We start from the raw sequence: 1153433 nt of genomic DNA, 5'->3' as shown, positions 1-1153433 counted from the left end.
GACTAGCTTATATCTGCCATAGGCTTCTGTGTTGCCTGATAATTTATATGCATCCCATGCATTTTTCTTCTCTGCCACGAGCCTCATTAATTCATCTGACATCCATTTAGGCTTAAACCTTGAACAGTATTTCTTATTGGTATGAAAAGCCTAGTAGCCTCCAAGATTAAGACCTTGAAGGCTTCCCATTTAGAATTCACAGTTGGTAACATCACCAACTGATCTCACTGTATAGAATTTAAAAACAGTCTGAGACCACTGTAGTCATCTTTACGAAAGCAAAAGCCCTTCCCTTTGCCCTTGATAGTAGTTACATCTTGAAGTAAATTCCACATCAGTACACTGTGATCGCAGTCACCCAGTAGTTCCTTTATCTGCAAATTCTTAATGCACGAATAATCACTGCTGATAATCAGATGAAGAGTATTGCTCCCTCTTGTTGCCTCTCAAACATGTTGCTGTAGAAAACAGTCATCCAATAAATCCATAAAAGTCTTGCTGGTGTGCGAGTGACCAACCCAGGAGTTCCAGTTAGTATCTGGAAAATTTAAATTCCCTCATTTTAAGACATTCTGATTTACTGGCCCATTCTATTTCTCTGCACAATTGCTCATTATGCTCATCAGATTCATTAGGCTTACAACACTTAAATGGGAAACAGCAACCCCAGAGCAACGTATCAACTCTGTGGTACTACACTGACAGTGGTAGAGAATGAAAGGGACCTGGGGGTGGTTGTGCAGGCAGATATGAAGTTCTCTGAGCAGTGCAGATGGGCTGCAAGAGTAGCTCATGGTGTATTGTCAATGATATATAGGAATTTTTCTAGCAGGGATAAGGAGGTGATTATTCCCTTGTATAAGGAAATTGTCAGGCCACACCTAGAGTACTGTATACAGGTCTGGAGGCCTCATTTCAAGAAGGATGTAGAGCTGCTGGAACGAGTACAGAGAAGGGCAACAAGATTAGTGAATGGAACAAAGGGGTGCTCTTACGAAGAAAGGCTTAAGTTTTGCAAATTACAGTGTCTGGAGACTAGGCACCAGCGAGGTGATCTGATAGAGGTGTATAAAGCATTGAATGGTTTGAGCATGCTCAATGCTGATGGGATTCTTCCTCTCGCTCAGAATAATCACCTGAGAGGGCATAAATTCAAATTGAGGAAGGACAGATGTAGGATGTTTGTTTGTTTGTTATTTAGTTTTTAGGAACATTAGCAACTAAGGCCATATTGCTCCGGGATATGCGGTGGTCATTCCCTGACCTTTCCGCATCCTCCGTATTTGGTGGTGATGGGCTTGAACCCCGGTCTAATCAAGAAGCGTGTGCTACGCGCTGCCGCTCCTTCCCACCTGGCTACGGAGGCACCGACAGATGTAGGATAGACGTGCGGAAATTTGAATTTAGTCAGCGAGTGGTTGGTTGGTGGAACAGACTTCCATCCCTTGTCGTGGAAGTTGATAGCCTGAATAAGTTTAAGGCTCAGCTGGACAGGTATTTTGAACGAACAGAGGGGTGAAGTGGAAGTGGTTTTTTTTTTTTTTTTTTTTTTTTTTGGCTGATGCTGCATAAGCTTGCTTTCTTGCATCAAATGCCTCTACTAATGCTAATGCTAACACACATGTACTTTCATTTTCCCTTTCCCAGTGCTTATGTCACACCACACTAATAATAATAACACCAGGTTTTTTGTTTTTTTTTACCAAAAATTAGTAGAAAGTCTACCGCGATACATTTAAGCAGCAAGTATAACCAAAGGTGGGCAAACATGCTGTTAATTTCTTTGTATAAATAATTGTTTATTATAACTACAAGTATCCTGTGACTCTTGGTAGGATAGCATACATCTACATATAAATTGACAGTGTAAACAGAATAAATTATGTGATATCTTTATTATATTTTCTTTTGCAGCTGGGTCTTTCTTCCAAGCCCATTCTGTACAGCAGATGGTAGACACCACATTTGATACTAATAATGAAATGACTAAGCAGGTATCGTTTTATTATTATTAATCATGTATTATTATTTTTTTTTTTTATTAGAATAGTGTTAATTTCAGATCAGTTCACCTTAAACACTGTTAATTGTTGTCTTGTATATTTGATACTTTTTAAAAAATAAAAAATATTAAGATAATAATGTGTGTGCATATATGTATATATAAACATACAATAATTTTCAAAAGTGAAAACATGTTAAAAAGTCAGAAGTTGAGTTAAAAATATAAAGTATGTGTCTTCTAGCTTTTAACATATTTTTCATTTTTGAAAATTAGGGTGTATTATATAAATTTTTAGTAATATTATATATAAATTATTGCACACACATACAGATATATAGTATGACCAAAAGGCACACATAGAGGCGCCTCCGTAGCCAGGTGGGAAGGAGCAGCAGTGCATAGCACACGCTTCTTGATTAGACCGGGGTTCGAGCCCGTCACCACCAAATACAGAGGATGCGGAAAGGTCAGGGAATGACCACCGCATATCCCGGAGCAATATGGCCTTAGTTGCTAATGCTCCTAAAAACCAAATAACAGCACACATAGATTCACACATGCATAGTAATTACAAAAAGGGCTGCTTTTAATTCAAAAACCTAATACATAATAATGACTGAATCACCATCATACATACATACATACACATGTATGATGGTGAATGGCTTGAGGCTATCATACAGACCATGTATGACCTGTATGATAACCACAGCCTTCTGGACACTGCTCATCATTGAGATACTTGGGAATCCACTTCCCACACTCTATCCTACACTGTAGTCTTCTGAATGATAGCATAGGTAGACTTATGGCTGATATTGAGCTCTCTGCCTGCATCATCAAATGCTACACACTAAGCCACCCCAATAATGGGTTTTGCTAGTGCATTTTCTTCTGCAAAAACTGTTGTCCTTCTTAGCAGCTTTAGTCAGCAAGATACATCACCATCTGCCATTTGTTTGGTGAGGCCTAAGTTCAGTTTCATTCAACAATTAGAGTTTCTAAAGTTCTCCTCAATCAATGCTGTGATTAGCCAATCTCAGGCAGAGGGAGTAAGGTTCCCTCCCCCCCATGAGTTTTGAATTTTTCAATCTGCACAATTCTCAGTTTTATAGACCTAGATTTGATGGATACACCTATCTCAAAATACACCCAAGTGACTGGCACTTGGGCGTATCTTGAGATAGGGAAAACAGAAACTCATGAGTCATTCATACATAAACTTGTTATCATATCGTTAAGTGCTCGACTGTGCCCTATTCATTTATTAAAATAAATTTGGGGCCACGTATTCCAGACACCACTATACAGTTACAATAAATTATCTTCTACCCTGTATCAATCAGTCAAGGTAAATAAAAGCTTGTTTTTTGTCATTTAATTTTTATTGATTCATTAGGTAAACTTAGTGTTTCTAATACATAAAGATACAGAGTAACTGTTTAAATTTTAAATTATGTAGGACACAAATGGTACTGAAAAAAAATTTGATTTCACAGAGATTTGGCAGTAAGTGACACCCCTTCCCCTATTAGTCTGTAAAATCAAGGATTTACCGTATGTGTGCATACATATTAAATGATAATAATTTGATGAAATAATAATTTGAATTTTTGTGACAGCTGTTGTCAGCTTGATACATTACTATCTGCCATTTGTTTTGAGAGGTCTAGATTTGATTCCCATCAGTGACCGGAAGAATTTCTAAAGTCCTCTACAATTGAGTCTGCTGGAGGGGGTATCCCCCCATGAGTTATTTTGGGTTTTTCAGCCTGTAGCAGACAAATACATCATGTAGATATGAACAACAGCTCCAGTACCATTAAAATAACAATTTTAATTTGTCCTGGGTGGAATTATTTCCAGGATTTTTCTTTGTAGTAAAAATTTGCCCCTGGCATACAATTGTTGATGTACACCTTTACCCCACTCTTGTGAAGAAATGCCCATCACTGTGTACATTGTCTCTGTTGCTGTGTATCATTACACGTGTATACAGGAAAACCAGTTTGCTTCACTATTCGGTAGAAGCATTAGTACTAATTCGTAAATTTCAGCCCAAGGGGAGGACACAATTTATATTTGGACAATAAAAATCCAGTTTTAATTTGGATCACTTTCATATGTGTGCCCTCTTCCTTGTCATTTGTCACTAGTTTTTGGTTTGATTCTCATCAATGCCTTTTCATCATTTTGCTCTAATTAGCTGATGTCTGATGGAGATGTAGTGCCTTTCCTGTGATCTATTTTTTTTTTGCTAAGAAACAGGAAATTAAACACACCTAAATATGGACATAAACAACACAATCCCTAAGCCTGTTTGGTTTAGGAGAAAAAAAAAGAAAGAGTACTGGTATTCCTGGTATAAGAGGAAGCCACTATTCTGCTTTTCTATATATTGTAGAATATGAGATGTGGCTATTAAATAATGAGACTGTTGCAATAAAATATAATGAAATATTTTATACCTTACAAGTTATCCCCTTCAAAATAATTTCCTTGGGCTTGTACACATTCAGTATGGGCAGAAACACACTATTATCACGTCATGTGAATCTCGTCACGTCCCTGTCACGGAGTAGTACTCTGTGGTCCCTGTAAACTGCAAAGTCGGTCAGAGAAGAAACATCACTGAAACGTACGGTGGCCACATTAAAAATTTGATCTCGAGGTACTCATGCTTATGTTTGAGGTATTCATTCCTCATTTAGGGATACTCGCATTATATCTTAAAAGCAAACCGAACAATTTTAAATAACAACCATTTTATTTCTATATTTTGTTGAATTTTACAAGTTCGTGAAATGCAAAATTAGTCAAATTTTAATTAAACTAACCAAAGCATAGCCTGTGCTTTAATTTGTTTAATTCGGAAAATTTTATTGCAAGAGTTATAAACACTAAAGGAAACTTTTTATAAATATTAACATCAAATGTTTTACATAATTGTTTATAATACATATTCAATACACCTGATTTATTTTATCGAAAAGGAAATATTTACCTTGCAATACTTTTCTTTTGAGTGAATTTTCTTTAACAGTTTTTCATTTTTTTTAGTGCATTTGTGTAAAACTCTTTGCAAGACATTGTGACTGGTTTTCAGCAGCAGTTCTCCTTCAACATTATTTCTATCCTTTTTCCACACGTTAAACATTGAGCTAAATACTCGCTCACTCATTGCATTTGAGGCAAAGCAAAAACAAAATATTTTTTTCTGTATTATGTACTTCATACGCATTTAAAATTTTTATCCAACCATCTGTGGTATTTTTGAGGTCTTTGTCGCAATATTTCTACGGAATGATTTCAACAGAACATATTCTTCATACGGCAAACCAATATTGATATTGGGAATTTTAAATTAAAAAAAAGTTTGTTGCCTGAGCCTTAAACCATTACAACGAAATAAAAAAGAAGTCAAGTAGAATGTAAAAGGTTACAAAGCAAGCATAATATAAATATTCTGTAACCCCCTTTGTAAATAGGATAAAATGTTGTTTTTTGAGTCTTTAAGGGTGCATTTCAACAACTTTATCGTCAGTTAATTCTTTCTTCCTAAATAATCATCTCAACAGGTTGTTTTATGATTTCTGCTTTTTTCAAATTCCCCATTTCAAACGTTAAAAACGGTGTATCTTGGAAATTTTATTATAATTCCAAAAGGGGTACGTCTGGCAACCTGTAACGTTGTATATGTGTCATTCTCTTTGAGGAAAGCTGAAGCGAAATGAATTGCCACAGTTCATCCTCCTCTTCAGATTTTGAAGAAGATTTTGAAAATGCATGTGCTTTTCCTATAGCTGAGAAAACAAAAGAGAGTATGCAATGGATACACAACATAAACTGGAAGAGAACAGAAAAAGGCGATTTCCATCACTTACTGCAGGACTTAGAAGATGAAAATCGTTTCAAGATGTACTTATGGATGAATAAGGAAGAATTTAATTTCCTATATAATCCAATTAAGGATGACATTCAAGGGCAAAATACGCAATTTCGAAATTCAGTCAGCGCTAAGGAAAAATTAGTTGTATGCTTAAGGAAAGGTGAAATATTGCAAGTTTAATTTTGAATAAGGATTTATTCTGTCAAAATACGAAACAAAAATTTTTAATGAAATTTAATTACAACAAAAAACTTCTCAACCCTAAAAATTGAACTTGTTAAAAATTGTTATATATGAGTTGTTGAAATTGAAATGATCAACTTGTTCGTCCTCTCAATTTGTTAATTGGAATTCTGTTGATCTATTTTCCCCCTTTGGAAAATAGATCAACCACTCTTGAGTGTCCCTGTGACTGGACATTTGCAGCAAGTATGCCGAGTAGCTGGTCGAAGTGGAGGGTGCTTCAAAATAGGCACAGGAGCAACGTCCTTGATGTTGTTGTTATTTGATTTCGGATATTCTTATTTGTGTGCTCAAAACAGATTATTCACTTCTAATTTAATTTTCTATTAGCATTTCCTCTATTTTTCTCTTGTCACGCCTAACAGGCACCTCCGTAGCCAGGTGGGAAGGAGCAGCAGTGTGTAGCACACGCTTCTTGATTAGACCGGGGTTCGAGCCCGTCACCACCAAATACGGAGGGTGCAGAAAGGTCAGGGAATGACCACCGCATATTCCCAGAGCAATATGGCCTTAGTTGCTAATGCTCCTAAAAACCAAATAACAACAACAACGCCTAACAAAATTTCTGTTTGAACAGAAAAATCTGACTCCCTGACAATGTCATTCGGCCTTGAAGCCCGACTTGTTATCTTGTGAATACAGCCAATCACAATGGTGCTCTCCACTGTTGTGATTAGCAATACACTAATTGTTAAATATAACTCCCCCACATTTTACGCTAGACATGTATACAAGTGAAGTCTTGTGAAGTAATAATAGTGTGTTTCCGCCCTGTGTTTCTTCAAAGCACAGAGGAAGTCATCTTCTGTAAGCCCTTTCAACACTTCGGTCGTATCTTTTCTGAATGTCTTCAATGGACTGAAAAATGAGTTCTCTTAAGTTCGCTCTTAAGTTTGGAGAAGAGAAAAAAATTCGTAAGGGGCTAGGTCTGGCAAGTAGGGTGCATGTTCACACACAGAAGAATTGCAAACAGAAAGCACATTGTGTGCCAGAGCACCCAACCCTCCTTCCACAATTCAGGTCTCTTTCTTCAAATTTTTTCACGTGACCTTGTCAGAACTTCAATGTAAAGTGTTGATTAAATCTGATTTGGTGGGAGAGCCATAATAATTCCTTTGATTCGAAGAAAACAAGCGTGGTTTTCATTTTTTTATTTTGACACTTTTTTTTTGTCTGGTGGGGGGACTCTCCATTGCACTGATTGTTTTTTAGTTTCTGGGTCATACCAAAGCAGCCAACTTTCATTACAAGTACAAAGGGTACTAGGAAAGTTTTGCAATATGACGCAACAATGAATCACAGGAAGCTGCTTGTTGCTGCATGTTAAGACATGTTCATACGTGCATAGTAGCCGCCGCGCCAAGTCGATGGGCTCAGTTATTCATTAGTAGTGAGAGTGTAAAGTGCTTGCGATGGCATCGTGGTCACGAAATGAGATAAGGACAGTTTTGCGGTATAATTTCGTGCGTGGTTTAACCATAGACCAGTGCTTAGAAGAAATGACTCTTGCACTAGATGATGATTGTCCACATCGTACAACGATATTCAGGTGGTATAGAGAATTCCAAAGGGGAAATTTCACTCTGGAGGATTCTGAGAGGCCGGGAAGGCCACGAACGTCAGTTACGGAGGAAAACGTTACTGCTGTGAGGAAAATGCTTGACGAAAACAGGCGAGTGACCTACCAACAGATAGAGGATACTTTGGGCCTAAATGCACCAGCAATTCGTTCAATTCTGCAAGATCATTTGCACGTGAAGAAACTTTGTTCTCTCTGGGTGCCGCATCAACTGACTGAAGAGCAGATGACACGACGTGTGACTTGGTGCCGGGAGATGTTAAAAAAGTTTGATAAGGGACAATCTCGGTATGTGAACAACATCGTGACAGGTGACGAGACTTGGCTGTACTATTACAATCTGCCGACCAAGGCTCAAAACAAAGTTTGGGTCTTTGATGATGACGACACACCCGTAATTGTCAGAAAATCCCGATCTGTAAAGAAGAAAATGATAGCTGTATTTTTCAAATCGAGTGGAATTGTGGAACGTGTCATTTTGGACACGCAGAAGACAGTCACAGCTAAGTGGTATACTGAACAATGCCTGCCTAAAGTCATTGGATCTATGAAGAACCTGCGGCCAAAGTCAAGAATGGACACCTGGTACCTCCATCACGATAATGCTATAGCTCACCGCGCCAAAGCCTGCACCGAATATTTGACCACGACAGGACTGAAACTTCTCGAGCACCCTCCCTACAGTTCAGACCTTGCTCCCTGCGACTTTGCACTGTTCCCGCATGTGAAAATGAAGCTAAAAGGGAGGCGGTTTTCCAGTGATGAGGACCTTCTACGGGCTTGGGACAATGAGTGTGCTTTACTCCCTAGTGAAACTTGGCAGAACTGGTTTAAAGATTGGTTTCGGAGGATGGAGAGGTGTATTGAATGTAGAGGAAATTACTTTGAAAAAATTAAATAAACAAAGCTGTATTGCAAAACTTTCCTAGTACCCTTTGTAATTACAGTACTCAAAGTCTGGTTCTTCCACTTTTTTCAAAACATCTTCACATACTTGGAGTCTTCTCATTCTTTGATCTTCATTCAAAATTTTTGGCACCATCTTGGCTCACACTTTTCTCAATTTCAGTTAAAATTTGTCTAACCATTTCTTTGTCCATTTTGAGCTCTGATGCAACCATTCTAATGCTTAAACAATGATCACTTCTAATCAGTGTCCTTACCTGGTCCATATTTTCTTCAGTTTTCATGGATACCAGATGGCCTGGTCATTTATCATGTTCTACATTCTTCCTCCCTTCTAAAAATCTTTTGAGTGATTCAAACACTAGCACTTGACAAAGTACCTCCCCATAACTGAACTTCTTTTCACAGCTGAAAGATTTCTTGTTTGTGTGCACTCCCTGTGTATGTTATTTCAATTCTCCTGTGGTGTTAGACTGCTTAACCCTGGGGGGCTCACATCTGGTGAGTATGTGCCAAGCCCACCCAGGGTCCTGAGCTGGATATCATCATTCTTCTCTTTCTTGGTGATTCCCTTCTACTTTTGACTATCTCTCTCTCTCTCTCTCTCTCTCTCTCTCTCTCTCTCAGGGTAACTTGGGAATTTTTTTTTTTCCTGGTGCAGCATAAGCCTCTGGCTTCCTTGCACCATATATATAATAATAATAATAAACTTGACAACTCCAAACTTTTAGTTGAGAGTTTTTAGTTTTGTTAAAAATTTGAGGTTGATCTGTTGTTCAATTCCTTTGTCTGCCATTTTTCTGGCAAACTGCAAAAACACAAGGTAATAAAAACCTGTCTCACTGCAAAGTGAATGAGTGTTGGAATGTGACTTGGCAGACATCTAGGGAAAGGTTCAAGGTAAACTGCTGTGCCTTTGTTTCACAGGTGGTGCTTGGTGTGTAGTGGCTGCTTGCATGCAGAGTCTCATTATTTAATAGCTACACCTTGTAAACTTATGCCAGATAAAATTTTTGAGGGCTTTTAAGACATGCACACTGGTTGGATACAAAACACCATTGAATGAATATGATGGACATTTTTGAAGGTTTGAATTCATGAATTTTATATTTCTGTATCTTTTCGCAGTATCACCATTTATCATTATTTTCACATGGGTGTTAACCCGTAAAAGTTGACATTTTGGGGCCATACAACAAATAATTGACATTTGCATGGCATTCTGACAGTTTAGCATGTCCACTCTGAGATATTCATGTCTTGATTAACTTTTGTTTTTAAAGCAGAGAAGCAAACCTAAGTTTCAACTGAATCTATGGATCAGGTACAAGCTAGGGCTTGCATAAAACCGAGAAATTTCAAAACAGAGTTTAACTGAAGTTTACTCTTAAAACCGGTTTTAAAACCGATTTTCTCAGACTTAGGGAAAATAATTAAAAGCTTATAACACAGATATTTATTTTATCTTGGGTAGATTGTACAAATCGTAATCAAATCTTTTAAACAAAATCTAATCACGTCTTATAGTAAAAAAATTAAAATGCTCCAAAAAAGTAACCAGCTTGAGATTATACAAAATTACAAAATAAAAACTATCTTCTCGTATAGTAAACAAAAAAATAAGCCATATAATAATAATAATAAATAAATAAAAATAATGTGGAAAAAAAAACAGCTTGGGGAAATCACTTTACTATTTATTGCTCAGCTTTTTTCTGAAAATGATCCTTTAAAAAACAGTATATTAAGCATTTTTCCTGATAGACTTGACCTTATTTTTGTGTTAAAGAGACCAGTGATCGAAAACACTCTCTCAGATTGGACACTTGTTGGTTTAATGGTCAGCAGTGCTCTACAAACTTTCTCCAGCTTTTCACTTCTACTGCTAGTTGCCTCCAAAATTTTAAATTCTTTGCTGATTTCCAATTCACTCGGATATTTTGAAGGCTCTTCAGTTAATCTCTTTATTACACTATCATAATCTCGCATGAGTGTATCTCCAACATCGGAACTAGACGAGTCTGTTTTCTTCTAAAAGAACAGTTCGTTTATTTTCAGTTTCTTCATTCAAGGCTAAGATTCCTTCGGTATGTTTTGCAAATAATCTCTGATAAATCTCTTCAGCGTGCTTTTTCAAAACTTGCTTACTTGGAAAATCAAAAGTTCTTGAACTTGAATCTTCTTTCCTAAACTTTTCGGGGTTGTGTAGATAGCTCAGCAAAGCCACAGTTTGACAATTTCGTCTTGCATTGTAACGCTGCAAAAGGCTTTGGTGAAACTTTAAAACAAATGGGTTTTCTGCTGTATCAAGCTTAACAAGCAGAAATTGTATTCAAGACTCTGCTTTAAGTCTGTATCTTCTGAGGTTATAGAAGCCTTCAGAATCATTTCAACTGGTTGCAAAGTTTCACATAGCAATTCAAGTGTTTTCCAGTCATCGTCAGACACAGCTTCAGTTGACAGTACTACACAGAGCATTTGGAATGCAATTTTTCAATTTCAAAAATCTCTCAATCATATAGAATGTGCCATCCCATCTAGTCTTGCAACTAATATAAGTTTATATTCTTTATCATTAAATTTTGCTTTAACAAAATTTTGTAATATGTCATTTTGGTAGGCGATTTTCGAAAAAGCTTCAACTTTTTCTAACTTTGTTAATAGTTTGTGCAATATTGGCCATTGGATTGAAGAAATAAATGAGCTCATCAGTAAAGTCAGTTTGATAAAGCATGCCTTGCTGTCTTTCTTCAACTTCATCATCACTACTTTCTTCATTATTTTCATTGTCTTTTGGGAGACTCAGAAACTGTGGCACCATAATTGATTGCTTTTTCATAAAGTACATCTATAACTGACAGATGTATACAATGGGCTATACATTGTTGATGATTAGGCATGATTTGCTTGCCAAACTTAATCATCATTGCTGCTCCATCGGTGGTGCAGGCAACAATATCCTCATCGAAGTTCAAACCAAATTCCTTCAAGTGTTCATTCACAATTTGCTCAGTTGTTCTGCTATCAAGTGAACCATTAATCTCAATAAGACCTAACGACCAATGATTGTCTTTTGAATGCACAATTATATTCATATACCTTTTATTTTGTATAGACATATTCGTCTAGAGTCAATGAATACCGTGTACCCAAAACCAATGAATTTTTGAAATGCTGAATGAGTTCTTTCTTAGTTTTATAATAATTCAGAACCATATTTTTAATTCCATTCACTGAGGCTGGTGGTAATTTATCGTATTTATTTCTCTGAAGGTGAAGGCTTGATTGTATAAACTCACTCCTGGAAATTGAATTAAAAGAAAATCCATCTAAAGCAGCTAATTTTGAAATCACTTCTTCCATAGATTTTTAACGATAACGTTTTCTAATGTTCTTACCATTTTTACGGGAGGTTCACTGTTATCTTGTTTAATGTCAATCTGATGCATTTTCTTTAAATGCAACATTAAAGATGATGTAGATCCTCCAGACGACTTCATTATCTTCTGACATTTCGAACATTGTGCTTCATCTTTGCTTTTTCAAGCAAAATAATTCCATACATTTGATTTCATCTTAGACATATTAAGAGTAATAAATATTAATTAGTAGGAATTTATATCGCCGACAATTTTAAATAAAAATATTGAAGATAACAAAGGCACAATACTATGCATCACTCCCGCAAGCACTGAATGAAGAGTCTAAACGAGGCACGTTTCAAAATTTTCACGAAAGAAATTTTTTATTTATTTACTTGCATTTTTTTTTTCCCAATTAAATCTATTGTATTTTCAAAATTACATAAAGGCTAAATTTGGTGAAGCTGGTTTTTGGAGAACATTTGATCGCAAATTTAATAGGAATAAAGAAGCAAAAAACTTTCTACGATTGAAATTTGATGCAATATTCAGCGAATCTGTTTCTAATGGGTAACCATCAATAAGGCGCATTCCATAACTTGCCTGGCGAACAAGATAGATCGAACGCAGAAATGTTGAACTTTTTCTTTTACGCTATCGCTCCGACTCACTCAGTCGTAAATGAATACACCTGCATCGTGCCATTTGGGCCACTTGCCCATGAGATTCGTACCTAAACATAAAATAAAATAAAAAAACATGTTTAAAACATAAAGCAGTTGAACGATCCAGACAAACGAACAAACAAAAGAAAATGTGCGTAACAAAAAACTATATTCAAGGGCTAAGAAAATATTCGAATCCAGTTTTAGAAGCTCGGTTTCGGTTTTAACAACTCAATATGAAAACAGATTTAACCGGTTTTATAAAACCGGTTTGCAAGCCCTAGTACAAGCTTGGATGTAACCAATTTTGACCATCTCTTGCTACTTGCACTGGAGCAGCAGTGCGTAGCACACGCTTCTTGATTAGACCAGGGTTCGAGCCCCATCACCACCAAATACGGAGGATGCGGAAAGGTCAGGGAATGACCACCGCATATCCTGGAGCAATATGGCCTTTGTTGCTAATGCTCCTAAAAACCAAAAACAAACAAGCTACTTGCACTCTGATGTCATATTCTTCTGTTGTTATTTAGTTTTTGATGCACTTGGTGTTCCCATTTTAGTGTCCAATCCTTGTATATTTCTTACATTCTTCTATATTAAAGCAAAAATTATATCTGTTACTTTGATCTGATCATTTTTTTTTTTAAGCCACAAGTTTCTGCTCCAAAAAAAGAAGAAAAAAGCAGTGTGACTGAGGGCAGGCTACAGTACAGTCGAGAATTTTTACTGAAGTGTGCCCAGTCTCCTCACAGTTCCTACTTACCTTCCAGTCTCCTAGATGCTAATAAAAGTATAGTTCTGAGACACAATTTTTGCAATTAACTGTTTCATGTTTTACATTTTTAGTAATAACAAAAAATAAAAAAATATATTTCTGTTCAATTTTTATCTTTGGCTTTATCACAAAATCATGATTTTAATTTTTGCTAATTTGCCACATCAATTATGAAATATTCATTTTTAGGCTAAGAACAATTATTAACTCTGTTTCCCATGCTCAAAAGTGGAACAAATATGCTTGTGGCATCTGGAAACATTCTTTTGTTGTAATTATAAAAAAAAAAAAAAAAAATTTTTTTTTTTTTTTTTTTGCCTTTTTACTAAATCAAAAATGGTGTTCTATTAATTATGATTTTCTGAAATAAATTAAAAATATCAAATAAAAATGAGAAAAACCAATAATAATTTCATCGTATTTAGAATTTAAAGTCACTCATCCTCCCAATTTAAAAACAGATGCTTGCATGGTATCTGGTAGATGCAATATGATTGTATTTTTATGAGTTGTTTGCATTTAGTTTCTGAAAAGCTAGCAAAACCGAAGCTGTATGGTAAGATTAGACAGCTCTTGCTGGCATCTTCAGATGCAACTTGAATACAAGAAAGGTAGATACTTTTGCTTGCCTGGTGTCTACTAAATGGAAAAAGTTCTCATAATTCAAAGAACAGTAAACTCTCGATTTTCCAGGATAGATGGTAAAAAACAAATCCTGGATAATCGATTTCCCTGTTAATCCAAAAATACAGAAGTCCTCAACATATGTAAGAGGTATGTTCCAGGACTTCTTACTTCATCGGGTTTTACGTAACTCGGGAATGAATAATAACATATTGCTGCTATTTTATTATTGACAAATATGAATTCAGCATGATACTTGTTAATGTTTGACCATTTTCATACATTCTTATTAGTTTAATTTTCCTGATCCAAATTGATCGCTTTCCTTTTTTTGGTAGATTTACTAGTACCGCTGTCACTTATTCTCTTAGTCAGCACCATAATAACAGTAAAAATGAAATTTTCTGTAAAGAACTTCACAGGGTTAGGGCAAAAACTCGCTATCATCACCCCGCACGAGCTCACATTTTACTAAAGCACATTTCTGGAGGTCACTACCATAAAACAAAAACAATTTGCACTTTCCGTGTTATTGGGCTTTTCTTTTTGTGCATCTAAACGGGTAGTAAACTCTATCTTAATGCATTTGCAAAAATACCAATAGCTAGATTTCGGTGGGTTTTTACGTTATTATGGTGAAATGTGTGTCCCTTTCACCGAATCTTCAGTCACATAAAAAAAAAACAAACCATAAATAAATTGTAAGAATCTTCTCTTTCCTATTTTTTTGCTTGTTACTCCGTATCTCACTTGTGCAATGTGTGCATGCCATGATCATCGTTATTGATTGCTTATTTTATTTTAGTTGTAAATTTTACAATCCTAAAAAAAAAAAAAAAAAAAAAAAAAAAAAGTGTGAAAAAAAATTTACGTAAATCCGTAGTTGCATAAATCAGGGACTTACTGTATCGAAAAATGTTCAGCAACCTATGTAAAAAATATGGTGATAGGTAAAAAAAAAACTTACCACGTACTACTCATGTGTCCGGTATGATGCTTCCCTTTATTTTTTGCGACATTGCATATGGTTTGGTCACCGACGTTATAATGGTTCATTAAAGATTTAACAGATGCACAGTTTTCAAACTTTTGAATAATTTCGAGTTTTTGTTTAACTGAAAGTGCAACTCTTTTGCATTTACCCATAATTTTTGCGATTTCTAAACAAAAAAAAAAAAAAAAAAAATATATATATATATATTTACTATAAAAACAAATTGACATCCCTGACATAAATAACAAAACAAAATTTGTCTTTTTGGGGTGCAACGGAACACAATCGACGCGACACACTAAAACAAACTAAACACTTGATCTCTTTTTTTCTTTTTTACGGCGGGTGTGAAGACAGCGAGGGTTGCAAGGTAATAGCTACATTAATCTCCCAATGATGACTTATAACACTGCTTCTTGTCACTTATTTATGACTTACAAAACATCTGTTTATACCTATTCTAGTTATTACTTGAATTTTTTTTTTTTTTTTGGAGTCTTGAAGTGTTACGGTAAATAAAAAGTCTGCTGTATATCAAAACGAAAACAGAAAATACGTATAATCATTTATAGAATATTAGTGGGGAAATGTACGTAGGCAGATTTCATTTCATTTCCAAATTTAAAAAAATAACAGAAAAATTTGAGGTACAATGTCAGCCAGCAGAGGGTTAAAACTAATTTGAACTTTTCCAAATTAAAAATTAATTCCAGGTCTTCTAATGCAGCATTTCTCAATCTTTTTTTTTATAATGTAACCTACCTAAACTATAAAAAAAAAAAAAAAAAAAAATCTGTGATCCGTCATTTCAAAAGTTGCATTTACTGAATTCATTCTTTTGTTTTCTCATGTCCACCTCCGTAGCCGAGTAGTCAGGAGCGGGAGTGCACTAACACACACTTTTTGAGTAGACTGGGGTTCAAGCCCCTGACTGCTGAATACGGTCGATCTGCCAACCTGCACTGGACCAGCGTGGCAGATTATGGTCCATTTCCCTCAGCATGAATTGTTGAGGAGGCTTCCATCCTGCAGTGGGTTGATAATGGCTGCACTTTACTTTTTACATACATTTTATTTTTAATGCAATCTTTATGCTTTAACAAATATTTTGCATCCCACTGGTGGACCACAACTAACAGGTCAAGGAACTGCCATTTTAATGTACCGTTCTTCTGTTTAAATGTAGGTAATCAGAGAAAAGGATACTTCTCTGCATTAATTAAACTGATTTATTTTGGAAAAATTTAACTGAACATTAAAGGTTAATTCAAACATTTCAGTACATGTACCTTCATCAGTGATTAGCAATAGATTAACAATTGATATTTACATTGCGGCTAAAGTGCTATTTTAGCTGGATTCAGAAATGGAAACAAAACAAACCAATGAAGTGTTTTATGTGCAAATATACATATATAAAAAATACATAAATATACTTTTTTTTTTGCCTTGGCTTCCAGCCATAAAAATTTAGAATCTCTCAACTGCCATGTTTTTTGGATGCAAAATGTATTTTGCATCCAAAAAACATGGATGAGATGCAAAATGTATTTTGCATCTCATCCGTTGTTTTAGCATATTAAAATATAGCTGCACAGCAGTTTAAAATCAAGCCATATATGAAATGCTGATGAAGAGCATCTGAATATGAAGAACTGTTTGTTTCACTAATGCAGCGGTTTTCAACCGGGGTGCTGCAACAACATTCTTGTGGTGCCGTGTAATTTCGGTTTAAGTTAAAGTTATTTTTTTTTGAAATTTATACATTTATTTCATTATAAAAAGGTGTACGGTATCCATTATACCGTATCTTTTTAATTTTGTGGTGATCTATAATTGATCTTTATTTAGAACCTCTATATAAAGAATAAAAATTATTATTATACAGGTATATATTAAAAGGTCGAAAACCACTGTGTTAGGTATTTCTTTTGGCCTAGGGTGTCGTGAAAAAATTACTGGGACACTAAGGGCGCCGTGAAACGAGAAAGTTTGGGAACCTCTGCACTAATGTGTGGAGGCAGATCTGAAGTTACGGCTATGCAGTGTTCTTTTCAGTTCTGAATCAAACAATGAGATATGAATTTTGTTAGACTAATTTTATTCCATATTGTCAGTAAGAATCAAATGACACAAACAGGCAAAGACAGAAATTTAATAACTTGAGTTATTCCAGGTTTTTCAGTCATGATATATTATGTAATTTGATAGAGCCTAAGCTAGGTCATTTGAGGAATGGAGGGGTTATAAACCCCGCAGCCATGTGGGCTAGAATTGTGGTAACAAGTGTACTACTGTATCCTCACATTTCACCATTCAGCTGCAGCAGCCCTGATACTAGCAAGCCATTAGCCACTAGATTTTAAAGTCTGCCCTCTGATTTAGCAAGAATAACTTAAGTTCACAAGGCATCATTCTAATTAATTATATGAATTAAGTCATAAGTAAAGAAGATGAGACTAAAATTTAAATTTTACTGAATGTGTTTATTTACAATTCTGAAGCATATATACATCAATATGGTACATATCATTATAAAACTTTGATGAGCTAACCTATCTGATGTATTTAAAATTAAGAAAAAACATCTGAACATAAGTGTCGTAAGGTGGCCAGAATATAACATGTTTTCTTAACTTGCAAGCACTAACATTTCACTCATCACAGATTGAGTACACATATGAAAAACTCCAAGAGAGAGAGAGAGAGAGAGAGAGAGAGAGAGAGAGGCAATAGTATGAAAAGTGCTGCTTGAAATACTAAATTTTGAGTGTGAGGAAAAGAACATCTCAGATATCAATGAAACAAATTCAGTAGTGGCTGGATAGCTTGTTTTGATTGCGAGTCAATATTTGTAAAAGAATAAGAGAAGTTTACCTCAATATGCTACGTAAAACATTTCCATATGATACTCTCCAGAAATTAAAGCGAAAACAATTTTAAAAAAATCGAAAATCTTACATTACAGTAAGAAATAATTAACAATAATTAAAAATCAAATGAACAACTGAAAATCAAATTAATGCAATTAAAAATTAAATTAATTTAACAAAAAAAATTGTTTTAATTTCTGGAGAGTATCATACGGAAGTGTTCTACATATCATTCAGGTAACCTTCTCTTATTCTTTTACAAATATTGATATCAACTTATTGAGCATTATAGCTCTAGTTCATACTATCAAATTGTGAGTCAATATATGGTTTCTGCATATATTCTACAATTCATACATCTGGAATTCCATACTTATTCCACCCAGGCAGATTGGGTGGCATAAATATGGGATACATTAAGTCTGGAAATGTGACTGTAACCTTAGCATCTTTATCGGCTTACTGAAGGTTCAAATAATTACACATTTTCCTAACAAAGTTCATTGTGTTTTTTGTGCTTTAACAAACGGATTAGACTCCTGTGAGAGGTAAATCTGTTTTGTTTTTTTTTTTTATTATTTTCTTCCAAAGTTCAGTTTTTTGGTGCTTCATTTTGTTTCCTGTTAACTGTATCCAACGGAAATCAACTTTGGTGAAAATTTTAATTTCTTGTGAAGGGGTCAAATCACTTTTAGACAAATTAGAGGGGATGGACAGATGATTATGGGTATTTTTCTTTCTTTCTTTTTCTGTTGCCGTCATAAGCTTTGCTGCATCATTTGCCACTACTAATAATAATGAAAGACATCCAGGATTTGGAAATATTTTCAGTATAACGAAATTTTTGTTAAAACTGGATTCAGTGTAACAGGATTTTTCTGTATTTATTTAAAATAAAAGATATTTATTTGTAATTTGCATTAATTTACATATGTACACACACTTTTTTGATTCTATACATTAAAAATATTTTAGGAATGATAAAATAATGAGTACACAGCAATTATCAAGCTTCCAGTATTGAGGTATTAGCTTTTGCTTAACAAATGGAAGTTCCATTTTATATTTAGCAGAATACTTTGGTAAATGGTTAGTACCAATACAAGATTTTCCATAGGCACCAAATAATGGAACACCAGGAAATAATGCACTGAACATGCCTCCTTCTAGATGGTTAGAAAAGTTTCCATCATCCGATCGTCTCATCAGTTTCCAGACATCAAATAGGAAAGCACAAGACAGCTGTTCAGGCAATTTGCAATCTTTCAGATTTTTCAGTACTGCTAAAGTTCTGTCTTTGTCTAAACATTTTTCAATGACAGTAGAAGCTGCTATTAAACCATTTCCAGCAAAAGCAAGTCCAACTCCAATATAATTAGGATCCATTACTCCAATGCCAGTGGAAGAATAAGATGTAAATAAGCCTCCAACTACTATGTTTCCATTCTGCTTTTCAATATAATGATCAATTATATCCTTAACTACAGTTGCCTCTTCAGAATATTTATAGCAGAAAATGAAAATGCATTTGACGTGTACATTTTCAGGAATTGAAGTCATACTGCTAATACCGGCATCTGCCACTTTGTCTGTAATAGGAAAGGTATATATATTCACACCAGGTAAAGTTGGGAAGAAAGCACCACATAATCCTGGGCAATCCTGGAAATCAACAGGTGATCCCCCATTACATGGAGTTCCAACCACACCTGGATTCAAAGTAAATATGGTAGTACAGTCTTCAGGTAAAATAGCAAGTGGGACACTGGTAGCTGGAAAAAAAAAAATTAATTATATACTAATAATTAATACAATAATATGTATGTAACTGGCTATCTCCATTTTTAATAGTTTCACATTTTTACATTTAACATCAATAATATATTGTCATTCAATACAATTCATTTTTCTTTATCAAACAGGATCCGAGTGCTGCATGACCTAAAACACTGGCCAGTTGTGCAATAGGAATGCAGGTTAATTAGGTCTATTAATTTTGTATCCCACACACTTGAAGGAGTCACTTGGATAATGTCTTCAAGAAAGTGCTTAATTAGTAATTAATCTTCATCTTCCAGACTGCTTAATTAGTAATTAAGCACTGCCTGGAAGATGGCTGCATTCTGAATAAATAGCAATTACTTCTAACTATACACATCTCTGTGGCATAGTGGCTTCACCACTTGATACCCATTTGAGAAGATCTAGGTTTTATTCCATTTTCATTTATGTATTTTTGGGCTTAGGAGGAAGTGCAAGGATTCCAATGAGATTTATTCTGAATTGTTCATTCTGTAAACATACAAACCTAGCTGCAAACGTATGCAATTTACAGTCCTGAAACTTTTCCTTTTTGACAAATATTTGTTAATATGAGCAAAATTTATCAGACTGCCAAATATACAACAGAAAAAAAATTAGCCAAATAAGATTCTTCCTGTTCTCTTCTTCCCAGCAAACTCTCCTAAAATAACACCCATGTTCAAAATTATTTGATGTTTATTTTATTATCAAATAAGAAAATCTTCTGCTAAGAAGATTTAAGATCTTGGTCTGTATTTTGGGGTTGTATTTCAATGCATGCAGTGAAGTAATTTGATAATGGTATGTATCACTTTTTTTACCATTTTCTTTCTTGGGGACAGTGTGATCCCCCCAGTGATAAGGCTAGGATTTAGGCATGCTCGAAAGACAACAGTGCTATCCACAAGTTGACTTAAATTGCTATTAACATTTTAAATTGAATAGCATCACTAAAAGAAGTTAACCTACTGTTCACTTCAATCTTGAAACACCACCATGACAGTTATTTCAAGACTTACTGGTCTCTCATCAGATGATGGGTAGGGGCCATCCATCATCATCAGATGATGGATGGCCCCTACCTATTAACAAACTTAGGTTGAGTGGTGAATCCAGTTTAAACAAGCAGCCAACTGTTGCATGGAAGCTTTCACATGCCACCGAATGAAGTTCTTATGCAATCAGTACAAATGCAGCTTTTGTTAGGAGCAATGCTTTGTTCTTAATAGAATTTGCTGAATTTTTTGCTCTTGAATACACTTACTGTTTACAATTTTGCCTTAAAATGTACTTATTAATTCATGTTGAAATAAGTTCTGCTGACAAGCAAGTTTTTTCAAAAGATTACAAATTAAGAGAAGCTGAAAAATTCAAAATTAGTTGGTTATTTTTGAAACAAAGAATTGCAAAGTTTGCATCAGATATATTTTCACTTAAGTGAAATTTGAGTCTCCAGGAGCTGTGACTACTGTTTTTGATTTCCACACAAGTTTTGTCCTCACTTTCAGATTTTGATATCAGAAGCATCACAAGTACTGTGTTCAGTGACTACATATGCAGTACTTTATATTTGTCAATGGCAACTGAAGTTTAATATTGACAAATGTAAAGTACTGCATATGGGAAGCAGTAACCCTAGAGTAATGTATCAACTGTGTGGTACTACACTGACAGTGGTAGAGAGTGAAAAGGATCAGGGGTAATTGTGCAGGCAGATATGAAGTTTTCTGAGCAGTGCAGACGGTCTGCAAGAGTAGCTCGTGGTGTCTTGTCAATGATATACAGGAATTTTTCTAGCAGGGATAAGGAGGTGATTATTCACAGGCCACACCTTCAGTACTGTATACAGGTTTGGAGGCCTCATTTTAAGAAGGATATAGAGCTGTTGGAACGAGTACAGAGAAGGGCAACAAGATTAGTGAATGGAAGAAAGGGTTGCTCTTACGAAGAAAGGCTTAAGTTTTGCAAATTACAGTGTCTGGAGACTAGGCACCTGCGAGGTGATCTGTTTAAGGTGTATAAAGCCTTGAATGGTTTGAGCATGCTCAATGCTGATGGGATTCTTCCTCTTGCTCAGAATAATTGCCTGAGAGAGCATAAATTCAAATTGATGAAAGACAGTTGTAAGATAGATGTGGAAGTTTGCCTTTAGCCAGCGGATGGCTGATTGCTGGAACAAACTTCTATAGAAGTTGATAGCTTAAACAGATTCGAGGCAGAACTAGACAAACATTTGGAGCAAGTGGATGGGTGAAATGAGAAGGGTCTGTGTTTTTTTTTTTTTTTGTTTTTTTTGGCTGATGCTATATAAGCTTGCTTTCTTGCATCATGTGCCCTGCTAATGCTAATACTACCACCAGAAGAAGACCTACAATTTTGAAATTAGTGAATTACCAATCCATTTGCACAAACACCAAAATATAAGCTGCTGAATATTGGAAGAGAAGACCGCATTGAATTCTGTTCAGTTTAAGATTAAAATCAATCTTTAATTAAATATTAATCACTTTTAGTAAAAGTGGAAGCCATGAAAGTTTTTTTTTTTTTTTTTTGTCTTTTTCAACTATATAGTTATGCAAAATTACTTTTTTTGGCTGTTACAATAAAAAGAAAATTTTAGCCACAGTCAGCATGGGGACAGCAATCTGAAAGCTCTTCATTAGAGTTGTTCTGACTTTGTTTTTATTTCAGCATTTTGAATGGATTTTAATGGAATGATAATCTGCCATGCAAAGGTGCACCTTTGTGGATGGAGTAAGTTTCTTGCTCTTAGTTTTTAATTTTTTACATTCTTACACTAAACCAAATGGAATTAAAGGTAAGTTTGCAAAGTATATAAGGTGCTGGTGCTATATTAAAGTTAGATATTAATATTTTTACAAACTTGAAGCTTAACACTGCCATTGGAGAGGGTTTATTCAAAGTGCTGAAATTTTTGGAATGTTAAAGAACAACTTTAATGTTGCTCTGAGGAGCAACATTGAGTTGTGAATGAGAAAAAACTGCAAATTTTTATCAAAAGTTGATTCCATGTACATAAACTAACCTCAGGAAAAGAACAAAACTAAGTACTAAGTCTAGAAACAAAAACCAGGTGTTAGTATTAACAGTGGCAAATGATGCAAGAAAGCATTTGCTGCAGAAACAAAACAAAACACAAAAAAAAAAAAAGTGTTGCCCAGAGTTTAATCTGTGAGGAGGTATCGATCAGTTGTTAATTTCATTTGCACTCTATTGCACTTTATTGACTGCTTATGTTTAAAGCTTATATGCATCAGCGGCAGTGAATGCGATAAAAAATTTATATAGTAGATCTAACTTCACAAGCCAGAAGCTTTTTCTAAGAATCCACACATTCTTAGCAAAATTCTTTTGCTAAGAATGTGTGGGTTTTAGAGGCAAGTTTTGATTCTAAAAAGATTCTAAACTAAAATTAACTAAAATTACAGCCTTGAACAAAAATTGGTAGAAGAGTTCTTGATTCCAATGAGAAGCTGATGTATTAAGTTTTAGGTTAACAAGGGGAAGATAATTTTTAAAGTATAATTATTTGAGATATGAGAAGAAAATTTTGATGCACTGTGAGGGGGATAGCGAACGGACTTTCCAGTTTGAGTACTAAGTACTGAAACTTAAGACATTAAGGCAAAGGAACTGTACTTAGTACAATTCCTTTGCCTTTTTTTTCTTAATAAACAATTTATCCACTAGTCCATCAGTGATTCTAAAGAAAAAGGTCAGGTTATCTCCTCCACTTTGGGGGGTTTCAATCTCCCATGGGATTCAATTTCTACTCCTGACCGATAACACCCACTGTCTGTTTACCGGGTGAGCAACAATACAAATGCCACTACGGCAAAGTACTTTTACTGGCAAATTTCATCGAACTTTTGCATGTTTCTCGTGCAGGCTTTCTTTACCTTCGCCGATTACAGTTATAGTTCAGACACCACCATGCATTTGTTAAGGAGAAGTCTTGTCTGACAAATTTGAACGGATACTATGATGTGGTTACAAAGGAATTGGATGCAAAGAATAATTTTGATATCATATACTTGGATTTTAGGAAAGCTTTTGATAAAGTGGCACATGGAAGACTACTGTACAAATTGTAGCAGCATGGCATTAAGGGCAAGTTGCTACAATGGATAAAAGGATGGTTCAGTGGAAGAAGAAGACAGAGAGTGGTTATAATTGGACACTGCTCTTCATGACTAATGTTATTAGTGGAGTCCTCCAGGGTTCGGTGTTGGGCCCATTATTGTTTTTGGTATTTATCAATGATATTGATGAAGGTATATCAGGGTTAATGTCTAAGTATGCAGACGATATGAAGGTTGGCAGGAATGTTAAATGACAATAATGACAGTACACTACTGCAACAGGATCTGGAAAAGTTGAGCAGATGGGCTGAGAGGTGGCAACTGAAGTCTATAACATTGACAAATGTAAAGTACGGCATATGGGTAGCAGTAACCCCAGAGTAACATATCAACTTTGTGGTACTATACTGACAGTGGTAGAGAATGAAAAGGACCTGAGGGTAATTGTGCAGTTAGATATGAAGTTTTCTGAACAGTGCAAAAAGGCTGCTAGAGTAGCTCATGGTGTCTTGTCAATGATATACAGGAATTTTGCTAGCAGGAATAAGGGGGTGATTATCCCCTTGTATAAGGCAATGGTCAGGCTACACCTTGAGAGCTATAAACATGTAGAGCTGCTGGAACGAGTACAGAGAAGGACAAGATTGGTGAATGGAACAAAGGGTTGGTGTTACCAAGAAAGGCATAACTTCTGCAAATTGCATCTCCTGGAAACTAGGCACCTGCGAGGTGATCTAATTGAGCAGTATAGAGCTTTGAATGGATTAAGCAAGCTCAATGTTAATGGAATTCTTCCTCTTGCTCAGACTACTCACCTGAGGGGGCATAAATTCAAACTGAGGAAAGATTTGTGGAATAGATGTGCTGAAATTTGCCTTTAGCCAGTGGGTGGTTGATAATTGGAACAAACTTCCATCTGTTGTAATGGAGGTCAGCAACTTAAGTAAGTTCAAGGCAGAACTATACAAACATTTGGAGTGAATGGATGGGTGAAATGGGAAGGGTGTTTTTTTTTTTTTTTTTTTTTTCCTTATGCTGTATAACCTTGCTTTCTTGCATCATATGCCCTGCCAATGCTAACAGGTCTCCTTCGCAGGTGCCTAGTCTCCAGACACTGAAAATTACAGAACTTGAGCCTTTCGTTATAAGAACGTCTCTTTGTTTCCCTCACCAGTCTTGTTGCCCTTCTCTGTACTCATTCTAGCAACTCTACATCCTTCCTAAAATGAGACTTCCAGACCTGTACACAGTACTCAAGGTTTTGCCTGACCATTGCCTTATACAAGGGGATAATCACCTCCATATCCCTGCTAGAAAAATTCCTATATATCATTGACAAAACCCATGAACCACTCTTGCAGCCCGTCTGCACTGCTCAGAAAATTTCATATCTGACTACACGATTACCCCCAGATCTTTTTCATTCTTCAATACCTGAGTGTACTACCACACAGTTGGTATGTTACTCTGGGGTTACTGCTACTCATATGCAGTACTTTGCACTTGTCAATGTTAAACTTCAGTTGCCACCTCAACAGTTCAGTTAAACTTCACTTGCCATGCTCAACTTTTCTAGATTCTTTTGCAGTAGCATACCATCCGTACTGTCATTAGAACATTACCCTCATCCATAATTACTTCCATTACAGGGATGAGATTCAGGTGGCAAACAAGAGGTTGTTTGTTTGTTTGCTGGTTGATTCAGAAATAATTTCTGTGGTAGGAATTATTATACAATAATTAGGGTGAATTAATTAGGATATAAGAATTATACCATCATTCTTATACCATACTGAGATTGAACCTAACCAATAAAGTAATGAAAAAATATATATATATTAATTTTTAGTATTAAACCTGGAAATATCCCAGGATTGATAATAGCTTTCCAGCTGAAAAATCTGTTTTACTTCTGTGATTCTGGGTTCCCACTTGACAATCACTACAGATGATGTCATATATCCTCAAAAAGGCCTCTAAGGTTGGGAGAATAGTTCATATCACAAATTTAAATAAATACACCAACCATTTTGATTAAAATAGTTTGATACTGTAAAAATATAAATATAATAAAATGTACGAAGCGATACAGTGGATACTGTAAAATAATATTTACAAAACTGATTTACTATAAAATAAAATAATTTATTACGAAAATGTTAAAATACAATAAAATACAAAAATTAAAAGCGATAAAACAATGATTGTAGCTTTTGGGGGCATCCGCCTCCTTTCCCAACAACAATGCTACTTGGGCAACATATCCTTTAGTATCAGGTTCACGGCACCCATGGCTCAAGAATGTGGAAACGTGAAGCGCTCATCTCTTGCAAGGACTACAGCTTCCAAGATGGGGTGGAGCCAAACACCCTTATCCCTATTCATGCTACTGTTTTCGGACGAGCCAATCCACAAACTCTCCAACCACTTACGGTCCCAGAACCTGTGTGCCCAATGATGTCATATATATATATATATATATATACATATATATATATACACATACATACACACACACAGTATATAGTAAAGTTCATTGCTTACCTTCTGTAGCCTGCAGTTCCATGCGAAATAAGTGTTGGCACCAGAATGATGAAAATAACACGGCCAATTTTGGTTCGTTTGGTGCATTTTCCAGAACATGATTAATATGTTCAATCACATCCAATGTAAATGATTTTGGATATTTTCTGAGCACAGAGTCTTCTGATGTCTCAAAAATTAAGCCATCTGCAAGACCACATAGCTAAAAAACAAAAGACATCTTAGTGCTGAAATTTTAAAATAAAACATTCATTTAATAGCAATAACCATTTTAACAAGAACTTAATCTTAAAGTCTAACAAGTTGTGTTTATGTATGTATGTCTTTCAAGAGGCTTGCTTTTGATCAAACGTAATCACAACTTCAGTCTGTATGAGCTTTTTTGGTAATTTACCAAAATTGCTAACTGAGAGTTTGAATCTGCCAACATTAAATATGGGAATCAAAAAAAAATCCCACCTCCCCATATATTTTTTTTTTTTTTCATATTTCAAAATCAAAAATCGCAAAACCTATTCTGTTCACTCAAGAGTAACTGAGAGTTACTCTTGAGTGAACGGAAAGCAATTCTATGTTGCAGTTTCTCTATTAAAAAGTTGAAAATCTCTATTGAACAGGGTCAAAATTAACATTAAAGCAAAAATATCTTGTGTAACTGCCAACAGGAAAATACTTCGGAAGATTAGGCCATATGTCCTGTTGTAGCATCGATGGCACACTTCTGAAGGATGTGTTTGTACAGTTCTGGCTAGTTGTTGCAGATTTATTTTGCGGCAAATAATAAAAATTTTAGCAGCCTAACTATCAGCTAAATAGGCAAAGACACTCTTCTTTACCCATTCAAAAATGAACTGATACTGCAAATCAAAAATAACATTTTTTAAAAAGTTATATTTGTGATTCACAGTTGCAGTGTGTTACATTTCAAGAGCATTAGATTTTTTCCTTTAATTGAATTTGTTCTTTTACTGTGATTAACAGAGGTGAAAAGTAAATATAGTTAACTGCTTATCAATTAATTACTAAGATTATTTAACTTTATAGAACAATCTAAATCTAGTTTTAAGTTCTCTAAACCTAGCCATTTTCAATTTAATTATAGCTGTATAATATTTATTACTCTTCTTCTTTTCTACATATATTCACAAGCTACACTGTGCCATCAAGTACTACATAACAATTACATGTAAGACATGCTTGGGTTAGCTGAAAATACTGCATTGAAACTATATTTAATCCATGAATTTATTTTTCCATACAATTTTTAATTGAAAAAATAAATAATTAACTGTCGGATTTCTTTTTGTCCAATTGTAATGAAATTTGGTTCACAATTATTTTTAAAAGGCTGAAATATAAAATTTCATGAAAATCTGTACATGGGAGTCTCTCTGTTGCATATGGACAGATAGACAGACATGAAGATAATAGGTGCATTCACATGTGTGTACACACACATATAAACATGCCTAAAAATGGGGGGGGGGATTAACTATTTTCAGAGAATAGGAAACTATTTTTCCTATTCTTTGAAAATAGGATTCATTCTTTCTGTACATGACTTGTGATCAAAATGTTCAGGGACTGATTTCATGTCTCAAAATTGTGGCTTTGTAGCAAGTTGATATGTGTCAACATATTTGGTTACTCAACATGTGTTACCTGTTTATCTGTGGTCAGTCTAACTTAGTGCACATTGAATAGGAGATGCTTTGTTTCACTGCACTTTAAAATGATTTTATAGGGCAGCAAATTTGCATAAATTTCATTTCAAATTAGGGAAAAGTGCAGCAGAAACCCACAAAATGTTAAAAACAGCTTTCAGGAAGCTGCTATACATTACATCCTTCAACTTCAGTAACCAAAAATTCATTTGCTTGTGTTCTTCACCAGATCAAGAACGATTGACATTAACTATCCATGAAATTGTGGGTGATGAAATTGGTATTTTCCATGGAACATATCAATTTTAATAGAAGATTTGGGAATACAATGTTTCAGACAAGTTAGCTTCATATTCTCTCTGATGATCACAGAGCAGTGAGATCTCACATGTCAGGGTCTTCATCAATGTACTGCTTATGACTCATACTTGTTTCTTCCATTGTTATTTTTGATGAATCATGGGTGTATGATTGTGAATGAATACTACAAAACAGTTAGGACTATTTTATAGTATAGTAAAATAGTGATTGCACAATGCTTTATGGGATAAAGCAGCCAGAAAAGCAGAATTTGAGGAATTGACACTTAAATCATGACAAAGGCCTTGAAACACAATGTGTTCCATTGAAGAATATTTTACAAAGCACTCTGTCACTGTGGCCACCCATCTGCCATACTCACTATATTCAATTCCCTGTGATTTGTTTTTGTTTCCCAAGCTTAAAGACCCTTGAAAGGATTTTCAATGGATGAGGAAATTATTTTGAATCCAATAGAAGAACTATTAGCAATTCCAGAAGAAGCCAATTAGAAATGCTTCCAGATGTTCCAGAAGTGTTGGAATAGGTATGTAGTTAAGGAAACTAGAAGATCCATTTGAAGAAGCAGTGTGCTTCATCGTTTTCCCAATATTAGTTCAGTCACTGAACATCTTGTTCACACCTCATAGTTCAAACTAAATTTGTAATCTTTCTTAGGGTGCATTATTTCTTCCTTTCTCCTATACAAGGATAAAAACGTGACAGCAATCTTCAAAAGTGATCACTGGCACTGTAGCCTTCTTAGTAGGACTTCTGTGATGGGTTGAGGGTGTGAAGCCTTTAGTAAGTACATCCCGAACATTTATCAAACTTTTTATGAACAAAAGGCAATGGGAAACCAAGACCAAGCATGTATCTGAATATCACATCACAATCCAATTTTTTTAAGTGCCAGTGTGCCTTAGCTGGTTAGCCAAGAAAAAATTTGGTGTCCTGAAAATTTTTATATATATTTTAATAATACTTTTTATTCAAGTGAGTGGGTGTGTTGTTAGTCAAGGATGTAGCCAAATATGAATTGCAGTGGAGGGCTGCTGTAAGTTTAGGGAAAGCTTTTTAACATGTTTATTACAACATACAGTTGTTGTCCTTCCACACACCATATGCAAAAAAAAAAACTGGGATTGTCTCATCTTCATCTAGATTGGAGAGGGTAAAGATTTTTAAAAACTTAATTCTCACTGTGGCCTAGTTTCATCCAGCAACCATTGCAGGGTTGCTGGACAAAAAACTAATTTTAAAAAATAATAGAAATTTTAGAAAAATTTCATCTCTCAAACACTGGTAAAAGCAACCTTCCATCACTTGATTTAACAAAGACACCCATTGGGCCTAGTTTCATCCAGCAACCATTGCAGGGTTGCTGGACAAAAAACTAATTTTAAAAAATAATAGAAAATTTTAGAAAAATTTCATCTCTCAAACACTGGTAAAAGCAACCTTCCATCACTTGATTTAACAAAGACACCCATTGTGGCATATGTGAGACACCCTATTTGTTTCAATTATAAAAATTTAAGACCAATTATTATAACCAATAATAATAATAAAAGTTTTTTCATATTTTTTAGAATTTTCAAAGTCACTAACCCCCTTGATTGAAACAAATGCTCACATGGTGTCTGCCAGATGTAATCTGAACATTTATATTTTTGACAGCTGTTTGCATTTAGCCAGCAAAACCAAAGCTCTAAGGCAAGATCAAGCCCCCTCTTGCTGGTCAAGAGGGGGCTTGATCCCCCAGCACACAAAGTGATTCAAACAAATGAAGATATGCCCTGGGCGGCCATTACAGTCAGGAACCAAGATATCACCTGTACCAGAATTTCTCATCTCTGGTCCTCCTGGGCAGCATGTGCCCACCTGGAGAACTGTATGTTGTCTTGTTCTACTGTAGACCAGGACAAGACATCATCAGCAGCAGCCATTTTCAATCCACTGCAGGATGAAGGCCTCTCCAACAACTTTCCAATTCCTTCTGTTTTGTGCAATGGCCATCCATTTACTACCCACAAACTCATGAATTTCATCTATCCATCTCCACCGTTGTCTTCCAGGTTTTCTTCTAGCTCCTCTTGGGTACCATTCTGTTATTTTCTTATTCTGTCATCATGTCTTCATCTGTCTGTCATCATGTCTTCGAGCTATGTGTCCTGCCCAAGACCATTTTAGTTCTTTAGTTTTGATAAGAATGTCCTTTACTTGAGTTTGCTGCCTAATCCATGTGTTTCTCTTCTTATCTAACAGTCTGATTCCCAATATAATTTGTTCCATTCTTCGCTGTGTAGTTCTTAGCTTCTCTTCCATTCTTTTGGTGAGTGCTATCCATCCAAAATTTATTCTTCTCTTGACTTCCAGCCATTTATCATTATTACAGCTAATAACTTGTCCCAGATAAATATATGACTCTACCTTTTCAATTACTGCTCCTTCAATCATTATGTCCCTTTCTGTGGCATACTTGTTCTTCATTACTTTTGTTTTAGCCATATTCATCTTTAGTCCTAAATTCTTACCAACTCTACATAATTCATTAAGATTTTCCTCTAATTCTTTGGGATCGTGGCTTATGACCACAATGTCATCTGCAAATTGTAAATGGTTTAGGTACTTTCCATTCACACTGACTCCGTTCCGTGACCAGTCTAATCTTCTGAAAGCTTCCTCAAGGGCAGCAGCAAACAGCTTTGGAGATATTGTGTCTCCTTGTCGAACTCCTTTCTTGATTTTAAATTTGCTACTGTCTTTGTCTAGTCTAATAAAGGAGATAGCATTCTCTATTTTCTTCAAAATCATAATATATGGGGTATCTATGCCTTGTCTTTCCAGTGCCCGAAACACTGCCTTATGCTGTATGGAGTCTATGCCTTTTCATAATCCACAAATGCCAGGCATAATGGTGTTTTATATTCATTTGCTTTCTCCATTAGCTGTGATATTACGTGAAGGTGATCCATAGTTGAGAATCCTGTCCTAAAGCCAGCTTGCTCTTTCGGTTGATTCTCATCAAGTATTCTTTCTAATCAGTTAGTAATGACCCTTGTGAACACTTTGTAGATGTGGGATAACAAGCTAATTGGTCCAAATTTCCAATTTCTGATTTATCTCCTTTCTTATGCAGCAAAACTATGATTGCATTATTCCACTGCTTAGGCATCACACCTTTTCTAATGCATTTTGTGAAGAGCCTTGCCAGTTTTTGTGTTATGTCTCTTCCTCCCAATTTTAACAACTCTACAATAACTTCATCTTTCCCTGGGGCTTTCTGATTCTTCATTTTCTTCAATGCATGTTCTACCTCATCAGGAAGAATATCGGGTATGTTGTATGCATTGCTAATTTGTGATCCATTTTCCCCACTGCTGGCATCATTCCCTCGCTCCTTGTATAATTCTCTATAGTAGTCTTCTGCTATTTGAATTATGCCTACATAATCGCTATTCTTCAGTTTCAGTATCATTTGTCTTTCTGTATTACTGCTCATGGCTGCTGATTTAAGTCCTTTGTTTTCCCTTAATGCTTGTTCTACTTTTCTTGTGTTAAATTTTCTTATGTCCTCTCTGAGTCTCTTTCTAATGGCTTTGCATAACTCAGTATACTCAATTTTCTCCTTGTCAGTGTTTATCTTGCTCTTCATTTGTCGCCTTCAGTTCATCATAACAAGTGTTTCTTGACTAATTTTTTCTTCTTTGGATTTCTTTTTCCCTATAGGTTTCTTGGGCTTTATCACTTTCAGAGTGTTGTAATATTCCTTGTCGATATCTTGGTGCTGAGCAGTCTGCAGATCTTAAGTTCCAGTGCATACTGCTCTTTCTCCTCTTCTGTTATCTCAAAGACCTTCATATTATTTACTCAAGTTAGTTTTTTCCTTTCCTAGCATTGAAGTCCCCCATAATAATAGCGTAGTGGGTTTTCTGCTTATCTAGAAGACTCAATTTTGGTGTACATTTCTTCAACCTCTTCATCATCATGGCTCGATGTTGGTGCATAAATCATTATAACCTTTAGCTTGTACCTCTTAGAAATCTCGTTTTTTTATATCTTTATGGACCAGAAACCCAACTCCACCTTTGCTCCTGCTGTACACCAATGGAAACATTGTACACCAATGGAAACATTGGTGTACAGCAGATTTTCACCTGGATAAACTTATAAGTGATTCAATTCTTCTTGTTTCAACCAAACCGATGATATTCCGATTCACATTTTCTAGTTCCTTTTCCAGCTCTAATATCCTGTCTTCACCGATGAGCAATCTTATGTTATAACAGGCCAAGTTCAGTTTTCGTACATGGCAGCCTGGTCATACCCAGAGATTCTTAGCACCCTCTGCTTCCACTCTGATCCTCTCGCTGCCATAAGAGGGGGAGTGAAAGCCACAACTATCTCCAATACCTTTTAATGGAGCTTTCAAGGGCGAAAATACTAACTGCCACAGATGCCAACTGCCGCTCCGGACTGTGGCACGAGATGCGTGACCGGCGTGGAACAAGCAATGGCCAACACCTATAGGAATTTCTTCTTAATTCATACCTCACTGTTCTCGATCACCCAGCAACTTTCTCAAGCACCCTCTGGGAATCCTGGATCAATGTGACCCTGGCTACAAGACCCCTCGCTGGTTACCTCACAGACTAGAATGTACATGAAGACTGGACAACATCTGACCATAGAGCGATAACATGTAGGATAACGGCATCCCTTGCACAGCAACCTATGGTGCGGCTAATGACCCAAAGCAAATTGGGAGCTGTTCAGAGAAATTCTGGTGACCCACTTTCAGGGCCCCCAGAAAATACTGACAAATCCACACAACCTGGACTACCACCAAAGGAAAATTACAAATGCCATAACAACTGCCAGCAACACAGCCATCAGGAAGAAGAATCCCAAGCCAGAGGGAGTACCCTAGTGGAACCAGGAGCTACACAATCTGCGACAGGATGTGAACCAAAAACGGAGATTTCAATGCACGCGTCGGACTTGGCCAGAGAGGGAGGTAGCTGTTCTACGGCAACAGTACAGGGATTCCCGTAATCAATATACTGCACTTATAAGAAAAAGAAAACAGAAGTCTTGGGAGGAGCTAGTCTCCACGGTCGGAAATACTGACCCATGGGGGATAATATATAGAATTGCAACAAATAAACTCCCAAGAGGAGAGGTAGTGTCATCAACCAAAACTCTGAGGAAATATGACCAGCACCTGGCACAGCTCAGTCAATAACATCCTAGACACTATCTTCAAAACCCAGGTAATACCAGGTACCCAAAGGTAGATGCAACTACAAACAGAAAATGAGATATATAACAACCAACTGGAACCACTCTTCACTTTGGAGGAGCTCAACACTGCTGCCTCTAAAATCAGAACAAGGAAATCTCCAGGCCTAGACCTTCTTGAACATGTAATCATCAAGAAGACAATAGAATATACCCACAACCTGTCCTGCACCTCTTTAACCACTGTCTACAATCAGGCCAATTCCTGATGTACTGGAAAACAGCAAACGTCAGACTGATCCTCAAAAACCTGACCAAACCACAAGACCAGCCAAACTCCTACAAGCCTATTGCCCTCCTTACTGTGCTTAGCAAGCTATTGGAACACCTCATCCATCAATGTATTGAAAACCATTATAACTCAGCCGAACTTCATCTCCAAACCAATATGGATTCCGCAAAGGCTTGTCCATGGTGGACGCTCTGCAAGCAATCATCACAGCTGCACAAAACACTGATAAAAAATACTTTTTAGTCATCTCCATTGACTTTGCCAGGGCGTTTGATTCACTTTGGTAGTCTAGCGTCCTCGGCAGACTCCGCACCGCCAACCTTCCAAAGAACCTTCCGGAGTGCTGACTCCGCACCACCAACCTTCCGGAGTCTGCTGATGAGGCTAGTGGGAGTCAGAAGTGTTCAAAGCCGCTAAGTGGATTTTCTTATTTACTGATTTGAAATTATTGTTTTTCTAAAACTTTTGATTTAAATTTAGTAGTATAGCATTATTTTGTGATTTTCTGATTAATCTGGTGTATTTATTCTTTACTCTGTCTTGTAATTGCATAAAAGTATCAGTAAGGGAATCAAATCCACATGTTACAAGTTGCAGCTCCGCTGAACGAGAAGTTTTTTATTCACCAATTGTTACATCAAATTATTTTCTATAAGTAGCTTATAGACCTAGTTAGCATCCTTAGTTTATTATGAATTGAGACAGCGAGATTTGGAAGTTAATTAATTTGCCTTTAGCCGGAAATTTGCCTTTAGCCAGCGGGTGGTTGGTTGGTGGAACAGACTGCCATCCCTTGTGGTGGAGGTTGATAGCCTAAATAAGTTTAAGGCTCAGCTGGACAGGTATTTTGAACGAACAGAGGGGTGAAGTGGAAGTGGGTTTTTTTTTTTTTTTTGGCTGATGCTGCATAAGCTTGATTTCTTGCATCAAATGCCTCTACTAATGCTAATACTTGTGTCCGTAGATTACCATTCGTAACTTGCTCCCATGCTCCCATTGTTATACGACACAACGTTATATCCCGAACTAGATAACGTAAGCTTAGTATAGTACAGTATATAATATAATATTGTCAATTAACCAGTAAAATGTCTTAATTTAGTTAAACTTTGTTGTCAATTAAATTGTACCTTTAACTAAATACATATAACGACTTAGATTACAAACATAACATAATTAATACAGAACTTCATACGGAAGTTATATAAATGGCTTGTAGATAATTCTCGATACTGAAAAATAAATATAGCGTTATATGTTGGGATACAAGTTTAGGGTTATAATTTTATACTGAAATTGGAATTTTATTGAAATTAAATCGAAATCATGACTCAGACCAGAGCAGCAAAGCAAAAGGCTCCAGCTAATGGGGCCGCTGTGGCTCAGGGGAGAAAACTGGGGCAGTTGCCCTCTGAATCACAGCCTTTTAAAATGCACTGCTTGCATTATGTTTGTGGGGCAATCGGGTACGGGACATGATATTGCCATGGGGGATGCCTTTGTGTGTGCACAATGCAAGGAGTGTAACGAAATCAGGCGACAACTCAGCATTATTATGGGCCTATATGAGAGCTTGAAGGACAGGGTGGATGCCCTCGAAGGATCTAAATTGAGGGGCCCATCAAGCTCTCAGCTGCCCACATCAACACCAGAGCTTGCACTTGGTCATTGCGCAACACAGTGGCAACCCCCAAGGCAGAATGCGCTGGTCCCACAGGTAGTTGTTGGTGACTATTGTCAGGGAAACAGGGAACATGCTTTGTAAAAAGGATAGGTGGAACAGGACCAGGGTATGTCTGCCAGGGGCAAAGGCTGATAACGTTGTAGAGTGGATATCATCTTTTAAGGGCACAAAAGGTGATATAGTTGTGCACGTTGGCACTAATGATATTAAGAGTAGGAGACGGCAGAATTACTTAACAAGTACAGGTCACTGTTGAAAAAAAGTGGTGAATTAGGGTTGAATTTGAAAGCGTCTGCAATTCTGCCCAGACACGATAGGAGGGAGTATATGATGACAGCCTTGTCAATCAATTCGGCCCTGGAAAGATTGTGCAAGGCTCAAGGGGCAGAATTTTTTCAGCCTTGTCTGTACTTGTTAACAGGAGAGACTGCTTCTGCAGGGAAGGGATACACTTAAATAGAAAGAGTGCAAGAATATTTGCTGATGCTATCGAGGCAGTGTTAGGTGGGTCGGAAAACTGCTAGCTTGGGGGGATACAAGGACTAATAGATTAATAGTAGCCACTGGCAGAGGTGAAAGTGATTCTTGCACTGCTTCTATTGGAATGAGCAGAAGCCTGGAAAACAAGATGCAGGATATTTCAGAGACTGCTGGGAGTCATTGCGGTACAAGTAAACACATGGGTTGTGTTATAGTAGCTAAGAATAGGAACAGGTGCATGTATACTTGCGTGTACACCAATGCTAGGAGTTTGGTAAATAAACTTGATGAATTTGAAGTATTGCTCAAAACATCAAAGGCAGATATTGTTGGGATATCAGTGACGTGTTGTCACACAGATATAAGGAATGCAGAACTGGAATTTGGGGAATACAATGTGTACAGAAAGGATAGTTAGGATAGGAAGGGAGGAGGGGTTATGCTATTAGTTAAGAAACACAAAGTCCAAGGAAGTGAAGCCAGTCGACATCGATGGACAGGGCAGTGTCGAGTCAGTTTGGTGTGACATAAGCATAGGGAAATCAAAATTGAGAGTAGGAATGTGCTATAGGCCTAATGACTCTGATGAGTATAATAAGATATTGTACAGGGAAATAGAGTGGGCCAGTAAATCAGAGAGTCTTATAATGGGGGATTTTAATTTCCCAGATATTGACTGGAATTTGTGTTTTGGTCACTCGCACACTAGCAAGGCTTTTGTGGATTTATTGGATGATTGTTTTCTACATCAGCATGTTCGGGAGGCAACTAGAGGGAGTAATACTCTTGATTTGATTATCAGTAGCGATTCTTCATGTATTAAGAATCTGCGGATAAAGGATCCACTAGGTGGCAGTGATCACAGTGTGCTGCATTGGGATTTACTCAAAGAGGTAACTACCATGAGGGGTAAAGGGAAGGGTTTTTGCTTTCGTAAAGGCGAATACGATGATCTAAGACAGTATTTATATTCTATACGGTTGGACCAACTGATGATGTTACCAACAGCAAATTCAAAATGGGAAGCATTCAAAGAACTTATCTTGGAAGCTACTAGGCAGAAAAGGAAATTACAGTGCCTTAAGGTACTACATGGCCTCTATTAACTGGGTAGATATTGTGCAGGGAATGAATACAATTGAACTGTGGTATGCTTTTAAAACATTAAATCACAGATGCCTTGAATGCATATTTACCATTAAAAACAAATACTCCACGAGGAGGTTTCCAAGTTGGATGAATAGTGAAGTTACCACATTATTTAAGTAAAAAAAGTACTGAAGCCTATAACAGGTACAAGATGATCTGTAACAGAACCACGGAAAAGGTTCGGCAGGTTATGAGAAATCGCTAGCAAACAGAGCAAAGAAGGGGGGATAAGGAATTCTTCACATATATAAATGCCAAGAAGAGAAGGACAAACCAGATCGGACCTTCACGTAAGGGAAAGGGGATAGTATTAAATACATCAGCTGCCATTGCAGATGAACTCAACAGTTATTTGTATTGATATTTTCAAATGAAAAACCTTTTGTGGCAATGGGAAATTGTGGGAGTGAAGTTGAAAAATATGTAATTAATGATATTGAATTTTTGCAAGATTATTTAATGAAAAAACTTTCGAGCCTACAGGCCAGTAAGGCTCCTGGAGCTGATAGAATATACCCTATAATCTTAAGGGAGGCAGCAAGTGAGTGCATTGAACCATTGAGGCTAATTATGCAAGCATCACTAGACTCTGGGGAGATTCCCTTGGATTGGAAAAGTGCCAATGTATCTCCCACACATAAGGGTGGCTCTAAGAGTGAAGTGGGAAATTATCAACATGTCAGTCTGACTTCAGTGGTAGGGAAAATCATGGAGGCAATGATCAAGGGTGGAATTCAGGATCATTTGGATCGAACTGAAATTCTCAAGGATACTCGTCATAGTTCTGTAAAGGGAAAATCATGTTTAACAAATCTGGTTCGCTATTTTGAAAGGGTCACTCACGAGCTGGATTTAGGGAATAATTTCGACATAAAGGCCTCCGTAGCCAAGTGGTCAGGAGCGGGAATGCGGTAGTACATGCTCTTTGAGTAGACCGCGGTTCAAGCCCCTGACTGCTGAATATGGTCGATCTGCCAACCCGCACTGGACCAGCGTGGCGGATTATGGTCCATTTCCCTCAGCATGAATTGTTGAGGAGGCTTCCATCCTGCAGTGGGTTGATAATGGCTGCACTTTACTTTTACTTTTTTTTTTTTCGACATTATTTAATTTTAGCAAAGCTTTTGACTCAGTCCCACACGAGCGGTTGCTTTATAAGCTGGAACAGGTTGGAATCACTGGAAAAATGCTTAGATGGATAGCAGGATGGCTTCAGGGCAGGAGGCAGAGGGTTGTGATAAATGGCTATTCCTCAGATTGGGTTGACATAAGAAGTGGGATTCCCCAAGGATCAGTATTAGGACCACTGTTTTTAATTTTCATAAACACAATCGATGAAGGGGCAGAGGGCGTGATGTCTAAATTTGCAGATGATGTTAAAATTGGTAGAGTAGTTAATGATCACTGTAAAGCAGAGCTTCTTCAGAGAGACTTAGACTTCAGGAATGGTCAGAAAAATGGCAGCTATGCTTTAATCCAACAAAGTACAAGGTATTACACCTGGGAAACAGTAATCCCAAAATAACTTATTCACTTGGTGGAGTTCAACTAAACCCAGTACTGGACGAAAGGGACTTGGGTGTTACGATACGGTCAGAAACAAAATTCTCTGAGCATTGTAAACAGGTTGCAAGGAAGGCCCATGGTGTCCTATCGATGATCTATCGAACTTTTGCAAGTAGAGATAGGGACGTGATAATCCCATTATATAAGGCTTTTGTTAGACCACACTTGGAATACTGTGTTCAAGTATGGAGACTGCACGTAAAGACATCGAGCTTCTTGAAAGGGTGCAAAGACGGGTAACTTGCCTGGTGAGATCGGCAAAAGGGCGTCCTTATGAAGAAAGACTTCGAATATGTGGGTTGCAGAGTTTGGAAACTAGACACCTTAGAGGAGATTTGATTGAGGTGTTTAAGGCTCTGAGAGGCATCAGTAAAATGTATAAGTATGAAATATTCAAGATTATAAATGATGCTAGAAATAGGGGACATAAATTCAAGTTACGGGGGGGAAATGTTTAGATTGGACTGCAGGAAGTTTTATTTTAGCCAGCGAGTTATAAATTACTGGAATAAGTTGCCTACATGGGTGGTAGAGGCTGACAGTTTGGGTAAATTCAAAGGTCATCTGGTAGTACCTTCGGGTGAGGGAAGCGCATAGGATGATAGGTTTAATTTCCTTTTCTTTTATTAATTATTATTATTTATTTAATTATTATTATTTTTTTTTTATGTTTTATTCAGGTTTTTTTTTTTTTTTGGCTGGTGCAGCATAAGCCATAGGCTTTCTTGCACCATGTGGCCAATACTAAATACTAATACCAACTAAGAAATATTGTTCAAGGTTTAGGCCTAAATGGATGTTAGATGAACTAATGGGACATATGGCAGAGAAGAAAAATGCATGGGATACATATAAATTAATGTGACACAGAAGCCTATGATAGATATAAGTTGATCTGTAACCACGTTACAAAGGAGGTAAGGCAGGCGAAGGCAGATAACGAGAAATCTTTGACAAAGGATGCAAAGAAAACCATCAAAGAGTTCTTTACTTATGTAAACTCTAGAAGGAAGGGGATGAATCAGATTGGTCCACTTGATATCGATGGTTCAACTGTTGATGATCCTGCTCAGGTAACTAACAAACTAAATGAATATTTTGCATCGACATTCACATATGAGGAGTTATTCAGCGAGGGGAATGCCAGAGGTGTATTCAACTCTGGCAGTAAGCTAGATAATCTTATAATAACAGAGTAAAGTGGAGGAGAAATTGTTGAAAATAAACACAAGCACCTGGGGTGGATAGGATCTATCCAGTTATATTACAGGAGGCAGCAAAGGAAGTAAGCAAACCCTTAGCCATAATTATGAGAGCTTCCTTGGACTCATACCCATAGGCTGGGGATGTGCAAATGTGACCCCAATTCACAAAGGAGGATCAAAGGCTGACAAGTAATTATAGACCTGCGAGTTTAACTTCTGTTCCAGGAAAATTAATGGAGACACTGGTTAAAGAAGCAGTGCAGGATCATCTAGACAAGACTTCAATTATAGCTCAAACACAGCATATGTTTGTTAAGGGAAAGTCTTGCCTGACCACAAAAGAACTGGATGCAGGGAATAACTTTGATATTATATGTTTGGATATTAGAAAGGCTTTTGATACTGTTGCACATGGAAGACTGCCGCACAAACTGGAGGTAAATTGCTGCTATGGATAAAGGGGTGGTTGAGGGGGAGAAGACAGAGAATGGTAATCAATGGACACTGCTCATTGTGGACTAATGTTATTAGTGGAGTCCCTCAGGGTCCATTATTGTTTTCTGTATTTATAAATGATAATTGATAGTTTATCAAGCTTAATGTCCAAGTTTGCAGACGATACAAAGGTTGGCAGGGTTGTTAAGGACACTACTGACGCTATGCTGTTGCAACAGGATCTGGAAAGGTTGAGCAGATGGGCTGCGAGGTGCAAATGAAGTTTAACATTGACAAATGTAAAGTACTACATATGGGAAACAGCAATCCCAGAGCAATGTATCAACTCTGTGGTACTACACTGACAGTGGTAGAGAATGAAAAGGACCTGGGGTGGCTGTGCAGGCAGATATAAAGTTCTCTGAGCAGGGCAGACGGACTGCAAGAGTAGCTCATGGTGTCTTGTCAATGATATACAGGAATTTTTATAGCAGGGATAAGGAGGTGATTATTCCCTTGTATAAGGCAATGGTCAGGTTACACCTTGAGTACTGTATACAGGTCTGGAAACCTCATTTCAAGAAGGATGTAGAGCTGCTGGAAGGAGTACAGAGAAGGGCAACAAGATTAGTGAATGGAACAAAGGGTTGCTCTTACGAAGAATGGCTTAAGTTTTGCAAATTACAGTATCTGGAGACTAGGCACCGGCGAGGTTTTTTTTTTTTTTTTTTGTTAATTGTTGGCACATTGGCTTCTGTGGCCATAATGCACCTCACAGGGTTTTTTGCACTACTCTGATCCAACCCCGAGGCGGGATTCGAACCCGCAACCTTTGGGTTGCTAGGCAGGCACTTTACCCACCTGGCTAGCCCAGTTGGCACCAGTGAGGTGATCTGACAGAGGTGTATAAAGCCTTGAATGGTTTGAGCATGTTCAATGCTGATGGGATTCTTCCTCTTGCTCAGAATAATCACCTGAGAGGGCATAAATTAAAATTGAGGAAAGACAGATGTAGGATAGATGTACGGAAGTTTGCCTTTAGCCAGCGAATAGTTGGTTGGTGGTACAGACTTCCATCCCTAGTTGTGGAAGTTGATAGCCTAAATAAATTTAAGGCTCAGCTGGACAGCTATTTCGAACAAATGGAGGGGTGAAATGGAAGTGGGTTTTTTTTTTTTTTTTTTTTTGGCTGATGCTGCATAAGCTTGCTTTCTTGCATCATATGCCTATACTAATGCTAATCTTTATGACTGCATCCAAAGCTACCTATCTCAGAGGAAAATCATAGTAAGAACTCCCTACAGCCAGGCTCACAACATGTCCACAGAGGTTGTCTGCATGTCTCTGTCCTGGGGCCCCTCCTGTGGAATATTGTCGTAGATGAATTCCTAAACTTATGATCTTCAAAAAGTACATTCACAGGCATATGCGGATGATTTGGTACTCGCCCTCGCAGCGGACTCTTGACAACTAGAAGCAATGGCCAACAGAACACTCACTACCCTGCAGGAATGGGCAAACCATAACTTCCTTCACATCTAATCAACAAAAACTAGCTCCTTAGTGCTCAAAGGGAACCTAAATATTAGGAGGTCCCAAAAATAAAAATACAGGGAACAACAACGCCTAACAGAGCAAATAAAGCATCTAGGGATTGTCCTGGACAGGAACCTGACATTCACTCCCCACTTAAAATACATCCAAATGAAGATCCGAAATTACATGGCCATGGTCAATAGAATCACCTAAAGAGACTGGGGCCTTAAACGCTGCACACTGTCTTTGCTCTATAAGGCTACCTTTATACCAATCTTCAGCTATGCCTCCAGCATATGGTAATACCAAAACAATAACGTTGACAAATAGAAAGAAACTTGACACAATACAGTGCTCCATACTGCTGACTATATCTAGGGGCTACTGCATGGTCAGCACTCACACCCTACAAGTGCTGGCCGGTGCCCTCTCCCTTGACCTGGAGATTGTCCGGACAGGCCTAATGTATAACCTCACAAAAATCAGAACAGTAACCTGCCTTGCCTATACCACAGATCCAACAAACACCCTCACGATGGAGAAAAGACGACTTGATACTCACCTAATGCATACATGGCAGGACCACTGGACCAATTCCACCAAGGGAAACATCACCAGAAAATTCACACCCAATGTTGAAAGGACCTATCCAAAGTTGCCACATTGGTTTTTCCCAGGTCTACATGCTACCTTCCTGCTAACGGGACACTGATCCATTAGGGAGAAACTCTCCATCCTAGGAATCACTAACAATCCACTATGTCACTATGGATGCCCTGAAAGTTGGGAGCACCTAATGTACACATGTGAACTATATGAAGATTTCAGATACCAACTAATTACAAAAATATATTACCTGCTGCTAGACCAGGAACATCACATCCTGAGTGATGAAAAGCACTACAATGCCTTTAAGATATTTGCCCACTATCTCTTCGACAGACGATAAACCTTCCCGCTCAACTAAGACATAATTCTGATGTTGAATGTCCCTCCAGTAGCAACCGAGGTATACCAAACCGAGGTATATCCACCCACAACCAAACCAAGCCTGGCAACAAAACTGATAGTATAACCTGGATGCAACCTGTGTGCCAGGAACGATGTCTTCACCAGATACGACACTTACGTGATCTGGACTTTGACATGCCATCTGGCGATTTGTATCATATTCCCTTGCATGGTACAGAGAAGTTCTGTCTCCCCACTTCTTCTGGTGAGGCATGGGCCTGCCGCACTGATTGACTGGGGTCGCCTTCCTTAACGTCCCCATACTTGTCTTTTCCCCCACTCTATATGCAAGCGAATGCCCCACATGTCTAAATTTAAACATGTCAAATTAACCGCAATCTCCAGTTTTTGGCTTTTCCAACTTCAGCGTTCCCCTACGTTTTTTTTTAGGTCCTTGCCACTGAAATTATGAAATTAGGTGGCAGAACCTGCCAGAGTAAATAATTATAATAATGGTGTACCTGATCTGCCTCCACGGGGCAGAATGGAGCAACGTTGGGTCCCATTAGGGGCCTAGCGGCTAAATGACCAGAAGAACAATGGTACACGACATTACACACATACAAAATCCATACACCTTTAAACCTCTGGCATTGACAGTGTTCTGTTTCGCACCCACAAAGTATACTATGCAAAGATGGGGATTTGACAGTGCCAGGAAAGGAAAAGTAGATGCTTTTGCTTTCCTGGCACTGTTAAACATCACACATGCAAAAAAAAAAAATTAATGTCTCATAATTCATATACATTGATTAAACAAAAACAGAATATTATATAACCAATTATAGAATATTAGTGGGCAAAGGTATCCAGGAGGATTTAATTCATTTACAAGTAAAAAATAAAGAAGTTGGGTCTGTCAAACATCACACTTGTAGCAGTACGTTAAACAATTAAGAATAATGAAATTTTACAGTAAATATGAATGTACAGCATGTGATATACATAAATAATTTTTATAAATGTTTATTTCTTTTAATTTAACTTATTACCGGCCTTAAAAGGGCTCAAAGAGGACTAAATATAGCCAAAACGTTTTATTAATTGAGTACTGGCCAGAGGCTTGTATTTTACAAGTACTATTGATAAATCAAAATTTTCTTTAATGTGCATTGACTCCTTAATTTTTGTAGAAGTTCTAAATCTCCCATTTTTAATTATTTTTTTTTATAACTCCAACCACAAAAAGGTTACTGGAACCTATAGTACAGTACTCTAGTATTGAGCATGGTTGAGAAGAAAAATACTTGTAAACTTTCAGCATGAATTTCTGTAGTTTTAATTTTCAGGAAATACAAAAGGTGCTATTCAAAAATTAAGTAATGCAATTTAACTTTTTTACTCCTCCCCATAACACATTGCAACAACAGCATTGACTTTCCCCCACTTAAAAAATCTGTTTAGACTGCACAGTCCCAGAGAAGTTCCAAACTTCAATATAACTGCCACAAATAAATACAGACTTATCCTCACAGTGTGGACAACAGCATACATATAAATTACCCATAACCACAGTCAAATAATAGGAAGTATTGAAAGACCATCTTGAGTGGATATGTTAAAGGGAGATCATGTCTGATCAATCTGATTGGCTTCTATGAGGTCACAAACAAACATACCAAATGTATAGCATCAACAGAGTTGGTACAGGGTTGCATGATAACATACTATTGACTTTAACATAAACTTTAATGTTGTAAATATGAAAATCTGTAAACCTGTACTGTCCTGGTTGTCTCATGCTGTCTAGAGGCCGTGAAATAAACAAAAAAAATAAGCAAAATTAATGGGGTTGCACCTACAATAGGTTTCTATGAAAGGTTCCTATCAGGTAACATTGCTACAGTCATTGCCATTGAGAAGCAGCACACAAATTGCAGTGGAAACAAGTTCTCCAGTGCCCTTCCTTTTAAATAACAGCTGGATTAGGGTTACCAATTACCCCTGGTTTCTAAGTGCAGTTCCCAAAACTAACACTTCCCTTCCTACTTGCTCTTTCCAGTTTTTAATTTGTCCCTTGAGAGGTAACTAATACAGAATACAAATCACTACATAATTGGGTATAATGACTTTCCAGGTCAATATTTTGCATATTACATAATGAGTGCATGTGCCTCTACCATAGGTGTCCAAATGGAGTTAAAGAAAATTCAGAATAACTGAACTCATGACTTTTTTTTTTAAAAAAAACTGAATTTTTATTATTTAAATCAATTATTATAAAAAATTGTGTATCTTTTATATAAAAGCTGCAGGCTTTTAGATAATAATTATAAAATAAAATTGCCATGTTTTTTTGTGTATTTTTGCAACCAGTAAGATTTAAGACCATTAATATACAAAGACCGGTAATATACAAAGACCGGTAATATACAAAGACCGGTAATATACAAACTAGGCAAGTTAAAATGGTGCAGGCTACAAAAAAAAAAAAAAAAAAAAAAATTAATTAGTGTACCACTAAGTGGTACACAAGGTATAATAATAATAAAAAAAAAACTGGGTATAATAGAAAAAAAACAGGAGTATCACCCCCATGGGAGTACACTTGGTTTTTTTGAGTGGGAGGAAAGTTTTTTTTTTGGGGGGGGGGGCACAATATGAACAATTTTTTTTAAATGAAATATTGACAGACCATCTCACTAATCCAATACGAAACTTATTTTATTTCAAGCTTTCGGGTTAAATGTGGTTAATTTATAAACGAGGTTGATTTATAAAAGTAGGTATACTCATAGTTATGTCAAATCTGTTTATTTGCACTAGTTCTGGAAGATGGGGGGGGGCTGAAATTTAGGAAATATTTTAAGCAGGGCATAAAAGTGTTTATATCTTGTGCCCCTTTTAAGGTATTGGGGTATAAAAGGGTTTGGGAACCTCTGGTATATATTAATTTGCTATATTCTCTATGCTGAAGCCATTTTGGCCTCATATTTGCAAGGGGAAAAGCGATGACCTTAGATAAGACCTTCTATGTCATTCCAGGTCAAGTGAAACTCGTCCGCCTCCCACAGATTTAAATAACAGTATTTGTTATGTAAGCAATTATTATATCACTCAATATCAATTTTTGTGAAGACATCTGAGTACAAACAGGGTGATACACATAGTAAAACAAGTTAGTGTGCCAAAACAGGTTGGGTTGGAGAAAATAATGAGCCAAGTGTTCCCAGAGAAACAGACACAAGTAGCACTGGATGAGAGGTCAGGAAGGCGGACAGGACAGGATCTTAAAAGTAAACAAATAACGAAGAAATAATTGGCTGCACATTAACAATAATAACATTAGCACAACAGTTTTAACTAATAACTGTCACAAGTCATATGAAAGATAAACAAAAAATTGAGCATCTTACATTTGCATTATCACAAGTATCAATGACAAATATCAGAGAGAGAGAGAAAAATAATTTTAAAATTGAGTCTTAATAGTTGACACATCAAAAATGAGAGCGTATTTAGGAGATAATGAGATCAAGAAATGATTATATATGTTAAGACTATGTCACATAGAGTGCATTTTGACAATTCTTTTACAAATCGGGTTAAAATAATTCTGATCAGGAGAATAAGATCAACGGAACTGATGCCAGAAATCAGGAAGGGTGGAAAGTGTGCATCAACTCGATCAAGTCAGTTGAAAGAGAAATTCGTCCGGGTTTGAATTTACGTGATCTACAAGGAATTTGCCATCCAATTACTTCCCACAGAACCTCTCAGATCATGTAAATTCAAACCCAGACTAATTTCTCTACTAATAACGAGGGTGGATAGATTTGTCTTCAGAATGCTGATTTAAAATGGAGAATAGTTTATGCACTCATATTAAGGCTTTTGACACGATCAAGTTTGAGGTTTTTGGGGTGACTTTCTCTGAATTTGGCAACTCCAGCCCAAATTGGAGAAGCTTATAGCATGGTTAAAATATTTAAAATGGAATATTAAATTATTCAATGATTAACTGAGAGAGGAGAAGAGATATGTGGATGCTTTAAAATCAAAATAGTTTTTGTGAATTTTGTCAAGTGATAATAGTAGACGCAAAATTAAAATTGAAGTTAAAAAAAAGAACTCGGTCTTCATGAGCGTTCTCTTTAGTAATGAGGGTAAAACTGGAGAGACGCTAATGTCAAAAGTCTCTTTTTGAAATTTGGAAAGTTCACATTTGGAGGGGTTTAACTTGATTCGCGTCTTGTTGGGAAATTAAGCGAAATCTTATCTGGTTTGGGGAGTAAACTTTCTGAGCGAAAGGAGAATTGGGCTAAAGTTTTACATAATCGGCAGCCAAGATTACATTAAGACAGTGATTTGATTACCTAACGTTACACATAACGTTACATATTCATTTATGGTTTTCTGCCTAGGCCTTATACAAGAAGAGTAGAGAACATGTCACTGTATGCCCTGTGCTTTATTTATTAATATTATTATTATTTTAAATTTTTAACGTTATATTTTCGACTGCATTTTTAAAAAAAATCCATTATTCCTGGTAATAACCTGATAAATCCAAAATATCTGACGTCTTTTCCGCTTTACCGTTTCAGCGATTGCTTTCCAAACTTTGCAAACTTTAGCACAATAGGTCAGTTCTTTTGCAGACATACATCTTAATACATGTTCTACAATTGGCACGAAAGATGATAAAATATATCCAATTTCCTCAGTTGATAAAGGACTCTTTACGCACGCACTTTCATTATCACTCAAATTACCCTGAAGCCGGTTTTCAACATTTTCTTCCATTATTATGCCAATAATTTCGCGAGTGTCAAATTTTTGGCACGTTGCAAATTGTTTTTAAATGCACCATATCTCACACCACCACTGTTAATGCGCAGAACAGTTAGCAATATTTCACACGACCGCTATTAATGCGCAGAATTACGGGCAATATCCAGAACATAACATTTTAGTTACATCCCCACGTTGTGGAATATGCCAAACTGTACCACTTTTTATTCATAACATAAATTTTCATCTGCTTTCTATCTATTTTATAAATCTGGATATATGAAGACTAAAAAAAAAAAAAAAAAAAAAAAAATTATTTTTCAGACGTTCATGAACACGTGTACACAATTTGGTTTCGATTCTATCTTTTGCTGCCATCTTGAACATTACTGTACAGTACTTTACTTTTTTGCCTTTGTTTATTTTTTGTAACATTTTAACCAATCTAACAGGGTATGGTTGAAATTGTTATTAAAGTATTGTTTTCAATCAAATACACCAGACAGGATCTCTAAATATCAAGTCTTAATAATATACGAAATATTAAAATATTCACCTAAACCAGTGGTTTTCAACCTTTTTTTTAATAACGGCACCCCCAAGTAATTTATTTTATTTTGCAGCACCCCTACTCAATTTTATAATTACATTTCATAATTTGTATTATGAAATGTAATTATAAAAATTACATTTCATAATACAAATTATATATACTAATATAATAATTTTATTCCTTATATGGAGGTACTAAGTAAACATCAATTATAGATCACCACAAAATTAAAAAGATACCGCATACCTTTTTATAATGAAATAAACATATAAATTAAAAAATAATAATAAGTTTAAGTAACTTAAACCCAAATTACGCGGCACCCCTGGAATGTTGTTGCGGCACCCTAAGGTGCCGAGGCACTAAGGTTGAAAACCACTGACCTAAATAAACAAATCTTGTGAGTATGGGATCGGCACACCCAATGTTCTGAGTTGGATATCATCATTCTTCTCTTTCTTGGTGATTCCCTTCTACTTCTGACTGATTCTCTCTCTGTCTCTCTCCAGGTAATTCAGATTTTTATTTTTTGGCTAGTGCAGCATAAGCCTCAGGCTTCCTTGCACCATATGTTAATAATAATAATAATTGTAATACACTGCTGTATATTTAAAGTCCTGTTGTCGCGGCGTCTCAGGTTTTAAATCTGTAGCGAATTCGACTGTTCAGGCAATGCTATACAATTTAAAAATATTTTACCAACTTAAGCCGAACATGAATACAGTAACTGGTTTTTAAGTTTCATGGAAGACCAAACATTACGGCCGAGTACATGACTTGGACCCAGTGGCGTAGCCAGGGTAGAATCAGTAGATACACTGCACCCCCCGAAACAAAAAATAACAGGTAGGCAATTAGCCAGTTGGCACCTTTTTTGAGTCTGCGCGGGTAACTCAGTGGTATCGTCAATCTATCCCCCACACCGGGTGGAAAAGGCCCGGGTTCGAATCCCGTCGATGACGCGAGGAACGTTAATGGGCTTTTTCCACTACGTGGCTGAATTCGTCGATCTCAGAAAAGGACAGCAAGGTCCCCCCCCCCCCCGAAACAATTTTTTTCTGGGGAAAACGGGCAAATCGACCAAAGAACACACTCAATTTACAGACAAAATAAATATATAGGTAGATGTAATAATTTAGGGGCGACACTAATGTCATAATTTGGCACCTTTTTTGTGAATATACCTGCTGACAAAAAATCCCGGCTACGCTACTGCTTCGACCTGAAGAACGAAATGGTCACTGCGATCGGACATCTAGTGCAATAATGCATCCCAACTTTATTTGATTTCGGCTTTTGTCGTGAAGTTGATTCCTGCCCATGTTCGGTCCCAGAATTTTCTAAAGGGGGAGGCTAAAGCAGTGTCCTGCGGTAAGCAGTAAACTTCAGTCATCATGAAGCAGTGAAAAAATCACATTACTATATTTTGATAAGAGGCAGAGCTAAATCCCCTTCAGCCTCTACCTAAAACTGTTCTTAACGCATTCTGCATAACATTACACCGATGAGCCAAAACATTATGACCACCTACCTAATACGATGTTGGTCCTCCACGTGCAGCCAAAAAAAGCTCGTACCCGGCGAGGCATGGACGCTACAGGATTTCTAGATGTGTCTTGTGGTATCTCGTACCAACACGTAACCAGCAGATCCTTTTACTCCTGTAAGGTCTGTGGTTGAGACTCTGTAGATCGGAGTTGCTGTTCCAACACAAACCACAGATGCTCGATGGGATTGATGTCTGGGGAATTTAAGAGGCCAGAGCAATACCTGGGAGTGTTCATGTTCCGTGAACCAGTCTCAAACAATCCAGGTGGAGCGGATGGCGCATTATCCTGCTGAAAGACGGCACCACCCGAGGGGAAGCCGTTGCCAGAAAGGGTGTACCTGGTCAGCAATGAAGTTTAGGTAAAAAAATTTATTTATTAGGGCACCTGTAATTGATTACATCTACACATGTGTTTTGTGTCTGTAAATTGCGTGTTTTCTCTAGTCGATTTGCATGTTTTGCTGGAGAAAAACCCCATTTCTGGGGAAAAAACTTAGTCATCTACACGTGAGACCGACTAACTCAGCCACGGATTGAAAAGAGCCCATTAAAGTTCTTCGCAACATCAAACTCAGGTCTTTTCCACCCGGTGTGGGAAGGACAGCGATCCTATCAACTGTGCTATCCACATGGGCTTAAGGCTTTGAATGGATTCCGAAGGTTCAATGCTGATGGCATCATCCCCTTACTCACACTACACACATGAGGGAGGCATAAATTCAAATTGAGGAAAGATGGTTGCAGGTACAGTATTTGACTATGACCTCAAAGAATTATTTGCTTATGTTAACACTTGAATAAGTTTACAAGACTCGTGTTTTTGAGAAAACTCACCCGCTGTTCTTCATAAAGATGAAACACAACTACGTATAATCTATTTTTTTCCACAATGGGCTTGTTTATCAGTTAAATGAAAATTTTATACACAAGCATTTTCTAAAAGTAAGCAGTAGTTTTTTTTTTTTTAGCTTTAGATGCTCGTCAAAGTTCTTGCACATTGGGAAATAATTATAATCATTTACACTATTGGCAGTGGCAGCCGAGTGGTCAGGAGTGAGCGTGCATAGCACGCGTTCCTTGAGTGGACCGGGTTTCAAGCCCGTGAATACGACAAAGTATTTGTATTGACGATTTATTGTAAACTCTACTGACTTGGTTGTCGTGCAGGAGTATAAACAGAATTTTTTTTTTTATTTTATATTTGCAATATTCCGTTTTCTAAGACGTACAATATCGACGGCGGCGTAACTATTGAACTGCAAGATCAACCAGAGAGAGAGACTTGAATAGTTAGGGGCTGCATGGCTGTCTTGGCTTGACTATTAAACAACAGTTGGCGCAAATATAGACGTAGTCTCAAATTTAGAGTTTTGCCTCTATATATCAATAATGTTTTTTTTTTTTCAAAATTATGATTGCTTTCTTTAAAAGTACTGAAAGACAATCATAATCGTAAGAAGTGTGTGGATATCAGGTGACAACTCAGCGTTGTTATAGGCTTTTTCAGAGCTTGAAGGACAGGATGGATGCCCTCGAAGGATCTAAATTGAGGGGCCCATCAAGCTCTCAGCTGCCCACATCAAAGCCAAAGCTTGCACTTGATCATCATACAACACAGCGGAAACCCCCAAGGCAGAATTCGCTGGTCCCACAGGAACTAGTAGTTGTTGATGAATCAATTGTCAAGGAAGCGGTGAACATGGTATGTAAAAAGAATAGGTGGAACAGGACAAGGGTATGTCTGCCAGGGGAAAAGGTTGATGACGTTGTAGAGCGGATATCATCATTTAAGGGCACAAAGGGTGATAGTGTTGTACACGTTGGCACTAATACTTTAAGAGTAGGAGACCGGTGGAATTACTTAAAAGGTCCAGGTCACTGTTTCAAAATAGCCGTGAATTAGGGTTCAATTTGAAAGTGTCTGCAATTCTGCCCAGACACGATAAGAGGAAGTATATGATGACAGCCTTGTCGATCAATTCGGCCCTGGAAAGATTGTGCAAGGCTCAAGGGGGTAGAATTTTTTCAGCCTGTTCTGTACTTGTTAACAGGAGAGACTGCTTCTACAGGGAAGGGATACACTTAAATAGAAAGAGTGCAAGAATACTTGCTGATGCTATCGAGGCAGTGTTAGGTGGGTCGGAAAACTACTAGCTTGGAGGGACACAAGGATTAATTGATTAACAGTAACCACTGGCAGAGGTGAAAGTAATTCTGGCACTGCTTCTATTGGAATGAGCAGCAGCCTGGAAAACAAGATCCAGGGTATTTCAGAGACAGCTGGGAGTCATTGCAGTACATGTAAACACATGGGTTGTGTTAGAATAGCTAAGAATAGGAACAGGTGCATGTATACTTGCATATACACCAATGCTAGGAGTTTGGTAAATAAATTTGATGAATTTGAGATGTTTCTCAAAACATCAAAGGCAGATATCGTCGGAATATCAGAGACGCGGTGTCACACAGATATAAGGAATGCAGAACTGGAATTTGGGGAGTACAATGTGTACAGGAAGGATACACAGAAGAGGAAGGGAGGAGGGGTTATGCTATTAGTTAAAAAACACATGAAATCCAAGGAAGTGTAGCCAGTCGACATCGCTGGACAGTGCAATGTCGAGGCAGTTTGGTGTGACATAAGCATTGGGTGATCAAAATTGAGAGTAGGAGTGTGTTATAGGTTTATTGACACTGATGAATATAATATCATCATTCTTCTTTCTTGGTGATTCCTTTCTAGTTCTCTCTCTCAGGGTAACTCAGAAATATTTTTTTGGCTGGTGCATAAGCTTGAGGCTTTCTTGCACCATATAGCTAATAATAAAAAATAAAAAAACTGTACAGGGAAACAGAGTAGGCCAGTAAATCAGAGTCTTATAATGGGGGTTTTTAATTTCGCGGATATTGACTGGACCATGTGGGTTGGTCACTAACACACTTGCAACGGTTTTGTGGATTTATTGGATATTTGTTTACAACATCAACATGTTCGGGAGGCAACTAGAGGGAGTAATACTCTTGATCCGATTATCCTTAGTGAATCTACAGATAAAGGAACCACTAGGCTGCAGTGATCAAGTGTGCTGAATTGGGATTTACACAGAGGTAACTACTATCAGGGGTAAAGGGAAGGGTTTATGCTTTCATAATGCCGACTACAGTGGTCTGAGACAGTATATAAATTCTATACGGTAGGACCAACTGATGATGTTACCAACAGGAAATTCAAAATCGGAGGCATTCAGAGAATTTATCTTGGAAGCTACTAGGCTTTACATACCAACTTGGAAATATTGTTCAAGGTTTAGGCCTAAATGGATGTCAGATGAACTGATGAGACATATGGCAGAGAAGAAAAATGCATGGGATACATATAAATTAATGGGTGGTATGGAAGCCTACGATAGATATAAGCTGGTTTGTAAACAAGTCACAAAGGAGATTAGGCAGGCAAAGGCAGATTATGAGACATCTTTGGCAAAGGATGCAAAGAAAAACAGCAAAGAGTTCTTTACCTATGTTAAACTAAAGAAGGAAAGGGATGAATTAGATTGGTCAACTGGATATTGATGGTTGAACTGTTGATGATCCTGCTGAGATGGCTAACAAACTAAATGAGCATTTTGCATCTACATTCACACATGAGTTCTTCAGGTAGGAGAATGCCAGAGGTTAATTAAACTTTGGCATCAGCTAGATGATTTTGTAAAAACTGACAGTAAAGTGAAGGAGAAATTGTTGAAGTAAACATAAAAAAGGCACCCAGGTTGGATGAAATCCATCCAGTTATATTAAAGGGGGCAGCTAAGGAAGTGAGCTAACCCTTAGCCATAATTATGAGAGCTTCTTTGGACTCAAGAGAGATACCCATGGACTGGAAATCTGTAAATGTGACCCCAATTCACAAAGAAGGATGAAAGGGCGACACAAGTAAATATAGACCTGTTAGTTTAACTTCTGTTCCAGGAAAATTAATGGAGACTGCTTAAAGAAGCACTGCAGGATCATCTAGACAAGACCAGTTATAGCTCGGACACAGCATGGTTCTGTTAAGGGAAAGTCTTGCTGACCAATTTGATTGGATACTATGATGCAATCACAAAGGAACTGGATGCAGGTATTAACTTTGATATTATATATTTGGACCTTAGAAAGGCTTTTGATACTATTGCAAATGGAAGACTGCTGCACAAATTGGAGCAGTGTGGGATTGGAGGCAAATTGCTGCTAAGGATAAAGGGATGGTTGAGTGGAAGAAGACAGAAAGTGGTAATCAATGGATACTGCTCTTCGTGGATTAATGTTATTAGTGGAATCCCTGAGGGTTCAGTGTTGGGTCCATTGTTGTTTTCTGTATTTATAAATGATATTGATGATGGTATATCAAGCTTAATGTCCAAGTTTGCAGACGATACGAAGGTTGGCATGGTTGTTAATGCAAACTATAACACCTCGGCAATCGAACCCCCCTTCACCCTGGAGGAGCTCAGTGAGGCTGCCACCAAGATCAGAAATCGCAAATGTCCAGGACTGGACATGATTGAACCAGAGATCTTGAAGAAAACTGCTGATTTTGCACTGCACTTACTACTTATTCTCTATAACAGGTGCCTGGAAACAGGCAAATTCCCCACAGCATGGAAAACAGCAAACACCAAGTTGTTACTTAAAAATCCTAACAAAAAACCGGACTGCCCAGAGTCATATAGACCTACCGCACTGCTCTCAGTGGTCAGCAAACTATATGAGACTGCTGCACAAGCGAATCAAAAACCACTATGAGGACAAACCTGGTGGCTAGGAATCAGTTCGGATTTAAGCCGGGTTCCTCCAGAGTGGATGCACTTGGAAACCTGCTTCGGAAGGCACAGGAATGCAGAAAAAAATACCTACTAGTCATCTCAATTGATTTTGCCGGGGCGTTCGACTCACTATAGTGGCCGAGCGTCCTGGGCAGACTAAGGGTGGCTGCAGTCCCTATCAATCTATACAAGGTAATGGAGGACTACCTATCTTGCAGGAAAGTAGAAATAAATGCCAACTACCAAAAAGTCACAAGATCTGTACACAGAGGCTGCTCGCAGGGGTCTGTCTTGGAGCCACTCCTTTGGAACATGGTCCTCGACGAGCTCCTGAACCTGGACCTGGGGCTGATTGGAGCCCAGGCCTTTGCAGACGACCTTATTCTTGCCATTGAGGCTGACTCAAGAGCCCAACTGGAAACCACCACAAACCAAGCTCTACAGAAAATACAAAACTGGGCTAAAAGAAACCAGTTTTAAATTTCACCGACAAAAACCACATCTATTCTGCTAAAAGGAACCCTGAAAATACGGCACCCACCCCAAATTAAAATAGAAGGTATGACCATTAAACTTGCCAACCAAATGAAATATCTAGGAGTTATCCTAGACAAAAACTTATCCTTTCAATCTCACCTGCAATATATAAGGACAAAGATAAGACGTTACTCGGCACTGGTGGCTAGGGTTACGAGAAGACTGGGGATTAAAAAAAAAACAACACTAATGTTGTATTATAGGGCAACCTTCATCCCTATGATAACTTATGCTGCTGCAGTGTGGTACAGCAAAACAACGCTTGCAGTTAATAGGAGAACTCTGGATACGATACAAAGGACCATTTTATTAACAACCACATGAGCATGCAGAACAGTAAGCACACCGGCGTTGCAAGTGCTTGCTGGAGTGCTTCCCCTCGATTTGGAGACTGTAAAAGCTGGCTTGCTCTTCCTGCACGCCAGGGGGGGTTGCTGCCACCTTCCAGGATTTCACAATTGACGCAGAGAGTAGTACAAAAACAGAAAAAGTCCGATTACAGGCCTACCTACTCCAGGAGTGGCAACAAAGATGAACTGATACAACAAAAGGAGAAATCACAAGAAAATTCTTCCCCGACCTCAGCAAAATATACCCCAAGCAACCGGCCTGGTACTTTCCGGGGAAGCATTTGACTTCGCTCCTTACTGGTCATGGCCCCTTTAAGGAGAAGCTGCTCGGGTTTGGCCTCATTGAGAACCCCAACTGCACATGTCGGGAGGTCGAGAACTGGAATCACTTGGTCTACGACTGCCCAGAATACGAAGATCTCAGAGGCATCCTGATCACAAAGATACACTATCTTCCGAAAGGACTGGAATTCCACTTCATTGACACAGAAGAGGAATACAGAGCACTTTCTCAATATGTGCAGGACCTCTTCTAGAGAAGAAAACTGTTAATTATCATAAATCATGTCTGACGAAAAACCACCACAAGTTAAACTATACAAGACCATAAAATACTATCCAATGGAGTGACTACAGAGAAAAACCTTGAGACAATTTAGTGAAAAACACAAGGACGGGGCTTACCCCATGAGCGACTGGACTGAAATTGACTTGACATTGAAGAAAAAACTTAATGCAGCACAGCTGCCAAACGCCATTTGGCGACTTGAAGAGGGCACCCTAGCCTCCTTCATCTTTAATATCCCTATCCCCGGTGGGCGGGAGGAGACGGTCTTACTCTCTCCTCCCCTCCTCGCTATTCCCACTTTCCCTTCTGGTGGGGCATGGGCATGTCCCACTGTGACTTGGGGTTGCCTCCTCTCTTGACTCCATACTTCTGTCTTTTCTCCCCAGACTTCAGTCTCCCCACCCACTCTACCTGCACATATCCAAGCGAATGCTACACGTCGGAATTGGTTTAATCATCTCCAAATTAAGTTTTTTTGCCCATACACTCGGCCTTTCAAAAATTTAGCGTTATTCTTCATCGAATTTACCAAAAAATATATATATTTCTTTTTTTTCCTTTTTTTTTAAGTCCTAGCCGCCAAAATCTCAGGAAATTAAGCAGCAGGACCTGCCAGAGTAAATCTTAGTCTACTGGTGTTTCCTGCTCTGCCTCCACGGGGCGAAAGTGGCGCAACGTTGGGCTTCAGTAGGGGTCCAGCGACTAAACGACCAGATGAGCAACGGTACATGACACTACACATATACAATATCCATACACTTTTAAATCTGGTATTTCCCAGCGAACTGGTTCACCCACAATGAAAGCAACACGGAGATGGGGGAAATCCCTGGTGCTGTCTGACCCTAAACACACTTTACACTTTACGTTTTGGTTGCCAGGCAGGCACTTTACCGACCTGGCTAGCCCGGTCGGCTTTGTAACCTTTAGAAATAGTGTTGGTCCTTACGTTTTGCACACCAGTGTAGGACGAACTGAACAATTTGATTTGTAAAGCTGACTTCTACGCCTGACCAGTGTGGCATTGGAGGCAAATTGCTGCTATGGATAAAGGGGTGGTTGAGGGGGAGAAGACAGAGTGGTAATCAATAGACACTGCTCATCGTGGACTAATGTTATTAGTGGAGTCCCTCAGGGTTCAGTGTTGGGTCCATTATTGTTTTCTGTATTTATAAATGATATTGATGATGGTATATCAAGCTTAATGTCCAAGTTTGCAGACGATACAAAGGTTGGCAGGGTTGTTAAGGACACAACTGATGCTATGGTGCTGCAACAGGACCTGGAAAGGTTGGGCAGATGGGCTGAGAGGTGGCAAATGAAGTTTAACATTGACAAATGTAAAGTACTACATATGGGAAACAGCAACCCCGAGAGCAACCTATCAACTGTGGTACTACACTGACAGTGGTAGGGAACGAAAAGGACCTTGGGGGTAATTGTGCAGACAGATATGAAGTTCTCTGAGCAGTGCAGACAGGCTGCAAGAGTAGCGCATGGTGTCTTGTCAATGATATACAGGAATTTTTCTAGCAGGGATAAGGAGGTGATTATTCCCTTGTATAAGGCAATGGTCAGGCCACACCTTGAGTACTGTATACAGGTCTGGACGCCTCATTTTAAGAAGGATATAGAGCTGCTGGAACGAGTACAGAGAAGGGCAACAAGATTAGCGAATGGAACAAAGGGTTGCTCTTACGAAGAAAGGCTTAAGTTTTGCAAATTACAATGTCTGGAGACTAGGCACCGGCGAGGTGATCTGATAGAGGTGCATAAAGCCTTGAATGGTTTGAGCATGCTCAATGCTGATGGGATTCTTCCTCTTGCTCAGAATAATCACCTGAGAGGGCATAAATTCAAATTGAGGAAAGACAGATGTAGGATAGATGTGTGGAAATCTGCCTTTAGCCAGCGGGTAGTTGGTTGGTGGAAGAGGCTTCCATCCCTTGTTGTGGAAGTTGATAGCCTAAATAAATTTAAAGCTCAGCTGTACTGGTATTTCGAACGAATGGAAGGGTGAAATGGGAGTGGGGTTTTTTTTTTTTTTTTGGCTGATGCTGCATAAGCTTTCTTTCTTGCATCATATGCCTCTACTAATGTTAATGCCTTCCACTGTTGCATGGATATTTCATGATTTTGAGAGTTCTGATGCAAGCTAAATCCAATTTGTGAATGATGCCAAAAATGGAATCCATTAGTTTTCAAGAGAATATTTGCATGACAAAAGAATCTACAGCAAAAGCAGAAAATGGCTTCTTATTATTATTTTTTTTTAGAGTAAACAAGTCCTTTCAAGTTTTTTGCCATTTTTAAGGTTCTGAAATGATGCTCAGTTGAAAACCATCAGTGATAAGCATCAATTGGATAGCGTTTTGATGCCATTTTTTTAAATATTTAAAAAAAATTGAAATATTATTGGAATTCGGGTCCCCTACATTACCCGGTCCCAGGCGAATGCTCAGTTCGCCTGTATCTAGATATGGCATTGCTCAATGTGATTATGGGAGTTAAGATTACTGTGTTGTCAGGTTAACAGTGCTTTGCAATGGCAGAATAAGCAAAATTAGCTGTTTGACAATAGTTTGACAATGTTATTCTAAAGATCTCTAATATATGATAACACACAATCTGGGCATTTTATCTAATACACTAAACCACTTTGTAAAAGAAATGAAATAGGGGACTTTGTCCTAGGGATGATAAAATGAAACTTCCTGCCAGTGAGGTGGATACATCTGCTGTACAGGACAAGACCTTGGCAAAGACATTCAGAAACTCCTGGAATGGGGAATACAAGTAGAAAGAAACTCATATTATAAGAGGTGAAAGAAGGAGAGAAACCTGGGTACATTTCAAGTATTTTAAATTTATCTAAACTATGTATTAACACCTTGTTAGGTTTGCTCTTACCTTATAAATCTTAGTATCTCTATTAGTAGCAGAACAGAATGGGTCCACACCCAGTGGAATAGGACACATGCAATGCTATGTAATTGCCCAGGAGTACGTACACAAATTTATTTGCCCAAAAAGGCTTTAGATGAATAGCAGGATGGCTTCACAGAGCAGGAGGCAGAGGGTTGTGATAAATGTTTATTCCTCAGATTGGGTTATTGAAAAAAGTGGGGTTCCCCAAGGACCACCGTTGTTTTTGACTTTTATAAATGACACTGATGAAGGGATAGAAGGCATGATGTCTAAATTTGCAGATGATGTAAAGATGGTAGAGTAGTTAATGATCACCGCCAACCAGAGCTTCTTCACAGTGACTTAGGTATTCAGGGATGGTCAGAAAAGTGGCAGCTATACTTTAATAGCTTTGTTGGCGTTGCACTAAAGTCAGTAGTGGAAGAAAGGGGCTTTGGAGTTACGATACAGTCAGACATGAAGTTCTCTGAGCATTGTAAACAGGTTGCAAGGGAGGCCCATGTTGTCCTATCGATGATTTATCAAACATTTTCTAGTAGAGATAAGGACATCATAATCCCATTATATAAGGCTGTTAGACTACACTTGGAATACTATGCTCAAGCTTGGAGACCGCACCTAAAAAAAGACACCAAGCTTCTTGAAAGGGTCCAAAGACGGATAACTCACCTGGTGAGATCAACAAAAGGGCATGATTATGAGGAAAGGTCCTGTGTTTAAGGCCCTGAGAGGCATAAGTAAAATGAATGAGTACAAAATTTTCACGGTTATAAGTGATTCTAGAACTAGAGGGCATAAAGTCAAGTTACAGGGGGGGGGGATGTTTAGACTGGATTGCAGGAAGTTTTATTTTAGCCAGCAAGTTATAAATTATTGGAATAAGTTACCTACCGAAGGAGGGAAACACATGGGTTGTCTGTTTGCTTTTCTTTTATTATTTATTTTATTTTACTCTTTTTTTTTCTTCTTCTTCTTCTTCTTCTTCTTTTAGCTGCTGCAGCATAAGCCTTAGGCGTCCTTGCACCATATGACAATTACTAATACTAAATACGAATACATGTGACGTCTGGAAAATTCATGCTTACTACTTATGCTGGTTAACTGATTAACCAGCGTAAGCAGTATTTCAGACTAGTTAACTTCAGCTCTAACCAAATAATTCTGCCAGTCTATAATTACAAATAATGCCCAAATAAATAGCATCTGTAATTATTCTTTAATAGGAAATAAAAACAAATTTTGACTCTGTGAAAACATAATTCAATTCTATATTCTTGTGCACCATACTGCTAAAGGAACAATTTAAATACTCTAAAATTTCCTCAACAAACAGTTTTTTAAAATAACAAAAGGTCTTTTCTTTACATATAGATTATGCTCCACACTAGAGTGAATTCTAGCAAACTGACCCCTGAGAGGCTGCCAATCACTATACTGTTGTGGAGGACCACAGTTTGCATTCTATGATCTGCTATCTCTTATGTCAGGTTCAACAAGCAACATACTGTCATCCACTAAATTGTTTGCATAATACTATCAAAAATTGGCCTGGGTGCGAGGTTAGCCTGTGCGGACATTGCTCCTTAAAGCTCTTCAAACAGAGAAGTTTTTCCTGATTTATTATCTGCTTTATTAGTTTAAATTGTCATATTAACTTATTTTCTAGAGTAGCTTTATATTCCTAGTTACGATACTTAGTTTAAAGTTTAACTTAGACAGAGATTTTGTAGATATTACTTAGTATCGGTAACGGTATCAAATCCACGTGTCACAAACCAAATTTTTTTTTTTTTAACCAAATTTAGTCGATTTATTAACCAACTGTTATATCAAATTATCTTCTATAAGTAGATTATAGACCTAGTCAGGATCCTTAGTTTATTCTAAATTGAGATAGCGAGATTTGGAAGCTAATCAATACTTACGAGTCCGTAGAAATACCGTTCGTGAATTCCCGCCATTTTTACACGATAGCATAAGCTTAGTGTCGTATAGTGCATAATATAATATTGTCAATTAATCAGTAAATCTATTAATCTTGATAAACTTTATTGTCAATTAAATTGTACTTTTAACTCTATATATATATATATATATATATGTAACGACTTAATCTAACAAATAATTAATACATAACTATAGTGGTACACGTGATACGGAAGTTGTATAAAGGGAACTCGTAGAAAACACTAGATACCGAAAAAAAAATATATATAACATAACTGTTTTGGGATATAACTTAAGGATTTAATTTTTGTTTTGAATTTTATTGAATTAAATCGGAATCATGACTCTGACCAGAGCAGCAAAGCAAAAGGCTCAAGCTAATGGGAGTGCTGTGGTTCAGGGGAGAACTGAGGGGGGCAGTTGCCCTCTGAATCACAGTCTAGTAAAATGCACTGTTTGCTTGATGTTTGCGGAGCAGTCGGGTACGGGACATGATACTGCCAAGGGGGATGTCTTTGTGTGTGCACGATGTAAGGAGTGCAAGGAAATCAGGCGACAACTCAGCGTTGTTATGGGCCTTTATGAGAGCTTGAAGGACAGGGTGGATGCCCTCGAAGGAAATAAATTGAGGGGCCCATCAAGCTCTCAGCTGCCCACATCAACGCCAGAGCTTGCACTTGGTCATCAGGCAACACAGAAGCATCCCCCTAGGCAGAATGCGCTGGTCCCACAGGAACTAGTAGTTGTTGGTGACTCTATTGTCAGGGAAACGGGGAACATCCTTTGTAAAAAGGATAGGTGGAATAGGACCAGGGTATGTCTGCCAGGGGCAAAGGTTGATGACGTTGTAGAGCGGATATCATCTTTTAAGGGCACAAAAGGTGATATAGTTGTACACGTTGGCACTAATGATATTAAGAGTAGGAGACCGGCGGAATTACTTAGCAAGTACAGGTCACTGTTGAAAAAAAGCCGTGAATTAGGGTTGAACTTGAAAGTGTCTGCAATTCTGCCCAGACACGATAGGAGGGAGTATATGATGAGAGCCTTGTCGATCAATTCGGCCCTGGAGGGATTGTGCAAGGCTCAAGGGGTAGAATTTTTTTCAGCCTGGACTGTACTTGTTAACAGGAGAGATTGCTTCTACAGGGATGGGATACACTTAAATAGAAAGGGTGCAAGAATTTTTGCTGATGCTGTCGAGGCAGTGTTAGGTGGGTCGGAAAACTGCTAGTTGGGGGGGATACAAGGACTAATAGATTAACAGTAGCCAGTGGCAGAGGTGGAAGTGATTCTTGCACTGCTTCTATTGAAATGAGCAGAAGCCTGAAAAACAGGATGCAGGATATTTCAGAGACTGCTGGTAGTCATTGCGGTACAAGTAAACACATGGGTTGTGTTAGGGTAGCTAAGAATAGAAACAGGTGCATGTATACCTGCGTGTACACCAATGCTAGGAGTTTGGTAAATAAATTTGATGAATTTGAGGTATTGCTCAAAACATCAAAGGCAGATATTGTTGGGATATCAGAGACGTGGTGTCACACAGATATAAGTAATGCGGAACTGGAATTTGGGGAATACAATGTGTATAGAAAGGATAGACAGGACAGGAGGGGAGGAGGGGTCATGCTATTAATTAAGAAACACATAAAGTCCAAGGAAGTGAAGCCAGTCGACATCGATGGACAGGGCAGCGTCGAGTCAGTTTGGTGTGACATAAGCATAGGGAAATCAAAATTGAGAGTAGGAGTGTGCTATAGGCCTAATGACTCTGATGAGTATAATAAGATATTGTACAGGGAAATAGAGTGGGCCAGTAAATCAGAGAGTCTTATAATGGGGGATTTTAATTTCCCAGATATTGACTGGAATTTGTGGGTTGGTCACTCGCACACTAGCAAGGCTTTTGTGGATTTATTGGATGATTGTTTTCTACATCAGCATGTTCGTGAGGCAACAAGAGGGAGCAATACTCTTGATCTGATTATCAGTAGTGATTCTTCATGCATTAAGAACCTGCAGATAAATGAACCACTAGGTGGCAGTGATCACAGTGTGTTGAAGTGGGATTTACTCAAGGAGGTAACTACCATCAGAGGTAAAGGGAAGGGTTTTTGTTTTCGTAAAGGCGACTATGATGGTCTGAGACAGTATTTAAATTCTATACAGTGGGACCAACTGATGATGTTACCAACAGCAAACTCAAAATGGGAAGCATTCAAGGAACTAATCTTGGAGGCTACCAGGCTTTACATACCAACTAAGAAATATTGTTCAAGGTTTAGGCCTAAATGGTTGTCAGATGAACTAATGAGACATGTGGCAGAGAAGAAAAATGCATGGGATACATACAAATTAATGGGTGACATGGAAGCCTATGATAGATATAAGTTGGTCTGTAACCAAGTCACAAAGGAGATTAGGCAGGCAAAGGCAGACTATGAAAAATCCTTGGCAAAGGATGCAAAGAAAAACAGAAAAGAGTTCTTTACATACTTGAACTCGAAAAGGAAAGGGATGAATCAGATTGGTCCACTGGATATTGATGGTTCAACAGTTGAGGATCCTGCTCAGGTGGCTAACAATCTAAACGAGTATTTTGCATCTACATTCACGCATGAGGAGTTATTCAGGAAGGAGAATGATGTAGGTAAAGTAAACATTGGCAGTGAGCTGGATGATTTTGTAATAACTGAGAGGAAAGTGGAGGAGAGATTGTTGAGGATAAACATAAAAAAGGCACCTGGGGTGGATGGGATCTATCCAGTTATATTAAAGGAGGCAGCAAAGGAAGTAAGCAAACCCTTAGCCATAATTATGAGAGCTTCCTTGGACTCAGGGGAGGTACCTATGGACTGGAGATGTGCAAATGTGACCCCAATTCACAAAGGAGGTTCAAAGGCTGACACAAGTAATTATAGACCTGTTAGTTTAACTTCTGTTCCAGGTAAATTAATGGAGGCACTGGTTAAAGAAGCACTGCAGGATCATCTAGACAAGAATTCAGTTATAGCTCAGACGCAGCATGGTTTTGTTAAGGGCAGGTCTTGCCTGACCAATTTGATTGGATACTATGATGTAGTCACAAAAGAACTGGATGCAGGGAATAACTTTGATATTATATATTTGGATCTTAGAAAGGCTTTTGATACTGTTGCACATGGAAGACTGCTGCACAAATTGGAGCAGTGTGGCATTGGAGGCAAATTGCTGCTATGGATAAGGGGATGGTTGAGTGGCAGAAGGCAGAGAGTGGTAATCAATGGACACTGCTCAACGTGGACTAATGTTATTAGTGGAGTTCCTCAAGGTTCAGTGTTGGGTCCGTTGTTGTTTTCGGTGTTTATGAATGATATTGATGATGGGATATCAAGTTTAATGTCCAAGTTTGCAGATGATACAAAGGTTGGCAGGGTCGTTAAGGACAATACTGACGCTATGCTGCTGCAACAGGATCTGGAAAGGTTGAACAGATGGGCTGAGAGGTGGCAAATGAGGTTTAACATCGACAAATGTAAAGTGCTGCATATGGGAAACAGTAACCCCAGATCAACGTATCAACTCTGCGGTACTACACTGACAGTGGTGGAGAATGAAAAGGACCTGGGGGTAATTGTGCAGGCAGATATGAAGTTCTCTGAGCAGTGCAGACGAGCTGCAAGAGTAGCTCATGGTGTCTTGTCAATGATAAAGAGGAATTTTTCTAGCAGGGATAAGGAGGTGATTATTCCCTTGTATAAGGCAATGGTAAGGCCACATCTTGAGTACTGTATACAGGTCTGGAGGCCTCATTTCAAGAAGGATGTAGAGCTGCTGGAACGGGTACAGAGAAGGGCAACAAGATTAGTAAATGGAACAAAGGGTTGCTCTTACGAAGAAAGGCTTAAGTTTTGCAAATTACAGAGTCTGGAGACTAGGCACCGGCGAGGTGATCTGATAGAGGTGTATAAGGCTTTGAATGGTTTGAGCATGCTCAATGCCAATGGGATTCTTCATCTTTCTCAGAATAATCACCTCAGAGGGCATAAATTCAAATTGAGGAAGGACGGATGTCGGATAGATGTGCGGAAATTTGCCTTTGGCCAGCGGGTGGTTGGTTGGTGGAACCGACTTCCATCACTGGTTGTTGAAGTTGATAGCCTAAACAAATTTAAAGCTCAACTGGACAGGTATTTCGAACGAACGGAGGGGTGAAATGGGAGTGGGTTTTTTTTTTTTTTTTTTGTTTTTTTTTTGGCTGATGCTGAATAAGCTTGCTTTCTTGCATCATATGCCTCTGCTAATGCTAATGCTAATGCTAATGCTAAAAAACAAATTTTGACTCTGTGAAAACATAATTCAATTCTATATTCTTGTGCACCATACTGCTAAAGGAACAATTTAAATACTCTAAAATTTCCTCAACAAACAGTTTTTTAAAATAACAAAAGGTCTTTTCTTTACATATAGATTATGCTCCACACTAGAGTGAATTCTAGCAAACTGACCCCTGAGAGGCTGCCAATCACTATACTGTTGTGGAGGACCACAGTTTGCATTCTATGATCTGCTATCTCTTATGTCAGGTTCAACAAGCAACATACTGTCATCCACTAAATTGTTTGCATAATACTATCAAAAACAAGTGCCGAGTGCTTCTGCATACTACTGGGGGGTCTTCAACATGATAACACCAAGCCCCATTTGGCATGTTAACTCTTTGTGGGACTTGTCATTATTGTGGAAAGGAAGTAATGCTCTAGCACCTTCTATCTATCACACAGTTCAGATTGTTTTCTTGAAAGCTCCAAGTGTTTGGAGAATTTAAAAAAAGCTTAAGGTTCACACTTTAATCCAGATGGTAAGATCTAGGATGCAGTTACAAAAATATTGCTACAGTTACCAAAATCTTTCTGTGGCTCAGAACATGAAGTAGCTAGTGGCAGTGTGCAATAAATGTATTAATGTCTTAGGAGAGTTTTTCATCATGGCTTAATTTATTATTTTTTAATTTGCTCTGGTCAAATCATTCTGATCGATTGTATTTTTTTTATATAACTTAGATGCGGCTTGTTAAGCAAATTTGCTACTGTTTTGTATCAATTCTACACCTGGAAATATTTATAATCAGAACATTAAAATTTGGCAACAAAAATAAAATTAAATACAGTAGAACCTGGATAAGAAATTCCCGCATAAAAAGTTTTCCCCTGTACCAGGTTTGGTTTCTTAAGTCCCAATTTCAACTCTATATGTTGTAATGTATTATTTTCCCGCATAAAAAGTTTGTGATAAAGAATACACAATTATTATTATAATGATTCTTTAAACAGGCCTCTGAGGTTGGGTATATTCATATTGTAGTTTTAAATGTTTTTCACCAACCTTATGTAGAAATAAAACACAACGAAAACGAAAACTGGCATCTTGATAACTAAGTATTTATAATAAATTATATTTGCCTGTATTTACAATAAATTATATTTAACTTTACAACTAAAATATATGAAATATACATTAAAATATACTGGGTTAAGAACAATAAAATACATTAAAATATACTAAATTAAAAGCGATAAAACCATAGCTTTCAAAGGCTCCTGCCGTCTTCTTCAGCGGTATTTTCTTTGTTCTGCGGTGCGTCTTTAAATACCAGCAGGTTCACGGTACTCATCACGTGTTTCATGGACGATGCTATCATCACCGATTGGGTGCATAAGTTCTAGGACTGCAAGTGGCTCGAGAGTTTGCGGATCTATTCCACAGTGAACATTAATAGAGATAGAGGAATGCGGATCCATCCCCTCTTTGAGGCTACTATCCTCAGAAGGGATGAACGGTTCCACATGACCCGCTCTCGAGCCACTTCCGATTCCATAACACAAGAGAACGGAACACGTGGGAATGAAACACGTGATGAGTACCGTGAACTTGCTGGTATTTAAAGACGCATCGCAGAACAAAGAAAATACCGCTGAAGAAGAAGGCAGGAGCCTTCGAAAGCTATGGTTTTATCGCTTTTAATTTAGTATATTTTAATGTATATTTCATATATTTTAGTTGTAAAGTTAAATATAATTTATTGTAAATACATAGTTATCAAGATTCCAGTTTTCGTTGTGTTTTATTTCTACATAAGGTTGGTGAAAAACAAAAAAAAAAAAAAAAAAAAAAAACATTTAAAACTACAATAATTATTATAATGATGTTTTCCCACTTATCTTTTTTTTAAATATAAAAATTCTTTATTTTTATATTAAAAAATATATACATTTTGGTAATCAACCAATTTAGTGCCAAGCATCATTTTAGTTAGTAGTAAATCACTGAAATAGGTGAAATGGCATAGTTTGTTATATCTCATATTGTGAATGCCTTCAAAATGAATTGCCCTGATATTGCACTAATATCAGGGCAATAAGCAATGCTTTGCCAATGGTGAAGACTAATGTTACTTATTCTTGGCAGATATCACCCCTGTACCACCACCCAGAGGTGGTGGAGTGGTGGTGTTATCTGCCGAGAATCCATTTGTGAAGTGTTACCTATTCGAGAATCCATTTTCAAAGCATTGGTTATTCAAGGTAGTTCAATATCAGGGTAACTCGTTGTGAGGGCATTCACAATATGAGATATAACAAAAACGATGCCATTTCACCTTCTTTGGTGATTTTCAACAAACTAAAATGATACTAGGCACCAACTTGTTTGATTAGTGAATTTTCCGTAGTCTCAGACTTTCAGTGCTAAAACCTTTTTAGTATAAACATTTTGATATAACTGAAGTGACATATTGCAATTGTTTTCATTGAAATCAATAATTGGATAAGTAGACCACGTTAAGTGTTAAGTTCTGATGATCATGAGCAGTTCTGAATTAATTAGTATATTGTTGTTGTCTTATTGTAATTGTGACCTTTTAAAATATGTTTAAACTCCAAAGGAGCTCATTCTTCCAACTTGGTAATGAGTTTAATGAGCAGATGTTAAGCATCAGCCTCAGGTTTCCTTGCACCATATGGCTAATAATAATAATAATAACAATCAAAAGCAAATATGTAAGTAGCTCAGCACTTATGTGTTTGTTTATTTGTTAATCTTTTGAATATGAAAGGAACCATAAGATTTTCTAGAACAGGAAAAGGGAGAGAGAGAGAATGTATGGCATGGTGTTAGTCTGCCCCAAAGGCATAATATTCTATTTAATCATCCCAAAAAAGGCATTATCATTAGTCTCCAAAAAGATAGATGAGCATTTACATGTTTCAACTTAATTTTGAACTGAAGTACTTTGTATGCTTTGAAAATTGACCTACTCATCCTGGGTGATGTCATTTTTGCAAATTAGCAGCAAGTAGTTTTCTTACATGAAGAAACAGATCACCTGATTTCAAAATTCCAAGGCACCAGAGCCCCCATATTAGGATGAAATACACAGTAGTTATTCTTTATATGATGAAAACAACCAAAGATTCTGCAAGCTGTTTGTTTTGTTTCTATTCTAATTATGTATTATGAATATAATATATAATTATAATATATAATTAGAAAAATTATATTTTTCTTCATTTTTTAATAGTATTTTTATGTTGTTATTATTTTAAAAAAATCAAATTTTTATACCTAGGAGGAAAGAGGGAAAGGTACACACCAAATATTCTTCCTGCATATAAATTGTCTCCTGAACTGGTCCTAACTGCAACAACCAATTATAATTTTTTTTATCCATGGCTTTATTATTATGACTACATATTTTTTATAAGTTATTATTAATATTTCAAAATATCACATATTTTTAAACCTGTGAGGGGGGAGGAAGAGAGAGAGATACAAAATTTTCTTTCTACCTAAAAATCTTGAACTAGTCTCAATTGCAAGAACCATTTATCATTTTTTAACCATAGTGTTTTTTTTTTTTTTTTTTTTACATGTATGGTCTACTATGCTTGACTTCTTCCTGTAATCAAGGCAACTGGGCCAGTTTATCCCCATTACTCTCAGAGTTTTATAATTTTTATGTAAGCAATATCATTAAAATCACTGAAACTTCTGATGCCACTGTACCACTGATATTTGGAAGGTAAGCTAGGCATAATATTCTACAATATATTGTTTTGGAAACAATTCTCTCCAAAAGTTTGTCTAGTTCTTCCTTTTTTTATATGTAAATTATCAACTTCCACAACAACAGATGAAAGTTTGTTCCAGCAATCTCTGGCTAAAGGCAAATTTCCACACATCTATCCTGCAACCAATTTGAATTTAAGTCCCCTCAAGTGCATAATCTAAGCAAGAGAAAGAATCTCATCAGCATTGAGCAAACTCAAACCATTCAAAGCCTTAAACACCTCAATCAGATCACCTCACAAGTGCCTAGTCTCCAGATGCTACAATTTGCAGAACTGAAACCTTTCATGGTAATTCTAAATGCTTCCCATTTAGAATTTGCTGCTAATAACATCATCAGTTGGTCCCACTGTATAGAATTTAAAACTGTCTGTGACCACTGTAGTCTTCTTTACAAAAATCCTCCCTTTACCCCTGATGGTAGTTACATCGTTAAGGAAATCCAAGATCAATACTCTGTAATCACTGCCACCTAGTGTTTCCTTTATCTGTAGATTCTTAATGCATGAATAATCAGTGCTGATAATCAGATCAAGAGATTTTGCAGTCATGCAAAATCTCTTGATCAGATTATCAGCACTGATTGCCATAGACAGCAGTCATCCAAAAAATCCACAAAAGTCTTGCTAGTGTGTGAGTGACCAATCAACAAGTTCCAGTCAAAATCTGGAAAGTTAAAATTTCCCATTATAAGACATTCTAATTCACTGGCCCACTATTTCTCTGTAAAGTTGTTCGTTGTACTCTTCAGAGGCATTACACAGATATGTTCCTAATCTCATTTTTCCTATCCCAGTGCTCATGTCACACCAAACTAACTCAGCACTGCACTGGCCACCCATGTCAACTGGATACAGTGCCTTAGATTTTACGTGTTTCTTAACTAACAGCATAATTCCTCCTCCCTTCCTATCCTGTCTGTTCTTTTCTGTAAGAAGAGGTTCCAAAAGGCCAGGGTCTCCGTGCCTATTTATCATCGCATCAAGGATTATTTCCAGAATCACTCACTTGTGGTCTCCAGTGGATCCTGCTCTGTTGCGAGACCTGTGACTCGCGGTTGCCCTCAGGGATCAGTTCTTGGACCAGTATGCTGGAACGTGGTCCTTGATGGGTGGGTGGGTAGCTGGCTACTGAACATAACTGCACTACTAAGATTGCTTATGCAGACGATTTAATTATCCTTGTTTCTGGAAACACCAGACTACAACTTGAAATCCGTGCTAATGAAGTCCTATCAGACCGAGATGAGTGGTGTAGTACACATAAATTAACTATTTCTGTTCCCAAAACAAAACAAATTCTTCTCAAAGGAAAATTAGACCCAAATAGACCTCCAAGTATTAAGATTAAAGAACAATCAATAAAATTAGTTAACTCGTACAAATACCTAGGAATTATGTTAGATAACAAACTTCAATTTATTACCCATGCTAAATATGTACTAAACAAAATCAAGACTTTGACAGGCAAAATAATCAGAATTACGAAAGGTTCTTGGGGTCTGAAACCTCCACTCTCAAGCCGTACTACAAATGTATATATTTATTCCTACTGTCTGTTATGCTGCGGGCGCTTGGGGCCCCAGTATATGTCGAGTCATGGTGGAAAAAATCTTGACTCAAGCCCAGCACTTCTTCCTGATTGCAACTTCAAGAGCTTGTCGCACAATTTCAACGTCGGCACTACAGGTAATCAACGGTAAACTACCAATTAAATATGAAATGCTGTACAATTACTTTCAGTATTGTAGAAGGAAGGAAGGGTATTGCAGCACAGTTCAACCAGTTTTCTGTTAACTTGGACGTGCCAGTGAAAGAAGACAACACTAGATTAAGAAACCAGTTCCTCTAGGAATGGCAAAACGAATGGACTAATGCCAACGCTGGAAGAATTACTACCCTTTTTTTACCTCAGGTTGCCGAATTTGACAAAAAATATTGGTCCTGGTTTAACCCAGGTCTTCACCTAACTTTCCTTCTATCTGGGCATGGCAGCCTAAACTCAAAAGTTATTTACTCTGGGTTTGGCTGCATCTCCTCTTTGTAAATGTGGCTCAGAGGAGACAGTCCAACATATAATCTTAGAATGTCGATATTATGTAGACATTCGATTTGAACTAGAATGTAAGGAAAATTATCAGGCACCGGCTAACTTTGCTGACAAGGCTTTCCGCAGAAGGAAAGGACTTGCCGACTGAGAATAATTATGTTATTAGTGTACTACCACTGTATATAGTTGCCTCCTTGGTATTAATTGTATTGTTACAAGACCTCTGATGAGGAAATTTATTTGTATTTATTGCTGGACGGCAATATTAGCGTTTAGTATAAATTAGTCAATGTGCCAGGTTCACTGTTGGGTGGGTGGTGTCCTGGAACTTTGGCCTCTAATAAGGTGCATAAATTCTAAATCTTAAATTGTATAAATTGTAAGATATACATCGAACCTCATTGTAACCGAACTGGGAGGTTCTAACTATCTGTATAGTTGTATAAGTTGTGAAGGTTAATATAGAAGTTGGTGCCTTCAACAAATTGTAATAACTGAGTTGCAAGTGTTATGGATATACAGTATGGTCAAATGTGCCGCTATACTACATTGGTCTCAGGCAAGACACTTATTGTTTGTAATAATGCCTGTGAAGTTGGTAGATCAAGATGTTTTGTAAAACCACAAATTGTAAATATCGTAAAGTTACTCTTCAGCAGTGGATAGGGGAAACCCTGGAGCCAGCAGAAAATAATAAAATACTTTGAATACTTTGTTCTTTTCTGTAGACATTGTACTCCCTCATATTCAAAATCTGCATTCCTTATATCTGTGTAACTCTACATCTCCAATATCCCAACAATGTCCACATTGGATGCCTTAACCAGCACAATGAATTCATTAAAGTTATTTACTACACTCCTATCATAGGTGTACATGCAAGGATACATGCACCTGTTTTTACTCTTAGTTTCTCTAACACAGCCCATGTATTTACTTTTTCCATGATGACTCCCAGCAGTCCTTAAAATCCCCGGTACTTTGTTTTCCAGGCTGCTGCTCATTCCAATAGAAGCAGTGCAAGAATCACATTCATATCATACAAGTTGCCCAATTAATGCGTTCAATCAATGTGAAAAGAAAAATAAACACCTCTGAAACTAGTTCCCATAAAAAAAAAATAATGTAAGGCTGGGTTATGTTCTGGATCAGACTACTGGACTGTTTTTAGACATACTTCTCTGTATTAATATTTTACAGTATGTTAATTAGAATGCGGTTATAACTAGCAATGGATAGGCTTCGGCCTAGGGAATGGTTGAACATATAATATCTTAAATGTATGTATTAGCTTATGCTTATCCACTTTGGGCAAATGGAAGAACAACTGATGTGTCACAGTTGCTCTTAGAATTTTGGATTATAAATGGGCTAATTTTAAATTCAGGTTGACTGAATCAGACTCACGGTCCCAATTATTTTCTCAAATGGACTACACTTATATGAGGGGCAGTCGATAAGTATTTACAAAATACAATTATAACTGTATTCTAATTAACATTATAAAAAATTTAAAAACTATAAAAAAATTGACAAATTATAAAAAAATCATTTAGTATGTATATTATTATTAGTATGTGTTAATACACATCATACACATTATCACATTTTCTGTTGCTGACGGCACTCAAATGATGTACCGTGATGAACATATGCGATCATTCTTAAGTGGTCAATAAACAACTGTTGTAAAAGCATGTGAAATTAAGAAATATTCAATTTTGGCATACTGACTGAACTCAATGCTATTTACATCAGTGCTTCTTTCTTTCTTTTTTTTAATCACATAAAGGCTTCTTGGAACACAGTTTTATTTATTCCTTGTTTGTGTCGAGCTTAATTTATGTACCTGGAATAAGCTTTTTATAATTTGAAATCCCAATGCTGTACCTAAACTAACTCAAACAATTAAAAAAATAATAATAAATAACAACTGCCAATATCGAGCAGCTGTTAATTCCACATGCCTTTACTTTTCCTTCTTCATTTATTGACTGCTTAAGAATGCCTGCGCATGGGCATCATTATACCTTACTTTGATGCATATATATGCATCATAACACATCGATTTGACATATGATGGCACATCATTTTAATTTGAATTTACATAACGACTTTACACTTAACTTGACATGTATATGCATCAGCAGCAGTGTTTGTTATTTGGTTTTTAGGGTCATTAGCAACTAAGGCCATATTGCTCTGTGAATATGCAGTGGTCATTCCCTGACCTTTCCGCATCCTCCGTATTTGGTGGTGACGGGCTCGAACCCCGGTCTAATCAAGAAGCGTGTGCTGCGCACTGCTGCTCCTTCCCATCTGGCTACGGAGGCACCCAGCAGCAGTGAACATGCTGCTGATGTATATACATGTAATAGTAACAACAATACAGTAACAACTGATCTTGCAAAAATAATACTTGTAAGCTTCCTTTCAACAAGAATTGTTAGAATATTTGGAACTGTAAGAGCACTTAACACACTTGATTAGTAATGGATGTAACATGGATAAAAATTAATAAAGGATAAATTAGTGCGTGTGTGTGTAACTACAATCATGGCAAAAGTCGTTTAATGTCCGAATATGGGCAGATGTGGGTTACACTGAGAACACACAGCATAATAATATGAAGCTGCCAAAGCTGCCTTGTGACAGGAAGGGTGCTCTTTTTCTTTTTTCTTACATTCAGTTCTAGACAGATGTAATGCTCCTTAGGATGTGCATGGCATGCAGAACTGTGTCGACCCCAGCTTTGCAGTTGTGACTTGAAAATTGCCTATTGATCTGCATTTGTTGCATTGTGCATTGGCTTACTTCATCCACTGTTTGTTATTTGGTTTTTAGGAGCATTAGCAACTAAGACCATATTGCTCAGGGATATGCGGTGGTCATTCTCTGACCTTTCCGCATCCTCCGTATTTGGTGGTGACGGGCTCGAACCCCGGTCTAATCAAGAAGCGTGTGCTACGCACTGCTGCTCCTTCCCACCTGGCTACGGAGGCGCCTACTTCATCCACTGTGGCATTCCCTGTTCTTCTTTGAATATACAGGTGGACATCTTGGCAGATCCCAGGAAGGAAATGACAAGAATCTGGGATGCTTTGGTAAAAGTCTGACAAGAGCGTAGGAGTGTTTGTGATAAAGGGCAGATCACACAAAATTTTTTCCCAGATTTAAGAAATGCAGCCACGATAAAATTCAAATGGTTTACCCCAAACTTACAAGCTATGTTCTCATTAACTGGTCATGGTTCGATTAATGCAAAGTTGCATGATTTAGGAATTACTGAAAGATCTAGTTGCCATTGTGGCAAAAGAGAATATATTATGTACAACTGTGAGGAGTACAGCAATCTATGAATTGAATTGGTATCTCGGGTTAGTAATCTCAATCTTATGGCAGAAGGCTGCGAGACAATTCTAGTTGATAAACAGGAGAACTTGTTGGCTTTCCAAGCCTTTGCAACTGCAATATTTCTTAGGCGGAAGACTCTTCTGCATCTGGAAGTCTTAGATTTGTAATGCGGTATGGTGTACACCGAATTACATAGAGTTCTGTGAAATCGTGGAAGCTTGAGTCTGCTATATCCACTGCAACTCCAGCTCCTTGTGCTGACATTTCTGTTCTCGGCAGCTCCTGGCTTTCCAACAACAGACTGTGAACAGATGCAGCTCTTTCCAATGAAGTTTGGAATTTGTCTGAAATTTAATTATATGTATATTTATTTTTTATGTAATTTGATTATTTTCAATTTGTTCATTCCAATCTTTTTTGGTCATGGCAGGTTTTTTCCCCTCCCTGTACTTGGGCAAACAGGAGAGGGAGTATATAAGAGTACTGCTAAATTATGTGTAACTGACAGCAGGGTTGCCAATGGTTGGCTGGGACCGCTTTAAGTAATAAATATCAATATCAATATGCACAGATGTGGATGTCAAAAATATTTTGTGCAGGTGCTCTAATTTTTCTTTTCTTTTATGACTACTGAAGTAACTTACTTAAATATCTTACCTAATTTGTGTTTACAGTTCTTTCTGCTTTATAAGAAACTAAAAACAAGTCCAAATTCATATACTGTGGGGGGGGGGTCCAGTTTAGAGCTTATGAAGATGATTTATAATTCTGTAATTTGTTTGATATCACCAAAAGAAGTGTGGAGTAAAGTTTGTCCATTACACTACTATTGGACAGTTCCCATCAGTACCTGGTGGGAACTATACAATAGTACTATAATAGGAAAACTTTATTTCATTACTTTCTCTTTCATAATGGCATCATAACATTCTAGCAACTTCAGCAACTATATTTTTTTCAAGTTCAGTGGACAATTGAATTTGACAGAGAGGCCCTCTACCATATAGTACATTAAATTTAGAATTTTTTAGAATGTATACTAGGGGGCTCCGTCCCCTGCTTGCTTTGCTTGCCAACCCCCATGCATGCTTTTCTATGTAATATGTAGAGGTATGATGGAGTAAGTCAAATCTTTTCTACTTAAAAGACACACCTGTTGAAACGCGCTGACTGATATCTAATCTAATATATAAAAGAAAATAGAAAGTGTAAGAAAAAACTATAAAAAGTAAAACCGTGTGAATGTTGAGTGAATGGAAGTTATTAATTGCCTCTTCACTGGACAGACTGATGGCTATGCAGGCCCTCAGTTGCCTCATAGTTATCCAAGCTGACACCATGCTGTAGCTTTTCCTAGCTAGTATGGTGTGGGATGCTGACACTGGCCATTAGGGTAACCACCAGGCCAGTATCGGACAGAGCTACAAAAAGCATATTCCACCACAGGAATCTTCTCTTTCCCTATGTTCTTTTATTCCTACCACTTGGGGTGGTTGAGTGTCCTTCCCCCACCCTGGGTGGCCCCTACCCTCTTTTTTGTGGTGGCTCACCCCCACCAACCACTTTCAACTCCCACCCTCTGGACCGGGATGGGCATCCTGTACCAGGGGGTCCCCTTACTGTCTCCCCTTTGAAATCAGGCAGTGCCTCAACTACTGCCCCCCTCTGTTCTCTGCCCTTTTTATCCCACCCTCTTCCTATCTCCCCATTATCTCCTTTCCAATAAAAAAAAAAAAAATTTTTTTTTTTTTTTTTTTTTTTTAGGCTCTCCTTGGATGCCTAGGCTACAACAGGGTTCACCCTGCCAGAGCTTTCTTCTCTCCTAATGTGTTCTGGCCCGCCTCCCTGAGGCGATTATGGAAACTGCAGGTGTTAGTGGCTCTCCACAGGCCCCCCCCAGCTAAGTGGCCAGAGGAACAACACAACCCACACTAATACTTCACAAAACACACACCCTGGCCTTATGCAGAATATTGTAATCTACACAGAGTAAAGACGCGGAGTTGGGGGAGACCCCTGGTGCCGCCAGACAAAAAACACTATGTCACTATGATCGATATCTAATCAGGAAATAATCTGTGTAATTATTTACTTGTGCATTTGTAGTGCACGGAATTCAATCACTAGGTAATTATTTACCTGCACTTACATAGGTCACTTAAGAAAAGGTTTCATAATGCATGAGGAATATTGTTGCATCCCAAAGAGCAGGACTAAAATATTTAACTGAAATATTTACAAACTATACAAATATTTAAAATATTTAAAAAATACTAAACTACTGTATTTAAATACACAATATTCATTAATATATAAAAACATTACAGTGGAACATCAATTGTTAGATAGTGAAGCAGGAGGTTGGTGAACGTTGTGGAGGCAGTTGTCAATAATTAATTGCATTTGTAGTGATGTAACTGCCTCGCTCTCTTCTCCCAATGGCTCGAATAAATATCACTAGGAAGAAATCTTTTTTAATGTATAGAGAGAGATGAAAAAACATGCATTTCACACTTGCATAACTTGAGGACCTCTATATTTTAAATACTGGAATGGGTTTTGAAACAGGTCCACAATGTGCTCCCTACAACCTCAAGCTATCAAGAATAAAAAATATGCCAGCAGTGGAAAATGTGACATTTATTTTAAATTACGGCTAATGTTGGTACCAATTTTAAATCAACTTGTAATTGGTACCAATTACAAGTTGATGTCGACTGAGCTATGCCACAAACACTAGAAAATTTTCTGATTTTGGACTCTTCCAACTTCAATTAGTAAGCTAGTAGAGGTAATCACTACCCAAAGCTACTCTCCAGCTTATTATGTAGAAATACAGAAATCTGAAAATGCACACTAATTATCTTTTGATTAATTCATTATAATATCCTACAAAAGTCCAATTTATCTAATTTTAATACAATATAGCATAATAATCAAAACTGTTATGGAATAAGTATTAAAGCTAGTGAAAAATAAACCAATCACATCCATGTTTTTTTGTTTTATTCTTAAGAAATTGGCTAACGAACTGAGATTTTTACAAGCGACAAAAAAATAAATACCAAACTGTCATCATGAGTCCACAAATCATTCCTACTTCCATAAAATAAAGGAGATCTTAGTCCATAATTGAATGGTTGTTTTGGCAAACAGTCAATTCCAATGCTAGAGAATCCACAAGCACCAAACAGTGGTACAGATGGAAATACTGTTTTAAGTGCACTTTCTCCAGTCTCTGAAAAGTAGAAATTGCCTCTGTCACCTAGCACTGTTCGTCGTAAATAAGAATCAAAGACAAATATACAGGACTGATGTTCTGGAAAACCACAGTCTTTAATTTCTTTCAGTTTCTGTAAGGTTCCCTCTCTGTGCATAGAAGTCTCAATCACAGATGACGCTGCCAAAACTCTTTCTCCACAAAATGCAATTCCAACTCCCACTTGGTTTCTGTTGAATTTCCAATGCTTTGAAAACCTGACTGCTTCAGTAAAAGTTCCACCAATAACAATGTTGTCACCTTGTTTCCTATAGTAATATTCTATTATATCATGCACAGTTTCTTCTGTTTCATGATACATATCACAGAAGAACAGCAGACACTTGATGTGTACATCTTCTGGAATTAAAGTTATCTGAGTTACTCTTCTATGCATAATCCCTCTTGCCATAATGGGAAACATGTACACATCTACCCCAGGCATCCTAGGAAAAAATACTCCCGATATTCCAGGGAAAACTTTGCAGTCAAGAGGTAATTCTCCATTTGATGGGGTGCCAATTATGCTAGAATTGGCTGTAAGAACGGTAGCACAGTTTCGTGGTACAGTCCTACGAATTATGGCCATAACTGTAAAATATAAACATATATGGTAAATATTATATATTCAGATACATACAAAGGGTGTGTGCATGTGTACATATATATTGTTAACCTTTATTATAAACAGAAATAATAATATTTGTGTACTGTAAGATCTATATCGGTTTAATAATGCTTACTTATTTTAAGGAATAGAAATAAGAAAATCAGGAACTTAAAAACTGAGAAAAGCTGTATAAATAAATGTACATTTACAATATATCTAGGACTTTTCAAATTATGTTCAAAAAAATTCTGGGGTATATCCTAGGGTCTAAAATAATAATTATAATTTGAGCTGCACATATAAGCATGTAGCAGAGCAATTCACCCAGATGATAAGGCATCCTTTGACTGAAGGAATCACCCATCTGAAGGTTAAGGACAAAGACATCACACACACCCAGTAAAGTACAGGCCGATCACTTGCCGCCCAACAATGCACAACCAAGAAGATATCATATCAGGCCACTTGGATTTTCTCCAGCAGTTATGGAGAAAGCCTACAAGAAGCACCAACCTGTACATGGCTTACATCCACTACTGCAAGGCCTTCAACTCCATAACCCATAGCTGGCTGATACACACTGAAGATCTATAAAGTAAACCCAACACTGACACACTTTCTAGAAGCAACCATGGTGAAGTGCAGGACCACCATCATGGTTGGGCACATCATGACCAGACCAATCCCTATTCGAAGAGGAATCTTCTAGGGAGTGCCCTGAGTCCACTATGGTGCTGTCCAGCACTCAACCCACTGTCCACCTTGCTCAACAGCAAGTTCTGATATATACCCTTAAAGAAGGGAGGAAGAACCTGGACACCTGATGTACGCTGATGTTATCAAACTCTATGCTGCAACAGAGAATCAACTCCAACATCTATTCTGGATCACTGGAGAGTTCAGTACTGATATCAGGATGCAATTTGGCCTAGACAAGTGTAAGACCCATGGATTATAAGAAGGAAATTCAGTTGGCCGAAACCACTAGCTGAAGACCAGTGAAGAGACTGAAGTCATGACAGAGGGAGAGATCTACAAATATCTGGGGATGATGCAGGTTCAACAGAAAGAACATAAGGAGATCAAGGCCAACCTCACTGAGAAGCCTGCTAAAATCAACAAAGCTGAATGGTGGGGACACGATCAGAACTATAAACACTTATGCCAGCGATTCCCAAACTTTTTTTAGTCACAGAACACTTTTCATCTCACAATATATTTATGAAGCACTTACGAAACACAAGTCTAGCGGGAGCCAAAGAACTGTTTGCTAATATTTTATTACATACGACTAACTGTGCATCAGGAGCATCTTTATTTCCAAAACATGTAAAGCTGAAATTCAAATAACTGTCATCATACTTCCGTTTTGGTCTTTTATTAGTTGGTTCCTGTGTTTTCACTTTGGATTTTTGGGGAACAAAAGGCTGCAATTGTTCATCCTCACTTTGAAGTGTGACAATATTGCATTTGTTTTCATCGACCACAGTTGCAATACTAGAAGGACTTGCTTCTCATTTTAAAGTTCCTTTTTTCAACCACAAATCCATGGTAATTTATTTTAATAATAATAATTCAAAATACTGATAATTATCAAAAAATTTTATACAAGGAAGTGAGTTTAGTTATGATAACGGTTCGCTCCTCCCTCTCCTTCAACCCGTGTACTTCATGCTAAATCGCATATGAATGGCATATTAAAATGAAACTATTATTTTTAGGCCACCTGAATAATTAAATTCATCTCATGCTGTGTGTCTTATGTCTGTTAAATTGTATGCGTTCTATGGTCGATTTGCCTGTTTTGCTGGATGAAAAATCCAGTTTCTGGTGGGGGGTACCTTGCTATCTACACCTGAAACCAACTAACTCAGCCACAAAGTGAAAAAAGCCCATTAAAGTTCCTCGCATCATCGACGGGATTCGAACCCGGGCCTTTTCCACCTGGTGTGGGGAGGATGGTGATGATACCACTGTGCTACCCGTGCAGACATGAATGGCATATTAGATCACAACATTGCTATTTTTTCGTAGATGTCATTACTTCTATGCATATGTCTCTATGCAAAAGCCTGCCAAAATAAAGTGTTCTGAAGTCTATTTGATTATTAGTCTATGCCAGTATATTAATAAACGAAAAAAAAAAAAATAATAATAATAATGTTAAAAATTATAACGACACAAAAGCGGTGTACGCTACAAATATGCAAAATTTATTTATTTTAATTATTAATTACGATTTTTCATGAAACACAGTTTGGGAAATGCTGACCTATGCAGTCCCAGTACTAACATACTCCTTTGGAATCACAGATTGACCAATACTGAGTTGGAGAAGATTTTTAGATTGACCTGGATAACGATGACCCAGAGCTGCCAACACTACCCAAAGTTGGCCACTAACTAAAGCTTGGAAAGGAGGGATGGATTCGACAGATCTCAATGAACAACAGAAGTAGGTGATTAAGAACCTGTGGGATTACTTCCATGAAAATAGCACCAATCTGCCAAGTCATAGAGAAGACAAACAAACAGCACACACTGCTCAACCTCAATTTTTTTTTTTTTAGTTGTGGCCATATTGCCCCTCCCAAGGTTTTTGCATTTTCTACTCTGATCCAAGCCTGAGGCGGGATTCGAACCCGCGACCTTTGGGTTGCCATGCAGGCACTTTACCCACCCGGCTAGCCTGGTCGGCCCCAACCTCAATAAAGAGACACCACTCACACAGATAATAGAAATGTGAAGATTAACAATACAGGGCCTGGAGGAATCTTACCAATATAAAAAATAAAATTCATACATATATTAATGATTATTGCAATTCAGTAAAAAAACAAAACAAAAAAGTATGGCTCTGCTCTTGGAACAAAATGATGATAAAGTGAATAAACTTGCAGCTTATTGATATAATGATTACATATGAGATATAATACTGAGATGCAAAAAAAAAAAAAAGACTGTGTCAGTGCATCTTGATTATATACTTGACATCTTGACTCTTGACATCTCAAAGGCTTTCGATCGTGTTTGGCATAAAGGTCTTCTAAACAAGCTTCCATCTTATGGTTTGCCAACTGTTTTTAGTAATTGGTTATTCAGTTTTCTGTGATCACTCACTGTGGGTGATGGTAGATGGCTCTCTGTCTTCTAACTTCTCCACTAATGCCGGCTTCCCCCAAGGTTCAGTTCTTTCCCCCACTCTTTTCCTCTTGTATATTAATGACCTTCCTCCATAGACTGGAAATCCTATCCATAATTTTGTCGATGATAGCGCATTGCATTCCACTTTCCATTTTGAGAAATCTTGTCTTGCTCAATCAGCTTCAATTTCTCGAAAATCTGCTAACAATTCCTTAAATGCCGATCTTCAGGTAATTCTCCAATGGGGCAAAGACAACTTAGTTGATTTCAACCCTTCTAAAACTCAGTCTTATCTTATATCTCGCAAAAAGGATTCTTCTGCTCCTATGCTTATCTTTAGTGACATTCCGAATTCTAGGAAAAATTATATATCTCTTTTGGGGATTACCCTGACTTCTAATCTCTCTTAGCACAAGCAAGCACATTACAAATATTGCTTCCTCTGCATCTAAAAAACTTGGTTTTCTCTTTCGCTGTCGGCGTTACTTTTCTTCCAAACAGCTGCTCACTCTGTATAAATTGCAAATCTACCCTGCCATGGAATATTGTTCCCACATCTGGGGTGGTGCCCCCAAAACCTCTCTCAGGCTTCTTGATTCCATTCAGAAGAAGGCAGTTAGGTTAATTTATGATTCATCTCTAACAGAGTCTCTCCACTCGCTCTCTCATAGACATACTGTTTCTGCTGCATGCCTCTTCTACAGATACTTCCATGGGCACTGTTCTTCTGAATTGGCTTCTATAATTCCCGCTCTCTCTCTTTCAAAACGGTCCAAACACGTGCCACCACCAGCCAACATCCATTTACTGTCCAACTTCAAACTCACAGAACCAACTTTTCATCTTCCTCGTTTATTCATTCAACTGCCGTTTTCTGGAACAACCTTCCTTCATACGTATTTCCTGAAAATTACAGTCTACAGAAGTTCAAGTCCAATGTCAACAAATATCTTCTTTCGTTTTATCGACCTCCAATCCAAGCACGGTACTAAGTACTGTAGGTTCTAATACCTCTCATGTTTGGGGTTTACATAAAAAAAAAATATATATATATATATATAAAAACAAAGCAAGTACATTTAAAGACAAAAGCCCTGAAGCTGAAAACTGACCATACATTGGTGCACACACAATTTTTAATATTAACCATGCAAAATGTCACTTAACAATATGAGAGGCAGTCAATAAGTATTCACCCTCATCTAGAAATATTTGAGTTAACAGTAGATATAGTCTGAAGTTTGTATGCTGAAAATGGAACCTTATTTGATTGAGTTAGAAGATAGAGCAAATAAAAGAAAACTGCTAATGATTAAAAACTCCATAAAGTTAATTCCACAGATAGTTATGGAATGTTTTAGAGGGTCAAGTTGAAAAAAAAGACAGGATAGTAAACTTTTCTAATTTTATAGTGGCAACTGCTATCAGAAACGAAAACCATCGCCATCAATGTTAAAGAATTAATGTAGCATGCAGACCTCCATGTTAATAACAGAAATTTTGCAAGTTTTTTTGGTTAATAATAACTCAAAGTGGACTACAAGGTAAACAACATAAAAAATAAAAGCTTAAGAACAGAGCCCTAAAAGTGATTAATGACTTGATATTCTTTTAGAGAGAAATGAGATTTTATTTAAGAATCTGCTGTTATTTAAAATGTTCCCAAGTTTTGGCAATAAAAAAAAAAAAAAAAAAAAGTTTTAACAACAGTAACCACTTCAGCTTAATAATTTGTATACTTTGAACAAGCGCACTGCATTACATAGATTTTCTGGTAAACGAGTAACTGCAAATCTGTACTGTTTTATTTTGTTTGGAAGGCAAAAATATAACTTGTTTGTTTCTTTCTTTTTTTAGGATGAATCATGTTATGTTTCTCTTAGATTTTAAGATGTTCACTAATATGGTAAACAATGGAGACCTGTTTCTTAGTTTTCAGTCCACACCTTGAATATTTTTTTGTTTGTCACCGTAGACAAAATCTGATATCTGTAAGCAAAGAAAATGTGTTTTATATAGGTCAATTTCAATTCCTTTCAATTAAACTGGACCTCACTGCCTTCAATTGTATAAAAAGAAGTTCCCCTTTGAATGACAGGCTAGAGCCCAATCATAACGAATAATTAGTGCAGTATAGTGTCCTTTTTTTTTTTTTTCAAATTTATTGTTCCTTTGTATTTAACAATGTTGGTTAATTTGAAGGGTTTTTTGGAGCATCAACTAATTGGTAATAGTTGTGCTAGTATTGTAAACTCATCAGTCGTGCAGCACACCTAAAATGGAGAGCAAAACAACACCTGCATTAGTCTCAGCCAGGGTCACAGCAACAAAATGTGTCAGAACCATCATATACTGCTCCTTTATGCAGCTGAAATTTGGGCATCAGCAGTGCCTACAATCAAAAAAACCTATCTGGGCAGTAGAATATTGGCTCCTCAAATGGGTAACCTTCAAGCACAGTTTGCCATCCCATGTCCATACAGCTGAAATGGCCCAGGCCCTGGGAATCCCCAGACTGCTCTCTCTCTCATTAATGAAAAAAGACCGGTAATCACTGTAAGGATGTGGACCGGTCTTATCACATCTTTTCATTCTGGGATCTCTGTGGCTGGAGGATTCCACCTGCCAGCTCACAGTCAGCCCAACAATTTTTCCTCTTCACTCACGCCTCCACTTATCAGGTCATTTCCTACCCTACCTGATGCTCAGACGAATCCAGAACATTAATGCCGACCTTCAGAAATTTGCTGTCAACCGACACTGTAGACGTGGGATACTTTGCCACACACACCCCATAGACCGCAAACTGCCAGATCCATCTGTCTGGAGATCCTTGTGAATTAACTAATGAGCCTGGCACTGCTCCTGCTGCTCTCTTCCATGAACTGTGGGGACAATAGTCAGTACTATAAAACGTATATGCATCGGTGTCATTTTGTTTATTTAAGTTTAATTTTTAAATCTCATGGTATGCCATCTTTGTAATGTAATTTGTTTAAAGTCAGTTTGCATCACTTTAATCTCTTATGTAACGTAACATCACTCCATATAATTTAATGTAATCTTGTTTTGTTCTTTAATGCCTTATGTTATTTAATGTTCTTTTAATACCTCTTATCTGTAAACCTCTGGCTTTTTAGCTGTAAAGGGAAAGTGCAACTATTTAATCTTGTTTATTAGATATTACAGCTGTATATAAGTATGTGCTCACAAGCAGGGTTAAAATATAATGGTTTTCACCCTTCTGAGAAAGCAGGTTCAGGAAAAGAATTCTGGTGAGTTCTTTGATTACTGTCACATTTATGAGAGTCTGTAAATCTTGGTCAACCTAAAAAGGATACTAGCCTTAACTTTTCTAGCTACATATATTGCCTAAAACAGAAAAATGGATTGAAAAGTAATGCCTCTTATTGCATAATTTTTGAAGAAATAGTGATATATAAGCAGTTCCCACTTTACGAGTTCCCGGTTTACGAGTATTTTTTTTTTTTTTTATTTCAAGTATCAACAAAATCAAAAATATGAACATTAATCCAAAAAATGAATGTTAAACATTCATAAATACCGCATTTCAAACCATGCGCATAGCCATACAATACAGTGTACCTCGCTTTACGATATTAATCTGTTCCAGAGACACCATCGTATCATAAAAATATCGCAATGTGAATGCAATAACACATTGTATTTTAGTTATTCGTTCCAAGGCCTCGGAAGTTGAAATTTTCGCTACATAACTAACCTACTTATCTCTCTAAAAGGTCATTTTTTAAATGTAAATTGTATTAGCTGCCATTTCAAATCATTTATTATTATTATTTTTTTAATTGTTGGCGCATCGGCTTCTGTGGCCATAATGCACCTCCCAAAGTGTTTGTATTTTACTCTGATCCAAGCCCGAGGTGGGATTCGAACCCACGACCTTTGGGTTGCCAGGCAGGCACTTTACCCACCTGGCTAGCCCAGTCGGCATTCAAATCATTAAAATGCACTAAACTTTCATCGTTATCATATGTTATGTAATAAGAATCAATTTTGAACACTTTTGTGATATTTTTTCTAAAGCACATTTCTGGAAGTCACGACCATAAAACAATAAAAACAATTCACAGTGTCCGGTTTATTGGGCTTTTCTTTGGTGAAATCAATTATAAATGGGTAGTAAACTTGATGTTATTATATTTGTGAAAATACCGATAGTTGAAATGGTGTGGGTTTTTATGTTATTATGGGGAAATGCATTTCCCCTTCACTGAAATTTTCAATCATATAAAGAAAACAAATAAATTTTCAGAATCTTCTCTTCATTCCTTTTTTTTTAAGGAATGAAGAAGTTGTTATTCCACGCGAATCATGTTAGTTGCAATCTCACTTGCGTGTATCGTTAGTTGCAATTTGTGTGTGCTGTTAAAAAATGCTTATGCATGCTATCGTGAAATTTAGAAACAAAAGAGATTATTTTGGAAACAAATGACTCTTGAAGCATTTCTGAAGATGATGGCTTCTTGTGCAACAATCCAATGAGTGAAAATGAGTGTGCATTTAATCGACAATGAAGAATACACATTCTTTAACATTTGTAAGTCATAAATAATTTCTTTATTATTATAATTTGCTTGATTTTACAAGCTATGTTTTCATTTCTTTGGATAAATCAATCATTGTTTAAACATAAACTAATTAGCTAGCTAATTTCATTGTTGAGAGCGTAACCCCTGTTTTTAACATTATGTCTATGGGAAATAAATTCCCACTTTACAAGCAAGCACTAGGAATGAATTAATATTTCGTTTGGGAACTACCTGTATCAAAAATAAAAAACATACTTGTAGGTAAAAACTGTCTTTTATTTGGTGTATCATATTTCTGCATGTGTTCCACCTAACTCAATACATTCTGGCTAGCACTTAAAGTTTTGTATGCTGTTCAAGTAAAATTAATTTGGTAGAGAGGCCAATCATCTCTTCACAGCTGTTTTCACTTCATCATCAGAGCCACATCTTTAAGCTTCGAGAATAAAAAAATATCACCTGGGGCCAAATCTGGGTTATGGGAGGGTGTGGAACAACTATAAATCCTAGCAATAAAATTCTTGCCAGTTTCATGCCACTGTGTTGAAGCAATGCTGCTGAACTGCCAGGCCTTACTCATCAGATTCTTTTTTAAGCTTGTCCAATGTTTCAATGTAGTTGTAAATGGCTTCAGACAGACTTGTAAGGCGCATTGTAGCCTTAGTTGCTAATGCGCCAAAAAAATCCAAACAAACAAACAGACTTGTATAGTTTGTTTCTCATGAGGGGTCACGGATCTTTCTTTGGAAGGCTGAAGTCTGACGCAGCTTGGAGAATAAGGTGTGTTTGTGGGGAGGTGAAAACATGGGAGCATGTTTTATATGACCGTGAAGAGTATGTGGACTTATGGATTGAGTTGAAGTAAATGTAGTGCTCCAATACGAATAACAATATGAGTAGAGGTTCTGAGATTCAAATAGTTAAAACAAAGGAGGATTTCATGGTTTTTAAAGAATTTGGGACAAATTTTCAGAAGAAGAAAGGTTTTTAATATAAAATGAACAACAAGACGGATGAAATCTATAAGTGGAATAGGAAAGAAAATAGAATAAAAGATAAGAGCAAGAGTAGGATGAGAAGTAACTTTGTTCTGCAACTCGTGGGACCTTGCTCTGAACAGCATACTCATCGCTCTCTGCATTTTGTATGATATTCAAAATTGTAAGTTGTATCAATCCAGGATGTTCATTTTGTAATATTTTACTTCACTTTGCATTTTGTATGACATTCTAAATTGTATCATAATATCTGTGCATGAAACTGTAAACTTTACTATAGTTTGGTGGAGTTTCCAAACATTGGCTGGAACCATCTAATAAAATAAATAAATAATAATAAAATAAAAGTCTCAATGTACTGTACTAGATACTGTATACTGTACTAGACTGGACTGACTGCTCCACTTTTCCAAAAATTTTGGTATTGATAACACTTTTAGGGTGAAGCTCAATAACTGAATGTTTCCTGCATCTTATGTCCAAAGATTCTTTCATTTAAAACTAATTATTAGCTGCATGGAGAATGGAGTTAAAACTTGCTATACCACTTAGTACTGAGGTTATGAACTAAGAGGCATTACTTTCAGTCAGTTCTTGTAATTTTTGAACAAATCCTTAAAGATGACTAGAAAGATTCTTATAAATAAACATTGACAAAAATTGCTTATTTTAATGCATACAAATTAAAAAAGTTGAAAGAGCTTACTTTCATCTTGGTCTTTTACATGATTATTTGAAAAACCGGAAGTAAAGAAAATGGCTAATTGAGGATCATCGATAGGTGCACTGTAGATTGTTTCCCTTAGACATTCTTGAATCTCCCTGTGATGTGGTGGTGGTATAAAGCGATTTGGAAACATGAAAGGGGTGTCAACTTGGAAAACTGGTATGTCAGGAATGCACATCTGAAATAAAATAGATTTCCATTTATACTTTGCATATACAGCTGAATCTAGAAGAGGTTATGATTTACAGCTGTTTTAATACAAATGATATACCAATGCAACAACAAAGGGCTAACCAACTTTTGTGGAAGCATATGGGCTCAATCTCACTTTTCTGGCTGTGGTACTGGGTAGAAAATATATATAAACATATTATCCAATATTTTTTCCTTCTTTTGCCATCTATGGGCAATTTTATTATACTTTGAAGTTATATATTTTATATATTTCCTACTCATTTCAATATCAAGTTGCTCATTTTGATTCAATGATTACAATCAGGGCTTTTACAAAAGTCTTTTGCTTTTGTAAGGGTGACTACGGTGGTCTCAGACAGTTTTTAACTTCTGTGCAACTGATGATATTACCAACAGCAAATTCTAAATGGGAAGTATTCAGGGAAGTAATTAAAGAAGCTACTATACTTCTCATACTAATGAAGAAATACTGTTCAAAACTTAGACCTAAATGGATGTCAGATAAACTGAGACACTTGGCAGAGAAGAAAAGTGCATGGTGAATATAAATTATCAGGTAATACAGAAGCCTATTGTAGATGTAAATTAGTTTGTAATCAAGTCACAAAGGAGGTTAGGAAAGCTAAGACAGTTGTGAGATGTCTCTGGCAAAGAACGCAAAGAAAAACAGCAAAGACTTCTAAGCTTATATTAACAGTAGAAGGAAGGGATTGAATCACATTGGACTCCCTTCATATCTATGGGTTGACCATTGAAAATCCTGCTCAAGTTGTAGACAAATTGAATAGATATTTTGCATCTACATTCACACATGAGGCCTTCTGTAGGGAAGGGGATGTCAGAAGTTTGTAAAACTCTAAAGAGGAGCTAAATAACTTTGTGATAATTAAAAAGGAAAGTGGAGGAGAAATTGTTGAAGATGGTCTTAAAAACACCTGGGGTGGATGGGATCTATTCAATTATATTAAGGGACGCCGCAAAGGAGGTAAACAAGCAAGAATTGGAAACAAGCCAATATCGTAATTGGCTTGTTTCCAATTCTTCAGTTTCATTTTCTGCCTACACCAGAGTTCGCAACAATTGTAAAGCAGTTATTAATCAGTCCAAACTAGATTTTGAACAGGCTAAGAGTAGAAAACTTGCTTCTTGCCCTAATGGTAGCCGAGCATTTTGGTCTATCGGCCGCAACTTTTGCCCATCTCTGCTCCCACCTCTGTCAAAACCAGATGGTTCTATTGTCACGTCAGCCAAGGATAAAGCTGACCTGCTAGCATCCCATTTTTCTTCCAACTCATGTATTAATGATCTTGGTAAAACATCTCCACTATTCCCAGCACACTCCATTCAATGCCTCCTGTTTTCTTCCGTCAAAAGGATGTCAGAAGGATTTTGATGAATCTTGATGCTAAAAAAACTCCAGGTGGTTGTTGTTATTTGGTTTTTAGGAGCATTAGCAACTAAGGCCATATTGCTCCAGGGATGTGCTGTGGTCATTCCCTGACTTTTCCGCATCATCCGTATTTGGTGGTCATGGGCTCGAACCCCGGTCTAATCAAGAAGCGTGTGCAAAGCACTGCTACTCCTGCCCACCTGGTTACGGAGGCACCTAAAAGCTCCAGGTTCTGATGGTATTTCTCCACTTTTTCTCAAAACCTGTGCTCCTGAACTTACTCCTGTTCTTTGCCGCATTTTTTCACTTTCTTATTCAAAAATTGTTTTTAGTTTCTGTTGGAAATTTGCTCGTATCCAGCCAGTTCCTAAAAAGGGTGCAAATCCTTCCCATCCAATTATCATCCCATTGCAACCAAAAGTAATGGAGAAATCAATTAACCACCAACTCTTAAACTATCTAGAAACCTTCTGTCTGATCAATGATCGCTAGTATGTTCCGTCAGTGTCGATCCACTGTTGATATTCCGGCTTATGTTACCCATTTATGGACAAACTCAATGGAAATGTTTGGTGAAACAAAAGCAGTTGCTCTTGACATCTCAAAGACTTTTGATCGTGCTTAGCATAAAAGTCTTCTAAACAAGCTTCTATCTTATGGTTTGCCAACTGTTCTTTGTATTTTGTAATTGGTTATCCAGTTTTCTCTCTGACCACTCACTGAGGGTGATGGTAGAGGGCTCTGTCTTCTAACTTCTCCACTAATGCTGGTGTCCTCCAAGGTTCAGTTCTTTCCTCTACTCTTTTCCTCTTGTATATTAATGACCTTCTTCAATTGACTGGAAATCCTATCCATAGTTTTGCTGATGATAGCACATTGCATTCCACTTTCCAGTTTGAGAAACATCACCCTGCCCAATCAGCTTCAACTTCTCGAATATCTTCTACCAATTCCTTAAATATCAATCTCCAGGTAATTCTCCAGTGGGGCAGAGCCAACCTAGTTGATTTCAATCCTTCTAAAACTCAATCCTGTCTTATATCTCGCAAAAAGGATTCTTCTGCTCCTATGCACATCTTTGGCGACACTCTGATTTCTAGGCAAGATGATATATCTCTTTTGGGGCTTACCCTGACTTCTAATCTCTCTTAGCACAAGCACATTACAACTATTGCTTCCTCTGCGTCTAAAAAACTTGGTTTTCTCTTTTGCTCTCGACATTACTTTTCTTCCAAACAGCTATTCACTCTGTACAAATCGCAAATCCACCCTACCACGGAATATTGTTCCCACATCTGGGGCGGGGCCCCCAAAACCTCTCTTAATGACTCATCTCTAACTGAGTCTCTCCACTCACTGTCTCATTGATGTACTGTTTCTGCTGCATGCCTTTTCTACAGATACTTCCATGGGCACTGTTCTTCTGAATTGGCTTCTATAATTCCCGCTCTCTCTTTCAAAACTGTCCGAACATGTGCCGCCACCAGCCAACATCCATTTATTGTCGAACTTCAAACTCACAGAACCAACTTTTTTTCTTCCTCTCTTTATTCATTCAACTGCCGTTTTCTGGAACAGCCTTCCTTCATACGTATTTCCTGAAAATTAGTCTACAGAAGTTCAAGTCTAATGTCAACAAATATCTTCTTTCTTCTTATCAACCTCCAACCCAAGCACGGTACCAAGTACTATAGGTTCTAATACCTCTCGTGTTTGGGGTTTACATAAAAAAAAAAAAACCCTTAGCCATAATTATGAGAGCACCCTTGAATTCAGGGGAGATGTGCAATGTATCCACAATTCATAAAGGTGATGTGAGCAATTACAGACCTGTTAGCTTTTAAGTCTATTCCAGGAAAAAATAATGGACTTGCTGGTTAAAGTAATGTAGGACCATCTGGACAGGTATGCAATTATACTGCAATCACAGCATAGATTTGTTAGGGGGCAGTCTTATCTAACTAATCTGATAGGCTACTATGATGCAAAAAATAATTTTCACATCATACATTTGTATTTCAGGAAGGTTTTTGATACTGTTGCACTTAAAAGACTGCTGTACAAACTAGAGAAATGTAGCATCATGGGCAAGTTATGGCTATGGATAAAAGGATTGGTTAAATGGAAGAAGACAGAGAGTAGCTATCAATGGGCCCTGCTCTTTGTGGCCTAATGTTATTAGTGGAGATCCCCAGGATTCAGTGCTGGGTCCATTGTTGTTTTCGATATTTATCAATGATATGGGGGGAGACAAAGACCAATAGATTGACAGTAGCCACTGGCAGAGGTGAAAGAGATTCTTGCACTGCTTCTATTAGAATGAGCAGAAGCCTGAAAAACAAGATGCATGGTATTTCAGAGACTGCTGGGAGCCATTGCGGTACAAGTAAACACATGGGTTGTGTTAGGGTAGCTAAGAATAGAAACAGGTGCAGGTATACTTGCGTGTACACCAATGCTAGGAGTTTAGTAAATAAATTTGATGAATTTGAGGTATTGCTCAAAACATCAAAGGCAGATATTGTTGGGATATCAGAGACGTGGTGTCACACAGATATAAGGGATGCAGAACTGCAATTTGAGGAGTACAACGTCTACAGAAAGGATAGACAGGATCGGAAGGGGGGAGGGGTTATGCTATTAGTTAAGAAACACATAAAAACCAAGGAAGTGAAGCCAGTCGACATCGCTGGACAGTGCAGTGTTGAGTCAGTTTGGTGTGACATAAGCATTGGGAGATCAAAATTGAGAGTAGGAGTGTGCTATAGGCCTAATGACTCTGATGAGTATAATAAGGAACTGTACAGGGAAATAGAGTGGGCCAGTAAATCAGAGAGTCTTATAATGGGAGATTTTAATTTCCCAGATATAGACTGGAATTTGGAATTTGGGGGCTGGTTACTCACACACTAGCAGGGCTTTTGTGGATTTATTGGATGATTGTTTTCTACATCAGCATGTTCGGGAGGCAACTAGAGGGAGTAATACTCTTGATTTGATTATCAGCAGTGATTCTTCATGCATTAAGAATCTGCAGATAAATGAACCACTAGGTGGCAGTGATCACAGTGTGCTGAAGTGGGATTTACTCAAAGAGGTAACTACCATTAGGGGTAAAGGGAAGGGTTATTGCTTCCGTAAAGGCGACTACGATGGACTGAGACAGTATTTAAATTCTATACAGTGGGACCAACTGATGATGTTACCAACAGCAAATTCAAAATGGGAAGCATTCAAAGAACTTATCTTGGAAGCTACTAGGCTTTACATACCAACTAAGAAATATTGTTCAAGGTTTAGGCCAAAATGGATGTCAGATGAACTAATGAGGCATATGGCAGAGAAGAAAAATGCATGGGATACTTACAAATTAACACATGACACAGAAGCCTATGATAGATACAAGTTGATATGCAACCAAGTTACAAAGGAGGTTAGGCAGGCGAAGGCAGATTACGAGAAATCCTTGGCAAGGGATGCAAAGAAAAACAGCAAAGAGTTCTTTACTTATGTAAACTCTAGAAGGAAGGGGATGAATCAGATTGGTCCACTTGATATTGATGGGTCAACTGTTGATGATCCTGCTCAGGTAGCTAACAAACTAAATGAATATTTTGCATCGACATTCACACATGAGGAGTTATTCAGCAAGGGGAATGCCAGAGGTGTATTCAACTCTAGCAGTAAGCTACAGAATCTTGAAATAACTGGGAGTAAAGTGGAGGAGAAACTGTTGAAGATAAACACAAGAAAGGCACCCGGGGTGGATGGGATCTATCCAGTTATATTAAAGGAGGCAGCAAAGGAAGTAAGCAAACCCTTAGCCATAATTATGAGAGCTTCCTTGGACTCAGGGGAGGTACCCATAGACTGGAAATGTGCAAATGTGACCCCAATTCACAAAGGAGGATCAAAGGCTGACACAAGTAATTATAGACCTGTGAGCTTAACTTCTGTTCCAGGAAAATTAATGGAGGCACTGGTTAAAGAAGCACTGCAGGATCATTTAGACAAGACTTCAGTTATAGCTCAGACACAGCATGGTTTTGTTAAGGGGAAGTCTTGCCTGACCAACTTGATTGGATACTATGATGCAGTCACAAAAGAACTGGATGCAGGGAATAACTTTGATATTATATACTTGGCTCTTAGAAAGGCTTTTGATACTGTTGCACATGGGAGACTGCTACACAAATTGGAGCAGTGTGACATTGGAGGCAAATTGCTGCTATGGATAAAGGGGTGGTTGAGGGGGAGAAGACAGAGAGTGGTAATCAATGGACACTGCTCATCGTGGACTAATGTTATTAGTGGAGTCCCTCAGGGCTCAGTGTTGGGTCCATTATTGTTTTCTGTATTTATAAATGATATTGATGATGGTATATCAAGCTTAATGTCCAAGTTTGCAGATGATACAAAGGTTGGCAGGGTTGTCAAGGACACTACTGACGCTATGCTGCTGCAACAGGATCTGGAAAGGTTGAGCAGATGGGCTGAGAGGTGGCAAATGAAGTTTAACATTGACAAATGTAAAGTACTACACATGGGAAACAGCAACCCCAGAGCAACGTATCAACTCTGTGGTACTACACTGACAGTGGTAGAGAATGAAAGGGACTTGGGGGTGGTTGTGCAGGCAGATATGAAGTTCTCTGAGCAGTGCAGACGGGCTGCAAGAGTAGCTCATGGAGTATTGTCAATGATATACAGGAATTTTTCCAGCAGGGATAAGGAGGTGATTATTCCATTGTATAAGGCAATGGTCAGGCCACACCTAGAGTACTGTATGCAGGTCTGGAGGCCTCATTTCAAGAAGGATGTAGAGCTGCTGGAACGAGTACAGAGAAGGGCAACGAGATTAGTGAATGGAACAAAAGGGTGCTCTTACGAAGAAAGGCTTAAGTTTTGCAAATTACAGTGTCTGGAGACTAGGCACCAGCGAGGTGATCTGATAGAGGTGTATAAAGCCTTGAATGGTTTAAGCATGCTCAATGCTGATGGGATTCTTCCTCTAGCTCAGAAAAATCACCTGAGAGGGCATAAATTCAAATTGAGGAAAGACAGATGTAGGATAGACGTGCGGAAGTTTGCCTTTAGCCAGCGGGTGGTTGGTTGGTGGAACAGACTGCCATCCCTTGTGGTGGAGGTTGATAGCCTAAATAAGTTTAAGGCTCAGCTGGACAGGTATTTTGAACGAACAGAGGGGTGAAGTGGAAGTGGGGTTTGTTTTTTTTTTTTTGGCTGATGCTGCATAAGCTTGCTTTCTTGCATCAAATGCCTCTACTAATGCTAATGCTAATATTGATGAAGGTATATCAGGCTTAACGTCTAAGTTTTTATTATTATTATCCGCATTGTGCAAGATAGCCTGAGGCTTATGCTGCACCAGCCAAAAAAAATTCCTGAGTTACCCTGTGTGTGTGTGTGTGTGTGTGTGTGTGTGTGTGTGTGTGTGTGTGTGAGAGAGAGAGAGAGAGAGAGAGAGAGAGAGAGAGAGAGAGAGAGAGAGAGTTAGAAGTAGAAGGGAATCACCAAGAAAAAGAAGGATGATATCCAGCTCAGGACCCTTGGTGTGCCACGCCCATACTCACCAGATGTGAGCCCCTCTTCAAGGACCTTGAAGGCTGTCATTAAGAGCATGGCAGTCCATTGTGAATGTTTTTTGCAGATGATACAAAGATTGGCAGAGTTGATGGGCTGAGAAATGGCAGTTGAAGTTTAACATTGACAAATGCAAGTTACCAAATATGAGTAGCAGTAACCCCAGAGTAACTTATCAACTGTATGTTACTACACTCAGGGTAGTGAGAATTAAAAAGACCTGGGGGATAATTGTGCAGTCAGACATGAAATTCTCTGAGAAGTGCAGACATGCTGCCAGAAAAGCTCATAGAGTTTTGCCAATGATATATAGAAATGTTGCTAGTAGGTATAAGGAGGTGATTATTCCTTTGTGTAAGGCCATGGTTAGGCTACTGCATCTTGAATATTGTATACAGGTCTGGAGGCCCCACTTTAGGAAGGATGTAGATCTGCAGGAATGAGTACAGAGATAGACAACCAGACTGGTGAAGGAAACAAAAGGGTGCCCTTTCCTAGAAAGGCTTCAGTTTTGCAAATTGTAGCGTCTCAAAACTAGGCACTTGCAGGGGATCTAATTGAGGTGTTTAAATCCTTGAACGGATTAAGTAAGCTGAATGTTAATGACATTCTTCCACTTGCTGAGATTACACAGGAGGGGGGGCATAAATTCAAGTCGCAAAGTGTAGTTGCCGAATAGAAGATTGCCTTTAGCCAACAGGTGGTTGATTGTTGGAACAGGGTTCCCTCTGTTGTTGTAGAAGTGGGTGGGTTGAATAAATTCAAGGAAGAACTAACTAGACAAATTCTTGGTGGGTATGGATGGTGAACTGTGTAGGTTTTTTTTTTTTTTTTTTTGGCTTATGCTACATAAGCTTGCTTTCTTGCATCATTTGTCATTACTATATTACTAGAAAGTAGTATGGCCATATTTAGACATGATGAACCTCTAAACTTCTAAGCCAAAACATGTGAAAAGGCTCAAAATATGAAATTAATGATTTCTATTCTCACAAAAGGAAACAGTAATCCTCATTTGACTTATGTCTAAATTTGGCAGTTAGACATTCTTTTTGTGATTGTGGTTTACAAAACTGTAGGCAAAACTAAAGATATGGGTTTTTACAGCAAAATAACCTCTTTGTCTGTATTCATCCCATGAATCACTGGGAGAACTTCATGCTAAACTATATCATTCCACCAAGCACTATCTTAAAGTATGTGGTTGGTTATTTTGGGAATTTCTGGTATATCAACCACTTTGTCATGGTGTGCCAGTTTGTAGAGTAATCCAGTGGCCTGGCTGCAGCAACAGCCACACTCCTTACTTTTGAAAAGTGCTTTGGCTTTGAGGTGCATGCTCATTTCAACAAACTCTTCCTGTAGATGGGACTCCACAATTGCACCTCTTGTTTCAATGTCAAATGCAGAGATAATATATGGATTACAAACAGTAATCTGCATATTATCCATTGATGGGGAGGGGGGAACCACTTCCTCAGCCTTGAAAAGAAAGCTGAGACATCTTAGAGCTCTTCCATCAAGCCCGAAAGCCAGCCAAGAGGTCCATCAGTCCTGAGAATCCAGTAACTACCAACAGCAATCACTAAATCAAGTTCTAAACTGAACTCTATCTAGAAACCAGCCAAACAACATGGAAACTGACCAATCCATGAAGCTTGTATGGACACATCTGAGATATCTTACAGGTATGACAATCTCTAGACCCCTGTACTCAGTCCACTACAACAGATTTTAATCAAACAGTAATAAACCTTAGTAAAAGAACCTCAATCACTCCTGTAAATAGAAAGTATATTAATTTAGGTTTAAATTACCACCCCAACTGAAAAAAATCCAGAACCAAAACAGACATTAAAATTAAAAATTACACGTCCTCCAGCAGTTTAACTGCAATAATCATTTCAAGCATAGTAACAACAACCTATCCAAATGAGAGAGAGAGAGAGAGAGATATTCAGATATATGCATCACTAAAGCTGATGAGTAATGGCACTTTTAAATCATAAAAGAACACATTACAAAAAAACTAAACTTCATCAACTGAGAGCCTTCCACCAGATTTGTTAATATTAGAAATCAAAAAAAATAAATAAATAAACCTCATGAACTGAGAGCCTTCCACCAGATTTGGTAATATTAGAAATCAGGAAGTGCATTACATTAGATCCAAAGCAGGAAGGTACAACAGAGCTACAAATACAGCCATCTATAGCCAAATGACTATTTATTTATTATTAACATATAATATACAGTTAAAGTATATAACAGGGCAGAAAATACATGAATATACAAAGAAGAGTGTACATTAACATGTACATATTATAAAAGAATACATACTATTTAATCATAACTTTCACCTTGAATCCAACTGCCAACGTGCTCCAGACAGTTCTGTGAAACTCTTTCCTGTCCAGAGCCATATCCAGATCGTACTTGTTCATAAGAGCCATAGTTCTTTAAAAGAATGAGTTCTTGGATATCTCTAACCTAGAGTTACTAATGTGGAATGTCGTCTTCAGTCTAATAGCCACTGCTGGAACATGAAGATCAATATGGCATAAAAGATCAGGCAGGTAGGTAGAACCAGTGAAGATAGTAATAGTAATCGTGGCATGCGATGCAAGAAAGCAAGCGTATGAGCTTATGTAGCATCAGCCAAAAAAAAAAAAAAAAAAATCACACAACCATTCCCTCTAAATGTTTGTCCAGTTGCTCCTTAAATTTATTTAACCTGTCAACTTCCACGACAGATGGAAGTTTGTTCCAGCAATTAACCACCTGTTGGCTAAAGGCAAATTTCCACACGTCTATTCTACATCCATCCTCAATTTGAATTTATGCCCCCTGAGGTTTGTAATCTGAATAAGTGGAAGAATCCCATCAGAATTCAGCATGCTCAACCCATTCAAGGCCTTATACACCTCAATCAGATCATCTGGCAGATGCCTAGTCTCCAGCCGCTGAGATTTGCAGAACTTAAGCCTCTCTTGGTAAGAGGATCCCTTCACTCCCCTCACCAATCTTATTGCCCTTCTCTGTACACACTCAAGCAAATCTACATCCTTCATAAAATGAGGCCTCCAGATCTGTACATAGTCCTCAAGGCATGGCCTGACCATTGCCTTATACAGAGGGACAATCACCTCCTTTTTCCTGCTAGCAAAATTCCTGTATATCATTGAAAAACCCCCATGACCTGCTCTTGCAGTCTGTCTGCATTGTTCAGAAAACTTCATATCTCACTGCACAATTACCCCCAGGACTTTTTCATTTTCTACCACCCTAAATGTAGTACCACACAGTTAGCACGTTCCTCTGGGGTTACTTCTAGCAATATGCAGTACTTTGCATTTGTCAATGTTAAACTTCAGTTGCCACTTCTCAGCCCATCTTCCCAAATTTTCTAGATCCTGTTGCAGTAGTACACTGCCATTACTGCCATTAACAACCCTGCCAACTTTTGTATCATCTGCAAACTTGAACATTAAACCTAATATACCTTCATCAATATCATTGATAAATATACAAAACAACACTGGACCCATAACCGAACCCCATGGGACTCTGCTAATAACATTAGTCCAAGAAGAGCAGCACCCATTGATTACCACACTCTGTCTTCTACCACTCAACCATTATTTTATCCATTGTAGCAACTTACCATTATACCATTCTGCTCCAATTTGTTCAGTTGTCATCCATGCACAACAGTGTCAAAAGCTTTCCTGAAATCCAAGAATATATCAAAATTATTTTTTGCATCCAGTTCCTTTGTAACCACATCATAATAACCAATCAAATTTGTCAGAAAAAAACTTTCCTTCACAAACCCATGCTGTGCCTGAATTATTGCTGCAGTCTTGTCTAGATGATCCTGCAATGCATCTTTAACCAGTGACTCCATTATTTTACCCGGAACAGAAGTCAAACTAACTGGTCTGCAATTACTCGTATCACCCTTTGTTCCCCCTTTGTGAATTGGGGACACATTTGCACATCTCCAGTCTGTGGGGACTTCCCGAGTCCAAGGATGCCCTCATAATTATAGCTAAGGGTTTGCTTAGTTCCTTTGCCGCCTCCTTTAATATAACTGGATAGATCCCATCCACCCCAGGCGCCTTTCCTATGTTTAACTTCAACAATTTCGCTTCCACTTTGCTCTCAGTTACTACAAAATCATTAAGCACTCTACTACAATTTGATAACCTTCTGGCATTTTCAATCCTTAACTCCTCAACTGTGAATGTAGATGCAAAATACTCATTCAGTTTGTTTGCTATCTGTGCAGGATCATCAACAGTCAAACCATTGATATCAAGTAGACCAATCTGATTCATTCCCTTCCTTTTAGAGTTTATATAAGTAAAGAAATCATTGCTGTTTTTCTTAGCATCCTTTGCCAAAGATTTCTTGTAATCTGCCTTCACCAGCCTAACCTCCTTTGTGACTTGATTACAGACTAGCTTATATCTGCCATAGGCTCCTGTGTCGCCTGATAATTTATGTGCATCCCATGCATTTTTCTTCTCTGCCACGAGTCTCATTAGTTCATTTGACAGCCATTTAGGTTTAAACTTTGAACAATATTTCTTAATAGGTATGAAACATTTAGTAGCTTCCATGATTAATTCCTTGAATGCTTCCCACTTAGAATTTGCTGTTGGCATCATCAGTTGGTCCAACTGTACAGAATATAAAAACTGATTGAGACCACTGTAGTCTCCTTTATGGAAGCAAAAACCCTTTCCTTTACCCCTGTTGGTAATTATATCTTTAAGTAAATCCCACATCAATACACTGTGATCACTGCCACCTAGTGGTTCCTTTATCTGAAAATTCTTAATCCACAGATGATCACTGCTGATAACCAGATCAAGAGTATTACCCTCTCTGGTTGCCTCTCGAACATGCTGCAGCAGAAAACAATCATCCAAAAAATGTGCAAAAGTCTTACTAGTGTGCAAGTGACCAACCCACAAGTTCCAGTCAATATCTGGGAAGTTAAAATCCCTCATTATAAGACATTCTGATTTACTAGCCCACTATTTCTCTGTACAATTGTTCATTGTACTCATTCAAGTCTTTAGGCCTATAACACACTCCTACTCTTATTTTTGCTTTCGCAGTGCTTATGTCACACCAAACTGACTCAACAGTGCACTGTCTATCTATATCAACTGGATGCACTTCTTTTGATTTTATGTTTTTTTAAATTAACAGCATAACCTATCCTCCCTTCCTATCCTGTCTATCCTTTCTGTACACATTCTACTCCCCAAATTCCAATTCTGCATTCCTAATATCTGTGTGACACCATGTCTCTCATATCCCAACAATATTCGCCTTTGATGTCTTGATCAACACTTCAAATTCATCGAATTTATTTACTATACTTCTAGCATTGGTATACATGCACCTATTCTTATTCTTAGTTACCCTAACACATCCCATATACCCACCTGTTACACCATGACTGCCATCAGTACCTGAAACCCCCAGCACCCCTCACTCCAGGCCACTTCTTATTCTAATAGAAGTAGTGCAAGAATCACCTTCACCTCTGCCTGTGGCTACTTTTAACCTTTTAGTGTTTGAATCCCCCCCAGCTAGCAGCTTTCCGACCCACCTAACACTGCCTCGATAACATCAGCAAATATTCTTGCACCCTTTCTATTTAAGTGTATCCCATCTCAGTAGAAGCAGTCTCTCCTGTTAACAAGAATAGTTAACAGGAGAGATGTCAAATTTCCAAAGATTGAAGCTACAAGTAAGAGCAGATATTCAGGTAGAAAATTCATTGGTAAAATTCTTGGCATTATGTCTGGAAAAATAGTGGATGAATTTAATTTGTAGTGATTCAATTTGCTGTATCAAATATGTATAGTGCAGGTTCCATATAGGAGCAGCAAACTCTAGTATAAGGAGTACAATTGCTTTGAATAAAAGCACAGAGAACTGAGGACCTTTGAATCTATATTTCTGCCATTTGATGAAGCCATTTGTTTTTTCGCTTGGTGTAATATATTTCTAATATGTTTATCAAACCCACATCCAGTGGTAAAAGTAACACCCAGATCTTTAACATTGGCAACTCTGGTAATCGGAATATCCTTGATGTAGTGGTTTACTAAAATCATAGATTTTCTTGAACCTGCAAAGGAAATTGAGTTGCATTTACTAGGATTTACCTTCAGACCATTTAAAGCAACCCAATTAGCCAAAGAGTATCTGCATCAGCTTGACTGTTGAATTGAGTAAATTTTCACATCATCTGCAAACATAAAAATCTTAATACCACCTCCCCCTACAAATTGCAGTAGATCATTGACAAAGATGGGGAATAAGAGAGGCCCAAGAGATGATCCTTGTGGAACTCCTTTTGATGGAATAAATTCCCTTGAAATTTCCTGTCCGATGATAACCCTATGTTTCCAATGCAATATGTAGCTCATCAACCAGGACAGTAGCGGGTCAAGTATTCCATACTGGCTTAGTTTTTTTGCAAGATGATACTTTGGGACACTGTCAAAAGCCTTGGTTAGGTCAGTGTAGATAACATCAACCTGTCCTCCCATATCAACGGTGTCCAGAACCTGCTGGCAGATAGTGAGAGATTAGTGATAGTTGATCAACCCCTAGTAAAACCATGTTGGCTGTCGCAGATGAAGTGCTGAAAATATTTCATTAATTGGTTGTGAATAATAGTTTCCAGAATTTTTGCCAGCGAGTTCAGAAGGCAGATTAAGACGGTAATTTTCCAGTCATTGGATTGCATCTGTGATTCCAATACCAAAGAGCAGTCTTTGGTATTGGAATCACAGCCAGTTTTGAAGTGAGTGGGGTAAATACCAGTATTAAAGGAGAGATTGAATATATGCAATATTATGTATTTAAGTTGTGGAAAGCATTTCTTCCAAAAGATATGTGAAATCTTATCTGGGCCAGCTGAAAAATCTTTTGTAACTTTCCGAAATGCTTGAGTGAGATCATCTATGTTCACTGAGAGATTATTAAGTGTATCATCCTTAACTACTGGAAATTGATAAACTGAAGCAGCTGTAGCTTTCTCGGAAAACGAAGAGAAAAAAGTCGTAAAAAGGTCTGCTTTAGTTTTGTCACAGACTTGCCATCAGTATCTAAAATCTTGGTTTCTGTTGAGCAGTTATTAGAGTTTTTAAGCATGTTCCGAAACAGTTTCAGGTTGCCATTAATGGTGAAACTATGTTTAACTGATTGAATATAGAGAGTATACTGCTTTCTGATTATCTTTTTTAGGTTGCTTCTGTGTTCCTTGAAAAGTAACACATACGCCTCTTCATGTGTCGCTCTGAAGTTATTCCTGCACTGTTCTTTTTGTCTCCGATTTTCACAATTATGTCTGCAGTGTTGCTGTAGTTTTTACTGAGATGCACTATAATCTCTCTCTCTCTCTCTCTCTATTTATCACAATTATTCCAAAAAAAAAAAAAACACCCTTAGATCTTTAAGAAAATATACAAAAAATTTTAACTCACTTAAAAGAAAATCCTATGCAGTCATTTCTTACTGATATGTTTCCCAAACATTATCAATATGACCCCCTGTTCCCCTCAAAGCTAAGCTTTTCCTATCTGCACTTTAGAGTTATCGATTCTACAGCCTTTCTCTCAAAAAGACATGAGATCTGATTGATCTATCCACGGGTAAGAGAGATATCTGATTATAGTTTTGTCACCAGTAAACCTGATGCAGAGCCAGTTATGCATGCAGAAACTATCTAAGAACAGCCATCCTCCATCAACTGAGATCTTCATGGCTAACTTTTTTCAAAACAAGACAGGCACTAGGGTGCACTGGGAATAGTGACTCCATTGCAGAATTGGCCACAATATAATGAATCAGCATCAGGTTTACCAGCGACAAAACTATAATGAGATATCTCTCTCCCACTAACCAAAATTCCAAAAGCAACTCAATAAAAAATTGTTTACCAACTATACTGGTATAATTGCACTAGCACTTATACGACCAAAGGAGGAGAAGAATATCTGTGAGAATAAACTGTTGTACAATTTCATAAAAAATTGTATATTATTTAAGTGTATCTTCCCCCACCCCAAAAAAAATCTGAGATAAGTGTGCAATGCCACTTAAATCCAGGAATGGTAACTGTTTTGTTGATAAAACTAAATTAGTAATTGTAACAAAATTAGTTAAAATGATTTATTGTTACTAGTCCAATGACCACATAATAATCTAATTTTTAATTAAGTGAATTAAAAATTAGAATAAAAAGCTAATTTTTTCAATGTATAAAGCATCCCACCTTCACATTTGTTCCTACTAGGATAGACATTGCAAAGTACTAAATCAGTATCAGGTAAATAATGATGAGTATCTCCCCCCTTTTAAAGCTTGATACAAAATTGTTCAATGATTTGGTAAAATAAAAATATTTAAAAATAAATTATGAAAAATATTATGATTAATTTTAAATTATATAAAAACAGTTAAATTTGCTAAATTTTCATTTAGGTTCTAATCTCTTTCAATCCTGCTAATGGGTGGTGGTCCCCATATAATATATGGTGTTTCTTATAAAATATAACAAGAAAACTTGGATATTATTAATTCATACATTATAAATTGATTGATGCTATGGCTCAGGGAAGAACTGAGGGGGATGGTTGTCCTCTGAATCACAGTCTATTTAAATGCACTGCTTGTTTAATGTTTGTGGAGCAATCAGGAACAGGACATGATATTGCCAAGGGGAATGTCTTTGTGTGTGCGCGCGATGTAAGGAGTGCGAGGAAATCAGGCACCAACTCGGCATTGTTATGGGCTTATATGAGAACTTGAAGGACATGGTGGATACCCTCGAAGGATTTAAACTGAGGGCAGAATGCGCTGGTCCCAAAGGAACTAGTTGTTATAGGTGACTCTATTGCCAAGGAAATGGGGAACATACTGTGCAAAAAGGATAGATGGAACAGGACCAGGGTATGTCTGCCAGGGACAAAAGTTGAGGACGTTGTAGGGCAGATATCATCCTTTAAGGGCACAAAGGGTGATATTGTTGTACACATTGGCACTAATGATATTAAGAGTAGGAGACTGGCAGAATTACTTAACAAGTACAAAACAATGCTGAAAAAAAGCCGCGAGTTAGGGTTGAATTTGAAAGTGTCTGCAATTCTGCCCAGACACGATAGGAGGTAGTATATGATATCCCCAGGGGCTCACATCTGGTGAGTATGGGCTTGGCACACCCAGGGTCCTGAGCTGGATATCATCATTCTTCTCTTTCTTGGTGATTCCCTTCTACCTCTCTCTCTCTCTCTCTCTCTCTCTCTTTGTGTAATTCAGAATTTTTTTTTTTTTTTTTTTTTTTTTTGCCTGGTGCAGCATAAGCCTCAGGCTTCCTTGCACCATATGGCTAATAATAATAATAATAATAATAATAATGAGAGCCTTGTCAATCAATTCGGCACTGGAGAGACTGTGCAAGGCTCAAGGGGTAGAATTTTTCTCAGCCTGGTCTGTGCTTGTTAACAGGAGAGACTATTTCTACAGGGATGGGATACACTTAAATAGAAAGGGTGCAAGAATATTTGCTGATGATATCGAGGCAGAGTTAGGTGCGTCGGAAAACCGCTAGCTTGGGGGGAATACACGGACTAATAGATTAACAGTAGCAGCTGGCAGAGGTAAAAGTGATTCTTGCCCTACTTCTATTGAAATGCAATTGAGCAGCAGCCTGGAAAGCAAGGCAATCGGAATTTCCAGAACTGCTAGGAGTCATAGAGGAACAAGTAAATACATGGGCTGTGTTAGGGTAACTAAGAGTAGAAACAGGTGCATGTATACTTGCATGTACACCAATGCTAGGAGTATAGTTAATAAATTCGATGAGCTTGAAGTGCTAGTCAAGACATCAAAGGCAGATATTGTTGAGATATCAGAGACATGGTGTCACACAGACATAAGCAGTGCAGAACTGGAATTTGGAGAGTACAATGCATACAGAAAGGATATACATGACAGGAAGGGGGAGGGGTTATGCTGTTAGTTAAGAAACACATAAAATCTAAGGAAGTGCAGTCAATTGATGTGGGGGGAGGGGGCAAATCAATGTTGAGTCTATTTGGTGTGACATAAGCACTGGGAAAGGAAAATTGAGAGTAGGTGTGTTTGTGTTACAGGCTTAATGAATCTGATGAGTATAATGAGCAATTGTGCAGAGAAATAGAGCAAGCCAGTAAATTAGAGTGTCTTATAATGGGGGATTTTAATTTCTCAGATATTGACTGGAATTTGTGGGTTGGACACTCACACACTAGCAAAGCTCTTGTGAATTTATTAGATGATTGTTTTCTATAGCAGCATGTTTGGGAGGCAACTAGAGGGAGTAATAATACTCTTGATCTGATTATCAGCAGTGATTCTTCATGCATCGAATCTGTAGATAAAGGAACCACTAGGTGGCAGTGATCACAGTGTGCTGAAGTGGCATTTACTCAAAGAGGTAACTACCATCAAGGGTAAAGGGAAGGGTTTTTGCTTTCGTAAAGGTGACTACAGTGGTCTCAGACAGTATTTAAATTCTATATGGTGGAACCAACTGATGATGTTACCAACAGCAAATTCAAAATGGGAAGCATTCAAAGAATTAATCTTGGAAGCTACTAGGCTTTTCATACCAACAAAGAAATATTGTTCAATATTTAGGCCTCAATGGTTGTCAGATGAACTAATTAGACATGTGACAGAGAAGAAAAATGAATGGGATACATATAAATTAACATGTGACACAGAAGCCTATGATAGATATAAGCTGGTCTGTAACCACGTTACAAATGAGGTTAGGCAGGCGAAGGCAGATTACGAGAAATCTTTGGCAAAGGATGCAAAGAAAAACAGCAAAGAGTTCTTTACTTATGTAAACTCTACATGAATCAGATTGGTCCACTTGATATCGATGGTTCAACTGTTGATGAACCTGCTCAGGTAGCTAACAAACTAAATGAATATTTTGCATCAACATTCACACATGAGGAGTTATTCAAGGAGGGGAATTCCAGAGGTATATTCAACTCTGGCAGTAAGCTAGATAATCATGAAATAACTGAGAGTAAAGTGGAGAAGAAATTGTTGAAGATAAACACAAGAAAGGCACTTGGGGTGGATGGAATCTATCCAGTTATATTAAAGGAGGCAGCAAGGGAAGTAAGCAAACCCTTAACCATAATTATGAGAGCTTCCCATGAACTGGAGATGTGCAAATGTGACCCCAATCCACAAAGGAGGATCAAAGGGAGACACAGGTAATTACAGACCTGTTAGTGTAACTTCTGTTCCAGGGAAATTAATGGAGGCACTGGTTAAAGAAGCATTTCAAGATCAGCTAGACAAGATTCAGTTATAGCTCGGACACAGCATGGGTTTGTTAAGGGGAAGTCTTGTCTGACTACTTTTGATTGGATACTGATGTAGTCATAAAGGAACAGGAAGCAAAGAATAACTTTAATATCACATATTTGGATTTTAGAAAAGCCTTTGATACTGTTGCACGTGGAAGACTGCTGCACAAATTGGAGTGCAGATGATATTACACCAGTGAGTGTGATGCAACAGTGTGGCATTGGAGGCAAATTGCTGCTATGGATAAAGGGATGGTTGAGTGGGAGAAGACAGAGAGTGGTAATAAATGGACACTGCTCTTTGTGGACTAATGTTATTAGTGGAGTCCCTCAGGGTTCAGTGTTGGGTCCATTGTTGTTTTCTGTATTTATAAATGAGATTGATGATGGTATATCAGGCATAAGGTCCAAGTTTGCAGATGATATGAAGGTTGGCAGAGTTGTTAATGACAGTACACTGCTGCAACAGGATCTAGAAAAGTTGAGCAGATGGGCCGAGAGGTGGCAAATGAAGTTTAACATTGACAAATGTAAAGTACTACATATGGGAAGCAGTAATTCCAGAGTAACTGTGTGGTACCACACTGACAGTGGCATGAAAAGGACCTGGGGGTAATTGTGCTGCAGGCAGATATGACGTTTTCTGAGCAGTGCAGACAGTCTGCAAGAGTAGCTCATGGTGTCTTGTCAATGATATACAGGAATTTTTCTAGCAGGGATAAGGAGGTGATTATCCCCTTGTATAAGGCAATGGTCAGGCCACACCTTGAGTACTGTATACAGGTCTGGAGGCCTCATTTTAAGAAGGATGTAGAGCTGTTGGAATGAGTACAGAGAAGGGCAACAAGATTAGTGAATGGAAGAAAGGGTTGCTCTTACGAAGAAAGGCTTTAAGTTTTGCAAATTACAGTGTCTGGAGACTATACACCTACGAGGTTATCTGATTGAAGTGTATAAAGCCTTGAATGGTTTGAGCAGGCTCAATGCAGATGGCATTCTTCCTCTTGCTCAGAATAATCACCTGAGAGGGCATAAATTCAAATTGAAGAAAGACTTTTGTAGGATAGATGTGCGGAAGTTTGCCTTTAGCCAGCGGGTGGTTGATTGCTGGAACAAACTTCCATCTGTCGTTATAGAAGTTAATAGCTTAAATAGATTCAAGGCAGAACTTGACAAACATTTGGAGCGAGAGGATGGGTGAAATAAGGTTTTTTTTTTTTTTTTTTTGGCTGATGCTATATAAGCTTGCTTTCTTGCATCATGTGCTAATGCTAATTAGCCCAGTGATTCTCAAACTACTGAGATCTATGGGCCCTTTTAAAAATCAAAAAAAGTTTGCAAACCCCTATATATATATATATATATATAAATAATGTGTGGTTTGTAAAATAAATAGTGTCTGTGAAAATGAAGAGTGCACACAGTGCCTGAACTAAAAGAAGTTTAAGGGATAGTTGAAAGTGAAGTAGTGGTTAAACAGGTGAAAGAATTTGAAAAACTTAGTACAAAAATGAACTGGGACTGAAGAAAAAAAATAAATAAATAACACTATATTCAGATATGGGCGGGAAATTTTAGCAAGAGGTCGAATCAGGGGATGGTAAATATGCAAAATATGAATATAGTAGATGAAAATATGATACGTAGTCAGGAAATTGATCAGGGGACTACTCCTGACCATGTATCAGTCACTGCGTTTCCAAACTTGTCTGTAGTATTACAAAAAGGGGGAAGCAAATATGCGGCCTTTATCGTAATATGCCTTTATCATTTCGTCTTCTTTTGACCATCTTTTTCTTCCCTTCCCTAAGAATTTTGCCATTCCCTATACTATTTGCTTGTCCACACTTTTTCATTCAAATTTCTCTGCTTTATATCTGAATTTTAATTTTCAACCACGTTAATTTAATAACCTTTCACCCCTTCCACACTTCACATTTGTATTATATTTCACATTACACTTTTGTAAATTTGCATTTATTTTAATTTTCATTATTAACTTTATTTTTAGACTGCATAGGGACTACCTTGTCTACTAGTATTACGATAAAGGGCACATATTTGCTTTCGCCTTTTTCTAATACTAGAGACAAGTTTGGAAACACAGTGCCTAATATATGTTCAGGAGTAGTTCCCTGATGAATTTCCTGACTACATATCATATTTTCATCTACTATATTCAGATTTTGCATATTTGCCATCTTGATTCGACCTCTTGCTAAAATTACCCTCCCATATCTGAATATAGTGTTATTTATTTATTTGTTATTTTTTATTATTTTTTTTCCCCCTCAGTCCTAGTTCATTTTTTTACTAGGTTTTTCAAATTCTTTCACCTGTTTAACCACTACTTCACTTCCATTTTCAACTATGCCTTAAACTTCTTTTAGTTGAGGCACCATGTGTACTTTTCATTTACCATTTTCACAGACACTTTATCAATTTTACAAACCACACATTATTTATATCCTTTTGCTTCCTTTACTGCACGTTTTGGAGAATTAGACATACAATAACCTTTGTTATTTTCCTTTCTCTGCTTCTTAATAGTTGTATATTACTGCTATATACATACTACATACTCACCAGATGTGAGCCCAGGGGCTCACATCTGGTGAGTATGGGCATGGCACAGCCAGGGTCCTTAGCTGGATATCATCATTCTTCTCTTTCTTGGTGATTCCCTTTTGTCTGTCTGTCTCTCTCTCTCTCTCTCTCTCTCTCTCAGGGTGGCTCAGGAATTTTTTTTTGGCTGGTGCAGCATAAGCCTCAGGCTTCCTTGCACCACTATAGCTAATAATAATAATATATATATGTTTCTCGGTTTTACGTTCAAAAACAAATCAACTTTATTCTTATTTTTACATAAATATATAATAACTTTATTTATCATAAATTTTCTATACATAGAACGAATAATTTGACCAGTTCGAGGGTTTGTTTAGCGGACCCCCTGGAACTGGTCCACCTATCTCCGGAGGTCCGCGGGCCTCAGTTTGGGAAACGCTGTTTTAGACGACTCAAAATGTGTAGACCTGAAAACCTGTTCCTAAATGCAGAGCCGCATGCCACATTTCATGCAAAATACCTCTGATATAAATACACCAAATCTTTATTTTTTAATTCGGGGCGGGGTGGAGGTATCCAAGTCCGTGCCTGTCCACTTTGAGCGAGCTAATAAAGTCAAAACATAATACAGTACAAGTGGAACTCAGTTGCAGCTAAATTAAGGGTTGGCCAAATGCATTAAAAAAACAATTAATGCTATATAATTTTTTTTTTTTAAATTATTGATCCTCGTCTCCTCCCTCCCATCCACTGGATCTGGGCCGGATAATTTATTTATTTATTTATTTTTTTTTGGGTGGGGTTTATTTACTGCAGTCACACCAGTGAGTGCGTGTATATACATTATATATATATATTTTTAAATATATATATATATAATACATAATAAGTACAGGCACACAAAACCTATATTTCGCATTAAAACAAGGTATGGTCAATAAATATACAGCTTATATTTTACAGCAGAATTCTACCAATTTCTTTAATTAACTGGCCAACTATACACATTGAAGGTGCACTTACTTTGAACATCCAAAACATCTGACATCGCTTAGCCTTAATGGTCCTGGCAACATCATTCCATAATTTACAAACTTGGGCACATGTGTTTAGTTCCCGTGCTGTCATGCATGTTAATATTTTTTCAACAATATGAGCCATGCAAGATAATATTATCCCACTAAAATCTTCATTCGACTTCAAAGTTATCTCAGGGGCTTTCCGTTCAAAACACGGTTTCGCCGCTGCCATGCTTTCAAGCAGTGAAAGGCAGCAGTTTCAAGCTAACAAGTGAAAGACAGCAGATTCAGTATAATCCTCTATCGCAATTTATCGATAATTTAATGGCACAGATTAGAGGACATGTGTGGAGTATGGTATATTCTTCATAATACACCATAACACAGTAAGGCATAAGCGAAACGGAAAAAACAGAAACAAAATTACGTCATATATTCATATATTAATTAAAGAATTTTATAAATAATTCTACGAAGGGCGAAGAGCACCAGACAGCGAATAATATAATTGAAGTATTGATAAATTACCATAAAACTTTAAAAAGAGGACAAGAAAAATATTTCAATATTTTTTGTATGATTTTAAATAAATATTAAAAAATATATTAAATAAAATAAAAAAATTTAATTTAATATATAATTTTTTTAATACACAAGTTATGAAGAATTATTCGTCCTAATGCTTTTGGAGTTCTCCAAAAGAACAACAGACATGCCTATCCTATTCAATAGGCATGTCGGTTACTTCCAATAAATGCCAAAAAGCATGCTTCTTATCATGCACCACACCACGAAGAGAAAAAAAAAAACAGAAAAAGAAATTTTAGGGCTGTTCACAAATTCCTGACACAAGGTGTCAGCTAAAATGTTATGGAAAAGGGAGAGTGGACGGAAACCGCCACGAATATTACGTATTCATAATTTTTTTTATTAAGGGATAAATAAATAAATAATCTGATTATCTAAAATTCAGCCCAACTATGAGTATATACGGTGAGCAAATTAAGAACAGAATTGGAATAAGGCTGACTGCTTTTGCAACCAATAATAGTAGTAGTAGCAATGGCAAATTATGAAATAAAGTAAGCTTATATAGTATTAAAAAAAAAAAGTACACAGTTCACCCATCCGTATCTTCCAAGAATTTGTCTAGTTCTTCCTTGAATTTAACCATCCATTTCCACAACAACAGGTGGAAGCCTATTCCAATAATCAACCACCCGATGGCTGAAGGCAATCTTCCGCGCATTAGCATTAGCAAAGGCGCATGATGCAATAAAGCAAGCTTATATAGCATAAGCCAAAAAAAACAAAAAAAAACTTCTTATTTCACCCATCGACTCGCTCCAAAAGTTTGTCAAGTTCTGCCTTGAATCTATTTAAGCTATCAACTTCTACAACAACAACAGATGGAAGTTTGTTCCAGCAATCAACCACCCGCTGGCTAAAGGCAAAACTTCTGCACATCTATCCTACAACCGTCTTTCCTCAATTTGAATTTATGCCCTCTCTGGCGATTATTCTACAGGTCACAAATGCTTTCTTCCAACATAACGATTCCCACAAATACAGCAAGAAGCAACAGGTCAATAATAGATTATACATTACTAAACAACAGTATATTATTATTAAATCCCAGTATATACCAATATAAATAACGATATAACAATATATATTAATAAACAACATTTGTTTTGGACACGAAAGTGTTCATAAGCTGTCGATTGGACCAATCACTTTCTACTACTTTCACTATTTAGATTCCACAACGGTGGTCGAAAACAAAGGAAAAATCGAGTAGAAACAAAGAATGAAGAGTGTTTCAAACGGAAGCTTTTTCTCAGCATGGTCTGTGCGTGTTAAAAGGAGGCATTGTTTCTACAGGGATGGGGTACACTTAAATAGAAAGGGTGCAAGAATATTTGCTTATGCTATCGAGGAAGGGTTAGGTGGGTCGTAAAACTGCTAGCTTAGGGGATTCACAAATAGATTAACGGTAGGCAGGGGGGAGAGTGATTCTTGCAGTGCTTCTATTCGAATGAGCAGCAGCCTGTAAAGCAAGGTACTGGGGATTTCAAGGGCTGTGGGTGTCATCATGGAACAAATAAATAGATGGGTGCTTTAGGGTAACTATGAGTAAGAAAAGGTATATGTATACTTGCATGTACACCAATGCTCAGCTAACTAACTATTATGGCAGATGAATTCTGGTGGCCTAAATTTAGGCCACCAGAATTCATCTGCCGTGCTGTGTCTTATGTCTGTTAATTGCATGTTTTCTACGGTCGATTTGTCTGTTTTGCTGGACGAAAAACCTCAGTTACTGGGGGTAAAACCTTGCTATCTACGCCTGAGACCGACTAACTCAGCCACGGAGTGAAAAAAAGCCCATTAAAGTTCCTGGCGTCACCGAACCCGGGCATTTTCCACCCGGTATGGGGAGGACGGTGACGATACCACTGTGCTATCCGCGCAGACTACACCAATGCTAGGAGTATAGTAAATAACAAGCACTTCAAATTCATCAAATTTATACACCAATGCTAGGAGTATAGTAAATAAATTTGAAGTGCTGGTTAAGACATCAAAAGCGGACACTGTTGGGACATCAGGCACGTGGCGCCACACGGATATAAGAAGTGAAGAATTGGAATTTGGGAAGTACAATGTGTACAGAAAAGATAGACAGGACAGGAAGGGAGGAGGGGTTATGCTGTTAGTTAGGAAACAAATAAAATCTATGGAAGTGCATCCAACTGACACTGGTGGACAATGCAATCTTGAGCCAGTATGGTGTGACATAAGCACCGGGAAAAGGAAAATGTGAGTAGGCGTGTGTTCTAGGCCTAATGAATCTGATGAATATAATGAGCAATTGTTCAGAGAAATAGAGAGGGGGGCAGTAAATCAGAATGTTCCCCTTATAATGGGAGATTTCAACTTTCCAGATACTAACTGAAACTTGTGGTTGGTCACTCGCATACTAGCAAGACTTTTGTAGATTTATGGGATAATTGTTTTCTACAGAAACATGTTCGAGAGGCAACCAGAGGGAGTAATGATTGAATAATCAGAAGTGATTCTTCATGTGTTAGGAATCTGAAGTGTACTGATGAGGGATTTACTTAAAGAGGTAACTACCAACAGGGGTAAGGGGAAGGGTTTTTGCTTTTGTAAAGATGACTACTGTGGTCTCAGAGGTTTTAAATTCTCACCTGCTTCTGCATAATGCGATCAACTGATGGTGTTACCAACGGTAAATTCTAAATGGGAAGCCTCCAGCGACTTAATCTTGGAGGCTACTAGGCTTTTCATACTGACTAAGAAATACTGTTCAAGGTTTAGGCTTAAATAGATATCAGTTGTATTAATGCGGTTCGTGACAGAGAAGAGAAATGCATGGGATGTATAAAAATTTTCAGATGACACAGAAGCTTATGGCAAATATAAGCTAGTCTGTAATCAAGTCACAAAGGAGAGTAGGCAGGCGAAGGCACGTTACGAGATATCTTTGGCAAGGGATGCAAAGAAAAACGGCGAAGACTTCTTTTCTTATGTAAACTCTAGGAGGAAGGGGATGAATCAGATTGGTCCACTTGATATCGATGGTTGAACTGTTGATGATCCTGCTCAGGTAGCTGATAAACTGAATGAGTATTTTGCATCTACATTCACACATGAGGAGTTATTCAAGGAGGGGAATGCTAGAAATTCATCAAACTCTGACAGGCAGCTAAGTAATTTTTTAATAACTGAGAGCAAAGTGGAAAAGAAATTTTTGAAATTAAACATAAGGATGGCACCTGAGTGGATAGGATCTATCCAGTTATATTAAAGGAGGCAGCAAAGGAAGTAAACAAACCCATAGCCATAATCATGGAAGTTTCCTTGGACTAAGGAGAGGTCCCCCATGGGTTGGAGATGTGAAATTTTGTCACCAATTCACAAAGGGAGATCAAGTGGTGACACGGGTAATTACAGACCTGTTAATCTGACTTCTGTTCCAGGGAAAATAATCGAGTTAAGGAAGCGATGCAGGATTGGATTTTAGTAAAGCTTTTGATACTGTGGCACATGGAAGACTACTGTGCAAATTAGAGCAGTATGGCATTAAGAGCAAGTTGGTACAATGGATACTGCTCTTCATGGACTAATGTTATTAGTGGAGTCCCCCAGGGTTCAGTGTTGGGTAGGGTTACCATCTTCTGCGTTCATAAAAAGAGGACATTTACATGTTTTAAGGCAAATAAAAGAGGACAAAAAGTTCATCTTTGATTAAAAAAGAGGACAGAAAAGAGGACAAATATATTATGTAAATAATAAAATAAAGACAATGTAAACCACATTTACTGATGTTTAGGATTAGTACATTCATATTTGTCTTGAGAAATTATTTCTTTCGAAAGCTCTGGATTGCCTCTCAAATATGTGTAAAAATCAATGCATGACATATGTTTGAAATTGTACTGCAAAAACAAAATACCTTTTACAGAATTGACATTTAACCTATTCCTTTCTTTCGTCCACTGACTGCATTAGAGAGAATACTCTCTATACATTTGCATTGTCAGGAGAAATTACAAAGAAAAACTGGGCAATTTTCAACAATTCTGAATGGATTTCAATATTTTTTGAATTACTAAAATATTTGGCCCACTTTTCATGTATAAGCATGTTTTTAAAGTCTTTATTATTCATTTTACCCTCAAAAAATTTCTTCAAATTGTTAAATTGGTCAAAACACTTGACATCATCAATTGTTACCCCCTTGTCAATCGAGTAGGAAATAGAACATTCTACATCGTTCCAGCTTGGTACTGCATCCATTTTCATCCATATAAAACAGGAAATGGATTCCGTATGGTGAAGCCACTATTCTGAATATTCCATGCAATTTCTATACAGATTTTTTGTATCACTAGAAAATTTTTCACATCCAAGTACAAGTCCCTCATCATGTTTTTTGTATAGCATTTCCTTTACTTTTAATTGCATGAAGTTGTGATACATCCGTTTCGAGATAATTTATTTCACTTAAACTAAGACATCTAGCACTTCTGCAGCTGAGTTACTTTCCCTTTCAATTCGTTGTATGTGTGTATGCTATACACTCATAAGTGATTGCATGAACCAAAGATGAATCTCACTAAATTCATTTTCAAAGAACCTTTTAATCACAGTGGGAGGTTTTTCTTGGGACACAAAATAAGCCTGTAAAGCTGGAAACATATCCATGAGCCTTGTGATGCTTGGAAATAATGAAAGCCATCTCGTCTTGCTGTGAGAAAGGAACTGTCTATATTCAATCTCAACAAACTTACAGTATTCCTTAAGCTCTTCGGTCCGGAATGTATAATTATGAAAATACTGGTAAATTTTAAAAACAATGTTCTCTACATCAACTTCCCAAAGTTCTGCGGCATTCTGAAGACAATTGTTCAAATATGTGCAGGGCAGCCTCTCCAATCAAAGTCTTGTTATGCAACAATTTCTTTAATTTTGCAAAGACATATTCCCTTCTTCGTTTCGTCTCAGTCCTCCAAACATTGTATTGCAATTGTTTCCAGTGAATGCGACACATTTTTCACACAAACTATTGTTTTTCAAAAAGGTTTCTTTAACATACTTAGAAATGGTATCGTTAGACAGTCTCATTAGACATCTTCTGTAATTCAATTAATTTTGTTTGTAACCCTCCTTCATTTACATCAAAATACTGATTTTTGATTTGGTAGTTGTTGGCGCATCGGCCTCTGTGGCCATATTGCACCTTCCAAGGTTTTTGCAGTACTTTGATCCAAGCCCGAGGCGGGAATCGAACCCGCGACCTTTGGGTTGCCGGGCAGGTACTTTACCCACTCGGCTAGCCCGGTCGGCTCAAAATACTGATATTTGTAAAATAATAAGAGGAGTTTACCTCAATATAGTACGCAGAACACTTCCGTATGATACTCTCCTGAAATTAAAACGGAAAAACGAAAAAATCGACAACTTACCGGTACATTAGAGTAAAATATAAATAATTTCCGTTTTAATTTCTGGAAGGTATCATAAGGAAGTGTTCTACGTACTATATTGAGTAAACTCCTCTTATTATTTTACAAATATTATTATCAACGTAGAATGTATTGAGTATTACAGCTCTGATTCATACTATCAAAATACTGAATAATTAATGGGAAGATTTTTTCAGAACCATGATTACTTCCATCAGTTGAGACCCCACAGTATGCAATTTTCTTTTCTTTTAAAGTTTTTACAGTAACATTAAGAGAATGATTTGCAAGTACAAAGTCTACAATGGCTTCTGTCTTGGTTCTAGGGCAGGAAAATCATTTTGTTATCTCAGAATCAAAAAATACATTTGCACATCCATTGATTTAAATAAATTTTCAGTTTATACTCCGGCACGACAACCAAGTCAGTAGAGTTTACAATAAATCGTCAATACAAATATTTATCGTATTTAGTAATCACGGGCCTGAACCCCGGTCCAATCAAGGAACGCGTACTATGCACTCTCGCTCCTGACCACTGGGCTACGTCAGCCAGATCATATTTTATTTCACCGACAGCTTTGACAAAAAAATCTGTAACCTTTCACGAAGAGGCCTCACCTTGAACTGCTTTCTTGTGCTTCTCAGTTTCAATGTGATGCTTCAAATCACCAACCCCTTTATTGGCTACTGAAACATATGTTCCCATTCTGCAAACTTTACATTCAGCTTCCCATTCCTCTCGGCCAGATACCAAACGTGGAAATTAGTTTTTCATCTCTTCTGTAAACATGCACTTCCTTTTAGGCATTTTAGGAGAAGTATAGTGTTTATAATATTAATTTTTATAATTGAAATAATAATAAATATTTTTTATTGTAAGTAGTGAAGCATAAATTTTATTAAGGTTATGTTATGTTTTAGATTCACAACTAAACTAACCTAATTGCAGAAAAGTACCTACAGGTATAAAGATGGATAATAAATATTTTTGTAATTAAAGTGAAAAACATTATTTTAAAAAAAGGTAAACTTTGGTATTAAATAAACTAGTGTCTGCCTCTTGATTGGATCGTTGATAAGTATACCTAATTTAGTCGACAGTACGCAACTTTCGATCAAATTGGTGTGCACACAGCTCAAATCCACGTTTTCATATGCTGCAATCAATTTCTAGAGAAAACAGTCCCTCTAACTGTAAATATTTATTTGACATGCTGGAATTCCTGTAATTTATATACCTTTTTCTAGCACACCATCTGATCTTCACGCGTTATCTACTCTCTAAACCGGCAGTTTTTGTCGAGCTTGCATAAAAAAAAAATGGCGTATAATATGAAAATCCGGACATTTAGACAAATTTATAAAAATCCACCCGGACAAAAATTTTAGACAAAAAAATCCAGACAAATCCGGTTAAAAGAGGACGGATGGTAACCCTAGTGTTGGGTCCATTGTTGTTTTCGGTATTTATCAATGAAGGTACAGTAATACCCCGAAGTTACGCGATAGGTGGGTCCGACGAAAATCGCTTAAGTCGAATTCGCGTAAGTCGGGGTACAACTTTGCATATAAATACATATAAATTTTCTTTAATTGGGACCAAGGACTAACAAAAACACTAGTTTAGAAGAAAAATATTAATAAAATTGCAGTTCTTTATACATATTAATACAAAATATGTATTAAAAAAATAAATGACTTACGTAAAAAAGTTATTTCGATGTCGATGGCTTCATAAAATCTAACAAATTCGTCTGAAGACACAGCGCCTTCTTTTTTTCACGCAGAATTTCTTGGTAGCAAGCTAATAATTTTTTTTTATTCCTTGCTTTGTAGCTATAACGCGTTCTTCGTTGGAGTCTATGTTTTCTAAAATTTTTAAGCCCTTTTCAATTTTCAACCTGTCAAGTTTGCAATTGTCATGTGCTTTTCGCCGTTGCTTCATTTAGGCCTGTAGCACGTGCAATATCACATGGTCTTTCATTTTGCTCAAAGCGTTTCACAATTTCATATTTTTTCTCTATCGACAGAGGCGGACTGGCCATACGCCTTACCGGGGAAACCCCGGTGGGATTTTGGCCATAAACCATAGTATGAGGCCACTATAAATTTTCCCGGGTAAGAATTTTTGACCCAGTCCGCCTCTGTTTATCGATAATTGCTTTTCTTTTTCTCTCTGAATCTACAGAGCCTTCACCAGTACGCTTCCTTTTCACACCTTTTAAGTATTCTACTCATTTTTAGGGAATAAAGCACAATTACAAAACGAGGAGGCACGCTTGATACACATAAACAAAGCTGCGCGCGTATAGCAACTGAATAAACAACACCATAAAGGCAGAGATACACTATTAACACCTCACATTTCTAGGGGTTACTACCATAAAACAATAAAAATCCAGTTGCGTTTCTGCTAGTGAAATCTGTTATAAACTGGTAGTAAACTCGATCTAATTGCATTTGCGATTATACCGATAGCCGGAATTGTGAAATTTCCCCTTCACTGATGTAAAAAACAAATACATTTTCAGAATCTTCTCTTCATCCCTATCGTGTTGCGTTCGGTTGGGGTGATTCTGCGTTCGACTGCCATTTCTTGTAAACACAAAGGCGAATCGTGCATAAGCCAATTCGGTTCGTGTTATATTATAAGATATCGTTACCATATTTATAAATAGTGTATGATCGAATTCGTGTAGTGTAAACACGTGTTATACGAGGACTGACTGTATACGGCTCGACCGACGCGATCCATTTCTCTCGTGAAAACGATGTAATTTCCGACAAAAGTTGAGCACGAATTTGAATGCACACATATAAATACGACAGTTGGAATACAAATTCTTGTATATGTGTGCAGCTCATGCGCAGCAAAGTTGAATTTTGTTCATCTTTCGCTCTCATTCTTCGCCGTCGCACCGTATATCGATAACATATGAAAAACGACCTTGAAGATAGTGGGCGGCAGTGTTGCCAAACGAAAAAATCAAGAACCGCGTAACTCTGAGTTCGCGTAAGTCGGGGTATTACTGTATATAAGGGTTAATGTCTGAGGTTCCAGACAATACTAAGTTTGGCAGAGTTGTTAATGACAGTACGCTACTGCAACAGGATCTGGAAAAGTTGATCAGATGGGCTGAGAGGTGGCAACTGAAGTTTAACATTGACAAATGTAAACTACTGCATATGGGTGGCAATAATCTCGGAGTAACTTATCAACTGGACTGTACTACAATCAGGTTAGTGCAGAAATAAAAGGATCTGGGGGTAATTGAGCAGTCAGATATGAAATTTTCTGAGCAGTGCACAAAGGCTACAAGGCTGCTTGTGGTGTGCTGTTAGTAATATACAGGAATTTTGCTATCAGGGATAAGGGGGTGATTGTCCCCTTGTATAAGGCAATGGTCAGGCCACACCTTGAGTACTGTATACAGGTCTGGAGGACTTTAGAAAATATGTAGAGCTACTGGTACGAGTACAGAGAAGGGCAACGAGATAGGCGAATGGAAGAAAGGGTTGGTGTTACCATGAACGGCTTAAGTTCTGCAAATTGCAGCTTCTGGAAAGACTAGGCACCTACGAGGTGATCACAGTGAATTGTATAAGGCCTTGAATGGATTGTACAAGCTCAATGCTAATGGGATTCTTCCTCTTGCTCAGATTACTCACCTGAGGGTGCATAAATTGAAATTGATGAAAGTCAATTGTAGAAGAGATGTGCGGAAATTCGTCTTTAGCCAGCGGGTGGTTCATAGTTGGAACAAACTCCATCTGTTGTTGTGGAGGTGAGCAACTTAAATAAGTTCAAGGTAAAACTAGACAAACATTTGGAAAGAATGAATGTGTAAAATGGGGTGTTTTTTTTTTTTTTTTTTGGCTGATGCTATATAAGTTTGCTTTCTTGTATCATATGTCCCTGCTAATGCTAAATTACCTTAGTATCAGATTGCTTTTTCCAACAGAGTTAAAAAAAATTAACACAAGATATGCAAACTTGCGAATCAGCCAAAAAGAACAGACACATTTGCGAAATATTATAAACAGGCAGCATCTAAAAGTTTAGGCAATAAGAAAAGATGGAACTGTAGAAGTGGTCTTCGAAAATGTGATAAAGAAATTTCAAAAATTATAGAAGATTAACGAAATGTTTTTAAGAAATATTTATTGAGAAAATCAGCTGATGGTAAAGGTGAATATAACAGGAAAAAAATGCTAGCCAAAAGAAATGTCTAGAAAAGAAATAGAGAGCCATGAAAACTTTGTGTCAAAGAGAAAGAGACATAACCTGACCTTCCTGCTGATTTGCCTCAAAGAAAGAGACCTAACAAAACAAAACCCGGTTACTTATAAAATCTTAAATAATTTAAATCAGGAGACAAGAGAAAATATAAGAATTAATGTGACAGATAAATCTATATGGCTGCAATAATTCCAGTACCTTTGGACACATAGTACAAAACAATCAGAAACGGCAAAATCAAAAAATAACTTAGAGGAAGAAATTTTCATACAATAATTAAATGAAGTACTAACAAGTTTTAAGAACAAAAAATCACGAAGAGAAGATGGTATCAACATGGAGTTGATACAAGAGAAGATGGTATCAACATGGAGTTGATACCATCTTCTCCTGGTGACTTTTTAAAATATGCTGACGATACTTTAAAATTAAAACTTACGAACCTCCAAAACGAATATGGCACGTATATAGCCCACCAGAATCTTGGCAGAAAGCTGTAGCAATTGTAATATTAAAAAAAAAAAAAAAAAGGCAATAGCAAAGACTATGAAAATTGCAGAGGAATAAGTCTGCTTAATAGTAGCTATAAAATATTTGAAAAATAACAAAAAAAAAAAAAAAACACTAGAGAAGTAGTATATTGCTAATACTACTGATTTAGGAGAGATAGATCTTGTGCATATGGTTTTTCACAGAAGTACTAATCGAAAAGCACAAAGAATTTAACAGAAAAACACACGTAGCATTCATTGATTATAAGAAAGCCTTTTTTTAGGTCAGTGGAAAGAAATAAAACTAGCTGATGATGAAACTCCTAACCAAATAATAGTTGCAATCTATAATATATATATAGACAGAATTTAATCGCAGTTAAATTGGGAATAGAAATATCAAATTTGAAATTAATATACTGTGGCATATGATAAGGCTGCCTCCTATCTCTACTACTTTTCAACATATCAAACAATGCCATTGTCAGTCACTGGAGACTAACGGTCCATGGAAGTATTATATTACAAAATCGTAATCACCATGACACTTTACTATATGCTGATGACCAGGTACTCCTGGCCAATAATGAAGATCAGTTACAATGCTTAATACATCATACTGCAAAAAAATAAAATAATAAATAAAATGCAATAAATAAATAAATAAATAACATGGAAATATCAACTGCAATAACAAAAATCGTGTCTTTTCGAGGAAAAGATCCCATCCGAAGCAAGATTTGTGTTGGTAATACAATTCTTAAACAAGCAAATTGCTTCAAATATATTGGCTACAGTCGGACTTATGAAAAAGAAAATGACATTAGTAACAAAATTCAACACGATAACAGAGCATTGAGAATAATCAAGTTTTGAACCCAACAAACCTGCAGAAGTATACCAGAATAAAAGTATACAAGACACTAGCAAGACCAATACTCATACGAAAGTGATGCCTGTACCCACAAAATACAAGTTGAATGCCGAATCACTTCAGCTGATATGAAATTTATGCGAAAAACTACAGGTTTACGTTGTTAGACCACAAAACAAAAAAATAAAGACATCTTAGACAGACTATAAATGACACTCATAACTGAATACATCCAAAAGTACAGACAGAAACGGCTACATGTAAAAAGAATGGATAAAAAACAAAATACCCCCGAAGGTTAAACTGGAACCTTATTTTTTGCCTATATTAGCATCAGCTTGGGCATACGCCGATGAGACAAAACATTATGACCAGCGAGTCGTTATGCAAATCGAAACAACTGCAGGTGAACTACAGAGTAAGTGGGTCGGGACACGGTATAAAAAAACACCTGATACTGAGCTTTATTAATTAGTGTTACTGTTGTTCTTCAAATGGGAAAGGCAGCGGACTTGAGCGAGTTTGACAAAGGCCAAATTGTAATGACCAGACGACTGGGTCAGAGCATATCTGAAATGGCACAGCTGGTGGGATGTTCGCGGTCAGCCATGGTTAGTACCCACCGAAAGTGGTCCGAAGAGGGAACCCCACAAACCGCAGGCGAGGTGTTGAACCACGGCTCATCGATGCTCGAGGTGAGCGAAGGCTCTCCCAGATGGTACATGGCAACAGACGGGTGACTGTGGCTCAACTAGCAGGTAATTGGAATGCTGGTGATGGGAATAATGTGTCACAACACATAGTACATCAACCCCTGCTGAAAGTGGGACTGCGTAGCCACAGGCCACTCTGAGTGCCCATGCTAACCACGGTTCACTGGTGACGGCATCTACAATGGGCACGCGAGTATCGAAACTGGACCTTGAGTGATTGGAAGGTTGTCTGGTCCAATGAATCACGTTTCCTGTTCTACCATGTGGACGGGCGGGTAAATGTGCGTCATTTACTTGGGGAAGTGATGGTACTAGATGCACTGTGGGACCAAAACAAGCTGGTGGCAGCGGTGTCATGCTTTGGGCAATGTTGTGCTGGGATACCCTGGGACATGGGCGTCCACAGAAAACTTTCCAGGTGGGGGGGGGCAAACTTGGAGACAAATAATTTAATTAAACAAGTAGATTATAGAATACAGTATTGCATCAATACATAAACATTAAGGTATATAAATTTACAATATAAAGGAAACAAGAATTAATATATATATATATATATATATATATATATATGTAAGTTTTTTTAGTTAATTATAATACCATCTGGATAAATTGGAGAATTTAGCATAAAACTATTAGGGATGCAAACTATACTCATTTCTGTTTGCCATCTGGCAAATGGCAAATAGAAACAGATAGCTTCATGGAATATATTGAGTGGAGCTAGACTTAACGTTCCATTCAATGTATCCATATCTATAATTAGCTAAATTATCATTTTAATTTTACTATTTTATATTATTTTATTTTATTTATAGGGTACAACAAAGAAGTCCAACTTAGGTTACCTAAACTTGGCCCTTTGAACTAATGAGTAGTTTGCACACCTAATACATTTTTGCTAAATTCTCCAATTTATCTAGTTGGTATTACAATTAACTAAAAAATTGTTATATACAGACAGATGTACAATCATAAATTTGATGGCATTAATCTGTTCTGTCACTGTTTCTCCTTTTCTATTTCTTATATATTCTTTCACATAACTTCATATATATATAGATAATAATTTCAATAATCACCTATCGTATAAGACTTGAATTCTCCGTCAATCGCTTGCAAACCTATTGATGACATTTTCAATAAATTTCTTCTTTACCGCTTCCTCTTCTAGTTTCTTTCTGTGCACACTAATCATACATAACTCTTATAGGTGAGTTTCTGAGATAATGGAGACCTTAACCATGTTTTCACCCATCTCAAGGTGCTGAAACTTCTTTCAATGCTATAGGTCGTAACAGGTAATGTCATACCAATAGTTATTGCCGAATTAATAGAAGGGAAATAGTCGCAACGTTCCAAAACTTCTGGTAGTTTGGGGAATATCAGTCAATGAACGAAAAACAGGAACTCTGTTTTATTGCTGCAATAGATGACGTGTTCTATGGTTACCCCACCGAGGGCCGAAACCGGCCAACCCGTAATAAAATTTTAAGGCAGACAAAGCGTCCCATGGTCGAGGGTGTAAGGTTACATATCTCCGTCACTTTTATGATTATAATTTGTGGAATTTTTTACTCGATCCCAGGGAGAGGCAAGTGCCCCATTTGCCCCCCCTCTGTGGATGCCCATGGTCCAGTCATTGTGCTGGACACTGACGTCTACCACCTACCTAATTCTGTCCGTCATCCTGTATGCGTTGGGATTCTGGTATGAAAAAGAATATTCTGGTATAAAACAGAAGAAAGCTTGAAAGTACAGAGATACATCCTGCTCACGATCTCCCAAGCCTGCAACAGTCAGCACTCACGCACTCCAGGTCCTTATGGGAGCCCTCTCCCTCAAGACAGTTTGCTGTGGCCTCCTCTACACTCTTTCCAGGGGTAAAACTGCTACCGGTAAAGACTTCACACTAGACTTAACCAATGACCCCAAAATAGAGGAGATTCACTTCACATCTTCAACAAATCTGGCAAACACAGAAAAACTCATCAAAAGGAAAAAATTACATGGAAATTCGTGCAAATAATACATGCCATCTACCTGGAATATCCGCACTGGTTCTCCCCAGGATTGCTGGTTATGTACCTGCTTACCAGTCACGGCATCATCAGACAAACTATCAAACTTTGGACTCAGTGATACCCCCCCTATGCTATTGTGGAATGATAGAAACATGGGAGCATCTTATGCACCATTGTCATTTATACGACAAACTTCGATGTCATCTTATCACTGAAATCCAATATGTATTACAGAACCAAGAGGGCCGTATCTGGAGGAGGGTAGTTACAGGACACTAACAAAATATGCACAGGACCTCTTTGACAGAAGATAAAACATTCCCCATGCCACAATCCCAGCAACCACAACCAACATAAACCCTGGCTAACTCCCTCCCTCAATGAAACCACTAAAGATTACTGGAATCTACGAAGCCTGACCATGAATAACCTGGCCATGTAAACCATTACACAATGTCCATGGACAGACACTCAGCCGACTGAACCAAACTACTTAGGATGGGACCACATCCCATGAAAGATAAACACTGATTGGGCTGGACTAGGCCTGATGTGACAATCACAGACAAGACCCATGGACTCGACCCAAGTAACTGACCAAAAGCAGACATATTGCTACTATGTGACAATCAGACTGAACCAAACACCTCAATGTGATAACGATGGACTTGACCCAAGGATTTAATCAAGCACATTGACACTGGCCCACTTTACCCTCCCTGGGGGGGAGTTGACGGTCCTCCTGTCCCCTCCTCACCACCCCACTGACATTTGATTGGGGTCGTCTTCACTATTGACACCAGCCCTCAGTCTCCCTTCTACATGCTAGCATATGCCCCACACGCCAAAATCTTTGTTCAAATTACTTTTCGCTCACATTTTGGCCTCTCAGCGCTCTCCCCACACAATCGATCAATTTTTAAATAATCATTATATGCATATATAGATTTATTATTTATTTATTTTTATTTTTTTTAAAGGTCCTAGCCACAAATCTCAGATTAGGTGGCAGGGCCTGTCAGAGTAAATACAAACTATTAGGTACCTGGTCTGCCTCCATGGGGCAAAGTGCGGGCAATGTCAGGCCTCAGCAGAGGTCTGGCAGCTAAATGGCCAGAAGAACAACAGTACATGACACCACACATTCCAAGATCCACAACTTTTAAATCTCTGGCCTTTACAGCGAACTGTATCACACCACAATGTAAACTACGTGGAGATGGGGGAAACCCCTGGTGCCGTCTGACCCTAAATACACTTTATCTAAACATCATTGCTGACCAGGTACACCCTTTTGTGGCAATGGTCTTCCCCTCTGGCGGTGCCGCCTTTCAGAAGGATAATGCGCCATGCCACACCGCCCAGATTGTTCGAGGCTGGTTCACAGAACACGGGGAAGACTTCCAGGTATTGCCCTGGCTTCCAAATTCCCCAGACATCAATCCCATTGAGCATCTGTGGTTTGTGTTGGAAGAGAACTCCAATCTGCAGTGTCTCAACCATGGACCTTATAGGAGTTAAAGGACCTGCTAGTTACATGTTGGTACCAGATATCACAATACACATTTAGAAATCTTGTAGTGTCCATACCTTGTCAGGTACTAGCTGTTTTGGCTGCACGTGGAGGATCACCATATTAGACAGGTGGTCATAATGTTTTGGCTCATCGGTGTATAGTGCAAGAAAAACTTTTACATTAGCCAAAAAAAAAACCATTTCCATTTCACCTATCCATTCCATCCAATTGTTTTTCTAGTTCTTCCTTGAATTTATTTAGGCTATCAACTTTCACAACAGATTGAAGTTTGTTCTCACAAACAACCACTCGCTGACTAAAGCCACTCTTCCACTCATATTTTCTGCACCATCCTTCTTCAACTTAAATTTATTCCCCCTCATGTGCGTAATCTCAGCACGAGCAAGAATCTCATCAGCACTGAACTTTTTCAAGCCATTCAGTCTTAAACACCTCAATCAGATCACCTCACAGATGCCTAGTCTACAGATGCTGCAATTTGCAGAACCGAAGCCCTGGCTTCGGTTCTGCAATGAGTGGATCAAAGAATTCAAATTACTATGAGTGGATCAAAGAATTCAAATGGCTCCAGGTAGAGTAGAATTACCAATTTGTGTATGGTTGCAGAAATATACTGAATGCGTAATCATAGTATTAACTCAACAATTATAACATTAACATTAGTAGAGGCATACGATGCAAGAAAGCAAGCTTATACAACATCAGCCAAAAAAACCCCGCTCCCATTTCACCCCTCCATTCATTCCAAATACCTGTCTAGCTCACCCTTAAATTTATTTAGGTTATCAACTTCCACAACAAAAGAAGGAAGTCTGTTCCATCAATCAACTGCCCTCTGGCTAACGGCAAACTTCCGCCCCTCTATCCTACAACTGTCTTTCCTCAATTTGAATTTATGTCCTCTGAGGTGATTATTCTGAGCAAGAGGAAGAATCCCATTAGCATTGAGCATGCTTGAATGGTTTGAGCATGCCCATCAGCATTGAGCATGCTCAAACCATTCAAGGCTTTATACACCTCAATTAGATTACAGTGTCTGGAGACTAGGTGCCTAGTCTCCAGACACTGTAATCTGCAAAACTTAAGCCTTTCTTCGTAAGAGCAACTCTTCATTCCATTCACTAACCTTGTTGCCCTTCTCTGTACTCATTCCAACAGCTCTATATCCTTCTTAAAATGAAGCCTCCAGACATTTTTACAATACTCAAGATGTGGCCTGACCATTGCCTTATACAAGGGGATAATCACCTCCTTATCCCTGCTAGAAAAATTCCTGTATATCATTGACAACACACCATGACCTACTCTTGCAGATTGTCTGCACTGCTGCACAATTACCCTCAGGTCCTTTTCATTCTCTACCACTGTGAGTGTAGTACAACAGAGTTGATACGTTACTCTGGGGTTACTGCTTCCCATATGTAGTACTTTACATTTGCCAAGGTTAAACTTCATTTGCTACCTCTCAGACCATCAGCTCAACTTTTTAAGATCTTGTTGCAGCAGCATACTATCATTAGTGTCCTTAACAACCCTGCCAACCTTCGTATCGTCTGCAAACTTTGACATTAAGCCTGATATACCATCATTAATATCATTTATAAATACAGAAAACAACAATGGACGAAACACCGAGGGACTCCACTAATAACATTAGTCCACGAAGAGCAGTGTCCATTGATTAGGATAATGCGGATTAGTCAGACTACATCTTGAGTACTGCATACAGGTCTGGAGGCTTCATTTTAGGAAGGATGTAGAGTTGCTAGAATGAGTACAGAAAATGGCAACAAGATTGGTGAGAGGAACAAAGGGGTGCTCTTACTAAGAAAGGCTTAAGTTCTGCAAGTTGCACCATCTGGAGACTAGGCACCTGCAAGGTGATCTGATTGAGGTGTATAAGGCCTTGAATGGTTTGAGCAGGCTCGATTCTGACGGGATACTTCCGCTTGTTCAGATTAAGATCCTGAGGGGGCATAGATTCAAATGAGGAAAGACAGTTGTAGAACAGATGTGTGGAAGTTTGCCTTTAGCCAGCGAGTAGTTGATTGCTGGAACATATGGCTAATAATAATAATAATAACAGACTTCCATCTGTTGTTGTGGAAGTTGATAGCTTAAATAAATTCAAGGCTGAACTAGACAAACATATGGAGTGACTGGATAGGTGAAATGGGAAGTTTTTTTTGGCTGATGCTGTATAAGCTTGCTTTCTGCATCATATGTGTGAACTAATGCTAATGCCATATTCTTCTACTGTTCTTATCTCTGAATTTAGAGTATCACACATAATAGTGCAAATAAAGACTTCAACTGATTCATAAATATAATTTTCTCATCTCTGTAGATGGTTTCTTTCATTTGTATATGTGCTCATGAGTCTAAGGTTTTGTTTCCTTCCCTAAATTATGAAGTTATTTCTGATATATTTTCTTTCTAGGACAGTAGTTCCTAAATGTTTCTATTGCAGCACACCTGTCCTATGGCCTTCTCATAAGTGCACTGTGAGGCTTTGAAAGAGAAAAATAATTATATAAGCTACAATATGCAAATTAAAAATTCAATTGTTAATATCACGTATATATAAGGTGCATAATCAAGTTATGTCTTCAAATTTATTTCTCATAAAATACATAAGATAGAAAAGAAACATTTTTCACATAATCTCTTAAGGAACACACATTTTTCACACCTTTCCTTTCAAGCTGTGAAGGCTGCTGTGAAGATTTGTTTGGAAGTATTTAGCCCACTGGTGAATGGTCAATGCAAGCTCTTGTTGGTTAGGTTATGTTGTTGTTATTTGGTTTTTAGGAGCATTAGCAACTAAAGCCATATTGCTCCGGGATATGCGGTGGTCATTCCCTGACCTTTCCGCATCCTCCGTATTTGGTGGTGACGGGCTCGAACCCCGGTCTAATCAAGAAGCGTGTGCTACGCACTGCTGCTCCTTCCCACCTGGCTACAGAGGTGCCTTTGTTGGTTAGGAAAAGAAGCCATAAAGAGCATCTTTCACCAATGGAAACAACCAAAAGTCACTAGGTGCAAAACCAAGAGAGTATGGAGGATAACTTCAATTTTGTTTAATGTAAAAACATTTTACACCTTAGCAGCACAACGGGGCAGATCATTGTCCTTTTAGAACCAAATGTGATTCTGTCTGTGTGGACGTTTCTTCTGTAATTCGGGGAAATCGTTTTCTTCGGAATCTCTCCATATGAGTTTCCTGTCATGTTGTGCTCACGGGAACACAATGAGCAAGAAAGAATTATTCCACCAATCTCCCAGAAAACAGCAACAGTCATTTTCTCTGCATGTGCAGCAACACAAAACTTTTTGGGCAGCAGTGACTCAGTGCATTTCCATTGGGAGAACGTTTGTCTGGTTTCAAGATCGAAAGTAACCTAACATGGAATCCATGCCTCTTGCCCACCATTACAATCGAGCAGAAGAAAGAATTATTCATTCATTGAGGAACCCTGAGTAAGCATTGCTTCACACAACTTGACAGAAATCTTTTTTCTTTTGAGAAACTTGCCATGAAACCCACCTGTCTGACACCTTAATCATTCCACAGTCTTAAATGGTATGCACGGAGCCAATACAAACACTTATAGCTATTGCAATTTCATATAGTTTTCATCACTTACCCAAAACAACTTCTTCCATCCAACAGATGTTGGCCTCAGAACTGGTTTGAGGTCTTGGTTAATAAGCATTGTTTTCACAGATTATCTGTCCTTCACGAAACTTATGCACATTCTTCAAATCCCTTACAATATCAGAACAAACTTCCAACATTTCTTGATGAATTTCAACAGGAGTTTTTCCCCTGTCAAATGAAAGCAGGGGAAAACTCCTATTGCCCTTACTGAACAAACCCCACCATTTTAAGTATTACAAACACACTACACTGTTTGGAGTGCTGCAATTAATGTGCTGTGTTGTATTGTGATGCAACCTTTTGATAACATTCTAAAGTAACTTCCTACCATTTTTAATGCAGTTGCAATAATATACATTGATTAGAATTTTTAAATTGAATTTAGAGACATAACTCGGATGCACCTTGTATCATCCATAATTGAGTATAACATAAATTGTTATGCTTTAATTAATTAAAGCATAACAAAAATTCATATTTGAAACTCAGAAGCAGAAATTAATAAGAATTGTACGAGTTGTCATGTCTTCATAACTGTTACATCAGTCATCCTACTACCTTACTAATTTCTGTAGCCAACCTCTAGAAGGTTGGCTACAGAAATTATTTTAAAAGATCAATACCTTTTAATAAATACGTGTCTCGAATTTGTGGGTGGTGGGGAGGGAAACACCACTACAGTGACAACTACATGAATTTTAGTATTCCTTTCATTATTATTTTGACTTTTAATCTGCAGCTTCTTCCAGCAACACTTCTTTTATCACTCCTCACATTGAATTTTAAGGAAATGTCTTTACAGATTCTTTTTGTTTAATATTTGACACAGCATGTTGGCCAATACTAAATTCTTCTGCAATTTTTTTTTCCATTTCAAGTTGTTCTATCACTTTGAGCTTGTTAATGATAGTTAAAGTGTTTTCTTTTTATTTAACTTTTGAATTCTTTAGAACCCATAATCATAAAAAATATGTTAACACTGATGTACATGTATATGTATGAAGAAGTACGGAAATGAAGCGATGTAAGCAATAACATCCATCCGACTCAGAGTCAACAATGATACTGAACAATATGTAAGACAATGTAATATATGTTCCATCTCTCTCTCTCTCTCTCTCTGTGCAGTCAATCAGCATGCAGTCAGTTACTCATCTGCCTTCCTAAATCCCATGTCTTTCAAAGTACTCAGCTGTGAACAGAATTTTTCATATTTTGATCCAGATTAACTGTAACCAGATTAGCTAGGGTTTACTGTAATCATAAATTGTATCAAAATAATTTGTATTACGATAAATAAAAACAAAGGTATTAATGAAAAAAAAAGTTAATCAATTTACATTTGATTTCCATCTGCTCCAATTAATGTCACTTCTTTAAATTTCTTCCAAAAATAGACCAACTGCACATCTATCCTTCCTCAGTTTGAATATATACCCCTCATCTGTGTAGTCTGAGCAATGTAAAAGTAAAAGGAAGAAAGCCATCAGCACTTAGCTTGTTCAATCCATTCAAAAGCTTACACATCTCAATCAGATCACATCACAGGTGCCTAGACTCCAGATGCTGCAATTTGCAGAACTCCCTTTCATTCCCTTCGACAATCTTGTTGCCCCTCTCTGCACCTGTTGCAGCAAATATACAGGCCTGACGTAGCTGAGTGGTCAGGAGTGAGAATGCATAGCACGCATTCCTTGAGGGGACCGGGATTACTAAATACGATAAATATTTGTATTGATGATTTATTGTAAACTCTACTGACCTGGTTGTTGTGCCGGAGTATAAACAGAAAACTTCCTAAAATGAGGTCTTCTGAGTAAGTAGCATCCAGACGTGTATGCAGTAGACAAGATGTGGCCTAACCACTGCATTGTACAATGGGATAATCATATCCCATTGTACTTGTTATCCCTGCTAGCAAAGTTCCTATATATCATTGATAAAACACCCATGAGCTGTCCTGGCAGCATGTCTGCACTGGTCAGAGAACTTTATATCTGGTTGCACAATTACCCCCAGGTCTTTCATTTTCCACTACCTGAGTGTAGTACTACACAGTTGGTACATTAATCTGGGATTACTATTACCTAGTTGAAGTTTAACATTGAAGATTCTGTCCAAATTTTTCGGACTGAAGAAAGACCGATTGGTAATGAAAATGCAAGATGGATATAATGCAAATTATATCACTTCCTAGATGATACTAACTCAGTCACATAAAATTAAACATCTTTCATGCATACAGGGTAAACACATTTTTTTTTTTTTAGTTCTTGTTGCAGTAGCTTATCCATTAATAATCACTGTCTTCTCCCACTCAACCATCACTTTATCTAGAGCAGTAACTTGACATTAATGGCACTGCTCCAATTTGTACAGTCTTTTATGTGTAGCACTACCAAAAAACTTTCCTGAAATTGAAGTATATCAGAATTATATTTTGCATCCAATTCCTTTGTTACTGCATCATAGTATCCAATCAGATTGGTCAGACAAGATTACCCCTTAACAAATCCATGCTATGACTATAGTATGATTGCATTCCTGTATAGATGGTCCTGAATTACTTCTTTAACCAGAGTCTTATTTTCCCTGGAAGAGAAGTTAAGCTAACAGGTTTGCAATTACTCATGTTGCCTTTTGATCTCTCTCACTTGGTGAATTGGGGGATACACATTTGCAGATTGCCAGTCCATGGGGGACCTCACCTGAATCCAAATATGCTCTCATAATTATGGATAAAGGTTTGCTTACCTCCTTTAATATAATTGGACAGACCCATCCTCCCAGGTGCCTTTTTTATGATTAGCTTCAACAATTTCTCTTCCACTTTTCCTTCAGTTATCACAAAATCATTTAGTTTCCTGTTAGATTTTGATGGAGATTTGGCATTCTCCTCTCTAAAGAACTCCACATGTGTGAATGTAGATGCAAAATACCTATTCAGTTTGTCAACAACCTGAACAGGATCGTCAACAGTTAAACCATTACAGGTACAGAGAGAGAGAGAGAGAGAGAGAGAGAGAGAGAGAGCTATACAGCATATATCCTCTGAATTCCAGAGGGTATACACTGTATATCCTCTGGAATTCAATTGATACACACACAGTATACTCTCTGCATATGTAACATTCACAGAGTATACCTTCTGCCAATTTTAGCACTGGATTCAACCCCTTCCTCTTAATGTTAATATAAGTTGTCTTTGCAGATTTTCTTGACATTCTTTACCAGAGACTTCTCATAATCTCCTTAGCTTGCCTAACCACATATTGCTACCATGGAAAAACATTATCACGGAAGGTGGAAGCCAAGTATGCTGGCAGACTATTGCTGGACACTGTTTAGAAAGGCTCCAGATCATTACAAAAGGAAAAGTAATAAAAAAAATATATAGGTAAATAACCGTATATATTTTTACACTGTTTATTGTAACACAGCTGAGCAGTCAGGCATGAGGATCTATGAGTACAGGCACTTGGAGTGACACTGGTTCAATCCCATTCAACTGCCAAAAGAGGTGCTGTTTCTTTATTCTCTCTCTGTCTTGTGAACTCTTCTAACCATTTGAACAGAAAATTTATTTTTTTAATTTGTAAATAAAATGAGCAAACTTGAGCTCCTGGTCAGATCAGCTAAAATGTAGGAATAACCGAGAACATGGTAACACTTCAGATAGGGAATAATGAATTTAATTAGCGAGTATGGTGTGGTCAGAAGAGATAGAGAGATGCAAAGGGGTGTGGGGAAGTTATTCTGCTTATCAAACTGCTTGAAAGCAACAAGATGGAGACCAGAACTGCAACAATTCCAGGCAGATATTGAGTCTGTATGGTGTGAGATGACTAGTGATGAAAGAGAGATGGCAGCAGGGGTGTGTTACAGGCCAAATGATTCCAAAGAATGTAATAAAAATATCTTTAGACAACTTGAGGGGACAAGCAAGAGCAAATGCATTATTGGGAAACTTTAAACCTGCAGTGGTGATGCGGAACCTGACAGATTCTGCTCAAAAATATCAAGTGTATGTTAACTTTGGCTGAGGGTTTTTAAAAATTGGATAATTAGATTTTTCAAAATTAGATACAAATAAATTTTTATCTAATTTTAAAAAACTTTTCTGTATATCTTCATTATATGCTTGAGGACTGTAAAAATATTGGTATTAACACTCCCCAAGCAGGCACTCATAACTGTAAGTGTATTATGTCTATAAAAATGTGTTTATGGGCTGATTTGAATAGCAAATAATCTTACATAAACAAATTCTATAAATATCTTAAGCATTTTTGAAAGTTCATTATTATTTTTGCTTAATAAACATTAAAACATGGAAGACAATAATCAAATGGGATAGAGAGTTATCAACAAGGGCAATATTCAAATTTTGTGAATATCAAGGTCTGCAAAATTTTAAATAAATTTGAAAATGGAAATGAAATCTAATGCATATGTATATATATATATTTTTTTTTTTTTTCCCTAAAACTATTTATGCATATAACAAACATAAATATATATATATATATATATATATATATGTACATTTAAAATTTCATACAATTAATAGTTTTTTAAACTAGTAAAAATGGAAGAGACTAATAGTTTCCTTTTTATATTTTAAGCTCCACAGTGTTCTTTTTTAATTTAACAGCATTAATTTTTTTTGAAAATAAAAGGTGTAAAAACCAATTTTTTAAATATTAAAAATAAAAATTACGAGTAATTGCAATCATTTAAAAAAGATGAAATACTGGTATATTTCAAGTAGAATTTAAAAAAAAAAAATTTTTTTTTTTTTTTTTTTTTTAATTTTCTTATTGATTTCTTGAATTTTGCAGAAATCAATAAGAAACTTGCCTCTTGTCAAGTGCTGCAACAGGGAGTGCCGCTGCCAAGATTAATTCCTGCTCTTATAGATTGAAAATTGCAAATGTGCATTATACATAGTGGGAATAGTTTCTTGAATCAACTAGTTGCTGGCTATTTATTTTGATATGCTATAGAAACATAAGGGGGGGGAGGTTAAATTTGTTTGACTTAGTCCTCACCAAGGATCCAAGCAGTGTCAAAAATACGATAGTTCAGGACTAACAGGGTTATCCGGTTAACAGGAAGTGATCATGTCATAAGGATAATATCCAAGGAAATTTTGTGGTATACCATAGTTCTCCTTGTTTTTTTACAGCAAGGAGAACTATGGTATGCTCATTATTTCTTGAATGGTATTAAATGGAGTTACTGCTATATGCTATTTGATACTGATGCATTATGGGAAATGTTTAAAGCATTTATTCCAAAGTCCACAGATACATTCATTTCAGTTGGAGAGCTGAAAGAAAAATGTAAGTGGGCAAAAGAAAAGCATGGGACAGTTACAAGCTCTCACATGATGCTGCTTCATGTGATAACTATAAGCAGATATGTAAAAAGACTATTGACAGAGTAAGGCATGCAAATGCTGAGTATGAAAAATCACTGAAGAGAGCTAAGAATGGAGAAAAAGGAATTCTACTCAAATATGAATGCATGAAGCAGAAAGCTAATTTGATAGGCCCTATGCAAGAACAAAGTGGTGGTATAAGTGACAGTCCAGCCAAAATGGTGGCTGGATTGAACAGTTATTTTGCCATTGTCATTACTATTAAAACTATATTAATGTAAAGAGGGAAAGTGAAGACAAGTAACCAGTGTAAAATAAATGACAGAATGATATTAGGGAAGTGCCTGTCTGAAGAGCTGCTGAGGCTGAGAGAGCATGATAGGTGAGTGCATCCAATCACCAGTAAAGTTAATGAGACCATCATTAAATTCATAGATGTCTTTACAATCCATAAGGAGGGAGCCAAAGGAGTGATGGCTAATTATAGAGTTTGACTTCTGTGGTCAGAAAAATTATGGTTAAAGGTGCAAAACAGAACTATTTTGGCAAGAATGGCATTTTAAATGGTCTCAACATGGTTTCGTAAAGGGGGGAAGGGGATCTTGCCTGACTAATCTGGTAAGTCACAAAGATAAGGTTATAAAGAAATTTAGATGCAAGAAACAACTTTTACATTATACAACTGCACTTCAGTATGGTTTCTGATACAGTTCCTCATGAAGTTTTTATATAAATTGGAGCAGGCTGAGATAACAGGGAAGGCCCATTAGTGGATTAGGCACTGGTGGGAGGACAGGAGACTCAGGGTGGTCATAAATGGGTATTCTACAGATGGACTAGCATATCAAGTGGGGTTTATTCAGGGATCAGTGCTTGGATCTTAGCCCTGATGGGCTGAAAAATGGAAACTAAAGTCTACGCTACCAAAACACACTTGGGGAACAAAAATCCAGGAGTAGTTTATGGATATTAGGAGGGAATTAAAGGATGCCTGAAAAACGACATTAAGTTCTACATGCAGTTGAAACAGGCAGCAAGAAGGACACAGGGCATTCAATGAATTATTGGAATTTTACAAGTAGAAAGAAGGTCACTATTTTACTCTGTAAGATGATGGTATGACCACACTCAAAATATTATATCAAGTTCTGAAGTCCATTTAAAGAAAGATATTGAATTTCTAGAGAAGGCAAAAAGTAGAGTAACTAGATTTGTAAAGAGTGTCAAGCACTATCCCTATGACAAATGGCTAAGATGTGGCTAATGTCTTCAGAACTTGGCAACCATGTGCCTTGGGGTGGGGAATTAGTGAAATGAATGAGAGAGGAATATTCTCATTGGTAAGTAAGGCTAGAATCAGAGGGCACAAATATAAATCCTTGAAGAATAGTAAATGAGACCTTTTGAAGTTTACCTTCAGGCAATGTACTGTGGGACACTGGAATAAATTGCCTGAAAGGGTGGGTTGAGGCAGAGAGTTTCCAAAATGCAGGAATTTTTTTTATTATTTATTTATTAGCATTAGTAGAGGCATATGATGCAAGAAAGCAAGCTTATGCAGCATCAGCCAAAAAAAAAAAAAAAAGAACATGCTCCCATTTCACCCCTCGGTTCGTTCCAAGTACCTGTCCAGCTCAGTCTTAAATTTATTTTGGCTATCAACTTCCACAACAAAGGATGGAAGTCTGTTCCACCAACCAACTACCCGCTGGCTAAAGACAAACTTCCGCACAACTATCCTACATCTGTCTTTCCTCAATTTGAATTTATGCCCTCTCAAATGATTATTCTGAGCAAGAGGAAGAATTCCATCAGCACTGAGCATGCTCAAACCATTCAAGACTTTATACTCCTCAATCAGATCACCTCGCAGGTGCCTAGTCTCCAGACACTGTAATTTGAAAAATTTAAGCCTTTCTTCATAAGAGCAACCCTTTGTTCCATTCACTAATCTTGTTGCCCTACTCTGTACTCATTCCAACAGCTCTACATCCTTCTTAAAATGAGGCCTCCAGACCTGTATACAGTACTCAAGGTGTGGCCTGACCATTGACTTATATAAGGGGATAATTACCTCCTTATCCCTGCTAGAAAAATTCCTGTATATCATTGACAAGACACCATGAGCTACTCTTGCAGACCGTCTGCACTGCTCAGAAAACTTCATATCTGCCTGCACAATTACCTCCAGGTCCTTTTCATTCTATACCACTGTCAGTGTAGTACCACAGAGTTGATACGTCACTTTGGGGTTGCTGCTTCCCATATGTGGTACTTCACATTTGTCAATGTTAAACTTCATTTGCTACCTCTCAGCCCATCTGCTCAACTTTTCTAGATCCTGCAGCAGCGTACTGTCATTAGTGTCCTTAACAACCCTGCCAACCTTCGTATTGTCTGCAAACTTGGACATTAAGCTTGATATACCATCATCGATATCATTTATAAATAGAGAAAACAACAATGGACCCAATACTGAACCCTGAGAGACTCCACTAATAACATTAGTCCATGATGAGCAGTGTCCATTGATTACCACTCTCTGTCTTCTCCCACTCAACCATCCCTTTATCCATAGCAGCAATTTGCCTCCAATGCCACACTGCTCCAATTTGTGCAGCAGTCTTCCATGTGCAACAGTATCAAAAGCCTTTCTAAGATCCAAATATATGATATCAAAGTTATTCCCTGCATCCAGTTCCTTTGTGACCACATCATAGTATCCAATCAAATTGGTCAGGCAAGACTTTCCTTTAACAAAACCATGCTGTGTCCGAGCTATAACTGGTCTTGTTTAGATGATCCTGCAGTGCTTCTTTAACCAGTGCCACCATTGATTTTCCTGGAACAGAAGTTAAACTGACATGTCTATAATTACTTGTGTTGCCCTTTGATCCTCCTTTGTGAATTGGGGTCACATTTGCACATCTGCAGTTCATGGGTACCTCTCGAGTCCAAAGAAGATCTCATAATTATGGCTAAGGGTTTGCTTACTTCCTTTGCTGCCTCCTTTAATATAACTGGATAAATCCCGTCCGCCCAGGGTGCCTTTTTTATGTTTATCTTCAACAATTTCTCCTCCACTTTCCTCTCAGTTATTAAAAAATCGTCCAGCTCACTGCCAGAGTTTAACTCACCTCCAGCACTACTCCACTCCCCTCCTGAACAACTCCTCATGGGTGAATGTAGATGCAAAATACTCATTTAGTTTGTTAGCCACCTGAGCAGGATCATCAACAGTTGAACCATCAATATCCAGTGGACCAATCTGATTCATCCCTTTCCTTCTAGAGTTTACATAGGTAAAGAACTCTTTGTTGTTTTTCTTTGCATCCTTTTCCAAGGATTTCTCATAATCTGCCTTTGCCTGCCTAATCTCCTTTGTGACTTGGTTACAGACCAGCTTATATCTATCATAGGCTTCCATGTCACCCATTAATTTATATGTATCCCATGCATTTTCCTTCTCTGCCACATGTCTCATTAGTTCATCTGACATCCATTTAGGCCTAAACTTTGAACAATATTTCTTAGCTGGTATGTAGAGCCTAGTAGCTTCCAAGACAAGTTCTTTGAATGCTTCCCATTTTGAATTTGCTGTTGGTAACATCATCAGTTGGTCCCACCGTACAGAATTTAAATACTGTCTCAGACCATCATAGTCACCTTTACGAAAGCAAAAACCCTTCCCTTTACCCCTGATGGTAGTTACCTCTGAGTAAATCCCACTTCAGCACACTGTGATCACTGCCACCCAGTGGTCCCTTTATCTGCAGATTCTTAATGCATGAAGAATCACTACTGATAATCAGATCAAGAGTATTACTCCCTCTAGTTGCCTCCTGAACATGCTGATATAGAAAACAATCTTGCGATAAATCCACAAAAGCCTTGCTAGTGTGTGAGTGACCAACTCACAAATTCCAGTCAATATCTGGGAAATTAAAATCCCCCATTATAAGACTCTCTGATTTACTGGCCCACTCTATTTCCCCGTACAGTTTCTTATTATACTCATCAGAGTCATTAGTTCTTTAACACATTCCTACTCTCGATTTTGATCTCCCAATGCTTATGTCACACCAAACTGGCTCAACACTGCACTGTCCAGCGATGTCGACTGGCTTCACTTCCTTGGATTTTATGCGTTTCTTAACTAATAGTATAACTCCTTCTCCCTTCCTATCTTGTCCATCCTTACTGTACACATTGTACTCCCCAAATTGCAGTTCTGCATTCCTTATATCTGTGTGACACCATGTCTCTGATATCCCAACAATATCTGCCTTTGATGTTCTGAGCAATACATCAAATTTATTTACCAAACTCCTAGCATCGGTGTACATGCAAGTATACCTACACCTGTTCCTATTCTTAGCTACCCTAACAGAACCCGCAATGACTCCCAGCAGTCTCTGAAATACCCTGCATCTTGTTTTCCAGGCTGCTGCTCATTCCAATAGAAGCAGTGCAAGAATCACTTTCACCTCTGCCAGTGTTTGGGACTGCCGTATTGTGCTAAGGCAACCAAGCCATATAAGATGCATACTTATTGTATAGTATATAACAGAGCTATGGTGCTCAGTACCTTCTACGTTGATATCAATATTTGTAGAAGAATAAGAGAAATTTAACTCAATATGATATGTAGAATACTTCCATATGATACTCTCCAGAAATTAAAACAAATAAAAGATTAATGCAAAATGATTACACCTTTTATTTTAAAAAACTATTTTCCTTTCTCGTTTTTCAAAATTTACATTTAACTTTAATTTTTTAAAATTGTTTTTGAATTGTTTAACTGATTTTTTACTGTAAACATTTTGTGTTAATCTTTTATTCGGTTTAATTTCTGGAGAGTATCACATGGAAGTGTTCTACATATCATACTGAGGTAAATTTCTCTTATTCTTCTTCAAATAGATATTGTATGCAACAAGACCAATCACCATAGTAACAAACATGTATTGCAGTGTAGTGTTGGGTTGGATTTGATGTGTAGGGTGGTTCCTGAATGCTAGTGCAATTCTGCCATGGTACTCTGTGATGATGCAGTGGTCTGTAAAATGGCCAGAAATGAATGTATTGTTATGTTTTTACAGTGTGTGTGTGTGTGTGTGTGTGTGTGTGTGTGTGTGTGTGTTCAGTTGCTTCTGACCAATTTTCTACCAGGAAGCAGCAACCACAAGGAAGGCTGCTTCCCAGTACTCATGCCATGAATAGGCAGGTTCCAACTTGCTAGTTATTGTAGCAATGTGCTTGCTGGTTAGTTTGATTTTTTTATGGCACATTGGCAACTTAGGCCATGATGCTCCAAGTCAACTGTACATATATTGACTAGTCCATAAGGTCTAATCTAGAGAAGAATCCAGGAAGGCAGAAGTGAATGTGGTACCTGTGAATAGAGTACCAGCAAAAAAAAAAAAAAAAGAAAAAAAAAAGAAAAAAAGTGTTGTGTTGAGTGACTGGCTTCTTTGCCCAGATGATCACAGATATGTAATATTCTCGTTGCTATCTTGCTAAATGGAACTGGATCAGGAGTCTTCCTGTGCTTCCACCAACGTGCTTAATCCAACTCTTTCTGAGGAATAATTGGATAGGCAATTTTGATGATGGGAACGAGATCCCCCCACTTCTCAGGCAGATGCAGAACAAATTTCTTTCTTTGCATCATTATGCCATTTTAATAATAATACATGTTAAAATTTCATTAAATGTTTTAATAAGCATAACCGACATTCTTCTCTAAATTTGTAGATGCTAAGCAATATCTGACTTTAAATTTGGATTCAGCTCTTCAAAATCCATGAGATGTTCCATATTTTGGAGAAAAAAATTCAAAAGCTTAAAATTTGTTTTCCAATGTTATAGAAGACATTGAAAAACCTGAAGAGGATGTGCAAATTTTTAATTCTGTTGTCCAATCTTTTCTTAATGAATCATTGAAACTTGTTTAGCAACCAGTAAAAAAAAAAAAAAAAAAAATTCATTAAAATGAAAGAATAAATCCAGCTTTTTTTTTTAGCAGATGCTAAATGTTTTTATACATTTAGAAATTTTTGAATTTTAATTCAGTTAACTCACTGCCATCAATCTCAATAATGATTATAAGAAAGTTGAGATCAAGGTTATGAATTACTGGCAAATGGCACATCACGAAATACAAATATGTGGTATAAATATACATATTTGGCAATTATGAAGTTTTCCCAGTTTCTAAAAAAAGTAAATGAGAAAAAGTTAATAAAATTTGAATTTTATTAGTACTCAGAAGGGTATTAATGTTGATATCATATACACAATAATTATCACTTTACAACGTTGTACCCAAGGTTATTTTATACCTATTTAAGAAGGATCTCTTCTTTCAGAAGACAAAGTATATATAGACAAAGATCAGATCACAGATAGTCACTGCCATATATGACTCAAAATGTGTAGTATATTTCTTTAGAAATAACTATACATAAATACATTCTGAAGTATTTAAATTTTATATCTGAATTCACACTATAAACTTTGGCATTGCTAATTAAGAGTTTTGACTATACATTGAGATTTATTTTAAAACGTAGCACAGTTCAAAATCTTGGCCTTTTCACAGACAGAAAAACAAAAACAGAAGAATAACTGTGACACCAGTAATGAGAAGTGTCATTATTCTGAACTTGTTTGAATGAATGCTTCTTTGGAGATGGATGATGAGGAAGATAGTCGACCCCAATTTCACCTTCTCCAAACATACCAAATAAAGGGACTGAAGGAAATAAGCTATTAAAAGTGTCAGCCTCAACGTTAGGCTGTCCATACAAATCAGCTCCACGAGCACAGCAAACAAACATAAAAGCACAACAGAGATCCTCACATAATCCACACTCTTTCAGAAGCTTCAACTTTGTTTCTACCTCTTGCTCTGTTTTGATCACAACAGATGCAACTGAAAGACCTTCACCAGTGAATGCCACTCCAATTCCTAGCTGTCGTTCCCCTGACTTTGTCACAGTTGGACATGCTGAGCGATCAACAATTACACCTCCAAGTGCTAAGTTATAATTTTCTTTCTTTAAATAAAAATCAACTACTCGGTGTAACATACTGTATTGTTCAAGCACATTAATAAACAACAATAAGCATTTAACATTTTTATCATTGGAAATTGAAGTTAACTGGTTGATATCTACACTTTCCATATCTTCAAGCTGTTCATTTATTGCAAAAGGATGCATTTCTACTCCAGGTATAGCTGGAAAGAAAACTGCAGAAAGTCCTAAACTGTATTCTGCTTCTACTGGTGGAGCCCCATTTACTGGTGTTCCAATTATCCCAGTTGATGCAGACAGGATGTATGTACACTTTGGTGGAAGACTTTTATTTAAAAAATCCAGGACTGGAAAAAAAGAATATATTATAAGGCTACATGTCTAGCAAAACACTTATCCTTACCAATTAATTACTTCCTACCAACTAAAATTCCTTTAAAATGTGTGTTTGTTCTAATAAAATAAATTCTATTGTATGTATGGACAATACAATACTCTTTTTTCCATGAGAATTATCCACCTAATTTTAAATACATTTCAAATTTTGTTTTTCTAAAGTTATGTTTACTGTTTAGGTGACAGAAGTGAAATAGCTTAGTGAGAAAATCTTAAATTTGGTATACCAAGTACAAGTGCAACATATCATTTCAATACATTTCAAATCAGGCTCAAAATATGATGATGCTTACATATTGTTTGAAGAGCATTACATACAAATTACTATTTAGCGAAAGAAGGAAAACAAGAGTTAAATCATTTCTGTATATTGTTTGATATGGAATGCGTTCTATATTCAAAACTGCATTAAAATATCAAACAATAAAATAAATGATTTAATTTGTGATTCCAGTGTTCTACTGTTTTTTGAAATATAACTTTATATTATGGAACATTACATTTGAGGCTCTCTATAAAAGAAAACTGAAAGTAAAGAAGTATTAGAAGTAAAATTAACCTTGTTACATTAATAACACATTGCAATAATAAATTACTCTCAATGTGACATGCATATACTTTGGTAGCTTTCTGCAGGTGTTAATGACATGTTCTATCTCCTTTCTGCATTAGAAAGAAGATAAAACATCCATAAATAACATTATGGTAGCACACTATAAGCAAGGAAATGAAAAAATATAAATGCAAGTATATAATGCAATTATATAAGTATAAAATGACTGCAGGCAATGTTATGACTTTTCACTCTGAATTTTATGTAATGTTTCTTAAATCAGTGGTTCTCAAGTGCAAATTAGCATACCTAAAATGTTTTACAGACTAGTTAATTTTTAAAATTTTCAACTACTGATAAATAAAATAATTGTAAATAATTAAAAAAAATTTTTTTTTTCTTGCTATTTATTAAATATTTAAATCAGTAAAATAAAAATTCAACAATTTTAATTAAGTAATTTTTATAATATTCATTAATTTCTTTTATAACCAATATAACACATCAATGACTGAAATAATATTTAAAAAAAATTAAATGGCATAACAATATAATAAATTTGTAGAAACAAAAGTTGATTTCTTCTTTCTTACTCTAATTTTTTGATCACTGAAATTAAAATGACTACAACTTGAAGGTAGGAGCAGTAACTAGATGCTTCATTTTGATTTTTTTTGTATTTACTGTCGTGGCAGAAAAAGTTGCTTTGCACAAGCAATTATGAAAAGGAGGTAAAATCTTCACCTATCTCTCATACAGTGCTGGATATTCTTTTAACTGCACAGAACTAAGTAATGTACACTGAATTAAAGATGAATTTAAATCCTAAACCTGAGACTTCAACCAGTATTTTCTCTTTTATATCCATTACTGTGTTATTTTGGTGTTCTACAAATGGACTCGTTATCCATAAATTTCTGTATCACAGGTAGCTAACACTTCTTGAGCTGAAGAAGACACTTTCAGGCACAAACACTATGTTTCTATTTGTAATCCAAATCTGATGAATTTATAAAATCTGAAATTGAGGGGAACATTTCATAATTATTTATTTATGCTTCTGCCGAATCCTTTTCTTTTTTAAGCATCTATTTTATTGCACAAATAAAAACATAAATAAAAAAAAAAAAGTCTCACAGTTCCTTGGACACCCATATTTATAAATTTACAAGGGAAAATATACATGCAAGATTTGTAATCCATTCTTTGTTGCAAAATTAGTCATCCAGGTCTGAATTCTTCTGCTTCACTAATTTGAATAATCTTTTACATTTTCCTCTTGATAACCACCATATTCCAGCACAAATTTGATAGCCTGAATGCTCACAGTCATGAATTCAGTGCACTACCATTAATAAAATTTACAAGTTGTACTGACTGTATAAAAACTTTGTTCAAACTTGGAGACAACTTTTTTGCTGCTAAATGTTAATAGTGAATTATCATTCCATTTCCAGCCACTTCTTTTGTTTTTGCTAATACATTTTAATACCAGTCAGTCATGACTAGGGCTTACAATACCAAGATTCCAGGATCCTGGTAATTTTTTTCAGGAATTCAAATACCAAATATTCAATTGATACAAAAACACTGTTTTTTCAGCACTAATTTAAAAAATATTATGATTTATTAACATAAAAGTTATAAAACTGACAACAACAAATCATTAATATTACTGAATTTGTAACTGAGGGATTGTTATACACAATACAAATGTAACGAAAACCTGAAAACGTCACAAAACCATAAGACAAAGTGTTACAAATATATTTTTCTTAATAAGTATAGTATGTGTGAAAGTAAAGCACTTATGGAATAAAGAAAACATCGTTACGGAAATATTTCCATTAGATGGAGGAGACCTGGTAGGGCACTTGGAATATGGTAAACAATGGTATGGCAAGTGCAGAATTAAAAGCTTCAGAACAATAGTTTAATCCCTCTATTACACCACTAATTGAGGATGTGACCCTTAGTGCATTTTGGGAAAGTGTGTTGGTATGGAGCAGTTAAAAGTGTTATCAGCAGGTGATTTAGAGGTAAAAGATGAAAGAGTTCTGTTGTGTGGGAAAAACATTGTTTTTCCCCACACAACAGAAGAAGATGAGTTTAAAGAATAACACCGTGATTGGGTCAGGTTTAAATCAGATAGGTGGAGATAAGTAAATGAGATAAAAATAAATAAGGTTTTCGCACCAAAAAAGGGGGTTGTGGCTGTTGTTCAAAGGGGTTGCAGTGGTAGTTCTGGTTTCAGTTCTGGGAGAGTCCCACTATATAGTGAAGAGTTCCACAGGGCATGTTTTCCTGTGCTAGAAGTTAACCTGAAAGCTGAGAAACACACCAGTCAGATAGTGCCCTGGCTTCTACTACTCCTATGGTAATTTTCTTCAGTATTAACAGAGAACGGTTCCCAAAAATAAGACAGTATTGGAAAACTAAGAAGAAAAACTTCACTGCATTCCGTGGAAGGAATCCGCACAAAGATAATATATTCAGGGTGATTCATTACCAGTGCAACAAACTTGCGGGAGGTGTAGGGGGCACAAAGATGAATTGGAATCACATAGCATTGCAGGGTCTGAAATGCCTTCGTCATGCGGTACAGGACGTTGAACGGGAGGTCGTGTGAACAGCGATCCTGCTGGAAGTCAGCATTTGCGAACCGGTTCCCGAGGCTGTAGGATGGATGAATATTCAAATGTTGAACTGATCGACATGCACCTCACGTATGGAGCTGCGGACTGTAATGGGCGCGCCGCTCTGCGCTTGTACCAGAAACGTTTCCCGCACAGGCGTGCTCCTCATCATACGATTTTCGCACATGTGCACAGACGGTTACGTGAGACTGTTGTTTCACAAGAGGTACCATGAATCGAGAGTGAACGACGAGGACGCCAGACAATGAGGAGAATGTCCTACGTCTTGCAGAAGGCAATCCGAGTACGAGTACTCGAGCAATAGGCCAACGATTGGGTATTTCCCAATCCACTGTATGGAGGATACTGTCAACAAACCAAATGAGTTCATACCATCTGCAACGCATCCAATCACTGGAGCCTGTGGATTATTCACTCCGGAGAACTTTTGCTACTTGGTTTCTTCAACGGAAACGGTTCGCAAATGCTGACTTCCAGCGGGATCGCTGTTCACGCGACCTCCCGTTCAACGTCCTCTACCGCATGACGAAGGCATTTCGGACCCTGCAATGCTATGTGATTCTGATTGGTCTTTGTGCCCCCTACACCTCCTGCAAGTTTGTCACACTGGTAGTGAATCACGCTGTACAGGAATTTTGCTTGTAGGGAAAGGAGGTGATTATTCCTTTGTATACGGCAATGGTCAGGCCACACCTTGAGTATATACAGGTCTGGAGACATCATTTTAGGAAGGATATTAGCATTAGCATTAGTAGAGGCATATGATGCAAGAAAGCAAGCTTATTCAGCATCAGCCAAAAAAAAAAAAAAAAAAAAAAAACACCACTCCCATTTCACCCCTCCGTTCGCTCGAAATACCTGTCCAGTTGAGCGTTAAATTTGTTTAGGCTATCAACTTCAACAACAAGTGACGGAAGTCGGTTCCACCAACCACCCGTTGGCCAAAGGCAAATTTCCGCACATCTATCCGACATCCGCCCTTCCTTAATTTGAATTTATGCCCTCTGAGCTGATTATTCTGAGCAAGATGAAGAATCCCATTGGCATTGAGCATGCTCAAACCAGTCAAAGCCTTATACACCTCTATCAGATCACCTCGCCGGTGCCTAGTCTCCAGACTCTGTAATTTGCAAAACTTAAGCCTTTCTTCGTAAGAGCAACCCTTTGTTCCATTCACTAATCTTGTTGCCCTTCTCTGTACCCGTTCCAGCAGCTCTACATCCTTCTTGAAATGAGGCCTCCAGACCTGTATACAGTACTGAAGATGTGGCCTAACCATTGCCTTATACAAGGGAATAATATATAGAGTTGCCAGAACAATTACAGAGAAGGGCAACAAGATTGGTGAGGGGAGAGAGAAGGGGTATCTTACCAATAAAGGCTTAAGTTCTCCAAATTGCAGCATCTAGAGACTAGGCACCTGTGAGGTGATCTGATTGAGGTGTATAAGGCCTTGAATGGGTTGAACAGGCTCTATGCTGATGGGATTCTTCCTCTTGCTCAGATTACAAACCTGAACAGTCATAAATTTAAATTGAGGAAAGAGAGTTATAGACTAGATGTGTGGAAATTTGCCTTTAGCCAGTGAGTAGTTGATTGCTGGAGCAAACTTCCATTCTGTCATTATGGAAATTGATAGCTTAAACAAATTCAAGGAAGAACTAGACAAAGTTTTGGAGTAAATGGATGGGAGAAATGGGAAGTTTTTTTTTTTTTTTTTTTGACTGATGCTGTATAAGCTTGTTTTCTTGCATCATATTATTATTAGCTATACGGTGCAAGGAAGCCTGAGGCTTATGATGCACCAGACAAAAAAAAAAAAAATTCTGAGTTACCCTGAGAGAGAGAGAGTCAAAAGTAGAAGGGAATCACCAAGAAAAAGAATGATGATATCCAGCTCAGGACCCTGGGTGTGCCAAGCCCATACTTGCCAGATATGAGCCCCGGGGGTTGCCTCTACTAATGCTAAGAATACCAGTTTTTTACAAATTCAGTTTTGCTAAAACTGCAATTTGGCTACATATAGAAAAAGTGCTTTTTACTTTATACATGTCAAGTTTCCCACAGAAGACTTCATAGTCCTAAATTTATATGACTACTCATCTTAATGTGAATGGAGTATACATAAATAATACAATAAAATCTTGTAACAATGAACTTCTTGGACACAAGGATCACTTCTTGGTACCAAAATTAAGTTCTAACGAATACACTGAAAATCATTTCGGAAGAATCATTATTTGTTCAAATGAATTCTGGTGCATTTTTCTATTATACAGAAGTATTAAATTTCCACTTTTTTTAAAATTTAAATAGTGATTTTTAAATATGATAAATATATAAAATGACAAAATAAGTCATAATAAAAATATCTTTTGTTCAGAGAATGTTGTTTTTATAAATAAAATAAGCATATTTTATTTATAAGAAATACCTCACATTTAGAAATACAGCATATACAACTTATGGTGCAATTGAAAATGTGGGTGCCTGAGGTATACAGAAAAAAATAAAACAAAAAGCATAATCATTCAAAAAGGTGGAAAATGCAGTAGGGGTATGATAGTGAATTCTTTTGTTAATATTTTAAAACTTCCATTTTCCCCCTTTCAAGTGAATACTCCCAAAGATGTATTTACAATGGGCTACACAATGCCATTCATTATTTTTCAAAAAAGTAATTTCATTCTAAACAAGTACATTTTAGGCATAGCTGGACTTTGAAAGTAATTCATTATACTGACTATTTCATCAAAAGTACTTTTTAAATGATATTTACAAAGCACCAAATTAAGGGGAGTCGGACAGAATCTAAGATATATTTTTTACAGTGAAATGTTCAATAAAACAGTATTCATTTTTAGTGTTTGAAAATTTACTGTACTTTTATACTATTTAGTTGTTTCTGTACACAACCAAAAGAAATGCAAGTGCACATATCTCATCAGATGCTGATTTCTTAGCCCAGTTTCTTAATATAAGTTTAAGTATGCAATAATAAATTCAATGGCGAGTTCAGTAATAAGTTCAGTAAGTTTTTATTTAGGACAAAACTCACACACCTGTGATGTTAAAAGTGCAGAGGTGATGGGTATATTAGAGAGTGTTTCTAAAAGGTACACACCTTTTCGTCATAAATAATTAATTACATATTTATAGTTGAACTTAAAAAAATTTTTTTTTTTTTCATCTTTTATTTGTACATTTTGGTCATAAAACATGGTGCTAATTGTTAAAACAAAACCAAAGTGATACAAAAAAAAAAAAAAACAACATTACACAGTTCATCCATCTGTACCCTCCAATAATTTGTCCAGTCCTTTCTTGAATTTATTCGACCCATCCACTTCCAAAACAACAGATGGAAGCCTCTTCCAACAATCAACAACCCACTAGCTGAAGGCAATATTTACACACATCTATCCTACAATCATCTTAACTTGAATTTATGCCTTCTCATGTGTGTAGTCTCAGCAAGTGGAGGAGTGCCATTAACACACAGCATAATCCATTCAAGCCTTTAAACACCTCAACCAGATCTCCCCACGAGTTCCTAGTTTCAAGATGTTGCAATTTGCAGAACAGAAGCCATTTCTAAGAGCACCCTTTTGTTCCCTCCACCAATCTGGTTGCCCTTCTCTGCACCTGTTCCAGCAGTTCTACATTCTTCTTAAAGTGAGGCCTCTGACCTGTATAGAGTACTCAAGATGCAGCCTAACTATGGCCTTATACAAAGGGATCATCACCTGCTTATCCCTGCTAGAAAAGTTTCTGTATATTGTTAACAAAACCCCAGGAGCTGTACTGGCAGCATGTCTGCACTCTTCAGAAAATTTTGACTGCATGATTACCACCAGGTTTTTTTCATTCTCCACTAACCTGAGTGGAGTACCACACAGTTTATACGTTACTCTGGGGTTAGTGTTACCCCTATGCAGTGACCCAATTTTCCTGGATCTCGTTGCAGTAATTCACCTTGATGACTGTCATTAACCCCCTGCCAACCTTTGTATCATCTGCAAACTTAAACATTGAGCCTGATATACCTTCATCAATATTACTGATAAATATTAAAAAAAAAAACAAAAAACAATTGAACCACAGCACTGAATCCCGAGGAACTCCAGTAATAAAATTAGTCCATGAAGAACAGTGCCCATTGATAACTGCTCTCTGTCTTCTTCCACTTAACAATCCCTTTATCCATAGCAGTAACTTGCCTTTAATGTCAACAGAGGAGTTCCTAGGGATTGTGGCACCTGGGTGCAATTCGCAATTTGGTGCTCTCTAAAATTTTCTTCATATGTGTATGCAAGTTTCAGGTTTTCAGGCACCCCTTGAACATTGCCGGCTGGGTGAAGTGCACATCTGACACCCTCAGGACATCCTGCCCCTGAATATCACATTGCTCTAGTTTGTACAGCTTTATATGCAACAGTATCAAAAGCCTTCATGAAATCCAAGTATATGATGCAAAAATAATTTTTTTTCTTCCAGTTCCTTGGTCACTGTATCATAATAGCTTATCAGATTGGTTAGACAAGACCACCCCTTAACAAATCCATGCTGTGATTGCAGGATAATTGCATGCCTTTCAAGTGGTCCTGCATAACTTCTTTAATTAGTGATTCCATTATTTTTCCTGGAACGGATGTTAAGCTAACATGTCTGTAATTACTGAAGTCACCTTTTCATCCCCCTTTATGAATTGGGAAAACATTTACACATCTCTGGTCCACAGGAACCTACCTGGAATCCAGGTAGGTTCCTGTGGACCAGAGATGTGTAAATTGGACCAGAGATTGTTGCCACCCTAAATATAATTGGATAGATTCCATCCACCCCAGTTGCCTTTTTTATGCCCATCTTCAACAATTTCTCTTCCACTTTCCTTTCAGTTATCAAAGTCATTTAGCTTCTCATTAAAGTTTGATAAACTTCTGGCATCCCCTTCCCTTAAGAATTCCTCATGTGTCAATGAGGAATTCTTAAGATGCAAAATACAGCCCCTCCCCAACTTACGTAAGGGTTGCGTTCCGCGGAACTCTATGTAAGTCGGAGTTTCCCTAAATGCTTATGCAGCACATGCAAATTTGATTGAAGCAAAAAAGAAATGTTCGACGAACAATGTAAATAAAATTATTTATTCAATTTTTTTATCTCATGTGTAGGAAAAATTACAAAAAAGAGTAAAAAATTACAAAATTTAAAAATTACAAAAAGGGAGAGGAGACAGGTATAATGTCAGCAAGTTTTACCTTTCAAGCATTGTTGCCAGAATTAACTCTCCAGCTGATAAGCACACTGCTGTGGAGATTTAGAAGGAGTTTTTTCTAACACATCACAAAATTTCTCTGCAGCTGCAGAATCAGCACCAGCAACTTCATCGCATATTTTAATGTTTGGAAACCAGCGCAATGCTTGAACCTATTAAACCACCCATTGCTTTGCTTGCCATGAACTTGGCATGGGATTCACCATACTTATCCTTAATATCTTCATAAATACTTCTTGCTTTTGCTTGAATGGCCATTGGACTCGGGGGCACTTGCTTCTGAATCGATATTCCATCCATAGTATTAGTAGCTTTTCCATCTTCGATATAGCACCTGAACGCTGTTTTGTGATCACTGTTGATCCTTTAACATGTTCTTTATACGTGCACTGTCCCTTAAAATAGTATTCACTGTTGAAGTAGAGAGACCTAATTCCGTGCAATAGATGACAAACTTTGTCCTGCTTCATACTTCTTAATTAATCAGCTTCATTTCTAAATCAATTTTGTTTCATTTCCTAGCACTGCCAGCACTTGCACTTTCTGTTGGTCCCTTTCCCTTTGCCATTGTAATAAGTAAATAAGAATGAAGAGAAGATTCTGAAAATTTATTTATATTTTTTATATGATTGAAGATATCAGTGAAGGGAAACTCATTTCACCATAATACCGTAACGTAAAAACCCACAGTTGTTTGTTTGTTTAGTTTTTAGGAGCATTAGCAACTAAGGCCATATTGCTCCAGGATATGCGGTGGTCATTCCCTAACCTTTCCGCATCCTCGTATTTGGTAGTGACGGGCTCGAACCCCGGTCTAATCAAGAAGCATGTGATACGCACTGCTGCTCCTTCCCACCTGGCTACGGAGGCGCCCCAAAAACCCACAGAATTCCAGCTATCAGTATTATTGCAAATGCAATAAGATCAAGTTTACTATCCGTTTATAACAGATTGTGCTACCAGAAAAGTCCAATAAACCAGAAAGTGCAAATTGTTTTTATTGTTTTATGGTAGTGACCTCCAGAAATGTGTTTTAGAAACATACCACAAAGACTTTCAAAACTGATTCTTATAACAGAACATATGATAACGATGAAAGAGTAGTGCAATTTTCATTATAAAGATGACCTTTTAGAGAGATAAATAACTTAGTTATATAGTGAAAATTTTAACTTCCGAGGTCTTGGAACAAATTACCAAAAAAACCCCAATGTGTTATTGGGACGACATTACGATATTTTCACGATACCTCCATTTATTCCTACAGGATGCAAAATATGTTTCCACAATTTTTTTAAGTTTGCACCGGCCGGCAAAAACTTATGTAAAGTCGAATTTCGTTAAGTCAAATATTATGTAAGCCGGGGAGTGGCTGTAACTATTCGATTTGTCTGCAACCTGGGTCATTAACAGTTAACCCAGAAATATCAAGTGGTCCAATGTAATCAACCCCTTCCTTCTATTGTTAATATAAGCATAGAAGTCTTTGTATTCTTCACAAGAGAATTCTTATAATTTTCCTTAGCTTGCCTAGCCTCCTTTGCAACTTGAGATCATTTAATTTATATCTACCATAGGCTTCTGTATCACCTGATAATTTATATGTATCCCTTGCACTTTTCTTTTCTGCCATGTGTCTCAAGAGTTATAGCATCCTTATTGTATTTTGAAATTTTGTAAAAACGAAAACTTTTGTACATCCATTCTTTTAAATATTAATGTCTTCTTATTTTGACTTGATTGCCTATCATTAAATTACTGTCAAAAGTGAAACCAAAATTTAAAAATGAAATGTGCATAAAGCAATTACAATAGTCATATACTTAGATTTATTGAAATAATGCATAGGCACTGACTGATTTTTAGCAGAGGGTGATGTGCAGGTAATGTAAATACAAACTGTGCTTTATTTCTGATGTGGGAAACAGGGTCTAAAAATGCCTAAATGTAAAAGAATCACCAGTGTTGGTGAAATGCCTAAAGCCAATGCCATTTCATCACTTTTAGGTGATTTAATACAGAAACAATACATTGCACTAACTTGTATATAAGTCTAGTGAATTCTTGTGGTCTGAGGATTTAGCCCTAAATTTTTATTTTAGTCATTAACTATGTACACTGTTTGGCATCTCTCATACTGTGGAATTAATTTCACAACTGGATTGTCATTCATTATATACCTGTCCACTCACAGCGAAAGGCCAAATAGCTCTGAAACAGCCACTCGGGTAACAGTGTCCACTGAGAATAAGTAACAAGCACTTTCTCTATTGGGGAAGCATTACTTATTCAAACTAGTACAATGTCAGGCAACTCATTGTGAAGGCATTCACAATATGAGATATAATGAAAACTATGCCATTTCACCAACTTCTGTGATTTACTATGTACAGAAATGATGTATTGCATTAACTTATATGTTTAGTGAATTGCCGTGGTCTGCGGCTTTAGCCCTAAATTTTTATTTTAATCTTTAAACTATACGATGTACATACTACTTGTTAGATTTCAAAATATAAGCTCAATCAAGCAATAAAGCTCAATCCTTCCTACTTAAGTACTATTTGTAAAATATAAAGATCTAAAGATATAAAGAGCTGAAGAATTTTCCTATCAAAAGGTATAAGTAGATCTTTATATTTTACAAATATACTACTTGTATACCATGGGGTTTGACTGACATCAGAAAATACAATGCTTTGAGGAGTTACTCCAAAATTTTGCATAGTTGTATTAGGAACTTCATGAAGCACAAGATCTGCAATGTAATTTCTAGCCCCACCCACCAAAGCTCCAGGTTTTTGAATGCCAGACTTCAGGTTTTATTCTGTATGTATATTATAAAGAGTATCAGAAGAACCTCTGTTTATAAATAAAGTAATCACTTATCTATTCACCTTTGATTCATACTATAAATTATATAAATGATCACATCAATACTGATAACATTGGAACAAAATATTGAGGTTGTGCCCACAACCCAAGAATGACCAATGTCACCGCAGCAGTGTATGAAATCACATGCAAGATATCACTTTGAGGATCATTTTGATCCTACACAATAGAGATTTCTGAAATTTTTAATAAACTGTAATAAAAAGTAGTGATTTACCCTCAGTGAACAGCTGGTTGCATAGAGGCACGTGGACCTCTGCGACCAACAATGTATTTTAAAATGTCTCACTAGTGGATAGCAGCAACCTAACTGAAGACCAATTTTATCAATTTTTCCGGCTCTTTTTAGCTCTAAAACCACTCTGTTCAATGTGCAACTCACAATACCATTCAAGAAAAGTGAAATAAGAAACAAAAGTAAATTGTCTCTATATTTGGGGAAAATAAAATGAAATAAACAGGTAAAATGAACTAAACTTTATTGTAAAGAACATATTTATAAAATTAAAATCATACTTACATGATTCATTATTCTTTTTATCTATAGTGTTCTTACGCATTCTTTTATTTTTCCTTTTGCTGTAAGTCTGAAAATAATTGCTAAAAAATTTTTGAGGTTTTGTTATCAACCTCGTAGAGCAAAAGATCAATCCAAGATTTGGGTCACTAGGTGCATCATTCAAGATTTCATGAAAGTGATCACCAACATCAAGTGTTACCTCAGATGCATACACCTGTGCTGGATCTGTGGGATCAATGTGCAGGTCATTATACCTGTCGGAAAACTTATTACTAACAATTACCTAAAAATAACAAGAAAAATATTCTATGATTTCAGGTTGAAAACTAATTTTGGTTGCATTTTAACATTCACATGGTGACAATAATAATTTGGAACAAGTTTTAAATGAAGCCTATTTATGAATATATTATATAAATAAAAGTTACCATTTTTCACATATTTTTGATATTAAAAATAATTTACTAACATGAGCTATGCTTAAAATATAGAAGTATATTTTATAAATTGTAAATAAAAAATTACAAATCACTGTCAATATATTATCCTCTAGCTTTTGAATCCTTTCTCCATTTTTATGAACACAAGCTATGACATTTCAGTTACCAGTGTTGTATAATTCTCTACAATAAAAGTTGAGAAAAAATTCACATTAATAAGAATATACCATAAATTCAAATTAATATTTTAATGGCACTGGAGTTTGTTTCTTATACTACATATGTACTGTGTGTGTATATAAGCATGTCTGGGCCAATCTGCATGTTGTGCAGGCTTGCACAACAAACTCCAGTGCCATTAAAATAATAATTTGAATTTATGGTATATTCTTATTAATGTGAATTTTTTCTTAACTTCTATTGTAGAGAATTATACAACACTGGTAGCTGAAATGTCATAGCTTGTGTTCACCCAATTGTAGACCCAGTCACTGAGGTATTTCAGAAAGTGACATGAAGCAGTATCTGTAATTATTTCCAAAAAGACACAGATTCTTAGCAGGGTGAAATGCACTAATCATAATTCTATGCACCATGTCATTAAAGGAACTATTTACTCATATTATCTTTAAGTATACAATACACAGTTCCACTGTAATCGTAGATTGAAATAATTTGAAATTTGTTTCCTGAATGTAGAAGGGGTAAAAGTACCACATGCTGGTCACTGATGACCTACCTATCCACATCCTTCAAATAACATCAAAAGACTACCATCTGTATTCATACTATTTGTTCTATACCAGTGATCATACAGGAGATGGAGATTTAGTTTTATGTTATTTAAACTCTCTAAACTCAGAGACTTAGTGTTGAGTGATTTTGTTATAATCTCACTTTTGAGCCACTGAAAGAGGTATCTCGAGAATGTTATCAGTTGGAGAGGTGCAGCATCAGTACATGGCTCTAACAGCGACCAAAACAATTCCATCAAGGAATATGCCCACTGTTTCAACATTGGAGGAATGTAATGGGGGGATCATTTACCCAAATAACAATAATTATTTGGGTAAATCCTACATCAATAAACTATAATCAATGGTTCCTTTGCTTTAAGAGTTTATTTATAATTCAGCTGGAAATGTGGTTTATCATCTCAAGATCAGGCATGGGTGGGACATAAGCTAATGCAGAGCTTCCCAAACTTTCTCAGTTCATGGCACCCTTAGTGTCCCAGTAATTTTTTCATGGCGCCCCTAGGCCAAAAGAAATATCTAACACAGTGGTTTTCGACCGTTTAATAATTCGATTTTCTGTGTGTGTGTGTGTGTGTGTGTATCATATAACATTTAAAAAATATATAATATATATTTTTTAAATGTTATATGATAGTTATTATAATAATACAATTATAAACAAAATTACATATACTTATATAATAATTTTATTCTTTATATAAAGGTACTAAATAAACTTCAATTATAGATCACCACAAAATTAAAAAGATAAGGTACAAAAGGATACCGTACATCTTTTTATAATGAAATAAATATATAAATTTAAAAAAAAAACAGTTTAGTAATTAAAACCCAAATTACATGGCACCCCTGAATGTTGCAGCACCCTAGTTGAAAACCACTGAGCTAAACCAATATCCAGAAAAGCTGCATTAATTTATATTGATTTGTACTGGCAGAAGCTACGGTTCCTAACTGGCATTCTGCTCTCTTTAGCCAACAAAACCACTTCACTCAGAAGTGTTAAACTGTGGAGCACCACAAAAAAGTATTCTCTAATTTTAGCAGAGTACTAGAACAAATATATATATATATATACATATACATATATATATACATATATATATATACATATATATATATATATACATACAGGGTGTTTCAAAAATGATGGTCAATAATTTAAAGGTAAAAAGTACAAATTAAATAAGCAAAAAAGTCCCAGTGAACATCGGGCCGCAAATGAACCGTTTGAGATAATGCACATTTTCTGTTAAGATCCATCACTGACTATGGGAGCACTAGTTTATCAAAAAGCTGTGAATCCTTTGCAAAGGGTGGTTTTATTAAACATAAGATAATACATTTTTAATTTTTGGTTTCAACACCACAGGATTTTACAGATGTTACATGTTACAGGATGTTACAAAAGGTGTTCAAAATGCTGTCCTTGCATCCGTATGCAATTTTGTAGTCTTCTCTGCATTGAGTTGCAAATCCTTTCAGGCATTCCTGGGTCATTTCTGATTTTCTGAAAGGCTCCTTCAACCCGACGCTGCAATTCCTCAACTGTGTTACTGTCAGAAGTGTATACCAAGCTTTTTACATGACCCCAGATACAAAAATCCATAGGATTTAAGTCCATAAGAATTTCATCCGTACAGAAATTTTGCAGATCATCCCATTTGTAGCCATTCCCAGCCTCTCATCCTATATATAGTCCACACTTGGATCTGTCTGATTTTTTTCTCTCTCTCTCTCTCTTTGGGCATATAAAGAAATAACTTTGTGGAAACCACTTTTTTTTAGTGATGAGGAAATGAAAAAGATGGTGACAGGCTAGCTTCAACAGCAAGGTCCAACCTTTTGTCACAGTGCATATGTTAGTTGGAAAGAACAATAGCAAAAACGTATTGATAAACAAGGTGGACATATAAAATAATGTATACATGCTTTCTAGTGCTTGTTGAATAAATTATATAAATTTCAACGTTTTATCTGTTGTCTTTATACTCTTGGCCAAAGAGGCCAAATGGCATTACTTATGGACTGACTGTATTTATAGTGCGAATCTCGAGCTATTATATTTTTTTAAAAGTTGCAAGTGCCATTTTCTACATAAGCGGAGCTTGATTTATTCTACAAAAAAAATTATTTGAAGAATAAAATTTTTTTCTTTATTCTCTCTTTTTATTTTTTTATTTTATTATTATTATTTTTTACTATGAGTAAAATCTCTGGGAATTAACTACCGTACCCACGAGGTGGCGACCCTGGCTGTGGACAATGTTGCGTGTTTGACACATGGGGAACTGTAGTTCTAACTTAAACTGTTACTAATGTTTTTAAATGCAGCAGTTTTTTCTCCTCTTTTAATTTTAACAAACTTTTGAAAATTGTAATAAAGTACCCTACATATCAAGGTCGCGTAGAAACTTTCTTCCATGTCGTTGCTGTTAGATGACAAACTACTTCTAATATGCATATAAATACTTTTTTTTTTCTTTTAAATAGGTTAGAGATTAAAACAGAAAAGAAAAGCTATTCATTGTTTCCTGCCTCCGTCATGGATTAATCAGGAATCAAATGTTTTTCGTTACGGTTACACAATACTTAAGATTAGCTTTTTACAACTTGGTGTCTACTGCACGTGATTTCCGTATTGTACTAGGCTGAAAACGGGTTTAGCATATTGCGCAACATCACTAGAGTAATATAATTACAATAATCACTATGCTAACCAGATCTCTGCACTCAGAAAAATATGTGGGCATAACATACATGTTTATAATTTAACCATGTACCTGAAACATCCAAAATATATGATGTCTACGTTTTTTGATCAATTGAGCAACGCTATTCCATAGTTTGCAAACCTGTGCACAGTTATTCAGTTCTGGGACAGACAAGTGCTGAAAAATTTTTTCAATAATTGGCGGTGTGGACGACAGTATGTATCCAATATTTTCATCTACAACAGCGACTATACTGTTTTCCGCACTCCTTTTAATTTTACGACTACGACATCTCCCTGCCATCTTTCACTTTACAGTACTACTGATAGAATAACACATTTTCGTACGAAACAGCAACAGTTAATTTTCAAGCCACCTGGTGGAGCGCTCATTTTTCAATTTGAATAAATATTCTAAACTGCATTTACTTATTTGTGGCTGAGAGATCTGATCTCCGATTGTTAGAATCTTTGTTTACAGCTTTTAGAAAGATCACGGATGTTCCAGTTCAGCTAAAAATATTCGAACCGTTTTAGTTGTTATTATGCTTATTGAATTCCGTCATATTCCTTTTTGAGTTTATTTTTGAATCTCATAACAAGTTCAACTTATTCGAACACTTTTACTGCTTGTAATGGTGGTAATGACCAGAACCCATGTGTTGGAGTTCGATTTTACTGTTTTTCAGTCCAAGCACCGGAAATTACGTGGGAAGTACGTTACGCACATACTGTTGTGCGTTACTGGAATTGCTTGTAGGTAACACAAACTCTTAAAAGTACATGTATATTATATACAATTTAAAGTGTTCATAAAAATAAAAGGAATTGATAGCGGTGTTAAGCTACACTATTTTCTTGTATACATGCATTCAATGTATAAACATAAAAAATAAATGCAGCACAAGGAAAAGTTTAGGAAATTTAAAAAACCGACATATGTATATTTCTAATATAAAAAAAAAACGTACAGAAAAGAAAACTAAATTAGTTTCTATGGTTTTAGTAAAGATTTTGATACTGTTCCTTATAAACGATAAATTGGAGCAATGTGACATTAGAGACAAGTTATTGCTATGGATAAAGAGGTTGGTAAATGGAAAGAAACAGAAAGTAATCATAAATAGCCACTGCACTTAATGGACTAATGTTATGATTGAGGTTCCACAAGGATTAGTACTGTGCCCATTATAATGGATAGCATAGTACTGTGCTCATTACTGTTATTAATATTTATTAATGATATAGCAACGGTATCATTATACATAGGCATGTCAAGTTTAATGTCTCAGTTTCTGAATGATGAAAAAGTGGGAGGACGTTAATGATATTAATCAGGGTATTATGCCTCAATGGTATGACAAGGAACAGAGACCTTATTCATGCCTATAAAAACAAAGGCAGGCTAGCCGTGGCCTGCAAAAAACAAAAGCAGACCAGGCTTTCCCTTTCAGGGCCTGGGGTTTCAATTCTATGACCCCTCAGCACTGTCTGGGCAGTTGATGCTAAACTAAATTCTGATGATATCCGTACTCTTTCTCGGAAAAAAAAAAAAAAAACTAAGACGACAAATTTTTTTATTGGAAAAAAAGAAAAAGAAAATGTTTTTTTTTAATCAGGGAGAAATCGAGCTTTGGGGGTAAAACGTGTGCTGTAAAAGCGGGTAGTTTGAATAAATTTAATGAAGGATTAGAAAAATGTTAAAGGGGGATGTGCAGATGATGTGGGTTCGTTTTTCGACAAACTCTATGCAATTTGCTTCTTGCATCATTTTCCATTACACCAATATTAATACCGTGTGTGCGTGTGTGTGTGCATTCCTGTATCGTGGTGGCTCCTAGGCAAATGCCTGTCTCCACCTTTGTTCTCTGTGGTTGTACAGAAACTCTGTATAGAGAGCCTGAACAAGGGTTATGTTTGATGTTATAAGTAGTGTGCTCTGTTGTTATCATCTGCATGTGGTTATGTGCACATTTCCTGCACCCACCGGAGGTATGGCAATATAATTACAATGCAGATGATAACATCGGGTGCCACTGAGACTTGTGTAATAATAATAATAATAATAATAATAATAATAATAATAATCCTCTTCTTCAAGAGGACCGTTTCCATTTATAGTGGGTTTCCTCAGCCTACAAGTTATTTTTTGGTAGAATTTTATCCGTCAAAAAGTGCGGTTCGAGGTGTCTTGGTCAGATAAACCTCGGGCTGTCATGCACTTCTGTACTCCATCCATTCGTGTCCTACGTCTTCCTCTTCTCCATCTTCCAGGAGGTATTCATTCCAGGATAGCAATTGGATATCTGTTTTTTTGCATCCGTTTTACATGTCCATACCATGTTAAACGCTTATCATTGATAGTGACAATAATATACACTGAGCGATCACTGAATTATGACCACCTACCTAATACTTCGAAGGTACTGCTTTTGCCCTCAGTACAGCAGCTATCTGACGTGGCATTGATTCAACAAGATGACGGAAGCGTTCGGGAGATATGACCAACTAAGCAGTGTGTAATGCGGTCAACAATGCAGGTATGGAGGTGATTGGTGTATCAAGATGCCTGACATGCCTTTCCATAGTGTCCCACAAGTACTCTATGGGATTGATATCGGTGGAGTTCAGAGGCCAATCGATATCCTGGAATTCAGAACTGTGTTCCTCAATCCATTCCTGCACAACAAGTGCCCGATGGCTCGGCGCATTGGCATCTTGGAAGTCACCATCGCCATTCGGGAAAAAAGTGTAACATAGCGGGATGCATACAGTCAGCAAGCAGTTGACGATAGCTGAGACCACTGATACGTTGTTCCACACGCACCAGGGATCCAAGATCCTGCCAGTGAAACGTACTTTTGATACCATGCATGGCGGATGAAGAGCTTCATGTCGTTGATGCCAAATCCGTACACAATCATCCACGGTGTGGAGAAAATAACGTGACTCATCTGACCAGCACACCTTCCAGTCTTCTAACGTCCAACTTGCATGCTCTTTGCACCCGGCGGGTCTTTTACGCCGATGAACCTTGGTTTGGAGATGATGCCATAGGGGCTGCCTGCTGGTAATCTCCATACGTCCGCGAGTGCGACGTATTGGGTAGTCAACACTTCAACAGTGATTCGCCTGTACGAGTCGTCGGACCCGGCGCTCACCTCTAACATCAACCTTTAGCTGACCTTTGCAGTTTTGCTGACGGATTGTTGTTTGACCATTTTAACGCCAGTCCTGGTACACTTTAACAACGGCGGCTCTTGAACACCCCACCAGTTCAGCCGTTTGAGAAATCGAGGCACCAGCTCGTCGAGCACCCACAATCTGTCTTTTATCAAAGTCCGATAAATCCTTTTACCCACCACGCAAGAAATTTTACTACCTACTGAAACACTGACACCTTATCTATGCTACGTAGATCGACTAACTGAGCACTCTCGTACCTCACGTGGTTAACGAGTCGCATTCAGTTTTCATAGGGGTGGTAATAATTCAGTGAACATTCAGTGTATATTGACACTATAATAATAATGCTTGACAAAATTAACAGAACAAAATGTTTTTAATTAATAATTTACGGTAAACAGCGTCACTGAAGAGACGAATATTTGACATAATATGTATCCTGACTGCAAATTTCGAGTATCCAATAGAAATCGATCTACTAGCTTAAAGAGCCGCACGCTATGCAAATTATTCATGCTTGTAAAATCATCGGTTGATTTTACAAACGAGAATGAAGTGATGACCACATCACTTCATTCTCGTTTTTTTGGCTTGCTCATTGGGATAGCCACATCTTACGTACTCAGTATGGCAAGTCATTGTGGTTTAGATGACTATTTGAGATGCCACCCCGTTGGACGACTTGAAGCCAGGCAGTCGCAGGCAGAGGTGGCACGTTGGCTTAATGTGTTAGGCTGTGTCGTCTTGGCACTATGGAAGCAGTTTCAGGAGACAGGAACCATTTCAAGGCCAAGCCTGCCATCAGCTGTCTCTTGAGGTTGCTGAGATCACAGGGGAAGACGTTTTCAAACGAACTGTGTTAGGAAGGCTCAATTCAAGTGGACAGTACGCAAGGAAGCAAGCTTTGTATCCCATTAACCCCAAACAATTGCGGAGTTCGTCAAAACTCGTGCAATGAACATGTGATTTGGAACCCTGGCAAATGGAGCTGATAAATCCCATTTTAGCCTACAAACAGATTCTAGATATCATTTCATCTAGAGACAACGAGGAATGCGGTACCATTCCTCCAACAACAGAGAAAGGAACACGCACAGTGGAGGGGTATTTTCGTGTGCGGCGGAATAATGATCGACGGCCGCGTCCCTTTTCACGATTTGATACGGGTACCGTAATTGCGCAGAAGTAGCGAGAACAGATCCTCGAGCCCTATGTGCGACTTTTTAGGGGTGCGGCTGACGCAGATTTTCTTTTCATGCACGACAACGCCACTGTACATAGAGCTCAAGTGCCTTGATACTAAAGATATCCAACGAATGCCGTGACCAGCACGATGGCAGACTTAAATCTGATCGAACATGTGTGGTACGCCCTTTGGTGTTGCATTGCATGCCGACAGCCGACTTCTCAGTTACTTGGTGAACTAAGGTCTGCAGTGGTGGAAGAATGGAATTTGTTCTCGCCGAATCTTATATACCCCCTTATATTGAGCATGGTTCAATGCTGTCAGTCCTGTTTAGCTGTTGGAGGGCATCATGCGCAGGAGTGACCAGGGTCGTGCCTAGCCATTTTAGTACCTGAGCAAGAATGAAAAATTACACCCTACTGATAATGATGGCAACGTTGGTAATTATTTAATCATTCTTTTGGCACTCCCTTTCAGCTTTTAACCTGAGGCAAGAGCCTCGTTCGCCTGACCATCGGTACGGCGCTGCACAGGACTGATGTCATGTGACGATATTTTCGATCGGATTTAACTCTGGGGATCATGCTGACCACACATGTGGCCAGCCTGTTCGTTGGCCATTTGTATGGGTGGTATAACAATTACTGTTTAGTAATTTAATAATACCACCTGTTAATTATTGTTTAGTAATTCTTATACCACAGATTGGGGACTGAAACGGCGCATTCTGTCATTGTTTTAAAAGACCATATTTATTCCAGCTATTACCTACGCTTCTGGCATCTGGTTCACGAAGGCCACAAGTGCAACAAACAGGAAGACACTCAAAACCATTCAGTGTTCAATTCTCTTAACCATCACCCGTGCCTGCTGCACAGTTAGTACCCATGCACTACAGGCTTTGGCTGGTTCCCTTCCACTTGATTTTGAGATCGTCCGCTGTGGACTTCTGTACCAACTATCCAAAGGGATCCCCATACCTTTCTAGGCTTAACAGTGGATCTGGCGAACAGTCGCAGAGCAGAAAAGAAATGCCTTGTTACTCATCTGCAGCAGGTATGGCATGAAAGATGGACAAACTCACCTAAAGGAGAAATCACGTGAAAATTTATCCCTGACATTGACAGAGTGCACCCGAGTTCCCCCCTTTGGTTCCCCCCTGGCCTGTACCCATATTTTCTCTCGACCGGACACGGATCTATTAAAGCCAAACTCTCCTTGCTGGGCATTGCCTAGGACCCGACCTGTTCCTTTGGGGAGTTGGAGAGCTGGAAACACCTGATTTATGACTGTCCATTATACAACGACTTGCGATGCATCCTCATTACTAGGATAACATACCTACCAAGAAACCGAGAGAGCCATCTGTTAGACTCTGAACAGGATTACTACACCTTCACATGCTTCGCGCAAGGCCTGTTCACACGACGGAAAACCCAGCAGGTGGCGAACAAAGGAAATAATATCAACGACAATCAATTATAAAAAAAAAAAAAAAGTACCTAAATTTGATTCTTGTGTACAACTGACTACACAAAACACACACAACCTTGACGAACTTATATGGGACTTTGTCCAACTCCTAAGATTGCCTTGGCTTCATGGCAACAAACTCTTTTTTTCTCCTCCCCTTTTTTTCTATTTTTTTCCTTCTCCTTTCCCTCTCCTTCTCCCCCTTTTTCCTCCTCCCTTTTTTCCCCTCCGTTTTTTTAACTTGATTTCTGTTCAAGAAGCTTAGGCGACCCTGGCAGCGACCAGCCAGAGAAGCAATTTGTACTGTGCAGCCTGGCTCACCTTCTAGTGGCGTGTACGGGCAATGTGGGGTCCCAACTGGGGTCCCTACATACTTCTGGTATTTACAGAGTACTGTTATCCTCACAAGAGTACTAAAGATGCAGTTGTGGGAAACCACCGGTGGTGCCTCATCCCCAAACACAATGTACAATATGTCCCTTATACCTGTCCGAAGATTCTCTGTCTCCTCATGTCATCTTTAGTACCCTGCCATACCAAATTTTTCCCTGCTTCATCGCAAGCTGCATGAGTTACATCAAATTTTCTACGTGTTCTGCTAATTATATCGAGCAGTGTAATTCAAATACTAGCCTGCCTCCAGCCTCTTCTCGATGCTCCTAATAAGATGAACTGAAAAATGGTAGTGGTGGTTTAACATCCATAAATAGCTACTGTACTTGGGCAGCGGCAGTGTCAGGATATAATATACTGTTTGGGGAGGAGTTAATTCTATTGTTCAATATGAAGCATTTTGAGCAGTGCAGATAGGGTACTACAATAGTCTGCCTGCTAATGATATGCAGGAACTCTGCTAGAAGCGAAAAATACAGAACTGACCCAGTTTATAAAGCAAAGCAATGGTTATGTCATGTCTTGAATACTGCATACAAGTTTTGAAACCGCATTTTAGGAATGCTGTAGATCAATTATTATTATTATTATTATTATTATTATTATTAGCGATATGGTACAAGGAAGCCTGAGGCTTATGCTGCACCAGCCAAAAAAAATTTGATTTAACCTGTGACCCAGAGAAAAAGGGGAGAGAAGTAGAAGGAAATCCCCAAGAAAAAGAAGAATGATGATATTCAGCTCAGGACTCTAGGTGTGCCAAGCCCATACTCAACAGATGTGAACCTCTGGGTTTGAAAACCAGAAGATTTGCCCAAAAGCACGTGGAGACTAAGCGCTGTGCTTTCACTAAATTGAAGGCTTTAAAGTATTACATAAATTTAATCCTAATGGATTCTAATCTCCTTTTCACATGATATGTAGATACAACGTAACATACGTTCAGTGATCACTGAATCATGACTACCTAACTAATACCATGTTAGTTATTAACATGGTATTAGTTAGGATAACAGACGCTGTTCAACTAAGCATTGAATAAATTAGATGTCTGAAGATGTTCGTAGGATATTTAGGCATGCTGCCTGCAAAGCTTTCCACAGTGTCGGAATAGATGATGATTGCATGTCCATACACCTTACTTCCGTTTCAAATACTTTCACAAGTATTCAGTTGTATTGGGAGCAGAAGCATTTGGGGACCAATTGAGATTGGCAATATCTTCACTGTGTTCCTCGAACAACTTGTACACAGTGTGGATCCGATGACACGGCGCATTATCACCTTGGAAAATCCTGTTTCTAGATCTCACTTGTGGCATATCCGGGTGGATGGCCATGCAGTGTCCCAGAAAGGACAGCACTTAGAAGATTTCCTCTCGTCTTCTCCATTTGAGGTCCTTAACTAACCACATCACTTTTCCACCTTCAGCAATACCCTGAGGGAAACACCATTGACGTTACGCTCGCCACATGGTCCATAGCACAAAGTTCTCATCGTGGATAGTTCATGAGGCCTGGACCACCTCATACCACAGGGCCATCTCCTTCCATCTATCTAGACAACTCGATAGTACTCCTCCCATATACCCAGATATTCCCCCAAAACAGCTGATTGGAATACCTTCAAGAATAATATAAAATCAAAGTTACAAATGGATACATCCCAAATAAACCATCTTGATTCACAGGAGCACCTCTCTCTCTCTTTTAACAATCACAATCCAAATTTTTCAAATTTTCAAATTATTATTTTAGGGTTGCCAGTAATTGAATACATTAACCCATATTTGTGTCTGTAAATTGCGTGTGTTCTGGGTTGATTTGCCTGTTCTGTTGGACGAAAACATCCCAGTTTCTGGGGAGAAAAACCTTGCTATCTACGCCTGAGACGGCCTAACTCAGCCAAGGAGGGAAAAACGCCCATTAAAGTTCTCCGCGTCATCGACGGGATTCGAACCCGGGCCTTTTCCACCCGGTGTGGGGAGGACAGCGACGATACCACTGTGCTACCGCGCAGGACCACAATCCAAGAAGCATGTGAGAAAACTATGAAAAAATGTCGTAAGCACCTAAAAGCGGTCTCATGATGGTGCAGAGAACTAGAAAACCTAAGGCGCCAGGTCCACACTGCCCGAAAAGCCATCCAGAGAGCCAGGCACTCCTGGTCCCCCACTGAGGTCCAGGCTCTATGGGAAGTATATAGAAGATATCGTAACGACTACACAAGCCTCATTCGGCAGAAAAAAGAAAGTGTCTTGGCAGAACCTTGTGACAACTACTGGTAATGCAGATCCTTGGGAGGGGGTGGGTAGTTTATCATAACTTTATGAACAACCTTACCAGGGGAGAGATGTTAAATGCAACCCTGACTCCCGATGGCAATCCAACACATGCATGGGCTGAATCCATTAATAATATTCTGAATGCCCTACTTCAGACTGATGAGAGTCCAATCAATGATGAACAAAAGCAAATTGAATAAGACGATAGGCCTTCTCCAACAATAAAATAGAACCTTTTACCTCTGAGGATATGACCAAAGCCCTTGACAGAACAAGAATAATTAGATGCCCGGGTCACGATAATATTGAGGCTGAGGTCATCAAGAAAGCAGTTATACACCTTCTGAAACACCTATTAGCATTGTTCAACAAATGCCTTGCCAAAGGGATTTTTCCTGATTCTTGGAAACAGGCGGTGCTCGGACTCATCCTAAAAGGTCCAGACAAAGATCCTACTCTCCCCAAATCTTACCGCCCCATTGCTCTTCTCCCAGTCTTGGGCAAGGTAATGGAGCGGCTGCTTCAATCTAGATTATTTACCTACTACCAGACAGCCAACTTAGATTCTCCAAAGCAGTATGGCTTTAAACCAGGTTGCTCGACTGAAGACGCTATGAACAATCTCCTCAACACAGCAAACTCAACCACAGAAAATATCTACCGGCTATCTCCATTGACTTTGCTGGTGCATTGCATACAAAAGGCATACAAAAAGTACACAATACATTTCACGGCTAGAAGCCAGGGGTTAACTTTGATTCCATCTGGTGGCCCAGCATTTTCAGGAGATTACGTCAACTCAATATTCCACTCAACTTCTACTGCTGTTTCCAGAACTACCTCTTTAATCCCTCAGTAACTGTTCAAACAAATTTTCAGAAAATTTCCCGACCAGTGATAGTCACAGGGCTCAGTTCTTGGTCCCTACTTTTGGAAAACTTAATACTAGATGAATTTCTTCTTATGGATCTAGGCCCTGTGGGCTGCATGGCCTATGAAGGTGACCTCATCCTCCTTATCAAAGCTGATTCTGGAACTCGGCTTGAGCAAATTGCCTCCGCTGCCTTAACGATTCTTCAAAATTGGGCAAACAACCCACAAGTTAGTCACCTCTGGAGAAAAAATGAAGACTATCCTCCTCAAAGCATCCTTGGACATAAGAAGACCGCCCCAAATTAAAATTTATGGGCAGACATGGCAACTCAAATATCTACGAGTAACCTTTGACTCTCGGTTAACATTCTTACCTCATCTTAATTACTTCTCCAACAAAATACGTCGTTATACCGCCATGATCGTAAGAATTAGCATGACAAACTGGGGTTTGAAGAGGAGGCCTCTCATGCACCTTTACAAAATCACGTTCTTACTAGTGGCGTAGCTACCATATAGGCAGGCAAGGCAGTTTCCTCCGGGCCCTTTAGGGGTCCGGCATCTTTGGCTGTCTCCTCTTTTTGCAATTTTCATTAAGTAGGGGCCCGAACATGTTCTTTTCCTCCGGGCCCGCAAAAAGGGTTACTACACTACTGGTTCTTACCAGCTGTATGCTATGGTGCAGGCATATAGTTCCCTCGTGCTATCATTGCACGCAATAAAGCAAAGCTACATAAAATTCAACGCAATATCCTACTCACTGTGACCAGAGCTTGCGCACAGTCAGTGATCCTGCCCTGCAGGTCTTAGCACGTACTCTTCCTCTGGACCTGGAGGTTATTCGTCTCGGCCTAGCATACCGCATAAAGAGAGGAATTCTCACCACCATTCTGGATTATAACAGTCGATCTAGCTAATGATCCAAAAAAATCGAAATGAAACAGATTTCCTCTAAGCTCTTCCAGAATTGGCAACGATCTTGCGAGCAAACAGCCAAAGGTGAAACAACTTAAAGATTTCTTCCACAAATTATAATTTCTGCACCAAAACCTCCACCGTGGTACTCACCAGGCCTTAATGTCTCGTTCTTCCTCAATCGTTATGGATCGTTCCGGGCCAAGCTGCATGCCCTGGTTCTCACCTAGATTCTACTCTCTGCCCTTGCGATGACAACGAAGACTGGATTTACCTCATGTATAATTGCCCTCTTTATGATTAACCAGTTCCAGGTCTGGTAATAAGGAGACTTCTCAAGTCTACTAATTACCAGTACTGGAAATATATCCCATGGGCAGTAACATCTATACATAAATGACAAAACCAACTACATAACATTCACTACCTTTGCCCAAACTGTATTTGAAATGCGTCAAATCCACCTACAGCAAACTGTTCATCACTCCCATCTTATAATGGACCCAAAACTTAATTCACAGAACTTCTCCTGAATGGAATCAAGGAAACCACCAACAGGATATTGATCTTTATCCTGACATAACAGGAATCTCTCGACGTTCACAAAGGAAATTCTCTTACGAATCCACCACCCAAAAGGACTTTTCTACATTAGAAACAAGAACGTCAAGCAATCCTTGAGCTTCATGAGTCCCTGTGCCTCCTCTCATCCCCTAACTTGAGAAGATGATTCAAATCCTCTGCCCAACGTGGGACACTGCTCATTGCTTACAAGTTACCCTTGGCCGAGGAAGATTTAATTGCTGACGCTGGGCCCTTTGCTCATTGCTTACAAGTTACCCTTGGCCGAGGAAGATTTAATTGCTGACGCTGGGCCCTTGCCCAGTGTGGGATCCACTCATTTCTGGCATCTCTTCTCTTCAAGGCGTAGGACAATATCTGCTTTTTCTACTTGAGTAGGAACTCACATAAATACTCCTCCGGGAGTGGGAACTGGCATTTGATTTGTCAAATGCAGGGTCATGCCATTAGGCAACCTGACTTTGTGGGTCACTTGACCTCACAATCTTTTCTCCTTTTCCTGAGGTTGGGTGGACTCCCCCAAAGGGGAGTCCACCCTACCTTGCCCTCTTCTGCTTACCTTTCTTCTCCTCAGTCTCTCACCCCTTCTTCTATTTCAATTTTCTTTTTGGGCCCTCCCTAGGAAGCTCAGGCTAACCCTGGGGTTGGCCAGCCAGAGTTCTCTTCCTACTTACCTGGTCCGGCTCACAGTGCCAGTGACGGTAACTAGCGGTCTGCGGTGCTCCACGGACTCTAGGCTAAGCGACCAGACGAACAACATAATCCACACTAAGCAAACATGAACATACACTAACAAATGTTATCTGGCCTTGAGAGTACTGGCTTACTTCACAAGAGATCCAAATGCGGAGTTGTGCGAAAGCACTGGTGCCGCTCGTCAAAAAACACTATGTCACTATGTACGTGAAGAAGTGAAACATAGCAGGGTCGGTGCACATATCTCCTAGGAGCTGCCGGTGAACCTCATCAGCGAAACGTTGGTCCATACATACAAGGAAGTTCAAGTCGTTTCCAGCAAAACATGCCCCATATTAAGCAACCTTCCTGAACAGTGGGCACCATGCATTGTGGGTTCATGGTCTCGCGTTGCTTGAGCCACGCATGAAGACATCCCTCGGCATATTGCATCAGGTATTTGGATTCACCCTACCAGCATACTCGTTTACATTCTTCCAATGTGCAGCCAGCTTGTAGATGACACCACGGCATTCGTCGTCGACGATGATTAGCGGTGAGAAGATGTATCGCATACATCTGAGTGTGCAGCGCATCGTCAGTTGGGATACTCTTCTTGCATTCCCCATATTGCATTGCAATGTCATCTGCCACATAGTAACCTGTCTTTCAGTAGGTAAAACGCGCTGCACCCTTCGCTCATCACGAACATCCACCTTGCTTAATCCTTTACAGTTATGTCGGCAGGAGGTTGTTTGATCCGTTCGACACCATTCTTTATACACGTTATCCACTGTGTGTTTTGAGAAACCGACAAGATGTGCCTTTTCCAATATGGAGCACCACATGCACATGCTCCTACAATCATGCCCTTTTGAAACTACGTGATATGTTTACTACCTTCTATAACTGCTGCTTTATCACTTCAACTTGCACAGCTAGATGCAAATTACCACTCCTCTAGCGTATGAAGCCGCTCAGCTTTTTATACTGCGAACTATGCAGCATAGTTTATAACGAATGGGATGTTAATAATTCAGTGATCATTGAGAGTAAATTTAAATTAAAAAAAGATGGAGGTTTGCAGAATAGATGTTTAAAGTTTTTTCTCCAACCAGTGGATAATTGATTATTAGAGGAAAACTTCAATGTGCAACCAAGTCGTTTGAATAGATTTAAAAAGGGATTGCACAAATTATTACAAAGGATTGTCAAATAAAATAGAGAAGTTTTTTTAGCTGGTTTCTGAAAAATTGCCTCCTTGCACCATTTTGTAAACACTAATGATTATTTTGTATATAAGTTACATCTTTTCAGCCTGTAATAAGATCCATTTTGACTATCTCTAGATCCAATGGCAGGGTACCAGCTAGTACCCTGCCATACTGTGAGCACAGTGCGGTAAGCTTGGGTTATTATTAATAGTAGAATTCTATGAATGCTGCAAATTTTTTTGTTTACTCCTACCTATGGTTGCTCTGGGTAATGAGATGCCAATACCATAGGTCATTACAGGTAAAAAGACTGCTTTATATATCAGGGACAGAATTTTCTTTTTAAGTTTCCTTTCCTTTCCCTAATGGCTTTGGTTCGGTCAGTGTCTCGCCCAAAAACCATTCGAATGACACAGAACATTGGCGCAAAGTGCATTCCTCTGTCACATTGAGAGAGTTTTTAACAAAAAACAAGATCACAACTTTGGAGCACCGCCTTATTCTTCAGATCTGGCGCGGTGCGATTTTTTTCTGTTGCGAAAATTAAAATCCACCTCCAAGGAAAACGATCTGAAGATTTAGCAGACAAAGCAGCAATTAAAGGGGGTATCTTCCGAGGACGTCCGCTGCTGTTTTATATCCTGGAAATCGAGAATGGAGTGCTACATAGTTGGGGCTGGAGAGTACTTTGAAATTGTTGTATTTAAAATAATAAATTATATAAAAATATTTCACGTTTCTTTTTAGCCGCACCTTGTAATACACTGCGGTTGTACGAGTTTTGGTTTGACACACTTCTAACATATGGAAACTTTTGTTGGCTTATATTTGTATTCTCCTCTGCCCCTCCAGGTACTCGAACAAAGGTCCTGGAGTATGAATATTTTCTGAAATATTCGTACTCTAAAGCCTTTACTTCCAGAAAGGGCACAGGAGACTTGCTTCAGCCCCTTGCTATAATTTTGAGGATTATCCAAGTCCCATATTTAAAAAAAAAAAAAAAATGGAATTTGCTAAAAATTAAGAGAAAATTTTAAACGAGGATGATCCTTAGCTGAAATCATTTCCTCGATAAAAAAAAAAAAAAAAATAGCAGCAAAGGTTTGGGTTCGAATATTGTCTAGATGGGAGGAATTCTTTTTTTTTTTTTTTTATGCTGAAACTCAAGTTTTCATTATATAAACTGGCACACCGTCCACGGAATACAGGCAGTGTTCATATATAATGTACTGATGTCTCATATTCTTAGTTGCCTTTCACAAATAAAAAAACGCCATCAAATGACTCTGACCAGAGTAGCAAACAAAAGGCTCAAGCTAATGGGAGTGCTGTGGCTCAGGGGAGAACTGAGGGGGGGCAGTTGCCCTCTGAATCACAGCCTATTAAAAAGCACTAATTGCTTGATGTTTGTGGAGCAGTCATGTACGGGACATGATACTGCCTTGGGGGATGTCTTTGTGTGTGCGCCATGCAAGGAGTGTAAGGAAATCAGGCGACAACTCAGCATTGTTATGGGCCTATATGAGAGCTTGAAGGACAGGGTGGATGCCCTAGAAGGATTAAAAGTGAGGGGCCCATCAAGCTCTCAGCTGCCCACACCAATGCCAGAGCTTGCACTTGGTCATCGAGAAACACAGCGGCAGCCCCCAAGGCAGAATGCGCTGGTCTCAAAGGAACTAGTAGTTGTTGGTGACTCTATTGTCAGGGAAACGGGAAACATGCTTTGTAAAAAGGATAGATGGAACAGGACCAGGGTATGTCTGCCAGGGGCAAAGGTTGATGATGTTGTAGAGCGGATATCATCTATTAAGGGAACAAAAGGTGATATAGTTGTACACGTTGGCACTATTGATATTAAGAGTAGGCGACCGGCGGAACTACTTAACATGTACAGGTCACTGTTGAAAAAAAGCCGTGAATTAGGGTTGAATTTGAAAGTGTCTGCAATTCTGCCCAGACACGATAGGAGGGAGTATATGATGAGAGCCCTGTCGATCAATTCGGCCCTGGAAGGATTGTTCAAGGCTCAAAGGTAGAATTTTTTTCAGCCTGGTCTGTACTTGTTAACAGGAGAGACTGCTTCTACAGGGATGGGATACACTTAAATAGAAAGGGTGCAAGAATGTTTGCTGATGCTATCGAGGCAGAGTTAGATGGGTCGGAAAACTGCTAGATTGGGGGAAACAAGGACTAATAGATTAACAGTAGCCACTGGCAGAGGTGAAAGTGATTCTTGCACTGCTTCTATTGGAATGAGCCGCAGCCTGGAAAATAAGATGCAGGATATTTCAGAGACTCCTGGGAATCATTTGGGTACAAATAAACATATAGGTTGTGTTAGGGTAGCTAAGAAAAAGAACAGGTGCATGTATACTTGCGTGTACACCAATGCTAGGAGTTTAGTAAATAAATTTGATGAATTTGACGTATTGCTCAAAACATCAAAGGCAGATATTGTGGGGATTTCAGAGACGTGGTGTCACACAGATATAAGGAATATAGAACTGGAATTTGGGGAGTACAATGTCTACAGAAAGGATACACAGGATAGGGAGGGGTTATGCTATTAGTTAATAAATACATAAAATCCAAGGAAATGAAGCCAGTCGACATCGCTGGACAGTGCAGTGTCGAGTCAGTTTGGTGTGACATAAGCATTGGGAGATCAAAATTGAGAGTAGGAGTGTGTATAGGCTTAATCACTCTGATGAGTATAATAAGAAACTGTACAGGGAAATAAAGTGAGCCAGTAAATCAGAGAGTCTTATAATGGGAGATTTTAATTTCCCAGATATTGACTGGAATTTGGGGGCTGGTCACTTGCACACTAGCAAGGCTTTTGTGGATTTATTGGATGATTGTTTTCTACATCAGCATGTTCAGGAGGCAACTAGAGGGAGTAATACTATTGATTTAATTATCAGTAGTGATTCTTCATGCATTAAGAATCTGCAGGTAAATGAACCAATAGGTGGCAGTGATCACAGTGTGCTGAAGTGGGATTTACTCAAAGAAGTAACTACCATTAGGGGTAAAGGGAAGGGTTATTGCTTTCGTAAAGACGACTACGATGGACTGAGACAGTATTTAAATTCTATACAGTGGGACCAACTGATGATGTTACCAACAGCAAATTCAAAATGGGAAGCATTCAAAGAACTTATCTTGGATACTAGGCTACTAGGCTTTAAATACCAACTAAGAAATATTGTTCAAGGTTTAGGCCTAAGTGGATGTCAGATGAACTAATGAAGAAAAGGCAGAGAAGAAAAATGCATGGGATACATACAAATTAACACGTGACACAGAATCCTATGATAGATACAAGTTGATCTGTAACCAAGTTACAAAGGAGGTTAGGCAGGCGAAGGCAGATTACGAGAAATCTTTGGCAAGGGATGCAAAGAAAAACAGCAAAGAGTTCTTTACTTACAAACTCTAGAAGGAAGGGGATGAATCAGATTGGACCACTTGATATCGGTGGGTCAACAGTTGATGATCCTGCTCAGGTAGCTAACAAACTAAATGAATATTTTGCATCAACATTCACACATGAGGAGTTATTCATCGAGGGGAATGCAAGAGGTGTATTCAACTCTGCCAGTAAGCTAGAGAATCTTGTAATAACTGAGAGTAAAGTGGAGGAGAAATTTTTGAAGATAAATACAAGAAAGGCACCTGGGGTGGATGGGATCTATCCAGTTATATTAAAGGAGGCAGCAAAGTAAGTAAACAAACCCTTAGCCATAATTATGAGAGCTTCCTTGGACTCAGGGGAGGTACCCATGGACTGGAGATGTGCAAATGTGACCCCAATTCACAAAGGAGGATCAAACGGCGACAGAAGTAATTTTAGACCTGTTAGTTTAACTTCTGTTCCTGGAAAATTAATGGAGGCACTGGTTAAGGAAGCACTGCAGGATCATCTAGACAAGACTTCAGTTATAGCTCAGACACAGCATGGTTTTGTTAAGGGGAAGTCTTGCCTGACCAATTTGATTCAATACTATGATGCAGTCACAAAAGAACTGGATGCAGGGAATAACTTTGATATTATATACTTGGATCTTAGAAAGTCTTTTGATACTGTTGCACATGGAAGACTGCTGCACAAATTGGAGCAGTGTGGCATTGGAGGCAAATTGCTGCTATGGATAAAGGGGTAGTTGAGGGAGAGAAGACAGAGAGTGGTAATCAATGGACACTGCTCATCGTGGACTAATGTTATTAGTGGAATCCCTCAGGGTTCAGTATTGGGTCCATTATTGTTTTCTCTATTTATAAATGATATTGATGATAGTATATCAAGTTTAATGTCCAAGTTTGCAGATGACACGAAGGTGGGCAGGATTATCAAGTGCACTACTGACACTATGCTACTGCAACAGGATCTGGAAAGGTTGGGCAGATGGGCTTCGAGGTGGCAAATGAAGTTTAACATTGACAAATATAATGTACTACATATGGGAAACAGCAACCCCAGAGCAACGTATCAACTCTGTGGTACTACACTGACAGTAGTAGAGAATGCAAGGGACCTGGGGGTGGTTGTGCAGGCAGATATGAAGTTTTCTGAGCAGTGCAGACGGGCTGCAAGAGTAACTCATGGTGTATTGTCGATGATAAAAAGAATTTTTCTAGCCGGGATAAGGAGGTGATTATTCTCTTCTATAAGGCAATGGTCAGACCGCACCTAGAGTACTGTATACAGGTCTGGAGGCCTCATTTCAAGAAGGATGTAGAGATGCCGGAACGAGTACAGAGAAGGGTAACAAGATTAGTGAATGGAACAAAGGGGTGCTCTTACGAAGAAAGGCTTTCGTTTTGCAAATTACAGTGTCTGGAGACTAGGCACCGGCGAGGTCATCTGATAGAGGTGTATAAAGCCTTAAATGGTTTGAGCATGCTCAATACTGATGGGATTCTTCCTCTTGCTCAGAATACTCAACTGAGAGGGCATAAATCCAAATTGAGGAAAGACAGATGTAGGATAGACGTGAGGAAATTTGCCTTTAGCCAGCGGGTGTTTGGTTGCTGGAATAGACTTCCATCCCATGTCGTGGAAGTTGATAGCCTAAATAAGTTTAAGGCTCAGCTGGACAGGTATTTCGAACGAACAGAGGGGTGAAGTGGAAGCGGTTATTTTTTATCTATTTATTTTTTTATTTTATTTATTTATTTATTTTTTTTGTCTGATGCTGCATAAGCTTGCTTTTTTGCATCAAATGCCTCTACTAATGCTAATGTTAATGCTAAAATTTTACTGTGTAGTGATGAATTTTTCTACCCAGTAAAATTTGATGGGAAAGAACATTATAATTCATTAGCATCTGAGGAGCACGTGGATTGTTGCTTTGGAATTATACCTAGGCAGCCAAGACTGAGAGACCAACATATTATATCTATAAATTTCATGTGTGCTATAGTCGGCTTGTATTTATTGGATGAAAATGAATTGTTTTTAGCTGTGAAAGCAAACAAACAAGCAACCGTCGCTATAGACTATTCGGCTTCATTGGAATTAAAAGCCTACTGCAATGCTAAAAATAGTGACATTCACTGCTCGGATTTTGCATGTATTCTTCCTTTTTGCATAGTTCTTCCTTTTTCCACATATAATGTGGAATTAGGTATGTGCACTTGATATTTGGCTAGCCCAGAACATGAGATTAGCTTTAGCATTAGTAGAGGCATTTGATGCAAGAAAGCAAAGCTTATGCAGCATCAGCCAAAAAAAAAAAAAAAAACCCATTTCCACTTCACCCCTCTGTTCGTTCAAAATACCTATCCAGCTGAGCCTTAAACTTATTTAGGCTATCAACCTCCACAACAAGGGATGGAAGTCTGTTCCACCAACCAACCACCCGCTGGCTAAAGGTAAATTTCCGCACGTCTATCCTACATCTGTCTTTCCTCAATTTCAATTTATGCCCTCTCAGGTGATTATTCTGAGCGAGAGGAAGAATGCCATCAGCATTGAGCATGCTCAAACCATTCAAGGCTTCATACACCTCAATCAGATCACCTCGCTGGTGCCTAGTCCCCAGACACTGTAATTTGCAAAACTTAAGCCTTTCTTCGTAAGAGCACAACTTTGTTCCATTCACCAATCTTGTTGCCCTTCTCTGTACTCGTTCCAGCAGCTCTACATCCTTCTTGAAATGAGGCCTCCAGGCCTGTGCACAGTACTCTAGGTGCGGTCTGACCATTGCCTTATACAAGGGAATAATCGCCTCCTTATCCCTGCTAGAAAAATTCCTGTAAATCATTGACAATACTCCATGAGCTACTCTTGCAGCCCGTCTGCACTGCTCAGAGAACTTCATATCTGCCTGCACAACCACTCCCAAGTCCCTTTCATTCTCTACCACTGTCAGTGTAGTACCACAGAGTTGATACGTTGTTCTGGGGTTGCTGTTTCCCATGTGTAGTACTTTACATTTCTCAATGTTAAACTTCATTTGCCACCTCTCAGCCCATCTGCTCAACCTTTCCAGATCCTGTTGCAGTAGCATATGTCAGTAGTGTCCTTGACAACCCTGCCAACCTTTGTATCATCTGCAAACTTGGACATTAAGCTTGATATACCATCATCAATATCATTTATAAATACAGAAAACAATAATGGACCCAACACTGAGCCCTGAGGGACTCCACTAATAACATTAGTCCACGATGAGCAGTGTCCATTGATTACCACTCTCTGTCTTCTCCCCCTCAACCACCCCTTTATCCATAGCAGCAATTTGCCTCCAATGTCACACTGCTCCAATTTGTGTAGCAGTCTTCCATATGCAACAGTATCAAAAGCCTTTCTAAGGTCCAAGTATATAATATCAAAGCTATTCCCTGCATCCAGTTCTTTTGTGACTGCATCATAGTATCCAATCAAATTGGTCAGGCAAGACTTCCCCTTAACAAAACCATGCTGTGTCCGAGCTATAACTGAAGTCTTGTCTAAATGATCCTGCAGTGCTTCTTTAACCAGTGCGTCCATTAATTTTCCTGGAACAGAAGTTAAGCTCACAGGTCTATAATTACTTGTGTCAGCCTTTGATCCTCCTTTGTGAATTGGGGTCACATTTGCACATTTCCAGTCTATGGGTACCTCCCCTGAGTCCAAGGAAGCTCTCATAATTATGGGTAATGGTTTGCTTAGTTCCTTTGCTGCCTCCTTTAATATAACTGGATAGATCCCATCCACCCCGGGTGCCTTTCTTGTGTTTATCTTCAACAATTTCTCCTCCACTTTACTCCCAGTTATTTCAAGATTCTGTAGCTTACTGCTAGAGTTGAATACACCTGTGGCATTCCCCTCGCTGAATAACTCCTCATGTGTGAATGTCGATGCAAAATATTCATTTAGTTTGTTAGCTACCTGAGCAGGATCATCAACAGTTGACCCATCAATATCAAGTGGACCAATCTGATTCATCCCCTTCCTTCTAGAGTTTACATAAGTAAAGAACTCTTTGCTGTTTTTCTTTGCATCCCTTGCCAAGGATTTCTCGTAATCTGCCTTCGCCTGCCTAACCTTCTTTGTAACTTGGTTGCATATCAACTTGTATCTATCATAGGCGTCTGTGTCATGTGTTAATTTGTAAGTATCCCATGCATTTTTCTTCTCTGCCATATGCCTCATTAGTTCATCTGACATCCATTTTGGCCTAAACCTTGAACAATATTTCTTAGTTGGTATGTAAAGCCTAGTAGCTTCCAAGATAAGTTCTTTGAATGCTTCCCATTTTGAATTTGCTTTTGGTAACATCATCAGTTGGTCCCACTGTATAGAATTTAAATACTGTCTCAGTCCATCGTAGTCGCCTTTACGAAAGCAATAACCCTTCCCTTTACCCCTAATGGTAGTTACCTCTTTGAGTAAATCCCACTTCAGCACACTGTGATCACTGCCACCTAGTGGTTCATTTATCTGCAGATTCTTAATGCATGAAGAATCACTGCTGATAATCAAATCAAGAGCATTACTCCCTCTAGTTGCCTCCCGAACATGCTGATGTAGAAAATAATCATCCAATAAATCCACAAAAGCCCTGCTAGTGTGTGAGTGACCAGCCCCCAAATTCCAATCAATATCTGGGAAATTAAAATCTCCCATTATAAGACTCTCTGATTTACTGGCCCACTCTATTTCCCTGTACAGTTTCTTATTATACTCATCAGAGTGATTAGGCCTATACACACTCCTACTCTCAATTTTGATCTCCCAATGCTTATGTCACACCAAACTGACTGAACACTGCACCGTCCAGCGATGTCGACTGGCTTCACTTCCTTGGTTTTTATGTGTTTCTTAACTAATAGCATAACCCCTCCTCCCTTCCTATCCTTTCTGTAAACGTTGTACTCCCCAAATTGCAGTTCTGCATCCCTTATTTCTGTGTGACACCACGTCTCTGATATCCCAACAATATCTGCCTTTGATGTTTTGAGCAATACCTCAAATTCATCAAATTTATTTACTAAACTCCTAGCATTGGTGTACACGCAAGTATACCTGCACCTCTTTGTATTCTTAGCTACCCTAACAAAACCCATGTGTTTACTTGTACCGCAATGGCTCCCAGCAGTCTCTGAAATATCATGCATCTTGTTTTTCAGGCTTCTGCTCATTCCAATAGAAGCAGTGCAAGAATCTCTTTCACCTTTGCCAGTGGCTACTGTCAATCTATTGGTCTTTGTCTCCCCCCAAGCTAGCAGTTTTCCGACCCACCTAACACTGCCTCGATAGCATCAGCAAATATTCTTGCACCCTTTCTATTTAAGTGTATCCCATCCCTGTAGAAGCAGTCTCTCCTGTTAACAAGTACAGACCAGGCTGAAAAAAATTCTACCCCTTGAGCCTTGCACAATCTTTCCAGGGCCGAATTGATCGACAAGGCTCTCATCATATACTCCCTCCTCTCGTGTCTGGGCAGAATTGGAGACACTTTCACATTCAACCCTAATTCTCGGCTTTTGTAAGGAACCGGTAATGAGGAGATAACCTCCTCATTACCGGTTCCTTATCCTAATGGTTTTGGTTGGGTCAGTGTTTCTTCCAAACCCTTCGAAGCTAACGGATAATATTAAAAAAAAAAAAAAAAAAAAAAAAAAAACCAGAAAGACTAACTCGTTGGTGAGTTAGTCGATTTGACTACCTCAGCCATGTAGTGAGAAAAAGCCAGTAAAAATTTCTCACCAAATAATGGGTTTGGAACTCAGGCTTTTTCCCCCTCCGCATGGGTTGAATGGTGATTACATGCGTTGTGCTATGGCGAGCGTAATATAACAAAACCAGGTATGAACGTGTGAAAGAATTATCACAGATATCAATGGTACCTAACTTGTGTTTCAGTTCAAAGCTTAGACTTTCAAAGGTTTGATTGTCAGTTACCATATCAATTAGTAGTCACTGATTATTACTGTTATCTGCTTGTACCTCCAACTTTCCTGCGCCCGTATCTTCGAAAGTCCTCTGTGACCACAATATTCGTTTGCGCGGGTATCATTACCGTTCTCCCCACACCGAGTAGAAAAGTTCCGGGTTCGAATCCTTCGATGATGTGAGGAACTTGTATGGGCTTTTTTCACTCAGTGACTCAGTTAGTCGGTTTCAGGCGTAGATAGCAAGGATTTTCCCCCACAAACTGGGGATTTTCCGTCCAGCAAAACAAGCAAATCGACCAGAGAACACACGCAATTTACAGACATAGTACATGTACGGGTATATGTATGAAAGCCGACCGGGCTAGCCGGGTGGGTAAAGTGCCTACCTGGCAACCCAAAGGTCGCGGGTTCGATTCCCGCCTCGGGTTTGGATCAAAGTACTGCAAAAACCTTGGGAGGTGTATTATGGCCACAGAAGCCGATGCGCCAACAACTACCAAAAAAAAAAAATATGTATGAAATTATGTGTGGTCTTAATAGTTTGAATTTTTTTTTGTGACCACAATATTTTGAAAAGATGAAGTTAGGGGAATATCCGTGGAAGAGTCTGTATCGTTCTCTTCCCCCTTTTTTAAAGATCAGATTGCTCAGAGCGGCCGGATATATATGTATAGATATATTATTTAATTTTAATTTCAACCTAACGTTATTGTTTTCTATATATGGAAACTGATGAAGAATATTTAGTTGATTATTGGGTATAAACAATTAAAAAATTAGAAAAAATGTAAAAATTTATATTAAGCAACATTTAATGTTGATTATTGAGTGTAAATATTAAAAAAAATTATAAGTTTTTAAAAATTTATACCCGGTAATATTTAAATTTGATTGCAGGGTATATTCCCAACAGAGAAGGTAATTCGCCAGGGGGATACTATATCTACTAAAATATTTGCTGCAGCACTAGAAGTATTTAGGGGCCAGGTTTGGACATCAGGAGGAATTAAAATAAATGGAGTGAAGTTGGCATACAGTATCTAAGGTTTGCAGGTGATGTAATAGTAATTACAAAAGTCATGAATTCAACGTGGCTGGGATAGATGTGGAAAAAATGAGAAATATATTTAAAAAAAAAAAAAAAAAAGCAGATAAAATAAAACTTCCTACAATCTAGTCTAAACCTCTTGCCCAGTAATTTGAATTTATGGTCCCAAATTCTGGAATTCTTTATAATAGAGAAAGTTCCGCTTTAATTTGTTTTACTAAAATTTCCCCCTTTCTCAGATCCTTATAAACCTCAATCAGATTCCCTCAGAGGTGTTTGGTTGTCAAGCTCTGTAGCCAACATAATTGAAGTTCCTTTTGCCGATCTTACTATGAGAGTTGTCTGTCTTTGGACACTTTCAAGAAGTTCAATATCTTTTTTAAGATGAAGTTTCCATACTTGGACACAGTGTTCCAAATGCGGTCTTACAATTGCCTTATTCAGTGGGACCATTACTTCTCTGTATCTACACGATATAGATCGATAGGACACCATGGGCTTTCTTGGCCGCCTGTTTGCACTGCTCAGAAAACTTAATATCTACCCGTATCATAACTCCCAGATTCTTTTCTTCCTATACTGTTTTTAATTCAATCCCACCAAATGTATATTTTATTTTGGGGTTCTATTCCCCAATTGTAAGCTCTTGTTTGCTGCATTAAAACTTAGCTGCCACTTTTCAGACCATGCGTGAAGCCTGTTCAAGCCATCCTGATGGAGCGCTGCTTGGCATATCATATGGAAGTGAAACATGGCGTTTAACACAAAGCCTGACCTAAAACATGAAAGAACCGCGATGGAAGGTGGAAATAAGAATGTTGGGAAATACCCTATGGGACAGAAAGACAAATGAGTGGGTCAGAGCAAAAACATGGGTGAATGACATAATAACACACATTAAATGCTTAAAGTGGAAATGGGCTAGACATACTGAAAGATGGATCACAAATTAAAGGAATGGAGACCAATGGATATGATGGAGAGATGAAATCCAGAAATTGTAAGAGTGCAATGGATGGGAGTTATAGTAGCAAGACGAGCATCGAAAGACTGAGGAAGACCATCGTCCAAAAATGGACCGACAATGGTTAAAGAATATAAATAAGGTATACTCTTATTTAATAAGGTGAAGGGAAACTATTTGTGTTAACACAGGCGGCCATGTCAGAAACCGTTGGGAAGCAGGATTTTTAACACAGTTAAAAAGTGATGCAATAGGCCAATAATATGTATCAAGGGCAACTGCCAATCCTAAAAAAAGGTCGTTACATCATCCTGAGCCATTTCAACAAATAGTAAATTAATCAACAGGAATATCTATATGTGCATCCGTTTTCTATGACAACTTGAAAAACCTTAATTTACGTGATACCGTTACAGTTCATGAGCAACAATAGTATCATTTGGAAAGCAGATGTATTTCAATATATGACTATCAATCAAATGCCAGTCCGAACCAGCATACTTTGCACCCATACGTACCCTTTACAGTAATGTTATAATGGAACAGCTATGTCCCTGTTCCCACCACTCCTGAGCTCAGATTAATTACTCTTGTAGAGTAAATCTAAACTCGTCGGTAAACAGCACAGATTGTGCTGCTCTCGGTTGAATGTAACCTACTATCTACTCCTGTTTAGGCTTTTTCTCTTTTTTTACTCTGATGTGGTGTGGGGGAACACATTGAACAGTTGTCATTCCTCTGGATTACCCCCCCTCCCCCGTGACCAACCTCTTCCTATGATAAAGGCAGACACAGGTGTTCCTTTGTCGCATGAAATCCAAACACAATCGGGATAGAATTATTAACCACTGTCAGTTGAAAGTATCTGTCTTTAATTGTTTTAAAACATTTTGCCTTGAATTGGTTTGAAACCTTTTCTAGAGTCTATCGCAGCCACATGGTCAATATTTTGTCATCTGGCTAGCTTTTTTTGAGACTAACCATCCTCAAGTCTGCCAGTGACACTTAGTGGCTGGTACAGTGGCAACCATTGTCACTCTTTCATACTGTGTTAAAGGCCTGGGTTCATTTTTCATCGATATCGAAGTAATTTTTATGTGCTGTACCGTGGAGGCATTAATTCGTTAATGATTACAGAATTATAGAATACATGCAACTTACATACACAATACATCATAGCCTTAGTTTGTACGGTGCAAACTCTAAACAACCAGGTCTTTCCAATGGTTTTGTAAATACTTCATTCCTTTTAGCTATTCTTAGCACATTGGCAACCTTGAATAAATAATAATCTGGCTCTCCAACCTGCTGTCTTATAAAGTATGTTTGTTGGACAGCTTATGTTAGTGAAAAAATCACTCTGATGTGATGCTATGCTAATATGCACTCGTTATGCAAAATCAGATCCATTTTTCGGGCACGTAAAGATCCATTTTTGGTATACTGTATTTACAATAAATGTGGAAAACAAAAAATATATTTGCAAGGTTAATTGCACAACCTAATTCTTCCAGCTCATATTTAGGTCGAACCGTGTTTGCTGTTTGAAGTGGATCAAAACGGAATACCACCTGTACTAATATCATACGAACCACAAACGTGGTTCGTATGATATTAGTACAGGTGATAGGGAGGTAGCTCAAAATGTCTATCTCAGGTGAGACATGATGATAAGCGCCAAGCGCTATGAAAATTGTTCATTCTCATTCTTCTTACTTTATTTTTGGGACAGAACAAAGCAGGTTATTTAGAATTATTCGCAATGACTGCACCGAGGTATCTTTAATCCTCCAACAGACCTTGTGTAGGTAGAAATGAGGACATTTCACTTTAGAATAATGCTCAACCACAACGCACATGACCGATTGATCACAGCCTGAAAATGAACATGATTATTTTTATGTTGTGACCACTAGACCTGTCCTCAAAAGTTTGTTTGCGATGCTTATTGCTTCCTTCCAACCACCTCCACAATGCTTTCTCATTTTTTTTTTTAATTAGAGAAAAAGCGATTTTTAAAATAACTTAAAGTAAAATTTAAGTTATTTTAAATTTAAAATAACTTAAGAGTAAGGGAAAATGGGGAAACGAAATCCACCATTTTCCATTACTTTAAATCTATTATTTTAAGTTATTTGCTGTTGTGGTTATTATTATTATTATTATTATTATTATTATCCATATGATGCAAGGAAGCCTGAGGCTTATGCTGCACCAGGAAAAAAAAAAAAAAAGTTCCCGAGTAGCCCTGAGAGAGAGAGAGAGAGAGAGTCAAAAGTAGAAGGGAATCACCAAGAAAGGGAAGAATGATGATATCCAGCTCAGGACCCTGGGTGTGCCAAGCCCATACTCACCAGATGTGAGCCCCCGGGGTTTGGTTTTGCTAATTGCGAGGATTTGTCTTTACCTAACCAGGAAATCGGTGACAGTTGTTGGCTCCTCAAAAATTTTCCTAGCTAGGCTTTCCTGAAACCACCAATCGATCCTGGTTTCAAAAAAAGTAAAGAAATTAAAGTAAAATTGCAGGAAGCCAGAACTTTCGTGATACTCTTATTAAATTTTCTAATTCTGACGAGGCATTCGGAAAATATTTTTCGAAAATTCGATCTCTTCAAAAAAACAAAAACAAATGAAAAATCTCATGTCTGTATATGATTAAAATTGCTGTTACTAACGTTTAATGCATTAATTAAAATCTGTTCTTTATAAATCGTATTATTAGCGTTCTGTTATCTTGCAGGATTGCAAATATATTTGCTTGTCTTTATGAACTACCACTTGCAAATCTTTGCATATAATTATATTATATAATTCGAACTACCCCTTCTCCATGATTACTCCCAGTTACTGTGTTTTACCATACGTAAATTGGTGTAACCAAGGGTAGACTTTCTGGAATGAAAAGCCAGAGTGTTATAAGAAAAACAACGAGATCGTCGCCACCGATTGACATTCGGCAACGATGTGGAAAAGCCCATAAAAGTTCCTTCTATACTGATGAACCTTTTTTCAAACAGTGTTGGAAAACAACGATCATCACTGTTTTGCTAGTGTACAATTGTTTATATTTTCAAATGTTATTTATTTGCAAATTTATATTAGATATTTATTTATAAATGATTCATTTCAATTATAATCACCGCAAATTATTAGCGCAACGATCGCTAGACAATTAGCCGAAGTGTGAGAGCAGACGATTTCAGAAGGGAAGAAGACTTTTCTAGAGGGAAGACAGAATATAATTACTGTGCAAATTAAGTTAATAATCTAATATGTAGGAATAGTATGTTCATACAAGATTTTGTAATAACTGACAGTAGGTGAATTATAGCCATTAACGCGCACACTGCGTAATCTCTTATCCATAGCAATATCTGGAACTTGTAATGTTGAATCTTGTGCTGTATTTCAATTGGTTCACTTCTTTGCAATGCTTATTTAACGTCTGCTAAACGGAATTTGTGGAACGTTTTGTTATGTGACCTGCGTTATAAAAGATCAATGTGATATTTCTAAAGAGAGAGAAAAAAAAAAAAAACGCTTAGGAGTTTGTAATAATTGTCATCGGGGATGATTTTACATAGATTATAATTCTCTTGCTTCATGGAACTTATAATGTTCATAGACTTATATTTCCATGAGAAATTATTCAAAAGGATTGGAAGTCATCCAAGTACGATAAACGGCAGTGTCATCCCAAGCAAGGTAAGGTGTCCTTTATTTTCTAAACGGAGTTAAAAGTCTGTGAGGTATTTAACCACATCGGGGGAGACAGGTGTTCTAAACATTTCTTAGGGATTTATTCTCTGTGTAAGCATTTGCAGTTAAGTTAGACAACAGAGTTAAAATTTTGTGTTATCGGTTTAATAATCGGTTACCTTTTCCAGTGTAATTTTTATTTATTTTGAAAATTTATAGCCTTTTTTTATGTAGTGACTTTTTATGTCTGTTGGCTGCATTCAGAACGTAATGTACGATTCCAAGGGAATTCTTAAGAGTGTCCCTGGGGGGGGGGGCGATGATGCTCTACTTATAACTGCCACGTCCAGTTCATTTTTATGAACCTTTAGTCATAATTTTAAGGTGGGAATGCAGATACTGTGAGTACTTTGTGGGGAAAAAGCCAGCATTCATTTGTTTTCGAAAACCACTGGAATGTTCAAGCATTGCTGAATGCTGTTTACAATAGTTTTGTGTTTCTGAAACTGTTTTTTCGAGCACAACTTAACATATACATACAATACAAGAACATCGCCGCATTTAGCAATAAAGAGATCTAATTTATAGCAATAATTTATTGCTTACCTTGCATTTCTTTTATTGAGTAAATTTTAATATTAAAACGGCAGAAAGGTTGGAAACTATTTCTTCAGTAAACAGAAATAGTGTGCGTTATTATGGCATCATTAACCCCAATATTCAACCCCCCCTCAATATTTTGATAAAGATTTGTAAAATATTTGATAAATAATTTGACAGTTTAAGGCAAAGTGCAGTTTGAGGCAGGTGCATAATTTTCAAATTATAAATTGCAGCCAGAAACTTTTACTTATCAAGTGATAAATAATACTTTTATAATTATTTTTCTTCCCTGCAGTTATATAACTTGAAGATAAGAAGTGTAAAATGAATAAGTAATGAACGGATTCCTGCTTATTATTGTAAGACTATAAATAATTTTGAATGATCTAAAGAAAACTGCTTTGTCAAAACTTTCATAGAGTTATGTTATTTCATAGAGATTAGTTTTGGTAAAACTAACGACCTGTTTATATTTCGACACAATCACATAGATCAGAGTGGTTTATAAATAATAATTTGATAAGAATATTTTCATTAAGTGTATTTTGGAGATAAATTTTGGATTGGAAAGACGATTGAAATGTGTTTACTGCTGTATTTTTGCATTGCCCATTCAGTTACGCCAGAAAAATTGTCCAAGTGACTATTTTTAAAAATTTTTATGTGATTATACAGCGAAGCATTAATCTGATATACAGGGTGTCTCAAAAATAATACACGGCGTAGACAATAAAAATATCTTTTATATCAACATAGTTCCGGAAATGCTTGGTTCCCGAGTTCAGGCAGAAGGTGGACATTTTGAACAATTACTATAAGGTGATGTGAACAGTTAAGTGTCATAGATAGACCTTCAAAACTCGGAAACCAAGTATTTCCGGAACTTTTCCCTTTCAGCTTTTAATCTGAGGCAAGAGCCTCGTTCGCCTCACCCTCGTCACGACTTACCTTAAATATGTATAAGTGGTGAGTATCTGAAATAGGTTGGGAAACGCTGCATTATATTTTTGCTCTATAGATAGTGCTCTGAACGATCCATATACGTGGCTCCATCTATTGAAGAATAATGCAACAATATGCCGAATAATAATTTTTCAACAGAAATAATGTTTCTGTTGTACGCATCATTTCACAAAATAACAAATTTTGACTTGTATACTCGCTATTCTCAGGGAGTATACGTTACTTTTTATTATATACATTAAATATAATATATTTACTCGTATATATTTAATATATACGAATAATTTGAAAATGCGTAGTTCCTAATTTCTGTTATTTGTGGTAAATCCATTATTCCCGTAAGGTCAAAGAAAAGAGTTTGCTGATACCGAAATTACTTGGTATTCGATAATACTTAGTAATTTATTAGTATTATCCAATAATACCTAGTGGTTGCCTATGCTACTATTATTGTTTCTGACGGGTGGGCTCATATCGTAAAATAAGATGTACCGCAAGAAATAATCGAGCATGAAACTGAATCACACACTTCACATTGTGTTACGGTTGAAAGGTATTGGGAATGACTGATGAAGGGTTTAAAAAGGTGAATTGGATGTATGTGAATTTCCTTACATTTAAACAATACATAACAGCTCTAAAACGGTGTTTGCAGGCCGGCCACTAGTTAGTACACCGGGTCGAACCTACTGGTAACTCTCTAGGAGGCTTCTGGATCAGCTAGTGTATAATCTTGCTACCTCTACTCAGCCAGAGAGTGACTGGAGGGAGTCCGAGTAGTGTGTATGTGGGGAGCATTGTCGAGGCCACGTTATTTCAAGGATCTGGTATATTCTTACCATGTGTACGCCATATCCAAAAATTTCATTACTTCATACAGCATGTCCCCCCCTCCACTTTTTCTTACTATTGAATACACCATGAATTATCAAACTAATAGAGCAAGCTTATCTGCGAAAAGATATAAACTTCTCAAATACTTCCTAATTCATTTCACAAATATACGTGGTCTCAATTCTAATCTCAACGATGTCCATTTCCACTTGCAGTCTACCAAACCCCATGTACTTTTTCTAACTAAATCTCAGTTATCGGTTGATTCAACTACTGCTCATCTCAGATGCTCAAATTATTTGCTGTATGATTCCTTTCGCCAAGGTGGTACTTGTGCATATGTCCGTTCTGATATTCTCTGTCAGAGACTTGGAAATTTGGAATCTCCTCTTTTCGATCTTCTCTGCATAAAATCTCTTTGCCTCATTGTGTCAAATTTACCTGTTGTCTCTACCGTTCTCTCAACTCCACTAATCACTTGGAGCTCTTTGACTTCCTCTCTTTGCAACTTGACGTTCTCCAGTTAAACTTTCCTAACAGTGGGGTAATTTTGCTTGGTGATTTTAATGTTCACAACTCTAGCTGGCTTCCGTTTACTAGACACACCGACCCAGCTTGTCGAGATGCTGCGGCTTTTGCAATTGCTAATGACCTTGCACAGATTGTTCATTTACCTACAAGAATACCGGACAATCCTAATCATACAGCCAACACTTTTGATCTTTTTCTCACAAACAACCCTTCTAAGTACACGGTCGAAGTGAGAGGTCCTTTAGGCACTTCAGATCACAACTTGGTGATTGTCTCTCTTCTCCAATGGAACCTTTATCTCATGGCTATTCCCAACCTCGTGTTGTTTGGTCTTACAAGAATGCAAAATGGAATGACCTGCGAGATTTCTTTTCTTTTCCTTGGTCGGATTACTGTTTCAAAACTTCTAATGTCATTTGCTCAGATCGTGTCAGTGAAATTATTCTTGCAGGAATGGAATCCTTTATCCCACACTCCACTTTAAAATCTTGTCCTTTATCTAAACCTTGATTTTCCAATAAATGTGCTAAGGCTGTTCAAGAGAAGAATGTTGCATATCGTAATTGGCTTGTTTCTAATTCTTCAGTTTCATTTTCTGCCTACACCAAAGCTCGCAACAATTGTAAAGCAGTTATTAATCAGTCCAAACTAGAGTTTGAACAGGCTAAGAGTAGAAAACTTGCTTCTTGCCCTAATGGTAGCCGAGCATTCTGGTCTCTTGCCAAAGCTATTGGCCGCAACTTTTGCCCATCTCTGCTCCCACCTCTGTCCCAATCAGATGGTTCTGATGTCACTTCAGCCAAGGATAAAGCTGACCTGCTAGCATCCCATTTTCCTTCCAACTTGTGTATTAATGATCTTGGTAAAACACCTCCCACCATTCCCAACACGCTCCATTAAATGCCTCCTGTGGTCTTCCGTAAAAATGATGTCAGAAGGATTTTGACGAATCTTGATGCTAAGAAAGCTCCAGGTCCCGATGGTATTTCTCCACTTGTTCTCAAAACCTGTGCTCCTGAACTCACTCCTGTTCTTTGCCGCCTTTTTTCACATTCTTATTCCAAAGGTGTTTTTCCTTCTGCTTGGAAATTTGCTCATATCCAGCCAGTTCCTAAAAAGAGTGACAAATCCGTCCCATCCAATTATCGTCCCATTGCAATTACTTTTACTCTTTTTAAAGTAATGGAGAAGTCAATTAACCGCCAACTCTTAAACTACCTAGAAACCTTCCGTCTGATCAACGATCGCCAGTATGGATTCCGTCAGTGTCGATCCACTGGTCATATTCTTGCTTACGTTACCCATTTATGGACTAATTCAATGGAAAGTTTCGGCGAAACACAAGTAGTTGCTCTTGACATCTCAAAGGCTTTCGATCGTGTTTGGCATAAAGGTCTTCTAAACAAGCTTCCATCTTGTGGTTTGCTAACTGTTTTTTTGTAATTGGTTATCCAGTTTTCTCTCTGATCGTTCACTGAGGGTGATGGTAGATGGTTCTCTGTCTTCTAGCTTCTCCGCTAATGCTGGTGTCCCCCAAGGTTCAGTTCTTTCCCCCACTATTTTCCTCTTGTATATTAATGACCTTCTTCCAATGACTGGAAATCCTATCCATAGTTTTGCCGATGATAGCACATTGCATTCCACTTTCCATTTTGAGAAACCTTGCTCTGCTCAATCAGCTTCAACTTCTCGAAAATCTGCTACCAATTCCTTTAATGCCAATTTTCAGGTAATTCTCCAGTGGGGCAAAGACAACTTAGTTGATTTCAACCCTTCTAAAACTGTCTTGTCTTATATCTCGCAAAAAAGGATTCTTCTGCTCCTATGCTTATCTTTGTTGACACTCCGATTTCTAGGCAAATTGATATATCTCTTCTGGGGATTACCCTGATTTCTAATATCTTTTGGGGATTACTCTGATTTCTAATCTCTCTTGGCACAAGTACATTACAAATATTGCTTCCTCTGCATCTAAAAAACTTGGTTTTCTCTTTCGCTCTCGGCGTTACTTTTCTTCCAAACAGCTGGGAATGTGGGAATATTGTTCCCACATCTGGAGTGGTGCCCCCAAAACCTGTCTCATGCTTCTTGATTCCATTCAGAAGATGGCAGTTAAGTTGATTAATGATTCATCTCTAACAGAGTCTCTCTACTCGCTGTCTCATAGACGTACTGTTTCTGCTGCATGCCTCTTCTATAGATACTTCCATGGGCACTGGCGCTTCCGTATCCAGGTGGGAAGGAGCAGCAGTGCGTAGCACGCGCTTCTTGAGTAGACCGGGGTTCGAGCCCGTCACCACCAAATATGGAGGATGCGGAAAGATCAGGGAATGACCACCGCATATCTCGGAGCAGTATGGCCTTAGTTGCTAATGCTCCTAAAAACCAAATAACAAACATCCATGGGCACTGTTCTTCTGAATCGGCTTCTATAATTCCCGCTCTCTCTCTCTTTCAAAACAGTCCGAACACGTGCAGCCACCAGCCAACATCCATTTACTGTCCAAATTCACAAAACCAACTTTTCATCTTCCTCGTTTATTCATTCAACTGCCGTTTTCTATAACAAAATTCCTTCATATTTCCGGAAAATTACGGCCTATAGAAATTCAAGTCCAATGTCAACAAATATCTTCTTTCGTCTTATCAGCCTCCAACCCAAGCACGGTACTAAGTACCTCTCGTTTTTGGGGTTTACATAAAAAAAAAAATTTGCTTCTAGCCAACACGACTTATTGAAGCTTATGAAAACATGATTTTGCACATTACTCAGAAAAATGGATTTTGAAATGTTAATTTAATTTTCCTTCCTATTTTTCAGTTTTTGCTAATACTCTACGAGTATTCTTGATTTTAATAAAATACAGTGTACTGTTTTAGTTTGTTTTTTAACTTTTCCGATTTGAAGAGAGTTTTCTGAAAAAAATGTTTAGAAATCCGAAAAGTTAAATCATCCGCTTCTCAGGGAATTTCCCCCGAATATAATGGGAAATATTCCCCGGTACACTTGTTCAAAATGATCACTCTGCTATGGCTGCTTTGTTCGTCGATGGAATACAGAAGGCAGCGTGATGATTTGTCTACACGATTTATCCCAACCGCCTCCGTAGCCAGGTGGGAAGGAGCAATAGTGCGTAGCACACGCTTCTTGATTAGACCGGGGTTCGAGCCCGTCACCACCAAATACGGAGGATGCGGAAAGGTCAGGGAATGACCACCGCATATCCCGGAGCAATATGGCCTTAGTTGCTAATGCTCCTAAAAAATAACAATAACAACATAACTGCATAAGTCAAAAAAATTATTATTAAAAATATATAAATAAAACAATATTATTATTATTAGCCATATGGTGCAAGGAAGCCTGAGGCTTATGCTGCACCCGCTGAAAAAAAAAAAAAAATAATAATTCTCAATTACCCTGGAGAGAGAGAAGAATGATGATATCCAGCTCAGGATCCTGGGTGTGCCAACCCCTGAGGTTAAATACTATTCCCATTTCCTCAAGGTAACTGTCCAATTCTTTCAATTTAGCCAGACTCTGCCTCCGCCACGCTGGAGGCAGCTTATTCCAGTGTTTGACAACCTGCTGCCCATAAGTTAACTTCGTGAGATCCAGTCTTCTGTTGTTCACTGAGATCTTATATTTCTGTCTTCTAGTTCATGTGTCGCCCACGAGGAAGAAGAGGTCCTTCTTCATTCATTTAACTTAATCCCTTAAGTGCCAGCCGAATGGTCAGGAGGGCGAGTGCAGTAGCACACCAATCTTTGAGTGGATCGAGGTTCAAGCCCGTGAATGCTAAATACAATTAACATTTGTATTGATTGATTTATTGTAAACTCTACTGACCTGGTGGTCGTGCCGGAGTATAAACAAGAAATTATTTTTTTTTTTTTGCTCTTAGATGGCTGGTTATCAGACATCTTGAGGTGTTCTTTATGTGCATCGATTTGCACTCATTGCTAATCTGGCTGTCCTTTGAATCCTTCATGTGATGATCAATTGATTTCCCTCGTGTGTGTTCGCGCGCGCTCTCTTGGGTAGCACAGTTGGTATAAACGCCGTCCTCCCTACATGCAGTTGAAATATCCGAGTTCGAATCTCGTCATGAACGCGAGGACTTCTTTATGGGTATTTTTTCACACGCAGTTTACAGATTTACAGAACACTCGCAGTTTACAGACTTACTATATACGGTGCAATATGGCTTTAAAAAAACCTCTACCCTGTGTATGTATGCCTGTTCATAAAAAAAGAATTAAAAAATATATATATATATATATATATATATATATATATATATATGATTCTCAGTAACATTGGTAATAAATAGCTCTCCCCTTCATCTTTCTCTACAATAAATATTAATTATTTAACATTTGTTATGCTTAATCGGGTTCGTCTCAGAAAAGATTCAGTTTCCCTGGAATCTACTGGCAAAATATATTCACGGAGTTCTGTACGGGGGTTTTCTGCTCGGCGTGAGCCTGTTATTTTTTCCATGGTTTCTAAAACTGTTCTTCGGGCAGTTTCTGTGTAATAACCAGTTTGTCGCAGATAGGAAGTCTATGTTAATTATATTGCTAGCTCATTGATATTGATCATCAATACATTGCTGGCCATTCGTAATCGACGTTGTGACATATTATGTTTGTGGCATCTGTAAAATAAAAATGCTGTATTGTAAAATTCTTATATATGTACACTATTCTTTAAGCTAATATCTTTTGATGCAAAGTCCACATATGTGCCGAAGCCTCTTTTTTTAAATTTATGTATATGAAAATCCCAAAACACAAAGAACCAATGGTACTTGGTACCATGTATGGGTTGAAGATTGAGAAGACAGAAGTAACATTAGACTTGAATTTCTGTAGATTTTAATTTTTGGGAAATAGATGTGAAGGCAGGTTGTTCCAAAGAACAGAAGTAGAAGGGTTAAATGAGGAAGAGTAAAAGTTGGTTCTTTGAGTTTGGAGTTGGACAATGAATGGATACCGACTGTTGCGACGAGTGCTCGAACTGCTTTTTGAAAAGCGCGTTGGAATTAAAGATGTTAATTCAGAACAGTGCCCATGCCAGTATCTGTAGAAAAGGAGTGCAGTAGAAACTAAACGTCTGTGTGGGGGGGGGGGGAGAAGAGACAGGTCATTAGTTAACGCGACTGCTCTCTTTTGAATAGAGTATAGTGTTCTGGGGGCACTGTCCCAGATTTGAGAACAGTGTTCCATGGTAGAGCGAATTTGAGATTTGTACGGAGTGAAAAGCCGTTCAGAAGAAAAGTCACGCTGAGAGCGAAAAGAAAACCCAGTTCTTTTGATGCAGAGGAAGAAATATTTGTGATGTGCCAAAGCAGATTGGAAGTCAGAGTAATCCCCAGTAGAGATATGTGATCTTGTCCTATAGGAAGGACTCTATAGGTAGAATGCAATTAACAAATAGGATTCTATGAAAATTGATTTTATTTGGTTTAAGTAGAGTGGTTTGCTCCCTCTCAACTGGAGTAAAGGAGGAGAAATCAAATCAAGATTTCTCCTCCTATAGGAAATTATCGCAGATGATGCTAAATTTCGAAGGTACGAAATAAGAATCATGTTTTCCTTGAGTTTTCCGAAACTAACTGTGAGATTTTAGCAGTGCTTTCATAGATCTTAAATCCTGCCTGATCTTTGCACAAGGCTCAAAACCCAGAAACTGCGAGCTTTCAGTACCTCAGCTATAGTTCTGACATCTGCTTTATCTAAATGTGGTAAGAGTTTCTAAATGCTTAATTTACTATTGTCTTCCTGTCTTGTCAAGTCTTACGTTGTCTGTTGGCAGATCTACTTCATAATTGCAGTTTTAATATCAGGTTATTTTATATTGTGCATTGAAACTCATGATAGTTTTCGATATGTGAATGAGTTTGCCTCATAGAGGGGGGTATCCAGTTCTGTGGACCTATTTGCAGTCTTGTTATTTCGTTGCTACTGGTAGTTATTTAACATGTGGACGAAATTTTAGATTTAATCGGGAGAATCAAAAAAAAATATTTTTTTTGATTCTCCCGATTAAATCAAAAATTTAACTTTAATAGAATCTCTATAAAAAAAAATTCAAATTTTATAAATAGTCTAGCATAGTTATGACGACTCCACGGCTACACTCTGTCTGCGAATGATATAAATAGCTGTTCATTGTGATCTAGTTACGTCAAAAACGTTTCTTAATTTCTTAACAGATATGCGTGCCCAGCGATTTATTTCAATTTAGTGTCCGAAAGTCTTTTCTCAATTCTTCGCCATCGTTCTCTCTCTCCCTCCCTCTCCGTCTTGTGTTTAGAGTTTTAAGTGTTTGCACATTTTTAAACCATCCATTTGAATTTTCTCTCCTTTGATCGAGTAGGTTTTCGAAGTGCCAACCAGCATTCCGTTTGAATTCCATCAGCAGTGTCAACGAGTTCTCTTCGATTCCACAGTAAAATTCACTTATTGGCTTTTGTGTTATAAGTTACACAGATTTACTGTAGTTCTGGCCTTTGACACCAGTTCTAAGAAATTCCGCCCGTTCAAAAACTTCTGTTTCGTATAAAGCTAATTCTACTTTAATTAATCACTAATTAAATAGCTTCCTATTCTTGTCTGTTTTATTTTAATTCACAAATACCAGGTTTTTGATATATACAAAACAGTCTTCACCAAAAATGCACAAATGTTAAATAATTTCAAAACTTTGTGTTGATCTACACATTTTTAATGAACTCTAGTTCCCTTCAATTTTTTTTTTTTTTTAAATCTTACTCCACCCAGGTACTTTAGGGCAAAAGCCTCGTGTTACGAGAACTGTAGGATATAAAGATCCCTCAAGCCATCGACGGGATGGCCTTTTTCACAACGTCGCTGAGTTAGTTGTCTCAGGCGAGGATTGCATGGTCTATAATTCTTGGAATTTCGGATTTTTCGTCCAGTAAACAGGCAAAGCGACCAGGAGTACACGCAAAATCCAGACACAGTTATACGACGCAATATGGCTTAAGTTGCTGATGCGTCTAAAACCCTACAACAACAGCATGACTTAAATGAATAGCACTAGCTGCTTGAAATAAAATAAAAATATAAATAAAAAAAAACTTTTTCCAGGAAAAAAGAATATAAATAAAGGAGAATATCGGATAGAAAAAAGAATATAAATAAAGGAGAATATCGGATAGAAAAAAGAATATAAATAAAGGAGAATATCGGATAGAAAAAAGAATATAAATAAAGGAGAATATCGGATAGAAAAAAGAATATAAATAAAAGAGAATATCGGATAGAAAATAGAGAATTCAATCAATTGCAGAGAAGTCCTGCTTAATTACACTGTTCTAGCTCTACTGCAAAACTCAGTCTATTTCGAAAACGCTTTAATCTCTGATTACTGCTGCTGAATTTCTGGGGAATTAATATTACAACTCTTGTCACACGTAAAATGTTTACAACCCAGGAAATTCAAGCTAATCCTCCGATAGTAACTTTTTTAAATCAGTTTTCTCATTTAGATTTATTTTTCTTAGGGAGTTTCCTGGTGTCCCGGTCGCCCAAGCCGCCTCTGTGTATTTACTTAAAATGAAATAAATCGAGATTTCTCTTTGGTGAGAAAAGCTTGATTTTGTGATAGTTCTTTAAATGATAATAATACTATCCGGCAGATGGAGGCACGTGTCCATAGGAAAGTTTACTAATGAGTATTACAGTATGCATTATACAGTACGTACACAGAATATTTAAAAGAAGAAAATTTGGTGGCAGCATTAGCAGGGCACATGATGCAAGAAAGCAAGCTTATATTAGCATCAGCCAAAAAAAAAAAAAAAAAAAACACAGACCCTTCTCATTTCACACATCCACTCGCTCCAAATGTTTATCCAGTTCTGCCTTGAATCTGTTTAAGCTATCAACTTCTACAACGACAGATGGAAGTTTGTTCCAGCAATCAACAGCAGGAAATAAAGGTTTCATTATGAAAGTATTCCTTTTAAATATTAAATAATATATATATATGTTTTCTTTTCTTTTCTTTTCTTTTTACGGATTAAGAATTGTGAAATATAAATGATTTTCACGTTATACATTTCAGTTGAAAGTATCCGATGTTCACATATTTTCTGGTTGGTCTTAGGATAGACCAGGAAGTCTTCTAGGTTGCCGAAATTGGAAGGAGCCTCCCTTTACCTTTTCTCAGAAGAAAAAGCATCCTTTTCCTTCTAAAAATAATCATTGTTTTTAAATAACTATACTTTCTTGATGAAAGTAAAGTTTAAAGATTGTTAATTTCTTATAGCAAAAAGAAAGGCCGCCTAGTGGTCAGGCGCGTGGGTGCATAAGTACACGTGCCTTGAGTGACCGGGGTTCAAGCCTGTGACTGCTGAATACGGTGCTGTTTCTTGTATACTGTCTATCTTGTCTACTTCTCTGACCGTTTAGTCGTTTCGGAGTATAAACAGAATATTTATTTATAAGAGGTACCCATATTGATCCATCATTTACAGAGAAATAAATTTGTAGTATAATACGCTCTCGTGGGCAGCACAGTTGGTCGAATCGCCGTCCTTCCCATACCGGGCGGAAAATACCTGAGTTTGAGTCCCGTCTATGACGTGAGTAATTTTTATGGGCTTTTTCACAACGTGTCTGAGTTAGTCGCTCTCAGGCGAAGGTAGCGTTGTTTTTTCTCCCGAAAACCTGGATTTTCGCCCAGCAAACAGAAAATCCACCACAGAATACACGCCATTCCCCCCCCCGTCGCCTTTTTTCCCCACATAGGCCCTTACCACTGAAATCTTCGGAAACTAGGTGGCAGGGCCTACCAGAGTACAAAATTAAAATCTACTGAGTACCTGACCTGCCTCCCCATGGCCAAATGCGGTAACGGTGGGTCCCAGTAGGGGCTAAATGGTCAGAAGAACAACGGTACACAATACTACACATCCTTCGACTCCCCACATACTTTTTAAATCTCTGGCCAAATAGTGTTCTGTGCTACACAAACAGAGTACACAACTCCGAGATGGGGGGAACCCCTTGTGCAGTCAACCAACTAGTATACTTTGCACTTCTACTATGGTGTGGTTAGGTGAGGTGAAGCAGTTAAATATTTCCTAGTGAGAAAGACTTATCATGTAATCAAAATCAGTAGACTCATGATCAGCTTTACTGGGATACCGCTGTTTCATTGATATATGAACTAATAAACTGACATATCCTCCAAATTGGGAGTATTATATTGATGCTGTATATTCTGTTATCACTACTCTGGCAGACAATTGGTGCTGTTTTGTTATTACTGTACGCTAGTAGACGATCCTTGGCCGTCTCCATGTGCTATGAATGATAATCAACTAGTGGTAATATATGTTATGCTAGAAATTACGTGTACAGTACTGCGATAGATTGTAGTGTTGCCAGAAAAGCTGGATAGGACCGCCTTCTTTAATAAATAAATAAAAAAACTTCTACTAAAATTCCTGGTACAGCTTCTGCATCTAGCGTTGGATCCAGTTGTTGTCCTTTATCCTTATAAAGATTTGAATAAAATTCTTCCACTCGTTTTATTTTTTGTTGTTGCGCCATCCTCAGCTTCAAAGCAAACATTTGGCTGTTGAGTGTAACCATTTTTCGTTTTGCTTTCTTTAGCCCTTTATTTTCTTCGTGTTTTTCTGACGAGGTCAACGTTGAACTTGTGTATTTATTTTTTTATGCGCTTTCTTATGGACTTGCACATTTCTACATATTCTACCTTGTTTTTTTATATTACCACTTTGCTTCATTTCTCGTAACTCCTTTTTATCACAGCAATTGTTTCTTTTGATATTCTGGTGGTTTTTCTTGCTTTACAGTAGGTGCAAGGGCATAGACAGTGTCTCAATGACTTTGTCATTATCGGTTGAAATATCTGTGTAAGGAAGGGCTTGCAAATATATGCATGTGTGTAAATATCACAAATTTTTTTATACATATTATATCAAAATGTTATATTAAGTTTTTATGTTTCCTTTAAATACAGCGTATCGTTAAACGTCTTTAACTTAAAAAAACATCTCTTATTCTATATCTCAGTTCTGGCTGTCAGGCTAAATTCATGTAGTCACAATGCCGAATTTAGGTAGTTTGGGCTCTTACGTACATATTTGTAGAGGCCTTAAAGATAATCAGGTCATGGCGAGGTGATACCCTGGACCAACAGTGATTGCTTTTTTCTGGTAGCCTCCGCGACTTTGGGGGACCTGAAGCGACCGTGCTACTGAACTTCGGTAAATCCGCCCGCGATGGTCAACCGCTTTTTATGAACGTGGAAAGTCTGAATTCAGCACTGATCAGAAAGTTAAACGTTGTAATTGACTGCAAATTTACCTACTTGTGCAAAAATTCTTTTAAAAAGTATTTAAAAATTTTTTTCGTTATGAAATTGAGTTTTTTTTTTTTTTTTTTGCGCTTTCCAAAAGGTTGCATTTTTTTGGTTATTCGCGAAATACTTTAAAGAGGAATTTGAGCAGGAAATTTATCTTTAAAGTCAACTTTATATTTAACAAAAGATAAAAATGTTGATGTACTGTTTTCCTAAAGGAGATTTTGGATGTTTACCCCCCCCCTCCACCCGAGTTCGAAAATTCTTCAGTTTCTTATAAGAAATGCCGACTTGCAGAAAGTGACATTGCTGGATAATTATTCGAGAAAGAAGAGAGATGCTCATACATAAAAGATATGTTTTTCATTTTTTGTTCTCTTAAAGATCCAGAAATACGCTTCATAAGTTGTGTGGAGAACAGCGAGAAGCTGTATCAATCAATTCTTTTTGATATATTCAACAAACATCCTTGGACTGGTTCTTCATTTACCGCTCTGCCAAATACCAATCACAGATGGCAGCACATGCATTCCTGAAAAATTTGCTGTTTGTTGGACTGCAATCGCTTTTACCAACTAGTGGTTTGCGAATCTCGAGAAAAAATTGGTAATGGCGTCTGTTTACTTTCTTAGTGCTGCAGTTCTTAGTTTCCATTTAATTTTATTTGATATTAAGAAAAAACTTGATTGATAGATTTCAGCTGATTCTGGGTTGAAATTTTGATTCAAGGTTGAAGTATCGAATGAACTTTTGGTAGAGATTGACACAGCCGAGCGGGCTAGCCAGGTGGGTAAAGTGCCTGCTTGGCAACCCAAAGGTCGCGGGTTCGAATCCCGCCTCAGGCTTGGATCAGAGTAAAATGAAAAAACTTTGGGAGGTGCATTATGGCCACAGAAGCCGCTGCACTAACAAAAAAAAAAATAATAATAAAAATTGCCACAAGATATCCACCGTTATGTGAAAAAGTAATTAAATTTCCTCCACTCCCCCTTTTTAAACTAAGTGCGAGAAAGCATCTTCAACGTAGCATCGGAGAAGATTGAATACTCCAAAAAATTTGATGCATAGTCAGATTTAAGACATCTTTCCCACATGACTACTCAAACTTATTTACTATATACTCCTTGCATTAGTGTACAAGCATGTCTATGTGCACTTAGCTTTTTGCTCTTAGTAACCCTAACACAGTCCGTGTATTTGCTAGTTCCATGAGGACTCTCAGCAGGCCAATTCCTGACACCTTGCTTTCCTGCATGTCCCAATACAAACAGCGCAAGAATCACTTTTACCTATGCTTACAGCTGCTGCTAATCTACTAATCTCTGTAAACCCACAAGCTAGAAATTTTTCCAATCCACCTAACACTGCTTTGATAACATCAGCAAATATTCTTGCTCTCCTTCCATTTAAGTGTATCCCTGTAAAAGCAGTCTCTCCTGTTAACAAGAACTGACCATGCTGGGAAAAAAATTATCCCCATAAGCCTTGCATAGTCTCCCCACTACCGAAATAATCGAGAAGGCTCTCGTCATCTATCCCTTTATGTCGAGTCTGGGCAGAATTGAAGACAATTTCAAATGTAATCCAAACTCGCAACTTTTTTCTAAATATTGTCCTAAGTAAATCCTCAGATCTGTTTTTGATATCATTATTACCAACGTGTACAACAATATCACCATTTTTGCCCGTAAAAGATGATAATTATTCTACATCATTAACTTTTGCCTTTGGGAGACATGCCCTGGGTCCTATTCTACTTACCCTTTTTGCACAATATACCGGGACGGTCAAAAATAATTACCCTTTTAAAAAGTGACGCCACATCAGAGTGGTTTCAGTGGGGATCTTGAGGTTTGTATCCTGTAGTAGAGCCCTCGTGAACAGCACAATTGGTAGAATCACCGTCCTCCTCAAACCTAGGAAAAGACCTGAATTCGAGTCCATGACGTGAGGAATTTTTATGGGCCTTTTTCACAACGTGGCTGAGTTAAGTCGGTCTCAGGTGAGGGAAGCATGTATTTTTTTTCTCCCGGAAACTCGGGTTTGTCGTCCAGCAAACAGAAAAATCAACCACAGAACACATGCAATTTTCAGACAATATACACGGAGCAAAATGGACTTAGTCACTGATGTTCCTAAAACCCTACTACCACCACCTGTTGAATAATTCTTTATTGTACTCTACTACTATAACTGAGAGTAAAATAAAGAATTCAGTAAACATGGAGAAGTATTTTCGAGTTTTATTCCGGTCAACACTAGAAGGAAGGAATCAACAGTCTTCCCAACTGGAAGACTGTTGATGTCCACCACTGGCCCTGATGGATTTCCTGTTTTTATGATAAAATTATGCAGCACATACATCATCGACCTTCTACTTGATGCATACAACTCCATCCTCGCAACAGGAGCTTACCCTTCCATCTGGAACACATTATGTTTCTCCCATCCCAAAGAAGTCTAATCCAAAAACGCCCAACGATTACAGACAAATTGCTGTAGGATGCACCTTTCTCAAAATCATGGAAAAGCCATCTTTTCCGATCTCACCCATCATATGTTTGGCCACAACCCTCCATACCTGGACCATAGTATTCTACCTGGACGATCCACTATCACCAACCTCATGGACACACTTTTCAGTCAAATGCAATCTATACATTAAGCAACAAAGGACAACTCGATATTGTGTTTCTCGACATCAAGGTTGCTTTTGACAATCTGTCCACCCATGTACTATGCGCTATACTGGGCGATTACTTCAAAATCTGTAGTCATCTATTAGATCTCCTTAAGAAGCTCTTACAGACCAGGACCCTGTGGATAAGAGATCATCATCAAATTATCTGCTCCAGAGGGCTCCCCCGAGGGGTTGTCCTTTTTTTCCGCATCGTTAGAACCGTTCCTTGCAAATCATGCTAACTTTACACGTATGCCGAAGATATAAAGTTCTTTGTTGTTACAAAATGCCACCAGTCTCTCCAGTCTACCACTGTGATCTCCAACCGACAGTTACAACAACTTAAATTACCTTAATGCGATTGGGCTGTCCATTAACAACGAAAAAACTGCTCAACTTACTATAACCAAAAAGAGAAATATAAACGATGTGAACATCATGATTGGCAACTCCCTAGTTAAAAAAGTCACCCAGCATAAAGATTTGGACCTCACCTAGGACAAAGACCTTACGTTCTTGCCTCATTTTAATGCCGCTTGGAAAAAACATATGCTGCTATATGGGTAGTGAAACAGGAGATCTCCAACTTCCATAACCCACATCTTATCTATCACTAACTGTATTCTCCGTTGCATAACCCCAATTCCATTGTATGCCTCAACGATATGGTCCCCGGCACCTTCATCTTACCAAACCAGGTTCATATCCCTGGAATACTGGATTTTAAAATGGCTAAATAAGGTCGCATGCGTACCACCTACAATCTCAAAATCTGTCATGCTCTCTAATCTAAATATGTTGCCTTGGACGTATCATATAATCTCCAGGAACCTCGTGATCTTCGCCCAGCTTCTCTGCGGAAAATTAAGCTCGCCTGATATTATCATTGCTAGAGGTCAATCGTAATAAAACTCATACTAGCGTACTGCTATTCAGATCCAAGCTGGCAGCATGACCTCCCTGGATAACATGTTTCCATTTAATTCCATGGAAATATTTAACAGGTTATCCATTGACTGTCAGAAGCTCTGCAAGGACAAAATGTACAGATCTGCCTCTCTGGCAGGTGATATAACTTCCCGGATGCTATATTATCCACTTATTGTTATATTTATGTATCTACATTATGTATTTATATGGTATTTATGTAATCAGATGCTGTTTTAGGCCATGCATTGTATCAATTCATTTGAGTACTCTGTACATAGATTGTAAATAGTATGGCAATATTTATTTATTCATTATTATCATGTAACCCGTGTCTTCTAGCTGGATAGCTGTAAAGGGACATTTCTTTGGAAATAAATTGATATTAATAATAATAATAAAGTTATAATCGGGAGCTAAATGATTTTATGGTAACTGAAAGGGAAAGTGGAAGATAAATTGTTGAACCCAAAAGTAAATAAAGCACCTGGGGCTAATGGAATATAGCCAGTTATATTAAAATATGCAACAAAGGACGAAGCAAAACTTTGGCCATAATTATGAGAGCATTCTTAGATTCAGGAAAGGTCTTTACAGATTGAAGATATGAAAATGTCTCCCCTGCTCACAAAGGGATATCAAAGGACCAATTTGGTAATTACAGATCTGTAAGCTTGACTTTTGTAACAGGAAACATACTGGAATCAGTGGTTAAAGAAGTATTGTAGAATCATAATATGATCTTTATTGTAAGGTACCTAGGTACACGCAGGTACCCTACATTTACAAACCCTTCACTGCACTATGCCAGGGGTTAAGCCAGGGGTGACGTATAACTGGCATGCAGTTATACGCCAATCATATTACAAATTTGATAAGGAGTGACTTGTCTAATCAATTTCGTTGGATACCATGACAGAGTAAGAAAAGGAACTGATTTCAAAAATAATTTTGATATGATATCATATGCTTTGATTTCGGAAATTCTTTTTATAGTGTTTCTTATGAAAGACTGCTATATACATTGTAGCAGAGTGGCATTAGGGGCAGTGGATGAAGGGATGATTGAATGGCAGAAGACAGAGGATAGCTATAAATAGGCACTGCTCTTCTTTGACTAATGTTATTAGTGGCATCCCTCAGGGTTCAGTACTTCGGTCCTTGTTGTTTTGAATATTTATTAACGATCTGATGATAAAATATCCAGCTATTGTCTTTAAGTGTGCAGACGTTACAAATGTTGGCAGGGTGGTTAATGACAGGAATCAAGCGTGCTAATGCAGCAAGACCTAAAAACATGAGGTTGAGAAGTGACAGTTGAGGTTTAAAATTTATAAAAAAAAAAAAAAAAAAAAAAGATTCAGTGTGTACTCCAGCATGACCATTAGATCAGAATTGGTTACGTCTCGTAAATGCAGTCGTTAACCGTATTCAGCAGTTATTCAGGCAAGCTGCTGTATATGGGCAGAGAATAACACTTGTTGGTATCGCAATGAAGGTGATGGAGAACGAAAGAGACTTAGGGGTTAGTGTATTGATCGACACATTCTGAGCAGTGCAAGCAGGCTGTTAGACATGATTATGGGATTTTTGTCGATGATATACAGGGACAAGGAGCTGATTGTCCCCCATTGTAAAGATAATAGTTAGGTCACAACACGAGTGCTGAACACAGGTCTGGAAGCCTCATTTTAAGGTGGATGTGGACTGCTGAAACGGGTCCAGAGGTACTTCGTACTACTATTCATAGCAGTACGAAGCATTACACTACTCTGCACTACTTTTCAAACACTACTATACATTACACTACTATTCAAAGCATTACACTACTCTGCATTTAAAAAAAAATTCGCTAATGTTTTCTCAGAAAATGGTGTTTCTGGATCATTTTCTAATGTTGATTTCAAAAATGACTTCCGTTTGTTTCCGTTAATTCGTGTTTCTTAAAAAAACAAGAAAGAAAAATTTGATTTTTCACAAAATTTTATTAATTTTGTCAGAATTTGTGCACTGAAATTTAACAAAATGCTACTTTTACCAGACTTATTTTTAAATACATATTGAAAACGCTATTAAAAACGGCAATGTAGTAAAAAGTCCACTAAGCTAGGTGGGTCAAATTTTCGTTTCTTTGATTTTCTTGCAATTTCTTCTACTTTACAGTCCCTCTTCAGCATCCAGCAATGGTCAGCCATCATGTTGACATTCCACCTCCCCTGGTACCTCATCTCCATGTCTTTAATGTCGTGGTGAAACCTCTCACCCTGTTCTTCATTACCACTTCTTAGATTTTATGGGAAGTAGTCAATGTGGGAGTGTAAAAAATGTATCTTGACACTCATGTTGCAGTCCAGCTCTTTGAAGCTTGCCAATATATTTTCAACTATATTCTTGTAGTCTGGATCCTTGTTTCCTGAGAGGGTCTCAACAACAGACCTGAAGCTAATCCATGCCTGTTTTTCTCTGTTATTCATAGTTCTCTCAAAATCACGGTCCCTCATCAGTTTGTGAATTTCAGGTCCAACAAAAATATACCTTGTTTCAGCTTCACTTGGGTGATCGATGGGAATTTAGTACAAAGGCAGGTGTCGAAGCAGGGGCCTTCCTGGTAAAGCTTCCACAAACTGTTTTATCCAAGCCAAGATTGATATAAAAGGGTGGAAGGAGGGCACTTTTGGGATCTACCAGTGGTTTATGAACTATGTTTTTTAATTCAGGTAACGAACTGCCCGCTTTTTGCCCAGACCTTGACATCCCAGTGCTTACTCCTTGCCCGACTGCCTCATTCATACAAAAAGCAAGGCATTTTTCTGTAGCCAGATTGCAGTCCAAGTAACATGCCTATCACTTTAAAGTCAGCGAAGACCACCAACCATGTTTTCCATACTTGATATTTGTCAACAACTTCTTCAAGTTCTCATGTTTCTTTCAAATGCACAGAGTGAACTACTGGAATTGACCCATATTTATTTACATTGTGGAGCAACACACGTTTGAGACTCCTCTTTGTTGAGTCAGCAAAAAGCCTCCACTATGTATGATTGTAGCTAATTCAGAAATAGTTCTTAAGTCATTTATATTACTTCAAAAAACCGTAGAATCGTCCTCAAAAAAGTAGGGGACCAGTTCTCTCTGTGTCTTTACCATGAGAAAAACGTCCCATGTACTAGAAGATTTTTTGACTTAAATCTAGAACCAAGGAGTTTTGCAGATTCCTTTGGTAAATTTAAATCTCTTACCAGATCATTAGGGTCATGATGTAAAAACAGTTGAGGACTGAACTCAATATCCCCAGGCGTGTAGACTACGGTTTCGTCTTCAGTGGCTTCACATTCTGATGATAAAAATTAATTCGAACCAGGACCTTTTCTGCGGGTGTGGGAAGGACGGTGAATGCCACTGTGCTACCAGGGCAGACAATATTAGAATATACATGTGAACATGTGTTTTTGTAAGGGTGGCTCCTAGAACATTATTTCAATTCTTCCTCGTATCTCTGTGAAGAATAGTACCACTAGAAATGGGCCAGTTATGTGTGTGAGTAGGTTTGTGTGTATTATGTGTGTTCCGTTGTTGTGTCTGGCCGCTTGGCTACCCAGAAGCACCAGTCACCTGGACAGATGATTCTGGGTACTCGTCCACACTACGGGAAGGTGGGCCAGATTCCTCTAGGGGCCCACTACAGAGGGTAAAAAATAATAATAAATAATAAAAAAAATAAAAACTCTAAATTTAAAAAAAAATTAAATTTTCTCGTGGTGAAAAGTAAAATAAAACAATGTGTCAGCTACACTGGAGAATGCGAAAAAAAAATAATAAAAAAAAATTAAATTAAATAAAAAAAAAGTGACAGCTACAGTGAATAAAGCGAACAGAAAAGAAGAGACGAAAAAAAAAAAAAATAAATAAATAAAAAAAAAAAAAAAAAAATATATATATATATATATATATAAGAGAATCGCAAAGAGAACAGACAAAAAAAAAAAAAAAAAAAAAAAGAGTGTTTTGCGTCCCGCAAACAGGCCACAGAAACAAGCCCTGAACTTACTCCTGTTCTTTGCCGCCTTTTTTTCATTTTCTTATTCCAAAGGTATTTTTCCTTCTGCTTGGAAATTTGCTCATATCCAGCTAGTTCCTAAAAAGGGTGACAAATCCCTCCCATCCAATTATCGTCCCATTGCAATTACTTCTACTCTTTCTAAAGGAAAGGAGAAATCAATTAACCGCCAACTCTTAAGCTTACCCATTTATGGACTAATTCAATGGAAAGTTTCGGTGAAACACAAGTAGTTGCTCTTGACATCTCAAAGGCTTTCGATCGTGTTTGGCATAAAGGTCTTCTAAACAAACTTCCATCTTATGGTTTGCCAACTGTTTTTTGTAATTGGTTATCCAGTTTTCTCTCTGATCGCTCACTGAGGGTGATGGTAGATGCTCTCTGTCTTCTAACTTCTCCACTAATACTGGTGTCCCCCAAGGTTCAGTTCTTTCCCCCACTATTTTCCTCTTGTATATTAATGACCTTCTTCCATTGACTGGAAATCCTATCCACAGTTTTTCCGATGATATCACATTGCACTCCACTTTCCATTTTGAGAAACCTTGCTCTGCTCAATCAGCTTCAACTTCTCGAATATCCGCTACAAATTCCTTAACTGCCGATCTCCAGGTAATTCTCCAGTGGAGCAAAAACAACTTAGATGATTTCAATCCTTCTAAAACTCAGTCTTGTCTTATATTTCGCAAAAAGGATTCTTCTGCTCCTATGCTTATCTTTGTTGATACTCCGATTTCTAGGCAAAATGATATAGCTCTTTTGGGGATTACCCTGACTTCTAATCTCTCTTGGCACAAGCACATTGCAAAATTTCTTCCACTGCATCTAAAAAAAACTTGGTTTTCTTTTTCGGTCTCGATGTTACTTTTTTCCAAACAGCTGTTCACACTGTACAAATCGCAAATCCGCCCTACCATGGAATATTGTTCCCACATCTGGGGCGGTGCCCCCCAAAACGTCTCTCAGGCTTCTAGATTCCATTCAGAAAGGGGCAGTTAGGTTAATTAATGATTCATCTCTAACTGAGTCTCTCCACTCGCTGTCTCATAGATGTACTGTTTCTGCTGCATGGCTTTTCTACAGATACTTCCATGGGCACTGTTCTTCTGAATTGGCTTCTATAATTCCCGCTCTCTCTTTCAAAACAGTCCGAACACGTGCCGCCACCAGCCAACATCCATTTACTGTCCAACTTGAAACTCACAGAACCAACTTTTCATCTTCCTCGCTTATTCATTCAACTGCCGTTTTCTGGAACAACCTTCCTTCATACGTATTTCCTGAAAATTACAATCTGCAGAAGTTCAAGAAATCTAATGTACACACATATATCTTCTTTCATCTTCTCAACCTCCAATCCAAGCACGGTACTAAGTACTAGTGGTTCTAATACCTCTTGTGTTTGGGGTTTTCATAAAAAAAAAAAAAAAAGCTCCACAGCCCATGTAGCAGGATGGGGGGGGGAAATTACAGTTCTCTTCTTACTCTTTGTATTGCATCGCTCCATATTAACTAAGCAAAAGTAACAGTCATCACAATGGTTTGTAGGCTCTCGCCAAATCATGGGAATTGCAAATGGCATAGCCTTCTTTTTATAATTTTTCCACAATCACAATGCTTCAACACAAGTTCGGATAACTTTTTGTGGAGCCCAGAGGCGGATTTAACGGCGGGCGCACCGGGAGCGCACCCTGAGCCCTACTTCTGAAGGGCCCACGCAAAACCCCAACAAATTAGTTGAACATATTAGTTCAACTAATAGTTGAACTAATATGTTCAACTATTAGTTCAAAACTTTGTGATTATTATTATGCTATTATTAATTATATTATACATATACTGTATTATATTCAAATTTTATTGGAAATAAAACATTAATAGTACATAATATTTTTTATTTATTTAAAAAAATGGTTAACATGTATTTATTTTTCCCGTCTCTCTCTTTTTTTTTAAGGGGTCCAATATTTTCTTCTGCACCCGCGGCCTCAACCGACCTTAAACCGCTCCTGGTGGAGCCCATTGTTTTTCTTGGTCACCGAGTTTCACTCCAAAATAAGCACAATACAAATTTTTTTTACAAATTCTGTGATATCATGGTTTTGTTTGAGGACTACATAACTTCCGCAAATATAACAAAATAAGTTCGGATTGTTCAAAGACCTGCGTGAAGACATTTTACTAATTTTTCAGCTTGACACGATAACCTCAAAAATAAACTGGGCTCAAGCTGATACACACTGCTGCACGGAGCTCCCAAGGTCAAGAAACAAATGACTGAAAGCAGGTGAAGATTTATGTAGTTTACAAATTCCCAGCATTTTACTCCTAACTTTATACATTCGATAAATACAACTTATTATACATTCGATAAATACAACTTATCGATAAATACATTCTATAAATACAACATAAACTTAAGTGATTTGTAAAAAAACGGTACGTGATGGAAAAATCTCTGAGAATAGTTTTCTGAAATCAGCGTAAAAAATTGTTATCACTGGAAGCTATGTCTGAGTTAAAAACATCTATTAGTACAAACATCGAAAACCATGCAGAGTGATCTTAGCATACCAACTGTGTGGGTACCACAATCAGGATAGTGGAGAACCTGGGGGTAATTGTGCAGTCAGGTATGCAGTTCTCTGAAAGTGCAAGCAGGCTGCTAGGACAGTTCATGTGTTTTTTTCAAAGGTTTACAGGAATATTTTCAGCGGGGACAAGGAAGTGATTATCTCGTTGTATAAGGTAATGGTAAGGTCGCATCTTAAGTACTACATATAGGACTGGGACCCTAATTTTAAGAAAGATGTGTAACTGCTGGAATGGGTGCAGAGAAGAGCAAGAAGATTATGGACACAATGGGTATTCTTACAAAGAAAGACTTCAGTTCTGCAAATTTCATCGTCTGGAAACTAGGCACCTCCGAGATCTGATTGTGTTGTTTTAGGCTTTATTTGAAACTAAACCCTGATGTAATCCTTACTCTTGCTCAGACAAGACATAGGGGGACATAAACTTAAGAAGAAGGATTTTCGCAAATCTCTCCTGTAAAGGAGAGATTTGCGAAAATTTGCTTTCAGCTAGAGAGTGATTGATGGAACAACCTTCCATCTGGTTGTGGAAGTCGGTATTTTGAATAAATATAACGAAGAATTAAATAAATTATTATAAGGGATGGACCGATGATGAGGTGGATAGCTTTTTTTTTTAGCTAATGCTAGATTGCTGCCTTGCATCATTTGCTGCTACTAATGCTATTGAAACTTCGGGTAATCCTCAAAAGCATAAATTTATTTACGTAAATATTGTATTTATAAAAATATACTATGGAGATACCCAAAAGGTTATCTATCTCGGTAATAAAGAAACAGCATAGCCTAATTTTTTTATTATTTTTTCTCAATATATATATATATATATATATATATTAGTAAATTAATAAGAGGAGTTTACCTCAATATAGTACGTGGAACACTTCCGTATGATACCCTCCAGAAATTAAAACGGAAAAAACGAAAAAATCGACAACTTACCGGTCCATTAAAGTAAAATATAAATAATTAAAGTAAAATATAAATAATTAAATAATCAATTTAACACAATTCAAAATCAATTCAAAACAATTAAAATTCAAATTAACGCAATTAAAAGAATAACGAAAATATTCAAAACGATCTTCCTTCCTTAGGAAGGAAGGAAGATCGTTTTGAATATTTTCGTTATTCTTTTAATTGCGTTAATTTGAATTTTAATTGTTTTGAATTGATTTTGAATTGTGTTAAATTGATTATTTAATTATTTATATTTTACTTTAATGGACCGGTAAGTTGTCGATTTTTTTCGTTTTTTCCGTTTTAATTTCTGGAGGGTATCATACGGAAGTGTTCCACGTACTATATTGAGGTAAACTCCTCTTATTAATTTACTAATATTATTATCAACGTAGAACATATTGAGTATTACAGCTCTGATTCATACTATCTAATTAATTTCCAAACTCTTATTGACTATTTCATTCACTTCCTGTCTCTCCAGTAGTATACAATCGATACACACAATTATGGGAGATTTTTTGAATGGCTTGGTACAAAATTACATTAAATCTACACTAAGGTACTCGGCCCAAAGTTACCATATTTCTTTCCTAAAATATTGCCTTCAAAACAACATCGTTCCGAAGTTTGAGGAAGGAAGATCGTTTTGAATATTTTCGTTATTCTTTTAATTGCGTTAATTTGAATTTTAATTGTTTTGAATTGTGTTAAATTGATTATTTAATTATTTATATTTTACTTTAATTATTTATATTTTACTTTAATGGACCGGTAAGTTGTCGATTTTTTCGTTTTTTCCGTTTTAATTTCTGGAGGGTATCATACGGAAGTGTTCCACGTACTATATTGAGGTAAACTCCTCTTATTAATTTACTAATATTATTATCAACGTAGAACATATTGAGTATTACAGCTCTGATTCATACTATCTAATATATATATATATATACACTGGTGTTCAAAGAAAGTGCATCACCTAGGAATTTCGTATTTCTAACCCTTTTTCGCGATGGTATGTTACATTAATGACTAGCATCACAAATAGAACTTATTATTTGGTTTTTAGGAGCATTGCTGCGGGATATGCAGTGGTCATTCCCTGACCTTCCCCCGTATTTGGTGGTGACGGGCTCGAACCCCGATATAATCAAGAAGCGTGTGCTACGCACTACTGCTCCTTCCCACCTGGCTACGGAGGCGCCTCACAAATAGAAATATAAACAAAATATATTTATTAATAGTTAAGGCAAAGCTAAGTAATATTTGACAGGTACTCTCAAAATATTCCAAAATGAGCATTTGCAACCTTTTTTTTTTTTTTTGGTAAACACGATAATTATGGCTGAAATGTTATCAGAAGCCTCCAATTTGCTTCGATTTATCATTTTAAATGGAAAACAAAATGAAAAGTTCACCAGGTGCAAACTAATATTTATTTGTACCGCCTCTGGCCCTCGACGGTGTACCGTCGAGGGCCAGAGGCGGTACAAATAAATATTAGTACTAATATTTAGTACTAAAATATTTAGTAATAAATATAATACTAATATTTATTTGTACCGCCTCTGGCCTCGACGGTGTGCTGCTGCTGCTGATGACAGCAGCAGCAGCACACCGTCGAGGCATTGACAAGATCAATTTTTGAAGATAATGAACTGATAGTTCGTGGTTCCAAACACGATTTTTCGTGTTTGGAACCACGAACCACGATTTTTTTTTCGTGTTTGGAACAACATTCATGGAATCTTACCACTGGTATTAATACGTCTATGGCTTCGAGAATAAATCTCCAGAATATTCCCCATACTGTATTTATATTTGATCTTATACAGGATGGAGCGTGTATCACGTTGGATACAACGTGATACACACTCCAGTTAATTGAGCCCAAGAAATATTTCATTCCTATATAGTCTTCTCTCATGAAGTTTAATCTTTTTCCCTTTACCTTTGACTCCTTTAGATACAATATCATTTTATGATATTGTATCTAAAACATAACAATGGGTCCCCCCCATTGTTATGTTTTTGATACAGTTAGGTTCCTTAGTGAGAACCAGAACTAGGACATTAGAGCCCTTTGTACCCTCTCTCTCACAAATGCAAGGAAAAGTACCAATCATCTGGTTTGTTAAAATAAAAAAAAAAAAAACTATTACTGCACAGTGTATTTCTGGTTCACACATTCCGATCTATAAGCAGTAGGTTGAATTCGCTCGTAAGAGAATTTTGGCATACTTTTCACAGTAATTTAGCCTTCAACATATCTCTGCTGTCATCTTCCCATTCATCTGCGCAGGTGTAGCACAGTGGTTATAATCACCGTCCTCGCGCACATCGGGTGGAAAAGGCCTGGGTTCGAATTCCGTCAATGATTCTAGAAACCTTTATGGGCTTTTTTCACCCCGTGGGTGAGTTAGTCGGTCTCAGGTGTGGACAGAAAGATTCCTCCAGAAATTCTGGTTTTTCGTCCAGCAAAACAGGCAAATCCACCAGAGAACACACAATTTATTGACATAATACACACGGGCATATAAATTAGGTCTTGGGTGGGTGGCCCTAATAAGGTAATCTGCATTACCTTGATCTGACTGAGGGAAGGTTCTTGTTACCTTCAGTCAGTGTTTGATCAGGAGCATCATTCCGCCACCCCTCCTTATATCTCATTAGCACAGAGTGCCGACCGGGCTAGCCAGGTGGGTTAAGTGCCTGCCTGGCAACCCAAAGGTCGCGGGTTCGAATCCCGCCCCGGGCTTGGATGTCACGATGGTGCCGCAACTACGGTTACGGTTGGATTTCACGGCCACGAAGGAAGCAGGAAAAAACTGGTTCCTTCGTGTATTGCTCACATCATACGAAATAATAATAATAATAATAATAATAATAATAATAATAACACAGAGTATTCACCGAAATGAAAATTTTCAATTGAAATTTCTGAGGAAGCACGTCTCAGTAAGACCAACTGCATCAGCATTAGTTCACTTTATTAAAAGATCAAATTTATTTCATTTGCTTGACATTATTATATAGTAAATTAAGTTTTGTACTTTATTGCTTTTGACAATCGTGATGAACCCCTTACAGTTACAAGTTTTTCCATGTGGTTTTCGATTGCTGATTGCTTTGACGTACTTTGATTCTATTGTACTTTCCCTTTCGGTGTTTAAGATAATTAATGGTGCGCACAGGCTCTCTCATTTTAATTCCTATATATCACTATTCCAGAAGGCTCTCTAAATAAGAATATTCTGGGAGTCGTGTAAAAAGAATTGCAGCCTCACTTTCGATGAAAACTGATAGATAACAATTATTGAGTAGATTCAATAAAGAATAATTTATATCTGCAGGTAGAAGGTTCAAAGATACATTGGATATCAAGGAATGAATCAGTCTGATCTGTTTTACCTTAATAATATAGAAACGTATAAAATACAATAAATACGGCAAGATGGAAGAGAGAGTGGAATTTTTTAAGGAAGAAAATAGTTGATGATTATTGATGAAAGGAATAAGGTAGGCACTTAGACACTTGAAAATTAATGTTTCGAGGTGAGAGCGTTGAGTATGATGGGCCGGGAATTCCTGGAATAATTTGTCTCCTTTTTTTTTTTATAAATTGGAATTACGTGAGCTTGCTTAAAAGTGGAAGGAAAGCAACCACCATGAAGCTTAGTTAGAGAGAATGGTTATTAGGACAGGATCGAGACAACAAATTTCTTTAAAATGAAGGTAGGAACATACCTTCATTTTAAAGCCCTAGCATTGTCGCTGTTGTGGGCATTATTGCATCGGGCAATCATGTAACCAATCACTGCCTGCAATAAAGATATTTATACTCTTTAGAATAAATAGAATCTTTGAGTTCAAAAAAATGACAGACTGGACCTCCTCGTAGCCAACTTCAAAATAGGAAATAACAAAGTAAAATACGAATACTGATATGAGAATGAGAATAATAATAATAAAAATAATAACGTAGGTCATATGTTCCACAATTATCGATGCGAGCAGGAAAGCTACAATTGGCGATCGAACCAGTGCCCAAAACAATACCATCACAATAATGCTTCTGGCTAACTTTTTCTTGCGTTGACATTCTACCAAAGGGATATGGGGATTTTCCAGGACACTAGTGGCAAGAACTATGCCTCTTGTCCTAAATTTACAGTACAGGGTTCAAGAAAAGAGCAAAGAAACTTCTTTCATGTAGCGGTTATAATTATACTAAATAAATAAATGAAACTTATCTAAAGGCAACAATACTCGTTATTTTTGGATTACATTGAAAAATGTTTTCCTCCTAGTGATATTTATTCGAGTCAATGGGAGAAGAGGGCGAGACAAATACGTCACTACAAATGAAATTGATTATTGACAACTGCTTCCATAACGTTCACCAACCTCGTGCACGAGCTTCTCTGTCTAACATTTGATGTTTCATTGTAACTTTTTTGTATATTAATGAATATTGTATACAGTACATGTATATGTAAATATTTTAAATATTTGTATAGTTTGTAAATATTTCAGTTAAATCTTTTAGTCCTGCTCTTTCGGATGCAACAATATTCCTCATGCATTATGGAACGCGAAGCAAAAGGCCTTTGGCTAAAATTTATTATTTGGGTATCACTTGTCTTCGCGCAGTGGGCGTGGTCATAGAACGGAGTGATTGTATGGTCGAGTTTTGTGATTGGGTAATTATTGTGAATGCGTTTTGTTTCTGATTGTTTTTTTGTCGTTGAGGAGGGGGGGGTACTTAGCTTAGATAGGGTGTTCCCCTATCCCGCTGTTTTAAAATCGGAAAACGAGTTTTAAACGATTTTAAAACAGCGAAAAGTAGGGGGATAAACGCCCTAGGCATGACAACCTAGGAGGAAAGGAGCGGAACTAAAGAGTGAGTGACACCTGCCAATCACTGCCTTCTTCCTGACTTTTAGTCGAAGTATAGAGCGGTATCCAAGATCTGAATTACCAGGCCTTTTCCTAAGTGATCTATGTAAACGCAGGTAAATAATTACATAATGATATTTATTCGACCTTGAGAATGCTGCGCACTACAAATGCACAGGTAAATAATTACATAGGTCATTTTCTGATTAGATATCGATCATTGCGTTTCGACAGGTGTGTCTTTTACGTAGAAAATATTTGACTTACTCCGTCATACCTCTACGTATTACTTAGAAAAGCGTGAGTGGAGGTTAGCGAGCAAAGCGACGGGGGCGGAGCCCCCTAGTTATTATTATTTTTTAAATGCACCGAAGAATACACTTTTAGTTGCCTTGGGGCTCATGAAAGTTCCTCCATCTAAACGGGAATCAAAGCCACTCCAGACGGAAACCGAATTCCCTCCCCCACACCTGCTATTACAGTGATTGCATGCCTCGAAGTTCAGATATATATATGATGCCAGTTACTTCTCCACTCTTCTTATTGCAAATAAAATACATCGTTTTATACTCAAGGACAAAATTCGAACTATCTGTCGAATTGTAAATGACATTAAACATGAAAAGTGGATTTTTGATGTGTAAACATTCTTGGTGGCACCTACTAAATTTCAGACGGTAGTAAAATCAATTTGTCACGATTTTGCGATGCGGAAATACGTCATTTCCGTTTCATAACAAAGAAAACAGTCGGGAGAGGATATCGCGCAAAGAATCATGGGAGATGATCTCTGATGAGCTCAGAGCTGGATAAACCAGCTGGTTGCGGAAACACGTTTATCCTTCGGGGCTAACCATTGCCTCCCATGGCAAAAACCTTTTGGTAACCAAAGAAATGGATATCTTGCAAAATTTAAAGTAAAGCAAAGCATTTAATTTAAACTCTGGAAAATTACTCTGGAACACGGTTGGTTGGCGTTTGCCAGGAAGACACCTCCTCAGTACCCTCTCTTTGTGCTCAAGGCTCCAGAGTTTCAATAGACACTTCCCAAATGTGACTTTGGACGCTCTCAACTCGCTCAATATCAACTTGGACCAATGGTCGATTGACAAGTCATATCGAGATGACATCTTGGGCTATCTTATTGTATGTAAAGGAAAGGTGTGCAAGTGCCAGTCCTAGTATGCCGATGTCATTTTATATTATGCTTAATTTGTAGTCTTGTTTTTTTATTAAGATTAATTCCCTGTTCAGATATTTTGTCTTTAATGGTTACTTAGTAGCTGAACTTTGTATTTTTGTGATTGGTCACTTGTATAGTGAATGTTTTGTAAGATTCCTTTGGTTATCTGTGCAGGGAATCAAAAAAGTATACCAGTTCATTTATTAAAGAATTTTATTATTATTATTTAAAGCAAAGGATCATGGGAGCAAAGGAGGTGATCTTGGATGTGCTCAGAGCTGGCATAAACCAGCTGGTTGCAGAAAAACGTTTATGATTTGGGGCATACCACTTAGGTGGCTTTGAGCTAACCATTGCCACCCGTGGCAGAAACCTTTTGGTAACCAGAGAAATGGATATCTTGAGGGCAGCGATCTTGAATTTGCTCAGAGCTGGCAGTCTGAGCACGTTCAAGATCATTACATTACATGTGCTTCAGCCTTACCAATTGAAGCGCATGTAATATCGGCTTTACAGTACCGGTCTGTATTACTGAAGTGGTTGTATATTTCCATCAAGAGGCGAATCATAAACGTTTTTCCTCAACCAGCTGGGCCGGTCAAGAATATTTGAATCGGTTCGCGATTGGGAGATAACAGACTTCAAATTACAATGCATCAGTAAAATCTTTTACTTGTCATTGGCCAGTCTCATTAAGTTGCAGAAGTCAGAGAGAGAGAGAGAGAGAGAGAGAGAGAGAGAGAGAGAGAGAGAGAGAGAGAGAGAGATAATCTTTATTACCCTTCACGGCCATAAAGCCAGGGGCTTACAGTTTCCCAAACTTCTGGGAAAATTGAACAATTATTTACAAAAAGGTAATTTTACAAAGAAAACATATCATAATACAAAGGAGAGAACTCCTTACGAGAGTTAAGTCTGATTGAGCTGGCTTAACATCGAGATAAGAGCACCAGCTCAATCAAACAGGAACAGATGCAAGGTATACATCAGTCATTGCTGATTAGTCCTACTCGTCATAATTTTTTTCAGGTAAGTCCGGTCAGCAGCGAATTTGTTCAGGTCGGCGTCCAGTGCCTGGGTTTGCTTGAGCATCTACTGAGGAAGGAACCTGTCCGAGAGATGGAGTCGTGCTGAATGCGAGTAGAGCTCGGGATTGGCCCTTAGGGCAGCAGGGGGGATCCTCCAGCCACAGGTATCCCAGAATGAAGGTGTTGCCATTATGCCTGTTATCATCTTGACTGTTGCTAGGAGGCGTTGGTCGTCAACTAAGGTGGGAAGCCGTGGAATTCCGAGAGAGTTGGCAAGCTGTGTGGTACGAATCAGAGCTGGAAGGTTGTGCCTCCTGTTGGCCCACTTTAGGAGCCAGAATTCTGTGGCAAAGAGTGGTTTCTTTATTGACGGTGTCGCTGACGCCCAAATTTTAGTAGTATAGAGTAAAGGTGGAAAGATAACTGTTCTTATGTACCTCAAGGTTATCTTTTTATCTGTGATATGAAGGAGATGTTGTTTTGCTATCCACCGGAGCCTTGAAGCACGTGTGAGGAGCATATCCATGTGGGCGTTGAATCGAAGTTTTGGGTCGAATACAAGTCCTCGTTGGTCATCAAGTTTTCGCGTTTCTTTGCGATTGCGCTGAGTGGGTTGAGTGTGGTGAGCTTTAGATCGTCATTCATCTCGCTGTTTGAATGATTGTAAAAGTTTCGAAAGGGGTCTTCTTCTCGCAGTCGCGTTATAAGGCTATGCAGGTATCATTACCGTATGCTTCGTCAGGGTCACCGTCGTCGTTGTCTTGACACATCGTCTTACATATTTCAATCGTTTTGCGAAAGTCCAAGTCCGATTCATACAATTTACGATCTAGTATGAGCTCTTCATTGTCGTCGTAGATCTTGACATATTTCATCAGTGAAATATAATAACTGCTGCCTAAATGTGCAGCGTTACCATCTCGCACTTGTATTCGTTGAGATCCTGAGCCAAGTCATAGTTTCGATAGTGTATTATGCGTGGATACTGTCGTTTTTTGAAGATCTCGTTAGCACTGCGTGTGTAATTTGTGACAAAGCATGACAGAGTAACGTGATCCAACATGATAGTATGAATGTAACAATACAAATACTTGTGTTGTTGCAATCATGCTATTCAACAAATGGCTACAATCAAATGGATAATTAGGCTATTGGCCTAACTTCTTCCAAACGTTGATTCGGTAGAGTAAGCAGCGGGCGTGTGTATTCTATTTATCACTAACATTGATTCGGTAGAGTAAGTAGCGATTTTGGTTCTCGCTGTTCGAAATTTAGTAGGTGTCGTCAAAGATGTTTACACAAACACATCTTTCGTGCGTACAGGGCACATGCGCGATTTTTTTTAGATTCATGTCACGAGGTGTTTGCGTATTGTCCAAACCTTGGGTAACCTACCCACTAAAGTGCAACGAGTCAATTCCTGTCTTGTAGTTCAGATTTAGGCAGCAGTTATTATATAAAAAGGCAAATAATATCAGAAAGAAGGGTCACCTCATACAACGGGTTTCTCGTCTGAAATTTTAGACGAAAATCATCGCAATTTTTCGCATGCTAAGTGTGTGAGTCTGTAGATTTTTAAATTTATTAAATAAATGTAGCTGCGCGTCTCAGGGCTGATGATTTCCTGACAAAACGCTAATGACGGTGGCTGGATCTAAAAGATCAAGATGCTGACTGGTAGAGCAAAGCAAGAAAAATGGAAAGATTCGGCTGCTTTTAAGACTCCCATCGGGACACTAAATTAGGCTTATTTCTCAGAGAAAAATGGTTTTATGTGCGCATATTATAATTGCCGCAGCGACCCTCCGGTGTGTGTGTAGGAGGGGGAATTTTTAACACTGCTTCTTGCTGTCTTGAGCCCTTTTTTTTTCCCAGCCGGTACGGCTACAATCAATCATCCCACATATAAATACAGCGACTGGCCATCTTATTTATAAGGATTTCCCATTGAGATTTGTGCTGCCTTACCTTATCATTACATATTGATTGATAGCCGCGCTTAATCACTTCCTTATTGTGTCGGGGTTTTCTCAACTTCCCTCGCAAAGTCCTCCTTGAATGGACCCTTCGCCCAGCTGGCCGGAACCTCAGATTCCCAAGTCCCCCTTTGTCTTGCACGCCGGAGGAGCGAGGGCCGTGTGTGGCATTGTAGATTCTCTCAAAGGAAAATGAGACTGTGATTAGCGCTGGAGGTGTCCCCTGGCGGTAGATAAAGGAGCTAAATTATACTAAAGGATTACAGAAATGTATTCGAGGCGATCTGGTATTAAATAAAAGTGGGAAATGAATCGCGTTATGCAAAGTGTTCGGCTCTTATCCGAGTTTTTGATCTCAGCTATTGTGCTGGACGCGTGATGGATATTTTCCGCTACGAAATGTTTCTGCGAACAGCATGGAGTGGAGGCAGTTGAAAAGCTACTCTTTACTGTCTTTTTAGTGGGCTCGATGTTTTATTCATCCGCACACATTCGGCGCAGTTATTCATACGCGCAATTACTGCCCTCTTCGCTTCGCTAATGAAATGGGATGAGATATCTCGACGCATATAATTACGGCGATTCAAAACAAATAGCTTTAATTTGTTTGCTGTCACCAGAAGGCAGCAGTTGTCGTGGCAAAGCATTCCACAGAAGAGAAAGCGCCAATCGGGAGGGCTTATTCGCCCCCCTTCAAATATACACCAAAAAACGATGGAGGCTTTAAATGGGGATAGAATAGAAATAGATAGAAATTTTGGGATTGCTATATTTTCAGTGGAGGATTCCCCTTACATATACACCAACTTCCATCCTATTTTGTTTGTGCGTGCGCATCAGAGAGAGAGAGAGAGAGAGAGCAACAGGCAAGCGCTATTTTGAAATGCAGTACTGTATTATTACATTTTGTTTGGGTATATTTTCCCCAGGTTGGTTGTTTGAATGTTTACTTGCCGTTTGCCCCGTTAGAAGTGAATAAGGATGAAGGTTTGAGAGAAGTTGTAAGTCTGATCGACAAACGAAAACAACATAACGGCGAGCAGCCTGTAATAGAGAAAGACGACGTGGGTCGCTCTCTCTTTTATATTACAGATGAATCTCTCTATTTCGAATTAGACAGCTAGGGACGCGTGCCAAGAGGAAGGGTGGGGCGTCCTTCTCGAAAACATTCAGAAAAAGTGTGGGTGTGAATTGTTTTCATTATCACCCCTACTCCATTTCTATTCCGACCTTCATGAAGTAGAAAAACGAAGGTCCCTTTGGAGGTCAGAATACTGACAGAGTTGGTGGGCTGCAAGGGATGGTGGTTATTTCCCGGGAGACGGCCGATATGCACTGGACGGACAGAGGTCACGAATCTTTAACTGCTTAGTAAACCAACCGACTGCTGGACTTAATGACGTTCTGGAACTCCCATGCCAGTTCGCCGTAATGAGAAACGCTGCTAGCAACGACGTGCTTTGAATTCTGATCCACGGGCATATAGCGGCAGTTTGTGGATGAAGAAAAAGAAATTTAAATGGCAAACCGCCCGAAGAATGTCGCACTTTCGATCCGATCCACATGTGGCAAGTTGATTACTACCAAATATTCCGGCGCAAGCTGGTTGTTTTGCACTGGATACTCCAATGCTAATAGCATTCCCATAGTTGGACCATTCGGTACGAGAAAAAAACTTGTCATGGCATTTGACCTCTGTTGTCCCCAACATTTAACCCCCCCCCCCCCGTCAAAATTTCAACCAAGTTGAAACTGTTGTCGGTGCCAGTGAGTTCTGGGGTCATCCGTCATCTGTGGTGCATACGTAACTGTCACGTGCAGTAAGACATCCCTCACGGAAGAGGCGCGCACACATCTGACACACGAGAAACTCGCTGAGCTGTTGAAAAATGATTTCTCTCAATTTTCCTCTCCTCCCTTTAGTTGTAGGTGCTTGAGCTTGAGGAAGACCCCTGCTCCAAGTGATAGATGTGAAAAATGTAGGGGGACTTCACGCGCTTGCACACACACACGTTGCAGCCATTAACCGACTCTAGAGGGAATGCGAACAATTTTTTTGATGTTCTGTGGGTAATTCTTAATTGGACCGAATGTCTTATTGTGCATGGGACTAACCGAAAAAAATTGCTCTAAACTACTCGTAATAACAAGCGGTTGTTTTTATTGAGCGACTGGCTACTCATTATTAGTGTTCTTCCTCGCATCGCCCCGAATATTTATTTATTTTCTAAAGGAACATGCTTATCCCAGTGCAAACAGAAGTATATAGCCATAATTAAATGTTTTCATTTCAACTCTCTCTCTCTCTCTCTCTCTCTCTCTCTCTCTCTCTCTCTCTCTCTCTCTCTCTCTCTCTCTCTCTCTCTCTCAATAAAACCTGTTTGACGATGTTAGCAGTCACACTGGACTTTGCTTAGTTTACTCTAAGCATGAGATAGAAAACCAGCATTGGTGAAACAGTTAGTTTTTGTTTTATTTTATTTTTATTTTTTATCTTGTCTTCTGAATCTATTCAAATATCTGTTTCGTAACTTACGTTTGTCGAATTCAAAATTCATTCACAATTTGCAAGTTAATTAATGAAACAGTGTTTTTTTTTTTTTTTTTCTTTTTCAGCGATTTATTTACTGGCATATCGCGTGAGCAATGAGCTACCATCGGAAAAGCCGTTTGTCAACAGATCCAAAGAACAATTAAGTTACGTATAAACAAATTACCTGCATAGTAAGCTGGCATTCTGAGTCTATTATGATTTTTAAATGTTTTCATTTCTAATTTTCGCTATTGTAGATATTAATTAAATGTCATGGTATAAACAAAAGAGGGCGTCATTATGATGCCCTCTTTCGTCAATATTATAAATATCATTTTACAGACTAAAGTAAGTGGAAGAAAGCTTTAAATTAGTTGGGGCTCTATTAATTAACGTCAATGTTATAAATGAAAGAGTGCCCCATAGTAAATTAACAAATTATTCCCCCCCCCTTTGTGGAAAATCCCGGCCTCCTATTGTTGTAGTTTAGCGTGGGCAGTTTGCGGGGACGTTATTTAGTGAATGCCGGAGGTTCCCAAACTTTTGTGCCTTGTATCCTCTTAAAAGATTTCATGAATTTCAGCACCCTGCCCCTTGCAGACCATGTACAAATAAACATATTTGTCACAAAATTTAGCTATGAGTATACATACTTTTATAATTATTTGTATTAATAGCATTTAAATTCATAACATTTAACCTTCATTGATTGAAATAAAATACTTTTCATATTTGGATTAGTGGAGTTATAGACATGTATATTAGTGGCATAGTATTTAGGGTTAGGCGCCACTTGTGGTTTCCCACATCTGTGCCGTATGTACTCTGTGATGGAATGCAGAACTACTGCATAAGTCAGAAAAAAGTGTAGTGTCTGGTTTATGCAGAATTGTGTTATGTTCTGTTGTTGTCTCTCGCTACTTGGCCGCAGAGTCCCTAGTGGAACCCTACGTTTCCCGCCACCACCACTGGGAGGTGAGCCAGGATGCCTCCATACTCTAGCTGATCACCGCCAGGGTCGCCTGAGCTTTCTGGATGGAGACCAAACAAACAAACAAAAAAAAAAAAAAAAAAAAAAGGAAGAGAGTGGGAAAGATAGAAGTGGTGGAATCAAAGTAGGCAAAAGGAGGAGGATGAGGAAAGAAGAGGTGGGAAGGAAGGGAGAAGTAGGAATCACTCCTGGGAGCCCTCCGAAGGCCAGGAAAGGAAGACAGATTGCAGAACACGGGAGGCCTGCAAAGTTGGGAAGGTGCAACGGGAAGTGTCTGAATTTGATTTATATCAGTTTAGTGCCATCATTCCAACGTGGAAGATGTCCAGTTAGGTGTTCATTCAGTCTGATGGTGATGAGGGAAGAGCGGGTACGAGAGATCATAGCGATTTCAGGAACGTCTGGTGTGGATGTCTATGTTGTGGGATCAGACGTGGATAGATGATACCAAAACCTTTTGAAGACTGCTGAGGCATACCTGCTAAAAGCTAAAAACGCTTCTTTTGATTTTAACAGGTTGCTTTCCGGGCTGAGTGTGAGTAAATTTATATCCAGTAACAGCTGATTACGTAGGTCCAGGTAGATGTTACACTAGTGCATTACGCGGTGTCAGTCCTCCAGTTCTCCACAAACCCACTGGGTATCGTTTACAAGTCCTGAAGTCGCTTTTTGAATGACCCATGTCCTGTCAGAAGAAAAGTAGCGTGTAAATTAGGGAAGAACCAGCCAAGTCTTTGTTTGTTGAGGTAGGAGACATCAGGTAGAAATAATTTGGTAGTACTGTCTTTAGTGGAATTATCCCAACGATTTGCCAGAGGGAAACAAGTTCTTGCCAAGTACGCCGGAGTTCTTGTTTCGGATCTGCATCGACAGTAGTTTTTATTTCCAGGAATTCAGTTTCTTTATTCTTTCTGATGGAATGTGAAAGCGCTGTGAAGGTCAAGGGGGGGGATACAACCTGTTAATACAGGTTGTATCCCCCCAGCACTACAACCTGTTAATACAGGTTGTAGTGCTGCCTTTGAGGTCGTTCTACAAACCTGAATCATTTTTAATAACATCAACCGTTGTATCTGCAGAACAACGTTTGTCCATCAACGATGATGGACAAACGATGGAACCATACGGCAGCACCGTATGTTACGAACGGTACAAAAACAGCTGAATAAAGAAGGTGGAGTGCAGGTCCCTTAAGACCCCAGTCTTTGCGGGTGAAGCGAGCAAGCATATTGATATAATTTTTGGCCTTCTCTTTCATGGACTTTAGATGTGGCATGAAAGTTCTGTGATCATCTAGGGTGACACCTAAATATCTAGGGTGACACCTCTTCAGCCCAAACAAGGCATTCAAGACTGTGTTGGCTCTGGTCTCAATAGCTGCACGAGTAGGGCCCTCAACAACGATAACCAGGTCATCTGCATATGAGAGCTGTGTGGTGTGGGTGAAGTCCTGCAGGAGCCATTCATCCAGAATCATATTCCAAACAGCTGGCCCCAGAACAGCCCTGCGGGCAGCCTCTGGTGAGTTGGCGTGGTAGATGACTTTTATCAACCGGTGAAATACCACCACTTTGCTTATTGGAGGCTTGAAGTGGTGAAACCCATGTTTAGTCTCTAGAGCAAAGTTTCCGGCATCCGCCTGCCCCCATACTTCTCCTTCAACCCATGCACGGTACTAAGTACTATAGGTTTTGATACCTTTCGTGTTTGGGGTTTTCATAAAAAAAATACTATGAAATTTTGTTTTCATGGTAACTTTTCTGTTATAGAAGTAATCTGTAAGACATTTGAGGGAGCAGCCAGATATTCTGGCTCGCCGCAAGATCCCTGGCCACCAGACGGTGTCTCAAAAGCTCCATTAAAATCTGTAAATATCGCCAATACGTAACGGGCATCAGAATTATCTGCTAGCTGATTGGTTTTCAGTAGTGCATCAATAGTTAAGCACCCCTGCTTGAAGCTAAACTGGAGTGTAGAGGCGAGTCCTTTGGTTTCATAGACAGACTGAAGACGGATGAGAAGTAACTCTCAAATACTTTTCCTAATATTGGCAATAGAGCAATTGGACGGTATGCTTTGGTTGCACCAGTGGTACGATTTGGATCCTTGGGTAAAAGCCTGAGGTTGGCGTGTTTCCAACGTGTAGGAAAGGAGCCTTCATTAAGACACGTGTTGAATAGTATTAGAACATCGGGTGAAACAGAACAAAGGTGCTTGATGGACTCCCCCTTGATGAAGTCCAGTCCGGGAGCTTTTCCATTTTTGATTTTATTTATGGCTAATGCAACCTCCTCTTCCGTGAAGGGTTCTTCTCTGGCCGAGGGCAAGTAGCCCTGATTCTCAGTGATGACGTTTCTGTGTGCTTCAGTGTCATGATCAGGATTGTCTTGGTAGATTATTCTGTCTAGAATCTTTTTCATTGTCTCTTTCCAGGAAAGCGTCTCCGAGGAGCCCTCAGAACGGATAGAATTTATGATATCTGTGGACCCTACTTTGTTCCTTATGAGCTTGTGAACCAAACCCCAAGGGTTTTTATTGCCTTCCGTCTCCACCAGGGCACGCCAGGAACTTTTCTTGGCATGATATATTTTTTTCGTGTGTTCTCTCCGGATTGCATTGTATCTTTTCTTGTACTGTGCTACTGTTTGCGGTGGGTGTGTTCTTCGTTTTCTTTGTAACTCTTTCCTTCACGCTGGAGAGGGGAGCGGAGATCTGTTAATTCTTCTGACCACCAGGGAACTGATTTTGGATGTCGGTTACGTGATGCTTTATGGAGTAAGTCTTGCAGGAAATTAGTTTTCTGGTAGCTATTCATGGTTCGAAAGCGCTCAGCTAAATGGTGGTGAAGAGCATCTCGGATAATGTTCTCAAAGCTATCCCATTGGCAGTTCTAGTGGAGAATCTGATGGTATCGTGAACAGATATCAAACGAGTAGAGGTACTGTTTTCAATGCTATATGTTATTAGTCGATGATCACTGGTAGCAGTGTCATGTACTTGCTAGTGCCTTAGTCTGATGACAAGAGAGGGGGTTAATAGTGTGATATCCAGATTAGACTCCCCATTTCTCGAGCTGTATGTAGTTGGCTATCCAGGTATGTTGGCTATTACAAGTCCACGAGAGCCGATGAATTCCTCTAGTAAGTCTCCTCTGGCATCAGTGGTGGCATTATGCCATTGGGTTGATCGAGCATTTGGGTCAGCAGCTATGATAACATCTGCATTTCCAAGGAGGTCAAGGGCTTGCTCAAGACGAGCAATGTGTGGCTGTATCTCGGTGCCAAATTGGAAATACGCCGCGAGAAATGTGATGCAGCCAAAGTTGCCCTCAACAGTTGCCCCAGCCAGATGTGGGCAGCATAGGGAATCAATTCTAGTGATGACTAGATCCGGATTGCGGACAATGATGGCTGCGAGACAGTGCTGTTGTGTAGTTTGAATTTTTCTATACACTAGGGGATAACCAGAAACCCTGCTACATATGCAGTAGATTTCTTGTAGAAGGAGAAGATCAAGATTTGTTATTGTTATTATTGTTAACAGCTACAAAATAGCAAACAAACGTGCCTGAGGGTGCAGCTACAAAGCATTATTACACAGCTTCAAAGCAGAAGCTTGGAGTATACATTTCCCAAAGTAAAGAGAAAAGTAAATGTACATAAAAAGACTAGTGAATTGAAATGTACAGATAAAATAAAACTAAATAAATAAAAGTAGGACTCATCCGTCCTATTTAAGTGAACAGGTAGGAGTAAGGCAGAGCACTGGTATTTCTTCACACACATTACACAATCAGAGTCTTAGAACTTGCAAGAAGAATCCATTTTAAGTCAGGTAACGGATGAGGTTAGCAATTTGATTTGCCTCTTGAAGTGTCCGGGGGTGTCAAATATCTCCATATTTGCTTTGTTCATTGATCTTGCAGTCCTGTTGCAGAAGTTGTAGTATCCATAATTTGTTCTCGCATAGGATGCTTTCAGCAGTGGATGGTTTCTTAACGCTCTTTTTGGAGCGTTGAAATTTATTTGTGAGACGAGATGAGGGCAATTCAGGGTACCATTTAACAGCTGGTTAAGAAGGAATAAGTCGGCTTTATCTCTTCTTTTTTCCAGCGTTTCGAGTCCAAAGAATACACACCACTCTTGGTAGGATTTCTCATTGTATTCAAGGCCACTTTTAAAGCAAACGTACTGGATTGCTCTTTTTTGAATATTTTCAATTTCTAATTTTTGGTAAGCAACATGTGGGGACCAGACCTGTGAGGCAAATTCTAGGGCTGGCCTAACATAGATTTTGTAATGAAAGATGAAAAGTGCCAACTGATTGAAGTCTCAGTTAATTCTTTTCAGGAAACCTAGTTTTTTGCTAGCTGCCTTCACAATGTTAGAGACATGGACATCAAAGGAAAATGATTCTTTAATAAAGATACCTAAATTTTTGGCTGTACTGACTTTTTCGCTTGCCTTGTTGTTGATACAATAAGAAAAATTAAGTTTGTTTTTCTTGTGTGCATTAGCAAAGCTCATCAGCTCACACTTGTTTTCATTGACTGCCATTTTGTTTTCCTTCAGCCACTGGATAACTCGTTGAAGAGCTTCGTTTAGGATGATGCAGTCACTGGTACTGCGAATTGCTTTATAGATTTTTATGTCGTCTGCAAATACGTTGATTTTGATTTGGTAGTCTCCAAGTGTGCTTGACAGGTCGTTGGTGTAGATAAGAAATAATAGCGGGCCTAAGGATGAACCCTGTGGAACACCAATTTCAAGAGGCACCTCCGTAGTCAGGTGGGAAGGAGCAGCAGTGCGTAGCACACGCTTCTTGATTAGACCGGGGTTCGAGCCCGTCACCACCACATACGGAGGATGCGGAAAGGTCAGGGAATGACCACCGCATATCCCGGAGCAATATGGCCTTAGTTGCTAATGCTCCTAAAAACCAAATAACAAACCAATTTCAGGACTGAAAGGACATGAGGTTTTACCTTTAAATGTCGCGGACATTTCTCTACCTTCCAAGTAGTTTTCAATCCAGTTTAGTGCCTGTCCTCTGAGACCATAGTGATACAGTTTGTTGATTAGTCTCTGATGGACTGCCTTGTGGAAGGCTTTGCTTAAATCAAGGAAGATGGAGTCAACTTGTTTTCCTTCGTCAAGCGCCTGGGATATATTCGAAACAAACGAAATCATATCTGTGCTGGTGGAACGACCCTTGATAAATCCGTGAGAGTAATCTGACAAATTAAGTTTCATAAAGTTAAATAGCTGCTTCATTACAATGGATTCAATTATCTTTGAGAGTGTATTCAATTGACAAACTGGTCTGTACAGGTCTTGACAGGTTGGGTGAGGATGGGTCTCCTTTTTTGTAAAGAGGGGTAACAAAGGCCTTTTTCAGTTGAGCTGGATAGATTCCACTCTCAAATACCAATTTTATTAAGTGAAGTAATGGCTTTACATGTGTGGTTCCACATTTTTTCCATAATTCAGTAGGGATACCGTCCGGGCCTCGTGTGAGGTCCTTTTTCATACTGTGGATTGTGCTCAATAATTCTGCTTGGTTAATTTCAAATGCTGTTAGTGTATCAATGTAGTTGAGAGGAAAATTTTCGTTACCTTCCATCCCGTCATCTGCTGTATCTGTTTTGTAAATTTCTTCAAAGCTGCTAGCAAGGTAGTCTACCTCAGACAAAGATGACAATTCACTGGGAATATCTAGCGTGTTTACAGCCGCATTTTGATTTTTTGCTTTGAAATAGCTTAATATAGGCTTCATATCTTTTGCCTCGAAGACTCTTCTTTCGACAAAGCACAAGTATTTGTTGTAGTTCTGTTTTAATGTCATTTTAACCTGTCTTCTTAAGGAGGAATATTTATTGTAAAGGCATATTTCTTTATTTGTCTTAAACCTACTATGCATTTTTAGTTTTTTTTTTCCAGTAGGGATTTTAGTTCCTTAGAGAACCAGTGTGGGTAATTTGGATCAGGAACCCTATAGCATGGAACAAGGTTGTTAGTTACTTCATTAATGATTTGGTAAAAGCAGTCCACTTCTTCTTCTTGAGAATCATTGATTTTTAATAGTAATTCCCAATTACAGTTTTTAAATGTATAATTCATATCACGCCGTTTAACTTTATTGAAATTGAGCTTCTGTTTTTGTTCTAAATCCGTATCTTTAACTGATCTTATCTTGATGGAAATGGCCACGGGAATGTGATCTAATTTGAAAAGATTAGTTGGCTTAAAGACCACCAAAGGAAAGTTGGTGAAGACTAAATCCAAGTAGTTTTCATTTCTAGTTGGAAATTCACAGATCTGATTCAGATGTAGAGAGATGAAAATTTTTTGAAATCTACCCTTAAGTGTCCAGACATTAGTTGGATTGGCATTACATCCATTGTAGGCATGTGGCATATTAAAGTCCCCTAAAGCAATTAAATGGTCTATTCCCAGATGTTGATCAAGAATTTGGTCGATAGTATTCTCAAATTCCATCATAAGAGTGTTGTTATCTGTAGGTGGTGGAAGGTAGACAAGCATAACATAGCACATATAAGAGCTACTGCCCAATTGGAGAAAAATTCCTTCAATGTTAGCCAAGACTTTGATTTTTGAGATAGGAATCTCTTTTTGGCAGACGATCATGAGCCCGCCGCCTCTCTTATCCAGTCTATCCCTACGAATAACAAAAAAGCCCGGTGGGACCAATTCACTGTCCTTAACATCCTGAGTGAGCCATGTTTCCATTAAAATGTAGATGTCGTAGTCTTCTTGTAATATAAGGGAATAGGTGTCTTTATAGTTGCTACTGTTTAGACATTGCACGTTTTGATAGTAACATAGCAAATCATCTTGTAAATTATTCTTATTTTGCCGAACTGGAATCCTATTTTCCTGTATTTTATTGATTGTCTGTAGTTGCTATTTATTTCCGTTTTCAATATTCGTAGGTGAGGATGGTTTGTTGATTTTGTCCTTGTACTTACATTCTTGTGGAAAGGCAATATCAGTGTTCCTTCGATTTAATTCCTTCATGAGGAGATGGAGCTGATATGCCACTGAAGTTGATTTTTGTGCGTTTATTTGGCCTATGCGAAGTCTGATGATGGTAAGTACACTGTTCTACTTTCCATAATTTGTGTTATTGCGTATTATTTCAGCTGCTCTCTTGTGAACAAGGCATGATCCATTTCTCACAGAGTGGTCACTAGGTTTTTTGATGGCTTTACAATTGGCGCATTTCGGTGGCGAAGTTTTGTTGGGGCGTTCTTTGTAAAGGTGACCGGCTTCTGCACAGTGGCCGTATACCGGTTTTTGCTTCAGACATTTGGCTGATATGTGTATGTATCCTAAACAGTTATAACATTTCAGGACTGGTACAAAATCCCTTATCCTATGTGAGGACCAGCCTAGTAAGACTCTTTCTTGAATAATTAATTGTTTTCTGATTCTGGGAGATACTTCTACGATCCAATTTCGGCGATCACGTACCCTGGTTTTAGTGGAGTATTTGATCTTAATTTTACTATAAGCATCCTCCTTCTCCATGGTCTCATAGATTCCTGTTGTAGATTTCTTTAATTAAGTCATCATTCTGAATGAAGCACCTCCGTAGCCAGGTGGGAAGGAGCAGCAGTGCGTAGCACACGCTTCTTGATTAGACCGGGGTTCGAGCCCGTCACCACCAAATACAGAGGCTACGGAAAGGTCAGGGAATGACCACCGCATATTCCCGGAGCAATATGGCCTTAGTTGCTAATGCTCCTAAAAACCAACAAACAACCTTCTGAATGGAGCTTTCTACATCAAATACTTCAAGCTGAGACACGTATATTATAGTAGCCTATGTAGGGTGGCAGAACCGTGATGTTACAGGACTCTGTAAAAACGGCCAGAAGTGTGTGTGTGTGTGTGTGTGTGTGTGCACACGCGTGTGCACGCGCGCGATATTTGAGCCGAGTTTTGCGTGTGTTGTTATGTTGTTTAGTTGCCCACTTTGCCACCAGGAAGGCGCTACCTGGAAAGCCGGTCCAGTGCCCGTCTACACCACGAGGAGGTACGCCACAACCAAGCGTGAGTCATGATTACCCAAACTATCCCATACAGAATGCCCAAAGCGAGTTTGGAATCATTCTTTAAAAAAAAAAAAAAAAAAGAAAAAGAAAAAACCACCTCATCCAATGGTGAAATGCAAGACCATTTCAATTATAGAAGTTGGGCTTCATTACTAGGAGAGAAGAGAAGAGATTGCAGGAGGCAGCTAGCGGATGACGACGCTCTTGATAGCAGGGACTGTGATACAGAACATGTCCCAGTCTTAAAGTTGTCCACATATACAGAGTGAAGTACCAGAAAGGTGGAAGGAAGCAAACCAGAAACCAGCAAAATCATGCTTCTAGCACAAGACTAAAGGCCAGCTAAAAATAAAAAAAACACCTTGAACATATGTATATATTACAATACTTATCCCTACTTCCTTTCTCCTTATGTCAGCAGTAGCTTTCTTTTGCATAAATATAAATCAAATAATATTACCACAACTGAAATTGAAAATTATGTTGGCCTTCTATTTTCTGTATAATATTCTATATATTAATTTCATAGTTATCTGTCTGGCTAGCTGTTATCTTGCCTGTTTGCTGTTAAATTTAAATTTTAACCAAATAGCCTTTATGTTTATGATTATTAATTGGACCTAGCTAAACAGGCAGATGGCAATCAGTAACAGATAGCTCTGCTAATTATTGTTGGGATGAATTGAAAGGGGTTAGCCCTTGAGAAAGTTCCTCTCAATGTATCTATAGATCAATAATTAGCTACATAATCATTATTGTATTCTATATTATATATTATTACTAATTATATGTTTATTTCCAGGGTATGGAAATGTAGACCTACACAGGCTATCTTAGTCTTTATAAGTTATTTTGGCTTTATGGCCCGCTGTATACTGTTATGTTTATATACATATTCAGTACCTATATAGTATATATTATACTTTTATTATGGGTGCCTCCGTAGCCAGGTGGGAAGGAGCAGCAGTGCGTAGCACACGCTTCTTGATTAAACCGGGGTTCGAGCCCGTCACCACCAAATACGGAGGATGCGGAAAGGTCAGGGAATGACCACCGCATATTCCCGGAGCAATATGGCCTTAGTTGCTAAAGCTCCTAAAAATCAAATAACAAACAAACTTTTACTATAATAACTGTATACTGTATATATATATACACAGTAGAACCCAGATAAGAAATTCCTGCATAAGAAAATTTCCCCTGTACTAGGTTTGGTTTCTTAAGTCTCAGTTTCATCTTCATATGTTGTAATGTATTATTTTCCCGGGTAAAATATTTTCCCGCATAAAAAGTTCGTGATAAAGAATACACAGTGTATTATTATAATGACGTTTTCCCACTTAATACGTTTTTTTCTTCTTCTTCCTGTCCAGTATTAGGCCTAGTGGCCTCTTACGGTCTCTCTCCATCTTTGCAGGTGTCTGCCTCTGTCTCTCCTTCCCTGGGGCTTGTAGTTTAGTATCTCTTTCGGATAACGTCCGTTCTCTATTCTCTCTACATGTTGTATCCATCTGTTTCTGTATGAGTCTATATAATTCAGTACTGAGGTTATCTGCAGTTCTGACAGGATATCTTGATTTCTTTTCCTGTCAAGTCTGGTATAGCCTGCAGTTCTGCGCATGAAACGAATTTCTGTACTAGTCAACCTCCTCCTGTCCCCGTTGCTCATTGTCGATGCCTAAGAGCCATAGGTTAGGATAGGTCTGGCGAGGGTGTTATGTATCCGTGTCCTTGTTTTCTTACGCACCAGATTAGATTTGAAAATATGGTTTATAGTTTTAGTAATTCCTATGATTATTTATTTTTTGTCGAATATCTTTTTCTTTTTCATATGATTTGATTCATAGGTATTTGAAAGTGTTGACTTGTTCGATAATATTATTGTCAATGCAGATCTTGCTTCTTATTGGATCTCTTCCTTTAAATTCCATCACTTTTGTCTTTGAAGATGAGATTTCCATATTTATTTAGAAATTAATATAGATATAAATATAGAAAATATTTATTTTTAATATTAAAAAATATTAAACAATATAAACATTTGGTAATCAAACAAGTTAGTGCCAAGCATCATCATTTTAGTTCATAGCAAACCACCGAAGCAAGTGAAATGGCATCGTTTTTGTTATATCTCATATTGTGAATGCCTTCACAACGAGTTGCACTGATTTTGCATTACCTCCAATAAGCAACGCTTCGCCAATGGAGAAGACTAACGTTACTTATTCTCTGCAGATACCACCACACAGGGGTGGTAGTATCTGCCGAGAATCCATTGTCGAAGCGTTGCTTATTCGAGGTTTGTTTGTTTGTTATTTGGTTTTTAGGAGCATTAGCAACTAAGGCCATATTGCTCCGGGAATATGCGGTGGTCATTCCCTGACCATTCCGCATCCTCCGTATTTGGTGGTGACGGGCTCGAACCCCGGTCTAATCAAGAAGCGTGTGCTGCGCACTGCTGCTCCTTCCCCCCTGGCTACGGAGGCGCCTCTTATTCGAGGTAGTTCAATATCAGGGAAACTCGTTGCGAAGGCATTCACAATATAAAATATAACAGAAACGATGCCATTTCATCTACTTCGGTGGTTTGCTACGAACTAAAATGATCCTAAGCACTAACTTGTTCGATTTGTGAATTTTCTGTAGTCTAAGGCTTTCACCACTAAAACCTTTTGAATATAAACATTTTGATATAAAAAGTGACATATTGCAGTTGTTTTCATCGATATCCATAATTGGATGCGTAGACCATGTTAAGCATTAAGTTCTGATAGTTGTGAAGAGCTCTGAATTAATTAGTGGATTGTTGCTCTGTCTTATTGTAATGGTGACCTTTTAAGGTATGTAGAAACTCCAAATGAGCTCATTCTTCCAACTTGGTAATTTTATTTTATTTTATTTTATTTTATTTTATTAAGAAAAAGATACACAACAGGTAACCATTAACAGTGTATCTGAGATCAGATCAATAAACATAATAACAATAATGTGAAATCCTACAGGACGATAAACATTGATACAAATTCAAACAATAAAGCATATGTACAAAAGAGGATTGTATTAAGTTAAGTTACCGGTAAAACAAGTAATAATTAATCCGTTAGAGAATAGAAAAATAATATAACAAATAATAAGCTACAATAATTAGATGTGAGCTAGTCACTTTGCAGTTTAAGTGAAGAGGCAAACTTGTGGATGGAGTTCATCAGTGATTGGGAGTTGTCAAAGAAGTCAATGCGAGAGTCATTTGCTGATTTGCTGATTCTGTTCAGTGGACTGAACTTCATTAAGTCCGTGTTGGCAGAGTCAAGGCGAAACGGTGTAAGGTTCCTGACTTGTCTACAGGGAGCATTGAAGTTTATTTTACTCAGGATATCAGATGCTTCATAAATTCCAGTGATTACTTTGGCTAGGAGGGCGATGTCAGCAGTAACTCTTCTAGTGCACAGAGGCCTCAGATGAAAGTAATCACACAGCGATTCATAATACACTGAGTGATAGAATAGAGGATTGCGGTACGTAAGGTAACGGATAAAGTTTTTTTGGACTGCTTCAATTTTGTTAGTTAAAGTCTTTGTGTGAGGATTCCAGATGGGTGAACTGAATTCAAGGATTGGCAGTACAATAGTTTTATAAAGGATAACCGCATATCTGTAGTTTTTGAATTTGTATGTGTTCCGTTTGATGAATCCCAGTGTTTTGAATGCTTTGCTGGTGATTTTAAGGACATGGGCATCGAATTTAGCACTGCTGGAAAAGAGAATCCCTAAGTCGTTAACTTGGTCACACCTTTCGATGATCACAGAGTTAATACTATACTCCGTATTCATTAGTTTTGGAGATCTGCAAGATGAGAAAGAGATAACTTTGCACTTCGAGGGGTTAGCAGACAAGCCATTCAGAGATAGCCACAGAGAGAATTTATTGAGAGCACATTGAAGTTGTTGAGAATCGGTAGTCTCCTTCACTGCTGAGTAGATCTTAAGATCATCTGCATAGAGAGCAACTTGAACATTGGAGGTGTAGATGAACGAAGGAAGATCATTTACGAAAACAATGAAGAGAAGAGGACCTAAGGGAGAGCCTTGTGGTACTCCGCTTAGTGGTATAAAACAGTCTGAGTTCACTTGATCGATGATAACGCTCAAGGAACGATGCGTAATATAGCTGCGTAGCCATGAGAGCAAAGGGTCACGGATGCCATACAGCTTAAGTTTTTCCAGAAGTTGTTCGTGCGGGACTTTATCAAATGCCTTAGATATGTCTGTGTAGACTGCATCAACTTGTAGGTGGTTATCAAGAGTGTGGACAAGAGTGTGGAGGTGGATATAATGAGTTCACCAATAGCAGAATGTTAAGCAATTAGAAATCTTCAGTTTAAAAATGTTTCCCATAGGCAGAGTAAAATATTTATAAATTCTGCAATAGTACTTAAAAATGATCTTTAACTTATTTTTAATTTGTGTAGTTAATATCTCATACCCTTAGGTCACTTTCCTTTCTAAGAGGTTTTCCCGCGCACGAAGTTCTAAACCTCCAGTCTTTTGGAAAACTTCTTATCCGGGTTCTACTATATATATATATATATATATATATAACCCCCAGCATGCGGGGAGGGTCTGAAAAACCTGGCCTCAAAAGGGCTAACATTAAAAAACACATTTGCTAGGATTACAGAAGGAAGAAGAAAACGAGGTGAAGAAGAAATCTGATAGCCAGCTTAACGCACAATACAGAAGACAGGCAGACACAATATGAACCTCAGTGTCAAAAACAACACAAATGTCAGTATTAACATGTAGATTGGAAAATAGAAAACGAAAAAAAAAGATTTAAAAAGATAGAGTTAGAATATGTTATACTGGCAATTCATTGCGAACAGTGGCAGTCCTAAGATGCAGTGGAGGACGTCACGGGTGGCACTGGAACAGACGCAGCAGAAGACATCCGTGGCGAACGTCGTCTAGAAAAAAAGGCCTTGTCAGCAAAGGTTTTTAATTGATTGAAGACATCTTTCGATTATAGAAGTTGAGGTTCATGACTAGGAGAGAAGAGATTGCAGGAGGCAGCCAGCGGATGACGAAGTTCTTGATAGCAGGACCGTGATACAGGATATGTCCCAGTATTAAAGTTGCCCACAGATACAGAATGAAATATCAGAAAGGTGGAAGGAAGCAAGCTTGACCCTCATGGAGCCATATCCGGTAAGAATAAGAAGACTATATATACTGTGTGTAAACTGTTTTTGCACGGAACACTAAAACAAAAGAAACGTAAACAATGAATTGTGAAGGTAATAATGCCATTGTTGAGGGTTTAGATCCCAGCAACGTTTAATTTTTTTATGTAATGTGATCGTAACCCGTGTTTTGCTAGGCATTAGCACTGGCATCAGCAATGGCATTAGCACATGGCGCAAAAAAGCGAACTTATGCAGCATCAACCAAAAAAAAAAAAAAAACACCACACAACTCCCCAATTCACCTATTTATTCGCTCCAAAAGTTTTTCCAGTTCTTGAATTTATTTAAGCTATCAACTTCCACAACGACAGATGGAACTTTGTTCCAGTAATGAACTACGCCCTGCCTGAAGAAAAATTTCAGAACATCTATTCTGCAACTGTCTTTCTTCAATTTGAATTTATGTCCCCTCAGGCGATTAACCTGGGAAATCGCCAGTTGGTTCGTGTCAACACACAGTTGACACGAACCAACTGTGTGTTGCATCACACAGTTGGTTCGTGTCACTCTGGGGTTACTGCTACTCACATGGCCCTTGTGGGTAGCACAGTTAGTAGGATCGCCGTCCTCCTCACACCGTTTGGAAAAGATCTGAGTTCGAATCTGTGTTAATGACAACCCTGCCAACCTTCGTACCGTCTGAAAACTTGGACATTAAGCCTGATATACCTCCATTAATATAATTGATAAATATAGAAAACAACAATGGGCCCACACCGAACCTTGGAGACTCCACTAATAATATTAGTCTACGAAGAGCAGTGTTCATTGATTACCACTCTCTGTCTTAATTTCTCCACTAATGCAAGTGTTCCCCACTATTTTCTTCTTGTCTTGTATATTAATGACCTTCTTCCCGTAATTGAGAATCCTATCCATAGTTTTACTGAAGATACACATTGTATTTCTTCCAGGTTGAGAACACTTGTCCTGAACAAACAACTTCAATTTCTCAAATGTCCACCGCCATTTTTAATGATAATCTCCACTGGCAGATATTTCTCTAATGGAAGGGAGGGGGAGTTAACTGCAATCCTAAACTCAAGTCTTGTCTCATTTTTACCCCAAAAAAGAGTACTGCGCCTGTAGTCATCTTCGATGACATTCAGATTCTAGACAACCTTAATATCTCTATTAGGGATTGCCTTGACTTGTAATCTGTCTTGGCGTAAGCACATCATGTTTTCCTCTGCAAAAAAAAAAAAAAAAATAGGATTTTCTTTTTAGTTCTAGGCGTTTCTTTTCTTCTAAACAACTACTCTGAAATTCTCAAATCCGTGCTACCACGGAATATTGTTCCAACGTCTGGAGTGGAGTCCTTTAAGCTCTCAAGCTCTTAGACCCCCATTCAAAACAGGTCAGTTAGGTTAATTAAGCACCTGTTTCTTGCAAAGTCTCTCCATTCTCTGTTTCATAGTCGTACTGTTTTTGTTGTTGTTTATTTGTTTGGGAAATTTTTAGGTGCATCGACAACTATGGCCATAGTGCGCCAGTACTGTTTTCGCTGCATGTCTTTTCTGTGGATATTTCCATGGGTACCGTTCTTCTGAATTGGCATCTGTAATTCCCCCACTCATTTCCAAACCAGTTCGAAAACACGTGCTTCAACCAGTCGCATCCATTCACTATTTCCAACTCTAAGCTCACAGACTTTACTGTTTCCTTTTCTTCATTTATCTCTTTTATTTCTGCTCTCTCGAACAATTTTCCTTCACAGGTAATCGAAAATTACAATTTCCCGAAATCAAGGCTAATATCAATAAATATCTTCCCAACTTTCCACCCATGGTACTGAGTGCAGCGCTCTCTGATGCCTTTCTTTGTTGGGGTTTTCGTGAATAAAAAAAAAACCTTGGAGGAAGCAGGTTGTTGCAGATAGGGCGATATGCGATCCTAGATTGTGGGAGCATGCGCAGCTTTGACAAACTCCATTTGGACAACAATTTGTCAAAGAAAGTGATCTCTCAGTTTTTGAGGAAGAGAGTTGTTTAAAAGAGTTTTTCTTGATCTCTTAACGAGGGACCAACGTCTCTCTTCCCAATCCCAAGACCTCATAGATGAAGGAATAGCAGAAGATTTGTCACGTATTAAACTCGAAGCAAACCAACATTGGGTTCAGATGATGGATGAGAATTGCATGGAAGTCCAAGGAACAAACCTTAAGGAGGTTCGCGAGCTGGCTCGACATGGCCAGATATTTATTATTTGTAATTAGTCAAGTGTACTCTTCTGCGACCTCCGAAGTCAGGGCAGCTTCCGGAATTATGTGTGTCGTCATAATTCCAATCATAAATCTGTCCCTGGTGATGAGAGAAGGCGCGAGACGACGACAGTCACAAATTACCCTCGGAGTGGAGTGTAACACGCGGTCCTGACAGGAAATAAAAGTGGAGCGAGGAGCGAACCTTCACCGGGCTGCTGGAACCGTTCGCTACTCCCATTCGTCAAGTGGCGTCTCTGCCAAATTAACGGATGACCTCTCGAGCCGAAGATAATGGCTGAGAGTGAAGGGGGCGAGAAGGGGAGGCTACAATAAGGTCACATGTTACGAAGAAGTGCGATAAAATACCCTGTCGGGCGGCCAGACGATAAAGGATGAAGTGTTGGTGTGCGTGTCGTCTTAAAGGCGACCCTGACAACCCTAAGGGAGGACGCCATCTGTCGCTACTACGAAAGGTAGCTTTAGGTGAACTTTAGCATCTTCTTCATTCTCCTCCCCCTCCCAACGTGATGTAGTGTTTCAGGAATTTAAATGGCCCAGACATCGTTTACAGACACCAACAATAGAATGAGGCGCAGTGGCTCCCTCTGGATAATTACACTTGTTCCGAACGTGAAAGAAAGGAAGATCCGTACTCTTCCCTGATAGCGTCAGGATCCTAATGGTCACTCCTCCTGTCCCACACGGAACCTACACCTCCCTTGCCTCACGCCAGTCCAGGCCGCTGGAGGTGTGTGTGTGTGTGTGTGTTGTGGGGCGGGGGAGGATTACTGTACAGTACTTCATGTCGCATGGAAGAGCAATTTGATCTTATTTGCTGCTAATTTTTCATATTTTCTGTGGTGATAACAGAAATCAGAATCCTCAGTTAGCTAAAAATTTTGAACTTACAGTGCAGCCTCTATATAACACACCTCTTCATACTACGGATATGATCATGTCCTCCAAAACGAATTATAAAAAAAAAAAAAGTAGTATGTTCAAAGAACTAGCAATTTCGTATTGGAAACTGGAAAAAGTGAATAATGTATCGTATTTCCAAGAGGGAAAATTAGCTAAAAATTAGTTTATATTCACTTCGATATATTCAGTTGCAGAGTAATTTTTATAAACAACAGGAATCGTTGTGTAGACTTAATTTCTTCTCTCAGCTATAGATGCAATAAAGAGTATATCATTGGAACTTTAATTACAAACAGTTACCTCTGGACGGGAATACATCTACCATTCGTCAAGCGCGTTACAATAGTTACAAAGTAAATTTTTGTAAGAAACAGCCCATGGCAACCATTCTTCGACTAGGAGTTACACTTAGGATAGTAAAAGTGCTAAGGGCTAAACTAGACAAAAATATACATGAAGCGACAAGTGATTTATGGAGAAATCACTTAACTTCACTTGGCACTATGATGAACCGGACAGTTTGGTTTGATTTAGTTTTCTGAAAACACGATAAATTCCAGGCATCGGAAATAAATACTCGGCAAAATTAGTAAATCGGTAGGACTCAAGTAATAGCCGCCAAAAGAAAATATAGAGTTGAAGAAAATTTAAAGATTATCGGGAGAATTAATGGTGGTTAAAAAAAGAAAAAATAGCATATTTCGCGAGTGTGCAATTCTAGAAGGAACGATCCGTGATTGGATGAAAGAGGTAGAAAAATTGCGTTCATATGTAGACTCTGTAGAAGATGAAGTGGGCCTCCAAAGAAGGAAAACTAGACTTTGTGAAAACAGTGGTGTTGACCAATGCTTTGTACACGGTTTCTACAGAAGCGTCGTGAAGGAGTACCGATAAATGGGCAATTTTGAAAGCACAGGCACTTAAATTTCATAATCTACTTGATGGAGATGATGACACATTTAAAGCTTCTGAAGGATGGCTTTGGAAATGGGAGACTAGTAATCGGATATCCCTGGTTAATCTTTTCTAGGCGGATCTGCATTTGGTGACATTACAGCAGCAAAAGCGTTTCCTGAATCTCTGTTTAACGTGATTCAAGATGGCGAATTCACAGATGTACAACTGTGACGAAACAGTGCTGTACTATTTACGTCTTCCCGACAACTCACTGGATATTAAAAAGGCACCCAACAAAGCTGCATGAAAACTAACGAAGAGAGAATTACTGTGTTACTGTTCTCAAACAAGACTGGAAATCACAACCTAAAGTCATTGTGCTTTGGTAAAAGTCGAAGTTCCCGGTGTTTTAAGCACGTCAATATGAAATCTCTACCTTGATTTATAAAAATAGCTCCAACGCTTGGATGACGAGTGAAATCTTTGCTTCATGGTTTGAAAGTGTGCTTGTACCAACGGTGAGAGGCCACTTGCCTACCAAAATAACTTAAAGAAAAGGCTCTATTACTGTTGGATCGCTGCCGAGTTCATCCTTCGGCTGATGCCCTGAAATGGAAAGATAGCAAGATCAGGGTCGCATTTCGGCCGTGGAACAGAATTGCACTAATTCAGCCCATGGATCAGTGCATTATTTGAGCCTTCAAAACCTACTGTCGTGGTGAGCTACTTGCTGGTGATGTGAACTCAGAAATTAAAGTTCTAGAATTTTTGAAAACATTTACCCTGAAAGACTTTCCATACAATATTAGAGTAGCATGGGAGAAAGTAAGCACAACAGCAACTGAAACTGCTGGAAATAATAATAATAATAATATCTTAAATTAGTAGCGTTTTCAGAATAATAAGCAAACTGATTGTAACGTACTTATTGGCAGTCTTGGAGCAAATGACTGGATTGATGCTCTTGTTTGGATTGATGTGGATGCTCCAGTTGCGCGTTACTTGAACGAGGAAGAAATTGCAGCCTCTGTGAACAGTGGGAAGGCAATCGACAAACAGGCCAGTGACATAGTGAGAAAAGAAAAGAAAAGAGTGCTTGAAAACAATGTGCTGATGGCGTGGTTAGAACGGGAGAGTGACGGTGCACATTTTCATTTATTGCATCTGACTGACCACTATTAAGAATTTTATGTACTGAATAAACGCTGTCATCAGTTCCGGACAACTGGATTATGGTTATTTCAAAACGGATGCTTAAAATGTGTAAGTCCATAAAGCATTGTGCATTAGTAGAATGCAAAGGGAATATCTGGCACGTTAGTTGGCTTATATTAGCATTAGCATGTAGGTTAGTGCAAAAGCATCATTTTAACGTAGCCATCTACCAAAGTAGTTAAATTAATTAATTAAATTGGCATCGTTTTGGTTATACCTCATATTGTGAATGCCTTCACAACGAGTTGCCATGGTATTGTACTACTTCGAATAAATAACACTTCACCAGTGGAGATGACTGCTGTTATTTATTCTCAGCGGATACTACCACCCAGATGGCACCATTTCAAAGCTTGTTGGCTTCTCTTCGGTGGGTGGGCAGGTACCTTGGTGTTGCAATAGTGACAACCCAGTTATGAAGTATAACTGGGTCTACCTTGTAGCACGAGGCCTTTGCCCTTAAATATTTTATAGTCTATATCACTGCACACCATCAGGCATCTCTTATATTGTGAAGTTATACTTCCTAACTGGGTTGTCACTATTGCAACACCAGGGTACCTGCCCACCCATTGAAGAGAAGCCAACAAGCTTTGAAACGGTGCCGTCTGGGTGGTGGTGGTATCCGCAGAGAATAAATAACAGTAATCTTCTCCACTGGCGAAGTGTTATTTATTCGAAGTAGTACAATACCATGGCAACTCGTTGTGAAGGCATTCACAATATGAGATATAACGAAAACGATGCCAATTTAATTAATTAATTTAACTACTTTGGTAGATGGCTACGTTAAAATGATGCTTTTGCACTAATCTACATGTAAGCCATTCTACCTCGTAGCATGAGGCCTTTGCCCTTAAATATTTTATAGTCTATTAGCATTATTAGAGGCATAGGATGCAAGAAAGGAAGTTTATACAGCATCAGCCGAAGGAGAAAAAAAACCACTCCTTCCCATTTCACCCATCCACTCACTCCAAATGTTTGTCTAGTTCTGCCTTGAATTTATTTAAGTTATTGGCCTCCACTACAACAGATGGAAGTTTGTTCCAACTATCACCCACCCGCTGGCTAAAGGTAAATTTCCGTACATCTATTCTACAGTTGTCTTTCCTCAATTTGAATTTATGACCCCTCAGGTGAGTAGTCTGAGCAAGAGGAAGAATCCATTAGCATTGAGTTTGCTCAATCCATTCAAGGCCTTATACACCTCAATTAGATCACCTCGCAGGTGCCTAGTTTCCAGAAGCTGCAATTTGCAGAACTTAAGTCTTTTGGTAACAGCTACCCTTTGTTGCACGCGCTAATCTCGTTGCCCTTCTCTGTACTCGTTCCAGCAGCTCTACATCCTTCCTAAAATGAGGCCTCCAGACCTGTACGCAGTACTCAAGTTGTGGCCCAACCATTGCCTTATACAAAGGGATAATTACCTCCTTTTCCCTGCTAGCAAAATTCCTGTATATCATTGACATGATCCCATGAGCTACTCTTGCAGCCTGTCTGCACTGCTCAGAAAACTTCATATCTGACTGCACAATTACCCCAGATCCTTTTCATTCTCCACTACCCTGAGTGTAGTACCACCCAGTTGATACGTTACTCTGGGGTTACTGCTACCCATTTGCAGTACTTTACATTTGTCAATGTTAAATTTCAGTTGCCACCTCTCAGCCCATCTGCTCAACTTTTCCAGATCCTGTTGCAGTAATGTACTATCATTACTGTCATTAATAATCTTTAATATTTTGTGTTTTAGCCTGTTTACTCCTAAAACGTTAGTACATGATGCATTTATGTACTGAGTAAGGGGAATTCCCTAAGTAAAGGGAATTTACGTTAAAAAAAAAAACTTGGAAAAGGTGGTAAAATTTTTTTTGACTGTAATGCGGGTATTAAAGTTGTTGTCTGACACTCGCGTTATATCGAGGTTGCACTGTACATTTTTTTCTTTTTAAATTATTCTAGGAGATAACAGACAATTGTGGAGTGATTTTTCGGCACCATGTACATCATACGTCCAGTGCCATGAGGAAAATCGCAGAGAGCAGGTAGCTGCAGGAGACATAATCTCTCACACACACACACGCGCACGCGAATTGATGAGGACAACCTAAACCTTGAATTCATCCGTCTACCAGCCAACGTACTCCAAATAGTTCTGTGAAACTCTTTCATGTTTACAGCCATATCCAAATCAAACTTGTTCATGACTGCCATGCTCTTTTAAGGAAGGAGTTTCTGGTATCTATGATCTAGAGTTACTGATGTGGAATGTAGTCTTCTGTCTAGTAGCCACCACAGGAGTGTGAAGATTAGTATGGCATAGAAGATCCGGTAGGAAGGTTGAACCAGTGAAGATATGATACAACAGTTTTAGATCTAGAACAGTTCGCCGAGTTTCCAAAGTCTGACGCTTGAATTAAGAATAGAGATTCAGGTAGAAAATTCTGTGGTAAAACATGGGATTATGTCTGTAAATATAGTGTATGAATTTCATTTGCAGCGATTCTATTTGCTCTATCAAATATGCATAGTGTGGGTTCCATATAGGAGCAGCGAACTCCAGTATAGGGAATACAGTTTCTTTGAATAGGAGCAACTGAGGAACTTGAAATCTGTATGTCTGCCGTTTAATGAAGCCAATTTGTTTATTAGCTTGGTTTAATATATTCCTAACATGTTTATCAAACCCACATCCTGCGGTAAAAGTAACTCCCAGATCCTTAACTTCGACAACTCTAGAAATCGGAGTATCCTTGATGAAACGGCGCCTCCGTAGCCAGGTGGGAAGGAGCAGCAGTGCGTAGCACACGCTTCTTGATTAGACCGGGGTTCGAACCCGTCACCACCACATACGGAGGATGCGGAAAGGTCAGCGAATGACCACCGCATATCCCGGAGCAATATGGCCTTAGTTGCTAATGCTCCTAAAAAAAAAAAAATCAAAATCAAACCTTGATGAAACACTGGATTACTAAAATCTTGGTTTTCCTCGAAACTGCAAAGGAAAGTGAGCTGCATTTCCTAGGATTAACCTCCAGACCATTTTAAAGCAACCCAATTAGCGAAAGAGTTGAGAGAAGCTTGAAGGTTAATTGCATCATCTTGTCTGTTGATACTTGAGTACAGTTTCACATCATCGGCAAACATTAAAACCCTAATACCACCTCTATCAACAAATTGCGGTAGATCATTGACAAAAATGGTGAATAAAAGAGTTATGATTATGGGTGACTTCAATCTTCCCCTAATTTATTGGAATAAGTGGGAGGGAAACACCGTGGGGAATTTCTTTTTTTAAATTAACTAGATGATTATTATTTATACCGCCGTATCAGAGAAAAAACGGCGCCTCCATAGCCAGGTGGGAAGGAGCAGCAGTGCGTAGCACAGGCTTCTTGATTAGACCGGGGTTCGAACCCCTCACCACCAAATACGGAGGATGCGGAAAGGTCAGGGAATGACCACCGCATATCCCGGAGCAATATGGCCTTAGTTGCTAATGCTCCTAAAAACCAAATAACAAACAAACAAAACAAACAGAGAAAAAACTATTCTAGACCTTATTACTCGTGAATCAGATGACATCACAGGGCTTACAGTACAGGAACATTTGGCATGTAGTGATTATGCAGTCGTTATTTGGAAAATGAAGAAAGATGTTGAACGTAAAGGCACTAATTTTAATTTCAGAAAAGGGTACAATGATAGTTTAAGAATCTACATGGCATCTGTTAATTGGGCGGATGCAGAGGGATGGCGAATACATTTGAATTATGGAATAACTTTAAAGCATATATACCGTTAAAAAGATATAGCAAGAGGATGCCAGGATGGAAGAATATGGAACTGATCAGTCTAAAAGAGCAGAAAAAGATAGCATGAGAAAGTTATAGAGCGAGGAAAAGTATTGAAGCCTAAAACAGCCACAAATTGATCTGTAATAGTACCACGTATAAGGTTAGGGTGGCCAAAGCTGAGAATGAGAAAGCAATGGATAAGAGAGCAGAGAATGGGACAAGAAATTTTTCATGTATACAAAGAAGAACAAAACGAACCAGATTAGACCCTTGTGTAGTGAGTGTGGGAAAGACTTAGATAACCTAGCTGATGTTGCTGATGAATTGAATAGGTATTTCGCATCGGTTTTTACTGAATAAAGCCCCTTCGTGCTGAAAGGCTGTGCGAGTGGGGGCTGAGCCATGTAAAATTAGTGATTTCCAAATTACAGGTGACTATTTTCAGAAAAAAATTTTGAGCTGTAAGGCAAATGAGGCTCCTCTAGTTCATGGCATATACCCAATAATTTTGAGGGAGGCGGCCAGAGAGTTTAGAGGGTGTTTAGTGTCAAACGGCACCAGGGGTTTCCTCCATCTCCGCTAGTATACATTGTGGGTGTGAAACGGAACACCGTCAATGCCAGAGGTTTAAAGGTGTATGGAATTTGTATATGTGTAGTGTCGTGTACCGTTGTTCCTCTGGTCATTTAGCCGCTGGGCCCCTAATGGACCCAACGTTGTCCACATTTCGCCTCGTGGAGGTAGGCCAGGTACACCAGTATTATAGTTATTTACTCTGCCGGGTCTTGCCACCTAATTTCCCGAGTGGCTAGGACCTTAAAAAAAAAAAAAACGAAAAAAAAACGCAATACATAGGGTCAACCAAAAGGAGTACTAATTATGCGATTTGATGTTATTAAGTTTTTGGGTGTAGGGCTCATACGATTTAGAGATAATTCGGACGCTAGTAGTAAATTAGAGAGGCGGGACTGATGGCTGGCGGAAAAGACAGAGATACGGGGTTCATAGAGAAGATGACCCCCAAATCAGAGGATCAGGCCCATGCCCCACCAGAGGGAAAAGAGATAATGGAAGCAGCTGAGCTGTTCTAGTAGTTGTGTCACATCTGAGACGAAGGTCCCGTCCTATCCTCTACTAGTTGTCAGAGTCTGGTGAGTCTGATATGTCAGTTCTTGTGGTCACACTTGAGACTATACATCGTGTCCCATCCAACGTATACTGGTCACTACGAGTTCAGAGCTTTCAGGTCTGCTCGTTAGAAGTGTGGTTATCACCGGACTGTGTCACTAGTAAGGGTCTCTCCTGGGATTCTGTTCACGTCTGGTAAGTCAAAGTTAGGGTTGTACGTTCAGTGCAGTCTGACTAGGGAGCAAGTTTCAGGGCCCCGTCCATTTTTGTCGCTGGGTTATAAGAGCTGCATATTGTCAGAGTTAGGGAAGAGTCTAAATCAGGACGGTCCAAAACGGTGTTAAGTCATTCATGGGACAGAGGTCCTGTCCAAATAATGATGGTAGTCATGTTGACCGTCCTGCTTGAATTTGGGCAAGACGAGTTAGTCAGGTGGCCAGTGTCAGAATCCCACACCATGCCTGCTAGGAACGACAAACAGTGTGGTGTCAGCATGGATCATCTTGGGGTTCATAAGGTTCCCACGGCCATCCGTCTATCTGGTGGGGAGGCTGGAATAGACCATGCAATTTATATCATTCGCTCACACTCTTTTTTTTTTTTTTTGCAGTTTTATAATAAAAGTCCATCATGATTTCTCTCATGGGGGTGGTCTTAGATTAATGATATTTAGGTTTCTACCCTTTGGCTTTTCAGCTTGTAATCCTAATTTTTTGTATTTCAAGATGTCCTTGTATAGTTTCTATATCCTCTTTAGTGGCTGCTTCAATTAGGACACCATTGTTTCTGGTTTTCCTAAGTCTATTAACTTTCACTTCTTCAGGTGAGGTTTCAATTAGTCAATACTGTTTCTTTGACTTCTTTACTACTTTTTAATGATGATTTCTCTGTAGCCTTTAATATTATTACATTTGCATCCTTTTTGGGGGGGGGGGGGTTGCCCTTGTTATCATCTCTTTATGTTACGTCTGATCTTTGTTTGTGGCAGCTCTAACAGCTTGTTTATAAGTTTGTACATTTATGCTTTTATATGCTTCCTTTTCAGAGTTTAAAGCTTCAGCTCTGGCATTTAGCACTTTGTTTTCCACATTCAGTTTGTTCACTGTGCTCTCTAATATCGTCCAGTATTGGACTATTTGTAAGCGTACTGCAACTGTGATTCTGCTAGCAGCCATGAGGTCTTCCAAATGTAGTTTGGTAGCTACCTATGCGCTGCGTTCCTATGTGCCGCCCTAAATGTTGAATACTGATAAGCGTTAACCAATTATAAAACAATATCAAAAGAAATTTCGGCGCCCATTTGAACTGCCGCCCGTAAGCGACGCTTACCTCGCCTACCCACTTGCGGCGGCCCTTGTAGCTACTGTTTGGTTTACTGGGTCCTTTATGTTTGCAATATAGTATTAGTATTAGTAACGGCCGCATGGTGCAAGAAAGCCTATGGCTTATGCTGCACCAGCCAAAAAAAAAAAAAAAAAAAAAAAAATCCGAACAAAACAATGATAAAAACAAAACAAAAAAAATAATAATAATAAATAAATAACTAAATAATAATAATTAATAAATAAAAAAATAAAATAAAAAGGAAATTAAACCTATCATCCTATGTGCTTCCCTTACCCGAAAGTACTATCCAGATGACCTTTGAATTTCCCCAAACTGTCGGCCTCTACCACCCATGAAGGCAACTTATTCCAGTAATTTATAACTCGCTGGCTAAAATAGAACTTCCTGCAATCCAATCTAAACATTTCCCCCCGTAACTTGAATTTATGTCCCCTAGTTCTAGCATCATTTATAATCTTGAAAATTTTGTCCTCATTCATTTTACTGATGCCTCTCAGAGCCTTAAACACCTCAATCAAATCTCCTCTAAGGTGTCTAGTTTCCAAACTCTGCAACCCACATATTCGAAGTCTTTCTTCATAAGGACGCCCTTTTGCCGATCTCACCAGGCGAGTTACCCTTCTTTGCACCCTTTCAAGAAGCTCGATGTCTTTCTTCAGGTGCGGTCTCCATACTTGAACACAGTATTCCAAGTGTGGTCTAACATAAGCCTTATATAATGGGATTATCACGTCCCTATCTCTACTTGCAAAAGTTCGATAGATCATCGATAGGACACCATGGGCCTTCCTTGCAACCTGTTTACAATGCTCAGAGAATTTCATGTCTGACCGTATCGTAACACCCAAGTCCCTTTCCTCCAGTACTGGGTTTAGTTGAACTCCACCAAGTGAATAAGTTTTTTTGGGATTACTGTTTCCCAGGTGTAATACCTTACACTTTGTTGGATTAAAGCACAGCTGCCATTTTCCTGACCATTCCTGAAGTCTATCTAGGTCTCTCTGAAGAAGCTCAGCTTGACAGTGATCATTAACTACTCTCCCAATTTTAACATCATCTGCAAATTTAGACATCACGCCCTCTATCCCTTCATCAATGTCGTTTATGAAAATTAAAAACAACAGTGGTCCTAATACTGATCCTTGGGGAACCCCACTTCTTACATCAACCCAATCTGAGGAATAGCCATTTATCACAACCCTCTGCCTCCTGCCCTGAAGCCATCCTTCTATCCATCTAAGGATTTTCCCAGTGATTCCAACCTGTTCCAGCTTATAAAGCAACCGCTCATGTGGGACTGAGTCAAAAGCTTTGCTGAAATCTAAATAAACAATGTCGAAATTATTCCCTAAATCCAGCTCGTGAGTGACCCTTTCGAAATAGCGAACCAGATTTGTTAAACATGATTTTCCCTTTACGAAACCATGCTGAGTATCCTTGAGAATTTCAATTCGATCCAAATGATCCTGAATTCCACCCTTGATCATTGCCTCCATGATTTTCCCTACTACTGAAGTCAGACTGACAGGTCGATAATTTCCAACTTCACTTTTAGAGCCACCCTTATGTATGGGAGATACATTTGCACTTTTCCAATCCAAGGGAATCTCCCCAGAGTCTAATGATGCTCGCATAATTAGCCTCAATGGTTCAATGCACTCGCTTGCTGCCTCTCTTAAGATTATAGGGTATATTCCATCAACTCCAGGAGCCTTACTGGTCTGTAGGCTCGAAAGTTTTTTCATTAAATAATCTTGCGAAATTTCAATATCATTAATTACATATTTTTTAACTTCGCTCCCACAATTTCCCTTTGCCACAAAAGGCTTTTCATTTGTAAATATTGATGCAAAATAACTGTTGAGTTCATCTGCAACGGCAGCTGGTGTATTTATTACTATCCCCTTTCCCTTACATAAAGGTCCGATCTGGTTTGTCCTGCTCTTCTTGGCATTTATATATGTGAAGAATTCTTTATCCCCCCTCTTTGCTCTGTTTGCTAGTGATTTCTCATAAACTGCCTTTGCCTGTCGAACCTTTTCTGTGGCTCTATTACACATCACCTTGTAGCTGTTATAGGCTTCAGTACTTTTTATTGTTCTGTAACCTTTCCATGCCACCTTTTTGTGCTCAAGTAATGCGGCAACTTCACTAGTCATCCAACTTGGAACCCTTCTCGTGGAGTATTTTTTTAATGGTATATACGCATTCAAGGCATCTGTGATTAATGTTTTAAAAGCGTACCACAGTTCAATTGTATTCATTCTCTGCGCGATATCTACCCAGTTAATAGAGGCCATGTAGTACCTTAAGGCATCGTAATTTCCTTTTCTGAAATTAAAACCCATTCCTTTGCCTTTTACTTCTGCTACCTCTCTCGTCATCATCCACCGTAGAACTCCGTGATCACTTCCTGCTACTGGTTCCTCTACTGTCAGCCCTGTTATGTCATCTGATTCATGTGTGATGATGAGGTCTAGGATATTCTTTTCTCTAGTACTTTCCCTGACATGTTGATACAAATAACAGTCATCTAGTTGATTTAAAAATTTTGTTCCCCATGTCGAGTTTCCTTCCCATTTACTCCAATCAATTAGAGGCAGATTGAAATCACCCATAATAAGGCATTGACGCTTACTTGCCCATTCCATTTGCATGTAGAGGCTTTTGTCATAATCTTCACAATCACCTGGTCTGTAGATTACTCCTACTCGCATTATACCTTTGTTTCCAACTATCTCACACCATACAGACTCTATACTAGCATGTGAGACGTCTGAATCCGGGAAAGCTATCGTCGCACTCAGGCTGCTTCTGATAAGAAGCATTACCCCACCACCCCTTCTATCTAACCTATCCTTCCTAAATACATTATACAAGCCCTACTGAAACTCATCATCCCCAATTTCCGGGTGGCACCACGTCTCAAGAGGCCAGCTTTTCTACAACTTCTTTGCTCAGGATTTCTTGCATTTAAATTGCTTCTTGAGTTTTTGGCTTTCTGTTTCCCTTTGCGCTAAGAGGCCAAGGTGGACAGTTTTCTATTTCATCATTAGTTTCACCTGCGGGGGTGTTTTCCCGTGTTTCGCGATCGCTGTCTGTTTCTAGTGCATTTTTAGTTTCGGTTTCAAAATTGGCATCTTGCGTACTTTCGCGCCTTTTTTGCATTTGTTTTGGAATTTCTGCAACTTAAATAGTTTATAACATGTTAGGAGACATCGAGAGTTATCTAGTGATACTGAAGCTATGCTAAAATTCACAGAATAACTGGAGATATTACCGTTTAAAGTTGTGGGGGCGATGGAACTTTCTGGAATTTCTAGTTCTATAACAAAGAAAACTATTTTAATTTCGTATAAAATCCCCGAATAAAGTATATTAATGTACTCTATATGATAGATAAGCTCCGTTCGCCGTTTATAATGGTAACATTTCTATTATTTCCACAGTTCTGAGCCTTGACAAAATAATAGGTGGTTACTGCACAATCGCTACCTATGGCGATCGCGAAGCAACGTAAACGTGTCAGAAATGTGAAAATAGGCTAATATTATAACAAGAAAAACACTTACCTGTGATCATTCAACTGCAGGTATGAATACTTATCTTTAGTTTCCTGTGATCCATGTTGGAAAATGCCATCTTAAAAAAAAAATCTAAACGTGGGTTATTGGGACTGCCTTCCTCCAAAACAATCAAGCTCTGCTCACCACAGCACGTCTTACCTCCTCGACGACTTGCGCGCGACCCTCCGTGATAATATGGTAGTTTCGTCACGCTACAATCTTATATCAACTGTTCCCGACGCCGACCGGGCTAGCCGAGTGGGTAAAGTACCTGCCCGGCAACCCAAAGGTCGCGGGTTCGATTCCCGCCTCGGGCTTGGATCACTGTACTGCAAAAACCTTTGGAGGTGCAATATGGCCACAGAAGCCGATGCGCCAACAACTACCAAATCAAAAAAAAAAAAAAAAAAAAAAACTGTTCCCGACTTTGAGCCTTCATCGGCATCACAGATGCCTGTTGCTATAAAAGGGGGTATTGCTAATGCAAAGCCAAACTCTGTGTAATATGTAATTTTTTAATGACTGTTTCATTTGGCGAGCTGTCATTCATTTGTTTCGCTGTTTTTATATGAATGTATATATTTTTTTCAATTTATATCACTGACTACCATCATTATTTGAACAGGACCTCTGTCCCATGAATGGCATAACACCGTTTTGGATCTTCCTGATTTAGACTCTTCATTAACTCTGACAATATGCAGCTCTGCTGACCCAGCTACTAAATGGACGGGAGCCCTGAAACTTCTCCCAAGTCAGACTGCATTCAACGTACATCCCTAACTTTGACTTACCGGACGGGAACAGAATCCCAGGAGAGACCTCTACTCGTGACACAGCCCATTGATAACCACACACCTAACGACCAGACCTGAAAGCTCAGAACTCGTAGTGAATAGTATACATCGGACGGGACACACGATGTATAGTTACAAGTGTGACCACAAGAACTGACATATCAGACTCGCCAGACTCTGACAACTAGGACAGGATGGGACTTTCGTTTCAGGTGTGACACAACCACCAGCACAGCACAGCTCAGCTGCTGCCATTAGACCTTCCTAGCCACGCTCCCTTGCGTTCTCCTTTGCTTCCACTCCCCAGGCGGGAGGTGGAGGTGATCCCTGGTCTCCCCCCCTTGCCGCCCCTCTTTTCCCTCTGGTGGGGCATGGGCCTGATCCACTGATTTGAGGATCATATTCTCTATGGATCCCTTATCTCTGTTTTTCCCCAAGCCGTCCGTCCCCCCTCTAACTTACAATTACTAGCGTCCAAATCATCTCTAAAATGCCAGAGTAAATAGCTATTATACTAGTGTACCTGGTCTGCCTCCACGGGGCGGAGTGTGGACAACGTGGGGTCGCATTCGGGGCCCAGCGGCTAAATGACCAGAGGAACAACGGTACACAACACTACACATATACGACTTCCATTCACCTTTAAACCTCTGGTATTGACAGTGTTCGGTTTCACACCCACAATGTATACTACCCGGAGATAGGGGAAACCCCTGGTACCGTTTGACACTAAATACACTCTACACTGTAATTGGAATACGTGGCCATCAGTTTTTCAGTGCCTTTGAGGGAAAAATGGCCTGGCTTCGAGATCTTTCTGCCTTTGAATGTGGAATAATTGTGGGGGAAAGACGTGCAGGTGCCAGTATCTCGACAACAGTCAACATGTTAAAGTTCCCCCGTCTACCGTGATTGGTTCAAAAGCGGTCGAACAACCAGCCATGGTCATACGTGAGACAGCCACGTGTGGTCGACGCCCGTGGTGAGTGTCGTGTGTCTCGTCTTGTAACACAGCAGCGATGCAGCACAGTGGCCCAGCTAACTATCCAGTACAACGTAAGAATAGCAAGATCATATGGAGTCCATGTGGATTTTGGTGTATGGCAGTGAGCATAGGTATCCGTGACGGCTGTCACTGGTGCTCATTCTGCGTGACACTTGAAACTGCGCTTTGCATGGGCATTTCAGCATCAACTGGGCCACCGAAATGTGGAAATCTGTCGCCTGGTCTGATGAATCTCGTTTCCATCTCTGTCATACTAATGGTAGTATCCTCATTTAGAGAAAGCAGCATGAGGCCATGGCTTCTGAATTAATTTGCTAATGTTTGGGAGGTTGTACACCACCGCATATAACCTCCCTTGCTAATGTTTGGGAGGTTGTATGCAGTGGTGTCCTAGTTTGTGGACTGATTTCGTGGCATGCCTGGGTTCTCCGATCACCGTTGATCATTGGCTCGATGGGAACGCTTACCTTTCTACTGTCGCCGATCAGGTACATCACTTCATGATGACGGTGTATCCAAACAACTGCATCACCTATGAACATGACAACGCTCCATGCCACAAGCCCTAGCAGGTTGCTAACTAGTTTCAGCTACATGACAATGAGTTCTCCATCCTCCCCTGCCCGCCCAAACTGAGCCTATCGATCTTAACCGAATTGCATGTTTGGTATCTAGAAGGATATTTGGTGCTATAACCATCTACCTGACAGTGTTTCTTTGTTTGTTATTTGGTTTTTAGGAGCATTAGCAACTAAGGCCATATTGCTCCGGGGATATGCGGTGGTCATTCTCTGACCTTTCCGCATCCTCCGTATTTGGTGGTGACGGGCTCGAACCCCGGTCTAATCAAGAAGCGTGTGCTACGCACTGCTGCTCCTTCCCACCTGGCTACGGAGGCGCCTCCTGACAGTGTGCCTGCATTACTGGATACATTGTGCAAGTCATGAGTAGCACTACCACTGGAACGCCCTGCAACACCTTGTGCAATCCATGCCGAGACGAGCGAAATAACCGGCGAAAGATGGTTCCACGAGGTGTATCAGGCAGGTGTTGCAAGTGTGCAAAGCCACTTTTATAGTTTTGTATTTAAAATTAACGGAGGAGGATTACGATAATTGCATGTGTTACAAGTTTGAAAATAACAAAATTTAAAATGTAAGCATAAAACATCGAAGAAAATGTATTGAAAAAAAAAAAAAAAAAAAAATATATATATATATATATGACAGCTATATATATGACAGCTATAAATGAATTCAAATCTATAAATAAAAAATTGATTTATAGATCTGTCATCACTTGTATACGCAGGCTTGTCCTTCGCTATTGGGCGTCAAGGAAGGAAGGCAGGTGTGTGTTAAGCGTCAAAGTAATAAGGCTATGAGGTTTCAGTATATTACTGTATCTGTAATTGCTGTTTGCTGGACGAAGTATCGGGTTTCCGGGACAAAAACCGACAACCCTAACTTGACCAATTAACTCAGCCATGTTATTAACGAAGTCTATAAACGTTCCTCGCATTATTGTCAGGATTCAAACTCGGGCCTTTCCCCAGACCGTGTGGGAGCAGGGTGATTATAACTATTGTACTGTGCTACTCGGAAGGACCTACCGGGCGTGTTTTATAATTTTTCTGCCAATACGGCGAAAATGTACGGATGTTTCGAAGCCGTACTGCAAGTTTTGCGATTTAGTATTGGAAGTTAGTATTTGTTCAGTGATATTAGCACAGCAAAAGCCTCTGGTTTGCTTGTCCCAATGAAACTCCAGGCTTTTGCTGCACTAGCCAAAAATTGTTTTACGTCTGATTTTCAGTGTGATGAGAACACTTTTGCATATCAGCATTGCAGCCTCTAGAACACAGATTATTATTCCATTTAGTTAACTGAAAGCGCGGACAATGGAGGTGATATTGCACAAAGTTGACTTCAGCTAATGAAAATCAGCATTATTTTGAAGATTGTTTCATTGTTCGTAAATTATTAGACTGTCTTAACAGAGCTTAGTGTTATAACAGATAGTGAACTTAAAAATTACCAGTTTTTATTATTCTCATTGCCTATAACTGTTTCATTTGCATCTTGAGATCTTCGAAAATCTCTCTCTCTTTCTCTCTCTCCCTCCCCAACTCCCTCTCCCCCCCTCCACTTTGTCTTTAAATGAGTTTTACAACATTTTTACCCACTTACGTGTCCACCCATCAGATTGGCTGCTACCCAATTTCTTTATGTTACTTGATTTTTAATAGAGAGAAAGTGGTATTTACTTTGCAACTTGTATTAATTTTTTCTGATATTAACAACTCTACAACGAGTCAGCTTTAGCATATTTTTGAATTAAGTTTGCTTTGAATTTTCTTATACAGTAATTCCAAAAAATATTTAATGATTTGCATAGAAATCATATTTGAATTGGAATTTACAGTGGTTCTCCAATCAACAAATCGTGAGGGCAGAACCATTTCGAGACACGCTGTGCACATATGGTTTTTTTTTCACTCTGATACGAATTTCTGTATTTAAGTGTATAATTCTTGGAAGCTACTAGGCTTTACATACCAATTAAGAAATATTGTTCAAGGTTCAGGCCTAAATGGATGTCAGATGAACTAATGAGACATATGGCAGAGAAGAAAAATGCATGGAATACATACAAATTAATGGGTGGCATGGAAGCGTATGATAGATATAAGCTGGTCTGTAACGAAGTCAAAAAGGAGATTAGGCAGGCAAAGGAAGATTATGAGAAATCCTCGGCAAAGGATTCAAAGAAAAACAACAAAGAGTTCTTTACCTATGTAAACTCTAAAAGGAAAGGGATGAATCAGATTGGTCCACTGGATATAGATGGTTCAACAGTTGAGGATCCTGCTCAGGTGGCTAACAAACTAAACGAGTATTTTGCATCTACATTCGCACAAGTGGAGTTATTCAGGAAGGGGAATGCCACAGGTGAAGTGAACTCTGGCAGTGAGCTAGATGATTTTGTAATAACTGAGAGGAAAGTGTAGGAGAAATTGTTGAAGATAAATACAAGAAAGGCACCTGGGGTGGATGGGATCTATCCAGTTATATTAAAGGAGGCTGCAAAGGAAGTAAACAAACTCTTAGCCATAATTATGAGAGCTTCCTTGGACTCAGGGGAAGTACCCATGGACTGCAGATGTGCAAATGTGACCCCAATTCACAAAGGAGGATCAACGGGCAACACAAGTAATTATAGACCTGTTAGTTTAACTTCTGTTCCAGGAAAATCAATGAAGGCACTGGTTAAAGAAGCACTGCAGGATTATCTAGACAAGACTTCAGTTATAGCTCGGACACAGCATGGTTTTGTTAAGGGGAAGTCTTGCCTGACCAATTTGATTGGATACTATGATGCAGTCACAAAGGAACTGGATGCAGGGAATAACTTTGATATTATATACTTGGATCTTAGAAAGGCTTTTGATACTGTTGCACATGGAAGACTGCTGCACAAATTGGAGCAGTGTGGCATTGGAGGCAAATTTCTGCTATGGATAAAGGGATGATTGAAGGGGAGAAGACAGAGAGTGGTAATCAATGGACACTGCTCATCGTGGACTAATGTTATTAGTGGAGTCCCTCAGGGTTCAGTGTTGGGTCCATTGTTGTTTTCTGTATTTATAAATGCAATTGACGATGGTATATCAAGCTTAATGTCCAAGTTTGCAGACGATACAAAGGTTGGCAGGGTTGTTAAGGACACTACTTACGCCATGCTGCTGCAACAGGATCTGGAAAGGTTGAGCAGATGGGCTGAGAGGTGGCAAATGAAGTTTAACGTTGACAAATGTAAAGTACTACATATGGGAAACAGTAACCCCAGAGCAACGTATCAACTCTGTGGTACTACAGTGACAGTGGTAGAGAATGAAAAGGACCTGGGGGTAATTGTGCAGTCAGATATGAAGTTCTCTGAGCAGTGCAGACGGGCTGCAAGAGTAGCTCATGGTGTCTTGTCAATTATATACAGAAATTTTTCTAGCAAGGATAAGGAGGTGATTATTCCCTTGTATAAGGCAATGGTCAGGCCACATCTTGAGTACTGTATACAGGTCTGGAGGCCTCATTTCAAGAAGGATGTAGAGCTGCTGGAACGAGTACAGAGAAGGGCAACAAGATTAGCGAATGGAACAAAGGGTTGCTCATACGAAGAAAGGCTTAAGTTTTGCAAATTACAGTGTCTGGAGATTAGGCACCTGCAAGGTGATCTGATTGAGGTGTATAAAGCCTTGAATGGTTTGAGCATGCTCAATGCTGATGGGATTCTTCCTCTTGCTCAGAATAATCACCTGAGAGGGCATAAATTCAAATTGAGGAAAGACAGATGTAGGATAGATGTCCGGAAATTTGCCTTTAGCCAGCAGGTAGTTGGTTGGTGGAACAGACTTCCATCGCTTGTTGTGGAAGTTGATAGCCTAAATAAATTTAAGGCTCAGCTGGACAGGTATTTCGACCGAACCGAGAGGTGAAATGGGAGTGGTTTTTTTTTTTTTTTTTTGGCTGATGCTGCATAAGCTTGCTTTCTTGCATCGTATGCCTCTACTAATGCAAACGCTGTTGTTTCGTCTTCATGGCAGGAAAAAAAAAAAATTAACAAGCACCTAGTGCCATCTATCGGAAAGAAAGAAAATATAAAATATACCGTAAAATGCATTGTTATCATTTTCAAGGCGACCATAATATCTCTTGGAGAAAGTTTTTAATGAAATACTTTAAAATTGTTTGCTCGATAAATATACACTGCGACTACATTTTCATTTTATTTAGAAAAAAAATGCATTTTTTGTAATTTTATAACAAATTATTATTAATAATACATATTTGAAAATAAGATGAAATTATTTTAAAAACTAATATTCCTTTCAAATGACCCTGCTATGTATTCTTGGTACCTTTTTTTGTTTTTGACACATACACACACAAGAATCTTATCATTGGTGCTACAAATAGCAATAAAACTAGTTGTATCAAAGGACCATCAGGACCAGACTGGATCTGAAGAGATAATTTGTTTTCCACAATTCAGAGTTCATATTTATTACAATGGCTTTTGTAATGTTTTTTTGGACTTGAGCCAGTTATGCATTTCAAATCTACCTGAAATGGTCCGGGGAAATCTTGTTGCCATAGAAATCCATGCCAAAAGTCTACGCGATTAGTTGAACCAAAGAAATATCTGATATTTATGGTAACACGAATCGATAAAGAAGCCAAACTAAAGGGCAGCTGCATGATGGGGAGCTGTTTATTTAAAATAACAGAAAAATGGAAGACCTTTAATTTTCAAAGTTAGAGATTTTCTCTTTTAACTGTAGTAAATGGGAGGCTGAATTAAACGTTTAAACGGATCGGCGTGTAACAGAAGCGAAGCAGTGCTCTAACGATCACCGAGGGCGGAGAGTAGCTGACTTCGTGTTCTTTCCCCAGCCAAGTCAACCCTGACCCTCATTTTCTCCACCCCCACTCTATCTGTTGGTTCTTTGTTTTTAACTGTTCTCCGATCCGCATCATTCACAACATCCTGCTGCGCGTCATCATCCCTCTGGACCGGAGATAAGTCCCACTAGTGGTATCTTTCCCCCCTTTCCCCCTCGGTTAATTCCTGACTCTAGTAACACAGGGGTGCTCTGGAACTGGTTTTTTTCTCTGTAGCTGGTTCTCCCTGACTGTCTCGCTTGGCTACATATCATCTCCATCCTGAGAGGGACTCTATTGATCGGCGCACGCAAAAACCAGTTCGTCCCTCACGCGCTGCCTGCCTGCCTGCCTAATCCTTAGCCTAGTTATGGAAAAAAAAAAAAAAAAAAATCGATAGGCGACCGTTCGCGCCTCTCTTTATTCTCTCCACCTAACTGCTGGAACTAGGAGAGTGGTAGGAGAAATAAAAAAAAAAAAAAAAAAAAAGGGAAGCTTGGGGGTGGCGCTGAAGAATGAGGAAAAGCAAGGACGTCCACATAACGTACGTAGTCCACAGTCCCGGATGCGTTATTTCGGAGACAGGGGAGATAGGCAGCTCGTTTCCGCTTTACTCTGGCACGTGCTTCGTTGCTTCTCTTTTACGGGCATGCAACGGTCTGCACAGTGCTGACACCTACTGACTGATGTATGCATCGCATTTCCGTTAGGAATGATTAGATCCCGCGAGGCGCTGTTGTGACAGATATGAATGGAGAGCAGCACGCCAGGAAATATGGGGAAGAGTACGATGTAGGTCACGGAACACTTTTAAGGATGTAATACTGCATCTGCCATATTACACAATCAAGTACAAAGGACTCCACGAACTCTCTCCGTTGTTGTGTGCATTCATTTTGTGATAATGAAACATACTACGATGGACTGTATACCGATTGGCTCGCACGCGTGCAGAGAGGGAACCGCCATGCATTTTATGCAGTATTATTTGTTTTCTGTTTCCTACTAACGGCGAGTCGCGAACTAGGCGAAAGAAACAAACAAGAGTTTTTAAGAGAAACGTTTTAACGAGATTAAGGAGGAAACAGAACTACTGAGTGCACATTCGGATGTCCCTCCCCCATTTCCCACACCCTCTGTCTGGTCAGACGGCGATCTACGGAAGTGTATTTGCAATCTCTGTTTCGATTGTTTTAATCGATTGCTTTTGCGAAAAGCAGAAACCTTTCAGTCCAGGTCACTTCGCGATTCCTTTTTAATGCTTCCTGGGGGAATGTGTGTATGTGGGGGAAGGGGGTAATAAACTCGCGTGCTTTTTCGTGGTCAGCGGTTCTTTTAGTCTGATCAACGGCAGGCGTTAAAATGGAGCGCTGGCAACTTTTGTTTCTCTCACAGTGATGGAAGAGATTGATCGCACGCACTTCCAGATCTCCTCCTTCAAACCCGTAGATGGCCAAAGTGTCTTTTCTTAATGCCACAGGCTTCTCTTGTCACGTAACGCCTTTCACATCCTCATCTTCTGTCAATGCATCGAAATACACTGGACGACCACCCACCCCTAAATTAAAATGGATTAGCCCACTTCTTCCACCAGTATCTCATCTGGATGATCATTGATCCTTTAGTACTGTTTATAGTGTTAATCCTCAAATTTTTCCCATTCGGATGTGCCAAAAAATCTTAAACGAAGATTCATTAGCCCTCCACTTCTCTGTTCGCCTCCCAGCCCTGCTCTTTGTCAGAATGCTCAATCTTTTATTTTAAAGAAGCGATTAAATGCCCTTTCCTTTTTTGGATTTCCTGTTCTGGCAATATTGCACCGCATTCACATAGTAGTGCAGTATATGTGTCTGATGAATGGCGGCACATGGAACGCCAGTTCAACTCTGCCGTGTTTCGTTGTGGTGATAAATAGATAAGCGAACAAAAGAAACCATTTCAGGTTAAATTAGGAATTCAGTTTGAAAGAAATTTTGTTTAGAGTTAGATTTTCCTTAAAAATGGGGGAACCATTTAAAGATAGATGACCTGAAATAGTTAAGCAAAGGCACCACTCAACTGTTTGCAAGAAAGGAATTATACAGAAAATTACACAACCTTAAACAAATAGTTACACAAACTGTATGACTGTTTAAGGTTTACTGAACAAATAGGTACACAAACGCATTCACATAGTGCTATATGTGCTCGTAATTGTGTGTATGTTGTCTGTGCGCATTCTCATGAGCAGATTTGCATGTTGAGCGGAACCTGAAAAACCCTGAATAACTCACGGGGAAAAACCCACCTTCTCTTCTTGAGATCGCCTAACTGCTGTCCCGATTGCGAAAGTTTTAACAGAATTCTTCTAGTTGCTGATGGGATTCGAAAACCCAGTCATCCCAAATGAGTGACATGTACATATACACACTTTTGCACATAAAATTTGAATGTAATTTGTAATTTCGACGTTCAGACAAAGTTCTATACCAATCATGAATATAGAGAATCAGAGACGGGTCACAAATAATTCATGAAGTCCTTAAAGTATACAAAATCACCAAATAAAACTCCAGCGTAATAAAATCTCTCAGCTCTCTGAACTTTTAAAATATCTGTTCAATAAAAAGGTTTTAATATCGTTTTGTGTACCTAACCCACTGCATCCAATAAAAACAGAACTTTTTAAATTTCCTTTTTAAAAGCATTCCCCCCCCCCTCTTTTTCAAAATAGCAATCTTATAGCTGCTTTACAATAAAATTTATAAGAGCCTTGCTTTACAGTTTATAAAATTTCATTAAATTTATAAGTAATTGTACACGTTCTCATCAAGCATGGAAATAAGAGGAGAGCTTTCTGGGGAGGAAGGGGGAGACTCACTAAGAGAGTAAAATTATAATTTTTGCCAGCAAGTAAAGTACATTTACTATATTAAAAATGCCTTATTTACTCATGTATTTAACCCCTCATTAATGTCATGTCTTTAGTTTATAGTGGAAATACTGGTATACGTGGCTTTTATTTAATCACATAAAGGAGGAATCGTAATTTTGTATTCATTTTAATTTACACATCACAATTATACCTTTTTGCAAGTGATGTTCGCGTTTCACTTCCGAATTTCCGCTGCCCTGTTGCATGTTTTTCATCTGTTACCGTGTCTGCATTTGTGGAATGAGAAATACTGGCGAGTATTAGTAAATGGCTCTTAAGGAGTTGGAGGAATGGATCACCAGAATCTCCAGAAAACTGGCATCTGTAATGCCTTTTACAGAAAAGAAAATGGCTCCAATTAGAACCACAGCGACATAAATGATTGCAGTTTGTCTGAAATCAGAATTTTCAGTGATACAAATTTATTTAAATAGGTACCTCATTTTGATTTCTAAAATTCTACATTTAATTACATTTAATGAAACTATAGTTATACAAGTGACTCGTTACACTTTGTGAAAGAAGAATATGGTTAAAACTTTATCATGGACAACTTTTTTTCATCAGGACATCCGCCTATGTCACATATTCATATTTTCAGACTGCAAAACCAGAATAAAAAGTGCTACGATTTAATGTTTAAATACGTTATGGTCCAGAATGCAGTTTTATCATGTAGGAATTAAGGTAACTACCAGGATGTCCGGAAACAGGGGAGGGGACACGTTATTCTTCTCACACCCCACCGACTCGTTTCTTGCAACTTCTGGTATACCAAAATACTGGCACATTCCAAATAAAATTTCGAACAAAAGATCAGTCTAATTCAGAAAATTCTTTGAAAATATTTCGCAGTTTCTCACTGTTGTTTTGGCGCAAACAACTGTTGTCTCATGGCCTTATTTGCCTCGGTGCAAATCATAAATCAGCCGACAATTTAATGGCCTTATGAATGAATGTTTGCTGTAAACATCAATGACCGTTGTCAATACTGGTTTTCTTTGAATTCAACGAAAAAGATTTTCATACTGCAAACATTTCTTATGGTTAAGTATTCGTTACTCCTTCAGTGAGTAATACGCATGAGATTAAAAAAAAAACTTCATTGTACTTGCGGATAGAAACACCATCCTCTCAAAAAGAGGCTGAAGTAAAAAATAGATTTTGTTTTACTTTCCCAAATGGAAAGAGGGTTTATGAAATCACCATGCTTTCATGTCCGTATTTCCCAGTAATAACTTCCATAGTGTGATCCAAATAAAAAGAAACGTTACAGTAGAGGTAAAGGAAACGTACGGTGCCCTAATGATGTGTTTTTAATTTTAGACGCCATCTTAGACAAGGTGGTTATTCAGAACGCTTGTGTTTACATTCCGATCTACACTAAATTAACATTATATAGGAGGGGTTTGGTTTTCAGTGCCTAAGAGTCTTTCAATGTATCTCCAATTCATAAAGGTGGCTCAAAATGAGCAAATACAGAGCTGTCAATTTGATTTCCCTTTTGTAGAGGAAGATTAAGGAGTCCTTAGTTAAGGATGCAATAAAACATCATCACCTGGACAGGTATGGAATTATAAGGAGACAATACGGCTGTTTTAAAGGCAGATATGTCTTACTAATTTAGCTACTATGAATTGTCAGTAAAGAACTAGATGGAAGGAATAACTTTAAGAGTAAATCTTTTGATACAGTCCGACATAAATGTATAAATTGGAGTGGTGTAGCATTAAGGGCAAGTTACTACATTGTTTAAAGGGATGGTTAAGCGGCAGAGGACAGGAGTAGTTGTTATAAATGACCACTGTTCTTCATGAACTAATGGTATGCGTAAGGTTCCTCCAGAGGATTCAGTTCTTGGCCCTTTACTGTTTCTAATATTCATTAATGATACTGATATTTCAAATCTGATGTCTACTATTATATTATTATTCACTACTTTTTCGGGAGCTTACGTTCAATAATTTCACCGTGGAAGAGAAGTAGCACATATATAAGTATTGAGGCTGACGCGCGCGCGCGCACACTTTATCGTCAACAACAGCAATATTTATTAAGAAAAACTATTATAATTATAAATAACCATACATGTATTCACCTGAACGTTCTTACCCATTTCGTACGTTAACCTGCATGTTAACTTCACAATATTGCTGTAAAGATTATATTTTATACGACTACTCCGAGGAATTTACAACTAATCATTAACCGTATTCAGCGGTCACGTGATGAGCTCGAACCACGGCCAACTGAAACGCGTGTACTATTGTATACTGTGCTAACAACTCTGCTGTGTTGTCGGCTAAATTATGTATATGTGTACGCTCGAGCTATAATGGTCCATAATATCTCAGATAGGAAATTACCATTAGTACCAGAGGTACACCCCCCCCCCTCGCTTTATCAAAATGAGATTGCCAACGTAACTTTAGTTTACCAGCTGTTTCTCTTGCACTAATAATAATCAACAAATTAGCACACATTTAGAATCGAGACGAGAGTTCTTCACGGGGCGCCTCCGTAGCCAGGTGGGAAGGAGCAGCAGTGCGTAGCACACGCTTCTTGATGAGACCGGGGTTCGAGCCGGTCACCACCAAATACGGAGGATGCGGAAAGGTCAAGGGATGACCACCGCATATGCCGGAGCAATATGGCCTTAGTTGCTAATGCTCCTAAAAAAAATCCAAATAACAAATAACAGAGTTCTTCATATCAAAATATATTTTTTGTTATTTACGATTATGGTTCAGTGATTTACTGTAAAATTCCATCTCTTCTTATTGAATGCATTATTTTTTTCTACACTTAAGTAGGAAGAAAAGAATACAGGTATTCCTGTGGTATGCCTATCATTCCAATACTATTACTTGATGCCTACTCTTTGCTTTTGCTTCTTAGCCTAGTGTGTGTGTGTGGTATTGTGTATTAACAATTAGAAAGTACTCATATTATTCCACCTTCTGCTCTGCTGCTGATTCTTTCGATGCTTGAATATCGCTTGCTTCATTGGAAAATATAAAGAGACTATGCACTCACTTGGCAGTAATATCTTACTTACTGAACTTTACCTAATCCACTCATAAGATTTTTTTTTAACAATCTTTGAACTACATTTTCTGTTTCTGTGTGGTAATTGGGCATTAAGAAGCTACTTGCGTGTCGTGTGCCGAAGACACCTATTCTGTGGCAAGCAAGGTTGGCACAGGCATTCTATCAAATATGCCAAACTAGCTGTACTTGCTACCTGGAAGTCTAAAACGCTGATGGAACTGATATTTGGGTGACACTCAAGTCAAGTGGACCCAATTTCGGCGAGGTCTGGACAGTCTATGACAGCCAAATCCTCTGCTTGCACCTTCACGATGGTGTGGGACTATTAGTAATCCTGGGTATAACCCCATGCACAAGCACACTGGGGGAGACCACCCAGGTGTGAACCAACGTAAGCAGGAATCGAGGTGTGGCACCCACACCATATGAAGGAATGCCGCCCCTCTGTGTTATCAGGCAAAAAAAAGTTCCTAGTACTTGTGCATACTAGGTGGTAGATGACTCTCATCAACCGGTGCAATACCACCACTTTGCTTATTGGAGGCTTGAAATGGAGGAACCCATGTTTAGTCTCCAGAGCTAAACATGGGTTCCTCCATTTCAAGACCTCTCTTCCATCATGCAGTATGACTTTTGAGGTTATGATGGACATCATGGCGAGATCCAATTTCCTTACATTTCGAAGATACAGCTCTAAAACGGTTTTCGCAGGCCGGCCGCTAGTTAGTACACGGACTGAACCTATTGGTAACTCTTTGGTCACTCCGCTTAGGCGCCATAGCCGAAGCTTTAGGGAGGTGGCCACTCCTTTGCCTGACCACCACAGTCTTTGATTGGAGCTATTTCTCCCTTCCGTGACCTTGGACGGGCGTCGCATCGGAGCTACCAGTTTCACCGTTTTGTGCCTCCTGTGTTTACTTCCTTCTCGCTTACCCAGTGCTTGTTTCAATAGCACGCATGCGGCGAAAATTTCCACCATCTGCATAAAGATCTGTACAGTACATCTGTTATCACTATTAGATAACTACGCATATTATAAGTGAAATGGAAGCAGAAGACACAAAAATAATGAGCAACAGAAATCAAACCGACCCAGATACATTACTGATAACCCAAGACACGGATCAAGACATAGATATTAATGAAAGGGCAGAAAACTCAGAAGAATCAAAACAAAGTAGAATCGGCAAAAGAACAAAACAAAAACTTATTTCGGCTAATTCAGACCGAGAAACAAGAAGCACCAGAGAAGCTAAAGGCGCCCAGGAACATATCAAAGGAGCGGAAGAGCAAAAACAAGGGGAGAAAGGATCCCCCCCTTGACCCCACCCTCCCGCAGGGAACAGTATTCGATCAAATGCTGGTACTCAGAGCGGCACTAGAAACCATAATGAGAGACAACAGCAGTAGAATTTCCTCTGAGATTAGAGCTAAAATAGTCCTACAATGGACAAAGCTCGAGACGATTCTACTGCAAACCAATGTAGAACATCAGAAAGCTATTGCAGCTCTGGAAACATACAAGGCTGATGGAGGCATTCAAATGCAACAGCGCGCCAAATCCTATGCCAATGCGCTGAGGAGTACACCGCCAGAGGTAGAAAATACGACCAATGTCCAGACTCAGAAAAGGAAAACGATGTTACAAACACCAAATCTAGTAATCCTACGTCCCACGGAGGAGGAAAACAACACCAGTGAACAAATTAAGCAAAAGGTAATTGAAAACATGAAGAGAGATTTTGAAAACACAAGGATTAAGTCAATAAGAAAAACTAGAAACCCGGGGATAGTAATAGAAACGGCAAGTAAAGAAGAAGCCGAACAGATCCTAACAAATACCAAAATAACAACGCTCGGGTTAAGGGCGGAGATCCCAAAGAAAAAGGGTCCCTCCATAGTCGTGTTTGACGTTGACTCCGAGATGACAGCTGAACAGCTAGCACAAGAGATCTACAAAAAGAATCTAAAACATGAGATCCCAGACAAAGAGGCCAAAAATCTTATAATACCGAAATTTAAAACAAAAGCAAGAAATGGAATTGACAGCAACTGGACAGTCGAGCTGGCCCCAGTTGCTTGGCAAGCGATCAAGGCACAATCAAGAATCTACATCGAGTGGAGCTGTCTGCGCTACAGGGAGCACGTGACCATTCCAAAGTGTTTTCGCTGCTGTAAGTTTGGCCACACTACACACACCTGCTCCCAGAAGGAACCGACCTGCGGCCACTGCTCCGAAAAAGGGCATGAGTTTAGAAACTGTCCAAATAAAGCTAGCGAACCTGTCTGCGCCAACTGTAAAAGCCTTAAGTTAGAGCATGCAAAATGTCCAACATACATCAGAACCAAGGAGTTATACCAATCCAGGATTGATTATGGGTTCTCTCCCTAAACAAACCTTCAACACCGGGATACTGAAAATACAACAGCTTAATGCGCAGCGTGCTCGGGCAGTGGTCGAGCAGATCAGAAAGAAGGTAGACGAGGAAAACACTGACCTCATAATCGTACAGGAACCGTACACCCACCAAAAACAGGTGAGAGGATATCCCATATCTTACAAAATTGTGCACTGCACAGAGGATACACCTTGGGCGGCAATAATCGTAAGGAATATGGATATAACTGTCACAAAAATCCAGCAGCTCTACACACCTTGGGCAGCCTGTGCCCAGTTAATCACTTCGATTGGAACCATTTACGTCATAGCTCTCTACTGTAGACCTGGCATAGAAATTGACTTTGCCACAGCGTACTTAGAGAACGTACAATCAATTTTAGCCGGACACAAGATAATTATTGGGGCAGACGTAAACTGCAGATCACCACTGTGGCATAGCCGCACCCCTGACCACAGAGGAATGGCTAATGGACAGAAGTTGGAAGACTTTCTAACAAACTCGATATTCACTGTTATTAACCAACCCTTCTGTCTCCCAACATTCTGCAACACGCTTTGGGAAGCAACCATAGACGTCACTATGGTAACAAAAAACATAGAAAATTATATCACAGACTGGACAGTCCAAAGTGATTGGTCAACATCTGACCATAGGACAACTCGTACTCCATAAAAAGAAACCTACAAAGAACACCGATAATAAGGCAGATGCAGAGCAGATTCAATGTTCACAAAGCTAACTGGGACATATTTAAAGAGAATCTCCGTAACCAGGAGCAACTCTACATGGAAATGCATGGAAATCTGGCTCCTGAGATGGAAAATCCCGAAACACTGCAAAGAAAAGTGACCGAAATGATTACCACGGCAGCCGAAGTAGCCATGAAAAGAAGAGTACCCAAAACCAGAGCAACACCATGGTGGACACCAGAGCTCCAAAGACTGAGAAAGATAGTACAAGTGAAACGAAAAGAATTCCAAAGGGCAAGAAGAACGTGGCCGGCAGCGGAAGTTGAGGAATTGAGAAATCGATATCGTCAACTCAGAAACCAGTACACAGACAAAATCAAAAAGAGCAAAAGGGAAAGTTGGCATAACTCTGTCCAAACAACAGGAAATACTTATCCCTGGGGGGTGGTGTACAAAATCACAACCAGCAGGCTGCCCAGAGGTGAAGTGACAACGGCAACCAAAACCCCGCAAGGCACTATGACCACAACCTGGAAAGACTCAGTAACAAATATTCTTGCAACAATCATACAGGAACCGCCAACAGAGATGACATTGGAGCAGACAGAAATATGCCAAACAAACGCGCAATATGCAAACACCCAAAGAGAACCACCATTCACTCTTGAAGAGATACAAGAGGCTACAAGCAGAACAAAAAACAAGCGATGTCCAGGTTCAGATCTAATCGAACGAGAAATGATTAAAAAGACAGCAGAATATGTTCCCCAACTCCTTCTGCGACTCTATAACTGCTGCTTGGCACAAGGTCACTTCCCAACTCAATGGAAAACAGCTATACTAAAATTGATACCAAAAAGTCCAACAAAACCACTGGAGTTACCAACATCGTATAGACCGATAGCCCTGTTATCCACAGTTAGCAAGATTTACGAAAGGCTATTGTACAAGAGAATCGAACACTACTACACAGAAGCAAACCTCAGCAGTCCAAAACAATATGGCTTTAAACAGGGTTCTTCAACCACAGATGCAATTCTGGATCTTCTCAACAAAGCCACACAATGCACCAACAAGTATTTTTTAGTGATTGCAGTGGACTTTGCTGGGGCGTTCGACACCCTCTGGTGGCCGAGCGTCCTGGCAAGGCTCCGTGCTGCATCTTTGCCACAAAATCTTTATGACAGCCTAAAATACTATCTCACGAACAGGGAAGTGCAGATCCTCACACCTTATGCTAGCCTCACCCGTCTTGTCCGCAGGGGCTGCCCCCAGGGATCGGTCCTGGGGCCACTCCTGTGGAACATTGTTCTAGATGACTTTCTCTGCAAGCACCTGGGCGATGTGGAGGCACAGGCCTTTGCTGATGATTTGGTCTTATCCACAGCAGCGGACTCACGAGCAAATCTGGAAAAGCAAGCAAACAAAGCACTGCAAACCCTACAGGAGTGGGCCAAAATAAACAATCTAAAAATAGCACCGGAAAAGACCAGCTCCGTTCTTCTTAGAGGAAAGCTTAAATTAAACCGGCCGCCACAAATCAAAATAGAAGGTACCACTGTCAGACTAACCAACCAGATAAAGTATCTAGGGATAATTATAGATAGCAATCTCTCATTTAAACCCCATCTAAATTACCTCAGGAAGAAAATACGCAAATATACAGGACTCATAATAAAAATAACGCGAAAGGACTGGGGACTAAACAAGAGGACCCTCTCCTTATATTATAAAGCCTTATTTATACCAGCAATTATCTACGGCTCACCTATATGGATGACGAAGACTAACACAGTAACAAATAGGAAAATATTAGAAACAATACAAAGGAACATACTACTCACCATCACCAGGGCAAGCAATACAACTACTACGGCAGCGCTTCAGGTCATTGCTGGTGCACTGCCCTTTGACTTAGAGGTAGTACGAACTGGATTAATGTATTATTACAAAAAGGCAATACCAATCACAACTAACGGCTTAACCCTCAATGTTACCAATGATTGGAAGCAGGAGCAAAAAAGAATTGATGCACACCTAACTCACATTTGGCAGACAAGGTGGAATGAAACCACCAAAGGAGCCATAACCCACAAATTTCTTCCCCTTGTAACAAAAATGTACCCAAAAGCACCAGCATGGATATACCCGGGCCTCAACACTACCTACTTATTAACAGGCCACGGCCCGTTCAGAGATAAACTAAACACAATGGGCATAATAGAAGACAGGAACTGTCCATGTGGAGAACCAGAGACTTGGAGTCACGTCATGCATGACTGCGACCACTATGAAGATATAAGAGCAAGACTTATTGTAAGAATTCAGTATAACCCAATCCACCAAGAGTCTCGACTATTGGACACTCAGGAAGAGTACACAGCACTAACTAACTTCGCAATACAATTATTCACAAGAAGGAAAACAATTATTTCAATGCAACCTGATCCTCGGGAGGATAATAACACCCAATAGATATATCAAAAACCAAATGTCATGGATGAAGTAAAAATAAAGGAGAGACACAGAAGAGTCAAAGCAAGAGCAAAAGAATAAAATCTCAGCATGAAGAAATAGACACGCCATTTGAAACTCAAGAGACCTGCGCAGGGCTACTCCTCCTGGGAGAGACCAAAGCAAGAATCCTGCGGCCAACCATCTCTGACTTGATACAAGCGCGCCACACCGAAGTTCCTGAAAATGATGAAAAATGGAATGACATCAGAACTAGAGTGCCATCTGGCTATCAAATCTCGCACCTGCGAGATTTCTTTAAAACCCTAATCCCTGGTGGGGGGGAGAGACACACGCTCCCTTCCCCCTCGCCAACCCTATTTCCCTCTGGTGAGGCATGGGCATGCCCACTGAAAAACGGGGGGTCACCTTCCCTATCGACCCCTCTGCTTCCTATTTCATCCCCCCAGCCTTTTGTCTCCCCACCCAAATCTGTCATCTCACACAGCGATTAGCCCTACATCAAAATTCTAAGCACACCAAAATTCTTGCCCGACCCAATTAGGCTTTATCAAGACCTTCAGCGTAAAACCCCAAACAGTGCTCCTAAAGCAAAACCCCAAATACGCAATAAAACATCCTCGCGACTATTTATTTTTCTAATTTTTCTTTTATTTATTTTGGTCCTAGCCACTGAAATCCCAGGAAAGTAGGTGGCAGGACCTGCCAGAGTACTGTTTCAATCACTGGTAACACCCGGCTGGCCTCCTCGTGGCTGGTATTGGTAACGTCGGGCCCCACTAGGGGCCCGGCGGCTAACAGGCCGGATGAACAATGGGCACAACATACTACATAGTACATATCCCACACACTTTTTTAAATCTCTGGCTTGACCGATACAGAGAACATACGCAGAGATGGGAGAAATCCCAGGAACCGTTAGACCCTCAACATACCTAATACCTAATTGGTAACTCTTTAGAAGGCTTCCGGATCAGCTAGTGTATAATCTTGCTACCTCTCTTCTGCCAGATAGTGACTGGAGGGTGTCCGAGTAGTGTGTATGCGGGGGGGAGGCATTGTCGAGGCCACGTTATGTCAAGGATCTGGGTATATTCTTACCATGTGTACGCCATATCCAAAAATTTCATTACTTCATACTGCATGTCCCACCCACTTTTTTTTCACTATTGAATACACCATGAATTGTCAAAATAATAGAGTAAGCTTATCTGCGAAAAGATCCAAACACTTCCTAGTTCATTTCACAAATATACGTGGTCTCAATCCTAATCTCAACGATGTCCATTTCCACTTTCAGTCTGCCAACCTTTTTCTGACCGAATCTCAGTTATTGGTTGATTTACCTACTGCTCATCTCAGTTGCCTCATTTATTCGCTGTATGAGTCCTTTCGCCTCAAAGGCGGTACAGTACTTGTGCATATGTCCGTTCCGATATTCCCTTTCAGAGACTTGGTAATTTGGAACCTCCTCTTTTCGATCTTCTCTGCGATCTTTCTTTCGATCTTCTCTGCGATCTTTCTTTCGATCTTCTCGATCTTCTCTGCGATCTTTCTTTCGATCTTCTCGATCTTCTCTGCGATCTTTCTTTCGATCTTTTCGATATCCTCTTTTCGAATCTCTCTACCTCATTCTGTCAAATTCATCTGTTGTCTCTACAGTTCTCCCAACTCCACTAATCATTTGGAACTCTTTGACTTCCTCTCTTTGCAACTTGACGTTCTCCAGTTAAACTTTCCTAACAGTGCGGTAATTTTTCCTTGGTGATTTTAATGTTCACAACTCTAGCTGGCTTCCGTTTTCTAGTCACACCGACCCAGCTGGCCGACATGCTGAGGCTTTTGCAATTACTAATGACCTTGCACAGATTGTTCATTTACCTACAAGAATACCGGACAATCCTAACCATACAGCCAAACACGCCTGATCTTTTCTCACAAACAACCCTTCTAAGTACACGGTCGAAGTGCGTGGTCCTTTAGGCACCTCATATAACAACTTGGTGATTGTCTCTTCTCCAATGGAGCCTTTATCTCATTGCGGTTTCCCAACCTCATGTTGTTTGGCATTACAAGAATACAAAATGGGATGACCTGCGTGATTTCTTTTCTTCATTTCCTTGGTCGGATTACTGTTTCAAAACTTCTGATGTCAACATTTGTTCAGATCGTGTCAGTGAAATTATTCTTGCAGGAATGGAATCCTTTATCCCACACTCTACTTTAAAATCTCGTCCTTTATCTAAACCTTGGTTTTTCAATAAATGTGCTAAGGCTGTTCAAGAGAAGAATGTTGCATATCGTAATTGGCTTGTTTCCAATTCTTCAGTTTCGTTTTTTGACTACTCCAAAGTTCGCAACAATTGTAAAGCAGTTATTAATCAGTCCAAACTAGAGTTTGAACAGGCTAAGAGTAGAAAACTTGCTTCTTGCCCTAATTGTAGCCGAGAACTCTGTCTCTTGCAAAAGCTATTGGCCACGACTTTTGCCCATCTCTGCTCCCACATCTGTCAAAACCAGATGGTTCTGCTGTCACTTCAGCCAAGGATAAAGCTGACCTGCTAGCATCCCATTTTTCTTCAAACTCGTGTATTGATGATCTTGGTAAAACACCTCCCACCATTCCCAACACGCTCCATTCAATGTGTCCCGTGGTCTTCCATCAAAAGGATTTTGGCGAATCTTGATGTTAAGAAAGATTCAGGTCCTGATGGCATTTCTCCACTTGTTCTCACAACCTGTGTTCTTGAACTTACTCCTGTTCTTTGCCGCCTTTTTTCACTATCTTATTCCAACGGGTGTTTTTCCTTCTGTTTGGAAATTTGCTCATATCCAGCTAGTTCCTAAAAGGGTGACAAATCACGTCCATCCAATTATCGTCCCATTGTAATTACTTCTACTCTTTCTAAAGGAATGGAGAAATCAATTAACCGCCAACTCTTAAGCTTACCCATTTATGGACTAATTCAATGGAAAGTTTCGGTGAAACACAAGTAGTTGCTCTTGACATCTCAAAGGCTTTCGATCGTGTTTGGCATAAAGGTCTTTCTAAACAAGCTTCCATCTTGTGGTTTGCTAACTGTTTTTTGTAATTGGTTATCCAGTTTTCTCTCTGACCGCTCCCTTCGGGTGATGGTAGACGGCTCCCTGTCTTTTAACTTCTCCACTAATGCTGATGTTCTCCAAGGTTCAGTTCTTTCTCCCACTCTTTTCCTCTTGTATATTAATGACCTTCTTCCACTGACCGGAAATGCTATCTTTTGCTGATGATGATAGCACATTGCTTTCTACCATCCAGTTTGAGAAACCTTGCCCTGCACAAACAGCTTCAACGTTTGGAATATCCGCTACCAATTCCTTAACTGCCGATCTCCATGTAATTCTCCAATGTAGCAAAGAGAACTTAGTTGATTTCAATCCTTCTAAAACTCGCTCTTGTCTTATATCTCGCAAAAAGGATTCTTCTGCTCCAATGCTTATCTTTGGTGATGGTCCGATTTCTAGGCAAAAGGACTTTTCTCTTTTGGTTTCTTTTTTTTTTTTTGTTTGTTTGTTTTGTTATTTGTTTTTTAGGACCATTAGCAACTATGGCCATATTGCTCCGGGGATATGCGGTGGTCATTCCCTGACCTTTCCTTATCCTCCGTATTTGGTGGTCACGGGCTCGAACCCCGGTCTAATCTAGAAGCGTGTGCTACGCACTGCTGCTCCTGCCCACCTGGCTACGGAGGCGCTGTTCTCTCTTTTGGGGATTACCCTGACTTCTGATCTCTCTCTTGGCACAAGCACATTACAAATATTGCTTCCTCTGCATCTAAAAAACTTGGGTTTTCTCTTTCGCTCTCGGCGTTACTTTTCTTCCAAACAGCTGTTCACAAATCGCAAATCCGCCCTGCCATGGAATATTGTTCCCCCATCTGAGGTGGTGTCCCCAAAACCTCTCTCAGGCTTCTTGATTCCATTCAGAATAGGGCAGTTAGGTTAATTAATGATTCATCTCTAACAGAGTTTCTCCACTCGCTGTCTCATAGACGCACTGTTCTTCTGAATTGGCTTCTATAATTCCCGCTCTCTCTTTCAAAACAGTCCGAACACGTGCTCTCACCAGCCAACATCCATTTACTATCCAACTTCAAACTCACAGAACCAACTTTTCATCTTTCTCATTTATTCATTCAACTTCCGTTTTCTGGAACAACCTTCCTTCGTACGTATTTCCTGAAAATTACAGTCTACAGAAGTTGAAGTCTAATGTCAACAAATATCTCTTTTCGTCCTCTCAACCTCCAACCCGTGCACTGTACTAAGTACTATCTGTTCTAATACCTCTTGTGTTTGGGGTTTTCATTAAAAAAAAAAAAAAAGCACATGAAGTATTCACCTGGATGTTACGGGATACCATTGTGCTTAACTACAAAGAAAATACGAATAATGTTAATGATAAAAAAATCCTAAGAAGTACATGTACAGCCTTATAATTAGTTGTAAGGCTGTATTTTCTTATATTTATTTTATCTGAAATCACTAGTAGTGATTTAAGATAAAAATCTCCGTTAGGCAGGTTAGTTGAGAAGAAAACTAAATTGTAGGTAACGAAATTGTGTAGGCTAGCATTAATATTACACACCGCTGTATACATTTGAAATCCGGAAAAAATTAGATTTGCTCCTATTCCCACACAGACACCCGACATCATCCAAACAATTTGTTCAATCTTTTAAATTAATATCCAGGAATTTTCTTATTAAACGAAGTAAATTTACCCCATTTAATGTTTGCGCGTGTGAAAAATTTCATGCCTCCGCCTCTGAAAATCTTAAATGAACCGGTCGAAAGTCCCATTAATTCTATTGTGATGTGTATTCACAATAAAGGAATCGAAATATTCTTTTTCATTGTTTTAGGGTCCACTTAAAGCCACAGGGCGTCTACAAGGAGCGACAAAGCAACTAAGGCTATGTGGTATCAGTATGTTGTGTCTGCAAATTGTGTGTATTCAGTAGCGAGTTTTCATGTTTGCTGGAAGAAAACCCGAGTTTCTGAGGGTGGGTATATAACCCTCGCTTGCGACCGATTAACTGTGTCACGTTGTGAAGGAGCCCTTTGTGAGTCACAAAAAAATTTTTTTTCTTATAAATATGTACTTGCTATTTTCGTGGATTTCGAGGGGGCTTTCGACTCCCTTTGGTGCGAGAGTTCTCTCGCAGAGCTACGTCAAGCTAATTGCCATCAGCAGTTATATAATTTAGTACAAAGTTATTTTTCACAAAGGAAAATACTTGACAAATCAAAATTTTTCTGTTTAGAGCGAAAGGTTACACGAGGGTGTCCTCAAGGCCAGATTTTGGGACCGTTAATGTGGAATATGGTACTACTGGAATGGTTAGCACGAACTATTGACGAGACTCATTGCATATGCCGATGATTTAACTATTTTAATAGTTAAATCATCAGTAATTCCTGAAGGGCTTTAGAGTCTTCTGCCAACCATGTATTAAAGGATCTATATACGTGCAAACACTCCAGACCAAGCTTACCATTAGTTCTTCTAAAACTAAGATGATTATTTTTAAGCCTAAATTAGATCTAAACAGACCTCCTCAAATTCAGATTAATGGGGCTCAACTTCCTCTTGTAACTGAGGTGAAATATTTAGGAGTGACAATTGATTCCAAGCTAAATTTCTCTGCACATCTTTCTTATTTATCTAGTAAAGTTAAGAAGTTCACTGCGGCTATTTTTAGGACATCGAGAACAGAGTGGGGATTGTCGAGAAAAACTTTGAAGTTGTACTATTCTGCAGTCTTCCTCCCTGTGGTTACCTATGCTGCTGGTGCATGGTACCATAGGGCGGTAATTGTTATATTTCGATTAAAACTCATGTCATTGCAAAGGACAATGCTGTTGGCCATTCTACGTGTTTGTCGAACAGTATCGACAGCTACTTTGCAGGTATTAACCGGGGTGTTACCCTTGGACTTTGGCTTGGTATTTCGAGGGCAATGCTTTCATATCCGTAAACAGATTCCAACTGCATATATGGGGATTGAGATTGACACACAACAAGATACTAAGAGAGCGAAACAAAGATGATGGAATGAGTTGGTAAACAAATGGCAGGACAGATGGGATACTTCCGAAGCTGAATTAGTGACTAAGAAATTTATTCCTCGAGTTTCTTATTTAATGGACACAAGGAAAAATAAGTGGTTCTCTATGAGCATTTTCAGCTCTTATATTCTTACAGGACATGTTTCGTTAAATGTTAAATTGTTTAAATTCGGCCTGAGCAATACACCTCTCTGTTTCTGTGGAGAGGCCGAGAGTTGGAGCCATGTTTTGTATGACTGTCCACAATATTTGGACATCAGGACAGAATTTGAAGCTATTGTGGGAACACTTTCTCCTGGTCAAGAGACTAAACTTATTAAAAGTCCCTGTAATCTGAATGAGCTTCATGTGTTCACCAATCAGGTGTTTAAAAGGCGAAAATTTCTGCTGTTTCGAATGGCTTTGTATAGGTCTAGAGTTTAAGTCCAGTGCATTCAGTGAAGGAAAGTGTTAAGAATTTTAAGCTCTACTTTCTCACTTTCTCTTCTTTTTTTATTTTATTATTGTTTTTTTAGTTACCTTTCTTATTATTTATTAACTCACCTGTTTTTTTTCTTTCTTTTTCTTCCCTTTTTTTTTCTTTCTTTTTCTTCCCTTTTTTTTTCTTTCTTTTTCTTATTTCTCCTTTTTTCTTTTACCTCTGGAGTGGGCTCCCAGAAGTGTATTCTTTTTTTTTTTTTTTTTTTGTCTCATAAACTGAGACCCTAAGCGTTCCACCTTCCCGTGGTGTGGACGAGTACTCAGAAGTACCTTTCCGGGTGATTTCTGCTTCTTTAGCCAAGCGGCCAGCACAAACAACACACCACGCACTAACTACACAAACCTTACACTACACGTGTCTGGCCAAATTTTACACAGTCTGTGAAATTACAGTGATACGAGGTGGATTTGAACTAACGTTCTAGGAGCTGCCCTAAACCAGCGGTTCCCAACATTTTTTGACTCGCGAACCCCCATTCAACGTAATATTTTTTATCGCGAACCCTTTCAACACAATATTTTTAATGCGAACCATTAAGCCTGTATTCTCTAAAATCGTATAATATTTCTGAATTTTTATTATAAAATATTTCCAGTACTACGTTTCTATAAGCGACCTTGCGTAATAATCAAAATAATTATTAAGTATTATTTATACTTTGTAAAGCAGTTATTAATGAAGTACAAACTATATTTCGAACAGGCTAAGAGTAGAAAACTTGCTTCTTGACCAAATAGTAGCCGAGAATTCTGGTCTCTTGCCAAAGCTAATGGCAATTTTTACCCATCTCTGTTCCCACCACTGTCAATACCAGATGGTTCTTTTGCCACATCAGCCAAAGATAAAGCTGACCTACTAGCATCCTATTTTTCTTCCAACTCGTGTATTGATGATCTTGGTAAATCACCTCAAACCTTTCCCAGTACACTCCATTCAAGGCCTCCTGTGTTTTTCCGTAAACAGGATGTCAGAAGGATTTTGATGAATCTGATGCTAAGAAAGCGCCAGAACACAATGGTATTTCTCCACTTGTTCTCAAAACCTGTGCCTGCCCATGAACTTACTTCTATTTTATTTTGTCTTGTTTCACTTTCTTCCAAAGGCATTTTTCCTTCTGCTTGGAAGTTTGCTCAAATCCAGCCAGTTCCTAAAAAGAGTGACAAATCGCTTCCATCCAATTATGGTTCCATTGCGATTACTTCTACTCTTTCCAAAGTAATGGAGAAATCAATTAACTGCCAACTCTTAAACTATCTGGAAACCTTTCATCTGATCAACGATTGCCAGTATGGATTCCGTCAGTGTCGATCCACTGGTGATGTTCTGGCTTATGTTACCCATCCATGTACAAATAAATTCAATGGAAACGTTTGTTGAAACTCAAACCATTGTTCTTGACATTTCAAAGGCTTTCGATCGTGTTTGGCATAAAGGCCTTCTAAATAAGCTTTCGTCCTATGGTTTGCCAGCTTTTCTTTGTAATTGGGTATCCAGTTTTCTCTCTGACCGCTCACTGCGGATGATAGTAGACGGCTCTCTGTCTTCTAACTTCTCCACTAATGCTGATGTTCCCCAAGGTTCAGTTCTTTCTCCCACTCTTTTCCTCTTGTATATTAATGACCTTCTTCCATTGACCGGAAATCCTATCTTTTGCTCATGATAGCACATTGCTTTCCACCATCCAGTTTGAGAAACCTTGCCGTGCTCAAACTTCAACTTTGAAAAGTTGAAGTGGAAGTATCCACTTCAACTTTTCGAGTATCGACTACCAATTCTTAAATGCCGATTTCAAGGTAATTCGATAGTGGGGCAACGAAAACTTAATCCCAATCCTTCCAAAACTCTGTCCTATCTTATATCTCGCAAAAAGGATTTCTTTGCTCCTATGCTTACCTTCGATTACGCTCCGATTTCTAGGCAAGATCTTGGGGATTACCCTGACTTCTAATCTCTCTTGTCATAAAACATATTACAAATATTGCTTCCTCTATATCCAAAAAACTAGGTTTTCTCTTTCGCTCTCTACGTTTCTTTTCTTCCAAAGAGTTGTTGACTCTGTAAAAATCGCAAATCCGCCCTACCATGAAATATTGTTCCCACATCTGGAGCGGTGCCCCCAAAACCTCTCTCAGGCTTCTAGATTCCATTCAGAAGAGGGCAGTTAGATTAATTAATGACTCATCCCTAATAGTCTCTCCACTTTCCGTCTCATAGACGTACTGTTTCTGCTGCATGCCTTTTCTACAGGTACTTCCATGGGCACTGTTCTTCTGAATTGGCTTATATAATTTCCCGCTCTCTCGTTCAAAGCAGTCCGAACACGTGCCGCAACCAGTGAGCATCGTTTTACTGTCCAAGTTCAATCCCACAGAATCAACATTTCTTCTTCCTCATTTATTTATTCAATTTCTGGTTTTTAGAACAAACTTTCTTCATACGTATTTCCTGAAAATTACAATCTGCAGAAGTTCAAGTCTAATGTCAACAAGTATCTTCTTTCATCTTTTCAACCTATGCACGGTACTAAGTACTGTAGGTTCTAAAAAAAAAAGTACCCATACATAACAATGATCCTTGAGAATGAAAAAAAAAATTAGTATGGAAAACATATTTATTTTAAAAAGGTTGTTTATGCAAGGGTAATGCACTTCCATCATTTCTACTATCCAGGTAGTATGCATACATCTTTCGATTATATCTCATATTGTGAATACCTTCACAACGAGTTGCAGAGGTATTGTACTTCCTCGAATAAGTAACGCTTCAGCTATGGGGAAGACTAATGTTACTTATTCTCGGTGGATACCACCACTCAGACGGCACCATTTGAAGAATGGTATGGGATAAGATAATCTGTAATCCACATACTATCCCTATTAGACTTTGGAAAGCAAAAAAGTTGTAGGAAAGTGATAGTAGAAGAGGAAAGGAGCAGTTACCCCTCACACTCACTGAACTGAAACATTCATGAATCCCCCGAATAGGCAACGCTTCCCTATTTAGCGAAGATTGTTGTTACCTATTCGTGGTAATGAGGGCCTCATCAAAACCCCCCAGACGCACCGTTTCGGATCTGATTGGCCTCTCTTCGTTGGTTTTGCAATAGTGACAACCCAGTTACGAAGTATAACGCCAGAATATGAGAGATGTTTGATGGTATGCATGGTTTAATCTAAAACTGTTTCTTGACTAAATGTGTAAGAGTATGAAAAAGGTTGTTTATGCATGGGTAATGCATTTTCATCATTTCTACTACCTAGGTATTATTCATGCATCGGTTGATTATACCTCGCAATACCCATGCATAAACAACCTTTTACATACTTTTAGAAATTTAGTCAAGAAATATATTTAGATTAAACCATGCACACCATCAAGCATTTCTCATATTGTGGAATTATACTTCGCAATTGGGTTGTCACTATTGCAACAACAGGGTACCTACCCACCCACCGATGAGTAAGCCAACAAACTTCGAAACGGTGCCGTCTGGGTGGTGGTATCCGCCGAGAATAAGTGACATTTCTCCCCTGGTGAAGCGTTACTTATTCAAAGTGGTACAATACCTCGGCAACTCGTTGTGAAGGTATTCACAATATGAGATGTAATCAAACAATGCAATCATACTACCTAGGTAGTATAAATGATGGAAGTGCAGTACCCATGCATAAACAACTTTTTTCATACTCTTAGACATTTAGTCAAGAAATAATTTTACATATTTATTTAACATGATATAGTGTAAGATAGTAAAGTAATTATAAGGAATTGTGGGAGATGTGGTTTCTTTCCTTGGCAATTCTTTAATTTTTATTTAATTTTATTTTACTTTATTGTTTATTATTAGTTATATTTTGTAGTTTACAATAATATACCTATGTAAATCTAAGCAGATGCCATTACAGAATTTTTATTGCGAATCCCCTGGAACACTTTCACGAACCTCTGGGGGTTCGCGAACCACCGGTTAGGAACCCCTGCCCTAAACAATAACACATGTGAAGGGCCCTGCGGCTAAATGCCAGGACACAAACCAAACTGACGGCCCTGGGAATCGCCGATGATCCCACTTGCAACTATGGTGGGACCGAGAGTTGGTCTCACCTCATGTACTACTACCTCTGTATGAGGATCTCCGCTGCACCTTCATCACTTCCTTGATCTACATACCCAGATATCTAGAAACAGCTTTTACGCGTTTCGCACAACAGCTCTTCAGCAGAAGGAAATCCTTATCCACAGTTCCTGTACTGGCATTCATTTCATTTTATTCATTTATTAATTACACACAGTAAAGTCTCAACATTATGTACATAAAAGTATATACATGATTTATATACAAGATATATTTACATATAATTATATGCTCTGACAAACATTAAACTCTCGTGTGTGTGTGTGCAAGTGTGTTCTTATTCAGAGTAGCTCCCAGGCATAAGCCCAAATCTACCTTGAGAACTTGGGAATATATAGTCTTTACAAAGTAGTCCTTAAAAGGTATGTTAAATTACCTGAGTCTGATTTTACTGTAGCGCTATTCGCACTTGAAATCCCGCACCCACTGGAGGTAGTGCAATACCAGTGAGTGCCAGCAATCCCGCGCCACAGGTTGCCCATACCAGGGAGCCAGCAGGGAATAAAAAATAAAAAGTAATAAAATATATATATATAATAAAACAACAATAATATTCAATAGTCTGGATGGCACAACTATAAACTTCAAAAATCACAGTTCAACTGAATATTTCCTCAGTTGCTGTTTCACATGCACTGGAACCTCCAAAACCAATAACGGTACTATCCAGCAATCTCCAACTGTACGCCATGGATAATAGAACCTTTAGACCACCAGACCCGACGCAATGAATCTGATCCAGCACGGCAGAATCCAGAATGGAGTATTCATGAACGCAGCACAAAAGACAACTAACCAGAGCACCAGACCCAACACCATGAATCAGGTCCAGCACCCCAGCTGTAGAAATAAATAAAGAAACTCCATGAAGACAATTAAAGTTTTTTAAGCCTCCCCCTGCTATAAAATTACGTGCTTCTTAAAGACGAAGAGTTGGTGAGTTGTTGTGTTAAATTTTGGGTGTCGGAATCGTGGGGTTGTGCTGATATCATTGAGTGAAGTATTCTCTTTCAATATTTGAATACTATACATAGGAATACATAGAGTTACCACTGGAATATATACCGTTCTGAAATTTCCCATAGACTTAGCATTAGCCCATAGACTTTTCATGGGAGAAAATGGCTACCTGAGAAATTTTGTTTAAAAATATCCATGGAGATGGAAAACACTAACTAGTGCCATCTCAGTAATACATAGTTCTGAATAATATTAAATATAATATAATTCAAAATACTGTATACATATTTTGAAGTTGTGTGATTATTTTCGGGATATTTTGAAGAAGAGGAATCTATCCAGCTATAAGATTATTTATTTATGGCTTTTGTTTCTTCACTAAAACATACACTCTTACACATGGATACGGATTTAGAAAAAACTTTAACTAGACATTCTGAAGCAGAGAATTCGTCTTCCGGATCAGAGTTAGTGGATTCGGTGAGGAGAAAGAAATCTCCAGACAATGTAAAAATGTCTAGAGGTAAAAAAACCCCGAAAACACCTAAAACGCCCAGAGTGCTTACTCCTCGGTTGGACAAAGATAACGACAAGGATAAGGATAAAAATCCTCAGGTATGGGTGGAAGAGTCTACCCCATCAATAGAAACGGATGTTAATCTTATTACTACTACGATTAATACGGATAATCAAAATAGTTCTAGTGAAAATGATGTGGTTCGGGATTCGTCGTTTACCGAGGGTTTGGACCACAACTGTCCCGAGGAAGACAACAGACAGTTTGAGACCATGATAGACTAGACAGTGATGAACTTGACCATCACACTAAAGGCCGCCGTAGCCTAGTGGTCAGGCATGCGGGTGCATAAGTACACGTGCCTTGAGTGACCGGGGTTCAAGCCCGTGACTGCTGAATACGGTGCTGTTTCTTGTATTCTGTCTATCTTGTGAACTCCTCTGACCGTTTGGTCGTCCCGGAGTATAAACAGAAAATTTATTTATTTTTTATTTACTAAACGGACGACTATTCGACGATTGGAGTTTGATAGCTACCATTGAATTGACTTAAACCCCTGGATTGGACACCACTCGGACTTGACAAAGGCGCCAAATGGCGATCCTATCTGTGCTCCATTGCATAGTCACTTTCGACCCCATTCCTTCCCCCTTTCTCCTCCCTTTCTTCGCTTGATGGAACTTTGTGTCCATTGACCGCTTGGGGATGTCTTCGCCTACATCCCTTTACTCTCTTACTTTAACCCCCTCTTCTTTCGTACACCCTGTACTATCGCACCCTATCTAATCCCTTTTTTTTTTAATTTGGTCTCCCTTCAGGAAGCTGAGGCGACCCTGACGGAGACCAACCAGAGAATTATGGGCAGCCTGGCTACCTCCTAGCGGTGTGTGCGGTGCACGTGGTGTCCCACCAGGGGCCCTGCGGCCAAATGCCAGGACACACAACAGAACCCAACACAATACTACACATTCAACACACAACACTTTTCTGGCATTTACAATGGTAGTGTATTTCTTCATAGTGTACATATGGCGCAGATGTGGGAAACCACATGTGGCTCATGACTCTAATACTATGCACTATGTCACGTTGTGAAACAGCCCATAAATATTCCTCCCCCCCATTAACAAGATTAGAACTTAGTCCATTTCCACTCAGATTAGGGAGGATGTTGATCATACCAACTGTTGTGCTGCTCGCGAATTCAGGCGTGGGAGGACGGTGATTATGACCACTGTGCCACCTTCGAGGATAAGAAAGCTTGTTTGATATACCTAATTTTATTTTCTGTTAAACCAGATTCATGCCTTTAATTAATTCATTTGTGTGATATATATATACGTGTTGTATTTTACTCTTTCCCTATTCTACAGTCTTCATTTATTTATATCCGCATGAGCACACAGATATTATTTTATGTGAGATTGGGATATCACAAGGCACAAATTTTGTCAGGTACCGTGTTTGAAAACCAACGTGTGCTGAGTGACCTGATGGTGTTTAAAGCCTTAAAAGATTTGCTTAAACTGAATGTCAGAGAATTTTGAAAACTTAATTATCGACATAACAGAGGGCAGAAATTTAAATCGAGAGAGGACAATTGCAGACTAGATGCTTGAGAATTTTTCTTTAGTCAAAAAGTGATTGACTATTGGAATAAACTCTTTCTTGTGAAATTTGAAAGTTAATATAAATTTGAGGAAGGATTGGACAAATATCTTGACAGAAACAGATGTTTGAAGTGAGAGAATTAACACTTTTATTTTATTTTAAAATTTATTTTTTTATATTTTCTTCTTCTTCTTCCTCTTCCTGTTTTTTCTTTCTTGCTAATGTTACATAAGATTACTTCTTCCTTGCGGGAAGAAGAAATCTTTATTGTACAGTAAAGAGATACAATAATGTGCCCGCCCAGCCAGGAGGCCAGGGGCTTGACAAGGTTATTGGGTAATAAAAAACATGTACACTATTAAAAATAGATAAAATGACATGAAATTAAATTAAAAACGTGGCATTAAACCATGCTATAGATATATCCAGATATATAGCTATGAGTATATACATAGTTCTGAGGCAGACAGTATACCAAGGTGTACTGTACACATTTATATGTACAAACCACATTTATGCTTATAAGTCAGAATATTTCACAGGCGTGCATTAAGTTGTTCAGTATACGGTTTCGCATTTTCTTGTGAAACCGTTCGTCGGCATACCTGCGATGTGCCATTCTGCGCCTCATAGCAGATAGGGATATCAGTATGAGTCGACATCAGGGACCATACAATAGTGGAACAAGTTCGGCCAGCGAGCGCCTGTAATTGCGATTGGAAGCGAATTTCTGGAGGTCTACTCCAATCATTAGTAGGGCTTCTATTGTAGGAAGTACTTGGCCGGGTAGAAATCTGTCGCTGATCTTCAGCCTGTTCCGCTGTAGCTGAAGAAGAGGGGTGGCTCTTAGGGAAGGAAGTGGGACATGCCACTGACATATATCCCAGAAGTCAGAGGAGTTTATCTGGTCAACCAGCATTTTGATAGTGGTCACAGTTTTCCTCATAGGCGCCTCCGTAGCCAGGTGGGAAGGAGCAGCAGTGCGTAGCACACGCTTCTTGATTAGACCGGGGTTCGAGCCCGTCACCACCAAATACGGAGGATGCGGAAAGGTCAGGGAATGACCACCGCATATCCCGGAGCAATATGGCCTTAGTTGCTAATGCTCCTAAAAACCAAATAACAAACAACAAGTTCTCCTCATGCGGATTATTTGATGCAGCCGTGGGATTTGGACATTGTTTTTGTAAGGGGCGGCTCCTAGAACGTGAGTTCATCTCCACCTCGTATCTCTGTGAAGATCAGTATCACTACAAATGGGCCAGATGCGTGTGACGTAGGTTTGTTTGTGTGTTCTGTTCTGTTCTGGCCTCTTGGCTACCCAGAAGCATCAGTCACCTGGACAGATGATTCTGGGTACTCGTCCACACCACGGGAAGGTGGGCCAGTCCCAATGGAGCACGTAGTCTCGATACGAGACTCTGAACCACCTGATGTTGCCAAAAGGTGGGCCAGATTTCTCTATTTTTTTATTCCCACTCCAGAGAGGGAATAAAAAAAAATAATAAAATAATAATAAATAAAAAATAAATTAGATAGTATGAATCAGAGCTGTAATACTCAATACGTTCTACGTTGATATTAATATTTGTAAAATAATAAGAGAAGTTTACCTCAATATAGTACGTAGAACACTTCCTAAGTGTTCTACGTACTGTATTGAGGTAAACTCCTCTTATTATTTTACAAATAAAAAATAAATAAAAAAGCCGTGGAATTTGAAGTTGGTTGGCCATGCTGGTGGTCCTTTGTTGGGAGGAGGGAAAGAGGCGATGTTTGCCGGTTGCCTTCTTCAGTATCCAGTATTCGCTGGCGAGGATGGGCTTCATGAGAGAAGATACCGCGGAGGCGCCCGTATTTCAGAGGCATACAGAAAAGTAGGATACACAACGATTTGAAGATATCTGATTGTAGTTTTTGCATCTGTGTTATGAAGATGTTGACGGGTAATCCAGCGCATTCGGCTGATCTTGCGTAGAACACATTCGATGTGATAGTTGAACCTAAGGTTTGAGTCGAAAGTTACACCGAAATCTTTGTGTTTAGTTACACTTGGAATAATTGCACCCTCCAGTGAGGGTTGTATGAGTGTGGAACACTTCTTCAGAGAGAAGACCATAATTACGGATTTTTGAGGGTTCAGTTTGAGACCGAAATGGTAGAGATAGTTAGAGAGAGCTATGATCTTATTACAGATTTCCGATGTGATCACTCCTCTGTCGGCTGATGGCGGTATTTCCGTTAGGAACTTTATATCGTCGGCGTAGGTAATAACATCATCTCTGTTATACACACACACACACACACACACGCACGCACGGAATAAGGTGGGCGGTAAATAGTAGCCCCAATAAAACGCCACCTTGCCGCACACCTGCATTAATGGATCGGGTATAGGAGAGGTTGCGATGAGTGAGGTACACTGTGCTATTACAGAGGAGTGAGTGCAGAAAAGCGCAACGTCACCTTTTATCCGGAAGAAATTGGTTAGCAGGTTCAGAAGGGCTGTGATATTGAGGCTATCAAAAGCAGCTTCGATATCGGCATAAACAACTGCCATTTCTTCTCTGGATTTAAATGCATTTAGAATTGCCGTTTGGATTGCCAGAAGGTTGGAGACAGTTGATCTATTATGGAAAACATAATGGAGTTGCTTTGGTGGTTGTGGAAGAAGATGTGCGTTATGTGCGGAAGAAAGGCTTTTTCCAGTAGCTTTAGGAGCATGGATGCAGTGGATATCGGTCTATAGTGCTTCGGCTGGCTTGGTAGTTGAACTTTTGGCAGTGGGACGAGAGCGTATTTGTTCAAGGATGCAGGAAATACTCTATGAGAGAGGATGAAGTTGCACAAGTAGAGCAGAGGATAAAGAATATATGGACTGAGGCACTTTTCGATGAAATGCGGGACTTTATCCACGCCAGCAGTGCATGACGGACGCAGCGAGTTGATAGCTTGAAGGAGCTGCTGTCGATAGATTTGAATGAAAAACAGCTCATCATCCCGACCAGAAATGGAGTCTGGTTGGTAATCATATAGTTGTGTGATTACCTGAAATCTGGCTACATATTTGATCGCCGACCGTGCTAGCCGGGTGGGTAAAGTGCCTGCCTGGCAACCCAAAGGTCGCGGCTTCGAATCCCGCCTCGGGCTTGGATCAGAGTAGTGCAAAAACTTTGGGAGGTGCATTAGGGCCACAGAAGCCGATGCGCCAACAACTAACAGAAAAAAAACAACAACAAAAAAAACAACAACATAGTTGATCCATTCAACTGGATTGAAGTTTGGAATCTGGTTCAGAGTTAGGAGTAGAGTATGGTAATTTATTTGCTTTTGGGTAAGGTCTTGTCAGTATATTTTTTTATGGCTTGAGACTTCAGTCTGTTAAACAGTGCTCTAGCTTTGGAGTACTCAATTCGGTCATATGCTGTACCGGACTGTTTCCATTGTTTATGGAGGGACTGTTTGCACTTGAAACTGTAATTTAGCTCCGTAGACCACCAAGCCTTAGTTCTAGTACAGATAGCTACCTGTTTAGCTGCAGAGAACATTGTTAATATGTCTAGGGCTAGTTGTGTGTCTCCTGATTCAAGACTTCCCCAGGGAATTAATCTTGCTGCTTCAAGGCATCTGTTCAGTCGTAGGAAGGTGGGGGGGAGATGATGACGACCTTCCTTTTCAAGTTGTTGGAGACATGAAAGTTGGGCGTTGGGAGCTGCAGTAGGACTACGATGGGTTCATGATCGGATTCAAAGTGAGTTTCAGGTTTAATGTCGACGACGCTACAGGAACCAGACGATAATATGAGGTCGAGGCGATGAAGACCTCTAGTTGGGCCTTCATTTATGATCCTGAGGCCACTAGATACAATCTTAGCCTGAGGCCACTAGATACAATAAGTGACTCATAGAGATTTATTTTGGAGGTTGGTGGTAAGTTAAAATCTCTGCAGATGAGGTGGATGACAGATGTGCGGAGCGTATTTATTAGCCAGGACGCAGTATCATTGATTGTCTGAGCATCGGGTGTTAGGGTATATATATTACACCGAGATCTAATAAGCAGGAGTTTATCTTGACCGTTACAATCAATGCTTCGAACAGATTGGAATTTCTGGAGACTACATGTACGAATTTAAGTCTGCTGGCATTTATGATAACAGCAACACCCCCACCACAGGTGTGAGATCGGGAGGTGAAGAACGATTTTAAACCGGCAGCTTGGGTGGAGGCAATTTATTGTTGTTGTGGTTCCAGCCAGGTGTCAGACATGCAGATGACATCAGCCATTTGGGACAGGAGTATCTGCTCAAGTGTCTGAAGCTTATTCCGAATACTGCGAACATTTTGATAAAAAAAAATCTTGAGTGTAAGGTGACACAAAACCTTCGAGTACTGATTTGAAGACAGGATTTTTTTTTCTCTGTTGTCTTTTTAGCATGGTTGGTTATAATAGTTGGTATCAGCTGAGGGTGGATTTCATTGAGCTGTGGCATTGCAGAGATTTATCAGAGGTTTTGTCATCAGGGTATGTATACGCGTCATCATTGCGTGGCCCAGGTTTCTGGATCTGGGGCTTCTGAGAATAGGAATGCCTATCATGGAGTCACGCTTGGGAGTTTTCGTGGTGGCATAGGGGATTAGCTATGGCTGGATGTGGGGTGATATTGGACTTAGGTTCATAGTATGACCTGAATAGTGATCCAGACAGCCAAAGAGAAGTCGTTGATATGGAGCTGAAATGCTGTGCATCGCACTCAACTTTGAACGATGTATGGAGGGATGCTTTCTTAAGAAGTGTGACAGGTACGTTAAGGTGCAGCCCTTGCATTATGTATGATGCGATATCGTCTGGAGTTGTATTTGGGGCTAGTTGGGAAACGAATAGACTTCGTCGAAGACGGACAGTTGGCGAGTGCATCACCTGCAGCTTGTGGAGGTGGCCGAGGTGCCCATTTTAAACGATTGCCTTCTCTTTAGTACATTTGGGGTTCCCAATTTACCCACTTCAGGGTGGCGAGGCTTAGTGCAGTAAATCTGGGCCACAAGTGGAGGAGGTGCACTACAACTTCCGCCCAGGATGGTTGCATGTTAACAATGAGGGGCCACAATTGTGGATGCCAGGTTTCTTCGGCGTTGTAGATTGATCCACCCGGTTTGGATACGAGTAAGGCTCAACGCTAGTTTCAGAGTTGGGTTTCCATTGCAATTTGGCAAAGAGCTTCTGTGATTTGTGGAGTAGGACACTAGGTGGTTTATCTGGATTAGCTGATTCTTCCATAGGATTGGCAGGGTTTCTGGTCCGGTTGTACTGGCAGGGAAGTTCTTCGACTGTCTGAATCTCAGGGCAATTTAGTGTTTGCCTGAATTCAGAACAATAGTGCTATCGCATAGGCTATAGTGCGCCTGATTAGTAGCGCAGGTCTGTGTCGTGGCGGATTTAATAGCTGGACCGCCATCATTACATCTACACAAGCTTAGGTCTTGAGAAAGGTTATCACTATGGAGGATACGTAATTATTAGTAGTGCAGAGCATCCGATGTTTGATAAGTTCGTTACCGGAACTTTAGCAAAATAAATTAAAAAGTAAATTAAAGTAAATTAATTGACAAAATGATCACCCAGGCTCAACGTTGCGTTCAACTTATAAAAACGCAACCGACTGCAGGAAATTGTAAGGTTTTAGAACACCAGACTCTCGGCACGATTCGAAGAAATCTTCTTGGCAGTAAGCAGTAAAACTCTTCCCATTATTCCAGGCATTGTCAAGTAGTTAGTTAAAAATTGAATTAAGTTTACAAGTTTTTGGAGAAGGACCATGACTGAACTACTGTTTAGAAAAATACATCCGTCATGGTCTGTCTTCAGTCTAGGTTTCTATTATTTTTTTTAAGTGCATTTTAAAAAAATTAGATCAACTTTGTATACGAGTAATTCCCATGACGTTATTTAATTTTATTCTTTTTTTTCTGTAGCAGATCACAAGAATATGACTCTATTCATCAGAGTCAGTTTCATAGGCTGATCATGTTCATGTGGAAAATTAGCAAAAATTGGTGTTTATGGGCAAATAAATGCACGTCTATAAATGGTATATAAATAAATGGTAGTCTATAAAAGAGACTATTTATAGACTACCTGCAGTTATATTACAGCGTGCGATACCACTTCTGCCCTCTAAATACCATTTTTTTAAATGAAAACACACAAATACGAGAGGTATTAGAAGTACTTTGCTTATAATTTTAATTTATTAGATAGATGTTATTGAAAGGTAGGTACACAGAGCGCTTAACAAGAATATTAGCGTATTATTCCCCCCCCCCTGCAATCCTTGCTACTTGTACAGGAATTTGGGGCAGAGTAGGTCACTTATGGTTTTACTATATGTAATTCTTAGATATTGTGAAGAGAATATTTTTCTGAAAAAAAAAAATAGTTATAGTTTATTAACATATATAAGTAATAAAAATTGAATGTTTTGAATTCAATACATTGGTTATCATCTCCCTCTATACATTAAAAAATTTCCCTCCTAGTGATATTTATTCGAGCCAATGAGAGAAGAGGGTGGGGCAATTACGTGACTACAAATGCGCAGGTAAATAATTACGTTGTTGTCTTCCATTGATACACTGCCTCCATAACGTTCACCAACCTCGTGCACGTGCTTCACTCTGTAATACATGATCACGCACGGCATCATTTGATGTTCCATTGTAATGTCAGCTGATAAAGGGACCCGATATAATTTGTATATTTGTAAATATTTTAAATATTTGTATAGTTTGAAAATATATCAGTTAAACATATTAGTCCTGTTCTTTCGGGTGAAACAGTATTCCTCATGCATTATGGAACCCGAAACAAAAGGCCTTTTCCTAAGTGACCTATCTCAACAGGTAAATAATTACATAGTGGTATTTATTCCACCTTGAGAATGTCACGTGGTGGGGAGTGGGGTAGCCAATGGGAGAAGAGGGACGCGGGTCACGTGGTAAAATGGGCGGGACAATTACGTCACTACAAATGCACAGGCAAATAATTACATAGGTCATTTCCTGTTTAGATATCGGCATAGTGTTTGGGTAAGACACCACCTCTGGTTTCCGACATCTGCGCCATCAGTACTCTTGTGATGAATTCAGAACCTCTGTTAAAGCCAGAAAAGTGTTGTGTGTTGCATGTGTAGTTTAGCGTTGGGTTCTGCTGTTTGTGCTGGCGTCTTGGCTGCAGAATCCTAGTGGAACTCCACATTGTTCGCCACCACCACTGGGAGGAGAGCCACGCTGTTTACACTCTGGCTGCTCTCCATCAGGGGTCGCCTGCGCTCCCTGACGGAGAAAAAAAAGAGAAAAAAAAGCATGAGTGAGGGAGATAGCTGAAGGATGGGAGTAAAAAGGGGGAAGAAGAACATCAGTGCGTTTCGACAGGTGTGTCTTTTACTCAGAAAATATTTGACTTACTCCGTCATACCTCTCCATTTTACATAGAAAAACGTGCGCGGGGCTTGGCGAGCAAAGTGAGCAGGGGGAAACCCCCCCCTAGTTATTATTATTTTATTTATTTATTTTTTGTGAGACAGCAACTTAGGTCATTTGGCGTTGTATATATTGTCTGTAAGTTGATTTTCTGTCTGAGGTTGATTTTCTGTTTGCTGGACGAAAAACCCCAGTTTCCGGGAGAAAATATTTTCAATTTATGGCCAATTAAAAAGACCCATAAAAATTCCTCACATCATTGACGAGATTTGAACCCTGGTCTTTTCCAGCCGCTATGGGAGGACGGTGATTATACTAACTATGCTACCCACTTTTAATCGATTGACTGCATACTTAAAGCAGATCTGCTATCTTTAGTAATTTTTGCAAGCAGCTGGATTATTTGCTTTGGCCCGTGATCCACTTCAACTTCGCCTGTACTTATTGCTAACATCGTCAATTTAATATAGGGAGGCAGAGGTGTATCTGAGGAGTTCTTTAGTGTTTATTATTTTTTTTTTCCTGTGGTGTATTTAAATATGCGATCCCACAATTTTGATTTTCTTCGGTCTGAGTTTCATGTTTATTGTAGTTGAATGGATTTTTTCATCGAAATGTTTCTGTTTGAATTTTCGTGTCATTTCCTTCTGATATTTTGATTCATGGCTGTCTACGTGGGTGTCAGATATTATTAATACCCCTCCAAGTATGTCCCCCCATACAGTAAATTGGCTGAACCATCCAATATTTTCATTCTTTTCCGTATTTTTCACTTAGAATTGTGAAAGTTTGGGTTTTGGTCACACATTTCTCATTCATGCTTGGGGATGGCTTCAAATGTCTGTCGAATTCTACTGTGTGCATTCCAAAATATTGGTAATCTATTTCTGTCTTTCCCCCCCCCCCTGCTCTGTCCCCTTAAAAACGTCAACCGGAATATAATAAGTTTCCCTGTCAGTCGCATTAGGACGTAGAGCGGAATCGCTGGTCAGCCTCGGTGGTACGGCTGCGCTGTTTTAAGGGTAAAGGAGGGGGAGGGATGCAAGGTACTTGGGGTAAACTTGGGGGCAGTAGATGACGGGGAAACAAAGAAAGGGAAATGGAAATGCTTTTTCTTGCATCTACTCCCAGTTTTTACATCCTCTGGGAGCTTTCACATCAAAAATCAATTTATGACAGTTGGGTTGCTATGGCAACTTGGAAAAAGCCGAAACGAGAGATCAGTGTACGGCAAGGACGGACGTAGATCTAAACGACCAGCATCGCCAGCGAACCGTTCACGTCGACGGGGCCCATTTTCTTGATGTCATTGTTCGACTCAGAGAGAGAGAGAGAGAGAGAGAGAGAGAGAGAGAGGATGGCGGGGATGGGGCAGGCATCGATGGAAGGATTTATGCCAGAGATAATGTAGGGATGGGCGGCCGAAGACGGATCACCAAAACCTGCGAAACCCTCTGTCGAAACGATGGCAAGTAAAGCCTGTTAAGTCACATAATGGCCGCAAGGTGTCAGGCTACCTGATAACACAGGACTGGATGCAATGCAAATACCCCAAAGTAGCTGTCAGTCTTAGGCTGCCTACCTCATTACGTCCACCGTTACCAGCTGAGCCACGCGCTACGAGGCGTCCCTCCGAATCCTTAGGTTTTGATCGGCATCAGTGTATCAGTTATGTCAAAACTGTCTTCCCGCAAGTACGGACGGAAAATGCGCTCCCATTCGTTGGTTTCTTTCTCTGCGTATGATGGCAGACGAAAAAAAAAAAAAAAAAAAAAAGGAAAAAGAGAAAACCATCTGTCTGACCGCTAGTAGTCGAAAATATTCGAATTTAATTTTGCTAATAGAGCCCATGATTATAAAATAAAATAACCTTTACGTGTATATCAGAGCATAGTAGTTTTTGTATTACTTTTTATTTTATTTTGGGCTATGGAAACGAAACTCCGGTGCGGCCTGGCTAGTTAAGGCAAAGCATGATCTTCATATTGTTGATATGGAAGCTAAGGAATTATGTAATTCTGATATTGTTTCTTTGGCCACGAGGGGGAGGTGGGGAGAGGGAAGTAGAATTTTCAGGCCTTAAATTATGATAAAAACTCCTGGCATTACCCTATTAATCTCTGTTTTATCATTGCTTGGAGAGGCACGTGCCCTGACAAAAATATTTACTTAAATGTAAATGGTTACATTTAAGTAAATTATGTTTACGTTCCAGGATAATCCCTTTTAATCAGAAGAGTTCTAGACACACGAATACTGCCATATTTTGTCGTATCACGTGGATTTGAACACGCGGCATGTACAGGCGCTGACCAAAGGAGTATTCAGTACTCGGACATTACTGAAAGTTTTTTATTTTTGTCCGCTCTTTGATGTTATATCTGCCTGAATGCGGCAACTCTCTAGTAAACGCTCACACAAATCTTGATTAAGGTTCGCCCAAGCTGCATCAAAACTCTAAGAATTGCAGTTCCTTCCAGTTTGTTACAGAAACTCCCATTAGGTTTCAGATCTTCGCTCTGAGTAGGATGTGGCATAGCCACAATGTTTGCCTGCTTGGTATTGCTTAAATGACTTTGCCATTCTCTTGCTACGGCCAGCTGCCCTGTTAATAAGTGGAACAGTTTAGGAATATTATCGCAGTAGGAAGCAGCATTGATATTAGTATTAATATTAGTAGTAGAAATGGATGCGAGGAAGCAAGCTTATGCAGCATCGGCTAAAAGGAAAACTACTCGCCTCCGTCTGTCCAACTCCACTAATAATTTCTCTAAAAATTTATTTAACCTATACACCTCCACAACACCAGATGAAAGTTTCTTTCAACAGTCAATCACTCTCTGGCCGAAAGGAAAATTTCAACATCCCTCCTGGAGCCGTTCTTTTTCAATTTATGGCCCCTTTTTATGGCATCCGAGAAAGAGTAAGGGTGCCTTGACTATTTAGTTTACTCAATCCATTTAAAGCTTTAACACTTGAATCAGGTCTCCTCACAGGTACCTAGTTTCCAAGCGCTGCAATTTGTCTAACTGAAGATTTTCATTGTAAGAGTACCTTTTGTGTACTTGACTAATCTTGCACCACCTCTTGTATACTATATCAATATACAGTACTCAAGATATGGCCTAATCATATACTTTACAACGGATAATTACCTCCTTGTCCGTGCTGGCAAAATTGCTGTATATCATTGACAGAACCCATGAGCTCTCCTGGCTGCCTATCTGCACTGCTCAGAGAACTTCATGTCGGACTGTACAATTGCTCCTGTCTCTTCCTTTTTCCACTACAATGAGTGCGGTACTACCCAATTTTATGCTATTCTGGAATTATCGTTGCTCATATGCAGTACCTTACATTAAAAAAAAAAATTCTTGGCATTAACCACTCTGATAACCCTTGTATCATTTGCAGCCTGAAACAGTATGCTTGATATGTCTACTGTCATATAAATTAGTGCAACGTCATCATTTCTACATGCAGTAAACCAATCGAAGTTGTTCAGGGATATCATTACATAACATCTCATAATTGTGAATTCCTTCACGATGAGTTGCCCCCGTCTCATTTTACTTCTAATAAGTAACACTTCCCTAATAAAGAAGACTGTTGTTACTTATTCTCAGTGGGCGCCACCCAGACCACCGCTTCAGGGCTATTTTCCCCCTCATCGGTGAGTATGTAGATACCGGGTGGTATAACAGCTGAAAAACCAGTTATGTTATGATACCACTGTATAACTTCAACTTCAGTTGGTTTTCTGCATATAGAAATGATGGCATTTCGCTAAATTATATGGCAGTAAACCTTTCCTGCAGTCTGAGGCTTTTCACCCCTAAATTTTATAAGTATCAAGCTACACCCCCACTTGGCATATCTCATATTGTGAAATTAATTCACAACTGGGTTTTCAACTGTTACCTACCTAGGTACCTACTCACTCACCGATATGGAGGCCAAATAGCCCTGAAACGGCCGTCTGAGGATGATGTCCATCGAGAATAAATAACAATAGTTTTCTCTATTGCGGAAGCGTCTCTTCTCCATTCCGTAGTCTGAGGCTTTTTAGCCCTAAATTCTAAAAGTATCAAGCTTGATATGTCTTTATCAATATGGTTACTAAATATTGAAAATGGTAAGGGCCCAGCACTGGACTCCGAGGAATTCAACTAATAACATTAGTCCAAGAACAGCAGTACCCGTTTATAACCGCCCTCTGTCTTCTGCCACTCAACCATCCCTTTATCCATATCAGCAGTTTCCCCAAATGCCACACTGCTCCGATTTGTACAGAAGTTTCTCATGTGGAACAGTGACAAAAGCTGTAGTGAAATCTGAGTATACGATGTCAAAGTTATTTTTTTGCGTTCACTTCCTTTGTTACTGCGTCATAGTAGCTAATCATGTCAGTCAGATGGATCAGTTTAGTCAGACCTTCCCTTAACAAATCATGTCGTGATTTTCGTATTACTGCATTCCTGTCAAGATGTACCTGCAATACTTCCCTAACTACTAACGCGATTATTTTCCCTGGAACAGAAGTAAAGCTTACAGGTTTGTAGCCCTAGATTTTATAAGTCACTGACTTTGCCCTTTGATCTCCTTTGTGAAAAGGAAAGACATTTCACATCTCCAATTTGTATGTAGAACAAGGATGCTCTCGTAATTATGACCAAAGGTTTTCTTACACTCTTTTGCTGTTCTTAATATAATTGGGTAGATTTCATCAGCCCCGGTGCTTTATTTACTTTTATCTTCAACAATTTTCCTTCCACTTTCTTCTCAGTTGTCTCAAAAGTTATCACAAACGCATATATCAGATAACTTTGCCAAAGAGATCTGGGTCTGTAACCTAAAGCTTTTCCTCATTACCCAGGTTCTTTTTGCGTAATACATTATGGGCATTGTATGACAATTATTTAATTGTATGGACATACAATTAATTTTTTTTTCTTCCCTCTCATTGGAGAATTATTTAGAGATTGGCATCTAAAGAATTGGTGGTGGATATTCTAGAAGTTGAAGCTGTGTGTATAGACAATGTTTCTCAACTTGGAAAGGTGGATTGTAGCGATCATCAGCTATTTATAGAATTTGTAGTTATTGGAAGAAGGTCATTAATATACAAGAGGAAAAGAGTGAGAGATAGAACTGAATTCTTGGGAGCAACAGCATACGTGGAGAAGTTGAAAGACGGAAAGCCGTCTACCATCGCTCGCAGTAAGCGTTCAGAGAAAAAAAAAACTGGTTGTTATTCTTGTAGGGTTTTAGGCGCATTAGCAACTTTGGCCACATTGCGAGGTATTTAATATGTCTGTAAATTGCGTGTGTTCTGTGGTCGATTTGTTGTATGCTGGACGAAAATCTTAGTTTCCGGGAGAAAAAAACATGCTACCTCCTGAGACCGACTAACTCAACCATGTTGTGAAAAAGGCCCATGAAAGGGAAAACTGGATATCCAATTGCAAAATCAGTCGGCAGGCCATAAGATGAGAGCTTGTCTAGAATATTTTATGCCAAACGCAATCAAAAGCGTGCCTTATAAATATCCTTGAGTTTCACCAAATTTTTCCATTAAATTTGTCCAATGATGAATAACATAAGCTAATATATCACGAGTGGACAACACTGACGGAATCTGTATTGGAAATTATTGATTAGATGGCAGGTTCGAAATAGTTTAAGAGTTGGCATTCGTTGGATTTCTCCAACGAAGAGTAGAGATAAGCGCAATAATTGTAATGGAGAAACGTGTCACTCTTTTTAGGAATCTGCTGGATATGAGAATATTTCCAAGCAGAAAAGTCCCACAGACACCGATCTCAGCTTGACATGGAACGAGGGCTTTACCTCTTAGAGTCATTTCTGCATCATGGAAAAGAAAATGTGCTGTACGATGTGGGCAATCCGGTTGGAGCTGACCGTACTACTCAACGTGGAAGTAATCGTAAGATCCGTCCAGCAGTTCCTACAACCAGTCGCACTTTACACTTCTCCAAACTGGTCTTCTGCTCCACTGTCATATATAAACAAATTCCTCGCAGTTGAGGACTGGAAGATGAGATGGATTAATAGACTAATGGGCAATCCATTACTTTTTCTCCAGAGGTGTGTTATATACCAACCTTAACATCCCCTGGCGACATCGCATGGCATCCAATAGCATCCTCTTAATTTTTCAAATGCTTACCGAAGTGATTGACGCCCCAAGCCTTCAAGGCCTTTCCTCCACCTTACTTGCTGGACGAAATTATTGCTACATGCTCTCTCCCTCTAAATAATTTTTGCCAAAACAATACAGTAAACCTGTTTAATTCACTGCAGATAGTTCCAGTTAAAATAATCGCAGTGCAAACAGAAATAGAATGTAATAAGAGTGAAGCGCCTATAATGAAGCCCACAACTTACTTTTATAGAACGGGAGCATCCTGAAGGGAACTTAGTATCTCTTTCAGCCTTGCCCAACCTCAACTCGTCGGATAAGAAGAATCAATATTATGCAATAGGTGGAACAATAATAATATATGGTAACAACTTAATAATCATGAACATAAAACGTTTCAAAATGTCGAATCACGATTTTTGTAAAATATTGTAAATAATTGCTCCTTGTAAATATTGTGAATAATTGTTATTTTGTCTTTTTTTTTTTTTTTTTTTTTTTTTGTACGCCCTTCTAGCCGATCGGCTATGTAGAAGGGATGAATGAAAATCTCTGCTGAAAAAAAAAAACAAAAAAAAAAAAACAGATAATAATGATAAGAATACTAATAACAAAAAAGCGTAACAAAGCATCACAGAACAGGAGTACAGGTTTTGAGAACAAGTGGAGAAATGCCATCAGTACCCGGAGCTTTCTTGGTATCAAGATTATTCCGAATTCTTCTATCATCCTTCTGTCAGAAGACCAGGAGAGGCATTTAATGGAGTGTGTGTTGGGTATGGCAGATGGTGTGTTTCAAATCGTCGATACAAGAGTTAGAATAAAAACAGGATGCTAGTAAGTTGCCTTTGTCTTTAGTTGAGGATGAAATAGAACCGTTAGGTTGTAATAGAGTTGAGAGTATTGATGGATAGAAGTTACTGGAAATAGCTTTGGAAAGAGATCAGGATGCGCGATTACCATTTGGACAAGATGCAGGATGCAACTCTTAACCTGCTGAGAATCGAGTTTGGATTGATTAATAACTGGTTTACAATTTTTGCAGCCGTGTTTCTGCTATAGCATCTGTTAAGCGAGCACCGACAATTATCTCACTGACATACCTTTTTGAAAGTCGATGAGATCCTGTCTATTCTCCATTACTGGTGGACCCGATTCGGTATTAGTTTGGCTTTATAGTGCTTTTCTGTACATGTCACCCACCATGTGACTTCGTCGATTTACGTATTTTTTCTTAGATTTTTGCATATTTCCCAAACTGCTATGGTCCTAATCCAGTGTCCAGGCAGCCAACATTGATATTGCATGAAAACATAATGTGGAATATAATATATTATATAACCGAGATGTGTATGTAAACGTGACAGAAACTTTAAGGTAGTTGTTGACTAATGCATAGTTGAAGAGCTGTATGCTGACATAAGCAGGATATAAAGTCCACTTGTATTATTAGAATCCTCATCAAAACCATCCAATAACCCGTATAATCACAGGAACTGATTTCAATATCCAGTGAAAGATCGAGTACAACAGTTTTTATCCTAGCTGATTCCTTGTTAATAAAGTTATTTGGCTGATCTCTCGATTTTTGCATTTGGAAGGCTAGTTGTAGTCCATCAGAGCTGTAGTTATTATGGCAAGAGGTCTGATGTAGAAGTCACGGGACAAAGAGGCGGCCAGTGTCACGAAAAATGTTTACTTCTTGGGGGGAGGGTCCAAGATTTTCATTTTGATTTCTCCCAGCTGAAAGAATCGGTATTTCGGAAGAGGTTAACGTGCACCGACGAAGACTGGAGGTGTTCAGGATCGGTGTTGGAATCGGATTTAACCTATTTTTGTTAGAGGAGTGGGAAATTATTATTTTAAAACTTGAATTGTCTCAGTTGAAAGCCTGTCCAGCCACTAAAATTCTTTGATCTTAGAAATGTTTACTAATTTTTATGATGCAAACACAAAATATGTGCCATTGTTACTCCGCTAGTTTGCAGTATAACAAATCAATTCTTGCATGAGGACACGATGAAACATGTTGGCACATGTCCTTTTATTATCGTACCTGTTGGGAAAACGTTTTAAATTAACATTGAGCGTTAGACTTCATTTTAAGTCGTATAAAGTCTGTGCCAGTATTCAGAGGTGCCTTTGACCAGCTCAGATGGGAGAGCATCCTATCTAGGATAAGTGCTGGATGTACAAGTAAATTGTATAATGTGTTTAAAGATTATTTTCATGAAAGATTTATATTTGTTAGAACTAAATATGAACAAATAACTAGGAAGATGTATAGAGTTTGTCCACAAGGTTCGGTGATGGGCCCCTTTGTCTGGAATATAGTGCTTGATACCTTCTTGGAACAACAGATTGAAGGAGTCGAGTACATAGCGTATGCAGACGACTTGGCGATGTTGTTTCATGGAGGATCTTGTTCTTAGCTAGAAGCTAGAGCAGACATTGCTCTGAGCTCGCTGAATGAATGGAGTAGCCTGATTAAGCTGGAAATCTCTGTGGGGATAACAGTACAAATGCTGTTAAAAGGTAGGCTGAGCATGAACCGACCTCCCACCTTGCGGCTTTAACGGGAGACGGTCCGATATGTAAAAGTGACTTAAAGACCTTGGCTTGCAGTTGGAAGAAAGACTGTTTTACACAGAACATGCGAAATATCTAAAAAGTAAAGTCAGACTTCTGTATGCCAAACTCCGGAGAGTGGTGCGTGCCGATTGGGGCATTAAAGGACGGACTTTAAACCCGTTATACCAATGTGTATTTGTCCCAATTGTGACTTACGCATTCGGGGCTTGGGTACATAGAGTAGGAACTGTAATGGTTCAGAAGTACCTAATCCAGGCAGAAAGATTTGCATTACTGAGAGTCACTCGCGCTTGTTGGACGGTCTCCTCTGAGGCATTGCAGGTGGTTGCAGGAAAGATGCCAGCTTATTATGAGGTCTTATTGAAAGGCCTAGTATATTACACAAAGAACAATGTGAAGAAAACTATACTAGGCATAAGATCTTGCCCCAGAGATGATTAGGTGTATTCTAGAAATGATGTAAAAGAAAAGGATTATAAATGAAATCCAAAACCAATGGCAATTGCACTGGTAAGAATCTGAGAAAGGAAGACAAACTTTCTTGTTTCTTTCTAAAGTGGAAATAATTGATCCAAAGAAAAAGCCTTGGTTACAATTTGGATTAAGGGCTACTTTCCTCTGAATAGGATATGGGCTGAAATATAAACTCCTAGAACTTAGGTTTCAGGAGTCTAGGTTATGTACATGTGGAAGCTATGAAACATATAAGCATTGCTTGAATGTGCCCAATATGTTGATATAAGATCACGACTCGAAAGGTCTGTTGATCTCTTGGATGAGGATTATCTGAGTGTCCTGTTTACTAATCGAAGTAAATTTTCATACTTTAATAATTTCGTTAAGGAAGTGTTCAATAGGCGAACAAGTACATAGCCCAGACTCATAGATAGTAGAATCCCGCCTCCACGAAGCAGGGATGGAAACCATTTTGATTAAGATATGCGGACTATGATCAAATTATGTGGTCTATGTATATTTTTATCAAAGTGGGCTAAGTGGCTATTTTTGAATTTTATTAAATTTAAATTGAGTTTAAATTATTAACAAAATTTACATAGATTCAGATGCAATGAAATTAAGACCCCAGCCACGGATGTGCTGCGGCACAGAGAGTGGTCGGATCTGGTGTCTCAACTAGAATGTATCAGTATGCCTACCAGATGTTGTTCTTTGAGATGAAGTGTGGACTTTGTCTGAAATTTAAATATATATATATATAGATATTTATTTTTTATGTAATTTGATTATTCTCAGTTTTTTCATATCTGTCTTTTTTGGTCATGGCAGCTTTTCCCTCCCTGTACGTGGGCAAACAGGAGAGGGAGTATATCAGAGTACTGCTAAATTATGTGTAACTGACAGCGGGGTTGCCATAGGTTGGCTGGGACCGCTTTAATAAATAAATAAATAATGTAGCAGTATGCCGAGGCGGTAGTACAGTGGTTATAATCACCATTCTCCCCATACCGGGTAGAAAAGATCCAGGTTCGAATCCCTTTAATAACGTGAGGAACTTTTATGGATTTTTTCACTCTGTGGCTGAGTTGGTCGCTTTCAGGCTTGGACAGCAAGACTATCCCCCCGGGTTTTTCGTCCAACAGAACGGGCAAATCGACCAGAGAACACGCGAAACTTATGGACATATTACACATGGGCAGATGAGTTAGTTCTCGAGTGTCCTAATATGACACTTTATTTTGTACCAGTATGCATTTGAGCTGTTAAGCAGATAAAGTGTTAACTACACCACACTACATTCCGTGATGGTCTTTCTGATTCTCCCTTACTCCCTCAAAGTTCCCTTCTGAACAGAAACAAACATTAGATCGGTACCACGCTACGATTAGGGTTTCTACCGAAAACCGTAGCTACCCCGGGGTTTCCCTTACTGCAGATAAACCATCCTTCTATAATTCCAAGCTTCAGTTTTACTGCAGCGGGCTCAAATCTCGGTCCGTCACGCTCTGTGGTCTCAGGTATGACCCGACTACTCTCTTCGCCGTAAGGTGCTACCGATAGCTGGAAAACGTTCTGCGGGGGGTCAGTCGTAAATTTCTAGTGCGATACAACGGAGGTTATTATTATTAAAATGCACGATGGCGAGCCGTCCAGCGATGTATGTGAGGGTCTCTACTCGGCCCCCTCGCCATCCCCCAGGCAATCAGTGGTTTACGGCAGCAAGGCGACACCAGTTGTCCGTAATGGGGCTCGTTAGTGAGTTTACGGCCTCCTGAAATAATACGAAATTTGGCGGATGCCGAAGGAGATTGGCGGCGCGAACTTTGGCAGCGCGAAGAGGGTTGATAAATGCAGATGCTGCCGACAAAATGGCGGCCGCAGCGGCACTTGACGGCAATGTTGGAGAAATGTGACGCTGTCGTATTAATTAATGACACACTCCGTTTTAACGGTTGCCGTCAGCGTTGCCTGAAACTTTGTAATTATGACCTCTAATCCCCGCCACTCCCGGTTATGACGGAAAAGCGGCCCTACTTCGGCAGCGGCACGCGGATTTACGAATGGTTTATAGAGAGAGCCCCCGCCTTTCTTCCCCCTTCTTATCTAGGACAGCCAGCACGACCCGGTGGCTAGGGAATAAAAGTTGTAACCCGTAACGGCAGGTCACTTTGTTACGGCAACAGCACGCTAGTTTACGGTAGCCTCGACGTGCACAAGGTAAATATAAAACTGTCAACTCTAGACGTCATAAATATCCGCTCGCGACTCTTCCGCACTTCAGCATAATCCTCGCAAACAAATTACTGAAGGCGCTGAAAAATTGGAGATTCTTCTAGGCGCTGGTTCAACCAGACCTCGGGCTGCTCTTTCCATCTGTAGCACCTGGTTGGTGATGCACCTTTTCGACATCATCAATCCACAGGTGGATACAGTACGTATTCCATGGGAGGCCCAGGAGAACCCTTCCCATACGGAGACGGTTCTTCTGGGCCTACCAAGTGTTCTGGTCAAACAGTTTAACTAGAAACACTGTTTGACCAGGACATTTGGTCAAATAGTATTTGACCAGAACACTTCCTCCAGCTGTTTATAATTATACCTACGGACATGAGTCTTCTTGGAAAAGGTTATAGTGGACTTGAGTCCCCATCATATACACCTAAATCTTTTTTTTTTTTTTGGTTATATCAGATGAGCATGTTGTACAATTGGACCAATATTTTCAATATGGGGGAGCATATTTTGTGTTGTCATCCCCCCAAACACAATCCGAGGCTATATTCACTTATCATTGATATCAGTGCATTTGCAGGACCAAATTTACACATGAGCAACTGTCTACTCGCCAAATAATCTTTCTTCATTGTTCCAGTGTTCTACCTCTTTTTGTACGATTTGGTAAGTTTATTGCGTTATGGATTTGTAGTCACCATATACCTAAATTTACGTAGGATAGATAAATCACGGCATGTAAGTTTTAGTGGAAAACAGTGAGTGCTTATATCCGTATATTTAGCGTCTTTGAGAACTAAAATGACACAAGATTATTTACAACATATTCTATGCTATGCTCTGATTTATTTAGACTCATAAACTCTTATGTTTCTCGAAACAAATATCTGGTTTTTTTTTTTTTTTTAAAACGTTTGTTTTCTCAACTATGGTGTGTATTATTATTTAGAGCTGATTAACCATTAACCTTGTTTGGTTTTATTGCAGTAATAATGTTTTTGTGTTCTCACTTTATATAATTGAGAAGGAGGGGGTTATATACCCTGTTTTGTGCATTGTTCAATTTAAAAATAATAAATACAACACTGCGTATGCGTCACTTCGGTGACGATATACACTAATCCAAGCCGTGCATACTCCGTACCGAGTTTTGTGAAAGAGGACGTTGTCCCGTTGAAAAACATAACTTTTTATCCCATTGAATCTCATCAATGTTGGAAGAATAACATTATGGGGGAGATATCGCTACTTCTGCAAGTGGTCCTTTAAAAAAAAAAACAAAAACGAACAAACCGTCAATCGAACATTGTGCCGATGTGATGTTTTCTGTCAGAGGGGTTTCTCTGCAATGGCGACATGCCATCCTGACCTACTACGTCTTCCTAGATTTGTCTCTTGTTGAGGATGTCTGGGGCACCTAGATCAACAACTATCAGCCATGCTTCAACCAGTTCAGCCACTGAAATTTTAAGGAAAGAGTTGATCCACACATGGAAAGACATTATTGATAGATATCGGGCACCTTACCGACTCAATGCCAAGACGCATAACCTGGTATATAAACATTGTTTCTATACCAGGATAAATCAGTATACATGTACTCGTATAAATCATTCCAAAATTTTAGGGATAATTTTTTGGAAACAGTGTTATTGGAAGATTATTTATTATTATTTTTTTAATTTATGACCATTATTTTGTGAGTAGCTCTATAAGGAAAGTAAACAAAGTAAACAAAATAAATGTAATAAATATGTAAATTTTTAAATTTAATTAAAATCTTATTAATGACCAAATGCAGAAGTGAATCAATATTTATATTAATCAATAGGAATTTTATTACTAAGCGGGTTCTAAGTGAAATACAATGATTCAAAATTATGTAAACTGAATCTTACATGAATCTTACTGCTCATCTTAGAGCCACGATTAATATTTTAAGTGTTTCAGGAAAGTCAATGACCGAAGCACATGATCAATGAGTAGCTGACATTTGATCAGATTATAGGGGAAAATCCATCTTAAGAACTCAATAGTAGGAAAGTTTATTTTTGATTTTAAGTTACGTGTCTGCCCAGATTACTATTGAATAAGTCAGTACTAGGAAAGACAAATCAATATCGAATAATAAAGTAATGTTGAATAACTGGAATTATTCTATATAGATGCACCTTGATTATACTATACTTTTTTAGCTGAAGCACTGGATGTTGTTTGTTGCCATGCACTCATTGGAGGAATGAATTGGCAATATGGCGGATGGGCAGAAAATAAATATTCTCGCTTCGCGCATATGAAACTTGAGGAGCTCATTTTTTGGCACGTTTTTACTGGCGTTATTCCAAAAATTTTGTAACGAAAAACCGTCATGTGAAAAGCGTTACGAAAATTTATTCCAGTTTAATGTATCTTGTAGTTGATCAAATTTAATGAGAAATTTTGCACGGAGCTTCATCTTAGCGTTATACTAGAGGAAAAACTTTCAAACCTCTGAAAATTGCAGTAGTGTTTTTTCTAGGATAGTGGAAAATATGAACATGTGATCAAGGAAATTTTCTCACGTAATAAACGGGATAATGTGGACGTATAGCATATCTTTGGAAAGCTAAGGAATTTAGAAACAAATATTAAGGTTTTAAGATACAAAAAACTTTTGGAAATGCGTTAATTCGAAAACGCATCTTGTTTCAAGTGACTTGGTGTTTTCAGATTGAATGTAATTTTTTTCTTTACAATTAAACTCTGAGGCTGGAAAAGAGTTCTGCATTTATGAAAACATTCTTCAACTTGGACATGTCATCAGATCTTTCGATAACTACTACCCGTAATGGAACAACTATAGATGGTGTATTTCGTCATGAACTAAAATCTCTTCAATGTAAAAATTATATATCCTACTTTAGTCATCGCAGACCCATATTTTCAGTAATCGATATGTAATTATTATTGATAAAATAAAAACATTGTTATATTATTATCCATGAATTTTATTAATATCTGAAAATTAAAACGTTTTTAACGCCTGTCGATGACGCTTAAATGTAAAACACGTTAAATATGCTAGCGGCAGGCCACATCTACTTGGTACAGAATTTAATTTTATTTTATTATCTGTTTCTAAACATATAAATCATGAGTTATGACCTTTTTCTAATTGTATTATTCACAGTAGAAACGTGAAATGCTTTATGGATACTACGTGTAATATTCAGTTATTTAATCTAGGAGGAAAAAGTACTATATTATAGAAATATTTAGTTCTGAAGACTTCGAACTGAAGTATGTTTTTTTGTTTGTTTGTTTATTTTATTAAAATAAACAAATGTAAACATAAGGTCCGCAAAATACGTGTTGATTTAGATTTTTATTAAAAATCTAGGAGGCAATGAGTAAATTATTATAAAACGTGAAGTGATTGTTACGTTGTGAGGTATGTGCAGTGAATTGAATACAACTACTTTTATTTTTATTAGTTAATTAATTAGTAATAAATTGGTAACATAATTAGCTACCATTAATCACCGAAAAATAAAAAAAATTAATTAATTTAAGAAATCTGAATCTAACTCACATGAAATGTAATGCGCTGCGTACATTACCTGACTTGTCCTAATAAACGTGACGGTTCAGGCCGTCTATCAATCAGTCCACATGGAAAAGGCTTTGGTTCTAATGCATCAAGATGGGAGGAATTTTTATGTCTTTTTATCATGCTGTGGCAAAGTCTGTCAGTCTTGGGTTGCTCATTCAGTTTTCATCTGGAATGCGAGTTTTTTTTGTTTTTTTTTTATGCAGAAAAAGGAACAAATTCTGTTTATACTCTGGGATCGGAAGGTCCCATAGTATAAATAGAATTTTAATTCTGAACAGCCTTCTCGGAATACAACCATGACTAACCAAATATTAACAGGACCGAAAAAAATTTGAAATTCTTAAGCTAGGAGAGCGACATGCCCTGTATGCACATACATGGTATCAAATTAAGGAACATTTTTTATGGATACAAAAAATAGCAAATTGCAAAACTTAGAAATTTGTAAGTTTTGTAAATTACAAATATAAACAATATGGGAATACGGACTTTCATGTGAGGTACCGTCGATACATGGTTTGTATATATGTTCGAATTCGACTATGAAATATTAAGTTTTTTCATGCTTTTCATTAAAAATGTTGTTTTATAATTTTTTTATATCTATTTTCCCTATCGGCACTGAAAGAATGGACCGGGGATAGCATGTGACAAAATGACAATGCGGCCTACAGGTGTGAAGGTTCAAGATCTTCCGTGCTCTCTTCTGCCACCGACATATCTCTCTCTCTCTCTCTAGGAGCTCGCGACGCATTAATGGATTCCCGCCACGGTTATTAAGGAGTGGCATTGATTCGCGGTTCCGAAGGTTTGCACCCTCCTGTTATTCTTCAAATATTTATTTGGCCTCGTTCCGTACTGCTTGGGGTGCCCTCCGTCATTTCCGGCATTCCCGTTACTGCGTTCTAGACAGGAAGTAGCAGACATGGCAGTTTCATTTTCCTGGTGGATGATGAGAAGAGTATAAAGGGACGTCTCTGATCCCTTCCCCCAACTGCAGATAGAACAGTTGATACCCATGCATGAAGGGAGCGACAGCTGGGATTCTAAGGCATCGTGACAGAAGAACAATGACGTACCTTGTACTGGACATATCTAGTAGATTATAACTATGAAGTAGGATGTGTTTCTAACTGCGCTGTGCAAATACATTTACATATTGAGATATTAATCTCTGTCCTTTAACTGCTTTAGTATTGAAGTAAAAATATGGTTTTGTTAAGGGCAGGTCTTGCCTGACCAATTTGATTGGATACTATGATGTAGTCACAAAAGAACTGGATGCAGGGAATAACTTTGATATTATATATTTGGATCTTAGAAAGGCTTTTGATACTGTTGCACATGGAAGACTGCTGCACAAATTGGAGCAGTGTGGCATTGGAGGCAAATTGCTGCTATGGATAAGGGGATGGTTGAGGGGCAGAAGACAGAGAGTGGTAATCAATGGACACTGCTCAACGTGGACTAATGTTATTAGTGGAGTTCCTCAAGGTTCAGTGTTGGGTCCGTTGTTGTTTTCGGTGTTTATGAATGATATTGATGATGGGATATCAAGTTTAATGTCCAAGTTTGCAGATGATACAAAGGTTGGCAGGGTCGTTAAGGACAATACTGACGCTATGCTGCTGCAACAGGATCTGGACAGGTTGAACAGATGGGCTGAGAGGTGGCAAATGAGGTTTAACATCGACAAATGTAAAGTGCTGCATATGGGAAACAGTAACCCCAGAGCAACGTATCAACTCTGCGGTACTACACTGACAGTGGTGGAGAATGAAAAGGACCTGGGGGTAATTGTGCAGGCAGATATGAAGTTCTCTGAGCAGTGCAGACGAGCTGCAAGAGTAGCTCATGGTGTCTTGTCAATGATATACAGGAATTTTTCTAGCAGGGATAAGGAGGTGATTATTCCATTGTATAAGGCAATGGTAAGGCCACATCTTGAGTACTGTATACAGGTCTGGAGGCCTCATTTCAAGAAGGATGTAGGGCTGCTGGAACGGGTACAGAGAAGGGCAACAAGATTAGTAAATGGAACAAAGGGTTGCTCTTACGAAGAAAGGCTTAAGTTTTGCAAATTACAGAGTCTGGAGACTAGGCACCGGCGAGGTGATCTGATAGAGGTGTATAAGGCTTTGAATGGTTTGAGCATGCTCAATGCCAATGGGATTCTTCATCTTTCTCAGAATAATCACCTCAGAGGGCATAAATTCAAATTGAGGAAGGACGGATGTCGGATAGATGTGCGGAAATTTGCCTTTGGCCAGCGGGTGGTTGGTTGGTGGAACCGACTTCCATCACTGGTTGTTGAAGTTGATAGCCTAAACAAATTTAAAGCTCAACTGGACAGGTATTTCGAACGAACGGAGGGGTGAAATGGGAGTGGGTTTTTTTTTTTTTTTTGTTTTTTTTGGCTGATGCTGAATAAGCTTGCTTTCTTGCATCATATGCCTCTGCTAATGCTAATGCTAATGCTAAATAGCTTCAGTTGTATGCGTGCGTGATGGAAAGCCTTGCGATTGGTTAGCTGCTACGTGGTGCTGCATAGTTTCAATTGAAATTAATTCAAAAGCTAAAAACAATATTACATTCAAGTCCACAAAGTTTTCTCCTGTTTAGATTATTCACAATATATTAATGACAGCACACTAAAAATGATACCCAAGGTGACTAAACACGTGTTTGCGCTCACTTCACTATCCTTCCTGCCATTAGCATTAGTAGAGGCATTTGATGCAAGAAAGCAAGCTTATGCAGCATCAGCCAAAAAAATAAATAAATAAAAAGTAACCACTTCCACTTCACCCCTCTGTTCGTTCGAAATACCTGTCCAGCTTAGCCTTAAACTTATTTAGGCTATCAACTTCCACGACAAAGGATGGAAGTCTGTTCCACCAACCAACCACCCGCTTTAGCCAGCGGTTGCACCTGCAAAAGTGCAACCGCTGGCTAAAGGCAAATTTTCTCACTTCTATCCTACATCTGTCTTTCCTCAATTTGAATTTATGCCCTCTCAGGTGATTATTCTGAGCAAGAGGAAGAATCCCATCAGCATTGAGCATGCTCAAACCATTCAAGACTTTATACACCTCTATCAGATCACCTCGCTGATGCTTAGTCCCCAGACACTGTAATTTGAAACTTAAGCCTTTCTTCGTAAGAGCACCCCTTTGTTCCATTCACTAATCTTGTTGCCCTTCTCTGTACTCGTTCCAGCAGCTCTACATCCTTCTTGAAATGAGGCCTCCAGACCTGTATACAGTACTCTAGGTGTGGCCTGACCATTGCCTTATACAAGGGAATAATCACCTCCTTATCCCTGCTAGAAAAATTCCTATATATCATCGACAATACACCATGAGCTAATCTTGCAGCCCGTCTGCACTGCTCAGAAAACTTCATATCTGCCTGCACAACCACCCCCTAGTCCCTTTCATTCTCTACCACTGTCAGTGGTAGAGAATGAAATTACACGCCATATATTATGCCATATATTACACAGGTGTGTTTTAAAGATATTACAGCGTCACGATGACATCCAACCTCCTTGTGGGGGCAGCGTCACGATGACATACAACCTCCTTGAGGGGCAGCGTCACCAACAGATCACTAGATAGACAGGACAGAACCTGATAGCTTTTAGGTTTCTGAATTATCCAATAAACAGCTTCGCGGTAAAGCTATTTATTAAATGATGAGTACAATGTGTTGTATGTTTTTTATGGACACGTGGTACATTTAAAAATCTTGTAACTTCTTATTTCACGTTCAGACCTCTGACTTTTATTTCAAGAAAAATGAACAGTCAATGAAATAAACTTATTTGCGAAAAAAAAAGTGGTGAAGGTAGTGAGTCTAAGTTTAAAGCAGAATTGAAAGATTACTTTGTGGGAACGGGAACAGGAACAGTATGAATATTTGTTTTATTTTTTAAAAAAATTATTATTTTATTCGTTTATTTTTGGCTGATACAGAAAAAGTTCATTTCCTTATATTATTCAGCCTTACTAATACAAAGACAACGTTTAATTTATCTTTCACACCACATTTAAGCCCTAAACACAACATCTAGTAGTGGTTACTTTCATCCATAAATTTAAAATTTGTTAGTTGCTGTGTGTAATTCAGTCACGCTTCAGTGAGTAAATTAGTAAATACATTGGCCGTGTACTCAAGCACTTGACAACCTTACTCTATTTTGATGACAACGTTTCGAACTCAAACTTTGGGTTTGTCCTTAATGGTGTTTCTGTAGTTCCTGCTCGGAAAGTGTCTTTCAGGTTAGACCCGAACGAACTGCTAAGTTTAGGTTCGAGACGTGTTCATCAAAATAGAGCAAGGCTGTCAAGTAGTAGGTGAGTAGAAAGCCAATGTACAAGGGAGAGTTCAAAAAAGATTTGTATTCACTCAGAACTAGTTGTGATAGAAGATGGATTTTTTTTGTTTGATACCTTGAAATCTCTGTAGCAACCACACAAATTTTGATTTAGATCTGACAGTTAATTTTTTTTTCTACAGCGCTGAATGAAGTTAAATGTCTCAGTGGATAAAGTGGAATACAGATCATTGATTCAGTTTATCTTTCTGCAAGAGGAAACACCCAAACAATCCGAGAAGAAATGGCTGCTATTTATGGAGAAGACTACCCAGGTTACAATGTTATTGTTGCACATTGGTATAAACAGTTCAAATGTGGAAGAACTCAGCACATGATGAAGAAATCCCAAAACACCCAGCAACTGCTGTTCTGGTATTTCTGGCCTGCAGAAGTGAATTGAGAGGTGGCACAAATGTGTCATTCCGTCTGGTGACTGTATTGAAAAAAGTGTAAAACATGGTATTTGTTTCAACCTTTTTATCACAAAAATACGGTAATCTTCCCATCGCTGTATTAGCGTCAAAGAACTAGCTGCAGAACTCCAAATAGTGTAGCGTCTGTGAAAAACATTATCCATAAACAGATGAATGTGAGTAAATTGTCTGTAAGGTAAACTGTCTTAAAGAGTAAAGCTAGATGGGTTCCTGGTCTTCTGACCCCTTATCAGAAGAAGATAGAAGATGCACAAGGTGCACATGAAATGTTGTCGATATATCAGGAAAAGCAAGAGAAGTTTTTTTTTTTCACGGCTAGTCACCATGGATGAAACTTGGATCCATCACTATGATCCTGAAACTAAAAAAATTCAAAGCAATAGAAGCATACAGCATCGCTATCCCCCTCCACCCAAAAGACAAAAGTGCAACCAAGTGTTGGCAAGGTGAATGCTGTCAGTTTTTTGGGATCAGCATGGTGTAACTAACAGATTACCTTCAAAAGGCGGAGCAATATGGCCTTAGTTGCTAATGCTCCTAAAAACCAAATAACAAACAAACCTTCAAAAGGGCTGTACTGTGACGTACTGTGAAGTACTATTCCAACCTCCTTATAAAGCTGCATGCATCGGGTGCTGTAAAAGGAAAAAAAAAAAAAAAAACTGGGAAAGCTGTCAGAAGGTGTGCGCTTGCTTCACGATATTGATCCTGAACTTTCCTCGTATGGTGCAATGAGGTGTGGGTTTGAAATATTGCCGCATCCTGCTTATTCCCCCGACCTTGCGCCCTCGGATTTCTTCCTCTTTCCTGCCCGTGAAGTCTTTTATTCGTGGAAAACACTTTTCTGCTGGTGGTGAGGTGATTTTCCACTGCCAAGGTGTTGTTTGATCAGTCAGAGGATTTCTACAAAACTGACCTGCGGAAGTGAATTGAGAGGTGGCAGAAATGTATCATTCCGTCTGGTGACTATATTGAAAAAAGTGTAAAACATGGTATCTGTTTCAGCCTTTTTTATCACAACTATTTATGGGTGAATACAAATAAGATTTGTATTCACCTATAAATAGTTGTATTTACTCATTGGCTCACTAAAGTGTAATTGAATTATACACTGAAAGGAGAGAATTCATGGGATACCTGGGCAGCGCGACACTGTCACCCCTCTCGCTTGTGGACGAACCCACCGCTTGGCAGATATATAGGTACACTGCATTCACGTAGACGGTAATTCGATATCAGTATGGATAAACGTCGTGAGTTAATCGATTTTGCGGCAATATATCAAACCCACACCTCACTGCACCATACGAGGAAACCTCAGGAGCAATGTCGTGGAGCAGGCGCACACCTTTTATGGAATGATAGTGGATGCCCGATGCATGGGTCACTCTATCGCGGAGGTGGTGCAGAAATTGCACTATCCCCGTTTGACAGTAACAAGAGTGTATCGGGAATACGCCATTTCCGGAATAACATCTCATCGTGGACAGCGCTGTCGGCGGGCGGAGAAAGGTGGTTGGATGTGGCCGTCGATCTATCTTGCATTTCAGCCAAACGGAGAGCGACAGTGGCACAAATCACCGCCGACTTCAACGAGGGAGGTTCCAGAAACGTCTCCACCAAGACCATGAGGCGATCGTTAGCCACAATAGGTTATGGGACCCACCAGAGTCCCATTACTAACACCATGACACAGGACTCCACGCCTCAACTGGGTGAAAGAACATCGGAACTGGACCTTGGATGATTAGAGACGGGTGTCCTGGTCCGATGAGTCCCGTTTCTAGTTATTTCGAGCGGATAGGAGGGTGCATATCTGGCGAAAACCGCACGAAACTATGTACACGTCATGTCAACAAGGAACTGTTCAGGCAAATGGACGGTCGGTAATAGTTTAGGGTGTGTTCAAGTGGCACACGTTGGGACCTCTGGTATGTCTAGACGTCTCTCTGAACGGTCCAGGTTACTTGTCCATCCTTGCAGACCATCTGCATCCCTTCATGGTCATCGTGCACCCACAGGGCAATGCACTCTTCTAGCAGGATAATGCGTCTTCCCATAGAGCCGTGGTGACTAGAACATGGTTGTTGTTGTTGTTGTTTGGTTTTTAGGAGCATTAGCAACAAGGCCATATTGCTCGGGGGATATGCGGTGGTCATTCCCTGACCTTTCCGCATCCTCCGTATTTGGTGGTCACGGGCTCGAACTACGGTTTAATCAAGAAGAGTGTGCTACGCACTGCTGCTCCTTTCCACCTGGCTACGGAGGCGCCAGAACATGGTTCGAAGAGCATTCTGCAGATTTTATGGAGTGGCCTCCCCGTTCACGGATATGAACTGTGGAGCATCTTTGGGATGCTGTGGAAAGGTCCGTTCGAGATTTGGAACCTCCACCCAGGAATGCGACTGAATTATGGACAGTGGTGCAGCAAGCACGGATGGAAATACCTGTGGAACGCTTTCTTTTAATAATTGCAAAAGTTTCCTAATTCCTTTAAAAAAATCTGTGATTTTAGTTCTAATCTCTCCGGCTTCTAGATTCCGTTCAAATGAGGGCAGTTAGGTAAATTAATAACCCATCTCTAAAAAATCTCTACTCTCTGGCTCGCAGACAGTCTGTTTCTGCTGCATGCGTTTTCTATGGATGCTTCCATGAGCACCGTTCTTCTGAACTGGCTTTAATCCTACCCCCCCCCTTTCCTTCCAAACAGCTCCGAACACATGCCGTAACCAGTTAACATCATTCTTTTACTGTCCAATTTGAAAATCATAGAACTAACTTTTCTTCTTCCTCATTTATTCCTTCAACTTCGGTTTTCTGTAATAACCTCCCTTCACATGTATTCCTGAAAATTACAGCCTAAAGAAATTCAAGTCTAATGTCAATAAGTATCTTCTTTCATCTTCCCAACCTTGAACCCACGCACGGTAGTAAGTACTATAGGTTCTAATACGTTTCGTGCTTGGTAGTTTCATAAAAAAAATCTGAGTGAATTCGCAGTTCTTAGTCTCACTTATAATGGAATCTCAACTGTTTATTTCGTCCATTACTTTTCTCATTCGACCTAATTATTTACACTGTGATGCCTTCCACTTTAAACGCGATTAGGTCAAGTTCATTTGCTTATTCGCACCGAAGGAAGCAAGTATGTAAGTTGTGCGTATTCTGTGATGGTTTCTTTGTTTATTGGGATAAAAATTTGGAGTTTCCACGATTAAAAAAAATTGTGACTCTCGCCCGAAACCAATTCGGGCGAGAGTCACAGAGAGTCACAAAACTCGGCCACAGTTTAAAGGTAGTAGTAGTAGTAGTGGCATGTGATGCAAGAAAGCAAGTGTATGAGCTTATGCAGCATCAGCGAAAAAAAAATCATACCATTCCCTCTAAATGCCTGTCCAGTTCCTCCTTAAATTTATTTAAACTATCAACTTCCACAACGACAGATGGAAGTTTGTTCCAGCAATTAACCACCCGCTGACTAAAGGCAAATTTCCGCACATCTATTCTACATCTGTCTTTTCTTAATTTGAATTTATGCCTCCTTAGGTTCGTAATCTGAACAAGTGGAAGGATCCCATCAGAATTCAGCGTGCTCGACCCATTCAAGGCCTTATACACCTCAATCAGATCACCGCGCAGGTGCCTAGTCTCCAGCCACTGCAATTTGCAGAACTTAAGCCTCTCTTGGTAAGAGGATCCCTTCATTCCCCTCACCAATCTTGTTGCCCTTCTCTGTACACGCTCAAGTAAATCTACATCCTGCCTTAAATGAGGCCTCCAGACCTGTACGCAGTACTAAAGGCGTGGCCTGACCATTGCCTTATACAGAGGGACAATCACCTCCTTCTCCTTGCTAGCAAAATTCCTATATATCATTGACAAAACCCCATGACCTGCCCTGGCAGCCTGTCTGCATTGTTCAGAAAACTTCATATCTGACTGCACAATTACTTCCAGGTATTTTCCATTTTCTACCACCTTAAGTGTAGTACCACACAGTTGGTACGTTTCTCTGGGGTTACTTCTACCCATATGCAGTACTTTGCATTTGTCAAGGTTAAACTTCAGTTGCCACTTCTTAGCCCATCTGCCCAAATTATCTAGATCCTGTTGCAGTAGCACACTGCCATTACTGTCATTAACAACCCTGCCAACCTTTGTATCATCTGCAAACTTCGACATTAAGCCTGATATACCTTCATCAATATCATTGATAAATATACAAAACAACAGTGAACCCAAAACCGAACCCTGTGGGACTCCACTAATAACATTAGTCCACGAAGAGCATCATCCATTGATTACCACCCTCTGTCTTCTTCCACCTAACCATCCTTTTATCCATTGTAGCAACTTACCCTTAATACCATTCTGCTACAATTTGTACAGCAGTCTTCCATGCGCAAAAGTGTCAAAAGCTTTCCTGAAATCCAAATATATGATATCAAAATTATTTTTTGCATCCAGTTCCTTTGTAATCACATCACATCGTATTTCTCAAGAAAATTGAGGCTATATATATATATTTTTTTTTTAATTGAAAATGTTATGATGGCTAGCATTTACTCTGGTCTAAAGCAACCACTTACATTTCGACTCGTTAGACCCGAATTACCACCGTATGTAAATTCGCTGTTCTGAATCGACTCGTGAAATAATACACGAAAAAAAGTGTAGACAAACAAGTTCACTCGTTATTTATAATTTTTTACGGGAGAAAAATCGTTCTTTTCACAAAACATTTCGAATAACGTTGCGAACTTTTTTGCTAATTTAAATCCGTTAGGAGGGTTCTTTTAGGGATTTTAGAAAACATTCTAAATGAAGAGCTTAATTTATTATAGGTGAATAATGCAAATTAAGTTGAATGTGGCTTTAGCCATTTTTCTCCAAACTCATTCTCTCACAAATGCATTTCGAGTGGATGGGCTTATCGTTGTGGAGTGGGTGGTTCATCCCCCGCAGCTCGGGAGGAGGAAAATGGTAGCAGCATCCGTTGATGTCAAAGTCTGTTGTTGCAGGTGGCGGAGTTTGCGACCGGCGGCTGACCAAATAGAAGCGCGGTCCCTCTGTTCTATTAAGGCTGTTAGAGGGCGCAGCTCTCCGAATCAACTTCTTCGTCGGTGTGCACACGCCGATTCTGTCTCGTTCATCAATGTAGAGTTCCATCAACACGCGATACGGAGCGCGAAAGCGGCATCTTTAACATGCCCCGCGGGTGTGTGATTTGCATAGAAATTTGGTGCTGTTTCAGTCACCTGGCTTTGGCTTCTGCGGATGGAGCGTTTGCCTTCCCTAACCCCCAACACTAATGTGACAGTTGTAGCAGACAGAAGCCAATCTTGGAGCCGTCGTGGGCAGAATAACGGGGGTCAATTGGTGTGTCAAGGCGTAATGATGGTCATAGATTTTCTTTCTCTCTCTCTCTCGCTCTGTGACGCACACATGCTCGCGCCCAGTAGCTATCCACTCTTTCTCTCATTTGAGATCGCATTGATGAACTTTAAACAAGGTCTGATGAGCTGTATCGTGCGTTAACGGTGCCGGATTGGTGACCTAGGAAATGGACAAAACCCAGGGAATTTTGCAGTCATAGGATATAATAATAGTAACATTCAGTTTTTAATGTCAATGATATGTGACGAAAAGGAGAATTTCTATTTTCTGACTCATATGCACTCGTATTATACGAGTACGTTTATCACCACATATCCTTTTTATTGCACATTTTTACGTCTTTTCAGCTTCACAGTATAAAATTGGCAATATTGGTTGACAGTCACTTTTTAAAATGGAAGGGGCTCTTTCCAATTGCACTATTGTTTGGCAGAGAAGTGTCATTCAGTTTCTATCTGAAACAGTAAGTGATATCATGGAAAGTGTACACAGTACGTTGACAGTTATCTATCATTGCAAAACGCGTGTAAACGTCTACATAATTGATAAGATGAAGTGGATTACGCCATCTGCAGTTATCTATTCATAATGGATTGGATGAATTCTTTCGCTCTTTTTTTTTTTTTTTTTTTTTGATCAAGCATCTACGCAATTAAAGTGTGAAATTTTTGGAAACTGTAATTGTAGAAAGCATGGAAAAGCATAATGCTTTTCAGAGGTGTATATATATACACACACACGTTTCTCACACACAGGGTTCACAGACCCTAAATAAAGGTGAGAACGCTAGGAATTACAGAAAAAACAAAACAGTAATAATCAATACAAAACTAGAATTAAAATATATACAAAAAATTCACATTAAGAAAACAGAGTAAGGAGCAAATTCTTATAGATAGATGTATTAAGAGTAAACTCAGTACTGTGATTATTCAATACTCGAAAGAAACGAAACAGAGGACTCCTAAGTAGGTGATGAGGATGAGGGACCGACAGGCACTGAGATTTAGTTTTATGACGAGAATTCAAACTGGGTATAGTGAAAGGTATTTGTTTAAGAAGAGATGGAGAATCGATAACAGAGTTTATGATATTATAGACAAAAAGAGACTTATGGAGTTGTCGTCTAGAGTGAAGAGGAATGATTCTGAAGCGACCACAAAGAGTTCCATAATTTCGACGGTGAAAGGCAATGTGATTTCGATAGCGTAAGAATTTATTGATTAATCCAAGAAGCTTAGAAGTGTAAGATATTACGTGATCGACGTGGGAACAGGGATGAAGGTCAGATCGAAATAGGACACCTAAATCCTTGACCGTACCAGTACTTGCAATTAAAGAGTTTTCAATATAATATAGTTTCCAGTCAGTAAGGACGGAGGGTCTAACTACACGATTCGAGCGAAAGCGACATAATTTACATTTTAACGGGTTTAGAAACAAGTTATTTTTATTGAGCCAGAGTGAGAGGGAATCAAGACAGGACTGGAATTCATCGCTGTCAGTTGAAGAACAAATAACTTTATAAAGTTTAATATAGTTGCCACTTAACATTAACGGACTGAAATAAGGTTGACAGATCATTAGTATAAACAGTACAGAAGAGCAGACCCAAGTGTGCCTTGAGGAACACCTTGAGAAACAGTAAACGAGTTGAGATGAAGTACCATCAATTATTACAGATAGTTAAACGATTTCTAAGCAGTGAATCAAGAAAATCTAGTAAAGGGGATCGTAGACAATAAGATGACAGCTTGAACAGCAAAAGATCGATGTGGACAGAGTCAAATGCATGTGAAATATCAACGAAAAGCGAATCGATTTGATTTCCTTTATCTAAATTAGTTTGTAGGAAATGAGAAAACAGGGCAAGATTTGAAACAGTTGATTTCCTGGGAAGAAAAGCATTCTGATGATTATTGATAAAAGGAAGGGTGAAGATAGGAACTAAGATATTTATAAAGTAGGAGTTCAAAAATTTTCGCAATTGTATTCAGTCTAGTAATAGGTCGGTAGTTATTAGGCTTAGCTTTATCACCCTGTTTTTTATAAATAGGGATAATATAAGCCTCTTTGAACGATGAAGGGTAACGGCCATGAAGAAGACAGTAATTGAAGAGATTTTTAAGAACAGGAGCTAAAGACGAACTACTTTTCTTGAAGAAAAGAGCAGGGAGGGTATCGGGACCAGGAGAAGTGAAATCTTTAAGCCGAGAAATGGCTGACTGGACGTCATCAGTAGTGAGAAATAATCTATCAAAACTGTCATTACTATTATATTCAAACGGATAACAGGGAATAGAACGTCGCTGTTCGGAAGAACAAAGTTTCGAAAAGTGCGTAGCAAAAATATTAGCAATACCAAGAGGACAGTTGATAGAGATATTTGAATCATTAATTAGCATAGAAATTCTAGAAGATCTCGATAGCCGTTTGAGATAGAACCACAATGGTCTTGAATTTAAATTCCGAGTAAGTTCGGCTTCAACTGAATGAAGGTAATGAGAATAATTCTCTTAACATGGCGTCTAAGGGAAGAAAAGGAAAAGTAGCTAAAGTTAGTTTTGAGTTTTAAATACCTTTTGTGGAGGTAATTTTTGCGACGAATTAAATAAACAAGCTTGTTCGTCATCCAGTGAGGGAAGTTACTACGATTAGCGGAAGAGAATTTGATGGGAACAAACTCAGAAATTACAGAATGGAGGATTAAGTACAGATAATCAACATAATGATCGATCGATTCAAAATTATGGATTGGAATCCAGTCAATACCTAGAAATTGATTTAACGAAGTCCAGTCCGTGTGCCTAAAGCTAAAAAGGGAGATGATTGTTGGTCCCAAGAGAACCCTCCCTCTTTTTCGCTTTCCAAAGCAGCTAACATAATGGGCTGTTGCAGAGCTATTTTTGAAAAACTATACACGGAATTGGCAAACTCAACCTCGGTGTTAATTTTAAACTTTTTTGAGGTGTTAGTATATAATCTAGTAAACTGACGTATTCTGTGGTCGGGTTGTCTCTTTTGCTGGATGTAAAACTCAAGTTTTTCGGAGGAGAAACCGTGCGAATCTCGCCCGAAGCCTACTAACTCATCGATGTGCAAAAATCCCATAAAACTTCTTTCCGCTTTGATAGGATTCGAACCGGAGCTTTTTCCAACGGTTTGGAAGGACTGCAATTGTAACGGCTGTGCTAGCCGCAGAACTTTCGAATGCGTAACTCATTTCTAGATTATGCGCACTTGAAAACTGCGCTTCAAATTTCTCGACTCCCTCGCGCAATTTTTGACAATGTTCGTAGGTCTCTTTATCTACCTCTCTCATCAGTATTTAACTTTAGGGTGACAATTTTGTACTCTTCTGCGATGCTCCAAAATGTTTGGATTGTTGAAAAGCTCTGAAATCCTGTAGTATGACATCCCGCCACTTTGCGTTCATATTTGCTGAGCTGGTTTCCGGGTAGCATGTCGATTGTAAAAGACGCCGCTACCTTCTGCGCGTTCGTTTAGCAGCACTGCACTTTACTAGTGTCCAAGTACTTTTGGTAACACAATGTATAATATTAAACAGGATTTATATCAAAACACATGAATTAAAATAATTTATTTCCAAGGTCAAGCTAATAACTAATTAATATAATTTATTTTTGTATTATTTTATGAAGTTTAAGAAGTCGACGATTCGATCTCGTTTGTCTTTGAAAGCATTTTAAATAAAGGTAATTGGTTTGATTATTTTATCTTTCAGTGCAATTCTATACTATTACATGGGTATTAAGGCAAATACAAGTAATTATTTTTAATTAGTCCAGTTTTTTTAATTATAATTAAAAAAATTATCTCCTCAGCGTTTTTGGGGAACGCTGCTGAACTTTGGGCATCTGCGTCGCCCTCACTTCAAAAACCGGTGTTCTCGTGTGAATACTGGACCCTGAAATGGGCCACAAATAAGCATCGCCGACCCCCTCAACGGAGAACAACTGACATGGCTGAGCAGCTAAATGTACCCAGGCTCCCGAGGTTAATTGACAGCAGGCGTTTAATGACTTCAGTAAAAATGTACACAGGAGTGATAAACGCCCCAAACATCTGGGATTTCTGTCAGTGGCACAATCCTCCGCCATCCTTGAGGTCAGAGCCCACACAAATCTCAAATACAACGGGTTGAAACTGTGTAGTCGGTTCCTACCTGCCCAGGCACTCCCCAAAATTCAGGCACTGCTCCGTCTTGGATTTGACCTTCAGAAATTGGCTACCGACTACAAATACCGTCACATGCTCCTTAATGGATTACATCTGTGGAACTAGGATAATTTCCTGCATATGACGTTAAGTTCCTCATATTTTTTTTATTATAATTTCATTTTTACATGTTTAATTTTGTGTAACTGAATTTCCCATGTAACGGTAATTTTTTTTTTTGCCAATTAATCTCATTTATAATGTAAAACTCCTGGACTTGTCGCCGTGATGAGTATTATTGTCTCTCTAGTACTTGTTCTGTACTTACCAGCAATAAAGAATTTATTATTACACTTCATCTTCTCAGGCGGAGGGTGTAGGGTTCCCGTAAGTCAGTCCGTGTTTTTCAGGCCGCAAAACGTACAAATCGGCTCTTGAGTGCACTTGTAATACCATTTCGGTTATGAGCGCACGTTTGGGGGCCGATAATATCAGTATTTGTTTATTATTATTATTTTTATTTAATTTTTTTTCATTTTTTTGGCGGTCAGCTACAGTAGTGCTTTTTGCAATATTAGAATGGAGAACTTTCGATTTATGCAGTACGTTTCTGTTTCCCGGAAGTTTTCTCTGTTCTGTTTGCCGACCATAATCCCGTTTGGTCACGAGTGACCTTTATCGTTAATTAAACAAAAAATGTAGGCTTCAGTTGAAATGGCGGTAGCAGAGAGTCATAGTTCTTCATTGTGATTTTGTGTCCAACTCTACAGTTGCTGACTGCCAACAGTAGTGTTGGATACGTTCCGTAGTTAATTTGGTGAATAGGGGAAACCCTGGAGCCCGCCAAAAAAATAATAAAATACTTTGAACTTGTAGTTAATTATACAGAATGAATCCTGGCTAGAGAGTTCGTAGTGGCCCTACTGGTTTCTGGTTTCGTCTTGATCTCATGTTCTGTGGATTCAGACAAGGTCTCTGGAATGGCCAGGCAACATTGTGTAATGTGTAATGAGCAGCCTCACAGCAGGATGCCCGAACTTCAACTTAGAACAGTTATGAATACGCTGCAGTGGACAGTTTTCTCCAGTTCCAAGCTCGGACGTCAGATCTAAATATTGTGATACTCACGTCATCGCTCCAAAGGACTGCTTTCCATCGTCTCAGAAACCAAAAATGAGTGCAACTCACTGCTTAAAATGGCATTTGACTTGCTTGAGTATTTTGTTGGAGTGTGTAAGCAGCGGTGTTCCCTGTGAATTAGTGATTGCACTTGTTGATAGTCTTGTTGACATATCGAAGTGTGATTTTAGGCGTTGTAGGATCGTCCTTAGTGAGGATAAAATTGTACTTTTTGAAGGTTCGCCTATTTCTATTCATTCTTGGTCTACTGGATCGTAGTTTAACTCTTTTATCACCCATTGTCTTCCATCTTTTAACAACGTCGGCATTTTTTTCCCCTTCAGTCAAAGCAATTAAGGCTGAGTAAGCGTATTATGTCTGTACATTGAAAAGTCGAACGTAGTGTACACAATGTTCTGCTTTCCTATTTGCTGGATGAAAAACCGTATCTCTCTCTCACGTAAGATCCTTATCGCAGCTTACGCTGATTGCTTTCATTTTGTGTTTTCTGCACAGAATGAAGCTATGTATCTTCTTGAATAAGAATTTTCCTCCTGTTAAGTAACTAATTGCCCCAGATACGTTTCGTATTGAGAAAAGGAAAAAAAAAATGTTCTGTTTATACACCAGGGTAGAATAGTTTACAATAAATCACGAATACAATTAATCGTATTTAGTTGTCACGTGCGTTTGAACCACGGTCCACTCAAAGAGCGTATTCAAGTTCATAACTACTCGGATACTTATTCTTTGTGTGAAGCGTGATGTGTCCAAAAAAACTTACGTGTTTTAGTTGAATCTTTTCAATTGTATTAATGTGGGAATTTTTAATGGAGAACCACAATGTCGTCTAATTGAAAATTTCTGTTTTGATAATTGCCAAAATTGATGTCTCAAGCAGAGATAATCTGCATACATCAGAAATCGTGAAGCCAGTGAGCACATCTGGTTGGGGTAGTGAGCTATTTAAATGAAATAACAGCTTAAGTTGCTCTTCGGGTATTCTAGCACGACTGAATAGGATAAAACGTTGTGTATCGCCTAAATACAATATAAAGCTTGAGATAAGTTCAGTTTAAAAATTAATCCCTTGTGTTACCATAGCAACATGACAACACTGGAACCGACTGGTTTATGATCACGAGGGTACTAAAAACGGAATAATTATGAGTTGCTATAGCAACAGGTGGTGATTGACAGTACCAATTTCGCAATGATTATAAACCGGTTAAAGTAGAGAGAACGATTCTTTGAGTCACCATAGCAACAAGGTAACAATGGAAATGAATATTTAGTGTCGATGAAGCGACCTACAAATAGGAATTAATTATTCTTTGAGTTAAGTAACGAATCGAGAATGGATGGTTATTTGGCTATGACTACACAAGACTAAACCAGATGGATGACCGAATATGATCCCTTGTTAAACTATCTTTTACGAGCGTCGGTTGCTATCGGATGGCACGATATGCTGTTAGCTTTCTCTGCCTGTAGGTATTCAGACTTCCTGATGCTTTTGCTTTTGTTCCATTCCTGGACTACTGATGTGGTAGGGTTCGGTAATCTCTTTTCTTTAATCCCATCACTTCATTTTCCTCTTTGTCGATTTTGCTCATTCTTTCATCTGCCGAACTGCTTTCTCTGTCGCCCCCCCACTCCGCCTTCATTTCTGTGCACAGAACTCATAATGTTCTGCTACACAGATTCCCCACATCCAAGTTTAGTAGCCCGCCATCATCATAAACGGGATTGTCTCGAAGCGTTCCGCTCTGTGAACGATGCTGGCACGTTCTGCTTAGAAAGGCGTCGTTGACATCTGACCTCCTAGTCTAGCACGTGATGGAGACATCTCATGGTCCCGAGTTGTAGTGGTCACGCAGTAATTCGCGCTAAACCTCACCAACTATAAAGTGTACAGTCACGCGCGGATGCAAGATGCTCGGAGCCAAGCCTAGGGGCCCGCGGAGAGCTATTAAGGGCCGCTCTTGTAGACACACGTTGACTTTTATGTTTTCCATGCCTAAGTTCTGATGTATGATTGAAACGGACCGCTTAGCACGAGGAAAAGTAGCGACGTCTGTCGGCGCTTCACGTTCACTTTGTCTGCGTTGCTCGAGAAAGCAATTTCATTAATTTTATTGCTTCTTCCTTACACGAGATCGGAGATAAACGCTTGATAAGATTTTCGCTCAAAGAACACGGTTGCTTGAAGTTCGTAGAAGCTTTCTGTAGTTAGACTGTGTGCAGGACTCGTCGGTGTTTGTTGGGATGTTAACTAATGTTCGTTACCCCTGGTTACGCCGCATTATCATCGTTTTGACAGTTGTCATGGTTACGCAGAGTTACAGAGTTGCACGAAGTAATATTTGGCGATTGTGGAAGTGCTGATGGAAAATCAAACTGGAAGTCTCCTCTCCTGCAATCCACACTAAGGGACTCTTTTTTTTTTTTTTTTTTTTTTTTTTTTACACCTTCATTCTTCTTCAGGGTGGGTGAATAGGTTGGGTCTTGCTTACACGTAATTGATGGAGACTATTTTGGCATAATGTCTGGAGAATGGCAAGTTTATATCTGGCATGGTGAGGCCGATTGTCTTTCCCATTTAGCAGTTCATTACCGAATTTTTTCCCCCCTCAACAGAGATGACTTTGGAAAGCTGTGAAATTATGGTCATGCAATATTTTCCGGAAACATGAAGCAGCACAATAAATAATCATGAAATGGTGTTTGACTGAAAATAAAGAATTTAGTTAGTTCAGCAAATTGGACTTTCCTTTAAGGCACAAATTTATACTTAGTATAAGTTATAGTTGGGGATGTAAATTGGGCTACCTACAGTAGCAGATAGGTAATAATAAATACCTAATAATACTACAGAAGACCACGTGGTAGATATTAAGCTACACTAAACTGTTAGGGTGACACAGCAACTTCTCACCGCAATTATACGACAAGTTGAGTATGAGAGCAGCTGTTTGTCATAGTTACAAACAGCGTTTACCTCTTGAAGTGAAGGTTCTGATGTCTGCCTTAAAAATGATCTCATCAGCCTTCCATGCGAGAAAGTGAGAGATTTCACTTCTGTGAAGCAGACGACAGAAACTGCATAGAAAGTGAAAAAGGATTTGCACTTCTGAAGCAGACGACCAAAACGTCACGGAAAGGGATAATGAATTTCACTTCTGTGCAGCATATGACAGAAACTACAGTAGCAAAGGGAAAAGATTTAACTTCTGTGGAGCAGACGACAGAAACTCACTGCCGTAATAAACACGGCGGATGGCACCATCTCCACCCTCGTCTCCTGTACCGCTATTGTAAATAGCAAGCCTCACTTAACAAACAAGAACACATTAGCTACGCTCCGCGCGCAAATCAAGTGGTACCGCCACAAGCGCCAGCAAAGGGTTGAAAGGTGAGAGTGGGCGGGAGCCTGGCGACTGGAGATTTCACGGACCGTCTAGCTCATTAGCTGTTGGCCGATCTCTTTGTCTTCTGCCGGACGCTCGGCCAGAAGTTCTCTAAATTAATTACGCGATCACACCAGCTTCGTCAAGCGCCGTGACTGGCCGAGCCTCCACTGCCGGAGCTTCCGCCTCCTCCACTCTATCTAATTTGGCAAATTGATAATATTGTATGGAAATGGCAAAAAACTCTCCGTGTTAAATTATTGTAGAAATTAAAGTAGACGCACAGGGTCCGCCGACAGCTCGCGTTGCCTAATTTCATAAATGAATCAAATTTTACTCTCCGCTCGTGCGGCGTCCGCTAAATCAAGATTCACGTTTGGGCTTTGTTTGCATCTCCGTCACCACGTCCACATCTTCCGCCACTCGGTTAGCAGCAGACGGAATCTGTCTTCTTCCAGAGTGTGTGTGTGTGTGTGTGTGAGAGAGAGAGAGAGAGAGAGAGAGAGAGAGAGAGAGAGAGAGAGAGAGAGAGATGTATCAAAATGTGTCCTATTTATCATGGATGATATTTAGCAATAGCAGTCAATAGGCTTCAGGCACATTACTAATGTACTCGTATTTTGTCGAACCCCATTCCCTGGATAGGAGCATCTTGCACATCTAATTACAGGAACTGAACATCTATTTGTATCTGCCCTCTGAAATGTCATTTCTGTTTTCCATTTTGAAAAAAGAAAAGAAAAAGAAAAAAGTCCTCTTCTAAAAATAAGCGCATATTTATCTTTCTCTCTTTTTTTTTCTTTTTCTTTTTCTTTTTTTTTTTTGTATCGTAGTACTGCAGGTACCCTATGACAAAGAAAATTTGCATTTTAAGCATTTGTTACTAGCACTATTTTTTTTTAGTCTAATGACGATTTTGGCATTGTGTATTAGTTCTCTATTGAGTTCAGAAAAGAAATTGAGCTTAAAAGTCAGATATTAAACACAGACGGCTATTCTCAATTTTTATGCAAATGCACGCATAAAAGAGTGCACCGACAGGTAAAGATTTATGGCTATAATGACTTTGCAAGGAGCTGCATCATGGGGCATTATAGATATGTAAATCATTAGGGAACCAATAGAACCATTCGTTCTATTTGGACAGCGAGTTGCACGGAAGAGCAGACGAACACGTCACGTGCGATGTGCACTAAGCATAAGATAAAATGTTTACAAAAATAAACTTAAATTGTACGGTTTTTTCTTTTGAGAAATTAATATGCGCAAATACTTTATATCTATATATATTTTTAATTATTTTTTATTTTGGATACGATGTCAATAAAGAGGCCCTGCCAGGTTCTGTAGCCTGTATCACGTGACGGTAGCGTGCGCACACAAAAACGCATTTGCTTCCTGGATGGGGAGTTACTACATAGTAAAAAAAAAAAAAAAAAAAAAGAATAAATCGATAAAAAACGAAGTGCCTTCAGTGCAGGGCGGGAGAGACGGGAGACCGAGGGGACAGAGCTCAGTCTTATCGAGGATAGGGGAATCTCAGCATTGACCCACATATTGATTATATGCGAACGGACGATATTGGAAATATCTGTGGGAGTGTGCGCATTTTAGATAAAAACGGTAGAGGGAAGATTGTAAGTAAGAGGGGCTCACAAACTAGAAAAAAAGACCAACATGTAATCCATTTCAATTAGTCAGCGACGCCACAAACGGACATTTAATTTTTACCGGTAAATATTTATAAATAGTCTTAATAACGTATTTCTCTGAAAATAAAATTTAACGTTCCATTAATCAGTTAATAGAACATTATATTTTGTTATGTTTGAACAGTTATTACATTTTTTTTAAGGAATTTATTTCTACTGCTTTGTTATATACAAAGTTATTAAGAGGAGGCCCTGCGGACAGTCAGCAAACTTCTGCAATTATTTAATGATGTATTGCGTAGTAAGTCATAAATATGTATAAATGTTGTAAACATTTTCACAATTTTTAAACAAAAAGAAAAAAAAATGCAAAGTTTAGTGTTATAGGTACAACCGTTGAAAGGAATTCTTTTTCAAATGAAATGAATTGATTAAATAAACAGTTACCAATTACAAAGGTAAGTTCCATTTATTAAAATTATATTTTTAAATTATAAGCTTCATTTTTATAATTTAAAAAATTTCATTATTTTGAAGAGATTTTGGTAATTATAAATTTAAAATCACGAAATAGTTGCAGGAATTAGTATGAATGTACCAAGTGAAAGAGCAAATAACCAATTGAACTATTTCTGATGTTATTGCAGCGGTTCAGTGCATATACATCTTGTTTTGCGATAAACAAAAGATGCAGTGGAAAGCTACCATTTATCACACAGACAAAAATACGTTCAGCAGTTTTAATACATTCATTAAATTATTAAAAAAAAAAACGAAAACAAAACATTACCAAGATATTAATTTTTTTAAAGAAAAAACGTAAATGCCAATGACAGCAAAACAGTGGTTTAGTAAATAAACGTTCATTTATGTTTTCGTTGGGTCATCCATGTTTGATGGTTGTTCCATCGACGTGTGAGTAGTTATCTGACTTCACAACAAAATTTGTTCACTCACGAACAAGAAATATGTCTTGGTGGGTGTTTTAAGGAGAAGAAAACTCCATTACCGAACAACCTACAGATAAGACTTAATCAAGTCCGGTTATTATGTTTGAGTTGTGCCTCTCCGTTGGAGATGTCATTTTCCGTTGTTTCCTTAACGGTCACTCGCGCAGAACAGACGCGGCCGGAAATCGGCGACGATGATATAACGAGGTCAGGGCGTTGCCATGGTGAAGGAAAATATTGTTCTTGTTGGATGGCGTGCGTGCAGATGACGTGAGCGTGGCCACTGCGTCACGCTGGGTTGGAAAACAGGCAGCCCAGTTAAAGGGACACTTCAGTCCTAACCTTAGATGATGCAGCACGCGCACACAAAATGGTTTTCTTCTAGAAGATTAAAGAAACAAACTTGATTTTTATGTGAAAATAATGGTTTGTCTTCGAAACGGTTATGTGTACACGATTGTTCAATACAGGTTTCGACCTACTTCGACAGTTTGCAGAAATCCCTTGTAGTGAGTGCAGTAGCAAAGAAGTCGGCAAGTTAGGAACAAAAACGTGTTGAGCCCCCCTCTCTCTCTCTCACACACACACATACACACACACACCCCTTTCATTTTTGTTCGCTAATTTGTTCTTTGAGGAAAACGTGGATAGACAATATACCATGACGTTTGAAGTTATCCTGTTTGGGCGAATAACATTAAGTGGTTTACAATAGATTAGCGCAACTTATTATTAATTTATTTCAGTGTTAATACGGCAAAACGATGCAAGGAAGCAGACTTTTCACAACGTAACAATCCAATTCTGCTTTGAACTTGGCTTTGTGAAACCAGCCGCGCATAGATTAACTTCATGAGGTTCAGTCTTGTATTATTTATTCCCTGAGATTTTATATTTGTGCCTCACGGTTCTTGTTTCACCGACTAGCGAGAACAGAGCCTTCTCATTCATTTCACGCCGTCCCTCAGTACTTTCCACACCTTAATCAGATTTCCCATTTAGATTGTCTGATTGTCCGCCTTTGCAGTCCATATCTTCTAAGCTGTTCTTCATATGAACATCGACGTCCACTCATCGATAGGGGCAATCCCAGGATTTCTAAAGGGGAGGAAGCTTAAGCAGTGTTCTGAGGAATCATTAAGCTTTAATCATCATGTACCAGTAAAAAAAATCAACAATATTTTGATTATGGGGGAAGAAATAATAGCCCTTTCTGAGCATTAAGGGCGAAAGGGCTATTATTTTCCACCCCAATGGAATAAGTACAGAGTGCATCCCATCCCTAAAAACCAATTTGCCACACACGTCAGCAGTTTAGATCCATCTCCGTTGCCTCCTGTCTGCTAAAAACTCTCGAAAAGGCTTTGCTACCGACAATTACTCACCAAATCCTCCAGACGAAACCACCTGAAATCCACTACGCCATCGCAGGAAAATCATCAATCACTAACTTGGCAGCCACCACAGAACGCATCCTCTCAGCATTCGAACAAAGAGCTGATCTGGCAACCATATATCTCGACGTAAGCGCATCCTTTGATACCGTGTCGATCCCGGCCTTGCTCCTCCTACTTAAGGAGAAATTTTATATTCGAGGTGATTTGCTGTGCTTTTTCGAATTCTGCTCTGTCACAGAACAACTCACCCTATCCTGTGACATTACTGCTGGAGTACCGCAGGGGGATGTCCTATCTGATGTCCTGTTCACGGCTATCATCGTACCCATTATTGCCTCCATGAACGGTCTCTTATGCTATGCTGATGACATCAAACTGCTGACGCAAATTAACACTGGCGATAACCCCGTTCAGCTCAGCAACAGGATCAATTCCCAACTTAGACCTTGAATCGTACCTGGCAAGCTTCAATCTAAAAATCAACCCACCGAAGCCCGCTCAGGTTATATTCTACCTTAAATCCGTGCCAACACTACTGAACGTGTCATTCGGAGGGGTACCAATACCAAACGTACCCTCGCACACAGACCTTGGTGTTCTGTTTGATTAAAAGATGTCCTTTATCAACAAGATCGACAAAATTAATACCAAATTTTCTCGTCTACGGTGGATATCAAAGCAGCAGCTGCTACACGTCCGACATCCCCTCATTGTCAAAAGTTCATCACCTCCAGGATCATCTACCCCGCCATTCTCTATGGTGCAGAAATATGGGCCTCAGCCGCACCTACAAACCTTAAGCGGGTGTACATCGCTGAATACTGGTTATTGAAATGGGCCAACAACAAACTTCGTCTGCCTCCTGCTACCACAACCACCATGATGGCACAAGCACTCGAAATCCCGAGGGTGAAGGTCCTAATCGTGGAAAAGAGGCTGATCTTCACTCATCACGGGCCAGTTATCATCTCTGAATACTTGGAACGCTTGCTCTTGGAGGATCCCACAGCCTAGCCTAAGATCGTCACCTGCACTTGTGGTTCACCACAGCAGGCTTGCACTCACTGACAGGTTTCTCCCCAAGCAGATGCTCGCCACCTTGAACTATGTGGGCGCCGACTTTGACAGCCAAATAAGTAACAAGGACAGATACAACTTTATCAAAGCCCCTGAACTCTGACCTTCTAAAAGAGGATCGTGATGTTCCTATCTTCATGTTCAAATCTGTCATCACTGGAGCGCTGCTGAATCATTACTAAGTTGTATTCTGTTTTTTTTTTTTTTTTTTTTAATTTATTTCTTTTACATTTGTATGCTGTATTTTGTAGCCTTTTTGTATTTAGACACTGTGTTTTTTTTTTTTTTTGTTTTTTTTGTAACCTGTCTTGTATTTGTATACCGTATATTATTCTGTTTTTCTCAGTCTACTAAATGTGAATTCCTGGCGCTCGTTGCCGTGATGGGATATTGTACTGTTACTCTGTATTTCACAATAAAGATTTATTTATTTACTTGGTTCTTTCGCTGCTCATCACCGATCTAGTCGCTCTTCTTTAAACTTTCTCCAGAAGTTCTGTCTTTTATTTTAGATGCAATCTACAGGTCTGAATACAACACAGCGTATTCCAAATGCGGTCTACCCATCGTCTTGTATTGAGGGATAATGAAATCCTTCTTTGTACTAGCACTGGTTGAGTAAATCATGGGCATAATACCACGTGCCTTCTTAGACGTCTCTTTACACTACATGGAAAATTTTGTCTGATTGAATCGTAACCCCTGAGTCTTGTTTTCTCCTGAACCACTTCTAATCCCTCTCCCGCTGGCTTATATGTAAATTAAGGATTTCTGTTCTCCAAATGCGTAATTTAGAAACATTAAACTTGCCGATTTTCGGACCATATATGCAACCGATCCAAGTATTTTTTTTGAAGCAACGTTGCCTGGCTCGAATTGTTAACCACCCTTCTCATCTTCATATCATCAGCAAATTTTGACAGCCCCTTTTGGAACATACTAAAAATAGGCGGGGACCCAACACCGAACCCTGAGGGACCCATCTGTTATAGTGGTCCACTCTGAAGACTTACCATTTATGTCAACTTTCTGTCTCTTATCTTTTAGCCAGCCCACGATCCAGCATAGGACCTTACCAGTAATCCCAGTTTGAGTTCATATAATCAAATTTTTTGAGTTCATTTAACAGCTTTTCGTGAGGGAAATATCATTTTTAATTATATTTAATTATAAATAATAATTTTAGTTAAACATATTCGTAATGCCTAAAGAGAACAAATTATGAAGTTACTATTAACAAGTAAATGTGTGAAAAAGCCGATAATTTCAATGCGGTATTCGCCGAGATGTAAACCCTTATGGTCAGGCAGGTCTTGGTTTTTTCCTGTCCCACCCCACGACACATTCTTTCGTGCCTTTTAATCTCTAGCTTGTTTTTCCACTTCGTAATGATCAGATAGATAATGAAGCCTGTAAGAACACTTATTCAAAAACAAAACAAAAAAAAACAAAAAAAAAAACAAAAAAAGAATAATCGAAGTCGTGTATGCATCGTGAGTAAGACAGAATTGCAGCTAATTGAACGAATTCAAAGGCTTGATGAGGGAATTGTTATTTATCACTGGGTGGTGGGGAAGGTCAGAACAGACGTGTCCATAATGCAACACGTGACGTCTTGTTCGAGGTAAAAATCATTGCGACACTTTTTTTTTTTTTTTTTTTTTTGTTGTTGTTGCCACTGCGGTGAGGATGTAAATTAATGTGCCATGGAAAACAGGTTGATGGAAACCGAAAGGATTCGTGGCAGGAAGTCCGCGAAAGATGAAAAGGCGAAATTAGCTTATAATGGATAGGCTCGATTGCAGGATTCTGCCCTGCTGTACTTGCGCTGGGATTATGTTTTTGATGTCCCTGGGATGGCGATTCTAATTAGCGTTCCTTGTATTTGTGGCTGCTGCAGTGACTCAATGAGTAGGAACAAACAGAAACGGCTGCAACAAGAAAATATGTACTGTACATTTTTTTTCCAGTCCTGCACAGTATATCAGAGGCACCAATGGGCCCGAGACTTTAATAAAAAATTCTGTCAAGTTGATTTATTTTAAATTTCATTTCGAGTGAATGTAAACGTATCACTGTTTATTAACAGGATATTTCACTTCGTATTTCGTGCACCAAAAGTTCTAAATCATTTATCGGTGCTTGTCTGAAACCGTTACTGAGGCTGTTAAAGTCGTTAACTTCTCTATGCCAGGGCTTTCTCTGTTCATTCAGGAGAGCTTCCAAACTTTTAAATTGTTATAATAGAAGTCCTGAACAATAAATTATAATAGAAGTTCTTTACGATAAATTATAATAGAAGTTCTTTACGATAAATTATAATAGAAGTCCTGTGCAATAAATTCTACAATTCTAAATATCACTCTTTCTGAGGGACGATGGGGTGCTCTTGCGGAGATTCGTATGTAAAAGTCGACCCCAGTAGCTGTATTGGTTGCTTACATATTTCTCTCTCATAGGGCGCGTAGGCCCCAGCACTCAGGTGAGAACGCGTAGAGAATACGTAATGTATAACAAGATCTGACAGGCTTAAAACAGCGGGAAAAGTAATTAATTTCTTAAATGTGGATGGGAGTGTAACAGTTCAGTCAGCTTAACGTTTGTTTATTACCTAAAGTACCCGAACAGAGAATTATAACAATAAGAAGAACAGGCATTGAGAAACAAATTTTATGACGGCATTTAATTCAATTCAGGATTTTATTTAAAAATATATAGAAAATCTATAACGTAGTTTGATACTGTACACGAAAAATGGTGGCAGAATAATGGTAATAATATTCGCCATATAGTGCAAGGAAGCTACAGGCTTTTGCTGCACTGGAAAAAAAAAAGTAGATAAGAGAACACAAATTATATGTTTCTCTCTTCACACATGTAGGTATCCAGTTGACAGCATTTATTCAAACTGTCAGCCTCAACTACCTGCGAGGGTAACTTGTTCCAGAAATCAACGACTCGCTGGTAAAAGAAAACTTTCTACAATGTAATCTAAATATCAACCTCTATAATTTGATTTTATGACCCCTAGTTCTAGAATTCTTTAGAACAGTGAGAATTCCACCTTCATTCATTTTACTATTCCTTCTCGGTGTTCTGTAGCCCACATAATCAGAGTCTTTCCTCATACGGTCGTCCTTCTGCTGATCTCACCATTCCAGTTGCCCGTCTTTGGACCCTTTCAAGAAGCTCAATGTCTTCTTCAGAGGTCTCCATGCTTGAACACAGCTTTCCAAATGCGGTCTTACAATTTCTTTATACAGTGGGATTATGACCTCCCTATCTCTATAGGATAACGTTCGATAAATCATCGATAGGACACCATAGGCTTTCCTGGCTGCTTGTTTACACTCTTCAGAAAACTTCGTATCTGCCCGTATTGTAACTCCCAGATCCCTTTACTCCTCCACTGTTTTTAATTCAATACGACCAAGTGTATAATTCATTTGTGGGTTGCTATTCCCGAAATGTAGCAGCGTTAAAACATAGCTGCCACTTCTCTGACCATTTTTGAAGTCTGTTCAAGTCATCCTGAAGGAGCGCTGCTTGGCACCGATCATTAACGACTCTGCCAAACATTTTCTGTAAGATTTTTTCTTACCACTGAAGACAGACTAACCGGTCTGTAGTTACCAACTTCACTCTTAGAACCGCTTTTATGTATTGGCGATACATTGGCACTGCTCCAATCCAAAGGAATCTATCCCGAGTCCAAAGATGCCCTCATAATTAACCTCAGTGGTCCGATACACTTCTTCGCGCTTTCCATTCTCCTGTCCCAACTGGACATCCTCCTCGTAGTAAAGACGGCACTGATCTAAAAGCACCATCATACTCGCTCTTCCAGCTAACCAGGGAATACCCTGGTGGGATTTGAAGCCTTCTGACGATCGATGTCTGTTCTGCTTTGCTGCACCATTCTGATCATTCCATCAGAAAAGTCTCCTGCAACAGTGAATCAACTCTTCCATAGTCAAATTCAACCGATACCCCAACTTTCCAACTCCTCGCAGCAGGCAGTACTTCTGCTCACGCTTTTGCCCTTTCTCTTTCTTTCCCCGTTCCACGCCCTTCTCTAGGGACATTCCCTTGCACTAAGCATTTTCTTCTCCTCTGCCTTGGTGGTGCATTTCGTTCTGCCTTCATATTTCCTGTAAAATGCTCCTTTCTGCTGGCTCCCTTCACTCTCGCTATGGCAGCCCGATAGGCGTTTTCTACTGTCCCTGGTCCGGCTCCCCGTGCCGTGGACGGATGCTGGGAGGTTCATTCCTGGTGATTATGCCTCTCGGTAACTAAGAGACCAGTCGAACAACACTACGCACATAACCAACACAACCCACACCAACTGGCTTTGCAAGTTGTGCATCATCACCGAGTATTTAAAGCAGATTTGTGGGAAACCACAGGAACCGCCTAACAAATACACTATGTCCCTCGCGCTCTCCCTCAAAACTACAGGGTATGCCATCAACTCCGGAAGCTTTACTTGCCTTTGTGCAAAAAATTTTTCTAATAAACAATCATGTGTCATTACGATATGATTAGTAGTTTCTACAGTGAAAGGCAAAGTGAATTTGATAAATTTGATTGAATTCTTTGTTGCGTAGATCATTTGATGACAAAATAGTCAAAAACTAAGAGTATACGCTGCTTGTGTAGATGGATTATTATTTAGTCACTCTTGATAGCCCAGAGGGAACGCTTAAATAAACCTTGAGGTTTCATGTATAAAATATCAAATCCAGTCCAATAATTAGGTGAAGATCTACCAGTAAATGAAGAACAATTCCTGGAGCTACACACAACCCGTATTACCAGAGAGTAAATAGTTGCTTACAGCAAACTGTCACAGTGGGGCTTGATGGCATTCCACATTTCATTGTTAAGTGCTTCAGCCCATTCATTATTGATGTGCTAGAAACAGTATTTAATGCAATCCTCTCTTAGTAAACATTCCCTGAGATATGGAATAATTATTCCATAAAACCCATACCAAAGTTAATAACCCAACCATGCCTAAGCATTATAGGCCTATTCCATCAGCATCAACCATTTTAAAAGTCTTAGAAAAAGAAATCTTACGAGTATTAACAAAACACCTCTTGCTGTCTCAACCACCACAACGTCACTATGCAATCTGTAACAGTCTTCTTTGAAAAACCTACCAGCGATGACCAATAGCACCCTTTAAGCCCTAAACAGCAAACAAGAATTAGTAGCGTACGTAGACCTCGAAACAACATTTGACAGCATAAATATAAATGCTCTCCTAGTCCTGCTTGAGAGTTATTTCCATATCAAAGGTAATATGCTAACCTTAACATCGCTGTTAACTGATAGAGTTCAATGCAACAACCCACACCAGAAGAATAAATGCTTGGGTGCCACAAGGAGATATGCTATAGGGCTATTATTAAAAGCAGCGCTATTGCCATTTATCGTGGACTGACAAAATATACTGATGTATACAGACAACATTAAGCTGCCTACTCCTATTCCACCGTTAATAGAGATCCGTTAATAATAAGACCGGGAAACTAGCAGACTATCTGAAATAGCCCAATATCTACACACATAGCAGCACCCATCATGGACTAAGAGCAACCCCCACACTACTACCGAGGATATACAGACTGAAACTCTGTGACCGATTCGTACTAGCACAAGTCCTCCCAGTGCTTCAATTGATGGAAGTTTAAGGGGTCAACATGAATAAACATACTTCGGATACTAGGTAGAGACACAAAAACAGAACAATTTTCATCTATACTGGATGACACTGCTCGCCAGTCAACCCCAACCAAACATCTACGAGTATCATCATCATAGTAAAGATCCTTGTCTTAGGTGTGATCCCTGTGAACTATTCTGACTATTAAAAGCATCACTTTGTATGTATATGCATATGCCAATTAGTGAAAAATGTATCAGAACTAAAGTTAGTGTTAATTTTGTATATTTTTCAACTGTTAAACCCCCTAGCCTTACACGATGCGATGAGTTCCAATTGCTTTACTTTATTCTGTAGCAAGCAATAAAGATTATTTTTTTATTTATATGCCGAGCTCGAGGTATGAAGATAAAGTCGAAACAAGACTTCTAAGGCCAAGCCAGCAACGAGCTCCAATCCTATCTTCATTGTCTTATGGGCAACAGATAATTAAAATAAAGAATAAATATAAGTTTATCTAAGGGTGAATCTTGAGGACGCCTTGTGAAACAGTGAACGAAGTAGATGTAGCATCTTCTGCTACACCTACTTCATTCACTGTTATAATAGACAGATGACGATTGGTTAGTAATGATCCGGGCAGATCCAGAAAAGAAGATTAATATGGGATATATCAAAGAACAGTGAATCAGTTTATGTATTTGTAATACATATTTTATATTAATATGTATTTGATTTCCTTTGTGCAAATTAATTCGTAAGAACTGGGGGGAACAGGGCCAGATTTGAAAACGTGGAGCCCTCTCAAGTAGCTCAGTGGTTATAATCACTCATCGCCGTCCTTCTGCACCGTGTGGAAAGAGCTGTTGTCGAATCCCGTAAAGACAGAAGGAATTTTTAGGGGATGTACGGGTTTATCCATACAGAAAAACGTAGGACTGTTTATTCTTTTCATTTTTCACTTTCCCTTAATACTGCCTACTCTGCCCTTACCTAACGTCTTCATTTCAGCTAAGCTATAATTAGGGATAGAACTGGTGTTCAGCAAAAGTCCAATACTTTGTGTAGGAGTATACCGGAAGCTTCAGCAGTACTTTGCTTGTCGTGTAGAAGAATCTTCTGTCGTAATTGCCAGCCACCTAAAGTAAAACGGTTGAACAAATAAAGGAGTAGAAAATGGCCTTGCCACTTTTGTACAGGTAATTCAAAACACAAGGACATCTCGAAGGAAGAGGTTTCCTCTACCACCCTAACGGAAGAAACTCCATCCACGTCCTCTGAACTGTCTCAGACGCGCGGTTCGAGTGATGTAAGTGCTACGACATTGCCTGAGTCGAGGTCGCTTTGTCATTCAAACTCACGTACTGGCGTAGAGGGTACCTTTTCTGATGGGGAGAATGATACCGCTGCTGCCGTCTCTATGATGGACTCTCAGGTTAATATCTCCATAGAAATTATCACAATTAAAAACGTTTTAAGTGACTACTCGTCAACACTCAGTGCTTTTCTAGAGGGTTACAAGAACGTCTTCAAGGAGTTTTTGTCCCCAATAATAGATTCTCTTACAAGCCTCAATGTTGAAAATAGAACGCTAAGAGCCCAGAATATTCTGGATCAAATATTCATTGTGAATGAAAAACTCAGATCTGAAAATCTTTGTTAGCGAATACTGTAACCCTGATAGTCAGATGTCACTGATGGACCATCGGGTACCCAAAGCGTACTTTCCTGAAGCAAATGAGGCTTTACCTCGACCTTCAGCCCAAATTAGGCACTTCTAGCATATGGCACATTTCCAAAAAATTTACAAAATTCACCACTTTTTGCATGCGTGTCGAATCGGCAGAACATAGCTCCAGTCGGGAAGGTGAACCCACTGGGTGCACATCTCCCTCACTCTCGTCCCCATGAGTGCAACCAATCCTCGGATGTAACTTAACCACTGAATTCAATATCTACCAACCTAGCAGAAGGGATCAGGAAAAGTCTAATGTTCAGGTTCTGAACCTGCCTCGCCACCATGGAGGACCTCTTATCTCCAGACATGGAGATGAGAGGTCCTCCACGTCAAAACAGGGAGGGGCTGAACTATGCGCAGGTAACGTCTATGCGTTAAGCAGATCTAAAAGACTCACATGCCCAAATTTCCAGCTGTAACCTTCATATAGCTAATTCTGCTTAAGGCGGATTTGCGGCTGAACAGAATACCAACACGTGCGCCAAAAATCTTTGGCCCATGCTAACCTGTCTCTGTCACCCAGTCGAGAAGACTTGAAGAGAACTATATGTCGACAGTCAATCCCGGGAAAGAATTTCCATTTCAAGACAAGGACTGACAACGCAAGCTGAAAGTATCTAGCTCTCTTCCCAAGAACACAGTATAAATATTGGTGTAAAGTCTATCAAAATTAGATATCCGGCCTAGCCTTCCTTTATTATTTCCTGCCAGAGAATATGAAGCGTATACTCTTGGATATAAGGTGCTGGGTTGCAGTCACCTTCATAGAACCATATCAGGAGAGGAGTAGAACCACCGCATAGAGTAAACCCAGTCAGGATATACAATCATAGCAACAAAAGAATTACATGCAACTAGGATCACATGAAGGAAAACTTGTTTGGTTTATGCAGCCTCAAAAATAAGTTTCACTCTCTGTAGGGAGAGTCTGGAGACTCTCCTATTATTATTATTCAATTTATTTGTACATTATAACTTAGACAGCAAACATAGAAGTTGTAAATAAATTATGCATACATAACCTAATGCCAGCAAATATAGCACATACACATATGTACAGTGACACGAGCAAAAGGTAGGGATATATAAATACATACGTATCGTAATATATACAGTTAACACATATACATACAAACAAATAATAATTTAAAACAAATTAATTCTTCTCTGTAGAGGAACAAAGTGGAATTAAACGGAGATTCCATCCTGAAGGAGATAATCAGGAAAGTTTTACAGCTGTATGTGGTGGTACATGTCCTGTATCTTCTCAGATCTGTACGCTTTCTCATCACAGAACTTGTAGGGATCAATAAATAAAATTTCTGTTTATACTCCGGCACGACAACCACGTCAGTAGAGTTTACAATAAATCGTCAATACAAATATTTATCGTATTTAGTAGTCACGGGCTTGAACCCCGGTCCACTCAAGGAACGCGTGCTATGCACTCTCGCTCCTGACCACTGGGCTATGTCAGGCCAATCTTCAAGATGTTGTACGTTTGGAGGATGTTAGAAGGAAAAAATCTTCTAAGCATTGTTAAATTCTGTAATAAGCTACTTAGGGGAATCCACGCGTCATTGCAAAGGAAGCGGGAAAGACTAGGGCCTACAACAAGATTGTGGATATTTGGGGCTTCAAGACGATCGGTGAGGAGCTGACAGGGGTTTCCCAGATTTCCTGCAATGAGCAACTGATTGCAAGGGGTGCAACCAAGGTTTGCATACATTATAGAACGAGAGAAGGTGAAAGGATGGCCATTAAGACGGTTCAACCACCTTAAAATCCAGTACTCGATACCCATGAATATTTTGTTGTTAGCGAGGGAAGCAGAGGACCAGATTGTCGAGGCATACGTGGGAATCATAACAAGACATGTTTGTATGTAGTGAGTGGCAAGTTTGTGGTTGTTTACTCCAGTAAGTTCCTGTCTTATCGCCCACATTGCTGACAGAGTTTTTTTCTTTAGTGTTGGCGAAGTGCTGTTGGAAGGTCAGGCCTTCATCCCAGGTAAGCCCTAGATCGGTGTGACGCGAGACCTTTTGTACCCTAATACCATTAATCATTATTATCAATTTATTTCTCTGTTGAAGAGACACCCCTGGGACAGCCATTGGCTAGAAGGGTGAGAGTTACATTCTAAGGTGTGAAGCAGACCCATGAGCAGACCCATAACCACTTCCCATGGTTACAAAGTCCATGGGAAGTTCACCCTGAAAGGTTGCATACAGAATTTTGGAATACATGAGTAATTATGATTATATAATAGAATATTTAAATTTTTTTGGTATCTTTGAACATTATAGAATATTTAAAATTTTAATATCTTAGGTGGGCATCTAGAATACCGGCGCCTCCGTATCCAGGTGGAAAGGAGCAGCAGTGCGTAGCACACGCTTCTTGATTAGACCGGGATTCGAGCCCTTCACCACCAGATGCGGAAAGGTCAGGGAATGACCACCGCATATTCCCGGAGCAATATGGCCTTAGTTGCTAATGCTCCTAAAAACCAAATAACAAACAATCTAGAATACCAAGAATATATAGTTAAAAGGGATCAAAATTAAATGCAGTTTTTAAGCCGAGTGGCTGTGCACTACAGTTACAGGAGATGATAGGAGTCGGCAAAACTTCCAATCTGTAGGCTTTTTCGTTACAGAGCTTTCCGGTTCAATTCTTAGTTGATTGAAGAGTTCTATTGTGTTTGCTGGAAAAAGCGACTTAGGCTGTCCAGTGTTTTTTAAGTTGCTTTGAAGAGGATGTCTTGTTTCAGCATTCCTGGTGGCTTCTAGACGAGAGTTAAACAAGCCGTCAATACTGGGAGCATATGTAGATGTCTATTTTCATCTTTTTCTTCAGGTTGGTGAAAGCCATTTGTGCTAACTTTTTTTTTTTTTTTTTTTATGTAAACCCCAAACACGAGAGGTATTAGAACCTTTAGTACTGTGCTTGGGTTGGAGGTTGAGAAGACGAAAGAAGATATTTGTTGACATTGGACTTGAACTTCTGTAGATTGTAATTTTCAGGAAATACGTATGAAGGAAGGTTGTTCCAGAAAACGGCAGTTGAATGAATAAATGAGGAAGATGAAAAGTTGGTTCTGTGAGTTTGAAATTCAACAGTAAATGGATGTTGGCTGGTGGCGGTACGTCTTCGGACTGTTTTGAAAGAGAGAGCGGGAATTATAGAAGCCAATTCAGAAGAACAGTTCCCATGGAAATATCTGTAGAAGAGGCATGCAGCAGAAACAGTACGTCTATGAGACAGCGAGTGGAGAGACTCCGTTAGAGATGAATCATTGATTAACCTAACTGCCCTTTTCTGAATGGAATCAAGAAGCCTGAGAGAGGTTTTGGGTGCACCACCCCAGATGTGGGAGCAATATTCCATGGTAGGGTGGATTTGCGATTTGTACAGAGTGAACAGCTGTTTGGAACAAAAGTAACGCCAAGAGCGAAAGAGAAAACCAAGTTTTTTAGACGCAGAAGAAGTAATATTTGTAATGTGCTTGTGCTAAGAGAGATTAGAAGTCAGGGTAATCCCCAAAAGGGATATATCATCTTGCCTAGAAATCGGAGTGTCGCCAAAGATGCGCATAGGAGCAGAAGATCCTTTTTGCGAGATATAAGACAGGACTGAGTTTTAGAAGAATTGAAATCAACTAGGTTGGCTCTACCCCACTGGAGAATTACCTGGAGATTGACATTTAAGGAATTGGTAGCGGATATTCGAAAAGTTGAAGCTGTTTGAGCAGGGTAAGGTTTCTCAAAATGGAAAGTGTAATGCATTGTGCTATCATTGCAAAACTATGGATAGGATTTCCAGCCAATGAAGAAGGTCATTAATATACAAGAGGAAAAGAGTGGGGGAAAGAACTGAACCTTGGAGGAGACCAATATTAGTGGAGAAGTTTGGAGACAGAGAGCCATTTACCATCGCCTTCAGTGAGCGTTCAGAGAGAAAACTGGATAACCAATTACAAAAAACAGTTGGCAAACCATAAGATGGAAGCTTGTTTAGAAGAACTTTATGCCAAACACGATCGATAGCCTTTGAGATGTCAAGAGCAACTGCTTGTGTTTCACCAAACTTTTCCATTGAATTTGTCTATATACGGGTAACATAAGCCAGCGGATCGACACTGACGGAATCCATACTGGCGATCGTTGATCAGACGGAAGGTTTCTAGGTAGTTAAAGAGTTGGCAGTTAATTGATTTCTCCATTACTTTAGAAAGAGTAGAAGTAATTGCAATGGGACAATAATTGGATGGGAGGGACTTGTCACCCTTTTTAGGAACTGGCTGGATATGAGCAAATTTCCAAGCAGAAGGAAAAACACCTTTGGAATAAGAAAGTGAAAAAAGGCGGCAAAGAACAGGAGTAAGTTCAGGAGCACGGGTTTTGAGAACAAGTGGAGAAATGCCATCAGGACCTGGAGTTTTCTTAGCATCAAGATTCGTCAAAATCTTTCTGACATCCTTTTGACGGAAGACCACAGGAGGCATTGAATGGAGTGGGTTGAGAATAGTGGGAGGTATTTTACCAAGATCATTAATACACGAGTTGGAAGAAAATTGGGATGCTAGCAGATCCACTTTATTCTTGGCTGAAGTGACAACAGAACAATCTGGTTTTGACAGTGGTGGAAACAGAGATGGGCAAAAGTTGCGGCCAATAGCTTTGGCAAGAGACCAGAATGCTCGGCCACCATTAGGACAAAAAGCAAGTTTTCTACTCTTAGCCTGTTAAAAATCTAGTTTGGACTGATTAATGACCGCTTTACAATTGTTGCGAGATTTGGTGTAGGCAGAAAATGAAACTGAAGAATTAGAAACAAGCCAATTACGATATGCAGTGTTCTTCTCTTGAACAGCCTTAGCACATTTATTGGAAAACCAAGGTTTAGATAAAGGACGAGATTTTAAAGTGGAGTGGCTAATAAAGGATTCCATTCCTACAAGAATAGTTTCACTGACACGATCCGAGCAAACGGTGACATCAGAAGTTTTGAAACAGTAATCCGACCAAGGAAAAGAAGAAAAGAAATCTCGCAGGTCATCCCATTTTGCATTCTTGTAATGCCAAACAATACGAAGTTGTGAATAGCCATGAGATAAAGGCTCCATTGGAGAAGGGACAATCACCAAGTTGTGATCTGAGGTACCTAAAGGACAACTCACTTCGACCGTGTACTTAGAAGGGTTATTTGTGAGAAAACGATCAAGGGTGTTGGCTGGTTTGTTTGGGATTGTCCGGTATTCTTGTAGGTAAATGAACAAACTGTGCAAGGTCATTAGAAATTGCAAAAGCCTCAGCATCTCGACCAGCTGGGTCGGTGTGACTAGAAAACGGAAGCCAGTTGGAGTTGTGAACTTTAAAATCACCAAGGAAAATTACCTCACTGTTAGGAAAGTTGGACTGGAGAAAGTCAAGTTCCAAAGAGAAAAGGTAAAGAGCTCCAAGTGATCAGTGGAGTTGGGAAAATGGTAGAGACAAAAGATGAATTGGACACAATGAGGTAGAGAGATTTTAAGCCAGAGAAGATCGAAAAGAGGAGATTACAAATTACCAAGTCTCTGACAGGGAATATCGGAACGGACATATCAGGCTAGTGAATTTATTATTTTTATTAGCTGTTCTTCGGAAATTTCTGTGTTACTAGTAGGTGAAGAAAGTCTAGCGCTTGCTTCGTTCCAAGGATATGCTTCGGACACACGGTGATCTTGCTTAAAACGCAGCACATGCTGACACCATTCCTGGACATCTTTCCTGGACAGGAAAGATTCCTGGAAAGACACCATTCCTGGACAGGTGATTAACGTACACAAGTTTGTACTTGTGTACGTTAATCCTTAGGTGCCTGCAGAGATGTCATAGCAGTGATCGGACGGGAGGGAGTTCTCAGTTATAGTAAGGGTTTGGGTTTCCTTTACGAAACGGCGCACGATAGCCTTAGATGCTGATGCGCCATTAAACTTCCAATAACCAACCAACTTTACGGAACAGTTTTAGCAGATGCGCTGCAGGGTGGCATCGCCATGTGAGGGAGGAACATGAATAAGACCAGTGCCCATTTCCGACATGTTCGATGACAGTGTATCTAGGAGCTTCTTTGTGGCTGGCAGTGGAAGGTTAACGTCTCTGAGGATGATGAGCTTTTGCCGATGATTGATTGTGGATGTCAGATTACAACGGAATCCTCAGAAACCGGTGGAGGGAAATAAATGGCACACACACAGAGATCGATAAACCAGCAATTCGGTAGATTCCAAGAACAGCTTCTATGTCACCTCCTGGGATAACTGGATGCCTTAATGAGGGGGAATGAACTCCTTTAACAGATTGCTAAGCTGCCACATCGTCTTCCTATTCTGTTAGCAGCCAGTGTGTGACAGCCAAGATTTGAGGTGAAGGTAGCAATTTCCATTTCATTTCTGAGCCAGATTTCAATCAGAATGACGAAGTCGTACTCTGCGCAGGGGAGCAAATCAAGTAGACCATCTAGTTTGTTTTTGACACTTCTGATGTTTTGTAGGAAACATAGAATATTTACTTCGACAGAAGGTTGTAATATGATGAGATTACTTTCGGAACAGTATTTTCTTTTCATGTGATGATCTGAAATCTCGTCCAGGGACCGATGTCGCGTTCGATGTGCCCTGTTGCTGGATATTCTAACTGAAATGCGACCAGTCTGATGTTCGCTCATCTCCACGCTAGACATCCACGAATTGCACCCGCTCCCAGATATTATTTGGGAGACTCCGCTAGAGAGGACAGGTAGCTTATGCTGGCGTAGTTATGCATTGTTGTGGAATGGGCTTCGGGCTTGATGCGTTTTTGGCCTTTAGTCTCCCATAGTATGGCATTACCAACAGACCTCTGGGCCAGTATTCGGCATTGAGGTATTGTTGGTAATTGGGCCCATCAATCTGAATCCTGAAGGAGGCATTAGGGGGATACTTGGTATTAATTTTGAAAGGCTTACCGGGTATGCCTAGTTTCTTCAATAGTCCCTCTATTTCTGCAACTTTTATGAACGGTCCAGCCTTCTAAAGAAAATATTTGCGTGAGTATTGCTGGTCGTTTGGCGATCTCGTATTCTGAGGCTAGTATTAACCACTCTCGTGCCAATCAATGTGGTCTTGCTGTTTCTGGAATGCCGTTGGCTTGGGGATGCTTGCATCGGCTATAGCGATGACTCAGGTGAGGGAGATGGGCGTTCCTGTGGGACAGGACAGGGGAGCCTAGTGTTCACGGGCAAGAGACCTTGTAGTAGGTTCAAGGGCTTTCGTTGATAATCTTCAAGCTGGCTCAGACGTTCCCTTAGCGATCTATTTTCTGAACGCAGTTTTCTTAGAATGCCTTCAGACTCAGCTAGGGCTGTCTTTTGATGCAGTGATTCCAGTATTATTCAACTGGAATTGTTTAGGGTCTGTTTGAAACTGGAGAAATGTGTGTACATCCATTTCGCTAACTGTTATTTGAGAGACAGGTTACAAACTGTTAGGGCAAGACAAGCGATTTTTAAGGCACTCCATGAGTATACGATGTGTGCAGCTTCCCGTTATGGTACTGCATTGAAACCTAGATTGTGCAGCTAATTGTATTGAGAAAGCTCCTGAACAGATTGTATATTCATGTATCTGCTATTTAAATTGCATACTTCAGGAGTCACTGTTGATTAGCATTTATTGCAACACATAAGCATAGTTCCTGAGGCAGAGGTTTATGAAGTACTTATAAGACTAATATGCTTCAAACAGTTGTATGTAGAAGCGTCCTCTTCTGGCAGGTGACATGTCTCAGTAATGAGAGTACAAGCATAGTACTCTCTATTTAGGACTACAGTACTGGTGTACATACCTACTGTACCGTAGTATAGTACAGTCAAGTGCCTTCAGATGACAAACTGTTTTTGGAAGAAAACGAAGGTGTATTGGACAAGCTATATCAACGAACTGCTGGCCGAAGGCAAACTCACGCTCTCCTGCTAGCTTAGGGGCATTCACAGACTAATAGATTAACAGTAGCCGCAAGCAGAGGTGGAAGTGATTCTTGCACTGTTTCTCTTGGAATGAGCAGCAGCCCGGAAAGCAAGTTTCTGGGGATTTCAGTAACTGGTGGGAGTCATGAAACAAGTAAATACATGGGCTGTGTTAGAGTAACTAACAGTAGGAACAGGTGCATGTATACCAATGCTAGGGGTATAGTAAATAAATTTGTTGAATTTGAAGTGCTGGTCAAGATATCAAAGGCAGATATTGTTGGGATATCAGAGACGGTGTCACACAGATATAAGGAATGCAGAATTGGAATTTGGTGAATACAATGTGTAGAGAATGGGAGGAAGGGTTATGCTGTTAGCTAGGAAACACGTAAAATCTAAGGAAGTGCATCCAGTTGACATAGATGGACAGAGCAATGCTGAGTCAGTGTGCTGTGATATAAGCACTGGGAAATGAGGGTAGGAGTTTGTTATAGGCCGAATGACTCTGGTGAGTACGATTAACAATTATACAGAGAAATAAAGTGGGCCAGTAAATCAGAGTGACTTATAATGGGAAGACTGCAGTCTTGTCTAGATGATCCTGCAATGATTCAGACAAAGCACGGGTTTGTTAAGGAAAGTCTTGTCTGCTAATTTGATTGGATACTATTACGTGGTCACAAAGGAACTGGATGGAAAAAATAATTTTGATATCATATAGTTGGATTTCAGGAAAGCTTTGGATGCTATTCCCCATGGAAAACAATGGGCCCCACACCGAACCCAGGGATCGGTGTTGAGTACATTGTTGTTTTATATATTTATCAATGATATTGATGAAATATATATCAAGCTTAATGTCAAACTTTGCAGATGATACAAAGGTTGGTGGGGTTGTTAATAATAGTAATGACAGTATGCTGCTGCAACAAGACGTGAAAAGGTTTGGCAAATGGATTCAGAAGTGGCCACTGAAGTTTAACATTGACAAATGCAAAGTGCTGCATATGGGTAGCAGTAACCCCACAGAAATATACCAACTGGGTGGTGTTACACTCATGGAGAATGAAAGAGACCGAGGGGTATTTGTGCAGTCAGATATGAAGTTTTCTGAGCAGGGCAGACAGACTGCCAGAGTAGCTCATGGTGTCTTGTCAATGATATACAGAAATTTTGCTAGCAGGGATAAGGAGGTAATTATCCCCTTGTATATGGCAATGGTCAGGCTACACCTTGAGTACTGCGTACAGGTCTGGAAGCCTCGTTTTAGGAAGGATGTAGAATTGCTAGAACGAGTATAGAGAACAGCAACAAGACTGGGGAGGGGAACAAAGGGTTGCTCTTACGAAGAAGGGCTTTAGTTCTGCAAATTGCAGCGTCTGGAGACTAGGCACCTGCGAGGTGATCTGATTGAGGTGTATAAGCCTTTGAATGGATTGAGCAGGCTCAATGCTGATGGGACTCTTCATCTTGCTCAGATTACAAACCTGAGGGAACATAAACTGAAATTGAGGAAAAAGACAGTTGTCGAATAGATGTGCGGAAATTTTCCTTTAGCCAGCGAGTAGTTGATTGGTGGAACAAACTTCCATCTGTCGTTGTGGAAGTTGATAGCTTAAATAAATCGAAGGAAGAAGTGGACAAACATTTGGTGCGAATGGATGGGTGAAATGGGAAGGTTTTTTTTTTTTTTTTTTTTGGGCTGATGCTGTAAAAGATAGCTTTCTTGCATCATATGTCTGTACTAATGCTGTATAAGCTTGCTTTCTTGCATCATATGCCTGTACTAATGCTAATCTATCTTGCAACCTCCTCAATCCTCCTCAACTTGAATTTATGCATTGAATATTGCAGTCCATGTAATCCTGTCTATTGCTTACATATTACGCGGAAATAATTGAAGAAATTGGCATTGATGGATGGACATCATTTTTTTTTTTCACCATATAGGTCTACAGTTTTGTTCCTGATATCAAAAAAGTATAGGTATTTATGAGAATTTGTAAAGTATCCTTCCAATCGGCGTTGAGAACTGCAGTCTGTCTCGGGAGGGGAGGTGGAATTAGAAGGCTTATAAATAAATTTACTATAGTGTTGTTGTTTGTAGGGTTTTAGGAGCATCATCCACTAAGGACATATTGCTCCGTGTATATTGTCTGTAAGTTGCGTATGTTTTGAGGTAGTTTGTTTACTGGATGAAAAACTCGAGTTTCCGGTGGGAGGAACCATTCTACCTTCTCCTGGGACCGATTAACTCAACCAAGTTGTGAAAAAGGCTCGCAGAAATTCCTGCCCTCGTCGACGGGACTGGAACTCAAGTCTTTTCCATCTGGAGTGGAGAGGACGGCGATTCTACCAACTGTGCTACCGACGAGGACTACTATAGTGTCGCACATTATTCTTATACAGTTGAGCCACACCACATAATTTGAGTGGACTTTCTAGAGCTATTCATCCTGTTTTGAGATTTTTTGCTAACAGCGAACGGTGGAATCATGGACAACTTAGATTCATAAACTTCCTACTTACGGATTTAATGTCCTTTAATTTTTTTTTTTTGGCATTAGTGTTTAGGATCTGTGTTTTGTATGATTTTTCTTCCAGACTTTTCCCGGACCTATTCCCAGAATATTGAAGCATTGTATTGTGTTCAAGGGAACATGTTCCGTAGACTAGCCGGGTTGTCGAGTACCCAGGAACAGAAGACGTGAGTCGATTTGATCCTCTCTGCTATTCTTGGGCTAGAAACGATATTTGCAAAACAACGAGCATCAATTCGTCCTGTAAGAAGTTGTGCGAGTATGTGGATCAGGGGCGCGCCGTCCCGAGGGTGAAAGGGGTGTAAGTGTGCGTTGTTGTCATACGGCACCAGGGGTTCCTCCCATCTCCGCGTTGCTTTCATTGTGGGTTAACCAGTTCGCTGGGAAATTCCAGAGATTTAAAAGTGTATGGGAATTGTTCATGTGTAGTGTCCTGTACCGTTGTTCATCTGGTCATTTAGCCGTTGGACCCCTACTGAGAGCCATCGTTGCCCCACTTACGCCAGTGGAGGCAGACTAGGAATCCAGTAGCCTTATATTCACTATGGCAAGTCCTGCCGCTTAATTTCCTAGGATTTCGGCGGCTAGGACCATTAAAAAAAAAAAAAAAAAAAAAAAAAAAAAAAACAATTCTGCGCTATCGTAGGGGTAATATCACTTAGGTTTGCTAGGCCGAGTTTTGGGCCTAAGATAATTTTATCATGTTAAGGTTTTGATGTGTGGGACTTTCACTATGATGAAGGCAGAGAGGGGAGAGCCTGAAGACAGAAATATAGGGTTGGTTATGTTTATTTGGTTTTTAGGAGCATTAGCAACTAAGGCCATATTGCTCCGGGATATGCGGTGGTTATTTCCTGAACTTTCCGCATCCTCCGTATTTGGTGGTGACGGGCTCGAACCCCGGTCTAATCAAGAAGCGTGTGCTACTCACTGCTGCTCCTTCCCACCTGGCTACGGAGGCGCCAGAAGAGGCTTCTTCTCTGGTGGGGCATGGGCCACGCCCGTGCCCCACCAGAGTAGAAGTTAGGGGGTGGCGAGGAGGAGAGGAACAGCGAACCCCCCCCCCCAGGAAGTGAGAATAATAGGTGAAGGGGGCTAGGGTGCTCTCTTCAGATCGGAATTGAAAGAGATCAAAGCATATGGAAAATACACAACAAAGTAAAAATCAATACATAAAATAATAAATAATAAAATAAATAAATAACAAACAATAAAAAACACAATGGTGAATCCAGAAAAGCCTTTGCTGGGAATTCTTTTCACATAATGCTTATTGTTCGTGTTTAGAGAGTTCTTTCAATATGTCCTGTCTATAGCGCTTCGAGCTGCAGAAAGATGAGGTATCAATTCACAGGGAGTTATACATTTCGAACGTATTTGCCGGGAACACTGACCTAGGTATTGCACATTTTGCATATAAGATTATAGACAAGGTGTTGAGCTGCACGGGGTTCGTTGTGAGGTCCGAGGGTTTGCAGAAACATCTCAGATGTCAGGCGAATCCATTTGGCCGCATAGCAGTTGTGCCAAGGTGTGTAGATTCCTCCCCTTGATATGGTTTCCCAGGGTTTCATGCCCAGGTTTGCATAGAGCACGCTCCTAGAGATGGTGAAAGGGTAGCCCATCTCCCTGTTTAACCATCTCAGGAGCCAATATTCAACCCCCAGAAATCTCTTTAGTTGAGTAAAGAAAGCTCCTGACTAGAGTACCGAAGCGTAGAACGGTACGGGTATTAAATTTCTTCGGACGTGTTCCAAAAGAAACTCTCGAGGCCTAATACCGACCAATTCCTGCCGGATTGTCCAGTACGCCGCAAGCGTATTTAGCCTGGCCATCTTGAGGTGGTCTTTGAAAGTAAGCCTATCATCCCACTTCAACCCCAAATCCGTGTGGGAGTGAACCTTTTTAATGGCGGTCTCATTTATTGTGAGCATAATTTCATTAATAGTCCTTTTTGTGAAATTCATTTGAGCTGCTTTCTGAGGATTCAGTTTAAGTCCCAGACGTCCTAGATAAACCTGGAGTTCAAATAGTACTATCTGATTTTCATAGGCGACTGCCTCAGCTTTTGATGGATCATCGGATGTGACCAGCATCTTAAGATCATCAGTGTATGAAATGAAGTTTGGGTGCTTCGCAAGGAAGGGCTCTAGTGCCGCGGCAAAAAAATCATGATGAAAGAACTCCCCCTTGTTGGATGCCGACAGAGGTCGTAATGGTCCTCTCCAATCTATGATCATATTTGATAAAGATTTGCATGTTGATGAGAAGTGATGGAGGATATCAAGAAGATTACCTTCGATTCTGAAATAATGCTTCAAAATTTTAACTAGCTCTGTTGTGCTGAGTATGTCAAAAGATGCTTATATGTCTAGGAATAAGATTTCAAGTTGTTTCTTAGAGTTTGATAGCTGTAGATAGCTATTAGTGTTTTTCTCCTGGTGAATAGGTCTTGCGCATACCGGGAGAGCGCCCTATATTCTTCCTTAGTGTCCAGGAAGTGGTGCTCCAGTCCTTTTGGGAGGTATCTCAATCTTGTTATTAGTAACCCTCTGAGGTTTTCATGGTGTTGACAATCATAGACTGTGTGGCTCCAGCTTTCGCTTTCCCCACATATGCAGTTGGGGTCCTCAATGAGTTCGAAGCCAAACAGCTTCTCCTTGTAGGGTCCGTGTCCGGTTAAGGTCCGTGTCGGCATTAGTGTTGTCATATGGTACCCTGGGAAGTACCAGGCCGGCTGCTTTGGGTATATTTTCCGGAGGTCTGGTAGATATTTTTTTTGTTACTTCGCCTTTTGTAGTCTCCGTCCACCTTCTCTGCCAACGGTCTAGGAGGTGCGTCTGTAGCCTAATTTTTTCGTTTTTTAGGTTGCCTTCCGGGTAAGTCGTGTATCCTTGGTGGGTGGTGGTGGCCACTTCCCTAGCCAGCAAAAACAATAGCCCCACCTCATCAGCCTCCAGGTCCAGGGGGAGCGCTCCAGCAAGTACCTGCAATGCGGGGGTACTTACCGTGCTGCATACACGCGTTGTTGATAGCAGTGTGGTCCTTTGGGTCATTTGTAGTGTTCTTTTGTTGACTACTGGTGTCGTTTTTGGATTCCACACCGCTGCTGCGTAGGTGATAGCTGGCAGGAAGGTTGTCTTATAGTAAAGCATCAGGATTTTTTTCTTCAGTCCCCAATCTTTCCTTGTGATTCTGGCTGGTTACCAGTCTGAAGTATCCTCTGATTTTTCTTTTTATATATTTCAGATGCGGCTGGAACGTCAGGTTGTTATCTAGGATAAACGCCCAGATATTTCAGTTGCTCACAAATTTGATGGTTACATTGTTGATTTTAATTTTCGGGGGTCGTCGTAGTTGTAGAGTCCCCTTTAGGAGGATCGATGAGGTCTTTGATGCCCATTGCTGCAGCCCCTGAGTGCCCGATCTGCCAGCGGACTCCAGGGCGCGATTCTCCAATTGGGCCCTGGAGTTCACCTCTGCTGTCAATGTCAGGTCGTCCGCGAAGTCGTGCGCTCCCACAGAAACCAGGTCCATTGTCAGGAATTCGAGAACCATTGTCCACAGGAGTGGCCCCAGCACAAACCCCTGCGGACATCCGCTGTGCACCTCTCTTGTTTTTATTTTTTATAGTGTACCTTGAATTCCACTCTTTCCTGAAATCCAAGTATTTCATATTTTATAAAGAATATCATATTTTTGCAACTAGTTAGCATTAGCATTAGCATTAGTAGAGGAATATGACTCAAGAAAGCAAGCTTATGCAGCATCATCCAAAAAAAAAAAACCACTCCCATTTCACCCCTCCGTTCGTTCGAAATACATGTCCAGCTGAGCCTTAAATTTATTTAGGCTATCAGCTTCCACAATAAGGGATGGATGTCTGTTCCACCAACCAACTACCCACTGGCTAAAGGCAAATTTCCGCACATGTATCCTACATATATGTCTTTCCTCAATTTGAATTTATGCCCTCTCAGGTGATTATTCTGAGCAAGAGGAAGACTCCCATCGGCATTGAGCATGCTCAAACCATTCAAGGCTTTATATACCTCTATCAGAACACCTCGCCGGTGCCTGGTCTCCAGACACTGTAATTTGCAAAATTTAAGCCTTTCTTCGTAAGAGCAACCCTTTGTTCCATTCACTAATCTTGTTGGCCTTCTCTGAACTCGTTCCAGCAGCTCTACATCCTTCTTGAAATGAGACCTCCAGACCTGTATACAATACTCAACGTGTGGCCTGACCATTGCTTTATACAAGGGAACAATCACCTCCTTATCCCTGCTAGAAAAATTCTTGTATATCATTAACTGCATGAGCTACTCTTGCAGCCCGTCTGCACTGTCAGGCTGCAAGTACTCTGCAAGTCGGTCCGTACTTTACATTTGTCAATGTTAAACTTAATTTGCCACCTCTCAGCCCATCTGCTCAACCTTTCCAGATCCTGTTGCAGCAGCATGGCGTCAGTAGTGTCCTTAACAACCCTGCCAACCTTTGTATCGACTGCAAACTTGGACATTAAGCTTGATATACCATCATCAATATCATTTATAAATACAGAAAACAACAATGGACCCAATACTGAACTCTGAGGGACTCCACTAATAACATCAGTCCACGATGAGCAGTGTCCATTGAATACCACTCAACCATCCCTTTATCCATAGCAGCAATTTGCCTCCAGTGCCACACTGCTCCAATTTGTGCAGCAGTCTTCCATGTGCAACAGTATCAAAAGCCTTTCTAAGATCCAAATATATGATATTAAAGTTATTCCCTGCATCTAGTTCCTTTGTGACCACATCATAGTATACAATCAAATTGGTCAGGGAAGACTTTCCTTTCTTTGCGTTAAACAGCTTTCAATTACTTTGATTAATTTGTACAGGTTAAGCGGCACCTCAGCCTCCTTCAACCTCGCCAGAACACTTGGCTACAAAAGTGAATCAAACGCCCCAGCAAAGTCAACGGAGGCAGATACTTTCGTCTACAGTCCTAGAATGTCCTTAGCAAGTTTCCCATTGCATCCACAGTTGAGGATCCTGGTCTGAAGCCATACTGGTTTCTGGCATGTAGGCCTGCTGCTTCATAGTGTTTTATAACTTTCGCATGGAGTAATCTTTCAAACAATTTGCTTGCCACTGGGAGAAGTGGGACGGGTCGATATGAATCCGGATATTCTGGATTTTTGGTAGGATTTTTCAGTATTAGTTTTAAATTTGCTGTTTTCCGTGCAATTTGGAAAAGTCCTGTTTTCAAGCATCTATTGTATATTGTGAGGAGTAGGTTCGGCTCGTATTTCACAGCTTTCTTGAGTATTTCAGGCTGAATAAGATCAAGGCCCGGGCGAACCTTTTCTATTTCTGACCCTAGCAGCGGCCATGCTTCACCAGGGTGAAGGGGGCTCAATCGCCTGGTTGCTGTAGTTATCGTTTCTTTCACATGTCTGCTGCTGAGCTGGCAAGATTGACATATCTGGTTTTTGATATATTGAGTCGAGTATGTTATTCATCGACTGCTCCCAGGTCGTGGTAAGGTCTCCTTGCCGAGTCCTAGTGGTAGCAGTCACCTCCCCCTAGGCATCCTACTGGTTACCTTATAGAGAATGCCCCAATGGTCAGTGTTCCCTGCTGTGGAGACCAAAACCTCCCAAGAGCGTCTTTTATTTGTCTTTATGGCGTCAGTGTACCGGTTTCTGATTTGTCTATATCTTTGCCTGAGGACTTCGACCTCATTTGCTGGCCATGTTCTTCAGGCCCTCTGGAAGTCCTTCTTACTCTTGTTCATTTGTTGCCGGAGCATGACAGTTCCTGATAATTTGGTTGCTGATGTCTATCATCAGTTTAGTAGTTGCCTTCTGCAGTTCGTTCGCGTTGTTCTGTGGATCCAGGGACGGAGGTTTGTTGTTAACCACTGTAGTTAGTAGCTATTTGTATTGGGGCCAGTCTGCCTTGGTTGCTGTGTATCTATGGTGTGTTTGTATATCTGCTGTTGTTCTTGGCAACGTTCTTGTTACTTTGCAGTTGATGACTCGTTGGTCCGAGGTGGTCTCAGCGTCCTCCACCTCCAGTCGGTCACGTGGTTCGCTAGGTTCCTAGTTACTAGGGTGATATCGATGGTGGCCTCCCAGAAGGTGTTGCAGAATATTGGCAGCTGGTGCGGTTGGTTCAGTATAGCAAACTGGGATCCTGTCAGATAGTTTGAGTTGCTGCCCGTTTGCTGTTCCTCTTCTGTCAGCAGTAGCGCTGTGCCATAGTTTACATCCGCTGAGCAACAGTTTACATCCGCTCCTATAATTATTTTTTCATTTGGTAGAGTATTTTGGTGATAGCACAGTTAGTCGATTGTGATCTCTATTTCCTGTGTTCTTCTTTAAAGGGCCACTACATATAGGGAACCTAGTGCTGTGTGTGTGTGTGTATTTAGGATCAGACGGCATCAGGGGTTTCCCTCATCTCCACGTAGTTTACATTGTGTCGTGATACAGATCACTGTTAAAAGCCAGAGATTTAAAAGTGTATGGATCTTGAAGTGTGTGGTGTCGTTACCATTGTTGTTCTGGCCATTTAGCCGCCAGAGCTCTGCTGAGGCCCGATGTTTCCCCACTTTCGCCCCCGTGGAGGCAGACCAGGTATCTAGTAGTTTAAGATTTACTTTGGCAGGTCCTGCCACCTAAATTCCTGAGATTTCAGTGGCTAGGACCTAAATAAAAAAAAAAAATTAAAAAAAAAAAAAGTGATCGCGTAGCGGGGAAGCGCTAGAATAAAGCCAAAAATGGTGGGCGAAATTGATTTTAGATTGTTGAATTTAGTTTCTGTGGGGCATTCATTTGTGTGCAGGTAGAGTAGGGGGGAAGATAGATAGAAATACGGAGCCGATAGGGAAGACAACCCCAGTTAGTGGGGCATGCCCATGCCCCACCAGAGGGGAAAGTGGGGGCGGCGGAAGGAGGAGGGGACAGCGAGGCCGTCTATCCCCCCCGCCCAGGGAAGGGGAGAAATAGTGATCGCTAAGGGAGCTGACTTAAATCGCCTGTACGGCACATTTGCAATAGCTGTCGGTTGACAGCATCTCAGTGAGAACAAATGGGCCTGTTGTACTGGGATCCATGGTGAAATGAAATAATGGTAACGTATAAATCCAGTAAAATATCTTTAATTATAAATACTTTGTAGCTTTCGAAACAATCGTGTCTCTTTTTCAACAGAATTTGAACTTAACGGATACAGTGAGGCGTGCGAAGGCACGTTATTCAATCATTAAACTGGCGTTCATTGTTGCTGCAAGGACATGCGCAATTTTTCTCCAGCGCTTGTCGAGGCATAGAACGGTTGTCTCTAAGATGGGGTGCAGTCTCATGCCTTTGCCGCGGTTCATGGCTCTCGAATTGCCCAATATATTGAGTGACTCTAATCATAGGCGGTGGCTAAAGTGTCGGGAGTGGTCTATTATTTCATAGTCTCGCTTGGGATTGAGGTCGTGGTGGGTAGCCCTGAAGTGCTCTGTGATTGCGGACTGGTCGGTCTCAGCAAGGCGGATTGCTCTGTCGTGTTCTCTAAGGCGGTCTTGAAGATGTCTCGAAGTCTCTCCTATGTAGCAGCTGTCACAGTCTCTGCAGGTTATGCGGCATATAACACTGCTGCTAAGAGAGGAGTGACAGGGTTCTTTACACTGGAGACCAGAGAACGTAGGCTTCTACCAGGCAACTGTACGCATTTTATGCAGTATTCCCTGAGGATTTTTGAGATCCGGCCTGACACGCCTAGATAGTAGGGAACGTAGGCGGTAGGGATATTGTCCTGGGTTGGTGGTCTCGGGTGGACTGTGAGCTCTTGTGCTTGCAATAGGCACTTGTCTATTACGTGCGTTGGGTAGTCACAGTTGATTAAGTCTGTCCTCAGTCTGTCATCGCTATTGCAATGGCTCCAAGCTCTGGAGAATGGAGTGCAGGTGGGGCATGGCTGGATCTGTAGTTTGTGAATTGTCCTCACCACATAGGCGTACGGTATAATGAGGTTTCCAGATGTGGGCCCACACGTTTTACTAGGACATCCAGGAACGGGAGTGCTTCGTTAACCTCTAACTCTAGAGTGAACTGAATGAACCCAGACAGGGAATTGAGATATTCTGGTAATGTTTTTTTTTTTTTAGAGCCATGTGGGATGACGGTGAAGATGTCATAAACATATCTGCACCATGTTGTAATGGGTACAGGTGGGTCCAGGAATATCTGTTCTTCTAATTCTTCCATGGCGATGTTGGCTACTACGGAACTAATAGGGACGCCCATAGCAGTGCCATGTATTGCTGGTATACGGAATCCTCGAAAGTGAAGATGATGCTTGACAGGCACAGGTTGAGGGCGGTATAGATGTCGTCAGTAGACAGTGATATTCTGTTTGGAAGGTTTAAGTCATTCTCAAGGAGCCTCTTGGTGCAGTGTATGGCCTGCTGGACAGGGATTGATGTAAATAGCGACACTACATCAAATGATGCCATAATAGCGTTGTCAGGAATTGAGAGCTCTTTAATAAGGCGAATAAATTCGCCGCTGTTATTGCCGGTGTGCGTGGTATTTCCTACAAGGGGTGAGAGGAGACGTGCACTATACTTGGACAGTTCATACGTGGGTGCATTGCAGCAGGACACTATGGGTCTGAGACGAACACCAGGCTTATGGATTTTTGGTAATCCATAAAACTGTGGCAGTTGGCATCCCGTGGCATGAAGAAGTCGCCGAGTTGGAGCGGAGATTTTCTTTCCTTTAAACCATGCATGGACAAGCTTATTGACGCGTGACTCCAGATGTTTTAAGACCTTAATGGGTGGATCTGTCACAGGTTCAGATACGCTGGGGTCTAGTAGGAGGGCCAGAGCTTTCTCTCGGTAGGCTGACCGGTTTAATACGACAGTCCGACGTCCTTTGTCAGCAGAAAGTACGATGATGGTGTTGTCCTTGTTATAGAGGAAAGGGCGGCGTGCTGATGGTGGTTAAGGTTTGAGCAGGTGGGCCGAGTGCTACGGAGGATGGCGGCTATTCTGAAACGGATTTTATTAGCAGTTTCTTCAGGAAGGTTGGTAATGCTTGCTTCTACTCCCGTAGTGCGCTGTGTGATCGGTGGTTTCTATGGCACGATGGCGAACTTCATACCGTTGGTCAAGACGTTGAGCTGCTCCATGGTTAGTTGTTTGCTGCTCAAGTTCAGGACGAAGGAAGTCATGTCAGTTGAGCGGGTGTTTGCTCTTAAGCAGTTGGCCTCTCTATTTAAATTAATAAATTTAGAGCGTCCCAGTCTTGGTTTCCAAGATGTTGGGATTATTTGTGGGAGGAATCCCGTCCGAGATTCATAGTCGTGAAGGCATGGTTGATTTCTACCGGTTTGCTTTGTATGATCAGTTCCTTTGGCATATGAGTGGTGATTTTTCCTTTGGGAGGGTCATGTTATGGTAGTAGGCTTGTTCTTCGTCGCTCAACCAGGTCATGGGCGAATTTTGTGAAGGCGTTGTATGGTTTCCTTTGATTCTAGAAGATAGTGTTCCTGGTCCTTCGGGTTGAAATGGATGGTTGCGATCAGTATGCAGCGGAGGTCTTCATATAGCAGACAGTGGTACATGTGTTGCCAGGATTCCAGGGGAGAGGAAAAAAGGTACCAGGCAAGGGAGCTGGTACAGATCGCCATTTGGCTACATGGCAGTGAGGCTGCAACAGTCGTAGTGTAGTCATATAAGATCATGTCCGGTAGTATAGTTGCTCGTGGGACAGTGTCCTGTCCAGGTTGAATGTGTTTGTTTCTCTATGTTCGGTTAGTAAAATTGTCAGTTTCACTTAGGTCTCATATTTGTTGGTACATAGACAGGGTTTCTTGGTTCCAGTGTTGGTTCGTATCATTGTAGGAAGTGCATCGTCACTATTCCTAGGCAAGACAACTAGTATCTTTCACATAATTATCATTCCGGGGCGTGTGGGAAAGGATATTTTGATTTGTTATCTGGCTGGTCGTCTTTCACTCCTGGTGTATTGTATTTAGCGTTCTCCTTCTTGAGAAGAGTTATTGAGAGAAGTTGTTCAGGGCTCTGTATTCCTCCTCTGAATCCAGTAGGTGAAACTCTTGCTCTCTGGGGAGGTATCTTATACTTGTGATTAGGAAGCACCTGAGATCCTCGTATTGCGGACACTCATACATGAGGTGTTACCAGGTTTCAATCTCTCCACATGTACAGCATGGGTCCTCCTCTACAAGGGCGAAGTCCATTAAAAGTTGCGGCAAGGACTTATGGGTAATGGCTCCTTTGGCTGTTTCTGCCCGCCTGTCGTGCCACACCTGCAGCAGGTGAGACTGAAGCCGGATCTTTTCTGCCTTGTGGTTGCTTGTTGGGTCTATTGTAAATTCCAGGAAAGTTGTGGTTATTCCCTTAGATAAGTGGTAGAGGCGTCCTGTTCTTGCGATTTCAAGATCAGGTGGAAGTACTGCTACTATCACCTGCAGCGCTGGGTTACTCACCGTTCTGCAGGCGCGGGTGGTAGTGAGCATGATGGTGCGTTGAATTGCATTTTTTTTTTTGGCTGATGCTACATAAGCTTGCTTTCTTGCATCGTATGCCTTTGCTTATGCTAATGCATCGAGGGTTCTCTTATTTACGATCAAGGCAGTTTTGTCGTACCAGATTGCTGAAGCGTATGTAATTATTGGGAGGAAGGTTGTCTTGTAGGCTAGTGTACGTTTTTCGAGACCCCAGTCTCGCCTTGTGACCCTAGTTACCATGGCAGAGTAGTTTCTGATATTTTGTCTTAGGAATTTGAGATGTGGTTGGAAGGATAAGTTATTGTCTAGTATGACACCCAAGTATTTTAGTTGACTGGCCAACTTGATAATTGTCCCATCAATCTTAATCTGGAGTGATCATCTCAGTTGCAGGGTTCCTTTAAGCAGCGCCGACCATGTCTTTGTCGGTGACATTGTTAAGAAATTCTTCTTGGCCCACTGTTGGAGTATCTGCAGGGCCTGATTAGCCAGGATTTCCAATTGGGGCGTGGAGTTTGCTTGTACTGTCAAAATCAAGTAATCTGCAAAGGCCTGCATCCCCCCCCACCGCTCCTAGGTCCATTCTCAAGAACTCATCAAATGCCAAGCTCCAGAGAAGTGGGCTCAATACAGACCCCTGTGGACATCCTCTGTGTACTGTTCTTGCGATCTTTTTGTATGGAATGTTTATCTCAATTTTTCTTTGTGAGATAGGTTTCTATGACTTTAGAGAGGTTGATGGGTACTTTAGCTTCCCTGAATCTGCTCAGGATAGGTCAATAGTGTAAAGTGTATTCGTGTCAAACAGCACCAGGAGTTTCCCCCATCTCTGCATAGTATACATTGTCATGTGAAACAGAACACTGCTGAGGCCAGAGATTTAAAGGTGTATGGGTGTTGTATATGTGTACTGTCGTGTACCGTTGATCATCTGGTCATTTAGCCGCTGGACCCCTACTGAGTCCCAACCTTTCCCATACTTTGCCCCGTGTAGGCAGACCAGGTACACCAGTATTACAGTTATTTACTCTGGCAGGCCCTGCCACCTAATTTCCTGAGATTTCAGTGGCTAGGACCTAAAAAAAAAATGGGGTAGTGGTTTAGAGGTTTAGATAAGGCCGAGATTGGTTTTAAATGAAGCTTAGGTTGATTTTTCACGTTGTAGTTTAGCAGCTTGCAGTCGGTAAAGGTAGGGTGGGGGGCGTGACTGAAGATTGGGGGAACAGGTAGAAGTATAGGAACGAAAGAGAAGGCGATCCCAGGAGTGTCAGTGGAACTAGTCCCACCAGGGGAAGAAGGGGGAGGCAGGGGAGGGGATGAGACAGAGACCCATCTCTTTCCTCTCCCTGCCTAGGGATGGAGTTTTAAAAGTGAACTGGTCACCCTTGCCCAGTGAACTGACCACTCTTTATGTATCACGCCAGGTGTGACCACACCTGGCGTGATCTATAAAGGTGGTCGATCTTCCTTTTGTCAGTTTGTGAGCATGCCACATCGCTAGCATGCTCACAAACCTCCAGGGGAGAGTGCCCACAAGAGCCCCCTGGGGGGCATGAGATGGTCAATGGGATTGAGGTTTGTATGCTCTCAAGATGGTTGGCTGCCATTGTGGCTTTTCTGAACCATACCGGAGCGGCGTAGATTATGGCGGGTAGGAATACTGTCTTGTAGAAGAGACTGAGGGTTCTCCGTTTGAGACCCCAATCCTTCCCGGCGTTTCTGGCAACCATTGCCGAGCAGCCTTTTATTTTTCACTGGTTATAGGTGAGGAGTGGTTTGAAGGTTAGATTTCCATCGAGGATAAATCCCATTTGTTTGAGTTGTGTGGCAAACTTGATCGTGGTATTATGGATCTTGATTTGCGGTGGTCGGTTTGGGTGAAGATGACCTCTCAGCAAGATAGAGCAGGTTTTTGTTGGTGATATTTGGAGGCTGTTTTGGGCAGCCCACTCTTGTAGGGTCGCGAGGTTTCCCAATGCCTCCAGCTGTGCTCTGGAGTCTGCTTGCCAGCAATAAGACTTCCTCCACCAAGATCCTGGTGGAAGAAGTCATCCATGAACACTTTCCAGAGCAGTGGGCCCAGGCGCCTCCGTAGCCAGGTGGGAAGGAGCAGCAGTCCGTAGCACACGCTTCTTGATTAAACCGGGGTTCGAGCCCGTCACCACCAAATACGGAGGATGCGGAAAGATCAGGGAATGACCACCGCATGACCCGGAGCAATATGGCCTTAGTTGCTAATGCTCCTTAAAAAAAAAAAAAACCAACCAACCAAACCAGCAGTGGGCCCAATACAGAGCCCTGCGCACAGCCTCTATGTATCTGGAACGTCGTTTGACAGAAAGGTGCTCAGACTGATTTTTCTATTTGAGAGATATTGCATTAAACAGTTGTTTATGGGCAGTTTTGCCTTTCTATGCCTGCTCGGCCGCCATAAGGTGTCGAATGCCCCAGAAAAGTCGATGGATATGAGTAAAAGATATTTTTGGTTGCAGGTGTGATGATGTTGTTCAGGGTGTCAGTGGTGGTCTTCCCTCGTCTGAAGCCGAATTGATTGTTTGAAGCGATTTGCAATGTTGTAGTGGTTCTCAATGCTTTGTCCCAGAAGGTATTCCATTGTTTTGCTTAAGACAGATAATAAAGCTATGGGACGGTAGGAGTCAGGTAGGTCCTGTTTCTTCGTCGGGTTTTTTAGGATTAGGCAGACGCTGGCTGTTCTCCAATCAGTGGAGGTAGTGGTTGATTAGGTTCAGGACTAGTTCTAGGCTTTTTTATGATTTCCGGCTCCAAAAGGTTCAGGCCTGGTGTCTTCTTGTTTCTAATTTTCTTGGCTGCGTGGTTGAGATCTAGTTGTGTGAAAGGTCCGATCCGACCGGTATTGTTCGTTGTCCTCACAGAGCTGGATCTGTTTATGCATGGAAGGCAGTTGTGCAGGTTTGAAGACACTATTTAGTATATTGTTTATGAACTCTTGCCATGTTGTCGTTGGTTGGTTCTGTGGTGTCTTGGTCGTGGGGATGACCTCACCCCACGGAGTTTGGAGTGAGGGAGTTTGTTTGTAGTGATCCGGTAGACCATTCCCCAGGGTTCATTGTTTCCCACTGTGGTGACAAGGTGCTCCCATGACTTTTTCTTTCTCTCCCTGATCGTTGAGGTGTATTGATTCCTTGTTTCTGTAGGACAGTTTCAGGGCTTCAATCTCAGCTGCTGGCCAGGATCTGCGTGCTCCCTAGAAGGCACGGCGTTTAGCATTTATTTCTCGTCGGAGGTTTTGTAGTTTTTGGTTCCACCACGGGACAGCACCTGATATCAGTTTCTTTCGTGGGATGGCAGTAGTGCTGTAAGTGTATTTAGGATCAAGTGGCACCAGTGGTTTCCCTCATCTCCGTGTTATTTACGTTGTGGTGTGTTACAGTACGCTGCAAATGCCAGAGATTTAAAATTGTGTGGGTCTTGGGTCGTTTAGTATCATGTACCGTTGTTCTTCTGGTCGTTTAGCCGCTGTACCCCTGTTGGGCCCAACCTTGCTCCGCATACGCCCCGTGGAGGCAGACCAGGAAACCAATAGCTTATATATACTCTGGCAGGTCCTGCCACCTAATTTACTGAGATTTCAGTGGCTAGGACCTAAAAAAAATAAATAAATAAAAAAAAGTGCTAGGTTGGAGGCCCAAAGTCAATGGGCGAGGTTCAATTTGCACGGTTAAATTTTGACGTGTATGGAATACGCTAGTGTATAGGCAGAGTGTGGGGAGGGAGACTGAAGGCTGGGAGGAAAGTCAGAAGAATGGGTGCGATAGATAAGATGCTCCCAGTTAGTGACAGTGGGACAGGCCCATGCTACACCAGAAAGAAAAGAGGGTGGCAAGAGGGAGAGCCAGGGGTCTGGCTCCTCCCTCCCTGCCAGGAAAGAGGAATAAAGGTACACAGCAAGGGAGCAGGGTACTGATCGCCAAATAGCGCATAGGCAGCAAGGCTGCAGTTAATCGAATCCGATGTGTTTCCTTTAAGTCCAGTGACATCAGTATCATGGCCTGGCCAAAGGTAGGACAATGTCCTGTCCAGAAGGTCAATCTGATCCCTTTCCATAGGTCAGTCCCAGATAGTGGTCGTTATGATGGATTTTCAGTGATACATGTGCAGCAGTGCTGCTATCTCAGTCAGTCTGCTGTAGGAATCCAGAAGTTGGGTCAAGTTCAGTTAAGTTTTCCTTTATAGGAGTTCAGGGTCCATTCTAAGTTGTCAATCGTGTAGAATAATTCCTGCAGATCTTCGTACCATGGACACTGATACATAAGATGTGACCAGCTCTCAACATCTCCACAAGTGCAGCGTGGGTCATCAAGGAGCCCTAGTGTGGTGAACTTGTCATTGACGGGCCCATGGCCCGTTAGTAGAAAGGTGAGTGCCCGTCCCGGCTGAAGCCAAGCTGGTGATTTTGGGAAAAATTTCCTTGTGACCTCCCCTGTGGTGGAGGCCATCCACCTGTACTGCCATTCTTGTTGGAGGTGTTTCTGTAGTCGCAGTTTTCCCATGCTCTTTCCGTTTGTCGGTTCGATTGTATATCCTTGGAATGTGATAGGGATCCCTTTGGAGTAGTAGTAGATTAGGCGGCGTCGGACTGCCTCCAGGTTCAATGGGAGGACACCGACCAGCACCTGGAGGCCCACCATGCTGACTGTGTTGCAGGCTCGAGTCACTTTAAGATTGACCGATGGGTTGATTCCAGTGTTCTTCTATTGACGAACATAGTGGTCTTGTGATACCAAATAACGGCCCTGTAGGTGATCACTGGAATAAAAGTAGTCTTGTAATACAACGTCAGGACGCGTTTTTTTGAGGCCCCAGTAGCGGCGCGCAATCCTTGCAACCATGGCAGAGTATTTCCTTATTTTGTTCCTGACTTGTTTGAGGTGGGGCTGGAATGATAGCTTTGTGTCAAAAACGACACCAATGTATTTCATTTCAGTGTCAAAGTTGACTGTGGTGCCCTTTATTTTTATTTCGGGTGGCCTTCTGACATTAAGGGTTCCTTTCAGTAGGATTGATTTGGTTTTCTCTGTTGATATTTGGAGAAAGTTGTCCTCTGCCCACTTCTGTAGGATTTTTAGGGCATTGTTTGCTTGGTCCTGCAGCTGAGCTCTTGAGTCTGCAGTCACTCCAAGGATTAAACCATCAGCTTGGTCCTGCAGCTGAGCTCTTGAGTCTGCAGTCACTCCAAGGATTAAATCATCAGCGAAGGCCTGTGAATGAACCTCCCCAAGATTAATGTGCAGGAACTCGTCGAAGGCTATGTTCCAGAGCAAGGGGCCTAGGCCGGACTCCTGCGGACATCCTCGGTGTACAGTTCTGGTGATTCGGTGGTACGGTGTCACTACTTCTATAGCTCGTTGGGAGAGGTAAGTTTTAATGCTGTTGTATAAGTTGGCTGGGATTTTCGCAAGTCGGAGTCTGCCCAGGATGCTCGGCCACCAAAGGGAGTCGAACGCCCTGGCAAAGTCTACTGCTATGGTTAGGAAGTATTTTTTCTGACATTCCTCAACAGCAACCAGAAGGTTCCTCATGGCATCCACAGTTAATAGTCGAAGCCTAAAACCAAACTGATTGGGTGATTCCAGGTTGGCAGCAGAGTAGTAGTAGTGTTCAATCTGCTTGTGTAGTAGTCACTCCAGTAGTTTGCTCATGACTGTGAGGCGGGCGATAGGCCGGTACGAGTTCGGTAGTTGTGGGTCCTTGCTGGGGTTCTTGAGAATCAGTTTTGCAATCGCCACTTTCCATTTTTTGGGAAGTATCCCTCTGAGAAACATTGATTGTACAGCTTTAGTAGTAGGTTTGGAGCCAATTGGACAACTCTCTGAATAATCTCCGGCTCTAGTAGATCTTTGCCCGGGCATTTTTTGGACTGGATTTGTGCTGCTGCTTCTTATAGTTCCTCTAATGTGAATGGTTGCTCCACAGCTTCCATCTCGTAGTTTTCATTTTGCCTGCATAGGATTTGCTGCTTTTCTGTGGTGGGGGTAACCGCCTCCTTGAAGATGTTATCCAAAATATTGTTAATGGACTGCTCCCACGTAGTTGTAAGTAGTCTTTGTGGGGTTCTGGTGGTTGTGAGAACTTCCCCCCCTAGGGAGTTTGTTGGTAGTTACCTTGTATACCACTCCCCAGGGGTTCTCATTTCCCATTGTTGTCACCAAGCGCTCCCAGGCACTCTTTTTGCTCTTGCGAATTTTATCTGTGTATTGGTTCCTGGCTTCCCTATACCTTTGTCTCAAGACTTCAACCTCATTCTCAGGCCAGGTCCTGCATGCCTGCTGGAAATCCTTTCTTCGTTTTATAACTTCCTTTCGGAGTGTCTGGATCTCCTGATTCCACCAGGACACTGCGGCCGGGGATGCAGTGCTGTAATGAGCTGGGCACAGGCAGCCCAGGTTGTCCACAGTTGAGTTATTTTTGTTGCAGTGATATTGGTGTTTCTGACTAGGACCGCCGCCCATGGAGTGTCCTCCTCCATGTGGACGGCCTTATATTGCAGCAGATATCCCACCACCCGCTTTGCGTCAACGTATGGCTCTTGCACTATTACGTCGGTATCTTCCTCATCGGCCCTGACCTGGATTTGATCTGCCACTATTTTGGCTCGTTGCGCGTTAGTCTGGATTATCTTAATCATTGCTGTATTATACTCTTTATTTCTTGTCCCCATAGTCAATTGTATTTTTGTATATGCTTTTGGCTTTAAGGTAGACCGGGCACTTGGGGGTCTTGATTGAATGTGCGTGTTCCATTTTCATTGCCTTACAGTTAGTGCAGGTGGCTTCCTTGTCTTTGTGTGGACAGTCTTTAAAGGTGTGTCCCTTCTCTATGCAGTGTACACAAGTCGAACCGTCTGGGTGCAGACATGTGTAGTGTGTCCAAACTTGCAGCATCTAAAGCATTTCGGAACCACCACTCTCTCTCTCTCTCTCTCTCCTGAAAGCGGTAACTGCCCCACTCATGTTTAGTATCTTATGTAAGGCAGCTCCCAAACGCTAGTTCAACTCTGCCGTGGTATACTGTGATGTTACAAAAACTCTGAATAAAGGCCTGAAATGTGTGTAATGCTATGTTTGTGCTGTGTATATGTTTGTTATGTTGGTTAGTTGTTTCTGGCCGCTTTGCTATCAGGAAGCAACAAGCACCAGGGTGGTGCATCCTGATACCCGTCTACGCCGCGAGGAGGCGGGCCACAACTGAGCGCGAACCACAGCAAATCTCGAATGTCGAAATCATTCAAAATATGAGCAAATAAAGTTAATTTTAACAGTAAATTTAAAAAATAATAATAATAAAATAATCAAAAAAAATTAAAGATAAAAATAAGTAAAAAAATAAATAAACAAAATAAAATTTAGTAAAAATAAGTTAATAAAATGGAAAAAAAATAATTAAAAAAAAAAAAAAAATCATCCTGCAGCAGTGTAAGGATGCGGACCCCGCCTCAGGACTAGCCTGAGGTTAGCAGGAAATAGAAGTCAAGAAGACACAGTGATGTCACTCGGCATCATACACATTTCTTAACCACCTGTACAAGTCGAAGATGGCGATGAAGATGGTACTTGAGCTAAAAAATGGTGGTAGCGACGATGGTGGTGGTATCACGAGATGGCGATAATAGATATGGTGGTAGAGCTGGAATAGGAATAGTTCCTGAAATTGGGGCACTACTGATGATTTGTCCACGTCTGGCAAAGGCTTTTTGTACAAAATCTTGCAGATGAAATTTTTCTTTGGAGTCCAATAGAGAACACTCATTGCTTGGGGAGAATGGTTGACACAGAGTAGACAGAGGCTGACGAAGATCCAAGTAATATGGACAGGTGAAAAGAACATGCTGCCAGTCTTCTGGGCTGCCACAGTTACTGAGAGATGAATCAGACAGGTTAAACATAGCAAGTTTAGTACGAAAGGAACCATGACCAGTTAGAAGAAAAAGAGTGCGGAGACTCGGACTGAACCAGTTTAGAATACTTTTGTAAGGCAAAGGACACAGATGGAATAAATTTTCTTGTGACCATACCTTTTGAAGAAGAAGACCACCGATCTTGCCAGAGTTGAACCAGGTGGTTCCAGCAACGAGTTTTTTCGGTTTTAGGATCGCAATGGATATTAACAGTGAAGTCCAAAAAGTCAACTGGAATGGCATGCCTAAGATAATAGCAAAAACCTCGATAAGCGATTTGGAGACCCAGAGGTAGGCAACCGTTTAAAATCTTGAGCGCAGCTGTCGAGACAGTGCGACAGGTACGACTCATTATTAAGAGCATACGTCTTTGGATAGAGGAGAGTTTTTCGTTTTTCTTTTGGATGGCAATCTTCTTAGTGTACCAAAACCAGGCGCCAGCGCCATAGGTACAAATCGGAACAAACACCGCTTTGTACAAAAGACGAAGAGTATGATGGTTAATACCCCAGGATTGATGAGAAAGAGGGACAAGCATAGATGTTGGTTGGTTGGTTGGTTATTAGGATTTTTATGGCGCATCAGCATCTAAAGCTATAGTGCGGCAAAGCATAGATGTATACTTGGCTATTTTATCATGAAGCTGCAAGATATGTTTCTGAAAGTTTAACTTGCGATCTAGAATAATATCCAAAAATTTATGCGAGTCAACCATGGACAGAGAACGACCAAAAGGTTTAACAATAGGAGGCCTGAAAATGTTAAGGTTGCCCTTAAGATAAAGAAGCTGTCTTGTTAGGAGATATGGTAAGTTTATTAATAGTGGACCAAGAGCACAGATCATTCATATTGCTACTGGCTGTACTTTCCAAAGAAAACGAGAATTACCAAGGACAAGAAGGGTTAGATCATCGGCATATGCTATTTTAGAAGCATTGGGAGTTGAACGGAGAAGCCACTCATCTAGAACCAAATCCCAGACGACTGGACCAAGCACCGAACCTTGTGGGCATCCTCGAGAGGCAGAACGACTAAGTTGCTGAATTCCAGAAATGACTTGTACAGAACGGTGGAGAAAGTAGTTGCAGGTTAAGTTGTAGAGTTGTGAGGAGCATCGAGCAGCCATGAGGCGAGCAAAGAAGCTGTCCCACCAAAGAGAGTCAAACGCTCCAGAGAAATCTACGAAAATAGCCATAGCATATTTAAGTGCAGTTGAGTAAGGATCCCATGGCAGTAAGAACTTGAGCACAGGCGCTAAGGGATGAACAAAGTGGAGCTACTTTAGCTACAGAGATTCCAGTGTTACTGATTAGGATTGCGGCCCGTGGTGCATCTGTAGTACCTCGAATGATTTTGTATGAAGCTGGATAGCCTGTGACCTTACCCTTATAGGCATAAGTCTCCTGGAGCATAATTATGTCAATATTTTCTTCCTCTGTTTTTAATTTAATTTGTTCAACTACCGCTCAGTGCATTATCTGCAAGAAATTCAACTTCTTCATTGGTGGTTGAGTGGACCGTCTAACCATAATTGGTTCTAGCTTTGTATATTCCCTTAAATTTTATATATACAGGGCAGTTTGCATCCCTGACGGAGTGTAAGTGGGGAATTTTAGAACGTTTGCAGTTTGCACAAACTGCTGGTTCCCCCCTTTTGGGACAGTCTTTAAACTGATGTCCCTGCTGGGCACTGTGACTACACGTTGGGACCCGTTGGTTGCAAGCGTGCGATGTGTGTCCAAATTGCAGACACCTGAAACATTTGGGAACCGGAAAGTATTCCTTGAATCGGTGGCTTCCCCACCCAATGTAGATCCTCTCATGTTGGCTAATAACCTTCCATGCTCTGGAGGAAAGTTCGACCACCCACTTAACTGTAGCAGCTGACTTAGACTTTGTGATATGCTTCGGTATAATGTCAGCATCAAGGTCGTCCTCTGCTGTATGCGTTTTTATAGTATATCTCCTCCTTTAGCTCCTGAGGAGTAGTACTCTTGTCCAGACCGAAGAGGATAACGGAAAGGCCTTTTCGTTTTGGCGTTTCTGCCTTCAGTCCTATGCTGGGGATTTCTGAATTCATTAGTATAGTAAGTGCATCCTCCCTAGTATCCGTTTCGATGATAACACCAGGCATTCTGGCTTTTCTTATGCTTTTGATCTTTAAAGTTTTCATCTGCTCCTTGAGATTACTAGTTAAAGCATCCTTAACTGCGTCGCTAGTTGTTAGTTGCGCATCCTTTGTGGGCTTCACCAGGATAATGTGCGATTCAGCTGTCCTTTTGTCAGAAGCTGAAGAGCAAGGGAAAGATTTTTTTTACAAAATCTTACGCAGATTTCTAGGATATGCAAAGAGGCACCAAAATAATATTTCTGCCCGGGGTTCGAGAATACCTTAGTCCGGCCCTGCCTCCATGCGGTTATTAATCGAAGTATTGGCATTTCTTTTCCACTACTATAGTAAAACATCCCATATGTAGCTGACAGTGTCTCCGTTATTCTGTAGCTTACAAAGTTTAAAATTTTTTCAACCGATGCTTGAACAGTTTTCATGAAAAAAAAAATATATATATATAATTTACATATATTTGCGTTGATATCTATGGTATCCATAAAGTTATTACATAAGTATAACTTTGTTTTGTTAGGGGTTATCGCGTATTAACGAGACTGCTGTATATGAAAATATAAGAATTTTGTTTGTTTGTTTTGTTATTTGGTTTTTAAGAGCATTAGCAACTAAGGTCATATTGCTCCGGGATATGCGGTGGTCATTCCCTGACCTTTCCGCATCCTCCGTATTTGGTGATCATGGGCTCGAACCCAGGTCTAATCAAGAAGCGTGTGCTACGTACTGCTGCTCCTTCCCACCTGGCTACTGAGGCGCCTGAAAATATAAGAAGTATCATATCATCTTACTGTTGGAAAGTAAAAAAGGTGTTTTGATATTTCTCTGTATCCGACGAAAATCCCTCGTGATGTACGGAAGACTACTGCTGAGAAAATATTAATGAGGACCCCCCCCCCCCTCACTGCAATATGCCATTGACTGAAGTTGGTAATTTCTTTCCAATTGTATGGAAATTCAGTGTGCTGAATGCATTTTGACTCGATCTTTGAAGTAGCAAGTCCCTGTATGATGCAAAAGCAGTTTGGAGAAGAGCGCATGTAGCGAGCAAAGAACATTGCGTTGGTATTCATAAAGGTCATCAGGCAGCTCGTGCAGAAGGGAACAATTTGGCAGAATGGCTATTCGTGCAGCTGTTATATAGAGCAATAGCGACGGCAGTGTCTTCGTCAAAGTCGACACTTGTGAGAGATTACAGCTAACCCTTCCCCGCCGTCAGCTGTGATGGAAACCACGGTGACCTCCGGTTCACACACTTCAACACGGAGTGTCCTGTCGAGCTCGGAGATTTCCACTTGATTTACCGGCATGGTCGCCCGCCACCGCTCGCCTGTCGTAAAGATGTTAATTGAGAGCTATAAAACTTCTTTAATTATCTCTCCGGACGCTCGGCCATCCGCGCAGTGCGGTATCGGGGCGCGAGGCAAGTTTATGGCCGAAATCTTGGCAGCAGCTGCCTTTGTTTATGGTCGTGTTTCTAGGGGGTGCTCCACTAACTGGTTCTAATAGCGTCGCCAGGTCTTGCTAATAGGCTGTACACGGGCTACGATGCTGCTTTGCATATTGCTCACAGACGCTGGGTCACCGGGTGACATCACTCCTGGCCGGCAGCGGATGTAATGGAATTCATAAACGCGAGTGGCGCTGTCGCTTTGATCTCTTAGTGACGTTTGCAAATTTTGGGTCTTTATATAGGAAGTAGCATCACTGCACGAGGTGAAATACGGTAAGTGGGGAACCACAGCAAGCCAACAGGTCCTCATCACGTACACATACTTCCTAATGAGAAATTATTGGAGACTTGTTTGTTAGTGCCGTGTTTGCTATAAAATGATCACGAGCAGCAATCTCCTCGAGCCATCGAAACGGGGCACTTCTTCCCTGGATAGAGGCACAAAATGAGAATTAATCGCACGATCTTTATAAAGTCGCGCTTTTCAGTCAGTTTCTCGTTTCCCGCAGCCTTCCAGTTACCGCAACCTCTCGACTTCCTTGTTCGTGACCATTATCTTATTGATACCTGAAGAAGTTCGTTCTACTTTTCTTGTAGATAGTTACCATCCATTTACCTACCAAAGTTTTTTTTCAAGGCGTGGCTGAGCTAGTCTTTCTCAAGAAAGGGTTGCATGGTTTTTCTCCCGGAAACTCGGGTTTTTCGTTCGGAAAACAGCAAACCAATCGAAGAACATGCATTGTTATAGATACAATGTAATGAGGCTTCTTCAATTGCTTTGGCCCGAGTTACTGAACTCAGGAGAGTACTGTCCCTAAAGTAGCGTGAATCCTAGTGTTATATTCTCGGTGGATCGAGCTACACACTGTTACCAGTGATTCTCAACCACTGGTTCACGAACCGAAGAGGGGAAGGGATTCGGGATCCCCAAGCATATCCTAGGGTATCGTAGCTAGCCTACCACAATAATTAACATGATGAAACTGGACAAAAAAAAAATGTATTACCAAATAAAACAGTCTTATATAGAATGTGTTGCTTATATTTACAATTTTGTAATTATATTTATATAAGGTTTATTTATAGAATTACATTATTTTTCTAAGAATGCAATTCTATAAGTAGAATCACTTTATATAGTGTCTTTAATATTAATATAAAGTTTATATGAACATAATATAAACTTATATTAATATTAGCCACACTTTAATTGCAGGCTCCTGCTGGCTTAAATTTCCCCGAAAACGTTGTTTTTTGCTTGTCGTAGAACCTTTGATAGTTCTGGAAAAATCATTTTAAGTTACTAACACCGTACGCGTAACTTGCAATAGAGCTGTTTCTTGAATCAGAACTCTGTGTGCGTGTGCTGCAATCTAGGTTGTTCCGGATATTATTATGAATAGTGTTCGGAAAAATCGGAATATTTCATAGCCAATATTTGTCGAGCATATTTATATAAACTCACCAAATATGGGCTCTTTGCTATATATATATATCTGTGGTTATCTATTATAAAGAGCCAGTTATGATTCCCCTTCCCTCCTGGAAGGGGCGAACTCGAGTTGGGGGTAAAATGTGTATATTCTTCGAAATTATTTGTTGTTGTTGTTGCTACGTGAGGCATGAGTGTGTGTTTTTATTTTCAGGTCAGTTTGCTTGCTAGACGAAAACCCCGACTTACTACTGTGTACAATAGAGTGAAATCAGAGTACTTATGAAAGTCGAGATCAGTGACTTCAACAATCAAATTCTTCCTTCAACTTCATCCCATATGAGTCTTTATGAAAACTTACCTTATAATGTAGCGTTCTAAACGTAGATTATATTATCACCTTTTATTATCTTGTTGAAGTAATGTTATTGGGCAGATTTCTCTAGACTTAATTCCAGAAAGATGGCATGGCATTCGGATAATTTTCTGGTGTACTCATTTGGGTGCTAAGATCGTCAGTGGTAACGGATTCTAACCAAGTCCAAATGTCCTTCTGCTTAAATTTGGACTCATGCTAACTACGGATTGGTTCTCTTATTGATCTGAATCTTTTTCAGCACTCATGTACTTACAACCTACTTCATTTCATAAGTTGGAACCACCATAATTCCTTAGTAGAACTGTTGATATCTTTAAGAAATTAATAAGTTTGTAGATTTGATAATGTGGGATTGCGGAACACTTGTGAAGTTAGTTTTCCCCAAAGAGATCACAAGAAACAGCAGTTTGAGAAACACGGTCTTTGCAATCAGTACTTATCGAAATACTGTACACCCATTACCACTCGCTGAAAAAAGAATTATAGTGCGTTTTCACTTTTCCCATAAATTTTTCTTTTAACGTTACAATTTTTGCGATTTTTATTACTCCTAAATTTTCTCGTTTTACCAGAGGTAATAAATTATTTTTTTTAAAATTCAGAACGGAACATTCTCTATGCGTATGCCACTTAAAATTCTAAATAACCTAGAAATATCCTACTGCCTTCATTGCTCCATTAATCTTTCTACTTGTTTCTAGCTGTGGCATCGTTGTTTATTTTGATTTTGCATACACTTTCGACCCCCCTCTTTTTTTTTTTTCACTTTCTCTGGATATTTGTATATTTTCATTCTTGATTATATTATTTGATTATATAGCTGTAATTATAAAAATAAATATATTATGTTATTATATTTTTTTTCAGTGATGTCACTATGCTAAAATAACAACAAGTTCGCACGAACCGAATCTCCAGACTTGGTAAACGAGACATTTGCAAATATATTGGAATGCAGTGTGGTAGACTGCTTCGATAAAAGATTTTTTTTTTTTGAACGAGGAGTGAACTATAGCTCCAGAAATATCCTTTAACATTTCTGGGTGTCGTGCACGTAGGGTGGATTCGGCAAATATAGTAAATATTTTCTTAAATGTTTTCTTTGAATAGTTTGCAAAAGGGGATATATTTCGACGAAGACTGGACAACAAAAGATGACGTATCGGTGGAAGAAAAGTTCATGAACACTTCCCTCAAGTGATTTCTCTAGATAGGCAAAGTCCCCTTGGAAAAGAAAGGTCTATCCGTCTTTAAATACTGCGAATCCGACCCATTCATGTAACGGATGGAGTAAAATCCGGAAACAATAGTAACACACACATTTTCATTAATATGTAACTTTAGGCAGGAAGGTGGAAGACAGAGTTTGTACTTGCGGGGACACAAGGCGTTCTCTCTCGCTTCATTTATTACGTCATCAAATGTGGCGTCTATGGACGGTCGAAGCGCGAGGTGCGCGCAATTTAACGACCCGTAAGTGTTAATGATGTCGATCGGGAGACCTGGAACACCTTGAATTACTGCCCAGTCCGCAGCGTTCGCTAATGGACGGAAGTCCCGGGACACAGATTGAAACCCAGAGGGGGGAGGAAGTGAGGGTGTAGGGGGCTGTGATGGTGGTAGAGTCGTTAGGATGATGCACGAGTCACCAAGGAGCCCGTCCTGAAAGTTAGTCGTGTATAAAGGGCGCGTGGTAATGGCATGCTCGGCCGGTCGCACTAAATTTATGGATATGGCGAACATCATAATACGGCGGGAAAAAAGGTCGTTCACCATGAGCTGCGGACGTTTTACGATCTTCTACTCTACGAATACTCGGAGATATTGTGTTCTGTACTGAACGGGTAACACAGCCAGAAGATGGAGCAGAAATACAATGCGTCTGCTAACGTCCCGATATTGACGACAGACAAGACTTTCTCTCATCAGTGGCACTCAGTGACGTCATATCACACAACCTCCTCCCACACAAGTCGTGCTGAAGTCTCCTTTTACGACTTTTTAACAATTTCTGACACTTCCTTGTTGTGGATCATTCTAGAAAAGGCATTCAGCACTTCAGTTATACTTGCAATTTGCGTCACCGAACCCTATCTGCATCGTGTGTCCATTGTTCAGAGTACTGCAGCCGAAATGAAATTTCAAATGGGTGTCGAAATTCTTTTCAGGAGAAGAAAACTGCACTGAAGATTTTGGAAATTTTGTTTAATTAGTTTAGCTAAAAATATGATTTTCATCATCTAAATGATACAACTAATGAAAATTTCTGCGAATATAAATCGACAAAAATCTTATAAAGTCACAATGACCAGGAAGACAGGCTATTCACTTCATGTTTGTTTCAAACCGTTCTTACAGAGTCGTTACTGGGAAATATAAATCACTTGTTGACTATGGAAACTGATGTTTTCATCGAGAGCTCAAACGATTCAGGAGAGATGGACAGAGCAGCGGTTCCACTGCTCATGTGGCTATTCACTGTTGCTAGGTTCGAGGTTGGAAGACTCCAGAAGAGACAAGTAGATCAAAGTGAGAAGGGTTTCTTGTCCTCAGGTAGAACTCCAACTTGCCTTCCGGTACGACATCACTGATACCTGTTGAAGAGAGAAAATCGAGTTAGAGATTGTTACAAAGGGTTAAGCAGTAAGCAGATGAAGTACACAGACACTTTTGCCATGTAAGCGAGTCAACGTTGCTCTCGATTAGAAACGCATTACCATTTAAGAGTATAATGTTATACAAGGTGTTACGCCACAGACGAATCATTTCACTGTATTCTTAAGAATTCATGCGGTACCCTTCTTAAGGAATCCCAGGAGTAATTAAATGTAGGTTACGAATTTATATACAGATGAATCTCAGTTATCATGCAAAATAAAAAAGGAAATAGAAAAAATAACGCGCAACAAATTAGAGTAACAACAAAAGGCAATGTCTATAGACAGTTGTAACTGTTGAGCGCCATGAAATAAATATGATCTTTATTGTAAGGTGCAAAGGTACACGCGGGTACCCTGACTTTACAAACCCCTTAACGGCACTAACCCAGGGGTTAGGATCTTTCTTATATGAATGGATTAATTTTTAAAAATAAAAATCGAAAAATTATTAGAATTATTATCAACCAAGACCGCCAACAGCTAGCACAAATGTTCTATGCTTGTGTTAGCTACTTATTTGTTATTGTAAAAGACACGATTGAAATATTACTAGTGCTTGTATATCAGAGAATCCTTACTCTTTTAACTATTTTTCCCTCCCCAAAGTCGATGGAGATTATCAACTGAACATTTTACTTGAAAAGAGAATTATTAATCGATTCAGAAATACACACGATAAACATGTTTTTTCCAGTACCTTATACAGTACTGGAAAAAACAAGAAAATTCTAAGTGGGAAGCATTCAAGGAATTAATCGTGGAAGCTACTAGACTTTTCATACCAATTAAGAAATACAGTATTGTTCAAGGTTTAGGCCTAAATGGTTGTCAAATGAACTAATGAGACTCGTGGCAGAAAAGAAGAATGTATGGGATGCATATAAATTATCAGGTGCCACAGAAGCCTATGGCAGATATAAGCTGGTCTGTAATAAAGTCACAAAGGAGATTAGGCAAGCGAAGGCAGATTACGAGAAATCTTTGGCAAAGAATGCTAAGAAAAACAGCAAGGATTTCTTTACTTATATAAACTCTAAAAGGGAGGGGATGAATCAGATTGGTCCACTTGATATTGATGGTTCGACTGTTGATGATCCTGCTCAGATAGGAAACAAACTGAATACGTATTTTTCATCTACAATCACACATGAGTTATTAAGGAACGAAAATTCCAGAAATTTATCAAATTGTAACAGGGTGCTTAATGATTTTGTAATAACTGAGAGCAAAGTGGAGGAGAAATTGTTGAAGTTCAACATAAAAAGGCACCTGGGGTGGATGGGATCTATCCGGTTATATTAAAGGAGGCGGCAAAGGAACTAAGCAAACCCTTAGCCATAATTATGAGAGCATCCTACGAGTCAGGAGAAGTCTCCACGGACTGGAGATGTGTAAATGTATCCCCAATTGACAAAGGGGTATCGAAGGGTGGCAGGAGTAATTACAGACCAGTTAGTTTAACTTCTGTTCCGGTTAAAATAATAGAGTCGCTGGTTAAAGAAGCATTGCAGGATCATCTAGACAAGACTGCAGCAATAATTCAGACACAGCATGGGTTTGTTAAGGGAAAGTTTTGTCTGACAAATTTGATTGGATACTATGATGTGGTAACAAAGGAACTGGATGCAAAAAATAAATTTGATATCATACAGTACTTGGATTTCAGGATAGCTTTTGACACTGTTGCGCATGGAAGACTACTGTACAGAATGGTATTAAGGGTGTTTTTTTTTTTTTTTTTTTTTTTGTAGTTGTTCGCGCATAGGCTTCTGTGGCCATAGTGCACCTCTCAAGGTTTTTTTTTTGCAGTACTTTGATCCAAGCCCGAGGCGGGAATCGAACCCGCGACCTTTGGGTTGCCAGACAGGCACGGTATTAAGGGTAAGTTGATTTAGTGGATGGTTATTTGGTTTTTAGGAGCATTAGCAACTAAGGCCATATTGCTCCGGGATATGCGGTGGTCATTCCCTGACCTTTCCGCATCCTCCGTATTTGGTGGTGACGGGCTCGAACACCGGTCTAATCAAGAAGTGTGTGCTACGCACTGCTGCTCCTTCCCACCTGGCTACGGAGGCGCCACCTGCTATAGTGGATAAAAGGGTGGTTGAGTGGGAGAAGACAGAGAGTGGTAATTAATGGACGCTGCTCTTCGTGGACTAATGTTATTAGTAGGGTCTCACAGGGTTCGGTGTTGGGCTCACTGTTTTGTATATTTATCAATGATGGTATATCAGGATTAGTGTCGAACTTTGCAGATGATACAAAGGTTGGCAGGGTTGTTAATGACAGTGTGCTACTGGAACAGGATCTAGAAAATTTGGGCAGATGGGCTGAGAAGTGGCAACAAATGCAAAGTACTGCATATGGGTAGAAGTAACCCCAGAGGAACGTACCAACTGTGTGATACTACACTTAGGGTGGTAGAAAATGAAAAAGACCTGGGAGTAATTGTGCAGTCAGATATGAAGTTTTCTGAGCAATGTAGACAGGCTGCAAGAGCAGGTCATGGGGTTTTGTCAATGATATACAGGAATTTAGCAAGGAAAATGAGGTAATTATCCCTTTATATAAGGAAATGGTCAGGACACGCCTTGGGTACTGCGTACAGGTCTGGAGGCCTCATTTTAGGATGTAGATTTGCTTGACCGTGTACAGAGAAAAGCAACAAGATTGGTGAGGGGGAACGAAGTGGCCCTCTTACCAAGAAAGGCTTAAGTTCTGCAAATTTCAGCGGCTGGAGATTAGACACCTGCTAGGTGATCTGATTGAGGTGTAAAAGGCCTTGAATGGGATGAGCACGCTGAATTCTGATGGGATTCTTCCTCCTTCTCAGATTACGAACCTGAGGGGATATAAATTCAAATTGAGAAAGACAGTTGTAGAATAGATGTGCGCAATAGTTTGCCTTTAGCCAGCGGGTGGCTAATTGCTGGAACAAACTTCCATCTGTCGTTGTGGAAGTTGATAGCTTAAATAAATTCAAGGAGGAACTGGACAAACTTTTAGAGGGAATGGTTGTGTGAATTTTTTTTTTTTTTTTTTTTGGCTGATGCTACATAAGCTCATACACTTGCTTTCTTGCATCACATCCCTCTATTACTATACGATTACTGATATAATGCAAATTTAAACACAATAATTAATAATAATTAGCGGATTTCTATTTGTTCGATTTTAATGAATTCGGTTTGGTTCGACAAATATTTTTAACAAGCTCAAATACAATAAATATTTCATGAAAATCCGTCCACTGAAAATCCCACTGTTACATACGGAAGTATGGAATGAAGACAACAGGCGCTTAGAATATACGAAGTGTGGCAATAAAGTTCCCGGAGTGCTGCTGCGGTCATGTTCGATGACTTTGAAAATAACGGAAGTGGTATGTTGTAGTTTAAACTTCCTCCAATAGACTGGGATTGTCCAGTAAAGCTGACAGGTGACAAGTAAAAACTAGCTTCGTTAGTAGCGTTAACGTTCCGTGTCACGATTTTGCAATGGAACGAATATCAAATTTTGCTTTAAACTGGTTAGATCTGCCACAGAAACGTAAGAAATGTTAAAAACTATTCACGGTGATAAAACGTTAAGTCATCTCAGTGTGTTTGAATAGTACAAGCGGTTGAAAGACGGACGTAAGGATGTTCGTGATGACCAAAGAGGTGGGCGTCCATCAACCTCTCAAAATGAGGACAGAGTTGCAAAGGCTCGGGAAATTGTGGCAAGAGATCGTCGTTTGACTCACTCTCAGAGTGATGGCTGATGAGTTGGATACGAATAAGGTGATGATTCGTCAAATTTTGCATGAAGACTTTTTTTTTTTTTTTTTTTTAGTTTTTGTGAGGCTCGTGAAAAAATTTAAAATATTGGATTGATGGTTTAATTATTAGCTCCTTCTGGAACAATATCATGACTTAATGACTTTAATTTTTTTTTATTTCATAGGACAGAATGAAAATTCTTTTTGATAGGTTGAATTTGTAGTGATTATATTTTGTTATTATTATTATTATTTTTTTTTTCATTTACAATCTCGAACATGTGTATAATAAATAAATATTGTTATATTTCGGGACAACCACAAGGTAGAGGAAAATATAAGAATATTATAACGTATCTAGCAGTCACGCGGGCTTGAACCACGGTCACCCAAAGCACTTTTGTACCCTTTCGTTGGCCACTTGTCTGCATTGCACTTTGGATTTCTTACTCTAAGTGTATAAATAAACTTTCTTCTGTATTACATGCCGTCTGCACTGGTAGCACAGTGGTATTCGAACACGGGCCTTTTCCACACCGGGCGGAAAAGGCCCGTGTTCGAATCCCGTCGATGATGCTTCAATGGGTTTTTTTTACTCCGTGGCTGAGTTAGTTGGTCTCAGGCGTAGACAGCAAGGTTTTTGTCCAGCAAAACAGGCAAATCGACCAGAGAACACACGCAATTTTGCAGACATAATACGAGTATATATATATATATATATATATATATATAAGAAATTATGGGTGGCCCTAATATAATAGTTTGAGTTTGTATTACATGCCTTATTATTATTTTATTTTTGTAAGTTCATGACACTTGTTTACATGCAGATTTTGATCATTTTGGTTATTTTATAAAACAAATAAGCCACAAAGCCAATTCTGCACGTTCATAATTCTTACAATCCAACCAGATCGTACCATATCTTTTCCTGCACATAAAATGAAATCTATAGTATAGTAATTTATGGTAAATATTTATATTTTCCCATTATAGTTGGTTGAAAGACAGAAAATTTTCAAGCTAACTTACAAAAACAAGTAAAAAAGTGCATCAAATTTATTTAAAATGTTTTTTTCGTTCCTGAGAAATTCAGAAAAACGGATAAGACGAGTTTTGGATAATGGAATGTTTACTTTAGTAATATATATCTGTTATATAGTTGCAGCGAATACAGAGAGAATGTGGAGTGGCATTAGCTCACTGTAAATCAGACTGAACCCCTTAAGTTCCCTCTAGTGTCAGGGAATACAAATTGGGCAATGCTGTCCACCACAGCTCACTTGCTGTAAAATATTTCGATGTGTTACTCGTGATGCATGCATTGAAAGCCAAGTGTAGCACTCGCTCACTCACCTATTCGTCGAATGTTGAATAACCCAATTCCCTCTTCCCCTTTGTGGCGCTGTTGGTACCTAGCAATTGTTCGGAAGCAGGAACGATGGGAGGCCTCGTGCCTTCCATTTTCCGCACATGCGTCTCAAGGAGCACTAACCCTTTCTCTAACCGCTAGCTGATGGTCCCGCAGTTCCCCCCCCCACCTGTGGGTTCGCGGGATGGAAAGGGTTCTGTTACACCAAACCCACGTGAACTGTTTCCCCGCAGTCTCATATTAACACCTGATCCTCGTGATCGAGGAGCCGCGAGGCTCAAATAAACTCGTCTTTCTCTCTGCTCCTCATAACTAACCCTCTCACAGTGCTATTATTACGCGTTTATGCCAAATGTGTCCGATAGATGGTGCTACATGCCAGCTGGCGAGTTCTCAAGCTCCTGGCAGGCCCGCGGCTACAGAGCCGTCAAGTGGAGAGGGTTATTAGAGCGACGCCTGGGCGGGTGAGCCGTGTCATCACCTTCCCCAGGTGTTGTTACACGACAAGGGAGAAGGACCGCCTCTCTCTATTCCTCTTCGGGTGTTACAAGTGTGTGCGTGCGAGTTCTTCCACCGCCATTACTTCGTCATCCTTTATGCCCTGGCTGCGGGCACTATTGCGTCACAGTCAGTTAATTACAGGGGCCGGGAATACGTGCACAGGATTATGGGAAGGTTTGACTACCGCTATTGGACCTCGCTTTACAACATGCCCGGTCTTTTTTTATAATATTTGAGTATACTTTTGTGGTCCGGTAAGGGGTGGTGGGGGGGGGGAAAGAAAGCCTTTTTCATTCTCTTTCTCTCAACACACACACAAGGAAGCAAAGACCTGGACAGAAACTTCCAGCATGGAACTTCTTGTTGTTGACCTTCAGATTCCCTACAGATGCTCATTGGCGTTGGCTGTTTCAGCTAAACTAGCGGAAAGGAAATGAGAAGATCGACAGATTTACGCATAAGATATGCGTCCATATGCCCACTAGTTGCGTTTGAGATTAATTAACTTAAATCCAAGTTACAATCTTAGAAAAGGTTCTTCCGTCATTTACAGGGTTCAGAGCATCAGCGAACACCTCTCCACAAGGCGTTAATCGTAATGTATGTACGCGACAACCAACAGAAACGGTTTTTGAGCGCTTCTGCTTTGTTTTCAGAAACGTCTACTAGTGATATGGTGTAGACGTAAAGTTACGAGTACTCCAAGCTTCTTGTGCACTTAGCATTTCTGTCTGGAGTTTATTTAATTTGTAAAGGCTCGAAATGTCGTGCACAGTAGAAAGGCCATAACAACGCACATCTACTGTAATCACAGATTAAGAGTGGCAGACTGCTTTTTTATTTTTTTTAATCTACCATTTAGTTTTTCAAGGGCAGCTGACTGTCGGGGAAACGTATCGATCTCTTGCACCTTATGACGAGACCCCCCCCCCCGAGGGGAAGCACACGCAGGGGGACAGTGGCGAGAACGCAGTACGGCGAGCAGAATTAGTCTACAACACAATCTCACAAAAAGCGTGCGATGTAGGAAGTCCACTTGACGTTCTGATAAATCACATCTGTCAAAGGAATTCCTCGAACATCGCTGATAATGATGGGGTACTCTGACCCTCTCAACTCTGTTCGATGGAATGCAGATGGAAGGCAGAAGCTAACAAGCCTTCGTTGGAATGTACAAAATCCATCTTCATAAGTCGGGTGGCCTATTGATCAAGCCTTGTCTTGCCATTCCATGATCAATTGTCATTGTTCACTCCAACGTGGCGGCGTTACGAAGCACAACGGCTGTCAGTAAGGTGGGGCCAATAAGGGAGCTCCGAGGGTGGGTTGGGGGTCACCCATGTAACACATTAGCGTTATGGCGTGTTCGGTCCTAATATTTGAGTTGAACACGATTTCTTACTGAAGGACTACAACGAAAACTTGTCAAGTTTGAGATAAACGAAATATTGCGCGTAAATAAATAAGCAGTTTGAAGTATATGGCAATTGCAATGGACACGCCACCAGCTCAGCTCCTCCAATATCCACGCAAGAGAAAAATTTACATCCAGACGAGAGTTAAGACGACTTTTAAGAACTAGAAACCATCGTGGATTTTCAAAGACTGCACAGCAGTGCTCTGAGAATTATGCAATAAAAAGATGCACAAACTAAACTATACAAGACAATTTGTGTATTTTCCAAAGGCACTGCAATGTTGAGCAAATAAAAACAGAATGCTTCTCGAAAGCTCATCAACTTACTTCGCTCTTACTTATGTAATGATTTCATAGTATAGCATTCATTTAACAAACTTGTGCATCTACAAGTTAGGTAATTTGTGCGCTCTGTGTTACATTTCAGGCGAGTTCGATTTTTTCTTAATTGATTTTTTTTCCATTTTCTGTGATTAATAGAAATAAAAGGTATATAATTCACCAATTAATTAATTAATATATAAAAAGCATCTTCACTTCACTGTACAAACAATCGTAATGTTCACTCAACTTTTTGCAATTTACTCATTTAACCTGGATTTTAATAAAAATTAAATACAACACGCATTTCCTGGATAAACAAACCACTAATTCATTTTGTATATTATTTAGTAAATTAACGAACCCTTGAAAAGGCAGCTAATTTTTTAATAGACACACGCACTGTTTGAACCGAGAATTTTTATTTTAAACAAACTGCTACAGACAAAAAAGTTCAGTTCGACAAAAAATATATATGGAGAAAAAAAACAAACTGTCAAATTTTTATTTACCCGATTTTTAATGAAAGTTGGAATGGTTCTACAAAACTCTCTAAAAGAGCCAAATGTAAAATATCATGAAAAATCCATTCATGGAGTCGTCAGGAGTTGCTACATGTGGATGGACGGACATGAAGAACCTAATAAGCAATTTAAGCATTTGAAATAGTTATTTTTTAAATGGAAGTTTGCATTAGGGGCGAACTGGCTGTATGAAGTCGAGACCAAGTCCACATGGTCCGGGGTCTTAACGGAAATACTGTACTACACAAGAACCGTCACTTATAAAAGGTTGGTCTGAATTATGGTGACAGTATATCCCTGGCTCTCATGGTACCAGCTTCCAGCCGGCTAACACTATTCTGTAGAAAAATATGAATTTTTTATGAAGCTAACGGTTCTTATCACAATTCAAATGAACCAAATTTTCTAAAAGAAACAGATCAGCCTTTCCCAAGCTGAGACAATAGCAGTGCTTGTTTTGATAATCACTACTATTATCTCAGTTTGGGGAAGGCTGGATCTTCGTAATTAGTGATTTTGTTACATATTTGAAAAGTTAAGATTCGAATCCCATAGATCAGCAAGTGTTTGGTCCTCCAGAATTTTCACAGATAAAAAAAAAGTTTCTTTACTTTGATAATACATGGGAAGTGTGAACTGCGGTCTATGAAACTGAGGGGCAGTTTTATTTAAGAGGGCATGAATTGGAGAAATGATTGTCAGACACACATTTCTGACAATCGGCAAGCAAAATCTAGGTACAGACTGTCGTGTCACTGACTGGTAACTTTCTTTAAATTGAATGTCTTAATTCTAGTTCAACTAATGTGAGTTAAATGTTGTGCAGCGTTTTATATTTGCGATATACTTCCTTGAAGGCAATGTAGCCACGCAGTTCATAATGTAGCCATGAGACGTTGGTAATGTATAAGTTTAATATTCTAAGTTTTTTAGAATGAATTTCCTTCTTTCTAAATAATATTTTGAAATGAAAATTATTTCTTAAACTAATTTTCAAAGAAATGAAGAGTTCAGACAAGACGCATGTTTTCAACTTGAGGGGTCTGTTTTATTGTTTGGATCTTGCCTTATTTTTCAACTTACTAAGGTTTCACAACCCTCCTATTTGTAGAAGTGAATCGATAATTCGCCACTCCGAAAACAACGGGTTTTGTCCCAGCATGAAGTTTTAGTGGAACTTGCGTCTCGCACTCCTGCGAGACACAGAAACACATTTTTATTTTTTTAAAGATGCAGCTCTCTGCCTGTACAGAGAACATTTCTCTACCATCCCTTTGGGGGAAACAAGAACCCAAGGGGAGGGGGGTGGTGAATGCAGTAATTTGGTTTCTGATGCATGAATTACCTTCCGTGGCAGGCAGGTGGCGGTAGTGTTGTTCAATAATTCACAGAGCGATCGAAAGGCCTCATCCCCGGCTTGCTGGAGGATCACTCATCTATCAAAGCGGTGCCGACGGCACTGATTCTACCAGCCACGAAAGGGTTAAACGGTTTACTTCCTGCGGAACGACGTCGTCACATTTTCAAGTGGCTGTTGGACAGACTGACTCACTCTAATCAGCTACCTCGCTACGGGGAATAAAGGGGTGACAAACGAGCACGCGTGTGTCGATCTGCAGCAACACGCTGTGGCTTCTGTCCAGGGGATGCAAGGTAAAGAAATGATCCACGAAACAACTCAAGCAACTGTGCATTTGTGCGCTCCAGCCAGGTTCGCACCTAAGACAGTCACGTGCCGAGTTTCGTCGACATCAAAATGGCTAAACCAGCTTCTCGAATTTGTCTCCAGAAAGAAATGCCTCTATAAGGTATTCCATGATGATGTTTGTTTTCTTCACCAGTTAAGTTACTGGCCAAAGATTACCCGAAACAATTAATAAAATCAGGGTTATTTACTTCTCCCGTACTACATAAAATAAACTCCTGTTGCATGGATTTGAAATGAAATTTAGGATTACAATTGAGAACTGGTGTCGTGGAAGTTGAGGCCATGAGGCGTTAGTGTATCCTATTTCTTAAATAACAATAATAATTTTTACTAGAAGCGACGTTGAAATATATAAACAAAAAAGTTCAATCCCTCTACATAGACTAGCTAGTGAGAGTGGAAATATAAATACAGAATTCGATATCGAAAGGAAAGAGCCACAAGCACTGATAATTTCATATTAGTCACAAAGATCTTATCTACAAATGCCACTTAGAGAGAGAGCATAACTTGTTTAACTTTAGATAACTTTTCTTACTGCTAAACAGGTCATGATTCAAGTGACATTGGTCAACTAGTCAAACCACAAAACTAGCCGTCAATTTAATTTCTAATTTAAATTCAGATACCAACATCTATATCTACTGTAAGCCTAAACTTTCATCAAAGCAAGGTCAAATAAAGGAGGAATGATTTCATTTCTGACGTATTTCAGATTTTGTACAATTTTCGGTTTTAAAATGCCATTTCCCTGTACATAATAGTCAGTTATTTTAACTGTATGCAGTTAAGTCAGCCTGCGTGCAACGAATATAGGTGGAACTGCTGGAAAGGTTGAAACAAGAGGCGAAGAAAGGGGAGGGGAAAGTGCCGTACCTTAGAAGCTCAACTTGAATCTTCTTTATTAGCTGTTTAGCTCCGTAATTTATTATTTTATTTTACTGAGATGAGACAAGGAATGAAAAACGCTTCCATTCATTTTGTAGTAACCTAAAATTAGATTCAGCAGAGATATGTGCGTTCTAGTTCTGAGAATAATTTAATTTCACTCGAAATCCCTCAACAAATTTCTCGTCATTGACGTGGTTCGAACCAAGACCTTTCCAAACAGGTGGTGTGGCGACTAGCCATTGGGCCCCTTCGTAGCCAGGTGGGCAGGAGCAGCAGTGAGTAGCACACGCTTCTTGATTAGACTGGGGTTCGAGCCGTGCACCACCAAATACGGAGGATGCGGAAAGGTCAGGAAATGACCACCGCATATCTCCAGAGCAATATGGCCTTAGTTGCTAATGCTTCTAAAAAAAAAAAAAAAAACCGAAAAAAACCCCGAAACTGACTAGCCATTGTCCAGCCATAGAGGTCGACAGAGGTCTCTTTCTTCGAATCAGTGTATTCTGATTGTAATTATAATTTTTTATTGTGAACAAAAGTTTTTTTTCTTCATTCAGTGGCCTTTCTAGCTCGGAAGCAAATGTTTCTTCGCTCTACGTCCTTTTTTTAACTACCTTATTTATATTTTCGAGTTTTAATTTATTTTACATTCGAAAGTTTACCTCGATAAACGCTTGAATGATTCGATAAATGGGACTTTTATGAGAAACTAACGGGGATGGAGAGGACCTTTGGAAGTGGCTAAGTACGAATTAAACTGTATATTGAGAGTTCAAAGACGTCTCAGGTATATGCATGCAGTTTCAGGGTAGGACCCAAATGTCCTATTTTAAGGCTGTTTTAAAATATTATAAAAGGGTGCTGTGAATTTCGTTATTTTAATTTCCAGATTGTCCCGTGAAGTCCCTACCACTTTAGATCTTGCTTTGCATTGGAAATCATAAATGAAACAATCAATAAAATGTTCCGCTCACTAGCTGAATTTGCCCAATTAGTTAGTTCTGCAGCTACACTATTGAGAAACGGCACAGCTCAATCAGTGTGAGCTCTTCGGCGGAAGCGAGGAGTGGGGTTACCGATTACGACTGTGCCTTAAGAAGAGATCAACTCGCAGGACTGTCCACTCGACTTAGTAATAACCTTTCTCTTCTCTCATTGACGGCAAAGATTTTGTAAAGCATTTTCCTGCCTCGCTAGGCGATCCGAGTACCGCATCAAGACAGGACAGACTTACCGGAGTTTATCGGACACGTACAAGACGTCCCCGAAGCCCGGATGTAGCCACGCCTGCTGGACGCTGATACGATTTCAGTGATAGGGCCAGTCTGGGCCATTACGTGCATACTATACAGATGGCCAGTTTAAAGGGTCCTCGCAGGACCCACTCATCACCGGAGCCCCTGCACAGGCGCCTGCTTTGGATAACGTAGCAGTTCGCCAGTGACCAATGCGTCCTTGGAGGAGTAGACAAGAGAACGAGGCTCTTATCCAAGTGCGTGAAGTATTCTTCCCCAGCGGTTTCGATTTTACTTCGCAAAGGAATTCTTGCATGAAAGAAAGGGCATTAGCTGGGATGGCTTTGGTGGGATCAGCAGACATACGAACACTTCCCATGTGTGTATGTGCATGCAGAAGATAGATACGTACATACACACATTGTGCACAGATAGAGAAAGGATCCTTAACATAACGTATTATGTTAAGATAACGTATTCACGCTATTTTAATATATTAATAAGGTTGATTTAGTTTGGTTATTTTTATTTTGTGCCGAGGAAATTAAGGCCATAAGTTGACAGTGTGTTGTGTTAGTATTGAGTGTATTCTATGGTGGGTTTGCATATTTTTCTGGTGAAAAACCTCACGTAATCTTCGCCCGAGACCCAATATTACATTACTAGAGTAATGTAATATTGACCAAATACTGCAATGTACTATAGATATAATATTGACCAGGTACTGCAAGGTTCATATTACATTACTATAGTAATGTAATACGAACTCTGCAGTACATGGTAAATTGGTTTGCCGGTTATGTAGGTTTGTTTAAATAAATACATTTTTTCATATTTCGTGAAAATAGGTTCTTGGACCGTTAGAGATACATAGACCAATCGATTCTTGAGCAACGTAATTTTCAACAAAATTAACTACCCGATCAAAACATGAAATTGCCTAGTTATGTCGTCAAGATTAGAAACTGTTTTTCTTTCGTGACTGAAGACCTCACAATATACCTCCTCTCACTCTTCCGCCGGAGGAGTTGTTATTTGGTTTTTAGGAGCATTAGCAACTAAGGCCATATTGCTCCGCCGGAGGAGTGGGGGGAGGTATATTGTGAGGTCTTCTACTTTAAAGGGGTGAATCATAATGGCGACTGTTTCGAGACACTCTGATATCTCCTCAGATTGATTATTCAAACTGAGATGGATATCGCCAGGTTTAAAACTTACAGAGCAAGGAACTCGATGCAAGAGAATGACCAGCATGTGAAAGGTCGGAAACGGTCACTGCTGGACAATAAATGAAGCTGAAAGCAGTTAATTGCGTTAACCACTACACGACCACCGGGGAGTCATTCCGCACCTTAATCACCCTTTTAGGTGGAATGCGAGCAACCAACCACCGATTTGTTGACGTTCAGTGGATCAATTGCAAGTAGCGAAGGAGTCCTGTTCGTCGGACAACGCGCGGGTTAATTACAAGTGTTTATCGTAAGGTGTGCGTCAGCAGCAACAAATACCGAGTCGGTCTTAACAACTCAGTCGGTTCTTAAAAAATGCAGCTACATCCATAATATTAGAAAATATAAGACTTGTCCAAAGACTTACCAAGAATATGAGCTACTTCATCAATACGAGAGATGGCTGCTGCCACCTGGTGGCTATCTTCCACTAGTAACTCAATTTCCCCAATGCTGAATCCAAAATCCGTGACATCTAAGACTACGGTGACATCATTGATGCTGTATGTCTTTCGAGCAGTCTTCATCGATGAGATCACGTGACATCTAGAGTCCACAAGGTCAGCGAAGGTGATATCACTGTCGAGATCGAGGACCGCCTGTATTCTTTGTAGCATTTCATTTTCGGATTCTGTCTCGCAGTACTGAGAAGAGGCAGATTCCTTCTGCCTGTCTCTCGGAGGGTACTTCAGTTGCCACACTCCACTCCGTTGTCGTAGCCAGTAGTCATTTACCGTGAGCGAATAGTCCTTGGTGTCGAAGTACGTGTCTTGAAAAGTCTGTTCTTTGATATTTACACCGCCCAGTTTCACGAGCTTTGCTTCACAGCCGTCAGGAACAGAAAATTTTCTTTCCACTTCGATTAAGACTTTTGAACGGGAGCCGTTTGTTTTCTCAACATTTGTACGACCCGCATCGCTACTTGTTTTGGAACCTCTTGACCCGCAACTGCTGGCCATAAGTATATTGGATCTCTGAGCATCGGTGTATATACAGTGTTTATGGGTAATACCTGATGACGGCTCGTGCTTGGTTAGACGGAAGGTGAATTTTCTTGCAGACGAAATTGATCTGAATCTACTATGGGTACCTGTAAGCAGTTTCACAGAGTTTCGTTAAAGGGAAGGAAAACTAAAGAAATGTTTATTTTAAAATTTATTCTTTTACAATTAATAAATCTTCAACAGCTATTCAGATTTTAAGTAATCTCTTTTAATTAAAAATGCACGTTCAGCAATTAATATGTATGTCAATTGGTTTAATTAATAGTAAAACGAAATTTATCTAAAACGAAATTTATCTACACATCAAAATCCAATGGACCAGTCAGCCATCTTGCTGTATTTTTAGGCGCCTCCGTAGCCAGGTGGGAAGGAGCAGCAGTGCGTAGCACACGCTTCTTGATTAGACCGGGGTTCGAGCCCGTCACCACCAAATATGGAGGATGCGGAAAGGTCAGGGAATGACCACCGCATATCCCCGAGCAATATGGCCTTAGTTGCTAATGCTCCTAAAAAAACCAAATAACAACAATAACAAATAACAAGCTATATTTTTCTCTGTCTGAGAGTATTACAGATATAGATTAGGATGCGCTTAAGTTAAGTAAACCGTCTGTGGCACAAGCCAGCTTGTTAATGCAATTTTCAGTCTAAATCTATATACAGATTTCAATCAGTTCAACAGAATGAATCGAAAAAGTAAAGGAAAGGATTCAGTTATATTACCATTCAGATAGGGAACTGAGAATTCATTAGTACAAAGACATCCTGTTTGTAATTTGTATGGTCAGCATCCAGTCCCCCTCCCCATCCCCTGCATCCTGAAGCATTTAGTTAGTTTCGCAATATCTCTCTCTCTCTGTGATATGGAGAGGTTTCAGGTTTGGCCTGGAGGATGTGGAGGTGTAAATGTATGTAAATTTGGCGAGTCTGGTGTATTCGAGATGCTCTGCGACTCTGAGTTGAAGGGTGGTTGCTGAAGGTGAAACTATTGTAGGGGTTACTGCTGGTCCAAAAAGAAGATGGGGCGCAGTAGGGACAGAAGAGGCACAAACTTCAGCAGCGTTCATCACTGTACGACGAATTATCCCGTAAATGTATTTGAGTAAGGCCTAGAAATGCCTGACATGAAGAAAATCTTGCGTTTCTGCTCGGCTCAGCCGATCGAATAAATGAATTGACTGCAGTTGTGCCTGTAAGTTCAGCTTTCAATGAAGGGCTATTCCTATGATCCACATGCATCTTGGGGAATAGTCTAAAGGAGGAAACGGTGACTGCTAACTCAGTGGGATTGATGTCTAGTAGTGCGTTAGGTATTAGTAAACTCAGCCCTCTTCGTAGCGTCATTGCTCCTCCACCCCTTGGGTAAATGGTTGGATTCAATTCACATCGCTGGCTGAACTAGAATTATATTTTCCTTTAGGACGGGAGGATCTTTTATGTGGTATTTTCACTTTTTGCACTCTGTGGAGCGAGGAACAGGTATCTTCCTCTACCTCCACAGACATTCTAGTTTTTCATCCAGTAAACTTCCCAGAGATACGCACATTACAAACAAAAGTACAGTTCGGCGGTGGCACAACAGGTCTTTGTGGGTTTTTCTTATTGGGATCCTAATCAACACGGATGCTAAGCATTGCATTATTTTTCTAGTTATCAACCGATGATCACATGCAGTACTAATAGAAGTCAATGTCATCATCATACACGCACATCATACATGCACTTCTGTGGTTATCTTTAAAAATATGGAAGGCAGCACAGTCAACAAAACCACAGACTCCTCTCTACCCCCCCCCCATTCTTTAGAAGTTGGTTGGAAATTTTTTTAGCGTATGTGGTTTATCTTCGTCGGCGACAGCATGGTTTCGACACTTGTTTGGAAGAGGTATGGATTCTAATCCCGTCGAAATTCTTAATCTCTCACGCCCTCTTCAATTTGGGCTGTAGTTTATCCGATCTTAGGGGAAGGGAGTAGAGTTTCCCCAGCGAAGCTATTTATTAACAAAATGCAATATTGTATATCATTTCCTACACGTTACAATAAAAATACTTCTTTACTTTTGAAGCTCGCACATATAAATCGGTTTGCGAATACGCACTAGCATAGACACAATATATGATAAACTGTAAATGGTTGTAAGTGTCACTCTTACTGAAATAAAAAAAGAAAAAAAAATAATATGCAAATTCGAGAAAATGACAGGAAAATGACAAAAAAAAAAAAAAAAAAGCCATAATTAGTTCACCGTCCAGCCAGGTTAGGCGAGGAATACTGACCGTAACAAACTTAGTCTTAACTGCTAGCATATATACCATAATAAGCATCGGGAGAATTTGATTAGCGTAAATATTTAATATTAATATTGGATATGATTGTGAAGAAAGGGGAGTGGATAAAGTTAAGATACAATATATCTGTAAAAAATGGTTATAAATTGAACCTAATCGATATTCATAGATTGAGTACAGACATAGACGAAAATTGGTCTGTTAATTATGTTAGGAATTAAAATAAATGAAATGAGAGAGAATTGCATTTAATATTATCTTATTAATTGAATTAGTTGTTTTGATTTGTGTTTTATGGTGTATTTAAGTACAGTCTGAGTAGTCAGAGTTTTACTGTGAATGAGCGTACCCGACGTCTTTGAACTTGTAAAATTGTATGACGTTTATAATTAAAAAAAGTTAGTAAATTGTTTATTTAGTTTATAGTTATTATAGTTTATTGTTGGGTACCTAAATGAATAACGCGATCACAGAACCTCCAAAAATATAAATATATAAAACCGTATTCCGAAAAAAGAAAAAGAAAAAAAGTTAGTGTTTACATTTTGTAGCCCCTTCCGATCGATCCTTGCGAATACCAGTGATTGGCAAGCCTAGCCGCTCTCACCGATCGCCTTTTATTTAGCGTTGGAATGCTCCCCCCCTACCCTACCGCTGTTTTAATATCGGGAATTTGTTTTCCAATTTTAAAACAGCGGCATAGGGTAGGGGAATCTTGTCTGACCAATTTGATTGGATATTATGATGTGGTTATTAAGGAACTGGATGCAAAAATAATTTTGATATCAATATACCTGGATTTCAGGAAAGCTTTTGATACTGATACTTTTACACATGGAAGACTGCTCTACAAATGTGAGCAGTGGGACATTAAGGGCAATAAGCTGCTATGGATAAAGGGATGGTTGAGTGGGACAAGAGAGAGTGATAAAAAATAGATATTGCTCTTCATGAACTAATGTTATTAGTGGAGTTCCCCAGGGTTCGGTGTTGGGCCGTGGTTGTTTTCTATATTTATCAATAATATTGATGAAGGTTTCAACTCGAACCTCGCAGATACAAAGGTTGGCAGGGTGGTTAATGACAGTATGCACTGCGGCAGGATCTAGAAAAGTTAGGCAGATGGGCTGAGAAATGACAACTGAAGTTTAACATTGACAAATGCAAAGTACTGCCTATGGACAGCAGTAACCCCAGAGTAACGTTACTACTGTGTGGTACTACACTCAGGGTAGTGGAAATGAAAGAGACTTTGTGCAGTCAGATCTGAAGTTCTCTGACAGTGCAGACAGAGGGGCATAAATCCACGTTGAGGAAGGACCGTTGCAGAATAGATGGAAGTTTGCCTTTAGCCAGCGAGTTGTTGATTGCTGGAACAAACTTCCATCTTTTGTTGTGAAAGCTGATAGCTTAAATAAATTCAAGGTGGTTGTTGGAGTAGGGTTAGGAGCATCAGCAACTAAGGCCATATTTCTCTGTGTATATTGTCTGTTAATTGCGTGTTCTGAGGTCGATTTTCTGTTTTGTTAAACAAAAAACCAAAGTTTACGGGAGAAAAACCATGTTACCCTTGTCTGAGATCGACTAATTCAGTCACGTTATAAAAAAGCCCATAAATATTCCTCACATTAACGGGACTCGAACTCAGGTCTTTTCCACCCGGTGTGTGTGTGGGGGGGGGACGGCGATCCTGCCAACTGCGCTAACCAAGGGGGCATAAATTCAAGGAAGAAATAAACAACCTATTGGAGGGAATGAGTAGGTGAAATGGGAAGATTTTTCCCCCCTTTCTGATGCTGTATAACCTTGCTTTCTTGCATCATATGCCACTACTAATGTTAAACACACTAACTAAAACAAGTATCGTATACTGAAGAGATTAGAGCTTCTAATCCTGTCAATCACTGCTACTCGCAACGATCGATCGGAAGGAGTACCAGACTGTTAAGACTAACCAAAAAAAAAAAAAAAAAAAAAACCCATGAAATGGCGTGTTATTACTAAAATGGTCACTGCGTCCAAAAAAAAAAAGTTGGATTCGACTTTACTTTCACAAGTACTATTCGAGCACCAAAACTTTCACATGGGCAAGCAAAAGAAGCTGAAAATTTTGGTGTCCACTGGACCTTTCTTTATGGAGAAATGCCCAAACATTCGAAACATAATTTAATTTATATAGCGTGTTTCGAAGTATGTACAAAAAATTCTGAGACGTATTCCAAGTTCCAAAATAAGAAAAATAAGTCATACAATATGTTTCATTCTGAACGGTTACAGAGCTTTGGCTGTTTGAATTACAAAAATGGCTATGGTGTTTTGAATGGTAAAAAACAACATTTTACTAGGCATGAGTCATTTATCCTTATTTATTTTTTATTATATTATTATTTTTGCCATTCAAAAATTTCATATATTCTTTTTTAAAATACAAACAGCCACAGCTCAATAACTGTTCAGAATTGGACACACGTTTCTGAATTTTATTTTTTTTAGACCTTAGATTACGTCCCAGAATCTTTGTACTTAGTTTTGAAACACATTGTGTGTGTGTGTGTGTTTCTCCTAAAGTATCTTCACGTATTATTTTATTTGCTTTTTATTAATACTATATATATATATATACATTGTATATAAGATTTACGGATGGACTAACAGTGGGGCTCCGTTATTGGTGAATGTCCGTTAAACCGAAATATTTTATTTATTTTTTCTATCCCCGAGTTATCTAAAATAACTTGTACCGGACATAACCGAAACAATGACATAAATTGAACAATAAAAAACAGCTTTATTTACCTTGACTTCATTGGTTGATATAATACATAATTATTTAGTACAATATAATGTACCGTGACCTGGAAAAACTTTGTTTAAAATTGGAGCTAAGAAGCCGAAGTTGAAATGCCTGTTGCAATTCCTCCTCCTCCACCATATTCCTCACAGACGCGGAATCTAACTTCTCAATAGCCTCAACACAGATGCTCACGTTTTCTCTTTTCACCAATTTTCTTGTGGGCCATGATGATAAATATACTGTAAGTGAGTTATAATAAAGAAAGAGGACACGATATGATAGCGAAAAAATATGATAGTGATCTGGTTCCAGGGAAAATATTTTTTTCGACTGTTAAATCGATGGTATACTATGGTGTGTGTGTGTTTGTGTACACTCGGTGATCACTGATTTGTGACCACCTCATCCATAATGGACTATGCCGCATAGCTCGCAGTATAAAAATCCGAACAGCTTCTGACGCTGGAGCAGTGCTAATTTGCATCTGGTCGTGCAAGTCAAAGTGCTAAAGTAGCAGTTATGGGACTTAGTAAAGATACCACGGAGTTTCAAAAGGGCATAATTGTGAGAGTTTGTCCGTGGGGTGCTTCCATATCGGAAACGGCACGCCTTGTCGGTTGCTCAAGGCTCACTGTGGTTAAGTTGTACAGAGAATGGTGTCGAATGGGTCAAACCACTTTCCACCGACACAACTGTAAAGGAGTACGCAAGGTTGATGTTCGTGGTGAGCGAAGGGTGTAGCGCGTTGTACGGACTCAATGGCAGGTCACTGTGCGACAGTTGACATCGCAATAAAATATGGGGAATGCAAGAACAATATCCCAAATGACGATGCGTCACACACTAGGACGTACAGGGTTCCACAGTAGACGACCCAAGAGACACCATCTTAAGGGTTGCCAGACGTCCTTTATTTCAAAGGACAATCCTTTATTTTAGTCAAACTGTCCTTGTCCTTTATTGAAACGAGAAAGGACGCAATTTGTCCTTTTTTTTATTTTTGAATGCCTGCTCGTAATGGCAGTGGCGGATTTCCGTACAGGCTTCGGACCTCCAGAAATGTTCTTTAGTAAAATGTGAGCTCGCGTGGAGTGATAACAGTGAATTTTCGCCTTAACGCTGTGAAGTTCTTTTCAGATAATTTAATTTTGACCGTTATCATTGTGCGACTAAGAGAATAAGTGACAGCGGTACTAGTAAATCTATCAATAAAAGGAAAGCGATCGAGTTGGATCAGAAAATTAAAATAATAAGGATGTATGAAAATGGACAAACATTAATTGATTGAACTAATTAAAAATATATAACTATTTTTCTTCATTCATCTGAGGATATTATGTGGTTTTTGTAATTTTGGCATATAGTAGCAATATTTTATTAGTCATTCCCGAGTTACGTAAAACTCGATTTACGTAAGAAGTCCTGGAACGTATCTCTTGCATATGTCGGGGACTTACTGCATTTTTGGATTAACCGGGAAATTTTTTTTACCATCTATCCCGGAAAATCGAGAGTCTACTGCAGTTTCACGAACGCAATGCACTTAAGTTCATACTTCTCGATGAAATTATATTTTTTTGACAAAGCATAAAAATTTGCACCTGTGTAGCCATGATCTAATTTTCACGAAAACCGTGCGACTGGTAGATAACTAATAAAATCATAGGTATCGGAAAAATAACTTTTTATAATATGGAGTTCAATGGCTTTCTTTAAACTGTTTTTCCTATAACTTTACAAAGAAATATTTATCTATTTCATTTGGCGCCTCCGTAGCCAGGAGCAGTAGTGCGTAGTACACGCTTCTTGATTAGACCGGGGTTCGAGCCCGTGACCACCAAATACGGATAGGCGCCTCCGTAGCCAGGTGGGAAGGAGCAGCAGTGCGTAGCACACGCTTCTTGATTAGACCGGGGTTCGAGCCCGTCACCACCAAATACGGAGATTGCGGAAAGGTCAGGGAATGACCACCGCATATCCCGGAGCAATATGGCCTTAGTTGCTAATGCTCCTAAAAAAATCAAATAACAAACATAATAACAGACCAAATATGGAGGATGCGGAAGGTCAGGGAATGACCACGGCATAAAGGGGGAGGGTTGGCGTCAGGAAGGGCATCCGAACGTAAAAATTACATACCAAAACAATAAAAACGCTAACCCCATATAATAGCATTAGCATAGCATTTGTAGAGGCATATGATGCAAGAAAGCAAACTTATGCAGCATTAGCCAAAAAAAAAAAACACGCTCCCATTTCACCCCTCCGTTCGTTCCAAGTATCTGTCCAGCTCAGCCTTAATTTATTTAGGCTATCAACTTCCACAACAAAGGATGGAAGTCTGTTCCACCAACCAACCACACGCTGGCTAAAGGCAAACTTCCGCACATCTATCCTACATCTGTTTTTTTCTCAATTTGAATTTATGCCCTCTCAAATAGTTATTCTGAGCAAGAGGAAGAATTCCATCAGCATTGAGCATGCTCGAACCATTCAAGGCTTTATACACCTCAATCAGATCACCTCGCAGGTGCCTAGCCTCCACACACTGTAATTTGCAAAATTTAAGCCTTTCTTCGTAAGAGCAACCCTTTGTTCCATTCACTAATCTTGTTGCCCTTCTCTGAACTCGTTCCAACAGCTCTACATCCATCTTAAAACGAGGACTCCAGACCTGTATACAGTACTCAAAGTGTGGCCAGACCATTGCCTTATATAAGGGGATAATCACCTCCTTATCCCTGCTAGAAAAATTCCTGTATATAAGACACTATGAGCTACTCTTGCAGACCGTCTGCACTGCTCAGAAAACTTCATATCTGCCTGCACAATCACCCTCAGGTCCTTTTCGTTCTCTACCACTGTCAGTGTACATGTCAATAATGGGAAAAGGCGAGGACAAAAAAAAAAAAAAAAAAAAAAATCAAATCTATTTCATTTACACGATTATAGGCATCTACGTATTTCATGTTATATGCAAACATATTTTGAAAACAAATTTTATTTTTTAGCCATCAAATATGGAATTTCCCCCAAAAAAGAAGAGGCTTTGTTCTTATAACAAAAAATTGGGCAAGAATACGAATGGCTAGCTTCAACAAATGATCCTTATGAGGCGAGATGTCTCCTATGCAATAACTGTATTTAAAGTTGGTTATATGGGCATCTTAGCAGTTTCTCAGCATAAAGACTCACAAGCTCATAAATCGGCAAATTGTTCAAATCTTCTAGATGGGTTTCTTGTGAAAAATAATACGAAAGAAGAGGATTTAGTTACTGCAGCTGAAATAACTCATTAGATTGTAGCATGAAATCGAACTCTAAACTTTACAATTATTCAAAAATTGCATCAAAAATATCACGAATCTGCTGCCATTGTTTGTAATGTTTTAGGTAAAAAAGCATTGCAAATTGTTTTGGATGATTTAAAACATCATGATCCACCATTATTTTTTTTTGTTTATAGATTGATGCTTTAATAAAAAATGAAAATGTTTCATTTGTTAATTCAGTACTTCAACAAAGATTATGGTCCTACAAACTATTTAGTTGATTTTTTTGAAAATGCTGATGAAAGTGCAGATGGAATGTCTGAGTGCCTAAAAAATTAAATGAGTAATTTAGGATTGGATTGGCAAAGGATATCTCGTTTCAGTGCAGACAATGCAAATTGTAAATTTCGGATAATAAATCCTTATTCCAAAATATTAAGAAATTAAATGAAGACGTAATTAAAGCAAACTGCCATGCTCACATTATTCATAATTTAGCTAAATAATTTACAAAACAATAAAAGAGCTTGAAAAGAATGAAACGTGTGCCAGTGATATTTTTTATCTAATGAATGAATGGTCTAAAATATAATCACTGAAGAATCGTCGTGATCAAGAATTTTTTAGGTATCAAGTTCATCAGCATTTTCAGAAATTAGACCCTATAGTTAAAAGCACAGTAATAAATGATTCCAAAGCATTTTATAATGCTGCATTGAAATATTTAGGTAAGAAATTTAAATTTAATGAAAATACCCCTTTTTTGAAACTCAGCAAATTAAGCTTTAAAAATGGTTGTCCTAAATATGACTCATTTGTTGTGAAGTAGCAGAATATTTTAAATTAATAGAAAAACTAAAGTTGGATATGAATGATTTATTTGATGAGGTTTCAGTTCTGAAATCAAATTATGAAACTGTGTCAACCTCTGAAAAATTTAAAACTTGTTCGGGTACTTCGAGTCAATGGCATTTAATTTTGAAAAGTGTTGATTTTAAGCTTTCAATTATTTTCAAGGTAAGGTCATTTCGTATGTTTTTTCAGTGCCGGGGACTTCGGCAAATCCAGAAAGGATTTTTAGTGTAATGAACTCGAAGTGGAGGGATGGGCGAAATAGATGTTCAGTTTCACTCATAAAAAGTGAACTAATGATCTACTTCAATTTTAAAGATAGTTGTTTAGATTTTTCTGAGAAAATTAAAAATGATTCCGAAGTTCTTAAGGCTGCTCGAAGTAGTACAAAATATGTTCAATGCGAATGATTTCTAGCTATGAAACCAGTACGTTTTTTTTCTTTTTTTTTTTTTGCTTCTTTTCACCTACCTAAAATTACTTTAGCTTGATGTCAATTAATGCACTAAGCTTGCATTAAAATATTTGGATCAATTAATGCTTTTTATATCATCCATATCGTTCATTATCCTTATATATCAATCCATATTCTTCCCCATAAAAAGCCATGGTTTACCATTAAATATTTTAAATTCAAAATTAAACTAAAATTTGCAAATATTTATAGTCAATATGAAAACTATAATTTTTAAACCAAAATCTAAAAAATATAAACAAAATGTTTAATTATTAACTAAAATATCATTCAATTTTCCTTTTTTCTGGGGTGGGAGGGGGTGGATTGAGAGTTGGAGAGTGGTAGCATTAATTATTTTTGAGTGTCTTTTAATCCAGTAATAGAAATCTGGCAACCCTACACCCTCTCCTCTCCGATGATCATCGTCGACGGCGAATGCTGTGGTGTTAACAACATTCAATGGAGGACTGGAAACGAGTGTGCTGGTCGGAAGATGCAACATACCGACGAAGGCGTGGCGCAAGTAACATGAGTCTATGGACTCATTGTGCATGGTTCCCATTTGTCCGGCAGGTGCGGTGATTGATTAATATTGGGCACGTTTTGCTGGCAAGAACTAGGATCCCTGGTGCGTATGGAATGTTTCGCTGGTGAGGTCAACTGGCAGCTCTTAGGAGCACCCTGTCCTGTTCCAGTTTTTCCCGAACAGAAACGGAATCTTCCAAGACGATAATGCGCCTTGACATCGGGTCCCCAATGTGCACAAGTGGTTTAAAGAATACAGTGGCGATATCACCCCTCTTTATTGGTCCTCCAAATTTTCCTGATCTCAATCCAGTTTGAACACTCTTGATCTCAAACCAATTTGAACACCTGTGGGATGTTTTTGGAACGGGAAGCGAGGCGTATGGACATGCAATTGTCATTATTCTGACACAGTGGAAAGCCTTACAGGCAGCACGGCTGCAGATACTTACGGACATCTTCAGACCTCTAGTGGAGTCAATGCCTAGGCAAATAGCGGCTGTTATCAGTGCGAAAAGTGGCCCAACACGATAAGTTCGATTCTGATGAAATTGAGAAGGCTCGACAGATCTTTCTGAAAGATCCAAATATAAAATTACATGAAAATTTTCATTCACAAGCAGTCGACTTGTTAAATGTGGACGGACAGCCATAGTGAAGTAAGTAGGGCTATAAGGTTTGCGTACGAGCCCAAAAATTTATTCCCAAACCACCATCATATGTTAAGTTAGTAAACACTTTTGCATGTGATTAAATTAATTTAATTTTATTTTATAAACTGTAGGGAAAACGTGCCCTACACCAAGTATAGCCCCTTCATCGTGTAGGATACACCTTAATTATAATAATGCATTCCTAGCGTGGGTTCAGGATCGTTGTCTGTAATAGTGTATATACACTGATGTTCAAAGTAAGTGCATCACCCCTTAAAATTGTAATAGTTTATATACACTGATGTTCAAAGTAAGTGCATCACCCCTTAAAATTGTAATTGTCGTCCGAATAACGTAAGTATATGGCAATATTTCTTACAGATTGCATCAGGTAAGATTGACACGCGTAGGTGATGACGTAATATTGCATCAGATGTTACTTTCATCTATATAAGCACACTCTGCAAGAGCTGCAGTCATTCCTTGCTTGTGTCAGGATGGCGAGTTACGTGCAGTTGACGCCACGAAGAAAGAGTGCAGATTTTTTTCCAAACTCAAGAATACTGGTTCTTCTGATAGGAAAAAAGGAACCGGATGCAAAGAAATCTCCACGCCAGAACAGGACCGCGTTTTGGAGCACTTATGCCTTAAAAACCGTAAAGCTTCTTCGTCTGAGCTGAAAAGAGATGGGAAGAACATAGGAGTGGTAGCAAGTGCACTAACAGTCAGAAGACGCCTCTACAAAAATGGACTTGTCCTAAGAAGCATGTCAAATGGACCAACGAGCAATGGAAATCAGTTATTTTCTCGGATGAGAAGAAATTCAACCTGCATGGCTCTAATGGGAGACAAACGATTCGCCGTAGATGTAGTGAAGAATACCATCCAGACTGTATGGTGTCTACAGTGAAATTCCCTACCAGCCAAATGATATGGGGGTGCATTTCGTATCGCAGAGTAGGTCACCTCCAGTTTATAAAAGGTTCCGTAAATTCCAATGGATACCTGGCTATATTGGAATGCAAATTGATGCCAATCATTACAGACCATTTCAACCTGCCAAGTAACTGCATCTTTCAGGACGAATCTGCTCCTTGTCATCGGGCGAAAAGTGTAAGTAGGCACTTTGGCTTCATTTCTGCATTAGAGGTTCGACAGTAATGTGTTTATATTTGTTACAGGTGTAAAAATGGTTGGAAGAACGGTCCATTACAACTGGTAGCTGGCCAGGAAACAGCCGGACCTGAATCCTATAGAGAACCGTTGACATCATGTGGAATCAGCAGTTGCCAGAAAGAAACCAAAGGCCCTTCGTGAACTTCAGGAAGCCATAATTCGTGTTTGGAACCACGAACTATCAGTTCTTCAGAAATTAATCTTGTCAATGCCTCGACGGTGTGCTGCTGTCATCAGGGCCAGAAGCGGTTCAACTAAATAATAGTTTGCACCTGGTGAACTTTTCATTTTGTTTTCCATTTAAAATGATACACTGAAGCAAATTCAGGGCTTTTGATAACATTTCAGCCATAATTGTCATGTTTACCAAAACTGTTGTATAAAGGTTGCAAATGCTCATTTTGGAATATTTTGAGAGCACCTGTCAAATATTACTTAGCTTTGCGTTAACTATTAATAAATATATTTTTTATATTTCTATTTGTGATGCTAGTCATTGTAATATACCATCGCGAAAAAGGGTTATAAATGTGAAATTCCTAGGTGATGCACTTTCTTTGAACACCAGTGTAATTTGGTGAATTAAGCCTATTTGGTGTAGGGCACGAATCTTTATTATATTTTAGAAATGCGATAGATTGCGAGTATTTTGTGTATAGACAGGAAAGTTGGGAACTTGCGTATGCAAAGGCTCATAAGTGTAGTTGCCTGTATGTTCATACGTACTATTTCATATACACGCAGATATAAGAACAAGGTGGCAAATTTGTATAAAACCATTGATAACAAGGGCATGGGGATACATTCCCTATTCTAGAAAGGTCGTTGAGTAATAGTTCTAAAAGGGAAGCTGTGATAATTTCAAGAATGTTTCACATTAAAGGTTCACCCACTTTTCCAATTTTTAAACAAGGGCATAGGGGATATATATTGTCTATCCAAAAAGGTATAATAAAATTTTCAATTTTAATTCATTGTATTATAATTATAATAATGATTAAAAACTAATAAACATTATTATAATATAAAAGTTAATTTTATAAAATATTAAAATTTCCCGCTGGATATTTTTACTAGTCTTCACATGGAGCATCAACTTGCAGATCTCATGTTTAGTTCCTTTGCTTAGACATCTTCGATTTTTTGTTCAGTTCCTCACGTTTTTGATACGCTGCATGTAAGAAGATCTAGTGAAAACGCTGGTTTTACTGACGGATTACTTTCCAGTATGATTAAAGATACTTATTTTTGCAATACAGTGTAAGATTGTAGGGTACTTACCAGAAACTTAAAACAAATTAGTAATTTTTATTACTGAAATAGGAACCCCCGTAATCAGGGATTAATAACCAATGTCGGTGCAATGGACAGGCATGCCCCACTCAAAGGGTCCTCTAAACGTCTCTGAAATTCTTATGTCGAACCAATAAAATTAAGATAGGGCCTCAATATCGAATTTTTCACTGAGTCCCCAAAGTCTTCTACGCCATTGTCAATAACATTTTTAAGAAGGATCTGCCTGTTAAGTACGATGATTTGAATTTCTTTTAAAATGCAGCCACGCCAACCCGAGATCTATATACAGATATTCATAAATATATTAAAATATTCTAGCTTAACCCGTGAAAGGCACTGGAGCATTGCCCTGCCTGGCCACTTTATTATGACCATGGAGGCTATATGCAACAACCTAAGCAAAAATAAATCGATGTCATATGATGACCATCAATTCCGATTTCAACCATGTATAATTTTAGTTGTGTTTATCAATTAGTTTGATTACTTTTTGATTGGCTTTGGTGTATGTGTGAGTGTATAGGTTATGTACAGCATATTATTATTTATTTGCTGACTACTGCTGTTAAAAACTAGAGTTTTGTCACTATGGACTTAACCAGGTTGTTTTTATACTATCATTAGCAAATTGCCATGGTGGCTTTAGGCCTAAGGTAAGTCGCTGTTTTACCTTGGTGACTGCGAATTCAACAGCTTTTTATTGATTCACTACTTCAATTTCGAAAATTTATGTAATGCTCAGTATAATCAGGCATCATTTTGAAACCGTTGTAGTACGCTGAGATCCCAACATGGCTGAAGCCTTACAAATTTATTAATTCATCTTCTAACTGCACAGAATATATAATCTTGTCTCGATTCGTTTTCTCTCTCTGTATGGTCGAACAAAACAAGATGTTTCTAAATCCTGTTTGTTTGTTTTTTTCAAATTAATAATGACGCGGAAGATTAATAAACTTTTATATAATAAGTAAATATAAATACTTATTGAATAAAAACGAAATGAAATGGGAGAAAAGACAATGAAAATCGAAAATCACTTCCACTGTCTTGTAATTACGGGTAGCCAATTATATGTTTCTGTTCTGTCTATCCACTGAAAGAGCGCAGATTGTATAAAAAGCACAATGTAAAAGTATGCATGTAGCAAAAGGTCTATTTTGTAAGGACATCAACATTTGAATAGATAGAATACCGCAATCGGTTTAATGTCAAAGAGTAACTCACTTGATGTTGAATGGGCATGGATGAAATAGAACTGGATGTGGTAATGAGTTGAAGGTCGTTTCCCCGCAGTACTATAGGCTGTGCGGAAGAACTACCTTCTGAGAAACGATGAGATGCATTCCGTCGTTGGGGAGGGGGGGATGACATCTAAGCACTACAATAGTGACGGATGACATCCGTAATGTTGACATGTCACTCGCAACAGGATTTCACCTGTTGCTTGCTTACGTTGCCGAGGTCTCCTCCATCTCCGTCGTCGGCAGACGCCTCCAGCGTTGTTGCATATTAATGACGTTGTCGGCGTAGGTCTTTAACCCTTTGGCGGCAGTCAATAGCAGGCTCAATGGGGGAAGCTAATGGCCGTCTTATCAGGCCCGTCAATGGAAACGGAGCTCTAATCTTTCCGCCCTTCACTCTCCCGGTGGCGGCAATTAAGTCCGACGAACCCTTTGAGCCCAGTTCCATTCACGGCTCGATTGTCAGCTGAAAACAGCAGTTGTTCCGCAGTCACGCGAACTCCGTTCTCGATCGATGTCACGCTTTTTCCGACGTTTGTTTTGGTTTCTGCGGTTGGTTGCCGTTTGTTACAGCATCACTCCGTGTACGAAGCAGCGCCGCGTTGGACTTAAAGGATTACTGACAGAGCTCAGACACAGATAAAGAGAGAATCCCATTCCTCAAATACTCCACGATCCTGAGTCTACCTGCGCGTAGTAGTCTCTCTTTCTCTCTCTCTCGTCCATCTGTTATCGTATTTTATCTAGAATTATTACTCTCCCTCCCGCCTGCTATTGACTATGTCGCTCGTACGACTAACCAGTCCCGTAGGTGTATATTTTTATTTGCATCTTTTCCATTTATCAGTACATGTTCGCGTATATTCACGCCTACACTTGCAAATTGGTATATTCATAAGTTTTTGTCTCTTTGTGTCAACATCCAAAATGGCGCCTGTTTTTTTTTCCGTGCGTGTCACCTTTTTCTTTTGTCGCAGACCAATAAATAAAGACTCGCGCAGCAGCTCATGATAAGCCAGCGTTCTTTAGTCACTCCAATCGATTAGCGCTGCTTGCGAAAGGTCGAATTTCCCTCAGATGGTAATTACCGCAAACAACGTTAGCTAGTTGCAAAATACGCTCCGCTGGTAGACAGCACCGGGGATGCGAATTGAATGTCGAAACTTCGGCACAGTTCGAAAGTGTGCCACGGCACACGCTTGGCCATGTTACATCAGTGGAACACTCGAGGGTTATTACTGCTTCTTCACAAAGAGATTCGTCTTTCCCAGTGGATAACACCCATTTCAAAATCAAGATATAGCGTATGAATACATTTGACAATCTATTAAAACAGATTCACCGCACTGTTATTCTAGACCAGTGGATCCCTGCTAAAACATTTTTTTCCTGCATGCTCCACTAAAAAAAAAGTTCATGAACCCTACTGTTTTCATTTCCAACTATTTCATTGAATTTAATGAATACGCATGAAGTAATAAAACGAAATACTGTGCTTTAAAAAAGATAATTAAGGACACGTGTTTTATCTTTTTTTGGAAGTATAATAAATGCTAATCTTTAAATACGTATTTAGCTCTTTGATTCAACAATCCTTTTAAGCAGTTAAAAATGAAATAAAATTAAGATAATAAAATTAATACGAAAAAAATCTCCAGTAGAAATTTAATTATTATTGAACGGGTCAGTGACTTTGCACCATGTTTTGTTCGTAGTGAACTGTCCAAGTCGATAATTGGCATCGTTTTAATTGTATCTCATATTGTGAATACCTTCACAACGAGTGGCCGAGGTATTGCACTGCTTTGAATAAGTAATGTTTCTCCAGTGGAGAAGACTAATGTTACTTATTCTCCGCGAATACCACCACACAGACGGCACCATTTCGAAGTTGATTGGCTTCTCATCGGTGGGTGGGCAGGTACTCTGGTGTTGCAGTAGTGACAACCCAGCTATGAAGTATAAGTCCACAATATGAGAGATGCCTGATGATGCGTAATAGTATAAACTAAGGCGATTATTTTGCACGAAGCATGAGACTTAAGGTTCACTATTGAACGGGTCTAACATTAGTCTTCTCCACTGGTGAAGCGTTACTTATTCAAAGCAGGGCAATACCTCGGCCACGCGTGGTGAAGGTATTCACAATATTAGATACAATTAAAATGACGCCAATTATCGACTTGGACAGTTCACTATGAACAAAACATGGTGCAAAGGCACTGACCCGTTCAATAGCAAAATAATCGCAGTAGAGATTTAATATAATTTTTTGGGTGTTGATCTGAAGCAGAAGATAACGGAATTTGCTTTTTTGGTACGCGAGAGAAAATCTAAGGTCTGTGTGACCGTTAAATCTGAATTTAACAGTTGAAACAAACTATATTATTAAAGATATTTGATATTCTAATTAGAATGCTGTCTGACAGGTAGGTAGGTTAACGCTAGCCTACGGTTTAAAGCAGTGGCACGCCAATTGAAACCCTTGGTGTCCGTGGACCAAGGGTCCAGAGAAGATGGACTTTCTACTCATGATGTGCGCCACGAATAAGTTACATCGCAAAAATGATACAAGCTCACCAATTTTAATTTGTGTCAGTAAAGTAAGAATCGAAATGGGTTCATGGCTGGAAAAGTTTGCGTGACTTTGGTTTTTAGTTTAGGCCAGCGGTTCTCGAAGTGTGGTCTGAGGACTCCCTGGGGGTCCTCAATCTATGGCGTGTTACTGGTGTTGGTTATATATAGTACTAGGAAAATAGCAAATGAAGAAAAAAACATTTACTCTATTAAAAACAAATTTTAATAGTGCAATATTTTCTTGGTATTCGGTTAACCAGGACTGCGAACTCCAGTTTTAGGCAAATACGACTGATAGGAACAAATGACGAGAGAGAGAGAGAGAGAGAGAGAGAGATCATTATTTTCACTTACTCATAAAATTATATAAAAGCAATTTCTCAACACAAAACTCAACAAATGCAACTCGGTCAAACGTTGATCGCTAGATGAGCGAGATTTTTCTTCATTTCGGATAATACATTTAGCAATCCAAAGACATTTTTAGTCTTAATTTTACGACGCACACACGCCCATTAGAAGTGTACACACGGAAGCGAAGAGGTGCTTACATGCAAACGTACGGCTGACGTCATGGATGTCACATTTATGCATTATGTATCTAAACTGCATGGCGGGAAACAGAAAATAATGTACCCCTCCATCAAAGGGACGGGGCCGATGTCTCGAGCAAGGATTGACTCTTTTTTTTTAATCCTGTTATCCTTGTTCGGATGCAGGCAAGCAAGCACATGCTGCACGCGATATTGGAATATTGGCTCATATTGGCACCGTAAGAGCCAGCGGGTCGGGGTCGTTATCTTCTTGTCTCAGACGTAAAAGCGGGGAGTCAGGGAACTAGAACGTGACGCCACTAAATTTTAATGTCTCTGTTATCTGAAAGGACAGTAAAACGAGGAAGGGGGTTGCTTATGTGTACTTCGTTAATCCGCAGGGGACGATAATGGGATGCTGGAAGTGTAGTAGAAATAAGCGCTCGTTTTACATGGGCTTGTTTGTAATATTAACCCTACAGCATGGCACAGATAACGGCCTCACGAAGGTCATAGAGAGGGATGGCTGCCATCCTATGTGACCCTTCCGCTCCGGTTTTTGTCTGACTCGGAGATTTCTGATGCTATTAATGCAAAGGTAGACAGAAATAAGAGCCAGTAACGAAGCCATCTTAATGAAAATAAGACTTGCTTCACGTATACCAAGCAAATTGGCTTTTTTTTTAGGTCGTGACATGGAGGTAATAAATTTTCAGATCTCTTGGGGTGGCGGAAATGCTCTCTTGTGCAATATGGACAGAAAGATGCGTTCTTAAGCAGTCAGAGCACCTTTCAGTGATCACAGAGATTTTTAGTAAAGATTTCCGGAGATATGTTCAAAGCTTATTAATCTGGTTTTGGTTCAGCACAGCCATTTGGGAAAACCTATTAAAAACTCGCTAGTTTTATTTGTACATAAATCATGCCAATTGTTCTCACAAACTATTATTAGAAAATCATCTACTGTCACAGGTTTTTGCAACAGTGGAAGAGTTTACAATCCTGGAGTATTTTGTGAATATTTAGTACAGGTACTATTAGTTTTAATCTTTATTAAATTGCTGTCATGCCGTCATTAATAAAATATTTCTCGTAATTAGGACTCCCATGAGAAATATCTCTTGGCATGTACTCTTATATAGATATTCAAAAACGGATTCGAAGATGAATTGGGGGGGGGGGGATATGGGGTCTTTTTTGGTAATGAACTGTTTGCCAGACTTGTATGAATTCTATTGACCCAATGGTGGTTTTCAGGACAAAAAGTTTTCGCGGCACGCTTGGAAAGTCCTGGATTAAAATCTCCTCTGGAGGAAATTCTTCAAGGCCTCAGCGATTTTCAGATACAGGATTTCATTCTGTGAGTTATTTGGTCTTCTTTTCCAAAAAATATGCAAAACAGCTCGCTAACACTCGCTTCTACAAACCTGCATACCGATCTGTAGTGTAAATCAGTGATAATCAGGTAGTCAAGTAAGAGTATGACATACTCTGTACGAACCAACAACTGCTCTTTTAGGCATCATATTGAAGCCTCCAGGAAGTTTTAAGAATGATGCTTTTCGCCATGAACTATCCAATATTTTCGTGATATCGTACGAAGTACATAGGTATTCTCTGGAACTTTTTTCGATCAACAATACTTTAAAATATCTTTATTGCAATCAGTGAAAATTTTACATGCATGCCTGATGCAATGCTAGGGGTTTAACGTAGAAAGGAACTAAAACAGGAAAAAACAAGTTGTAAACACGTGAAAACATTTTTTTTTCTCACAATGGCAACACCGATTAAGGAAAAACAATGACAGTCACTGGGCTGAAGACGACAGCTGCTCCCAGATGATACGTCTTCTGTAGGCTTTGTCCTCAATGAAGTTCTTGTAATCAGCATCCATCCCCTGTACGTTTTGGAGCATCGGCAGGAATCTGTCGCCCTTCCTGAGCCTCTACGCCACGGACTGTGAAAAAAGTAGGGCTGTTAAGGGTTTTGGGGGGGATTCTCCAATTACACAACTGCCAAAAACTTGGCGTATTGGTTTCACGCGCTATCATTTTAATGGTGACGAGTAAGTGGAGGGTGAAGATCCGTTCTGAGACTTTTCTGTAGTTTAGAAGTCTGGTCATTTCTGAGGTGTGTGTGCGTGTGTGAGAGGAGTGGAAGTTTGTTTTTGAAGAGCACCCAACGAAGACGCCAGTACTGTATTCATCAGATGAGATGGTTTTTAAGCATGGTTTTCGCTGCCGACGCCCAGATTTCAGATCCGTAGGTGATGCTGGCTGAATAAACCGGTAAATATATTGAAGAGTGTACTGAGACTCTTTGACATGAAGGAGGTGTTGTCTGGCAAGCCATCTGGATTGGCAGGCCTTGTTGTGAATATCTGCGACATGGTGTTTAAAGCTGAGTTTAGGGGCAAAGATGACCCCGAGATCTCTGTGCTTGGTTACTAGAGGGATGGAGATTCCATGGATTTTCAGGTTTAGTTGAGTTGGGTGTGATTTGAGTGAGAACACCATTTGTGCAGATGTGAGAGCCCCATTTGGATTAATCTGAAGAGAGAACTGTGCTAAGTACGTAACAAGAGTTTTTCGGCTGTTGATTTTAGGCGGAAGCAGTCTCAGTTCGGTCGGTCTCATGGATCCGATAGGGGAGCTATCGGTGACACTTGATTTAAAAGAGTAATTTAAAAGTGTTTTTAATTACACAACTCTGCATGGTTTTCGATGTTTGTAAATCATTAGCTGTTTTTAACTCAGTTTTTTACGCTGATTTCAGAAATGTTATTTTTGTCCCCTTTATAATATCACTTACCGTTTTTTCACAAATCACTTAAGTTGGTGTCATGAGTTGTATTACTGAATGTATTAAGTTAGGAGTAAATGCTGGGAATTTGTAAACTAAATCCGTTGGCAACACTGCCTTCAGTTATTTGTTTCTTGACCTTGAGAGCTCCGTGCAGTAGTGTTTATCAGTGTAAGCTCAGTTTATTTTTGAGATTATCGTGTTAAATTTGTGCTGAAAAGTGGACAAAATGAAAAAAATATATATTATTTATTACTTTATAAAATAAATAAATTAAAACATAAATATAAATAAATAATAAATATTTATTTATATCTGTAGAATTATGTACATAGTGTGGAATTTATGTCCTCAAGACAAGATATTACAGAATTTGTATAAAAAATGTGCATTGTGCTTTTTTTTTCAGTGAAATTCGGTGACCAAGATAAACACTGGACTACACAAAATTAGCCGACCTGTGTTGAAGCATTGAGATTGTGGAAAAATGGTAAAAAGCAGGCTATGCCAATTGCAATTCTCATGATTTGGCGGGAGCCTACGAACCACTGTGATGGCTGTTACTTTTCTTAGTTAATGTAAAGGGATACAATGCAAAGGTAAGAAAGGTCATTGTGTATTCTAATGTTCCATCTGCCATTAGACCAGTCCTCCACTTATATTGGAGAATGTAGGAGCAGAGAGTGTCAAAAGTGAAGCTTCTGAAGGCTATACGCCTGGAAACATTGAGTTCAGCCCTCACAGCACGAACTCAGTGATCTGGTAATCTGCAGAACTCCTTGGTTTTAGACGTTAGTCAAAAAATCTTCTAGCACTTCTGGAGCATGAGAAAAACGAGACGTTTTTCTCATGCTCCAGACACAGAGAACGAGAACTAGTCCCCGACTTTTTTGAGGACAATTCTGTGGTTTTTTCCGTAATATAAATGACTTAAAGAACTACAGTATTTCAGAATTAGTTACAATCCTACATAGTGGAGAATTTTTTATTGATTCATTAAAGAGGAGTCGCAAAGGTGTGTTGCTCCACAGTGGAAATAAATATGGGTCAATTCCAGTAGCTTAATCTGTGTATTTGAAAGAAACATTTGAGAACTTGAAGAAGTTGTTGAAAAATATTACGTATGAAGAACATGGTTGGTCGGTCTGGGCTGACTTTAAAGTGATAGGAAAGTTACTTGGACAGCAATCTGGCTACACAAAAATGCTGTTGTTGTGGGGTTTTAAAAGCATCAGCGACTAAAGCTATATTGCTCCTGTATACTGTCTTTAAATTGCATGTGTTCCCTGGTCGATTTTCTGTTTGTTGTACGAAAAACATGAGTTTCTGGGAGAAAAAAAAAACATGGTACCCTCGCCCGTTCATAAACTACTGGTATATCCCAAAACTGTCCTCCTTCTACATCAAACTGGATTTGACACAAGGGCGGAAACAGTTTGTGAAAGCTTTACCTCAGAACTTCAACTACCTTTGTATTAAATTCCCATCTATCCTCAAGAGAAGCTAAAACAAGGTATATTTGTTGGACCTGAATTCGCAAACTAATGAGGGACCGAGATTTTGAGGGAACTATGAATAAAAGAGAAAACAGGTGTGGATTAGCTTCAGGTCTGTTGTTCAGAACTTCTTAGGGAACAACTAGGAACCAGACTACAAGAATATAGTTGAAAATATATTACCAAACTTCAAGGAGCTGAGCTGCAACATAAGTGTCAAAGTACATTTTTTACACTCCCACATCGAGTAATTTTTAGACATTCAGACTTCATTTGGGCACCTTTATAGTATTGGTTTTTGTTTTGTATTTAGTTGTTTAAACTCATCGTCAATTTATTTTGCCCACCTTTTTATTTACATATCTCTACAATGCAAGTTTATTACCTTCATCTTTATCTTATACTTTCATATATGATTGCTTTATTTGCCATTAGACTAAATATATTATGTCACTCGAAATTTCAGTTGTTTTTTCCCGTTTTTATGTTTAATAACATGTTTTTTACTCTTCGAAATTTCTAGATTCTGGTTAAAATTTTAAATCCAGACGCTGCTATTGTTTAGTTTTATATTTTATTTTATTTCGTATTTACTACACACTTTGCCTAAGTGCTCTCTCTTAAGGCTACTTGATTTTACCTATGTTTTTACTATTTTCAACTACTTTAACTATTTTCAATTCCAGCTTTTCTTTATATCTGCGTCACTAAACCACAGTGTATGAAAATATATTTAATTCACTATGTGAAACTTTACCGTTGTACTCGAGTCTCCACCACCTTCAAAAGAGAATTGAAAAGAGAAGATATTTGTTGATACTGGACTTGAATTCGTCAGACTGCAATTTTCAGGAAATACTCAAAGAATATGTAAACAACTTCAAAATGATCGGAGAAAAGGAATTTCATTAAAAGAAGAGTTACTGAAGCTATATATATATATATATTATATATATATATATATATGAGAAAATTTTAAAAATAAGATAATAAACAGATATATGAGGTGGGATACACCTATTCGGGAACAGAATATAAATTTATATTTATAAAATTAAAAACAGAAATCGTTTTTTCTCTTTTCCGTGTTTTTTTATAAATAAATATTTATAATTACAAGAGAATCTTCAGAGCGTAGGATTGGGTTACTGGGTTCCTCTGACTAATCAATCAGGAATCAGTCGCTCTTCTTGTGACATCATCTTTCATCTCTTTCTTCCTGGATATTCTGACCATTGAGAAGGGTAGTGCATGTGACCAAGGGACAGGCAGAAGTTCCAGGTTCTGTAGTCTTTGCCAGTCCTTTGGTCACATGCAGTTAACAAAGGTAATAATCGCAATGTAACAGTGTATTAATTGGTGGTTATATTTCAGTACAAGGAAGATTGTTCTAAAGATCAGAAGTAAACATAATAATCAAGAAAAAGAAAAGTTACTTCGGAGATGAACTATAAATAGATATTGACAGTGGTTTTCAAATTGCAGGGAGGGGGAACAAAGGGAATAATATGTTAATAGCTATTTTTCCTCTTATGATAAACTGCAACTTAGTTCATGTAGATTTTGACACATTCATCACATTTTCTATTGGCGATAATCACCATTAATAAAATGTGTGAGTTGGGCTTGAATGAAAAAAGTTTGAGAAACACTGAATATCTGATGCACGTGTTTCAATGGATATGTAAAAGTCTGCGCGGTAGCACAGTGGTATCGTCACCGTCCTCCCCACACACCCGGTGAAAAAGGCCCGGGTTCGAATCCCGTCGATGACGCGAGGAACTTTAATGGGCTTTTTTCACTCCGTGGGTGAGTTAGTCGATCTCAGGCGTAGATAGCAAGGTTTTTCTCCCAGAAACTGGGGGTTTTTCGTCCTGCAAAACAGGCAAATCGACCAGAGAAGACAAATACAAGTTTATGTGATCAATTACGGGTAACCCTTATATAATAATAAATAATAATGGACATGTAAGAAAGATATGAAATATCAGATGTTAATTCAGAAGAACAGTCAGTACTCATGGAAATATCTGTAGAAAAGGCGTGCAGCAGAAACAAGGTCTATGAGACAGGGAGTAGAGTGAATTTCTAAGGGAGGAATCAATAATAATAACCACCACCCTGTGTACTTGGTAGCAATACCCGTCACGTGGAACCCCCAACCAAGGAGAAATAATATAAGAGCAATAATAATAATAAAAAAGAAGTACTCAGATCTAAGACAGGAAGTCAAAGATGTGGCATATGGTACAAGTAACAACCATTTCGACCATCGTGTCAACCACCGGCATGGTGCCAAATAGCCTCCAAAAGAACTTAGCAACAATAGGCCTTCCAGAGAACATCTACATGGAACGCGAGAAAACCGCAATCCCGAACACTTGTAGGATAGTAAGAGTTCCTCGACCAACGGTAACAATAATACTCAACTTCAATGATGAGACTCCACCCACCCAGACGGAAGAAACGAAGACAGAAAAATAGTCAAAGAAGGCACTCCATGGCAGGCACTACAATGACCTCCATCAAGACTACATAGATAAGGAGGCTTCCAACCATGGCTGACCAGCTAGATGCTCTTCCCCGAAACCAAAGCATTCATGCTCACCATAGAAGACCAGGTAATCAACATCAGGAACTACAGGAAATACATCGCCAAGGACTCCGAAGTGACAGATGACACCTTGCCCCAGAAACAATCCAGCACATCACCGCAGGATGCAGGATGATCACCCAGACGCAGTACACTCATAGGCACGACCAAATCGCCAGGATAATACATCAGAAGCTAGCGAAGAAATACCAGTTGATCAAAGAAAGTATACCGCATTACAAATACGAACCTCGAGTCATAGTACAGACCCCTTCCCACAAGTTGTATTGGTACCGCACCATAAGAACGAACAAGATGATCCCGCACAACCGAATATAACCCTTACTGACAAGAAGGAAAAGACTATCTACCTGATCGACATAGCAGTGCCCAACACCAACAATTTCTAGAAAACCTATGAGGAAAAGATCAGAAAGTACACAGACCTCAGACAGAAAGTCAGAGAGATGTGGCATATGGAACGAGTAACGACCACCCTGTCAACTACTGGCATGGTGGCATAAGAGGTTGCATAAGAACCTAGCAGCAATAAGTCTCCGAGAGAACACCTACAAGAAACTCCAGAAACCAGCGATCTGGAATACCTATAGGATAGTCAGAGTTTATCGACCAATAACATAACAATCACCCCATGCACCTAGTACCAGTACCAAATGAGAAAAAACGAATAAGGAGAAGAAAGAGTAAAAAAAAATAATAATAATGGTTCTTCATTAACTTAAATTAGGTACAGATAACCAGAGGAATCTTACAACAAATTCCGTATACAGATGAACAAAACAGAAATATAATGGTAAGCTACATTTTTTTTTTTATGAAAACCCCAACCACGAAAGGTCCTAGAATCTATAGTATTTAGTATCGTGTGTGGGTTGAGCGTTGAGAAGATGAAAGAAGATACTTGTCGACATTGCATTTGAATTTCTATAGATTGTAATTTTTCAGGAAATACGTATGGAAAAAACAGATATCCACAAATGGAGAAAAAATAAATATGGAGCAAACAGAAATTGAAGGAATAAATGAGGAAGAAGAAGAAACGTTGGTTGTGATCTTGAAGGTGGACAGTAAAAGGATATTGACTGGTTGCGGCACGTGTTCGGATTGATTTGGAGAGAGAGAGAGAGAGAGAGAGAGAGAGAGAGAGAGAGAGAGAGAGAGAGAGAGAGAGAGAGAGAGAGGCAGGCCAATTCAGAAGAACAGTACCCATGGAAGTATCTACAGAAAAGGCATGCAGAAACAGAACGTCTATGAGACAGAGTGGCGAGACTTTGTTAGAGATGAGTCATTAAATAACCTAATTTCCTTCTTTTTAATCGAATCTGGGGCACCGTCCAAGATGTGGGAACAATATTCCATGGTAGGGCGGATTTGCAATTTGTACAGAGTGAGCAGCTGTTTGGAAGAAAAATAACGTTTAATAGTGTTTTCTGTTTGGAAGAAAACATTTTCTCTTTTAAAAACCTAATTTTCAGATGCAGAGAAAACAATATTTGTGATGTGCTTATGCCAAGAGAGATTAGAAGTCAGGGTAATCTCCAATAAAGTAATGTAATGTGACCTTGTCTAGAAATCAGAGAGTCATCGAAGATAAGCACAGGAGGAGAAGAACAAGCCATTTTGCGAGATATAAGACAGACTGAGTTTTAGAAGGATTGAAATCAATTAAGTTTTCTTTGCCCCACTGGAGAATTACCTGGAGATCGGCATTTAAGGAATTAGTAGTGGGTATTCGAGAAGTTGAAGCTGTTTGTGCAGGGCAAGGTTTCTCAAACTGGACGGTGCAATTCAATGTGCTATCATCAGCAAGACTATGGATAGAATTTCCGGTCAATGGAAGAAGGTCATTAACACATTAACATACAAGAGGAAAATAGTAGGAGAAAGAACTCAACCTTGGGGAACACCCGCATCAGTGGAGAAGTTAGAAGACAGAGAGCCATCTACCATTACCCTCAGTGAGCGGTCAGAGAGAAAACTGGATACCCAATTACAAAAAACAGTTGGCAAACCATACGTTTATTTCGAAGACATTTATGTCAAATATCACCAAAAGCTTTGAAATGTCAAGAGCAACTGCTTGAGTTTCACCAGACTTTACACAGATGGGTAACACAAGCCAGTATATCACAGTGGATCGACACTGAGGGAATCCATACTGGCGATCACTGATCAGATGGAAGGTTTATAGATAGTTCAGGAGTTGACGGTTAATGGATTTGATGATTAATTTAGAAAGAATAGAAGTGGGATGGGCGGAATTTGTGATCCTTTTAAGAACTGGCTGGATATGAGCAAATATCCAAGCATAAAGAAAAACACCACTGGAATAAGAAAGTGTAAAAAAAAAAATCTTTATTCCCATCACGGCAAGTTGCCAGGGGACCATCAGGACCTGGTGTTTTCTTGGCACCAAGACTTCAAAATTCTTCTGATATCCTATTGATGGAAGACCACAGGAGGCATTCAATTCATGTACTGGAACTGGTAGGAGGTGGTTTACCAAGATAATCAATACAAGAATTAGAAGAAAAGTAGAATGCTAGCAGGTCGGCTTTATCTTTAGCTACATACACTGCCATCCATCCAACAATATAGTCAGAAAGCATCCAGTTAATTAATTTATAAAATAATGATAATAAAATAAAAATAACAATCCGTGAATTAAGATAGGATTAATTTTTGAAGAATTTGCGTTTTTTTTCTACCTGGGAATTAACATTTAATCAAATGGTGTTGTTGAGAAATCCTTGCTGTTTGCGCAGAGGAGGATCTGCGCAAACAGATCTGTAGAGTCTGTGTTAGATTCTATCGAAGTTGTGTTCAATTAGTTTTTTGGAGATATCGGTGTCTATTCACGCGGTTCTGACTCTTACTCGTGTTTTTTTTATTTATTTATTTTTTTTGTATATAAAATATTTCATGTGTCAAAATTCTTTGAGCGTCTCCTCTTGCCTCGTTAATACCGGTAGGATGCTGCCACCTAGCGGGATTTTAGTAGAATGTCGAGTAAGCATAAAGAGCCGCTTGACACCTACTGTGTTCTCCAGCGGTCATATATAGCTGCCAGTTCAACACAAAAGGTTGCAGCGATGGATAATTCTAAGCACGTTCCGTTTCCATGACAGCCACCAGCTGCCTCTTCCCAACCAACCGCAATACGGCTCAATCCGGAGTTTGTGAAAGGTTAAACAGAACATGAATTTCACTGAGGAACTTGTTGAAATTTCCAGCAAGCGAAAAAAATTTACAAGACCATTATTAGAGGGGTTCAGGTTTTATATTTGCTTTCCCTCTCAACAACCATTCCATCCCTTCAATACCGCCTCTCAGGTGGCAACGTCACTCCCAGCTACGGATGTACCGATTTGTGATCCACGACTCAGTGCCCCGTATTGTCCTAATTACACCAGCGCATCGTTCACCCCTTTGACGCGGTGACTTCCGGACACAAGGATAATATTAAACATCATCCAACTGTCGGGAAGTCGCGGGTGTCAGAGTGCGTCTTCGAGTAGGGACGGTGGTGGCCCGGAGGAGTGAGTATAGAGATGTTATCGTGCCAGCGTCGCCATCCATCATCGTTGTTCACAGCCTGTCAGCAGCCAGAACACTTTAAAACTGCCTCCCATCATTTCTAGCAGGCATCCCCACCATGGGAGGAACGCTAAAGCGAAAGATGCTCTTGACAGATGAATTACAAGATGCATGCAAAATAAAAAAAAATAAAAAATAAAACATAAGGGGAGAGGGTGGGACAGTTCTCTGGGGGGGATGAAGACTAGCGACATGTAAACTACTCCATCCTCTGGTTCCGATACAAGCTTATTGTCTTTGGCATGGGGAGACGGAAAGTGAGGTTTCAATGTGTTCCAACTCAGTGGCATTAACACAAAATGGAATGACAATGCATATCAAAGAGAAGCCCGTCATCTCCTTTCATTTCCACTAAATGACATTCACAGTTTACCACTCAGGAAATTGAATACTAATTTCGGCTGCATCAAGAATGGACTCCATAACACCCAGCGATTATACATTGCCTACTTCCATACCAAAAGCACCTCAATGCCCCCAATTCGGTCACGATTCCAACAATCTCTTTTGCTCCATTTCGAACAAAAAACATTGGAGGAATCCTGATTATTCCTTATTTACGAAGTCTATTTCTTGAACAGTATTTTCTCCTTATATTTTGTGCTCCAAAGTTAACTCATCTTTTGTGTCGCCTTTTTACACTCTCTTATTCCATTGGTGTTTTTCCTTCTCAGGGAAAATGTGCTCATATTTAGCAGATTCATAAGATGGAAGACAAATCTCAGCGATCCAATTACCGTTAATGGCAGTTAATGGATTTCTCCATTAACTGCCAACCCTTACACTATCTCTAAACCTTCTCTCTGATTAATGATCACCAGTATGGGTTCTGTCAGTGTCGATCCATAGGAGATTTTTTGGCTCAAGTCATTCATCTTTAGACAAATTCTATGAAAAAGTTTGGGTTGAGCAAAAGGTTCATCTACTCAAGTACCCATCCTACGTTCTGTCTTCTGCTTTTTGCAGTTGCGTGGCCAGTTCCCCTTTTCTGGCCACTCACTACGTGCGATAACAGAAGACTGCCTTCGTAACTTCTCAACTAATGCTAGAGTACATCAAGATTCTATTCTTTCGAAAACACTTTTACTTCTTGTGTAGCAATGTCCTTTTACTGACTGCAAATCATATTAATAGAATGGAGAGGTAGTCAAGACCAGCATGTTTTCTAAATTATCTGGGTGGTCAAGAGAAATTTAGCTAATAATGCTGGGTATTTAATTAACTGGAAATACCTTTGTTTAAAAAACAAAAAGACAGCTAACTGTTATACGTTTAATCTTTAATGTGCACAATAATAATACTAACATATTCAGAAGTAGAAAGAATACATCATATAAATCTTGAATAATACGAGGGCCCTTCAGAATTTTTTTCCCTCAGCAAAAATTCAAAACAAAAACTTGTTTATAATAGTTTTCAACGTTTTTTTCTTTCGGAATACAGAATTCTAAAACAATCTCATATACAAAGCCTGAATTATTGGTTTTCAAAATGGAGTCAGATTTATCATAAACAAAGGATTGCGATAGAATTTTTAATGGCTGAGAAGGAAGAAAGACGAAATCTGGAAAGATGAAATCTGAAATAGAACAGCTGTTTTCAAGAAAACAGCTATTCTATTTCAAATATCCCATAATTTTCTTTGTTAGTTAGTCCATAAATTTTACTTTTATAGTAGGAATTTGAACCTATTCAGATCAAGAGACGAATAACTAGTTGCTAATTAGTTGTGTTAATTATTTTCTGTCATATGCAGCAACCATAATTTCCAAAGTCTCAATAGGACGAAATAAGATTGGACTGGATCGATCGCACGCGCCAAATCCATGTTTTTATACAAAGATCAGATACTTTGTATTTATATGGACTCAAAATAAGCTAACAATCATTTTTAACAGGGAGAAAAAGCTCTTTACAGAGGAAGTTTCCTAAACTATTGACAAAGCATCCACTTCTGAGACCATAATAGAATTGGCCAGATTATTTGGGGCAAATCATTAATGCTGTTGAAATATTTAACACAGTTCCAACATGGCTTAGATAGATGAATGGGAGGGGGATTCGTATAACTAGGCCACTATATAATTTGGGCCTCCATGCAGATTATTTTATCCCGTAAACAGACATTATATGGTCTGTTTGAGGAGTTTTTTTTTTGGAGTTGTTGGCGCATCGGCTTCTGTGGCCACAATGTACCTCCCAAGGTTTTTGCAGTACTTTGATCCAAGCCCGAAGTGGGATTCGAACTCGCGACCTTTGGGTTGCCAGGCAGGCACTTTACCCACTCGGCTAGCTCGGTCGGCTCGTTGTTTGAGGTGTAAAAATTAATAAACTATGAGAGGGAAAATCTGTTGAAATCCTCGCCACAGCTCGACCTCACGCCCAAACGGGAGTAGTCTTTAACTTCGGATCGATGATGGTAATTGAACTCAGCCTTTCCACAGAAATCTAGTTTTAAAATCACTAATAAATACAGCACTGAAAATAAATGATTTGAAATTTAACTGAAATGATGAAATTTTTCTTTCGACTTCTTTTCAACACATCCACAAAGAATACAATAAGGCTCGAATTTCCTAATGATCAAGAAAAGAGGAATTTCCTCTCTCATAAGAATCCCCGAAAATAATCCTACTTGATGATGTGTATTAGCTTTAACTAAGGATACATGTAGTCAGTTATTGATAACATTAAAATCCTGTAAACATATCAGGATGGTTGGTATAGAATTAACGTTACCAATCATTATATATATATATATATATATATATATATATATAATTTCTATTGCTCTGCTAAAGTTTACACGTAATGTTGGCATCGATATTTCGTTTTCTTTCTATTTCTAATGTCAAATGCTGTTTTAAATATACTCTTTTAATGCAACTTCTGTTTCAGGAATTCATCTAATTAACCTTTAGCAAAAAAAAAAAAAAAAACAAGAGTTAATTATAAGAGCTGCTTTAGAGATGTTAACGTCCATAATTTTCTCGCTTCACTCTTTAGCAATGAAAAATATCCATAAATGAAGTAAAGCCATCATTTAAAGCTCAAATGAGGGAGTATTATGCAACTCTCTACTTGAAGACGGAATACATATCGAATTATTTATTGATTCGTGTTCTTTTTTTTCTTTTTAGGTGCTCACAAACATCAGCAATTTCATTAAAACGATGCTTGTTGGTTCAGAATGACAGTAATTTTCTTTCGCGTGATATGTAAAATATTAAAAGTGAAAGAAAGCGAGCTTAGGACAGGACTGGAGAATTTCAACATTACGATGGAGATCACTGCATGAATTATTAGGCACCAAGATATGGCCAGTTGCAGTGATGGTCACGGCCACGATAGGAATAGCACAGCTATACTTCTGCAATCTGCCTGATGCGATGGACTCTAGATGCTGTCCATAACTCAGTAGTTCGATAATTGCTACCAATAATGAAACATACTTTTAGACGCACTTCAAGGCGAGCCGAGCTCTCTAACAAGATATAAAGACCAACACGCGAAGATTAAACCTAATCATCCCCCCCCCCTACCAATTCGGGCATTTTGGCAAAGGAGGAGGTGTCCTAATGGAGAACAGACCTTCTTCGACATAGAGGCCGTTTAAGTCCTCCCTGCAGTGTAATTCCCGATACTGTGAGCCGCCCTCCATCCATCCATTGCTGCCAGTGCTCCGGGTAATCGTTCGCAGATGTTCGCCTAACGTGGCCTCCTTTTTTTCCCCGAGATTCTGTGTCGTTTTTAAAAGGCATTAAAAACGGGCCACAGCAGCATCAGGAGCGTCGGCTAAGCGGCCGAATCTAGCCCTGGCTCGTGCATTAATAATCAATCTCTCTCGGAGCAGCAGTTCCTCTCTCTCTCTCTCTCTCTCTCTGTCCTCCTTCCTCCCACCTTTTTTTTTTTTTTTTTTTTTTTACTCCAGGGTCGGGCCAACAGCGGCAGCTTGCCGCAGACGAAGGTGGACCCGACCTCATGCCACTCAGCCTCTGTCAACCGATACTTTTTAATTAGTTCTCGCTCCCCACGTCTACCTTGAGCTTTGATTCAGCGTTCGGTCTGCGACCACTGCCGAGCCAAGGGAGGTTGCGTCAGCTACGAGAGTGGGGCACTTTTTTTTTATGTACATGAGCGCAGTTTTTTTTTTTTTTTTTTTTTACATGGTGAGCAAATATGGCATGAAACGTCCGTCAACACATACACACTACGCAGACTCCATTCACGCAACGATCAACAGGAACAACTTAAAATAGGTTGAGTTCGCTAACTGGAACACACAACACAATCACCTCGCTACAGACATGGACACCTGATTGACAGTGTTGAATCTCACAGAGAAAACATCACAGACTCTACCATTTATATTCAAGAACAAACTTCGAGAAGTGCAGTTTGTTCCTCATCATTAACTGGGCATCTTCAAATATCACTTTCGAAGTCTTCAAATATTATACAGCAGAACGATTCAAAATTCTCTTTCTCTTGTAACTTAAATAACAAGTAACAAGTTTTTTCACTAAATAGAAATAACAATTCGAACACGTAGCTGTTTATTTATAATCATACAAAACAGGTAAATAATACCGAAGTCCTGTTATTTTTTATTTATTTATTTATTGGAAAGGATCGGTGATACATTCTGGCTTTCAGGAACTCATCTGTTCGAATTTTTGTTACCCTGCTTCGTGATAGACTGAATATACCTGAGTGGCCAGTTTATTAGATACGCTCCTATCATTCCAAAAATTGACCGTTTCGTCAAAGACGATACCATACCATGTTTCTACACTGCCAAATAAAGCAGGTAATCCAGATATCGTGTGCACACGATATCTGGATTACCTGCGTGTGCGTGCACTCGATATCTGGAGTACATCGAAATAATGCACCAGCAGTGAAATCTAATTGAATTTGAGCGTGGTATGATAATTGGTGCTAGACGTGCCGATACAAGTATCACTGTACATTGACCATTCTCAATACATTGTAAATGGAAGCACAGTAGCATTTACAATGTACTGAGAATGGCCCGACAATCAAAAAACATTCAATGACAGTCCTGTGGTTGAAAACAGCTAGTTGTTGCAGGAGGGTGAAAGAATTGTGGAGTCTTACAAACGGGCCACAATCGGTTAAATATCTCAGTACAAGGTGTGTGTGCAAAGGAGTATATCGGAACGCACAATGTGTCAGATCCGGTCACAGATGGGATAGACGCTCACCGGGTTCCAATCTTGTCAGTAAAATCAAGCAGCGACGAATACAATGGGCACAGGAACACCGCTGCTGGAAAAATGTAACCTGTTCGACGAACCCCACTACCATTTGTTCCATTTTTACAAGACCAGGGTTGGTAATAGGTAATGGCCGTCATTCAGTGTAGCCACGTGTTCTGGAGCTCCTGAATGTTGAGTTATTTTAATGTGTTTAAAGTGTTTTCTTCCACTGGAAAAGTGTACCAGCTAAAAGAACTTCGCAAGTGGATTAAGTGAGTGAAAAAATTTTGTTATTACGAGGGTTATCTGGTCTGTACTCTCTCGTCATAGACCTAATCCCTTTAGGCTTAGCATTCTGCTAACGCTTTGCTGTAGTCACACACGCATTGTTGACAGTTAGGCCTAGTGGATATTGCTGGGAATACGATACGTACAAATACTGTTTTGAATTGGAGCAAGTTCGTGCGCGTATAGTGTGTGGCAGCCTGCGAATGAGCTCCAAAGTCTCCAAAATAAGTGTATCAGCTTCCAAAAGAAGTCATCAGGTAAAGTTATTTTATTAATTTTAGATCTGCATAAGCAACCTTATTGACAAAAGATTTTCCAATACAAGTAATTCAGCTCGTACAAGAAGGGCCGATTAAGCTACCCCAAGGTCAAGTTAGCGCACATATTGGGGCGTACTTTTACCGTTTCCTCCTTGCCACTCCTCGCCATATTACTATTTAACCATCTGAGGTAAATACCTCAAGGGCAAAAACCCTTCAGGATGACAGAGGCTTTTAGTGAAGCTTTTAACTTGCCACGTGACAAAGGAGACTTCTCCATACTTGATCCCTCCCAAGAACAAACCCCCAACGTGGAAGAAAATACAGGCGCCACTAATTTGTCGGTAAACACCGATGAGTTTCCACCCTTCGTTTCTTCACAGGAACAAAGTAAGACAAGGGAAACTACAAGTGTAACCGCTCCTAAGGCTAAATCAGAACATCTTGAATCTTCAAGCAAAGTACCAAATTCTACGACCACAAATATCGTTACTGATTCTTCACAAATAAAACATTTTAGTCCGGACATGTTGACTAGGGCTGCTACTGCAACTGCCAGGAAAATTAAAATACCAAACGTCGGGACTATTTTACTTTCAGATCTTTCCCCTGTCGATGCACTTACTTTCCTGCGAGAAGAAATTGAAACTTATTTATTAAACGACAATAGTAAGGTTACAAAAACTGCCATCAAAGCTATTCTTCATTCTTGGAGCGGTCTTGAATTAGTTGTGAATGGCTTGATTACAGAAAACGAAGCTCTTAAGATGAAAATAAAGATGCGGCAGATAAGAAGTGATGACTCAAAAACTATGCCCACACCTCTCTCATATGCTTCTGTGGCAAAATCTTCAACTTCTACAGAATTAGTTGATACTTCTTTGAACGTAGTTTCTCCTGAAAACTTTTCTGAGGCTACTGCACAATCCCTTGCAAAAAATTCTATTAACCAAACAGACAGTCTGCAATCCGCTAATGTTAAAACTACTTCAACCAGAAAACCACATTTATTACTCCTAAAGGCATCCGAGAGTTCTACTCTTACTACGAGCACTGATGTTAAAGAACGTGTAGTTAAAACCTTAAAGCAAGAATTGAAAGAAGTCAAAGTTAAAGCTCTCCGTCTTATTAAAAACAAAGGCGTAATTTTAGAAACTGATTCACGTAAAGATTTGGATACCATCTCTTCCTCAAAAATCCTGTCTGATGTTGGAATCACCCCTGAGATACCTAAGAAATTGAATCCAACCTTACTGGTATATAATATTGATAATGATTTAACCAAAGAGGAAATACTTGATGATTTCTACTTCAAAAACCTGAAAGAATTTAAATTCACACGTGAAGAAATCTCACAAGAGATCACTTTCCGATTTAAAACTAGCTCCAAATCAAAGAATACTTCGAATTGGGTGTTTGACTTTACCCCACGTATTTTTTCGGCTATCTCTACTTTAGACAGGTTATTTATTGGGTGGACCTCTCACCGATTTAAGCCGTTCACTGTTGTGACGAAGTGCTATTGTTGTCTTGCTTTCGGACACACTTCAAGTATGTGTAAACAAGAAAGACCTTCTTGTGGACATTGTGGTAAATTAGGCCATATCTTTGCTGAGTGCCCCAGCAAGGATCAACCGCCTGTCTGCATTAATTGCAAGAGGCACAAACATGATGCTAATCATTCGGTCAGAGATATCAACTGTCCTGAATACATAAAGGCTCAAGACACAGTAAGGCAACGAACAATTCCCTTTTAATATCACAGTCTTATCGAGTTCAAGCGCTTCCCAGCCAAATATTTCGACTGTAAACTTAAAATTTCTGCAAGCCAATGCTCACCATTCACGCACCGTGGCAGATGAGCTACGTCGTGTATCTGAGGAGGAACTCATTGACATTCTCATTCTTCAAGAACCATATCATAAAAAAGGACGAATTGTCGGATATCCTTGCTCTTCTCGGATTTTACAACCGACTCATACAGATCCTAAGGTAGCCATCGTAATATTTAATAAAAATGTTGACGTTTTACTCTTGTCCTGTTTAACCTCACAGCATGCTATTTGCATTCAAGTCTTGAGTCCTAATCACTCGACTTATGTTATCTCAATGTATTGCCCCCCGTCATCTGACTTGACTCCTCACTTACACTATATTGATTCCGTATTCAGTTTATTAGGCCCTATTCCTCTGCTAATTTTACTCGACTCAAACTCCAAGTCTGCATTGTGGCATAGTTCTTTCACAGATGCGCGGGGATTACTGCTTGAGGATACCATCTTCTCCCATCAACTTACCGTCTTGAATCAACCAAACCAGCCATGTACCTTTTCCAATTCCCTGGGTGAATCAAACATAGACATCTCTCTGGCTACAGCCCGTATTGCTCCTTATATTATTGACTGGCACGTAGAAACTGACCTAACGACAAGTGACCATCGCTCCATCGTCTTCCTGCTGGGATCAACTCTTGCTCCTCAACAACCTCTTCGTAATCTCATACGTTACTCTCTTAGAAACATAAAATGGGAACGTTTTAATCGTTCCGTTCTCTCTCAATTGCCTGAAGACAACCTAGAAAATTTTAAATCTCTTACCACCGAACAACTAGCACTGCAGATTCAAAACATTATCATCACTGCAATTCAGAAATCTACGCATAAAAAGAAACTAAAAACTAACTGCACACCTTGGTGGAATAACGAACTATCCTCTACTCGGAAACTTGTACATAAAGCCAGAAGAAATTTTCAGCGTAAACGGCGTACTTGGCCTCAAGAAGAAGTCAACAGATTACATGAAGAATACAAAACTCTCAAAAGAAAATACGTAAAATTGATTTATGAAAGCAAATTGCAATCCTGGCACAATTTTGTCCGTACGTCTGGTAATAATAATCCTTGGGGCGTCATCTATAAAATTGCTAAAAATAAAATGATCTTGGGTGACATTTTTAACTCCGTTACCTCCAACAGTATGGAAACTATTACACTAACAGACTCCATAAATGCCATCTTGGACCAACTGCTGCCTAACGATGATCTCACTATTGACACTTCACACCATCTATCTATTCGTGATTTAAACCAAAAATACCTTCCTTTAGAAGAAACAAGTCCATTCACTGCAGAAGAACTTACTTCAATCTTGAATAAAATTCAGTCAAACAAATGTCCTGGCGATGACCTGATTGACAACATATTTATCAAACACTTTTATGACCTAAGGCCCAAAGTTCTACTTAAATTATTCAACAACTGCTTAAATACTGGAACGTTTCCCAAACCGTGGAAACACGCCATTCTTAAGATTTTACATAAACCTGGTAAGCCACTAGATAATGCGAGATCCTACCGCCCCATAGCCTTGCTCTCTCACCTGGGAAAAGTGTTAGAGAGATTAATTGCCAATAAAATAACCACACTGCAGGGAGCCACAAGCTCCACATCCTCTCTTCAATACGGATTTAGGCAAGGGCTTGGATGCGAAGACGCCTTATTAGAACTCCACCACCTCATTGACTGCCCACTTCCAAGTACGTTATGGCAATCTTTATCGATTTTGAGGGCGCTTTTGATAATTTATGGTGGGAAAGTGCCCTCAGCAGACTCCGTTCCAATCACTGCTCTCTTCAGCTTTATAAACTTGTCAGAAACTATTTTGCTGATCGCACCGTCACCGTCATCACTAAAAGCACGAAGATTAACAGATCTGTCTCCCGTGGTTGCCCCCAAGGATCTATTTTAGGTCCCTTGATTTGGAACCTAGTTCTCGATGATTGGCTGCTTAGGACTCCTGAATTTCAAAATGTGCGACAACTTGCGTATGCAGATGACATTATCATTTTAGTGAATGGAAACTCAAGATCTGAATTAGAACTCTATGCCAATAAAGTACTCTTTGAACTATCGTCCTGGTCCTCTAAGAACAAATTAAAATTATCCCCAACAAAATCGAAGATCATGATTTTTAAACACAAATTAGACTATCGCAGACCACCAGTTGTAAAACTTGACAAGAAATCACTTCCACTTGTCCGAAGCACCAAATTTTTAGGAGTCATCATCGACGACCGCTTTTCCTTTACTGAGCATATTCAACATCTGTCTGTCAAAGTTAAGAGTTTTACCGCGATGCTGCTCCAAATTACCAGACATGACTGGGGACTGAACACTAAAACCCTACATCTATTTTACAATGCTGCCATAATCCCAATTACAACCTACGCTGCCAGCCTTTGGTTTAGACGTACTGCACTCAAAACAGTACAAACCAAGTTATCCACTATTCAACGTTGCTTTCTCCTCAGCCTACTTCACGTTTGCCGAACAGTATCAACTCCAGCTTTACAGACTCTTGCAGGCACCATACCACTTGACTTGCATGTTGTGTTTAGAGGGCTTTGCTTTTACATCCGCAAAGGCATTTCCGTGGAATTTCAGGGAATCATTGTTAACCCTCAGACTGATCCCAAAACTGAGCGAACCAGATGCTGGAATTTGTTAGTGAATACCTGGCAGAATAGATGGAATTCTACCGAAAAAGGAGCTATCACCAAAAACTTCGTTCCCGACGTAACTGCACTACTTGCATCATCCACCAGAAAATGGTTTTCACCCTCACTGTTTACCTCCTACATACTAACTGGGCATGGTTCGCTTAACGCAAAACTCTACCAATTCAGACTTTCCAATACAGTCTCCTGTCGATGTGGGCTACCGGAAGACTCTCCTCACGTACTTTTTGAATGCTCCATTTACGATGATCTAAGATCGGCTCTTAAGGCAACAGTACCAAACTTGTGTCCCGGAGGTGAGAAGATACTCATTTCTGTCAACAATTTCCAGGCCCTTCAAACCTTCTGCAATGCTGCTTTTAATCGCAGGAAGGCTCTCAACCTCAATGTTAATTCAAGAAATGAAACTGAAAATGCATCATAAATCATAATACAACTGTGCGCTGCCTCGTCGTCCTGATGACGTCATATACAAAATTGTTGTGGCTTTCAAGAACACACAAAGATTTTGACAGATGCTGCACTTCTCTGACTCATCCTTTATCAAGACTCTCTTCAACTAAACCTCTGCTCAGTGATACCGTCATCTACCAGAGACTTCTGACACCACTCCAGATTAACAGAATTCAGAATTATATCTAGAACTTGTTCCTGCCGATCATGATTGAATGACATTACAACTTCTGTTTGACAATACACCTTTTCTCTTTGTGGACCACTTTGGGCAGCACTGCATACAGATGTGGGCAAGAAATGGATAAAGATTTTATTTTATTTTTATTTTTTTTTTATTTTATGCTATTCTCATCCTTATTTCTTCGTCTTCTGCTGTCCTTTCTCCTGGGAGTGTGTGTGTGTGTGTGTGTGTGTGTGTGTGTGCGCGCGCGCGCGCGCTGTTGCCGGCTTGCTGGCGCGGGGTTCTTTTGAATGGCTCCAAATCCTCTTTGGACATTCAGTACGTGACTGTTGAGGTTGGCCATGGTTCTTGCGCAGTTGTGGCCTACCTCCCCGTGGTGTAGACGGACACTGGGCAGGCTTTCCAGGTGATCGCCTGCCTGGTGACAAAACGGCCAGAAACAACTAAACAACACAACAACACACACACTGCACGAACATAACGTTACACACATTTCTGGCCTGTTACAGTGCTTTCTGTAACCATCACAGTGTACAAAGACGGAGATGAACTTTCGTTCAGGTGCCGTCCTACATAAGATACTATACATGATACTATACAAGACCAGGGTTTGGAGACAACAGCATGAATCAATGAAGTCATCATGCCAGGCGTTACCACTACAGGCTGGCAGTGGAAGGGTGATGGTGCGAGGAGGGCTTTCGTGGCACACGTTAGCTTCTGTGAATATTAAAGAACCTAATATTATATATCGGGGAATATAAATGAACAGTGTTATCGATCACGTGCATATTTCATTAGTTTGTTTATTCATCAGGCCTCAACCCGATTGAGCATCAGCGCATTTTGCTATTTTTTTTTTTTCCAGAACACATCGGGTCACAGAAATTCACAAAGTAGAGCACTAACATTTCCGTAATTTGTGGTATCATATGGATTATTTACGAGGATAAGTAACTCTGCATTTCTGATTAACCTTTCGGCTGCGGTTGTCTGTTAGCACAGGGATCAATCTGGAGAAATGTGGAATGCAACTGAGTCTGTATGGGCCAGCAACGCTTTCGCTATTAGGTCTAATAAACTGGCCACGAAGTGTAAACGTTTGAACTTGTATTTCATTCTCTAATACGTTACTTGCAATAGGCATGTTATTCCACCGATAGCCTGTCTTATATTGGTTTCATCACATCCTTTTATATATTCAGTTGGACTTATGAGATATTCCTATCCAATAATCTCAGCATTTATAATGATTTACCGATTAATCTGGAAATATTCTGCAAAGACAAGGGATATAAGATGAAAAAAAGTCAACAATTGCTATGTTACCCTACCCCTCATCTCTTCAATGATGCAGCATGATTGATGTCTTTTGAGGTTAAGATGGACATCGTGGCGAGATCCAATTATCCTTACATTTCGAGGATACGGTTCTAAAACGGTGTTCGCAGGCCGGCCGTTAGTGTCCACCGGACCAAACCTGTTGGCAACTTTCTAGGAGGCCTTCGAATCAGATAGTGTATAATCTCGCTGCTTCTACTCTGCCAGATAGTGACTGGAGGGAATCAGAGTAGTGTCTATGCGGGGGGGGGGGGACTTGTAGAGCCCAGTTATGTCAAGGAGCTGGATGCATTCTTGCCATATCCAAGAATTTCAATACTTCATACAGCATGTCCTCCCCACCTTTTCTTACTACTGAATGCATCATGAGTTGTCTAATAGAACAAACTTATCTGCGAAATGATCTAAGCCTCTCAAACATTTCCTCGTTCATTTCACAAATATACGTGGTCTCAGTTCCGATCTCATTTCCATTTACAATTTGCCATGAGGTTTGCTTCTTTCTTGTACTTTTCCTGACAGAATCCCGATTATCAGTTGATTCAACCACTGCTCATCTCAGTTGTCCGAATTATTCGCTGTATGATTCCTTTCGCTTCAGAGGTGATACTTGTGCATATGTCCGCTCTGATATTCCCTGTCAGAGACTTAGGAATTTGGGCTCTCCTTGATCTATTTCACACAAACAATCCTAAGCACGCGGTCGAAGTGAGTGGTGCTCTAGGTACCTCAGATCACAATTTGGTGATGGTCTCTTCTCCAATGGAGCCTTTCTCTTGGCCATTCTTAACCTCGCGTTGTTTGGCATTACAAGAATGCAAAATGGTATGATCTGTGAGATTTCTTTTCTTCTGTTCCTTGATGGATTACTATTTCAAATCTTCTGATGTCAAGGTTTGTTCTGATCGTGTCAGTGAAATTATTGTTGTAGGGATGAAATCCTTTATCCACATTCCAGCTTAAAATCTCGTCAGTTATCTAAACCTTGTGCTAAGGCTGTTCAACATAAGAATGTTGCATATCGCAATTGGCTTGTACCCAAATTTCCAGCTTAATTTTCTGACTACACCAAAGCTCTCAACAATTCTAAAGCAGTTATTAATCAGTCTAAACTAGATTTCGAACAAATAAGAGTAGAAAACTTGCTTCTTGTCCAAATGGTAGTCGGGAATTCTGGTCTCTTGCCAAAGCTATTTGGCCGAAACTTTTGTCCACCTCTGTCAAAAGGATGGTTCTATTGCCACTTCCGAAAAACATAGAGCTGACCTTCTAGCATCTTACTTTTCTTTTAATCCATTTATCGATGATCTGTAAACCACCTCCTACCAGTACATTCCATTCAATGCCTCCTGTATGTCTTCCGTCAAAAATATTTTGAACAATGTTGATGCCAAGAAAGCTCCAGTCCTGATGGAATTTTTCCACTTGTTCTCAAAACCTGTGCTCCTGAGCTTACTCCTCTTCTGTGTCGCCTTTTTTCACCAAAGGTGTTTCCCCTATTGCTTGAAAATTGCTCATACCCAGCCACTTCCTAAAAAGGGTGACAAATCTCTCCCATCCAATTTTCGTCCCATTGCACTTACTTCTACTCTTTTTAAAGTAATGGAGAAATCAATTAACCGCCAACTCTTCAACTACCTAGAAATCTTCCATCTGATCAATGATCGCCAGTATGGGTTCCATCAGTGTCAATCCGCTGGTGATATTCTATCTTATGTTACCCATCTATGGAGAAATTCAATGGAGTTTCGTGAAATTCAAGCAGTTGCTCTTGATATTTCAAAGGCTTTTGATCGTGTTTGACATAAATGTCTTCCAAATAAGCTTCTACCTTATGGTTTGCCAACTGGTTTTTGTAATTGGGTATTCCGTTTTCTCTCTGACCGCTCACTGCGGGTGATGGTAGATGGTCTTTTTTCCTACCAACTAGGTTGGTCACGTTGATATCCCCCGATATTAAAAACTAATTAGTTACATTGTGGACTATTGTAGCACGTAAACCTATTCTGGTTCTGTTTCTATATTCCCAGTTCCTGCCGATGGGAACTAACTTGCTTTCTCAGCGATCTGATCTCGTCTATTAATGCATATATTCGAATAGAGTGGACAACCAGATCTCCGGATCTCAATCTGATTGAGCATATCTCGTAGATGCTTTCGAGGCACAAAGCACACACACTTCGGGTTGTATACGTACAAGTATTTTGTCCTTATTGAGAAAAGTGCACGGGGCTCAAACAACTTCACACTCCAAATTTTCTCCACTGAAGTTGTTCACAAATTCCTTCTAGACATCGCGGCCCACGAGACACCAGTGTGCTGTAAACTGCATTTGTTCTAAGGCCGGTTTGTCTGCTTGCGTGATGAAAAAATTTGGGGAAAATGTGGCTGACTCTGCCCTACTTCAAAAGTTATTCGACATACTGGAGCCTTTTTCAAGATCTTCGCGTTATTGACAGGATTTGAAACTTTCCAAACAGGTAGCAAACGACAACCATCAAATAGCTTGTAATTATTTTACTTCGAATTAAAACTAAAAATTATAAATAATGATTATAATGAAATTTATGGGGTTTTTTGGATGATAGAGCCCAGTGCGAAGGTGCACTTCTTCACTGTGGCCCCGTTTTAAGGTTATTTTAGTTTGGCTAACAACTATATGTTAAGGCCGGGGATAACCGTTAAGAAAACGCTTCTGAGATGTAAATGAAGCTTGAGTTTCATCCGCATCGTGTAAATTGAATTTCTTTCACGTGCAGTGGAGGATCTGTTGGTGTAATGGCAGAATCGCTGTTTACGGTTATTTTTTCGGAGTGAGAGAGTGAAAATGTGTACAGAGGCCCGCTAACCTCTCTCTAATGGCATCATCACAGCATCTGCTTTTCCATAACTCGCCAGAGTCATTACGTACGTCTGCTCTCTTCCTGCGATCGCCGGTGATAGGCAAGGCCCATTAAAGATTGCACTGCAGATTGGGCGAGGGGGCTAATTGTTCGAGTGGCTGCAGATTAAAGCTCCTGGAGAAGGAGAGAGAGTGAGAGAGAGTGATATTTTCCGGGAGTTGGTTGATTCTCACGAAAATGTGCGCACGATCAGAAAGGCAGAAAGTACCTTTACCTTGCTTCAGTAAAAGTGTATCAAAGCTGAAGGTGTTTTGACGATTTAAAATTAATTTGAATTGTTATCAAGAGGGAGCTACAGTTTCTGAAATGTATATAAAAAAAAAAGGAGATTAGCAAAGAACAAAGTTAAAAGTGATTACTTTGAAGTCGCACTGCAATCCTATCGCAGGACCCTGTATTCTGATGTACCTCGAAACCTCAGTAGGACGACCACAACCTCCCCTCGGAAGCTGACTGCTTGTGTAGGGGTGGTGTACAGAAGGAGAAATACTTGTCGGCAATCAATCTTTCAAAACATGAACGTTCTATTTAATCTTGGCGTCCATTATGGTGTCCTACGGGAAGTGAGCATCAAGTTCACCAGTGGTGTCGTGTCCAGCTGCACGGATTCTCGGTAACTCCCTTTTGTACTTGACAGATGCTTTTAGCGTTTGTAATTTGTTTTCAGACTGAAATGGTTTGTCTGTTTGGCTCCGTTTGTCACCATTTGCTGATAGTCCGTTTTCACGATAGAGACGTGCACAGAGTTTCTTTCTCTCTGAGGAATGCTGCGAGCATCCATTTTGGGACTCCGCAAGTAACACGCCACCTTTGGTAACTGTTCTGTTACTCCTTGAACCTGATAATAACGAATAAACAGAGAGAAGTGCAGATTCTTTCACCACAATATAGTTTTCAAACGTGTCTTGGGTTAGTGAATATGGTTCTGTTTCATTTTTATTTCACTTTAAAAATTTTAGAACTCACTTTAGAAACATATGCAGGCGATTTGAAATTTTTTGTTATCTCTAAAGAACAAGAAACTGCACTTCACCTATCCGAGGAAGCAAACAAGACAATCAGCAAGCTAGAAGAATATCTACACTACATTGGTCTGAAACTTAATAAAAAGAAAACTGCCCAAATGACCTTCACCAACAAAAAGAAGAAAAATGAAATTACAATATTTATTAATAATACAAGAGTTCAAAGAGCCCCCGCACATGTCGACCTTGGCCTTAAGTGGGATGAAGGATTAAACATCATACCTCACTTCGAATACATTAGAAAAACGACATATGCAGCAGCACTCTGGAGCACTAGACAAGAACTCAACGGTCTCCGAAGCCCTCATCTTATGATTCAATACATCCTTAAATGCTTTACACCGATTCCGTTGTACTCATCGACTGTCTGGTCATCGGCCCCGAAAACATCATCAAGGCCTTCTTAGGGGTAGAATACTGGCTAAATAGGATCGCCGGGAAACCGTTTACCATTTCAATAGCGCTCTTGTATGCCAATCTTGATATCACACTCTGCATATCATCATTACTAGAAGCATATTAACTCTGGCAAAAGTTACTAAGAGAGACTAGATGCGCCGAAAGTTGGAAATGTGATCACTCGCTCTCGAATGATACGACCGAGGAGAATAAATAGGGAAGGATCAAGTCTCAAGTGTGAATTGAATCAGTTATACTCGCTGGGGAGATTTTCCCAGCAAATACTGTTAAGTATTTTAATAATTTAAACATAGATCCAGAGAAAGTATGTACAAACAAAATGTATAGGACAGAAATCTTTGGTAATGTGTACCGGCAGGTACAAATATAACAAGAAAGCTCAGTTAATAATTAATATAATAATATTTACTTCTTAACAATTACTTAGTAATTAATTAAAACTACTTAATTTATTAAGTAGTTTTAATTAGTTTCGAGACACCCAGTTAATGGGTGTCTCGAAAGAGAAATAAACAGATAATAATACAATTCTGCAATGTATATATATATAGTGTCTGTAAATTGCTGAATATTTTTTTTTATCAAGCCTGGTTTTAAGGCGCAAATTTATTATCCACCCTACTGCCTGTATTTGAGATCGACTAATTACAGTCTCGATTGAAGAGGCCTTTAAGAATTCCGCCAATCTCCCATGAGATTCACATCCAGACCACACTCCAAAGTGTGGGCCGAGCAAAATAATTTGGAGATAAATTTTGTTAAATGTCGAGATATATCAACCTTAAGCTGCAGAGAATTTATGAAGTTAATGAATGATAAGCTAATTTCTCTAGCAATGCTAGATTTCTTAAAAAGACATGAACTATGCTACTAGTAGTTTCTAAACCTCTTCGATTATATTATGCGTTATGTTTCTTTCTCAAGGGACCTTACTGCTTAAACACCTTTGTACTTCATGCGTTTTGTCGGTGTTAGTAATTACCCCATTGTCTAAGGCAGTGGTCAGGCCGCACCTTGAGTACTGCATACAGGTATGGAGGCCTCATTTTAGAAAGGATATGGAGCTGCTGGACAAACATTGGTAAGGGGAACAATGGGGTGCTTTTACCAAGAAAGGCTTCAGTTCTGAAAATTGCAGCGTCTGGAGAGTAGACACCTGTGAGTGATCTTAATGAGGTGTATAAGGCCTTGAATGGTTTGAGCAGGCTGCTCAATGCTGATGGGATTCTTTCTCAGATCACACACAAATGAGAGGGCACAAATTCAAATTGGGGAAGTCTGCCTTTAGCCAGCAGGTGGTTGATTGCTGGAACAGACTTCCATCTGTTGTTGTCGAAGTTGATAGCTTAAATAAATTCAAGACAGAACTATTGAAGGGAATGAATAGGTGAAATGGGAGATTTTTTTTTTTTTTGGCTTATGCTGTATAAGCTTGCTTTCTTGCATCATTTGCCACTGCTAATGCTAATATCTCCTGCCTGGTGTCCAGAATACTTCATATTGTTATTGCAGAATGTACAGGAGAAATTTATAAGAGGTTTGGCATACATTGAAGTTTAGGCTGAGGAAGGTGACATACACTGGTGTTCAAAGAAAGTGCATCACCTAGGAATTTCACATTTCTAACCCTTTTTCGCGATGGTATGTTGCATTAATTACATTATTTTGTTATTTTAATTTTTTTTTAAATTATTTATTTATTTATTATTATTATTTGTTGGGTTTTTTTTATTTATTATTATTTATTTTATTACATTTCTTTTTTCTCTTTGAATATCCCAAACTCGTTTTGGGCATTCAGTACGAGTTACTCGAGGTCCGCCACTTTACATGCGTAGTTGTGGCCCACCTCCCCGTGGTGTAGATGGGCATTGGGAAGGCTTTCCAGGTGATCGTCTGCCCGGTGACAAAGATGCCAGAAACAACTAAACAACACACACTGCACAAACATAATATTACACACATTTCTGGCCTTTTACAGTGATCTGTAATCATCACAGTGTACAAAGGCGGAGTTGAACTGTTCAAGTACCGTCCCATATAAGATACTATACATGTCTACATGCATTAATGACTAACATCATAAATAGAAATATAAACAAAAGATATTTATTAATAGTTAAGGCAAAGCTAAGTAATATTTGACAGGTGCTCTCAAAATATTCCAAAATGAGCATTTGCAACCTTTATACAAACAGTTTTGGCAAACACGACAATTATGGCTGAAATTTTATCAGAAGCCCTCAATTTGCTTCAGTTTATCATTTGAAATGGAAAACAAAAATAAAAGTTCACCAGGTGCAAACTAATATTTAGTTGAACCGCCTCTGGCCCTGATGACAGCAGCAGCACATCGTCGAGGTATTGACAAGATTAATTTCTGAAGATAATGAACTGATAGTTCGTGGTTCCAAACACGAATTATGAAGTTCACGAAGGGTTGGTTTCTTTCTGGCAACTGCAGATTTCACATGATGCCAACAGTTCTCTATAGGATTCAGGTCCGGGATGTTTCCTGGCCAGCTAAGAGTTGTAACAACCATTTTTTCACCTGTAACAAATGTAAACACATTACTGTCGAACATCTAATGCAGAAATGAAGCTAAAGTAACTACAGCAGTGCTTACTTACACTTTTCGCCCGATGACAAGGAGCAGAATCGTCCTGAAAGATGCAGTTGCTTGGCAGGTTGAAATGGTCTCTAATGGTTGGCAGCAATTTGTCGTCCAATACAGCCAGGTATCCACTGGCATTTACGGAACCTTTTATAAACTGCAGGTGATACTAAATGCACCCCTATATCATTTGGCTGGTAGGGAACTTCACTGTAGATACCATACAGTCTGGATGGTATTCTTCATTACATCTACAGCAAATCGTTTGTCTCCCATCAGAGCCATGCAGGTAGGTTGAATTTCTTCTCATCCGATAAAATAACTGACTTCCACTGCTCGGGGGTCCATTTGACATGTTTCAATTGACACCAAATTAATCGGGCCTTTTTCATTTTTTCTGTGAGGAGGGGCTTCTTCTTAGGACGACGAGTCCATTTTTGAAGAGACCTCTTCTGACTCTTACGGCACTTGCTACACTCCTGTATGTTCTTCCCATTCTCTTTTCAGCTCAGACGAAGAAGCTTTAAGGCTTTTTTAAGGCATACGCGTTTCAAAACGCGGTCCTGTTTTGGCGTAGAGACTCGTTTGCATCCGGTTCCTTTTTTCTTATCAGCAGAACCAGTATTCTTGAGTTTGGAAAGAAATCTACTCACTGACGATTGATTACAAGACACTCTAAAGCAATATGACGGGAAGAACATCCTTCCTCACATAAAGCAACAATAGCACTCTTTCTTTGTGGTGTCAACTACGTAACTCCCCATCCTGACAAAAGCAAGGAATGACTGCAACTCTTGCAGAGCGTGCTTATATACCTGAAACAGCTGATGCAATATTACGTCATCTTATGCAATATTATGTCTATCTTATCTGATGCAATCGGTAAGAAATATTGCCATATACTTACGTTATTCGGATGACAATTACAATTTTAAGGGTTGATGCACGTTCTTTGAACACCAGTGTATATTACGGAACGCTGCTTTATGATTATTTTTTGTATTATTTAATTTCAATCGACTTTAATTATGTGTATATATCACTATATTTAATACTTTAGCATTTTATATAATTATACCAGTCAATTGCCAGATCGATTCTTCCACCTTTCTTAAGTCCTGCAGTTTCTTAATCTCCGAGTAAATTTTAGAGACCGTGCAATACATAACATTCTGTAGTGCAACTGCACCAGGGCTTCGAACTCGGAAAGGGGTGAGAGGGCCAAAGAGTTCCATTAAAAACATTATAGTTCACTAGGGTCCATGCTCGTGATAAACAATACTATGCATTTGTTTTGCAATGTCTTTACATAAGTATATAATATCTTTAATAACTCTTGTAGAAGTTTTTATTTGATATCTTATTTTGTACCAGATTCTCGCTCTTCCCTTAAAATGTGAACTCATATCACCTAAGTCAGTGACTTATTTTTGAGCGAACCATAATCTTTTTGCTGGTTACAATAAATTTAGCTCTCTTCTCTGCTAGAGATTACGTTTTATGTTTTTAATTTATTGTGATGCATCGCGGCTCCTCAAAATATTCTTTGAGATCCGCCCCTGCCTCTCCAAGATTGAGAATAATAGTTCTAAGTGATTAGTAAACTACTAAAACACGTAATTTCGTATTCTGATATGTGGGAGTGTCGCCCACATATCAGAATACGAAAATTTGGATAAATTAACTCACATAGTCTGACAGGATGAAATCAAAACAAGAAGAGCAGTTGATGCAAGATTCATCAGGGCTCCATCCCTGTTTAACACTGGTAAAGGAAGATTTCTCAAGGACGGCTAGTCGATTGATGGAAGGTCGACCGATAACTATGGGGGAGAATTGCCGGAGCATTTTTCTATACTTGACTTCACGGAAGTGGATACAATTTGCAGTGTGCCACTGCCTACACCTTCTTCTTTTGCTGATATTCTATCCTTTCGTTCGCCCTGTTTTGCTAAAATGAATACAAATTCTATTATAATATGCGTGTTGGCAAAAGCCTCACCGACGACTACTGCTGGACGTGTGTTCGGAAAAGAACCCGCCCATCGCCCTAATAACTGGTTCAATGAACACTATAAAGAAGTAAGGAGGGATTTACTTGGAAAAATTTTCCTGAAGCGAGTTTCTCCAAACAGGGAGTGCTCGACGCGAGAGACACTGGGAACCCAATGCAATAAAACAGCTCCACCCACATGGAAGGAAGACCTGTGGTGACAGGACGGTAGTCTCCGAGTAACTTTTAATAACATTGAAACACCTGGCACACTATCCAGTAGCACCCTTTTGCACTTCCCTTCAACTAACCGCCCAACTTCCGGTTATTCTACTGCGTGCTTGTCTTCACCATCGTGGTCAACTACAGTCTGAGGATTACACTGCACAACCTACCGGAGCTGTCGGTCTCCAAAGTGTCGGACCACGTGACACCGTGGTCCTCTTCACCTGGCTGCGATCAATCACGGTGGGGGATAGTGGGGTTAATTTAAAGGGAATTGTCTGCCTGCGAAGACTTCCATCAGGAAATGGAACAAGCAGATTGGATGCACACATTCTCCGCCCCCACCTCATGCGCTGTCCTGCATTCCCTTCAGCCTATTAAGGCGAGGTAGGCCTTAAAGTAACTAGCTAATGACCCTGTGCAGGTCGATTGTCGTTATTAATGAAGTTTATGTGAAGACCAAAGTAGCATCGAGAAAACACTCTATGATGGATGTTGGTCGAAGGAATTCCGGATCTGTTGCAGCCGTTTCTATCAACAGCAGCAAGCATACTGGAAGTTATCAGAAAGTTTCGAGATGCAGAATGTTGCACTAGTATAGGAGTGAGTCATCCCGAGTTTTCAATCCAAAAAAAAATAGCCTTGAATAATTATTTGTATAGTGTGTCGCCCAGGCTGGATCTTCATCATTCTTTTTTTCTTTTCTTTTATTTTAATTCCCTCTCCTTCAGCCGCAAATCATAAGTTTTCCCGACTTCCAAAAAGACTGGAACTTTCTTGATTCTTGAATACGAGGAGTAACCAGCTGGTGCTGTAGGCGTATTGGTCTGTATTCTGAACCAGCAAGTTTAAACACAAGCTTATTTCCTTAGATGATTTTCATCCCGGTGGTAATAATGCCATCCTTGTTTTTAAACTAAAATGCCTACTAACATCTATACAGGGTTTACCGATTCCAGACGGATCACACATATAATAAATAAATATTCAAGATAGAGAAGATTCAGAAGACAGATAAAATAAGTAATATCACCGTATTTCGAAGCTATAGGGGCCAGAACCACCGTTAACTCCAACGTGCGTACTACTGTATCCTCGCGTTTTTCGTGTTTGACCTCGACTGCGGGAAATAAACTAAGCATTACATATAGGAGTGGAAAAGCAGTACTTGAATACAACGGAAGAACTGTTAAAATATTTAATTTCGGTCAAGCAACATATTTTCGCGAGGAAGCCACAGGCTTTTGGTGCGCCAGTTTAAAAAAAATAATAATAAAATAAAATAAATAAAATAAAAATAATAATAAAATAAAATAATAATTTGGAAATATGTTAATAATGGAGCAACATTTTTTGGTATTTTCTTATCACTTCTTCAGAAAATACCCCGAAACGTTTGACTCCATTATGTACATATTTCCAAATCGGAAATAAACGTAATAATACCAATTTTGAGTGTTATATTATCTCTTAAAACACTAGTGTTGCAATTAAGTTCCCGGACTGGTGCTGTTGCGTTCATGCTCGATGTGTTTGAAAATAAACGGAAGTGGTATGTTCTAGTCAGATTTCTTCCAATAGATGGTGGTACAGAGTTGGACAGTAGGCTCATAGGTTGCAAGTAGCAACCAGTTTCGTTAGTAGCGTTAACGTTCCATGTTACGATTTTGCAGTGGAGAAACCAACAAATATCAAATATTGCTTTAAACTGGGAAAATCTACAAAAGAAACGCATGAAATGATGAAAACTCTTTATGGTGATGAAACATTAAGTAGTATCAGTGTGTTTGATTGGTATAAGCAGTTTAAAGACGTGAGGATGTTCGCGATGACCTAAGGAGTGGGCATCCGTCAATCTCTCGAAATGAGGAGAGAGTTGCAGAAGTTTGGGAAATTTTAGCCTTGGAATGATGGTTAATGAGTTGCGTATGAATATGGCGACGAATCGTCAAATTCTGCATGAAGATTTAGGGAAAAGGAAGGAAGGAAGGTCTGTGCAAAATTTGTGCTGCACAGCCTCACGGATAGCTGAATCAACGAAGAATATCATCATGCGAAGACTTCATCCAGACTTGTAAAGATAATCGAAATTTTCTAGACTGTATTATCACTGGAGATGAATACTGGGTGTTTCAGTACGACCCAGAGACAAACGTCAGAGCGTGCAGTGGACTTCAAAATCATTATCAAGGACCAAAAAGTTTTGTTTACAAAAGTCCAGGATCAAGACGAAGCTGACCATGTTTTTCGACGAACAGGGTTGATTCACAAGGAATTTGTACCTGATGGGGAGAGAATCAATGCTGCGTTCCAGTGCTTCAAAGCTATTGAAGTGCATTTTCCGGGTGAGGCCGCAATTTCGAGAAAAAGGCAGTTAGTTCTCGTTGCACGCCAATGCCCCCCGCTCATTCTAAACTTGTCGTGAAGAGATTTCTGAACAAACATGGCATTGTACAGATCAACCATCCATTCAACTCTTCCGATCTAGCACCGCCGAACTTCTTTCTCTTTCCAAGGTGAAAATTGACCTCAAAGGAAAGAAATTTCAGATGTTGAGGACATAAATAAAAATTTAACTGCCGAACTGAACCTCATCTCTTTAGACACCTCCACTGAGTTTTCTCAGAATCTACTTTGAATAAAATTAAAACTTTTTTGAGCTCCTTCACTTTGGATTCTTTTTATTGCATCACTCTGGAAACTTCGTAAAAAAATAATAATAATAATACAAATAAATGTATAAAAACGAAAATAAACGGCCTATGCCTGTCTATCCTCATGTAGGTCTATCAAGCTGACTTGAATTTCTCCAAGTTGTTAGCCTCAACTATCCACGGAAGCAACTTGTTCCAGTAATTAATAACTCGCTGGCTAAAAGAAAACTTTCGGCAAACCAGACTAAATCACTTCCCATGTAATATGAATTCATGGCTCTTAGTTCTGGAATCATTTATAACAATGAAAATATCGAATTCATTTATTTTACCCCTCTCGAACCTAATATACCTTAACCAGGTATGTTTAAACTTTGTATTCCACCTATGAGTGCCCTTTAAAAGTGGCTGCCCATCTTTGGGTCCTTTCAAGAAGCTCACTGTCTTTTTTTTCAGGTGAGATCTCCACGGACACATTAGCATTAGTAGAGGCATATGATGCAAGAAAGCAAGCTTATGCAGCATCAGCCAAAAAAAAAAAAAAAAAAAAAAACACCACTTCCATTTCACCCCTCCGTTCGTTCAAAATACCTGTCCAGCTGAGCCTTACATTTATTTAGGCTATCAACTTCCACAACAAGGGATGGAAGTCTTTTCCACCAACCAACTACCCGCTGGCTAAAGGCAAATTTCCGCACATCTATCTTTCCTCAATTTGAATTTATGCCCTCTCAGGTGATTATTCTGAGCAAGAGGAAAAATCCCACTGGCATTGAGCATGCTCAAACCATTCAAGGCTTTATACACCTCTATCAGATCATCTCGCCGGTGCCTAGTCTCCAGACACTGTAATTTGCAAAACTTAAGCCTTTCTTCGTAAGAGCAACGCTTTGTTCCATTCACTAATCTTGTTGCCCTTCTCTGTACTCGTTCCAGCAGCTCTACATCCTTCTTGAAATGAGGCCTCCAGACCTGTATACAGTACTCAAGGTGTGGCCTGACCATTGCCTTATACAAGGGAATAATCACCACCTTATCCCTGCTAGAAAAAGTCCTGTATATCATTGACAAGACACCATGAGCTACTCTTGCAGCCCGTCTGCACTGCTCAGAGAAATTCATATCTGCCTGCACAATTACCTCCAGGTCCTTTTCATTCTCTACCACTGTCAGTGTAGTACCACAGAGTTGATACGTTGCTCTGGGGTTGCTGTTTCCCCATACGTAGTACTTTACATTTGTCAATGTTAAACATCATTTGACACCTCTCAGCCCATCTGCTCAACTTTTCCAGATCCTGTTGCAGCAGCATAGCGTCAGTAGTATCCTTAACAACCCTGCCAATCTTTGTATCGTCTGCAAACTTGGACATTAAGCTTGATATACCATTATCAATATCATTTATAAATACAGAAAACAATAATGGACCCAACACTGAACCCTGAGGGACTCCACTAATTACATTAGTCCACGATGAGCAGTGTCCATTGATTACCACTCTCTGTCTTCTCCCCCTCAACCACCCCTTTATCCATAGCAGCAATTTGCCTCCAATGCCACACTGCTCCAATTTGTGCAGCAGTCTTCCATGTGCAACAGTATCAAAAGCTTAACAGATATTTATTTAAAGTATACCCAGTAAAATAAAATAAAATAAAATATTTCCAGAAGCTTTCGGAACTCGTGTCCCTTTCTCAACTGACAGAATTTTTTTTAAATACATTACAAGCAAACTGTGGCACGTTACTCATTCGTCATTGTTGTAGCACGGACGTGTGCTGCCTTGCGCCAGTGATCATCCATCAATAAAACGGTTGTCTCCAGGATTGGATGTATACGCATGCCTTTCTGGCGATTTAATGCCTTAGGGTTGTTCATTATGTTTAGTGACTCTAGCCATAGGCGGTGGCGAAAGTGTCGCGCGTGGTCCACTATCTCAAAGTCGCGCTTGGGGTCAAGATCGTGGTTGGTAGCCCAAAAATGTTCTGCAAGCGCGGACTGGTCAGTTTCGGCAAGCCGGATTGCTCTGTCGTGTTCCGTGAGGCGATCCTGGAGACGTCTCGATGTCTCACCTACGTAGCAACTGTTACAGGCCCTACAGGTGATACGGTACACTACATTGCTGCGTAAGACAGGTGTGACAGGGGTCTTCACACTGGAGACAAGTGAACGTAGGTTCCTACCTGGTAATTGTACACATTTTATGTTGTAACTTCTCAGGATCTTCGAGATACGTCCTGACACTCCTGGATAGTACGGAATGTAGGCGGATGATATGCCGACTTGCTTCGGAGGTCTTGGGTTGGAAGTAAGCTCTTGTGCCTGTAACAAGCATCTGTTTAGTACATGGGATGGATAACCGCATCTGGTTAAGTCCGCCTTCACACGGGAGATCTCGTTACGTCTAATTGTGTCGGTGCTGGAATGGCTCCAGGCCCTGGAGAACAGGGTGCGGGCAGTGCTATTGAGATGGCTTGGAGCGTGGCCGGACCCGTAGTTGGTGAATTGACCGCACCACATGGGTTTGCGGTATACTGAGGTCTCTAGATGTGGGCCTACGCGATGCACTAGCACGTCCAGAAACGGGAGCGAACCGTCCACCTCTGATTCTACGGTAAACTTGATGAAATTGGATAGAGAGTTGAGGTATTCTAGTAGTACCGTTTCAGAACCACGTGGTATTATGGTAAAAATATCGTCGACATATCTACACCACGTTGTAATAGGTGTAGGTGGGTTCTGGTGTATCTGCTTCTCCAGATCTTCCATGGCGATGTTAGCTACTACGGAACTGACAGGGGCACCCATAGCAGTGCCATGTACTTGTTTGTAGAGTGAGTCTTCAAAGGTGAAGATGCTGCTAGAGAGGCATAGGTTGAGGGGCGTACAGATGTCATCAGTGGATAGTGACGTCCTGGATTGGAGGCTTAAGTCGCTCTCAGGAGCCTTCTGGTCAATTCACCAACTACTACGGGTCCGGCCACGCTCCAAGCCATCTCAATAGCACTTGCCCGCACCTGTTCTCCAGGGCCTGGAGCCATTCCAGCACCGACACAATTAGACGTAACGAGATCTCCCGTGTGAAGGCGGACTTAACCAGATGCGGTTATCCATCCCATGTACTAAACAGATGCTTGTTACAGGCACAAGAGCTTACTTCCAACCCAAGACCTCCGAAGCAAGTCGGCATATCATCCGCCTACATTCCGTACTATCCAGGTAGTGTCAGGACGTATCTCGAAGATCCTGAGAAGTTACAACATAAAATGTGTACAATTACCAGGTAGGAACCTACGTTCACTTGTCTCCAGTGTGAAGACCCCTGTCACACCTGTCTTACGCAGCAATGTAGTGTACCGTATCACCTGTATGGCCTGTAACAGTTTGCTACGTAGGTGAGACATCGAGACGTCTCCAGGGATCGCCTCACGGAACACGACAGAGCAATCCGGCTTGCCGAAACTGACCAGTCCGCGCTTGCAGAACATTTTTGGGCTACCAACCACGATCTTGACCCCAAGCGCGACTTTGAGATAGTGGACCACGCGCGACACTTTCGCCACCGCCTATGGCTAGAGTCACTAAACATAATGAACAACCCTAAGGCATTAAATCGCCAGAAAGGCATGCGTATACATCCAATCCTGGAGACAACCGTTTTATTGATGGATGATCACTGGCGCAAGGCAGCACACGTCCGTGCTACAACAATGACGAATGAGTAACGTGCCACAGTTTGCTTGTAATGTATTTAAAAAAAATTCTGTCAGTTGAGAAAGGGACACGAGTTCCGAAAGCTTCTGGAAATATTTTATTTTATTTTATTTTACTGGGTATACTTTAAATAAATATCTGTTAAACTATGGACCCCAGTACTCCAGGCCCATTTGTCACTATTCGATCACTTTATGGCCATAATACCTACAACGATTGTGCACAGTTGCAAAAATGCTTCCTCTCAATAGCTCGCTACAGGCAACATTTACGCTTCGCCCACAGATGCAAAAGCAATCGAATTATACCTAAAGGGTTCCGATACAAAGCCCCGTTCCACAACTCTCATATGGATCGTGCCTGCTTTAACTTCAGCCTGCGCACGTTAAATTTATGGATATCCCATCTCCACCATGAAATCAGGAACGCTGACTACAACAAGTCCAGACTGTTACAACATATACAAGGTAAGGTCTCGCCTATTGTATTTACAAACCTTATACATACCATCTGCCATCGGGCTAGTCAGACCTCGGATACCTACCGTTTACGCCAACAGCGCAAGTTCATAAACTTGAGCATAGAAACTAACTCCTTAAAGACGAACACTCGTTCAGACGACACGACTTCTTTCGTCTTGAATCTAAGTAACAAACAACTGTCCAACGAGCAGCTGAGTGTTTTATCAAACGGTATGAAATTCGCCGTTATACCATCGAAACCTCCCATCACACAGCTCGCTATGGGCATAGAAGCCAGTATTACCAACCTTCCCGAAGAAACTGCCAACGAGATCCGATTCAAGACTGCCGCAGTCCTCCGCAACACTCGAAAAACGTGCTCAAACCTCAACCACCGCCAATGTGCCGCCCTGTCATCTATAAGAAAAGACAACTCCATCGTTGTACTTCCTGCGGATAAAGGGCGCCGGACTGTTGTGCTGGACCGATCAGCCTACCGAGAGAAAGCCTTGGCCCTATTACTCGATCCTAACGTATATGAACCTCTACCTGATCCTCCCGTTAAAGTCTTGAAACGTCTGGAAGCAAATGTTAATAAACTTGTCCACGCATGGCTTAAAGATAAGAAGATCCCGACCGCGACTCACCATCTTCTGCGTGGTACTGGCTGTCAACTACCACAATTCTACGGATTACCAAAGATCCATAAACCGGGTATTCCTCTCAGACCTATAGTGTCTTGCTGCAGTGCCCCAACGTATGAACTGTCCAAACACATCGCGAGCCTCCTCTCGCCTCTTATAGGTAATACATCTCACACCGTTAAAAACAGCAGTGAATTCATTAACACCATTAAGGACATTTCAATCCCTGATAACTCTGTCATGGCATCATTTGACGTGGTTTCTTTATTCACCTCGATTCCCGTCCAACAGGCCGTGCACTGCGCCAGAAGGCTCCTTGAGAGCGACTTAAGCCTCCAATCCAGGACGTCACTATCCACTGATGACATCTGTACCGCCCTCAACCTATGCCTCTCTAGCAGCATCTTCACCTTTGAAGACTCACTCTACAAACAAGTACATGGCACTGCTATGGGTGCCCCTGTCAGTTCCGTAGTAGCTAACATCGCCATGGAAGATCTGGAGAAGCAGATACACCAGAACCCACCTACACCTATTACAACGTGGTGTAGATATGTCGACGATATTTTTACCATAATACCACGTGGTTCTGAAACGGTACTACTAGAATACCTCAACTCTCTATCCAATTTCATCAAGTTTACCGTAGAATCAGAGGTGGACGGTTCGCTCCCGTTTCTGGACGTGCTAGTGCATCGCGTAGGCCCACATCTAGAGACCTCAGTATACCGCAAACCCATGTGGTGCGGTCAATTCACCAACTACGGGTCCGGCCACGCTCCAAGCCATCTCAATAGCACTGCCCGCACCCTGTTCTCCAGGGCCTGGAGCCATTCCAGCACCGACACAATTAGACGTAACGAGATCTCCCGTGTGAAGGCGGACTTAACCAGATGCGGTTATCCATCCCATGTACTAAACAGATGCTTGTTACAGGCACAAGAGCTTACTTCCAACCCAAGACCTCCGAAGCAAGTCGGCATATCATCCGCCTACATTCCGTACTATCCAGGAGTGTCAGGACGTATCTCGAAGATCCTGAGAAGTTACAACATAAAATGTGTACAATTACCAGGTAGGAACCTACGTTCACTTGTCTCCAGTGTGAAGACCCCTGTCACACCTGTCTTACGCAGCAATGTAGTGTACCGTATCACCTGTAGGGCCTGTAACAGTTGCTACGTAGGTGAGACATCGAGACGTCTCCAGGATCGCCTCACGGAACACGACAGAGCAATCCGGCTTGCCGAAACTGACCAGTCCGCGCTTGCAGAACATTTTTGGGCTACCAACCACGATCTTGACCCCAAGCGCGACTTTGAGATAGTGGACCACGCGCGACACTTTCGCCACCGCCTATGGCTAGAGTCACTAAACATAATGAACAACCCTAAGGCATTAAATCGCCAGAAAGGCATGCGTATACATCCAATCCTGGAGACAACCGTTTTATTGATGGATGATCACTGGCGCAAGGCAGCACACGTCCGTGCTACAACAATGACGAATGAGTAACGTGCCACAGTTTGCTTGTAATGTATTTAAAAAAAATTCTGTCAGTTGAGAAAGGGACACGAGTTCCGAAAGCTTCTGGAAATATTTTATTTTATTTTATTTTACTGGGTATACTTTAAATAAATATCTGTTAAACTATGGACCCCAGTACTCCAGGCCCATTTGTCACTAGTATCAAAAGCCTTTCTAAGATCCAAGTTTATAATATCAAAGTTATTCCCTGCATCCAGTTCTTTTGTGACTGCATCATAATATCCAATCAAATTGGTCAGGCAAGTCTTCCCCTTAACAAAACCATGCTGTGTCCGAGCTATAACTGAAGTCTTGTCTAGATGATCCTGCAGTACTTCTTTAAACAGTGCCTCCATTAATTTTCCTGGAACAGAAGTTAAACTCACAGGTCTATAATTACTTGTGCAGCCTTTGATCCTCCTTTGTGAATTGGGGTCACATTTGCACATCTCCAGTCTATGGGTACCTCCCCATAGACTAAATTATGATATCCCTATCTCCGTATGCTGGTGTTCAATAAATTTTCGTTAGGGCACCATGGGCCTTCCTTGCCGTTGCCTACACTGCTTGGAGAACTTCATATCCGACCATATCGTAAATCCGAAATCCCTTTCTTCTTCTACTGTTTTTGACTCAGTCCCACCAAATGGGGAGTAGCAACCCCAAATTTTAGGGTTGCTACACTCCAAGTGTATGACCTTGCATTTTAATACAACTGCGCGCTGCTTGGTGTTGATTACTAATTGCTTTTCTAATCTTCACATCGTCTGAAAATTTTGACATCGCGCCCTCTATCCCTTCGTCAATGTCATAATAGTTTCGAACAACATGAGAATGTGGTCCATACAGCACTAAAGTACGCGCCAGATGAAAGCCCCGAATGAGAAAACAGCACCCAACATGTTGTCCTTAACGAAGATAATAAAATGTTAAACGTATTATGATTATTTAAATCAAACCGCATCTACAGTTCTCTGCATGCGATTAGTCTCAGATGATCCATTTATACGACATAACGGATGCAGTTATCACTATTTAGAAAGATTTAAAAGTTTCCATAACTGCTCGCATACATGGGCATTCCTCCTCACTAAAGATACGAAATGGCAATCCAAAAACAAACATTTGTTCATCAGTATGCTTCGAAATTTAAAATTCCACTTCGCGTGCAGATAAAGCACCTGGTAACGGGAGGTAATTACCTACATAATAATTAGCTGCGTATGCAAATCTCTGTTGCTTGGGAGCCGATACTCGAGGTCAGAAGGGAAGGCATTGTTTCTCGAAGAAAAAGGATAGTTTACGCTCTCCTTCATCACGCCAGCAACTCGCCTCTGTTCCCACCATTCTTCGCTTTCTAATGATTAATCTGTACACCTGTACTTGTCGCCTATTCTGTTCAAACTTCGCACAAATCTCCCAACTTTATTGCTACTTACACAGTATTTCATTCTTTCAGGATGCAAGAACAGTATCCGTTGGAGAAGAGTTGCATTAAACGAGAGATCTGGAACTTGAGGAGAGTAATGACAACGAATTTTAATCCACTACCAATGAATAGCATTTTTACTCATAATGCAGTTCTTTATTTGCTTGCACAATGACTGTGCATTAATGACCGGAGAACAAGCCCCGGACCTATAAAGGAGAGAGGGAGTACATCACCGCGTGTACATTAATTATTTACACATATAATTAATGAGTCGATGTACATCCAACGACAGATGAAGACATATTATTCTCAACTTCCACAATATTTATACTTTCGCCTCTCCAAACGAGTTTTCGAGGCAACTAGTATAGACAACATTGGTAAAATATCCTGAAAATATGATTATTCAGCTCCACTCGATATCTTATACTGTGGTCACAAAGAATTAACAAAGTCGGGGTGCAGTCATGCTATGTAAAATAAGTGATATATATATAACTGCTCATCGATAACACTGATTCCCCTGAGGTGATTTAGGATTTCAAAATGAAGGTATCATAAAAGCAAATACGTGTTCCAGACGGACTTGAAAAAGATGCTGGATCGTGACAAACGTGCTGTAACCCGAATAGAAAAAAGGGCAAAAGCTCCCTTAAGCGAAATTCATATAGACTTTAAAGCTTCTTTCCATCCATTAGCCAAGAGTCTATCGGTACACACCATACATTGATCCATATGTCAATATGTGGTGGGGGGGGATTTGCGTCAGCTTAATCAGCACCAAGTTGTCTGGCCTGGTACTACAAGACAATGATTTGTGAAGTTCCGATTTGCTGATTGATGCGTAAGTTTAATACCATCTTGGCGAAAGTCTGACGCAGACTACCTTGGTCCACTCAAAGGACTGTGGATAGTGTGTGTGGGGTTATAGGAAGAAGAGTTTAGTTTAGGAGACCACAAGTTTCGCTGCAAAACTGACAGAAGTATGTGTTACTTATCGGAAGTTGACTAAAAATAATTCTCAGGAGCAATAAAGAGATTAGGTAGTGAAGGGTTGTCGTTGTAGGCTGTTTGCTGGACGAAAAACCCGCGTTTCCGGGAGAAGAAACGACGCTATCCTTGCTTGTGACCGACTAACTCAGCCAAGTTGTGAAAAATAGCCAGAAAAATATTTCATGTCATTGATGGGATTCGAACTCAGATCTTTACCATCCGGTGCGGGGAACTGATTATACCAATTGTGCTACCCACGAGGGCCTGTGAAATACCTGAAGTTCCACCAGAATAATGCGATTAAGGAATGGACTCTGTGGTTCTAATAATGATATAATACCTAACTGTTCATAAACGAAAATAGCAGGATGGCTCTAAGAACTTTCGCGTTAATGGACAGAACAAATACTGTTGCCTGTATTTGTGTTGCAACAATTCCGTAGTCTTATCCGGAACCAAAAGTAACATTAGGGCCTCAGAATGCAAAAGTGTCATAGATGATGGGTACATTATCTATGATATTCTATAGTACAATATTTATAAATTTTTATGCTATCGATCATACAATATCAAAATGCATGCCTACTGAACTTTACGATTCGCACAGGGTCCACATCAATTCGGAATATGTGAAAATTTGTAAAAGACACAATTCCGTGTATATGTCTGTAAATTGATTGTATTCGTGGTTGGTTAGCCTGTTTTGAGCTTTTTAATAAAAAAAATCATGCTGTTCCTGAATGAAACCGAATAATGCCAATATAAAAAATTCCACAAAGTTTCTCCCGTCTAGATGGGACTCATATTCAGAACAAATCCGAGAGTTTTGTGGAAACGTGTATTAACGTGTTTTGTGGAAAAATACCATGGATAGGCTGAACGTTGGGAAGTCAGAAGAAACTAAACATGGCTATTCATATATTTTTAATTGGCAGCTGTTGAAATCTGCGACCTAATATTCTTCCTTTACTTTCTCTATTTCCATGCCGATATCACCAAGTTATCCTTGCTTCCCAGTCGTCAAAGCATTATGGACTATGAACCCCCCCCCCCCTCTTCAAAGTTTGCCCGGCCACATCATCTTCCCTGTTCTTGTTTCAAAATTAAATGAAATACTTGGTCAGGAAATTCAATTTTGGGAGTTACTTTGTACTGGAAGGTGATATCAGATCCATGGTTGCACTCCCCATATGCACCGTGAAAAATATCTCAATATCAACATTGCAAAATCATATCAATGCGCCAACAGTTAAATCACAAGCGATTTTTATATAGTCAGCCCGCCACATTTATCAGACTGTGTTGCTATTAGATAGGCACCCAACAGGTACGCCATCCTCAGATGACTGAACGCTTTCCTTAATTAAGGAATTCGCACAGAGAGAGAGTTCTGTTTCCAAAGTAGGCAAACTGCTACGGAATTGAGTTAAGTTTTCTTTCAGCAAAGTCATTCCACTTTTGGGGAATTACTTTGCTGACAATGCTGAATGTTAGGAGATTTCTTCAAGCAGAACAAATGAAAATGTGACACCAATTAAACATGTTCGAAAAAATAGAATCGGGTATCCGCGATTTGGATAATGAAGCGAGATTCCTATTTCGATCATACCGATGCAAAATTTGAACACGCGACGAATTGCCGACTGACAAGCAAAAGCAAAATCAGACCAATGTTTGCTAATCACGAAACACAAAAAGACACTAAAAATTCTCTTTCCTGCTGCAGCGAAGAAGTTTATGGGCAGGGCTCTAAAACAAGAATTCATTCATAATGGAAGAGTCCAACTCATCGTGCATAAAGAAGATCAAACAAGTTCTTTCCTTCCAACGTGAAGATTTCTGTGGCTAATTTTGTTTTTCAGCAGTGACAGAATTGTGCATCAGCAACTCAATTCGTCCCACCGGGACAAACCCATGAATCAATGAATATTACTACAATGAATATTACCCATGAATATTACTACAAAGATATTCTCCGCTTCTCCATTACATTGATGAATATGAGCAGTATCTTCAGTGCAGCTCCAAAACGCTGTTTTGGAAAAATCACTGGAAAAAACGCTGCTAGCATTTTCCTAGCAGCGTGTGGAGTCTGCACCTAAGGGAAGGAGACTTGGCGACATTATCGCGATTCAACAGCACTCATAGACTACACTTACTGAATTCATAATTGAGGATTCTACTGATGCCTCCAAGAATGGCAGAATCGCTGAACTCGCAAATGAACTTCTTTGTAGATGGCAGCACGGAACAACCCCTAAATGCGTTAAGTGCAAAGTAAAATATACCGGTGAGAAATTTTATGATCACCTCGTACCTCTTGAATTCCTCATCCCATTAGAAAGTTTTCAACAGCTATTTGGCTACTAAATAACTGATCTCCCTACTCACGAGCAGTGATGATTATGAACTCTCAGAACGACGTTCATTTATATATAAAAAAAATCTGTTTCCTTTATTTATACATTTAATTCTTTTCTGATAAAACTAAGATTGAGAAGACAAGATATTTGATATTGGACTTAGATTTCTGTAAGCTACAATTTCGGAAGATGCATAAGGAGAAGGCTCTGTACTGGAGCTGTTAACTGTAAAATGTCCAAGCTATTCTATGTTTCTATTTAAAAATGAGAACTTCTTTGACAGGACAATTATATATTGTCATAAATTTCAACTAATTCGAAAAATATTAGGATTGATGAACTGCGTTAATTAAATTAGAGCTGTTCATTCGTGTGTATTAAAAATGATTTTCCTCCATTAAAAATAAATCCTATAGCAACGTGCTTTTGCTGCTACATTCAGCAAGAATATGCTGGACGTTGCCTAGGCAACCAAAAACAAACTATGAAGGTTCGTGGGAAATCTTTTCTCCAGAAGTATGGCATTCGATGCCACGCATACACACGTATAAGTTTGTGGAATTCAGAGAAGGGATGTAAGGTTCCCCCCCTTTCTTTACCTCTACCTTCTAGCAATATCAATTCAGTGAATAAGAGGCGCTGAGAAAACCGACATTTCATATTTGTCATTGGATTCTGTGGCTAAACAAATTTTTCAGAAGGAACAGTTTGGGTGTGAACGAATGACACGAGGGAAAAAAGGAAAAAGAAAAAAAAAAAACGCGAATCATAAGTCGATGCTGCCACGCTAGCCTAGGATTAAACGCGTCACAAAGAAGTAATTAAAAGTATTAACTATCCCCGCGAGACCGTATCCGCCACTTTTTATTTATTTATTTTTTCTGTTCGCCGGCCGCGGTGTGCGAGGATATTTTTTCATCCGGAGACGTACGGGAAGCTAATGTTTAAGGGTATTTCATTTATCTTCATTTACTCCTTTTCTTGCGCAGCACTTTCCAATCCGTCACACGAGGGCCATGCATCTGTGTGTGGAAACCAAGCGTTCTGGGCGAATTTTGAACGCTGGAGTCAGGGGAGACCAGCAATTTGTCACGCAGCCTTGGTCCGCCCTGTCTCCCGAATCACGACACAGATGCCGCATGATCCCGGCTGGCGATTCCCGCTCTCATCCCTTTGCCCCTTTCCCCTAATTACCGTCGCCAGCTCACGATGTTTCCACGTACCCTGTCTCTTGGCAATAACCATTACAAAGCCGGGATGAGGTTTTGAATGCTGTTGGAGGGAGGATTACAAGTGCTAACAAAAACAGCGTGCGTATAATGTCTTAGTAACGTAGGTGAAGTGCATCTGACTGCGCGTGTGACGTGGGCACATCAGCGCCTCTCTATCCCCATTTCCATGGCAATTAAAGCAGACTTGAGCAAGCAGATGAAACCAATTTTACATCCTATGATAAATCTCTAACCTGCTGGAACATCTACGCTGCCAATTGGGAGCTCTATTTTTGATGCTTCCAATTGCATTCAACTGTTTGATGACCGGAGATACAGGTAACCATGGCAACGCAGCTATTACCGCGCTCCGGCAGCTTGTTATACATAATTTACAATTTTTTCTCCCCCCCTTACCTTCGTGACCACACTGCAGTTTAGTACCATTCTAGTTAATTACCGGATACACTACAGCAACTAATGACTGAGTGGCTTTAAGCGGTTCAAAAAAAGTAGCCAACCATAGAAATATACCGTCCTTAGGTTATTGCCGCTTAAATGATATTAAATTTTATTTTATTTATTTAAACAGCTGCAAAACAGCAAACAAACATGCCTTAGTGTGCAGCAACAAAATAAAGTTACACAGCTGCAAAGCAGACTTGAAATACAAATTTCATCAGGTAAAAAACGACAAAAGTACATAAATGGGGAAAAAAAATAATAATAATAAAGGCTCAGATAAATGGTGTGGTTGGAGATTTCAGTTGCCTCTTGAACTGTCCAGGAATATCAGATATTTCCAAGTTTGCTTTGTTAATTGATCCTGTTGTAGTAGTTGTAATATACATAATTAGTTCTTGTATAGGATGGTTTCTTAAAGCTCTTTTCAGTACATTAAAGTTAATTTGTGAGACGAGGTGAGGGCAATTTATGGTACCATTTATCAGCTGGTTAAATTGGAGTAGATCGGCTTTGTATCTTCTTTCTTCCAGCGTTTCAAGTCCAAAGAGTACACACACCACTCTTGGTAAGATTTCTCATTATATTGTAATCCACATTTGAAACAGACGTACTGCATTGCTCTTTTTTCGATTTCTGGTTTTTGGTAAGCCTTATTCTAGGGCTGGCCTAACATAAATTTTGTAAAGAAATATGAATAGTGCCAACTGATTGAAGTTTCGGTTGATTCTTTTAAGAAATCCTAGATTTTTGCTAGATTTCAGCAATGTTTGATACGTGGACATCAAAGGAAAGTGATTCTTTGATGAAAATACCCAAATTTTTGGCAGAACTAACTTTTTGGATCGCCTTGTTGTTGATGCAATAAGAAAATTTAAGTTTTTTTGTGTACATTGGCAAAACTTATCAGCTTACACTTATTTTCGTTGACAACCATTCTATTCTCATTCAGCCACTGGATTACTCGTTGCAGAGCTTCGTTAAGAGTGATACAGTCGTTGATATTGCGAATAGCTTTGTAAATTTTTTATCTTATAAAATCTAGAAAGTTCCCACTGAGTGATACCCGAATCTTACAATAACAGCCCTTTTTTTATGATGATTTTTTTGGAGGACTGTTGTTTGGATTCGAAGCTGCTCTTGGTTATTTCTGCATTAACGGTAAAGCAACTCAAATGGTAAGTCACCAGCATATCGTATTTATAAACTACGTGTGTTCTTCGGGTGGCTGGGAAATGAATAAATCTATAGATGAGTTTGTAAACAGAATAAGTTCTAATTTCTCATATAAACGATGCTGTGAAGAGATGACAACATCCCCACTCCTTTCCTGCGAGAAATTCAAAATTTTTCCGCTACCTGAATAAGCTGCAGTGTGCCTGCGTGTAAGTTAAAATAAGCCCCAACCCCCGCTTTTTTCTGGTGTTACCGCAAGTATAAAAACTGGCGGCAAGAAAACAAAAACCTCGCTACCACAAGGCAGGATTTTAATTAAACTCTTCATAAAAATCTTGGGCGCAGCCTGTGTGGACTAGTGCAAGCTCTCGAAGCTGCCACTCAGTTCTACGGTTGCGGGCCATTTCGGGGGACGTAAAATTAATATCGTTCTGTAAGTTCTTTGCTGCGGTCCACTTCACTGCTCTGTTGCCTTCGTCGTCACCACACGGGCAAAGAGGAGAAGAAATCCTTAGTACAAATATCCCTTCTAAAAACCCCCAACAGGCAACATATTGCACATGAGAGAGCTATCCGCAGAGATGGAACAAAGACAGTGCATTGTCAGAGAGTATGCACTGACGTAAAATTATTAGAACCACAGCTACTATTGAAATTAGGCACGTAATAACTCGTGTTTTGTAATTTATTTGAAAACATCTAAGAATCAGGTGCAGGAATTAGCCAGGGGAGAAAAAAATTAATCAATATTCCTTACCTGAGAATTAATGGCGACGGAAAGGAATATCAGGTCTCTGGGTATTGTAGAATATTCATTTAATATTTCTTTTCCGCTACCATTCATAATCAGGGCGGCAATAACAAGGGGAAGACGTTGACAACATGGGAAAAGGGACACGCGAATACCCAGATACCATGTTGCAATGATCACACTTGATTTTCCTGTAACTAAATATAGTGATACAGTAATGAGATCTTGGGGGTCCGGTGGCATAAAAACCAGTGATTTGGATAAAACTTTTATATGGATAACAAACATGTACCTGAAGGACGAACAGAGCAACAAACAGATTTAATAAATAAATCTCTATTTCTTAATGCGAATTTATTGTGAAAGTCAAATGCAACTCTTTATCTTTTGCCTCAAATCGTGTGTTTGACATGCTTAGACACTGATTAAGGATCTTAATCAGTTATGCAGAGTTAGTAAGGATTTTGGACTAAAGATGAATATGGCTAAAACAAAAGTAATAATGAACAAGTATGCCACAGAAAGGGATATAATCATCGAAGGAGCAGTAATTGAAAAGGTGGATTCAAATACTTATCTGGGACAAGTCATTAGCTGTAATAATGATCAATGGCTGGAAGTCAAGAGAAGAATAAATTTCGGATGGATAGCATTTAGGAAATATAGTCACATACTGAGGAGCAATATCCCAATTTGTCTGAAACGTAAAATAATGAAATAATGTATACTCCCAAACCACGACTTAAGGAAGTGAAACTCGGGCACTCACCAAAAAGAATGGAAGAGAAGCTAAAAACTAAACAGCGACGAATGGAACGAATTATATTAGGAATCAGACTGTTAGATAAGAAGAGAAACTCGTGGATTAGGTAGAAAACACAAATAAAGGACATTCTTATCAAAACTAAAGAACTGAAATGGTCTTGGGCAGGACTCACAGCTCGAAGACATGATTACAGATGAACTAAGAAAATAACAGAATGGTACCCAAGAGGAGCTAAAGGAAAACCCGGAAGGCAACAACGAAGATGGACAGATGAAATTCACGAGTTGGTGGGTAGTAAATGGATGGCCATTGCACAAAACAGAAGGAACTGGAAAGTTTCTGGAGAGGCCTTCATCGTGCAGTAGATTGAAAATGGCTGATGATGATGATGATGATGTGACAATGTTTTGTGGGAGGGTATAATTTAATACAGATAATTTATTACGCCTCTATCTATTTATTATTATTTTTTTGTTTGTATTATCTATTCCTTCTACTATTTCTCTTTATTTTCCTTTACTTTAGTTTGATCTACCCCCCACCTTAGCATTTTTCTGAAAATTATCTTTGTGATGACAGTACCTCTCAAAGCACCAAAGCTCACAATGCAACCACACGGTTCTATCACTTCTCAGTATGATCAGAACATCCAAAATTTCAATGTATAAATATGTATATTGAGCAGAATTGTATATATCTGATCGAGGCTGACACACAAAACATATTAATAAATGGTCGCTTTCCTTCATTTAAATTTCCAATCTGTTATATTTTCACTTTCTTTCATTCATTTAAAATTCTCTTAATCAATACCACAATACGATTTCGATTAATCACATGTAATTACCAGTATATTTTATCTGTATATAGCTTCTCTGGGTCTATTCATAGTATCAAAAAAGTTAACAGTATTTGCTGGAAAAAATCTCAGCAGAGTGTCAAGCTGCGTCATGTTGCACTTGAGTTTTGGTGATTCCCCATTTATTCTCTGTCGTATCACCCGACGGTATTAACTACCTGTTAGTAACTGTTCCAGATTTAAATGTTTCTTGTAATGATGATTTGCATCCAAGGTATTGATGTCTAGATTAGCATACAAGACTGCTATTGAGGTGGTAAACAGTTTCCCAGCAATCCGTAGCCCAGTGGTCAGGAGCGAGAGTGCATAGCACGCGTTCCTTGAGTGGACCGGGGTTCAAGCCCGTGACTACTAAATACGATAAATATTTGTATTGACGATTTATTGTAAACTCTACTGACTTGGTTGTCGTGCCGGAGTATAAACAGAAAATGTATTTATTTTTAATCCTATTTAGCTATCTAAAGAGCCAGTATACTGGCTCCTTACTGGCGCATAAGCGACTTAACCATATTGTGTCGTTGTATGTCTGTACTCTGTGTATGTGCTGGCAGATTTGCATGTTGTGCGGGTTTAAAAACCCATAAAAATTCACGAGGAAAAGATCTGCTCAACTCAAACGCGTACTAGTGTATCTTCGCGTTTGACCGCTCGGCTACAGGGGATACGCATGTACGTATAATAATGATAATAACACATCATCCCTTTTCGCTCCTATATAAAAATTATACTTGTAAGACTTATAGTCCCTTGGTTACAGTTGGTTGATGAACCAAAGACGACAAATAAAGAGCAAGAAAAACACTGACAGGGAGAAAATTGAGTATACTGAGTTATGCAAAGCCATTAGAAAGAGACTCAGAGAGGACATAAGAAGATTTAACACAAGAAAAGTAGAACAAGCATTAAGGGAAAACAAAGGATTTAAATCAGCAGCCATGAGCAGTAATACAGAAAGACAAATGATACTGAAACTGAAGAATAGCGATGGTGTACTTATAAACAGCAGAGAAGGCATAATTCAAATAGCAGAAGACTACTATAGAGAATTATACAAGGAGCGAGGGAATGATACCAGCAGTGGGGAACATGGATTGCAAAGTAGCAACACATACGACATACCCGATAATCTTCCTGATGAGGTAGAACATGCATTGAAGAAAATGAAGAATCGGAAAGCCCCGGGGGAAGATGAAGTTACTGTAGAGTTGTTAAAATTGGGAGGAAGAGACATAACACAAAAACTGGCAAGGCTCTTCACAAAGTGCATTAGAAAAGGTGTGATGCCTAAGCAGTGGAATAATGCAGTCATAGTTTTGCTGCATAAGAAAGGAGATAAATCAGAAATTGGAAATTATAGACCAATTAGCTTGTTATCCCATATCTACAAGTTGTTCACAAGGGTCATTACTAACAGATTAGAAAGAATACTTGATGAGAATCAACCGAAAGAGCAAGCTGGCTTTAGGACAGGATTCTCAACTATGGATCACCTTCACGTAATATCACAGCTAATGGAGAAAGCAAATGAATATAAAACACATGGCATTTGTGGATTATGAAAAGGCATTTGACTCCATACAGCATAAGGCAATGTTTCGGGCACTGGAAAGACAAGGCATAGATACTCCATATATTATGATTTTGAATAAAATATATGAGAGTGCTACATCCTTTATTAGACTAGACAAAGAGAGTAGCAAATTTAAAATCGAGAAAGGAGTTCGACAAGGAGACACAATATCTCCGAAGCTGTTTACTGCTGCCCTTGAGGAAGCTTTCAGAAGATTAGACTGGTCGCAGAAAGGAGTCAATGTGAACGGAGAGTACCTAAACCATTTACGATTTGCAGATGACATTGTGGTCATAAGCCACGATCCCAAAGAATTAGAGGACACATAGCTCGAAGACATGATGACAGATGGACTAAGAAAATAACAGAATGGTACCCAAGAGGGGCTAGAAGAAAACCTGGAAGACAAAGGCGGAGATGGATAGATGAAATTCATGAGTTTTTGAGTAGTAAATGGATGGCCAGTGCTCAAAACAGAAGGAACTGGAAAGTTGCTGGAGAGGCCTTCATCCTGCAGTGGATTGAAAATGGCTGATGATGATGATGATTACAGTTGCAGTACAGTATATGATATCGAAGAGATATTGAGCGGAAAAAATGAGGAAAAATTCCATTGAGTTCGATGGCGATGACTATTTTGGTGTGCCGTTCATATTCGTCTTTTAACTTAAAGTGTGCCTTGAGTGACAAAAGATTGGGAACCATTGGGGGCCCACTGTAGTTGAAATAATAACAGCGCTATGAACGGATCTTTGTACTCAGCTGGATTTTGGAATAAGTCCTAAAAGAATACGTAAAATTACTCTCAGTCGAAACAACGAAGGGTGTTCCTATATAATGACAATTTTTTTTTTTACTGTTAATTCGTCACAGATGGAACATCTATGTCAAGTTGCATGAGGTCTGGTTAAGGCATGGCCAATAAAAGTGGCGAACTAAAGTAACAAGTGAGATAGTTTTGGAATGAAAGTCTCGGGAAACCATTAGCGTGATTTACTGACACATGGTTCATTTCATGTCCATAGACTGTGCGTTTTCTGGCCACTGTTTTCTTCAAAGCAGTCAATGCGTTAGCAAGCTGGCTGCCCAACTTCCCGAATATTATTGGTTTTCCAGCCCCGCGCGCCAACCCACTCAATGTTTTTTTTTTCTTTTTGGTAACTTTTTATGCCATTACATTTTTTTTATTAAGGTTCTTCGGATTGCTACGTGTTTCTGAGCTTTAAATGCTTTTCTTACATTTCACGTATTTTCAGAATGGTACAAAAGAGTTGTCTTTAATAGGACTACACTGAGATGATTTCCGAAAATATCCAACAAGAGCGAATTACGAACGCTTTATTTGCACGTCCCAGCGGGATTTTAATGATTTACTAATTTAAACTTTTGAAGATACCACAGAACGTCATTATTTTGCGAAATTACATTTAAGGCTCCAAAATACACTCGCTTCCAAAATTAAAGGAACAGACACTTAAAATATATATTTTTTCAAAACCATAAGTGGAACGGTCAAAAAATAGCCCTTAGTAGGAAAAATTATTAAAATAGCACAGAGACAGCCAAAATAAAATCAGTTCTTAGTAAGGTATAGGGCGATTTAAGAAAAGACAAAAAAAAAAAAAAAAAAAGATTAACCGGGTTATAAGAAAACGTCCCAAAAAAAAAAAAAAGAAGGAGAACCTCCATCCTTTCAACTTCTCCATCTCAAAATGTCGGGTAGATGTTGCTTTGGGATATAATCAAGTCTTTTATTGGCTAGAAGCAGCCACGAACTATAACTGATTTCATTGATGGGCAGCATAAAAAGAAATCGTAATATTCGTTTCTCTGATTTGATTTCTGAGGGCCGTTTAGTGCCACCAAAACTATAAATATGGGACTGCAAATGTATTAGATTAGATTAGGTTGTTAAACTCTAAAGCAACTAAGTTTGTGAGGTGTCAGTATATAAATGTCTAAGAGTATGAAGGAGTAAACATCTTAGTCTAAGAGTATGAAGGAGTAAACATCTTAGTCTAAGAGTATGAAGGAGTAAACTTCTTCATACTCTTAGACATTTAGTTAAGAAAGATCTTTTAGAATTAAATGATATTTAACAATAGACATAATTCCAACTGGGAAATGATTCTATGAATTTTATTGTTATATTTTTAAGTTGCGTTAACCTCCCAGATGACTTCAGCACTGTAAAAGGACTGATCCCTTGAGAATAATTTAACACGATAACATGCTGTTGTGTATATATGTTCATATGTAAATTTTTCATTTTGTTTTCCAATGTTTAATCCTACACTTGTATAATTAGTAATAATATTGTTTTCCTCCTATCTCATCCTTGTTTATTACACATTGTATTACTGTAATATTGTATTAGCCTTTACTGTAAACCCCTGGCTTATAGCCGTGCAGGGTATTGTGTACAGCGTGTGCGCTTTGCATGCAATAAAAAGTACTTCTTCTTCATTGTGGATTAGCAAAATATTGAGTTAGTCACTTATCTAGGTTCAAAGCAGATCAGAGGCTAGAGAAATTCTAAACACTAATTTAAGGGCTGTAGTTAGCCGATCTGAAGCTAACTATAGCCACAAAGTAATCAATTTTAACAAAGAGGATTTTAGAAATTCCTCCAGTCATCGAGGGAATGAAACCAGAGGAGTGGCAATGTATCGTCTTGTAAAGCTGCCTGGAGGTCAGTATCATATAAACCAGCGCACAAAGTAGTCGATTCGCTGAGGATCACCCAAAGAATTAACAAACCGATCGACGACCAGCTTTAATCAAGAAAAAGTTGGCTTAAATCGGCTATAAATACGCGGTGGCCGCGTATCTGTAATTGGATTTAAACCAGACTTATATATAATACGGGGAGACCCTCGGTAGCACAGTTCATACACTGGTGTGAAAAATTTAATGACCAGTCAGGTTTTCATCCGTAGCTTTTCATAGAAGTGGCCTGGATATGGGAAAAGCATACCAAAGGAATCTCGTGAGGTACAGAAATGATGAAGGAAACAACACCGACACAACAACAGAAACAAAACGGTACAGAGGGACTTTATTCAAAAATGGCATAGCACTGGCTGAGATGCATCACTGCCGAAGATGAAACAAAGGGAAGAGGTGATCCTCAGTAGGAGATATGGTCACTCCTAATGTCGATGCAGGCTTTGCACCGCCTATCCATTTTTTTTTTTTTGTTTTTTTTTGGTAGTTGTTGGCGCATCGGCTTCTGTGGCCATAGTGCACCTCCCAAGGTTTTTGCAGTACTTTGATCCAAGCCCGAGGCGGGATTCGAACCCGCGACCTTTGGGTTGCCAGGTGGGCACTTTACCCACCCGGCTAGCCCGGTCGGCCCACCTATCCATACTTAGAACAATGTTGTTAATAAGTTCTTGCGGTAACATCGTCCATTCCTTTGTCAGCGCTCTCTTCAGCTGGTGGACATTTTCTGGTGGATGTGGACGTGCCGCTAGGCGTCCCCTCAGAGCGTCCCAGCCATATGTGTTCGATGGGACTTAGATCGGCGGGGGGTACGGGCAGGCCAATCCATACGAACAATGTCCTTACTTTTCAAAAAGCATATCAACAGCTGCAGTGCGATAGGGTGTGGCGTTATCATCTATAAACACGAACTCGGGCCAATGGCACGTCGGAACAGACGCACATGGAGAAGGATTACCTCAGTACAGTAGCGTGCACCGGTTACAGTACCGTCTTCCAGTATCTGGAGTTGTGTACGTCCATCCAAAATAACGTCTCCCCAGACGAGAACACGTCGACCGCCATATCGATCCCTTTCAGTGATGCTTGAGGGGTGATACCGTGTGCCAACCTCTCGCCAGATTAGCTGACGTCCAGGATCGCTGCTGAGACTGAATCTACTCTCATCAGTAAAGAGTACCTTAAGTAAAGATTTTGTGGTTGTAACCTTTAGAAATAGTGTTGGTCCTTAAGTTTTGCACACCAGTGTATAATCACCATTGTTCCAGCATTGGGTGGAAAAGGCCTAGATTGTAAGGAATTTTTATTTATTTTTATTTTTTTCACAACGTGGTGAGTTAGTCGGGCGATGGTCGTATGGTCCCACCTTCCCCGAAAACTCCAGTTCTTCAAATTGCAACATCTGCAAACTAGATACTTGCAAGAGCTGATTGGTGTATTTAAGGTGGTTTGCTTGCTTGGTGGAATGCTTCCTTCTGCTCAGACACGCACATGAGGCGGAAGGGGGAGGGGACATAAATTCAAATTGAGAAAGGATGGCTGAAGGACAAATGTGCGTAAGTTTGCCTTCAGCCAACGGGTAGCTGATGGAATAAAACTTCCATCAAGTGGATAGTTTGATAAATTCAAGGAAGAAACATTGGAGAGGATTGCCGGAAGGTTTTTCTTGTTTTTTTTTTTATTCTTTTTTTTTTTGTTTTGTCGATGCTGTATAAGCTTGCTTTCTTGCATCGTTTGCCATTACTAAAATATTATATATTGCTGGCTCCCAGGTATGGGCAACCTGGGAGCGAGATTGCAGGCACCCGTCGGTATTGCACCACTTCAGGCCGTGCGGGATCTTGGGTAGTAATTACACCGGTACAAGATGATAGTAGACTCAGGTGTTGGCTTCTCCCTAGTGGCAAAGTGGCCTAACACAACAAACATTAATATTTACACACATACACTTTTTCAGGGCCATTATGCAGAGTTTCTGCACCATCACACACTCCGGTTTTTCGTTCAGCATATAGGCCACAAAACACATGCAACTTATAGACAATATATATACGGAGCAGTGTGGCCTAAGCTGCTGATGCGTCTAAAACCCTACAACAACACACGTACACATACACTGAAGGGTTTGTTTCTTTGTTTTGAGAATTTTTGAGGCGCATGGGCGTCTATGGCCTTAGTGCGCCAACACTGGAGGGATTCTATGATATTCGGACTGGGAATTTTTATTGTGATCTGCCATCTTGAAATATGATTTAAATAGGCTTCCTTGCTCATCATGTTGAAATCGGTTGAAAGTGGGCACCACGGCCAGCATTACGAGTCGCCAAATTTTGAGAAAACGGAGATTATTAGAAATAGGCTTACAATCCCTATTATCAATAATCCAATAAAAAAAAAAATACAATGAGGAATGTTCTAAGTCTGCTAACATTACATGACTTGTTTGTAGTGCAGTTTTACTGCGCAGAACCGATAGTCTTCATCAGGTCTAAAATATTTGTGAAGCATGACCTAATATTTCGCCGCGTTCAAGCCACGTGACGTTACATCCGTATACTAAAAGCTTACTGGAGTCAGTGGAACACGGAACTGTTACTTATTGTGAACTGGCGATAAAAATGCTTTGTGAACTAAAAGCGACAAAAAATGGAAGAAAAAAAAAAATTCAACATCTGTAACGAGGTAAGCTTTGTTAGCTGGTAATTTTTCTCTGCTAGGAAATAATCGAATGAGATTAATGGCAATCCGTCCTATTAACTCTTTCACGCGCACACCCAGCAGAACGTCTTCTCCCAGTATGTTCCCACTCCCGACCTGCTCTTCGGTCTCTGCCAGGTGATTTGTGCACGTGAAATGGTATCGCGCACTTCCGTTTCCGGAAAGTACCTGGGCCGGAAGGGGAAGAGATGTTTTCTCGGTAAAGGGCAGATGTACGAGTAATTTAATAGATTCGGTCGTTAGGGCAAACCTTTGCTTTCATCGCATTAGAGAACTTTGTTTCCGCGAGGATTCGCTCGTGTCGTCATCCTTTCCTCGTTTGATACCGCCACCAGCAATCCATCTGTCGTGTTTGAGTTGGTTAATTGTTAGAACCTGGCACTCGATGACCCAACTTTGCATTTCCTCCTGCAATCTAGTATGTCTTGGGACCGGATGTGACGTTTGCTCAGTTTAAAAGATACGTCAGAAGAAATCGATGTATACTGCTACTCATTAGGATCTGATAAAGGTGATGGTTGGGAGGGGGGGGGGGAGGGAGGAGGTTAAAAAAAAAAGTCTACCAGTCGAGTTTCGCCTTGATCTTGGCAAACTTTTTCGCCTATCATTCTTCACCAAGTAAATGCCTCATTGTGTTGTGTTTAATTGTGCAGTGACGCCATCTACTGGCGATGAGTGGCATAATGAAAACAGCCTCACCAAAATATTAATGACAGTTTTTAACAGTTAAAAAAAACAAAAAAAACAACAAAATGGAATGCGTTTTTGCTGGCTGTTATAATTACATCATCGCAATGTTTCCGTCCGGTGTTTTGTTTTTTTTTTTAGAGGCACCTAGCACTCTTGATTGTGTTAGTGTGTTTTGTTTGTGTGTGTGTGTGTGTGCGTGTGTGTGTGCGCGTGTGTGTGTGCGCGTGTGTGTGTGCGCGTGTGTGTGTGCGCGCGCGCATATACACAACGAAACAATGCTGAGATTAGATATGGCGGTGACAGTGGGGTGCGGGTACCCAGTGATGTCACTGAAAACATCTCCAACCGTGATACCACCGCTGCCGGCCTGTCTAAAGATTCGCCTGGTCTAATGAATCAAGGTTCCAGCTATCATTTCATTTCCAATCGTCCAATATCCTGGAACGATGCTCCCGTGCCCACTGCAGGCGGAGGTGTCAATGACGATCGGTCAACATGGGCCTACCCACTGGATGGTATGCTCAGAAACGTTTCTCTGTGCGCCCTGGTTGTAGTTTGCCATTCACCTGTACTGTCAACCAGGGCTGGTCTCCTCATACTGGCACTTTGGATGGTTGTGTCCCTCTTTGGACCATTCCTACCACACCTTCACTACGAACATACCTGGGTTGCTGAGATGCTGGTTCCCGCCTTCTTAGCGCCGCAAATCATTCCGCTTTCAAACTCCGTCAGATCCTTCCTTACAGCATTGCACTGACGAACTAATAGGCACTACCGTGACGTCAGGCTAGGTTAGGTTAGGTTAGGTTAGATGCGAATACTACGAGGATCTACGATGCCTCCTAATTACCAGAATTAGACATACGCTGCAGGACCAGGGGCTATATCTCCTAGACACAGAGGAGGAATACAGGGCACTTTCGCGATTTGCCCAGGACTTGTTCTCCAGAAGAACACTACTTGCGATTCACGGACCAGACTAATTAAAACAAGATAATTAACACCTTATAACTTGGATGTTAGGCTGACTTCATCCTTAGCCCTCCCACGACTTGACTAAGACTGCAGCTCTGCTGCCACCACCACCAAAGAACATCATCTCCTGGACACAGAAGATGAGCACACACCATTCAGCCGTTATGGGCAAAAAATGCCTACAGCTGAAGAATTGAACTTGCTTTCCACAAAGACCGACAAACCAGGACATTGACTTTACCTGACCAAAACTGAAATGAACAGGAGAAAACCCAAATTGATGAGGAAAACATATCCATTAGGACAAGAGTGAACGGAGGATATCCCCAAATGATGTTGAACGGAGTGCAAACTTCAACCCTCCGATTGCACACTGGGACACAGGGTTCGACTCGGGCTCATATCTAGAACTGAGATAAACAGACTTGATCCTGAAACTACCTTTGAGAAAACGAAACATAAGCCAACCAAGTGGACTGGAAACTCAAACATCACAACCGAACTGAACAGCAGCAATTGCTGCCACATGCCCTTTTGGCGACCTATGCTGGGCTCTAGCCCAACACACTTTCATTCCCTTCCCTGGCGGGGGGAGGCGACAGTGCTCCTGTCCCCTCGTCTCCACCCCCTGTTTTTCAACTGGTGGGGCACGGGCATGCCCCACTGTTCTGCCTTGGGGTCGCCTTCTCTATCGTCCCCATACTTTTTCTCTTTCCCCCCAGTCTTCAGTCTCCCTCCCTACTCTGTCTATATCGCCAGCGAACCCCCACACAATGAAAATTTTTTAAAAGTGTCCAAATTCTCACCGCATACGTGAACCCCTTTCGGCTTAACTAGATTCTAGCGTCCACCCCATCTTTTTTTTTTTCTCCATAGGCCACTGAAATCTCAGGAAACTAGGTGGCAGAGCCTGCCAGAGTAAATAATTTCTCAATACTGGTGTACCTGGTCTGCCTCCACGGGGCCAAGTATGGCAACGTTGGGCTCCAGCAGGGGTCTAGCGGCTAAATGGCCAGAAGAACAACGATACGCAACACTACACTCATACAATATCCATACACTTTTAAATTTCTGGCTTTCCCAGTGAACTGGTACGCCTACAATGAAAGCAACGTGGAGATGGGGAAACCCCTGGTGCAGTGTAGTGTGTGTATCATTGTTCTTCTGGCCATCCCACAATACCCTAGGAGTGGCCGTGACGTCACTCCTAGGGGTATTGTGGGATGCGTCCACTCGTGGAGACACGGGTATCATATATATATATATATATATATGTGTGTGTGTGTACACTGCTCAACAAAATTAACAGAACAAAATTTTTTTTGTGAATATTTTATTATGAACAGTGTCGCCAAAGGATATCTTGGCATGCAAATTCCAAGTATCCAATAGAAATCGATCTACCACCTTACAGAGCCGCACATTATGCAAAATTATTCATGCATATAAAATGAAGTGACGTGGGATGCAACCACATCACTCCATGCCCGTTTTTTGGCTTGCTCAGTGGGATAGCTACATCTCCAGTCCTCAGGATGGTAAGTCATCGTCGTTTAGATGATTCTTGATATGGCGGGCCGTTGGATGACTTGAAGCCGGGCAGTCGCAGACGGAGGTGGCACGTTGGGTTAATCAGTGTCATCTCGGCACTATGGAAGCAGTTTCAGGAGACAGGAACCATTACAAGAAAAGGTAGCCCGAGGTCTGTGTCAACCAAAACAGACCGCTACCTGGCTTTAACAGCAAGACGGAACCCTATGATGTCCTGTTATCAACTGCCTCTTGAGGTTGCAGCGGCCACAGTAAAAATATTTGCAATCGGACTGTGTTAAGAATGCTCAATTCAAGTGGAACCACCCAAACCACCGCACAGCTCGTCGAAGCCGGTGCCATGAACATGTAGTAGTAGTAATGGCAAATGATGCAAGAAAGCAAGCTTATATAGCATCAGCCGAAAAAAAACCCAACAGTTATTATTATAATAATCTGTTTATTGCTCTGCTCAAGAACCACCCCCTGGATAGCAGTAAGCTAGTGGGTGATATTTACATTCAAAGGTTAAGGCATATACGTTGCTCCATGTGTCCAGGGTTACATGCTGCACAATTATATGAATATATGTACAGTAATATGAAGGATTTCTTTGGTTGAGGCAGTTCATCACCGGTTGTTGTCCGTAGTATCTCTACTTTCTTGACTATCTCAGCGTTCACTGCCAGGCGTCTTTGGTGTCATAGATACCAAGGGAGGAGCAGTAACGACTTCCCTTTATTTTATATTTATCCTGTCATGGGAAGCACTGTCGTGGCATGTTGTTTTCCTTCTGGTGGTGTTCTTGAGAGTCATAACAATAGATTTGTGTATGCGTCTATCTTCTGGCGTCTGCATATATTCTGCTGGCAGAATTTATCAAGATCGATGGGCAGATTATTAATCAAATCTACCGTGTTTTCTGGAAACATGCGTCTCAAGTCTTTGAGGTTGTTGAAACGCACTGAGTAGGAGCCTTGGGTCCATTTATCTTCTTCCAGCAATTCGGGGAGTTTTAATCAGGTCTGTGATATCAGGGGTGTCAAGGCATCCTGTGATTAGTCTGAACAGTGCAAGGTCAGTTGCCCCAATCTGTTGTTTCCATGGTGTGACTGCGAGTTGATGTAGAGTTGGGCCCTAGCAGTAATGTTATGTTATTTGTTATTTGGTTTTTAGGAGCATTAGCAACTAAGGCCATATTGCTCCGGGATATGCGGTGGTCATTTCCTGACCTTTCCGCATCCTCCGTATTTGGTGGTGACGGGCTCGAACCCCGGTCTAATCAAGAAGCGTGTAGCAGTAATGTACTGGTTGCCAGTCCACCGGTTGAGCCATTTCAGGAGCCAGTATTCCATTCAGATGAACTTGTTGAAATGTGCTGTAGGGGCAGAGGACCAAATAGTTGCTGCATAAAGAGGTAGGGGACAGAGACATCGGTGGACGTATTTCTTGACTAATTTAGCATTGTGAATCCTCGTTAATTCCTGGCGAATCGCTCTCATAGTAGAATACATTTTTGTTTCAGCTAGCCTTACACAGACGACAGGATATGTTGTAGATTTTCAGCTTATAACTTAGTAATTACAGCTGATCTCAACGCTAAGTCTACACTTTGGAATAGCGGCTTTTCTGATGCTCAAGGTGAGCAGCTTGTTGATCTGATCTTGGATCAATCTCTGTGTTAAGAACTTACCTGATAAACTATATACCGGTACATTCTCGATAACAAATGGTGAATCTAATATATATGCTACTTTAATCTGGTAGATAGGGTGCAAGATTGGGACGCCAATCCGTACCTAATAAATAGTGACCATCGAGCAATCACCTTTACAGTTTTACCGTGGGATAGACAAGTAGATACAACAATAAGGGATTTAAAGTGTTTCCAGATGGATAGGGTGAAATGGACCAAGTTTCGCGGATATATGAACACAATTTTTAATGGAGATGACAAGGAAATCATTAAAAGCAACAGAATACGTCTATCGGGTTCAACATCATTTATATCGGGCGAGAGCCCACTCGACTAAAAGAAAACAGACAAGAAGAGCATGGTGGTCTTCAGCACTAGCTGAATTGAGACAACCAACTCAACAAGCGAAAAAACATACTAAAGGAATAGGCATTTATCGGACGCAGACGCTCAGGCTTTGAAAAATAATTATAGAGATTTGAGAAAGAGGTACCATAAAGCAATTGCTGATAGCAAGCAAAACAGTTGGCAATGCTTGGTTGAGGAAACAGGAAATGCTGACCCTTGGGGAATAATCTATAAATTTTTTCGAGAAATAAACTTTTGTGTGGTGTAATTAGAGAGAATCAAGAAACTTCGGACTGGGAATCTACAGTTGAATCGATAGTGGGTAGGAACAACACGGGAACAACCGAAACTGCCATTTTTAACATGCTTGAGCTAGCTGCAGTAGCTGAATTGAACCGTAAAAAATGCCTTGGCATTGACCTCATCGAGAATCAAGTGATTTAAACATTTTATGAATTCTTCCCACAGACCTAATTAAACTCATTTAATAAATGCTTGCTAGAGGGACTTTTCCCTCGTGAATGGAGGCTTGCGCTTTTAAAAATCTTGCACAAACCGCGAAAGCAGAAAACAAACCCAAGGGTCTACAGGTGAATCTCGAAAAATTATACATCAACTCTCCTCTGATTATCAGTTTGGATTAAAAAAAAAAAAAAGAATGATCCACTGAGGACGCAATCTCAACCCTGCTAACTTACATTCAGAAGGCAGTAAATATGTTCTAGCTTTTTTTATTGACTTTGAGGGCGCTTTAGATACCCTCTGGTGGGAGAGGGAATCGAAATCGCCACAAAATATCCCACAAAATGAAATTTCACTTCACCATCTGTAGTACCTCAGGTCACTGCAGATGGTGAAGTGTGATGACTACCTGTTCAAAGTTCTTAGATCCTACTTTAAGGACCGACAAATTAGAGTATGTGCCAAGCACTTATCACACACGACTACCGTTTTAAGAGGATGCTCTCAGGGTTCAGTTATTTTGGGACCTCTCTTCTGGAAGACAGTGCTAGACCACTGGCCCACGAAGAATAGCGAAGGGTTCATCAAAGTTGCATATGCCAATGACATGGTGGGTGGTGGCTGTGCAGGGATGATCAAGACAAATTCTCGAACAAAGGATTCAGTCAGTTTTGAATGATTTATTGACTTGGGCAGGTTTAAATAAACTAAAGATTTCGGCCACTAAGACCAAGACGGCACCATTTCAAGGCTTATTGGCTTATCCTCGGTGGGCGGATAGGTACCGCGGTGTTGCAATCATGCCAACCAGTTGTGAAGTATAATTCCACAATATGAGAGATGCCAAATGGTGTACATAGTAATAGTACTAGAAAAATAAACGCACAGGGCGTAATAAACCACGAATTTGAAATTCACTACAGAACTGCCAGTGTATATACATAATATTTTGTTTGTAGTAGTGAACTACAACAGTGTAAAAGGCATTGATTACTACGATATCAGGTCCGATTTTGCAAGAAAAGGAAATTGTCTAGCTCAGCAACATGGAATTAGCAATCAAAAAGTTTGTAGCTGCAATAGTTAGAATTTCCCGCAAGGTATGAGGTTTATCCAATAAAAAAAAAAAAAAAAAACTCTGGTATTATACCACAAGACGATACTTCTTCCAGTTGTGGTTTATGGTGCTGGTATTTGGTTTGCAGCTGCTACCAAGGTTATAACTAAAGCCAAGCTTCTGTTCCTGAAACGTACAATGTTGCTTATAATTATACGTGCTCCCAGAAGAGTGTCCACAAACACCCTACAGGTTGCTGTAGACGTTATTTTTTTCGAGGTATTGGATATAACTTAAATTCACAAATACTGAATATCACCTCTAATCCAAACAGCGATATTAAGGAGGAAACACGAAGTATTTGGGATGAGCTAGCGAATTGCTGGCAGCAACGTTGGGACGTTCAGCATCAGCAGTTTTCCTTCGCCGTCAGTAGGCCTTTTGCTTCCTGAGGAAAGTTCACCCATCCGTACCCTCTAAGAATGTGTCTGGTTCTCCCTTGAATTTATTTAACCCATCCATTCCCACAACAACAGATGGAAGCATGTTCCAACTACGAGTATCAACCACCGTGATGCTATTTGGACCCTGACAAATGGAGTATTGTTGTTCTCTGATGAGTCCCATTTCAGCCTACACACAGATTATAGACGTTATTTCATCAGGAGAAAATGAGGAATGTGGTACCATCCCTACAACATCAGAGAAAGGGATACTTAAGGTGGAGGCGGTGTTCTCGTGTGGGGAAGAATAATGAACAGCCGCACCCTTCCATGTTTTTGATAGGGGTACCGAAACTGCGCTGAGGTACTAAGAACAGATCCTTGAACCCTATGTGCGATATTTTAGGGGTATGTTTCACCCAGATTTTCTTTTCGGGCACGACGACGCCACTGCACATAGAGCTCAAGTGGTGGAGGAATATTTTGAAACTGAAATCCAACGAGTGCCGTGGCCAGCACTATCAGCAGACTTAAATTCGATCGAACATGTGTGGGACGTCCTTGGGCGACGCATTGCACGCCGACAGCCAACTCCTCGGTCATTTGGTGAGCTACGGTCTGCGCTGATGGAAGAATGGGATTTGTTGCCACAAAATCTTATAGAAACCCTTATATCGAATATGGTTCACCGCTGTTAGGCCTGTTTAGCCATTGGAAGGGATCATACGCCGTACTGATGTCATGAGACCATATTTTTGAGCATCTTGTATCGACTTCTGTAATGTAACCTTTTTGGTAATTCTGCTACAACCCTTATAAATGTCCCTTATACCTGCCTGAAGTTTCTCAGTCTCGTGATTCAATGGTACGCCACCATACTAAAGTTTGTCTCGTTGTCTTCATTGCAAGCTGCACGAATTACACCACCTTTTCTACGTGTTCTGTTAATTTTGTCGAGCATCAACACACCTTTGATATGTGAATGAGAGATACATGGCAACAAATTAAAAGTAGAATATATGAAGGCATACATACTGAATTGACAGGAAGATGGAATAGAATGGGACAGCAAAAGGACCTAGATTCGTTCAGAAGAGGTGTGTGATTATATGTTCGCGCGTAGCAAGCATGTCAGTTTGCCAAATAACTGAAAGAGTGGGATGCGCAAAACGATCTGCTGGAATCATCGTTCGCCAATATAACACAAAGGCAACGCGACCATTCATTAAATGGACTGCCATTAAGGATTCGCGCTCCTCCCAGAGCAGGTCGACAGTTTAAACGGAGAGCAAGACGAAATCGCAAAGGCATCCTTAATGAGCTAACTCTAGCATTTAACAGAACTTGGTACTAACTGCTATTAGGAAAGCACTTCTGAGAATATGATATCATCATAGTCGCGCGACGTCTTTAAGCAATCCACGTCACAGTCTGGTGAGGATAATGAAAGCTCTGGACGTTACAGCAATGACAAAAAGTGATGTCTGGTGATGAATTACGCTACACAGTCCAAGTATCGATGGATGCACCTGAGTGTGGTCTATGTCCAAAGAGTGGTTTCACCCAGATTGTACTATACCAACGGTGAATTTCGGTTCTGGTGATGTGATGGTATATTGGGCCTGTTTTTCGTGGTTTGGTTCACTGGTTAGTATCGATGAAATTATGAATACAATTGTCTATTGTGACATTCTGAACAATTGTTTTCTAGTTGCACTGTACAAATTCTTTGGAGAAGATGGCACATTTGTATCAGAATGATAACGCTCCGTGTCACAAAGCACTGCCAATGTAACCTTAGTTTGAACATAATATGGCGAACCTGCCATTTACAAACCAGAGCTCAGATATGAATTAAACTGAACACGTCTGGGATAGTTTGGAACGTCATTTCGGAGTGAAACAAGACGTCTTAGGTCAAGTAGACAATTAGCCGTAGCCATACTGCAGGAATGAAGACTTAAGTCAGGAAACAGGATGGTTCTGTTAATTTACACAGGTACTGTATTCGGCAACCTGAGCAGCTAGCACTCTCAAGAAACACTCTTCTGTAGGAAACCAGGGCAGAAGACCAAATTATAGGATTGTCAAATGAACTAAACTACCAAACATTTGATTTCAGATTTAAAAAAATAATAATGGTATACCTGCTTGTCGAAGTATTAGACTGTTATCTCCAGAGCAACATGTAATGGGTTACCTGTAAATAAATGAACCAACTACTATTAATTATGTTGTCATAATTTGCGATTGCTCAAAGACTTTACCAAAGGCCATCTTTGTGAAATACTCGTAGTTTGTTTCACTGACCAAGTTTACCAGCAACACTACTTCTTCATTATTAGAATGACTTGGACATCTCATGGTCAGATAAATATTTAGAAGGCATTCATCAGTCATATCACAATATTGCACCAGGAGGGGCATTCACAGGTTCTACCACCCCCCGTGGGTAACACAGTTAAGATCGCCGTCCTTCCCACACTGGGTAGAAAAGACCTGAGTTCGAGTCCTGTCGATGACGGAGGAATTTTTATGGGTCTTTTTCACAGCGTTGCTGAGTTAGTCGGTCTAAGGCTAGGGTAGCATGGTTTTTTACCTCCAGGAAATTCGGGTTTTTCGTCCAGCAAACAAAAAATGAACCTCAGAACACACGCAATTTACAGACAATATACACGGAGCAAATATGGCCTTAGTCGCTGACGTTAATATTTACAGCACTCCGTAAGTACTTTATTAATATCGCTTTGAAATTAATTTTATTGGGCAGAATCATAAAACAATAATTGTGCTGCACATGTTTTATAGACCAATTTGATAGCTTTCTGGTTATTGAAACACTTGCCGACCGGGCTAGCCAGGTGGGTAAAGTGCCTGCCTGGCAACCCAAAGGTCGCGGGTTCGAATCCCGCCTCGGGCTTAGATCAGAGTAAAATGCAAAAACTTTGGGAGGTGCATTATGGCCACAGAATCCGATGGGCCAACAACTAACAAAAAATAATTGAAACACTTCATAAGAAATGAACCCAACGGGTATACTTGTATACCATTTATATATATATAATATTCCTTTTTTATATATATACACTGGTATTCAAAGAAAGTGCATCACCTAGGAATTTCACATTTCTAACCCTTTTCGCGATGGTATGTTACATTAATGACTAGCATCACAAACAGAAATATAAACAAAGGATATTTATTAATAGTTAAGGCAAAGCTAAAGTAATATTTGACAGGCGCTCTCAAAATATTCCACAATGAGCATTTGCAACCTTTATACAACAGTTTTGGTAAACACAACAATTATGGCTGAAATGTTATCAGTAAACTTGCTTCAGTTTACCATTTTAAATGGAAAACAAAATGAAAAGTTCACCAGATGCAAACTAATATTTAGTTGAACCGCTTCTGGCCCTGATGACAGCAGCACACCGTCGAGGCATTGACAAGATCGTCAATGTCTAACCTCTAATGCAGAAATGAAGCTAAAATATAAATGAAAAAGGGCCTGTGGTACTGGATTCCGTGACTAAAAGAAAATAACAATGCAGTATACATCCAGTGACAAATTTTAATGATTAAAAATGGAGCTTTCAGGATTTCTTCAGCATTATAAAGTAATTACAGAAGTGCCTACTTACACTTTTCGCCCGATGACAAGGAGCAGAGTCGTCCTGAAAGATGCAGTTACTTTGCAAGTTGAAATGGTCTCTAATGGTTGGCAGCAATTTGCCTTCCTATATAGCCAGGTATCCATTGGCATTTACGGAACCTTTTATAAACTGCAGGTGATACGAAATGCATCCCCATATCATTTGGCTGGTAGGGAATTTCACTGCAGACACCATACAGTCTGAATTTCTTCTCATCCGAGAAAATAACTGACTTCCACTGCTCGGGTGTCCATTTGACATGCTCCTTACATCAAAGGCCGCCGTAGCCTAGTGGTCAGGCGCGCTGGTGCATAAGTACACGTGCCTTGAGTGACCGGGGTTCAAGCCCGTGACTGCTGAATGCGGTGCTGTTTCTTGTATTCTGTGTATCTTGTAAACTCCTCTGACCGTTTGGTCGTCCTGGAGTATAAACAGAAAAAAAAAAAAAAAAAAAAAAATTAATCTGGCCTTTCTCCTTTTTTTTGTGAGGAGGGGCTTCTTAGGACGGCGGGCTACAAGTCCATTTTTGAAGAGGCATCTTCTGACTGTTACTGCAATTGCTACCACTTCTGTGTGTTCTTCCCATTCTCTTTTCAGCTCAGACGAAGAAGCTTTATGGTTTTTAAGGCATAAGCACTTCAAAACGCGGTCCTGTTTTGGCGTAGACTCTCGTTTGCGTCCGGTTCCTTTTTTTCTATCAGCAGAACCAGTATTCTTGAGTTTGGAAAGAAATCTACTCACAGTCGACTGATTACAAGACAGACAATCTAAAGCAATATGACGGGAAGAACATCCTTCCTCACGTAAAGTAAAAATAGCACTCTAACTTTGTGGCGTCAACTGCACGTAACTTGCCATCCTGACACAAGCAAGGAATGACTACAACTCTTGCAGAGCGTGCCTATATAGCTGAAAGTAACAGCTTATGCAATATTACGTCATCACCTACGCGTGTCAATCTTACCTGATGCAATCTGTAAGAAATATTGCCATATACTTTGTTATTCGGACGAAAATTACAATTTTAAGGGGTGATGCACTTTCTTTGAACACCAGTGTATATATAGATTCCTTTTTTTTTTCTCCCTTTTTTTTTTTGTTCCTCAACGTTTATGATCATTTTCGAAGAGAGTCGTGAATCGACATGAAATGCCTTCATGGGTTGAAATGGGAATTTCAAAATGAAATGCCCAGTTGGTATAATCGCCACCCTACATAGGGTGGAAAAGACCTGAGTTCGAATCCCGAATAACGAGATGAAGTTCTATGAGTCATTTTCACAGCATGGTTGATACCATGCTACCCTCGCCTGAGACCGACTCAAGCGAGGGTAGCAGAGGTTTTTCTACCCGAAACTTGGAGTTTTCGTCCATCAAACAGTCCAACAAAATCCACCGCACAACACATGCAATTTGCAGACATATTACATATGGCGCAATATGGCCTAAGTTACATGCGCCTAAAGCCGTACAACAACCAACCGATCTGAAATGCTTTAAGCTACCTGTTGATTGACCAGGCCTTGCTCCCGTGACTTTTCAGTTCTTCCCAGAACGCAATAACCACTGGAAAAACACTGATCGTTTCAACCGCAGCTGCATATAGATAGAACGCATTTAGAACGTCTCGACTGGAACTGAACTCTAGTCTTTTTGTACATGGTGTAGAAGAGCAGCAATCACAGTTGCTGCCAGCAGCGAACCAAAAGTTGTGTTAATTTCTGCTCCCTTCTTTATTATCTGGCATTATCATTTCTCACGAAACACGTGTTAGGGCTGAGGCTAATTACGTGTAGAACATCAAAGGATCTATGCTGCTTGGCCTTTGGTAATCTGTTTCCAAATGAAGGTGCCCAAAGGCTACTACGAAGCTTTCACAACTACAGTTCAACAGCTCGCTACTAATAACAGTTCGATCTGGTAAATCCTTTAATCCCAAGTAGTTCGATATGCTGCTTAATAAGCCACACTTTCTGGCGGCCATCTTTTAGATTTGTTTACTGCGATTATTAAAGCCTTGGTCCTTGTGCTTTGTAGCTGTCACTTGGTGCTTAGTCCTCTATGGAGACGGTGTCCAATACAATGGAAACAAACCTCAAGCTGTGAGAATGAAAAGTGGGGGGGAGACTTCAAAGTCTCGCTTGCAAGCGCAAACATTTCTCGGCGCTTTCATCTGTTGCCACTATTCTCCCGTATCGCTATCCGTCATTCACAGAAAGCTTATTGATGGGCCGAAGTAATTACTTCGATATCTATCAATTTGTTTAGTTGTGGCCAAGGCAACAACTCTGTATCGTTTAGTTTCCGTCACCATGGCAACTAACGCGACCGCGTGGCAGCGGGAACAACGGTTCAGGTTCTCTCGATGACTCACAAGCTCTGATGATTGTTGACACTACGAAAGCCGCGGTCCATTTGTTTCTCTAATGATCCCAACAACAGACAACTGTTCCCATCAGGCTTCAAGTTACACTAATTAGAGCTAGATGCGGACGATATAGATGTGTATAATTCCTATAATTAAAAGACTATTTTCGTCGACTCTCTTTCCTGTTTTATTTCTTTGTTTCTGTAATTTCAGAGAACGCAGAGGAAGCCATTCTTCATTCAGCAGCAGAAAAACCGAACAATTAATTCAGCGGCAATTACCTTCGCCAGTGCCTATTATAAATGGGAGTTTGGTTATCACCACGCCCTGCATCGTCCAATATCTCATAAATACAGTTACGCGTGCTGTACAAGTGGGTTTACTCCGTGTCAATGATGATTTAGGTTCTCTGTACAGCAGTTCTTCGAGAAAAATTCTCTCTCACGATATGTAGTAGCGGAATATTTTATAACGGCGTACCTCGTGAAGCTCTTTGGAGACAACCCGATTAACAACCGACCGCCGGATACTCCATTTATTGTTCCAGTAACAATTAAAATACGGATTACATTACCACCTGGTAACAGGGCCAACGTATGATTTGCAGCAGCGAAGAATCAAATCGATATGGTACTCCACACTAACAGAAAATGAAAGCATGGCAACACGTACAAAGTACAGGGTTACAAGACACTTCGCACGGAGTGCTGTTGTGTCATTAAAGATGGTTTCTTCGGGTCCGAACTGAAAATCTGACAGTGTCACCCTACCAATAATAAATGGTCCGCAACGCTCACTTAGGAGACTGAACTAAGGTTTAGTTTCTTCTCATTTTTCAGCAAAGTCGCTATCTCAGATCCACTCACTCTTTTTAAGAAATCTATTTTTTTTTTCAAATTCCTTCTAGATGTCTCAGAATAAATGTGAACTAATAATAAGTTTTAATAATAATAATTTGTTCCCTTTCGGGTTACAGTGACACACTCTACATACACGAGGGATAAGTTCTTTGTATGATCGCGAATAAGGTCCATGGACTCACACATATCCTTTTAGTGAATTACATACATTCAGTGATCACCGAATTATGACTACTCCATCCGTAATGGACTATGCTGCATGGCTCGCAGTATAAAAAGCCGAACAGCTTCGTACGATTGAGCAGTGGTAATTTGCATCTGGTAGTGCAAGTCGACTGCTAAAGTAGCAATCATGGGACTTAGTAAAGATATCACGGAGTTTGAAAAGGGCATGATTGTGGAAAGCTCGTGCTTCGGCGCGTCTATATCGGAAACGGTACGTCTTGTCGGTTGCTCATGGCCCACTGTGATTAAGGTGTACAAAGAATGGTATCGAACGGCCAGTATTAAATACTGGCTCTTAAGATGGCTGAACAGGATCTCGAATCACCCATTTACTATCTCTAGAGCCATCCTACTTTCCAATCTCAGTATTCCTCCCTGGAAACAGACAATTAACACAATAATTCTTCGCTGCTACAAATCAATCGTTAAATGCTTCCAGCATTTAACGATTGATTTGGCGGTTTATTTCACTCTCATTGAGAAGCCCTCAGGAATGCTGAAACAAGACATCCTCTCCAAAGCAACTTAAAACACCGGGACAGCCTAAGTCGCTTTTTCCAGCAAACACGATAGAACTCTTCAATCAACTAAGAATTGAACCGGATAAGCTCTGTAACGACAACACCTACAGGTTGCATGTCTTTGCCGACTCCTATCATCTCGTGCAACTTTAGTGCACAGCCACTCGGCTCAAAACTGCATTTAAATTTGATCCATTTTAACTATATCTTCTCATTATTCTAAATGTCGACTTAAAATATCAAAATTCGAAATATTCTAACATAAAATATTACACATGTGAAAATTTTGTATTCAACCTTTCAGGGTGAACGTCCCATTGACTTTAACTTTTTGCTCATGGGGTCCGCTTCATACCTTAGAATGTAACTCACACTCTTCTAGCCAATGACTGTCCCAGGGGTGTTCCTTAACGGAGAAATAAATTAACAATAATAATAAAAACCATCTCCCGCCAATAGAACCGTAAAGGATTACGCAAGGTGGATGTTCGTTGTGAACGAAGGGTATAGCACGTTGTAGGAGCTCAAAGGCAGGTGACTGTGCGAAAGCTGACATCGCAATAAGATACGGGGAATGCAAGAACAACACACCAAATAACGATGCGCCGCACACTGAGACGTATGAGATTCCACAACAGACGACCCGAGAGATACCCTCTCCTCATTGTCGACGGCGAATGCTGTGGTGTCAACAACAAGCTGGTTGGACACTGGAGGACTGAAAACGAGTGTGCTGGCGCATGCTACATGAATCCATGGAACCATCGTGCACGGTGCCCACTGTCCAGGCAGGCGGCAATGGTTGCTTAACATGGGGCATGTTTTGGTGGCAAGAACTAGGGCTTCGGGTGCGTATAGACCAACATTTCACTGATGATGTCTACCAGCTGCTCTTAGAAGAACATGTTGCATTTTTTCACGGACAACTTATATTTTTAAGAAGGCCACATGGTATTAGATACATTATAATTTAGAAGCCAAGACCACTTCTGATTAATTTTTATTGGCGTAAATTATCTAAATAGTATAAACTTTATTTATATTTATTGCTTTGTGAGATGTTGCCGTTTATACAAGCTCACAAAAGTTAGATTATTCAGATATTTGGTGATTTATAGGGTTTATTATGAACAGGTTCTTGTGAAGTCGAGAGCATGGCAGAGATTTTGAGATGGAGCTGCTCAGAACTTGTCTTCAAAGGAATGAAAGTATTGCCAGCATACATTAGTAAGTGGGTAAAAAAAAAATAAATAAAAATAAAAACTGTCATATTAAGGCTTTCCAATAACTAATTTATATACCCATGTCAATTAGGTCCAGCAATTGCGTGTTTTCAGTCGCTTTGCCTGTTTTGCTGGAGGAAAAACCAGAAAATTCGGTGGGAGGGGAACATTGCTGTACACGCCTGAGATCGACTAAATTCAACCACCACGCAGTGATAAACTCCCATAAAAGTTCCTGGCATCAATGACAGGATTCGAACCCCTGTAGGGAGAACGGTGATTCATTGAGGTTAAAAACTGACCGTGTATTACAACGTGTGGCAATAAAGTTCCCGGACTGGTACGATCATGTTCTCTGAGTTTGAAAATAAACGGAAGTGGTATGTTGCAGTTCAAACTTCCTCCAACAGATGGTGGTACAGAGATTGTCCAGTACGTCAACAGGTTGCAAGTAACAACCAGTTTCATTAGTGGCGTTAACGTTCTGTGTGACCATTTTGTAATGAAGCAGTACGAACGAATATCAAAATTTGCTTTACACTAAGAAAATTTACCAAAGAAACCTATGAAATATTAAAATCTGTTCGTGATGATGAAACATTAAGTCGTCCTAGTGTGTTTGAATGGTGTAAGCCGTTCAAAGTCAGATGTGAGGATGTTGCGATTACCTAAGAAGTGGGCATACTTCAACCTCTCGAAATGAGGACAGAGTTGCAAAAGTTCCGGAAATTGTGGTATAGAGATTTTCTGTGCCTATTAACACTAAAATAGTCTTTTAACATGGCAAGAGATCGTCGTTTGACCCTCAGAATGATAGCCGATGAGTTGGATATGAATAAGGAGACAATTCCGTGAAATTCATGAAGATTTAGAGAAAAGGAAGGTCTGCAAAATTTGTATCGCACAGCCTCACGGATGAGCAGAAGCAACGAAGAGTGTAATCATACGAAGACTTCATAGGGACTTGTCAAGACAATTCCGATTTCCTCGACAGTACTCTCACTGGAGATGAGTGTTGGGTGTTTCAGTACGACCCATAGACGACGCTTCAGAGCATACAGTGGACTTCAAAATTATTACCAAAGTCCAAAAAGTTTCATTTACAGAAGTCCGGGATGAAGACGATTTGATCATGTTTTTCAACAAACAGTCTGTGAGGAATTTGTATGTGAAGGGAAGAGAGTCAATGCTACGTTCTATGTACAGGTGCTTCAAAATCTATCTTTCGGGTGAGGACGCAATTTCGGGAAAAAGGCAGGCTCCTGTTGCATGACAATGTCCCCGCCACTTGCTGTGAAGACATTTCTGACGAAACATGGCATTCTACAGATCATCAAAATAGGATAAGTTGTTCTGGCAAAGTTTCTGAAATGTAACATAATTGTTTAGTGCATGTAGTCAATAAGGTGAAATAAAGTAACTTTTAAAAAACAGTGGTTCGAAAAGTTAATTGAAAATCACCCTCCAATAGGGTCGAAGAGTGGAGCAATTTCATAAAGGCTTTTGCGGTTGGTGATAGTCGGTGTCAGGTAGGGTGTAGAGACTTCCCCGGGATTTTCATCCTTCAAAATATGTTAATTTGCCAGTGAGCAAACGCTTGTAAAGATGTAATGCATAATGAGTTATATTGGAGCTTACACTGCTCTATTTGGTTGGGTAAAAATAATTACAGTCTCCAGATATCCAAAACTTAGACTTCGCGTACCTTATGATTGTATCAAATCAATTTGAAGAACCGAGTCAACAAACAAAATTGCTGTATGTGGCCCAACCACCCTGTTTATTTAGGAAAAACAAATGTGTCCAAATTGCATTAATGTTTGATGTGTCTTGTCAATACATCATTGGTCCTCAATTATTTTATTTATTATTATTTTTTTTAAGAGGATGATGATGCTGTAATGGTTAACGCAAAACATTTCCAAAAGCATGTTGGAAAAGTCCTCTGAATATTGACGATATTGGCAATGAGCAACAGCTTTTTGCTGATGGGGCATCTCAAGATCTTTTTATTTATTTGCTATTCTCCCCCCTCCTTTTTTTTCTGTTCTTGCTATTCTTTCCCCCCCCCCTTTTTTTTTCTGTTCTGGAAGTCCGCACACCTATTATAGCTTCATGAAGAGCTTTTCAAACTACTTTCAGGTTAATTCTCTACGCCTTTGCTATATACACAGTCTCTGTTTGCACCCATTTCATGTTTAAGTACTCCATGCTTTGTTGTTGCTTTTCTGCTGATTAAAACTTATTCTCTTATAATCAAACGTCTGTGTGTTTATTTTACACAGTTTCCATCAAATAAATACTTTATTTTTATTCTTTTCTTTCCTTAGAATTTATTCATTACTATTTATTTCGTTTAATAGGAATTAACTATTTTTGTAATTTGTTTTGCAAAATATATCTCTACCGTCGCATCTCAGGCTCGTCTCAATAGTTGCATAAAAAGCCTCGAATTCCAAGAGTTTTTCATCGTTGTTCTAAATGTTTTTTTTGTATTTTTTTTTCTTTTTAATTTTTCTCCAGATGCACATGTATTCAGCTATAAAATTATCGAAATTTTCCAGCATCAGAAGACCATAATTGTCCATCTGATACACCGGTTATTCCGACATTATGGAGTAATTGGGAGGACTTGACATTCCGCATCTTTGAACACTCTTGTGCCTTTCTAAATTCTCATTCCCTTACCAAGACAGCAATTGTTATTTTAGCCATTTGGACTATATCAAACTTCTAAGCAGCACTCCAGCAGCTGTTTTTTATGTAAACATTCTTTATGGGGGAGGGGCACGCAGAACTGTTTCAGTAAAGAGTATAAAATCTTATCCAAAAAATTGCAGAAGAATATGGCACATATTCTTATTGGTTCCAACTTCGTCCGAAACCAGGGGGAGAGCATGGCCTGTCACAATATAAAGACCCTCACGCTAGGACCGTTCGAAAAAGCCTAGTTATGACTGCCATATGGATGGGAGGATTTTTATTTATATATTTCTTGACTGGTTTTTCATCCCACAAATAGGAAATTGACCACAGAATATATGCATTTTATAGGCAGTGATGCCTGATGGACTTAGTTGCTATGACGCCCATTCTAAACAAACTAACCGTCCAGCATATTATTAAATACCATCAACAGCTGCAGAATGACTGGAAAACTAGGGTCCAGTATATTGGAATAGTTTAAAAACCGGAAGAAAAATACTTGACGATAATTTCCAGAAAGTGAATTAGGAACATTCGATCTGCTCCCAAATGACGTTAACAGTTTCTTGATTAATCAGTCGGAACCCGCAGCGAACCCCTCACGTGAGCTTAATTAATCCTGCAGAGCCCAGAAAGACGTCCTGAAGGCTTGGGGATTCGACAGCTGTCATTAGCCTATCTAATGTTGTTTTCGAGGACTTTCTTAAGCAAACTTACTTGGTGCAGCACGTGGAAGCAGTCCGTGCAAGGCAGTGAGAACAGTCATGTGGCGAAACGAACATAATCCCGCTTGTCCACGCCCTCTGCTGGTCACTTTGATGCCTCCCTCCGAATCACAGTTACCTCACTCGGAATAAGGCTGCCAACTGAAATTAACGACCCGCTTGATCGACTCACTAACGCTGGCGTTGCGTGATGGGGTGGCCATGATGACAAGACCGATACGTTATCTGTGTACACTGAAATTCCCTAGGAAACGTTACCTCGTGCTTTCTTGCTTCCACTTATTCCAGGAACGGTTGTTTTCTAGTCTGAAGCTCCAGCACAAGCACGCAATACATCTGTAATTGATTAGTAGTTTCAGAACTGACTGGTATTGCCTCCCACTTAACAGCATATTGCAGACTTCTAAGAACGAATTGATATGCCGTTAACTGGTTACCAGGAATAGATTTTGATATGTTTCCCCACGGTTAAAATCTCGTATAGTTTTCTTAAGGACATGCTAAAAGAACATGTTTCGTACCCGAAAATGGAAGGCCGAATCGAGTCAATTCCTGTTGAAGTTGCTAATACAAATTTCAGGAGGACCTAATCTGTTGGTTAAAAAATATATTCTGCAACGCTAGAACTGTTTTATAGTTTGATTACACTATTTTCTTATATCGAAAATGGGGCAACTAATACAAATGACATCATCACTTCTTCGCTGAACGAAATCGATGGCTAAAAATAGAAAGCAATCTTAATTTTGTAATTTTACTCATTTGACCACTGAAATCAGGATATAACTGTGGCGTGATCTCCCTTCAGCACCCCCCCCTTTGCCCCTAGTAACGCAACTCTACAAATAACAGCCTTGCTTCTACCACAGGAACTGTCGCCGAGTTTAAGTAAGTTATCTGTGTTGGTTGATACACAGGGGGCGTCTCCTGCAATTAGCGAAACTTGGACACCAGAGTTTCAAAATTTCGATCCCGGCACCGCTGCACACAGATCACAGTTACGGCGTAATTATGCGGAGAACTCGTCTAATTACACTGATTCAGCCATGTCATGCTGGAGGAGGAAGAACCGAATATGAAGTCCAAACTTACTGCAATTCCAGCTGCCAGGGACACAACCCCCCACCACCGCTGCCCACATTCGAACTAGCTGTTTAATGGAACAACAAGACCACTAATTAAACATGGGCACACCGTTAAGAAAACTAGGCGCGTTCACCGCCCACTAGGTACGTGCAGGTAAGTAATCGTCATGAACCATTGCGTGCCTTGTTGAGGCGTGTCCCAGCACACTATGAAGTAGACCAGACCCTGGTGGGTTCTCGTAGAACTACACTGGGGTAAGAAAAATGCTGACGTAATGCAAGATGATACACTAATGGCACCGGAAGGGAAAGTTTCAATGCACGATAATAACTGAGCTTTGCAAACGATGGGAAAGTCGAGCTGCACACTCAACTGCACTTCCATGCGGAAATGTTTACAGAAGTATTTTTGTTCTGAAACTTGGAAAAAATTCCCCCCCTACTCTTGTATTACTAGCTCACATCGCAGAGAGAGAAAAAGATGGAGAATATCTTTATTGCAAACATAAATTTGTAAATTTTTACAAACTGAATTGGTGTTGCAAATGCCCTTCATGGCCAGAAGGACAGAGGTTGACTATCCTAGGATTCCTCTCCCCAAGAATGCCCCGCTACAGCTTCTTTTCTTCAACGTCATTGTGTTTTCAATCACTATGATAATTCGAGACCATCCAGTATTTTACCAGCAAAATTTTTTAAAATTATTATGATTAAAAAAAAAAACAGTTTGCTGGTTAGGTGCTGCCTACAAAGTTGAAGAAAGCAAATTTTGGATCAAACGTTCTAATCCACTGACTGACATTCCTACATACTTTTCCTCCGAAAATTAGTTGACCTCAAACAGAATTATACAAACTCCGACTTTCACTAAAAGTTTCTTGCTAGTCAAAGAGAAATTTGAAAGGTACCACAAAAGAGGAATCCTCGTCAAAAATGTCCAACCAATGCTGATATTAAATGCAGTTTTAGAAAGAGGTAGCTAACTCATTTTGTTCGCTTGGTAAATGAAGAGTTTTCTTGGGTTGTATCCGAAGTAATTCAGACCTTCAGGAGTCAGCGAATCGTTCTGTGCACTGTGTGTTCTATGGCCAGTTTGTCTGTTTGCAGCGTGGGGAAAAATTAAAGATGAGATTCGAATTGAATAGGCTGGGCTGGCAAGACGGAAATAAATTGCCTCAAGTTGTCAAAATTTCTTCTCAACACATCCAGGCTTTCCTGTATGCTTTAATTGTTTTTCTCTCATAGGATGGGGTGGGGGCAACTTCTCAAGGATTGGCTCAATATCCGACTGGAGTGAGATGAGAGGTGAACAGTGTTCCGATAGCGCATGATTGACTATAGTGGAGATCTCTGTTATTAGCAAGTTTTGTTGAAAAGATAGACCGTTTTAATAGGCTTCTTTGAATTTTGTAAATCTGTAGACAGTTTTTCAAAAGAAGGTCTGCACAGTGTATATCGAGGAATAGTTGAGCTCTGTAAAATTTCACGGAATTTTATGTAGTCAGATTAATTAGTGTAAACTGTACGTATATTGTATAGATACGATTATGTAAAATGTATATAGCCACATAAATAGTATACACGTTTAATGTACTCTTTAATAACTGTGTTAAACATTATATTAACGAGGTCTCCTGGATAATGTACAAGTAGATTGTTGTAGGATGGCTTGATTTTCAGGTGTATGTTATGTTTAAACTGTGCAATGTTATACTAATGTATAAAAGCCTCCTTGACATGCACCATAGCCGGGATTGTTATGAGACTGAGGGTTATCGATTAGACATATAGTTTCTTGTGAAATTTGATCAGAAAAGCAGTTTGTCAAGTTGGTAATGAGGCAAGCGTGGAATCCGGATTTAAATCTTGTGATCTCAGCATTACCGGGTTTGATTCTTCAAATTGGGTATTAGTCTCCTGTGTATCCGAAGTCAGCGTATAGTCTTTGTCAGAGAGTACGTTATTTTTTCTTTGGGCCCAAGATCTTTTTACTCCTACAACGCGAGCAATACCATGACTTCCGACGCTGCTTCCCAACCCTCTTTAGGTCTGAGGAAAGATTCGCTTCCGTATGTTTTGAGACAGGAAGTACATTTTATCTGTACTTCCGGTACAATTCCACAGATTTTGTTTATGTTATCTTGACTTTCGAACATTTCTAACTTGTTAACTGCAGTTTAAAAATAGGACTAGTGTTTTGTCGGTTGACGATTCTTCGACTCTCCTATGTTCATGAAGCTCCCAAAAGTGTGAAAACATTATTATTATAAATCCGTTTATTTAAATTAAATAAAATATCCACCCCTTTGGCTAGGATTGGTGTACAGTGAGTGGACAGAACTCATAGGATACCTACCTAGTAATGGGTAGGCCCACCTACCGCCCGGATAAGGGCAGTCACACGGCGAGGCACTGTGTCCACTAGTTCATGAAAGCGTTCCACAGGTATTTCCATCCATGCTTGCTGCACCGCTGTCCATAATTCGTTCGCATTACTGGGTGGATTAACTTTTAATTACTTTTATTTTTATAATTTATATTAATTTACTAATTAAATTTAATTTATTTGTTCATATTTTGAATGATTTGGATATTCAGTACGTGACACCCGAGGTTTGCTGCGGTTCGCGCTCAGTTGTGGCCCGCCTCCTCGCGGCGTGGACGGGTATCAGGACGCACTTCCCTTGGACCGATTATACCCAGAAATCAAGTATTTAGGAATCGTCTTAGATATGAAGCTAAATTTCCATCCTCACTTGAAATATATGTCAGAGAAAATAAAAATAAATAAAAATACTCGGCCATGATCATCCGTATAAGCCGTGCAGACTGGGGGTCTCAAGCGCCGGGCTCTGGCCCTCATTTATAATGCCATATTTGTCCCAATAGTTTGCTATGGAGCTTTAGTATGGTGTACTAGGGCCTCCCTCGACCGAAATCGCTGTAAACTAGACTCAATACAGCGCTCTATGTTCCTTGCCGTAACAAGGGAGTGCCGTACTGTAAGCACCCCCAGCTCTACAGGTGCTAGCTGGATGTATACCCCTACACCTAGAGGTAATAAGAAGGATATTGTATCAACGATTGATGAAGAGTATTCCCACCAAAACAGCAGGCATTACTCTTAACCTTGATAACAACCCGAAACAGGAAAGGAAGAGAATCACTGAAATTATGTACAGGACCTGGCAAGAGACATGGCACACCACCAATAAAGGATTAATAACCAAAAGGTTCATTCCCTCTGTGAACCTCATCAGTCCAAAACCTCTTCCCAGGTACTCATCAGGCCTCCATACTACATTTCTATTGACAGGCCACGGACCCTTTAAATGGAAGCTAACATCCCTAGGTATAGAAGATGATCCACTGTTCACTGCGGGGCTGAAGAAACGTGGGTCACGTAATTTACGACTGCCATGAATATCACGTGTTCCAGCTAAAGTTTGCCACTAAAATCCAAGATAATCTCCAGCATTGTGAGCACCTGATTATAATGGACGAGCAGCGCTACGCGGCCTTTACTGAGTTTGCGCAGTCTGTCTTCCCTGCTAGACGGGTTACGCACTCAAACACCACCTATTGAAGATCAAATAAGAAACTTCCTGGATATGATACTTCTCAGGAAAAACAAAAAAAAAAAAAAAACCCTCCTTCCTTGGTTTGTCCCAGGAGTGACAGAACCACCAGCACAGCTCAGATGCTGCCATTAGGCCTTTCTAGCCACGCTCTCTTGCGTGGTCCTTTGCCTCCACTCTCCGCCCCTCTTTTTTTCCTCTGGTATGGCATGGACCTGCTCCACTAACTTGGAGGTCATCTCTATGGGCCCGTATCTCTATCTTTCCCCCTCAGTCTTCAGTCTCCCCCCTCTCTAACATACAACTAGCGTCCGAATAATCTCCAAATTGCTTGAGCCCTACACCCAAAAACTGAATAACATCAAATCGCCCAGCTAGTACTCCTTTTGACTGACCACTATCTATAGCGTTTTTTTTTTCTTTTTTGTGCTTGCCACTGCAATCTCAGTAAATTAGGTGGCAGGACCTGCCAGAGTAAATAACTATAATACTGATGTACCTGGTCTACCTCCGCGGGGCGGAGTGTGGACAACGTTGGGTCCCATTAGCGGCCCAGAGGCTAAATGACCAGAGGAACAACGGTACACGACACTACACATATATAAAATCCATACACCTTTAAACTTCTGGCACTGACAGTTTTTCTGTTTCACACCCACAATGTATAGTACGCAGAGATGGGGGGGAACCCCTGGTGCAGTTTGACACGATCCAGGTTAGAGTGTGTTTAGTGTCAAAGTGCACCAGGGGTTAGAGTGTGTTTAGTGTCAAACCCCTGGTGCAGTTTGACACTAAACACACTAACTGGATCATTAGGAGGTGCGTCTAGACGTACCAGAGGTCCCAACGTGTTCCAGTTGGACACGCCCCAAACCATTACCGACCGTCCACCTGCCTGAACAGTTCCGTGTTGACATGCCAGATACGCACCCACCCGTCCGTTCGAAATAATTGGAAACGGGACTCATTGGACCAGGAGACAGTGTCCAATCACATCCAGGGTACAGTGCCAATGTTCTTTCGTCTACTTGAGGCGTAGAGTTCTGGTTGTGGTGTTAGCAATGAGACTCTGGTGGGTCGGCGGCTCCCATAACCTATTGCGGCTAATGATCGCCCGATGGTCTTGGCGGAGACTTTTCTGGGACCTCCTTCGTTGAAGTCGGCAGTGATTTGTGCCACTGTCGCTCTCCTGTTGGCTGAAACAATGCGAGACAGACGGCCACGTTCATCCACCATCTTTCTCCACCCACAGCGCTGTCCACGATGAGATGTTATTCCTGAAATGGTGTATTCCCGATACATTCTTGATACTGTCGAACGGGAATAGTGCAATTTCTGTACCATCTCCGCGATAGAGTGACCTGCCTATAACCCCTCTTTCAAAGTCGGTTAACTCACAACGTTTATCCATACTGACACCGAATTACCGTCTACGTGAATGCAGTGTGCCTATTCACCTGCCAAGCGGTGGGTTCGTCTACTAGCGAGAGAGGAGACGGCGTCGCGTTGCCCAGGAACAAAGTGTCCCATGAATTCTGTCCTTTCAGTGCATAGCAATGTACAATAATTACAGATAAAGCAGCTACAAATACAATATTATACAATCTTGAATATAAAAGGTACATATTAATTATACAATCACTAAAAGCACGACATGATGTTGCCGACTACAAGTGGAATAAATAAACAAATCACAATAAACACGCATACCGTTTTCTGCATTATCTACTGCATTAAATTATAGAGGATGGAAAGATGATTTCCTGCATACTGATTACAAGGGCAGAACTGCTAACGGGTTAATGAGAAAAGTATCGCCGGTATGGTGATAACCTGAAATTTTGTTTTCTGTAGGATTTCACCATGGAGATCTTCTGTAGATCGGAGGAAAGCCTGCTGACAATTGAACGTTCAGTGGATGCATCCGATGTCGTTATATTTGAAGTGGAGCAGCCGGTCGTTTCTAAGGGCTGCGGATCAGGAGTGAGATTTGGTGCATCTATTCTCTGGGTCATGATCTTGGCCCGAATTTATACATTTCTGAAACTGATGATAAACTGTCACAGAGGAATGTTTGGAGTGAAGCAAAGAAAGGCACTTGAGTTTGTAAATGCCTCCCCTCCTCGTCATTTTGTTCAGCCATCTCAAGATCTGGAATTTTGTGCCAAAAAACTTCCGGCAATTCGAAAACTGAATTGCAGACCACATAGCAGAGGCACAGAGAGCGGTGGACATAGAGGTACCTGGCTACGTAAGTAATTAGATTAGACTCTGTTTCCTGGCCCGAAAGCACGATTAATTTTAACTGTGGTAGCCTGAAAGTGCGGTGAAAAGTTTAGTGCATCGTCCCAAATTATTCCAAAGTTGCATAAGAAGTTTTTGGATGGCTTCACATGTTATTCGAAATACGCTTCTTGGTGAATGACATTTCAGCTGATTTGTTTGGTTAAGCACGAGGCTTAATCATTGGAGATAGTTTTCGAGGTTTGAAGTGATTATAAGGGCTTCCTAATTGGCCTTTGCTGCATCTGCTAGAGTGTTGGAGGAGATAAAGAACTTCAAACTGTCGCCATACGAAGTCATAGGCACTGAGAAAGGATTCTGTGGCGGCTAAAAGCATGCTGGTTTCAGCCACCCTGTAGAATTCTCGGAGAATGAGTATGGCAAAAGTAACGATACACTGGTTCACAACCAATATGCTGTATAATAGGTTATAGGTGTTGCCAGGCAGAAAGGCATACTGAAAAATCTTTAGTCGTGACCGTCTTCTTAGTACATACAAGAAACTATTCTGGAAACCACGGGGAAGTTCTCGGCAAAATCTAGACGCATTTTTCATTTTTGCACACATCTCGAATCTCTTTTTAATTTGGAAGTTGCCAAATCACTGCAGCCATCTTTCGTTCATTCACTCACTGTGCAATATTTTCCACGCAGTTCCACAGCTGCGATAGAAAAATGTTCTCATTTAAATTCTACGCAGTGTCCACGTACACTTGATCTCACGTGCCGATAGTGTGCGTTCATGTGGCAGAGGTTCTCCTACCCGCACTATTGCTAACCTACTGAAATGTATGTTCCAATTTAAATGCGTTTATTCGGATCCAAATCAATGAGTGTAATGTATTCTTTGGATAGCAAACACTGGGCACGAAGATAAAGAGAACATCAAAGGCACCACCGAACTGGAATTGAAAACGAGTGTGTGACGAGAGAGCTATAGCTAAGTCTCGACCCGAATAAATTCGTTTCGCGTGAGTACTTTAGCTAACTGATATAATTCTGAACACGCACGGGGATTAAAGATGACACCACAGCTAAGCGATATGGGTGCGCGGTCAGCTGGTTCTCTGGTCAGCAGAGAAATGGGTATTCAACTAACCTTCCAGAGGAGGAATGAAATGAATCAAAGAATGAAAAGCAAAGGGAATGAAAGAGTGGTGCTGCGTGCCGTACAGTAGTGAGTGTTGGGAGGGGAAAAATGAGTTATATGAAAATTAGGCTTTGACCAGGCTGGACAGATAAATTAACATATTCGTCAGCCATTTCAGATCTGTGAATGGCTACCGAAATCAATCGATATTGTGTGGGTTGTATCCGGTGGTCTAACTGAACAAAGGATCGTAACAGATTTATTGCAGATATTACAGTAAAGACCGGAAATCCGTTACTATCAGTTCTTACTAGCAAAAACAAGAAGTTCATAACACATTAAAAAAATATATATAGTTTTTACTAGTAAGAATTAGAAATGACTGCTGGTAAAAATCCGAATCCCATATTGTAACTCCCAGTATTTACTGACATGTTTAACTGACATCTCGAAGGAAACTAGTTTTTTCTAAAAATGTTAGCAAATATACTAGTAGTTATACTTTATTCGGCTAGATCTGCCCATCATTTTCTGTCGCATGGATCCATGGGTAAGCGTCATGTTCTAAAGTTTAACCTTCCCCTCGATTACATTTCGTGTTCTTGTGGTTTCTGTTAACTGACATTTCGAAGGAAACTAGTTTTTTCTAAAAATGTTAGCAAATATACTAGTAGTTATACTTTATTCGGCTTTTTACCAGCTCAGTGTTTTCTAGTTTTTACTAGTAAAACCTAGTTTGTCGAATGCATTAGGAGCTTCTTGGTTTGACTAGTAAGAACTGGTAGTAAGGGATTTCGGGTGTTTACTAGAACATAGACAAGAAACAAAAACCGGCTTTAACCAAATATATTAAAACAGCCTACTTGTGAGAACATTGAGACGGAATCTGTTGCAGCCTTGGCATTCTGTCATTCCAGGAACCACCAGGACCATTTGAACGTAGCGAAACACGCGGTTGCAGATAATAAAAGTATCAATAGAAATATGATTCAGATTTCTCACTGTTATAAGTACTGTAATTGTAGATGTTGGCAGAGATCCGGATTTCTATTCTGTTAAGGAATTAATTAAATTGTCATTATACCTAAAATTGTTCAGTGGATATTCTGGATGGGCATGGGCGGAAGAATGTATATTTTCCCTCCTCACTGCGTATGGGTTAATGAATGTGAACCATAAAAGATAGAGTATAGTGTACCTTTTTAATTTCCACCTTTATAATATATACTATATATTTTTGCCATAATCGACTCCCAGAATAAATTCAGAGCATCCATATTTTTGCAAAGGCGGCATCGTTTAAATTATTTCTTATATTGTGAATGCCTTCACAACGAGGCCATGATATTGCACTACTTCGAATAAGTAACGCCTCACCAAAAGGAGAAGGCTGTTGTTACTAAGCAGAACATAAAAAACATGTGGCGCACAAAAGACTGTGAGAACCAGAGCATTCGACAGATGGGGGGGGGGGGAGAAAACCAGTAAAATGCATTCATTGTTCTATAAATAGTGTAAATAAATAATAAATAGCAACGGTCATCTTTCTGGAGCATTAGTTTCCATACCGGGGAAATTGTTGTTGTTCTTATTGGGTTTAGGAGTACCGGTGACTCTGGACATATTGTTCCTTGTATATTCCTTGTACGCAGCAACAATTCCGTTTGCTGCGTGGCTAACTCAGCTACATTGTGAAAAAGACCCATAAAAATTCCTTCCTCATCGACGGGATTCGAACTCAGGTCTTTTCCAAACGGTGTGAGGAGGATGGAGATCCTACCAACGTTAAGCCCACGAGGGCTTAACGGAGGAATACAATAACCCCATTACAGTTCATGTTGGGTCTAGATGTCAAAATATGAAAAGTCTCAAGCCAGGATCGTTAAGTTCGTTTGTTCTAGGTATATCTGGAACAAACTTGACACCTTCGAACAGCTGCTCTTGTCTCATAGTGCGGATGTAATATGCCTATTAGAGAAGTGGATCGACTTCAACCAAGAGCCAATGATATGCGCATGCGGGTTGGACACTCGACGTTTTACAGATGGTAGAGTTGTCCTATTCATAAACCATGCCAAGTCAGTAATTTCCCATTCTGTGAAGTCTTGATTATTACAGTGAAATACAAATTCCGAACAGAACTTGTAATAATCGACATTTCACCAGCACAAGACTCCCCAACAATCATGAAGTCTCGAATTGGATAATCAGCAGATTGCACATATACTTCTGCTAGACAATCTGTCCCCAAATCCTGGATAATGCGTTGCAAAGTTAAAGGTTAATTTGAGAAATAATTGTTCTTTTACACGTGTATGAAACAGGACATTTGCGAAATGAGTTAGCTTTGTTGATCTGCAAAATTAACTGATTTCACAGAGGAACAATGCGCTGTTTCCGTATATATAGTGCCAGATCTTCCAGTAATGGCTATAATTCTTAGGAAACCAATTTAAACTTTTGAGAACCAAGTCAATATGGACCTCAAATTGATTTAATTCATCTCCGCCCATTTCAGTAAGTACACTGCATACCACGTAAACGGTTTGGCCACAATTAAATCTGTATACCAGTTCAGTTCATAAATCCTGAGAGTGAAGGCAATTGAATGGTCTTATGGATAGTCCTTTTCACTATATCAGAAGTCCCAGGACGGCTTTCAGTCTCCTTTACTGGTTTTGAATTTTTTCAATATATCTTTGATAACTGCTTTTAATCAGAGCTCTACTGTTCCTCCTTGAATTCGTTTATCTTTGTAGAAGTATTTCGCTTTTATTTTAGTAATGCTTCGTTTATTTATTTATTTTTTTTTTGTTATTTTCCGATACAGAAACCAAACGGAGTATTCATTAGTTTTTTTTTTTTTTTTTTTGTGTGGTTTGGAAATTTGCAGATAGTCATCCAATGCATATTGGACATTAAGATAAGTTAGACACTTCAAAATTGTCAGCCCCGAAAGTTAGACTATTTAAACTCCCTTGTGGCCCTCTGAGTTGTTACAGTCATCGTTCTACCATACTGAGTGGAACAGATCATCGTTCTACCACACTGAGTGGAACAGATCTAAGTTCGAATCCATCAATGACGCGAGAATTATTATGGAGTTCTTTTCACAACGCTGTTGAGTTGATTGGTCTCAGGCGAGAGTTCATGTTTTTATTTTTTTTCTTTCTCTCTCTCTTTCTCTCTCAGAGACTCGAGGTTTTAGCAAACCTCGAGTTTTCTAAAAAAGATAGAGAAAAACGCAAATCTTGTGCTTTCCTTTTAATTCTTGCATAATTTCCTCTTCCCATCCAATCCATCATTCCAATTCTCCTTCTCCCAACCGTTCTCTTCCCATACACCTTTCCTTCTATCACTTTCCTCTTCTCAAAACATGTCCTATAAAGTTCTTTTGTTTTCTTAGTTCTTTATTCTCCTACTTTCCTCAAAATCTCATTAATCACTCATTTCACCCTTTATTTTCTCCTCCACACTCACATCACGAAAGTTTCTAGCCATCTGGTCTCCTCCCGTCCCAGAATCTTTATAAAAAGGAAGGAATGACCAAAATATAAAATAACTGTTGGACATCTACTTTTAAATGGTACTGTGAATAATTTCCTCTTCTAAAGTTGTCGATAATTACATTCTGTGAATAATACTGTAAATGATTCGCACTTCTGTAAATATTGTAAACATGATTTGTAAATATTGCATTGTAACAATTTCCATTCTTGCATTTTTGTACACCCTTCTAGCCGGTCAGCTGTGTATAAGGGGTGAAAGCATTCACTTGCTATAATGATAAACGGATTTAATAATAATAATCCATGTCTTTGAGCCATAAAGTACAACAGTCCATATTAATGTTTTCACCATTTGCTTTCTTAATTCCTTCTTGAAACTTCTTCTCAATAGTTCTTTTCTATTACTAAATGCCTCTTTGCCCATTGCAAATCTTGTTTTTATTTCCTCCAGGCTTTTCCCATTTTCTGCCATTACGCTTCCTAAGTATCTGTATTTGTCCACCTGTTCCAATCTTATTCCATCTAACGTTACATTGATTATTCTTCCTGGCCACTTTGAAATTAACATCTTTTTTTCTTGCTGTTAATCTTCATATTGTACTCCTTTACTTTGCTTTTCAAGATATCCCAGGAGCTCTGTAATTCCTCCTCATTATTAGCAATCAACAATGGTAATTGTAATATTCTAAAATATTTAAATTTGTAACTCTTTTTTATTTTTCTCTTCCCCCAAAAGCTTTATCTGATGACGGATGTCAGTAAGATACCCGAAACGTCACCTTAATGTATAGTAATGTAGGCCTAATAAACTATATTATTAATTTTCACTTGTAAGATTTTAATGCAAATTAGTATTCCTTGTACTGTATCTTGGGAACTCCTATGACCTTACATGGCCGACCTGGAGCATAAACAGAAAATTAATTTTTTTTACTAAAGGCGAGCGTAGCAATGAAGTTCACTAATTTCAAATTCACTGTCAAAATCCTGTTGTGATCCCGCAGAGGGGTTCTTTCACGGCAAACTGCAACTATTCGCTTTATCTGTATTCCTCGTTCGCCTCGGTAGCGGAAACATCGGGAAGTGGTGCCCTCTCGTGGCGACCTTGGTGACGTTCGGCCGAACAAAGGGCATACACACAGACGATAAATTACTCGAAGGTGTAAAGGTATCGAGCCGTGGCCACAGCTCCCGGCGGCCACCCACAGCCTCACGCGTCAGCCAGCTGATCGGATCTAAGTTAAACAGAAACCATCAACGGAAAACAAGAATAGCTCATCACGAGCCGCAGTTATTACGGGCTACAAACGCATCTACGATTGGCTATGATATGTGTGGGAGGGTCGAATCACATCTCCGGGGGGGACCGAGGGGGTAATTACTGCCGGAGATCTCGTGTCCATAATTTTCTTTGTCTCCCAGCCATGGCTTCGACCCCCGCCGAATTCGAATCTCTCGGAATTTTTCCTTCCTTAATTGCTACCTTAGCCGTTGGGTCACGACTGAGTGGCGGATACCTGTTGGGAGAAGGGCCGGCGAGAAACAAAAAAAAGGAACTCTCATTACTTCTCAATGGGGACTTAATCACACAGCGAGAGTCTGGCAAGTCGGAGAAAAATTCCCACTGGATCCCTAATTACCGCCTGTTGGTTGAAGGGGGTGAAGCTCCACATCAGTCGCCGCAATACATAACAATTAAAACGTGGCGCGCGGCTCGCTGATTCCGTGTGTGTGCTCTTCGTTCTCGAGCAGTGTTATCTGACTGCTATCCATTAATTACAGAGCGCATAGCCAGTACGAGGCCGGTGATTTCTGCGGTACGTCAACTTGTTTGTTTTAATTTTGGTTAATTGCTGAGTTTAATACAAATGAGGGCCTTTCTGGGAACGGAGAGACTTCTTATACTTCTCTGTTCCCCAAGTTATCCCCACCCCCCAAATTCCCGATGACGTCTGACAATAAGGTAAACTTTAGGAGCTAATTGTTATGTATCCTCTGTCTCAATTTCACTCCTCCCCACTGCTTTACGACGACCCCAAAAAATTATTAACAGCCAGAAGGTAACGAAGCTTATTTTTATCATCGTTGAAAAAGTTGGGCGCTTCCAAAAGGAAAATAAAACTTTAATAAGAGCTACAACGAATGTGATCTCAGATCAATCAATCGAACAGAAGCCAATATCTCTAGCTGCTATCTAATTGTTCCCAAAGTGCTTTTTTCTTTCTTTCTTTTTTTTCCCCATTACTGACTTGATCTCTGAAAGCGATACAAAACACAAGAAGTTTTTGAGGATTATAAGGACAAGCAACTCATCCTTGGCACACACACACCACTACTGTGGTGGTGCGCTCGACATTACTCATTCACCATCATTACTTTATGGCTCCATTTTAAACGATCTCCTTCTCTTCTTACAGTCTACGCGCAGTATAATTATTTTTAATCTTTTGAATTGCATATAATATTTACGCGAACTAACCCGGGGTTACATCACTAGACAGCGAAATTCCTTATAATCGGTATCACGTGCTGATATGATGAAAAGTCTTGTAATGATCATAGATACACTTTTCCTTTTTTCAAAAAGTGTGTTGATTCATAAATGATGTTGACCTTTTCTGGTATTTGAGTATCTCTGTGTCACCTTTGCATTTTCTTTCTGGACTGACCCCTTTTTCTTCCATTTTATCACAATTTATCGTACCACGCTGTGTGCCAATAACTGACTCAATTATAATAATTATTATTTCGACTTTTACCTTTTTAATACATTTTATTATTGAACTCTATCTTTGTATGGTTATCGGGCAGTTTCATTTTTGAATTGGATATTATTTTTCGGCGCATCAGTACATTAAATAAATATATTAAATGTTAATATTTAATCCTCAGTGAAACACTGAGAGAGACTGGAGACAAACCAGAGTTGAGATTACTCTAGGCCATCCTATCCACTTATATTAAATATAGTTGTGTATTATTGATAATACATGTTCCAAAATGTTTTCTAATGCCCGCGTGGGTAGCACAGTTGGTAGGACCGCCGTCCTCCCCACACCGGGTGGAAAGGACTTGAGTTTGAGTCCCGTCGATGACGTGAGGAATTTTTATGGGCTTGTTTCACAACGTGCCAAAATTAGTCGGTCTCAGGCGAGGGTAGTATGGTTTTTTCCTCTCCCAGAAACTCTGCTTTTTCGTCCAGCAGACAGAAAATTGACCACAGCACATACTCAACTCACAGAAAATATAAACAGAGCAACATGGCCTTAGTTGCTGATGCTTCTACAACAATAACCACCAACTGTATTTAGCGTGGGCTCAGACTATGGTAAACTTAAACGCGTGTACTACTGTATGTTATTTGATCAGCCTTATGTCCTGTTAATGATAAATGGCTGGAAGTGAAGAGAAGAAAAACTTCGAATGGATAACATTCAGGGAGTACAGTCACATACTGAGGAGCAATATCCCAATTTGTCTGAAACGTAAAATAATGAACCAATGTATACTCCCCACCACGACTTATGGAAGTTAAACTTGGGCACTCGCCGAAAGAATGGAAGAGAAGCTGAAAACATGCGAATGGAACGAATTATATTAGGAATCAGACTATTAGATCAGAAAAGAAACACATGGCAACAAACGCAAATAAAGGACATTCTTATCAAAACTAAAGAACTGAAGTGGACTTGGGCAGGACACATGGCTCGAAGACGTGATGACAGATGGACTAAGAAAATAACAGAATGGTACCCAAGAGGAGCTAAAAGAAAACCTATAAGACAACAACGAAGATGGACAAATGAAATTCACGAGTTCATGGGTAGTAAATGGATGGCCATTGTACAAAACAGAAAACAGATGAAGGCCTCTCCAGCAACTGGAAAGTTGCTGGAGAGGCCTTCATCCTGCAGTGGATTGAAAATGGCTGATGATAATGTTCTGTTTCCTCAAAAGAATTTTTGGTACTCGTAACGGAAGGAGAAATTTTCGTATCTCCGTATTTACAAAAAAAAAAAAAAAAGTAATAAATAAATAAATAAGAACGATACATTCCATACTACAAAGAACAGCAAAAGGGAAACCAGAACGTCAGTTTGGCAAAGAACAAAAAGCGCTTCTTTACGGTTTCAAAGATATTTTCATGGCACTAATTATGCTTCGCAGCTGCACAAAGCATGACGCTCGGAAGTTTTTAACATCTTGTTTTTAACGTGCGTCGTCATCGGCCAAATTCTATAATCAAAATACGCACCTTGTGTGAATGAACTCGTTTTTGGATAGCGTGAGGTTGGTAGCGTGTCTTACTTTAATTCAGAGTATATTCCCTCATGCTGTTGTCACAGGTAGCTATTTCAATAATTAACTATTGATTTCCCACACACAAAAAAGTCAACTACCGCTCACCAACCCTTTCTTTCTGCCACTTCCGTCTCCCTTGATCGCAACTTAGCATTCAATACGTATTTTATCACTAAAATGAGGCAAAAAATATATATAAACGACCCCTTTTTTGATCGTGTTACCTGAGTTTCATGATAAGGATTACCTTCACTAAAGGATTAGCCTGTCCTATTTATTTCCCAACTGACTAACGGTGGGGGTGGGCCTCTGATATATACTGAAAGGACAGAATTCATGGGATAACTAGTTCCTGGGCAACAACGCTGTCACACCTCTTGCTAGTGGACGAACCCACTGCTTGGCAGGTATATAGGTACACTGCAATTCGATGTCAGTATGGATAAACGTAGTGAGCTAATCGACTTTGAAAGAGGGATGATAGTGGGTGCCCGACGCATGGGTCACGCTATCGCGGCGGTGGTACAGAAATTATACTATCCCCGTTCGACAGTATCAAGTGTATCGGGAATACGCCATTTCTGAATAACATCTTACCGTGGTCAGCGCTGGGGCGGATAAAGGTCGTGGATGAACATGGCCATCTGTCTCGCATTGTTTCAACCAACCGGAGAGCGACAGTGGCACAAATCACCGCCGACTTCAACGAGGGAGGTGACAAAAACGTCCCCACCAAGACCATCAGCTGCAATAGGTTATGGGAACCGTCGACCCACCAGAGTCCCATTGCTAACACCACGACACAGGACTCTACGCCTCAAATGGGCGAAAGAACATTGGCAGGCACTGGACCTTGGATGATTGGAGACGGGTGTCCTGGTCCAGTGAGTCCCGTTTCCAGTTATTTTGAGGGGACGGGAGGGTGCGTATCTGGCGGAAACCGCAAAGCTATGCATCCGACATGTCAACAAGGAACTGTTCAGGTAGGTAGATGGTCGGTAATGGTCTCGGGCGTGTTCAACTGGCACACGTAGTGTGCCAGTTGAACGTCTAGACGCCACTCTGAATGGTCCAGGTTACGTTTCCCCTTGCAGACCATCTGCATACCGTCATAGTCATCGTGCACCCACAGGGTAATGGACTCCTCCAGCAGGACAATGCGCCTCCACACGGAGCCGTGGTGACTAAAATATGGTTGGAAGAGCATTCCGCAGATTTTGCCACCATGGAATGGCCTCCCCGTTCACCGGACATGAATCCTAGGGGCATCTTAGGGATGCTGTGGAAAGGTCTGTTCGAGCTTTGGCTCCTCCACCCAGGAATGCGACGGGATTATGGACAATGGTGCAGCAAGTATGGATGAAAGTACCCGTGGAACGCTTTCGTGAACTAGTGGACTCAATAACGGCCGTGTGACTGCAGTTATCAGGGCGAAAAGTTGGCCTACTTGTTACTAGGTAGGTGTCCCATGATTTCTGTCCACTCAGTGTATATACAGTGTGTTTCTTAATGTGTGGACCGTATTTTCAGGATCGATTCAGGTCTTGGAAACATTGAAAAATGTTCATATAAACACGTGCCCTGAACAGTTACGGAGCTAAGAATTTCTAGAATTTTCCAGAAAGGTGTAGAAGACTTAAATGTTGTAGAACATTGTAGAAGATTCTAGAATATTCTTAAAAAAAATTGGAGTTTTGTTTCAATATTATAGAAGATCGTAGATGATTCTAGTGTTTTGCATCAATAATACAAATTGAGGAGTAAGAGCTGTAACTAATAAAATGAAACACCCGTCATTCAGAAAAAGCATTTGGTGTAAGTTTTATTTTTCGTGATAAACATGGCAAGAAATGCTGTTGTTGTTGTTGTTGTTCTTGGGTTTTAGGAGCATTCGAAACCAGCTAATGTTAGGAGCTAAGGTTTTAGGACGAAAAACCAGCTAATGCTCCTAAAAGTCCTTTCGTCCATTAGCTGGTTATTTCGTCCAGCAAGCTGGACGAAAAGCCATAGTTTCCGGGAGAAAAAAACCATGCTGCCCTCGCCCGAAGCCGACCAACTCAGTCGCGTTGTGAAACTGGCCCATAAAAATTCTTCATGTCATCGACGGGACTCGAACCCAGGCCTTATCCACTCGACGTGGGGAAGCCGGCGATTCTACCAACTGTGCTACCTAGGAAGGCATGGCAAGAAATACGGAACTGAGTGTTGAAAAAAGAAGTACTGCTATAACTCTATAAAGAAAGTTATTCCAAGAAATATTGGCAAAAAAACTAGGTGTTTCATTAAAAAGAGTACAAATTACCATTCGACGATTCAAGGTGACTGCCAGTTTAAAGGACAAACCACAATAAAAACGACCGAGCGTAACAACGGAAGCACAACAGCTTTTATGGTTTCATCTAGAGTCTAGACTGTCAAGTCCGTGAAGTCTGTCCATCTTCAAAAAATTTATGGGAAACCTTGCAGATCGTTTGAAATAACGTTAGTCAAATCGGCGGAATGCCACATCCGTGTAAGACAGTTATAAAATCTTGTGGAGGATATTTTGATGAAAAATCAGTATAGTTATTAATATTAATGATTTCAATATTTTTTGCTGTAATTTTTTCAATGCTTAATAAAAATATTAAAATACTTCATATTAAACCTTACACTGTCATAGCTAATTTCAAAAAAATAAATAATAATAAAATAAAGAAAACAGCTATCATACGCTGTGATTCCAAACTTTTAGGCGAGAGTGTACAGGCGCTTACAACTTATGTTGCATGTGTTATAAAGGACAGTTTGTCTGTTTTGTGGGGTATGGGATGCAGTCATTTTCAAACATCACGGAGACGTCTCTAAATAATTCAATAGGATAAAAAAACAAAACAAAAGGAATTTAAGATAACAAAGCGCATCCTTTAAATATTTATATTAACATGCTTAAAGTCTCCACCTTTTCTCTATAAATAAACTCTCCAATGTGTTAAGTGTAAAAACTTAGAAACCAGCTCTTCAAACTTGAACCTGCAAGGTATGAAAGCGGTAATGCCGCACCCATGGAAGTGACTCTACACTGAACCCATTCATTATACTCAACTTATTCGAGCAGTGGAGTGTTTGCGCATTAGGCTGCGATGAAATTCTGTACGATTTCCTCCTGTGTCAGAATCATCCACACCCTCCCCAACAGGTTCCTTCCAAAACCCCCCAAAGGAATGAAGTATTCACCACACCTACATTACTTGTGAAAGCGAGGGAAAGATAATTAGGTCCGATACTAAGTGAGACCATAAACAGAGCTGACAAATGGCTGCCAGACTGCTGTATGTACTTAGTGTTCGCATTATAACGCCATTAGCTGCTACACAGAGCAAAAACAGGACAACTTACCTGGCAGACAGGTGTCTGTTCTGACGATGGAATGGCTCGTTACAAATGGCCACCTCTGTTTGCTGGAATAACGGCAACCTCCACCACTCTGAAGTAGTCTTGTCAGGGGTCGCATCGCTGCGTGACCTAGGGTAACACAACAAATGTCGGTTGTTAATTTCTGCTTGTTAACCAAAAACAGGCTTGTTAACCCAAAGATATAATTATGAATAAGCTCCAGTTAAGGGATATGTTCGTTAGAAGAAATATGAACAACCACAATACTTAAACCACAGTGGCGTGTTTCCAGGTGCGTGTACACAATGGGATTTTAACGAAGTAAGATTTAAGTTTTACCTTCTTGTGACCGGAATTCATTCTTTTGAGAATCATGAATTTCTGTAAAAGCTGGCGTATTGTTTATTAGCGTGGGCAGGAAATGCGTGGGTGATATCACAGTGTGCAAAGAGGGTATAATATATCCAAGATTTCGAATAGACAGCAATCGCGTATCCCAGGGGGCGAGGGACAAATATAAATATGAGCCATCAAGTTTGGGCCACTACTACTCACGAGCCAGTGTTCACTGCATGGGTGGAGAATACGCTCTACCATGGTTAGATACAATCAGCAATTTCCGAAAAGCCTGCTGTTGTAGGTTTTTATGAGCATCAGCGACTAAGTCCATATTGCTCCGTACATGTTGTCTGTAAATTGCATATGTTCTGAGGTAGGTTGATTTTGTGTTTGCTGGACGAAAAACCCGAGTATCCGGGAGAAAAAACCATGCTATTTTCGGCTAAAACCGATTAACTTAGGCACGTTGGAAAAAAGGCCCATAAAAATTCCTGAGGTCATTGACGGGACTCGAACTCAGGTCTTTTCCACCCAGTGTGAGGAGGTAGACGGCGATCCTACCAACTGTGCTACCCACGAGGACTTTCCGAAAAGAGGAGAAGATATATGGGTATAATCAAATCAGTTTTATGAACCATAAAACTGATTTGCATTTCTTCGTGGGGAGAAGTTTCGCAAAAGAAGGATAGTCAATAGATGAAAAAGTTCAAAGACGATTGGATAGTCACTTTTCGGCGATGTTGAAGGTATGAATGAGATTTGGAAGAGGCGGAGGGAGTAGATGCAGAAAAAGTCTTCTTTCTTGCACCATTTAGTATAATACTAACACTAATGCTTATAATAGTAATTATAAGAATGAAGCGCTAAATTCTAAAATCGGACATCACCGATCCACATATCTCTTCTCTTTGGGTATCGATAACAAGCTTAACAAAACAATCAGTCGGAGAAAGAAAATACAGGAAATTTTAAATAAAAGTAATTTTCTTGTAACCCTTTTAACCAATATAACTATTTATAATTGGTTGGATGGGTTATGTTCAATAAACATAACCCATCCCACCGATAAAAACAAATATGAGTGTACCTGTTTTTATCGGTGAGTAGTTCAGTAAACAAAAACGAGCATGAATGGCAAGTTTGGAATCTATTACACATTATCAAATCGTTATTGAATATACAGATTAATCATTTAAATAGCTGGATGGGCAGCGCCACGGTACAACCACTGAAGTTACGGAGATCTGGCCGTAGATGGTAGGAAAGTTTATGTCCAAGAATACTCTGACAGAGTTGCAAAGTGGTTTTAACTGCAAATGTTTCGTGAGCTGCATTTGCAGTTAAAATGCAAGATTTGAAGACTGCGCAACGTTTTGTTTGACGTGGTATGAGTGCTATAGAGACGCTGAGAAAAATATCAGCGGTTTACAGAGATAAGTGTTTGAAAACTTCAATTTTTTAAGTAGCACAGGCGTATTAAAGAAGGTCGAGAATCTGTGGCTAATGACTCGCTGGCTGGAAAGCCGAGGGCTCCCACCACTCCAGAGAAATGCTAACATGGTTTGAGAAACGCGGCAAAGAATTTATTAGTTGCATAGTGACTGAGAAATAGATCAATCATTATGAGCACGTAACTTAAAGCCAGAGATGTTAAAACTTACAACTGTGTGAGCGTATTCTTGGACATATATTCTCCTGCCATCTGCTGACAGTTCGCAAAAACTTGAGTGGCTGTACGGTGGCGCTGCAATTCATCGAATTAAATGATCAACCTGTGTATGTTTGTTCGCGATACTGGCCTCCAATTCTGCATCTACAAAGATAAATCATGTATTAATCGAAAAGACACAACCAGGAATCGAGTTTATGATGAACTGAAGAGAAAGAAACACTTACTGATAATAAGTTTTTCTTCCTAAAAGTCGTAATTTTTCAGAGAACAAAAGCGAAAGGATTAAATGAAGAGGAAAAAACTTCGGTGTTTCACATTCAACCGTGTATGGGCAGTGGTTAACGGCAGAACGCATTCTAGTAAGTGAAGATATTGGTGAATTATAGAGTCCCGTGGACAATATCTGTGGAAAAGCCAAGCAGAAGAAATTGGAGCTTTATATGATAAGGAGTGGACGAATAAGTAGGAATCGGGGTTATTGATTAATCTGCGTCATTGAATAAAATACCAGATAGTGACTTACCCACAAACAGAATGAACTTTTCCAAGAAAAATAATTCAAATATATCTGCAAAGAAATTTCTTTCTGTAAAACTGCAAGAGGGAGCCACGATCTGTGTGGGAGAAAGACCTTCCTGACCAAGAGGATTTACAGACCGGTGGGAGAGGTGAAGTTAGATATAGCTATATAAAATTTCTTAGCTAATTTCATGCAATATGAAATTAATTTCAACAAGAAAAGCAGTTTAAAAAAAATCACTATTATTCCAGTTGTCAAAAAAAAAAAAAAAAAACCTTGGTAACGTTGCAGTTCTAGAATTTTAAATTTCTATAGGACTGCCAAGATAAACCTGTGGAGAATTCGGTAAATATTTATAAAATCTGTACAAGAAATATTTGCATGTAACATGTGCTTTTCCAATAATACAAATTATCTTTCCGCTGGATGTCTTGGACCGTGGTCCACTGAAACAGTTCCACAGATTTTTCAAACAGATGTTGGTAAAATTTGTAGAAACGACAGCATTTCTATCCATTTTTTTATTTTTTAAAAATAAACAAATCTCTATTTTCTACCTCCTACTTCTTGAACCAGAGTACTGAAGGATGACACGAATAAAACAAAATTAATGTAATTTACGAACTCATCTATGATGTTAGCAACTGAGTTGAACGGTCGATCAAATACTGAATAACTGATCAGAGTCCAGTCCCAGAAGAGAACGATGGTTGGCGTCACTCCATATGTGAGTGGACAAATGCTTTGTTCAGCGTTTTCTATATTCGACTACCGCTGAATAAACAGAGAATCCAAATTTCGAATGAAAATAACGTTATAAATATTTTGAGAAGGATTCCAGTTGAAAAAAGAATCGGTGGATATGAAAAGATCATAGTCAGTTATAATGGAAACAGTCAGACAAAAAAAAAAAAAAAAGAAAAAAGCCCAACCTCGGCGTGCCAGTCATAAAGCTGCCAGCACACCAAGACGTACTCATCAAGTGCGGACAAGCAGCCTATTACCACTCGTAGACCAAACTGATCAGCACCGGTTACCATAGCAACACTATAAACATGGTCAATGTTTGATGATACATGGCAGTGTAGCTAGTGAAGCCGTAATTTTTCGCTGGACGTCGTCTTTAGAGAATTTGGGGAAAACGAAGGGGAAGGAGGCCCCGATTCCTACTGGTGGTTTACAAATTTGAAATCAATAGCCACACGTGCTGGAGAGCCGATGGAGATAGTCGTCTACTCATAAGCAGAAATGGACTTTTCCAAGAGAAATAAATAACTCTGGAAGACCCGAAAAGAAATCTTGTTTGGGAAAGTTCAATCATCTACGTTACAGCCAGGAGCGATCATTTTTATGCTGTTCTATAATGTGTTCTTAGCTCTAAATCACCCGATGTCCCTAGGATAGAACGGTCACCGCAAACTCCATTAAATATTTTCGGAGGCCACAGATTAGTTTTGAAATAGTTCATATATAACGCCAAGTTCCCCCCCCCCTTTTTTTTACCCTTCTTCCTTTTTTATTCCGCAAACGTTTAAAGACTTAATGTTTAAATTCTGGCAGATGCGACAGTATAATAAAAATAACAGAGGTGCGGGGAACTGAACGTATACGTTTGATTTTTTTTTTTTTTTTTTAAATTTCGCCGCGAAATATGAATTCGTTTATACCAGACAAGACACTGGTAACACAACAAATCAAAAATTAAGGTGGTTCAAATGAAAACTGTTTTAATTGAACAATGAGCAAAACAGAGTTAGTTATCTTCAGTGTAGTCTTCATTCTACCCAAGGAAAGTATTCCCATAGAGAATTCTTTCGGTAAGTTAATGCACTGCCGTCTTCGTCTCTTCAGCTAATGAGAAGTGACGTCCTCCAAGTACCTCTTTTCAGTGGCGTGAAAAGGTGAAAATCACTTGGCACCTTCAGATGGAGTACAGGGCGAGGAGGTACTAACGAACTTGCTTCCGAATGATGGCTTATTGAAATTCGTGTTTTCATTTTTTGCTATTATATTATTTATTTTGTCACGTGGGGAAAGTTTTCTGTTCTTCGGAATTCTGTTTATGGGAATTCATGAAACTTTGGTTAAATGCATTCAGTATCATAAACAAAAAGTTATTTATATTCTCGTTTTGTTCTTGCTAAAGTATTCAAATACACTGAATATTTTTAGGGAAGCGCCTCCTTATACTGTACCGTTGCAAAAAATGTCTACGAAACGTAAGCGTTCACTATTGCTCTCCAATTAAAATGTATATTAACATACTGACTATACGTACTGTATAGCTCCCTCTTCTCCTCTTGTGTGTGTGTGTGTGTGTGTGTGTGTGTGTGTGTGTGTGGGAGGGGGCAGAGAGAGTGGTTGCAAAGAATTGATAGATATATATTATAATCCCAAGTACATTAAGATCAACAAGGGGAGACCCCCAAAACAGAGACCAGCGGAGCCTTTACATATAGGGAAAGGGTAGCAAATCAATGTGGATTAGTGTGAATTAGGATTAGTTATAAAGTTAACAAAAAGAAAAACAAAAAAAAAAACAAAACACATTTTTAAACGAACCCATATTTCATATATACTGTATAACATTAAAGTATTAAAGAAAAATAATGTACATAAATTAAAATTTTCCGTTTATACTCCGGCAGGACCACACGGTCAGAGGAGTTCACAAGATAGTGAGAATATCAGAAACAGCACCGTATTTAGCAGTCACGGGCTTGAATCCCAGTCACTCAAGGCACATGTACTTATTATACGGAGTATATATATGATGTTATTATATGATATGGGTTTAAATTAACTATATATACAGTAGGCCCTCGATTTAACGGCCTAATTCTACTGCCATGGGGGGGGGGGGGGGTAATTTAAAATTATATGGTTTAGAGTTAAAAAAAAATAAGGATCAGGGAAGAATGTGAGATGATATATTCATTCTCAGATTCTTTATTATTAATACGACAATCTCACATTCTTCATTAGTAATATGATTAATATAATAACTTCCTGTTACACAACCGTAATAATTAGTCTAGGACAACATAGCGTTTACAATCTCCATACCAATAAAAAAAAATAAAAAAAAGTTCCAATGAAAGCATAATAACCAGCAAACAGCTAGTGGCGCATTATGAATTACAAATATGATTAATGAAATGACTATGTACAGTAGGTCCAACGCTATGTATATAATTGTAATAATCATTTTAACATCGTAATTTAAAAATAAATGGTTAGATATAAGTACTAGTAGTGGCGAATAATGAAAGCAAGCTTATACAGCATCAGCCAAAAAAAAAAGAGACACTTCTCATTTCACCTATTCATTCCCTCCAATAGTTTGTCTGGTTCCTCCTTGAATTTGTTTAAGCTATCCGCTACCACAACACCAGACGGAAGTTAGTTCCACCAATCAACCACCGTTGGCTAAAGGAAAACTTCTGCACCCGTCCTTCCTCAAGTTGAATCTGAGCAAGAGGAAGAATGTCATCAGCAAGCACTGAGCTTGCTTAATCCACTCCAAGCTTTAAACACCTCAGTTAGATCACCTCGCAGGTGTCTAGTCTCCAGATGCTGCAATTTACAGAGCTGAAGCCATTCTTGGTCAGGACACCCCTTTCTCCCCCGCACGAATCTCGTTGCCCTTCTCTGCACCCAAGCAGTTCAAGCAGTTCTACATCCTTCCTAAAACGAGGTCTCCAGACCTCTATACAGTACTAAAGGTGCGCCTGACGATTCTCTTATACAAAGGGATAATCACCTCCTTATCCCTGATAGCAAAGTTTCTGTATATCATTGACAAAACCCCATGAGCTGTCGTCACAGCATGTCTGCACTGCGCAGAAAATTTCATATCTAATTGCACAATTACCCCCAGGTCTTTTTCATTTTCTATTACCCTGAGTGTAGTTCCACACAGTTGAGCCAGGATAAGCTTATATCCAGTGATTACAGTAAAAAAAAAAAAAAAAAAAAATTCTAGTAATTATAAAAATTAAGAAAAATACAGTAGAATCCAGTGAATGTATTTAATAACACAATAAATATAATAAGATACAGTAGAAGCTTTCGACGCTGACGAGTATCTTATTATATTTATTGCTTTATTAAATAGATTCACTGGATTATACTGTATTTTTCTTAACCATGGACCCCAGTACACCAGGCTCTTTCGTGATAATTATAAAAATATGACAGAAATAAATACAACGATAGTGATCAGGCTTAATGTCTAAGTTTGCAGATGATACAAAGGTTGGCAGGGTGCTTAATAACAGCAATCAAGGTATACTACTGCAACAAGATTTAGAAAAATTAGGCAGACAGGATGAGAAATGGCAGTTGAAGTTTAGCATTGACAAATGCAAGGTACTCCATACGGATAGCAGTAACCTCAGATTAACGTACAAACTGTGTGGTGGGAAATGAAAGACATAGGATAATTGTCCAACCAGATATGAAGTTCTCTGAACCATGGTGTTTTGTCAGTGATATACAGGAATTTTGCCGGGGGGGGATAAAGAGGTAGTTATCCCATTGTACAAGGCAGTGGTTAGGCTGCATCTTGAGTACTGCATACAGGTGTGGAGGCCTAATTTTAGAAGGATGTGGATCTGCTGGAATGGGTGCAAAAGATTTATTTTTATTTTATTATTATTATTATTAGCTATATGGTGCAAGGAAGCCTGAGGCTTATGCTGCACCAGCCAAAAAAAAATTCCCTAATTACCCTGAGAGAGAGAGAGAGAGAGAGAGAGAGAGAGAGAGAGAGAGAGAGAGAGAGAGAGAGAGAGAGAGAGAGAGTGTCAAAAGTAGAAGGGAATCACCAAGAAAGAGAAGAATGATGATATCCAGCTCAGGACCCTGGGTGTGCCAAGCCCATACTCACCAGATGTGAGCCCCTGGGGTACAAGACTGGTGAGTGGAACAATATGGTACTCTTACCAAGAAGGGCTTCAGTTCCGCAAATTGCAGCGTCTGGAGACTAGGCACCTGCGAGGTGATCTGATTGAGATGTTTAAGCCTTTGAATGGATTGAGCAAGCTCAATGCTGATGACATTCCTCTTGCTCAGACGACACACATGAGGAAGCGGAGAAGAATAAATTAAATTGAGGAAGGTGGTCGCAGGATAGGCGGGCGGAAGTTTGCCTTCAGCCAGCGGGTGGTTAATTGTTGGAACAAACTTCCATCTGCTGTTGTGGAAGTAGTTGGTTTGAATATATTCAATGAAGAACTAGACAAACTAGTGGAAGGGATGGTGATGTGGGAAGGGTTTTTTTTTTTTTTACCGATACTGTATAAGGATTGTTCTCTTGCATCATTCGCCACTATATTAATAGTAATACTAAGTATGTATTGTGAGAGAAAATATACATTATAATCACAGCATGCTAAAACACAGTATAATTTATAATGGTGGCCAAACTTTAAATGCCATCCATGAAACTCCAATTCATAAAACCTAGATAAATTTGAGAAATCCATACAGAAACAACAAGTACTATAATTTCATTAAGATAGAAATACAAATTTGCATACTGTGAGATGTATACAGAAGTGAAATTCAGATACCACTATAGCTGCCATGGCAAGCAGTGGTATCTGAATTCTACACTGGTTAGCACGTAATTAATGCAGAAATCGAAAATAAATGGTCCAAAATGAAAAAAAAAAAAAAAAATAATAATAATAATAATAAAAACACAGATAAAGACATAATAATAAAAAAAAAACACAGATAAAGACATAATAATAAAAAAAAACACAGATAAAGACATATAATAAAAAAAACACCTAAATTATCATCTTTATTATCATCTTTATTTTAATTCTACCTTCCAATTATATCAGCATATTATAAACCTTTTCAGTTGAGACTTTTTCAACCCCAAATTTATTACTGTAAGTAATAAATACCTGTGGGATCCCTTGATGGAACCTCAGGCTTCCATGGAACACACGCTGAATACCAGTGCTCTATATTATTCACTGCTTGTACCGAAAATCTCTGTATAAACCTTTTAATTTAATTATTTATTTTTTGTTATGTTACTCTATATTTAATCATTTAATCAGTTTTCTCGAGTGTTAACAATCAGAATTTCTCAGGAACAGTCATTCTACTGGTTGTCCTAATGACAGAATATCAAAGAGGTTCAGAAACATCGCCTAAAGGTTGGGTACTGTTCTAATTTATTATTTTAAATACAACAATTTAAATATTTATCTCCAACAAAGAACTCTCCAGGATTTAAAACAGCAGCGCAAGTTCTCGAAAGATTACCGCCTTTAATTGCTGCGTTGTGTTCTTCTGAATGCCTGCTAAGTCCTCAAGTCGTTTTCCTCTGAGGGGATTTTAATTTTCGGGAACAGAAAAAAATCTCACGGCGCCAGATCTGAACAATAAGGTGGATGTTTTGATCTTGTTTTTCGTTAAAAACTCTCTCACCGCGACAAAGGAATGACACGGCTCATTGTCATGACGCAAAACCATTTGTCCGGCCATAAATCGGGCTGTGTCTTTCGAATTTTTCACGAGGCCTTCCTAAAATCTCTATGTAGAGTGTTTGATTAACAGTCTGATTTGGTGGGCCAAATTCATGATGAACAACACCACGACAATCACAGACAACGACCAGCACGGACTTGATCTTCGATCGAGACATTCTTGCTTTCTTTAAAAGGGAGAAGAGTGAGTTTGCCACTGCATGCTTTGATGTTCGATTTGTGGATCGTACTGGGATTCATCTCCTATTATCACCGCATCCAAAAATTTGATAACAATTCTTTGCTTTAAATTACCAGCACTCATTTTTCCGCTGAAGGGTTAAAACACTGATTTAAAGAGGGAGGCACATGTGGACATGTGTTTTTGTAAAGGGCAACTCCTAGAAAGTCTGTTCAACTCGGTCTCGTATCTCTGTGAAGAGCAATATAACTACAAATGGGCCAGATATGTGTGTGTTCAGTTGTTCTGTTCTGGCCTTTGGCTACCTAGAAGCATCCGCCACCTGGACAGATGATTCTGGGTAGTCGTCCACACCACGGAAAGGTGGGTCAGTCCCAGTAAAACACGTACCGTCTCAAAAGAAACTCTGACTCACCTGATGTTGTCAAAAGGTGGGCCAGATTCCTCTGGGGCGGCCCATTCCAGAGGAAGAGAGAAAAAAAAATCCCGTGGTGTAATTAAAAAAAAAAAAAGATGTAAAAAAAAAAAAAAAAAAAAAGTAAAAGAAAAAGAAAGAGAGAGAGAAGCTACACTAGTGGAGAGTGAGGGGAAATGAGGGGGAAAAAAAGTACCTAGTGCAGAGCGCGAAGAGAAAATGAGAAAAATTTTAAAAAAATAATAATAATAAATAAAATAAATTGATTAATTAAAAATAAAATAATAAAAATAATTAATAAGATAAAAACAAATATAGATAATAAAAATTTTTAGATTAGTAAAATAAAATTTTTAAGCTGTTGTCTGGAGATCCCCATTCGTAGCCTGCGTTATTCTGTAGAAGGCTTTCCTGCGCATGAATACTTGCGGCGAGAAGTTCTGGAAGGTAGCCAAGTTCTGTGGTGTCTGTAACAGAATGTCCAGTTGATTTTCAGTGAGAGGGATGGTATTTACTAGGTCTTGCCTCAGGTGCTTGTAGAGAGCGCACTCGAAGAGAAGGTGGAACCAATTCTCCTTGGCCCCGCAGTAGCAAACGTCTATGGGTATTAGACCGAGTTGGAAAAGCTTCTCGTTCAATGAGCCATGCCAGTGACTAGGAATGATGTCTCAAGAGTTAGAGAGAGAGCCACTTCTGCGCTGACTTAGAGGAGGGGAAAGTCACATCTGACAGGAATTTCCTTCTAACTGCTCCCTTGGTGGAAGTGTCCCATCTTGTCTGCCAGATGTTTATCATCTCATTATAACAGCGTGTTTTCTCTGCCTTAGGGTCAGTGTCCAGGTTTAGCTCAATGTCCAAGATCTTGGTCGGAATTTTCTTGTTGATTCTAAAGGTCAGGCTACATACAGGTTCAGTAGAAAGGTCCCAGCTAAGACATAGATAGCAGCAGTGGATACTGTCATGCATACCCTATGGGTAGCCAGAAGCATTGTCCGTTGTATAGAGCCTAATTTGCCTATCATGTTTATCAATCTAATTCGGTGGAACCAAGCACCTGCAGCATACGATACGATACGATCGGAAGGAAGACGGCTTCATAGTACAGCTATAAAGTAAGCAATTTCCACCAGATGACACTGCTCGGCTTGTCTGAACATACTGCTATTCGTACTGCAAACAACAGTTATGAATCAGATGAAACCACAGAACCTTTCACCTTGGAAGAATTATCAGCAGTTCTCCAAAATATTAACATCCAAAAATGTCCAGGATTAGATCTCATCGAATACAGTTTTATTCTCCGTCTCCACAAGCTTCGGCGGGAGTATATACTCTTACTGTACAACAAATGTCTTCAGGAGGGATGTTTTCCTGTGGACTGGAAGATCTCGCTACTGAGACTAATTAAGAAGCATTATATGAACTCTCCAAGGGAAGAGCCTGCACCTTCGCCGGCTTCGACGCAGATCCTACCACAAATCGTTTGACTGAGAAAAAGAGACTTGCAAATCATCTCATGCAAACCTGGCAAACCAGATGGGAGAATTCCCCAAAGGGAGAAGTCACCAAACGATTCTTCCCCAACGTTGGAAAACTCTATCCAATGGCTCCAGCATGGTTCACGCCGGGACTCCACGCGACCTTCCTGCTAACAGGACATGGTGCCTTTAAGGCTAAACTTACAGCCCTGGGCATTACAGATGACCCTACTTGCTGCTGTGGAGAGCTGGAGAGCTAGCACCACCTCATGCATGAATGCCAGCTTTATGATGACCTCCGCTGCCAACTCATCACTCGGATCACTTTTTTGCCCAGAGATAGAGAACAACACCTCCTGGATGGGAGACAGGAATATATTGCCTTCTCAAAGTTCGCTGAAGCCCTGTACAGAAGAAGACGGGACCTGAATGCACATTAGCCACATAATGGCTAGAAGCCAAAATGTGCATAACACCAAAGATGGACTACTAAGCAACCATGAAGATAGACAAAAAATCTGAATGAAGGACGAATAGCAGCTGTTCTGGCGGCCTGAGCCAAGCACTAGCCTGGCTCTCCTTTAATATCCCTTCCTGGCAGGAGGACGAGATGACCAGTCGCCTCGCCCCCTGCTACCCCACCTTTCCTTCTGGTGAGGCATGGGCATGCCTCACTGACCACCTGGGGGAATCTCTTCTGTGTCCCCCATACTTCTGCCTTTTCCCCCCAACCTTCTTCCTCCCCTCCCCCACTCTATCTATACACAACGCGAGCGCCCTACACACTAAATTTAATCTAGCAAAAAAATAATCTTCGCCCAGTCTCGGCCTAATTATCCTACGCAATGCCCTACTCCTGCCATATGAATGCATGCACACGTGCTGTATGCAAACATCCAAAGTAATTACGATTGCATGGATGCGTATATATTATGTATCACTGTTGTGTATATGTGCATATATGTGTATGTGTACATAAGTTTTTTTTTTTTTTTTTTTAGGTCCTAGCTGCCGAAATCTCAGGAAATTAAGCGGCAGGACCTGCCAGAGTAAATCTTAGTCTACTGGTGTTTCCTGGTCTGCCTCCACGGGGCGAAGGTGGGGCAACGCTGGGCTCCAGCAGGGGTCCAGCGGCTAAATGACCAGATGAACAACGGTACACGACATTACACAGGTACAATACCCACACACTTTTAAACCTCTGGCATTCCCAGGAAACTGGTACACCCACAAAGAAAGCAATGCGGAGATGGGGGAAACCCCTGGGGCCGCATGACAACAATATACCTTACACCTTACACCTTAAGAAGCAGCACAAAAACCCTATTCTTGACCCGCGCTCTCACCGTCCTATTGCGCTACTTGCAAACTTTGGAAAAATATTGGAGTGGCTAATGGCGCTCAGGACCACAGCTCTCTTTCAAGCACGGAATCTGCTCTCCCCCTGCCAGCATGGATTCACTCCAGGACGATCCTCTGAGGAGGCTCTCTTCGATCTAGTTCTGCACATAGAAAACTCCGAAGCAAAATTTGAACTTGCCATCTTCATTGACTTCGAGGGCGCGTTTGACACTGTTTGGTGGGGCAGTGCTCTGGCACGCCTCCGGACAGCCACCTCTACAAACTTTTCCACAGCTACTTTTCAGATAGAACAGTAATTCTAAAGTCAAATTACCAACATGTCTCCAGGTCAGTCACCCGGGGGTGCTCTCAGGGCTCAGTCCTGGGACCTCTCGTGTGGAACATGATCCTACAAGACTGGCTTTCCCGCTCCTTTGCCAATAACAAGATTGTTGCTTTTGCGGCCGATCTCACGATTGTGGTGTCCGGCCGCTCTCGCAAAGCCACAGAAGACAATGCTAATCAGGTCCTTGATGACCTCTCTTCCTGGGCTGCACTAAATAAACTACGGATAAATCCTAGCAAGACTAAAATGATTCTCTTTAAAAATAAGCTGGACCTCAAGCGGCTTCAGCAAGTTAAAGTCTTTGGGGTACAACTTCCCATTGTCACACAGACCACTGTGCTAGGGATGGTTCTGGATCATAAATTAAGCTTCTATCTCAGCTCCAAGGTGAAAAAATTTTCAGGATCAAGAGGGAGGCACAGTTCAATCAAAACTTAACGGATTTCAATGAAACAAAAACTGATCTGAATGTGAAAAATAAGTGGTGGCACGATTGTTGACATGCGCAGTAGTAAGGCGTTGGTAAGTAACGATTCTCGTTTTATTTAAGCCGCACCTTGAGAAGCGCATGTGCCAGTGTTGACCCAGAATTTAAAGAAATAACGTGCTACAGTAGGTTCATTATGTTTTGCATTTGCTATAATTTATGACAATTCCCAGTTTTCATCTGATATATTCGTATATAATCAACATCTTGTCACCATTGACTGATGTAGATGAATAGAACATGCGTTTGAGTTTACCATGGTCGTAACCCACGTGACCAAAACAGTTAACGATAATATCCTTGTCAAAATGGCTGGTTCTAAACTTCTATGACCCATGTGATTAGTTTCAACCCCTGAATGCTAAATACGGTCGATCTGCCAACCCGGCATCGGGTAGGAAAAGGCAGAATTCGAATCCCATCACGACGCGAGGAACTTTTATGGGCCTTTTTTTACTCCATGGCTGAATTAGCCTGTCTCAGCGAGGAGAGCAAAGTTTGTTCTCCCGAAAACTCGGGTTCTTCGTTTAACAAAACAGGCAAACCGACCAGAGAACACACAATTTATGGTCATAATACACATGGATGGATGAGGTTGTTTTTGGGTCACCCTAATATGACTTTTTTTTTTTTTTTTTTTTTAAAATCCCATTGTACAAGACAACTACGAGACCCAGAGCGATATTGAGATTCTTGAAAAGTTTCAAAGACATAAAACCTATCTGGCGGGACTGGCAGAAGAAGGGTACGCGCATGGAAAGATTTTGAATATGTAGACTACAGAGATTATAGTTCAAAACCTTTAGAGATGATACTGTGAGAATCGATTAATCCCGTCCGAAGCGATGATTAATGCACCAAATCACAAATTTGATCCGCTTGATCAGAAAGAACCATTAAGAATCCATCCTACTTCATACTGATCAAGAAAGGCCGCCGTAGCCTAGTGGTCAGGCGCGCGGGTGCGTAAGTACACGTGCCTTGAATGACCGGGGTTCAAAGCCCGTGACTGCTGAATACGGTGCTGTTTCTTGTATTCTGTCTATGTATCTTGTGAACTCCTCTGACCGTTTGGTCGTCCCGGAATATAAACAGAAAATTTATTTATTTAAAATGCTGGACATCAAATGCTATGGTGGAATAGGAGAAGAAATTAAAATCTTGAAATGAATAAAACTGATAGTAGCAAACCATTGTACATACTTCAGAGAAGAAGAGAAACGTTCGATATTACTTATGCAATGACAAAACCCGTCTCTTGAAACGTATTCAAGTTATAGAAAAAGCAGAGGTGATATGCCCTTAATGCACAAAAGCGATGATAATGTTCAAGTCCATCGAATGGCAGTGATTGAAAACTAATGGGGAAACATTTCGAGTATTACAAAGAACTAGTCGAAATCAGAGTTTTAAACTCGCTCGAAGAGAAAATTATTAGTCCACTAAACTCTGCAATTTGCGACCAACCAGACACGATCGTCGACGATGTTCGAATATCGTTTTAACGTTGGGATAGGCTACATTCGAGTTGTTTAAGTGCGAAAGAAAAAGCACGTGATCCTGAATACTTGAGTCACTGCATGCAACTAACTGAAAGATGTCAATTTGCGAACTCACCACGCCCGCTGTTCGCCTTAATACGTCACTACCGTAATCAAAATGGTTCATTATGACATTGAGAGACAATTTCAAATATTTTGGGTCAGACACGTCTATTTGGGCGTAGAATAAAGTGACGTCATCAATCGGTATGAGATGATCAAGAATCTAGCTGTCTACGACAGATTACTGCGCCACGCATCATTTGGCACGCGTTGCTAGAGCCTCCTCGAGCTCCATGATGGCCTCCATGGCCTGGCTATGGTCGCTCGACACGCAACCGTGGCCAGTAATCGGTTCGCCAGCCACGGAAGGAAACTAATTGTCTTACAGATAAGGGAAGACGTCCAACAGTCTCCAGTATTTCTGGCACGTGACGGACAACCTGCTAAACGTCGAACACGCGCGACTAACTCCGTTAGGTAAGGAACACAAGCTTCCGAGTAGTAGCGAACGGTATTAATAGCAGTCACGTTAATCATGGAGAGCCCAAGAATGGGACCCAACATGCGAATGGGTGTCAGGTTTGTACGAAGAGAAATGGGAGGAGGTAATCTTGAATCGCTGGGGGATCTGCATTATTTGTTAAGTACTAGTATGTTTTGGATTTTAATGGTATATTCCCAGATTTGGAGCAGTAGTTCCCGACTTTGCTTGTATTGGGACTCCCCCTTCCCAGGAAATGTATCTGCATCCCCCGTTTCGTAAATCCGTTGAAGTTAATGATGGAAGTTTCTCGTGATAACAAATTAAGAAGCTACTCTTGAAAATATTCATGTTTAGGCAGCCCTACTGCCTATTATCCGAAAATGTTTTTAAGCATAAATGCACTCTAACTGAGTCTCAACTATCGCGAATGATCTCCACATTCGCGATATTAATGGTACAGTTTTAGCCACTTGCATCAAGTGGCTAAAACTGTACTATTATGACATCTTTCTCAAGGGCTAGGTGGTTATTTAAAGATTAAAATGCATAATAATGTTTCCTCATATTCACGCATACGTTCCAAATTCATAGAGCCATTAAATAAAAAAATAATAATTAAAAAAAAAAGCACAGAAATAATTACTTACGACTCTGAGTGTACAGAAGTAACAGTTAATGTCATGCATTATCTGAGAAGTAAAACGACTTCGTGACACTGCTATTAAATTTATTCTTGCCAGTTATTCTTGTCTTTCGGGGAGGGAGGGAGAGAGAGAAAGAGAGAAAGGAAACTTGATTGGAACAAAAATATTTATTACTGCAATATCATGAAAAAGTACTTTCAGGAACAACCAATAAGCAGGTCACAAAGCAGTTGTTCTGCTTGGCTACATAACAAGAAAATATTTATGTTGAAATGAATTCTATCTCCATCAACTACAATGTTCTTTTGGATAGTTAATTTGTTCTTGCTGTATGCCTTCAAGGAAGAATTGAGTAAAGACAATTTAAATTTAGATCTTTCATAAGAGCTCTTATGGCGTTGTTATGGAGGTTGCTAAGAACAGCACAGTCCCCCCCCCCCTCCCATACCTTCAGTCCGGTTTCCTTCAGGGGCACCCAAGTTATTATTTTTTTCCCTTATCCTAGAGTTAGGATAAGAAGATAATTATCATTTTATTATCACCAGCGTGCTCTTACATTTTGTTAAAAATTGCTTTCTAGTTTTTGCTCTACAAAGTCTGCTGCACGATATCATGTTTTAGAAAACATTTATTTTATTTATAATAAAACAAAAATAATAAACACGACCATACTTGGATGTGGCGTCATCAGTCTTCAACCCCCCTTCTCCCTTGCCTAACTCACGGGGTAAGGCTACCCTCACTCCGCCTGAGAATGGCTAACTACCACAGCCCCTTTTTTCAGTAACGCGTTTACGCAATCATTGAAATCCAAGCTTCCCCCCAACCCCAATTCATTGAAATTTATGCCCAGATAATTTCTCAGTAATCGTTTCCAGGATTACTAAGAAAGCTGTAGCTTCCAATAATCGTTCGTCATACTGACATTTCTCAAACTGTGACCCGCAGAAATGCTTGGGGGGGGGGGGGGCGATAATATCCGAAATTCTTATCAATATTGAAAACCAAAAAAAAAATTTAGATAATCGAAAGAATTTTGCAGAGTGTGTGGGGTACTCGAAAAGTTTTGTAAGCGTTTCAGCTTACAAAACTTTTCGAGTATCCCAGTATTTCGAGAGAAAGGCAACCAGATTGCTGAAGAGAATAAAGTAAAAAAGTAAAAAAGTAAAGTGCAGCCATTATCAACCCACTGCAGGGTGGAAGCCTCCTCAACAATTCATGCTGAGGGAAATGGACCATAATCTGCCACGCTGGTCCAGTGCGGGTTGGCAGATCGACCGTATTCAGCAGTCAGGGGCTTGAACCCCGGTCTACTCAAAGAGCGGGTGCTACTGCACTCCCGCTCCTGCCCACTCGGCTACGGAAGAGAATAAAAGGGTGCCCTTACCTAGAAAGGCTTCGGTTCTGCAAATTGCAGCGTCTCGAGATCACGCATCTGCAGGGAGATCTGACTGAGGTGTTCACACCCCTGACTGGATTGAGTGAGCTGAATGTTAATGGTATTTTTCCACTTGCTGAGACTACCCACATGAGGAGGGCATAAATTCAAAGTTGAGGAAGGATGGTTGCAAGACAGATGAGCGGAAGTTTGCATTCAGCCAGTGGATGGTTGTATCTGTTATGAAAATGGTGGGTTGAATAAATTCAAGAGAGAACTAGACAGATTCTTGGAGGGTACGGATGGGTGAACTGTTTTTCTTTTCTTCTTTTTTTTTTTGGCTGATGCTATATAAGTTTGCATTCTTGCGTCATTTGCTATTACTACTACATCAGTGATTTACGACACCGCCTCTACGGAACCTCGAATTAAGCTATCTTCGGAAATTGCATATGATTAGAATAAATTAGCCTCAAACGAAGAAGGAAACGGCTTACTATGGTCGCTGAATGGTTGCGGTTTTTGGTCTGCTCAAATAGGGATGACCAGAAGTAGCAGGTTGCAACGCATTCTTTACGCTGATACCTCGTGGATGGGCAGAAAACTAGTGTGGTGAAATTCAATTAATACATTCAGAGCATTTTACATCAGTCATCGTTTCTTTGGCTGGGTGTTACCTTGGGCCTACCATTTCCTCAGAATGTTTAATTCCTAAGCAATAGCATGCGCAGATATTTTTCTGCATGAGACATAAAACTATCATTCATGTTAGCTCTTTTTCTTTGTGTTCAGCGTCTGAGATGAATTCCAAACTAATTATGGTTATAGGTCAGAACAGGGCGGGCGCCCGGCTGGACGTCGCCTACCTGCAAAACTGAAATGGGCGCCCCTGCATTGCAAGGCGGGCGCTCCCAAACATACTAAACTTCATATTAACACTTCGAAACGGCGCCCACCTTGTAGTGGCGCCCACCTGCAGGCCCGTTTCCGCCGGCCCTGGGCCAGAATATGTGCATATTCGTAGTCCTACACAAAGTTCTGCAATCAGATGGGTGTCCTCTGAATTCTGGTAAGCGTACATCAACTGTATCAGAATACAAGTACTTTTACCCATTCAGTTACAAAAAAAAAAAAAATTATGACTAGATTCACTAAGTTCGAGGTTGTAATATGCAGATTACATTTCAGATGTTCCCAAATTAAGTAATTAGTTGGCGTGAAATCGGGCTTCTTAGGGGGCATCGCCATAGTTTTCTTTAACCCAACCATCGGTTATAGAATTTATCAAGACAAGTACATATACTGTAAAGTGGGACTTCTTCATTCTCGTCTAGCAACAAATGGCAGATTATCAACGTACAGTTCAACTACTTCTTTTAAACATGTATAGGTACGTGTATCCAGTCAGTTTCTTCAAAATAAGGCTGCCCTGATTCGTGCCGTTTATACCCATTCATACCTATCATGTAGGTTAGTGCAAATGCATCATTTTAACATAGGTATCTATCAAAGTAGTTGAATCAATTAATTACATTGGCATCGTTTTGGTTATATCTCATATTGTGAATGCCTTCACAACGAGTTGCCATAGTATTGTACTAAATCGAATAAATAACGCTTCACTAGTGGAGAAGACTATTGTTATTTATTCTCGGCGGATACCACCACCCAGACGGCACCGTTTCAAAGCTTGTTGGCTTCTCTTCGGTGGGTGGGCAGGTACCCTGGTGTTGCAATATGAGATATAACCAAAACGATGCCAATGTAATTAATTAATTTAATTAATTAATTCAACTACTTTGGTAGATAGCTATGTTAAAATGATGCATTTTCTCTAACCTATATGATAGTCATTCTATCTCGTAGCATGAGGCCTTTGCCCTTAAACACTTCATAGTCTATATCACTACACACCATCAGGCATCTCAAAATACGTACTCGACCCGTGAATCCACACAATATACAGCGAAAGATGCTAGTGCTTTGACAGAATAAAAGCACAAATATCTCGCGCATTGTCATCACGAATATTTAATATCTTTTTTTCAGCATTCATTCTTATCCTTCATAGTATTATACAATATAAATTTTAATTAGTCAAAAATAAACATATCCTGCCTTTGTGATCTTACTGAATTTGTATATTCTTTAGATATGATGATAAGTTAAATGTCCATAAATATAAAGGTAATAAAAATACACAGGTCTGCCAGAATTTAATATTGCATTATTTAGTACCACAGTATGTCTTTAAAAAAAAAAAAAAGATTCCAAATATTAAACCCAGTAAAGTCTTGCTCTTCACAATTATACTGACTCTGAGAAGCTTAACATCTACATTTTCTTATTCGCCTCATTAAATAATCATATAGTTCAAATGACTATTTTCAACAATTAATTTTGAAGTGGAACACTGCCAGATTTTTTTTGGTCCAAAAGCCCAAATAATTCATCATTAACCAATTCTTCAGTGACCTTCTCATGGAATTACAGCAATTTCGAAAATCGATCTTCTTCAGCCTCATTATGTTGTTTAACCCTCTAGTACTTAGGTGCCGTTCTTGGGACGAGGATTGTATTTATTAAAAAGTAAGATTTTAAAAATTGTACTTCATATGTATCTTATTAGATAGCCAGGATAGTTTCAAAGTGAAATAATAACGGTTTGTGAAATTAGTTAAAAAATAATTTAAAACAGTTTCTTACACTAATTACGATTATACTAATTCAGAAAGATCACAAAGGCAGGATATGTTTATTTTTGACCAAAGAAATTTTTCATTTTAGTAGTGCATACCTAAAATGAAAAGCTTATACAATACAGTATCAGAAATATGGAACTAAACACTCGGTACACTAGAAGGTTAATAAATATTTCTAGTTTAAAACTTGATTGGTTTTAAAACAACGACTGGTTTGTTAAAGTCCATCAGGTTTTCTATATTGGTTGTTATAGGCGTCGACTGGATGGGGCAGAAAAGCATTGTTGAGGGCCTTCATTATCAGTTCTTAATGGAGACCCTAAACAGGCAAACTGATCGTGTATTCTATGATCAGTTTTTCTTTTGGATGACTGACTCTAGAGGGATTCGAATCGGCCTGTTCAGATAACTGTATACAGGGAAGCCTCACTTTAGGAAGGATGTAGATTTGCTGGAACAAGTGCAGAGAAGGGCAACCAGATTGGTAAAGGGAACAAAAGGGTGCCCTTACCTAGAATGTTTTCAGTTCTGCAAACCAAGTGTCTTGGTTTCAGTGTCTCGAAACCAAGCACCTGCGGGGAGAACTAATTGAGGTGTTTAAAGCTTTGAATGAGTAACCTGAATGTTAATGGTATTCTTCCAATTGCTGAGACTACACACATGAGGGGGCATAAATTCAAGTTGAGGAAGGATGGTTGCAGGATAGATGTGCGGAAGTTTGCCTTCAGCCAGCGGGTGGTTGATTGTCGGAATAGTTTTCCATCTGTTGTTGTAGAAGTGGATGGGTTGAATAAATTTAAAGGAGAACTAGACAAATTCTTGGAGGGTACGGATGGGTGCTTTTTTTTTTTTTTTTTTTTTGTCCGTTGCTATATAAGTTTCCTTGTATTACTACTACTAAAACAACCCAAGTAACTTTGCTCGATAGTTGCGAGGAAAGTTACTTGAATAGTTTCGCTCGAATTAAAGGCGTGGAAAGTAGAAACGGAAGAATCTGTGCTTTTATAGGTGGTTCCATAAGTTCGATTTCAGGAAAATAAAATAAATAATAGAGTAATTAACGATAATTTGTGAACTGAGCCGAATTTTTTCCATGAGATCGGCATTATGTCATTACATACATCTAAATGTTCACAAAATGAATATTTTATGTATCAATGATTTTATCTCGATACCTATTACCATTTCATTAAAAAATCTGAACATTAATGAGAAAATTACCTTAAAAAATAGCAACAAAAACGCCGCCATTTAAATAAGAATTTCCAACCCACCGTGAAATTCCCAAGGTGAAATCTTTAATCAAAGTGGGTCTCGCTAAAACGGCATTTCTTCTTGTATCCTATTTCCTCCCTCCCACTTCTAAACATTCGTATAAAAAGACAATTATGTAACGGTGATTACGCTCAGTTTTAATCATCATTTTAATAATAATAAAAAAACTTAATTTTTTTTACGATGACATGTTCAACAGATATTTATAATTTCTCGTATTCGAAATATAAAAACTTGCTCAATTTTTATTGCTTTTTTTTTTTTTAGTGGAGGGGCACCTCAGACAAGGTAATTACATCATTTGTCATTTAGCTTCATATAAGGGCTAATTACAAAAAAAAAAAAAAACATGTTTTTTTGTTTGTTTTTAATTGCAATTTATCTCCGTCTGCAAATATCTAATGGTAGTTGAAATAAATACAATTTTCACCACATGTGTATGAAATAACTGCTAAAAATATAAAAAATGCAGTAATAATTATAAAAATACTTATCTGTTTAAGATTATGAAGTAAATTTGACTAAAGTGAAAAATATAACGCAAGGTTTATATTCTCCAATAAGCAACAGGTCTTATTAAAATAATCACAGTGAAATAATTTACCTTAAAATTCCTTATTTAATTCTAATCCTATGAGATCAGGGGGGGGAGACTAATTTAAATGTCACGATTTCCGAGTACAATATTATAATTAAGCCTGCTAATAACTTCTGTTCAACTGGCATTTTAAAAGGTATCAACCTTTATATAATTCTTTTGACCACCAGAACTTGGCAACTATTGGTTTAGTTATCAAACCGTGCTCTTCAGATGTAATTTAAAATTACACAATATATAAACACTGAGCACAATTTCATAATTTAAAGTGAAACAAATATATTTAGTGTCAGTTATAATATTTACACTAAACATTGAGTGAACTGACAATTTCAATTACCAAGAGAAAATAAGACAAGCCAGATTCCCAATTATGAATAATTTTTGACTTTTTAAATCTGTGATTATCCCAAAATAAAGTCTAATTTATTAAGGTATTCTATAACTCTGTTAAACAAATTAAGTAATACATTGAATATCCTTGTTGCTAACTTCTAAGACAGAAAATGTAACTAAAAATGTTAACACTGTTTCACTGGTTTCGGTTAACTTCTTTCCAAATTTTTATTTACATTTCTTGTCTATTAGCAATAAGAATATTCATCGTATTTCATTCCCGACTTCTGAAAGGGGCTGTTATGGTAAAGTTAGGTAATGTGTACTCATTATGTTACATTTTAAACGCGCATGATGGTAAAGTTAGGTAATGTTTGGGCAGATGGGCTAAGAAGTGGCAACTGAAGTTTAACCTTGACAAATGCAAAGTACTGCATATGGGTAGCAGTAACCCCAGAGAAACGTACCAACTGTGTGGTACTACACTTAAGGTGGTAGAAAATGAAAAAGACCTGGGAGTAATTGTGCAGTCAGATGTGAAGTTTTCTGAGCAATGCAGACAGGCAGCTAGGGTAGGTCATGGGGTTTTGTCAATGATATATAGGAATTTTGCTAGCAGGGAAAAGGAGGTGATTGTCCCTCTGTATAAGGCAATGGTCAGGCCACGCCTTGAGTACTGCGTACAGGTCTGGAGGCCTCATTTCAGGAAGGAAGTAGATTTGCGTACAGGTCTGGAGGCCTCATTTCAGGAAGGAAGTAGATTTGCTTGAGCGTGTACAGAGAAGGGAAACAAGATTGGTGAGGGGAACGAAGGGATCCTCTTACCAAAAGAGGCTTAAGTTGTGCAAATTGCAGTGGCTGGAGACTAGGCCTGCGCGGTAGGCGCCTCCATAGCCAGGTGGGCAGGAGCGGCAGTGCGTAGCACACGCTTCTTGATTAGACCAGGGTTCGAGCCCGTGACCACCAGATGCGGAAAGGACATGTGTGTATATGTAAAGGGCGGCTCCTAGAACGTTTGTTCAACTCCGCCTCGTATCTCTGTGAAGAACAGTATCACTACAAATGGGCCAGATATGTGTGTGACGTCGGTTTGTGTGTATTATATGTGTGTTCTGTTCTGACCGCTTGGCTACCCAGAAGCATCAGTCACCTGGACAGATGATTCTGGGTACTCGTCCACACCACGGGAAGGTGGGCCAGTCCATGTAAAGCACGTACTGTCTCAAGAGAGACTCTTACCCACCTAATGTTGTCAGAAGGTAGGCCAGGATCCTCTGGGGGCCCATTCCAGAGGAAAAAAAAAAAAAAAAAAAACGATCACCCATGGTGGTGCTGGATTTGGAACCGAAATTATTAAAATAAAACATTCATAAAAATAAATAAAAAAAAAAATAATAAATAAAATAAAATAATAATAATAAATAAAAAAATATAATAATAAATATAAGTAAAATGGAAGAAGGTAGTTATGCTACTAAAAAAAAAAAAAAAAAAAAAGCCAAATAAATTAGTAAACATATAAGTGCATAAATAAAGAAAGTGATGCTACTAATAAAAAAAGAAAAAAAAAAAGAAATTATAATAATAAATAAATACATTTTTTTTTTTTTTTTTTTTTTTGTAGTTGTTGGCGCATCGGCTTCTGTGGCCATAATGCACCTCCCAAGGTTTTTGTAGTACTTTGATCCAAGCCCGAGGCGGGATTCGAACCCGCGACCAAATAAATACATAAAAGAAGGAAAGTGGTGCTGCTAAAAAATAAAAAAATAAAAAATAAATTAGTAAACAGAAAAAAAAATGATAATATATAAATGCATGAAAGGAAGAAAGAAAGAAAGAAAGCACTTAATTTTGTCTGCAGGTCGAGAAAAAATTTCACTTCTTGAGGATTTGAGTTTATATTTTATTAAAGGAGATCTAACCGCTATGCATCAGCAGGACCATTGTGCTGCATTCTGTTGAGATCTGTCGACACTGAACGCCTTCGAAGAAATACGCCTTGAGCGAAAGCCTGAAGAATCTGATATGACTCCGAGCTTTGAAGCAGAGACGACTCCTGTCCTGGTTGAAAATTAGTAAGTGCATGAAGAGGAAGTCTGAGATCGTCATACAGGGAACAATGAAACAAGATGTGATCCCAACTCTCTGGTGATCCACACGAACAGAGGTCTGTTTGTGAGTGATAAATTGAACCTAAAAAGACTCTGGTTCATCGATCCATGTCCTGTCAACAGGTAGAACGTGAATATGTCCATGCAGAACCACAATCGAACACGCTTATCAAGGAGAAATGAAACTTGTGGTATAAATTTTCTCGTTGTTGCACCAACGGGAGCTGTATCCCATCGACACTGCTAGATATTAACTAACTCGTTCCACAGTCTCCTTCTTTCTCTTTTAGCATTGATGGTTATTCCAAGAAATTCGGTCTCAATCTGCTTTTTCAGTCTGCATAAAAATCCTCTATAAGTAACCTGCAAGTCTAAAGGTAATGTTACGGCTAGTACTTGCAGAGCTTGCGTCGAGACTGTCCTGCATGCCTTAACTAAACACCGCAAAATGGTTCTCTGCAATGAGGCGAGTTTTGCTTTGAAGTGTTTGAGTCGTGCCCTGTGAAACCATGCACCGGCAGCATACGTGATTAGAGGGAGGAAAACTGCATTGTAATAGATCCTTAAAGTTTTTCTGGACAGCCCCCATTCAACACGGGACACCCTAACAATTGCACCAGTAAATCTACGTATTTTAGATGATAAGTTTGTCAAGTGAGGAATAAAATTGAGACTGGAATCAATTACCACTCCTAGAACCTTGTACTCTTTAACTATGGGGAGACGAATGTTGTTGATCTTGACCAACGGAGGGCGAGAGATATCCAACTTTGATCCAAGAATCATCATCTTTGTTTTTGACAAGCTGATTTTAAGCTTATTGGCCACAGTCCAATCATAGAGGTCCAGGAGAACAAAATTTGCGGTAGTTTCAAGATCGTCCCTAGAGTTACCATTTACCAAGATGGTGAGATCGTCTGCATACGCTATTATTTTGACGTTATCGAAAGATCGGGAGAGCCACTGTTGCAGCACCATGTTCCATGTAAAAGGACCCAATATAGAGCCCTGTGGGCACCCTCTAGATACTGATCTTGATACTTGGCTATGTTTAGCCTTGACTATTATGGTTCTATTGGCAAAGTAATTACGGATTAAAAGGTAAAGGTGGTTGGAGCACCTAGCCGATCGCAGACGCTCCAGGACGCTCTCCCACCAAAGGAAGTCGAAGGCGCCCTCGAAGTCGATGAAAACGGCCAGGGTATATTTATGTACCGAGTTTTGAACTGAAGAGACAAAGTCCACAAGAGCATCCTCGCAGGAACGTCCGGGACAGAACCCATATTGACTCCTTGAAAGCAGATCCTGTTCTACCAGTAGGGTATTCAATCTAATGGCCATTAGTCGCTCTAGCAATTTACCCAAATTAGCCAGCAGAGCGATCGGCCTGTACGATCTAGCCGCTCCAGAAGGCTTATCCGGCTTTCTGATCAACTTAGCTAGAGCGACTTTCCAAATTTCCGGAAACGTTTCTTCCTGAAGGCATCTGTTGAATAAGTTTAGAAGAACATAAGGTTTTAATTTCAAGACTCTGATAATAAAAATGTTTTCTACAAGATCTAGTCCTGGGCACTTCTGAACATTAACTTTATGCGAGACAGTCTGCAGTTCATCCAACGTAAAAGGTTCGGTGGTTGTTGAGGACACATAAAATTCATTGTCTGATCGGATTTTAGAATGAACAGCTAAGTCTGAGGCAGGATCATCCAACGGAAAAAGAGCATCTAAGATTGCATTTGCAGAATCATGCCAGTTCAGTGTTTCTACGGAGTCCGCCACAATTGAGCCAAATATGTTAGAACCAGAGGTGTTTCCTTTTGCAATCTTGTATAGAAGACCCCCAAGGGTTAACATTTCCAGAGGTGTGAACGAAATTCATCCACGTTTCACGCTTTCGAGAGGCAATGGCCTTCACGTAGCTTTTCCTCAATGAAGAATACTGCTGGTAGAAACGATTAACGTCGGCTTGGGGCCAGTCTCTATGCCTTTGGTAGTACCTACGGGCTCGATGAACTTCCCTTCCCTGGGATAACTCCTGCGTACACCATGAACACGTCTTCTGATTAACCCTCTTTTTCCTTGAAGACTTATATGACACTTTTATTATAGCATTTTGAATATAGTTCACTTGATGAGAAATAGGTGAGGTTTCAAAAGAAGCAAGTTTCTGTTCGTCAAGGTCCAGAAGAATGGAAGAGTCAAAAGCATTCCAGTCAATATTTCTTAAATAAAATCTTATTAAATCTGGCTGTGAGAAAGTGTGTGAAGATGGAACGGCAGAATCAAGGGAAAGCATATAAAAGATGACTCTGTGGTCACTGGTGCACCAGTCCGTATACAGTCCAGTCAGTAAGCCGCAAATCGAAGTGAGAGTTTGTCATCGTTATATCTATATTAGATTCTCCTGCATAACTTGAGAAAGTATGAGGGTGATTAGGCTTGTTGTGAATTAAAACACAATGATTAATTATAAACTCCTCCAAGAGAAGGCCACGTGCATCTGTAGAAGAGCTGTGCCAAAAGTTTGATTTTGCGTTGACGTCCAATGAGATCAATATATTGCTATTCGGTCCCAAAGTATTTATCACAGTCTCGAGGTAAGCAAGAGAGTGATTAAAGTCCTCCGATGGAGGGCAGTAGAGAGAAATTAAGTAAAAATTCATTACTGAGTGTGTGATAAGAACGCAGGTAGAGGAACTGAGTGCAAAATCCATGAAGAACCGTGATGTCTAAAGAGTCATTAAGAATTAATATACAAGATTTGGGATTCTGGTCAACGGGTTGAAAGGTCAGGGAATGACCACCGCATATCCCCGGAGCAATATAGCCTTAGTTGCTAATGCTCCTAAAAACCAAATAACAACAACAACCTGCGCGGTGATCTGATTGAGGTGTATAAAGCCTTGAATGGGTTGAGCACGCTGAATTCTGATGGGATCCTTCCATTTGTTCAGATTACGAACCTAAGGGGGCATAAATTCAAATTAAGAAAAGACGTGCGGAAATTTGCCTTTAGCCAGCGGGTAGTTAATTGCTGGAACAAACTTCCATCTGTCGTTGTGGAAGTTGATAGGTTAAATAAATTTAAGGAGGAACTGGACATGCATTTGGAGGGAATGGTGTGATTTTTTTTTTTTTTTTTTTTGGCTCTGCTGCATAAGCTCATACACTTGCTTTTTTGTATCACATGCCACTACTACCTAATGTCTATTCATTATGTTACATTTTAAACGCGCACCTTAGGGTTAAAACTTCAAATACGTACTGTACTATACTGAAGAAGCGTTTAGCAAAACTTCTACACGAGATGTTTGTGCTATGGATAGCCGCGAGGTTTGATTTGTGTAGAATTACTTAAGATGAAATGGCTAACATATCCATTTAAAATCTGAAAGAAAGGTCTCCATAAAATATTCTAAATAAGTCTTAAAATTTGGGAGATAATCGGGATGTTCCAAATTCATAACAGGGTTTCTTCAGGGAGGAATGGATCTCGATTTTTAGGGTAATACCCGAAATCGCATTTACGCGGGTAGAAATTCTCCCTACAGAAATCTGTAGGGGGAAGGGGTTCCTGCTTGTGTGAATGTTTGTGAAAATTGAGGGGAGGGGCGTAATTACGTCCCCCCAATCTACGGGGAATTCACCTACAAATGAACGTACGCCTTCAACCTACGGGAAGTTCCTCGTAGGTTGAGGCCTTCCAAATTCTTTCAGTCTATACTGTTGTATACCATCTGGCATCTCTCATATTGTGAAGTTATACTTCATAATTGAGTTGTCACTTATTGCAGCACCAGGGCAACTACCAACCCACCGAGGAAAGGCCAAACAGCCTTGAAACTGTCGTCTTGGTGGTAGTATCCACTGAAAATAAGTAACAATAGTCTTCACCACTGGTGAAGTGTTGCTTATTCGAGGTAGTGCAATATCAGGCAATTCATTGTAAAGGTATTCACAATTTTAGATATGATAAAAACGATGCCATTTTAACCATTTCGGTGATTCACTTACATATCCCCAGGGGCTCACATCTGGTTAGTATGGGCTTGGCACACCCAAGGTCCTGAGTTGGATATCATTATTCTTTTCTTTCTTGGTGATTCCCTTGTATTTCTTTCTCTCTCTCTCTCTCTCTCTCTTTCTCTCGGGGTGGTTCAGAAATTGTTTTTTGGCTGATGCAGCATAAGCCTCGGGCTTCCTTTCACCATATGGCTAATAATAATAATAATAATATAACAATGATGATATTGCAATAACCATTACGTCAATCATGGAATTTTATATTTGGAACTTTTAGTAAGATGTCAGTAAACTGTTTAGTAGTATTAGCAGTAGCCATCCAAAAAAAAAAAAAAAAGAAAAACCCTGCACTACTTATGTTTCTTTATTCCTATAGGTTCAATTCATCTGGGCTTTGAAACATCTTAATGGACAATATTCTCCCGAATTCCATAAAAAAAAAAAAAAAAAAAAAAAAAATATATATATATATATATATATATATATATATAGATATAAAAAAATAATAATAATAATAAAAAAAGCAGAAATAAAATGAATTTATAGATGCATCTGAAACAAAGGCTGACAGAGTGTAGGTTTGGATGAAAGCCAACATCAGAAACAAAGTGAAAGAAAAGAAAGGAACACTAGTTCACAGTGTAGCAAATGAGCATGCCAACTTTAAAAGGGAAGAGCAGAAGGAGAATGCCAAAACCTGGAGGGCTAAAACAGAGAATGAACAGCACAGCTCACAGAAAGAACACCTTGGTTAATAGTTGCTTGTTTCCTGAACTCAAGGCATAAGGATGCTGCAAAGGAAAGGCCAACTGGAAGGTGCTTCTGCTGTGATCGGCTCTGCCTAACTCAAATTATCCCTAAAAAAACAGAGGAGCCAGAGACAAATTTCTATTAAAGGTGTTCACAGTTCAGAAACTTGAGTTATGTACAATGTGTGCAAAACACATTGCGTAGAATTCAATAAATGTACTACAGAGTATGGGGACCTGTATTCCTTGGTTGTAGATTAATAATGGCCTGTTATTTTCTAAAATTTCACAATTAGAAGAATATTTTATGGTTGCACAAATTCCATTCATGCAGATTTGTAGTCTGTATGAACAAGCCAGCAATATTAAAAAGTTCTATAACAAACATACTTGTAAGTGTAAATGAAATGGATTCTGGTGATCCCTTTAAATTCATCAGACAGATGAACTAAATTTAAAACATTGTCTGCAGAACACCCACTATTATATGTATGAAACTGTTTGATCTCAGAGAATTTCTAATATAACAAATTGTTTGATGTGGCAAAAAACTATAGGTTAAACACAATCATTCTTTCCAGGGCCAGATGAGTAAGATAAATGTTAAGTGTGTGTCCTTCAAAATACACACACAGGGCCATTTGAGGGGAGGGGTGTACAAGAGATGTACACATCCAGTTACCTTTCCAAATGATAGTAGGGAAAAAATGCTGTGATGAAAACTACAAAATATGGGAAAACAAATTTTGCAGAATACTGCTGTTTTATATGCAAAGGCAGTAATTTTAATTTTATTTTTGGGGGCCCCTGAAAGAATTTGAATGCAGGCCTGCAACAAGTATTTTGAGTTAGCTTCTAAACAGAAGGGCCCTATCTGGTTATAAAACTCGTGCATGCACACAGTGTTATTTGTAGTGTGACAGTTACACCATTGTATGTAGACTTTTTTTTTTTTTTTTTTTTATGAAAAAAAAAAAACCCCCAAACACAAAGGTATCAAAACCTATAGTACTTAGTACCATGCATGGGTTGAAGGAGAAATATGGGGGGAGGTGGATGATGGAAACTTTGCTCTAGAGACTAAACAAGGGTTTCACCACTTCAAGCCTCCAATAAGCAACGTGGTGGTATTTCACCGGTTGATGAAAGTCATCTACCACCTGAATCGGAAAGTAAAATCCTACTGAGAAAAGAAAAGTTGAAGGGTCCCCCAAACATATCTATTTTCCAGTATTTTATTTAAAATAGTATAAGTACAACATACTTTAAATTTGGAAACTAAAATAATAAAATAAAATAAAATAAAACACTTCTATACAAAAATGCACACATAATAAGTTGTAAGACATGGTATTTTTTTCTACATATTCCAATGCTTACAAAAAATATATATATATTAAAATATAACAGCTAGTTTTGCTATAATGCACATTTTTGCAAAGTGAATTTTCTCCAATGCGACTGATATAGTAGTAGTAGTAGTAGTAGTGGCATGTGATGCAAGAAAGCAAGTGTATGAGCTTATGTAGCATCAGCCAAAAAAAAAAAAAAAAAAATTTACAAAACAATTCCTTCTAAATGTTTGTCCAGCTCCCCCTTAAATTTATTTAACCTATCGATTTCCACGACAGATGGAAGTTTGTTCCAGCAATTAACCACCCGCTTGCTAAAGGCAAATTTCCGCACATCTATTCTACATCTGTCTTTCCTCAATTTGAATTTATGTCCCCTTAGGTTCGTAATCTGAAAAATGGAAGAATCCCATCAGAATTCAGCGTGCTCAACCCATTCAAGGGCATACACCTCAATCAGATCACCTCACAGATGCCTAGTCTCCAGCCGCTGCAATTTGCGGAACTTAAGCCTCTCTTGGTAAGAGGATCCCTTCATTCCCCTCACCAATCTTGTTGCCCTTCTCTGTACACACTCAAGCAAATCTACATTCTTCCTAAAATGAGGCCTCCAGACCTGTATGCAGTACTCAAGGCGTGGCCTGACCATTGCCTTATACAGAGGGACAATCACCTTTTCCCTGCTAGAAAAATTCCTGTATATCATTGACAAAACCCCTGGCAGCTGTCTGCATTGCTCAGAAAACTTCATATCTGACTGCACAATTACTCCCAGGTCTTTTTCATTTTCTACCACCTTAAGTGTAGTACGACACAGTTGGTATGTTTCTCTGGGGTTACTTCTACCCATATGCAGAACTTTGCATTTGTCAATGTTAAAAACTTCAGTTGCCACTTCTCAGCCCATCTGCCCAAATTTTCTAGATCCTGTTGCAGTAGCACACTGCCATTACTGTCATTAACAACCCTGCCAACCTTTGTATCATCTGCAAACTTCGACAATAAGCCTGATATATCTTCATCAATATCATTGATAAATATACAAAACAACAGTGGACTCAACACCGAATCCTGTGGGACTCCACTAATAACATTAGTCCACGAAGAGCAGTACCCATTGATTACCACCCTCTGTCTTGTCCCACTCAACCATCCTTTTATCTATTGTAGCAACTTACCCTTAATACCTACTGCTCCAATTTGTACAGTAGTCTTCCATGCGCAACAGTGTCAAAAGCTTTCCTGAAATCCAAGTATATGATATCAAAATTATTTTTTGCATCCAGTTCCTTTGTAACCACATCATAATATCCAATCAAATTTGTCAGACAAGACTTTCCCTTAACAAACCCATGCTGTGTCTGAATTATTGCTGCAGTCTTGTCTAGATGATCCTGCAATGTATCTTTAACAAGTGACTCCATTATTTTACACGGAAAAGAAGTTAAACTAACTGGTCTGATAACTTGATAATTCAGTTCTTGATAACTTTGTGTATATCAACAAATTAATAAAGTAGAATGGATATTTCCCCCAAAAATTCTATAGAGTTCTTTCAGTTAGGATGATTTCAACCTAACAGACTGGACTAATTATGTTAAATATTTAATCCTGATTAAATGGATGTGATGTTAATTTTAGTATCTCATCAATCTCTAGTTCATAGCTTTCCAAAGTGGGTCTTATGATGTATCCAAAGGGTGTCACCACCCTTTTGCATCATATCATCATTGTTTTCACTCTGATTTCTTTTTACTACATGTAGTAATGTAACTGATTTATTAAAATGCAATCATATTAAATATATTGAGCAATATATTAAAAATTTTAAATATTTATTTCTTGGCATGCTTCATACTCAGCAGCCAAGTGACATGTGAAAATATTTATTCTCTTTGAAAGCTAATAACCAAGTAAATTTCAGATAACCTTGATTAACCAAATCTTGGTTGAGCTTGTGCTTAGTACCACATATTCTCCCCCTCCACCACTCCTGTTCACATGTTTTTGGCAGACACAAAGGGAGTTGCATACTGTCACATTTAGCACCAACTTAAAGATAACAAGCAAAAGTGTGGGGTTTTGAATAATTACAAACAAAATTCTGTCAAATTATTTTGACATGTACATAAGTGTATTTGGCATCAAAAAAGTTTGGACAGTGCTATTCTAGTTCCTTATGTGAATCTGTTATTTCCTCCAGTCAACTCATGATCAATTCTCTTATTAATTTGTCAGTTGTGAGTCCTGACTGAATACTCAACTGCTATCTTAAAATTGGTAATTTCATTATTTCTTTTTTTTTTTTATCATGGATATTCTTGTGCACTTATATAAATAAATTTTCTTCCTATCCCCAAATGTACCAATCTAGTCAATCCAAGTAATTTCATGCTATTTCAGTCTGCTGTCCTTAATTCGGGGTGCTAGATCCTTCAAAAGGTTTTACTAACAACATTTGTACTTAAAACCAATTTCTATCCATTAGGGAATTCTCTCTAGGTCCACCAAAATATGGCTCTTCCAGCTAGTTATTATTATTATGGGTCATATGGTGCAAGGAAGCCTGAGGCTTATGCTGCACCAGCCAAAAAAAATTTCTGAGCCACCCTGAGAGAGAGAGAGAGAGAGAAGTAGAAGGGAATCACCAAGAAAGAGAAGAATGATGATATCCAGCTGAGGACCCTGGGTATGCCAAGGTACAATATAAGATAAGAAATTCAATTTCTCAACTGTTATTTCCTACATGTAATTTAACATCACAAACATTACATCTGTGGGTCACCACAATATTACTTTATATTTTGACACATATACATAAAGTGAGGGCTCAAAGTTCTACTGGAAATAGCTCAGTAGCAGCTGGCAAAAGAAATCTGTGAACCACTCCTCAAAACTAGCTTCAGTTGTCTTGGATTAGATTTCCATATGAAAAGGAGTCTCCCTTTAATATAACCCTTGAGTACCCTTAGTTTGGATCACCTTGAAATCAGTTATTTCTTCCTAGCTGAAGTAGGTCCTTGAAAGCATCTTCCAAAAAAACCCAGTCTCACTGATGCTGAACATCCACCTGGAAGAATGATAGGCTCTCTCTTCAATGTTTTTTTTTTTTTTTTGCCAATTTCTTAGAAAATTTGTATTAAAAGCTGTAGTCCATATAGGGCATTAACAAGCAGATGTCATTCTGAGGCACAGCTGATTCAACTACTACATTATGAGGATTTAGTGTTAGACAATGTTAACTACGAAATCATTTTGTAGCAAACATTTTTGTAATTAACCAGGAAAAAGTCATCTTTACTTGGTTTACCGGAAATGTGCTTATATTTCAAGCTAAGTTGTGAACTACCAGAGAGAGAGATACAGTTTTATGACATGATATGTATTGTTATTTGTATAGAGTAAAACTAAAGTTATCTCAAAACAAAATTGCAATTTTGTGGTTAATGTTGCTTGACACTAAACCCTTGATTAATCAGTTCATTGCATGTGATTCCAATATGGCTAAAGATCCAGCAAAAACAAATATCAAAGTCCAACTCTAAAAACATTAGCATACACTATATACCTGACAGCACACTAAATGAAAAGTTTTATCTCATCTCTGATAGAGCCTGTAATACACTTAGTGAGTCTGTATATATATCATACACATTTGATATTGATGTGTGTGCTTTGTATGATCCAAGGCCAGCTGTACTACATGTAGTATGTATACTGCATTCATGAGAGATCAGATTACTTCTAATACTGTGTATGGGTTGAAGGTTGAGAAGACAGAAGATAAAAACTTATATAGCATCAGCCAAAATGCGTGCGCACGCACGTGCACACAATCAATTACGCTATTGTTGAAAGGAAGAGATCAGATCTCAATAGATACTCAGTTTCCAGATGCTGCAATTTATGCAACTGAACTCTTAAATTGGTAAGCATACCCCTTTTATGTCACTATTTAACCTTGTTATTCTCCAAATCTGATTCAAAGATCCATATCTTTTCTAAAATGAGACATCCAAACTTATATGAATGCCTCAGTTTTATGTAGTACTCAAGATGCAGCCTGACCACTGCCTCATACAATAGGATAATTCACCTATTGCAATGTAATAATGGAAATGCAAGAGCAGCCAGCTTGAAAAACAAACATTAGTTGACTTCGCTAGCCAATCACAGTAATCCATGTGTTAGTGCCAAATTTAGTGCTAATGATAGTGATCAGTTATCAACACTGTATATATTAATATTAAATATTATGACCAAACAAATTTTGTAATACCTACAGAAACTTTTAATTTTTCGTAGAATGTTTGGTCTGTTTTTGTGTATATGATATATTTTTATTTCTGTGAATTATGATCAGACAAAATATATTTTTGATTGACCAGCTGGTTAAAATGTACCATTTTTGGCTATGGGATATGTTCTATAAACAGGATGAATATGAAGTTGCATGCAACCAACAGCCAAACAGTAACAACAATTTTTATTTTATAATGTTACAGAGAGAATGAGAAACATTAACAAAATACTAGGAAAGGATGTAGCCATCATCAAATTTAGAATGAAGCAACTGTTTTACTGGTTGAGCAATGTGTGGTACAGTTGTGTCCTGCTTAAAAGGAGCTCTGTTCAAATGTCCCCATTGGGGGGTAAGAGGTTGGGGGAGATGGAGGGGGGGAGAGAGAGAGAGAGAGAGAATGTTTGTGTTCAAATGCCTCCCCTCTCTTAAAGGACAAGAATTTTGTTGAAGATCACAGCACCTATTTAATTTCATCAAATTATGTTATGTTAATAAAATAAAAGTTTGCCTCTAGTCTAATTTCAGTGTAGAGTTGAATGTTTTTTTTTAAGCATGTAAGTATTTTAACTTGGTGGTAGTGGCAAGTACCATTAATTGATGATTAAAAATCTGAAATTTTTTCTACATTCCTAAATATAGTCAAACTTTTATTGCAATCGCTTCTCAAGCAATTTTTTATGTACAGAGTGTATGCAAGAACTGCTAGGTTACTCACTGCTGCCTTTGCAACTATCTGGCTTTTTACTTGAAGAGTAGCATGATACTGGACAAGTGGATGCTATGTTTGTTAAAAGCTTCAGCTTACTTGTTTTCCTTCTCCCACTAATTCAATAAACATTTACATTCTTATCCTAGTTGGTTTTGAAAGATTTATTATTATTTTCATAGAGTAAAGATGATTTGAAACCTAATATTCTTTCCAGATGGCCACTACACTGCAGGAAACAAAATAAGTAGTTCGAAATTTTGTGCAGTGTGAACCCAAATTTGAAATAAACTGAAAAATGGAAGTAACTAATAGTATTGAATATATATATTTAATATTTTAATAATATTTATGCACATAAGTATAAATATATGTGCACTGCACTTTGAATAAGAGATTGATGTTTAAATTTTGTCTAAAGCAATTTTTTGCAAGTTTTAGCAGAAGTATTTTATTTTTTGTTTTTTTCGAAAATAAATGGTGTAAAACACATAGTATGTTTTAAAATTTTCAATTTTTTATTAAAAAGTATGCACAATAAGTATTGCAATATATTATGAAAAGATGAAAATTTATCACTATTTAAACAGAATTCAAAAGACCTAAAACATTTTCAAAAAATTAAAGCAAAAGTTTAGCATCTGTGAAATGACCCACCATTGTTTTTGGCTACATCACCTGAGTTAAGCATGCAAGCATTGCTGCCTTAATATCTGCCTTATGCTTTTAAAATCATCTTTTGTGAAATATCCAGATGTTAAACAAAAACACCACAACCAAATGCCCAAACTTGATGTTGAAGCAATTTTTTGAACAGCTTGAGACAGATCACACTTCTGTCATAACACTTCCAATTATAGCACTATCCTGCTTATAGAGTTCTTTTCTTCTGGTCCCACGATGAATCCTATGAAGTGCCACATGTTTTTTAACATCTATAGTCCGAATTTTAAAATGCTTTCCCACTTATATTACATTTTTTAAATTTCGAAAAAAGGAATAAATGTAGATATAATCCTCCTTTCTCTTGACTTCTGGTTTTGTTTGGGAAAGGGATAATAAAGACTGAAATTTAGGAATTACAGTATTTCTACTGCAAGTAGCATATTTATTTATTTCATATTTAACTGAAAGTTTTGAAGGTAGAAAGACCAGTCTTTACAACTCAGTGTTTTCCCATTTATCAGTCTACTTTTTTTTTAAATTCAACATACATTAATTACATTCATACAAGTAATACTTAAAGTACGTTTAATTTAATTTAATAAAATCTTTTTAAAATTTATTTTTTTTAATAGCATGCAAGGAAAGAAATGTTAAAGGTGCAAATAAAAACAACAAAAAGTTATAGTATATTAACCAAGCAGTTTTTCAGCTTATATAAACCAGTGCTTCGAGAACACTACAAAAAAAATTCATGCTACCTAAACAAAATATTAAAGAAATATAAAAAATTGCCTCCAAAGGAGGGAGGGTCCCAGGGGATAATATGTTCTTGTTCCTAAGGATAATATGTTCTTGAAGTGCATTAGAGTCATTTCATAGCAATTAAGTAGCAGAAAATTTCCTTTATTTTATAAGCATTGCCATGTAAAATTTGTGTTCACAAGTTACTGAATAATTGTTGGCTAATATCATCTAAAAAATTTAAATTTTCCTGGTAAGTCATTTTATGCTTTCCTCCTTTCCCACAGATGGCAGCAAAGCAGACTGATATACAGAAGGAATTTAAAACAAGGTCAACCAACTTCCGAACCTCTCTATTTCATTGTGTGTGTGTGTGGGGGGGGAATGGTCAGGATTCTTAAAAATCCTACAAAAGATAACATTTCCATATATCATAACCAATACACTTGTTATGGGGAGGTGGGTAGAAAGATTCTTAATGGAAGAATGCACAAGATCTTTCAAGAATCTGCATGAATTTTAGCAATATCATACTCCCTAACTACTTTTTCCATCTGTTAGTTATTGCACATACAGGAAAAAATGCAGGATCAAGTAAATAATGTTAATAAGCCTTTTCAGTTTATTCCCAATGTAAACAAGTGTGAGGTTGCATGCACCAAGGCTCACTTCAGAAAGGAGTAAGATCATTTGCTGAATTTTTCCAGTGTAAGGGAGGGCATGCACAAGGTAGCTACAGCTCATTCACTCGGCTAAGGTGAATGCATTCCTCCACGTGTTTACACTGATAATAGAAAAAAAAAAAAATAAAATAGATCACAACTGTTTCTTTGGTGCAAAGGAATAAAAGACAAATTGCTCACAATGAGTTGTTTTATAAAAAACAAAATTATTATATAATCTTTCTTCCATACGTGTTGCATTCACTAAAAATAAATTTTCACAGAAATTCATCCATTGGCAGCTGCATTATAAATTTAAAAAATGGTATAAAACTGAAAACACCACTTTGTGCACTGAATAAAAAAGTCTGTGTTAGTAACATAGAATTGCATTTTGAAAATTATATTGCTACAGACCTTTTTATGGATGTAGCCAAGCACTCGAGCATAAGAGTGAAGCAATATATGCAATTGAGTGGACTATGGTTCAAGCCTGCTTTATTACATGGTACAGTTGATTGGAATAATTGGTGAAATTATTAATGTAAATTCCTCTGACCTAACAGATGTGTCAGAGTATAAAGAGAATTTTTTTTTTTGTTAAATTTTTTCTTTGATCATGTAATGAAGCTACAAGTAAAAATCTCTATTGGGCAACTTCCTTATAAACCAGTGCAATGTCAAGTCAGTTTGATGTGACGTAAACACTGGGAAAGCAAAGATGAGAGTAAGAGTATATTATAGGAATAATGACTCCACTGAGAACAATGAATAGTTGCAGAGAAATACAATGGGTCAGTAAATCAGAATGTCTTATAATGGGGGATTTTAACTTTCCAGATATTGACTGGAACTTCTGGGTTTGTCACTCACAGATTAGCAAGACTTTTGTGGATTTATTAGCATTAGCATTAGTAGAGGCATTTGATGCAAGAAAGCAAGCTTATGCAGCATCAGCCAAAAAAAAAAAAAAAAAAAAAAAACCCACTTTATTGGATGACTGTTTTCTAAAGCAGCATGTTAGAGAGGCAACAGGAAGGAATACTACTCTTGATCTGATTATCGGCAGTGATTATTCATGCATTGAGAATCTGCAGATAAAAGACCCACTAGGTGGCAGTGATCACAGTATATTGATTTGGAATTTGCTTAAAGATGTAACTACCATCGAGGGTAAAGGGAAGAGTGTTTGCTTTCGTAAAAGGTGACTACAGTGGTCTCAGAAGTTTTTAAATTCTATAGAGTGAGACAAACTGATGATGTTATCATCAGCAAATTCCAAATGGCAAGCATTCAAGGAATTAATAATAGAAGCTACTACGCTTTTCATACCAACTAAGAAATACTCTTCAAGGTTTAGGCCTAAATGGATACCAGATGAACTGATGAAACAGAGAAGAAAAGTGCATAGGATGCATATATATTATTGGACAACACAGAAGTGCAGTAGATATAAACTAGTCTGTAATCAAGTCACAAAGGAGGTGAGGCAAGCAAAGGCAGATTACGAGAAATCTTTGGCAAAGTATGCAAATAAAAACAACAAACTCTACTTTACACTAAAAGAAAGGGGATGCTGGAAGTTTATCAAACTCTAAACGGGAGCTAAATGATTTTGTAATAACCGAGAGGAAAGTGGAAGAGAAATTGTTGAAGTTAAACATCAAAATGGCATTGATGGACAGGACTATCCAATTATATTAAGGGAGGCAGTGAAGGAAGTAATCACATCCTTAGCCGTAATTATGAGAACATCCTTGGATTAAGAGGAGGTCCATGCAGACTGGAGATGTGCAAAGTATCCCAAATTCACAAGGGGGGGGGTTCAAAGGGTAAGATGAGTAATTACAAACCTGCTAGTTTAACTTCTGTTCCAGGGAAAATAATGGAGTCACTGGTAAAAGAAGTAATGCTCGATCATCTAGACAAGGCCACAATTATACTTCAGACACAGCATAGGTTTTATTAAGGGGAAATCTTGCTTGACCACTTTGATTGGATACTACAGTGTGGTCACAAAAGAACTAGATGCAAAAAATAATTTTGATATCATATACTTGGATTTCAGGAAAGCTTTGATACTGTTGCACATAAAAGACTGCTGTACAAATTGGAATAGTGTGGCATTAAGGGTAAGTTGCTGGTATGGATAAAGGGATGGTCGAGTGGGTGAAGACAGAGAGTGGTAATCAATGGACATTGCTCTTTGTGGACTAATGTTATTAGTGGAGTCTCCCAGGGTGTTCGGCCCATTGTTGATTTCTATATTTATCAATTATATTGAAGGCATATCAGGTTTAATGTCCAAGTTTGCAGACGATACGAAAGTTGGCAGGGTTGTTAATGACAGTACACTACCTGGCACCAGGCTCTAGAAAAGTTGAGCATATGGGTTGAGAGGTGGCAAATGAAGTTTAACAAATGTCAAGTACTGCATATGGGTAGTAGAAACCCCAGAGCAAGATACCAACTGTGTGGTCCTACATTCAGGGTAGTGGAAAATGAAAAAGACCTGGGGTAATTGTGCAGTCAGAAATGAAGTTCTCTGAGCAATGCAGATTGGCTGCCAGGGCAGCTCATGGGGTTTTGTCAATGATATACAGGATTTTTCTAGCAGGGATAAGGTGGTGATAAGCCCATTGTATGAGGCAATGGTCAGGCCACATCTTTAATACTGCATATAAGTATGCAGGCCTCAATTTAGGAAGGATGCAGAGCTGCTGGAATGAATAAGAAAAGGGCAACAAGATTGTTGAGCAGAACAATGGGATACTCTTACCAAGAAAAACTTCAGTTCTGTAAATTGCATCGTCTGGAGACTAAGCACCTGTGAGGTGATCTGATTGAAGTGTTTAAAGCTTTGAATGGATTGAGCAAGGTTAATGTTGATGGGATTCTTCCTCTTGCTTAGACCACACACACACACATGAGAGGACAAATTCAAATTTTGAACGCACAGTTGCAGAGTGGTTGTGCAGAGAATTTTGCCTTTAGCCAGCAGGTGGTTCTTTGCTGGTACAAGCTTCTGTCTTTGTTCTAGAGGTTGACAACTTGAATAAATTCAAAGAAGAACTAGATAAACTATTGGAGAAAATAAATAGGTGAAATGGGAGGAGGTGTCATGTTTTTTTTTTTTTTTTTTGCTGATGTTGTTTAAACTTGCTTTCTTATCACTTGTTAATGCTAATCTCAGTGGGTATGTCCACCTGAATTGCCATTTCGGGACTTTGTGGCCCCTCACCAATGAGTGCTATCTCACCCCCCCTTCCACGGCAACTAGTGTCGTGGAGGGGAGAGGGTGAGACTCTCTTCAGACTCTCCAGAACCTAGAACTAGATCTCCAGCAATTTATATGTAACAAAAAGTATAGAAAGGATGTCAATTTACCCTTCCGTCCTAGAGTGTTAATGCAGGATACTGTTAATACTGTAAGACAGAAGATTTATGCCACCACCATGATACCCTTGGAAGTCCAGTTGAAGAGTGTACATTATCTGCTGTTACCAGTTTCTAAATTTCTATAATTTGATCTTACATTATACTTATGTAGTATCTAATTACCATAATAATTCACCTATTAATTGTCTATCTCTAATTTAGGTAATATTTTGACAAATTACACCAGAAACCTAGAAATTCAGGATTTTCAAGTGAGCCCTCTAGCCTTCATTCAGTTTTGATGTAACCCTTGGCTACTGGCCATGAAGAGCTTTATTATTGCGATGCAAGAAAGATTTAATAAAAATTCAACTGATGTATAAATTAGTGCACTGGCATCATGTCTGTATGCAGCTGAACCAAATGAAGTTGTATAAGTGGCACTGTTTCATAACATCTAATATGGTGAAATCTTTAACATCAGTTGCCTGTCTCATACTTTGAAGTATAATATAAGGTGTTATGTGACAATCACTTGTGCAGCTTCAGTCGGTTCTACTGTATACAGACATGATGCCGATGCACCATCTTACACTGATTGAATTTTTCTGCAGCCTGAAGCTGTCTAACCTTAAATTTCTTACGTTACGTACATGCCATTCAGCATCTGTCATATTGTGAAATAAGTTCAAAACTGGATTATCAACTTTTATTTTATCAGTTACCTACTCACTCATCACTGAGGGGGCCAATTAGCCCTGAAACAGCCATCTGGGCAGTGATGGTACCTGCTGATAATAAGTAATAATATTCTCTATTGGAAAGTGTTATTTATACAATATATAAGAGACAGGAGACTTGTTAGGAAGGATTTTAGAGTATGAGATGTTATGTAATGATGTTCCTTATATAATTTATGTAATATTGTTATTTATAAGTCTCCAGACACAGCAATTTGAAAAAATTAAGTCTTTCCTGGTAAAGTCCTAATAAATGAGCCAGCCAGCCAAACTAAGAGAAAGTGTAGTGCAGTAAAAACTGCTCAAAGAATGCATGACTAAGCTAAAAGAGATTTTGCATCACTGTTAATGAGCTGAGAATCAGTAACACTCACAAATGTTGTTGTTATTTGGTTTTTAGGAGCATTAGCAACTAAGGCCATATTGCTCCGGGGATATGCAGTGGTCATTCCTGACCTTTCTGCATCCTCCATATTTGGTGGTCACAGGCTTGAACCCTGGTCTAATCAAGAAGCGTGTACTACGCACTGCCACTGCTGCCCACCTGGCTACGGAGGCGCCAACATTCACAAAAGGCAATGGAATAATTGTAAGCTTTAACAATGAAAATGCTGATGCTCAGCAACAAAAGCAAGGTTAAATTTATTTTTGTCACAGTTTATTCAAATGTGACTCAAAGAAAACCTGCTTTCAATTGGTTGTACCATTAGCATTAGGAAGGACACATGATGCAAGAAAGCAAGCTTATATAGCATCAGTCAAAAAAAAAAAAAAAAAAAAAAACACACCCCCTTCTCATTTAACCCATTCACTCACTCCAAATGTTTGTCCAGTTCTGCCTTGAATCTGTTTAAGCTATCTACTTCTACAATGACAGATGGAAGTTTGTTCCAACAATCAACCATCCGCTGGCTAAAGGCAAACTTCCGCACATCTATCCTACAACTGTCTTTGCTCAATTTGAATTTATGCCCTCTCAGGGGATTATTCTGAGCAAGAGTAAGAATCCCACCAGCATTGAGCATGCTCGAACCATTCAAGGCTTTATACACCTCAATTAGATCACCTCGCAGGTGACTAGTCTCCAGACACTGTATTTGCAAAACTTAAGCCTTTCTTCGTAAGAGCAACCCTTTCTTCCATTCACTAATCTTGTTCCCTTCTCTGCACATGCTCCAGCAGCTCTACATACTTTTTAAAATGAGGCCTCCAGACCTGTATACAGTATTCAAGGTGTGGCCTGACCATTGCCTTATACAAGGGGATAATCACCTCCTTATCGCAGTTAGAAAAATTCCTGTATATCACTGACAAGACACATGAGCTACTCTTGCAGACCGTATGCACTGCTCAGAAAACTTCATATCTGCCTGCACAATTACCCCCAGGTCCTTTTCACTCTCTACCACTGTCAGTATAGTACCACACAGTTGATACATTACTCTGGGGTTACTGCTTCCCATAATATGCAGCACTTTACATTTGTCAATGTTAAACTTCATTTGCCACCTCTCAGCCCATCTGCTCAACTTTTCTAGATCCTGTTTCAGTAGCATACTGTCATTAGTGTCATTAACAACCCTGCCGACCTTTGTATCGTCTGCAAACGTGGACATTAAGCCTGATATACCATCATCAATATAATGAATACAGAAAACAACAATGAACCGAAAACTGAACCCTGGGTGACTCCACTAATAACATTAGTCCACGAACAGCAGTTTCCATTGATTATCACTCTGTGTCTTCTCCCAATCAACCACCCCTTTATCCATAGCAGCAATCTGCCTCCATGCCATAATATATGATATCAAAATTATTCTTTGCATCCAGTTCCTTTGTGACTACATCATAGTATCCAATCAAATTGGTCAGACAAGACTTCCCCTTAACAAACCAATGCTGTGTCCGAGCTATAACTGAAGTCTTGTCTAGATGATCCTGCAATGCTTTTTTAACCTGTGCCTCCATTAATTTCCATGAAACAGAAATTAAACTAACACGTCTGTAATTACCTGTGTCTCCCTTTGATCCTCCTTTGTGGATTGGGGTCATATTTCCAGCCCATGGGTACTTCCCGAGTCCAAGGAAGCTCTCATAATTATGGCTAAGGGTTTGTTTACTTCCTTTGCTGCCTCCTTTAATATAACTATCTGGATAGGTTCCATCTCTCCTCCACTTTACTCTCAGTTATTACAAGATTATCTAGCTAGCTAGACAATCTTGTAATAACTGATATCTAGCTTACTGACAGAGTTTAATACACCTCTGGCAGTCCCCTCCCTGAATAACTCCTCATGTGTGGATGTAGATCAAAATATTCATTTAGTTTGTTAGATACCTGAGCAGGATCATCAACAGTTGAACTATCAGCATCCAGTGGACCGATCTAATTTATCTCCTTCCTCTTAGAGTTTACATAAGTAAAGAACCCTTTGCTGTTTTTCTTTGCATCCTTTGCCAAAGATTTCTCGTAATCTGCCTTTACCTGCCTAATCTATTTTGTGACTTGGTTGCAGACCAGCTTATAACTACCATAGGCTTCTCTGTCGCCTGTTAATTTATATGTATCCCATGCATTTTTATTCTCTGCTAAAAGTCTCATTAGTTAATCTGACATCCAATTAGGCCTAAATTTTGAATAATATTTCTTAGTTGGTATGAAAATCCTAGTAGCTTCCAAGATTAATTCTTTGATTGCTTCCCATTTTGAATTCGCTGTTGGTAACATTATCAGTTGATCCCACCATATAGTATTTAAAAACTGTCTCAGACTACCGTAGTCACCTTTACAAAAGCAAAAACCCTTCCCTTTTCCCCTGATGGTAGTTACCTCTTTGAGTTAATCCCGAGCAAACTGTGATGACTGCCACCTAGTGGTTTCTTTATCTGCAGATTCTTAATGCATGAAGAATCACTACTAATAACCAGATCAAGAGTATTACTCCCTCTAGTTGCCTCCTGAACATGCTGCTGTAGAAAACAATCATCTAATAAATCCACAAAAGCCTTGCTATTGTGTGAGTGACCAACCCTCAAATTCCAGTCAATATCTGAGAAATTAAAATCTCCCATTATAAGACCATTTGATTTACTGGCCCACTCTATTTCTCTGTACAGTTGTATATTATACTCATCAGAGTCTTTAGGCTTATAACACACTCCTACAATCAATTTTGCTTTCCCAGTGGTTATGTCACACCAAACTGACTCGACACTGCTCTGTCCACACATGTCGACTAGCTGTACTTCCTTGGATTTTATGTGTTTCTTAACTAAAAGCATAACCCCTCCTCCTTTCCTGTCTATCCTTCCTGCATATATTGTACTCCCCAAATTCCATTTCTGCATTCCTTATATCTGTGTGACACCATGTCTCTGATATCCCAACAGTATCTGTCTTTGATGTTTTGACCAACACCTCAAGTTCATCAAATTTATTTATCAAACTCCTAGCATTGGTGTACACGCAAGTATACATGCAACTGTTCCTATTCTTAGCTACCCTAACACAGCCCATGCATTTTTGCTTGTTCAGCAATGACTCTCAGCAGTCTCTGAAATCCCACGCCCCTTGTTTTCCAGGCTGATACTCATTCCAATAGAAGCAGTGCAGAATAACTTTCACCTCTGCCAGCAGCTACTGTTAATCTATTAGTCTGTGTATCCCCCCAAGCTAGTAGTTTTCCAACCCACCTAAAACTGCCTCGATAGCATCAGCAAATATTCTTGCACCCTTTCTATTTAAGTGTATCCCATCCCTGTAGAAGCAGTCTCTCCTGTTAACAAGCAGAGACCAGGCTGAGAAAAATTCTATCCCTTGAGCCTTATACTATCTCTCCAGGGCCGTATTGATCGACAAGGCTCTCATCATATACTCCCTCCTATCGTGTCTGAGCAGAATTGCAGACACTTTCAAATTCAACCCTAACTCATGGCTTTTTCCAACATTGACTTGTACTTGTTAAGTAATTCCGCCAGTCTCCTACTCTTAATATCATTAGTGTCAAGGTGTACAATATCACCCTTTGTGCCCTTAAAAGATGATATCAGCTCTACAACGTCATCAACCTTTGCCCCTGGCAGACATACATCAGGGAATAGATCACCGACAACAACTAGTTACTGTGGGACCACTGCATATTGCCTTGGAGGTTGTGTTGTGTGATGTTCAAGTGCAAGCTCTGGCATTGATGTGGGTAGCTGGGAGCCTGATGGGCCCCTCAATTTAAATCCTTCATGGGCATCTACCCTCTCCTTCGAGCTCTCATATAGGCCTATAACAATACTGAGTTGTTCACCTGATTTCTGCACACCCCTTACACTGCATACAACAAAGACATTCCCCTTGGCAATATCATGTCCCATTCCTGCTTGCTCCAAAAACATCAAACAAGCAGTACATTTCAAAAGGCTGTGATTGAGAATACAACCCCCTCCACCTCAGTTCTCCTCTGAGCCAGCCACAGCACTTCCATTAGCTTGAGCCCTTTGCTTTGCTGCTCTGGTTTGAGTCATGATTTCGATTCAATTTGAATTAAAATTTCAATAAAAAAATATAACACTACACTTATATCCCAATGCGGTTATAACACACACACACACACACATATACATATATATATTTCAGTATCAAGTTTTATCCTCAACCGAGTTAGGTTATATGAATTTCGTATCTCCTATCAAGTTATATGTACTAATTTATAACATTACATTTGCAAAATCTAAGTAGTTCTCTCTCTCTCTCTACGTACTGTGTCCGTTAAGGACGTTTGTGATCATGGCCTTCCACATCTCTCGATCTTTTGCTGTTCGCAGCAGGTCTAGACTCCGTACATTCATCCAGTTGGTCAGACTACTAATATAGTTTATTCTTTGTCTTCCTCTGCTTCGCTTTCCATTCACCTTGCCTGTCATGATGATCTCCTCCAAACCTTCCTTCCTCATGATATGCCCAAAAAATTTCAGCTGCTTTTCTCTTATGTTCCTCAGTGTTGATCTTTGCGTTCCTGCTCTTTGTAGTACCTCTACATTCGTGATATGTTCAGTCCAGGATATTCTGGGCATCCGTCTATAAAACCATATTTCTGTTGCCTCCAAACGCTTTGCTATTTCTCGGGAGATTGTCCAGCATTCACTACCGTACGTAAGGACAGGTATACATAACATAACAGTTCAAAATTCTGTTTTGTTTTCATTGACAATTTCCTATCTTTTAGTATGTTGCCCAGTTTCTGAAACGTGGCCTTGGCCATACCAATCCGTCTTTTGATTTCATTATTTGATCATCCATCTTGTGTAACACAACTCCCTAGATAATTGTATTTCTCTAATTGTCTTATGATGTTGTTCCCTATTTTCAGTATGCATTTGGGCACAATTTTCTTTTTGCTGAAAACTATGTACTCTGTTTTTTAATGTTTATTGTTAAGCCTTTCCTTCTACTTTGTTCCACTACTTTGTCTAGAAGTTCCTGTAGTTCTTCTTCTGTCTCGGCAATGAGAGCAATGTCATCTGCATATCTGATGTTGTTTACCTTCTGTCCGCCAAATGCGAATCCTCCGAATCATTCCATGTGTTTCTCTCATAATTTCCTTGCTGTAGAGGTTGAATAGGTCTGGAGAGCAAACAACAGCCCTTTCTTACACCCCTCAGAATTCTTATGTTCTCACCCCTGTCTTTTCCAATTCTCAGGCTGGCTGTTTGTTCCCAGTATAAGTTCCTGAGTATCCTTATGTCTTTCCCGTCTATGTCTAAACAATCTAGAATGTTGAAGAGTTTTTCATGTTTCACCCTGTTGAATGCCTTCGTAAGATCAATGAAACACATAAACAGGTCTCTCTCTGCATTTCAATAGCCCTCTCTGACATTATCCTTATCACAATACTCAAGATTTCTAAGAGATACAAGCTAAAGATTATAATGATTTATGCACCAACATCGAGCCATGATGATGAAGAGGTTGAAGAAATGTACACTGAAATTGAGAGTCTTCCAGATGAGCAGAAAACCCACTACACTATTATTATGGGAGACTTCAATGCTAAGGTTGGAAAAAGACAAAACAGCGCAGAAAGGGGAACTATAGGAAATTTTGGAATTGGTGAAAGAAATGAAAGAGGTGAAAGACTTGTGGAATTTGCAGAATCTCAAGGACTGTCAGTAATGAACACTTTTTTCAAGAAAAGGGTGAACAGAAAGTGGACATGGAAGAGTCCAAATGGATTAACTACTAATGAAATCGACTTCATCCTCACTAACAGAAGATATATTGTGAATGATGTCACCGTCCTGAATAAGGTAAATGTTGGAAGTGATCACAGAATGGTAAGATGTACACTTGATATAGATGTAGGAAAGGAAAAAACTGACTCTACAAAGGTCTTTGAGATACAAAGGTCTTTGAGATAACAGAAGAGGAGAAAAAGCAGTATGTACTGGAACTGAAGAACAAGTTTGAGCTTCTGCAGACTGCTGAGGACCAAGATATCGACGAGGAATATTACAACTTTTTGAAAGTGATAAAGCCCAAGAAACCTATAGGGAAAAAGAAATCCAAAGAAGAAAAAATTAGTCAAGAAACACTTGTCATGATGAACCGAAGACGACAAATGAAAAGCAAGAAAAACACTGACAGGGAGAAAATTGAGTATACTGAGTTATGCAAAGCCATTAGAAAGAGACTCAAAGAGGACATAAGAAGATTTAACACAAGAAAAGTAGAAGAAGCATTACGGGAAAACAAAGGATTTAAATCAGCAGCCATGAGCAGTAATACAGAAAGACAAATGATACCGAAACTGAAGAATAGCGATGGTGTACTTATAAACAGCAGAGAAGGCATAATTCAAATAGCAGAAGACTACTATAGAGAATTATACAAGGAGCAGGGGAATGATGCCAGCAGTGGGGAAGATGGATTGCAAAGTAGCAACACATACGACATACCCAATATTCTTCCTGATGAGGTAGAACATGCATTGAAGAAAATGAAGAATCAGAAAGCCCCGGGGGAAGATGAAGTTACTGTAGAGTTGTTAAAATTGGGAGGAAGAGACATAACACAAAAACTGGCAGGGCTCTTCACAAAGTGCATTAGAAAAGGTGTGACGCCTAAGCAGTGGAATAATGCAATCATAGTTTTGCTGCATAAGAAAGGAGATAAATCAGAAATTGGAAATTATAGACCAATTAGCTTGTTATCCCACATCTACAAGTTGTTCACAAGGGTCATTACTAACAGATTAGAAAGAATACTGGATGAGAATCAACCGAAAGAGCAAGCTGGCTTTAGGACAGGATTCTCAACTATGGATCACCTTCATGTAATATCACAGCTAATGGAGAAAGCAAATGAATATAAAACACCATTATGCCTGGCATTTGTGGATTATGAAAAGGCATTTGACTCCATACAGCATAAGGCAATGTTTCGGGCACTGGAAAGACAAGGCATTGATACCCCATATATTATGATTTTGAAGAAAATATACGAGAGTGCTACCTCCTTTATTAGACTAGACAAAGACAGTAGGAAATTTAAAATTGAGAAAGGAGTTCGACAAGGAGACACAATATCTCCGAAGCTGTTTACTGCTGCCCTTGAGGAAGCTTTCAGAAGATTAGACTGGTCGCAGAAAGGAGTCAATGTGAACGGAGAGTACCTAAACCATTTACGATTTGCAGATGACATTGTGGTCATAAGCCATGATCCCAAAGAATTAGAGGAAAATCTTAATCAGTTATGCACAGCTAGTAAGGATTTTGGACTAAAGATGAATATGGCTAAAACAAAAGTAATGATGAACAAGTATGCCACAGAAAGGGAAATAATGATTGAAGGAGCAGTAATTGAAAAGGTGGAGTCATATACTTATCTGGGACAAGTTATTAGCTGTAATAATGATAAATGGCTGGAAGTCAAGAGAAGAATAAATTTTGGATGGATAGCATTCAGGAAATATAGTCACATACTGAAGAGCAATATTCCAGTTTGTCTGAAACGTAAAATAATGGACCAATGTATACTCCCCACCATGACTTATGGAAGTGAAACTTGGGCACTCACCAAAAGAATGGAAGAGAAGCTGAGAACTACACAGCGAAGAATGGAACGAATCATATTGGGAATCAGACTGTTAGATAAGAAGAGAAACACATGGATTAGGCAACAAACTCAAGTAAAGGACATTCTTATCAAAACTAAAGAACTAAAATGGTCTTGGGCAGGACACATAGCTCGAAGACATGATGACAGATGGACTAAGAAAATAACAGAATGGTACCCAAGAGGAGCTAGAAGAAAACCTGGAAGACAAAGGCGGAGATGGATAGATGAAATTCATGAGTTTGTGGGTAGTAAATGGATGTCCAGTGCTCAAAAGAGAAGGAACTGGAAAGTTGCTGGAGAGGCCTTCATCCTGCAGTGGATTTAAAATGGCTGATGATGATGAAGATGGCATTTCTTGTTCCAGTATTTTGCATAAATCCACATTGTGTTTCTCTTATCTCCGACCTTACCTTATTCCTTATCCTCATCAATATTATTCTTAGAAGAATTTTAGTAATATTACTCATTAAGCTAATGGTGTGATGTAGTTCACAATTAATAGCCCCTGGTTTCTTTGAGAGAGCTATGAATATGGATTTACTTAGATCCTCTGGTATCACTCCACTCTCATATATCTCATTTAACACCTCAGCTATTATCGCAATGCCAAAATCATCCAAAGCCCTCATCATTTCTGTCATGATGGCGTCTGGCCTGGCCACCTTATTACTTTTCAATCAGGATACAGCTGCCCTGACTTCCGATTTCAGCATTTCCGGACCTTTCAGGGTCCTATGGCTTGTTGGGTTTTCCCCGTGTTCATCCCGAAAGAGTTCTTTGACGTATTCTGTCCATATCTGTTCATAATTTTGCCTTTTTCCACGATTACCGTTCCTTCCTTTGCTTTTATACAGCCCGATGCTGGACAGATCTTATATCCCACCAACTCCTTGATCTTCCAGTACATTGTAGATGGCTCTGAGTATTCATATTTTTCAATCTCTTGGCACTGCTCATTTAACCAAGTAGTTATAATAGTTAATAAATTTAACTATCTGTTGCCACCCACGTGGTTCGAACTCTCCGCGAACTATCTATGCCAAATCACCAATTCTAAAATCTCTAAGAATATTACTGTCATAATTACGATCTATATGAAAAGTTAAATTATTAATCATGTAAGTAGTGCTATAATTTATGATTTATAATTCTCTGCTTCATTACACTGCTACAAGTTATGTAGAAACTACCAGTATCTGCTGTATCAATATGAAAACAATGGTGGCAGATTCGAATGCCACTATCGATATAATGCCAGCAGAAATTGACTGTGGTTTTCTACGCAATTACAAGGCCAAGTAAAAAAATAAATGCTCTAATTTAATCAGCAAATTACTAAAAAACTATACTACTAAATTTAAATCAAAAGTTATACAAAAACAATAATTTCAAATCAATAAATAAAAAAGGTTCACTTAGCAGCTTTGAACACGTCTGGCTCCCACTAGCCTCACCAGCAAACTCCATTTTGCCATAATGTCCATTGTAGCCTCAAAAGACATCAATCATACTGAATGATGGAAGAGATGGAGGTTGCCAGAGCTTAGCTCTGGAGACTGCACTGGCTGACGAGTCATCTACCACTTTGCATAGGTTTATTCACATTGGAAGTTAATTACATATATATGTAACAGTGCATTGAGTAGTAATATAATTATTGTATTGGGTAAAGTCATTTTATAGTATATGACAACAGCATGGAGAATGATTATGTGGTGAGGATCCAATACCATAATCTGTCAGTCTTTAATACTTTACTTGCACAGCTATTTGTGATAGGATCCAAGCTAGTGCTGTCTCATCCTGAGCTAGATATGCAGAATTATCTCTGGTAGCAAAGGTAGTCATCTCAACAAGGCATAGAGGAAGAAGTCCTTGGGAGCAGGTTCTACCTATATTTTTTATCTATTGCAAACTTGCAGAGATCACCATCCAGGGAGCATATGTACTGCAGCATATGCAAGGGTAAGAACCAATCAGATAACTTTAACTGGTTTGGGCTGGTCTGAAGAACTGGGTTGGCCCTAAGGTTTGGGACTGGGATCCGCCATCTGCAGTGAGCCCAGAAGTCAGATTCAGAAATGATTATGACCGTCATTTTGGCAAGCCTTCTCTCATGAATGATGGCTAGAAGACATCTGATGTTAAGAGTTGCTGCCATCTGGGTGGTCCATAGTGCAGGGAAAGTTGAAATTTCCAAATGGCCCACTTCGACAGCCAGAATTACACTGCAAAATCCATTTAAGATGCATCACAGCAGTTGATGTTCAGACTTCGGTGCCATAGCGAGTGACCAAAGTGGACACAGGTCTTAATGTCTTTGCATCAAACAGCTTGAGTGTGGATAATTGAAAGTTGTTGCTTTAACAACCACTGGAGTTAGCAGAACTTAATTTGCAGGTTATCTGTGTGGAAGCAAGAACTTCTGGTCAACACCAAAATCTGTGTGTTATTGGACAGCAGAGATTGCCAATCTCCTTAAAATAGGTTGCACTATTATTGGCAGGTATTTGAGTGAGAAAATCATCTGTTTCAACTTATCAGGATTGATGCAGAAACTGAAACTAGACAGGTAGGATTAGAGGTTCTGGATTTTATGTTGGACCAAGCCACTGATATAGTCAGCAGTGTCCCCAGAGTTGATGAGAGTAACAGTTTCATATCATCAGCAAAGGTAATGATGTCAGTTCGAACTGTCACAAAAGGCACAAGAACAGCTGAGAATAATATCAGACAGAACATCTCCTTGCAGGACTTCAGATGTAATTGTCCTGGTGTAGCTCTGATTGCCATCCAGAACAATAAACAGTCCTGTTCTCAAGCATCATCTGAATAAACCATAGTACATATCTGCTAATGAGATAATACTTACCTTGTAGGCCAATCAACACATCAACAGTTATAGCAACAAATGCAGCCTGGACGTTGATATATGTAACTACTTCAGAACCTTGCTCAAAGGCTTCAAGGATCTTGGTAGTGGTGGTGATGAGATTTGTGATGGTTGATCTTGACTAAGTAGCATAGTGAATCTGTGATAAGTGTTGTGGCATTATTTGGGTACTTAGTGTTCTCAGAAGAGATTAGATGGAAGTGAGTGGGTTGGGAAGCAGAAAGAATTTTAGGCTACAGTCTTACCAGACAGGCATGCTGCATAGGAGGGGAAAAGTTTTTGATGAAGGATCTTGTTAAATAGTGACAGGATTAGGTCATTAATAAATGTACTCAGGATTTTCAGCATAAACTGAGGAATCCCATCAGTGTTAGATGTGCCCATGGGTACTAAGCTGTTTATTGTTTTGATGATCTTTGGTGAGGTGAACTGAAGTTATGGAGGCTATTTAAATTGGATCAAGTGGAAATAAATATTACCTTATAAAGTTTAAAAGTGAAATATACAATACACAGCAATGGTACAGTCCTAACAGGAGATCAGTTCAGTACAAGGAAAAAATAAAAATGTTCATGGTTTTCTTTAATCCAATATTATGAAAAAATAAGAAATATCACATATGAACAAACCATCAACCAGTTAGCAGGTTCCAAATAGCCCTGTGAAACACTTTCCTGTCCAGTTCTGAATATTCACTTCATCCTTCTCTCCTTATAAAGTTTAAAATATAAATTTTAAACTTTATAAGGTAATAAGGTTTAATATTCACATAGATGGAGGAGAGACATTTATGCATCCCCAATATGTATCTACCTCTCCAGAATCCAAGGATAATCTCATAATTATGACTAAGGGTTTGTGTACCTATTTTCACACTTATTTTAATATAATTTGATAAATTTTTATCAACTCTGGGTGCCTTATTTACTTTTTAGCTTAAGCAATTACTCTTCCACTTTCCTCTCTAATCCCCATCATCTGCAACCTACATAAGAGGTTACTGTACAAGGTGGAACATTTTGAAATCACAGGGAGAATCCTTAGATGGATCATAGGACAACTGCCAGGTAGGAGGTGAAGGGTTGCAATTAATTGTTACTCTTTAGACTGAGATAACATAATTAGTAGGGTTTCTTTTTTTTAAAGGATGATGACAAGATTGGTAGAGTAGTTAATGATCAGTGTCAAGAAGCATTTCTTCAGGATGACTCAAGCTTCAGGGATGATCAAAAAAGTGTCAGCTACGTTTTGATGCAGCAAAATATAAGGTTAGGTTATGCTTGGGGAATAGCAATCCCAAAATAACTTACACACTTAGTGGCACTGAATTAAAAACAGTAGAAGAAAGGGATCTGGGAATTACAATATGGTTGGACATGAAGTTGCCCGAGCAGTGTAGACAGGTGGCAAGGAAGACCCATGGTAACTGATGATTTATCGAACATTTGTTATAGAGATAGAGAAGTTATAATCCCACTATACATGGCACTTTTAAGACTGTACTTGGAATACTGTGTTCAAGTATGTAGACACACCTAAAATATGACAGAATTTTTTGAAAGGGTGCAAACACAGGCAATACATCTAGTGAGATTGGAAAAGGGCTGCAGAGCTTGGCAACTAGGCTTGTTAGAGGAGACCTAATCGAGATGTACAAGGCTCTATGAGAAGAGAGTAAAACCTCCATGGGTGGTTGAGGCTGACAGCGCTGGGGAATTTCATATGGAAATTATCACAACTGATGACTTTCTAAACTGAAATCTGCAGCAGTTATTGGAGAAAAACATATCTTTCTGCTAGTAATTTATTTCTATCCCTTTTTTAGTATTAATAAATTTTTGAAATTAGAGTTACTTCAACGGTATATTTAATAATAACTGAGATATATTTCTTCTCTTTGCAGTATTTGTAGGTTTTTAGCCAGGGAAGAAAGTGTACGTGTGGAGAATTCTACATCCATATTTTCAAGTGTGCATAATACACTGTTCACTAAACTGCAAGGTAACCAATCCCATTCAACAATGAAAACTACTTTTAGCTCCCTAGCATACTTGTACTTGTTTGGTGGATTTAGGTCTGGCAGTGACGTCACACTCTATTCTTAGAATATATTTGGTTTCCACTCTTTGACAGTATGTGGATAGGTGTTGTCTTTCATAAACAGAAAATTAGATCTAATAAGAGGTTGAATTCTCACAAAATGTACAAAAGTTCTAGAATCTCATGTCTGTATCTCTATCTCTGAGCAATCAAGGAAGCATCTTTAATTAACGATATGACCCCAGGTCATACACCATCATTGCCATAGCTATATCCTCCCCCACAAAATTATATTAATTTTTTTAGATTCTTAATTTAAATTATATTAATTTTGTTAGTTTACTACAGCAAATTATAGACTTAATTTGCAACTCTTAATATCAGCTGCTCCCACTGAAAAGAATAAAAAACTAGCTAAAATGAGCTAAACTAAAGTAAAAAAAGCACAAAAACATTGTAGTCACCTTTTTCAAGGAAATCTTTATACATCTTCTTCAATCTTATCTTCTCTTTACACTCTTGGGAGATTACTAATACACTAATGTGGGAATTATTTTTAAGTAATTCTCACATTAGTGTATTATGATTACTGCTACCAAGTACTTCCTTTATATGGAGATTCTTAATGCACCAAAGTATCACTGCTGATAATAAGATCGAGAGTATTTCTTTCTCTTTTTACCTCTCTAACATGTATAAACCAAAACATGTACCTCTCTAACAGTGTAGAAAGTAGTCATCCAATAAATTCAGAAAGGCTCTGATACTGTGTGAATGGCCAATGTACAGGTTCTAGTCAATATCTGGAAAGTTAAAAAATTCAATTAAAAGACATTATGATTTACTGGCCCACTATTGTCTGTATAGTTATTATTATTAACTGCAGATAAAGGAATCAATAGGTAGCAGTGAACACAGTGTGCTGAAGCGGGATTTACTCAAAGAGGTAACTATCATCAGGGGTAAAGGGAAGGGTTTTTGCTTTCGTAAAGGTGACTACGGAGGGTTGAGTCAGTATTTAAATTCTATACAGTGGGACCAACTGATGATGTTACCAACAGCAAATTCAAAATGGGAAGCATTCAAAGAATTAATCTTGGAAGCTACTAGGCTTTTCATACCAACTAAGAAATATTGTTCAAGGTTTAGGCCTAAATGGTTATCTAATGAACTATAAAAATGCATGGGATACATATAAATTAACAGGTGACACGAAAGCCTATGATAGATATAAGCTGGTCTGTAACCAAGTCACAAAGGAGGTTAGGTAGGAAAAGGCAGATTATGAGAAATCTTTGGCAAAGGATGCAAAGAAAAACAACAAAGGGTTCTTTACTTATGTAAACTCTAAGAGGAAGGAGATAAATCAGATTGGTCCACTGGATGTCGATGGTTCAACTGTTGATGATCCTGCTCAGGAAGCTAACAAACTAAGTGAGTATTTTGCATCTACATTCACCCATGAGGAGTTATTCAGGGAGGGGAATGCCAGAGGTGAATTAAACTGTGGCAGTGAGCTAGTTGATTTTGTAATACCTGAGAGGAAAGTGGAGGAGAAATTGTTGAAGATAAACATAAAAAAGGGACCCAGGGTAGACAGGATCTATCCAGTTACATTAAAGGAGGCAGCAAAGGAAGTAAGCAAACCCTTAGCCATAATTATGAGAGCTTCCTTGGATCCAGTACCCATGGACTGGAAATTGAAAATGTGACCCCAATTCACAAAGGAGGATCAAAGGACAACAGAAGTAATTACGGACCTGTCAGTTTAACTTCTGTTCCAGGGAATTTGATGGAGGCACTGGTTAAAGAAGCACTGCAAGATCATCTAGACAAGTCTTCAGTTATAGCTTGGACACAGCATGGTTTTGTTAAGGGGAAGTCTTGTCCAACCAATTTGATTGGAAACTATGATGTGGTCACAAAGGAACTGGATGCAGGGAATAACTTTGATATGATATATTTGGATTTTAGAAAGGCTTTTGATACTGTTGCATATGGAAGACTGCTGCACAAATTGGAACAGTGTGGCATTGGAGGCAAATTGCTGCTATGGATAAAGGGATGATTGAGTTGGAGAAGACAAAGAGTTGTAATCAATGGACACTGCTGTTCGTGCATTAATGTTGTTAGTGGAATCCCACAGGGTTCAGTGTTGGTCCATTGTTGTTTTCTGTATTTATTAATGATATTGAGAATGGTATATCAGGCTTAATGTTGAAGTTTGAAGACGATACAAAGATTGGCAGTGTTGTTAACAACACTAATGACAGTACGCTATTGAAACAGGATCTAGAAAAGTTGAGCAGATGGCCTGAGAAGTAGCAACTGAAGTTTAACATTGACAAATGTAAAGTACTACATATGAGTAGCTTATCAACTGAGTAACATATCAACTGTGTGGTACTACACTGACAGTGGTAGAGAATGAAAAGGACCTGGGGGTAATCGTGCAGGCAGATATGAAGTTTTATGAGCAGTGCAGATGGTCTGCAAGAGTAGCTCATGATGTCTTGTCAATGATATACAGGAATTTTTCTAGCAGGGATAAGGAGGTGATTATCTTCCTGTATAAGGCAATGGTCAGGCCACACCTTGAGTACTGTATACAGGTCTGTAGGCCTTATTTTAGATAGGATGTAGAGCTGCTGGAGCGAGTGCAGAGAAGGGCAACAAGATTAGTGAATGGAAGAAAGGGTTGCTCTTACGAAGAAAGGCTTAAGTTTTTCAAATTATAGTGTCTGGAGGCTAGGAACCCGCAAGGTGATCTGATTGAGGTGTATAAAGCCTTGAATGGTTTGAGCATGCTCAATGCTGATGGGATTCTTCCTCTTGCTCAGAATAATCGCCTGAGAGGGCATAAATTCAAATTGAAGAAAGACAGCTGTAGGATAGATGTGCGGAAGTTTGCCTTTAGCCAGCATGTGGTTGATTGCTGGAACGAACTTCCATCTGTTGTAGAAGTTGATAGCTTAAATAGATTCAAGGTAGAACTAGACAAACATCTGGAGCGAGCAGATGGGTGAAATTAGGGGTTTTTTTTTTTTTTTTTTTGGCTGATGCTATATAACTTGCTTTCTTGCATTTTGTGCCTTTACTAATGCTATTATTATTAATATTATTATTCATGACAAATGATGAAATAAAGCAAGCATATACAGCATCAGCAAAAAAAAAAAAAAAAAGCAAACACTTCCCATTTCACCTATCCATCTCCTCTAGCAATTTATCTAGTTCTTCCTTGAATTTATTCATTCTACCCACTTCCACAACACCAGATAGTAGTTTGTTCCAGCAATCAAGCACCCTCTGGTTAAAGGTAAATTTCTGTACATCCAACCTGCAGCCATTCTTCCTGAATTTGAATTTATGTTCCCTTGTGTTTAGTCTGAGCAAGAGGAAGAATTCCATCAGCATTTTGTGCTTAATGAATCGAATCAAGGCCTTTAACACCTCAAACGGATATCTTCACAAGTGCCCAGTCTCCACATGCTGCAATTTGTAAAACTTAAGCGTTTCCTTGAAAGAGTTCGCTTTTGCTCCCCTCACCAATCTTGTTTTTCTTCTCTTCTCTGCACCCATTCCAAAAGATCCAGCCTGTTTGCACTACTCAGAGAACTTCATATCTGACTGCACAATTATCCCTAAGTCTTTTTCATTCTCCACAGCTCTGAGTGTGGTTTCACACAGCTGGTACGGTAATCTGAGAATGCTACTCCCCACATGCAGTTCCTTGCATTTGTCAGTATTAAATTTCACTTCTCAGCCCAGCCACCTAATTTGTCTAGATCTTGTTGCATTAGCATTAGCATTAGTAGAGGCATTTGATGCAAGAAAGCAAGCTTATGCAGCATCAGCCAAAAAAAAAAAACCCACTTCCACTTCACCCCTCTGTTCGTTCAAAATACCTGTCCAGCTGAGCCTTAAACCTATTTAGGCTATCCACCTCCACGACAAGGGATGGAAGTCTGTTCCACCAACCAACCACCCGCTGGCTAAAGGCAAATTTCCGCACGTCTATCCTACATCTGTCTTTCCTCAATTTGAATTTATGCCCTCTCAGGTGATTATTCTGAGCTAGAGGAAGAATCCTATCAGCATTGAGCATGCTCAAACCATTCAAGGCTTTATACACCTCTATCAGATCACCTCGCTGGTGCCTAGTCTCCAGACACTGTAATTTGCAAAACTTAAGCCTTTCTTCGTAAGAGCACCCCTTTGTTCCCCTTCTCTGTACTCGTTCCAGCAGCTCTACATCCTTCTTGAAATGAGGCCTCCAGACCTGTATACAGTACTCTAGGTGTGGCCTGACCATTGCCTTATACAAGGGAATAATCACCTCCTTATCCCTGCTGGAAAAATTTCTGTATATCATTGACAATACTCCATGAGCTACTCTTGCAGCCCGTCTGCACTGCTCAGAGAACTTCATATCGGCCTGCACAACCACCCCCAAGTCCCTTTCATTCTCTACCACTGTCAGTGTAGTACCACAGAGTTGATACGTTGCTCTGGGGTTGCTGTTTCCCATGTGTAGTACTTTACATTTGTCAATGTTAAACTTCATTTGCCACCTCTCAGCCCATCTGCTCAACCTTTCCAGATCCTGTTGCAGCAGCATAGTGTCAGTAGTGTCCTTGACAACCCTGCCTACCTTTGTATCGTCTGCAAACTTGGACATTAAACTTGATATACCATCATCAATAATAATTCATTTATAAATACAGAAAACAATAATGGACCCAACACTGAGCCCTGAGGGACTCCACTAATAACATTAGTCCACGATGAGCAGTGTCCATTGATTACCACTCTCTGTCTTCTCCCCCTCAACCACCCCTTTATCCATAGCAGCAATTTGCCTCCAATGTCACACTGCTCCAATTTGTGTAGCAGTCTTCCATGTGCAACAGTATCAAAAGCCTTTCTAAGATCCAAGTATATAATATCAAAGCTATTCCCTGCATCCAGTTCTTTTGTGACTGCATCATAGTATCCAATCAAATTGGTCAGGCAAGACTTCCCCTTAACAAAACCATGCTGTGTCCGAGCTATAACTGAAGTCTTGTCTAAATGATCCTGCAGTGCTTCTTTAACCAGTGCCTCCATTAATTTTCCTGGAACAGAAGTTAAACTCACAGGTCTATAATTACTTGTGTCAGCCTTTGATCCTCCTTTGTGAATTGGGGTCACATTTGCACATTTCCAGTCTATGGGTACCTCCCCTGAGTCCAAGGAAGCTCTCATAATTATGGCTAAGGGTTTGCTTACTTCCTTTGCTGCCTCCTTTAATATAACTGAATAGATCCCATCCACTCCGGGTGCCTTTCTTGTGTTTATCTTCAACAACCTCTCCTCCACCTTACTCTCAGTTATTTCAAGATTCTGTAGCTTACTGCTAGAGTTGAATACACCTCTGGCATTCCCCTCGCTGAATAACTCCTCATGTGTGAATGTTGATGCGAAATATTCATTTAGTTTGTTAGCTACCCGAGCAGGATCATCAACAGTTGACCCATCAATATCAAGTGGACCAATCTGATTCATCCCCTTCCTTCTAGAGTTTACATAAGTAAAGAACTCTTTGCTGTTTTTCTTTGCATCCCTTGCCAAGGATTTCTCGTAATCTGCCTTCGCCTGCCTAACCTCCTTTGTAACTTGGTTGCATATCAACTTGTATCTATCATAGGCTTCTGTGTCATGTGTTAATTTGTAAGTATCCCATGCATTCTTCTTCTCTGCCATATGCCTCATTAGTTCATCTGACATCCATTTTGGCCTAAACCTTGAACAATATTTCTTAGTTGGTATGTAAAGCCTAGTAGCTTCCAAGATAAGTTCTTTGAATGCTTCCCATTTTGAATTTGCTGTTGGTAACATCATCAGTTGGTCCCACTGTATAGAATTTAAATACTGTCTCAGTCCATCATAGTCGCCTTTACGGAAGCAATAACCCTTCCCTTTACCCCTAATGGTAGTTACCTCTTTGAGTAAATCCCACTTTAGCACACTGTGATCACTGCCACCTAGTGGTTCATTTATCTGCAGATTCTTAATGCATGAAGAATCACTGCTGATAATCAAATCAAGAGTATTACTCCCTCTAGTTGCCTCCAGAACATGCTGATGTAGAAAACAATCATCCAAAAAATCCAGAAAAGCCCTGCTAGTGTGTGAGTGACAGCCCCCAAATTCCAGTCAATATCTGGGAAATTAAAATCTCCCATTATAAGACTCTCTGATTTACTGGCCCACTCTATTTCCCTGTACAGTTTCTTATTATACTCATCAGAGTCATTAGGCCTATAGTACACTCCTACTCTCAATTTTGATCTCCCAATGCTGATGTCACACCAAACTGACTCAACACTGCACTGTGCAGCGATGTCGACTGGCTTCACTTCCTTGGTTTTTATGTGTTTCTTCACTAATAGCGTAACCCCCCCCCTTCCTATCCTGTCTATCCTTTCTGTAGACGTTGTACTCCCCAAATTCCAGTTCTGCATCCCTTATATCTGTGTGACACCACATCTCTGATATCCCAACAATATCTGCCTTTGATGTTTTGAGCAATATCTCAAATTCATCAAATTTATTTACTAAACTCCTAGCATTGGTGTACACGCAAGTATACCTGCACCTGTTTCTATTCTTAGCTACCCTAACACAACCCATGTGTTTACTTGTACTGCAATGGCTCCCAGCAGTCTCTGATATATCATGCATCTTGTTTTTCAGGCTTCTGCTCATTCTAATAGAAGCAGTGCAAGAATCTCTTTCACCTCTGCCAGTGGCTACTGTCAATCTATTGGTCTTTGTCTCCCCCCAAGCTAGCAGTTTTCCGACCCACCTAACACTGCCTCGATAGCATCAGCAAATATTCTTGCACCCTTTCTATTTAAGTGTATCCCATCCCTGTAGAAGCAATCTCTCCTGTTAACAAGTACAGTCCAGGCTGAAAAAAATTCTACCCCTTGAGCCTTGCACAATCTTTCCAGGGCCGGATTGATCGACAAGGCTCTCATCATATACTCCCTCCTATCGTGTCTGGGCATAATTGCAGACACTTTCAAATTCAACCCTAATTCAGGGCTTTTGTTCAACAGTGACCTGTACTTGTTAAGTAATTCTGCTGGTCTCTCTACTTTAATATTAGTGCCAACGTATACAACTATATCACCTTTTGTGCCCTTAAAAGATGATATTCGCTCTACAACGTCATCAACCTTTGCCCCTGGCAGACATACCCTGGTCCTGTTCCACCTATCCTTTTTACAAAGCATGTTCCCCGTTTCCCTGACAATAGAGTCACCAACAACTACTAGTTCCTTAGGGACCAGCGCATTCTGCCTTGGGGGTTGCCTCTGTGTCACGTGATGCCCAAGTGCAAGCTCTGGCGTTGATGTGGGCAGCTGAGAGCTTGATGGGCCCCTCAATTTAGTTTCTTCGAGGGCATCCACCCTGTCCTTCAAGCTCTCATATAGGCCCACAAGAACGCTGAGTTGTTGCCTGATATCGATACACTCCTTGCATCGCGCACACACAAAGACATCCCCCATGGCAGTATCATGTCCCGTACCCAATTGCTCTGCAAACATCAAGCAAACAGTGCATTTTATAAGGCTGTGAGTCAGAGGACAACTGCCCCCCTCAGTTCTGCTCTGAGCCACAGCACTTCCATTAGCTTGAGCCTTTTGCTTTGCTGCTCTGGTCTGAGTCATGATTCTATTAATTTATTAATTAATTATAATTAATTATGTTATGTTATTAATTATGTTAAATATAATTAATTATGTTACGTTTGTAATCTAAGTCGTTATATGTATTTATTTAAAAGTACAATGTAACTGCTAACGAAGTTCAACTAACGCTATCTAGTACGGTATATAACTATTGTATCACAAAGGCGGGAAGTTCGAACGGTAAATCTACGGACACTTAAGTATTAATTAACTTTCAAATCTCGCTGTCTCAATTCAGAATAAACTAACGATCCTTACTAGGTCTATAAGCTACTTACAGAAATAATTCGATGTAAAAAATATTCAATCAAGCGGCTAAATATGGCTAAAGAACTTCTCGTTCAGCGGAGCTGCAAACACGTGGATACCCTTACCGATACTTTTATGCAATTACAAGGCCGAGTAAAGAATAAATACACCAAATTAATCAGAAAATCACAAAATAATGTTATACTACTAAATTTAAATCAAAAGCATAACATAATGTGATTGGAGTTGCAATAACATAATGTGATTATTGTGATTAACTACCTTGCAACCATTAAACCTGATATGTTTTCATCAGTATCATTAATAAATATAGGAAACAATGATCAGCCCAGCACTGAACCCTGAGGGACTCTGCTGAAAACATTAGTCCAAGAAGAGCAGTGCCCACTAATCACCACTCTCTCTTCTCCCACTCAACCATCCCTCTATCCATAACAGCAACTTTCCCTTAATGTCACACTTCTCCAATTCATACAATAGCCTTTTATGTGAAACATCTAAAAGCTTTTCTAAAATCTAAGTATATGATGTCAAAATTATTTTTTGCATCCAGTTCCTATGTTACTTTGTCATAGTATCTAGTCATATTGATCAGACAAGAACAGCTCTTAACAAAAGCATGCTGTGACTGCACATTAACTGCATCATTGTCTAGATGGTCCTGCATTACTTCTTTAACCAGTGATCCCATGAACAGAAGTCAAGCTAACTGGTCTGTAATTACTTGTCTCCCTTTGATCCCCCTTTGTGAACTTGGGATATTTTTGCACATCACCAGTCCACAGAGACCTTCCCTGATTCTAGGGACATTCTCATAATCATGGCTAAAGGTTTGCTTACCTCTTTTGCTGTCTCCTTTAATATAACTGGATAGATCCCATCAACCCCAGGTGCCTTTTTTACATTTTTGCTTCAACAATTTCTCCTCCACTTTCTTCTCAGTTATTGCAAAAATCATTCATGTTCCCAGCAGTATTTGATTGACTTGTGGCATTCGCATCTCGGAAAAATTCCTCGTGTTGAAGTAGATGAAAAATACCCATTTGGTTTGTCAGCAACCTGTGCAGGATCATCAGCATTTATCCCATTCATATCTAGTGGACCAATGTGAACCCACTTCCTTCTACTGTAGGCATCTGTATCATGTGATAATCTATAGGCATCCCATACATTTTAGTTCACATCCACAAGTCTCATCAGTTGACCTTACATCTGTTTAAGGTCTATGCCTTGAAATGTATCTCTTAGTTGGTATAAGAAACCACGCAGCTAAGTCCCCATTTATAATTTTCTGTTGTTAACTACATCAGCAGGTCGCACCGATGCAGTTACCAACTACATCATGTAGTCATCATGCACTGGCAAAAAAATAAAAACAAAACATGAGTAGATAAGAAAATACAAATTATATGCTCCCTCCTCACACAGCTGACTATCCAGTTGACCTTTGAATTTATTCAAATGTCAGCCTAAACTATCTGTGAAGGCTACCTGTTCCAACAATCATCAACTTGCTCGCTAAAAGAAAACTTCCTACAATCTAGTCTAAACCCTCTTCCACTGTAATTTGAATTTATGCCCCCAAGTTCGAGAATTCTGTATAACAGTGAAAATTCTGCCTTCACTCATTTTACTAACCCCTCTAAGAGCTTATAAACCTCCATCAGGTCATCTGTGAGGTGCCTGGTTACCAAGTTCTGTAGCACACATATTAGGAGTTTCCTCATATGTCGCTCTTTTGCCAATTTCACCGTGTGAGTTGCCTGTCTTTAGACCCTTTCAAGGAGCTCAGTGTCTTTTTTCAGATGAGGCCTCCATACTCTAACACAGTATTCAAAATGTGGTCTTAAAATTGTCTTATACAGTCAGACATTATGACTTCTATATCTCTACAAGATTGCTACCACATCCAAGGAAGGCAGCACTCAAATTAGCCACTCCAAGGATTGAGGAATCAGGGTTCGAATCCGGAGAGGAAACCTGAGAAATGGCTACCACATCCAAGGATAATGTTCAATAAATCATCGATATGACCCCATGAGCTTTCCTTTCCGACTATTTACACTGCTCAGAAAACTTCATATCGGCCCACATTATAACTACCAGATTCCTTTCTTCCTCTACTATTTCTATTTCAACCCCACCAAGTGTATAATTTATTTTGGTGCTGCTTTTCCCCAAGTATAAGACTTTGCATTTTGTTACATTAAAACATAGCTGCCACTTTTCTGACCAGCCTTGCAGCCTGTTCAAATTATCTTCAAGGTGCATTGCTTGGCACTGATCATTAAGTACTCTACCAAGCTTTACATTATCAGCAAATTCTGAGCAAAGCCTTCTATCCCATCATTGATATTGTTAATGAAAATCAGAAACAACAGTGGTCCAAGAACTGATCCTTGGGCGATCCCACTTCTGACTTAACACCAATCTTCTGCCCTGTAGCCATCCAGCAATCCATCTTAGTTTTTCCAGTAATCTCAATGCATGTTCCAGCTTATACAATAACTTCTTATGAGGGACTGAGCCAAATACCTTGCTAAAATCCAAATAAACTATGTTGAAATTGTTTTCATGAATAACTGTCAAAATAGCTTGGCATTAGCATTAGTAAAGGCATATGATGCAAGAAAGCAAGCTTATGCAACATCAGCCAAAAAAAAAAAAAAAAAAATGCTCCCATTTCACCCTTCCGTTTGTTCCAAATACCTATTCAGCTCAGCCTTCAATTTATTTAGGCTATCAACTTCCACAACAAAGGATGGAAGTCTGTACCACCAGTCAACTACCCGCTGGCTAAAGGCAAACTTCCACACAGCTATCCTACATCTGTCTTTCCTCAATTTGAATTTATGCCCTCTCAGGTGATTATTCTGAGCAAGAGGAAGAATCCCATCAGCATTCAGCATGCTCTAACCATACAAGACTTTATACACCTCAATCAGATCACCTCGCAGGCACCTAGTCTCCAGACACTGTAATTTGCAAAACTTAAGCCTTTCTTCATAAGAGAAACCCTTTCTTCCATTCACTAATCTTGTTGCCCTTATCTGTACTTGTTCCAACAGCTCTACATCCTTCTTAAAATGAGGCCTCCAGACCTGTATATGGTACTGAAGGTGTGGCTTGACCATTGCCTTGTACAAGGGGATAATCACCTCCTTTACCCTGCTAGAAAAATTCCTGTATATCATTGACAAGACACCACGAGCTACTTTGCAGACCATCTGCACTGCTCAGAAAATTCTAAAGTAGTTAAACATGATTTTCCCTTAACAAAACCATGTGTGTTATTCAGAATGCCATATCTATATAAATGTCCCTGCATTGCACTCTTAATCATTTCTTCTAAAGATTATTCCTACCAATGAAGTCAGACTAACCGGTCTCCACTGTTAACTTCTCCATTCCTTTGGATTGGAGAAGTTAGTACTTCTCCAATTAAAAGGAATTTCTCCTGAGTCCAAAGATGCCCTCACAATTAACTTCAATGGTTCAATACACTCACTGTGACTTCCCTCTAAATTATTGGGTATATGCTATCAATTCCAGGAGCTTTGCTGGCCTTTAGGTGCACTTTGAGTCTTAAGGCTCAAAATTTTTTCTAATAAACAGTCATATGTAATTTGGAAATCACTAATTTCATGAGACTCAGCCTCACTTGCACATCCTCTTCTCAGAATGAAAGGTCTTTCTTCTGTAAAGACAGATGCAGAATACCTGTTCTATTCATATGCAAAATCAGCTGGGTTGTCTATAGCTTGAAATCAATTTGATTACTGCCTCCTATAGCAACTGAAAATGGAATGTTTTTTAAAGCTATTACCTCTTTTTTCTTTCTTTCTCTCTCAAATTTAGCATTAGCATTAGTAGAGGCATATGACGCAAGAAAGCAAGCTTATGCAGCATCAGCCAAAAAAAAAAAAAAAACAACCATTTCCGCTTCACCCCTCCGTTCGTTCGAAATACCTGTCCAACTGAGCCTTAAATTTATTTAGGCTATCAACTTCCACTGTCCAGCTGAGTCTTAAATTTATTTAGGCTATCAATTTCCACAACAAGTGATGGAAGTCTGATCCACCAACCAACTACCCGCTGGCTAAAGGCAAATTTCTGCACATCTATCCTACCTTTGTCTTTCCTCAATTTGAATTTATGCCCTCTCAGGCGATTATTCTGAGCAAGAGGAAGAATCCCATCAGCATTAAGCATGCTCAAACCACTCAAAGCTTTATACATCTCTATCAGATCACCTCGTCGGTGCCTAGTCTACAAACACTGTAATTTGCAAAATTTAAGCCTTTCTTCGTAAGAGCAATCCTTTGTTCCATTCACTAATCTTGTTGCCCTTCTCTGTACTCGTTCCAGCAGCACTACATCCTTCTTGAAATGAGGCCTCCAGACCTGTATACAGTACTCAAGGTGTGGCCTGTTCTGCTGTTTTTGTTCTTTGACATTGCTATTTTCATTCTATTTCATTACCAGGAACAACACACACCTTTTCACTTTGAAACACTACATCTGTTTGCTTCCAAATTTATTTCTACACACTGCATGTTATTCTAATTTATTTGAAAATGTCTCATTACATTGTGTTACCCAGCACTTGAAACTTAAAAAGTCACATCTATATAAATAAAGTGTTTTATGATTTTGGTCATATGCATTCTTAACCCATTTGCAAGGGTTCTTCATGTGTGCCTTTGGGCACTTCTGTGGAGGCACTGGTGCAAGTAGGGAGTGCTTTTTGGTAAACAGATTTCACAGACTAAAAGATTAACAGTAGCCACAGGCAGAGGCGAAAGTGATTCTTGCACTGCTCTATTGTAATGAGCAGCACAGCAAGTTGTTGGGGATTTCAAGAGCTGCTGGGAGTCATTATGGAACAAGTAAATCAGATAGTATGAATCAGAGCTGTACTACTCAATATGTTCTACGTTGATAATAATATTAGTAAAATAATAAGAGGAGTTTACCTCAATATAGTACGTAGAACACTTCCGTATGATACCCTCCAGAAATTAAAACGGAAAAAACGAAAAAAAACGACAACTTACCGGTACATTAGAGTAAAATATAAATAATTAAATAATCAATTTAACACAATTCAAATCAATTTAAAACAATTAAAAATCAAATTAACGCAATTAAAAGAATCTAACGAAAAGGAAGGAAAATCGTTTTGGATATTTTCATTAGATTCTTTTAATTGCGTTAATTTGATTTTTAATTGTTTTAAATTGATTTGAATTGTGTTAAATTGATTTGAATTGTGTTAAATTGATTATTTAATTATTTATATTTTACTCTAATGTACCGGTAAGTTGTAGATTTTTTCGTTTTAATTTCCGGGGGGTATCATACAGAACAAGTAAATACATGGGCTGTGTTAGGGTAACTAACACAGCCCAGAGAAGTAAGAGTAAGAACTGGTGCATGAATATTTGTATGTACACCAATGCTAGAAGTATAGTAAATAAATTTGATTAATTTGAAATGCTGATCAAGGCATCAAAGGCAGATACTGTTGGGATATCAGAGACATGGTGTCACACAGATATAAGTAGTGCAGAATTGGAATTTGGGGAGTACAATATGTACAAAAAGGATAGACATGGTAGGAAGGGAGGAGGGGTTATATTGTTAGTTAAGAAACACATAAAACTAAGGAAGTGTATCCAGTTGACATGGGGTGGACAGTGTAATGTTGAGTCTGTTTGGTGTGACATAAACACTGGGAAAGGGAAAATGAGAGTAGCAGTGTTTTATAGGTGTAATGACCCTGAAGAGTACAATGAACAGTTGAGCAGAGAAATAAAGTTTGTTGTTATTTGTTTGTTATTTAGTTTTTAGGAGCATTAGCAACTACGGCCATATTCCTCCGGGGATATGCAGTGGTCATTCCCTGACCTTTCTGCATCCTCCGTATTTGGTGATCATGGGCTCGAACCCCGGTCTAATCAAGAAGCGTGTGCTACGCACTGCTGCTCCTGCCCACCTGGCTATGGAGGTGCTGAGAAATAAAGTGGGCCAGTAAATCAGAATGTCTTGTAATGGAGATTTTAATTTAAAAAAATATTTACTGTAGCTTGCAGTTTGGTCACTCGCACACTAGCAAGGCTTTTGTGGGTTTATTGGAGGATTATTTTCTACAGCAACATGTTTGAGGGGCAATCAGAGGGAGTAATACTCTTGATCTGATTATCAGCAGTGATTATTCATACATTAAGAATTTGGAGATAAAGGAACCACTAAGTGACAGTGATCACAGTGTATTGATGTGGGATTTACTTAAAGATGTAACTACCATCAAGGGTAAAGGGAAGGGCTTTTGTTTTCGTAAAGGTGACTACAGTGGTCTCAGGCAGTTTTTAAATTCTATACAGTGGGATCAACTGATAATGTTACCAAAGGTGAATTCTAAATGGGAAGCGTTCAGAAACTTAATCTTGGAGGTTACTAGACTTTTCATACCAACTAAGAAATATCAAGGTTCAGGCCTAAATGAATGTCAGATTAATTAATGAGGCTAGTAGCAGAGAAGAAAAATGCATGAGATGCATATATATTATCAGGCGACACAGAAGCCTATGGCAGATATAAGCTGGTCTGTAATCAAGTCACAAAGGAGGTTAGGCAGGTAAAGGCAGATTACGAGAAATTTTTGGCAAAGGATGCAAAGGAAAACAGCAAAGCGTTCTTTACTTATGTAAACTCTAGAAGGATGGGGATGAATCAGATTGGCCCACTTAACATAGATGGTTCGACTATTGATGATCCTGCTCAAGTAGCTGATAAACAATCAGTATTTTGCATCTACATTCACACATGAGGAGTTATTCAAGGAGGGGAATGCCAGAAGTTCATTAAACTAACAGGGAGCTAAGTGATTTTGTAATAACTGAGAGCAAAGTGGAGGAGAAATTGTTGAAGTTAAACATAAAAAAGGCACCTGGGGCAGATGGAATCGATCCACTTTATTGAAGGAGGCAGCAAGGGAAGTAAGCAGACCTCTTAGCCATAATTATGGGAGCATCATTAGAGTCAGGGGAGGTCCCTATGGACTGGAGATGTGCAAATGTATCCCCAATTCACAAAGCGGGTGCAAAGGGTGACACAAATAATTATAGACCCATTAGTTTAACTTCTGTTCTGGGAAAAAAATAATGGAGCCACTGGTTCAAGAGGTGATACAGGATCAACTAGACAAGACTGCAGTAATAGTTCAGACACAGCATGGGTTTGTTAAGGGGAAGTCTAGTCTGATCAATCTGATTGGATACGATGTGTCACAAAGGAACTGTATGCAAATAATAATTTTGATATCATATTGGAGTGGTGTGGTATTAAGGTTTGTAGCATAGATTGAGGGCAAGTTGCTCCAATGGATAAAGGGATAGTTGAGTGGGAGACAGCAGAGAGTGGTAATAAATGGACATGGTGGTCCGTGGACTAATGTTATTAGTGGAGTTCTGCAGGGTTCAGTGCTGGGCCCATTGTTGTTTTGTGTAGTTTTATTAATGATATCGATAAAGGTATATCAGGCTTAATGTCCAAGTATCAATGATGATACAAAGGTCGGCAGGGTTGTTAATGACACTGACTACAAGTTACTACACTGACAGTGGTAGAGAATGAAAAGGACCTGGGGGTAATTGTGCAGGCAGATATGAAGTTCTCTGAGCAGTGCAGATGGGCTGCAAGAGTAACTCATGGTGTCTTGTCAATGATATACAGGAATTTTTCTAGCAGGGATAAGGAGGTGATTATTCCCTTGTATAAGGCAATGGGCAGGCCACACCTTGAGTACTGTATACAGGTCTGGAGGCCTCATTTCAAGAAGGATGTAGAGCTGCTGGAACGAGTACAGTAATACCCCGAAGTTATGCGATAGGTGGGTCCGACGAAAATCGCTTGTCGAATTCGCGTAAGTCGGGGTAAAACTTTGCATATAAATACATATAAATTTTGTTTAACTGGGACCAACGACTAACAAAAACACTAGTTTAGAAGAAAAATATTAATAAAATTGCAGTTCTTTATACATATTAATACAAAATATGTATTAAAAAATTAAATGACTTACGTAAAAAAGTTATTTCGATGTCGATGGCTTCATAAAATCTAACAAATTCGTCTGACGACACAGACTTCTTTTTTTCACGCAGAATTTCTTTGTAGCAAGCTAATAATTTTTTTATTCCTTGCTTTGTAGCTATAACGCATTCTTCGTTGTAGTCTTATGTTTTATAAAAATTTTAAGCCCCTTTCAATTGAGCTGAGACCTTCTGTCAAGTTTGCAATTGTCATGTGCTTTTTGCCGTTGCCTCATTTAGGCCTGTAGCATGTGCAATATCACATGGTCTTTCATTTCGCTCAAAACGTTTCACATTATCATATTTTTTCTCTATCGACAGAGGCAGACTGGCCATAAGCCTTACAGGGGAAACCGCAGTGGGCCTGTGTGATTTTGGCCATAAACCATAGTATGAGGCTACTATAAATTTTTGACCCAGTCCGCCTCTGTTTATCGATAATTGCTTTTCTTTTTCTCTCTGAATCTGCAGTGTCTTCACCAGTACGCTTCCTTTTCACACCTTTTAAGTATTTTACTCATTTTTAGGGAATAAAGCACAGTTACAAAATGAGGAGGCACGCTTGATATGCATAAACAAAGCTGCGTGCATGTAGCAACTGAATAAACAACACCATAAAGGCAGAGATACACTATTAACACCTCACATTTCTAGGGGTTACTACCATAAAACAATAAACATCCAGTTGCATTTCTGCTAGTGGAATCTGTTTAGGGAATAAAGCACAGTTACAAAATGAGGAGGCACGCTTGATATGCATAAACAAAGCTGCGCGCATGTAGCAACTGAATAAACAACACCATAAAGGCAGAGATACACTATTAACACCTCACATTTCTAGGGGTTACTACCATAAAACAATAAAAATCCAGTTGCATTTCTGCTAGTGGAATCTGTTATAAACTGGTAGTAAACTTGATCTAATTGCATACCGATAGCTGGAATTGTGTTGGTTTTTACGTTATTATGGTGAAATGTGTTTCCCCTAAAACAAATACATTTTCAGAATCTCCTCTTCATTCCTATCGTGTTGCGTTCAGTTGGGGTGATTCTGCGTTCGACTGCCATTTCTTGTAAACACAAAGGCAAATCATGCATAAGCCAATTCGGTTCGTGTTATATTATAAGATATCATTACCGTATTTATAAATAGTGTATGATCGAATTCGTGTAGTGTAAACACGTGTTATACGAGGACTGACTGTATACGGCTCGACCGACGCGATCCATTTCTCTCGTGAAAACTATGTAATTTCCGACAAACGTTGAGCACGAATTCGAATGCACACATATAAATATGACAGTTGGAATACAAATTCTTGTATATGTGTGCAGCTCATGCGCAGCAAAGTTGAATTTTGTTCATCTTTCGCTCTCACTCTCCGCCGTCGCACCGTATATCGATAACATATGAAAAACGACCTTGAAGATAGTGGGCGGCAGTGTTGCCAAACGAAAAAATCAAGAACCGTGTAACTCCAAGTTCGCGTAAGTCGGGGTATTACTGTACAGAGAAGGGCAACAAGATTAGTGAATGGAACAAAGGGGTACTCTTATGAAGAAAGCTTAAGTTTTGCAAATTACAGTGTCTGGAGACTAGGCACCAGCGAGGTGATCTGATAGAGGTGTATAAAGCCTTCAATGGTTTTTGCATGCTCAATGCTGATGCTCAGAATAATCACCTGAGAGGGCATAAATTCAAATTGAGGAAAGACAGATGTAGGATAGACGTGTGGAAATTTGCCTTTAGCCAGCGGGTAGTTGGTTGGTGGAAAAGACTTCCATCCCTTGTTATGGAAGTTGATAGCCTAAATAAATTTAAGGCTCAGCTAGACAGGTATTTCGAACGAACAGAGGGGTGAAATGGGTTTTTTTTTTTTTTTTGGCTGATGCTGCATAAGCTTGCTTTTTTGCATCATATGCCTCTACTAATGCTAATAGTAATGACAATAAAGATAGTATGCTACTGTCTTTACAGGATCTAGAAAAGTTAGGTAGATGAGCTGAGAAGTGGCAACTGAAGTTTAACATTGACAAAATGCAAAGTACTGCTTTAGGTGGCAATAACTCAAGAGAAACACCAACTGTGTGGTACTACACTCAGGGAAGTGGAGAATGAAAAAGACCTGGGGGTAATTGTGCAGTCAGATATGAAGTTCTCTCAACAGTGCAGATGGGCTGCCAGAGCAAGTCATGGAGTTTTGTCAATGATATATAGGAATTTTGCTTGCAGAGACAAGGAGGTGATTATCCCTTTGTATAAGGCAATGGTCGGCCCACACCTTGAGTACTGTGTAGAGGTCTGGAGGCCTGATTTTATGAAGGATGTAGAGTTGATATAGAATGAGTACAAAGAAGGGCAACGAGATTGATGAGAGGAACAAAGGGGTGCACTTACGAAGAAAGGCTTAAGTTCTGCAAGTTGCAGCATCTGGAGACTAGGCACCTGCGAGGTGATCTGATTGGGTGTACAAGACCTTGAATGGTTTGAGCAGGTTCAATGCTGATGGGATACATCCACTTGCTCAGATTAAGAACCTGAGTGGGCATAAATTCAAAGTGAGGAAATTTGATTGCTGGAACAGACTTCTATCCCTTGTTGTGGAAGTTGATAGCCTAAAGAAATCTAAGGCCGAGCTGGACAGGTATCTGGAATGAATGGAGGGGTGAAATGGGAGCTTTTTTTTTTTTTTTTTTTTTTTTTTTTGGCTGATGCTGTATAAACTTGTTTTCTTGCATTAAATGCCTCAACTAATGCTAGTGCTAATTTGTGAAGAATCATAACTCCAAGTAACACCGACATGTGTTTGTAGCATTCTAATGAATAGATGCATCTGAATGAGATTCAGAATCCACATCACTTGAATAGAATTCTATTTCAGTATCAGATAACATTATAAAGGGCTGACTCAATGTCATCAGTTTTAACATACTGTACATCCATGTTCCTTTCCAATCCTAATGTCCCAGACTGTGGTTCCATTATAACAGCCTTCTAGGGTAAAATATTATAGGGAACCCTTTTTAGACAAAATTTTATCAGTAGACACAAACTAAGGATGATATTTTGTTTTCACACACTAAAGAATTAAAATTCAGTCAGCATAATCTTCAAAAAAATGTTACCTTTTCTCCTTGTGGAACATGCTAAACTAATTTTCAGATTTGTAAAATAACAGAATATGAAACTGAAACATTTATAGAACTGTTACTGTAGACTAGTGCAATTGACATTAAGCAAAATCCCAGGTGTAATGCAATAGCCTAAGGTTCAATCAGTGTGTCTTTTACAGCACTCATTTTTGACCAAAATTGAATGGATGTATATCTGTACTGAGGCACAAGTTTACATGCAGGCAGGCAGTGAATGTATTAAACACTAGATCACACTTCTTTGGCATCTTAATAGAATACACTCTTAAATAAATTTAGATTTCCACCACAGAAATAAAATACAGTTTAACATTACCAGTCCCCAGGGGCTCACATCTGGTGAGTATGGGCTTGGCACACCCAGGGTCCTGAGCTGGATATCATCATTCTTCTCTCTCTTGGTGATTCCCTTCTACATCTCTCTCTCTCTCTCTCTCTCTCTCTCTCAGGGTAACTCAGGGAAATTTTTTTTTTTTTTTTTGGCTGGTGCAGCATAAGCCTCGGGCTTCCTTGCACCATACAGCTAATAATAATAATAATAATAATAATAAACATTTTGCTGCAACTTAATTGGGACTACTTTTTTGATCTAGATATTACTAAAACTTGTTGCAATTTGTGTAAAGGTAAAAAATTCGAAGTATATGTGGTAATTCACCAATGCTAGATATGGTATTGTTGGGTGATTCTACTCCTCCTCCTTTTGCTGAACTGGTTTATGCTTTGAAAGCTTGGTTGAACCTATCAATTTAGTCTTTTACCAGTTTTCTCTGGACTTCCTAGATCCAGACATTAAAGATAGCACTGATATTGCTATCTTTAATGTCTGAGGCTCACATCTGGGGTGAGTATGGGCTTGGCACACCCAGGGTCCTGAGCTGGATATCATCGTTCTTCTCTCTCTCTCTCGCTCTCAGGGTAACGCGGGAATTTTTTTTTTTTTGGCTGGTGCAGCATAAGCCTCAGGCTTCCTTGCACCATATGGCTAATAATAATAATAATAATAATTACAGTATAGCTGACATTTTGTTCTTAGTTTTGAAAACATTTTTATGCAACACCAATTAAGCATAACTAATAGCCAACTCATTAACTAAAGGTGAACAATCCCTAATTTCGGGTATTTTCCTGCCAACACATACCTCAATATTACCACACCTTTCCTCGTGGTGCCCTCCATTATTAGCTCCTTATGTGTTCAATGCTGCTGTATGTTTTGCATTTTCTCAGGTATAACTTTTTATTAACAAAATGGCTAAAATATTTATTTCTCTAATTCATGTAAAGAATCTTAGAAAGCTTAAAATGACAAGCAGATCTGCAAAATATTTTCATATATTTTTGCACATTTTTATTGCCTCTGAAGAAAGTGCTTCAACTAGAATATCCCAGAAGTCAGCTCTGGATGAAGAACAAAATTTCATTCACAGATTTGCAGAATGTTGTTTAAAAATTTAGATTTTTAAACTGAAGTAACATTTTACATTTTTTTTTTCTTCTGAAAAAGACCCTTGAAAAAACTATACTATGTGAGCAAGCAAGAGAATGGATTAAAAAAAAAAAAAAAATCTCCATTATAAATCCAGAGAGTTGGCAGATATGTGATAATAAAACTACGCATTTAGCAAGTTTATATGATATATAGTTTGCTGGTACCAGCAACATGTGTGAGTAACATCAGAACTTGATTCATATCTGGGAACATGTTACTCCTCAAAGTTGGACCAGTTTCCATTGGCCATATGCAATTATATACCACCACATATTCTTACTGTGGGTACAGCACCCAATAAAACACCAGACTCAAATAATCTCTAAGATTTTGGGGGGTTTTTTTGTAAATAAAAATTTAAAAAGAATCACTGTAACATTCATTACGTGATGATTTTTATAAAACTATCTAAATAACAACATTTAATATTTGCTAGCTACTTTCTTAATTTTAATAGTTAAAACACACAAATATATTCAATCACTTTTTCCTAAGATGGCACTTTTAGAATGTGAATGCAAGCAGGGTGCACTTTGTAAATGGAAGCTCAGCATAAAAGACAAGTAGTATAAAGCAAAAATTGCCAACATTTTAAAAGTATTTGCTACATGCATCTGTTACATGCTTATCTTTATAGTTCCTTATAATGATTTTGTTGAAGAAAAATTTTTTGTTACATTACTGTTCTGTTCAGTTATTCAATAATATTGTGAAATTAGATGAAATTCATGTTATAATTTTTATTTTGTTTTATTTAGGTGGCATTATTTCATTGTCATTAATGATTTTGGAGATACAATGCTGTTCCCACTAATGAAAGTAAAATTTTTAGGCATAATTTCCTTTGGGGAAAGAGGCAGTGGAGTCTGACAGTCAAAGGAACCATCAAAACAAAAAAAAACAAAAACTCTGTAATCTTCCCTAGGTTAAAGCAGTTGTTCTGATCCTTAGAACAGCTGCTTTTACTTAGAATTACACACAATACCTTCTCTGAAAACTGATTTTACTATTTCATGGGTTTCTGTTACCTAATTTGGAACAAAATTTGATGAAACTTTGCTGCTCGGTAAAATTACTCATTTTAAAATGTGGAAAAATGCTTTCTGTTCTTCCATTACAGTAAAATTTATCAACCACCACCACTCTGGATGTATGCCTCCAGTACTGTGCTTAATAGTGATACACAAGAAAGCCATCCAGTAGCATTTATATTAAATTGTTATGATGGTATTACATCCCTGCTTCATAACAGTTCAAAGCTCTGAGTGTTGGCTGTATTGAAAAAAACAGAACATAAAAATTGCACTGGTAACCAGCAGTACAATCAACAAGTGGCAAACGATCATACTGTTAATTGGCAAGCTTCAACTTTTTTTATATACTTTCTCCAATCATCAACTTAATACATGATTTTTACAACTGGACATCAATTTTGTTAGAAGGATATTCATAGATATCTTATAATCCATGAGTTATTAAACAAAATACTTGTTAAAATATCTTTGTAATTAACATATTGTGCAAATTAACTTATTATATCAATTATTAGACAATAAAAAATTGCCATCACTTTTTAGATGATATTAATTGTGATGCTAATTGAAGGATGTGAGCTCAACTTCAGTAATTTCATCTGATGGAGTCTCACGATCTATACAGTGTATTTTTTACAAATGTTCAAAAGGCAACTATCCTATGAGTTGCATTTGTTTTTTTTTGTTTTTTTTTTTTGATTTGGTAGTTGTTGGCGCATCGGCTTCTGTGGCCATATTGCACCTCCCAAGGTTTTTGCAGTACTTTGATCCAAGCCCGAGGCAGGAATCGAACCCGCGACCTTTGGGTTGCCAGGCAGGTACTTTACCCACTCGGCTAGCCCGGCCGGCCTGAGTTGCATTTGTCTTTAATCAGGTAGCCTGGAGCTGAGAAATGTATATATTGTTTTAAGCCTCAAGGACCTCTATTACCCATCAGAAGCAAACTTTTTAGGGTCACTTTGAAGAAAATTACAGAATTCCAGTATTGTGAATTAAATGTTTAAATTTAGGAATAAAAAATTCAAATATATTTCACTATAAAGATTTTGTTGAAAAAAGATTTTTTGTTTTTATTTGTTCTGCTTAATTATTCAACAAGAAAAATTAGGTGTAATTCATGATACAATTTTTCATTTTATTTGTAGGTGGCATTATTTCATTAATGATAATGCCGCCTACAGATGGAAACATCAGATGCTATTTCTATTGACGAAAGTAAAACTTTTAGGCATAATTCTCTTTGGGGGAGGGAATGCTGAAGCCTGACAGTTTGAAAACTTACTTGTTGGGTCATAATATGGGATATTTTTGGCCCTAGGTTTATCCACCTATTGGGTTATTATTTGCTACAATTTATTTATATTCCATGGAAATATATGGTGTGATTAAAAAAGGCTGAGGACCAAACTAATATTTTGGAAATTAAGTTTCCTGGCTATTTAACTGTATCTCTTTTGAAGTAGTCTCAGTGACAACATATACACAGATACACCACTTCTGGAAGCATTCCTGTCAAACCTCTTTTGGAATTGACTCAGACTTTGTTTCTTCTATCATTACTGGTGATGAATTGAGATGTATAGCTATGAAATAGGCTATACATCCCAATGTATAGCCTCCCAATGTATAGCCTGTATGAAAGGCTCAGTCCTTTCAATGGAAGACTCCATCTTCCACAAGGCTAAAAATGCAAGACAATCTCAATCAAATGCGAAGGTCATGCTTATCGTATTTTTTGACAAATGCACACAATACATTATTCACCATGAATTTGTCCTAAATGACCACACAATGAATCAGGAATACTATAAAACAGTTCTACAGCGACTGCATGATGCTGTTCAGAGAAAACTGCTAGAAAATTGGGCTTCAGAGAATCAGTATTGCTGCTTTCCACTCAAAAATTTCTTGCAAACCATTCTATTACTGTGGTCCCATATGCCAGATTTAGTGCCAGATCACAAATGCACAAAGGATGATGTAGTTAACATATATTAAGATATGAACAAGGACTTCTAGTTTGCATTTCTAATCAGTTTTTGCTTAAGATTCCAGTGTATTTGCATAAAATCCATTCTTCATATCATAGAAAACAAAAGACATATAAAAGTGATGTTATAATCATAAGTTATACCTAGATCCTTATGTGTAGTTACCTTGTGGATTTATGATCAATGAAGATATGTACATCATTTTAACATGTTTCTTTGGAAAGGTGAGCTGCTGGTTTAGATGATGCTATGTAGCATATATATTAAATGGAGTAGTATACATATTAAAATTTGAATTTTTTAATATCATAATTTTTAATAATGAAAAAACAAGTTGATAAAACCATGCAGATATTTATAAAATGAATTTATTGTGTGACATGTATAATATGGCACTTAACATTGGCAATATTTTTGGATTTGTTTTGAATCCCATCACCAGGCCAAATTAAGGCTGGATAAGGACTACAAATGGACAAAGTTAAAGATATCAATGTGTGATGGCTACAATAATTTGTAAAAAATAGGCAATGACCATACATGACCAACTCCAAAACAGGAAGCAAAGAAAAGACAGACTAGAAGGTGGACCTAAACTAAAGGTACAGGTCTGATCCATCTACATCAGTGTTCCCCAGTTGGGCATGGTTGGTTAACATAATAATTACCTATACAACTAATAATGTTGGATATCATAGACGAAAATAAGTTTTTATTTAAAAAAAGAGCATTAAGGTTGCACAAGTTAAAAAATTAGTTCTGTGTTGGGGGAATTGCTTGAAAAATCGAGAAATGAAACTCAAATTATGATGAAGTGATGAGAAAGGAGGAATAAACTAAATGACTAGAATTTTATAATCAGACATCCACCTAGAGAAGCAGTTTATTTTTGTGTTGGGGAATTGCTACTAAGAAAAAAAAAAAAATCAAGAAATAAAAATCAAACTATAATGAAGTGATGAGATAGGAAAATAAGGAACTATCAAGGGAAAAATCTATAAGGAACTATATAAGGAAAAATCAAGAAATAAAATTCAAACTATAATGAAGTGATGAGATAGGAAAATAAGGAACTAAATGAGTTTTATAATCAGAAATCCATCTAGAGAAACCCGAGGACTAAATTTAAAAATGGGATCATCCAAAGTTGTACAGGTTAAAAAGGAAAAGCAGGATTCAATGATGCAGAACTACTCAGCCACTGGGGGGAGGGGGGGGTCAAGGCAAGAGGTGAAAGAAGAGAAAATTTGACATAAAATAAGGTATAAAATGGGAGGGGTAACTAAATGACATTTATGAAAGTAATACAAGTAAGGATTTTAACAAAATGTTGATATGGATTTGGTATATATATGCTGTTTTAGTTATTTGGTTTTTAGGAGCATTAGCAACTAAGGCCATATTGCTCCGGGGATATGCGGTGGTCATTCCCTGACCTTTCCGCATCCTCCGTATTTGGTGGTCACGGGCTCGAACTCCAGTCTAACCAAGAAGCATGTGCTATGCACTGCTCCTCCTGTCCACCTGGCTATGGAGGCACCGGTGTGTGTGTGTGTGTGTGTGTGTGTGTGTGTGTGTGTGTGTGTGTGTGTGTGTGTGTGTGTGTGTGTGTGTGTATGAAGGCCTGTAAATCATGATCTTTACTAGATACCAGAATTGTTGAGATTTGGTCCTCTAGACTGCTGGATGGGGGGAATGCACTCCTTCTACAAAGGTGATATCTGCTGCTCATCAAAGATGATGGTTGGATAAAGCTGGAGCTCAGAAATAGGCTTCTGATGAAAAATTCAGACATGATATAGGTGACAAAAAATCACTATGGGAGCTGATATCATGGTTATCTTCTGATGATTTTATTCATTTGTAACTGATATGACTTCTACTGGCAATAGAATCGGGCTGGTTGTCAAAACTACTGGTGTTAGCCAGGCAGCTTTGGTTATTCAAATTATAAAGACATGGTTCTATGATGCTCCATAATTAAATCTTCAAATAAGCTGTAGTAAGTGGGATGGAAATTGATTCTCTGTTGTTTAGTGATGGCTGTGGCTATGAAACATTTAATGAATGTGTGTCTTTTGTAGAATGAATCAGTTGAAAGTACAGGTGCTTTCTTAAAATTCCAGGTTTCTCTGCAGAATAAGGCAGAGCTTTATAGACCTGATTGTGGTCTGTAAAGCTCTTTGGGGGAAGGGAGATTAGTAAAATGAATTAAGGAAAATTTTTACTTTTACAAATGATTCTAGAATTAGGAGCTATAAATTCAAATTATTGGGGGGGGGGGAGAGAGAGAGAGAGAGAGAGGGGGGGAGGGAGGGAGGGAGGGAGGGAGGGAGAGAGAGAGAGAGAGAGAGAGAGGTTTAGACTGGACTGCAACTTGTTAGTTACTGGAATAAGTTACCTCCATAGATAGTTGAGCTGACAGCTTTGGGAAATTCAAGGGTCAGCTCAATAGATACCAATGTGAAGAAGGAAACAGTTTTATATTTTTAATTTCTCTTTCATATATTAATTTTTATTACTTCTGTTTAATTTATTTTTTTGCTATTATTTTGGCAGCAACCTATTAGTATTAGCCATATAGTGCTAATGGCTAATACTAATAGGTTGCTGTTTTCACTTCTTTTCCCATTTAAATTGTGTATCCTTTATGTAATTAATAGTGGAAAAATAATTTTTCTAATTATCCCTTAAATTTATTCAAACAAACCATTTCAACAACACCACATATATGGAAGTTTGCTCCAACAATAAATTATTCTTTGTCTGAAAGCAAATTTTTGCACATCTAACCAACAATCATTCTTTTTTCTTTCAATTTTATGTTTTACAGTTCTTGTTGCTAAATCTGACAGAAGATTCAATTGAAGAGGATTGCACTGACATGAAATGTGATAAATTGGATCCCTATAATATATTCCCTGGCTGCTGTATTAGCAAGAGTGGAGTTGTCTAAACCTGAAATGTATTGGATTGTTAGGTGACTATTATTGCTAACACTCTTGATACAAATTATAGGGCAGAGAGAATTCCAGAATTTGTAGTTTCAGTTATTCTTTCATGACTTGTTTAGAACAGGAATTGTTTTTGGCTTATTTTGATGTGATCCAGCTCCAGATTGAGTAAGTTATCATATTTTTAAGGCTTTGAGCATGAGCCTTGATCAGTTGCACATAAAGTATCACATGGCCTGCGTACAAGCTTGAAAAGCACCAAAGCAGAACTACCTATTGGTAATTCTCAAAGGGAGAGGAAGTTCTTTCCCAAAGCATGAGGGAACAGTTGCACTACTGAAGCTACATACGTAGTCCTGGGTAGTGAGAAAACAGGATGATACCTATCCTAATAGTAAAAAGATGGAAACAATTATACTTTAGAATAACTCCCATGTCAAATTTTTTTGCAAACAGAACTTGAGAAAGTATTGGAGGTTCATGTGATGACATACAATAATTGGAGCTGTTTGTTCATCTCTGTAATTGTTCACTTCTTTCCACTATGATTTTCTTGTAAACTGCTGAAGTTGTTAAAGAAATTAAGGTTTTCTCTATTAAATCTCCATAGTATAAAAATGTCATGATACAAATTATAGGGCAGAGACATTGTTATTTAAGAAATGTGGTCTCTAGGTTGTCGATATTTCTTCAAGGAGATGCAAGAGAAAACTGCCAATAGAGAAATCTCATAATGAGTCCTGAGATCGGTGTTTAAAAGGATGGGGAGGGAGGGTTTGATTCCTACTTGGAGGAATTAAAAATTCTGTTGTGGGGATTTATAAATTCTGTTCAATTAAAATTTTGGTTTCATGTAGATGTGGCATCTGCATCCAAGGAAACTAAAATATCCTTGTCACAGCAATAGATTTGAGATGGTTTAATTACTTCTTCAGAGTTTTTGATTAAACAAATGAGGAGTCCTGGAGGAATGCATTGGTGAGGAGTTTAGTGAGACACCATGAAATAGGCTTTCCACAGTGACAATCTTCCACACCTTTTGACATCACCACCATTGGTGGGGTGTAAAAAGGTGTGGAAGAATCAGCGAGATGACTTTAGTAGCGAGTAAGAATTCTCCTTCCTATATGCTTCAGATTTTGCACTATCTGCAGCATTTGGAAAAGGTTATTGGAGAGTTATTCGCTTATAATCACATATATTTAGCATGTTCACATATATTGTATAGCTGGAAGTAATTGATTAAGCTTCTTTTTCACTTTTTTCGCTTTGTTGCCTGTGGGATCCTTGTTGATAATACTGTATGTGGTGCTCTTGAATTTTAGCAATGTACATTTAGTTTTCAAGGCTTCCTGTGGAGGGTTGTCTATTGATTCTCTGCATGTGAGATGCATCTTTTTTTGGAGGTTTAAGATTGCTCTTGATTCTTTGTGGAGGCACTGTCCTTCTTGAGAATGTTGTTGTATGTGATATTCTGCAAAATGCAAATGCTTCTAAGTTGATGTGATCTGGTTGAGACTTTGTTAAAGAAGAGGTATTAAGGTGAAAAGTGGTTTGAAATTTTTGTCTTTACTAAGAAGGTTAAGTGCAGTTTTGAAAAGCTAGCTGCTGGAAATATTTACTACTGGAAGCGGGGGGGGGGGTGTCATTCCGAATGTGAAAAGCAGTAGAGTGATATAATGGTTTATATTTTAGATCATTTATTTTCAAAGTCAGTTTCAGAAACTGTATTTTATCTGTTTTCCGGGATATGTGCAAAAAAGAAAAACTTTAGTTTACATAGCACAATCTCATATGTTTATTTATAATTATAAATAATATTAATAACTTTATTTCTTTATAATTTCAATGTATTAACACTATTAAAATATAAAATGTAACACATAAAAATACAATAACAATAAAAGTTACTTTATTTTTTTTTAAAATCCTAATGTATATTTAGATTTTACTAGTGTAATAATAATAATACTACAACATTTTATTAGAATTTGAGAGAAACAAATACAAATACTTATCACAGCATAGATGTCTGGGATTTAACACAGAAATGAAAAGAATAAGTTTTGAGATTAAAAAAATGAATATAGATACAGCTCAATTTAACAAGTGACTGTATATTATACTTAGTTTTCTTAGAAATGAACAATGTAGATACTGTAAATCACTGTAAGATGGTGAAGATACACAGATATGTATCTTTAGCCATGAAAAAAACCAAGTACTTGGTAGTGGTCAAAGGTGTGAAAGAATTGATGAGATGATTTGTGGGCTGATCAAGGATTCTTCTTCTAATTTTGCACTATCAGCAGCATTTGGGCAAGGAGAAATCTATTTTACTTGTGAGTCCCCTGACCTTTCCGCATCCTCCGTATTTGGTGGTCACAGGCTCGAATCCCCGTCTAATCAAGAAGCATGTGCTAACCACTGCTGCTGCTCCTGCCCACCTGGCTACGGAGGCACCTTGCAAGGTGTGAGTAGCACTGAGTGCTTGATGAGGAATTTCACAGGTTATCACTTTAACTATGGAAACTATCCCTACTGAGTTTATCCTGGCCTGGCTTTCATTAGAGACCATGGTAATCACTAGCTGGAGATGTGAAGATTTTATGGCAGTCATTGCTTATATTCCACCAATTTAAGGAGCCAGTATTTATATGCTGCAATGATCTGGAGGGTTATGGGTAATGCAGAGGCCCAAATTTCCGTAGCACAGGTGATGTCTGGTTGGAATGAACGTACGAATATCTTTCCTAGATACGAGCTTGGGGTTAGAAACAACCACAAGATTGGACCCACCTTGCAACGCTGAATGAAGAGAGGTTGGGATTCTTTCATAGGAAAATATTATAACTGCAAATTTACGAAGAGAGAGACTTTGTTCTGGTATGTGATGGTCAGGATTTTGTTTATCATTAGCATAGCAGATAATATCCAATGTAGTGGATATGACGCTTTGAACCAGTATGCATGTGACACTGCCTCCAGGGAAGGAGAAAACAAAGGAAAGTAAATAAATAAACACATTTCACCGGATATGATAATTTTGGAAGAGGTGGAAAACGATGCTTATGTTTACCGAATCAAAAGCCAATTTTTTGGAAATGTATCTGCAAGGATTTCAGTTATGACCAGTAGATTAGGAACTTCTGACATGTTTCAGGTTATAGTGCATCTGTCAAGGTGTATATGTGAGGAAATGTTTGGTAAGGACAAGAAGCAACAATTTCTCATGATTTAGAGGAACAGAGTCTTTAGCAATTAGCCTGTAATGGGATGGTTCAGTGGATCTAAGGGATTTTGGAATGAGCATCAGATTGTAGACATCCCATTCAAAAGGGAAGAAGTGAAAAGCAAGTACTTCGTTAAAGTTTCTAACTGTATCTAATATAAAAGTGCTTGCACATTTGCAAAAGAATTGGGGGTGGGGTATGCCATCAGTAGTAATTGGTGGTGGCATTGCATTCAGGGTGGTTCAGCAGTTCATTCCTGATAAACTGGAACAATGCTTGGATTTCATGTTGTCTCATCTATTTCAGGAAATGACAATGTAAAGATAGTATATGAGAAACCTTGTTATGAATGTTGTTGTTGTTGTTGTTGGTTTATATTTTATTGGCGCATTAGCATCTCGGGCTATAATGCGCCAAGACCAGGTATGTTATGAATGTGTCTGTTGTTATGTCATGGTGTCTTGTCAATGATATACAGGAATTTTTCTAGCAGGGATAAGGAGGTGATTATTCCCTTGTATAAAGCAATGGTCAGGCCACACCTTGAGTACTGTATACAGGTCTGGAAGCCTCATTTCAAGAAGGATGTAGAGCTGCTGGAACAAGTACAGAGAAGGGCAACAAGATTAATGAATAGAACAAAGGGTTGCTCTTATGAAGAAAGGCTTAATTACAGTGTCTGGAGACTAGGCACCGGCGAGGTGTATAAAGCCTTGAATGGTTTGAGCATGCTCATTGTCAGGCGCCTCCGTAGCCAGGTGGGAAGGAGCAGCAGTGCGTAGCACACCCTTCTTGATTAGACCGGGGTTCGAGCCCGTCACCACCAAATACGGAACATGCGGAAAGGTCAGGGAATGACCACCGCACCGGAGCAATATGGCCTTAGTTGCTAATGCTCCAAAAAAAAAAAACCAAATAACAATAACAATGCTCATTGTCGATGGGATTCTTCCTCTTGCTCAGAATAATCACCTGAGAGGGCATAAATTCAGATTGAGGAAAGACAGATGTAGGATAGATGTGCGGAAATTTGCCTTTAGCCAGTGGGTAGTTGGTTGGTGGAACAGACTTCCATCCCTTGTTGTGGAAGTTGATAGCCTAAATAAATTTAAGGCTCAGCTGGACAGATATTTCGAACGAACGGGAGGGGTGAAATGGAAGTGGGTTTTTTTTTGGCTGATGCTGCATAAGCTTGCTTTCTTGCATCATATGCCTCTACCACGTGGGAAGGAGCAGCAGTGTGCAGCACACGCTTCTTGATTAGACTGGGGTTCGAGCCCATCACCACCAAATACGGAGGATGTGGAAAGGTCAGGGAGGGAATGACCACCGCATATCCAGGAGCAATATGGCCTTAGTTGCTAATGCTCCTAAAAACCAAATAACAAACAAACAAACATATGCCTCTACTAATGCTAATGAAGTCTAGCCAGGTGCTAGATTGAGGTATTGAGGTATGAAAAATCTGTTTTATTGGGTATATGGCGTGAATTTGAAATGGACTTCCATGGCTTATGGAGGAGCAGTTTGTGAGTGAAGGAGCAGTTAAGTGTGGGTGTACACCAAGCTCTGGTCCTCTGTTATGGTAGATTGCTGTGGTTACAAAAAAATTGAGCCACATGGTAAGAAGGGTGAAGGGCAAGCTAAGCTCACATTTTTGCAAAGCATTCCACAAAACATAGGTGATTGCAAATAGGAATTTGTTTGTTAAAAATAATTATTGTTCTTGTTTGGCACATCTGCAGCCTTTCATAATTCTTTGTTGTTGAAACTAGGAAAAATATCTATATCAAGATTAAATGTGAAGCAGGTTTCTGGACATCTATGGTAGCTGCAGTGGATGACTAAATAAGGATGAGCTGTTTTTGGCTTCAAGTGAGAAGTTGAATTACAGTATAGGCCAATGAAAATATTCTTGTCTTAGCATGCAGACATGTTCTTTAGGCTCTCTAGTTCAGGTTGGATTATCAAATAAAAATATCTGTTTTTAAGTGCACTTGCACCTACAGGAGTGAGTTTTTTGGTATATTGCAATCAGCGTGCAATTCTATATTTGTGGCAGAGAATATTCTTAAAAGTATATCATTGTTATTATAATTGTTTCTGTATTTGAGTATATCTTTTTCTTTAATAATGGTTAATACAAGTTCATGTCAGAACAACTATAGGTGATTTCCCCTATAGGTCACTTGATTAAGTGGAGGCATGCAGAAGAGAAATCCTGATTATGGTGTTGTTGCAGAAACCCAGTGGAGCCAGGTTAAAGTCACTACAGACAACTTTAGTTGCACTCCTATTCAGCTGGTTCAAGCCACCACATTATTGATAGTCTCCAGCATCTGGGAGAGGAGGAATACAGAATGTGCAGATGTTGATTACTGCATATCAGTAACTGAAGGTGACAAAGGCCCTTCAAAATTATTAGTGTTGGAAGTCTGATGACTAAAAAGTGAAAACTAACCAACCTGAAACAGGACAGCAATTCCGCCTGCTCTTTGGTCATGACATGAGGCAAGGATAGAATTATACTGCTGCAGCATGTGCTTGGGAGAGCATCTGATAGAAAATGGTGATGAAATGTGAATATGAGATAGGGTCCTAGTTTGCAGTGTCTGCTGATGTCTAGGTAGCTTGAAAGGAGAAGCTTTGAGTAATGCAAACAAGAATATGAATGATAACCTATTACACAAAGTTTGAGGAGATGGCATGATGGAAAGGTGAAGGGTGATGGCATGAATTCACTTAAAACAATGAATAAGAGGCCAGTTGTTAACAGTTGCTACAGGTATGGCTAAACCTCTGCTGCTTTGATTACTTTGAATTCCAGGCTTGCCAAAGAATCAGCAACTAAGGCTAAACAGTAATACCCCGACTTACGCGAACTCGGAGTTACGCGGTTCTTGATTTTTTCGTTTGGCAACGCTGCCGCCCACTATCTTCAAGGTCGTTTTTCATATGTTATCGATATCCGGTGCGACGGCGGAGACTGAGAGCGAAAGATGAACAAAATTCAACTTTGCTGCTTTTATGTTTTTTATATCAGTGAAGGGGAAACACATTTCACCATAATAACGTAAAAACCAACACAATTCCAGCTATCGGTATAATCGCAAATGCAATTAGATCGAGTTTACTACCAGTTTATAACAGATTTCACTAGCAGAAACGCAACTGGATTTTTATTGTTTTATGGTAGTAACCCCTAGAAATGTGAGGTGTTAATAGTGTATCTCTGCCTTTACGGTGTTGTTTATTCAGTTGCTACATGCGCGCAGCTTTGTTTATGCGTATCAAGCGTGCTCCTCGTTTTGTAATTGTGCTTTATTCCCTAAAAATGAGTAAAATACTTAATTAAAACGTGTGAAAAGGAAGCGTCCTGGTGAAGACAATGCAGATTCAGAGAGAAAAAGAAAAGCAATTATCGATAAACAGAGGCGGACTGGATCAAAAATTCTTACCCGGGAAAATTTATAGTGGCCTCACACTATGGTTTATGGCCAAAATCACACTGGCCCACCGGGGTTTCCCCGGTAAGGCTTATGGCCAGTCCGCCTCTGTCGATAGAGAAAAAATATGAAATTGTGAAACGCTTTGAGCGAAATGAAAGACCATGTGATATTGCACGTGCTACAGGCCTAAATGAAGCAATGGCGAAAAGCACATGACAATTGCAAACTTGACAGGTTGAAAATTGAAAAGATCTCAATTGTACAGTGCTTAAAAATTTTAGAAAACATAGACTCCAACGAAGCACGCGTTATAGCTACAAAGCAAGGAATAAAAAAATTATTAGCTTGCTACGAAGAAATTCTGCGTGAAAAAAAGGAACGCGCTGTGTCGTCAGACGAATTTGTTAGATTTTATGAAGCCATCGACATCGAAATAACTTTTTAACGTAAGTCATTTGTTTTTTTAATACATATTTTGTATTAATATGTATAAAGAACTGCAATTTTATTAATATTTTTCTTCTAAACTAGTGTTTTTGTTAGTCCTTGGTCCCAATTAAGCAAAATTTATATGTATTTATATGCAAAGTTGTACCCCGACTTACGCGATTTTCGTCGGACCCACCTATCGCGTAACTTCGGGGTATTACTGTATATAATACACCAAAAAAAAAAAAAAAAAAAAAAAACAAAGCACTTCTATAATTGGCTTTGACATTTCAATTTGGTCTATAATGATGACAACACAATTTATCATCATTAACCATTCAATGCAAAAATTGTCATCCTGGGTATTTACAACTAACCAAAAATGTCAGTTGCAAAAACTGATTTTTTGTTTATAATCTTTGAATATGCATTTTAGAACCTGTTGGCAACAGTCAATCAATGCAGATATAATCAATAATGCAAATGGTTGTGAAGAATAATGTGCAACAGTCCATTACTAATATCCAGACCATCATTCAATTCATGAACATGTGTTAATTGTTCTTCACAAAAATATCCAATTTGGAAATTATGAGGGATAATGATATCATGCAGATCGGCTGGCCACTCTTAATCCTCTCTTTACCAAACTGTTGATTTCACTGTTTTAATTCTCTCAAATATCAATACTCTTCACATAATTCATACAGTCTTCTATGAAACTTATATTATTTCTGCTGCTACAGTTTTTGCTTAGTTACTGGCATGAACATGATTACCAATAGGTAAGTGTACTTATGTACACTTACGATATGACATATATGACACAAACTATGTCTGAAGGAATTAAAATTTAATAGCTGAATAGGGAATGCCTTACTCATTGTCATATACATAAAAACACACATTTCTAGACAAGTCCATTTATGCATTCAAAGTGTTGCTTTCTTTCAGATGGCCAGCTTTTATACTTATTAAAAAACTAAAAAATGGATGCGCGGAAGTTTGCCTTTAACCAGCGGATGGTTGATTGCTGGAAAAAACTTCCATCTGTCGTTGTAGAAGTTGATAGCTTAAATGGCTAATAATAATAATAATAGATTCAAGGCAGAACTTGACAAACATTTGGAGCGAGTGGATGGGTGAAATAAGGGTTTTTTTTTTTTTTTTTTTTTTTGGCCGATGCTATATAAGCTTGCTTTCTTGCATCATGTGCCTTTGCTAATGCTAATGCTAAAAAGTATATTTTCATAATTCAGATTTTACTTACTTGCTCATTGAAAGACAGCCAAAATTTCATTTACTTTAAGATTTATTTTCTTGTTTTAGGAAGTAAACAGCAACAATTTTGGATCACTAGGAAAAGCACAGCAAATAGAAAAGTCAGTTTATATGCTGATTAATTACTTTATAAATTACACATAATTACTTTGGAAAACTGACCAATGCAAAAATATTACACATTAGGCTCTGCTTATTAGAATCACATTGGGAAATTGAGAACTGATTCAGGTAGCCAGCTGTAATTTAGTTAGCCAGAATTTTTTTTAAACAGTAAATTTTTTTTTTTAAAATTTTTTTTTTTAAATATATGGAGAACACTTAAACCACAAAATAAATACAGTATAGCAAATTAATGTTGATAGCATTATTAGTTATAGATGAGGCAAGGTGCCATTTTGCTCCTGAACATAACCATCCCTATTTTAAAATAAAATTAACATTATAAACATAAAATAAAGAATGGAAAGAGTACGAAAAAAAAAAAAAAAAAAGATAAAGCCACACTCAGCTGAGCCTGCTCAGCAGCAGTTACACCATTCTTATCTAGTGGACTTCCTTCAAGTGTTTATATAAGTAAAGTCTTTGCTGCTTTTCTTTGCCTAATTATTATAATCTGCATTAGCTTGTAACCTCCTTTGCGACTTGATTACAGACCAGTTTATACCTGTTATAGGGTTCTGTGCCACCTGATACTTTATATGCATCCCATGCATTTTTCTTCTCTGCCACAAATCTCATCAGTCCAACATCCATTTTATAGATGTTCCTAGTAGCGTCTATAATTGCATCCTCGAATGCAGAGGCAGACTGGGTCAAAAATTCTAACCGGGGAAAATTTGTAGCAGCCTCATACTAGCATTTATGACCAAAATCACACCGGCCCCAGTGGGCTGGAGGCCGGTGTGATTAGAATCTCGTAAGCCTTATGGAGTCTGCCACTGCTCGAATGCCTCCCATTTAGAACTTTCTGTTGGTAACTTCATCAGCTGCATAGAATTTAAAAACTCTCTGAGATCAGTGTATTCACCTTTATGAAAGCTTATGTTGCTACTGGAGAGTAGCTTTATGAAAGCTGATGCTGCATACGCTTGCTTTCTTGCATCATATGCCTCAACTAATGCTAATTTTTATGGTGCTACTGGCAAATAGTAACATTTTTAAGTAAATACCACATCAAGAAACTGTGATCACTGCCACCTAATGGGTTATTTATCTGAATTAGCATTAGAAGAGGCATATTATGCAAGAAAGCATGCTTATATTATAGCATCAGCAAAAAAAAAATAAAAAAAATTTCCATTTCACCCATCCATTCACTCCAAATGTTTGCCTAGTTTTGCCTTGAATTTATTTAAGCTGTCAACTTCTACAATGACATATGAAAGTTTGTTCCAGCAATCAACAACCTGCTGGCTAAAGGCAAATTTCAGTATATCTATTCTACAACTGTTTTGCCTCAATTTGAAATTATTCCCTCCCCAGATGCGTAATCTAAGCAAAAGGAAGAATCCCATCAGTATTCAGCTTGCTTAAACCATTCAAGGCCTTGTACACCTCAATCTGATCGCCTCACAGGTGCCTAGTCTCCAGATAATGCAATTTGCAGAACTTAAGCCTTTCTTGGTAAAAGGACCCCTTTGTTCCCTTCACCAATCTTGTTGTCCTTCTCTGTACTTGTTCTAGCAACTCTACACCTTTCCTAAAATGAAGACTCCAGATCTGTAAGCAGTAATCAAGGTGTGGCCTGAAAATAATCATCTCCTTATCCCTGCTAGCAAAATTCTTGTATTTCATTGACAGGACCCCCATGAGCTACTTTTGCAGCTAGTCTGCACTGGTCGGAAAACTTCATATCTGACTGCACAATTACTCCCAGGTCTTTTTAATTCTTCACTACCCTGAGTATAGTACCACACAGTTGGTATGTTACTATTGGGTTACTGCTACCCACGTGCAGTTCTTTGCATTTGTCAGTGTTAAACTTCAGTTGCTACCTCTCAGCCCATCTACTCAACTTTTCTAGATCCTGTTGCAGCAGCATACTGTCATTAACAACTCTACAAATCTTTGTATCATCTGCAAACTTGGACATTAAGGCTGATATACCTTCATCACTATCATTGATAAATACAGAAAACAACAACGGGCCCCTAAATGGAATCCTGGGGGATTCCACTAATAACATTAGTCCATGAAGAGCAGTGTCCATTGATTACCACTCTCTGTCTTCTGCCACTTAACCATCCCTTTATTGATAGCAGCAACTTGCCCTTAATGCCATCTACTCCAACTTGTACAATAGTCTTCCGTATGCAACAGTATCAAAAGATTTCCTAAAATCCAAGGATTGAATGACATCTGTAGAAGTAACTCAATTATGCTTCCCTAAAATCCAAGAACTGAATGACATTTGTAGAATTAACTGAATTACAGTACAATACTCTTCAGTCCAGTTCATTAACAGAAAGGAGCCCTCACCCAGAAAACAGGATGATCATTGCATGATCACTTCTCACAAATCGGCTCAATAAAACAAGTTGACACAATAGAAGAAAATTAGCATTAGTAGAGGCATATGATGCAAGAAAGCAAGCTTATGCAGCATCAGACAAAAAAAAAAAAACACTCCCATTGCACCCCTCCATTCGTTACAAATACCTGTCCAGCTCAGCCTTAAATTCATTTAGGCTATCAACTTCCACAACAAAGGATGAAAGTCTGTTCCACCAACCAACTACCTAAAGGCAAACTTCTGCATATCTATCCTATATCTGTCTTTCCTCAATTTGAATTTATGCCCTCTCAGGCAATTATTCTGAGCAAGAGGAAGAATCCCATCAGCATTGAGCATGTTCAAACCGTCCAAGGCTTTATACACATCAATCAGATCACCTCACAGGTGCCAAGTCTCCAGACACTAATTTGCAAAACTTAAGCCTTTCTTCGTAAGAGCAACCCTTTGTTCCATTCACTAATCTTGTTGCCCTTCTCTGTATTCGTTCCAACAGCCCTACATCCTTCTTAAAATAAAGCCTCCAGACCTGTATACAGTACTCAAGGTGTGGCCTAACCATTGCCTTATACAAGGGATAATCACCTCCTTATCCCTGCTAGAAAAATTCCTGTATATCATTGATAAGAAGACACCATGAGCTACTCTTGCAGACCATCTGCACTGTCCGGTAAACTTCATATCTGCCTGCAAAATTACCCCCAGGTCCTTTTCGTTCTCTACCACTGTCAGTGTAGTACCACACAGTTGATACATTACTCTGGGGTTACTGCTTGCCATATGTAGTACTTTACACTTGTCCATGTTAAACTTCATTTGTCATCTCTCAGCCCATCTGCACAACTTTTCCAAATCCTGTTTCAGTAGCGTACTGTCATTAGTGTCCTTAACTACCCTGCCAACCTTTTTTATCATCTGCAAACTTGGATATTAAGCTTGATATACCATCAATATCATTTATAAAAACAGAAAACAACAATGGACCCAACACTGAACCCCGAGGGGCTCCACTAATAACATTAGTCACGATGAGCAGTGTCCATTGATTACTACTCTGTCTTCTCCCACTCAACCATCCCTTTATCCATAGCAGCAATTTGCCTCCAATGCCACACTGCTCCAATTTTTTCAGCAGTCTTCCATGTCCAACAGTATCAAAAGCCTTTCTGAGATCCAAATATATGATATCAAAGTTATTCCCTGCATCCAGTTCCTTTGTGACCACATCATAGTATCCAATCAAATTGGTCAGGCAAGACTTTCCCTTAACAAAACCATGCTATGTCCGAGCTATAACTGAAGTCTTGTCTAGATGGTCCTGCAGTGCTGCTTTAACCAGTGCCTCCATTAAGTTTTCCTGGAAAAGAAATTAAACTAACAGGTCTATAATTACAAGTGTCGCCCTTTGATCCTCCTTTGTGAATTGGGGTCACATTTGCACATCTCCAGTCCATGGGTACCTCCCAAGTCAAAAGAAGCTCTCATAATTATGGATAAGGGTTTGCATACTTTCTTTGTTGCCTCCTTTAATATAACTGGATAGATCCCATCCACCCCGGGTGCCTTTTTTATGTTTATCTTCAACAATTTCTCCTCCACTTTCCTCTCAGTTATTACAAAATAATCTAGTTCACTGCCAGATTATAGCTCACCTCTGGCATTCCCCTCCCTGAATAATTCCTCATGTGTGAATGTAGATTCAAAATACTCATTTAGTTTTTTAGCCACCTGAGCAGTATCATCAACATTTGAACCATCAATATCCAGTGGACCAATCTGATTCATCCCTTTGCTTCTAGAGTTTACATAGGTAAAGAACTCTTTGTTGTTTTTCTTTGCATCCTTTGCCAAAAATTTCTCATAATCTGCCTTTGCCTGCGTAACCTCCTTTGTGACTTGGTTACAGACCAGCTTATATCTATCATAGGCTTCCATGTCACCCATTAATTTATATGTATCCCATGCCTTTTTCTTCTCTGCCATATGTCTCATTAGTTCATCTGACATCCATTTAGGCCTAAATCTTGAACAATATTTCTTAGGTGGTATGTAAACCCTCATAGGTTCCAAGATAAATTCTTTGAATGCTTTCCATTTTGAATTGACACAATATTCTTCACCCTTGATGGTAAAGGGAAGGGTTTTTGGGCAACATTACCTCTTTGAGTAAATCCCACTTCAGCAAACTGTGATCACTGCCACTGGGTGGCAGTGATCACAGTGTGCTGAAGTTCCTTTATCTGCAGATTCTTAATGCATGAAGAATCACTACTGATAATCAGATCAAGAGTATTACTCCCTCTAGTTGTCTCCCAAACATGCTGATGTAGAAAACAATCATCCAATAAATCCACAAAAGCTTTGCTAGTGTGTGAATGACCAACCCACAAATTCCAGTCAATATCTGGGAAATTAAAATCCCCCTTATAAGACTTTCTGATATATTGGCTGACTCTATTTCCCTGTACAGTTTCTTATTATACTCATCAGAGCCATTAGGTCTATAACACACTCCTACTCTCTATTTTGATCTCCCAATGCTTATGTCACACCAAACTGACTCGACACTGCACTGTCCAGCGATGTCGACTGGCTTCACTTCCTTGGATTTTGTGGTTCTTAACTAATAGCATAGCCCCTTCTCCATTCCTGTACACATTGTACTCCCCAATTTTCAGTTCTGCATTCCTTATATCTGTGTGACACCACATCTCTGATATCCCAACAATATCTGCCTTTGATGTTTTGAGCAATACATCAAATTTATTTGCCAACCTCCGAGCATTGGTGTACATACAAGTATACATGCACCTGTTCCTATTCTTAGCTACCCTAACACAACCCATGTGTTTACTTGTACCGCAATGACTCCCAGCAGTCTCTGAAATACCCTGCATCTTGTTTTCCAGGCTGCTGCTCATTCCAATAGAAGCAGTGCAAGAATCACTTTCACTTCTGCCAGTGGCTACTGTTAATCTATTAGTCCTTGTATCTCCCCAAGCTAGCAGTTTTCCGACCCACCTAACACTGCCTCGATAGCATCAGCAAATATTCTTGCACCCTTTCTATTTAAGTGTATCCCATCCCTGTAGAAGCAGTCTCTCCTGTTAACAAATGCCACAGTTATGTACAGTGTTCTCATATATCTTATATTATTTAATAAAATGGCTGATCCAGTTAAAGTGATTCTTATAAGCAAAGCCGCTAGGGCTCCACCATCTATTAATCTGCTATTTCAATATTTAATCTTCCAAAACAATTTGAGAATAGAATATCCTAAATTAATTTTTTTGAAACACAGAAACTATAACAATGATTAGTTAGTTGGTTGGAGTTTCCTTTAGTGCACTGACTTAAAAAAATAAGATAAAGTAGGAGCTTTTATTGGCTTTTTTCATAACATGACCAAGTCTGTTTATGGTGAGAGTTGCATTTATTCATATTGCACTAGTCATATGGTACCTGATGTCATGGGTGCCTCCGTAGCCAGGTGGGCAGGAGCGGCAGTGCATAGCACATGCTTTTTGATTAAACCGGGGTTCAAGCCCATGACTACCAAATACGGAGGATGCGGAAAGGTCAGGGAATGACCACCGCATATCCCCGGAGCAATATGGCCCTAGTTGCTAATGCTCCTAAAAACCAAATAACAAACAAAACTGTCATCTTTATCACATATGGCATGTACAAGTGTATGTGTATTTATGGACTGATTTTTATGTTGTGCTGGATAAAAAAATCCCCCTTTTTTTTCCTGGCTAACCACAGTTTTGATCGAAGCATACTTTAGGGATTCCTCCAGTCTTTAATGGGATTTGAACCCACTATTACTGTCATGGCGGAGTACAGCAATGAACCACTGAACACCCTTCTGTAGATAAATGAATGAGGATTTAAAAAGAAAAATATTATTTTAAAATATTATTTGCACCCTTCAAAACAGCTATAGTGGTGGGTTTATTACAAATTTGTGTTAATTCAAAATGTGCTGCATATTCTGAAATATGTTAATAAAAATGCAAATCACATAATGACACATAACTCCAAACTCGCAATCACTTGAGACATCTATATAAATAATAAAATTATAAAAAATTTCCTTCCCATTTCCCAAACCATATACTTAATAATAGTATTGTAACTTAAGCACTAGTGCTAATATCATTCAATTTACTAACCTACAACGTATCTTGTTCCAAATGCATGGCACAGTACTGCCACATGTGGAAACTAAACGAAAACAACAAAATGATTCACACCACACACATCTCGTGACAGGCATCTTTTTACACTTTGTGGAAAAGATCTGAAATTCCATCCCATTTAGAAGGGAGGAAGGTGTGTTTTTTATTTTTTTTAAAAAGTAGTTTAGTTAGCTGATACTTTCTGCTTTGTCGATTTAATAAAAGTGTACATATGGGTAAAATTTCTATCAGTGGTTTGTACATCAAAATAATAGTAACTTTTTATGACTTAAGTATTGTTAAATATTTCATTATTCTCTCACAGAACATCTGCTGTTCTCACAGAGAAACTGAGAATATCAAGTCAAAAATGCATTTATCAATTTATTAACAAGCTCAGCACTTCATATAGAGGGTGTCCCAAAAAGGTGTAACCAATTTTAAATGTTTATAACAAATGTAATTTTAATGATAGAAACACAAAACCTGCGCTAAATGTGAGAAAAACAGTTGAAATTTTTACTGACATTCAACATGTGCACCATTTGTCACACGAATAATATCTAATTGGTAATAAAGTTCATCCCATGTTTTTTCAAGGATATCACGCTTAATCATTACCATGATTAAGCGTGATATCCTTGAAATATTTTAAATTTTAAAGCGTGATATCCTTGAAATATTTTAAGTCTGTGATGTCTGCAACAAGGATCTTGTAGACTGTGTCTTTGATGAATCCCCATAAGAAGAAATCACAAGGATATAAATCTGGTGAACGTGGTGGCTACGCAATGGGACCATCACGCCCAATCCAACGGCCAGGAAACTTGTCATCAAAGACCTCCTCACACTCAAAGCTCAATGTGGTGGCACTCCATCCTGTTGGAAAATAACCCCATTTGGGAGTTCATCCAATTGAGGATACACATAAAGATCAAGCATGTCCTGGTAATTATCCGCTCTCACAGTCGCTTCTTGAAAGGATTATTAGTTTCCTATTGTTTGTATTGCTCATTTAAACTTGGTTACACCTTTTTGGGACACCCTGTATATAAAAAAAAAGAGCATAATGAGAATTTGCAGAGTTGATATCTGGAGAAGAAAGGCAATAAAGAGGGGAAAAGGAAAGACAGAAAAATAAGGGAATGGAGATATAAAAAAAATGTTATAGTAATTCTTCTACCTTTATTGTGAAACCACAGGTAAGAAGTCAAGATGTGATGGGGGATAATAAATGATGATTTGCCAGTAAGAATTTTGTTATGTTGTTATTTTGGTTTTTAGGAGCATTAGCAACTAAGGTCATATTGCTCCGGGGATATGCGGTAGTCATTCCCTGACCTTTCTGCATCCTCCATATTTGGTGGTCACCGGCTCGAACCCCAGTCTAATCAAGAAGCATGTGCTACGCACTGCTGCTCCTGTCCACCTGGTTACAGAGGCGCCACCAATAAGAATACTATGTACTGGAAGAGAAATGTGGAAAATATGAAAAGGAAAACAATTAAGCGTAGATATCATTTGGGGATACAAAAAATATCAAAAACTAACATTCCATAAATGAGGATATAAGAATACAGGGATTGTGTTAAAAATACTACTTTCAGAGAGAATGCAAAAGACAATTAACCCTAAGTTAGACACATGGGGTTCACAGACGTCCAGTATGACGTAGCTGAGTGGTCAGGAGCACGAGTGCAGTACCACACGCTCTTTGAGTGGACTGGGGTTCCAGTCTGTGAATGCTAAATACAATTAACATTTGTATTGATTGATTTATTGTAAACTCCACTGACCACCAACTATGAGCGAAAGAAGACAATTATGTCCATAAATAAAATCAAGTGAAAAATTATTAAGGCAATGAAATAAATTGAAATCATTTTAAAGCAAATTTAAAAATACAACTTTCCTTCCTGTAATGTCTTCTTTTACTCATAGTTGTGTGTTTGTGGTTTGATGTATTTTGGGGCTGGTTGGGGAACCTTAGCCATCGATTCCAGGTGTGTCGAATCATTGGTGTTGCTGCGGGTGTGAGAATTCATTTGATGTAATTTTATATTTGATTAAATTCTGGAGAGTGTCATACTGAAGTATTCTACGGACCATATTGAGGTAAATTTCTCTTAGTCTTCTACATATTGAAATACAACATATAACTTATTGAGCATTGCAGCTCTGGTTTATAATAATTGCAGGTCTGTTTTATACTTTCAATCTATTATGAAAACAAATGAAAATTAGATTTTTCAGTTGTTTTCATAATAGATTGAAAATCAAGGTGGCATCAAAAAGTAAACAGATTTGAATTATTCCTTGCTATTTTTCAACTGCATGTATGTGGGGTCACTTAACCCCCCCCCCTCTAGAAGAGTAACAATTCTTCATGTGATTGATTAAGAAAGATAATTCATAAACAGAAATGGAACCAGCCAGAAATCACAGAATTAAATACGGAAGGGAAATAACAGCGACTGTTACCATAAATACATTTTTTAATTATGTTTCACAATAAAAATGAAACATAATTTAAAAAAAAAAACCAAACAGTAACAAAGAAGCAAGAGGGAAAAGATACCTTAAGTGGCAAACCAGAAATTACAAACCAATGGTAATACTGAATAATATTTTGAACAGAGATGCAAGTCTCCTACCCCCAACCCCATTATATAATAGCCTGAATGAAAGTGCTCTAATTTGAAAGAAGTGATGATACAGGTGAGAGAACTCTCAAATGGACTACATGAAAACATTTATTTACATAACTATTTATATACAGAATTCACTAAGTTACCTACCATTTTAGAATGAAGCATCTAATTTCTATCACCTTTATGAGTTTTTATCATCAGTCATATTTTTATCTTTTCTCCCTAAAAACACAAATAACTAACCTGAGAAAATACAAAAATATCCAAACAGTATGAAAATGCAAATGTGTTATAAAAGTGAAATAATAAAAGTTAAAAACAATGCTAGAGCAAGATATCCTCTATTTGAGAAATGTTCATCCATTTGGTCAATTGTCTTTTTCAAAAATTTTGCTATCTTGCTTGGGTTTGTGTGTGTGTAAAATAATGGAAAATAAATTTAGCCAAAAGTAATACGTTGAAATATTCAACCTGCAAGATTTCAAACTATGAGAAGAGAAAGGAAAGTATAAACGTATGAAAAGACAATATAAGTGGCTGAAAGAATTAACGTAACGATATAGAACATTAAATATGATAATAATTATGCTGTATATCATATGGCTTACCCAGCATAGATATACATATAGTTAATATTGTGAAAATTTTGTTATGTGAATAAAACACTGCTGATAGTAATAAGCAATTTTTATGTAGGTCCTGCAATTTATTAACATTACAGAAAAATTTGCATAATTTGCATCCTTTTTTAAATTTCCCATTTTTTCCTTTCCCTTCTCATGGATCAGCTCCTTGCAGAATGAACATTTCAACTTATTACATCAGCTAAATTTTTTTTTCCATTATTATACTTTTACCAACACTCTTGGGACTTGGTGTTCTTACATAACCTACTTTAACACATTTCTACTCATACAGATACAATTATCAACTACTTCCAGAAATTATTACCACTCATAAATGTGTGTGTGTGTGTGTGTGTGTGTGTGTGTGTGTGTGTGTGTGTGTGTGTGTGTGTGTGTGTAGTATGTATAAAAAAAATGATAAATATGAGACAAAAAGCTAATTGAGTGATAAAAGTAATATGACACTTGTACCTAAGCATGTGAAACAGCAGCAAAGGATACAAAAGTATATATATATATATGTGGTAGAAGTAATAAAACTGTTGAAAAGTAGGTAGATGGAGGTGTAAATTACAGAAAATGCCAAAATAAAAGGAGAAGGATAGAAGAAAAAGGAAGTATTGAAGGTGGGAGATAGATAGAATGAAAATATCTTAAATGATATGATGAATTAAATCAAATTATAGGCTGAATTATTATTATTATTAATATCAATTTATTTCTGAAGAAATGTCCATTTACAGCTATGCAGCTAGAGGACACGAGTTACATACAGAGACTAAATATAAATGACAGACAAATGCATTGTGTACAGAGCCCAGATATAATATATGGCCTTAAACAGCCGCTGAAGAAGATACATCAACATAAAGATATAACATATAAAAGTACATTCAGATACAACAGAGCATGGATAGCGTGGCATTTCAGAGAGTCTACCTAGAGTATGACAAGGGCATACATGTCTGCAAGAATGGAAGATCTGTAGGTTCTGTCCTTGCAGAGCTTCTCAACGTCTATGGCTAATCTATTCAACATTTGGAAGGAGTTATGTGGAAACATGTTGTCCAGGGAGGACATGCTACGCAGCTTCGACCAGTATGGGGGGGGTGTTAGTCTGGCGATGATATCCCATATATCAGGTGAGCTCAGTTTTCCGGATAGAAGCTGAGAGAGGGTAAGAAGGTTCCTAGAGATGATGTGATACCTCCAAGGAAGCGTATTAAGATTGGTGACCAGAACAGATTTTGAGATTGTAGGTGTTAGCCCGGCAACCCTATTTAGCCATTTCAAAATCCAGTATTCCAGGGAAAGGAACCTGGCTTGGTATGATGAGGGTGTGAGGACCATATAGTCGAGGCATATAAAGGAATTGGAATTATGCATCGAAGAATGTATTTGATGATAAGGTGGGGGTTATGGAAGACGGAGCTCTCCAGTTTTACTGCCCATAAAGCTGAATATACTTTCATTCGAGTGGCATTAAAGTAAGGCAAGAAGGTGAGGTCTTTGTCCCAGGTAACACCCAAATCCTTATATTGGGTGACTTTTTTTTAACTGGGGAGTTCGCTATAATGTTCACATTGTTCGTATTTTTCTTCTTGGTGATAGAGAGTTGTGAAGTTTTCTCTTTGTTAATGGAGAGCCCAATCACATGAAGGTAATTTTTCAGTTCATATAGCTGTTGGTTGGAGCTCACAGTAATAGACTGGAGAGACTGGGGGCATTTTGCGATGATGAACAACTTAATATCATCTGCATAAGTGGTAAAATTAGTATGGTTTGCTAGGAAGGGTTCTAAAGATGTGTCAAAGAGGGCGGCAGAGAGAATGCCCCCTTGGGGGAGCCCTCTGGAGCAGAGAATGCAGTGATTATGGTTCTGATTTCTGATGCATAGGGTCCTGGACTGAAGGAGTTTCCTAAGAAGAACTAGAATGTGGCCAGAGATTTTGAAGTAGTTGCACAGTACGGCACATAATACATGGGTGGACAGATTGTCAAAGGCCACTTTAATGTTGAGGAACACAATATCCAGTTCTCTTTTTTGCTTAAGGTACCTTCAATTCTGAACAGTGTGTCCATGAGGTTGGTGATCATGGATCATCCAGGTAGTACACTATGGAGGTTTGTGGCCGAACATGTGATGGGTGAGAGCAGGGAGTATGGCTTTTTCCAAGATTTTGAGGAAGGTGCATCCTACGGAAATTGATCTGTAGTCATTAGGCGATTTTGGGTTAGACTTTTTTGGAACGGGAGAAACATAATGTGTTCCAGATGGCAGGGTAAACTCCTGTTTCGAGGATGCCAGCTAAATGCGTCAAGCAAAGAGGTCTATGATATATACACTGCATAGTTTAATCATGAAAACAGGAAATCCATCCGGGCCAGTGGTAGACTTGTTGGTAAGACTGTTGATGACCTCAGTAAAGCATTCCTTTGTGATGGCTATTTTATCCAGTGATGTTTGGTTAGCTTGTGAATTAACCCGAATAAAGGGTTTTGTCGAGGAGAGCATAGGCTTTCACAATCAAAGGCAGGCAGGCAGGAGCTAAGTTTCGAGCAAATTAGCCCATATGAGGAAGATGTCAGTGGCCATGGGAGGCTTTTGGTTCTTGTTGGTGTAGATTCTTTTCCCAAGTTTCATTCTGTGTGCAATCCAGTTGTTCTGTGCCATCCTCCAAATGCATAGGAAGCATGCCCAATGTTTTTTATAGAGTTGGAGGCAAGTTTTGCGTTGCTGGTAAACCAGTTCTTGGTCCTGGAAGACAAACGGATGGATCTGGAAGCCCCTTCACGGGCGATGTCTTTTAACAAGTTAGCTAAATTGGTAAGCATTTGATCAGGATGGTTAGCAGCAATTTTTTTTCCAGTCTGTATCTCTTAGTCTTTGTAGGATGATTAGAGGTTGCATATCTTTTAATGAGATCTTGAGTTGGAATTCTTTATGGTCATATTGTTCAAGTTGTCGGGGAGAGCATAGGCTTTCACAATCAAAGGCAATTGGGAGGTGACCTGATGCAAACTTAAAATTCTGCATTATGAGAGTGAGATAGTAGAGGTTATAGAATAAGAGGTCGAGGTTTTGATGTCATCTTGTAGGCTGCGTATGGGTTAGTCTAAGGCCAAGAGATGAGGAGTGTACGACGTCCTTCATACAGGTTTATGTCTTGGGGAGGGCATGTTGAAATCTCCTAAAACAAAGGTGAGCATGTGAGGCTTGAGGTGGGTTATAATCCAGGTAGTTAGCTCATCCCTTGTGTCGGGATTATGGTCAGTAGGTAAATATACAGCTACAACTTCAGCCCTCACTTCTTTGACTTTAAAAATTGCAGAAATGGCTTCAAATGCAGGGGAGTCGCTGAGTTGTGCATACACAAGGTGGTGGATGTCTTTGTATATGATGAAGACGGCACCTCTACATCTGTGGTCTCTGCCATTGCAAATATTTCTGTATTTGCAATGGCAGAAAATATTTCGGTGGGGAGTGGCCATATGGGTAAGTTGTCTTCCATGGTTAAGCCAAGTTTCCTGAATACAGATTAAATCATATTCGTCGAGCAGGAGGAGAGATTGCAAAGGGGCCAATTTGTTGACAATACTGTGCACATTTTGCGAGAAGACCCTGAATATGGAGCGTGGATGGAGGATTTTTGGAATAGGTGATTGCTATTGTAGAGGATGAGTTAGTAGGGATTGCTGGGAGATGGCCTTTTTTATTCAGAGAAAGGTCTGATAAGTATGCCTGGGGTGGGGGGGGGGCAGAAGTCGGGATCCAGAACTTTTTTGTAGGCAGAGGGTGAACACCTTATTAGAAATGAGGCGTAGCCTGTTTGCCTAGTTTTAAGCTGTTTTACTTCGATGGGGATATTGTGTTCCACAAGAAACATTCTCTTTATGGATTCGGGGCTTGTTGAGGGTCCAAACCAGGAGACAAAAATCTTGGTCCTGGGCAAAGCGACAGAGATGTAATATTTCTCTGCGAGCATCTGTTTACTGCTGTGAGTCTTTGATAATTGCTTGTTTGCTAGTGTTTCTTTGCTAGTGTTGCATCCCTGGTTGATGATCCTTGGTTCAGTAGCTTGGTCATGTCTGTTGTTGTGTGGTACAATATCATTGTTTCTTTTGTGAAACTGAGTCAACTCATTAGTGTGGTACACTACGTGGTTGGCTCCGGTTACTTCCTGTGGCCGTTTGTCGCTTGGTTTTCTTTTCTTCTTCTCATCTCGACTCTCACGTGATTTCAGGAACTGGCAGTAATCTGATATTATCAGAAGAGTTTCGAGGGAGCTTTCATTTTCTTTAGCCACCCTATTGGGATTCTTATTGTGTGTCTTTCCATTTTGTGTAGGCAGTTGGCCAGACTCTAGGGGTGTTGTTTGCGTGGCTGCATCTTGTTTTGTGACTACACTGCAGTCATTAGTGCAGCGACACCGCTCAGTACTTATTTCCTGTAGGGTGCAAGCGATTGCACCGAGGGCTTCACACAATTTCGTAGTTATTTGCTGGATTGCTATCGTTTTACTTTTCCGATCAGCCTCCTGCACCTTCAGAATTCTTTTTCTTTCTTTGCTACATGAGTTTTTAACAATGTTAGTCCTTTCCGTATCATCATTAAGCTGGGGAGTTTGGGTGTAGCTGATGTTCTGCTGTTCGCTGCTGCTTTAATATTTTTGGTTTAGTTACTAGAATTCAAGTTATTTTCTTTTAGGAGTGGGGAGGTTATTGCAATCTTGCTTTTTAATTTGGTTTTGCTGCGGAAAGATTTGAGTTTGTGACCCATTTTCGCACATTTAATGCTATTCGTGGTGCATGCCGAGACTTCACTCTTGCGAGGAGATGCCCTTGAAATATCGTGACTATCGGAAGATTTGTTCTCTTGGGCAGCAATACCCTTACTTCTGGGTATGTCGAGGTGGTTGCAATGAGAGTGTGGGAGATATAAATTACACAAAATGCCAAAACTAAAAGGAGAAGGATAGAAGAAAAAGGAAGTATTGAAAGGCGAGAGATAGAAAGAATGAAATATCCTAAATGATATTATTATTATTATTTTTAGCCATATGGTGCAAGGAAGCCTGAGACTTATGCTGTACCAGAAAAAAAAATTCCCAAGTTACCCAGAGAGAGAGAGAGAGAGTGTGTGAGACGTTGAAAGGAATCACCAAGAAAGAGAAGAATGATGATATCCAGCTCAGGACCCTGGGTGTGCCAAGTCCATGCTCACCAGATGTGAGCCCCTGGGGTGAAATATGATGAATTAAATCGTTATAGGCTGAATTGGTAAGCTAATTAAAAGGGAGTGAACTGTAAAGCGAAAGTAATAAGTTAAAAATATAAAGGTGAAAAAATTTAGTAAAACAGTCTAAAGAGAGGGGAAGAAAATTACAAAGAAAACATCGGATTTCTTTTTGTAATTTTCTTCCCCTCTCTTTAGACTGTTTTACTAAATTTTTCCACCTTTATATTTTTAACTTATTACTTTCGCTTTACAGTTCACTACCTTTTAATTAGCTTACCAATGCATATATTTGCATATCTTGTCTACATGGAATGTGTATCTAAGAAAACAATTCTTACTATTTGTAAAAAAGTTGTATGGTGAAGGTAAAGAAAGCCAACATGAGAACCATGGGAAACTTACCGGACAAACTGGTTTGCCGGTCCTGCAGTTTCTCCCTGAATTCTCAGTAAATAGATGGTGCATGTTATCAGTATCGGCAGTAGAAGTCAAGAACAATATACTGATTGACATGTAGGCGTGACAGACGATAACATCATAGCATTAAGTGATTCATTGGCGTTATGATACGTATATATAAATAAAGAATCTTTCTTTCTTTTCCTATTATTTCTTAACCGAACCTTTAAGGTTAGGTTAGGATATATAAGGAAAAATATTTCCTATATATTTCATAAACTAACCTTTAAAGTTAGGTAAGGAAACCTTTTTGTATTATTTCCTAACCTAACATTTAAGGTCAGGTTATGAAATATAACAAAAAATAAAGAAACATCTTCCTTTTTTTCTAACTTATTCTTCAAGGTTAACTTCAAGGTAAACTTAACCTTAAAAACGTACAAAGAAATCAGTAATATGGTTTTTTACATAGTGAAAATACTCAAACTCCAATAATCTGCTTTTAATAATGAGAAAAAACTAATCATTACATCGTCTGTCACACCTACATGTCAATCACTATACCGTTCTCGACTTCTACTGCCGCTACTGATAACATGCATCATCCGTTTACTGAGAATGCAAGGAGAAACTGCAGTAGCAGCAAACAAATTTGTCTGGCAAGTTTTCCGAAGTTTGCCCAGGTTCTCATGTTGGCTTTCTTCAGCTTAGCCAGCTGTACACATAAGTAAACAGTTTGAATTTTGAGAATTAGCAATAAAAATACTCAGGAACACCATGATGTTTGGTAACAATCCAAATATACACTCAGTGATCATTGAATAATGACCACCCCATTTGTAATGGACTATGCTGCATAGCTGCAGTATAAAAATCTGTCTACAGCTTTGTACCCTAGAGCAGTACTACTTTGAATCTGGTTATTCAAGTCAAAGTGATAAAGTAGCAGTTATGGAATGTAGTAAAAATATCACAGTTTCAAAAGGGCATGATTGTGGGAACTCATGCATCAGGTGCTTCCATATCAGAAATAGCACATCTTGTTGGTCGCTCATGGCCCACTGTGGTTAAAGTGTACAAAAAATGGTGTTGGATGGATCAAACTACCTCCTGCTGACAGAACTGAAACACTTATGCAAGGTTCATGGTGAGTTTTGCTATTGTTGTGGGGGTTTAATGACACATAAGCTGCTTTGGCTATAATGTGCCTATTCATTTATTATATAAAGAAATCAGATATTTTGTAATCAAAAAAGATTAAAAACTCCAGTTTTCTTGAGGAAATTAAAAAATTTGGAAAGATTTGCTTTGTCACCAATCAGATTCTCGTTATTGGTTTACGAAGATTAACCAGTGATAGCAGAGTTGAAGTTCTGTTTTGTTTATGGTAGGGACAATCAATGAGAATATCTTTAACAGTCAGATTTAAAGTCGTGGTGAGTGAAGGGTGCAGCATGTTGTACAGGCTCAATAGCAGGTTACTGTGCATAGTTGACATTGCAATACAGTATGGAGAACACAAGAACAATATTCCAAATGATGATGTGCCACACACTCAGATGTATGGAGTTCCACAGCAGACAACCCAAGAGATGCCCTCTACTCACTGCTAATCATCATTGAAGGAGAATGCTGTGGTATCAATGGCACACTGTTTGAACACTGGAGGATTGGAAATGAGTGTGATGGTTCGGATAAATCCAAATACCTGGTGCAACACTGATGGATGCCTTTGTGTGTGTGTGTGTGTGTGTGTGTGTGGTGTGCAAGCAATGAGTCCACGGACCCATCGCACATGGTGCCCACTATCCAGGCAGGTGGTGGTGGTAGTTACTTAATATGAAGCGTGTTTGCTGGTAAGAACTAGAATCCCTGGTGCATATGGACCAAAATTTCACTGGTGAGGTCTACTGGCAGCTCTTAGGAGACCACGTGCACCTGGCCATGTTGGACGGAAACAGGATCTTCCAGGACAATAATGTGCAGTGATATCAGGCTAACACTGTGCATGAGTGGTTCAAAGAACACAGTGAAGATAAAACCCATCGTGATTGGCCTCCAAATTTGTCCGACCTCAATCCAAACAAACACCTGTGGGATGTTTTGGAATGGGAAGTGAAGTGTATGGACACACAACTGTTATCTATTCTGACACTCTCAAAAGCCTTGCAGGCAGCATGGCTGCAGAACCCTAAGGACGTCTTCAGATATCTAATAGGTGGTCATAATTCAGTGATCACTGAGTGTATTTGTTACATCTGCTGTAAATATGGTGCAGAAAGACAAAGGCAGGAAATAACATCATTTGTGGAAAATGTATATTTTGGAATTAAATTAGGTGACAAAGATAAAAGTTGCACCTCCATAAAGTATGCTGCATATGTGTGTGGTGGGCTTGTGATTGTGGAAAAAAAAAAAAAAAGGCCATGATGTTCAGTCATTCCCAAAGTGTGGAGGGGACCTTGGGATCACATTAATGATACACTTTTGTTCTGTACTGATGAAGGTGGTACTTGATAGTTCGGGTCCATCGGATACTGGCCTTACAGCTGAAGTAATGTTGTTAAAGTACACAATGCTCTGCTTGTTCTTCACATTATAACCTCCCACATTTAAAGATTTACATTTGGAATCTGATGGCATTATGTTCTCAAATACATGCCATCAGATCTCAAATCTGACATTTGTGATCTAAAGGATAATATAAACTACAACGATGACAGATGGAAGTTTGTTTGCACGATGATGGAAGAAAGCAAGCTTATACAGAATCAGCAAAAAAAAAAAAAAAAAAAACTTACCATTTCATCTGCCCATTCGCTCCAAACGTTTGTCCAGTTCTTCCTTGAATTTATTTATGCTATCAGTTTTCATGACAGATGGAAGTTTGTTTCAGCAATCAACCACCCACTGGCTAAAAGCAAATTTCTGCACATCTACTCTTCAACTGATTTTTTCCTCAATTTCAATTTACATCCCCTCAGGTGTGTAATCTGAGCAAGAGGAAGAATTCCATCAGCATTGAGCTTCCTGAAACATTCCAGGCCTTACACACCTCAATCAAATAACCTCGCAGGTGTCTAATCCCAGACACTGCAATTTGCAGCAATTAAACCTTTCTTGGTAAGAGCAACCCTTTACTCTTACCAAGTCTCATTGTTTTTGCTTTTGTAAAGGTGACTACAGTGGTCTGAGACAGTATTTAAATTCTATACAGTGGAACCAACTGATGATGTTACCAACAGCAAATTCTAAATGGGAAGCATTCAAAGAATTAATCTTGGAAACTACTAGGCTTTCCATACCAACTAAGAAATATTGTTCAAGGGTTAGGCCTACATTGATGTCAGATGAACTAATGGGACATGAGGCAGAGAAGAAAAATGCATGGGATACATATAAATTATGTTAGCAAGGAAAAGGAGGTGATTGTCCCTCTGTATAAGTTAGCAGGGTGCTTAAGTTTTGCAAATTGCAGCAGTTGGATACTAGGCACCTGCAAAGTGATCTGATTGAGGTGTATAAGGCCTTGAATGGGTTGAGCACGCTGAATTCTGATGGGATTCTTCCACTTGTTCAGATTACGAACCTAAGGGGGCATAAATTGAAATTGAGGAAGGACAGATGGAGAATAGATGTGCGGAAATTTGCCTTTAGCCAGCAGGTGGTTAATTGCTGGAACAAACTTCCATCTGTCGTTGTGGAAGTTGCTAGGTTAAATAAATTTAAGGAGGAACTGGACAAATATTTAGAGGGGATTGTTTTGTAATTTTTTTTTTTTTTTTTTTGGCTGATGCATAATACGCTTGCTTTTTTTGCATCACATGCCACTACTACTACTATTAACAGGTGACATAGAAGCCTATAGTAGATATAAGCTGGTCTGTAATGAAGTCACAAAGGATGTTCGGCAGGCAAAGGCAGATTAAGAGAAATCTTTGGCAAAGGATGCAAAGAAAAACAGCAAAGAGTTCTTTACTTATGTAGACTCTAGAAGGAAGGGGATGAACCAGATTGGCCCACTTGATATCAATGGTTCAACTATTAATGATCCTACTCAGGTAGCTAGCTAACTGAATAAGTATTTTGCATCTACATTTACACATGAGGAATTATTCGGGGAGAGGAATGCCAGAAGTGTATTAAAAAAAATGAGCTAAATGATTTTGTAGTGACTGAGAGCAAAGTGGAGCAGAAAGTGTTGAAGAAAAACATAAGAACAGCACCTGGGGTGGATGGGATCTATCCAGTTATATTAAAGGAGGCAGCAAAGGAAGTAAGCAAACCATTAGCCATAATTATGAGAGCTTCCTCAAGGGACTCAGGGGAGGCACCCATGGACTAGAGATGTGCAAATATGACCCCAATTCACAAAGGAGGATCAAAGGGCGACACAAGTAATTACAGATCTGTTAGTTTAACTTCTGTTCTGGAGAAATTAATGGAGGCACTGGTCAAAGAAGCACTGCAGGATCACCTAGACAAGACTTCAGTTATAGTTCAGACATAGCATGGGTTTGTTAAGGAAAAGTCTTGCCTGACCAATTTGATTGGGTACTATGATGTGATCACAAAGGAACTGGACAGAGTGGTAATCAATGAACACTGCTCTTCATGAACTAAAGTTATTAGTGGATTCCCCCAGGGTTCAGTGTTGGGTCCATTGTTGTTTTCTGTATTTATTAATGATATTCATGAAGGAATATGAGGGTTAATGTCTAAGTTTCCAGATGATACGAAGGTTGGCAGTGTTGTTAACAACACTAATAACAGTACGCTACTGAAATGGGATCTAGAAAAGTTGAACAGATGGGCTGAGAGGTGGCAACTGAAGTTTAACATTGACAAATGTACATATGAGTAGCAGTAACCCCAGAGTAACGTATCAACTGTGTGGTACTACACTCAGGGTGGCAGAGAATCAAAAGGACCTGGGGGTAATTGTGCAGTCAGATAGGAAATTTTCTGAGCAGTGCAGGCAGTCTGCAAGAGTAGCCCATGGTGTCTTGTCAATGATATAGAGGAATTTTTCTAGCAGGGATAAGGAGGTGATTATCCCCTTTTATAAGGCAATGGTCAAGCCACACCTTGAGTACTATATACAGGTTTGGAGGCATCATTATAGGAAGGATATTGAGCTGCTGGAATGAGTACAGAGAAGAGGAACAAGATGAGTGAATGGAACAAAGGGCTGCTCTTACAAGGAAAGGCTTAACTTTTGCAAATTACTCTGTCTGGAGATTAGGCAACTGTGAGGTGATCTGATTGAGGTGTATAAGGCCTTAAATGGTGTGAGGAAGCTCAATGCTGATGGTATTCTTCCTCTTACCCAGATTAATCACCTGAGGGGATATAAATTCAAATTGAGGAAAGACAGTTGTAGGATAGATGTCCAGAAATTTGCCTTTAGCCAGTCGGTGGTTGGTTTGCTCCCCTCACCAATCTTGTTGCCCTTCTGTGTACTTGTTTCAGCAGCTCTATGTGCTTCCTAAAATGAGGCCTCCAGTATGCCGTATTCAAGGTGTGGTTTGACCATTGCCTTATACAAAGTGATGGTCAATTTTTGTATAAATCTTGAATTCAATAGGAGTTTCTACTGAAACATATGTCGATTATATAAAATTTTATACCATTTTTTAAGGTTCCAAACACTGACTAATATACAAAAGTATGTTGTATTTTCTGAAGCAAAACAAATAGTCGTAAAATCTCTGATATTCATTTACAGGATTATATAATAATGTTTGGTAATTTCTTCTTATCTCATCTACTTTAGCTAGGAATTCTGCCCAGGAACACTGGCAGAATATTCCTAGCTACATTTTAAGTGATTTTTGCTTGTTTGATTTTGGAACTCCAAACTTAAAATCAAGAACTGGAAAAGGGTTAATGCTCTATTGTAAAAGAGATTGGTAGTAGTACATATACATTACTTTCTTTCCTAGAGTAATAACATTGACAACCATATGAACTGTACAAAGCAACAGCAATAACTGGACATGCAATTTATCAGAGTTCAAGAATGTTACATAATCATTTCTATTGTACATGCATAAACTACAGTAAAGTATAAAAGTGATAAAATAAACTGAAGCACTGATAACAATAAATGTTGTTTTTTTTTTTTTTTTTATGTATTAGTATATGTATATATATGTATTACTCAGGACTTCGTAAAAGTGACAGCATTATATTAATGATAACATCTGTGATTACAATAAGCAACATATAGTGTATATTGTTTCTTATGTTTTATACTAACTTCTTGCATTACTGTATTGTTTTTTTTTCCTTCTTGCATTATTGTATTTATTCCAGTACTCACATACTGCAACTGAAGATATTATCCATAATATATGTTTTGAGAAATAAATAAATTAAATGATAAATAAAACCATTTTTATGTAATAAATGAAATATAAAATTATTATAATCTGAATTACCATATAAAAAGATTTGGTACATTTACATAAAAAATAACACTGAAGAAACAGACTGAGTATTTCTCATCAGGTGAAGCACTTCACAAAAATAATTACAAATGAGAGGGGCAAAAGAGCAAACATTTTTAACATTTTGATGCATTTTTTCTGATTATATGTTTTCAGTTAATTATTCTAGAAAATACCTGAAATAATCCTCCGAAGGATGAGGCTATCCTTTCATTTAGAAAATCAGTGAGGTTACAAAGCATATCTGGTCTGTTTCCTTGAATTAGAATGACATGGACACTATTTTTCTTTTAATCCATTACATTCTATTTGTTATTATTTATAGGAAACTGATTAAACTAATAATTCTCCTTCTAGGAAATGGATTAAACTAACAATGCCACTTCTAGGAAACAGTTTAAACTAATAATGCCACTTTTGGGAAACAAAATTGGACAAGCTAGAATGGCAATCATTTGACTAGATCAAAAAACAGGAGTGTTACCTGCAATGGGTGGCAAGCCAGAGAATACTAAAAATTAAATAAACCGAAGTACTGGGACCTGTCAGGTTCTTTCACACAATTACTCTGTGAAAAATGTAAAATATCATTTAAAATACAGCCAGGGTAAAACTAGGTATTGTATATATATTTAAGAAGGCAGAGAAAGATTTTGTCATTAATTTTCAACCAAAAAAAAAAAAAAATCGTATATTTTTTGCAAGAGTCACCTCAGGGGTCACATAGAATAGATCCCGTGTAACTCCTGCTGGATTAAATCTGATAAAGGAGCATATTGCTCTAAAAGCTACTTTATGGAAATGTTCTTAATGTATTTTTAGTTATTTTGTTAAATTATTAGTATATTATTGAATTTTATTATTTTATTAATTCCATAAAATTTTTATTAAAGCTTCTCCTTAAGTGTTGTCAGGTATAACAAGATTTATTTTATGATATACTTATTCCCAACACATGAGGCCTTCTTGCTAATTATAATTATTTGGCTTTGGCAACAAAAACACTATTTTAAAAGATTTAATGGATATCAATATTTTTTGACAATATAAATGAATGTACTGACTGATTTATCCTAATTTCACAAATGAATCTTGAATTGTTCTAGAAGCCATAGAGGTAAGTCAGTGTGTTTACTGTTGTTATTTAGACCAATTACATGTACTGACAAGCCATACATATTTTAAATAATGCTGGTCTGGATACCTGAAAATCCTATGATATTCTAAGGTATCAAGTAGATTTTTCCTATTTTAAATTACATTATACTTTATTAAATTAACTGACATTGTATTATTATTATTATTATTATTATTATTAGCCATGTGGTGCAAGGAAGCCTGAGGCTTATGCTGCACCAGCCAAAAAAAAAATTTCTGAGTTACCCTGTGTGTGTGTGTGTGTGTGTGTGTGTGAGAGAGAGAGAGAGAGAGAGAGAGAGAGAAGTAGAAGGAAATCACCAAGAAAGAGAAGAATGATAATATCCAGCTGAGGACCCTGGGTGTGCCAAGCCCATACTCACCAGATGTGAGCCCCTGGGGTTATTAATTGTTTATACTAAAAATATATATTATTGTGAAAGAATGTTATGTGGTTTCTATCCATATGGTAAAGTTTATACTATATATGTTGATATATAGTAATAAAAAATGCTATTATACCATGTAAAAATTCTTAACAGATAGGTTTTATTAATACTCACAAATAATAGAAGCTCAATACTACACTAATTTGTTAGCAGGTGATGTTGTGAATTGTATATTAGTGTTTTATGAGCAATAATATATAATAATAAACAGTAATTTATTGATTACTATGTTTATTGTTTTATGGGTAGTAATTTGGTTACTGTGTGGATATTTATATATTTCTGCATTGTCAGTTTTTGACTCATTTTACAAAAGTATTGTTCTTAATAAATGAATGAAAATGCATAATTGCATTCTTAATTGTATAGAATTTATGGAGAAATATAGAGCTATTTTGAAAGACCAAGTATTATGGAGTCTTCTTCAGCCTCTTCCTTAGTATTGAAAACTTACTTTAAAATTAACTAAAAAAGCTTAAAAAATTTTTAATACACGACTTAGGACTAAAAAAGTTAATGTGCTGTGAGGATATGTAGCAAACATTAACAATTATATAAGTATACCTCTGGTTGCTTTAAGGAACTTGATAACAGAACAGTGCCTGAAAAGAGGTGACTGTTCTGAGCCCTGGAAAATCTTGGGAGAATAGCTTAGTTCAGCGTTTCTGAATCTTTAGTAGACCACGGAGCACCACAAAGTATTCCATGATTTAGGTGGAGCACCAGAAAAATATGTATATACATTTTATTCCATTTTACTGTGTATAGCATAAAAACTACAGAAAATGAATAAATAAATTATGTAAAAATTTATTCCCCAGTACAGTATCCCAATTGGTTAGTTGTCACGTGAGAATTCCAAATGCCAAACTTGAGGACTATTAATGAACCAGAACAATTAATGGTAGTGTTCCACAAAGCAGGGTCCTCTCTTGTCTGTTATTCAACGGTTGCAGTCATCCTATTTACTCATGTGCACAGTGATATTACATACACCGATGATTCAAAAATGCTCACACAGAGTGCAGTTCTTCCTAACTGGAAACTTCCAGCCTGATTAATAACAAGCTTGATGACCTTGAAACTATCTGTCTTCATTTGGCTTCTCCATAAATCCAGAGAAATAAGCACAACTTATCTACTCTCTGAAACTGGATCCAACTAATCTTCAGATCCTCACTGTGGGAAGAGTCATCCCAAACTGGCTTACTCACACAGACCTTGGGTTATTTTTGACCCAAGTCATGGAAGTTTCCATCCATGAATACCAAGGTACCCTTGCTGCTGGAGTTTGCAAAGCTTTGCTGGCTCACAAAATAATTTCTTTGCGTTAAAGATATTTCCACAGTAGAAAACTTCATTAGTGCCCTCTATCCAGCAGCCCTCTATGGCAGCAAAATCTGGGACTACATGGCTCCCAAGAGTGAAAAAACAATCTACTTAACAGAATTCTGGCTGCTTAAATGGGCATCAATGAAATTTTGCCTCCCTTCCCAACAATATGCTATGATTATAACTCAACAGCTTAACCTGAGTAGATTACCCACAACCACTCAGCAGAGAAGAATCATCTTCACAATGAAAATTTTTGCCTGCATCATCTCTGAACAAAACATCTGGGAGCAGTGGTCATAGCAGTCTGTTGCTGTGACAGATAAGTGCAGGTTTTGATGGATGATAATGGATTCATTTTAAAAACAATTTCTCTCCGACCATTTTGTCTTTATTAAAAAATATGAAATCCTTCATTTTATTCTGGCTGCAATTCAAAAAACGTTCTTGTTTGTTCTCCAGCATGACTACTTATCGAAGGGCGCCTCCATAGCCAGGTGGGCAGAAGCAGCAGTGCGTAGCACATGCTTCTTGATTAGACCGGGGTTCGAGCCTGTGACCACCAAATACGGAGGATACGGAAAGGTCAGGGAATGACCACCACATATCCTCGGAGCAATATGGCCTTAGTTGCTAATGCTCCAAATAACAAACAAACTTATCAGAAGTTTACAATAAATCATGAATGCAATTGTTAACTGTATTTAGCAGTCATGTGAGCCTGAACTACGGTCAACTTAAAGAGCGTGTATTACTGCACTCTCGCTCCTGACCACTCAGTTATGTTATGCCTCTAGAACCTGATGCACTTGACTGTTTGAAACTTGTAGTTTACATTTCTGTACTACATAATTCTTAGGCAACAGGAATATTCATTGTATTTTTCATTCCTGATTTCTAAAAAGGGCCACTGTGTTATAATTCTCACCGTTACTTTATTTGTACATTTGATTATTGTAAGTTAAGGGTGATCTTGTCCGACCAATTTGATTGGACTATGATGCAGTAACAAAGAAAGTAGATGCAAAAAAATTATTTCGATATATACTGTACTTGAATTTCAATAAAGCTTTTGATATTGTTGCACACAAAATAATGCTGTTCAAATTGGAACAGCAGTATTTTGTGTGCGGTATTTGGCCAAAACTGCAGTTTTGGCCAAAGCCTTAAGGGAAGTTACTGTTGAGTGGGAGAAGACAGAGTGGTTATCAATAGACACTGCTCTTCACGGACTCATGTTATTAGTGGTCTCTTCCAATGGTTTGGTGCTGGAGCTGCTGTTATTTTCTATATTTATTAATGATATTGATGAAGGCATATCAAGCTTAATGACAATAATTAAGGTTGTGTTGTAATAGGGTTTTAGGAGCAGCAGCGACTAAGGCCATATTACCCTGTATATACTGTTTGTAAATTGCTGTGTGTTCCGTGGTTGATTTTTGTATGCTGGATGAAAAACATGAGACTGACTAACTCAGCTACTTTAAAAAGGCACATAAAAACTGCTCACATCATCAACAGAACTTGAACTCAGGTCTTTTCCGCTCGGTGTGAGGAGGACAGCAATTCGAATAACTGTGCTACTCACGAGGGTAATAATAAGGTATTCTACTGCAACAATAACTACAAAAATTAGGCAGATGGGCTGAGAAATGGTAATCGAAGTTTTAATATTCAGAAATGCAACGCACTGCATTGCATTTCCTCATACGGGTAGCAGTAATCCCAGATTACTGCTACCCATATGCAATGCCTTGAATTTGTACTTTGTGGTACACAGTGTAGTGGAAAATGAAAAAGACCTTGGGATAATTATACAGTGAGATATGGATTTCTCTGAGCAGAGTGCAGACAGGCTAGCTCATGGGGGTTTTGTCAATGTTATACAGAAATTTTACTAGCAGAGATAAGGAGGTGATTAATCCATTATATAATGGCGATGGTCAGGCCACACCTTGAGTACTGCATATAGGAAGGATGTAGAGCTGCTGAAATGGGTGAAGAGATGGTGAGGGGAACAAAGGGGTGTTCTTATCAAGAAAGGCTTTTGTTCTGTAAAATCCAGCATTTAGAGACTAGGTACCTGCAAAGATATGTGATTGAGACTTGGAATGGATTGGGCAAGCTCACTGCTGATGGGATTCTTCCTCTTGCTCGGACTACATGCATGAGGGAGCATACATTCAAACTGAGGAAGGATGGTTGCAGAATAGATGTATGTAAGTTTCCCTTGAGCCGGGAGGTGATTGATTGTTGGAACAAACTTCTGCATAGTGGAAGTGGATAGTTTGAATAAATTCAAGAACCAGACAAACCGTTGGAGAGGATTGACAGGTGATGTGGATTTTTTTTTTTGGCCAAAGTTGTATAAAGCTTACTTTCTTCCATCATTTTTTTTTTGCTTATTATTAAACAACTTTTTACTGTTAACCGCTAGCCTTCTGGCTGGAAAAGAATTGTATGACAGTACTGTTCAGTTTATATCATTGTACAATAAAGAGTATTTATTTATTTTTATGTCTTATTCAAATACACAAAGCACTGTTAAAAAACAGTTAAAAAAATAATATTTTGTGCAAAACAAAAAAAGCCTTTAGAAACTGGCAAAGGCATGGTGCCTTACAAGAACATGTCTAATATAAAAAGAAGGCAGCCTTCCTAAAGCTGAAGAGACAGGCCTAATATGTGAAAGCTGCAAGAATAGTAAAACAATCAAAAAGAATAAGCAAGCAGAAAATGGAAGAAAATTTTTTTATAGAATTCGACATCACTCACCTTTCAGAAACCTCAGGCTAGCAACACAATTTTGGAAGCGAACAACTTGATCCTCTTGAATAAATACTTAAGATTATAGTCGATCAAATTTTTTATATAATAAACTGCAGTTAAGCAACATTACAGTAAAGTTTGTTTGTTATTTGGTTTTTAGGAGCATTAGCAACTAAGGCCATATTGCTCCGGGAATATGCGGTGGTCATTCTCTGACCTTTCCACATCCGCCGTATTTGGTGGTGACGATTACAGTAAAGAAAGAAAGTATTACGCAGGCAATAAATAGCATACCCAACTATGCTCTACAGAAGAACTGGACAAGTTTCTAATTTTAATCTTTAAAATATGTAACTCCCAGGTATTTGATGTCCATGTAACCCTTTTTCAGAGCATTTTGGATACAGGAATAATCCCAACAATCTGAAGAGATAGGTCAAGCCGATCCCAAAATTCAAGAACTCCAACCAAAAAACACCATGTGACTTTAGATCAATATCAACAGGATGTGCTCCCCTCAAAGATTTTGAGAAAGTCTTTCTCCCATACTTACAGAGCATTGCTTTTCTCATAAGCCCTAATATCTACACACCTAATACCTAAAAATTTACCGTCACAAACCTACTAGACAACACCTTGATTAGGATAAAGCAGATACTAGAGAAAAATCCCAAATATTGTGATATTTGATAAAATAACATTAAAGCCATAATTGATATTTCCTCACCTGCTCTAAGATACAAGACACTATCCTGAATACCATCAAGAACACCAAAAAACCTGCATGTTGTCCAGAATTCCAGTTTAAATGAGAATATATTCTATCATGGGGCATACTTTAAGGAGGTGTTGTTCATCTTTACTGTTACCACTACCCTTGAACCTTTCCTGACTCACCACAAGTTTTAATCTGCTGATGACATCAAATTTTTTGTACCTTCAGATCAATCAGTGTCAACAACAAAAATTAACGTAGAAGCCACTACAATAGTACAGAACACGATGCAATAATACATTTCACATATCAGCCTGAATATAAATTATGATAAATTTGCTGAAATGGTACTAACAAATAAAAACAAAAACAACATTTAAATAATTACACTGGCCAACAAATGAAACTTTTTTTGTTTAACCAAAGATTTAAACCTTTTATAAACCAGTTTTACATTGATTTCAAATACTTGTGTGGTTCTTTCCTGATATGTGTAGCTTTTATAATACAGTACCACTGATAGTGATAACAGTATAGGTTAATCAAGATTATTTCATTACAAAACAAGACTCATTACAATTACATTTTTATCACTTTTACAGTTTAAACCTAATACACATTACACACATAGTTAAAATAATACAGCTCACTACTGTAAAAAAAAAAAAGAAAAAGATATATACAATGAAAAGATTGTGCAAATGATTTCCTTTGGTACACTTTGTCTAAAATGTCGTGGTACAGCATCCAACAGTAGTCTGTCAATAAACATTGATTCCAGAAGTACATAGTTAAACACATAGTTAAAATAATACAGTACACTACTAAAAAGATATGTATAAGTGAAAAGATTGCCCAGATGATTTCCTATGGTATGCTTCATCTGGAATATCATGGTATAGCATCCAGCAGTAGTCTGCCAATAAACAAACATTCGTTCCAAAAGCATTGGTAGCAATTTTCCATTGACTTAATGTCTTGAGGGAATCATTCTTCCTGCTTGTCACTTCTGCAAGGTTTTTAGGCCTGATGTAGCCGAGTGGTCAGGAGCGAGAGTGCATAGCACGCGTTCTTTGAGTAGACCGGGGTTCAAACCCGTGACTACTAAATACAATAAATATATTTGTACTGACAATTTATTGTAAACTCTACTGACTTGATTGTCGTGCCGGAGTATAAACAGGAAATTTATTTATTTATTATATAAAACTAAATGTGAAGGTAAGAAAGGAAATTTCAGCAATAAATGACATCGTATTTCTTTATATGCATTGATCAGTTTCCGACTCCATATATGTATGTATGTATGTATGCAGGAGACTCACAGTTACAAAAAGTTTTCATAAAGCTATTTGAAAGCCTGCCATGCTTTTAGTTCTAATATACTGAGGCATTTTTCATAGCTTTCATCGTGCAAAGAAACTCTTGATTTCAGATCCCACAAAGATTCCTTCCTTCACTTTTGCAGCACTCATCTGGAAATTTCTCACTTAAGTAATGGAATTCTCTTGAATACACCTTACCCATCTCTTTCATAAAACTCTTCATTTGGTCAAGTTTAATGTTGAGAGGTGGAAGGATAATCTTTGCCAGATCCACTAATGGAGCATGCTTGAATGACAAATTCCTAAATGAGATGGCAACTGAAGTGGAACTATGACTTAATCTACTGCTGAACATCATAAATTGAGAAGGTTGATGCTAAAAAATAACAACAATAATAATAATAATAAACACTGGCATGTTCAGCCTCATTTACCTGAGTAAATGAGGCTGAAGTGAAGTGCAGGTGAAGTGTAAAAAATATATATACTATTAATCATTTATATAAAATATAACATTATTAATTATATTAATTAACATAATTATATGAATTGTAGAACTCCTCTAGAGGTCATAAAGCATATAAGTAATAATGTAAATATACACTGGTGTTCAAAGAAAGTGCATCACCCCTTAAAACTGTAATTGTTGTCCGAATAACGTAAGTATATGGTAATATTTCTTACAGATTGCATCAGATAAGATTGACAGGAGTAGGTGATGACATAATATTGCATCAGCTGTTACTTTCAGCTATATAAGCACACTCTGCAAGAGTAGCAGTCATTCCTTGCTTGTGTCAGGATGCCGAGTTACATATAGTTGGCACCACGAAGAAAGAGTGCTACTGTTGCTTTACATGAGGAAGGGTGTTCTTCCCATCATATTGCTTATAGAGTGTCTTGTAATCAGTCGACAATGAGTAGATTTCTTTCCAAACTCAAGAATGCTGATTCTGCTGATAGAAAAAAGGAACTGGAAGCAAACAAGTCTCTATGCCAAAACACGACTGTGTTTTGAAGTGCTTATGCCTTAAAAACCATAAAGCTTCTTCGTCTGAGCTAAAAAGAGAATTGGAAGAACATACAGGAAGCAAGTGCAGTAAAAGTCACAAGATGCCTCTTCAAAAATGGACTTCTAGCCCTTTGTCCTAAGAAGAAGCCCCTCCTCACACAAAAAATGAAAAAGGGCCCAATTAATTTGGTGTAAGGAACATGTCAAATGGACCCCCAAGCAGTGGAAGTCAGTTATTTTCTTGGATGAGAAGAAATTCAATCTGCATGGCTCTGATGGGAGACAAACGATTCGCCGTAGACGTGGTGAAGAATACCATCCAGACTGTATAGTGTCTACAGAGAAATTTCTGAACCAGCCAAATGAGAGAGAGAGAGAGAGAGAGAGAGAGAGAGAGAGAGAGAGAGAGAGAGAGAGAGAGAGAGAGAGAGAGAGAGAGAGAGAGAGAGAATCTTTATTGCAACTAAATGAATACAATGTACATAGATTTAAGTGAAGTTGCAACTGTCCCGTCATGGCCAAAGGCCAGGGGCTCACATCAGAATAGATAATTAGTTAACAGATAATGCACACTGCTTTATCTATTATGTTAATAGATAATACTCACGTCAGAACAGATAATGCACACTGTAAAATTAAAAATGTAAAAAGTAAAAATGTCAACATGTCATTACACTTCCTCACATTATGCAGTATTAATTATATTTACAAGCTACAATACAGTTATATTTACAATAAAAATATCTAATATACATGAATGGCACTTCTCTGCCAAACAAATTTTGTTGTGGCACAGTAAAGCTTGGCAGATGGTGTGGAGGGTGACGAACTTGTTCTTATTCGATTCTGGGATTGGAGCAAGCTGCTAACACTTCTTTCCTGTATGTTTTATTGCTGAAAAACCTATGGAAGTCAGCGTCGAGGTGCTGTACTTCCGGTAGCATTTGGTTTGGGAGGAAGCAGTCTGAGATATGAAGCCTCCGATTCATTTGGGTATCCGCCAGTAACACGAATCCCAAATGGACGGTGTTGAGATCTGACCGGTGATCATTTTAACTGTAGCTATCAGTCGTTGTATTTCAATGATATCAGGCAGTCGCTACATCCCCAGTGAGGTAGCTAAGGCTGTAGTTCTGTCTTGTGGTGGGAGCTTGTCTCCCACCACATATATGGGGGTGCATTTCGTATTGCAGAGTAAGTCACCTGCAGTTTATAAAAGGTTCCGTAAATACCAATGGATACCTGGCTATATTGGGAGGCAAATTGCTGCTAACCATTAGAGACCATTTCAACCTGCCAAGTAACTGCATCTTTCAGGACAACTCTGCTCCTTGTCATCGCGCGAAAAGTGTAAGTAGGCACTTCTGCAGTTACTTTAGCTTCATTTCTGCATTAGAGTTCGACAGTAACGTGTTTACATTTGTTACAGGTGAAAACATGGTTGGAAGAACAGTCCATTACAACTCTTAGCTGGCCAGGAAACAGCCCGGACTTGAATCCTATAGAGAATTGTTGGCATCGTGTGAAATCTGCAGTTGCCAGAAAGAAACTAAAGACCCTTCGTGAACTTCAGGAAGCCATAATTCATGTTTGGAACCACGAACTATCGGTTGATTATCTTCAGGAATTGATCTTGTCAATGCCTCGACGGTGTGCTGCTGTCATCAGAGCCAGTTCAACTAAATATTAGTCTGCACCTAGTGAACTTTTCATTTTGTTTTCCATTTAAAATGATAAACTGAAGCAAACTGAGGGCTCCTGATAACATTTCAGCTATAATTGTCGTGTTTACCAAAACTGTTGTATAAAAGGTTGCAAATGCTCATTTTGGAATATTTTGAAAGAACCCATCAAATATTACTTAGCTTTGCCTTAACTATTAATAAATATATTTTGTTTATATTTCTATTTGTGATGCTAGTCATTAATGTAACATACCATTGAGAAAAAGGGTTAAAAATGTGAAATTCTTAGGGATGCACTTTCTTTGAACACCAATATATATATATATATGGAAATCAGTGAAATAAGTTAGGACAGCATTACAGGAATTCACTGAAGAAGTTGTGCAGGAAGTACCATGAAATGTCTCGGAATAATCTTTAATTCTTTAGAGAATTAAAGGCAGATAACACTCTATGCATGTCAAAGTGCTCATTATTGCAACCATTTCCATTTCTTGATATACCCGCATATCATACCACTAAACGAACATTTAAGAAGCATAAATATGAATGGATCTTAAATATTATATATGTAAATTCTGTATATAATTTATGTTTCTAAATAATGCATGTTAATCTGTAACTATCATCCTAGTCAAGGGTGGTCCAGCATTTTCTAAACAAGGCTGCTAAAAGCAGTTTTCTGGAGAATTTTAAGCTTTAATCATATTGTAACAGTAAAAAAACCACTAGCTAGTAGTGATCAGAGAGTACCAATATAAGATTTACTTAAAGATGTTACTGTCAAGGGCAAACCGAAGGGCTTTGTTTTCATAAAGGTGATTATGGTGGTCTCAGACATTTTTAAATTCAGTTCAGTAAGAACAACTGATGATATTACCAACATTAAATTCTAAATACGTATAAAAGGGAAGTAATCATAAAACTAGTATGCTTTTTATACCAAGTAAGAAATACTGTTTAAGGTGCCTGAATGGATGTCAGATGAACTGATGAGATTTGTGGCAGAGAAGAAAAACACACATCATACATATAAATTATTAAGTTATACAGATGCCTATGGTAGATATAAAACAGTCTGCAATCAAGTCACAAAGAAGGCTAGGAAAGAAAGCTAAGGCAGATTAAGAGAAGCCTTTGGCAAAGAATGCAAATACTTAACTTATGCAGACACTAGAAGGAATGGGATTAATCACATTGATCTGCTAGTTACAAACGGAAAGATGGGGATGCCAGAAATGAGTCAAATTCTGGTGGGAAGATGAATGATTTTTGCAATAACTGAGAGAAAAGTGGAGGAGGAATTATTGAAGCTAAATGTGAAAAAAGGCACCTGAGGTGGATGGGATGCGATCTATCCAGTTATATTAAAGGAGACGGCAAAAGAGGTAAGCAAACATTTAGTCATGATTATGAGAGCATCCCAGGATTCAGGGGAGGGGGTCCCTATGGACTGGTGATTTGCAAATATATCCACAGTTAAAAAAAAAAAGGGTGATCAAAAGGAGACGAGTAATTACAGATCTGTTAGCTTGACTTCTTTTCATGGGAAAATAATGGAGTCACTGGTTAAAGGAGGACCATCTAGACAAGTGATATGGCAATTGCAGCATGGATTTGTTAAGGGGCAACCTTGTCTGACTGATCTGATCTTGTGATGCAGTAACAAAGGAACCGAATGCAAAAAATAAGTTTGGTATCATATACTTGGATTTCAGGAAAGCTTTTGCCACTATTCCACATGCAAGATTGCTGCAGTGTGAAATTACTATTAATGGTGGCAAATAATGCAAGAAAGTAAGCTTATACAGCATCACCCAACACACACACACACACACACACACACACACACACACACACACACACACACACACACACACACACACACACACACACACCCTGTCTATGCACTCTATTAGTGCCGACTAGTTCTTCTACAACACCATGTGGAAGTTTGTTACAACAATCAACTACCCACTAGCCAAAGGCAAATTTACACACATCCATCCTGTGACAACCTTTCTTCAATTGAAATTTATGTTCCCTCACGTGTGTAGTTTGATCAGGAGGAAGGATTCCAGTAAACACTGACTTCACTCAATCAATTCAAAACCTTAAACACCTCAGTCAGATTATGCAGATGCCTAGTCTCCAGATGCTGAAATTTTCAGAATTGAGGGGCAAGTTACTGTTATGGCTGAAGGGATATTTGATTGGTGGAAGACAAAAATGTGCTTATCAATGGGTATTATTAGTGGAGTACTCCAGGGTTCAATGATGAGTCCATCAATGTTTTGCAATATTTATTAATGAAGGAATATCAGGCTTAAATGTTTAAGTTTGCAAATGATATTAAGGTTGGTAGAATGGTTAATAACAGTATTCAGAGTATGCTTCCGCAACAAGATCTAGATCTTAGGCAGAAGGGCTGAAATATTGTAACTAATGTTTAAACATTGACAAATGCAAGGTACTGCACATAGGCAGCAATAATCCCAGAATAACTTACAAATTTCATTTCCACTAAAGTGTGTGTGGTACCACACACACTGTAGTGAAAAAGACCTAGGTAATGGTGCAGTCAAATATGAAGTTCTCTGAGAAGTGTAGAATTAAAACAGTGCTGTATGTCACTGACAAAACCCCATGAGCTGTTAGGCCAGCTCATGGGGTTTTGTTTAGCAACATACAGGATTTTTCCAGCAAGGAAAAAAAAGTGAATATCCCATTGTATAAGGCATTAGTAGTACGCTACACCTTGAATGGTGCATACAGGTCTGGAAGCTTCATTTTAGGAAGGATGTGAATCCACTGGAACAGTTGCAGAGATGGATAACAAGATCAGTGAGGGGGAACAAAAGGGTGCTCTTACCAAGAAAAACTTCAGTTCTGCAAACTACAGCATCTGGAGACTACACACCTGCAAGGAGATATGACTGAGGTGTTTAAGGCTTTGAATGGATTGAGTAAACACAGTATTGATGGAATCCATCTTTCTCAGAAAATGCACAAGAGAGGACATAAATTTAAATTGAGGAAGGATGGCTGCAGAAGTGTGAAGATTTGCCTTCAGCCAGCAGGCAGTTGACTGCTGGAACAAATTTCCATCTGGCATTGTGGAATACTTTGAATAAATTTAACAAACTATTAGAGAGGATGGATAAGTAATATGGGAAGTGATTTGCTTTCTTGATCATTTGCCATTTACTAATACTGGAAAAAAAAAGAAAAAAAAAAAAAAAAACATTTTCATCATAAGGGGAAGGCCATAGCCCTACTTGGTACAGCCCCTGCATCTAGCTGTACCAGGATGTCATCAAAACTGATTTTAAAAATAATAATCTTTAGCAAATCATTCAGCCTTTTCAAAAATAAGCATCCAACATAAAGAAATATGTGCTTTTCTTCACTTAAAAAAACTATTTGAACACAGATTTGTCTATATCTGGATAACTTGAACTGGTCAATTGTTTCTTAATGCTAAGGGATTGGGTATGTTCTGCTGGCTTCAAGGTTGCATCGTCATATACTAGATAAGTCGAGGCTAGAAATTTAAAATTCAGCAGCAATTAAACTATTTCTTATCCCTTTTTCTCATCAAAGAGAGCACGTATTTGATGCCATCCTGAATAGTGCTGAAACTTTCAGGAAAGTGTATATACACATGTACTTGTAATCCGAAAATGAATCAAAACCAAAACAGCCTAAATAGAAAACATGCCAGTAGCACTCACTGCACCAATTCTCATGATCAAATTATGTAGCTATAATCTTGCATAACACTTGGAATTTATCAAAAACAAAGTCAGTGAGCAAATAAGAGAGAAAATGTATGAACGTCTAATGAATTTAACTCAAAAACATTGTGTTCACCTAGCTTTAAGGACTTAAATATGTTCTTAACATAAAAATGTTCTCTTTATACTCCAGCATAACCACTAAGTCAGGGGAGTTTACAACTAATTTTAATACAATCACATTAACTGTATTTAGTAGCCACGTGTGCTTGAACCACAGTCAAATCAGATGTGTTGACTGTGGTTCAAGAACATTGCAGCTCCATAGCAATGCTTTAATGCAATTTGAGTTACCAAGAATTGCGTTAAAGCATTGCTATGGAGGTTTTGATGAGGAGAGGTTAAGAGTTTGAGACAGAGAAATTCAATTTATCAAGAGCCTAACATATAAAATGCAATATGTGCTTTAATAACAATGCATCATTGACGCAATGCAGAAAAAATTTTTGAAACATGCATCCTCCCATTACATCATCATATGCACTAGAATTATCAAGATTTTCTAATGAATGAATGAATGAATGAAGCATATGGTAATGAGTATCTTGGTAGGACAGCCATATTCTGGTATGAAGTGGTTTCACCATCAAGACAATGCCAGGACCTATACGGCTAATATTGTGCAGGCAGTGATCACTGTCATAGGTGCTGAAGTTCTGCCACATCCCCCCTTATTCACCGCACTTGGTCCCATGTGATTTCTTCCTGTTTCCACATCTGAAGAAAGCTCTGAAAGGCAAGCATTTTCTGTCCAACACAACGATGCTTGCAGAGCCACAATACAAGCACTTTGCAGTCTTTTGAAAAATGGCTTGCAAGAAGCACTTAATGCATTGGGTATGATGGTAATGAAAGTGTGTAAAGTTCAAGGGAGAGTATTTTGAGGAGAAATCCAGAGAAGATTCAGATGATAACAATTATGATAAGATCTTGCACCAGTCCGTGAATTAAATGATCACCCCTCATATAATGCTTTCCCTTTGGGGCTAGATCTCCCCCCCCCACCAAGAGAGTGCTGTAATGGGAATTTTACTGTATACAGGCAACCCCTGTATAACATGGTACTTCTACAACATGATTTCGCTCTAACACGATTGATAAATTGCAGCAAACCTCGAACAACACTTATATAATAGAGAGCTTCGGTAAACCTCGCATAACGGTATTTTTGAGCTTTTGTGTGGAGAAAACCCTGCTATTCTGTTGGATGTAATTTTTCAACACTTCCACTCTTTTTTAATCCCCGCTGTTGACTCACTAGTCAAAAAAAAAAAAAGATTGAGAAATGCCTGTACACCTAATTCTGTTTTTGCACGAACTTTTTTTACACGAATTTGATTTAACACGAATTCAAAATAAATATTTCATTCTCTTTTTACACGAGTCATTTTGATTTAACACGATTTCTATGAATTTTTTTTTGCCTAAATTGTAAGAATTTTTTTTTTTATTTGTGGCATATTAGTATCATTTCTATATTACACGCACCAATAGATTGGATAACAGCTAGTGTGTGCATTTCGAAACGCGTGCGTTTGCTTACCAATGTGTACGTCTAGGTATCTATGAATCATCAACGTTTTTATTGAATTTGGTGCACATCTACGGTATTCGTGCATTGTATCTTCGGCAGACATGTAGTAGTAAGCTCTATTTCAAAGTGAAAGAATCTTTAGTGAAATTTGTGCACATATAAATTTATTAATTTTGCCAATAGTCAATAAATTGTAAGTTTACAAATTTTTCATATTTTTTTTATTAATTATAACTGAGATATTTTTCGGTAGCCCTTATATAATGTCGAATAATTCGCCTATTGCCAAAATGAAAAGGAAAACGATTTCTTTGGAACTTAAAATTCAAATTTTAGATCGTCTTGCAACTGGACAAGGGGCTACGTCTCTAGGAAAGCATTTTGGGGTACATGAAGCTACCGTAAGAACTATTAAGAAAAATGAAGCTGCAATTAGGAAGTCGGTATGTTCTGGAACAAAAGTAAGTGTTAATTCATCATCATATACAAGAGATATTGTCAAGGAAAAAATGGAAAAGGCTCTGGTAATATGGATAGAAGATCAGTCACAAAAAAAAAGTACCAGTAGATGGAAATGCCATCAAGCAAACAGCACTAAGAATTTACAGACAGATTAAAGAAAAGGAGCCAAGCATTTCATCTCAGTTAAACAGAAAGTATGAATTTTCTGCGAGTACAGGTTGGATGACAGGGTTTCTTAAAAGGAATGCTCTTCATAATATAAAACTTAAAGGTGAAACTGCATCTGTAGATGAATCGGCTGCTAAAGTATTCCAGCAGGAACTTGCAAAAATTATTGAAGATGGAGGATACACTCCTGATCAAGTGTGGAATGCAGATGAAACTGGTTTCTTCTGGAAACAAATGCAACAGAACGTATGTAGCCAAATCGCAGAAAACTGCTGGTGGTTTTAAGGTAGCTGTGACCTTATTATTTTCCTCCAACGCTTCAGGAGATCGTATGTTGAAACCACTGCTGGTAAATCGAGCCCTAAACCCACGTTCAATGAAAGGTGTAGATATCAATAAACTGCCTGTTCACTGGATGGCAAACAAGAAGGCCTGGGTGACCACTACTATTTTTAAAGAATGGTTCAACAAATGTTTCGTCCCAGAAGTCAGACGTTATATGAATTTGAAAGGTCTCGAATTTAAAGTTCTTCTGATTCTTGACAATGCACCCGGCCATCCTGTCTTGGAACACCCAAACGTACAAATTTTATTTCTGCCACCTAATACTACATCTTTGATACAACCGCTAGACCAAGGTATAATTGCGACAATTAAAACATACTACGTAAAACGAACATTCCAACACGTTTTGGACAAATTGAATGATGAAACACTAACAATCATTGATGTGTGGAAGAAATTCTCAATTATGGATTGTATCAATCAAGTTGGATTAGCGTTAACTGAATTAAAACCAGCAACTTTAAATGCGTGTTGGAAAGCGGTTTGGCCACAATGTGTAAAAAACAAAGATCCCATCATCCCTAATACGACCGAATTTCCCAACATCATTACAATGGCACACAAAATTGGTGGAGAAGGATTCGATGATCTATCGTTTGAAGATATTGATAAATTGTTAACCGACAAAGCCCTAAGCGAAGATGAAATATTAGAAGTTGTCCTTGGGACTCCTTATCCCACAGAACGTAGTGATAATGAAGAAAATGATCCTGTTCTAAATGCAGATTTAATAAAAGGTCTGGAACCGGCCAGAAAATTAGGTAATCATTTTGTCAAAAATGACCCTAATGAGGAACGCGTTGGGAAGTTTCAACGTGAATTGAAGTTGTGGACAGCCTCTTACAGAGAATTATATAACGGCCTAACCAAAACACGAACACAACGATTAATACAGTAACTGAATTCGTTCGTAAAACCGGTGAAACATCAGCACCAGAGGAGTCTCGTGCTGATTTTGCTCAAGAGATCACAGAAAGAATTTCATTAATAGAGGAAGAAGACGATGTCCACAACATTTCTAGTGATGGCAGTGATATTCCAGTCGTACGCAAACATATGCGCCGTTTATTATCAGAAAGTGAAAATGAATAAAATCTTGTTATGTGTAAAACAGATTTTTTTTGTTCATGAAGAATTTTTTTTCATTTCATATGCATACGAATTTATTTTAATACATTTTAATTACATATTATTACATGTGTATTTTGTTTAAATAAAATAATAAGCTTAAAACAAATATTTTTATGTGTTTTTTTTAATTATTTTTACTGATTTTTTTAGATCCGGAACCAATCTTCTTTTCTTCCATAAATACAATGTATTTTTTTACACGAATTTTTTTTACACGTATTTTTCAGGAACGTATCTATCGTGTAAAAACAGAATTAGGTGTATTTTATTTTGTTGCAAAATTCCCGTATTACGTTCTGTGCTATTGAACTTGTTGATAAATCTAGATTTCAAAGTTTTATTACTATTGGATAGCACACCAGTCCATCCAAAAGATTTAAGTCATCCAAACGTTGAAGTTACTAGGTGGTAGATGACTCTCATCAACCGGTGAAATACCACCACTTTGCTTATTGGAGGCTTGAAGTGGTGGAACCCATGTTTAGTCTCTAGAGCTAAGTTCCGGTCACACCTTCCCTATCACTTCCAGCATGCAGTATGATTGACGACTTTTGAGGTTATGATGAACATCGTGGCGAGATCCAATATTCCTTACATTTCGAAGGTAGAGCTCTAAAACGGTGTTCACAGGCCGGCCGCTAGTTAGTACACCGGACCGAACCTATTGGTAACTCTCTAGGAGGCTTCCGGATCAGCTAGTGTATAATCTTGCTACCTCTACTCTGCCAGATAGTGACTGGAGGGAGTCCGAGTAGTGTGTATGCGGGGAGCATTGTCGAGGCCACGTTATGTCAAGGATCTGGGTATATTCTTACCATATGTACGCCATATCCAAAAATTTCATTACTTCATACAGCACGTCCCACCAACTTTTTCTTACTATTGAATACACCATGAATTGTCAAACTAATAGAGCAAGCTTATCTGCGAAAAGATCTAAACCTCCCAAGGACTTCCTAATTCATTTCACAAATATACATGGTCTCAATTCTAATCTCAACGATGTCCATTTCAACTTGCAGTCTGCAAAACCCCATATACTTTTTCTGACAGAATCTCAGTTATCGGTTGATTCAACTACTGCTCATCTCAGATGCCCAAATTATTCGCTGTATGATTCCTTTCACCTCAAATGTGGTACTTGTGCATATGTCCGTTCTGATATTCCCTGTCAGAGACTTGGCAATTTGGAATCTCCTCTCTTTGATCTTCTCTGGCTTAAAATCTCTCTACCTCACTGTGTCAAATTCATCTACTGTCTCTACCGTTCTCCCAACTCCACTAATCACTTGGAGCTCTTTGACTTCCTCTCTTTGCAACTTGACTTTCTCCAGTCCAACTTTCCTAACAGTGAGATAATTTTCCTTGGTGATTTTAATGTTCACAACTCCGGCTGGCTTCCATTTTCTAGTCACACCGACCCAGCAGGTCGAGATGCTGAGGCTTTTGCAATTACTAATGACTTAGCACAGATTGTTCATTTACCTTCAAGAATACCGGACAATCCTAATCATACAGCCAATACGCTTGATCTTTTTCTCACAAACAACCCTTCTAAGTACACGGTCGAAGTGAGAGGTCCTTTAGGCACTTCAGATCACAACTTGGTGATTGTCTCTTCTCCAATGGAACCTTTATCTCATTGCTATTCCCAACCTTGTGTTGTTTGGCATTACAAGAATGCAAAATGGGATGACATGTGAGACTTCTTTTCCATGGTCGGATTACTGTTTCAAAACTTCTGATGTCAACGTTTGCTCAGATCGTGTCAGTGAAATTATTCTTGCAGGAATGGAATCCTTTATCCCACACTCCACTTTAAAATCTCATCCTCTATCTAAACCTTGGTTTTCCAATAAATGTGCTAAGGCTGTTCAAGAGAAGAATGTTGCATATCATAATTGGCTTGTTTTTAATTCTTCAGTTTCATTTTCTGCCTACACCAAAGCTCGCAACAATTGTAAAGCAGTTATTAATCAGTCCAAACTAGAGTTTGAACAGGCTAAGAGTAGAAAACTTGCTTCTTGCCCTAATGGTAGCCGAGCATTCTGCTCTCTTGCCAAAGCTATTGGCCGCAACTTTTGTCCATCTCTGCTCTCACCTCTGTCCAAACCAGATGGTTCTGTTGTCACTAAAGCTGACCTGCTAGCATCCCATTTTTCTTCCAGCTCATGTATTAATGATCTTGGTAAAACACCTCCCACCATTCCCAACACGCTCCATTCAATGCCTCCTGTGGTCATCCATCAAAAGGATATCAGAAGGATTTTGATGAATCTTGATACTAAGAAAGCTCCAGGTCCTGATGGTATTTCTCCACTTGTTCTCAAAACCTGTGCTCCTGAACTTACTCTTATTCTTTGCCGCCTTTTTTCACTTTCTTATTCCAAAGGTGTTTTTCCTTCTGCTTGGAAATTTGCTCATATCCAGCCAGTTCCTAAAAAGGGTGACAAATCCCTCCCCCAATTATCGTCCCATTGCAATTACTTTTACTCTTTTTAAAGTAATGGAGAAATCAATTAACCGCCAACTCTTAAACTACCTAGAAACCTTCAGTCTGATCAACGATGACGAGTATGGATTCCGTCAGTGTCGATCCACTGGTGATATTCTGGCTTATGTTACCCATTTATGGACTAATTCAATGGAAAGGTTCGGTGAAACACAAGTAGTTGCTCTTGCTACTCAAAGGCTTTTGATCGTGTCTGGCATAAAGGTCTTCTAAACAAGCTTCCATCTTATGGTTTGCCAACTATTTTTAGTAATTGGTTATCCAGTTTTCTCTCTGATCGCTCACTGAGGGTGATGGTAGATGGCTCTCTGTCTTCTAACTTCTCCACTAATGCCGGTGTCCCCCAAGGTTCAATTCTTTCCCCCACTCTTTTCCTCTTGTATATTAATGACCTTCTTCCATTGACTGGAAATCCTATCCATAGTTTGGCCGATGATAGCACATTGCATTCAACTTTCCATTTTGAGAAACCTTGTCCTGCTCAATCAGCTTCAACTTCTCGAAAATGTGCTACTAATTCCTTAAATGCCGATCTTCAGGTAATTCTCCAGTGGAGCAAAGACAACTTAGTTGATTTCAACCCTTCTAAAACTCAGTCTTGTCTTATATCTCGCAAAAAGGATTCTTCTGCTCCAATGCTTATCTTTAGTGACACTCCGATTTCTAGGCAAAATGATATATCTCTTTTGGGGATTACCCTGACTTCTAAACTCTCTTGGCAACAAATATTACAAATATTGCTTCTTCTGCATCTAAAAAACTTGGTTTTCTCTTTCGCTCTCGGCATTACTTTTCTTCCAAACAGCTGCTCACTCTGTATAAATCGCAAATCCGCCCTGCCATGGAATATTGTTCCCACATCTGGGTTGGTGCCCCCAAAACCTCTCTGAGGCTTCTTGATTCCATTCAGAAGAGGGCAGTCAGGTTAATTAATGATTCATCTCTGACAGTCTCTCCACTCGCTTTCTCATAGACGTACTGATTCTGCTGCATGCCTCTTCTACAGATACTTCCATGGGCACTGTTCTTCTGAATTGGCTTCTATAATTCCCGCTCTCTCTTTCAAAACATTCTGAACATGTGCTGCCACCAGCCAACATCCATTTACTGTCCAACTTCAAACCCATAGAACCAACTTTTCATCTTCCTCATTTATTCATTAAACTGCCATTTTCTGGAACAACCTTCCTTCATACGTATTTCCTGAAAATTACAATCTACAGAAGTTCAAGTCCAATGTCAACAAATATCTTCTTTCGTCTTCTCAACCTCCAACCCAAGCACGGTACTAAGTACTATAGGTTCTAATACCTCTCGTGTTTGGGGTTCACATAAAAAAAAAAAAAAAAAAAAAAGTTATGTTCCTACCGCCACAGCTGTACTGGGTTAATACAACTTCTTTCATTCAGCTGTTAAATAAAGGCATTATATCCACCTTTAAAACTCATTACATCAGAAAATCATTATAATGGATTCTGCAAAAAAATGGATTCTGAATCTATTGAAGTAATGGAGGTATGAAAACATTTCTCAATTGTGGACTTTATCCGACTCATAGCTTTATCGTTGAAAGAAGTAAAACCATCAACGTTAATTGCGTGTGAGAAAATGTATGGCCAGATTCAGTTCATTCAGGAAATATGGTCGAACCGGCAGAAAACGGAATCGGTGCGATAGAACTTGCTACATCGGTAGGAGGGGAAACTTTTGATGATATGACTACTGAAGTCGTCGTGGGTAGCACAGTTGATAGAATCACTCTCCTCCCCACACCGGCTAGAAAAGACCTGAGTTCAAATCCTGTCAATGAAGGGAGGAATTTTTAGGGGTTTTTTTCACAACGTGGCTGAGTTAGTTGGGCACGGGTAGCATGGTTTTTCTCCTGGAAACTCGGGTTTTTCATCCTTCAAAACAGAAAATCGACCTCATTATATCCACCTTTAAAACTCATTACATCAGAAAATCATTATAATGGATTTTAACAGACAATATACACAGAGCCTTAGTCACTGATGCTCCTAAAAAAATTTAAAAAAAGATATGATTACTAAAGACGTTCAAAAATTACTGGTAGAAAAAGAGTCCGGAGTAGCGGATTTAGTGCAAATGGCATCGGAGTTAAAATCAAATCAATTCAGATGATGACAGTGCAGACGAAAATTCTAAACTTCCAAATTTTACACTAAAAAGCATACCGGAAGGCATAAAGTTAGACGAGCAATTAGAATCTTATTTTTTGAATGCAGATTCTTGAATGAAAGGAGCTCAAAGTTCAAAAGGGATCTTCAAAAATGCTTAGTTCCATATGATGAAATTCACAAAGATTTATCAAGCAAAAGCAAGCAAGCAAACAAACCCAGATTACTGATTTTTAAAGAGAGAAGAAGATACACAAAAGCTAGAATGGTGTATTTTTGTTAACATTTTGTTAACGAAATAGTATATTTTTGATAGCTTTTGGGACGTAACCCCTCTTTTTGTACTTTTTCTTAGTCCCGTTATAACACGGTTTCGCACAACACATTATATATAGGAACCTAACTACCGTGTTATACGAGGGTTACCTGTATATACTTTTATTATTATTTTATTTATTTGTTTATTCATTTTTTGCATGATCTGCTCACTTTTGGGAGTAAGGTTGGGGTCGGTCATTAGTCACCTAAGTGATACAGTATTACAAACCTACTTCATGATTATAGTGGGTGACATTAAGAAAGTGGAATGTAATGCACTCTGATCTGATCTGATTGATAGATACTAATTAATCTGACCAAACAATCATGAAGGGTCAAAATATAACATCAGTTTTCTCAGAAAGTAGACAGAGCAACTGAAATTTAAATTATTAGTTAATATATTATTGACCATAGCTATCTATCCTCTTCAATCAGCTAATCCAGAAGTTGTGAATATTGGTAATTGTATACTGACCTTTGTCTACGCAGAAGTGGTATGAATATTCAGAAGTTTGGTATGAATATTAGAGTGTACACTGTCATGGAATATCCATGACAGTGTACACTCTAATCAGTGCACTTATCCCAGTTCCTGCAAATATCATATTATAATAAGCAAAACATTTCCTAAACATTGTTGCTTGTCATGATGTTTGAAAATATTAAAATGAAATACATATCATTTCATTTTAATTCATCCCTTCATCTCAGGAAGCACTAGACCTTTGTGCTATAACAGCCATTCCATCCATGACCTAACCATTAATAAGCAAAAATAGTAATTATATTAAATTATAATATTTTTATTATAATATAATATTAATAGGTTACCATTAATAATAAAATAATTAAATATTACTGTGACCAATTAATAGTTAGGCTAGGTAAGAAAACATCATTCTGTTTTCGATAAGAAAACAGAATGATGAAGTCAATTATTGTTACGAAAGATTATGATATAAGACTGTTATATAGAAATGGAGTACAATTTCCTGATCACTCAACAATAAAATACAGTATGCTTTTTAAAATACTCTCTATTGTTACAGAGTATTATATGCACTGCAAAACACTGTACCACTTGCATATATAATGTACTATTTCATACCATGGGACCTCAATTCTTAGAAATATAGATAACCTAACTTTTCTCCTTTTTTTAATATTGGGACTCACTTATAGTAATTACAACAGATGTACAATATACATTAAATTAATAAGTTTTTAATTTTACTCTTTCTAATGCCATTTAATAAAACTCTTTAAAAATATAAAGTTCTAAAAGCAGTGATTAATATCTAAAAATATTCTAGTTAATGCCTGTTACAAGTTCAAGAACATTTGTAATAAACTGTTGCATCCAAATGTCAACACTAGTGAAAACCGAGGTATAATATTTACATAATATGTTTTGACAAATAATATATTTAATCTCGATTCTGCTGATGCATTGTCCTTGTCGCTGGCATTCTCTCAGACAAGCTGTGCTTGCTACCTGGGAGTATAAAATGCTGATGGAACTGATATTCGGGTGACACTCAAGTCAAGTGGACCTAATTTCAACACAGTCTGTGACAGCCAAATCCTCTGCTTGCACCTTCACTATGGTGAGACTGTTAGTAATCCTGGGTATAACACCAATGCGTAAGCACACTCTGTGGGTGACCATCCAGGTGTGCACCAATGTAAGCAGGGATCCGGGTGTAACGCCCACATCACACAGAGGAATGCCATCCCTCTGTGTTACCAGTCAATACTAGGTGGTAGATGATACTCATCAACCGGTGCAATACCACCACTTTGCTTATTGGAGGCTTGAAGTGGTGGAACCGATGTTTAGTCTCCAGAGCAAAGTTCCAGTCAACCCTCCCCCATCTCTTCCATCATGCAGTATGATTGATGTCCTTTGAGGTTGTGATGAACACCACGGCGAGATCCAAATTTCCTTACATTTCGAGGGTACAGCTCTAAAACGGTATTCACGGGCCGACCCCTAATTAGTACACGAGACCGAACCTATTGGTAACTCTCTAGGAGGCTTCCAGATCAGGTAGCATATAATCTTACTGTATCTGCTCTGCCAGATAGTGACTGGTGGGAGTCCGAGTAGTGTTTATGCGGGGAGCATTGCCGTGGACACATTATGTCAAAAATCAGAGTATATTCTTACCATGTGTATGCCATATCCAAAAATTTCATTACTTCATACAGCATGTCTCCCCCCCCCACTTTTTCTTACTATTGAATACACCATGAATTGTCAAACTAAAGAGCAAACTTATCTGTGAAAAGATCCAAACACTTCCTAGTTCATTTCGCAAATAAATGTGGTCTCAGTTCTAATTGCAATGATGTTCATTTCCACTTATATTCTGCCAAACCCCATGTACTTTTTATGACAGAATCTTAGTTATCAGTTGATTGAACCACTGCTCATCTCAGTTGCCCAAATTATTTGCTGTATGATTCCTTATGCCTCAAAGGCGGTACTTGTGCATATGTCTGTTCCGATATTCCCTGACAGAGACTTGGTAATTTGGAATCTCCTGTTTTCAATCTTCTCTAGCTTAAAATCCCTCTACCTCATTCTATCAAATTCGTCTGTCATCTCTACCATTCTCCCAACTCCACTAATCACTTGGAACTCTTTGACTTCCTCTCTTTGCAACTTTACTTTCTCCAGTCCAACTTTCCTAAAAGTGAGGTAATTTTCCTTGGTGATTTTAATATTCACAACTCCAGCTGGCTTCCATTTTCTAGTCACACAGAATCAGTTGATCGAGATGCTGAGGCTTTTGCAATTACTAATGGCCTCGCACAGATTGTTCATTTACCTACTAGAATACTGGAAAATCCTAACCATACAGCCAACACACTTGATCTTTTTCTCACAAACAACCCTTCTAAGTACACGGTCAAAGTGAGTGGTCCTTTAGGCAGCTCAGATCACAATTTGGTGATTGTCTCTTCTCCGATGGAGCCTTTATCTCAAGGCTATTCCCAATCTTGTGTTGTTTGGCATTACAAGAATGCAAAATGGGATAACCTGCAAGATTTATTTTCACCTTTTCCTTGGTCGGATTACTGTTTCAAAACTTCTGATGTCAACCTTTGTTCAGATCATGTCAGTGAAATTATTCTTGTAGGAATGGAATCCTTTATTCCACACTCCACCATAATATCTCATCCTTTATCTAAACTTTGGTTTTCCAATAAATGCTAAGGCTGTTCAAGAGAAGAACATTGCATATCATAATCGGCTTGTTTCCAATTCTTCATTTTCTGCCTACACAAGAGCTTGCAACAATTATAAAGCAGTTATTAATCAGTCCAAACTAGATTTTGAACAGGCTAAGAGTAGAAAACTTGCTTCTTGCCCTAATGGTAACCAAGCATTCATCTCTTGCCAAAGTTATTGGCTGCAACTTTTGCCCACATCTGCTTCCACCTCTGTCAAAACAAGATGGTTCTATTGTCACTTCAGCCAAGAATAAAGCTGACCTGCTAGCATCCCATTTTTCTTCCAACTCGTGTAGTAATGATCTTGGTAAAAAAACCTCCCACCATTCCCCGCATGCGCCATTCAATGCCTGTTGTGGTCTTCTGTCAAAAGGATGTCAGAAGGATTTTGACGAATCTTGATGCTAAAAAAAAGCTCCAGGTCCTGATGGCATTTCCCCACTTGTTCTCAAAAACTGCACTCCTGAATTTACTCCTATTCTTTGCTACCTTTTTTCACTTTCTTATTCCAAAGGTGTTTTTCCTTCTGCCTGGAAATTTGCTCATATACAGCCAGTTCCTAAAAAGGGTGACAAATCCCTCCCATCCAATTATCATCCCATTGCAATTACTTCTAATATTTCTAAAGTAATGGAAAAATCAATTAACTGCCAACTCAAACTATCCGGAAACTTTCCATCTGATCAACGATCACCAGTATGGATTCAGTCAGTGTCGATTTTATGGACAAATTAAATGGAAACGTTTGGTGAAACACAAGCAGTTGCTCTTGACATCTCAAAAGCATTTGATCAAGTTTGGCATAAAGGTCTTCTAAACAAGCTTCCATCTTATGGTTTGCCAACTGATTTTTGTAATTGGTTATTCAGTTTTCTTTCTGACCGCTCAACGACGGTGATGGCTCTCTGTCTTCTAACTTCTCCACTAATGCTGGTGTCCCCGAAGGTTCGGTTCTTTCCCTCACTCTTTTCCTCTTGTATATTAATGACCGACTTCCATTTACCGGAAATCCTGTCCATAGTTTTGCTGATGATAGCACATTGTATTCCACTTTCCAGTTTGAGAAACCTTGCCCTGCTCAATCATCTTAAACTTCTCGAATATCCACTACTAATTCCTTAAATGCCAATCTCCAAGTAATTCTCCAGTGGGGTAAAGACAACTTAGTTGATTTCAATCCTTCTAAATCTCAGTCCTGTCTTATATCTTGCAAAAAGGATTCTTCTGCTCCTATAATTATCTTTGGTGACACTCCAATTTCTAGGCAAGATGATATATCTCTTTTGGGGATTGTCCTGACTTATAATCTCTCTTGGGACAAGCACATCCGCTGCATCTAAAAAAACTTTTTTTTCTTTTTTGCTCTCGGCATTACTTTTCTTTTAGACAGCTGTTCACACTGTACAAATTGTAAATCCACCCTACCGTGGAATATTGTTCCCACATCTAGGGCAGTACCTCCAAAACCTCTCTCAGGCTCTAGATTCCACTCAGAAGAGGGCAGTTAGGTTAATTAATGACTCATCTCTAACAGAGTCTCTCCACTCTCTGTCTAATAGACGTTTTGTTACTGCTGCATGCCTTTTCTACAGATACTTCCACGGGCACTCTTTTGCTGAATTGGAGTCTATAATTCCTGCTCTCTCTTTCAAAACAGTCCGAACACGTGCCTCCACCAGCCAACATCCATTTACTTTCCAACTTCAAACTCACAGAACCAACTTTTCATCTTCCTCGTTTATTCATTCAACTGGCATTTTCTGCAACAACCTTCCTTCTTACGTATTTCCTGAAAATTACAGTCTACAGAAGTTCAAGTCCAATGTTAACAAATATCTTCTTTCGTGTACTCAACCTCCAGCCCATGCACGGGTCTAAGTACTATAGATTTTAATACCTCTCATATTTGAGGTTTTCATAAAAAAAAAAATATATATATTAACACTGTTAATATTATTCAACTTGAGCACTGGTAAAAAGTGACAACTTTTCAGCTCACCCAACTGCATAAACCACTCAGACACTGGTACTGTTTGATATAGTCCATTGAGAGTTTTCACTTAAAAGTAACCCCAGAGAAATGTACCAACTGTGTGGTACTACACTTAAGGTGGTAGAAAATGATAAAGACCTGGGAGTAATTGTGCAGGCAGATATGAAGTTTTCTGAGCAATGCAGATAGGCTGCCAGGGCAGGTCATGGGGTTTTGTCAATGATATATAGGAATTTTGCTAGCAGGGAAAAGGAGGTGATTGTCCCTCTGTATAAGGCAATGGTCAGGCCACGCCTTGAGTACTGCGTACAGGTCTGGAGGCCTCATTTTAGGAAGGATGTAGATTTACTTGAGCATGTACAGAGAAGGGCAACAAGATTGGTGAGGGGAATGAAGGGATCCTCTTATCAAGAGAGGCTTAAGTTCTGCAAATTGCAGTGGCTGGAGACTAGGCACCTGCGCGGTGATCTGATTGAGGTGTATAAGGCCTTGAATGGGTTGAGCACGGTGAATTCTGATGGGATCCTTCCACTTGTTCAGATTACAAACCTAAGGGGGCAAAATTCAAATTAAGAAAGGACAGAAGTAGAATAGATATGCGGAAATTTGCCTTTAGCCAGCGGGTGGTTAATTGCTGGAACAAACTTCCATCTGTTGTTGTGGAAGTTGATAGGTTGAATAAATTTAAGGAGGAACTGGAGAGGCATTTGGAGAGAATGGTGTGTTTTTTTTTTTTTTTTTTTTTTTTGGCTGATGCTGCATAAGCTCATACATTTGCTTTCTTGCATCACATGCCACTACTATGTTAACCTTTAAGTACAGCCAGGTGGGCAGGAGCAGCAGTGCGTAGCACACACTTCTTGATTCGACCATGGATCGAGCCCATGACCACCAAATACGGAGGATGCGGAAAGGTCAGGTTTGTTTGTTATTTGGTTTTTAGGAGCATTAGCAACTAAAGCCATATTGCCCCGGGATATGCGGTGGTCATTCCCTGACCTTTCCGCATCCTCCGTATTTGGTGGTGACGGGCTCGAACCCCGGTCTAATCAAAAAGCATGTGCTACGCACTGCTGCTTCTTCCCACCTGGCTACGGAGGCGCCGGAAAGGTCAGGGAATGACCATTGCATATCCCCAGTGCAATATGGCTTTAGCTGCTATTGCTCCTAAAAACCAAATAACAAACAAACAAACCTTAAGTACAGATGCAACTCATTTGTAACACTAACACAGACAAACTCACCTTGCAGACTACCTGTATTATTTATGTATACACTGATGCTTTAAAAGCTAATGATCTGTATTTACTACCTACCTGGTGAACACAATATTATTTTGGAAAGAAAATTTACGAAACAGATCATCAATTTTGCATCCTTGTCATTAAAAAAAAAAAAAAAAAACTATAAAATCAATAACTTCAGTTTTTTAATACAGTTTTTATTTAATAGAATATAAAGATGTGATTCACAAATTATGTTAGTAAAAAAATAGTGAAGCAGTCTATTTTTGATTATATTTTCAAAAATTAATTTTGTAGTAAAGTGAAATTGGTGACATATCAAGAAATTCATAGAATCAATGTATAGTAGTACTTTTTTGTTGTAGTCAGAATCATCTCCACTGCAGGCAGTTAGGATCATTCTAATTGGGATTATCTGAGTGCATTGTTTCCAATCCAATGTTCCTAATGATCCCAATTATCTGGCATTTCCCTGAGAAATTTCCAGAAAAATTCCTGTATATCATTGACAAGACACTATGAGCTACTCTTGCAGACCGTCTGCACTGCTCAGAAAACTTCATATCTGCCTGCACAATTACCCCCAGGTCCTTTTCGTTCTCTACCACTGTCAGTGTAGTACCACAGAGTTGATACGTCAACTGTGTGGTACTGGGGTTACTGCTTCCCATATGTAGTACTTTACATTTGTCAATGTTAAACTTCATTTGCCACCTCTCACTCAGCCCATCTGCTCAACCTTTCCAGATCCTGTTGCAGCAGCATAGTGTCAGTAGTGTCCTTGACAACCCTGCCTACCTTTGTATCGTCTGCAAACTTCGACATTAAGCTTGATATACCATCATCAATATCATTTATAAATACAGAAAACAATAATGGACCCAACACTGAGCCCTGAGGGACTCCACTAATAACATTAGTCCACGACGAGCAGTGTCCATTGATTACCACTCTCTGTCTTCTCCCCCTCAGCCACCCCTTTATCCACAGCAGCAATTTGCCTCCAATGTCACACTGCTCCAATTTGTGCAGCAGTCTTCCATGTGGAACAGTATCAAAAGCCTTTCTAAGATCCAAGTATATAATATCAAAGTTATTCCCTGCATCCAGTTCCTTTGTGACTGCATCATAGTATCCAATCAAATTGGACAGGCAAGACTTCCCCTTAACAAAACCACACTGTGTCCGAGCTATAACTGAAGTCTTGACTAGATGATCCTGCAGTGCTTCTTTAACCAGTGCCTCCATTAATTTTCCTGGAACAGAAGTTAAACTAACAGGTCTATAATTACTTGTGTCACCCTTTGATCCTCCTTTGTGAATTGGGGTCACATTTGCACATCTCCAGTCCATGGGTACCTCCCCTGAGTCCAAAGAAGCTCTCATAATTATGGATAAGGGTTTGCTTGCTTCCTTTGTTGCCTCCTTTAATATAACTGGATAGATCCCGTCCACCCCAGGTGCCTTTTTTATGTTTATCTTCAACAATTTCTCCTCCACTTTTCTCTCAGTTACTACAAAATCATCTAGGCGCCTCCGTAGCCAGGTGGGAAGGAGCAGCAGTGCGTAGCACACACTTCTTGATTAGACCGGGGGTTCGAGCCCATCACCACCAAATACAGAGGATGTGGAAAGATCAGGGAATAACCACTGCATGTCCCGGAGCAATATGGCCTTAGTGGCTAATGCTCCTAAAAAAAAAAAAAAATAATAAAATAACAATAAATAAAATAACAACAAAATCATCTAGCTCACTGCCAGAGTTTAACTCACATCTGGCATTCCCCTCCCTGAATAACACCTCATGGGTAGATGCAAAATACTCATTTAGTTTGTCAGCCACCTGAGCAGGATCATCAACAGTTGAACCATCAATATCCAGTGGACCAATCTGATTCATCCCTTTCCTTCTAGAGTTTACATATGTAAAGAACTCTTTGTTGTTTTTCTTTGCATCCTTTGCCAAGGATTTCTCATAATCTGCCTTTGCCTGCCTAATCTCCTTTGTGCCTTGGTTAGAGACCAGCTTATTATCTATCATCGGCTTCCATGTCACCTTTAATATATATGTATATCATGCATTTTTCTTCTTTGCCATATGTCTCATTAGTTCATCTGACATCCATTTAGTCCTAATCCTTGAACAATATTTCTTAGTTGGTATGTAAAGCCTAGTAGCTTCCAAGATAAATTCTTTGAATGCTTCCCATTTTGAATTTGCTGTTGGTAACAACATCAGTTGCACCCACTGTATAGAATTTAAGTACTGTCTCAGACCACCGTAGTCACCTTTACGAAAGCAAAGGCCCTTCCCTTTCCCCTGATAGTAGTTACCTCTTTGAGTAAATCCCACGTCAGCACACTGTGATCACTGCCATCTAGTGGCTCCTTTATCTACAGATTCTTAATGCATGAAGAATCAATACTGATAATTAGATCAAGAGTATTACTCCCTCTAGTTGTCTCCCAAACATGCTGATGTAGAAAACAATCATCCAATAAATCCACAAAAGCTTTGCTAGTGTGTGAATGACCAACCCACAAATTCCAGTCAATATCTGGGAAATTAAAATCCTCCATTATAAGACTATGATTCACTGGCCCACTCTATTTCCCTGTCCAGTTTCTTATTATACTCATCAGAGTCATTAGGCCTAAAACACTCCTATTCTCAATTTTGATCTCCCAATGCTTATGTCACACCAAACTGACTCGACACTGCACTGTCCAACGATGTCGACTGGCTTCACTTCTTGTATTTTATGTGTTTCTTAACTAATAGCATAACCCCTCCTCCCTTCCTATCCTATATATCCTTCTTGTACACATTGTACTCCCCAAATTCCAGTTCTGCATTCCTTATATCTGTGTTACACAACGTCTCTGATATCCCAACACCTTTGATGTTTTGAGCAATACCTCAAATTCATCAAATTTATTTACCCAATTCCTACAATTGGTGTACATGCAAGTATACATGCACCTGTTCCTATTCTTAACTACCCTAACACAACCCATGTGTTTACTTGTACCGCAGTGACTACCTGCAGTCTCTGAAATACCCTGCATCTTGTTTTCCAGGCTGCTGCTCATTCCAATAGAAGCAGTGCAAGAATCACTTGCACCTCTGTCAGTGACTACTGTTAATCTATTAGTCCTTGTGTCCACCCAAGCTAGCAGTTTTCCGACCCACCTAACACTGCCTCGATAGCATCGGCAAATATTCTTGCACTCTTTCTATTTAATTGTATCACATCCCTGTAGAAGCAGTCTCTCCTGTTAACAAGTACAGACCAAGCTGAAAAAAAATTCTACCCCTTGATCCTTGCACAATCTTTCCAGGGCCGAATTGATTGACAAGGCTCTCATCATATGTTTGTTATGTTTGTTATTTGGTTTTTAGGAGCATTAGCAACTAAGGCCATATTGCTCCGGGATATGCGATGGTCATTCCCTGACCTTTCTGCATTCTCCGTATTTGGTGGTGACGAGCTCGAACCCCGGTCTAATCAAGAAGCGTGTGCTACGCACTGCTGCTCCTTCCCACCTGGCTACGGAGGCGCCTTCTCTCATCATATACTCCTTCCTATCGTGTCTGGGCAGAATTGCAGACACTTTCAAATTCAACCCTAATTCACGGCTTTTTTTTTTTTTTAACAGTGACCTGTACTTGTTAAGTAATTCTGCCGTTCTCCCACTCTTAATAACATTAGTGCCAACGTGTAGAACAATATCACCTTTTGTGCCCTTAAAAGATGATATCAGCTATACAATGTCATCAACCTTTGCCGCTGGCAGACATAAATTAATCCTACATTTTTTTCTGTTTTTGTGATAACTAACAGAGATTCCTAGAATTGTCAATGGTGAAATCAAAGAAAACACTTTTGTTGAAAGCTAATGGGAGTTTTTATGGAAAAGTAACAGACCAAATACACTAAGAGCATAAAATTGCTGAAATTGTGCATGGTCACAAAGATCACAGTGTGCCTCTGGGTTAATGCCTGTCACATCACACTGGTATTTGGTGGTGTTTCTGATAAATGCCCATTTATCACACAGGGAGTGCATTTTATTTATCTATTCTGATTTTAATGTGACTAATAAAAAGTTTGTTTTGCTTACTTAATAAATGAAACCATCAAAAACCATTGTTTGCACAGTAGGAAAATGTATACTCAAATTATTTTGTGTATGACTGGAGGAATGATAACAAATATAAATGCTACTGATTTCCATGAACTTTTTAAAAGTTAAGTACATAATTCCCAAGTGTCTATCTGTCTGCTTCTTCCGTGCATTTCCATGGTTTTTGTTGCTCCAATACTCACTGTTTAACTTGCCATCATACACACTCTCAATTTAACAAGCCTCTTGAGTGCCATTTGTGAATTAGCATTAGCAGAGGCATACAATACAAGAAAGCAAGCTTATACAGCATCAAACAAAAAAAAAAAAAAAAAAACCCTTTCCCTTTCACCTATCCATTCACTCCAAAAGTCTGTCTAATTCAACCTAGAATTTATTTAAGGCTGTCTACTTCCACAACAGCAGATGGAAGTTTGTTCTGGCAATCAACCACCCGCTGGCTAAAGACAAATTTCTGCAAATCTATTCTACAACAATCTTTCCTCAATTTGAATTTATGCCTCTTCAGGTGCAGAATCTGAACAAGAGGAAGAATCCCATCAGCACTGAACTTACTCAAACCATTCAAGGCCTTATACACCTCAATTACATCACCTCGCAGGTGCCACCTAGTCTCCGGACACTGCAATTTGCAGAACTTAAAAAGATTTTCTTGGTAACAGTAAACCTTTGTTTCACTCACTAATCTCGTTGCCCTTCTCTGTACTTGTTCTAGCTGCTCTACATCTTTCCTAAAATGAGGCCTCCAGGCCTGTACTCAAGGTGTCGCCTGACAACTGCCTTGTACAAGGGGAAAATCACCTCTTTACCCCTGCTAGCAAAATTCCCATATATCATTGACAAGACCCCATGAGATACTCTTGCACCTGTCTGCACTGATCAAAAAACTTCATATCTGACTGCACAATTACCCCCCAGATCTTTTTCATTCTCCACTACCCAGAGTGTAGTACCGCACAGTTAACCCTTTTTGTTTTAATTATAAAAAATTTGATTTTTTTACTGAAACAAAAGCAAACTATTAAACTCAATTGAAAATATTGAACAAAAAAAACAAGAGAAACCTATAATAATAATAAAGTTTTTATTGTATTTTTTTTAGAATTTTTAAGGTCAGATTCCCCCCCCCCTCCTCAATTGAAATCCAGATGTTAGCATTGTGTCTGGAAAAAAGCAACATGAACATCTGCATTTCTGTCAGCTGTTTGCATTCAGCCATAAAACCAAAGTTCTATAGCAAGATTAGACACATACTGCTGGTGTCTCACAGATACTACATGGAAATAGACACTGCTTAGAAGACACATTAGACGCATTTATTTGTCTGGCATCTGTCAAATTCCAAAAAATTAATGTCTTGTAATTCTAGCGTATCGAAATGAAAACAGAAAATACTAGTGGACGAAATAGATGGGAGGATTTGATTTCATTTGCAAATTTAAAAAGATAGCAGAAAAATTTTAAAAAGCAACATCAGATGCTATACTAGCAACAGAAGGTAAGAACTGTTAAAGTAAATAATGCAAGAACAACATAAAAGTACCTACAAATACAGAAATACTGATTTTCACCCCCCCACCCCAAGACTCATTACTACTAGTAGTATTTATAAATGCAAATTGATGCAGGGAAGCCAGGTTTATTGATATCACCATAAAAAAAGGTTGCATCGTTCTTTCAAGTATGTATCCAACCCTTACTAAAATTTACTGGTGGAATAAATCTTCAGGGAGATTTATTTCAATAGTTAGTATTAGCAAAACAATGCAAGAAAAAAACATTTGTCATCTCTTCTAATAATTTATTTAGTCCATTAAATTTATTCAAGCAACCTACTCCCATAACATAAGGTGGGTGTAAAATACTGATGGTATTTTACTTTTCCAGATAAGTAACTTTAACTGATTACAGAGCTACTTTAACCCATTTAAAATATTAAACATTTCAGTTGTGTCAAACCAATATTTAGTTGCACTACAATTTACAGAACCTTAGCATTAGCATTAGTAGAGGCAGACCTTAGTCTTTCTTCATAAGAATACTCTTTTGTATCCCAACTTATCTCATTGCTCTTCTCCACACCCTTTCCAACAAATCCACATCCAGCTGAAATGAGATTTCCAAACCTGTATACAGTATTCAAAGTGCAGCCTAACTACTGCTTCATACAATGAGATAATACCTGTTTGGCCCTACTGGAAGAGTTCTTGTATATCGCAGAACCCTATGAACTATTCCAACGGCCAGTCTGCTCTGCTCAAAGAAACATGTAGAGGACTGTAAAATAACCCATCAGTCTTTTGCATTACCAGCTAACCTGAGTTTGGTACTACTCAAATGGTTTGTTATTCGGGGATTACTGATATCCAAATGCAGTACTTTGCATTTATCAATGTTAAACTGCAATGCTTTTCAGCATTAGCATCAGTAGTGGCATATGATGCAAAAAAAAAAAAAAAAAACAACCACCAGTGGCATGCTTAGGAAAATATAATGGCATACAGCAACTCATAAACAAATTTCTTCTCAAATAAATTTTTATTTTGTTATTTTATGATAAATTCATTTCAAAGTAAATTCATTTCACATCTGGCAATGAAAACTGCAAGTGTAATTTCTGTGGGAAAGAAAGGCAATCACATTTGAATCACATGTGCAAAATATGCAGCAGTAAAATTTCATTTTATCTTTATATAATATTAATAGACTACTTATTTCAGTAATTTTTTTTTCGGTAGCATGCAAAAATTATATTTTTGCTTCAGCTTATTTTTGGCATACATCCTAGAACTCCTTTGTCATCAATGGTCTACTTAAAACAGATTCTGTTGTACCCTGATTAATATTATTAACCACCCCTCCCACCTTTGTATCATCAACTTAGACATTATGCTTAAAATACCATCATCAATACCATTAATAGATATTAAATATAATAAGGCTTACAACACAGAACCTTGTGTTAGTTCTTTATAACAATGGTTCACAAATAACAGAGGTCATTTATAACTACTGAATGTTTCTTGTCACTTAATCATCCCTCTATCATAGCAGTAACATGCTCCTAAAGCCACACTTACTCCTAAAGCGCAAATCTGTATAATAATCATTTCATGCAGACCAGCATCAAAAGCTTTACTGAAATTAGCATTAGCATTAGCATTAGCATTAGTAGAGGCATTTGATGCAAGAAAGCAAGCTTATGCAGCATCAGCCAAAAAAAAAAAAAAAAAAAAAAAGTAACATAAATAAATAAAAATAACCACTTCCACTTCACCCCTCTGTTCGTTCGAAATACCTGTCCAGCTGAGCCTTAAACTTATTTAGGCTATCAACTTCCACGACAAGGGATGGAAGTCTGTTCCACCCACCAACCACCCGCTGGCTAAAGGCAAATTTCCGCACATCTATCCTACATCTGTCTTTCCTCAATTTGAATTTATGCCCTCTCAGGTGATTTTTCTGAGCTAGAGGAAGAATCCCATCAGCATTGAGCATGCTCAAACCATTCAAGGCTTTGTACACCTCTATCAGATCACCCCGCTGGTGCCTAGTTTCCAGACACTGTAATTTGCAAAACTTAAGCCTTTCTTCGTAAGAGAACCCCTTTGTCCCATTCACCAATCTAGTTGCCCTTCTCTGTACTCGTTCCAGCAGCTCTACATCCTTCCTGAAATGAGGCCTCCAGGCCTGTATACAGTACTCTAGGTGTGGCCTGACCATTGCCTTATACAAGGGAATAATCACCTCCTTATCCCTGCTAGAAAAATTTCTATATATCATTGACAATACACCATGAGCTACTCTTGCAGCTCGTCTGCACTGCTCAGAGAACTTCATATCTGCCTGCACCACCACCCCCAGGTCCCTTTCATTCTCTACCACTGTCAGTGTAGTACCACAGAGTTGATACGTTGCTCTGGGGTTGCTGTTTCCCATATGTAGTACTTTACATTTGTCAATGTTAAACTTCATTTGCCACCTCGAAGCCCATCTGCTCAACCTTTCCAAATCCTGTTGCAGCAGCATAGTGTCAGTAGTGTCCTTGACAACCCTGCCAACCTTTGTATCGTCTGCAAACTTGGACATTAAGCCTGATATACCATCATCAATATCATTTATAAATACAGAAAACAATAAAGGCCCCAATACTGAACCCTGAGGGACTCCACTAATAACATTAGTCCACGATGAGCAGTGTCCATTGATTACCACTCTCTGTCTTCTCCCCCTCAACCACCCCTTTATCCATAGCAGCAACTTGCCTCCAATGCCACACTGCTCCAATTTGTGCAGCAGTCTTCCATGTGCAACAGTATCAAAAGCCTTTCTAAGATCCAAGTATATAATATCAAAGTTATTCCCTGCATCCAGTTCTTTTGTGACTGCATCATAGTATCCAATCAAATTGGTCAGGCAAGACTTCCCCTTAACAAAACCATGCTGTGTCCTAGCTATAACTGAAGTCTTGTCTAGATGATCCTGCAGTGCTTCTTTCACCAGTGCCTCCATTAATTTTCCGGGAACAGAAGTTAAACTCACAGGTCTATAATTACTTGTGTCAGCCTTTGATCCCCCTTTGTGAATTGGGGTCACATTTGCACATCTCCAGTCAATGGGTACCTCCCCTGAGTCCAAGGAAGCTCTCATAATTATGGCTAAGGGTTTGCTTACCTCCTTTGCTGCCTCCTTTAATATAACTGGATAGATCCCATCCACCCCAGGTGCCTTTCTTGTGTTTATCTTCAACAATTTCTCCTCCACTTTGCTCTCAGTTATTACAAGATTCTCTAGCTTACTGCTAGAGTTGAATACACCTCTGGCATTCCCCTCGCTGAATAACTCCTCATGTGTGAATGTCGATGCAAAATATTCATTTAGTTTGTTAGCTACCCGAGCAGGGTCATCAACAGTTGACCCATCGATCTCAAGTGGACCAATCTGATTCATCCCCTTCCTTCTAGAGTTTACATAAGTAAAGAACTCTTTGCTGTTTTTCTTCGCATCCCTTGCCAAGGATCTCTCGTAATCTGCCTTCGCCTGCCTAACCTCCTTTGTAACTTGGTTACAGATCAACTTGTATCTATCATAGGCATCCGTGTCACGTGTTAATTTGTATGTATCCCATGCATTTTTCTTCTCTGCCATATGCCTCATTAGTTCATCTGACAACCATTTAGGCCTAAACCTTGAACAATATTTCTTAGTTGGTATGTAAAGCCTAGTAGCTTCCACGATAAGTTCTTTGAATGCTTCCCATTTTGAATTTGCTGTTGGCAATATCATCAGTTGATCCCACTGTATAGAATTTAAATACTGTCTCAGTCCATTGTAGTCGCCTTTACGAAAGCAATACCCCTTCCCTTTACCCCTAATGGTAGTTACCTCTTTGAGTAACTCCCACTTCAGCACACTGTGATCACTGCCACCAAGTGGTTCATTTATCTGCAGATTCTGAATGCATGAAGAATCACTACTGATAATCAAATCAAGAGTATTACTCCCTCTAGTTGCCTCCCGAACATGCTGATGTAGAAAACAATCATCCAATAAATCCACAAAAGCCTTGCTACTGTGTGAGTGACCAGCCCCCAAATTCCAGTCAATATCTGGGAAATTAAAATCCCCCATTATAAGACTCTCTGATTTACTGGCCCACTCTATTTCTCCGAACAGTTTCTTATTATACTCATCAGAGTCATTAGGCCTATAGCACACTCCTACTCTCAATTTTGATCTCCCAATGCTTATGTCACACCAAACTGACTCGACACTGCACTGTCCAGCGATGTCGACTGGCTTCACTTCCTTGGATTTTATGTGTTTCTTAATTAATAGCATAACCCCTCCTCCCTTCCTATCCTGTCTATCCTTTCTGTACACATTGTACTCCCCAAATTCCAGTTCTGCATTTCTTATATCTGTGTGACACCACGTCTCTGAAATCCCCACAATATCTGCCTTTGATGTTTTGAGCAATACCTCAAATTCATCAAATTTATTTACTAAACTCCTAGCATTGGTGTACACACAAGTATACATGCACCTGTTCTTTTTCTTAGCTACCCTAACACAACCCATGTGTTTACTTGTACCCCAATGATTCCCAGCAGTCTCTGAAATATCCTGCATCTTATTTTCCAGGCTGCGGCTCATTCCAATAGAAGCAGTGCAAGAATCACTTTCACCTCTGCCAGTGGCTACTGTTAATCTATTAGTCCTTGTATCCCCCCAATCTAGCAGTTTTCCGACCCACCTAACATTGCCTCGATAGCATCAGCAAACATTCTTGCACCCTTTCTATTTAAGTGTATCCCATCCCTGTAGAAGCAGTCTCTCCTGTTAACAAGTACAGACCAGGCTGAAAAAAATTCTACCCCTTGAGCCCTGCACAATCTTTCCAGGGCTGAATTGATTGACAGGGCTCTCATCATATACTCCCTCCTATCGTGTCTGGGCAGAATTGCAGACACTTTCAATTTCAACCCTAATTCACGGCTTTTTTTCATCAGTGACTTGTACTTGTCAAGTAATTCCGCCGGTCTCCTACTCTTAATGTCATTAGTGCCAACGTGTACAACTATATCACCTTTTGTGCCCTTAAAAGATGATATCCGCTCTACAACGTCATCAACTTTTGCCCCTGGCAGACATACCCTGGTCCTATTCCACCTATCCTTTTTACAAAGCATGTTTCCCGTTTCCCTGACAATAGAGTCACCAACAACTACTAGTTCCTTTGGGACCAGCGCATTCTGCCTTGGGGGTTGCCGCTGTGTTCCGCGATGACCAAGTGCAAGCTCTGGCATTGGTGTGGGCAGCTGAGAGCTTGATGGGCCCCTCACTTGTAATCCTTCGAGGGCATCCACCCTATCCTTCAAGCTCTCATATAGGCCCATAACAACGCTGAGTTGTCGCCTTATCTCCTTACACTCCTTGCATCGCACACACACAAAGACATCCCCCATGGCAGTATCATGTCCCATACTTGACTGCTCCGCAAACATCAAGCAAATAGTGCATCTTACAAGGCTGTGATTCAGAGGACAACTGCCCCCCTCAGTTCTCCCCTGGGCCACAGCATTCCCATTAGCTTGAAATACAAGTACATGATCCCAAAATTATTCTTTGCATTAAGTTCCTTTGTGAAAGCCTCATAATAACTGAGTCAGACTGATCAGGCATGATTTTCCCTTAAAATCATGGTGTGATTGCCTTATAACTCCATTGCTATGGAGATGTCTTTGTCTACTTCTTTAATATGTTATAAATAGCTTTTTATAGATGTTATAATTGGGCATTACTCTTCTTGTACAACTGTTATTAGTGCGGTCTCACAGGGTTCACTGCTGGACCCCGTAACTGTTTCATTATTTATTGAAAATATTGATGAAGGCATACAAAATTTGTCTAAGTGTGCAGATGATACAAAGATTGGCAAGGTGGTTAGTGAGAGGAATCAAGGCATACTACTGCAGCAAGACCTATAAAAACTGGACAGAATGGCTGAGATGTGACAACTGAGGTCTAACATTCTCGCTTGCTATACACAAGGTACTACATATGGGAAGCAAGAATCCCAGAATAACATACCAACTGGGTATGTTATTAAGGCTGTGGAGAATAAAAGAGACCTAGCAGTAATTGTATAGTCTGACATGAAGTTTTCTGAACAGTACAGAGGACAGCTAATGGACATCTGTCAACAATATACAGGAATTTTTCTGACAGTGACAAGCAGGTGATTATCTCACTGTATAAAAATTATCCAATGGCAATGGTTAAGCCACATCTTGAGTACTGCATACCTAATTTTAAGAAGGTTGTGGATCTCTTGGAACAGATGCAGAGAAGAGCAACAAGATTGGTACAAAAGGGTACTCTTACCATAAAAGAATTCAGTTCTGAAAATTGAAGTACTGGGAAAACTAGGTACCTGCAAGTAGACCTGACTGAAGTTTAAACCTTTAAACGAAGTGGGTAAATTAAATGATTGTAATTTTCAGGAAATATGTATGAAGGAAGGTTGTTCCAGAAAGAGGCAGTTGGATGAATAAACGAGGAAGATGAAAAGTTGGTTCTGTGAGTTTGAAGTTGGACAGTAAATGGATGTTGGCTGGTGGAGACTCGTGTTTGGACTGTTTTGAAAGAGAGAGTGGGAATTATAGAAGCCAATTCAAAAGAACAGTGCCCATGGAAGTATCTGTAGAAAAGCATGCAGCAGAAACAGTACGTCTATGAGACAGCGAGTGGAGAGAGACTGTTAGAGATGAGTCATTAATTAGAGATGAGTCATTAATGGAATCTAGAAACCTAAGAGAGGTTTTGGGGGCACTGCCCCAAATGTGGGAACAATATTCCATGGTAGGGTGGATTTGCAATTTGTACAGAGTGAACAGCTGTTTGGAAGAAAAGTAACGCTGAGAGCAAAAGAGAAAACCAAGTTTTTTAGATGCAGAGGAAGCAATATTTGTAATGTGCTTTTGCCAAGAGAGATTAGAAGTTAGGGTAATCCCCAAAAGAGATATATCATCTTGCCTAGAAATCGGAGTGCCACCAAAGATAAGCATAGGAGCAGAAGAATCCTTTTTGAAAGATATAAGACAAGACCGAGTATTAGAAGGATTTAAATCAACTAAGTTGCCTTTGCCCCACTGGAGAATTACCTGGAGATCAGCATTTAAGGAATTGGTAGCGGATATTTGAGAATTTGAAGCTGATTGAGCAGGGCAAGGTTTCTCAAACTGGAAAGTGGAATGCAATGTACTGTCATGGGCAAAACAATAGATAGGATTTCCAGTCAATGGAAGAAGGTCATCAATATACAAGAGGAAAAGAACTGAACCTTGGGGGACACCAGCTTTAGTGGAGAAGTTAGAAGACAGAGAGCCATGTACCATCACCCTCAGTAAGCGATCAGAGAGAAAATTGGATAGTCAATTACAAAAAATAGTTGGAAAATCATAAGATGGAAGCTTGTTTAGAAGACCTTTATCCCAAACATGATCGAAAGCCTTTGAGATGTCAAGAGCAACTGCTTGTGTTTCACTGAACTTTTCCATTGAATTTGTCCATGAATGGGTAACATAAGCCAGAATATCACCAGTGGACCAACACTGACAGAATCCATACTGGCGAGCGTCAGTCATAAATGCTGATGGCATTTAATTTAACTCATTCTGTTTCTCATTTAATTCACTCTTTCACTAATCTCTTTTTCTTGGACAGCACACATAATGAGACATAAATTTAAACTGAAAAAAGATTGGTTGTAGGGTAGATGTGAAAAAATTTGCTGTCAGCCAGAGAGTGAATAATTGTTGGAACAAACTTCACCTGTTGTTGCAGAAGTGGGTAGTTTGAATAAATTTAAGGAAGAATTAGACAAATTATTATATTAGAACAGATGAGAGATGAGGTGGGGTAGTTTTTAAATTTTTGTTTTTTAAATAATAGTAACACCCAGAAAAAGAAACTATTGTCACATTCTTTCTCCAGTTCAGCATCCCTATTGAAAAAGGTATTTTTATGTTGGCGGTTTTATTGTTTAAACTTTTTTTTGGCATAGCTTCTATGTTGACCCTAATGCACTAGTTTGCATGGTATATCAGTTGCTGTGATGGTCTCTATAATGTACACTCAGTGATCACAGAATTATGACCACCCCTATGAAAACCTAAATGACATTCTCAAATGAGGAAAATGATTTAATTCATTTATATTTCATGTGATCAGTAAAGTACAATATAATCCCTTAAGCCTCCAGAGGGTGCATCAAAAATGTTAGTAGAACAGGCATGTTTTTATATAAACAATGTTTAAAATTATGTACTTTTTAATTTTTTATTTTAAAAATAAAATAATAGGTATAATTAATTAGGAACAGAATATATTTTTCAAATGCAAATATATTTTTAAAAATTGTCAGCACAATCTGTGAGCCATGGCCCTTTCATAATTATGATTTTTTTTTTTATGTTTAAATGTGTTCTTTTAACCTTATATAAAAAAGTAGTTTAAGTCAAAGTAAATGCAATAAGGCATCATATGTTTAAGAGTATAAATAATCTATATAATATTGGTGTAAATACACCATATGAAACTCTTAAACGAAAAAACTATGTTTGTAGTGTAAAAGGGCATAATTTTATCTGTATCTCATATTGTGCTCATCCTTCGTAACGAGTTGCCATGTATTGCACTACCTCTAATAAGTAAAAAAGAGAAGACTATTGTTACTTATTCTCAGTGGGCACCACCACCCAGACGGCACTTTCAAGGCTTGTTTGTATATGTGTGGGATAATAACTGTACTATCCACTTGTCCCTATTAGACTTAGAAAATCAAAAAGTAGAGGGAAAGTTATAGTAGGAGTGGAAGAAGAAAAGAAACGGTGTAGAAGAATGAAAGGGACAGTAACTCCTTCAACTCACACCACTCAAAAACTCATAAATTCCTCAAATAGGCAATGCATTCCCATTAGAGAAGACTGTTGTTACCTATTCTCAGAAACTGCAAGAATATCAGGCTCCCCTGGTGACCATTTCAAGGCTTGTTAGCCTTTCATCAGTGGGTGGTGGGCAGGTACCCTGGTATTACAGACATGATAATCCAGTTGTGAAGATAATCCCCACAATATGAGAGATGTGAAAAGATATACATAATAATGGTTAAGTCAAAGTAAATGCAACAAGGCATCAACAATAACATATGTTATTGTTGATGCCTGTAAATGCAACAACATATGTTTAAGAGTATAAATAATCTATATAATATTGGTGTAAATACACCATAGAAAACTCTTAAATGAAAAAACTACGTTTGTAGTGTAAAAGGGCATCATTTTATCTGTATCTCATATTGTGCTCATCCCTCTCAATGAGTTGCCATGTATTGCTGTTTGTTTGTTTGTGTTTGTGATTTGGTTTTTAGGAGCATTAGCAACTAAGGCCATATTGCTCCGGGATATGCGGTGGTCATTCCCAGACCTTTCCGCATACTCCGTATTTGGTGGTGACGGGCTCGAACCCCGGTTTAATCAAGAAGCGTGTGCTACGCACTGCTGCTCCTTCCCACCTGGCTACGGAGGCGCCTGCCATGTATTGCACTACCTTGAATAAGTAACATTAAATATGTTCAGCAAATGTTTCTGGAGCTCTCGGATTGTTTGTAAACACCAGAAGAACAATTTTTTTCATTTGCAACTGCTTTTTGTGCCACCAAGAAAGCAAATCGAGTAGATCAGAGAATTTTAGCCTTTAAAAGGCATGCACAGGTCATTACATTGTGGAAAAGGTCAAGATCACTCAACAATCGGACTTCACTGAAGTGACTCTGTGAAACTTTTTGCTGTTCCTCTTCCACAATATAGTACTGTATACTTTGAAAAATAAAATTATTTCACCTTTACAAATAAACAGAATACAGTATTATATATTTTTGGAAGGGGAAACAATTTTATTTTTACTGACTGTTCACTGTCAAAAAGAGTCTTCACTAGCATAATACTATGTTACAATAAGTTGCATCATTGAAATGCAATTTAATTTTTTATTTTTTTATGACTGTAATATGACAGGTGCTCAGGATTAGGTCCCATGGTTGCCAGATTTGGGTGGTCTGACTGGTATGAAGCTGCCTTTTTTAAAATTTTTTTTAGCTTTACATTCCATATTAACATTGATGTAAATATAATTATTGCAATACACATGAATGCACACTTTTCCCTAAAAATGTGTTACCGTTTTCTTGAATGATTTTCCTAGTTCCTAGCACAGACACAAAGACACCTTGTTTTGTTTTAATAAATTATAGATAAAACACTTTCACTGCATTAAAAATTTTCAACAAATCATTTTTATGTACTCGTTTTGTTGTCTGTAGACAGTATCTCTCAGTGTATGCAATATGCAATCCAACGTTCATGTTATGATAGATATGAAATAACAAGAGTATGCACCTATATATAACTGGAAACCTAAGAATGTAAACAATACTGGGCAATTGTCCAGAAGTTTTGGTGAACAAACTAGTTCAAAAATTTTTTTATCAACATCAGTATACTTATGAGTAATACACATTACTATTATTAGCCGTACTGTGCAAGGAAGTCTGAGGCCTTTGATGCACCAGCAAAAAAAAAAGAAAAATTCTGAGTTACCACGAGAGTGTGTGTGTGAGAGAGAGAGAGAGGAGGGGGTACAAGGGAATTTCCAAGAAAAAGATGAATGATGATATCCAGCTTAGAACCCTGGGTGGGCCAAGTCCATACTCACCAGATATCAACCTCACCTATAAAATCTGTATACAATCATTCTTATTAAAACAAAATGAATTTATATATGCAAAATAAATCTTGTCTTCCAAACAATAACTAAGTAACAAGTTTTTTTTTTTTAATTGCGTAATAAGTTTTATAAATAATGAACCCCAGCAGCTCACATCTGGTGAGTATGGGATTGGCATACCCAGGGTCCTAAGCTGGATATCATCATTCTTCTCTCTCTTGGTGATTTCCTTCTGGCTCTCTCAGGGTAACTCAGAATTTTTTTTTTTTTTTTTTTTGCCAGGCTTCCTTGCACCATATGGCTAATAACGATAATGTAAGTAGTCTTGTCCTAAACAAATAGGCAAAATAAACAACACATCTACTGGATATGGCAACGATTCATTTTTCATTCATTTTTGATTCATTGTGTAGTCCAACATTTCGCTGCAGTTGCCCAACTTCGCAAAATCTTTTTTGTTTTATTCGTCATATAAGCGAATTTATTATGTGTGTGTGTGTTAAAGCGAGGAATTCGATGGTCCCAAAAGGTCATCACGGGACGCCAAGATGAGGCCAAAAACCGACACATCTAACAACCTGTTCGCAGAACTCTTCCAAGCAGTGCGCGTCAATGCTAATTCACTTGATGCTTTATAAATTTATTTCCAAAAAAGAACGATGATGAAGTTAAAACTATATCTAAGTTAAATTTTCAGTGTGTAACACTAAAAATGCAACTTAAATCATAGTTACATAATTGCGCTTAGAGCTAGCACTTCCAAACAATTTTTTTTTGGAAAATTATTTTAAAAAATAATAAGCGAATGGTAAGCAGATCTTCTGCACATTTTAGGACACGAAATAAGCGTCATTTCAAGGTACTTACACGTGACTCTGGAACTGTCAACTCGCATCTTCCCTCCCGCCTCGTTGCAGCCTTGACGTCCACCATACTTCATTACCCAAGTTGCAATGCGCGACCTAATGCGCAAGCGTAATAAGTTGGATTATTTTGAGAATACCGTAGTTAATTAGTCAAAACAGAAATGCTCAGTCGCGAAGTTGGAGGAATTTTTAAGAAGTGATAACTTTTAAGTTCCTCTACATCGTTTTCTAATTCTTTGTAGATTCACGAACTGTTCACCCCCCTATATACATTTAAGATATTAGTACTCGTATTACGTAAGTTGCTTTACATAACAAGAAGACAAGTTTACTGAAATTACTGTTAGTTAATGAATATCAAAATGTCTCTCTCACCTCTCCGCCCTCAACTGGCGTTCACCTCCTACGGGGGTGGAAAGTTAAAATAGCCACATTCACTTGTGTCACATGTTTTAGTGAATGAATAGTATACACAGTGAAGTCGCCAGCAACTATCGATTATCCGAAGCAGCCGAGGATCACCTAGTCTTCTTGTTGCCCCCACCATGTGTCACATTTTCATTGCGCCGTTCTTCGCCTCCCCGCCAGGGAAGCATTAATTCGCCCATTGTTAATAACTTGCGCCGGGATTTGCCAGCTTGCTCGTGCTCACGACAGGACGGCGTCATTCGTAGCAGCCACGTCGTAGAGGTAGGAGGTAAGCCTTGCTGTCCGAGACGGCTGCACTGAGTAATAAGCGCTTCGACTGCTCCTACAGGACTTTAAAACAGTGCGAGTCAACGGTTGACTGTATACATAATATCTGCTTTGCTGCATGCGTGAAGCGTGGGGAAAGGCTCGAGCCTGTACTGCGACCAGCACGCATCCAAGGTAAGCTGTGGCTCTGCGCAAGCCAAGTATATATAGTTCTTTTTTTTTCTTGGATAACTCGTAGATTTGCTTCTACTTTGACAGATCACTGAAATATCAGCAAGTGGACACGTAGCCTAGGTCACCGCAATTTACATCCTCTTCGTCACGTGCTCATGCCGGTCCCTTTACTTGCCTCAATGATTGACAGGTATGGTTTCCCCAGTCACAGTTACACCCCTGGGTAGGGACTCTCAGACCTTTGTGGGAGTATAGGACACTGGGGTAGAAGCACAACAAAGGATGACAGTAGGTCAGGAGGTAGGTGGAGTTTGGCCACGCATGAAGCATATCATGTGATGACTCGTAGATTTGCTTCCACTTTGACAGATCACTGTTCTTTTGAAATATCAGCAAGTGGACACGGGGTGGGTTATGCTGTTGCCTAGGTCACCGCAATTTACATCCTCTTCATCACGTGCTCATACCGGTCCCTTTACTTGCCTCAATGATTGACAGGTATGGTTCCCCAGTCATAGTTACACCCGTGGGTAGGGACTCTCAGACCTTTGTGGGAGTATAGGACACTGGGGTAGAAGCACAACAAAGGATGACAGTAGGTCAGGAGGTAGGTGGAGTTTGGCCACGCATGAAGCATATCATGTGATGACTCACGAAGGCCTCCTGAAAAACAGTGACCTGACATCTGGCTGCTCCTCTCAGTTGCTTTGCGAAAGTTGGTCGTACCGTCAGGATGATTTGTGCGGGAGATAGTGAGTTGGACTTGCTGCGTCTCGTCTCAGCTGAAGATTGGGAAAGTGACGGCGCTTTCCCGCCACTGAAAATTCTAGTCTGTCACAACATGTGCGAACGGGGAAAGCTGATTGACGGTTCGGAAGCTGAAGCGACTGGATTCGGCGTTAACTTCGGAGATCAGTACCGCAAGCATCCTCTCGGGGCCGAGGTGGACTGTTCTCTGATATTGAAGAGGTTGCTAAAGCCACCAGAGGGAGAGTGACCACTGTAGAGAGCTACTGGGCAGTCTCGCTGTGACCAACTAAATAGCCGTAGTACTAGCCCCCCCAAATCTATGTCCGCCCGGCTATTGGCTGGCGATCGTAAGTAGCGTTCTTTGGTTTCACGATTTTCTCTTCATTTCACACTGGCTGATTTCTGTTAGGCTTAGAAGATACACCATAAAGTGTATCCAACGTAATTTTTTTTTTTAAATTCTGCTAATTGATATAATTGAAAACAGTTGTCCTTTCTTACTTTTATTTATTATTCGTTATTGATGTTTAATAAATTCTTGTTTGCTAAATATTTAAGTGTAATTATAGCGTACATAATATTTACCGTTCGTGTAAATGTTAGTGGTAATGCCGACCCCTCTCTTGGTCATGCGTTTTAAACATTTCACATTTAAAATGGCGGATTTTAAAACGGAGCGTTACAGCAAAATAAGTTTAATATTATTTTTTTTAAAAAGTATCTTTTTAAAAAGCTTATTCACCAATATGAATATCTCCTAACAGTTTGTACCATCGCATTCGCCTCCCCCGCATTTGTTTATAAATTTGTTTCCGTTTGTGTGGGTGGTTAGCCATGTCAGCAACACGGATTCAGAAACCGGAATCGCTCGGCGGGGCGTTAAGTCCTTTCCACCGCGCATACTTTCAAGGCATCTTCTTTTCTTGCTGGGGGGGGGGACCACAGGACATTTGCATGATCGTGGTGCAAGACTGACAGCCTCTGTCATAAACAAGGGGGCTGGTTCGCCAATAAAAACTCAGCATCATTCTAGGTGCGAAACTGCCATGTGCGCGCCACATAGTGCAATGCTAATGGCTGAAGCAGCCGTTCCCGGCCAGCCAATCTGTGTACGAGTGCAAACATTCATTTATAGATAGCGTTCCCCAGCCATTTGAATATCATAATGAGGTCAGGATCCATGGCAACATTCAGATGACGGCCAATCATCTCATTCTGTCCCAAGACTGAGAGCCGAGCAAGGTACAGTACTGTTTGCGTTCTTCCATAGCTAGTAACACACAGCTGGGGCATTTCCCCTCTATGTTTGTGTTGGCGTTTCTTCCCACCCTGGGTCGGAGCAGCTGTGACCATCCCGCGACGGAAGTAACTGACGGTCAGGGTGTGGAAGTGAGGGCTGGGATATTTAGCATAGTGTGTGATTTTTGCCTTAACTGTTCTCTAAAATTTTATTTTTATTTTTGTTTGTTTTGGGTATATTTGTGAATTCTTGTATGCGTTTTGTCACGTATGCTTTGTCTAAACGAGCCTTAACTCACTGATCAATTGATAATGATTTTACAGGGATGGTTCATGGTGCTTTATTCGCATGTTTGTTCAGTTAATGCGTGAAGTTAACGTTAGGCCTAACTTGTTTTGTTAAATTTCATTTCAAATGTATGCCATGTATTTTAGGAAAGTTTTTTGCTTCCTTTTTAACCTATGTAAACAAATGTGAATATTTAGATTATGTTAGAGATTAAAGTTGTAGTATAGAATCGTAGAATTTGTGATGCATTTCTGTCTCTTCGGAAAAATTTCCCAAAGCGCAAATGGAGATATTTTAAGAGAAAAGGATGACATTACCTGAATCTGTGGATACACCGACTGTGCAAAAGAGGACGACGTACCGTGGAAAGTGTTTTTTTTATTTTGTTTTATTATTTTTTTTGGACTTACTCCTTCGCCACTAACTTTAAGACCTCACGAATAAGTTGTTGTTCACGAAGCCAATGCTTTCTTCTTGGACTCTGGCGTATGTTGTCCTTGAGGTGACAAACAGGAACATACACTCACTACGCCATTTGAGGATGTGTCTTTTTTTTTTTCCAGGAGATGGGGAACCTTTGCGGAAGCTAAGGGATGCCTACCCGTGACGTCATCACCCCACTGCCAACCATCCTTCGGAACGCTTGGATTAGCACAGGGGAAAGCCGTGGCCCACTCGAAAACCTCCAGGATGCAGTATTTCAACGATCATGCGCAGTGGTTTTCCGTGGTGTTGCCACGATGACCAGCGGTCACTCCTGCGTCGTTACAGACCATCTATATGTCAGTATTTCCCACGATGTGCACGCGCGAACGCAAGGAAAGTGCTTGTGGGGATTAACGACAGTCTGCCGAATACCCACCGCTGAATGATGCAGCCATCCTTACGGACTTTACCGCTGCCCTGAAGTGTTTGTCCCTATCTGCCAAAGTGTTGGATTTATGAAGGTCGAACCCGTTGTTGTGATCCGTATTTTCCGAGGCAGTACCAAATACCAACCCTATGTGGATGTTTCCCTCGTTGTGCGCCTTTTTGCACATTCCACGCTTTCACTGAAGTTCCCTGCAGCTGGTGACCGACTTCACAACCATGCCTGCCACCGGAAACCATAAATACAAATCCAGTTCCCCTCGCTCGTTTTGGCATCCGGAATAGAATCCTCTCTGTGGCCGCACTGTTATAAAACTGCCAGTTTAAGCTGGAAATACACGTGTGTTTGTGCAGCAGGAATGTTGTCTTTTCTCACGAAAAATTCGGTGGGAATGACATTTACTGACAATCTGTGCTTCGCCTTTTCTTCGTGAAATAGCTGCCATACCGAATGTAGTTGTGTAGTTTTTAAGATATTTAACTTATTTTCTAGATTTTTATTTTTTATTAACATTCTAGTGGATATTAAAGATATCAGCGAACATTAATTTTATTTTTGTTTTTATTTCTGTCTGATTATTCCAAGCTGTAAATGTTTAATTTAGTGACGTTTTGTTTTCTAGCTTCTGCAAAACAAATTGGGGTCGCTCGGAATTCCATTAAAATTAGTCAGGGAATTCTGTACTTTATTATTTTGCGTTTACTAAGTAGAGGGCGTTCTAAACAACTTTTGAAGGAAACATAATTTCGTTTGGCAGTCGCCTAGATATTTGAAAGAATCGTTTGGTTCCGCTTGTTGACGTTTTTCAATGTGTTTATTATATAAATTGTAAACCATCTTTGCGTTTTATGTTTAAAAGGTGAACTAGTGGTGGTTCTTTTATTACTGTATTTATTTCTAACATGCTTTATAAATTGTACGAGTTAGTCTAATTTTCTGCTGATTCTATTTATTTCATATGCAAAATCTCTTGCATAGTTTACATCTAGTAAATATGAATGTTCACAAAGGGGAGGGAGAATTTTTGTAGTTGGAGTATGGACAACTCAAAATATAAGAGTACATTATCGAGCAGAGAACGTATCATATTCAGCTCTGAAAAATGTCACAGCATTGGATTTATCTTCTCTTTGTCCCTTTTGTAAAACTTAATGGATATTGCTTTCTTGCCAGAATCTTTTCATCTTTTATGTACAACTTGTGGAATATCTGCAGCAAACAATTTTTTGATTTTGATACATTTTAATACTTAGATCATGTAATAAATTACATGATCTAGTGCTATCAGAAGTTTTCTCTTGTAAGTTTGCTAGCTTATTATTGCATCTACCAACCTTATGCTATTTATGTTCCATCTTCCATTTAGATATCGACTTGCTTTCTTATGGTTTAATAGTCTTTCACGCGAATAAAGATTTACTTATTACTTGAACGAAAACAAAAACATAATAATAATAAATAAATAAATTAAGCTGATTATATACGTTCAGTACGAACTTGTACTATTGGGAAGTTTTTCATATAAAAGCAGGGGAAAGGGTGGTAATGATTTGTGTATTTTCAAGTGACTTCTCGTAGAATGTTTGTAGATATCAGATAGTAGCTTGGCGTGGTTATTACTGGCACGCTATTTTTCTCCGCGTAAAAATGATCGATCAAGGGCATGCAGTATCTGAGTATGGATTGAGATGAAATAAACGATACAGAGAATCGAAAGCACATTTTTTACATATTAAAGAAGAGTAACGAGCTGATCATTGCTTTGCAAGAGATACCTTTTAGTTCAGGCTGTGAACAGTTGCCAAGATTTTAAACTAGTTTTCGGGAAAACTGTTTCTTGAGAGTTTGATCCAGTGTATTTTTTTTCCCTAGTGTTCAGTATCGTTTGAGGTGTGAGATATCATACAGATTTTGTCACTAAAACCATCGATTTTCATTGAGGAGTTTGAGTCCTCAACACAACGTGCAATGCTATAACTGTCTTTGCATGTTTCACTTATTGTGGTTTCTTAATGTTTCAGATTACTTTCTGGTTTTGACTTGGCTCCTGATAAGAAACTCTCATTGCTTTCCATTGAAAAACATTTTTATACTTTCTGGGAAACTCGCTATCTTTTATTAATAGCTCTGTTCTGCCCACAACATTAATTAATCCTTATATCTGAAACATTTCCACAAAATCAGTCTCAGTTAACCCAGATACAGCTGTCATTCATTTCAGAAAGCAGTATTCTGTCTGCTATTTATTTACACCAATTAAATTGCAGGTAGAATTCACCAATATCTAAAATATTTAACATAAAGAAAAGCACTGATTGTCTGGACGTGTCTTTTTAACGGATGAATTACACTAGACAACAAATTTTAAGCTTTCGATTTTTTCCTTCTAAAATATAGCATATGAATTTTCCTGAGAGAGAAATGCAGGTTACACTTATTGGAATTTTAAGAAGTATTACAATAAATGGCGAAAAATAGTCAGTTCGGTCATGAGCCTATCTGATCAATGTCCAACAATAGTCTGCCAGTATACTGGATTTCCACCTTCCTTGGTAAAGTTTCATCATGGTAGCAATATCTTAATGAAAACGTGTCCAAGATTATCTGGGAAAAAATCTAAATGGAATCGGAGGAAGTGTATTTTTAGAGCGTTACAATTGTAATTCTCAATCAAAATTTTATAGGTGTTGGCTCCGTTGTTGTCCAAAAATGTTCACCAACTTTCTTAAAGGATTTCCATTTCCTCATATATGCAGTACAATTAGTGTGCGGCATGTACGAGGAGCCCATTTCTTGTTCTGATCACGTTATTCAGAGCCTGAATAAATTTTACATGCTTTCTTTAGTAGGAAGTATATACTATTTGTGCGATGTAATCACCACACACACACACGTAACAAAAGCTGGCTTGTGAATTAATGATGCACTGACATTTCTTTAAAAGCATATTCAACAGCAATTGACACCAAAAACTAAAAAGATCATGAGTTTACTAATATTTAATAACATTAACTCGCACACTTATGATTCCGACTGCCTGGGAGGTTTGCTTTACATATAATCCATCTGATATGCAAGGAGTAGGTGTAGACAGAATAGTCGAGAAACTTCCTAAAACTGACCATCACAGCAAGATCTATAAAACTTTACTTTATCCATTCTTAATTAGCAGTCCAATTAATATGATTAGATAGATCAAAATACCATTTCCTAGGCCTCTATAGCCCAGTGGTCAGGAGCGAGGGTACAAAGGTTCACGCACTTCGAGTGACCATGGTAAAAAATACAGTAAAAATGTTCTTGTATTGTCTCCTCTGACCTTATGTGGGCGTCCCAGAGTATAAACAGAAAATTCATTTATTTCTGTTGTTACTGTAAATATTTTTTTATGAAAACCCCAAATACGAAAGGTATTAGAACTATAGTGCTTAAGTACCATGAATGGGTTGAGAAGGAAAAGGATACTTGTTGGCATTAGAGTTAAATTTCTGTTGATTATAATGTTCTGGAAATACATGTGAAGGAAGGTTTTTCCAGGAAACAGAAGTTGAAGAGATAAATTAGGAAGAAGAAAAGTTGATTCTGTAAGTTTGAAGTTGTACAGTAAATGGATGCTGACTGGTTGCATATGATTTCAGACTTTGGAAAAGAGGGGGTGGAATTATAGATGCCAATTCAGAACAGTGCCCATGGAAGTATCAATAGAAAAGGCATGCAGCAGAAACGGAACATCTATGAGGCAGAGAGTGGAGAGACTTTGTAGAAGATGGGTCATTAATTAACTTGACTGCCCTCTTTTGAATAGGGTCTAGAAAGTCAGAGAGAGAGAGAGAGGTTTTGGGTACACCAAAACCACCCCAGATGTGGGAACAGTGTTTCATGGTAGGACGGATTCGAGATTTATACAGAGAGAAGTTGTTTAGAAGAAAAGTAACGCCAAGAGCGAAAGAGAAAACCCAGTTTTTTTTAGATGCAGAAGAAGCAATATTCATGATGTGCTTATGCCAAGTAAAGTTAGAAGTCAGAGTAATCCCTAATTCTCAATCATTTAATTACTAAAATCTGTTTCTTAGTGTAAATACTTTGGAACATTCCTTTTCTACATTTGGATAAATAATATCTGGCTACCGTCTGGAAACTTCAAAACTCATAACGCATTTATTTTAATTAACTTTTTATGAGAAAGTTGTAGGTGAGCCATTAACAATGTTTGCAAAGCAATTCAAGAAAATGCATATGATTCCAGTCCATGAAAATGCATATGATTTCTCAAAATTTATCATTATTTAAATAAAAATAGCCTTCTTTATGTGCATTAAGTCATCAAAAAGGTTTTAGTATTGGTCGTAAAATGGTCTTTACTTAGGGAAAATTGCATGCTAATTGTATGGTAAGCGTTATTACAATGTCACGTGATACAGTTCGTTTTCTTCATTCATTTATGTCATTTAAGTCGTTGTGGTTCAGAAAATAACCTGAAACAGGTTATTTTCTTTCTGAAATGCATAGGTATTATTTTATATTGTGCAAATAAGGATTTTTTTTTTTCCTAACTTTAAAGTGGCTAATTATTACAATTTTGTAACCCATATTGATAAAAGTATATAACCGATCTAAAGTGGTCTCAGATAATAACGCAGTTTATACTTCACAGAATTGTTTTCTGTCTTTTTACGCTACCGACTTAAGTTGATAAGCATTATTCTTTTATCTGCGTGAATATTTATATGATCAAACTTGTTTAAATTAGTTATTTGTCTCAGGTTGAGACCTGTGTTTCATCCCAGAACAGCCGGATACAGGAAGGAAGAAACCTTTTTAATTATCAAGGATGCAAAGCTTATCAATACAAAAATTAATAAGGGCGGTAGGCAAAAGGTTCAGAAAAAGTAAAGGTTTTAACCTAGTTTTGCGATATCCTATAAGTAAATTGACACTGAATGAGCAAGAAGTCTGTTGAGTAGATTGAATGACAGCCTTTTACAAACACTGGAAGTCAACAATGAAGAGACCCCAGTACTTCGAGGTATTTCAGGCAAGATGGTGGCTGTGAAACATAACCACCATCTTTCCTGATAGTATCCTCAGAACTTGGACATCTTGCTGCATAGCTACAAAGCTCATAAAATTAGTTTTTGAATTTTACTTTTCTTAAATATGCCAATATTTCCATTGGAAGTAGTGGTCAGCCTAACATATCTCTTTTCCATTTTGCTATCTGCTTGTTTCGTTAGTTGCTTCCTTGGCATCTTATCCATCGACGTTCCATAATATTTCTGTATTTTTTTCTTTTTTTTTTATATATATATATATTTTTTTTTCATCATTCAAGTCCACTCCACTCTCCTTACCCAGTTTTTTTATTTTTTATAAAAATGGGGAAGGGCATTGTCATTTCCGCGACGTCTACATACGTATTTTTTCAATATTGCCAGTAACTGTTGCCTTTGATCTACTTGCATTATTACAGTTCATTCTTGGATGATGGTTCTCAGGTTTTTCTCAAAGTTGCTTTCTCGATCTACAGATCACAGAAATTATGAGAGATCTATATTTATGTTGTTGCATGTCTTTTTACTTAAAGAGACATGAGGCGACATAAACACAGATTTATTATGATTTCTGTAGGTTCTGCAACATGTGAAACTTGCTAACAAGTTTTTTGATTTTCAAATTGAAAATAAATAATTGCAACACAAAGTAATGCCACTATGATTTTTATTTACTAAAACTAATAAATCAGTATTTCCATTATAAATAACAAATCAAAGACTACTTTGAGATTATTGCTTTCCTAAAATTAATAGTTTTTTCTGTCGTGTCTGAACAGATGAAGTGATACTTTAATATGAGCTTGCTTTCCAATCAACGATTAATATTGAAATTGCTTGTTTCCTCTGGGAACTTAGTAGTAGTAGTAGTGGCATGTGATACAAGAAAGCAAGTGTATAAGCTTATACAGCATCAGCCAAAAAAAAAAAAAAAGCACACCGTTCCCTCCAAATGCCTATCCAGTTCCTCCATAAATTTATTTAACCTATCAACTTCCACAACGACAGATGGAAGCTTTTATCCAGCAATTAACCACCCGCTGGCTAAAGGCAAATTTCCGCACATCTATTCTACATCTGCCTTTTCTTAATTTGAATTTATGCCCTCTTAGGTTCATAATCTGAACAAGTGTAAGGATCCCATCAGAATTCAACGTGCTCAACCCATTCAAGGCCTTATACACCTCAATCAGATCACCGCGCAGGTGCCTAGTCTCCAGCCACTGCAATTTGCAGAACTTAAGCCTCTCTTGGTAAGAGGATCCCTTCATTCCCCTCACCAATCTTGTTGCCCTTCTCTATACATGCTCAAGTAAATCTACATCCTTCCTAAAATGAGGCCTCCAGACCTGTACGCAGTACTCAAGACGTGGCCTGACCATTGCCTTATGCAGAGGGATAATCATCTCCTTTTCCCTGCTAGCAAAATTCCTATATATCATTGACAAAACCCCATGACCTGCCCTGGCAGCCTGTTTGCATTGCTCAGAAAAGTTCATATCTGACTGCACAATTACTCCCAGGTCTTTTTCATTTTCTACCACCTTAAGTGTATTACCACACAGTTGGTACGTTTCTCTGGGGTTACTTCTACCCATATGCAGTACTTTGCATTTGTCAAGGTTAAACTTTAGTTGCCACTTCTTAGCCCATCTGCCCAAATTATCTAGATCCTGTTGCAGTAGCACACTGCCATTACTGTCATTAACAACCCTGCCAACTTATAATTGCATTATTATCTAATAAAATAACTATTCCTTTACTATTTTAGATAGCCTCTTAATAATTGCATTTTTTAAAGGCATATTTTGGGAAAATTTATGTGAAATTACAATTCACCTATGCAGGTGCTTTGGAACTTTTGCTTTTGGCACAGCAGATCCTAGTTGCTACTAGCGATGGAACACACATTGGGATATGCCATTGTAGTCTTGAGTGATACTTTGCTTTTCTGGCTGTCTCACAGGACTGAATGAAAGCCAACCAACCTTTAATTATCTTGTCTTTGGTTTGTACTTTGAAAATTGCCGTGGCATTGTAAATGGGGAAAAGACAAAACTGCGAGCGAGTTTTCATAAAAACCTTTGACTCGGGTACTTCAAATGAGATGGAGATAATAATTATCTCAACTGTGCTGGAAACACACAGGGCAGGAGGGACATTCTATAACAAGGAAGCAATATGCTTTTGTGTGAGAAAAGACTATCCAAAAACTTAATGTAAAATCTCTATTCTTGAGTGAAGACACCCTCTTCGTAGTTCTGGCTGTCATGCAGGAAAGTGATTTTCAAAAAAGTGTTTATTATTTCCATCAGGTTATTTATTGTTGTCAAATAAGAATTCGATTTAGTTAGTATTTTCTGTTGTTGTTCAGTTCTTGTGAGACTTGCTGATTCAAAATCTTGTCCTACAAGGGTCGCAAGAATTTACGGCCGAATGTTACAATTTGACATTGATCAATACAGCAGAAGTCAGGCAGATGTCAACTACAAATGTGCCTTACTCTGTAGTTTTCTTTTTGAGATCTTGTGTTTGAATAGCTTACCTATTTGCAGATTTCTTTTGAGTTTATCGAACTTCTAGAGTAGCTATCTGGTGGTCCGCCAACGATTTCGAGAGAGGCAAATAAATAGCAAAAGTTAAAAATGTTAAACATTTTACTAAAAATATTGTCTCACTTGTGTGTTGAATACTCTGAGGATCCAAAATCCTCTAATAAGGCAAAGACAATACGAGAATTAAAGGCCTGCCTCCTCGTGGCGTGGACGGGTAGCTGGAAGCAGCTATCCTGGTGATCTCATCTTCCAGGTAACAGTAGTCAGAAACAACACTTTCAACATAACAATGCGCGCGCACGCACACACACACACTATAGAAACACTGCACTTTATACATTTCTGGGCCTTTTACAGAGATTATATCGTCAAATGGCAGAGTTGAAATAACGTATAGGACCTCTCCATACAAGATATACTTGTTCACATGTATATTCTTCAAGGCTCTTGACTTTTCAATTTTTTCTAGTACTTATTTGAGTCCGCCTTCCCTCCAGTAAAGCATCTTGCATAAAATACTCTCCCATAATCTGAAATAAAAGTTGATTTGTTACTGAAAAAACGGTGCTTAAGCTTAAAACATACCGACAGAAGGGGTCGGTATGTTTTTATGTTGTAAAAGTACATGCTTATGGAATTTTCTTGCAAAATGAAAAACTGTCATATCTTATTGATGGGGGGGGGGGGGGAACTTCGCCTGAGGTCAGCGAACTACAGCTATGAGTTAAAGGTCCTCTACGAATTTCTGCCAGTCTAGAGGTGGTGGTGGTGGTAGGAGCATTAGCAGGTGGATTATGAACCAAGCCCTTCCAAATAAGCTGTGAAAGCATTATAATCGTTATAGTCTCGTGGAGATCTGATAATCACTCCAGTACCAAATTTACGCCTAGTCAGATAAGGCAAATGGAGCACATAATTTGTTAAATTGGAATTTGGTCCGAAAGGAGTTTTTATAATATAAAAGGAGTAATGAGGGAGAAAAATATATAAAATAAAACCATTAGTAAAGCATACCATTTGAAAAGGTAACTAAAAGCTAGTAAAATGAGATCAAGTATAGATAACTGCACACTGTGGAGTAGTAATGAAGGGTTTTGAATTATGGAGGTGGAGGACAGTATGCCAGGACCACGTATTTCTTCACCTGAGGCAACGATTTAGAATTCCTCTTCTTTCCCAGCTTACTATAAGAACTTGCACTCTTAAACTCCACTCATGCGTTCCTTTCCAGCCTTCGTCCCCTCCCAAAGGCATGAACCCCTGGTCTTCATATCCTCGTCCAGCATCGATGGAGGATGCCCCGAATCCACTGGATTGATGAAAAGACTAGTGACAACAAAAGGAAAGATGCCATCTAATCGGTCTTTATAGAAAGAAGAAAACTCGCATATTTTGATGCTGGAGAAAGTGTAGAAATAGTAATTATGCAAGAGATGATTCGAAAATTAATTAGTTAAACAAGGATGGCAATTGGCAACTTTGCCTCGAATGACAATAAATAGTTGTGTGTAAGATATCCAGTCTTTGATGAAGAGAATGAGTTCATGGAAGATGTTAATGTACAAATAAAAGAAAAGAAACTTTCACATTTAATTTTTAGCAATTTATTTATTTATAGAGTTGTAAAGTGATCTTTGAGAGGACTTTAGGATATAACTGAAGACTATTTTTTTTTCCCTTTTGTTGCTTTCATCAGTTATTATAAAAGTTGTCTGCTAATTTCAGGCAATTATTAATGAACTTTTTTTCATCCATGCATTTATCTCATTTGAGCACAGGGGTATCTATGCTTATATATATTTTTTTTTTTAAATTATTTTATCAATTTTTTTTATCTACGAAAGCCATTAAACTTTATCTTTAGCGGAACAATTCAGTATGTGTTTATAATTACAAATATCTTCTTCTCCCCTAGAACAGGACCTCACAATGTTTTTCTTTTGCATTCAAAGCCATTTCTCGTTCAAAAGCGTTACTGTTGCAGCCGTTTTGGGATGCACAAAGTTCTATAAAATTAAAAACAACTCTCTTGACTCGTTTCTATATACGTAACAGCACATACGTTTACATGTTATTGGTCGATTGTGACCCATACTATTGTTTTGGTTTTATTTCAAAAAATTCCGATATGCAAATCATATTCTCGTTCAGTGTTTGTGTATAACATTTTGCCACACTTCTTGTAGATCCCCCACATATGTTACCAACCTTGATCCACTTGTTTCACTAAGGAATTTGACAAGGTGCGCCAAGAGGTGTTGGTAGAAAGCTAAGTTATGCAGCGTCCATGGTCCCCTTTTGGTTTTATCCAAATTTAGTAACTACAAAGCACAATTTTTTAAAGTGCTTGTTATGGCGGGCCCCTCTTTTCGAAAATTCATATCAATGAGGTTTACTATACAAAAACATAAATTACATGATATATTAATAAAATAAATAATTTTTAAATAATAGGTAAATATTAAAATAAATTAATATTATTATAAACTATATGTTTATAATAAATTATCATATATAAATTAAATGTAAATTATCATATAAATAAAAGTAGAAGAAAGATTCCATGTTGTATATGTTCCTTTTTGCAGATAATCCTAAGATATGCCAAATAAATCTGATTAACAAGTTTTGAGGTTGACGTTTCTTCAAGAGTTCTAAAATGGGCACAGATTCGTAATTTGCAGCATGATATAACCTCTCTTAAGACCCATTAAAAATTCCATAATGCTAATTATATATAATTTTAAAGGATATTTGAATTCAAAAATGTTGGACAGTTTGATCTCTTCTTCACATCCAAATTTCTTAATATTCAAATCAAGATCTGCTTTTGCTCCCTGAAAGTTCACTTCAGTGTTCATTAATCTCTCACTATAAAATGAAAGTATCCTTGAATTCGGGCAAAGTCCCTATAGATTGCAGATGCAAACATTTCTCCTATTCACAAAGGTGGTTAAAAAGATAAATGAGTAATTACATACCTGATATTTTGACTTGCCAGAAAAAATTATGGAGTTGATGATGGTCGTAATACAATATCATCTGCACAGCCGTGGACTTATGAGCGGAATAGCAGCTTTGTCAAGGAAGATCATGTCAGACTAATTTTATTATCTGTTATGAAGATGCCAGAAAAGAACCGAATGCAAAGAATAAGTTTAATATAATTTTCTTGGACTTCGTAAAGTTTTTGAGACAGTTGTGCATGAAAAACTTTTTTGTTGTTTACTGGAATAATGGAGCCTTAGCTCCGTTACTCCAAAAGACAATTGCAGAATAGATGTGCTTTCTTGCATCATATTCCACTACTATTACTACTATGCTGACTGTCATTATTTCAGTCTGTTTTATGAAACAAAGGTGAGCAGATAAGACAGCGACGAATTGCTGCTATCTAAATGCAAGGTCTTGCATTTGGACCTCAGAAATTCAAGTTACTGCTTGGTAGTAGTAACTCTCTGAGCAGTGGCGGCAGTCTACTAAGTCAGCTCATTGGTTTCTGTCAGTCATATCTAGGAATTGTAGATGAGTGATCAAACGAGGGTTCGATAGCGGACCGAAGTTCTAGTGCATGTGACTGCTAAATACCGTAATCTTGTATACATCTCTGGCCCTGTGTGGTCGTCCTAAAGGATAAACGTAAAATTTATTTCATTTAATTTAAATAACGCTTCGACTTTCAGCAGACTGGTTAAAGTAAGTGTGCCATGAAAAAAATTTCACCTTTTGAAATGGCATGATGTTTCTATTTTTGCCCTGCCATTTCAACTTTTTGGAACTTAGCTAGTGCTGATTCTGTTTGTCTAGAATTTCCAACCATTCTTTCAACAAAACGCACTGTAATAGAATATCTTTGGTTTGAATACACTGAATACAAATCAAGAATGTTTACATGTATTGATACTTGTGCTTAATATGTACTTCATTCAGGTATAATTAAATGCTATAGGATATATTGGCAAAATAAACTAAATATTACAGTCATTTATGAAATCAAGGAATTTTTAAAGCAAATTGTCAAATGGATTAATTTTTGAAATTAATCACTTTTGCCATTATTTTAATTAAAATTGGTTTATTAATCAAGTGCTTTCAACTAATACCTAAACTTATTACAAAGGTGACATTTCGGGATCCTTGCTCTGGCCCATCAACAGACCATACAGACTGAATGCAGTACATATTAGTCCTGCAAGACCATATAGGACCGGTGCTGTTAACAGTCCTGTATGGAATGATGGGATGATCCATTGATAATCACCGTATAGTGTCATTTACAAATTATATCAAATCGTGAAATCTGTTCAAAATAGTTTTTTTGAAATTTGTAATGAATTTCAGTGTTTAAATATGTTGATATTTATGTTTTGAGACACTCATTAAAATTTTAATTATATTTAGAAATTAAAAGAAAAAAGTCTAGATTGAAAAACAAAATTGAAATTAAAATGCGATTGCTCTACTTTACATTTGAAATTGTGCCACTTGTGTGAAATGCGCTCTTTCGAGAACGACCCTAGGCAATCGCCCGGGGTAACCGATAGCTTGTGTTGGCCCTGATTACAGCACTTGATACATCAGTGTGATAAAATCAAGAAACCGTTCTCCGTCAAAATATAATGTAGACTCTGCACTGGTAAACTTTTAAAAAAAGGATTGGAATTTTAATATTAAAAAGAATTATATCTAATCATAAACATGGGAATCACTTTTGGTAACAGACTGGTATAAGAATCACCGGTCCCACAAACAGATAGAAAAAAAAAACTGTAATTAAACGAAGAATAAGAATATATATCATCCCGATACCATGCTGAATCTGAATTTTAAGTGATCTAAGATGGTCACATATTCTTAGATTAATACCGTGCGTAATGAGCGCTCCCTAATTACAAATTAGAGACTAAATTTAAGATTTTTAGCTAAAATGAAATTGGCTGAATACCAGAATCGATATAGGTAACTGGTAATTCTGAGTATGGCTCTTATATACTCGTACATAAACTGAGTGATCACGGTATTAGGCCTGACGTAGCCGAGTAGTCAGTGGAAGAGTGCAGTAGCATGCGCTCTTTGAGTGGACCGTGATTCAAGCTAGTCACTGCCAAATGCGATTAACGATTATATCCATGATTTATTGTAAACTTCTTTGACCTGTTGGTCGTGCTGGAGTATAAACAAGAACATATGAGACACCCCTACCATTTTTCATGAAATGGGGCGCTCTTTGAGTAAGAACATCACGTGTTCCCACCTTGCGTTATAATGTAGGCGGCAAGCAGATACAGAAGAACGCTGTAAGTGTGCAAATCAGTGCTAGAATGGATTTATGTGACTTTGAACTTGGCACTACTGCGTTCCTTGTGTGTGTGTCAAAATTAGTGCAATAACTAAACAGCATCCAGCCAATGGAGATCTTGTAAAATCAGCTTGCTGATTCCAGAGGGCAACGGAGGCTGAAAAGACTCGTGCAGAGTAATAGAAAGTTCATAGTCATTTTAACAATAACCCAATACAACAGCGGTGACCAAAGAGGCATTTCAGAACGCACAACTCGTCGTACCTGGATGGGTATCGTAACCATCAACCGAACAGGGTTCCACCCCTGTCAGCAAGAAACAAGAAGATACAGTTACAGTGGACTCCGAAACACCAACACTGGACAGTAGAGGTTTAGAAGAACGTTGCCAGGTGTGAAATCCCAGTTCCTGCTGTTTCACGTTGCTGAAGACCAAAATGTGCATCAGCATGAGTCCATGGATCCATGCTGTTTGGAATCTGATGAGTGGGGTTCTCTTAAACTCGTTTATTCTGTTACTGCCACCTGCTCCTGTATATAATTGAGATAGTTGCTTGTTTGATATCGTGCAGAGGTTTTCTGTAAATTAGGGAATATTATTTTAAATAAAGTGAATATGTTATATTATGAGATTTATCTACAATTCCTTTGGTAGGGAGTAGTGCTGCAAGAACAATAGGTTTAGATTACAACAACAGCAGTGAACGCGGTGCTGGATTTAGACATAAGCCAAATTAGCCATGACCTGAGGTCTCGCTATCTACGAGGACCTCGCAGTTTCCTTTCGTGAGAATAAAAATCTATAATTGCATATTTTGGGGCCCCTCTGCATATGCCTTAGCTTACGGCCTCATATCTAAGTCTGGTCCTACTACAGCTTATAGTTAACTATAATTTTCATTTCACGGCCTTTTTTCTTGCATTCGTTGTCTCATGTATATCGGCGAACTGATGAATTGGTTATGATATAGGTCACTTTGAAAGCGTCTCAATATAGGAAAAAATATTCCGTCGAGACATGACAGGAGGGATTTCATGATGAAAGCCTTGTGGATTAACTCTGGGCCTGAGGGATCGAGTTTCGCTAGCTGATGGAGAGCCATTTCTTTGTATAAGACATCGGGATTGCGAACAACTGAATTCGGAACTCGACATACTGCCTTGCTTGATTGAATGTTTTTTGAGGAAGCTAGTTGATACCCCTGGAGCAAATTCGGTCTAACGATACGTCAAAGACCCAAGTGTCTGATGCTATGTCGGCGGACGTCCTTCCGAATCTGCCCCTAAAGATGTAATAGAACCAGAGTGCCGAGTGCAAAATGCTAATAATAAACAAACAATTTATCAGGTACTAGTGAGTGCGTGATAATACATGTGGAGACCATTGGTTTAAAAATTGAACGAACTGATGAATTGGTTATGAAATAGGGCATTTCGAAAATATCTGGAGATAGGAAAAAATTTTCTGTAATTCTGCCGAGAATGGAGAAAACGAGTTTAATGGAGCAAAAAAAAAAAAAAAAAAAAAAAAAGAAAACGAGCACAAGACAATTACAATCACCTGATTCCTATTTTTATGAGCATTATAAGTATTCACATATGAGAACTCGCAATCCTCGTTCTTAGCTCGCTGATTAGTGCTTTTCATAATCAGTTTTCGCCCATCTTACACTAACAGTCGTTTTATTACATATTATAAGAGAAGATGTAATAAAACCAATGATATATATATATATATATATATATATATATATGATGGTGTAAAATGGGCGAAAGCTCATTATGAGAAACAATAATCAGAGAGCTAAGAACGAGGATTGGGAGTTCTCATATGTGAATACAAAACTATAGAAAATTAAAACATAGTTCCATTAATTGGTTACAATGAAAAGCCCAACAGAAATAGCAGATGATTTGAATAGGTAGTTTCTCAAAGATATTACAGTCGAAAGCAACTCGAATCTCTAGAAAAAGTGGAGTCAGTTTGCTGCAAATTAAGTGGTATAGTGATCTCAAAGAAGCTTTTGTAACAAAACTACGGAGGTTAAAGGAGGGAAAGGCTCCAAGGGAGGATCTGTATATTCAGTTGTAATTAAAACAGCTGCATATGAAAATGTTAATGAGAGAATTATTGAACTCCGAGAAGATTTCCTTGGACTAGAGAAAAGTGCTAATGGCTCCCCAATCCACAAAGATGGAGGTAAGGAGGAAGGTAACTATAGACTAGTGAGTTTGGCTTTCCCTATAGGGAATATCATGGAGTCCTTCATTAAGATTCAATTCAAGATCATCTCGTCAGAAATGGCATTTTAAATGTTGGTTCGTTAACCGGAGATTATGACTGATCAACATGGTAAAGTATACGATACGGCACGAAATATTAAATTAAACTAAACTGCACGAAATAATTTCGACATTTTACTGTATATATCTAGAATTTAGTAACGCTTTTGATACTGTACATCAGCGGTTCCCAACCTTTTTGACTCGCGAACCACTTTCAACGAAAATATTTTTTAGCGAACCCCTTTCAACATAATATTTTTAAAGCGAACCACTAAGCCTATATTCTCTGAAATCCTATAATATTTCTGAATTTTTATTACAAAATATTTATAGTACTACGTTTTTATAAGCGACAAAGCATAATAATAATTTTTATTATTAAGTATCATTTATACTTTGTAAAACAGTTATTAATCGGTCCAAACTAGATTTCGAACAGGCTAAGAGTAGAAACTTGCTTCTTGTCCAATGGCAGCCGACCATTCTGGTCTCTTGCCATAACTATTGGCTGCAATTTTTGCCCATCTCTGTTCCCACTCCTGGCAAAACCAGATGGTTCTGTTGCCACATCAGCCAAAGATAAAGCTGACCTGCTGGCATCCTATTTTTCTTCCAACTCATGTACTCATGTAAATCACCTCAAACCATTCTCAGTACATTCCATTCAATGCCTCTTGTGGTATTCCGTCAAAAGGATGTCAGAAGGATTTTGATGAATCTGACGCTAAGAAAGCTCCACGTCCTAATGTTATTTCTCCACTTGTTCTGAAAACCTGAGCTCCTGAACTTACTTCTGTTCTTTGTCGCTTTTTTCACTTATTCCAAAACTTAGTTGCTAATGCTCCTAAAAACCAAATAACAAACAAACTTATTCCAAAGGTGTTTTTCCTTCTGCTTGGAAATTTGCTCATATCCAGCCAGTTCCTAAAAAGAGTGACAAATCCCTCCCATCTAATTATCATCCCATTGCAATTACTTCTACTTTTTCTAAAGTAATGGAGAAATCAATTAACCCCAAGTCTTAAATTATCTAGAAACATTCCGTCTGATCGCCAATATGGATTCCGTCAGTGTCAATCCACTGGTGATATTCTGGATTATGTTACCTATTTATGGACAAATTCAATGGAAGAGTTGGGTGAAACACAAGCAGTTGCTCTTGACATCTCCAAGGCTTTTGTTCGTGTTTGGCATAAAGGTCTTCTAAATAAGCTTCCATCTCATGGTTTGCCAGCTGTTTTTTGTAATTGAGTATCCAGTTTTATCTCTGACCGCTCACTGGTTAATGGTAGACGGTTCTCTGTCTTCTAACTTCTCCACTAATGCTGGATGCTGGTGTTCTCCAAGATTCAGTTCTTTCTCCCACTCTTTTCCTCTTGTATATTAATGACCTTATTCCATTGACCGGAAATCCTATCCATAGTTTTGCTGACGATAGCACATTGCATTCCACTTTCCAGTTTGAAAAACCTTGCCCTGCTCACGGCTTCAACTTCTCGAATATATTTTACCATTGCCTTAAATGCTGATCTCCAGGTAATTCTCCAGTGGGGCAAAGATAACTTAATTTCAATCCTTCTAAAACTCAGTCCTGTCTTATACCTCGCAAAAAGGATTCTTCTGCTCCTCTGTTTATCTTCGATGACATTCCGATATTTTGGGGATTATCCTGACTTCTAATCTCTACTGGCATAAAGCACGTTATATATATTGTTTCCTCTGCATCTAAAAAACTTTGTTTTTCTCTTTTTCTCTTGGCATTACTTTTCTTCCAAACTGTTGTTGAGCCTGTAGAAATCGCAAATCTCGCCTATCAAGGAATATTGTTCCTACATCTGGGGCGATGTCCCCAAAACCTCTATCAGGCTTCTAGATTGCATTAAAAAGAGGACAGTTAGGTTAATTAATGTCTCATCTCTGACTAAAAAAACCAAATTATGCTATTAGGGTCACTTAAAATTCCTCGCTTCATCCACGGGATTCGAACCCGGGCCTTTTCCATCCAGTGTGGGGAGGACCATGACGACACCACTGTGGTACCGCTCAACAGTCGCATCTCTAAGTGTCTCTCCACTCTCTGTCTAATAGACCTTTCTATAGATGCTTCCATGGGCACTGTTCTTCTGAATTGGCTTCAATAATTCCCGCCCCCTCTTTCAAAGCAATCCGAACACGTGATGCAACCAGTCAACATCCTTTTACTGTCCAAGTTCAAACTCACAGAGCCAACTTTTCTTCTTCCTCATTTATTCATTCAATTTATCAACAGAAGTTCAATTCTAATGCCAACAAGCATCTTCTTTCAACTTTTCAACCCATACACGGTACTAAGTACTATAGATTCTAAAAAAAAAAAAAAAAGTACCTTACATAACAATTGTCCTTTAATTTGATTTTACTTTATTGTTTATTATTAGTTATATTTGTAGACAACAATATACCTATCTAAGCATAAGCCATTATAGGACTTTTAGTGCGAACCCCTGGGAGTTCGCGAACCACCGGTTGGGAACCGCTGACTGTACATCATAATATCCTACTATCTAAACATGAAGTTGGAGTTACTGGTAAGATCCTACGCTGGATCGCAGACTGGCTAATAAATAGGAGCTAGATGATAGCCATTAATCGTCAGTTTTCATGGTGGACCAGAGTAACAAATTATTTCCCTCTTATTTTTAATTTTCATAAATGATATTGACGAGGTATCCAAAGGATGCTATGAAATTTTTCTGATGGCTTGAGGTGAAAGGGTGGTTAACAATTCGAGCCATATTTCTAGAGTTTGATTGGTTACTTGTATTGGTCCGAAAAATGGAAAGTAAAGTTTAATGCGTCTAAATATAAGGTTATGCATTTTGGTAATAGAAAGCTTGGAGTCATGTATAAGATAGGGGGAGGGGGGAACGAACTAAAAGTGGTTTGCAGAAAAGACTGCTTCCTTGCATTCATTTGGCCTTACACATACTATAGTATTAGTGTAGACCATATTTGTAGTTAGACATGATAATATTTTAGAAAGGTGGTATTCATCTCCGCCTTGGTATAGCCAGTTTCATTTTTACCTTAAATTTAATTTTGTGTCCCTCATTTTCGAAATAGATGCACTCATCTTAAGTTATTTATTGTACTTTATATATATATATATATATATATTTTTTTTTTTTTTTTTAATTATAGTTCTTTGAGTTGTACTAGGGTTTTAGGAGCATCAACGACTAGGCCATGTTGCTCTTTATATACTATCTGTAAATTGCTTGTGTTCTGTGGTTGATTTTCTGTTTACTGGACGAATAACCCAAGTTTCCGGGAGTAAAATCCATGGTACCCTCGCCTGAAATCGACCAACTCAGTCACGTTGTGAAAAAGACCCAATAAAATTTCTCTCGTCATCAACAGAACTCGAACTCAGGTCTTTTCCACTCGGTGTGGGGAGGACGACAGTTTCTATCAACTGTGCTACCCACGTGGGAGCTCTGAGTTCTCTATCTGTATGACCAATGGCCCTTCTTTCACTCTGCTGTCAAAATTAATTCCGTTCCTTTAACATTAATAATATATTAAACTAATATGAAGTTTAATCTTAATGCTGGGTATTTTGGCTAGATTTGGACTGGATTATAGTTAATATGAAGCTTTACGAAACAAATAGGCGATCAATGTTTACCTATTATTTTTTTTCCATTCAAAATTCACAGCTTTTTTTTCCCTCCGGCTAATAAACCGTATGCATTACTGTGTACAAGGAAGCTAGGTGGGTGAGGATTCAAGAAGTTTGGGTCCTGTGAAAAGAGCGGGTAGGAAATCATTTGTTTGGTGTCATAAATCTAACCGGGTGGCTATTCAGACCCTGTGAAAGGAGATCTGTAGTTTGTAACGCGTGTTTTGTAGGGGGAAACTGCTTCGGTTTCACCTGTGTGGGGTGTATGCCTCACAGGAAGTGGTACCCTACTACCCCCGCTCGCTCGTGTTAACTTTTCCTGGTTTTCATGATGGAACAAAAAGCTTTGAGGCTGTTTATAATTCCGGTTATTTAAATTTATTTTTTTTTTTTTTGTGTTTGGAAGTTATTTCCTCTTATTCCAGAATTTCTCCGCACATATAAATTCTGTCACTCTACGAATTATTTTAGTTTCCTTTTAGAGAGAGAAAAAGTATTTTTATTTTTTTATTTTTTTTTTGATAGCTACCACTGCTAACGAACAGAGCACAAGTTTTCAGTACATATTTGAAGAATGCAAATGCTAGTGATGTTCACAGTCTTATTACAACGAATAACTCCCGTTTCTTTTTTTTTTGACAATGGGTTGGAGGGATTAACAGTAATCGCTGTTCAAAATTTCATTTTAAAAATCAAATTTTTCTCAGATATTGTACCTAGGCAGATTTATTTTTCCCTTTCAGTGCTTTTTGCTAACTCCACTGCAGCCATCGTCACCATATTGTTTTAAGGGATCTTAAATCTGCATTCCAGCTCTAAATCTCTATGGGGCCCCTCCTAGTAAAAGCGGATTCCATTTCTAAACTTCGAGTATGCGTGCATTTGCAATCGATGAATTATTTACGAAATACCCTACATTTCACTGTCAAATGAAAAATGTAAATAGTATCTACTATTCCATCAACCTCAAGAAGTGGAGTTTAGCTCACTCTAAGACTTCACGTAACTGATGTGAAGCGTACTTGGACTTCGACTACGTATTAGGTACAGTGTGTCTCTTGTGTGTGTATATGTGCGTTGTCTGCGTGGGTTGTATTTATGTTCAGGGAGCTAAGCAGCCAGACAAACCGTGAATAGTCACATGCGTAATTTGGAGGCGCTGATCATCTTACTGCATTCACACTATAACTTGTTGGTTGCCTTCGCAGTTTACTGTAACCTCGCGGTGATTATAATTGCTATCCTTCCACACAGTGTATAAAAAACCCTTGGTTCAAATTCCATCTCTAGGCGGAACCTCGACAGATGAACATACAGAGGAGCGAGAAGTGAAGGGATTTTCATCCCGAAAATTAGAGAAGTCAACTACAGAATACACGCACTTTACAGATGCGATATAGTAATGCCTAGTGGCTTCCAAAACAACCAACTAACAACCAATGTTAGTCCAATTTATTTTACTGTTTTTTTTTTTGATCAAAGTAGTTATTTTGACTGCTGTTTGATGTTCAATAACAATTCCAAAATATCTAAAGATATCGACGAATCTGGAAAGTAGTGGGATTTTGAGGACGTAATCGTGCCCTACTCGTTTGAAGAAATCTTGGTTAAAATCCCCATCAATTCTAATGGAATTTTTTAAAATCTTTTCAAATACTGTTCTTGGTTGTGTATATTATTAAAATTATTGATTTATTTCGAAAAACGAGCCTCAAAGCCTGGGTGGCTAAGGATGTCTATACAAAACGAAAAAACATTAGAGGGTTGTTGTATGGTTTTAGGAGCATCTGTAAATTGCTTGTGTTATTTGGTCGGTTTTCTGTTTGCTCGACGAAAAACCTGAGTTTCCGGAGATTAAACCACGCTACCCTCGCCCGAATCCGACTAACTCAACCACTTTGCGAAAAAGGCCCATAAAAATTCCTCACGTCATTAGCGAGATTCAAACTCGGGTCTTTTCCGCCCGGTGTGGGGAGGGAAAGGTCTGTGTGCTACCAACGACTGCCTAGTAGGAGGCGTTTGCCTAAAGTTCAAGCTTGATAATGTATGCTGAGTGGCCACTTCATTTGGTACACCTGATTGAGTATAACACCAAATAACACTGTTTCTTCACAGGAATGGAATTGTACGAAAATCATAAGGTGGAGCTGTTGTCTATCTAATCTGATTAATTAGCTACTATTGACACAATAACAAAGGAATTGGACGCAAAAATAATTGTGACATCATTTACTTAGAGTTCAGTAAAGACTGACTCGCTGGACGTTATTTGGTTATTAGTGGGTCCCTCAGACTTCAGTTTGTTTGTTATTTGGTTTTTAGGAACATTAGCAACTAAGGCCATATTGCTCCGGGGATATGCGGTGGTCATTCCCTGACCTTTCCGCATCCTCCGTATTTGGTGGTCATGGGCTCGAACCCCGGTCAGACTTCAGTGCTGGGCCCCTTACTGTTTTCAATATTTATTAACAATATTGATGAAGGCATATAGAGCGTAATGTCTAAGTTTGCAGATGATACAAAGATTGGTAGGGTGGTTAATGCCAGCAATCATGGTAATTACTGCAACGAGACCTAGAACGATTAGGCAGAAGGGCTAATAAGTGGAAATTAATGTTTAGTATTGATAAATTCAAGGTATGACATTGGCAGCAGTAATCCCAGAATAACATGCCAATTAGATGGTGCCATGCTGAAGTTGATATAAAACCAAAGTGATCTAGGCTAGTTATACAGTCCGACATGAAGTCTTTAGCAGTGTGGACAGCTCTTCGAGATAATGTTCTGCCAATGATATACAGGAATTTTGCTAGCAGGGAGGAAGAGGTGAATGTCCCATTGTATAAGGCAATGGTTAAGCCACATCATGAGTATTGCATACAGGTCTGGAAGCCTAATTAAGAAGGATGTGGATCTCTTGGAACGGGTGCCGAGAGGAACAACCAGTTTAGTCAACCACACAAAAGAGTACCTTTACCACGAAAGACTTCAGCTCCACAAATTGCAGCGCTTGAAAACTGGGCATTGTGAGGAGACCTGATTGAAGTGTTTAAGACTTGAAATGGATTGAGTAAAGTAAATGCTTATGGCATTCTTACCCTTTATCGGACAACACATAAATGGACATGCACCTCAATTAAAAAAGGATGGCTGTAGGATAGATGTGTGGAAATTTGCTTTCAGCAAAATAGAGCACTTTCATCCAGTATTGTGCAAGTGGACACGAATGAATTTAAAAGAAGCATTAAACAAATAATAATTATAGAGGTGAACAGAAATTCCTTGCATCATTGTCACACTAGTACTAATACCTGCCTTACGTCCTCCTTTAGCCGAGAGGATTCTTCAAGGGGTCGAAAGCGTGCCACATAGGTATTGGTTTATGTTGACGCTATTGCTTCCCACTCATGGATGTTTTCGCCATATTCTGTCTTCCCATAAGTGAGAAACAGCAGAAAGTGGATTCCTCAGAGCAGGGAACGTTTCCTGTGTTGATGTTCCTGAGCCCTCTGTAACTGTACCTTATTTTTGCTGACAGAAGTGGAATCCGGTTCGGTTGTCAGCCGCGATATCCCATCTGTCACAAGGTACGGCGAGAGTTGTTCTTTCTTACCTCTTTGGTTACCACTGTTATACGGGATTGTTGTTTGACTGGCTGTAGCTTTCCTGTTGCCTTGTATAAAGTCTGGTGAGCCTTCACTGGCCTCTCGCGTCAAAAACGAGCTGTTTCCGACCAGAAAATTGTTGTTGGCTGGTTGTTATTTGGTTATTGGAGCAATCTCGCTGTACTAGTTTATTTGAAAACTGAAGAAGGATTGCAATGACCTAGATATTCATCGGCGCGTCTGCGACCGACTATCTTTCCACGTTTAAAATCGCGTAAATTCGCACTGATTCGTGTGGTACACATGATGTTGTTACTTAAGGAGAACTCGATTTCCTAAAAATCGGTTGGTGAACTTAATAGCGTGTCTGCTGAATGTCCATATTAGAAATTATTAGGGTTCCACGACTCAGAAACAACTTAGTATAATTTATGTTTTACATTTTGAACATTAAGATTTGTGAATTGGCTGTCGTTAGCTATATTTAACCGATATTAAGCTGAGCGAGTAATGCCCTAATGAGAACCGGGTTTCTTAGCACAGTTGATATATTCACCATGCTCCTCACACCGGGTGGAAAAGACTTGTGTTCGAATCTAATAAATGACACGAGGAATTTTTATGGATTTTTTTTTCAAATCGTGGTTGAGTTAATCGGTCTCAGGCGAGTGTAGCATGATTTTTTCCCTCTCGGGAACTCTGATTTTTTTTGTCAAGCAAACAGTAAATCACCACAGAATACATGAAATTTACAGACATTGTGTACTGCGCAACATGGCATAAGTTGCTAATGTGCCTAAAATACTAGAAACAACCAACCAGCCACACAACAAGCAGATCGGTCCGTAAATACACACTCAGGCGCAATGAGAAGATGAGAGCTAGTACCATACGAATCGACGAAGGATGACCGGAGTAGTCGATTCACTAACAAATCCTCAACCTGTAGCCTTATAGTTTGCAAACTTTTTATCCTCATTTCTACCTCATGTCTTGGCCGCCCTCTGCCCCTGTGTCAAGATTTTCTGCCGTCCACAGAACCGATGATTTGCAGAAAATTTTAGTATTGTAAACTACAATGATCAAGATTGCATTTTACCTCGGAGCAGAAAAGCTATTGAAGAGATTTCTACTACAACTTTTTTATGGTCCTTGAGGGTGTCGCAGACATTCTCTCAGATATGCCAAGCTGTGCTTGCTACCCGGGAGTCTAAAACGTAGGTGACACTGAAAAAATTCAGGTGACACTCAAGCCAAGTAGACCTAATTTCGGTGAAGTCCGGTCAGTCTGTGACCGGACTTCACCGAAATTAGGTCACCAAATCCTCTGCTTGCACCTTCACGTTGGTGGGACTGTTAGTAATGCTGGGTGTAACCCCGATGTGCAAGTTCTGAAATACGGCACATAGCACAATGTGGGTGACCACCTAGGTGCGAACCAACGTAAGCAGGGGGTAGAGGTGTGGCGCCCATACCACATGTAGGAATGCCGCCCCTTTGTGTTACCAGGCTATACTAAGTGGTAGATGAGTCTCATCGACCAGTGCAATACCACCACTTTGCTTATTGGAGGCTTGAAGTGGTGGAACCCATGTTTAGTCTCCAGAGCTAAGTTCCGGTCAACCCTCCTCCATCTCTTCCATCATGTAGTATGATTGATGTCTTGAGGTTATGATGGACATCATGGCGAGATGCAATCTTTCTTACATTTCGAGGATACAACTCTAAAACTGTGTTCGCAGGCCATGTTTAGCGTCCAGAGCAAAGCTCCGGTAAACCCTCTCCCATCTCTTCCATCATGTAGTATGATTGATGTCTTGAGGTTATGTTGGACATATGGGGAGATGCAGTGTTTCTTACACTTTGAGAGTACAACTCTGAAACGGTGTTCAAAGGCCGGACGCTAGTATTTCACCGAACCGAACCTGTTGGTAACTGTCTAGGGGGCTTCCGGATCAGCTAGTATATAATCTTGTTTCCTGTACTGTACTCTGCCAGATAGTGACTGGAGGGACTCCGAATAGTGTGTATGCGGGGGGGGGGAACTTTGTCGAGGCCACGTTATGTCAAGGAACTGGATATATTCTTACCATGTGTACGCCATATCCAAAAAATTCTTTACTTCATACCCCATCTTTTCTTAGTACTGGATTATAAAAATACAAAACAAATCAAAGCCCTATTTGATGAATTTGAAAACTCGCTTTAAAACCAAGTGGCGAAAAACCTAGATGTATGCCAGACCAGATTGACTTTACAGAAGTCACGGGAACAATCCAGCAGGATTAAACAGAAAAGCGAAAATTTACGAATACTGTAGTTGGAAAATCTATTCTTAATGAGCATTTATCTTTGAGAAAACCTACAACAAAGAACAAATAAGTATCAAGTAATATAACCTCTCTGACAGATAGAGGGAATGTTTGCCTATTTGTTGTTGAAATAAGTGAATCCAAAGAGACACTTATTTCAACAATAAGTAGGCAACCGAACGGAGATGCTATCGGGCCAGATAGATTTTCAGTCTTTATTTTAAGGATATGTAACATTGAGTACATGTCTACAAGAAGAAGGTATTTTGAAGAGTGGTATTCCTCCTGCCAACTGGAGCTGTGTTACGTGCAAGTAAGCCTGTCGCCAAACTCGAAGACTTTGGGCAAATATCAGTTGCACGTACTGAAACTATTTGAAATAAATAATACTTGCTGGACTGTCGGAACGTTGATTTCCCTGCAGGCCTTCATACTTGCGCGCTGTTATGCTCAAGAGAGCCACAACCACTAATTTGATAAATGCTATATTCAGAATACAAATCTAAACGAGAAATTACAACTGGATTTGTGAATTAAAGCTACCTTCTTTAATCTGTCTAAGTAGTACTAAAAAGGCATTGCATTTAGGTAGTAGTAGTTATCTCAGAATTATATACCAATTGGGTGGTACTGCACTCGAGGTAGTGAAGAATGAAAAAAGACCTAGGGGTAATCGTTCAGATCGACATTAAGTCTCTGAGCAGTGCAGACAGGCTGCTAGGACAACTCATTGTGTTTTGTCAATGATATATATATACAGGAATTTTACCATCTCGGCCAAAAGGTGATTATTCTATTGAAGGACAGATGTGCGTAAATTTCCTTTCAGCAGAGAGTAATTGAATGTGAAAAAAAAAAAAAAAAAACTTTGCGTGTAGTGGTATAGTTAGTGGTATAGTGTTATTTATTTATTATATTTGGGGGGCGGTGTAAACGTGCTTTCTTGCGTCGTTTTGCACTAAAGCTAAATAATTTTGAACTACCTACTTCTAGATTGAATAAATTATGTTACTGATTGTCTGCACTCTTTTTAAACCAAGACAAACCAATTTTAAACCAATCTGCACATCTTAAATGCAAATTTTATTTTAACCTGGGAAGTTCCACGAGGTGGCGTTTTGTCGGCTTTATTTTTTACTTCTGATTTTGAACCCTTTCCTGCTCAAGAAATCAATGCTATTACCTCTGTGCATAATATGAAGTTCTTTATTAATTCTAATCGACTCAGGAATGCCAGCACAAACGTTGATGGACTCCAGTTTTACTTTCAATATATTGGCTTGTGGACAAATATTGAAAACCCGAAGAAGTGACCATACAAACAAGAAAAAGAAAAGTGGTATCAATAGTATACTGAATACTATTATAGCTAATATATTGGATTAGGTTAATCCCAGATACAATCTAAACTTGCACCACTGGTTTTTAAACGCCAAAAACTCTGTAACGATGTGGACAGTTAGGTGGAAGTTGAGCAGAACAAGAAATCTCACATTTACTTACGTTCAAAAGTGCCTATATGGGATTATATGCAGTTCTAACATGGTCCATTGCTTCCGTCCCTTTTGAAAAAGTTTATTACCCTGGAAATTGATAACTTTCGATTAATAATAATCAATAATTGATTACTATTGATAAACAGGGTCATTGGAAACCAGTTTTTAAATATCGAACTCCATTCTTTTAGTCAAATAAATATTACTCCATGGAGTAATTATCACACGCAGCTTGCTAGTAGTTTGCCAGCTGATCACTGGCATTATGAATTCTCTTACACATGACTGAAAATACCACATTACGAATATACACATGACCTGTAATAGGAGCCGGTGTGGAACTGGAAATCAATTCTTCTTACTATAGGTAGAATAAAAGGATTCTTCTCTATGAAATATTCTTGTTGAATATTTTAGAAATATTCAACAAGCTGAACGCAAACTCGATGAAATTCTGTCAAGATAATTCAAAGTAAAAATAATGGACTGCCGCTTGATACTCAAAGTATGCATTCCTTTAGCCCTGAGTGGATATGATCTCGTTTCCTCAGTGATGTTTTGAAACACCATCAGTTATGTGGGTAACCGTTATCCACTATTTAAAATTCTTCGTTAGATTACTTATCCACAGTAGTCTAATGATGGATGGCACAAGGAACTATATTCCTGAAAAGCCAAGTAATCATGGGTAACAGTTTTAAAAATGCTAGAGGACGATAGTTACTAAAGCTGACATATATTGATATCTGATCGCTAAATTCAAACGATAATCTGTCTACGCTTAAAGATCTGATTCTCTTATAAAATGTCTGCATTACATAATAATAATCTTTAAGAATCCCAGTTGAGTACATAAATATAAGATCACAGGGAGACCCCAAAACAGAGACCACAGGAGCCTTTACATAAGAGGATTGGTAACACATCAACGTTGAAATTAAAAGTTTAAACATACAGTACAATGCAGATTTTGCCATAAGCACATTATTTTATTTTCGGTGAATCTATTTGTATTCTTTGCTTTGTAATACTGGACTACATCAAGATTAAAGTTACTCGTTAGCAGTACTGTAGAGTTTGGTGAGACCTGATCAAATTTTTTCAGTCCATTTAAGTTTAAAGTTAACTGAAGTGAATTCTGGAGACAAGCAGATGGAACTGCAATTTCAAGGATGTCCCAGATGTTAACAAACATGGTTTAATTCTCCTGTCCTTTGTTTCACCATGAAGTTAATCTTACTGAGAAATAATGGAGAAGTGGGTGATGGAATTATTCTTCAAAATACCATAGACTGGACAAGGAGATTTGCAATTTAGTATTTTTCCAGGATTACTTTAAGGATCTAGATTTCTATGGCGAATATATGTTTCAGAAGCAGCAGGTCTTTAATCTGAAGAAAATATCGGACGCTAGTGAGAATTTAGTGAATTTAGTTATAGCTGAATTCAGTTTGAGATTAAAGAAAGTAATATAACTATTAAAGCTTCAGCTTTGGCTAAAGAAACGTTTAATGGCTCTTCAGCTGGTAGTGAAAAGGATTTCATTTGAGGCTATAGGCAAGTGAAGAGGGCTACTTCGGCATATGAGAGAACCCCCTGGTTTTTATTTAAAAAAAAAAAAAAAAAAAAACAGAAAAAAAAAAGTATAAAGATGGCAGCGAAAAGCAGGGCTCATAAGGAACCACCCTGAGGGAACCCTCAAGGTGGTTCATTGGTTCATTTAGTAATACAATCGAACATCGTATATACATTATATAACCAAGCTTCTTGGTTATATATCGAGTTTATGAATTAAAAGCTTCTTGGCAACTACACAGGTAGTTTTCAAGAAGCTTTTAATTCATAAACTTGTTACTCACTCTCTTGGCCATATTTGATACCAATTTCAAACCGGAAGTTGGTAGAAAATATGCCCAAGAATTCCCTACATTCCTCATGAAAATCAGCTGTCAAAGTTGGTTCGGAACAAGGCCAGCCTAATCCACACTACAATTTGTCTCAGAGGTGTTCAGCTGGGTTTAGATTTGCGCTTTTAGCCGGCCAGCCTAGCGTTTCGATGCCACTGTCCACAAACCAGTTCTGTGTGAACCGTACTGTATGGCGTTCGTGTTAATAGTGAAGGGGCCAGTTTTCGTGCTGCCATCTGGTGCGTATAATTGTCCAGAAGTCCAATTTGGTCATGGACCTTGTGGTTTCAACTACCACCAATGGAAAAAGTCCGAAATAGCCATCAGACCGCTTCCACCAAACTTCATGGTAGACTTCATTGTACACTTCTACAGGACAATCTCATTGGACAATCTCCACACCTAAACACGTGCACATCTGAATGAAACATTGTGTAGCAAGATTCGTTCACTCCTTAGCATCACGACATCATTCCAAATGACAGTCATGTTGGTGATGATGATATTGGGCTTATGTATAACTGTCCTGCTATTGAATTGAAGGCAATGCAGCTACCTACGAATGTTCGTGAGCTGCATTGCCTTCTTGTATATAGAAGTTTTCCAGGTTTATGAAAAACCTAACCAACCTTCTGAATGCTCCTGGGTTTTACCTGAATAAATTTTAACGATAAATGTAGGCCAGTCTTATAAATTAACATGAAATATATTAAAGCGGTGTTTCTCAGGCTTTCACTTGTAACGACCTTTCTTTGTGTGTGCGTGTAGATGTTTATTTGGTAAATCAGCCAAGTGTCAGTGGCTGATTAAACGTTTAAGCTGGTGCCCTCGTAGGTAGCACAGTTAGTAGAATCGCCGTCCTTTCCACATCGGAAGGAAAAGACTTGGGTTCGAATCCCGTCAATGATGCCAGGAATTTTTATGGAATTTTTCACAACGTGGCTGAGTTATTCAGTCTCAAGTGTGGTTTTGTCTCCCGGAAACTCGGGTTTTTCGTGCCAGGAAACACCCAATGTACTCGACCACAGAACACTCCCAATATGGCCACAGAATATTTCCCTAAATGCCATATTGGTGATGCTTCTAAAACCCTACGAGGCTGTTGATCGTGATTTTGATTTCAGTCGCACCAAGATAAGCAAATTGCTCATTAAACTAAACTTATTTTAAGACATTAGTTAAGATTTTAATTGCCTGATGTGTTCCTGGAAACGCTGGTGTTTTCGAAAGTGGTCTGATGGACGATTTTAGGTATACCGAAATCTGACATGTAACATTTTCTACAGGAGATAGAAATAAATTGTGTTGTATTTGATCCGAAGCAACTGGTGTCATGAGGTGTCAGCGTATTATGACTGACTTCGTGTATTTTATGGTCAGTTTGCCTGTGTGCTGGATGAAAAAGAAAACTTATGCATCTTCGCTCGAGGCCAACTAACTCGGCTACGGTGTTAAAATTTCCTGTCGGTCTAGGTCGGAGCTGAGTCGAACCCAGTCCATTTTCATATGGTGTAGAGGAGCAGCGAATAGCTTATAAGAAAATGAACCGAAGCTGAAGTTTGCAACTTAATTATTGCGGCAGTGAGCCAATTAAACGCAAAGCGCTATGAATAAAAAATATATTTTTTTTCTTATAAAATATTATATTCAATAACACCATACAGATTAAGCACAGCTTCAGATATTTTGCCGGTACTTTTATAACACGTGATCAGGGAAGGACAAAAATCCTTAATTTTTGTGATTAATTTTTAGAATAATCCTATTAAAATGCATCTCAATTTTCAGTACAACAAAACTTATTCAAAACGAATACAGAATCAATTAAAACAGCTACAGGATGTGATGGAAGCGTCAACCTTGCGTCCTTCATATTTCGCTCTAGTTTTTTTGGTCTAGGTCTATTTGGATATTTATTATTGAATGCCTCTTGGCATTCAATAATAAATTGGCATTGCAAGAATGATCTGAATGTAAGATAATGTTCCAATGTAAACACGTTCTCCGGGAAAAATCCATTTTATATACTGCATTAACAAAAGCTGTATTGGTCCTTAAATACCACTGCTGTTACAATGAAACTGCTTTCTGCCAGTTTTCAAAAAGTATCTCTTCTTAACCAGCGAGTGTCCCGTTGCCATAGTTACCCTGGTACACACTATCGACTGCTGTTTTATAAAATATTTCGTTCCAAATTAGATTCTCAAAACTGACTTGCCAGTGATCATCTAGCAGATGAATTTACATTTCCCGTTTGTCTAGTAAATAAAGAATAAAAAATTCTTCCAAAAAAAGTTTTCTACGATTCACAATTAGAGTAGACAATGCTAGGAAGCGTAATACATCTACATCTTTTTCTTTTTTCTTTAATTTCAAAGAGAAGTCTTGATGACTCCCGGAGAATGTGAAGCCTCTAAAATTCACAAATTATTCCATCCAATTATCAGTGATCCAGATATTTCTCGATAATGCGTGTGGCAGCAATAGAACTCGAGATCGTGCATCTATTCAAACTTTTAGGTGACCCAGTTAAGGAAGAATATCCAGCTTACACCAGATGGAAACTTGCACGAAACGTGATATTAAAGGGAAAATTTGTTTCGATACCGGATAACTAGTAAAGAGCATAGAATGAGCAGGAAACGTGTCCATCTGTCTACAAGTGGCACTGGGAAACAAAAGCAAACCTAATCTGTCGTAGCAGAGCGATGAAGCACGAGGATACAGAAGTATACATTTGAGTGACCGTGGTTCAATCCCATGACTGTTAGGTACGGTAATGTTCTTGTATTCTCTGTATATTGTGAACGCTTCTGACCTTATGTGGGTTCCCCGGAGTATAAACAGAAAATTTATTTATTTTATCGAGTTTAAATGAAAATACTAAATGGATATTTTGCGCTCCTCCCAGATTTTCAAAAGGTCCGAATATATCCTGAGAACTAAGTATATCTCCATCTAAGATGGGACCATCTTGATGGAGTATAGGAATAGCTCCAAAACGTGCCCTTTTATGTGAGATTTTAAAACTGATTCGAACTGATTGCTTCATGCAACTTGTATCAATTTCAGAATCTTAAATTTAAGATACTACATAGTTAAAACTAAAGTTTTGAAGTTGGAATTAGGGAGCAGGCCTTATAATAGAAAGGTTAATTTATGATGGAGCCACAGGAACGATTACTTTTCGGTCTCAGCTGTATGATTTTGGCATCAGATTCCGGTTACAAAATAAGGGAAGGGTCGCAGCAATGAAACCATTCCCTCTCCCCACCTCCAGACTTCTTATCCTTCGCTACACCACCGCTGGAGTAGAGGATCTGGGATCTCAGTGTTCAAATCCCACCGATTACTGGCACAACTTTCTTAAAGGATTTATAGCTAGCATCGAAGTAGCCGATCTTGGTGTTTAAGATACGATTGGCGTTTTTACCACAGAACAAACAAACTAACCCATTGAAACGTACAGTTTATTCCCTCGTGGGTAGCACAGTTGATATAATCAACGTCCGCCCCATACCGGGTGGAAAAGACCTGAGTTCGAATCCCGTCAATGACGCGAGTAATTTTTATTGGCATTTTGCACAACGTGGTTGAGTTAGTAGGTTTCAGGCTAGGTAGAATGGTTTTTTTCTCCTGGAAAGTCGGGTTTTTCGTCCATAAACAGCAAATCGACCATAGAACATGCACAATTTACAGACTTAATATATATACGGCGCAATATGGCCTAAGTTGCTGGCTCCCAAAACTGTACAACAGCAACGTACAGTTTACTCACCTTTCTATACATTGGGATGATTAACGAAAAAACGGGATTCATGGCTTTCAAGAATCCACGTATATAAACTTATTTTATACTGGTATTGAACTGGTTTATTCCTATAATACCCATTTGCTATAAAGAATTATATTTTGGTAAGCTGACTCTAAATATAGCTGGAGAAGGACGTTACCTGGTGGTTTTCCATGAAATCTAGATTTCGTTAAAGACCACTCTTATACCACGTGAATATTAAGATAGTTTATTTAGCTATCAACTAAACTCCTATACATTAAGGTAACGTTTAGGGAATCTTGCCCGAACCCATCCTCAGACCAATTTTTCCCTAGAAGTTTTGTATATGTAATATTAATTTTAACATAATAGTAATTTGATTGGTTTTTTTTTTTTATTTATTTATTTATTTTTGTGCCTGTCCTGAAAAAAAAAAAAAACCAGCCTTAAAAAAACAAATCTTAGAATGGGTTTAGGGATTAATAGCTAAATAAACTATCTTAGTATTCAAGTGATATAAGAGTGGTCATTATAGAAATCTAAGCTGACTCCTCTTCTACTTGCAAAAATGATTAAGTTTCATTATGATTCTCGGAGAATCAAAGATAATTACTACACTGATCATTGGGAAGACCATCTTTCGAATTAAAGATTCGAAAAAGGACTTTTGGGTAAACAAACTGCGGTCTACAATATGCGAAAATCAGTTGACACTTCCAGCCTGATGCTTCACTGATCTCACCTAAAATTTATAGAGTTTAATGCTGAAATTAAAGCGATTGGACAGTATGCAGTTTTAACAGGATTTATATACAAGGGCCATCTCAAGACCTTTTAAGCGCTTGGATGTAAACAAGAAAGTGCTGCTGCCACATTAGATACAAAATTCATTCTAGTAATGCTATATTCATTTTACAGCTCCTGAGAGCTGGCGCCTGGGTGCAGTTTCTTCCATGTAACACAGTGATACTTCTGACTGTGCATGCCATACAAATTCTCCATGTCTGGTCCTGTGGGTCCAGATATGCAGAATTAGTTTCATTATTTTGTGTTCATATTTGTGAAATCATATTGTTAGTAATTTTGGATTTGGACTGTGAATTTTGGTCCCTGAAACTCGGAGATTTTGATTTCTTAACCATATTTCGAATCTTTCAGCTACCAAAGGGGAAGGTAGGATGCCTCTATATGGAATAGATTTAATTTTGCAGCGGAGAGAGAGAGATGGAAGAAATAGTTGACGCTACATAGGATAACCTAAAAACAGCAAATGGTCCTTGAAATACTAAATATCCTTCTGTACTTGTTTTGAGACCCAATGTGTAATCGAAATAGGTATACAATTCCCATAAAGATAGACAGTATGTATAATTTATTACTGTTCACTTTCACCGCTAGGTGACATTTTTGTTTGAAGCACGGAAAAATGTAGTTTCTGGGAACTTCGATTAATTTACCAAGAATGCAGGGTGGCGTAACTATTATTTCGTGCCCTTATTGTCGGTTAATAATGGAAGATTGAGGTCGGGTAAAGCTTTTCATAGCACATAACTACAGTTTAATGGTGTCCAGATCATCTTGTGGATATTAAGCGGTGGAATCGTTCTGTCCTTATCTTTCCTTTGGATACTGTAGACAGAACGTTTCAACGTAACAGTAATTAAGTGGTTCTGGGGAGAAACTATTCCAAATAGTCTTTCTTCAGCTGGGAGTTAAAAATAAAAGGATGTACAGTTAAATAAATACATCGCTAAAGGCTTGTGGGTGGATTATGCATTATTTAATAATTATGTTACTTGCAATTTTAAAATGTTCCTTGAAGAGTGAGGAATATTGTACCATTTATACTTCGGTCAATATGAAAAAATGCGAATAACTTCGAGTAAAAGTATGCTAGAGATATGAAATTTATAGATAGCATTCTTTATTCTGTCGACAACCTGTAAAACTACGAATATGCACTCGTAGTGCAAGAAGTAAATGAACACGAATTTATGGTCAGAAAATGGAAGCTGAAATTTAATGTTTCTAAATTTAAGGTTATGCATTTGGGGTGCAGAAATTCTGGAGTCACGCATAAACTAAGAGGAACTAAAAGTGGCTCATGGCGAAACAGAATTAAGATTCAATCTGTCTGGAAGGCACAAGTGCCCTGTTCACATGTCACCTTTGATAGAATGGGGAAGTTAAAAGTGGAACTGGATGGTTATGTTGTGGGAATGGGAATAGTACGAATATTGTTTTGTTGTTGTTTTGGCTGATGGAGAGAAGTCCGTTTCCTTACTAATACTGAACGTGACTTTTGTAGGCAAGTTCAAGGCATCCATCAAAATCTGCGATAAATATGTTCAGGGAGACAGAACGTGAGTGTTCTGACTGAGTTATGTTTAGCGTAGGTCAGGGAAAGCGTCACTACTGAGGCTTGCACATCAAGAGGGAATGGTCATACAGCAGTCATCATGCAGGAAATTAAAACTGTTTCCGTATAAAATGCATATCATAGAGCAATATTTGTCACCGTACTGACCCTCACGGGTAGCTCAGTTGGTAGAATCGCTGTCCTCTCCACACCTGGTTGAAGAGACCTGATTTCGAATCCCGAAATCTTTGGTCTTTTTTCACAATGTAGCTGAGTGAGTTGGTCTCAGAGGAGGGTAGCATTTTCCAGCAAACAGCAAATCGACCACAGAACACATGCAGTTTAAATAAGTTATATACGGCCCCATTATGGCCTAAGTTGCTGATGCGCCTACAACCCTACAATAACTGACCAGTCAAGCCACCGGACGGTGAGAAACAAAGCTGTTACTGTAAAAAGAGGATGAAAACCTTTTGATGTTTAACTGTACTTTCTTCTTCGATAAGGTCTAGTTTCATCTGACTGGGTACATAAACTCTGGGAATGCTCGTGTATGGAATATCCCACAGCACATATGAACTCACCTACATCTTGTGAAGAGTGATATACAATGACAGGATATGCTGGACTCTTGGCATCTTTCTCAGAGAAATCATAACCTCTTGATCAACGTACTTGACCAGTACGTTGACGTAGTCTATGAATTCGGAGGAGCAGGACTCCTCACTGAGGAGGATTTTATTAAAGCTTGGTTTTAGCAATATAACGCAACAATAATTATTATGTTACCGGCTCTCAAATGTGGATGGTTTGTCTATACAATGTCGTGTTTTGTGGAAATGTCTTCATAACAAGTGCAGATCAGCGGGGCATTATTGTACAACAAGAACCAGTTACCTTTCTCTTAGCAGTCTTTGAAGCACTTGTACGTAGAATGCAGATTGACTCTCTTCCCTTCAGGTAGAAATTCCTTATGAATCACACCCTGTTTGTCGAAGAAACATGATCATCATCGTCTTCATTCTGGACTTCTCTAAACAAAACACTCTAGGTCTTGCTGATGATATTTGAAGTCCATTGCATGCTTCTTCTCTGAGTGGTACTGAAACAACCAACACTCATCTCGAATGACAATACAGTCGAGGAAATTAGGATTCTCTTGACAAGTTTGGATGAAGTCTTCGCATGATGACACTCTTCGTTGCTTCTGCTCATCCGTGAGACTGTGCGCCACAAATTTTGCATAGACCTTCCTTTCGGCGCCTCCGTGGGCAGGAGCAGCAGTGTGTAGCATACGCTTCTTGATTAGACCGGGGTTCGAGCCCGTGACCACCAAATACGGAGGATGCGGAAAGGTCAGGGAATGACCACTGCATATCCTTGGAGCAATATGGCCTTAGTTGCTAATGCTCCTAAAAACCAAATAACAAATAAACAAAAACCGTCCTTTCCCTAACTCTTAATGCAGATTTTGACGAATTGTCTCCTTGCCCATATCCAACTCATCAGCCATCATTCTGAGGGTCAAAGGACGATCTCTTGCCACAAAATCCGAACTTTTGCAGCTCCGTCCTATTTCCAGAGGTCCACTTCGGCCATCGCCAACGTCCTCAAGTCCGTATTTGAACCGCTTAATTTGATATTCGTTCGTTGTTCCATTGCAAAATTGTGACACAGAACGTTAACGCTACTAACGAAACTGGTTGTTACTTGCAACCTGTCAGCCTACTGGACAATCTCTGCACCGCCATCTGTTGGAGGAAGTTTGAACTACAACATATCATTTCCGTTAATTTCCACCTATAGAACATGACCGGAACAGTACGTCAGGGAACTTTATTGCTACACCTTATCAGATTTTCTGCAACATTTTATAGTATTTTATTGGCGTTGTAACTGCTGGGAAGACACACGCCAAGGGTTCTACTACTAGCATTGTAAGTTTACGCCCATGAGCTATGAATAAATATATCTACAGTTCGGACTCCTTCATTACTAATGCTTGCTCTGCCACTTTTCTTCGCTTGATCAAGCAGTGAACTCTGTGTCCTACTGTTTGAAGTGAAATCTGTGTGCTACTTGAAGCCCAGAGTACTCAGTGGGAAAATTCTTAGCGTAATGTGTCCTAAAGGTCTTCATTTTAAGTGTCACCAATGTAGTGCTCCTAATTAGAAACACCGCAATTGAAACGTGTCGGGACGTTAATTGAAGAATCTGCTTCAATGTGTTGTGATGGATTTGATTTGTGTTGAAATAGAAAAAAAAAAAAGCAGCTTTAAGTGTCCAAATTAATTTAACATAAGTGTTAAATTTTTACTTGTTAGACGAAGTATCTGTAGTGATATGGGTTAACTAACTTCATAAATGGTTTCTTTTTTCCATAATCGCTTCACTAGATGAGAGGCAATTTCGAATTCGAAGTAAACGCGATTTTAACTCTACTCATTACATTCAGCTGTGGGTGGGGGAAGTTCAATCGCCATTTTTAAATTTGCATTATTATTAAATATAGCAATCTTCTAAAATCTTTACGCATTGCTTCTTATGCAGTTATATGGTTTTGTAATTGATTTTTTGATATAAAGTTGATTGAAAATACCCCACCCACCACACCTCATGGATTTTGAACCTGCCTATTCTAAATTCTATCTGCGCTGCTGATTCAGTTCTTCCCACTTGAATTTTTTAACTCATGGTAAACAGACATTCTCGCAATTCTGTGAAAGTTTACCCGATGCGGATTATTGCATGTTATGTCTGTACCTGAGTAAACTGACCGATTCACGTTTTGTGCACTAAAAACCCCAAAATCACTCAGAAGACAATCTCCTCCACCACTGCCCCTTCACAGGAGATTGGTTAAATGCAGTCCTAATTGAACAAGCCTTTAAGAATACCTTCGAATCCATGTGGATATATGTTGTGTCTTACGCAAGGCGGTCCCTAAACGTTAGTTGTTCTCCGCCATGGTTCTCTGTGATGATACCTCTCAAAAGAGATTGAACCACTTTTACGGTTATACTAAAAGAAACCATATCTTCGGTGCTCTGTACTCTGTCCACAAGTTTACTGGAAATCGCCAATTTCTTCACTCTCTTATTTTGTAATCCATGCTCGAGTTTTTAAATGGTAATGTTTGAGAAAATTTCTCTTTATACTCCAAGAAAGTCACACAGGTTTAGAGAAAAATTTTAACAAGTTTTCCATTTAAAAGGCTGCTTCTGCCAAGCTGATAATTGCAAGAAAAGATTTTTATTCGTTTTACATTCACATCAGATAAGGACTTAACAAGAATCATCTTCCAAACTGAAGAAAGAGAACCAGACTTTGTCGGTACAGCTGTTTCCTCGAGCCCAGTCCCTAGTCAGAATTTTGGCCTCTGTAATCTGTGTTTGTACTTCTGTTAGTGGAAGAATATATCTATATCCTTGCATATATAACCATTTTTGATCGTTTTGGTACATTGGTAAGCAGCTCGATTATAAAATATCGTTGTCAATGAACTTGCTGTACGCCATATATAAAATCAGAAATTATGACAATGTTTTGCAGTTATATATGTGACAGGGCTAAGCGAATCGGGTCGATAGTAATTGCAGGTGTTGACCACTTCATTTGTAATCTCTGCGTAGTAACGAACTCTCCAGAAACTAGTTTTTGGAACCGATCACAATATTACGCAGTGTTTCTTATCTGCTGTGAAATAACCTTAACTTGGCATTGTCTTTAATGGATACGATAAGACCAGTTTGAGTCCCCTCTGGTTTTATTACGAGACTGATTGAGGCAAAGATAGGCCTCATGAATGCTTCCCGAGATAGCAAAAATTATTGTATTAAAAACGTGAACTTCATCACACTTAAGGAAATAGAAGCATTGTTTACGGGCAGGTCATCATTTACTCGATTGGGGCGCAACATTAGCTTGCATTTTAAATGTAAATAGCGCCACGTTAGTCGGAATGATATTGCCTGCACGCATCCACCCAGTTACCTTGCAGACAAAAAAGAAATGAAGGAAAAGTAGCATTAATCATCTGGGTTCTAGATGTCCGAAATTTGGTGGATGAAAAGTATGAATGTGGATATATCTGCCATGAATTCTATTCTAAACGACTTGCACATGGTACCCGAACCAAAAGAGATGTTAAACTTGGTCATAATACTTGAACTAATATTGCAAATTAGTTCTCAGTGGCTGGTTGGGTGATTGTTTTACGGTTTTAGGTGTATCAGCAACTTAGCCATGTTGCGCAGCATATAATATGTCTGTAAATTGCGTGTGATGTGTGGTCTATTTGATAGATGAAAAACCCGAGTTTCCGGGAGGAAAAAACCTCGCATGAGACCGACTAACTCAGCCACGTGAAAAAGACCCATAAAAATTCCTCACGTAATTGATGGGATTCGAACTCGGATGTTTTCCACCTGAGTTCGAATTTCCGCCACTGAGAAAACCCCCACGAGGGTTTTCTCAGTGGCGCACTCAGAAATTTTGTTTTGGGGAGTTGGGGCTCGTACCTTTCACATTGGTTCGTTTTACAAGCAGCAAGACGTGACAGTTGTGATATAACATAAAACAAACTATTCTCAATTGAAGGGCTTTAATCCTCTTCCATAGGTGCGTCTGTGGTTCATCTCCCTCTGTTCGTGAGGTTTTCTTTAGGTTGGAATTAATAGGCGTACATAACTTATATACACCAGTTTTCCAAGAATGTATCCTATCATTTTATTAATTTAAATAAGAATTGAAATAGATTCCCTAACATTTTAGCCAACTTTCCCAGAATGCATCGTTTCTCCCTAATACCTTTAGTGTTTTTACCAGACCCAAACTAAATTTCATAATGCAATTGAAGGGAACCTTGGTTACCCCGACGAGAATGATTTCAATTTATATCCAACATCCTGTTTCAAAATGATTCCACTCATATTAAAAGCACATCTGATTTAATAATCACATTACTGATGCTGTAACAAACCGGAACAGCGTTCTGGTACATTCTTGCCCATTCGCAGTCCTCATTAATTGTGAGAAATGAAATGGTGCAAGGAAACAAGTTTATACAGCACCAGCCAAAAAATCTAAATAAATAAAAACCAACCACAACATTCTGTACAGCATCCTTTTATGTTCAACAGCACCAAAACCGTTTCTGAAATCTAGCTATATGATGTCAAAATTACTTTTTGTATCCAGTTACTGTGTTACAGTATCCAGTCAGATTGGTTAGACAAGCTCGTCCCTTGTGAAATCCGTGCTGTAACTGAAGTATAACTGCACTCCTATCTAGATGGTTATGCTTTACTTCTTTAACAAGTGATATTTTTATTTTCCAAAAGTTAAGCTAACAGGCCTGTTATTACATATATCTGTTCCCTTTGATCCGTCTTTGTGAATTGGGGATATATTTGCATAAATCCATTCATAGATACATCCTGTGAATCCTCTTTTACTGCCACCTTTAATATAAACTGAATAGATCCCATCCATCCTGGGTGCCTTTTTTACGTTTAGGTACAAACATTTCCCTTCCATTTTCCTCTCAATTATTACTTGGTGTTTTTCTGGTGTATCAGCAACCTGAACAGTATTATCATAAGTTATGCTGTTCATATCTAGTGGACCAATATTGTTCATCCCCTTTCTTCTTATATTAATATAAGCAAATAATTATTTGCATTGTTTTCTATCGACTTCTCATAATCTTAGCCTTAGCTTTCCTAACCTTCTTTGTGACTTGTTTGAAGACTAATTTGTCTACCATAGGCTTCTGTATCACCTAATACTGTAATTTTTATGCGTTCCATTAATTTTTTTCTCTGCTAAAAGTCTCATCAGTTCATCTAACATCCATGTAATTCTACGCCTGGAATGGTATTTCTAGTTTGTATGAAAAGCGTATTAGCTTCTAATAAGCTATTTCCATTTTTTGGAAATTGAGATTGGTAACATCATCAATTGGTTCCATTCCATAGAATTTTGAAAACTGTTAGCTACCGCCGTAGTTACCATTCCAAAAGCAAAAATCCTCCCTTTTAAACTTGATGGTAGATTACATCTTTACGTAAATTCCACATCAGCATACTGTAATCACTGCCACCGAGTGGGTCTTTTATCTGCAGATTCTTTTAATGTACGAAGGGTCATTGCTGATATTCAAATTAAGAATATTACCTTGCTGCCTCAATAACATGCTGGTGTAATAAACAGTCATCTAATAAATCCACAAAATTCTTCCTAGTGTGTGAGTGACCAATCCTCAAGTTCCAGTTAATATCTGAAATTCCCATTAAAAGAATTCTGGTTCACTGGCCCTATATTTCTCTGTAGAATTTAGTTTTCTGTATGATTGTTCGTTATACTCTTCACAATCATTAGGCCTATAACACATTCCTACTCTCATTTTTGTTTGCCCCAAAAACTTGTAAAGCTTCTTCGCATCTTTGACGGGATTCGAACTCATCTTTTCCACCCGGTGTGTGGAGGACGGTGATTATATCAACGGTGGTACCCAGGCACAAATATGTGTGCCCGTGTTTTCTTTTAGTAACCCAAAAACAACCCATATATTTATCTTCCCCATGCGAATCCCAAGAGGCTTGGTAATACCCACCCCCTTCCTCTTCAGGCTGCATGTTCCAATAGAAGAATTGGCTGCATGTTCATCTATGCTTGGCTGTTGTTAAATTATTAGTTTGTATGTCCCCCCTCCTAAACTAGCAGTTTTCCAACCCACCTAACTGCCTCGATAGCATAATTTTATTTTTATCCACCCTGTTGAAAAGGTTGAAGTATGTTTATTTTTTCACTATGACTGGTAAAATTGTGCAGAGGTCCTCTCATCTGTTTTTATTAAACTCAGTTATCAGACAGGTATAAAGCTTTTATACGCTTATTTTATTTAGTTAAATTTTCACCGGTCGCACTATGGATTTTGTCTGTCACAGAATTTAGACAATTGCATTTTAAATTGATTGCTATAATCTTCATGTGAATGTCTGTCTGAAAATGCTTATCTGTTCGGAGGGTTTTTCAAGGGGCCAAAATTGTTAATTGTCCAGAAAAAGTTCGGGCTGTAGGGAAGGTGTTTGAGGACTTACTATCGAAATGTCTTTGGTAGAGCTCTCGCAAATCTTGCGGTTTGTGTTGAGGACCTGGCATGTTGTACATGCGTGGCCTTTGTTTAGTGGTGGTATGGTCATGCTAAGATTTTTGTTTAATGCTAAAAAGCTGTTACTGTCTCAGTGATGGTAGTGTAATTCATCTCTAGTAACCCCTGCCTGCTACAAGAAGCTGGCCCGCCGCTCGCAATTCAAATGATTCTGTAAATCATTGTCATGGTGGAGTACCCCTTGTGGAAGCATTTAACAGTAAATTTTTCAAATTGGAAAGGTTATTTGCAGTCCTTGGTGAAATGCAAAACTCAAGAATATGTAACCTTGGCTATTCTGTTTTAATTCATTCTAAAATTGCTGCTAGATTGTTGTAGGGTTTTAGACCATATTATGACATATGTAATATGCCTATAAATTGCTTGTGTTCTGCAGTCTGGTCGATTTGCTGTTTGAAAACCTCAATTTCCGGGAGAAAAAACCGCGTTATCATTTTCTGAGACCGACTAACTTGGTCATGTTGAGAAAAAGCCCCATAAAAATTCATTGCGTCATTTACGGGATTCGAACTCAAGTCAATCTAGTAAAGCGAGGGCTTTACTGGATTGTCCAAGAAGAAACGAAATTACAATTCAAAATTACATAATTGCTTTTGCCGTTTGTTGGGTGGGAGAACTGTATTAAAACGGATACTGTGGAATTACTGCAGGTGCTTAATCTGCCTGTTAAGACTTGTTTCTGCAGCAATGACTATTTATCTCTCTCGAAAACAAAATTGTTTTCATTTTCGTTGGCATGGCGACTGCGCAAATCTGATAAACAAATGAGAAATTTCTCAACTAAATGGCTCGCTAAATAAACACACGCATTATTATTGCTTGCCCTTGGTGAAAATACATTTTGTGGTACAGATTATGTAAAATATTGCCTACTTGATAACTTTCAAAGTGGAAAATTCTCTTTAAATCGAACTGGAAAACCCAATAACCAATTCATTTTTATGCGTTTGTGAAAACTTTATCGACTGAGTATTCCTGTGTGGACGTAACTGTCAGTCTGCAAAGGAAATAATGAAAGTCTTCGAAGAAGACTTAAAATTCGCTGAAGTCAGGTATAATCAGTGAGCGTTTCTTGGTTATTAAATTCTTTCTTTCGATGAAATCACAATGAGAACTGAGCCTAATTATTGAGATGGAGATTACTAACAGCAAGGATAACAAGATAATACATCTCGAGTTTAAAAAAATAATAGCTTATCTCATCAGCTACAACCTATTGAATTAATCTTTTCAAATAAAAAACAAACATGTTCTTAAGAATATTGAAATTGATCCTAATGCTGGAACTTTTACAATAGATTCTTGTCTGTGTTTCATTCTAGTTTACTGGATATTAGCTCTCGCGGTAGCACAGTGGTTATAATCGCTCTTTAGCACTCCAGCTGAAAAATTCCGAGTTCGAATGACGTCAGGAATTTTTATGGACTTTTTTCATAATGTGGCTGAGTCAGTTGGTCTCAGGCGCGAGTTAGATTTTTTTTTCCCCCTTCAGAAACTTTGGTTTTTCGTCTAGCAAAATGACCGAATAATATCTGGTTCCCAAATCCATACATCATATACCTGAAGGAATTAATTTTTGCTCATTACTAGCAGATTCATCGCTTAAAAAACTTGGATGGATCCTATAGAAGGGGTTCCACAGGTACCTGATGAATCGGAAGTCTTTTGAAGTGGATGCTTTAGCTCTTTCTGCTTTCAGAAATTGGAGTGAAAAAAAAAGTCTCACAACTTACCTATTCCTCAGAATTTTTGTTGTGTGACTCACTCGTGGTGCACATAATGAACTGGAAGTCCACCTTCTCGAAGACTCCAATCGACTAGTCTTGGGATCCGTTTGCCACAGTTTACAGTATTTCCCATTTAAAATGGCTTTTGAGTGGTTTTCGAGTGGTAATGAGCCTTGAATTTGACAAACTGCTCATGTAAATAATCTCATTTCATGGATTTGTTTCGCGAGAAAGGACTGGTTGGTGGTAGGGAACTTAAGAAAACAACACGTTTTTAATACATTTCCCGAAAACACCTCGAGTAATTGTAACATCGTATCCTTTCTCCGTTAAGTTTAACAGTGATTAGAAAGAGGACCTCTTTGACTATTGGAATTTCTAGACACTTCGATTTTTTCACCATCATAACAGATACTATACTTGCATGAGGTTGTTTTGGATTATCGCCAAGGCAAAAAATACTCGAGAGGCGTCAGTGTTTAGTGTCTGTAAACTGCGAGTGCTCCAAGGAGTCCCTGTTTTTTTTTAAATTATGTAGAATCCAAAGAAAACAAATTAAAGGTGAAGATGTTATTGGCCCACTATTTAACCCTACTGCTATGTTATAATTCTCGCCTGATCAGACGAACTAAGAGCTGGGAGTTATTTCCTTTCTAAATATGTATATTGGCCAGAATTTTGTTTATCTCATGAGTAACTGATCCTAATGCACAAAATGGATCAACAAATCATATATTAGGTTGGTTGGTTTTTAGGTGCATCTGCACCTAAACTGTGCTACACACAAAGACAAAACATTTACACTGATGAGCCAAAACATTATGACCAGCGAGTCGTTATGTAAATTGAAGCAACTACAGGTGACCTACCGCGCGTGCGCGGGTGGGGACGCTGTATAAAAAACACCTGATACTGAGCTCCGTTAATCAATGTTACTCTTGTTCTTCAGATGGGAAAGGCAGCGGACTTAAGCGAGTTTGACAAAGACCAAATTGTAATGGCCAGACGACTGGGTCAGAGCATATCCGAAACGGCACTGCTTGTGGGATGCTCACGGTCACCGAAAGTGGTCTGAGGAGGGAAAACCCACGAACCGCCGGCGAGGTGTGGGACGACCACGGCTCATCGATGCTCGAAGTGAGCGAAGGCTCTTTCGGATGGTACGTGGCAACAGAACGGCGACTGTGGCGCAACTCGCCGGTAATTGGAATGCTGGTGACGGGAGTAATGTGTCACAACATACAGTACATGGAACCCTGCTGAAAATGGTGCTGCGTAGCCGCAGGCCGTTCTAAGTGCCCATGCTAACAACGGTTCACCGGCGACAGCACCTACAATGGGCACGCGAGCATCGAAACTGGACCTTGCGTGATTGGAAGAAGGTCGTCTGGTCCTTCTTCCAATCACATTTCCTGTTGCACTATGTGGACGACCGGGTACGTGTGCGTCGTTTACTTGGGGAAGTGATGGCGCCTGGATGCACCGTGGGACGAAAACAAGCCGGTGGCGGCGATGTTCTGCTGGGATACCCTGGTCCAGTCATCCATGTTCCGGACACTCTGATGTCTACCACTTACCTAAAAATCATTGCTGACCAGGTACCCCCTTTCATAGCAATGGTCTTCCCCTCTGGCGGTGCCATCTTTCAGCAGGATAATGCGCCATGCCACACCGCCTGAATTGTTCGAGACTGGTTCGTGGAACATGAGGAAGACTTCCAAGTATTACCCTGGCCTCAAAATTCCGCAGACATCAATCCCATTGAGCATCTGTGGTTTGTGTTGGAACAGCAACTCCGATCTGCGGTGTCTCAACCACGGACCTTAAGGAGTTAAAAGACCTGCTGGTTACGTGTTGGTACCAAATACCACAAGACACATTTAGAAATCTTGTAGCGTTTATGCCTCACCGGTACGAGCTATTTTGGCTTCACGTGGAGGACCAACATCATATTAGTTAGGTGGTCATAATGTTTTGGCTCATCGGTGTATTGTACAAGATTATTTTTAATATACATACATGTAAACATAAAATGGACCCTCGTGGGTAGCACAGTTGGTAGGACGTCGTCCTCCCCACCGAGTGGAAAAGACCCGAGTTTGATTGTTTGTTTGTTGTTTGTTTGTTTGTTTGTTATTTGGTTTTTAGGAGCATTAGCAACTAAGGCCATATTGCTCTGGGATATGCGGTGGTCATTCCCTGACCTTTTCGCATCCTCCGTATTTGGTGGTGACAGGCACGAACCCTGGTCTAATCAAGAAGCGTGTGCTACGCACTGATGCTCCTTCCCACCTGGCTACGGAGGCGCCCCCGAGTTTGAGTCCAGTCGATGACGGGAGGAATTTTTATGGGCCCTATTCACAACGTGGCTGAGTTAGTCGGCCTTAGGCGCGGGTAGCATGGTTTTTTATCCTGGAAACTCGGGTTTTTCGTCCAGCTTACAGAAAATCGACCTCACAACACGGAATTTACATACAAGGAGCAATATGGTCTTAGTCGCTGATTCTCCTGAAACCCTACTACAACAACATAAGGTGCATTATAGCCACAGAAGTTGATGCGCCAACAACTAACAAATAACAACAACATAAAGGGGAACCATTACCAAGAAATGCTCACTTCGCTTACTCTATCTTTAATTTTCCAATTTGTTATATTATCACTTTCATTTCATTCATCAAAATTCTCTTAAATCAATACTACAACGCAACATAATGAATCAAGTGCAATCACAATTGATATTCTCAAAATTTGCCTGTGTCTCTACTCTGATTCAGTATACAAGTTACCTCTTAATGATTCCGATTTCAACAACAGTCAAACTTCTAACATAATACTTGTTCAAGCTTTCATGAACTGCCATTCCACAATACCTGGACTTGTGGAATGACAGTCCATCTTAATGAACTCAATTATCATCATGAGAAGTCACTATATTGCCAATATAAAATCCAATCGCTAAAACTATAAAATGGATTAGCTCCTATGGAACTACATAACCATACCTATTATTCCCAATACCACATTACACAACGCCTACAACTCCTAAACCTGTAATTCACAATACCTCCAATTCATAAGGTCTGCATTTATCATTTAATTAATCTCTTCTACTGTCTATAATTCTTATAGATTTTAGGCATTTTTAATACTTCCAATGGAGTTATGTTTGAGGTTCACATTATCTATTCTAATAAATCTGAAACTTTGTATGTCTATCCAGTTAAATTCCATGGTACCTTTTTGGACATTCACCAAAGAGAGAAATTTCGGAAACTCCGAAGTTTTTAAATAGTTCTGCTGTTTTCAATGACTTGAAATAATCTGAGAGGATCGGGTAGATCGACTTAGTAAGGATTATAAATGGAGAAACGGTTTCACAGACTGCGTTTTCAAAGTAGACAGCCCTGAGAAGAATCTGGACATATCAATTATTGCTCAACCTAATGAGCGATGCTGTTCGATTATTGCCTTTGTACATTAGAATCAGGAAGTGTACTGATATCAAGAATCCATCAGCACGAGTAGATACATATCCATAACAGTCTATGGCACAAACAGGGCAATCATAAAGTTTTCTCTCCATAATTGGTAAATGAACTTTTATATGTTCCAAACCTTAAAATAACTTTTCTAAGGAAAAAAAATATTATCATCGAACTTCCGCTGTTGCTCCGGTTTTTTATAGACTCTTTTCAAAAAGTTCAATCTTTTGGGCGTCACCAGCCAGTAATTACGCGACTCTGGTCTCCATTGACTTTGATAACCCAAAATCTAGAACTTTTGTTATTAAAACCACGTTAAAAATTAGGGAGTTTCTAACATCTGAAAAAGATTCTATGGACTTAAATCGGCGACTAACGTGGTAAAGATCACGTGAATAACTTCAGTTTTGAGTGTTTGGAAACCGGACATCTTGCGGGGTGACCAGAGGTGATTAAGGCCTCAAAATTCTGAAGAGATAAACGTAGACAATTTTCCTTTGGTCAAAGAGCGATTGGCTGTTGCAATAAACTCCCACCTATCCTTGTGGATAATAAAAGTTTATCTGAATTTGGAGAAAGGTGTTATTGGTTACTATAATTTATTTTTAATTAAATTAATAAGCGCTGTATGATCTTGCATCCTTACATCATTCTGCCTAATTACCAAATTGCCAATAAACGTGGGAAGATGTGAAAACTCAAATGCCAGCTTGTAGACGTTAAGATTATTTTGGGACTGTCATAAGAATGATATTTTTTAATCAAAAATGTTAACGTAGAATTATATCCTGTTATTTTTTTGTTGCAGAATAATAATTTCTTTATTTTGCCCCCTTTTTTTTTCTTTACGTTAGTGGGTTGCTGTGGAAATTTGTGGAAACGTGTTGTAGAATGTACCATTCTTCCGTTTTTCTGCTTGCAAATATCTCCAAATTGTGGGGAAATACTTAATTGTTACGAACATTGCAGCAGCAGCAGCTCTGGAGAAAAAAAAGTCACAATAACTTTCTCACGAAATCTCATTAAATAAGAGCGTCCTACGCCTGGTTTGCTTCTTGGAACCACAATTTCATTTATTTGCAAGCTACGTCTAAACAGAAGCAAAGACATACAGAAATGTAAAACGGAATGGTCCTACCATCTCGTTACCCATTTCTTGCTGGGTTTTTAATTCCGATTGTGGGCGCCGCAGTTCAGAACGAGCTGCTCGTTTAGTGTCCATAAGTGGAATTCTAAACAGCGTCTCTCGGTGTAGAGTCAAATAAAGGAATCTTTTATGTAGGTCACGTGACTGCTGGCTATGTCACGCGATTATAATCGGGCGTTCTTTTAAACACTTCCATGCGCAGTGTATTTAAGGAAGATCGCATATGGGAGGAAAAAATACAGCTGCCCTTAAGGGAAAAACCGTTTTGCAATAAAAAGAGGTGTTTTTAATGCCTCATACCTTCTTCCCTAAATAATCGGAACTGCAATGAGACGCTGTGACAAGTGACGTCTCTCAAGCATTGCTCAAGAATTTCAGTTAACATTTGAAGCTCTTTCAGAATATCCTAAACAGCTTAGACACTCAAGCTTGAAGAAATAAAATAATACAGTTCTTTAATCTATTAATATTAAGATGAGGTTTTTGTTTGTTTTCTACAACTATAATCGTTTGTATTTGATGACAGGAATCAAGACTAGCATTTTTTTAGGGCCCTAAAAATAATAGGAAGTCCCCTTAGTCATTGGTCAGTTGTCTAGGTTTGCTACCACGATAGTTTGGATTATATCTTGTAGTCAGATCAGGAGTATGATTTGCTTTGGTTGTTAGGATGAACTTGAAGATGTGCTACGTGATTTCCATTTTGTGCTGGTAGAAAAATCAGGAATTTAACGGAGGTGGGGAATCATATTCTTTCTGCCTAAGACCTGCTATATTTGAGAGAGTTTTAAGAGATCTTTAATTCTTCGACTGGATTGTAATAACCCAGATTTCTCCAAATGTACTCTTGTTGGTATCAATTGTTCAAGGAAATATTAGAACTACATTATCTTCTAACGTGTGCTGGATTACCTCATCCTGGGAAGTAATGATTAATTCCAGAGGTGAAATGATACGTAGATGGTAAAAGTAGAATATAAATGTCATGCACATCCAGTGATATGCAAATGGTATAGAACTGGACGAGAAAAACAGGACGTTACCTTCTGTTTTCCAAAAAGATATTGTAGAACTTCAGCTTTAGTTTTGATAACATCAGTTCGAAACCCTCCACTGCCATTTTTTTTTAACTTTTTTTTTTTTTTTCTCGATTTCAAAATCGAATGATTTCCATAACATTTATGGCACATTACAACAATGGCAGAATGTAATGTTCAGTAAAGAATCATGGTGCTCAAAAAACGGTTTCACTCACCGATTATTTCACCAATAGTGAGGTTCCATGGTGGTATGTGACCATATAGAACTGTTTTTAGATTTGTTCCAGTGGTTGCCTCGATGAAACCATCTGCGCACATGTCTGTTGTGACATTCTAAACAGTTCTGCTTTATCTGCATTTGGCAGTTCTTTGGAGATGGGCCGTATTTGTATCAACATGACAGAAATATGATTGAACACATTTGGTATGTTTTGGAAGCAAGACGTCCTAGTTCAGGTAGAGAACTAGCCACAATCTTAAGCGAGGAGTGTAGCAAGATGCCAGTCTTCACACACCAAAAACTTGCAGGAAGTGTCCACCAGTGAATCACAGGTGTCATTAAAGCTTTTGGGATGACCATACCCATTAAAAATCTCTCTTTCCTAGACAGTTATTAATCCATTTAGGGTCCCAATTTTACAGGTTTATTGGGAGTATACTGTTTTTCCGTCGACCATAAGTGGATCTCAATAGTTCTGCTTTATCCAATTATTTCTGATGTTTACCTCTGCAACAATATCATATGGTATTTTAGAGGTTTTTTTTTGAATAAAAATAAGATTACCTCAGTTTCTCTTCTCAGTTAAGGTATTGTGTTACGTTTGCTGCACTTGGTCCAAGTGCAGTATTATTATAAGACATCTTCTCATCCTCTAATGATTTAGGAAATATTAACGAAAGAAACTTAAGCTATTTCTTCAAAATAGTTGTTATAGTATTTTTAATCGCATTTCTAGGTTGGAGTAAATCTTGGATTGTGTTTATTGAATAACTAAGCATTTTTGAAAGAATCAACTATTATGAAGAGAGTCTTCTCAAATATTTTCAACCTTTCGTTAGTAAGATATTTCTCCCAGAATTACCAAGTAATATTTTAGAACCTAGAACCCTTTCAGTTGCTGAATACCCCTATAAACTTTGGAAAACTTTTCGCAAAATATATTTAAAGATGAGAAATTTCCGTAGCCATCAGACCGGAAATGCATGGAATTCTGTGATGTCAAGTCCGTTTTCCCTCATACAGAATTTCTGAAGACGGAAGCAGTCATGGGGAAACTAGTGGGGTAGCAATTAAACTGGCTGTAAATTTAACTCTGTTTTCTTGCATCTGTTTCTATTTATTTCTTGTGTTTCCTTTTCATTCTGAAGACGAACAAGAAATTAAGTTCATGTATTTAGACACAATGCGTTCGTTAGTACATTTACGATTTCTTCAGTGCCTCGCAGAAGACGGTGCTGTTTGGTGTGTAGTGAAGGTACAGATGAACCACTATTCACTGGGCTGGCAGTGATTTAGGTGGGGTGTCAGCGATGTCTCAAGACTGTTAAATCACTGCCATGCGGGGCCATTCTCCAGGAGACAAACCCATCAACCATTTCGCACTCTCAGGTATTTGAGGTCAAGTAAAGACGCCACAACGTCGTCGACCTGTTTGCTATAGCCCTGCATCTCTTCTGCACCTTTTGGGAAGGCAGTGTTTCCCAGATTTCTTGTTCCAGTTTCTTGAAGATTTGTGCTAAGCTAAGGATTATAAAATGTCCTTGGATCGCAAGGTTTCATTCCATTTTAACTATAAGGAACAACTTTATCTGTAATCCAGCCTATAGTTTGTTTTCTAGTCCATTTTGTGTAGTCTAGAAAAACGAAAATGGGTAGGTTGATATGTAAAAAAACAACAAAATCTCAGTCCATTGTGCACACCGATTAATTACAGGATATACCCTCACTTTACGAGCTGCATTAAGATGATAGACTGAAGCAGAATAATCTGTATATTTTTTTGTGTACATCAAATTGTGTTGTATTGAATGCGATGGAAGTTTTTAACTGAATACTTAATCATAATTCATTTACGGAATCATAGTTCTTGAATAATGCAAATAACTCTCTTAACCTCTGCGTAAAGGTATTGATCCTTTCAAGTTGGGAGTCTCTGTGGCTGTCTTTGTAATTTTTGATCACGTGAATTAGTCGAAGATTGGGAAGAAACAAAAATGTTATTCAAACCTCATTTATTGAACATGTGTAGTTGTAATGCTGAAGCAAAACGTAAGGATCAGGAATGACTGAGTTTGCTGATTACAGCACAGCTTGAAGAGGACTTTAAGAATTACTCCAGTTTCATTTGAATCCGCACATCTTCAAATGAGTTAAACCACGAATAGAATTTCCAGTCAGGTGAGGTCATTATTATAAAGGGTAAAAGAAAGGTGGAAGAACAGATCCTTGTGGCCATTAACATAAATGTCACTACTATTTGATTAATTTCTTTGGGAATCAAGTTCATACATCACACTTATCAAAAAAGATTTTCTAACTGCCATTATATTGAGATTTATGTGTTTATCAGTTTCAGACTGTTAATATTTGTGTGTTAATTTTCTTAATCCTTATAAAATATCTAAAATGAAGATAATTCCCTCTTTACCTCCCTTCTCAACTAATGCTAGAGTTCCATTTATGGAATTCATTCAAAGATCAGTGACATCGGCCAAGATGGTATCTGGATGTGGATCGACATCGGCGATCGTTAATCATGTGGATGTTTCCAAGATGGTGTAAGAGTTGGCAGTCGGTGGATTTCTCTATCACTTTCCAAAGCAGTGGAGAAATTCAAGTGATGACAGTTGAGAGGCAAGGATTTTCTATGCAAATTTCTATGCAAAAATAAGATAGGGTAGAAAGCTGACACAAAACAGAGAACAAGTGGAGTAATTCCATCAGAACCGTGTGATTTGCTTTCTTCAAGATTATCCAGGAATTTGATTTTTTTTTTAAATTTCTTTCTGTCAAAAAATCCAAAGAAAACACCGATAAGGTTTGTTCAATATCGTAGAAATTTAACAAGCTTATGTTTAAAAGATGATGCAACAGAATCATCAAGTTATAAAAGAATAAAGAAAAAGATAGCGATAAATTGCTGACATTTGGTTTTGCAGTGGACCAGGAAGTCATTGTCATCTGAAAGAGGAATAATTATTTAAATTAAGTTGGTAATCTTTGATTTCTTTATTCGCAATTAGTTGTCTGGAATAAATACTCAGAACGTTTAGGATTTACAACGTTGTGTCTCAAAATCAAACGGACTATTTCTGTATCTCCAGAAAGACAGGACAGATTGAAGACCTGCAGACAGGGCGAAAGAATGATTTTATTTTTATCTTTCTTTTAATTGCTCCAAGTTTTAAAAAGTTTTGAGGGTAGATTGCCGAGCTGTGGATGAACTAATTTTCAATGGCACCGATGAATCGGAGTTGGCCAACACGAGGAACTTGTGCACTGTACTCGGCGCCTTTGTTTCCAGAATATGAATTCTCTTATATTACCACTCCGACGCATCTCTGCAGACACAACAGGCCACCCGTTTGAAAGGTTAGTCCGTGAGTCACGTGCGATAAACCTATTGTTCGCCTGGCGGCTAATGGAAACAACAGGCCAGCTGCCGACCACTGGTCAGTATTTCTACTGTATAGTGGACGAAATCGATCGATCTACGGTTCGCTGGACACTTGTAAAGGAGACAGTATTAATATCAGCCCGCGGGAAGTCTGGAGGGATTCCGCAGCGCTGGTGGGTGTCCTACTCGCGCGTGACTGAACGCGGTATTGTAGCTGACCGAAATTGCCAGTGGTTGGTGAATGGGTGCAAACGATTTTGTTCATGGGTTGCTGTAGCAGAACATAACCTTGGGAGCGGTATTTTAACCGCATGGCAAATTTTTGCATCTTTACACTGTTCTGGACACATCGCTGATCACAAAGATCCCCTAACAGAGTGGTCATAAACCGCAACAACTTAAAAAAGATGCGTACCGATCTGGTACTTTAAATTAGATTTCCTTAGTATTAATGCCATGGAAATGACAAGGGATTTTAGCGTGAAGTGTGTTTTCCTTATTATAAGACCAAGGATTATTGTAATTAATACATAGTTTTTAATTACAAGCAAACAACTTTAAACGCATTGAGCAAAATATACAGGGAGTGAACAAAATAATGGAAACACTTGTTTAGTTATAGGTATGCACTATTATAGTGCTGGCCACCCTTTGCTTTTAAAACGGCTTCTGTTCTACCTGGAATAGATTCGAATCAATGTTGAATTGTCTTAAGAGAAGGATTTTTCATGGAGGAACCTTTCAACTGTCCTGAGTGATGAAGGTGGAGGATATCTGCTTCCACACTCCTCTCCAAATATGCCCACTAAATAACGTTTGAGTCTGCTGATTGTGCAGGCCATGCGAAGTGCTTAGCTTCAGTTTCGTGCTCTTCAAACTAAGATTGGGGACATACGGCTGTGTGTATTGGAGCATAATCATCTTGAAACATGGAATCGTTTGTGGAAAACAATGTTTGCACCATTGGATGAACCTGGTCATTCAGAACATGAAGGTGACAGTAATTAGCCCGTTCAGGGTGATGTTAGGACCTAAAGATCACGAAGCTATTGCCGCTCAAACAATTGTTGATCCTCCTCTCTGTTTGACTGTTGGCATGAGATAGTCAGGATGATGACTTCCTTTGCCATTCGTCAAACAAACTTTTCCTGATGTTGGAAAAAGTGTGAATGATGATTCATCTGAAAATATGGCATGTTTCCAATCATTGAGTTCCAGTTTTTGTGTTCTTTACACAACCGCATCGTTTTCTAGCGGTACTTAGAAGTATGAAGCATTATGAAGTTTCGCCGATCTGTTTTGGTATAAATTGGACTGCTAAGACTCGCATTGAGTTCTGTAGTTATTTTTAAGGCAGTAGTTTTATGTTTTTGGGCTACAATCCTTTTTAATGCCCGGAGATCTCTTTCAATTTCGATTTTCTGCCACAGTTCGTCCTATCAGATTTTGTTTTTTTATACTTGGTGAATGCAGACATCACTTTCGATGTAGTTGGTTTGCGCGGTGGCATCGTCACTTGGGCAGATGAATTAACATCCCTGGTGGCCCTAGTGTGACATTTGTTACATTTCGATATAGTTGCTCTGGATACATTAAACAAATCAGCAGCTTTAGTCATCGATGCTCCTGTTAAACGGGACTCTTTGGAATTCGGACTGGTCAGTCATTTTCTTCATGTACCTTTTTATATCACCTCTAAATAAACATCTGCTTTTTATCGTCTTTCCTTCACAGTACCACTGCAAGAAACAATCACTGCACATTCATAAGCACATCATACAGCCCTTACAGAAACGTCTGCTTTCATCAGGTGTTTCCATTATTTTGTCCATCCTCCTTGTATATTGAAATATCGCTTGAATAATGTTTCTGATTTAATCCACCAGTTCTTTGACTTCCAGGGCAACCAGGAATAAAACCTTTTACTTCAATCCCTGCAATAGTGAAAGTGGCAAATTCTATCCAGTAAACTTCTCTTGCCAATGAACATGATATTGACTTTTTTAGAGATATGCTGGAAGTGTGTGGCAGCTTTTTTGCCATAGTTGAATTCCTCCGTGGTCTCTCTCTAGCTGTAATCAATTATTACTTACTTATTAATGTAATCCCAGTCAATTAATTATACTAATTTATTTATTATTTGTTCCATATGCGCTGTAATTGGGTGACCGATGTTTTGTTTAAAAAAATAAAAATAAAATAAAATATGGAATAAGTAGTCCCTCCATCCTTGTAGCCCTCAGAACAACCTTGAGGACGCTGGCCCACGTTGACTCAACTGTTTCCCACAGTTGTTGCGAGTTGGATATTTTTTTTTTCCGGAAGAGCTCGTTTCACATCACCCAATCCAGAGGTACTCAATTGGAATGTGATCTGTTGAGTGGGGAGGCCATCGCAATAGACTGAATTCATTCAATTTCCTGGAATTAGTTCCATAGTTACATGTAGTTCCCGATTTGCGGCATGGGGCATTATCTGTTGGAAGAATCCATTAAAGATAGATACATTGCGACCATGAAGGGATGTGTCTGGTCGTAAACAGCCCTCGTGGGTAGCACAGTTGATAGAATCGCCGTCCCCCTTTATCTGGGTTGGATTCCGTCGATGACGTGAGTAATTTTTATGGGCCTTTTTCACAACGTGGCTGAGTTAGTCGGTCTCAGGCGAAGGTAGCTGTTTTTTTTTCTTCTGTAAACTTGGGTTTTTCGTCCAGCAAACAGAAAATCGACCGGAACACACGCAATTTACAGACAGTATATAAGGAGCAATATGGCCTTAGTGGTTCCTAAAACGTTTCAACAACAACTGGTTGTAAACATTTACCAGATAACCTGTGCTATCCAAATGTTGCTTGACTAGTATCGGGGGGGGGGAGTTTCCAATGTGCATCATAAAAATACCCACATCACTGTCTGCTTGGATACGTATGGATCCATTGACTGAAACTAACACGAATCCATTCGAACTTCTGTTTTCACCATATTCTGGTCTCATCAACATGACACGGGATTTGTCAATCCAGGTAAAATTTTTCAACTCCTCAGTTCCTGCACCCACTGTTACCATACCTTTTTCCTTTTGCTGACAGGAGTGGAACTCGGTTTGATCATTGCTGTTTTTTGTTATATGGCTGACTGTAGCTTTTCCATTCAGGAAGACCGTTGATAGGATGGTTTCACTGTAATGGCTGTATGCGTATTTCGCAAAGACAACCCTGCTGGGGTTTTAACGTACATTCGTACTTAAAAATCCCAGCAGGGTTGCATTTTCCGAGATGCTCATACCAGCGCGTCTGACGCCGACTACCATGTCACGTTCAAAATAAATTATATCTTTCGTCCTCGCGAGAAACACAGCAGTTATAATCACCATCTTCCCAAACTGGGTGGAAAAGACCTGAGTTTGAACCTCTTCAATGATGCAACGATGGTTTTTTTTTCCCCTACCTTAACTTGGCTGAGTTACTCTGTCTCACCCGATGGTAGCTTGGCTTTTTCCTCCCGGAAACTGGGGTTTATCGTCCAGAAATGCAATTACAGACACAATATAGTTGCCTCATAGCCTTAGTTCCTTTGGCGCTTAACACACACTTAGCCACCGTTTGCCCATTTCACTGAATTGTACATATCGCATAGCGCGAACGTGTTACTGAACGCGCTTCTTTTCACGGACAGGACAGGTGTACCTAATAAAGTGGTCGTTCAGTGTGTACATCGTTAAGGATACCACTTAAACAACAGCTCACGTGAATATGGAGGGAATGAATGGTCAAATGAAGTTGCAGCCGTTGCGGTAATTGTAAACAAGTTGTGTGTCGAGGCAGAAGTTCGTATTGATCTTTGAACACAACGGAATAGTAATTTAATGGTTTTCTGGTTCAAGACTGTATTTGGTAAGCATTAATTTTCGATGTATACAAATTCTCCGAGGGATTCTTCCCCATTTGAGTTTGAAATCCAGTTAGTTGAATTGGCGACATCGCTTTCTGGAGCTCGCTGCGTTAAATTTCGCGAAGGTGATCGAAATAAATAAATTTTGTGCCAAGGTGGTTTACTTCTCCACCCGGGCTGTAATCCTCAGAAAGAGAAGGTTAACCTTGCGTTGGCCACTTGCCCTTCGCCGGCCATTTCGCAGTGGTTTGTAGACAGTCGTTTAAAGGAATCGAATGAGGATTTCCTGTTAACATCTCGAATCAACTGGATGTGTTTGCAGTGGAGGGATTACCAGGATTACAGAAATAGCGGAGGGATTAGGTGTCCATCATCTAAAAGATGGGAATCGTTACGGGCAGCAGTCGTTCATCTGGAAAGCACGAAGATTATGACGTGACATTCTTACGTCCTTTGTTTATGTTTTCTTTCGGGGATGGCAGGTTGCGATAAGTCACTGATCTGTGATCGTACCCACTGATGGCTAATGAAAATCCTTTGGCAAGTGAGAAGATTCGCAGAGATACCTCCTTGACACTGTCCAGCTGCTGTTTTCTTTTAATAGATTTGGTAATGTAAAGAAACGAAACCTGAAGTCTAAGGTGCTCCATTTTCCCCAAAATAAACAACCATTCCTTACTCGATTTTTTTTTCTTGCCCGCAGTTATTCAATCAATTGTCAAATGGAATTGTACATCACTTCCCCAGTATCATTTCTTCCCCACAATCTGTTTCGTGGTCCTCAGTGATTATAGTTTGTAAATACAACGTCCCGTTGTATTTACAGATACATTATTTTTAAAGCTTTTTACAAATACCATGTTTTATGAAACGATGGACTTATAAATTCTGGTACAACAAGAGAGTTTCGTATATGATTAATGGTATTGATATAAAAAAAACAAAAAAAAACTGAAACTAAAAGCTGGTATATTATTACTCCCTTCTGGGGTAGAGGATATGTTTCCTCTTCTCATTGTTGAATAATTAGAAAAGTGAGTGACTCGCTAATGTGATCGTTTTTGAAATTATCAATGGTTTTAGGAAAATTCGTGACCTTGATTTATATTTATATCACTAATCAATATTTCTAAACACTTTCGAAATCTTTCACCAGGAGTTCCTTGAATGATCGTTGACTAAAATTAACGGGACACACTACCCCCCCCCCCTCCATATTTGTGATTAGCATTCCTCGCCAGTCTGGTTGCTCTTCTTTGAATCCTTTTAGAAGCTCTGTCTTTCTTCAAATGTGACTTGAACTCAACATTCTAAATGCGATCTCACCATCTCATGTAAAAGGACAAAGATATCCATATCCCTATTTGAAAGTCCTCTATACTTCAGGGCGAATACCTTGGCGCCTCCATAGCCAGGTGGGCAGGAGCAGCAGTGCATAGCACACGCTTCTTGATTAGACTGGGGTTCGAGCCCGTGATCCACCAAATACGGAGAATGCGGAAAGGTCAAGGAATGACCACCGCATATCCAGGAGCAATATGGCCTTAGTTGCTAATGCTCCTAAAATCCAAAATAACAACCTTGCGCCTTGCTAGCCACCTGTTTGCACTGCATGGAATCTTTCATGTCTGACGGAATCTTAACCGCTAATATTCGTCTTTTTCGTCCTGGACCACTTTAATTCCATTCCTCCTAGCTTATAACTCTTGGTTTTCCTTGGTACAAAACTTTACATGTTGAAGGATTAAACTTGAACATGTAAAGTCATGCTGTTTTTCAGACCATTTCTGCATCCGATCTCAGTGATTTTAAGCAAAGGATCCTAGTGCATGTGGTTAACCAATCTTCCTACCTTTGATTTCTCTTGCACTCCATCAATGTCATTCAGGAAAATGACAAACAGAAGTGGGCCCCAACGCTAAACACCGAGTGACTCCACTTGCCACACTCATCCTTGAGGAATGTCTGTTTATAACTACTCTCTGTCCTCTATCTTTTAGCCAGCTCTTGATCCAACGAAGATTTTGCCATTAATCCTAATCTATATAGTATACAGATTATAAGTAGCCATTCACTGTAACCACATGAAAAGTTTTATTGGAGTCAACATAAATAATGTAAAAGTTAATCCTGGCATCGAACTGTTTTATGACTTCGTCATAATAATTAGCATTATTGGTCAGGCAAGACTTCCCCTTCACCAGTCCATGCTGTGATCCATTAACGATAGTATTCCTATAGAGATGGTCCTATATTGTATCTTTAAACTCGCACTTCGTGATCTTTCATAACCCCGACTGGTTTGTAGCTGTCCAGAACGTCTTTCGCGCCTTCTTTGTGGATTGGGAAGTCAGTTCAAAATCAACCTCGAAGTCCAATGATGATTTCATTAACATCCCCGATGGAATAATGCACTCACATTCAACCTCTTTTTAATATAACAGGATGCATACCTTTCACTCCTGGAGCGGACAGTATATACAAGTCGAATGGTATTTCAATTGTAAAGATCATTGCAGAGTAATGATCTTTACAGTACACATTCACCTGTCTGCCACTTCTGCTGGGCTTCCAATGACTTTTCCATTTCCACGAAGTAAAGAAGAACTGCTATCTTCATTCTTTTCTCTTTTCCCCCCTCTTGTATTCACATACCAAAAAGAACTCCTTGTCCTCATTTTTAGCTCTCTTTGCTATTGATTTTTCGAACTCACTCCGCTTTTGCCTATCTGTTAGTCATTTTGTTTCATATACGTTTAAAATGCACCTATAAATCAGCTTCTCACAGTAGTCCGTAACTAAATCATGCTTTTGTTTTTCCTCTTTCTCAATTAAGCTCTTAAATCCCTTTTCGCCAACTGGGGCAACTTTCTTTTGTGGGGATTCTCTAGTAGAACATATATATTTTTAACCTTCAGAATAAATTCCTTCAGTACTTCCCATAACGAACTCGTATCAAACAGCTTATAATGTCCCTCCAGTTAATACAGCCGAAGAACACTATCTCTTGAAATGAAAACCCTTCCCTTTTTCTTTAACCATGGCTATCTCTTTGGACACTACCCACTTCATGACATTGTGGACACTATCCGCTATTGGTAGTGGCTACGCTGCATTGCTAAATTTTGGATGCAGTTTGGATCCTTGGTAAGAACAAAGTCCAGGATATCAGAACCTATTCTAACCTTTCCTAACATCTTTGAATAAATAACGATCATCCAGAGAGTTCAAAAATAGGTTTCACCATAATGTATTACCAGTCCACGATCTCCAATCTATAAGAGGCAGACTGAAGTCTCTCGTGTGGGGACAGTCACACTTGGCTGTCCATTCAAGCTGACTACAGAGATTCTGTTGTACTCTTCAGAAATGTTTGGCTTGTAAAGTACCATAAATATCACCGCTCTTTACCGTATTGTTTTGTATGAAGACCCCAAGCACGAGAGGTATTACAACTACAGTACTTAGTATCGTGCATGAGTTGAAGATGAAAGAATATACTTGTTGACATTAGATTTGAATTTCTATAGATAGTAATTTTCAGTAAATACATATGAAGGGAGGTTGTCCCAGAAAACTGAAGTTGCATGAATAAATGAGGGAGAAGAAGAAAAGTTGGTTCTGTGAGTTTGAAGTTGGACAGTAAATGGATGTTGGCTGGTTGCGGCGCGTGTTCGGACTGCTTTGGAAGAGAGAGAGAGAGACCAATTCAGAAGAACAGTGGCTATGGAATCCCGCTTTCATGAAACAAAATGCTTATAATCCTGGCTTGATGGCATTATTGTATTGGAGTGTAAAAATCCCAGTTCTGTAGAACTTGCAGCGAGTAGCTACTGTAAGGTTGTCCAAAATGTCAGTAATGGACAGCATTGAAGATTTTTGATACTACGATTGTGGGACACGTTAGACGTGTGTACACGCACACACACAAATTGATGTCTGCAGCTCTAGTTTTTTAAGAGACAAAACTTAAGAGCCTCTTCAAGGTTCACAGATTTCTGTCCGTGGATCTTGACCTACCAGATGGTACTTTTGTTTTTAATCTTATCCCCCGCTCTCTCCGGTTTATATAATTCACTGGCGTCTGGTGGGGTTGTTGGAATACTTCTTTACTACATTAATTTAGAATCTTTTTTTTTTTTTTTAACATTTCTTTGCCGATTCTGTTAACTGTTCCGAAGACTGGATTCTTTGTTGAATAGAATAGTGGTTTCATCACTGTAGAGATTTTGGTTTGAATCCTTTGTATGACCGGAGGAATTTCTAAAATCGTCTTCAATTTATGCTGTAGTTAATCAATCTCAGGTTGTTTTATTTACCCAGTGAGTTTACTGGGCCTTTCATCCCGCACCACTTGCAAATCGGCTCTTGAACACTTATACAGACATAATACACTTCGCTGCAATATAATATAAGTCGCTGATGTGCCTAAAACCCAAAAACGTATTGTAGTTCCTACAAGTAATATTTAATCTGTAAATTTCTACAGCTGCAAAAATTCTGTGATGTTATGTAAAAACCCGGGAGAAAATACCACAATACCCTCGCCTGGGACCTACTAACTCAGCCACATTGTGAAAAAGGCCCATAAAAATTCCTCGCGTCAACGACGGGACTTGAATTCAGGTCTTTTCCAACCGGTGTGGGGAAGAACGGCGCTTCTACCAATTGTGCTACCCACCAGGGCCACGTAGCGACAACTTTTGAACATTATAGTAGAGCAAATTTTTAATTTTACCCTAAAAAAAATAATAATAAATAATGAGATCCCAAATAGCGTGAAATCGCTGCATTCTGTGTCTTTTTAGGTAAAGTAGTGCAATGCCGAGTTAACTTGTTACCAAAAGCCCGAAATAAGATAGATGTACACTGAGTAATCCTGAATTTTGACCACATACCCTGAAGGTGCAACAGGTAGAGATCCCCAGTTTCCAATAAGAATATGGAATCATCATGGTGCAGCTCTTGAACGGTCGCCTAAAACTACAAACCGCTGTGAGGGATTTGACAATGCACTTAATTCCCTGTTCCCCTGCAGCCCCCAGTGTGTGGTTTTTGTTTGATGGACTGAAGAGGGACCTGGCTTGCCACAGATTGACACTGGCTAATGCATAGGCACGTCTTCTAGAGGTGAAAAAGAGAAGATATGATGCACTGATGACTTGGTTGCCACTTTTGTGCAGGAATATGAGCAGGTAGAAGACAAACTGAAATACTTGCAGGGATTGGCTAACTTACACTAATGAAAATTCTGTTCAAACCCTTGACAAATAAATAAATCACTGAAATACACTAAATGACCACTGAATTATGACCAACCCTGTGAGAACTGAATGCGACCCATTGACCACGTGAGGTACTAGAGTGCGCAGTTAGTCGACCTACGTAGCATAGATAAGGTGTCAGTGGTTCAGTAGGTACTAAAATTCCGAGCGTGATGGGTAAAAGGAAGGATTTATCGGATTTTGATAAAGGACAGATTGTGGGAGCTCGACGAGCTGATGCCTCGATTTCCCAAACGGCTGAACTTGTGGTGGGGTGTTCGAGAGCCGCCATAGTTAAAGTGTACCAGGACTGGAGTCAAAATGGTCAAACAGCGACCTGACGGCAAAACTGCAAAGGTCAGCGAAAGGTTGGTGTTAGAAGTGAGCGCTGGGTCCGACGACTCGTACAGGCGAACAGGCACAGCACTGTTGAATTGGCTACCCAATACAACATGGACCAACCCGGAACAATATCTGGCATGACCATGCGTCGCGCACTCGCACGTATGGGCTATATCAGCAGATGACCCCTACAGCATCCTCTCCTAACCATGGTTCATCGGAGTAAAAGACTCGCCTGGTGCAAAGAGCATGCAAGTTGGACGTTAGAAGACTGGAAGAAGGTGTGCTAGTCGGATGAGCCACGTTATTTACTCCACACCGTGGATGGTCGTGTACGGATTTGGCATCAACAACATGAGGCTCTTGATCCATCATGCATGGTATCAAAAGTGCAGGCCGGTGGAGGCGGTTGTATGGCGTGGGGCTGTTTCACTGGTAGGAACTTGGACTCTTGGTGCATGTGGAACAACGTATCAGTGGTCTCCGCTATCGTCAACTGCTTGCTGACTGTGTGCACCCCGTTATGTTACACTTTTTCCGAATGGCGATGGTGTCTTCTAAGATGACAATGTGTCGAGCCATCGGGCACTTGTTGGGCAGGAATGGTTTGAGGAACACAGTTCTGACTTCCAGCATATCGATTGGCCTCCTAAGTCCCTCGATATCAATCCCATAGAGCACTTGTGGGACACTATGGAAAGGCATAACTGGCGTCTGGATACACCAATCACCTCCATAACTGCATTACACACAGCTTGGTTGGCCATACCTCCCGAACACTTCCGACATCTTGTTGAATCAAAGCCACGTCTGATAGTGGTCATAATTCAATGATCACTCAGTGTATTTAGTAGCATCTGGTTTGTTGGTGTAATGAACTGTAGTTGTTTGATCAGAATTGTTAGTTGAAAAAATGTCCAGCAGGAAATCGAACCCGGGTCTTTTCCATACGGGGTGTGAGCTGAAAACATTTTAGCTAAAAATACTGTTATTAGTTGAAATGTCTGAAATGAAAAAAGTGAAAAAAAGATAATATTTACAATGTTAATGAGGTGTGTGAGCCATGAACTTGACTGCCGAATGTAGTCCTTGATGCTGTCCCGTGTCTGTCAGGAGATCCTGTTATTCGAACACAACTCTTTTTCGTGTCAGCAATACCCTTCTGCTCATACATCAGTGTCACCGAGGGGGTGTCTACCTTCCATGGCGTGCGCGTCTCATCGTAACGTGTCGCGTGACTTGCTGTTATTAACGGTGGAATTCTAGCAGGTTCATGTGGCCCTTTAAGGCACCGAATTCATTGTTTCACTGATTACCGAGTTGATTTTCTTAGAAGGTTGCCACACCACAGCTAGCCTGTTTACGCGGCTAAATATACTTCCCGTGAGTCTTCGTTATTAACCTTTTCTGGTGTTAATAGAAGGAGATCAGCATTTAGCGAGGGCTTTGCGATAAACCCACTGATTGCAGTGTGTGCAGAAGCAGAAATGGCCAAGCACGAGACATGACCATCGCTTTTCCACTGTTTATTCGGCGTGTGTATCTCGCTAAGTGCAGTGTTCCACACATGTAGTGTTCTCTTGTTAACCTTTTAGTTTTGTATCTTTTGAGCTCGTCAGCGAGAAGGATGTCAAGAAATGTACTTTTAGATTAAATTTTTATAGTTTTAGTTTAGGGTAGTTTCATAGTCCACCTTCTTCTTCTTTGAATACTTCCATTTTTAAGCTGTGCTGCGGTTTTCTTTTTTTTATCTGTAGTTGCCAATCGTCTTCAGGTGGTAACTTGACTATTTATTAAAAGTATAAAGGAAGAAAGATATTAGCCTCGTGATATAAATAAATAAGTCTTTATTTGTTGCCAAATTTATCCTCAACACGATGCTTCTCAGCGGATTTAAAAAAGGGGGCGGCGAGTGCAGGAAACACATCTCGAAATTGTACTCCAAAGGAAGGATTCTGCTTTGTTGATAAAACTGTTTTATAAAAACAATTGCAACTTCATGGCTGCACTTATAGAATGCTTGCAATTAAAAAGATTAAGAAGAGGGCCACGTTACCAAAATGATGAGAAAAAATTTGCAACTTATCTGCAGCTCACAGAAACTGATCACCTGTTGTTGATTAGTTTCAGTAAAGGGCCATGAACACCTGTTGTTGTAGAACAGGTGATCATGCCCCTTTAAAGTTCTTCGATCCATCATTCATTGGCACCGGTACAAAATCCATGTGGCATAACAGCTAACATGAACCGATCCACATAAGCGTAACGACTTTTCCCTCTGGATTTTAGCAGGAATGGAGGTCGATGACACGTGGCCTCGGAACATCTTGTGGACCAATGCTCATTTACAACTAAATAGCAGTGTGAATATCCATAGTTGTGTGATGTGGGGATCATCGCCTTCCACTGTTGTCTCCATTGTCCACGTGTTGCTGTTTGATGTGAGTTTACAGAGAATTTCGTAATTGGACCAGTTTTCTTCGAGGAGGTTCCAGCTCACGGTCCAGAGTTTATAACGTCCTATATTTTATGCAATACCTACATTCATCGACAAGTAACTGAAGTGCTTCTTAACTTTCGATGAAGACTACCTGATTTCTCGTCATATCCAGACCGCAATCGTTGTGACTTTTAGTTATGGGGATATCTCAAGGAGATATCCAATCTGGGATATCTCAAGGAGATATCCAATCTGGCTATCACTGACCTTTCCGTGACATGTGCTTTTATATACCATACTTTGCTTCCAGCATACAGTGTGCGCAAACATTGAGATTTTCAATATGGTGAAAATCTCAATGTTTATAACTAGCAGTGTGCACAGTATCAGGTGTGAATACTGAAAGTTCAATATGATTCCTTCGCACATAGTTCCCCTGGTAGCAGTATTTGGAACTTTTTTCACTTCTTTTCATATGTGTTGGACAGTGTCCATCCCAAATTTCATCCTTTTATCATTATAGTGCGCCACTCTGAAATTAAAGTGGCGTAATTATAAAACCGAACTGTATTCAGAAAACGTTCTTTTGCTTTTGTTTTTTGTAGGAATGAGTTAGTTTTCTATGCATCTTGGTTGAAATAACAACCCAAGATTAGAAATCTGGAAGTAAAAACTCTTATTACAAGCATTCAGTGTCATCCGAAGAGAGTAGTTTATGGATTCTGACTTTCCTCTATCCTAAAAACATTATCCATCGATAATTATGAATTTTGAACAGACAGGAAGTGTTGCTGATCTCCTGAAAGTGGAACACCACTTTTAGCAAGAACAGATGATAATGCTACCCGTGCTAAGCGAGCTCTAGATCGAACCCCCAAGAAATACAAAAGAAGACTTTTAAGTGAGCTAAAAATACCCCAAACTTCAATAAGAAAATTTTTTAAAGATTCAGGACAGAAATTTTGCATACAATACTATAATTGTTTTTTTCTTTTCCGAGTTTGTTAAATAATAAAAGTTTAGTTACTGTTTTAAGTAAATTCGGTGGTCAATTTTCTGTTTGCTGGACGAAAACCCGAGTTTCCGGGAGAAAAATACATGCTGTTCTCGCCTGAGACAGATTAACTCAGTCACTTTGTGAAAAAGACCATAAAAATTCCTCACGTCATTGGAACTTTGGTCTTTTTCACCTGGTGTGGTAGGACGGTGGTTCTACCAACTGTGTTTCTATCCACGAGGGCAACTGAACATAATTCTGTTGTTAATATACAGAGTGTTTCCGAATAGATTGGGGACCCCAAAACAACGAATAAAGTTTACATAAACATATGCCCGAAATAGCTTTGCTTCTGAGTTGCAACCCTTTTCATATTCCAGAAATTATCCCGTATGAAATGCTTGCAGGTTGGTAAACCATGTTACAAAATCGTAGGTAGGTATTTATTTTAATCAAATATATATTTAAACTGAATTTATCTTCAAACTGTATTTGAATTTTGAATTTATTTTGAAATTGAGGGTTTATGCGACACCCATCAACATCGAAATGCTTCTGCAACGTGCAGAACAAGGATCCCAGCAAATCCAAACAACACGTGGAATTTTTTAACGTATCAAGAAGTCCCTGAGAGGCGTATTTTAGCACAAGGCTGTCATTTCGGCACTTCCTTTAAGGTGGATAATTGTGTTCCAACAATTATCCACCTTGCTTTTCCAAGGAGGCTGAAACTCGAAAACAAAGGGAATTTGGGCGTATGTTTATATAAACTTTCTTTCATTGTTTACAGGTCTGAATCGATTCTGAATGTACGGATAACCTGTTGTGAAACACCCTGTACATCTTTCAGTCACTGTGAGCTGTTTCACACATATGAGATGTTGTTTGGCTGTCCAACGTAAATAGTTCATTCTCTATGGAATGCGTTTTCCGTACAGGACTTTTTGGCCTGTGTAATATCATGCAGGAGAAGGTAGGATTTATTAGATACCATTGTCACCCCTTTCTTTTTTTAAGTCAGTGTAGTTAGAAATTTAAGTTGGGAGGAGAGTTGCGTGATGAATATCTTTATGGTACTCTTGACTTCCCTCTGAGTGATAATCCCATCTGTGGATGCAGCGTCTCCTGTTGTGCCAGAAGTCCACTTCTAATCTGCCAATCTGACAGCATTTACACCAGCAGAATTATTTTAACAACTGACTGGCTGTGACGATGTTCAAAGTGGACAGGCATTATCGTGCCCATGAATCATACCAGCGTGCTATGAAGTACTTACTACGCAACCGAAAATAACTGTAATTGCTAGACAATGACCTGCATGTACCTGAAGTGTTCCACTTGGGAAACTTCCAACTTTGGCCTCTTCCCAAGAAATCCTCTCTACAGCGTCACGTGATGTATGGTGGTTATCACGAGGACATCTGCTATGAGGTGCACCGTAGCAACTGCTGGGTGGATGGGGAAGGAGAACTCACATCGGAATTTGCAGCCGATTCGCTAGAAGAAAGTTAGAAGGATTAAAGGGATATCAGCAATGAACATCTTAAACGTGTGTACTAATGACCCCAGGCTCCAACGTCTAGACTACACTCGGTATGTGTGCTGTGAAGGGGAAGACTCAATGAAGATAACACCTGATCGACAGGTAATGCTGGCAGGGGTACGTTAAGTGAAAATTGAAGGGGAGGTGAGAAAAAAAAAGAAACATAACCGGAACGGCCTCGATTAACCCGGCCGAGTTTTGGATCTACGGAAGATGACTCTGATATGACCGTTAAGGAATTAAGAGGTTAGACACAGACATTCTTGGGCCACCTCTTTCCTGTTTATGTTTGAACTTCCTGTATTTTGGAAGCAGCTGACCGTACGATGTGTCAACGACTGAACTCTAGTGGAGTTTCCTTTTCAAACGAATTCTGCCTCACTGTGGCCCATTTTAATCACATCAAGTTTTCTTGGTAGTCTCCTAAAATTAAGCAGACATGTTTCGTCAGATTGAAACTATAACTGAAACTGAAAAAAAAATTGTATACTGATTGGCCACTTAATTAGGTACACCTGCCTAATAACAAATATACTTAGTCTTAAGAACAGTCTGGATTCCTCATTCCATGCGTTAAGCGTGGGGTTAAAAGCGTGCCACAGGGATTCTACTCTTGCTTCTCAATTGCTTCCCACAGTTACTGCAAATTGGTTGTAAATCTATACACTGAAGGCCCTTTTGGGAAGCACAGTTGGTATAATCAACGTCCTTCCTACACCGAGTGTAAAAGACCTGAATTGGAATCCCATCAATGACGCTTGGAATTTTTATGGGTCTTTTTCACAACCGTTGAGATAATGAGTCTCAGGTGTGGGTAGGGTGGTTTTTCTTTCAGAAACTTGGATTTTTCGTCCAGCAAACGGTAAATCGATCACAGTGTACACGTAATTTACAGATATAATATATACGGCGCAATATGTCCTGAGTTGGTGATGCGCCTAAAGCCCTACAACAATCAATCAATCAGTAGGGTGTGACGACCTCGAGAGCGTGTTCTGGTATGGAGTGTTAGCTAAATACACAAACTGCTTTTCTTTTAATCTGGTTCCGATTCTCACAGGATGACAAGAACCTCCAAGGGTCAATTGCAGCACTCAGATAAATGCCACGTTTGCCTTGGAAGCCAGGATAAATGTTTTTATGGAAGTAGGACCAATAAGTACACTAGAATTCCGAAGAGGACTGATTTAGAAGTTGAGAGTAATGGATTGAGAACACCGTTTATAAGTAAGAAATCCGTACTGAATATCGACTTACATTCTCACTGGACACACTTTACCAAACTTAAAATAAAATCTTGACCAAAATAAAACCTTCACTATCTTCGATTTTCCCAATATTGAGAAAGCCGAAGATGGTGAAGTCAGAAGAGTTTTTCTCTTAGCCGAGAAAATTGAAAACATTCTAATTTGGAACCAAGTCAACGTTTACAACAAGCTTTACATAAAGTTCTCACGGTGTACCGCACATCTCCCGCTAAATTTTGTCTAATTTGCCGAAATTGCTCGGGAATGTTCAGCAGAGGGGTTGTAGAACATCTCTTCGCTCGACAGTGTTTGGATTATTAGCGTTGGATTCCGACGGGACAAACATTTTGGTGCGGAGTTTTAGCTGTAAACTCACTGGATCATTATGGATGGTAAATGGCTTGAAGTAATTTCGTCAAATGAGAGATAAAATAAAGTTGCTATGAGCTTTGCCACAGTGGACTAATCTTTGCGAAGTGGGCTGCACGCTGGTTTATATTAACACGCTTTTGCTACGTGAAGGAAAGAGGATTTCCGTTTCTCCACTGTTCTACTCGTTATACAGAGAATATGGCCAATGAACTGAGCTTGGTGCGTGGTGTCTAAACCCGAATTCGGAACTGACTCTCTCGCGAAATAGCCCTAAAACTGAATGGATTCTTTTAATACGAGTTTGTATTAAAAAATACGCTTACAAAATATACTCTATCGAAACGGGTGCGCAGTTCACTCATTGCGTTATTTCATAAATGCAGAAGTGGACAAAAAAATTACACCAACGAACAAAAATTCAAAATTTTTGAATTTTGAAGCAATTAAGGCTGTTAGGCTCCAATACATCTTGTCTGTAACCTGACACGTTCTTTGGTTGGTTCGCTGTATGAAGAACCCTCACTTGAGCCCGACTGATTCAGCCACGTTGTGTTTTCGAGCCATAAAAATTCCTTGCCCAATTGTTGGGATTCTAACCCTTTTCCTAGAGGCCTTCCTCCCTGGTGTGGGGAGAATGGTGATTACACTGCTCTGCATTTTTAAAAAAATTCACCGATATCTTCTCAAAAAAGGTGTTTCTGGATTATTTTCTAATGCTGATTTCCAAAATTACTTCCGTTTGTTTCCATCACGTCAGGTTTCTTGAAAAATCACGAAAGAAAATTTGATTTTTATTAATTTTAGCTGAATTTGCACAGCATTAGTTGAATTATAACAAAATTTTTCGTTTCTTTATCAAACTTTTTTTTATTTCAATACATGTTGAAAACCCTATTAAAAAGGGCAGCGTGGTAAAATGTCCACTAAACAATTACCTCTCATTTTACAAACAATGGATCAACGATGGGCCAAATTTTTGTTTCTTTTAATTTCTTACAGATACTTCTACTTTACAGGCCAGCTTCAGCATCCAGCAATAGTCAATCATCATGTTGAATTGCACCTCCCTGGTACATCATTTCCACGGTTTTAATGTCCCGATGAAACCTCTCACCCTGTTCTTCACTAACACTTCCTAGATGAGCTAGGAAGTATTCGATGTGGCAGTGTAAAAATTGTACCTTCACACTCATGTTGCAGCCCAGCTTCTTGAAGTTTGACATACACTGGTGTTCAAAGAAAGTGCATCACCTAGGAATTTCACATTTCTAACCCTTTTTCGCGATGGAATGTTACATTAATGACACAAATAGAAATATAAACAAAAGATCTTTATTAATAGTTAAGGCAAAGCTAAGTAATATTTGACAGGTGCTCTCAAAATGTTCCAAAATGAGCATTTGCAACCTTTTTTGGTAAACACGATAATTATGGCTGAAATGTTATCAGAAGCCTCCAATTTGCTTCGGTTTATCATTTTAAATGGAAAACAAAATGAAAAGTTCACCAGATGCAAACTAATATTTAGTTGAACCACCTCTGGCCCTGATGACAGCAGCACACCGTCGAGGTATTGACAAGATCAATTTCTGAAGATAATCAACTGATAGGTCGTGGTTCCAAACACCAATTATGAAGTTCACGAAGGATCTTTGGTTTCTTTCTGGCAACTGCAGATTTCATATGATGCCAACAGTTCTCTATAGGATTCAGGTCCGGGCTGTTTCCTGGCCAGCTAAGAGTTGTAATGGACCGTTCTTCCAACCAATTTTTCACCTGTGACAAATGTAAACACATTACTGTCGAACCTCTAATGCAGAAATGAAGCTAAAGTAACTACAGCAGTGCCTACTTACACTTCGCCCCCGATGACAAGGAGCAGAGTCGTCCTGAAAGATGCAGTTACTTGGCAGGTTGAAATTGTCTCTAATGGTTGGCAACAATTTGCCTTCCAATATAGCCAGGTGTCCATTGGCATTTATGGAACCTTTTATAAACTGCAGGTTATACGAAATGCACCCCCATATCATTTGGCTGGTAGGTACTCTCACTGTAGACACCATACAGTCTGGATGGTATTCTTCACCACGTCTACGGCGAATCGTTTGTCTCCCATCAGAACCATGCAGGTTGAATTTCTTCTCATCCGAGAAAATAACTGACTTCCACTGCTCGGGGGTCTGTTTATTATTATTATTATTATTATTTATTCAAGTAAAGGAAAAAAAGAGGTTACATCTACCCCTAGACTGCAAACATTTGCTTGGAGGGTAAACATAACAATAGCAGATTAACAATATATACATTAATATAAAGGATGCAGATCAAATTTATTACAGCAAGCTATGACAATGCTCAGGATAAATGTTCTAAATAAATTCAGCATCCCTCGAAGCACGGTGAGGGAGAGCAGGCAAGTTGCAGAAGGCTGTCCGGAACAGGAAGGGAGTGCAGTGTGTCCTCAAACACAAAAGCGTACGGAGAGCGAAGGAGACTTCAAACATCTAAAATTGCAGTATTGCGTAGGTATCCGCAAAGACTTTGGATCTCTAGGTCTTTGTCCAAGCAAATCGCCATGAGGTTAATATTTAGGTCGTTCGGGAGACCAATCGTGTTTACTGAAAACATATGACTGAGCGAGCTGATTTGGTTGAGGGCAGGTCGGATCTTAGGTGTTTGATGATTACTTGCTTTTCTATTATCTTTGGGTAGAATGATGAGCCTAATGATGATGGGAGCATCTAGTCTACCCGAAATAAGCTTGGAGAGGGTCATTATATTGCGAGTAGTGATTATTTGTTTCCAAGGGGTCATTCCATGCAGTGAGTGCAGTATAGCCCTAGAGATAGTAAGGGGATGTCCTGAAGACCTATTGAGGGATCGCAGCAGCCAATACTCAAGCCCCAAGAACTGCTGCAGATAGGTTGTAGGAGCAGAGGACCAGATTTCCGACGCGTACAGAGCCACGGGTACAATACAAGTTTGGACAAATCTAGATATTAGCTTCTTGTTGCCGTAACCAACCAGTTCCTGACGAGCAGACCAAAGGGCTGCATACAATTTGTTTGAACATAGAACATTTGACATGCTCCTTACACTAAACTAATCCGGCCTTTTTAATTTTTTTGTGTGAGGACGGGCTTCTTCTTCGGACGACGGGCTGCAAGCCCATTTTTGAAGAGGCATCTTCCGACTGTTACTGCACTTGCTACCACTCCTGTATGTTCTTCCCATTCTCTTTTCAGCTCAGACGAAGAAGCTTTATGGTTTTTAAAGCATAAGCACTTCAAAACGCGGTCCTGTTTTGGCGTAGGCTCTCGTTTGCGTCCGGTTCCTTTTTTTCTATCAGCAGAACCAGTATTCTTGAGTTTGGAAAGAAATCTATTCGCTGTCCACTGACACTCTATAAGCAGTATGACGGGAAGAACATCCTTCCTCACGTAAAGCAACTCTTTCTTCGTGGCGTCAACTGCACGTAATTCGCCATCCTGACACACGCAAAGAATGACTGCAACTCTTGCAGAGCGTGCTTATATAGCTGAAAGTAACAGCTGATGCAACATTATGTCATCACCTATGCGTTTTAATGTTATCTGATGCAATCTGTAAGAAATATTGCCATTACTTACGTTATTCGGACGACAATTACAATTTTAAGCGGTGGTGCACTTTCTTTGAAAACCAGTGTATATTCAACTATATTCTTGTAGTCTGAGTCCTCGTTGTTCTCTAAGAAGTTATCAGCAATAGACCTGTAGCTAATCCATACTTATTTTTCTCATTTATTTATAGTTTTCCCTCAAAATCTCCGTCCCTCATCAGTTTGCGTATTTGAGGTCCACCAAAAAATATCTTGTTTTAGGTTCTCTTGAATGATTGATGGGAATTTATTATTATTAATATCAATATAATTTAGAACAAAGGCAATTTAAGCAATGACCTTCCTGAGGTGAATCTTTCACAAACTGTTTCATCAAACCCAGTTTAATGTGCAAGGGTGGAAGGAGGACAGTTTTTGGTTTTGGGGCCAGTGGTTTTTGAACTATTTTCATTGATCCAGGAAACAAACGTGATATCCCAGTGGTTATTCCCCGACTGTAATTACTCACACAAAAAGCAAGACATTTTTTTATTTTTATTTTTTATTTATTTTTTGTAGCCAGATTGCTGTCCAAGTAGCATGCCTACTGCTTTAAAATCAACACAGACAACCAACTAACCATGTTTTTCATACATAACATTTGTCAACAACTTCTTCAAGTTCTCATATTTTTCTTTCAAATGAATAGAGTGAGCTACTGGAATTGACCCATATTTATTTCCGTTGTGGAACAACACAACGTTGAGACTCTTTGATGGGTCAGTAAAAAGTCTCCACTGTGTAGGATTTTAACTAATTCCTAGACAATTCATTAAGTCATTTATATTCCGGCAAAACACCATAGAATCATCCTCAGAACAGTGGAGGACGAGTTCTCATTCTCTGTGTCTGTACCATGAGGGAAGCGTCCCATGTGGTAGAAGATTTTTTTTTGACTTAAGTCTAGAACCAAGGAGTTCCTCAGATTCCTTTGGTAAATTTAAATCTCTTACCAGATCATTGAGTTCATGCTGTGAAAACAGTTGACGGCTAGACTCATTGTCTCCAGGTGTGTAGACATCAGTTTCATCTTCAGAAGCTTCACTTTCATTCTGCTGCTACATTCTCCAATATGTGGAAGACATGGAATTGGCAGATTATCTCCATATGAGACTGGTCTAATGGCAGATAGAATATTAGGATACACAATGCTTTCTTACTCTTTGCATTGTATCCTTTTGCATTAGCTAAGTAAAAGTAACAGTCGTCCACAGTGGTGTGTAGGCTCTCGCCAAATTATGGGAATTGCAAATGGCATAACCTTCTTTTTACCGTTTTCCCACAGTCTTAATGCTTCTATACAGGTTCTCCAAACTTTATGTGGAGTCCATTGTATATCCTGGTCTCAGAGTTTCACTCCAAAATAAGCACAATACACACCTTTTTACAAATTCTGTAATATCGCGTCTTTGCTTGAGGTCTACGATAACCTCAAAAATAAACTGAGCTCACACTGATAAACATTGCTGCATGAAGATTTCAAGTTCAAGGAACAAATAACCGAAGGCAGTGTTGCCATTAGGTGAAGATTTAGTTTACAAATTTCTAACGTAATACATTATTCAATAACACTAGTCATGGCATCAGCTTAAGGGATTTGTGCAAAAAATGTACGTGATAGAGCTTTTCCACATCTTTAAATATACTTTGAGTGGCGCTTAAAAAAAAATACCATCACATTTTTCGGTAGTTTGTCCTAACACTGGCAGATATTTTTTTTGGAAATAGCAGAAAGAACGTAAATAACTGTTGGAACATCTAAACAGGAATAGAATTGTTTGGAACCAGTGTCTGACCAATCTGTTTGTTGAACGTACACAAATGAATCTTTTGCAAATTAATATACGTGAGTGGTGTGGAGTTCTCGTATACCTCTGAAGCCTTTGCTCCAAATTTACGTTCTCATTATATATGAGGTGTGATTAAAAAGTTCGGAGCTGACTTTGTACTTTAAATTATAACGTCATATCTTGTCGCAACATGAAATTGATATTTTGAATTCATTGTAAATTTGTCCTTCGTGTTCAGACGGTGAACTAAGAATACTACGAAACAGTTCTATGGTGGTTTGAACAAGTGGGCTTCAAGGAATCTCGGTACTTGCATCATGCCAATGTCTCTACCCACTCAACGCTTTCCGTTCAAGAATTTCTTGCGAAGCGCTCCACCACCGTGAACCTCCATCCGCCGTATTTACTGAATTTAGTTCCTTGTGCTTTATGTTTTTTCCCCAAGTGCAAAACCTTCCGGAAAGATCACAGATTTTCAAGGACTGAAGAAGGACTTAGAAATGCTTCAGGAAGTTGGAATCGGTGTATATAGTGTAAAGGACACTACTGCGAAGAAGATCCAACCGAATAGCTGGTAAACTTAATAATTTCCTAAATATTAGTCTAGTTCCTGAACTTTGCGATCATGCCTCTTATCTTTTGATGCTTTTGCAATTAGCCGCTCCTTCTCCGCCTGTTGGGCACAGTGTTTGGTGAGAACTGGTAATTGTGATACTGTAGGTTCGTGGCATACGAATTTTTTTGATGGGCAAGGGACGTGTTGACCGACTTCAAAAACGGGATGGTTGTCGGACACAGGGAATCTAGTGGGCTCTTCTCGGAGTGTTCTTGTTAATGTGTTTCTAGAGTGGACGGACAGCAGACAGAACAGCAGTTGCCGGGCCACCAGAGGCGGGCACCCACTCCTCATCGATGTGGTGAAGGTGAGGACAGCCTTCTCCACATAGACGGTAAACGGTGAAACGGCTGACCATGGACTTTAACCAGGACACTATCAGCGGTATTTCTAAGACCACGATCCAACAAACTCTCTTCCGCCGTATGAGCCACCGGAATAGGCGTCCAGTAAAAGTATTCATGCTTAAGGCCACCCATCCCCAATAACGCCTAAAGTTTGCATCTGATCATTAACGACTATAAAAAAGTTGCATTTTCCGATGAATTACATTTCCTGTTTTACCGTTGGGATGGTAGATGGAGGGTAGTACTGCAGTAAACTGCGAAACGGAATCACTCCGATGTCCTGGTCCAATAGAAATGGGCAGTGTTGTGGTATGGGATATTTTTTCCTGGGAATCTGTTGGAGCCCTCATACCCCTAGACCACACTCGGAATGCTAAAAACTACCTTTCCATTTGGCTGACCAGGTACGCCCTTCGTGGTGAGTATCTTCCCGGATGGCACAGATGTGTTCTAGCAGAATAATGCGCCCTGCCACTTTGCCAATAAACTATCATTAAGACATGGAAATAGTAAATTATTTTCATATTTTCAGTCTTAATGTTTGAAAACCCTTTTCAAATGTATTTTCATTTATACAGATGAACCTTTTATGGATACTCTGTAACGATATTCGTTGTTAGGGTTCCTCCTGTGTTGCTGATTTGTGTATAAATTATTGGAAAAGACTCTGCAACAACGATGAAATAATGGATACACCAAGCTATATGCAGTACCCAGTGTGGCTTAGCCATTTTCTTGTATCTCGCTGTAAGAGCTCCGTGAACTTATTAACGCCTCTCCCTTCTCTGACCTCTCATTCTGCCTACCACCTAGTTCTCACATATCCATTGTTGGGGAAGGGCGTTTCCCTTAATCAGCAGTCTTCTAGCGACCACGTTTCTGGCTACTGAGACTCTCAACCTGAGGGCCAAACTTGATCTTGTTTTCGCTGACCTTGTTTCAGCATTCGGTACTGTTAACCCTTTTGTGCTTATAAATGAAACCAAGACTACTCAGTTCAGGATAATATCCTTGTCTTTACATATTAGAAACTTATTGCACAGAACAAGGAAGGGGTTCCATCTTATTCTGTGCCTTAATCTTCCTTTGATTTCCGTGCTGACGATCTGAATTTGAAGCAATTACTAATGCTGGTGAGATTAGTAATGCTCTCAAGTTTCCAAGAAATTATAATCCGTCTTTTGGCCTTCAAATCAATCCTTCAAAATCGGCTAATTTTGCTAATACAAAAAAACAAATTCTTTTTAACCTGTCACTATTTATTGATGATCATCCTTTGGAAAAGGTTCATGGCCATAAGAATCTCGGCGTCTGTTTTAAATTCAAAGCTGAATCCTAAAAATCCTGATTCTGAAATTTGGTTTATTTCAGAATTATTTCTTGCATCTAACTGATTAATGACTTCATTCGTAATTTTTCAGATGCTTAGTCATGACCTACTCTTAACGAGCCCATGCTTGGATCTATTGAATATACCATTCTTGTCGAGATGGCGCTGAATGGTATCTCCATGGTCTTCCCTGCCACAGAAGTCAAGCTCACTGGCTAGTTACTCATTGGTTTCTCTTCATTGGCTGGGGAGACAGAACTTCTCCATTGCTAATGTCTGCTCAGTCGTTAATTGTTTGTTAATTGTTAATTGTTTGCTTCCATGGGAGGCAAGGCGAGACGTACTGAGGCCTCGGAAACCCCGCTTTTTCCCTCAGAACCTAGCTCTGAGTGAACTCTCTTGGACCACATCGTGTTATTGTTCCTGCCCTCTTCTTTGGAGAGGGTCTAAAACCCCATTCCAGGAATTTCAGCCCACACAACATACAAATCGGCCAGCGAACACACGCATCTACAGACGAAATACATATATATAGGTGTGAGCAACAAGCTTTTGTGTTCTTAAAATAATAATTTAAATTTGAATTTGTAATCTCTTTTAAGCCTATTCTCGCTTTGCATACATCTTTGTATGGAATGTTCTTTATATGATACAAGGTCGAATTCCAGTTGCATCTCAATGTTAATCGGGTTCTTATATAAACGCTTATTCAAATTATATCCTTGGTCACTTAGCACGCGCTTCTTGATTAGACCGGGGTTCGAGCCCGTCACCACCAAATACGGAGGATGCGGAAAGGTCAAGGAATGACCACCGCATATCCCGGAGCAATATGGCCTTAGTTGCTAATGCTCCTAAAAAAAAAAAAAAAAACCTTGGTCACTTTCTCCTAACTTTTCTTAGGAAGCCGGCCATTCCCCTCCATCTGGAACAAAATAGTGTGGCAATTTCTATTTAGGAAGGCGAGGCAAATACCAATCTTGTTTCCATCGCCAAGAAAATTGGTTCTCTTGATCGCTTCCTTCCGTGGCCCACTACATTAAAACACACAAGTTACAGGTTATTTGTGTGTCTATGTGACACACGTGGGGGAGGTTCAAAAGTATTCATCCTCACCTAGAAATATTTTAGTTAGGGATTTGAAACTTGTCTGGCAGTTTCATTCTTCTCTATATAGTTACCTTCTTCTTCTACACATTTTTTCCCTTTTGTGGATAAGCTCTCTCTCGGGCCTCTTGAATAGAACTCGTCACTTTTAGTAGAAAACTTGGCTTTCACATCATTAATTACCTCCTCAATAGTCCATTTTAGGGAAGAGGGAAAAGTTTGAAGGCGAGAGGACTGGAGAATGAAGTGGGTGATGCAGATTTTGAAAGCCACACTTCCTTGCAGAGTCCACTGTGAGAGCAGCTTTGAGAGCAGGAGTATTGTTGGCTGGGAGGTGGACACCTTTCAATGGCTTCCCGCATCTCTTCAAGTTGATAGCCTCTCTTAAGTTTCCCAGGAGGATTCTGTAGTATTCTGCAGTGACGGTGTTGCTATCTGGAGCTAATCTGTAAGGATAATACCTTTTTAGAGTCCCAAAAGGATAATACCTTTTTAGAGTCCCACTGACAGCATGACCTTGTTGGCAGCCTTGACTTTTTTGAGGTTAGGGAAATGAATAATTGCACTGTTTGCTCATCTGATTTGTTTCTGGATTATAATGGCGTACCCAGCATTCATCCATCGTCACAATTCGGTAAAAAAATCGACAAAATTCTCTCTACAAAGCTCGACAATTGTGCAGAACACCCTCTTTTTTTTTTTTTTTTTTTTTTTGTGGAGCTTTTGAAGAGGTGTTAATAATCTCGTGAGCCGTGGCTAATGTTCACTTCATTTGCTATAAAATTCATAGTACACGCCTGTCTGCAAAGACTAGCTGTTGTACTTTAACCACAATGGGTCTGTGGCTGAGTTGGGCTTCCTTCTCTTGGGTTATTGTTTACACTGCTTCGCCCACACCTAAACAGTTTTTTCTAATTTTTCACAATCTCGTAAGTTGGACAGTCCTCTCCAGATACAGTTTTCATCTCCTTGTGGATTCGCCTTGCTTCTTTGCCTTGCAAATTAAGAAATTAATAACGGATCGGTCCTCAATCTTCTCCAGTATGCCACCTCTCACTGTATTCATGGCTCTAGTTCGGTAAACGATAGGTCTAGAAAAACAAACAAATATATATTAACCTATGAGGCTTAATAGTGGATGTACTGTATACATAATATCAAATCCCTCACTCAAATATTTCTAGGTGGGAGTAAATACTTATTGATCGCCTTCCTAAATAAATGGACAGGCTTAACCGGTGGGAAGTAAAGAACTCTATTCAGTTTCTCTTCAACAGTGATGGACAGTCAGTTACAAAAAAAAAAAAAAGTTATCCAACTTCTCTGGAAGGGCGTCAGTTGTCTAATGAGACAGCAAACATCCTATTGTTGGTTTGATTGCCATAGTAACCTTGGAAATGTTACGCAAATCCACCGCTACCAATCTCTTTGTCTGGTTGGGTAGGTTCTGAATTTTGCTACAATATACACAACGCTGGATTTCATGCGTCTGCAATTTAAGGGCCAGACGGTTTTTTCACGCATTTTGGGTGGTGTATGTGAAATCAGGTTCCAACAGTCTAAATATGTGTTTAGTGTTATTACATCGTCATTTTGTAAATTTGAAATTAAGAATGATTGATGACGCACAGTCACACCCTTCTGTGCGTGCTCATCATACGTGGAATAAGCAGCGTGACCCCCCGACCCCCTTCCTCCCCCTGTGTAGAGTTGCTACTTAGGAATCGCTGGAACTGCGAGTCATCCCATTAGATATCTGTCATCGGGCCAACGGAGACACACTAATATTAACTGATATCATCGGAATAAGGCATTTGGGATTACTTTAAATACTGTGCTGCCACCTGGCATCTGTTTTTGGCATGAAAAACACGACATTCCCTTGGGTAGGACATTACGTGTGCGTCTTTCTCTTTACACAGTAACTGTCAAGGCGATTGCTGCGATGGTTTGAACTGGCGAGATTTTCGGGGATTGATTACGATGCTTCTAATTATGTCTTCTGGGAACTGCAAGCGACCTTTAGCGAAAATCCTTACCGCCACTTTACGCGATAATCGCAAAAGGAAAAGAAAAAAAAGAGAGAAAAGAAACCCTTTCCTGTTATTCGCATTATTGGATTTGTGATGGTCAACTGGTTTGTTTTCTGCCGAAGAAACAAGACCTTTGGATTCTGTTGGATCTCCTTCTTGGATTTGATCTCTTTTGTGTCACTGATTTTAAAATGCCGGAATCACACGGTGGTTCCTGCACTGCCAGAGAAATTCGAGAAAATTTATCGAAGGGTTTGAGAAACTAATTCCGAAAGGGGTCCTTAGGCAAGAAAAGTTGAGGAGCGCTGTTCTGGATAATTAACTGAGCATAAGGTACCGGATATAAAAACAGTCGAAAGATGCAATACGAGCAGCGAAACTATTGCCTTCTGGCCGGAAGTATTTTTGTAAGATAATAGGATCTATTCGGTTTCTTCGCTGAGAAGTCCCAGGTAATTACGAATCGCATGTTCTTCGCATGTCCACATTTCATTGTAATCTTCGTTTTAAGTGGTGTCTGGTTTTACTTTAACATCGCGGACTGCCGTCAGGAAAATGTCGCTTCCACGGTGCTCTTACTGAGGATATCCTTCATTTGTAGGCTGTTCTTTAATTAATATTCAGTTGTGTACGATCAGCTCAAATGTATTAGGACACTCCTCCGAAGGTAGCCACGATGCAATCGCATGCAGGTAATTGTTAAAGCGTGTGAGAAAAACACCGGAGATCAGTAACTACCAGAATGAGTCGCGGTAGAAAAATTAGAAACCTTTTCAATTGGCGTCAACAAATAATTAAATGTAGGGCATGCAAATGGTAGTTACAAGGTATGTCCAGAAGTTCCGTTATCAGATAAATACTGTACGCTTTCCTGTGGCTTCGTAGTCGATCCAGTCATGAGGAAGTCTGATTTAGTCTTTTGATCATTTTTTGCAGCGTAGCAGGGCAACTTGCTAGTATGGCCTGATCGTCTACAAACTTAATAGTCTGTACGTACTTTTCACCTATTTTAACCCTCCCCCCACTTCTTATTCCCAAATGCACGTTTAGTTAATTGAATTTAATCCTAATGGAATCCATGCCACGACGTGTATAGGCTACAATTCGGCAAAAGGTGGTCGCTCAACTAGATATTGAATAAAGGTTTCTAATTATTTGACTAGTGAATAATATTTTTAAGCGTTCGTGGATAGTATATGTTTCTATCATATCTCGATATTTGCCTGACCAAAGTGCAAGGTAATTCAAAAGTACCTTCACAGTTTTATAAGAATATGACTACATGTTTTGAATTTAGCAAAACACAGAGCACAGAATAAAAGCCGTGGCCTGAAGTTTTGTGTTCTTCAATTCATGGAAATTTACTGATGTTTGTGGCTGATGAACCTTAGGTACTGAGAGTTGACAATTAGCGCGATATGTTTGATTTTCAAGGACTTTGAGCAAATAGCTTTCTTAGCATTTTCAACAATTTTCACCCAAAATGTGGTCTTCCAAATGTTTGGCACGTAGTAAAGAACAATCAGTCAGCCATAAATGGAATGTCTACTGGTAGGCTGCTTTTCATATCCCATGCGAAACGTTGTAAACTTTGATTCTTCCAAGTGAAAAAAGCATAGTGTTGGAGGTAAGACACCACCGGTGATTTCCCACAACTTCGCCATCAGTACCCTTGTGAAGAAAACAGAACTCCACGTTGCCCGCCATCACCAAGAGGAGATTAACTAGGTACTAAGGACTATCGTTCTTTGGCTAGCCCCCGCCAGGGTCGCCTGACCTTCTGAATGGGGACCAAGATAAAAAAAAAAAAGTTGAAAAGGAGTGCACGCGGAAATAGTGAAGAAAGGTGGGTCCGAATGCAGGCAGTTCAAAGTAGTGGACCGCAGGGAAGATGGTCCACAATATATAAGGTGAAATGGAAGGTAAGAGAAGTTTGGGCAATAGTCCTATAGTAAAGTCATAGGAAACTGGGCCCCCTCTGTGAACGCCATGTTTGGCAATCACTGACTGTGAAATAATCGGCACTACACAAATAGTGTCAGCAGGTGTGTTCAACCCCAATGTAAGATAAACGTCAAGGCTCACATGAATGTTGTCTTTCGATGGATTATCAAGTGTAGATTGTCCAGTCCAGTGTAAGTCGATTCAATGAATTTCTGCCACAGTCGAATTTCTCTGACTGTGTGGACTTTAAACAGAAAATTTATTTATTTTTATTTTCTTTAAAACCGGACGTCGGATCTGGCCAGAAGGACTACGAGCCTTGATAAAGTCTTATTCGTCGTGTCATGGATTAAAATAGTGTTTGAAACAGCTGCTGTACTATTGTGATATGTTGCTGTAGCAAGAACGGTTTGTTGTTTAGCAATGGATACTATTGTGATCATGTCAGAATTCCTCTTTTCTTTAGACTACGGCTAAAAACATCGAGTGTAACGGATTTTGAACTTGGTAATTTGGTAGAAATGAGCCATTGTTGAATCCCCTTCTGTAGCTCACGTGGCTGTGAAAACTTTCTTCTGCGCTATTTTTAAAAAGCCTGCGTTCAATTCCTGTCTGGGCAGTGGGCGCTTTTATAGGCTTTTTAGACGCGTGGCCGACTTATTCGGTCTCAGAGCTACCGTAGTTTTCCTCATCCCACAGTCCATAAAATATATGCAGTTTATATACACAATACATACACTGGCGCCTCATGGTCTTAACTGCCTTGTCTCGTTTTCTAAAATGGCCCAGTACAGCAGAACTTTCTATTGCAGGCTGCCGGTTGTCTATCATACTGTTTACCTACTGCACTTTCGTATCTTCGGACATATCGAGGATTCGAGTCCGGTCCTTAGCTTTGTGGGAATGGGGTTTGACTTTGTCATCAGTGTAAAATTGTAGAATTCGCTTTGTGACCAGGTTACCTGTCTCCAGTTGGTAATGGTGTTGATAATGCACATTTTTGTTCTGGTTTATACATTACGTCATGGCATGAACTCCAACACTTTTTCTACAGTTGCTCATCATTTCAACCTCACTATCCTCCCGAGGGTCTGTGGTCTCTCCCTTTGGGATTACGATGCAGCAAGACACAAAGTTCAAGATCCCAAAGGCACAACTATAAAATGTTAGGGAGAAATAATAGACTCGATTTTATGAAACGAATAAGTTGTCTGCCACGTGGCTCACTTTTTAACGATAGAAAGTTTTTTAAGGACACATTCAGAATAAGTTCGCTTCTTTCATAACTATGTCATTTTAATACTTATACTATTAATAATCATCAAAAGGTCACTGTGATCGTAACTCCCCTGACACTGCTCAACCCCTCTTCAACGCATCTTTCGTTGTTTTTCTGTATTTTTACAATACTGCCTCCTATCAACACTTTTTATGGTTAAAAAGTGATAATTTATTACTCAACGATCTTTGTAAGCTGTTGTCTGATGCGCGGTCTCGCTATATTCATAATTCCTCAGTTTTACGTAATATAGTGACCCCACCAAGAGCTGGGGGAAGGCACAATTGGAACCTGACCTGGAGTGAACGGAAATTGCTGGGAAGGCCCTCATTCTCCCATAGGAATAACGTCTCAACTTATCAGATTGTAACTTTTTATTATTAAAAAATAACATTGCAAACTTATCTTGTAATGCAGTTGTAGAACAGGATCATTAGCGTGACAAGAATAACACCTGTTTTGTGAACACGTCATATCGGACGTGTTCGGATAACCCGTAGGACTGGCATCGGAGGTGGGGGGGGGGTTAAGGTAGAGGAAGCTAAAAGAACAGCAAAAGGAATCGGAGGTGAAGAGTACAATGGATATGACCCCGCCGTAATCAGTTAAGTCTCCATTAAGAGTTTACACTCGATGAGCAAATTATTAGTAATACCACTCCAGTTGTTGGAACGTCTTTGCCTCCAGAACAGCAGTGGTATTATCGCTATCTTGTAGAATCTGCTACAGCACCGATTCTATCATGATGATGGTAATCTTCAGGTATTTCTTTGAACTGGTTGACAACGGAGTGACGCAGAACTGTACAAGGTTTGACAGTTAAGTCCCAGAAAGATTTAAATCGATTTAAAGAAAACCAGTTCTTAGAACGAAAAAAGCTTTTAATATTTGTCAAAGTAATCGCCTTGAGCAGCTTGAGATCATGCTTACAGCTGTTGGAAACATTTTTAAACTGTAAGATAATGACTAATTCAAATAACATTTGCAATTTCGTCTCAACCAAATAATAACCATCTTCTCTCCGTTCGCCCAAATCTTCTGCCAGGACTGCACGAATTTTTCCTTTCTTGTAATATGCTTTATATTTCGAAGATGTTTTTGATTGTAGCTGGTTCTGGCTCATAGAACAAACTCCCCTTGTATTCTTGTGAGGTACCCTCCATGGTAGAGAGGTCTATAGAGTACTATCGATCTGCGGTTGCCATTCCTAGGCGCGAGGAGCTGGGCCATTTCTACTATCCATAAGTCATCACAGATCCGGTTGAGTTAGCCAAAAGAAAATGGCTGCCCAGCTGTTCTATGCGGATATAGAACTGCTTTCAAATTATCTGCCGTTCTATAGGTAAATCTGGGGGCCTAATATCCTTCCATATTCCGAATGATTAGGTCACATTGTGTTCCCATTTTAAGAAACAGTCGCTGGAGATGTATACTGCTGGCTATTTATGAAGACTGCTGAAATGCCACAGAGCAATGCGTTCGATTTAATTATGCAAAATGGGGCGTCTAATAAATTGGCCACTGGATGCTAACCAAATCCTAAATTGGCAGGTTACTTGAATCGTAAATGAAATTGGAGAGTCCGGGATAGGTGTGAGTTGAGCTATGTTTCAATTGGACCATGTGGGAATGGATTTCAACGCCATTTTAGAGTGGACTTCATAAGACACCCAACACGATAGGGTCGAGTGCCCTTTGTAATTTTTATAGGCTAATTTGCAACGCTCCCAGCCGCGTAACAATTCACCAACCAAACTTAGTGTCTTTGACACTGGCATGGAACTTTATTCCGTTTCTCTTTTTCGCGTGTTCTCGGCAATAAGCAAACAGCAGCGCTGCTGTCTGGGGAACGGGCGAAATAAAGCGGGCTACTTCATTTGCTGTCACCAATGACATCGCTGTGTTCGCTGCTCTGTCCACATCTACAAAAACTAAGCTTCGCATATCAAATGATGGGTTTCCATAGCAACCAGAAGTCCCCACAGTTTCCCGCATTCTGCTGCACGTGGTTTTGATTTGCTGTGATTGCAACCTCGTGTGCTGACGATCAGCTCTGATATGTGGATTGTAGGCAGATTTGCATCGTTGGATTGGGTCTGAATGGGCTGCCCCCTCTCGTGGAGCAGGTGCGGGCCCTACATTGACGAATGAAGAAACACCGGAATTGAACTGCCATCTTGCAGCGAATATCTCTGTAATTACTGCCAGTCGTCATTCATAGGTTTGCCTCTAGTTTGTGGGCCACACCAATCTAAATAAGAAAATAAAAATGTTTTTTATTTATTCTCTCTCTCTCTCTCTCTCTCTTTCAACTACTAAAGGTTATCTTTACAAGAACTGCAGTTTATATAAATATTTCACCTGGTTAGAGCGTGTGTTTTATTCGAAATTTTCAAATTTTAATATATTTTAAAAGATAAATATTGATCTGAATACCGAGAATGTTGCATCTCCCTCTAGCGGTAACTAAGTGAACTGATGTACAAACTCGTATATATTTAAAATGCTTTGTTTCGAGGAAAAAAAAATAAAATTGTGCTCTGAACGTAATAACACACTTTGCACTTTGGTCATTGATACACAATTTGCAGTAAAAATTCATAATATATTTCTAAATTCTTATTGGTCTGAATGAATCTGAAATTCTGTTTGGCCAAACTGAGCTATTCAAATCAGGAATAGCTGTTGCCAGTCTGTGTATGGTCTGAGGATGAGTTCCAGCAAGATTCCCGAAATGTTACCTTAATATATAGTGATTTAGTCAATAGCTAAATAAACTATCTCAGTATTCACGAGTATAAGAGTGGTCATTGTAGAAATCCAGATTCCATGCAAAACCACCACGTAACTTCCTTCTCCAACTATATTAAATTTTCTGTTTCTACTCCGGGACGACCTCACGGTCAGAAGAGTTTACGAGAGAGAGAGAGAGAGAGAGAGAGAGAGAGAGAGAATACCACAAATAGCACCGAATTTAGTAGGTTCCTGGCTTGAATCTCGGTCTCTCAGCACATGATCTGAGGATACCAATTCACTTCGTTGTGGTCTACCCACTGCAGATTACTGCTAAACATTTGCTAGCTTTGGTAAAATCCCAGCTGGTCCCAGAATTATATCATATGTGATTGTATCGAGTCTTGAAGAAAGTCCTTGATTTTAATAGTCCATCTCCACATCTGACAACTCGAATTCCAGTGAACGATTTTCATGAAATTTTAAATTTGGTTCTTTTAGAAACATTTTAATCAAATGGAACATGTTGGAAGTTCTGTAAATTCTACTTGTAGCAGTGCGCTGATGGAAGAATGAATGGACAATACATTGGATATACAGAAGTGAGACAATCTCGTTTCAAATAATGCGCATATTTTAAACATTCATTTCATCTTTGATTGAAAGAAAACCCAATCAAAACAAAGGGCCGAATAATTACAACATTAATTTGGCACCCGAATCCCATGAACTCTGGGGCCAGCCTGACTAAAAGTGACTGTTTTTAATCAGAGTAGTTCCATGTAATATGCTTTGCATTTATATTTATTAAAGTAAGTAAAGTATTACAAAATTTTGGGAGGTGCGTGCAATGAAGCGAAAACAATTTACACTATAATTTTAAATTAAAATTAGTTTTACTGCTTATAGGTATTGGTACAGGAAGTGTTATTGCCGGGAACTACTTTTACCACCTGTGTGCAACCAAAAATAATAGTAGTTCCTGGAAAAACCGAACATACACACGTGGTAAAACTAATTTTAATTCCAATTTAAAATTATGCGTATGTTTCTTTTTTTATCTTTGAAAACAATTAATTAATCTTATATGCTTTAAATTAATTAATTATTAAAAGTCAGGTGATTAGGTTTGTTGGTTATCCGAATGGGAATTGAAAATGTTCAGTGCGGCGGCCATTTTGGATGGTGTCATCCTAACCATGTGCTGTATCCGATTGGTTAATGCTGATGTCATGTCCTTCGGTTACCTGTTTTCGACCGTAAAATTAATTTACATTTTTTTCTCTTCCTTCCCCTGTCTTCGATGAGATTGCAGTGCACGTGACTAGATGATCCTAACTTAAATTAATGATGTTTTCGCCAGTGGGTCCATCGCAGTGAGGCGGTGGAGGCGGCAGTTGTTTTTAAACAGGGCCGGCGATAATGAGAGGAAAATTAGATGCGTTGAAATGCTGGATTAACGCCATCTTCTGATCGAGTATTTGCTCATCAAAGAATCTCGTCAGCGCGAATTACCGCAGAAATGTTTTTGGTGGATTTTTTATGTTGCCCGCGGACTGGGCTCCACTTGTTTCCGGTCCCAATCCACTTGCAGCCGAAGAAAATTTCTCTCAACCTTCTAAAAATAGACTTCTTCCCCCCTTAGTGCTGGCTCTCATAGTGACAGCCTCATTTTCTTGTCACTACTTCGTTAGTTTAATCACGCGAGCCTTGTTTACCCCGAGGGGAAATGGAAGAATGGGCGACCATGTATGCGCAGGACGCACGAGCTTGCAGCGCGTGGAACTCTCGGGTTATCGGTGCGATTCGGTGTTCATTCAAGTAACGACGCCGAACCTGTCAGCTGATTGTCCCCTTATTAGGACAACATGGCGTTCGGCACCTCGCGACTTCGCTGTCCAGGTGGAAAGGTTGTCGCAATTATTCTTGATTAACCGCTGGGTCGGACAACTTCAGCGAGATATTATTGGTAATTATTTCACGCCTGGCAGGACCTGTGTAGCGTCGGCTCGGAAATCGCGCTTGACTGTTGTTTTTTCTTGTTATGGTGACATTAAAATCCAAACAGGTGGGTGACAAGAGTACTCTTCAACTCGTTTATCTGTTACTGGATGACAGCTCCGTGGCCGTGCTACCAAAATGCTTATTAAGATGGCACAGACATTGCACTTGCTGTCGTAACTCAGCGAATTCACTGATGGCCATCAACAATGGTTGCTTGCCGTCCAATTTTTACTCACCAATAATGTGTCTGGTAATGGTGATCCATCCCATTTTTAAGAGTGGGGCTTCTGTTACACGAACCCTGAAGAAGTAAAAAATTAAAGTAATTTGTTGCCATTTGACCCATACATGAATTTTACTTGCTGAGGTACAAAGGTACGCTATACCCACCCCCTAAAACTGTTCTGGTCCTGTGTGGCTGTTCCAGAATATAAACAGATTTTTTGTCTTTCTTTGTGCTTGGAACCAATGCGGCCACCCAAACATTTTTCTTTTTAGTTTCGTTGGAATGTGTTCAAAGTGCCTATTGTCTTCATCATATCCATCCTTAAGTAAAAACTCAACTTCCATTGGTCAGATTTTCATGAAATTTTATAACTGAGTCTCTGAGAAAGTTCTGTTTGGTCATTCTTAATTTCGTTAGAATCGGAGCTATAGAAATTTGATGATTTTTGTTTTTCATAAAATTTAAAGTTTATCTCTAAAGTTTGTCTCAGATGACTGGGCTTAATAAGAAAAAGTCGGATTGATACCAAATTTTCAGCTTGGATCCTTTGATCTCTGGGATAGTTTTTGGATCACTTACGATTCCATATTCACTTCCTCCTTTACAGAAACCTATATTAGTTTGTGTGTGTGTGCAGGGGTGGACAAAATAATGGAAACACCTGATATGAAAGCAGTATCGTAATTTTTTAGTGGCCATATGACGTATTTATGAACATGAAGTGGCGATTTTTTTTTTCTTGCAGTAGTGCTGTGAAGGACAGGCCATAAAAGCTGATGCTTATTTTTAGAGATGATATAAAAAGGTACATGAAGAAAATGACCAACCTGTCTGAATACCAAAGAGGTCCATGACTAAAACTGCTGATTTGTTATCCAGAGCAACTACATTGAAAGTGATGTCTAGATTCACCAATTATGTTAAAACGAATTTTGATAGGACGAATTGCGACAGAAAATCAAAGCTGACTGACTCATCAGACACTGAAAAGGATTGTAGCCCAAAAACAAAACTGCCTCAAAAATAACTGCAGACCTTAATGCGAGTATTAGCAATCCAGTGTCTAGCAAAATAGTTAGGCGAGAACTTCATAAAATTGAAATTTATGGCAGAGCCGCTATTACCAAGCCACCCGTTATTGATGGTAATCTGGAAATGGGATGCGAGGAGCACAAAAACTGGACACGTGATAATTGGAACCATGTCACAATTTCAAACGAATGATCATTCCCACTTTTCCAACATCAGAGAGAGTTTTTACTTTTGGCAAATGCCAAAGAAAGTGCATCATCTTGACTGTCTTGTGCCAACGTCAAACATGGCGGAGGATCGACAATAGTTTGAGCAGCAATATCTTGGCGTTCTTTAGGTCCTTTCATCACCCTGAACGGGAGAATTACTGCCACTGATTGCGTTGATATTCTGAATGACCAGGTTCATCTCGCGGTAAAAATTGCTTCCCACAAACGATGCCATGTTTCAAGATGGTAATGCTCAAATACAATAGCCACTCCAGTCTTCATTTGGGAATCATGAAACTGATGCTAAGCATCACCAGAATTAAACGTTATTCAAACACTTGGGCATATTTGGAAAGGAGAGTGAGAAGCAGATTTCCTCCATCTTCATCACTCAAAGAACGTGAAACTTTCCTCCAACAAAGAATGGTCTGATATTCCTCTTAAGTCAGTTCAAGATTTCTTGTTCCATATTAATGCATACCTGTAACTCTTATCGCAGGTGTTTCCATTATTTTGTCTACCCCCTGTATAGGGTATTATAGTCTCCGTTGCTGATGCACCAATAACAATAACCCCCTGTGTAATAGCATAGAAAAGATAGAATATAAAATAAATGATCAAAAACCGAGGTACATATTATCTTATGAAGAAGCCACAACATGACCTTGGTTTATAGAAGAGCACAAAGTATTTCGATTAGCCACACAGTTTAGTGTAAGTTCGGCAAAATTATCCACCCATCTGTCCCTTTATCTACCTCACCCTACGGTTCTTTACACTGAGGCAGGTGCACTGGTGTCTCACTGTATTGAAACCTTAACTTTTCACTATCCTGAACCCATAAATTCTAAAATTTTCTAAAAATAAATCTTATACTACTACAACAGCTAAAACAGTAATTTCTGTACATATAAATAGGGAGGGAAAAAGCTTAAAGATTTTCAGAAAGACTGCTTTATCCCTCTCTTTAATTGCTTTAGCCGCCCATTCAGAAAATACTGGGACTGACCCCTCCCCCAAGTGTTTTTTAAAGGGGCTGGCTAAAGCAGTTGAAGGGAGGGTTAAAGATAAATTGTGTCACTAATACGTATATTCTTCCTTTAAAAAATAGTTTTATATTTCAGAGTCCCAGTTGAAAAGATGCCCTTTTAAACTTCTTTCAGGACACTCTGACAGACATTCACGTGGTGACAAGTCTGAATTGTACGCAGGGCGTTTGAATACCAGAAACACTTTCAAAACTCTTTTGGCTGTGAAAGGATATCTTCTCAAGGGTTAGAACATGTGGAGAATCCTGTCACTGTCTCTCCATAGTCTTCGTTAAAAATTATGGCAAATAAGAAATATTTATTTTATTTTGTTTCAGTAATCAAACTGATAAAGATACTTGGTAGTCGAAATTATCCACACGTGGAGCATGTGATCAAAGATGGTGGTGCCAAGATCGTGCTCAGTATTTTATTTTATTTATAATAAGGAAAGTAAAAAACCTTCAGAAATTTCCAGAAGAGAATAAGTATGGTGAAGTACAAACGGTTTACGAATAGGTAATAATATTTAAGAATTGGGCTGGAAGTGAGGATGGATGCCCCCACCCTTTAGTAGTAGTGATGGCAAATGTTTTTGTTTTGGCATCGGCCAAAACAAAACACAGTTCACCCATCCATACCCTCCAAGAATTTGTCTAATGCTCCCTTGAGTTTATTCAACCCATCCGCTTCCACAACAACAGATGGAAGCCTGTTACAACAGTCAACCACCTGTTGGCTGAAGGCAAACTTCTGCACATCTATCCTGAAACCATCTTTCCTCAACTTGAATTTACGCCCCTCATGTGTGTAGTCTGAGGAAGTGGAAGAATATCATTAGCATTCACTTTTCTTAATCCATTCAAGGCTTTAAACACTTCGATCAGATCTCCCCGCAGATTCCTAGTCTCGAGACACTGCAATTTGCTCGTACCCTTTTGCTTTTCAAAAGGGTACGAGCACCCTTTTGTTCTCTTGTTCGAGATGTCAACCTATATTGATGTTACTGGATCCATCTTTCTAGAACTATGTAAATGAAGCGTCCACCTAGTGCTGAAAATCCATTTCCGCTGTTTACGAAACCGAAAAGATGTGTTGGATGAAGAAATATCATCATCTGCCATTGAAAAACTGGATTTTATAAAGTTCCTGTTTGTGTTCAGAAAAAAATAAACACATAACAGAAAGAATAATCCGGAGAAATTGTTCTCCAGTCCGCACCCAGGCCTTTCCAAACACACTTTCATATGGGAGCGTACCAAACAGTTGTACAAATCTCGCAACCCTTTGACCCGCGAAGAAAAAGTCTGTTTCTTCACACGATCTCAGGCCAAAATGGTGGGAGGGCCCATTCCATCCCATGCATAAGAAATTGAACTGCTCCCTCTCGTAGCGTCATTAATCAGTTCAGTTTGATAGCTGACCACAGGAAATAAGCTCTTCTGTCGTTTCCATGGTTTCCGACTCCATTCCTTCTTCAATATTGATGAAACGGGCGGGTCAGGATATGAGATCGGGTCCTGTCTGCCGTTAACCTTCTTCCTTCCCAGTGAGTCGCTTGAATTATCACTACAAAGTTGCTAACTTTTCAGTTTGATTTGACTAGTTGATAGTCAACGTGATGCTCGTGTTTATTCCGCTTTCGGTAATGTATTTCTTTTTATTTCTAAGCCAGCGAAAACATGCAGAGAAAGTTGATTTTGCGCAGTCTTCGGGTAGGTTAGAGAGAGCGCGGTCTGTAGAGGTCGGGGTCAAGCATTTCTAATCACTTCTAACACGTGACATGCATCTATACTGGTGTTTCTCTCAGCGGTGTCTTATGCTATCCATCTGTACAGGACACGAGCCTATCCATATGTCTCGACAATGGCGGTTTTTTTTTTTTTTTTTTGTTAGGGTCAGGGGGGTCAGTGTCCGAAAGCGCAGGAGTTTTTTTGCATCCGAAAAAAAGAGGATAAATATCATTTCATGTGAGTTGTGGAGGAGGGATACGTTACATTTATCTCTGTGGTTCACAAACTTCACGTGACCTTTGATCTTGGATACCGCTCTCGCGGCTAACACAGTGACGAAACCAAGATTCGCTTAACCCAGGTGCAAAGGATGAATATGAATCACCGTCTTACACCACCAATCACTATCCCCTCCGTACCTCGTGAGCCTTATTTCTGATTTTTTTAAATGAAAATCCCAAGCACGAGAGGTATTAGAAAGTATAGTACTTAGTACCGTGCATGGGTTGAAGATTGAGAAGATGAGAGAAGATATTTGTTGACATTAGACTCGAATTTCTGTGGATTGCAATTTTCAGGAAATACATGCGAGGGTAAGTTGTTCCAGGAAACGTAAGTTGAAGGAATAAATGAGGAAGAAGAAAAGTTGGTTCTGTGAGTTTGAAGTTGGACAGTAAAAGAATGCAACTGATTGCGGCACGTGTCCGTCCGCTTTGTAAAAGAGAGAAAGAGGGAATTATAGAAGCCAATTCAGAAGAACAGTGCCCATGGAAGTATCTGTAGAAAAGGCATGCAACAGAAACAACATCTGTGAGACAGACAGTGGAGAGACTGTTAGAGATGAGTCATTAATTAACCTAATTGCCCTCTTTTGAATGGAACCTAGAAGCCTGGGGACACCGCCCCAAATGTGGGAACAACGTTCCATGGTAGGGTGGATTTGCAATGTGTACAGAGTGAAAAGCTGTTTGGAAGAAAAGTAACGCCGAGAGAGAAAGAAAAAAACCCAGCTTTGTACATGCAAAGAAAGCAATATTTGTGATATGCTTATGCCAAGAGAGATTAGAAGTGAGCTTAATCCCCAATAGAGATATATTATCTTGCCTAGAAATCAGTGTCATCGAAGATAAGCATAGGAGAAGAAGAGTCCGTTTTACGAGATATAAGACAAGACTGAGTTTTAGAAGGATTGAAATCAACTAAGTTACCTTTGCCCCACTGGAAAATTGCCTGGGGATCGGCAATTAAGGAATTGGTAGTGGATATTCCAGAAGTTGAAGCTATTTGTACAGGGCAAGGTATTCTTTATCTACGTAATGGAAGTGATCTTTTATATAGTGTGTTCCAAAATAAGGAGGCCCATTAGTAATTTTGGAACGCACTTCATAGTACAAAATTCATACTGATCCCAATGCCATGAGTTTTATTAAACACTGAACAGAAATGACTTGTGGACTTTGAAGTGAGCTACCATCGCATTCTTGGGATAGATGGCGCATAAACTTCCTTGGCCTGTCTACATTAAGTCATCAGTATCACGTGTGATCTTGTCACTGCGTATTCAGTGAGGATAATCATCATTGGTGAAAATTAGGTCTCTTCTTTTGCCCTTTCCTGTGTTTTTGTGGTCTGCAAGATTAATGCAATAGTCCTTAATTTTTACAGCACAGAAACTTTACCTTAATCATTTTTCTTGATATTATACTGCTTTCAACAAAATGGCTTCACAAAAAAAAGAAAGTTAATCTGCCATTTATTTCAAAGATCAGACAATGAACAGCACCGTGAATGGGGGATGCGCTGAATGAGATGCATCCCGTCCGCTGACACTGAAATGGACCCACCCCCAAACGTTTCTTCAAATGGTCATAATATAAGTATAACAAAAGAAAGGGGGCCCATGTACCGAGTTCCCGGATACCACGGTTTAAAGAAATAGCTTTGGATTACTTTTAGCAATTTATTTACTGAATTTCAAGGTGTAGAAATGCAGGCCTCCCATAAAGAGTCTAAAATTACGTCATTTGGACAGATTTTTAACTTAGCAAGAAAACGCACGTTTTGGGACGGAACTAGTATCGGTGAGTCAAGTGATCACGTGCTTACCCGCACAAAAAAGAAGTGCCGGAACTTTGATTCACGCTACCTGGTAGACTCTCCAACTTTCAACCAACGCTGTGTATCCAGCACGCTAAGCGGTTACAGCCCAGTGAGAGTCGTAGTGCTGATTATTTATACCTCCCGTCCGATGACCTACATGGCAAAGGTGGGGGGGAGGGGTACACACTCGACGCCTGGTACTCTGTGATTACATATCGGATCCTGCAGTGGTATTCGCTGCGTTTTCTACCCTGTAGGTCCTCGAGCTTCGGAGCCCGAGGGCCAGAATTTGTTTTTGTGAGGAGCTGGCCACATAAATATTAACATCGATATAAACTTATTGCTGGACATTAAGGGACCGCGTAATTAAGACTCATTACCTAAATAACATGAGTTGCGAGACAAGCTGCTAATTATCTTCAGAGAGTACGAAAATAAAAGGAAAGTAAAATGATTAACTGGAAGCGATAAATAATACGATTGCTGTCGATCGCTGGGAAATGTTGTTTTATACAAATGGGGTGGAAAATTGACTGTGGAATTAATTGCTGAGCAAGAAATAGCAGTTGCATTTATTAGGGGTTTTTCGCTCAGTAGTAAGTTAGTTGATTTCTGGTGGCAGCCCTTCCTTCTATTGTAAAAACTCGCAAGACGATTTTAGCAATTGCACCGCCAAAGTGAATTTAACTTCCTTTAACCATCTCTAACTGAAGGTTGAACTAATATTCTGTAACTAAAGTGCAGAAAATGCGAATAACCTCGAGTAAAAGGGTGCTAGGGACATAAAATTTACAATGTCCCAGTCTCTCTGAACATTTTCAAGAGTTTTCCTATCGAAGATTTTGATGGTGCTTTACGACATCGAAATTGCCTTTAAAAAAAACACTGAGTAGTTGTGAACAATTTAGTTTTCAGGTAATGTCCCATCATGCTTCATTTATGCTTTCACTGCGCATGAGCACTCGTAGTTTCACAAGTCGAGAGATTGAGACACCATTCACAGATTAAAAGAAGAAGTTGCTTTTCAATTTCATGTCTCTAGCAGTGGAATAACAACTCCAGGAGTTTGGACATCGAATATTGCTTCACAAAGATGGCTTTCTCTTTTGTTTTGAGTACTAAATATTTTTCAGCTAACTCCCTCTAGTGATGTCTTTTGGAAACGGCTACCAATATTTCTGTTTAAGCAGGTGCGTGTTGATCCTGCTGGCTTCTGACAACTCAGTCGTGGTGGCTATTCCATTTGATCATTGTTTTTTCGTCTTTAATTTTAGTGCCACCATCCACTTCTAACCTTGGATTTGATTATCTTGGTTGGTGGGGGGGGGGTGTTGATAGCTTTCAGAGATATGTTTCTTTCTCACAACGATGCAAGAAGCGGGTGAAGTAAAAGCTCTCTGTAGGCACAATTTTCCTCAGCAGGAAGCTGTTAAGTAATGCAGGTCAAGGAGACTGCTACCACCTTCTCCTGCCGATGTTATAATAGGTAAATTGTATATTACACGTACATGATTGCGTCATTACCCTCATCCATCCTATTGATAGCTTCTTTCTTATTGCAAATGATCGCAAGGAGTACTGAGAACGCAGTAAATTGTTTTTTTTTTTTCTTTCACTCAAAGATCCTGAATAAAAAAAATAACTTGCGAATTGGAGTGACTGCTTGTATGAATTAGGCCAGTCTTATCTAACGAAGAAGTGCATGTGTTGGTCATTAAGAAGAGTTCCTGGTAACAGTGTGCTCCCATCGCGGGGCATATTATTTTCTAAGAGTCAGGGATCTGGTAGGACACTCTTTAACCAGAAAAATCATCTTCTAGATGGGTTTGTCAAATAGTGGTTTGAATTGCTTCTGAGTTATTCCAAACAACTTAGTTGACCCATATTTAGCTGAAGAACTGGTGAGATTTCAAATTATTATTATTATCCTTTTTTTTAAAATCTCCAATGAAAGGGGCAATACTCCAAGGAGTAATCAAGGAGCAGTAAAAGGCTTAGCACTCCTCTGGATTCGTTTTTGTTGCGTGTTGAGCTATCAGTAATATTATCTTTGTCTTGGCTCGTGCAGAAAAGAAGATCACGAGTGAATCAGGTCCCTACCGTGACAGCACCCAGAGCAACAGTTAGTAGAAGTAGATATCTGTGTATACTGGTTGGCAAAAGTTACGGCACAGTCGAATTTACGCAATACTGTAAATGCAATTGTGCATGTAGACCTGAGCAGGCGTCACTCATTTCGATTTTGCTCGAATGCTAAGCGCTTTTAGGTAACGTTTCAAGGTCTGTTGGCATAGAAACTCGGTATGAGTGATTTGCTGAGGCGGAGAGCGGCCATTCACAGATAAAGGTTGCAAGAGACCTGAATATTCACCCAAATATAATATCTCGATTGAAGAGATACTTCCGGGAGGACATAAGCATCCCGAATAGCTGTATAAGGTCGAATAAGACCAGACACTCCAGTCGACAATATCTTCCGATGTTATCTTCTTCTCAGAAGAGAATTCTCTCTTGAAGTTGTGAGAGAGCAGTCTTTATTCAAGACGATCCATGCTTTGTGTCCTTTTTTCCTCCTTATTACAACTGCTGTCATGAATATCAGTTATACCCTCGACCAATGTGATATTAACAAGTTCCAGTAAGTCCCTTGTTCATAGAACCCAATTAGTCTTTTTTATTTTATTTTTTTTTTATGAAAACACCGAACACGAGAGGTATTAATTAGAATATATAGTACTTAGTACCGTGAATGGTTTGAGAAGATGAAAGAAGATATTGGTTGACATTAGACTTGAACTTCTGTAGATTGTAATTTTCAGAAAATACGTATGAAGGAAGGTTGTTCCAGGAAACGGCAGTTGAATGAATAAATGAGGAAGAGTTCTGTGGGTTTGAAGTTGGACAGTAAATGGAGGTTGGGTGGTGGCGGCACGTGTTCGGACTGTTTTGAAAGAGAGAGCGGGAATTATAGAAGCCAATTCAGAAGAACAGTGCCCATGGAAGTATCTGTAGAAGAGGCATGCAGCAGAAACAGTACGTCTATGAGAAAGCGAGTGGAGAGACTCTGTTAGAGATGAATCATTAATTAACCTAACTGCCCTCTTCTGAATGGAATCAAGAAGCCTGAGAGAGGTTGGGGCACCGCCTCAGATGTGGGAATACCATGGTAGGGCGGAGTTGCGATTTGTACGGAGTGAACAGCTGTTTGGAAGAAGAGTAACGCTGAGAGCGAAAGAGAAAACCCAAGTTTTTTAGATTCAGAGGAAGCAATATTTGTAATGTGCTTGTGCCAAGAGAGGTTAGTAGTCAGGGTAATCTCCAAAAGAGATATATCATCTTGCCTAGAAATCGGAGTGTCACCAAAGATAAGCAGAGGAGAAGAAGAATCCTTTTTTGTGAGATATTAGACAGGACTGAGTTTAGAAGGATTGAAATCAACTAAGTTGTCTTTGTCCCCACTGAAGAATTACCTGGAGATCGTAATTTAATAAATTGGTAGCGGATATTCGAGAAGTTGAAGCTGATTGAGCAGGGCGAGGTTTCTCAAACTGGACAGTGTAATGCAATGTGCTATCATCAGCAAAACTATGGAATGGATTTCCAATCCATTCCATAGTTTTGTTGATGATAGCACATTGCTATGGAATGGATTTCCAATCAATGGAAAAAAGTCATTAATACACAAGAGGAAAAGAGTGGGGAAAGAACTGAACCTCGGGGTCACCAGCATTAGAAGAGAAGTTAGAAGCTAGAGAGCCATCTACCATCACCCTCAGTAAGCGATCAGAGAGAAACATGGATAACCAATTACAAAAAACAGTTGGCAAACCATAAGATGGAAGCTTGTTTAGAAGACCTTTATGCCAAACACGATCGAAAGCCTTTGAGATGTCAAGAGCAACTGCTTGTGTTTCAACGAACTTTTCCATTAAATTTGTCCATAAATGGGTAACATAAGCCAGAATATCACCAGTGGATATTCTGGCAGTGACGGAATTCATACTGGCGATCGTTGATCAGGAGTTCTAGATTTTTAAGAGTTGGCGGTTGATTTCTCCATTACTTTAGAAAGAGCAGAAGTAATTGCAGTGGGACGATAATTAGATGGGAGGGATTTGTCACCCTTTTTAGAAACTGGCTGGATATGAGCAAATTCCAAGCAGAAGGAAAAACACTTTTGAAATAAGAAAGTGAAAGAAGGCGGCAAAGAATAGGAGTGAGTTCAGGAGCACAGGTTTTGAGAACAAGTGGAGAAATACCATTTGGACCTGGAGCTTTCTTAGCATCGAGATTAGTCAGACTCCTCCTGTGGTCTTCCGTCCTTTTGACGGAAGACCACAGGAGGCATTGAATGGAGCGTGTTGGGAATGGTGGGAGGTGTTTTACCAAGATCATTAATACATGAGCTGGGAGAAAAATAGGATGCTAGCAGGTCAGCTTTATCTTTGGCTGAAGTGGCAATGGAACATCTGGTCTTGATTGAGGTGGGTATAGAGATGGACAAAAGTTGCAGCCAATAGCTTTGGCAAGAGATCAGAATGCTCGGCTACCATTAGGGCAAGAAGCAAATTTTCTACTCTTAGCCTGTTCAAAATCTAGTTTGGACTGATTAATAACTGATTTGCAATTGTTGCGAGCTCTGGTGTAGGCAGAAAATGAAACTGAAGAATTGGAAACAAGCCAATTGCGATATGCAACATTCTTCTCTTGAACAGCCTTAGCACATTTATTGGAAAACCAAGGTTTAGAATAAAGAACGAGATTTTTAAGTGGAGTGTGGAATAAAGGATTCCATTCCTACAAGAAAAAGTCTTCAGATCTGATTCGTTTAACGCCTTTGCGATGTCCTGGGAAGACAAATTTCGAGTTATCACCTGTCTTCTAGATCTAGAACATTACATGATTTAGGAACTCTCTTGATAGAGAGTTGGCTTCGATTTTGCCATTTATAACTTTTATCCGTCAGTTTATCTTGATTCTATGGCTGCATTAGCGTGAACTTGAGTGCCATCAGTAGGGTATAACAGATAGCCTCAAACTGCATAACGAACTTTGCTTCCACGAAGAATTACTCTGGTATTGCACTGCTACTAAACATATTTGTTTTTAAACTACTGGGCATATAAGCCTTTTAGAGATGAGATTAATCTGCTATTAATCAATTTGCGATGTCATTTGACGGCAGTTGGTAGAATCTCTGTCCTCCCCACACCGAGTGGGAAAGAACTAAGTTTCCCCCCTTTCGGAAAATCTCGGGTTTTTCATCCAGCAAATAAGTAAATCGTCCACAATCTGCTGTTGCCTTTATAACTTTAGTTGCTTAATTTGGTACACACGTGCCATTCCCTGGGTGTCACACAGCAGAACCGTCCCTTGATGTGATAGTGGAGAGTTAAAACAAATCACGATCGATTTGAGATCAAATCCACCCGATTCTCAATTGTAATTAAAATGATGAAAAACGGTGTCACCTTAATTTTCTCCAACAGTGTACTTATTTGTCGAGCATGCGAATTATACCCGCACATGCGCAAATTAAACTTCCCCTCGTGCACGTTCGAAATCCCTTCTTTTCGTCGTCTGATGACTGCAATGCAACCTCAATAGTTTTAATCTGACCAGAATTAGATATTTCCTTTCGCTTTTCATCCTGCGGTCTGCGAATGCTTTAACCCAAACGTAGAAGAATAATTTTGGCATCGCCTAAAACAATCTGAAAAGAAAATTGCCAAAACTAATCAATCGCAAAAGATAAATTTTTTTTTTTTTTTAACTTGTCGACTCTCTTTACCTCATTTGCGTGCTGACCTGATTTTTTTCAACAATGCGGCCATAATACGAGCACTGCGCCACCTAGCGTTCAATAACTAACGTCTTTTCCTTTATATTGTCTATTTATCGAACCTAAATCTACCGTTTTTGATTTAATTTTGCTCACTAGTTCCATTACGTAAGTTGCTCCATTAATCATTTCTGGAGGGAACTCTTCATTTTTCAGACTTATTTATTAAATGGATAGATGCGATGTTTTTTTTTTTTTTATATTTGCGAGGGACTACTGGGATATCGAAGATTAAAGAATATGTGCAATGTGTGGCGTCGTTTATTCCAAATTTCGGCTGCTTTATTAAGATAAAAATTGCTTTTATGAACTAAACTTGCGTTTTCCTGGAAAATGGAGTGGCTTGTAAATCTTTTAACGCCATGGTAACTTACGTTCCTGGTTTAACTGCCTATTACAAATGAAAGGATTTGCTAACAGAGGCTTGGCTTCGTTGGTTAGCGAACTTCGGATGGAAAATGGCGCTTTTGAACGCTATTAATTAGTCTTCGCGGTTCGCTATGCAAAACGGGGATGCGTTATCCAGACGAACTTCCAGCTTCTGTAAATCAAGCGGGTAAACATCTCAGACAAACACACCCTACTGTAGCCAAAACGGAATCGCAGTGGGCGTGTATGTCCCGCTTTACCTTCCATTCAACGAGTTCGACATCTTGCGCCATGGTACGCAACCCCCCTCGATGCCGCGCTGGTTTTATTGCCGTCTATATATTTTATAGACTGTGTTCTCGGTAGCTGGCCGCCAATTGTGGACACTTGGACTTCGGATGCCGTAGCTTAGCGGGAGGTCAGAAGAAACACGGCTTTCTGTCCCGAGAAGTTGAACCCCCTGCTGTGACGTCATTGGGCGTGGGGTGTTGATGGATGGTTTGGAAAGTACTGGAGATGGAGAGTTGGCCTGTGAATCGTGTTGCGATGTTACAACTCATAAATGTCGACATCTCCCAGACATGTTTGATCTCTCGCTTTTTCTCCCTCCCTTATCGGCTTCTTTTTTTTTAATTTATTTATAGCTTTATCTTGTGTGGGATGGAGAACCATTTTGCAAGGGTTGTTGGGAGAGATGGGTGAAGCTTATTGGCAGGTTTGAAATATTCACTAAAGTTGGACCCTGAACTTGATAGTAGCTACACTGCCTGGCCACTTTATTAAGGCCATGCGATAATAGTGTGTGTTGGGCCTCTGTTGATCCGAATCATCGGTCCGACACAGTGTGGCATGGATTCAACAAGCATTGGACCATTTATGTAAAGAAAAAGAAAAAAAAAACCCTCTGAATTCCTGGAAGGATGTGTGGACTGTGCTGACGAATACTCCTTTTCACTTCTCCTATAGTAGTGAGATTGGAGTGGCCAAAGCAAGTATTCATAAAACCACACTTTAGCATAATTGGCGCGGAGGATGTTTCTATTGACTTCACGTTTATCTCTATGGACATTATGTGCACCTAATCCACAATATTGTTTTTCAACAGCTTGTACTGTGGATACGGTGCCTCGTGTGGTTTCGTCCATCGGTTCTGAAAAGCATAAATCAGGACTCTTAAACCCCACGACTTGCCTCCAGTCTTCCCATCCATCCTTTGTGTTCCTGGCACCAACTCGGCCGTATTATCCAGTTGATGCCCACCATTTTCAGTTCGTTAAAGACTCAAATAATACTAGGCTTTGAACACCCAACAAGTGGAGCCTTCCACCTGTTAAAGGGTCAGCGACAATCTTATATCTCTTTGGAAGACCGGAAGATCATGTCCACTTCCCATTATAGGTGATTGATTCTTTGTGTTTTCCTGTACATGTCACACACCACGTAACCTCTTCGATTTAGATATTTTTGGTCCCACTGCGATTTGGCACCTTTTGCTCTTAGTTGGTCAATTGTTACAGTGGAATCTCGGTAATCCCAGTGTTGTTAATCCAAGAAAAAGGATCCTAGAGAAAAAAAAAAAAAGGGAAGTTATACCTGTGTGGCATAGCCAAAAGGATAATCTGTTATTTACTTAAAAAAGCTGAGTTACGAGAGCCTATTTTGGGACTAATTGGTTCCTTATCATATAGGTGATCTTTAGCCAGGGACGTGTTAAAGCTAAGGACGTCAGGTGAGGCCCTCGGCCTCACCTGACGCGGGACCTCATTTTCAGTGTAAATATTTTCTAAAGAAGTGCTAAAAATTTCCAATAATAGCAATAATAATTGTTATATGTATATATTAAAGGAGCCTCAAAGTTAAATATGTCCGGGGGCCTATTTCATCCTTAATCCGGCCCTGTCTCTAGCTATACTAAGTAAGGCAATACCAAGGCAACTCGTGTTGAAGACAGGTTCGTTCCGCAGTTCACATTAATACTCAAATTAACTTTTTTTCCTCGTTAAAAACATTTAAACATCAGTTGAAAAAAAAAATGAAACATTTTTAATTGTATAACTAGCAATAGAGCTAAAGTGCTGTACCAGTAAAGTATGCACACTTTTCTGCACGAGTATTTTTTAATTAATGACTAATTATTTTTAATATCTTTTCGTTAATTAGAATTAAAGGTTCGTATTAACTTTGATAAATAAAATTACAGTGTACTTATAACCAAGTTGGTTCTGGTCTCATTTACAACGGATTATTGATTATCGAGATGACATTGTATATTGATTGTCAATGGCTTCCTGAAGTCGGTGGTCTTTTGTCCTGTATTCAAAACAAATCGATAATCCCTATTGATTATTTCTATTAAATGGTACTGAGACAATATCAGATTTGGTTTCTCTATTCTGAGGGACGAATAAATCTTTGCAGAGGAATCAGTAATGAGGTAAACTCTTGATCTCTGTTGAGTTTGAACCCATCAAGTCTGTTTTCACGTAAGGGAGCTGAGGAAGTCATATTTTTCTGCCAGTTTGTTCGTGTGGGTAGACTTTTGCAGTGCGGATATCAGGATTGGTGTTAACGGTGACAATCTGCCCTTCCCCACTGGTGTTCCCCAACAGGCGGTCTGTGAACTGCCGAACAGCGACACCCACCAGTTTTATTTTAATCTCCAGCCAGTGTGTAACCTCCAGCCAACCCTTCTTCGCTCGGCTCTTACGACAGGTTATGGAGTCGAGATCAGCAAGTGCTTCTTCCAGTTCTGACCTTTCCACTTGTGCGTGTGGGATATCTTGCACGAGGTGGCTCCTTGTTAGAACAGGCGTTACCTTCCGCAAAGTCGGGGAGGATAAGAGCAGCAACACGACCTGACCCGACCTTACTTTTTTTTCTTTTTTTTTTTCTTCTCACTTCCCAAGACATTTGTTTCCTGTGCTCCGATGATCCTGCAGGTGTTGTCGGCATGATCTCCGTACAAGGTTGAAACTTTTGATGCTCTTCTACTGGCACGATTATCCTCACGATAAGAGAAGGAGTGGGGAGGGGTGCTGAAATGCTAAAACAATAACCTTTCACCTCCGCAGCTGAAGACGGTTATTTGCGATTCGGTGGACTATTTGGGTGGAGGTTTTAAGAAGGGGAAAGGATTTCATTACATCGATCTTGGAAAATAATACAAAGAGCATCAAATATTTTCGGCACATAGAGATCGACCATTTATCGGTCACCAGAAGTCGATCATTCGGGACTCTTAAAGTCTGTTGCAATCATTATCATCATCGTCATCATCCATTTTCAATCCACTGCAGGATGAAGGCCTCTCCAGCAACTTTCCAGATCCTTCTGTTTTGTGCAATGGCCATCCATTTACTGCCCACAAACTCTTGAATTTCATCTGTCCACCTCCTTTGTTCTCTCCCAGGTTTTCTTTTAGCTCCTCTTGGGTACCATTCTGTTATTTTCTTAATCCATCTGTCATCATGTCTTCGAGCTATGTGTCCTGCCCAAGTCCTTTATTCGTGTTTGCTGCCTACTCCATGTATTTCTGATGCAATATAGAGTTGATATTAGTATGATATAAGCACCAAAAATTGAAAGCTCAGTCCAGGTTTCTGATGACCTACTTCCAGGATGTAGCCAAGCAAATTCTTATATTACACGGGGGACATCTCTAATAACTGCAAAGATAAACTTCTTTATCCTAGAAAACAGGTCTTCCCTTCATTTTTATATATTTAGTATTTCACTAATATTTTTCTCAATATTGTTTTTGCTGTTTATATACTACTTTACCAAAAGTATTGGTAACATAGATAAACTGTTACAAAATTCATCTACACTGTTTATCCACACAGTGAATAAACTTGCATTTGCACATTGATGAACATGTGCATATTTATGCAAGTTGTTGGTTATGCAAATGTTGCAGAGCAGGGATGAGAAGTGGTGAGCGTTTGGTGGCTGTATTTTAAAGAGGGAAAATCGAAGTGTAGAGTGTTTTTATTGTTAGTATTAGTCCATCTGTCAGAAAAGATAGTTGAATACAAGTTTTCCACTGTAAAAATTACAATAGAACATTTGCGAACATTTCTCACTCAGTTGCTGACTGGAAAAAGGAGCGCAGAAACTGGGTTTGGACTGACTCCTATCTGCAGCACAAGTTGACCTTTGCTAGAAAAACACGAAAAACAGAAGTAAGATCTTTAGAACAAAGGTCCTACTTCCTGACAAGAAACGGATAGAGATACTTTTCTTGGAAGCCTTCACACAAGACCGAGCAGGCTTCAGTCAGTCAGACGCTTGTTATTGGTCTGTAAAGACACGCCACTCATTGGCATTTCACTGCCTTTTTTATTTTTTCATTGCTGTCCATCAGCCTTGGGCATATTAAATCTTTCTGATAATTGGAACAGTGGGTTTTGCAGTTCACGGATGTCTGTCAGGGATTAGGTCAAGGATCATTTCGATATGATATTTTCCACCTTGAAGCGAAAACAATGTTTTGGATGTCTGGATCTTTTTGGAAACTTATATCGGGTCAAACTGTAAGTCCTGCGCTCTCACAAGGCCACTTGCTGGTCGTCGAACGGACCGACAAGTGTATTTTATCGTATTTCGATGCTGATTGATCAACTGAGACTATCGTCCCCTCCTTTTCTGCTCCAGTGGTCCCCGTACTTTGTCCTTTAACTCTTCCCTACTTTAAGATGTACAAAGACACCTCAAGGATCTTAGATACAAGGTGGGTGATGGATGCAATACACAGAAAATAAACTCACCCAATAAGACCAAACCCCTACGAAAGTTCACTTCTTTCTGCTCTGCCTCGATTTATGTGTCCTCGTATATCTCTGTTTTATTTTTCCATTTCCACTCCCCCATTCTCCACTGCTTTCCCCCCTCTCTCCCTCCCCTTGGAAAACAGAGCCGGACGGGATTCCTGTTATTAGAGATGCACGCTGGGTGAACATGGAAAATGGACTGTTGGTCGTGATTTCGGCATAGCTGGGATTGCTGCAGGCTGTCAATCATCTGTGGCACTCCTAGTCTCTGTAATGCACACGTGGAGGCAGGGGTGACAGGGGTTATAAGGAGGCTGCCGGTGTAGGTGGTAAAACCAGTTGTGTAGGTGACGCGGTAGATGCCGTATGCCACCAGCGTTCCTTTTTTTGTTTTTTTCTTTTGTTGCTGCACTCGAGAATGGGAAATGCTTCTGAAGGTGATTTCGCTTCTTTGCTTCGGGATAAGACCATCTACGAAAGAGCGACTGATATAACTGAAAGGTCACGTGACAACGTTGCAGAGCGCGCATGCCATTGTTTTCTAGCAATGCCAATAAATTAATCTCGAGCAGAATACGGAACTTATTAGCAGGACCGAATCCGCTGACCTTGTGGTAAATGGCCTCTCCAGACAAAGATTTATAGATGCGATGCCGCCAGGTAAGACGCCTGGGTTTCGTGAGTAGCACACGGAACGTTGTCACACACCCGACAGACAGACAAAAACCCCGAGGGGGTTGCCGAAGTGAAGGAAAATAGGTGACGGATGAGCAGGACAGTTACTTGCACTTGGTCAAACTGTTCCAGAGGGGTGGGGGGATTCATTTCCCGTTGCGATTTTTATGTACGTGGCAAAAAGGAATGGTGGTTGGCCTCACGAGGTGTTTGGGGGTGGGGGAAGAGGGGTATTAATCCAACAGAAATTTATGGCAAGACATATCTCAGAAAGCAGTTAGCATCTGTGATTAGACCAGGCCAGTTATCGGATGAGCGGGACAGTTGCAGTTGCGTTTTTTGTTCTTTGATTCCAGGCTGGGACATCTGTTTTTCGTTGGCACAGTTTCCAGTCGCCTGAAATTGCTGTTATCTCCGAGGTTCACGCACCACTTTATACCACCACACTTCCACCCTTGGACTGCTAATGTGTTCCTGATACTGTCTGAAGATCTGGTCATGCTTCTTAATGAAAATAAAATTCAACTTCTTAACAACTATAATATTTAATACAGGTTCATTGGTTGTATATCGTAGGACTTTGGGATATCCTGTGTGACATACACTGTATTTTCCAGTTTTTTGTCATAGGAGAATGCATACACTGCCTTTTCAGAAGTATAGACGTATATGGAAATAAATGCAAAAGGGTCACCACCCACCATTGAGTTCAAGGGCGTTTGAAAGACGGATGGGAATATGCATAAAACAGTCACGACATTATAAAAGTTTGTAAAGTGATCAAAACTTAAAATATTGCGCTTTGCATTTTTGCTGATAGAGGGCAGCATACATTATTTTATCGTATTTCTTTTTATGGAGTCTTTATAACTTAAAAATACGTTCTTTAATGAGTTGTTAATTTTTAAAAACTGGTGCAGGTTTCGAGAGAGAGTTGAAGATGGCTGAGTTTATGATTGGGTTGAGCTGCTTTCGAGAGTAAATTTAAATATTTGGGTCTGTCTTCGGCGGGTAGCAACAAATGTGTGTACGTGTGGGTGGCGACCACACCCAGTTCTCATAAAGCTAATAGCAGGGTCGGGGTGGACAGGAAACCTGTCACTTGATAATTAATCTCGATCTTCACACATTGACCCGGGCGACGTGTAAGACTGACCTAACTGCACGCGCATGATGTTCACCACCAATTCGCCTATAGAACAATGCAAATTTTTTTTTCTTCTTAATCATGCTGGCGGGGAAGGTTTAAAGATGTATAAGTGGCGCTGAAAGAGGAAATGATAGTTTATGGGGAGGCCGGGACACAATTAAACCACTTGCGGCCAATTATAGTCGTTCCTTCTGTGAATGTTCTGATTTGTCAGTGCAGAGAGACAAAAGACACACGCGCATCGGGCCTGCACTCCACAGTAGATGGGAAGGAAGGAACCAGTCACGTGGTGTTTGACCTTTGAGGTCATGCTGCCCGATGAAGTATGGTTAGCGACAGAGCGAAACCCCCCACCACACCCTGTGCACATTTGTGGCGGGCAGCAGCAGCCGTAATTACAGGGACAGTTTGTCGGGTCGTCTGCTGTTAGGGCAATTGTCCAAGTATTAAAGGATCGCTGGATATTTCATCACCACATAAAACTTATTTAATCAGAGCAAGTGCAAATTGTCAAATTCTGTCATATGCTCTTGCGGTAACATCACCCCAATAAATTGGCAGGTGGGCGGATAAAGGAAGAACAAATTTGGAGAATATTTTTAACCAAAGTGCGCTGCCAAAGTTTGCGGATACTCGATAGAACGTTCGACAACAGGAGCACATTTGAACTACCAGAAATGGTAGTTCAAACATTTGAACTACCAGTTTTAAGGATATTGAAAAAAAAAGCAAGTATTCTTTCTTTTCCAATAATTAAACACACAGCTGTATTGAATATGCAGATGTTATTACGTGCAAATTATGTAGAATTGAATAAAATTGCTCAACTGGACCACGTCAGCAATTTGCCAGCCAGAAGTATATTCATCTAAGAACAGTGCAATCCTTCAGAAGAATTCTGCAGCCTAATGAATTATTTTGTGTCTCACAAGGTGCGCTGTGACAGGTGCGCGTTGGGCTAACTTGGATTTGCCCATTTATTGTGTCCAGCTGATCAACTGCACAATTTTCTCCACAAAGGGCCTTCGTTGTTTGGGAACTGATTGCCTAGCAACCGAGAAATCTGCCTCGTAAGGAAATTTGGAAGGGGATGTGCAATGGTTAAGGGACTTGATGATATAAGTTTATATAGTATAGTTAATTGGAGAGAAGAGGGACTGCATATTTATCAAGCTGCCTCAGGTGGGTGCAAAAATACATTGTTCTGTGTTTCGGTATGAGGCAGGGGGATCACGCTAGCTACGGAATTGGGTCACTTCATCTCATTCGCCGATTTGAAAAGTTAGTATCGTAATTCATGGACATGAAGGGAGACATATTGGAAGGCCAACTTATTGGTATGTGAAGTAACCGTATGGATGGTCTTCGATGATCTATGGTTGAAAAAATATTATGTTGGATAAATGAGAAAGCGGAGAAACTTCTCCGCTGGTTCTAATTCTATGAAAGTCTCCATTTCATTGTTTACATCGCGAGCGACAGAACTCGTAACTCTTAACTACCAGTTACCAACAAAATCTTCAACATCGGCGACTTAGACCATTATGTGCCATAAATATTATGCATGTAAATTGCGTGTATTCTGTGGTTGATTCGCTGTTTGCTAGACGAAAATCCCGAGTTTTTGGGAGGAAAAACCATGCTACCCTACTGAGATGATTGACTCAGCCACATTGTGAAAAAAAAGAGTCTAAAAATTCCTCGGGTCTTTCCTCCCCCTGGTGTGGGGAGGACTGTGAGTATACCAACTGTGCTACCCACGAGGGCGCTTATAAAAATCTTTCAAATTCAGTTTTCTCTCATCTCAATGAACCGCAACCACTAGAATCATAACGATAGGTTGTCATTATGGCGAAATACAAGGACATGGCACCAAATCCAGTGTACTATACTATTGAACTTTACATTGAGTGTTCACTTCATTAGTACACTGCTGTTTTCATGAATTGGAGAGCTGCTGCAGCAGCAATAATATCACGTGTTAGTATCATGCGACATAAAATAGGCGGGCAGATAAATAGGGATACTACATTTATGCAGCTCACTGCGAGAATGGGCATGGGTATCTCGGAAATTGGAGACCTGTTTCGGTTTTCAAGTACGACTGTGTCTCGGGTGTATCTTGTTGGTCTGTTGCATCAACAAATTATTCAGGTTCAACATTCAGTCCAACGAATACAGACTGCTCAGAAGCCACTCCGTGCATATTCATTGAAGAGGGCCTTCAGTGAATGAAAATTATTCAAAAAGGTTATTATAAGTAAAAGTTCTTTCATCGATTGATGATCCTTGATTTCCTTTACTGATTAAGCGCATATTGGTGATGTTATCTGTTAATTCTTCGACTGGTTCGGATAATGGACATTCCAGTGCATATCGAATCAGATACTGGTAAGAACATGATGAATTTAAATATTCAACGTTTCTCTACATTAATTCCTTGTTTAAGGCAACTGGAACCAGCCATCATGTTTTCGTATGATGTTAATTCGTGTCAGAACATGACGGTTGACAAGCTGCAATCCAGTACTCAATCCTCCGTCAATCAAAGTAATTGGTACGGTACATAATATTCACTCTTTTGTTGAGCCCCCATATGGGAGGTTTCCTTTTAGGTATACGAGATGAATGTTTACAATCACATTCTGAAAAAGCTAGGAAAGCTCAAAACAATCGCAAAGTTTCAGATACTTTCATCCATGAAAGAAAATAACTGGTATCTTTTTGTGCTGGAGAGCAATTTTAGAAATGCATGCGATGCATGAAGTCCTAAATATACTATATTATAGTTTTCATTTTTCAAGATTATGTTGACTGTGTATTTAATAAGTGTCCTTCTGTCTTTTCAGATATAGTATCAGATGGAGATGTTTTGCACCAGTTGACAAATTGGAGGTTAGTATCCATTTTCTATTTTCACTTTTTTTTCTTTTCTTTTTTTTTATTAATATGGTAACCGAGTTTTAATGTGTGGGGGCAAGATGATATAAATAAAATTAAATACATTTAATTTAACTTCATTAACCTAATTTAAATTTTAATTAAATACGTTAATTATATCTTAGAGTTGTATAAATGAAGTTCAATTAAATTAAATGTATTTAATTTTATTGATAACATCTTGTTCCACCTATCAAGGGCGATCTTGGTGAGTTTATTTTCTGTAATTGTAAGTGGTGAGTGCGATTTTTAAGGTCCAATATTGAAGACCTTTTTACGATTTCATTACACTAGCAGAAAGAGATGGTTGTAACTGGGCTGTGCGAGCGGGAAGACGTGGGGTACATAAAAGACAAGGAAATCTTTGCAAAGATAGTAAGGTTCTTTTCAAGAATTTTGGTTTTCCAGAAGGTCTGGAGATGATGAATGGGTTGACTTCAATCCTCTTGATCCAGCTTATGATCCGGTAGTCAATTAGGAATGTGCTTGCTGGTCAGTAAAGATTTTGGAATGCGAGAAAATTGTCCAGAATTTTTTTTATTCGAAATAAACTTTTGGAATAAAATTTTAATTTTTGTTCAAGAACTCAATCTCAAAGACTGAAATGATTGCTGATACATACGGTGAAAAGGCTTTATCCAGGGATAAGCTATTTCAATAGTACTTAGAAGCATTATTCGAGCTAATCGTCAAATAAGATTTAGAGATGTGACCTTTCAAATTGGAATATCTTATGGTCATATCTTATTAATCTCTTTGTTCCGAATTTACCACCACATCAGATGGAAACGACTTGAACTTTCAGAAGAACTGCATGATGTTATAGCGATCCACGATTGCTGAACACAATAATGACAGGAGATGAAACATATCTTTACTACAAAATGTCAGTTCTCAATGTCTGGCTGCTTTCTAACAGGAAAAAAATTCTCATTAACAGGTCTATTAAAAGAAAAGTTATGACACATTTATATCTTAACTATAAAGGCATTAATTCATTATGAATATATACCAGAAAGTCGGACTATGTATTTAAAAAGCATTAAGAGCTGCAGAGATGTAGTCAGAAGGAGTCCTCATCAGGCAAGCAAAATTTCGAAATTGCTCCATGAAAACGCTCATCGTGCAACAGTACTTGAACGTCTTTCCAAACATTCTGAAATTGCTTTACAGTATCCTTCGTATTCACCTTGTATCGTGTGGATTTTATTTCTTCTGAAACTAGTTAAGGGAACAACAATTTGGTATTAAAAGTGAGTCCAGTTTCGATTTGAACTTGACTAAACTCTTCACCTCGGTCAATCTGCAGCCAAGTTATCTCCAGTGATCTACAGCACGCTTCCCGAAGGTAAATTTCAGGAGGTACAGGCTTCGTTATTCTAAGATTTCTTATTTGTGCGCGTGGTTCTTTCCCCTCCTACGTGAAAACATATACCTTCCTCGCTCATTTTACTGATTCCATTCGTGTAATGTAACAGGAAATTCGTATAAACATTAGTTAAAAACCATATAACTAATGGTTTGAACAGCCACTTCCAGCTGTCCTCTTTTATCCTATAAGTTTATTAGCACGAAAGGGTTTTTCCTGTATTTTTTGTCCAACTTTCTGGACAAAATACTCGTACCTTTCTGGATTTATGTTAAAGTCACTGAAGTATCTTAAAATATTCACTGTAAACATATCAGTCATCAAGCAGACAAGGCTTTTCTGGTCAGGTATTAATTTGACTGGATTTCGCGTTTCATGATGATGCCATTTACACGAGGTGCACCCATCCTAGCAGTTTGTCATTTCATATTCTTCAGTAAGTTCCTTGCCAAAATAATTTATCTCTAAGGGGTCATTTCAAAGTTGACCTGTATTATTGACTTGGAGATGGTAAATGGGCTCTTCACAGGTTAACCATCTCAGAATCCAGTATTCCAAAGCAAGAACATTCCTCTGATAACAAGATGGAATGGAAGACAAGGTCTCGCATGCACAGTGCGAAATTGATGGTAGACAGCGTTTTATATATTGTGCGATAATCCGATGATCGTGTATATCAGAAGTTTCCTGTCATGGCCCATAAAAATAGTATCATTAAGGACTAGAATTATTTCATATAACCCTAGTGTATTATATTATATTTGTAAATTGCGTATGTTCTGTGGTCAGTTTGCTTTTTCTGCTAGAAACACAATTTTACGAGGGGGTGGTGGAACCTTACTATCCTCGCCTAAGACCGGCTAACTCACCCACTGAATGAAAAAAAAAAAAGTTCATAAAAGTTCCTCGCGTCATTGAGGGAATCGAACCCGGGCGTTTTTCACCCAGTGTGTAGAGGACGGTATTTATATCCGCTGTTCTACCAACAAAGATCAAATGGCTCCTAAGACACCATGCGTCATTGGTGAGTATTACTGAATTTGGGACTAAGATGGGATAAGGACTTACTTTCAAGAACCGCTTTTCAGGGATCATAAAGAAGGCGCATGGTGTCTTAGGGGCCACATGGATCTTTGCTGGTAGAGCAGTGATTATAATCACTATCCTCTAAACACCAGGTGGAAAACGCCCTCGATTCTCTCAGTGACGCAAGGAACTTTTGTGAACTTTTTTTCACTCAGTGGCTGAGTTAGTCGGTCTTAGGCGAAGATAGTAAGGTTCCACCTCCGGAAAATCGTGTTAAAACGAAAAAAATCTCCATATTCAAATCTCTTGGATGCAATAGGAGTTCGAATATGAAGACTACGTTGTCCGGAAGTAATTTTTCAGTTTATGAAACAGGGGGGAGGTGCACATTGTCAATAAGTTTACTTGATATTTTTATTTATTAAACTAGGCGGTCCCAGCCAGCTTTTCTGGCAACCCCTCCGCTATTTACCTCGCTGGTGAGGTTAATTGCCTAACCATGCCCTTCATGTCCAGAATAGTTTAGAAAGAATATCCTTTTGCCTTGGGTTAGGCATATTAAAGTTGCCTCATACTTGTTTGAGATTCTGTGTTCAGGTTAGATATCAGCCACTGAGCAGTTCCATTACCTGGGTAAAGAATCGGGTGGGCTACCCGATTCTTTACCCAGGTAGCCCACATTGAGATTAACCAAAGTTTAACTAACGTTTATATAAAGAGATAGACCGTATTCAAAATATTATGTCAAGTAGTAGCTTTCTGAATCTTTTATTGGGAAAAGAATATTTGTCCTCCTGTCACATTTCCATACACACAAGCGTTTGCTGAGGTTCCGAAAGAATGTGGCACTCCATTTGCGGGAGAATTTCTCTTTGCTGGTGTATATTTTCAGATAACTAAAGAGATTTGTGATTTCTGTTATCAGTAGTCCTATGAATATGTTAATTCTTTGCTTAATATCGGATTTACGCAAGATTTATGATAAGATTTTTCACGTGCGTTCAAGAATCGGTAATCCCAACCCCCTAATGACATTACTCCAGAAACTGGTGAAGCCTTCAGAAAATGAGAAATTTCAGGGCCAGATCCTACTTTAATCATAAATTCTGAAGATTTATGATCCTATCGTAAATGATGTCTTGGAAGATCGAAGACCGCTTTGATCGCGTGTTAACGTGGCTCTGTCTTGATGCCCAGGTTACAGATCGCTTTGCCCTCTGGTGTTGATTAAGAGAATTACGCGGCTAGTAGGATGGCAGGCGTTCACCTCTTCGAGAAACAGTTCTTCCATGTGGGTCTATACCGAGGCTGTGATGGAACCAGAGAATAAATTGGCGATAGTGGGAAGACATCAGATCTGACATTGTTGTGGCGCGATGAATCCTTCATGTTTTCTGATTTAGAAAGGAAAAATAAATAAAGAGCCCTTTTTTTATTTATATACCTCAACTTTTCTGTGAGGTCTTTTCTTCTTGCAGTCGGAAGAAGTATGGTAAACCTTAAAAGATATACAATTAAGGAAAAATCTACAAATACTGAAACACTGTAAAAACAGTTTAAATTTATAAGATCCACTTTATATAAAAAATTAAAAGAAACTAATTTTTAAAAAATCTCAAAAAGTGCTCACGAAAGTTAGAACATTTAGCAAAGAACTCCAAATCTAAATGATTTGGTAATCTAAGAAATTATGAAATCATTTAAGAAATATGACGATACCAAATGGATGCATTTCTTTTTTAGCCAGTTGAGTTAAAACTCGTATTCCATAATAACGCAACGTATCTACTACGAGGTCATCATTGACCGAACCAAAAGCTTTTGTTATATCCAAAAAATAACGTCTTGCTGTAATCTTTTATTTATAATTGTCTTAAGATCTTTGTCAAAAAGTATTTGAAAGAGTTGACTTCTTATGAAACCGTGATGAGCCTCATGAAATAAGTCAGATGAAAGGAAGACGGATAATTGGTCAGAAACTGTTCTCTATTATATTGGCCAGACAATTGATAAGACATATCGGACAATAGTTGCCTCGTTCTAATTTGGTTCCTTTATCAAAGATTGGTACCAAAAATAACTCTTCCTGTATGAACCTTCACTTAGATGTAGAAGGTGATCAAAAAGAGGAAAAGATGCTTCCCAATGGCAATGGAACATTGTTAAAATCTCAATTGAGGTTTTATCTTTCATAAGAGATTTATTTCCCAATTGGAAAGAAAATAAAATTTACATAAGGGAACCGATTACACCTTGTAATCGGTTACCTTCTGATTTACAAAAAAAAAGAAATTATAATAGCATATCAATTCTTTTAAGGATGACCATTACCTCTTTATATTCTTACCTGATTTTAAGAGCTGTCGATAATAACTCCAGAAACTATTTCAATTTTTTGATTTATTGTTTGAATTTGAAGGTTTTTAAGGCTGGTTTAAAAGATTCCACAACCCTGTTCGGATTAGTTTTTCTAAAACAGGGTCTGTCTATTAAATTATTTCTAAATATGAAGTTTCAAAAAGGGTTGTAATCTGGTCCTAGTTAAATACGAAATCAGTCTTTACAGTCCTTAGTTAAAAATTTGTGAATATTATCAAGATAATGTTGACCTCTTTTGGGGAAACAGCACTGTTTTAAATTGTATTCTTCGAGAACGGAGTTTATGAATCCAGTATTATCAGGAGTATTAGTATTACAATAGCTAAATGATGCAAGAAAGCAAACTTTTTAACTTTCTCACTATTAAGGGAGTCTCAATCACATTTTACCACAGTAGTTCATCAGGCTTTCCAACCTCAATAGAATTCAGAAAATCTTCTGAATGATTCCTACTAAACTCATAACACAGTCGATAGAATCGTCGTCCTCCACACACCGGATGGAAAAGACCTGAGTTCGAGTCCCATTGATGATATGAAAAATTTTTATGGGCCATTTTTACAAAGTCGCTGAGTTAATTGATCTCAGACGAGGTTTTTTCTCCCAGGTTTTTCGTCCAGCAAACAAAAATCCACCATAGAACACACAATTTACAGACACTATATATGGAGCAGTGTGGCCTTAGTCACTGATCCTCCTAAAACTTTGCACCCCTCTGCTACCCACGAGGGCAGGCCTAAAAATGAAATCGTGGATTTTTCAGCCTGATCAACTGCAGTTTGTATTATTTTAATGACGTGTTGGTATCATAGATTTTCCAGTCCATATTTTCTGAACTAGAAAAATGGGATATTTGATTGCAGCCGCGTTATAAGATGATCGCATTATAGGGGAGATTTTCATGTTTCGAATGTATTAAGTTTTTTATTAACTTCATTATGGATAATTGAAAATTTAGGCCCATATTTGAAAAAAAATTAAAAAATACATTAAACGTGGTTAACTTAGGAGTTGACAGTTTAGCAATAATGGGCAATGTATTTCCTTCATGATTCCACTCATTGCTCATCATTTTTGGAAAAAAATCCACAAAGTTTATTTTAAATCCTTAATGAGATCGCACATCCACTACAAGGAAAAATTACAATAAATTAGCATTTGTCCGACTTTACGAAAATTAGCGGGTCTCGACTACTCAAGTGTCTGTCCAACTGCTCATCAGGGCTATGAAAAAGGAGATTCATTTTATGTAAAGCCCCCGGGCCTGGACATCTCGGATGTTATGAAGATATAATACGAAGAGCAGGTCATCTGGACTCCTTCCTGTGTTAGTATACTGAGTATTTGAAGAGATAATGGAAGGTGAACTCATCGAGACTTGAACATGATTGGTCTTGAATTGCTCAGAGGAGACTTTGTAGTTTCAGGGCTTCTTTCATATGTATGTTTGCGCAATATATTTATCTCTGTTTAAACATCTGCAGAGACCTATGGGAGTGTTTCATCTAAGTCACGATATTCATAACCGGAGAAAAAGAAGAAAAAAAAAATGGGACAGAGTGTGCCTGAGATCCATGCAAGTGAAACAGCTTTGCGAGAAGTGGTGTCGCCAAGTTTGCGTGCTTGCGTGATTGGAAGACTGTCGTCGGCCTTGTTCGAAGCGGGGGAGCGCACTACATTCTGTCGCGAATTATTTCCTGAAGGGGAGGAGTATGGCTGGGTCGTTCTCAAGGTCAACGGTGACAGCGGAAGAAGGCCGCCTCAGTTTAGGGGTGGGTGAGGTGTTGGGGCAGAGGCAATGCCTCAAAAAGGGGACGAAGTTAACGAATCCATTATGTTGGGGTGGTGGTGATGATATGTAAGCCCAGCACCTACATTTCACAACAGTTTTCTTTGGAGCGCAGTTCTCTGGGGAGCGGTGATCATCGGGGAGACGTTGGCTCGAGAGAAAAAAAAAGTGTCCTCCTTGGAAGCAAAGCGCAAGAATAAACAGCCCCTGCAAATGAGGCCCAAACATATGTTCCGGGTTGGCGTTTCTTATTGATTTCTTCCGTCTCCTTATATCACGTTGTGATTCTCTGTCGACAGGTGGCGCGGAATAACTACAAACCAATTTCTGTTGTGAATTAGGAGACTTGTATTTTTTAGTACGACTTATTTTTGAATTACCTTCACTCGAATTTTAATTATTCAAAGATAATCAAAAGTAATTTTTATCAGTCGAATCCCTGTAAAATTTTTATTTGTCCCGAAGAAACTTTGCATCTTGAGAACACTTTTTTTATACCTTAACACACATTGTGGGGAGAACATCGCGATGTCTAGAGAGAGAGGGAGGAATTTCATCCCATCTTTGGCCACTGACCAATAGTTTCCTTTATATTTTAACGCTTAGAAATCCCGGCAGTTCTCAGACACCAGGTGTCAGAACTAACTCTTCTCCGATAACTGTTGTTGGATGTCTCCAAAATGGGTTGGTTTTGCGTTCAACACCACTGCTCCTTGACCACAATGGTTTTCTCGATTACATCTTTGGCCCACGCATAACTTGGATTTATTTCTTCCTTTGGACCAGATTATACCAGGGATAAGTGATGTGGTGGGATCCAAGGCCTTTTCTTTGAACAACTAAAGATTATTGACGCCACCGAAGGGACAGTTGAAGAGAACTCAACGGAAAATAGTGATCATCTTCGAAGAGAGACAATCACATTAAGAGACGCAAAGGGGGGGGGGGGGTGGAGAGGTTTATCAGTTGACTAGACAAGATGGATATCGATTTTTTTCGCAGTTTGTTTACTGTTGTATATCCTCGAAAGGAGGATGCACGAAAAGCGAGAGCGATTATCGCCACATCATTAGCATATTACGGCCTTAATTCGTAAAGGTCATCCGAAATTAACACCTCGCCACCCAACCCGTCCGTTATTAGCGAGTTATGCGCTTCCACCAACCGCTCCGATTGTAGGCGACGATATAAATCAGGGACGCCATCCGACAGTGAACGCTGGTAGCGGTAGTGCGTGCACCATGCATGCCTATTCCGTAGTCAGAGACGCTGTTCTGCATGCATTGGACATGCGCCGTATTCCCCGGCTGAGACAATAGATGGCAGTGCCTGCTCTGATCCATAAAGGTGTCAGCTTGTCATAACTGCGGGCATACAGAGTGAGCGCGCGGCGTCTGCTGATGGGTCGCGGCGGCCGGAGGTCGAATGTGTCATGTTTGTGGTACGCATACCCGCGCGGATTAATGAGAAAAAGGATCCCCTGCGGAGTTCGTCCGTCGCAAGGAACAAGGTTTGGATGTTCTGTCCTTCTTTGTTGTCTATGCAAATAGTGTCTGTCGCGATGCCCCCCGACACCAGGACTCGGAGGAGCGGTCAGTGTCCACGATCGCCGCCGGAATTAGCATTTTAATTGGCTGCCGCGTCCACCGTGGAGCTGTCATTTGCAGCCCTCTGGTGGACAACTTAATTTACCGAGAGATGGCGTAATTGTATGGAGCGAAAAGAGAAAATGAAGCGACCCCCCGTGTGCCCCCCTCGTTTCCGTAACGGCTGTTATTGTCTCGGGTATCGCGAGCGCCTCTCCTGATGGCAAGTCGCTCGAGCGTGGACTCCAAAATAATTGTAACCAATAAAACGCAGGCTGTGTTTGCGCAGGAGCGGAGCGCCATTGGTTGCCAATGCAATCTTCGGAATTAATTACGCTTTAGATGTAGATAGTGGCGAGGGGAGGGTGTGCGGTCTCTGGTCCGGCCGACACTTACGAGGCAACTGTGACTCGACAAACACGACACTTAGGGACGTGATGCGGAGTTGGCGATCTCCAAGCAAGTCATGTCAAGTAAGTGGTCGCATTCTTGCAGTGTCACTCCACCCTTCTGTCATTGTCGCCCGACTCCGGGAGGGAGGGCGCGTGCTCGCTCCGAACCCTACTCTTTTTTTTTGTTGTTTGTGACTCGAGCGGGGGGGGGGGGGAGTGTGCAGAACTGGATTACGTTGTCTGGATCACGTGACGAGTGACAGAAGGGTGGTGCGGCTTTCTCGAACAGTTTGGTATCACTTGGAGTGTTCCTCGTGCTTAGAGGGACTTTCTTTTTTGTTGTTGTTGTAACGCGCGAGCATTGTCGATGTGGTGCTCGGTGATGTGAGCGGCGAGAGTGATCGTTGGTGGTTGGCGGGTCATCGTGCGGTCTCTCCAGATGACGAATTTGCATTTGTGTTTGTGCGGTTACTTAATGTCTCGAGCAGCTCCTTGTGCGCCTGTGCGTGTGGTATCCTGATCGCTCCTTCGACACCACTTCGACCAGGATCGGTCCGCGACCCGTGTGCAAACAGATCTGTCGCTCTCCTTCGAGGAATTCGCAGGAATATCTCGGTCGAAGACTGTCAATAAGCTGTCGCCTCCATCCATGGATGGCCTAAGCCATGGATGACCCACGCTTACCATCCGTGGAATTAAGTGTCTGTCGTTTGGTGTTCGCATACTTTCTTTGTGATGTTCGCTTCGTAATTGTGCAGCGCTTCGATCCTCCAATGGGTGGTGTTGCTTCGGACGCTGTCCTTGTGGGTTGTCAGGGAGACCCGGCCCGGTAATTAGGTCTCCCGTTAATGAGCGCACCACCCCTGCAGCCGTGTAAATAGGTGTGTTGTTGCCCGTTGCTAGGACAATGGCGGACCTTGTTAACGTGCCGAAGTCGCCGGCGGCCGCCCTGTCAGCGCCGCCATACGGGGCGGCACTAGCGGGCCCGTAGCGACAGCAATAACCGCACTAATTACACGTCCAACCCGCGCCTGACACCTCGCACTGCGGTCTCATTAGCATGCAGGAAGTTCTTCCATTCACACAGACAGGGGTGGCGTAGTGGTGCAGGGGGGAAGGAGAGGGGGGAGCTGCGCATGAAAAACTGGCAGCTTAATAAAACGCGGATGAGAAATGGTTGTTTTTAATTGGTTTTATGGCCGTGCATAAAGTGGCGACTGCCCCACCATAGAGACCTACCGCGATTTGCTCAGCAACGGGTGGTCCCATTTTTTATTTGCGGGTGGCAGCCTTCTTGCCCCAGTTGAACATTTCCCTTCTTGGACATCCTCGGAGCAGCGTTTGTTTTTCGTAATCCCTGTCCCATCCCCGTCCCTTAGTAATCCCGAGGATTTTAAGGTGGGGGGGTTTTCGTTCCCACAACGACGCTTAATGTGCAATATGGATTAAGGGAAATTGCTAACACAGTTTCACGAATGGCCTCCAAGCAGATTGGGAGATCTTTGAATTTTTAGATTTCGACTTTACTGGGCATTGTTCGCCACAACTGGCGTCCGCTACTTTTTTTCTAAACGAGTCGAAACACGTGTGGCAGGCAGCCAACAATCCATTCACAGTTCAACCCACAGAACTGATCTCTTATTCTTTGTTTATTTTTCAAATTTTCTCTGAAAGAACCTTCCTCTGAATGCATTTTCCTAAACTTGAAAACCGAAGAAATTCAAGTCCAATATCAACAAGTTCGTTCAAACTTCTCAATGCTCCACCCGTCCTTGGTACCAGATGACTACTAGAGTCCATAAACTTTCGTATTTATGAACACCATTAAACAAAAAAAAAAAAAAAAAAAAAAAGGAATCAACTTCAGTATGAATTGAGGGCTACTCTTCTATAATCCCAATCCCGGGATTGATCCCACTCTGAAATACGAGGGCTGTTTAGAAAGTTCGTATTTTGGTTATTAAAGAAATCACCAAGTCAAATCTTTATTTTGTTTATGATTTAAACAAGAGTTAGATTCCTCACAGACTTTTACATTTGTTTATGTTTTGATGTTTATGCTCAGTTAAAGATAAAAATAAATACAGCATCCCAAAATAATCTATAATTATTTCCCAAAACGTGGGAGCCACTGTAGTTTCTCTTCTTCTCTTAGGACTTCTTCAAAAAGCAAAGGTTCATATCTAACATACAAAGTTTGTTTTTATCGTTTAAATCAATATTACTTTTATTAAAGTATTTGAAGAAGTCCTAAAGAGCATACAAATTATAATAAGTCCATGGATCTGTTTCTCTTGGATGGACAACTTACCTCTTTCTTAAGAACTTATCACGTTCAATTTGTCCTTTAGATTTTATATACAATTACAGTATACTTTGTTTTACAATTATTTTTATTTGGAAATAAGAAATCATTCTTATACCTTGATGCCCTCCTCAAATCCCATGTCAACCATGGATTTTGAGAGCACCTAGAAGGGTGATTAAAATGAAAATTAGCGTGATAGTGGAGGTTGGAATTATCAGTTATGGTTGGCTTTGCAGTTCTCTGGTATTGCATCAACATGGAGGGAGTCACAATGTCATAACCCGTAAGGGGGTTTCCAGCCGTCGACTCGGGGATTTGGCATACATAGTTATGGAGAGTATTTTACTTGGACAATGAAGTTGGTTATCATCATACTGGAGTTGGCTTTTATGGTTATGTAGATTCTTCGAAATACGCTTTATCTGAGGACGAAATGAAAAACTGGCTTCTTATGGATATAAAAGCAGAAGACTTATGCATCTCGAGTAGGCTAAGATTTTCGGCTGCCGATCTTACCATTCTGAAGATTACAATCAGATGAGGAGTCGTTATTTGGTTAAAAGAATTTAATGAAGAGCTGAGAACCATTTTTTTTTCATAAAAAAATTGAGAATGCAGTTGGCAAGAAGGGCACATACTCTTCTGTGGTTTATCTACGTTTTGCAAGTAGAGATCATTGTCCCCCTCCTCTGTAAGAAGATGGTAAGATCACAATTGGATTATTGTATCTAAGTCTGGAGGCCGCATCTAAACAAAGATTCTTTGAAAACAGAAGCAAACTTCTAGAGACAGTGCAAATGAAGGGAAACTGGATTGGTGAACAGCGCTGTGCATTATCCTTGTGAGAAACAGCTTACAACATGTGCTCTACAGAACTTAGCAACTAGTAACATTATGGATGGATTTGGTTGAGGTGCATAAGGCCATAAAGGGATTAATAAAATGAGGGAGGAGGAATATTTTCACTGGTGAGTCAGAGGACACAACTGTAAGATCTTAAGGAGCAACACACTAGACCGTATGAAAGTTTACCTTTGAGCAGCGTTGTTGTAGAACGTTGGAAGAAGATGCTTGCAGGGATGGTCGAGGCAAAATTCTATGAGGAATTGCATGGGCACTTTTTTGACGATGGGAATAGTGGTTTCTTTTTTAGCGGATGCACAATAAATTCGCTTCCTTACACCATTATACCATTCTGATCACCAATGCTGTCTGACCAAAATCGGACAGCATTAGTGATTATTTCATGATATTTAACAGGCAATAACAGGCAAATGAAATACAGCTGAGCCATGGGGATTTATAGGGCTTCAGGAAATGATGACACTACGAATAAAACCAAACACAAATTTGCGAGTATCTTATCCTTGTATTTTCTCCCTTCTATTGACAGATGATACCCTCCCTCTCTTTCTCTCTCTCCCAATCCTAAACATATGATGCGATCTGCATCTCTCTGTGTCGCTGATTTTGCGATATTCATTACATGTTCCACATAACTAGCACTTGTAGAGGTCCGTTACCTTGGTGTGAGTTGAACTCGTCCTAACTCTGCTTAATCCGACCAGGTTTGTCTGTTGATACTCCGACGTGGCCTTTATTTGCTGGTAAATACACGAAGCGTTTAGTTCCTGGTATGGATGGCCGTTTTAACGATTACATCTTCGCACGTGACGTACAGTCAGAGCATTGTATGCGGTGGTTAATTCTGTTAGTCCAACTGTAGACAGCTTGTGTATAACTCCAAGTTTTCGATCGGAATATGAGACGACGTTGCAGGAGTCGCTGTTAGCCAGAGGACAAACGGTTCGCTGATGCCGTAGGCGCATTATCGAGATGGTGGAACAAGGACCTGTGCAATGTTCCTAGGTAATAATAGAAGCCTTTCTCTTGATTTCGGTATATTCCATTGCATGCGGATGACATTAGGTTGGAGGATGGGTTAGCAACTCTCTTTACCCATCTTCTCCTGTGAACACTTGATGTTTGAATTTGGGCAATCATCTGTGCCATAGTTGTTACAGATACCATTGTGGAGTTAAGAACACAGACATGCTAGCTGTAGGATATAGAATAAATATAGAATTTATATAACTACCATCTTAGTGTTTAAGGCATCAATATAAATTCTAAATAAATGGGGAGGGGTGGTCAGGCGCAAGGGTGCGTAAGTACACGTGCTTTGAGTGATCTGCTAAATATGGTGATGCTGTTTCTTATGTTCTCTCCATCTTGTGGACTCCTCTGACCGTGTATTCGCCTGACTATAAACAGAAAATTTATTTTTCTATTATGCAATAAAAACGTACTTTTAAATCCAATAATTTTAATACTTTTAATTATATTTAATTACTCTGTAATAAGACATGTAAGTTAAGAAAATATGTTGGGAGCATTCTTTTAAATAGCAAATATTGGTAAAATCGTGGTCAATTCCTATGTTCTGGATTGTAAAGATATTGTTCTTTTTGTCTTGTAAGTCTTTTGAACTAAAATAAGTGCTGATGTTTTTGTAACAGCCTCCCCACCCCCCGAACATTTTTTATCTTTTTCATATTTTGAGGCTCTCGCAGTGTGAGAAATTTTAGTCCATATTCTGGCCTTCCAAAGATAAAGGTACTCTTGGGTTTAGATTTACAATATGGTATTAATGTTTAGAAATCAAATGTGGTATTTGTTGAATTGCAATCACTATGAATCTGCTAACCCCTCTCACATAAGCGGGTTAGCGATGCTTTTTTTTTTCCTCGACCTTTTACAGTTTTTCACTTGCTGCTGGTTCCATCGAGATGCATCCCTCTACCTTTTATCAGGCGTACCTGTAGAGGGGTGTTTGGATACAGAGTTCGAAACTGACTAAAAGGCAATTCCATCCTGTCCTTCTTCGATCAAAAGAAATCAAGCTCAGAATTGACAGGCGTGAATTGCTTCTTAGTCAGTTCGAGTTGAGTTCAGTTTCCAAACATATCAGACCCCGGCCAAATACCATCTGGTGTGTCCGTTCCTTCAGCATGGGAAGAGTAAACATGGTTGTCGCTTGGCGCGTGCTGCTGGTCAATAGCCCCATTCTTCTTCCACATGTGTGCGATAAACATTTCTCACAAGACTTTGCTGCCACCTAGCGACATGTTCAGAATCAGTTTATAAATTAAATGAATAACATTGTCGTATTCCGCTATTTATTAAGCCAGATTCTTTCATCTGGACCTTCACTGACGCCGTTAAGCCTACGAAATGTTTCTCTGTGACTGTATTAATAGAGTCATGGTAACACGTGGGAGACTCAGAGTGCTAGGGTGGAGACTGTCGGCTACTTGAAGGTCCTGGAGATTTGTTTGGCTGTAAAGCATATTTACGACGCTCGCCCTTCTGTGGCGTTGGCATTAATGGTTGGGTTTGGTTGTGGGTCGAGTTCACTGAATAGCGTCTTTCACTCGATGGGCCAAACAGGACAGGGACCATCACTTTACCGCTAATGGGGTAGGGGACGTGTTTGCAGACACCGTTTAATTCTTAGGCGCAGGTTTCAGCTGGCTGGACTAGCACGCCGAGTGTTGAGGGTTTTTTTTCTCTTCTGTTTCTTTCCGGCGTGTTGCCATGACTGCAGTTTTCCACGGAAAGATGTGGCCCAACAGCAATAGGTCCACTTCCGCGCAGAGTTATAAACAGTCATAAAGCCTGACGAGTGCAGAGATCCCAAGTCCTGCTACTCTGCTCACTGGACTCACACAATGTGGATGTTGAAGGTGGGGTTTCTGAAGTAATCCTTGGTTAAATATATTAAAATTTCGTTGTCCACTTTTGATAATTATTTTGCCATAATGTCTCTTTACACGCCTCAAGTGGAAAATAAGTTTTTAAAACAAAAAAAAGACGTATAAACCATTCCTGTAATAGCCAAACAATAAAATTTTAATTTTTTCCTTTTAAAATGGAAAATTAAAAATTGAATTTTTCCATTTATAAAATACGCCGAATGTTAATTGTAGCTGATTATAAAAATACATGCGAGGTTGTATAAGTTTTATTGAAACGTAATAATCTGAAAATATAGTACAATATATTTTGGCAACGTTTCGGGCTTTAACTGGAACTGGTCTTCAGGCCTAATGGGTACTAACAGTTTTTGCATAAACTGATTGACTCAAGGGGTTGAATATAAACTGAAAAAAAGTAAGGGCGGGAGGTAAGGAAAAAAGAGTGAGGGACCACAGGGGTTGCGAGGCTTGAGAATGTTTGCATACTTATAGGTGTGATCTCCTTCACAAATGGATTTCAATTCCTATTCGTGTTATTGTAGTATTAAATACTCAAAGTATTTACAGTTTTGGTTAAACTACGTTGGACGTATCCCAGTGGAGATTGAAATGCGTTTTTTTCGAATATTTTTTTTATTTTTCTTCAGTTTAAATAAAATAAATACATAAATATTTCTGTGTATGATTCACAGCTACAGATCAGAGGAGTTTACGTGACAGTAAAAGAGCACAAGAACATTATCGTATTTCACATTACAGCAGAGCTAACTGAATACAGTGGATAGGCTTTTTGCGAGAGCTCTTTGTTCAGATCTTAATTTCGTATTGGCTTGCTTTTTCTCTGTGGGTATGCTATCTTTGTTCGATGCTCGTTTTCAGAAATTATTGCAGGCCTGCAGAGACAAAACGTTTTGAGATGAATAACTGGTAGGTTTAAATATATACACTGAGTGATCACTGAATTATGATCACCCCTATGAAAACTGAATGCGACCCGTTGACCACGGGAGGCACGAGAGTTCAGAGTTAGCCGACCTACGTAGCATAGATGCGCAGCACTGTTCAAGAGTTGACTACGCAATACATCTGGCATGACCATGCGTCGCACGCTCGCACGTATGGGCTATACCAGCAGACGACCCCTACAACATCCTCTCCTAACCAAGGTTCATCGGCGTAAAAGACTCGCCTGGCGCAAAGAGCATGCAAGTTGGTCGTTAGAAGACTGGAAGAAGGTGTGCTGGTCGGATGAGTCACGTTATTTACTCCACACCGTGGATGGTCGTGTACGGATTTGGGATCAACAACATGAGGCTCTTGATCCATCACGCATGGTATCAAAAGTGCAGGCCGGTGGAGGCGGTTGTATGGCGTGGGGCTGTTTCACTGGCAGGAACTTGGACTCTTGGTGCATGTGGAACGACGTATCAGTGGTCTCCGCTATCGTCATTTGCTTGCTGACTGTGTACAACCCGCTATGTTACACTTTTTCCCAAATGGCGATGGTGTCTTCCAAGATGACAATGCGCCGAGCCATCGGGCACTTGTTGTGCAGGAATGGTTTGAGGAACGCAATTCTGATTTCCAGCTTATCGCTTGGCCTCCTAACTCCCTTGATATCAATCCCATAGAGCATTTTGGGACACTATGGAAAGGCATATCAGGCGCCTGGATACATCAATCACCTCCATACCTGACCGCATTACACACAGCTTGGTTGGCCATACCTCCCGAACACTTCCGACTTTTTGTTGAATCAATGCCACGTCGGATAGCTGCTGTACTGAGGGCAAAAGGAGGGCCTACGAAGTATTAGGCAGGTGGTCATAATTCAGTGATCACTCAGTGTATAATTTTCATTAATAATCATTCCGCATTTTGTGTAGGAAATAATCTCAAGTTTTTTGATCACCACTCGTAATGTGGATTGTAGTGGAAGTAGTTGTTATACACTGGTGTGCAAAATTTAAGGACCAGTCAGATTTTCACCTGTAGCTTCTCATAGGAGTGGCCTAGATATGGGAAAAGCATACCAAAGGAACCTCGTGAGGTACAGAAATGATGAAGGAAACAACACCGACACAACAACGGAAACAAAACGGTACAGACGGACTTGATTCAAAAATGGCAACATAGCACTTAAGTAAAGATTTTGTGGTTGTAACTTTAGCACTGGCTGCCATGATACAGGTGCATCATTGCCAAAGATGGAACAAAGGGAAGAGGTGGTCCTCAGTAGGAGATATGGCCACCCCTAATATCGATGCAGGCTTTGCACCGCCTGTCCATACTTAGAACAATGTTGTGGATAAGTTCTTGCGGTAACATCGTCCATTCCTCTGTCAGCGCCTTCTTCAGCTGGTGAACATTTTCTGGTGGGTGTGGACGTGCCGCTAGATGTCTTCCCAGAGCGTTCCATATGTGTTCGATGGGATTTAGATCGCCAGAAAGGGCAGGCCAATCCATATGAACAATGTACTCACTTTCCAAAAGCATATCAACAGCTGCAGTGGGGTTATCAGCCATAAACACGAACTCAGGGTCAATGGCACCTGGGAACAGACGCACATGGGGAAGGATTACCTCAGTACAGTAGCGTGCACCGGTTACAGTACCGCCTTCCAGTATCTGGAGTTGTGTACGTCCATCCAAGATAACGCCTCCCCAGACGAGAACACCTCGACCGCCATATCGATCCCTTTCAGTGATGTTTGCGGGGTGATACCGTGTGCCAACCTCTCGCCAGATTAGCTGACGTCCAGAATCTCTGCTGAGACTAAATCTACTCTCATCAGTAAAGAGTACCTTAAGTAAAGATTTTGTGGTTGTAACTTTAGAAATAGTGTTGGTCCTTAATTTTTGCACACCAGTGTAGCTCTGCACAAAGAAGAGTAATCTCCATCCAACTTTTTCAAATTGTTATAACCATTCCGAATTAGGATACAATTTGTCCACCTTTTCCTTAAATGATATGGGACACCCAGAGAATAAATGACTGCTATATAGCTGGTCATTCACACAACTACAACTCTAAAGGTGATCAAAACTGTTGCCACAACAGTTGATCTGTTGGCAGTTGAATTCATTGAAATCCACTCAGAAAACAAGGATGATGGCTTGGAAGATGAAAATACAAACTACTACAATCGTGTCGAAATTAATCAAATGAAATCTAAGAATGTATGCCATTCGTAGGGGAGGAGGATAGATTTTAAATCTGTACTAAAGTAAAAAAAAAAAAAAAAAAAAAACAGTTATCAAAACTGTTGCTATGGCGGTACACGGAAAACAGATCCAGGAAAGCTGCTGTGGGGGGTGAGAAGTCATTGTTATGTAATTTGATGGAGTGTGAGTTATGAGGAATAACTGATAGAAGAGTCTTGTGAACAGGCATCTATTTACGAAATCATGTTCCATGGAAGTCAATGGACCTTCGAGGATTTAATTCTTACCCATAACGCTAAACCAACAAGCATGGCTTAGCTCTTCGATTCGTGTCCTGGATTTCACCACATCTTCAAAATGGCCTCTGGAATTCGATGGACTAGAGATCAGAGCTGCAGCTTCTAAATGTGTCCAAAACAACGTGTTTCGCTGCGTATAATTTGCATAAAGCTATTGATTATGTATTATATAAGAGATAACGTAAAAGCATGTACAGACACGAGCAGTTTGCAACAGTGTCCAGAATCGGTCCTTAGTTGGTACCCACCAGGTCTCCCGATTGGTAAGAGCCCAAAACAAAAGGGGTACCACTCAGACACAGCAAAGATGACTGCAAAGAATATTCTTTGCACAAAGAATATATTAGCAATTCTTATTCTTATAGGAATATTTTAATCTCCATTGAATTTTCCCCCATGTTCTTGCAGTCTTGCATCTTCCTTGATATGGGAGAATCACAGTTTGGAAAATTGCGATTTTGTCTCGATTTCTTCCCTTGATATTAACTGGTTTTGTATTTACTTCAAACATCTTGGATGGTGACATACCTAATGAGCCCTTTTGAAACTGATTTCAGATTCAAACTCTGTTTTCTATTGCAGTACCAACTTAAAAAACCCATTGGGCCACACTGATGCTAAACCCAGAAACTGGAATGTGAATGAACTGAGTTATATAAAATATATTCCATATTTATTTAAAATAAATAGCGATATACTTCACAATTTGAAGAGTGCTTTTTATTTAAAGTGAGTATTGCAGTACCAGGGCAACTCGTGATTAAGTGCTTCCACAACAGAAACTTAATTCGCTCACTGTTAAGTAAAAACTGAGGCCATGCCCTGCCTGTACACTTAGGGGGAAAAAGAACGGGAACACTGAAAAGCTTAACCAGCAATGCATCTTTAAGGCCATGGAGAAGTAGCTAACGGACATCACGAGGGCTTGAGCCCATGGATTGAGGACTATTTTAGTCTATTAATAATTTTTAATGAACCTTTAATGAAAAAATCTTTTCTCTAATGAATTTCAGTAACTGAAAAGCTTTCCTCGTAAACTCATTTGTGTTTTCCAACTTGGCAATCAGCATAGAATAAATCCTAAGTATTGCGTGATATTTGGGAAGTTTGCAATTTATGTCGGTACTTATTCTCACGAGAAACGCGTCTCTTCTTTGCCTATCAGATTTCTTCTCGACGCCTTTTGTTTTGCAGAACGAGCCATTAGCACACAGTTCCTTCACGATATGGGGTGACGCAACATGTCTTCCCTTTGTATGATACTGCAGAAATTGAGGCTGGGCCGTCCATATCACGACCTCTACTACCTACAGAGGGACAGAACCCTGCAATTTTCACCCGGACATGTGTGGATTGTGTAGCTGATTAAAAGTTGTTTATTTAGAGAGACACTGACTCTTTTCTTCTGGTAGGAGTTATTTTAAATTGGGAGTAGATTCAAAGGAGAGAGGAATTTATTTGCGCAATTTTTTTGACTTCCTGGTCAAAAAAAAATTGCGTAAATCAGAGGCACTACGATAATATATTTCTTATAAGATTCTTAGACCACATTGGATCCAATGTGGTCCGAGAATCTTATACAGAATAAAATGGGCTTCAAGGACCGACATTATCAATGAACTAACTACTGGATGATGTTTTAAGTATTATCGGCACTACAGTTCGCTACTTGGCATGCGTAGATCTTCGACAATACGTGGTTATCTACTCGAATTTTTATCTTTGCAATCGTAATGGAGAGTATCACGCAAGATGATTACCTGCCTTTGTATTCTGTGGTTCTGAATTATGTACACGAAATAAAGAAAAAGGGAGGGACCAAAATATCGAAGTTAAGAAGGAACAGGGAACGAGAACCTTTGTTGACAAATACCCTAACAAGAAGTAAACACAGTGAGGGACAGTGAAACAGCGATGTGATGTAAATGGGTACTTTCACATTGCTTTGTGACTACCTAAAATTAAAGAATCTGCGTTGGACTATACAGCTTACTGATTCTGAAAAACAGTTCAGTTTCTTATATTCTGATACAAGAAGGGAAGGAAAAACGTTGATTTGCTTCCTCCAAGAGTTCTCCCCCTATTTCAGGATTTCCAACTTCAGCGCCCTCTGCTATCTTCAATTAACCAAAAAGAAAAGTGGATGAAATTCGTGGGACTTCATGAGCCTCTTCCTCTCCCCCTCCCCCTTCCGGAGGCTCCTTTGAGGAGTTACGAACAAAAAGAAGTAGTAGAATTAGGCCACTTGGGTTTTTAAGGTACTTCCAAACTCTGTTTGCCGTAACGATCCTTCGCCAAGTAGGTTACTTTCTCAAGCACTTGGTTTGGTCTTGTCTTAGTGGAAACTCTTATTAGGGCAGACTTATATAACGCGAGTTTATAGCAGTTTATCGATCAGCAAAAATTGAGTAGCTGCACGCCCTTTTAAAAGGAGTGATTCATTTGGTTTTTAGTGTCCGACTATCGGAGAGACTCGCACGGTTTTAACTTTAACTCCGTGTCGAGTTTTTTAATGTAATCACTAGTCGCTGTTAGCGAGTAACGCTTTATGACTCTGACTCCATTTATGTGGTGTCGGGGTGTGGGGTAATGTGCTCTTTTATGGCTCTCTCCCGCAAACTCTGTTTGACGGCTCTTATCTTGATCTTCCACAGCTGCTCTGCTGACCATACTTCTTCCCAATTTAAATCTCCACTCACAGCATGATTAGGGACGCACATCCAACTTCGTGTTTTTCCAACTTGTCATCATGTTCCAACCCTCATCCCCCCCCCCGGTGGAATATTCCGTCTGATTGTAGCGTTTTCTCATTACTCGTTAAAAAAGAAAATCAAAAAAAATAGGCTTAGCTACAATTGAAATGAAGCCGAAGTCTACTAGCATACAACTCGTACAAACCAGTTACTGTTGGTTATCGAGCTGCGACCCCTTTTTATAAGGACTACATTCGCCAGACATTTCATACAAAATAGGGTCCTAGCTATCTTGTTACTTAAAAATACACTACTATAGATTCGAAGTGGTTTCAGTGCGAAAAGTTACTGATGGAGACCCTTGATTTGTTTTTGTACTCCAAAGAAAATATTTGATTTCTTTTCATTCGGCTGATTGTCCAAAATTAGGCAGCTTAATTTTCTGCACGACGATAGAATTACTGCTGTGACATCGATGAGTGCGTGCCATTATACTTGGTGTCCAGCACAACAACAGAATGAAGAATACGTGACTGTTATTAGCAAATATGTTTTTGTTCTTTTTTTGTCATTTAACTATTACTGTAAGAACACAATGAAAGGAGGTTTTCTCATGGTTCAGTAGCACACAACTAATGACTGACCTAAAATCTAGTGGCTGTTTCCTAGTGGTGGGTTCCAGCGTATTAGCAAAGTGTGTTAAAAATGCAATTTCTCGGAACTGCCCTTATGATTATAACAGAATCCTTGAAAGACTAGCGTGCCTGTTTGATACACGGCCCTACCCTCTAGTTACAATTATCTAGCGGGGATCCCTTGTTGAAATGCTCTAAGAGTCACTATTAGCACCTAACCGCTCCCCCTGGTGATAATAATTGCAGTCACATCTCCAATGAACTATTGGGACAATTTCGAAATATTTCTGCAAACTGATTAACCCACTCCGCTCCCCCTCCCCACATGATACATCACTTCTGATTAATGTATGTCTTGCCATAATCCGCTTAGTGGAACTGCGATGCCCCTGTATCTATCTGTGAGAGGAAAATTACTATTCGCTGCCTTTGTTGTAGTGGTGAGGAACCCGCCTTTTGCCAGCTGTACCTCTGGAACCTCCCTACGTCCTTTAGGGAACAATTACCCCAGTAATTATGTATCCCCTCGCTTTGCTGGGGAGGGAAAGAACTTTCTTTATTCATTTGTCTAGAGACGACTCACGTGAACAAACAGGTTCCTGGACACTAGTAATTAACAGGAATTATGGGTAATTAAAGGTTAAGACTAATGCGCCCCTTGTCATTGCCGCAATGCCAAGGTAAAGACACATTCCTCAGGGCAATCGACGATTAACGGGACGAGGAAATTCCACGTCCCACCCTACCTCCCCTCTTCGACTTGTTTCTCTGACTGTGAGATGGATTGAGATTCGTTCTTGCAAACCGGCCGCTAAATGGAACACGACGAGACGCCATTGATAATGTTTTTTCTTCTTCTTTTTTGTATAGTTGGAGAAGGTGATTTCTTCGTTGTATTTTCTCCACATTCACGTGCAAGATTTCCACGTATTACACACCTCGAATGTGAATATCTTTCATTTGTTTTATGATTTCATACAGTCAAGTTCCCATAAAATATTTAACTATTTTTGTGACCCAGTTTCTAATGGAATTTCTAATAATCTACCCGCCTTCTTCATTAAGTGATTGAATTTTTAATTACTTATTATTATTTTTTTTTCAGCTTTTATGTCATCTTGATTTTCTGGCACAATTTATAATAAACGATATTCTTTTGGCTACCTGCAGTACATAATCAAATCTGTTTTGGGTAATAAATAAACAACCTCTTATTTGAAAATTACAAAGGACCTTGTTCATTGGGAATGAAGCAAAAAGGTTTGGATCTGACATTGATCCTCTTTTCCTAACGTGGAGTGTTACTGTTTCTGAAGTAAAAATATTATGATTTGAAAAAGGAACTAAAGGAAATGCATTTTAGGTGAATTCAGGGCTGTCTTTTCATTTCTGGATCTTAGATACTCTTCCCTTGGTGTTCGTAAGCCTAGATACTCTTCAAGCATATTAAAATACCATTTCGTTAAATTTAATTTTTTGTTGTTAAAGGAATTCGAAAACATTTCTTTCTATTTTTGTAGTTATTACCACAACACTTATTCCAACACTGACTTACTAGGAATTTGATGACGTTGTTAATGACTTTTGTTAACAGTCGTTGTATTAAGGGTTTTAGGAGCATCAGCGACTAAGGACATATTGCTCCGTGTATACTATGTGTAAATTGCGTGTGTTCTGTGGTCGATTTTCTGTTTGCTGGACGAAAAACCTGAGTTTCCGGGAGAAAAAACCACCCCACCCTCGTCTGAGGTCGACTAACTCAGCCACGTTGTGAAAAAAGCCCCTAAAGTTCCTCCTGTCATCAACGGGATTCGAACTCAGGTCTTTTCCACCCGGTGTAGAGAGAACGACGATTCTAACGAAGGCTTGTTAACAGAAAAAGTCGAAAAAAATCAGCGTTTAAAAATTACATTGGAGGATTTGATTTTTCGAATGAAATGGTTGAATTATATTTTTTCGAGCCCCTGTTTTTTCCTAAGCCCTAGGCACAGTGCCTAAACGAAAAAGACCATCCTAAGTAAATTGAAAGAGGGGTGATTTAAGAAACAGCATCAAAATACAGTTTATGAATTATTTGGGGTCCAAAGACAGTTATGAATATTTCAATACTGTGTTCTTGATTGCTTGTTAAAAGTTTTCAGAGGTATACCGTTATGAGAATGTTTTTTTTTTAGGTGACTTGAAAGTTTTGATCGAAATTTTTGTGTTTATTGAGTAAAAAACAAATAATAGAAACATGAATAAATTTTGCATTTTCCATTCCTGGTATCAACAAAGAAAGTTTTATGTTCATTAGATGTTACAAACTTTACTCTACCACATAAAATATAACCATTTTCTTTCGCCAATAAAACCTCATGAATTTATTAAAGTATTAAATTCAGTGCACGATGCTGAGAATTGATTTCTGGAAAATATACGTTGTGATTGGCTGATTGTTTCATGAGATTTGAATTATTCATAAGGTTACCTAAGTCATATGCATTATATGTATTTGAAGCCTCCGTTTTTAGATGATTAAGCCCAGATAAGAGATTCTTATCTGTTTTGATGAAGCATCAATTTAAGTTCTCATAAGGAAAGAGAGAAGAATAAAAAAAACCGAAATGATTTACCTGGTGTCATTGTCTGCCGCAAGAAGGTTAAATATCAGCCTACAGAGATTTGGTTACTATGATTGGTTATCGAACACAGAATATTAGCTGAGTTAAAAGCAGGTGGCGCTGCCGGTTTTAATGTATTGAAAATAGTTCTATTAAACTTCGAAATTGAATAATTACTGGTGTCTGTGAATTTAAACTATTTGGATATTAATTAGGAATTTTAACTTTCGTGCATATATTGCGTAGATTGATTTTTGAAGAGAAATCATTTTTTAATTTATTAATATTTTTTTATTAATATATTCTCTGATTCTTCGAGTAGACGATTCCGAAATATTGTAAAGAATTAAAAATAACTAGCGGTCTAATTTAGTCTTAGTTATTGTTAAGGTAGGTGGCGCTGACCGTTTCTACATGAAAGCGACACCTGAATGATTCAGTTCTGCCAATATATCGAAAATAAAAATATTTTAAATTAAAACAACATAAATTATTTAATAGTTTAGTTTCGTATCAAATATTTTAAGAATCTTGAATTTGGAGAGAGAATATAAGATTTTTGAAAAGAAAATTTTTAGAATTATTTGTATTATTAAGAAATAAGGTTTATGAAGTAAAACATCGAGTATTCAAAGAAAAAGAAAATTATATTATAATGTTTGTGATGGCTACGTTGGATTTCTATACTTTAATGGTAGTGTTTTGTTTTTATTGCTTTGGTAATGTCAGTTATAGGTGGCGTGGTAATGGATTGCTTTGTTTTTCTTTTTGCAAAGAATGGAAGGTTGACGCTCGCGAGTTCTTCCAATTCATTTTTATGGCGTGTCGCTATCGGGAATGGGTGATTCTCGTTTTGAAGTCCGCAAATTCGGAGGTCGTCAGCGAATTTAAAGAGCGTCTCAAAGTAACCGGGGGTTATTGGTACAAAGCTGGTAACGTCTCTGCTGCGAGACCTCAACGAGACAATCCCGAAGTCGGGTGAATTTGGAGTGTAGCTTTGTCAATCCGCACGCGACAAATGTATGCAAATATAGTCGCAATATCTTTGGCGACTGTTGACGTGAATGATATCTTTTCGTTTCTCACCCCCTGGGATTCTCGGCGGACTACGCAACCACTCTCTAAAGCGCCTTCCCCGACCGTGAATATTCTGACACTCCGTCGTGCATTGTGCGAATTATTTTCACGCCATTTACCCTTTTAGGAAACGCTCAAAAAGCGCCACCTTTCCATCATGAACGAAATGTTGTTCTATCGGAGCTGCAAAGAGGAAAAATATGGCGTTCTGGCACTTTTAAGTGGGAAAGTTAACACGGCGTCTCACCATCCTTATCTTCGACTTTCAACACATAGCGAGTCCCGTCGTGACGTCACACCGATAGTGGTGCCATCTGAAGGCAATGGAATGATTTTAAATTGAACTTAAGTTACTTTTTTCATTAAGTTAAGTGGTGTCTAACCCAGACCATGACAATCGATGAAAAGAAAAGGTTAAGCACTCGCTGGTGTTTTTCTTTTCTTTTCATTTTTCCCCTCAAAATCACAACTAAAAAAAAAATTAAGCCACGATGAAATACTCCAAGTTTTAATTTAATAAATGCAGTTAGTTGTATTCATTACGTTATTGGTTGCAGAAAAGACCAGGGCTTACATGGTACCAATTAAAATCTTTATAATAATACGTGTATTTAATTATGACACAAATCATTTTCAATTAATGATTGGTATTAAGGAAAAGAGGTGGACTTTCCTAATTCTGAAAGTTTGTTTGACTTTCTGAACTCAGTAGGGAGTTTCTAACTGCTTTTCGAGGTTGAGCGGTTTGTTCGCATCTATGCCTTCTAGAATTTGTCCTTTTGGTGGCATTGTTTTAGCCTGATCACGTGCCACAAGTGGCGTTCATAGACAACAGCTGCACGAGAGCTCGCGAGCTGATTGTTGTTTAACCGACTCGCCCTAGTGGCGTACACACTGTAAACGTCGGTAATACCTTCTGATCGATCTTAGATCGCTATCTTTAAGTGGGAGGCTGTGGGGGTGGCCTCTGAATCCGGTTGCCAGTGCACCTTGTGACTATATCCGTCTCGACAGGCCACCGCCCTCTAGATCTTCCCACGGTTCCCTAATGTCTCATGAACTAGACAATGAGCTGTAGCATTAATTGTCCACGGTCTGCTTAATACAAGATGGCCAGATAGGGGGAGTCGTGAGGTTTATGGGAGATGCCTTCTGTGATTAGGGAGTTTCACTGCCTAGCGACACAGCGCATGAAGAATAAGGAATAATTAAAAGATAATTACGGGACACCTCGCGGTGTGGTGACCTGGGCGGCCCCTCCACGATGGGAAGGGTTTCACACCGCTGGAACTGCTTCAGCAAGGGAGCGCCATAGACCACCATTTTTCCTTAATATTTTAAGAACATCAAAAGGTCATAACCTTTTGACAACACCGTATTGTGCGCCTACCTGAATTTTGTAGGCGCAGTTTACACATTCGTAATGCGATACGAGATTGCATTCCCGACACTGATTGCCAACCGATAAGGCCAAAACTGTCATCAGTGGTGTTTTTGGGTGTTGTCCCATTCACTGTAGTTTGAACGTATGACCCCAAGAGATAATCTGCTGGGGTCGAATAGGAATGTAAATTACAGCATGCGAATACTCCGGATAAAGATCTTCCCAACCTGGTAATGATAGACCTTTGTTATCACGAGAGTCTTACATTCTTATTAACCTGATAGTCCAAGCGGGGTCATTTTCTGAAAATCATGCATCCATCTATACCTCAGTCCGTTACAGCAACGCTTTCATGCATTTCCTCAATTAGTCTTGGATAAGGGGATTATCGGGTATTGTCCTAAAAGCGGAGATATTTGGACGAATTATTGTTTATCTAGCGCAGCTTCGACATCCGGATGTGATTTTAACATTTAAACTAAGAGAACCATCCAGTTTCCTCGTGATGAATGCGTGTGGGCATCCTGTTGTCCTCCTGCGTGACCCAAGTATGAACTATACATCATGCCGAAATTACTAAAGCCTTCCATGGGCTTTCCTTCGGAATAACTCCTCCGTGGAAGGTCTGCCACGACATGTTTAGTTGGCGCGTAATGAATCGGTGAACCGAGTCTGTTTTCTCATCAATCCGTCACGAAACGCTGTGGTTAAATACATCTCGAAATTGCCTTTTTAAAAACGCTAAACCAAAACGAATAAAAATGTTTGGTTATGAAGATTCTCATCCAACTTTACCCTAAGTAGATGGCGCTAAGCGCTCTGAGGCTGGGTGGTCTGCGGTCCAGATTAATCACCAGAAAGATTAATAGAGTGACGGGGCCCAACCATGCTGGATGCAGAAAGGACTCGGCTTTCAAATATCACGAAGGCAGGTTTAGACTCCAAAGACGACACGCAGGAGGGATTTTACTGTCTGCTATTTTCACCTGTATTCTTAACACCTGCTGGACTATTTGTTAATATTTCCAAGTTCCCCAATTGGTGATCAGTCTTTTCTCCCCATCTACAATTTGACAGCGACTTCCATAAAAACTTTAAAGAACACATACTGAGATTTTTCGCCCCAAAAAATATAAATTAACAAACTCCTTGCGTCAACTTTAGATTGAGGAAACTCCCTCCTCTGAATCTTAATTCAGAGGAGGGAGTTAAAGAGTTTAGTTTAAATTCCAGTAATTCAGTACTAACATTTATGGCCAGGGTGGGAGGAGGGGGGCGCCACTTTCCACAAAATGGCGCTTTTGACTGGCTCACGGGACAATATCCTCCTGCTCCGTACTGTACGGTTGACCCAAGCGAAAGCGAACCGGTTGCTTCGACCAAATTATCCTTCTAGAAGCCGTCCATTGATGACGTCACAGACTACACCCTGGTGCCTCTCGGACGAGGTTTTTCCTATAACAGACGATGACAAGAGGTGGAGCTGCTTTCTTTCTTTTTCCATTTTTTTTTCCCTTCGCTCTACTCTCTCCACTTAATGACGGGGTGGACGGTATACAACATGGCGGTCGGCAAGCGAGCCGTCTTTCTCTTCCCCCCCGCATTTCCCCCCGCTGCCGCACTCCTCACACCTCTGGCGTTGCTAGGTGATGGAGTCGTGACTGTACGCAATCGAGTGACCAAGACGTACCGTGACCTATGAGATAGCGGACTGGTTTTTGGATAGGGAAGGTCTAACTGCACGTGGAGGGCAGAGGAGACAATGGCCTAACTGGTTTTTGAAATTACCCAGCGGTACGAGGAAACTAATTTTACGGAGAGAAAATTGCCCGCTCTCTTTTCCCATCCTACCGCTGTTTAAATACGGACCACGGTGGCACTGAGCCGGCTCGTAATAAACAGGCTCATTGGCCGACGGTGACCTCTCACCCTCTTCCACCCCCACCCCCCCGCATTGTTGGAATCGAGCCACTCACGACTTCGGAAAGACATTGCGGTCATTCCTGTCCCGCCCCGACACCTATAGTAGAAATTCGACATTTTCCGAATGCGCTACGCCCTCTCGTGTCTGCTTTGTGCACTATTGTTGCGTATTATTACGCGGAGAACCAACGGGGAGGGAAGAGCTAGGGGAAAGTACAACCCCTGTCTGATTCCGCGGTCTTCTTTCAAGGGTGGGGCAGGAGCGCATAAGGAAGTGGGCGAAGAAACTTCCAAGGCTGTCGAGAGTGCTCGAAAGTGATACCGCGTGGAACTTTGACCCAGAAATCGAGCGAAAGGTTCCAAAAGTTTGATGTAATGAGCCTTAGATAGCGCGTGCGCGCACACACATACACACATGGGAGAAGCTACGCGGAGCATTCAGGTACAGTGCAGAGATAAGGGATGGTTATCAGGAACTGAGTTAACTGCATCGTTCTGATGAGCTTTGTGTGTGTGGTGTCAGTGACCCGATGATTGGGTGACACACTTCACTCCCCCCCACAGACCTCCCAATACTTTTCAGTAGAGAATTCAGGGCGAGCACCCACTCGTGTGGATCGCTGCTGGGGGACTGAAAACCATCGGACCAGTGGCGTTAATTAGGACACCATAAATTCACACAACGGTAATTTTCCTGCATCCTGTATATTAACAGTGAGAGGGATCTTCGGGAAGTGGAGGAGGATGTTTGCGCTGAAAAACAAAATGGATAAACAACTTTCACCGAGCAGTTTCTACACTTTATCCAATCCAAAAATAGTTTAAACAATAAGGCTAGTTTAATTATAGAGAAAGCTCCACCTTCTTTTATGCCATAATTTACTGATGAATTAGGAGTGCTTGTTGATGTTCAGAATTCTGTTTATTTTCTCTTCGATAATTCTAAAAGATACTCTCCATTTGAACTTTAAACGAGATCACCCTGTCACACTCTGTGCAGTGGTTTCTAGGAGGTTGAGTGTGTTGGTTGATTTTGGGGGCCCTATCCTTTGTTATTACCATATATCGAGTGTTTTGGACCTCTCTCTCTGTAGCATCTTTAAAAATAAGGGATTAATGAAATTTGGTTTGAATAATCGGGTTTCCATCAAAACGATTCCAGTGAAGCCATGCTTGATTGGTTGTTTGACAATTATCTCAATACAACTGATGCATTTAAAGAATAAAACAAATTGAATCATTTTAAGTAATGTTATTTAACGCGGGTTCGCCCCTCAAGATTTTAATGCAACTCCGATTTCCTTTATCTGAAATTTCTCTGCGATCCTTGAGACGTTGTTGTTACTTTTAATCTTACCTTCCGGTCTGTGAGTTCTCTCGGCGCGGTCTAGAGGCGCGAGTGGGGAGGAGGGGGGGTTAGTTAATCGGTAGAACACCGCGGTTGTCCTGAGCCAGAGGCCGACTAACCGCTGCCGAACAGCGAGGCAATCACGACCCCGGCAATTCACGATAATGCCGTAGTTGTCGTACCAATGGCCTAGACAATGACCGCCGACTGACCACTAAAGATCGCCAGGGATTGATCTGGTCAGCAGCCTTGGGGATCTCCGCACGGTCGATGGGACTGTATCCTGTTGCACGGTCTGTTGCTCCATGGAAAGCCGACGAATGACGTATTGTTCGAGCTGTCTGGGGAAGGAAGGGTTTCGTGAACACCAGTGGAGTCCGGGTCCCTCTTGCGGAGGATACAAACGAACTATTTTTAGCTTTTAACGAATGACAGAATTCTGCGGAAATTTTAAACTCGGATTTTTTCGCTTGAGTCCGGTGAGTCCAGAGTTTTAGATTAAAAACATTGGCACTCACCAATGGTTTTAATTGAAAACATTGGGACTCAAGCTCCAATGTTTTCAATTTAAAAAATAAAGGCACACTGTCGGCTTTTTTAAAATGACATTTCTACATTTATTTACGATCATATCAAAAGTGCACCCTATTGCCAGAAGTAACTGGACACCTGCGTGTTTCAAAGAATCGTTTATTGATGACACGATATTTAATAATGAGTCATCTCAACGTTTGGCCTTCACATATCCTAAAGGCGTTCAGTGGCTGTGTTTTGGATAATTCGGCTGCTGACTGACGGCGTGTTAGCCGGACCTAATCCGAAGTTCACGTAGATGGAAGTATGGTTAATTGTTCCTAAATTTAAGGGGTTGTGAGAGCGACAGGAACTTTTTCAGACTCCTTTTATTCTCTGAGTGTTCGCCAACTATACTAACTCCCAACATTTTCAGTGAAGAAGATGTCTTCGAAACACTTCCATTTTAATACATTTTCAAGACTTAATTAATCCCCTTTGAAGAAATTTTTGGAGTTAATTTCCCTTCTGTTGGAGAATATTTCTTTTTGAATCCATAGAAATCATCGCTCTTTCATATTACAGAAGTGGCAGCTGGACCTAAATTGAAGCCACTCTATTTGATCGATGTACGTGTTGGAGAAGTTGATGGGGGAAGTACCAGATGCGGGGTTTTTAAAGGAAATTAGAAACCTTTCTCTGGTCTCCGCCTTCTGCTTACAAATACATTAAATGATGGTAAAGTCATCAACTCTAATTAACATATGTATGTCATCTAGATCCCACCGATAAAGAGCAATCGATTTGGGAAGGTTTCATGAGCGTATCATATAAAGACTGCTGATGTCTTCTATGAATTCTTAATGAGAGTCACTAATGACAAGCCCAGTCTTGCTTTATAACGATCCTCTTATTAATGTATGGACTTTCATATAATATGCCATGACGTATACCTGGGCCTCTCTACCCGGAAACTGAGGCAGCAGGGAAAAGGGGTTGGCTTCGACAGGTTCCGATTTGTTAATAGTTTATCTGGGAAAGGTGGCTATTGCAAGGGTGCATTCAGAGCTTTCAGACACCATAAGTTGAACCTACACGCAGACGCTGTTATAAAGGGCGATTCGCGTCAAGTTTCTGTAAGCAGTCCCCCCCCCCCCCAACTAATAGAGCTAAGGCAGCACGTACTGTCCTCACCATGTCTGTCTGTCTGTCCGCATGTAACAATTCGACTCCCAATAGAGAGGTTTCGATGAAGTTTTATATTTGGGTCTTTTGAGATATTTCAAATTTTGCTAAAATCGAACCAAAAGAAATTAGGCATTTTTTTTTTTTTTTTTTTTTTTAATTCTGTAACATTTCGAGTTATCTCTGTACGTAAATGGAGGTATATTTTGAATATTTGACTGTTACTCTAGTTCTGGAATTCTTTATAACACTGAGAATTCTAGCTTCATTCATTTTACTAATCCCTCTCAGAGCCTTCTAAACCTCAATCAGGTCACCTCTGAGGTGCCTGTTTGCCAAGCTCTGTAGTCCACATAATTGGAGTCTTTCTTCATAAGGTCGTCCTTTTGCCGATCTTGCCATTCGAGTTGCCCGTCTTTGGACCCTTTCAAGAAGCTCGATGTCTTTTTTCAGATGAGGTCTCCGTACTTGGACACAGCATTTCAGATGGCCTTATACAGTGAGATTATGTCGATGGGAGTATGACCTAGGTAGGTCATACTCCCATCGACAGGACACCGTGGGCTTTCCTGGCTGCCTGTTTACACTACTCAGAAAACTTCATATCTGCTCGTATCCTTACTCCCAGATCCCTTTCTTCGTCTACTGTTTTTAATTAAACCCCACGTGTATAATTTATTGCTGCATTAAAAATGGCTGCCACTTTTCTGACCATTTTTGATTATGCAGTTATTTATATTTCAAAACATATTGTACAATTATGGTGTCTGATCCAACCAGGTTTGATGCCTTCCAGATTTCTGGAAGATATTTGGAACTGTTCTCATCAAAGTAATATAAGAAAGTAAGGCTGTTTGAAATCACGGACCAAAAAAATCAGTACCCTCCCTTGCTCGGATGACTTCAGTAACAGAACCTTGGGCCAGATGAATCATTCATCATCTTAGAAGCCATAGAATTCATTATCTGCACCCATGGAAGCCTAACTGAGAGGACCCTGGTTAATTATTTGCTACTCCCAATTGACAGGTCCATGGGCCAGACTCCTTAATAGTGTATCTCAACTACATTCACAGTGGGCCAACTGTATCTTGCACGATCACTATAAAAAAATATTTGAATAGTTTTGACCACGATGCCATTTCGCATCCCTACTTTTCATATCATAGTGTACACACTTCTGAAAGAAGACATGGGTGCCATAGCATCCTAATACTTTTGATAGTGTGCACACTTCTGCAAGAAACAAAATTGCAGGTGTTTTGTAAGAAGTGTGCGGCTCGTCAGAAGGGGAAACAAGACGAACGTTGTGTCAAATATCAGGAGATGCAGGATTTTTTTGACACTTTGACCTAGTCGGCTGTAAAGATCAAGTGGCGCTCTCTAGACCTGAATCTTCCAGTAGTTAGTTGCCCACGTGCTTCAACCAGGTGACCTACGCCCGGTCTGTCATTTGATATGAGGGACCCGCTACAATGTTGCCAAACTGCGATGTCCTGTTTGTGTTTACATTAAATTTCGCAGGTTGTCTGCATCCGCACGCTACTGACTAGCACAACGTTCGCTTAATTTCGCTGCCTCATCTAAATATTTGTGTGTTGGGGGCGGTTGTTTGGCAGGTTCAAGGATGTTGTTTCTGCCCAGAAAAACAACTTGTTTTCTGCGTTGATGTTTCGGCAGCAGTTATGAAACTATGTACATCTCCCCTCCATCAACCCCCCCCCCGGCCCTTGCTTTATGCACTTCTGTTTTTTTTTTTTTTTTTTTTTGAAATGAAGAAAAGCAAAAGAAATAAACAGTAGAGATAACGGCCATTGTAGTATTTGTTCACCAGAATAAAGAGCAAACTTTAAAAGATAAAACTGTCTATTCAGGGATACAGAAGTGCAGATTGTAAACAACACTTTCCAAATAAAGAGAATTTTCGTCACAACGTTTAAGAAGGTAACGCGGATTTATAATCCCGGATTTCTGTTTGTCCCATTTAACGAAATTTGAGAAGGCTTAACAAATGTTTCTGAAAGACCCAAGAATAATATTTCATGAAAATCCATCAGCTTAAAATCGAGTTATTACATGCGGACGGGCGAACGGATATGGTGAAGACGTGAACTCGACAAAAATTTTAATGGCTGCGGTAATTAGAACTTTAAATGCAATTGATATCTATCCAGCCATGTTTCTGTCACATGTTTTTACTTTTTTTTTTTTTACTAACCTGGTGTAGTTAAGGGCCGAGTTCAAAGGCAGTCCGAAGCTGAGAAAGATTAACGAAAAATAAGAATTAATTTGGCTCTTAAAAGTTACTAAATCCAGCTGGTGTTGGGTTTAGTAACCTTTTCGATAGGGCCGAATTTTTGTAGTGCTCCAAGTGAATCCGGGGTGGGAGGAGAAGGGGATTTCATACAACCCTGAGTAGAAGGCAGTGGTGTTTTTCTAAATGATGAATATTTGTGAAATAAATTTTCTTGTAGAAATTCATGAAATATCCGCACACACTCGGATCTCCTTTAACCTTCGGTATAAGGTTAAGAACCCCGAAACAAGAGAAACCTGGCCGAAGAAATCCCCCCCCCCACACACGGAGTCTGTTCATTATTTACAGAAACTGCGCGGTGTGGTGAGGACAGAAGGGTGGGTAGCCCCTTAAGGGGAGCGTCCATTCCTTTACTTCCTCCGTGACACTGAGCGAGGTCTCCCAAACGAATTATCACTGCGGATCCCAGACGATGCTTTTGTCTCGAGAATATGTCCCGCTATTTAGTCGACCCGGGGCCGGCAACTGAGCGCCCACCCCTTTGTCCGTAGAAGAATGGGGGATCTAACCGCAGCAGAGCACGGGAACTTTGCGTCCTATTTCTTCGTGATTAATGCTGTTCGTGTCCTCTCCGCCAACTCGGGCCGGAGTATTCTAATTCTGTCACCGTTGTGTGTTTGTCTTTGAATTTTCGACCAAGTGTAGTGGGAGCCCTTTGTGCAAGGGTTCCGCGCTGTCTCGCCCCATCAGAAACCTTCCTATGAAAGTGATGTAGTGTGCTGTCTTAGTAAAGAGCGTTTTGTTCTGGGATTCTTAACCTCAGTTTCCCCCGAAGAAAAGTCCCACGGAAACTTTGCCATTGTACCCTACCAGTCTTAATGAATATGCCGGTAGCTCGCTCCTCTGCGAGACACAAAGAAGATTGACATTGTCGGTGGTTGCTATTCCTTTATCCCAATCCGATATTACCCACCTTTTTATCTTCCCAGGGTTAGGAGAATAAAAATAATAGGGAAAAGTTTCTATGGCAACTGTTTGCTATTCCTCTACCACCTCAAGCAGTGCAACTTTTGGACCACTTTTTTCTGCTTGCTGACATTGAACAATATTAGCTGGTTTTGGTCTCATAATTCTGGTAGTTTTTGTTACCAAGTTTTAAATTTCGATGCCATTCCACTTAATTTGGCTCGGTTTGGACTGATAATTCTGGTGGTTTTTGTTGCCAACTTTTGAACTTCGATGCCATTCCAGTTAATGAACCGAGGATAGGCGTTTGAAAAATTAAACGGATCTTAATAATTGGACGAATTCACCTTGCGTTATTCGAATCAATAAAAATAGGTTTCGAAAACCATAACTGTTGTGGGCTCAGACTGAGGTAAAGGTGAGCAAACCGACCTCCCATGCATTAATCTTAAGTGCGTTAACGTAAGGAGTGTGCATTTGAAAGCTGAGTTGACCGATTAGGTATCAGACATTTCTCTAGGTCAAAAGCAGAAGGGGAATGTGACTGAAGAAACGGCGGATGCAGCTGTTTTTGAAGCTCAAGAGTTAGTTGACCTCTTCGGTTGTTGCTTATATTATCTGAAGGTGAAGAAACGTATGCGTTGTTCGGTATTGGAACCCAACAGGGGTGAAGAACGCTAGTTGCTCTAACCGCTACTCAACTCTTGGCTGACCCGTTGACAGAATGGCCTAGAGCTAAAGTGGAGCGGGAGAAGATGGATTATTTTGGTTACGTGTTTACAAAGGGGCTAGGCTTAGTGATGAATGGAAGTCGGTGGATCTAGGAGAGCCGCTTGGGCGTGCGTGGATCATGTGATGCGATTGGAATCGCGATAGACCTAGAATTATCCATGCAACGCAGGTGATAATGGTTTTAATTGAGAATTGGATTGGCGTATGTGCCTATTGGATGGCAGAAAGCGTTATACCAAAAAGCATTCACTCAGGCTACCGTTGCCCTAATCAGCTGTAAGGTAGTCGAAGGTTATCGCAAGAATCACTTGATCAGCAGTATTCAGAAAGAATTGCTCATCAAGTGGGCATGCAATTGTATGTTTTTGTTCTCAAACATCGGGAGATAATTCTAAGGATTTCGGGAGAAGTGTGAATATTAGATATGCGGATGTCAGCTAATCGTTCGTGTACACAAGCGCAGCAGATTCCCCCCCCCCATACCCCTTATCCACTATAAACAGATGCGATTTCATAACAGTACATGTAATGAGGAGGCTGGCAACTTTCCAATAATTCTTACGAGCCTCTTTCGAGGTCACCTCACACGTCAGTACTGTTTCTAAGAACATAAATAGGACGAACACTTCGCCATAAAAAGGGAAGAACCAAACAGGACCCAACAAAACCAATTCGGTTGTGGTGTCTCTGAGACAAAGCGCAGCATCCACAGAAATGCAATTTGTTTTCCGTAGAAGAAACATTCAAACAGTAACTGACCATTTTTCATAATTTTGCTTTCTGGTAACACCAACACACACATGATCAGAGCTCACCTCCTTAACTCCATGGTTATTGTGGGTCAAGAGGCCAGTTTCTTCTAAAATTACCATTGAAATAATAAACTATTCTTCTACGCTCCTTTATTCAAATCAATCTTAGAATAATAATAGGTCATAACCATTAATTTTCTTTATTTGGAGTTACGGTTCCACCTCAGTTTGTTTAAAATCTTGAAATATATTTCAAGATTATAAACAAATTCAAGATTCGAATATTGCCGTTTTCCCTAATGAAGTGAAAAGGGAAAAGACCGTTGGTATTACACACACACACACACACACACACACACACAAAATTGCAAAAACTAGGTCATTTGTTCTATTTTTATCTTTTTTTATAATTCTTTTTGATGCATTGATGATGATGTTTCCTTCACCATAAATCTCCGCGATATCCTTGTTCCATCTTCAATTCATTAATGTTTTCCTCAAGGCATCATTGAACTTCTAAATATTCGGATATTTGTGAGAATTTACTGAATTAAATGCTCTAATCATCCTTCAACTGAATTATTGGTTTGTGGAAGTCCTGATGATGGGTACAGACATTTCAACAATCAATAGAAAATCTAGGAGATAGGGTTTCTTCTCTGGTTGGCCTTCCAGTCCAGGTATAATTTCCTCAAAATAATCAACTGGAAGTTGAAAAATAAATTCTGTCTCTCAATGTCTCTAATAAAAATCGCTGTCCAACAGTGGCGTACCAGGTATCATCGTAAGGGGGGGGGGGAATGACGACCAGGCTTTGGAGTTAGAATGTCCCCTGCGGTCTTTTTCTTTAATTTCATATTTTTGTTAAGGGGGACATATGCCCTCCCTGCCCACCCCTGAATATGCCCCTGTTGTCCAGTAATATCTCCAAAGAATTAGTAATGTCAGCCTCTGCAACAAAAGGCAAGGTAGTCTCTTAAACGAAGATAAAAATTAAGGTTCCCCCGAACCCTCATATCGAGGACGAATTTCAGAATTTTCTTGTAGCTTTCTCCAGAGACATTTAAAAAAAATGCAAGCCGCATCTATTAACAGCATCAAGCAATATATCCCTAAATGCATTAAGAGGTGTTCTCTCAAACTCTGTTTTGATACGCAACGGTGAAAGGATGGGTTCCATATTTTTGATTGCCTGGAATAACCTGATTTTGTCGGGTTTTATTCGACAAAAAAGCAAGTAAAGAACTGAGTTCGGGCCTCGTCGATGACGTGAGGAATTTTTATGGGCTTTTTCACAACGTGGCTGAGACAGGCGAGGGTAGCATGGTTTTTTCTCCCGGAAACTCCGGTTTTTCGTCCAGCAAACAGAAAATCTACCTCAGAACACACGCAATTTACAGATAATATACACAGAGCAATATGGCCTTGGTCGCTGATGCCCCTGAAACCCTACTACAACAACAGCTGCAGATCCCTACGAACGTCTTCAGACATCTAATAGAGTCAATGCGTCGGTGAATAGTGGTTGTTATCGGTGCGAACGGTGAATCTACACTGTATTACGTAGGTGGTCATAATTCGATGATCACTCAGTGTCTATTTTTACACATGTACATTGTTGCTTACGTTTTAAAACCCACAATTGGTCACCTTCTTGCGGGGGTTTAAGCTCATCAGTGATTTAGATTATATTGCGGAAAAACCGTACTCCCTCCTCCTGAGGTCTACTAACTGCAGCCTCATTAAAGAATATTTTAAATTGATAAGTTTATTATGGTCATTGGCATGATTTAAAAGACATTATATAGCGCTCTCTTTCCTTCTGGAATTTACAGGGTTATGATCTTCTGGGATTTGGGTTCGTATATAACTACTGTTCAAATTTCTTTCTGTGGGACGTTTTTCTTAAAGAGATTTACTTAGTGCAGAATATCTCGCTGTCCAGGTGACAGCTTTTAGGTAATAGCTTGTGTTGGCTCGATACATCCTAAGTAGCCTTTCTGTTGGTTTGAAATGAAGTTGAATCTGAACTGCCCGGGATAATCTCTGTAATTTCTTCTTGGATACCAGAGGGTGGCATAATTATTAATGTTGGGTTACGTCGATGTTGTGTTCAACTTTGACTCGTCTGTTAGTCAGCAAGTGGTACAGCTTCCCATAGATGCGGCAGGGTTTTTCGAGAATTTCAATGAGGAGTGAATTGTCATTCGTGCATGTAATCATTGTGTGCATCTAATAACCGGCTTTCCATTCTAATTAGTATTCCCTGGAAAGTTCTTTCGACCTTAGGACCTTGTTTGCATTTGCTGTCTTCCGATTTTATCCATTTCGATCTACAGTTATTTCGAAGAATTGAATGAGGCTTTGGGAAGTAGAAAGTAGACCTTATTGGGAAGGACGAGTTTTCCAGCATGCACATTGTCTTCTCGGATCGACTCCTGTAAATCTACTTTCGTGGTTAAATTGATTGATTGATTGATTGATTTGGTAGTTGTTGGCGCATCGGCTTCTGTGGCCATATTGCACCTCCCAAGGTTTTTGCAGTACTTTGATCCAAGCCCGAGGCGGGAATCGAACCCGCGACCTTTGGGTTGCCGGGCAGGTACTTTACCCACTCGGCTAGCCCGGTCGGCTCGTGGTTAAAGTATGGAGATGTGGTGTGGGTGAGCGTTTAACTACTGCGTGTTTTCTGATGATCTAATCACTCCAGGTGACTTGGAGGATATGAAATCATCCAGAAGGTGAGATGCGATGACACCTGTCGACGTTGTTATTAGTTATCGCGGCCTTCGTAATTTCTGCGAACGTGATGCGCTCGTTCTAGCAAGTTGTGCGTTCTCTTTTTCCAGGTGGTTTTTGCTTTTGCAACAGCACTCTCAGGTGGTTCTCTTCCAGGGATCCCGTACACTGACCTACTTTTTTTGAAGCGTCGTGTGCAGCATTTTTTTTGCGGCTGTTGTGAATTGCGAGTCCCCAAAATATTGCCGAATGTCAGCCGACCTTGGGGGCTCTCTGCCAGAGCGTGTTTAGCTTAGAAATCTCGTGACGCAAAAGAGATTATCTCTCGCTGATAATCTTCAGGTCCGGGCTAATTTTGCCTCCCCAACCCGTCTGCCATTAAGCGGTAGCCCTTCGAGCAGCGCCACCAATTCACACGCACCTTTCCCCGCCAGGCTTATTACAAGAACTGCGTTTCCTGCTGCCTTCACGATCTCAATTATCTTCCGATAATGAAGATGACGTCAACTTCCGGAGCACGCGGCTTTCCCTCCTGTTCCCCTCTTCGGAGCCAGCATTCCCCCACCCCACCCCCAAAGCTGGACTGGAAGGCTTGTGTACTGTCGTGCCAAATACTCGATCAGGAGTTTCGCTGTGTAGCTGACCTCTGTCCACGTCACTGGTAATTGTGGACGGCGACGTAATCGCTTATTTCTTCCGCGCGCGCTTAGTGGAAACCCCACTTTTTCTTGGTTACTAAACGCTACGGGGGATAGAGCATTGTCAGCACCTCCGTCAGCAGTAACACGCTAACCTTTGGCCAGCACCTTTGCGGAGAGGTCGCATCAGTTGGGTCAACGAGCTACGGCATCGACAAATAAACTTACCCTTATCACCTCGAAACGCTGCATTTCATTTTCGTTCGTCGCCCGCTGCGTCATAGTTAGCAGATGAGCTAGCCGACACAGAACGACTGCGATCCTAATCACCTGGATGAACAGGTCAGTAACTTGCTAGATTAGTGACCTCATAACTTATAACTTTCCATACTTGACAATTGCAGTTGAACTCGAATAGATAGCAGCTTTTAAATTTGTTTGCCTCCTGAAAAGGATCCTAGTACGTGCGTGGGAACGAGGGAAAGCAGTTTCGTCATTAAGGGATTCTAAAAATGTTCCACTGAATCTATTATCCTCAAAAAGAGACGGATAATAAGACCAAATATGATAAGGTCTGGTTGATTGGACATCACGTGAAACCCTTAAGCCAACCAACCAACATCCGAGAGTAACAAAAATATGTTAGCCTGTGGACCTGTTTTTTTTTTTTTTTTTTTTTTTTTGAAGGGGCTGTGTGTGGCAGAGGGTGAGGTGCGCCTTACATTTGCCACTAGATACAGACAGTTTGTTTTTGTCCTCTCAGAATCTGAGTTGAGGACTAAACTCGTGTGACCTCTGCATTGAACACTCCACATTCAGATAAATTAAGGGAGTCATGGACGTTGTTGTTGCGTAAATATATGGGTGACCCGCGAATTTTCGACACCCTAATTAAAGGTCTCATTAGGGTGCTGGGTGCAGTTAATTAAAGCGTGGTGGCCACCAGCTTTAATTAACCTTATTTCTTTATGCAGTCTTGTTAATTGGATTAATTACTGGAATTAACTAAATAAAGATTATTAACAGGGGCAGATAAATCAGAATTATTTACTGGGCGGTCATTAGAGTGATTTACGATTCAATAACTATAATTTATGGCACAACACACCCTACTTTGCTCCTGCTAATTTCGTTTCATCAGAACCCAGCTGATGACACGTGTTGTGCCCCTGCTTAGAGCACATATGACCTTGGTTAACGAGTGACCTGTTTGGTGCTAAGAGTTTCGTAACATCGCTACGCATAACACCTGGGATTGTGGAATAATCCGACCGGTGGTTAATTAAGTGTATTCACTCGGTGGGCAATTATTAGGAACCTCCTCTCAAGAAAATTCGAACCTCCACCAGACATCAAAAAGATTACACCAGAACATGAATGATGGTGCATATTCGGGTAGCTGCTGAAGAAAGGGGAAGACGGACTAGAGGGCAGTTTCTTCAATTATTAAGTAACTGTAATTTAAATCTGCCTAAACTCTCTGCCTGCACATGACATACTTCGATCACGTGTCCGAAAAGATCCTTTCCTCCCATGATCTGATTTTGAGTTCCGTCGATTATGTGAAGGATTTTTGTGGGCCTCTTTCACAGCGTGGCTGAGTTAGTCGGTCTCAGGCGTGGACAGCTTGGTTTTTCTCCCCGGAAACGGTTTTTCGTCCAGCAAACAGAAAATCGACGACAGAACACACGCAATTTACAGACAGTATACACTGAGCAATATGTCATTGATGCTCCTGAAACCCAACAACAACCGGAACTCCTATGGTAGTTCAGCAGTAATCAATGGTATAAAGGAAGGGAATCGAAGAAACACTGTTTCTTCCCCCCCACCCTTTTTTGTTTTTAATATGCTCCTTACGTTTCATAGGCTGACCATATTTTTCTCATTAAAATTGGAAACCGAAGTTCTTTTATTATCGTGTCATCTTTGTTCTAAGTAAGTAAAGTTTCAACTGCCCCCACATTAGTAGAGGATTCCTGATTAGCTCGCTACCCGTAAATCATTCTCGTCTTCAACTTCCTTAATTTTATTACTTCACAGGATGTGCATTAATCTAGGATTACCCCTGCAAAAATGCAAGATCTCGCATTTCTTAACTGTGTACTGTTGGTTAGATTTAGTCAATAATTAAAATATGCAGGTCTTCTTAAAGTGGCATATCCATATTCTCATTAATGTTGGAATTATAATGGCTGTCTGATTGCAAGGAAACGGACGTTTTTCTGCATCTTCCATATAAATAAATTAATTAAATTAAATATAAACAATAATCATGCTTTCCCCTTTAGTAACCACCCAGCTTTGCTCTGAACTTTACCAACTTTCCGACTCGGTTACCTTAAGAAGGTTACAATTTATTGCAATTATGTACAGCATGTTGCCCGAAGGTATATTAGCATTAGCATTAGTAGAGGCATTTGATGCAAGAAAGCAAGCTTATGCAGCATCAGCCAAAAAAAAAAAAAAAAAAAACCCACTTCCATTTCACCCCTCTGTTCGTTCAAAATACCTGTCCAGCTGAGCCTTAAACTTATTTAGGCTATCAACCTCCACTACAAGGGATGGAAGTTTGTTCCACCAACCAACCACCCGCTGGCTAAAGGCAAATTTCCGCACGTCTATCCTACATCTGTCTTTCCTCAATTTGAATTTATGCCCTCTCAGGTGATTTTTCTGAGCTAGAGGAAGAATCCCATCAGCATTGAGCATGCTTAAACCATTCAAGGCTTTATACACCTCTATCAGATCACCTCGCTGGTGCCTAGTCTCCAGACAGTGTAATTTGCAAAACTTAAGCCTTTCTTCGTAAGAGCACCCCTTTGTTCCATTCACTAATCTTGTTGCCCTTCTCTGTACTCGTTCCAGCAGCTCTACATCCTTCTTGAAATGAGGCCTCCAGACCTGTATACAGTACTCTAGGTGTGGCCTGACCATTGCCTTATACAAGGGAATAATCACCTCCTTATCCCTGCTGGAAAAATTCCTGTATATCATTGACAATACTCCATGAGCTACTCTTGCAGCCCGTCTGCACTGCTCAGAGAACTTCATATCTGCCTGCACAATCACCCCCAAGTCCCTTTCATTCTCTACCACTGTCAGTGTAGTACCACAGAGTTGATACGTTGCTCTGGGGTTGCTGTTTCCCATGTGTAGTACTATATAAAATATCAGCGATGGTTGCATCTCATTTCATGAGGTCCCGTATACCTGAGATTTTATATTCTCCCCTCCCTTTCCCTTTGGCCGCTATGGCATAATCTTTCCTCCTGGACAAGCTCTCTATCAACAAACAGGCTCCAGTGGGTACAGTCCTCCATTCTTCTTGAACAGTGATCAATCCAGTTATCGATGTTTGACTACTGGTCTTGCCCTAACCTTGCCGTTCCAGTTCATCCCATAAAAGCTCCACAGGTTTCACATCGGTACTCTGTACCGATGTGAACCCAGTGGAGCATCTGCGGCATTAAACCCCCGTGGATATGTCACTACTTATACTGGATTACAGAGTACCGATTTGAACCCCGTGGGTATGTCACTGGACTGTTTGACTGGAACACTACACTCCTGTTCAAAAGTTAAGTTAAAATATTGATTCAAATCAGTGCTTAAGTTCTGAAATATGCAAATTATCTCATGCATACCTGACAATGCCTATCCAGCAGATGGGGTTGTAGACCTTAATAGAGGGTAATATTACAGCTGAGTAATATTCATATCTGGCTTTCATGCTGTTAATAAGAGTGTTCAAAGATTGGCTTCGGTTCTCTCTCTCCTACTCCTCCCTCCCTCCCCAAGCATATTGTGGTCTGGAGTCTCCTACAATGCTGTAATTCTATCTTGCATGCCATCGTTAATATATTAAAGAGAGATGATGTATCTCATTAGTGCTGTTTATTCATTATCTCATTAGAGTTTATCTCGTGTCAGTGTACAGCAGCTGGCATAATAAAAGGATGTTTTTTCCCTGTTATGTAGAATGGAGGTTGCGTCATCTACAGTTTCTCAAACTCGCGAACGTGACCATAAATTTTCTAGGAGGCACGCTTAAGTTAGGAAAGACTGGCTGTGCGTTCGTCAGTCTAGTAAAACCTGTGAAATGAGTAAAAATTAATGTTTTCCAGGGGAGAAAGTGCTTCGTTTTTCCCCTGCATGATGTACTGTCCCATTATGTACTACTCTCGGCTGTTTAAGAGTCCAAAATGGACAAATTTTTGGATTGCAGTATTGTCAGCTTTGCATTTTGCGAAATTCGAGTGTCATATTTCGAATAGGCGTTTTCAGAATTCGCTGCATATTAAGGAAAGTAGGACTATTTTTAATATAAATTTCGGGGATTGGGCAGTTTATAATCGGAGCCAGTAATCCAGTATAAACCTATTTCTATTTGAAGTTATGGCCCTTAATTCTGAAATTATTTATAAAAGCAAAAATTTCACCCTCACTCATTGTACTATCCTCTCTCAGAGCTTTTATTGACCTTAATCGTGTCCCCTTCAAGGTACCTAGTTGCCAAACTCTGTAGCCCACATATTCAAAGTGTTTCTTCATACGGGTGCCCTTTTGCAGACCTCATCAAGTGGATTGCCTGTCTTTGGGTCCTTTCAGGAAGCTCGATATCTTTTTTTTTTTTTTTTTTTCCAGTTTTCTTCTCCATGTTTGGACAACGTGTTCGAGGGAATTATAACTTTCGTTGCCGAAAGTTAAATTTCAGTGATTATATTTCCACTGAAAAGGCAAAGGATGATTTTTTGCTTGTCTCAACTTATGGATAAACCTATAGTGCAGTAGTACTGCTGCACCAAAGCTCTGGATAAATCCCATGCAGGAAAATGCCCAGGGTCCACAAAAACACATGCTGAGAATCATGATGAAGACTTGGATGTTTCGTATATAATCTTTATTACGCTTCTGTTTGTTACGCAAAAACCATTGCAGAGCACACTTGAATCTTTCTTATTATATTTCTGTGGTACAGTCTTCTTCTGTGTACAGGACAACTGTACTTGCTTCTTCAAGTCATTAAATACTTTCTTAAAACCCATGAAGTTTCGTAATGACTAGAAAGGTTGTATATTGCAGCAGTGAGAGGGAGAGAGGAATAGGCACAGTGAACCTGTACAACTGTTACGAATGAGCAAAACAAAAAGAAAAAGTTGGCTTTGATAATCGTAAAAGGTCATCATTAAGTTGTTCAACTATCGGGTAAGGGAGGAGCTCTTAGGTGGATGATCCTATTTGGTAGTTTCATGAGTGTGTGAGGGGCGGGGGGAGAACAGCTGTAATTAGTTTTCCAGTTATTGTTATCCTAGGGTCTTTTGGTGGTTTCTGTTAGGTTTTTCAAGGACCATATCAAGAGCATTTATAAACGATATTACACAGCTGTTTAATTATTTTCAAGGTAGAGTTTAAACTTAAGAATTTTAAAATCCTCATATCCCTTGTTTTTAAATAAAAAAATGACAACAAAAACAGAGAATAAATAAATTTAACGGACAGAGAAAAAAAGCAAAAATTAGTTCATTTCAGTAAAGTAATGACAATATTGGTTATTATTTGTTTAATATTAAAAAATTGGTCAAGCAGGACCTCCTTGCACTCAGCAAGAGACTTCGCCGATGCAGGGAGAGTGCTCAGAGGAAAACAGACAACCGGATATTTGATTAAAACCACAGCCCCCTTCTACATACATTCAAAATACCAAGTTACCCCCACCACCCAAGCCGTAGCTTATATGTGGTTCATGACTTATCTTTTTCTAACTTTTGCTGTGCTTAAAACTATTTATTATTTAAAAAAAGAATTTCAAATTAAATACAACTGAAATTGGAGAGCGCAATGCCACTTGACCCTATCCAAGAGGAAATAGACTTTGGACTCATTGTTCATCCTGCATATCCCAATAGGCTAGGTTTCCATCCCTGCCACTGGGATGCGGGCCCTACCATCTAGCTTTAATTGCGCTTCTTTTAAACACAGTGTAAACAAAACTATTAAAGTAAATGAATTTCCATTTATCCGCGAACATGTTCCAGAGGAGCTGCTGTTCCAAATTTCCTAATGCTAACTCTAGTCGACTTCTAATCCCAACGTAGTTCTCATACTGAAACATAATATGGGCTGATGTTTCCTCCTCACCACATACACATTTATCATTTTCCTCCAGACTTAGCTGAAATAGTCTCTTGGCTAATCCATGACCTGTTATCAGAAAGCCAGCACTAACTCTGAATTGCTTCCAAGAATTCTTCCTTACCTGTAATATATCCCTTCTAGGCAAAAACATGGACCTTTTTCTGAGTTCTCCCACGTCCATACTTGTATTAATTCGCTTTGAATCCTTTTCTTTCCTTCTCTAACATCCTGCCTTGTATATAACCTCTCTAAGTCTGGACAGGAACTCACATTCAAGACCAACTTTCTGATGTTATTTCTTATACAGTACATTAATGCTGTAAGCACTATTTGTAAACCAGCCGGTAATTTGCCAGACACCACTTGCAGAGCATCAGTTGATACCGTTCGACATACTCTTGTAGCAGCCAAGAGAGCGAATCTCTGAGCCTGTATTATATATTTTTTAATCACAGAGTTTGTCATCCTATGAAGCCATGCTATAAATATATACGTTATAATAGAAACAAATAGGCAATCGTATAATAAATTTAGAGCTCGGTCCCTTATGCCCCAATCAACTCTTATTGCTCTCCTTAACTTGGCATAAAGAGTACGCACTAGATCTTTTAAATATTTAGCATGTGGGACAAAGTTTATTCGGTCTCCTATCTTTATTCCCAAGTATTTAACAACAGCATCATATATTATTGATATTCCTGATGCTCTTACAAGTGGATGCCTATTCATGCTCAAATGACCTCTCAGCAGCATTTGCGCTGTTTTAGCTTCTGAGTTCTGAAGTCCATTTACTCCAGCCCATTCCAAGAAATCACCCAAAATTCGCGCTGCACGCTCCTCAATTTGTGACCGTGCATATACACCAATGTCGGCATACGCTATCACATCAACCCCGAGATAGTTTTGTTTTAAAAACTCATCAAGCACGACGCACTAGGACTGAGGATCGATCACTGGTCCTCAGTCCTGGTGCGTCGAGTCCTGAGGGCAACCTCTAACAACACTTATTTCAATTTTTGTTTATGCTGTTCTGCCAACAACCTTTCTTTCACAAAAATACTGCTTAAATGCCAAAAACATTTTACTTGAACACTCAGTGGCTCTTATTCTGGATAGGATTCCCTCTCACCATAACCTGTCGAATGCACCATGAAAATCGACAAATACTCTTAGAACATATTCCTAGAACGCCCCTCATATTCCCGAGAGTACTTCACCATCTGATAAACAGCGTCTTCTGTAGATTTTCCTTTTTCTATAACCATATTGGTTTTCAGAAGACACATTTTTCTCCATATACATAATCATGACTCTGCTAATACATAGACTTTCATACGTTTTTGCTATTACCGATAACAAAGCAATTGGACGCTATGCTCCAGGCTCACTCAAAATTTTATTTGGACTCTTTATAATCAATCTTAACGGCGCTGTCCTCCAAACCAGGGGAAAGGAACCCGTTCCAAACGTTCATTAAACATATCTATCAATACAATTAGCCTTAACTGAAAGGCTCTCTTCATCACTTTTGCCTCAATTAAATCAAGGCCCGGCGATCGGTCGTCCTTGGCCCATGCAATCGCCTCTGAGACTTCTCTTCTTTCTATTTTTAAATTATTATTCCACCAATTCACATGTCTTTTTCTAAATTTCTTCCTCTGCATGCTGCACTTGGAAGCAGCATACAGGATACTTTGCAATTTTTGTACTTCACTCAATACATCCCAGTTTACATCATCAACTTGGGTACAAAAGGCCACGTCGAATTTTCCTCAGTTCGCAGTTTTTACTCTTTATCCTCTCTTACAACATCAGTGCTTCTTAATTCGAAAAGAATTGCTCTATGGTCGCTTGTTGAGAAATCTTCCACTACTCTCCAGCTTTCTATCCTATTATAAATAGCAACTGTACACATAGTTAAATCTATAAAAGACTCCCTATGTGTGGTGGAATATGTTGGCGGATGTCCTTGCACATTCAGTACCTCCAGCCCTGAAGCAGAGGGGAAATCTTCGAGAATCTCGCCTCTCTCATCAGACTCCACCCCCCCCCCCCCAGAACGTGGAGTTTGCATTTGAATCGAGAGCTATTATGATATCATTTGGTAAAAACGAATGAAAAATTCTCTCCAATTGATCCACATATGGCCCCCATCTCCTCCGAGGGCGGACAGTACATTGAGACGAAGTACACTTTCCCATTATTTCCTCACCAATTATATCACAGCATACCAATTTCTCACTTGATAAGTGTGTCAGTTTGGTAATCACCAATTCTGTATTCCTTATCAATATGCAGCTTTTCTATGTTCTCCTTCTGAGATCTTCCTATAACTGGTGGGATTCCTGGACCAATGCTACAACAATATTTCTTTGTTCCATTTCATAAGTTACCTGTGCTGCTACACTTTTTGCGCATTTATTTGGACAATAGATAGTTTTTCAGCCATAGTTTATTTTTTGTTTGTACAACTCGAGCGCTTTCTTAAAATCTTGACTAATTCCTGTCCACCGCAGCATGGTTCATTGGCCTATTTCATAACTTGCAATTAATGCAAGATGGATTCTCACTTTTATATGTACAGTCTTTATAAGGGTGCCCAGCCCTGGCACAGTGTCCACATACAAGATCCCTTTGACAATATTTTGATAAATGACTATAATTCAGACATTTATAGCACACTGAGTTACAGAGAAAATCTCACGATATTTATACGCCATCCAAATGGCATACAATCGATCTTTTTTCTTAATTTCATCCCATACCTTCGACCTGACCTCCAGCACCCAATTCATCATTTCTGAATTCTTAGACTTATTTATAGATACAACTTCAATATTTTCATTAAACTCTTTTTTTGGATAGACCAAAATCCTTACAGTTTTTAACTCATAACTGGTCTAGGAATTCTTGTTCAATTTACTTTTCCACATTAAACATAACAATTCTAGGATATATTGTTCTTGGTATGCTAAATTTAAGTCCAACTTGTTGAATTCACGAACAACCCCCGATCTTGCTTATGTCATCATTTCCCTCAACCTCCTCTAGAAGACCACAATCTCTGATAGTCCTAATGTTCTTCACTTTTACATTTTTAGTAACGGTCTCACTTCTTTTAATACAGTTCTTTTTATTTCTTCACTGGTTTTAAACTTTTCGCCTACGGACTTGATCAAGACAACTTTTGAACCCTTTGTCTTCTCCTTTGGCTTTTCTTTCACTACACTGGCATAAGAGACCACATCTCGAGTTTTTTCTTATAAACTTTCTTTCAACAATAGATTTTTCAATATACCCATCGACCGCTTTAGTTTTCAACACATCCCATAGGATTATCTGCATCGCAGCAGTTGGAATTTTGCTATGCGTATCAAACAAATATACCTCCAGCCTACTTCTTATTTCCTTTTCATGTTCCATTCTTGAAATCATGATCTTTCTTTACTGTGATCCGTTCTTTTCCTTTTTATTGATCCATCTGAACTTCTACTATCAGATCAATCTTTCTTAGCACTATTTCCAACTCTCGACTTCCCTTTCTTTGATTTAGAGCTTTGTGAGCTTTCCGGTAGGCCAGAGAGAGATAATGACCCAGGAACTTTAGGGGGAGTTCTTTGCAAAGTTCTTCCTGAGAAAACCTCTATCTCAGTTAAGTACTGTACCTCGGACAATATACACTGAGTGATCACTGAATTATGACCACCCCTATGAAAACTGAATACCACTTGTTGACCACGTGAGGTACGAGAGTGCTTTCTTGATGGAGTGTTCGAGAGCCGCCATTGTTAAAGCGTACCAGGACTGGCGTCAAATTGGTCAAACAACAACCCGACGTCAAAACTGCAAAGGTCAGCGAAAGGTTGATGTTAGCGGTCAGCGCTGGGTCCGACGACTCGTACAGGCGAACAGGCGCAGCACCGTTGAAGAGTTGACTACCCAATACAACATGGACCAATCCGGAACAATATCTGGCATGGCACATGGTCATGCCAGATATTGGCACGCTCGCACGTATGGGCTATACCAGCAGACGACCCCTATGGCATCCTCTCCTAACCAAGGTTTATCGGCGTAAAAGACTGGAAGAAGGTGTGCTGGTCGGATGAGTCATGTTATGTACTCCACACTGTGGATGGTCGTGTACGGATTTGGCGTCAACAACATGGGACTCTTCATCCATCATGCTTAATATCAAAAGTGCAGGCCGGTGGAGGCGGTTGTTTGGTGTGTGGCATGTTTCACTGGCCGGAACTTGGACCCCTGGCGCTTGTGGAACAACGTATCGCTGGTCTCCGCTGTGTTACACTTTTTCCTGAATGGCGATGGTGTCTTCCAAGATGACAATGCGACGAGCCATCGGACACTTGATGTGCAGGAATGGTTTGAGGAACACAGTTCTGACCCAGCATATCGATTGGCCTCCGAATTTCTCCCGATATCAATCCGATAGAGTACTTGTGGGACACTATGGAAAGGCATATCAGGTGTCTGGATACACCAATCATCTCCATACCTGCATTTCTGACCGCATTACACACAACTTGGTTGGCCATACCTCCTGAACGCTTCCGACATCTTGTTGAATCAATGCCACGTCGGATAACTGCTGTACTGAGGGCAAAAGGAGGACCTACGAAGTATTAGGCACTTGGTCATAATTCAGTGATCACTCAGTGTATAATAAAACGATAAATACTATATATAAAACTAAAAGTTGTATCTCAAAACAATGAGAAAATAAACAGCTATTTACAATTTCAAATACAAGGATCGAGAGCCTGAACAGCGTATTTAAATTGGAAACGAAAATGTTTTAAAAATCTATTTGAAACCACTAAAACCTTCCTCACCGAAGTTTAACGGGTGAGGATCCCAGGAGCCAAAAACTCTAGGGCACAGAAATAGGGTTAACAAAAAAAAAGCCTCTGCTCAGTACTCGTTTAACCAGCCAGGGGATTCACTCCTCTGACCGCCCACCCCAGACTTCGAGAAAGTAGGACACCTAACCTTAACAGCTGATTAGCACAACCCGTGTAACAAAATTTGTAAGTGAAATAGAAATTTCAATAATTTTGAACAATCACAAAATTAAGATTCCTCCAATCACTCACTTTATCAGCGCTTTCCTAGATTAGCCCCTGGGGCTAATCTGGTTCATAAAAAAATATCCTAGAAAAAGTTTTTAAATAAAAAAAAATATATATCCTAGGGTCTTTTGGTGGTGTCTGTAGGGTTTTTCAACGACATTGTGAAGAGCATTTATAAAAGATATTACACAGCTGTTTAATTACTTTGAGGATAGAATTTAAACTTAAGATTTTTAAAATACTCTACTACCCCTTTGTTCATAAATAAAAAAAAAGACAACAAAAACACAGAATAAAATAAAATAACGGACAGAGAAAAAAGCAAAAATTAGTTCATTTCAGCAAAGTAATGACAATATTGGTTATTATTTGCTTAATATTAAAAAATTGGTCAAGCAGCGAGAGACTTCGCAGATGCAGGGAGAGTGCTCGGAGGGAAACAGACAACCGGATATTTGATTAAAACCAGACCCCTTCTACAGGAACATTGGGCAAAAGGAAAAGGAGAGCAACGGATCTCCCCGATCAGAAGGCACTCGAGGAGTTCTGGGGCATACTGTGGAGCAGCGAAGGTAGCCATAATGGTCATGCTCCTTAGATATACGAATGGAAGAAAACCTAGAACATACAAGAGATGACAGAATAGGAGATTTAGGAGGAAGAAGTACAACAGTCAATCAGGAAGTCCCACAACCGTCGAACCCCAGGAATATACAACTTCCATAGCTACTAGCACAAGAAGGTCAGCTGCACACATGGACATATAGCGGAGCATTTCACCCAGATGTTAAGGCACACTGATACAATCCCAGAGTCTCTGACTGAAGGAATCACCTACTTGAAGGCTAAGGACAAGTCACAACAAATCTAACGAAGTGCTGGTCCGATATCTTCTTGGCTATAGCCAAGAAGATATCGAACCAGATATGGAGCCAGAACGTCATGGCTCAACAGCCGAAGAGATGAAAGCAGATAGGCAAAAGATACAAGAAGCACTTGACATTGATGCCGCAGTTATGGACGAAGCTTACAAGAAGCACTGCAACCTGTACACGGCCTACATCAACTACCGCATGGCCTTCAACTCTGTGTCCCATAACTGGCTGACAGAGACGCTGGATATCTACAAAATCAACCCGACAGTAAAACTTCCTAGAAGTAACGATGGTGAAATGGAGGACCATCATTAACCACTGGCTTGTAGCCGTAAAGGGTATTATGTACAGCAGTTGCCTTGGGTATACAATAAAGAGTTCTTCTACTGGCAAGGAGTCAGGGTATTCAGCTCGGCGTGCTGCAATGGAGATGTGAAATCTTCAGCCAGCTCCTAAGAATAAGATCACAAGACCGAAGTCGCATATTCCAAGGAGGAAGGATTTGCTTGGCTGACGTGGATATATCCAATGTAAAGTTTATATCTTGAAAATATTTTAATGAACTTAAATTGACCCTTACAAAAAAACTGAAAATAAGGCATACAAAAAAGCATCCAGGAGAACCTCCATCGCAGCCTTGCTTGAGCCACGCCTAGGTGTTCCCATTTGAAATTTCAAATTTCATATGGGAATATCTAGATAATCTCACTTAATCCGAGGAAGCTGTGACGTTCACCTTGTATAATTACACTGTACTTAGTAATCCATCTTCAACTTACCAGATTTCTAGAACTCTCCTGTCTAAAGCCCCAACTCCAATTCTGTTTGTATTTTAACTTGCTTACATTTATGTAAATATCAAATAACAAACGTAAATATTATTGAAAATAAGTACTATTAATTGTATATATTATTGTAACTATAAATGTATCCTTTTTTGCACCCCTCTGTCTTGTATGCTGTTGAAGAGGTGACTATAAAAAAGCAACAAATTGAATAACTAGCTCTTGAATCCTGATACCAAAGGGATGACTGGTCTACGCTTATTATACCGAATTTCCCATCGTGGTATTTAAACGAATGTTCATGTAGGATGGTCTGGCAGCAATTTTATTTTCATGGCATATTTTGGTTTTTTGGGAGGAGAACTTGAACCCATTGGCTAAAGCCTGGGTTAATTTCTTGTTGCAGTTGTCGTTGAATAAGTCTCATGTTGCAGGAGCAACAAAAATGCTAAACTCATCCACACGCAGAGCACTATTTATTGATGGAGGAAGCTGTTCTGTAGAAGAGTTCACATTGACTGTAAAAAGGATAATACTGAGGACAGAACCTTGGGGAATTCCTTCCTCTTGGCAAAAACCGGAACAAGCTAGATAAAATTTTTTTTATAGATAAAGGTCTTTTAAAACGTTGTACCTCCAAGTTGTGTCATAAGCTTTTTTTCATGTCAAAGAAAACTCATACCAAATGCTCACGCTTTATGAACGCATTGCTACCAATTTTTTCTAATCAGATCAAATGACTCAAAGTGGACCGGTTTCTTCAGAAGCCACACTGTCTTGTTGAAGTAGTCATTTACTTCAAGACAATATAAAAGGCGAGAATTTGTCATTTTTTTCAGAGACCTTACATATATGCAACTGCTCAGAGCAATAGGATGGTAACTGTTGGGAATTTTGGGATCCTTTCCTGGCTTTGGGTATGCAGGGATGATTGCCCTACGCCAAGAATCGGGGAACTGATCTTCCGAGTAAAGTCGGTTATAGAGATATAGGAGATATAGCAACAGCTGTAGAGGCTGAAATCATCGGTCCTGCAGCGATGGCCTTTGAGTTAGCAAGTGAAGGAGTTAATTCCATTCGAGTGAAAGGTAGGTTATAAGGCTGAACTCTAGTTAAAGAAAAGTTGAGTTTCTGTTTCTCAACTTCCTTCTTTAAAACCAGGGACTATGCGGAGTATGATGTTTCAGCAGATATGCTGGCAACTACTTCTCCTAGAGTATTGGCAATAGCAGTTGGGCTGGCTACTGTACACTCATTATGCTCTAATATAGATGAGGAATGACGTAAATTTACCTTCGTTTCCCGAATTTTATTCCAGATGACTTTGGTACTATTTGTCTGGTTAACTGAGTATGTACCCCACTGCTAAACGAATTGCTACTGCTTCTAAGTTATGTTCAGTTGAACACATGCGAAAGAGGCATGATTGCCCACAAGGATTGCGATTTCTCCATAGGCCGGGCCATCCCCGTTCCTGTCTTTACGGATGGTAGTAAAGGTTCGAAGGATGGGATTATCTTTTTACATTTAGATACATATCTGCAAACAGCAGCATACAGGTTCGTTTTTATGCAGGAGCAATTTGACATCCTCTATGTATCGTCAGAATCAACGACAATTCAATTGTAAGAATTTAGCCATATTGCTGTTTGGGTTTAATGGACCCGTTAGCTGGCTTCCGAAGTGATACAGGTCCAAGATAGGATCATCCGCATATTCTGTTTCTTCATTTATCTCCACTGCATCCAGTATTCCAATAATAACAGTCTGGATTTTAGTGGGGAAGGCTTTTCCTTAGATTCTGTTACCTTTGTTGTTATTGAGATGGTTGTAACTGCTGATTTTTCTTCGTGTGCTTGCTTGCGTCAACAAGTAGCTGGCATGTGGAGTAAAAGATTCCCTTGGTGGGACTGAAATATCTATTTGTGCTGACGCAGAACACTTGTCCAAAACCACTTGAGAGTAAGATCTCCCATTATTTACTGGCGTGACCTCAGGCCACTGACCTGTTTCTTTGGGATATTTTACTCTGTCTTGATTTTCTGGATTTGTTTTTCATCTTTCCACCGTTGACATGCCCTTGAATAATTCCAAAAGATCGACTTCCTCCTGGCTAAGTGGCCAGAAACAACTAAACAACTCGGTCACACTTCACAAACATCACATTCCACATATTTCTGGCTGTTTTTCAGATTTCTGATCATCACAGTATACCAAGGCGTAGTCTAGCATTATGAAGCTGCTGTTCATAAGATACTATACATGTCTACATGCCCTTGAATAATTAGGATGTTTACCGCCACAATTTAAGCATGCAAGTTGTGGAGCAGAGCCTTCTTTGGTGACATGTTCTTCTCCCCCACACCGGGCACAAGCAGGAGAGCCATGACACTCCGTTTGAGAGTAGCCATATTTTTGGCATCTAAAATATCGGATTGGGATGTAGAGCCTTACGGGACAGTTCAAATATCCTGTCTTGATGGAGGTAGGGGGATTAGGCATGTTAAATGTAAGGAAGGACTCTAGTTGGAACTAGTTTTCCCTCCTTACCCATGAATATCCTCTTAACGGCTGTGACACCTTGGTCTCTCAGTTCGGTTCATATCTCCTCTTCATATGTTCCAAGAACTCGGCAACCACGCCGAGTGGGATCTTCTTGCTAAAAGGTCACTCATACTGGGGGTAGTGCACCTTCCGTTTGATGTTTCTTTTTGTTAATGCCATTTTATTTTAATTGTCGTTTTAAAGTAGGAAGCTAGTACAAGCCCCAGAGGAAAAAGAAAAATTAGAATAGGAGTAGAGTAATAAAATTCAGTAGTGTGTAATTATTTTATTGTAGGTGCGTCTTAAGGCATGTACGATTGCTGTAATAATAAATTTAAAAATACATCTTTAACGTTATCCACCCACCATGGAGTCCAACGAGAGGACGCCCACTCACGAACTAGCAGGTAATGCGTAAGCAAAAGGGACGCCAGAGTTACCTAGATACTATACCCATATCCAACAGAGCTTGACCCTTTTAGGCAAAGGGTAGGAGACCCATTAGAGTACAGTTGACCCTAGCAAGCAGACTTTCAAGCCGATTGATCCTAAATGGGTTGACACAGGGCCTTCCGTCTTGGCCGAAGCAGTGCATTTAGGCTGGGCTCCTCAACCACCAGGCTACTCCTTTCCTGCAAGGCCACGGGTCTCAGCACACGGCAAAAAAAAAAAACAAAAAAACTCCAGTTCTATTAATCTAGAACCAATAACTTGAACAGAGAGACCTAGGCAGAACTCTGAGCAGAAGCATTCGCAGTCCTGTTATCCCTATTAGGGATTTTGTTGGACTGCTTCGTATTATTTGTCAGTTATTCCGTCTCTATCTCCTATCCTCACGTCCTTGGCTTTGTCGTATGCCATTAGTGAAGATATTCAAGGGGAGATGTGGGCATTGGATCCCAGTAATGCTGTGTAGATCCAGCAGCGTCACTGGGAGTTCCTCTCATTACATACAGGTGTCCATGTCGAGAGCGTCCCCCATCAGGACAGAAATCTTCCAGGGAGATGCTCCTAGCTCTCTGTGTTTCTGACTAGCACTCAACCCGCAATCCACCATGCTTAATACCAGCAAGTATGGATATACTTGCTGGTATTCTTCCTCCCGTAAGAAGGGAGGAAGAACCTGTACACCGTCTCCCACTTGTACATGGACGATACCAAGCTCTACACGCTAGCCAAGCAGCAACTCCAGCAGCTACTCCCGATCACCAAAGACTTCAGTACTGACATCAGGATGGAATTCAAACTAGAAATATGCAAGATTCACAGGTTGCATTAGGGAAAACCAGTCGGACGAAACTACGAGATGAAGACTGGTAATCAGATCGAACCCATAACAGAAGGAGAGACCTACAAGTATCTGGGGATGATGCAAGCTGAACATCTAGAACTCAAGGAGGTGAAGGCCCGCCTGACCGAGAAATACCATCACAGACTCGGAAGCCTGCTAAATGCAAAACTAAACGGAGGGAACACAATCAAAGCCATAAACACCTACTCAGTACTAAAGAACTCCAGCGGGACCATAAGAAATGAGAAGGATTAGGATAATGATGACGAAGAGCCGCCAACATTATCTGAAGGCGGCCATCGAGAGACGGATCATAGTGCGGGAAGAAGGAGTAAAATATTTGACAGACCTCATTGAAGGACAGAATAAAGTGATTAAAAAAACTGATGGATTACTTCTTGAAAAACAAAGCGCCAATCTAACAGGCCATAATGAAGATATACAAACGACACCCTCAACCTCCATGATAAGACACCCTCCACCCAGACGCAAGAAATGAAGACAGAAAAGCCACCATGGGTAGAATCGCCATCCTCCTCACACCAGACGCATCAGCGACTTAGGATTACTCCATATATATATGGAGTAATATTGCTCGGTATATATAAGGAGCAATATGGCCTAAATCGCTGATGTGCCTAAAACCCTACAACAACAAGACAGAAAAATGGGCAAAGAAGGCACTCCATGGCAAGCACAATGACCTCCATAAAGACTACATAGATAAGGACACTTTCTCTGTGAAAAGTTGAATTTATCATTCTCGTAAAAACTAATGAAACTTGTCAAAGACTACACAGAAAAGGAGGATTTCAACACATGGCTCATTAGCGGGAAACTTTCCCCGAAACCAAAGCATTTATGCTCGCCAACCAAGACCAAGTAATCAACAACTAGGAAATACATAAAATACATCTCCAAGGATCCCAGAGTAATGCGACACATGTCGACGATGCTGCCTTTCCCCAGAAACAGTCCAGCATATCATCGTGGGATGCAAGGTCCCAAGACGAAGTACACTCATCGGCACAACCAGGTCGCCAGGATCTAGAAGCTAGAGAAGAAATACGAGTTGGTCAAAGAAAGTGTACTGTATTACAAGTACAAAGCACAGGCCCTACTCACAAACTATACTGGGACCGCGCCATAAGAACGGAAAAATGACCCCGCACAATAGACACAGCAGTGACCAATATCGGCAACTCCAGATAACCTACGAGGAATTAAGAAGATACACAGCTTGAGACAGGAAGTTAAAGGGAATGAAAAGCACAGAGACTTCCTCGTCTTCTATCTTCGCTGCGACTTATTGTTAGTGTCTGTGGTCAATTAGGACCACTGCACTTATCAGGCAATTTAAATTCTTCTGGCTATAAAAACACAGGACCAACGCCTCTTACCTTTTTCAGTTTCTGAGAAAGCTAAATGCTGATACGAGATGCGGATATTTAATTCCAGATAAGTGTTAAACTTATCTGGAATTTAAATCTCTTCTCGTTCATTCAGCTGCCTTTGAAATATCAACCGGAAATGATGCAGTTCCTTTGAACTATTCAGTGATTTGCGCTCATTTAGAGCCTCTGCAGCGGAAACATTTTTGGTAATCATTTTGGATAAGTACTTGACTATGTTAACCCTCTCCATGAACAAGTGGGTTCATAGCATGATGGTTATAATGACCGTTCTTCTGCACTGCGTGAAAAGGAGTGGGTTCGAATCCCCTGGACACAGGAGTGAATTTTGTTAGTCAGCTCTGGGTTGCACGACTTTATCTCGCTGAAACTTGGGTTTTTCTTCTAACCAATAGATCGAAGAATACACGCAAATATAAACAAAATATACTGTGCCTAATGGCCTTACCACTTAAATCTACCATTGAGGACGGAGAGCGAAAATTTCCGACTGAGCGTAGTTTCTTCAATGGCATGCTCACTGCATGCGATGGTAGATGACTTCCTTTCTCGAATCTTCTCAGCTAGTGCAGGAGTTTCTTTAGCATACTGTTATTTCAACTCGTTTCTTTCTATAGCTGTTTGGTATAATAACAATCCCTAGTTCGAATGATCTGCATGATTTCGATTCTTGTGAATTTCTTCGTTGGATTGCTGTTTTAGTACCTCTTCGGTTGGATCACTAAAATCATTCTGGTATGAATGATTGAAATCCTTTATTTTCCACCGTTTTGTCTGTTATCTAAAATGTGGTTATCGAATAAATGTGTAAGAGTCAGCTGGTCAGTAAAAGTTCAATGAAGTATAAACAAACCGAGATACATCAAAGCCTCCAGCTTCATTTTATGATGTTTTAAATATCAGAACAAACCCGGAATCCATTTGAAAAGTCCAAGAACAGGAACTCGCTTCTTGTCCACAAAGTAGACGGTCTTTTTGATCTCCTAAAGCAATTGATCGAAACTGCCCATCCCTTTTATTCCATCTTGTATTCACCTTCATCTAACATAACGATAGCAGCCTATATTGATGCCTTTGGTAAATGTCTATTCCTACTACGCCCAACACCACTCTTAGTGCCTCCGATTCATTTTCTGATAAATATGAGAATCATCCTGAACTACATTCGCTTCTGGCCATTTCATAGAGTTTTGTATCATTCTATTGCACCGAGGCGAAGTTGAACAAACATTTTGGGGCAGTCCTAATTGAACAAACGTTTTGGGGCAGTCCTACAGACAACACATGTCCACATGTTCCCAAGGTTTTCGATCAACGTTCGAGCACCTCTGGGTTCTATTCTTTCGCCAAAGACTTTATCCTTTTAAGTAAAATCCTTTCCATATTACAGCCAGTTCCACCATCCCATGATACACCAATTTCCTCGATCCTAATTTCCAGATCACGTGAATGTTTTTTTTTTTTTGGGGTGGGGGGGGGTGCAATCTTAGATCTTATTTAACTTTAATTCTTCTAAAACTTGGCCTTAAAAAAAAAAAAAGGCCCTGTTGAATCAGTGCATATCTTAGTAACTCCAGCCTTTTAGAAAAAAAAAAATCTGTCCTAACACAGTACTGTTCCCAGTGTGTGAATCTTTGGCACCCCCAGTATCTATCATACAGATCACTTCGTAAGACAACACAATGAGCTACCATCCAGAATCAGTTGCTAAGGTAGCTTAATGAGCCACAATCCAGAATCAGGTATTTGGAATATGTCGCTAGGTAGGACGGTGGGCTACCATTCAGGATCGCTGAGGCAGCATAATGGACCACTATCTAGATCATTCTCCGTCCAGAATTAGCCACTAAGGTAGCACAGTGAGCCACCATTCAGGATCAGCCACGAAGGTGGCCCAATGACAAATACAAAAAATAATTTTGACACCATATACTTAGATTTCAGGAAGGCTTTTTTTTTTTTTTTTTTTTTTTAATACTGTTGCACATAAAAGACTGCTGTACAAACCGGAGTGCATTAAGGGCAAGTTTATGCTATGGATAAAGGGATGGTTAAGTGGAAGAAGACAGAGAATGGTTATCAATGGACAGTGCTCTTCGAAGAGCAGTCCACGAACAGCACTGCTCTTCGTGGACTGAAGTTATTAGTGGAATTCTCTAGGGTTCAGTGCTGAGCCCATTGATGTTTTCAATATTTATCAATGTTATTGATGAAGGTACAAGTATGTCAGGCTTAATGTCTAATTTTGCAGATGATACAAAGGTTGTCAGGATGGTTAACGACAGTCATCAGGGTGAGCTGCTGCAACAAGATGTAGGAAAATTGGGTTGATGGGCTGAGAAATGGCAGTTGAAGTTTAACATTGACAAATGCAAGGTACTGCACGTAGGTAGCAGTAATCCCAGATGAACTTATCAACTGTGTGGTAGTACACTCAGGGTAGTGGAGAATGAAAAGATCTGGAGGTAATTGTGCAGTCTGCAGACATGCTGTCAGGACAACTCATGGGGCTTTGTCAATGACACAGAAAATTTGCTAGCAGGGGATAGGAGGTGATTGTCCTTTTCCATAAAGCCATGGTTAGGCCGCACCTTGAGTACTGTATACCGGTTTGGAGGCCTCACTTTATAAAGGATTAGGTCTGTTGGAACGGGTGCAGTAAAGGGCAACCAGATTGGTGAAGAGAAAAAAGGGTGCTCTTACCTAAAAAGGCTTCAGTTCTGCAATTGCAGCATCTATAGATCAGGCACCTGCAGGAAGATCTGACTGAGGTGTTAAAGCCTTAAATATATTGAGTAAGCTGAACGTTAATGGTATTCTTCCACTTCCTGAGACTGCATCATGGAGAGGGGATGCATAAATTCAACTTGAGGAAGGGTGGTTGCAGGATAAATGGGGGGAAGCTTGCCTTCAGCCAGTGAGTGGATGATTGTTGCAACAGGCTTCAATGTGTTGTTGTGGAAGTGGTTTTTTTTTTTTTTTTTTTTTGGCTGATGCTGTATAAGGTTGCTTTCTTACATCATTTGCCATTATTATTATTGCTACTACTACTCTCATTGATGAGAATGGATCATTTCTGATTATTTGTTCAGACGAATTGTTTATTTTCCATGTTGTATGGCAGTTTGAGACTTGATTAATATTCCAGAACTAGGAACAATTAATTCAAATTGAAGAAATTTAATTTCTGTTTATACTCCTGACCACATGGGGTCAGAGAGGTTAACAAAACGGTGAGAACACAGAACATCACATTATTTATCAGACAAGTGGGCTCGAATCACGGGCAACTCAAACGCGTGTTCTTCTGTGCCTTCATGTTTGACTACTGGGCTACATGGTCGAGGAGTTACAATTTAAATTAATTTGATGCACTTGAAAGTCTTCAAAGCAACGTGGTTAGAAGGAAGCTTATTTGGAAATTATTTTGTTTGAGAGATGTACTGCTCTAAAAGATAAAATAAATGAATATTTAAATTGTACTAAATTGCTCAAATAAAAAGTGATATCGCCACGAGTTTGCAATCATATTTACACATACAATGCTAATTCATTTCTTATGAGATTTATCAGTGTAATAAGGGTGCGTATAGTTTATTTTGTGGTTTGTGTATTTATGTTGCAATATACTTAGTGGAAAAACATTCTTCAATTGTTAACATTTAATTTGATTAAAATATAGTTTGGTGTTTGTCTTTGAGCTGGTTACTTCGTCTTCCCATGTCCGGTGCTTTGTAAAGGATTGACTTCTCATTTGTTTCTTACATTCGATCATCTTATCGTGGTTTGACTTTAAACTTATTTTTGTCAGTTCCTTCCCCTTCCCCCAGTCTGTTCTTCCCTGTTTACTACAAACCGCTTTTGATTCACCACAAAGAGCTGGCGAGCTCCAGCCAGACCGGTACACATTAGCATAACCTTTGTCGCTGGCGAGGACCGATCTGTTACGGACGCGTCCATTTCCAGTTAACAGCAGCAGACAGTTTTTCATGGAGAGACAAAAGTTACATTCCTATAGGATTAGGACCTTCTTGGGTTTTCTGTCTTAGCCCTAGTGTTCCCCTCCATTGGGTCTTACACCTACTAGAATAAAGCATTGAGAAAGAGGAGTGTTTACATTTTTTACGCCTTTCTCTTACCCCCTCGGCCGTCGGTGATTGTGGCTGCCACACCTGGGGAAGACTCCTTTGTTTCGGCTTCGTGGACCGAGAGGGAGCTTCGTTCAGGTGGCTGAAGTGTCGCCTTGCTCCGTGCCAAGTCACGGACAATCACGCTGATTCATACACTGTGACAGACGCTGATGTTAATCAGCGCCATCGACGGTCCGTTCCCACGACAACCTCCCCCCACTACCGCCTTTCTCTCACTGCTCTGGTCCAGCTCTCTACAGGCGAACCTGTCCCGAACTGTGGGGAGGAGGGACTTTTGTTCCTCGGAGCTGAACAAAGTCACCTGGCCGAGCATTCCTCCGATCTTAAATGTTGCCATCCATCTTTCATAATGTCCTACCCAACTTTCTCACACGTAGACCAACCCCCGTTCCCTCAGTTGCAGCAGCACTCGTTGGGTAAGAACACCACTCTACGCTTCAATAATTGACATCTTCTGGGAGGGAAAAGTCAGAGCCCGTTCTTTGTTCTAAGAAACGCCATCTCAACAGCAGTCTGATGACAATTCCACACGCTTCTGAACTGATTGTGTGTGTGTCATGTTATCATTCGCCATCAGACATAACTTATACATTTCCTGATTTTCATAAGGTGCTAACAATTTTTGTGAGTTACTTGCGAGAATGCAGCCGAGGTCGTTATAACATGAGGCTGTAGTGAGATATTTCTCTCCCAGTATTGTATTGGCATCTCTTTGATTAGGCTAGTCAAATTCAACTCTAATTTTGCACAACTCTCCACTTACTTTAATGCCTTTTTTATTAGTTTGTGGCCGTTGTGGGTAGCAAAGTTGGTAGAAAAGCCATCCTTCCCACACCGGGTGAAAAAAAACCTGAGTTTGAGAAACGTGGCTAAGTTAGTCGGTCTCAGATGAGGGTAGCATGGTGTTTTCTCCAGGAAACAATGCTTTTTCATCCAGCAAACAGAAAATCGGCTACAGAGCACGTAATCTGCAGACAGTATATACGGAGCAATATTCCCTTAGCTGCTGATGCTCCTAAAACCCTACAGCCACAACAACTAGTTTGTGCAGCGAAGGTGTTATCTCTAAATTGCATCTTTTGACTCTTGATTTTTTAAGGAGTCCTCTAAATTGCTCTAAATTGCATTTAATCTGATATATATATATTTTGAGTTGGAAGTTGATAGAAAATGGACTAACTGGAACTTCCTGAATGCGAGGACCAACCATTAGATTATGTACCCTCGTACAAAGCCACATTCGGCTCCTCACTCTTCAAAGTAAGTTAACTGTTAAATTTAGATTCCAAGGGACATTTGTCACTTATTCACATTTATCACTTTTATTCGGATCTTCGGGAAAGAAAAGAGCAAAATAGTGGACCAGAACTGTTAGATTATGCTTTCGTGAAGAGGCTCAAAGCATGCAGAATGGAAAAGAATGATTTTAAGGATTTGATGACCAAGGTTTCTGAGGCGAATCATTTATCTGATCCCTGACTTGTCGTGCCAGTGGGAATGAGTTTATAAATTTCATGAGAATCAATGACTGAAGATAATTAATTATCTATCCATTGCGAAATTGCTATTTACAACAATCATTACAATGATTAAAACACCTATTTCAGTCTTCACAGTGATCCCCATTACGTGCAAGTTTCCTGAAGGGCAGAATATATGAATATATTTCTCTGGAAAATAATTCTGTGTGTTGGTCCCGGGATCATCATGCACATCTTGCTTGAATTCTTCATTTGAAAAGATCATGTAATGTCTTTTGAGTTCCTTTTTTTTGCTGTCAGACAACGTGAAATCATTAGGTGCTAAGTCAGGAGGATGGCGAATGAGAACACTTCAGACTGAATTTTCTCATCTCCAACATAAAAAGAATGGTATGAGGAAGGCGTTGTACTCAGGGTACACACCAACATTTGGATAACAAGCCTCTTCACTCGTAAAAAATTTACTCTAAATTACAGTTTAAATATATAGTGGACACACACCACCTTGTTAGTGTTCACTGAAGGCACCAGTCTCTTTTAAACCTCAAAGCTTCCATAAAAAAAAAAAAAAAAAAAAAAAAGTCTAGATCTGTTTTATCCACCAGATTCATCATACGAGGATGTACAAGGAGCAAATCGTATACTGCATGGTTTAAATTATAGAAGATTTCAGTGGCGTATCCAGCTATCATCGTAGGGGGGGGGAACATGTCGACCAGGCTTTTGAGTTTTTTTTTTAGAACGCCTCCTGTGTTCTGACCTGTTTTAACAAATTTTTGGTTAAGGGAGGGGCATATTCCCCCTCTGCCCACCCCTGAAAGATTTACCACTGTTTACGTTTATAAAATAAAGTAGTTCAGGCAATCTATTGTGGTACTAATCAGTTTATATGGGACAGAAGTGCAAGATTCCATAATGAGATGGGACCGTTTGCTCTCTTTATCTACAACGATTCGGTTGAAAATGAGAACTGTTTATCTTTGAGTAATGTATCTATTATGCCATGATCTTGAAGCATCAGATTTGACACTGGAAGTTCGTTAAAATTTCTTGAAGGAACATTTCAACCTATTTTTACACCTTTTTGTACAGCTTTTGCTTCAGATATTCAGCAATACTTTTGGAATTCGGAGAGGGAACACTCTCAGTTCTCTATGCTTCCATTGTTAAAAACCACGTCTTATGGCAGAAAGCATAAAAATAGCACACCCCCCCCCCCTCCCAGAAGGAAAAAGAAGAGGAATTTTTTCACGATATGACCACCGATTCCGCATAATTCATCATTTGCTTCCTGACACTTTATATCCTGTGTTGAACCCTTCAGCTTCTTTTACAACGCTACTCTTCAGTATCGTTGTAAAAGCTTTGAATTATTACATAAATAATAAACAGTATTTATTACATCAACATCTCTGGTGTCCCAATCTTCGATGGAGGAGGAATCATGAGATACTCAGCCAGCGCGCACTGGCCAAAGATGTAATTTAGCCAAAATTATATTTTGGCTAAATTACATATACCTCCTCCAGTTTTCTTTTCGGGCTACCCCCGAGACTTTCTTGCTAAAAATGATATGTCACTACAGAATCCAACAGATTTGCTTTTATGTGTAGCATTGGCGTGACTCTTCGAGTCCTATATGAAGATGCGCACCATCCTGAAATTGTTCCAGAAAAGCCTGGACAATAGAGTACAGCTAATAATTAAGATCCGACAAGATCTTAATAATACTAATAGGCATGGAGGTCCTCATGTCACAAAATGGCCAACGGTGGCAATATCATGATCATTTAGAATGGCTTCCACGTACTTCACTTATGCTTAGGTGCCCTCATTAGTTATAAAACTATTTTAGTGTTTCCTAGAGTCAAATTCAACCTAGTTTTTAACACCAGTTTGTAATAATGTTTTTTCTTAATCCAAAAGATAAGGTTAGAAGCCAAAAGACTCAAAAATACATAATCTCTCTGAGTGGCTCAGGTGGAGTATTTTAACGGAGTATTGTGTCCCTGAATAGTAAGGGGGTTCTTCTGTGGAATTACTTAGAAACGTTCAGAGACATGAGTAGATATTTCAGTGCTGAATCCGGTACACGCACACTTGTACATTGGTGCAAGTGAAGCAAGGTCTGACCCGTCTACTCTGGCAGCAGGAGAGTACTTGGGGGGAGGGGGGTGACTTCACATTGCTCTTCTAACGCATAAACTGTAACCGGTCTCAGTGACGGTATCTATAGGGACAGTCGGGGACAGGCCTTTAGAAATACTGCGAAGGGGGAGATGTGGAAGAAAAGAGCAGGGGGTGAGAAATGGGAGGAGTGTAGGGCCAGAAGGGGCAGCCCGCGAATCAGTTGAACTAGAAGAGGGAAGCCGAAAGTGCCGACAGCACGCTCTGCTCTTGGGCTGGAAGGATTGCCGTGTAGTACTTCGCAAAAAAGAAGGTCCTACGCAGCCATCGAGATACTGAGGTAAGCAACCCTTCCACTTCGTACCAAGAAATGGAGAGTAACCGTAATTGTAATCAACATCGTAATTAGGGAAGGGTAGGGGTGTGCGTGCGTGTGTGTGTGTATATAATTCGGTAATCTTTTCATTTACAAGTCTTTGTTTAGATCACAGCTCAGAGAGCTTCATTGTCAAGTGAATCTGAGAGATGACAACTTAAAAGTTGTTTGCTTGCAGACAAATGGCCGAAGTTTAATTACTTGTACATTAAGTGGTGTTAATTACCTTCCTTAAGATAAGTATCAAAATTAAGTAGTGTGAGGTGCTCGCTGATTACGACACGCGAGCAAAATCCTAGCAAAGGTGGTGGACGCCAAAATCTTTTGTCTGCAGCAAGGCACTTGGGCAAGCAAGAAGCCACAGATCGAGTTACCGAAATATGAATTTCTCAACTTGGAGAGTCTCTGAAATGTAGTAATGGACTACGTATTACTAACTAATTGGCGGAAACCCCACCCCCAAAAGTGTGCCCATATATTCAAATACTGTTCCACTTACCGATTAGTTTTCATGGCAATCCGTTGAAAAACTTGTAAAGGTGGGTTTCTACCCTGAACCTTTGGAGAGTTAATCTGCGTTGTATCTACTTTGCTAGAAAGAAAGGAAAATTTTCATAAAAGTTGTCTTTATGGCTTTCCACGCGGTTCAAATATAAAATGCAATAAGACTGAATTCGCTTTTATAGAGATAAATTAGGCGTGTGTGGCGCAACCAGTAAGATATTGCAATTCCGTTTTTTGTTTACGTCTGATAAGCAACCGTTTAGATCAGGTGGGTCGTGCAATAACTTTAACATCGGTGCAGATATTGAAGAGGTCGGAAGGGGGATTGTTTATACCAGGAGTCGGATATCTTTCAGTAGTAGCGCGTGGGTTCACGCTAGTATGGTGTCCTATTGCTGGTGACGAGGTTTGAATTCGGTAGGGGAAGGGAGCGGAAAGGGGATTCTGTATATAAGGAAACTAAATTTCAAAAACAGGTGCACAGGGTCAATAGGAATTTTTAAATGCATTTAGGGGACTTTCCTTTCGAAATTCAATTCGAGCACTTGTCTTTGTGGCATCTTGGGATGTTTGAATGAAATCTTCCCTTCAAGGGCCGGTCATTCGGGGAAGTTTCTGTATGCAATCGATTTCTAGTTGATAATATGACAATAGTGGTATTAATATACCATTAATTTGACACGAGTTGCTGTCCAACTGGAAATAATTTCTAAAATCTCTCTCTCTTTCTCTCCTGTGCAGCGACATTCACGCGGACAAATATTCTCAGCTCGAGAAATGCTTCTTCGGTGGTGAACAGCTTACATCAAACTTCCCGTGACGTCATAGTTGACTTTCTCTGCCCTCACTGGATGTCGAAATACTCTGCAATAGCACTTTGAACTGCTGCTCGGGAAACCAAAGGTCTTTCCTTCGCACTTTTATGCATCTCCGAGCGTTTCACTTATTGCGGCTGTCAGCAAACATTCCTTCCCTCCCCTCTTCCTCGTAGCACGTATTTAAATATTGAGCATTAGTAGAGGCATTTACTTGCAGATTCAGATGTGAATTATTAGCCAACTTCTCACACTTTCTTGACATCGCCCATGAGCAAGGCAGGGTTGTATTCAACGAGGATTTGTTTTTTAATATGTCTGCCCATCAGATATTTTTCTGTTTTTCCAAGGAATCGTGTAAAAACATGCAGAAATTGCAAACTCCAATGAATACATTAATCTCGAAGTATCAGTTTCTCGCATCCTATAACATCTTTAAACAACTTACTAAATCTTTGTGCAACCGCTCCGATTCGATGTTAATTATTGGTTATGTTAAAGAGCATGCATTTAGCAATGCAAGCTGCATTGCAAAATTTCTCCTCTTTTCATGAGTTTCACACGAAAAGAATTCCAAACATCAACAAACGCTTCTCATGACTAGTCCAGCTTTCTAATCAGTTCAATTAGAATTTGTTTATTATAAAAATTTTAGTTGAAGAAGGCTGACTTAACACGAAGGCATCTTACCTTGTTCAGAAAGTTGAAAATGTTGTAGCCCTCTGCACTGCTTATCTTCTAAGACTGGCTCTTTGCTAATGCGCCTGCGTTGTTTGAGTAGGTTTTGCACTCGCTATCCATTTTTAAAGATCCAAGTTTGGATCTCTTCGAAGAGAAACTTATTGAGGCCACTTTCAAGACAGCCCGTCTCAGTCAGTCACGTAGGATTTTTTTCTTCATTTTCCAAATAAGCAAACAGACCTTAGAACACACAATGCATTGATACCGTGTTGCATTTATTTATAAATAGTTGCATTGTTCACGAATTTTTAAGATGTAATGACCATATTTATTGTTTTAGTTTATGAATGCACAAGATATATTACAGTGCATTGAACCTAACAGTTGTATTTTCTTTTCAGAACTGGATTGCATTTCTCATGATGACTTAACAGACGCCTTGGCAATGCCATGGATGTCCCAGGGACTGACATGGACACTGGCCAGCGGACTAACCAGCCGCCACCACTAGAGGGCACACTACATACACCTCCAAGTACTCCGCTGGGGACATCCCAGCAGTCTGGTTGTGCGGCAGAGCACAACGGAGCTCCACCTGGTGACATCCATCAAGAGATGACCCCGGAGGACCATCCAAGCCTAGAGATCGAGGGGACTCCAGACCAGTCTACTGTCGCATCCCATCCGTACGGGAAGGTCAAGTTGCTGTCTCAAGGTGCCCAAGACGGGGATGGGTCAGACCATTCCGCCAGTGACGTGGAGATGTTCACTGGAAAGATCGTCTACAATCCCGACGGATCAGCTTACATCATCGAGGGCGGTGGGGACTCGGACCCCAGTGACGAAGAGTGCAGCTTGGATCTACCTCAGCAGGAGGGAAGTGTAGTGGACAGCAGTAGAGTGACCTCCAGTGAAGTGCGAGCTGCTCCACAAGTTGTGAATGCCCTCCACATAGCTCGCAACCCCGCTCTGTTCAGTGCCCTGTACGGCCAGGCGTACTCCTTCCTCCGGGACGCCTCCAAAGTTCCTGAACTTCCTGTTATGCACAGTTATCGCGTGTTCACTGCCGGAAGTGACGGCAAGAGGCCGAATAGTTTGGACAAAGGGGGGATGTCGCTAGTGGACATCTGCACCGTACCCATCAAGCCTGTTCTCATGTGTTTCATCTGCAAACTGTCCTTCGGGTACACCAAGTCCTTCGTTGCTCATGCCATGGGGGAGCACAACCTCACGCTGAATAATGATGAGCGGGAACTGATGACCCGCACGAACATTTCCGCCATTATTCAGGGGGTGGGGAAGGAGAAAGGCCCCCTGTTGTCGTTCCTAGAACCGATTCCTACTTCATCCCAGGTGAGCGGGGCCTCACTGCACCGACAGGTCGCCCAGCCGAGCTCAAGTTCCTCTCTTTGTTCGGCGTCAGCATTGCTGGCTTCCGAATCCTGTGCCGTCTCTGGTGTTCCAAGCTGCGGATCCTCCACTTCCGCAGCTGTCACTACTCTAGTTTCTGCAATCTCCAGCCCAGTGGCCTCTGTGACTGATCTCACCATCAAGAAGGAGGAAAGGTCAAGTCCTTTTGACGAAGTGTTCGCTCCCGAACTGGAGGACTTGGCAAACATTGAGAAAATGGCGGAAGCAGCCGCTGCAGCGGCCGCACAGGCAGACGATGACACGGAGAAGTTGGAACCTCACCAAAAAGGGGTGTCCAACGGGTCGCAGAACGTCGAGGAAGAAAGGCATCATCCATCGTCTTCAGATCATCCCCTAAGCGAGGAACCGACATCCCCCGAGGTGAGGTGTTCCCCCAAAGGACTGTTAAACTCCTTCCTTCCCATGTGTAATTCCCCCGCCCCATCGACCAGCAATCTAGTGGGAATGTGTGCTCAACATCCAGATGGCAAAACGAACGGAGTGGAGTGTCCGAAATGCGACATGATCCTAGGGTCGTCTCGCTCGTTGGGGGGTCACATGACCATGATGCACTCCCGGAACTCGTGCAAAACCCTCAAGTGCCCAAAATGCAACTGGCACTACAAGTACCAGGAGACTCTGGAGATCCACATGAAAGAAAAGCACCCCGAGAACGAGATGACGTGTTTGTACTGCCTCACCAACCAGCCACATCCCCGACTGGCACGTGGGGAGACATACACGTGTGGCTACAAGCCGTACCGGTGCGAGGTGTGCAACTACTCCACCACCACGAAAGGCAACCTCAGCATCCACATGCAGTCGGACAAGCACATCAACAACGTCCAAGAGCTCCAGAATGGCACCCTTCCTCCGGACCACGTGCTGCAGAACGTTGCTCCGCCTCCTCCTCCAGTTCCCGAAGTCCTCAAAAAGCCTCCCACTGCCCCCAAACCCAAGGCCACGTGGCGCTGTGACGTGTGCAACTACGAGACGAACGTGGCCCGCAACCTGCGCATTCACATGACCAGCGAGAAGCACACCCACAACATGATGGTGCTACAGCAGAACATGAAGCATATGCAGCACCTGTCTGCCCTGCAACAAGCTCAGGCCCTGGATCCCGTTCTTCAGTTCCATCCTGGTCTTGCCCTGATGCCACCTGACACCCAGCTGCAACCAGAGGCCGCCCTCGCCGACATGGCCTACAACCACGCGCTCATCATGATGGCCACTCAGCAGCAGCAACAACAACAGCAACAGCAGCAGCAGAGGGCCATGGCAGCCGTGGCGGCTGCCGCCGCCAGCAAAGGATCCCAGTTGAACCTCGCCTGCCCACCATCGATCGACGTTGACCACCCTGATCCCACCCTACGACCCGACATCCCGTACGACGATTCCTACCAGATGTTCCAGTGCTGCGTCTGCATCCTCTTCTCTGCCGACTCTGTGGAAGCGATTCACCAGCACGTGCAACTGGACCGCACGCGGATGAGGGAAGACGAGGTTCTGACGGCAGTGGCAGGAACATACATTTGCAAGCTGTGCACGTACAAGACCAACCTGAAGGCGAATTTTCAGTTGCATTGCAAGACGGACAAACATCTGCAGAGGTTGCAGCATGTGAACCACATCAAGGAGGGCGGACCCAGGAACGAGTGGAAGTTGAAGTACGTGAATGTCAGCAACCCGGTTCAGGCCCGCTGCAATGCATGCGACTACTACACCAACAGCCTGCACAAACTGCAGCTTCACACGGCTACCCCGAGGCACGAGGCCAACGGAAGGCTCTTCCTCCACCTGCAGCACGCCGAGAGGGAGGTGAAACAGGAGTCCAGGAGCTACCAATGCACCCTCTGCAACGTCTCGATGAAGTCAAAAGTCCTGCTCATCCAGCACGTGAATTCGCTGCCTCATCTTAGAACGGAAAACCTCCGTCAACTTCATCCCAAGAACGAGCTGGAAGATGACATGAGGAACGTGTTCGTGGTGCGAGAAGACATCAGCAACAGCCACTCCTTCGAAGCCGAGCAAGGTAAGTATCACAATGAACTTAAATGTTGCTCTAAAACCTCACAATCGCCATCCTTTCCCACATCAGGTTTTGATGACCTAGCAGAGACGTTTAGAAAAAATCAGTATCCACAGGATTCATTGAATCTCTGTGGATGGCTAAGGCTATTTTAATGCCTTGCCACATCGATTATGTACACATTTACATTCTGTTATTAAAAAAAAAATTATCATGGTCATTAGGAGAGTTGAAACAATATGTAAATTCCGATAAAGGGATTCATGATTAAAATTAGTACTATTTAAAAATGGCATCTACCAAAAAAAAAAAAAAAAAAAAGGAAAAATAATTCTAAATCATTCATAGAAATCATAGAGACACACCATACACTTTCCTATTCACCTCTTTAAGACCTAAAGAACACTGCATGATTAAATTTCTTATCTGATTGTATCGTAACCTCTAATTTCTTTTCGGCCTGATCTACATTTACCTCTTCTTCTCCTACCTTATAAGTAACTCCTGGGTTTCTGTGGCAAAGAAATCAAGGAGTTACTAATAAATACTTCTTTTAAATTTATGAAACCAGCAAACAAAACGACAACACTGACCACTGGAATCGCTATAAAGTAAAAATATAAATTATAATATACAGGTATGCACCATTGTGGTGTTAGGTCTCCATTTATTTTAAAACATTTTGTATTTTTCATGGAACAGAATCAAATAAACCTTGATCTGTCATAAGACGAATACTGGACCATTTTTCATCGTTGGACATTTCAACCTCCTTCAGTGATGAAAGTGGCAGAAACTGCTTCTCACTCTCCTCTCTAAATATGTCAACTCAACAACATTTGTCTTATGATGCAGATCATGAGAGTTTCATGCTCCAAACAAAGATTGAACACAACTGGCTGTGTACATTGGAGCATTATCATCTTGAAACATGACATCGTGTGGGAAAGTTTGCACCATGGAATGAACCTGGTCACTCAAAACATCAAGGTAATCAGTGGCAGTAATTTGCCCGTTAACGGTGAAGAGAGAACCTAAAGAAGACCACGATTTTGCTGCTCAAACCATTGTTGATCCTCCTCCATGTTTCACGTTGTCACAAGACAGGATGATGTGCTTCCTTTGGCATTAGGAAGATGTAAAGAGTGTGAATGATGATTGCACCGAAAATATGACATTTCCAATCATCAAGTGTCCAGTTTCTGTACTGCTTACACCACTGCATCCTCTTTATAGCTTACCATCAGTGACGAGTGGCTTGGAAGTAATGGCTCTGCCATAAATTCATCTTTGTGAAGTTCTCGCCGAACTTGTTTGCTAGAAACTGGACTCACATTAAGTTCTGCAATTATTTTTATGGGGCTTTTGCACCAAGTGGCCGAGGTAGTCGGTCTAAGAGGAGGTAGCATGTTTTTTTCTCCTGAAAATTTGGTTGCTGATGCTCCAAAAATCCTGCTAAAACAACGACACAATAGTACCTGAAAAAAAATAACAAAACAATCACCGCATGTCCATAAATATATCATACAACCATTACAAAAACTACTACTCTCATATCAGGTGTTTCTGTTAGTTTGTCCACCCCTGGTATAATAGAATAATGTTTTTAGAGTTCCTTCAAGAAAGTATTATGCGCCAAATATAGGTACATAATCTTTATGAAATGTTTACTCTAATGTTTATGAAATATTTTCAGAATAAACCTTTTGTTTTTAACGTTTCGATTATATTCTACTGTTTATACTATTTTTTATACTGACCAGTACTGAGCTTCTGATTTATGGATGAGTTTTGATTTATTGAAGTAGGATATTTTTATGAAAGACGAAACGTTTTTAAAAACATCTAGGTATTGTGTTTGTTGGTTACATCACGTAAGCCATTGAGTTAAACCTTCCACAGTTGGAATTCTGTTGGAATATAGAACCACCGCTGGGCTGAAATTGATGGTTTAAAGGACTCTTGCTCATGAGGGTGGGATTTTAAGCTACCTATTACAGACTGGGAGCTTACAAATAGAACAGATACTTTAGGAAAGCTTGCTTCTTAGATTAAGAAATATCTCTTATTCCTAAGATTTATTTCATTCATTCCTCGATTCATTTATCAATGCGATCCAGTGGATTTGTATTGATTTTCGAGGTATTTCGTAATCCATAGACGGACTACCAGTGTTTTTCTTCTTCCATAACGATATTTAGACTACCGAGAGAAGCTTGTAGATTGAACACTTTGTAAGATATCTGCGAAAGATGCTTTAGTTAATTCAATGAATTCAGCGAACACTTTGGCTTAGTGAGCATATGAGAGACAGATAAAAAAAAAAAAGTTACTGACGTCACCAAATTTGAAAATTGGCTGTTTGAAGTTCGTCACTGAAAATTTTGACGGATTGGAGGAGCCGATTGGGGATTAAAATCAGATCAAGGAATACGTGTGGAAATGAATCCCGCTTTGAATAAATAAATGGTTGATGTGTTGTGGAGATCTTAAAGATGATATTTTTACTTAAAAACTCTCATTTGGTAGTAAACTTTTTAACTGTTGGCTTGTGCAGATTTAACTTATTTTCTGGATCACGCCTTGTTCCTCTACAAATTTCAAAAAATGCAATTTTTCCCTAAAGTGAACAACAGGAGGGCGTGGTGTGCAGTCCTAAAATTAGGTTAGTGGTATTTGAATTATATATTGCAAGGTTCATCAAAGATCTCAGCATCTCCAAAGCTAAAAATTACGCAATCCTAGTAGATGCAGCTTTCTCCGACTGTATGGGTCGTTTGAGGTTAATGGTGGAAGTCACACAGGATTCGGTCGGACTATCAAATATTTAACTGTCAGAGCACAACTTTCTGTACTGATCATTACTACACGACTTAATATAGACTTCGATAAGCTACTTTTTGCCTGGCATTGTGCCAGAGGAATTAACTGCACCACAACGAGGGAGGGTTATTGTACATGGCGTGTCAAACAAAGACGGAGGGAACCGTAGTTCTAACGTTTCTCGATGGGCATATCCAGCAGGACAGATTGGTGACCAAATCATCATTCTGAGACATTAGTGGGATTAAAGAAGCCTAAAGCGAAAAGGGATCAAGGCGCGCGCGCGTGATGTAGAGCCTTAGTAGTGTGCTTGCAAGGTAAGTTCTTCTCGTTGACTGTGCCGGTCCTGGTTCTACTTTGCAAAGCGGTTTATGCAAGCTTGCGTTGCATTTTTGTTTTTCTTTTTTATCTCTCTCGGTCGCTGTCTTGCGTTTGATCCTTTTTATTAATTCTGCGAGTGATGTTTGGGCGACACTTTATCCCACTGCGGCGCGGATATTCCGACATCAGTTTGGTACACCTAATACGGGAGGCGCACTCGCGTCTTCGCACCACACCGAGATGGAAACACCGCAGACATTTACAAATGCCGAGGATTAGGATACGACCATCCGCCCGTTGTGGAAGGCGCACGCCTGGGAGACAGCTACAATTGCCTTCTCTCTCTCTCTCTCTCTCTCTCTCTCTATGCTACAGGTATGGGGTGTCAGAATCGCACGTGTTGTTATTGATCTGGCGTGGTTTTAGGCCACACGATCTGCATATTGATTCGGGCACGTTTGCATTTCTACACGTGGCTTTATGTACCGCTTTAGCTGCCGTGCAACTGCACCAGCTTGTACGTGAAGACGAATATCGTGAAATGTTAAAGATCAGTGATTGGCTCGATACAGTCGCTGCCATAGTAACTGTTTATATTGTATTGGTGTCGTCCGGAACAGGCACGATTCGGATTCCTTCTTTGTGTAAGTATTTCCTATTTAGTGCGGGTGTGAAGATACCCTCCTGCATCACACCAGTACCAGCCTGCAGTACCCTGAAGGTACTGAATCCCGGAGGAGAAAATGGTGTTTTATCTGTACAGGACTTGCCAATTTGCCAGTTTCTCATTAATTGTTGCCTTGCAACATTCACTGGCCAGTATTTAATCCACTTTAACAGAGGCCTTTGATAATTACTCTAATGGTGGTGGTTCAACATGTTCCAAGGGCAACGGATTCCAGTGATAATAATTCGTAGACCGAGCTGGATATTTTGCCCCTGACAATAGAGTGGCTTAGCTGTCCTAATCTATCTCCAGTTTCATGTGCTGCGGGCAGCAGGGCACTCAACACGTTAAAGGAAGAACGCCGATGGAGTACATCCCGTTGTTCATGGTAGAGAGAGAGAGAGAGAGAGATTCATAAGACTAAATTTTATTGATATCATATTTTTATTCCTAATGATGGCCATTTTGTAAACAACTGTAGATTCAGAATGGCTTATCCAAACTTTAAATACGGATCTTAAGGGCCTCGCGCAAAATGGGCTGTTGACGTTCTTATAGGCCTGAAAGTTGCTGTGGTATACATTGTGAAAATATCAATAATGAGAAATTTCAAAGGTGTGGGCCGCACCATTAAAGACCAAATAGCGAATATCCCCTGGCGATTCGCATTAACGATCTGGACAAGTCTTGCTGGATTCCAGAGTGCCTGTTTGTGTAATGACTTCCCAACCATATGGTGGAAAGCGAAAGACCGCCACCTAGTACCGGAATAATTATTTCAGAGAAATGAGGGCAAGTTCTATTCAGAATTTCTTAATTTTTTGGTAAGTTTTATATATTTTCTTTCGCTCTTTCGTCTTGCTACTAAAATGAATTTATTATTGTGGACAAACAGTTCATGGTACAAAACGGTTCAAAGTTGTAAAGCAAAAACATATTGGTGGAGAATTCTGGGGTTGGTTTCAAAAGAAATTGAAACCGATTGAATGTTTCGGGGAGTTTCCCCTGTGGGAAGAGGAAGTATTGAGAGAATTGCATGTCACAGGTTTCGCAAACCCTTTAAAGATCTTTTGATAATTTAATTCAAACGTGTGTGATGATTTAATGATCCTCTAAGTATCAAGTCATGTGCATCAGTCCCAATAAATATTTGCTTCAAAACCAAAGTTAACTTCACGCTGGCATATGTAAATTGGCCCCTTGTTCTTAATAAGGGGCGTATTACTCTGACTCATTATCGCGTTTTTGTCTCCTTAGTTTTCTGTGCACCTTTCACACGGTGCTGATTGTTATCTTAATGATGCCTCGGTGTTTGCATGAGCGAGTTTTAATTACAATAAATAATGCGCGATTTTTGTTTCTTCATATAAAACTGCGCAGCTGCAAGCCCGCGAAGTGAGATGCATATTAATAGTGACGTCACTACACTGACATGTAAATAAATGATTTTTCACCATGGCAGCAATACAAAGGTAGCTGGTTGACCTTGACAAATTAAAGAGATCATGCGTGGGAACTTCCCCTTCTGTATGGACAGAATCCAAAAATCCCACCACCTATTTCTCAATTTCTTGTGGCAATAGAAAGCGACAATAGCATTTCTCACCACTTTGGGTTCACTTTGATGTAGTAATCTCTCTCATCACCAATTTGGTTGCCCTTCTTTGAACCCTCTCCTGATGTTCTGTGTCTTTTTTTTAAGGTGCGGTCTGAATACAGTTTTCCAAATCCCGTCTATCCATCACTCCATACAGGCAAGGCCCTAACCCATGTAGTCATAGGACTGCATGATTTACTGAACATGATTTACTCTGGTCTGGTACAATTCTGTCTAGATTCATTGATTTTAGCATGACTAAATACGGATTATGATTTCGAATAACCATGATTATTGGAATTATTCGGATATAAATCGTTTTAAAACTATAGAATGAACAAGGTCAAGGACAATTTATAAAAAGTTAATTGATAAAGAGACAGCAAGTTTGTGCTTCTGTACGATGAGCAAGGATCAATACAACAAGAACCCCCACTCAAAACAGGTCCAAATATTGGTGTAATCATTATCGTCTACAGACGTGTGTGTGTGTGTGTGATCAAAAAGTTCAAGGACTGAACTAATATCAAGGAATTGTTTTTAGTAAGTCCAAATGATGGAAGGAAGCAAACATTTTTTGTATCCGCCAAAAATAAAATGAATAATAACAAAATAAAATATATTTATACAATTTCTATTCCTATAAGGTATCTATTCGATTCCTCATTCAATTCAGTCAGACTCACTGCCTCTTCAACGTTGGGAGGCAACTTCTTCCAATGATCGACAAGCCGCTGCCCATAGGTGAGCTTCATAAGATACACTCTTCTGTCATTTCCTGAAAATTTTATATTTGTGTCCTGGTTCTTGTCTCACCTACTAGGGAGAAGAGACCTTCCTCATTTATTTGACTCAATCCCTTCAGTGCCTTTATGCACTTAATTATATCTTCCCTTAGATGTCTACTTGTCAAACTTTGCTGTCCACACCTTCTAAGCCATTCTTCATATGTGCATCCCTCTCATCACCAATTTGGTTGCCCTTCTTTGAACCCTCTGCAGACGTTCTGGGTCTTTTTTTTAAGGTGCAATCTGAGGTCTGAATACAGTTCGCCAAATGCCGTCTATCCATCATATTTTATAGGGAATAATGACGTAATTCTCCCTACTAACAAAACCCTTATAAATCATAGACAGAACACCATGTGGCTTCCTAGACGCCTGCTTACACTGCATGGGAAATTTCATTTGAGACAATCATAACACCCAAGTCTTCTCTCTCTCTCTCTCTCTCTCTCTCTCTCTCTCTCTCTCTCTCTCTCTCTCTCTCTCTCTCTCTCTCACTCACTCACTCACTCACTTATAAATGACTCCACGATTTTTCCCCCCAAATGCGTAACCTTACATTTAGAAGCATTAAACTGTAGTTGCCATTTTTTAAAGACCATATATGCAATCGATTGAAGTCTTTTTTGAAGTATCATGATCGAGCTTGAATTGTTAACCGTCCTTCCTATCTTCAAATCATCAGCAAACTTTGCAGCTTATTGGTCGACGATGATGAAGCTTATCGACTGTTCAGCTGGATCTTCTTCGATGGTCTTCTTGACATTATGCACCGATTTCAATATTTCTACAACTTCTGGAAGCATTCCTGATAAGCTACTTTTGGAACTGCTATGAGTTCTCGTGTAGCGTTCTGAATGATTTATTCTCAGTCATTTCAAATCTGTGATCTTTCAAGGGGACTTTAAGATCGAGGAAACAAAAAAAAAAAAAAAAAATCACAGGGATCTAAATCCGATGAGTACGGCGGAGCCACAACGATGGAGTATTGTAATATCTGAAGTGTCCTGGATGTTCAGTGCAACTAGAGGAGGTTTTTTTAGGATGTGGCGATAGAGGAACTTTGGCTCTGCCAAGTAGGCAACTAGTTAGGTCGATATGGTTCTTCTGGTCAGGGGAAGCTTGGTTGTTGTTGATCCGTATTGGTATCTCAGTAAGCGGGGCTGGTCGGGGGATGGTCAGTGGAGGAATAAATGGATTTAATCAACGAATGGGCTCTAATGTGCCCTCTTGCCTTTGTGGCAAGAGGGCACATAAGAGCCCATTCCTTGAGTTTCTTGGTTTACCGGCTTATTGTGGTTTCTGTCATGTTGGATGGGCGACTGTTCCTGCTTAGATTCGGTTTGCGTTTTCTTTTAGAAAGCGGTTTTTTAGATGATCAATTTCTCTCCTCGGGGGTTGTTGGCACGTGTTTATCATTTAGGTAGTAAATAGCTGATCTCGGCTTCCATTCGTAACTTAGGCGTTTGTGATGAGAGGGTCCCTCAACTGTGCTGCCATACCCGATTGTGATTTGCTTGAAACGGGTCTGTCGTTACTAAGTGGTTGGAAAGGGAACTCTGCAGGTTATTAAGGCAGTAGGGACGAATAGGACACTTTTTGATTTATAAGTTTTGATTATTAGCTCTGTAGAGAGCTAATCGCCAAAACATTTTAGAATTTATTGATCAGTATATTTGAATTTATTGATCAGTATATTTGAATATATTGATCAAATTGCTATACTGTTTTGAAACTGGGCGAAAGGACAGTACAGGTTACTAAGATGAGAAAAGACATACAGCACAGTTGAGGGGGTCCACTCATCACAAATCTCCTAAGACTTGACTTGCATGACACTTCTCCTCGTCTTACGAGCAATGGGAAATCCAAGATTCAGCCAGAATATCTATACGAAGCTTTCATAACTGTTATGGGAACTTGTTTTAATATTAAAATTAATTTGATAGAATATCGTTAAGGCACGCGGCATATATTAGGCAGAGAATTAATGGTTCTTATTAAGAGGAGGAAAGAGGAAAAAGTCAGCATGGACGAGCCGTGAGACTATGGCGAATTTGACAAAATTTGAAAGCCACACAATGTGACTTGTGTGCAGGGTCATATATTTTTTACCCCTTAACGCTGCTTGCCCAGGCGGGTAACACAGAGGTTATAAGCTCCGTCCTCCCACACTGATTCGTAAATTCTCGGGTTCGAATCTCAATAATGACGTGAGCAACTTTTATGGCCGTTTTTAACAATGTGGCTGAGCTAGCATTAGTAGAAGCATATGATGCAAAAGAGCAAGCTTATACAGCATTAGTCAAAAAAAAAAAAAAAAAAAACCTTCCCATTTCACCCATCCATTCACTTCAAATGTTTGTCTAGTTCTGCCTTTCATTTAAGCTGTCAATTTCGATAACGACAGATGGAAGTTTGTTCCAGCAATCAACCACCGGCTGACTAAAGGCAAATTTCTGCACATCTATTCTACAACTGTCAATTTGAATTTATGTCCCCTAAGGCGATTAATCTGGGCAAGAGGAAGAATCCCATCAATATTGAGCTTGCTCAAACCATTCAAGGCCTTATACACTTCAATCAGAACACCTCGTAGGTGCCTAGTCAATTTGCAAAACTTAAGCTTTTCTTCGTAAGAGCAACCCTTTGTTCCATTCGCCATTCTCCTTGCCCTTCTCTGGGCTCGTTCCAGCAGCTCTACATCCTTCCTAAAATGAGGCCTTCAGATCTGTATACAGTACTCAAGGTGTGGCCTGACCATTGCGTTATACAAGGGGACAATCACCTTATGCCTGCTAAAAAGATTCCTGTATATTATTGACTAGACACCACACTCTTGCAGACTATCTGCACTGCTCAGAAAACTTCATATCTGACTGCACAATTACCCCCAAGTCTTTTTCATTCTCCACTACCCTGTTTTTAGTCAGTCTCAGGGGAGGGTTTCGTGGTTTTTCCTCTCGGAAACTCCGTTTTTCGTCCAACAAAACTGGCAAATTCGATCATAGAATACATGCTATTTACAGGCATATATCTTCTCTGTTTTATGTCGTACACATTTTGTAGGATGAAAAACCCCAACTTTTGACGATAAAACCGTGCAGCTCTCGTCCGAGAGCTGCACGGTTTTATTGTGAAGAGAAGCAGCCCAAAAAATTTACTCCTTTTTTTGACGGGATTCAAGCACAGGCTTCTAGCACAATGTAGAAAGACGGCGATCGCTACCATTGTGGTGTGTTTCTGATATGCTCACAATAATGAACTTGAAATCCAATAGGAAGTTTCCGAAAAAGAGGTTGTATTCATCTGGTTATTTGGTTTGTATACCACACCTTGTAAATCGAGTCTTTTGGAAGATAGGATTTATACGGACCTCTCCCTCCCCATCATCATACTCAGGGTTTTTATCCAGCAGAACAGGCAAAGCGACCACAAAATAGATGCAAATTACAGACATGATACACTAACAGCTCATATCCTTAACTGTTGGAGCAAATCAAAAACAACCCAACCCAAATTGCATGTTGTAACAGGTGTTTGTTGTTGTTTGGTTTTTAGGAGCATTAGCAACTAAGGCCATATGCTCCGGGGATGTGCGGTGGTCATTCCCGACCTTTCCGCATCCTCCGTATTTGGTAGTCACGGGCTCGAACCCCGGTCTAATCAAGAAGCATGTGCTACGCACTGCTGCTCCTGCCCACCTGGCTATGGAGGCGCCCAGGTGTTTGTAACTTATTTCCAGGTCAGACTGAGATTATTTTATTTCGTAAATGACGAATATTGATTCTGTTTTATTTCTAAAAGTGTATAACTGTTTTTGTGTTTGTTCCTCTGCTGGTAAACCTTCTCTAAATTACCGTAGCATAATTTTTGAGATCGGATGCGAAAGTCGAGTCCAAATGTGGTTCACCCTCGTGTGTAGTGCAGTTGGTAGAATTGCCGTCCTCCCCACACCAGCTGGAAGAGACCTGAATTCAAGTCTCGTCGATTTACGTGAGCAATTTTATTGGCCTTTTTTCAATGTGGCCTAGTTAGTCGGTCTTAGCGAGGGTAGCATGGTTTCCCTCCGAGAAACTTGGGTTTTTCATCCAGAAAACCGAAAACCGACCTCAGAACACGCAATTTAGACAGTATACACGAAGCAATATGGCCTTAGTTGCTGATGCTACTAAAATCCTACTACAACCAAGTGTTGTTCAGAACAGCGGATTTATTTACAAATTCTTGATAAGCATAATTGGTGTTGTTTTATTGGAAGCTAGGATCTGCAGTAATACACAAGGGTGGGAGTGTTGATTTTCCACAAGTGAGCATCCTGTAAGCAATATGGCAATACAAGCTCATGTGCTGATTTTATAATTTGGACCGTTTCTATATTATCTTCCCTTATCTCTGTTTTCTTAGCTCATTATCAGACTGGAGCTAAGAAAAAATTCCTTTTTTTTTTAATGACCTTTTTGGTATATTTGACTTATTTTTGGATTACTGATATGTAGCATAACATGCCTTAAAAGCCATCAAGTTTTACTGATATACTTTAAAACAGCTTCCAATACTTTCCATCTGAGTATACATATTGGATAGCAGTTGGTATTGCTGACTTTGTTTTAAATACCTGACTAAGATCAGAAATGGATTTTTTCGTTTGCGCAGTTTCGCCGACTAATTTGGTTGCATCATAGTTCAGAGAGGTCGAGATCGGCTGAGAAGTCCGTTAAAAGATTCTAAACGGTCCAAATTATAATATCAGCTAACTCGTCGAAAATCAACACTCCCACCCTTGTGCATGTTTGCCATCATACAATAGTGATTGATCTATGTGGCACTGTCTGGTACCTATGATTTGGTACCAAAAGGCAAACATGAAGTTCAAGGATTCCATTCTTACACTAACTATTCCCAAAATCCTGTTAGCCAAGATGTGGATGCGTATTGTTTTGGTTACTGTCTATGCTTCTAAACTTGGGTTAACTTAACAAAAGTTAAACCAAGTTGGTTTTTTAACTTAACTTTTTTTAAGTTAAACCATTTTAATTTGCCATGGCGTGCTTATATTTTTCCTGAATGTTTGAAAATATAAGCAGGTCCGCGGAATACGAGAAAGTGTAATTGGAAAACTTAAGAAGGGACATAGACAGCGGTAAAGTGAATGTGGTAGGGGATGTATGAGAGTAGGTGGGAAGGGACTTCAAAGTCAGGATTTCCTAGTTTTGTATTCTGGAGAAGAGAAAAGAAATGACGTTGTGATTGCGTTAAATAAGCAGGCAAGGTGTGAAAGAAGTTGAATACGCTACTGAGGATAAGGACAATCTACAGATATGGCAGTGGTGTTTTATTATGATATAGCAGGAGAGTTTCAAGTTAAGGTGGGAATAATATGGAGTAATAAATTTTGATAAGACTAAAGTTAGGTTGTTTAAAAGGTACGAAAAGGAAATAATTATTTAAAATGGTTCCAGCATCACTTGTTAACAGGTTAGTAGTCGGGAACTGAGAATTACGTTCGAGAAGAAGCAGATGTTTACAGAGGTACAGTAATCATGTTAAAGTAAATGTTAGTTGAATGCTTTGGATGGAGTATCATACTTTATGTGGCTGACACATGGGAATTAGGGAACTAAGTGGGAAAATTTGAAACTAAATGTGATAGGCAAGAGATTCGAAGAAAGAGAATTGGAATGTTGGATGATTTGATAAAGGCAGATGGACATCGTGGAGTGAAACACAGGGACAAGGAGAAATAGATATGCAAATTGGTTCTGGCTGTCATGAACCTACCTGTGGCAGTGAATATACGATGATGTTGAACCCTGTATATACTAACCTCTACACTAGATGTACATATAGAGTCAGGGACTGTCGTGTGTGTGTATTTGAGGGACTCTACTGCCCTGAAACTTCCAATTATGATCCTTAGATTAAGCATGGAAGGCGAGGTGTGATTTGGCTGTTTTAACCTGCTGGAAATCAAATGTTCATTCACTCTCACAAACAAATGGCTTTTAATTCATCCAAATGTATCATTACAATCGGAGCTGAGATAAGTAGGACATTTTTTCTTTAAAGTCTGTGGTATATGAGCAGTAAGGGTGGGGCTTCTCACTAAGTTTTTAATAATAGCTGTCTCCGCGAACCAAGTTTAGTTGGTTTGGATATCTGATTAATAATTGCTGAAATTTTTATACACATCATAAACATGTTGTTTACTCGCGTAATTATTAACTGCCTTGAATACAATGCCAAAATTACTGCGTCATTTAACAAGACTGCTTATTCTAAACTTAATAAAGACCCTACTGGTTCCATCATTATAAATTTTTTTCAAAATTAAAGTTTTCTAAATCCCAAATATAAAGAATTTGTTCCAGAACCCCTCCCCTCCCCTTGTTTGAGAATGCTATGGCCGAGAAACCTGGTTATCCTGTCAGGCCAGACCCATAGTTAGTGGTAATTAGTGATATTCAATCTTTAAAATGTCCGGCCTTCTCAAATACATTTTGATTTCTTTTGGCGCGGACAACATATTTATTAAATATCTCACTGGACAGAGTCAAAACCATTATCCATCATATTCTGGATCCCTCTGGATATTTTTAGATCTCTCTCTCTCTCTCTCTCTATACTTCTGTTTGGTCCTCAGCTCTACCGGCACATCTCAGCCGATACTATGGACTCGAATTTTGGATCCTGAGGTGACTCAACCGGTTAAGCGGATGTCCGTCCACAAACTCAAAGTCGATTCTTCACTCCAACTTTGGCAAAGCGCATTACATGGATGGTAATCACACTTTCACTTTCAAGTATCATTAGGGACACAAACTTGGCGAGCCGAGGACAAGGACGCATAAAATTTCCAATGCGGATTACGGTCAGCAATTTAATATGCCTCAAAAGCATGTTCTCATCCAACACAATTAGTTTCTATAATGCTTTCATCCTACAAATTTTCAAATTAAAAACAGCTAGAGAAAACACACACTCACAAATAATAGTGAGTATTTGTGAGTGTGTGTTAGTTAGCCAATTATGGTGTCAGACAGGAGCCACGTAACTGAGATCACCAGTTTATCATAAAAACGCAGCATACTTGTGGCAAACTTTCAATGGAGACATGCTGAAGCATTCATCTTCAGAAAAAAAAAATTGTGCAAGAGAATATGCCTGTTTATACAGAATCAACCAAAAAAAGAGATTAATCCGCCTCAATCTGTCCATTTCCTCCAATAATTTGTGTAATTCTTCCGAAAATTTATTCAAACTACCCACTTCTACTGATGATAGTTTGATTCAACAATCAGTTACTCTCTGGATGGAAGCAAATTTTCGCTTATCTGTCATGCAGCCATCCTAATCTGAATTTGCAAACGTGTAAGCTTCAAATAAGTATAGATGTTATCCTGGTGATAGTCATAGGTATTGACCAATCTGAAAATAATTATACATACTTTAATGTCATTTTAACCATTTACCTAAACGTATAATCTGTAAATAGCTGTTATCATGATTCAGTTAAGTGCATATGGGAATTTCACAGAGATGGTATTTGTATAATGCTCTCCTTGCCTGATAAAACCAGGTCTCCAGGATAATACATCAGCAGCTACCTGAGAAATACCAGTTGATCAGAGAAAGTGTACATGCAAGTACGAATCCCAAGCCGTACTAGAGACCCCTACTCACAAACTACACTGGCACCGCACCATTATAACGGACAAGACATAACCCTCATCAACAAGAATGAAATGGCTACCTAATTGATCGTCATAGCAGTGTCTAACACTAGCAGTCTCCAGAAAACCTACAGGGGGAAAAGATCAGGAAGTACACAGACCTTAGACAGGAAGTCAGAAAGATGTGGCATATGGAACAAGTAACAGCCATCTCGATCACCTTATCAACCACCGGAATGGTGCCGAAGAGCCTTCATAAGAACTTAGCAGCAATAGACCTCCCAGAGAACGCTTACATGGAACTTCAGAAGCCGATGATCCTGAACTCCTGTAGGATAGTCAGAGAATTCCTCAACCAATAATAGTAACCCGACATAACAATCACCCACGCACCTGGTACCCGTCGCGGGATAGAAAACACCTCAGAAGGAGAAAAAAGCTAATAATAATATTTTATAATGAAACTTTATCCGACCCTCCAACTTTTGTCGTTACATAGAACAACTTACACTGTGCTGCCACTTTATTAGGTACACCTGCCTAGTACCGTGTTGAGCCTCCTTTAGCCTTCAAAACAGCCTGAATTCGTCTAGGCGTGGATTGAACAAGGTGCTGAAGACGTTGTGCAGGAATGGAGTACCATGCAGACATGAGTGTGTCACGCAGTTCCTTGAGATTCCACGGAGTTGTAGGCCTGCAACGAACAGCCCTTTCCAGCTCATCCCAAAGGTGTTCAATAGGATTGAGATCCGGAGACGCAACATGAACGGATGCACTTGGTCAGCAACGATGTTTAGGTACGATGTGGCATTCAGACGTGAATCTATGGGTATCAGTGGACCCAACGTGTGCCAAGAAAACATTCCCCACACCATAAACTGTCCCCACCACCTTGCACAGTACTCGTCAGACATGACGGGTCCATGGATTCATGTTGTTTTCCCAAAATTCTGAGGCTTCCATCAACATGATGCACTAGGAACTTCGACTCGCCAGGCCAAGCAACTGTTTTCCACAGGAGGCGTGCTTTCTTCATTGATAACAAAGGTAAGCGATGTGCCCATCGGCTGTTGTAGCCCATTCGCGACAAAGTGCGACTAGTGGTCCATTGCGATTTGTTCTGCGCACCAAAGTTGTATTCTGACGTGATGTGCAACATTGTGGCCCGTCTGTTTGCTTGCACAATTCTAGCCATCCTCCTCTGACCTCTCCCATCAACAAGCGATTTTCTTCCACAGGAGTGTTGAGAGGATGTTTTCTGTTCGTTGCACCATTCTCGATACACCCTTGAAACTGTGGTGCGTGAAAAGTTCAGGAGAACTGTCGTTTCAGCGAAGCTTTGTCCAGCACGTCTTGGACCTACTACCATGCCACGTTCGAAGTCCGTTAGATCACTCCTTTTCTCCATTCTTGCTACGGTTTGTACGCTTAACAGATAAAGAAAGGTTGTTCTGCTGCATTTATATCCACAACTGTGGTCATGTGACTTCCAACGTTGTGGGACAAACCATTTGTGTGCACAGCAGGGGTATACCTAATAAAGTGGCAGCACTGTGTATAATTCCCATTCTTTCTTTCTTTCTTTCGTTAATAATCTTCATTGCAGTATCTCACTTGAAATGAAATTGAGGAGAACAGAACCATATAGTGTTCTTTTATCATATCAGGTAAAGAATGTATCTTTTGCAACGATTATCACCAATAGCCAAAATATAAGGTGCTTACCGTATATTTTGATTTAATATTTTAACCAGTTAGTAGATATAGTTGAAATTTATACTCAGCGACCACTAAATTGTGACCACACCATCCGTAATGGACTATGTCGCATAGATCGCGTTATAAAAAGCCGAACACCTTCGTACGCTAGAGTAGTGGTAATGCGCCTCGTCGTGCAAGGCAAAGTGATAAAGTAGCAGTAAGTCGGAGTTTGAAAAGGCATAATTGTGGGAGCTCGTGCATCGGATGCTTCCATATTGGAAATATATGTCTTGTTGGTTGCTCACGGCCCACTGTGAGCAACCAACCAACAAGACACCATTCCTTGTACACAATAAGGTGTACAAGGAATGGTGTCGAACGAGTCAAACCACCTCCCTCCGACAGAACTATGAAGGATTGCTACATAAATGAAAGCTTACGTATGCTCAATTTTTCTACGTTAAAAAATATTAGAGAGTTGGTAAAGAAGAAATCCTACTGACTGAATAAAAAGTAACTCCTTGTTTATTTCTAAAATAAAGGATTACGCAAAATGGATGTTTGTGGTGAGCAAAGGATGCAGCACGTTGTACGGGCTGTTCGACAGGGCACTGTGCAATAGTTGATAACGCAACACAATATGGAGAATGCAAGAACAATATCCCAAATGACGATGCACCCCTCACTCAGACATATGGGATTCCACAACAGAAGCCCCAAGAGACACACTGTCCTTACTACTAATCATCGTCGACAGCGAATGATGTATTGTCAGCAATATACTGGTTGGACACTGGAGGACTGAAAACGAGTGTGCTAGTCAGATGAGTTCAAATGCACCATGCACGATAGGTCCATAGATCCATCGTGCATGGTGCCCAGTATCCAGGCCAGTGGCGCGGTTGCTTAATACGAGGCATGTTTTGCGGCAACAACTAGGATCCCTGGTGCGTGTGGACCAGCGTTTCACTGGTGAGGTCTACCGACAACTCTTAGGAGACCATGTTGCATTTTATCTCGGACAGAAACCGGACCTTCCAAAACGTTAATATGCACCGTGTCATCGGGCCCGCACTGCGCATGAGTAGTTCGAAAAACACATCACCATTCTTGATTGGCCTCCAAATTCGCCTGACTTTAATCCAATTGAACACCTGAGGGATGATCTGGAACAGAAGTGAGGCGTATGGACTCGGAACTATCATCTATTCCGATTCTGTGGAAAGCCTTGCATGCAGCATGGCTGCAGATCCTTACTGAGGTCTTCAGACATCTGGTGGAGTCAATGCCTAGGCGAATAATGGCTGTTATCCATGCAAACGGTGGGCCAGTACGGTATTAGGTAGGTGGTCACAATTCAATGATCATGAGTGTATATACAGATGGAAATCAAACGTTTCGAGGTAAAAAAAAAAAATGTAAACTGCAGCCATTATCAGCCCACTGCAGGATGGAAGCCTCCTCAACAATTCATGCTGAGGAAAATGGACCATAATCTGCCACGCTAGTCCAGTGCGGGTTGGCAGATATTTAGTTAAAATTTGACCAAAAATGTATTTAATTTAAATCTAACTAATTATATTTATAACTAATTATATTTATAAAGAAGTTATAAATAAATTATATTTATAACTTCTTTATAAATATAATTCATCTCTCTGAATCTGCTTATTTAAATTTCAAAAGGAAAGTTGAAATTTCGAAGGAAAAGAAAACTGAAAACCGGAAAACCATTAAAAATACTACTTCCCTAACATTTTAATGGTTTTCCGCTGTGAGTTTTCCTCCTTGTTCCCGATTTCAACTTTTCTAATGGAATTTAAATAAGCATACTCAGAGAGGTGCGTTATCTTTATAAAAGAAGATTCTAGCTTCTGACTGTTGTATGGATAACTAGAAGCTTTTTGGGTTATAATTCTTTGATTATTTAAATCTAACTGAGAATTTTAGTCTTATGTGAGTAAAATATGTTACTGTAATAATTTATTAGGAAACATATTTTGCCCATTTATTGGTGTCTTGCGGTCACTGATCAAGTAGTAGTAGAGGCATGTGATGCAAGAAAGCAAGCTTATATAGCATCACACACAAAAAAAAAACAAAAAGGCTATTTCACTCATCGGACAGAAACCGGCAAATTTCCGCACATCTATCCTACATCTGTCTTTCCTCAATCTGAATTTATGCCCTCTCAGGTGATTATTCTGAGCAAGAGGAAGAATCCCATCAGCATTGAGCATGCTCAAACCATTCAAGGCTTTATACACCTCAATCAGATCACCTCGTCGGTGCCTAGTCTCCACTAATCTTGTTGCCCTTCTCTGTACTCGTTCCAACAGCTCTATATCCTTCTTAAAATGAGGCTTCCAGACCTGTATACAGTACTCAAGGTGTGGCCTGACCATTGCCTTATACAAAGGGATAATCACCTCCTTATCCCTGCTAGAAAAATTCCTATATATCATTGACAAGACACCATGAGCTACTCTTGCAGACCGTCTGCACTGCTCAGAAAACTTCATATCTGTCTGCACAATTACCCCCAGGTCCTTTTCATTCTCTACCGCTGTCAGTGTGGTACCACACAGTTGATACGTTACTCTGTGGTTACTGCTTCCCATATATAGTACTTTACATTTGTTAATGTTAAACTTCAATTGCCACTTCTCAGCCCATCTGCCCAAATTTTCTAGATCCTGTCGCAGTAGCACACTGCCCTTACTGTCATTAACAACTCTGCCAACCTTGTATCATCTGCAAACTTCGATATTAAGTGTAGAGACATACCACGACAAGACTAATTTCCATTTGTATATAATTTCCAAATAACATAAAAAAATATTGGTATTGACATTGATATTGCTACGCTGAAAACCGTATGTCTATAAATGCTTTTGTTCCGATCTGTATGTTCTGCAAACCAGAAAACGCAAAATAATAATGGGGGGAACCTCCCCTTCGCTTGAGATCGGCTAAATACAACCTCCTCCAGAAGAGGACTTTAGAAATTCTTCCATTTATCGAAATCTAATATTTTCAAACGTGTTGTATCTGCCGATAGGCTACCACATAGGGCTTATATAATTTCCAAATGAAAATAAAACATATTTATAGATGTCTTTTTGTTCTTGTAGTAGAATTTTGCGAGCATCAGTGACTAAGGTAAATTGCGTATGTTCAGTGGTCAGTTTTCTGTTTGCAGGATGAAGAACCTGAGTTTCCGGTAGAAAAAAACCACGCTACTCTGGTCTGAAACCGACTAACTCAGCCGTCTTGTGAAAAAGGCACATAAAAATTCGTCATCAAGACCGTACTCGAACTCATATCTTTTCCACCTGTGTGGAGAGGACGGCGTTTCTACCAACTGTGGTACCCACGAGGGCTTATAGATCTCATGAGGACTTCATTCCTCTTTTGATATATATACATTACCTGTCGGGCCGACTGAAATCTCAGGAAACTAGGTGGCAGGACCTGCCAGAGTAAACTAAAACTATGGGTACCTGGTCTACCTTCACGGGGCGAAGTGTGGGCAACGTCGGACCTCAGCAGGGGTCTGGCGGCTAAATGGCCAGAGGAACAACGGTACACGACATCATACACCTCAAGATCCATATACTTTTAAATCTCTGGCCTTTACAGCGAACTGTATCACACCACAATGTAAACTACGCGGAGATGGGGGGAAACGCCTGGTGCCGTTTGATCCTAAACACACTTTAAACTTTACCTGTAGGGCCTGCCAGATAACAAAATAAACTACTGGGTGCCTTATCTGCCTCTTTGGAGTAAAGTGTGGGTAACAGGGGGATCCGAATAGGGGACCACGGCTAAAAGGTCAGAGAAACAAAATACCATGACATTACACATCATAACAATACCCCTTACACTTTTGTAAAAATCTCTGGCCTTCACAGAGTTCTGTATCACACAGACAGATAGAGTATACAACGGAGATGGGCAAACCCTTGGTGCCTGGTCCTTGGTCCGGGACATCACCCCTGGTGATGTCCTGGACCGTTTGCAACTCTTTTAGAAAATCGAAATATCTGATTTCGATGAATGGAGAAATTTCTAAAGTCTTCTTCACTCGGTCTCCATAGCCGAGTGGTCAGGGGCGGGAGTGAAATAGCACACGCTCTTTGAGTAGATGGGTTCAAGCCCTTGACTGTTAGATACGGTTGATCTGCCAACCTGCACTGGATCAGTGTGGCAGATTATGGTCCATTCCCTCAACATGACTGGTTGAGCAAGCATATATCCTGCAGTGGATTGACAATGGCTGCAGATTTATATTATATATTTATATATATATATATATTTTTTTTTTTTGGATGATGCAGAAATAGTCCGCTTCCTTGGACCATTTTGTTTTACTAATACTGTTGCACAGTTCTTTACCTATTACCAGTTGCATTCAAAGCATGAGCGGCATCTGTATATTTGAGAAAGGAAAATTTTCCTACTGGTTTATGGCTAAAGCCTTATGCTAGAAGAGTTATAACTGCATTGTACATAAAGCACGTAGCGACATTCTTTCCATATAATTGAGTGAATTAAGTTTCTATTCAGTGATCTCATATTCTGGGGGCACTTCGCTCTGAGTAGTTGCCTTGGTATTGCACAGCTCTAAATAAAAGACACTGCCATATAGCTCTTGTAGCATAATATTTTGTCATAAATCTATCTCAATAGTTGACGGGCACGCTCTTAAGGCAACTCAGGGCGAAGTTCCTCCCCAATATGAAATCGACAACACAAACGACTTTGCACCCTCAAGATCTAATCAGGATATTAATACGCCGAACTCGACCTTTACATTGACCTTCGTAGCCAAATACTATGCCAAATGCCAGAAAAAAATGGTTCTTTTTGATAATATGTATCTCTTTGTGAAAGAAAACACGGATAAAATTCTAGAAATACTTGCAGAGGACGATATGGATGGTTGTCCTATTTTCCCTAAAAAAGAGGAAACAAACTCTGAACAACATAACCTTTCAGAATCAAACAGAGACAAATTCTAAACCCAAGCCAAATAATGCGTAAAATAACGCGACGGAAATGTAGTGGCTTTAGCAGCAACATCGATGACATTCATGACTTGATTAATAGCTAAAATCCTGCAGATGTCTGTCTCCAAGAAATAAACCGATCTTTCTCTTCTGTTGCCCAATGTGGACTGGCCGTTCTGATTGACTCCAAAATCCCCTGTAAATGCATCCACTTGCAAACGTCCTTAGAAGCAATTGGAGTACGAATCTCAATCCAGCCATTGAACACCTTTCGGCCTAATATCTCCTTCCAAATCATCATAGGCGCCTCCGTAGCCAGGTGGGAAGGAGCAGCGGTGCGTAGCACACGCTTCTTGATTAGACCGGGGTTCGAGCCCGTCACCACCAAATATGGAGGATGCGGAAAGGTCAGGGAATGACCACCGCATATCCCGGAGCAATATGGCCTTAGTTGCTAATGCTTCTAAAAACCAAATAACAAACAAACCAAATCATCATCTACGCATAAAAAGACTGGAAAAATTGACGACTGAGCGATGTATGTGGACATCTTTCTTTATGGAAATGATGAGTATTGACATCTCATTCACTCACCAAGTCTATATCCACTTATTGAATGAACAAGCGGAAACGACCCTGTTATCAACGACCCTCTCTGTGATCTGCAAATCACTAGCATATTTCCCACCATGTAAAAAAAAAAAAGAAGCAAAATGATAATTCCTGGTATGTTTTCGAAAATATCCTACCACTGACAATCTCAATAAAGTACAGGGTATTTTATTCTCGTGCACCCAAACGACCGCTTCATGGCTATCTTGCCCTTCATGAGTGGGTAGGTACCTCAACGGTATAACAGCTGACAACCCAACTGAGCCCTAAATACTACATATCAAACTACATTCCACTTTGTATCTCTCATGTTGTGAAATTAATTCACAACTTTCAGCTGTTATACCATTGGGGAACCTACCCACTCACTAATGAGGGGCCAGCTAGCCCTGAAACGGCCGTCTGGATGGTGGTACCCACTGAGAATAAGTAACATATCTTCTACTGGGGAAGCGTTACTTATTAGAGGTATAATGTGATAGGCACCTTGCTGAGGAGCTCACAATATGAGATGTTATACGGTACGAGCAGCTCGCATAACAACTATCTAGTTAGTACAATGCTGCTATTGCTCTAACTACTATAATAGTAAACTGTTCTAGCAGTCCGAGGCTTTTGTAGCCCTAAATCCTATATGCATCTGAATAAAATAAAATATTGTTTAGAAACAGAAATTGATAATTGAACTTTATTTAGCAATGTTGGGAAATTCGTGTCACAACATGTTCAATGTTCTCTTCCATTACTCTCGTGGGTAGCACATTTGGTATAATCACCGTCTCCCCCATACTGGGTGCAAAAGACCTGAGTTCGAGTCCCGTCGATGACGTGGGGAATTTTTATGCCCTTTATCACAACGTAGTTGAGTTAGTCGGTCTCAGACGAGGACAGCACGGTTTTTTCTCCCAGAAACTCTGGTTTTTCGTCCAGCAAATAGAAAATCAACCACAGAACACACACACGCAGTTTACTGAAATATAAGTAAAAGAGAATCTTGGACCCATTTCGCCTCCACAATTAATAGAAATACTGAAACACAGATAATATGGAATAAAATCAGACAACTCAATGGCAAATTTCTCTCAATACCAATTCCAGTCGCAAACATCTTGGAGAAAAGCTTTGCAGAAGCATCAGCATATATATCACTAAGTAGCAAATGCTGGAAAATATAGACTAAACTTTAGTGCCACAAAAGAGACGAGTATCATATAATCAGCTTTTATTATAGAGGAACTAAAAGAAGTAGTGACAAAATCGAGAAAGAGTTGCAGATCCCGATAATGGAATCCACTAAAATGATCGAGGAACTTAGTGAAAATCATTGCGTAATTAACTACTATTTAGATAAAATAATTTATAATTTATATGGAAGTCTTGGTCACATTCCATAGTAATTTCTTTTAACCAGGAAAGGAATTTTTAAATCCAAGTCATCATCGTCCAATATCCTTACGAGTTCCAAAGGAAAAACTCTGGAAAAATGGTCAATAACCGACTGCATGGGGAAACTCAGCACTTACTGAATATAAATCAGTTTGTCGTCCGTAAAAATGTCATCACTGGACCTTATGGTAAAATTGTTGTTGTTATAGGGTTTTAGGCGTATCTGTAAATTGTGTGTGTTCTGTGGTATTTGCCTATTTTCAGGACGAACAATTCGAGTATCTATCCGGGTGGAAAAACCATGCTTCCCTCGCCTGAGATCGACTAACTCAGCCACGCTGTGATAAAGGCTTATAAAAATTCCTCACAACATTGACAGGATTCGAACTTAGGTCTTTTCCACCAGGTGTGGGGAAGACGACGAATATATCAAATGTACTACCCACGAGGGCCTACTGACTCTATCGTAAAATCAGAAGCAAATATTCGAAAGGTTTTCTTTGGAACGAATACACAATTGTGGCCTACCTAGATAGATAGACAAGGTTTTTGACACAACTGGAGCCCCTGTGCGACATGGGACACTCCAATATCTTCATAAGTCTGATCTGCAAGGGCACTTATGGATTTTAATTAAAATTTTTCTCAGTAATCGAACGTTACAAGTGAATTATAAAAATGCCTTATCACAAATATATGTTCAAGAAGAAGGATCCTTCAGGGCTCGGTTCTTAGATCATTTTTCTTTCCTAAAACTATAGACAATTCAGCCGAATATTCACACCTAATGACTAAGAAAGATTGATAATACCATCAGTGCATCAGACAAACAACAAACAAATGATCGAAACCTGGATCTGAGAAGACCGTCAATTTGGAGAAAAGTTGAGTTTGAGAGCTTGATGGTTTTTAGTGAGTCTCTTTTGTTTCGACCGGGTGATTCACGCCTCATGTCTTTCTCTCCTTTCGCTCAACCTTTTGCCTTCGTCTATTGTGTCTCAGAGGCCTATTCTGAGATTTGGAGTTCTTTTTATTCCAAAATTAAAACCGAGGTCTGGACAGAGACACACACTTTAAATAAACAGCAATGTACTTTTCCACTGAAGCAGTACGAGATATGAGATCGATGTACTAAGTAGCAAATTTACTTTGCTCAAAGCTACGTAACGAGGCCATGCCCTTCATGTACAAGACAAAAATTTCTTGTAATATACTGAACATCTGTCTTTGGGGACTGAACATCTGTCTTTGGGGACTGAAGCGAACTATTTAGTATCAATTTACGCGCTGACCAAAAAAATACGAGCTTCTGTATTAAGATATAGAATAATACTGTTCTCGAAATCATCCATCTCAAACGTTTTTAATGACTGAAAGCAAGCGGTTCTTCCACATCTGAAAGGCGTATGTTTGGAAGAAAAACAATACTTCAAAAGCTAAGCCGTCGTACTCCAAGGAGCACTGTAAGGAAAAACAAGACAACCAATGTGCCGCAAATAACATCTGAATTCAACCAAGCCCAGAACTGCCCTATTTCAACCCGCATGTGCAGAGAATTGAAGAAACTAGGTATTGGTAGTCTCCTCCTATTCGAAAGACTCTTGTTTCAGAGAAAAACAAAAAAGTCCGCTTGCAGTGGTTCCGAGAACATCTTGATTGGACAGTGGAAGAAAATCATGTGGTCAGACGAATCGCGATACGCTTTGTTTTGCAGTGATGGTACGCAAAGGGTGTGGCGGGAACCTCACGAGGCGATGGGCCCTGCTTACCATGTTAAAACAACCCAAGCATCAGGAGGTGGTATCATGGTGTGGGAAATGTTTTGTTAGCACGGATTGGGTCCGTTGATACCGGTCGAAGGTCATCCAGGGAGTATCTGAATTTTGTTCAGGTCTAACTCTGCAATTTTATACTTTTATCTCGAAGGTGATGGACACTTTATGGATGACTTTGCAACAGAGCATCGTGCAAGAATGGATCGGAGAACATTACACGGATTTCAGCCATCTTCCCTGGTCCCCACATTTAGCTGATCTCTTATCAGTCTTAGTAATACTAATACTGATAAGCGAATGCGTACTTTCGTCTTTATTATTTGGCCTCCATAGATAAACTTGCATCTTCCACCCAGAACCTGCACTTTTTTAACTAGAGTTGTTTCGGTATCTTTATAAAGCATTATTTTCCAGAAGGGGAAGTTTCCTACCTCTTTCTGTAATTAGAAACTCTGTAATTTTGTGGAAAACCCAACCCTATTCGCAACTTGGCGTTGCGCCTATGCTGTCTCCAGATGACTCTCCAAGCCAGTAGACTTGGAAAATTCGTTATATGGATCTTAAATATATCTTTTTAGCGGCATAGTGCGCAGGTATATCGAGAAATGGAAATTGGTGAACGATTGAGCACTTCAGCATGCGTGGAGTGTAATCCATCTCTAATTCCTTACGGAATTACAAATTATTCTCGTGGTACTTCTTGTGCCAATTCTTCTGTGAATTCCTGTAATGCTGTACTTATGACACCATCACTCTCAGATTAATATTTCCTGCGTCAAAAGTGAACTTCTGCTTTCGGTTTCTTATATTAAAAGGCATGCTGCGAGAGAAAAGAAAGACATAACTCCAATCAAATAAGCACCCTGTCCTACGGATTTGATAAGCAATATTTATTTTGAATAGAGAGAGAGAGAGACGCTAATCTCCCATGACATTTAGAGGGTACTATTCTAAACCCCGTCCTCAGAGTGGTGGGAATTGCTGTTCCAATAGACTTTCACAAAATTGCAATAGCTGAGCTCAGTTTTTATTGTAATATTTGTAAATATCATCAGTTTCTTCTTTCTTTCTACATTCAGAACAGGGTAAATGCTGATTTTCAAAACATACAGGATGAGTACTTATTTGATTAGTGTTGTCTGGTTTCTCACCCAGCAGAGCGCATTATAGCCTTAGTTGCTAATGCGCCAATAAAACCCAAGAACCATCCAGCAGACAAGGAAACCGACCATAGATTGCATGCAATTTACAGACAGGATATACTGACACCTCTTTCCCTTAGCTACTCTGCGCTCACTGTAAACACAAACAAACAAACGAATGAGCGAGAAGGTCTATAATAGGGGAGTGTCAAGTGCCTAAGCAACTAAGCTCTGAGGTGTTAGTATATCTTGTCTTTAATTGGTCGATTTGTTGGAGAAAAAAATCCTCAGATGAGGACGAACTCAGCCACGTTGTAAAAAAACAAAAGAAAGAAAAAAAGGCTAAAAATTCATGTCATTGACGGGATTCGAACTCAGACCTTTCCACCTGTAGGGTAAGGATTTTGTTTTTAAGTGCCTTCAAGTTTATCATTCTAAGTCAGGTCATCATTTAAATGGGTCCTGACTTTATGACATGCATTAATGCAATCTGAGAATGAATCATGAATCTGAAACCTGAATCCTACCAAACACCTTTACAATGAACGTCGGATCAGGATACAGTTAATATGCTCCTCTCCTATAACGGAACTGGCGACTGCACTGAAGAAAAATGGATAGAAATTACTGCTTCTTTAGGGAACTGGCTGAACGTGTTCCAAGATGGATGGATTCTGTCATCGTGGCCAAAGGCGGCTGGCTATATATTGGTCCAAGTGACGTGATTCAAATTAATAACTGGAGAGCGTTATTAACTTGTTTATGAAATCTAGTGTTTTTGCAAAGATGGTGGTGTCCGAATACTTATGGTAGTGCATGTAAAAATTGACTAATACTACAAAGAATTGATAAATAACTGATCTTTATAGCAAGGAGGGACAAATGCCTTTTTCTTTACCGAGGCTCCTTCATCAAACGTGATTGTTTGCAACTGGAGTATCCCTCGAATTTCTCGTCTCCTATCACCATGCCTTTCTTGGCAGGACAGCGGCATTCGCCAACTTCTTGGCTAATTTGTATTCCAGACACTGGCTAGCCGATCTCTGATGGAATTTTTCAAAATTCTGTAAAGGATTTTGTCTAAGGTTTTCATTAAAGAATCGGGTAACCTCGCTTCCAGTTTACACACACCACAAGCGTGAGCTTGTCCCCCTCAGCTCGGCTAGCTAGCGTCCCAATTGAAGAGATGACTGTAGCGGCGGACAAGCTGACGCTTCATGGCCTCAGTTGCCTTGATTCTAATTCAGAACGTATCCTCCTTTCCGCTAACTTCCACTAGCCAGTCCATGGGTTGTTAGTTATCGACAATTGAAAGCAAACGCTGCATCTCGATTTTATGTTCAAAAACAAACACGGTTGTTTCTGAATGTTTGATGAAGGCAACAGTTCGAGAAATGATTTATAGTTCCCTTGCATTCCTATGTTTGGTGATTACCTAGCCATCCATGGGTGGTTGGGGTGGTCAAAAGGTGTTCTGAACTGTTGTACGAAGGTTGGTCAAAAAAGTTCTGAGAACAGAGTGTAAAACACATAGGTACAAAATTCGATTTTTATTTTAATGTATTCTCCCTGAAATGCAAAACACTTATTGTATTTAACCCTTCAGGTTGGCCATCAAACCAGGTTTCCACGGCTGCTTTTAGTTCTTCATCATCTTTGAAGTTTCATCTTCGTGAAACGAAGATGATACTTCAGCTTTCTGAATCTCTTTAGGCCCCATCTGGCTTGTATGGAGTGTTTTAATTGTTCAAATTTACATTCATGAATTTTAGCTTGTACAACCCCGGCTTTGGGCACAGTTGCATTGTCAGAGAGAAGCAAAACCCAATGACTCAACTTTTCTCGTATTTTTTTCAGAATTGCAGCTTTCGCATAAGGATGGTATAGTATTCTCATTATTGTGGCTTTAGGTGCAAGGTAGTCAATTAACAGCAACCTTTTTGTGACCCAGAAAATCTAGCCTAACCATCAGCTGCATCACATTTGCTGCTGATGTTCTTGTTGTCGGTATGTTGTTTAATGGCACAAGGGCTGCTAAGGCCAAATTGTGCCTTGCTGCTGATAGTTCGGTTCGAAACTGTTTTTGGGGTTGGAAATTTCTTGTGCTTCCACTGCATACTTTCTCATTTGGATTCAGAATCATAAAAGTGTAGCCAAGTTTCGTTAACAATCATCAAATGGGATCAAAATTAAATATGGATTAGCAGGAATTAATTTTACGTTATGTTTTGATGACTCCATCCACTTATGTGTGTCATGATGGAAAGGTTTCTAAGAACCCATCTCGTACAAAATTTGAACATTCCCAAACATTTGTAATGTTTGGGAATGTTCAAAATGAATACATTGTTAAATTGTTAAAATGCCTCCATTGGAAAGGTTTTCTAATTTTTTTTGCCCTCAACGATGGCAATTGTTTCAGAACTGACTACTAGCAGTTTCAAATTTCGCACCCACAAGTTTCTAGCGAAACAGTTTGGCGAGAACTTCATAAAGTTGAAATTTGTGGTAGAGCAGCGATTGGTAACCCACTCGTTACTGACGCTAACGATAGGAGGAGGACCCAGGGGTGCATAGCAGAAAAACTGAACGCTTGATGATTGGAAACATGCCATATTTTCATATGAATCATCCTTCATACTTTTTCCAACATTGGGGAGAGTTTACGTTTGGCGAATGCCAAAGGAAGCGCATTATACAACGTGGTTGAGTTAGTCGGTCTCGGGGGTGGGGGGGTGTAGAATGGGTTTTTCGTACACCAAACAGAAAATCGACCTAAGAACAAACGCACTTTACAGATAATATACAAGGAGCAATATACTCTTAGTCGCTGAAGCTCCTAAAACCCTACAACAACAATAACTATCTTGTGCCAATATCAAACATAGTAAATGATGGACAATGGTTTGGGCAGCAATATCTTGATGTTCTATTGGTTTTATCATCTCCATAACGGGCGAATTACTGCCACTGATTAGTTTGATATTCTGAGTGATCAGGTTCATCTCATGGTGCGAGCATTGTTTCACACAAACGATGCCATGTTTCAAGATGATAATGCTCCAATCCACATAGCCAGAGGAGGTTTCGACGAGCGTGAAACCTAGGGTAAGCACATCCCATGGCCGCATAATCACTAGCTTTAATGTTATTGAGCCAGTGCAGACATATTTGGAGAAGAGAGAGAAAGATTTATTTGAATTCTCTTCTAAATAGAATATAAGCTGTTTCAAAAGCAAAAGGTGGCCCAACACAGTATTAGTGTATAACTGTAACCTTTATCACAGGTGTTTCTTTTATTTTGGGCACCCTTGTGTATTATGTCTGTGAATTACATGTGTGTTCTGTGATCGATTTGCCTGTTTCTCGGACTAAAAATCCGAGAAACAGGAGAGAAAACTCCCATGCTGCGCTCGCCTGTGACCAACTAACTCAGCCACGTTGTGAAAAAGGCCCATAAAAATTCCTCAAGTCATCTACGCGATTCCAACTCGGGTCTTTTCCACCCGATGTGCAATGACAGCGATTCTTCCAACCGTACGACCCGCGAGACTATGCATGGATTCCTTCCCTCTTTGGTAAAAAGTTTGATTACTGAACGATGCGCGATTTTCATGATGCTCACTTCCCGTGTTTGCTGCACGGTCAGCACTAAGGCCCTTGTGGGTGGGAGCTCTCCCCCTGGACCTGGAGGTTGCGGCCTTCTATTTAACCTTTCCAGAGGGGTATCTACTACCTTCCGGGATTATACCACCAATCCAGAAAACAGCTACAATGGGGAAAAACGACGTCTCATCATCTATTTACATAACCTCTGGCAGTCCCGTTGGCGTGACACCAACAGAGGCGCCGTAACAAAGAAATTCCTACCAGAACTTCGAAGAACCCACTCAGACCTGCCACCATGGTTCTCTCCAGGTCTTCTGACTTCATATCTTCTTACCAGCTTCGGGGCCATTAGAGCGAAGCTAATCAATGGAATTAACGGAAAACGCTTCCTGTTCCTGCAGTCTCCTGGAAACATGGCAGCATCTGATGTATCATTGCCCCATCTACGAGGACCTAAGCTGCATTTTAATCACAAGAATCCAATTCAAACCCAAAGATTGAGAGCATTTTCTCCTGGAATCTCAAGAAATATAATGTTCTCTCCTCTTTTGCCCAAGAGCTTTTTGGAAGAAGAGGAACCCTTCCTTTACCATAATTCCAGAAACTGGAACACCAGTCAAAAGTAACCAGACCTCACCAATTACGGAAAACTCTTAAGATAAACCTACGACAACTACCAAGTCGGGACTCTGGTCCCATGCCAGTCCTTATCTAATCCCATCATGGAACCTGACCAACGGACACACACATGAATGGGGCACCAACACAGTCCCGGACGATTGTCTCAGACTCCAGAACAAAGACCGCTCTGAAGGTGTCCTGTGTACGTCCTTTCAAGCGACAATACTCCGGATATGACCCACTTCATGACCCTGGGGTGGCTGTGCACCCCCAGATACATATGGTAGCTTCATCGACCGCACTGAATTGCCTGGCTAGGCTCGGTTTCTCAGTAGGCGGTTACTTCCGCACTCCCTTGAATGGAACCTTTTTTTTTTCCGGGAAAGAAGAGCTTCTCCAACCCTCCCCCTCTCTTTTTTTTTTTTTGTGGGGCATGGGCATGCCCCACTGTCAAACCGGGGTCATCTTCCCTATCGACCCCTACTTCCAACTTCTAACCCCCCAGCCTTCCGTCCCCCCACTTTCTTCTTACACAGCATCCGTCCCATATGTCAAAATTTATGCCCGACCTATTAGAAAACTTATCATCTTTCAGCGATTGTCCCCTTATAGCCCCTCTAAAAGCGACATAGTTTTCCTCCATTTATTTAGGTCCTAGCCACTGAAATCCCAGGAAAGTAGGTGGCAGGACCTGCCAGAGTACTTTAGAAACAATGGTACACCCGAGGCAAGGTATGGTGACGTCGGGTCCCACTAGGGGCCCTGCGGCTAATTGACCGGATGAACAAAGAGTACAACACACTACACAGCATATAACCCACACATCTCAAAATCTCTGGCTCGATACAAAACTCACTCGCTGAGATGGGAGAACTCTCAGGAGCCGTTAGACACCAACATACCTTACACTTTACTTACCAATACAAAGGCATTATAGCCAAGTAGCTTATGCTCCATGAAACCCCCATAACCAATACAAAGAATTGAAATTTTAGAAACTGCATAAAACTTTGACATACACTGTTTTTTTTTTTTTTTTTTCAGATTATTTTATAAGGCATTAAGCTTTCAAAATAATACGACACCAAACCCCCTTTCTTACCTATTTATCAGTTGATGTTTAATGGAGCAACGGACAATTTCCTTTGTTTCGGGTCAAAACAAAGGCGAATCTGCAAATTCTGCGCCTTCCGGCTAGGCTGCTGAACGGTCCCCACGTGATCTTTAACAACCATAACAAACCAGCTTATTAGCTTTCGAAAAGAATTAACGTGTCGAGAGCTCACTGGCCGCCCACAATGAAGCACGTGAATATATGTAGAAAAATTTGGAATGTATTACTCAATATGTTTATTTTAATCAATCAGTTATATCAATATATGAAGCGAAAGGAAATCAGCGTTAACTCTATCTTGCTATGATGGCAAATTAGTGACACCTACTTTGGAAAGCTCTGATCAATATTTGGTACTCCTGTCTCTATTTTGATTTGTTTCCAATTAATCTCTAATATCTGAAATAATTTGACCCTACTAACACTTTCTCGGTTTAATTTACGACCTTTGGTTGTGTTTTTCAGATAATAAAACCAACAAGATGGTAGAGGTTGATGGACGAGTGGAAGACGACCGTCTTGAAGATCATCCGAAGGCCGATGACAGATCAATGCTGAAACAAGCTCTGCTCGATAAAGCCAATCCAGAACCTGCAGCAGACGCTAACCACACCTGTCCTTTCTGCAATTACTCAAGCAGTAGCGAGGTTCGAATTCAGATGCATGTAATGGCTCAGCATTCCCAAAGACCCACTTCTGTACCGTGTCCACTGTGCCAAGAAGGATTCAAAGAGTATGGACGATTGGAGAACCACCTGGTGGAAGTCCACAACGTGACGCAGGAAGGCGTTCAGCGACTCATGTTAATGGTAGACCAATCAGACTGGGTTATGGCTACTCCACCAGGGAAGCAGAATTCATCGTCACCGCCTCAAAGTTCAGCAGAGGTATCGGAAACGAAACCAGATGTGGGGGACATTGATGGAAAGAGTGACAGTGACAGTAGAGACAAAGTGAGTGGGGACGAAAGTACCGTGGAAGAATTTTCTTGTGCTGTATGTGGGAAAGTATACGCTGTGATTGAAGATCTGTTCTGCCACCAACATGAGTTCGGCCATGTCGACAAGAAACACGCATCCGGATATTTATGCTGGAAAAAAGGCTGCAATCAGTGCTTTAACACCTTGGCTGCGACTCAGATTCACTTCAAAGAGATCCACACGAAAAAATCACCGTTATCTGTTTCTGAGCGGCACGTGTACAAATATCGATGCAACCAATGCAGCCTGGCTTTCAAGACACTCGAGAAGTTGCAATTGCACACACAGTATCACGTGATTAGAGCAGCAACGAAGTGTGTCTTGTGTGACAGGAGTTTCCGTACTGTGGCAGCACTACAGAAACACGTGGAAACATCTCACGTGGATATGTCGAAGGAAGAAATGGAGAGATATCGTAACAGCTTGGCGAACAACCCTCTGCTTAGTGGGGGAGGAAGTGGGGGCGTGTTGGATCCTCAAACGACAGAGTTGCTGAAGAAGGAGAGCAACAGGGAAGAGATGGATGAAGATGAGGATGAAGAAGAGGATGCAGGATTTATGGATGAAAATGAAGCTCCTGAGGGAGATGATGGGAAAGATCAAGTCTTGGAAGACTACATCAATAGTCAGGCTATAGCAGAGGACAGCTACAACGACCCTACCAGGAAGTACAAATGCCACCGTTGTAAGGTCGCCTTCACACGCCAGAGCTACTTGACTAGTCACAATAAAACCCTTCTCCATAGAAAAGGGGAGAAGATGAGCTATCCGATGGAGAAATATTTGGATCCCAACCGGCCTTTTAAGTGTGAGGTTTGCAAGGAGTCCTTCACTCAAAAGAACATTCTCTTAGTTCATTATAACTCTGTTTCTCATCTGCACAAGCTGAAGATTAGCATGAAAGAAAACAATAGCACAGCCACCACCAGTACGAAAGCCACAACCACCACCACTACAACCACTACCATTGCTACTAGTACAACCACTGAAACCTCTTCTACAAACAGTGTGAACTTACCCCATACTTCCACCACTGCCCCTACGACAAAATCCACCACCACCACCACTACCGTCACCACCTCTTCCCCTTCTTCACTGAACAGCAATTCTACTACTTCTGACCCAGGAGATGAGAAAAAGCCCTTCCGGTGTAACATCTGCAAAGTGGCATACAGTCAAAGTTCTACCCTGGACATTCACGTGCGATCTGTTCTACATCAGACCAGAGCATCCAAGCTACATGAACTAGCAATGACTGGCCAACTGGATCTCTCACTACCGTTAATTGAGAGGCCAGACACCAGCCAAGAACAACCACCAAAGAGTTCTGAAGGAACCCTCCCACAAATCACTCCACCTCCGCTACAGTCTCCGAGAATTTCCGACCTTCCTCCTTTTCCACTTCCTACGTCATCTCCAGCGACGGCAGCTCCTGTTACTACGGCATCCCCACAGCTTCCATTTCATCTCCCCTCAGATCCGACAAGCCTCCAGCAAGCCCTAGGTCTAGTCTCACACATTGCACAACCTCCAGTACTGGTTCCTTCTCAGATGTCCCCTCAGGGCATCTTCTCATGTCATAGGTGTGGAGTAATTTTTATGTCTCAAGAAGCTCTTCTGCAACATCAGCAACTGTACTGCTTTCTTTCCCAGCCTCCTCCTCCTCTTCTATCTGCAGCACCAACTACACCTCAGGCACCTCCAATTCCTGGTTTATCTCAACCTCCTCATCTATCAAGGTTATCATTACCTCACGAACGAGATGAACAGCAACAGAGGCTAGCATTATCCCTCCCACATCCTGAGACATCACCATCGCCAAGTATAGCAAACAGTATCACTCATCACCAATCACAATCAAGTCCAACCCCAGGAAAGATGATGTTTGCAAAATTTGCTTTCCCACGTACAAAACCCCCAATGTTTCGCCACCTTTTAGAAAGTTTTGGGTTTGATGTTGTGATGCAGTTCAATGAAATGACCCAAAAGAAACCACGAAAGGAGCCAGAAAAGAAGGAAGTGGAAGATCCAAAGAAAGATGCAATAGAAAATACCCCAAAACTCTTATTAGAGAATGAAGATAACAAGAAAGAGAAGAGGAAGATTGATCTCCCAGAGATTAATCGATCTGTTTGTGGAGAGTGTGGACGAGATTTTTCTAGCATCTGGGTTTTGAAGTCGCATCAGGAAGAGATCCATAAAAACATTGTGCCAATAATGATGGTGGAGAAATTTGCAGAGGATTTCAAAGTTGATTATGAGAGAAGAAACGCGTCATCAGCTCCAGCTAATGACGAAGTGGTGAGTATTTCTGAGGCCACGTCTCCATCTTCGAGTGGGGAACCGAGCACTGGACCATCATCGACGCCTGTTACGCCCTCAGGACCACCGTCTTTATCACTTCCGCCTTCCATCACTCCACCAGTCACCTCCTTTGCTTCCCAGGTATCCGAAGCTACTGCTGTTACAGCAAATCAGATGGCAGCACACCTTCAGTTCAACCAACTGCTGATGAATATGGGTTTAGGTATCGGCTTGCCAATGGGGATGAACATGAATATGGGCATGCCCTTTGGAGCAGCTATGAATCTCCATCCTCCACTAATACCATTAATGATGCCCCCTCCAATTGACCCTCTGATGGCTTCCGCTTTCAACCATCCTATGATACCAAGTCCAATGGATCCAAATTTCTTTGCAGCTCAGAAACTACTTCAGCAGCAACAGCTATCTCATGCCCAACAACAAAAGCGGGCTCGAACCCGGATCAGCGATGATCAGTTGAAAATACTCAGAGCCTATTTTGATATCAACAACTCCCCAACAGAAGAGCAACTGATGGAGATGTCAGATAAGTCTGGACTGCCTCTGAAAGTCATTAAACATTGGTTTCGTAACACTCTATTCAAAGAAAGACAAAGGAACAAAGATTCTCCTTACAATTTCAGCAACCCTCCTTCCACTTTTTTAAACTTGGAAGAGTATGAAAAAACAGGGGAAACTAAAGTACATCCCTTGAGCCAGAATAATGAGGATGTAAAAGACAAATGTCATGAAAACAGGCACGAGGAGACCAGCAGTGGCAGTTCAGAAGATAAACCTCCAGAAAGAAAAAGGCCAAAGACTCCAAAATCACCTCTCCATGAAGAGAGGCCCACTCCATCAAATTCATGCATTCTTCCTTTTTCCGATGCAAACGTGATGGTATCGGCTCCATGTTCCTTACCCGTGATAAGCACAAGCAACCCCACCTACTTCAGTGATCTACACAATCCGACCTCGGACTTTCTTCCCAATTTTCTAAATACCAATCCTCTCACTTCTCCCATGCCTCCCTGTTCCCCTCCTACCTCAGAATCTCCTCACTCCACAGGAACTCCAAGTGGCACAACTACACCAACAACCACAAGTTCTGGAAAGCGTGCTAATCGTACAAGGTTTACTGATTATCAAATTAAGGTACTTCAGGAATTCTTTGAAACAAATGCATATCCAAAAGATGATGACCTAGAGTATCTCTCCAAACTTCTCAATCTCAGTCCGAGAGTTATTGTAGTATGGTTTCAAAATGCTCGTCAAAAAGCAAGGAAAGTGTATGAGAATCAACCACCAATACCTGTTGAAGAGGAGAGATCAAATCGCTTTCAGAGAACACCAGGACTCAATTACAAGTGCAACAAATGTTCTCAAGTGTTCCAGAGGTACTATGAATTGATAAAACATCAGAAAAGTTCCTGTTTCAAAGACGAAAACCCTTTAGCTGCTCAATTAAAACAAACAATTGGAACTGATGAAAGGTCCCGGCCACCATCACTTCCAAGTCCAGGCCAGGTGGCTTCCAGACCACAAGACAAGTTTGGACAGAATGGTACATATAGATGTGATAAATGCAGTTTAGCGTTCTCCAGGTTAGATCTCTGGCGAGAGCATCAGCTTGTGCACATGATGAACCCTAGCCTTTTCCCCAACTTCCCTAACTCATCATTCGGAATGATGTCCTATGATACTCAGACTCCACCACTGCCTCAGATGAAGCGAAAAGTATCAGATGACGAAGATTCCACCCCTGAGCAGCCCAAGGACAAGAGGTTGAGAACAACCATCCTTCCTGAACAGCTGGACTACCTATATCAGCAATATCAGGTGGAGAGCAACCCAAGTCGAAAGATGCTGGAAAATATTGCCAAGGAGGTCGGTCTAAAAAAAAGGGTGGTGCAAGTTTGGTTTCAAAATACCCGAGCACGTGAGCGTAAAGGTCAGTTTCGGGCCCATCAGCAAGTTATCCACAAAAGATGTCCTTTCTGTCGGGCTCTTTTCAAGGCACGCTCAGCTCTGGAGTCTCATCTGGCCACTCGACATGCTGATCAGTACACCAAAGGTGACATCAACATCGATGCTCTTCCGGATGGTGATGGAGAGGATTCCAACCCAGAAGCTCCTACATGTTCCAGTCCATTAGATGACAAACCTTCCACCTCACTTCCCTCCCCTTCACCCCCACTGAACACCCCATCTACATCTGCTGATTCAGTTCAAAGTACAATGAAGCGCTACTACGAGGACTCATTGAAGAAGTACTTGGATGAGTTGTGTTCCCCTAGTCACACGAGCAAGGACTCCGCCCCAAGCAATGACACAGCCAACAAGAGTTCAGAGAAATCAGAAGGCAAAGAAACCACCGACTCCCCCCTTGATCTCAGCAAACCCCTGAAACTTGGAAGTGACAAGGATATCGCGTTCCTTCTGTCTGAAGATGGAGTCTCCCATACGGGAATTGCCGACGATGCCCGCTCAGAAACGTACTCCGAATCAACGGACAACATGGACGGAGATGATGCGTATGAGAGCAACCCAACCTCCCCAGGTTCCCACATCAGCCTGCATCGGCGAATGACCAGCTCTGGGAAGAGGTTTCGCACCCAAATGTCAACGGTGCAGCTCAAGGTCATGAAGTCCATTTTCGTCGATTACAAGACGCCGTCAATGGCAGAGTGTGAAACGCTAGGCCGGGAAATTGGGCTGCCAAAAAGAGTAGTTCAGGTGTGGTTCCAGAATGCTCGAGCCAAGGAAAAGAAGAACAAGTTAGTCTTTGAGAAGACGTTTGGCCATGAGATGGAGACTTCGAAACAGGCGGATGAATGTAACCTGTGTCAAATCAAGTACAACCTGAAGTTCTCAGCCTCCAGTGTGCAGGAGCACCTCTTCTCCAAGAAGCACATCGACAACCTGAGGACGCATATCGAGAGTATGAAGAAACTCACTGAAGGTCAAGAGAACTCTGAACGGACTGACGTAACACTTCCCTCTCAACAGCCCGATGTTTCCAGGAACAGAAATTGCTCCACCAATTTAACGCCCACTCCTGGTCTCATGCAAATGATGGGACTTTCGCAAATGCCTCCACTCCCTTCTTCCCTTCCCAACTTCACACCCAGCGTATCGTCCGAACCCGAGAAAGGCGAATCCAGAAAGGACCAGAACTGTTCCGTGGATGGCTTGCCCACCAAGCCAAAGGAAGAGATGACGTCGCCGCAGATTCCTGTGTCCTCCCAAGACAGTGTGGTGATGAATCCCTTAGGTGACTTCATGCTTCCTGGAAGCGACGCATCCAGCCTGTTCCCGTATATGTATGCGGGCTTTCCTGGTTATTACCCTGGCGTTCCTGGGGCCTTTCTGCAGCCAACCATTTACCCAGGTAGGACTAAACTCTGACCTGCGGGATTCCAGGACTGTAGCCAAACGTTTGTGTATGTGTTTGTGTATGGCCTATTTATTTCGTGAATGCGGGCTCTCGTGGGCCGATCTAGTTCCTAAGTGCGGGGGACCAAGGTACGAGAGGTAAGCCAAGACAGTGTACATATTATATACAAGAACAGACAAGTATTTTGCCATTTTTGTACATTTTAATCATTGACCGTTCCTAATGGCACAGATGCCTTTATAAATAGGACTGTTTGCCCGCCACCCTGCCTGACTGGATGCGATCCCTCAAGACCTTCCCATGTGTAGTTTTGGCCTCAGAAGGCGTTTATTTCCGAGTAGCATGAACTGTATTGAGTCGCTTGTTCCCCTATTATACCCTTTAAGACGACGCAGTGTGGCTTTATTTTTGTATCATAGTCGCCAGATGTAGCTAGTGTAGCATCCCTAATGTACAAATCTAAGTTGATTTTTCCTTCCCCCGGCACACAACGCTCCGGTCTGCATGCATGTGTCTGTGCCTTTTATTTCTAAATGCCTAGGCTGTGCTAGAGGCATGCCTTATTCTGTTGTAGCAGGCCTGGCAAAAAAGCGCCCCCTAACGGGCGACCGTGCTGAAATGTATATAGTTTGTGTATGCTTGAGCAGTATTGTAAAATAAACTTGTTGTTTACAGATGTTTGGTTTGTTGCGTTATTTTTTGTTTATACCAACAGAATTATTTTGAACATTTAGTTTTAATGTGGTGTAATCCTTGTAGCAGATGCTCCCTACCTCCAACCCCTGTGTACCCATGCTCCTAAACCTCAAGCAGTCTTTTAATTCCCGTGGGTGAAAGTAGCCTTTTAATTTTTAATAAAGGGGGGTTTTAATATTTTCCTTCTTCTACATCCTGCGAAGGTTGCTCCTACAGCCGTATTTTTACTTTTCTCCTTTAATGTTGCAATGGAAGATTAAATTTTGAGTGTATTTATTTAATAATTTTTGTAATTATTTATTGGCAAATATTTGTACTTGTACTCACACCCACGCACAAAGATTAATCGTGTCTCAGCAGCGAGCACGTGAGAGGCTCCTATAGAGGAGATCATGGAACTATGCATGAATGTGTTGAAATGGAAGATTATATACACTGTCTCATATTCAGGAATATAAAATTTTCTATTCTTTCTTTTCATCAAAGACGAATTTCATATTTTGATTAACAACTACGATATTTGTAGATAGCTAAGCGTACACGGATAGTTTCAGTGTTCTTCATTTTGCATGATTTGTATCTTTAGATGAATGTAATTGTTCGAGATGGTCCCTAAATTTGGACAGTCCATCGAGGAGTAGGCACTTTACAAGAAGCTTACCTATCTGCGAATATCTTGATGATTACTTTTAAGGTGAAGAAATTAAAAGAATGCAGGCATACAAAACCAACTACAACGCCAGGTGTAGCTAGTGTAGCACCAACTAATACCGAATTCATTAATTGTACAAAAAAAGAAATATGTAATTTATTTTTAATCAGTTAAACAAGTTGTTGCTAATTTTTTGAATCATTTTGTATATAACAGCTATTTTTATGCAACTCAGTGGCCATTCACAAAATTATTATTCAAGGGGGGGGGCCGAATCATATATTTAGCATAACAGGTTTTCATAAAAAAATAATATGGCTTCATTTTGTACCAAGGGCCAAAAAACGAATGTATTTTTATACTGTATGAGCCAAAATTTTAAAAATCGCGTTATAATTTGTGACTGGTCCCTTAGGCTCTTATGTATAACTGTGCTGGTGGTTATTTAATAAGTATAATGAATAAATACTAATTCTAAATATTATTATTTAGAATACTATTCTTTTAAGAATAATTTTTTTCGATCGAAAGTTTATATAAATATCCTTTATTGCAGAGAGAGAGAGAGAAAGATGTATATACACCTTCACCTTCATGGCCTGATTGGGCAAAGGTTGCTGGATTCAACACACAAACCATTGTGCCCATGCACAACAAATAATCGCTCTTATAAGTTCTATATATTGGTATTAGCTGATCACTCTGCAATATATCAGTGTCATGAGGAGGATCGTGGTGTTTTGTTTATGGAATTTATTAGTAAAGCGTTGAAAATCAATATCTAAATTTGCTATTTTGTTATATCCACCTTCATTACCATGAAGATGGATATAGCAACAGCATACCCCAAGGTGCCTTGTTTTTAGAAAGACAAGAACGAGTTATTCAGTCTCTCAGAGGAGTGTTAACTTGGATTAAACACTAGTTCTGCATCTGGGTATAACAGTCCTAGGTAAATTATCGTCTGAACTAGTGCTTCTCAAACTGCAGGGAAGATATTTGAAGTGAGGAGCAATATGTTGAGAGTTGCATATTAATCTACAAATACAACCTTTCCTGGAAATGTCTCGCCGAGATGTGACCATTAGTAGTAATATGTGAGTGGGGCCGGAGTTAAAAAAGTTTGAAGAACATTGGTGTTGACGATAGCGAACTGAAGGTAGCAGAGAACGAAAATGGCTCAGGGGTAACATTGCGACTCGATTCAAAGCTCCCTCAGCAGTGAGAGAGCTTGCGGAGTTATGTCAGTGATTGATTGGTTCGTTGGTTACTTTTTTAGGGGGGCATCGACTACTTTGGTCAATGATACATAGAAGCTTTGCCAGCAGAGGCAGAGACATTATATGAAGCATTTGTTAGACCACATCTCGATTGCTAGCAGCATACAGGTTTGGAGGCAGTATCTTAAAAAGGACGCAAACGTCCTTGAAACGGTGTAAACAAGAGCAGCAACACTAGTCAGGATTGTAGGGGGACGTGCCTTTATACGGGAAACGCTATAGTTTTCTAGTTTCCAATAGAATGAACATCTGCGTGGTCCAGCCAATGGGACTATAACTTTGCTCCTATTTAGACTGGAAAGCTCATGTTCAGAGGAACAACACAGATACCTGATGAAATTTGAAGGAAGTTGACTCCCTGCTGATGCTTCTAAGCTATGTTGCTTTCTTTCATCTTTTGGATGAAATTTATATTATGAATATAAATGGTAATGAAGTGGGGATGATGTAGCAACCGGAAGAGATATCAGGCGCTTAATTCAGTAGAAAAATAGATTTACAATTACATAAAACAAATTTAGAATTATAATGGTTTAAATGTTCTTTTTACTCTTTTTATCACTTAAATTTTCAGTTTTCCCTCGGCTTACTTCTTTCAGGGACGGATATTACAAACGTGTTTAACCGATTAAAAGCTGACTGTATCCGTAATTCCTTTTCCACCTCCTATTTTTCCCTTTCCAACTTATTAGATTACTCGACGAAGAGGAAATATTTTTATACTTTATTTATTTCACCCACTTTTGGCTTTAACAGCTCTTACCCCCTCTCCCCAAAATTAGAATCGGTCATGTGCTTTATAAGACATTTATTTTTATTGTAACCCAAGAATAAGACCATAACTTTTTTGTAGACATATTTGAAATATTCTGCATGTATACAGAGTAACCAAGAAGAAAAAATAAAATAAGTGAAACATGATAGTTCCGTTTAACTTATAATTTTTCTGGACCACCATGACTAATACACACTTGAAACGCAGCCTATGTAGGGCTGCTCCTAGAGCTCACGAGATAGGGTGGAAACTAATGCTAGGGAAAATAAAAAAAAGAGTTCTCTTTGCCTGGACTGAGGGAAGGGGGGCCCTTTCACTCCGCGATCCAAATTAATTGCATCCCTCCTAAGGACCGATGTTGATCCCACGACGTGATTAGCCAAAGAATTTGACGTTCGAGATCGGATCCGAACCCCATTTCACAATCTAATATTTATGTGACCAATTTGTTCTTAATTACACCTATATACACGTACATTGCTTTTTATCTATATCATCATCTTCAGCCATTGTCGACCCAATGCAGGTTGAAGGCCTCCTCAAAATTTCCAGCAACTGCGATCTTGTGCTTTCTATCGCTATTGTACATAATGGTAACAGAAAGTACCGCAGCAAATTTCGCAATTTCATCGATCCACTTCATATTTGGTCCTTTTCTTGGTTCCATTCTAAAATTTGTTTAGTCTATCTATCGTCAGTTCTTGATATGTGACCTGCTCATTTCCATTTTAAGCGCTTTGTTCTTTAAATGATGTCATAAACCGTAGTTTGTTGGTGAACCAATGCACGTTTTTTGGTCTCTTTTGGTTATGTTCAAAATTCGGCGCTCCATACTTCTCTATGTGACCTTTAGTCTTTGTAAAGCTTTGACCTTCATGTCCATATTTCACAACCATATGTTAGGACAAAGAGGATACACTGATCAAAAACTTTGAGAGACAGAGCGGCAAGTTTGTCTTGAAGAATAAGCTTTTCAAATGCTTCTCGTACAAATTTTATGCGCCGTTCAATTACCATCATGACGTTTCCATCTGTTGAAATTTCTTGTCCATGGTAAATGTCCACGGCTTTTATTTGCCCCTGGAGTCGAAAAAAGTTCGAGCAGCAGATGTTCCAAAGTGCGAAATTACTATATCAAGAGGTACGAAATACAGGGGGGATCCATATTTTTGTTGCCTTCATATAAAGACTGTAGTTCCTAGTTAAGTTTGAAGATTTCTTCATTTATCAAGTATTCTCAATATTCCATACCGATTTCAAAACAGTTCAAATTGGCAATTTATTTTTTTTTTATTAAGGCAACTGATACATTTAATTGGTACATTTAATTTATTCCATTCGATAATAACGGTCCTCGTGAGTAGAATCGCCGTATTCTGCACACCGGGTGGAAAAGACCTGAGTTCTAATTGCGTCAATGACTAGAGGAATTTTTATGGGCCTTTTTCACATGGCTGAGTTAGTCGGTCTCAGACAAAAGTAGCACGGTTTTTCGTCCAGCAAACTTTAGTCGTTGATGCGCCTAAAATCTCAAAACACACAAATCGATAATAATGAATTAATATCGCTGAATAGCTGCCGTGTAGTTGTTATACGCCATGAAAAATATGTGATTTATATTAAAATATGCAAATGAGCTGGAGCTTGTGAGTAAAAACTTCATATTTTAGTGGGTATCAAACAGCATGTACCTGATATGCGTAATACCTTCATATTTCGTGTTATCCGTTAAGCAATGTCTTATGAAAATAGTGGTGGGGTGGGGGGGTCGAAACTGTGCCTGGCAGTTTAAAAATTCCATGTCTGACATATTTGTATTCAGGTTTAAAATTTAATTATACACGTCCATCATGAAAATAAGTAGTTGCATAAGCAGCAGTCGCTGAATTAAAATAGGAAATGTCTATTGTATTGTCTCTCCTTGAAATGTTTCCTCTGACACGTGTTGTTCCAATTACATTTCCTAAACGTATATTAATTCTACAAAAATAGCCATTTTAAAATAAGAAATTCTACGCACAATTATGACGTTGCTCAAAATTAACGAAGTGCCATTTGCTTTTATACCATTTAATCACGTAGAAATGACAGAATTATATTCTAGGACGGATCTTCAGATAAACCAGTTTTACTTTTTAATTAAACTTATTTATTTTGATTTTTACTTACCCATTAAGATACTTTTCGGCAATTTTAGAAAATGATAATAAAGCTTTTTTATGTATTTCATAACCAGTGTTTTCTGCTGTCTTGTCTGCTATCACTACGAACATCAAGGTTAATGGCCGATGACGTCATGAACTTAAAGCACCCTGGTGATTTAACTCGCAATACATATTTTTAAAACGCAAAATAATTATTTGTAAAAATGTAAGCTTTAAATTTAAAGCTTATGTTGTTAAAAATAATAAAACAATAATTAATAATTATTAAAAACTTTCTTTTATATTTCATTGTAATTTTCTTCTCTTAAAAATCTGTCACCAACAATATCAACGTCAATGGCTGATGACGTCATGAATTTGAAGAACCCTGGCGGTTTAAATAAGATAAAGATTTTAAAACGTAAAATAATTATTATTAATTGGGATCAACGAATTATTTTGCGTAAATAAATAAATTAAATCTGTGGTTTGACTTTAGAAATAGGATTAGAGAAATAACTAACTCTTACTTTAATATTAATCTAATTTCTAGAAGTGAAACAAACGGAATAAATACTGATAAATTCCCTTTTTTTTTGTTTTCATATCTCGTATTAAACATAAAGGAAAATGACTGATGACGTCATGAAGTTAAAGAACCCTGGTGATTTAACTTGCCATACAGATATTTAAAACGCAAAATAATTATTTTTAAAAATTAAAGCTTCAGTTGTTAAAAATAATAATTATTAAAATAGTAACTCTTTCTTTTATATTTCATTATCAGTGTTATTTTCTTGTAAAAAATCTACTGTCACCAACATCAACGGCTCATGACGTCATGAACTTGAAGAACCCTGGTGAATTTAATTTGACACAGATTTTAAATCGTAAAATAATTATTTTTAAATGGGATCAACGATTTTTTTCTTTTGAAAATCTGTAGTTTGATTTTAGAAATACGATTAGATAACGATTAAACTATATTCTTAGATTAGAGAAAAGCTAATTTGGAAAAGCGAAATAAATGGAATAAATTCAATTTTTTTTTTTTTTTTTTGTATCTGGTATTTAAGATCAAAGTAAATGGCCGATGACGTGATCAACTTAAAGAACCCTGGTGATTTAATTTCCGATACAGATTTTTAAAACGCAAAATAATTATCTGTAAAAATTTAAATTTTTAATTTAAAGCGTTAGTTGTTAAAAATAATAATTATTAAAAATATTAAAACTTTCTTTTATATTTCATTAGCAGTGTTATTTTCTTCTCATAAAAATCTGCTATCACCAACAACATTCATGTTGTTGGTGATAGCAGATTTTTATGAGATTTTTATTTAGGCTGGTGACGTCATGAACTTGAAAAACCCTGGCGGTTTAAATTTTGAAAAGATTTTAGAAAGGTAAAATAATTATTTTAAATGGCTTGAACGAATTTTTTTTGTGTAAATCCGTGGTTTGACTTTAGAAATACGATTAAATAAATAAATAACTCTTAGTTTAATATTAGATTAATTTATAAAGACGAAATAAATGGAATAAACACTGATTAATTCCATTTTACCCCTATCTCGTATTTGACGTTAACATCAAGGTTAATGATGGATGACGTCATCAAATTAAAGAACCCTGATGATTTAACTACAGATACAGATTTTTAAAAAAGCAAAATCTGTAAAAATTTAAGCTTTAAATTTAAAGCTTCAGTTGTTAAATTGAATAATAAAATTATATTTCATTTTTATTTTCTTCTGTAAAAATCTGCTATAACCAAAAATGTCAACGTTAATGGATGATGACGTCATGAACTTGAAGAACCCTGGCGGTTTAACTTGTGATACGGATTTTTAAATGTAAAATAATTGTTTTTAAATGGGATGAACGAATTTCTTTTGTGTAAATCTGCAGTTTCACTTTAGAAATACGATTACATAAATAAATAACTCTTATTTAATATTAATCTAATTTCCAAAATCGAAATAAATTAAATAAATACTGACAAATTCCTTAATTTTTTTCGTATTTAGGCTTTTCTAAAGTAGTGCTAATGTTTGTCGTTAAATTAATATTGTGGAACCATTTTGTGGCAGTGATATTTGGCTTCCATAGCTGAGGACGTTGCGAAATAGGTTAGTTCTGCTAATACCGATTGCAGACCTACGTAAGTTGACGTCTGTTTTGTATAATTGCGACGTCACAGTTACCAGAGCAACATTCAAATAGTGAGTGACGTAACCAAGAAATGTCATTCACACGCATTGATTTGTGTTATTAGAACTGATGTGGTTAGTGGACTGAGGGCTATATCGCAATTAAAATTAATTGTCTTCAGGATTCCAAAGTACAAACGCATCTGGGATAAGTGGGTAAAATAAAATATACACGTGCACTTTAAACTACTTTCTCAGTATTAGTAGAACGAGTTGAGAAACAAATAAAATTTTCTATTGTTTCAAGCTAATTAAAATATTACATCAATTGAAGATTGTGTCACTGATTCATTCTGAGTTATTGGTAAATATTTAGTTCAGCCTTTAAAGTTGTAATTGGGATGTAGAAAGCTGAATATTTAGTTAATTGACGTACGGCTGTATGGTGAAACAGCAACAGCAAAAATAATTATTAAAAGACATAGGTGAAGTAAGTATATTTTGATGGTAAGGGTGCGAAGAAGAAACAAGCTTGCCTTGTTCGAAATCGTTTATCTATTGTGCTGGTTGTATCTATCTTTGAGCATTCCAAACCACAGACAGATCTTTGATATACATTTCATAATTAGCATTCGGGATCTTGCAAGTTCTACGCTTCTTTCATTGGATAACTCTGAATGCGTCTTTAGACGTAGAAGATGATTTTATAATTGTTTCCCTTTTTTCCCCATGATTCCTTGCAGAGGTTCTTTCAACCTTCCAATATTTCATATTTTTTCTCTCTTATTTTAACTTCTTGATAGTGTTTCACAGCCTTAAACTATCATGGGGGTAGGGTAGGGGAGGGGAGTGTAGCGTGGGGTGTGAAATTACTAGTGCGGGTGATGATATTTTTATTTGGTCTGTGGTTGGACCCTTGTTCCTGAATGCGATGATTTCATGTTCATAGCCGAAAAAGTAGAGTTTAGAAGCGGGGAAATTTTCTGCCGCACCCTCCCGAATAAATCATTCTTCGCAGGGCCTTTTCACTAAACCGCGCGTGGATATTTCGCCTGGTGTGCACCCCTTGTGCGACCTACCCCTTCCCTTCCACGAAAGGTGTTCCCTGTGTAAATCATCTCGTCCATAATCTCCCCATTTGTCAGCATCTTCCCATAATTCACTCCTCCGTATTGTTGCAAGCCGCAATTATTACATCACCTGTTACCCATAATTCACTGGTTAAGTAAGACTCCTAAATCAAAGCGCAACCCGAAGGGACTTTCCCAGCAAAGACAGGACCAGGTGGCGGTGCCTTTAGTGGCCCGGAAGAGAACAAAGGCTTGGTTTCCAGTAGCGGAAATGGTTGTTTAGAGACCGTCACCCCCTCCCAGGAGCAGCACGTTAATGTTCTCGAACAATGGCTTTAGCCAATGTGAATATTAATAAGCGCGCGCCCGCCACGGCTACCCTTTTGTATGGAGGGGTCCAGATGGGCTAGTCAGCGACAATGGACGCTAGGGATGGTCGCGGTAAGGTGAAAGGTTTGGGTGTCAGATAGTGTTTCATGATTCACTGCGTTTTTTTTTTTTTTTTTTTTTTCAGTCTAATTTTTATTTTGCACAGAGCCATCTAGTGGTGATCAGAAACAATGAACACAATGCAGGGTTATCCACACGTGTTCTCTGGACTAGCAGGAGAGGTTCCATATACGATTAGTTAAGATATCAAAAAATGAAAAAACAGTGTCGCCAAATCGGTGTCTCTGACCACGTGACATTTCTTGTTAGTCTCCATTATGAAAAAGAGGGAAGGTCGTATTCGGTTCCTCTCTTACCAAAGAACTACAGACTTCTCTGTCATCTGACAACTCCTCTCCCTCGCCTTGGACCACAATCATTCAGGAGCTGCCTTATGTTCACAGACCACAACTCCTGTCCCTTCCCGCTATCACTGTGACGTCATCCACAATGGTTTTAGATTATAATCCAATACCACCCAGTCTTTGATCTCGGTATTATCTGCTGTGCGCTGATTTTGTGTCTACCACAATAAGCAAGATTTTCTCTCAAAGCCTTAACTTAACTTCTGTAATATGATACAACACTGAATTTGTATAGTTAGCAGGTTCTTCATATTCGTATTGAGTAAGGAACGCATAAATACAATGCACTATAGTTTTTTTCCTTTTTTTTTTTATTAAATTCAGTATTTTAGTACATTACATAAAATGCATACAGATTCATTACATATATGTCGAAGAATTTTGATATACATACAAGATAAACACCATAATTACGTACATTAAAAATATATTATATACTAATCATATATACTGATATTCAAATACCTATTTCGGTCTTCATATCCTCATTCCTGTTGTGGTTGTATATTTTTATAGTAAAAATATTGTATATTTTTATAGTAAAAATATACAATATTTTTGCTGAACATGGTACATGGAAATTGAGAAAACGCCATCACCATTGAGAAAATACCACAAAACGTTTGACCCCATTATGTACATATTTCCAATTCGGAAATAAACTTAATAATACCAACGTAAGTTTTGAGTGCTTTATTATCTTCAAACAACACAGTTTGCCTCCTCACCATGCAGCTCAAGGAACTTAAACTACCATCAGTTTCCTGTCACTTGCGTGTCTCTGATAGATTTGTTCTTTTTGTAGAAATATCTGGAAGAAATCGTTCTAACTATTCATCACTGACAACGATAAAATGTTTTTTGGCAAATACAGGTTGGTTGGTTGTTGTAGGGCTTTAGGCGCGTCAGCAACTTAGGCTGTATTTCGGTATATAATATATCAGTAAATTGCGTGTATTCTTCTGTAGTCTTTTTTTTTTTTTTTTGTTTTGTTTTGTTTGCTGCATGGTTTTTTCCTCCTTAGTTTACGAGAGAAAAACCATGCTAAATTCTCCTGAGACCGATTAACTCAGCCACTTTGCGAAAAAGGCCCACAAAAATTCCTCGCGTCATTGATGGGATTCGAACTCAGGTCTTTTCCACTCGATGTGGAGGATGGTGATTGTTCAAACTGTGCTACCGCGAGTGAGCAAATATAAGTGGAAATTATATTGGAAAATGGATATATGGTCTTGGTTACCATCATTAGTGCTGTTGGTTATCGATTCTTTTCGGTAAACCATACGTTTCTTCCTCATTCAGTTGTTATTCTAGAACTTCTTTGAACCAGCTATTAATCCGATGCCTTGTTCGGCTTGTCATAGAAAATTTTACCAGTCGAAATGTTTCTAATTTCTGACCAATAAGAAAGGTTGTGATTAATAACACTGGCCAAAAAATTAGAAACCTTTATTCAATGTCTATTAGGGCCATCTTTTACCAAAATTACGTCTGTACATGAGATGACATGATTCCACTAGCTGTCTGAAGGAGTCTAACTCCAGATTTTACCATTCTTCCTCCATAATTTTTGTTAGCTGCTATATTGTGTATAGAAAACTGAGAAGCAAAACTGCCCTTTACAGTATATCCACACATTTTCAATTGAATTGAGATCTGGAGTATTAGGCGGCTAGGTAGATGCTGGAAATTGCATAAATGCTTTTCGAATCCTCGGATACGGTTTTTTGCATGGTGGATAATTGGATGTCGATTTTAAAGAATCCATCGCAATCTGGCTAGAAATGAAGCATTGCAAGGTGGAGTTGGTCCCATACAACAGAAAAATATTCATCGGAAGTAATTTTCTAACGGTATGAGCTGATCCCAGTCCGTATCAAAAAAGCATACTCCATACCGTGATGCCACCCCCCACTCGCTTGAGTGGTGATCACGAAACAGTCTGAATTCATGGCTTCATGAGGTTCACGCCACACTTTCACTTCCCATTGGTTAAAAAAGTGGGAATAAAGACTCGTCATTCTGCATAATCCAACAGTTCAGTCTTGGCGATGGCGGCGGCACCACTCCAGTCAAATCTTTCAATTTTTAAAGAAAGAAGTGGCTTTTCAATAGGCAGACGACCATCAAAACCCAGATTCTTCAACTGCCAATAGTTCGGTTGGAAATGGGTCTTTGCCTAAATTGAATTTTCCAGTCAATTGCTGTACATTGGACCTTCTATTCTGACCCACAATTCGCTTTGAATTCCTACGGTCTCGTATCGATTTTCTGTCGCGTATCTTCTTTTTACCACTGCACTCTCCTTTTGGTCTTTCACTAATTTTGTACTTTCAGATGTTTGGTTTTGACACACCAGTAATTTTATTCGTTTTCTCAGTTGTATCTCCTGCTAAAAACTTTCAGAAAATCGGAAAGATCACCTATCCTCCCCATTAAGGGTAGTCTTAGAAGCTCCAGGAAAGCGTCTGATACCAAGGAACTTGCAATCGTGCCATGTGACAACTTACAGTTGCATATAGAATTTTTTGGCGAACTGAGCACAACTGCGCAAAAGGCAAAAAAATCATATTTTATGAAACCTGCAAAGCAAGAAGCTCATTTTTAAATTTCTAGAAACATTTTTGGCATGGTCATTTCGAGGAGGGCAGCAGTATTTTTTTTAATTTATTATTTATTTATTTATTTTTTGTGCCCAGAGATTTCTTATTCATATTAAACAAAAAGCACAGCTTTCAAGTGGACATTTTAAGAATCATCGACTATTTCTACTTTTTGTGCAAACGAAGTCAGCGTTGCATGTCAGAAAAAAAAGAAAGAAAAAGATTACAGATTAGAAGGTAACATGTTGCATCTTCAGAGTAGAGAAATTTATATCCATTCCAGTTCCATTGCTCCAGCCTTGAACCAAGGGAGTCAGCGCGTTCTTTTGACAGGTTTATAATCAAATAACAAATCATTGAGTTATCTTTGTTGAATGAGGTGTGGCGTCGTCTTCTGCTTTGCGATTGCAAGTGATATCGTCTGATGATGAATCTATGTCTTCTTCAGCATGAGCTCTTGGCATATCCTCATCTTGTTCCTCCCAATTTACTTGTGGGGGAAGTAACTAGTAGACCCTCTCCGGGCAATACAAGTTTGGTGGTTAATGGAATGTCAACCTGCTGCGACGTTTGAATTTACTTGAAAATTCAGAGATTTGGATGAAGCAAAAGGAGCAGTCGAGTTTGTTGGTTTATTATTTCACCATATCGTTGAAATTGCCAAAGATATATTGGTGCTTTCTATAAAGCTGCTAATTTTGCTTTAAATCACAAAGGATACAACATAATTTGAAACACAAAAAAATAAATTTACTGTTCCTGCCAGTTAACCATTTCGTAATACTGAGTGGTGACCAATAAGAAACGTTGGGTTTAAAAGGTTTCAAATTCTTACAATACAATTTAAAAAAATTTCATGTAAAATCGTTCAGTTGGATTTAAGCTTTTTTTTCTATGAACACTCCATGAAAGGTATTTGCAGTTTTCAGAACCCATTGTCATCCTTTTTAGGAAATGGTTGGATATATGCAAACTTCCAAGTAGAAGGAAAAACTCCAGTGGAATTATAAAAGTTTAAAAATGCGACACAGATCAGGAGTAAGCTCAGGTGTACAGGTTTTGAGAACGAGTGGAGAATGCAACCAGGACCTGGTGCTTACTTGACATCAAAATTGTTCAGGATTCTTCTGTTGGGTATGAAGGTAGTGTCACAAAACGATCGTCGATAGAAGTGTTAGAAGAAAAGTAGGATGCTAGTAAGTCGGCTTTGTCTTTATCTGAGGATGCATTAGAACCATCCAGTAGTAACAGAGGTTACAGCCATTGGTTTTGCCACGGTAGTCGAATGGTAGTTGAGCATTCTTTGTCCAGAATGCTTGACTACCGTTTGGATAAGAAGGAAGTTTTCTATTCTTAGCCTGTTCGAAATCAAGTTTGGACTAAATAATGACTGCTTTTTAACAATAATGACAATTACTGCTAGGAAATGTAGCCAGAAAATGAACCTGGACATTTGGATACAAGCCAAATGACATATGTTACATTCTTATCTTGAATAGTCTTTGCGCATTTACTAGAAAACCAAGGAGGAGATTTTAAGGTAGATTATGAAATAAATGATTTCATTCCAACGAGAATAATTTTATTGACACGATCTGACCCAACATCGGGATCAGAAAATTTAAAACAATAATCACTGATCATCACATTTCGCATTCCTCTAATGCCAAAGCTGAGAATGACCATGAGAGAGAGAGAGGCTTCAATGCAGAAGACACTATCACCAAGTTGTCTAAAGTGCCTTAGAGTACAACTCCCGTGACCGTGTACTTTGAAGGGTTGTTCATAAGAAAAAAGAACAAGCACGTTGGCTGTGTGGTTAGGATTGTCTGGTATTTTGATAGGTAAATGAGCAATCTGTACGAGGTCATCAGTAATTAGAAAAGCCTCGGATTTCGACCAGCTGTGACTCGAAAACCGAAGTCAGCTAGATTTGTAAACATTAAAATCACCAAGGAAAATTAACTCAATGTTAGGAAAGTTGGACTGGAGAAATTCGCTTTTCAAAGAAAATTTTGAAATCAGAGTTCCAAGTGATCAATGGAATTGAGAAATCGATAGAGGCAACAGATAAATTTGACAGATTGTGGTAGAGAGAAATTTTAAGCCAGAGAAGATCAAAAAGAAGAGATCCCAAATTACAAAGTCACTGATAGGGAATATCAGAGCGGACATATGCACAAATACCACCTTTGAGGCGAAAGGAATCATACAGCGAATAATTTGGGCAACTGAGATGAGCAGTGGTTGAATCAACCGATAATGTGAAATGAATCGTAGAATTTCCTTCCGAAACATTTGCAAAAAAAGTGGTAGCCGGTTCGCGGACCCTACCTTACCATACCGAGGGCGCCGAGTTGGAAAGCCTCTGGTCTAGGGCCCTAGGCCACTGCTTGCCGCTAATATTTTATAGCAGTGTCTCTGTTCTGGTCTCACTCACTAGTGAGAATATTCCTATTGATTCATTTTTCTAATCCCTCCCCCTTAGAGGAAGGGGGAAAGATTAGCAAAATATTCTTATACACTACAGTTAAATCTTTTGTCACTGTTATTGGCTTGCCATGGTAGAGACCAGAACTGAAATCACAGCGACAGTGACAGATAGACATAACTTCAACAATTCTGTTGAAGTTATATTCCCTCATATTTTCTCACTTTTTCTGTACAACTTTCAAATTATTTTCTTCCAACTCTAAGATTTCAGACCCGTTTTGCGCATGAGTAAAGCTCCACTTGGAATTTTTGTGAACATGATGTGATGTAGTTATATATGAACTTGGCTCCCTTACGACCGAGGTCAAAATGACCCCCCCCCCCGGATCTCTGTGTCATAGATAATGCGTCACTTCGTACCTGCGTGGGAGAGGCAGGTCCCAAGCCAGCATTTATTTCGGTGATTTTTCTGCTGCCAAACTCACCGCTGACAGCGCACCCTTTGAGTGACCGGCGGATATGTATCTCTCAGGTCAAGGGGCTGTTTCTGCAGGGTTAGTGGCCTCCAGATAAAGCATTCGGTAATGTCAGCGATGAAGTCTGTTCTGGAGCAGTTCGATGACCCTTCTTCGTTTCCTTTGTCTTGTTTCTTCGCTATCGTATATCCACAAATGTCGCGACAATATCCAACCCTCAACGCAAGTATCAATTGACCCCTTAAGTTGAGTAGGCGTTCTGCGTTTCCAAAGTGGACGCAAGGTGCGGTGAGTTTGCGTGCTTCGAAACGTACCATCATGTGTCCCTTTTCGTGATGCGGCCATTATAGTCCGAGTTGATCACCCATTTGATTTCCGTAGTCTCCTGTTTAACCTTTTCATTTCCGCCTCCCTCTTGCGCGTGGCCTACAATCGTGGGATTTCAAGCTTCCATGGATCGTACTTAATCATCAAAAACAAATGCGTATTCATATAAAGAAAAATTGACCCACATCTATAGACAGATAATCAAAAATTCGAGATTTTCAAACAAATATTCGCACCCATGACATGACTTCAACTGTACGCAAAAAACTCAGGCAATAAACAATCATCCGGTTAACCCAATTTAAAAGAAAGAACTCCTTGGCATCTTATACCAACCAGTCTGTAAACACTTAATTTTTTGTTTGATGTCTTTGTAGTGGCTCTTATCCCACCAGACCGAATCTCTAAATGTAGTTCGTGAGCATTTGTACCCATTAAGACGAAGTGCACTCACTGAAATCTGACCTGCGTTGTGTGCAAATTAACACTTATCTTGATTGGCAGGTGTATGTTTACCATAGCGGCAATATGTCTACTGAGGCTGAAGTCATTTGCCCTCCTAAGACGGCTGACTTTGTGGTTGTTTAATTTGCATAAAGACGAGGGATAGAATAAAATGGGGGAGTGATGTAACTGGGGGGGTTACATAGGTCAATCGGCCCGTGATAGAAGGTCTCGTGAGATATGGACAGACTTGTACCAATCGATTGCTGTTGCTAGAAGTAGGGGTAGGGATGTAATCCATAACGGCCACAGCGCCGCCGGTGGAGACTGAAAAAAAAAATCAATAATTCGGTCTGGCTAGCAGGTGATAAGATTTTTTTCGCAGTTTAAAATTTAGTTAAATTGCGTGGATCAGGTTTTTAGTTTCGTATTTCTCAATTGTGTTTCTCGTTGGATGAAGAATTTAAAGCACTCTTTGGGGACAAAAAATGCACCTCAGGCTGGTCCAATTCTCGGTAATAAGGGACTGTAATCAGACAAAAAACTTACTCGCTCTACGTTTGTATTTAAGGTCTGTAATTAAGGAGCGGAAAGTAGCGACAATTACCTTGGCTTCCGGTCCAATTAAAGCTAATAACTGGTTATACTGTAGCTGGGTTGTTTAGCCAGCAAAGAGTAATTCAGCTTTCCAGTTTGCAACGAAATAGAAAGGACAGCCCGAGATATATTACCATTTATTTGCGTCCAAGTGTCAATTCTAATGGCGACCGTGACGTCATCATTGGCCGGTTGCCATTGGTAACGGTTATGGACATTTGTTTGGTTTGTATCTAAACAGGAAACCAGGACAGGCATTGATGCTAAAAAAAATTAAATAAATAAAATCGAATTGTTCTTATTTATGCACTTCGACTTTGTATTTAAAAGTCAGGAGGATTATAATAAGAGATAAGAAGTGGTGGAATATTTTGGGTTGGATTTGCATTGGAGAATTCATCTCCTGAGAGTTCAAAACTCCCAACGAGGTGGAATTTTCAGCTTGCTCGTGCATTTTGTAACTCCACAGATCTTCTCTACTCCACGATTACGTCTCAAAACTCCCACAAACACGAGGTTTATCTCCGTTTCACCTCTGGATATAGTTCAAGGTCTCGCGCACACACTTCCGCACCCCCGTCACTATTACCTCGACGCGCACCCTTCTCCCCACCTTTTCGTCGAAAGTGGACCTCTCCCACCCTCCCATCCTTTCTTTTTTTTGCGCTCCCGTTATTGAAATTCGACTTCTTGCGACACTCATATCTTCCAGGGGAAGGGGAAAGAAAAAAAATCGCTCCTCGGGCCGTTGACATGGTAATGCAGTTTAGAGCGACGGTACTTTCTTCTCCGTTGCCATGGTGACCCACGTGCACGTCTGTCCCTACTTTGCACAGCTTACCGAGGGAAACTGGAGGCTTCTTTAAGGAGAGCATTATTAAGGTAACAACTGCATGTTCTGCCTGATGGACGCACAACTCTGTTGTTAATCTGCAAGGAAATGGGAGGGACGCTGGGCTGCGTTTTTCTTTCTTGTTTTTTATTCTTGCAGAATATTGAGGCCCGTACTGGCTCGGCGCCTTTTTCATTTATTTTTTTTCTTTTTTTCGCTCGTACCCTGCAGGCTCTCGGAGTAATAAGGGAGTTATTTTTACAGGTATATACCCTTGCGCGTTTCTGTGTTTGAGAGACGGAAATACGATACAGAAGAGGGGGCCCCGCAATGGTGTTCGTAAAAAAACGCGAAGATTACAAGCGGCCGCTAGGTGGCGACTCCAGCTCTCGTAGACTATCAGGAACTTAAGCGTCCAGATGAAGGAAATGGATAAATAGAAAATACCCTTGTTGATTACCCGTTCCCTAAACAGCTTTCATCGGGGCTTATTGTAGCAAGATTCTTAGCGAATTCTTCTTCTTGTAGATGACGAGAATTGAGCTGACGTCACCACGCCGACATATTCGCATTTTTCCGGCCCGCATTCCATCCTCACTTACTCAATGGTGTCTTGTTTGTATCCTGACAGCCTGAGGGAAATGGTGTGTGCCATTCGACTTATTAATGAAAAATAGCTGGAAGTTGTTGAACACAAGTTCGTTACCATCTTACCGGACAGACGAAGACTGAATGCAATACCATACATTCGAAATCTTTGTCATTAAAATTGAGAACAAGATTCAAGACGAGAAAAAATATACCTTGCTCTGGTAGGAGGCGCCTTAACTTAGAATATATAAAATTCTATGAGCGACTGCACCTTTTTTTTTGTGGCCTTTTCTGGGGACATCAATTTGCAAATTTCAATGAGAAACCAGAGTCAATTTTTTTTTTTTTTAATTATATTTACCACTTAGATCACTCTTTTAATTTTAAAATCTAAACCTTTCTAAATATTGTCCGATTTTTAATGGCTTCTATGATATCGATTGGAGGGAATCGATAGATTCGAGTTTTTTTTAAGATTTTCAGAGAATCACATCAATCCCAGGTTTCTGAAATTCTCCATCATGGATTAAATTTTACTTTCGAAAATATCGAGCTCGAGAAGAAATAACCTCAACATGATTAGGTTCATTTTCCTTAGGGATTCTAACCCGATTTTCTGGTAACACTGCCAAAAAAATAAAATCTACGTTTGCATTCAATTATCTTATGCTGAATCCAAAGAATTCATTGATTTTACTCTAGTTTCTTGGGTATAACCAAATCCAATGCAGGGCTTCATAATCTTGATTAAAAATGTTGAATCTGCTGGATCTCAGCTGCAAGACTTCCACACACACGCACGTGAAAGTGGTATCAGTCACAATTCAGAAGAATGGCACCTTTTCATAGAACGCTTAAAGTAAAATATCGAAAGATGCCGGGGATTCTTACTGAGTTTAATAATTTCACTGAGATCTCTTGTGTTCTCTGCATCTAGAACGCACTATACGAGAGGAGAATGGTCTGCAGGGTCCGAGTTAACAGCCTGGTGTACACTATGTAATGAACAATCCTTTGGGTTCCAAGAAACAAAATGTATCCACCACTCCATATCAAGCTTGAACTGGTCAAACAATTCGTTAAAGCAATCTGTTTCCAAAATTTTCTGATGCTAGTGAAAGGAGTATATTTATTGGTCCACAGATAAAGCAGATGGTGACTTCACAAGAACTGGAAGACAAAATGACTGCTAAGTCCTGCGACAGTTACTTCAACTTATAGCGAGTGGCCTTTTTTATTGTAACAAAATTACAAAGAACCAGTTGAGAATTGAAAATGAGTTGCAGAATGTCAATCAGGCTTCATCACTTGTACTCTCATCTGGATTTTATCAGACTAAACGGGTGATGTCAGTGAAGAGAACAGAGAGGGATTCTAGCGGGACATGGGGCCAATGGAGAAGAGATACCAAAAAAGGTGGAAGGAAACTCTATGATGGAAACTGAATTTGTATCTTGGTTTGGGAATTTTTATTCGGAATCAGCACACCCAAACTTACAGAACACCAAGAAATGTAGAACAAGAAACAGAACCCTTTTTAAAATTTTTCACATGGTTTAATGGCATTTTACATTATGCACTACACTGTGCTGCCACTTTATTAGGTGCACCTACCTAGTAGCCTGTTGAGCCTCCTTTATTCTTCAAAACAGTCTGAATTCGCCTAGGCATGGATTGAACAAGATGCTGAAAAAAAATGTTTCAAGAAAATTTCACGTTTAAGAAAAATATTAATTAATAATTTTATAAAAGTTTAATTTTTAATTAAATTTAATTTTTTATTTTATGACACATTTATTTTAAATAAATTTTATACAGCTAATATTCAGATTTAAGTGTGAATTATATAAAATGTTCCATTAATTCAGTTTCTAAATTCAAGCAATTAAAAATTGTTCAATCGTTTATTGTTCCAAAGAACAATAAACGATAATGTTTTTGATTTCTTTGGTTAGTCCTCTTAATTGTAATGTCTGTACAAAATTGTATTGAAATGTCGACAGGTGGTGGTGAGATATTTCTAAAAATATACGAGGGGGGGGGGTCAAAAAGATTTGTAATCACCTATAAGAAGTTTTTATGGAAAGATGAAATTTTCTTTTGTTTGATACCTTGAGATTTTTGTTGCATCCACACAAATTTTAGTTTCCATATGACAACTCATTCTGTTTTCTTTGTAGCGCTGATTGAAGTGAAGTGTCACAACGGGTAAGGTGGAATCCAGATCAGTGATTCGGTTCCTCTTTCTGCAGAGGAAATGCCCAAAATAATCCAAGCAGAAATAGTCGCTGTTTGTGGAGAAGACTGCCCAGGTTTCAGTGTTGTTGCACTTTGGTATAAACAATTCAAATGTGAAAGAACCTCAGTGCATAATGAAGAACTCCCAGGATGCCTAGCAACTGCTGCGAGTGCAGGGTCTGTAGAGAAATTCATCCATCAACAGTTGTATATGAGTAAAGCGTCCTAGACGAGTTCTCAGATTTTTGACCACTTACCAGAAGAAGGAAAGGCCACGATGTGCACATGAAATGTTGTCAATGTGCCAGGAAAAGCAAGAGGAGTTTACTTCATGATTAGTCACCATGGATCCATCACTATGATCTCGAAACTAAAGAAATGTCAAAACAATTGAAGCATGCAGAATCACTACCCTCAAAAAGGCAAAGATGCAACCAATAGCTGGCAAAGTGATGCTGCCAGTAATTTGGAATCAGCATGGTATGATACTAACATACTAACAGATTATCTTGAAGAGGGCTGTACTGTGACGGTTTAAGTATTATTCCAACCTCCTCATAATGCTGCAATAAAGAAAATAATACGGAGAAAGCTGACAAAAGGTGTGCGCCTGCTCAACCATAATGCCCCTGTGCATTCCTGCAGTGAGGTGTGAATGTGGGTTTGAAATATCGCCGCAACATATCTGCTTATTCCCCCGACCTTCCAGAGTCGGATTTCTTCCTCCTTCCTGCCCCCGAACTCCCTTCTTCGTGGAAAAACACTTTACTGTTGATGATGAAGTGATTTCTGCTGCTGACTCGTGGTTTGAAGGACAGTCAGAGGACTTCTACAAAACTGACAGCGGAAGTGTATTGAGAGGTGGCAAAAAGGTGTCATTTTGTCTGGAGACTATGTTGAAAAAGTATACTGTATCGTGTTTGATTGAACCTTTGATGACAATGGTGAATACAAATCTTTTTTAATCCCCCCCCCTCGTGTAATCCATAAACTTTACACAGAAGTGTAGTTGATCAACCTAACATATCACATCTACATATACGTGTTAACTATCAGATAGTGTGAATAGATGTCTTTATGGCAAAAATCAGGGTCCTTTCACCCTGGTGTCACTTTTGAGAAACTTTTCTGCTTTTTTTTATGATGGCGCGAGGGTGTACACACGTTCAGTGACGTTATAAAGTAGATGTTCAGCATACTATTGAAAATTTAAATCACCAAACATCAAAAAGTCAATTGTTTGATATTTTAGCGATTTAATTATACATTCTTGTTTAATATTAAAGTCTTTTTTTTGTGCACTGCTATACTCACATAACTAAAAAGGTTTACAGTGAAATAAAATTTACACGACTTCAAAGTCGAGCAAAGATTTTGTCTCGAGATCAGGTTGGTGCTGTTCTTAGTGGATCTCGAACTGGAAGCTTTGCTAAGTTTTGAAGTGGCAATGAACTTTTCCAGAAATTCAGAACAAATCAACATCTAATAAAATATTTTTTAATTATTAGTTAAAAGACGTAATTTACAGTTTCGAATCTCTCTCCTTCTTCACCATGTCAAAAACGCTGAAATTCGAATCTCATCAAGGCGGAATGAATTTTATGAACTTTTTATAGGACGTGGCCGAGTTAGTCGGTCTCGAGTAAGGTTGCATCTTCTAACACAGAAACTGTGTTTTTTCATCCATAAACCTTCTCAACTTCCATCCCAAAAATTTTGGCATGCATTTAGAGAGTAAAAGAGACACTTGTTGAAGTTGGACTTGAAATTTATATAAATTGTTATTTTTAGGAAATACATATGAAAGAGGGTTGTTCCAAAGAACAGAAATAGAAGGCCTAAGTAAGAAAGAGAAGAAGTTATTTCTCTGATCAACAATTTAAGAAGAACAGCGTCCATGAAAATATCTGTAGAAAAGGAAAATGGTGCTAAAGAAAATGAACTTCTTGATGCTAGGGAGTGGAATAAGTTTGCAAGTAAAATATAATCAATTATTCTGAATTTAAGTAATATTTGTGATGTGCTAATGTGAAGAAAGGTTAAAAGACAGGGTTGTTGAAGATGAGCATGGGTACAGAGGTTTTGTTTTAAAAATAAGATATCACTGGATTTTAGAAAGGTTGGTGTTTTTTCTTCTCGCTGGAGATCATTATTTAAGGAAGTGATGAAGGATATTGTAGAAGTTGTGGCTGTTTATGGTGAGTAGGGTATTTCAAACTGGAAGGTAGAATGTAGTGTGCTCATCAGCAAAGCTGTGGATAGGATTTCCAGTCAATGGAAAGGAGGTTATTAATATATACAAGAAAAACTGGCTACCAAGTTGCAATAAACAGAAGGAAAACAACAAGAAGGAAGCGTCTTTAGAACACTTTTATGACAATCACGAACAAAAGATTTGGAAATATCGAAAGAATCTGTTTGAGTTTCTTCGAACTTTTCCATTGATGTTGTCCATGTATGGATAACATTAGCCAATATATCACCAGTGGATTGACTTTGATTGAATCCATTGACGATTATTGATCAAATGAAAGGTTTGGAGGTAATTTAATTGTTGGCGGTTGATGGATTTATCCATTACTTCGGAAAGAGTAGAGATAAGTGCAATGAAACTATAATTGGGAGGGATCCTTTACCCTTTTTAGGAACTGGCTGGATATGAATAAATTTCCAAGCAGAAGGAAAAACACCAGTAGAATAAGAAAGTGTAAAAAGTCGACCCAAAACAGAGGTTAACTCTTGAGCATAGGTTACTGATCAGAATGATCAAGGCCTGAAAACTTCTTAGTATGAAGTTTGCTCAGAATTCTTTTCGCGTCTTCCTGTCTGAAGATCATACAAGACATTAGATGGCATGCATACCTTACGTGGAAATTTTACAGACATAATAAATTGACTTCAATGCCTCATTTGCTTTAGCAGAAGAAAAACAAAATATAAAACACAGGCATTGGATTACCTTAATATTAATCCAGCGAATTTAAGGTAAGTACATTGAGTTCTAAGGCATTTTGTTTCAAAACTCTAATTTTTTAGGCACACACACTCGTTCTCTCAGATTGGGTGACAGAGCTACAGTGTAATATCTCAAATGAAAAACACACAAATCTGTTCATTAGAAAAAATTTCGAGCCTAAAGGCGAGTAAGACTTCTGAAGTTGACGGTTCACACCCAGTAATTTTGAGAAATGTGGTAAGGGTGTGCATAGAAACATTAAGATTAATTATAAGTACTTTGGAGATGTTCCTTTTTTGAACTGGACACGTGTCAACGTATTGGCAAAATATAAAGATAGTTCCAAGAGCGAAATTAATAACTAACAACTGGTTGGTCTGACTTCAGTGGTAGAGAAAATCATACAGGGGCTCCAGTGGATAGCACAGTTGGTATAATTACCGTCCTCCACAAACTGGGTGGAAAAGATCTGAGCTCGAATCCGTCAATGAATGGGAAATTTTATGGTATTTTTCACAACATGGCTGAGTTAGTCGGTTTCAGGCGAGGGTAGCATGGTTTTTTTTCCCAGAAAATTGATCACAGAACACCCGCAATTTGCAGACATATTATATACGGCACAATATGGCCTAAATTGCTGATGTACCTGAAACCCTACAACAACCAACCAACAGGAACATTTTCAGGGAAACACGGCAAAATTTTGTAAAGGATTTGACTCAGTTCTCGCAAAAGATGCTACCATAAAAGCTGGAATAGGTTGGAATCACAGGGAAAATCCTTAAATAGATCACAAGATGGCTGTGGGGCTGGAGGCAGAAGGTTGTGATTGATGGTTGCTCTTCAGATTGGGATAACGTTAGAAGTGGGCTTCCCGAGAATAGATACTATTTATTTATAATTTATACACTTGGTGAGGAGGTTGAACTAAAAACAGGAGGAAGAAAGTTGAAAGCTTCAATGTTGAAAGAATTGAACTATAGAGAATAGATGAAAACTTTTTAAATCAAAATTCATTGGCTTTACTTGTTTATGATTTCGTTTATGCAAATACTTTCTGTTCTCACTGAAGTCCAAACACCAAGCACTGGGTGCTAAGGTTTAAGCTCGCATTTAACTTAGAAACAAATTAATCTGATTTCTTCCAAAGATTGCTAATATCTTTTTAAATTGCATAAAATTACTTTATTTCAACCAGTACGTTGATATAATGCAATCCTATAGTAGTTTATTGATTTTCTTGTTTAATGAAACTTATAGGTATCCTTTAACAACAGTTCCAAAAAAGCCTGAACAGCTTTAACAACTTTAACAACGGTTCCAAGAAGGCCTGAACAGCTTTAACAACTCTTGCCTGAGAGAGTGTATCTACACATACACCATGTTAACAAAAAAAGTAACCTGACTCCTCTGAGATTTGGTTTTAAATGAACTACACTCGTTTCCAAGTGTCAGGAATAGATATACAAGAAACTGTGTCCACGCTAGAAGCAAGCGGATCAACAAAATACAGATAGGTCAAGGCGATGAGCTTAGCTTAATTTGACATCCTATAATGATCCAACGGAGGATTGATCCAACACAATCAACCTGTTTGTGTAATTGCAGGAAACGTTGCACCACCCTTCATCAACGGTGAGCCACCATTGACCCATTCTTTAGTTGAGTCGCCCGACTTTTTGCAATAAACTAGAATTTAAGGAATAGATAAATGAGAAATTTTGTTTATAGGTACTATCCATTTATCTAAACAAACATTCCCGAAGAGTGATACAAATATCTACAAATATCATCTTGGTCAATGTCATTAACAGACTCGGTAGCTTTAAATGCTGGAATGTCAGGATTGTTTGTGCAAATGTGCTCCTTCAAGTACCTCCACAGTGGTGGCTAAAGTCCCTTCGAAATTACTTGATTCGTGAAAAGAGAGTCCACCACTTCCGTATTGAACTTCTGGACGCGTGGAAAGCACAAGGTGTTTAAAGATTGCAGTAATGTTGCTGGTAACCAAACCCCCTTCGTCCTAAATGCGAAGTTTGGTGGTGTGAATTTAATGGTGTATTGCATGGAAATAGTTTTCTGGAACGTACCTTTATGATGACTTTTTCTCGTTAGGTGGATTAGAATTGGAATAAGAACTCTGTACTTTGACACTGACCTGTCGGATACGATTTGATATTAATGGAATGACCAGCCGATTAGGACCAAAGTGGTATATTTGGTTTTTCTCTTTGGGTCGCAGTACTTTATGTGAGGTAGTGTATGTTTCTTCTCACTGATATCTAGAGGATTTCTGAGTAAAAACATTGTAGAGGCACATGTGATCAAACCACTTTTTATAACTTTCGTGTCTTCTACCCCAAAGCACACCGCGTACCCAGGTACGAGTGCCGGTCAGTAGACTCAGGCGAATCTTCTCCTCCGCGTCCTATTTACACTGGCGCACTTCAGGCGACTGTGTGGCTAGTCGCCTGACCAGGATAATGATCCATACTTTCACCATGACTGATGGACCCACGGCGGTGGACATCGGAGCAGGGATGTGGTAATTCTGTTACCATGGCGATGGGTGACAGCGCTTCGCCGGCCTTTTCAGAAGGAGACGAGGGAAGGAGAACAGTATGAACGTAAATCTGTGTCTTAAAAAGTAATCAGCGGACCGGCTCTTCTAAAATTGGCCCTCCTTCACGAATATGGTTTCCATAGAAACGGAGAGATGCGTAGACGTTCGACGTAATAGGATTTGGCTGAAAACGAAGCCATTCCATAGGTGGAAACAAATAACTTTGGTCCGTGTGACACTATGATTACCTCCCGTGCCCCACCCCACGGGAAGGGGATGGGCCCGTGATGTTAGCGACACTGTAAGGAGCACACCAAATGCTCTAGACAATGAAGTGACACCCCTTCGAAGGTAGCAGTATCTGCGCATTGGTTGGGTCGGAGCTCTGGTACACTTGGGTGGGTGTGGGGGGGGGGAGTCGCACGCAGTTTTGAAAATGTGCGCATCCATCCGTAGGGTTCACTACAGCGCGAGGCAGCTTTAGTTGCTACTGCTGGAATGCCGCTGTCCTCCAGACCCTTATTTTCATGTCCATCTCTTTCAACCTCCTCCCCACTAGAATGATCGGTCCCATCAACGGATAGGGTCGTGCAGAGGTCATTTTCCAATGCCGTCTGTTTGTCTAGGTTTCACTTTGTAAATCTATTCATAGATATATATGAATTGGTTGCTTGGTAACGTGTTGCTAAGTTACAGAAATGTCCCAAATTACGGAATCAAATTAAGCTTTGCAAAGCATCCCTGACCTCCTGGGGATGTTTCGATTTGAATATCTGATCAACATCCTTCGATTTGAATATCTGATTTGAATATACCCTTTATGAGAACATTTACAGGGCGTTTGGTGAAGGGCACTTTTATTTGAGAGGAAACATCGAATAATTCGATCGCAATTATCAAACTCTTTCCTCATCTCGCCCGATCACAACTCATGGTGACTGAAATTCAGTACTCAACATCAGTTGGATTATAAGTCGAATTTACTTAATCATATATTGGCCATATAAGTCAACCCTCTGTTTTTTTTTCAGAGTCATCTCTAGCATCTTGCATCTTGCATAAATATGTAGAAAAATATACTGAAGAAGAGGAAAAGTTGTTTCTGAGAGTTTGGAGTTGAACAGTGAATGGATGCTGACTAGTTGCGTTACGTGTTTGGACTGGTTTGAAGAGGGAGGAAGAGTTATAGATGCGAGTTCGGAAGGATAGTATCCCTGGAAGTAACTATAGAAAAGGCATGCAGCAGTAAATGAACGTCCATGAGACAGAGAGTGGGATGCTCCATGTTACGGCAGGTTTGAGGGGTGTGCAGAGTGAGTTGGTGATTACAAGAAAAGTAAGACCGAGAGCGAAAGAGAAATTCAATTTTTTTGGATGCAGAGGAAGAAATGTTTATGGTGTGTTTATGCCAAAGGAGATTAGAAGTCGGGTAATCCACGATCTTAGCTAGAAATCTGAGTTGAAGATGAGAATGACAACACAAGTTTCTCTATAAGACAAGACTTGGTTTTAAAAGGATTAAAGTTAACTTTATTGTGTTCATTGTAAAGTTACCAGGAGATCGAAATTTGAGGCTGCCTGTGCAGGGCAAGGTTTTTCAATCGGAAGTTAGAACGTAATGATGCTATCGTTAACAAGACTGTGGACAGGATATTAGGGGACCTGAAAGTCCATCAGTGACAATTATTACTGGTCTCTCATTAGTAGTCTGATTAAGAATGTCACGTCGACTCTTGTTACCTCAGTTATAACTGATTTGTATTAAAGCAACTCTGTACAGAAGGGACCTCTGATATTTCTCATTGGTAAATTGCAATTCACCTTTGAACGTGGACACTGACTTATTAAAGATGTACCATAATAGAAAGTAATTAATTCTTCCACCGTTTCCTTGGGATACTGTAGACGGGTATTAAATATGATGGATACTCAGGAGAACTCGTTCGGCTCTTTTGCCCTTATAAAACTGCAGTGGAAATGTAATTTCTTCGTTGTAACTGCAAGAAAAGAAAAATATAAAAAGTTTTATCGAAAATTGGCCTTCAGGAAAAAAATGGCATAACATAGCGTCAAAGATAAATTTCCATATACTATTATAAATCGTGGAATTTCATAGAAAATGAAGTAGCACCAATAATTTCACATACACTATCCTCCAACATGTACTGGGAGTATACGCACTCACATGGTTGGATGAGGTAGATGGAACAGAAACCATCAGAAAATGACACTTCATATAATGGTAACATGATCATGCATCTGCCAGAAGATGAAGATGTCTCCGAACAATGCACGTCACAGTGTGGTGTTGAGAACGGAAGCATTGGACATTGCAGCAGAGGTAAAACGTGATTGGATGGATGCACCTGGGTGTGGCATATGTCCAAACAATGGATTCAGCCAGATTACCTTCCACTAACGATGAATTTCGGTGGCAGTATTGTGGTGATATCGACCTGTTTTACGTGCTTTGGACTTTGTTCACTGGTTGTCAGTGATGGAACCACATGAATGCAGCAGTCCGCTCTGATATTCTGCCTTACCTGCATTGTGGCAATTAAAAAATAACAAACCACAGCCAGTGATGTGTTTGAATCACTATTGAGAGCAAGAAGAACACTTAGTTCATGTAGAAAGTTGTCCGCCAGAGCTTATGATCAATGTTTCTGACCAATGTTTTTTCATTCAGTCCCATTGCATGTTGGAGGACAACGTCGTAATATGGATATCATAATTTCATGTGAAATCAGTTTCCATGTAATATATAAATAGGCAATTTCATATAAAATATAAAGAAATCCATAATTTCATATCAGTACATTTTAATAACACAGTAATTTGTACTTCATTCGTTTGCAGTACTTACGTACCAACCAAGTAAGATCAGCTAAAACGCTATTTAGTGTTTATTGAGGTAAGGTTTAATCAAACTGTTGCAGTGTGAAGGTTCATTGTCATTTAATCAAAAATAGTTCTTCGGTGGGATTTTTTGTTTCTGTTCGGGCTTCCGGTATGAATTTGGACTATACAATGTATCTGAGTAGTGCAGACAGAATTTGGAGTCTACAATGTAAATGAGTAGTGCAGACAGGCTTCTAGCAGCCTTTCCTTTCTCATTCTCAGCTGCTTTCAGTAATATACCGTATATTCTGGGTTTACCTTGTTGACAGATTTTAGGTGCATCAGGTGTCTATATATTGTTTTTCTGAAGAAAAACCAGAGTTTCAGGGAGAAAAAACCATGCTACAATCGCGTGAGACCAACTGACTCAGCTACGTTTGTGAAAAAGACCCATAAATTCCTCATATCATCAATAGCCTTCGAACTCTGGACTTTTCCATCCTACGAACTATACTATCCACCAGGGCGTATATTCTGGGATTTATCAATAAAAGCTCAATTGCCATTTTTCAGCCGAACTTCTTAATTTATCCTGGTCATTTTGGAGTAGAATACCTTGACCACTTCCCATCAATGTCAACCGTTGTATCATAAGCAAAGTTGGACATTAAACTTGAGATTATTATCGTTAATAAATATAGAAAACAGTACGGGGACCAGCATTGAACCCTGAGAGATTCCACCAATAACAATGGTCCAAGACGAGCAGTGCCAATTAATAAATACCTCCTCTCTCTCTCTCTCTCTCTCTCTCTCTCTCTCTCTCTCTCTCTCTCTCTCTCTCTCTCTCTCTCTCTCTCTCTCTCTCTCTCTCTCTTCTAACACACCATTCCTTTATCGGCAGCATTATTTTCTCTCAATTTGAATAGCCATTTCTTACATGGAATATGAAAGACTGTTGGTACAAATTGAGTGTCAAAAGTCTTATTTAAATCGAGGTATATGATGCCAAAATTATTGTTTGCATCCAGTTGCTTTGGTACTGCATCATAATATCCATTCAGATTGATCAAACAGGATCTTCCCTCAACAAATCTGCAGGCTGATTTCTGTATAACTTCATTCTGTATGATGCTGCATTCCTTCTTTGATCACTGACGTTATTATCTTCATTAGAACAGAAGTCCAACTAACAGGTCTGTTATTTCTCACTTCGCCCTTTGATCTCGCTATCCCTTTGTGAATTGGGGATACATTTGCACATCTCCAATGCACAGAGATCTCCTCCGAATCCAAGGATGTTCTCATAATTATGGCTAAATATTTAATTACCTTTTGTTACTGCGCCTTTTAATATAATTGCATCCATCAGTCGAAAGTGCTGTGCTCACTTGTAGCTTCTTCAACAATTTCCTTTTCACTTTCTTCTCAGTTAAAGCAAAATTATTTTACTTCCAGTCATAACTTTTATACTCCTTTTCTTCCCATACCTAAAAGTGCACTAAAATGTGGAAGTGGACAAAATAATGGAAAAATCTGATATGAAAGGCCAAATGACGTATTTTTGAATATGCAGTGATGATTTTTTCTTCCTTACGAGACGGTAAAAGCTGATGCTTATTTAGAGATGATATAAAAAGGTACGTGAAGAAAATGACCAACCTGTCAGAGTTCCAAAGAGGTCAGATTGTTTGTGCACGTTTATCAGGGGCATCAGTGACTGAAATTGCTGATTTTTAATGTATCCAGAGCAACTTCTTCGAAAGTGCATTCACCACGTATGGAAAAACAAAATCTGATAGGATAAATTGTGGCAGAAAATCATCATTCACAATTTTTCCAATATCAGGGAGAGTTTAAGTTTGGTGAATGTCAAAGGAAGTGCATCATTCTGTCTTGTGCCAACATCAAACTTGGAGGTGGATCGACAATAGTTTTGGCAGCAATATCTTGGTGCTTTTTAGGCACAATCATCACCCTGAAAACATGAATTACTGCCAATGATTACCTTGATATTCTGAGTGACCAGGTTCATCCCATGGTTCCAACATTATTTTCCACAAAAGATACCATGTTGCGAGTTGATAATGCTCCAATGCACACAGCCAGATGTGTCCAATTTTTGTTGGAGAAGTTTGAAAGAAATTAAAGAGGCTAAGCATCTACCGTTGCTTGCACAATCTCCAGACTTAAACGTTATTGAGCCACTCTGGGCATATTTGGAGAGGAGAATGAGAAGCAGAATTCCTCCATCTTCATCATTCAAGGAGCTTGAAATGTTCCTCCATGAAAAATCCTCCTCTTAAGAAGTTCAAGATGTATTTGAATCTATTCGAGGTGGAATACAAGGTGCTTTAACGGCAAAGGTGGTCAACACCATATTAGTGCATACCTGTAACTTCACAAGCGTTTTCATTATTTTGTCCACACTCCGTTGATGAAAAATATTCATTCAATTTGTCAGCAATCTGAACAGGATCATCAATAATTTTACTATTGATATCAAGCGGACGAAAGTTGTTCGTCCATTTTCTTCTACGCTTAAAATAATCGAATAATTCTTTGCATTCTTAGTCAAAGACTTCACATGATCTACCTTAGTTTTTTAACCCTTTCAGTGACTTGATTGCAAGCTACTCTATACTTACTGGAGTTTTCGGTGTCCCCTTACAAGTTATAATCATCCCATACATTTTCCCTTCTGCAATTATTTCCAGTGGATATTTCATCGTCCTCGCAGGTATCTCAGTGAATATAATAACCATCCTCCTCAGACCGGGTGGAAAAGATCTGATTTCGAATCCCGTCAATGACGCGAGGAATTTTTATGGGCGTTTTTCACAACAGGGCTGAGTTAGTCGGTGTCAGGCGAGGGTTACATGGTTTTTTCTCCAAAAAACTCTCGGAAACTCGACAAGGGAACTGAAGGTATAGTCATCAGCATATGTTAATATCTCAATTTTCCTATTTTGCTGGATGAAAACACTCCAGTTAATGAAATTGCGCATCTGTACAGATTGATAGGGTTGACTATTGTCAATAGAAATTTTTGAACCTACTTAAGAAGTATTTTTTGTAGTCTTTTAGTTTACTTATACCGATTTTTTATTCGGAGTTACTGGAAAAGTATTAAGGAACTTTGGGTTACCTGCTCAGTTTAAAACGCTGTTGTGGCAGAAAAATTTCCGTTTACAGGTAAGAAAAAAGTTTAGAATGCAAGGAACACTCTCTCGGAAAAATCCATGTTATACACACATTGTAAAGTACAAATACAATAAAGTATACACACACATGAAAAAGTAGAAAATAGAAAAGTTCAAATATTTATAAATTTTAGCAATAAAAGGATTTAGATTGAGTTGATAATTAAGATTCAGTAAAAAATGAACTTCTTTCTTTACCACAGTTTTATAATTTAAATAAAATAGCTTATTATTTATGATAATAGAATTAGAAACTTTTAGACTTACAATGGATAAAATAAGTCGTTACAAGAATTTCTGTGGAGAAACTCGCAATTTTAATCACAAGTTCAAGTTGATCAGCTCCTTGGATCAAAGATTTTAAATGAAACTCAGAAAGGAAATCTTATAACTAACTCTGTGCCGATAAATGCAACAAAAACAGTATCATTAGTTGCTTGGACATATTCTACTTTGTATATGTATCAAGAATAATAAGTCAGATGGAACACGCATACTTCAACTCTGGAGTTTGCTTGCGATACGCGAGATTCAGAGGTTGGGTTGATTTTAGCAATATTTTGATTTTATTGCTGGCACTGTAGAGAGGTTTCGTCTATCTGCCATTTTGCACGACTGTTTCATTTTGATATACTCGTAGTAAAAAGTGAGTCTTTTCCTGCTTTTAATGAACGTATCCCAAGAAGCTGCCTTTCATTTAGTGTAATATTAAATTATTCTTACTTTAGTTCCATGATGTTAGAATCTTTTACAATTATCTAGGAAGAAAAGAATCAAATTTGGAGAATTGGTGCACTGTCTCACACTTCAGCATTCGCTTAACTGAAATAATATCAAAAGTTTGGTACGAAAAGATTTATATTGAGAATGAATTCTAGGCTATTTTACTCAGTGTCTTTCTTGCGTCAAAAACCTGTATAAATTCGTCCACACAACACACTGACTTCCAGCTGTTTGGTCACTAGGTGGCACCGCTTCTCCCTCCCCGTGTCGTGGCCGGAAACCTCGGGTGGGGTAGATTTAACCCTCAAAGATCAAAGGGAAAAACATGAACAATACTAGTTCCGTACTAGATGGATCCCTTGATACTGATGAAAGGAACAGATGATTCGCTTACATCCAGTAATAAAAGACAGAAAACGAACGCTACCCACAATTCAACACCTCCTTTCATCATTCTGAATTCATTAAACGATATTGGATGCTTTTCCTTACATATACCATAATTCTAACGTTTCGAACACCAGAATTGCCCTTATTGATATGTAAAACCAGATCCAATGTTCTGAATCCAATTAAATGCTTTAAGTGTCACAAGTTTGGTCACTAAACAGGTACCATCTATCAGTGACCCGAACCTATGCATCACTAGTCAAAAGACACTCTACAATAATGAGAGAGAACTGAGAGAATAGGTCCTAAGGATGTAGATTCATCACTAAAATACCAGAAAAAGCACTTAATTTTGAAAAAGACAGACACTTCATTACACATGGACATCGATGATCAAACACCTCAAGATGACTCGACACTAACAATTATGCAGATGATGACAATATTAGCTAGGACAAACGAAAAAACAGACAAATACAAATCAGCTGCATTTCGGAAACAGGGAGAAGCTTTTACCTTATCTAAGCAAAGCAGTTATTCGATGGAATTGGCAAGGCCTACGTGGTAATTTTGATGGCATTGGCTACCTTGTTGAGCAATATTGCTCTATAGGTATGTGCCTACAAGAAACGAATCTCACTTTCCAAATTCCATTCTCTAAAAAACATCACAGTCATACAGAAAAGAGAAAATATCCACTGCAGCGCACTTAGTAGCAATTCTGATTAATTCCAGCATTCCCAATAAATCTGTTCCATTTCAGACTTCTGTTCCACTAAATCATACACATGCTTTTTCTGAATTTGATGATGTTTCTCATCAGCTTCCTTCATTCTTCTGTATTATAGCATACCTCAATGGCATCATCCTCTTTGAGCTAGGGCTCACTACAACTAAATGAACGAGACCAGCTAATAGAAAGGCTACTTATAAGTATAATTTAAAACTCAAAAATACCGGACTCCTTACTTAAGTATATCTCATTAAGTCACTCTTCTTTAAAAAAAGAAGCATGGATCAGCTTTGTATCAACCATTACTTGAATTTATTTGGAATAAAATCAAGTAAATCAGAGGTAGAGCTCCTTCTCTAACTACATCAATTATGCGCTAGAATCAACAGGATATTGAATACCCCCTACCACAAGAAATATAGGATTGGACTCGGTCGGTAATGTTAAAATCCCTTAAAGTTCTCCTACAACTGTACAACAGAATATACATGAAGACTCCAATCCAAATAGCTGAAGACTTTCTATTGTCCTTGCATCGAAACCAGGAAAAGTATTCATATTGGACAAGGCTTATTGCACTTACTGGCTTATTGCACTACTTGCCCAAGCCGTTAGAAAAAATGCTGGATATTAGATTGACTTTGTTTCAGAAACCAATAATCTTCTGAGTCCTCATCAACACTGTTCTAGAAAATTCAGTCCTCACTAGAATTAATTTTGAAAGCTGAAACAAATATTCATAATGCCTTCCTTAGAAATGCTACTTAGTCATCTCGATGTCATTGAAATATGGTCTCGATGTCGAGGGATTGACATCGAAACCACATTCGACAAAACATTCTGTGTGATCTACATGAATTTGAGTTGCGAGGTCATCTATCGAAATTTATACAAAATTTCTTGAGCAATAGAACCTTTCAAGTTCGCATTCGTAACACCTTTTCCCAAACATTTGTCTAAGGATACGGAATGTTTAATAAGGGTTTTCAAACCGCTACACGACCATGAAGTCCTGCTTGTTTAAGACGAAGTTTTACAGTGGATGTAGACACGGAAGTTTCTCTGTTCCTGTCGAACTCAACTCGAATTTCAGATGTAAAAAGTTGCCGATTGCACTTAAAGATAAGTGTTATGGTCTTAGACTCCCGCACTCCTTGAATCATCGAATGGTAGTTTGTACTCCTTTAAATGAAACCCTCAGTTTCTTGCCAGTACTTCTCATGGAATACCTTTCTTTATAATAGCACTTCTTTTTTCAACATTCAGTTCCTTATTTCTTGCCAAGTTTATCATAAAATACACAAAACTTACAGCAGACACTCTTTCTGAATGACGGTTGTTCGGTTTGATGTTACAGCTCTTCCTCCTCAATTTACATCATTGCAAAACACTCTAGAATCATCTACAATCTTCTATAATATTGAAACAGTACTTCCACTTTCTGGAATATTCTAGAATCATCTGCAACGTTTTACCACATTCAAGAATATTCTACAACGTTCTACCACATTTAGGAATCTTCTACCTTTCTAGAATATTCTGAAATATTCTAGAAATTTATTATATATTATTTTAGTTTTTTGATTTTTATACATAATATAAAATATTTTATTGATAAAAATTGGTAAACAAGTTGGTCCTATTTTAATAAAAACTTTGAAAATTAAGAAAAAGGACGCGATTCCAAATTTTTAGAAGAGAGTATACTGACTTTCAAAGTGGAATAAATCCACTTCAAAGTAGATTCCTAACACACCCACTTGAAAAATACTGATTTGTTACGTCTCAAGAAAAAACAGTTGGAACAGTTCACTTCCTCGAATGCCAGATGAGTTACAGAGGAAGTGAACCTCAGTTCACTTCCTCTGTAATTCATTTCACAAATATACGTGGTCTGAGTTTTAATATCAATGATGTCCATTTCCGCTTACTCCATGCCAAACCCCATGTACTTTTTTTGACAGAATCCCAGTTATCGTTTGATTCAACTACTTCTCATCTCAGTTGTCCGAATTATTTGCTGTGTGATTCCTTTCTCTTCAAAGGTGGTACTTATGCATATGTCCGTTCTGATGATATTCCCTGTCAGAGACTTGGTAATTCGGAATCTCCTATTTTCGATCTTCTCTGGTTAAAAACCTCTCTACCACATTCCGTCAAATTCATCTGTTGCTTGCATCGTTCTCCCAACTCCACAAATCACTTAGACTTCTTTGACATCCTCTCTTTAAAACCTGACTTTCTCCAATCCAACTTTCCTGCAGTGACTTAATTTTAATATTCACAACTCCAGCTGTCTTCCGTTTTCTAGAGGATACAGAGGATTTTGCAGTTACTAATGGTCTCGCACAGATTGTCCATTTGCCTACCATAATGCCAGACAATCCTAACCACGTAGCCAACACTTGATCTTTTTCTCACTACTAACCCTTCTAAGTACACGGTCGAGGTGGCTGGTACTCTAAGCACCTCAGATCACAACTTGCTGTTGGTCCCTTCTCCAATGAATCCTTTCCCTTGTGGCCATTCTTAACCTTGTGTTATCTGGCATTACAAGAATGCAAAATGGCACGATCTGAGATTTTCTTTCATCGGATTACTGTTTCAAATCTTCTGATGAAAATGTTTGCTCAGATTGTGTCACTGAAATTATTCTTGTAGAAATGAAATCCTTACTCCACACTCCACCCTAAAATCTCGTATTTTATCTACACCTTGGTTTTCCAATAAATGTGCTAAGGCTGTTCACGATAAGAATGTTGGATATCGAAATTGGCTTGTATCGAAATCTGTAGCTTCATTTTCTACCTACACCAAAGCTCGCAACAGTTGTAAAGCAATTATAACCAATTTGTGTATTAATGATCTTGGTAAACCACCTCCCAACATTCCCAGTAAGCCCCATTCAATGCCTCCTGTGGTCTTCCGTCAAAAGGATGTCAGAAGGATTTTGAAGAATCTTAATGCTAAAAAAGCTTCAGGTCCTGATGCTCCACTTGTATTTCTCCACTTGTTCTCAAAACATGTTCTGAGAAACTTACTCATGTTCTGTGTCGCCTTTTTTCACTTTCTTATTCCAAAGGTGTTTTTCCTTCTGCTTGGAAATTTGCTCATATCCAGCCAGTTCCTAAAAAGGGTAACAAATCCCTCTCATCCAATTATCGTCCCATTGCAATTACTTTTACTCTTTCTAAAATAATGGAAAAATAAATTAACCGCCAACTCTCAAACTATCTAGAAACGTTCCATCTCATCAACGATTGCCAGTATGGATTCCATCAGTGTCAATCCACTGTTGATATTCTGGCTTATGTTATCCATCTATGGTCAAATTCTGTGGAAAAGGTTTGGGAAAACTCTAGCAGTTGCTCTTGACATTTCAAAAGCTTTCGGTCGTGTTTGGCATAAAGGTCTTCTAAATAAGCTTCCATCTTGTGGTTTGCCTACTGTTTTTTGTAATTGGATATCCAGTTTTCTCTCTGACTGCTCACTGCGGGTGATGGTAGATGGCGCTCTGTCTTTTAACTTCTTCACTAATGCTGGTGTTCTCCAAGGTTCAATTATTTCTCCCGCTCTTTTCCTCTTGTATATTAATGCCTTCTTCCAATTACCAGAAATCCTATCCATATTTTTGCTGATGCTAACACATTGCCTTCCATTTGAAACCTTCCCCTGCTCAAACAACTTCAACTTCTCGAATATCCGCTAACAATTCCTTAAATGCCGATCTCCAGGTAATTCTCCAGTGGGGCAAAGACAACTTAGTTGATTTCAACCCTTCTAAAACTCAGTCTTGTCTTATATCTCACAAAAAGGATTATTCTGGATCCATGCTTATCTTCAATGACACTCTGATTTCTAGGCAAGGTCATATATCTCTTTTGGGATTACCCTGACTTCTAATCTCTCTTGGCGCAAGCACATTACAAATATTGCTTCCTCTGCCTATAAAAATTGAGCTTTCTCTTTCACTCTCGGCGTTACTTCTCTTCCAAACAGTTGTACTCTTGTGTACAAATTGCAAATCCGCCCTACAATGGAATATTATTCCCACATCCGGGGCGGTGCCTCCAAAACCTCTCTCAGTCTTCTAGATTCGATTCAAAAGAGGGCAGTTAGGTTAATGACTGATCTCTAACAGAGTCTATCCAATCTCTGTCTCATAGCCGTTCTGTTTCTGTTGCATGCCTTTTCTACAGATACTTCCATAGGCATTGTTTTTCCTGAACCTTATCTCTGCAATATGTTTTACTCAACATTATCCCTGCTTCAAATCATTGAAGAAATCTTCACTTTCCTTAAATTATTACATAAATATTACTGCATTTAGTGCTAGGTGATATTAAAAATGAAATGTCCCTTGAGTGAAAAATAAATAGAAGCAATATGGCTCAATAATATTTGCGCCATTAACAAGAGTATTCCTCCTCCTTGACCCTCCAGAGAGAAACATAGAGGATACAAAGCTCTGGACAAAATAATGAGTCATTCTCCTGAACAATCGAGGAGTACTAATATAAGAAAATACTTATACTTAATAAGAAACCTTTATTCGGTATCTATTAGGGCCACATTTCTTCCGAATTATAGCCTGGGAAATTTCTGACTGGATTCCACTAGCTGTCTGAGGGAGTCTAGCTCCAGTTTTACCACTTTTCTATCACGATATCTGTCAGCTGTTGTACTGTGTTCGGTAGAGGACTGTGAAGCCGATCTGCTCTTTTCAGCATATCTATTCTCAAATGCTTTCAGATGTGGAGAATTAGGTGGCCAAGTTGGAATTCTTCGTTTTCGATATGAAAGAATCCATCACAATGCAGTTAAAATGAAGCATTGCTCGATGAATTTGGTCCGAGACGACGGACATTCGCTGCAGGTAATATGACTTTCTCATGGTACAAGCGATCTTGCAAGTGCTAGCAGAACATATACCTTACCATGATACCACCTCTTCTCGCTGAGTGGTGGACAGGAGACAGTGTGGATGCACAGCTTTGTGTGGTTCACGTCACACTTTACCCCACCATTAGTACAAAAAAGTGTAAATTGAGACTCGGCAGATCCCAGGATGATTTTCCACTGTTCTACAACCTTGGCGTTGGTGGTAGGTACCATTCCAGTCAAATCTTTCGATTTTTTTAAAGAAAGAAGACTTTCATGTAGGCACACGACTTCCACATCCCAGATTCTTCAACTCCTACCGTAATTTGGCCTAAATTGGATTTTTAGTCGTTTAGCGGGCACCGGATCTTCTATTCTGATGCACAATTCTCTTTCACTCAGTACTGGAGTTCGTATTATGGCATGCGGTATATTCTGTTGATGAGGTGGTATCATGGTATGGCATATGAGTTGCATTCTCCTTCCATCCTCCACTCATTGTATGCTTTTGAAATGGTTACTTTCGACACACCAATGATTTCGTTTGTTTTCCCAGTTGTGGCTCCTGCTACAGTTGCTTCAACCTTTCTGTAAGTCGGAAAGATCATCTGTTTTCTCATGACTCGTTTGCTAAGAAGCCACAGGAAAGCGTACTGAACATTTGCTTAAGTCATAACGTCAATTGCAAAACGTTTGTAATTTTTTGGCCAGTGAATATATATGACATTCTTTGTTGCTCCGTGTGATTATGATTCAAGTCATTTCTGTTCAGTATTTTAATTGGGATAAAAGTCTTCAACCTGAAAAATATCGCGCAGATGCAACAAAGTTGAAGAAAGAGGACTTTGTTGCCGAATGTTTCCTCTAGCATATTCCATACATTCTCAATAGGATTCAGATCAGGTGAATATGGTGGCCAGAGAAGATGGTGGAAATCAGTGTCATTTCTCCCGACCATTCTTGCATGATTCTGGGTAGGATGAACTGTTGTATTGTCATCCATAAAGTAGCCATCACCTTCTGGATAAAAGTGTAGCATTGCAGGGTACAGTTGATCTGAGACAAAATTCAGGTACTCCATGGATAACGTTCGACCTTCCACCGATACCAACAGACACAGCTCTTGCCAACAAAACATTCCCCATACCATGATACCACCTCCAGATGCTTGGGATGCCTTAACAAGGCAAGCAAAGCCCATCGCTTCGTGAGGTTCTCTCCACACTCTCTGCCTACCATTAGTTCAAAACAACGTGTATCAGAATTCGGCTGACCACATGACTTTCTTCCACTGTCCAATCACGACGTTTTTAATTTTTCTGTTTTTCTCTGAAAGAAATGTCTTCAGAACAGGCAGGCGACTGCCAACACCCAGTTTCTTCAATTCCCTGCTTATGGTACGGGTTGAATTTCTAGTGCTTGCTTTCTAGTCATTAAAAACCTTTGAGATGAATGCTTTTGAGAAACCAGTCATGTCTTTCGTTTCTTGAACGTGGCTCCTGCTAAACGTGCACCCACGATAAGGCCTTTTTCAAAGTCTGATAGATCATTAATTACTAAATTTTCATTTGGACTGTATCTAGAAGTTTAATAAATGTTTCGAGAACAGCTCAACGTTAGACTATGCTATAGGGCGAATTTAAGCTTTGCAAGGTCGAAGCAAAAACAATACATCAGTAGAAAGAAAGAGAATGTGAAAAGGAGACAAAACAGGAGTTTTCAATTGAAGTATAAGCTTTAGAACAAGTGAAGAAATTCATGAGGACCTGGAGACACCCTGTAGCCGAATTGTTTAGTCCCTCTAAAGGTTTTACAATTATGGTATACTGTTCTTGGTAATAGATTTATTGAGATCATCTTTCCTTTCACTCCTCAATAAATCAGGAGTGAAAGGAAAAGTAAACGCTGATTCGGAGCATCAGTGACCTCATACAACTGTAGTCAATTATTCTTTATCAAATATACTTCTTTCCAGAAGTTAGCAAACAAATGTAATTTTATCAATGACTCAATGACTCCATACTTCTGCAATAAAAAAACATCGTGAGCCCTATATAATAAATTCATCTATTTGTGTATTTAAATTGGATTTCAATTTCGACCAATTATATAAACAGGGTCGAATGTAGGTGTTGCCCGATATCTTACCTGCAATCCCTGGTGGGTAGGACATTTGGTAGAATCTCCCTCCTCCCCATCCAAGTGGAAAAGACCTGAGTTCGAGTCCCATCGATGATGTGAGGAATTTTTACGGGCCTTTTTCACAACTTGGCTGAGTTAGTCGGTCTCAGGGGTGGGTAGCATGATTTTTTCTCCCAGAAACTCGGGTTTTTCATTCAGTAAACAGAAAATCGGCCACAGAACACGCAATTTACAGACAATACACGGAGCAATATGGCCTTAGTCGCTGATGGTCCTAAAACCCTACAACAACTTATCTGCTGGATCCATGACTATAACAAATCAACTGGAATGGAACTTGCTGCTAAAGGAAAACGGGATCTTTAAAAATGAAAGACTGCTTAGTGGTGGGTTGAAGAAAGCGTTCTTTATAAAGTGTCCTCGGAATCGTTTAACATTGGGCCAAAGAGAAATTCTGATTGATGGCGTGAGGATATGTTGTGGTTTGTGTATTAGGTTGTCTAATTTTTTCTGTACACTGTTGGCAAAAAAATTCTCAACACCAAACTAAACTTTTCATTAAAATGCCAGCGCAACACCATTAATTCTGATAGGGTGTCAGAATATGAAAATTAGCACCTTTTTGAGAGAATCTTTTGTCACGATTATTATATGACTGTTGGGTCATCACTCAGGGGATGTTACCAGGCACATATTTTTGCAGAATAAACATAATTAAGAACCCCTTTTGCGCATTTAGTTTGTCTCACCTTGTTGGGAAAATATTTCTGGAAAACAAAAACATCTTGTTAGGAAAAATAATGGGTGTAAAGTTAAGGTCAAAGTTGAATGTCATAGAGAACTGGGGAGAGCAAAAGGAAGAGGAGGGACAAGGGGCACTTGCTTCCTTCGATTCTAGATATTTCTTGTGGGCCAATGGTCACCGCGAGTTTCTTGTATTAGATCAGTTATGTTTGTAGAGCAGAACTCTGATACAGATGTAACTAATCATAACCTTATCCAATCCACCTCATTCTTCAATCGGAAGGTGATGGAATATACTATCTTACAAAAGTCATGTGACACCACTTTAATAGCAAGCAATTTTGTGTGGCTGCAAAACACAATCAGGAGGTAAACATTCCCAGGTCGGTCTATAATTGGCACAGTTGAAGAAATGGAAGTCCAGAAGTAACCTTAGTCCCAAAAACTGAGTGGAGGGAGCCGACACGCACTGAGAGTGGCTCGTTACCTCATCTGTCTATCGGATCATAGAATGAGTGTGTTGAGCACTATGACATGAATTTTCACGACCCATCCACAAGCGTTTGATACCAAAAACAAATGCGCATCGTTGATTGGCATAGTACAAGACACACCAAACTTGAGTGCCAATAAATAAAAATCAGCCCTGCAAAAGTGACGAGTGAAGTGTCCCCCCCCCCCCCCCAAGACTTCTGGACGTGTTCGGCAAGGGTGCTTTCTACTTGAGTTGAACATCTAATCAGCAACTAAATAATAATCCATTAATTTTTGTCACTGGAATGACTTCTGAAGATTTTCTTAATAAACAGTTCTTAGTAAACTGCTGCGTGGAATTCTTTTGCAGTTGGTTCCTTCAAGATCGACTCCCACAGGCAGACTTCGTTTTACAGATCCTCTAATAGGATCTGTCCTACTACAGCCACCCGAGAAAGAATGGATCTACCTGTGTGTTCTGCGGTCGATTTGTCTGTTTTGCTGGATGGAAACCTTGAGTTTCCCTGGAGAGGAAAGAACCTAATCCTTTCTATCCACGCCTGAGTTAAAACTGACCATAACAATTCCTCGTGTCAACGAGATTTGGACCTGGACCTTTTACACGGGGTCTGGGGAGGTCGGTGATTATAATCACTGCGCTATCCGCGAAGACACTGTCATAGGATCGAGTCGTATAGTCAGATGATTTTGAATCCAACTCCTATAGGATTGGAACCTATAAGAAGACTTTTTTAAATTGTTGATGCGCACATCCAGACAACTTGCAGATGCCGTGTGCCTATGGAACTGAAGAATTGTGTAAAAGAAATGTTACTTGAATGTTAGGAACCAATATTAGATGGAGATTCATTTTGTGGCATCTTCAAACTGTTGAGCCAATCGACAGACAGACAGTAGTTTGGAACTTCCCAACCGAAGTGAATGGCTTGTATCCATAAAACTTCACTGTTAGCTGGCTTTAAATTGTAAACGGCTTTCAGTTAATGTCAAAATGAGGACAGAGGTCGCTTTCTAGCTATCAAAGTAAACAATTGCAGGACTCCAGGAGGGGCCCGATTCTCTTTCCCTCGACCCCCTCAGATTAAAGCCTACTCGATGAGATGGAAAGTAGCCGGTTTAATTGCCAAACTACCATCTGAGCGTCGCTTATTAGCGTTCGATAAGGTGAAGCCATAGACATGCGGGGCGAGCGAACTGAAGATGGCAAAAACCTAAATTGCAATTTACGGAACGCTGCGAGTGACACTTCTCATCCAATTAGTGACATTGAATACAATTTGCATTTCGACCTTCTTCTGCGGCCAGGCGCACTAAAAGGCACACGGAGACGTTGCACGAGAGAGAGAAAGTAAGAAGCCCCTAAAGTGGCCGAGAAAATTTAATTATAGTCTTGATTTAGGTGTATTGGGGATGATCTAGTGCTCGTGATCGCTGGGATGGTGATTGCGAAAACAAGGGATTGCAACGAAGCCTTTTTAATTCAACTAATTAAGGACGGCTTTAATAGTTGCTGCCGCAAGGGCCGACGGGAAGTCTCAGTGTTTTCTGGGCACTCACACTCCATTTGTAGATTACTGCACTGACCAGATAAAGGTGCGCTAAAATTCGTTTGATTTTAGCAGATCGAACCCGGTATCCACGAGGTGGCGATCGTTTCAGCTGTTGTGTGAACGCTCATGATTTTGACCTTTGCGAGGGTCGTCTGTATCCTACGTGACGGGAAATCGGCAGTGTGGTTAAGGTGATCTGACCAGTAGGTCTTCGGTGATTAAACCCCACCGATATGCACGCTTCGCTGTGCGTGTATGCAACCATCACCATTTATTAATAGCCGGGAGAGGGCGCTGTGCTTCAACCACAACTGCTGTCAGACAAAGGAGCCGTATAACTACAACTATCGCAACAGCTAATCTATTGGTTAATGACCTACGATGTCATTTCCACTGTATCCATGGCAATTGTTCGTAGCATTCCCCTGTCCACACCAACGTGGAGTAGCCAAGCGGTGTCCGGAATATTCAGAATGGCCTTTAATTGTCATCGTCTGATATCTTCGTTCTTTCTCGCGCAGCAATTATAATTTTAGCATTTTAGTATTGGAACAGTCGATTTGGTCACTAGATGGCGCTACCAGATGACACCTTAGACCTAATATTGCCCGTGTTTATCTAACTGCCCGTTGCTCAGGTAGTTTACAGTCGTATGCTGGACTCTAGCGACACCTTTCGGCCTTCGAAGAAACTTTCGAGTGAAACGTATGAATTATATTTGTTACCCGGCCTGCAGCGCAACCACTTCCCCTCGCCCCTCTCTCGTGGGGGGTTTTTTATGCAACGAGCGGATCACAATGGCAAAAGGGGCAAGCGTCCTCTCGTAGCTGTTGGCCGGAACAGACAGGACAAGGAGAGAACAGCTGCACGAGGCCTTAACAAACGAACGACTGATTACGTATTCATGTTGATGCGATGTAATTCATTTCGCTTTTAATCCTTTGAGGCCACAACTCACCGCCGTTGTTGGGACCGACAGGGATGGAGCGTTCGAGGGGGTTCCCGCTAGAATATTAAATACTAATTTAACACTCGCTTGGTGGCCATTCACACCCCAAGTGCGCGATTCGCACAAAGAGAGATGTTTTGAAGCCGTCTGTTTTTTTCTCACTGTTTCCCAGTTCCGCATTTCGGAAGATCCGAAAGGGTTGGATGACCTGAGCTTCGGCTCTGGGTCGACCATACGTGGTTGTCAATCCGGGAGAAGAAATTAATACATCCTCGGTTATTTTTAAACAACCATCACAAAATTATCGAATGAGAGGTGAATTCAAATCTTTGTAACTTGTAGATGTAATGGATGAGAGAATGGATTGGCATTCCTTATTTAAGATTTAATCAGTCCTTGGGTTGGTTGCCGTGCTGATTGAGGCACTTGTGTTCTGTAGTCGATTTGCTGTTTGCTGGATACAAAATCCTTGTTTCCTGGAGAAAAAATATGGTCATCGCCTGAAACCAACTAACTGAACCACATTCTGAAAACAGATTCTAACTCATTCCTGGTGTGGGAAGGACTGCTAATTTACCAACTATACCACCAGCGAGGGCGATTACTCGTTTTTTTTAGGACCATCAATGGGTTAGTTGAGCCAAGCCATGGGTTTCTGAGCATTATTTCGGGAACAAACTAGGTTTGGTACCAAATAATGTTCAGAATTCATGACTTGACCCTTTCTGTTAGCTTCACTATAAATGTGCATTTGAGTATGAATTGAGATTTTTCAAAATGATGTGTAGGATTTCCAATGTTTGTTTGTTGGCCTTCTGAGTCTCTCACCTTCTGTGAATAGATGAAGACTTTTCAGATCACTCAAGAGTTCTTTCAGACAGGTTATGCAATTGAAGCGCACTTGAGAAGTATGGTGATGGTCCTCCTTGAGGGATCCCTCGGCTGGGTATGAATTCAGTCCACTTCCTTTTAGTTTTATTTTTATGATCTTCGTCAGCAGTTCCAGGAGGCCGAATTCGATTTTGAACTATTTCAATTTAAAGATATTTTAAATTGAAGATTTAAAGGCCGAAGTAATTTTTATATCGTGAGCTGTAAAAGTGGTAGTTGCAGTACCTGCTGGGATGATAATTAAACAGGAACATTGAATGCTTCTCGGATATGATCAAATATACAAATATTTTATATTTTATAAAAATATAAAACATTAAAATATGAAAAATACACGAGGTGTTTATTTCTATTTTTTTATAAAATATAAAAAGAAAAAGAAAATAAACAACCCGTTTCCCTTGTTACGTAGGTAACCATCCAGGTGACCTCTGAACTTCCTCAAGCTGTCCTTCAACAACCCATTGAAGGATCTCCAGGGAAATTTAATGTTTCACCACTTGTCTCTTTTTTGGAGAGGTCTTGGGTCTACTCTCTATGACTGGAGGAATTTCTAAAGTCCTGTTTAGCAAACCTTAAGAGGAGAGAGTAGGATTTCCCCCAGTGAGTTATTCTCTTTTTAGCCTGCACAGCATGCAGATCTGCCCATGAATGTACACAACAGAGCAATATGCTGCTCCTAAAATCCAAACATCCATGGAAGCAACTTATTCCAATAATTAAATTTGAATTTATGCCCCAATTTTGGAATAATTTTAAAGGCTAAAAATTTCGGCTTCATTTATTCCACAATCCTCTCTCAGAGCCTTAGAGACCTTGATCCGATTCCCGCTAAAGTGTTTGGTTTCGAGTTCTGTTCATATATTAAAAGTCTTTTCCCAATAGGGTGCCCTTTGTCCGATCTCATCGAGCGAGTCATGGTCTTTGGACCCTTTCAAGAAGTTCGATGTCTTTTTTGTTTCTTTTTTCGGTGAAGATTTTCGTACTTCGAGTGGTATTCAAGTATGGCCTTACAATTGCCTTTATACAGTGAAGTGTTCCACTCTATCTGTGTAATGTATACGTTAAGTTTCAACGCAACTAAGGCCACAAGGCGTCAGTATAATTTGTCTGTAAATTGATTGTGATCAATTTTTCCTCTTTGGTGAACGAAAAACCTGAAGTTTCAGGGCAAAAAAACCCCACACTACTGTGAGTTAGTTGCCGGAGACCGACTAACTCAGCTACTTTGTGGAAATGACCCATAAAAATTCCTCAAGTAATTGATGGGATTCGAACTCAACTCTTTTCCACGCGGTGTGGGTAGGATGGTAATGATATCCACGTGCTACCCACGAGGTTCATCTATTCGATAAATCATCGATAAGACACAGTGGGTCTTCTTTGTTGCCTATCCACGCTCCTAGAAGACCTTTCTGTCTGATCGTTAGTCCCTTTCGTTAGTACTGTTAACTTCCAAGATTCTCCACAAGGTGACGCTGCACTCCAGTTTATTGAACAGTTCGCATTTGTTCGATGTAAATGAATTTTTTTAATGCGAACGGGAGAAGCCATTTTATTTTGTTCTGGAGGACCCTAGAGGTGTTCTAACTCACCTGCTGCGCAGCACGTGTTCTTCCCCGCCAGCTGACACCCGCCAACCCTTTCGGCACTTGTCCCAAGGGAGATATTCCGAACGCTTTTAGGGGGACTCCTCCCATCCCCACCGCGAACGACCTGCTGAGTTGAAATGGGTCTCCCCTTTCTCCCCAACCCCGACACCTCGGAAGTTCTGACTTTGATAACCCTTTCAACACGAACCTCCCTTCTCCGAGGCACCGATCCATGAATTAATTACAGCAACGGTACGGAAGGGTTAGTCGGCAGCGGCAGTGTATTGTGGCACGCGCATGAGAGGAGAGGGGTTATCGATACTAGGGTATCACTCCCACCTGTTCCTTCTCGACCCACAGGGGAACATCATTACACCACCTGTAAGCATCGCGTAGCAGGGATTCTTCTACTGTGGGCGCATTTGTGGTAGATTACTATATTGCACATTTCAATGAACTGCTTCGCATGTAAATGATGCTGTTTATTTTGTTGGTATCCTGAGAAATCCGTGATGATAGTTGCAGTTTGAAAGCCAGTGCCTTTGAGCGTTCTTTCGTCTAATAAATATTGTTTTTAGATGTCTTGAAACCAGTCTTAAGGTCAAATCTGTCTACCCTCGACACATCTTTTGATGTGTCGAGGGTAGACAGATCCTCGACACAAGGATCCTCGACTTCAAGGATTAAAAGAAAAAGGACAGCTCCCTTCACCCAACCCAGGACTATTTTAACACCATTGGAGTAGTGCAGTACAAAGCAGTGATCCAACATTTCTTTTGATCTATTTTTAAGATCAAAGAATCGTTTCAAATTTCTCCGGGGGTGGGATGAGTAGAGGGACGAATATCGAGGTAAAACAAGCTAAACGTTCATTGAAGCGAACATCTGCCCCCCTCTTTTACCCATTTACCCAGCGTAAAACTTGGTGAAATTGAAGTTAAAGCCGTATTTGAAAATATGCCATCGAGGGCAGCACAGTGGCTGTAACAACCATCCTACCACAGTGAGTGTATAAAGCCTGAAGTTCGTTTCCTGTCTGTCCATAGCCAGGAAATTTCATGAACTCTTTTGAGAACGTGGATGAGTTAGTCGGCCTCATGGTTTTCACTCCCGAGTTTTCGATCACCTACAAGACACAATTACAGACACAATATCCTAACACCTCATAGACTTAGTTGCTTTGGCGCTTAACCTAACACTTCTTAAAATTGTATGAATATAACAGACCTGTGTGAGTCCGATAGAAATCGTTCTATGTTTCTTTCTCTCTCTCTCTCTCTCTCTCTCTCTCTCTCTCTCTCTCTCTCTCTCTCTCTCTCTCTCTCTCCTCGTCTCTTGTCGCAGATAGCTTCAGAGCTTTATTCTTTGCGAGGTGGGTGCAAGAAGATCAACTTATTGCAGAATTTCCCCCTCCACGCTGCGGAACCCCCTCCCCCGTTTGAGGGGGTATCCTAATGACGATTGTGCCAATATGAATCAGTCGGGACTGTTCGGAGTCCTTGGAGGAGAGTCGCTCCCGGCTACGGTCGTTGCTAGGGTGGTGTGCAGTGTCGTTTGGCTGTGCAGCCAGAGAGGGCAAATTAAGCTCTCGCATTACTAATCCGACCACAGAGAGACGCTATTGATTGCTCCCTGAAAAGGTCGCCGTTGTAACGAGCGTGACTTGTTAGAAGTCCCTGAATGCATCCGTCTCATTACGGGCTGCTGTGGAATTTGATTTCGGGCGAGTGCTTGTTATCACCAGACAGCGCAAGGAACCTTTCTGCGGACAGGAGCGGTTGCCTCTTTCACGCGTGAATATGCGAGCCCCCCTCACTAAGTCTCCTCCACCTCATTTTTACCTGGTTACGCCCTCCCGATGTCTTGCAGCCTCCTGTCACCTACTCCAGGGACGCCATTTTAAGAAATGGTTAACGAACACTCCATCATTAGCGTTAATTAAGACCAATGGTTGACTACAAGTATCCGATTGGATTAACGATATCAACATGAAGTCACTAATCCAGCCGTGGATTAAGTTAATCAACAGATTAAGAAGATTGGTTGGTAACTCACCTTGGTTTGAGCGTCATTAGAGAAATTGTCCATCCCAGGTCATTATCTCTAATTAACAGCGCTATCTTCGGTTTGGTCAACCTTTCATACCAACTAAAACAGCCGTTCTAATCAGTCTTCAGAGCCATCAACAGAAGATAATCACCAGATTTAAAAATACTGATCACCATAGAAACTCATCTAAGATTAGATATTCAAATTATCCATCAGTAGATGCTACAATCGGATCGCTTTTTAAAGATTAAATTCTCTTAGCCATGTAAAGATTGTCCCCTGTTTCCCAACGCTCCTTTCATAGGGATCTTGCGTGGAGGAGGGGAGGGGAGGGGAGGGGCACTTAGTCTTTTACAGAAATGTACGTGCCCTTAGATTAAACGATTTCACACGCTTTAAGATGCACACTTTCCAACCAAGGGATAGAATGCGTTCACACCGCGAGCCACTGAGAAACAACGTCTGGGGTGATGACAAAAAAGAAAGAAAGAAAAAGAGAAAAACACGTGGGCCGTAAACAAATGTGTCTTCCGTGGTATAGCAGCAGCAGCAGATCTAATTGGAACCATTAGCAGGCCGTAATCCGCTTGCCTCTGCCCACGGCAGTCATTCCGACTTAATTGTCCATCAGAGACCACTTGGCTAGCCGCTTGACCACCGACTATCATTGGCGTCATTTATTATTCCTCGAGTCTGGCAGCTATGCAGGGCCATCTGGTGGTCACGCCGCGGACTGTCGGTTCATTAAGTGACGAAAATTCCAAGGATACCAGAAATGCGTTGCAGCCCGGTGAAATAGGAAATAACGAATTATTTGGGGGGAGGGTAATGAACAACTGCTAAGGGAGAAACCACCCACAGAAATATCGACGGGATCGAAGTAGTTTAATTGGTTTTCGAAAAGAGACGGAGAATATCTTTTGGTGGAGGTGTTTGCATTCTTCAGAGAGAGATGGACAAATAGATAGAGAGAGAGATTCAAACATGGAAGATAATTTGTGATTATCCAATTGCGAGGAAGAAGAAAACAGAACAATTAAAATAATAATAGCAATTACACTGAGTCCTCAATTTATTAGATTACCTTACAGTTTTCGAGAAATGGAACCACTCTTTCAGTGCATCACGTGTTCTTACCATGCGATGTAAAGCAGGTGGGAAGATATGTAGGGACTCAGTTCAGTAAGAAAGGAGCAAAAGAGAAAATTTCAACGACCTTTTAAGATGAATTGGTAGTTTGCGCAAGTGTGGGATCTCTGAAACTTCATCCCTGCTGGGGATTCAATATACGATTGTGTCTCGGGGTTGGTCCAATTTATACGATTGTATATCGAGGTTGGTCCAATAATCGAAATACATCCTGCGATATATGGTCGGAAACAGCTCGAAAGGCCAACGGAGAATGATAAGATTGTGAAGATCAGTCACAGAAAGGCTGCCATCAGTCAAATAACAACCAAGTAGAACGTAGGGTAACCATCTTAACTTCTTATGAATTCACATCACAACCATCAGTTGAACCGTGTTCCACTCCTGGCAGCAAGAAGTGGAACACGGTTCGGCTGATGTCCTAACTGCGTCCTCATCAGTCCTCATCGGCTGATGAGGACGCAGTTAGGACTTAGAAACGCTAATGCTTGATAGTGAAGAAGGATTGAAAAAAAGTGTTGCCCTGGTATGATGAATCCCAGTTCTTCTGTTTCACTCTGATGGGAGAACGAAAGTGTTGTGAAAACAGTGTGAGTCCATGGACTCATCCTGCCTGATGTCAATAATACAGGCTAGTGTAATGGTATGAGGAGTGTTTTCATGGTGGATATTGGCCCCTTGGGGGCAACGTGGCACAGGCTATCTGGACGCCGTTTTCGATCAGACTCATCCTTTTAAGGCTGCAATGTATCCACTTATGAATCGGTTCTTCCAACAGGATAACGCGTTGTCGCAAAGCCAGAACTGTTTCTAGGAACATGAGAGTGAATTCAGCCTACTGCACTAGTCTCCTCATTCATCAGATATCAGCTTAATTCAGCATCAGTAGGGATAAGGTGGGACGACCTCCTCGGAATAGAAATCTGTTGCGATCCGTTTGCAACAACTGTGTGCAGCTATTGAGTCAACATCGACCAACATCCCTGTGGCACTCAACACTTGATGAGTCCATGCCGTGAAGAAGCCAGGCTGTTTTTAAAGTGGAACTATTCGCGATTTGATAAGTGTATAATTAAGTCGCTACTTAGTGTATAAGTAGTTGAGCATATAACAGGTGTCCTCAAGTTTTCTTGGAGGAGTAATTTTTTGGAAGTAATTTCAAGTCATTTAAAATTACTTAAATAACTTGGAGTTATAATTTTTAAAACTTTATAAGATTCATTCCATGCCATGTTATGCTTTCATTCAGGTATTTACGACAGATAATTAGTTAAACATTGGCAACTACTAGTCAGAGGGCTAAGTCATACAAGGTGTCCACGTGTAATTTTCACGATTGAAATAAATGTAATCTTCTTAGGATTCCCTGTAAGGAATCAATATTCCAGTCCAAATCACACTTAAAATGCGTAGGAGATGCTGACGATCAGATATTAACTTATAACTTTAATGTTCACAACTCCAGCTGGCATCTTTCCGGTCACAGTGACCCAACTGGTAGAACTACTGAGCATTTTGGTATTACTAATGTCCTCACACAACTGGTTCATTTACCTACCAGAATATAATCCTAACCACACACTTAAGTCCAAGTATCTCATATCACATTTTGGTTATGGTCTCTCTTCCACTGGAGCGTCTGTCCCGTGTTCTTTCTCAGCCTCATATCGTTTTGGCATTGCAAAATGTGCGATGGGATGATCTGCATGATTTCTACCTTGGCCAGACTGTTATTTTAAATCTTTTGTTTCCCATTCCATCCTAAATATTTGTGCATTATCGTGTTGGTAACTATTGTGAAATACAGTGGGGACAGCTGTATTGGTTTGATCAAATCTTCATTTTTGACTAAGCTATTGTTCACATTTTTCTCTAGTTCCAGAATTTTCAACGTTCTAAGATTTCCCATCACACGCCTAATCAAAGCATGTTTGGTTTCCCGGTACAAAGATAGTAGAACAATCCTGAAGAAATCTTGATAGCAAGAATTCTTTGCTCTCTTCTTTCTGGCAGTTCACTAGTGAGTAACTCTTTTTCTTACTTGTTACAACTATTAGTTTCATCACTTTCCTCTACCTCGATGACTTTCCATCGACTGGTTTGATTATTTTCTATTAAAGATATTTTTATCAATAATTTATTTCAGTATATAACCTAGAGATTCATTTTAACTGGCAAAAATACATCCTTTATGTATTGGTTCGGTAGGTGCCAAAATATACCACGATCTCAATCATCTAGAAGCAATAATGGCATGTTTTCTTCCTGCACACAAATAGAAATCCAACCAAATGGCTGAATGTGAACAGTGAATACATTCAACTTCACTGATCCAGACGGTAGGGATAATGGAGGCTAAGGATACGTCCACGACTTTGGGTTGAAACTAAAACTAAAATGAACAGACATTCCATATATTGAATGGGCATTTGCCTATTAGCCAGTAGGTCCCAGTTTACCTGAGACCATTCTGGATCCGTCATGGCACGGATTCAACGAGGTGTCCCAAGTGTGCCACAGCGATGCTGGACTATGTTGATTCAATAGCATCTGATAGGCTCTGGTGGGCAGCATTGGTATAATCACAGTCCTCTCCACACAGCGTAGAAAAGACCTGAGTTCGAATCTCGTCAATGGCGCGAGGAAACTTTATGGGCCTTTTTTCACAATATGGCTGAGTTAGTCGGTCTCAGGCGAATGGCAAATCAGTTACAACCATTTTATGTCAACAAAAGCTCCTAATACTAATGAATGAAAGAAAGTCGTAGAAAGGAAAAACAACACATAAACAAAGGAAGACTGTGAGGAATTTAAATATTATACCCAAACAGCATGTCTGACTTTAGAAGACACAAGAGCCGTTAATGATAGGATCCAACACACTGAAGAGGAGATCAGGAAGAGGAGAATTGTAAAGAAACTGGTCCAGATGAAATATCTTCTGGAGGAATATTGGAGGGGGTGGACATCAGAGAACTGACCACGTTCTTAACAACATACTAATTGAAGTCCTACATAGGACTGGATTCTAAGGACATAAGAGTCATAAAAGATGTATATTGGAATAAGAAAATCAAAGTTTGAAAGGAAAAGGTGGAAAAGAAAAATGTGTGAAACAAGATTGCGTATTATCAGTAATTCCTCAGTTTTTCTGGAGAAAAACCTAGCTCTCTACGTCTGAGATTAACTAACTCAACCACGGAGTGAAGAAAAGTCCATAAAAATTCCTCGTCATTGACGGCATTCGAACTCAAGTCTTTTCCACCTTGTGTGGGGAGGACGGTGATTATTCCAACTGTCTATCCACAAGAGTTTCCTCTTGTTTTATTAATATCAAAACGAACGGGATTGGTTCCTGGATTATTGGCTGAAATTATTGCCAAACACGCGTTGTCCTCAACCCATGGACTGAGATATGCGGAAATGTTGGAAAATGTCTTTATTCCAAACTTGATACAGTAAGGTGTGTTGTATCAGGTGATCTTTCAACAGGATGAGGCACTCCCAGATATTTCCAGAGAGTTGGTGCATCATTACCCGAATGGAGTCTACATTCTACAAATTCTTACAATAATTTTGTAAATTTACAAAAAATAACTTGGAAATCGATCTTTTTGTATTAAAATAATATTTATTTTCCAAAAAAATCATTGGAATTATTAAAGAAAAATTAAAATAACTTCATTTTCTTAAAAGACTTGATTTACATTCAAAATCAGAAATTTAAAATCAAATTCCACCAATGATTTATTGTAATATTAATTATTCACGAACCTATTGAATTAACCAGCATTTGCAATAATAGAGATTCTTTACCAATAGTCTTTTAAACCTCTTTTTCTCATTTAAAAATCAAAGATTTTATTTTTTAACAAAGCACGGCTCGTCCATCAATAACCACGTTGTTGTGTCCATTGGATACTGCGAATTCATATCATTCTACAACACGTTTACCACAGATTACTGTTGCATTGCATATTTTATGGCCTGTTATTATTATTATTTATTCATTTATGCGTAATTTCATTCCCATTATTGAACTATTTTTAAAATAATGTTTAAGAGACAAGTATCCTTTTAATTTTCTTAAATTTTTATATACACTGAGGTAGCTGTCCAATTATTGAGGTAATTTATGCAGATAGTCGTTTAATTATACAGATTTTATTTTCAAACTGTGTTATATTTAAATTTGTTTTCATTTTCCTAATAAAAGCTGATATTAGTGGGTTAGACATGGTACATTTTTACTTCATTAGCATCAGTGAGTAATAACACACGCAGTGGCGTATCATCCTGTGGTGCAGCTGCCCCAAAGCCACGAGTTCAAGGGGAAACACTTTGTTTAAAAGAAGCACCATGTATTGTCATATAAAATGGAGATGGTCGTTAGAGAGACTCAGTAATGCTTGAGCCTTATAATTTTGTATCAAGGGTCTGAATTACATCATGGGAAGGACTTTACGTTTCTTAAAATAGAAAGTAAAAATCCTACAACCCAGCAACACATAAAATTGGTTGTGTTTCTGGATTCTATAGCGAATTCAGAAATTGTCTTCAGGCCTTAAATCAATTCAGGTTTAAAATAAAGTGTTTTTATTCTTGTTTGAATCTACATTTGTACATCACATGCATACAAGTTCTTGTGGGAAGCATAATTGGTAGACTCGCCATCTTCCCCACACCGGGTGGAAAACACCCGAGTTGAAATCCTGTCGATGAGTGGGTGAGTTAGTCTCTCTCTCAGGCGAGGGCAGCATGGTTTTTCTCTGGAAACTCTGATGTTTCGTCCAACAAAACAGAAAATCGACTTCAGAACACGCAATTTGCAGACAGTATACAAGAAACAAAATGGCCTTAGTGGCTAATGCTCCTAAAACCCCATTACAACAACAACAACATGTATATGCAAAGTGTAGTTAACTTTATCGAAGCATTTTGGCAGCTGAATCTTAATAAGTGAAACGATGGTCCACGAAACCAAACTATGAGTGGAAATCAAAATTTATACTTGGAAAACACTGAAATTCAATAAAAATACTTTATATATTTGCATTTTGTATAAAAATTTCAATCTTTTTTTGTGATTGGGCCATAAACGGCATTCTGCATAGAGCTTTTGATTCTTTTTGAGTTTGATGCAGTTTCTTTTATCATATGAAGATCTAAAGCAGTTCATTTTTCTTTACTGGCTGCTAACAGCCGCTTGGTTACCTGGTGGGTCCAGAAACATAGGCAGTAAAGAAAACACCAAAGGGCTAAAAGGAATTAATATGGATTTCACTATACAAGTTTTGGGCCAACATGCTTACTCTTTCAGATTACAAGATGAATCTGAACCTTCCCATTGACTGGAAAAAGGAGGGCACAAACCAGGATACCTATCCACTCTTCCTTACATTCACTGAAAGATCGACAAGCGTTCTTCCTTCTTATTCCAAAAGTGCCTTAGAAAACACTGCTGGTCCAAAAAATATTGGTTTGGAGACTAAAGTCTGCTTGCCAAAAACGTCACATTACATTCACCATGAACTGCTAAAATAATATTTGGAGACTCCCGAAAATTCTCCCTTCATACCACATTGAACACATTAAAAGGAGTCATTAATTCACTTTATCGGAACAGAACGTCATCAGGCCAAGGATTTTGATTAAAAATAGATGGTTTATTTATTTATTTAACGGCTACAAAACAGCAAACAAACATGCCAAAGGGTGCAGCAACAATACAACTTAGAATAATAAAAAAATAAAAATAACAAGGAGGGATCAATTGAACAGGCAGGAGAAAAAATGAACGTTGGTATTTCTTCACAAACATTCCAGAATCAGAGTCTTAGAAATTTAAAGAAAAATTCAATTTAAAGGTTCAAGTAACGGATGCGGTTAAAAGTTTCAGTTGCCTCTTGAAGTGTCCAGGAGTATCAAATATCTCCAAATTTGCTTTGTTGATTGATCTTGCAGTCCTATTATAATAGTTGTAATATCCATAATTTGTTCTTGCATAGGATGGTTTTAGCAGTGGATGGTTTCTTAAAGCTCTTGTCGTGCATTGAAGTTTATTTGTGAGATGAGGTGAGGGAAATTTATGGTGGCATTTAACAGTTGGTTAAAAAGAAGAAAGTCGACTTTAACTCTTCTTTCTTCAAGCGTTTCCAGCCCAAAGAATATACGCCGCTCTTGGTAAGATTTCTCATTGTATTCTAATCCGCTTTTAAAACAAACGTATTGTATCGCTCTTTTTTGGATATTTTCAACTTTTAATTTTTGATGAGCTGCATGGGGAGGCCAGACCTGTGAGTCAAACTCTAGGGCTGGTCTAACATAAATTTTGTAAAGAAATATGAATAGTGCAAATTGATTGAAGTCTCGGTTAACTCTTTTAAGAAAACCTAGTTTTTTGCTAGCTGCCCTCACAATGTTTGAGACATGGACATCAAACGAAAGTGATTCTTTGATGGAAATGCCCAACTTTTTGGCAGAACTAACTTTTTTGATCTCCTTGTTGTTAATGCAGTAAAAAAAATTAAGTTTTGTTTTGTGTGTGCATTGGCAAAACTCATCAGCTCGCATTTATTTTCATTGACAACCATTTTGTTCTCCTTCAGCCACTCAATTACTCGTTGCAGAATTTCGTTTAGAATGGTACAGTCGTTGATATTGCGAATTGCTTTATAAATTTTTATGTCATTGCAAATGTGTTAATTTTTATTTGGTAGTCTCCAAGAATACTTGGCAGGTCGTTGACTTAGACAAGGAATAACAGGTACGTTTCTATCAACTAGAAACCACTTTCTGCATCAAGGGAGATGTGAACGGACATACCCGCTTTATGAATATCACCAATAAGATAAAGGGGGAACAAACTGATTGAAAAATTACTGGATGAGCAAAGTCTCACTCCACAGTACAGTTTCTCATAACTATATTCATTCACCTACAGGAAAAGCCTCTACTTTTGATATCTCCGTACGTTCACCAATCTTGTTGTTGTAGGATTTTAGGAGCATCAGCGACTAAGGCCATATTACTCAGTGTATACTGTCTGTAAATTGCACGTGTTCTGTGGTTGATTTTCTCTTTTCTGGTCGAAAAACCGAGTTTTCGGGAGGAAAAAACCATGCCACCCCTTGCCTGAGACCGTCTAACTCAAATACGTTGTGAAAAAGGTCCATAATAATCCCTCGCGTCATCGAACTCAGGTCTTTTCCACCCGGTGTGGGGAAGACGGCGATTCTACCAACTGTGCTACCCACGAGGGTCTTATAATTATTGAATGGTCAATTGCAAATGATCTGTCCTGAAATGATCGAAGGAGCTTGTTGGATAAAATATCTGCTATACTGGTGTGCAAAACTTAAGGACCAACACTATTTCTAAAGGTTTAACCACAAAATCTTTACTTAAGGTACTCTTTACTGATGAGAGTAGATTCAGTCTCAGCAGCGATTCTGGATGTCAGCTAATCCTAATATGACCAGAGGTTGGCACACGGTATCACCCCGAAAACATCACTGAAAGGGATCGATATGGCGGTCGAGATGTTGTCGTCTGGGGAGGCGTTATCTTGGATGGACGTACACAACTCCAGATACTGGAAGGCGGTACTGAGAATAAAGTCCTTCTGTACCGTTCTGTTTCCATTGTAGTGTCGGTGTTGTTTCCTTCATCATTTCTGTACTTCACGAGGTTCCTTTGGTATGCTTTTCCCATATCCAGGCCACTTCTATGAGAAGCTATATGTCAAAATCTGACTGGTCCTTAAATTTTGCACACTAGTGTATTATAGCGCCAGATAAAGCTATAACTATTGTTGTATGCCATGCCACATAAAAAACAGCTGTAGCTGATAACAATAAAAATAATAATTAAAAATAAAAACGTAAAACATATTATAATAAAAAGGGATAAAATGAACTACCTATATGTAATCCTCCTCCTCACGTAGGTAACCATCCACTTCACCTATGAATTTACCCAAACTGTGAGCCTCAATTACCCATCCAGCAAATAAGAACTCGCTGGCTACAAGAAAACTTACAATTGAGCATAAATCTCTTTGCCCCTAATTTGAATTTATGCCCCCTAGTTCTGGAATGATTTATAACGCTGAAATTTTCCCTTTGTTCATTTTACTAATCTCTCTCAAAGCCTTCAATCAGATCCCCTCTAAGATGTCTCATTGATAGCTCATGTATTCGAGTTCTTTCTTTCTTCATACTGTTGCGTATTTGGAGATTACACCAGGCGCGTTGCCGTCTTTATACCATTTTAGGAAGCTTAGAACACAGTGTTCTAAGTGTGGTCTTACAATTGCCCTGTGCTGCAGGATTTTGACCTCCCCCATCTCTAGAAGCAATTGTTCGATAAATCGGACACTCTCGGCTTTCATTGTCGCTCCACGCTTATCGAGAACTTCATAACTCCAAGATCCCTTCCTTTCTCTACTGTTTTTAATAATCCCATCAAGCATAAGTTATTTGGAGGGTTGCTATTCACGAAGTGTAGCACCATGCATTTTACTACAATCACACACTTCCACTTTCCTAACCATCTCTGAAGTTTAATGTCCTGAAGAAACTCTGCTTGGCTCTGATGATTAACCACTCTACCGATCTTCAATCATTTTCAAATTGTGGCATCGCTTCTGCTCTTTCTTCGTCGATGAAAATCAGAAACAATAGTGTCAGAACTGATTCATGGGGATCTCAATTTTAACGCCAGTAATAAACTGGAATGGATAGAATATAACTGCATATGAAAAGACGTTCCAAGGAATTTTTGCAAATGTGTCAGCATTATCAGCATTCATACTTTTCGATAATATTTTAACAAATTTAACAGATATCTACCATATGATCTGCCATTCCTTATGGAAGACCTAAAGAACCACTGGTTAAATTTAAAAGGTGTAGCCGGTTCCTATGGAATACACTGCGAAATAAACAAACAATCTATTGAAAAATCTCAACATATTTTACTCTCAAGCACTATGCAATACAATTCAAATACACCACTCGAAAAAATTTACAGAACACGTAGAAAACGTGGTGTAACTCGTGCAGTTTGCAATGAAGTGGGACAACATTTGGTATGGTGATGTACCATAGAATAACGATGAAATGAGGAGGCAGCAATAATCTTCCAACAGGTATAAGGGACATTATAAGGGTTGTATAAGATGGTCACATGACATCAGCACGGCGTATGATCTCCTCCAACGGCTGAATGCAGCTCACAGCAGCGAACCATGCTGGATATAAGGGTGTCTATAAGATTCTGTGGCAACAAATCCCATTCTTAGTTCACCAATTGACCGAGGAGTTGGCTGTCGGCGTGCAATGCGACGCCAAAGGGGGTTTTCCCACACATGTTCGATCATTTTAAGTCTGGGATCTGTTTTCGGTACTTCTGAGCAGTTACGGTACCCCTATTAAAAATATAAAGAGGGATACGTACGGCTGTTGATCATTATCCCACACGAGAACAACGCCTCCATCGAAAGTGATATTGGAGGGATGGTACCACATTTCTCTTTGTCTCCAGATGAAATAACGCCTAGAATCCGTTTTTAGGCTAAAATGGGACTCATCAGAGAACAGAACCGTGTCCCATTTGTCAGAACTCCAGGTTTCGTGTTAATGGCACTAGTTTCGACGAGCTGTGCGGTGGTTTGTGGTAATAGGATACAGACCACTGGCTTTCGTGTGTAAAGTCCACTTAAATTGAGCCTTTTTAACAGTGCGGTTGGAAATGTTTTCATCTGTGGCCGCAGCACCCTCAAGAGACAGTTTATGGCAGAAGATGGACCCTCATGGGTAGCACAGTTGGTAGAATCGCCGACCTCCACACACCGGGTGGAAAAGACTTGAGTTCGAGTCCCGTCGATGACGTGAGGAATTTTTATGGACCTTTTTCACAAAGTAGCTGAGTTAGTCGGTCTCAGGCGAGGGTAGCATGGTTTTTCTCCTGGTTTTTCGCCCAGCAAGCAGAAAATCGACCACAGAACTCACGCAATTTACAGACAGTATACACGGACTTATATGGCCTTAGTTGCTGATGCTTCCAAAACCTTACAACAACAACAACAGGACGTGGTAGGGTTCCGTGTTGCTGTTAGAGTCAGATAGTGGTCTGTTCTCGTTGATGTAGCTAACTGACACCCTTGTCCAGCTTTTCTTTTAATGGTTCCTGTCTCCTGAAACTGCTTCCATAGTGTGGAAACGACACTGCCTGTCACATTAAGCCAACTTGTCACCTGCGCCTGCGATAGCCCAGTTTAAGTCGTCCAACGGCCTGCCATCTCAAAGAAGCATCTAAACGACGATGACTTGCTATCCTGAGTCCTGGAAATGTGGCTATCCCACTGAGCAAAACAAAAAAAAAAAAAAAAAAAAAAAAAATGGGAATTAAGTGATGTGGGTGCAACCCGTGTTTTTATAGGCATGAATAATTTGCATAATGTGCGGCTTTCTAAGGTAGTAGATCGATTTCTATTGGATACTCGGAATTTGCATGCCGAGTTGCCTATTACATCAATTATTCGCCTTTTGAGACACAGTTCACAATAAAATATTCATGAAAATCATTTTGTTCTGTTAATTTTGTTGAGCAGTGTAGAATGCTGTTACTATTCATTTTCCTGTGACGAAACTTTATGGTAGTTGTTTCCCCAAACCGAGAAAAGATCGTACGAATCTATGATACCAACCAATCACTCTCATAAATTCGCCAAGAGCAATTGGAAAAAATATTCGCTAATGGACCAGTATGGTTCTTGGAAACTTAGCGTTTACTGAGCCAAAAATCTGTGGGACTTTCATGAAAGTATGTCATCACTGAAACTCATCATAAAAATAGACAAATATTCGTAATGCTTTTCGGAGGAACAATCAACTGAATATATATTGATTCAGATAAGGATGAAGATCCTGAAGGAGGACTTCAGGATCTTCATACCTCAAGTCTGCGAAAACATTTCCACTTCTAATTCAAAATTTTCTGAGCAACGGACCCTTCAAACTCAGCAACCAAAATGTTCTGGAAAGTTCCTCGACCAGCAGTAATAACAACAATAATAATAGTAACCGGACACAACCAACAACCCCATGCACTTGGTACCAGTACCCGTCATGGGGCAGAAAAAGTCCAATAAGGAGAAAAGGATTTATTACACTTATACCATATATTGTTTAGCTTAGCTCTGGAGATAAATGCTGTTATCAAAATATGCCTTGAAAACAGGAAGAAACACGTTTTTCAATCCAGTGGGTTAATCTATACGGAACAAAATCTAAAATAAACAGAGCAGCTGGCTAAGGATACAATAACCAGTTCCAAAAAGTAGTTTAAGCCTCTCCAACAAATCCTCTCATGATGGTGCAGAGAAAACGCCATGGATAACTTTTACACCATATTGCGGTAATTACTTTCAGCAGTGCCGGTAAACCAAGCTAGCAATATCAATATCAAACAGGTACACAGAGGCTCTTCATCACGGGTCTCCAACTATTCTCAAGTATATGGGGTAGTTCCGAAAGAGAGACAATCGAGTGGGTGTTGTGGTAGTCCTTCCGAACCAGCAATGGAAGCCAACTTTCTGTATGGATCAGCATGAAGTAATTCTATAAAGTTGAGCGTTGGGCACATTCATATCATATCAACCAACAGGTAATTATATTACATATATTAATACAATAAAGTCCAAGTTTCAGGGTGGGGGAAAATCTTGCTATCCACGCCTGAGACCGACTAACTCTTAGGAAGTGTATTAGGAATAACTCCTTACATCCCCTTTTTTACCATGATTTTATAACATGTATGTAATTTTGAATAACTAGCAACAATATGTGGGTGGCAGAATTTTCATCCCGCTAAACAAAAAACCGAACACGGAATCCGTTTTACAGAGATTGTATGCTACCACTTCCTGGCCTTTGTCCGTCATCATTTCGAGTTTAGTTTGGTTTTGGTTCGAGAGCTTAAAAATACTAGTTATATCGAAATATAAGAAAAGTATATTTTATCTCTATAACTGTTCCTTTTAGCTTACCTCAACTTTTTATCATATGCTGAATTTAAAACTGGTAATCACCACAAATAAACCAGAATCTACAGAATTCAAGTAGCTCAACTATTTCAGCCCATCCAAATTGCCTGCACTAAGCTTCATCGTCGTTTTTATGATTCCTTCAGATGGTGAGCCGTTGGACGACTTGAAGACTTAATCTGTCATAGAATGTCATATCGGCACTATGGAATCAGTTTCAGGAGACAGGAAATATTATAATAAGAGCTGACCAAGGTCGGCCGAGGGCTACGTCAACCAGAACAGATCGCTATCTGGTTGTAACAGCAAGATGGAACCTACGGTGCCCTAATCAACTGCCTCTTGAGTTTGCTGCGGCCACAGGGGAAAATATTTCCAACCGGACTGTGTTAAGAAGGCTCATTCAAGTGGAATCTATGCAATGAAGCCACTGGTTTGTATCCCAATAAACACAAACCACCACAGAGTTCGTCGAAACTGGTACCATGAACATGTGACTTGGAGCCCTGACAAATGGGGTACAGTTCTGTTCTCTGATGAGTCCCGTTTTATCCTGCAAATAGATTCTAGACGTTATTTTATCTGGAGACAAAAAGGAATGCTTCCAGCATCAGAGAAAGGGACACTTACGGTGGAGGCCATGTTCTAGTGTGGGTTGGATTAATGATCAATGGCTTCACCTCTCTACATGTGTTTGATATGGGTACAGTAACTGCGCAGAGGTACCGAGAATGGATACTTTAACTCTATATGCAACTTTTTAAGGATGCCCAGATTTTCCTTTTATGCACGACAACGTCTATGCACATAGAGCTCAATTGGTGGAGAAATATCTTGAAACTGAAGATATCCAACGACTGTCATGGCCAGCGCGATCACCATACTTAAATCCGATTGAACATGTGTGGGACGCCTTAGAGCGTTGCATTGCACACCGGTTTTTTGGTGAGCTAAGGTTGGTGCTGGTGGAAGAGTGGGATTTGTTGCTATAGAATCTTATAGACACCCTTATATGGAGCATGGTTCATCGCTGTCAGACCCGTTTAGCCGTTGGAGAGGATTATACGCTGTCCTGATCTCATGTGACCATATTTTCAAACGTCTTTTATCGACTTCTGTAATGTGACCTTTTCAGTAATTCTTATACAACCCCTATAAATGTCCCTTATACCTGTCCGAAGTTTTCCGCTGCTCCCTCATTTCATCGTTATTCTATAGCACACCACCATACCAAATTTTGCCATGCTTCACTGCAAGCTGCATGAGTTACACCACGTTTTCTCGTGTTCTGTTAATTTTGTCGAGCAGTGTAGAAAGGAACAGATATGCAATTGCTTAGATGGTGAGCACGGATTGCCATCAATGGTCACAGACACCTCCATGCTTTCATAGCCGAAAATTAGATAGGTGGTATGATCGGAATGAGATACGACTAGAACGTTATAGTCATCAGTCTGCTGGTGTAAATGTAGATGTCCACTCATTTTAATAAACCATAATATCACGTCACACAGGTTTCATTAATTGAACATCAGTGCTAAGAGAATGGTGGTATATATTGGTATGCGTGGATTAGTTCAGTGACACCGTGTCTGTACAAAGGTAATTAAGGCATTGACGCATTTGTATATGGTACGAGTTATGTGTAATATCTGAAATTCATTGTTTGTGAGGTTGGTGGATAAAAATCAAGTTTTCTGGAATAAAAGAGCATCACCTGAAACCATCAAACAAAGTGGAAAAAAGCCTAGATAAGCCTTCCTCCTACTAACGGGGGAGTATTATTTTTCGAATTCGGATAGCACAATTGGACGATTGGTCCTTGAGGTTGTCACAGACATTCTCTCAGATATGCCAGACAAGCTATACTTGCTACCTGGCAGTCTAAAACGCTGATGGAACTGATATTCGGGTGACACTCAAGTCAAGTGGACGCAATTTCGGCGAGGTCCGGACGGTGTGTAACAGCCAAATCCTCTGCTTGCACCTTCACGATGGTGGGACTGTTAGTAATCCTGTGTATAACCTCCATGCACAAGCACACAGTGGGTGTGAACCAAGGTGTGAACCAAGGTAAGCACTGGTCGAGGTGGGGCGCCCACACCACACGGAGGAATACTGCCCCTCTGTGTTACCAGGTAGTATTAGGCGGTAGATGACTCTCATCAACCGGTGCAATACCACCACTTTGCTTATTGGAGGCTTGAAGTGGTGGAACACATGTTTAGTCTCCAGAGCTATGTTCCCGTCAATCCTTCCCCATCTCTTCCATCATGCAGTATAGTTGATGACTTCTGAGGTTAAGATGAACATCTTGGCAAAATCCAATCTTCCTTACATTTCGAGGGTACAGCTCTAAAACAGTGTTCGCAGGCCGGCTGCTAGTTAGTACACCGGACCGAACTTATTGGTAACTCTGTAGGAGGCTTCCGGATAAGCTAGTGTATAATCTTGCTACATCTACTCTGCCAGATAGTGACTGGAGGGAGTCCGAGTAGTGTGTATGCGGGGAGCATTGTTGAGGCCACGTTATGTCAAGGATCTGGGTATATTCTTACATTCAAAAATTTCATTTCTTCATACAGCATGTCCCACTCACTTTTTTTTAATATTGAATACACCATGAATTGTCAAAATAATAGAGCAAGCTTATCTGCGAAAATATCTAAACCTCCCGAACACTTCCTAATCCATTTCACAAATATACGTGGTCTCAATTCTAATCTAAAAGGATGTCCATTTTCACTTGCAGTCTGCCAAACCCCCATGTACTTTTTCTGACAGCATCTCAGTTATCGGTTGATTCAACTACTGCTCATCTCAGTTGCCCAAATTACTCGCTGTATCATTCCTTTCGCCTCAAAGGTGGTACTTGTGCATATGTCCGTTCTGATATTCCCTGTCAGAGACTTGGTAATTTGAAATCTTCTTTTTTGGATCTTCTCTGGCTTAAAATCTCTCTACCTCATTGTGTCAAATTCATCTGTTGTCTCTACCGTTCTCCCAACTCCACTAATCTCTTGGAGCTCTTTGACTTTCTCCAGTCCAACTTTCCTAACAGTGAGGTAATTTTCCTTGGTGATTTATTTAATGTTCACAACTCCAGCTGGCTTCCATTTTCTAGTCACACCGACCCAGCTGGTCGAGATGCAATTACTATTAACTTTGCACAGATTGTTCATTTACCTACAAGAATACCGGACAATCCAAACCATACAGCCAACACGCTTGATCTTTTTCTCACAAACAACCCTTCTAAGTACACGGTCGAAGTGAGAGGTCCTTTAGGCATCTCAGATCACAACTTGGTGATTGTCTCTTCTCCAATGGAGCCTTTATCTCATGGCTATTCCCAACCTCGTGTTGTTTGGCATTACAAGAATGCAAAATGGGATGACCTGCGAGATTTCTTTTCTTCTTTTCCTTGGTCGGATTACTGTTTCAAAACTTCTGATGTCACTGCTTGCTCAGATCGTGTTAGGGAAATTATTCTTATTCTTTCAGGAATAGAATCCTTTATCCCACACTCCACTTTAAAATATCGTCCTTTGTCTAAACCTTGGTTTTCCAATAAATGTGCTAAGGATATTGAAGAGAAGAATGTTGCATATCGTAATTGGCTTGTTTCTAATTCTTCAGTTTCATTTTCTGCCTACACAAAGCTCGCAACAATTGTAAAGCAGTTATTAATCAGTCCAAACTAGAGTTTGAACAGGCTAAGAGTAGAAAACTTGCTTCTTGCCCTAATGGTAGCCGAGCATTCTGGTCTCTTGCCAAAGCTACTGGCCGCAACTTTTGCCCATCTCTGCTTCCACCTCTGTCCAAACCGAATGGTTCAGTTGTCACTTCAACCAAGGATAAAGCTGACCTGCTAGCATCCCATTTTTCTTCCAACTCATGATAAAAAAACACCTCCCACCATTCCCAACACGCTACATTCAATGCCTACTGTGGTCTTCCGTCAAAAGGATGTCAGAAGGATTTTGACGAATCTTGATGCTAAGAAAGCTCCAGGTCCCGATGGTATTTCTCCACTTGCTCTCAAAACCTGTGCTCCTGAAGTTACTCCTGTTCTTTGCCGCCTTTTTTCACTTTCTTATTCCAAAGGTGTTTTTTCTTCTGCTTGGAAATTTGTTCGTATCCAGCCAGTTCCTAAAAAGGGTGACAAATCCCTCCAATCCAATTATCGTCCCATTGCAATTACTTCTACTCTTTCTAAAGTAATGGAGAAATCAATTAACTGCCAACTCTTAAACTACCTAGAAACCTTCCGTCTGATCAACGATCGCCAGTATGGATTCCGTCAGTGTCGATCCACTGGTGATATTCTGGCTTATGTTACCCATTTATGGACTAATTCAATGGAAAGGTTCGGTGAAACACAAGGAGTTGCTCTTGACATCTCAAAGGCTTTTGATCGTGTTTGGCATAAAGGTCTTCTAAACAAGCTTCCATCTTATGGTTTGCCAACTATTTTTAGTAATTGGTTATCCAGTTTTCTCTCTGATCGCTCACTGAGGGCGATGGTTGATGGCTCTCTGTCTTCCAACTTCTCCACTAATGCCGGTGTCCCCCAAGGTTCGGTTCTTTCTCCCACTCTTTTCCTCTTGTATATTAATGACCTTCTTCCATTGACTCGAAATCCCATCCATAGTTTTGCCAATGGTTGCATTCCACTTTCCATTTTGAGAAACTTTGTCCTGCTCAATCAGCTTCAACTTCTCGAAAATCTGCTACCAATTCCTTAAATGCCGATCTCCAGTGGGTCAAAGACAACGTAGTTGATCTCAATCCTTCTAAAACTCAGCCTTGTCTTATATCTCGCAAAAAGGATTCTTCTGCTCCTATGCTTATCTTTGGTGACACTCCGATTTCTAGGCAAAATGATATATCTCTTTTGGGGATTACCCTGACTTCTAATCTCTCTTGGCACAAGCACATTACAAATATTGCTTCCTCTGCATCTAAAAAACTTGGTTTTCTCTTTCGCTCTCGGCGTTACTTTTCTTCCAAACAGCTGTTCAATCTGTACAAATCGCAAATCCGCCCTGCCATGGAATATTGTTCCCACATCTGGGGTGGTGCACCCAAAACCTCTCTCAGGCTTCTTGATTCCATTCAGAATAGGGCAGTTAGGTTAATTAATGATTCATCTCTAACAGAGTCTCTCCACTCGCTGTCCCATAGACGCACTGTTTCTGCTGCATGCCTCTTCTACAAATACTTCCATGGGCACTGTTCTTTTGAATTGGCTTCTATAATTCCCGCTCTCTCTTTCGAAACAGTCCGAACACGTGCCGCCACCAGCCAACATCCATTTACTGTCCAACTTCAAACCCACAGAACCAACTTTTCATCTTCCTCATTTATTCATTCAACTGCCGTTTTCTGGAACAACCTTCCTTCATACGTATTTCCTGAATGTTACAGTCTACAGAAGTTCAAGTATAATGTTAACAAATATCTTCTTTTGTTTTCTCAACTTCCAACACAAGCGCGGTAGTAAGTACTATAGGTTCTAATACCTCTCGTGTTGGGGTTTACATAAAAAAAAAAAAAAAAACAAGTGTGAAAGAACAGTAACACTATTCACCCGTGAGGGGTGAGTTGTTGGAAACGCCAGTAAGCAACTCTCTCTTTCAGATTTATATCTTCATGAATTTATGATTGGCCTTATCCGGGATTGGCTGATTATTTGCCTTCATCATTAACTGATAGCCTCTTCTCCAACACCAGATGAGCTGTGGACTGTATTGGACTGGTGTTGGAAACATCAGATCAGCTCATGTGGTCCACAACTCATTTGGTTATCCTGTAATTCATTTTCTGGATTTCATAATTTGATACTCTTGATGACATGTCTATTAGTTAATAACTTATTCAAGTATTTCTGAGGCATGCAATTTTATCTCCTTCCTGTTCTTTCATTTGTGCATAATATATTTATCATCTGAAATTCAGCTTTCCTTGTTTAAGTTTGGACCACGTTCAATTTCATATACCAATTAATGGAAAATTATAGAAGGTAGGAAAAATCATGTAAATTCCAAGCGCCTCACTAATGGCCAACGACTGGTAAAATAAAAATTCTTCCTTCCTTCATTAACCAGAAAAATCAAACATATTCGAGAATCACTGTATTGCAATCTTTCAAAAGTAATCGTAATCAACCAATAACCATGAAATTATCATAATTGCATTTTATAACCTCATATACTTGAGATTAAATTTGCTTGCTAGTAATCTTGCGAATACATGCCTTTGAATTAAATATAAAGGGCTACAGCGATGTGCGTGGTGTGTGTGTGTGTGTGTGTGTGTGTGTGTGTGTGTGTGTGTGTGTGCGCGCGCGTGGCTGTAAAACACCGTTTTCAAAGAGTGAACTGATGTTTTTCTCCATCTGACTTTTCGCCGCTGTTTTGATAATACAAGGGAGTCTTAATGCATGTTTGTCTCAGACTTAGCATATGGCTCTTCAGTCTAATATTTTTACAATCCTCAGAATCAAGCTGTGCTGTTCTGGATGGAAGTTTTTGGTAGACAGAGAAGCAGATACTCAGATATGGGGACGGTGCTGTTCTGGATGGAAGTTTTTGGTAGACAGAGAAGCAGATACTCAGATATGGGGACGCTGGTTCTTCCATTTGACAATTCTCTTCATTACTTAAAGAATATAAGATTCGGCATTCGATTTCTTCTTCTTCTTCAGCCCCAGAAGAACAAAATGAACTAATTGGACGCTGATTCCACCAAAACTGCAGGCTTTGTTAGCACATTTCATATCAAAGTGTGAGAACTTGTTTTAGTCATTCATTGCGGTAATTACGGCTGTGTTGCCGATGAAATCTCTTTCTTTTTGTATCCAAATGTTCCGAGTTTATTAGCTTCCTTTATTGGCACCACGAAAAACAAGGTTGTGTAGGGTTCTGAACTACGTCGTTTATTTCCCGTTGGACATCAATTATGTCGACGGATTTGAAACTCCTGTTTTAATGGTGATTAAATAACGTTCTACTCCAATCAGAACCCTTCTTCGGTGGCTTGGTAATCCTCGGAAATTAGCAACATCCGCGCTCTTTTACATAACTGAATTCTGCTCTTCCCGAAATACGTCTTGTCTCCGTCACACAACCCTCATAGTGGTTATTAAATGTTTTATTTATTAGTTTTTTTGCACTGACGATGAAGTATGGCTAGGTCTTCTTCTCCGCAATGGAATATGCTGCATGTATCGTAGAACTGACATGAACTTCATGCCGGTTGTACATTAGAAGAGTAGCAATTTTTTATCCATTACAATCCCAATGGGGACCATATGCTGCAGTGAATTATTACTATATCGTATAAGTAATATTTTATAAATATACTGTATTTCTGTGTTTATTTATAAATATTTATAATACATAGTGAGATAAATAACACAATTTAAACTTATGTTCATAATTATTTGATAAAATATTCGCTGAAGATTGGACTGTTTATTATTTTAATAATTAAAAATGGTGAATTTAGCACAATTTTATATATATCGAATTATTTCTAATTATGAACATAAACAGTCTATTAGAGTAGGCTATCGCATAAATTTATTTCTATAAATTTTTATTTTTATAAATATGTTTGAATTGAAATAAAGAAGGTGGCGCTTATCGCAACATCTGACGTAATGGCGCGCATGCGTAAGAATAGTCTATTAGAGTAGACTATCACATAAATTTATTTAGTGACAAATGGGCCTGGAGTACTGGGGTCCATAGTTTAACAGATATTTATTTAAAGTATACCCAGTATAAAATAAAATAAAATAAAATATTTCCAGAAGCTTTCGGAACTCGTGTCCCTTTCTCAACTGATAAAATTTTTAAAATTTTTTAAAAATTTTATCAGTTGAGAAAGGGACACGAGTTCCGAAAGCTTCTGGAAATATTTTATTTTATTTTATTTTATACTGGGTATACTTTAAATAAATATCTGTTATAAATTTATTTCTATAAATTTTTATTTTTATAAATTGTTTGAATTGAAATAAAGAAGGTGGCGCTTATCGCAATATCTGACGTAAATGGCGCGCATGCGTAAGTAGAAATAAACAGTACTGCGTAGAAAATTTTATTTTGTGTAAATTGGGCTTTGTATTTCTTCTGTTTTGAAAGTATTAAAGTGGAATTTTAAACTGAAAGAAAATATATTCTTTTTTAGTTAGAAGGTATGTTTATATTTTGTGTTTAAAATAGATTAAAATTAGATTAAAGATAGAAGTTTAAATAGATTAAAAAGCTTAATGTGCAAGTATTCAGATGATACAAAGGTTGGCAGGGTTGTTAATGACAGTAATGGCAGGATCTAGAAAAGTTCGGCAGATGATGTGAGAAGTGGCAACTGAAGTTTAACGTTGACAAATGCAAAGTATTGCATGTGGGTAGAAGTAATTCCAGAGAAAGGTACCAACTGTGTGGTACTACACTCAGGGTGGTAGAAAATGAAAAAGACCTGGGGGTAATTGTGCAGTCAGATATGAAATTTTCTGAGCAGTGCAGACAAGCTGCCAGAGCAGGTCATGGGGTATTGTCAATGATATACAGGAATTTTGCTAGCAGAGACAGGGAGGTGATTGTCCCTCTGTATAAGGCAATGGTCAGGCCACGCCTTGAGTACTGCGTACAGGTCTGAAGGCCTCATTTTAGGAAGGATGTAGAGTTGCTTGAGCGAGTATAGAGATGGGCAACAAGATTGGTGAGGGGAACGAAAGGGTGGTCTTACCAAGAAAGGCTTAAGTTCTGCAAATTGCATCGTCTGGAGACTAGGTACCTGCGAGGTAATCTGATTGAGATGTACAAGGCCCTGAATGGGTCGTACAAGCTCAATGATGATGGGATTCTTCCTCTTGCCCAGATTAATTGCTTGAGTGGACATAAATTCAAATCGAGGAAAGTCAGTTGTAGAATAGATGTGCGGAAATTTGCCTTTGGCCAGCTGGTATCTGATTGCTTTAACAAACTTCCATCTGTCATTGTGGAAGTTGATAGCTTAAATAAATTCAAGGAGGAATTGGACAAACGTTTAGAGGGAATGGATGTAAGAAATGTTTTTTGGCTGATGCTGCATAAGAGCTTGCTTTCTTGCATCATATGCCTTTACTACTACTAAATAAGAAAAATACTGTAATATTTGTTAGAAGTGCTTGAGAAATAGATTTTTTTGTCATTTATTTAAATGTAATTTTGGAATTGAAGATACGTGATGTTTATCCTTAGATTAAATAATGCAATGAAGCTTTCTGAAACCACATGAATAATTCAAAATTAGCTTATTAAATGTATGACGTTAAATTTGATACAAAGATGACGTTTCATTGCCCTTTCCGGATCCAATTATGAGACCAATACATGAGCTGATATTGCTCATGACTGCTGCTTGATTTTATTTATTTATTTACATATTTTTATTTTAAGTTATATTTATTATAAATTTATGTTTAGCATTTTAAACAGTGCTTTGAGGATTTTGAATTAGTTTTAATTGTACTGCAAGAAAATTCGATTATTATTATTATTATTATTATTATTAGCTGGAGCAATGAAGCCCAAGGCTTATGCTGCACCAGCCAAAATAAAAATTCCCGAGTTACCCTGAGAGAGAGAGAGAGAGAGAGAGTAATCACCAAGAAAGAGAAGAATGATGATATTCAGCTCAGAACCTTGGGTGTGCCAACCCCATACTCACCAGGTGTTAACTCCTGGGGTCTTGTTCCGTTTGCCTTTCAGTAAGGCTTGTACACGAATTCCATACAATTTTATTTTTAAGAACGTATTTAACTGTAAAATTTTTTACTATTAAATATTCTTCAAATAAAAATTAATTTCTTAAAAAATTCATTCTTTATGGTTCTCACGTACTGTTCAACAAAAAACAAAGCTCACGGTTCTCTTCTACGTACATGTACTCTTCAGAATCTCCTGCATTTGATTGTGACGAATTTGAAAGAGTACATAAATGTACAAGAGTGTAAATGTATTTGGCACACATAGGTAGATTTGCATAATAAATAATATATAAATAAATAATTTTTTTTCTATAAATAAAACGTATACTAGACTAATAATAATAGTTTTGGTAAACTGATTTGCCCTTCTAGCATGTTGCTGTCCTGGTGCATGTGTTTATATTTTTAAAAAAACTTTAAAAATTATAAAAAACTTTAAAAAAATCTGGAAAAAAAAGCGAAACAATATATCCCCGTTTAAAATTAGAAAGTAAAAATTTGAAGCAATTTTTTTTAAATCTTCAGCTCTTTTTTGCTGGATTCGTTTATTTTAAAGCATTGGTATACCTTTGGAACTACTGCTGCAGTACGTTTTACTACTAGGATGATCTCCTTTGGATTACTTAATAATAATAATAAATAAATATCCCCCATTTACCCCTCCCCCTATCCAAGCACATTTCCATACCAAATTTCTCCAACTTTTGTTATGCCTAAGTCTGTGGTTTGATTACATTCCACAGCTCATCTTCGACTTTTCATTTGGTTCCAATATCATCGCTTTATTTCTTTAGCATCTATTATTCGTTGAGTTGGCTTCTTTTTTTTTTCTTTCACTCCCTCTCTGTGATTGTTTCATCTGTGTCTCATTCATTATTCATCTTCCAACTCAGTCTTTAATTAAATTAGGTCCTTGGAACAGCGTTCTGATACTTGCTGGACGGCTTCTGATCTTTGTCTCTTAAATGTTTCCTTAGATAATCATTACGTTTGAAAATAGAATGTCTCAATTGAATCTCTTAGTTGGTTGTGTTCATATGAGTGTCTCAATACAACATGTTACAAATAATACCTAATGCAAATAATTACAAAGAATTACTCCTTTGTTCCGACCCTGAGGGGAAGGCAACGGTTGCCAGAGCGTCTCTCTCTTATTTTTACTCACAGCGCCCCCTGCCAATACGCGTGTTGATCTATGGAATATAGTAATACCCTATTATGCTTATATATCTAAGACAACAGCTTATTAAAGAAGAACAGTGATCAGCTCTGATTGTACACATACGGTTGCTCACACCTTTCTTTCTGGATCTATGGTTGTAGATCCCAAAAGAAAGATTAAGCAGGTAGAGAACAGGTGCAGTCAGAGTGGATATTTTTGGGCAGAATACAGCTAGATCAGGACTTTAAAAAATTGGGAAATTACTTACTTGAGTCGCTGACATCGCTGGATATGCAGAGTGAAGACAGTTCGCGCGTACTGTTTCGTGTTACTGAGCGAGGTCACCGGGGAGTCGGGGCTAGTGCTTCTAGTGGGGTGAAGTGGAGGGAGGAGAGGAAATAAAGTCCACCTACCGGATGAAGGACGCCAGAGGGAGGACCATGGATGTTTTGTGTGCACCGCAGAACACACACTGAGAGAGAGAGAGAGAGAGAGAGAGAGAGAGAGAGAGAGAGAGAGAGAGGGACGGCTATTGTGTCTCGAAAGAAGTGACAACAGGTCGCCATGTTTCCTGGTTTGGCATATGGGGTAAAATGAAATTTTCATCTCAGAATCAGATGTTTCTTTCTTGTCTCCTAACAGTTTATAAATCACATGTTCAGAGGTGTGCAGTTTGCACCAAATCTTTAGTGCTTCTGTCTAATGATATGCGATGATGTTGTGGGATGAACCTGTTGTCATTCATATTATAAAGTCTAGTTCCTTTGAAATGAATATATAATCATTGCAATGAACACCTTCCTGGTCCCAACAATCTGCACAATGTTCAGTAATTTTTACATCACTGACATGACATCCTACCTTACATTTCATTCGTAGGCGTTATGAATGAATATACACCACAAGGTATAAAGTGATGTACAACATCATACGTCATGTTGCTAGGCAACTCTTTATCATTACCACAGTCAGCACAGATTTTAATATTGTAGCACACGAACAGATTATCCTATTTTTTTTTAAATGAAGTTCATTTTAATACGCGTACAATTCTTAAAATCTTTCCACGATGAAATGGCTTCCATTATCTTTAAGATTCTCCCTTTTGAATGTGCTTTTTATTTACATTTAACGCGATTATTCTACTGTTTTTTTTGTTTTTGTTTATAAAAAAAACTGTAATTTTATGTTTATTAATATATTTTAATAATAACCTTTCGAATTTTCATTCTTAACACGAATGCTAAGGATGATAATTTGAAATTAGCACGTGCTAAAAGACGTATATACATAGGAGAAAGTGTTGGAAACAGAAATGCATATTTAAAGGAAGCTTCGAAGAAATATTAAGGGAATTGCACTGTTAAAATTAAGAATGACAGTACTCAGAGAGATACCAATTATCTGTGTTTAAATGGAAACGTAGAAGATGAAATCTTTTCTAAAACGAATATTTCAAGTTGTGCTAGCAGACTAATCCCAAGGGGAGGAAGAGCAACCTCCAGGGCTGGGGGAGGGGGGAAGTGTCCTTTCTGTAACATTGTGCGACCCACAGCCGTAATCTTCCGCCCGGCTGTGCAACACCAGACGTTCCTGACACTACTGACCCAGTTTCCACTCCCGTTAAGCCAAATCCACGCGGCATCTGACAGGGTTTCATTGTTAGGAAATTAATAGCGCCCCTAACCCCCTTCGCCCACCTCCCCCGCTCGCTTTTTTCTGGCTGTGATTCATTCCTGAAGTCCCTCGCACGCGCGTACAGAATCCACTCACCCTGTTTACCCTCTCTCCGTGTCCTACTTTACTCCCCACCCTCGGAGTGATGACTCACCCTTTCGTATAGTCCCCTCGGGCCCTAGTTTTTTTTGCTTCATTGTCAGAACACCCCCGTCCAGGTCATAACTCATTTCCGTTTCTCTCTCATCACCCTCACATGGCGTGTCTTTGTTTTTAACGAATCCATGATGGCGTTGCTGTCCTGCTAGACACCTTCGCATCAGACACTAGTCCATCTGACCCCTCTGAGATAACCAGGTTGATGGAGAGCATCATGTGGCTTTCCCTAGATGATCTGGTGTCTAGAAACTTTCATCCTCGCTGCCTTTCCTCTTTATTGTAGCATCCAGTTTCTTGGTGTTTTGTCACAGAGAAAAGTGTAAAAAATTCTGAAGGTGTTATTGTTCTCTAGACAACATCATCAGTAAATCGAGATCACTTACTGTACAGACTTTGTCACCATTGAATTGGTGATATAGGAGCCTGATTCTGGGCTTCGCTAATCGGCACTTAACAATCAACTGGTAGCAGCGCCGCCTATCTGCTTGCAATATTCAAGATGTGTTCTATCCCACTAATCAACAGATCGATCAAATCAGTTAGAGACGGGGAAAAAAGCTAGCGATAAGAAGGAGACAGCATTTAAGTCATTTCGGCTAGCGAATTTCGTTCTAATTTCATAGAGTCGGCCATAAATCATGGCTGAGACGTTCTGGCCTGTGTTTTATCACTGCCTTAAAGTTCTTGAATGATGCGATAAGAAGTGTAGTTAGAGCAACCTGCAAGAAAAGACGACAGTCTTAATAGTTAAGATCGATGAGCGAAAAGAATCATTTTGCACAGTCGCCGACGAGCAGATGAAACCATCCCAGCCTCGCGAGGGAACGAAAAGCCGATGTTTGTAAGTGACGAATCCGTCTTGTGTTCAAGTACACTCCTCGCCGGTGTCTTCTGCACACCATCCGTCCTCCTAATCCGGTTGGGAGCATCTCGCTGTACAGGAAACCAGATTTCCTGCGCCTTACAAAAGAAGTGTCGCCCTAATCTGGGGTCTCCGTGCATTAACTTTTAGTGCAGCTCCTGTGCTGTGATTGATGAAGATGTATTTGGACAGGTTCTCATTGAAACTGTTGTTCTTCGGGGATTTCCGAAATCTCACTGCCGGATAATGACTCCATTAAACCACATTCTCTCATCTTCCACTGACGTCTTGTCGCCCAAAAGGATGTCTGAAATTACTGGCAGCCACACCAGTCTTAAACGCGCTACTCGAGGGTCGTAGAAAGTCCTACTGTCCACGGAATAGTCTCACTTGTGTGGCATCCGTAATGGAACACATTTTTACTCCTTTAATCTCTTTTTACTTGGCAGAAGAGAGTATTTTCATATTGTCACCTCAAGTGTAAATCTCTGTCTCTATTTTCCTGTCTCTGCTTCTGTTAGCCTGTGTATTTTCGTAGTAAAAGCTGATAAATCAGCCTTAGAGCACATGTTGATAAGCACAGTACATTGATGTATGGTGGTCTCAGTTTCTTTGGCGCTTAATGAAAACCACCCAAGCTTGTAAGTTAGAGTAGTTACAGTTCACGTTTGTTCTCTGTTATTTTTCCGAATTCTGCTCTGAGATGTGTGAAAGGGCTTGGTTGAGTTCTCGAATTTGCATTGAAATAGCTGAGGCCACGAGGCGCCAGTTTGTCGTGCTTGGAAATTGCTTGAATTTCGTAGTCTTGGGATGAAAAACCTGTTTCCTGGAGGAGAAAACCCTCGTCCTCCAATAATTGAGTCATGACTTGTAAAGAACTCCCATGAACTTTTCCATAGGGTGCAGGAGAGTAGCGTCGCTATCCACTGCGTTACGGAAAGGTCGCGATATAAGGGTAGAAGCTAAGTTGTAGCTCAGTAACTTGTTTGGTTTAACAGCTGATTCAGGAACATGTCCAAATAACTTTCTACGCTTTACTACTTCTGAACCATCTTTTAATGTACATTGTGCATGTCTTTAGACAGAAAACAATTATCTTTCACTTACATTGAGATTGGATTCAGATTTGCTTTCAAAATGCGATGGTCTTATCATAACGATTAGCTAAATTGTCCAAATTTTTTGCCAATCGCAGCAAAACACTTATAAAGTAGGAGAACTGTTGACTTGAACGTAGATGTGCTTTTATTTTAAGGGGACACATTAAATCTAATTGCTGGGGTTGCTTCTTAAAGATGAATCGAAAAGTGGCTGCAGTTTAGCCGAGAATAAGTACTCAAGCGTAAAAAGCAGTGACCGATCTTTAAGAGTTGTTTATTTTTTTATGGAAAAAGATATTTTTCTTGGAAACATCTCATATCAGCGACGCATTCAGAGCTAATGGAAGCCGTGGAGATAATCTAAAATGAACATAGTTTAGTGCATTGTGGGAAGTAATGTTTTGAATATCGCATCTCCGGGGTGAAGTGCGTACAATGGCTCTGCTGATGGCTAATCACATAACCTGCTGTCTGGGGAGGAAAGGAGCCTTTCTCGTGCTGTGTGCGCTCTCTCCTCACCATCCAATTCACAGTTTTATATCTGAGCGCTATTACTGTTAATTGTATTATCTTCCCAGATTGCACCCTTCGAATGGACTCATTGGACAGAGATAACAGCGGCGGATATACCAATAAACAGGAATAATAGTCGATCAGCCATTTTTATACTTTGTTGTCCGAAGGCTGTTGCGTTCCCCGGATTCTCCCTCCCCCTATTCCCCTTCGTCACGAATGACTAAATAACGTTCCCTGGGAAAAAGAACTGTCACCATTAACCGGTGCCTCCACCAGGAGGCTGCAGAGCAAATGAGCACTTTTTCTCCTGCCTCCATCTGAACATTAAAGTCTGGATCGACCAGGCTGCTGTGAGGGCCAACCACTATTGATTGGCCCATTAAGGCACAGCGAGAGCAAAAAATTAAACGCCTTTTTTGTTAGACAAAAGAACTCAGAGAAATCCTCTGGCAATTATAAATCATCATTTGTGACGGTTGCCATGACAACGAGCTATGCATCGTAATGTTTCAACATCAGTCGATTTTTTCCCTCGCTTTATGGAAATTACTGGGTCTGACCTTTCTGCAGCAGGGGTAGGAATGGAGCTGGATGTTAGACGCAAGAGAAAGGAATAGCAAGATGAAGGGCGAACATCATCGCGTCTTGTGCTCCTGCCGGAGACATTAAGATAATGATAGATGACAATAAACATGGAGCTTGGAGACGCAGGAACAGGAGAAGGAAAAAAAGCGACCTGTCCTAGCAATAAACAACGCGAATGGGCATTTTAGGGGACTGACTTTGTTTTTAATTGATTGCACGGTAAACACCCCCAGAGAAAATAGGAGGCAGTGAGATTATGATCTGGAAATGAAGATGGAGATGAAAGGTGCAGGATGGGAGTAATTTAGAGTTAGCAGACGGAGAGATAGAAGAGGAGAAAAATTATCTGGCTCTACAAATAGCTGCATCACAATCGCTCTCTGTCTTGTGTCACGTGGCCGCCTTCCTCGGCAGCTGAATCTCCTGCTGTAGAGTAGAGAAGGTTCATTGCTGTCAACGCACACAAAGAGATCTATTTGCATTCTCCATCTGCGATCTTTTTCGTGGACATCTTTCTTATTGCTAATCTTCTGCTCGAAGTAAGCAGAAATGGTCTCTGTCTTGTAGAAAATGTAATTCGCGCAGTAAAATCTGCTCTCACATGGAACTCTTCATACAATTACTTTATAGTCAACTGTTAAGGATAACTAAGATGAAAAACGTTCACCAATTCGTTAAATAATTGCACTTGTAATTTCGATGCTGAAACAGTTTTATTCAAATTCTAAGCATCCTATATATTATAATCGTATACCAAATGACTACAATTATCAAAATAATAGAAACAGTGCACCAGTGAGTTATTTGTAACATACAAGGGTGGACAAAATAAAGGAAACACCTGATATTGTGAAGGAAAGATGATTTTCATTTAGAGGTAATATGAAATAGTAGATGAATATAATGACCGACCTCTTTGAACTCCAAAGAGGTGAAATCGTTGGTACACGTTTAGCAGGGGCATTGATGAGTGAAACTGCAGATTTGTGTAATGTATTAAAATATAATAGGACGAATTGTGACAGAAAATCGAAGCTGACTGAAAGAGACTGCGGAACATTGAAAAGAATTGTAACCAGAAAATATAAAACCACTTCTCAAGAATAACTGCAGAACTTAATGCAAGTCTCAGCAATCAGCCAAACGGTACTGCGAGAACTTCATAAAGCTGAAATTTAAGGCAGTGCCTCTATTGCCAAGCCTTTTTTACTGATCATAATCTAAAAAGAGGATGCAGTGGTGTTGTAAGGAGCACAAAAACGGGTTATTCGATGTTTGGAAATATGTCGTATTTTCAGATGAATCATCATTCACAGTTTTTCCAACATCATAAAGAGTTTATGTTCGGAGAATGCCAAAGGAAGCGCATCACCTGACTGTCTTGTGCCAACCGTCAAACATGCATGAAGATCAACGATAGTTTGTTAATCTTCGTGCATATCCTACAGTTTTGGAAACAGTATCTTGGTATTCTTTAAGTCCTATCGTCGCCCTGAATGGGTGAATTACTGCTACTGATTCCCTTGATTTTCTGAGTGGCTAGGTTCATCCCAGGGAGCAAACATTATTTCCCACAAGGAAGTAATTGGCTTTGACCTGTTTCAAGATGAATATACTCCAATCTACAGCCAGATGTGTCTAATTTTGGTGCCAGAAGCATGAAATTGAGGCCAAGTATCTCCTACAGCATGCAAAAATCATCAAACTTGAACATTATTAGTAAGACCAAATGAGGCAAGGAAGCTGACTTTTTTGCATCAGCCAGGAAAAAAAGAAACTAATCGTCCAATTCCGCTCTGAACTTAATCAGACTCATTGCCACTTTGGGAGGCAATTCATTCCGTCGTTCGAAAATTCGCTACCCATAGGTAAACTTCATGCGATTCACTCTTCTGTTATTCCCGGTTCTTGCCTCCTTTGCAAGGAGGAACTAACCATTGTTAGTTCTCGCTTTCAGCGCCTTATGCAACTCAACGAGATGGCCTCATATATCTAGTAGTTAGACTATGCAGTACTTACCACTCAAGCCGTTCTTCATATCACCCAACCCCTGCTCCACTGATGGATCTTCTCCATTGTCCCTACCTGCTCTAAACTATACAACAACCTCTCAGGAGGAACTGGGGCGTTCCTCGTGAGAAGATATTGTACAAATACAGTATATAATGTTGAAATTTATTTTTTCTCATATCCAACTGCTTTATAACCTTGTCATAGTAAAGTGTCAGTTATTGAGGCACGATCTCCCTTTTACAAAACCGTGGTGAAACTCATTTAGGATACCGCTATTATCGACATGATTCTCTATCGCGTGTTTAGCCAAAGATTCATAATCTTACCAATAGTCAAAACTCACTGTAATTGGCCATCTTTGTTCGACTCTTCTCTTGGGAAGACATTGGTACTCCTCCAATCCAAGTGAATAATCCCTGTCCTAGCTCTGGTCGATGCTATCCAAGTATTACTTCATGTATACGTTACCAAATCCAGACGTCCCCCCCCCTTATCAGACATAAATAAAAAAAAAAGCAGCGGGAAGTGAATTACTAATTAAATAAATTAACCACTGAACATCTAACTGGAATCTTTTTGACCATTATTATCAGTTTACTAAATATATAAATCAAGAATTATTACTATTTGCTTAGTACATTAATCACAGAAGAAGTATGAAATACTTTTTATATTTTAATTGTTATTAAAATGCAGGAAGAAATAAGTAAAGTACATTACAAAAATGCTGACTGTATAGTTTGATCTGAGGTACTGATTTTATTTGATTATTTTATTATATCATAGAAGACTTATGAAGTACGTGTTGCGTTTCAAGTTTCATTAAAAATGGAGAAGGAATTAAGTCAAGTAAGGATATTATCTGTGAATATTATGTTGGAAGGTATATGCAGTGATGTGAAAAGAATTGCTTTTATATCTTATTGGTTAATTCATTAATAATTAATTGGTAAAAAAATCACAGAATGATCACAAAAAAAGAAATAAAAACCTCAAATCTTTAATTTGGTAATAAAATATTTTTGAAAATTTGACTTTATTCAGTGCTCTTTGAGAATGTCAGTGAGGAAGCAGTAATGTCAATTCTTATTGTCTAAATTCTTAATAACGAATTGCGTTTCCTCCGAATAATGGCTAGTATTTGGAATGTACGATAAATCATTATTATGTAGTTAGAAGTTGTGAATAATGCCCATGGTCCAACCGACTCAATCTTCTTTCTTTCTTTGCAGGTAATCCTCCCGGAAGCCTGATATATGACTCCAATTTGTACAGCACTCCTCTGTCTTTGCTCCAGTTGCCCCCATCGGCCTTGCCCGAAGTCACCTCCAAGTTAACTCAACCTGGAAACAGTTGTGCTCGCTTCTCCCAGGACGGAAAGTCTATCGGCGATCTTCGGAACCAGATCCAGGAGTCGGACTTTCAGCAGGCCGCCGAGGTGGACGTCGACGTAGGTTTCGTGTGCAAAAAGTGCCAGATGGTGTACCCGGCCGAGGTTCTCTGCCTCAACCACCAGAGGGCTTCGTGCTTTTCGACGAAGGCGATTGGAGACATCAAAGCCATGCTGAAACTAGTTCAAAGGCACGTCGAATGTCGAGCTTGTCGAGAACGCGTCTCGACCCTGCTGGAGTTCAAATTCCACTGCAATACGGAACGGCACTTGAAACGAGTGCAAAAGAAGCTGATGGTGTTTCGGCCTGAGAGCATCGTGCAGCCCTCTGTTCCTCAACAGTCGCCTATGTTGTCCACAGGAGTGACCCCCACCACCCAATCTTCCGCCCCCCCTCCAGCAACCTCCGTCAGAAACGGACTGCCGGATGTGTCGTCTCTGCTGTTCCCTTCTGGGCTGCAACACGACTTTCGATCCGACGCTTCCATGAGGCTCAACATGGGCCTCTCCACCCTGGACCCAATCGCCCCTGAGCCCAAGGCTGCCATGTGTTTCTCAGGGGACTCTGCCCTCAGTACGGATGCCAACAGGCTTTAGCGTCACCCTTGGCAATAACACGTCTCTCTTTATCTTTCTGTCTCTCTGTATTTCTCTCTCTACCTCCAGAAAGCGCCCCCTGTTTTATAAAGACAGAGTCTTTAAACCTTGTTACTTTTGTGTCCTGAGCTCACTGGGTGCTTTGTGCAGGTAGACAACAGTATACTCGTTGCAGTCCGCCAACAGGTGGCGTTTTAACATCGGAGCTTTTTAGGCTGTTCCTGGACACTCGAAGAGACGGGTAGCGACAAGGACGTCCTTGTCACGAAGCAGACTCAAATCAACTTCTTCCTAAAGACTTTTCCAGCTGATGGTAGAGCTTCCTGGCACGTAGTTTCCTGCCCTCTAGTGACGTCATCAGTATTGCGTGGTGGTGTGTGACGGTAACGTAGCATTAGGTCCCATCGCCTCGATGTAGCCACAAATCTCTATTCTTTGTTAGGACACCTTGAACGTACAATCATACAGTAGAGGAAATACATCACAAACCCAGACCAACTACCCAGGTTGATCCTTTGAGAGAGGCCAAAACCGGGTGGATGACTGTAGATAGAATTTACAGCTCCTAACAAACCACGAGCCAAGCTCAAGGTATTCCTATCAACTTGGTTCATCTGGCCATGTTCCTATAAGGCTTGGCAAAGTTCCTGCTTTTTTCTACATCGAACACCGATTGGCGTATCGTCTGTGTGTCGTCTGTCTGTTAAAGATGATCTTCCTCCCCACCACCCCATCTAGAAAGCGTATATGCGCGAGAAAGAAGAGAATAAAAAATAAACTGTGTTTAGACCGATGTTCCATATCTCAAATCATGTAGGTCACTCTGAGTGGCACCATAGCTTTATATCACAAGGGGGCGTTAGCGTCGTTTTCTATATACCGTTTGAATCCTCAGCAGCAGGTTGTCATTGAAGGGAGATCACTCAAATGTATATGTATGTGTGTGTATGAGTGTATGATACAAGCTTGTGTGTGTGTGTGTGTGTGTGTGTGTGAGTGAGTGAGTGAATGAGTGAGTCTGACTGCCGTGTATTCTGTGGGGCAGGTCTGCTCCGATCAAGGAAGCCGACAGTTCAAATTTCTGTATATAGTTGTCACTAAGGTATGAGGTCACTAATAATATCATTGGTCATCACATTTAGTCTGGTGAGCACTGCTTTTGGGGGGGTGGTGACAGGTCCGACTGCATTATATTTTTTGGAGGAGTTCAGTTCGGACGGCAACCCCCCTTGGGGGGCTCACATGCAGTTTTATAACCCCCCACAGAGGCAAACTGCTCTTTTTCCACCCCCTTGCTCCTAGAGGGGTGTGTTCCAGTTCCTACTCAATGTGGGGGGATTTAACCTCGTTATCACTCTTGTATGCGAGGACAAAATGTGAATCTGTGAGCCAGGCTAGAAAAAGAAACTACAGCCACTAATTAACTATTGTTTTAATTAATTTTTTCTGTGTGTGTTGATGGTAGAAACTTATAGGGGGACATCGAGGGAGTTTCTATTCTTATCATTATTTTTGCCTTGTACTAATCTTCGGTGTGGGGTTCCGAATAGAGTGATCGAGAGTCCAAATGTCATAATTTATCCCCTCTGTGAAACTGTCAGAGTCTGTATTATAAAGTTAGGCAGAAATTCAATACGCAGTCGCATACAGTCACTATGGAAACGTTGAGAAATAACAAATTAATGTAAATTTTCTTTATAATAAAATGAAGATCTCTATACAGAAATTTTGTATTTTCAAATTATCGAGCACTATTTACAGAAGTTGTCTAGATCGCTGGTGCTACAGTTAACAATTACCGAGTCAGTAATCCTACACCATTACTATCATGATTAGTACCAATCAAAGTGGACATTCTGTTCCTCAAATGCAGAAATATTGTTCCTTAAATACTCGTCAAAATAAAGTGGTGGCCACACCCATAATGTACTATTAATTTACAATTTTCTGTAATTTTTATTATTTGTTTAAAAAGGCATTGAGTTTTTGTAAATGCATTGCAGAAAATATCCAGGACATAATTTAACCCTTCAGAAAAGCTTTTCATCCCGAATTGTTTCATATAGTAGGCAATAATCGAGAATACACGTGCACTGCCTCTGAAGCACCATTGCTTCTACAACCAGTTTAGAAAAGACATTGAGGCAATATCGGCCAGAGCAGAAGAATCCTTTGGAAATCCATTCATAGATGAGTTTAATGGTGGATTACTTTCTGCTTACAAAAAGAAAATCAAACCTTGAAATAGCATTGGTTGGCTTGTCCAAGATTTACACCCAGACATCCTTATCAGTTCTAATAAGAACCGTCCATGAAAATTATTGATGAAAATAAGCATTTTTAACATTAGGCTCCTTTTGTTTAGAATAATCCCAAAAAAATCAGGTTTATTTTCTGCATTGCATCATCCATTATCTTGTGTTGGTAATATATGCAGTACATGGTCGATTAGGATGGAATATTTGTGATCACCAGTGTATTTACAGAGATAATGCTTTATCAACAGAAAAATGAATTTTTAACTAGCGTAATGTGTATGGATATTTGTGATTTCTAACTTCCTGTGAATTTTTATAAGGTTGTTTGTACAAGAAGCGTAGTTTAAAGATTTTTATTTCAATTCAACTTTGCTTAGCTTAGCAATTGCGAAGAAGATACCACTAGCGAGATTAGATGCATAGAAACATAGAAGAAACAAAATAAACATAGAAGAAACAAAATTGCCAATTTAATTATGCGTAGGTAGTTGATTTTATAATTGAAAAATCGCTTACTTTGTTAGAGATGGTGTCTGGGACTGCAACCCAGCCCCTTTTGTAGTGTGGAAGGGTGTCCTCTACAGGGAAAAGCGAGGTTTCCATCTTAGCAACTGATTTTTTCCTCCCACAAGAATAGTCATTTTAATTAACGCCAAGGAGTGTTTCTTTTATAATTACAAGCTGCGTTATCTAAATTCTAATGGTTCTTGGCTGTTTGCCATCTGATTTTTACATCTTCCTGGTTGAGAAATTGGGTTGGATCTGTTTTATCTCATAAATGCAAAAAATCAAACTATTGCTCAAATTAAATTTTCTTATGAAAGGAAATTTTATATCACAGTTTATTTTATATCAATCTTACAACTAATTTGGTTTAAAATTTAAGGAAAGTGCTTTGGAAAGAAGTATGACGTATTTTGGTTTCAAAAGATTTGGTTTCAAAAGAAAGGAGAAAAGATTTTGAATGTTTAATTATCAAATGACTCCATAGTTGTCTATCGTGGAAATATCTATAATTTCTTCAAAATACATGCTTTCTAAGAATTATAAAGATGTAGACACGAATCTCTCTCTCTCTATGATGTTTATGAAAATTTACCAAAGAGTGGTAAAAGCATTTAAAGGGAAAGTCCTTAAAAGAATTCCTTAAGTGAAGATAGCTAACATCTTAAATCATTTTGATTCCTTTTTTGACTTGTAGAAACTGCAAAATATGAATCTGCATATATCCGCATTAATTTCTCTTTCCTGTCTCTTCTTTTAAGAATTTCATAGCTTCTTGAGAAACATCTAAGGAATTCGAAGGACTTATATAAAAACCATTCTGGACTATCAAGAATTTAGATGTCTTAGAGGGTGCTACGATCAACTTTATTTAAACCAGTATGAAAATAAATTTTTTTATTGAGAAATTCTGTTGATAAAGCAAGCCATATATCTTTTCAAGTCACTGTATTTTGCAAGGCATGGTTAATTCTCATGGTGGATATTGTCATATTCCAGAACTTTTCACAAATATCTGGTGAATATTGTACTGTTGAAATTTTACGTAAACATAAAGGGAACTTGTAACACCAACTGTTTGGATTAATGAATCAAGGTCCCAATATATTTACTCTAGCTGTTAAGGGCTCTTCCCGAAGATTTTATCTGCAATCCTACCGGTAATGAATTCCTATAAAGAAGTACAAAATTAATGCCTTAGATCCTTAAAACTTTGTGGACAAAAGAATCCGATAATGAATCTTAAAAATGTATTGGTATGAATTAAGAAGGAACAGGTCTACCTATGAAAAACATTTGTGAAAAGTTAAGTGGAGACATCAATGTGAATATAAAATTTATAAATGGCAAAGGCCCAATGAGGCCTCGCATGTATCCTACGATATTTGGAATGGTGATTTAATTTTGATAAAATTGTTATTTGAGAGTGTATAATTAATGTTGCCTATTTTTTTCGCAGTTTGCTGTACATTGATTGTATTACTGCTACAATTGTAAAAAAAAGAAATGCAAATATGACCTGGGACACCACTGATCACTCTAGATGAATAAGAACAGTGTTTATTTTCTGTTTATTTTTGGTTTCTCTGCTGGCGTGTGCCCACATGCGTACAGGTCTCCTAATTCCTGGAGAGGTAGTTAGGGCAGGAAGGCTGAGCTGTGACCCTAGCACCAGTTTGCCTCTACCTCATCACAATCCAAGTTCCTATAATTGCAGGGACACAGCAGTAGCTGGAGAGCTGTGCGGACATAAGTCTCTCTGTCTCTGTATGTAAATATGGCTGTCTATGGTTGAATCATGTTTGGGCCGTACGTTTCTGTTTTGTTACAGGGCCGAAAGGGAGACTCTACCCCTCTTTCCCATCACTACACTTGGTCAAAAAAGTACTAGCGACTGTGGCCTAGCCACCTTTTCTCCCATCTGTCTTTGGAATATGCACGCGGATCTTTTCACACCTCATCCTCCTTCCGTAGCAGTGAGCATCTGCTCTCTGCTGATTAGTGTTCCCATCCTCCCCCCCCCTGAAAAGTGGTACAGTCTCCTTTTCTCCCCAAGCCCTCTCAGTTGTGTAAAACTTCGCATTAAGTAGATAGTGATTGTTTGATATATATATATATTTGTGCAGGTCTATTTTGGTATATTGGTTAACAAGTTCTAGGTTTATACTCCATATGGCTCATGTAGTCCGCTTACGCCACATAATAAAGTGTCTTCTGTGACGATACTAGTGACTCCTGGTGTTATTTTTTACACACAGTAAATCTTTGTTAAATTTTCTAAAACACTTCTTAATTTGAAGATATTTTTTTAAAGACAAACTGAAACGCATCTTAATATGAATTTTATAGCAACAAATATGTGTTGGTGAAAATTTAAAAAAACTAAAGTCAAAAATACAGTATGAAACAATTTTATTCCAGGCATGGTGTGGAACCAGTGAGATATCAAATACCTTCCATCCCACTTCTATTCTTGATTTGAATCTCAGAAGGAGGGGACTAAATAAAACGGACCTGATGAAGATTCTGAAGATCACCCCAGATTTCATTTTGTTAGGTAAAGGAGATACACACAATGGACTGGATAATAAACCGAAACACTTTGATATAATTTTGATTTCGGAATGCTTCTGTTTTCAAAGCAGCACCGAATCTTCGACTGCATTAGTCTGATCAAATGTGATCAAAATAATTTTAAAAACCTTGTTTTTAAAATTATTTTGGCCATAGCTAACGCCACCAACAGATAAACATTATACTTCTACATTATCCTCGCAAAATTATTTGGACCCCAGCAAAACAATTGGATTCTTCTCGAAAGACTCGACCACTTCACATTGGCAACTAGCTGGAATTTGATCCCACATCTTTTTGATCCTCGACTGTTGCCATCGCAACAATCCAAGTGAAGCCATACTAGCTTCGCCATGATTCTTAGTGGATTTTCTCACTTATGGACAGCACAGTTGATATATGAACCCATTTTTTTTTTACAACATCGGCCACTCGACTTCTGAAGGCCCAAAACATCTGTTGCTCGTACCAACAAATTATTGAAAAGTAACAATAGTCCTCCCTCTTTGGAAACCTCTAAACACCTTACCACAACTCAAACTGACTGCTATTAATATCTCTCTGTTCCTTGCACAATTTAATGCCTACTTCATATCTGTATACACGTTTCATACAATTCACTACTTTCGGTAGTGGCGTCCTAATTCTTTTGTGAGGATAATATATACTAAACTTGTCTAACAGTCTGGATGTGCCAAAAATCTGTCTTGTTGGAGTGGCATATCATCACAATGACTGTCATAACCCACCTTTCTGCCATCAGAAAACATATACACGAAATATCTAAGGGGCCTAGTACTGAACTTTGTAGGACTTCACGTGGAAGGACATAGAATAATGTCCTTCCACGTGACATCATTCTATGAAGAGCAGTGGGAATTTATAACTACTCCTCTCTCCTACTCCTAAATCATTCTTTTATCCATGGTAGCAAATTGCCCTTAATGCTATATTGCTCCAATTTAATCAACTACCTAAATATCACTTGAATCCGCAAATTACTAATAAAATTGGCCTTATTTAAAATTATTATTATTTGGAATTATCGAAAATATCAATGTAGAACATAACATGAACTAGGTCAAAGGAAATGGCAATAATGATATCACGGGCATGATCCACAGGATTAAAATTAGGGGACATAGATTGGATTGGATTGGGCATCGTCCTGTTGGAATAAAAGGTATCGAAGTATTGGAAAAGTGGAAAAAGACAGGTCTAAGTACAGTTTCAACGTAACCTGGTAGATTACTCCGAACCAAAACCAGAGATTAATGACTATTATGAGTGGTGGAACACTATATCATGACTCCTGGTGTGTATGTTTGATTAGCATGCTTTTGTTAGATTCAGGGCGTATCATGTCTTTTACCAGGACACAATTCTATTAACCATCAAAGTTTGACTCACGCTTTTCCAAATTGGACAATGATCAACTCCTGTCCTTAATTGCATCTGCCACACCTTGTCGAATATCTCTCCAAAACTGTTTTAGAGAAGAATTAATACCGACGTATTTACAGAACTTTTCCCTCGAATCCCTCCTAGCTAAGGTGTCAATGCAAACGGACTCGTGTAAAACTGCAGTTTGTTAATTTTTTACGTGTGACTATATCGTCCTTTAAAAAATTATTGCACAAAAAAATTATTTGGACCTGGAAACTGCTACGTAAAGTTGTCCATGAGCAAAACTTCAAGCTGAGAGTGTGAACCTGAGATTTGTTGATTGTGATGACAAAAGCTGAGAAATTGTCCTGTCTTCAAAACTGAAAGTTAGCTTCTGTGGGAGCTAAATCAATTCTCGGGATTTGAAAATCGGTCAAAAAACTTTTTGGAAATTTTTATTGCTAAATAAAACCTATTGCAAAAGGAATCAGGTCAGAATCTTGTTTTGTCTTTGAGTTATTTAAGTTCAAAGAGCATTCCGGACAGAGAGGACGGAGGATTTTAAATTCCACGAGGGTAGTTTTCTTTGATTCAGTGTAGTTGGACAGGAGTCTGATTCTGCGGTACTCCATTGATGGTATAAGTCAGCTGGATAAATGGATAGTTCAGATGGACCCTAGAGAAAAACGAAAACTTGTGTTTTAATTCTTTCGCAATTTCTGGATAAATTAGCCAAAAAAAGAGAGGAAAATATCATCGCAGAGAATGTTCTCCTTTATTTTGCTCATCTTTTTCCTTCCACTTGTTCTCCTACAACGCCTTTCAAACCAAACAGAACTCAAGGTCCATGACAGCGGAAAGTGCAATTTGCACACATTTGAATATCCTTCCATGTGATTAAAGAGCCATCGTAGGTTAGTTTAACAGGAAGAAATATGTTAGTGGAAGAAGGAGGGGGGGCTTCGAGACATAAGCGACACCTGCTGGAGAATTACTTAAGTATTTCCGCCCCTCATATCTCTCAGCTAAATTCATGAACATCCTACAGTTATTTGTAGTTACTAAAACTGCTTTGTTCGACACTTCGCATTTCTTTCTCTCTCTCTCTTTTCTCGTTCTTTCTTTCTCTCTGCAGCTAGTGGTGTTGGTAATTCCCTTTCGTCAAGGTTTGTTGGTTGCCGCTTGGTCTGAGCCAGCATTGTTTTCGCCCATCACAGTACGAAGCTTCGCTTATGATTCGCCCGACTTTGTTTGATGGAGAATGTGTCACTTGTCATCCCCTCGCGCTGGGAATGTTTCCGCAGTATGAACAACTAATGTCTACTCCCTTCATCCACACTGCGATGATGAGGCAGAACTAAGAACCTCCCTTTTTTTTTTATCTTCCCTCTCGCATATTTTTGACAAATCCACTTGCACTGCTCGTGTGCCAGAAACCCATTCGCCGCTCGTCACACAGGTGGCGTAAACAAAACAACGTTCTCGGGGTATTAGAGACGCGCGTGAGATGCAAGTGGAAGTGATATCCTTCTCACTTGCTTCCAGAAAGTGTGCAGAACATTTTACAGCAATCTCAAGCGAGGACGTGTAAAAGATAAATGCCACTGGGAGCTTGACAAGACAGGAAATTGTCGTGAATTCCTCCCGTGGTTTAAGGGTGTACAAACGAGCCCTTTCCCCTATTTCGAGATGCTTTTCATCCCCACAAGATGTATGTTTCAAGGTCTTGTTGAGCCCTAGTTCAGCACTTTGTCACCACGAAACCTTGGAGTAGAAGCGCTTCGTATGGAAATAAATTTAGCAGCTGAAAACTGGACTTTGTACCTTATGATAGTGCGAGTTCGGGCCTTTCAATTATACGTGTCCATGAAGGGTTCTGAATTTAGATTTCATTGTGTGGCTATTAATCCACTTTTGGAAAGTTTTCGAGGAGATTTGAATATGGTAAGCTTATGATACGCTTAGTCCAGGTCCGACTGGGAAAATCACTCCCTTTAGTGGAATCATTCGATGTTAGCTTAAAGGTTGGAGTTTGAAGAAAAGTCTATTGATTGAGTTGCACATTATTAAAACAACAAAAAATTAATCTTCATGTAATTATCTTTGCGAAATACTTGCTCATGTAATTGATAATTTGGTTTTGAATTTCGTATCCTTGTCAAATTCATATGAAAAGAGATGGCTTTTAGATGAAATCTATCGGGATGCAGCAACCTGTTTATACACCATCTTTCAAATGTATTTGAACACTAGTAACGTTGAAGACAATAAATGCATGCCTGGGTCTTCCCCCTGAATAATATGAGATCATTGATATTTCATTAAAGCGTTTCGACCATTCACGATGGCATCCAATTGGAATTTCTTCGTTTAATACAAGTTACCGCCGCATTCAAATTCATTACACTGACCCGTTTTCATTCTAAGTTCTAGCTTATCCAAAAAGCGTTGTTTGAGACTCTCATCAAGACTTTGTTACGACGGATATTGCTAGCCTTGTTTTTCACTAATCAGACCCTTAGGCGTGATTTAATAGATTGGAGGATTATCGCGTTAGAACATGAACCACCAAGAAATGATGAATTCCCGCACCAATGGCTTGTAGAAAACATCAACTCTGTGTACGGAATTCAAGATGACCAACAATCCTAAGCCGAATCCAGGAAGTAACCCAACAACATAGGATTTCTTCTCGGATAACACATCATGGAAGGAAATGTTCTCCATAAAGCGTTCTATCGCTTGTAAATGATACAATATGGAACATAGGGCCTCTCCCCCAAACAAAATTTCTGGGTACATTCTCCAAATTCAAAACTCGATCATGAGACCCGATCGTAGTGCAGAGACTGGTAGTTCTCTTGGATTTCTTTCCAATTTTTAGAATCCACAGACACCGTACAAGCTTTACCAAGTGATTATTGGTGTTCGTTGGTGTTATGACTCTATCAGAACCTTAACATAATGTACTTATATCTCTGGTGTTCCCTGGACACATTATACCTTTTTCCTATCTGCAATAAGCCCATCTCGGCTTCATTCCCAACCTCTAATATTTTGAAAGGAATCGCTATCTTTGAAAGATAATATACGCCTCAGTGAATTAATTTCAAAATTCAGAATTCGTATATTTTCAAAAAATATTTAAGAATTTACAATTTAATGGTCCAACTTGCAGAAGTGTTCTTAGACGAGTCTACTTTGTATTTTCAACTTTTTGGAAGTAATACTAAAAAAACAAATATTTTCAAAGTTATAGTTACATTATAATAAACAAAATTTAATAGTTATTAATATTTTGCATCAACGAAAGTTGAATTAGAAATATTTAGAGCTTCAAATTGATAATTTCAATCGGTAAAATTCCATTTGCAAAGTTTGACTTTTTATTTTGAAAAAGGTGATCCAATTCTAAGGGAAAACAACTTTTCCCTTGAAATTCTTCAAGGGCAAGGTCACAAAATTGTAAAATAACAAAGAAAAAGGTGATGTGAAGATTGAACCTAGTGTGTACTGGAACTTCATATTACGAAGGTTGTTTGGAAATCTCCAACAACCTTGATCAGTTACGAGTGGACATTTTGGCTTCATTATGTGCAGATGTTTACTTTAGAACGGACGTATTAATGGGCACCCCTAATGAATGGCAGGTGGGAGGTACTTTCGTTGTATCGGGCCCCCCGGAAAAGCAACATCTGACTGACAACTGACCACGCCAACCGTGGGAGTATCGGAGAAACAATGGCGTCGCTGAGCGCGTTCTTGGTCTCTGCCATATGCATGAAGGCAAAAAATGTGCTACGTAGATACATCGAGCGATCGATTTCCGCCGCCATGACGAGGGAGGGAGAGGAGAAACCGATTAAAAAGTGTGGCCTGCAGCATCGCCATATATGTCGTCTGCCCGTGGAGGGCCGTTCCATCTGTGGGAACGAACTTCTCGTTCTTAATGTGAAGGAAAGAAGGCCGTTGTCCTTCCCTTAACTCATCCATCGAGGGCTCTTTAAAACACACGCACGCGCACGATTTTCTGGTCAAGTGATGCAAAAAAAAAACTCCAAAGTGATCTTTTCGCTCCAAAAGATCAAAGTGCATCTTCAAATGATTTTTCTCCTTCTCCTTTGACCTAATCTGAATACAAACTTTAAATTCTTCATTCAGTCTCTATTTATGTAAGAAACTGAACCAAATAGAGGCTGGTCCAGTTGATCTATCATCACCATCCAATCTTCTCCAATAGTGTTTTTTTTTTTTTAATTTACAAGAACTCGCAGATATGGGCAGAATCATAGATGTTACTGCTGTAGGAAAAAATAGGGTACTTTCTGATAGCTTTTTAAGATATTAATCATTTAAAAATACATTTCGAGAACAATATTGAAAATTTTAAATAACAATTCGAAGGAAATTCCGGCTTATTTGGAGGATTGGTTTCGAGATGGGCAATCCACACTTCAACATGATTTTTAAAATTCGAATTCTTGAAGAAAGAGATCAGAAAATCTCTAAGGGAGTTATACTAATACTAAAACCAGAATTTATTTATAATAGTATACCATGAACATTATTATTGGTACAACATTAATATTGGATTGCTTGTTAATGCCGAATCTGGTTTAAGATACCATTTGATGTGATCAATCTTCATCTGGGTTTTCTAGATGACAGAAATCCAGAATGAACTCAACAAATCTGGTCACAAACAAACGAATAGTAGAAAAAGATCCAATATGAACTCAGATACAACTCGAAATATCTTTAAACTTCAGCACGAACATTCCAACTGATTTTCCATAAGGTCTATCTCTGAGAGAGAGAAAGAGAGAGGGGGGGAAGATGAATATGGATAGAGAGAGAGAGAGAGAGTAAACCGCTTATACCTGAATATATATTAAGAGAGAATAGAGGAAGATAGATAGATGAAGAGAGAAAAAGTAAAGAGGGAGAAGATAGATGGAAAAATGGTGAATAGAAGAGAGAGATGAAGAGGAGGTGGATAGTGAGATCGTAAATAAAGGGGAGAAAGATTAAGGAATGATGAAATGAAGATAAGAGAGAAAAATGGATAGAGAGATGATAAAGAGAGGAGAGAAATGTGGATGGGGAGAGAATAAACAGCGGAGAGAAAAAGGGATACAGAGATGGATGGATAGATGATAAAGAGAGTTGAGAAAGATGGATAAAGAAAGATGATTTATAAACAGAGAAGAGAATGATGTATAGAGAGATGAATGGACAGATGATATGGAGAGGAGAGAAAGATGTATATAGAGAGAGATGAATGGACAGATGATATACAGAGGAAAGAAAGTTGTATAGAGAGATGAATAGATACATGATATTGAGAGATGGACAGATGATATTGAGAGATGAATGGACAAATGATACAGAGAGATGGATGGACAGATGATATAGAGAGGAGAGAAAGATAGATAAAGGCAGATGATAAACAGTGGAGAGAAAGATGGATAGAGAAAGATGATAAAGAGCGGAGAGAAGGATTGATAGATGATAAAGAGAGGAGGAAAAGATTCATAGATGATGTTAAGAGAGAAGAGAAAGACGAATACAAAAAGATGATAAAGAGAGGAGAGAAAGATGGATACACAGAAATGAAGAGAAGAGGAGAGAGAAGTGGAGAGAAAGATGAAGAGAAGAGAGCGAGAGAGATTTTACACCATTTTATACTTAATGAGTAATCGCCACTTTTGGGCAAAGGGACCGGTATCAATGATTCAATTTGATTTATTATTTTCTTTTCTTTTTTTTTGATCATCTCACGGTGAGAAGCAAATCACACGAGTTGCCGCAATCTTAAACTTCAAATAAACAACGTCACATTTAGAACTAGCAAACTTCAGGACACAGTTGCACCTAGTGCAAGATTGAGGCAACTCGTGATGATTCGCTTTAAAAATTATTCTCCTCCTAATATTTTATTTTTGTCAGCCGTGAAGGACACTGGGTTTGATCACAATGTAACTCAATGAAGAAAAACATTGATTTGGCTGCGCACAAAATTATACTTCTGCGCATCTTGAAGCTCATCAACTGCAAATTCTTAGGGCACCGCTTAACAGTCGACAGAGGGAGATGACTGCGATCAAAAATCAGTGCAGCGCAGAGCGAGAGGACCCAGATGTGCTCCGGAGTACAAGATATGCGCCCGAGAGTCCCCGACATCCCTCCAGATATTTTTCTTGTGGCGCACATTCTTTTCCGAGATATTAAACATCCCTCTTATTATTTATCCCCGGTGAACTTCTTACAATAACCTTAATTAAGATTCTCCGAGTTGAGGTGTGTTTGTAGTGCACGAGCACATCGATCCGATGTAGCCGGCCCCGGAAGAAGAGAATGATTTCTTGGGCAGTATCGGAGGTTATTACCTCCGGGTGGTGGATGGACTGCTAAGTTGCCACCTCGCATTATTCCATCACCGAGTGGCAGAACTCAATTCATCTTTTCGTTTAATTAAAAAGCGTATTTCACCTGTGACTGGATGCTCGTGTGCCATCGCCAATCAGATGGTGTCCGAAGGCGATCGCGTGTGATCTGTAAACTGCCCCTCAGGGCGCTAACGATCCCAAACTAGTTGAGAGAGAGAGAGAGAGAGAGGAACGCGGAATCAATTCTTCCACTTCTTTAGCTGCAGTTAATGTGTAGCTGGCGTGTTGGGAGAGAATTAGGTTTTCTCGATGTTTTTGTCCAAAAAAAGTGGAACCTCACGGTTGCGTCTATCGCTCTATTTAATAGCCACTGGGTTCGGGGTTAAACAGAGTCAGTAATTATGTTAGGATTGCTTTTCTCAGGTTAAGAGTGCATCAGAGCGAACGAAGAGAGGAAGAGATGGATGGAGTGACAACCCCTGCACTTAATAGCAGCTTCGGCTCTTACAGAGACTTCATTCATGAGGACATCATTAAACCCATCACAAAGACACTCGCTTTTCTCACGTGGTTCTTCTTCTTCTTATAGATGAATGATCTGCAAGGATGGATGATTAAATGCTCCACAAATTAATGTCCCAAAGATTCCCAGAAATAAATATCAGATGCTTCGCTAATTTCTACCAGATTGCCTACTAGATTGGCAAAGCCATGCTGATAAATGCTTGTACATACACTGCCCTCCAAAAAGAGTATTCGGACACATGTCAGTTTCACATTGATGTCAGTGTGGTCAACGTCAAACCGGCCTGCTTCAAAAATCGGGGCTTCTTTGGCCTCACTTCAATCTCCATGGTAGACTTTCCACCAAAGAACCATTGATTGCAGCTGGTACAGTCCACCATTTCTCTTGCAGAACGTGACCAGTTGATCTACCGATGTGGAATGTGTTGTCTGGCCCTCACCCGACGTTCAGTTCATTCCACAACACAGGGTTCAAATCGGAACTGTGCTCCAGCAGTTTCAACTTTGGTACATTCGTGTCCATGAACCGTTCTCCTAGGCCATGCTACCTTTCACCCATCTCTTTCGGATTTCATTATTGGACACAAAAACTCCAGCAGTAGACGCTCCCCATGAATTCCCAACACCTGACTATTTGATTGGTGCGTTCATGCAGACTTCAACTCCCTCTTGGCTCCTTAAACTTGTGGTAGTTTTCAGGGATATCTAACGGAATAGTCATAAAAGCCTCTGGTCATGTGGATTGAACTCTCCTGAGCTGCCCTAGAAAGGAAGGATGGAGAGGAACAAGAAAACAGAGAGAGGGAGAGAGAGAGAGAGAGAGAGAGAGGAGGAAAAATGTCGGATACTATGTAGATAAGTAACAGTCATGGCATTTTGTGAAGAAATATGAGACACCATCCACTAAATGCCTCACATTTTATGTACACTGAGTGGACACTTTATTAGGTACACTTACTGTTTTCATAAAATGGTTTGCTCCTCAGTAATAGCACCATTGCGATATAAAGCAGTTTGGTAGTTAGCTCTAAATGGTATGAGCATGTTGGAGACTGCGATTCTGCTGGAGGTTTTATGCATCACTGTGTTTAGGGTGTATCCAGGTTGGTCCAACAATCAGAGAACATCCAGCCAACAATCCTGTGGCCGGAAACAGTTCATTGATGAGAGGGCCAAGGCTCGGAACACCTGTTCAGGGTAACAGAAAGTCAGTCGGATATAACCAGCGTTCAAATAGGGTAACCAAAGATGCATTTTAGAATGCACAACTCATCAAACCAGTTACGGATGGGATATCGCAATGATTATAATGGGTGGAATGGAACCCATTGGAAAAAACAGATATAGAATCCAGTTCTTCCTCTTTCTGGCTGATGGCAGGATCAGAATATGGGGAACAGCATGAGTCCACGGATCCGTCCGTGGACTCATGCTGTTCTCATGGACTCAATATAAGAGTGAATTCGGCTTACTGCGGTAGCCTCTCCCGGTCACCAGATCTCAACATCAGTTGAGCATCGGGATGAGGTGGAATTAGTAGAAAAGGATCCAATTTGTAAGAACCGTTGGAAGTAATTGAATCAACATGGATCCCGCGGAACTTCGTGTTGTCCATACGCGACAAATCATGGCAGTTCTGAGGGCTAAAGAGGAGTTGCTTACAATGAGGTAGGAAGGTACCTAATAAAGTGGCCGCTCAGTGTAGATGACTACCCATTACTCTATTTGCATAATTCTCGCTTACACTGTACATGAACTGACCAATTATGTGTTTAATGTCTATGTCAGAGCCATTAGAAAGGGGCCCTAGTTGGTTTAACGTTCCCCCTGGCATAACAGCTTTTATAACTTTAAGTTCCCGTACTTTGGAGGGAATTGGTCGATGTTTCACCTTGGCGATGATCAATGGCGTTTCAAGTGTCTCCCACTTGAATACGATGTTCCAGATGGAGGTCTTCGGAATGTGGAAAGCTCCAAAATTCTTTCTAAGTTGTCCTGATCTATGGCCAATCCACGCTACCTAATAAAGTTTTCAAATTCGTTGATTCCCGCAGGGAATATCGGTTATGAACGTCAGCGCCATCTACAATATTTGCAGAAATATAAATTTAGTGTATATATATATATATATATATAACGTTGAAGAAAATTGCATTAAATGTGAATATTAATTAGTGCCCCAAATTTTTTGGCAACCCAGTGTACATAAATGAGCTCAATGGCACCGTGTCTCGTTGCCGATGTCTGTTATAGAGAAATACTCATTCTATATACACCACCCTGCCAAAAGTATCCTGTCAAAACACGAGTTTTGACAGGATACTGTCAAAACACGAGTTTTATTGTCAAAACACGAGTTTTAGTGAACATATTGATAAGGCACAGGCCCAGGCCCACTTTTACTGCCATTACGCTATGGGTAGGCCTGCACCTTATTAATTCGTTCATTATTCGTTCCTAGAGAAACACCTTTGATCAGGTGCTTGCAGCTTGCAACAGGAATTAGTGGCCCTCTGCTTCAATGGACTTCCGAGTTCAGCTGTGGGAGAGAGATATTTTACAAGGACTTATCTGCCATTTTTATAGCCTACCTGACAGTATGCACGCTTCTCGTTCGAGCAATTCGTGCCATTTGAAAGGTGTGTCCGGATACTTTTGTAGGGTAGTTTATATTTGCAAGTGGTTCATATTATGAAATCGTGTGGGCTGAAATTTGACCGTCTCTCCCAGCATTAATAAAGGTGGAGATCTTATTCTGTGCAACCGCCGCATTACTATTAGTAAAATCTGACAAGAATTGGACATTCCTGTAGAGACAGTCATTGAACAACCAAAAGAGCTCCTCAAATTTTGGTGGTGTTTTAATAAATAAAAAAAAACAGACACACTAAAATCACGTGATAGAATTTTATTTATAACTGTACTACACGCTAAAAAGTTACAGCAAAATCTGGTAATTTGCAGAGGTTATCGGGCTGTCACTCCTGGACACATCCCTCTACTTCAGATGACTGTCGTCTTCTTTCGCTCCTCCTAGAAAGAAAGAAAGAAAATTCGAAACTTAATCAGTTTTCCAGGAGGGATTAAATTCTAACCTTACTGAGTTAGTTAAGGATTTCAATTTAAATGTTATCTCACAAATAAGTAATACACCCCTTCCCCCCAGTGGGTTTAACCCCTCATTGTGAATGGTACTGTCTTATCTTTTCTGTCTATCGGCGACTTTGGAAACGTTTGCCAGAGAACTTGTTAAACATCTCGCTGCTGAGTTCAAAGGTGGTCGATAGAGTGTTGCCAACCCCCTTCGACCCCCTCCCCCACCTCGAAAACCAACCTCCGCCAGTGGAAAATCTTTTCTTCCATCTCCGTTCTCTCATCTCGGCTGAGAGCTGTGGCGGCGCGCGTGCATATGTCACACACACACACCGCTAAGGAAGAGCAGAATTGGGATGTGTGTTGCGCGACCATCATTCAGTGTCAGCTCGTAATGGGGTTGCTTGGCTGCGCACTGTTTCCGACATTCATGAGACAAGTTACACGCACCGACTGCGGGCAGTGGTCAGAGCACGGCCCGTCCGTCCATCGTAACAGACGTGTCAAGCCTTATCACTTTCCATCAGGAAGGGGGGCCTCGAGAGAGAGAGAGAGAGAGAGAGGCCGCGCGTGGTCACACAATGGCGACAGATATGTCGGGCCGCCGCTACATGGCGGAGATAACGAGGGAGTGGCGAAACAAGCATCTGCACCAGGTGTGAAGAGGCGTCCTCCCCCATTACTCCCGAAAGCACAAACACCTCGACAGGGGTGGGTCAGCAGCGTCTGGGATTAATGGTCTTCCTTCCAAAGAATTTCTTAAAGACCTTTTCGGAGGGGATTGTAGTTGGCCAATCTGAGGAGTAAGGAGTAGGGGTTTCAGCCAAGCACACGCACACAATGCGCAGATATAACACCCATTAAAGATCAAATGAATCCGGAAAATTGGTCGTGAGAGACTCAACCAATTCAATTGGTTGATTGAGTCAAGAATCAATTGGTTGATTGAGTCAAGAATCAATTGGTTGATTGATTCAAGAATCAATCAACCAACACATTACTCCCGAAAGCCAACCAATCAATCAAGGGAATCAACCAATCGTAATCCACACACCTGCTAAAAAATGAGAACCTTCATTTTGTATCGAATCAGGTCCCCACTGTTCAACGGTCCACTCATAATATTATCGACCCCATTGCAAGCGAATTGTTCTGTTTTTCTCAGAAATAAGTGTCTTCCGAGGAGACTGCCAATGCCTAGTTTCTTCAATTACCTACGTATGGTACAGTTCTGCTTAGAGTACGTCTGGCTCCTGCTGGAAGTGCAGGCTTCTATCAGGATATCAGCAACCAACGATAAAACCTTCAAAGTCTGAGAGATCACGCGTTTCCCCCATTCTGGCTTCAGAATACTGCAGTCCTAATACTGAACGAGACAACGCGTCATCCCCCCCCCTCCACGTCACAGTTTTCTTTGCATCTACTTGCATTTCTTCTGATTGTGACTGTCTTAATAGAAAGGTTCCTATTTCTTGGCCATTTCATTGCATTCAAGATCATCTGTTTAAGCTCTCGGTTGGGACCACATTGGGGAAGTTGGGAGTTTATTTTTAAGTATTCTCGCTTGTGGTCTTAACAGTCCCCACCAAGCATTGTTTCTTCGTTCCAGGTGTCAAGTCACGTGCTTTTCATATTACCCATCTTTCCAGATTCTTCTACAAACCGAATTTAATACTAAAGTAGATACAGTAGCTTCAAGATGGCATTCTGGGAAGACTTGGACATTTTAACGAGATTATCGATGCACGTGGCTAAAACTGTCTTCAGAGATACTCCGAGGTACTGAGGAAAGGTAGTTCTTGAAGATGAAGGTTGCCTTTCTTTAATTTCCATCTGAACTTTGTTGCGTATTAACGAATAACTCTGACCATTGATGACATCGGTGAAAGTTGTGTTGCAGAAATATTTCCGAGTGTTTTGGTGATATCGGGAGGGAGAGAGGGAGGGTTTAGGATTTCCTACATTCAGCGGAAAGCATTGGAACCCTCCCCCCTTTCTTTGTGCATTCGTAATCGTGCTTCGAAGGACGTTGCCATTTGTCAGCTCAAAGTAAGGCATTTTTTTCTCTTTCCTTCTGTATATCTTCGAGATTATGAGTGCATTTTTGGATTAGAGGGAGGAAAGTACCTTCTGCTGTATTTCTGCAGAAGGCGCTTTCCTTCTAAGCAATAGCGAAAGGTAATTCTGCTGGTGCTTAGAGTTTTCGTGCCTTTCAACTTCGCGTTGTTATTGTGGATGATAGAAAGTCCTAGTCCAGATCATTGGAGTGGTTTGTTAATATGGTTAATTAGCACGCTATAAAAACAGAAGAGCTTTCTGCGTGTGTGTGCGTGCTTCATTTACAAGAGTTTTGCTATTTGAAAGTTCACCTCGAGTAACCACAGAGTTCATTTGAGGCCGAGTGATATGAAAACGAAAATAATCTTTTACTAACTTATAAGAAATTTTAGTTTAAGAAACGCTCCACCAATTTGGCAATCAATTTTTTTCTCCTCCTGGATTGGCCACAAGGAGTCTCATTTTCTTCTTTTTCTTTCGCTTCCTCTGGAGGAATCTGGCCAACCTTTTCGCTGCTCCATCGGGTGGTTAAAGAGTCTCGAATTCAAACAGTATGAGCTATATTGGGACTCGTCCACCTTCCCGTGGTGTGAACTAGTACCCAGAATCCTCTTTCCAGCTGATTGATGCTTCTGGGTAGACAAGTGGCCAACACACACACACACCACTCACACAAAGCTACACTACTCGCATATCTGGCCCTTTTGCGGTGGTACTATTCTTCGCAGAGATACGAGGCAGAGTTGAATGATGTTCTAGGAGAGGCCCTTTACAAAAACACGTCCACCTGTCATAGTCCATAGTCTTGGGATAAGAGTGAGAATATTCCCTTACATGGCTCAGTCCCTGACCCCGTTACTTCCAGGTTCTAGGCAGTAATTGTGGGACAGGCTGTGAACTCATTAGACTTCCGAGTCTAAACTCCCCTCACATCAGTGAGTGATTTCACACGTTTCTGAAGACACTTCAAATTGTCACTACAAAGTGTCCTTGCCTATTGCAGAAGGATTGTAGGTAAGAAAATTCTTTAGGTCCTATGACCACCTGAACGGCGAATTACTGCATGTTCATAAATCCCTTGATATTCTGAGTGAAGAGGTTCATTCCAGGATGCAACAATTGTTTTCCACAAACAATGCCATGTTTCAAGATGATAATGCTCTAATGCATATATAACCAGATCTTGGTTTAAGGAAGAACTGAGGTTAAGCCCCTTGGGCAGCAACATCACCATACTTATTGAGCCAGTGTGGGCATATTTGGAGAGGAGAATAAGTTGGTTTCATCCATTTTAATCGCTCAAGGAACTTGAAACGCTCGTCCATGAAGAATTATCCTCTTAAGATAATTCCAGTTGATTTTAACCTGTTCCATGTTTTGATTTGAATTGATTTTAATCTCTATTCCAAGAAGAATATAAGATTTTTAAAAGAAAAAGATGGCCTAACACCATATTAGTGAGTACCTGTGTTATGGTTCTACACTTACAAGTTATGTTGTTTTTTCTGAGAGAAAACGACAGATTCCTTATTATATGCGAGGGAGGGTTCAAAAAAAAGGTTCTGATAGAAGAATTGTTTTTGATACCTTAAAATCTCTATAGCAACCACACAAATTTTGGATTCGATCTGACAATTCATTTTTAATCTTTGCGACGCTGAATGAAGTGTGACAATGGATAAAGTGGAATCCAGATCAGTAATTCGGTTCCACTTTCTGCAAGGAAAACACCCAAACAATCCACGAAGAAATGGTTGCTGTTAATGGAGAAGACTACCCAGGCTACAGTGTTTTGCACATTGGTATTAACAATTAAAATGTGGAAGAACCTTAGGGCATGATGAAGAAATCCCAGGATGCCCAGCAACTGTTGTAAAAGATGAGAGGTTGGGAAGATCGCCGTATTAGCGTCAAACAACTAGCTGCTGAGCTTCAAATTTCTGGAGGGTCTGTGGAGAACATCATCCATCAACAGTTGCACATGAGTAAAGTGTCTACTAGACGGATTCCCAGACTTTTGATCCCTTACAAGAAGAAGGAAAGGGCATAATGTGCACACGAAATGTTGTTGTGCCAGGAAAAGCAAGAGGATTTTTTTTAACGGCTGGTCACCATGGTTGAAGTTTGGCTCCATCACTACGATCCCGAAACTAAACAAAGGTAAAAACAATGAATGCAATGCACCCCCAAAAAAAGCAAAGGTGCAAACAAGTGCTTGCATGGTGATGGTGTCAGCTTTTTGGGATCAGCATGATGTTATTCTAACAAATTACCTTCAAGCGAGCTGTACTGTGACAGCGAAGTATTATTCCAACCTCCCCATAAAAGGGGAGGTTGGAATAAGAAACTTGTATAGAAGTTTTGTAGAAGCTTGTGGTTACAAGCTTCTATAAAAGAAAAAAATTGCTCGTGTATGCTGTCTGCAAATTGCGTGTGTTCTGAGATCTGTTTTCTGTTTGATGGAAGAAAAAACCGAGTTTCCGGGAGAAAAAACTATGTACCCTCGCATGAGACCGACTAACTCAGCCACGTGTGAAAAACCCATAAAAATTCTTCCCGTCATCGACGTGGCTTGAACTCGGGTCTTTTCCATCCGGTGTGGGAGGACAACGATCCTACCACGAGGACCTAAGAGGACTTTGAACATTTACTGACTACACGCGAATTGGCAAATACCTGAAATAGGTATTTGTCAATGATTGGTTATGAATTATAGGTATTAGGTACGATAAATGTGGTGAATTGCAGGGTTTTGAATAATAGGTGTGGTTATGTGGTCAGAAGAACTTAAAAAAGAATTAACTGTGAACGTACAGTTTTCTATAAATCATGAATTAAGTTTCAATCATTGGAACGAAGGTTTCCTCAGCATTGCAGCATGCCATCATCATGATATAATACGTGGCCTCTTCCACAAATGAACCATCCCTCATGTTGAGGTGGGAAGGATGCCCATTCACTTCAAACTGGTTGGAAGGTTAAAAACATTCAGGAACACCAAAGAATGTCTTCAATAAAATCTATAAATCTTATTTCAGAGCTGTAGTTTCAGTTGGCAAAAACTCTCATCTGTGTGCGTAGTTTTAAAAGCAAACCTGGTTTGCTAAGCATCACCAAGAGGCATCTCGGTTTTGCACTCGACATAAAGAGAACGCTTCCCAAGGAGAAGTTGTTTGCTATGTATCTGTAATGCATGCTATTATCTGGCCAGCCATTTGGAGGTTCTTTTCATGTTCATTTGTAGTGCAATATCGAGGCAACTTGTGACTTGCTTCGATTAGCCTGTATCTACATATAGTTAGGGACTGCGTTCATTTTATTGGCGTCCAACAGATAGTGCTTAAGGCTCTCTATCGAATGCGTTTTCAAGATCACCCCCTCAAAACGAGGATAACATCTGATATCCTCCCCCCTCAAGTACATCCGATACACAATATCCTGGTCTGAATCCTTCCTCTGTCTCCACCGCGTACCAATTTTAAGTGATGCTGCAGATTCACTTATTAGACTTAGACCTCTTCTCTCTTCCAAGGATGCTAAAGTCAGTTGAACCCCACCAAGATTCTTTGTAATGATACAGAACTCTGTGAAACGGTCAGAAGTGTGCAATGTGTCGAATATGGGTGAAGTTTGTGCAGATGGTGTGTTTCTGTGTTCTTCAGTTGAATCTGAAGGAAGGCGATCACCTGTAAAGCCTGCCCAGTGCCCTTCAGCACCACGGGGAGGTGAGCCACAACTAACAACTAAATGTGTCCATAACAACCAGAAGGTGGGCCACTAAGGCAGAACCAGCACCTACTGGAGGAAGTGCTATACCAGTAGGTGCCAGCAAATTTCGTACTCGCAACGTGGGTACCAGCAGAAAAAATAACAACAGTGTCAAAAAAAAGTACATAAGTGCCCATATTTCTGGACTTCTGGAAGCAGAAAATGCCACATAAGTAAATGGATGTATTCATTTGAAGATAAAACTGGAAACTTAGGAGTATTATATGCAGAGCTCAACAGGGATCATGTCCATTGATTTATCTAGGAGAATGAACAGATTTTTCAGTGGTATTAAATACTTGAATGCTTTCTTCTTTTGCAAACTTCTGAAGTAAATTCTTGACGTGCAGATTTGAAGTTTCTTGAATGGTCAAGTGGATTAGCTAAATTTTCTTCAAGTGGAAGTACCGAGTTCTTGAGGTTAGATCTTTGCTCCTCGTAATATGGGCAGAGAAAGAGCTGTCGTAGAGAGTTCTGAGCACTCTCAAGGGTATTCTAATTGGTGTCTCGATCGAGAAACACACCGAGCAGAATTCCGTATCCTTCCGAGGTCCGCCGACCCTCGCGACACCCCGTGCGACTTTTGACAACGCGATTTCTCACCTCGTGCACCTCAAGTGAAAGCCGTTCCCCCCCCCCCAAAAGCGCCATTGTAGATTGAAACGCCACCATCCGAAGCGCTCGAGACTTTTCTTCTCCTCCTCCGGGTGTCGCCCGAATAACGCTGGAAAAGCGGAATGCCAGCAGAAGTCCGAAAGGTAATTTCCCCGTGATGTCGCGATCTCGACATTTGCCTGACGACGACGAACATTTTGTTATTTAAAGTCGGGCCACTCAGTCTAAAAGGGTCATCAATTTCACTTCGGAGCTCCGGCAAGCTGCAGCTCTGGACTTCGAACCTTGGCTTCAATCGACCGAGCAACTCAGTAACTGACACACCCATAAATCTTGGGGAGCGCTTCGTCATCCGCCATGACCTGGTCATCAGGGCTACGCGGGGGAAAGGGGAGGGCTGAATATGACAAAGGATCGGCAGTAGGACAGCCATCGGACTGGTCCCGCAGAGAAATGAGAGAATATTCATACTCGGTATTGACTGACGTGTAGCAGAAGATGGGCGAAGAAATGAATTCTGCCTTCAGTCGTGAAATAAATCCTGCACCCTCTCTCTCTCCTCCCCTCCCCTCCCTGGGGCTCACGTGAATACGGAAAGCTCACAGAACCAGTCGGAAGTCATGAACAGTCAATGGTTGTATTTTAAGATGCTGAAATACAGAAACAGTCAACTCAATGTCCATATTCTTACAAGATAGTTTTAACAGAGTGGAATTTCTTTATAATTTTAATTAAAAACTAATCTATTAATTATTTAATCCTCCCAATAGAGAGCTTGCTGAAATGGATGACGCAATAGGGTAACGTTATTACAAAGTATATATGATATATTGCATATTTCACAGAAGTTCAATACATTTTGCAAGTGATGCAATTTTTTGAGCACCACTGTATATATTTTGTTTATGAGCGTAATAATTTACTTTTACAATTCTTTTAGTATTTTTAAAAACAAGTTTTTTGAAGTCCATTATTCGATTATATTCAAGGACGCTAAGAGATCTATAATTAAGGAATCACATCATCGAGGACTCAGTAAGAAATTCTGTAATCAAGTAGTCCTTGAAATGATTGTAAGAAATCCTACAACCAAGGAATCCTATCGTCAAAGAATCATTAAGGAATCTTATCAATTTTGTTTTTTATAATTTTTATCTTTCTAGCACTTGGTACCATGCGTCGATGAAGGTTGGGAAGATGAAAGAAGATATTTGTTGACATTAGATTTGAACTTCTGCAGATTCCAATTTTCAGGAAATAGAATCTGAAGGGATTAATTTAGAAGAATAAAAGTTGGTCCAATGAGCTTAGTTTCAAGTTGGATTGTAGAAGGGTGCTGATTGGTTGTGGAGAAGACAATTCCAAAGAATAGTGCCCATCTGTAGAAAAGCAATGCAGCAGAAACAGAACGTCTATGAGACAGAGTGGAGAAACTCTGTTAGAGATGAGTCATTAATTAACCTAACTGCCCTCTTCTGAATATAATCTAGAAGCCTGAGAGGAGTTTTAGGGGCACCCCCTCAGATGGAACAATATTCCATGGTAGGGAGGATTTGCGATTTGTAATGTGGTTGCGCCAAGAGAGATTAAAGTCATGGGAATTTCCAGCAGAGATATGTGCTCTTCACTACAAATGTAAGTGTCATGGACGCGTTTGTAATATTGGAAATATCGCGATCAGCTTGATTTTAATACTGGCACAATCGTAGATCAGAGCTCCTTGGAGACTGAAAAGTTGACCAAGTAGATCGGTACAATTAAGTCTTATATCTGTTCTTCATTCATATTTTGATACGATTTGCTCAAGTAATGGTTAAAATAAGAATATGAAACGTACTTGAACTTTGTCTCGATAAAAGACATCCACAGTTGGATCCGAAACGTTATCAAGAATGTAATATTATTTAATTTATCGGTCTTTGCTTTTTGGTAAGAAACAGATTTGTCTTTTGTCTAATTCGGGGATTGGTAAACATTTAAAATTGCATAAGATCCAGCAACTGTCTAATTTTATTTTTAATAAGTTGGGAGTATCCAAGGAAAGCTAAGAAATCCTACAATTAAGGAATCCATAATCAAGGAACCTACGAAATTTTACATTAAATGAACGCTAAGAAATCCTGTAATGAAGCATCCTAAGAAATCCTAAAATTAAGAAATCTTATAATCAAGGATGCTATTAAATCTATACTTAAGGAATGGTATCATCAAGGAATTGTAAGAAATCCTATAATCAAAGAACACTAAAGAAATCCTATAATTAAGGAATCGCATCATCGAGGAGTCGTTAAGAAATCCTACAACCAAGAAATCCTCTACTCAAAGACTAGTTTAGGAATCTGATCAAGGAATCTCATCAATTCTACGTTGATTGCACAATTGGGTTCTGTACTTGATTACTGGAATTTGCACTTTGCAGTGCACACGTTCAGTTCCCCAAAGAGTGTTATTGTCCACTCTCATTGATCTTATTCGATGGTGAAATCTTCGTTACCGAAATTCTAGCGATGCGCAGTTTTCTCCTTTTCGTGCATCGACATTTCGCGTATAATTTCCGCCTTATCTTCGAGGGGGGGGAGGGGCAAGAGAAGGTCCCTCGGTATGTCTCTGTGGCAGGTTCTGCCGAGAAGGCCATTATCCAAAATGCTTTCTCGCATCCCAAGCTTTCACTGCCTCTCAGATCTGCTTCCGACGTATAAATAGGGGTGTTGCAAAATCACGTGGCGAGCACAATAAAAACCGTCCGCATGGTTGAACCCGCAGTCGAAGGTCCGGCGAACACTGCTGCGGAGAGACAGCGCTGAAACGCTACGTGGACGGCAGGATCGCCTTTCAGCGTTCACTGTACGCGCAAGAAAATGTCTTTCTGACCATAAAACAGTACGGATCACTTTCTCCGCTCCCGCTAGCGGACGGGACAGCGCGAGGAGCTGCCAAGAATGATGCGAATTCTAAAAGTTCCGCCCGAGTGGCGATTGGGCAGGTGACGGAGAGGTCGCTTTGAAAGGCGTGATCGGAGGTCCTTCCGCCTCGCGAGAGAGAAGGATCTCACTAGAATGGGTTTCTCTCGGCAGACTTTGACCCTTCGACATTTAAATAGATCTTCCGCACTTTCTTGGCGTTGTTAGCATAAAGAGACCCACAGTGGGGTGAAGGAACGAAGTAAACGAGACCGCACGTTTGCAATTCCGTGTCCCGCTTCAGTTTTCAATGAGATTACGTTCCCTTTTGGATGGTAATAAAGTAGCTCTTCCTGATTGACCACGAGCCACGCGCGAGTTTCCCTTCCTTCTGAGGAAACTTCTTCAAATAATCCAAATCTCAAAAACACACTCGTCAGAACTAAATGCACGCACGTACAATCTGTTATTTTAAATCACGAATGCGAACTCTTCTCAGATTATTCCAGATGAGGATCGAATTCTGATTGTGCAATTTTAGAAAAAATAATTGAGGGCAGCCAAAATATCCTGAAAATACTCTTCGAACATGATCTTAATCCGCTGGGGAAGAAAATGCGCATAATAGCCTCGGGTGTTCTCTGTTGTGTAGTGGGGCAACACCTTCTCCACCCTCTAGGACGAGGGAGCGTACTCATATGTGGAAGCAGGTTCAATTTGAAACGCGGAATACATCAGGATAAAGTGTACTGTGGGATTAAAAAAAAGTTCCTGCATAATCAAAAGCTGAAGAGAATTCAAGAACTTCCATCTATTTGCCAGCAACCAAATTAAAGACATCACTTACTTCATATGACAAGGTCCCCCGCTATTTGGGCCCCATAATTGTGTGAACAGAGGCATTCTAACACCAATAGGTGGTGATTCACACGTTCTCTCTGTTCACAATGGCTCTAAAAGTGTATTTGTGAAGGCCTGGCAACTTGCCTTGATGGGAATAAAGATTATTTATTTGTAAGTCTTCAAAATAATAACATTAGCGAAAATATTTTCATCGGGGATAGGCACGCGCAGTTCGAAAAATCGATGGTTAATCGCGAACGAATTCTTAATTTTAATTTTTAATAATTTTTAATGCTAAGGATATCATTCTGCTTTAGAGTGATGGCAAAGTCATATGTTCTTTATAGGCTGATTAAAGGTTCAATGTCTTGTCTGGGATGCGTTTTCTCCCGGAAACTACGGCTTTTCATCCAGCAAAAAACGGAACGCTTATAACGGAACGCATTTTACAGATATGATGCACTCAGTTTCAGTTGCACGCGTGGTTTCTACAAAAGACAACCATAAATCACTTGGGTTGCAGAATTTAAATGCTCTACACAGCAGCCAAACAACACAAAATTCAAACAGTCTTCAGTTATAACTCCAGAAAACTTTCAGATCGTCTGTTTTATTATTACATCACAATAATTCACATTTTTTGCCTATTTTGGTAATGTTACCCATTTATGGACAAATTCAATGGAAAATTCGGTGAAACTCAAGCAGTTGCTCTTGACATCTCAAAGGCTTTCGATCGTGTTTGGCATAAAGGTCTTCTAAACAAGCTTCCATCTTATGGTTTGCCAACTGTTTTTAGTAATTGGTTATCCAGTTTTCTCTCTGATCGCTCACTGAGGGTGATGGTAGATGGCTCTCTGTCTTCTAACTTCTCCACTAATGCCGGTGTCCCCCAAGGTTCAGTTCTTCCCCCACTCTTTTCCTCTTGTAAATTAATGACCTTCTTCCATTGACTGGAAATCCTATCCATAATTTTGCCGATGATAGCACATTGCATTCCACTTTCCATTTTGAGAAACCTTGTCCTGCTCAATCAGCTTCAACTTCTCGAAAATCTGCTACCAATTCCTTAAATGCCGATCTCCAGGTAATTCGCCAGTGGGGCAAAGACAACTTAGTTGATTTCAACCCTTCTAAAACTCAGTCTTGTCTTATATCTCGCAAAAAGGATTCTTCTGCTCCTATGCTTATCTTTGGTGACACTCCAATTTCTATGCAAGATGATATATCTCTTTTGGGGATTACCCTGATTTCTAATCTCTCTTGGCACAAGCACATTACAAATATTGCTTCCTCTGCATCTAAAAAACTTGGTTTTCTCTTTCGCTCTCGGCGTTACTTTTCTTCCAAACAGCTGTTCACTGAATCTGAAATCAGCCCTACCATGGAACATTGTTCCCACAACTGGGGTGGTGCCCCCAAAACCTCTCCCAGGCTTCTTGATTCCATTCAGAAGAGGGCAGTTATGTTAATTAATGACTCATCTTTAACAGAGTCTCTCCACTCGTTGTCTCATAATGTTCTGTTTCTGCTGCATGCCTTTTCATCCTTCCATGGGCACTCTTCTTCTGAATTAGCTTCTATTATTCCCACTCTCTCTCTTCCAAAGGAATCCGAACGTGCCGCAACCAGTCAACATCCTTTTACTGTCCAACTTCAAACTCTCAGAACCAACTTTTCATCTTCCTCATTTATTCACCCAACCTTCATTTATTGGAACAACTTTCCTTCACACGCATTATCTGAAAATTGCAGTCTACAGAAGTTCAAGTTTAATGTCAACAAATATCTTCTCAACCTTCAACCCATGCACCGTACTAAAGTACTATAGGTTCTAATGCCTTTCGTGTTTGGGGTTTTATAAAAAAAATGTTTATCATTTTCTTTTGATAAACTTGAGGGGGGGGGGGGTTCTGGAAAAGTTCAATCAAATCAGTCATCGGACTTGTTTTGTCACACCAGAATCGTGTGATGGAGTGTTTCAAAATCAGGTGTTATATCACACACAGCTGTGAACACAGAAAAATTAACCATAGGTGTCTCGTGGAGTCTTCAGTTACAGAATTGTATTCACAGTCTGCCAACTTCCAACTGAAAACATTCTGAGAATCTCGCGTCACCGAAACAACCAATCACAGCGCTTCATGGATTGGAAGGGTCATACGGAAAGTAAAATGGAGGGGATGCAGAAGAGAGAGAGAGGAATGTTTATAATATTCATCCGGCGGTGCCCTAATACTCCAAGACCGAAATGGCGCGTGAAAGAAAAGCTCCCCCCATCTCCACGGCCAATAAACGCGACCAAATATCATGGCTACCTACGTGTGAGGCATTCGCGTCTCGCACCTTAGCGGCTGTCGGAGACTCCGCTTAGAACGTTGACCTTTAAGATTCAAACGGAGTCAAATGTCATTTCCATGTCTTGAGACGTGCGTTCGTACTTCGGGAAAAGTAATACGACCACTTCTTAAGTTCAACAAAGCGTTCTTTTTTAACGAGAGGCAACGCTGAGATGATAGGAACAAATTAATAATCTCCATCTTCGATTTCTTAATAACGCCAGAGGGCTTTGGAGTAGTTAGGACAAACTGCTTCGGAGGAATACATCTGCACGTGCTCAGCATATTTGATGCCCTAAAAGTGAATGAACTGTAATTCGAGAAACACAGCGCGATCAACCAACGAGAGGTCGAAATATTCGAGACGAATTTAAAAATTATCAAATGTAATTTTGAGCAAAAACATCGATGTAAACAGGGATGTAACCAATCACTGCACTCGAGTTAATTTTGGTCAAGGAGTCATTCTCCAAACATGGAATAACCGAAATTTTCTGTTTTCTTTGGACAGCCACATAGTCAGGAGTATACATGAACGTTACTGTATTAGCAGTCGCATGGGCTTGAACTATGGTCAAGTCAAATGTCTGTGAGGCGCTGTCCATGATTTCGACATCCTCGCTCACTGATTTTACTGACAAAAATCTGTGGTTTGATCTTTCAGTCTGAAAGATCAAACCACAGATTTCAAACTCCCGATTTCAAACATGGGATTTAAGTGAAGCGTGGCCAAATTCATAAAAATAACTTTTTCAGAATTATGTTCGTATATCTTTAGAAGCATCATTCCAGCATGTTGGCCGGATGCAACATAAAATGTTTGCCCGTGCAATTTCAATGAGCATGAAAATACAATCATGCAATTGTATTTAAACGAATTCTATAAGATGAAATATTGTAGAGACAAATCAAATTGAAGAAGCTACAGAATCTGAGTGTTCACGTTCAGATATATATGGCATCTTTCGTCCTGAATTGTAAAAAAAAAAAAAAAAAAAAAAAAAAAAAAAACGTCCTGGGAAGTTCTTCATAGATAATTTGCCATGGAGGTGGCCAATTCAAATATTTCAACGACCAAAGTTTGTTGAGAAATCTTTATGTTGCTGGACCTGTGGTAACCTTAGATGAAACATTCCCCGGATGGAGACCACGCATATGTGTGAAAAGATACCTTTTTTTCCCCCTTCGCTACTCCAGATGGCTCAAATTTCTTCTTCCGATCTGTGTCATCCAGGACGATGAGTTCTGCCACGACGTTTCCATAAATCTCTAAAAATCCGCACTTCCAGAGAATATTTTTTCAACGCTAGCAATTTTAACATTTTATTATATTTTTAAATGTGAATCATCATCAGCCATTTTCAATCCGCTGCAGGATGAGGGCCTCTCCATCAACTTTCCAGTTCCTTCTGTTTTGTGCAATGGCCATCCATTTACTGCCCACGAACTCGTGAATTTCTCTCTCTGTCGATCTCCGTTGTCTTCCATGTTTTCTTTTAACTCCTCTTAGGTACCATTCTGTTATTCTCTGAGTCCATCTGTCATCACGTCTTCGAGCTATGTGTCCTGCCCAAGACCATTTTAGTTCTTTAGTTTTGATAAGGATGTCCTTTACTTGAGTTTTCTTCCTAATCCACGAGTTTCTCTTCTTATCCAACAGTCTGTTGTTCATAGCAGGTTTACTGATGCGCAGAATTCTGTTTTTCTCAAATCAGACCGTCTGTACCGCATCCTCCCTGAGTTGCAAATAAGTACACAAAATGTAAACCAACGACCCCTCAGAAATCGCTTTCATACCTCTCTTTATGGGAAGTATTGTATGACAAGTGAATATTTGACTGCCCTTATTTTTCTATAAATCAAAGCATCACTAAAAGTCACGTGGGACAAATTAATTAGCACAAAAACTCCGACTTTCTTCTTTTTTAATTGCAAAAAGTATGTGGACTCAAGAAGAACATGCGTCATACGTGAGAACTCAACAAAATACTGATCCAGGAAACGCTGAGTAAACAAAAATGGGAGCGCTTTAGGCAGGGGCGGTCCCGAGTAGGAGCTGAAGGGGATATAGCGCTCATTATGGTCAAAATAATATGGATTTTTTTACCGCTACGTAATAATTAAAGCTTAATGATTCCTCAGAACACTGTTTTATCCCCCTGTCCCTTTTCGAAAATCTTGGGATCGCGCATTGTTGCTATGGGCCATCGGTTTTCAAACTGGAACCAATTACGTGACATTTTAATGAGAGAGAGAGAGAGAGCGAAGTGATTTATTTTTATTAATGAAGGAGTGAATGCAGGTGGAATGACAACGTAGAACACGTCTCAGATACACGGTTTTTGAGATATATAAACCATATTTTAATATGAAATATTTATTCCACACTCCACTTTAAAATGTCGTCCTTTATCTAAACCTTGCTTTTCCAATAAATGGCTGTTCAAGAGAAGAATGTTGCAGTCCTAATTGGCTTGTTTCCAAGTGTCAGATTCATTTTCTGCTTATAGCAAAGCTCGCAACAATTGTAAAGCAGTTTTTAATCAGTCCAAACTAGATTTGAACAGGCTAAGAGCAGAAAACTTGCTTCTTGTCCAAATGGCAGCCTTGTTTGGCATAAATATCATATAAACAAGCTTCCATCTTATGGTCTGCCAACTGTTTTTTGTCATTGGGTATCCAGTTTTCTCTCTGATCACTCACTGCAGGTGATGGCAACTGGCTCTCTGTCTTCTAATCTGGTTCCCCAAAGTTCAATTCTTTCTCCCACATTTTTCCCTCTTGTATATTAAAGACCTTCTATTGACTAGAAATTTTATTCTTAGTTTTGCTGATGACAGCACATTGCATTCCATCTTTCAGTTGGAGAAACCTAGCCCATCTTCAATTTGTCAAATATTCACTATTCTTTAAATTCTGATCTCCAAATAATTCTCCAGTAGGATAAAGATAACCCTTGTAAAACTCATTCCTGTCTTATATCTCGCAAAAAGGATTCTTCTGCTCCTACGCTTATCTTCGATGGCACTCTGATTTCTAGGCCAAGATCATATCTCCACTGGGGATTACTCTCTCTTCTAATCTCTCTTGGCACAAGCACATTACAAATATTGCTTCCTCTGCATCTAAAAAAACTTGGTTTTCTCTTTCGCTCTCGGCGTTACTTTTCTTCCAAGCTGCTGTTCACTCTGTACAACTCGCATGTTCCATTAACTTCTGTTATGCTCCTAGACGCCATTCAAAAGCGGGTAGTTAGATTAATTATTTAACCCATCTTTTACAAAGTCTCTCCACAATCCGTCTCATAGATGTTCTGGTTCTGCTGCATGCCTTTTATACAGATACTTCCATGGGCACTGTTTTTCTGAATCGGCTTCTGTAATTCCTCCCTATTTCTTCCAAACCAGTCAGAACACGCGCTGCAACCAGTCACCATCCTCTTACTGTCCAGCTTCAAACTCACAGAACCAACTTTTCTTCTTCCTCATTTCCCTTCAGCTTCCGTTTTCTGGAACAATCTTCCTTCATAGGTATTTCCTGAAAATTAAAACCAACAGAAATTCAAGTCTAATGTCAACAAATATTTTCTTTCATCTCAACCCATGCACGGTACGAAGTACTTTAGGTTCGGATACCTTTCCATGGAAGAGCCCAAATAGATTAATAATTAATGAAGTCGACTTCATCCTCACTAACAGAAGATATATTGTGAATGATGTTACCGTCCTGAATAAGGTAAATGTTGGAAGTGATCACAGAATGGTAAGATGTACACTTGATATTAATGTAGGAAAGGAAAGGAAAAAACTGACTCGAGTAAATAATACAAAGTTCTTTGAGATAACAGAAGAGGAGAAAAAGCAGTATGTACTGGAACTTAAGAACAAGTTTGAGCTTCTGCAGACTGCTCAGGACCAAGATATCAACGAGGAATACAACTTCCTGAAAGTGATAAAGGTCGAGAAATCTATAGGTGAAAAAGTAATCCAAAGAAGAAATATTAGTCAAGAAACACTTGTCATGATGAACCAAAGACGACAAATGAAGAGCAACATAAACACTGACAAGGGCAAAATTGAGTTATACAAAGCCATTAGAAAGAGACTCAGAGAGGACATAAGATTTAAGACAAGAAAAGTAGAACAAGCATTATGGGAAAACAAAGGACTTAAATCAGCTGTTGTTGTTATTTGGTTTTTAGGAGCATTAGCAGCTAAGGCCATATTGCTCCAGGGATATGCGGTGGTCATTTCCTGACCTTTCCACATCCTCCGTATTTGGTGGTCACGGGCTCGAACCTCGGTCTAATTAAGAAGCGTACGCACTGCTGCTCCTCCCACATCTACAAGTTGTTCACAAGGGTTGGGTCATTACTAACAGATTAGAAAGAATACTTGATGAGAATCAACCGAAAGAGCATTTTCCATTTTTTCCCCCCATTTATTTCAACACAATTTTAAATAGATTCATTTATACACAAAAATTACAGATTTATGTACAAGTCTATATACATTTATATCATGTCACGTTACATGTGACCTCCTGGTGCATCGTGTGCATGTCCTGGTATCAAGGGTGGCTCCAAGACAAAAGCCCATCTCCACCTAGTCCATCTTTTTTGGCGTAGGACCTCTACGAAGCTGGCCCGAATAAGTCAGGCCACTTCGCTACCAGGGAGCAGCCAATAAAATGGCAGCCGCTGCCTGGTGCCCGCCCCTAGGCAAGAGGAGCCGGGCCCGGGTCTGTTGTCTCTGTTTGTGGCCAAATGCACAAGTACCGCACCCACCGGAAGTAGCACAATATCAGTGGGTGCCAGCAATCCCACTCCCAGGTTGCCCAGACCTGGGAACAAGAAAAAAAATAAATAAAAATTTTGTACCAGTGGAGAAACCTCCACCATTAAACACAATACCACTGCGAAGCATTTTTTTTCTTTTTTATGTACAAAGCTCAGAGTTTCTGAGAACAAGAAAACAATTTATAATTAAATTAAATTCAATCATCAAACTAAGTTTTAAATAGACAAATACTCATAAAGGATATAATGTGGCTAGCAGTCATAGGATTCATAGTTTAAAAGCAGGCCCGTTTCTTCTATTTGATCCTTGTTGTGAAGTCAATTTCCAGGATAAACCGAAGTCCTTAGCTCAGTTCTCATTGCAAAAACAGTTCTTGAGTAGGTTTGCAGTGCAGCAAAATTATCACGGTCCTCAACTATAATATTTACATTGTTCTCCAACAAGTTTGGAACCACAGTCATCAGGTTGTGAGTACAACGGACAGTTCAGAAGGACGTGAATCCAAGTTTCATTTTCTCCTCATGTGCAATACGGGTCAGGCTCCATACTACGCTCGAATAACTTACCCGGGATGGACCGATACCCTGTTAGCAGATAAGAAGTTGTCATAGAAGGCCTAACCCATGAAATAACTCCAGGGATTGTTGAGAATTCCACTTGCGTGATGCACTTCTTTGTTACTTGCCCAAACCGAAAAAGCAAGCTGGCTTAATGACAGGATTCTCAACTATGGATCACCTTCACGTAATATCACAGCTAATGGAGAAAGCAAATGAATATAAAACACCATTATGCCTGGCATTTGTGGATTATGAAAAGGCATTTGATTCCATACAGCATAAGGCAATGTTTCGGGCACTGGAAAGACAAGGCATAGATACCCCATATATTATGATTTTGAAGAAAATATATGAGAGTGCTACTTCCTTTATTAGGCTAGACAAAGACAGTAGGAAATTTAAAATCGAGAAAGGAGTTCGACAAGGAGACACAATATCTCCGAAGCTGTTTACTGCTGCCCTTGAGGAAGCTTTCAGAAGATTAGATTGGTCGCAGAAAGGAGTCAATGTGAACGGAGAGTACCTAAACCATTTACGATTTGCAGATGACATTGTGGTCATGTCATAAGCCACGATCCCAAAGAATTAGAGGAAAATCTTAATCAGTTATGCACAGTTAGTAAGGATTTTGGACTAAAGTTGAATATGGCTAAAACAAAAGTAATGATGAACAAGTATGCCACAGAAAGAGAAATAATGATTGAAGGAGCAGTAATTGAAAAGGTGGAGTCATATACTTATCTGGGACAAGTTATTAGCTGTAATAATGATAAATGGCTGGAAGTCAAGAGAAGAATAAATTTTGGATGGATAGCATTCAGGAAATATAGTCACAAAATGAAGAGCAATATCCCAGTTTGTCTGAAACGTAAAATAATGAACCAAGATAAAACTTGGGCACTCACCAAAAGAATGGAAGAGAAGATGAGAACTACATAGCGAAGAATGGAACGAATTATACTGGGAATCAGGCTGTTAGATAAGAAGAGAAAAACATGGATTAGGCAGCAAACTCAAGTAAAGGACATTCTTATCAAAACTAAAGAACTAAAATGGTCTTGGGCAGGACACATAGCTCGAAGACATGATGACAGATGGACTAAGAAAATAACAGAATGGTACCCAAGAGGAGCTAGAAGAAAACCTGGAAGACAAAGGCGGAGATGGATAGATGAAATTCGTGAGTTTGTGGGTAGTAAATGGATGGCCAGTGCTCAAAACAGAAGGAACTGGAAAGTTGCTGGAGAGGCCTTCATCCTGCAGTGGATGAAAGTGACTGATAGTGATATCAATGATTTCGAACTCTTCACACGCAGTGATTTTCAAAGTATGTCCCGCGGAACACTGGAACTCCAGAAAGGGCTCCTAGAAGTTTGGCCATGTTCCGTTAATTTCTGTTACTATGGTTACGCATTATCCTACTTCTACAGCATATGAAACTGGAAGTTGGTAATGAAACTCCAAAATATGATTGCAGTTTAACATTCAGTGGTTACTCTATTTAATGAGTGAATTCCGTTTTTCTTGGTGACGTGTTTCTTAATTATATCTGTCATTTATGTCTCTTCGTTCGATTTATTCTGTAAAAAAGAATCAAGGAATACATATATTTAAAAATCATGCTTATTTCTGTATTTTTTGACCACTTTCCTTAGTAATAAATAATGAAATTCTTTTATCCATCACGCTGATAATATCTTAATGTCACATTCGAAATTTAACTCATTAAATCCTGGTTAATATAATTTGCACGAGTGATAACGGATACATGATTTGTCTTTGTAGATTCAAAATTTGGGGGCCAGTGTTGTCCTCCACATTAGAGGAGTCGATTAGCAACATCACTGAAACCCAAAGCTGATGACCTGAATTAACTTTTTGCACCAATGTTTACTCTTCAGCACTGCTGGTCCATGTTGCTGAGAATGAAATTAGTGGGTGCAGATTTTCAAGTTCAGCTCCCGTGGCAGGGTAATGTCAGTCATTCAGGATTTATTTTAAGAGCTCTATCCTAGCTGATAGATGTGCCTGAAACACATCAATCTGTTTTGTGGGGAGTAAGAAACTTAAGGAATTGAAGAGGGAACAGATTTAGGGGTCATTTTACATGTCGACCTGAATTTAGTCTAACGCATAGTTCTTTCGTGGTGCAGAGTCTGCGGGGCAGCACACGAAGTTGTATTTATGGAGTTAAGAAATTTTGAAGGTAGGGACAAAGAGACAATTATTACATCGAATGAATCCAGAATCTTGGAGCCCCATTTCAGGAATGATGTGCCTTGAAACATCTTTGTTCCAACAGCCACTAGAGAGTGGTTACTGGCACAGAGATGTCCTTAAGAGAGGGACTCCAGTTTAAGTTTCCAAGTCTAGAAACACGAAATCTCCTTGGGATCTCTTTCAAGCTTTTCCAGTTTGGTCTTATTGTGTATTGTACTCTTCAAAACCAGGCCATCGGGGCATTTTCTGTAGTCTGCTTTTATCAGCCTATGATAAAAGTTAAGAACTTTATTTGCTGAAGTGTTGTACATCGGTAATCAAATGTTAAGGAACAAAAACATAAATAAATTAAAATGTTTTATTATGTTATGATAAAAGATGGCGAGACTTTTGATGTATCCTGGTGAGTATCACAGTTAGTGTACGTGCAATCACCATCCTCCCCACACCGGTGGAAAAGACCTGGGTTCGAATCCTGTAAATGACGTGAAGAATTTTTAAAGGTATTTTTTTACAACGTCACTGAGTCATATTCGGTCTCAGGCGAAGATAGCGTGGTTTTTCGTCCAGCAAACAGAAATCACCACAGAATACCCCCAAATTACAGACATATATAGGACGCAATATACCCAAAGTGGCTGATGCGCCTCAAGTCCTACAACAACCTCCTTAGGAAATCCTTCAATTCATAATGTATCTCATAAGATAATGGCTGCTATTATTGATGTTTAATGAGGGATTTATCTGTTCAAAACAAATTATCAAAGACGTGCAGGTACACCTTGCACTTTCAGTTGTCCAATTTTGTGAGATCAAATCCGACATTTCTTAATTCTACCGCAATATTTACTACCATGTTTTGATCTGGCTCAGATGTCACTGTAACAATCCAGTGACTCCAGTGCAATGCACACTACACCATTGAAACAAATATTACAAGATTATTTAATAATCTAGAATAAGGAGGATGTGAATATTCACGCTCTTGGACGTTTTATATTAGTTAAAAATGTGCACGGATTTTGATAAATTCTGTTCTACCACTTTGGTAAAATTAGGAATGATTTAAGAACCTTCAGAAGCCTAATAAACAACCGTTGTTTTTTAAAGCTGAATTTGCATAAGAACAGTGGATTTGATCATGTCCCAAGATGCAAAATACTGTATATTCTAATAAGTCTCCCGAAGATAAACAGAAAGACTCAAATTTCATAAAAGGCTCGTTGGTGTCCTTAGGTAAAAGCATACACTGTATTTGGGCTGTGTTAGGGTTATAAGTGCATAAACGGGCACAGACACACACACACTTGCATTGCACACTAATACTAGGAGTAACGTGGTAAAAGTAGCTAGGAGTAAAAATTCGATGTATTGGTTGTAGTCAAATGCCGATATTGGGGGGTACATTAGGAACATGGTGCAAATTTTCAATAGAGTGTGTAAAGAAAGGGGGGAAAAAGGATAGCAGGGTGATGGAAGAGGAGCGATGTCCTTTGTTAAGGAGCACATAGAATCCAAGGTAGTGTAACCAACAGTTGTTGGCACAGAAAGAACCAGTAAACCAGAATATTTTATGATAGAGGACTTTAAGTTTCCAGATATTGACAGGATAATATAGGCTGATCAATTACACGGTAGCAGTGTCATTCTGGATGTGCTGAGTAATTCGGTAATCACTCAGGATTCATCCTGAGTGATTACCGAATTATCAATAGTGACTCTTCCTGTATTAAGATCTCCAGAAAAGGAACCACTAGGTGTCAGTGAACATAATATATTCATGTGGGATTTGCTGAAAGGCATAACTGCTATCAAAGGGAAGGGCTTTTGCTTCCATGAGGGTGACTACAGTGGTCTCAAACAGTTTTGAAGTTCTATGCAGGGGGACCATCTGATGTATCAACAGCAAATTCTAAATGAGAAGCGTTGAGGGAAGTAATCTTGGAAGCTACTAGGCTTTTCATAACAACTAAGAAATACCGTTATAGGCTGAGACCTAAATGGATGTCAGATGAACTAATGAAACTCGTAGCTGGAAGAAAAACGCATGAGATGCATATACGGTATCAGGTGCCTATGGTAGATATAAACAAGCCTGTAATCAAGTCAAAAAAGGAGGTTAGGCAAGCTAAGGCAATTACGAGAAGTCATTGAAAAAGAATACCAAGAAAAGCAGCAAAGACATCTTAAATTATATTAACAGTAGATGGAAGAGGTTGAATCACGTTGGTCCTTTTAACTGTTGATGATCCCTGCTTAGGTTGCTGACAAACTGAATAGATATTTCGCAATTCTATTCATATATGAAGAATTCTTTAGGTAAGTGGGGAGGGATGCCCAGAAGTTTAACAAACCCTTAACAGGGAACTGAATGATTTTGTGATAACTGAGAGGAAGGTCGAAGAGAAATTGTTGAAACTAAGCTATAAAAAGCACCTTGGAGTGGATGGGTTCTGTCTAGTTATATTAAAGGAGGTGGCAAAAGAAGTAAGCAAGCCTTTAGCCATGATTATGAGCGCGTCCTTGATTCAGGGGAGGGAGGTTCCTGTGGCCTGGAGATGTGCAAATGTATCCCCAATTCACAAAAGGGGGGGATCAGAGGCTTACACGAGTAATTATATACTATTAGCTTGACTTCTGTTCCAAGGAAAATCATGGTGGTCAAACAAGTACCCAGTATCATCATAACAGGAATGGAATTATATATAAATCACATCGCCAAGGGGTGATCTTGTTTGATCAATGTGATCAAACAATGCTATAATGTAGACAAAAAGAATTTGTTGCAAAACATAATTTTGATATCGATTTTAAGAAATTATTGTTCCCCATAAAACTTCTGTACAAATCGGAGCAGCGTGGCACTAGAGGTCAGTTACTGGTATGGATTTGCAGTAAGCCGAGAGTGGTTTCAAATGGGCACTGCGCTTTTTTGAAGAATGTTATTAGTGAAGTCTTTCAACGTTCCGTATAGTAGCAGTAGTAATAATGGGAAATGATGCAAGCATCAGCCAAGAAAAAAAAAAAGAAACAGTTCACCCATCCGTACCCTCCAAGAATTTGTCTGGTTCTCCCTTGAATTTATTCAACACATCCACTTTCACAACAACAGATGGAAGCCTGTTCCAACAATCAGCCACCCGCTGGCTGAAGGCAAACTTCCGTACATCTATCCTGCAACCATCTTTCCTCAACTTGAATTATGTACCATCATATGTGTAGTCTTAGCAAGTAAAAGAATACCATTAACATTCAGCTTACTCAATCCAGCCAAGGCTTTAAACACCTCAATCAGATCTCCCCGTGCTTGCCTGGTCTCAAGACTCTGATTGCAGATCTGAAGCCTTTATAAGCAAGAGCACCCTTTTGTTCCCTTCACCAATCCGGTTACTCTTTTCTGCATCCGTTCCAACAGCTCTACATCACTTACTAAAACGAGGCCTCCAGACCGTATACAGTACTCAAGATGCGACCTAACCATGGCCTTATATAAAGGGCTAATCCCTGCTATAAAAATAGTTTCTGTATATTATTGACAAAACCTCATGATTGGTCCTGGCAGCTTGGCTACACTGCTCATAGAATTTCATGTCTGACTACACAATTACCCCCAGGTCTTCATTCTCCACTACCCTGAGTGTGGTACCACACAGTTGATAAGTTACTCTGGAGTTACTTCTACCCATGTGCGGTACCTTGAATTTTTCAATGTTGAACTTCAATTGCTATTTCTCAGCCCATCGCCCCAATTTTACTAGACCTTGGAGTAGCTCACCCTGATTACTGTGGTTAACCAACCTGCCAACTTTGTGTCATCTGTAAACTTGGACATGTAATTGATAAATTACAAAACAACAATGGATCCAGCACCGAACCCCGGAGAGTTCCACTAATAACATTATTACACGAAGAGTAGTGTCCATTGATTACCAGTCTCTGTCTTCTCCAATTCAACAACCCTTTTATCCATTGTAGCAACTTTCCCTTAATGCCACACTTCTCCAATTTGTACAGCAGTGTTCCATGTGCAACAGTATCAAAAGACTTTCTGAAATCCACGTATATGATATCAGAATTATTTTTTTGCATCCAGTTCCTTTGTCAGCACATCTTAGTACCTAATCAGATTGGTCACACAAGATCGCCCTTTGACAAATCCATGCCGTGACATGTTAATATAATCAATAAATATTGAAAACGTCATTAAACGTTAACCTTCATATTCAAGAAGGCATATCACGTTTAATGTCTAGGTTGGCAGGTTGGTAAAGACAGGAATTAATGCATGCTAAATTCGGCTTGCATTAATGATTTGAAAATTCGGCAATTGAAGTTTAACATTGATCTATCATTGACAAATGCATAGCATTGCAGCAGTAACCCCAGATTAAGGTACAAACTGTGGATAGCGTAGAACGAAGAAGACCTGGCAGCAATTGTTCAGAGCAACATGAAGTCCTTTGAACAGTGCAAGTCCTCCAGGACAGTTCATGTAGTTCTGTCTGTGATATATACAGGAGTTTTTGCACCAAGGATAAAGAAATGTTTATCCCGTTGTATAATGTGATTGTTAGACCTCATCTTGAATTCTACTTACAGTTCTGGAAAGTTCATTTTAGGAAGGATGTGGGCCTGTTTGCAAAGAAGAGCAACAAAAAATTATTCAGGAGCAAAGAACGGTACTTCAAAAAAGGCTTCAGTTCTGTAAATTGAAGCGTCCGGAACCTATGTACGTGCTAGGAGACCTGATTGAAGTGTTCAAGGCTTTAAATGGATTGAGTACTTGATGATGGTGTACCAACTCCTTCTCGGACAACACGCTAAAGAGGACATAAAACTTAAATGGGTGGCTATAGAACAGACGAGCCGAAATTTGTGGAAGTGGGCAGCGAGTGAATAAATTTAAGGAGGAATTATTAGACCAGTTGGGAATTTTTCCCCTTTGGCTGAATATTGTATAAGCTTTCTTTGCCGCATAATTTTCCACGAGTCCACATAAGAACTCTTGAGTCAAGAAGGCAAATATTCTGATATTTGAAAATCATCTGTACATTTAAGGCCATAAATTTTGGTATCAGTATTTGTTTGCTGAATAAAACGTCTGCCTCTCAGCAATACATTTGAGAGGTAGAAGAGACTGTGGCTAATTGCAGTATTATTTGCATTTACTGAAGCTGTTTAAATCTGCGTACAAGGATGGTGGGTTGTTCTTTGCAATTGTTTAGATTCATTTAAAAAACTCTAAAAAGTCCAAGAAAACAGAATTTTACTTTGTGATTGGAAAAACTAGTAAAACTCCCAACAGTTGCAAACAAGTCATTAACAAATGAAAGGTTGATTTTGAAGAGTCTGGAAATAGGAACCTTGTCTGTTGTCTAAAGGTCATTCCAACTTCTTTATCCTTTGTTAAATCCGCTGGCTGCAAGTTCTATCCACCCGAATTCTTACCATTTTTAAAGGTAGGAATTAGGGAAAATGATTTTGGGGACTTATAAGTCAGTATGTCGCTCGACTCAATACTTCCCTTGATTTTTTGACAGGTAGAGCTGCGGAATCCTGAAAAATCTTAACACAGATTTTGAAGAATCCCATGACTGAGGTTCTTCTCAATCGTTGCATATTTTCACAGTGTACTGACATTCACTACCCTCGGTAGTTGATGATGGCTCCTTTGAGCAGTTGAGATTTGAATCACTCTAGCAACTCTACACAATATGATTGTGTTGAATTCTCTCAAAATCTTCGTATTGTAATATAAAATTAGACTTCTCAGATGTGGAAGGATGCTCCCAATAATCTCCCTTAGCGTGCAATTCCTTAAAAATTATTCTATTGAGTTTGAACTCCAATCCAGGCAAAGTTTGAGATCGGAGTTGAACTTCTGTAGAATTTTAATTTCAATCATTTTCTCAATGGCATCATCTTGGCTAAAAGATACTTCAATATCTATCGGATGAAGGAGTACAAATGTAAAATTTTAATATTTTAAAAGTGATTGCCATTAAAATCACTGAACTTCGAAGTTTCTGTTAATTATTACAAATTTAATCGAACTGATCTGCCCCTTTAGGAATGGACGGCCTTTGAGTGAAGTGACCATCCGACAGATCCTTGGACATAAAACGAGATGCTAATCCACCAGCGGATGCTTGGCCATTATTGGTTTCTCCATCTGTTCGATGCTTTTCTGTCTCGCGTGGAGCAATCACCTCCTCCACTTAATACTCTCTCTCCTTGACGTCACTGCGGTGTTCGCTGTCTTCCCGCCCTAACCCTTCCCTTCCCAAGTCCGATCATGACATACGTCTACGCAGAAGGCTCGTGGCTGGCGATTAGCCAATGTGAACCCCAGTACATCGACCGCCGTATCTTCCTTCTCCGAGACATCGGCCTGACGTCAGCTGCACGCCAACCAGAGGGAAATGGCAGGCTCCGCCTTCCCTCCTCCCTCCTTCCGCTGTCCGACGGGCCTCTTGCTCGCGAGCGACGCGTGTTCCCCCTTCACCAGGTTACCGCATCGAAGCATTATCGCCAGTCGATAAAAGAAAGAAAGAAGAAAGAAAGAAGGAAGGGCAGCTGTCTTGGAAGAATGGTCCGCTCGCTTCCAGCGGGACGAGATGGTCGAAATCGGTCAATGACCTGGCGGCGCGTGCGATGCAAAGGTGCGACATCCTGCCAGCGAGCGTTCTACCTGGTCGTGAGAAAGGAGGGAACGGCCGAGGAGATTTTAAATTACGAAATAAACTTCGCACGGACAAGGACCGTCCGGAAATTCCGAGACACACGTTGTCATGACAACGCCACCCTTCGTTCGCCTCTTCGCTCAGTCCGGCATCTCCGAGCATTTCGAATTAAAACCGAAATAAATAAACGAGAAGAATCGCAGCGCGTTTCGTGTCTTTTGAAATATTTCGTGCAAATTTATAATCTCGATTTCTTATTCTCGCGTTCGAAAGTGCATTTTAAGAAATGTTTATTGCTGGACTTCTTACAATTAAGGAGATTTGTATTAAATTCATTGAAAGTTTTACTCTTAAACTTCTGATTATTAAAATATACTCCAAATATTTTGGGGGGGGGGGCCTTGAGACAAAAGGCTTGAAATTTTTATTATTAAAATGTTTTTATTTTATTTTTATTATTAAGAAAAAGAATGAAAGGTATTTTAGGAATGCTGAGATTTTTTACAATCTTAATTCATGCAAGATCCACTAATATGAAATGCCAAGACGATCCTTTTAATGGACGATCCACTAATCTGAAATGCCAAGACGATCCTCTTAATGGACGATCCACTAATCTGAAATGCCAGGACGATCCTCTTAATGGAGGATCCACTAATATGAAATGCCAGGACGATCCTCTTAATGGAGGATCCACTAATATGAAATGCCAGGACGATCCTCTTAATGGAGGATCCACTAATATGAAATGCCAGGACGATCCCCTTAATGGAGGACCCACTAATATGAAATGCCAGGACGATCCCCTTAATGGAGGATCCACTAATATGAAATGGCAAAGACGACCCTTTTAATGGAAGATCCATCAATATAAGATATCAGGGAATGCCCTTTCCATAGAAGATCTGCTACTATAAAATACTAGGGAAGTGGATAATGGATCATTAGTGGATCACTGCTTTTAAAAATGAATTTCTCGAAGATTATTTTCAATGTTTCAGAGATTCGATCATCTCTGGTGGTCCCATACGATAACTTAAAATCGATCTATAAATTTAATAATGGGTCCGTCCCTATGGGTGGACCCATCTCCTTGTGAAGAGGTGACCTTAGGACGGCTATGCACAATCGCGACAGTTTTCCGGTTTACTGACTTCCGTTTTCCTCTATAATAACACGCCACAGATTACGGGTATCAAAATACTTTTTGGATATACACTGACGATCATTAAAAATCCATTACTGCTAACAGCTTACGATTAAAGCTTTAGTTCAAGGCCTTGACCGGTGTTGCTGTTGGCATTAGATACAGAACTTGGGTACGTATAAAACACATATTTAATTAAAAAAAAAAAAAAGTGCTGCTTTCAAACATTTCATTTCTTAAAAATTCCGCTCATTCTTTCAAAAGATTAAAGTTTAGACCATCCACAGTTAATGAAGTTGATTCCTTTTTAAATTCTTTTCGTGTGCAGAAGTCAGGACCAGCAGTATATTGATGAAATTATATTAGAGATTGTTTAGCCCGGATGTGGATGGTCCTGTTAAAAGTAATTAATACTCCTTACAACTGTTACGATGTCCATTGTCGAGCTAAAAATTCTTGAAACGATCATCATTGAAAACATCCAGACCACTTTGGGTATTTCAGCACACTTTCAGGCAGCCATTAGATGAAGGGGATCCTTCTGAACAAAAGTCGGTCACAACTGACATTTATATTACCTCAGAAACACTTAACAACGTCAGAGACTTAATTTTTTTAAGCAGACCAATGGAAAAGAGTCCTGGATCCACCACTACCACCTGGAATCAAAACAACAAAGTTCGCAGTACAAGCATAGCATGTTTAATGAAAGCGCAGTCTTTGAAGTACCATATTCTCACCAAACCTGATAATTCCCTAAGAAGCACGACTCCGTTCCCACATTGTCATATCTGTCTTCTTCATTTGGTTCTCAGCAGAAGTCGATGCACCATCATGCAGTTACCACCTCAAGGTCTGCACATAGATTCGACCTATGGAAACACCTCATTTTAAAACAGTTTCTCTCTCTCTCTCTTCCCCACGGGGAGCTTAAGGGAAGTGGGACTAAGAAACCATCACCCAAGACGTCTTTGGAGCATACAAGTGTTCTAAAACAATTCAATCCATCTTCTAATATATACATAAAGCACGTGATGTTTCAGGCATTGCACATTATTATTGATGTATTATTTGGAAGTAAAATGATCCTTGCCACTGGCCAATTTTGGGCATTAATTAGAATTACTAATCTCTGTGCTGAGGGAGTTACGTTTCTGTAAAATATCGCTTCAAAATGAAAAAAGATGAAACTGAGATTGAGACTTTCACGCTGAAGATCTCAAACAGTAGGAAACTTTGTAATGAATTAAATATAAACTTTCTTCAGCTTTTCATTTTGAAAAATTACTGTGTTTCTATTATGGATTTTCTGACACATTCATTCCATCTATACCTTTTAATTTCCTTCATCTAGCAGGGTAACTCCAAAATCGTTGTCCAAAAACAAAGTCCCTAAATACACCGTGGTATTCGCCCAGCTTCTATCTTGTCTTCTTAATCTGATGCTTAACTAATGAAAACCCCCAAACCCGAAAGGTATTCGAACCTATGAACTGAAGGTTGAGAAGAAAAGGATATACTTGTAGACGCTAGACTTAAATTTTCTGTAGAACCTTACCAAGGTGTCACATTTTTTAGCAACAAAGTAGATTGCACCTATCCACAGTTTACATAAACTCTCCTTTTGACATCTTCTTGTGTTTTTTCTTCTAACTTTGCTAATCAACTTTCTGAGAGGACCCTTTTTTCCAGTCAATGACGCCATGAAATTTTTGGGATTTTCTCCCAACATGGCATCTTCAGTTACGCATCTAACTGAAACATCACCACCGAATCCAAGAATGTTTCCCTTAACATAATTACTGATTTGTCAGCTTGTACTTATGGTTTCACAGGTCAAAACAAACTAGACAGTGTCCAAAGGACCTTTTTGATAGCATTTCTGAGAACTTGTAGAACAGTTTCAACTGCATCTTTACAAGTTCGTGAAGACTTATTGCCTCTGGATCCGTAACCTTTTCCGAGTTGACCTATGATCCCACTGCCGATCCAAAGAATGAAAAAGCGTAAATGTTGGACTGAGCTTCGTAAAAGATGGCACGTGAGATGGAATTCCTCGACCAAAGGAGCAGTGACCAAATGTTTTATACCTGATATTGCATGCATGCCTCAAAAAAGTAATCATATTCGGTTTAACCGAAGCCTTCTTGCATCATACATTTTAACTGGCCATGGTTCTTTGGAGGTTCGTCTTCTTAAATTCAATCCAACTACGTACGATACTTGTTTCTGCGGTGCCTCTGAAGATTGGAATGTTGTCTTATCCTTCTGCCCAGTTTACCAAGATTTAAGACAAACATTATCGAGTACAGCGCACAATTTTCTCCTGGAAATGAAAGATATCTTAATGCAAATCAAAATACTTTCTCAGCTCTACAGGAATTTGCTACACACGTTTTAAAAGAACGTGTATTACTCAACTGACTTCTGGACACCAATCTTACACACTCATTGGAACTGTTTTGAACTTCAGTTTTATTTACTTTGGCGTCATTAGGAGGGTGTTAACCTTGTTAAGGAAATAATGAAGTCCATCATCTCTCTCTCTCTTTCTCTCTCTCTCTCTTTTATTTATTATTTTTATCCTCATGCTCGTTTTCCTACTTGGGCTTTACCAGTAGATGCTAGAACTGCTGGCATCCACTGTTATTGCACCATCTTCACTGGATGCGGGATTCTTTGTTTTTTTTTGACCAGGTACGTGATAATAGAAGACTGTTGAACCCATATGACTTGCGTTTCTTCCATTTAGGACAATACGTGTTAGTTGTGGCCCGCCTCCTCTTAGCGTGGAGGGGTACTTGGAAGCAGCCTTCTTGGTGATCGCTGCTTCCCAATAGCAAAGCGACCAGAAACAGCTGAACAACACAAGCATTGCACAAACTCATTTCTGGACATACGATGATACGAAGAAGAAATTCTTATCAGACATTTCACAACGTGGCTGAGTTAGTCGGTCTCACTAAATCTGAATTATCGGTTAACTCATCCAATTTTCTTAATTATTTGCTTTGGGACTGCTTTTGCTTCAAAGGCAGTGCTGTTTCATATGTCCGCTCTGAAGATCCTTCTTTGGAATTCTGTCTTTCTCATATCCTCTGGTTTGAAATCTCTCTACCTCATTCTGCCCATTTCATCTCTTGCATGTGTCTTTCTCCTCGCTTCCTAAATCGTAGACAATTTTTCTCTTTCTTTCTTGATTTCTTTCAAACTAACTTTCAGAACAATGCGGGAAATTTCCTTAATTTAAGTTACATATGCACAACTCAATAATTATTACTTATTAATTATCTGTACAGGATGTTATGATCTTAGTTAAGAAGTATATTAAGTCTAAGGCACTGACCACCCATGTCCATGACTCAACATTGCATTTGCCACTCATATCCATGAGTGGCCAGTAGGACAAGTAGACAGGCACGCAATTATACTGTAGCCACAGCAGGGATTTGTTAAGGGGCAGTCATGTCTGACCAATCTGATTGGATACTACGATGTGGTCACAAAGGAACTGGATGCAAATAATAATTTTGATATCACATACTTGGATTTCAGGAAGGCTTTTGATACTGTTGCGCATAAAAGATTGCTCTTCAAATTGGAGCACGGTGGAATTAAGGGCACATTACTTCTCTGGATAAAAGGAATGGTTGATTGGAAGAAGACAGAGTTTATTAATGCACATTGCTCTTCGTGGACTAATGTTATTAGTGGAATCCCCCAACGTTCGGTGTCGGGCCCATTGTTGTTTTCTCTATCTATCGATGATATTGATGAAGATATATCAGGGTTAATCTCTAAGTTTGCGTACGATACAAAGGTTGGCAGGATGGTTAACGACAGTAAGCAAGGTAAACTACTGCAACAAGATCTAAAAAAATTAGCAGATGGGCTGAGAAATGTCAGTTCAATTTCAATATTGACAAATGCAAATGTGTGGTACTAAACTCAGGTAGCGGAAAAGAAAGAAGACTGGAGGAGGATAATTCTTCAACAGTCACATACGAAGTTCTCTGAGCAGTGCAGGCAGGCTGCCAGGAAAACTCATGAAAGCTACAGAAACTTTGCTAGTAGTTATAAAGGAGTGATTTTCCCATTATACAAGGCCATGGTTAGGCCGCATCTTGAGTACCGCATACAGGTTTGGTGGCCTCATTCCATTATGGGAAGGAAGTAGATTCTGGTACGGGTACAGATAAGAGAAAAGAGATTGGTGAAGGGAACGAAAGGGTGGCCTTGCATTGAAAGGCTCAGCGTCTGGAACCTGTTCCTGCAAGCTGATCTTTTTGAGGTTTTTAAGGCTTTGAATGGATTGAGTAAGCCCAATAATGACGACACTCCTCCTCCCTCCTGAGGCTGCATACACGAGGGGGGCATAAATTCAAATTGAAGGACAGTTGTAGAATAGATGTTTGGAAATTCGCCATCAGACAGCGGGTGTTTAATGGTTGGAAAAAACTTCCATCTGTTGTTGTTGTGGAAGTGGGTAGTTTGAATAAATTTAATGAAGAATTAGACAAATTGGTTTAAGGGATGGACAGGTAATGTGTGAGGTTCTTTTTTTTTTTGCTGATGCTGTTGTTATTATTTGATTTTTAGGAGTTAGCAACTAAGGCCATATTGCTCCGGGGATATGCGGTGGTCATTCTTTGACCTTTCCGCATCCTCCGTATGTAGTGGTCACGGGCTCGAACCCAGGTCTAATCAAGAAGCGTGGCTACGCACTGCTGCTCCTGCCCACCTGTCTACGGAGGCGCCTTTTGCTGATGTTTATAAGCTTATTTTCTGCATCATATGTCACTACTACTACTGCTAAAAGTTTATAGTGTACCATCCAGATGGATTTGCTGAGGCTCTTACGATTAGTAATGTTCATCTATTTATTAACCTGCTGGACAATTCTAACCACTCACCTAACAACCCTTGATTTTTTTCCACCGATAATGAAGTACACAGTTAACGTCAGTGGTTCTCTTGGAGCGCATCAGTTCAAAACATGGTGATGGTCTCTTCTCCAATGGAATCCCTCGTTCAAAGTCATTTCAGCCTTTTATTGTTCGGCATTACAAAATTGGAAATGGGATTATCTGCATGATTTATATCCCTTTTTTCCTAGATTGAATTACTATTTAAATCTACCTGGATGGTGTTAATGAAATTATTCTTATGGATTGAAACCTTTCTCTTCCATTCAATGTGTTCTAGGCTGTTAAAGATAAGAATGCAATTTATCCACCTTCCACTATGAGAAACTTGTCCCGCACAAATTGCCCACACTTCTCGAATATCTACAACCAATTCCTGAAATGTCGATCTTGAAGTAATGTTCCATTAATTTGCCCCACTCCTTCCAGAACTCAGCTGTCGTATTTCTCTCAAAAAACAGTTTACTGGTGCCGTTTTTTTTTTAACTTTTAACCTTTCCTGGCATAAACACACTACAAATATTGCTTCCTTGGCTCCAAGAAAGCTAATTTGCTTCTAAACGGCTACTGATTGGATATCTCATGAATGAAATATTCAGTCCGTAGATATCCAGTACATGAGGATGATTTCTCATGAATTTAATCCACTTCCTGTCACATGGACTTTCAGTTTCTGCTGCATGCCTGTTGATAATTCCATGGGCAGCGTTCTTCCAAACTGATATTTGTAAAGCTACAAAGGTTGGCACGATGGTCAATGACAGAAATCAAGGAGTACTGCTGCACCAAGATCTAGAAAAATCATGCAGATGGGCTCAGAAGTGGCAATCGAGGTTAAAAGTAAGTGTGCGAGGGGTATTGTCAATGATATACTGTACAGGAATTTTTCTAGCACGGATAAGGAGGTGATTATCCCATTGTATAAGACATTTCAACTCGCGGTGACCCTTCTTGTCAACATGATGTTTTGGTGAATGTTTCTTAAATACAGTTAGAAATGTAAAACACGTGAAATGTAGTTCAATGCCTATATTGCTTAAGTTGTTTAACCCACTGTACCCTCCTGCGTAGCACTGTGGATATAATCACCGTTTGCCCACATCGAATGGAAAAGATTTGCATTCAAAGAAAAGGTTGACTTTCCTCACAATAAATACTGGTTAGAGCTCTCCAAGAACATAATTAAAAAACCACCCAGAAAAGGAGTTTACGTGTTTTTCCCCGGATGTATTCTACCTTTATAAACCCTGCTTTTTCCCCCACTGCTCTGACCCCTGAAATTAAATTACGACTTACCTTCAGTTATTCAACTGACAGACGCCACATTGAGTTATTGTAACTATTCAGATACTTCTGCTGCACGCGCATGGAGCGAGTCCCACACTTAAACAGGGAACAGCGAGTACTGTCCGATGCAAGAGTACCTTTCCATGTGAGATCGTAGCCAAAAAGGTTAATCCTTCGCTTCTTTACAATGGATAACAGAGGTTAGCGTTAATCCAAATCAGAGGGATAAATTTAATTTGAGAAGAAAACTGAATGTTTGCTAACAGAATAAGTAAATCTCCTGAACTGAAGGAACTTACCTCAGTGGCTACAAGTTAACAGAATGCTTCATAAATGTATTCCCATATTGGAGAGGCAGTTTTGGATCTCGAGATTAAAAGGGGAACCCCTCACTGACCTACTTTCTTCTTACTGACGTCTTCCCCCCCTATTCGCGTGTAGTAGCTCCGGGATGACAGACCCCTCCCCTCAACAGCTCTCCTTTCAGCTAAGGAGAGAACGTGACAACTGTTGTTCGCTTTTCGGCTCTGCACAGACATATCTCTGACCATTAATTAAAAGTTCAGAAAGAAAGAGAGAGAGAGTTTTATAAAACACATTAAGATCACACAATAGATCATTAAGACAGTGCCGAAAGATAATTCGTGGATTTGGCTCTTTGCCACTCTAACAGTCTACACCAAGGACTTCGGCCACGAGGTTAGGGTGCATCATTTAAGACTTTCTTACACTGGTTATGAATCAAGTCGGTGCAGCCTCCTCCCCTAGAGACGGTCACTTGTACGTTATCTGCCATCGCGGTTGTCCAGCGAACCACAAAGACAGGCGTCCTTTGACAGTGATTGACACCCAAAGAAGTCGGCCCGAGATTAAATTTCTGATAGCGAAGTAAATTTGGCTCCCTTCGGACTTAAAACGAAACTGCACAACTTGGAGTTGGTTAATTATAAATACCACTCACAGATAAGAGGGACCAGTCCATCGGTCTCGGGGAAAATGCCGTCCTGAGAACTTGGACACTTGTCTCGAGGGGAGGACATAGAATAATGGGGAGAGAAAGAATATAATGGGACTCGGGGAGAGGTCCCCTACCTTTCCAAACTTCTTTTTGGTGCTCATCCATTCTTAGAAAACCATAAAAGATTTCTGGAAGCGAACGCATTCACTATGCTTACGAATATAACAGAATCGTTAAGATTAACATAAACAAAGAGTGCCCGGGTAAAACCGCACCTTAAAAAGAAATATCATCGTAATAATACAGAGAAATAAACCTTGACAAGATTGCATATTTATGCAAAGCAACTATGAGAACCGTTTTATACTTGTAATGATAATCATTACAAATCTGTACCTGAAATTGTAGAAGTCCATCTATTTGCGTTAAAAAAGCAGAATCTTCTAACGCATACCAGTGTTATGACGTAATTGTTATATCATTCTTTGGAAAACCCAATAAGGTTATTTAAAAATTAAACTTCAGTATGGGAGACTCCAAGTAACTTTGCATACTTGCAAATTGCAAAAATTCCTTTAACGTAGAATAGCAGGCTTTAATTTTTCAGTTCACTCCAATTGAAATGAAGTTGGTCCACCAGTACTTCAACTATTCAGTCAGCTAGGAGTGGGAGAGTAGCTATTTTGGATGGTATCAAACCAGGATCAACTTAGGCAAAAAAAAAGACCCCTTTATTACCGAACTACATGACGTAATTTGAAGAATCTTGGATTTGGTAGTCGCGTGGTTTATAAAATCCACTTCTTTCTGAAAAATATCGAAAGATTCGACTGGAGTGGTGCCGCCAAAGCCAGGACTGGACTGTGGAACAGTGAAAAAAATCGTGTGGTGTGACAAGTCTCTATCTACACATTTTTATGGTAGGGCGAAAATGTGGCATTAACCTCATGAAGCCATGCATCCAGACTGTCTCGTGTCCACTACTCGATGGGTGGTGTCATGGTATGTGATATGTTCCGCTGGTTTGGATTAGATTCACTCATACATCTAATGAATGTCTTTCTGTCTTATCGGACTAACTTCAACCTGCATGGCTTAATTTTTCCTGGATTGCGATGGAATTTTTCAAAACGACAACCCAACTATAAACCGTGAAAAAATGTATTTGAATGATAAGAAGAACGTTCCAAAGATTTCTAACATCTACCTTGATCGACTAATCCTCCAGGTTTGAATCCAATTGAGAAAGTCTGGATGTGTTGGAAACGGCAGTTTGGCTTGGCAGTTGTCTACCGACAGCAATACAATAGATGGCAAATATCCTGATGGAAGAATGGTGAAATCCGAAGCAACACTACTTCAGATGGTTAGTGGAAATCATGTCACAACATGCACTGGCTGTAATTTTGGAAAAACGTGACTCTATTAAATATTAAAACAAAGGTGTCTAATTTTTGGTCAGAGGTTTCTGTCATGTCCAGTTTTACTGAATAGAAAAGATGTGAATACCTCTGCAAGTGGACAGAGAACTGCATCATTCCACCAGAAGAAAAGGAATGCCAGCAGACAGTAAACCTGCTGCTTGTACTCTGTTGATGGATAAATAGTCTTAAGAAACATTAAAATTTACTGCTAACTGACGAGATGGCAATAGTCATCGAAACGACAGAGAGGGTGGTCAATTTATTCACATAACGATCCGCTACATTTCCAAATGAGCTTAATCCATTCAATTTAAACGAAAATGAATACTTACTCGTAGGGTAGAAGTTTTAAAATCCTTTATTAATTAAAATCTCCCTTTATTTCTTAACTATTCACAGAAAGGACATGCTTGTATGCGATATCCACAGAATAGACAGACACCGGACAGAACAGGAGGTGGAGAGGTTTATTCTCTCAGTTAAGAAGCATATTACACCTAAGGCAGTGAATCCAGTCAACATGGGTGGCCACTACAAAGCTGAGTTGATTTGGTGTCATATAATTACTGGGAAAATGAAAATGTTTTATAGACCTAATGACTGTGGTGAGTGTAACGAACGACTATAGAGAGAAACAGCAAATCAAGGTGGACCAGCAAATCAAAATGTCTTATAATAAGGGATTTTAACTTTCCAGATATTGACAGGAACATGTGAGTTTGCTCAATCACATAGTAGCAAGACTTTCATGGATTTACTGGATGAAGGTTTTCTACAGCAGCAGCATCATGTTGGAGACAAGAGGAAGCAGTACTCATGATGTGGTTATCAGCATCGAGTCTTCATGAATTAAGAATCTGCAGGTAAAAGACCCACTGGGTGACAATGAAGATGTCTCAGATTTTTTTTAAATTCAGTGCGGTGGGAACCATCTGATGATGTTACCAACAGCAAATTCTAAAAGGGAAGCATTCAGGGAAATCTTCGAAGCTACCCGGCTTTTCATCCAACTAAGAAATACTGTTCAAGGTTGAGGCCTAAATGGATGCCGAATGAACTAATGAGGCTCGTGGCAGAAAAGAAAAATGTATGGGATGCACATAAATAATCAGGGAGGAACAGAAGCCTATGGTAGATATAAGCTAGTCTGTAATTAAGTCACAAAGGAGGTTAGGCATGCTAAGGCAGACTATGAGAAGCTTCTGGCAAACAATGCAAAGAAAAACATCAAACACTTCTTTACTTATATTAAGAGTAGAAGGAAGGGATTGAATCACATTGGGACAATGGGTTTCCTGTCGATGACCCTGCTCAGACAAAAGGTGGTAGAAAATGAAAAAGACCTGGGAGTAATTGTGCAGTCAGATATGAAGTTTTCTGAGCAATGCAGACAGGCTGCTAGGGCAGGTCATGGGGTTTTGTCAATGATATATAGGAATTTTGCTAGCAGGGAAAAGGAGGTGATTGTCCCTCTGTATAAGGCAATGGTCAGGCCACGTCTTGAGTACTGCGTACAGGTCTGGAGGCCTCATTTTAGGAAGGATGTAGATTTGCTTGAGCGTGTACAGAGAAGAGCAACACGATTGGTGAGGGGAATGAAGGGATCCTCTTACCAAGAGAGGCTTAAGTTCTGCAAATTGCAGTGGCTGGAGACTAGGCACCTGCGCGGTGATCTGATTGAGGTCTATAAGGCCTTGAATGGGTTGAGCACGCTGAATTCTGATGGGATCCTTCCACTTGTTCAGATTACGAACCTACGGGGACATAAGTTCAAATTAAGAAAGGACAGATGTAGAATAGATGTGCGGAAATTTGCCTTTAGCCAGCGGGTGGTTAATTGCTGGAACAAACTTCCATCTGTCGTTGTGGAAGTTGATAGGTTAAATAAATTTAAGGAGGAACTGGACAGGCATTTGGAGGGAATGGCGTGATGATTTTTTTTTTTTTTTTTTTTTTTTTTTGGCTGATGCTGCATAAGCTCCTACACTTGCTTTCTTGCATCATGTGCCACTACTACTACTACTACTATTTTGCATCTACATTCGCACATGAGGATCTCTTTGGGGGAAGGATGCCAGAAGTTTATCAAACTCTAAGAGAGAACTAAATGATTTTATGATAATTGAAAGGAAAACAGCAAATAAGGTATGTAAAACTTCACCATAATTATGATAGCATCATCGGATTTAGGGAAGGGCCATATGGACTAGAGATTCGCGAATGTATCACCAATTCACAAAGAGGAATCAAAAGGTGCTATGAGTAATTGCAGACATGTTAGCTTAACTTCTGTTCCAGGAAAAATAATGAAGTCATTGGTTAAAGAAGAATTGCAAGATGTAAGACAGCAATTTACTTATACTGCAGTCACACCATGGATTTGTTAGGGGAAATTTTGTGTGACCGATCTGACTGCATACTCTGAAGCAGTTACAAAGGAACTGGATGCAAAATATAATTTTGACATTGAATATTTAAATTTCAGGTAAGAAGCTTTTGATATTGTTGCACATAACACTGCTGTGAAAGTTAGAATAGTGTATTAAGGGCAAATTACTGCTCTGGATAAAGGGATGTGATTGAGTGGGAGAAAACACAGATTGGTTATTAATGGACACTGCTCTTCATGAACCGTTATTAATGGAGTTCCCCAGGGTTCAGTGCATGGCCCTTTGTTCTTTCCTATATTTATTAATGGCATTGATGAAGGCACATCAGGCTTCATGTCCAAGTTTGCAAATGATAGAGAGGTCGGCAAGATAGTTAATGACAGTAATCAGGGTAAACTGCTGCAACAAGATCTAAAAAAATCAGGCAGGTGGGCTAAGAAATTGGTTGTTTGTTTATTTGTTATTTGGAGCATTAGCAACTAAGGCCATATTGCTCCGGGATATGCGGTGGTCATTCCCTGACCTTTCCGCACCCTCCATATTTGGTGGTGACGGGCTCGAACCCCGGTCTAATCAAGAAGCGTGTGCTACGCACTGCTGCTCCTTCCCACCTGGCTACGGAGGCGCCTAAGAAATTGGTAGTTGAAGTTCAACATTGATATATGCAAGGTACTGCAGATGGGAAGCAGCAATCTCAAAAGAAAGTACCAACTATGTATGGGTAGCGGAAAATTAAAAAAGACCTGAGGGTAATTGTGCAGTCAGATAAGAAGTACTCTGAGCAAAGTAGACAAAGTAGTTCTTTGCTAGCATAGATAAAGATATGATTATCCCTTTATATAAGGCGATGGTTAGGTTGCACGCATCTTGAATCTGCATCAGGTCTGGACGCCTCATTTTAGGAAAGATGTAGAGCTGCTGGAACGAGTACAGAGAAGGGAAACAAGATTGGTGAAGGGAACATAAGGGTGGTCTTACCAAGAAAGACTTCAGTTCTGCAAATTGCAGTGTCTGCAGACTAGGCATCTGCGAGGCGATCTGATTGAGGTGTTTAAGACTTTGAATAGATTGGCCAAGCTCAATGCTGATGGCATTCTTGCTCTTTCTCAGATTTGAATTTAGGCCCACTCATGGACATAAATTCAAATTGAAGAAAGATGGTTGCAGGATAGATATTCGGTGATTTGCCTACAGAAAGTGGTTGGTTGGTTGTTGGAATTAATTTCCACCTGTTGTGGAAGTGGTAGTTTGAATAAATTCAAGGAAGAACTAGTTATATTATTGGAAGAATGGGCAGGTCAGGTGGAAACTTGTTTTTTTTTTGGATGACTCTGTATAGGCTTGCTTTCCTGAATCATATGTCACTATAAATTTTCGCATTGCTGACTGACCTCAGCAAAAATACTTGTAACTGCTCCTATTCGATCAAATCTTGGGCACCATCAAGACAAATGACATACACCATCTGGTAGGAACTTTTAGTTCTATCTGCAATTTTTTTTTTCCATTCATATTCATGCAGTGTTTCAAAAAATATAAAATTTTAACTTACATTCAGTTCCTCTCTATATACTTTTTAAATATACAATTTTTATCTTCTCTAAGAATATGCAGTTTATCTGGCAGTCACACGTTGTCCCAACGTCAACTTTTTTCGACCAGTTCATATTGAATTTTATCAGTTCAGGTCGATTATCATGAAGGGGTTCAGGTTTAATTCCTGACAGAAAATCTGGGTGTTATGTTTCGACTTTGAATAAGATCAGGATATCTCCTTAGACAGACAGAAGTAGCAGTCAACAAAATATTGTTTCTTCATGCTTTCCGGACATCAATAAGCTTTGCTAAATGAATTCAATGAAATCTTGTCCTCTCAAGAACTGCAGCATATGGCGCGCTTAGCACTTGTCCTGAATTCCACCACATTTCCCTAATCAGCAAGATTAGGGAAATGTGGTGATTTTTGGATGAAATTGGATGGCTTAATGAAGGACTGGAGTCTATCTAATGCAAAGTTCCAGACACCTTGATTAAAACAGTTGAATCTGCTGGATTTCAGCTCTGTGATATCGTTTTGATTTTATGGGTCTTTATGAAGAAAATAGTACTGGTTACAATCCAGAAAACTGTCTTTTCAGAGTCAGCTCAACTAAAAGTTTCGTAGCTGTGTTGCTTCCCTTCCCAATCAGTGTTGATAAAAACAGAACCTTTTCAAAATTTATTTTGTAGTGGTGTTATATTTGTAGTTATTTATCATATGAAAATGAGCCAGACAGCTGTATAAGACAGTCGGATGATCATAACCTGACCGTTTCCTGAATAATGACCGCGCATGCGTGCTATGCCGACCACTTGGTGTTTCCACCAACGGTTAGTTTTCTTATGCAGAAAGTTTGCCACATCAATCAATTTGATGGTATTTTCAAATAAATTAAATTGTGACTTTTGCAAAACACTATATGGGCTGGAAAGATTTCGTTTTATTTTACTAATAAACTTTAAAAAAGCGAGAAAACTGTTTTTATGTTGAAGCACACTTGGTAGTGAAGCAGTCTGGTCTCTTGCCAAATCTACTAGATGCACCTTTTGCTCATCTCTATTCCAACCTCTGTCAAAACCGATTGGTTCTGTTGCTACCTCAGCCAAAGATAAAGCTGATCTGCTAACATCATTCTAGCGTCTTCTAATCAAGCCATGGTAAAACACCTCCCACCATTCCCATCATGCCCCATTCAATGCCACCTGTGGTCTTCCGTCAAAAGGATATGAGAAGGATTTTGATGAATCTCGACGCTAAGAAAGCTCCAGGTCCTGATGGTATTTCTCCACTTGTTCTCAAAACCGGTGCTCCTGAACTTACTCCTATTCTTTGCCGCCTTTTTTCACTTCCTTATTCCAAAGGTGTTTTTCCTTCTGCTTGGAAATTTGCTCATATCCAGCCAGTTCCTAAAAAGGGTGACAAATCCCTCCCATCCAATTATGGCCCCATTGCAATTACTTCTATTCTTTCTAAAGGAATGGAGAAATCCATTAACTGCCAACTCTTAAACTACCTAGAAACCACACGTCTGATCAACGATCGCAAATATGGATTCCTTCAGTGTCGATTCACTGGTGATATTCTGGGTTATCTTACCCGTTTGTGGAAAAATTCAATGGAAAAGTTCGGTGAAACACAAGCAGTTGCTCTTGACATCTCAAAGGATTTCAATCGTATTTGGCCTAAAGCTCTTCTAAACAAGCTTCCATCAGTTGGTAAACAGATCTGCCAACTGTTTTTTGTAATTGGTTATCCAGTTTTCTCTCTGATCGCTCACTGAGGGTGATGGTAGATGGCTCTCTGTCTTCTAAGTTCTCCACTAATACTGGTGTCCCCCAAGGTTCAGTTCTTTCCCCCACTCTTTTCCTGTTGTATATTAATGACCTTCTTCCATTAACTGGAAATCCTATCCATAGTTTTGCCGATGATAGCACATTGCATTCCACCTTCCATTTTGAGAAACCTTGTGCTGCTCAATCAGCTTCAAATTCTCGAAAATCTGCTACCAATTCCTTAAATGCGGATCTTCAGGTAATTCTCCTGTTGGGCAAAGACAACTTAGTTGATTTCATCCCTTCTAAAACTCAGTCTTGTCTTATATTTCTCAAAAAGGATTCTTCGGCTCCTATGCTTATTTTTGGTGACACTCCGATTTCTAGACAAAATGATATATCTCTTTTGGGGATTACCCTGACTTCTAATCTCTCTTGGCACAAGCACATTACAAATATTGCTTCCTCTGCATCAAAAAAACTTGGTTTTCTGTTTCGCTCTCGGCGTTACTTTTCTTCCAAACAGCTGCTCACTCTGTATAAATCGCAAATCCGCCCTGCCATGGAATATTGTTCCCACATCTGGGGTGATGCCCCCAAAAACCTCTCTCAGGCTTCTTGATTCCATTCAGAAGAGGGCAGTTAGGTTAATTAATGATTCATGACAGAGTCTCTCCACTCGCTGTCACATAGATGTACTGTTTCTGCTGCATGCGTTTTCTACATTTCTGAATTGGCTTCTATAATTTCTGCTCTCTCTTTCAAAACAGTCCAAACACATGATGCCACCAGCCAACATCCATTTACTGTCCAACTTCAAACTGACAGAACCAACTTTTCATCTTCCTCGTTTATTCATTCAACTGCCGTTTTCTGGAACAACCTTCCTTCATACGTATTTCCTCAAAATTACAGTCTACAGAAGTTCAAGTCTAATGTCAACAAAAATCTTCTTTCGTCTTCTCAAGCTCTAACCCAAGCACCGTACTAAGTACTATAGATTCTAATAACTCTGTGTGCGATTTTCATAAAAAGAAGAAAAAAAATCCCATTTTTCTTCTAACTCGTTGATAATCTTGGTAAACCACAACTTACCATTTCCAGTACACTCCATTCAATGCCTATTTTGGTCTTCCGTCAGAAGGATGTCACAAGAATTTTGAACAGTCTTGAATGATGCCAAGAGAGCGCCAGGTTCTGATGGCATTTCTTCACTTGCTCTCAAAACCTGTGCTTATGCTCTGGGTTGCCTTTTCGAACTTCCTTATTCTACTGGTGATTTTCCTTCTGCTGGAAAGAAGCAGGATGAAAAACAGGACAAAAATAGAAAAGAGAAATCAAGATTGCAGTTCCTAATCCATTGCACTTAGCTCTACTCTTTCCAAATAACGGGGATATATAAATTGCAAACACCTAAACCATCTTGAAATATTCAATCTGATTAATGATTGCCAATACAGAATTTTCGTGTCGATCCACAGGCATATTTACCCCTCTATGGACAAACTCAACTGTAAAGTTCGGTGAAACTCAAGCAGTTGTTCTTGATATTTCTGAGACTGTTGATCCTATCGGTATAAAGGTCGTCTAAACAAACGTCCGTCTTATGGCCTTCAAGACTGTTTATTGCAATAGGGTATCCAGTTTTCTCGCTGACCGCTTTACCCAAGTGAAGGTAAATGGCTTTCTGTCTGTTAATGCTGTTGTGTTCCCCAGAATTCAGTTCTTTGTTCCACTCTTTTCCTTTTGTATGTCAATAACCTTCTTCTATTGGTTGGAAATCCTCTCTATAGTTTTACTGATGGCAGCGCATTGAATTCCACTTCAAGTTTGGTCCTTGAGGTTGTCACAGACATTCTCTCAGATATGCCAGACAAGCTGCACTTGCTACTTGGGAGTCTAAAACGCTAATGGAACTGATATTTGGGTGACATTCAAGTTAAGTGGACCCCATTTCGGCGAAGTCCGGACGGTCTGTGACAGCCAAATACTCTGCTTGCACCTTCACGATGATGGGGCTGTTAGTAATCCTGGGTATAACCTCAATGCACAAGTACATGGTGGGTGACCACCCAGGCGTGAACCAACGTAAGCAGGGGTTGAGATGTGGCGCCCACACCACATGGAGGAATGCCGCCCCTCTACGTTAACAGGCAGTACTAGGTGGTAGATGACTCTCATCAACCGGTGCAATACCACCACTTTCCTTATTGGAGGCTTGAAGTGGTGGAATCCATATTTAGTCTCTAGAGCTAAGTTCCGGTCAACCCTTCTCCATCTCTTCCATCATGCAGTATGACTGATGACTTTTGAATTGATGATGAACATCGTGGCGAGATCCAATATTCCTTACATTTCGAGGGTACAGCTCTAAAACGGTGTTCGCAGGCCGACCGCTAGTTAGTACACCGGACCGAACCTATTGGTAACTCTCTAGGAGGCTTCTGGATCAGCTAGTGTATAATCTTGCTACCTCTACTCTGCCAGATAATGACTGGAGGGAGTCCGAGCAGTGTGTATGCGGGGGGGGGGGCATTGTGGACGCCTCGTTATGTCAAGAATCTGGGTATATTCTTACCTTGTGTACGCCATATCCAAAAATTTCATTACTTCATACAGCATGTCCCACCCACTTTTCTTACTATTGAATACACCATGAATTGTCAAACTAATAGAGCAAGCTTATCTGCAAAAAGATCTAAACCTCCCAAGCACTTCCTAATTCATTTCACAAATATACGTGGCCTCAATTCTAATCTCAACGATGTCCATTTCCACTTGCAATCTGCCAAACCCCATGTACTTTTTCTGACAGAATCTCAGTTATCGGTTGATTCAACTACTGCTCATCTCGGATGTCCAAATTATTTGCTGTATGATTCCTTTCGCCTCAAAGGTGGTACTTGTGCATATGTCCGTTCTGATATTCCCTGTCAGAGACTTGGCAATTTGGAATCTCCTCTTTTCGATCTTCTCTGGCTTAAAATCTCTCTACCTCATTGTGTCAAAATCATCTGTTGTCTCTACCGTTCTTCCAACTCCACTAATCACTTGGAGCTCTTTGACTTCCTCTCTTTGCAACTTGACGTTCTCCAGTTAAACTTTCCTAACAGTGCGGTAATTTTGCTTGGTGATTTTAATGTTCACAACTCCAGCTGGCTTCCGTTTTCTAGTCACACCGACCCAGCTGGTCGAGATGCTGAGGCTTTTGCAATTACTAATGACCTAGCACAGATTGTTCATTTACCTACAAGAATACCGGACAATCCTAATCATACAGCCAACACGCTTGATCTTTTTCTCACAAACAACCCTTCTAAGTACACGGTCGAAGTGAGAGGTCCCTTTAGGCACTTCAGATCACAACTTGGCGATTGTCTCTTCTCCAATGGAACCTTTATCTCATGGCTATTCCCAACCTCGTGTTGTTTGGCATTACAAGAATGCAAAATGGGATGACCTGCGAGATTTCTTTTCTTCTTTTCCTTGGTCGGATTACTGTTTCAAAACTTCTGATGTCAACATTTGCTCAGATCGTGTCAGTGAAATTATTCTTGCATGAATGGAATCCTTTATGCCACATCCCACTTTAAAATGTCGTCCTTTATCTAAACCTTGGTTTTCCAATAAATGTGCTAAGGCTGTTCAAGAGAAGAATGTTGCATATCGTAATTGGCTTGTTTCTAATTCTTCAGTTTCCTTTTCTGTCTACACCAAAGCTCGCAACAATTGTAAAGCAGTTATTAATCAGTCGAAACTAGAGTTTGAACAGGCTAAGAGTAGAAAACGTGCTTCTTTCCTTAATGGTAGCCGAGCATTCTGATCCCTTGCCGAAGATATTGGCCGCAACTTTTGCTCATCTCTGCTCCCAACTGTGTCCAAACCATGTGGTTCTGTTGTCATTTCAGCCAAGGATAAAGCTGACCTGCTGGCATCCCATTTTTCTTCCAACTCATGTATTAATGATCTTGGTAAAACACCTCCCACCATTCCCAACACGCTCCATTCAATGCTCGCTGTGGTCTTCCGTCAGAAGGATTTTGACGAATCTTGAAAGCTCCAGGTCCTGATGGTATTTCTCCACTTGTTCTCAAAACCTGTGCTTCTGAACTTACTCCTATTCTTTGCCGCCTTTTCTCACTTTCTTTTTCCAAAGGTGTTTTTCCTTCTGCTTGGAAATTTGCTCATATCCAGCCAGTTCCTAAAAAGGGTGACAAATCCCTCCCATCCAATTATCGTCCCATTGCAATTACTTCTACTCTTTCTAAAGTAATGGAGAAATCAATTAACCGCCAACTCTTAAACTACCTAGAAACCTTCCGCCTGATCAACGTTCCCCAGTATGGATTCTCTCAGTGTTGATCCACTGGTGATATTCTGGCTTATGTTACCCATTTATGGACCAATTCAACGGAAAAATTCGTTGAAATACGAGTTGCTCTTGACATCTCAAAGGCTTTCGATTGTGTTTGGCATAAATCTCTTCTAAACAAGCTTCCATCAGTTGGCAAACAGGTCTGCCAACTGTTTTTTTGTAATTGGTTATCCAGTTTTCTCTCTGATCGCTCACTGAGGGTGACGGTAGATAGCTCTCTATCTCCTAACTTCTCCAATAATGCTGGTGTTCCCCAAGGTTGATTTCTTTCCCCCACTCTTTTCCTCTTGTATATTAATGACCTTCTTCCTTTAATTGGAAATCCCATCCATAGTTTTGCCGATGATAGGACATTGCATTCCACTTTCCATTTTAATAAACCTTGCCCTGCTCAATCAGCTTCAACTTCTCGAAAATCTGCTACCAATTCCTTAAATGCCGATCTTCAGGTAATTCTCCAGTGGGGCAAAGACAACTTAGTTGATTTCAACCCTTCTAAAACTCAGTCTTGTCTTATATGTCGCAAAAAGGATTCTTCTGCTCCTATGCTTATCTTTAGTGACACTCCGATTTCTAGGCAAAATGATATATCTCTTTTGGGGATTACCCTGACTTCTAATCTCTCTTGGCACAAGCACACTACAAATATTGCTTCCTCTGCATCTAAAAAACTTGGTTTTCTCTTTCGCTCTCGGCGTTACTTTTCTTCCAAACAGCTGCTCACTCTGTATAAATCGCAAATCCGCCCTACCATGGAATATTGTTCCCACCTCTGGGGTAGTGGTGCCCCCAAAACCTCTCTCAGGCTTCTTGATTCCATTCAGAAGAGGGCAGTTAGGTTAATTAATGACTCATCTCTAATAGAGTCTCTCCACTCACTGTCTCATAGACGTACTGTTTCTGCTGCATGCCTTTTCTACAGATACTTCCATGGGTACTGTTCTTCTGAATTGGCTTCTATAATTCCCGCTCTCTCTTTCAAAACAGTCCAAACACATCCAGCCAACATCCATTTACTATCCAACTCCAAACTCCCAGAACCAACCATTAATCTTCCTTGTTTATTCATTCAACTGCCGTTTTCTGGAACAACCTTCCTTCATATTACAGTCTACAGAAGTACAGAAATTTACAGTCTACAAAAGTTCAAGTCCAATGTCATTAAATGTCTTCTTTCGTCTTCTCAACCTCCAACCCAAGCACGGTACTAAGTACTGTAGGTTCTAATACCTCTCGTGTTTGGGGTTTACATAAAAAAAAAAAAAAAAAAAAGTTTGAGAAACCTTGCCCTAGACAAACAGCTTCAACTTCTTGAATACACATTACAAGTTCTTTCAATGATGATGTCCATTGGGGAAAAGATAGGTGAGTTGATTTCAGTTCTAAAACTCAGTCTTGTCTTATATCTCGCAAAAAGGATTCTTCTGCTCCCATGCTTACCTTTGATGACACTCCAATTTCTAGGCAAGTTGATATCTCTTTTGGGGATATGAGTTCTAATCTTTCTTGGCACAAGCACATTACAAATATTGCTTCCTCTGCATCTAAAATATTTCATTCTCAGCGTTACTTTTCTTCACTCTGTACAAATCACAAATCCGTCTTACCACGGAATATTGTTCCCACATCTGGAGTTCTGCTCTCAAACCTCCTTCAAGCTCTTAGACTTTTTTTGAAAAGAGGGCAGTCAGGTTAATTAATGACTGATCTCTAACAGAGTCTCTCCACTCGCTGTCCCATCGAGTTCTTCTCAATTGACTTCTCTAATTTCCCGCTATCTCACTTCCAAAACAGTCAGCATACATTTGTTGTCCAACTTCAAACTCACTGACCAACCTTTCTTATTCCTCATTTATCCCTCAACTTCCGTTTTCTCGAACAATATTCCTTTGTACGTATTTTCTGAAAATTGCAATCTGCAGAAATTCAGGATCAACAAATATCCTTTGGCAATCTTTAACCCATGCACGGTACCATGTACTATAGGTTCTAACACCTTTCGTGTTTGGAGGTTTCTTAAACAACCCTCTCTTAAATTAACTTCATATGGGACTTTCCTCCAAGGTGGCGCCACATTGTTTCTTGACCTGTCCAGGAAGATTTCACCGCATCACCTGACCACATTCCAGCACATATTTATACGCGGTACATTTAATTCCTTTGATATATTTATGCGCTATTATTAAATTAAAAAAAATAATAATTTTATCTTTAATCCAGGATAACCATAGGATAGATTACAAGAACAGAACCATATTTAGCAGTAACGCGAGCTTGAATCCCCGTTACTCAAAATACATACATAAGCATGAAAGATTGTGGCCATAGTTTTAAATCTGTAAAGGTCATGTTATTATTGTTATTATTATTAACAGCTACAAAACAGCAAACAACGTGCCTGAGGGTGCAGCTACAAAGAATTATTACATAGCTTCAAAAAGCTTGGAGTATACATTTCCCAAAGTAAAGAAAAAAGTATATGTACAGATAAAATAAACTAAATAAATAAAAGGACTCATCCGTCCTATTTAAGTGAACAGGCAGAGCACTGGTATTTCTTCACACACAATCAGAGTCTTAGAACTTAAAAGAAGAGTCTATTTTAAGTCAGGTACCGGATGAGGTTAGCAATTTCAGTTGCCTCTTGAAGTGTCCGGGGGTACCAAATATCTCAATATTTGCTTTGTTCATTGATCTTGCAGTCCTGTTGTAGAAGTTGTAGTATCCATAATTTGTTCTCGCATAGGATGGTTTCAGTAGTGGATGGTTTCTTAGCGCTCTTGTCGGAGCGTTGAAATTTATTTGTGAGACGAGATGAGGGCAATTCAGGGTACCATTTATTAGTTGGTTAAGTAGGAGTAAATCGGCTTTATCTCTTCTTTTTTCCAGCGTTTCGAGTCCAAAGAATACACACCACTCTTGGTAGGATTTCTCATAGTATTCAAGGCCACTTTTAAAGCAAACGTACTGGATTGCTCTCTTTTGAATATTTTCAATTTCTAATTTTTGGTACGCAGCATGTGGGGACCAGACCTGTGAGGCAAATTCTAGGGCTGGCCTAACATAGATTTTGTAAAGAAAGATGAAAAGTGCCAACTGATTGAAGTCTCGGTTAATTCTTTTCAGGAAACCTAGTTTTTTGCTAGCTGCCTTTACAATGTTAGAGACATGGACATCAAAGGAAAATGATTCTTTAATAAAGATACCTAAATTTTTGGCTGTACTAACTTTTTTGATTGCCTTGTTGTTGATACAATAAGAAAAATTAAGTTTGTTTTTCTTGTGTGCATTAGCAAAGCTCATCAGCTCACACTTGTTTTCATTGACTGCCATTTTGTTCTCCTTCAGCCACTGAATAACTCGTTGAAGAGCTTCGTTTAGGATGACGCAGTCATTGGTACTGCCAATTGCTTTATAGATTTTTATGTCGTCTGCAAATACGTTGATCTTGATTTGGTAGGCTCCAAGGGTGCTTGGCAGGTCGTTGATGTAGATAAGAAATAATAGCGGGCCTAAGGATGAACCCTGTGGGACACCAATTTCAGGACTGAAAGGATATGAGGTTTGACCTTTAAATGTCACGGACATTTCTCTACCTTCCAAGTAGTTTTCAATCCAGTTTAGTGCTTGTCCTCTGAGACCATAGTGATGCAGTTTGTTGATTAGTCTCTGATGGACTACCTTGTCGAAGGCTTTACTTAAGTCAAGGAAGATGGAGTCGACTTGTTTTCCTTCGTCAAGCGCCTGGGATATGTTCGAAACAAACGAGATCATATCTGTGCAGGTGGAACGACCCTTGATAAATCCGTGAGAGTAATCTGACAAATTAAGTTTCATAAAGTTAAATAGCTGCTTCATTACAATGGATTCAATTATCTTTGTTCAGCTGTGTTTTAGATAGATATAAAAATTACCTGAATACACATCACTATGCAAACTTCTATGCATTTATTATCTTTCTAGTCTTTAAAAAAGATTCCCTCCTAGTGATATTTATTCGAGCCAATGGGAGAAGAGGGCGGCGCAATTATGTCACTACAAATGCGATGGAAAATAATTACATTGTTGTGTTCCATTGAAAGAATGCCTCCATAACGTTCACCAACCTCGTGCACGTGCTTCACTCCGTAATACATGACCACGCACAACATCATTTGATGTTCCATTGTTATATCAGCTAATGAAGGGAATTAAATTTGTAAATAGTTTAGTCTTTTGAAAATATTTTTTGTTAAATATTTTAGTCCTGCTCCTTCGGATGCAACAATATTCCTCATGCATTATGGAATCCAAAGCAAAAGGCCTTTTCCTAAATACAGGTAAATAATAACATAATATTTATTCGACCTTGAGAATGCCGCATGCTGGGGGTGGATTATCCAATGGGAGAAGAGTGATGCGGGTCACGTGGAACAAGTGGGCGGGGCAATTGCGTCACTACAAATGCGCAAGTAAATAATTACATAGGTCATTTCCTGATTAGATATTGATCATAGTGGCATACTATTTGGGTAAGGCGCCACCTGTGGTTTCTCACACATACGCCATCAGTACTCTTGTGATGAATACAGAACCTGTGTAAAATCCAGAAAAGTGTTGCGCGTTGCGTGTGCAGTTTAGTGTTGGGTTCTGTTGTTTGCGCTGGCTTCTTGGCCACAGAGCCTCTATTGGAACTCTACGTTGCCCACCACCACCGTTGGGAGGTAAGCGACGCTGTCCATGGTACTCTGGCTGCTCTCCATCAGGTGCCACTTGAGCTTTCTGACAGAGAACCAAAGAAAAAAAAAGCATGAGTGAGGGAGATAGCTGAAGGATGGGAGTAAAAAAGGGGAGTGAGAACATCAGTGCGTTTCGACAGATGTGTCTTTTATATAGAAAAAATTTGAATTACTCCGTCATACCTCTACATTTTACATAAAAAAGTGGGCGCCGGGAATTGGTGAGCATTGCGAGCAGGGGGCGAAGCCCTCTAGTTATTATTTTTATTAGTAGTAGTAGCAACATATGATGCAAACCCTCGTGGGTAGCCCAGTTGGAAGAATCGCCATCCTATCCCCAGCGCCGGGTGGAAAAGACCCGAGTTCGAATCCCGTCGATGAGGTGAGGAATTTTTATGAGTTTTTTAATATTGTGGCTGAGTTGGTCTCAGCCGAAGGTAGCATGGTTTTTCCTCCCGGAAACTCGGCTTTTTTGTCCAGCAAACAGAAAATCGACCTCAGAAAGCCTTAAACAACTGAATAAAATCATCTCGCAGGTGTCTACTCTCCAGGCGCTGCAATTTTCAGAACTGAAACTTTTCTTGGTAAGACCAGCCTTTTGTTCCCTTCACCAATCTCGTTGCTCTTCTCTGTACCCATTCCATTTACTCCTCCAAGATAGTGCCTTCTATCTTGGAGGAGTAAATAATAAACTTAATTCGCCCCACGTGCAATTACTGTCTGACGCAATCGTTGCTTTGCGACAAACAAAATGACTGTAATCAAACGATATCTTATACGTTTCAATACAAATGTTACTTTTTTTTAAAGTGATGCAGTTTTTTTTGTCTGCCACTGTATATACAACACTGAAGATGCAGTCTAACCGTCCCCTTACAATACGATAATCACCTCCTTATTGCTGCTAGAAGAGTTCCTATATATCCTTCACAAAAAACCCCTGAGGTATCCTGGCTGCATGTCTGCACTGCTCAAAGAGCTTCATATGTGACTGCGCAGTTACCCGGACATCTTTTTCATGTTCCACTACCCTGAGTGTTGCACCACACAGTTGCTAAGTTACTCTGAGATTACTGCAACTACCCTGTTAGTTTAACAGAAGGTAAGGTCTGTAAGTAAACATTGTTCCCCATTTCTAAACTGGGGACACATCTCCAGTCCACTCGGGGAAGGACCTTTCCTGAATCCAAGGACGCTCTCATAATTGTGGCTAAGGGTTTGTTTACCTCCTTTTCTGCCTCCCTTAATACAATTGGATAGGTTCCGTCCACCTCAGGCGCATTTTGTTTCTTAAGCTTCAATCATTTCGCCCCTCCTTTGAGATTTTGATGAACTCGTGGATGCAGATGCAAAATACTCATTTATTTTGTCAGCAACCTGAGAAGGATCATCAATGCTTAAACCAACAATATCAAGTGGACCAATGCGATTCAACTCCAAAGAGCCTAATCCACCCTCCAATCCTGTCTGTCCTTTCTGTACACATTGCGCATTGAGAGAGATCTCTCGAACATTTCGTCGCATTTGTAATTTAGATAAGTGTTCTTAATCGGGTGAATAGATTTTGGCCCGATCCTGAAAAATCAAAAACAAAAGAAGGGATTAATTGCAATTTTTTTCCGACGTCGACCAGAAAGAATTTGTTTCGAGCAGCCCTTGAAAGAATCTCTTGAGAAATCCATTTTTGGTCTGAAAAATACGAGAGGCATTTGAGGTTTCAAATAAGGAAATCGGACATCAGAATGTTGACATCGGCTGGCATTGTGCAATTGATGAAGGAAGGACAATTGAGGACACGCTTCTGCGCGTGAAATAAATCGTGGCTCCCCGATTTACATTTCAAGGGAATAATTGGGTAAACCATAAAGAGATATCAACGTGAATATTAAACCTAAAGAGAGTGATCGCAGTTAATGAGATCTTCAGAATTCCATGGAATGTGTACAAACCCCGAGTCAATTTCAGCTACCAATGGCAGTGTCCTCCTAGGTGACGCTGTGGTTGTAATCACCGTCCACCACACACCGAGTAGAAAAGGCCTTGGTTCGAATCTCTTCAATTCACGTGAGCAACTTTTATGGGTTTTCTTTTACTCCGTAGTTGAGTTAGTCGGTCCCTGGAGTGAACAGGAAGGTTGTTTCTGTCGGATATCGAGTTTTTCTTCCAGGAATAGGCAAGGCGCAAGAGACACACGCACAAATTATGGAGATAAATGTGGATGAGGTTTTTCTTGGGTAACCCTAATATGATACTTTATCAATCTCCCATTTTAACAACCCACGAACAAAGCCGCGCGTTCCCTTATGATTTGAAAATGTGAAGATTTGAAATTTAAATATGGGCAGAACTATGAGTTGAAAGGATAGGAGTGGGAGAGGGGTTGTGCTCTCAGTTAAGAAGAATATTAAATCTAAGGCATTGCATCCAGTCGGCATATTTGTTTGCTTAAAGGTTTATCCAGGAAGACCAACTGATGGTGTTACCAACAGAAAATTCTAAATGGGAAGCATTCAAGGAATTAATCTTGGAAGCTACTAGGCTTTTCATTCCAACTAAGAAACCAGACTAGTTGGATGTCAGATAAATTGATGGAACTTGGGGCTGAAAAAAAGCGCGTGGGATGCATATGAATTATCAGCGGATACAAATCTACTGGTAGATATAAGGAGATTAGGAAGCTAAGGCAGATTCTGAGAAGCGTCTGCAAAAGAATGCAAAGAAAAGCAGCAAAAACGTTTTTACCTATGTTACCAGTAGAAGAAAGAGGTTGAATCAAATTGGTCCCCTTAGTGTAGATGTTTTAGCTATTGATGGTCCTGGTGTCAAGTTGCTAACAAACTATATTGCATCGACATTCACACATGAGGAATTCTTTAATGGATCCGATGCCAGAAGTCGATCAAATTCTCACAAGGAGCTGAACGGTTTTCAAATATCTGAGAGCAAAGTGGAGGAGAAATTGTTGAAATTAAACATAAAAAAGGTGGTTGGGATCTGTCTAATTACATGAAAGGAGGCAGCAGAGGAGGTAAGCAAACCCTTAGCCATAATTGTTGGGCATCCTTGGATTCAGGGGAGCTCACCGCGGAGTGTGCAAATTTATCCCCAATTCACAAAGGGGGTTTAAAAGGCGTTTAGCTTAACTAGTGGTGCTCTCGGGAAAGTAATGGACAAGTAACGTAGGTCCATCTTGACATTCCTGCAATGTCATATGGCAATCTCAGCATGGCTTTGCCAAGGGGCGATCTTGCCTGACCAATTTGATCGACTACCATGATGCAGTAACCAAGGAACTGGATGCAAAGAATAATTTTGATATCACATACTTGGATTTCAGGAAGGCTTTTGATACTGTGGCACATGAAAGACTACTGTTCAAATTGGAGCAGAATGGTATTAAGGGCAAATTGCTGGTATGGATAAAGGGATGGTTGTGTGGGAGAAGACAAAGAGTGGTAATCAATGGGCACAAATAAGTGTGAAATGTGGTAAAATAAAATAAGATAACATATTGCCATACAGCGGATAATTTCAGTCTTCGTCAGAGGTCATCAATCGAAATTGTGTGAAAGAAGGTCACATTGACAATGAGTCTTGTCAATGATATATAGGAATTTTGCTGGTAGGGATAAGGAGGTGATTATTCCTTTGTATAAGGCGGTGGTCGGCCACCCCTTGAGTACTGTATACAGGTCTGGAGGCTTCATTTTAGGAAGGATGTACAGTTGCTGGAACGAGGACATAGAAGGGCAATGAGATTGGTGAGAGGAACGAAGGGATCCTCTTACCAAGATACGTTGAAGTTGTACCAATTGCACCGTCTGGAGACTAGGCACCTACGAGGCGATCTGATTGAGGAGTTTAAGGCTTTTAATGGATTGGACAAGCTCAAGGCTGATGGAATTCTTCCTCTTGCTTAGACCACACGTGTGAGGCGTTATAAATTCAAATCCAGAAAGGATGGTTGGAGGATAAATGGGCGAAAGTTTCAAATGGAGATAAAGTCTTCAGCCAGTGGGTGGTTGATTGGTGGAACAAACTCCCATCGGTCGTTGTGAAAGCGTTAAATTTGAGGAAGATTTAGACAAATTATTGGAAGGATGGGTAGGCTATGTGGGAAGTTTTTTTTTTTTTTTCTTGATTGCCTTCATACATCATACGCCACTAATATAACTCTTACTACTATTACTAATACTACTAATAATAATAAACTAATTTCTTGTCTGCCCACATGATATGTCTTTGAATCTTTATTAATGGAATTCAACATCTTTCTTTTTCTGTGCCAGAAAAAAATTGTGGACTGAAAAATCCACGAATTACTCAGTTGCATTGACAAGTCTGTGGATTGATCAAAATTGTGTGATGAAATATTTCAAGCTGGAACTGCAATGCAAGGCGCGCGGAAGGATTTAAAAGAGAGATAAAATAAGAGACAGAAAGAGAGAGGGGCAGGCAAAGTGAGAGGAGAAAAAAAGGGGTGAATAAGAGGAGCAAAATAGGCACACAAAATAAAAGAGAGAAAAATACTGAGAGAGAAAGAGTTAGAAATAAAAGAGAGACAAAATGAGGGAGGAAACGACGGAAAAAGGGAGAAGAAAAGGGAGAGACATAAAGAGAAAAGAAGAGACAAAACAAGAGAGAGAAACAATTAGGGACAAAATAAGAGTGAAAAAAAGTGGAGACGGGTAAAAATGAGAGACAAAATGATGGATTTATTGATGGGAATAAATAGAGAGACAAAAGGGAGTCAGTCGGGACAAAATGAGAGAGAGAGAAAAGAAGATAAAAATAGAGAGAAAGAGCATGGGAGACGGAGAAAATGAGGGACAAAATAAGGGAGAGGAGAAAATAAGAGACAAAGCGAGAGGGTTTAAAGAATGAGGAACAAATTGATCAGCACAGAGAGGGAGAGGAAAGGAGAGAAAATAGCAACATTGGGACAAAATATGAGAGACAGAGAGAGGGTGGGGGATTAAAGAAACAGCAAAAGACGGTTTGTTTTTTTTTTTGTTTTTTTTTTGCAAAAGACGGAGAAAGACTGAATTCTGTCTTAACTCTGACTGCAGCAGGTGCAAGGACAGCAAGGTGAGTGGGGGTGCTTCGGATTGGGTTTCGCAAACATCTGAAGACTCGTTCGCAGCTGGGCGATGAAGGGGCCCCTCATGCAGCAGAGGGGTGTCTGCTGTCCTCCTACGCAGCTGGACATCGGACGTTGCGTCGCAGAACGGGAAGTGGAAGGCGTGCGGGGGTGGCGGATAATGAATGAGCTATTCATCGCCGCTCACGGGTCCGGCGTGCCCTACGGATGGCTGCTTCGCGCGTGGCCACGTAATTCGCTCACGCAAAACTTCGTCTAACTAACGAGGTCGCATATTAGGTAAACGGAACTGTCACTTCGCAGTGTGACGTTCCCTCACCCGCGCTGTACCGACCCTTGTTCTTTCGTGCCGCCGCCGCTGCCGACGTGTTGCCCGCTAATTTATTAACCTCAGAACGCCAGGCAGAGGCTTGTCCAGCACGCGACTTTATCCGAGCGTCTGTCAAACGGAGCAGCTGTCCGTTTGACACCTCTTTCGAAGTGTCTCGGTACGGAGGGGGGAGGGGGGCTCGCAGTTCGTTACGGCAGGAAGTGACCCGCCAGAAATATGTGGTTCACGTGACTACGGGGCCTTCCTTTGTGCCCTGTTTACATTTGCAACCGCTTCCTGCAATGAGCGGCCATCAGAAGAGGGTGATTAACGTCGGCGATTCGATTCAGCCGCGATTAAACGGCGACAGAGAATGCGTCCGACAGGAAACCGCTGTGGCCGAACATCCTCCCACGGTGACACCGCCGGGCGGTCACCGAAAAGGCAAACAAACAAACAAACGCGGAGATTTTGGGGTGGAAACAGTGGGAAAAAAGGAAATCGCGCGCACGCACTCACCCCTTTCACTTTGTTGTGTGTCGCAGGAAGCGGGTCATTGGCACTTCCGCTGCCGAAATACGTTACGCCACCCCTTAACGAGATAACCGAAAATTATTCGCAATTTGAGGCCGAGTCAGCGGACCGCTTCATTTGCTGACCTCCCCCCACCTCGATTAGCGGAAAGGGCGCAGGAAAATTTCCGCGCTCGATTTCAAGCTGTTTCCATGGCAACCAGTGACCGACCGTCGATGTCGCAAAGCTGGGCCAAATTGTGCAAAGGGGTTCGGATAAGGGACCATCCCATCGAAGTATCGGGTGCACACACACACACACACACAGACCCCCAGAGTGCAGGACCCACACGCGTCTCCCTGAAGAAAAGAAACGTCGAAGGAATCGGAATTCTTAAGCGGGACATGCAATGCGCTCGTTTGGAGATTTCTTCGTGTGTTGGGGGAAGGGGGAGAGGGGAGGGGAGGGAAGGCGCATTGGAATTGTTTATTGTCTCGAGAGATTTGTCTAACACGTGTCCCATTACCTTCGGCTAACCGTTTCATTAAAAGCCTCCTTCGGTTCCTCCTTCGCGTGTTTCGATTCATTATTCCGTCTCCTAACAGCGTTCTCCACGCGCACCCCAATTTTTGTTTTTGGGGGGGCTGCCACCCTCGTTACGGTTTGCCCGTTGGCTGAAAACTCTCAAAGGGTGCGCGAAAATAGGGAAAAGGTCAGCGTTTCTCCGATTCCCACCGCAGCCACTAATCTTTGCCCTTTCGGGACACCCTCAGCCCCCACCCCTCCGGCCCCCTTCCGTCAACGCGAAGTTTTGCGTAATGAGCGCCGTAAATGACGTCCAATTAGTGCTCTTTCGGAAGAAACGCGTCTCTCACGTCCGCCACATTTGATTTGTGCGCGGACACGAACTGACGACAGGGTTGCGGACCCGCACGCACCTGTTAACTGCCCTCGAATCACGTTCCCCGGCTAATGGGGTGCTGACGTTGGACCTGTCCGACGCAGCTTCGTGACTTCCAGGTCACATCAACGGTGGGTGAGTCACGACGAGCGTGTACTGTTAAGGGAAGACGTTTTCCCTCTCCCTCCCCCCCTGGGTTTTTCTCTTGGCGTCCGACGAGGGAAGTAAGAAGTTCGCTCACCTCGGCTGCCGCAGAACACTCCCCCCCCCTGCCCCAATGAAACGAGGCCCGCTTTCTTCATAATGTGCGCAGCTTCGTTTCAGGAAAGTTTTTCAAAGGTAACTGAGGCTGTGAGGCCAAGTGCAAATTGCCCCTGGCATCTGTGTGGACACGGTGAGCGGCGTGAACGAAGAAGGAAATCCATTTGGACTGGTGAAAAAGCTGAAAAGGCGGTGAGGAAGCTTCATTCAACTGAACACCGTCACACAACCGAGTGCGTTCTTCACCATGGCAATGTGCCAGCTCTCTCTCCACTTTCCGAGGGCACTTTCTTGAAGCAAGAAAGTGAAAAAAAAAATGTTTGAGAGTTTGAAGAATACTTTGGTGGGGTGGGTTCACTACGAAGGGGGTCGGTTTCATTTACTCCGCTCCTCCCTCACGTTATTTCTTCGGAGTCCATCGGGAGGGGAACACACCCTTCCTCGGCTGACTGCTGTTCACATGACCCGGGGGTGGCCACCTATTCGACCTCCTTCAGCTCCAACCTTTCGCCACCTGAGACGCGAGGAAGGCAGTCCGTCGGCTGACCCCGTGACCCTTTTCCGTCATCAGCGTCTCTTCGGTAAGTAGTCTCGCGCAGACGGCGGAGGCCTCCGCGGCCACTTGGCGGAAAGAACGGCGTGTAATTAAGACGGCGATTAAGGGGAGGTCTGAAGAGCACGTGCCACCACGTCCACCGGCCCCGGAGGTGCCATTAACAGATTCGCGTTTCCACTAAACGCGGTAATTACGATCTTCGCGGCCTTCCCGGATGTCGGAGGCGAGTCTACGGAGCAGCCCTCGCCGCCGCTAATTGTTTTAATGACCTTCGATGGCCGAGGGAGAGACTCGATCCGCGCGTTTTATTGTCGGACTCGTAATCGCCTCGGCAGAGGTCACCGCTGGCCGCAGGCGACTCGCACAGGTGGGTCTCTCGCACCCCGCGTGCTTCGGCCATCCATTTCTTTCCCCACGCGATCGAGACGCCACAGGTGCAGTGGAGACCCCAGCAGGAGTCGATGCGACCCGGGTTCGCCTCGGGTCTTCTAATGTGGTCTCCTGACACCGAAATATAATGGGGGAATACTCTCCCCCCCGAAGTATAATCCTCCCTCCCACTCACTCAGTCGCCGCTCTCTCTCTCTCCGGCTGCGCGGACCCGTTTCGCCCGCCGGAAGCCTCGCACAATGGGATCTAAATTATGCACGAGAATCGCCAAGATTTCTCCTCCGTCAAATGAGAACCCCCGTCTGACCTTTCGCAGAGAAGAAAAAGATTAAGTTTGTTGAGAAGAAGCGGAGAGAGCCATTACGAAGATGCACGTGTGTCTGATTAATTCTTGATGGGGTGCAGAAATCTGTGCGAATATCAGGGCAGGACCCAGGGGAGGTACTTAGCAACACACGGCAGCGATTTTTATTTAATTTCGTCCGCTGCGAGGTTATTCTTCTTCCACCTTTAAATTTAATTCAGGTGCGTACACGGCGCTGCTCTTCGCATTTCGGGGGGACAGCGCGCTCCTCCCCCAGCTCCAGGTACAGAATTACGCCCCTCTCTCTGTTCACGTTGTCTTCCCCCTCCTTCCGGCTCGCATAAAAAAAAGCCAACCTCGCAATTTTACGTTTGTCCCTTCGTTCGGTGTTTCCCCAAATGAGTGGGGAAATAAAATTAGTATTCCTCACTTGTCCTAAAGCACCCACCTGTTCATTCCTCAAGGTTCTTCTTTGCCCATTTTGTGGAAAAAAAACACTCGTTTTTGGTTCCGGCCATTTTCACAGTGGCTGAGTTAGTCAGTCCCACACTACTATTTTATGGTTCTCTTCCAAGACAAATCGAGCGCAGATGCCCACGAGAACCTTAAAACCAAATACAGAGGACTCCTAATGGCAGTGGGCTAATCGAGGGGACCAGGACAAGATATGTTCGAACAAGTTGAAACTATAGGAACAGAATTCAGCGATCCCCCCCCCCTTTTAACAGAACAACCGGAGACCAGAGCATTCGTGGTTCTTCGAGTGTCTTATTCCCCCCCCCCGTCCTCCACATAAGGACGTTTTTAATAGGAGACAACCAATTAGAAGTTAAGTTTTATAATTTGATGTCATGAACAAAGTTTTGGGACTCCATTGGTGGCAGAACGGCCTCCGCACCAATGGTCAGGAGTGGGAGTGCAGTAGCATCTTTAAGTAGACCGGGGTCCAAGCCCCTGACTGCTAAATACAGTGCATCTGCTAACCCGCACTGGACCAGCGTGGCAGATTATGGTCCATCCTCAACACGAATCGCTGAAGAGTCAAATGGGGATAAGATAACGATGGAGGCTTTTTGACTGCAGGAACTTGAATCCAATCCCAATCATGGAGTCCTCTAATGATGCTTTTAATTGGCAATGTCTTCGTTTGATTCTGGTGAGGGCGGGCCCGGGATCAGTTGACAATAAGGGCTGATGTCCGCACGGTTAAGCGGTATTTCTATAATCCGATCGGCCCTCAGCAAGCCTTCTGTCCCCAAGCCCAGGGGGGGGAGGAGAATCTAAATGGTTTCTTTCGCCGCTCGCATTCCACCCATCACTCCTGCCCGGAATACATCTGCGTCGTATCATCCTTTCGGTGCACGTGACGCGCGCTTTGAATCCATCCTAACACCTCGCCGTTTCGCCTGGGGGGTTCTTCTCCCGTTGCTCGTACTTCCGGTCAGAGATGAGCGTTACACGAACGCTCCGTCCGATCCGTCACGGAACATGCGGACGGAATATCAAACGCCGACTTGGGATGCCGGACACGACAACCCCCGAAGGGAAGAAGTTGCACGTGAATGGCTCGATACCTCCAGCGATACTAATACGGGCGAACACTTATGACAAGCGGGTGGAAACGGAACATAAGACGGACGGAAGGCGAATGCTGAGTCGTGCGGGGGGGGAGGGTGGGATTAGATCTCCCCCTCGAACTGAGCACTCGCGGATTGCCTCGCGTGTGGGGGCCAAATGCAAACGCGCAACTACACTGAGCTTCTACAAGTTAGGGCGCCCCTATTCGTTACAAAATACCCGGGGGGGAGGGAAAGAGGAGGGGGTTACTCCAAATTATCTCCTTTCTTTTGACGTCGGGTGTTAGAAAGACGTTGCCACAGTAACCGAGATGGTTTGGACATCCCATTGGTATGCAAATCAAGGCGCACGAGAAGAAAGGTGTCCTCATTAACCGTCGGATGGGGGTGGGCGGAGGAACTACTTCGCTGATCAATATTGCAGCAGACAGTTTCGCCGGTGGCATCTTAAGTGTCGCCAGTAACACGAATTTCAGTAGACAAGCACTTACGGAACCCACAAGTGCGTTTCGTTCGGAGTTCAATGAACACGCCGTAAAAGCCACGTGACTGGCTGCTACCCCGGATCAAGGCGCGCATCTGATTGAAGGACGCACACTGCTGGAAGCGCCTTTCATCTTGGGAACAATCTTCATTACATACAAATCTGACATCATCACTTGGATCTTTTTCTACACTCAGTGGCCAAAAAATTAGAAACCTTTTTCAGCTGGAGTCAACAAATCAAACGTCAAGCCACGAGACTCTCTCCTGGAAATTGTTAGTCGATCCTGCAATGGGAAAGGCTAGTGATCTTTCCAGTTTTCAGAATTCTGTTGGAAAGTGACAATCCCAGTAGTATACAGTGAGTGGAAGACGAAAAGAGAATGCAGCTCTAACTCAAAGGAAGAGATGCTGCAGAAAATTGGCACCCCAAGAATTTGAAACGAGTTGCATCAAAATAGAAGGTCCAGTTGCAGAAAAACTCAATTTAGGCAAAGAAAGCCCAATTGCAACCGAACTATGGGGCGGGAGTAGGAGAATCTTGGATTTGGTGGTCGCATGCCTATAAGAATACCACTTCTTTCTGAAATCGAAAGATTCGACTGGAATGGTGCCTCCAACGTCAGTATTGGACTGTGGAACAATAGAAAAAAAGATCAGGATGGATTCTTTCAAGACAACGCATCCTCCGCCATTAAAAATATCTGAATGGTTCTAGAATCATTGCCAAGTTTTCCAACTCTACATCTTCATTACATACAAATTTGACATCGTGACTTGGATCTTTTCCTACACTCACTGGCAAAAAAATTTGAATCCATTTTCAGTTGTTGTCAACAAATTAAACATCCAGCATACAAATATACGTTGGCAAGGGCATGATCACAAGTTCCATGGTATCAGATAAACACCTTACCATTTCCTGGAGATTCTTAGTCTATCCTGCAAGTGATCTTTCCAATTTTCAGAATTCGTTTGTACATAGACCTTTCTTTGCCTAAATCATTGGTGTGTCGAAAGCAACCATCTCAAAAGTGAGTGAAAGACGAAAGTGGAAGGTCCAGTTACAGCAAATTATTGAAAATCTTAATTTACGCAAATGGAATGGGCAAGTAAGCGTCAATGTCTTATTATGGGCGATTTCAATTTGCCTCTAATTGATTGGAGTAAATGGGAAGGAAACTCGACATGGGGAACAAAATTTTTAAATCAACTAGATGACTGTTATTTGTATCAACGTGTCAGGGAAAGTACTAGAGAAAAGAATATCCTAGACCTCATCATCACACATGAATCAGATGACATAACAGGGTTGACAATAGAGGAACCAGTAGCAGGAAGTGATCACGGAGTTCTACGGTGGATGATGACGAGAGAGGTAGCAGAAGTAAAAGGCAAAGGAATGGGTTTTAATTTCAGAAAAGGAAATTATGATGCCTTAAGGTACTACATGGCCTCTATTAACTGGGTAGATATCGCGCAGAGAATGAATACAATTGAACTGTGGTACGCTTTTAAAACATTAATCACAGATACCTTGAATGCGTATTTACCATTAATGATATTGAAATTTCGCAAGATTATTTAATGAAAAAACTTTCGATCCTACAGACCAGTAAGGCTCCTGGAGTTGATGGAATATACCCTATAATCTTAAGGGAGGCGGCAAGCGAGTGCATTGAACCATTGAGGCTAATTATGCGAGATCACTAGACTCTGGGGAGATTCCCTTGGATTGGAAAAGTGCAAATGTATCTCCCATACATAAGGGTGGCTCTAAAAGTGAAGTTGGAAATTATCGACCTGTCAGTCTGACTTCAGTAGTAGGGAAAATCATGGAGGCAATGATCAAGGGTGGAATTCAGGATCATTTGGATCGAATTGAAATTCTCAAGGATACTCAGCATGGTTTTGTAAAGGGAAAATCATGTTTAACAAATCTGGTTCGCTATTTCGAAAGGGTCACTCACGAGCTGGATTTAGGGAATAATTTCGACATTGTTTATTTAGATTTCAGCAAAGCTTTTGACTCAGTCCCACATGAGCGGTTGCTTTATAAGCTGGAACAGGTTGGAATCACTGCGAAAATCCTTAGATGGATAGAAGGATGGCTTCAGGGCAGGAGGCAGAGGGTTGTGATAAATGGCTATTCCTCAGATTGGGTCGATGTAAGAAGTGGGGTTCCCCAAGGATCAGTATTAGGACCACTGTTGTTTTTAATTTTCATAAACAACATTGATGAAGGGATAGAGGGCGTGATGTCTAAATTTGCAGATGATGTTAAAATTGGTAGAGTTGTTGTGATCACTGTCAAGCTGAGCTTCTTCAGAGAGACCTAGATAGACTTCAGGAATGGTCAGAAAAATGGCAGCTGTCCTTTAATCCAACAAAGTGTAAGGTATTACACCTGGGAAACAGTAATCCCAAAATAACTTATTCACTTGGTGGAGTTCAATAAACCCAGTACTGGAGGAAAGGGACTTGGGTGTTACATGAAATTCTCTGAGCATTGTAAACGGGTTGCAAGGAAGGCCCATGGTGTCCTATCGATGATCTATCGAACTTTTGCTGTAAGTAGAGATAGGGACGTGATAATCCCATTATATTAGGCTTATGTTAGACCACACTTGGAATACTGTGTTCAAGTATGGAGACCGCACCTAAAGAAAGACATCGAGCTTCTTGAAAGGGTGCAAAGAAGGGTAACTCGCCTGGTGAGATCGGCAAAAGGGCGTCCTTATGAAGAAAGACTTCGAATATGTGGGTTGCAGAGTTTGGAAACTAGACACCTTAGAGGAGATTTGATTGAGGTGTTTAAGGCTCTGAGAGGCATCAGTAAAATGAATGAGGACGAAATTTTCAAGATTATAAATGATGCTAGAACTAGGGGACATAAATTCAAGTTACGGGGGGAAATGTTTAGATTTTACTGCAGGAAGTTTTATTTTAGCCAGCGAGTTATAAATTACTGGAATAAGCTGCCTTCATGGGTGGTAGAGGCTGACAGTTTGGGGAAATTTAGAGGTCATCTGGATAGTGCCTTCGGGTCAGGGAAGCGCATAGGATGATAGGTTTAATTTCCTTTTCTTCTACTAATTATTATTATTTATTTATCTTATTTTATTTTTTATTTTTTTTATCATTGTTTTATTCGGTTTTTTTTTTTTTTTTTTTTTTTTTTGGCCAGTGCAGCATAAGCCATAGGCTTTCTTGCACCGTGCGGCCATTACTAATAATAATACTAATACTATACTCACTGGCCAAAAAATTAGAAACCCTTTTCAGTTGGTGTCAATAAATTAACCGTACTCTATGCAAATATACGTTGGAAGGGTATGATCACAAGTTCCTTGGTATCAGATAAATACCGTACCATTTCCTGGAAATTCTTAATCGATCCTGCCATTGGAAAGACAAGTAATCTTTATATTTTCAGAATTCGATTGGAAACAGACCTTTCTTTGCCTAAATCACTGTTGTGTCGAAAAGGATCATCTTAACAGTGAGTAGAAGACGAAAGGAGAAAGCAGATCTCACTCAAAGGAAGAAATGCTGCAAAAAGTAGGTACTCCAAGAACAAGGAATTTGAGCGAATTGTGCATCAAAATAGAAGATCCAGTTGCAGCAAATTGAAAAACTCAATTTAGGCAAAGAAAGGTCCAGTTCCAACAGAACTATGGGCCGGGAGCAGAAGAATCTGGGATTTGGTAGTTGCATGCCTATAGAAAAATTAGATCATGTGTGTACAGTATGATGGAAAAAAAATTAGCACTCTGATTTTGTTGGCGATATTTATCTAATCATTTAACTTGCAGTAGTTGTACATGTTGGGCATAGTCAAGTTTTGTATGAAGCAATGAGCCAACTGAGTTTGCTGTTTAGTGAGCGATCCTATATTGTGGAGGCCTTTCAACACGAGTTGCCTCGGTATTGCACTACAGGTCCTGAAGATCCTTCAGGAAAAAGGTTGGGGTTTAAAAATGTTTTACATCATCATCTTTGATTATTAATAAAATTTTGAGAATACTTCTGGAATTCTGGAGGGTCGTTATCCAGTTTTAATGTTTAAATTATAATTTTTCTTGAGATGTTTTTCTAAGTTGTCAACTATCATCAGCTCAAAGATTTAGACGTTGAGTTTAAGGTTTCTTTTTTTATTTTGAGAATTATTAGTGTCTTTAAAGGGTTCTACCCTTAAATGTAAAGTTCCTTTGAATTCTCAAAATAATTAATTTCTTTTTGGGAGGATTCCTTACTGAAATTCTTCGTGTCAGTAATATGAGATTCAGGTGTTAAATTCTCATTGGTCAAACAATTTGAGAGAGCCTTCAGTTCAACTCATGATTAGAGGAATTTTAATCCTCCTCTTCTCTCCTCAAAGGAATCTTTTCATCATTCTGTCATCAATTGCATTACCCAACTGAATTGCATTTCTACCACATTTCTAGAATTTAACTTTGGTTTCAACACTTCCTTCGAAGCCAGCTGAGGTAGCTCTTCTTCTTCTTGGGGTAAGAATCCTCAAAAGTCTGCCTTTCTTAAAAGGAACAACATCATTACTACTGTCCACTTCCAAATTCGCCCTCTTGGATAGCACAGTTGGTAGAATCGCCGCCAAGCCTACCCCGGATGGAAAAGACCTCAGTTTGAATCTAGTCAAGGAGGGGAAGAATTTTTATGGTCTTTTTCACAACGTGGCTGAGTTGGCCGGCCTCAGTCGGGCGCTTTTTAGTCAGAGATTTCCAAATATAATTGTGTGTGAAAGCCTTAATGTCATTCTCCAACTTTTCTTGTAAAGGTCATTTGGGCAGGATCATCAATGTTGCTCTCTAGTCCAATCATGTGGTAACTTTAGAAATTATCCATCTCTTTATTTTTTTTCCTGGATTGCAAGAATAATGATCACACCATCTTATATGACGTAAATTTTAGGGTCATCAACATAAGACCAAGAATTTGCAATTAGTGAATAAGAAGGGGGGGGGGTCTAGTGGAGCTGTAAATAGCAGTGTAGATAACACGCCTCCCGGTGGGACGGTCATATGTGTATTCCTTGTAATATGGAAGCAGTAATGACAAAATGTTTGAGATGGTTGAAGAAAATCTGAACGTAACTCGCATGGCTTTAATCGTTGAGAGGATGTGGCAAACCGGGTCGGGTTTCTAATTTCCCCTTTTTCAGTTCCATCACTACTTCTGTTAATCATACTTTGCTGAGAGCACCGAGTTCGCTCTTGGTGACTGCATTTTTTGTGATGTGCATGTTGAAATCACCAGTAACGATGGTATTAGTACCATTCTAATTCAGGAAAATCCGGGTAAGTAGCCCTGATAATATTTGGTCATCATGCTCAGGAAGGAGCTAGATGAGGCCTAATTGTAACTGTTCCTGAATTCCTTAATATGACATTGATTTCTTCGAAACTACTTGTGGAACTTTGATTTTATTTGCCTTGAAACTCAGTGTGGAAAAGAAAAGCCTGAAGTGAATGTAATTTGTGCAAAATACTTCTCAATATTTCGTTGTGTGAAATATAATCTTTTGAGATCCATGGTGCTTCATGGTCTATGTTCTATGGTGAGTTCCAAGGTGCTTAATTGTTACTTGCCCACTTTACATCTATTAGCCGGTAACAATTCTCCAACCTTCGAACCTATGAGCCATATCTGGAGATTAAAGAGGCCAGCAACATCTTGTGTCCTACTTAAGACTCTTATGAGGGATGTTTTGTCATTGGCTTTCCATGCCCGAAATGAATCCTTTATTTTTGGCAGAATGGAGATTTCTCCTTTTTTTGTCTCTTTTGGGCCAGTTTTTTGTCTATATTAGGGTAGGGGTGTTGTTGCTAGCATGACTGCTATGGACTTCAACATTCTCCTGGAAAATGGAGTTTATATACTTGTTTTGTGGCTTATTTTTAATGACTGAGCGGGTATGTGTGGGTGTCTGCCACTGAACTGACATTTCAATTTCTGGTTGGTGATTCTCTTTGTGGATTATCCTAGATTTCACCAATCTTCTCACATGCCTAGCAATTGAAGTTCCGCCTTCTCTAAAGGATGGCACGCTTAACTGGTAGCATTCTTTGGAATATCTTCTTCCTCATCCATCTTTTCAAACATAAAAGATGAGACTCTTATGACAGCCTGTTTAAGAACTTAGCAATTACGTGGTGATGTACGTTTGAAGGAATGCAATATCGGACAACTCGTAAAGGGAAAGTTTGTTCTGCTGTGAGCATTAAGACCATTGCACCGACCAGGACAGCTTAAACCCTACTGACCAGAAATATTTTGGTTTCGTGATTATGGCTTTGTGGAGATTCCCTTTCCTATTGTTCCTCAGAAGTAAGAAACCCAGAATCGCTTTCATAAGGTGGATAAGGACAAAACTCCTCTGAGAAAATTTGTTCCAGAAATCTTTTGATCTCGGGTGACATTTGGTAAAGCTGAATAAGGTTGTCGGGCCATAGTTTTAGGGAGGTTTTAGTTTGGGTAGTACTCCCTTTGGTCATCTGGATGAGCTCGCCAATAGCCACTATGGCTGACGTGCACAGAGTCAGAGACGGATAATCGCTAGGCAGAAGAGGTTGGGATTTCTTCTTCCTCATCATTGTGCCTGAAATTCTGATTGTTGCCACCGGATTATGAGGACAAGTGTTCACGAATAACTGGGGAGCATGCAGCTTTTCAAAATGCTATCCCAGGATAGATGTGTAAATCCCTTTTTGGGCTCACTGTTGATGGTCATTGGATCGGGTAGCCACTAAAGCTCAGGGTTCTTCAAACCAAGACAAATCCACTTTGGAAAGTTCTGATCCATATGGTTGTGAACGTTAGCTTCCCGACAAATAAAACTCCAAGATCTGCGTAATTTTGAAATCTTCATTCGACCAAGGCCGTGGTGGGGTCATTTCTTAGTAAGATGAGAAATTCAGCAGACTCTTCTGAATTTATTGTAGGATCCGGTCTTGATTCGGGTCGCTACATTTAGATCTTCAGAGTAAGAAATTCAAAAAAAAAAAAAAAAAAAAATACAAGTTTCCAAAAAGATCCTGTTTATTATAGTTTCAGTTGACTCACCAGAAAAGTAAACAAGTGCAGTTAGATCAGTTCCTTATATAGTTTTCTTATAAATTTTTTTTATGATGAAACCCTCGTGGACTTAATCCAACAAATATTTTATAAAAAAATTTAAATTTTTAAGAAACAAGAAAACCATATATAGAAAACCATCTCGAAACAAGAAAACCATATATAGTCACCTATCACACCCTCATTCCACCTTCTTTGGAACCTCTTCTCCATTGGTGCATATATAGGTGGATTCCCTTCTCCTATGATCTTCACTGTAATCGCCCAGATTTGGTGTGCAAGAACCGTGTGGTGAGAATGCAAATAATGGAGCTGATTCTGCATTTCCCTTTTCCGCACTTTTCAAGCAACTTGTTAAGTTTGAAGGTGTCCACTGGGGGATCCAATGCTTTAAAATCTGTTTGATCAGCTCTATGTTGATATGAAGGAGTGGAAGCAAGACATTGTTTCTTGAAACCCAAGGGACTGTTCACTACATTGTGCGAACAACGCTGCAACTTAATTCTAGCAGATTGCTTTCCCCCCTCTAGTTTGATCTACTGCTCTGATGTTCCAGAGATATAGATAGCAAGGTGACTTAGCAAAACCACATTGCAAACCCAGAAGGAACCTTAGCAATCCGAAGCCCAGTATAAATGGGATGTCTGTAAAGCATCCCATTTATACTAACCGTGCTTGATCCTCTCTAACTGGTGTTTCACATTTAGAATTGACGAGTGTATTCCAACTGTGAAGCAGCAGAAAAGACGCCACTCTTCAGGATTGTGACCATTCCACTTCTTTCATAAAAACCAATGAAATCAAAACAGTAGCACAGATTCTCAAGAGTGTAAAACGTATATAAGTGACATGTCTTTTTCTGCATCTGAAAGTCAGACAGATTCCATTCTTTTAAACGAGGTGTCTGGAATGGACATTTCCCTCTCCAAGAAGCAACCCAAATAAGGCCCTTTAAGGAAAGAGCTGCAACCTTTTCTGCCATTTGACATTATATTGGGTTCACACTTACGTATGTAGTTATCCCGAAAGGGGAAGGTAGTGTTTCCTCTCGCGTTTTTCTGGGTTTTTCAGCCCACAAAACATGCATATCGATCCACACAAGACTATAAGAATTAGGTGAAGCATATTCTACCTTATTCCCGAAGGAACTCCCAAAATAAGCATGCCTCCTTTCCGGGAATCTTTCCATTGGAATCCAATGAAAATATTCCTACACTGGTACAATCACCATTCTCCCCTACTCGATGGTGAAGACTCGAGTTCGAATCCTGTCAATGATGCGAGGAATTATGGGCCTTTTTCAGTAGTTGCTGATGCGCCTAAAACTCTGCGACCAACCAATCTGTACCTACAGAGCGAAATTCAAGACAGATGCAAATATTTAGTGCTTTTCTATCTTTCTGGCATCAGTCACCCCACAAATAGAAGTACGGACATCTTATTTCTGTCTCTTAAGGAGGCCCCTGTAGATTATTGGAATTTATTCATGGACTGCTTGCCCTTGTACCCATCTACCAACCTACAAAAGAGACAGAACTCGTTTTCATTTCAGCGAAGAACATCGAGAGATATTTCTTATCATTGGAAGGATGGAGTGAAAAGATATGCTAATGGAAAAGTGGACATCAGAAACCGTGTCTCACCCTCATTCTGGATCGTGTTGATGTTATTGATAAAAATGCAAAATATTTCGGTTAGTTTGCGACTTGAGAGACACCTCCCAGGACTGCTGCTAAATCTTAAAAATATTTGACGATTCAGGATGTGGTCCTTTCTTCTGCGTTCGAGTGTTATTTCTGCTTTTGAGCAAACAGTCCGCGAATTCTGTAAAATATTAGAATTCTTAGCGCATGACCCGTGCAGGACGAGCCGTTGGAGGTGTCACAAGCGAGCTGCACTCCACCCCCTTCCGACTGCGTTCTGCTCTGACAGCTTCTTTCGCTAATAGCCGGCACACGGAGATGTTTGTGTCCACCCCAGTAGGCAAAGATGCTGCAAAATCCCGGCCCGTTGACACCTGACTGCCCGAGGGGTTTATTGTTGCTTCGCCAGCGTGGAAGAATCCCTGAACGGTAGCGGCATAAAAATTTCCTGCTAGGGTAGCGGAGTATTGTCCGCGCATTTTCTTCACCCCCCCTCAGTTATGCGAGCGACTTCTACCCTCCCCCACTTTTATATTCGCTCAACATCGCGGTGCCACTATCTGCTTGACATTTTATGTCGACGGAGAGGGGGGGAGACAAGAAAGAAGCGCTAGACTGGAGCGAAATGTCGCTTAAGATGACCCCTGAACGCCGTTGGCGACGGGCGGCGATCGATAGAGTGTAAAAACACGGTCCGATACTGGTCATAATTCGTTTTCATTCTGCACCGCTTCAAAATGGTGGACACAGTGAAATTGAAACAGCCTGCCACGGGGATGCCAATATGGTGGACGGTGGAGAGAACTCGGGCGGAATGCTTGGCCAAAGAGGAGCGACTGGGAATGCGGACTGCAGTTTTTCTTTTGCTTTAAAATGCGTAATTCCCGTGTTTGTCGCTCGAATTTCCTTCTAAAATAATTAAAATTACTTAAAACTTTGAGGGGGCGTATATGGAGAAGCCCTGTGTACAGCCTCGCTAAGACAGGGAGGGATTCTTATTTTAAAAGCAATTATGTAAGCCAATTACTTTAGTGGTGCCACCCATGATGTATAAATGATCAAGCCTCAAGACATCTGAATATCGTTATAAAATAAAAATACATCACTTTGGCTTCGAGTTCACTGATCTATCTATCTAGCTATTTATCACTTTAATTTAGTGGAATTTTCTTTCACTCTCATCCCTCCCTAACTTTCAACAGATATTCAGTTACACACACACACTCTTATGGTAACATGCTTAGGATGAGCTCCATCTGAGCTTGAATGTTTTCACATTATGCAGTGTCTTTGTAAATCATCAATCTTAAAGCTTTCTGTGGTGCTCATATCTAAATTTAGTGTAATCATTCTTTTAATCCTCTTCTTAATCCTAATTTATTACTCTTTATGATCCCCATTTAATGCTCTGTATAATCCCCATTTAATGCTCTTTATGATCGCATTTAATCCTCTTATTAATCTTCATTTAACCACCTTTATAATCCTCATTTAAATCCCTATCTTAATCCTCATTTAAATCCCTATCTTAATTCTCATCTAAATCCCTATCTTAATCCTCCTTTACTACTCTTTATAATCCCATTTAATCCACTTCTTAATTGTCTTTTATATACTTTTTTATTTTATAATTTGTTTTATATTATATTTTCTTTTATATATTATAATTTATTATCCCATGTAATCCTCATTTAATACTCTTTATAATCCCTATTAAATCATCTTAATCCTCATTAAATACTCTTTATAATCCCTATTAAATCATCTTAATCCTCATTAAATACTCTTTATAATCCCTATTTAATCATCTTAATCCTCATTTAATACTCTTTATAATCCCTATTTAATCATCTTAATTCTCATTTAATACTCTTTATAATCCCTATTTAATCATCTTAATCATCATTTAATACTCTTTATAATTAAAATGTAAGAGAATAAGCAGAGGATTAAAATATTTAGAAAATGATGTAAGAGAATAAGAAGAGGATTAAAACGGGGATTAAGAAGTGATTATCCTCATAATCACTTCTTAATCCCCGTTTTAATCCTCTTCTTATTCTCTTACATCATTTTCTAATTATTTTGCATTTTTTAATCCTTTCTTAAATTTTTATTTTCTATTTTAACCGATTTTCCTTTAAAACATAAAAACATTTAAACTCTGCATTATCAGTTTTATGCTTTCTAAAACTGTCTTTTGATAAGCATAAAATATGTTTTATGGTTATAAGATCATATATTTTTTAAATGTATCATAAACAGGTTCCTTACTGGGGGTGGAGGGGGATTATGCAAGCACATTTTTCAGTTTCTCACACGCTAGGTATGTTGATGAATCAATGGTAACAAGGAATCTAGAAATACATTTTTAAAAAAGTAAAAAGCTCCTTAAATTAAAACTTTTTTAAACTACTTGTACCATGTTCACAAAAAAAAAAGAAAAAATATATATATACAGTATATGAAAAGCCCAAGCACGAGAAGTATTAGAACCTGTAGTATCATGCATGGGTTGAAGGTTGAGAGGATGACATCAGACTTGAATTTCTGTAGATTCAGGTATAATATTAACAAGTATCTTCTTTCATCTTCTCAATCTTCAATCCATGCATTCAGGACTAAGTACTGTAGGTTCTCGTGCTGGGGCTTTTCATAATATATATATATATATATATATTACAAAACTATAACTTTCTTCACAATGAGCTCCGCATGGAAGCATCACAACCTTACCCCTGTAAATCATACTCCACTGTGCAACAAGAATATTATGTGGAAAAAGTTCTTAATGGAACACAACCACAATCTCTTGTACTGTTTCCTTCTGGGTACCTTGGAGGAGAGTGTGGAGGGGAAACGCCCAAGGGGAAGACCAAAAAATACCTTCATGAGGACGTTGCTGGATGAAGCAGGACTTTGAAATTTTGAGGAGGTAAAGCAAACGCCACAGGAGAGACAAAGGTGGAGGCATCTCATCAGGACTGACCAGTCACAAGGTTGAATTACCGATGATGATGATGACTGTTTCCTTCATAAACTTCTTATATTTTATACAAAGGAAGACTTAGCTAGACCTGATTTTGATAAGCATCAAGTCAATAGAGTTCAGGGGCGGGCGCCAATATACTGTGTACTTCTCGTATACTTCTTATTGTCTTAACTCATGTAAGAATGCGTTTACCTTTGATCCACTGTACACATCAAATACGTCAGCAACTGAAGATATCACCAGTTATAGTTAGATTACGAATGAAGGTAAATCCATGGTCGCTTGGAAATAGGGAAAGTTATTCAATGGATACTCCAGATTATATTAAGAAATATCGAGGCCGGATAAAGGAGATTATGAAAGATTTAAAAAAGTCAGTTAATCAGGATTAAGAAAAGTGGATTACTGAACATTAATCACTCTTTTTATTGTTCATAATTAGGACTGCGATTAGAAGATAATGAATTTTGTTAGTCCATATTAAAAAAAGAAAAGGGTGCGTGGCGATTGAGGTCCTTGATCCTTCTGGTAATTAAAGGTCCTTTGGCAAAAGCATTCAACTTCTTAACTATATCATTCTGAAAATTCCTAATATTTTGTAAACATTTTAAAGTCACGTGGGTTATAAAATGCAAAACTGTATTTGAGTAGATAAAACTAAATCTTACCATCCTCACAGTCAATACATTTACTGCAATCGACTCCATTTCTGGATCGGATCTCATTGGATGGGATGCTCAGTGTGTGATGGAAAATTTTCCTTTCATTTTAAGGTTTCTTTCAAGACAACAACCAAATAGCGTCTTTATTTCATGGTTTGTGTATTCTTTCGCCAAGTGGGAAGACAATCGATGTCGTTTATACGAAGCATCCAAAAAAAAAAAAGACACGATTTTTCAGAGTTGGGGGAGTGGTGATTAATAACAACACGTAGCTCAAGAGAAGATCGAGTGCATCTGCTACTGTTCCCTAAATTTAAATTTCTCATTTTGGCTATTACAATTAAAGAGCATCCACGATCGATTTCCTCTCTTTTTTTTAATATTTGTAAAGGGAAGAGATTTGGGCGCCACACGGAGGGGTGGGTGGGAAAGAGAGCCGCTGACGTATTCCTGGAAACGTCTGACCGCCACCAATATAATCTTAATAGCTGAGTAAAATATAGGGAGAGTAAAGGACGCGAAAGTGGACAGGTGGAACGGGGAGGTTAGTAACGATGGCATCACGAGATGTGTATGACAAACCCAGGAAAATGACACCCTCTCCGTAGGCACCGTCGTCGGTTCATTCATTATTAACTCCCTCCATTTTTAGATATTGGAAAGGTCGAGCAGGTATCTGACAGCATTCGCACCCTGCCCACCTTAATGGGTGGCTCTCGTCGTCCTATTAGCGTACGATGGTATTTCCAGGCTCGATTCACCACAACGATCACGTGTCAGCAGAAAATCCGCAACTTTCCAGTGGCCCCCACCTCTCGTGATTTCCGATGTCACTGCGATGGGGCGGGCGCGGGATCTGATGGCTACAAGACGGATGACAAAGTTTATAAGAAAAAACCACTCCTGCCCCACCCCACTGTACACTCTGTCACGTGCCTCTTATCTCCAGACGTCTCCCCACCCACACAATGACCCGACAGAAGGTCATTTCCGGAAGAACAGCGAACTTGACAGCGCAGTTTTCCCGAGATAGGATCGCTCGTGAGCTTCTCCTAAATACATTCCTCCTAAAGATTATTGCCCGAGAAACAAAAATATTCGTCTATCTCTCTTTCTTCTCCCACTTACATCTGCGTTGTGCATTTGAACATCCTCCCTACAGCTCCGTGCCATATTTTAATGCAGAGGTCATTAATGTGACCATAATTCACTCGCTGAATAATCTGATTTCATTGAGTCCATTGCCAGATGGAAAAATGAAAATCCCTTTTGATAGTTACCGTCCAGTTCAGATTTAAAATAAACCGGCATTCCCATCTTTATACATCAGTGAATTTTCACACTCCTTTGGGTAAGTGGCCATTATAGTGTTTGAATTACTGGTCACTGGAGTTTCATAATTGATTGGAATTAAAGGCCATCAGAGTGTCATGATTGGATTGAATGAATGGCCATTAGAGTGTCTTAACTGATCTGAATTAGTGGCCATTAGAACTGGTTTCAATTACTAATCTAATTCAAATGATCCAGCTGAATAGGCCACAGCGACTTAATATCCTTGATATACACACACTTGCCGAAAAAATACGAAACCTTTGTATCAAGAGAGTCATAGCCAGAAGAAATGCAAATAGATGCGAAGAAAACTGTGACTTGGGGTGGAGGGGAGATGACGCGTTGCCTCGTTGAATATAACGACTGCACTCGCTGTTCGACTGCAGTAATCTGAAGCCAGAATGGGAAAAACGTGTGATCCATGGGACTTTGAAAAAGGTGTTATCGTGGGTGCACGTTTAGCAGTAGCCACGATTCAAGAAACGAAAGACAGAACTGCTTTCTCAAAAGGATCCAAAGATTTTTAATGACTGCAAAGCACATCTTTCACATCTCAAAGGCCTAAATGTGGCAGAAAAAACAATAGTTCAAAAGCGAAGCCGTCTTACCCTAGGGGGAAGGGGGAACTGCACCAAAAATAGGACATACAGTGTGCAGAAAATGACAACTGAACTCAACCAGAACTGCCCTCTCAACCTGTGACATGCGAGGGAATAGAAGTAATTGGATACTGGCAATCGCCTGCCTATTCGGAAACTACTTGTTTCAGAGAAAAACAGAGAAATCCGCTTGCAGTGTTGCCGATAACGTCGTGATTGGACAGTGGAACAAAGGAAAGAAGTCATGTCTTCAGACGAATCACGATGCACCTTGTTTTGCACTGATCGTAGGCAGAAAGTGTGGCGAGAACCTCACATAGCGATGGGCCTTGCTTGTCTTGTTTAGACGACCCAAACAGCTGGAGAAAGTATCATGGTGTGGGGGATGTTTTGTTGGCACGGGCTGGATCCGTTGATACCGGTGGAAGGTCGAATGTCATCCAGGGAGTACCGGAATTTTGTATCAGGTCTACTGCACCCTACAATGTTGCACTTTTATCCCGAAGGTGATAGCCCCTTTAGGGATCACAATGCAACAGCACATCGTTGCTCAACAACATAACTCAACTGTGTCAATTGCCATATTTTTTTTTTTTTTTTTGTTTAAATCTAAGTCCTGTAATTTTGTGAACTTAATTTCTAAAATATTTTGTGAACTTAATTTCTAAAATATTTTGTGAATATCATCCCTAAATTTTCTAAAGAAGTTCTGTTAAGTTCAAAAGAAACTTCGGTAGCTCAATTTTGACTTCACCATGAACCAAATTTTGTGAACAGCGTCATTTCTGTAATATATTGCAAATTTAAATGATGTTAATTAAGTTCAAAATGATGGTTGTCACAAGGTCCACCTTCAATAAATCGTCCAAGGAAACATCATGAAAGAATCAGACAAAAATCGCTGCGTGAATTTCCAGCGCGAGTCATGAGTTCCTCGCTTGTAACCTGTGACATGCATGCAAAGGTCGGTCTAGTAGAGAAACCAAGCTCAACTCACGGTTCTTTTCTTTGTGTACTTATCTCAAATTAGAACTTGGTGCATTGAAAAAGAATTTGAGTCACTGAAGAAACGGGTGGTTGCCCCAGAAACAAAAATAACTGCGAGCTTGTCAGGGACTCAATCATCTCGTGACCCGCCAAGTGATGCAAGATCGATTCGGGTCCCACAGCAGAACAATCAAGTGCATACTACTCTGGTTGAAGGAGATTTAGATTATTGGGAGATTCTGTTTGTAAGAGAAACGGGCAACATTTTTGTAATGAAGAATGTGGACTAGAACTTGGGAGTGTTTTCCAGGAGCAACAATTGATGATGTTGCCAACAGACTGTCAGATTTTAAGGGGGGGAGGGGCAAAGCGATCATTATTATTCGTGTAGAAGTAATATTAAACGAACTCAACCCCACGATTCGTTGGATAAATAAAACCCGCTAATTATGTCACAATGCGTATGCAATTCTGCCGAGGCAAGATAGGAGGGATTATATGCTGAAAGCCTTGTGGATTAACGCAAGAATTAAGGGAGTCTGCCAGGCTTTAGGGGAAAGTTTTTATCAGCGTGACCCACAGGTGTAGGTAGATGGAATCTGTTTTGTAGACAGGATATTTACACATTTTAACAAAGGTGGTGCAAGGGTTTTTGCCAGTATCATTGAGGACACCTTTAGTGTTCAGGGAAACTGCTTTTTAAGGGGTAGAAGGGTAATATAGCCCAGTGTTTACCTCAAAATTGTTGTTTGTTGCCACAACAGCCGATGTTGACAAGATGTTCTGAGTGTAGCAACGTTTCAAATGAGCGGGATGTGAGAGATAGGGAAACAAGCCTAAGTAACTTCAAGGGGTGTGTCAGGGTAGTAAACTGTAGATTACTTAGCCTTAACTGTGCCTAAAGTAATGTCACGAGTGTTGTCAACGAAATGAGTGAATTCGAACTCCTGGTTAGGAACTAATGCTGACGTAACAGGGCTAACGAAAACACGGTTCCACCCTGAAATTGGGGTAACGAGTTCCATTATGATGCGTTTAATGTATTTAGGGAAGATAGAAGAGGTGGTTGGGTCATGCGTCTCATCAAGAGAAAACTGAGCGCGAAAAGAGCTTTGGCTGAGTCAGAAGTTTCTTCTGCCAGCACAGAATCTGTGTGCTGTGAGTTAGTTGGAAGCAAAGGTTTAATGAGAGTAGGACTAACCTACGGACCAGAAGATTGGTAAGAACATGACGAGAATCTCCAGACGCAGATAAAATGGGCAAATCAAGTGGGATCTCTTATTATGGATGACTTCAACCTTCTCCTAATTGATTGGAATAAGTGGGGGGGAAAGTTGCCATGGAGAACAAAATTTTTAAATTAACTAGATGAGTATTATTTGTACCAGCATTTAAGAGAAAATTCTAGATGTGAAAACATTCTTGATGTCATTGTTATTCACGAACCAGATGACAGGGTTGTTGTTGTTGAGGGTTTTAGGATCATTCCCACGTATTCCAATCAACCCCATGCTACCCACTAGGGCTGGACAGTCTAACAGAGGAGAAAAAGATAGCATGGAAAAAGTACTGGAACTGTTAACAGATCCTAACAGAGAATTCAGTAACCCCAAACTTGTTATTCTAACTTCAGCAATAGGGAAAATCTTAGAGAGGGATATTTAAATAGAAATATTTGGAATATTGTTTCACATGAGATCTCTACACTTGGACACAGATGTGGAGATCTCATCTCAAAAAAAGAAAAAGACATTGCGCTTCTTGAAAGTGTCCAAAGACTGACAACACGCATGGTGAGATTCACAAAGGTCGACCGTAGGAGGAAATACTTCGATTGTGTGGGATACAGAGCTTGGCAACCAGGCACGTTAGAGGGGACCTCACAGAGGTTTATAATGCTCTGAAAGGAGTCAGCAAAATGCATTAAGGCGGAATTGTGACTGTTATAAAGAATTTCAGAACTAGGGGCAATAAATCCAAATGACAGGGGTTGAGGTTTAGATTAGATTGTAGGAAGTTTTCTTTTATCTACCGAATCGTTGATTACTGGAACACGTTGCCTTCCCGGTTGTTCAGCCTAAGTTTGAAGAAATTCAAAGGTCAACTGGATGGTTACCCTATACGAGGAGTGAAGTACATAATTTGTATTTTTTTATCTTTTTTCTTTTTTTTGGCCAGTGCACCAAACAGAACTACTCCAAAAAATTAACAGAACACGTACAAACCGTGGTGTAACTCGTGCAGCATGCGATGAAGCGGTACAAAATTTGGTTTGGTGGTGTACCATAGAATAATGATTAAATGAGGACACAGCGAGAAACTTCGGACAGGTATGAGGGGTTGTATAAAAATTACCATAAAGGGCACATTACAAAAGTTGATACAAAGTGCTCGAAAATGTGGACACATGACACCAGTACAGTATGTATGATCCCCTCCAATGGCTAAACAGGACTGACAGCGGTGAACCATGCTCGATATAAAACAAATTAAATTTTCTGTTTTATACTCCAGGACGACCACACGGTGAGAGGAGTTCACAAGATTGAGAGAGAGAGAGAATACAAGAAACAGCACCATATTTAGCAGTCACGGGCTTGAACCCCGGTCACTGAAGGAACGTGTACTTGTGCACCCTCGCTCCTGACCACTCAGCTACGGCAGCAAGGGTGTCTATAAGATTCTATGGCAACAAATCCCATTCTTCTACCACTTTAGCTCACCAAGTGACCGAGGAGTTGGCCGTCGGCGTGCGATGCGACCCCCAAGGGCGTCCCCCCACATGTTAGATCGGTTTAAGTCTGTTGATTTGATCGTGCTGACCGCGGCAGCCGTTGGATATCTTCAATTCAAGATATTCCGCCCCCACCCCAGCTCTATGTGCAGTGGTGTTGTCGTGCATAAAAAGAAAATGAGGGCCAATTGCACCCATAAAAGTCCCACATACGATTCGAGGACCTGTTCTCGGTACCTCTGCGCAATAAAAAACATGAGGAGGGGTGCGGCCGTTGACCATTATTCCGCACGACATGGGAACAACGCCTCCACCTTAAGCGTCCATTTTCTCTGATGTTGGAGGGATGGTACCGCATTCCTCGTTGTCTCCAGATGAAATAATATCTATAATCTGTTTGTAGACTGAAACAGGACTCGTAAGAGAACAGAACTGTGTCCCATTGGTCAGGACTCCAAGTCAGATGTTCATGGCAACAGTTTTGACGAGCTCTGCGGTAGTTTGGGGTTAATTGGACACAAACCACTGGCGTCCTTGCATAGAATCTACTTGAATTGAGCCTTCTTATCACAGTCCGGTTGGAAATGTTTTTACCTGTGGCTGCAGCAATCTCAAGAGACAGTTCATGACAGGACATCTTAGGAAGGTCGATTTCTGTTGGATACTCGGAAATTTCATGCCAGGATTCAATTGGATCTTCGGTATTTCAAAATTGCCTTTTCAAATGAATCCGACTGTGATTTTAAGAACAGAAATCTAACATCGTCTAAAATTTGGACTTGTTTTTGTTTTTTTTAATTAAAATCCTGAACACGAAAGGTATTAGAACCTATAGTACTTGCATTGTCCACTGTTTGAAGGTTGAGAAGGTGGAAGATCCTTGTTGACATTAGACTTGAACTTCTGTGGATAGTGATTTAAATTCATTTGAAGGAAGGTTGTTTCAGAGAACAGAATTTAAAGGATAAATGAGAAAGAAGGGATCTTGGGTAGGTTATTATCAGGTATAACCACAAGCGTGGGAGGATTGATTTTCTGAAACAAATAAATTTTAATCCACCCTCACACCGAAAATGAAATGGCAATGAGTTAGGTCAACTGGATAGTTGCAAAGTACTGGAGAGTTACAAAATAGGCACAGTTTTACCCGCCTATTTTGTGATACTCCAAACTTTTCCAGTATGTCCAGAATAATAACATGGCGAACCCACCTCCTAGATGGAAATGTCGTGTTTCCATCTCTGAGGAAGGAGGATATCCACATCCCCCTTTTTGAAGCCTCATCCCATCCCTTTTTTTTTAATATTGGTCTTATAAGAGATCGCATTCATCTCGTCTGTCGTGCAAATAATGTTTGAATTTATTAAATCAGTTGGCGATGGTACATTATCATCTCTCCAATGGGTGGCTGTTTTCCTACATCATTTGTTGTTTTACTCCGCTTTGAGGCCCTCCACGGTTTATTTTGATGTCCGCACTAGAGAGGACGTTAAACTGTCTTACCTTCGCATATCGCGTTTCTCAAGTAATCCATTTCCCATTTTTGTTACCAAGGGATTAATCCGCGCAGGAAGAGGATGTACACGAGAGATCGAATGGGATTAAGGATGAGCGAGAAATAAATTTCTTTGGGGTTGAAAGCATTATTGGAACATTAAAATCGTGTCTGGCTATCATACGGACTGCTGAACGCCATGAAGGAGTGTGACGCAAGCGATCGCCACACCCCCTTAGCAGAGCGTCGTAGTTGCGATCACCTTAGCATCCCAAAGAGCTTGTTAGTGCTCCGAAGTCATTAGCGCAACTTCTTGTTATCTCCTAAGATTCTAACTATCATCCTAACCAATCCCCCACCCCCTCGGAACAGTTTCCCGTTATTGCGCGAGTATTGCCTTCTCCCCTGTCAGCTTCCCCATCCTCTCCCCTCGTCTGCTGTCTCTTTTGTTTTCATCCGCGAAGGAAGTGTCGCATATCGTTGCATCCTGAATGCGGTAACCATGGCAACAGAGAAATCTGCAGTATTACACAAAGAGCACGTCAAAGTTGTCAATAGCAACCGCACTTTTAATAACTCGGGATTTCGTGTTGTATGCACGAGGACCGTGCATCTTCTCCTTCAAAGAAAATTTTCTTAGCGAACTGAAGTAATTAGAAGGAGCAGTAGTCGCAGGCCGAGTCATTTTTTCCCTCTGCCGTCGGTCACGTGCGGGAGCGCCAGGCCTTACTTAATGTGGAGAGCCGCCTGGCGATGACGGAAACCCAGCAAACATGGGAGCGAGCTACTTAAAGAGGCCTCCGTGAGGGGTGGGGGACATATTTGTTTCATCTTATGACAAGACCACATTCATTGAGAACGAAACAAATTAGGATGTTTAATTTTGGACCTGGAAACAAATACCATCCTCCGGGATGCGGGAGGCAAATTAAAAAAAAAAAGAAGGACGGTTCGAATGAAAATAAAATAAGGGAAAGGGAGGAGGGGGGGATGGATGCAAAGAAAAAACGATGAACATGTAAGGATGACAGAAGGTCATCGTTAGAAGATGTAATTCTCCGAGCGACCTCTTCGGAATAAAGAAAAACACGCAGCATCAACAGAAGCACCACGAGAGGGGGGTCTTCTTTATATGGCGAACACTACTGGAGGACATGAAAGAGGATATTCCCAGTGTATATAGAGCAGACGGCAGGTGGAGAAAATCGTAGAAAAAAATGGGGGAGAAGCAAAAAATACGGAGTAATTGAGATGCTAAACAAGAAATGGAGAGATGCCAAAAAATGTCTGGACAAAGATTTGAAGAACTGAAATGGACGCAAGATTTATACCAGAGGACATAAATGGATCCATCTAATGCGATCAGTGCTTCTATAGCCCAGAGAAAGGTACGGATGCGCAAGATTTAAAAAAATGTGAAATGGTGCGAGCCCGATATCCAGCAGAGCCAAGAAGATGCTTAAAAACCCACGTGGGATGATAGCGCCACCTATTTGTTTATTCAACTTTTAGAAATCGAAATACGAGAGACGACTAAGAAAGATCCAAAATAATTTTTCCACGCAAAACATAGAACACGTGAAGAATTTATTAATATACATTTATTTATATACATTTAAGCCAATGTGAAATTCCTTGGCCTGCTGAACAAAACACCAGTGGAAACATTAGAACTTTTGCAAAGGCCTTTGGAGAATCTTCTACATCTAGATCCGCTGCATTTAGCCGGCATAAGTTATTCAAAAATAGAAGAACCAGCACAGAACATGGCCTCATCACCGGACTTCCATCGACGTCCATGATGTCATCATGAAGACAGACGATTTACAGTCAGAAAATTGCACTGTCCTTGGTATTAGTTATAGAATCGCATAAGCATTTTGAAAGAACATTTCGGAATGACACGTGTTTGATCACTTTGGATCCTGCGGCTGGTTACTTACCAACGTTAGAGAAATTATTTTCAAGCAAAGTAATCTGTGGAGATGATTCCTGGATCCACCAATACAATCGCGAATCAAAGCAACATTGCAATGAAAGAAGGTAAATAATGAAAGCTTAGTACTCAACCTGAGTGCTACTTGAAGAAAACTTAAGAAAAATCAAAATTAATAATTTTGTATACAAACAAGTCTAAGCAATTCTCTTCGTCTTAGAAGCTAAATTTTGTTGTATATATCAACTATTTCCATGTCATCAGCGAAAGCAATAATTCGATGTGTGTGGGGGGGGGTTGAGTTTTATACGAATTCTTTAGGACATTTTTAGAGTTGTCTGCAACCCATAGAGTTACCTCCAACTTTCCAATACCTGGAGCAGATATTTAAATCCATCCCAAACTCTATTTAACAAGCTGAATTACGACTGTTGTCAACAGTTGCTGGAAGTGACCTGTTTTATTCGCTGGCTGAGACTCAAACGCTCAAGTAAACAAAAGTCAGGGAAAATGAGGGGCGAAAGAATCTTCTGAGTACCGCACATCGAGCGGGTCTTTATTTCCACCCAAAGAGCAGCTGTGACTTCGTTTTTGCTCCAAATAGTTTACGTACGGTACATCTAGAGAGAAACCCTCGCCTGTTATTACTGCCTCCCCCACTTCCCCCACCGTAGAAAAGGTTTATGTTAACGTCTGACCGATGAAATCTTTGTGCGCCATTTAGCAGAGAACACTGAGCACTGGATTCGGATGAAAGGACTCGGAGAGGCAGTGAGAGACGCAGTTTTACTAAACTTGGGGATAAGAAGGGCCCTAATCAACACCTTTGTCCCCTCTGAATGTCGGCAGTAATATGTCGTCACTTGCTGTTCTCGTTGGCAAAACACCGTCAGGGAACTCACGGAAAATCGCCCAACCTTGCTTCAGTGGAGGCAAAAAACATCTCCACGATTTTTACAGCAAACCTTTTCCTCTTGATTGCTCTCTGCCGTCCAATTAAACTTAAGAGTTTTTTACAGCGGCCTTTGCACTTTCTTGTCTTTTCCCCATTGAGAGACGGGGGGGGGGGCGTCCAACTCCCTCTCTCTCTCTCTCTTATTCCTGTCTGCATCGATTTGGGAATTTTAAAACTTCCTCTCGAACAAAACAAGCAGAAGTTTCTGAAGGGGAAAACAAGGTTCTGTATTTGTTTTTCTCGCGTCCAGCAGATGGCGCTGAAATTATTGCCCACATCCTGAACAGGAGGAGTTAGATCGGGGGAAAGTAAATATCCAATTACCATTCGTTCAGCGTTTGAAAATGAACTGACTGCCTCTTACTCTAAAAGGAGGGTTGAAACCCTCTTTATATTAATGCTAAGTGAAAGTAATTGCACGTGTGTGTGTACGCATACACTCCAGCCTAAAAGTTTCATATCAAAACATATAACAGTTTTCGTTTTTTATATTAGCTATGGTAATGTGAGGTTCTACATGATCCCACAAGAGCTCTGTTTGGTTTAAGTCAGGCATTTGGGGAGGCTACACCATAATTTGCAATACACCCTCCTGTTGTTTAGTTGCTAGAAAGTTCTTGCACAGCTTAGAGCTGTGCTTCGGGCCATTGTCTTGTTGTAATATAAAACTTATTCCATAAAGTTGAAGTCCAAAGGACACTGCATTATGTTCAGGGATGTTTTTATAACCTTCTTGTCTTAAAATTCCTCCAATCCTGACGATGTTACCCACTCCAGAAAAACAGAAGCAACCACAAATATTGATGGAACCGTACATGACTGATGGAACTAACCATTTCTTCCTCGGTTGATCGCCTCACATACGCTTGGATCCAAAAATTTCAAATTTGGATTCATCCGTCCACAGTACGTTTTACCACTCTTAATTTGTCCAATGTCGATGGCTCTTAGCCCAAACTAACCGTTTCTTTCGATTTTCAGGTTTCAAATAAGAGTTTTCGGGCAGCTACACGACCATGAAGTCCTGCTCGTTTAGAAATAAGTTTTTCAGGGATGTACACTCGCGAGTTTCTTTGTTCCTATTGATAAGTTACATCTCTTACTTCTCAATTTTTATTATTGAGAATCATCTACGGTCTTCTATAATATTGCAACAATCCTCTTTCTAGAATATTCCAGAATCATCTACAACGTTCTACCACATTCACGAATCTTCTACCACATCCAGGAGTCTTCTATATCTTTCTGGGGTATTCTCGAATATTCAGGAAATTTCTCAAATATTATTTCAGTTTTTTGATTTTTATACATAATAGAAAATATTTTAATAAAAATTTTAAAAAAACATTTGTACATACCCAGAATAACGATCAAGATGGATTTTTGTATTTAAATAGGGCAAGTAAAGCGAAAATCAAAAAGGGTATTTTGGCCAGCCCACAAATTAGAAAACTTCTGCAGAATCGCGCAGTTAAAGCCATCTTAAACCGCGAAACTCTTTACAATGGCCACTGCCAATTTTCTGGAGAGCATTACAGAATAAATTTTGTGATACTTTAAAGAAATGGTGGACACCATCTCTTTTAAAGAATTCTAATTCTCAAGCAAATTAGAATGTGTTGTATTTTATTAATTCTGCAATACAAAATGCAAATTATCCAAATGTAAAAAACAGGTTTTCTTTTTTCCATTTATAATTGGCAACTGTAGCTTCTTCAGTCAACGTCCAACAAAAAGTGGTTGGCATGTTTGGATTCCACCCTCTTTGGTAGCACTTTTCCATGTCAGATCTATTTTTGTCTGATTTATTTTATTTTGATGAAATCTTTCACCGTGTGCGTAACTGACAGCACCCACCTCTGATGAGGAAAAAAATTGTAAAGACGTATTGAAATCTGTTTTTAAGGGGGTCCACCATTTCTTTAAAGAATCACATAATTTATTCTCTAATGCTGCCCAGAAAACTGACCGTGACCATTTTAAAGAGTTTCGTGGTTTGCCCATTGGGTTTAAGACTACTTTTTATCCTGCTTACGTTTTTAATTTGTGGGCTGACCAAAACACCCTCTTTGATTTTCTCTTTACTTGTTCTCTTTAAGACAAAAATCCATCCTGGTTATCACTGAGGGCTTTTACAAAGTTTTTAGGGCCCAATTTAATATGGGGGGGGTTAATTTTTTCTCTAAGTTTCAGCATCCACTCTACAGTTATCCCTTCTCTATTTAAATGCATATCCCCTTGTGCATGTCTCTAGACTATGTCTAAAAATCTGCCCAACACAGTTTACTCAAATTGCGAGATTTACTTTCAATTATTTAAATACCTCGATCAGATAATCATCTCTCGGATATCTGGTTAACGAATATTGTTTCTTTCAAAACTCAAGCCACTCTTGATAAGAATACCCCTCGATCACCTTAAAGAATCTCGTAGCTCTTCCTGTAACCTCTTCAAAAGGTTCGCATCTTTCCAAAATGGAGTTTCCTACCTGCTGTGCAATATTCAAGATGCCGTCTAACCATTACTTAACATAATGGAATGATCACTACTTTCTGTCCAAGTTTCTACATATCATCTACGAAATTCCATGAGCTATAGGGATTTTCGCCTGAATTCATGGATGCTCTCATTGTAACAACCATGATTTAGAAGCTCTTTTGCAGTTTCCTTCATATTTATTGAGAAAAGGTATGGTGATATTGCCAGTCAAAATGTCAGGATGAAAGACAATGAAGGTCATGGAGACCAAAGGTCAAAATATGGAAAATAAAAGTTGGTCAAAGCGGGTGTCTTTCAAATAACAATTTTAGTGAATGTCAAATTGCAGTTTTAAGGTTAATGAATATCAAAGTTTTATTCCCCGTTGGAATGCAGATAAATAGGTCCAGATAATTTCAATCATGTGTTGGAAATGAATTATCAGTATTTGACATCAAATGCAACACGTCATTGAATCAGTTTAGGGTGAGTTTTGAATTCACCAGGAGGCGCTATCAGTTTCTAGTAACTATGGGAAACCTAATCGAAGATTTATGCAAAATAAACTTCATGCAAATTTAAAGTTAATTCTAAAAGGGTTCTTTATAAAATAATAATTTTTATTCCTCGTTCTTTAGCCAATGATCCCATTAGAAATTGCAAAAATTTGCAATGGGATCATTTTTTTTTCACCATCCTGTTTTTGGTTTTTAATAACTCCGTTGGAGTTACTTTGTTGTGGAACACATTGGAATACTTTGTATGGAAGAGAAAACTTTTATATCCCATTCCCTTTATGTTTATTTTCATATATATTTTGATTATTAGTTTTGCACTAGCATCAGTGGACGTTTGGATTCTTTTCTCTGGCCATCAATTTCAACTTCTGTATGAACACAAAATTGGCCACCGTTCTCCACACTTACAAGCATTACTTTGATGTCTTCAATATCCCGTAAGAATTTCTCGGGACTTTGCACAGAAAATTGTTGATGCAATGTCCCAGACAGGACTTTACACACCTGCCACGACTCTGTACACCTTCTTGATATGGACGCCACAATCACCCACCGCAAACACCAAGACTTTTCAAGAAAATTGAAAGGCAAAAGTTGAGTTAATCTCTGCCTCAACAGATAGAGTTAAACCGCCTGACTTCTTGAAGGGGATCTTCACCAGCAAACCACCTAGATAGCAAATGTAAGTCGTGTTTCCTTGGAAGTACTGAGTTTACGACAACCAATCACAGGAATGTCGAAAACAAGAAAAAAAAATAAATAAAAAACGTCCTCTCAAGTGTCCGAGTCCGGAGATGAGGAACATACCTCCTCCTGAGACGGCGTCTTTCTATCAGGGTCGGCGCGGGCCAATCGAGTAAAAAGGGCGTTTACGCCTGCCACCAAACTGTAGATCCAATTAAGTCTGGAGTCTTCCGCAGAGGGAGGTCTGTCCCTGAAAAATGCCCCCATTAAATAGACGCCAAATATTGATTGCCACAAGTCTTCTCTGGAAGAAGTCGCCGAATAGAGTCCGTCGATCGATCGGCTGCTGAAACCAGTTGGAATAATAACACGGAGAATAATAAAAACCTCCAATTTCGCTTTTCTAGGGCATAGTGTTGTGCACGTGTTTCAGGGCGTTTGGAGGTGAATGACAACGAATGAGCGCTAGATGCCAGTTGCTCAATGAAGAGCCTTTTGCATCCGTGGAAGTGTGTTTATTCGAAAAGCCCAAATAAGGAAGATTCAGCATAAATGTGTCAATAGTCCAAAATGTATATTGAACTGTTGCAGTGGTAAAGCAGAGATTTACAAATTCATATCTTTAATGGTCTCCGACCCCCACCCCACAAGTCTTCTCTTGATGATGGGAAATAAATTGATGGCCACTTTACTGATATCGATTAGGCAATACTTTTTTATTTTCTTAATGGAAATTACATTCAGAATAACAGAAGGAAAATAATTGCGCCTCAAACTCAAAGTGATACATTTTTGGATATCCGAATGAGAGAGTGGAATGTAAAATTCATTAACGTAAAATCTCCAGATTCTATCGCATGAGAATTTGGCAATGTGAGAAGGTGGGCGCCCAAGAATATACACTTATTTTTTTTTCTAAAATAAGTAACGGAAAGGTAAAGAAAAATGCAAAGGTTAGAAGATGTTTGCGTTAAATGGTAAATATTGAAATAGATCATCAATGTGGTACCTTCTACATTTTGTAGTGAGCCAATAAAAGATCTATTTTTTCGTAGGATCTTCGAGACACTTTTTCAAACTGATTGAAGGAATTTCCAATGAGTTCCACGAGACTACACTGCAAATCTTTATTTGAAAACTTTATTCGACTGGCATTTGTGTCGAACTGGAGCCAATGCACGAATAGTAATATCCTCTCATTTACTGTTATTCTCAGAAAGAAGGAATATACGAACGGAAGAATTCGAAATGAAAAATGAATGGCAACGCGTCAACAACCAATTGCTATCTTTTGAAACAAAGATTCGATTATAAAGATGGAACAAAGCCCATTCATTCCTTCTTCTAGTTGTCCTCTTCCTGCCCAGACTCGGAAGAAGACTTAACTAAGTAGACTATTATCGTGGCATCAGTCGATGGAGTTCATGGGCATTTTTAGGTCTTAGGTCTTTTATTCGACTTTTTTCTCCTTTTGGTCTTTTATTCGACTGACGTTCATGTCCGGTTTAAGACTTGTCAGATTCTGTCTCTTCGAATATTGAAGAGTTGTCAGGTTGTTCCCCTTCGATGCTTGAAGAAGGGAAGGGGGGTTCTGTTTCCGATTCCTTAACCATCGTGTAACTTTATCAGAGTACACAAAAGGGTGGTTATTCGGGTGAACCAACCCCTCTCCCTAGTCCTTACTAATTGAGGTCAAATAGCGGAAGGTTGCAAGAAAGGAAAAGCTACCTCACCGACCCTCCTTTGGTGTATCGCACTCTTCGCTTATGTCCGTCCTCCCCGGATGTGACGTCACCCGGCACGCTCCCTTTGATGTCCTAACAGTAGCGTCTTTCTTCTCCTTGTTTTTAACCTTCGTCTTAAAGAGGTCGCTGACCCCAGAGATACAAAGGTCGCTTCGGTATCTCCAGGTGACCCTTTGTTCAGTCCCGTTATGTTTGACAAGCGACGGGGGTTAGACAGGGCAATTCACGAGGAAGTAACGAAGCTACCAACTATAGGTTGGTCGACAGATATGTGGTACTCGTGCATTTCATCCATTTCCAATAGCCGCGTTCACCAAATGAAAATTTTCAGCTTTTTGGTTTTAACTTCAGTGGGCAGACCAACCACGCAGGGATGCGAAATGTGAATTGTAAACCCACCAACTGAGTTTTCATCGCCAAAGGATTTCCCTTCGGCAGTATACTGGTTGTTAAATGCCTACATTTCCTTAGGTTCCTTGGGAGGAAAGGGGGGCCCGATGGGTTTATGAGGGTGAATTTGCATTCCCACAAACAGTGGCCACAGAGCACGCAGAAATTTATGGCCCATATATGAGGCTATGGAGATATAAACCTACGTAGACATGTCTAGCATATTTCCCGAGTACTTAAATCTCGCGCAAGTACCATAAAACATGGCGTTCTCTGTAAACTACGTCATCTCCGCCTTAACTGGCCTGCCAGAAAGTGACAGGTCGACCTACGAAACAGGGAGCAAACGTCAGGCTTCCGGAGATTGTGACGTACGTCCCCCTGGTGGCCACCCAAGAGTCTCCTATCGTAAACGTGCTCTACTCCATCCATGTAGTGAAGCTTCAATATTCTCTCTCTCTCTCTCTCGTGCGCGTGCTTTGGAAAATCCCATCCATTACTTTTTTATCATATTAGAGTCCGCTGTACCACGTGCAATTCTACCTTCACTTAACTGCATCCAAAATCCATAGAGCGATGGTGCTGTTGGTAGCACCCCCCTCCCACTGACAGACATAATATCTATAACTATAATGCCAAATAACTTCCATCCGTGTCCTGCCACGCAGTACGCTACCCTGTGAACGCCCACTGAGGCCAGAATTGTCGACGTTCAGCAAGATTACGTGGATTGAGACATAGCTAATAAATATCGAAGTAAAATGCCACTCCGAAAATGGCCACCAGAGGCCATAAAACCCTAAGTACATTATCATTTATAACAAGGAAATGAGCGTTTTAACTTTTCAAGTGAAGCCATCGCTTAAAACACGAAATACTCCGGAGCGTTGCAAAAATTTGCATGGATGTGTGGCCCTCAAATAATTCAGACGTAAGATGGTGTCGTGCGCGTGGCAAGGACACCAAATGGACAAACGGCGAGAGCGTGCTCGTTTTATGGGCATTATAAGCCACGGTAATTTTTACAAACTTTCCAACTTAGGAAACAACAAGACGAACATTAGCAAACAAAAAAGGAGCGTTTAAATTCGGTGGGAAGAATTAAGGGAGTCTAAAAGGGGTGTGCTCGAAGATACGGATAATGGTCTCGCTGTTCGATTAAGAACAAATTGAGCTACTCCCCGAGCGAATGACTTTTTTAAAGAAATGGCAGAGAATGTTCAATCCACGGGTACAAAAAAGGCTCGAGAACCATCTTTATGGAAATGGTAGGAATATCCGCATCTATCACACGAAATTCTGGGTTTCTTGAGATGTATCCAGAGGCCTTCTCAGAAATTATGATTAAAACAAAAACTGCTGTATTTCTGATATGCAAATTCATTGAGAAACAAAAAAGTAATCGATTATACTTTTAGTTATTGGATTTGCTGTGCCCAGTACAGGGTATTTGTTTTAATATAAACGATAAAATTTTAAGAAACATATGCTCTCTCTCTCTTTTTTGATTGAATTTCTTTTTTATGATATCCTGAGGAAGATCAAGAAATCACGTTTTGGGTCCAAAGAAGGATTAGGTATTGTGTCGCCTTAAATAGTTTTTGACCTCAAGACAAAATGTCCAAATCTCTGTTATTCTGTTTTTAATCCTCTCTAAAGTAAGAGAGAAATCCATCGGTGGCCACTTCTTAAACAGCATACAAATTTCCAAATCCCTCAACAACTCAAGTAATTCGAAACTCTTAATGATTGCCGATACGAATTCTGTTTGTATCAATCCAAAGGATATCGTATGGATTACGTCCTCTAACTGTTTAATCAAACATTTAAAAATCGCGTTTGAAATAAAGGTGGCCTCAGCAAGCATCAGTGCAAAGGTTTTTGTTATTGGCAATTTACGCATCCTCCTGCGCGATCAATAATAATTATTTATTCAAAATTAATACTGGTATGGATTAGTATTAATCATGTATTGCAAGGAAGAGACAAAAATAAATAAACAAATAAATAAACTACTTATGTGTTTTTCTTCTTACATAAGCAACTGTCCTGTTGATCATTAAATTCCCAAAACTGTCAACCTCAACTACCCACGGAGCTAATTGAGTCCAGCAATTAACAACTCGCTGTCTAAAAGAAAACTTCCTACAATCCAGTCAACATCTCTTATCTATCCCCATAATTTAAATTTATTGCCTGCCTGGAATCATTTAAAACAGTAAAAAATTCACCCCATTCATTTTAGTTCTTTTCCCAGAGCCTTATATAGACTTCAATCAGGTCCCCTTTAAGGTGCCTGTTTGCCAAGCTCTGTAGCCCACATAATCAAAGTCTTTCTCGTACAGTCTCTCTTTTGCCGATCTCACTATGCTAGTTGCCTATCTTTGGACCCTTTCAAGAAGCTCAATGTCTTTTCTCAGATGAGGTCTCTATAATTGGACATAGTACTCCAAATGTGGTCTTACAATTGCCTTGAACACTGGGATTAGGACCTCCTCCTGGGATTACGATCTACGATTAACGATTAATGGTTCAAGAACCTTGGACCACTGCTCAGAAAACTTCATATCTGCCCGTATCGTAACTTCCAGATCCCTCTGTTCCTCTACAATTTTCAAATCAACTCCACCAAGTGTATAGTTTATTTCAGGGTTTGCTTTTTCCAAGTGTAAGGCCTTGCATTTTGCCACATTTCTGGTCATTCTTGAGGTCTCTTAAAGTTACCCCGAGGGAGCGCTGCTTGACGCTAATCATTAATGACTCGCCCAACCTTTTCGTCTTCTGAAATTGTGACATCATGCCCTCTATCTCTTCGTTGATGTCTTTCATGAAAATCAGAAACAACAGTGGTCCAAGGTTCTTGAACCATTAATCGTTAATCACAAACACCTGCCTCGTGACTCTCCCTACCACTAAAGCGAGATTCTACTTCAGTCGGACTACAATCTCTCTCTCTCTCGAGTCCAATGGATATACTTAAGAAGTATGTCCCTCTTTCTACTCTTTTCTTTCTGTATGTTTTCCCCAAATTGTGAATGCACTACATTGTCAATAGTACATAGACATCCCTGGAACATCAAATTAACCCTATTACCAGCTATAATGTAGAGATTTCCATAAAACAAAGCAATAGAAACTCATAGCCAGAGTAAAAGAACACAAAGAAGGACATTGAAAAAGGCACAAAATTCAGGCCCAGCTTTCCATACATGGACAGAGGACCACAAATGGGCATTTCCAGAAATATTCACCAGATACACACAAATACCATAACCACAGACGCTACAAGGAAGTGTTTTTAATGAGCCACGGATAACATTCACCACAAAAAGGAATTCAGATCGAAAATAGCCGCCACCTACACATCTTTAAGAATAGAGTTCTAACCAAAATTTCAAACTTAACCCCACTAAAAGTGAAGAAGAATATGGGTTTTGGGCCAAGATGGTGCTCTATGTGTTATTATTATTATTATATCGATGATCTTCTTTGACACAAAAGATCACAGTTGCCCAATCCATCGCCAACTCTTGTTTGGTTTGTCTCTTTATTGAACTAAAAATCAGTTTCTTGGGAGTTAAGATCATGCAAATTTAACCATCCCATCTCTGTGAATCCAGCATCTTGCATCTGTCTGTTCTATTATGGTCTGAAATATCATACAAAGGGTATCTGAAAACTCTCGGAAGTGTATCATCATAAAGCTTCTTCTGTAGATGTGATAGTAACAAACAAGCCACGTGGTATCAAGTACAGCTTCTGACATTTAAGGGGCTGCTGGGCACAGTAGGAAAATCGGGGTTTTCATCTGGAAGAAAAAGAGCAACCGGCCATCGAATATATCCATTAACGTTTTTTAAAAGAGAAGGAGTTACTTTAACACTTTCGTTTTCAGATATAATTTTATAATATCTGAATAAATAGGAAAGAAAGAAAAAATTACCTGATATACAGACGGGGGATCAGGTGCAGGTATTACAGCTCGGGCCCTGTAACGAAAAAAAAAAGAAAAAAAGAGCTATAATCGTCCTTTTTTACATTGCAGTAAATGTGAATTACGTTTACACTAAAATATAAGTAGCTGAATATGTTGCAATTGGTATTTGAATATGGCCTTCAATGCACAGCCCACCAGGTGTCGCAAATGTGCTACTGTATACTTTTTTTTACTTGTATACGCTTGAAGTGGAAATTTAGTTTTTAAGAGTAGTTGTTGCGGACCCCAGGGTTCCCCCCATTAGCCGCTTTTATACTTCTTTTATACCCCATCGTCAAAAAGTGGTTATCCACTTTTAACTTTACCAAACTCTCCTCCTCTACCACTGTGGTAGGCAATTTTCTGATGATCTACAATACGCTGCCAGAAAGTAAACTTCATGAGATCCAATCTTCTGTTATTTCCAAAAATATTGTTTATGTGGCGCTTGGTTCTCTCTTTTGCCAGTGATAATATACCACCCTAGTCCACAAAAACGAGAACAATAATTGTGTCCATAATCACACCATGTTTATGGCAAACAGAATACAATGAGCAAACGTATATCTAAAAATTTTAGGAATTTCGAAGAGGACATTGCATACAGTAAGCAGTTACTAAAGGATGCATAAATAACATCCGAACATGTGGAGGAAAACAGATCAGCAGAGACAAAAGGTGAACCAAGTTCTTTGGAGTTGTGATGACATAGATTCCTTCCACTAGATATCCAGCAAACTCTTCCATTAGAATATTTGTCAGCTGTTGTATTATGGTCGGTGGAGAACTGCCCATTCCAACATATTCTAGACATTCTGAACTGGATTCAGATCTGGAGAATTAGACAGACAGAGTAGATGGTGAAAATTTAAATTTTCAGTTGTTTGCTGTCCACTGGACCTTCTATTCTGACACAATTTGCCCTCTACTCATTATATACTTTTCAGATGGTTGCATTCGGCACACCAGTGATTGCCTTTGTTGTGGCTCCTGCTGAACCTGCTCCAACAATAACACCTTTCTGAAGCTGTTATTGTTGGCCAGATCACTGATCTTCTCCATGACCGAATAGACTAAGAACCCCGGGAAAGTGTACAGTATTTATCTAATAACGAGGAATATGGTCATACCATTTAATGGGCTTTTTTCACTCCGTGGCTGAGTTAGTTGGTCTCAGGCGTAGATAGCAAAGTTTTTCTCCCCAGTAAGTGGGGTTTTTTCGTCCAGCAAAACAGGCAAATCAACCATAGAACATACGCAATTTATAGACACAAATACGGGTTAATGTATTTAATTACGGGCAACTCTAAAATAATAATAATAATAATACCATTTAGTGAGCTTTTTTTACTCCGTGGCTGAGTTAGTCGGTCTCAGGCGTAGATGGCAAGGTTTTTTCCCTAGAAAGTGGGGTTTTTCGTCCAGCAAAACAAACAAATCGACCATAGCAATTAACAGACATAAGACACACAGCACGGCAGATGAATTTAATTAATCAGGTGGGCTGAAAATAATAGTTTTTTTTTTTTTTTTTTTTAGTATACCATGTGAAAACTTACATTGGAATGGCGCCGTACTTTATTTATCTGCTGACACCAACCGTAAACGGTTTCTAATTTTTTGGTCAATGAGTGTATACATAATGTGATTAAAGAACAGAACTTTGAATCCACCTAAAAACATTTATGGCTGTATTGGGGTGTTTACTAAACCGATTAAATAAAAAAAATACCGATATTCATCATTAAATGATTGGGTGCATTCAAGAAATAATAATGGAACAATCCAAAACACTTCTCAAGTTGTTGGATTGTTCCAATGGAACAATCCAACAAAAAAACTTCTTCTCATTCCAATGGAACAATCCAACAAAAAAACTTCTTCTCATTCCAGTGGAACATACCAAAAACGTTAGCTGTATTACTGCAATTCAAACTAGTTGGCAAAGCTTTAAATCTCCTGAAACCCCGTGCGATGGCGTAGTACCAATCTTTACTCACACCTGTTTCCATCTAATCTACCACAAACTCATTAAGCTTTTAAAAAACCAGATCTCCATATCTAATCTTCTTCAAACCATTAAGAGGAAAATATAAAACTTCAAAGACAATTAATGGGAATTGTTGACTTTGAAGACAGGAGGAAATAAATTCTCCCTTTTGTACAACGAGAAAATAAACACCATTGTTATGCAAGCCATTCACGGTCAGAGTGGACGTACCTCGGAAGGTGCTCTTAAATCTACTTGAAAACATTAAAGGTAATGCTTTAAGTCTGCTGTCCTCAATCTATTCCAGAAGAAACCATTGTTATGCAAGCCATTCACGGTCAGAGTGGACGTACCTCGGAAGGTGCTCTTAAATCTACTTGAAAACATTAAAGGTAATGCTTTAAGTCTGCTGTCCTCAATCTATTCCAGAAGAAATATTTTCTCGGATGTAAAGGACAAAAATTGTTTATTATCACATAACGTTGGTGTGGCATGGGGAAGGTGCTCTCTGGACTGCTGTTCACTGCAACGGTCCATATATTCTTGACAAAATAAAATTTTTGTCTCCGATTCCGATGATATCGACCTAATTAGGACCGTGAGGTGTGGAGATGATCCAATGTAAGAATAAAGAAAGATTACTCCCGAATGAGATGATAAAAACAAGCTGTAGGCTCTAGTAGAAGACGATCTAGCACGGTCCAATACAGACTAAAAGAGTATCCAAGAAAACTGGAAATATAGGAAGCACATCGAAAGCTGGATAACCAGGGAAGATCTGAAAGCTGGATAATCAGGGAAGATCTGAAAGCTGGATAACCGGGGAATATAGGAAATCTGAGTCCAGCTAATTTATATATATATTGATATGAACTTAACTACTCTATAAATCGAAGCCCTCGTGGGTAGCACAGTTGATAGAATTGCCTTCCTCCCACATCGAGTGGAAAAGACCAGAATTCGAGTTCCGTGGATGAAGGGAGGAATTTTTATTGGTCTTTTTCGCAACATGGCTGAGTTACTCGGTCTCGGGCGAGAACAGTATGGTTTTTCATCCATAAAACAGAACATTGACCAGAGAACACATGCAATTTACAGATAGTGTACACGGAGCAATATGACCTTAGTTGCTGATGCTCATAAAACCAACAACAACATAAATCAAAAAGGTGTCCATCGAAAAAATAAATAAATCGCTATTATTTTAATATTATGTACACGTCTAGATTCTATCAAAAAATGTAATAATTTACGAGGGTCCTTGCTTGCTATACCAGCCCATATTTGGATGGGGATATAAAATACAGGAGTAATACTCCATAATAGGAGTCCCCGCCAACAAACAGGTAGGGGGGTTCCATCGAAGGTGCTCGTTACATGTCTCCAGATCGGTGTCCAAAAGATTAAACTGCATTAAAGACTTCCTCGTCGATGCCTTTTCTTTGACCAAACAAAATGACACATTTCGTACTTTAAGGGACTTCCCCGCCCCGACATTCAGTAGGTGTCAATATTAGACGTTAGTCGGCGTTATTTGTCCCTTCTCGGTATTGCGAAACCCGCTAATCACGTGTTCGCACATCGGACGATTTAAAACGGGACCGACACGTGAGGGCGATGTAATGCATGCACACCGGACGCTGATGAAGTCATTCATCGCCTCAACCCCATCCTCCCATAAATAATAACGCCGACTCGGATGTGAACCGACACTCATTATCGTCTCAATTAGCACCGATGTGTGGGCGACGCACGCGGCCAAGAAGCGGAGTCGTAATTGCTGAGGTATTATGCGGAGTCGAGCGGTGGGTTAGAAGGGTTGAATGGCGCTGACAGCCATTAGGGATGATCGGGTGAATAATTCGAAAACCATCGGATCAAGTGGTCAATGAAGGGGTGAGGGAACAACTTCCGGGAAGGTCGACACGGCTGGGAGCCTCCAGCTGCTCTCTGACTCCCGGTTTACGGGAGGCGAAGAGAAAGGATTGAAGGGAGAGTGCGCCGTCAGTTGGCTGAAAGGGGTGACGCGTCTGTGAACCTGCTCGGAGATTTCTCGTCTGAAAGGACGACCCACCTGTGGAAGACTTTTTTTTTAAGGGGTCGAAAGAGCCGCACGTGGCATAAAGAGCACGTGCAAATAAGCGAGCGCTCGATAAAGGGTGACACACTACCCCATTTGTATCCATTCTCAACCCGTTCTCTGCCCCCCTGAGTCTGTTTACACTCGCGGCACCCTTCGTTTAAAACATTTTTAAAATGAGAAATCTCTTTAAAGTGTTTGGGATTTGCTTTTTTTGGAGATTTCAACCGAGCAAGATGTTCCCATTATGGAGATTCCTACTTAAACAACCATTTTGACAGAGTCTTCGGAGCTGGATGTATCAAATAATATGTACATTTATATGGATTTCAGCAAAGACATTGAGTCGGTCCCTCTTGAGAGGTTACTATTTAATCTAAAACACGTTGGGATGACGATTAAACTTCTAAGATGGGTCGCAGGGCTGGAAATATCACTTGGAGAAACAGCAACCCCAAAATAATTACAAACTTGATGGTGTCAGACAACAAACTAGGAAGAGAACGATTTGGGATTGCGATACGATTGGACCCGAAGTTCTCAGAACGGTGTAGACAGACTCACTGTGTTCTATCGATCATGTTTCGAATCTGTAGAGATAATGAGGTTATAACGCCACTGAACATTTGACAATTGTAAGACCGCTCTTGGAATATTGTATCCAAGTATGGAGACAACGTAAAAAGACATCCAGCTCCTTGAAAGGATCCAAGAACAGACACCCCGCTCTGTGAGATCTGCAAAAGGGAGACTACATGAGGAAGACTTTGATTATGTGAGCTTGGAGGTGCACTGATTACTATTATTATTATTATTATTATTATTATTAGTAGTAGTAGTAGACGCATATGATGCAAGAAAGTAAGCTTGTAAAGCATCAGCTAAAAAAACTACCACATCATGCCCATACTCTACAATAATTTGTCCAGTTCTTCCATGAATTTATTAAACTACTAACATCCAATGATCGAAGTTGAAAGTGAGTAGTTCAATCAACAATCAACCACATGCTCGCTGAAGGCAAACTTCCGTACATCTATCGTGCAACCATCCTTCCTCAACATGAATTTACGCCCTTCATGTGTAGTCTGAGCAAGAGGGAAAATTCAATCAGCATCGAGCTTACTCAACTGATTCAAGGCCTTAAACACTTCAATCAGAACTACTCGCAGATGCCTAGTCTGGAGACGCTGGAATTTGCATAATGGAAGCCATTCTAGGTAAGAGCACCCTTTTGCTCCCTTCACCAATTTGGATATCCTCTGCACCCATTCCAGCAATCTACATCCTTCCTAAAGTGAGGCTTCCCGACCCATATGCAGTACTCAAAATGCTGCCTAACTTTGTTCCTTGACCTTGTACAAGGGGATAATCGCCTCCTTATCTCTCTGTGAACAAAGTTCCTGTTAATCATTGGCAAAATGCTCGGGCTGTCTGCACTGTTCAGAGAACTTCATATCAGACTACGCAATTACCCCAGGTCTTTTTCATTTTCCATTACCCTGAGAGTAGTACCACACAGTTGGAACTTGGATTACTCATTACCCATAAGCAATAACTTGCATTTGTCAATGTTAAACTTCAACTGCCTTTTCTCAACCCATCTACCTAATTTTTCTAGATCTTGTTGCAGTAGCTCAACCTGATTACCGTCATTAACCAACCTGCCACCCTTCGCATCCATTTTTTAATCGTTTTCTTATACTTATCTTCGCTTCCACTTAGTCATATCGCATTCAAAGCCTGTTCTATTTTGCCAACCTGCCTTTCCTTTATATTCGCATTATTCATCTTTAATTTCCCTTCAAACCCACTTATTACTGCATGCATTGACTCGATATTGTTATTTTAATTTTATTAGATTTTCTTATAGCGCTTATTTAATTTTACCTTAATTTTGTCGCGAACAATGCGTGGGACTACCTCTTATGGCATCATCATCATCGGCAGCAGCAGTAGTAGCAGCCATTTTAAATCCAGTGGAGGATGAAAGCCTGCACTGGATTTAAAATCAGACAAAACAGAAGGAACTTTCCAGTTCCTTCTGTTTTGAGCACTGGCCATCCATTTACTACCCACAAACTCATGAATTTCATCTATCCATCTCCGCCTTTGTCTTCCAGGTTTTCTTCTAGCTCCTCTTGGATACCATTCTGTTATTTTCTTAGTCCATCTGTCATCATGTCTTCGAGCTATGTGTCCTGCCCAAGACCATTTTAGTTCTTTAGTTTTGATAAGAATGTCCTTGAGTTTGCTGCCTAATCCATGTGTTTCTCTTCTTATCTAACAGTCTTATTCCCAATATGATTCGTTCCATTCTTCGCTGTGTAGTTCTCAGCTTCTCTTCCATTCTTTTGGTGAGTGCCCAAGTTTCACTTCCATAAGTCATGGTGGGGAGTATACATTGATTCATTATTTTACGTTTCAGACAAACTGGGATATTGCTCTTCAGTATGTGACTATATTTCCTGAATGCTATCCATCCAAAATTTATTCTTCTCTTGACTTACAGCCATTTATCATTATTACAGCCTATGACTTGTCCCAGATAAGTATATGACTCCACCTTTTCAATTACTGCTCCTTCAATCATTATATCCCTTTCTGTGGCATACTTGTTCATCATTACTTTTGTTTTAGCCATATTCATCTTTAGTCCAAAATCCTTACTAGCTGTGCATAACTGATTAAGATTTTCCTGTAATTCTTTGTGATCGTGGGTCATCTGCAAATATTATGGCACTTAGGTACAATTTCTATATAGCCATTATACTATAACTAAATACTTATATCCCCTCTATTTCCATATTATATAGAACATAATATGCCCATTGTTTTCTGTATTGATAACTACTCTCTGTTTTTTCACTCAACCACTCCTTGTATCCATAGCAATAACTTGCCCTTAATGCTACATACTCCAATTTGTACAGCAGTCTTTTATGTACAACAGTGTGAAAATCTTTCTTGAAATCCAAGTATATGATGTGAAAAGTATTTTTTGCATCAAGTTAGCATTAGCAAAGGCACATGATGCAAGAAAGCAAGCTTATATAGCATCAGCCAAAAAAAAAAAAACAAAAAAAAACCCTTATTTCACCCATCCACTCGCTCCAAATATTTTTCAAGTTTTGCTTTGAATCTATTTAAGCTATCAACTTCCACAACGACAGATGGAAGTTTGTTCCGGCAATCAACTACCCGCTGGCTGAAGGAAAATTTCCTCACATCTATCCTACAACCGTCTTTCCTCAATTTGAATTTATGCCCTCTCAGGTGATTATTCTGAGCAAGAGGAAGAATCCCATCAGCATTGAGCATGCTCAAACCATTCAAGGCTTTATACACCTCAATCAGATCACCTTGCAGGTGCCTAATCTCCAGACACTGTAATTTGCAAAATTTAAGCCTTTCTTCGTAAGAGCACCCCTTTGTTCCATTCACTAATCTTCTTGCCCTTCTCTGTACTCGTTCCAACAGCTCTGCATTCTTCTTAAAATGAGGCCTCCAGACCTGTATACAGTACTCAAGGTGTGGCCTGACCATTGCTTTATACAAGGGAATAATCACGTCTCCTTATCCCTGCTAGAAAAATTCATTCCCGTATATCATTGACAAGACACCATGAGCTACTCTTGCAGCCCGTCTGTACTGCTCAGAGAACTTCATATCTGCCTGCACAATTACCCCCAGGTCCTTACCATTCTCTACCACTGTCAGTGTAGTACCACAGAGTTGATACGTTGCTCTGGGGTTACTGTTTCCCATATGTAGTACTTTACATTTGTCAGTGTTAAACTTCATTTGCCACCTCTCAGCCCATCTGCTCAACTTTTCTAGATCCTGTTGCAGCAGTGTACTGTGATTAGTGCAATTAGCAACCCTGCCAACTTTTGTATCGTCTGCAAACTTGGACATACCATCATCAATATCATTTATAAATACAGAAAATAATAATGGACCCAACACTGAACCCCGAGGAACTCCACTAATAACATTAGTCCACGATGAGCAGTGTCCATTGATTACCACTCTCTGTCTTCTCCCACTCAACCATCCCTTTATCCATAGCAGCAATTTGCCTCCAATTTGTGCAGCAGTCTTCCATGTGCACCAGTATCAAAAGCCTTTCTGAGATCCAAATATATGATATCAAAGTTATTCTTTACATCCAGTTCTTTAGTGACTACATCATGGTATCCAATCAAATTGGTCAGCAAGGCTTCCCCTTAACAAACCCATGCAGTGTCCGAGCTATAACTGAAGTCTTATCTAGATGATCCTGCAATGCTTATTTAACCACTGCGTCCATTAATTTCCCTGGAACAGAAGTTAAACTAACAGGTGTATAATTACTTGTGTCACCCTTTGATCCTCCTTTATGAATTGGGGTCACATTTGCACATCTCTAGTCTATGGGTACCTCCCCTGAGTCCAAGGAAGGAAGCTCTCATAATTATGGCTAAGGGTTTGCTTACTTCCTTTGCTGCCTCCTTTAATATAACTGGATAGATCCCATCCACCCCAGGTGCCTTTCTTATGTTTATCTTCAACAATTTCTCATCCACTTTGTTCTCAGTTATTACAAGATTCTCTAGCTTACTGCCAGAGTTTAGTTCACCTCTGGCATTCCCCTTTCTGAATAACTCCTCATGTGTGAATGTCGATGCAAAATATTCATTTAGTTTGTTAGCTACCTGAGCAGGATCATCAACAGTTGACCCATCGATATCAAGTTGACCAATCTGATTCATTCCCTTCCTTCTAGAGTTTAAATAAATAAAGAACTCTGCTGTTTTTCTTTGAATCCTTTGCCAAAGATTTCTCGTAATCTGCCTTCGCCTGCCTAACCGCAGATCTGCAGATCAACTTGTATCTATCATAGGCTTCTGTGTCACGTGTTAATTTATATGTATCCCATGCATTTTTTTTCTCTGTCACATGTTTCATTAGTTCATCTGACATCCATTTAGGCCTAAACCTTGAACAATATTTCTTAGTTGGTAGGTAAAGTCTAGTAGCTTCCAAGGTAAGTTCTTTGAATGCTTCCCAATTTAAATTTTTTTGTTGGTCCATCAGTTGGTCCCACTGTATAGAATTTAAATACTGTCTCAGACCACCGTATCGCCTTTAGGAAAGCAAAAACCCTTCCCTTTACCCCCGATGGTAGTTACCTCTTTGAGTAAATCCCACTTCAGCACACTGTGATTAGCACACTGCCACCTAGTGGTTCCTTTATGTGCAGATTCTTTTGTTCAAGTTCCTTTGTTAGTGTATCCTGATATCCAATCAGATTTCTCAGACAAGGTTGCCCCTTATAAAATGCATGCTGCAATTGCAGCGTAATTGCATTCCTGTCCAAATGGTCCCGAATTCCCTTTTTAACCAATTAACTCATTAATTAAACCCAATCCCCTCCTTAAACATATCAACTGAGGAAAGGGATTATGAAGATATGACTATATGCTGAGGTGGACCAGATGTTCTTCAAATCTTATCCGAGATATGTTAAAAAATGTGGACATTGAGACTGAAGAACTTTCAAACGCCCAAAAGATAACATAACTAAAACTAATGATTATTATTTAATTATTAGCTTTAGTTAACTTTTAAGTAATAATCGTTAACTTTATATCTTAATTCTGATGTCTTGATAGTTTGCTTGTTATATTTTGAAGTTTGTTTGTTTTTTGAGTTTAAACCTGAGAAGGAGTAAACTAATTCGTTTAGAAGAAACCCCATAGAAATTCCTCACCTTATCGACAGGACTCGAACTCAAGTCTTTTCTACCAGGTAAAGGGGAGACAGCGATTCTCGACTGTGCTACTCATGAGAGCTTTTTCTTCTCTACCACAAGTCTCATCAGTTCGTGTGACACCCATTTAGTCTAGTTCTTGAACAGCATTTCTTATTTGGCCTAGTGGCTTCTACGATTACTTCCATGGATGCTTCTCATTTAGAATTTGTTGTTGGTAACATCCACTGAACAGAATTTATAAACTGTCTGAGACTCCTGCAGTCTCCTACAAAAGCAACCCTTCCCTTTACCTTTGACAGTAGTCATGTCTTTAAGTGAACCCCCATCAGTACATTGTGATCATTGCCACCCTTGGATCTTTACCTTCAGATTCTTAATGCATGAAGAATCGCTGCTAATAACCAGATGAAGAGTATTATCCCCCTTGTTTCCTCTCTAATGTACTGCTGTACAAAACAGTCATCCAAGAATTTTACATTCTTGGTAGTGTGTGAGTGACCAAACCACAAGTTCCAGTCAATATCTGGAAAGTTAAAGTGTCCCATTAGAAGACATTCTGGCCCACTCCATTTCTCTGTATAGTTGTTCGTTGTACTCATCAGAGTCATTAAGCCTATCAACACTCCTCTCATTTTTGCTTTCCCAGTGCACACCAAACTGATATGCACAGGGTCCTAAGGGTGGACAGTAAAATGAACGAAGGCAGAAATTTCACTGTTATGAATGATCCCAGAAGTAAAATTTCGATTTAATTAATTCATAAATGTTAGAAAATCTTTGTTTTTCCTTTCAGTTTCTGAACCCTGAAAAGAGAGAGAATTTGCAGATGAATAGACTTTGGAGATCGCTGAACAAATGGTATTTATGTCAAGGTCACTCGACATCAACTCTTGGAGAGACTGACTAACTCATCCACTTACTGGACAAAAGCTCCTAAAAATCCCTACGTCATTGGCGGGATTCGAACCTGGCCATTTTTTATCCCGGCGTTGGAGGAAGCAGATTGCATCCACCGTGCTACCTGCAAGGGCCAATGGGAAGATGGAACAGTTGGGAGGGATGAAGAGAAGAATGCGTGCTGGTGTTACAGCGTGACATTGTGTTCCTGCAACGAAGGGTCGCTCAATATCGCATTGTGAGCGCGCCAGTTCTGTTCGACACAAGCGAAGTTCGTGATGAGTGGGAGTAACCAAACGCATGCAACAGATCCGCTTGTTAAGAATCAGGCGTCTGTGACTGTAAATCGCCTCGGACCGGTGTGCCGCCGCATATTTCTCATTCACAGACCGTAAAGGTGTGTCAAAGGCGCCGTTATCGGCGTTAAATTTCCAATATTTTGATAACTGCTCGCTTTGGAAATTCCGGCTGGGGGTGTTGCCGGATGAAAGGAAGAACGACTACCTCGCGGGCTGTTATTTTTGAAAGTTTTCGAGGTGGACCGACGAGCATTCTGAGGTACATTCGGCGAATACAGTGGAGTGCAGCGCCGTAACCACGCGGGGTTAAAAGACTACCTGGCAGCCAACTCGTTAGGTTTAAACGTGCAACTGCGATCGATATCGGCGTCCTTATCTGAGCGAGCACAAATTATCTGCACTTTCAGAAGGGACGAGAATTAGTGGAAGTGATAAAAGCTAACCCAATAGAAAGACGCAGAAATAAGTGCGTTGCACCAATTTCCTCGCTCGCTCACTCCATTTTTCTCTCCATCTGCTCTCCTTTCTATCTTGCCATTAGCCCCTTTCTCTCTCACTCTCTCCTCCTCCTCTCACATTCTTCCATTTCTCCCTTGCTCTTTTACTCTGTCTGTTCCTTCGATCTTTCCATTTTCATTGTCTTTCTAATTCTCTCTCACCCTTTGCCTCTTTTTATCTGTTTCTCCCTTCCTTACTGACTCTGTTTCTCTATCAGTCTTCTCTCTCTCTCTCTCGATTCCGTACAGTTTTTCAGTCTTTCCATTGCTTTTTTACCGTCTCTTTCATTCCACTATTATTCTTTTATTCTCTGTTACTGACAGGACGTGCCATATTTGGCGAATGTTGTGGTGTCAACAACACGCTCGTTGGACATTGGAGGAATGGAAACTAGTGTGCTGGTCCGATTAGTACAAACTGGTGGCAGTTCTTGGTAACACACCTTCGTGTGTGGCACAAGCAACGCGATTCCATGGACCTATCGTGCATGGTGTCCACTGTCCAGGCAGCTGGTGGTAGTTGCTTAATATGGGCATATTTTGGTGACAAGAACCCTCGGTGCTTAGGGAACATGATAACTGTAATTTGAGGCAGCCCATGAGCCATGCACTGAATGATCCAATGTCACTAAGCACTTATGGTGGAGACGAACACCACCAGTATATTGTGCCCTCGTGGGTGGAATAGGCCGCCCTCCCCAGAAGACTTGAGTCCGAGTCTCGTCGATGAAATGGGAATTTTTATAGGTCTTTTTTTTCGCAACGTGGCCGAATCAGTCGGTCTCAGGTGAGGCAGCATGGCTTTTTCTCCCGGAAACTCAGGTTTTTCGTCCAGCAAACAGAAAATCAACCTGAAAACGCAATAAATTTACAGACAGTTAATACGGAGCAATATGGCTTCAGTAGCTGATGCGCGTACACCCTGAACAACAACAACAACCTCCACTATGTTGTCAATTGTATTTTATTGGCAAACATGCATTATTGATTTTTTGATTAGGAAAATATTCTGCGTTTAATGAATTGATTATTAATTTCATTTCTTTTTGAGTTTCAGTCTTTTTATTCATGGATCAATTTCTTGATGATTGTCTTTCCCCTCTTTTTTATGGGAGACTTCAACTGGAACGTAATTAATTCAGTAACTTGTTGTTAAGGATTTCTTAATCCTTAACGATTCCTTACTCGTTAAGAATTTCTTAATCCTTCACGAGTAGGGAATATAATAATGATAAAAATCGTTGTATTGTATTTTATTTTATTGTACAAAGATGGTGAAAGAAATCCATCTCACATTATTAACAGTATACTTACTGAACTTGGTTTTAATCTTAAAAAGACCTACACTCGTAACAAACTGAAATTCTTGATCACAAGATTTTGAATCTTTTATGATAAAAAATAAGAAAACATATTGGCCAATCCCATTTTCTTCAAGTGGAATTTGACCAATTATGATTTTATGGTATGTTTTATGTAAAAAAATTACCTAATAAGTACTTCGTTCATAAGTACTTCGACTACTTAACAAGTTCTGCAATTTTGCCTTTATTTTGGAAATAGAGATATAATATGGTATCATTGTTAATTGAAGTCTTTTCCACCTGGTGTTGCGAGCACTGTGATTATACCATCCGTGCTACGCACGACTTTATATGGAACTGGGTTGGAATGAGGACCATTGGAAATACACTCATCCGTAGCTGCGATGGAAGCCTTTATCAGATTTGCCAGTTGGTATGTATTCCAACTGCTGAAAACAGCCATCATAAAAGCGTTTCACGCTTCACAGGGAACTGGAAACACCACCGGAAATATATTTGATTTTATGTTACTAAAAGATACATTGCGGAGTGCCAACTACAAAATTGTTTCATATTATTATAATATCACGTTTGGAACGACGCACCTCCTCATGAATGCTGAGCATAAGGACTCGCGTGGAGTCTGTGCAGGAAATTTCGGGTGCAGAATCCTGTTCAAATTTTACCATCACATTTCGAAGGAACTCTTGAAATCTCGCAAGAGAATGGAATAAATCTGGATGTTTCTCGTCATTGGTGAAGACTCCCCAACCTTCAACATATGAACCTCTGTTGTAACCATATTGCTTTGTCGTTTACAGAAAAAGAGCAAACTCAATAAATATTTTGTGAATAATGTATGGAATCGGCTTAACAATTTTGGAATGAGGTTATCCAGCGTGTGTGTTGAAAACCTCTTTGCTATCCAAAATAATCATCAGAATTATCGTTCAATCTCCCTTATTATTTTTCAAATAAACTAACTCGAGAAAAATCGTAGGTGAGCGATTGAAGGGGTACCATAATGCTCAGAGTTTAATCGAGATTTCGAAAACACATCCTCTTTTGACCTGATGACTAAAGTTGAATTAATGTATGAAATGCATCAATTCATAAGGATTGAACACCTCATCATGGTACAGGTGGATACTGAAAAAGCTTTTGACCCCACATCGCTCCATAAGTATCCTGAGAGATTTATATGCCTTAGGCAAGTTATCGCTCCTAACTCAAAGTTTTTCTACAGTACCAACGTTTCTAGTTCGCTACCATTTTTTTATGGTATTCTAATTCACCATTAGAATAAGTCACATGAGTGAGAATATCGCAGATATCCTCGAGACGTATCTTTAGTATTATCCATATAATGCAAGGAAACCAAGGCTTTCCTGCACAAAAAAAAGTGGATAAGAAAGACTAATTATGCCTTTCCATCCTCACGTAGGGAACAATCCAGTTGACCTTGGAATTTATTCAAATTGTCAACTTCTCACGGAGTAACTAACAGTAATAAACGACTCACTGCCTAAAATAAAACTCCTACAATCTAATCTAAACCTCTTCTCCTGAAATTTTAATTTGTGGCCCCCCCTAGTTCTGGAAATTTTTATAACAGTGAAAATTCGGCGTTCATTCATTTTTCTAAACCCCTCTCAGAGCTTTGTATACCTCAGTTAGGTCCCCTCCGAGGTGTCTGGTTGCCAAGCTCTGTAGCCTACATATTCGGAGTCTTTCTTCATATAGTCGTCTATTTGCAGATCTCACCATAAGAGTTGCCCGAATTTGAACCCTTTCAAGAAGCTCAATGTCTTTTTTCGGATGACGTCTCCATACCTGGACACAGTATTCCAAACATGGTGTGCTTTACAGTTGCCGTGCACAGTGGGACTACGACCTTCATATCTCTACAAGATAACGTTCAATAAATCATCGACAGGACACCATGGGCTTTCCAGTTGCCTGTTTACACTACTCAGAAAAGTTCATATCTGCCCGTATCGTAGCTCCTAGATCCCTTTCTTCCACTACAGTTTTTAATTCAACCCACTAGGTGTATAATTTATTTTGGGGTTGCTGTTTCCCCAAGTGTTTCCCTAAGACCTTGCATTTTGCTGCATTAGCACGTAGTGCCACTTTTCTGATTATTTCTGATGGCTGTTAATGTCATCCTGAAAGAGTGCTGTTTGACGCGGATCATTAATGATTCTCCTAATCTGTACTTCGTCTTTTCTAATTTTCATTTTTATGAAAATCAGAAACAAATTCTACCTTGTAGCCACCCTGAAATCCATCTTAGAATCTTTGTTCCCTACATCCAGCCCATGAATAACTGCGCCAAAATAACTTACCAGGTTAGTTGAAAATGATTTTTTTTAAAACAAAACCATGTTCTGTCCAGAATGCCATTTCTATCTAAATGTCCCTGGATTGCACTCCTAATCATTGCCTCTAAGATTCTCTCTACCTCTGAAGTCAGACTACCTGGTCTGTGGTTACCGATTTCATTCTTAGAACAGCTTTTATGTATTGGCGATACATTAGCACTTCTTCAATCCAAAGGAATCTCTCCCAAGTCCAATGATGCCTTCGTAATTAACTTTAATTCAAGCTTACTGGGTATTACTGCTAACTGTTTGTTTATTAGAAAAACTTTCGAGTATTTAGGCTCGGAAGTTTCTTAAAAACAGCCTCGTATAGTTTCTCCTCGCGTCGTGCTATATTTTCTTAATGATATGTATTCGTTCGTGGCTTCCTTTGAAGGTGTTCCATGAAGGTATTCCATGATTATAATGTATTCGCCCTCCTTCTGCAATCCTCCTAATTAATAGATACCATATAGCGCCTTCAACTGCCACAGTCTCTTTTCCTGAAATAAAATCCAGTCTTTACCTTTAACTACTGCAACAACTTTCCTCATCTTTCAACTATCGACTGCATGATCTCTACTTGCCAATACTGTAAGCCCTCTACCATTGAAAGTTGACATCAAATTGCAATATAAATCCTGGATCCCATCTCCATACTTTGTGTAGAAGAGCCGATTAAATTAGCATATTACTGTTGGACTGTATACAATCAGTCTAGCTTAAAAAAAACTTCCCTAACCTACCTAAAGAAATCCACACTCTATATCGACTCCTTGAGTACTGTAACGATATTACAAAATAAATCTTCAGCCTATCTCAAGACAAATAAAAATAACACAACAGCAGCATTTTGTTGGATTCCTAGTCATGCAGTATTTCTAGGAATGCATGTGCAGACGAAACAAGCAGAGAGACCCACCCCTCTACCAATAGCAGTAACGGCAAATGATGCAAGAAACCAAGCTTATATAGAATCAGCCAAAAAAAAAAAACCTTGACCCATCCATAACCTCCAAGAATTTGTCTAGTTTATTCCAGAGTTCAACAAATTCATCCCTTGAATTTATTCAACCCATCCACTTCCACAACAACGGATGGAATCCTGTTCCAATAATTAACCATCCGCTGGCTGAAGGCAAACTTCCATGTTAAACTTCAATTTCCATTTCTGAGCCCATCGACTCATTTTTCTCATACCTTTATGTAGTAGTTCACCCTGTTGACTGTCGTTAACCACCCTGTCAACCTTTGCATCATCTGCAAACTTAGACATTAAGCCTTATATACCATCGTCAATATCATTGATAAATATAGAAAACAACAATGGACCCAACACTGAACCTCGGGGAACTCCACTATTAACATTAGTCCATGAAGAGCAGTGCCCATTGATACCCATTCTCTGTCTTCTTCCACTTAACCATCCCTTTATTTATAGCACTAACTTGCCATTAATGGCACATTCTTCCAGTTGTACAGCAGCAGTCTTTTATGTGCAACAGTATCAAAAGCCTTCCTGAAATCTAAGTATATGATGTCAAAATTATGTTTTGCATCCAATTCCTTGGTAACTAAATCATATTAACCATCAGATTGGTTAGACAAAACCGCTCTTTGACAAATCCATGCTGTGATTGCAATATAATTGCACGCCTTTACAAATGGTCCTGATTTGCTTCTTTAGCCAGTGATTCCATTATTTTCCATGGAACAGACCTTAAGCTAACAGTTTTGTAATTACTCACGTGACCTTTTGATCCCCTTTATGAATTGGGGATATATTCCCACTTTTCTAGTCCATAGGGACCTCCCCGGAATCCGCGGATGTTCTTATAATTATGGCTAAGGGTTTGCTTACCTCCTTTGCTGCCTCGCCACCCTCCCCCAGGTGCCTTTTTTATGTCCATCATCAACAATTTCTTCTCCACTTTCCTTTCAGTTATCACAAAATTATTTACTCCCTTTTAGAGTCTGATAAACTTTTGTCATCTCCTCCTCTAAAGAATTCCTCAAGTGTGAATTTAGATGCAAAATACCTATTCAATTTGTCCGCAACCTGATCAGGGTCATCAATAGTTAACCCACGAACGTCAAGTGGTCCAGTGTGATACAAATCCCTCCTTCTACTGTTAATATAAGCGTACAATGAATCGACACAAGTCCCAACAATGCAGACACTCTCATCAAATCTCATTCAAACCTATTGAGATGAAGAAAACTTGACAGAATTTTTACTTATCAACTCATTATCCTGCCAGGGAGCCGCTGTAGTTCAATTATTTTCTTCTAGCATTTACGGATGCGAAGAATTCTTTCCTTAATATTTTAGCCCCCCCAGGCAGTTCCCTATACCCTATTTTTCCCCTTTTTCTGTTTATTTTTGACTTGAAGTTACATTAACAGTGTGAATATACTCTTTGAATCTATCTGCTCCTTAATAAAAATGCCTCCTTCTCTCACATCTCTCCTTTCTATTCACCTCGCATATATCCATATTCAAATTCTGCTTCCCTCGTGTCAAAATGATACCGTGTCACTGATATTTTAATTATATTCCTTATAATTCTCACATGGCTACATCATTGCTTGCCCAAGAACCTTTTCCATCAACTTCAAGCAGTGTGGTTAGTTTTGACATCTCTGGACATTTTTGATTATTTTTCCAATACAATCGTCTTTGCCAATATTATAAACCCATCACTATCTTTCAGTTTCTCTGCCATTTATTTCATTAAATCGTCTTCCCTGCTTTAATGGGCCGACTGGTGCTTTGCAACGATTATAAATCTTCACCACAATTCTTAAGCAAAAAACAATTAACTACATCACTAATACAATTATAGTTAAATTTCATACATGGATGGGTAACATTTTATTATATTAAATAAAATCGCAATGGATGGAACCATCATCTGAGAGTGTTCTTACACTCTTTAAAACTGAAGTGCTTTGTAATTCATTTACGAATTGTTTTGGAAAGACAATTGAGACGTTCATGCTGGAAAAAAATAACTTTCTTAATTGTGAAACTGATAACTATCCCTTTTATTATCCAGCCAAAGCAAAATTTCAATCCATCCTTTTGTGTCCTTGAGGGATTAACAATACTGGATTCAAAGAAAATCAGTGCAATCAGTGCAATTCTGCAATCACTGTTTCTGTGCTCTTTAAAACACAAAATCAAATGATTTTACACGTTTTAGTAATTTTCAGTGCAGAAATGCTTTCTGAATGCTGAGACTGTTGATAGAGCCAAGAGTATTCATGCATATCCTGTTACATCTTGTAGGAGTAGGTTTTTAGGAGCATCAGCGACTAAGGACCATATTTCTCCGTGTAATTCAGGTCTATTCCAACCCGTGTGGGGTTGGAAGAGACCTGAATTAGAAATCCTGAATTAGAATTAGAAATCCTGAAAGATTTGATCTTTAAATGAATCCCTTTGCTGATTTGGGAGAACGAACCATACACCTTTTTTACTAAACCATAATTCCACGTAAAATAATAAAGCGGAATAAAGTTATCAGTCGTTTATGGCCTCCCAGAAAAAGTGACTCTCAAACAACAGTAGGATGAATTGTGTTGTCCCTAATAAATGGTGTGTTCTTCTAGGTGGCAGCAATTCGACTAGCCTACGAATCTTCATTTTGCTAAAATAACACCTGCACAGCCACCCCGTGGAAGATAAGAACAGCAGATGACAAAATATTCTCGTTTACCACCGACTTCCTTCTAACAAAGCCATAAATTTCGAATTTTATTTTTCACCCGAAGAAACAAAAAGCCACAACTGAGGAAGTCATTCTGGCTCCCTCCCTCCATCTACTTAGATACAAACGAGTTGCTGCCTCGGTCGCTTGAGGGCGCTCGGTTTCCACAGATTGGCTCGCCACTGTACTGAGGCAACAAAATCAGTGATTTAGACAGAGAGAGAGAGAGAGAGAGAGAGAGAGAGAGAGAGAGATGGAAAAAAATATACAAAACATTCTCTTCAGAAACCATCTTTAGAAACATGCAGATAATTTTCTATGAACTCGAACGTGTATACCCGTGAAGAACTTTCGAAAAATTTTCTTTTTAATCTGTCTTTCTTTTTATTATTTTCTCTATATTTAGATATAAATCTAAATATATAGTTAAAAGAGTATAGTATAATTTATGTATATAATAATACGTATCTTGAAATTTAGAATCATTCTGCGTTTAATTAATACGTTTTTAAAATAAATTATTTTTGATCTTGTGGATTTTATTTTATCTCAAGGGGTCGCTGCTGTTAGTCTTAACTTAGTAGAACTGGGAATGGATAATTTATTGCCGGTTGTAAAGTCCAAAATTAGTGTAGAAGAAAATACTTCTGTTTCGATGGACTTTATTCTTTCCAGTTGATCTCAACACAAGTTAGTCGAAAGTGTTCTCAGGAAATTGTGAATAATATTTACTTTTAAAGTATCCACCAATAAAATTTCAGGGTTTCGATTTGAAATTTAGCGCTCGTGGGGTGAAACAGAACCTTTGGGATATGTTTTGTTACCTTGAGGGAAAGTCAGGAACTCATACCATACTGTACATGCCTTCCCCCTGTAGAAAAATGGGTAACACTTGCTGTTAACTGTTCATTATATGCATCTCTCTTGCAAAGAAAAATGACAACTGAAACGTTTATAGAAATCATTATTTATAATCAGGTTCGAAGATTGGTACACCTTCGGCAGTCTCCAAACTCAAAGTATGCGTCAATGGCTTAGGAGTTGATTTACAATATGGTCGAAAGTTCTCTGAATGGTGTAAATAGGTTGCTAATACAGATCATGGAGTTCTGTCAATGGTATCTACGAACTTTGCTAGTAGATTGGTGATTAATCCATAGTTAGGTCAGTTCTTGAATATTGTGGTGCAATACTGGTTTGGAATCTGCATTTTAGGAACGAGGTGGACCTGGTGACGAAATAGGAAAAAGAGTATTCTTATCAGGCGAGACTTGAGCTTTGTAAGTTGTTTGGAAACCAGGAATCTGTGAGGATTTTATATTATCTTGAGTTTTATATTATATTATATTATCTTGAAAGAGTAAATGTTGAAGAAATTTTCTCAACTACTCACGTTACATGCACAAAGAGGGTATGAATTGAAAGTGAGAGGGAATTTCCATATTTAAAAAAAATTATATTTATCGATTCTGCGTACAGAAACCCTACCTCCAGAATAATATTAGCAATGGAAAACGATGCAAGAAAGTGAGCTTATTCAGCATCAGTCAAAAAATAAAAAAAAACACACTTCCATCTCATCCTCTGTCCATCCTCTCTCGCACAGTCTGACAACAGATGGAAGTTTGTTCCAACAATTAACTACTCACTGGATGAAGAGAAACCGCTGCACGTCTATCCTGCAAACATCCTTCCCCAATTCGAATTTATGCCTCCTCATGTGTGTAGTCTGACTGAGAGTAAGAATCCCATTAGCGTTGAGCTTACTCAATCCATTCACAACCTTAAACGTTTCAGAGACGTTAGCTTGCAGGTGCATAGTCCCCAGATCTGCAGTTTACAGATTTGAAGCCTTTCTTGGTAAGAGCATCCCTTTTTTGCCCTTCTCCATATCCATTCCAGAAGCTTTACATCCTTCCTAAAGTGAGGCCTCCAGACCTGTATGCAGTAGTCAAGATGCAGCCTGAATAGTCACTTTCTTGTCCCTACTAGCAAAGTTCCTGTATATCATTGACAAAAGTACGTGTACCTTGAGTGACCGGGATTCAAGCCCGTAACTGCTAAATACGGTGCCAACCTTTGTATCATCTGTGTACTTGGACCTTTAGCCAGATATGCGTTCTTCAAAATCATTGATTAATACAGACAACAACAATTGGCCCAACACCTGGGGAACTCCACCAATAATATTAGTTCACGAACAGCAGTATTCATTGATAACACTTGTCTTTTGCCATTTAACAGTCCCTTTATCCAAATGGCCCTTATATGCCACACTGCTCCAATTTGTACAATATAGTCCCATTTTTGTTATGGACGTTGGCAGTAAGCCCCAATTTAAAGAGTTCGACAAATATTTGAAAGAAATGGGTGAAGGACGCAGAGGTTAACAACTCTCTTATGCGAAACAATAGGTTTCTTGTTCATAAAAAATGTATTATTTTAAGCATATTCAGTTTTTTGGGGGATACTCTACGAACCCACTGATACAGACACTGCACTGTACTCTGCAAATGCAATATGCATTGCTCGACGCATTACTTCACAGTTTGAAAATGACTGAAAGCGTGGTACGTACGAAAATGTTCACCGGTCAAAGGCCAAAAACAACAAATATCCGCGCTAGAATCTGTGGTATGTGTTAGTCTCGCATGAAATGCGTGTTGAACCTGGTCTACGGGATTTGAGGTAGCAACTTTTGGCCAGTGCCATCAACAGAAAGCTCACGTTGGCTAAAGATGGTTGCTGAAGTGAGGAATCCATCAAAAACGAGGCGGAAATCATAGGAAGGTGTCGTTTGCAGTGTTCGAAGGATCCATGAACGTCTTTTCCACAGTCATAAGACTTCTCATCAAGCAATTATCTCCACATCTAGATGCCCCACTTGTATACATGTGAGATGTGGGGACGGCGGGAGATATTTGATCCCACGTTGTCGATAATGATTGGAAGGGGTGGAATCAATGGGATTTCTATGAATTCATCTTGACTGAATCAAAAATTAATTTCTACTCAGTTTTATTTTGGGGGATACGAAGTGTTCCATCCGGAACTTGCCTAATTATGGATCTTGTGGCCCGAGGATTTGAAGGAGTGAAACACGAATTAGCCGATCACTGGCTCGGTCAGTCGCATTTCGTGAGCGATCGGCACTTTGATAGGCGATGTGTTGACCATCCAACGAAAGGGGAGGCTCGAAGCACCTTTCTATTGGCGAAACAAAGACGGTGCGGCAATTGGCGTTACTTTTATACAATTTGTGTAACCCACGAATGGCGAAGAGATTGAACCTTGTACTTCGACATCAGACCGAAGTGTGGCGATGCTCGGGCGTCTGGGGAGGAAATGTGCTTCTCTCGACTTGAGCGGCCATCTCGGCGATAATCAAGTCTCCCGTCGCCACCCGAAGCAACACGAGACGCCACTTACACCGATTTTCGCCGGATATTCGATATTTGCGCTACTTATGCACAGCTCGGCGACATTCCCTGAAGGAGAAGAAACTGCAGCCGACTTGTTTACACCTACAAACCATCACGTCGTCTTTCTGCACATTAGACGTGATGGTGACGTCACGGACGCCATCCATCACGCGCCGAGACATTAAGATATCAACTGGCGGGTCGGACTGTTCCTTCCTCCCCCATTGACCAGAAATCTGATCCCCTCAATAGCCGTCCTGGTCCGAGGAAACAATCGCTTTGCCTAGCAACCTGCTCAGTCACGTGACTGTCTCATCCATCACAGCGAGGAAGTTTCTCAAGGCAGTGCTCGACCCCTCTTCTATCTTCCTCTGCAGGGTTCCTCATCAATCGGCCTCTTCATCCTTACATCCGATAGAACATCGCTACTCAAACCTCTCTCTCTCTCTCAGCATAATCTCTCCATCCTCTTTCTGTCCATCTGTATCTATTAATTTTTTTCTCTGCATCCTCTTTTTCTATCCATTTTCTCTGTCGCTCTTTCCGTTAATCCCCCTTGTTTTTTTTTTCCTCACTCTCTAACTCAACCGTCCCTGTCTTTTTCTGTCTTTCCTTATCCATCTCTCTCTCTCTCTCTCTCTCTCTCTCTCTCTCCTCACCGGCTCTATCTATTTTCCCTGCTCCTCTGGTTCTATCATTTTTCTGTTTTTATCCAATTGTCTCTCTCTCTCTCTCTCTCTCTCTCTCTCTCTCTCTCTCTCTATTCTTTCTCTCCATCTCTCTCTCACTATCATTTTCCCTCTACATCCCCTTTCTCTTTCTATCCAGCTTTTTTCTCGCTCTTTCTATTAATCCCCTTTGTGTATGTGTGCATCTGTTTCGTGACTTTTCTCTCTCTTCTTTTATCTCTGTCCATTTCTTTTCTTCTCTTTATCCTTCTCACTTTCTGTCATTTTTTCCCTGTTTTTATTCATTTCTCTCTGTATCTCCATCTTTATTCCTCCTCATTTCATTCTATCCTACTCTCATTTTCTCTTTCTTCTCGCTTTTTTCCCTATGTTTATAATTTTCTTTCTGTATCTCTCTCGCTTTTCCCCTCTCCCCCTTCCTCCCTCCCTCCCCTATCCATCTATCAATCATTTTCTCTGTACATCCCTCTCTTTCTGTCCATTTTCTCTGTCGCTCTTTCGGTTAACTCTCTTAGTGTCTTTCTCTGGTTCCTGTCTGTCTCTTATCTTTTTATCCATCTCTCTCTCTGTAAGGGTATTTTCTCTATATTCTCTTTCTCTCTGTGTCCTCTTTGTTCTCCCTCTCTTTTCTTTCCATTGTTCTCTTCTCTTCTCTTTCTCTCCATCTGTCATTTTCTTTCTCTTCCCTTCTATCTTTTTGTTCAAACCTCTCTCTCTCTCTCTCTCTCATTTACAATTATATTTAAAGACTAACGAAAGATGGTGTTTAAATGCAATGTACTGTGAGTGCGAACAATTTTTCTCCTACAAAAAATTGCATTCTTTTTCTCCATCTCTCTCTCACTATCGTTAGTTTGGCAGGTTAGTTTTGCGTGGATCCAAAAAAAATATTAATTTTCTGTAGTCCAAAGCAGCTGCTGTCATCCTCAATCCTTCCAAAGGAAAGTCCTGGATGCGCTCCTGAAACTGTATATAGGTGTGTGGATTAAACAATAAGCAGCGTGGAGATACATCAATGATTGTGATGAGGTTATCATTTAAACCATCACACTCTCCCTTGAATGGTTTTGGCAGTTGAATTCGAGCTCCCTTTCATTCAGCTTTTCTGTATTTTGATTTTAATTTGGAAAACCAAATAAATCGATGGTTGAACACACCCGCATACTAATACCACTTCGTCTGACTGTTTATCTTTGTTTCTTTCTGTCCATTCATCTGTCTATCCCTTTGTGACAGACAGAAATCGCCGTGTCTCACTCTAACGTCAACCTCTCTACTCTTCGATGGATCCATCACTCTGTCCAGGTATGCGTCTGCATGAATCCACGCTCTTCCTTTTTAATATCGTCGCAAATTTCTGCTCGCATCTAATCCTTCTCGGCTCGCTACCAGACAGTTATATACGTGTACTCGGGGAGGGGGGGTTGCGATTAGACGTGCGATAACCCCGACAGCGGTGATCATTACAAGAGCCGCGAAGGTTCGTTTATATTTCACTCGGAACTTAAAGGACTCTCCTATTTATTCTTCACCACGTGCAAAAGGGTGTCGTTTCGTTAGTGTTGACGTGGTTAAGCGCCACGACTCTGTGCTGGAGCGAAAACTTTAAGCGTCCGCGATGTTCCTCCGAATCTTCCGAAATATTTAAGCGTCTGTGACCTCCCATTTAGCGGGTTCTCATAAGAAACGGAGGTCGAAAGGCCTCCGAATAAAGAGGATCCATCAGCCATAGGAATGCGACCGAGCCTCCGCCACAACAGAAAATTACCCATGCAGCTGTCAGCTGCCACGCCTTGAGCCTCGCGCCTTCCTTCCCCCCCTCTTCTGTCGGTAATCACCTCGGAAGAAGGGGATCAGCTGGAGCCACTTCACACTCTAAAACATTTTAGAGCCGGCAAAGGAATAGGAGGTCGGAATTCGATCATGTCATCAATCATAGAGCTCGCCAAACGTCCGCGTGCACCGCCAGATTTTTTGTGGCCCGGAAAAACAGAGAGAAAGAAAGAGAGAGAGAAAAAGACAGGTCCTGGCCTGTTTGGTGCTGACAACATAATTTCGGGCGCAGAATATGGAGTGAGCAGCTGGGATTATTAGAGCCAAGGATGTGACAACCTTTATCTTCCAGCAGTAATTACATAACTGTGCAAGTGACACAAGACTTCGCTCTCGCCACTTCCTTACATCGATAAGGAGCGTCTCTTCGTTTTCGGTCATTAAAATTTAGCCGGTGACGCGAGTGGGAAGGCGGGTTTGGTGCTGGCTGGTACTTTACAATGGCGGCAGTAATGAGGACCATCTCGCGCTAATCCGAGCTTTCTTGTTGACGTTCAGAGACAACGGACAGTCCAAATGCACTCGCAGAAAACGGATATTAATAGCGCGGCCTAAATCATTAGCTCCGCACCCAGCGCTATCTCGGCGTCATCTCTACCCTCTTTTGTGCCGATTGCCTAATGGTATTCGAGAAGCCTTTCCTGGTAGGTTGGAGTCGCCGGCACAGTTGCATTCCATTAGCAGAAAACACCTCCACAGCGCCAATGCCAGACTCTCTCTCGCGTCCAGATAGATAGCGCTCGATCGAGGGGAGCGTGGGGGGACACTATAAGAAAGCCTCAACCTGCCATCTTTTGCTGTACTTATCTCAAACAACACCTACAGCAACATCACCCCATCCGCGCATTTGAATTTTAATAAAAAATATATTTCTCTTCGGAATGTTCATTCCAGACTTCTCTGACCTAAATTTTATTTGAAGAATACGAACGTAGTCTGCTGATGAAGTGTACCTTTTCCAACTATTTGTTACAAATCCTGTATGTAGTGTCCCGCCAAAATATTAGAAACACCACCCTATTTGCATCGATACAGTTCAACTGAAATCAGAGAATCAAACGAAATATTCACTAACCACACTCGATACCTTAAATGGAGAACTCCATCTGTTTTCTCTCCTCATCACCTTGGTTAATAAATTAAAGTACCACGGACTTCATCTCCTCTCCACTGGAGATCTTACCTCAATTATTATTAAAAATCATTTTGGAGCCATTGACTGCTTCATCCAGGAGAGATAGAGGAATATACACCAATATAATATAAAACATACACGTGATAAATATAAGTATTTTCTACAACTGAATAGTATATTTGAAAGAAGTCTCATTAATCCGAACTGGTTTCGAATGTATATCCATTTGGTATTGCGGCTCTGGACATCCTAGAATGCTTAATTACGTTTGAATTGACGAGTCCATCAGTTTGCCCGGCGATGACTTGATAGAGGATTGTAAGATTTGTCTTGAAGAACAATTGGCTCCAAGAAGTGGTTTCCAGGTGTGATCAAAGAACAGTTTGGATACGGGCAGAGGGTAACCAGCAACAATTACTCCACCTCATGATCCGACATTTGAGGCCGAAGTGCTTCTCTGTGGGGTAGATGGTGACTCCATACATTGGCATCGAGCAACTTTGAATATAGTTGGCTGGTAGCTTTGTCAGTAACGCCTTCTAACTCTTGATGATAACTCGCATGGCTGCAAGGGTTTTAGTTCTGTTGTTTTCCTGCCATGATATGACTCCCAATTACACGGAGTGGTTAGGAAACGGGATGGTTTCCATGTGAACTAAGATCCTACAAGAAGGCAGGGAAGACGTTGAAGATGATGATCGATCCGGCCTTCAGTGCTAGGAATATGCGTCAGATGGAAAGTACTTTGAAGAAGATTGCATTCATGGACGTTTTGCGATGATTAAAAGAAGATAAATAAATGTAGAATTAGTCTGGTTACTTTATTATTGTAATGGTAGACTGTTAGTGAGTTAATGATCAGAAGAAAGTGGTTGTGGTATGTACCAAGTACAGATCTTTATTTTACATAGCTGAGCGAAACTAAATAGATTTAGGAATATGTAAGGCGAAATTAACAGCGGCTGTTTGTATTCCAATGGCAGTTAGCAGAGTCGGGAATCGACTCCACCCCGATGAAGGCAATCCTCTCTCGAAGATCTTCGCAGAGCAACACGGACTCCAAATGAAGTGGATGATTATTGCAATAAATAGCGAAGAGAAAAGAGTGCGGAGCATCAGAGGATGCGACAAGAAATTCCCACACAGTGACGAGGTTATTAAAGAGAGAAAAGGCACGATTGGACTCCCAGAGCTCTCCGCAAATACCCTCGCGATATACTAAATTGGCGAACGCCTACTTTCATTTGCCTAACCAAATACAAGTTGTGTCACCATGGCAACGGTGAGTCCGCGACTTAACACCTGGTTCGGGATCAAAATATTCGCGTATAATATTCTCGCCTTGTAAGAGGGACCTAATTGGTTGAAGTGCCGCAGACCTGACTGAGCAGGAAGTAATCAACGCATAAACCATACGTTGCGGCCCCTGCAAATCACTTGGAAACATCATTCAGCTGAGATTTGGAACACACGTAAACAGATACTATGTTGGGCCTCCCTTCTACAGCCATCGATTGAAGAAGGATACAAAACTAACGCGTTTTACGTGTGTGTGTGTGTGTGTGTGTGTGTGTTCAACTTGTTTTTACTCTCCACAGTCAAGTAAAGATATTTGTCCCAAAAGTGAGGAATCTTACAATTGTTTGCAGAAAAAATACAGCAGTTGAAATCATTAAAATATCCACAAAAAATTGATTACTAAGAAACATATTCTGATATTTTGCCTAACCAGTAAAAAAAACATGGCTGTGAACAATCATTTCGTATATTTTTGATAATTTATACGGTTTTATGACCAGTTCGACAATATCTAGATTGTAGAAATGGCCATGTAAAATTGTCAGATTCCTCATTGATTTGAACAAAGTTTTATGACGGAAATGAACTTGATTTGAGTTGATTTTATGACGACAATGAACTATTTGATTTTAAAAACGGCTTTATGACGACAATGAATTATTTGATTTGGACAATTGTTTTAAGACTACAATGAATTTTTGATTTGGACAATTGTTTTAAGACTACAATGAACTATTTGATTCGAACAATGGTTTTAAGACTACAATGAACTATTTGATTCGAACAATTGCTTTTAAGACTACAATGAACTATTTGATTCGAACAATTGCTTTTAAGACTACAATGAACTATTTGATTCGAACAATTGCTTTTAAGACTACAATGAACTATTTGATTCGAACAATGGTTTTAAGACTACAATGAACTATTTTATTCGAACAATGGTTTTAAGACTACAATGAACTATTTTATTCGAACAATGGTTTTAAGACTACAATGAACTATTTGATTCGAACAATGGTTTTAAGACTACAATGAACTATTTGATTCGAACAATGGTTTTAAGACTACAATGAACTATTTGATTCGAACAATGGTTTTAAGACTACAATGAACTATTTGATTCGAACAATTGCTTTAAGACTACAATGAACTATTTGATTCGAACAATTGCTTTAAGACTACAATGAACTATTTGATTCGAACAATTGCTTTAAGACTACAATGAACTATTTGATTCGAACAATTGCTTTAAGACTACAATGAACTATTTGATTCGAACAATTGCTTTAAGACTACAATGAACTATTTGATGTGAACAATGTTTTAATGACCACAATGGTGTACATTCTTATAATCGTTATATGAAAATAGTTGGAGCAGCCATAAACAAAGAATTGATAATTATACTGTAACACCACACCATTAAACATATTTTGAATAATGATCATATATTACATAAAGTAACTTAAACTCACACAAAATGCAACTTATAAACTAGCGACGTTCTGGATTTATTATTATTTTTTTATTTAAATCAGCTCGGGGTATACACCTCACCCCAGCCTACATCGCCAGAGGGTTTCTTTTTAACAGAAGTAGTGAACCTTACTTGAATAACCGCAGTTATGTAGCAGATTTGCAGTTAAATGTTCTTTCCTGATTAGGCCTGAAGACAGAATTCAACAAGAAATCCTGAAATATCTCCAGCTTATAAGTTCCACCGTTTAGTGTTTAACTACCTTTATGTAATATTCTTTTACACTATAATATTCACTTAAAAAATCACGTGTTTAGGGTTATTCACATTTAATTATTTCATAAGGAATTTTAATAATAAAATGATAAAGTAATAAAAGATTCATAGACATAGTAAAACTACTTTGAAGCAAGGCTCTGTAGCTAAGATGGAGGCCAGAAATCCTAAGAAATAAAGTTCCAAACACTAAAAGAAGGGAACTTATAGCAGCAGATTTGAATACTGATTTTATGGTAGCCATATATATGATCTGAACAATGGTTTCATGACGATAATGAACTTGATTTGAACATGGTTTTATACAACGATAAAAGTGATTCGAATACTGATCAAATCACGTTTTTATCAGTATTCAAGTTTTGAATATTGATCAAAGCCCGTTTTATGATAAGCCTATACGTTCTTTAAACAGTGTTAATAAATGTGAATTGAACAAACAATGATTTTATGTTGACAATAAACTTGATTTGAACAATGGCTTTATGACGACAATAAAACATGATTTGAATACTGACCTTATTGCTTTAAACAATGCTATACATGCTTTAAACAATGTCAATAAACTTGTTTTGAATAACGGTTTTAGGACGACATTAAAAATTGATTTCAATACTGATGTTATGGTAAGCCTATACGTGTTTTAAACAATGTTAGTAATAAAGGTGATTTGAACGATGGCTTTATGATGACATCAAAGTTGATTTGAACGATGGCTTTATGATGACAACAAAGTTGATTTGAGAAAATGGTTTTATGACAACAATAAAGTTGATTTGAGAAAATGGCTTTATGACAACAATAAAGTCGATTTGAGAAAATGGCTTTATGACAACAATAAAGTTGATTTGAGAAAATGGCTTTATGACGACAACAAAGTTGATTTGAGAAAATGGCTTTATGACGACAACAAAGTTGATTTGAGAAAATGGCTTTATGACGACAACAAAGTTGATTTGAGAAAATTGTTTTATGACAACAATAAAGTTGATTTGAACACGCATCATATGGTAAGCCTATACGTGTTTTAAACAATGCTAGTAATAAAGGTGATTTTAACAATGGCTTTATGACGACAATAAACGTGATTTGAATACTTATCTTATGATAAGCCATACGTGCGTGCCAAATCAAATTCAATGGCAATAAATGTGAGTTAAGCAGCGGATTTATGGCAGCATTAAGGTTTATACTTTAGCAGGATTTATGGCAGGAAGAAGAAAAGTGATTTGAACAATGGTTTCATGGCAGCAATAAGCATGGTTTAAAGAATGATTTTACAGCGACTATAAACGTTTTAAGAACAATGCCTTTGCTAGTAGTAATCAACCCGATTTCAGTGGCGGGAAATTTAGTTATAATAAAAATAGCAGCGACAGTGATAAAAGTGGTGATTTGAAGAAGAGTTTACCTGCATATCATGCTATGCATCACTGTTTATTCCAGTATGAAAAAGTGAAATAAATGACGCCGCGTCTTTTACACGTACTCGATGCGTTGTAATAATTCGTACCGAGTTCGACGTTTGCCCAAATTGTACATCGGGAAGAAGCGCGAAGAGAAAGAAGAAATGAAGTTGCTGTCGAAGTGGCGCTGCAGAAGAACCGGCTCACAATTAAGACAAAGGAAATAAATGGCGGAAGGGTACCATATTCGAAGACGCAACAAATGCGTCGATAAGCATCTGTCAGCGGCAAAAGGATCAAGGAACGGGGGAAGCAAATGTAGCGATCTAAAGGGAGCGCAGAATTCATCACTTTCTCCATTAAGCGAACAGAGATGAGAAATGAGAGCCATTTATTAGATGCTCCACCTGTTATGGCGGGGGCCAGAAGTCCTGAAAGGGAAAGTTCCGAACACCAAAAGGGGAGGGACATTAATTGTAAGTTCAGTCCCCAAAGCATCTAGGGAGGGCAGAACCGTGTCAGCACTGATGCGATGAAGATAGCATGGAGGCTCGAATAGCCAGTTGCTGCACGATCGAAATGAAAAATAACACAAAAAATTCCAATTTTACTTTACCACTCACATCTTACTACATTTGGCCAGATTTCCAGGCAGTTTGGTGGATCGATATTTCATAATACGAAGTATGTCTTCGCTATGTTTTGGTCAGTAGCCGGCCCTTGTTCAAAGGCTCATATTTGGCCCTCGATCCGACTTTATAGAGAAATGCGCGAAATGTGCTTTCATTTATATGAATAGATTTCTGTGGGGGAGGCTATGGTTGATCTTAAAAGCTTTCCAGGGACCAACGCCGAAAATGTGATGTATCGATAACATACTTCCATTACAAGTTACGTTGTGTGCACGTGCGTTACATTACCTATCAGGCACATTCTAGTTTTATTTAAAATTGATTTTTTTTTTCTTTTTCAATGATTAACTGAAGTGAAAAGTAAATATAGTTCTGTGCATTGTAATATTTATTACTTTCCTCCCGTATACTTTTTTCTTTTTGAATCTCTCTCTATAATCTAATCCATGAATTTCTTTTTTCAATACAAATTGAATGGAAGAAATAAATACTTATTGCTGCTTTTCTATTGGTCCAATTTTTATGAAATTTGGGACGGCATGACAAATCTTTCTATATGAACCAAATATAAAATTTCATGAAAATTCATCCAATGGGAGTCGAGTTATTCCATACGGATGTGCATGGTGAAGACAATTTTATATTACCAGATTTGAATCTCGTTCAAAGCGTTTTCAGAATAAGATCGATCTGTGATTTGAGCTGCGTATTGCAGTACCGAATCAGTTGTTCATGAGGTCCATGACAGAAAGATAAAATTATTACCAGCAAGCATTTGTTAGTTTTATTTTTGCGATTCTTCCCCTTCCTTGACCATTGAGGTGCATTGCATCCCGGCCGGCACCTAAAAGGATGCACCCTAGATGGGTTGTGATTGAGAAATCTTGATTCTCTTTTCTTCAAATAGAAATATGTCATATGGCTGATTTAACGTCCTTTTTGCAGTTGCAAATGGTTTGTTCTGGTTCCCGTGCCTTCTTTAGGCGCGTGTGATTTTTCTTCACCAAAAGGGATCCTTTTCTTGAAGTTTAAGAGTGAGAGGGTGTCCATGTTCAGTCATTTTTACATCTGGGTAGGTCGTTCACGGTCCCCGTGGTCTCTTCCCGGCTATCAGTCATATGACTCACCAAATCCCTCGGGGCAATTCTCTTTGGAGTGCGTTCAAGCACCTACATCGTGAGACTTGGTGGGTTAACCGTAATGATTTATTTTTCTCACTTCCTGGCCAAAGAAGGACACCTATTTTGAAACAGCATACGTCTTCTCCTTGATTGATTTGTTTCTGTTTTGACAGAATTTCAACTACTTAGAAAACTATCCAATGGCAAGTGAGAAACATGAAAAAAAAAGTAGTATTCATTTAAATACAGCAATCGGACAGCGTGCATTCTTCCTACGAAAGTCAGATTTCTAGTTCAATCAATACTGTGATTTGAAGTGGTTAGTTCTTACTAATCCTGTTAAAAAGGTCTTATTTTAGCCAGTTCATAAACCTGAAAATAGCGAAATCAATATAAAGTCGACAGAGCATGCGTAAAATTTCGGTGAGTGGCAGATTACTCTTTCCCCTGCCAAAAAAATGGAAGATTCTACTTCATCTCTATTTCTTTCTTTTCTTTTCGGAGGCAGGGCGAAACCATTTCCACGCCTGTGGAAAGTTCGGGGTCGATCCAGCAAGAGACACCCCGACCATAAAATGCATCCAGTTTACAGATGCAGTACTCTGACCCCTTATAGCCTTAGTTGCTTTGCAAAAACAAACCAGTTGCTAAACAACTGTGTACGTTTTTGGATTTTGCGAGGGGAGCTTTGAATCCCTGTCATCAGGCCTAAAGGGGGGAAAAGCAAAAATGAAAATAACTGTAAATGCTTTGAGAGAATTTCAAGTTTTTTAGGTAAGAATAAAAGAAATGTTTGCCTTCAGTGCTCTTTGGTTTTGGGCTACGAACACCTACTTCAATTATCTCCACAGGAAAAAGCAGAAGTAATATCTATTGCAAGTCCTGAAATATATAACCTTAAGAAAATGCTGTATATTTCCAAAGTGTCCAGACATTTGATACACCCTCTACAAGAGTTATCATGAAAATTGTAAGGTAGTACCACTATTGAGAAATATATCCAAGAGGCATTATACTGTTATTATAGAACACTTTGTGGAGGTCAAAACACATTCTTCTCCCTTAATATATTCTCTAGGATTTGAAAAATCCTAGAGAATATATTAGGGGAGAAGCGTTCAGTTTGGAAGATTAAAACAGATGGAACACACGAGGAAAGATTTCGGATATTGGATCCAAAGAATTTTGGATCAACAGATGAATTTTCGATCCTCATATGTGAAAAGAAACGAAGCTGTTGACCAAAGCATATCCAACATGTTTTTGACAAAGATTATATCTGTAATATGGTTGTTGAGCGAGAAAATCATCCACGTGTGTGTGGAGACAAAAGAGGGCAATTCAACTTTAAATTTAATTTAAACCTTAATTTATCAAATACAGAGCGTGTCATTTGTGAAGTGGCTCGCTCATCAGCTGCAGGGACTCCACTGTAATAATTTTGAAAATATAGCGGGACTTCAATTAACTGAAACCTAAATTAGAGAACCAATGAGGGAATTGGGAGACACCCAATTCCTGGGCGTATCGGCTTATTTTATAATAAATTAAAATATTTTAATTGAGATTTGGAAAGTTCAGAACTTCTGTGCTGGGATTATTTATGGCGAGGGAAATTTGTTGATGTTAGGAGTCCTCTTTGTGTGAAACGTGTTGTGCTGTTGTTGGAATTTGACTTTAATTCTGGATTTCCTCAGTTAAACAACTTTACATTTAAAATATGCAGAATCCCAATCATTCCTGGCTCGGATTTCATTATTTTTATGACATGCATACTATTTTTTTTCAATATATTTATTTCTTCGTATTCATAACAAGGCAGGAGCACGCAATCTTGGAAGGGACCGACATTTTCCAGATCAATTTTAAAAGAAAACATTATAATGTCGTTCATGGATTCTTTGTCCACTTTGGTAGCCACATTTCAAATGATTTAAGAAGTTTCTTTCTTTAAATTGTAATCAATATTTGCCAATATATGCTTACATTTTTATATAAAAACTAAAATAATATTCTTACTCAACATGTTGAATGGCCGAGTATTTGGAATGACCATTCCAATATGGTGCTTCCAAATATTAAGATTAAGCGTATCGATCAAAGCTACATTCGAATCCTCTTCGAGAGCAATTGTGAGGATATTTATTCATTCTATGTACGTGGAAAGACCCAACGAATTAGACACAGCAGTCTCCAGCAGGTACGTTCTACCCAGAAATATTTGGATAAATAACTCAGGGATGTACTTGGACAGTAAAAAAATAAAAGGAACAAAACTTAGCCTGTCTGGTTTTGTAATTCTGAGTGTTGTAAATGAAATGAGTGAACCTCAACTCCTCGTCGTATCAAATAGCGCTGATATTGTATGAATAACTGAAACATGGTGCCATCCCAGGACAGGGGCTGGCGAATTTCACTGTGGTAAATATAGTTTGTTCAGAAGAGATAAGAAGTGAAAGGCACTTTCATACGATAATTATGTGTGATGGGATTAGAAGTTCAAAAAAGCAGAAAGTTAATTTGATAGGCTTTGCAGGTCTTTTTACTATTGAAAGCGCATCATTGCCAAGGGAGAATAGCGAAGCCAATTTGAATTGCTGTAAAATATATCATTAAAACATATCTGATATCAGAGAAGAGTTATCTGAAATGCTGTTGGAGTTGAGAGAGTGTAAAGTTCCAGGGACGAAATACTTCATAATTACACTGAAAAAGTGTATCCAGACATTAGCAATGTTAATGAGATTATCATTACATTTAGGGATTATTTCTTTGGACTGATGAAATGCAAAGTCTCTCCCCAATCCATAAAGCAGGAGCCAAAGTAGTAATAGCCAATTATAGACCAACGAGTCTATAATTGGTCATTTGGGATAGCACTAAATGCTATCCCAAATGAGTTGGTTTCTGAGTGCAGTACAGATATAAGATCAACGTATTAAAAACGATTCACAACGATCATGGAAATAGGCAACATCGAATTCCAATACTTTTTATCCGTACTTATAAAAGAAACAAATAGCTTTTAATTGTCAGGTGAATAAATCATAAGAGCAGATCGTTGGTGATCACAAATTATCTTGGTGTTAGATTTTAGCAGTGGAGATCAAATAAAATCTGGAAATAGCAAAGTATTTGGCAAATTCCAACATAAACACTTGTGGTATAATTTGCAATATTGCTTATGACCTCAAATTAATTCGAAAACATGACTGAAACACTGATTCTCTTAAAATTTGGAATGAACTTCTTTTGTCATTCATTCGAGATTCTTTTGTTTTTAAAATAATTGAATTTAAGGTAGGTTATCCTTACGAGGTTTTTTATATTAAAATAATAGCGAAAGCCTATACAGGATGACTCCAGCTATCAAAAGCGAATATCTGGGTGATGCCCATCTGGGTTGCGAGATGTTCTGCACTAGAAAAAGCTACAAACATCAAACAGCTATAATATAAGAACTGAAATCTCAGCAGAATATCGCACCTCCATAAATTCCAAGAGATTACTATATAACGATTTTTGAATCGTGTAATATTAATTAATTTGAAATCATCGAATTCGTGTATAATGTAGTGTCATTGAGTTATAATCAAAGTAGTTCATACAACTCAACTCTGTGTTTAAAACTGCAGACTGAAGATTTCAGACCTATGTAAAACACCTCCTCCTTCTTCCCCTGTTAAAGGCTGTAACTGGGTGTGTCCATGGAGAAATAAGGATTTTCCACAAATTGGGAGAACTCTTCCCTTTTTCATAGTAATCCACTATCGTGGTTACATACCACCTTCTCTGGGTATCTTATTTCTATCTCCTTTATATCGGATTGGAATCATTGATTCTGTTCCTTCGCTGACGAAACCAAAATTTACCTAAAACCTCTATGGAGGGGCATCATTCTAATGTTTGGAATTTGAGCACGTTTGAATATCTTAGAAAAAAATTCTGCTATCGAACTAGGCATACCTTGCGCAATCCACCCTTTGGTTTTTCGACAGGAAGTAATTAGAAGAATCCTGAATAATCTTGATTCTTAATATCCTTAATCTAGAAGTTATGCACATATATATAAATATATCTTAAAAAATCAACAGTATTCAAAATATTTGAACCCATTTTATGAATGTTTGCACATTTAGTCATAATGATCGATCCTGTGATCGACCAGTCTGTGGTATTTTTGATCCAAGTGGATCGCAGAATGCGTATGGTTATGAAGGTCAAAAAGTTCCAGGTTAACGTTCAGTGGTTACTTTATTTAATCAGAAACTCTCTTACGAGTGACATGCTTTTTCTATTTATATCTCTCATTTATACAATTTTGTTCAATTTTTTTGTCAGAAGTATCAGTTACGTTTATAGTGGTTATTCGCGCAAATGCATTTAATTTTGATATTTAAAAATTGAGGCATAAATTCTGGTTCATATCATGAGCTCGATTTGTGGTTCAATTATTTAAGTTCAATTAATTTAAGAATCATTTAAGTTCAATTAATTCTAAAAAAACGATCTCAAAAATCGGTTATTGAAGTCAGTTCTGCTGTTTCAAATTCTGACTGTCAGAGAGATTTTACTGTTGAGTTCTTAGTTGTTTTGTGGTAGGAGCCACATTCCTTTGATCCACAAATCCTATTTGTGAAGTTATATTTAAGCATAACTGGGATTTTTTCCTGAAGATTATTGCTGATAAATCCTGTTATAACTTGTACCGGCGTGGATACGATTTTAAAGCCTTTTATGTAAATTTACAAATTGGATTCCTGTTTTAAAGATAAAAAAACTATCTGTCATTTAGTAAGTCATTAAAATCCGCTGGATAACAGCGCATGTGTCAATCTGTGAATGATTTTTATCGAAAAACAGTGACACAGATACGTTTTGAAATAAAGGTGCCAATCAAAGTTTAGAAAGATCTTTAAAAAATCCTAAATTTCAAGAAGATAATCACTCATCTGTGTGATATAACTATAATTTAAAATCTGTTTATCTATCTTCAAAGATACGTCGCAGGGATGAACAAGTTTCAATCTCTCTCTCGCTCGCTGTATTCATTGCGAATCCGCCTTTCTCTTTTTCCCTCTTAGGCATACGTGGACAGTTTTTAATAAGACGTATAGTTTCTTAATCTGCGCTGTCACGAGGCTTCTGTAGAAGACTTCATCTGGTCCTCTCATCACGCCGTGTTTGGTGACATGCATGGCAAAATTAACGTGACTGTATAATGCTAAGCATCGCGGATGACTTTTCTATTAAAATACCAGAAGCGAATTCGCATCACGTTTTTGAGCCTTTAGGTCGGCTCTGTGGTGAGTTCAATGGAGAGATTGTACGTGGAGAAGGTAAACGAAACATTTTACGCCATTTCGCAGTGTGAATGCGCCCGGGGGGGGGGGGGTTCCTTATTTGCTCTATGGTGTCTCAATTCCTTTCTGTCTGCTCAATTCTATCTTATTCACCAACACGTATTTAAGGATGTCACAAATAAGAAACCTCGCGGATTTTTAAAACCTCATTTTATTATTTCTTATTTGAATTTGAAATTTCGTTTCTACAATCCAAACATCTCATTTTAACGAGAAACGTATCAGTGTGGTTGTTCTCAAAAAAAAAAGAAGAGAGAATTTTAAAACATTGACTATAAGCTTCTGATTATCCATCTCAATATCAGATTCACGCATGAAATTCGCTATTCAGCCAACAAACATGTCTCGGGAGAAGAATTTTAATTCCATCTGACGTCTCCTTACGGATGTTGATTTCTATCGCTACATCCGCCTCCTCGGGCTTCCACCCTCGCGCTGTGAATGGACGCTAACAGCGCTGTAAACATCTGCATGTGTCACCATTTGCAGGGCAGCCATCTCATCATCGTTAACCCTAACATGCGCGAAGGAAGGCAGGCCGCGATGAATGCATCCTATGACCATTACGTTTCAGTTACCAGGGTCTTGATAAGAAGAAGAAGAAGAAGAAGAGAGAGAGAGAGAAAAATAACACGGTTCAAAAGTGAACGAAATCTTAAGTAATCTCCAAAGAAGATGATTATCTCGTGTCGTAGAAATACGTATTAATCCGCCTCCATTAGTATAAAATGAAGAAAAATTGTTGGAAATTAGGAGGATGTATTGCAGACAAGACTATGGACGCATTTTGTTTGACGCCTAACTGAGAGATTGGTTCAAAAACCTTTTAAACGCAACTCACTCGAAGCAGCATAAAGAAACCGAACAAAAATATTCTTTACTTACACCTCGGGGGGAAAAGGCGTTGCCTTCCCCTCTGACAAGTAAGACTCGACTAAAATCATAACCGCTTAGATAACTACTGCAGGCGAAATGAGAAAGAAAAAAATGGTGGAAATGAAGCGAGCTATTGAAGGTGCATTTTGGCGAAGACACGCCATTTCAATGTTTTATGTGTTTGTTGTGACGCCACCGTCCAAAACGCCTTGGCTTCGGGAAAAACATTCGCTACAAAATAAAGAAATGTTTAAACTCTTTCTCGAGAGAACTGTAATCATTCCCAAGTTATAGGAGCTGAGATGTTGCACGAACACATTACGGGTGTTGTCTGTGTGCCGGAGAATTTGAGCATAACGCAACAGCCATTGTACACTGGGTGTGAACTCTACGGCTCTCTGAATAGCTGAGGAGCCACCAACTGCGGAGGGTTTCTCTGCGTGGCATTTACGGAATAATAATGAATTGAAAACAGTTAACCATAACACCGATAGAGTGGAGATAAATCGCATCTCTTCCTTTCAGTATAACGAACGATTCGAGAGTTGTTTTTATAACTGCGATTCGTATGCAGATGGACTGTGGAACCTCTTCGTGCACCCAGTGAATTGTAGGCAATGAACTGATAATTGAGAGACGAGTTCTCATTAGTACCATCTATTGGATTAATCTGAAAAAATAATACTTATGTAAATACAAGTATGTGCATTTATCCGATTTGGATGCTTAAATTCTATGGCAGTAGGTTTGTTCATAACCGAAGCCTAATTTATCCTGAAATATTTTTAAAGTTAAAATGTTAAGGTTTTTAGAAGAAATAAAACAATTATTCTAATCTGAGCTGGTAAATTATCTCGATATCTGGAGGTAATTCCCCCGATTCTTCAACTTAATATTAATAGAAAGAACTCTAGCAAAAATGATGCTCAAATAATGGTGCCTAAAAGTATCGATGCTTGAAGTGCATTTTTAGAAAATAACGTTAAACATATAGTACTGATAAATATATAATAAAACACTATACATTATAGATTGTATTATTATGCAAAGTACAATACATGAATATGCTTTCACACAGGGACGTGAACAATGAACAAAAGAGGCTGTATAGAAAAATCAATGGAAACATAATATACCTGTCCTTTCCTGGAACACTAACAGCAACTAAACCTTGCAAACTATTGTTATCTAAGATCTTCCAGCAGACATACAGACAGTGAGATGTATGCAAGAGCGCAAACCCCGACTCTATGGTGCATTCCCTTCTCTACACCTAGTTTTAAAGAGCCCCTTTAATCCTACGTAGATGACTAACTCTAAGTCTGTCCTGTTCCTGCTCATCAGCTGTGGTAGGTGTGTACCTAACATAAATATGGCACGTTCATTTCCCTTTTGCCCTACTGTAGCGGACCATAGAGATGTAGAGGGGGGGGGAGGACGCTTCCCGCTTCAACCGTGACCTAGTTTCGGAGCACCAGAGCGGGGGAGGATGGAAAACCTATCATTATACCATCAGCACCCTGCGTTATCAGTCCCCATTTGGTACCCCAAGCGGGGAAGGACACGAAGCTCAGGAGAGGGTTCTTCATCATGCGTGGCCTTGGTACAGTGTGTCGCTCAAAGGGAAACAACACACTTTTTTTTCGGGGGAGGATTCAGATGTTGCATGGTGGAGGGACAGTTTTTATATTAGAATATGCGAAAAAAAACTCGTAGCTTCCTTGATATTATCTCTCAGGACACTCGCATTTCTTCCGGTATGCCTTATTAGCATGCCTGCAGTGCTGTGAATTGAAATATTCAAAAAATGTATCTAAACATGTACGTTGATATTAATATTAAGTGAATCTGTGTCTGTAAGACTCGCAAGGATATTATAGTCGGCCACATTTATCCCCTGTATTCATATCCCTATTGGTTCATTCAAATTCATTTTGCGAATGATAGAATTACGAAGGTTGATCATTTCGATGTAAATTGAATATATTTCGATGTATTTATTCTGCCGATTTTAAAATTCTACTGGTATTAATATTTCGAATTACATTCATCTTAGATTATTGAATACTAAAATGCTTCCTTTGATGCATCCGTAGTAATCATAGGAAGCATAGGATACTGAAACGTTCGAAAAGGGAGGGAGGGAAGTAGGTGGGTAAAGACTAAGTGATTATGAACCACAGAGATGGCAAAATTATGATCATGAACCGGAAGATGACTTTTTTTTATCAAAGACGTTTCTTCTTTGATAAAAAAATACTTTCCCTAATTATGCGTAGTCGGATTACGCAAACTGGATTTTAATACGTAGTTACATCTAATTATTCAAATAAAATACATAACCATCTCTTCCTTGCGCGCGCTCTTGGCTTCTAGGATTCAATATTGAAAGATCGGTGTAAGTCATATGTTATTTTGATTTTGTGCCTATTGCTTGCCTGCTTTTCTGGATGAAAAACTCGGGTTGCGTGGTGGGGGTCTCTGTAACCCTTTCATGAGACGGACAACGTTGTCAAAAAACTTCCAGGGTTGCAGGTATTCGAGCCATATGGCACTCAGTAATTTTTATTCGAGATAAAAAAAAAAAAATAAAATAATCTATGCATAGAACATTAACTGGTGATTCCCTGCGAATGGCACTTCTCTGCAGTACTACTCATCATACCTGGGAAGCATTTCTCCTACATACTAAAAATAATTAGTTCCATTTTTATTCTTTTAAAAAACATGCCGTTAATTCCTATAGAGATCGATTCCCTAAAACCTATTGTTAATTTGTAGCGTCTTCGCCATTAAAATTTCGTAATAACAGAACACATTTTCATAAATCGGAGACATAAATGCAGCTTATCCCCTGCGTACGTTTATGATCTGTGCATTTCGGCTCGTTCTCTTTCCAGTCTTCTCCCTGTCCGTAATTTCCTTTTAACCGACCGTGGGGAAATCATTTACATCTTTGCAGCGCTAATGTTCAGTGACCAGTTTCATTCCAGAAGGAACACTTCAGTTGTTGTGTGTGAGAAATTTGGACACTCCGACTCCATGTATGAGTCAGGGCTTCGGTGGTTTGCTTGCTGACGGGACAAGGCTCTTCGTACACTCGCAGATATGCACTCGATCATGAGCTGGAAGTGTGCAGTGAAGCGTATAAGTAAAAGATGGCACTTGTCACTGGAACACTGAATGATAGGTAGGTCGTTAAGGCAGAAGAAGGAGGTCCGACAGCTCCCAGAAGGAAAAGAGTGTCGAGAACAGAGTAAGGCGTCGTGCTGAGAGCTTCGAGGACAAATCAGAAAGCGCAGGAGTTGAGCGGCATTAAAAAACACTAGGTGCGCGAGAATTGACTGACGCTAGAGCACCACTTGCTTGCCTAACTAAGCTGACTATCAGTGTCAGAGCGCGTAGCAGAAACTTCCGCTAGAGTGAGTGAAAAAAGCCCTTTTCTCAACAAGAATTTCATTTTTACAGTGACATCTTTGTAGAACAGACTTTCAATCGGATGGTACCGTCTTGTAAAAATCACCCTCTCAACATCTGATCCACTTCTTATCTACTTCATTTCTCGCCCGTCTCCCCTGTAAGCTTCCTTAAGTCGTTAATCTTATTACAATTATGTGTGAGAAAATATCTACGCTTTCCCAACGTTCTTTACCCGGGATTATTTGGATTTTGTTTTTCTCTCGATGACACAAAAGTCCCTCTGGAAGTATACGGTGATAAGGATGGACAAACAGCCATATTATGAATACTCTAGAAGGCAAAGGTGTATCTAATTTCGGAAACACCATTCGATACAATTCCCTCCAGAAAAATATAGGATGTGCACTTATGATTGAAATTATTGTAACGGGTCTTTGGTATAGGGGAGAAAGGACCCCGGTTCATCTGCATTCTCAGAAATATTACGACCGAAAAATTTGAAAATTTTAAAATCAAAAGTAATTTCGATTCGGCTTCGAAACAGTTTATTTAATAAAAGCAAAAATTTGCTTATTACATCCACAACCAACTGCTTAAAAGTACATAAGGTTGGAGAATTTTGTTCTTCTCGGAGAAACTTCGACTCTTTTACACTGAATGTTTTAATAAGCGCTGTTTCCAGAAAGATGGACTTTATAAAAGGATGCCTGGGGAAGTCAGTTATACATTTTCCTGATCAGGGCTTTCTTGATTAGTCTAAGATTGGGAGAGCTCAATCTTAGACTGTGCATCATCGGTTCTCATATGCTACATCAGAAGATGGAACTGGAAAGATGTTTTAAACAGAATTTAAAAGCAGCCAGCCCACCCTGGAAATTATTACTTCATTTATCACACTTCCCTAAGTTTGTATTGACATATTATCGCTACTTGTATACTGGAATCGCGATTTTTATTAATAAATAAATAAATAAAATAATCTTAACGATAAATTAAAACGATTAAGATTATTTCATTAACAATTAATAAAATAGTCTTAACGATGTTATTCGTAGTATACCAGAAAACGCCATCTTTTTTTCATTCTCTTTGGACACCCTGTGCATTAAAATATTTAGCAAGTCTTCAATATTTGTATTAACTAATATTTACTGTGTCGAATATTCTGTATGTCCCAAAACCAGTTTGTTGGTTATTTAGAGGAAAAAAGCAAAGTCCCTAGTCGCAGACAAGCTAACCCTAAACCACTCGGAAAAGCATCAAATCTCTATCGAATTTAAAACCTTACAAAACTAGTGACGTACTCAGTATTCTACCAAGGAGATCCGTTTATATTTTGCTAAATTTATATTAAACCCCCTTCTTTTTACAGCCATCAAACTTCTGGTATAAAACTACAGAAACCCGAGCGTCTACAGCATCCCTGTATTAATATGCAGTAATTTTATTTTAATGTACATTACTTGAACGAGGTATTGGCAGCGCACACTTTATTCTCGACTCACTTCTCCCCCACTCCATTTCCATGTTAATTCATTCTCAGCCATCCCTCTCTCTCTCTCTCTTTCTCTCTGTGTTCACAAAGATTCAGTTCGCCGTTCTGAGAAACCCACGGGCAACAGCACCGAACTGGGGAAGAATTTCTTACGCTATTGAAAGAAAGAACATCTGCACTACTGTATCATGTCAATGTCCAACTGGTTTCTATTGAACTTACACAATATTTGAAAATATTCCGCTCTGAGGTGATGCACGAAGACTTTAGAAAAGAGGACAGATTAGCATTTTCCTATTCATTCTGTCGACTTTCTTGATAAATAAGTAGCAACACGCATTTTTCAGAAGCGAATAAATCTTTAGAATCTCTGGACATATTTACGGGTTTTTAATTATTTTCAAGGAAGTGAAAGGAGCTCACGTTGAGTTGAATAGGTAGAAAGATGGTAAAAAAATTTCAAGCTCTCCATCATGCGTGGCGTTGTCATTCGCGTGCCGACTACTTAATATGCTAATTAAATATTCCAGTCCATTTTTGAAACAAGAATTATAATCATTTTTCTTCATAATTTATTTCGTACACCAAATGAAATTATCTGTCTCGTGAGACACTTAATGGGACATGCTTCGAACTTTGGATGATTTCCTCCCCCTTAAATCTTACCCTTATTTTTCTTAAGAAACAACTAGAATCATCCCAAATAACATAACATAGATAATCCTCTCCATAAACAAAATGTTTCTAAACTTTGCAGCAGCTAATTCTGCTCGTATCTTGGACAAAGCCTAAATTTCGAGACTGGCAGCTAATTCTGGCGAAAACTAAAGGGACAAAATCAAATTGTCACGTGACACAAGTCAGTGGTCTGTAGAAAGTGCCGCGTAATGCTGGAAAAATTAGGGTTCCAAAATATTCAGCAGTGCTTCTCGTAGCAAATTGACTACTCGTTCTTGATGCCCTTTCGAGACGGACACAATCTTCTAGGAGTTGGGAATGTCCCTAACTGGGAAATGAGGAAAAGTATACTAGTCACTACAGCTTGTCTTCTAACAAGTTTAATCGCATTAAGAGTGAATATTCCAATAACATCCCTGCCATCTTTTTATCTGCAGTAAATACTTGGTATTTTACTTTTATGATTCTGCTTCAATAAAAGGCAACTGATATATATTTCCGATGGGTCCAAAAGAAATTGTCCTTAAATGTTTTGATTACTTCCTCGTAAGGTCCCTGATTTTTCGTGGCATTACAAAGGAAACGGGATTCTTTTTAGAAATTAATAAGTGTCTGTCTGTACAGAAACATCGAGAAACCTTTTATAATTCCAAAATATTGTAGATAATTGTACATGTATTTTTAACGAACCTTTCAAATTTAAATTCTGTGTATAAATAATAATACATATTAAAATTCGTAAAGTTGCTGAATTTTGAATCTCTGTATACATTAATAAAGTTTTTCGAATGATTCTTGTCTTTTTAACTTTATAAATCTAAGATAATCAGAGTGTTGTATGATATAATCAAAGAAAAGAAAAGAACACGATGTACACGTATTGCGAAAACATCCGGATACCGCTGGAATTAGTATTCTACTAAAGGAAGGTAAAGTTTCAGGGGAGGATGGGTTATATTCAGTTATAATTAAAAAGGGTGCATGGGTTCGTTAAGGTAGATCATGCCTGTACAATCTGGAAAATTACTATGATGTAGTCATTAAGCAGTTTAGTGCAATAACGATTTTCGCATTTTATAAATATGGACTTCAGTAAAGCTATTGATGCTGTTCCTCATGGAAGGCAAAAAGATAAGAAACAGATTGTCATAAATGGTCTTCAAGACAGATCAGTGTAACAAGTTGTGACCCTCCTGTTTCTAATTTTCATAAATATAATTGATGAGGCTATCCAAAGGAGGCTGTCAAAGTTTGCTGAAGATTCGACGGTGGAAGAATATTAACAATCTGAGCCAGGCTGTGTTGCCTCAAACATATTTGAATCGGTTTCATATAAAGGTCCGAAAAATGACAACTAAACTTGAATGCTTCTGAATGTAAGGTTCTGCATTTGGCGAATAGAAATCCTGGAGTCGCGTATAAGCCAGGAGTAAAAACAGCATCCTCTAGTTGGCCATTGTGAAAGACAAACTACCAATTATAGAGTAAGGTTATTGGAGACCCATCTACCTTTGAGGATGGCTACGAAAGATTTCAGGTAGCTAGGTAAATGCTTGTCAATTACGGATATCAAAAATCCTTGCAATGCTCTATAGTTCTCTATCGAGTCCTTTTCATCCTTTGATTCCTTCCCATATATTATAAATTTCAGTTGTAATTAATGACAGGAGCTTTCCGGATGGTTAGACTTAAGGGAATAGAAGTAAAACCACCGTCATCAGGATACTCTAGGATTCTACTTGAGATATGCTGTAAATTTTCTTTGGTTTAGCTTCTAACTACAAAAGTCTAAATGGACGGTGGTCAAAATTTGGCTGGTAGCCACCTTGTTTTAAAAGGAAAAATCGGGGGGATAATCTCCATCCGGGCAAACTAGAACTCCCTCATATTTAAGATAATTATTTTTGAACAGCTGGATTCATCTAATTCTGCCAGTTTTAACCACCTATTTTCCTCAGATATTTTCTTATTAATTTATTCTTGTGAAAAAATTAATAACTTTATGCAAAGCAGTTTTCTGGTCTGAAGGGCTAAGATAGATAAGTCATTTTTATTTGCCTTCCGTTGCTCCCATTCTCGGGGTACTGCGCCCTGAATTATGTCCCGCTTGGTTACAATCCACTGCGTCTAACGTCTTTCAATCTCAAACACCGTGTAGTCGAAAGAGACAAAGGGAGGTCTTCCATGCACCACTGTTTCCCGAGCATTGCCGGCTCTTAAAGACTTTCTACAGGACTGGTTTCAAATCATGGCCGTCCTCTGCTGAAAAACCATATCTATGGTTCATTACGTGTCTTTTAATTTGCTCTCTGGTGAAGTTCGAAAAGACTTTCTAGGTCAGACTTCAGTCTTAAATGGTTAAATGAGCAATTTTACATGTTCACTTCTGTGAACTTTAAGGAGTCGCACGTTATTGTCACATATAAAGGTATCATCAATGTAGGGTGATCAGATGCTAATATCTGGTACAAAAATCGAGACAAATGACTTTTAAAGCTTAAAACCGGGGACAGTTTAACAAATTTAAAACAGCGAAAATTGAAGAACCCAGGATAATGAGAACTTAAGTGAAACAGAAATATTTATAAAAGAGAAAATGTGGTGTAATATCGTAAAATAATTACATTAATATATCTGATGAATAATTAAGCAGTATTTCGGTAAAATAAATCACAGCCAAAGGCTTTACTCAAATAATAGTTTATTGAATTTCTTTCTAAGGGTATCTCTTGATGAGGATATCCAAAGGAAGCTGTCAAATGTTTTCTGAAGATTCAATGGTGGGAAGAATATTAACAATCCGAGCCAGGCTACGTTATAATCTTATATTGATCAAAAATCTTATCTTATCTTAATCTCATAGTAGTAGTCGAAGCATGTGATACAAGAAAAAAAAACGTTACACACATCCATTCCTTCTAAACATTTGTCCAGTTCCTCCTTGAGTTTATTAAGCCATCTTTGGCTTAAATAAGTTCCAAGATTGCTGGAACAAGCTTCCATATAATGGAAGCTTGTTGCAGCAGTCAACTGCTCGCTGGCTAAAGGAAAATTTCCGCACATCTATTCTGTAACTGTCTTTCCTCAATTTGAATTTATGCCCCCGCAGGTGCGGAATCTGAGCAAGAGGAAGAATCCCATCAGCATTGAGCCTCCTCAACCTGCTCAAGACCTTATACACCTCAATGAGATCACCTCGCAAGAGCCTAATCTCCAGACGCTGCAATTTGCAGAACTTAAGTCTCTCTCTTGGTAAGAGGATCTCTTCATTCCCCTCACTAATCATATTGCCCTTCTCTGTACTCGCTCAAGCAACTTTACATCCTTCTTAAAATGAGGCCTACAGACCTGTACGCAGTACTCAAGGTGTGGCCTGACCATTGCCTTATACAAAGGGATAATCACTTCCTTTTTCCTACTAGCAAAATTCCTGTATATCATTGACAATACCCCATGACCTGCTCTGGCAGCCTGTCTGCACTGCAAAGAAAATTTCATATCTGACTGCACAATTACTCCCAGGTCTTTTTCATTTTCTACCACCCTAAGTGTAGTATCGCACGGTTCGTACGTTACTCTGATGTTACTTGCTACCCATATGCAGTACTTTGCATTTGTCAATATTCAACTATAGTTGCCACTCCTCAGCCCAACTTTTCTAGATCCTGTTGCAATAGCACACTGTTATTAACAACCCTGCCAACCTTTGTATCATCTGCAAAACTTCGACATTAAGCCTGATATACCATCATCAATATCATTGATAAATATACAAAACAACAGTGGGCCCAACACCGAATCCTAGGGGACTCCACTAATAACATTAGTCCACGAAGAGCAGCGTCCATTACCACTCTGTCTTCTCCCACTCAACCGCCCTTTTATCCGTTGTAGCAACTTGCCCTTAATACCATTCTGCTCCAATTTGTGCAGTAGTCTTCCATGCACAACAGTGTTAAAAGCTTTCCTGAAATCCAAGTTGTGATATCAAAATTATTTTTTGTATCCAGTACCTTTGTAACCAGATCATTGTATCCCAGAAAACTTGTCAGACAAGACTTTCCCTTAACAAACCCATTCTGTGTCTGAATTATTACTGCAGTCTTGTCTATATGATCCTGCAATGCATCTTTAACCAGTGACTCCATTATTTTACCCAGAACAGAAGTTAAACTAACAGGTCTGTAATTACTCGTGTCACCATTCGATCCACTTTTGTGAATTTCGGTCACATTTGCACATCTCCAGTCTATGGGTACCTCCCCTGAGTCCAAGAAAGCTCTCATAATTATGGCTAAGGGTTTGCTTACTTCCTTTGCTGCCTCCTTTAATATAATTGGATAGATCCCATCCACCCCAGGTGCCTTTTCTATGTTTAATTTCAACAAATTCTTCTCCACTTTGCTCTCAGTTATTACGAAATCATTTAGCTCCCTGTTAGCGTTTGATAAGCTTCTGACCTCCACTTTCCTACAGAATTATTCATGTGTGAATATAGATGCAAAATACTTATTCAGATTATCAGCTATCTGAGCAGGATCATCAACAGTCGATTCGATCCATCGATATCAAGTGGACCAATCTGATTCATCCCTTTCCTTCTAGAGTTTACATAAAGTTAACCGTAAAGAACTCTTTGCTGTTTTTCTTTGCATCCTTTGCCAAGGATTTCTCGTAATCTGCCTTAACTTCCTTTGTGACTTGGTTAGAGACCAGCTTATATCTACCATAGGCTTCCATGTCACCCATTAATTTACATGTATCCCATGCATTTTTCTTCTCTGACACACGTCTCATTAGTTCATCTGACATCCATTTAGACCTAAACCTTGAACAATATTTCTTAGTTGATAACCAGATCAATAGTATTACTCCCTCTAGTTGCCTCCCGAACATGTTGCTGTAGAAAACAATCATCCAATAAATCCACAAAAGTCTTGCTAGTGTGTGAGTGACCAACCCAGAAGTTCCAGTTAAAATCTCCCATTATAAGACAATCTGATTTAGTGTCCCACTCTCTTTCTCTGTACAATTGTTCGTCGTACTCATCAGAGTCATTCAGCCTATAACAAAATCCTATAAACGTTTAAAAACATCCATTCCATAAATTTTAATTTATTGAATAATGGTCTGGCCATTATTCTAGGTGTTCACAATTATTATATACATATCAAATAGTTCATCTTTATATGATACCCTTTCTTCATCCTGAATTTTGATCAATTGAAATTTTCAAGCTTCCCTAAGGGAAGTTTTAATTCATCTGCAATTTAAGTATTTTGATTATCTGATATGCAAATAACTCCAGCAGATCTCAGGCAGAGAGCGTAGGGTTTTCCCATGAGTTATTCTGTATTTTTCAGTCCACAAAACATGTAGATCACTAGAGAATGTACACTTAATCACCGGACTGGCAACTATTGTACTGCACTATTTCAAGAACCCAACTGTACTTGGAAGTCACCCATGAAAACAACGTATTGTCGCAACGAACATTCTTGATCTGGCCAGACTCATCAGGAAACGCCTTGATGCCATTGATATCAGATCTGGATAAAACTTCCAGAATTGCTGGACAACACGACCCTAGGCTTTCGTCCTGAAACAATTTTAACAACCTCAAATGCATGTTTCCTGGAAACACACACACGCACGAGTTTGTCGTTATAATTTCAAGGGCACTGGGCCAAGGAAAGCAGACATCAAAGCCTACCCACATGTAGGTGAAAAACACCGATCTCCGCCCCCAGTATATGAGGCCCTGTATCAAGCTGATAAGTATACGACTCATGTGATGATAATTTTGTAATCGAATCTTCTGTTGCATGTTTCTATCTTTACATAAAGAATGTTCAGAAGAAAATATATCGACATTGTCCACCACAACCCTAATAATCGTGGCCAGAGTTAAACGAGCAACTGTAATTGCAAATAATTAATTAAAACAATGTATAAATATAGTGCAAATGCAAATGTTTTATTAATAATCTGAATAAATCAGATTATTAATAAAACGGCATCGTTTTAAGTTATATCTCATATTGTGAATACCTTCACAACGAGTTGCCATGATATTGCACTACTTCGAATAAGTAACGCTTCACCTAAGGAGAAGACTAATGTTACTTATTCTCAGATGGATACCACCACCCAGACGGCACCGTTTCAGGGCTATTTGGCCCTTCTTCGGTGGGTGGGTAGGATGGCAACTCGTTGTATATCATGGCAACTCGTTGTGAAGGTATTCACAATATGAGATATAACTTAAAACGATGCCGTTTTATTAATAATCTGATTTATTCAGATATAGCTATGTATTCCTGATGCATTTGCACTATATTTATACATAGTCTAGACTCCTTCATAGCTTGAGGCTTATGCCCTAAACGCTTAATTAAAACAAATAATTGAAAATAAAATGAAGCAAAGCGTACTGTTGTACCCTCTGAAAACAAACTATATAAATATCTTTCGGGTCAATTCTGCTCCACGTAAATATCATTATCTACATTTTAATACCTGTATCGTTGGGGGGGGATAAATCCCTCCAGCTTACGGCTATCCAAGGGGGTAGCTCTTGAAATGGGTAATAAATATTAATAACAATTTGTACAGCCAATAAACAACAGTGCAATATAGTTTAAGTCGCTGATAAGTCTGAAATGCAACAACCTTCTGCAAGATTACTGGACATTGCAAGGCACATTGTCTGTCCAAGTGGAATTCCGCCTTTTAGCCTACAGGAGGGTGCGTTACAAGGTAGTGCATAATGGGTGCACTTAATCTGCACCACTACGACCACTCAGATATAAGAGAAGGAAGGGAAATGTCTGCACACCTGCCATCCATATTGTCTTAGAATCAGCTTTTCGTAAACTTACGTGCATGAGTTGTTTTTCCAGAAATAAAAACGTAAATGCCTTTTGTAAACATCCCAATAAAATCAATTAATAATTGCATTTAAAAGTTCAGAAAATCGCAACATTTATTGCTCCCCAAAAAATAAAATTACTAGTATAGGGCAGCAAACAAAACTTTTAAAGATCTAAGATATTCCTTGAAGGCTTCAATGAAGATGATGAATTAAATCACCTTTATCCCTCCCCACGAAATTCCAGGTATTCGCGCGCAGTCTGAGTTCACTAGAAAAATTATTGCTACAGAGATAGCTGTACAGTTAAGAGGTATACTCTTTCGATATGTATTGGGAACCTCACCCCTGGGAAGTAATGGTTAATTCTATAGATCATATCGTAAGGGAACGACTGTACCAGCTAAAAGAAGGATAAAAAAGGCATGCATAATCAAAATGACAGGTAGATAGGACAGAATAAAGACAGGACCAAGATTCTTCACATTGAATTGTACGTTGTCACATAGCGAGAATGGCCATTCTTCTGATAGCAGAAAGAATGGGACACCCGAAATCAACTGCTGAAAACATCACTTACGAACTGAAGATGTAAGATAGCGAGATCATTCACCCAGAACCAGGCAGACTCCCACTAACGACCATCAGAACATGTCGACAGTTGAAACGGATAGTAAGAAAACAGATGGTATGAGCCTGTTTTAATCTGTTTGTATCGATGGAACCATGAAGGCAGACATTCTGAACAATTCTGCCTTACCTTTATCGTGACATTTCTTTGGATATGAGTAGTTTTTGTATCTGACAATACTGATACAAAAGCGAGTCCAAAACGCTCCATAGCACATAGCATGGTTGGTGTAACATTTTCAGCCTAGAGATCAGATCCGAACCCAATTCAATACCTTTGGAAAAGCATGAGAGCCGGAACATGACGTCCTACAGAAAACAGGACTAGCCAGAGTTCTGTATTCCGTACTGAAGATTGAAGAAGGATTTCAGAATTCACTTACCAAAAACCTCTACGAACTTGTTTGTAGTGCCATCAGTAATCCCCCTAAAGGTAATCCACCCTTTAGAGGTTTACTGATGCCACTAAAACAAATTTCTTTTTTCTAATTTAGATGTTTTTTCTTTTGTTTAATGCCTCAATAGGTGCTGGAGGATTTTCAAAGGACAGTTTCCAAAGGTAAGCTGCCTCAAAGAGAACTGTTAAGAAGTAAACTTCATGCATCCATGTGTATATGTCAAAGACATTTACAAAGTTCTAACAATGAATATAAAAGTAGGTCATCACAAGTAGGCGTTCTCGTTTGCTGTCATTAAATTTTGCAGCAAACAGGTAAAGGCATCCTTAAGACAGATGATCCACGAACTTGTTGATGTTGCGAGGTCACCGAAGAGTAAAAGGGGATCCTTCTGCTTAAGTTATTTACAAAAACGTAACGGCGTGAGTTAGTGTGATGAATGTAGTAGCTTGAGACAGCAGAATCACACGAGATGTGGGCAGAATATAAAATGTCACTCTGTTTGTGATGTAAATTCAGTTCAGCTACGCCTAGATTTATTTGAACACCCGAGACACTTTGCAATGAAAAAATACTGGTTGCAGATGAAAAGCAAAGACTACTGGGGAATTTGAAATAAACGTGTTGGATGAGATCTTTTTTGTCTTAGTATTAGTAAGACCCAAGGAGGCAGAATTTTTCTGCATTAGCTAAAAACAAAACAGAATAATTATACTACTCTTATTCCCACAAAGTATTCATCCAATTCTGCTTTGAACTTAGCTAGACTCAGTCTCTGACTCTTCCCCTGCCAAGAAAAGCTATAGTGATACATTGAAGATCACGCTGAAGTTCTTAGATTGCTCCTTTTGGATATTGCAAAATAAGGCAGGTGCTTATTTTGGAATATTCAAATGAATGAATATTATATAAAATTCTTGCGCTTAGAAAAGAAGTTTACAAATTATTGGCCATTTCACACAGTTATTGGACATGTTTCGGGCAGTTATTGTTAGACACTTTATGAATATGCTTTAAATTAGACCTATATAACTAACCACGCTTATTGGTTACAAAATATTAAATGACAAACTGGAACCCGAATACCATGCATTTGGAGATTGATATGCAAATATACTTTTGGTGTCCCAAGCTTGTGTAATTCGCCTAAATCATAACAGTTATTTTGTAACTGATAAGCGTAGTAAATATATTTTTAAATTTTATTCAAAAGTTTAAGAATTTTGGGATTTTATACGGTATTGACAATGGAACAAAACACTTGATTCTGTCAAGAATTAAATATAGAAAAAGAAATATATGTATTGGCCACGATTTATCATAGTTATTGGCCAAGTGGCCAGTTACAACAAAGTGGCCTTAAAATAATAATATTTTATAAAATGGAGAATTTACGCATTGGCGTCACTTTCTGACAGAAAACTCAACTGGTTGCACTTGTTAAACAGTATCCAAACTTAACGAAAGGTGGATGATTGCCCCAAGAGGCTTTTAGAAGTTCGGTTGCATGGATTTTAACCTCATCAAAAGCCTTTACCAAGAGATTTCTAATGGAATAGAAGTTATGATGGGTCAAGCAGCATGTGCTACAAAGTGCGATTCGCTAACTGAGTACCAGGATACCCTAATAATAAATTAAAATAAAATTAATTCTGAATGCCTCAAATGCAAATTGTAAACCCCGTGGCATTCAGTAGACTAAAAACATGTAATACAATAACTACTTTCTGTTTGTAAATCGGAATTATGTGAACATACTAAAAGGCAGAAGGTAGATACTTTTAACTTTCAAAAGTTTTGGTAAGAGCGTTAAATGCAGTTCTATGATGTTATTTATTGTGTGTATATTCAAAGGCTTGATTTAAAAATCTAGGTAAATTTAAGATAACTTCGAGCATAATCTTCAATCTCTGTCAATCACAAATGCTATCATCATTATACCAACGGACCCTAGTGAAACAGTCTGGATCCACCCCTGGGTAGAGCATTGGAGCAGTATAATCTTATAGCGACATAAGTAAGTCGTACTGCCATGATTCTGCAGCAAAAACTGCACAGTGCTTTGAAGGATAAAACAGTCCTACATTTTATTCTTAATCTTTCTATGACTTTATATCTGTTACAATCGGCCCTAATCAATATTACCTTTGATCTGCATGTAGGAGGAATTTTAAAAGCCAAAAAAATATATTGGGAGACATTGGCTCTCTGATGATGGTTAACCAGAGGTAAGGACGCAGCAATTACTGATACTTTTTTAACTTATTTCAGTCATCTGAAATGGCTTTACATTAAGTTTAAAAAAAAAGTGCACAGGATTTTACTCAATGAACCCGAAATATTTGGTCTACCAGTCTTAATCTTTTCTTATTTTAAACATCTGCATAATAACACCGGCGTTCTCAGTCTTAATTGCTTTTATGGAAAAACATCTGCATATATGTCTCAAACATAGCTGTGCTATGTTCGAGACGTATTAGTTGGCTGCAAAAAAAGACAGATCGTCTGGGATGAAGATGTGTTTTCTGGAAGAAAAATCAGATGATCCGGGTCAGAAACCATGCTACACTCCCTTCAGACCGACTAACTCAGCCACGTTTTAAAAAACAGCCACAAAAATTCCTAGCGTCATTGACGACATTCGAACTTAGCTGTTTTCTATCCTGTGTGAGGAGGACAATGATTACACCAACTGTGCTACCCATGAGGGCTTCTTTCACACGTAAAATTACGATCTGCAGAAATTCAAGTCAAATATCCACAAGTGTTTTCAATCTTCTCAACCCATGCACGGCACTAAATACTATACCTTTCGTGCTTCATGAAAAAAAAATTAATGCAAGTAACAGAAGAGCTTTTTTACGTCAAAGCATCAGAACAGTGATTGTTATATACAAGAACTCCCCTGGCAAAACAGCTTAAGTATTTAAAAAGTAAACTTTGAACTGAACGTAGTGAAGCAATTATAAAGAGAAAATTCAATGTATTTTTATCACATACGATAGAATAGATTCGACCTTTAGGAGATGATTAAGAGCAATTGGAAATCAATTTATTTACATTGCTGCTCATGAATCATATTAGAATGGGGGGGGGGCACAATTGCATGGATATCAACATAGGATCTTTGAAATAAAGATGCTTAATCTATTTTTGTCTTTTATTGTTTCCTGTTAGATGAAACACCCTCCATACTCTGCCGACTTGGCGCTCTATCTGACTTCTTTCTATTCTCTTAATATCCACATAATCACAGCCGGTATTTAGAGCGGGTGAAGGAGGTGATAAAATTCCGAAATTGAAAAGTTTACTTTCCTTTCGTGTTACCAAATCCTTGTTGACCCTGTCAGTGTTGTTTGTTTTAATATCCTATGAAATTAAATCAATGGAATCAAATTGTACGCAACCACATATAAAAATCCTCATAAAAATTTACTGAGACAATCGTTTTACTTGCAGTCTCATCTCGGAATAAAGAATATTACCTATTCGGATTTGCGCTTAAATCTTGACACATCCAAAGCTCCTGCTTCTGTGCAGTATTCCGGCAAATGATTAGTTGAAGTAGAATAGATTTTCGTCCATAACATATGATTTAGATCACCTTTGCAAAATATTTGCAATTTCAACGAGTATTTTACTAAAGCTAGAGAAGATCAACTCGGGTTACTCGATTCCTGTACACCAGCAGTAAATTCTGTTATAGCAAGCGCTATTTTTCTGTGGTTATTTCTCTTTTTACTGATGATGCTCTCCATATCTTGTGGGAGATATAAAAATTCGAAGAATTGATATGCTACACTGGAATACCAAGTTATTTAATATCCTATCTAACTGGAATAAACTGTTCCATTCAGTATTACGTTGCGAGCTGAGATTTTTCCCTCAAAAGTTCAACTGTTTGAAATCACCGATTTAAAGTTTATACTGTGCATAAATCTTTATTATATGACTTGGCGGAAGGGTTATTCGCTGTATGACAATTGAATTAAGCATCCGAAATTATGCCAGTAGGTAAGAATAAATGTTTTGATCCCCATATAAACTCTAAAACATGTCCTCTTTGCATCCCTAAATGTAGTGTAATTCAAAGTATTTTGCAAAAGACCCTTGATTGTAAGAAGAGCAATATTTATTTATTTCCAACAGCTAAGTTATGTTTCGACCCAGGACGAAAATATATTTGGAACATTTATACCCACTTCCATAAACGGATTGTTGGAACAAAAACAATCCATAGACTTTTGACAATGGGCAAGTACTTGATTTTTACAACTTTCTGGAAAATGGAAGCTGTTTGAGAATTACTTCCGTTTGATCAGAGGTGTTTTTTGGTTGTTCAAATGAAACAGACTTGGTAAAATAGTTGTGATATGCATGAAACAAATGACCATGATCACAGAAAAGATAACAGCGCCCTATAGGACTGGAATATAAGTATAGATGTAAATATAGGTGTAAGTATTCTACACCAATGTTCCCTGACTAGTCCACCATTCGTGTTGATCCCTTCAATTGACCATAGTCCACCGTGCTAATAACTGGATCTGATTTTTGCCAAGTATCTGTACATCGACTCCAAGAAGATTTTCAAAACAGCAGTGTATGCATCCCAACTTCTTCCAAATACGCACACACACACACACACACACCATTACAAAAAAGATTTGTTCCATAATCCAACACTAAAAAGATTATGGTAACATTCTTTCTGCAGAGGTATGAAGTGTTGAAACTCCTATCCTCCCGTTCTGATCGGTCACCCTCAGACTACCATCTGAATTCTGTTTTTATCCAAAGTCAGATCGTTAGCTTCACTTCAAACGGGCTCTTTATATTGCACTAGCCTTAAATATAGAAACTGCATGTAAAAGTTGGTAGTTCCATACCTTCAAAAATTTTTAAATGACCAAATTGACTGTTTATAATCCAAAGTTAAAATAAAGATGGTTGATTCTAAAGTTTATTCGCATTAGAAAGAACTTTATGTGAACTAATTCACTCTGTTATATTTAGTGTATCTCTTTTCTGTATATTTACAATATTTTAACCCATTATACACGTGATGATGACTTCCGTTTACTTAGATCTCAACTGTTGACCCGCATTCAGCTAGTTTGTTTTTAGATTTTTTTACAGGATTGCGTATTTATAATCTGGTTAGCAGATAGCTTATTTATGAGTGTAGCTTGTGGGAGGAGGGATCGGAAGCTCAGAATAAATAATTCAAGAAATATTCTAATTCAAATTAAAAATAAATAAATATTGTTTAATTCGTGCTCCTTAATATTTAATGATCTTCGAAGAGGCAAAACGAATGTTTCCTGTTTCTCCCTACTCTGAGCACACTCATATTCGAAGAAATAGTTTTTAAGTAAATGGTCTTTCAAAAAACAATTTAAACATCTTTCGTATTATATTTAGTCTTTTATCCCTCGTTTGCATCTGAATGTTGTTTTATTTTTCCTAATGCAGTGTTTACTGTTAACTGCTAGATCAAGTATCGTCCTGGTTTTGCTCAAATGATGTAAAATCCAAAATTACAATAACTCGATTTTCTAAGAAATGTAATTTGTCTTTTATCTACCCGCAGTTCCTTTTTTCCTACAGGTTTGAGTACTTCAACAACTTATAAAACAATCCTCTATCTTCACAAAGTGCAAATCGCCTTCGTGGATAGCACAGTTCGTATAATTACCGTCCTCCCCACACGGTGGAAAATACCGGAGTTCGAATCCCGTCAATGATGCGAGGAATTTTTATGGGTCTTTTTCACAACGTGGCTGAGTCAGCTAGTCTCTTAGTTAGTCTAGCATGATTTTCTCTCCCGGAAACTCGGCGTTTTCATCCAGTAAACAGCAAATTGACCACAGAACACATCTAATGAAGTTTTCTGAGCAGTGCAGACAAGCTGCCAGAGAAGGTCATGGAGTATTGCCAATGATATACAGGAATTTTGCTAGTAGGGAAAAGGAGGTGATTTTCCCTTTGTTTAAGGCAATGGTCAGCCACTCCTTGAGTACTGCGTACAGGTCTGGAGGCATCATTTTCGGAAGGATGTAGAGTTGCTTGAGCGAGTACAGAGAAGGGCAACAAGATTGGTGAGAGGAACGAAGGGGTCCTCTTACCAAGAAAGGCTGGAGACTAGGCACTTGCGAGGTGATCTGATTGAGGTGTATAAGGCCTTGAATGGTTTAAGCAGGCTCAATCCTGATGGGATTCTTCCTCTTGCCTAGATTACGAACCTGAGGGAACATAAATCGAGAAAAGACAGTTGTAGAATAGATGTGTGAAAATTTGTCATTAGCCAGCGGGTAGTTGATTGCTGAAACAAACTTCCATCTGTCGTTGTGGAAGTTGATAGCTTAAATAAATTCAAGGAGGAACTGGACAAACTTTTTAGAGGGGAATAAATGTGTGAAATTGTTTTTCTTTTTGGATGATGCTACATAAGCTCATACGCTTGCTTTCTTGCATCACATGCCTCTGCTGCTACTACTAATTTATAGACATATTATATACAGCGCCATATGCCTTAAGTTATTGATGCTCTTAAGCTCTACAACAACCAATCAACCAAAGTGCAACTCCTACTGGTGTTTACATAATAACAATAAACCAAATAACAGTTATCCCTTAATGCAGTCTTGGCACCTTTTAATAAAAAAAAGGGGGGGGGGGAGAAGTATTTAAAAATGTAGCTCCGGTCTCATCATACGCACAGGATTTTAAATAACCAGTTCTTTCTGCATATCAAAATCATAAACGTATTATGCGACCCTGAGATAGAAAAAGATGAGATAAACAAGATATCATAAGAGTGGAATGAATTTTACTTAAAATAAGCGATATTCTATTTAAAACTATTCGGGTATCTTCCTGGTAATTTAAGACCTTAACCTAAGTCACACATGAAGGTTAATCTCGAGGTCATAATAAAATACAGTAAATCTCGCTAATTCAGACCTTCTATAGTTCAGATTTTATGTATTTTATTTCCATCTGGGTTGTAAGGTATTGGTTTTTAGAAACGTCAGTGACTTCGACCATATTGCTCCTTTGTGTATTATGTCTGTACAAGAGTATGTTCACTGCCCGATACCCGGAATAACTGAGGGGAAACCAAATTCCCCCGCCCAAGATCAGACACCCTCGAATGAAGAGACCATTAAAAATTTCTCTGGTCATCGATGAGACTCGAACCCAGACTTCTTCAAATGGGTGACAATAGCAGAGTACAATAATAAGTCCATGGGAAAAAAAAGCAATAAAAGGACCACATTTTCTTATTTATTTAGCTGGAATTAAAGGGTCAAGTGTGCTGAGAGTTGAACAGAAGTGAAGGGAAAAAAGTTAAATTACACGAAGGTAGAAGTTTCCTCTATAATCTTATTAAATCTGCTAATTCTGACGAGGATTTCTAAAAATATTTTTACGCTCTGAGAGAAATGATGGACCATTTATAAAACGGCAATACAATCGGGCCATTGCTCAAGAAATACAATAGGACCTTTACTCAAGAAATTTTTTTTATTTCTTCCAAAGAAAGATAATACGATTGCAGAGGGAACTTCTGCGCATTGTAATTTTTAATATTAATAAAAAATAAATTTAAATTTTTTAAAATTATAATGGAAATTATTCCTGTTCTCTTTGATCAACTCTTTATGTATCGTAAGTAGTTGAAACAGTTCTTTAAAATCTAAATTAATACACGCGTTGTATTGTGCATAAATTTGTTTGTTTTATGATTTAGGCATTTATATAATTCGGAGTGTTTCCCTATTTCGGACCATCCCCGCTTCCTTTGGTCCGAATTGCTATGATTGTACTGTATGATTAAAGTGCCTGCCTGGCAACCCAAAGGTCGCGGGTTCGAATCCTGCCTCGGGCTTGGATCATAGTAGAAAATGCAAAAACCTTGGGAGGTACAATATGGCCACAGAAGCCGATGCGCCAACAACTAACAAAAAAAAAAAACACCATGTTAAATATTTATCATGATGTGTGAAGTATATTTGTCTCTTCTAAAACCAGTTGAAAAACAATGTGCCTCTACCAGTCTATCCATTCACAGTTCAACTCCAAAGCCACTGAACTAACTTTTCCTCTTTCCCATTTATCCCTTTTGCTTCTGCCATTTCCATAAAATTATAATTTACAGAAATTCAGTCCCAAGGTCAAGTATCTTCTGAATTCTTAACTAACTCCCAATATTAAGATACTATTTTTCTCAATGCCTTCGTATTTGCGATTACCATAAAAAAATCTGGCCTTTGATGATAGAATCCTCTTCCAGAAGGGTCGAATACTAATTAGCAATAACTTTAATATCCATTAATTAATGGGTTTAAAAATACCCACGTTCCTTAGATTCCCTTAGTACTGTATGTTTAAAGTTTCAAATCTCTCCCACATGCAATTTGCAGAAATAATTATAAAATTGGTGGCCAATTTATTCGAACAAGTTCCTAATTTTAACAGGAGGAAGCGACTCCATCGGTTGGCCTAGAAGGAATTTAAGATGAAACCCCAAAAGTTTTAATATTAGTTTAAAAGATTTAATATATTTGAACGTTTAAAATGTATATGAAAATTTTGTAAGAGTTTATGGATATGATTGTAGATGACTGCAAGAAATTGAGGTGCACCAGTGGTACTAAAAACAGTTGAGAAATGCCGATAGAACACTTTCCAGAGTCTGAGATTTTTCAATGCTTTGGATATTTCCTCACTGTTTCATTGATAAGGGCGTGTGATTTACATCCGAATTTCGATTAAAAAAAAAACCTTGCAGTTTCAAAACGAAGTAAAAAGTTTCTTTAGTTATTAAACGAACCAGATATTGCCAAATGATTTCTATTAAGACGAAGGGTATGAGTAGAAATTGCTATACAAGGGGTGGGGGTTGAAACGTTTTTAGCCTGATACAGATCGCAAAGGTTTTCGTGAAAGACGATATTTCCATCTGTGCTGTGACTCTTGTGCGTTCACAGAAAATTTCAGGCTCGTTACTGTATTCTTCTCCTTTGCAGGGCGTTGAAGTGTGGAAAGTGAATGAAGATGGTTTTGAGAGAATCGAGCACCGTGCAGTCATTTAGAGGGAATTCATGAAGACATGCAGCAAACATTAGGAGAATCTTGTTCTTCATACCCCACAGTCAAAAACTGGGTTGCAGAATTTAAGCGTGGACGAGACAGTGTTGAAGATGCACCGCGCAGTGGGGGCTTGTTACTATGTCGACACCTGAAACTGTGGGTGTCATTCATGACCTGATCATGCAAAAATGCAGAATAACATTTGAAGCACATTGAGACAACATTCATCATCTCCCATGAGCGAGTCCCGATATTGAGGTGAATGTTTTAGGAATGAAGGTTTCTTCGAGGTGGGTCCTTGAAGCACTGAATGCACATCAGAAGCAGAAAAAGTAAGGTGTTGTCATGAGATTGTGCAGCATTTGGAAGCTAATGAAGCTCAGTTTGGGGGCAGTATGTCACTGTGGACGAAACAAGGGTGAACCACTTTGGCCCTGAAACAAAAGAACTGTCGAAACAGTGGAATTATCCCTTTTTCCTCATATTAAAAAGTTTCGAGCGCAGAAGTCGGCTAGGAAAGTCATAGCATCCATCTTCTGGGATGCAGAAGGAATGAGCCTGGTTGATTTCCTGGAACGAGGTGCCATTATCATGCTGAGTATTATTCTAACCTACTGAGACGTTTCCGCGAGTAATTGATGCTTAAGAGGCGCGGGAAATTGGCCATCTTACATCAAGTCAACAGGCAACACTGTAGGTTTGTGCTATTACAGCATCCTCCCTACTCATCAGATTCGGCTCCATTGGTCTATTTTCTATTTCCAAATCTCAAAAAGGACTTGAAAGAGCAGAAATTCTACAGTCAGTGATGATGCTGTGATGGATGCAGTCTGGTTTGATCCGAATTTTCTGAATTTTATTTTAGCACGTTAAAGCAAGTGGACCGTGCCAGAGTGTTGACTTAAGAGGGTAATATATTCAAAAATAAATGGTTTTCACAACTTTCCCGCATTCCTTCTTTGAGAGGCTAGAAACCTTTCAACTTCCCCTCTTATTTTTGTTTGGATGGATCTACAAGTATGTGTACTGAGCACCTCATGAATATTTATGGGTCTTTTTCACAACGTAACTGAGTTAGTCAGTCTCCGGCGAGAGTAGCATATTTTTTTCCTTCTAAAAACTCTGGTTTTCTGTCCAGCAAGCAGCAATCGACCGCGGAACACATGCAGTTTACAGTCATCTTAAAATATACGGCGCAATATTGGTCTAAGTTGCTGATGCGCCTAAACTCCAACCAATATCTGTAGAGGAGGCTGGGGTCCTAAACATGTCGCTTCACTTTAGGCCTCAAAATAGGATTTTGCAAAGAATCCAGAAATGTAGCCAACTCTTATAAAATAAAGTACTTCAGCATTACAAAATTTTACAAAATAAACGCAAGTTCTTTTCAGGGAACATGGTTCGCGAGAAACACGTGTTAAAATGGTACCACTCCTCAAATACCACTGCTGCTGTCTAAATATACTGTATATCTTACTTGATGTCTAGTTTCATCATGTTCTCTGTTGTCAAAGCTACCTCTGTACAGACTTCGCACATAGTTACCTTTGTAAGTTTCTGATGCTCCTGAAAACCAAACAACAAACCGGTATACACATAGAATCAAAGGAGTTTATAAGTCTGCTACAAAAGGACATTACCATGTGTTGTGACGTCAGGGGATGCATAACTTTATTCGTATATGATCACTCTGTTACGGTCGTGTCTGATGCTTTAGGGCAGAAGTGTGTGTGCAACATAACTTGTGGATTCCTATGATGTTCAAATATTGTCGATAATCCTGCCCTACATCGGCTTCTGAGTTGGCAATTGCAGAAGCAAGCTCACCATTCTAGGCTGTGAACCTAGAATGGTGGCTATGACCCCCCTTGTTTGTTTATACGAAACCTATAATACCAGGGAGGCCTATTAATAACATATGAGATGGTCAAAGCATATAAATGAACAGTACATAGATTTGAATGGATTTCTCTTAAATATAAAATCAGATAAATGATCTTTCATTCCAATAATGATGCGTATCTCTTATGCGCTAAATCGTTGGTGAGTGATTGCAGTTTTTAAGCCACTCAACTGGATTGGCATTTCTAATTTTTAAAACGAACTTTCGAATAAACTTGTATAAAAGAACCGACTCATTGTAGATAAGTTACTATATTTGCCTTAACAATTATTTAAATTATTTGAACTTCCTCCTTGTATTAAAAAAATATAATAAATGACTAATGAAATGAAAAAAGAAATGGGAAATGTCCAAATTAGTCAGCCTTAATATTGTACAAATATATTTGCAAGGTCCTCCGGTTGATGTCACTTCGAAATCTTTCCACCTGGACATCCCTGGAAATCATAACTTCCATTCTTATTCTAGGGACGATGTTAGAAATCCTTTCACCGAAAAGTTACAGGTTTATGATTAGTGTTTGTAAACTGTGTACACATTCTGTGGTTGGTTTATATTGTTAGTTGGATGAAAAACAACTAATTGATATGAGCAGTGCGTTACACTTTAGATTGATTAACTAATAATATATACATGTGGACAGACGGACATGAGGAGTCTTGTCCATAACCATGTGTCAGCCGTGTGTCATGGTTACTACATAACACATGGTTATGTAGTAACCATGTGTTACTACATGGTTACTACATAACCATGTAGTAACAACTATTGTATTGTATTATTATGTTAATTATTAATATATTAACAATGAGTATGTGCAAGTAATTCTTAAGTTACTTGAATATATTTATCTGATTAAAGTGAATTCAGATGTCTGTCTTTTCCCCACGTAACACCGAAAATCAAATTCTCTCACAAAATTCTGTGGGGGATTACAAATGGTCGCTGTCGACATTGACAGTTGAAACGAACAGTGATATTGTTGAATGTCCCAAGTGAGAGAACTGGATTATGTCTGTGTACCATCCATCAGAAAAACACTTCATAGAATGGAATACCATAGTCGAGCAAATTCTCATAAGTCAAAGCTGTCTCTGAAGCAGTAGATGTCGTCATCTATGCTAGTGCCTTAAACAGAAGCATTACGGCAGTGGTAGATAGCGACATTGAGTGATGAATAATGCTATGCAGTCCAGGCATCAGATGAACGTACCTGGGTTTGGTGTATCCTCGAAGAATGATTTCACACAGATTGTATTTCAACGACAAAGGTTAGTGGTGGTGGTGTGTGATGTTATAGGCCTGTTTTGTGTGGGTTTGAATTTGTTTTGACTCATCGATGAAGGGATGAATTCAGCCTTCATAGTTAATAATGGCTAAATAACGGGAAGTACTTTTCTGAATCCATAAAAAGAAGAGAAAAATTTTCCGATCATTTATATTTTTTCCACCTAAAAAAAACTAACTACCCAATTCCGATTTGAACTTTACTGAACTCTTCGCCTCTGCTACTTTAGCGGGTAATTTATTGCAGTGATCTGCGGCACACTGCAAGTGAAGTCCATGAGATTCGGCTTTCTCTTACTCTTCAAGGGATTTTATACTTGTTCCGCGGTTCTCCTACCAATGAGAATATACCTCCCTCGTTTATTTTACTGATTCCTTTCAGATACTTATACAATAACCTCCCCACCCCCAACATATCTAATTTACAACTTTTGTATACACATCTTTTAACTCGTTCTTCATAAGGATATTAATTAGTGCTCCTCGCCCACTGTCCTTTGAACTCTCTCTCTGGAAGCTCTGTCTTTTTAGGTACAGCTTTCCGGCCTGGATACAGCATTTCAAATGCCGTCTCACCATAGTGATATACAAGGGGATAACAGCATCCTTGTCTCTACTTACAAACTTCATGCAACTCGTAGAATACTATGGGCTTTCCTAGCTGCGTGGTAAATTTCATACCAAGCAGTATAGGCAAGACAACTCCCCCCACTGTCATTAAAGAAGATCAGCAACAGGAGGGACTTGAATTTCGGGGTAGACTACTGTTGCCCTTCAGAGCTACATTGGTCCACCCCAAAGAATGTCCATTTATGAAAATACCCTCCATATCCTATCTTTTAGCCAGTCTCTTGTCCAATTAAAATCTTACCAGTAATCCCAGTTTATTCTGTTAAAGTCAATTATTTTGGAGACATAATTGATCTCGGGCGGAGGGAAGAGGGTATCCTCGTGAGTTTTTCCGGATTATTTATCTATTTATTACAAATCACCCCTTTTTATTACAATCTTATAAATTTACTTCTTCTCAGGCTTAAACTTTAAAGGAGAAAATGCTAAAACTTAACACATGAATTATTATAACGTCAGAATTTAAACATAAATTATATATCTTTTGCATTATTAAGCTAATATTGTTAGTTTATTTACAGAGTTCTTTCCTTCTCCTAGTTAATAATTACTGTATTAGCTTTAGTTATCTTTTTAGACCACTGAAAGTCCTTCAGACTTGGTGTCTTTATTTTTTAAAATATTCCCCAAGGATTTGCTCAGTGACGACAGTATTAACATTATAATAAGCTGAGGACATAATCAAAAACATCACATACAACTGTGTCCTGTTAATGAGTGCTGTCTGGATCATTTTAAATGTTTCTAGCAGATTCATAGTTCTGAATTCGTCCTCTGTCGATGTCCAAGTCAATGGGCCGTGAGCGCCGGCTTTATTGCTTTTTCTAAGATTTTTGGCAGGGAATTTCTAATTGATATTGGTCTGATATCTTTTATTACTTTTGGGTGCGTGATTTTTGGAATGAGTGTGACCACATACTCTAGTGAATAGAAGCCCATTTATATGCACTTATTTTTCAGCCTACAACGTGCAGATCATTTCTTGAACACATACTGGTAAAGACATAATACAGAGTGCAAGTGGCCTTAGATGCTAATGCACTAAATAAATAAGGATCACTATTACTGAAGTCACTGTTGATTGGAAGATATTAGCGCTTCTCCAGTCCAAGGGGAATCATCTCGGAGTTTAATGATAAACTAATTAACATTCCCACGGGCTGATGAACTCATAGGCAATTATTATAACAAGATATAATAGTTATTATAGCTGCCTTCTCCCGTACCCCTACTTTCTCGTAGCCTCAATAGCTTTTCTGACAGACTCTTCCCTGAGATTGTTATATCATTTATTTTAAGCAATCTGACATTGTGTCACTGTACTGTGCATATCATTCAAAAGTACTTATTAAACTCGCCTGCCACTTCTAATAGGCTTTGAGTTCTTTTACTTCGATCCAGTAGATTCAATTATTTTTTTGTATTCATTTAGGAGTAGAACTCCTTGTCCCATTCTTAGCTTTGTTTGATGGTGATTTCTTGAGCTTTATTTGTCTTACCTTATCAGTGATTATTACATATATATGTTTATAATTGCATAAATTAGCGTCTCGCTATAGTATGTAACTGTATTTTGTTCCATTGAACCTATTATCTCTTTGTAATTTTGTCATCTTTTTTTGAGGCACTTATCCACTGGAACGAATGATTTTATCTTCCAGGATAATCCTTTGCGTGTCCTGTAATGAATTCTCATCCAGCAACTTGTATTTGCCTGTTCTTATTAATAAAGTCCAAGAAATAACTCAGTCCAATGTGCCCCATCTCTTGAAATTATGATGTAGTTAATACTCGTTATTGGCTCATACATTACCATGTTTTTGATGCGATTTGGATCTTTGGTGAGAACCAGATTGAAGATAAATAAAATTTCAGATAAATACAAGTTCCGTTTATTCTCGAGACGGCCGAGACCAAAAGATATTAGAGCCCCTTACTCTTTCATTGACATATTTAAATAAATCATCCAGGTTGAGCAATATGAATAATTTTTAACAATCTAAAAATTCTAACAGTTATAGTTAAATTTTCAAATTATTAGAATTTGACCAATTCATTATAATAGAATTTTTCATCTATCTCTGGATGGAAGTTTGCTTAACCCTACTATTTGAGCATTGGTTGAGCTAATCAAAGCTCTAAAATACATTTAATTATTTATTCAAGAATTACTGTATAGACATTCCTGATATTACTATATAGACAAATTAAAATTTGGACTTTATTGCTTTTTATAACCGTAATAAATCCCTTAAGGTAAGCTGAGTGGTCAGTCAGTCGCGAGGATGCATACACATGCCTTGAGTGACCCGGATTCAAGTCCGTGACTGCTAAATACGGTCTCTTTATTCTCCTGGACGACCTCCGGGTCGTACCGGAGTATAAAAATAATTTTTTTCTTTTTTTTTTTTTTAAATACGTTTATCCCTATGATCTATGACTACTGGCGGCTTTTGCAACTCTTATCATTAGCAAAATTCAATACATCCCCTCTGTTCAAATGAATTCATCTGTCTGACAACCCTCCCCCCCCCCAAAAAAAAAGCCTCGCAGAGATAACCATATACCCTTTATACCCTTATCTTAAGGGTATGGACCATAAAAGGTATACTGAAGAACTCTTGTATTAGTTGTGAGTTATAAAATACATCTCATGCAAAGTTGTGGTAAAATACAATTCTCTTATACAGTTCCAGCCTATAAATCTATTTTAAATGTGTTATTTTTGTGTACAGTACACCTACTGTATTTAAAAAGTAACAGAGTGCTTCAAAAGTATGTGCAAAAAAATGTGGAACGTATTCTATGGTCTAAAAAATCCCAGAGAAACGTACCAACTGTGTGGTACTGCACTTAAGGTGGTAGAAAATGAAAAAGACCTGGGAGTAATTGTGCAGTCAGATATAAAGTTTTCTGAGTAATGCAGACAGGCTGCCAGGGCAGGCCGTGGGGTTTTGTCAATGATATATAGGAATTTTGCTAGCAGGGAAAAGGAGGTGATTGTCCCTCTGTATAAGGCAATGGTCAGGCCACGCTTTGAGTACTGCGTACAGGTCTGGAGGCCTCATTTTAGGAAGGATGTAGATTTGCTTGAGCGTGTACAAAGAAGGGCTATAAGATTGGTGAGGGGAATGAAGGGATCCTCTTACCAAGAAAGGCTTAAGTTCTGCAAATTGCAGTGGCTGGAGACTAGGCATCTGCGAGGTGATCTGATTGAGGTGTATAAGGCCTTGAATGGGTTGAGTACGCTGAATTCTGATAGGATTCTTCCACTTGTTCAGATTACGAACCTAAGGGGGCATAAATTCAAATTAAGAAAAGACATGTAGAATAGATGTGCGGAAATTTGCCTTCAGCCAGCGGTTGTTAATTGCTGGAACAAACTTCCATCTGTCGTTGTAAGTTGATAGGTTAAATAAAGTTAAGGAGGAACTGAACAAACATTTAGAGAGAATTGTTTCTCTCATACACTTGCTTTCTTGCATCACATGCCATTACCACTAAAGTAATTTTAAAAAAGTCAGGTAACCGCGTGTTCGATTCTGAACTGTTATGAAGCTGTTTGAATTAAAATAAAAATAGCTGTGGAGTTTTCAATGGTAAAAAATAATTTAAAAAATATGCAGACATGAATTAACATTACCGACTACGAATAAACATTTTACTAGTTACGTGTCTGATTATTTTGCGCATATACTACACTGGCAAATGTAAACGGACACCTGCATGTTTCAAAGAATCTTTTATTTAATAACTTGTCGGTTTTAGTTACAATGTATCCTTGTATGTAGATTCTGAACCAGTTTTTGAGTATAAACAGAAAATTTATTTTATAACAGGAAGGCGGTATTTTGGTGAATTCCACCTTCAACACAGCAGTCAATTCGGCGACCGATTGCGGGGTGTTGTTGACCTGGCTCTAAGCCAACATTCCAGTTCATCCCAAAGGTGTTCAATGGGATTAGCTGTTCAAAAGTGAAGTGTTTCACCGGTATAAGATTTAAATAAAATTCATAACTTGCATGAACCTTCATAAATGTTGATGGTCACGAGATTACGTATGGGACTAACTTAGCCAAGTTATGAAAAGGCCATAAAAATTCCTCGCATTATTGACGGATTCGAACGCAGTTCTTTTCAACCCAGTGTGGAAGGAACAGTGATTATATCCATTGCAAGGACAATTCTAGTAGTGTGTTGTGTGCCCAAGAACTACTTGTACGCCCCACGAGTATTTCTGAGTTTGATACCTTAGATTCTAGGTTGTTGCAGTCTTGCTGCAATGGCACAAACAGATTGATTGCTAATATGAACATCCTGTGATGACTCCCAGGTGAAAGTCGTAGGCTTAGTTCTCATCTGATCTGGCTTCTGTTGATCTGATTGCTTCTAACGTGAATACAATTTCTTCTACACCTGGTGCTGAAAAGTAGATGGTAGGTTAATTTTTCCGCAAATTCCAATGATGTCCACATACTTTTGGAAATCCTGTATAATAACGCGTGGATCTCGTACTGTTCAGAAATACGTTGTGCTTTCGCCTAATTCATTATGTACTAGGCGCCTCCGTAGCCAGGTGGGAAGGAGCAGCAGTGCGTAACACACGCTTCTTGATTAGACCGGGGTTCGAGCCCGTCACCACCAGATGCGGAAAGGTCAGGGAATGATCACCGCATATCCCGGAGTAATATGGCTTTGGTTGCTAATGCTCCTAAAAACCAAATAACAAACAAACAACATTATGTATTTATTTCTTAATATTAATTATGTTTCTGAAGTTCCTATCAAAATTGAGCTGTATGACCGAGATCCGTTTCTGCTTTACACTCCAGTCAATTAGGTTGAATGAAATAATCCACGTAATTTCCTTTTTTTTTTTTTTTAAATACACTATCTATTCTTAACTCCAATTCTGATTGCTGTAGAACGACGTAATGATTTTTAAAATTAAATTCCATGTTGTTATTATTTTATTGTGGAAGCCCCTGCTGGGCATGGACACAATAAACTTCTTGCATCCCAGTAGTTACGCTCTTGGTCATGCGCCTGTGACATACCATACCATGTCAAAAAGATATGAGCTCGAGTTCCAGTCACAGACCAAAGTCATGAATTAATTCTTATTAGGGATAGGATAAACTTAAATAATGGGTTACTACAAAAAGTTTTCAATGTTTAAAAATCTGCCGCATATCAGATGAGGAATTTTTCATCTTCAGGGAGTTACTTACGATGAACCTGTGCTATTAGTACCTTCCAAGGTGACTTGGACATTCTATAAAAAGGGTTGTTAAGCGCTTATAATCAGTTCAGGTAGAAGAAAATGTCCATAACAATGAGAAAATGGCATACATAGGTGCCAGCGGTTTCGATATAAGCAGAATATTATGTTATGTTCCACTGACATACTACTCTGTCAGTGGCACAATAACATCAAGACTAAAATTAGGTTTACAGCTAATTTATTAAATTTTTTTATGCATTATGAAAGTAAAATATAGTTTTGTAGCAAGCAAATGTTCAGAATAAGAATTACTTTTACTTGGAGAGTGAAATATAATCATTATTTTTTTACATTAAATTACCACGAGAAATATTAGTGCTAAGTATGAGCTATAAGTGGAGCTAAGCACTAATACTACTGCTGAAATACTACTGCCCAGCTCCATTATTATAATGTGTTTCCATATCGTTCTGTTAGCAGTTGAAATATTTGAGGGAGCATCATTCTTTTTCTTTCCTAAAAGTGCGAAAGCTCAACTTAAATGGCTGTCGCGGTTAGCACAGTAGTTACGATCGCCTTCCCTCCGCACAGTGTGTAAAACGTCTGGGTTCAAATCCTGTCCGGAGAGGAAAAATTATATAATGGGTTACTTTTTAATTGTTATATAATTACAGAACAGTTTACGTTACTACACACTAACCATCAACTTGATGATGGTTGCTGTGTAATATCAAAGAGGAGCATATCACAATATACAGGAACCTCTGACTCAGTTTACTAGTACTTAAAGGGACGAAGTGCACCAACAGACTTGTTCGGTTGTTCTTAGAGTATTTTTAATCAAATTACAATAATTGATAACAAAAACTGCTATTGTTACAGTATTGATCTGTGCATAATTGTGTATAAGTGCCTAAATTCCACTTTGATCTTTAACGATCAACCTCCACCACTGTGATACGCAATTCATCCCAATGATCTACAACACGCTGCCCGAAAATAACTTCGTGAGATCCATCCTTCTGTTACTCCCAAAAAGTTTTATTTGTGTCCGTCCCCCCACTGATTCTTTTCTCTTCTGTCAGTGAAAATATATCTCCTTCGTTCATTTTACTGATCCTCTTCAGAAACTTACTGTGTATATATATATAGTAAGTTTTTTCTAAGAACCCTTTCTTAGAAAAAATAAAATTTCCATTTATACGGCAGAACAATCGCACGGTCAGAGGAGTTCACAAGCTAGAGAGAACAGAAGTTCTTTTTTCAAGTGTGGTCTCCAAGCCTGAACACAATATTCTAAACGCGGTATCACCATCGTATACAAGGGGATGACATCCTTTTACCTACTTACGAAGGTCTTATATACATAGGGAGGATACTATGTGCCTTCTAGTTGCCTATTTACATTTCCTTTTTGGAATGGTCACCCCAACAGCCCAGTAATTGGTATGCCTTTGGCAAAAAATTTACGCTTCTGAAATTTGATCCTCTGCTCCTGCCTCCTACCTATACAAATACATCCGGTTGGAATATTGGTTACCAAGATTCATGAACAGGGTGGCCAGCAACCCTCTTACTATTTCCAGATCCATACTCCAAGCAAATCTGGGCGCCACCCCTTGGAGACGTCTGATGGCTGCAAGAAATACTCTCACTTTAGTATGGCTCATAAAGGGGCTAAAGATGCCCCAACTGTATTATCTTCAATGTCCGGACCAAATAAGGCGAGAATATATCATCTTGACTCTTGCCTCCCGCTTCTGCTAACTCGTACAAATCTAAGTTCTCTAAGAAATATGTTTCCAGCCAATAGCCGTGAGATCTTTAACAAATTAGGCATCGATCGAGATAAATTCTGCGAAAATCTGTACATAAAAAAAAAAAAAACCCGCAGAGAACTGTTATCAGCTGATGAATGCTTTTCTACAAATAATTTTGTATAACGTCAGAGTACGTCTATAATTTCAAGCTTTGTATATCACTTTAACCTTTTGTACAAAGGGTACTAGGAAAGTTTTGCAATACAGCTTTGTTTATTTAATTTTTTCAAAGTAATTTCCTCTACATTCAATATACCTCTCCATCCTCCGAAACCAATCTTTAAACCAGTTCTGCCAAGTTTCACTAGGGAGTAAAGCACACTCGTTGTCCCAAGCCCGTAGAAGGTCCTCATCACTGGAAAACCGCCTCCCCTTTTAGCTTCATTTTCACATGCGGGAACAGTGCAAAGTCGCAGGGAGCAAGGTCTGAACTGTAGGGAGGGTGCTCGAGAAGTTTCAGTCCTGTCGTGGTCAAATATTTGGTGCAGGCTTTGGCGCGGTGAGCTGGAGCATTTTCGTGATGGAGGTACCAGGTTTCCATTCTTGACTTTGGCCGCAGGTTCTTCATAGATCCAATGACTTTAGGCAGGCATTGTTCAGTATACCACTTAGCTGTGACTGTCTTCTGCGTGTCCAAAACGACACGTTCCACAATTCCACTCGATTTGAAAAATACAGCTATCATTTTCTTCTTTACAGATCGGGATTTTCTGACAATTACGGGTGTGTCGTCATCATCAAAGACCCAAACTTTGTTTTGAGCCTTGGTCGGCAGATCGTAATAGTACAGCCAAGTCTCGTCACCTGTCACGATGTTGTTCACATACCGAGATTGTCCCTTATCAAACTTTTTTAACATCTCCCGGCACCAAGTCACACGTCGTGTCATCTGCTCTTCAGTCAGTTGATGCGGCACCCAGAGAGAACAAAGTTTCTTCAAGTGCAAATGATCTTGCAGAATCGAACGAATTGCTGGTGCATTTAGGCCCAAAGTATCCTCTATCTGTTGGTAGGTCACTCGCCTGTTTTCGTCAAGCATTTTCCTCACAGCAGTAACGTTTTCCTCCGTAACTGACGTTCGTGGCCTTCCCGGCCTCTCAGAATCCTCCAGAGTGAAATTTCCCCTTTGGAATTCTCTATACCACCTGAATATCGTTGTACGATGTGGACAATCATCATCTAGTGCAAGAGTCATTTCTTCTAAGCACTGGTCTATGGTTAAACCACGCACGAAATTATACCGCAAAACTGTCCTTATCTCATTTTGTGACCACGATGCCATCGCAATCACTTTACACTTTCACTACTAATGAATAACTGAGCCCATTGACTTGGCGCGGCGGCTACTATGCACATATGAACATGTCTCAACATACAGCAACAAGCAGCTTCCTGTGATTCATTGTTGCGTCATATTGCAAAACTTTCCTAGTACCCTTTGTATATAAGTTAAATTTTGTGTAAATTTCTCGGGTCGAGCCCGCATGTACTGTACTTGTAACCCATTGTACATGTGGCATATATACATAAGGTTGTAAATAACAAGCCTTCCTAGCACATTTCCGGCCTTGGGTGGTCCGCGTTTTGTGGATAAATAAATAGATAATAATAAAAATCGAAATTAATAATAACTTAAAGGAAAAGAACTGTCAATGAGGACGTTATCTGAACACAAATTTCCTGTTTATAGTCCAGGGCGGTCGTAATAATCAGAACTCTTTAAAAAAAAATAAAGAATACAAGAACATCGCCATATTTTTGATACGCGTGGATTGGAACAAGCAACGTGTGTAGTTCTGTATGATCGCGCTACAGTCACCCCTTAATAGCTTCTACCTCTAGTTCGTTAAAGATCAAAGTGGAATTTAGGCACTTATACACAATTATGCACAGATCAATACTGTAACAATAGCAGTTTTTGTTATCAATTATTGTAATTTGATTAAAAATACTCTAAGAACAACCGAACAAGTCTGTCGGTGCACTTCGTCCCTTTAAGTACTAGTAAACTGAGTCAGAGGTTCCTGTATATTGTGATATGCTCCTCTTTGATATTACCAACCAACAAATTTCTTATTTGCAAGGTTAAGAAAATAACTTTAAAAAAACTAGCCTTTATTTTAATTTTCCCAAACGGAGATGCATCATCCAAAAATCAGAAAAATTAAAAATTATTTAGAAAAAATGAATTATAAATAATAATAAAAAATGCAGCTTTCCATTATAAATAATTAAAAAGCAGCTTTTCATAGCATAGTATACATAACATTCTGTTACTTATTCCAATATGCCAATTGCATCAAATCTAGTAAAAGTAAACTATCATATAAATGCGTTTTACATGCCCATTTTACAAAATGCAATTTTTAATTTTCTACAACAGTCAGGTCAAAGACAACGTAGCATGCGCCCACAAAGAGCCACACGATTTGCGCTCCCTTCCCGTTTCTTTTTCTTTTTTTCCCCCCATTCACCTCGAAGGTTGTGTTATTCTTCTCTTCTCCCTTCGCCACTGAAGTCAAGCAGAGAAATTTGGTGGCGTACTAGTATAATCAACAAGCCATTTTCGATTCTGTAACTTTTGTGTTCGTGTACCTGTTTCCAGGAGGAAAAAGCGAGAATGGACTGAATTTTTTGGGGGAGGAGGGGGTCTACACCTATACCTGAGACTGTTTAACTCAACACAGAGTCAAAGAGCCTTTAGAAGTTCCTTTCCAAACGACAGCAAGTGACATATTCACTAGATGCCACCTAAGATGATTTAAAATGCTAATTTACTCTTGTTAAATATATTTATTTATTGAAAGCATACATTACTATACCTTATAATATAGATTTTGAAATCAAAACGCAGCTTACATTTGACATTAATTTAATCAAAGAAATTAAATCAACTACTGCAGTTGCTATTTGTAATATAGAGGTTGTTTCTAAATTACTCTTTGCAAAATTTTAGCTGTGATTCTGTTTGCTAGAATAATTTAAATTCATATACTGTAATAAGATTTATATGATTTATGTATATTCATATACGTAAGTGCCTGCTTAGTCTTATTTATTTATTATTTATTTTTTCACTATTTAAAACGCCTAAGCCGTTTTTTACAATTCAAACAGCCATTTTTACCCGTTTTATACACGATTTTTTTTTTGTTGTTTTGGCAGGTAATTAGTCCAACCTATAATTTCCTCGGTGTAATTTAGAATATCTTGTATACATATTGTATTATTTATTATATATTCATATTAAAATAAGAATACATTCATTCTATTTTATTTTTTTTCGGTGGTTGTAAATTAATTAGAAATACTTTTCCATTCATACTACATTAACTGAAGATATTTTGAACCTTTCAAGAAACTAGAACTAGAACTAGATTAAGATTTTACTAATATTTCGCACTTTTGTTCTATTAAATTTAGTAATCTGTACTGTTTGTAATCTATACTTTATACATTGAACCAGATGTATATAGCAATAATAATAGCGTTGGCATTAGTAGAGGCATATAATGCAAGAAAGCAAGCTACAGCATCAGCCAAATAAAAATAAAATAAAATAATCCTTCCCATTTCATCCATCCATTCACTCCAAAATAGTGGCATTATTGCTATCTAAAAATTTATATATATTTACACAGTTCTAGCCTGGAATAAAATTAGGAAACATTAGAAGCGTGAAAAATCTCCAGCATAATAAAAAACACCAGTTTTAGTTAGGTGACAAAATTATTCCATACTAAAAATTTAGGAATCCAGCCACAGCTCCTACATGCAAAATATAAATAAATAGAAAAATGCGCATTTATTAATAATGTTATTACTCGTGATGATTATTTTAAGAGAGGAGTTAAAGGCCGCTCTTTTTTCTTTTTTTTTAAGTAAAATTTAAATATGCTATTTCAGCTGTATTCGAGTAATAACCGTATGGAATATTTTTTTGTCTATCTGCATATTTTTCCCTCGGTTTTGTTAAGTATCTTTTTTTTTTTTCCCTCGGTTTTGATAAAGATCCAATTTTACAGAGAACGAAATTCTGTAATTTTAAGATTATAATATCAAATAAAAAAGATATATATATATATATATATATATATATATATATATATAAACGCTAATTTCTGATCATAGGCCAAGTAACTGAAATCAGTCTCTTGAAATAACTCTACATCCTAGCTTCCACGCTAACCATGGAAGGCCATCACCTGAGGGAAACCAGTGAAGCCAATGCCAGTACTTGTCTTATTGCAAATTATGGTTGTGGAATTAGTCCACCAATCGATCTACTTACCTCATTAGTAGCCTCAACACCTCCCCCCTTCCTTTCATTCGTTCTCGTGCCATCACGCCCGTCGCAATAGGTGATTAAAAGGGTTAGGGAGGAGCAGAACAACTTTACTCGTCTCCCTGTGACGTAATTGTCTTTAAAAAAAAGCGTGAAAGGGGCGTGTACAGTATCCTTTCACTTTACGTCACTCACTACAACGCTTTAAACGTCTTGTTAACTGGGTGCAGCCGAAATTAGGCCTAACCTATCCAAACAACAAATTGCGCATGAATGTCTTTTTTTATCATGCTAGTTCCTCGGCCAATCGGCGCATGCGAAAGGACATTTTCCACATAAAATATTGAGTAGATAGATGGCAACTCGTTCATTAGGAAGAACAGCGGGGAAGGGGTAAGGTTACGACGATGTAAGAGTTCGACCTCATCCGTCAGTTAAGATAGCACCTCCAAGTCCCGACCTTTTTCACCTCTTTTATTCTCAGATTCTTATAGTCATTGAAGAGATGATAAAAGCTCTGAATCTCTCTCTCTCCACAGAATCTTTTCTTAAAAAATGGCTGGCATGTAAAGCAAAAGAAATGGAAAAGGAAGAGATGTCTTGGCTGTGTCTTTCCGATATCGATT

General features: G+C 39.3%; 5 protein-coding genes and 1 long non-coding RNA gene across 16 annotated transcripts; 1 reads left to right on the top strand and 5 right to left on the bottom strand.

Moving 5' to 3' along the window:
* Positions 1–18878: 18878 nt before the first annotated feature.
* On the bottom strand, positions 18879–47746 carry LOC150078650 (F-box only protein 22-like). Its single transcript, XM_090384162.1, has 3 exons — positions 47435–47746; positions 26369–26570; positions 18879–19690 (listed from the first exon to the last, which is right to left on the bottom strand). Exons 1-3 carry the CDS (start codon positions 47678–47680, stop codon positions 18879–18881), a joined length of 1260 nt encoding a protein of 419 aa, XP_090240288.1. The 5' UTR covers positions 47681–47746.
* Positions 47747–77440: 29694 nt separating this feature from the next.
* LOC150078649 (F-box only protein 22-like) lies at positions 77441–110319 on the bottom strand. Its single transcript, XM_090384160.1, has 3 exons — positions 109909–110319; positions 87706–87904; positions 77441–78267 (listed from the first exon to the last, which is right to left on the bottom strand). Exons 1-3 carry the CDS (start codon positions 110134–110136, stop codon positions 77441–77443), a joined length of 1254 nt encoding a protein of 417 aa, XP_090240286.1. The 5' UTR covers positions 110137–110319.
* Positions 110320–141356: 31037 nt separating this feature from the next.
* LOC150078648 (F-box only protein 22-like) lies at positions 141357–158387 on the bottom strand. The gene is made up of 3 exons (XM_090382348.1): positions 158147–158387; positions 154166–154448; positions 141357–142216 (listed from the first exon to the last, which is right to left on the bottom strand). The coding sequence occupies exons 1-3, from the start codon at positions 158378–158380 to the stop codon at positions 141411–141413; spliced, it is 1323 nt and encodes a 440-aa protein (XP_090238474.1). The 5' UTR covers positions 158381–158387; the 3' UTR covers positions 141357–141410.
* A 216282-nt stretch (positions 158388–374669) lies between these two features.
* LOC150078647 (thiamine-triphosphatase-like) lies at positions 374670–662541 on the bottom strand. 5 transcript variants are annotated; one of them, XM_090383916.1, is made up of 6 exons: positions 662255–662541; positions 602699–602773; positions 593191–593276; positions 503355–503480; positions 388356–389078; positions 374670–374964 (listed from the first exon to the last, which is right to left on the bottom strand). In XM_090383916.1, the coding sequence occupies exons 4-6, from the start codon at positions 503467–503469 to the stop codon at positions 374855–374857; spliced, it is 948 nt and encodes a 315-aa protein (XP_090240042.1). In that variant the 5' UTR covers positions 503470–503480; positions 593191–593276; positions 602699–602773; positions 662255–662541; the 3' UTR covers positions 374670–374854. The 5 variants fall into 5 exon arrangements, with proteins under 5 accessions (XP_090240042.1, XP_090240041.1, XP_090240044.1 ...); XM_090383915.1 differs by lacking the exon at positions 662255–662541 and adding an exon at positions 661881–661943; XM_090383918.1 differs by lacking the exons at positions 593191–593276; positions 662255–662541 and adding an exon at positions 661881–661943.
* An 87-nt stretch (positions 662542–662628) lies between these two features.
* On the top strand, positions 662629–968084 carry LOC150078646 (zinc finger homeobox protein 3-like). 7 transcript variants are annotated; one of them, XM_090383909.1, is made up of 5 exons: positions 662629–662749; positions 775295–775340; positions 843573–846616; positions 877920–884129; positions 965210–968084. In XM_090383909.1, the coding sequence occupies exons 3-5, from the start codon at positions 843622–843624 to the stop codon at positions 965962–965964; spliced, it is 9960 nt and encodes a 3319-aa protein (XP_090240035.1). In that variant the 5' UTR covers positions 662629–662749; positions 775295–775340; positions 843573–843621; the 3' UTR covers positions 965965–968084. The 7 variants fall into 7 exon arrangements, 6 of the variants coding, with proteins under 6 accessions (XP_090240035.1, XP_090240036.1, XP_090240037.1 ...); XM_090383910.1 differs by lacking the exon at positions 662629–662749 and adding an exon at positions 664727–664741; XR_016547578.1 differs by lacking the exons at positions 662629–662749; positions 775295–775340 and adding exons at positions 783895–784007; positions 940100–940274 and having other exon boundaries at positions 965210–965315.
* Positions 968085–982492: 14408 nt separating this feature from the next.
* LOC150078645 (uncharacterized) lies at positions 982493–1076649 on the bottom strand. The gene is made up of 2 exons (XR_016547592.1): positions 1076602–1076649; positions 982493–982633 (listed from the first exon to the last, which is right to left on the bottom strand). It is a non-coding gene; the product is annotated as an uncharacterized LOC150078645 (long non-coding RNA).
* Positions 1076650–1153433: the final 76784 nt, after the last annotated feature.

This window comes from Mastigoproctus giganteus, chromosome 10 (assembly GCF_048544385.1).
Source record: "Mastigoproctus giganteus isolate SK-2022 chromosome 10, ASM4854438v1, whole genome shotgun sequence".
NCBI classification, from domain to species: domain Eukaryota; kingdom Metazoa; phylum Arthropoda; class Arachnida; order Uropygi; family Thelyphonidae; genus Mastigoproctus; species Mastigoproctus giganteus.
The sequence above is the reverse complement of the archived record's forward strand: the minus strand, read 5'-3'. Positions and strand labels throughout refer to the sequence as shown.

Excerpts from the sequence above, each read along its gene's own strand:
- LOC150078650 (XM_090384162.1), bottom strand. The coding sequence starts at position 47,680 with ATGGAAGAAAATGTTGAAAACCGGCTTCAGGGTAATTTGAGTGATAAT. Across the intron at positions 26,571-47,434 it reads AGATATTTTGGATTTATCAG|CTATGTGGTCTTGCAGATGG; the intron begins GTTATTACCAGG and ends TTTGTTTTTTAG. Across the intron at positions 19,691-26,368 it reads GGAACTGCAGGCTACAGAAG|CTACCAGTGTCCCACTTGCT; the intron begins GTAAGCAATGAA and ends TTTTTTTTCCAG.
- LOC150078649 (XM_090384160.1), bottom strand. The coding sequence starts at position 110,136 with ATGGCAGCGGCGAAACCGTGTTTTGAACGGAAAGCCCCTGAGATAACT. Across the intron at positions 87,905-109,908 it reads AGATGTTTTGGATGTTCAAA|ATGTGCATTCCTGACATACC; the intron begins GTAAGTGCACCT and ends ATTTTATTTCAG. Across the intron at positions 78,268-87,705 it reads TGTAAAAGACCAAGATGAAA|TTATGGCCATAATTCGTAGG; the intron begins GTAAGCTCTTTC and ends TATATTTTACAG.
- LOC150078648 (XM_090382348.1), bottom strand. The coding sequence starts at position 158,380 with ATGGCAGGGAGATGTCGTAGTCGTAAAATTAAAAGGAGTGCGGAAAAC. Across the intron at positions 154,449-158,146 it reads ATATATTTTGGATGTTTCAG|GTAATTGTTAGTAATAAGTT; the intron begins GTACATGGTTAA and ends TGTTATTTTTAG. Across the intron at positions 142,217-154,165 it reads TAAAAAGAATAATGAATCAT|TCCTGGATTTTTTAAATAAA; the intron begins GTAAGTATGATT and ends CTTTTTTTCCAG.
- LOC150078647 (XM_090383914.1), bottom strand. The coding sequence starts at position 558,566 with ATGTATAAAGATTTCCTTGAAAAAG. Across the intron at positions 503,481-558,541 it reads TAAAGATTTCCTTGAAAAAG|GTCACGCAGCGATGCGACCC; the intron begins GTGACTACAATG and ends GTGTTACCCTAG. Across the intron at positions 389,079-503,354 it reads AACAGACACCTGTCTGCCAG|GTACCCATAGTAGATTCAGA; the intron begins GTAAGTTGTCCT and ends AACTGCTTACAG.
- LOC150078646 (XM_090383909.1), top strand. The coding sequence starts at position 843,622 with ATGGATGTCCCAGGGACTGACATGGACACTGGCCAGCGGACTAACCAG. Across the intron at positions 846,617-877,919 it reads CTCCTTCGAAGCCGAGCAAG|ATAATAAAACCAACAAGATG; the intron begins GTAAGTATCACA and ends TGTGTTTTTCAG. Across the intron at positions 884,130-965,209 it reads GCAGCCAACCATTTACCCAG|GTAATCCTCCCGGAAGCCTG; the intron begins GTAGGACTAAAC and ends CTTTCTTTGCAG.